This window comes from Loxodonta africana, chromosome 8 (genome assembly GCF_030014295.1).
Source record: "Loxodonta africana isolate mLoxAfr1 chromosome 8, mLoxAfr1.hap2, whole genome shotgun sequence".
Taxonomy (NCBI): Eukaryota; Metazoa; Chordata; class Mammalia; order Proboscidea; family Elephantidae; genus Loxodonta; species Loxodonta africana.
In genome coordinates this window covers 11,544,031-12,697,463 of record NC_087349.1, presented here as the reverse complement: position 1 = coordinate 12,697,463, position 1,153,433 = coordinate 11,544,031, and the positions used below count along the sequence as shown (strand labels likewise).

The following is a 1,153,433-nucleotide window of genomic DNA, read 5'->3' as shown; positions in this document are numbered from 1 at the left end:
ATAAGGCTGAATCGTATTCCATAAGGAAAATTTTCTCCAGCAGTGAAGAAGGGATTGTGCGGATTTACATTCTCCTCATCCCTTGGCATTGTCATATTTCTTTGTTGTTGCCAATCCAGACGAATAAAATGGGACTTTGCTGTGGTCTTCATTTGATTGCCCTGATAACTAATGAGACCGAGCGTCTCTTTATTGGTTTATTGGTCTTAAGTGTTTCCTCTTCTGTGAAATGTCTCTTCATATCTTTTGCTTATTTTTCTATTGGGGTATGGTATATATTCATTTCCTAGGACTGCTGTGAAAAATTACCACAAAATGGGTGGTTTAGAGCAAAAAAACTGTATTATCTCACAGTTCTGGAGGCCAGAAGTCTGAAATCAAGGTTTTGGCAGGGCCATGCTCCTTCTGAAGACTCCAGGGGAAGCTCTTTCTGTGCCTTTCTCTTAGCTTCTGTTGTTGCCAGCAATCCTTGGCATTTCTTGGCTTGTAGACGAATCACTCCAATCTTTGCCTCTATCATCACATGGCTGTCTGTGTCTCCTCTCTTCTCTTAAGGACAGCAGTCATACTGGACTAAGGCCCACCCTGATGACCTCATCTTAACTTGATTACATCTGTAAAGACCCTATTTCCGAATAAGGTTTTTTCACAGGGTGCCAGGAGTTAGGACTTCAACGTACGTTTTTTGGAGACACAATTCAACCCAGAACAACCACTTCCTCACAAAGGGGAAGTATTGTGTCATGAATTGAATTGTATCCCCCCAAAATATGTGTCACCTTGGTTAGGCCATGATTCCTGGTATTGTGGGTTTGTCCTCCATTTTGTGATTGTAATTTTATACTGAAGAGGATTAGAGTGGGATTGTAACACCCTTACTAAGGGCCAATGTAAAGGGAGTTTCCCTGGGGTGTGGCCTTCACCACCTTTTACCTTACAAGAGATAAAAGAAAAAGGAAGCAGGCAGGGAGGGAAGGGCCTCGTACCACCCAGAAAGCAGCACCAGGAGAAGAGCGCGTCCTTTGGACCCAGGGTCCCTATGCCTGAGAAGCTCCTCAACCAGGGGGAGATTGAAGACAACGACCTTCCTCCAGAGCTGACAGGGAGAGAAAGCCTTCTCCTGGAGCTGACACCCTGAATTTAGACTTCTAGTCTACTAGACTGTGAGAAAATAAACTTTTTTGTTAAAGCCATCCACTTGAGGTATTTCTGTTATAGTGGCACTAGATGACTAAGATATATTGAGAATCAGGACTTTACATATTTTTCTGGGGGACACAACTCAATCCACAATAGAGGGATTGCTCTTTTCTGTTGAGACCCTCTAGTTTTACAAATGTAGTATTTGACTAAAGAGGATGAAGTAAAGTGCCTTCACGGTATGTCATGTCAGTAGCTTCACAAGGAAGGTAGAAGGGGTGCAGACCCCACTAGGTGACAGTGTCAGAGAGGTTGACACCAAAATGATTATCTATAAAATTTTTGTGCAATGTCTCTGCAGAAATTTATTATTTTTTATAAAAATATAACCGTAGTTAGTTATAACAACAAAAACATTTTTTGTAAGCCCAGCTTACATGTATCAATATACCTACAAGGCTAAAACTCTATGAAAATTTACTTTTCTGACCTTTTAATGAGCTCGGGTCAGAGTTGTCATTATTACCCTTTTCCTAGTTGCGAGTGTTTTTGTGGTCACTGATTTTGTCAAATTTTACAGTGTTTTAGCTACAATATTGTGGTAATTAGTATTGGTGAACCTATATCCATAACTTTTTTGAGATTAAAGTAGTAATTAAAGGAAGAGAAGGAGTGGTCTATGGGAAGTATGATTTATGGGTAACATTGGGACAAAAAAACATCACTAAGGGCTCTGTACGGTCTGGTGCGGGAGGAGGTCTATGAGGGGTGACACCATGAGTTACCTCACTAGGTGACATCAACCCTAGTGACTCCGCTGTGTCATGTGTTCCTTTCCCCTGAGATTCCTTCTCCTCACACAGAGGGGGCTCATCGGTGAAGCCACTTGCACGGAACCACGGGGCATATCCAGCTAAGATGGTTCTTGTCACCTCAGCTTTATCCCTGCAACCAAAGTGAAGCAAAATGTGCCAGACATATCCATTATGAGGGAACCCTGTCAATTTTGATGATTCATGGAATTTGTTGTAAAGAAGCCACTAGCTGAGAACTCCTAGTCTGGGAGGAAGGTGGAGGGAACGCAGATTTGATTTGAAACCTTGTGTGAGATCTGTGACAGGCATTCGAGAAATGACGCTTGGAGCAGAAAGCCATAAAATGTGACTTGCTAGAGAGGCTGGCTGGCTGGCTGGCTAGCCTGATAAGGTTTATTACTGCCACTTATTTTGTTTGTTTTTGTTTCCTGGTATTTGTAACACACTTGACAGTTCATCATCCTTCTTCTAATTGCGTAGGAGAAAAGAGGGCTTGAGGACTGGCGTATCAGAGGACGATGGAGGGAGATAATCTGCCATCATTTCCTAATGGTGCCCCAGAGAATAACTTGGGATCAGGGATGGAAGAATATTGTACAAGTGCAATATTCAAGTGGACTCCGTTCATTCTTTCATTCAATCATTAATTCCCTCACTCATGCCCACCTCCCATTCATCATTTTAAGCACTAAATCATTTTCCTTGAACAGTATGCTGAGCTGAACTAGTGAGTGGATCATATTTTTCTACCAAATAAGCATCCTGTGGTCTACTTTGTGCACACTTTGCCCTTCTTCACCCTGCCGTCAGATCCCGGGTCGGTCTCGACGTTTTTCCTCGTGGCTCCTCCCTTTCTCTGCCCTCTTCAGTGGCTCTCATATTGAGGACAGAACAGTGCCCCTGGAGCTGCTTGGTGTGTATGCAGGCTCAGATAACTCCCCCATTAGGGGCATTGGATCCGGCTCCTCAGCCCCTTTAACCTCTCAACTGAAACCTTAGTTCCTCAGGGTGGGAGGGAGCAGAGCTCGAATCCTTGGTCTGACCACTAGTTCTGAGAGATGAACCCTGTGTCTCCTGGGCTGGTGGTCAGACAAGGGCAGACATAGATTTGGAGGGCTTAGGGGGATGTGGAAAGAGAAAAGGGCAGAAAATCTGGGAGTGAATCTTAACAGACCCTCAAAAATCCCTTTCCAATATTTGGTACAGGGCAAACCGTTCTTTGTTTCTAACATGACAATATAAAATATGGTATTTGATATGACGATATAAAATAGGATATTTGTAACGGTGTCATGTTCTATCACTACAGAGTGCTAAATATTCTGTTAAAGCAGTATTTTAATTTAATTTCCTTCTGCATCACCTCCCTCATTTTTTTTCTACCCTTTCCTTCTTCCTCCTCTTCTTACTTGATTGATTTAATTGAGACTTAATTGAGCCATTATTACAGATCTTATAATCCAACCCTGTCATTTTACAGATGGGGAATTGAAGCCCAGGGGCATTATGCAGCTTGCCCAAGTTCTTAGACCCTGCAATTGTGGTGTTCTGGTTTCTAGACTGGTATGCTCTAACCAGGAGCCCTGGTGGCACAGAGGTTAAAGCACTTGGCTGCTAAATGAAAGGTTGGTGGTTCAAAACCACCGGCCGCTCCACAGGAGAAAGACATGGCAGTCTGCTTCCATAAAGACTTACAGCCTTGGAACCCCCATAGGGCAGCTCCATTCTGTCCTGTGGGGTTACTGTGAATCAGAATCAACTCAATGTTAATGTGTTTGCTTTCTACTTTTTAATGCTCTACCTATGATGATCAGAGTATCTACTCTTGGGGACTACTCCTCTGTCACCTTCCAAAAAAAAAAATTTTTTTTAGAATAACAGCCTTACAAATTGCCATTTATATTTTTCCCTTTATTTCACTTCAGTGAAACTAAGTCGTTGTTGTTGTTAGGTGCTGTTGAGTCTGTTTCAACTCATAGTGACCCCACACGAGAGAGCAGAATTTTGTCATAGGGTCTCCAAGGCTGTAATCTTTACAGGAGCAGATCTCCAGGCTTTCTCCCATGAAATGACTGGGTGGGTTCGAGTGGCCAACCTTTGGGTTAGAGACCAAGCACTTAGCCATTGTGCCTTCAGGGCTCATTGAAGCTAAGATAAATTTGAATATTCAGATACTGAGCATCCCAGTGCCCCACGTCGCCCCAGGTGGGTTGTCAATATCAATACCTCCGACTTTGCAGTATTGACAAGCGGGCCTTGCAGAGACTTTCATAGAGTTAAATTATTCTTTCCTGACAGCTTAGCAAAATGCGATTACATATGGAGATGCTTCATTCTGGTGGACTTGTTTCCTGAATTCTCAAGCACCATACTATCTAAGTTATATGACAGGTTTAATTTATTTTTCCTATCTTTAAGGATCCATATTTAGTAAAATCTCACATCAAGTGGGACATCCAGTTATGCCACATGACAATCATTCATTCAATAAAGAGTCATTAAATGCCTGCCCTGAGCAAGGACCAGTGACAGGTGGTGAAAATACAGAGGAATGATCTGATTCTTGTCCTCAGGGAGGTCATTGACAGTGCCAGAAACAGACATGTCACCTGACAAATTAAATCCCATGGCAGTGCAGGAGCCCTATTTTTTAGGATTTTAAGAATCAGCTGAGATGTTTGGGGCAGACAAAGCAGGCCAGGAGAAGGCGTGGCGGCATGAGAGAAGTGTGCGCCTTGCCTCCTAATTGTACCACTGCTTGCCACAGTTACTGCAGGTCGACAGTGGAGTCACGAAGACTTACTCAAGCAGCAGAATACTGCCCCCCTCAGACAGACCCAAGCACTCTGCCATTTTTCCATCCAGTGTTCCTTCTGTCTCACCATCATGGAGAGAAAGGAGCTTGGCCCAGAGCTAGAGACACCATGGAATGCGTTCCCCAAAAAGGACCAACCACAATGTGGTTGACATATTTATAGCAGAGTTTGAAAGGGAGTCATGGAACCCCCAGTCAACTTTGTGGCAAGGAATGAGTCTTGGTGGAGAAATGGCCTTTTCAGCATGGAGGAAAGGGAGTTACAGAGCTCACCTGCTTATACAAGTCAGAACTTTGTGTTTTTTCTTTGAGATATCCAAGACCAGTGAGCTGGAACCTTGATAAGCTACCAAGAAAACCAGTTGCCATTGAGTCAGCTCCAACTCATGCCAACTCCATGTATGTCAGAATAAAACTGTACTCCATGGGATCTTCAATGGCTGATTTTTCAGAAGTAGATTACCAGGCCTTTCTTCCAAAGTGCCTCTGGGTAGATTCAAACCTCCAGCCTTTTGGTTAGCAGGCGAGCACATTAATTGTTTGCACCACCCAGGGATTCCCTGAGCTACCAGAGGAAAAAGGAAATAATCCTCCAAAGCCTGCTGGGCTTGACTCTCTTTGTACTTCACTTTATTTCATGTGTATTTTTTCCACAATTTCATTATTCAAAAGTTGGAGGCTATTGTCAGAGCAAATAAGAGAACTCTGCGTTAGCTTTATGTGAAATCTCAGACTTCCACCTTTCTCTCAGTTGTGTGTTGTCCACCTCACTTACAGAGTCAAAGGAATGTGAATCATTCCACTATCTGGTCAGCTTCATCCTCCATATTGCCTCTTTCCCTAAATTCCCTTGACTTGTACATGATCTTCTAAATTTACTAATCCAGTGTATTTTATTTCTTTACCCCTTATATATTTACCTTTCATATTCAGTATATTCCACCTCTGACCAGCCTTTCTGATAATTTCTTCCCAATGAACAGTGACTTCAGGGAACCACATTCAATATAGAAAGGGCAGAACACAGGGAAGGCATGAAGGACTTTGGAAAAGAAAGTGTACTGGGTATGTTTCATCCTCCAGCCTTGTCAAAATGCTTAGTGCCCCAGGAAGCTGACCCATATGGACTATATCATTGGGTTCTCTTACCCTTTGACTCCCAGTAGGTTCAACCAATGGGAGGTACCAGAAGATGATCCGAGAACAAAAGGAGAGTTAGATAGGGTTATTTATTCCCTCATCTCTCCACTGCCAGTTCACTACATATTGCTATATCCCTATACTGAAGACCCCTGATGCCGCCAAGTAGCCCTCTCCAGAGAGATACAATCCTGATACCAGTAATTGCTCCCTCCTTTGCCTCTTCAGACTTGAGGGTGTTAATGACCTCCCACTTGCAGTAGATCCTGGGTTCTTCACTTTCCTTTCCTGGTTCCTTTACGGAATTCTCACAGAGCTGAGTTATTGTTGTTCTGTGCCATCACAGCGGTCCTATAGGACAGAGTTTTTTGTTTTTTTTTTTTTAGGACAGAGTAGAGCTGCCCCAGGGGGGTTTCTAGGCTGTGTCTTTACAGAACAAATAGCCATGTATTTTCTTCCATGGAGCAGCTGGGTCTATTTGAATCCTCTACCTTTCGATTAGCAGCCCAGCACTTAACCACTGCGCCACCAGGGCTCCATAGAGCTGGGTTGCAGATGGTAGGCTGTATAAGCTTGGAACTATGATAGAAATTTTAGGATAAAAGTATAGATTGGTAGTTTTAGTTGGTGGTACTTTGCAGAACAAGAACAGGGAAATGGCTGAGGGGGAAAAAAAAAAGAGAGTACCTAAGGGAATTTTCTCTGAGCGTTTTTTGTTTGTTTTATTTTTCCAATGTAATTCCCCTCTTTTACCTTTATCCATGAGTACTTTCTTATCCTTAGTCCCTCATTTCATCATTTCCCCAAGTTCTTGCGCTGTTTTGCTACAGATGAGGGTATATTAGGGTTAAAAGATAGAAATGAAAAAGGAGGAAAGATTACTTAAGGGGTAAAGTCATAACAAACTTTTTTAAAAAAATTTTTGTATGTAATAAGTCATGGCATATTTGAGTGTGTATAAGGGCAAGATCTATTATAAATGGGACTTTCTTTAACGTAGTCTATACACTTGCTCTGTGGAAAGAAACTCTTCAGTTAGACTCCCTGTTCACAAATAGTGCCTTTCCCTGGCTGCTGCATTTGTTTTTGTCCTCTTTCCAGCACATTAATTTAAATGGAGCCGACCTTCATCTCTATGATAATTTCCATTTAGTTGGATGTTAATTATTTTCACAGGTAGAGAAACCCCAGGATAAACGACTTTTCACAGCTTCTCTTATTGCTCTGGTAGTCCCAGCTTCCACGTAGCCATAAAAGGGTTTTAAGCCCTTGTGTTTTCTCTAACACTGGAGGACTCCTTGAATGTAAGGAATGTAAGGAACCCTTGTTCCTAAAGAACAGCCACCTTTTCCTGTCCCTTTCTCATGACGGAATTCTAAAGTGTATCCTGGTTGCTTCCTTCACTAACACAGATATTTCATACCCCCATCATATCAGCGCATTCATTGATTCAGTCCAAATAATAATGGGGTGAAAATGGCACTCTTCACTGCTATTCCTTTGAGATCTCAACCTGATGTTTGTTTATGTCCTTAAAATATTCCTGCCTTCTGCTTCCCACTTGTTACCTGGCTCTTTATTATTTATCAAAGTCTTGATTTCAATGGCAGAATAAGAGAGGGTACATGATACCTGGTGTACTAGCAGCACGTGACTTATTAATTCCAGCCATGAGTTGTGTATCCACAGCCACGACTCGACTTGTCTGCTCATCACCGTGTTCATTTTCATCGCTCCACGTTCTTAAGGAGGTGCGTTTGGCTTTGTCAAGCCAGGAGTCTTAGGAAGCACGGTCCTGGGTCTCAGCAGTTGCTTTTGTACAAGCTTGCATAAACTACCCTCATATACTGAAATTTCAGGAATTTTCTATGCCATTTGCTGCTAGCTTTTTATTATTATCCTAAAACTAAGATAATGAAAGGAGTCCCTGGGTGGTATAAATGGTTAAAGCACTTACCTGCTAATTGAAAGGTTGGAGGTTTGAGTCCATCCAGATGTGCCTCGGAAGAAAGGCCTGCCTGTCTACATCTGAAAAATCGGCCACTGAAAACCCTATGGAGCACAGTTCTGCTCTGACACACATCGGGTTGGAGTCAACTTGACACAACTGGTTAAGATAATGAAAAGCCATTCTCTCCGTACCTGAATTTCAGCTTGGCAGGTTGAACGTACATTATCTATGCGAAGTCTTACAAATGACAATACGAATGCTTGTTTTTGCACATCTACTGAGTATTTATTTTCCTTTCTTTTTATTTTACTTGAAATCTATTAAAGGGTTTTCTTTAATTTATCAGCTGACCTTTATGGAGTGCCTTCTCTCATCCTCTTGGTATTGAAAGTTAACACAGAAGGAAAGGTGTTAGGTTCCCAGTCCACCTTAGTACTGGTTTCTAGTGGTGAAAATGTATGGAGTCTATTCCGGGGCTATGGGATAGCACAGAACATATCACGTGGCCTTTCTGACGGGAGAATGGAAGGAAGAGTTAGTCGACAGCCTTTTTTTTTTTTTTTTTTTTTACCATATACTATTTCTTTCTTTCTTTTTTAGCTATTGTCTAGATTTAATCTAAATTTACTGTTTAAGGGGATATGCAAGCTCTTAGTCATCTAGAACACATCCTTTCCTCTGGCCTAAGATGAACGGTTATAGAGACTAACAGGAAGCCACACTTGAAATAGATCTGGCTCCTGAGTCCTCCATTATGGGGGACTAATACATGAAATAGATACGGATGAGACTTTTCCATTGCAAAAGAGGACAGGAAGCCTCTCCCTGTATTCCTGCTCCCCACAGCCCAGAGGGTTTGAGAGAGCTACTGGTATACTTCTTTTCTAATATAATCCTCCATTATTAAATACACGAGGACTACTGATACCTTATGAAGCCCTAGCAATGCAAGGGTTAAGCACTCAGCTGCTAACTGAAAAGTTGATAACTCGAAACCACTCAGCAGCTCTGTAGGAGAAAGACTGGCAATCTACTCCCGTAAAGATTACAGCCTAGAAAACCCTACGGGGAAGCTCTACTCTGTTCTCTAGGGTTGTTATGAGTTGGAATCGACTCAACGGCACCCACCACTCCCACCAACAGCTGACACGCTAGCCACAACTCAAGTCCTTTTGCCTGTGCCTGTATAGCCAGTTGCCAGAGGGCTGTGTAATGTACATTAAAGTAGCAAATCAAAGAAGTAGCAGCCAGGGAACAGGGAGAGGGGCTGGGATAACATGAAGCTTTTTTTAAGTTTTCATTTTTTATGCCCATTTTGTAAAGGATAGAGTGCAAGCCATAGAGTGAGGACCTCTCTTTCCATTGGCCACTTCAGTAGACTCTTGGCATAGCTATCTGCAGCCAGCATTTGAGGTGGTGTGAGGTAAATCCTAGCATTCACTGTTCCAGGTAGCTGGAGAGATACTCCATCCTCCAAGTCTCCTCAGGAAAGCCTAATGGAGGAAGTAAGTGTTTGGCCCCGGTTAACAATCGTCTTGGCTGGCCGTAGAGACTAAGTGCCAAAATTCCACTTCAATTTGTGTTGGGTCAGCAGGCAGCACATTAAGTTGGCATTCACTCAGGGCAGAAGCCAGGGCTCTGAATGACCATTTCTGTCCTTGCCTGGCTCACCTTCTTGAGAAAGCCGTCTCCTTTCAACACAAATGCTCCTATAGTATTTCTCTAAAACAGCTCTATTGACTAAGTGTTGTGAATTGAATTGTGTCCCCCACAAAATATGTGCTGTAATCCTAATCCCTATACCTGTCTATCTTTGTTATGTTAGTGAGGCCATATCATTGTAGGGTGCATCTTAAACCTGATGACATTTGAGATATAAAAACAGCAGATTAAACACAGAGAGAAGCTAGCACAAATGGGGTAAAGATAAATGCCAAGTGGAGATCACCAAGGAACCGAGTAATGTGAGGCTACGGAAACTGAGACGAGCAAGGACTTTTCCCCCAGAGCCAACAGAGAGAGAGCCTTTCCCTAGAGCCAGTGCCCTGAATTCAGACTTCTAGTCTCCTGAACAGTGAGAAAATTAATTTCTGTTCTTGACAGCCACCCACTTGTAGACTTTCTTTTATAATGGGACTAGATAACTAAGACACTGAAGAGCCAGGTAGCTTCATTATTGGCAACACATTCATTGAGTTGTGATTTCCAAGTTGTTGACTTATCCACCCACTGATCTGCTGATTTGATGCTCTTGACAATGAGCCAGAAGTATTAGAGTTAAACAAACTGGCAAATACATAAGTCAGAGAAAGAAAATGAGTACATTTATTTGTTATGGAGTGACATCCTCAATATTTTGGAAATATTGTATTATTATTTTTGACTAATGCTTTATGACGCCTGAGCAATGAGTTAGGCTTGTTGACCAGGGGAGAGCCACCACAGGAAGACACATATCTATCTCTGAAAATGGCACCAACCAGGACTGAGTGCATCCAGATTGTATTAAGATATCTAGTGTCTTGTCACCCCCCTCCCCAGGCAGTAGCATTCTACAAATTCAAGGCATTTGTGGAATTCTGAAAACAATTTTAAAAGATTCCGTTGTCTCAGTGGTTTTGGTAAATCTTCACATCTAGATTAAAATATGTAATTTTTTAAATTGAATCCACATCATCCTTAATTCATCAAAACAATTTATCAATTCAGGAAAATTTGTATGCATTCACTGCTGTTGTTGTTGTTGGTAGGTGCCATTGAGTTGGTTCCAGCTCATAGGGACCCTATGTGTAACAGAATGAAACATTGCCTGGTCCTGCACTACCCTCACAATCGTTGCAGCGTTTGACCCATTGTTGCAGCTATTGTATCAGTCCATCTCATTGAGGGTCTCTCTCTTTTTCGCTGATCCACTGCTACTCACTAAGAAAATCAAATTGATTTCTGACACTGTATGAAGTAAAGTACACCCACTCCCCACTTAAGGACATGGTTAGGTTCCAAAGACCATGTCATTATGCAAAAATCAGCATTAGGCAGAATGAAGGATGACCATATCAGATCACAAAATAATATGGGGACACATATGTCCCTCTGGACCTGAGAGGCAGAAAATGTAGGTGGGTGGTATATGTCCCACTGGTCATGAAAAAGTTACTGCCAAGTGTACATTGTTAATGCCCAAAATAGTTGGATAGTAGATTTTTTACTGTTGTTGTAAATGCAAAATGTCTGACAAGACAGTCAATAAGTGAGGTGTAGGTGTATACATTTAATAACCAAAGAGTTTTATCATTTGATCACCTGGCTTGGAAAAAAGAAAAATCATTCATCGTGGTTGCTTGATATGAGGCAGTTCCTTGACTCTGGGAATAGATTTGGGAAACTGGTTACTAGGGAATCATCTTGAAAATTTCTTTTATTTTTCTAATGCACATTTGACCAATGATTGATTGATAGCACATTTGTATGCTGATAGGCCTGAGCTGGCTAGGAGGGCAGAGGAGAACTGCTGGAGAGACAGTTGTCTTTGCCAAGGTGAGAGGAGGCGCAGCCTCATGAACAAGGGGCAAGTTTGTCCATTGCTGGACACAGAGACTCTCCCACGTTAGCGGGAGGCAGGCAGCGATTTGGGCTCTGGCACCTGTAGCTCTGTAAATGGTATAGTGGGGGCCTGTGGACCTTCTCTTCTGTTTTCTCGGTGTCAGAGCTGCCAGGAGCAGGCCACGTGCTGAGATGGGGAAGGGCATGTTGGGCAGTGGAGGAGACAGAACGAGATATGGAGTGGTCCTTTCATGAGCCAGGGATGAATCGGCCACCAGCTCTGTCCTCTGGATTCCCCATTCACTTGATAGTAATCTCGTCATTCCAGACATTTAAGAATTTGACTTTATGCCCCTTAGCCTAGTCTATCTGAGGCCCAGTAATTCTCCTCTTAATAGATGTCTGGGAAATGTGCCTGGGAGGTTATTTTTATGTTTATGTCCAAAATCCTCTGAGCATTGTCTGTCATGCAAACAGTGGTGACCCAAGTTATCCTCCTGCCCTCCTCTCCTCACTTCCCTCTCCCCTTCTTTCTCCCCCACCTATAAATGGTTGCTCTTCTTCTCGCTCGAGGTCTTTCTCCTTCCTTCTTTTTATAGTCCCTTCCTCCCACCTTCTTCCCACCTTCCTTCTCCAGACTGCTTTCCTAACTCTTTCCTCTAATAAAGCATTCTCTAGACATACTCCAGTTAAACAAAAAAGTTTGAGAATTTGCCCATCAATAAATGTATATACTTTATAAATACAAAAGTATACATCCACTACTGTACAATTTTTGCATTAAAATACACCCCAAAGTCTAAATTTTAAAGGAGACTATGCCCTGCCCCTTAATACAAGTGAAGTGATTTGGGTTGTTTATTGACATAGGGGTGCCTGAGAGATGTGGGTTTGAATGTGAGGCTCAGGGATGGTAGACCTAGCAGACCATGGTGGGCACCTTCCACATGGAGATGTGGAGCTCGGTGAGAATAGTATTAGGAGAGCTTAGCTGTGCCCCCTGAATGTGGAGGGAGTGTTTAAACATGGAGACAGAAATTAGTGCCTGTACCTTTCCATTCTGGAAGTTTCTGAAGTGGACAATAAAGGATTGGGGGGAACAGTAAGGGTAGGTGGCTATCCTGCCCCAGTTTCTGGCAGCCTCACATGGTGAAGATATGACCCACATGGTTCCTGAGGCTCAGGGCTAAGGAGAGCTGGCAGCAGAGGAAAGATAGGAGCTGCCTGGCTGTCCGAGAACCCGGAGTAAGCTATCGCCCATGGCCAAAGCAAGCCAAATCTGCTTCTCTGTAACTGGGTCTCAGGAGATAGAAGGGCTGGAATGACACTGCCCGCTGTCCTGGAATATTGTTCACAGCATCCACAGAGAGATGACCACACCAAGAGAGCTTGCAGCACCAGTGTAATGACCCTGAACCTAAGCCTGTCTCCTCATAACGGACACAGAAAAGTATGCCATCCATCTTCTCTTCTCCCTACTCCTAACACCAGAGGGGAGTCCTTGGGTGGTGCAAGAGGTTAACACACTCTCTGCCAACAGAAAGGCTGGATCTGAGTCCACCCAGAGATGCCTCTGAAGAAATGGCTGGTGATTTGCTTCCAAGAAAATCAGCCATTGAAAACCTTGACGAGCACAGTTCTACTCTGACACATGGGATTGCCATGAGTCGACTCAACGGCAACTGGTTTGTTAACACGAGAAGCTAGACCCTGGGAAAGGGTAGAAAGGGGGCCAGAGCACCCCACTCACTCATTCCAAGTGCTGGAATAGGAGGAAGGGTGAAATAGTAGATCTAGGCCCCTCCCCACTTCAGGAACCGGAGACATAGTCCCTGCTTGTGATGGGGGAGGGGGAGGGTGTTGTCTTAAAGTAGAGTGGAATAAATTCTAGTGACTGAAAATGGTTGGAATCTCCCTAAAATCATGTTTAAGGGACATTTTTACAGAGCATGCCTGAAGGCCATGGTTAATAAAATATTTAATATCTCATGCTTAGAGCTCACTGTGTTGAGACTCAATAAGCCAATTACACAAGTATGGAAATAAAGTGAGCTTGAACGAAACCTTCATATTACTATATTCTAAAACTTTAAATCAGGGTATTTTTTAACTGATGTACGTTCAAGCAAATTGTTCCCACCAACAATATTTTTAATTGTACATTTTTAGTGAAAACGAAAAGGTTTCTGTTCAATAAATAAACATAATATTTTAAAACAGGATTTATTTGATTTTTTTCCTATCCTTTAAAATTTATGCTTTCTGGTATATTTTAATGTAAAAATTAGTACAGCATTAGATGTGTATTTATCTATTAAAAACAAAAACAAACCCAAACCCATCGCAGTCAAGTCCGTTCTGACTCATAGAGACTCTACAGGACAGAGTAGAATGCCCCATCGGGTTTCCAAGGCTGTAAAGCTTTGCAGAAGCGGACTGCCACATCTTTCACTGGCTGAGTGACTGGTGGATTTGAACCACTGACATTTTCGTTAGCAGCCCAGTGCTTTAACCACTGCACTATGAGGGTTCCTATTTATCTATAAGTTATATAAATTTACTTTTTTTTTAACTGAAGGACCTGATCTAAAACAACTTTTGTGGAGGAACAGGAAGGAGAAGGACCTCAAGGAAGAAGAAGAGCTGGTCGTTTATTGTGGGAAAGAAAGGAGGTGAGAGGACAGGTAAAGAGAGGAGAAGGAAGGGAAAGAGAGGCATGGAGAATGTGTTGGGTCACCTTTGTTCATAGGACATCAGTGCTTATCCCAGAAGAGCTTCAGAGACTCCAGGGCACAAATACAGAGACAGCCCCTCAGCCACCTTTTCCTGACATCTGTGAAAGGTGAAACAACAACTGCAAAGCTTCAACCGGACTAAACTAACTGACTCTTGGCAACCCCACGTATGTCAGAGTAGAACTGTGCTCCTAGGGTTTTCAAGACTATGGTTTTTTGGATGCAGATTGCCAGGCCTATCTTCCAAGGCACCTTTGGGTGAGTTTGAACCAACAACCTTTTGTTTGGCAGTTGAAAACTTAACCATTTGCACAACCTGGGCACTCTAGACAGACTCTGTTCTTGTTGTTAGGTGACATCAAGTCAATTTTAACTCATAGTGACCCCATGTGACACAATAAAATTGCCCCATTGGGTTTTCTTGACTGCTATATTTATGGAAGCAGATTTTCAGTTCTTTCTCCCTTGGAGCTACTGGGTGAGTTCAAACCCAGCAAATGTTATGTGTCAGCTTGGTTAGACCATTGGTTAGACCATAGCTCCCAGTATTGTGTAACTGTCCTCCATTTTGTGTTCTGATATAATTGTCCTCCAGTTTGTGGTGTTGTGTGATTATCCTCCATTTTGTGTGCTGTAAATCCAAAACATCTAATTGGCAGTGAGGCAGGATTAGTGTGGGGTGTGCGTTGAGTCACATCCTTACTAAAGGGCATGACTCGAGTCACACCTTACTCAAGTCACCATCTTACTCAAGTCACCAACTTCCTCAAGTATCTGATGTATGGGGAGTTTACTTGAAGGTGTGACCTGTATCCAATATATATGGATGCTCTGGCAAAGCTCTTTCTCTCTGAATCCTGCATCTGGCTCATCATCATCTGACCTCTAGTTCTTGAGCCAGCATCCTACCATCTAACCCAATTCACCAGCTTCTATAGCCCTGTGAATCAGCAGCATGTTGTCTGACCTACTTATCCTGGGATTCACCTGTTTTCACAGCCCCATGGGCCAGCAGCCTGTCATCTGACTTGCTGATTTGAAATTCATCAGTGCTTGCAACCACATGAAGGCTCCAGCCTACACCTGACCCACAGATTTGGGATTGCCAGCCTCCACAACTTTGTCAACCATTTCCTTGAGATAAATCTTTATATACATATACATTCTTCATTGGTTTTGCTTCTCTAGAGGACCCAGCCTAAGACATCAAGCCATGGTATTTTCAATCACCACATATGCATGCTGTCAAAAAGTATAAAAGTGTACTCTGTTAAAGTAAAAGCAAAGAGATTTATTGAATGTTCAGAACAGTTCATATCGGGAAACATTCTATCTCAAAAACTGAAACGAAATGCTTTGGAGTGGTGGAGTTACAGAGGCATATTTATGGGGTAAAAGCAGGAACTAAAGGTACAAGATTCTAACTGGTATTTAATGAGGTAAGGAGGCAGGAGGTGGGATGTTTCGAAGCAGAAATCATAATATGATTGGTTTGAAACATATATGTGTGCTTCTTAGGTCTGCGACATAGGATAACTGCAGAAGTGTGTGATTAAAGGGGGTTTACAAAGTGGTCACAGGACATTCTTGAGAGCATTCTGCAAAAATAACTACTTAAGCAAGATGCTCCCTGAGGGTTTCTTACATAGGAGATTTCAGATAAGGCCGTTTTGCATCAAGACTCCCTCTAGAATGTTAACTACAAGGAAAACATTTCCTGAGTATATATTTAAATCTATGCAAAGATTAATACTTAAAGAAAGAGCAGGAATTAAGATGGAGTCAGGACTCAGACCTAGACCAGCCAACTGACTATTGTCATACAACTCTATTTTGGAGCTGTCATTCAATGTGAAAGCTGGTCAATGAATAAGGAAGAAGACCAAAGAAGAATTTATGTCTTTGAATTATGGAGTTGCTGAAGAATATTGAATATACACCATGGACTTTCAGAAGAACGAACAAACCTGTCTTGGAAGAAGTACAGCCAGAATGTTTCTTCTTAGTAACAAGGATGATAAAACTTGGTTTCACTTACTTTGGACATGTTATCTGGAGGGACCTCAGCACCACAAAGAAAGATGAACTGGTTGCATAATGTGTCCTTTAGACCCTGGGTCCTTGCACTGAGAACCTTCTAGACCCCAGAGAAGATTGATGCCAAGACACAGAGATCTCTAAAGATTGCTGGGTCCACAGAACTTAAAAGGAGACAAGGGCCTTTCCTCAGAGCAGACACAGAGGAAGCCTTCAGGCACAGAGAGAAAGCCTTCCGCTAGAGCTGATGTCCTAATTTAGCCTCCTAAACTGTGAGAGAATAGATTTTCATTTGTTAAAGCCATCCACTTGTGGTATCTCTGTTATAGCAGCTCTAGGCAACTAAGATAGAAGTGTAGTTGTCTAGTTCACCACCCAGGGACCCAAACAGACTATACTGGGGGATATATAGCTAAATTCTTAAAACTGCAATGTCACTATCAACTGAATAGGTAATTAAGAGGAAAGAGCTGGAGGTCTGGGCTGGAGTGGGGGATTTGGAAAGGATGAAATTAGGTAAACTCTAAATAAGTATAGAAAGCCTTGCCCTGTCTTTGAGGTCATAGGCTTTTCGTATTTAGATAAGAAAGTATCTTTTCGGTTCAAAGTTAATGGAGAAATGAAAATTTTGGAAAGAGTAAAGATCTCATTTACATAGAAACACTTTGAGAAAAAAATCAGTAAAAACTTAAAAGATATGCCTCCCTGCTAGACAATGACATTGTGTGGGGAAAAATGGCAACACTACATTGCGAGAGCCAGGAAGGTTCTAATGAAAACATGCATGCATGCGAAGTACTACTCTCTGTACTACCGAAAAACTACCTCAAAGTTGTTCAGGGTTTGCTCACAGAAAAATAATTAAACCCCTAAAAGTCAACAAGTATTTCTTAAGGCCTTAAACTGTGCTCTGCACTATAAGCATTATGGTGAATATAAGACACACTCCTTGCTTTTAAAGAACTTATCCCCTTAGTAGGTACTTAAAAGGTAGAGTTTGCAATATAGGTTTAACACAGTCATGATTAAGTGCTTATGTCAGTCTTTGCAAAGAAAGACCACTGACTGAATATAGACAGAACTAGGATTGCAGTATTGCTTGGCAGAACGAAAGAACGGAGCCAAATGGAGAGGAAAAAAAGAGACGGGGAGAGAAAATTACTTTTGAAACAAAAGTGTCCCAGAGTTCAAGAGGAGGAAATAAAAAGAAAGAGAAGGTAAGAGATGATAGAAGGTATAGATCCGAAGAAAAGAAATGTGGACGGCAAGAAATCTAGACAACCATGCCAACATGCTTGCCTAGTCCTGTTTGATCTCCACTAATTAGTAATTTATTGAACAAGCACTTGTCTCATATGCACCAGGCACCGTGTTCATAGAGCCAATTCAAATCAGTAACTGTTGATTAAGCTGTAGTGGGTTACAGACGTTTACCAGAGAAGAAAGTATTCATGGAAGAGCAGGAGAAAGTTATCAGAGCCTATGATCTGAGATCTCTGGAGTTACAGATGTTTTGTTTACAAGGATGAAAACTGAAGGAAGAATATGCTGAAACTAATGGATGATGTCCATTTTTCTTTGTTTAAGACACACTTCCCCGCTGATATAGTTAGTTAGATCAGCCTGGGGTTCATCTGTTCCACGTGAAAGTATAGTTCGACAAACCAGGGGTCTCAGTCCTGACTTCACATTGAAATTATATGGGCAGCTTAAAAAAAATACTGATGGCTGGGTCCCACACTGGAACAAATTAAATCCACATCTCTTGGGTGGACCCTAGGCACAGGCATCATTGAAACACCTTTCCATCTAGATGATTCTAATGCACTTTCCAAGTTGAGAACCAGTGCTCCTCTGTAGACTTGGGCTGAATCCTGCCACAGCAGATGTTTATCGAAGACTTCTGGTTGGTTCCAAATGTTCCATCAGAAACAACCTCTTCTTCTGGCCAGGTGTATGTTCTCTCGTACCACCCATCTGAACCCTGCACTGTTTGGCTAAGTCCATACGCCATTCGGCCATTGATGAAACCTATTGTATTTGCAGAACATTCTTGGCTTGGTTGTTCGGCTATTACTGGCTGAGCAATAGATATTGATCAAAATATGGCCAGCAAATAATTCTTTTCCAGGTGTATCTAGTGGAAAATGGTAAATTCTGGCAGTATCACTTTTCATTGGAATGTAATTTTCAAAAAAATTTGTAAGTACAAGTTTATTGCACTCTCTAAGAAATGGGTAAAGATGTCTATAAAAACCAGTTGCCATTGAGTCAATTCCAGCTCATGGCAACTCCATGTGTGTCAGAGTAGTACTGTGCTCCACAAGGTTCCCAGTGGTTGATTTTTGGGAAGTAAATCATCACGCCTTTCTTCTACAATGCTTGTGGGTGAACTTGAACTGTTAGCCTTTTCAATCAGCAGCTGAGCACAATAACTGTACCACACACAGAATGCAAGTATATCTATATTTTTTAAAGAGAATTAGGAAAAAATGAAGCACTCCTATATGACATACATTTATGTATCAATACTATTTAACAGAAGACGTTGACTTAAGCTTGTTCTAACATAATTTTAACATTTACTCTGCTACAGATTTTGTAGGCATCAAAGAATAACCCAAATTTTAACATTCTATGCATTTTGAATGCTGCCTGGAACCTTTGCATTGTGTTCCTCAGTCTCCCTTGGCAATTTAAGGGCTGGGAAGCAATAGAGTTTTCAGTTGTCTGCCTGCATAATATCAAAAAATGTTATGAGACTAGTCAGCATTGCCAAAATACTTCCCTCTGTCTTTGCCCAGTCTACCAAAGGAGACAGTGGATCCCTGCCTCCTTTTCCTTTTGCAGTCACAAAAATAGGGCTGCAGAGTCCATTAAGAAAGAATTCCCCTGGCTTCATAAACTCTCAGAGCATGCTGTCGCTAGGGTCTGGAGCACAGGCAGCAATGCACTTACTATCTCTTCTCTCTGTAATAATCTATTCCATTTTCTTATCTTTCCTTTCTGGTCAATGCAACAATTACATTTAATAAAATAATCAATAACAACTTATGAGAAGTGATTAAAACTAATCACAACTCTCTACTCACTTTAAAAGGAATGAAGCTCTTTTCCTTTCTGAAACTTTTTAACATAATTTGAACATACCATCATCTAGGTACTACATGGTCTTGCTGATATTGGCGGAGTCCTTGGGTGGCACAGTTAAACATTCGACTATTAGCTGAAAGGTAGGCGGTTCGAACTCGCCTGCAGGCAACTCGGAGGACAGTCCATCGATCTGCTTCTGAAAGGTCACAGTCTTGAAAACCCTATGGAGCAGTTCTAGTCTGACACACATTGGGTCACTATGAGTCTGAATTGACTCTATGACAACTAAAAACAACTACCCCAGATATTGGAGAACTTGTTGAATGGGATTCATGACAGATAATGCCATGGAAGTTCTACTTTGTTTAAATAAAACAGATACAAAATAAACAGTGAAATATCTACTATACTAAAAACTATGTGGTTTAAAATCAGGAAAGGTATGCACCAGGGATGTATCCTTTCACCATATGAGTTGGGATAGACTCAACAATAACGGGTGTGTTCAGTCTGTATGCTGAGCAAATAATCCGAGGAGCTGAACAACATGAAGAAGAATATGGCATCGGAATTGGAGGAAGACTCATTAACAATCTGAGATATGCAGATGATACAACCTTGCTTGCTGAAAGCAAAAAGGACTTGAAGCACTTACTGGTGAAGATCAAAGACCACAGCCTTCAGTATGGGTTACACCTCAACATAAAGAAAATAAAAAATCCTCACGGTGGGACCAATAAGCAACATCCTGATAAACAGAGAAAAGATTGAAGTTGTCAAGGATTTCATTTTACTTGGATCAGGTTTTTTTTGGATCCATAACCAATGCCTATGGAGGCAGCAGTTGAGAAATCAGATGACACATTTCATTGGGCAAATCTGCTGCAAAAGACCTCTTTAAAGTATTGAAAAGCAAAGATATCACTTTGAGGACTAAGGTGTGCTGGACACAAATTATGGTGTTTTCAATCACCTCATATGCATATGAAAGCTGGAGAATGAATAAAGAAGACTGAAGAAGAATTGATGCCTTTGAGTTGTGGTGTTGGTGAAGAATATTGAATATACCATGAATTGCCAAAAGAACGAACAAATCTGTCTTGGAAGAAGTACAGCCAGAATGCTCCTTAGAAGCAAGGATAGTGAGACTACGTCTTACATACTTCGGACATGTTGTCAGGAGGGATCAGTGCCTGGAGAAAGTGTACTTTATCATAGTTGATAAAGTACAGGGTCAGTGAAAAAGAGGAGGGCCCTCAGTGAGATGACTGACACAGGGGCTACAACAGTGAGCTCAAACGTAGCAACAATTTTGAGGATAGCGCAGGACCTTGCAGTGTTTCGTTCTTTTGTACATGGGGTCCCTATGAGTCGGAACCATCTTGCCCACGCCTAACAACAACAGTGGAATATCTAAGTCAAGAATTATATTAAAGTGTAAAAAATCTATGAATTAATGAAAAGGGGCATTGTGATAAGCTTTTAAATTATAATAAGATAAAAGAGAAACAAAGGCAATGATGTTTAGGGTAATCTTACAGACTACACGGTCAAAATGCTTTCTTAATGTAGGTATCCAAGCTGACCCAGAAACAACACGTTTCAGGAGTGAGCGAATTTAGAAATCTCCATATCAGTTAGAAGACAATTTTTGCTAACTGGAGACTATCTAAAATCTGAAAGAAAATGTTTTGATTTGCCATCAGTTCCATATTTCAGAAAGCTGAGTATATAGTGAACGAAATTGCCACTGTGGATATATCCCTCATTGACAGAAACAAATTGATTGGTGGTGTAAAAACAAAAATTGTCAGAGAGAATGGCCAAGTTATCCTGTTGTGCATAACGATAATTACATTTTGCAAAGCATTTCAAAACAGAAGAGGCATAAGCAGAATTTCATGTCTGGATACTCTAAAAGGGAAAATAATTAACAATAAATGGAAGGGCCCCAGAGTAAATGATGGCAACACAAAACTTGAGAAATCCTATAAAATGAAAGAAATGTCATAACACAGCAAAAATTAAAACATTGTTGGCCCAGTTTTTCAAAAAGCACCTACAGAAACAAAAATGATTTCAAAAAGAGCCTGAGCTGATAGCCCATAAAACCCAAACTAAACCCATTGCTGTCAAGTCGATTCCTACTCATAGTGACCCTATAGGACAAAGTAGAACTCCCCCACAGAGTTTCCAAGTAGTGGCTAGTGGATTTCAATTGCCAATCTTTTGATTAGCATCTGAGTTCTTAACCACTGTGTCACCAGGGCTCTGATATCCCTCTAAATTCATTCTTCCAGTAATTAGGTATGGAAGCCGTTGTTATAAGAATACATATAAAATGTTTTAAGGGAATATATAAAAAATCAGGATGAGAAGCACATAGACAAAAATAAACACTAAAGAATGACATGCTGGAATGGTCAGAACAATATTTGGGGGGATAATACCTAAATGACCTAAGTTATGTTAAAAAAAAAAAAAAAAAGAAGAAGAAGAAGAGGGCTGGCAAAGTGAGTGGCAAAACAGCCTTCGACTTTCATTTGTAGACAGGGCACAAGAGAAATCTAGGCCTCCTGCCTTTGTAATACAGTATAACGTCTGGTTAAGATTATCTGAATAGAACTCAGAAAATATTGTTTGGCTTCCTTCTTTTTTTTTTTTCTGTGAAGGAGAATATACTGTAAACGAGAGAGGGCAGAATAATAATTGATGCCAAAATAAGGGAAAGTTAACGTGAAAGTGTCCTGTTGGTTTAAAATCACTCACTCCTAAATGCTGGTTTTCTGCAAAATAAGAAAAATATTTATTTTTATCTATTTTATTTCAAAATAAAGAAAAATTAAAAACGATTTTGTTAGTTCATTTTAGAAAACTCTATTTGATTTGAAAGTGTCCTTAATTCTGATATTATTTTCTTCACTTGTTTTTGGGCTTCTTGCATTATTGTATTTGTATCTTTTGCTTTTTTGTAGTGAAATGATGGTGATGGTGGATGTCGTTTAGTTGTAATGCCCTGACATAATGAAATAAAAAGTTGGCAATGCTATGCTAGTTCCCAATTTTAAGTGTTACTGGTTCACGGAATTCAAAATTCTGTTTTTTTTTTTTTTTTTAATTTTCAAAATTATTTTGAGTAAGGAATAGATGTACATGATACAAAACAGAAAATGTCCAAAATAGTCCCATAGTACTTCTCCCTCTCTTGTCCTCCAGCCACGCAGCTTCCCTCTACAAAGGCAACCATTGCAATTAGTTCTGTACATAGAGAAACTTGCATAAAAATTGCCGGCTATTTTACACAATGGTAGCATACACAACTGATGTATAACTTGCTTTTTGTTCACTTAGCTTTATATATCTTGAAGATGATTCTGTATCCTTAGGCATGGAAACCACTCTTTTAATTATCTTTTTAGTTAAAATTAAATCTAGATGCCAAAATAATTAATGATGTGCTCGCTGCATCAGTATTGACAAGCCTTGTGAAATCCTATAGGATAAAAGAGGTGTCATAACACAGGAAAGATGAAAACGTAGGCCCAGTTTTTCAATAAGCACCTATAGAAACAAAAATGATTTTAAAAGGAGCTTCCATCTAACCTGATATCCCCATACATGCCTCTGAAATCATCTTCCCAGCAATAAGCTACGGGAGCCATCAGAACTTACATTCTAGTGAACTCAGTATGGATCCCGAACAAACTCTATGCTTAGACTGATGGCTTAGGGATGTATTGAAAATGAGGGTGTGGTGATGTCTAGGAACAGTCATGAATTCATAAGAATGGATTCATAAGAAAACCCACTTAAGTTTTTTGAACTGGTAAACTGGGAGGATGAAGCAGACATCGTATATTTATGTTGTATTTAGCCATTTGACAACATGTTCTGGATTCTGTGTTCAGTCAAGACAATGAAAGGTAGAGGAGATGTTGTGAGGCTCAAAACTGATGGAGTAATTTTATCCAGAGAAGAGTCATGAATAACTTCTTGGATCAATCTTCAGTTTACCATGCCCAGCTAGAGTGCTGCAAGTTTCAACCTATTTAGCATTTTTATGAACAAAGTGAGTGGAATTCACAAATTTGTGAACAATGCAAATATGGAAGGAAAATGAAGGGAGCCCATATCTGAGTCAGAATTCAAACAGATCTTGACATTATGAAACATTCAACAAATTAAAGCAAACTTAAAATGTGATAGAGCTTCTAAATGTCAACTACCCAAGTGTATGTAACTTCTTGTTGCTGTTAATTGCTGTCAAGATGATTGTGACTCATGGCAATCCCGTGTGTACAGAGTAGAACTGTGCTTAATGGTTTTCAATGGCTGTAACCTTTAGGAAGCAGATCCCCAGGACTGTCTTCTCAAGTGCCTCTTTCTGCTAGTAAAGGGCTTAACCGTTTGCGCCACCTAGGGACTCCATACTACTTCAGTGAATTTAGGTGGATATAGCATAAAGATATTCTGAAGAAGTTTGGGAAAAATAAAACAGAAAAAGATCATTGTAAAAAGACCAAGAAAGAAAAGCATATTGAAGGGTGAAGGGAACAAAGGGATGGTTATTAAAAAAAAAAAAAAAAAGTACACTATGATTCCTATATTTCTTTAACGAAGTTGATAGAGATCTGCAATAGAACTAAAAGACAGAATAAAGGAACATCTTGTGTCCCTTCCTGGCTACAGGATCTTTTTTTCCCATCCACTACTTGAATCTGTATTGCCAGTACTAATCTCTAAAGGGAGGAGGAAGTGGTAAATCTCTGAACTGTGACTGTAGTTGAACCAAAACAACTATTTGAAAACTGCTGCTTTGTTGACATGATTCTAAAAAGGGCAAAATGGTTTGACTGTCTTGCCTCTGATTGATCTGATATTTGGACATTGTGCACATTGGGGAATGTCAGCATGACAATTTTTTCCCCTGGCTTCCCTCTTAAAGTTCAACAGAGGCCATCTTTCAGAATCTCAGAAATCCACTTAGAGATAAAACAAAACCAAAGGATTTATTTTCTTTAAGTGCAAATAAAATCCTTATTTATTTCTTTAAAGTCTTCCACTTTCCAGCTTGGAGGAAACTTCTAATCTCTGTGTTCATTTAAAGCCTGTCTTGTCATCCTCCTTTGAATCTCTGCCTTGTTTTGTTCAACCTGTAAGATAACAACGTCTATTACTTTATATATCTTGTTTCCAGAAACAATAGCCTGCAGTACTTCCATTATTTATTCTCTCTCTTTCTGTCACTGACACAATGGTTTGCCACTTGCCAAGAACCCTGCATTTGCAAGCCAGTGATTCCATTCCCTCTAGCACTTTCTCAGATTTAATTTCTTGTGAAAGAAAAAAAAAATGTGGATAGTTCTGCCAGATGGGAGCTCAGCTTTGAATGAATTAGGCTGGATTTTGACATATGCTTGTAACCAGTGTTTGAATTGCTGAAGGTGGTAATAGTAATCATGATGGTGATTGAGGTAATGGTGGTGTTGGTGGTGGTGATGGAGGTGGTGGTAACGGTGGTGATGGCAGTATGGTAATGGTGGTGATGATTAGGATGGTAATGATGGTGGTGATGGTGATAGTGATGATGGTGGTGATATTGGTGATGATAGTGATGATGCTGGTGGTAGCTATTTATTCATCAGAGTACCTTTCTTTCTAAACAGCTGAAGAGTCATTGGATATTTGATCACACTGTAGAATAACAGAGAAAAATATAACAATAACTAAATAGTTAACATGGCTGCACATGATTTACTATAAGTATGATGTCATCTGTCTGACTTTTAAGAATAGAAAACAGGTAAATTGCCTTTCTTGAGAATAAAACATTTCTTATATGTGAGAGCCCATAATAAATACAAAAACTAAGACTACAGGTTGTCTTATGATAATGTCTCTTTTACTAGAAAGTACTCAGCCTCTATCAAGCACTCAACACTGTTTTTAGTACTAACAGGGTTATCATGGTCTTTGTTTTCAGGTAGATGTATTTTAGGTGAAAACGAAAGCCTGTTGCCATCAAGTAAATTCTGACTCATACTGACCCTATTGGACAGAGTAGAACTGCTCTGTAGTGTTTCCAAGGAGCCGCTAGTGGATTCCAACTGCTAACCTTTTGGTTAGCAGCCCGAGCGCTTAACCACTTTGCCAGAAGGGCTTCATTTTAGGTGAGAAGATATGCTATTTACTTGTCCTGTAAATATTTATCGACTGTCTTCTATGTGTTAGACTACTAAGCAATAGAGACTCAGTACTTGAATCAAGTTCTAATGGAAAAGTTAGAATTACAAATACCATGGCACAGCAAGAAATTTGTTCTAATGGAGCCAGCACAACTGGTCCAAGGGCTCAATTGGCATAACATAGTTTATAAAGAAAATGTTCTACATTCTACTTTGGTGCGTAGTGTCTGGAGTCTTAAAAGCTTGTGAGCAGCCATCTAAGATACTCCATTGGTATCACTCTGTCTGGAGCAAGGGAGAATGAAGAAAATCAAAGACACGAGGGAAAGATTAGTCCAAATGACTAGTGGACCACAAGTACCACAGACTGAGTCCAGTACAACTAGATGGTGCCTGGCTACCACCACGGACTTCTCTGACAGAGATCACAATAGAGGGTCCCAGAAAGAGCTGGAGAAAAATGTAAAACAAAATTAAAATTCCCCAGAAAACAGACTTACTGGTCCTACAGAGACTGGAGAAACCTCAGGAGTATGGCACCCGGACACCCTCATAACTCAGTGATGAAGTCGCTTCTGAGGTTCACCCTTCAATCAAAGATTAGACAGGCCCATAAAACAAAAAGAGACTAAGGGGGCACATCAACCCAGGGGCAAGGACTAGAAGGCAGGAGGGGCAAGAAAGCTGGTAATGGGGATTCCAAAATCAAGAAGGGGAGAGTGTAGATATGTTGTGGGGTTGGTAACCAATGTTACAAAACAATATGTGTACTAATTGCTTAATGAGAAACTAATTTGTTTTGTATACCTTCATCTAAAGTACATTTGTTCCAGTGGGAATACATAACGTCTACTGGAATTGGACGAAAGCACAGTTCAGTTTCCTGGAGTAGTCAGGGAAGGGTTTACTTAAGGGGGAGCATTTTAGCCAAGGCTTGGAGGGAAAATTTAAGTAGCTAAGCATTCCAAACAGAAGGAAAGGAATGCATAAAAGCATACCAGCTTAGTGCCTATGCCTTATCATGGAGTCTGTAGTGAATTCTCTGTTGCAGTATAAATTACTCAGGTAACAGTGTAGTGTGTAGAATAAAGTACTGATCTGGGTCATGGCATGGCTTCAGGCAGGAGTCATTGCACGGAAGGTCTTGTAGGCCCTGTTGGGATTTTATCCTCCATTGAGGAGTTTTCAACGGCAGAATGACATTCACGTTTGTGGGTTACAAAGATCATTGAGATTTAGGGTAGACGGTAAATAAACTGAAGGCAGAGAAGCCAGTTGAGTGGCCTTTGAGGGTAAAACATGATGAGAGCTTGAACTACTATGGCGATGGTAGGAATGTAAAGGTGATGGCTGATACCAAAAAAGCAAACAAACAAACCCATTGCCTTTGAGTTGATTCTGATTCACAACGACCCTAGAGGACAGAGTAGAACCGCCCCATTAAGTTTTCCAAGGAACAGCTGTTGGATTTGAACTGCTGACCTTTTGGTTAGCAGCCAAACACTTAACCACTGCGACATTAAAACAAAACCGAGTGCCCTCAGGTGGATTCCGACTCACAGCGACCGTATAGGATGGCGTAGAACTGCCCCATAGAGTTCCCAAGGAGCACCTGGCGGATTCGAACTGCGACATTAGGGAGTTAAAAAAAAAAAAAAAAGTTAAAAAAATTGGGGGGATTGAGGATGATTTCCCAGCTTCTGGCTTACCACCTGAAAGAGAACAATGCAAGGCAGTGTATAATTAATTACTAACTACCTAGTTTCCAAAACAGAGGTAACAATTGAAAAGGCCTCCATGGGGAAGACGTCAGGGTATAGATGGGGTACCAGAGGAGTGGCATACGCATCCCCTGGAAGAACTGTGCTCTGTATGCTTTTCAGTGGCTAAAAAGTCATTTTCCTAAATGACTTAGAATTCTTTCTCCTGTTTTCTGTTCGCGTTCTAGGAGTTTACCTGAACTGCAAAAATGGAGCTATTCCTTTCCCCTTACTCTGAAAATGGAGGGCAAATGGGTTAAGACGTGGTCCAAATAAAGTGGATTTAGGTAGCCTTTCCCAAATAAATTATATTTTGAATTGGAGAATTACCTAATTCTCTATCACAGACCAAAGCCCTGGTGGCAGAGTGGTTAAGAATTCGGCTGCTAACCAAAAGGTCGGCAGTTTGAATCCACCAGCCTCTCCTTGGAAACCCTGTGGTTCTATTCTGTCCTGTAGGGCTGCTATGAGTTAGAATTGACTCAAAGGCAAGGTTGTTGTTTTTTTTAAATCACAGACCCAGAGGAATGGATAGAAGACTAGGAAGGAAGAAAAAGAGTGCTATACTATTATGACAGAAAATGGGATAGGGGTCAAGAGGGTGATTTTACTTTTTAGGTTGAGAAAAACTAACCCGCAACCCTCTCAATAAAATAAAACACAACAATAAAATAATCACATTGGCATTTTCAAATATTACAAATTCATTTTCCCTTGCCTTCAAATAAGATATATAATATCAAGGACTAGATCTTTCCTACTTTATTAGGAATGCTATGATGTTCCCATTTATTTTATCTCTTCCTGTTGACTTCATTTTCACGAATTGGTACAGTATTTGGAAAAGAGTCTATAAGATTAGGATCCATAATAAAAGAGTTAGCTGGCAAAAACAAAACAAGAAAATAGAGCACAGCAGTTCATCACCTTCTCTAACCACATCGCAGATGATGTTGTGTGCCATAAAGTTGATTCCAACTCATAGCCACCCTATAAGACAAGATAGAACTGCCGTATTGGGTTCCCTAGGCTGTAATTTTTGCTGGAGAAGATCACCATCGGTGGATTTGAACTGTCAACCTTTCAGTTAGCAACTGAACCCTTTAACCATTGTGTCACCTGCTATTCCTCCCCCTTTACTCTGAAAACGGAGGGTAAATGGGTTTAGACACGGTCCAAATAAAATGGGTTAGGCAGCCTTTTCCCAAATACATTGTGGATAAAAAACTATTAGATCAGGATAATTCCAATACTCCAAAGTATCCATTTCAAAGAAGAATGTGTTGAGATATGTCTGTATTAAATAAACTTCAGTGCCTGTTTTGACACAGAGCCAAGCTTTGTTTGGTTCAGAAAATAGAGACAGGAGACTGACCTTTGAATGGTCAGAAATTGTCTAGTTAGAAAGAACCTAGCACTACTTGCCATTGAGTCAATTCTGACTCATGGTTATGCCATATGTGTCACAGTAGAACTGTACACTATAGGGTTTCAGTGGCTGATTTTTTTTTTTTTTCTTAAATAGATCTCCAGGCAATGTCTCTGGGGAGACTTGAACCTACAACCTTTCAGTTGCAGCCAAGCACATTAACTATTTGTACCACTCATGGGAGAGAGTATGTTACAAAAGGAAACCATATGGACAAGACCTCAAGGGTTGGCTAAGCACATTCGTGTGATATTTAGGAGATCTCTGGCTAAACTATGGACTGAATATCAAGAAGCAGTGGGATATAAAGTCATTATATGACAAAGAGGACTTCCAGTACCAAGGTTAGGAGTTTAGACTTAGGAAGGCCTTGAAAGATTTTAAGTAGGAGAGGGAGTTACTAAAATTACTGCTTTACAAATGATAAAATTTTAACATTATTAGTAATAATGTTAATTAACAATAGCTGGCCCTCAGAGAGTGCTTATTATAAGTGCCAGACAGTTAAAAACTCCTTTAACCCTAATGTCAACCCTATCCTGTAGGTAATATGATTACCCTGACTGTTTTCCTGATTTGTTCACGGGGAAGTCAAGTGGCTAGGGAATTGGCCCAAGTGTTAAAGGTAGCAGGCAGTGGAGCAGGTTTGTGAACTGGGCACAGCCTGGGTACATAACCACTGCTCAGTGTTTGCTTTTTCTGGGACAAAATGGTAGAAAAGGAAGATCTGAGAAACTACGCAGGCATCTATGCTCATGTATCAGGTTGGACATTTTGAGGTCATAAGCACTAGTAACCACAGAGGAGGTCCATATAGGAGCCCTTGCTTTTATTCAGAGCAAGATGTCTATTCAGCTCAGGTGTAAGTTTATTTAAAGAGAGAAACTCTTATCCCCTGTTGTAGAGCTGATAGCTCTCAAAATTGGGCCCACATCAACTTGGTTCCTGGAACAAACCCTCTAATATTCAAGGGATATTTTCTGAAAGACAGTCATTTTCTTAATTCCCTTCACAGAGTTTTGTTTCTGGAAATGTTGCAGTCTGTTGACTATGTAAATGGTATGGTTGCTTTTCATGAAAACGTACAAAATTCCTATTGTACTATGTGTACTACTATTGACTCTTGGGTGCGGAATGTAAGTAGCTCACCACGAATGTGGGAGAAAGAACATCTGTTTGCTTTGGAATCCATAAAAGCTCTCCACATGGCTTCCTTCTAAAGCAGATTAGCAAACAACTCAGGAATACAATTATTCCAAGGGCTTTCTCGTCCACAGACTAAGAGATTAATGTCCTGTAGAACTGATTCCCTCATTTTCCTGGCTACATTCTTTCTGGGTTAGATTTCTGATTGTGGGGAAGAAGTGGTTTCCTACAAATCTCCAAACATCTCTCCTTAGGATCTTATGTCTCTTCCTGATCAGCCAAACCTCTCTGAGGATGTGCTTTTCCTAAATTTTTGTTTTTCCCCACTCATGCATTTACATTTATTTTAAACATTTGTTCATCATCTTCTGTATACCTGGTCTTATGAAAAAAAAAAAATCGCCATCGAGTCAATTCTGACTCATAGCAACCCTATAGGACAGAGTAGAACTGCCCCATAGTGTTTCCAAGGAGCAGCTGGTGAATTCGAACTGCTGACCTTTTTGGTTAGCAGCCGTAGCTCTTAACCACTATGCCAGATTTACAGTAGGAACAAGACACAACCAATTCCTTCAAGGAAGAGGGACGTGAAAAGATTTGTAAGTGGGAGCCCTAGCAGCACAGTAGTTAAGAGCTATGGCTGCTAACCAAAAGGTTGGCAGTTCAAATCCACCAGCAGCTCCTTGGAAACCCTATCGGGCAGTTCTACTCTGTCCTGTAGGGTCATTATGAGTTGAAATCAACTTCACGGAGGTGTCAGGGAATATAGCGCTGAGGCCCTGGGTGGTATAAATGGCTAAGCGCTCAACTAGTAGCCAAAAGGTTGGCAGTTTGAACCCACTCGGAGATGCCTTGGTAGACAAGCCTGGCAATCTCCTTTTGAAAGGTCACAGTCTTGAAAACCCTATGGGGCAGAGCTACACTACACATATGGGGTTGTCATGAGTCATAATTCACTCTGTGGCAACTAACAACAACAAATAAAGAGTAGTGCATGGTGTTATGAAGGATCAGGCATAGCCAATCCAGTCTTGAGGTATCAGGAAGATCTTCCCACAGAAAAGTACTCTTAAGCTGAGACTTGGAAGATGACCTCTGTCTCATCCAGAATAGGGGCAGGGCAGGGGAGTGGGTGAGTTGCTAATGACAGATGATCATTCCGGGAAGAAGTAACAGCATGTACAAATACAAGGAGGTAAAAGAAGTGGAATGTTCACAAAACTTGAGTTATCTCAAGGAACCCTAAATGTCTTCATTCAGTTAGCATGGTGTTCCCAAACTGTGTTCCATGGCATATTGTTTCTACAAGATGCTAACATGTATCCTGGGGAAATAAATGTTCTCTGCTCAAATCAGTTTGAGAAATACAGAAATAATCAAAGATAAAATGGTTTATTTACCTTATCATCTGTAATACACCTATGTAGTTGTGACTCACCAAAAGAGGAATCGAGGGTGTAATTTTTCCTGAACATACTTGACAATGGAATGGTCTATTCCACAGAACATCTTTTAACAGCTTGTGCAACTAGTGCTCCATAGAACAAAGTTTGCACCATCCGGGGCCTCAGCTCTATATTTGCACTTAGAAATCTGTTCACTTCTCTCTTCCTTGGAGGATTTGGCTGTGTCTTATACCTACTGTAAACCTAGTGCCTACCACAAGACCAAGTATACAGCAGATGATCCATTTGGTAAACTGACGGGTTGGAAAAAAATAAGACATGTTAGAAAGGCTGATGTAGCATCATGGTCAGGTGTTGGAAACACATATAGCATCGAGGTGAAATCTGCAGGTGTGAGAATATGTGTGTGTCAGCCATATTATGTGAGACAAGGTTACTGGGATTGGCCAGAATTAAATTTGAGAAGCACCCCGAATACCCACTGCATCTTGAGTCAGGACATTGAAGAAACCGATGGGATTTGTAGCAATCTAAGACAGGACTACATCCAGTCGTCCAAGAGTGTTTCCAAGATGGGGCATAGATCAGCCTCTTAGAGACAGTTCCAGTACAGTATAATTTTATTTATCCTTATGTTCAGGTCATTTTTTAGCTTGAACATTTCCTTAAATTGCCTATGTAATATTCCACTGGAGAAGGCAATTATTAAGGTAGGTTTGATGTGTTATATGGAACTCCACCAACTCTTTGGATGAGCAGATCTCTGGTGAAGGACATGTATGGTTATGTTGATATTCATCATATTTGCTTGGCAAAGATCAGCCATTGCATTAAGGTCGTTTTTAACCAGAGAGTGAGGCAGACAAAACCTCCCAATAGCTTTTCCATAGCACAAAGGTGGGGAGATGGGGAGGGTCTTGAGGATAAATGACAAACGACAACCCTTAGTTTTCCATTTGATGTAAAGGGATGGATTCTCAAAAACTGTATGAAGTTGTTCATTCCTCTGCAATTCCAGAAATGGATGAAGATGGAAGCACCTAATTTGTATGACTTGTGTGTATCCAGTGATTTAAATGGGGAAAATCTCTCTCCTCGGGAAACACTGAGCCCACCCCACAGCTATCTTTTAAGCTGAACCCATGACTGCAGAAGTACCAAAACAGCTTGAAAAATGAAAGTATTAAATCCTACTCTTTTTATTTCCATGGATACTCCATTTTTTTTCCCTCAAAGACTAAGTCATCTTTACTGATAATTTCCTCCTCCCTAATTCATTCTTGTCCATGGGAGCAGCAGTCAAGAAATCAAACGATGTATTGTATTGGGCAAATCTGCTTCAAAAGACCTTTTTATAAAATGTTAAAAAGCAAAGATGTCACTTTGAGGACTAATGTGCACCTGCTCAAGCTGTAGTCTTTTCAATTGCTTCAAATACATGTGAAAGCTGGACGATAACTAAGGAAGACTGAAGAAGAATCGATGTATTTGAATTATGGTGCTGGTGAAGAATATTGAATACCCCGTGGACTGCCAGAAGAAAGAACAAATCTGCCTTCGAAGAAGGAAGCCAGAATTCTCCTTAGAAGTGAAGATGACGAGACTTTGTCTCACATACCTTTGACAGGTTATCGGGGGGACTAGCCCCTGGAGAAGGACATGATGCTTGATAAAGTAGAGAGTCAGAGAAAAAGAGGAAGACTCTCAAGGAGATGGACTGACACAGTGGCTGCAACAATGTGCTTAAACACAATGATTGTGAGACTGGCAAAGGATCAGGTAGTGTTTCGTTCTGTTGTACATAGGGTTGCTGTGAGTTGAAAACGACTCTATGGCACCTAACAACAACAAGAAAACGTCAAATCATTCTTCCCTCAACCCCAAGGGACAGCCTACTCTTGAGCAGGTGCAATTAGGGGCACCTGCATAATAGGTACCTTCCCTGGGCCTCCCTTGTCTGTAGGGAACTTTCTCAGTTCTAGACCTAGGAGAGGTTTTATGGGTGTTCAAAAGCACTCTGCTTTTATATGATATACACCCATCCTATTGGTCTCGGGATCTCTGGGTGGTGTGAATATGCTTGACTGCTAACTGAAAGGCTGAAGGTTCAAGTCCACCCATAGCACCTCAGAAGAAAGGCATGGTGATTTACTTTAGAAAAATTAGTCATCGAAAACCCTATGGAGCACATTTCTACCCTGACCCACTCATGGGGCGGTCATGAGGGGTGGCCATGAGTCAGAGCCGACTCCACGTCACCTGGTTATTATATTGGACTCAATCTGTTTATGAGTACATCCACCCATCCATTCACAAGTTAATTTAATTTCTGCCTTTATTCCTGTCCAATATAGTTACACATGATCGTCTTAGGTAAAACCAAAACAATCAGGCAAAACCAGGGCAATCCAAACAAAAACTGTTTTGCTCTTCTACTTGAACAAAATGTGCCTTCATTGTCCTTGTCACAGTCTCTTACTGCCTGCAGGCATCAGTTCTCCCAAGCTGCCCAGGTGATTCTTAGGTCTGATACATTTTCAGAACCACTGATCTACCAGTGATTCTCAGAACTGGTCCCCAACCAGCAGCATTGGCGTTGTCAGGGAACATGTTAGAAGCGCAAATTCTCCAACTGGTTTGAAGGCTGTGGTAAACATACTGTTGTTGTGTTAGGTACTGTAGAGTCAATTCGGACTCAAGGCGACCTACAGGACAGAGTAGAACTGCCTCATGGGGTTTCCTAGGAGTAGCTGGTGGATTTGAACTCCTGACCTTTTGGTTAGCAGCCAAGCTCTTAACTATGCCACCAGGGCTCCGTGGTAAACATAGACCTTTGCAAAGCCAGATGCTTAACTGAGAAGCAGTTTGCTTCATGGGAATAAAAAGCCTAGCTTGTCCCGTATGCTCACTGCTAAAGCTTCCCAGCCGGGATGTGCACTGGTCACATTAGCCCTTTAAGGAGTTCAGCCCGCTTAGAGTTTACACTACAGGAGGGAGTGTGGACGGCACTTTGCCTCCTCCTCTCCCTCCCTCCCACATTCCAGGCCACATTTTGAAGCCTGCCCTGTCTCTCCACGCTATCATTTCTGCCCTAGGGTTGCAATTGTTCTTTGCAGTCTCTTGCTTAGATTATTGCAGTGACCTGTGTACTACCCCCCGCCCCCTTTCAGGTCTTGTCCTTTCAAGTTCATCACCTTCATAACTGTTTCAGAGCTCTGCTTCAGATCCAAAATTATTCATGCTACTTCTGTTTTTAGACCCTTGCAGCAGGCTGCCATCCACCATAGGGGAAAGCCTGAGTTTCTTCAGCAGGGATCCTGAGTGTCCTGCGAGCTGACTTCTCTCTGACTCTAGGCTGCCTTCTTTCACCTTCCTCAGACTCAATTCTGCAACCACTCCAGCCGTGCTGCGTACACATCCTGCAGTCTTGCCTTTCTACATTTGCTTGGACTGCTTGCTACTAGCCAAAAGGTTGGCAGTTCGAACACATCCCGAGGTGCCTTGGAAGACAAGCCTGGCATTTTGCTTTCAAAAGGTCACAGCCTTCAAAAGCCTATGGAGCGGTTCTGCCCTGCACACATGGGTTCGCCATGAGTTAAAATCGACTCAATGGCAACTAACAACAACTCTCTACCACAACAGGCATGATCAAACTGTTCGGAGTTTGGACATTCTTCCTGATATCCACAAACCTAACCTCTCTTCTGACTAGTTCATAACCCCTTTACCCTCATCTGTTGACTACTTAGAAGTTAAACTTTATTTTAGTCCTAACGAAGCAGGTATCGTGGGGTGAGGGAAGGCCAAGGAACATGTAGCAGAAACTTTCCCATTTATCAAGAAAAGGTAAAGAGAGGAAGGAATGAAGAAGAGGGTAAGACAGACACAGAAAAAGTACCGTTTTCCAAACTTTTCTTGTTGGCTGCCAATGTTGTACATCACAGCTATATAACCGTATTCATATGGTTATGTCCTCATTTACATAACGCATGTGCAACCGTGTAAAGCACAAAAATCTTTCAGTCTGTGAAAGATGAAGTACTCGTAGTGGATAACAGAACTGACGGGAAAGAAAGAAGCAACGCAAATCAGTTTATCAGTACCTAAAGTGTCCATTGGCGCAGTGGTTAAGTATTCAGCTGTTAACCAAAAGTTCAGCAGTTCGAATACACCAGCTGCAGCTTGGAAACTCCGTGAGGCAGTTCTGCTCTGTCTTGTAGGGTTGCTATGAGTCATAACTGGCTCGACAGGAACAGGTTTGAATTTGGTTTAGTGTCCATAGGCACAAACCAGTGTGAGTGGCATTAGTGTACTAAAAGACTAAAGGCAGCCCAGCCATCAGGATTTCAAACTTACATCTAACATCTTAAAGTATGTTCCCTGTCTGGTGGGTTGATGTAGGGTAAACACACTCAATCTTTCTCTATATTGCCTTCATTCAAGTGCACATTTGGCAACTATCAAATTAATTCTATTAAGCTCTACTCTTAAATTAGGCACACTATTGAGCCAAAATTTTTTTTTTTTTTTTTTATTGAGCCCACTGGCCTTTGATTCTATTTTCTGTCTTGACTCAATTATTCATGCTTAATAAAAATGCTACTTTATTTGGGGTGGCGTAGGCATGGTTGGAGTTCCTGAGTGGCACAAACTGAAAGGTTAGTGGTTTGGGTACACCTGGAGGTGTAGTGGTTAAGAGCTATGGCTCCTAACCAAAAGTTGGCAGTTCAAATCCACCAGGTGCTCCTTGAAAACCCTATGGGGCAATTCTACTCTGTCCTATAGGTTGCTATGAGTCGGAATCGACTTGACAGCAACTGGTGTGGTTTTTTTTTTTTTTTTTTTTTGGAAGAAAGGTCTAGACATCTACTTCTGAATTAAAATCGGCCATTGGAAACCCTATGGAGCACAGCTCTACTTTGACACACATGGGGTCACCATGAGTCAGAGTGGACTAGACAACAACTTGTTTGGTTGATATCATCATGAACAATATTGATAAGTTTATATTGATCTCAGCTCACTGAGTGATGTTTTTATTTATTTGTGTTGTTGTTAGGTGCCCTCAAGTTGGCTCTGACTTATAACTACAACAGAATCAAACACTGTCTGGTCCTGCACCATCCTCACCATCATTATGCTTGAGCCCATTGTTGCAGCCACTGTGTCAATCCATCTCGTTTAGGGTCTTCTTTTTCGTTGACCTTCTACTTTACTACTACTGTATTCTTCACACACACACCACATATATACACAGGATAGACACAACTGGCTTCCACAAGTGAGAGCTTTGCATAAGGAATAGTAACAAAAACCTTTTGCCATTAGGCCCAATTGGCTTCAAGTCAAAACTCTACCACTTACTAGCTGGCATTGGAAAATGTACTTAAACTCATGAGCTTTAGTTTTCTTATCTATAAAAATGTACCAGGAAACCTAAATGAAATAGTACACATAAATCCCTTGACTTGGGGCCTAGCCTTTGTAGATGTTCCAAAAATGTTAGCTCTTCCAAGTACTAGCTTGCTTGGGAATGTGGAGAGAGACATAAGACAGTACCTGTGACTTCACTCACAAGCTGAGGCTTGTTGCGGGTATAAGGGAAGTGCTGGGATGGCTTGTCACCAAAACAAGCCCAGGAAGAGCACAGAGGCTGTGAAGGTTCGGTGGAGGGAATTCTAGCCTTCCATAAGGGAGACCTGGGTTCAGTTTCCAGCCAATGTGTCTCACACACACCCGCCACTTGTCTGTCAGTGGAGGCTTGCATGTTGCTATGTTGGGCAGCCTTTGGTGGAGCTTGCAGACTAAGATAGACTAGGAGGAAAGGCTGGGCAGTCTCCTTCCCAAAACCAGCCAGTGAAAACCCTATGGATCACAACGGTCCAATGTACAACCAATCATGGGGATAGCACAGGAATGGGCAGCTGAGAATAACAACAGGAAGAGCACAGAAATGGAGCAGGAACAAGGTTTTGACCCTATTTTCATAATTAAGAAAAGCTTTCACGTATGTTAGCCAAGGAATCCCAAAGCACAGGGAAATGGTAAAATGGAGGAAATAAACAGATCCCAAGTGCCTTCCATTCTTAATTTTTTTTTTCCAAAAAAAGAAAGCACCTATGATATCAGCCCACAAAGAAGTCACAGCTGCTGACTGAAAAGTAAAAAAAAAAAAAAAAAATCCAGTCAATTAAAAACTGGAGTGATGGAGCACGCGCTGTTTTGTTTAAAGGCTGCTTATTTCCATGCGGCTGTTGTGACTCCACGTCAGTGCAGAGAACGCTATGAAGAAAGGTTGAAATCAGGACCTTGCTATTCCAAATGTGCTCTCTGTCTCTTCTGTACCTGCCCCTGCGCCCCCCACCTCCCCTGACCTCCCATCTCAGAGTGACAGACCTTGGACATGACGCAGGGACGTTGGAAAACAAAAATAAACCTGTCATTTTTATAGTCAAACGTGTCAAGCTCAGACATCAACAGTGTTTCAGAGGGGTCAGTGAGGTATTTTGCCTTCGCACTTATTGACAGTGATCATTCCACAGGAACGTTCTTTTCAACTTGTTCTTGAATTGTAATCTAAGCTCTAGTATTACATCTTTGGCTTAAAAAATATCGATTCCACCTTGCATTTTACTCGCTAGTTTATACTACGTGAGCCACATCAATTTCTTATTTACTATAACAAACTCATTACCATTGAGAGTTGATTCCGACTCATGGCAACCCTATAGGACAGAGTAGAACTGCCCCATAGGGTTTCCAGGGCTGTAATCTTTACCAAAGCACACGACCACATCTTTCTCCCAAGGAGTGGCTGGTGGTTTCGAATCATTGATTTTTTTGGTAAGCAGTTGAGCACTTAACCACTGTGACACAATGGCTCCTATTATTTAATTTTGAGGTGCAGTTCCACCATACTACTGTCAGATTATCATAACATGGTGGCTTGCTTGTTGCTGTGATGCTGGAAGCTATGCCGCTGATATTTCAAATACTATCAGGGTCACCCATGGTGGACAGGTTTGAGCAGAGCTTCCAGACTACAACAGACGAGGAAGAAAGACCTGGTGATCTATTTCCAAAGAGTAGTCAATGGAAGCCTTATGGATCACAAGGGAATATTGTCCAATATAGTGCTAGAAGATGAGCCCTGGAAGTTGGATGGCACTACCCAATGGTCACAGCAATAGACTCAAACATACTAATGATCATAAAGATGGCGCAGGGCCAGGAAAGATTTTGTTCTGTTATTCATAAGGTCACCATGAGTTGGAGCCAACTTGATGACAACTACATCAGTTTAATTATAAAACATTCACTTTCTAAAGTACTTCCTGCTCCTTTCAAGGAAGAAACACATTTAGCATTATTGGCCTTACTCAAGTAATTGCCACCGTTATTGGGTTATTTTTCAAATTATGTATGATTAGAGCAAATATATTAAATCTTTTTATCTGATTTGTTATTCAGAAACATCGTAAGTTATATGACAAAGACTGACATTTGAGTGAAATGCCTTTGTCTTTAGATTTGTCTAGTCAGGAAAAAAGAGCTTACTATATGTGTAAATGTTAACTGGAAGGAAAATTTATATGAACTGGTAAAAGTCTGGATGATTGATTTTTTTTTTAATAAAATCTTATTATATTAAAAATATATGTAATCATTGGAGCTAGAACATTACAGTGTTCAATAATAAGGATTCTTAAAAATAGATTTAGGTAATCAGGGAATAAACAAAGTAACATTTTTGGGACAACTTTTGTGTACCAAAGGAAGCCTTGCGGTGCAGTGGTTAAGCCCTCGGCTGCTAACGGAAAGGTTGGTGGTTCAAACCCACCAGCCACTCCTTGGAACCTCAATGGATCAGTTATACTCTGTCCTATGGGGTTGCCATGAGTCGGAATCCACCTGAGAGCAATGGGTTTTCTACAGGAAAGAGCATAATCGTTGACTGCTGGCAGGATTTTGTTATCAAAAACAGTAAGTAGGTAGAACTTTGGCCACTCGGGGGCATAGCAAGGGAAACCAGCACCCAGGGGCAATCTCTAAGTTGTGCCTCCCCCATATCAAGATGAATAGACGTTAATAGTGGTGGTGCGTCAGCAGAACGCCTTCCCCTCCTTGTCTGGCTGCCTCAGTCAGGCACCTTTCATATTCGTGGCCCTTCGGAATGTCATTTCATCCCTCATCTGGGGTCCCCTTGGACTTGTGCCTGGAGGCAAGTGCCCCTTCTGCCTCTCCCCCATGCCTCTGTGGCCACCCACCCCACTTTCAGAAACTTAGACTAAGAAAGCCATCAGAGATCCATAAAAGAGATTCATGGACAATGAAGTTCACTACAGTGTTACTCGTTAGAGTGAAAAATTTGAAATGACCTAAGAGTCAAAAAAAAAAATAGAGAATTGTTTAATTAAGTTATAATATATCCACAACACTAAATCTATGGAGCCATTAAAATGATGCACTAGAAGATTATCTAAGGCTGTAGAAAAATGTCCACGACAATCTTTATTTGAAAGCCTTGTAAACCTATATATGCCGAAGGTCATAAAGTAGGGCCCACAGGCCAGACCTGTCCACGGACATTTTTGCTGGCTTGTCAGTATTTATAACTTTGAGCCAAGGTTTCAAAACTGGGAGAGTACAGTTAACAATCCGGATTTCCAGTGTCTCTCAGTTCTGCCTATCTGCCTACCCTGTGTTTGCATTCCCATCTCAAGGCTGCTGGAGCTTGAGAGTGGGGAGGCTGCTGCAGCTTTCCACCACACCAAGGCGACCAGCCACCTGCACGTGTTCACAGTCCCCTGACTGGCCCCAGGGAGGCAAGGGGTTGAAGTATACTATGTAGTCTAAAATTTGTGAAGATGACGTGTTTGTGTGTGGCAGCAGGTGTACAGGGACATACACAATTTGAACAGTGGTAAAAAGTCGGTCACAAAAGGACCAATATTGTATGATCCAGCATATATAAAATATTGAGAATAGGCACATGTATAGAGACCAAAGTTTATTAGTGGGCAGGAGGGAGGGGGAAGGAAGACTCAATGCTTAGGAGACATCGAACTTCTGCTTAGGGAGATGGAAAAATTTGGGGATGGATAAGGGTGATGGTGGAACAACGCGAACATAATTAATGTCACCAAACATGTCCATGTACCATATTTTTATGCAAATAACACACACCATCTACATTTGTTTGCCAACAGCACCCTCCACCTCAAGGTATTTCCTTAAGCGTGCTATGCTCATTTTTTTTACAGCGACATGGAAATAAAATTGGCATAGCGGTACCCTTTTGGGGGAGGACTCAGTTGGCAAACAAATGTAGAAGGTGGGTGTTATTTGGGTAAAATACAGTAGCAACTGTTGAAATGTCAAATGTTTTGTTACATATATTTACCTCAATAAAAAATTAGCTAATTAATTAGAAGAAAAAGTTCACAGGTGCTTCCCCCCATAGCATTAAGGCCTTAACAATAAGAAACATGTCAGTCTTGTTCACTGTTGTATCCCCCGAGATTGTCCAGAAGAAATTCTCCTCAGAATGATCAAGTAAAGTGGATCCTCTTGTATGATCCCATTTGTATGAAATATCTAGAGACCAAAGTCTGTTAGTGGTTACCAGGGGCAGGTGGGAGGGAGGGGGAAAGGAGGACTATTGCTTAGGGTCGGGTATAAAACCAAAACCCGTGGCCATCAAGTTGATGCTAACTCATACTGACCCTGTAGGGCAGAGCAGAACTGCCCCATGGGATTTCCAAGGCTGTAATCTTCAAGGAAGTGGACTGTCACATCTTTCTCCCAAGGAGGGGCTGATGGGTTTGAACCTGCGATCTTTTGGATAGTAGTTGAGCACTTAACAGTTGTGCCATCAGGGCTCCTTAGGGTCAGGTATACATGATTGGAAATCTTTTTTTTCTTTTCCTTTTGGTTTATTTCTCTGATGTTCTAATTTGAAAATCGGAAAAGAAATGCACAGTAATTTTTACTTTTTAATATCCAAAGGCAGAAGGATGTTTGGAAGCACAGTAAAAATAGGTGTCATGAATGTGTTCAGCTGAAAAAAAAAAACCGTTCTCAATGGAAACCTAATGCAGAATTCCCTGTTGCTGAACTCAGTTGTACAGTCCAAAAATATAATACGTGGCAATTTAATTGTGTCTGATCTTTGTTATTTTGCTTAGGTTTTAGGCCTCCAGTAGAAAGCGGCCTTCCTTACCCCTTGTGAATCGCTGTGCATTTCCAAAGCATCCTCTCCAGGAGTCTTGGCTGCCTGCCTCTCCCTCCCTGCTGGGGTGTTTAGGCAGGGATGGTAGTTATGCTGTTAACCCAGCCTGTAAGTCACCAGAGGGCTATTTCTCGTCTGCCCACTAAGTAAGTCCAGGCTGAAATCACCAGCATGGAGGCGTCAGCTAATTGAGGAATCAGACAGTCTGAGAGACCCATATGAGTGAGCAAACAGCCTCATACCAAGGACAAACCTTTGCTATGACATCAGAGAGAATACCCAAATGAACTTGCCCAGTCAGTTGCTTTCCTTCTCTGATATGACCCTTAGTCCAGTGCTAAAGCCACTTTTTAATGAGTTGGTGGGTAAATACGGAGCCCGATGGAGAGAATTATCTCATGCTTGTAAGTTTTCAATATTGAGAGTGAAATGAAGATACAGATAGCAATTTGAATCTCATTTTCAAGCTTGCATGGATGAAGGGTCACAGAGGGACGCCGACAGAGACCAGGATATTGGGGGTGGGAGGGATAGAGTGAGTGACAAAGAAAAGCAGCCGATGCAAAGCAAAGGCTCCTTCAGAAGGGCAGAAGGCCCAGACAGCATAGGTTCAGGAGATGGGAGCAGTTTTCTCTGTGGGGCACACGGGGCACGGCACTCAGGGACACGCAGATCTAAGGCAGCAGTCAGCCAGCGACCGTTACCTGCTCTCTGACCTTCCAGTCAGCATCCTATGGATCCTAAGAAAATTAAAGCAAAATTAGAATCCTAGAACACTTTTAGAACTGAGGAGACTTCGGAGCCGAACGTCCTCACCACCACAGAGGGCATAGCCAAATTCAGAGAGGGTCAATGGCATCTCTAGGTTGAGAACGCAGATATTGTGAAGTCACAGACCCCTGTTCTTTCTGGGAGTTGAGGCTGGCAGTGCTGTTTAAAAACAAACACAACGTGTGGGGTACAGCGGTGGTGTGGGCAGACAACGGGTCTGCTGTCTGTCTGCCTGCATTTCCGAGGAAGACACCATCTCGAATCATTACAAGTATTATTTTTGAGAAGAAACAGGTCCAAAATAAAGGCTCCTCTCAGATAACTCATTGCCTTCTAGTCGATTGCAACTCATAGCGACCCTGCAGGACTGAGTAGAACTGCTCCACAGGGTTTCCAAAGCTGTAATCTTTATGGAAGCAGACTGCCACATCTTTTTCTTGTGAAGCAGCTGGTGGGTTCGAACCACTGATCTTTCAGTTAGCAGCCTAGCGCTTAACCACAGGTATAGAAGTTAGAATTTACAACACATATTTTGGGGGGACACAATTCAATCTGTAATGCCAGGGTTTCCTTCTCTTCAGGCTGTCTGTCATAATTCACCCTTATACTAATTTTTTTTTCCAGTGCTCCCTTCAATCTACCCTCCTCTTAAATCAATTTTTTTCCTACTTTGCTTCATCCTTAAGTTACAAAATAGGGGTTCATCTAGACACCTTACTGTTTGTTATCCATCCCATACCCTGAGCACTAAAATTCATGTCACGAAAACTACTTTTAGTGAGCTCTTAACGTCCGTTTTTATCTCCTTATGTATTTTATTGAAACTAATTCATAGTTTTCACATTCATTTAACCCTAATGTGTGAAAATATTGTCTGGTTCTGTAAATCCATTGAGTCTTTTAAAGCGACCATGTAAGGGTTTGCTTTCGTTTGAGAAGGAACAAGCATTGCATACGAAGAAGAAAGGAGCTAGCTGTAGGTTGGGTGTTATAAAACTTTCTAAAGCCCAGAATCATATTTAAACAGACATCAAACTTGTTTCAAGTGGCTCCCAATCTTTATTTTAAAACACAGTTTGGAAATTTGAGGATGTACTGGGTATGGTGCCAGGCATAATGAAATAATAGCCACCCACTGCACCATCCCCGCCCCCCACGATGCCTGCTTTTGGCGTTTCTGTAGCCGAGTTTCTTCCTTCTGCCCTCTTAGACAGAGCTGTGCCACTGTGACTTATTAGTTTAGCCTTCGTTTAAAGAGGTCAACTTTGTGCACACAGCCACTTATTATTTTAATAACAATACAAAAAAAAAAAAAAAAAACCCACCACGGAGCAAAGCAGGTCAAGCGGTCACCTTTCAGCTTTCCAGTGGGCTTTGAAAGCAACCAAACAAGGGAAGAACCAGAGGCAGGCTGCTTGCAAGTTACATTCCTAAATGCAGGCCACAGAGCTGAGGGTGTTCTCTCCTGAAGAGCAGGGCCTTAAAGCAGCCTTAAAGGAGTATGTGCTTGGGACACAGTGGCTGAGTCTTCCCATCCTGACACCACACGTGGACCATAATGAAAGGTGCATGAGGGAGTGCAGAGACCTCAGATCCAGGCTTAGGATGAGAACCAGCATGGCACCCTGGAGAGGCCCCTCTCAGCAGGTGGCCAGCTGCCATCTTATTCCCAAAGGATTCTCAGTGCAGCAGGTCTGTATCCCTTGTCTTGCTGTTGAAGGTCAGCTGTAACTTACTTAAGACCCGGATTCTAGGGTGATGAGGCATTGCCTACTGGCTATCGAATAATATTTCCATATAAGTGTTTAATAGTCACTCTCTCATAACGAAGCAGTGGTGGCACAGTGGTTAAAGTGCTTAGGTGCTGACCGAAAGGTCAGCTGTTCGAACCCACCAGTGCCTCCTCCAAAGAAAGATGTGGCAGTCTGCTTCTGTAAAGGTTAAAAAACCCACTGCAGCCAAGTCAATTCTTACTCATAGTAACCCCATAGGGTTTCCAAGGCAGTAAATCTCCAAGGAAACAGACTGCCACATCTTTCTCCCAAGGAGCCACTGGTGGTTTCATACCACTGACCTTTCGGGTAGCAGTCAATCACTTTAACCACTGTGCCACCAGGGCTCTATGCTGTAAAGATTACAGCCTTGGAAACCCTGTGAGGCACTCCTACTCTGCCATACAGGGTTGCTGTGGGTCGGACTTGACTCAACAGCAACAGGTAACAGGTACCACATAAATAAAGTGTCTTACTTCTAACCAGACCACCCTCCATTCTGCTATACATAAGGTCAGCAATTGCGAGGATGGCACAGGACCAGGCAGTGTTTCATTCTGTTGTACATAGGGTTGCTATGAGTCAGAACTGACTCGATGGCGCCTAACAACAACAACATACGTAAGGTTGCCTTGAGTCGGAGCCAACTCAAGGGCAACTAAGAACAACCCTTCTGGCCAGTCATGGCAGAAGAGTGACATGACATGAGAAACTGGGAAATGGGCCACCTATGGAGTTTCCTCAGACAACCTATGCCTTCTCCATGCTACGTGCTATACTCACCGAAGAGAGAATGGAGCAGGGAGAAAGTGAGTAAATATGTAGAAGATAAAGATTTGGATAGAGAGATTAGCGAAGTCAAGAGAAACAAGTAAGAAAGAAAAAACATCATGGAACAAGCCACTCAAGGAAACTAGCATTTGGTGGAAGGAACACTCTGTCTCTCAATCTCTGCCTTTTTTTTCCCCCCTTTACAAGATGTTTCCTTTCAATCAGCAGAACTGCTAAAATGAAATTTCAATAATAGTCATTTCTTTGAACAGAGCAGTTGGAGTGCTGTGGTAAATGGAAGTCCCAGTGTAATTTCATGCATATTCGTAGACCACTAGGACATGCTGCTCTAAGCATTCACGATCTGACACAGAGTGAAGTTTTCTGTTTTTTTCTAATTGTAAACAAGGAATCTTCCTCTTAGCTGCATGATTTGTTCTAAATTGCTATTGGGGCAGAAATTCGTCACTGTCTCTCAGAAAGATTAGACTCTTCTCCAAAGTAAACTGGTCCGCTTTCAGCTAAAATGTAAGCACAGAGCACTATGTAATCTTTCTTGAATCTACAGCAAGAATCTTGCATGAAGGTTTATGAATCTCTGACCTTCTGACCCTTTGGTTAGGAAAAGAATTAGTTCCTAAATGTTTGGATTGGCAGGGCTATCTCACTGTCAGCATCAGGGCCCCACAGGATCCTCATAGGGTTTCCAGAATCCTTAAGAAACATGAAAGCAAACAATAAAAGTGGCATAGAATAGACTTATATATAAAATAAAAATTCCTTCAAATTACTTCATTTGGTTGGAAAAAATACAGAATGCATGCTTTATCCCTTCTCATTTTTCTTTTTTTTTTTTAACTGTCTACTTGTTGATTAGAACCACTTGTTAAATTATAATGAGTTTAATAATAATGACTACTTAATGATCACCCACCAGGAGCCAGATGTACTGTGTACATTTTCAAAAAAACAAAAAACAGTTCTGCGTGGTAGATTCTATTATCCTAGGCTTTCTGATGTGGAAAGGGATTCAGCAGCGTTAAGTTCACACAACCAACAAATAGGCTTCAGTTTCAAGGTCAACTCCAATATTCTATGTACAAGACTGTTATGGATTGAATTTTGTCCCCTAAAATTATGTTTTATGAATCCTAACCTCTATGTCTGTGGTTATAACCCCATTTGGGAGTGGGTTGTCTTTGTTGTGTTAATGAGACAGGATTAGTGTAGGATGTATCTTGAGTATCTTGGATCAATCTCTTTTGAGATGCAAAAGAGGTTAAACAAGCAAGCAGAGCAGAGATGGAGTAAGATAGGCACCAAGCCACATGGAGATCTCCAAGGAACCACAAAGCAGAAGCTGGGGAGACAAGGACCTTCCACCAGAGCCGACAGAGAGAAAAAGCCTTCCCCTAGAGCTGGCCCTCTGGATTCAGACTTCTAGCCTCCTAAACTGTGAGAGAATAAATTTCTGTTTGTTAAAGCCATCCACTTGTCGTATTTCTGTTATAGCAGCACTAGATTACTAAGACAAGGACCATCCTTGCTATCTGTGCAAAGAAGTTAGAGGAGAGCTAGCTCACCCTTAAAGAGCAAGGAGGTCAGCCAGGCCTCTTAGAAGGCTATCCAGGCTGAATGGGCCTTTGCCACTCTCTCCCTCAAGAGAGAACAAAAAAACTCCACTGTCGACTCCATTCTGACTCATAGCGACCCTCAAGAGATAAAGAGGCTGCTTAATCTATAGGCTGGGTAGATTGCTTACAGCAGCCCTGTTTTGCAAATTGCAAGTTCTTTGTCTTAGTCTGAGCTCTCTAGAGGAGTAAAACCAGTGAGATGTATACATGTATATGCATATACATATATGTATTTAAACCACTCTCCTCCAGCCGATTCCAACTCATAGCTGCCCTATATTTGAAGATCTTCCTTTCTCATGCCTTGTTTAAGTATAGAAATTGTATTTAAATACCTCTATAATATTTTTTTTTATATAATGTGAAACAAGGACACTGGTGGTGCAATGGTTAAGTGCTTGACTTCTAACCGGAAGGTTGGCTGTTCGAATCCATCAGCCACTCTGTGGGATATAGGACTTGGTGACCTGCTCCTGTAAAGATTTACAGCCTAGGAAATCCTATGAGGGCAATTCTTCACTGTTGTGTGGGGTCACTATGAATCGGAATCAATTCAAAGGCATAGAAGAACAACAGAAGAGTAATGTGAATAGGCCCTTGGGTAGTGCAAGCAATGTGTGTTCAGCTACAATCCAAAAAGTTGGCAGTTTGAACCCACCCAGTGGCATCATGGAAGAAAGGCCTGGCGATCTGTTTCCATAAAGATTATTGCTAAGAAACCCCTATGGAGCAGTTCTACTCTGTAACAGATGGGATCACAGTGAGTCAGAATCAACTCAATAACAGTGAGTTTGGTCAGGTTTTATAACGTGAACTACTAGTAAAGAGTACTGAAATTTGATTTTGAGATGGAGCATACAAATTGTGCTGGGGGTATTTATTAGCCAACATGGTATACTGTAAGAACAGAATTTCTAACTTTGTGATAGCTTTCACATTTCGGCTCAGTCAACATGGGTCCTGGTCTTGGGGGAAGGAAAAGATTGGAGCTTTGTAAGTAGAGCTAACCCTGAATGAGAGATCTGACTTTCAAAGTCTTTGGAGACTCTGGAGGTGGGGAGGAGTTGAAGAATTTAAATAGGTTTGAACTAATAGCGTTGGGAGAAAAGAGGAGATGGGGCTGGAGGAAGAGGGGGTTGTGGCAGCCGATGGTGACACAAATTATATTGTGATGCCCCTGTGGTTATCACTAAGAAAGTGCTTTTATCTCCAGCAGGTAGGAGATTTGAGTCTCCTGATTTACCACCTAAAGCTTTTCATTCTGTTCAAACGACTGTCTTCACTTGAACTCTAAATTAGTGCTTTAGATACAAAAATCTTTGCTGATTTGATGCAGCTTTTTATGTTTCCTCCTCTTGGTTGCTATTGGATCATTTAGTAAAGGCTCTAATCTTCTCCTTGCGCTCATTTTCCCAGTTTCAGTGGGATCACACTCTGGTCATTCTGCTCAGTCCTAGAAATAGGCTGCAATCAGACGCCAAGGGACCAAGCATTTGTTCTTGCGACTGGAAACAATAAAAATAGTTGCTGCCCGTGACTCTCTACATTGCATTACTATTTTATTTTTATAGCTCGTTGAGTCTGGTATGCATCATAAGTATCTGAGGCCTGTGTCATTTCTGTCATTGAGAAGTTCAAGGACACAAGACTTAGTCCAATGGAGGTGAAGTGTTTTCTGGGGACTCCATACTTATTATAGGTAGTTGCCATCAGAAGAACAAAGGTGTCTGTTAAGCTTATGGGTGCATTTATTTTAAGGGGTGATAACTGAGAGAATTGTGTCTATAAAGCACAATCCACTCATCTTTGTTTTTCATATAAAAGTATATTCTTACATAGAGACCAGTACATGCATTAACTTTTCCTTTCTCTCCATAAGCAATGCAGCCTTAAGTAGGTAAATGCTTAAAAGAAACATGCTGTTGTCGTTGTTAGATGCCATGGAGTTGGTTCCAACTCATAGTGACCCTATACACAACAGAAGAAAGCCCTGCCCAGTCCTGTGTCACCCTCATGATCGTTGTTATGCTTGAACCCATTGCTGCAGCCACCAAGTCAATCCATCTCATTGAGGGTCTTCCTCTTTTTTGCTGAGGGTCAGCATTGTTGTTAGCTACCATTAAGGGGGCTTCTGACTCATACTGACCCCATGTACAATGAAACAAAATGCCGCCTGGTCCTCGGCCATCCCCGTGGTTGGTTGGGATCAGACCATTATGGTCCATAGGGTCTTCATTGACCGTTTATGGACTCGGATCTCCAGGACTTTCTTCCAGGTCTGTCTTACTCTGGAAGCTCCCTTGAAAGCTGACTGGTGGCTGTGCATGAAGCGCATTAGCCTGGAATCCAACCCGGGTCTCCTGCATGAAAGGCAAGAATTCCACCGCTGACCCGCCAACGCCCTCTACTTATAAGCTATGTTCATCTAAATTTGTATTTTCTTCATAGTCAGAAGAAAAAACTTCACTTATATGTTCACCTCCTAATCTTTTCACAGCTTCTGCTTCCATTTATTCCTGACTTTGCTGGTCTACTCTTCAGAGGAAAAATATTAACTGTCGCCTTTAGCTTATCTCTGAGCCTAAGCTGATTTTCATCCCTCTTCTCAAAGCGTCCTTGACCTACCATCCTAAATTCCACATCTCCATGTGCTCCATCTTGGCTTCCAGTGGAAGGGACATGCAGCGTTGAAGAGGATCCCTAAAAGGATGCATTTTTCAAAATGTCCAGCTTCTCTATCACAGCTTTCATTCCCGAACTTTCTATCAGAGTCATAACAAGCCTCCATTCCTGTGCAAATTTGATTCACATTCTTTATTCAAAGCAATGAATTAACTAATTTGGAGTTATTAAACCAGCAGCAGGCCGACTTTAGGAAAAAACAAAACAAAATGTAAAAAAGCCGACTCTACAAATCTCTCACTTCTAGAGACAGTGAGAAAGACAGAGCCACTGATTCAAATGCAGCTGCTTAATCAGATACAACTTTGCACAGCTGTCCAAGCTTGCCACCATTTTCCTTTCATTCTTCTTCTTGTGAAGATGCAGCCACCTTTAGTCAACGGACATTCTGCACTGTTGCTGCCTTTCCCTCTAGGGTCCCTAGTTATTTAGTCAGCGCCATTTCCTAGGTTATGTTCACCAACAATATTGGAGTTCTGTCAAATTCCTGTCACAGAAAAAGACAATGCCCCAGTTCTTAATCAGATGGAATTTCAATTTAAAAAATCAGAAGAATGGTTTATTCTAGAGTTTTTGTTGTTGTTGTTCTAATTGTCAAGGCCTGATTCCCTTTTTTGCAGAAGGTCCCTTGGTGGTGCAAACGGTTTGCACTATATTACTAACTGAAAGTTTGGTGGTTCAAATCCACCCAGTGGTACCTGACTATCTACTTCCGAAAGGCCACAGCCATTGAAAACCCTACAGAGCACAGTTCTACTCTGAAACACGTGGAGTCACCATGAGTCAGAGTTGACTCATTGGCAACAGGTGCTGTGTGAACACATAGCTAAAAGGTGCATGGAGGTAGTGAGATAGACGAGGGTACAAGGTAAACCAGTTCTAGGCCTCTTTCCCCCTTAGTCATATAATTCATCTAGAGTAGGCGGTGTTTGGGATGTCTTTTGAAGAAAAAAATTAAAGCTTGGCTGTCATGGAGTGGAAGTTTGTTCCAGTGTCACGAAGAATAGTATTATGGTTGACAGACAACCAAAACTGTGAGCATGTTTACAGCATAATAAAGGCTTGGAAAATCCTCACGCTTTTCACATTGGAAGACCTGAAGAATCTTTTTCTATTTGTGCTGATGTGGGGATGAGCTGGCTGTATTAGCTACTTTCACTCTTACCATATTTTTTATCTTTTACCTAGTGAAATACGCGTTTGTTTTTCCATTTTTGTTCTTTTTTATAAAAGTTTAACTTGTTCACAGTCAAGTGCACAAAACCGAAGTGTAAAACCTGTTGCTGTCCAGGCGATTCCAACTCAAAGCAACCCTATGTACCACAGAATGAAACGCTCCCCTGTCCTGCACCATCCTCACAGTCATTGCTGTGTTTGAGCCCATTGTTGCAGCCACTGTGTTAATCCATCTTGCTGAATGTCTTCCTCTTTTTTGCTGACCCTCTACTTTCCCAAGCATGACAGACGATTTTTTTGTGGACCATTAACAAAAATAGTTAATTTATATACGTTTAACACATATGAAAATTAATAATACTTGCATTTATCGAATGCCTCAAATTCATAGGTAATGGTTTGGAGAGATGATCTCACTTTGACCCTCACCGTAACTCTGAAAGAAAGAGGGGGGTCATTATTATTCCTGTTTGAGAAAAAAGAAAATTCAGGTTCATGGAAACTGAGTAGTGTATTCAGAGTCGCACCACTAATAATTAAGCAATTAGCACCCACACCTTGGCAAGGGTAATATGTAAGCTTGGTGCCCCCCTCACTGCCAAGTATAGAGATTCAAGTAGTGAGGGAACTAGGAGCAGGAAAGCCACTACTCCTAAGTTTCCATCGATCATCCAGAAGTTAGTCTTACACTAACATTGTAAAATACCAAACGGATTACTAAAATGTTGAATCCTTTGAAACAAGTCATCTTCCTTGTTTAGTCTGTTGCAGATATGTCATCTCACCAACGATGGAGCCATTAGTGCTTTAGTAACACTCTGTGATACCAGCCAGAAGTAGAATCATTTATAGATATGTAAACAGCAGAAGTTGCCAGAGTCTGAGGGAGGGGGGCTGTTTTCTTTAATGGAAGAGGCACAATCATAGCCTGTACATCATATAGGGAGAAAGAAGCGCAGCCTTCAAACATTGGTACTTGCTTCTAAGTGAAATTTTCCATTTTTACACACAAAACCAAAAACCCAAACATCGCTGTTGGGTTGATTCCATCTCGTAGTGACCCTATAGGACAGAGTAGAACTATTCCCTAGGGTTTCCAAACCAGTAAATCTTTAACAAAGCAGACTGCCACATCTTTCTCCTGTGGAGCAGCTGGTGGGTTCGAACTGCTGACCTTCTGGTTTGCAGCTGAGCGCTTGACCACTGTGCCACCAGGGCTTCTTTTGTTTCTTTTAGTTATTTTTTTTTTAATATTTTATTGTATTTTTGGTGAAAGAGTACACAGCAAAACAGGTTCCCATTCAACATTTTCTACACATATCGTTCAATAACAGAGGTTACGTTTTTCATGTTGTGACCGCATTCTCGTTATTTCCTTTCCAGTTGTTCTGTTCCCAATAACCTAGTCTCACTCCTGGCTCCCCAACCTTCTCGCTGTGCTTTAGAGTCATTGCTGGCCATTTGTTCGCATATATAGGTGATGATTTTTAGAGGAGCGTAGTACTCCAGGGTGATGTTCTTTAAGGCTAGCCTGATATTGAGCTGAAAGGTGACTTTAGGGGATAGTTTTGTCTTTTAGTTATTTTTCAGTTGAAAAAATAATGCATGTCCTTGTTAAATAAGAAGGAAGAGGAGGAGGGAGGAAATAAATAATTAAATAATATGGAAGAGGACCGAGTGGGAGTCATCAGCTCTGTGTCGATGTAAAATTTTATAGTAGTCATAGTTATTAGGGTATACTCCAGTTATGACAAGAGCCAGATGCTTACGGGCAAATCACTTATTTGCACTTTCAGTATCTTGATCTATAAAACAAGACACCATTCTAGTTTATTTCAAAGGACTATTTCTTGGCATACATGTTTATATTTGTACATCATTATCCAGAGGAAATTACCAAAAACCTCTTTGAAACTAGAATAAATATAGTCTTGTGTCTTATCAAAAAAAGAATGGTAATGAGTAAATTCAAGAAATAAATTATTGGTATCTTTCAATCAAAGTCAATTAGAATTGACATTTCATGAAATGGATGTAAATAACACCCAACTGCAAAAATGTCCATGAGTTTATCTAATGATCAGACAAAACTGCTGCCAGCAAGTAATCAGGATTCTGATCTTGCAGTTTCCTAAGCTGATAAGGAGTAACTGCAATAATGACTGAATTAAGGACTTTATTTTATTCAAATAAATTGCACGAGTACACAATTGCATGAATAATGACAAAGGAAGTGTGGTTAAAGAAAAAACGCTATTGAAAAGATTCCACTGATTAGGTAAATAGAATTGGAATTAATACTCTGAATTGTTGAATGTATATTGATTCAACAAACATTTTTTGAGCACCGGTCGTATTTGAGCAGTGAGCTTAGAGAGGCTAACAACTCAACGGGGAGGATAACGGGATGTGGGAATTAGAAATGAAGGTAAGAAAAAACATTAATAAAATAAAAATGAGAGACCTTGCAAGGACTGATAGAGAGGTTGGTTACAGCCTGAGGAGTATGATCAATTCTCCTTTCCACTTGAGATTCAAAAAAACCCCAAGCCAGCCAACAAGACACAGAACAAAATGCCATGAGGTGCGCTATGGTGGCAGGGATGGGAGAAAATCCAGCTTTGACAAAGGCTGTCAAAGGGCTTCACGGCCTTGATGACGCCTGAAGGCCCAGTGGGAGGCAGACAGACGACAACTGCGAGGATGTAGGACGGGCTTGGGGTGGGAAGAGAAGCTCTTAAGAATGCGAAATGGCATGAAGTCAAGAAACACGATGTTGTGTAAGGAGAACTGCACGCAATTGCCTCGAATGTGGGATATTTAGGGAAGGTTCTGGAAAGATGCAAGGGGGCGAGATAATATCAGGGACATGCACATTTTAAAGATACAAGTAGTTGGGATGTAAAATACGGAAATGAGAGTGGAAAAATCGAAACAAAGGTAAAAATTCAAAAGATATTTAAGAGACGGAGGTAGCAGCCTACTGGATGCAGGAAGTGTGAGAGGCAGCAGGCCAGGAGAAGGGTCCAGAATTTTAACTCGAGCACTTAGGTGATGGTAATGTGATTCATGGAGATGGGTGAAACATGTTGCGGAGGATTTTGGAAGACAAGATGCTGAGTTCCATTCCATCAAAATCACTGTCCTAATTAAAACTCTTCTACGGTTCCCAATCACCTACAGATTAGGAAAAAAAAAAATATATATATATATATATATATGCACACACACACACATATACATAAAATATAGACATTTGTATGTATCTATGAATATACATATACACACATATATGTATATATATTCACCTGTCTATCCATTTATCAATGATGCGTGTGTATTGCTTTGATGCTGGAAGCTATGCCACCGGTATTTCAAACACCAGCAGGGTCACTCATGGTGAACAGGCTTTTTTGGAGTTTCTAGACTAAGGCAGACGAGGAAGAAAGGCCTGACAATCTACTTCTGAAAATTACCCACTGCCGTTGTGTCGATTCCAACTCATAGAAACCCTGGTGGCGTAGTGGGTAAGTACTACAGCTGCTAACCAAGAGGTCGGCAGTTCGAATCTGCCAGGCACTCCTTGGAAACTCTATGGGGCAGTTCTACTGTGTCCCATAGGGTCGCTATGAGTCAGAATGAGTTCTGAAAGTTAGCCAATGAAAACCTTATAGATCACAACAGAACACTGTGTGACTTGCTTGCTTAGGAGAGATCATCAGGAGGGACCAATCACTGGAGGAGAACGTCGTGTTTGGTGAAGGAGAAGACTAGCGAGGGTGTTGCTATCTAATCAATACTGACTCATAGCAATCCTATAGGACAGAGTACAGCTGCCCCCTAGGGTTTCCAAGGAGCAGCTGGTGGATTTGAACTGTTGACCTTTTGGTTAGCAACTGAGCTCTTAACCACTACGCTACCAGAGCTCATATACATACATACACATATATATACGTGTATGTGTATACATATGTGTGTGTATATATATAATAATACTATTTATGTAAAGGTGTATACAAAACCCATTGCCGTCGAGTCCATTCAACTCATAGCAGCCCCATAGGGTTTCCAAGGAGCGGGTGGTGGATTCAAACTGCCGACCTTTTAGTTAGCAGCCAAGCTCTTAACCACTGTCCCACCAGGGGAGCATATGTGTACACACACATGCACACACACACACACACATATACAAATGTGTGTGTATACAACACATATATACACCTTTATATAAATAGTATTACTCTCTATAATATTCTGCTTCTTTCTTTGATTATATAATCTTATAACTATATAACTTTCCACAGCAATACCAGGACACATACATCTACCTTGTTTTTTTAACAGCTGCATATATTCCATTGTAAGAGTTTTCCACAATGGATTTAACGAACCCCGTCAGTGATATTTTTAATATTTCTAGTTTTTGCTATTACAACATTTCTGACTGAACACCCTTAAATATACTTCTTCACACATTTCTATGACCACAGCTGAAAGACAAATTCCTATATGTCATGTTCCTGAGACAAGTGTATCTTCATTTTACATTTGTATAAATATAAATTGTCCCCCAGAGAGGCGACCCCAATATGTATTCTTTCAACTGTTCCCAACAGCACTCCCTTTGACACTGGGGATGCTCAGTGTTTTCCATTTCCTGGACTTGCATTTTTAAATTGTATGAGGTTGAGTATCTTTTCATATGTTTATATCATTAATATTTACTTTTTCTTTGATCTAATGTTTTACATTGTTAGTCTTACTTTTTTTCAAAACTCTTTTATATTAAGGTAATTAGTTCATTGTCTATTACAGACTTTGCAAATATTGTCCCCCCCTTTTTTGACTTTTCAGTTTTTCTTGATGCAAACATTTTCTGTTTATGTAGTATTCGTGTACATTTTTCTTTGTGGCTTCTGAACTTTTAATTAAGGCCAAGCTCCTTGTATGTTATTAAATTTTTTTTTTAATGCTTGGAAATAATTGATTCTACAAAGCAGAATAAACCATTTTTTAACATTTTGCTTGTGCTATGAAGGTCTTAGAAACCCTGGTGGTGTACTGGCTAAGACCTATGACTGCTAACCAAAAGGTCACCTGTTCAAATCCACCAGGCGCTCCTTGGAAACTCTATGGTGCAGTTCTACTCTGTCCTATAGGGTCACTATGAGTCGGAATCGATTCAGTGGCAACAGGTTTTGGTTTATGAAAGTCTTAGCTATTGTTTTCTACCTGGAGTTCAAAGGCCAACGACTGTGTCACCTGTATCTGATATCATTGCTTTCTAATTAGTGGCATCTGAATTAATAGAGAACTAAGGTTCAAAATGCTAACAAATTATTTCTCAGCAATGCTTACTTTCTGCCATATAACTAATGCTGTTTAGTCAAGGGGAGGGGGTAATGTATCATAACCCATAGGATGAACTCTTACCTTTCCTTTCTAAATCCCCAACATGGTTTTTCCCTTACGGAAGGTCACCAGACCTCACTGTCATTATCTGAAAAATGATGATCATGTGTTTATTTGAACAGAATAGGGTAGGGTAGAAGAAAATGCACTGGGTTTGATAATCACTTCTTCACCAACGGGCCTCTACCACCAGAGCATATGTCTCTCACGGGCAAGGCCCTGGTCCCAGTCGTCACTGAATACCCAGCACATATCACAATGCCTAGCACAGAAAAGTTACTTGGTAGATATGTTAGGACAAAGTGAATGAATGAATGGAAGAACAAACTAAGGTTTATAGTCTCAACTCCAACACTGACTTGACTTGTGACCTGGTATAAAGTAATCTTTCAGGGCCTCAGTCCCCTCATTTGCAAAACAAATATCATAATTTCCATCCTAACAGGAAGGTCCCTGGGTGGTGTGAAAAGCTTGTGCTAACCTAAAGGTTGGCAGTTCAAACCCACCCAGTGGCACTGTAGAAGAAAGGCCTGGCAACCTGCTTCCATAAAGGTTACAGCCAAGAAAACCTTAAGGAGCACAGTTCTACTCTGTAGCACATGAGGTCACTATATGAGTCGGAATCAACCCTACAGCAATGGGTTTGATATCCTGACTGCACCACAGGTTTGTGCTGAAGAATAGTAAGATAATAGATGTCATAGTGATTTGAAAAATAAATCATAGGGGGAAAAGCAAACTCATACTGATATGCATTTAATGAGCAACTATCCTTTCGCAGGTTAAGGAATATTTGAAATGCAAACTGTGTGATACTGACAAGTGTAAAAAGGTCAGAGAAAAACAATATACTACTATCACTGTATTATCTTTATTGTTACCAGTTGTCTTAGTCATGTAGTGCTGCTATAACAGAAATACCACAAATGAATGGCTTTAACAAACAGAAATTTATTTTCTCACGGTTTAGGAGGCTAGAAGTCCTAATGCGGAGCACTAACTCACAGGGAAGGCTGTCTCTCTCTGTCAGCTACGGAGGCATGTCCCTGTGGATCAGGACAGCCTCTTCTAAGCTGTGTCCACAGGCAGGCTTCTCTCTGGCTCTCAGCCTCTGTCCTGCTTGGGCAGTTGTTACAGCACTCTTTAGCCCCGCCAGTAAGTGCTCAGAGGCACCCTACTCTGCCAGGAAGCCTCCTGCCCAAAGGCACTCAGCTCTCCTGCCCTGTGGGTTCGGCTCCCGCGCCTTCTCCCACTGGTTTTCTGGTTGTGCTGCTGCCATTTCTCTGCTGCCACTTCTCGCCATCCTGCTCTGTCTCCAGTGTTATAGCTCACTCTGGTCTCCTGGCTCTAGGACGTTTTCAGTATAGAGACCCCGGGTGCAAAGGACACGCTCCACTCTGTCTGTTCTTCTTGGTGGTATTGAGGTCCCTCTCTCTGCTGGCTTCTGTCTCCTTTTATCTCTTGTAAGATAAAAGGTACGACACGACTCAAGTAAGGGCATGACTTGAATAAGGGTGGTAAGGGTGGTGACTGGGATAAGGGTGGTGACTTGAGTCATACCCTCTAACAAGGTGATGACTCAAGATACATCCCACCCTAATCCTGCTTCATTAAAATAACAGACAACTCACTCTCAAATGAGACCATAACCACAGGCACAGAGGCTAGGATTTACAACACATCACAGAATGGAGGATAATTACAGTAGATCACAAAATGGAGGACAACCACGTAATACTGGAAATCATAGCCTAGCCAAGTTGACACACGTTTTGAGGGGCTACAATTCAATCTGTAACACCAATGTTATTCAGAAGAAGCCTTAGAATTATGAAGCAGAAAGGTGCTATGGACTGTAAGAGCCAAACAGTAAATATTCTAACTTTTATGCCTTCTCCTATTATTTTGTTCTCTTATTGGTTAATTAATTCTAACGTCCATTACAGACACCTCTTGACGCTTTGGAAAGTTTTACGTATACTTTTGGTGTATACCTATAGATAGATAGATAGATAGGTGGTGTTTTTAGGTGCTGTCAAGTCTATTCCAACTCATAGAATAGAATTGCCCCATAGGGTTTCCTAGGCTGTAATCTTTCTTTCTTTCTTCTTTTTTTAATTGTACTTTTTATGAAGGTTTACAGAACAAACTAGTTTCTCATTAAACAGTCAGTGCACACACTGTTCTATGACATTGGTTAATAAACCCATGACATGACAAACACTCTCCGCTTTCAACCTTGGGTTCCCTCTTACCAGCTCCTGGGCTGTAATTTTATGGAAGCAGATCACCAGCTGCTCTTTCTCTCTCAGAGCTGCTGGGTGGGTTTGAGTCTTTCAGTTAGCAGCTTAACCCCTAAGCCACCAGGGCTCTTAGGTAGAGAGAAAGAGAGAAAGTGATAGATATAATAGTATCTAGATATGGACACATTCAAAACGGTATCAGATTCAAAAATATTACCAGCCTGAAAGAACCTTTTGCATTCTCCATTTAAAGTCTTTGTTTTCCTTTTACGTAAGGAATTGGGGCAGGCAGTCACAGGAAACATGTAGGAGAAAAAAAAGAAGATTTTCAGAAAAAGAAATGTAGTTCAAAAGGAAGAAATCTGATGTGTTTTATAGCAATGCTTATGTTACACTTGTTAATTTTATTCTGTTTCCCTACAGGTTTAAATGTTTACTTGGCTACTTGGCTACTGGTTGGAGAACACAAAATGAATAACTCAACAAACTCCTCTAACGATGGACTGGCTCTGACCAGCCCTTATAAGACCTTTGAAGTAGTCTTTATTGTCCTTGTGGCTGGATCCCTTAGCTTGGTGACCATCATTGGGAACATCCTGGTCATGGTCTCCATTAAAGTCAACCGCCACCTCCAGACTGTCAACAATTACTTCTTGTTCAGCTTGGCCTGTGCTGACCTCATCATAGGTGTTTTCTCCATGAACTTGTATACTCTCTACACTGTGATTGGCTACTGGCCTTTGGGGCCTGTGGTGTGTGACCTCTGGCTAGCCCTGGACTATGTAGTCAGCAATGCCTCAGTTATGAATCTGCTCATCATCAGCTTTGACAGGTACTTCTGCGTCACCAAGCCTCTGACCTACCCCGTCAAGCGGACCACGAAAATGGCAGGGATGATGATCGCTGCTGCCTGGGTCCTCTCCTTCATCCTCTGGGCCCCAGCCATTCTCTTCTGGCAGTTTGTCGTAGGAGTGAGAACTGTGAAGGATGGTGAATGCTACATCCAGTTTTTTTCCAACGCTGCTGTCACCTTTGGCACAGCCATCGCAGCCTTCTATTTGCCAGTGATCATCATGACTGTGCTATACTGGCACATATCCCGAGCCAGCAAGAGCAGGATAAAGAAGGACAAGAAGGAGCCTGTGGCCAACCAAGATCCAGTTTCTCCAAGTCTGGTGCAAGGGAGGATAGTGAAGCCGAACAACAACAACATGCCCAGCAGTGACGATGGCCTGGAGCACAACAAAATCCAGAATGGTAAGGCCCCCAGAGATGCTGTGACTGAAAACTGTGTCCAAGGGGAGGAAAAAGAGAGCTCCAATGACTCCACCTCGGTCAGTGCCATCGCCTCTAACATGAGAGATGATGAAATAACCCAGGACGAAAACACAGTCTCGACTTCCCTGGGCCATTCCAAAGACGAGAACTCTAAGCAAACATGCATCAAAATTGGCACCAAGATCCAAAAAGGGGATGTATGTACCCCATCTAATGCCACTGTGGAGCTAATTGCTTCTGCAGGTCAGAATGGAGACGAAAAGCAGAACATCGTAGCCCGCAAGATTGTGAAGATGACTAAGCAGCCTGCCAAAAAGAAGCCTCCTCCTTCCCGGGAAAAGAAAGTGACGAGGACAATCTTGGCCATTCTGCTGGCTTTCATCATCACTTGGGCCCCATATAATGTCATGGTGCTCATCAACACCTTCTGTGCACCCTGCATCCCCAACACGGTGTGGACAATTGGTTACTGGCTCTGTTACATCAATAGCACTATCAACCCCGCCTGCTATGCACTTTGTAATGCCACCTTCAAGAAGACCTTTAAACACCTTCTCATGTGTCATTACAAAAACATAGGTGCCACAAGGTAAACCGTATTTGAGGTGGCCAAGGGGAGCTTGTGAAGAATAAAAGGGATGTAACACTTTATAGTGTTATGATGGAACGTGCAATTAAGGAGCCCAACAGTGACATATTATCATGCCTATGCTCCAGTTGGAGAAACGTGCTCCTTATGAACCTTATCATTTTAGGAGCAAGGAGACAGTGAAAGAGACACATTGCAATTGTAGATCTAAGGGACAATCTCTGCTTTCTCCTACTCTCTTGAAGAAGGGCTTCCGAATCTATAATTTTATCAGTCTCTGCACAGAGGAATAACTTTTTTTTTTCCATTTTGTTGTGTTCCCATGTGTCCACATGAGGATGAAATGCCACAATGACAAGCTACCATGGAGACTTAAACCATAAAGAAACAGGTTAACTACACAACGGGGAGGTGAAGAAGAGAAATCAAGAAAGCCCACATACTTGGCCTCCAGAGTGTTACGTCTACATTATTCTTTCATCATGGTCTTATTTGGAGGACTACTATGTAGTAAATGCCCTTTTTTTTTTTTTTTTTAATATTTTCCTTTTCCCACCTTCAAAAGGAAACAAACAAATACTAGGTCCCATCTTTTGTTTTTTTTTCTTGTTATGGCATTAGATTTTGTACTTTCTTGTTTTACATTATATATGGGTAAAACCTATGGGACTTTAGCTAAAGCCAGTCAGGCACAGCCATGAAATAGGCACTTCACACCTGCCACTGTGCCCTCTACATTCTTTGGGGGTACAAAGACCTCTAAGGATTTAGTTCACTTTTGATCCTTTATGTGAAATATTTTCACCAACCTGGTTTTCTCCTAAACTAGCCTTTCATTTTAACAGCATAGCCCACCTAAAACATAAAAATGCTTCAGAAGCCAAAGCCATTTGTAAAATTGAGTTTTAATCTAACTAAACAATGGTTAATCTAGTTGGAGAAAGTCTACAAAGGCCAGATATATTTTCCTATGAGGAAATAGAGGGTTGAGAGGGCATTCTGTTTCAAACCTGAAGCTGCGTGACCCTGACATGAAATGCTAACTTGTAAAACATGAACTCCTGGCCTTCAGCAGCAGGAAGAGGATGTGGCTTTATTTTTTGGGAATTCTAAATGGGATCAGCAAATCCACATGGCACCAATGACTTCTGGGTCAACCCCAAGAGAATAAGACTGTCTCTTCAATGCCTCACAAAGGATGCCATACAATTCATAAAGTTAAATGAGGCTGTCTACCACCACCCTATGACTCAGTGGAGGGGGAAAAAATAAGACTAATTTCAGAAAGGTTACTGAAACCACAGATTCCGTATTCCTCAAATTGTCAATTCTCTTTAAGATTATTTAGCTTCAAAATTCTTCTGTAAGTAGACTTATTGTCAGTTCTGTGATAGAAATGTAGTGGATAAGTAAACAGAGGCCACGTGAGCTGAGTAGAATCTAACAGAAAAATGTGAGGGGCTGCACTTATGTCATGTCTCACCCTCTCCCTGGATCGTAAAAAAATGTGTGTCAGAAACTCTTACCAAATGGCGGCTCTATACAGGACCTGGTCCATGTCAAGACCTTTGAATGCCAATCCAGATAAGTATAGGATTATGTTGATTCACATCAACTAGCTATTTTTAGCCCTCATCTTCCCCCCCCCTTATTGTATTAGCTACAGCCTTCTAACTAGATTTTCTAAAGATGGCCCAATCAATCAAAATCGAATTTATAAATGCCTTTTTAAATTGCATATTTTTGTTTTTTTGTATTTATGGACTTAGGATATCTTGCCAGTAACACTGAAGTGAGTTGCATGATGAATTGGTAACCATTAGACCTTAGCACTCATTAGAATTATTTTGTATGACTTGCCTCATTGATGGCATCTCAACAAATAAGTTTAAAAAAAAGAAAAAGCACAAGGGAAACAACAAAAAAGAACAGTAAGAACAAATTGTCGACAGTGTTTATACTTAATTCACTGTTTATAAAGATAACTTGTTTAAATAACTTCGGTCGTTTTTCCCCCTACTCCTACAGAATTGGTTCATACAAATTCCTTTATGCTATTATCACTTCAATGTAAATTTTTTACATTTTAACTCTACATTTATTTGTATTGGGTTTCTGCAAATCAACTAACCAATTGAGTGTAAAGAAGATTGTTAGGTTGTTTGGTTTCTGTAAACAAAACAATTGACTGGCCGGATATTTCACTGTGTAACTTGTTGTACTAGAATGGTGGAGATTCAGCTTTAGTTGGGACGAACCCTTTGGATTTAAGGATTCAGGGTTCAGGATCTGGGCCTTTCTTGGGTTTGCTCTAGCAACCCAACTCTATCATGGGCCCAACTGCCTTTTACTTGTCATTGCCACCACAACCTTCCCGTCCTTCCTTCTATTCTTGGTCTTCACCACAGTACCACCACCAAGGAAAATCATCAAGTATTAAAGAGAGCAACTGAACACAGACTAACACATCATGGGAACTTTGTCAACTGTAATCAGAAGAATGGAAACAGCATGGAAAATAGTAGATGATCAGAAAGGAACGGGCGCTGTATTCAACAATTTTGAATTAACGCTTCCTGGATCTGTTTCAGTGGTTCTGAACCAAGGACAATTTTGTCCCCCATGCCCTGGGGTACATTTAGCAACGCGTGGAGACATTTTTGGTTTTCACTACTGGGAAGCAGGGGTAGGGCTGTTGGCATCTAACGGGTAGAAGCAAAGGATGCTGCTAAACATCCTACAACGTATAGGACAGCCCTCCAATAACCAAGAATTATCAGGCTCAAACTGTCAATAGTACTGAGGTTCAAAAATCCTGGTCTATTTTAAGGGATTTCTAGAGCTTGCCTTCCATAAGTGGGAAAATAATCATTCATCACCATCGGATTATTAACGCAAATTGCTCAATCATTTGAAAAAGCTGATGTTCACCAATTGTGTCTCGGAAACACCGCCATCCATTGAGTCTGATGGATTTGTAGTTCATAGACTGGGGACACAGGCCACATCTATACATCCAAAATAACCCAATCATGCACATTAACACATTATTTCCAACATCTCAGTGACCAGTTACGGTTGCTGTGGAGTCCAGGCAATCAAGATTGTGGTAGTTGGCCGTTAAAATGGTTGCAGTTGATATGGCCAGTTTCTAGGGAGCTGCCATTTTTCCTTTCGAAAACATTAACAGTCTCTTTCGAAAAAAAAATAGAGAGATATGATTTGTTTCCTTTGTTTTCACTGAAAAGGTGAATTTCTTTCAAGTCTTTATTTCTTCTCTCCCCATTAAAAAATATATATATATTCCAGAGTGGTCTTACAAGAAGAGGAGATTAAGGATGTGAAAAGAGAAGGGATGGCCCTTTTACAAGTTCATCATTAAACACACGCCAATTCCCACATATCAGGACAAAGTTCTCAACATAATAAATCACCCAGGCCAAGCTTTCCCATTTGAAATGTGGAAACTGGGGGTCCCACATCCTCCTGCTCTTTGCCCATTCATTGCTGTTCCGATCACGAAGAGCTGACACTGGGGGAGATGGGAGTTCAACAGGATGGCGACATGTACTTAGGACGCAGTCTACTTTTGTTTTCTCCCACTTAGTTATTGCTAGTTGCCTCCCCCCGCCCTCCTGACCAGTTTAATAATATTACTTTCAGCAACCATAGCACTGATGTTGCAAATAGAGTAGGAAAGCACCCAAAGCTGAATGACTTTGTGCAAAGTGTATTTTCAGCATGTAGATACAATACCATGCCTCTTAAATATGCTTCCCTTAAAAGGGTGCACACCACAGCATGCCGTGTGCATATTTAACCTCTCCTCCAGGAATATGCTGTATGCTTAATATACATATTCTATAAGTAAAGTATTACAGTGTACAATAGAGATACATATTTCTGTATGCAAATAAATATATTATACACAAAATCTTAATACGTCATATGGTACGTGTTGCTTCTGAGGAACAAAACCCAACCCATTGCCTTCAAGTTGGCTCCTACTCATAGCGACCCTATAGGGCAGGGGAGAACTGTCCCGTAGGGTTTTGAAGGCTGTAATCTTTATGGAGGCAGACTGCCACATCTTTCTCCCACGGAGCAGCTAGTGGGTTTGATCCTCTGACCTTTCAGTTAGCAGCTGAGCACTTAACAACTGCCCCACCAGGGCTCCTTAGAGAACAAGAGTAGATTTTAAATGCCTGATTTAAAAAAAAAAAAAAGCAGTTGCTTATGAAGGAAGAAATTTAAGAAGGGCCAAAATCCTACCCATATTGAAATTAAAACTGTTTTATAATCATCGAGAGCATGGCACTGATTTTAAATATCTCTTGGAGGGGTAAATTAAGACTTTGCTAGCATTGCCCCATGTGACAACAACTCTCCACCCTCTTGCCCTAGCGTCTTACCCTTCCTCACTTGCTCCTTCCCGGCTGAGGCTGTTCCAGCAGCTGTGTTGGTCTCCTGGCTGATTGCAGGATGAGGCTGCCCCCCGCCCATTCTCGTCCAGCTTCACCCCCCTCCAAATTAACTGATTTTTGTCAAATGAAAAACAATCATACTGGTAGAAAAGGATGACCTTCAGAATGCTTTTCGGTCTGACAAACAAGACAAAAATTGTACAAGCTTTGCACTTTATAAATCATTCTTTTCAATTTAGGTCTGGTACAACAGCCTTATACATTAAATGTAAAATAAAAATAAAAAATAACGTATGATGGTGTGAGTTTCCCTAAGAACTTAGAAAATGGATGGTTTATTTTTTGGTGTTCTGTGTTTTCTCCCTGGCCATTCTCTTCCTTCCCCTGTTACCCACTCAACTACCCACATTCCACAGAACATTTTCTTTGGCCCCTTAGCCAAGTCCTTACTGTGAGCTAGTTGCCAACTTGTATGTTATATTCATTGGTATTGGGCTCGTAATCCCAAGTGATGCTTTCATTTTAATAGAAAGTGTTTACCTGCTGGATTTGTGAAAAGTTCCTGTTACAGTCTTTAGACCCAAGGAATGCAATGGGAAAGGCATTTTCGAGTGAATTCTCATCATCTTCAAATGTTATGACATACTTAAATGTCTACCCACTCCCTAAATTTTACCTATTATGAAACAATCTACCCATGTAATTGGTATCCCTTACCTGCATCCATCATTTCTGGAGAAAGAAAAAAAATGATGTTTATGTCAGTTCCCATTGGTTTCATACTATTTCACTGAAATGTTATCAATTCATTTTTGAGAATTTGAATTGGATTCTGTATCAGTCAATTGTCAAATGCTATTCAAAACAGTGTGGTTGCAAATACGGGGAAAAGACCAATACCTTGCCATCCCTGAGGAAGAATTTCCCACTGACAACCTGGGTTAGTCTTCTTCTACCAAGAATGGAAGGGAAGAAGCTGAGTGGTAAGTTCTGAAACCCAGGTATTTATTACATAGGTAACATTCCAGAAAATCTGTTCTTTGGCTTCCTGAACACACACTCACCTAAGGAACTGTGGGGAAGTGCAAAGAAATGAAAAAGACATCCATCTTCTGCACTTGCTACATCAGCTTAGCAGTTCGTCTAAATCCTTAATTGCTCTACCAGTCCTGGAAATGTGGATACTTTGGAGGTTTTTTTGAAGGGCTGAACAAATGCGTATCCTTTCCAAACTCAAACTCATTGTCATCGAGTCAATTTCAACTCACAGTGACCCTGAAGGACGGGGTAGAACTGCCCCATAGGGTTTCCAAGGCTGTAATCTTTATAGAAGCAGACTGTCACATCTTTCTCCCACAGAGTGGCTGGTGGTTTTGAACCATTATCCTTTCAGTTAGCAGCAGAGAGATTAATCACTGTATCCCACCAGGGCCCCTTATCCTTTTCAAGTTGTTATAAATTAAAGGAGTTGGAATTGCCTAGATGGCAATAAGTTTTGTGGGATTTTTGTTTTGTCTTGGTTTGGTTTAATGAATAGGAGTGTACCTGTGTCCAGAAAGATTTACAATGAATTGCAGAGATGCCTAATTGAAATCTGTACACCAGCTCAACTATTTGCGGTAAAAAAAAACAAACATAATTCACTTCACCCTTAAGGTAATTTTCTTCAACATTGTAAGTCTTGCTTCCCTACTGCTCTTGGATAAAAAGTATTGCTTCCAGTTTATGATGGTGTGTGTATCTTTATTACGGCCATATGATATTACGCCATACATCAGTAGTTCCTAATTTTTAGCCCGCAACAGTATCACCTGGAGAGGTTGTTCAAATGCAGGTTGTTGGGCCTCACTCCCAGTCATTCTGATTCAGTAGGTCTGGGCTAGAGTCTGATAATTTGTGTTTCTAACAAGTTCCCTGGTGATCCTGGTGCACACCTACTTTAAGAATCACTGACTTTCTTTTTTTCTTACTAAATAGTATTTTATTGTGTTTTCAGTGAAGGTTTCCCCAGAAGTTTAGGTAAAACAATTTTTACACAAGTTGTTTAGTGACATCAGTTACATTCTTCACAATGTGTGAACATTCTCATTATTTCCCTTCTGGTTGTTACCTTTCCATTGATCTAGTTTCCCTGTCCCTTTACATTCTTATCTTTGTTTTAAAGTAATTGTTGACCATTTGGTCTCATATAGGTGATTTTTTAAAGGAGCACAGTACTGACCGGTGATAATCATTATTTTTTAGCCAGTTTGTTATTTAGCAACAAGGTGACCTCTGGGGTTAGTTTTGGTTCAAGGTTTGAAGAGTATCTCTGGGCAGTAGTCTTGGGGAGGCCTCTAGTCTCAATCAGTCCAGTAGGTTTTTGTCTTTTCGGTTTTTTTTTTTTTTTTTTTAGGAATTTGAGGTTCTGTTTCACATTTCCCTCCCATTCTACAAGGGTCCATCTATTGTCACCCTGACTGAGAAAGACTGAGTTTTAAAGTCTAATGAAAATGTTCACCAAAATCTCACAATAATTAGCAAGACATCTATTACCAATGGCAAAATCTTTTCATTTAAAACATTATCCACAGAAAAGAAAGCTTTTCTTAGACTTAAAAGTTGAGTACTTACTTACAAATGGTCTTGTTGTATTTTCTATCTCTTGGGAAACGTTTAGTACCATGGTCTCAACACCAGAGATTAAAATAACCATTTTTATAAATTTACTTGAAGAACACTCAGCATGAAAAAGTTTAAAGAGAACAAATACAACAGCTGCTTGATTTCTCTCTGTGTTACTTCCACTAAGAAGGTATTTTAAACACACATTTTTACATGACCGTCCATGTCGTATATTTTTGTGTCGATCGCGATGCATACATATCTTCATGTGAGTAGTAACTATTTTGTTGTTTAGAAATATCGTCAAGTGAAAAGTATTTGCTTTCGAGAAGTAATTCATCAGTCCCTCCTTAACACACTCACACATAGACACAGACGCAACCACATGTACTCAGCTACACAACTACACCTATGGACACCCACATGCAAGCGCACATACAAACACAGACACACACAGGCACAAGTATGAGCATACACTAGTCTCATCTTGAATAGCTTACCTATGGCCACAGTTACAATCTTTCCACTGTTTCAAAAAGCATCAGGAGCTTTGCTGGAAAAGCCATTGAACTCTCGTATATGAGAAATATCTTCACCCACCTGGTTTTCTGAAACTAGCTGTTTATTTTAACAGAATTTTTTTTTTAAAACATAACTATGTTTCAGGAACCACAGCCATTTGTAAAACTGAGGTCTCATCCAATTAAACAAAGGCCAGCCTAGTGGGAGAAAGCTTACTGAAGCAGTGTGGAAAAGCTCTACTGTCTATTCCATGTGGTGTGGTCGCACCACTGCAGAATTTTCCTACAGCAGTTAGGGCCATAAGAGTTTTAGTCCTGTGTCTGTCACCAACAGCATTGCAGTCATCTGCAGACCATCTTGTCACTGCATACCAGTGGCTACACGAGGTTGGGAGTGAGAAAACATGCCTAGATCAGGGAATTTCATTATCCCTCCTAGAAGACACGTTTATAATAGCACACCCTCGTAACGGATGCCCTCAAACACAACATAACTATACAATTCAGTATGGCAGGACTCAAGAGCTGAGGAGAGGAGAAAGGGAATGATTTCTCAGGACCCCATTAAACCTGTTGCCATCCAGTCAGTTTTGACTCATAGTGATCCTATAAAACAGAATAGAAATGTGCCATAGGGTTTTCAAGGCTGTGATCTCTATGGAAGCTGATCACCAGATTTTCTCCTGTGGAGCAGCTGATGGGTTCGAAACACCAACCTTTCGGTTAGCAGCCAAGTGCTTAGCCACTGCGACACCAGGGCCCCAATTCCAAGAGTATACCTTTATACGTTTAGGTGCTATAGAAACGTGCTAGTTATATTTACTTTCGAATATACAAGAGATGACCAAATGGTCAAAACGTGTCCTGAATTAATAAAGAAGGAATTCAGTCTTGCGTCTTCCATCTTACCGATAAACTAAGATTATCAACTCAAGTCTTTCTGCTTTTCTTGGGATCTTACCATCTCAGACTCATAATAAAGATGTAAAAGGAATCATTTGAAGGTCAGATATTAGAAAGTTGAAGAAAATAATTTTATTTCTTTTCAACTCTATTGGGTAACTTAATCTTTGTAGAAAATATGAATCTGAAAAAGTTTCCATGTAAGCAGAAAAAAAAACGATGAAATTAAGAATGAAACAGGAGCAATAAAAACTTATTCCTAAACTTTCTCAAAAGTAAAACAATCAGGACTTTATCAAACTTCATTTCTTTCTTCCGGTTCTTTGCATTTATTTTATTTTTTTTCCTTGCATCTACTTCCTTCATCTCTTTCTAGTATTTTTGCTACAGGTCTTTACTAATGTTGTCTTAAAGGTAAATTTGATAAACGCTTTGAGATGCAAACACACAATTTGCTGGTTATATAGAGTTTGGTTTTGTTTTTTGTTGTAGTTGACACTGTAATCCAAATACTATTTCTTGACTATGTACAGATTAAATGTTTTCTATGGAACTTCCAGATTAAGAATATAAGGTTAAATTAGCTATAATTGTTCCTAAAAATCTCAGTCATGACAAAGGAATCTCCTATCTTTCTTTTTTGTTTCTAGCGTTTTGCTTTTATTTAAGAGTAAAAAATAGAAAATTGATTGGAGAGAAGCACACTCAGTGTAGAGTCTGAGACCAGTTAAAGTGTTATAATAAAAGATGGTTGCTACATGTTTGTGAATTCCAAATGACAAAGTGAGATTATTTAATAAAGGAAATGCTTATACTAGAATAATTAAGGATTGTATAATCTTTTTTTAATTTTTATTGTGCTTTAAGTGAAAGTTTACAAATCAAGTCAGCCTCTCATACAAAAATTTATATACACCTTGCTATATACTCCTAATTGCTCTCCCCTCAATGAGACAGTCCGCTCCTTCCCTCCACTCTTTCTTTTCATGTCCATTCTAGAGCTTCTAACCCCCTCTTTCCTCTCATCTGCCCTCCAGATAGGAGATGCCAACATAGTCTCAAGTGTCTACTTGATCCAAGAAGCTCATTCTTCACCAGCATCTTTTTCTATCCCATTGTCCAGTCCAATCCCTGTCTGAAGAGTTGACTTTGGGAATGGTTCCCGTCTTGAGCTAACAGAAGGTCTGGGGGCCATGACCACCGGGGTCCTTGTAGTCTCAGTCAGACCATTAAGTCTGGTCTTTTTACAAGAATTTGGGGTCTGCATCCCACTGCTCTCCTGCTCCCTCAGGGGTTCTATGTTGTGTGTCCTGTCAGGGCTGTCATCAGTTGTGGCTGGGCACCATCTAGTTCTTCTGGTCTCAGGCTGATGTAGTCTCTGGTTTATGTGGCCCTTTCTGTCTCTTGGGCTCATAATTACTTTGTGTCCTTGGTGTTCTTCATTCTCCTTTGGTCCAGGTGGGTTGAGACCAATTGATGCATCTTAAATGGCTGCTAGCTAGCATTTAAGACCCCACACGCTGCTCTCCGAAGTGGGACGCAGAATGTTTTCTTAATAGATTTTATTATGCCAATTGACTTAGATGTCCCCTGAAACCATGTCCCCAAACCCCCGCCCCTGCTACGCTGGCCTTTGAAGCATTCAGTTTATTCAGGAAACTTCTTTGCTTTTGGTTTAGTCCAGTTGTGCTGACCTCAACTGTATTGTATGTTGTCTTTCTCTTCACCTAAAGTAGTTCTTATCTACTATCTAATTAGTGAATACCCCTCTCCCTCCCTCCCTCCCTCCCTCCCTCCCTCCATCCATCCTCCCTCTCATAACCATCAAAGAATGTTTTCTTCTGTTTAAACTATTTCTCCAGTTCTATGTCCTTTTGCAATGACTGATTTCACTCAGCATAATGCCTTCCAGATTCCTCCATGTTATGAAATGTTTCACAGATTCATCACTGTTCTTTATCGATGGTGTAGTATTCCATTGTGTGGATATACCATAATTTATTGATCCATTCATCCCTTGATGGGCACCTTGGTTGCTTCCATCTTTTTGCTGTTGTAAACAGTTCTGCAATGAACATGGGTGTGTATATATCTCTTCGTATAAAAAAAAAAAAATCTTTTTTTTCTCTTCGTATAAAGGCTCTTATTTCTCTAGGATATATTCCAAGGAGTGGGATTACTGGATCGTATGGTAGTTCTATTTCTAGCTTTTTAAGGAAGTGCCAAGTCGATTTCCAAAGTGGTTGTACCATTTTACATTCCCACCAGCAGTGTATAAGTGTTCCAGTCTCTCCACAACCTCTCCAACATTTATGATTTTGTGTTTTTTTTTATTATTATTAATGCCAGCCTTGTTGGAGTGAGATGAAATCTCATTGTAGTTTTGATTTGCATTTCTCTAATGGCTAATGACATACCTGAAGCAGTTAACTGAAGCTTTAAAAGAAAAACCTGAGAGGATGGTAGACCCATTGGGTTTCTCTTAACTGGTGATCTCTAGAAGTGTTGAGGCACAAAGATCTGCAGTGTCATTATATAATCTATGTGACGAATAACCCATGCAGTCTCTGCAGACTACCCAAACCTCAAAAAACCAATAAAACCAAACCCACTGCCATCAAGTCTATTCCGACTCGTAGCAACCCTACATGGCAAAGTAGAGCTGCCCCATAGGGTTTCCAAGGAGTGGCTGACCTTTGGGTTAGCAGCCAAGCTCTTAATCACTGCGCCACACCAGAGCTCCATGTAAACGTCACTGGTATGCTCTTTGTGCTTGTCTGGCATTCGGACCCTTCTCACAAATCATCCTCAGAGCTTTAGTCAGAAGAAGGAGCCAGGTTTACACAACAATCCGTTATCTGTACTCTAGAATGTCACCTTTACCTTGCCATATTGCCACTGCCCACCTCTCATAATAGGCTTCGGGGCCACACCTGGTTAAAGCAACTGTGTGTGTCAAGGAACATATTTCTAGACTGTCCTGCCCTCTGTCTTGGGTAGGTCCTTAAACCTAATAAGTTAGACCTTGTACGGCTTATCAACATGACAAGCAGCTAGTTAAGGAGTTTCAGTTTACCTCATGGAGGTCCTGGGTGGTACAAATGCTTATCATGCTTGGCTGCTAACAGAAAGGTTGGAGATTCAGGTACACCCTTAGACAACTCAGAATAAAGACCTGGCGATCTACTTCTAAAAAATCAGCCACTGAAAATCCCATGGAGCACAGTTCTACTGTGACAACAGAGGGGCCTTCATGAGTTGGAGTCGACTCATGAGTAACTTTTTTTTTTTTTTTAACTTACCTCATGCAACATTCTCCTGATTATGGAGAAACTACAATCCATCTTATTTAAGCATTCCATTGAAATTGAAAATCCTAACAGTGGAATAGCTTGCAGCTATAGCTTTGCCTGCCTTGACGGGAGCCATCTTCAGTTTAAATTCTCGTTTGCTTCTAGGTACCCATTTTTCTTGAGCAACCTGGTGGTAAAAGACTCTATGAGGGTTTGGATCGTGAACATTTCGTCACGTATCTGTTAGCTATCTAAATGTCTTCTTTAGTGAAGTGTCTGTTCATATCTTTTGCCCATTTTTTAATTGGGTTCTTTGTCTTTTTGTAGTTGAGTTTTTGCAGTATCATGTAGATTTTAGAGATCAGGTGCTGATTGGAAATGTCATAGCTAAAAGCTTTTTCCCAGTTAATTTTTTGTTTGTTTTTTTGGGGGGGTAGGTAAGCTTTTTACTCTTTTGGTGAAGTCTTTGGATGAGCATAGGTGTTTGATTTTTAGAAGCTCCCAGTTACCTATTTTTTCTTCTGCATTGTTAGTAATGTTTTGTATACTGTTTATGCCATGTATTAGGGCTCCTAACGTTGTCCTTATTTTTTCTTCCATGACCTTTATTGTTTTAGATTTTATATTTAGGTCTTTGATCCATTTTGAGTTCATTTTTGTGCATGTTGTGAGGTATGGGTCTTGTCTCAAGGGATTGTATATTCTTAAAGAAGACATTTGATATATAAATTAAAGAAGTGTAACTTTTCATATGGTCTGTAAAGTCAAAAATCTATCATCTATCTATGTATCTATCTATCTATCATCTGTGCTGTGTGCTGTCAAGTCTATCCTGACTCATAGTGATCGTATAAGGCAAAGTAGAACTGCTCCATAGGGTTTCCAAGGCTGCAACCTTTACAGAAGCACTGTCACATCTTTATCTCACCAGGCAGCTGGTGGTTCCAACCTCTAACTTTTTGTTTAACAGCTGAGTGCTTAACCACTGAGCCACCACCAGGGCTCCTTGTATATACATAAGGAGCCTTGGGGTGGGTGTGTGTATATACATATGCATATATGTGTATATATGCATATGTGCACACACACACATGCTGGGTATATATATGTTGTTGCTGTTAGGTGCCACTGAGTCAGTTCTGACCCATAGCTACCCTACGTACAACAAAATGAAGCAGTGCCCGGTCCTGCAGCATGCTCACAATAATTGTTATGTTTGAGCTCTTTGTTGCAGCCACTGTGTCAATCCATTTTGTTGAGGGTCTTCCTCTTGTTCCTTGACCTCTGCTTTACCAAGCATGATGTCCTTCTCCAGGGACTGATCCCTCCTGATAACATGTCCAAAGAATGTGAGATGAAGGCTTACCATCCTTGCTTCTAATGAGCCTTCTGGCTATACTTATTCAAAGGCAAATTTGTTCTTCTGGCAGTCCACCGTATGTTCAGTATTCTTCACCAACATCAGAATTCAAAGGCATCAATTCTTCTTCAGTCATCCTTATTTATCATTCAGCTTTCATATTCATATGAGGCAATTGACTCAACATCATGGTGACAATTGTACCTGACTCAACATCATGGGTTGAGTCAGCTGCACCTTACTCCTTAAATTCACATCTTTGCTTTTTAACACTTCAGAGAGATCTTTTGCAGCAGATTTTTCCAATGCACTATGTCATTTGATATCTTGACTGGTGTTTCCATGGGTGTTGAGTGTGGATCCAAGTAAAATGAAATCCTTGACAGCTTCAATCTTTTCTCCATTTATCGTGATGTTACTTTTTGATCCAGTTGTGAAGATTTTTGTTTTATGCTGAGGTGTAATCCATACTGCAGGCTACAGTCTTAGATCTTATCAGTAAGTGATTCAAGTCCACTTTCTGCAAGCAAGGTATGTCATCTGCATAACACAGGTTGTTAATGAGTCTTCCTCCAATCCTGATCCCCCATTCTTCTTTATGTATAGTCCAGCTTCTCAGACTACTTGCTCAGCATACAGGTTTAATAAGTGTGGTGAAAGGATACAACCTTGACACTCACCTTTCTTGACTTTAAACCCATGCGGTACTCCCTTGTTCTGTTTGAATGACTATTTCTTAGTCTAAGTACAGGTTCCTCATGAAGGCAGTTAAGTGCTCTGGAATTCTCAGTCTTCACAAAGTTACCCATAATTTGTTATGATTCACAAAGTTGAATGCCTTTGCATAGTCAATAAAACACGGGTAAACATCTTCCTGGTATTCTCTGCTTTCAGTCATGACCCATTTAACACCAACAATGATATCCCTGGTTCCAAGTCCTCTTCTGAAATCAGCTGAATTTCTGACAGCTCCCTTTTGATATACTGCTGCAGCTGCTTTTGAAAGATCTTCAGAAAAATTTTACTTGTGTGTGATATTAATGGTATTGTTCCATAATTTCCACATTCTGTTGCATTAGTTTTCTTTGGAATCAGTACAAATATGGATCTCTTCCAGTCAGTTGGCCAGGTAGCTGTCTTCCAAATTTCTGGGCTTAGACGAGTGAGCACCTCCAGTGCTGCATCCTTTTGTTGAAATATCTCAATTGATATTCTGCCAATTCCTGGAGCCTTTTTTTTTTTTTTTTTTGCCATTGCCTCAGTGAAGCACGGACCTCTTCCTTCAGTACCGCTGGTTCTTGATCATATTCTACCTCCTGAAATGATCGAATGTTGACCAATTATTGTTGATACAGTGACTCTATTTATTTTTCCATCTTCTTTTGATGCTTCCTGTGTCGTTTAATATTTTCCCTATAGAATTCTTCAATATTGCAACTCAAGGCTTGAATTTTTCTTCAGTTCTTTCAGCTTGAGAAATGCCAAATATGTTCTTCCCTTTTGGTTTTGTATCTCCAGGTCTTTGCACTTTTCATTAGAATACTTTACTTTTGAAATACCTGTCGCAAAGCTTCCAGTATCGCAGCAACATGCAAGCCACCACAGTACAGCAAACTGACAGACATGTGGTAGAAAATATATACACTCTCTCTCTCTATATATATGCATTATATATGTATATACATATATATATACATACACACAGTATTACTATAAATTACATATATTTAAACAAAGCTGTATAATTATATGGAAACCCTAGTGGTGCAGTGGTTAAGTGCCACAGCTGCTAACCAAGAGGTCGGCAGTTTAAATCCACCAGGCGCTCCTTGGAAACTCTATGGGGCAGTTCTACTTTGTCCTACAGGGTCACTATGAGTTGGAATCAACTCAACAGCAGTGGGTTTGGTTTTTGGGTTTGGTATGATTATATACATGTACATTTTTATTTATAAAAGAAAAAGAACATGTTTAAAGAGAGGGCACTAGGAATTCAATGGAAAATGAATCATGAATACCAGGAACGAGGTATGTACCAGTGGAAAATATTCAACATACCAAAGGAGTGTTGACTTAAGTGTTGATGAATGTATGAAAATACATTCCAACTTCCAAATTCCTTGCTGAGGAAATAGCAGTGCCAAGCACCAGAAATAGCTGGAAGATGATCACAACTACAAGCCATCCCCTTAGATGTCTTTCTGCCCAGCTATAGCTCTAGCGAAGGATCACATCAGTCAGAATATACAACAATGAAAAGCTTCTTACATAATTTGTGGTGTTTAGAACATGTCTATAAACACCTTGGCATCAGACTCAGTGCTCCTGCGTACTCTTTAAGAAAGAATAGCAACTGGGGGGAGTTTCTTGCTTGATAAAGTGTACATTTCAATGAGAATTAGAGGAGCTCTGGCTCTACCTTTAAAAACTTTTGTTTCACTTTTTCTGTGTACCAGGTGAAAACTGCTCCAGAGTACTCTTTCTATCCTCCCTTCTCTGGATCTCCAAATCCCTAAGATGTGGAATGGTGGGGTCCTAATTTGGGATATTAACCAGGTTTCTAGAACAGTACCTGATGGGCTAGGAGTGTTAGAAAGCTTTCCTGTTTTTGTGTGCTTTTCCAAAAGAATTGAATTTGGGGCTTAGATCTGTAATTCCTTTCTTCTTTCTAAACAAGAGGAAGCAAGTCAAACCCACACAAATTACACAGGATAGTCTCAAATGTATGTAGGCCGTGGAGCACCACTGTGACTAGGCTTGGAGCTGTGTTCTGACCAATGAGTTGGTGCCAACTTCAGCCCTAAGATAGGATCCATTCAGTTCAGACCTATGAATGCAGTCACGTTTATGGTACACTTAGATTCTTAGACAGCTGAGATCGGTCAAAATGTTGTTGGCTACCTATTCTCACTTCCCTCTGAAGCAGGAGTTCTCTGTAGCATCCATGATGGCCATGAAGACTGCTTCAACCTTCCCAGTAATGGGCAGTTCGAGTTGCTCAAGCCTTAATAATTGGCCCTCTCCTCATCTCACAACTCTGCTGAGATAATCTCATCCATATCCTAAGAAACATTATCTCCATCCCAGTCTTCTCCTCTGAGCACCAGACCTATATATACAACTGCCTATCTACCTCAGCACCCCTCATGGATATCGTAAACATACCTCTGGCTTACCAGGTCCAACATTGTGTTCATGATCTCACCTGCAAAAATTGGACCTCTTCTGCTCTTCTTTGGTTCACCATCTACACAATTGCACAAAACAAGAACTAAGACCTCATCCTTGATTTTCATCCCTAATTACCTTCCAAATCCTCCTAATTGTACCACGTGAATATCTGTCAAATCCATCTGCTTCTCCTATTTTCACTAAGGCCACTCCCCAGAATAAGCTTCCTCACTGATCTTCTCTATCACCTCTGAATCCCATTGCATCCATAGTCCACACTGAAGCCAGAGAGATTTTTTTCAGAAGGCAAGTTTGAACATGTTCCCCCCACACACGTACTTAAAACCTTTTGCAGATTTCCTCTTTTGACCAAGTTCAGACTCCTTCAATTTGCCCACAAGCCCTTTATGAGTGAAGGGCATCCTCACTGCTTGATGGCCTTCCAAGTGAGTTCCTTGCTCTTGACACATTCACCTCTTTTAGCCACACTTGCTCAGGAAGGGAAACTGAGGGGCAAAAAGCACCCAGAACACAATCTCTTTTCTTTTTAGACATGGCTTAAATCCTTTAATTTAGCTTATGCTTGAATCACCTATAAAGAATTACTGTGTTCATATCATCCATACAAAAACAATAAATAATATTATTGGTACTTACATTGATCTAGCTTATTTTAAACGTGGGCATTATCTTACTTAATTCTGGCCATATTCACATGAGAGGTTGTTATACTCTTCTTTGTAGATGAGGAAGTTTAGGTTCAGTGACATCAAGTAATTGTCCATGGTCCAAGTGGTAAGAAAGGCAGCAAGACTCAAATACTAAAAGTGGATAATCAGAAGCAAGAAGCACACAGGAACAGTAGGACCTGGTTCCCCAGGGCCAGTCCTATTTGCACCAGCTGGCCTGATATAACTATTAATGAGCCTTTTTTGCCTACGGAAGTATACTTAGGAGGTGAGCAATTTTGGTCATCTTTAGTTTGGTGAAGTAAAAAGAGACCAAGGCTTGATAAACCAAACGAAACCAAATCCATTTCCCTCGAGTCAATTCCAACTCATATGACCCTATAGGAACTGAACCATAGGTTTTCCAAGCAGTGGCTGGTGGATTCGAAATGCTGACCTTTTGGTTAGCAGCTGAACGCCTAGAGAATAATTTTTGGTCTTGGTTCCACCATTTTCTACCTGTGTAAGACCTCAGGAAGTCTTGCTTATTTATTTTAACCAACATTTTAAATCACTCTAAACAGTTTAAGATTAAACAAATGACTTTCTGAAACATTTTAAAGGAAGATTAGAATTGACGCTGGGGGTGATGATATCCAAAATCCATGTGTCATCAAGAAGTTGCCGAGAGCTCAACTCATTTGAGAATTTGTGATTGGTGTGTGTGTCTGGGGGTCACACTACTACGCAGGGATTTTAGACAATGCATACTGTATAGAATTTTGAGAATGATGTTGAAAGATGCATATCTTAGTTATCTAGTGCTGCTATAATGGAAATACCACAAGTGATGGCTTTAACAAACAGAAATTTATTCTCTCACAGTCTAGGAGACAAGAAGTCCAAATTCAGCATGGGAGCTCCCGGGGAAGGCTTTCTCTCTCTGTCCTCTCTGTGGCAAGGTCCTTGTCATCAATCTTCCCCTGGGTCTAGGAGTTTCTCAGCACAAGGACCCAAAGTCCAAAGGACGAACTCTGCTCCCAGCTCTACTTTCTTGGTTGTAGGAATTTCCCCTCCTGTCTGCTTGGTTCCTTCTTTTATTTCTCAAAAGAGATTGACTGAGACACAACCTGATCCTGTAGATTGAATCATGCCTCATTAATATAACTGCCTCACTAGGTCAAGGATTTCATTTTACTTGGATCCACAAACAATGCCCATCGAAGCAGCAGTCAGGAAATCAGACGACATGTTACATTGAACAAATCTTCTGTAAAAGATTTTGTTAAAGTGTTAAAAAGCAAACACATCACTTTGAGGACTAAGGCGCACCTGACCCAAGCCATGGTGCTTTCAATCGCCTCATATGCATGAGAAAGTTGGACAATGAATAAGGAAGATTGAGGAAGAATTGATACCTTTGAATTATGGTGTTGTCAAAGAATATTGAGTATACCATGGGCTGCCAGAAGAATGAACAAACCTGTCCTGAGAGAAGTACAATCAGAATGCTCTTTAGAAACAAGAATGGTGAGACTTTGTCTCATATACTTTGGACATTATCTGGAGGAACCAGTACCTGGAAAAGAGCATAAAGCTTGGTAAATTAGAGAGGCAGCAAAAAAGAGGAAGACAATCAATGACATGGATTGACACAGTGGCTGCAACAATGTGCTCAAACATAGCAACAATTGTGAGAATGGCACAGGACCAGACAATATTTCCTCCTGTTGTACATAGGGTCACTGTGAGTTGGAATTGACTCAATAGTACCTGACAACAATAACGTCCCTGCCTCATCAGCATCATAGAGGTTAAGATTTAAAAAAAGTAGGATAACAACAACAGATCACAAAATGGTGGACAAACACACAATACTGAGAATCATGACCAAGCCAAGTAGATGCACACTTTGGGGGAAGACAATTCAATCCATAACAATGCAATAAACTAGGAAAATTAAATGGAATGCTTCCCAGAATAAACCTATTAATTCATTTTTTTCTGCCTAAAAATGTGGTGTAGGCAAAATCTACGTAATCTCAGAAAAGAATTAATGAAATTACAGTTGTTTAAACTAAATTTGCTTACTTTGGATGTCATTAAGAAACACCAACCAATAGAAAAGGACATCCTGTTTCGTAAAGGTCAAAAGAAATGAGAGAAACCTTCAATGAGATGGATGGGCACAATAGGCTCCAACATGTTGTTGTTGTTGTTAGGTGTGACTCAGTTGGTTCTGATTCATAGCAACAACAAAATGCTGCCCAATTCTGCACCATCCTTACAATCACTCTTATGCTTGAGCCTGCTCTTGTAGCAACTGTGTCAATCCATCTTGCTGAAGGTCTTCTGCCTTTTCCCTGACTCTATGCTTCACTAAGCATGATGTCCTTCTCCAGGGACATGTCTAATAACATGTCCAAAGTATAGGAGATGAAGTTTCGCCATTCTTGCTTCTAATGAGCATTCTGGCTGTACTTCTTCCAGGACAGGTTTTTTCTTCTAGCAGTTCATGGTTTATTCAATATTCTTGGCCAACACCATTACTTAAAGGTATCAGTTATCCTCCAGTCTTCCTTATTCATTGCCCAGCTTTCTCATGCATATAGGGAGATTGAAAATACCACAGTTTAGGTCAGGGCACCTTAGTCCTCAAAGTAACATCTTTGCTTTTCAGCACTTTAAAGAGGTCTTTCACAGCAGATTTGCCCAATGTGACATGTCTTTTGATTTCCTGACTGCTGCTCCCACGGACATTGATTATGGATACACCTTTCTTTCAATTTCCAAATGAAATCTTCGACAACTTCAACCTATTCTCCATTTAACAAGATATTGCTTATTGGTCCAGTTGTGAAGATTTTTGTTTTATTTATATTTAAGTGCAATCCATACAGAAGACTGTAGTCTTTGATCTTCGTCAGTGAGAACTTCAAGTCCTCTTTACTTTTGGCAAGCAATGTTTTGTCATCTGCATATCACAGGTTGTTAATGAGTCTCCCTCCAATCCTGATGCCATGTTCTTCTTCATATAATCCAGGTTCTCAGATTATTTGCTCAGTATACAGATTGAATAAGTACGGTAAAAGGATATAACCCTGACACACACCTTTCCTCAATTTAAACCATGCAGTATCCCCTTGTTCTGTTCGAATGACTGAGTCTTGGTCTATGTACAGGTTCTGCAAGAGTACAATTAAGTGTTCTGGAATTCCCATTCTTCTCAATGCTACCCACAATTTGTTATGATTCACACAGTAGAATGCTTTGCATAGTCAACAAAACACAGGGAATCACCTTCGTGGTATTCTCTGCTTTCAGCCAAGATGCATCTGACATCAGCAAAGCTATCCCTCATTCCACATCCTCTTCTGAATCCAGCTTGAGCCTCTGGCAGTTCCATGTTGATGTACTTCTGCAACTGCTTTTGAATGATCTTCAGCAAAATTTTACCTGTGTGTAATATTAATGATATCGTTCAATAATTTCCACATCCTTTATCGGATCACCTTTCTTTGGAAGGGCACAAATATGGATCTCTTCCAGTCAGTTGGCCAAGAAGCTGTCTTCCAAATTCCTTGACATAAACAACTGAGCACCTCCAGCACTGCATATGTTTGTTGAAACATCTCAATTGGTATTCTGCCAATTCCTGGAGCCTTGTTTTTCACCAATGCCATCAGTGCAGCTTGGAATTCTTGCTGCAGTACCATGGGTTCTTGATGATATGCTACCTCCTGAAATGGATAAATGTTGACCAATTCTTTTTGGTACCGTGACTCTGTGTATTCCTTCCGTCTTCTTTTGATGCTTCCAAGTCTTTTATTATTTTCCTGTAGAATCCTGCAATATTGCAACTCAAGGCCTGAATTTTTTCTTCAGTTCTTTCAGCTTGAGCAGTGCCAAGCGCGTTCTTCTCTTTTGGTTTTCTAACTGAAGCTCTTGGCACATTTCCTTATAATACATTACTTTGACTTCTCGAGCTGCTCTTTGAAAACTTCCGATCAGTTTTTTTACTTTATCATTTCTTCTATCCCCTTTAACTACTCGAAGTTCAAGAACAAGTATCAGAGTCTCTCTGATATTGGTTTTTTCTTTCTATGTCTTTTTAATGACCTTTTGTTTTCTTCATGTATGATGTCGTTGATGTCATTTCATAACTCCTCTGGTCTTTGGTGTTCAATGTGTCAAGTCTATTCTTGAAACGGTCTCTAAATTCAGGTAGGATATACTCAAGGTTGTATTTTGGCTGCTACGGATTTGTTCTAATTTTCTTCAGCTTCAACTTGAACTTGCATACAAGCAACTGATGGTCTTTCCCACAATCAGTCCCTGACCTTGTTCTAACTGATGATATTCAGCTTTTCCATCATCTCTTTCTACAGATGTAGTCAGTTTGATCCCTGTGTATACAGCCTGGAGAGGTCCACTTGTATAGTCACTGTTTATGTTTTGAAAAAAGGTATTTGTAATGAAGAAGTCATTTGTCTTGCAAAATTCTATCATGTGATATCTACAGTGGATTCTATCACCAAGACTATATTTTCCAACTATTGATCCTTTTTCTTTGTTTCCAACTTCCAAATTCCAATCACCAGTAATTATCAATCGACTTGACAGCACGGGCGGGGGAGGGGGGCTTGACTGCATGTTTGTTCAATTTCAGACTGCAGATGTTGGTAAAAATCTTCAATTTCCTCTTCTTTGGCATTAGTGGTTGGTGTGTAAATTTTAATAGTAGTCATATTAACTGATCTTCCTTATAGGCAACTGGATATTATTCTATCACTGACAGTGTTGTATTTTAGAATATATCTTGAAATGTTCTTTTTGACGAGGAATGAATCATTATTCCTCTTCAAGTTGTCATTCCCGGCATAGTAGACCATATGATTGTCTGATTCAAAATGGCTAATACCAGTCCATTTCAGCTGACTGATAACTAGGATATTGATGTTTATGCTTTCCACTTAATTTTTTACGATTTCTAGTTTTCCTAGATTCATACTTCCTTTGTTCTATGTTCCAATTATTAATGGATATTTGTAGCTGTTTCTTCTCAACTTGAGTCATGCCGCCTCAGTAAATGAAGTCCTGAAAGTTTTACTCCATGCAGTGCAATTCTACTTTGTGGAGGCAGCTCTTCCCCTGCCGTATTTTAATGCCTTCCAACCTGAGGGATTCATCTTCTGGCACTATATCAGACAATGCTATTCATAAGGCTTTCCCTGGCCAATTTTTTCAGATGTAGACCATCAGCTCCTTCTTCTTAGTCTGTCTTAGTGTGGGAGCTCTGCTGAAACCTGTCCACCAGTGGTATTTGAAATACCGGTGGCATGGCTTCTAACATCACAGCAACACACAAGCCCCCACAGTACAACAAACTTACAGATTCATGGGATTATCATACATAACTTAAAAACCAAACCCGTTGCCATCAAGTCGATTCTGACTCAGAGCGATTCTATGGGACAGAGTAGAACTGCACCATAGGGTTCCAAAGGAGCAGCTGGTAGATTCCAACTGCCAACCTTTTGGTTAGCAGCCAAACGCTTAACCCGCTGTGCCACCAGGGCTCCATATTTTGTTGTTGTTAGGTCAGTCACTTCTGACTCAGCAATTTTATAGGACAGAGTAGAACTGTCCCATAAGGTTCCAAAGGTCAGCTGGTGGATTCCAACTGCCAACCCTTTGGTTAGCAGCCAAACACTTAACCAATGGCACCACCAGGGCTCCATATGTTGTTGTTGTTGTTAGGTGCCCTCGAGTGAGTTCCAACTTACAGCGACCCTATGTACTACAAAATGAAACACTGCCTGGTCCTGTGCTATGCTCACAATCATTGTTATGCTTGAGCACATTGTTGTAGCCACTGTGTCAATCCATCTCATTGAGGGCCTTCCTCTCTTCCACTGACCCTGTACTTTACCAAGCATAGTGTCCTTCTCCAGGGACTGATCCCTCCTGACAACATGTCCAAAATATATAAGATGTAGTCTCGCCACCCTTGCTTCTAAGGACCATTATGGTTGTACTTCTTGCAAGACAGACTTGTTTGTTCTTTTGCCAGTCCATGGTATATTCAATATTCTTCACCAACACCACAATTCAAAGGCGTCAATTCTTCAGTCTTCCTTATTCATTGTCCAGGTTTCACATGCATATGATGCGATTGAAAAGACCACGTCTTGGGTTAGGTGCACCTTAGTCTTCAAGGTGACATCTTTGCTTTTCAACACTTTAAAGAGGTCCTTCGTAGCAGATTTGCCCAATCAATGTGTCTTTTGATTTCTTGACTGCGGCTTCCATGAGCGTTGATTGTGGATCCAAGTAAAATGAAATCCTTGACAGCTTCAATCTTTTCTCCATTTATCGTGATCTTGCTTATTGGTCCAGTTGTAGGATTTTTGTTTTCTTTATGTTGAGGTGTAATCTATACTGAAGGCTATGCTTCATATAGGGTTTGGGATAGTTTCCTGGGGAGCAATTGGACATACTACTGCAGGAAACATAATATAATTGGGGGAAACACTAATGTCAGTGGGGAAAAAGAGACAAAAAACAAACAACAACAAAAAAACCAAAACAATTAGCTAAGGCAAGAAACCCAAGCTGCTAAGAAATACAGGAACTCTACCTTCGTATTTGTTAGTCTGAAATATAGCAAATATCCAATCTCTACACATATATTTGAAGTCTCTGGGCAGTTCAAATGATTAATGTATTTGGCAGCCAACTGAAAGTTTCGAGATTGGGGTTGACCCAGAAGTGCCTCTGAGGAAGGGCGTGGCAATCTACTTCCAAAAAATCAGCCATTGAAAATCCTGTGGAACACAGTTCTCCTACTCTGACACACATGGAGTCACCATGAGTCTGAGTCAACTCCATGGCAACTGGTTCACGCACGTACTCAACATCTACCTTTATACGTAGTATTGATTCAGGCCCTGGGATAGAAAGAAAAAATATAGTATAAGGCTGTCATGGCTTAGGTAGAAGTTCCATAAATATTTCATGAACACGAATTTCTTATGAAGTAGTGAATGAGTAAGTTGGTCAATACTGTATCAGAAAAGCAGTGTACAGAAAGTGATAATTGTAACACTCATCCTAAAGAAATAAATTTAGACAATATCTCTGAAATTATTGATAAGCAGATGTGAGTTAAATGTTCCAGCTTTATTTTATATTGGTCATAAGTGTAGACATCTACTGATTTTCAGAATCAATGACATCCAACTCGTTGTCTGCTTAGCACCTTGCTGAACGCACTAATAATGGGGCCTGGCACATAGCAGGTGCTCAATAAGCATTAGTTGAATTGTTACAAAATGTATTTGATACATTAAGTCATAACTGTGTTTTAAATAAATACCCTGTCATCAAGTTCTAGGTAAATCCATCCCATCAATGATAGGAAGTAGGATAGCTTTTGAGCTATAATGTTCACCAAATCAATAAATTCTGAACTGTAAAATATGAGGAAAGTAAAAGTTGCTCTTCTACTAAAAAATCCGTTATGGCTGGTTTAGATGAGTTAGGACTAGGAAGTGTTGCAGATAAGATTTCTTCTCTGTACTCCCAGCCCCCATAGAAACCGTTTCTCCCTGTTATCTCTCTCTCTCTCTCACTCTCCCTTTTTCTCTCCCTCTCTCCTCCTTGACATTTAGAGGCACCATGAAGTCAGCTGAAAATGGCAGGAGCTCAAGTGGAAATTCTTTCTGACACTAATACTTTTCCGTCACTCTGAATTAGTATGTGTGGTAGCTAATATGCTATGAAAGTCACTTACCAATAACAATGCAATCTGTGAATACTAATCTGAAAGGACACCAGCCATAAAGCAAGGGCTGCTCCTCTGATTGGATAAGAATAATAAGAGAGCCTTGGGCAATATAAGTAGCTAATCCTTATTTTCATGCATTTCCCCCACCCTGCTTCAGCTGCCATCTCCCACATTCTTTACATTCCATTCAAAGTAGGAAAATCAACGTCCATTTATGAAAACAAATCAATATCCAGTCCTGGTATTCCTGTACTTCGCATAGGTACCTTGCAGTTGTGATATATAAATAATTGGTATATTGGTAGAAGAATCATAGTTGCCTTTTTTCCTCTTGAAACTGACCAATGAGTCTTTTAGAGACTTAAGATAACATTTATTATGTCATTATTTTATTCCTTCCTCTTCTGGAAGCCTCAGTCCTTACATAACTCAATAGATCAAATGCAGCAGGTCTTCAGCTTGGCTACATATAAGTATAAACAAGGGAGATCTTTAAACAGTTCAGCACTGATATTTTGTTATAGCCCAAACAACTGAAACAGAACCTCTGGGAATCCGGTCCTGGCCTCTGTAATATTTTAAGTACTCTGGATGTTTTTCACCCACAGTGAGGGTTGAGAACCATTGGCTATGGTCACAGGTACAGCCCTTGTTGTTGTTAGGTGCGGTCGAGTCGGTTCCGACTCATAGCGACCCCATACGACACAAGAAAATACTACCCGGTCCTTCTTCAGCTCATTGTTGCAGCCACTGTGTCCATCCATTTCATTGAGGATCTTCCTCTTATTCACTGACCATCTACTTTACCAAGCATGATATCCCTCTCCAGGGACTGATCCCTCCTGATAGCACGTCCAAAGCACTTGAGACAAAGTCTAGACATCCATGCTTCTAAGGAGCATTCTGGTGGTACTTCTTCCAAGATAGATTTGTTCTTTCTTTTGGCAGTCCATAGTATATTCAATATTCTTCAACAACACCACAATTCAAAGATGTCAATTCTTCTAAGGTTTTCCTTATTCATCGTCCAGCTTTCTCATACATATGAGGAGATTGAAAACACCATGGCTTGGGTCAGGTGCACCTTAATCTTCAAGGTGACATCTTTGCTTTTTAACACTTTAAAAAGGTCCTCTGCAGCAGATTTGCCCAATGCAATGCGTCTTTTATCTTGGCTGCCACTTCCATGGGTTTTGATTGTGGATCCAAGTAGAATAAAATCCTTCACAACTTCAATCTTTTCTACGTTTATCATGATGTTGCTTACTGGTCCAGTTGCGAGGATTTTTGTTTTCTTTATATTGAGGTGTAATCCATACTGAAGACTGTGGTCTTTGATCTTCATCAGTAAGTACTTCACGTTCTCTTCACTTTCAGGAAGCAAGGTTTTGTCATCTGCATAACGCAGGTTGTTCATGATTCTTCCTCTAATCCTGATGCCCCATTCTTCTTCATATAGTCCAGCTTCTCAGATCATTTGCTCAACATATAGATTGAATAAGTATGGTAAAAGGACACAACCCTGATGCACACCTTTCCTGACTTTAAACCACACGGTATTCCCTTGTTCTGTTCGAATGACTGTTTCTTGATCTATGTACAGGTTCCTTATGAGTACAATTTAACGTTCTGAGATTCCCGTTCTTCAAAATGTTATCCATAAATTTGTTATGATCCGCAGAGCTTAATGCATTTACATAGTTAATAAAACACAGGTAAACCTCTTCCTAGTATTCTCTGCTTTCAGCCAAGATCCATCTGACATCAGCAATGTCATACCTCTTTCCATGTCCTCGTCTGAATCCTGCTTGAATTTCTGGCAGTTCCCTGTAGATACACTGCTGCAGCCACTTTTGAAAGATCTTCAGCAAAATTTTACCTGCCTGTGATACGTCGGAATCGACTCGACGGCACTGAGTTTAGTTTTAGTGATATTAATGATATTGTTTGATAATTTCTACATTCTGTGTGATCATCTTTATTGGGAATACGCATAAATATGGATCTCTTCCAGTTGGTTGATCAGGTAGCTGTCTTCCAAATTTCTTGGCATAGACGAGTGATCACTTCCAGGGCTGCATCCATTTGTAGAAACATTTCAAATGGTATTCCGTCAATTCCTGGAGCCTTGCTTTTTGGCAATGCCTTCAGTGCAGCTTGGACCTCTTCCTTCAGTACTATCAGTACCTGATTGTAAACTACCTCCTGAAATGGTTGAACACTGATCAATTCTTTTTTTTATACTGACTCTGTGTATTCCTTCCATCGTCTCTTGCTGCATCGTTTAATATTTTCCCCGTAGAACCCTTCAATATTGCAACTCGAGGCTTGAATTTTTTTCTTCAGTTCTTTCAGCTTGAGAAATGCTGAGTGTGTTCTTCCCTTTTGGTTTTCTATCTCCAGCTCTTTGATCCGTCATTATTAATACTTTACCGTGTCTTCTTGAGTTGCGCTTTGAAATCTTCTGTTCAGCTCTTTTCTCCATTTCTTTCTTTGCTTTAGCCATTCCATGTTAAAGAGCAAGCTTCAGGGTCTCTCCTGACATCCATTTTGGTCTTTACTTTCTTTCCTGTCTTTTTAATGACCTCTCGCTTTCTTCATGTATGATGTCCTTGATGTCATTCCACAACTCGTCTGGTCTTTGGTCATCAGTGTTCAATGTGTCAAATCTATTCTTGAGATGGTCTCTAAATTCAGATGGGATATACTCGAGGTTATATTTTGGGTCTCGTGGACTCATTCTAATTTTCTTCAGTTTCAACTGGAACTTGCATAGGAGCAATTGACAATATGTTCTGCAGTCAGCCCCTGGCCTTGCTCCGATGGATGATACTGAGCTTTTCCACCATCTCTTCCCACAGGTACAGTCAATTTGATTCCTGTGTATTCCATCTGGAGAGGGCCAAGTGTATAGTCACATTCTATGTTGGTGAAAAAACGTATTTGCAGTGAAGAAGTCATTGGTCTTGCAAAATTCTATCATGCAATCTCTGGCATAGTTTCTATCCCAAGGCCATATTTCCCAACTACCTGTCCTTCTTCTTTGTTTCCAACTTTTGTATTCTCCTCACCAGAGATTATAGATGCATCCTGATTACATGCGCAATCAATTTCAAACTGCAGAAATTGGTAAAAAAAATCTCCAGTGTCTTCATCTTTGGCCTTGGTCATTGGTGCATAAATTGGAATAATAGTCATATTAACTGGTCTTCTTTGTAGGCTTATGGATATTATCTTATCACTGACAGTGTTGTACTTCAGGATAGATCTTGAAGTGTTCTTTTCGACAATGAACGCGATGTCATTCCTTTTCAAGTTGTCATTCCTGGCATAGTGGACCATACAATTATCTGATTCAAAATGGCCAATACCATTCCATTTCAGTTCACTAACGCCTAGGATATTGGAGCTTATGCATTCCATCTCATTTTTTTACTATTTCTAATTTTCCCAGATTCATACTTTGTACATTCCCCATTTTGATTATTAACGGATGTTTGTAGGCTTATCTTCCAGCAGTATACCAATGTTCTGCTGCTATTCATAAGGTTTTTTCTGGCTAATTATTTTCAGAAGTAGACCATCAGGTCCTTCCTTCTAGTCTGTCTTCGTTTGGAAGCTCAGCTGAAACCCGCCTGCCATAGGTGACCCTGCTGGTATTTGACTACCGGTGGCATAGCTGCCAGCATCACAGCGGCATGAAAGCCTGCACTGTAAGACAAACTGACAGACGCGTCAGCCCTTGTAGACCTAATTATATTTTGATCCTTTCTAAGACCACAGGTGTCCTTGGAATATATGAGCCCAGGTAGTGTAGTGGTTAAGAGCTCAGGCTGCTAAACAAAGGTTGGCAGTTCGAATCCACCACGTGTTCCTTGAAAACCCTGTGGGGCAGTTCTTCTCTGTCCTAGAGGGTTGCTATTCATGGGAACTGACACAATGGCACCCAACAACAACAATAAGCATATGGGGAGAGTAAGAATATAAATTATTGGATGGAGCAAATTTTTTTCCACTTTCTAGGTAAAGCATTTACTCTAACACAAAGACCAAAAGTATAATCGTTGTTTAAGGATAACAGTTTTTTGTTTCAACTTTTTATTTTGCTCTTAATAATTGTAGATTAACAGAAAGTTACAAAGACAATAGAGTGTTCTCATATAACCTTCACCCATCTCCTGCTAACATTAATCTTACACAGCCATGATACGGTTTTCCAAACTAAAATAGCAACATTGTTGCAATACTGTTAATTAAACTACAAACATAATTTCGGCTTTGCCTGGTTTCTTATGAATGAATCTTCTTTTTTTATTGTTGTTTTTCCAGGATCCAATTCAGGATATCACATTACATTGCATTGTCATGTCTCCTTAGTGTCCTCTGACCTGTGAGAGCTTTTCAGTGTTGCCTTGTTTTGTATGAATTTGACACTTTCAAGTGTTTTGTGGAATGTCCCTCAATTTGGATAAGTTTGATGTTTCCTCATGATAAAACTGCGATTATCATTAATCACTAGTGTCAACCTTGATCACTTGGTTAAGATGGTTTTTCTAGTGCAATGGTACTTTTTTTTTTTTTCCTTTCTATACTCCATTCTTTGAAAGTAAATGACTAAGTCCAGCCTATACTCAAGGGAAGAGAAATTAAACTCCATCTCCTGGAAGATGTGTTATCTATATCTATTATTTGGAAATCTGTAAAGATTATCTTTCCCTTATTTACCATTTATTTTTTTATTCAGTTATTTATCAGTATGGACTTACAGATATTTATTTTATTCTCTGGGTTTTTTCAGCTTTGGCTGTTAGAAACTCTTTGAAGTTGACCCCTGTGTCCTTTTGACATGCCCACATCCTTTGTTTTTGGCTTTTTGTTTGTTTGCTTTGTTTTGTTTGTAAGCACTTCCTTACTTTTGACCATTACAAGAAGGTGTAGGCTCATCTTGTATTTTTAATGCCCTAGTCCTAAAATCAGCTATTTCTTCAAGGAATCTGATTTTTTTAACTGGAAAATGGTATTTAGAAACCATGACCTGGGCACAGGGTGTGCTCATTACTACTGGGGTGTTACTGTGTTAAGTTTTTAAAAGTTACTTTCCATTTTACTCAGGATTAACATCTAAACCCTTCCTCTTGGAGAACTACAGAAACCCCGAGAGTTGATACAGTTTTTAAAAGTTACTTTCCATTTTACTCAGGACTAACATCTAAACCCTTCCTCTTGGAGAACTACAGAAACCCCGAGAGTTGATACATTAAGGTAAAAGTAAAATTCACTGTAATTGGGAGACATAACTTCTGGTTCTTAAGCTGATTCTATTCCCTGAACATTTTTATAATCCTAGGTTTCATTTGCTAGATATGTTTATAACTAGTATAATAAAGCTATTGTACACTCTTTGGCTTTGTTAGAGCCTAGATTTTTACCAGACACATAGAGTATGCAGCCTACTGTATTTCCTTGAAAACGATATTCAGACATATACCCAGAAATACATTTTGTATGTGAATGGTCTTCTTTGGACTTTTTAGGGGTTTCCAAAATTGAAGGACACCATAAAATTTCTGCAGCAGCTAACAGCTGAGTTATTCATTCCACCTCTTACATCCACCCTCAAGAATACCACATTTTAGTGATTAGGTTTCTTTTGAATAGTTTATCCTTCTTTTCTTGTTTCAAAAGCCTGAAGTTGTTCAACAACAGAAGCTGCTTCCAGTTAAGGATTTCATAAGAGCCTTGCTGGGTTTGAATTTGTGTTAGCTTTTTCAGTCTTAGCAATAATTTGAACTTTCACTCTAACAGTGCATAGGACTCAGTATAAGACATTTATATTCAGTACTGGTCATTAAATCTCAACATAGTAATGGAAAGTACTTCAGAGAAAAGGGAACAAAATAAAGGATGAGACTTTTGAATCCTCCAAGTCCCGTGTAATTGTGCTATCAGGGAATCTCATTAAATGTCTCTAGCAATTTAAGGGTACAATGACACAATGTAGAAACAATTGGCTCCTGCTCTCCAGTTTCTCTGCCCACTCTGCCTCTGGAAATGATACCACATGGTAAACACATTGAGTGGGAATATGAAGTAGAAAACTCTTAGGAGGGTAAAATGTCCATAGCTAAAATGACATTTTTCTTGGTGTGTGATAAATGACAACTTATAAGCTGTGATGAACAGCTTATAAGTCATTCACTCATCTTTGTTTCCATTGTTTCAGTTGACTTGGTAAAGCCAAATTGCTACAGTGAGACGTGGAATGCTCTATTAAAGCCACACACCATTCTTTGTAGCTTTGCTGTGGGGTGTGTAAGTATGTGTGGAATATTCCAGAAGGGCTTCAAACAAAGAGGCCAAATTGGACCTGAGTCTTAAGGAGTAAATTAAAATGCACAAAGTGCAACAAAATACATGAGATAGAGGTTAAATGCTTGATCGTCTCCCAAAGGAAGAGAACAGCAGTCTAGTACATAAAAACCTCTGAAAATGAAAGAGAGTTTAAAAAAAAAAAATCAGATTTTAATTCGACTTGGCCTGACATTTAGTCTCCAGAGGCTCTGGAAACGTTTGTTCCCTGAAGGGCAGACATGAGGACTTTCTAATTGTTTACTGGAATTGCTTCCAAAACTTTATCTAGAGTTTTGAAGTCTTTACTGTGGCATGATAAGCCAGGAACAGTTACACACACACACACACACACACACACACACTTACACATACACCCTTATGAATGTGATTCATCTTCTCATGCTGAGAAGACAATGTCATGAAAAATTTTTAGGCCAGAGTTAGAATGCCCTTATTAAAAACAAAACAACAACAACAACAAAAACACCTCTAATCTCATTACATTGTTACCAGAAGGAGCAATGCATTTCTAATCCTTCCTTTTCATGTTTATTTTTTTCTCATTGTGATGAAGAGGGGGCCTTCGCTTTAACAAAACCTGATAAATAAAAATACAACATCATCAAAATAAACAGAAGAGTGTGTTATGTTTCACAAGGATCTTCCAGGAGCCTCCCTGAGTTGACTTCCCTGTTGTTGTTGTTAATGACCCCATGTGACACAGTAGGACTGCCCCATAGGGTTTCCTAGGCTGTAATCTTTACTGGAGCAGGTCGACAGGTTTTTTTTCTCCAGTGGAGCCACCGGTGAGTTTGCATTGCTGATCTTTTAGGTACCATTGTACAATCAGGGCTCCTTTGACTTCCCTAAACCAAAAAACCCATTGGTATCGGAAAATCCTGACTCATGGCAACCCTATCACTTGGACAGAGTGGAACTATCCCATAGGGTTTCCAAGGAGCGTCTGGTGGATTCAAACTGCCGACCTTTTGATTAGCAACCATAGCTCTTAACCACTATGCCAACAGGGTTTTCATGACTTACCTCAAAAAAAAAAAAAAAAACCAAACCCACCACCATCGAGTCAATTCCAACTCATAGCGACCTTATAGGACAGAGTAGAACTGCCTCATAGAGTTTCCAAGGAGCGCCTGGTAGATTTGAACTGCCGACCTCTTGGTTAGCAGCTGTAGCACTTAACCACTATGCCACCAGGGTTTCCATGACTTACTTAGTGTACCTCAAATAGAATTTAATGCCCCAAGTTAACTGACAGGGACTGTTTCTGGGGCATTTTCACTTTTAAAAAGTTGGTTATCTAGGATCTTCAAATTTTATAGTCTTATTGATTTTCAAATTTAATTTTTAAGCAACAAAACCATTATTTTCAAAAAATCTTCAGAATTCTAATATCTAAATCTGATCAAAGCATGGTGTGATCCTCTTTCTATTAAAGAAACTACTCATGATACTGGGTTGACTACAGAGACTAGGTCAGTTAATCAGTATTGCTTTTGTCTTTCTGGCTGTGCTGTGCTGTGCAAAAATAGAAAAGATATGGAAAGCCTGGCTCTTATTCAGGAATGCTCCAGACCTAATGGGAATACTTACAAAACAACACACCAGCATGAAAAAAATAAAAAAAGGAACTCATAAGTTATAAAAGAAAAAAAAAAAAAAAGAGTAAAGTTTAAACTTCATTCTGGCAGAGAGATTCAAAGACTTCTTGTAGGTGAAGACTAAAATGGAAGACTCATCAGTACAGGCATGATCTATTGTTTTTCTTAGTAAATCACTGACGAAATCCATAATGACACCTCAAAACCACAGAGCCATCTATCTGGGCAGGCTGGGCATCAGACATTTAAAAGGAGGCTGCTCAATTACTACTGCAAGGAGAATGACATTGGAACACAAAACTATGGAATTTAGCAGAAAGTACTAAAATTCACATTTGAGAATCAATTTATTCAAAACAGTGGGTTTCCAAATACTGGATATATCTGAACAGAAGGGGGCTCCTGAAATAAGAGGGAAATTACATTAAATAGTGTTTTCTCTCAGAGTCCTCCCAGGAGGCACACAAATCTACACTGACAGAAACTTTCTGCAGACGAGTCTGCGAGCTTGAGAACCACTGCCTAGGGTGTAGTGGGTGCTCCTTGGGGCTAGGAAAACCTACTGAGTATTTGACTTTCATCAGACCAACACTGCTTTGATCAGATTTAGATATTAGAACTCTGAAGATTTCATTTGAAAATAATAGTTTTGCTGTTTAAAAATTAAATTTGAAGATCAACAGACATAACAATTTTAATTTTAATTACTTTCTGTCATGGATTGAATTGTGTCCCCCAAAAATAAGTGTATCAGTTTGGCTAGGCCACGCTTCCCAGTATCGTGTGATTGTCCACCATTTTGTCATCCGATATGGTTTTCCTATGTGGTGTAAATCCTATCTCTGCGATGTTGATGAGATGGGATTAGTGGCAGTTATGTTAATGAGGCAGGACTCAGTCTAAAAGATTGGATTGTGTCTTGAGCCAATCTCTTTAGAGATATGAAAGAGAGAAGTGAGCAGAGAGACAGGGGAGCCTCACGCCGCCAAGAAAGCAACACTGAGAGTGGAGCACATCCTTTGGACCCAAGGTTCCTGTGCATAGAAACTCCTAGACCACAGGAAGATTGATGACAAGGACTTTCCTCCAGAGTCAGCAGAGAAACCTTCCCCTGGAGCTGGAGCCCTGAATTTGGACTTCTAGTCTCCTGGGCTGCAAAAGAATAAACACGTCTATTTGTTAAAGCCATCTATTTGTGGTGTTTCTGTTGTAGCAGTACTAGATAACTAAGACAGTTACTGTAAAAAAAATTAAATAATAAATGAAAAATATGAGGAAGGCATACCTCCAAGACAACATTACTAAGAAAATTGTTCTACACAGTAGAATGCAGAACATTTTCTTCATAAACTATGTTATGCTACTTGAGCTAGATGTTTCCCAAGACCATGGTACCCACAGCCCTCAGCCCAGTAATTTGGTCCCTCATGGAGTTTAGAAGTGTTTACAGAGCTTCCATGACCTTGCCTTGGACAAGTTGTGCTGCTTGCCCAGTATTGTGTACTGTCTTACCCTTCACCAAAGTTACCACTTATCTATTGTCTATTTAATCTTTTTCCATCCCCACGCCTCCCCTCCCTTGTAAACATCAAAGATTGTTTCTTTTTGTGTGTAAACCTTTCCATGAGCTTTTACAATAGTAGCCTCACACAATATTTGTCCTTTTGTGATTGACTTATTTTGCCAGCTTAATATCCTCGAGATTCATCCATGTTATGAGATGCTTTGCAGATTCATCCTTGTTCTTTATGGCTGCATAATACTTCACTGTGTGTATGTACCATAGTTTGTTTATCTATTCATCTATTGATGGGCATCTAGGTTGTTTCCAACTTTTTGCTATTGTGAACAATGCAACAATGAACGTGGGTGTGCATATGCCTATTCGTGTGACGACTCATATTTCTCTAGGATATATTCCTAGGAGTGGGGTTGCTGAATCATACGGTATTTCTGTTTCCAGCTTTCTAAGGAAGTGCCCTATAGTTTTCCAAAATGGTTGTACCACTTTGCATTCCCATTAGCACTGCATAAGAGTTCCAACCTCCCAAGAGCCTCTCCAACATTTGTTATTTCCTGTTTTTTTGATTCGTGCCAGTAATGCTGGGGTGAGATGGTATACATTTACATTTCTCTGGGTCGCTATGAGTTTGGTTTTTTTTTTTTTGGTTTGGTGGCTAGTGATCATGAGCATTTCCTCATGTGTCTTTTGGTCACTTTAATATCTTCTTAGGTGAAGTGTCAGTTCATTTCCTTTCCCATTTTTTTAATTGGTCATTTGTCTTTTTGTTGTAGAGGTGTTGGATTTTCCTGTAGATTTTAGAGATTAGATTTTTGTCTGATTTGTAATAGCCAAATTTTTTTTTTCCCAGTCTGTAGGTTCTCTTTTACTCCTTTGGTGAAGTCTTTTGATGAGCATGAGTGTTTAATTTTTAGAAGATCCCAGTTATCTAGCTTATCCTCTGGAGATTGTGTGTTATTGGTTGTCGTTTGTGTCCTGTTAATGTGGTGTATTAGGGCCTCTAGCATTGATCCTATTTTTTCTTCTATGAACTTTATACTTTTTGACTTTATATTTAGGTCTTTGGTGTATTTTGAGTTAGTTTTTGTATATGGTGTGAGGTATGGGTCCTGTTTCATTTTTTTGCAGATGGACATCCATTTTGGGCAGAACCGTTTGTTTAAAAGACTGTCTTTTCCCCATCTGATGGACTTTGGGCCCTTGTCAAAGACCAGGTGGCTGTGGGTGGGTGGATTTACATCTGGGTTCTCAATTCTGTCCCATTGGTCAATGTATCTGCCATTGTACCAGTACCAGGTTGCTTTGACTATCATAGCTGTATAGTAGGTTCTGAGGTCAGGTAGTGCGAGTCCTCCTACTTTATTCTTCTTCTTCAGTAGTGCTTTACTTATCCAGGGCCTATTCCCTTTCCATATAAAGTTAATGATTAGTTTTTCCATCTCTTTAAAGAATGCTATTGGTATTTGGATGAAGAATTGGGATTGCATTGTATTTGTAGATTGCTTTGGATAGAATTGACATTTTCACAATGTTGAGACTACCTATCCATGAATGTGGTATGCTTTTCCATTTATGCATATCTCTTTTGGTTTCTTGCAGTAGTGTTTTGTAGTTTTCTCTGTATAGGTGTATAGGTCTTTTACATCCCTGGTTAGATTTATTCCTAAGTTTTTTTGGGGGGGGCTATTATGAATGATACTGTTTTCCTGATTTCCTTGTCGTTTTTCTCTTTATTGGTGTAGAGGAATCCAACTGATTTTTTTCTTTTATGTTTATCTTATGTGCTGCTACCCTGCTGAATCTTTCTATTAGTTCCATAGTTTTCTTTGGGAGTCTTTTAGATTTTCTATGTATAGTACCATATCATCCACAAATAGGGACAGTTTAACTTCTTCATTACCAATTTGGGTGCCCTTTATTTCTTTTTCTTGCCTTATTGCTCTAGCCAGGACTTCCAGCACAATGTTAAATAGGAGTGGTGATAAAGGGCATCCTTGTCTTGCTCCTGTTCTCAAGGGGAATGTTTTCAGCCTCTCTCCATTAAGATTGATGTTGGCCATTGGTTTTGTATAGATGTCCTTTATTATGCTGAGAAATTTCCCTTCTATACCTATTATATTGAGAGTTTTTTTCAGGAATGGGTGTTGGATTTTGCAAATGCCTTTTCTGCTTTGATTAAGGTGATCATATGATTGTTTTCTTTTATTTATGTTGTGGATTAAGTTGATTGATCTTCTAAAGCTGAACCATCCTTGCATACCTGGTATGAATCCCAGCTGGTATTATTTTGTTGATATGATGCTGAATTCTACTGGCTAAAACTTTGTTGAGAATTTTTGCATCTATATTCATGAGAGATATTTGTCTGTAATTTTCTTTCTTTCATGGTGTCTTTGCCTGGTTATGGTATCAGGGTTATGCTCGCTTCGTAGAATGAATTTGGAAGTATCACTTTCTTTTCTATGTTCTGAAATAGTTTGAGTAATACTGGTGTAAGCTCTTCTCTGAATCTTTGGCAGAATCCTCCAGTGAAGCCATCTGGGCCAGGGTTTTTTGTTGTTGTTGTTCTTGGAAATTTTTATTTCTTATTTTTTATTACTTTTTCAATCTCTTCTCTTGTTAGAGGTCTGTTCAGATTTTTAACATCAGTTTGTGTTAGCTTGGGCTGGTAGTGTGTTTCTAGAAATTTGTCTATTTCCTCTAGGTTTTTTAATTTGTTGGAGTATAGTTTTTCATAGTACTCTGTTATGATTCTTTTTATTTCAGTTGGGTCTATTGTTATGTCCCCCATTTCATTTTTTATTTGGGCTATTTGCATCCTCTCCTGCTTTTCTTTTGTCAGTTTGGCTAATGGTTTGTGGATTTTGCTGATCCTTTCAAAGAACAAACTTTTGGTTTTGTTGATACTTTCCATTGTTTTTCTATTCTTTATATCATTTATTTCTGCTCTAATCTTTATTATTTCCTTTCTCCTGGTGACTGTGGGCTCCTTTTGGTGTTCTTTTTCTATTTGTTCAAGTTGTGTAGCTATTTTTTTTTTTTTATTTTATCCCTTTCTTCTTTTTTGATGTATGGCTTTACTGCTATAAATTGACCATTGAGGACTGCTTTTCCTGTGTCACAAAGGTTTTGGTATGATGTGTTTTCATTCTTGTTTGATTCTAGGAATTTTTGTTCCATCTTTGATGTCTTCTATTACCCAGTGATTTTTAAGCAGGGTGTTATTCAGTTCCATGTAATTGATTTATTTTTCCTTGCTCTTCCCATTGTTAGTTTCTACTTTGGTGATATTGTAATCAGAGAAGATACTTTGTATTATCTCAATGCTTTGGATTTTATTGAGGGTTGTTTTGTGGCCTAAGACATGGCCTATTCTAGAGAATGTTCCATATGTGTTGGAAAAGAATATGTACTTTGTAGGTGTTGGGTGGAGTGTTCGATATATGTCTATGAGGTCAAGTTGCTGATTGTGGCCTTTAGATCTTCTGGAGCTTCTTTCTAGATGTTCTGTGTTGAAGTCCCCTTCTATTAGTGTGATGCTGTCAATTTCTCTTTTCAGTGCTGTTAGAGTTTGTTTTATGTATTTCAGAGCCCCATCATTGGGTGAGTAGATATTTATTATGGTTATGTCTTCATGACAGATAGTCCCTTTAATCATTATATAATGCCCTTCTTTGTCTTTTATGGTGGATTTTGTTTTAAAGTCTATTTTATCTGAGGTTAGTATTGCCAATCCTGCTTTTTTTTTTGATGGATGTTTGCTTGATATACTTTTTCCATCTTTTGATTTTTAATAAATTTATGTCTTTTTTTCTAAGATGTATCTCTTGTAGACAGTGTACTGATGGATCCTGGTTTTATTATCCATTCTGTCACTCTCTGTCTCTTTATGGGTGCATTTAGGCCATTTATGTTCAGTGTAATTATCGATAGGTATGAGTTTCTTGCTGTCTTTTGCAGTGCTTTTTTTTGTGGTGCTGACATTTTCTTTGTTCCTCTTACTCTCCTGTGCTGAATTCCTTTTGTTTGTGGATATTTTTCTCATTTCTTTTGTTTTTGTAGATTTTGTGTTTACTGATATTTTATTTTACTTTATTTGCTTGGTAGTTTTGTTAACTTTCTTTGTGGTTACCATGAAATTTACCCTTATCTTCCTAAGTTTGAACCAGTCTTTTGTTACTTGGTATCACCTTGCCTTCCTTTCCATTTGAAAGTTCTATACTTACACTGTTTATTTTTTGACTTTGCTGTCATTTACAGATTAACCTCTCTGGTTTCGTGTTTTTAATCCTTGAGAGTTCATTACCTAGGTTGGTATCTAGCAGATAAGGTCTTGCACCCTAAATTAAGTCTGTTGTCTGATGTTGTTTGTTCTCAAACCAAAGGACTCCCATTAATAATTCTTGTAAGCATGGTTATGTTTTTAAATATTCCCTTCCTTTCTGTTCATCTGAAAATGTCCTAATTTCACCATCATATCTGAACAAGAGTTTTGCCGGGTATATTATTCTTGGATGGCAATTTTTTTCTTTCAAGGTTTTATATATGTCATTCCATTGCCTTCTTGCCTGCATGGTTTCTACCAAGTAATCAGAGTTTAGTCTTATGTGACTCTTCATTTTTCTCTAGCTACTCTCAGGGATCTTTGTTTTTGGTTTTAGCAAGTGTGATTATGATATGCCTTGGTGATTTCCTTTTGGGGCCTGTCCTATATGGGGTTTGTCGAGCATCTTGGATGGTCAGCTTTTCATCTTTGATGACATTAAAGAAGTTTTCTGTCAGAAATTCTTCAATGATTCTGTGTTTTCCATTTTCTCCACCTGTTCTGAAACTCCATTTACTCTCAGATTTTTGCTTTTGATTGTATTCTACACCATTCTCAGGGTTTCTTCATTTTTCTTTATTCTTTTCTCTGATTTTTCCTCAAAGTGGTAGCCAAGGTTTTGTCTTCAATTTTGCTTATCCTGTCTTCCATTGCTTCAAACCTGCTCCTCCGACTTTCTATGACACTGTCCATTTCTAAAAGCTTGTTGTTTATCTTTTGGATTTCTAATTGCTGTTTGTGTATGATTTCTAGTTGTGAATTTATTTTAAATTTTGTTCCTGTATTATTTTCCTGAATTCTTCCATTGTTTTTTCTGTCATTGCCATAATTTTGTCTGTCTTTTCCATGATTTTGTCTATCTTTACCTCATTTTTGTCTGCTTTTTGCTTCAACCCTTGGATAACTCTGAATATTAGAGATTTGAATTCCCTGTCAGGTATTTCCAGTGCCTTTTCTTCTACTGGAAGGTCATCTGGTGTTTTATTTTGGATGCATACTGGAACCATCCTGTTCTTTTTTTTTTTTTTTTTTTGGTATGTTTGATATTTTCTGCTATCTTTGAGACATTCAATCTTTTTTTATTGATTGCAGATTTGTTGTTTCATCCTGCTTTTTTGTTTTATTTGGTCATGCCTGAGTAAGCGGGCTGGACATTTTTTGTCGTTTGCTCATTTGTGGGCACAATACTTCTTACCACCTTGTCTGATGTGTAGGCCAGTCGCTCAGCTATGGTGCAGCAGGGCAGGCCCAGCAGAAGGGGAGCAGCTGGAATAGGTTGTTCGTGGCACGTACTGGAGCTGACAAGTGGGGCTGGGGGCCAGTACAGGGCATGTTCTAGTAGACCATGCCTGTGCTACTCAGGGGTATGATGCACAGTGCAGATAGGCAGAAGGGAGAGGGAAGTTGTGATGTGTGGATCTAAGTGGGTGTGGGAAAGAAGGAAAGGAAGAGAGAGAAACAGAAGCCAAAAAAAATGTGCTAAAGGAGGCTGCCATTGGAGTAGTGCAGACCTGCAGAAACCATGTGCCGGTGGATTTCTAACCAACCAGTGAGGCACAGCACCCATCAAGAAGGGAAAGATACAGCACAAGCAACTAGGGGGGCAGGAGAAAGGAAAGGGAGGAAGGGAGAGAGAGATAAGAAACTATATTAAAAGAGAGAGAGAGAAAGAACAGCACATGTGGCTAGGCGGTAAGGAGAAAGGAATGGAAGGAATGTAGAGAAAGACAAAAACCAGGAAAAAAGAAGAAAGAAAAGATGCCAGGTGGTTTGGAGGAAGGAAAGGAAGGAAGGTAGAAAAAGAGAAGAAATTGAGGAAAAAAAGAAGAAAATAAAAATGCCCAAGGGAGCCTGCCAGAAGGGGATCCCCAGCTGGGCAGCACTGCATGGACCGTCCAGAAAGAGCAGAGATGGCACATAGCACCAGGTGTTCAGAAGAAGGGTAAAGAAGGAAGGTAGAGAGAGACAAGAAACCGAGAAAAGAAAAGAAGAAAAAGTACCCCAAGGGAGTCCACCAGAAGCGGGTCCTCAGCTGAGCAGCACTTCACAGCCTGTCAAGAAGGGGCAGAGATGGCACACAACATCAGGTGTTCAGGAGGAAAGAAGGGAAGGGTGATAGAGAGAGACAAGAAATTGAGAAAAGGAAAAAAAAATCCCCAAGGGAGCCCACTAGCTTGGCAGCACGGACAGGAGAAGTGGGTCCCAAGCCCAGTGGCACTACATAGCCCATCTAGAAGGGGCAGAGATAGTATGCAGCACCAAGTATTCAGGAGAAAGGAAAAGAAGAAAAGTAGGGAGAGAAGAGAAATCGAGAAATGAAGAAAAACAAGAAGGAATAAAGAAAAAGGAAAAAAAAAATGTGCTGAGGAGCTCAAGATGGTAAATCCATGCCTTGTTAGCTAATTGGGGAACCCCCACTCCTTTTCTGTCCTCACTGTCTGTTCTCTGTCAGTTTCTTATTCCATTCAGTGCTTAGTTGAGTTCTTTATCTCTTCATTTGATGCTTAGGGTTCCAGGGTTGATGTTTGTCTCTGTTTTACTTAGCTTTGCAAGTCTTTGCTATAGAGGGACTACCTGATGCTTCTGTCTATAGTGCCACTTTGGCTCCACCTTGACATTTCCTTCATTTTAAAAGTGTAAGTATACTAAACACACATGCATATACTGCAAGGAGTGTTGATGGAATACATTCAGAAAAATCCATTGGTTGATTTATTGAACAATGCAATTTATTTTTCAATATTGGTAAATTTTAAATTGTCTAAATACCTTACACTGTTTTAGTTTCCCATTTAAAAACATTACTTCTGCTGCAGGCAAAAATCTACTTGCCTCCACCAATTCTTAAATTCAATATCTTTCAAAAGAGAACTTATTTTCATCTCCCTAAGATGATACAAGGGCGGAAAGACCTAGAAGTTGCAGGATGAGAAAAGATCATCACTGACAATACATTTTAGGCTTGAGAGTCCATGGTTCTTAGCACTGCGATTTCTCTGTTATCCAAGAGTCTAGAAAAATGAACTCCCAGATCTACCCATCATTTTTGTAATGTTGTTGTTTGGTGCCATCAAGTCAATTCCAAATCATAGTGACCCACATGACTAAGTAGAACTGCTCCAGAGGGTTTCTTAGGATGATTATTTGACTGTTATCATCATGAGCCTCAAGCACAGCAAAACTCTTAATTACTTGTACCTCAAAAAATAAAGTGTGGAGCCTTGCTGGGAAAGAGTTGAAGGAGCAGTGAGCTCATTTGAAAGCCCATGGCCAGTGCCTTATTGCCTCATTTTGAACATGAGTAGATAAAGATTGTCAGGTATTGGAGGAAAGCCAGAATTGTGGAACAGAAAGATTGTGCTGAACAAACAGGAAAAAAATTAGAGCAATCAGGTGTAATTTCATGACAAAAAGAGAGGTTAAAAACACACAATTACTTCTCTCCAAGTAGTTTTAGAAGACACTATTTCACTATGTTATGAGGAATGTGCTGTCTCCAAACCTGACGTTTCCTTCAACGAGAAGCTATGGCACACTTAGCCTCATTCTCTTCTCATTCTGTGGGCGAAGATAAGCAGTGGTTTCCTCAGCTCACCTTAATCCTCCCTTATGAGAGCTAACTACCTGCCCCAGTTGTCTGTTTGTCCTCACAGGAAGGCCTTCTTACCACCTGTCAATTTGGAAATTTTATTCTGGTGCATCAAGGTCTTTAACTGGTGGGTAAGTGAGTTAAATTCTGGAGTCCAGTGTTAAGATGTGCACTTGCCCACATACTTGCGATGATCTAAAGATTAGACAACTTTGTCATTAACAATGATGATATGTTGGCTTCTAGATACTTTTTTTGTTGTTGTTTCTTCACAGTTTGCTCAGAACCCAGGTAGGAAGAAAATCGCTTTTTAATAGGCCATCCATCAGAGACTTCCAAAACCATAAAACAAGAACAAAGTGCCATTAAAAAAGGAGGAAAATTGGAGGCGAGAGAAGCCTGAAAATCAAAAATTCAATTATTCCCCAAAATAAGATAAACAGGTATATAGTTCAACAAAAAAAAAAAAAAAAAAAAATTTTTTTTTTTTTTTTTTTTTTTACACTTAGAAGCTAAAAATCTAGAAATCTATCAGGAATTAGAACAACCAAAAAAAATAAAAAAGAACTGAGGCCAAATATGAAGCATTGATGATGCTTCCAGGAAGCTTCTTAATTCCCAGGAAATGAAATAAACGCAACTGTTTTAGCAGAAAATTAGTTTATTATACTTATCAGATATCTTACAGAACTTTGATGAGGTTCAATTTATCTTTTTTTTTTTTTATGGACTATATTTTTGGTATCGTATCTATGAAATCTTTGCCTAACTCAAGGTCTTCAACTTTTTTTGTTTTCTTACAAAAGCTTTACTGTTTTGGCTCTTACATTTAACTCTAGATCCATTTTGAGTAAATGTTTATCTGTGGAATGAGTTCAGGATCTATAGCCACCTTTTTGTATGGGATAGCTAACTGGCTCAGAAACACTTCTTAAACAGACTATCATTTTCCCATCCAAATTGCCTTGGCACCTTTGTCAAAAAGCAATTGACTACAAGCACAAGCATTTATTTCTGGACTCTCAGTTTTGTTCCCTTGATCTGTATGACTACTCTTATGTGAGCACCACCCTATATTGATAAATGTATATTTATAATACATTTTAAAATCAAGAAATGAAAGTTCCCCACTTTGTTTCCCTTTTTTCAAAATTGTTTTGGCTATGTTAGGTATTTAGCATTTCTATATAAAATTAAGGATCTGCTTGTCAATTTCTGCAAAAAATAAAAACCACTGGAATTTTGGTAGGGTTTGCATTGAATCCATAAGTCAATTTGGGGAGCACTGCCATCTCAAAAATAGTGGATTAGTCTTCTAATCCACTAATTTATTATTAATCTGTGAACACCCACCCCACCGGTCTGTCAGTTTGTCATATTGTAGGGGCTTCTGTATTGCTGTGATGCTGGATGCTATGCCACCAGTATTCAAATAACAGCAGGTTCATTAATGGTGGACAGGTTTCAGGTGAGCTTCCACAACAAGACTGACTAGGACCTAGTGGTCTACTCCTGAAAAGGATTAGCCAGTAAAAACCTTATGAATAACAGAAGAACATTGTCTGATATAGTGTCGGAAGAAGAGGTTGGAAGACACTCAGAAGATGACTGGGGAAGAGCTGCCTCCTCAAAGTAGAGTTGACCTTAATAACATGGAAGGATTCAAGCTTTCAGAACATTCCTTTGCTGATGTGGCATGACTCAAAATGAGAAGAAACAGCTGCAAACATCCATTAGTAATCAGAACATGGTATATACCAAGAATGAATCTAGGAAAATTGGAAGTCATCAAAAATTAAATGGACCACATAAGGATCAGTATCTTAGGCATTAGTGAGTTGAAATAGACTGGAAGTGGCTCTTTTGAATCAGACAATCATATGATCTACTATGCAGAGAATGACAACCTGAAGAAGAATGGCATTGCATTCATCTTCAAAAACAACATTTAATACAACAGTTAATACGACTATTATTCAAAGTTATGCACCAACCACTAAGGCCAAAGATAAAGAAACTGAATATTTTTACCAAATTTGCAGTATGATATTGATCAAACATTCAATCAAGATGCATCAATAATTACTGGTGATTGGAATACCGAAGTTGGAAACAAAGAAGAAGGATGGGTAGTTGGAAAATATGGTGTTGGGATAGAAATTTTGCTGGAGATCACATGACAGCATTTTGCAAGACCAAAGACTTCTTCATTGCAAATGCCTTTTTTTCGACAACATAGACCGTGACTATACATGTAGGCTTCACCAGATGGAGTACACAGGAATCAAATCAACTACATCTGTAGAAAGAGACAATGGAAAAACTCAATATCATCAATCAAAACAAGGCCAGGAGCTGACTGCAAAACAGGCCATCAATTGCTCATATGCAAGTTCAAGTTGAAGATGAAGAAAATTAGAACAAGTCCAGGGGAGCCAAAGTACAAACTTGAGTATATCCCACCTGAATTTAGAAACCATCTCAAGAATAGATTTGATGCATTGAACACTAATGACTGAAGACCAGGCGAGTTGTGGAATGACATCAAGGACATCATACATGAAGAAAGCAAGAGGTCATTAAAAAGACAAGATAAAAAAAGAATTGACCATAATGAGTGTCAGAAGAGACTCTGAAACTTGCTCTTGAATGTCAAGTAGCTAAAGCAAATGGAAGAACTGATGAAGTAAAAGAGCTAAACAGAAGATTTTAAAGGGTGGCTCCAAAAAGTAAAGTATTACAGTGCCATAAGCAAAGACCTGGGGTTAGAAAACCAAAAGGGATGAATATGCTCAGCATTTCTCAAGCTGAAAGAACTGAAGAAAATATTCAAGCTCCCAGTTGCAATATTGAAGGATTCTACAAGGAAAATATTGAAAGACACGGGAAACATCAAAAGAAGATGGAAAAAATCCAGAGTCACTATACCAAAAGAATTGGTCGAAGTTCAGCCTTTGAGGAGGTAGCATATGATCAGGAACCAATGGTACTGAAGGATGAGGTCCAAGCTGCACTGAAGGCATTGGTGAAAAACAAGGCTCCAGGAATTGATGGAACACCAACTGAGATGTTTCAACAAATGGATGCAGCACTGGAAGTGTTTACTTCTCCATGCCACGAAATTTGGAAAACAGCTGCTTGGTTAACCAACTGGAAGAGATCCATACTTATGCCTATTCTCAAAAGAGGTGATCCAACATAATGCGGAAGTTATCAGACAATATTATTAACACCAAAGCCACGTAAATTTTGCTGAAGATCATTCAAAAGTAGCTATAGCAGTACATCAATAGATAACTGTCAGAAATTTAAGCCATATTCAGAAGAGGACATTTAATGAGGGATATAGTTGCTGAAATCAGATGGATCCTGGCTGAATGCAGAGAATACAAGAAAGATGTTTACCTGTGTTTTATTGACTATGAAAAGGCATTCAACTCTGTGGATCATAACAAATTATGGATAGCATTGGAAAGAATGGGAATTCCAGAACTCTTAATTGTTCTCATGAGAAACATAGATAAAGAGGCAGTTGTTCAAACAGAATACGGGAATACTGCATTGTTTAAATTCAGGAAGGGAGTGCATCAGGGTTGTAACCTTTCACCATATTTGTTAATCTGTATGCTGAGCAAATAATCCAAGAAGCTGGACTATGTGAAGAACAGGGCGTCAGGACTGGAGGAAGGCTCATTAACAACCTGCATTATGCAGATGACACAACCTTGCTTGCTGAAAGTAAAGAAGACTTGAAGCACTTACTGATGGAGATCAAAGACCACAGCCTTCAGTAAGGATTATAGCTCAATATAAAAAAAGGGAAAACAAAAATCCTCACAACTGAACCAATAAGCATCGTGATAAATGGAGAAAAGATTGAAGTCAAGTATTTCATTTTGCCTGGATCTACAATCAACCTTCATGGAAGCAGCAGTCAAGAAATCAAAATATGCATTGCACTGGGCAAATCTGCTGCAAAAGACCTCTTTAAAGTGTTAAAAAGCAAAGATGTCCCCTTAAAGACTAAGGTGTGCCTGACACAAGCCATGGTGTTTTCAATAGCCTCATATGCATGCAAAAACTGGACAATGAATATGGAAGACCAAAGAAGAATTGACACCTTTGAATTATGATGTTGCTGAAGAATATCGAATACACTATGGACTGCCAAAAGAATGAACAAATCTGTCTTAGGAGAAGTATAGCCAGTAAGCTCCATAGAAGTAAGTATGGCAAGACTCCGTCTCACATACTTTGCACATGTTATCAGGAGGGCTCAGTTCCTGGAGAAGGACATCATGCTTGGTAAAGCAGAGGTCAGCAAAAAAGAGCAAGACCTTCAACAAGAGGGATTAACACAGTGGCTGCCACAATGGGCTCAAGCATAACAGCGATTGTGAGGATGGTGCGGGACCGACCGGGCAGTGTTTCATTGTGTTGTACACAGGGTCAGTACAAGTCAGAACCTACTCGACAGCATCTAACAACAACAGCAGCAGTATTAATAATGGACAAGATGAAATTTAAAGTCAAATTATTAAACTGGATAGAAAGAGACAATATAGCCATCAAAAAAACTCTCCACCAAACGTAAAATAAATTGTTTAAAATAAAAAATGATAAAGGAAAAATAGAATTATTGTAGCATGTTTCAGTAAACCTCCCTCAGATATTTCTCATATGCAAAATATATTTAAAGACTTAGAGAAATGAAAAAAAAAATACCATCCTTAAACTTCATGTAATGTGTTCATAGCTTTATTCTTCCAACTGAGAATAAAACTCTTTTCTCCAACAAGGTGGATTTTTTTAAATTTATCAGAAACTTCATTACAAACAAAATTCAGTAAATTCCAAAAAGCAGAGATTTTGCAAGCCGTATTCTTTGAGTATAATCAGAAAATCAGAAAAAATGATTTAAAAATTACCAACTAATAAGCACTTGGATATTAAGAAACTACTCCTAGATAATCCTTAGATTTAAGAAAAAAATTAAGCAAAAAAATATTACCTATTTGGAGACTAGTGAAAAAAAATCTTCATACTATAATTTATGGAATATAATAAAAGCAGCATTTAGAGTAAATATATATACCTTTAAATAACTTCACATTTAAAGAAAAGTTATAAATATTTATCTTGAGAAATTAATGAAAGCACAATAAAATAAACCAATATAAATAAGAAAGGATTTAATAAAAAGTAAATTTGAAATTTATTAGAGAGCAATAAAAATAGAGTAAATAAACAACATTCTTGCCAGCCTATTCAAAGAAAATAGAGAAAAATAACAATATTTGGATTGAGAAAGATGTAACTATATAAACAGCAGAGAATAACATGAACATCAGATCTACATGCTATGGTGATTAAAATAAATGGTTTTCTGATACAAAGTAACAAAACTTATTCCTGAAAAACTGAAAAACTTGAATCATTGTAAAATATTTTGAAAACAGGATTAGTGGTCTAAATTATAATAGATACCAAGTTCAGATAACTTCACAACTGATTGTATCTGAGCTTTTAAAAAAAAGAATTATCCAATATTATATAAACTATTTCAGGCCATAGAAAGGATGGTAAGCTTCCCAATATATTTTATGAAATCAGCAGAGCTTAAATACATAAATGTGCCAACAATATAAAGTAATTTCTCTTATGGATACAGATGCAAGAGACTTAAATAAAACCTTAGTAAATAAAACTGAATTGTGCATTTAAGAATATTGCCTTAGGATCTAGTAAAGTTTATTCAAGCAACATAAAGACGGTTCATCAACAGGGAACCTCCGCAGTAATCCTTAATATGAATGCTCTTACAGAGAAAAATAAATATGATTACCTTAATAAATGCTTTCAAGGCATTTAATAAATCTCAATAGCCATCCTGAATAAACATTCTAAAGTATGAATAGGAAGAAATTTCTCGAATATAATAAAGCCAATTTGTCTGATACCCAAAGCAAATATTATCGTAAATGTTGAAATACAGTATTATTTAAAATAAGATTAGTGACTAGAAAGGGATGTTTAGTGTTATGATTATCATTCAGTATTATTTTGGCTGCTTTAACAAATAAAATACAACACAATAAGAAAATTAATAAAGTAGAATAAACACTAGAAAAGAAGAGATAAGTCTCCTTCTGGGTGATAAGATTGAAATTAGAAAATCTAAAAGCTCTGATAGAAAGTCTACTAGAATTAAATAACCTGGTAAGGACTCTAGTTGAAAAATAAATGTGCAAAAATCAGCAACCTTACTGTACACAAACAATAAACACTTAGGAATGGATGCGTTAACACTAATTTCATTTATCTTCACAAAAAATCTGCATTTTATTTAGGAATAAAGTGAATATGTATGATGCTGGACTTAGTGAAGGAGATGCTAAGTCAAAATATAAATGTGAAACATAAACTAAACGTTGAGTAAATAATTTGTTGGTGGATGGGGAATCTTACAATCTTAAAATGTTCCTTTCTGTTTTTCTCCACATCTATTTAATATAATCTCAGTCAGAATACTAATAAGTTAAAATGTGTCTAAAGTTTTTATTCATGGGAAAATGGCTGAGACTAATAAAACAAAGGATGGTAAGACAAGGGTTATGACTAGTGACAAAAAATCATATTTTGTAACGACAAAAAGCTCATTCTAACAACGATGATGATAGGGTGATATAACAATTATACATATTGTCAAGGATTTCATTTTACTTCGATCCACAATCAACACCCATGGAAGTTGCAGTCAAGAAATCAAAAGACGCATTGCATTGGGCAAATCTGCTGCAAAGGACTTCTTTAAAGTGTTGAAAAGCAAAGATGGCACCTTGAAGACTAAAATGCGCCTAACCCAAGCCATGGTCTTTTCAATCACATCATATGCATGTGAAAGCTGGACAATGAATAAGGAAGACCAAAGAAGAACTGACATCTTTGAATTGTGGCGTTGGTGAAGAATATAGAATATACCATGGACTGCCAAAAGAACGAACAAACCTGTCTTGGAAGAAGTACAACCAGAATGCTCCTTAGAAACAAGGATGGCAAGGCTGCATCTTATATACTTTGGACATGTTGTCAGGATGGATCAGTCCATGGAGAAGGACATTCTGCTTGGTGAAGTACAGCGTCAGCGGAAAAGAGGAAGACCCTTAATGAGGTGGATTGACACAGTGGCTGCAACAATGTGCTTAAACATAACAATGATTGTAAGGATGGTGCAGGGACCAGGTAGTGTTTCGTTCTCTTGTTCATGGGGTTGCTATGAGTTGGAACTGACTTGACAGCACCTAATGACAACAGCAAATACGAAATAAATGTTGAGAAATGCATGCAGCAAAAACAAACAGAATTGAAAAAAGAAAAACAGAAATCAGTATTTGTCACTGGAGGTTTCAATATCCTGTCCCTAGTAGTAGCAAATCAAATAGAAAACTAGTAAGGATATAGAAGACTTGAACAGCACAATCAATCAACTTGACCTAATTGTTACCCACCCGATAAGAAGTGAATACATGCCTTTTCAAGTGCACAAAAAACATTCACCAGAAAGACCATATGCTAAGCCAGAGAATAAGTCTCAATAAATTTAAAGGGATTAAATTCATACCCATTATCTTCTGGAACCCCAAAAGAATTAAATTAGAAATAAATTACAGAAATCTGGGAAATTTATAAATATGTGGAAATAAACAAAGCATAGCACTCATACGTATATTTTTAAGTACACACATATATTTCTAAAGAGCCCAGGGGTTAAAGGACATTAGAAAATATCTTGAACCGAATGTAAATGAAAACACACAGCATATCAAAATTTGTGAAATGCAGCTAAAGCAGTGCTAATAGGGACATTTAGAGCTATAAATCTGTGTACTAGAAGAAAGACGTAAACCAATGATCTAAGCAACCACCTTAAAAAGTTATTTAAAAAAAGAATAATTTAAAACTAAGTAAGTAGAAGAAAAAAATAATATACGTCATAAAGAAAATCAAGGAAATAGAAAAAAGGACACATAGTAGTGAAAACCAATAAAACTAAAAGCTAGATGTACAAGACTCTATGCTACAGATTCCATTTTTATGAAAAATCAATAAAAGGCAAGACTACAAGGACAGAAAGTAGATCAGTTCTCAACTAGCACCAGGGACTAATGAAACTCGAATGCGGGAACTGCATGTGGCTATGGAACTAGGGCAAGTTTCATGGGTGGGCAACCTTTGCAGTGAACAGACCCCCCACTAAGAAGAGCCCTGCCCTTAGTTTAATGTCCCACTGCTGCCATTTTGAAATCCTCAGCAGTATTTGAACAACAGGCCCTGCATTTTCATTCGGCATTGGGCTCAGCTGGTCATGACAGTGGTCCCACATGGAGCTTTATTTTGGTGGTGATTGCATGACTGTATTACTGTTAGCACAATCATCAAACTGTACCCTTAAATTGAAGTGATTTTATTGTTTTAAATTCTGCCTGAATAAAGCTTTAATGTATAAAAAGAAATATAAGGAACGGACAGACCTGACTTTATACTCATCAGACTAGCAAACTATGTACCAAAGTGCCTCTACCAGGAAGTATGTGTGAGAAAATCTAATTTCATTTGTTGCTGAAAGAAATGTGAAATGCTACCACCTTTTTTGGGAAGACTACCTGGAAAGATCTATTAAAATCAACAACTATTTTGACCCAACAATTCCATGCCTATGGATCTATTTCTGAAAGCTAAAAGTAATACATTTCAAATATTTTCATTGAAGAATGACTATTGTGGTATCAGAGTCCCTGGGTGACGTAAATAGTTAAGCACTTGGTTACTAACCAAAAGGTTGGTGGTTCAAATCAACACATAGACACAGAGGCACCTAAAAAGAAAGACTTGGTGAGCTACTTCTGAAATATCACAGGTATATCAGTTTTAAAAGTATAGCGCACTTCAGATTCAAGAAAATTGCTTTGAACATTAAAAGGACTTCAAAGATATGTTAAATGAGGCAATCCTTGAATAATACATGACCAACTATCTATTAATCAGAATTTCCATCCCAGATTATAAAGGTTATTCTTACCTTCTGATTTATTATATTATTAAACTTTTCCTATTCTTGAAGCACAGTAAGACTAGCAATACTTCAAATTTGCCAAATGATCAAAGAACAAGTCTTTGAATGTTTCCATGGAGAAATGAAAATAAGGTTCTATACCAAGAGTGATCCCATAACTTATCATTCTAACCAGGGTTGTTGCTGTTGTTAGGTACTGTCAAGTAAGTTAGTACAAGTTAGTATAACAAAATGAAACACAGCCCAGTCCTGCGCCATCCTCATAATCATTGTTATGCCTGAGCCCATTGTTGCTGCCTCTATGTCAACCCATTTTGTTGAGGGTATTCCTCTTTTTCACTGACCCCCTACTTTACCAAGCATGATGTCCTTCTCTAGGGACTTGTCCCTCCTGATAACATGTCCAAAGTATGTGAGACGAAGTCTTGCCATACTTACTTCTACGGAGCATTCTGGCTATAGTTATCCTAAGACAGATTTGTTTGTTCTTTTGGCAGTCAATGTTGTTAGGTGCCATTGAGTCAGTTTCAACTCATAGCGACCCCATGGACAACAGAATGAAACACTGCCTGGTCCTGCACCATCCTCAGAATTGTCATTGTGCTTCAGCCCATTGTTGCAGCCACTGTGTCAATCCATCTTGTTGAGGGTCTTCCTTTTTCACTGGCCATCTACTTTACCAAGCATGATGTCCTCCAGCAACTGATACCTCCTGATAACGTGTCCAAAGTATGTGAGACGTAGTCTCGCCATCCTTACTTCTAATCATCACTCTGGTTGTACTTCTTCTAAAACAGATTTGTTCGTAATTTTGGCAGTCCATGGTATATTCAATATTCTTCGCCAACACCACAATTCAAAGGTGTCAATTCTTCTTTGATCTTCCTTATTCATTGTCCAGCTTTCTCATGCATATAAGGTGATTGAAAGCACCATAGCTTGGGTCAGGCCCACCTTAGTCTTCAAGGTGACATCTTTGCTTTTCAACACTTTGAAGAGGTCTATTGTGGCAGATTTGTCCAATGCAATGTGTATTTTGATTTCTTGACTGCTACTTTCATGGATGTTGATCATGGATCTAAGAAAAATGAAATCCTTAACAACTTCAATCTTTTCTCCATTTATCATGATGTTGCCTATTGGTCCAGTTGTGAGATTTTTTGTTTTATTTATGTGGCGGTGTAAGCCATACTGAAGGCAGTGGTCTTTGATCTTCATCAGTAAGTGTCTTTTTAGTCTTTTTAACTTTCAGCAAGCTGAGTTGTGTCATCTGCATATTGCAGGTTGTTAATGAGTCTTTCCCCAATCTTGATGCCACCTTCTTCTTTAAATAGTCTGGCTTCTGAGATTATTTGCTCAGCATACAGATTAAATAAGTACTGTGAAAAGAGACAACCTTAACGCAGACCTTTCCTAACTTGAAACCACGCACTATCCCCTTGTTCTGTTCAAACAACTGCCTCTCAGTCTATGTACAGGTTCCTCATGAACACAATTAAGTGTGCTGGAATTCCCATTCTTCACAATGTTATCCATGATTTGTTATGATCCACACACTCGAATGACTTTACATAATGAATAAAAAACATGTATACGTCTTTCTCGTATTCTCTGTTTTCTGCCAGGATCCATCTGACATCAGAAACGATATCCTTCATTCCACATACTCTTCTGAATCCAGCTTGAATTTCTGGCAGTTCCCTGTCGATGTACTGCTGTAACCACTTTTGAATGATCTTCAGCAAAATTTACTTCTGGTATTAATGATATTGTTTCATAATTTCCACATTGTGTTGGATCACCTTTCTTTTGGAATAGGCATAAATATGGCTCTCTTCCAGTCAGTTGGCCAGGTACCTGTCTTCCAAATGTCTTGGCATAGATTAGCGAGCACTTCCAGCACTGCGTCTGTTTGTTGAAACATCTCAGTTGGTACTCCATTAATTCCTGGAGCCTTGTTTTTTGCCAATGCCTTCAGAGCAGCTTGGACTTCTTCCTTTAGTAGTATGAGTTCCTGATCATATGCTATCTCCTGAAATGGCTGATTGTCGGCCAATTCTTTCTGGTATAGTGACTCTATGTATTCCTTTCATCTTCTTTTGATGCTTCCTGCGTTGTTTAGTATTTGCCCATAGAATCCTTCAATATTGCAACTTGAGGCTTGAATTTTTTTCTTCAATTCTTTCAGCTTGAGAAAGGCTGAGTGTGTTCTTCCCTTTTGGTTTTCTAACTTCAGGTCTTTTCACATGTCATTATAACACTTTGTCTTCTCAAGCCCCTCTTTAAAATCTTCTGTACAGCTCTTTTACTTCATCATTTCTTCCATTTGCTTTAGCTACTCAATGTTGAAGAGCAAGTTTCAGAGACTCTTCTGATGTCTGTTCTGGTCTTTTCTTTCTTTCATGTGTTTTTGATGACTTCTTGCATTCTTCACGTATGTTGTTCTTGGTGTGTCATTCCACAACCCGTCTTGTCTTTGGTCATTAGTGTTCGATGCATCAGATTTATTCTTGAGATGGTCTCTAATTTCAGGTGGGATATACTCAAGGTTGTACTTTGGCTCTCTTGGACTTGTTCTAATTTTTTTCAGATTCAGTTTGAACTTGCATATGAGCAATTGATGGTCTGTTCCACAGTTGACTCCTGGCCTTGTTCTGACTGCTAATAGTGAGTTTTTCCATTGTCCCTTTCCACAAATGTAGTCAATTGAATTCCTGTGTATTAAATCTGGTGAAGTCCACATTTATAGTCACCATTTATGTTGTTGAAAGAAGGTATTTGCAATGAAGAAGTCATTGGTCTTGCAAAATTCTATCATGCAGTCTCTGGCATCACCAAGGTCATATTTTCCAACTACCAGTCCTTCTTCTTTCTTTCCAACTTTTGCATTCCAATCACCAGTAATTATCAGTGCATCTTGATTGCATCTTTGATCAATTATAGACTGTAGAAGCTAGTAAAAATCTTCAGTTTCTTCATCGTTGGCCTTAGTGGCTGTGTGTAAATTTGAATAATAGCCATATTAACTGGTTTTCCTTGTAGGTGTATGGATATTATTCTGTCACTGACAGCTTTGTACTTCAGGATAGATCTTGAAATGTTCTTTTTGATGACGTATGCAATGCCATTCCTCTTCAATTTTTCATCTCCGGCATAGTATACCATATGATAGTCTGATTCAAAATGGCCAATACCAGTCCATTTCAGCTCTCTAATGAAAATCAGTTCAGCCTAGGATAGCAATCTTAATTCATCCCATTTCATTTTTGAAAACTTCCAATTTTCCTAGATTCATACTTTACACATTCCACATAATGTTATTAATGGATTTTGTAGCTGTTTTTTTTTTTTCTCATTTTGAATCATGCCACATCAGCAAATGAAGGTTTCAAAAGCTTGATTCCATCCATGTCATTAAGGTTGACTCTACTTTGAAGAGGCAGTTCTTCATATTTTGAGTGCCTTCCAACCTGAGGTACTCGTCTTCTGAAACTATATAAGACAATGTCCTGCTGCTATTCATAAGGTTTTCACTGGCCAGTTTTATTAGAAGTAGATTGCCAGGCCCTTCTTCCTAGTCTATCTTAGTCTGGAAGCTCTGCTGAAACCTGTCCAATATGAGTGACCCTGCTAGTATTTGAAATAGCAGTGTCATAGCTTCCAGCATCACAGCAACATGCAAGCCACGGAAGTACAACAAACTAATAGACAAATGGTGGGTTCTATGGGCAAAATATTGAATGACACAAGGAGTGTCAAAAGAAAATGGAAGGAATTCACAGAGTCACTATACCAAAAAGAACTGGTTGATGTTCAACCATTTTAAGAAGTAGTGTACAATCAAAAACCAATGATATTGAAGGAAGAAGTCCAAGCTGCACTGAAGACATTGGCAAAAATGAGGCTCCAGGAATTAACGGAATATCAGAGAAGATATTTCAACAGATGTATGCAATGCTGAAAGCACTCGGATGTCTATGCCAAGAAATTTGTAAGAGAGCTACTTGGCCAGGTGACTCAAAGAGATCCGCATACGTGTCCATTTCAAAGAAAGGTGATCCAAGAGAATGTGGAAATTATCAAACAATATCGTTAATATCACATACAAGTAAAATTTTGCTGAAGATAGTTAAAAAACAGTTGAATCCATAGATCAACAGGGAACATCCAGAAATTCAAGCTGGATTCAGAAAAGGACGTAGAACGAGAGATATCATTGCAGATGTCAGATGGATCTTGGCTGAATGCAGAGAATACAAGAAAGATGTTTATCTGTGTTTTATTGACTAAGTTAAAAAGCAAAGATGTCACTTTGAGGACAAAGATGCTTCTCATTCAAGCCATGGTATTTTCAATCACTTCGCATGCGTGCAAAAGCTGGACAATGAATAAGGAGGACTAAAGAAGAATTGGTGCATTTGAATTGTGGTGTTGGTGAAGAATATCATGATATACCATGGACTACCAGAAGAACAAACAAATCCATCTTGGAAGGAATATAGCCAGAGTGCCCCCTTGGATTCAAGGATGTCAAGACTTCATCTCACATACTTTGGGCATGTTATTAAAAGGGACAAGTCCCTGGAGAAAGACATGCTTAGCAGACGGTCAGTGAAGAAGAGGAAGATCCTTAATGAAATGGACTGACTCAGCGGCCGCAAAAATGGGCTTAAACATAATAACAATTGTGAGAATGGTGCAGGAGGGGCACTGTTTCCTCGTGTTGTACATAGAGTCGCTATGAGTCAGAAACCAACTCAATGGCACATAAAAATAACAACATTGACTATGCTATGCAAAAGCATTTGAATGTGTGGATCATAACAAATTATGGATAATGTTGCAAAGGATGGGAATTCCAGAACATTTCATTGTGCTCATGTGGAACCGGTACATAGACCAAGAGGCAGTCTTTCAAACAGAACAAGGCTATACTGTGTGGTTTAAAATCGTGGATTGTTCTAATTTTTTAAGATTCAGTTTGAACTTTTATACGAGCAATTGATGGTCTGTTCCACAGTCGACTCCTGGCCTTGTTCTGACTGCTAATAGTGAGTTTTTCCACTGTCTGTTTCCACAAATGTAGTCAATTGAATTCCTGTGTGTTAAATCAGGAAATGTGTGGGTCAGGATTGTATCCTGTCACCACGTTTATTCGATCTGTATATTGAGCAAATAATCAGAGAAGTTGGACTATATGAAGAAGAACAGGGCATCAGGATTGGGGAAAGGCTCATTAACAACCTGCATTATGCAGATGGCACAACTTTGCTTGCTGAAAGTGAGGAGGACTTGAAGCATTTACTGAAGAAGAGCAAAGACTACAGCCTTCAGCATGGATTACACCTCAACATAAAGAAAACAAAAATCCTCACAACTGGGCCAATAAGCAACATCATGATAAACAGAGAAAAGATCGAAGTTGTCAAGGATTTCATTTTACTTGGATCCACAATCAATGCCCATGGAAGCAGCAGTCAAGAAATCAAAGAAGAATTGCATTGGGCAAATCTGCTGCAAAAGACCTCTCTTTAAAATGTTAAAAAGCAAAGATGTCACTTTGAGGACAAAGGTGTGCCTGACCCAAGCCAAGGTATTTTCAGTCATTTCATATGCATGTGAATACTGGACAATGAATAAAGAAGATCAAAGAAGAATTGATGCATCTGAATTATGGTGTTGGCAAAGAATACTGAATGTACCTAGACTGCCTGAAGAACGAACAAATTTGTTTTGAAAGAAGTACAACCAGAATGCTCCTTAGAAGCTAGGATGTCAAGGCTTAGTCTCATGTGCTTTGGACACATTAACAGGAAGGAGAAGTCCCTGGATAAGGACGTTATGCTAAGTAAAGTAGGGGGTCAGCGAAAAATGAAGAAGACCCTCAACAAGATGGATTGACACTGTGGCTGCAACATGGGCTCAAACATAGCAATGACTGTGAGGTTGGTGCAGGACCAGGCAGTGTTTTGTTCTGTTGTACATAAGGTTGCTATGAGGTGGAACCAGCTCAATGACACCTAACAACAACAACAACTCAATGAAGTCGGTTAACCTTCCCCAGCATGTACAGTTAACGGCCTGCATCCTACTCTGAAATTGAGAGAGATTAAATACAGTTTACAAAGGTCACCAGCGAGGAGCTGAATGATTCAAAAACTCTTCATAGCTGTAACTAAGGGAAACCTAAGTTCAAGAACAGAAAAACCGAAGAATTGACCCCTTTGAATTATGGTGTTGGCAAAGAATATTGAATATACCATGGACTGCCAGAAGAACGGACAAATCTGTCTTGTAGGAAGTACAGCCAGCATTTTCCTTAGAACTAAGGATGGTAAGACTTAGTCTGACGTAGTTTGAACATGTGATCAGGAGGGACCAGTTCCTGGAGAAGGACATCATGCTTGGTAAGGTAGAAAGTCACTGAAAAAGAGAAAGACCCTCAGTAAGGTGGATCGACATAGTGGCTGCAAGAATGGGCTCAAGCATAACAGTGATTGTGAGGATGGCACAAGGCCAGGTAGTGTTTCGTTGTGTTGTACATATGGTCAATATGAATTGGAACTGACTCAAAGGCACCTAACGACAAGTACAAGAATCCTTGCTCCAGGTTATTCACTCTAAGAGATACCTGCTTCCTTCCTTTCCAGTTACATGGAAGGTATCAAGAGAACTAGGACTCTGGGCTTCATTAGATAGTTTTAGCAGAGTGTCATTTTTAGCAGAATATCAATCATCAAAGATTTTGCTCAGAGAAGGCAGCTGATAACTGTCTGGTGAGAGCAACAGGAAAATGGAATTGGATCAAATCTTCAAGAATTCAAATGCATAGGAAATTGTTAGCCTGGACTGAGAACCAAGGTAGGAGAAAGGAAACTAAAGAATTATCAACATAGTAGAAAATCTGAGGCGAGATGTGCTCAGGTGCTGGTTAAGAGTCATTAGCAGTAAGTATAGGGCAACTATAGCAGTCCCTGATGACAAAAATGGAGACGTGATCGGTTGTTAATTGAAAGGTTGTCAGTTTGAATTCACCCAGAACTGTCTCAGAAGGCCCAGTGATCTACTTCTAAAAGGTCCCAGCCTCTGAAAACCCTATGGAGCGCAGCTCTACTCTGACACACATGGGTTCACCATGAGTCGAAATTGACTGGAAGGTCACTGGTCTGCTTCTGTAAAGATTACAGTCTTGGAAACCCTATGGGGCAGTAGGAAAAATATCAGTACTAAGCTGAAAATCCTGTGAGCCAGGGTTTTCATCTCATCAAAGTTCAGAGTATCTGAAAGTAGAGATACAGGAGAACCTAGTCCTCAACTTTGAAGGACAATAAGGAGGAAGCAAGGTAGTTCCTAACACATGTCTACACAAACTATGTTTCCCAGTTGTCAACTTCTCAGCACCCTCTCCTCTTGGAAATTTACAATTCATATTATAAGTGCCATACTATTATTTAATTTTGTAGTAGACTTGAAATAATGAAATGCAGCAACAAATTCTTGAAACTGTATGCGCTACCTGCCCTTCTCTGCTCAGCCACCCAGGGATCCCAAAAGGAAGAAGAAAGAGGGTAAATGAGCACAGCATAGTGACCCGTGGGATTGGCCTCTTCCTGGCAGACAGTCAGAGAGCAGACTGGGTGTTATCAAGACCTCGGAATGCTTTTAAATTAAGATTTCATGATTCCATTGTCCTTCCAAGTGTGTTGCTGAATTCATTATGGATGAAGATTTATTCAAACTCAGATTTAGCTATGCCTAATGGGCTTTTTTTTTTTTTTTTTTTTTTTAATGGGCTTAGGCTGAGCCTCCTTTGGTCTCATCTACCTAACACCATAGTTTGGGAGCTCTGCTTTGCATAAGATAAAAAGCTTATCACGCATTAAAGAAGGGACAATACGAAATGGTAGTTGAGTTGGACAGAGAATTCTAAGATGGAAATTATTTTCTTTGCTTTAGCTCTTCATGTTTTCTAACTTTTAGTGCTGCCTTTAAAAAGGCAGATGCCATTCTCTTTCTTGGTCATTAAAAATTCATATCACCCCTGCCCCACCTTTGAAGTCAACTTTTTATATCCCACCCTCTGAATGTGCCTTTTATGATGCTATTTTCATGATTTTATGCTGGGCACTTGCTTGTCAAATAGAAACTTATATTCTTTTATTCTTAGAAAATTTTCTTGATTTTTTTTATCAATTTTTTCCCCCAAATTGTTAGCCAGTTGTGTAGACATGGCCTGTTGACTCTTTCTTTATTACTTCATTGATTTGTAAGGTCGAGTATAATAACAGTATATTTATAATACATTCCATATTCTGTATTATTTTTATTCTTTATATTTGCTCCATTAACCTGTCTTCTCCTAAACCAGCAATGTGATTTTAATTATTGTAGTAATACAATGAATGTTAATATTTGGTAGGGTACTTCTCTACTCATTCTTCTTCTTCAAAATTTTCTTGATCATTTTTATTCATTTAAAGGATCCCTGGTGATGCAGTGGTTAGGCACTTGGCTGCTAACTGAGAGGTCGGCTGTTCGAACTCACCTGTCACTCCATGGCAGAAAGATGTGGCAGTCTGCTTCCATAAAGATTACAGCCTTGGAAGCCCTATGGGGCAGCTCTACTCTGTCCTATAGGGTCGCACTGAGTGGTAATCGACTCGATAGCAATGGGTTTATTTAGAAAGATTTGTAAAACTGCCCTGTCCTCAAATTCTGTGTATATTTAATTGGAATTGCATAATGTATATCCAAATCAGAGGCTAAAATTTATCTTTAAATTTTTTTTTTACTCATTCAGAGTCATTTATTTTATTACATGCAGTCGAGTCCCCTTTTATACACTCTGTTACTTTTGATTTGTTAATTTATACATAAATCACATAGATTTTTGACAAGCTACTCCTATGCATTTTGGTTTCTTCTATTACAAATGGTATCCTTTCACCATTCAATCTTCTGCATCGATACCTTTACTCCTATGCATTTTGGTTTCTTCTATTACAAATGGTATCCTTTCACCATTCAATCTTCTGCATCGATACCTTAGCCACAGGTTTATGGGAAAAGCAGAGGAGACCAGCATGGGTAAAACTGCAGACAACTCTGTTGGGTGATTGCTCCGTAAGAGAAGAACCATTAAATTCACACTACCCAAATTTTTTTTTATACCTTAGGGTCCCCTGGGTGGTGCAAACACTTAATGCACAGGGTTGCTAATTGAAAGGCTGGGGTTTGAGTCCACCCAAAGGCACTGCAGAAGAACAACCTGGCAACATACTTCCAGATAAGCAGCCATTGACAACCTTGTGGAACACAGTTCTATCCTGACATGCACGGTGTCACCAGAGTTGGAATCAATTTTACTGACAACTGGTAGTGATGGCAGGCTCAGACCCGAGCCCAGACTTGGCATTTTTACTGAGGTACCAGGTGACTCCAGACTGGAGGATGAAAAGCTCTGGACAAGAATTCCGTACCCTGTTAAGCTGCCACTAATAAGAGACAACCCAAAGAGATGTTCACAGATATGCCCCCCTCTCTGTGTAATGAGCAGTGAGAAGGAGGGGTACAGCCCATCAAATAGTGAATGAAAACAACCAGTGATGGAATAAGGAATTCACTGTGTGCAAAGGCTGGCTGTGACCCTTCAACAATGCAGTTGAAACTTAATTTGTTTTTCTTAAAGAAGATACTTTATGCTCGTACGTGTTCTTAAAAGTTAAGCAAAAATAAATAAATATGAATAATATTGGGTTGCTATTGTTGTGTGCTCTCAAGTTAATTCTGACCCATAATGACCCTGCATGATGGGGTAGAACTGCCCACAGGGTTTCTTGGCTGTACTCTTTATGGGAGCAGATCACTAGGTGTTTTCTCCCTTGATGCCACCAGTGGGTTCGAACCACCCACCTTTTGGCTAACAGCTGAGAGCTTTGCATTTCACCACCAGGGTTCCAGACATTGGGTTGTTGTTGTTGTTAGGTGCTGTCGAGTCGGTACCAACTCATAGCTACCCTATGCACAACAGAACGAAACACTGCCCGGTCCTGTGCCATCCTTACAATTTTTGTTATGCTTGAGCTCATTGTTGCAGCCACTGTGTCAATCCACCTCATTGAGGGTCTTCCTCTTTTCCGCTGACCCTGTACTCTGCCAAGCATGGTGTCCTTCTCCAGGGACTCATCCCTCCTGACAACATGTCCAAAGTATGTAAGAAGCAGTCTCGCCATCCTTGCCTCTAAGGAGCATTCTGGTTGTACTTCTTCCAAGACAGATTTGTTCATTCTTTTGGCAGGCCATGGTATATTCAATATTCTTCGCCAACACCATAATTCAAAGGCATCAATTCTTCCTCGGTCTTCCTTATTCATTGTCCAGGTTTCACATGCATATGACGCGATTGAAAATACCATGGCTTGGGTCAGGCGCACCTTAGTCTTCAAGGTGACATCTTTGCTCTTCAAAACTTTAAAGAGGTCCTTTGCAGCAGATTTACCCAGTGCATCTTTTCATTTCTTGACTGGTGCTTCCATGGGTGTTGATTGTGGATCCAAGTAAAATGAAATACTTGACAATTGCAATCTTTTCTCTGTTTATCATGATGTTGCTCATTGGTCCAGTTGTGAGGATTTTTGTTTTCTTTATGTTGAGGTGTAATGCATACTGCAGGCTGTGGTCTTTGAGCTTCGTTAGTAAGTGCTTCAAGTCCTCTTCATTTTCAGCAAACAAGGTTGTGTCATCTGCATAATGCAGGTTGTTAATGAGTCTTCCTCCAATCCTGATGCCCTGTTCTTCTTCATATAGTCCAGCATCTCATATTATTTGCTCAGCATACAGATTGAAGAAATATGGTGAAAGAATAAAACCCTGACGCACACCTTTACTGACTTTGAACCATGCAGTATCCCCTTGTTCTGTCTGAACAACTGCTTCTTGATCTATGTAAAGGTTCCTCCTGAGCACAATTAAGTGTTCTGGAATTCCCATTCTTCGCAATGTTATCCATAATTTGTTATAATCCACACAGTCGAATGCCTTTGCATAGTCAATAAAACACAGGTAAACAACCTTCTGGTAGTCTCTGTTTTCTGCCAGGATCCATCTGACATCAGCAACGATATCCCTGGTTCCACATCCTCTTCTGAAACCAGGCTGAATTTCTGGCAGTTGCCTGTTGATATACTGCTGACGCCATTTTTGAATGATCTTCAGCAAAATTTTGTTTGCGTGTGATATTAATGATTTCCACATTCAGTTGGATCACCTTTCTTGGGAATAGGCATAAATATGGATCTCTTCCAGTCAGTTGGCCAGGAAGCTGTCTTCCATATTTCTTGGCATAGACGAGTGAACACCTCCAGCACTGCATCTGTTTGTTGAAACATCTCAATTGATATTCCACCAATTCCTGGAGCCTTGTTTTTCGCCAATGCCTTCAGAGCAGCTTGGATTTCTTCCTTCAGTACCATCGGTTCCCGATCATATGCCACCTCTTGAAATGCCTGAATATTGACTAATTCTTTTTGGTATAATGACTTTGTGTGTTCCTTCCATCTCCTTTTGATGCTTCCTGTGTCGTTTAATGTTTTCCCCATGGAATCCTTCACTATTACAACTCAAGGCTTGAATTTTTTCTTCAGTTCTTTCAGCTTGAGAAACGCCGAGCGTGTTCTTTCTTCTCTTTTGGTTTTCCATCTCCAGCTCTTTGCACATGTCATTAGAATACTTTACTTTGTCTTCTTGAGACACCCTTTGAAATCTTCTGTTCAGTTCTTTTACTTCATCAATTCTTCCTTTTGCTTTAGCTGCTCGACATTTGAGAGCAAGTTTCGGAGTCTTCTCTGACATCCTTCGTGGTCTTTTCTTTCTTTTCTGTCTTTTCAGTGACCTCTTGCTTTCTTCATGGATGATGTCCTTGATGTCATTCCACAACTCGTGTGGTCTTAGGTCACTAGTGTTCCAGGCATCAAATCTATTCTTCAGATGGTCTCTAAATTCAGGTGGGATATACTCAAGGTCATATTTTGGCTCTCGTGGACTTGCTTTGATTTTCTTCAGTTTCAGCTTGAACTTGAATTTGAACAATTGATGGTCTGTTCCACAGTCGGCCCCTGGCCTTGTTCTGACTGATGATATTGAGCTTTTCCATCATCTCTTTCCACAGATGTAGTCAATTGGATTTCTGTGTGTTCCATTTGGCGAGGTCCGTTTGTGTAGTCGCCATTTATGTTGGTGAAAGAAGGTATTTGCAATGAATAAGTCATTGGTCTTGCAAAATTCTATCATTCCATCTCCGGCATTGTTTCTATCACCAAGGCCATATTTTTCAACTACTGATCCTTCTTCTTTGTTTCCAACTTTCACATTCCAATCACCAGTAATTATCAATGTATCTTGATTGCATGTTCAATCAATTTCAGACTGCAGCAGCTGATAAAAATCTTCTATTTCTTCATCTTTGGCCTTAGTGATTGGTGTGTAGATTTGAATAATAGTCGTATTAACTGGTCTTCCTTGTAGGGGTATGGATATTATCTTATCACTGACAGCATTGTACTTCAGGATAGATCTTGAAACATTCTTTTTGACGATGAATGCAACACCATTCCTCTTCAAGTTGTCATTCCCAGCATAGTAGGCCATACGATTGTCTGATTCAAAATGGCCAATACCAGTCCATTTCAGCTCACTAATGCCTAGGATATTGATGTTTATGCATTCCATTCCATTTTTGATGATTTCCAATTTTCCTAGATTCATACTTCGTACATTCCAGGTTCCGATTATTAATGGATGTTTGCAGCTGTTTCTTCTCATTTTTGAGTAGCACCACATCAACAAATGAAGGTCCCGAAAGCTTTATGCCATCCACGTCATTAAGGCTGACTCTGAGGAGGCAGCTCTTCCCCAGTCATCTTTTGAGTGCCTTTATACAATCCTTATATCTTTCTTTCATCAATCCCCCCCAAACATACACTCCATTAAGGAAGAAAAGTTGGCTTGCAGGTGATAGAAGGGAAAAACATCACGTTCCTGAGCTGTTTTCTAAGAATCCCCTAGGTTTCTGGCATTGCTGCAAGGCTGGTTTCTTTCTAATGTTGTTGTTGTTGTGTGCCATCAAGTCAATTCCAACTCATAGCAACAGAGTAGAGCTGCCCCCATAGACTTTCCTAAGTTGAAGTCTTTAAGGGAACAGATTGCCAGTTATTTTCTCCCATGGAGTGGATGGTGGGTTCAAACTGCTGACCTTTCAGTTAGCTGCTGAGCTCTTAACCATTGCATTTCCAGGGCTCCTCCTTTCGAGTATACTAATCCTGAAATATTGCCTGATTTTTTACTTATTTTATGTAACCTCAAGCTGCTATGTTTTTCCAGATATCTAAGTTATAATGGTATAAAAAAAACCAAACCCATGGCCATTAAGTCAATTCTGACTCATAGTGACCCGATAGCACAGAGTAGAACTGAACCATGGGGTTTCCAAGAGGCAGCTGGTAGATTCAAACTGCTCACCTTTTAGTGACCAGCTGAATACTTAACCACTGCACCACCAGGGCTTCTTATTATGGGATGCTGACTAGTGAAAAAGAGCTATATCTGTGCTTCTGTGGCAAGATAAGAGGTAGCATGTCACAGAGAACATCTTTTCCCTGGGCTAGGATCCAAACTTAAGGAGTGAACCAAGAAAGACTTGACTAGACATGACTCATGTAATGAACTAAAGTTACGAAGGCATCAGATGATGCTGGGTTTCCGAAAATTCAAAATTAAAAAAAAAAAAAATGCCACATACGAGTTCTGAGGGCTCAAGAGCTTGCCTCCATGTTGAGGCAAAATTTTCATCTTAGGTAAGTTGTTGTCTCATCTCCATGGTGTCCTAGAGTTCAGAAGGTGGGGCTCCCCAGTTCTGTCCCAGGACCTATAGATTTCAGTGAGCTTTGGGTCTCCCAGAAACCACAACATGATATATGCAGACCTTAGTCTTCCAAATGAAAAATAAAGCAAAAAAAAAAAAAAAAACTATTGCTGTTGAGTCGATTCCAACTCGTAGTGACTCTATTCACGGAGCGTAATGCTTACTTCATCAGGTACAAGAACCACTGGGTATATGAATGGGAAGAGGTGAAAAATAATTTTTCACAGAGGCTTTCTACCTAGCATAATGCCTGAACATAGTCATTTTGGACTACTTGTTAAATGGAAATGTTTGGTCTTCAAACCACTCATTGGACAGTCAGGCTGCATGCATACAGAATGTTCTATGAGTGACTGATTTTAGTATTTCCACTGAACACTGAAAGTTTGATCTATTTACAAAATATAAGTATTAGGTTAAAATTATCTTTACCTTTAGCAGATTCTTTTTTTTTTTTTTTTTGGTCAAAAAACCTTTCATTGTGCTGGGATTATTGAGCTTCTATCTCACAATTTTGCCTATCTACTGAAAACGGGCAGCTAAATGCAAACAGATAAGAAGCAAATACCCAAGATTTTTAAAGCACATTTTTCTTTTTTGTTGCTTTTTTCTTCTTTTTAATTCCCCCTGAGAATTAAATTAAGCAACAATCAGTGTGTTTTTTGTGATTATGTTATTTGCAAGAGATTTGAGCATGAATCTTTTAATAATGTTGTATTTGCTTCTAAGCCTAAGAAAAACATCACTTTACTGTGTAATTTGTACCCTACAAATAAAGACAAATCTCTTGAGAGATGAAGGGTTGAGGGTTGCTCATATCCTATAAATGTTACAGACTTTGATGTCTGACTCATGAAAGCTAAATTTACTTTACTGAGTTCTTTTTTTTTTTTAATCAGCATTTACTTTCACATTAGTGAGATTCTGTAGTTGAGAAATTGAGAATAGGATTCCAAATTACTCCTTATTTTGCTTTATAAGACACCACCAAATATACATGTCTATATATCCTTTGGCCACCTGTCTGCCATCTAAACACCATCTCTAAAGGATGAATAGTTTTCAAGAGAGAGTTACTTACTTTGGACATGTCATCAGGAAAGACCAATAGCTAGAAAAGAACATCATGTTTGGTAAAGTAGAGAACCAACAAAAATGAGGGAAATCTCAACGAGATGGATTGACACAATAGCCCCAAGAGTGGACTCAAACATACCAATGATTATGAAGATGGCGCAGGAACAGGCCATGTTTCCTTGTGCTAAGATCATCGTAAGTTGAAGCTGACTCAATTGCTACTTACAACATCAACAACACTGCTACCATGTGTGAATATACCACTTCCAGATTCCCCAGTTACATGGAAATATCTAGGACACAAAAAGATGATCCAAAATAAGACATGTCTGCAAATCTTGAATAATTTATCTGGAGCACAAATTCAAGCATTTTAGGGTTGGTTTACTCTCAATTTTGAAAAAACAAGTTTATTAGATTTAGCATGTGACCCTCCCAACAAGCATCTGGCAAAAAAATAACTGTGATGGGTTAAAAAAGCATGCTTAAATTGAAAAATTTAGACATTTTAGACAGTTTTGTATTCTAATTTTAACCTGAACAGATAATGTTGATGTGGCTGTTAAAGTGCAATGCACCCTTAGACCAGGCTCATAGAAATATTGTGTAACTTAATTGCAGGAAGTCATAGTTCCCACTGGCTGAATTGCAATTCAAAGAAAATGCAAAAAAGTTGATTCCATCCAGGGGAGAGTGACCAGACTGGTGAATATTCTGGAAATAAAGCCATATGTGGAACTAATGAGGAAAACACACTGGTTTAATTTAGAAGGCAATTGGGAAACCCTGGTGGCCTAGTGTTTAAGTGCTATGGCTGCTAACCAAGAGGTCGGCAGTTCAAATCTGCCAGATGCTCCTTGGAAACTCTATCGGGCAGTTCTACTCTGTCCAGTAGGGTCACTATGAGTCGGAATCGACTCAACGGCACTGGGTTTGGTTTTTTGGTTTAGGGCAGTCAGGGATGCTCTTTCACTTATTATGTTCATTTCATTTATTATGACAGAAGGACTGTTATACAGTACAAAGGTTATGCCTGTCCTTTGATACCCCAAAGGTCAAGAACATACCGAAGTGACAGGGATAAAAGCTTCAATGCACAATCAAAGCAGTTGCTGAGGCTCTGTGCAGGGCACCCCTGCAGAGCACAGCCTCCGTCCTCACAGTGGTGGCAGGGTGTGTGCTGAGTTTCTGGCGGCAGAGACTACATGACCATCTGCCAGAGCAGCAGCAGAGCGACTTTGTGCGTTGTGTGGGAAGATGGAGGAAGTGATTCCAAATTTTCCTTCCAGCTCAAAACTCTGTTTCTAATTGGGTCATACACACACACTTTCGCTTCCCCATCTCTTCCAGAAATATAAAAATACATCTTTTTTGAAAAAGAGAAATATACCATTGTTCCTAAGTTAAAACAAGAAGTAAAAGCAGAACAGAGAGTGATTCTTGAAGTGAGTCAGTTCACTACGGCATTGCTCACGTGGTTGTTTGGACTCCTTTACAGGCTTTTTTTTCTTCCCCACGGAGAAGGAGGAGAAAATTGACCTGGAAATGTTCAGACCTCATAATTACATCGGAGCCCTGGTGGCATGGTGGTTAAGAAGTCAGCTGTTAACCAGAAGGTCAGCAGTTTGAATACACCTGTCGCTCCTTCAAAACCCTGTGGGGCAGTTATACTCTGTCCTATAGGGTCACTATGAAACAGAATTGACTTGATGGCAACGAGTTTGGTTTTTTTGGTTTTATGCTTACATCAGAGTCTCTGGATGTTGCAAATGGTTAAGTGCTGACTACTAAAATAAAAGGTTCATGGTTTGAAATCACCCAGAGGCACCTTAAAAGAAAGGCCTGCCTGGGGGAGCCAAGATGGCTGCCTAGGTAGAAGCTACCTCAGATCCCTCTTGCAACAAAGACTCGGAAAAACAAGAGAATTGATCACACACATGACAATCTACGAACTCTGATGATCAAACACAGATCTGAAGAGTTGACCTGAGTGACAGGAGCAAAAACCTGCACCCTGAAGCAGCGACTGCGTCTGGAACCAGTGACCCACGCCACAGCCTTGAGCCCTCACGGTTCCCGGGTGCCGAGTGGCAGGGCTGATTGTGGCTTGCTGAGGTCGGGCAGGCAGGGGACACGGCTCTAGCCCCCGGGATAACCTCCGTAGAGACTCAGCCAGCACAAGCAGGCTGCACACTGATGGGACTAACGAGAGAACAAGCAACCACAGGGAAGCAGCAACTGTTTTCAGAGCCTGGAGCCAGCATCCCAGTCAGCAAACCTTGGTGCCAGGTTTTTGACAGGGTGTAGGGGAGCTGAGCACGGCATCCTCAGACAGCGCAAACATAAAGTGACCTCGGGGGAAGCCCAGCCAGTGCACACAGGCAGCGCAGCGACACGGCTGACAGGAGGAGAAGTTACCAGGAGGCAGCAACTGGTTTTGGAGCCTGGAGTGCGGCGTCCCAGCCAGGGAACCTTGGCTCTGGGCTTTGGACTGGGAGAGGAGGAACTGACCACAGCTTCTGAGACAGCACAAGGACAGGACGCAGGCCTGACCCTCGGGGGCAATCCCAACCCAGCCAGCACACACAGGCTACACACCCCTCGGACATCTCAGATAAAACTGTCATCACCAAGCAAGTTAAGTAATTTGTCTACATTCCTGGGTGCTACTCTCTCCTATCTATCTGATCCCTCCCCTCCCCTTCCCAGGCATCTTCATTAACATTGGAATTTCCTGGGCCAGAGAGTGAAGTGCTCTGTGGTTTTTTTGTTTCTTTTTTGGGGGGGTTTTGGGTTTTTTTTTTTTTGTTTTTTTTTTTTTTGGTCTTTTCCTAACCCATTCTCCTGCCTTGAGAGAAGCAGCTACAAAAAACCCAGGGACGAAAAATCCTTCCATGACTTCCAGAAATTGGACTAAAAATACAGAACCAGCTCCAGCCAAGCATATGAGATCCACAGTCTTGGGCTTTCATCCCTACAGGCAACAAGGTGGTTATTATACTGCAAAGGCGATTCTGATAGTGATCTGATTGCAATTGTTTTAGCGGATTACTGGAAAGACAAGTTTCCCAGGCCTGATATCTCCACCTATTAAACAGAGCCCTCACTGACCCACAATAGGGAACTGAGGGTTGAAGCTCCACCCAAACCATCTAGCCTCCTGCCATAGGGGTCTGAGGATAGTGACACCTACCAATCTGTACAGGTACATTCATTGGGTGCCTAAGATACAGCTGCAGAGCCCACCCACCAAAGTGCTTTATGAATAGAGACACACCTACCTCACTGGCACTTGGGGGAAGCCTGTCAGCATCCTGCCCCCCACCCCGGAGTGTGACCCCCTGCTGCTACTAGAATCTAGTGCACACAACTATCACCACTACTCCTCTAAGTGAATTGGTGACAGTCTACACCACACATCTGGTGACCAAAAATCAGATTCTACTCAAGAATAGTGAATAGACTCTTAGACTTATATATCTGGTAACAGCCCAAACCAGCTGGTAATAGGACATAAGTGATTCAAAGGCTACAACAATCAAGACAGCGCAATCTAGTAGCCCATCTGAGTATATTGAAAGAAAACAAAACAAGATAAGACTCAGTCAGCAAATATAAAATAAATCATTACAATATCTTATAGATGGCTTGGAGACAGCAGTCGATATCAAACCACATAAAGCAGCAGACCATGATTGCTTCTACAACTCCCCAAACTAAAGAATCAAAATCTTTCCCAAATGAAGATACAATCCTGGAATTGCCAGATGCAGAATATAAAAAACTAATTTACAGAATGCTTCAAAACATCAGGGATGACCTCAAAAATGAAATAGGGCAATCTACAGAAAAACCCAGGGAACACACTGATAAAGCAGTTGAAGAAATCAAAAAGATTATTCAAGAACATAGTGGAAAAATTGATAAGCTGCAAGAGTCCAAGAGAGACAGGATTCAGAAATCCAAAAGATTAACAGTAAAATTACAGGATTAGACAACTCAATAGGAAGTCAGAGGAGCAGAATAGAGCAATTGGAGTGCAGAGTGGGGGAGTTGGAGGATATAATATAGTTGAAGAAAAATCAGATAAAAGAATTTAAAAAAATGAAGAAACCCTAAGAATCATGTGAGACTCTATCAAGAAGAATAACTTGCGTGTGATTGGAATTCCAGAGCTGAGAGGGATAACAGAAAATACAGAGAGAATAGTTGAAGATCTGTTGGCAGAAAGCTTCCCTGACATCATGAATAACGAAAGGATATCTATCCAAGATGCTCATCGAACCCCATTTAAGATTGATCCAAAAAGAAAATCACCAAGACATATTATCATCAAACTTGCCAAAACCAAAGAGAAAGAGAAAAATTTAAAAGCAGCCAGGGATAAAAGAAAGGTCTTCTAAAAAGGACAATCAATAAGAATAAGTTCAGACTACTCAGCAGAAACCATGCAGTCAAGAAGGCAATGGGATGACATATATAGAGCACTGAAGGAGAAAAACTGCCAGCCAAGGATCATATATCCAGCAAAACTCTCTCTCAAATACAAAGGTGAAATTAAAACATTTACAGATAAACACAAGCTTAGAGAATTTGCAAAAACCAAACCAAAGCTACAAGAAATACTAAAGGAAATTGGTCAGAAAATCAATAATATCAGATACCAGCACAACACAAGGTCACAGAACAGAATATCCTGATATCAACTCAAATAGTGAAATCACGAAAAAGATTAAGATTAATTTTAAAAAGAAAAAACCTCAAACAGGGAATCACTGAAGTCTTTATGTAAAAGATCACAATAATCAAAAAGAGGGACTAAATACAGGTGGCATAGAACTGCCATATGGAGAGGAAAACAAGGCGATATAGGGCAATAGAAGTTAGGTTTTCACTTAGAAAAATAGAGGTAAATATTAAGGGAACCACAAAGAGGTCTAACAATTCCATAACTCAAAATAAAAACCAAGAAAAACATAATGACTCAGCAAACATAAATTCAACTACTATGAAAATGAGGAATACACAATTTACAAAGAAAAACGTCTCAGCAGAAAAAAGTAAGTGGAAAAATGAAATTGTCAACAACACACACAAAAAGGCATCAAAATGACAGCACTAAACACATACCTATCTATAATTATGCTGAATGTAAATGGACTAAATGCACCAATAAAGAGACAAAGAGTCTCAGACTGGATAAAGAAACACGATCCATCTATATGCTGCCTACAAGAGACATACCTTAGACTTAGAGACACAAACAAACAAAAACTCAAAGGATGGAAAAAAATATATCAAGCAAACAACAATCAAAAAAGAGCAGGAGTAGCAATATTAATTTCTGACAAAATAGACTTCAAAGTTAAATCCACCACAAAGGATAAAGAAGGACACTACATAATGATTAAAGGGACAATTGCCCAGGAAGATATGACCATATTAAATATTTATGCACCCAATGACAGGGCTGCAAGATACATAAAACAAACTTTAACAGAACTGAAAAGTGAGATAGACACCTCCACAATTATAGTAGAGACTTCAACACACCACTTTCAGAGAAGGATAGGACTTCCAGTAAGAAGCTCAATAGAGACATGGAAGACCTAATTGCTACAATCAACCAACTTGACCTAACAGACTTATACAGAATACTCCACCCAACAGATGCAAAGTATACTTTTTTTTCTAGCACACATGGAGCATTCTCTAGAATAGACCACATATTAGGCCATAAAACAAACCTTTGCAGAATCCAAAACATCAAAATATTGCAAAGCATCTTCTCAGACCACAAGGCCATAAAAGTGAAAATCAATAACAGAAAAATCAGGGAAAAGAAATCAAATACTTGGAAACTGAACAATACCCTGCTCAAAAGAGCCTGGGTTATAGAAGATACTAAGGAGGGAATAAAGAAATTAATAGAATGCAACAAGAATGAAAACACTTCCTATCAAATCCACTGGGACACAGCAAAAGCAGTGCTCAGAGGTCAATTTATATCGATAAATGCACACATACAAAAAGAAGAAAGAGCCAAAATCAGAGAACTGTCCCTACAACTTGAACAAATAGAAAGCGAGCAACAAAAGAATCCATCAGGCGCCAGAAGAAAACAAATAATAAAAATTAGAGCAGAACTAAATGAATTAGAGAACAGGAAAACAATTGAAAGAATTAACAAAGCCAAAAGCTGGTTCTTTGAAAAAATTAACAAAGTTGATAAACCATTGGCCAGACTGACTAAAGAAATACAAGAAAGGAAACAAACAACCCGAATAAGAAACGAGATGGGCCACAACACAGCAGACCCAACTGAAATTAAAAGCATCATATCAGATTATTATGAAAAATTGTACTCTAACAAATTTGAAAACCTAGAAGAAATGGACGAATTCCTAGAAAAACACAATCTACCTTAACTAGCACAATCAGAAGTAGAACAACTAAATAGACCCGTAACAAAAAAAGAGATTGAAAAGGTAATCAAAAAACTCCCAACAACAACAAAAAAAAGCCCTGGCCCGGACAGCTTCACTGCAGAGTTCTACCAAACTTTCAGAGAAGAGTTAACACCACTACTACTAAAAGCTTTTCACAGCATAGAAAATGACGGAATACTACCCAACTCATTCTATGAAGCCACCATCTCCCTGATACCAAAATCAGGTAAAGACACCACAAAAAAAGAAAATTACAGACCTATATCCCTCATGAACATAGATGCAAAAATCCTCAACAAAATTCTAGCCAATAGAATTCAACAACATATCAAAAAAATAATCCACCATGATCAAGTGGGATTTATACTAAGTATGCAAGGTTGGTTTAATATTAGAAAAACCATTAATGTAACCCACCATATAAATAAAACAAAAGACAAAAACCACATGATCTTATCAATTGATGCAGAAAAGGCATTTGACAAAGTCCAACACCCATTCATGATAAAAACTCTCAGCAAAAGAGGAATTGAAGGAAAATTCCTCAACATATTTTTTATACAAAGCCAACAGCCAACATCACCCTAACTGGAGAGAGCCTGAAAGCATTTCCCTTGAGAACGGGAACCAGACAAGGATGCCCTTTATCACCGCTCTTATTCAACATTGTGTTAGAGGTCCTAGCCAGAGCAATTAGGCTAGACAAAGAAATAAAGGACATTCGGATTGGCAAGGAAGATGTAAAATTATCTCTATTTGCAGATGACATGATCTTATACACAGAAAACCCTAAGGAATCCTCTAGAAAACAACTGAAAGTAATAGAAAAGTTCAGCAGAGTCTCAGGTTACAAGACAAACATACAAAAATCACTTGGATTCCTCTACATCAACAAAAAGAACATCAAAGAGGAAATCACCAAATCGATACCATTCACAGTAGCCCCCAAGAAGATAAAATACTTAAGAATAAATCTTACCAAGGATATAAAAGACCTATACAAAGAAAACTACAAAGTACTAGTGCAAGAAACTAAAAGGGACCTACATAAGTGGAAAAACATACCTTGCTCATGGATAGGAAGACTTAACATAGTAAAAATGTCTATTCTACCGAAAGCCATCTACACATACAATGCACTTCCAATCCAAATTCCAACGACATTTTTTAATGTGATGGGGAAACAAATCACAAACTTCATATGGAAGGGAAAAAAGCCCCAGATAAGTAAAGCATTACTGAAAAAGAAGAAGGAAGTGGGAGACCTCACTCTACTTGATTTTAGAACATATTATACAGCCACAGTTGTCAAAACAGCCAGGTACTGGTACAACAGGCACATAGACCAATGGAACAGAACTGAGAACCCAGATATAAATCCATCCACATATAAGCAGCTGATATTTGACAAAGGCCCAGTGTCAGTTAATTGGGGAAAAGATAGTCTTTTTAACAAATGGTGCTGGCATAACTGGATATCCATTTGCAAAAAAATGAAACAGGACCCATACCTCACACCATGCACAAAAACTAACTTCAAGTGGATCAAAGACCTAAACATAAAGACTAAAACGATAAAGATCATGGAAGAAAAAATAGGGACAACTTTAGGAGCCCTAATACAAGGCATAAACAGAATACAAAACATTACCAAAAACGACGAAGAGAAACCAGATAACTGGGAGCTCCTAAAAATCAAACACCTATGCTCATCTAAAAAAAAAAAAAAAAAATTTTTTTTTTTTTTTTTTTCATCTAAAGACTTCACCAAAAGGGTAAAAAGACCACCTACAGATTGGGAAAAAATTTTCAGCTATGACATCTCCGACCAGTGCCTGATCTCTAAAATCTATATGATTCTGTTAAAACTCAACCACGAAAAGACAAACAACCCAATCATAAAGTGGGCAAAGGATATGAACATGCACTTCTCTAAGGAAGATATTCAGGCAGCTAACAGATACCTGAGAAAATGCTCTCAATCACCATTAGAGGAATGCAAATTAAAACTACGATGAGATTCCATCTCACTACAACAAGGCTGGCATTAATCCAAAAAACACAAAATAATAAATGTTGGAGAGGCTGCGGAGAGATTGGAACTCTTATACACTGCTGGTGGGAATGTAAAATGGTACAACCACTTTGGAAATGTATCTGGCGTTTTCTTAAAAATTTAGAAATAGAACTATCATTAACCCAGAAATCCCACTCCTCGGAATATACCCTAGAGAAATCAGAACCTTTACACGAACAGATATATGCACACCCATGTTTATTGCGGCACTGCTCACAATAGCAAAAAGCTGGAAGCAACCAAAGTGTCCATCAACGGATGAATGGGTAAATAAATTATGGTATATTCACACAATGGAGTACTACGCATCGATAAAGAACAGTGACGAATCTGTGAAACATTTCGTAACATGGAGGAACCTGGAAGGCATTATGCTGAGTGAAATTAGTCAGAGGCAAAAGGATAAATATTGTATAAGACCACAATTATAAGATGTTGAGAAATAGTATAAACAGAGAAGAACACATTCTTTTGTGTTTACAAGACGGGGGAGGGAGGGAGGGTGGGAGAGGGTTATTTACTGATTAGTTAGTAGATAAGAACTGCTTTAGGTGAAGGGAAGGACAATACTCAATACAGAGAAGGTCAGCTCAAGTGGACTGGACCAAAAGCAAAGAAGTTTCCGGGATAAACTGAATGCTTCAAAGGTCAGCGGAGCAAGGGTGAGGGTTTGGGGACTATGGCTTAAGGGGGCTTCTAAGTCAATTGGCAAAATAAATTCTATTATGAAAACATTCTGCATCTCACTTTGAAGTGTGGTGTCTGGGATCTTAAATGCTAACAAGCGGCCATCTAATATGCATCAATTGGTCTCAACCCACCTGGATCAAAGGGGAATGAAGAACACCAAGGTCACACGATAACTATGAGCCCAAGAGATAGAAAGGGCCACATGAACCAGAGACTTACATCATCCTGAGACCAGAAGAACTAGATGGTGCCTGGCCACAACCAATGACTGCCCTGACAGGGAGCACAACAGAGAACCCCTGAGGGAGCAGGAGAACAGTGGGATGCAGACCCCAAATTCTCATATAAAGACCAGACTTAATGGTCTGACTGAGACTAGAAGAATCCCGGCGGTCATGGTCCCCAAACCTTCTGTTGGCCCAGGACAGGAACCATTCCCAAAGACAACTCATTAGACATGGAAGGGACTGGACAATGGGTTGGAGAGAGATGCTGAAGAAGAGTGCGCTACTTGTATCAGGTGGACACTTGAGACTGTGTTGGCATCTCCTGTCTGGAGGGGAGATGGGAGGGTAGAGAGGGTTAGAAACTGGCAAAACGGTCATGAAAGGAGAGACTGGAGGGAGGGAGTGGGCTGACTCATTAGAGGGAGAGTAAGTGGGAGTATGTAGTAAGGTGTATACAGGCTTATGTGTGACAGACTGACTTGATTTGTAAACTTTTACTTAAAGCACAATAAAAATTATTTTTTTTAAAAAAAAAGGCCTGGCGATCTGCTTCCAAAAGGTCACAGACTTAAAAACTCTATGGATCCATCCACATATGAGCAGTTGATATTTGACAAAGGCCCCAAAACAGTTAAATGGGGAAAAGACAGTCTTTTTAACAAATGGTGCTGCCATAACTGGATATCCAACTGCAAAAAAATGAAACAAGACCCATACCTCACTCCATGCACAAAAACTAACTCAAAATCAATCAAAGACCTAAATATAAAATCTAAAATGATAAAGATTATGGAAGAAAAAATAGGGACAACATTAGGAGCCCTAATACATGGCATAAACAGTATACAAAACATTATAAAGACTGTAGAAGAAAAACTAGATAACTGGGAGCTCCTAAAAATCTCCTAAAAGCAGAACAGAGAGTGATTCCTGGAGTCAGTTCACTATGGCATTGTTCACGTGGTTGTTTGGACTCTTTTTCAGACTTTTTTTCCTTCCCCATGGAGAAGGAGGAGAAAATTGACCTGGAAATGTTCAGTCCTCATACTTACATCGGAGCCCTGGTGGCATGGTGGCTAAGGAGTCAGCTCATCCGAAGACTTCACCAAAAGAGTAAAAAGATTACCTACAGACTGGGAAAAAGTTTTTAGCTATGACATTTCTGATCAGCGCCTGATCTCTAAAATCTATATGATACTGCAAAAACTCAACTGCAAAAAGACCAATAACCCAAATAAAAAATGAGCAAAAGATATGAATAGACACTTCACTAAAGAAGACATTCAGGTAGCTAACAGATACATGAGGAAATGTTCACGATCATTAGCCATTAGAGAAATGCAGATTAAAACTACAGTGAGATTTCATCTCACTCCAACAAGGCTGGCATTAATCAAAAAAAAAACACAAAATAATAAATGTTGGAGAGGCTGTGGAGGGATTAGAACACTCCTGGTGGGAATGTCAAATGGTACAACTACTTTGGAAATCGATTTGGCGCTTCCTTAAAAAGCTAGAAATAGAACTACCATAGGATCCAGCAATCCCATTCCTTGGAATATATCCTAGAGAAATAAGAGCCTTTACACGAACAGATATATGCACACCCATGTTTATTGCAGCACTATTTACAATAGCAAAAAGGTGGAAGCAACCAAGGTGCCCATCAACGGATGAATGGATAAATAAATTATGGTACATTCACACAATGGAATACTACGCATCGATAAAGAACAGTGACGAATCTGTGAAACATTTCATAACATGGAGGAACCTGGAAGACATTACGCTGAGTGAAATTAGTTGCAAAAGGACAAATATCGTATAAGACCACTATTATAAGAACTTAAGAAATAGTTTAAACTGAGAAGAAAACATTCTTTTGTGGTTGCGAGATGGGGGAGGGAGGGAGGGTGGGAGAGGGGCATTCACTAATTAGATAGTAGATAAGAGCTACTTTAGGTGAAGGGAAAGACAGCACACAATACAGGGGAGGTCAACACAATTGGACTAAACCAAAAGCAAAGAAGTTTCCTGAATAAACTGAGTGCTTCGAAGTCCAGAGTAGCAGGGGCAGGGGCCTGGGGACCATGGTTTCAGGGGACATCTAAGTCAATTGGCATAATAAAATCTGCTAACAAAACATTCTGCATCCCACTTTGAAGACTGGTGTCTGGGGTCTTAAACGCTAGCAAGCTAGGATGTATCAATTGCTCTCAACCCACCTGGATCAAAAGAGAATGAAGAACACCAAGGACACAAGGAGATTACTAGCCCAAGAGACAGAAAGGGTCACATGAACCAGCGACTACATCATCCTGAGACCAGAAGAACTAGATGGTGCCCAGCTACAACCGATGACTGCCCTGACAGGGAACACAACAGAGAACCCCTGAGGGAGCAGGAGAGCAGTGGGATGCAGACCCCAAATAAGACCAGACTTAATGGTCAGACCGAGACTAGAAGGACCCCGGTGGTCATGGCCCCCGGGCCTCCTGTTACCCCAGGACAGGAACCATTCCCAAAGCCAACTGTTCAGACAGGGATTGGACTGGACAACAGTTTGGAGAGGGATGCTGGTGAGGAGTGAGCTTCTTGGATCATGTGGACACTTGAGGCTATGTTGGCATCTCCTGCCTGGAGGGGAGATGAGAGGGTAGAGGGGGTTAGAAGCTGGCGAAATGGACAGGAAAAGAGAGAGTGGAGGGAGAGAGTGGGCTGTCTCATTAGGGGGGAGAGTAATTGGGAGTGTGTAGCAAGGTGTACATGGGTTTTTGTGTGAGAGACTGTCTTGATTTGTAAACTTTTACTTAAAGCATAATAAAAATTATAAAAAAAAAACTCTATGGATCATAGCTCTACTCTGTACACTCGGGGTCATCATGAGTCAGAATCAACTCAACGGCAACTGGTTTGATTGGCTTTATGCCTTAGGTCCACCACCCATCATCTTGTCGTACTGTGGTGGCTTGCGTGTTGCTGTGATGTTGGAAACTATGCCACCCACATTTAAAATACTAGCAGAGCCATTCATGGTGGACAGGTTTTATGTGGAGCTTCCTGAATAAGATAGACTAGGAAGAAAAGCCTGTTGATCTACTTCTGAAAATTAGCCTATGAAAGCCCTATGGATCACAGCAGAATATTGTCCCATGTAGTGCTGAAAGATGAGTCCCCTAGGTTGGAAGACTCCCAAAATGCACAGTGGCCATAACAGTGAACTTGAGCATACCAGTTGTGAAAATGGCACAGGACCAAGCAAAGTTTTGTTCTGTTGTACATGGGGTCGCCATAAACCCAGAGCCAACTCGATAGCAACAAACAACAACATACGTACATACTCACAAATTCCATTTCAATACACTGCAGAATAGGGCCATTGCAACAGGCTTATAGTTGTTTATGAGTAAAAATATTTTGAGCAGAAAATGGCATGTTTTCATTTTTAGTGACTTTTATTTACATGAACTTATGTGCATCCCTTGCCGAGGACGGGTCCAGAACACTTCCAAAGCCTAGGATCTGGGATTCCTCAGTGTGACGTGTTTGGCTGGATAAATCTCAAGTGAGCTTTATAAACGTATGCTTTCTCTTTTTAGCATGTAAAAGTCTACAGCTGCCTCAAAACATTTCATTCATGCCTAAATTGGCAGGAATTTTCCCCTTGTTTTGGCAAATATCCTTCTCACTGGGGTTTCAGCAGAACAAATGCCAAACACTCGGTGTGGTTAGCTTGTGTTTATGCAACAAACTTATCATCCACAATGAACACATGGCTTGGAGGCACAGGAATTAATCATCGCCGGAGATGCGCTGCTGGGATGCACTCTGAGCCGCAGGCTTGCATAAGCCTACATTTGGGATCCATTACACAAAGCAGGAGCCAAGGCCACAGAGCACAAAATGCCAATCATACTTGTCTGCCAGCCTCCAACTCTGCAGAAAATGTCTAAAAGTTTTGGGAAAAGCAGGGAAACATGAACGAAGAGTTAAACTTGCATGGGTAAAGTGCACCCTGCCTATTTCACAGGCCTGATGTGAGAATCAGATGGAATATTGTATGTGAAAATACTTTAATAAGCATGCCCGCCTTACTTTCAAAAAGAATTTAAAGTAGCTTAATGTGACAAAAATATGATAAGATAACCTAAGTCGGAAGTAGGTAAAAAAGAAACCAAAAGCACAGAAACAAGGGAGGTCACCAAGAACAAGGCTAATGTGAGCTTCACGTCCTTGATATTTGGTTTTCTACAAAATAAGATTAATCATTCGATCAATCAACACATAGAAGGGCATCTAATCACATTCATAGTACGCAGTGTCCATGAGATTAAATTGATCAAGAGAAGCACAGTTATTCCCCAGATTATGACAGTAGGAAGTTTCTTCTGTGAGTCTTCTTAAATAGAGCACTTTAAAAAAAAAAATTGCCACAGCGTCAACCCCAACTCATGGCGACACCATCTGCGTCAGAGTAGAACTGTGCTCCATAGGGTTTTCAGTAGCTAATTTTTCAGGAGCAGATCTCCAGGCTTTTCTTCTGAGGAGCCTCTGGGTGGACTCCAAATGCCAATCTTTTAATTAGCAGCAGAGCACAGTAACTGTTCGCATCGCACAGTGACTCCAGAACACAGTTCCACTGTTCCTTGTAGTGAGCAACTCTTCCTCCTCCAATTTAGAAACAATTTCAAGTCTGATTGGGCCACACGTTAGCCCACCCAAAGCGATTCTGAAAGGACCAACCACAAGCACAAGGTTTACAACCTTCTGCTGGCTTTACTTCCGGACTGGAGAATGCCAGGAAAAAAGAACTGCTTGCTGGCAGAACACTTTGTAAATTGCAAAGAAATGCGTACATGCAAGATAGACTAATTTTCATTATCGTTATGGCTTGGAAGGCCAAGTGGTGAACTTTAGACTTAATGCAATAGGAAATCTGAAATACTGAGAGTAAAGAAGGCCACAGGAAATCCTATTTTTCTTTTTGCTTCTCTTTCTCTGGGAAACAATTTTTCTTTGTAATATTTCCAAGTACAGGTGATTCTTCTCCAGTAGGGTTCAAAGTGACAGAGCACAGTCACCCCTAAGGTAACAACTCTCCAGACTTTTCAGTTTCTTTCATATCATGGACAGGCAGGTCATCATAGTAAAGGAAGAGCATTTATTTGTGCAAAAAGGATAAAAAAAGGATAGATGATGGAAAATCTAATATATACAATAGTTGAAATGATCTCTGCATATGTGAATGCGGGTGCGTGTGATATACAGGAAGTACCTGTAATTCAAACCAAATATAGAGATTGCACTGGGATGACTAAGAACAGAGCTCTGCCACCAGGGATCTTTGCTACAATTTTTTCTGAAAATGGCCTTTGTTATATTGAGGTTAATGCAAGAGATAGTAGAGTAGCTGAAATGTCTGTCCTCTCTAAAAGATTCTACTTCACTCTGACATTTACTAGGATCAAAAGGGGAAGATTTTTGTTGGTTTTGATGGTGTTTTTTTCTTTTTTAATTTAAAATGATATTCTTGGTTATATAGCATAGGAAGATAAAAATAAACGTTGCTTATTAATTTATGAAATATATATATATATTTAGGCCTCTACTATGAACCAGACACCACGTAGAAAACACAACTCCTTGTCATCATAGAAACTAATGATAATGGCAAAAATAGTAACACGTTTTGGGCCGTTTACTCAGCCAAGCACTGCAGGAAGCCCTGTGTGTTCATTACCTTGTTCTATCATCACGGCAGCCCTATGAAACAGGCCCTGTTATCACTTCCATTTCACAGATGAAAACTTAATTCATAGAGAGGTTAACTAACTTGTCCGTGATTACGGAGCTAGGTAGCTACAAAGCTGACAATACAGGTATGTTTTGACTCTGGAGTCCAAGCTTTTAGCTACTACAATATGTTGCTGTTGATGTTAAGTACCTTGAAGTTGAATTTGACTCATTGTGACCCCATGTGACAGAGTAGAACTGCCCCATAGGGTTTTCTTAGCTGTAATCTTCATGGGAGGAGATCACCAGGTCACCAGGTCCCGTGGAGCTGCTGGTTGGGTTCAAACTTGAAACGTTTTTTGTTAGCAGCCAAGCACTAACCATTTGCCCTCCAAAGATCCTATTATTAACCCATTGCTGTTGAGTGAATTCCAACTCGTAGCAACCCTATAGGACAGAGTAGAATGCCCCATAATATTTCCAAGGTTGTAATCTCTTTTCTTTTTTTTTTTTTTTTACAAAAGCAGATCACCAGGTCTTTCTCCCATGGAGTTGCTAGGTGGGTTCAAACCTCCAGCCTTTGCCTTAGCAGCCAGGCACCAACCATTTGCACCATCAGTGCTCCTATTATAAGAGGTTTACAATTCCCTGGTCGAAAATCCGAAATAAGCAGAGAGTTACAGCTCATCAAGTGGCAAGGCATGGGGAAGCACGAGGGGCTATGGCGTTTTCAGGGAGAACAGCAAATCCAGTGTCCCTGCATCCCACACTTTGTGGAGGAGATTTAAGCTGAGCCCTAAAGAAAGTGCAAGATTAGTCTAGTGAGGGAGGAGGAAGGGAATTCCAGAGAGAACAAATGGCATATTTCCACAGCGTCTATAGACTAGATGTTTTCGGTGTATGACACAACACAGAGGGTGATAATGTTAAAAGGGTGAAGCTAACTTGCTGTCTGTAAGTAAATGTGATGCACTGTCAACACAATCATGGAAAACAAAACACTTTATAAGTCCTCTGGTGAGAACAGATGAGATGACGTTTGCGTATATTGAGAACTGGATGTATAAGTTATATTTAATGGGTGTTCTCATCTACGACGTATACTAAGGAACAGTGGTGGCCCAGTGTTTAAACGTTTGGCCTCTAACTGAAAGGTCAGTGGTTCAAACTCAAGCAGCCACTCCATGGGAGAAAGACGTGGCAGCCTGCTTCCATAAAAGTTACAGCCTTGGAAACACCATGGGGTGGTTCTACTCTGCCCTATAGGGTCGCTATGAGTCCAAATCGACTCAACAGCAATGGGTTTGATGTTGTTGTTTTATGATGTATACTACACATTTCTTTATTCTCCCTACAGCTTAAGCATCTTTCAAGGACTTTCTCACCTCTGCCAGCTTGACCTTCAACTTTATTTAGTAGTCTTATCCATTGGCACTTGAAATATTGTGCTAATTAAAGTGTTGGCACTTAGGGGTGCTGCGAAATTTCTCTGGAAAAGTGCCCTCGTACCTTTCTCATCAAGAAACCAGGAGAAAGGTTTCAAGACACATTGAGTTCCTTATCTTTTTAAAGCCTGTAGCAATTCCTAGCATCCTCATGCCCACGCATGGTTGTGAGATTTGGGGTTAGAAATCACCAGGCTAGACCTAAAGGTTAGCTTTCCCAGCATTTTTCTGCTTTTTAAAATTTCCATAAGAAGATAAATGCTGGGGGATCAGTGAGTGGAGCAGCTTGCCTCCCACCGCTGCACACAGGCATGTGAAATGCCTCCATCTGACTCATGTTAGAGATGTAAAATTGTCATCCAGCTCAGGATTAGAGGTTGGCACTGGCGGTATTTATAGTGTGTGTGAACAGAAACTGTGGGTTTGGAAAATGATTGCTGGAAAAACTGGAATTCTTAAATCCCAACAAGCTAAAAGGGTTCTGGGCAGCATAAGTAAATATGGAGGAAATAGCCCATATGCTGGGATGGCCTGGAAAGTCTTCAGATTATGCAAATTTAGCAATAGGTACTTTAGTCAAGAGTGAATGATTCATTACCCATTGTCATGGAGTTGATTCCCATTCAAGGTGACCCCATGTGTTACAGAGTAGAACTGCTCCATAGGGTTTTCTTGGCTGTCATCTTTAAGGAAGCAGATTGCTAGGCTTTTCTTCTGGGGCACTGCTGGGTGGGTTGGAACTGCCAACATTTAGTAGTCAAATGCAAACTGTTAGTGCCACCCAGGGACCTAAAGGATACGTTACTATGATACATTTCCTTTCCTACAGGAGGAAATAAACCTATAGTTTCTCCTCTTTTCGTCCCATTGAAACTCCATCCTTACTTTCTTCATCATCAGCTGTCTAGCTTACATGTTGATGTCTATTACATATTCACTCATTGATTTACTCAAGAAACATTTATAATAATCTACTATGATATAGGCAAGCTTCCAGGGATTATATATACAATTTAAAAAAAAAAAAAGAGAGCCTCTTCTCTCACAAGCAAGCAGAACAGCCCTGTGAAGGCCCTGGAGCAGGACAGATCCTGGTGTGTCCAAGGACATGAAAGACCTCCAGTGTCACTGTTGCTACATAAGTGTGGAAAAAATTGGCACCAAAGGAGGTGACAAAGAGACAGAGCCAGATCCTAACAGCTGGATTTCTGTGTGGCTCTCCCCACCTATCACACATATAACTAAGGAGATAAAACACAACTTGTTCATTAAGATAGAAACTTTATTTATACAACTTTTGAAGCTCTACAATGAGAGCTCCAGTCAGCCAATTCCTAGTTGTTTCATGCATAATTTCTTAATCAAGTACATTTCAGACTTTGATGTATATTATGGATTAATTTGTGAGGTTTTGGAGAGATGCATTCATCTTTGCTGGGAGAGATGGCTTTTCTTGTCATGGCAAGCTGAGTAAACCGTCAACAGACTTTTGAACACAACGGACAAGTAAAATTCCAAAAACATATTTGAAAACCAATACATGTTGGCTTATTTATTTATTTTGGCAGTTGACGTTTGGAGGGTGTTGCAAATAAACCAACCAACTTGTACCATTTCATAAAACAGAAGGGAAATTTATACTAAAATTGGGAAATACATGATTTCAGAATCTTTAGAGAAATTAAATTTTTGGAAAAAGTAACTAAATGTGCCCATTTATCACATTTCCCTTCAAACTTATTTTATCTTCTTCACTGGCACAGGGACCAGCATTTAGTAGCCATTTAGGGACATCATACAGCATAAGAACTCAAGGTAAGGAATGTATGAATTAAAAGCAGTTGTGGCCGAGTTGATCCTGACTCATGGCAATCCCATGGATATCAGAGTAGAACTACTCCACAGTGTTTTCTGAAGTAGATTGCCAGACCTTTTTTCTGGGTAGGTTTGGACCTCCAAATTTTTGGTTAGCAGTCAGGCACGTTAATCATTTGCACCACCGAAGGACTCCACATATGAATTTCGTATCCTTAATTCTGACATAAACCTATCAGTATCAATAGTTCACATAAAAGTCCAGGAAGGCACCAAAGTAGGCCTATTATCACATTCTCTGGGAATTAGGAAAGGCCTGGTTCACTGGGCATGCATTAGTCTGGGTTAGAGTTGGCCAGTGGAGGCCACCAAATGCTACTGCGGCTCACACATATCCCTACTGATCTGCTCACTATCTGTGGTGGTCCAGGCAGAAGTCGGACCATGGCTCCCCCCGTTCCTTTGAGGCCCGCTCCTTCAAGTTCTGTAAGTCCTGTGCCAGGCACTCCTGCAGATTCATGGCAAAAGGTCCCAGCTTTTCTGCAGGTGACTTGGGATATTGGGGTTGGAGGTGATTAGAGTCAGATTAAGGTTTCAGCTTGTCCCCATGAGATCCACTTGGTCCTTGGAGGTTACAGTGTTTCCTCTTGGTTCTGTTTGTCCTTGCTCTCTTCTGCTTCGCGTTCAGCTTTTCTTCCCAAATGCCAGCTCTTCTGACCTACAGCCGTTCGGCACCCAGTGACATGCAAAGACCATAGCCTCCCATAGACACCTTCACCAACTCCCACAATTGTAAACCCAACCCCAGTAATAAATTTCTTATTCCCTGTCACTGATCACAGTCTGCTTCCCTGCATGAATTCTGGTTCCTTTTGTAAGGTAAAAAGGAAGAATAAAACAATCTAACACTGAGAACTAACACAGTAAACCAGTGAATGCTGAAAGCTATGTGCTATTTAAATATTGCTGTTAGGTGCCATCAAGTCGGTTCCAACTCATATTGACCCTATATACAACAGAATGAAACACTGCTCGGTCCTTCACCATCCTCACAATTATTGCCCTGTTTGACCTCATTGTTGCAACCACTGTGTCAGTCCATCTCATTGAGGGTCTTCCTCTTTTTCAATGACTCTCCTGGTAACATGTCCAAAGTAAGTGCCATCCTTGCTTCTAAGGTGAATCCTGGTTGTACTTCTTCCAAGATAGACTTGTTCATTCTTCTGGCAGTCCATGATATATTCAATATTCTTCACCAACACCATAATTCAAAGGCATCAATTCTTCTTTGGTCTTCCTTATTCATTATTTAGCTTTCCCACGCATGTGAGGCCACTGAAAATACCATGGTTTGAGTCCTAAACAGCAAATACTGATTTAACCCAAGGGTGAGATAACTATATTTAAAAGGAGGGAAGAAGCTTCTAAATTCTCATTTTTCATACTAGGTCATTAAGAGGTAATAGCTATACTTGAAAAATAGGAAATATTAGTATAAATATTGTGTAATAAAAGGATGAATTTGTAAAACTGACCATAAAACAAATGAGGAGGAAAAAAATTTATATTAAAAAAATGCAAAAACAATCAGAAAATATATAAGTCAGTTTAATACCAACTGGGCTCTACAGGATATCATAGAAGATAAATGTCAGGTTCTTTGTATAGTCTGGATTACAGAGCCTAGTATGGCTGGCACACACTTCAAAGTTAATCAGTTAGAGTGCGTGCACGTGCACACACACACAAACACACACCCAAACAACCCAATGATACAATGATATCGTAGTACAACAAAAGGAATTAATGAACCAAATTTAGTCATGAAAGTGGAGGGTGGAGACCATGAGACCACCCAGGGAATGGTGAAGACTAAAGAGCAGTTAAAAGAAGGAATAATGAGGGGGAAAAAAGGCTTTCTGCTCTTCTGCTGTTGTTTTCGATAAATATGGAAATCTAAAGCATGCAAATGTGAGTATTTCTAGGATATACCCGTCTGTTGTTTCTCTGACTCAATTTCTCATGTGTTTAAATGAGACAGAGTTGGCATATCTGTGTCGCTTTGCCTCTTCTATTTCTCTACCTATGAATGCCACCTAGGACTGGCTCTAACATGGAGGCATTGACGCTCACTCCTGGACAGTGCCTGACTGGATTGCCTCCAGGGATGGCTGCAGTGCTGCTCTGGCTGAACAGCTTCTCCTGGTCCTTGGGGATATGAAGGAAGCCTGAAACCTCCCAGTGTGGGTATTGTTTATGTAAAAACCAGGAGAAACAAGTAAAGGAATTGGGAGTAGTTGACTGTGGAATATAGGAATTGGATGAGTGGAGGAATGGAGTAGGAAATGATCTTCATTGTTTTCAATGTATAAATATGGAGGAACCCTGGTTGAGTGGTGATTAAGGGCTCTGCTGCTAACCGAAAGATTGGCAGTTCCAAACCACCAGCTGCTCCACAGGAGAAAGATGTGGCAGTCTGCTTCCATAAAGAATCAAGAATGCTTTTTTTTTTTTCATTTTCAATATATAAACATACTGATATATTTTATTTTCAATATATATTTCAATATACAAATACACTGATATATTTTGTTTTCGATATGTTACAATAAACAAATATATTTTAAACTATTACATAATACTTTGAAAAATTAAAGACAAAATTTAAAAGATAATGAGAAAAACATGAAAAAATAAAATAAACATCAATTGTCCCCATCTGACATCAAGTAGCAGAGGCATATCTCAAACATTCTGGGAAAACCAAACTACTCATCAAGTGTGAGGACAGAATAAGAATATTTTTGGACATGTGGATATTTATAAAACCCACCTCCCATTAATCAACCCCTGTGGAAACAGCAGTCAAGAAATCAAACGACGGATTTCACTGGGCAAAACTGCTGCAAAAGACCTCTTTAAAGTGTTGAAAAGCAAAGATGTCACTTTGAGGACTAATAGGCGCCTGGCCCAAGCCATAGTGTTTTCAATCACCTCATATGCATGTGAAAGTTGGACAATGAATAAGGAAGACCAAAGAAGAATTGACGCCTTTGAATTATAGTGTTGGCAAAGAATATTGAATATATCATGGACTGCCAGAAGAACAAACAAATCTATCTTGGAAGAAGTACAGCCAGAATGCTCCTTAGAAGCAAGGATGGAGAGACTGTCTCACATACTTTGGACATGTTATCTGGAGGGATCAGTCCTGGAGAGCGACATCGTGCTTGGTAAAGCAGAGGGTGAGAGATAAAGAGGAAAACCCTCAGTGAGATGGACTGACACAGTGGCTGCAACAATGGGGTCAAGCATAATGATTGTGAGAATGGTGCAGGACCGGGCAGTGTTTCGTTCTGTTGAACATAGGGTTACTATGAGTTGGAACGGACTCAACAGCACCTAAGAACAACAACATTAATCTTTCTTTAGGAAGACACTGGAGGATGCATTTACCAAACCAGGAGAGAGCATGAAATGGGGTACAGAAAGGAATGAATCCTGTTCAAGAGGGTGGTGAAAAGACATCTTAAAAATGGGTCTCTACAGCAGACCCACACAAACCCAGTCTAGATAGGAAAGGAGCAAGGAGACAGAGGAGATTAGTTGTGAATGTAGACAAAATGCCAACGATGAACGGCCTCAATTAAACACCAGAGAAACTCATCCATAAATCGCCAGCAACGGTCCACATGGCATATTAAAAGCCCAGACCTGCCCTACGGAAGTTGGCACCATTCAGAAGCATCTACATCATGGATCAGCCTCAGAAATGTTGCCTAGGAAGTGAAACAAATGTGTCTGGCTGACTGCCTGTACTGCAGCCATATAGTGGAGAACTACGTGACCTTTAGAAAGACTACCAGTTATAGTTGCCATTTAGTCGACTCCAATCCATGGTGACCCATATGTGTCAGAGTAGGACTGTGTCCCATAGGTATTCAATGGCAGATTTTTTGGAAGTAGATCACCAGGACTTAATTCCATTAAAAGAATGAGGTGTATCTGGTAAGAAATAATGACTGGTAGGAAATAATGACCATAATACACTAGGAATGGGAATAACAATAAGGAACCCTGAGAGACAATTTGGATATAACTTGCTTGGTGCATTGTTATTAGCTCCCATTCTAAAAACAAAAAACTGTTGCCACTGAGACAATTCCAACTCATAGTGACCCTATAAGACAGAGTAGAACAGCCCAATAGTGTTTCCAAGGCTATAATCTTTACAGAAGCAGACTGACACATCTTTTTTCCGCTGAGGGGTGGCTGGGTTCTAACTGTCAACCTTTCTGTTAGCAGCCTAGGGCTTAATCACTGTGCCACCAGAGCCCATCCTCCAGCCAACCCAAATGTGGTAGTCTAATATTCTCATCTTGGGAGGGAGTAAGACTGGTACAGAACTGGCAGGTGACACCAATCTTGCGAAGCAGGGGGAAGGTAGGTAGGTACCAATGGCCCCTGTGTTTTCTCAGCTAAGCCCCTCTGAACCAGGTTGACAAAACAAAAGCCAACTAGGAGAGTCCTGGAATTCATGATGCTCTCCTAAGCATTTTAGCCAGTCAAAGGGCCAGGGATTTTCCCTTAGGTATTTAAGTAGAAACAGGAAACCACCACCAAAGGAACAAACCACAACCAAGACCAGGAAAGATTTGGACCATGAATAGTATACATACTTGGATGAAATTGACATAATTAGCTGAAATTAATTAACCTACTGTAAATGAGGAAAATACAGATTTCACAGTCAAATTAAGGACAAAGTGAACACATTTTTACTTGGATTAAAAAACTACTCTTCTTCATTTGTAAATTTTCTGTAATTCTACCACAGTTCTGCAATGAGCTGGCTTATTGACTTTGTAAGATGTTGATTTCATACCTTCCCTTCTCTAATCAAATTTCCTCCTACTCCAAAGCCAGCACAACTTGTCCAAGGCAAGGTTGTGGAAGCTCCATAGACACATCCAAACTCCCTGAGGGACCCAATTACTGGGCTGAGAGCTGTAGGGATCATGACCTCTGGGAACATCTAGTTCAATTGGTATAACAAAGTTTACAAAGAAAATGTTCTACATTCTACTTTGGTGAGTAGCATCTGGGGTCTTAAATTCTTGTAGGCGGCCATCTAAATACGCCACTGGTCTCACCCCACCAGGAGCAAGGGAGAATAAAGAAAACCAAAGGCACAAGGGAAAAATTAGTCCAAAGGACTAATGGACCACAATTACCACAGCCTCCACCAGATTGAGTCCAGCACAACTACATGGTGCCCAGATACCACCACCAACTGCTCTGATAGGGATCACAATAGAGCATCCCAAACAGAGCTGGAGAAAAAAGTAGAACAAAATTCTAACTCATGAAAAAAGATCAGACTTACTGGCTTGACAAAACTGGAGAAACCCAGAGAATATGGCCCCAGGCACCCTTTTAGCTCAGTAATGAAGTTACCCTTCAGCCAAAGATTAGACAGGCCCATAAAACAAAACAATACTAAAGGGCCCACCAGCCCAGGGGCAAGGACTAGAAGGCAGGAGGGGATAGGAAAGCTGGTAACAGGAAACCCAAGGTCGAGAAGGGAGAGTGTTGACGTGTCGTGGGGTTGATAACCAATGTCACAAAACAGTATGTATACTGATTGTTTAACGAGAGGCTAGTTTGTTCTGGAAACCTACATCTAAATTATAATTTTTTAAAAATCTGAAAAAAAAAATTTCCCCTACTACACTCGTGGCATGTATTTCACACCCCAACTTTCAGCTGACAATTCTTCCCTATATCTCATTAAGGAAATAGACTCTAGTAGGAAAAAAATGCATCTTCCAGCCATTCGGCACATAAAGCCAACTGCATATGCGCCCACTTCTGTGATTGCTCCAGTTAAACTTTCAAGCCTTCCTGCAGAATCCATGAGGAAGTGAAAAATGGTTTTCTTGGACGACCCTACCCAACCTGTTGAAGAGCATCGTGCCCAAGCTGGCCTCTTCGTCAAATGCAAAACATGTAAAGACAATTCTCTATTCCCAGGCTTACTCTCCCCTCTTTCTCTAGCAAATCCTGTATTGCCTTTGTTTGTTGACAAGACCCTAATATTCTTCTTCATATAGGTACATAAATTATTAGAATGCAGATAACTCTCTAGATATCTGTGAGTTGCTCACTGACAGTTTATTTCTGGAGTTTCCATTGAGGCCTTACTGCTCCGAGTCCCTCTGCATTGCTTTTGTAAACTGCTGTAGAGTCAACCACTGAGTCATGGCAGCCGTGACGGAATGGGACCATTGTGATCCCGAGGGTTCTCGTTAGCTGATTTCCAGAAGTAGGTCACCAGGAGTTTCTTCTCAGCCTGTCTTAGTTTGGAAGCTCCACTGACACCTGTTCAGCCACAAAGCAACATGCCAGCCTCCACCGACAGATAGGTGGTGGTTATACATGAGATGCATTGGCTGGGAATTCAACCAGGGTCTCCCACATGGAAAGCAAGAATTCTACCACTGATCCACCACTACCCCTTCCTACTATGTTTGGCAATAGAATTGTGTAGACTGAAGCTTAAATTTGAGGGGGCAAATTTCTCTCGGCTTCTCTGGTAATCAATGCAGTTCTTGGGCTCTCACATGCTAAATGTAGTCCTTGCGTAAGTTTCATTTCTGATTATCATACTGATTTGTGCCCAGCTGGCTATTGTTTTTCCCATTGATGGTGAGAGCACAGGAATCAGCCTTGGATCCTGCAATCTGACCATCTGGGGACATCTGCCAGGTGTCAGATCACGGAGTTTGGCCTCTGTCAGGTGACAGATGTCAGGGAATTTAGCATGTCAAGATTTATTTTCCATGTTTGTTTATCCTGATGATTTTCGTATTTCTGACATTTGGAAATTCAGGGTTGAGAAGTCAGTAGTGCCTTGTCCTTCTCTTTGTAAACAGAACCAGTGTTTCTTTTTGTTGCATTTGTACCAATATGGATGCCTCTAATTTAGGAGATCAGAGCCCCTTTTCTTCCCCCTCAAACTCAAGCCTTTTTTTATATTTTCTCATTATGGCCCCAAAAGCTGTTGCTATCTATGAAAATAGAATTTCTACATCCAAGATAAACCTGGTTAACAGTGGCCTCCTATGGGAACGTTTGATTTGGTTCAAGTGTTGCACTTAAAGGGACACGTTAGAATAGAAATGAAAGAGAATCTCAAGAATGCAAAAAACAACTTTGTATGATTGATACACAGAAGCCTCTAAGCAATGGATTCATTCCAAACCAAGGTCCCTTCAGAGATCTTTTCATAAGTCTAAATAAAGGAGAAAAAAGAAGCTTATGTCATCAAAACTTAGTCCATTAAGTTAAAAAACTAGAGCTTTGTGTTGAAAGAGTTATTCTTCACTGTGGAAATGTTTCCATTTGTTGAAAAGACTAGCTATCCTCCATTGATTTGCTTTTACACCTTTGTCAAACATTAGTTGGCTGAGCCTGAATGGGACTCTTTCTGGATTCTCTATTCTATTCCATTGATCTATGTATCTATTTATCCTCCAGTATCACACAATATTGAATATTGTAACTACAAAATAAATCTTAAAATCAAGTAGACTGATTCTGCCCACTTTATTTTCCGTCAAAATTGTTCTACCTATTCTGGTTCCTTTGCCTTCCCATGGAAATTTAAGAATAATCTTTCATATATCTACAAAACTATCTTGCTAGGATTTTGATAGGAATTATGTTAAACCTGTATATCAATATGAGAAATTTTCCTATCCATTAATAATCAGAACACAGAATGTACAAGGGTTGAATCTAAGAAAATTGGAAGTCATCCAAAATGAAATGGAATGCATAAAGATTGATATACTAGGCATTGTTGGTGTTGTTGTTAGGTGCCATCTAGTCAGTTCTGACTCAGCTACCATATACATAACAGAACGAAACATCGCCCGGTCCTGCGCTATCCTCACAATTGTTGCTCTGCGTGAGCCAATTGTTGCAGCCACTGTGTCGATCCATCTCATTGAGGGTCTTCCTCTTTGTCGCTGACCCTCTACTTTACCAAGTATGATGTCCTTCTCCAGGGATTGATCCTTCCTAATGACATGTCCAAAGTATGTGAAATGTAGTCTCGCCATCCTTGCTTCTAAGGAGCATCCTGGTTGTACTTCTTCCAAGACAGATTTGTTCATTCTTTTGGCAATCCATGGTATATATCCTAGGCATTAGTGAGCTGAAACAGACTGGTATTGGCCATATGTATCAGACAATCATATGGTCTATGACGCCAGGAATGACAACTTGAAGAGGAATGGTGTTGCACTCATTGTCAAAAAGAACATTTCAAGTACACATCCGCAGGTATGTCCCAGAAATTCAAGCTGGATTCAGAAGAGGACATAGAATAAGGGATATCATTGCTGAAGTCAAATGATCTTGGCTGAAAGCAGAAAATATCAGAAAGAAGTTTACCTGTGTTTTATTGACTATGCAAAGGCATTTGAGTGTGTGAATCATAACACTTTATGGTTAACATTGCAAAGAATGGGAACTTCAGAACACTTAATTATGCTCATGAGGAGCCTATACATAGACTAAGATGCAGTCTTTCGAACAGAACAACGGGATACTGCATGGTTTAAAGTCTGAAAAGTTGTGTGTCAGGGTTGTATACTTTCACCATACTTATTTTATCTGTATTCTGAGCAAATACTCTGAGAATTTGGACTATATGAAGAAGAAGGTGGCATCAGTATTGGGGGAACACTCACTAACAATCTGCAATATGCAGATGACACAACTTTGCTTGCTGAAAGTGAAGAAGGCCTGAAGCACTTACTGATGAAGATCAAAGACCACAGCCTTCAGTATATATTGCACGTCAACATAAAGAAATCAAAAATCCTCACAACTGGACCAATAAGCAACATCATGATCAATGGAGAAAATACTAAGGTTGCCAAGAACTTCATTTTACTGAGATCCACAATCAACGCCCATGGAAACAACAGGCAAGTAATCAAACAACGTACTGTGTTGGGCAAATCTGCTGCAACAGACCCCTTCTAAGTGTTAAAAAGCAAAAATGTCACTTTGAGGACTAAAGTGTGCCTGACCCAAGCCATGGTATTTGCAATATGCATCATAAGCATGGGAAAGCTGGACAATAAATAGGGGAGACTGAAGAATTAACACCTTTGAATTATGATGTTGACAAAGAATATTGACTATACCATGGACTACCAGAATTATGAACAAGTCTGTCTTGGAAGAAGTACAGCCAGAATGCTCCTTGGAAGAGTGGATGACGAGACATAGTATCAAATATTTCAGACAGGTTTTCGGAAGGGACCAATCCCAGGATAAGGATATCATGCTTGGTAAAGTAGAGGATCAGCGAAAAAGAAGACCCTCAGTTAGATGGATTGACAGAGTGGCTGCAACAACGGGCTCAAATATAGCAACAATTGTGAGGATAGGCAGTGTTTTCTTCTGTTGTACATATGGTCACTATGAGTTACAGCCAACTCGAAGGCACCTGACAACAACAACGTCATTATGTTGTGTATTGTTCCAGTCGTGAGGATTTTTGTTGTCTTTATGTTGAAGTGTAATGCATACTGAAGACTACAGACTTTGATCTTCAACAGTAAGTGCTTTAAACAGATTTGTTGAGGTATAATTCAGATACCATGGAATTTACCCGTTTAAAGCATACACTTCAATGATTTTTGGTATATTCACAGATATGTGCAATCTCATCACAGTCAATGTTAGAACATTTTCAAACCTTAAAAAGAAACCCCGTATCCTTTAGCTCTCACCTTCCCCGTTCCCTTGTCTCACTTTGCCAAAAGAAAACACTCGTATTCTAATTCACTGATGCATTTAAAATGATGCTTTTTTTTTTTTTTTTTTTGATGTTATATCTCGTAAGATGATTTGTTAGGGTACCTAGGCATATTGTAAAAAACAAAAGTACTGAATAGATTTTCAAATACTGACAGAAATTACTTAAGAGTATTGATCAATTATTTAAGATGACTGAGTCAGCTTGGATGAAAAATATTCTTCATGAATTGTCCATTTCATCAAAGATTTCTTGTTTGTGAGAAAGGCGTTCATAATAGTTTCTTACAATTTTTTCAATATTTGCGACGTCACAAATTGAGTTCCCTTTTTCAACATCAATATAGCTATATTGTGTTTTCTCTCATTAATTCAATGACTTAGAATGTTTTAACACTGATCATCCTTTGCCAGGTCTATCCATATAATGTACATTTCTTTGATGATATTGTTTAACTTCCCATAGTAGTAATAATTACTCTTACATGTTGCAGTACCTAAAATTTAAGGTAATCTCTCGAAAGCATTCCAGCTTTCTCTGTGTAGTTTCAGTCATTAGTGAATTAAAAAAAAACAAAATTAGTATCTTTTCAGCCTGTTTCTTGTCTTCATACACCAAAGCTCTAAGTTTTATACTTATTACTTTTTCTCCATGTTCTTTAACCCTGATCATTTACAAATGAAGGCGCTCTGGGCCAGCGTGGATACTTAAGAAGATTGTAGGGTTAAGTAAATACATTACAAGCGAACTTTTGTGTGCTGTATCCTCTATGGATTAAATATCCAAGTCCTGGAGTAGGTAGGAAACAAGCCGTTTAAAAACTTAGACCTGCCACTGAAGGTGAGGGGGAATATTTTTGGCGGCTTGGTAGATGGTTAACAATAAATTGTGTATGTGTGTATGCACCTGTTTAATCCATCAACAATTCTGTAATGCAAAGCTTTAAAAGACTTTGTATAGAATGGAAATGAGAGAAACCACAGAGCTAGTGAAGGAACATGGTGCACCTTCATCTTTGAAACACGGACGTTTTGCACTGAACCTACTTACCCAAGTGAGAAGGAAGACCAATTCTTACTCCAGAGGTATTCACCTCTTTAATCTCGTCTTTCTTTCCAGAATAAGATTTAAAAACCATGGACCCCATGATTTAATGAAGTTTAGACAAGGCAGAGCATAATCAGTTCACAGTACATTCCATTTTTCCAAGAGTATGGGGAAAGTAAACTAATTCACAACACTTTATTTTCATGTAACTATCTTTTCATATTCTTTCCAAGCTCTGGGTTTTATATATGTTGTTCTCTCTGCCCAAAAGTCTTTTCCCCATAGTGTTTGCTTGGTTAAATCCTACACAACGTTAAAACCTCAGTTTAAAATTTCCAAACTAACTTACAGTCTCTCTTACCATCCTGTGTTTTCCCGTGATGGAAGCAATCATAATTTTATATTTATTTTAGTGAAGTATTGTTCAATGTCTATTGTCTCCATGAGATGTCTAAACTCTGTGACTACCAGAAGTAAGTTTGTTTTGTTCATTGTTAAATTCCCAGCACCAGGCACCATGCTGCCCTTTAGTACAGAACCCAGAAATAGTGGATAGGTAAATGAATTAAAGAAGGAATACCTGCTGTTTAAAACTCCGACTATTCTTACATAATCCCTTCACACTTTACTATACAATTTGTGCTACCCAGGGTGTCTATTTCTAGAATAACTCAAAACCATTACTATGAATGTCACACTTTATGATAATGGAATGACAAATTTCAACACTATTGAACTATTCAAGGTTCTTCCTTCCTAACAAAAAATTCCTAGGTTGGTATCCTTTTCTGAATCTTCAGTCAGCTTTTACCAGAACTCCTGATCTTTCTATTTCCAGTTGTCCGGGTATCTCCCCATCTTCAGTGCTCTCTGTGTATGCCATTGGCTTCCTCATCGGGTATGATAATCCAATCAATGATCCCAACTCTTCACTCCGGCAACAACACAGAAATATACAACCAATTTCCTCATATGGCTAATGGTTTTAGTTTTCTTTTCTATTGTTTTGATTTTGTTTTTGTGTTGCCTTTCTATTACTCTGCTTGGGACTTGTTTGGAGTGACTGCGAGGTCTGGGTGTCTGCCTGACAGTGACTACCCATTGCCATAACTGACAGGCATGACTTTCAGATTGAAGACCCCAATATGTAAATCCATAAAAATATACCTAAAGGAAAACAGGGGAGACCCTGGCATGTTGTGAGGAAGGATGCCTGGATTTAAATTAAAGCTCTTTCTTTACTAGCAGGTGAAAAGTCTTTCCAGTCTCTGACCCTGTGTTCATTATCCATCTGCTAGGGACGATAACACTTAATTCACAGGGAAATGAAAAGTAAAACATTTTATTATTTAATAGTTGCTCAGTAAACATTAATTCACTTCCCTTCATGTATAGGTTATAGACTTTAAACTTTTGTTTTAATGATCTGAGAGGGCCGATAATTCAAGTTGAGTTTGGAAACATCTAAATTGTTGGTTTGGACTCATTTTCAGTGAGTAGACTCTTTATCTTTCTAATCATTCTGAAGGGGAAACTCTTCATGAGTACGTCTTAGCTATTACCAATGCCAAACAGAGAGAGACCATACCTTAATCCAATGCAAGTCAACAGATATGCTTGGAGTGCCCAGTGAGTTGAAGGTGCTGGACTAAATTCTGAGGAGGCTACCTGTTTGAGTGGGGCCCAGCCTCTGCCCTCTAACACGGCAAGAATGAATCATTGACAAGGGCAAGAATGGAAAAAAGGCTATTACAGAGTTGTTGCAAACACTGTAATCACATGCAAGTGGACTAGAAGAATGGAGAGCTAGAGAGGCACAGAGAAAAGGGAAATGAGCACGCTGGGAAACTTACACACGGGTTTTATAGGTTGTCATGGAAACGGTTAGACTTGAATGCATGGGTGCATAACACGGTCTTACCAGGTCAGGTGCCTGTTATTGGTTTGGAGAAGGCAAAAAAAAAAAAAAAAAAATTACATTTCCATGACAGTTACAGATTAGCTGAGCAAGTAGCTTTCCAAAGTGATGGATTTGCTTAAAATAGATAAGCACCGTCCAGAATTAAAATGTTTGTATTCTCTAACGTCAGTTGGGTAATTAGATCTCCCCTTAGAAAGGACCAGAGTGCAGTTTGCAATGTCTGACTATTTTACCCAAGATAGAAGGATCTTCCATACAGAATCTTTTTTTAGAAAGGACCAGAGTGCAGTTTGTAAAGTCTGACTATTTTACCCAAGATAGAAGGATCTTCCATACAGAAGCAATTTTCTGGGGGGAAAAAAGCTCCTAATATGCAGGTAGACAGTAGGGAAGACAATTGAAAATGGGAGGAAATTTGCCCCAAAGAGCACCATAAGACAGGGAGTAGAAGGTTGTGTACACAAAAGAGGTTATGAAATATTTATGACGGCATTGAGGCGTTTGACAGTGTAGTGAAGCAATACTTTCTCTTGTGATTTGAGATTTAAGGAAGCAAAACCAACCAGCCATCACAGATCAAGAGGTGACAAAGAAAGAAAAGAATATTAGACAATGTTGCAGAAGAAACCTAACTATCTGATGATGGTCTGAGTTTTGGTAAAGCACACAGTTTAATTTCTTGCATTTTTAGGGACACAGAAGACAAAAATTATACTGCCTCCTTCAAAACAAGCAAACAAACAATTCCAACTCATAGTGACACTACAGGACAGACTAGAACTGCCTCATAAGGTTTCCGAGGCTGTATATTTATGGAAGCAGATTGTCACATCTTTCTTTTGAACTGCCAACTTTTTAATTTACAGTCAAGCACTTTAACCACTGTACCACCAGGGCTCCTCATGTATATATAGTCTGTTTCTGCAACAGTTGAGATATTTATTAAACCCTATTTTGGAACAATCTAATAGTGACAAAAGGCAATGCAAACCCTCAAGGAAACATTTAAAAAAATCAGTAAATATTAGCATAGCATGTGAAAAAATTGTAGTGTAACTTAAGGCCTATTTCTTAAATCCTAGGTCATGCTGAATAAAGGATTCAGAGTGTTGAGGTTAATTGAAGTCTTTTGGAAGGGAGTGAGTTTTGAGTTAGGGGTGGTACCTAACAACATGGGTAGGTATCAATCTGAAGGCAAAGGCCACACCAACATATGAGAATATTGTGTACAATAAAAAATATAGGCCATAAACTTTGATGATAGCTGCTGTCAACTCTGACTCCTAACCGCCTTATGTACAACAGAACGAGATAATGCCCGGTCCTGCATCATCCTCACGATCCCTGGCATGTTCAAGTCCACTGTCACAGCTACTGTGCCAATCCATCTTACCAATGGTCCCACCTTAGCCTCACTGGTCCTCTACCTCATCAAACATGAAGTTCTCCTCCAGGAACTGATTCCTTCTGATGACATGTCCACAGCAAGTGAATTAGACAATGTTCTGTTGTGATCCACAAAGTTTTCATTGGCAAATTTTGGAAGACCCTCAATGAGATGGATTAACACAGTGACTGCAACAATGGGCTCAAGCATAACAATTGTGAGGATGGCACAGGATCGGGCAGTGTTTTGTTCTGTTGTGCATAGGGTCCCTATGAGTCGGAACCAACTCAAGACACCTAACAACAGCAACAATTTTCAGAAGTAGGTCTTTCTTCATAGTATGTTTTAGTCTAGAGGCTTCAATGAAACCTGCCTACCATGGGTGACCCTGCTGGTATTTGAAGCATAGCTTCCAGCATCATAGCAACACACAAGCCACCACAGTACAAAAACTGACAGACGGGCGATGGCGGTGATAAGTAGTTAAATGGTATCTGTGAGTAGGGACAATCCAGTATCAGTAGCTTGCTTTGCTGACATGCATGTTTGTCCTCATGTCTATATAAAATGAGAAGTAGATGGCCTGTCTATCTGAAGGCAGGCCTGCACATCAGCAGTGGCAAGCTCGTGGTGCTGCGTTGCCCTACTCACGAACACGATTTAATTGCTAAGCTTCCTGTACGTGTTATGCCACCTCTCTGGGTAGATATCATCAATCACTCTCGTAGCGTGTGCTTTCCATGGCCAGCGTCAATTGTAGAACCCAGATGTGCAGGTCCTGAAATGGAGACAGGAGAATGATCCTGAGCAGAGGGGTACCAACCCTGAATGCTTAGGTTGCTTTGAAAGAACAAATCCACCTCAGGAGCGATGCACCAAGGTCTACAAATGTGAAAACTATAGAAACAAATGAAAATAACTTAAGTAGCCATCACCCTCCTCTTACTAGATTTTTTATGTTCTTTTTTCCCCTCCATTGTATGTTAAAACACTCCCAGTATCATTTATTGAATGGATGCAAAGGAGGAGAAAACAAATACACGAAATCATAACAGCAGCGTGTACTTCTTTAAGGGCTTTCTTTCCAAGGAAATACGAAGTAGAAGCTCAAAGCTGAGAATCAGAAGACCAAGGGTAGCAATTAAAATAGGTCTCTTTAAAGCCACATCTATGGATATGACTAGTGGCTATTATGTTTACTAGCTGTGTGACCTTGGCCAAGCTGTTTAATGCTAATGAAGCACAATTTCCTTGCGTGTAAAATGAAGACAATAGTACCAAACTCAAAAGGTCACTGGGAGGATAAAATAGCAGTTACACAAATCATTTGGCTCAATACTTGATAAACGCGAAATAATCAGTAATTGTTCATTGTTATTATCTGTTAATTAGATCCAGGGCCACAGCTTACTTGTAACTTCCAGGAAAAAATGCTGAACTATACCCTTCCTTAATAGTTTTAAAGTTAAATTATTTTAAAATCAATTTAACTGTTCCTTCTTGATCCTGTACCATCATCCCCTTCCCAGGCTATGGCACAAGGTAACCACTGGTCAGCCATCACCATAAATGAGTTTTGCCTTTTCAATAATTTCATATAAATGGAAACAGTTTGAAGTATTTTGTCAACCGAGCATAATGTTTTGAGACTCATCCAGGTAATTGCATTTATCAGTGATTTGCTCCATTTTATTGATTCCTACATCCATTAAGAAGCCCTGGTTTTGAACACAACAGAGAACCCCTGAGGGAGCAGGAGAGCAGTGCGATGCAGACCTCAAGTTCTCATAAAAACACCAGACTTAATGGTCTGACTGAGACTAGAAGGACCCCGGAGGCCACGATCCCCAGACCTTCTGTTAGGCCAAGGTAGGATCCATTCCCAAAGCCAACTCTTCAGACAGGGATTGGACTGGACTATAAGATAGAAAATGACACTGTGACAAATGAGCCTCTTGGATCAAGTAAACACATGAGACTACTTGGGCAGCTCCTGTCTGGAGGGGAGATGAGAAGGCAGAGAGGGATAGCAGCTGGCAGAAGGGACACGGAAATACAGGGTGGAGAGGCATGCGCTGTCCCATTAGGCGGAGAGCAACTAGGAGTATACAGCAAGGTGTGTATAAATTTTTGTATGAGAGGCTGACTTGATTTGTAAACTTTCACTTAAAGCACAATAAAAATATATATATAAAAAAAAAGAAGAAGCAGCAGCAGCCCTGGTTGTGCAGTGGTTAAGCGCTTGGCTGCTAACCTAATGGTCAGTGGTTCCAACCCACCAGCTGCTACAAGGGAGAAAAATGTAGCAGTCTGCTTCCATGAAGATTGCAGCCTTGGAAACCTGATGGGGCAGTTCTGTTGTTATGTGCCAATGAGTTCATTCCAACTCACAGTGACCCTATTTACAACAGAACAAAACACTGCCTGGTCCTACATCATCCTCACCATCATTGTTATGCTTGAGCCCATTGTTGCAGCCACTGTGTCAATCTATCTCGTTGAGGGTCTTCCTCTTTTTTCTGAACCTGTACTGTACCAAACAGAATGTCCTTCACCAGGGGCTGGTCTCTCCTGATAAAGTGTCCGAAGCATGTGTGATGAAGTCTCACCATCCTCGTGTCTAAGGAGTATTGTGGCTGTGCTTCTCCCAAGACAGACTTGTTGGTTCTTTTTGGCAAAAAAAAAAAAAATTTTTTTTTTTTTTTCCCATGGTATATTCAACATTCTTCGTCAACACTATAATTCAAAGACATCAATTCTTTTTGGTCTTTCTTATAGATTGTCCAGCTTTCACATGCATATGAGGCTATTGAAAATACCATGGTATCTTAGACTGGGTTCTCTAGAAAAGCAAAGCCAGCAAAGTGTATAAATATATACGGAGAGAGATTTATAGCAAGGAAATTGCTCACGAGGTTGTAGAGAATGGAATGTCCCAAGTCCGTGTGGCAGAATAGAGGCTTCTCCTGATTCACGTAGCTGCAGGGGCGGGGGAAACCAAAATCGGCAGGTCAGAGAGCAGGGCTCTTGCTTAGTCTGGGAAGGTTGATGAATCCTAAGACTGGCAGGCAAGACTGCAGGTAAGCTGCTAGGTCAAGTCCCAAGAACCACAGGCCCTACAGACAGGAGCCCGATGCAGGATCCAGCATGAGCAAAAAGCCCCCGAGCCTTGCCAGAATGCACGCTTATATTCGATGCAGGCCACCCACCCAAGGAAACTCTCTTTTAACTGATTGGCTACTCACAGCAGATCCCATCATGGGGATGATCGTATATCAAATCTCAACAGGGACGTGATCACATTATTTGACTGCCAAAACATTGAGAACCATGGCCCAGCCAAATTCACACACAATCTTAACCATCACACGTGGCTTGGATCAGGCACACCTTAGTACTCAAAATGACATCTTTGCTTTTTAACACTTTAAATAGCTCTTTTGCAGCAGATTTGCCCAATGCAATGCGTTCTTTGATTTCTCAACTGCTTCCATGGGTATCAGTTATGGATCCAAGTAAAATGAAATCCTTGACAACGTCAACCTTTTCTCCATTTATCATGATGTGGCTTATTGGTTCAGTTGTGAGGATTTTTTTTCTTTATGTTGAGGTGTAATCCATACTGAAGGCTGTGATCTTTGAACTCCATCAGTAAGTGCTTCAAGTCCTCTTTACTTTCAGCAAGCAAGGTTGTGTCATCTGCATATCAGGGGTTGTTAATGAATCGTCCTCCAAACCCTGATGCTGAGTTCTTCTTCATATAGTCCAGCTTCTTGGATTATTTGCTCAGCATACAGATTGAATAAGTATGGTGAAAGGATACAACAACCCTGACACACACCTTACCTGATTTTAAACAACGCAGTATCCCCTTATTCTGTTTGAATGACTGCCTCTTGGTCTATTTACAGGTTCTGCATGAGCACAGTTAAGTGTTCTGAAATTCCAATTCTCATACATGGGAAGCGTATGCTAAATTTCATAAGAACTTGCCAAATTGATTTCCATAAGGGCTGTAACATTTTACATCCCCACCAGCAATTTGTGAGTGCTCCAAGAGCAGCATATTTCCAATACTTGGCATTGTCAGTCTTTTTAATTATAGCCATTCTACTGAGGTCGTAGAAATATCGCTTTGAAGTTTTAACTTGCATTTATCTAACGACTAAAGGTATTAAGCATCTTTCCATTTGCTTGTTGGCTATGTGTATCTTCTTTAGTGATATATCTGTTCAAATTTTTACCCATTTGTTTTTGTTAGAGTGTTATACATTCTCTGGTTGCTCAGTGGTTAGGGAGATAGGCTGCCAACCAAAGGTTGGCCTTTCAGACCCACCAGCTGCTCTGAGGGAGAAGGATGTGGCAGTCTGCTGCAATAAAGATTACAGCCTTAGATACCTATGGGACAGTTCTACTCTGCCCTGTGGGATTGCTGAGTTGGGATCGACTTGTTGACAGAGGGTTTCTTTGTTTGTTTTTTGTTTTCTTTTATGCATGCTCTTTATTGAGTTAGAAAGAAAATTTGCATATTCTGGCTACAAGTAAAATACGTGTATTACAGATATTTTCTAGTCAACGGCCTGCCTTTTTACTTTCTTAATGATTATTGAAGTCTTCAGAATTTTATTTTGTTGAGGTCCAACTTATCAATTTTTCAACGGTTTCTGCTTTTTGGTTAATTCTAAGAAGTATTTGTTCATCTCAAGGTGAAAAAGATTTTCTTTTTATGTTTGCTTCTAGAAATTTGATAGTTTGAGCTTTTACATTTATGTCTATGGCCTGCTTGAATACTTTCTGTATATGGTACATAAAGTGTGTAATATCCCAGGTGTACTTTTACTATGTAGATATACAGTACTTCCAGCATGATTTATTGAAAAGACAATTCTTCCTCCATTGCAAATTTTATAGAAAATCAATTGAAAATATGCAAGTATACTTTTGAAACTTCTATGTTCTTCTTTTCCTATATATATATTCTGATTTTTCTAGCTTTATCCTATAGTAAATCTTAACGTCAGGCAGTATAAATTCTTCAACTTCCTTCTTTTTCAAAATTATTTTGCCTACTCTTTGTCCATCAAATTGCCACATAAATCTTGTATTAATCTTGTCAATTTCTGCAAAATCATTCTGCTTCTTGAGAGAGCTTACAGGACCTTCTAACATTTACTTACTTATTTTCACATAATCCATATTACTACATCTCATTGCCATTCACCCCTATAGTGGAAGATGAGAATGTAGCTCCCTTAAGTCAGCCACCAAACCACACTTACGCCAGACCTGCTTTAAAATTATCGTTATATCTATTTTGTTCATAAACATTCAATATCAATAACATTCTGACCATAATAATGGTCTTCATAGTTGATACACTTGAGCTAAGTAGTTTATTATTTGTTTCTCTCTTTTCTTACAGTTTTGCTTTCTCTTGCTTATTTACTTTGCTCATATATTTAATTCCATCCCCAAATCTAACAGAATTGTAAATCTCTTCTCAGTATGTTCAAAATGCATCAGGCAGCCATCACCTTCTATCTTTTTCTTATAGAATAAAATATGATTTATGATATCATTTTTCTATATGTATACGTAAAAAAAAAACCAAACCCGTTGCCATCGAGTTGACTCTGACTCATAGCAACCTATAGGATAGACTAGAACTGCAACATAGTGTTTCCAAGGAGCACCTGGTGGATTCGAACCACCATAGCTCTTAACCACTATGCCACCAGGGTTTCCATATGTATATATACACATACATATATATATACCCACCAATAGCCATAGAGTCCATGGCGACACAAGGTGATCCCATGAGTACAAAGTAGAATTATGCACCATAGAATTTTCAAGGCTGTGACCTTTCAGAAGCAGATGGCCAGGCCTGTCTTCTCAGGTGCAAATGGGTGGGTTTAAATCCCCAACCTTTTGGCTACTAGTCAAGTGTTTAATCATTTGCATCACCCAAAGACTACCATATATCAAAAGAAGATGGAAGGAATACACAGAGTCACTGCACAAAAAAGAATTGAGAAATGGTCAACCATTTCAGGGGTAGCATATGACCAAGAACCTATCTTATTAAAGGGAGAAGTCCAAGTTGCTCTGAAGGCATTGGTGAAAAGCAAGGCTCCAGGAATTGATGGAATACCAATAAAGATGTTTCAACAAATGGATGCAGTGCTGGAAGTGCTCACTCGTCTATGCCAAGAAATTTGGAAGACAGCTGCCTGGCCCTCTGGATGGAAAAAAATCCATATTTGTTACCAGTCTGAAGAAAGGTGATCCAACAAAGTGCATAAGTTATTGAACAATATCATTAATATCACACACAAGTAAAATTTTGCTGAAGATTATTCAAAAGCAGTTGCAGCAGTGTATGGACAGGGAACTGCCAGAAATTCAAGCCCGATTTAGTAGAGGTTGTGGAACCAGGGATATCATTGCTGATGTCAGGTAGATCCTGGCCGAAAGCAGAGAATACCAGAAAGATGTTTACCTGTGTTTTATTGACTATCCAAATGCATTCAACTGTGTGGATCATATGAAATTTTGGATAACATGGAGAAGAATGAGAATTCCAGAACACTTAATTGTGCTCATGCAGAATCTGTACATAGACCAAGGGGCAGTCGTTCAAACAGAACAAGGCGATACTTCAGAGTTTAAAATGAGGAAAAGTGTGTGTCAGGGTTGTATCATTTCACCATACTTATTTAATCTGTATGCTGAGCAAATAATTCGAGAAGCTGGACTATATGAAGAAGAACTCTGCATCAGTATTGGAGGAAGGCTCATTAACAACCTGGCTTATGCGGATTACACAACCTTGCTTGCTGAAAGTTGAGAAGACTTGAAGCACTTACCGATGAAGATCAAAGACTACAGCCTTCGGTATGGATTACATCTCAATATAAAAAAAAAAAAAAAAAAAAAATTTTTTTTTTTTTTTAAATCCTCACAAAGGGACCAATAAGCCACATCATGATAAATGGAGAAAAGGTTGGGGCTGTCAAGGACTTCATTTTATTTGGATCCACAATTAATGCCCATGGAAGCAGCAGTCAAGAAACCACACAACATACTGCATTGGGCAAATCTGCTGCAAAAGATCTCTTTAATGTGCTAAAAAGCAAAGATGTCACTTTGAGGGCTAAGGTGCTCCTGGCAAGCCACAGTATTTTCAATCACTTCATGCATGTGAAAGCTGGACAATGAATAAGGAAGACCACCGAAGAAGAATTGATACCTTTGAATTAGTGTATTGGCGAAGAATATTGAATATACCATTTATTGACAAATCATCGTGGAAGAAGCACAGCCAAAATCTCCTTGGAAGCAAGGATGGCAAGATTTTCTTTCTCTTACTTCAGGCATGTTATCAGGAGGGATCAGTCCCTGGAAAAGGACATCATGCTTGATAAAGTAGAAGGTCAACAAAAAAGAGGAAGACCTTCAATGAGATGGATTGACATAGTGCCTGCAATAATGGGCTCGAACATGGCAACAATTTTGAGGATGGCACAGGACTAGGCAGTGTTTCATTCTGTTACACATAGGGCCGCTATGCATCAGAACTGACTCAATGATACCTAATTACGAAAATAACATACAAAACCACAATCCGAATCCATTTCAGTGGAGTCAATTCTGACTCACATGGACCCTATAAAACAGCCTACTCATATGCATTTACATTTACGTGTGTATAGGCATATGTATTTGCATGTGTACATGTATGTACATATGTATATATACAAAGATACATAAACACACAAGCATGCACACACTGGATAGCATACACACCACCTTACCTTAAGGCACTTACTAGATTGGTCTTTCTGGACATATTTTAGGTTTATAGGATTAAAAATCACAGACTAGTGGTAGAGTTTTACTTTGCCTTCTTCTCAAAACCCCAGTGAAAGATAGCAGATGGGTTTTTTTTTTTTTAATGCATGAATTCACAAGGACAGAAATAATTGAAAGGGAGAGATAAACAATACAGTTTTACAGTAGGAAAGAAGAGGGACAAAAGGGTAAAAGACTTAGCAGTAAAGTCAACAATTGCTTCCAGGGCAATGGCAGCAGAGATAGGAATCAAATATTGCCATTAGTTTATGTCTGTCATTATTGGTGTGTGCATAGAACTTTTTTATTTTATTTATATTATTTTGATTTTTACATATTAATAATGAAAATCCATGAATAAGCTGTCCAAACTAAGAAGTAAAATATCATGAATAACTTGTATATAATTATGTACCCTTCCTGTAACCTATCTCCTTATATCGCCTTCATTCTCATTGTCAAGTTTATTACTTTTTAGTCTCTTTATATCACAGAGATTTTTTTATACCCTAATTTCCATATGCCTGCCTTAATCATGTATCACTTTATTGCTTTTTTTTGAACATTACTTAAAGGATGCCATTTTGTATGTGTGGGTTTGTGCAATATCTTGACGTTGGATCTGGCTGTGGCTTCTCTTGACCTGGACACCAATAAACACCTCATAACTCAATATACAAGGGTGGAACAGGGACAGATAGCTTCAATAAACATTCTGGAAGAGGAAGAATGGGAGTCACACAGCATACACTGGTCCCACACAATGGACACTTGTCTGTAGCAATTCCGAAGAGCTCCTAAAAAGACTTTTACGCATGTCCTCCCAAAAAGTAGGTAGTAAATGATTCTTGAACAGGCCCTGTTCTGCTTTCCTAAATGGCCAACTTGTCCATTTTTCCCCTAGATTCACACTCTGTGTGAGTCTTCTTTTCTTCGTTATCCTCCTTGGCTATAACTAAACTGGACACCAGGAAGATGTTCTTCTCGAGGCCTAAGCAATTCTCTCAGCTCACAGCTTGCCTGTGGTTGAGATCCCCAGATCTTTTTCAGTTTCAAATAGGATCTATTTTAGTCCAAGAAGGTGACTCTTTTGGCAGCACAACTCTCTAACACATTTGGCTTCTTCTCTGTGTTGTTACAGTCCACTCTATGAGCAATGGCTATACCCGATTCTTCTGAGTCACAATTCTCACTGTGAATATGTCTTTGCTTTTTCTTTCCCATGCCATTTTATCTTACTCTGTTTAATTGTGGCTGCCTGATGCCCTGGCGGTGTAGTGGATCAGAGCTTGGCTGTTAACCAAAGGTTGGCAGTTCAAATCCAACAGCTGCTCTTTGGAAACCCTATGGGGCAGTTCTACCCTGTCCTATAGGGACGCTATGAGTCAGAATTGGCTCGAAGGCAATGGTTAGAGTCCCTGAGAATGCCACCAACTGCCTGCTATCTTCCTGTCGGTCACACTTTTACCAAGTATCAAGCCGCTACATGAGAAGGATCCTTTCCTGTTTAGCATGTAGTACATTTTCCTTGCCAGCTACCGTGTAACCATTAAGCCAATATCACATATTTATGTTTGTTTTGTAGCGCGCTCTATATCAAGGTCCACCACCCATCTGTCAGTTTGTTGTGTTGCGGTGGCTGTTGTGTAGCTATGATGCTGGAAGCTGTGCCACCGGTGTTTCAAATACCAGCAGGGTGACCCATGGTAGACAGCTTTCAGCACAGCTTCCAGACTAAGACAGACTAGGAGGAAAGATCTGGCTATCTATATCTGAAAAGTAGCCAACGAAAACCTTATGGATCACAACAGAATACTGTCCCATATAGTGCTGGAAGATAAGCCCTCTAGGTTGGAAGGCACTACACAATAGTCTCAGCAATGGACTCAAATATACCAAGGATCATGAAGATGGTATGGGACTGGGCACCGTTTCTTTCTGTTGCATAGGGAGTCGCCGTGAGTCAGAGTTGACTTAACAGCAACTAACAACAACAACATTATTAAAGTACCAGTATCTGTATGTCACCCTGGTCCAGATTATGCCATAGCAGTGAACTATCCCCATATTCTAGTGGATTTCAGCAACAAAGTGTTATGTTTTGGTTATAATTTTGAGTTGGTAGCAGCTCTTCTGTAAGCTTTCTCTATTTAGAAATGTCAGCTGATGGAGTCCTCACCAACGCCACTGATCACTTTGGCAGGATAACAGGAACACGGTGAACCATTCACTAGCCTTAAAGGCTTCCACTCCCATCTAATTGGCCAAAGCAAATCACATGATCACTCCCGACTTCAACACGATGGGTAAGTGAAATCTTACTGCATTCTTGGAAGAAAAAGGGTATGAGAAATTGTCATGATGCCTATTATTTGTATCAAATAAAAGAAATTTTTTTAATCTAAAAAGGCATGCCAAAACCAAAAACCAAAGCCATTGCTGTCAAGTTGATTCTGACTCATAATGACCCTATAGGACAGAGTAGAACTGCCTATAGAGTTTCCAAGGAGCACCTGTTGGATTTGAACTGTTGACCTTTTGGTTCACAGCCGTAGCTCTTAACCACTACGCCACCGGCGTTTTCTAAAAAGCATGGTGGGGAGGGAATAGAAGCAAATGTTGGTTGAACTTGTTCTAGCTCTGTTGAAGCTAGAAGTCTTAGGCTGATATTTCAGTCTCCCGGATAGATGGGGCTCTGCTGAGGAGACAGACGCATCGAGCCATTAGATTCTGATGCCACTAAGCATTTTCACCATTTTACTAACTCATTTTATTTCATTTCATGCTCACCAAATTACTGTATAATAAAGTTGTCTTCCTACATAGCAGGCTCACAAGAAAAAAATGCTCTGGCTTGGGAGATGTGAACATTCTGTCCATTTAACAATTATCAGTGAAATTTAGAAAATCTGTGTTTATCTTTTGTGTGAGACTTGTTAGCAGGAGTCAACATCACCAAGTCTGATCAGTTCGGTGACATTGTCATGACCAGACTCTGCACAGTGCTAAATTTTATGGTAAATTACTGCAGAAAAATCTAGGGCAAAGCAGGAGTCAACCTGACATTTTTTTCTCCTTATCTGGGGGGCCACATGAAATAGTATTTCTAAAAGACAAAAAAATTTGCATTTCTTCATTTCTACAAAAGATATAGACACATCTGGATAAGTAAGCATGGGGGGAGGAACCTTCATATTATGTTTGGATCAGAATCAGCTAGAGGCACTTGTTTGCAAGGAAAAGCTGAGCCCTAGATCAGAGATTACAGATTTTAACTAATAAGAGAAGCCACATGTATATACAGTGATTTCTTTAAAGCGTAATTAGTCAAACTCAAGTTCCTATAGCCACAGTGAATAATTTCTTATGATAAATTCACTTTGTTATATTGTAAGAATCACAGTAACCATATAGCTTATATATTTATAAGTACTTTATTATACTTCCTATAAATAAATTTACTTATAACAAATTTGTGAGCTATATGGTTATTACGATTCTTACAATTGAAAGTTATGCTCCTGGAAGCCTAATAAAAATAAACAGTGGAATACCTTGGACAACTTCTTAACATTTCTCAATAATCAGTAAACACGTAATCTTGATAACAAGGAACAGATCACCTTTTTTTTTTTATATATATAAGTTTATAATTTCCCACGTTGTTCTTTGTTGTTCTTTGATCTTACAACCTCACCTTGCTAAGATGGGTAACAAAAACCACCAGACTAAATTCTCAAAGTATTTGTGGGGGAAAAAAAAATCTATGTCCCTTCCAGTCTTTTACTTAGATCTGATAGAAGTTGTAATTTCTTTTAATTTTAACTAAGGCTCAACCAAAGTATTTGAGGCTAATAAATTTATTCACAGAATAGAAGAAGAAAAAAGAAAGATAAATTCATTTGACCTTAGCGTAATTTTCATTCTTCTTCTTAATCCTTTATCTATTGGCTATTTGAAAAATATTCAAATCAATGATCAGTCACCTAAGTGGTACTTCAGCCAAAGGCAGGCGTCCATGGGTCTTCAGTTAATAAGAGTATAAATTAAAATAAATAGTTTACTAATAATGAAAAATGTCCAGGAAGAGTTCCCATAGAGTTAAATGATACATAATACCGTAAAATTGTTTCTGAATCCTTCTGTGTGTTCTTAGTTGGTGATGCTATTGTAGTATGTATTTATGTTTGTTTTCCTGTATGTTATAATAAACATACATAAAATTTTATTTGACTCTCTTTTAATGAGTTAGTGGGATTACAAATCTACTTCAAAGGAATACGTTAAACAGAAGAAAAAGTAAATAATCCTGCAATAATATTGATAAATTAAATTCAAAACTGGATCATCTTACAGGGGGAAGTTATAACCTTTAGATTTATCTTCTCTCTGGACAAAAATCATTTACATCTAAGCTGTACATTGAATAAGGAGGGCCGAGGAATTGAAGACTTTGAATTATGGTGTTGGCAAAGAACATGGAATATCCCATGGACAGCCAGAAGAACAAACAAATCTGTCTTGAAAGAATTACAGCCAGAATGCTCCTTAGAATCGAGGATGGCCAGACTTCTCCTCATCTACTTTAGACATGTTACAGGAGGAACCAATCCCTCGAGAAGGGCATCATGTTTGGTAAAATAGAGGGTCAGCAAAAAAAGAGAAAGATCCTTGATGAGATGGATTGATACAGTGGTTGCAACAATGGGCTAAGCACAGCAATAACTGTGAGGATGGCACGTGACCGGGCAGTGTCTCGTTCTGTTGTGCATAGGGTCACTATGAGTCAGAACTGACTCAAAGGCACCTAACAGCAATAGCAACGGTTTCCTGAAAATTAATATCTAAATGTAAAGAGTAGTAAAATGTCTTCCCCTAATACATGGTAGGAAGTCCTGATGGCATAGTGGTTAAGAGCTGAGGCTACTAACCAAAAGGTTGGCAGTTCAAATCCACCAGGTGCTTCTTGGAAACTCTATGGGGCAGTTCTACTCTGTCCTATAGGGTCACTGTGAGTTGGAATAGACTCAATGGCAACAGATTTGGTTTTGTTTTTCTTAAAATCAATGGTTAGTCAAACGAAGGCATTTCATTTCCTTAAGCAGGTTTATTACGCCAATGAAGGTGTCACCCTTTTGTTTCATTTCTAAATTTAGTATAATTTTTCTTAACATACCTTCTTTGTGATGAAAGGTAATCTCCAAACAGTATTTAACTTACATAAATGGTAATGGAATATAAATGTGTTAATGTGTTTATTTTTCTCATTCAACATTACAAATATATAAAACAACAAGAAAATAAATTAGATGTCACCAAAATGAAAATTTTCTGATTTTGAAACACTGATAAGAGAGTGAAAACACAAGCTCTGGATTTAGAGAAAATATTTTCAAAACAGAAATCTGAAAATGGGCTTATATCAAGAATATATATTCTTTGGTTCAATAAATAACAAGTAAACCAATAAAAAGTAGAAAAAAGATTTGAAGAGATATTTCAGAAAGGAAAACACATATGGCCAATAGGCACATTAATAGATGATCAGCATCACTAGTCATCAGGGAGATCTTCATTAGAACCACAATGAGATACCATTACACAACCACCAGAATGGGAAAAGTTTGAAAGACTGACAATACCAAGTGTTAGTAAGGATGTGGAGCAACTGGAACTCTCCTATATTGCTGGTGGGGATGCCGAAGGATACTACCACTTTGGGAGTAGGAATAATAATATCTTATAAAGTTAAAACTACACTTACTATAAAACCCAGCAATTCCACTCCTAAATTTTTAAGGAAAATGAAATGTATGTCCATACAAAGACTTATACTCTTACGTTTATAACAGGTTTTTTCGTTGTATCCTAGAGTTAACACAGCACAAATGTTCAACAAATGGAGAATAAGTAAATAGATTAGTCCATATCCATAGCATAGAGTGCTGAATGACAACAACAAAAGGTTTAGAAAAATAATCATGCAACAACATGAACAAATCTTGGAAACACGCTATTTGAAAGAAGCTTAAAAAAAAGACACTGCATGCTGTATGAGTATATTTGTATGAAATTTTAGAAAAATGCAAAACTACTGTGATAGAAAGCAGGTCAGTGTTTGCCTGGTTTCAGAGGTCAAGGGAGCAGGTTGAGTGCCAAAGAGCATAACAGGTCTTTTTATGTCCTGCATTTTGATTGCGGTTCTGATTACAGGAGGGTATTACGTTATCTAAATTCATCTAACTGCTCACTCAGAATGGGTACATTTTATTTTATATAAATCATGCCTCAATATAGCTGAGGAAAAGTCATTTCATAACATCTCTCAAGCAGAAAGTTCCTTTACATACATTGCATACTTCTAATCAGAATTTGCTCAATACCTATACATTTCCCATTGAAATGGACTCACGACCACACACAAAACACATTCTGCTTTGAAACAACACAGCCCATTGCAAATTATTCCCATCATGAAGAAAAATAGACATCCCTGTCACGTCTACGAAAGAATCTCCATCCTATTTTCTTCAGTGAGATTGTTCTGTCAACAATTCATCTTATTGTTTCAAGACCTTTCACCATGTTATGAATTTTTTTGCATCAACGGTATGATAAAAACCTATTTCTATATAAAACCAAAAAAAAATTATACTCTCAATTTTTCCTCCTAATTATCTTATGTCTTTCACTCAATAAAAAAAACGCCCCTGAGTTCTTCAAATTGCTTTTCTACTGCAGAGTTTGGTACACATTGCTTCTTTTCACAGCCTCACCAAAATGGTGGGCAAGATGTCTTACCAGTGTCACATTAGAGTGTCCCGAGGCAGAGCCTGAAGTCTTGCTGGAACCGGAGGGCTATGCCAGCACTGGCAGAACCTACTAATATTTTTATCCAGCAGTAGAAGAGACAAGAGAGTGATGTGAGCATAAAGAGCTGGCAGAAGAGCTAGCTGGACTTGTTAATGAGACACAGATGAAAAGGGGCAAGAATGTAGTCACGGGGCACCAAAAAATAAAAACAGGGAATGGAGAGCAAGTGAGGTAAAAGCCAGGAAGAAAACTACACTGAGAACAGAGCAATGCAAATCAACACAAAGCAAGAATCAGGGATCTGAGAATAGTGTCTACAACAGTACAGATCCTTGGAACTGATAAGTCAGTAAAACACTGGCATATTCAGAATCATAGACCAAAATGGAGAAGGATGCCCCTACAGAGACTGGGCTTGAGGTACTATGCCTGGATGGAGACCCTCAACTCCAAGTGTCTGCCTACAATCACTAGATTTATCAAATGCTTCTCGTATGTGCCTGAACACACATAGGTCTTACTGTCTATCCAGGAAGCCACTGGACTAGAGAATAGGTGATAGGTTCTGGAGACGAGAGGAGGAAAACCAGGAAAAGTAGCCTAGTTAAAATAATCCTTCCAGCTTAATTCTCAAGCTACCCCATTAACAAACCAGTTTTCTTTCCTATTTTCAATATTTGCTTCTACCCTATATCGTGACTTTTCTCACTACCTTAATGTGGTCTTTGTGCTACATTGTAAAGCCCTGTTATTGGCCCTTACTTTCTCATCCTCTGATTCAGTTCCATGAATGGTAGACTAAAGATGCACCCTACTCAAGGATGTGGCTATAACCTTGCATAACCTTGGCTTCTTGCTTAGCCCAGTGTCCACATCTTAGTAGCAGCAGCCATCACACATTGACACGATGTAGGACCTGGACGGCCTTTCTAAGACTTACGTATAGTCCTTGGTGGAGGTATGTCACTTATTGGGTTGTTAGTATTATTGTAAATGGAGATGTAAATTTTCAAAAATGTGCCAACAACCAAATGAGTGCATTTTAGGTAACAGGACTAAGACCCTTTGTCCAACTGGGCTGAGGAGGCCAGAGTTGAAATTAAACCTCTAATGATGGTGACCTCATTTGTTCTTAACAGACTCATCATTTGAATAAGACGAAATCCTGAGTGAAACTGAAGAATTCGAATCAGGGCAGGAAGAGCTCGGATTTGAGGAAGCAGAGAAAGTTCAGAGCGTCTTTGGGTTCTTTGTTCTCCCCTTTACTCCACAACCCCAGAACCAAACCTGTTGCCTTCAAATCTATTCCAACTCACAGCGACCCTATAGGGCAGAGTAGAACTGCCCCATAGGGTTTCCAAGGAGCGCTTGGTAGATTTGAAACTTGCCGACCTCTTGGGTAAACTTACCTTCAAATGCTGTCTCTCCCTGTCCTCTGATCGTCAATATTTTTCCTATATTGCCATTTCCATGAATTCTGTTTACACTTCATCCTCTCACAATATCCATTGGCTATTAGATTGTAATTTAGAGGCATTTTCTTAGAAGTGTTCTTCACTCAGGTCACTCTCAACAGCGGAGCTAAACTAATGGACGAGGAATAGTCCACTAGACTTGGCATAGGAATTTGCCCACCTGTTCGGTTTACTGAACCACAGATCACTCACAAATTGTCACCATTGTGTCTAAGGAATAAATTTTCCCCTTGAATTAAAAATAATACTCCTTGGCCTCTCCCACACTCCAAGCATACTCAATGTCCATAATGACCCTGTAAGACATGACTTGGGTAACACAGAAGCCTGACCGTGGTTTAACACTGAGGTCATCATAAATATCTAAAGTGATTCACAGAGAATTAGTCACAAGAGAGTCTGCCTCCTCTCTCTGAGGGGCTGTTTTTGTAGCTGTACTCATAAAAGTGAAAAATATATTTCCAGTGGAATAATGAACTAGGAAATACATTTAAGGGAATAATTTGTTTTCTATTCAGGGGCAAAACAAACAAACAAATAAATAAATAAAACAGCCAGGAGGCTATAACACTATTCCTGTTTTTTAATTCTCAAAGTGGAGCCAGACCACCCCACAGCAAATCTCTTTCAAAGTGATTCTTCTAAAAGAGGGAATTTGGGAGATAACCACATAGTGGAAAGTATTTTAACCTTATGAGAGCAAAGGAAACCCTCGGTGTGATATAAAATTGTTCTCCTATCTTTGTGGAAAATAAATGCATCACAGGCAGAGCCAGCCACGCTCTGTGTGGTCAGACAGCAAGGCTGGGATTCCTGCTGGAAAATGCTCTTGCATTCCTCCTCCATTTCTAGAAGTCTGTGGTGTTTTGATGCTACCGGATGGCACTCATGGGGAGTTATTTGAATACAAGTCCTACCTCACACACCCCTGAGAATAACTGTAGAATGGAGCCCATGATCAGAGGGTAGAATTCAATGACCGGTCTTCCTACTCATGTTATTAATTAGGAGCAGCCTAACTTACGTGAGATTTGCCTAGAAGTCTGTGATTAATATAACCAAGAAATCCTTTCAGTATCTGCAATTCACACACACGTCTGTTTCCACCCATGGATTGACATGGTGGCTGCAACATGGGCTCAAACGTAGCAATGATCGTGAGGATGGCACAGGACCAAGCAACGCTTCATTCTGTTGTACACAGGGTCGTTACAAGTCGGAACCGACTCGACAGCGCCTAGCAACAACAAAGCAAGCAGAAGTAACTTGCCAGGATCACATGCTGTCAAATAGTGCAGCTGGAGCTAGGATTTGTGGGGACTATCTACACCAAACTAAAAAACAACCAGCCAGCTCCAAATGAAAAACACCATCAATTATTGCGCACAGTCCACCTTAAACATTAACAAGCTCTCTCTGCTGAACGCTAGGTATCCACCCCAGCAGAGAAGCAGAGGACACGTTCAGCATTTGACGCCCCGGAGGACAGGCCTTCCCAGAGTGAGGCTCACAGGCCAGGGCTGGTATGCTAAGGCTTCCTCACTGGTTCTCAATGAGCGTAAGCATTTGGGAACTTGTAGGGCAATTTGAGGAAGTAGTGTTATGTCTGTTTAATAATAATAATAAGATGGGGTTTGTATTTTAAAGTCTTTTACATTTTTATTTCTCTACTAAATTTTTTAAATCATATCTTACAAAAGAGTCAGTCCATGGCAAACTGGGGAAAAACGGCCCTTTTCCAAATTTTGTTTGAGAAGGATTGCTTTAGAGGACGCGCACTTCGTCCCGCTAGAGAGCATGTCTGTGTTCATATCTGCCAGGGCACCCCCTGCAGGCTCTGATCCAGCACACTGAATTGACTTAGTGTGGATTCTCAGATTGCATTAGGGCCCACCCTATTCCGGTATGACCTTACCGTAATTGATAACGTCTTCAAAGACCCTGTTTCCAAACAAGGTTAGATTCACAGGTGCCAGGGGTTAGGAATTCAGCTATCTTTCTGGAAGACTTCATTCAGTCTGGAGCCCTGGTAGTGCAGTAGTTAAGAGCTTGGCTGCTAATCAAAAAGGTCAGCAGCTGGAATCCATCTGCCACTCTTTGGAAACCCTACAGGGAAGTTCTACTCTATCGTATAAGGTCACTGTTAGTCGAAACTGATTCGAGCACAGTAGAGCAATGGGTCATACGATCTGTAAGATGATCCGAGGATTACTTGAATTTGTATAGTTTGAATAGTAACAATACCTATCATATAGGATTATTGTAATAATTAAAGTAATAATAGATGCAAAGTCTTTCGCATAGCACCTAATAGCAAAGAATGCTATTTGTGTGCAATCCTGGGTACCAGAAGGAAAAAGGTGGAAAAATAAGACCATGAAGACATGTGCACACCCATAATGGATTGAATGCGTGTCAACTTGGCTAGGCCATGATTCCCAGTATTGTGTGATTGTCCATCATTTTGTGATCTTGATGTGATTTTCCTATGCGTTATAAATTCTACCTCCATAATGTTAATGAAGTAGGATTACAGGCAGTTTTATTAATGAAGTGGGACTCATCTACAAGATTAGGTTGTATCTTGAGCCAATCTTTTTTGAGATATAAAAGAGAGAAGCCAGCAGAGAGATGGGGACCTCATGCCACCAAGAATGAAAAACTAGGGAGGGAGCGTGGACCTTTGGACTGGGGTACCTGCACTGAGAAACTGCTAGATCAGGTGAAAATTGATGATGACGACCTTCCCCCAGAGCCAACAAAGGAAGAAAGCCTTCTCCTGGACCTGGCACCCCAAATTCAGACTTCTAGCCTCTTAGACTGTGAGAGAATAAATTTCTCTTTGTTAAAGCCATCCACTTGTGGTATTTCTGTTGTAGCAGCACTAGATGACTAAGACAGTGCCATAACAAAGAGGACCTTCAGCTGGGATGAATTCAGGAGAGAATGAGGAGCCATTGAAGGTTTGGGATAAGAGGAATTGAATGATGTTGTTAGTTCCTATTGAGCCAGCTCTGACTCACAGTGACCTCATGCATAACAAAAAAGAAAGGTTGCCCAGTCCTGGACCATCTTCATGATCATTGCTATGTTTGAGTCCATTGTTTCAGCTATTATGTCAATTCATCTCACTGAACGTTTCGCTTGTTTTCATTGGTCCTCAATTTACCCACCATGGTTTCCTTTTCTAGAGACTGGTCTTTCCTGATGATGTGTCCACAGTAACTCAGGCAAAGTCTAAACTTTCTCACATCTAAGGAACGTTCTGGTTGTATTTCTTCTACGACTGATTTGTTTGTTCTTTTGACTTCAACAGGATATTCACTATTTTTCACCAATACCACAGTTCAAACACATCATTTCTTCTCTCTTCCTTTTTTAATTATCGAAGTTTAGCATGCATATGAGGCCATCACTGTTTCCAGTTGTGAACCATGCAGTATCCTCTTGTTCTACCCTATGGCAGACAACAAATAGTATCATAAAAAAATACAACAAATAGTATCATAGACCCTATATTTTATGTAGACTTATGGAACAGTAGTAAAGCGCATTCATGTAGGAATATTAGAGCCTGGAAAGACCAGTTATTGTTTTCCTTCAGGAAGCTGTAATCAAATGAAAGATGTGCACCTAGATAATGAGGAAAGAAAAACTATAGTACTCAGCAAAAGACTGGTTGCGGTGGTTAAAAAAAAAAAAAAAAGACTAAAAAATGTCTGTAAATCTTCAAGTCTGGTGCCAGGGAGAATCATGGAGCCATTTGAAAATATGAAAGCATCCTTTTCTTCAAAATTTTTTTTTAAATCAGGAGACCCTGAGGGATAAGCTCAGTTTGGGGCATATTGAGTTTGAAGCTTTCATAGAGCATTTAGGTGAAAGTTGAGGCTTTATATTGAAATAAACTTAGAAGTCCTAGGAATGGAAGAGATTGCAGATATAATATGTGTATACAAGCAAGCAAATACGCCTATAGGACTAAGGGGAGGTTGTTAGTTACTGTAATCAAGCATTCGTTGGTGTCCATTTTGGGTAACTTCAGCCTGGGCTAGGGCAAACGCTGAGAGAGGAGGGGGTGGCGGTAAGGGATAAAGAGGAAATGAGGGACCAAAAGCAGTACGGAGAAGGAGTCAGATGGATGGAGACAGCATAGCATGATCATAGGAAGTTTCTTTATACATATATACATATACCTTTTTTTTTTTTTTTTTTTTTACAGAGAGGGTAGTATAGAATGAACCAGCTTTCCTGGCATGAAGGAAGAGATTGAAGATGAGAAGCTTGAAGAGGCAAGTGAAGATCAAAGTGAGATAAGGAAAGATTAGCTCCTAGAGGGGTCAGAACAATTTTAGATAAATCAGAAACTTGAAGGAGTTGATCTCAGCAAGGAAAGAGAATATTTTTATCTCAAAAAAAAAAGGCAGACAGGAAAAAAGGCATGGTGAGACTACAGAGAGATGCTGAAATTGAATGAGAGCCTGTTCAGTGAACTTATCCTGTTCATTCTGCAGCTTTCGGTAAAGTAGGGGGCAAAGTTATTTGCAGAGAGACTGAGGGGTAAAGACAGGGAAGAAAGTATGTAGTCTAGTAGAGGATAAAACTGGAGAAAGCCTTGGGGGCGAAGAGAAAGCCCAGAGAGAGACCTAAGATTTGGGGGAAACAGTAAGGGCTAACCTGAGATAAACAATATAAGTTTGTATGAGAGTCAGTCAGTTCAAAGGTATGAACTCCTCCAGTGTAGTGACTCTCAAGTGCAGAGCTAGAGTAAGCCCTTGGATAAGTCATGATGTTGGCTCCTTCCATCTGCCCTTTGAGGCAATAACTGAATTAACAGTTACGCTATATCTGATATATATCACTATGCTTACTACCATATAATTTTTGACCCCTCCCAAGAATGTTTATCTATATTAACAGAGATGACATTCCCAAAAAGTATAAATGTGAGAATTATCTACAGTGCGATGCCTCCTTCATCGTCTCAGAAAATCAATGCCAAGTACCAAAGATGAAGTTCTTAAGAGAGGTCATTTGAAAGGAAGGAATACCCTACTATCCTGACATACCCAGCCCTCCTACTTGGTCCTTCCCACAATCAGAAGAAGGCTGAGTTTAAATAAACACGTTGTTGGGGATCTGTAAAGCTTACTTCTGAAGAGTGGTTGTATTCGTTTTCTATTGCTGCAGAACAATTTACCATAAACTCAGTGGTTTAACACAACACCATATGTTACCTCAGGGTTTCTGAGGATTGAAAGTGGGCATGGCATAACTAGAGTCTCTGCTAACAGTCTCACAAGGCAGAAGTCAGGGTTTTGGCAAGACTTTGGTCCATCTGGATCTCAGCATGCTTTCAGCCCATTCAGGGTGTTGGCAGAATTCAGTTCCTTTGGTTTAGGATTGAGTTTTCATTTTCTAGCTGGTAGTCAGCCAGGGATCACTCTCAACTCCTAGAGGCTGCCCTCAGGTGCTAGGCACATGGCCCTCCTCCTTAGCCAGGTCACACAGGCTGTTTGCTTTCTTCCAGACCAGCAGGAGAGTATGCCTGATGCTTTACCTTCTTTTAAGGAGGCCTGGTGGCACGGTGGTTAAAGCAATAGACTGCAAACCAAAAGGTCGGCAGTTCGAAACCACCAGAGGCTCCTCGGAAGAAAGACGTGACAGTCTGCTTCTGTAGAAATTTACAGCCTTGGAAAGCCTATGGAGTTGCCATGAGTTGGAATCTACTCAACAGCAGTGGGTTACCTTCATCACAGGAGTGGTATCTCATTATGTTCACTGGTCCCAATTACGCCAAATGAGAGGGTGTTATATAGGGCATGTGTACCAGGGGTGAGAATTTGGGGGTCGTCTTAGATACTGACTACCACATGGCCAAGATACCTGATACAGAGACACAAGGAAAATCTATTGTTATATGGACTGGCCTTGTGCTCTTTAAATATTTTCCCCGGAGAATATTATTAATTGAAATTTGCAAAGTGCCTTTTGTGTTGGATTATACTGGCTATAGCCTCTGATTCCGTGGCTGCCTCTGCCCTCAACTTCACACAGAAAAATCATCTCTCCTAAAAAGGCATTTAGGTCTTCAAATGGCAAAATAACAGAGGCCCCTAATGCTTTTATGCATCAAGCCCAGCCTCCTCAAATTTTGCTCCCAGTTTGCTGGGTCTACACTCACGATAGCCAGCAGCTGTGAGCCGGTGGGCCATAAATGGAACAGAGCACGCAATCGTAGGATGAGGCCAGGAAAAGCCAGGCTCTGAAGCTAGCAAAATCCACACACGGTACAGCACCACATGACTGTGTCTGTAACCCACCCTGCTGTGGGACTGAGGCAGCAAAAACCAAACCCACAGAAAATGAACACAATATAAAATAAGCCGTAATCTCAGAAATCATATTAGTTCTGTCAGGAGGTCATGCTCTAATGGCAGGAGCTTTAAAGACTGCTAAGAAATGCTGAAGGAGAAGTCATTGCAAATTAGAATTTTTCATTCTGTCTGCAGTACTCGCCAAAGGCAATGAAGCTCCAAATCACTGGTGCACACACACACAAAATTAATACCTGTTCCAGGTACATTCCCAACAGAAAGATCTGTAGCAAGCCAGCAAAGCCGAATGACTTTTCTCTTAACATCTTTTAACTCTCTTCCTTGGCAATAGGTACTGCCATTCATACAAAACCAAAAAACCAAACCCACTGCCATCGAGTCGATTCTGACTCATAGCGACCCTACAGGACAAGGTAGAACTGCCCCACAGAGTTTCCAAGGAGCGCCTGGTGGATCCAAACTGCCAGCCTTTGGGTTAGCAGCTGTAGAACTTAACAACTGCACCACCAGGGTTTCCAACATTCATACGGTACTTTCAAAAAGAGCATGTCATTTTTCATAGATGGTTCTTACTTATTCTAGTCATAAAGTCTCAAAATAACCTTCTGATTACGGTTTGTTTTGTCAAGAGGACTGTCCTAACTGATAGACTACACACACACAAACACACACACACACACTGTGGTAATTAAAACACTTCAATGCAAGTAACAGAAATTACTCTAACTTAAGCAAAAAAAGGGGGGGATTTATTCAAAGGCATAGAAACTTGGCTTTCATGCAGATACAGAAGAACACATGTCCAAGGTTTTATTGAACTCATCTATTAATCAGGGAAACAGTAGATGCTATTACTGGTTCCAAAGAGAAGTCAAAGTCCCACACATTTATATTCCTCTAAGGAATCATGAAACAATTTTACATGTTTCATGATTCCTTAGTTTCATGATTCTTTAGAGGGATATAAAGGTCAGCAGTTTGAATCCACCATTTAACAAATGGGTGCAGAGCTAATAAACAGTTCAATATCCAATACCCACGGGTTGATAATCAATCACATTTTACAGACACAATTTGCATTTTTACGAACAAGAAGAATTTGCATTACTGTTAGTTTTCTACAAGTTCACTTCCCTGCAGAAGTATAAAATAGCCTGGTTAGAAACCAAACCAAAATAAAGGCACACACTCCTACATGATGAGTACTTGGAGGCATCAGCCTTTCATTGAAAGGCTATCCAGTAATCTCAACCCATTTAAAAATCGTCCACAAGGGTATAGAACATCTCCTAGACACCAAAACAGAGGATTCAGCACAACTTCAGGAACAAGTGTGGGCTGACGTGCTATAGTGAACTCAAAATATCTTTTGTCTCCATCCTGGCTTTTTACTTGCTTCCCCACTCTTGTTCCATACTTATTTTCTCTGCTTCCAAGTTCAGACAATAGATAATGGTGACCAATCAACTCCTCCCAAGTTTATATCTCATATGTTCAAAAGGCTGGCCAGACTAAAACTAGAATTTTTTAGTCCTGTGTCAGTAATGTAACCCACTCCACTTAGGGCAGATTTCCTCTTGGATGAACTGAATAAACTGAATTTTTGAGCTGAGCCACAAAATCTGGGCTTCTTTTTACTCTTCCAAAGTGTAAACAATTTGGGAGACCAATAGAGAAAGAAGCAGGTAAATTATTAAACATTACAATTAATGGAGACCATCACACGATCAAATCAACCTGGCAATGGGTCTGAGGTGAGGCGGGAATTACAAAAGCAAACCACCTTAACAGTCTAGATTTACCTAGTACCGGGATTCCGTATAGATCAATGGTTGGAATTATCTGTTTTTGGTATTGAAACTAGACTTATAATTCCTTTCTAACTTTCTCACTTCATCCAATGGTAGACCCAGATCAATGTATCTTTTGCCCAACCTTTCCTTCCATAAAGACAGCCTTCCTCTTCCAGATTTGCTAACAGAAGGGGACACTGTGGGAACATCTTGATAATTGAGACATCGTTAGTCTAATTACTTCTATCACACCCTTGCTTCACCTTCGCCCTCCCCCATTTCTTGGAGAAGCATCTGCTAAATGTCAGGAGTTGAGATGTGTCAGACAGAATCCAGAACTGCAGAGCTGAGTTTGTTGGGAGGCAGCCAGAGAGGAGAAGAGGAAGAAAAAATATTTCTTTCAAATTCTCTTTTCAGTGGCTGTGCTGATTGTTGTACAAACAGAGAGAAGAATCCAACAAAATCCAAAGACAGGATGTTTGTGTGAGCATATTTGTGTGCGTGTGTGTGTAAGAGAGAGAGAGAGACATATGTGCCAGTCAGGCAAGGGTACACATATAAGTGGGAAATACTGTGACATCATGGGTATGATTTTTAAGTTCTTCAGTGATTTAATGGCTCTTTAAATAGGGAGGGGAGTGAAACACACATAAAACTCCACATACCATTTATGCCCTGATGGATCAGACCTTAAAAATTAGTTACTGGATGGATGCCAAATATCTATATGTCTGACTATTTGGGGATGATATCTCTCACTAGCTGGAGATGACCAAAACGATGCTTACCGCCTATAAAATGCAAAGGTGATATAAAAACAATCACTTCTCTCATCTACAATTTAAGTGCTTCACCCAGCCTCTTTACATGTGGAAATGGCTGCCACCAACAGCAAAACAGGAGTTCTTTCTTCAGCCTTTCATAGGAATAGCTACTTTACTGAAGCAAACAACAATTTATTGTCATAGAGGTCGAAATCACTTGGGGAAGAAAGATCTGTTTGGCCAAGTGTTGTCACTGGGTAAGTGATAATGACATCTGCAGTCACTAGTTTGCATGTTCAGGCCCACAGAGAGGTGAATCTCAACTTGGGGTACCCCTAAAAACTCCTCACTCCATTCCAGAACTGCTATGTCAGAATGGAAACCATGGTGGTCTAGTGGTTAAGTGCTATGGCTGCTAACCAAAAGGTTCACAGTTCGAACCCACCAGGCGCTCCCTGGAAACTCTATGGGGCAGTTCTACTCTGTTCTATGGGGTTATGGCAACAGGTTTGTTTTTATTTTTGTTTTTGTCAGAATATCTGGAGGAAAGGCAGAAGCATCTACATATTTTTTAAAAACCCACAGCTGATTCTCATCTACAGCAGAGTTTAAGAAACATTTTAGCAAAGACTCTTGTTCCCTCTGGGCTGCCATACCTGTAAGAGCCATCACCAAATCAATGGACATGTAATGGACAGGTACATAATATTGAGAGAAAACAGTAATCACGTATTTTTTGAAAAACAAAAATTAAAATAAACCAAAAATACCAAACCCATTGCTGTTGAGTCAATTCTAACTCACAGTGACCCTACTGGACAGAGAAGAACTGCCCCCTAGGGTTTCCAAGGCTGTAATCTTTACAGAAGCAGACTGCCACATTTTTCTCCCACAGAGTGGCTGATGGGTGCAAACCACCAACCTTTCAGTTAGCAGCTGAGTCCTTAACCACTGTGCCACCAGGGCTCCTTCAATAATTAAAATGTAAGTTATTTAATAGCTTATTCATCATAAGATAGAAATAAAGACAGAGGAAAGGAATATAAACGACAAACACAAATTACTCTCTACCTAAGCTTTCAATTAACCTTGACCATCACTAATCCCTGATTCTCCTCAGCTGACTGAGCAATCTCAGTGGGGGCAGGGCCTTTGTTGTACTCTTTGCTGTGTCTTCAAACCATACAACAGTCTTAGGAATATAGTGTGGACTTGATAAGTCATTGTGGAAGGAAGAATTGTGTTCCCAGAGTCAGAAATTATTTGGGGATATAATTGCTCTGACTCAGGCACTACCCTACCCTTGGTTTTTCATATCTCAGAGATTTTCTTTGATGTCAAAGCTTCACTCTTCTAATAAGTGAGTGTAGTAGTGTAGTGCCAAAGACCTTGCAAGCCTAGCCTACCCCATTCCCTGTAGCCAGGGCCATATATGTGCTTGTTCTAGTTCACAACACCTATTCCTCTGGCTCTAAGGCCCAAAGCTCCTCTGTGTTCTCTACCGGGAAAAACTTTCCATCAAATCGAGCTTCTCTGCTCCAAGATCTAAATTATGTTTCCAGGCACCAATAACAAAATAAGTAAGCAAATGAATTAATGTATGAATGAATGAAATAAAATGCAATAGGTAAATGCGTCTTGTTCCCATCCTCCTCCCTGGGCATCTCTCTTTAAATTATTTTTTCCCGTTAGAACAAAGTTAGTTTTGGCCATGAAATCACCCACTTCTCTCTTCCAACTGAAGCAGACATTAACAAAAGAGGAACGTTTGCTCTCTTCTCTGGTTTCTATAATTTACTATTTGGCTCAGGCCTTTGGTTGACATTGCTTTGAATTATTAAAGGGAACAACTTGTTTTTTTCTTTCTCTAAACATTTTACAACATTTAATAAAGCAAATTATTCATTCACTTAAAGATATTTATCGAACACCTACTATGTGCCAGGCACTGGGGATATATTAAGGCAGATGGAATGGCAGTATTGAGTATGAAAGCGTGAACTATAGAATGACTTATTTGAAGAAGTAGAGTTTGGTGCAGCTGGAAAGTAAAATGAAAAAGAGGAAGGAGATGGGATGGGATGAGAGTCGTAAGAGTGAGATGGAGAACGCACGGGAATGAAGCAGAAATAAATGAGCTGACCAGTAGAGAGTCCAGAAACAGACTGAAATAGAATTTAGTATGTAACAACTTTTACTTCAAATAAGAAGGACATTGATTCTTCGACAGTGGCCTGGTAGTAACTGTTAGTCATCGGGGCAAAAAATAAAACTACTGCTCTATCTCAATCTGAACAATAAAGTCCAGGTGAATCAAAAATACCAAACTCAAACCAGAAGCATTTTAGAAGGAAATATGGGTGAAATGGTTTCCTTACCTAGGGATAAAAAATAATAATAATTATTGCCAGGACATATGTCATCTAAAGTCAGAAAATATCAACAAAAGTATTTATATTCTACCCACATTTAAAACAAGAATGACAAGAAATTCTGAATGGCATAAAATACCTTAAGTAAACTGATAAAATGGAAATATAAATCTTGATTTTAATATTACTAACTACCGTTATTTTTGTATTAATTGCCAAGCACCCTTTTAAGCATTGATATATATCATTTAATTTAATCGCTCCAACAACTCTGTATCTCATTTTAAAAATGAAGGCATTATAAAACTCAATGATCATGCTAAAAGTCCCATAGCTAGTAATTCTAGGAATTGAGGTTTTCACTAAGCTTGGTTTGATTTCCAAGTCTGAGTGCTTAATGATCATAATACTGACTCATCATGGGATAATTATCATTTATATAAAATGTCATGCAAATCAATGAGGACCAAAAAAAGAATAACTTACTCATCAAGTGGACTAAGGATAAGCACAAATGACTCCTTCTCTCTCCCTCTCCTTCTTCCCCACAGCTTCATTACATATACACTGCCATAGACATATAAATGGGCAATAAATAGTAGAAAGTAAGATAAAAACTTCATCTGTAATCAAAAACCAAAATTAAAAAAAAAAAAAGGTATTACTTTTCACATATAAGATTGACAAAGATTAAGACGACTATGTCTATTTTGAAGATAATGTGAGAGAACTACGCTCGCTGGTACTTTTAGTGGGAGTGTAAATACATGTAAACTTTTTGGAGAATGCTCTGGAAACAGCAAAATTTTAATTGTGCATATCCTTTGGCTCAGCAGTCACATCCAGAAATATCTCCTAAGCTGACAATCAGATAAGCATGTAAATATACAACATAATACAGACAGAGTTCATCCCAATATTATTTGTAATATCACAAAGACTAGAAGCAATTTGAATGTCCGACACTAAGGGATTGGTTGACTATAGCCTGGCCATGTGTCTGGTTTTCTTAGAACAGTTCTAGTTCATGGCTATTGTTCTCTTGTGATTTTAAATAGTGCAAATAGTGCCTCCTTTCACTCTCAAAATTGCCCCATTTTGGAAATGATAAAATCAGTCTAAGTATTTTTTCAAACCAATATAATAGATTTCTCTATAGTCATAGAAAATGATGATATCAACCTAGTCATTAAAGGCCATACATAACATTATTAAACGAAAAAGGCAGAGTACGATATAAGTTACAAAGTGTGACAACTATATTTACTTAAAATGCATACAGACCCACACACAAAAAAACATGCACAAGTATATACTTATAGGAATGATTTATTTGCCATCAAGTCGGCTCTGACTTATAGAGATTCCATGTGTCATAACAGAGCTGCTCCACAGGATTTCCAAGGCTGTAATATTCACAGGAGTAATCGCTAGCTGTTTTTTCTGAGGAGCCTCTGAGTGGGTTTGAACTACCAACGTTTCAGCTAGTAGTCGAGCACTTAACCACTATTGTTACCCAGGGACTCCATTTACAGGTACACTTATAGGCATATTTACCAACACAATAACATTAAGAATGCTAGTTGATGAATTTCAGGCAATTTATATTTTATTTTCTATAGTTTCATGGTTTGATTTTTTTAATAAATATGTATTATAGTAAAAATTATAAAGCTAATTTCATTTGGGAAGAAACACAGGTAATGAAAATACAGCTATCTGGTTTATAAGGTTATCTGCAAATGAAGTTAATCAAGTTACTTCGTGCCCCTTGTTGTTGTTAGGTGCCATCAAGTTGGTTCCAACTCAAAACAACCCTATGTACCAGAGAACGAAACACTGCCTGGTCCTGTGCCATGCTCACAATCGTTGTTATGCTTGAGTCCATTGTTGTAGCCACTGTGTCAACCCATCTCGTTGAGGGTCTTCCTCTTTTCCGCCGACCCTGTACTTTACCAAGCATGACATCCTTCTCCAGGGACCGATCGCTCCTGACAACATGCCCAAAGTATGTAAGACGCAGTCTTGCCATCCTTGCTTCTAAGGAGCATTCTGGTTGTACTTCTAAAACAGATTTGTTCATTCTTTTGACAGTCCACGGTATATTCAATATTCTTCACCAACACCACAATTTAGAGGCATCAACTCTTCTTCCATCTTCCTTATTCATTGTCCAGCTTTCACATGCATGTGATATGATTGAAAATACCATGGCTTGGGTCAGGAGCACCTTAGTCTTCAAGGTGATATCTTTGCTTTTCAACACTTAAAAGAGGTCCTTTGCAGCAGATTTGCCCAATGCAATGTGTCTTTTGATTTCTTGACTGCTGCTCCCATGGGCATTGACTGTGGATCCAAGTAAAATGAAATCCTTGACAGCTTCAATCTTTTCTCCATTTATCGTGATCTTGCTTATTGGTCCAGTGTGAGGATTTTTGTTTTCTTTATGTTGAGGTGTAATCCGTACTGAAGGCTGTGGTCTTTGATCTTCATTAGTAAGTGCTTTAAGTCCTCTTCACTTTCAGCAAGCAAGGTTGTGTCATCTGCAAAATGTGCCCCTTAGACATTTAAAAAAAAAAAATTTACAAGTTGAATTACGTTTAGTACTAATATCAAAACCTATACTCTACATATGATCAAGAACCAATAGTACTGAAAGAAGTCCAAGCTGCACTGCAGGCACTGGTGAAAAACAAGACTCCGGGAATTGAGGGAATACCAGTTGAAGTGCTTCAAAAAACGAATGCAATGCTGGAGGCACTCATTCTTCTATGCCCAAAAATATGGATGACAGCTACCTGGCCGACAGACTAGAAGAGATCCATGTACGTGCCCATTTCAAAGAAAGGTGATCCAACACGCCCATAAAATTTTGCTGAAGATAATTCAGAAATGATTGCAGCAGTACATCGACACGGAACTGCCTGAAATTCAAGCTAGATTCAGAAGAGGACAGGGAATGAGGGATATTATCGCTGATGTCAGATGAACCTTGGCTGAAAGCAGAGAATACCAGAAATATGTTTACATGTGTTTTATTGACTACACAAAAGCATTCAACTGTGTGGATCATGACAAATTATGGATAACGATGGGAAGAATGAGAATTCCAGGACACTTAATTGTGCTCATGAGGAACCTCTACATAGATCAAGAGGCAGTTCTTCAAACAGAACAAGGGGATACTGTGTAGTTTAAAATCAGGAAAGGTGTGCATCAGGGTTGTATCCTTTCACCATACTTATACAGTCTGTATGCTGAGCAAATAATCTGAGAACCTGGAGAATGCAGCATCAACACTGGAGGAAAACTCATTAACAACCCTCCATATTCAGATAACAACCTTGCTTGCTGCAAGGGAAAGAGACTTGAAGCACTTACTGATGAAGATCAAAGACTACACCTTAACATAAAGAAAATAAAAATCCTGACAACTGGACCCAAAAGCAACATCATGATAAACAGAAAATACTGAAGTTGTCAAGGATTTCATTTTACTTGGATCTACAATCAACTCCCGTGGAAGCAGCAGCCAAGAAATCAAACACGTATTTCATTGGGCAAGTCTGCTACAAAAGACCTCTTCAAGTGTTAAAAAAGCAAAGATGTCACTTTGAGGACTAAGGTATGCCTGACCCAAGCCATGGTATTTTCAATTGCCTCATATGCATGTGAAAGCTGGACAATGAATAAGGAAAACCAAAGAAGAATTAGTACCTTTGAATTATGGTGTTGGCAAAGAATATTGAATATACCATGAACTGCCAAAATAACAAACAAATCTGTTTTGGAAACAGGACTTCCGGAATGCTCCTTAGCAGCAAGGATGGAGAGACTTCATCTCACATACTTTGGACATGTTTTCATTATGGACCAATCCCTGGAGAAGGACAAAATGCTTGGTGAAGTAGAGGGTAGGAGAAAAAGAAGACCCTCAACAAGATAGATTGACACAGTGGCTGCAACACTGGGCTCAAACGTAGCAATGAGTGTGAGGATGGTACCACACCAAAAAAACCAAACCCAGTGCCGCCCAGTCGATTCTGACTCATAGTGACCCTATAGGACAGAGTAGAACTGCCCCATAGAGTTTCCAAGGAGCGCCTGGAGGATTTGAACTGCCGACCCTTTGGTTAGCAGCCGTAGCACTTAACTACTACACCATCGGGGTTTCCGAGGATGGTATGGGACCAGGCAATATTTCATTTTGTTATGCAAGCGGTCACTATGAGTCAGAACCAACTTGACAATACTTAACAAAACAACATGTTCTTCAAAAAGCCACAAAGTTTTACAAAATTCAACAAACATTAATCCTATTACTAATAACTGGCAAGGATGGATGGATAGATAGAGAAAAAGGCAGATAGGTAGCATTTACAGCTAACTCAAAGTTACCAAGAATTTTCTGAAGAAACAATATTCTCAATGTCTTGGAACTTTTATTTTTGGCATTCCATAGGCAGAGTTAGGCCAATTGCTCAATGCCAACTATGAGGTCAACTAATGCTGCTTTAAACTGCCCTAGATTCTGCCATTTAGCTACAGAATAATTGAGAATGGCAGTAGCCTTAATAGAAAGAGATGGAAAAATCTTCCGGATCTGTCTGGACTACACTCACCATCACTGCTTTGGAAGTGGTGACAAGATGGGTCTCTTGGCTGGTAAAAAGGAAGATGGGCCTGAGTTCCTTCAGCGCTGAATGTCTGATCACCACTGTTGCCTTTCTCTAAGTACTTGCTTTCTTTTTTCCATTAATTTTACAGAAAGTAGATGAGAGTAAGTGTTAATATGGAGTAATATACAGAAACAACATTGAAATTGGGGCTTTGTCTGTACCTAATTGCAATTTTTCCTTTATTTTAACCCTGCTAAGTTTTACTTTTTTTTTTTTTTTTTTACTTGGAAAAAGCAGCTATCCTCAAGGAGAGCTACAAAAGTGTCTACTCCTTCTACAGAATCAAACACATTTTGATGCACTAAAAACCGCTGTCTTTAATTCTTAATTTCAGTTTTACAAACTGATACTCTGTTCTATTAATTATAATTGAAGGAAATAACACCCTTAGGAACTTTGATGGTCTGTCGAACATACTATTGCCATGTGGTCTGCATTTATTTTTAACTTTAAATCAAGGCTATCATTTGAAATCCAAAGTTCTTACATTAATAAGTATATATTTAATTTACTTTCAAAACTAAATAAATAAGATGAGATGTTCATCTTAAAGCGCTAAATAAGTATCTAGATTATTTGATATGCTTCTAACTTAGCCTATAAGGAGCCTTGGTGATTCAATGGTCAAGTGCTCAGCTGTTAAACAAAAGGTTGGTGATTCAAATTCACCCAGCGGCTCTGCTGGAGAAAGAACTCGCAATCTGCTCCCTGAAAGATTACAGCTTAGGAGACCCTTCGGGGCAGTTCTACTCTGTAACACATGGGGTCTCTATGAGTCGAAATTGACTTGACAGTACCCAACAACAACTTAGTCTAGTTTATGGTTTCAAAACCAGCTCATTTTGGTTCAAATTCCTGCTGAGAATTTGCATTTCTAACAAGTTCCCAGGAAGTTATATATAAGAATCACTTGGGGATCTTGTTAAAATATAGAATCTGATTTAGTACATTTGGGGTGGAAATGCAAATTCTCAGCAGGAAACTTGTTAGAAGTGCAAATTCCCAGCAGGGGTTCAAACCAGAAGAAACCGATTTGAAGCTCTGGTCTAGTTGTGATGTTAGATGGTATTTGCAATCTATTTTCCATTTTGATGCCGAAGTTTACTTTACGATCTTTTCTTTACTTATGCTGAAAGGAAAACCCTGTGGGACAGTCGTGTACAATCTTTTATACCTATTCTTCCTCTAAAATTTTATGGTTCTATGATTCTATTGCAAAATGGTTCTATTGGTTCATAAAGTCTTTCATTCAGTGCAAAAAAAAAAAAATGTATTGTAATTTTTATCCCCAGTGAGTGTCTAGCCGGGACATGGTAGACATGCAAATGCTTGTCTAAGATATTTCTAGTTGCCACAGAAATGAATAGCTAACTCAGATGTTGTATGACTTGCTTGACCAGAAACATCAAAAGCTGATGAGCCACCATAATAAAAACCATGGTCATATAACCAGTATTTGTCAGCTTTTTTATTTTTAATTTGTTGTGATTTCCTGTTTATGCTAAATAAATATTCTCTTTTGTACCAAATTTGGTGCTCGTACCTTAGTATTAAAAAAATTTTTTTTTTTTAAATGACCTTCGAAGTTGTAAGAGGTTCAGGCCCCAAGCCCCATAAAACCTAGATCCTTCCCCGCTCACCAAAATCACCTTCATTTCTATTAACATGTACATTAATGAGCGCAAACATATCAAAGATCATGGCGATGGTGCAGGACTGGGCGATGTTTTGTCCTGTAATACATACGGCCTCCATGAGTCGGAGACGACACAACAACAACTAACAACTACAAAATCACAAGAAACAGCATGCAAATTCACAACATGATAAAACTGGAACCACATTGTTTTCTCACCCTTCAAGTAGTTAATGAAAAATATAAACTGTGGCAAACCTCCCCTTAATTACCGGAAGTAATTCAGGCCTTCCTGAGTAGTTCTGAGATGACCCTGACTCTCCACCCTCTTGTTTAGCCCTTTGAACCAACAGTCACCAGGAAGTTAGTCAGAAGTTGCCTTATCTCCTAGTGGCCAGCTTTGAGGCTGTCAGAATGCTGTTCCCCAGCGCATGCCACCAGGCCTCTCTTTCAGCTCGTGGGAACCAAAATTGCTGGAGAAGATTAAGCAAGATGTAAGGGGGAGATGAGATGACATACTATGAGGAATCGTCCAGAACCTTGGGAATAGCCTTGGCACCGGGGTGTCCCAGAGATGGTATATTTTGTTCTTGATCACTTTGGACCAGAGAATCTGCATCTAGAGGGTTCACAATAGGACCACAGGGGATCCAACAAATGCAAGATTGTATGAGATTGAATATAAAATATTGGTTGCATATTAGTGACTGTCTTTGTTTTTTGCCTTTTTTTTTTTTTTTCCTTGACATGACCAAGATCCAAAAAGGTTATGAGCCCCTGAATTGGAGAGAAAACCAACAAGAAGGCAAGACAGATACCATATCAGACAAGTACAGGAGGTAGACTCTGGATCCCAAACAACACCTGGTTTAGGGTCCTCGCTCTACAACTTGATAGCTGAGTGATCTCAACAGGTTACTTAATCTCCTCGTCCCTTAGTTTTCTTATCTGTAAAATAGGGATGAGAATAATGTCTACCCCATAAGGCTTTTGGGAAGATTGAGTGAATAAAAACATGTAAGGTTACGAAAGAATGCCTGGCATATGAGAAACGCTGTATATACATTAGCTATTACTTTTTTTATTATTATTACTATTGTGAAATCCTGCCAGGCACTTGGAATAGAGATTGAAACATCTTGTTGTTGTTGTTGTGTGCCATGGAGTGGATTCTGACTCGTAGTGACTCTATATGATGGAGTAGAACTGCTCTATAGGGTTTCCTAGGGTGTAATCGGTATAGGAGCAGATCACCACTAAAATAAACCAAAATAGAGATTTGCTTTTTGGAGATGGTGTAGAGTTAAGGCCCTTTGTTGTTGATAAGCATTGTGTCTGGAAAATATTATTTCTAGGTAAGGAAACTGAAAATTTTAAGAACAGTAACTATGTGGATTCTATTAAAAAAAAAAAGTTGAAGTACAAAAAAAGGAAAATTTTAAAGAAATTTAGAGAAAGAATATTCTCTTAAAATGTATGCACAAACAGAAAAAATATAGAAAACAATTTTTCAATCTCTTTAATACAAAAATCTTCTAAGAATCAGCAAAGAAAACCAAAAAGAGAACACAGGCTAATTTAAAAGAAAATAAACCAAACCAAACCCACTGCCATTGAGTCGATTCTGCCTCATAGGGACCCTATAAAGACAGAGTAGAACTCCCCCCATAGGATTTCCAAGGAGCAGCTGGTGGATTCGAACTGCTGACCTTTTGGTTAGCAGCCAAGCTATTGACCACTACCAATAGTATCTTAGTTTCCAAGAGTTGCCATAGCAAAACATCCTCAAGCAAGTGACTTTCAAGAACAGAAATGTAGTCTTACAGTTGTGGAGACTGGGAGTCTGAGTTCAGGGTGTCAGGGTCATGATTTCTGTCTGTTCTAGGGGGGTGATCCTTCCTGTCTCTTCCAGCGTCTGGTAGCCCCAGATGTTTTTTGGCTTTTAGGTGTATCTTCATGGACCTTTTGTATCTGTCTCCTTGTCTGTTACCTTTTTACCAGACACCATTCAGATGGGATTGAGACTCACCTTAGTCCAGCATAATTTCATTAATTTAACTGATTACATCTTCAAAGAAAGACCCTCTTTCCAAACAAGGTCATATTCACTGGTAGAGAGGTAAATACTTCAACATGTATTTTGAGGGGACACAATTCAACATATAACAGGTAGGATAAGAAAAAATTTAGCTGTTGTGTGCTGTTCAATCAGTTCAGACTTATAGCAACCATATAGGACAGAGTATAATCCATCCTTACGGTTTCTAAGGCTGTGATCGTTACAGAAGCAGACTGACACATCTTTCTTCCACAAAGTAGTTGGTGGGTTTGAACTGCCAACTTTCTGGTTAGCAGCCAAGCACTTAACCACTACACCACCAGGGCTCCTCCCATAAAATTTACAGCCTTGGAAACCCTATGGGGCAGTTCTACTCTGTCCTATAGGGTTGCTATGAATTGGAATCGACTCGACCTTAACAGGTTTGGTTTGGCTATTCAGGATGAAAATAAAAAACCTCGCTAAAAACATTTTAAAAATAAAAATTCTGCTAATGGTCAAAAGAATAAAATCCAGCTGTGCCTGACTACCCTCTTCAACAATAATTTCAGAAAACAACAAAGGAAAACTCAGTTCGTGTTTTATCCTATCAGTGACACTGTTGTACTTTATGATAGATCTTGAAATGTTCTTTTTGACCATGAATGCAACGCCATTCCTCTTCAAGTTGTTATTCCCAGCAAAGTAGACCATATAATTGTCTGATTCAAAATGGCCAATACTAGTCCTTTTCAGCTCACTAATGCCTAGGATATCCATGTTTATGTGTTCCACTTCGTTTTTGACAACTTCCAATATTCTTAGATTCATACTTCATACATTGCACATTCCAATTATGAACGGATGCTCGCAGCTGTTTCTCTCACTTTGAGTTGTGCCACATCAGCAAAGGAAGGTCCCAAAAACTTGACTCCATCCACATCATTAAGGTCAATTCTACTTTAAGGAGGCAGCTTTTCCCCCAGTTATCTTTTGAGTGCCTTCCAACCTGAGGGGCTCATCTTACAGCACTATATCAGACAATACTCTGCTGTTATTCATAAGGTTTTCATTGGCCAGTTTTTCAGAAGTAGACCACCAGGTCTTTCTTGCTAGGCTCTCTTAGTCTAGAAGCTTAGATGAAACCTGTCTACCAAGGGTGACCCTGCTGGTATTTGAAACACCAGTGGCAAAGCTTCCAGTATCACAGCACAACACAAGCTCCCACAGTAAGACAAACTGACAGACACGTGATGGCTGTGCCCAGAAATTTGGAAGGCAGCTACCTGGCCAGACGACTGGGAGAGATCCATGTTTGTAACCCATTCCAAGGAAAGGTGATCCAACCAAATTCAGAAATTATCAAAAAAATATCATTAATATCATACACAAATATAATTTTGCCAATAATCATTCAAAAGTAGTTGCAGTAGTACATCAACAAGGAACTGTCAGAAATTCAAGCTGGATTTAGAAGAGGACATGGACTGAGGGATATCATTGCTAATATCAGATGAAGCTGGCTGAAAGAAGAGAATACCAGAAAGATGTTTTCCTGTGTTTTATTGACTATGCAAAGGAATTCAACTGTGTGGATCATAACAAATTATGGATAACATTGCAAAGAATGGGAATTCCAGAACACTTAATTGTGCTCATGAGGAATCCTTACTTACACCAAGAGGCAGTCATTCAAACAGAACAAGGGGATACTGTGTGGTTTAAAGTCAGGAAAGGTGTGCATCAGGGTTGTATCCTTTCACCATACTTAGTCAATCTGTATGCTGAGCAAATAATCTGAGAAGCTGGAGTATATGGAGAAGAAAGGGGCATCAGGATTGGAGGAAGACTCATGAACAACCTGTGTTATGCAGATGACACAACCTTGTTTGCTGAAAGTGAAGAGGACTTGAAGCACTTACTGAAGAAGATCAAAGACTACGGCCTTCAGGGTGGATTACACCTCAACATAAAGAAAGCAAAAATCCTCACGACTGGACCAATAAGCACCATCATGATGAACAAAGAGAAGTTTGAATTCGTAGAAGATTTCATTTTACTTGGATCCACAGTTAACGAAGAAGCTGTAATCAAGAAATCAGACGTGGTATTGCATTGGGCAAATCTACTGCAAAAGACCTCTGTAAAGTGTTAAAAAGCAAAGATGTCACTTTAAGGACCAAGATGTTCCTGACCCAAGGCATGGTGTTTTCAGTCACCTCATATGGGTGTGAAAGCAGGACAATGAATAAGGAAGACGGAAAAAGAATTGATGCCTTTGAATTGTGGTGTCGATGAAGAATATTGAGTATACAGTGGGCTGCCAGAAGAACAAACAAATCTGTCTTTGAAGAAGTACAGCCAGAATGCTCCTTAAAATCAAGGATGGTGAGACTTTGTCTCACATACTTTGGACATGTTATCACGAGGAACCAGTCCCTGGAGAAGGACGTCACGCTTGGTAAAGTAGAGAGTCAGCGGAAAAGAAGAAGACCCTCAGGGAGATGGATTTACACCGTGGCTGCAACGACGGGCTCAAGCATAACAAGGACTGTGAAGATGGCGCAGGACCGGCTACCGTTTCCTTCTGTTGCTACGAGTTGGAACGGACTTGAGGGTACCTAACAACAATAGAACTGTGTATCAAGAAAACCCAGGTGAACTTACTGAAAATCTACTAGAAAAAAAATCAGGTCAGGAGGTAAAAGTGTCCCAGCATGGGCTCCTCAGGCTTATGCTATCTTAATCACAGTTCACCTGTATACTGGAGTCCCTTAGTGGTGCAAATAGTTAAGTAGCTCACCTGCTATTTGAAAAGTTGACAGTTTGAGTCCACTCAGGGGCACACTGGAAGAAAGGCCTGGCAATCTATAACAAAAACCATATGTCACACAGTTCTACTCTGACACACGTGGGGTGGGCAAGAGTCAGAGCCAACTCGATGGCAGTGGTTAGTCTGTACACCGCCAGGTATATCTACAGAGTCATTGAATATTGGCTGTAGGGTTTGTGAGTGGGTGCGTGTATGTGTGCGTTTTGTTGTTGTTGTTTATTTGTTTTGTTTTTGTTTTTTAAATCACGATTTGCAGTTATTTGATACCTTTGTCACCACCCATTCCTGTTCAATCGTATTATGTAAAGGAAATTAAAGTACACGATTTTTAAAGAGTTCCTGAGAAAGAACACCTTCTGAATGTTTGCAGAGACTTCGTCTGTTTGCACAGACTGATCATTCACTTATCCTCAAAGAAAGTGTCAATAAATTTCAAAATGCAGAAATTATCCTGCCGTAGACTTTGATAAGTATACAGTAAAATTGCAAATTAAAGATTAAACACGAAGACAACAAAAGCACCTAGGAATCCAATTAAGGCTAAGTAATTCTTATAACCGATGGTATGACCTACCAGAGCAATTTGGAGAAAAATGCTCCAGCCTGTCTCATGCTCAAGCAAACAGCGTCTCTCTGCCCAGTCACCAGCCTCCTTCCATCCTCTGTCCTCCAGGACCAGACGGTTCTGGCCGGGATGCCGTCCCTGTCTTTCTGCCAGGCTAGAGATTGATTATACATCTTCATTACCTAATCATGTTGTACACGGGATGTGATATGCAGTCAGCAGTTAGAGGAAGAAGTGGAAAAACAAAAGGATGGGATAGGACTTAGGTAAAAGCTTCATTTTAAGAATATTACCCTATGTCAATAGCAATACTACTTACGTTTCCAAAGAGGTGCCCTCTTCTTATAAGTGTAAGGCAAAATGCTTGAGCCCTAGAAACATCCTTGGCAGAGACAGGTCAACAATCACCTCCTCCTCCCCCAAATAAAATACAATGATTTCATGAACAGAAACAAACTTTGTCCTCCGTCCCCTTCAAAATGGGATATCGCTGTGCCGCCAAGTGACTGCAAGTCAGAAGGAGCTGCCGCCTAAGAGATAGGGTGTCGCTGGTTGTCCATACAGCTGGGAAATAAAGTTAGAAAAATATGTTTGGTTGCATTTTCCCAAAGAACCAGAGCAACTGTAGAAGCTTTGAGTCCCAACAGAAAAGAAGCTCAGCACCCGGTCCCGGAAAGGAAGCATGTTTTCACATCACATCATTGGGAGGACCTGTCTTCTGTAGAAGGGATTGGGCACCTCAATCATCGCTCCATATGGATATTCCTTGCTCCTTAGAAAGCAGGGAGATTTGGTCTGAACAAAACAAAGTGATGAAAAACAGGGGATGCAGAGAAGAAACAGGCTGTGTTGTTCCCTCTTCTTTCCTAGAAAGATTAGATGGAAAAACTTGAAGAGGAAGAGCTCAGGAAGGCTTTGAAGAGAAATGAGAAGAAAGCCAGAATAGGGTTTGGGGGACAGGTATTCATTGCAGGACTATAAATGCCTCTCATTATTCTGTAGTTCGAATGTCTAAAGTGGGGCGTTTCAAATACGAGCAAAGATGAGCAAGGGGCTAAAGAAATCTTACCAGACAGGTCAACTGCGGCCACCTTAGGTGGCCTCCTTTGTTCTACTTGGGTGTGCAAGTTTGTCGCTAAACCCAGGGTAATGCAATTGTTTGAGTATGTGTGTCTGTTTCCATTAGACTCAGAGACTCAGTCGGGCCACCTGCCTACCTCCCAGTAGAGTGCCTGGCAATAAGAACTGTTTGTTTAAAGAATAAATGACATAGGTATGTAAATGAGATTTGTCGTTGTCAGGTGCTGTCGACTTGGTTCCGACTCACAGAGACCCCGTGTATAACATAAAGATACATTGCTCAGTTCTGTGCCATTCTCACAAGAGTAGGTGTGCTTGAGCCGGTTGTTGCAGCCATCGTGTCAATCCATCCCCTTGAGGGCCTTCCCCTTTTCCAGTGACCCTCTAATTTAACAAGCATGATGTCTTTTTACAGGGTTTGGTCCCTCCTGATAACATGTCAAAACTCACTATCCTCCCTTCTAAGGAGCATTCTGGCTGTACTTCTTCCAAGTCAGATTTGTTTGCTCTTCTGGCAGTCCACGGTATACACAATATTCTTTGCCAACATCACAATTCAAATTAGTGATCCTATACATAGTCAAACCTTCCCCCTGACAGTAGGAATCCCCTGATAACTGGCGACCCCATGTGTTAGAGAGCAGAACTGCGCCTCAGGGTGTTTTGTTTTGTTTTGTTTTACTGTAATCTTAAAGGAAGAGGATGAGCAGGCCTTTCTTCCACACCTCTCTCACTTAAAATGTAGCACAAAAATAAGCACAATATTTAGGATGCTCCCTCCCTAGCACTGAGCGCAGTAGGAAAATTATCAAAATTGGTTTAGGCCCAACAGTTCCATTTGTGTGAACTAAGATTTTGTGGGTATTTGCTTTTGGACTTATATTCATTTCCAGTTTTTTTTTTTTTTTAATACAAATTGCTTCAAACAAATTGTTTGTTTTTTCCCCAATCCAGTTGCAAAATTTATTTTTTAAATAAAATGCATGATCATTTATCTTTATTAAGTTTCATCATTTTTGGTTTGGGTCACCCATAATCATTTAAAAACTTGATTCTGATATAGATCATATTAGCTGTCTTTCAGACTTTATATCTTCTGTAGATTTGATAGCCATATTCCTAAGCATTGAGTCATGTCATTGCTAAAATACTGAAAGGACAAATCGCAGAGCTTAGAAATATTCCATTGAAGATGGCACTGAATACGTTGCTGTTGTTGTTGTGGTTAGGTGTCATCTAGATGTTTCCTACTCATAGTGATCCTATGAGGACAACAGAACGAAACACTGCCAGGTCCTGCTCCATTCGACAATCTTTGCTATGCTTGAGCCCATTGTTGGCAGCCATTGTGTCAATCCATCCTGTTGAGAGTCTTCCTCTTTTTCAATGACCCTCCACTTCACCAAGCATGATGTCCTTTGCCAGGAACTGGTCCCTCCTGATAACATATCCAAGTACATGAGATGAAGTTTTACCACCCTTGCTTCTAAGGAGCATTCTGGCTGTACTTCTTCCAAGACAGATTTGTTCGTTCTTCAATATCCTTCGCCAACACCGTAGTTCGAAGGCATCAGTTCTTCTTCAGTGTTCTTCCTTATTCGTTGTCCAGCTTTCTCATGCCACTGAACATAGGAACAGCTAAACTTCTCAGGAGACAACTGCTCAGAAGTTGCAGAAACATCATCCAGACCATACTGCACCTTATTATTAATCTGGAAATAACTTCGTTCAATTATTCTGCAGAAATAATGGTACCCCATATTTCAAGCCTATGGAAACAGATCAATTTGCTCTGACATATGCTTTGTTAGTGAATCCATAGCGGCTCCCGGTAATCACATCGTCTTTTCTACAGGCTCAGAAAGAACATGATTCATAACATGCCGTTGAGTTTTCCAGGGAGCAAATATCAGTATGGCTGGGGGATGGGGGGAAGTGTCTTGCTCTAGAAAAGGAAAACAAGCTCTTACAGTGGAAGATACAGTGAAAACACATGATGACGTTCTTTGGTGTTTCCTGTTTTGGGATATCATCAGATTGTCTTCCATTCTTCTCAGTAGACTCACGCTGGTCATTTCACTGACTCCCTAACAATGTGAACCTACATCCTGTATGTCCGAATATTTTGAAACTCTCTTATGATATGACATGCAATTGCAGTGCTTTGGAACTAGAAGATAGACTATGTATTAGATATTCTTAGAAATAGGCCAAGTTCTTTAATATTGCCAAAGCAACTTGCCATTTAGAACATTTCTTGTCATGTCAAATCTTCCTGATAACTGGCCCTACTAGCTTAAATGTTCACCAAAAAGATGAACCCATCCTATCGTACTTAATTTAAAATCTGTATCTCCTCTTAAAATAAAGAGTTCCAAAAAGTTTTCTGCTTAAAATTATTAATTGGTCCCAATATTATACTTTCAAGCTTTACCATGTGTATCATGGTTTCAGCCTGCAGAGATCTGTATATATCCCCATCATATTTTATGATTTCATTGATTCTGATCACATATTCTCTAGTTATTTCTGTCCATCCTTTATTTCTTTCGAACGAGTGATTGGTCTTCTCTGAACATTCTCTGGATCTTCTCCAGGTGTATTGCATATTTCGTAGGTGTCCTGAGCAGGCATTTGTGCAGTGTCCTCCTAACAGGGATGAGTGATGACTGACATTTGTGCCTTTTCCACCCTGCAATGGGGACATGAATCTCACTGCAGTTCCGTCAGGTTCCACGTGATGGTGGCCTTGTCTCTGCAAACAGGACTTCAGGTCTCTGTGCTGGAAACCTTATTGGCCCCGGTTTCAAGCTCCGGTAATAAAACAGCCATCAACTTGTTAGGGCTCACGTCAAATGGCTGAGGTTCTCGGCTTGGGCTCCACCACCTTGGCTGAGTCCCAGGGATTGTGAGTAATATGACACTTGCCCAAAAGCAGAGGGACTATGTGAACACTCTCAACTGCTCCTTGCTTACACAACTGTGTTTTGGTTTTGCTTTGTTTTCCCGTTGAATATTTTTCTAGCACCATTCACTTTTTGGGAATAGAGGCTGGAGGTGCATGGTGAAAACATAATAATGCCATATTCTACTCTACATTTATTGGTCCTTTTAATAATTTACCTCTTTTTTTTTTTTAGAGCTGCCCTTTACGATACAGCAGCCAACAAGCCACACGTGGCTCCCAAGTATCTAAAGTTCTAGTCCAAATCGAAATGTGCTGTAAGTATAAAACACATACTGAATTTCAAAGACTTAATATTAAAAAGATAATAACTGCTTTTTCTATTGATTAAATGTTAAAATAATATTTTGTATAATTGGGTTAAATTTCACTTGTCTCTTGTTACTTTTTGTCACGTGGCTACTAGAGAATTTGAAATGACGGGTTACTTGTATTTGTTCTATGAGCAGACCCTTATCCTCCAGGCAAGGGAGAAACATCGAGGACAACGGAAACTTGGGATGCTGACTTAGGAGACCTTGTCAAGATACATCTTCACATTCCTTCATGGCTCTCTTACTGGGCTCAAGATTCTCCTAGTCACCCTTTTTTTTTTTTTTAATCTAATCTCCTTTGGTGGCCTTCCCAGTAATGCCAGCCACTGGAGAAGCCCAATTCAACCCATCAATTTTATTTTTTTAATTGTAGTGTGGTAATTAAGAATTATTATCTCTGTTGTAAGCGGGTAATTTTACCCTGAGTTCAGCGAGTAAGAAAGCCCGAACAGTCACTTAGCTTATGGAGGCTTCTGAGAGAGATTGTCTTAAGGCAAAACTGGATGCTCACCAGACGTTAGGGACAATCACATGTCAACGAGTGAAAAAAAAGGATAAATCATAGGTGGCATTGGAATTTTAAGCTGAGTGCCTGGGGGATGTTGGTGCAATGATCACATAAATGCAAAATGTTTGGAGAAAAATCACTGCTCCACTGTAGGTCTCTTCCTTATACGCACAAAATTATATAATGATGCGACTCAGTTGAGGATTGCTACCGAAGCAGAGAATTTTATGTAAGTACTATAAAATATAAGTTATTCATATTATTCAGCAAGTCTATATCGTACGGCATTTAAGATGGCACCGAAGAGGACATTAGGCAAAAATTGTTCTGAAGCTAAGGTGTAAGTTGGTGGCTTGAGGCTGTTTCCAGGAGAAATTGTGTGTGTGTGTGTGTGTGTGTGTGTGCTTTAAGTGAAAGTTTACAAATCAAGTCAGTTTCTCATACAAAAATTTATATACACCTTTGCTATATACTCCTAGTTGCTCTCCCCCTAATGAGGCAGCACACTCCTTCTCTCCACCCTGTATTTCCATGTCCATTCAGCCAGGTTCTGACCTCCTCTGCCCTCTTATCTCCCCTCCAGACTGGAGATGCCAACATAGTCTCATGTGTCTACTTGATCCAAGAAGCTCATTCTTCACCAGTGTCATTTTCTATCCCATTGACCTGTCCGATCCCTGTCTGAAGAGCTTGCTTTGAGAATGGTTCCTGTCTTGGGTTAACAGAAGGTCTGGGGGCCATGACCACTGGGGTCCTTCTAGTCTCAGTCAGACCATTAAGTCTGGTCTTTTTACAAGAATTTGGGGTCTGCATCCCACTGCTCTCCTGCTTTCTCAGGAGTTCTCTGCTGTGTTCCCTGTCAGGGAAGTCATTGGCTGTAGCTGGGCACCATCTAGTTCTTCTGGTCTCAGGCCAATATAGTCTTCCAGAAGAAATTTAACTTACTAATAAAGAAGTTCTTGTTGTTAGTTGCTGTTGAGTTGGCTCCCACTCATGGCGACCTGGTGTACAACAGAACAAAACGTTACCTGGTCCTGCGCCATCTTCACAATTGTTGGTATCTTTGAGTTTATTTTGGCGGCCACTGTGTATTTTGAATGCCTTCCAACCTAGGGGGCTCATCTTCCAGCATTATATCAATCTTTTGTTATAATCCATAGGGTTTTCATTAGCTAATTTTGGAAGTAGGTTACTAGGCCTTTCTTCCTAGCCTTAGTCTCAAAACTTTGCTGAAAACTTCCCATCATGGGGGACCCTGCTGGTATATGAAATGCCAGTGGCATAGATTCCAACAACATGCAAGTCACCACCACAGGATGAACTGACAGAGGGGTGGTAGAATTAAAAAGCACCATTTGCTAACAGGTGTGGGGAGGACACAAAACAGAAAAGATGAGTAGAACAGAGGCCTCCCACCCAGGGTTTAGAGACCAATAGTGGGAATAACTGCCTAAGCAAGCAGCTTCCCAAATCACACTAAACTGAAATGAGTAGATAAGATTTTCAGCAAATCACTTAAATATTGAGTATCTGCAGGAATAATTCCATCATGAAAATTCATGAGGAAAACCTTCCTCATCTATCAACCTTAGCTGAGAGCTTCTTGGTGCATACTGCAACCCCCAGTAAACTCTATCTGTTCTTATTACCAATCCGCCCTCTCTCTCTCTCTTTCTCACACACACACACACACACACACACAGTCTTTGATCTCAGAATGTGAGTACTTGTTAAAAATCAGGTCATGATTTCCTATATTGCTTTCATACACTCAAAACTACAAATTAAAAGCAATAGAAAAAGACTTTCTTAAAACACGCTGCCAAGAACTTTGCACAATAATCAGGTTTTATCTGAGCAAGGTACAACACAGTAGGATTTTATCACTCTGCTAAAAAACTGCATTTTTACTAGAACCTACAAATTACTAGATTTTTTAGAAGTTTTTTTGTTTGTTTTTAGTTATTGGTTCATATTCAACCCATCATCATTTACAATCCCTATAGTTTTAATTATTTAGTTTTTTACATCAAGAGCTGTTAGGGCTAGGTTTTCTCCTGTTTGGTACTCAAAGAAATTGATTTTTTTTTTTTAGACATAATGAAAGATTTTTCTACCCGTGATTACTCCATTCACTTACATAATTTCTCTAAACAGAAAAGCAGCTCAAATTCCTGCCACCATTATTCTCCTACCTGATATCTCTAAGCACATCACCGCTTGATCAACATTTTTAAAACCCCACTTTGATCCTGTTATTCCCCTGCTCAAAATTATTTAGTAATTTTCTACTGTTCTTAGTGCATAAAATTTAAAACTCCTTAATCCAGAAATCAAAACACCTCAGAGTCTGTCAAAATTTCCTTTTGAACTCTACTTTCCATCTCTCCCTGCATCATTTCTGTTCTCTTGACAAACTAGTTTCTATATGATCATCAAAGCATGACCTCTGCGTTTGACCTCTGCATGACCTCTGTATCACCTCTTTGCTCTTCTTTTTGTTTGCTTGTTTTGTTATTTAAAAACATTTCTTGAAAATAATTTCAATATTACAGAAAAGTGACAAGAACACTGCACAACCTTTACTCAGATTTACCTAGTGATGACATTTTGCCACATTTACTTATTATTTGACTCCATATATTTGGCCCGCCTTCTGTTTTTGTAAATAAAGTTTCTTTTTTCTTGAAGTTTTCATTTTGAGTTAATTCTAGGATCACATGCAGTTGTAAGAAATAATACAGTGAAGTCCCATGTTCCCTTTACAAAGTTTCCCTAAATGGTGGCTGTGATGGTTAATTTTATGTGTTCTATAAGAATAATGTAATCTAATGCGATATAATGCAATCATCTTCCTTAATGTAGTCTAATATAATCAACAAATTAGTTGAAATGCGAGTTCCTTAGGGTGTGGTCTACCTTCAGACTACAAATATATATTTTGACAGGACTTTCAACTCTGCACACTTCACATCACCTGAAGAAGTCTCCAGTCTGCCTCCTGACCTACAGATTTTGAACTTGTCACCTTTGACATCAGTAGTTTGTGCATAAATAATACAAAGCACCTTCTCTGATCATAATGCCATAAAAGTAGAAATCAATAATAGAAACAGCAAGGGAAAAAAATCAAATACATGGAAACTGAACAACACCTTGCTTCAAAACTGGTAGGTAATAGAAGACATCAAGGATGGAATAAAAAAATTCATAGAATCAAATAAGAATGAAAACACATCTTACCAAAACCTTTGGGACACAGCAAAAGCAGTGCTTAGAGGTCAATTTATAGCAATAAACACACACATCAAAAAAGAAGGGCCAAAATCAAAACATTAGCCCTACAACTCAGACAAATAGAAAGCAACAAAAGTAGCCACCAGGTACCAGAAAAAAGGAAATAATAAAGATTAGAGCAGAGATAAATGAAATAGAAACCAGAAAAAAAAATTGAATCAACAAGACCAAAAGTTGGTTATTTGAAAAGATCAACAAAATTGACTAACCATTGGTTAAACTGACAATAGGAAAACAAGAGAGGAAACAAATAACCAGAATAAAAAATGAGACAGGTGATATCACAATAGACCCAACTGAAATAAAAAAGAATCATAACAAAATATCATAAAAAATTGTACTCCAACAAATTTGAAAACCTAGACAAAATGGACAAATTTCTAGACTCACACTGCCTACCTAAACTAACATAAATGGAGGTAGAAAAACAAAACAAACCCATAACAAAAGAAGGGATTGAAGAGGTTAAAAAAAAAAAATTTTTCTCGACAGAAAAAACTCTGGCTTCATTGGAAAACTCTACCAAACGTTCAGAGAAGAGCTAACACCAATGCCACTAAAACTTTTTCAGAGCGTAGAAAAGGAAGGAACATTCCCAAACTCATTCTATGAAGTCAGCATAACCCTGATACCAAAGACAGGCAAAAAAAAAAAAAAAAAAAACAGGCAAAGACACCACAAAAAAAGAAAACTACAGACCAGTATCCCTCATGAACATAGATGTAAAAATTCTAAACAAAATTCTAGGCAAAAGAATTTAACGGCATATCAAAATTAACAATAATAACACATCATGGCCAAGCAGAGTTCACACCAGGTATGCAGGGGTGGTTCAACATTAGAAAATCTATCAATGTATTCTATCACATAAATAAAACAAAAGAGCCACATGATCTTATCAATCGACACAGAAAAGGCATTTGACGAAGTCCAACACCCATTCCTGAAAAAGACTCTCAGCAAAATTGGAATAGAGAGAGAGAGGCAGGAAAAGTTTCCCTTGAGAATGGGAACCACACATAGATGCCCTTTATCACTCTTATTCAACATTGTGCTGGAAGTCCTAGCTAGAGCAATAAGGCAAGGAAAAGAAATAAAGGGCATCCAAACTGGTAAAGAAGTAAAAATATCCCTATTTGCAGATGATATGATCTTATACACAGAAAATCTCAACAAATCCACAAGAAACTACTGCAAGTAATAGATGATTTCAGCAAAGTATCAGGATACAAGATAAACATACAAATTCAGTAGGATTCCTCTACACTAACAAAGAGAACTTTGAAAAGGAAATCACCAAATCAATACCATTTACAATAGCTCCCAAGGAGATAAAGTGCTTAGGAATAAATCTAACCAGGGACATAAAAGTCCTATACAAAGAAAACTACAAAACACTACTGCAAGAAACCAAAAGAGACCTACATAAGTGGAAAAACATATCTTGCTCACGAATAGGAAGACTCAACATTGTGAAAATGTCGATTCTACCCAACGCGATCTACAGATACAATGCTACCCCGATCCAAATTCCAACAGCATTCTTTAACAGGATGGAGAAACAAATCACCAATTTTATATAGAAGGGAAAGAGGCCCCAGATAAGTAAAGCATTACTGAAGAAGAACAAAGTGGGAGGCCTCACATTATCTGATTTTAGAACTTATTATACAGCCACAGTAGTCAAAACAGCCTGGTACTGATACAACAACAGACACATAGGCCAATTGAACAGAATCGAGAACCCAGAAGTAAATTCATCCTTCTATGAGTTGCTGATATTTGACAAAGGGCCAAGGTCCACTAAATGGGGAAAAGATAGTCTCTTTAACAAATGGTGCTGGCAAAACTGGATGTCCATCTGTAAAGAAATGAAACAGGACCCACACCACACACCATACACAAAAACTAACTCAAAATGGATCAAAGACCTAAATATAAAATTTAAATCAATAAAGATCATGGAAGAAAAAAAATAGGGACAGCGCAAAGGGCCCTAATAAAAAATAAATAGGATACCAACCATAATTAACAACGCACAGACACCAGAAGAGAAACTAGGTAACTAGGAGCTCCTAAAAATTAAACACTTAAGCTCATCAAAAGATCACCAAAAGAGTAAAAAACTGGGGAAAAAAATTTGGCTATGACATATCTGACAAGGACCTAATCTCTAAAATCTTCAAGATATTGCAATGCTTCAATAACAAAAAGACAAATAATCCAATTAAAAATGGGCAAAGGATATGAACAGACACTTCACCAAAGAAGACTTTCAGGCAACTAACAGACATCTGAGGAAATACTTACTATCCCTAGCCATTAGAGAAATGCAAATCAAACCACAGTGAGATACCATCTCACACCAATATTACTGGCCAAAACCAAACAGTTGCGGCTGAGTTGATTCCGACTCACAGCAACCCTACAGGACAGAGTAGAAGTGCCCCCATAGAGTTTCCAGGGAGCATGTGGTGGATCCAAAATACTGACCTTTTGGTTAGCAGCCGTAGCAGTCAACTACTACACCACCAGGGCTTCTCTTCAGGAATCAAAACAACAGAAAATAACAAATGTTGGTAAGGTTGTGGGCAGATTAGAACTCTTATGCACTGCTGATGGGAATGTAAAATGGTAAACCTCTTTGGAAAATGATATGGCTCTTCCTTAAAAAGCTAGAAATAGAAATACCATATGATCCAGCAATCCCACTCCTAGGAATATACCCTAGAGAAATAAGAGTCATCACACAAATAGACATATGTGCACCCATGTTCATTGCAACATTATTCACAATAGCAAAAAGATGGAAACAACGTAAGTGTCCATCAACAGAGGAGTGGATAAACAAATTATGGTGCATACACACAATAGAATACTATGCAAAAACAAAGAACAATGATGAATCCATAAAACATTTCACAACATGAATGAACCTGAAAGGCATTATGCTGAGTGAAATAAGTCAGTCACAAAAGGACAAATATTATGTGAGACCACTATTATAAGAACTCAAGAAAAGGTTTACACACAGAAAAGAGCATTCTTTGATGGCTAAGAGGGTGGTGAGAAAGCGAGAGGGAAAATCACTAACTAGATAGTAGACAAGTGTCAACTTTGGTGAAGGAAACAACATACAATATAAGGGAAGTCAGCACAACTGGACCAAAGGAGAAACATAGAGTCTCCTAGACACATCCAAACACTTTGAGGGACTAAGTAGCTGGGGCTGGGGCCTGGGGACCATAGTCTTGGGGGATAACTAGGTCAATTGGCATAACATAGTTCATAAAGTTTCTGTGAGTAGCGTCTGGGGTCTTAAAAGCTTGTGAGCAGCCATCTAATACATTTATTGGTCCAATCACACCCGAGCAAAGAAGAATGAAGAAAACCAAAGACACAAGGAAAGTATTAGTCCAAATTACTAAAGGACCACATGAACCAGAGACTCCATCAGCCTGAGACCAGAAAAACTAGATGGTGCCAGTCTACTACCAACAACAACCCTGATAGGAATCACAACAGATTGTCCCAGACAGAGCAGGAAAAAAATGCAGAACAGAATTTAAATTCATGAAAAAAAGACGAGACTTACTGGTCTGACAGAAACTGAAGGAACCCCCAAAACTAAGTGCCTGGACACCCTATTAACGCAGAACGAAAACCACTTTCCAAAGATTAGACAGGAATATAAAACGAAAAATAACACACATGAGGAATGTGCTTCTTAGTTCAATCAAATACAGGAGACCAAATGGGCAGCTCCTGTCCAAAAGCAGGACAAAAGGGAAGTAAGGGACAGGAACTGGGCGAATGGACATAGGGAAGCCAAGGTGGAAAGGGGGAGTGTGCTTTCACATTTTGGGAATTACAACCAATGTCATAAAACAACAAGTGTATAAATTTTTGAATGAGAAATTAACTTGAGCTGTAAACTTTGACCTTAAAGATACATACAAAAAATACTCCTTATATGTTTTCCACATTGCTCAGATATTTTATTCCTTAATAACCCTGTGCTTGGTATATATTGGAGCATCACTAAGAATGAGCCCACGATGCAATAGGGAAGCCCCAACTATGAATAAGGAATACCAAAGAATTGACACACCTTTGAATGGTAGTGTTGGCAAAAAACATCGAATATACCATGGACTGCCCAGAGAATGAACAAACCTGTCTTGGAAGAAGTATAACCAGGACGCTCCTTAGAAGCAAGGATAGGGAGATTACATCTCACATGTTTTGGACATGTTTTCAGGAGGGATCAGTCCCTGGAGAAGGACATCATGCTTGGTAAAGTACAGGGTCAGTGAAAAAGACGAGGGCTCTCGAGGAGATGGATTGACACAGAGGCTGCAACAATGGGCTCAAACGTAACAGCGATTGTGAGGATGGCACAGGACTGGCAGTGTTTCGTTCTGTTGTACATAGGGTCGCTTTGAGTCTGAACTAACTCTAAGGCACCTAACAACAACAACAACATGCAATAGGATGACAGAAGGAAAATAAATCTTTTGCTACCCGGTCTCTATGTCTCTCCTATTCAATTTTCCTTCTCAAATTGACTTTTCAGGTAGCCAGAACATGGCCAGCCCCTTGCATAATGACAGACTCTATGCATACTTTTCTATTAGCCTTTCTGGGCACGTGTAAGTAGTGTGAAAAGTGGCCTAAGGCTGTCATTCCAGTCCTGAAGCTTTTTCTTGATATATGAGAGTGCTCCTCTCCCTGCTTATCATCTTTAAGTCTCTCTTTTCTCTCGACTTTCATAACATGTGAAGAGTCTTCTTTCACAAGTTTATTAAAGCTTGTTTTGAAGTCCACTGGTTGGGAATGAGATTTCCTGGTGATTTAATTTTTTCTGTTTCCTAACTGGGGCTTAATTCTATTTATCTCAATAAAAATCAGAGGGAAGGAGTACATATTACTATGCATACGCGCTGTATTGCTATGAAGCTGATGATATTTTGAATAATCTAGTACTTTCACATATTTGCAGAGTACTCTCTACCCTGGTGATTTTAATGACCCATACCAGCTGTAGAGCCTTCAAAAACAGTTACATGAAACAGAAGTATCACTTAGAAAAGGCTGGCTGCAAACTAGATATTACCCCATGGGCCAGGCATCCTATTGGCTAATCTTTGCGGTTCAAGGGCTGACCCCAGCTAGCTGAAAGATTGAATTATCAGGACATCCGGCAGAGTAAACTCACATTAACCAGATTAAAGGTGTATTTTATTTTTCTTCCATATGAGCCATGGAGTCCATTCCGGCTCATAGTGACTGTATAGGACACGGTAGAACTGCCCCCATAGAGCTTTCAGGGAGAGGCTGGTGGATTCGAATTGCAACCGTTTGGTTAGCAGCCGAACTCTTACCCATTGCACCACCAAGGCTCCTAAAGGTGTATAACCAGAAAAAAAAAAAGAAAGAAATCAAACCCACTGCTGTGGAGTCGACTCCTACTCATGGCTACCCTATAGGACGGAGTAGAACTGCCCCATAGGGTTTCCACGGAGTTGCTGGGGGATTTGAACTGCGACCTTTTGGTTAGCAGCCAAGCTCTTAACCGCTGCGCCACCAGTATAAAACCATATATTAATTTATAGTAAGACAAAATGACTATATCTCAGGCTGCAATAATCACGTCGCCACGGAATTGATTTTCTCAGTGAGGAGGGTCCATTCAAATCCACGGATTTCGTGTGGCAGATGTTTTGCTAAAGTTTCCCCCTCCCCTGCAAATGCTCATAAGGACCGTGCAATATGGGCTCAGCTACTAACTCCCAAGCCTCCATGCCACCACCTTCTCCCAGCCTCCAGCCTCATGCTTCTTTGGTAGTTTACTTTGTTTCAGCAATCTTAGAGCACTCTACTTCTCTGTCTAAGAGCCAATCTACTTTTTACACCGCCTTTGCTCATGACCTATTGAAAGCTGATTTCATACACTCACTTTCAGCGAATGAACTACTTCTGTTTTAAATAGCTCATAAAATTTGTGAGGTGCCTCTCTGTAGCCTCCAACTACTGAAAATAGCTAATAATAATAATAATAAAGATCTCCCATAATGGATTAGAAATTGAAATGTGATAACTTAAACTAAGTCTGAAATGAGAGATATGATTGTGAATTATTAAGCTGAGTTCATGACTGTTGACCATTAGAAAGCCAAGTTCAAGTTAGAAAAAAAATCTCTTGTGACTCAGGAATAAAGTGACTCCATTTTCAGAACTACACACATACTGCCAACACTAAACAAAAGACAGTAGAATATAAAAAGTGTGGAACCCATATTATAAACAATTTTCCCAGCCTAGTTTTTTTTTTTTTTAGTATTAATTTTGGAAACCCTGGTGGTGTAGTGGTTAAGTGCTATGGCTGCTAACCAAAAGGTTGGCAGTTCAAATCCACCAGGTGCTCCTTGGAAACTCTATGGGGCAGTTCTACTCTGTCCTATAGGGTTGCTGTGAGTGAATCCACTGGACAGCAACGGGTTACAGGTTTAGTATTAATTTATAATTAGAAAAATAGTGACGTCTCAGGCTAGACTTAATTTTCTCTCCACGTGTAGAGATTAATATACAATTCTACAGACCAAGCTGACCTTAGCCATCCAAAAAAACAAAATAAAACAAACCCATTGCCGTCTAGTCAATTCTGACTCATAGCAACCCTACAGGACAGGGTAGAACTGCCCCACAGGGTTTCCAAGGAGAGCCTGGTGGATTTGAATTGCTGCCCTTTTAGTTAGCAGCCATAGCACTTAACCACTACGCCAACACAGACCCAAGAAAACCAAACCAGCATCTTTCTTCTACAGAGCCACGGGTAGGTAGTTTCAAACCACTGACCTTTTGGTTAGTAAAATGTAGTCAGTTGCTTTAACCGCTGCGCCACCACGGTTCCAACCATCACAGAGACAGTAGCTCTTTGACATCTGAGGCCTTCCAGGTCTTGTGCTTTCCTCTTTGTGGAAGCAGACGCAAGATGAAGCAATTTGTCTTTTGCTTTGAAGTGGTGGGTCCCCCAGAAAGCCTTTCTTCTTGGACCCCTGAAAACTTCACTGAAGTATCTGGTCTCTGAATTTTCATAGAGTTCTTCCACCCTCTGGAGAACAAGTTTCTTACCAATGCCTTACCTACCGCATGTTCATCCTACCCGATTTGCTGGTATCATTTACTGAATAGATTGGGTTGATGTTCTGTGAGCTGTCTAGGTGGTCTAGACCTCTTCAGGCTATATTATGTCAGAGGATGGGACAAAACTATAAATATTCATTATCTGTTCCACAAATGCAAACTTTCTCATGCTTTCTTTCTATCTGGAATCAAAATGAACGTATTCGCCACATCAGTGGCTGCACAGAACATACCTGAGGCGTTATTAATCTGCACCAACAGCGAAGCCAGGTCTCGCATGGCAGCTTCGTTTGGGGCTTCTCCTTGGTAAGCTTGCAGTCGTCTACAATAATTTTTCAAATTCCTTTCGGCTCTTGCAGGGGCCAGACCATCAAATTAAAGGGAGAAACCATTGGGATCACCACCCTGAATACTTCGGGTTTTCATCGTAGCAGTAATCTCTGCTATCTCTCCCAAGGATGTTGTATTATTTTAGGTTTATTATATCATCGGCTAGGGGAAGGATCGCTTCGGAAGTTTTCTTTCTACCTTCTCCACTACATCTTTTGCCTAAGGCCAATAATCCAATGTGGAAGTTATTCCCTCTGCTAAGTATATCTATTCCAATTTTACATCTGAGCCTGGAAAAGTGACCCCTGGGTGGGTTTGCAGGTGAAACAGGTCCACTGGGACCTGGAGTTTATCCAGGGCTCCATATTTCACTTGTTCCCGTAAGCCCTCATTCTAAAAAAGGCCTGTGGTGATGCTTTGGGCTTTTGGGTTCAGTGACAAGTCAGATACTTTGTCCAATATCCCTTAACATGTCTAGGCATCCTCCTTTTCCCAGTGTATAGTCGTCCATATAAGTCTCCATAGGTCTACTTGGGGAAGAATTAAAGGAATCATTATTGTATATACTTGCCACAGTGTTGCAGAGCCTTTCCTCCCAGAGACTCGGACTCCCTTCCAGTCACTGGGTCCTGAATACAAAAACTGCTGAGGTTTGAGACCTGAGCAAGGGATCATGACTTCTGTTGGGACAAACACCTTTGGCCTCCTGCTCTTCCATCCTTGCCCTTCGCTAGTTGTAGATGTTCAACATCACTCTTGTTGGCTGCCTTACTATTTTGCCTCAAGGGACACCAGACTCAATTAACTCCCTGCAGGTAAAGTCCTGAGCCACCACTGAGGCCTTGCTGGTCAGTAAGATCATTGCAACCTCCTGGATGCTGGTTAGTAAGCATTGATACCCAGCCTCTATTCCTGATTGCCTTCAAAAGGCATGTCCCCTGGGCTTAAAATGTAACAGAATCCTCTTGTGGGTTTTCTGTCCTCACATGATGTATCCATTCCAGCATGCCTGCTTCCCTGAGCCCTGCCATATTTTCTTTTACCATTGCCTTGAAAACATAGGCATTTTTTTTATTTCACTCTTTGTGGGCCCTTGCTTCCTACAAGCTTTTAATATGTTAAACCCTGTGTCCCAAGGAAGTCTCCCAAGTCAATAAACTGTTGCTTATCCAGGTGCCCCACGTCTTAAATTCTTGCTACCTTGATCAAGCACCCTTAAAATCCAAACCTGGGTGTATTCCCCATGGACCCTGCCAATACGTGAGAGCTAATTCTTCCAGCTATCTTAGCTTTTGTATAAAGCCTCCTTTCTGCCTTATCAGGCCCTGCCTTCACAGCTGGGTTATGCTGTCATCTATCCCCAGTTCTGGGCCAATGAGCCTGAGGAGGGGGGGGAGGTCCCTCCTAAGGGAAACACCTCACAAATGAGAATCAGCATAAAGCCGATTCCCAGAAGGCAGAGATCAGTTGTGTCCCTGCTTTCCTGTTCTCCATCCTTTCTGACAACAGCCGCCCACATCACTCTCTGTCTCTCTGTCCCTAGTCACCTGGGGGTAGGTCACACCTTACAGAGGGCACTGCTCTTGGGTTGGTTAATCAGCTGGAATGGCTTTCAGAACTCACAGAAGTTAGTATACTTAACAACTACTAGTTCTGTTGAAGTGGTAGTCGTTGTTAGGTGCTGTCAAGTCGATTTTCAACTCAGGGCAATCCCATGTGGCAGAGTAAATCAGGATGATCATAAAGAAAAGATGCATGGGCAAGGCCTGGGAAGGTTCCCAACACAGACCTGCCATGTCTCAGAGAAGGCACACCACCCTCCCTAGGTCGACCAGGAAACTCCCTGAGCCTGAGTGTCCTGGGCTTTTACTGGCCACTCTTGCATGATAGGCTAAATCATGCCTTCTGACACTAGTTGATATTGGCCTCTCAGCTGACTCTCTTCTGGTCTAGCCAGCCCCTACTTACCAGGCATGACCTGAAAGTCCCAGACCAAGGCATCGCAACTCCTCCAAGGGTTATTTCCTCAGAGCCAAGAACAAAGGCCACCATACTTAGGGTAAAACTAGGTCCTTGACCCTACACACCTCTGGTCTTGCCAGTTAAAGGCCTCTGCTGTGTCTTCCAGCACACGGGAGTGCTAGCTCTTACTAGGAAAGAGTGGGCCACCTGGGTTAGCTCAGAGGTTCAGGGTATCTGCAGCACTAACATCCTCAGAAGGATCCAACCAGGTATCCCATCCCATATTTCAGGGTCTGAGCTCTCCCAGCAGGGCCCTGACTGTAACGTACTAGATGTGCCTTGTCTGAGAATTGAGCAGACAAAGGAGAATTGGGTATAAAGTATTTCAGACTGTACTAATTTTTCAAGAAGATTTCAACCAGGCTGATGCGGAGTCCTCCAGCCAAAGTCACCTGTTGGAGGAGTCCCACATCTCGAGAAAATGGGCCAGCATGAGTGTCATCAACATGCTCCATCATTTACTTAGATGGATCCATGGGAAGATTGGCCTCAGCAAGAAGGCTTTGGTGTCCCCAGGGTGGTAGCAGCTGGGGCTGCCAGCCAATTATGTTCTCTGAGTAGTGCATTTTCTCAGCCACCACAGGGGCACAGCAGCATGGAATGGCAGTTGTTTCCATTTATTTACATACCATGCTCTTGGGGGTTGTCAGGTAATATACAGGACACCAGGTTAAATGTTAATTTCAAACTAAAAAAAAAAAAAAACTTTTTTTAGTGTAAGTATGTTCAATGTGAGGAACCCTGGTTGCACAGTGGTTAAGCACTCAGCTGCTAAGTGGAAGGTTGGCAGTTCAAAACCACCAGAGGAAAGATGTGGCAGTCTGCTTCAGTTAATATTACAGGCTTGGAAACTCTATGGGGCAGTTCTACTCTGTACTGTAGGGTCTCTATGAGTTGGGATGGACTTGATGGCAACGGGTTTGGTTTTTGGTTTATGTTCCATGCATTATCAGGGACACACACTAACAAATTATTCATGTTTATCTGAAACTCTAATTTAATTGGACATCTTATATTTTTTATTTGTTAAATCTGGTGACTCTGCACAACCTGGGATTCAGTGCTCAGACTCCACAGGTATTGTCCCAAGCTCACACCTTAGCTGAGCTCTTAAACAGCCATGCCAAAGTTTGATTGGACCAGTGAAACCTGTGGTCATGTACCTATTGCAATGTATTTTTTGCTGTACGATGAGTCCTTTGAGGCAATAGTGTAAGGGACCCACCAGTTAGTAAATCAGGCCTTCTGTGAGCCCTTGCATGATGAGGTTGGCAGACACTCTAGGCAAAGAAGGTAGACTAATATCTAGGGTGGGAATCAGTCCCAATATGGATGACATGGCTGTACCTTCCAGAACATCTTGTTCCAAAGTGATCTGGCTTCATGCTTCACAGCTGTTTTATGTATGTGTTCACCAAGAATGGTTTTATAAGTATGCATACAAAAATATTAGCATTAATTACCTCAAGGCCATGTTGGGCATTATAAGCTTTTTCCTAACATATTGTCATTTTTGTGACATGCATTTGAAAAAAAAAGAAATGACAGTTATCACAAAGATTTTTATAATTCTTAGGTAACGCAAGTAGGGGGCTTTCTTTCTCCTGTTTCCCTAGTCTACAATTTCTGACTTAACCTGATGAAACAAATAACGTCTGTTCTTTCATTGTCATAGCAATTTCATGGTCTAGCCTCAACAATGAAATGAATCCCTTATATTTAGAGAAAGAGAACAAAAATGTGTTTATAACAAAGTACAAACTCAACACAATGAGAAGAAACATAATAGGAAACATAACATACTGAAACTCAGAGCTGCTATCAGTGTGGAAGTGACTCCCCAGGTACAATCAAAAGTTAGCATTTACACACTGGTGGCACAGTGGTTAAGTGCTCAGCTGCTAAGCAAGAGGTTGGTGGTTCAAATCCATCAGCAGCTCCTCGGGAGAAGGATGTGGCAATCTGCTTCCGTAAAGATTACAGCCTTGGAAACCCTATGAGGCAGTTCTACTCTGTCCTATAGGGTCACTATGAGTCAGAATCCACTCAAGGACAACAGGTTTAGGTTTATTAGCACCCTCCACCTTCAGAAGAACATTGCGGTGATTCATCTTCTTATCTTTTGTTTTATGGCTGCTATTCAATCAATTTCCAGAGGTAATTTATATACAAATAACAGAACGGAGCTCACCGGTCCCTATTCAAATATGGCTAAATCCTATGATTGAATTTTTCAAGACCAATGGCTTCTTCTTTGCAAATACCTTTTTTCACCAGCATAAACGGTGACTATACATGTGGACCTTACCAGAGGGAATACACAGGAATCAAATAGTCTACATCTGTGGAAAAAGACAATGGAAAAGCTCATTTGGTATATCCCCCCTGAATTTAGAGACCACCTCAAGAATAGATTTGACACGTTGAACACTAACGACCGAAGACCAGATGAGTTGTGGAATGACATTAAGGACATCATATATGAAGAAAGCAAGAGGTCATTAAAAAGACAGGAGAGAAAGAAAAGACCTAACTGAATGTCAAAAGAGACTCTGAAACTTGCTCTTGACCATCAAGTAGCTAAAGCAAAAGGAAAAAATGATGACGTAAAAGAGCTGAACAGAAGATTTCAAAGGGTGCCTCAAGAAGACAAAGTAAGGTATACAATGACACATGCAAAGACCTGGAGATAGAAAACAGAAAGGGAAGAACACACTCAGCATTTCTCAAGATGAAAGAACTGAAGAAAAAATTGAAGCCTCAAGGTGCAATACTGAAGGATTCTACAGGAAAATATTGAATGATGCAGGAAGGATCAAAAGAAGATGGAAAGAATGCACAGTCACTATACCAAAATCAATTGGTCAATGTCCAACCATTTCAGGAGGTAACATATGGCCAGGAAACAATGGTGCTGAAGGAAGAAGTCCAAGCTGCACTGAAGGCATTGGTGAAAAACAAGGTTCCAGAAACTGATGGAATACCAATTGAGATGTTTCAGCAAATGGAAGTGCTGGAAGTGCTCACTGCTCTATGACAAGAAATTTGGAAGGCAGCTATCTGGCCAACCAACTGGAAGAGATCCATATTTATGCCTATTCCCAAGACAGGTAATCCCACTGAATGTGGAAATTATTGAACAATATCGTTAATATCACATGCAAGTAAAATTTTGCTGAAGATCATTCAATAGCAGCTGTAGCAGTATATCAACAGGGAACTGCCAGAAATTCAAGCCTGATTTAGAAGAGGATGTGGAACCAGGGATATCATTGCTGATGTCAGATAGACCCTGGCTGAAAGCAGAGAACACCAGAAAGATGTTTACCTGTGTTTTATTGACTATGCTAAGGCATTCAACTATGTGGATCCTAACAAATTATGGATAACATTGCGGAGAATGAGAATCCTGGAACACGTAATTATGCTCATGAAGAATCTGTACATGGATCAAGAGGCAGTCGTTAGAACACAACAAAGGGATACTGCACGGTTTAAAGGTCAGGAAAGGTGTGTGTCAGGATTGTATTCTTTCACTCTACCTATTCAATTTGTATGCTGAGCAAATAATCTGAGAAGCTGTACTATATGGAGAAGAACCAGGCATCAGGGTTGGAGGAAGGCTCATTAACAACCTGCATTATGCAGATGACACAATCTTGCTTGCTAAAAGTGAAGAGGATTTGATGCATTTACCGAGGAAGATCAAAGACCACAGCCTTCAGTATGGATTAGACCTCAACATAAAGAAAACAAAAATCCTCACAACTGGACCAATAAGCAACACCATGAGAAACGGAGAAAAGATTGAAGTTGTCAAGGATTTCATTTTACTTCGATCCACAATCAACAGCCATGAAAGCAGCAGTCAAGAAATCAAAGGACACATTGCATTGGGCAAATTTGCTGCAAAGGACCTCTTTGAAGTGTTGAAAAGCAAAGATGTCACCTTGAAGACTAAGGTGCGCCTGATCCAAGACAAGGCATTTTTTCCATCACTTCATATGCATGCAAAAGCTGGATGTTGAATAAGGAAGATCAAAGAAGAATTGACACCTTTCAATTATGGTGCTGGTGAAGAATATCGAATATACCATGGACTGCCAAAAGAATGAACAAATCTGTTTTCGAAGAAGTACAACCAGAATGCTTCTTAGAAGCAAGGATGGCTAGGGTCTGTCTCACGTAATTTGGACATGTTATCATGAGGGATCAATCCCCGGAGAAGGATATCGTGCCTGGTAAAGTACAGGGTCAACAAAAATGAGGAAGACCTTCAAGGAGATGGATTGACCCAGTGGCTGCAACAATGGGCTCAATCCTAACAACGATTGTGAGGATGGCACAGGACCAGACAGTGTTTTGTTGTGTTGTGCATAGGGTCAGAACTAATTGGACGGCATCTAACAACAACAATATCAAATCCTTTAAGATTCATTCATATAAATTTGAGTTTCTATAATTTTCATTTCACATAATAATGAGTAGAAAAGTGATTTAAGATGTAACTGTTGATACAATTTCTTCTGTTCTTCAGTACTGAGAGTCCTTGGATGAGTTATTTAACCTCTTTGTATATTAGTTTCCTCAATTATAAAATGAAGGTTATTGTAAGAATGAAAAAGATAACCCACAGGAGGTATTCACGACAGTGTTTGGCACATGGAAGACATTCAAAAAAGCTAACCTATTATTATTACTACTGTTTTCAATGTGGCTTACATTGTTTAAATCCGTTTTAACATTATAGAAAAATAAAATTGTTGGTATTAATACCCAGTAGGCAGAAATCGTCACATCTGCAAATATACAAAATATAGAATTATAACTATTAGCATTGTATCTTCAAGAAAAAAAAGTGGGACGTGAGAAATGCTGCCACTAGACTTGAGTGTTTAGCAGTGAGATGTTAGAATATAAGGATTGTTAGCTGAGGAATGGAGTTTGGAACTGAGCCTGGACAGCGATGTAACACACTTTTAAGTAGCACTTGAAAACTGGTCAATGTATTAGTTTCCTCGGGCTGCCAAAACAAAGCACCGCGAATTAGATGGCTTATATTGGAGCCCTGGTGGTGCAATAGTTAAGAGATGGGCTGCTAACCAAAAGGTTGGCAGTTTGAATCCACCAGCCACTCCTTGGAAGCCCTATGGGGCAGTTCTACTCTGTCACTACGAGTCAGAATCAAATTGACTCAATGGCATTTTTTTTTTCTTCCCCTGTAGGGATGGAAACAGGAATTTATTGTCTTAGAGTTCTGGAAGCTGGTAGTCCAAATTCCCGGGAGAAGCAAGATTGGCTTGATGCCGAATTTCTTATTGAAACACATCATCTTAAATAAGTAAGGAGAGGGTAGTTCCCAAGCACATATTGGGATGAAGTCTGCTGGCCAAGGTGACCTGATTTATGCTAATGGAATGCGGGGATGTGAAAGCAGGAAGGCAGGAAGGTTATGATAACTGGTCCTCTGTCTAAATCTCCTTCACTCCGAGCGATAGCCATTCCATATGACATTGGACTTCCATTGCATGAAGCAAAATGTATTGTCAGAGCTCCTTGGATCACAAAGAAAATAATAAAGTGACCGTGACAGAAGAAGACAAAAAGAAATAATCAAGAGAGAAAATGATTAGGGGGCCAGAGGCAAAATGTATGACAGATCCAAATGGCCTTCATTATTTCTCAGTTGGAAAATTCCAATAACTTTCTAAATTGTTCCCCCATGCTAAGTGCCTCCCTATTCTAATTTGTCCTATAAAATACTTCCAGGTGGCAGACTGAAATTCTTCAGGGACAACAGTGTCAGTCACTTCAGCCCCCTACTGAAAAACACTAGCTCTTCATGGCCTAACGAACTCCAGTCCTTGCATTCAAATGTTACACAGCATGGCCCCAGCCCATGTCAATGCTTATTTCCTGGTATTCCTTTTTTGTTGCTGTTATTTTTAATGGTGAAAATATAAATTAAGATATGAATATAAATAATTAAATTTTTGCATATTTTATTGGTTGCACAGTGGTTAAAAGCTTGGCTGCTAACCAAAAGGGTGGCAGTTCAAATCCACCAGTGTTCCTTGGAAACTCTATGGGGCAGTTCTTCTCTGTCGTATAGGGTCACTATGAGTTGGAATTGACTCGATGGCAACGGGTTTGGTTTTTGGTTTATATAGACCAGAATATAATAACTATAATATATAATTATGTTATAAATATAAATTAATATAAAATATCTTAATATTTTTAATATCTCTTTCTTTCAATATTTTCTGACCAATGTGCCCACTGAAAAATCGCTCCAGTTCAATTCCATGTGATTCCAGTGGGCTGCCAACCTGAAGACCATGGCCCTCAGGCCACCAGGGGTGGGGGGACATGTGGCCCAAGTTAGCTCAAACAGAATTCTTTTCCCAGGAATGTCCCAAGATTGAAAGGACACAGAGGGACCAAAAGTGACTGGAACTGAGTTATGTGAGGAACTCTTGGGACGCTCAGAGTATCTGTCTGTGCCTTTCAGCTTTCTTAAGGGTCTGCTGGTTCTCTGTCCTTCCTGTTATGGATTGAATGGTGTCCATCAAACAGATGTTGAAGTCCTTACTCCTGTACCTGTGAATGTGACCTTGTTTGGAAATAGTCTTTGAAGATGTTACCAGTTAACATGAGGTCGTACTGGAGTCAGATGGGTCCTAATCCCATCTGAGTGGTGTCCTCATAGAACAGGAGAGACACAGAGAGGCCATATGAAGATGGAGGCTGAGATGGGGTTACATTGCAGCTGTAAGCCAGGGAATGCCTGGAACTACCAGAAGCTGGGAGAGTGGAAAGGATCTTCTTTAGAGCCTCCAGAGCCAGCGTGGTCTAACCAACATTTTGATTTGGACTTCTAGCCTCCAAAACTGTAAGAGAATAAATTTCTGTTTTTTAAAGCCACCTACTTTGTTATGGCGGCCCTAGGCAACTAATATACATCTCAAGGCTCTTCTACCCATTTCTTCGAGCTACTTAGTGTTCTGTCAATCAATTCTTTTCCCCTTCTTCCAAACATACACTCGCACACGCACACACATTTTGGTTTTAAATAGTGGTTTCTATTGCTTGCAACCAAAGAGCATGAACTGGTGTGGCAATCAGTGTAAAAACATTACTGGAGTATGTGGGACGAATAAGTGAGCTAAAATGTCACACAAGATGATAGGAATGACACTCAAATTCTAGGCTGAGAAATCAGAGTCCATGATAGACAGTGGAGAACTAGTTAATAAGGTTAGTGTCTGGGTTGCCTGGGACACTGAGGGTAACATTCTCAGGAACCAGGGACTCCTGCACTAGACAGATCTACAGAGAATTGTGAGCTCCGATTTTAAAATGTTCACCTGAGGGCATGGGCTAAAACTCTGAGCTTCCTGCCACCAGGCTCCAAGCACCTCTTTTTTTTTTTTTTTTTTTTTTTAAGACCGACGCTGGAGAAAACGAAACTCAGAGATGGATCGTTCATTTGGAGGGGACACCCTTTAAAGGAAACTCAGATGGGATCTTTCATTTCGTAGCTGTTTGTTTCTCCTCAAATCAAGCTCCAGGTTGTATCCAGGTGTAGCATCCATTCAACCCTATGACCATGAGCAACACACCGGAAAATGTTTACAATCACATGAGAGCAAAAAAAAAAAAAAAATACCCAGATATTCATGACAAGAATGAGTTTTCAAGGAAAACTTAATTTACATTTATTCTGTTCTTTAAAAAATGGTGCAGTAAGTATTTGTTCAGAAAGATTTTCAGGCGAACAGTGACTGCCATGAAAACATCACTAGCACCTCAGTTTGTAGACTAGTCACAGAACCGAGTATTGATGTCATTCTCAGTGAATCTTACAAACTGAGAAACTGGAAGATTCTCTGTGTGTTGTGTTTGATGGACCTGACAATCAAAACACAGAGGCAAGATCGTTCTTTGTGATGAGTTTATTTTGTGCGATATTCACCTCTCCACTAAGAGCAAGTAGAATGCATTGGTATGATCAGTACATATGTACTTACGTTCTCTAAGGTGTCCTTCCATTCCCAGGGGTTATGGGATGTGATGTCGGGATGTTCCACGTAATCCTTTAATATGTGGCCACCATGCCCATCGCCAAAGAACAAAAGATAATATGTGGCAATGATCTAGATGTAGAACCCCACGTAATCTTTTAATTAAAAAAAAAAAACCCATGTAATCTTTTAATACAGTAGTTATAATGGACATCCCTGGGTGGTGCAGACAGTTGATGTGCTCAGCCTCTAACCAAAAATTTGGTGGTTTGAGTTCACCCAGAGGTGCCTTGGAAGAAAGGCCTGGTGATCTACCTCTGAAAAGTCAACTATGACAACTCTACGGACCATGAGTTGGAACTGAAGTGAGGGTAACTGGCTGTTCGGATTGTAACGGAGATGTACATAAGAGATCCACCTGCCTGTTACGGTTTCGTCTTAAAAAACTCCCTCTATAAAAATTAGATACTGAGAGATATGTGTTATTTTCCTGTTTAAAATTTTTAAAAAGCCAAGTAGTTCTACCTTCTTTTGCATTAAAGCATTCCTGAATTATTTGACACGTCAGCCCAGCAGGACCGTGCATTTTACTTTACCTTTGATGCTGATTTAGAGACTGGCAAGAATAGAAGCAATGGGGGTGGGACTGGTGGAGGTGGTGTGGATTTCTAAAATTGTATTTTTCTCTGATCGAAGTGTTACATATCGTATATTCCCTGATAAGTTTGAGGTAGGCATTACTCGCTGGATGTTCAGAATAACATTATTCCTCCTTCTCCTTATATAAATGTACTTCAAGACTCTATCATTTCTTTTTTAAAAGTAGATTGCATGGTTTGACATTCCACATACAAAGGCGTTGATCTGCCTTGTTATTTTGGGAGGGGATGAATGGGAAGACAGCTCTTTGCTTCACTCTAATAGAAAACCCAAGGATTAAAGCTCATAAAGTTCCGATTTTTATTTTTAGGAACTATTTGAAAATAATTCAGTTTGCGGAAAGTAGTATTTTTTTAGTGCTTCATTCAGTTCCTCCAAGGCATGTTTACTTCTGTTCTTCATTTAAAGAAGTTATGAAACAATTGATTTAGAACTTACAAAATGATGGAGTCAAGTTAGGCATTATGGATAAAAATGTGTTATCTCTTATCCAAGAAATCTCTGGCTTCTCAATGCGGAAAGGACTGCATGTAGCCTTTCTTTATTCAAGTAAGACTTCTACGGTCAGTGACTCATGAGTGAAAATATTTAATGTTTTTATACCCACACCTTGTCACCCACCCAATTTAGTAGAACTTTCCTTGATAAATATTCAGAGCATAGATGTGAAGAATGAACAAATCCATCCAAGGAGACATAAAACTGGAATGCTCCTTAGAAGTGAGGATGGAGAAACTTCATCTTGCCTCCTCTGGGCGTATCATCAGGAAAGACCAATCCCTAGAATGTCCCTAGAAAAAGACATTATGTTTGGTAAAGTAGAGGGTCAGCAAAAATGAGGGGAACCCTCAATGAGATGGATTAACACGATAGCCTCAACAATGGGCTCAAACATATCAAAAATCACCAAGATGGCACAGGATCAGGCAATGTTTCATGTTACTATACACAGGGTTGCCGTGAGCTGGAGTTGACTGAATGGCAACTAACCACAACAAAGATGCCATCACAGGAATACATGAAGTTAGAACATCTTTATCCAAGATGCTTTTCTTCACAATCTTCACAGCTGTGACAGCTTGCATACACTCAGGATAAATGAGAATATCTACTATAGTACAAGAAAGGGAGGGCACAGTCAGGGAGATGAACAAGGTACTTATTGATCAATGGACAACCTAGGGTTGTTCTTGACAGCGCCTCCTTGAGGCTGCTCAGCGCCCCTACCTCCCAGCTATTTGATGAGAAACCTGTCTTCACTCCAAGATGGCATAAGGAAACCGAGTGGAGTTCTTTCCATTTCCTTCCTTGAAGCTTAATAAACTTGAGGGCAAATTTCCTAAAACTCAGAATATTTGGGAAGAGAATTTGCTGGGACACTCTACGAAGCTGGTCTGTTTTATTCTATTTGTGAGAACCAGTGGTTTCTAGAGCATCTTAGACAAAGAAAGACGTATGACTCCATATATTCCTGTAATGGCATTTTTTTGTTGTTCTTAGTGGCCATCCAGTCAACTCCGACTCATGGTGGCCTTGTTTATGTTTTCAATGCTTCAGTGTGATTTAGCACAATGTTTAAAGCTGATGTTGGGGCAGAATAACTCTGGAGATTTAGGGAAAGTTTAATTTTACACCCTATGCCTCGGAGATTAGCATCCCAACCGTTTCTTTGGCATAGGATCAGGGGTTATTTTATGCTTTTGCTAAGAATCATTCTTAGCCCAGCTGAGCACCTCTGCCCTCCATCTTCCCGCCATGCCCCAGGAATAAAGAAGTCTGACAATTGTTTACAGGGTTGTTTTCCCTGGGGAGGTTTTGTTCTAGTTCCCCTTTACTCATTACTGATTCATGGGCTGCTTTTTTTGGCTAAATAATGCTGGAGGAGCAAAGTTAGGTGAGAGGCTAACAAAATTAGCTGTAGGTTCTTCTGTGGCCCACCTTTACAGGATTTTGCCATCAAATAATCCACTTAATACATTGCCTTTCTTTCACCCTCCTTTCTTCTTCCCCATCCATTCTAAGGAGCACTTTTCCCTATTAAGGTCAGCACGTAAAAGGACCGCATTTAAAATTCATTTTTGTCATTTGCGCTTTACAAGGTCCTCTGTATTTATGAAGCACCTGTCCATAAAAAAGTTTAGTGTGTGTGCTTGGAAGGTCACGCTTAAGTCTATTCCCCACTGGCAACTGGCTTTGACTTCTTGTTAGCTGCCGTAGAGTAGTCCTGGCTCGTGGTGACTCTACACACATTGGAATAGGATGGTTGTGGATCCATAGGGTTTTCGTTGGCTGTTTTCTGGAAGCGGATTGCCAGGCCTTTCTTCCCAGTCCATCCTAGTCCAGAAGCTCCACTGAAGCCTGTTCATCATCATAGCAACACACATGCCTCCAGTGACAGGCAGGTGGTGGCTGCATTCTGAGGTGCATTGGCCAGGAATCGAACTCCCATCTCCTGCATGGAAGGTGAGAATTTTACCACTGTACCATCGCTGTCCCCCGGTTTTGACTTACTGGTGAGAAATGGACTCCTTCAATGCTCCTAGCTCAAGTGGAGTCTCAGGCTAGATGCAAGAATAGTTTAGCTGGGAAGACCCATTGCCTACATCATCAGGCCAGTTTGTAATAATCCTTATTTTATAGATAACCAAGGGCATGCTGAAACCATCGTTTCTGAGAATGGACTTATAGCTATCTTGGTAGACAGGTGTTTGTTTATTGAGTTTCATCACTCTGAAATTAGAGGTGACTACATCAACAAAAATGCCTGGAGCCTAATCCCAGGCAATTTTCTAAGACTGCATTTCTCTGAATAATAGAAGTACAGTCGAGTTTACTTAAAGACTAAGTCTACAGCCCAGCAGATAAGGGAGTTATATAGGTGATCTTTGGCACTCATCTGATATATAACAGAGTGAAAATCCTTGGTCTGTGGAAACCAAACACAAACTGCCATTCGCATTTTGTTATCCCGATCCTGATTTGGGCAATGCTTGGGCGGTGCGAACGCTTAAGGTATTCTGCAGCTAACCAGAAGGTTAAAGGTTTGAGTCTACCCAGAGGCACCTTGGAAAAAAAGCCTGGAGATCTACTTATGAAAAACCGGCCATTGAAAACCCTATGGCGCTCACCGTTCTAATCTGACACCCACGGGGTCATCACAAGTTGGAATCACACTGGAGGACAACTGGGTAGCCCAACCTTATTCAATACAAGGAAAGAGGAGCATTTTCCTGTCCAGCAAACCCTAGCCCACTTTGAGACTGACTCTATAAACATTGATCGGAAGTAAAACAAAATAAATTAAACCCTCTGAAACATTTGAGCCCAAGAGTGACTTAACGAGTTTGACTGATAAATTCTCACTGACAACAGACTGACTTGTGTTGTGTGGGAGACAAAGGTGGGAAGTGGTTGTTATAATATCAAATTATTGCACACAAAAGCACCCTTCTACCCTCCAGCATCCCCTTGATTTATTTTCTTAGTAATTTTTTTCTCAGATGGAAAAATAATTTTATCAAGAAGACAACTGTTTCTGCCAAAATTTAAGAATTTCATATTTAATGTTTTTCTTTAAAAAAAAAAGTCAACAGTGAACTAGGGCATGCTCCCCCCCACCAACAGACACGTTTCATTGACTAAAATTAAAAAAAAAAAAAAAAATCCACTGTCAGAAAACAAGATATTTTCCTCAAATAGGATGGTTACCTTTTATTGCTGCTTTGTTTAGTATATACGTTTTGCAACTGGGAAAAAAGTTCTAAGTGAAAAAATTACCTAATAAGAGAAGTAGTTTACATGATCATAACATTTAAATTGTTGCCAAAGGAAAAAAAAGTAAAAAAGAAAAAACAGATTTTAAATGTAAAATATCACATAATTTCAAAAAACTTACCTCAACTTTCTACCATTTATCATGTACTCTAAGTCAACTTTCTAAATAGGATTACCGTCCTTTATTGTAAGACCCTAATGGTACTATGGTATACATTTTTTAAAATGCTACTACAAAAATGTTCTTTTCTTTTTGTTTCTGCCTATTATGTACTTAAGCTATAGATAATTCTGGAATAAAAAGCCTATAGTAGGTATAAATGCAATAGTTAAGTGTTCCTGTTTGCTGATGTCTTTTTCATGACCTGTCCACGGAAGGTGGTAGCTCTTAGTCCAGCATCTTCTCCTGTTTCTTGCCTTCCTTTTTCTTCTTCTTAGATTCTGCTGTGATTGAAAAAAAAAAAAAAAAAAAGGCATCACTTTACCAAGCTACAGATATGGAGAAAACCACTTTTCCTAGAACTGGTCAGGAATCAAATAATGAGGTGGATGGAGAAAGCAATTTCACTTGGTAGTTTTCTCAGTAAGTTGAGAAAAATGCATCTGTGTGTGTGTGTGTGTGTGTGTCCTTGTATGTGTGCTTTGCATGTGTGTGAGGGCCTGCTCTTTCCAAAAGAGTACCTATGATAGAAAAACAAAACCCACTTCTATATAAATGCTTATAAGAACAAGTTGCACAGAAATTTATCTTCTCACAGTTTCAGAGGCTAGATGTCAGGGCACCAGCCCTACGGGGAGGCTCTTTCCTGGAAAAATTCTTTTCTCAGCTTCTCTAGCCCTGGTGTTCCTTGGTTCCTTGGCAGTCTCCATGAGTCCTCTATTTTCCGCCATTTGTCTTGCTTGTCTCTGTTTCTATGCTGCTCTTGTCACGTACCTCAAAAATGATGAGGTTTAAGACACGCCCTACGCTGATAAGGCCTCATTGCTGTAACAAAGAGAACCCTATTGCCAAATGGGATTACACCCACAGGTATAGGGGTTAGAATTCTAACACATATTTTTGGGGGGCACAATTCAATCCATAACACCATGTAACCAGCACCCAGAACAAGAAACAGAAGTGTCCCTCATACCCCTTCCAATCCTTAGCTCCCCCCTCCAAGGATCACCACTACCTTGACTTCTAATGCCTTAGATTAGTTTGTGCCTATTTTTGTACTTCAGGTAAACATATCCATCCTGTTACATCAGGTTTCTTTAGTTCGTAATTACGTCTATGAGATTTATCCGTGTTGTTTTGTGTAGCAGCCATTTCTTCATTCTCATTGCTGGATAATATTCCATTGCGTGGTATGCCATGACTTATGTATCTCTTCTCCTGGTGATGGGCATTGGAATTGTTTTACGTTTTGGTCATTAAAGACAGTGCTGCTATGAACATCCCCCCCAAAAAAACCAGTTGCAGGCAAGTGGTTCCCCGATTCATGGCAACCCCATGTGTCACAGCAGAACTGTGCTCCGTAGGGTTTTCAATGGCTGGTTTTTCAGAAGGGGATTGCCAGGCCTTTCATCTTAGGCATCACTGGGTAGACTTGAACCTCCAATTTCTCAGTTAGTAGCCAAGCGTGTTAACCTCTGTACCATCCAGAGATGGTATGAATGCCTCTAAATACCTGTTATTTTATTGGTTGCCTCCGCTTGGTATACACAGTACTGTCTTGGGGTCCTACCAGGGAACAGAAGCATAGCAGATACCTCGGAGAGAATGACCAGGCCACAGTGCAATGGAGAGCTACGAGTGCTTTGTGTAGCACTCCTTTTCCAAGGAGCTGATTGTTAGCATTGCTTCTGCCAAAGTGTTTCCTTTCCTGGCCTGCCCTCTGCTTTTAAGATGGGCCTAAAATTCCCTGAAGGACCACCTATGTCTGCAGCTTCAGCTAGGGAGACTCCGGTCTTGGGTGAAGCAAATGGAATGTACTAAAACTTACTCATTCTTAAGATCTTAGCTTCAATTTCACTTCCTTAGGGAAGGCTCCCCAGAATGCCTACACAAAGCAGGCTCTACCCACCATGAGATACTTCCATTGTGCCTATGACTGCTCTTATCAAAATTAGAATTGAATTATTAATTGCATAGCTAAGTACTTAACACCCATTTCCCACTTCCTACAAGGGGAAGACCATGTCTGTGTTTTGCATCTGTATCTTCAGTGCTTGGTATGTGATAGGCACTCCTTAAATTTGAAACATCAAATGAAAAACATGCATAAATAAAATTTATCAATATTTTCTAACACTTTTTTAAATGGACATCTCCAGTCATTAAAGTACAGGCCTGAATTAAATCTGGAGAAAAACCAATGTCCCCTTTTAATAGCCTTTGAAGGTTACAGTGAGAGAAATGTTTACTATGAGCATGCTGTTGTTGTGTGCCACTGAGTCAATTTCAACTCAGAGTGACCCCGTGTAACAGAGGAGAACTGCCCCACGGGGTTTTCTAGACCATGGACTGCCAGAAGAACAAACAAATCTGCCTTGAAGAAGTACAGCCAGAATGTGCATTAGAGGCGAGGATGGCGAGACTTCGTTCCGCATACTTTGGACATGTTATCAGGAGGGACAAGTCCCTGGAGAAGAACATCATCCTCGGTAAAACAGAAGGTCCGTGAAAGAGAGAAAGACCCGCAATCAGACGGACTGACACAATGGCTGCAACGATGGGCTTCAGCACAGCAATGCTTGTAAGGATGGCTCAGGACCAGGCAGTGTTTTGTTCTGTTGTACATAGGGTCGATATGAGTTGGAACTAACTCTATGGCACCTAACAACAACAACAAATTTCATGGGAGCAGATCACCAGGTCTTTTCTCCAGCAGAGTGCCTGATGGCTTTGAACTACCAACCTTTTGGTTAGCAGCAGAGCACTCAACCCTTGCACTACCGGGGCTCCTTTCACTATGAACGTAAGTGCCATGAGTTGGCCTGAAGCAGGGCTCTGAGTGGGTAATGCAAAGTGCATTGTAAAGGAGTCAGACCGTAGTTACTTAAGGTTTTAAGAGCTAATATAATCCCACACTGATGTCAAACAGTTGTTGCTGTTGTTGTGTGCCAAGAGAAGGAATCACAGCAGAATCTGTGGCACATCAAACAACACCCCAGGCTCCGTGTCACTCTCCGCCTGACTGTGGCCAGTCATGAGCGGGAGGCACGCGAACAGAAAGCAGCCATTACCGAGGTGTGCACGGGAAGGCACCTGGCTGAGAGCAACCTGTCTGCTCCCCGGATGATCTCCATCAGGACATGGCCGCACAGGAAACTCACGAAGATGTCCTGGCATGTCTTGACTTCTGGGTTTACAATCTTCCATTCTTAGGCAGTTTTTGACTTGGTGGAGGAAAGTTATTTGTTATGGACTGAACTGTGTCCCCCTAAAATCTGTGTTGGAATCCTAAACCCTATAGCTGTGGATGTAATCCTGTTTGAGAATGAGTTTTCTTTGTTATATTAATGAGGCCATGTCAGTGTACCCACTGCCATTGCCATCGAGTTGATTCCAACTCATAGTGATCCTATGGGACAGAGTAGAACCTTCCCATAGGGTTTCCAAGTAGCGGCTGGTGAATTTGAATTGCCAAGCTTTTGGTTAGCAGCCTGAGTTCTTAACCACTGCTCCACCAGGGCTCTGTTAAAAACCTTCTGGTTCATAGCGACCCCATAGTGTAGAGTGCGTCTTAAACCTAACCACTTCTGAGCTACGGGAAGAATAGATTGGACAGAGGAGGAAGCATAAACTGGGGAAGACAGATGCCATGTGACAATCCCCAAGGAACGTAAGAAGGTCAGAGGTACAAAAGCCAAAAGAGACAAGGGTCTTCCCCGAGAGCTGACAGAGAAAGAGCCGTTCCCTGTAGCCAGTGCCCTGAATTCAGACGTCTAGCCTCCTGAACCATGAGAAAATAAATTTCTGTTCCTTAAAGCCACCCACTTGTATTTCTGATACCGCAGCGCGAGAAGACTAAGGCGGTATTCATAGCAAGCAGAACAGAGAAGAGATGGTAGGTGTGGAAAACTTCGTACAATTGAATAGAAACAGGAGGTTGTGTTTAAAACATATTTGAAAGCATTCAGAAAGTCCCAAAAGGAGAAAGAATTCAGGCTCCTCATATTGGTGGAATCATAGGCTCTGGAGTGCCATTTTTCCATAGTCTGTCTAGAAAATTCAAAATTTAGCCAAGGAAATTCTGTCAATGCACAGCAACTACTGCTAGAAAAGAAGGGGTGAGAAGAGGGGCCAGGAACTAGTCTGAGCCAGGCTTCTGCAAAATCCCAGCCCACATGGGTCTTACTCGGACTAGAAAGCCATGTCCTGGTGAGCAGTGAAGCCTACGCTGGCATCATGGCCACCTGGCTCATGAGGAAACAAGGGAATTCTGGCAGAATCATTCTGAGCACTGAGTCCTAACCTAGACAATTGGTTCTAATCCATGTCCACCTCTGACCAGCTCTGTGACCTTGAGCAAATCAATCATTCGGCTTCTGTCTCCTGTAGAGATAATAAACCAACTCTATCTTCCCAGGAAGGTCATCGTGAGTACCACGTGAGACAATGACCTCTAAGAGCCCATTTTACCTCTAGTGTTGTTGTAGTATGCCATCATTTTAGCTCTAGTGTTCAAAAAGCATTCATTCATTCATTCTATTCATTCAGCAAATACTCACCCCAGCTCTACTCTGTATCAGCACCGTGCAGATTCTGGGATATAATGGCAGACAAGACAAAATTCTGCCCTCACAGACCTTAACAAAACACACACACACACACACACACACACACACACACAAACAGCATCAAAAAAAAAAAACACTGCCATAGAGTCAACTCCGACTCCTGGAGACCCCATGCGTGTCAGAGTAAAACTGTACTACTTAGGGTTTTTAATGGCTGATTTTTCAGAAGTAGATCACCAGGCCTTTTCTTAAATTTTTTTTATTGTACTTTAAATGAAGGTCTACAGAACAAACTAGCTTCTCATTAAACAGTTAGTACACATATTGTTTTATGATATTGGTTAACAACCCCATTACATGTCAACACTTTCCCTTCCAAATTTGGCTTCCCTATTACCAGCTTTCCTGTCCCCTCCTGCCTTCTAGTCCTTGACCCTGGGCTGGTGCGCCCTTTTAGTTTTGTTTTGTTTTATGGGCTGGTCCAATCTTTGGCTGAAGGGTAAACCTCAGGAGTAACTTCATTACTGAGCTGAAACGGTGTCTGGGGCTATACTCTCTGGGTCTCTCCAGTCTCTGTCAAGCCAGCAAGTCTGGTCTTTTTTTTTTTTGAGTTGGAATTTTGTTCTACGTTTCTCTCCAGCTCTGTCCAGGACCCTCAATCGTGATCCCTGTCAGAGCAGTCAGTGGTGGTAGCCGGGCACCATCTAGTTGTACTGAACTCAGTCTGGTGGAGGCCATGGTAGATGTGATGTGATCCATTAGTTCTTTGGACTAATCTTTCCCTTGCATCTTTAGTTTTCTTTGTTATTCTTTGCTCCTGAAGGGGTGAGACCAGTGGAGTATCCTAGATGGCCACTCACAGGTTTTTAAGACCCCAGACACTACTCACCAAAGTAGAATGTAGATCATTTTCTTTATAAACCATGTTATGCCAATTGAGCTACGTGTTCCCTGAGACCGTGGTCCCTACAACCCTCAGCCCAGCAATTCGGTCCCTCAGGAAGTTTGGATGTGTCGATGGAGCTTCCATGACCTTGCCTTGTACAGGTTGCTGCCAGCCTTTCTTTTGAGGACCTCTGGTTGGGTTCACACCTTTCAGTTGGTAGTTGAGCACTTAAACATTTGCGCCACTCAGGGACTCCTTCGTAGAGCTTATGTCATAGTTTTAATGGTTGCTTTATGCGAGTCTTTTAAAACTGTAAAGTGTTCTCTAAGTATATTTATATTAAAGGTCATGGGTAAGTGGGAGCAATTTTTATAGCTTCAAAACCTATTTATCGTGCTGCTATTTTACTACTGCCTTCCAGGTGGATAAGGTAGGAAGAAATAATGGATTTATGTATGTGATTTCAAAGAGAGAGGTACCACAGGGAGAATGAATTATTACAGAGAAAAGGTATACCTAGAGTGGATGAGCCAGAAGGGAAAAGAGACTTTTTCCCCTCTGAGTTATTCTGTACTTCTTAAAAAATATTTATTACTGTTCTGGTTATAAAATAATACAAATTCACACAGAAAATAAAAAAGAAAAACATTTACATATACTAACAGAAACTGCCCATAATTCCATAATATAGAGATCACATTATTAACAGTGGGTTCTATTTAGGTTTTCATTCCATGAATATATGTAATATATACTTTAATTAGGAAAACATGGATGGATGGTATAGTATTATTGTTTGTTGTTATTGGGCTCTATCAAGTCCATTCAGACTCGTAGTGACCCCATGTGACAGAGTAGAACTGCTCCATAGAGTTTTCTCGCCTGTAATCTTTAGGGAAGCAGGTCACCAGGTCTTTCTTCCTTGGAGCCCAATGGGTGGGTTCTAACCACCAACTTTCTGGTTAGCAACCAAGCACCACTGTGCCACCAGGGCTGTAACACTTCTGTCATCTCTCTTTCCTATGCCACTGAATATACCTGGAAACATGACTTCATGTCATTTTATTCCATACTTTTGGTAACCTTTCTGCTTTTGTTATTTTGTAAAGGTCTGATGATGGTTCTCCCTTTTTGTTATTGTAAATAATGATATAATTTTTTTTTTATGCACACAAAGCATCACATATTTAAGTTCTGCCTTAGTATAGATCACTAGAAGATGGTGTACTGGATTAAAGGGTAGGTAGGGCATTTTTAAAAGCTCTAGACATGTACCAACAAATTTTCTTGAAGTGCTAATGTAAATTCTCATCAGCAGTTTGCACGAGAGTCCACCACCACAGCAAACACCCTCTAAAGGCAAATACTCACGCCACATGGGATGGCCATGGCCTTGGTACGAGTAACCACCCAGTTCTGGTCTCGCCATGAGGGAGGTCTGAGAGGAACAGGGTTGGCAGTGGGCCCTGGGGTACAATCGTCCATTAAAAGCCTGAGGTCATTTCAAGAAGTAGAAGACTTGAGAGTTGTGGATTAAGTTTATCTCACTTTCGTAGCAAAATATCTTGGTGTGATTATTTTTCTCATACGGGAAAATGGCTAGCCTGCTGTGTATACAGAAAAAAAAAAAAGAAACTGATAAAATGGTTTAGGGGAGTTGTGATTTTAACTGAAGTGCGTCGGTCTCTGGGGGCTGCTGACTTTGAGTTATTAAACCAGTAGGAGGGGTAACTGACTAGAACAGAAACTAGAGAGCTGTACCTCCTAAGGTCTGCTGCAAAGGACCTCCTCAAAGCTTTAAAAAGCAAATATGTCACTTTAAGGACTAAGGTCTCCCTGACCCAGGTCATGGTGTTTTCAATTGCGTGATATGCCCCCGAAGGCTGGGCAATAAATAAGGAAGACTGAAGAATTGATGCCTTTGAATTATGGTGTTGGTGAAGAATATTGAATATACAATGGACTTCCAGAAGAATGAACAAGTCTGTCTTGGAAGAAGTACAGCCAGAAGGCCCTTTGGAAGTGAGGATGGTGAGACTTTGTCTCATGTACTTGCGACATGCTAGTCCCTGCAAAAGGACATCATGCCTGGTAACATAGAACCAAAAATCTGTTGCCGTCGAGTTGATTCCGACTCATAGTGACCCTATAAATAGAGTGGAACTGCCCCATAGAGTTTTCAAGGAGCGCCTGGTGGATTCGAACTGCTATCCTTTTGATTGGCAGCTGTAGCACTTAACCACTACTATGCCACCAGGGTTTCCTTGGTAACATAGAGGGTCAGCGAAAAAGAGGAATATCCTCAATGAGATGGATTGACACAGTGGCTGCAACAATGGGCTCAAACATAGCAACGATGGTGCGGATGGTGCAGGACTGGGCAGTGTTTCGTTGTTGTACACTGGGTCACTGTGAGTCGAAACCAACTTCATAGCATCTAACAACAACAACAAAAACTCAGAAATGCACATTACAGAGCCAGAGATCAAGGATGCAAGCTGGACAGCTGGGGCGTCACAGAGAGGACTAAAAGTTAGCCTGTGGAGATTCGTTCAACGCATCATGAGAAATGAGTGCAGAAGCAGGGGCGTGTCACTGCCACACAGAACTTCTGGAATGTAAGTGTGCCCACAAGCCTGGATACCACCAAATCCTTGCCATGGTTCATGAACACGTACAAGTAACCCCCCCTACTTCACACTTAGCTGTCTAGTCACCTGGAAATGCCTAGGTTCCCTCCCTGCGGCCGCTGGGCCTCGGAACTGATGCTAAGGCTTGTTGACTTGTGAATGGTCAACTGGGTGATCCACTGGGATTCCGGAACTAGTGCGCTAGGCTACCCAGCATGACATCACTCATTGAATTTCCCAATATTTCCATTTAAATTGCAGTAGCGTATATTAAAAAAAGAGCCCTGGTGGTGCAGAGGTGGTGCATTTATGCTCAGCTGTTAACTGAAGGGTTAGTGGTTCAAACCCACCTAACTGCTCCATGGGGACAGACCTGTGGATCTGCTTCCATAAAGGTTACAGCCTAGGAAACCCTATGTGGCAGTTCTGCTCTGTCACACCGGGTTGCTAAGAGTCAAAAATCGACTCAATGGCACCTAACAAGATTACATTAAATGACACAATACAGAAAAAGACCCTTATTTAAAAGTCAAAAGTTTAATCTTTTCAAAATTTGCTTAATGTGCCATTCACACATTTGGTTCAGTCCAATGCCTATGAAAAACTGTGTTTTTCATTTTTTTGATTTCTTAATTTTGTAACATTACTCCCTCCATTTTAGAGACTAAATGCATTTCCTGTAGGATGGGGCCGGGGTAGCTCCTCAACGCTGCCCATATGCTGGTGCTATTTTACTCCCACACCCTTTCTGTCCCTCCTCGTCCCTCCACACATGAGCTCTATCCTATGACAATACCCACCATGCCCTGGCACCCCCCTGCCCTTCTACACGCACTTTCTTCCTGATAGGAAACGTAGGTGAATCAAAACCAGTGCGCAGCCCCATCTACACAGCGTGCGTCTGGACCCTCAGAGTGGCCTCTGCTTTGCCCCGCTCTCCTTGAGGGATGACTCAGTGCTTACCTGCGTATCCTCAAAACAGAAACTCCAACAATGAAAACACAAATGAGTAAGGAGACTCCACGGACGGTTCCATTCAGGAGATGAAGAAAGTATTTCATCCACCACGCACAGCAAGATTAATAAAAAAAAAAAAAACCAAACCCACTGCCGTCGAGTCGATTCTGACTCATAGCGACCCTGTAGGACAGAGCAGAACTGCCCCGTAGAGCTTCCAAGGAGCACCTGGCAGATTCGAACTGCCAACCTTGTGGTTAACAGCCATAGCACTTAACCACTATGCGGCCAGGGTTTCCAGATTAATAAAAGTCCCTAAAAATCCTGCATGGTGCAAACGATTAAGCGCTCGACTACTAGCTGAAAGGTTGGCAGTTAGAACCCACCCAGAGGGGCCTTGGAAGAAAGGCCTGGTGATCTGCTTCTGAAAAGGTCACAGCCTTAAAAACCCTATGGAGCAGTTCTGCTCTGCACAAATTCGGCTGCCATGAGTCAGAGACGACTTGGCAGCAGCTAACAACAACACTGCCAAGTTATTTTCCAGTAACTCACTGGTATCAGTGCCACTAATCCCTGCTCCCCTCACCCAAAGCCTCCTATGTCGAGACTTTTCCCCTCCGGTTCCTTTTCTGAGGTATCTATTGGCTTCTCCAAGTCACCAGGAAAGGGGCTTCTCTAGGGTATGCATTCTCCATGTGAGAGAAGGGTGGGGTGCCAGCCACCCAAGGGTGCACTGGGGCTGTTCCCTGCTCTGCCCTTCACACAGGTGTCCTGCATGCAGAAAACCGCCAGGTAAACCTGTGCGTGAGACCGGTTTTAGCTCATCACTATCCTCCTGTATCAGCTAGACCTATTCCATCACACGGAGATGGAAAAACAGCTGGAACGTTTTTCCTCTGAGAGTCATGAGAGAGAAGAGCAGAGGAGTAGGGAACCGGAAGTACTCCATCTTTCAGTCTTTTAGGCTAGAGCTTTCTCACTTGTATACAGCTGTTGTTGCCGTTTGATGTCAAGTCAATGTAGACTCATAGGGACCCCATGGGACAGAGGAGAATTGCCCCATAGGGTTTTCTTGCCTGTAATCTTTACTGGGAAGCCCTGGTGGTACAGTGATTAAGAGTTTTGCTGCTAAGCAAAAGGTCAGCAGTTCAAATCCACCAGCTGCTTCTTGGAAACCCTATGGGGTAGTTCTGCTCTGTCCTATAGGGTCGCTATGGGTTGGAATTGACTCAATGGCAATGGGTTTGGTTTTGGTTTTAGGGGTCTTATTTGGAGCCCTGCTGGAGCAGTGGTTAAAACTCAGCTGCTAACCAAAAGGTCGGCAGTTCAAATCTGCCAGCTGCTCCCTGGAAACCCTATGTGGTTCTATTCTCTCTTATATGGTCGTTATTGACTTGATGGCAATGGGTTTGATTTTTAGTTTGGTCACCAGGCCTTTCTCCCTTGGAGCCTCTGCATAGGTTTGAAGCTCCAACTTTTCAGTTGGCAGATGTCATGGATGAATTGTGTCCCCAAAAGATATGTGTCAACTTGGTTAGGCCATGATTTCTAGTATTGTGTGGTTGTCCTCTATTTTGTGATTGTAATTTTATGTTAAAGAGGATTAGGGTGGGATTGTAACACCCTTACCAGGTCACATCCCTGATCCAATGTAAAGGGAGTTTCCCTGGAGTGTGGCCTGCACCACCTTTTATCTTATAAGAGATAAAAAGCAAAGGGAAGCAAGCAGAGAGTGGGGGACCTCACACCACCAAGAAGCAGCATTCAGAGCAGAGTGTCCTTTGAAGCCGGGGTTCCTGTGTGGAGAAGGTCCCAGCCAAGCACTTAACCTTTTCACTACCAGGACTATTTTGTACATACTTACAGAGGCGGGGTGCGGGGGCGGGGGGGAACTGCAGATGTCTGAGTGTATGTGTGTGTGTGTGTACATTCAGCTGCTAGATTGTGTTTTCACCTATAGCACAGATGCTCCTAAGCATTTAATAAAACGGAAGACAGCAAATGTGGCAGGTGAAAATCTGCAAAGGAATGCATAATTACACTCAGGTATCTTTGTGAATGTGGGTGTAACTATGCCTGTGTTTGTGTGTGTGACAGCACGCATTTCTGATATCTACGTTGGAGACTCCGTGTGTGTGTGAAGTTGGTTTGAGGAGTCACTCTATGTTGTCACACTTGACAATAGTGGTGGCCTTAACTCCATTCCCATGTCTCCCAAAGTTACTCTGAAGAACTCTACGGAGTCAGCTAAAGCTGCGAGATATACTTAAACACACACGCATACGCAGGACCACAGACCAGGCGATACGTGGCTGGGTCTTTTCTCTTCAGCAAAAGCATCTGCCCCCTCCTCCATCTCTAGTCTGCTCTTTCCTGGCCATGGGCCGCACACACAGATACATCGGCTCGTTCCACCCCAGAATAGGAAAGAGGAACATTTATCCTTGATGTGATATTTAAATGTTCCAGGGCTCACTTCTGCAATAATGAGAACACAGGTAGGAAATCTGTCGCAGTATAAAGCATTATAAAATGATACTGGTAGCACATATCAGAAAGGAAATTTGCCATTTTAAAGCAATAATATGAAGTTCCCACTCAGCACACACCATTATTTTCTATTATCGTGTCTGATGTTTCTTCTAACATAACATGACTGGTGCTACAGGGAAATCAAATGATAGCTTATAAAAAGGGGAGAACGTCTGAACTGTAGAATATTTAAAATTCCAGTAGGTGCAACTCCATAAGTTGCTTTCTCACTGCTTGCAAATGGATTTTTCTTTAAAAAAAAAAAAATTATCGTGCTTTAAGGGAAAGTTTACTAACAGGTCAGTCTCTCATACAAAAATTTATATACACACTTTGCTATGTACTCCTACTTGCTCTCTTTCCAATGAGACAGCACACTCCTTCTCTCCACCCTGTATTTCCATGTCCCTTCAGCCAGCTTCTGTCCCCCTCTGCCTTCTTATCTCGCCTCCAGACAGAACCTGCCCACATATAGTCTCATGTGTCTACTTGATCCAAGAAGCTCACTCTTTACCAGTATCATTTTCTATCCCACAGTCCACTCCAATCCCTGTCTGAAGAGTTGGCTTTGGGAATGGTTCCTGTCTTAGGCTAACAGAAGGTCTGAGGACCATGACCTCTGGGGTCCTTCTAATCTCAGTCAGACCAAAATGAGTTTTTCTTTTAGGTTCCAGAAAAATGAACCATAAAAATACGGAATCAGTGAGTTGGACACTCCAGGCTATGTTTCCTTTTCTATATCCCTCAGAATTTCCTCCTCAGATGTACATGGGTAAAATATATTTTAGTAGCTGTCCTTACAATTTTAAATGGGTATCATTTGAGTATGTGACTTAGGTGCCCCGCGATTTGGAATTCTACACTCATGAATGGTTTCAGGAACGCTTACTGCGCTAATCCTTCCACCATCTCCACGGTGCTCCTCTGCATTACAAGCAGGAAAGCTCCTTTCCCACCACAATTCCTGCCCCCTGTACCCAGGGCTCTGCACTTGTCTTAGATCTGGACAGCGTTACTTGTCTTTCTTTACATTTTTTAGACAGCCAACCTCATTTCGGCTTACTTTATTATTCTTGTGTGTCTGGGTGAAGATCTGAAAATAGTGTTTTCCTATTTTTTGCAGAATGGAAATATTTTTCCAAAGCCTGGCAAGTGAGTGCACAGGGAACGTGTTTCCCAAGGTCACAGCTCTGGGCCGGGCTCCTAAGGGGCTGGGCAGTGGGAGACCAGGATCGCTCTTCTTGCTTCTTGCCCTTTAAGTTCTGATTAGCTCTTCAATGAATACTGTTTACTTCTGTAGAAAAGTCTTGATTATTGTTTTGTCTTTTCAGTGCCTCTGTGCTCTGAGCAACAGCCAGTCGGCTTTGATTTCCCTGGAGGTCCCAGACGTTTTGCACCCGGGCAGAGTGACTGGAGTCCCTGGAAGTGCGTGAGGTGTCTCCACCAGCAGCATCGTTACTAGGACAGCAACGGCCGTGTCCTCGGAAAGCACCAGAGTCGCTGCTACAGATCTCACCATGCATAGGAGATGACCTGAATTGGGCCCGGTGCTCAGCCTGGGAGGCTGCCTGGTGCCATGGGGTGCATCACACTATTTCTTGTGCTTCAGGTGGGCAGTCCCTTTAACGGACCCCGATTTTCAGAAAGGATGTGCCAAAAGTAATCATTTGGCTTCAATGCAATTATTACACAGAGACAAGCTTGGGCAAAATATCGTCTGACCGTACCCTTTCACACCATTATTGCTGTTGCTAGCTGCCATCAAGTCAGCCCCTAACTCAGGGCAGCCCCATTCACAACCAAACAAAATGCTGCCCCGTCCTGGGCCATCCCCAGGATCAGGTTGAAGGTTGGACCATTGTGATTCACGGGGTTTTCACTGACTGATTTTCAGGCGCAGATTGCCAGGCCTTTCTTCCTAGCCCATCTTAGTCTGGAAGCTCCACTGAAACCTACACAGCATCACAGCAACACGCAAGCCTCCACTGACAGAAGGTGGTGGCTGCACAGCAGACGCACTGGCCAGGAGCCAAGTCCAGATCTCCTGCGCGGAGGACAAGAATTCTACCACCGAACCACAACTCAGGGCAACCCTATAGGACAGAGGAGAACTGCCCTGTAGGGTTTCCAAGGAATGCCTGGTGGATTCGAACTGCCCAGCCTTTTGGTTACCAGCCATAGCTCTTAACCACTGTGCCCTCAGGGTTTCCCCATTGCCCCTACCCTATCATAAATGACCCCAAACATGCTTACACGAATGCTTTTAGGTTATCGTTGAAATCGAAAGACTAAATTTTTTATTTCTTTGTAAATACTCAAAGAAATCCCTCAAGGAGGACTGAGTTTGGGAAACCCACGTATAATAGAATATAACTCTCAAAACAGGTTGTTGGGCTCCAAGCCTAAGCTCAAGCACACAGTGGCTCGGTGACCTTGGGTAAGGTCAATCTCGATGCCCTCATGTGTGAAATATGGACAAAACTCCTTTCGGCGCTGTGCAGATGAAGGAAAACAATGCATGCTAAAGGCTTAGGGTAATGCCTGTCATTCCTTAGGCACTCAGTAATAGGAACTGTTTTTATGATGCTCAATAAATACTGACAATAGCTTCAACTTAAAACTTGAAGAAGAAATTCTCAATCCAGGAGGAGTTCGAAGGGAGAAATGCAAAGTTTTTTTTTTTTTTTTAATGGGGGGACAGATTCCTCAACCCAGTCACTAATCAGCATGAACACTGTTCTATTATGCAGCCTTCCTTAATACTAATTGCTATCTGGCTGTTTGGTGTGCACACAGCTAATGAGCCTCCCCAGTGGAATTTACTGAGGGAGATGAAAGCAGACACACAGGGTGAGGTAAACCCTAGGAATATTTACAGTTTCTCGTTCTCAGTCTGCCTTGGCAAGGAGGACCAGCAGTCTTTTGATGAGGAGAGGCATGAGATGCCCAGACCATGCCTACTCCTTGTGAGCACATTCTGCTTCAACAAGGAGTCCTCTGTACATTATGGAAGCCAGCGAGTAAGCACTGTGCCCTAGTGACCAGGCCAGGACAATCTACCTGGACACATCATTTATTCATTCATGTCAGGAACAGTCACTAACTAAACCAGTAAGAAGGACGTCATGCTGGGTAAAGTAGAGGGTCAGCCAAAAAGAGGAAGACCCTCAATGAGATGGACCGACACAGTGGATGGAACAATGGGCTCAAGCATAGAAACGAGTGTGAAGATGGCACAGAACCAGGCAGTGTTTTGTTCCGTTGTACATATGGTCGCTATGAGTTGGAACTGACTTGACAGCACCTAACAACAACAAATCAGTTACCTTTGAGTTGTGTCAGCTCCAACTCACAGAGACCCCACGTGTGTCACGACAGAACTGTGCACCAAAGGGTTTTCGATGACCAATCTTCCAGAAATAGATTACCATGCCTTTTTTCTGAGGTGCCTCTGGGTGCCAACTGCCAACCTTTCAGTGAGTAGCTGGCACTTCAAGGTTCGTATTGCCCAGAGACTCCTTATCATGAACGCATCAAAACCAGACCAAAGCAGCTGCCCTCGAGTAGATTCTGGCTCCCAGTAGTAACTTACAAAGGTGAATAAGAATTTACTCCTGCCCCCAAGAGGCTCAGTGTTGGGAGGGGCGAACATGTACTCACGTGGCAGGATAAATGCCTATTAGAAGAGGTGCCCTTCTCAGAAGGCAAACACTAGAGCCTGGAAGGGAAGTCTGGCAAGTGTTAGCACTGATCTCCTTTCTAGTCCTTGAACAAAGCTCTTTTTTGGCCTCAGTGACTTTGGACTTCCCCTTCTTTCTCTTCAGAACACTAGCACGGCTAGACCCAGCTCAAGTGTTACCTTGTCAAAGAGGCTTTTCCTGGGTAGCACACCTAACCTAGACACCCTAGTCACTCTATCACATGGCCCTGTTTTGTTTTTAAGGCCACTTATTCCAATCTGTAATTATCATTTTCATTTTTATTATTAATCCCTTTTATCTTCATGGTGTACCCACCGCCACCACTAGAACATAGCATAAGAGGTAAGAAAACTTGTTTGTCTATCTAATCCTATATCACTAGTGCCTAAATATCCACTGCAGGCTCTCACTACATTTTATAGCCACACCATCAAAGTTCCCTACATTTCTCTCTTTCGTGGTATTTGTCCCTTTGTGTGGCACCTTGGGATTTACCCCTCTGCTTCCTCCACTGCACTACCAGTCCATGAAGGTCACTCATTAGTCCATGGATTGAGGGTAGAGTATAGACTTTGCACTACACTAAATCCAAAACCCAAAACCAAACGCACTATGAATCAATTCTGATTCACAGTGACCCTATAGGACAGGGCAGAGCTTCCCCATAGGGTTTCCAAAGCTGTAATCTTTACAGAAGCAGATTGTCACATCTTTCTCCTGTGGAGTGACTGGTGGGTTTGAACTGCCAACTTTCTGGTTAGCAGCCAAGTGCTTAATCACTGCACCACCAGGGCTCCTTGATATCGGATACTACATTCCAATTTTGCATTTACTATTCCTGGTGCTAACTCTAGGTGTGCCTGACCTAAGACGTGGTATTTTCAAATGCCTCATGCATATGTCAAAGCTGGACAATAAATAAGGAAGACAGAAGAAGAAAAATTGCGTTTGAATTATGGTGTTGGAGAAGAATAATGAATATACCACGGACTGTCAGAAGACCGAACAAATATGTCATGGAAGAAGTACAGCCAGAATGCTTCGTAGAGGCGAGGATGGTGAGGCTGTGCCTCACTTACTTTGGACACGTTATCAGGTAGGGCCAGTCCCTGAGAAGGACATTATGCTTGGTAAGTAGAAAAAGATCATAGAAAAAGAGGAAGAAGACTCTCAACAAGATGGACTGACACAGTGGCTCCAACAATGGGCTTAAACATAGCAACAATCGTGAGGATGGCACAGGACCAGGCAACATTTTGTTCTGTTGTACGCAGGGTCACTATGAGCCAGAATCAACTCAAAAGAACCAAACAACAACTCCAAAACAGAGCCCCCACTCAACACATATTCACTAAATGAACGAGCTGGGTTTTACAGGATGGATGGAAGCATGTGAAATGTAGAAGGTGGAAAGCTGCTCCAGGCTGAGAGAACCCCAGGTGCAGGAAATGAACACTTAAGAACCATGGCCCACTCAGCTATGCCCTGGAGTTGGGTGAGTATGTGCAGCGGGGATAGACAGTCACTGGGACGATGTGTGACATGCTGCTGAGGAGTACGGATTGGCTTCTGCTGCTGCTGGAAGGCTGTGATGAAAAGGAGATTCTGGGAAGAGCCAGTGGGTCTGGAATTCATTACCCTTCTCAGCTAAGAGCCTTGGATGTCTGTGCTGAACAGATACAGGGGAAGGAGTTATGCATGATGCCTGAGTTCTGGAGTCCCACAGTCTGTGGGTAAGCCCTACCCTCCTTCATTAGCGGTATAACCTTATGCTTGGTATCTCACTTCTCTAAGCCTTGGTTTCTTCATATGGAACAATGGGGATAATAATAATAACTATTTCAAACAGTTTAGGGGAAGATGAAATGACATAATGTGTGAGCAGTGTACTCAAACCATACTAGATGCTCAGTAGTTATGAACCATGATTATTATTGCCGTCATGACCTTAATTCTCCTTTTGCCCGAAACGGTGCCAAGGGAAAACCCCACCTCAGCAAATTCATTTGGAAGGAAGGCATCAGTCTTAAAATACCATTCATTTACCCAGGCTTTTTACATGCGGTACTTCCTTTTATCTCCACAACAATGCTCCGTTCATTGTAGACTCTACACAAAACAGAATTCTAATGGGAGAGGGGAAGAATTAGATCTTCTTACTTTAAGTACAATATCACAGATGGGAAATCAATTATAGATGTTGAGAGATATTTGCACAAGGAGAATAAAAAAAGACATAAAAAACTGAGCCCAGGGGGTGGAGCCAAGATGGCGGACTAGGCAGACGCTACCTCGGATCCCTCTTACAACAAAGACACGGAAAAACAAGTGAATCATCATACACATAACACTCTACAAACCCTGAACAACAAACACAGATTTAGAGACGGAGAACGAACTAATACAGGGAAGCAACGATTGTTTCCAGAGCCTTGAGCCAGCATACCAGTCAGGTACGGCACAAGCACAGAGAGCTGCTCCACCCCCCTGAACTAACCCCGGGAGGGAGACCAGCCGGTTCTGCGGGCGGCGTGGGACGCAGCCGGTAGGAGAAGTCCCCGGGAGGCAGTGACTGGTCTTGGAGCAGGAAGAGTAGCGTCCCAGCCGGGGAACCGTCTCGCCGGTATTTGGACTGGACACAGGTATGGCATAAACACGGAGAGCTGCTCCACTCCCCTGAACTAACCCCTGGAAGGGGCCCAGTTGGGTCGCGCAGGCGGCGTGGGATGCAGCCGATAAGAGAAGTCCCCGAGAGGCAGCGACTGGTATTGGAGCAGGGAGAACAGCGTCCCAGCCGGGACACTCGGTCACGGCACAAGCACGGGGAGCTGCTCCACCCATCTGAACTAACCCCGGGAGGGGGCCCACCTGGTTCTCGAGGGCGGCACGGCCACGCGGCTGGAGGGACGAGAAGTCCCCAGGAGGCAGCGACTGATTTTGGAGTCGAGAGTGCACCGTCCCAGTAGGGGAGCCTTGACGCTGGGCATGGGGCTGGAAGCGGAGGATCTGACCGTGACTCCAGCGGGCCAGACCCCCCAGGCAATCTCCACACAGCCAGCACACATAGGCGACGCGCCTGTGGGAATCTCAGATATAATAGTCATTCCAAGCAAGACAAGCAACTCTGGCTATATTCTGAGGTGCTACTCTCCTATCTCTCTGTTCCCTCCCCCACCCTCCCCAGGCTGCTTCATTAACATCCGAATAGCCTGAGCCAGAGGGAGAACTCTGATAGGGGTCTGACTGCATTTTTTTTTTAGCTGATTTTCTGGAAAAACTAGTTTCCCAGTGATGGCTCGGAGACAACAATCCATATCAAACCACTTAAAGAAGCAGACCATGACAGCTTCTCCAACCCCCCAAACAAAAGAATCAAAATCTTTCCCAAATGAAGATACAATCCTGGAATTATCAGATACAGAATATAAAAAACTAATTTACAGAATGCTTCAAGACATCACAAATGAAATTAGGATAACTGCAGAAAAAGCCAAGGAACACACTGATAAAACTGTTGAAGAACTCAAAAAGATTATTCAAGAACATAGTGGAAAAATTAATAACTTGCAAGAATCCATAGAGAGACAACATGTAGAAATCCAAAAGATTAAAAATAAAATTACAGAATAAGACAACGCAATAGGAGGTCAGAGGAGCAGACTCGAGCAATTAGAATGCAGACTGGGACATCTGGAGGACCAGGGAATCAACACCAACATAGCTGAAAAAAAATCAGACAAAAGAATTTAAAAAAATGAAGAAACCCTAAGAATTTTGTGGGACTCTATCAAGAAGGATAACCTGCGGATGATTGGAGTCCCAGAACAGGGAGGGGGGACAGAAAACACAGAGAAAATAGTTGAAGAACTCCTGACACAAAACTTCCCTGACATCATGAAAGACGAAAGGATATCTATCCAAGATGCTCATCGAACCCCATTTAAGATTGATCCAAAAAGAAAAACACCAAGACATATTATCATCAAACTTACCAAAACCAAAGATAAACAGAAAATTTTAAAAGCAGCCAGGGAGAAAAGAAAGGTTTCCTTCAAGGGAGAATCAATAAGAATAAGTTCAGACTACTCAGCAGAAACCATGCAGGCAAGAAGGGAATGGGACGACATATACAGAACACTGAAGGAGAAAAACTGCCAGCCAAGGATCATATATCCAGCAAAACTCTCTCTGAAATATGAAGGCGAAATTAAGATATTTACAGACAAACACAAGTTTAGAGAATTTGCAAAAACCAAACCAAAGCTACAAGAAATACTAAAGGATATTGTTTGGTCAGAGAACCAATAATATCAGATATCAGCATAACAAAAGGTCACAAAACAGAACGTCCTGATATCAACTCAAATAGGGAAATCACAAAAACAAACAAATTAAGATTAATTAAAAAAAAAAATACACATAACAGGGAATCATGGAAGTCAAGAGGTAAAAGATCACAATAATCAAAAAGAGGGACTAAATACAGGAGGCATTGAACTGCCATATGGAGAGTGATACAAGGCGATATAGAACAATACAAGTTAGGTTTTTACTTAGAAAAATTGGGGTAAATAATAAGGTAACCACAAAAAGGTATAACAACTCTATAACTCAAGATAAAAGCCAAGAAAAACGTAACGACTCAACTAACATAAAGTCAAACACTATGAAAATGAGGATCTCACAATTTACTAAGAAAAACGCCTGAGCACAAAAAAGTATGTGGAAAAATGAAATTGTCAACAACACACATAAAAAGGCATCAAAATGACAGCACTAAAAACTTATTTATCTATAATTACCCTGAATGTAAATGGACTAAATGCACCAATAAAGAGACAGAGAGTCACAGACTGGATAAAGAAACACGATCCATCTATATGCTGCCTACAAGAGACACACCTTAGACTTAGAGACACAAACAAACTAAAACTCAAAGGATGGAAAAAAGTATATCAAGCAACAATAAGCAAAAAAGAAGAGGAGTAGCAGTATTAATTTCGGACAAAATAGACTTTAGACTTAAATCCACCACAAAGGATAAAGAAGGACACTATATAATGATAAAAGGGACAATTGATCAGGAAGACATAACCATATTAAATATTTATGCACCCAATGACAGGGCTGCAAGATACATAAATCAAATTTTAACACAATTGAAAAGTGAGATAGATACCTCCACAATTATAGTAGGAGACTTCAACACACCACTTTCGGAGAAGGACAGGACATCCAGTAAGAAGCTCAATAGAGACACGGAAGATCTAATTACAACAATCAACCAACTTGACCTCATTGACTTATACAGAACTCTCCACCCAACTGCTGCAAAATATACTTTTTTTTCTAGCGCACATGGAACATTCTCTAGAATAGACCACATATGAGGTCATAAAACAAACCTTTGCAGAGTCCAAAACATCGAAATATTACAAAGCATCTTCTCAGACCACAAGGCAATAAAACTAGTGATCAATAACAGAAAAACTAGGGAAAAGAAATCAAATACTTGGAAAATGAACAATACCCTCCTGAAAAAAGACTGGGTTATAGAAGACATCAAGGAGGGAATAAGGAAATTCATAGAAAGCAACGAGAATGAAAATACTTCCTATCAAAACCTCTGGGACACAGCAAAAGCAGTGCTCAGAGGCCAATTTATATCGATAAATGCACACATACAAAAAGAAGAAAGAGCCAAAAGCAGAGAACTGTCCCTACAACTTGAACAAATAGAAACTGAGCAACAAAAGAATCCATCAGGCACCAGAAGAAAACAAATAATAAAAATTAGAGCTGAACTAAATGAATTAGAGAACAGAAAAACAATTAAAAGAATTAACAAAGCCAAAAGCTGGTTCTTTGAAAAAATTAACAAAATTGATAAACCATTGGCTAGACTGACTAAAGAAATACAGGAAAGGAAACAAATAACCCGAATAAGAAACGAGAAGGACCACATCACAACAGAACCAAATGAAATTAAAAGAATCATTTCAGATTATTATGAAAAATTGTACTCTAACAAATTTGAAAACCTAGAAGAAATGGATGAATTCCGGGAAAAACACTACCTACCTAAACTAACACATTCAGAAGTAGAACAACTAAATAGACCCATAACAAAAAAAGAGATTGAAACGGTAATCAAAAAACTCCCAACAAAAAAAAGCCCTGGCCCGGACGGCTTCACTGCAGAGTTCTACCAAACTTTCAGAGAAGAGTTAACACCACTACTTCTGAAGGTATTCCAAAGCATAGAAAATGACGGAATACTACCCAACTCATTCTATGAAGCCACCATCTCCCTGATACCAAAACCAGGTAAAGACATTACAAAAAAAGAAAATTATAGACCTATATCCCTCATGAACATTGATGCAAAAATCCTCAACAAAATTCTAGCCAATAGAATCCAACAACACATCAAAAAAATAATTCACCATGATCAAGTGGGATTTATACCAAGTATTTTTTTTTATGCAAGGCTGGTTTAATATCATAAAAACCATTAATGTAATCCACCACATAAATAAAACAAAAGACAAAAACCACATGATCTTATCAATGGATGCAGAAAAGGCATTTGACAAAGTCCAACACCCATTCATGATAAAAACTCTTACCAAAATAGGAATGGAAGGAAAATTCCTCAACATAATAAAGGGCATCTATGCAAAGCCAACAGCCAATATCACTCTAAATGGAGAGAACCTGAAAGCATTTCCCTTGAGAACGGGAACCAGACAAGGATGCCCTTTATCACCGCTCTTATTCAACATCGTGCTAGAAGTCCTAGCCAGGGCAATTAGGCTAGACAAAGAAATAAAAGGTATCCGGATTGGCAAGGAGGAAGTAAAGTTATCACTATTTGCAGATGACATGATTATATACACAGAAAACCCTAAGGAATCCTCCAGAAAACTACTGAAACTAATAGAAGAGTTTGGCAGAGTCTCAGGTTATAAAATAAACATACAAAAATCACTTGGATTCCTCTACATCAACAAAAAGAACACGGAAGAGGAAATAACCAAATCAATACCATTCACAGTAGCCCCCAAGAAGATAAGATACTTAGGAATAAATCTTACCAAGGATGTAAAAGACCTATACAAAGAAAACTACAAAGCTCTACTACAAGAAATTAAAAAGGACATAGTTAAGTGGAAAAACATACCTTGCTCATGGATAGGAAGACTTAACATAGTAAAAATGTCTATTCTACCAAAAGCCATCTATACATTTAACGCACTTCTGATCCAAATTCCAATGTCACATTTTAAGGGGATAGAGAAACAAATCACCAATTTCATATGGAAGGGAAAGAAGCCCCGGATAAGCAAAGCACTACTGAAAAAGAAGAAGAAAGTGGGAGGCCTCACTTTACCTGACTTCAGAACCTATTACACAGCCACAGTAGTCAAAACAGCCTGGTACTGGTACAACAACAGGCACATAGACCAACGGAACAGAATTGAGAACCCAGACATAGATCCATCCACGTATGAGCAGCTGATATTTGACAAAGGACCAGTGTCAATTAATTGGGGAAAAGATAGCCTTTTTAACAAATGGTGCTGGCATAACTGGATATCCATTTGCAAAAAAATGAAACAGGACCCATACCTCACACCATGCACAAAAACTAACTCCAAGTGGATCAAAGACCTAAACATAAAGACTAAAACAATAAAGATCATGGAAGAAAAAATTGGGACAACCCTAGGAGCCCTAATACAAGGTATAAACAGAATACAAAATATTACCAAAAAGGATGAAGAGAAACCCGATAACTGGGAGCTCCTAAAAATCAAACACCTATGCTCATCTAGAGACTTCTCCAAAAGAGTAAAAAGACCACCTACAGATTGGGAAAGAATTTTCAGCTATGACATCTCCGACCAGCGCCTGGATCTCTAAAATCTACATGATTCTGTCAAAACTCAACCACAAGAAGACAAACAACCCAATCAAGAAGTGGGCAAAGGATATGAACACACATTTCACTAAAGAAGATATTCAGGCAGCCAACAGATACTTGAGAAAATGCTCTCGATCATTAGCCATTAGAGAAATGCAAATTAAAACTACGATGAGATTTCATCTCACACCAGCAAGGCTGGCATTAATCCAAAAAACACAAAATAATAAATGTTGGAGAGGCTGCGGAGAGATTGGAACTCTCATACACTGCTGGTGGGAATGTAAAATGGTACAACCACTTTGGAAATCTATCTGGCGTTATCTTAAACAGTTAGAACTACCATACAACCCAGAAATCCCACTCCTGGGAATATACCCTAGAGATACAAGAGCCTTCATACAAACAGATATATGCACACCCATGTTTATTGCAGCTCTGTTTACAATAGCAAAAAGTTGGAAGCAACCAAGGTGTCCACCAACGGATGAATGGGTAAATAAATTGTGGTATATTCACACAATGGAATACTACGCATCGATAAAGAACAGTGACGAATCTCTGAAACATTTCATAACATGGAGGAACCTGGAAGGCATTATGCTGAGTGAAATTAGTCAGAGGCAAAAGGACAAATATTGTATAAGACCACTATTATAAGATCTTGAGAAACAGTAAACCTGAGAAGAACACATACTTTTGTGGTTACGAGGGGGGGAGGGAGGGAGGGTGGGAGAGGGTTTTTTTATTGATTAATCAATAGATAAGAGCTGCTTTAGGTGAGGGAAAGACAACACTCAATACATGGAGGGTCAGCTCAATTGGACTGGACCAAAAGCAGAGAAGTTTCCAGGATAAAATGAATGCTTCAAAGGTCAGTGGAGCAAGCGCAGGGGTCTGGGCAACATGGTTTGAGGGGACTTCTAAGTCAATTGGCAAAATAATTCTATTATGAAATCATTCTGCATCCCACTTTGAAATGTGGCGTCTGGGGTCTTAAATGCTAACAAGCGGCCATCTAAGATGCAGCAATTGGTCTCAACCCACCTGGAGCAAAGGAAAATGAAGAACACCAAGGCCACATGACAACTAAGAGCCCAAGAGACAGAAAGGGCCACATGAACCAGAGACCTACATCATCCTGAGACCAGAAGAACTAGTTGGTGCCCGGCCACAATCGATGACTGCCCTGACAGGGAACACAGCAGAGGACCCCTGAGGGAGCAGGAGATCAGTGGGATACAGACCCCAAATTCTCATAAAAAGACCAAACTTAATGGTCTGACTGAGACTGGAGGAATCCCGGCGGCCATGCTCCCCAGACCTTCTGTTGGCACAGGACAGGAACCATCCCCGAAGACAACTCATCAGACATGAAAGGGACTGGTCAGCGGGTGGGAGAGAGACGCTGATGAAGAGGGAGCTAATTATATCAGGTGGACACTTGAGATTGTGTGGGCAACTCTTGTCTGGAGGGGGGATGGGAGGATAGAGAGAGAGGGAAGCAGGCAAAATTGTCAAGAAAGGAGAGACTGAAAGGGCTGACTCAAGAGGGGGAGAGCAAGTGGGAGTAGGGAGTGAGATGTATGTAAACTGATATGTGAGAGACTGATTGGATTTGTAAACGTTCACTTGAAGCTTAATAAATTAAAAAAAAAAAAAAAAAACTGAGCCCAGACTGAATGAGAGGGTTTCTGTCTCATCAAGAAAAGAAAAACTCCCAGAAGGTACCCCATGCTGCCTCTGTCTGGTCAGATGCAACAATAGCAAATACGGACCCATTAAAAGAGTCTCTGAGGAGAGGGACCAGTCCTGGGTAGGCTTGTGGTGGGATCTGCCCCTTCACCTCTCTTCACACAGTGAAAAGTCTCCCAGCTGAGCAAAGCCCAGCTCTACCTTTGTCGCGATCCTCCGTCAGGGATGTCAGAGCCCAGGAAATTGGAGGAAATGTTAGGGAGTGTCTTTTATCTTTCAAAGAACTAACAAAAGAATCCATTTAGCAGAGAGCGAATCGAGACTGCTGGGAACATGACTTTACTCAAGGCCTTTCCCCATTTACTTATCAGCTGTACGCGGCCAGCTGAGGGCCGGCATCGTCTTGCACTTAAATGGTTGATTTTTTTGATATTTAAAGATAAATTGTCAGGCCTCAGAGAGGACTAGGCAGCTGTCCAAAAAGAGAAGCAAGATGGCAAAATTTTTAGAAACAGATGGGAAGAAAAAAAAGAATCAGATTTACTATGAGTATCCGGTAAGGGCAGAATGGAGACTGGTGGACAGGGCTTGTTCTTGGTGTGTGGCGTTGAGTCGATTCTGACTCATAGCAACCTCTAGTGACAAGAGTCACATAGGATTTCCTAGGCCGTAAAAAAAAAAAAAAATTTTTTTTTTTTTTTAATCTTTATGGGAGCAGACTGTCAGGTCTTTTTCCCCTCGTGGAGTCTCTTGGTGAGTTTGAACCACACTTCTGGTTAGAAGCTGAGCACTAAACCATGCGCCACCAGGGCTCCTTGGTGTACAAGATACCAGGGAGGAACAGTATTCTTTTCCTGAACCACTTGCAACAGTGACAGGCACCCACGAGTCCCTCTCCCTGCACGCTCCCAAAAACCTGAGAATTCCCTGTGCCAACCAAACAGGAGGCTGAAATGAGCACCATCCTGGCCTGATGCAATCAAGAGGAGCTGCACTATACACCTTATCTATACATCATATTTAATAAGCAACAACTAATAATTCCCATGTGAACAATGACCCAAGATCCTAGAATGTTCCAAGGTCATCATAATGCAGGGCCATCTGAGGCCCCTAGGAACACCTCAGCTCAGTTCGGGGCCTGCCAACCATGCCTCAGCCTCAGCTCAGAAATCTGCTCTACAGGAGCCTTCTCTACAGGTGGCACCCACCACACACGCAGGACTGCCTCCAGGGCCACAGCTCGCCCACAGATGGGTCCGTCCTGGCATCCCCCTGGACTTGGCCATCCTCTGATTCCACAGTGAGATATCCTCCAAGGGGACCACTGAGAAACACGTGTGGCCTTCCGAAGAGTCATTTATTTGCACTCCGAAGAATTCTCTGCTCTAATATTTTATACACAGCTGTCAGCCCAGGCTGACTCCCATTTCCAACCTTTTCCACTTGGTCACAGCCCAATTATCCCTACAGGTTTCTCTAAAACTCAACACTTGCAACTGACCTGGAAAACTATTACTGAGAGACCGAACTCTCTCTATAGTGGGGTACTCAACTTCCCCAATATGAAATTACTATCAGAAACTTCTCCTCCAAGTAGTGGAATCAGTGCCTCACGTGACCCAATGGGCGAGAGGGCTAGGTCTGATTTGCTTGAACACACTCCAGCATTCCTGCACATTCCCTGGCAGATATCATAAATTAGCTCCCTAAATGCCCATTTAAGCCCCGTTCAACTTCTCTTCCTGTATTATAGAGTCTGACAAGTTAGGGAGACATTTTCCAGACTCCCTTGGAGTGAGGTTTAATAGGTGACCGAGGTTCCACCAAGTAAACCAAAACCAAACCAATTGCCTTTGAGTCAACTCTGACTCTTGGTGGCCCCACGTGTGTCACAGTAGTATTGTGTTCCATAGGGTTTTCTTGGCTGTAGTCTTTATGCAAGCAGATCACCAGGCCTTTCTTCCCAGGTGCCCCTGAGCAGGCTCGAGCAGCCAGCCAACCTTTTGGGGAGTAGCCGAGCACTTGCCATTTGCACCACCCAGGACTCCTCTCCATCAAGCCTTGTTGTTGTTGTTGTTAGTAACCACCACGTCAATTCCAAGTAGACATGTTTAAGTGCAACTCGGAGGTAGAAGTGAGCAACCCGAGCCAGAGGCTGCATTTGGGGAGATTGGGTATTCTGGTAAGAAAGGCGGCAGGAGTGTCGGGGACTTTTGGACAGCTATGGTGGAGTTTCTGGAGCCCTGGTGGCACAGCGGTTAAGAGCTCAGCTGCTAACCAAAAGGTCGGCAGTTCAAATTCACCAGCCACTCCTTGGAAATCCTCTGGGGCAACTGCACTATGTCCTATAGGGTCTCTATGAGTGGGAAACGACTCGATGGCACCTAACAACAGCATGGTGGAGTTTTCAGGGTCCGAATGTTAGCGTTCTATGTGTGAGCAGCTGGCAATTTCAGGAGCAGAATTTCTGCTAGATGGATCACGTGCGGTGCTATTAGACGTTTCTCCTGGATTTGGTGTCTCTGTCTGCATTATTCCTGCCTATGCAGCACCCAAGCCTGATTCTCCAGCCCTCCCGAAGAGCCTGTGAGCTGCATAAAACCATTGAATAAACCCTTTTCTGCTTCAATTAGCTACAGAGTATCTTGGTGTATCTAAAACTTCTGGCCGATTCAAGGTCTTAATCTTCTTTCCTAAGAAATGTAAATCTCAAGTATCCAACATGATTTTTCACTGATTTATCCCCCTAGACTCTGGCCGATTAAGCAAATTCCTAGTTACAGTCTTTCAATTATCCTTCCCCACAGTGTCACTGCCCACATTCCCAGGAAAGCTGCATGCCAATTGTGCGTTTTCTAATTCTGATGTCCACGTGGAGATATCAATGTTCTCTCTTGTTTTGGATACAGAACACAGACGTGGATGACTGAAAGTCCTTCTCAGAGTAAATGCGGTGACATAACACAACAGAGTAAGACCTTTGACCAGATATTTCAGGAGCCCTGGTGGTGCAATGGTTAAGTGCTCAGCTATTAACTGAAAGGTGGGCAGACAGCACCCACCCAGTGGCTCCGAGGGAGAACGACCTGGCAATCTGCTTCTGTAATGATTACAGCCAAGAAAACCCTATGGGATAGTTCTACTCTGTCACATGGGGTCGCCGTGAATCAGGATAGACTCGACGGCACCCAGCAACCACCACCCCGGGACATCAAGTATCATCCTAAGTGTAAATCAAGGCTAGAGTGTAGCGTTTGCGCCATACCGACATGGCAATAGGAAGGATCACTTTTGTAACTCAAGAGGTAACGGTGTTACACTGGAATGGGATGAATTTTCAGGCAATTTTTCACCAAAGCGAGTGGAATAGTTAGTGATTTTCCAGAGTTTAGATGCCAACTCTAGATATTAAGGCACCCCAAGGTACGTCTTCTTAGTAATCAAGCTACGAGGATATTTCTCAGTCTCTCTTGATTTAATCCCAGGTAAGCACAACCTTGCCAACATCTTTTTGTTCCATTCTAAAGTTTAAAAAGTATGCTTTTTCACACTGAAAATCATCTCCCAAGACAAAAGAGGTAGAAACCAACCAAAAAGAGTTCCTTAAAGGAACATAAACAAAGGAAAACCAGAGTCGGACCACGTGTTTGATGAGAAGGATGACAATAGCAAGAACAGTATTTTCTGGCTATGAGCTCCAGGCTGGGTTTTATGAAATACTCACACTGAAGTATTTCAGTAAGATAATTATTTTCCTCAAGACCACAATACCCTATACTGTCATTTACAAAAACCTCACCCCTATGGAAAGTCCCTTTCCTATTTTTCCCATGCTTGAAAAATGGCTCCAAAAAAAAAACAGTCAGAAAGAAATAAAACCTGGCACAGATTCTGCTAACCCAAAGAGCCTTGGCTCAGTCATAGATTTCCTCTGTCCTTGTTATATGAGGGTTACATCAGGTACAGAAGCTCTAGACACGGAGATGTGAGGTATTACCAGAGTCCTATGGGTTTGTAGCTTTTTTTTACAGATTCTGCTAACCCAAAGAGCCTTGGCTCAGTCATAGATTTCCTCTGTCCTTGTTATATGAGGGTTACATCAGGTACAGAAGCTCTAGACACGGAGATGTGAGATATGACCAGAGTCCTATGGGTTTGTAGCATCCACAGGCAGCATGCTGTGAGGCAGAAAAGCACGGGGGCTTTGGGTGGGTCAGAGCTTGAATCTGAATCCTGGCCCCCCCACTTACAAGCTGTGAGGCCTTGGGAAAGTGGTTTGACATCTCTGAGCCTATGCTTTCTCGTATATAAAGCAGGATAACTAAAACCTACCGCACAGGGTTACTCTGAAGCTTAAATTAAGTGAGGAAGTGCTTGTATCACAGTACCTAACTGAAAACTGGGCATATATTCCATGGGAGTTCCCTGACTCCTAACTTCTTCATGTACTGATGTAAAACAGGAGAAAACATTGCTGGCTCATTCTTTCCTGAATGAAGGGGAGAAAGAAAAAAAAAAAGGTAATTTATGATTGTATAACTTTGAAAAAAGTTGGGTTACATGATGTCTTTAAGGCCGTATCCACCAGTTTTTGATGTCTTGCTGGGCTTTGAGGAGGAGGGGTACTGTGTTTAATGCCTTTTCCCCTTTAACATTCATTTACTACACAATATTTATTCAGCACTTTATATGCCAGGCCTTGTTCTAGACACGAGAGAGTCACTTAAGAGCAAAAGAGGCCAAGTCCTTGTCTTCCTAGAACGTAGATTCTGGTGGATGTCTTCCAGAACCACTTCAGAATTAATGTGGTAGAAAATCTCTTCTTCCATTTAAGAGTCATCCTGCACACCAGTATTGGGCTTTACAAAGCTAACCTTCTCCCATTTCAAAGGAAAATCAAACCCACGGAGTTTAGCTTATACCCATATGGGATTTAGGTGACGAATCAGCAGGATACGAAAGAGAAGCCCTGTCCAGAGTCCGTCAAATGTTGGCTCCATCATTTATTAGTGATGCGTCGCTGTGAGTCGGAATTGACTTGATGGCAGTGGGTTTGGTTTTTTTGGTGTTTTTAGTTGCCATCAAGTTCGTTCTGAGTCATGGCAACCCCATGTGTGCAGAGTAGAACTGCTCCATGGGGTTTCCAAGGCTGTGACCTTTCAGAAGCAGATTGCCAGGGCTGTCTTCTGATGTGCCTCAGGGTGGATTCGAACCACCAAGCTTTCAGTTAGTAGTTGAGCACTTAACCATTTGCACCCTCCAGCTCCTGTCCTGTTGTATAAAGGAGTTAACTAGTGTTCTTCAGTTTCCCTTATAATAATATCTACCAGCAAGGGTACATGGGACTCCATGAGATAATGCATGTAAAACATCTACTGCCAGTCATGACAGTAGAAACAGTCATAGTCATGGTACCATAGATTCCATTTTATTATTACCTTTCCATTGCTCAGAAGAAAATGAGCCATCTTAAGGCTAAAAAAAAAAAAATAACTCATAAAGGGAAAGCTATGATTTCTATTCACGATTATTTGAGGAAAAAAGGTACAGAAATCTCTACAACCCACACATACCACCCGTTATACTTTATTTCAACCAAAAAATAAAATACGTGAAAGGAAAGCATGTATGACTCCCATGCAGAAAGTCTTCTTTCTGATTGATGCCCCGGCTCAACTCTTACTACAAGATGGTCCTTTGTAAAGAATATCTGGTGCCGTGAAGTCGTTCACAAAACTGTCCTTTGTTCAGAGGGGAAAGAAGGGTTAACTTAGCAAAGCTTTGAGATGCATAAAAGGAACGTTGCATTTTAATGACTTATAAAACACATAACTTGTGGCTTTATGACATACAGAGCTCACCCAGGGCAGTCTCATTTATATACCTTATTTAATTAATATGATAAAAACTACAGAATGTCTGTTGTTGTTGTTGTTAGGGGCCAAAGAGTTGGTTCTGACTCACAGCAACACTATGCACAACAAAACAAGACACTGCCCGGTCCTGCGCCATCCCCACAATCCTTGTTACATTTGAGCCCGCTGTTGCAGCCACTGTGTTAGTCTATCTCATCGAGGGTCTTCCTCTTTTTCACTGACCCTCTACTTTACCAAGCGTGATGTCCTTCTCCAGGGACTAATCTTTCTTGATAACATGTCCAAAGACTGGGAGACAGAATGCCAACTCACTCGAAATTTCACCACTGTTTTTCAAGACAACACCCTGAACCAAATTTTAACCTTTAAAACTGGAGGGGAAATTGTCAAAAGGTAAAATATCTACAAGTCCAATTAAAAGAGAGTGCTCAATTAATTTTTTTAACAAATATCCTGAGGGGTCTTGATAAATCACTTTCCCAGTTTTTCCCATTTACTCCAAACATTTCAACATTTTCCATATTTACCCAGGCTCACCACCATCTCTCACCAAATCACTCACAGGAGAGAACCAAGACGGGACAGAGACAGAACATGTGTGTGGTATCTGTCGGTGGGTTTCAAACGAGAGCAACAATTCTCCATACTCTGGGCTGCATCTAGAAAACTACTGATGCTGACTGAATTGGTCTGGGTTATACCCTGGCACTGGGATTTTTGTAAGTTCCCCAGAAAATTCTAATGTGTAGTCCAGGCTGAGAAGTACTTCGTTTGAGCATGGGGACACCTGGAATTCTTTTTACCCTGTATTTGTGTCGAACAATTTGGCGCTGTAGCTGAGTTAAACATAAACTAATCTGAAGACTGCATGTCTGAGTTCTTCCATTTGGGGATGTGTGTCACTTAGTTGACACGGCTATTCATTTTGATTAGGTCCGACAGGTTGTCTCTAGACAAGTGATATTTGTAAAGCTGGCATGAGCACTTACTGTACGAACACTACCCACATTCCAACACCCCTTCGTGGCTTCCAAACACCCACTATAATAGACAGGTCGCTGAAGTCTGGAAAGGCAGCTTAATCCTAAGATTCTCCATCTGCAGATTCCACCTGCACCTGGCCATTTCCAGGTCGGAGGGAACCATCTCCCTGAGAAAGGCATCTGAGGCTTAGGAGCCAGGCGTGTGAAGAGAGTCCTTTATGACCACTAGCAGCAAACCAGCTCATCTTCCTGTTTCTCAGGTGTTTTTCTTATTTTCATTTATTAAGGGCTTCATGGCCATTTTCTAAGTTTCTCCTTATATATATTTAACCTGATCAGTATGAATTCTCAGGTCAATTTTAGAGCTCAAATGTGAGCAGAGGCCAAGAGAATATTCTAATTTTGAGTCCACTGACGGTCAACAAAGGTCCCTGGGTGGCGCAAAAGGTTGGTGGTTCAAGCTCGCATAGCATTACCATGGAAGAAAGGCCTGGCAGTCTATTTCTGTAAAGATTACAGCCAAGAAAACCCTATAGGGCAGTTCTACTCTGCAACACATGGAGTCGCCATGAGTCAGAATCGACTAGACAGCAAAAGGTTTGTTTTCTTTTTTTTTGTTTGTTCTTGAGGGTCATGAAATAAAAGAATTTAATGCCTCCTTTTCTTCCCTTCATAGGATTCCATTTGTACAAAACCATGGCCATGACGTTTGCTGTGGGTTTACCTTCTCCAGCATGCGAACAGTCTGGCTCTCTGGAAATGAATTCGATAGCACTCTACAATTTAAAAATCCCCAGTGTATGTAGTTGGTAAAATAATCCAACTAAACCCAACATAAAGGCTCAGAAGAAAGTGGAAGAAATACAGACTCTACCAAGCTTTGCAGTGGAGGAGGGGATTATGTAAATAACTTACCCAATTTCATGAAAACTAAATACCTAGGATAATCTGGGAGAGCCTTGATTTAAACTGTTGTGCCTTGGGATCCTGTTAAGTTTGTTCGTATTTGTCAGCATGTGAGTCTCAATGTCAAGTTTGGAAATATGGACACCACACAACAACTGCCTTAACTGGCCTGTTTGCCGAGTGATGTATCTGTCCTAGGAGACTGCACCAGCCATCTATGCAGAAGACTTCATTTTTCTTTTAATGTCTCTTACTTCCTTGTTTATAATCTTGTTTTTTAATTGTGGTAAACATAAAGGTAACAAACATTTGCCAGGTCTACCATCTTCGCATGCACAGTTCAGTATATTAATTATGTTTCATATGAACTCATCGACTACCTGCAGGAAAGTACTTGTGTGATGTTCAATTATTGGACTTCTTCAATCCCTTTCTAAAGGGGATTTTCCTAAGATTTCCCTCTGGAAAATGGGTTTCCACACCTAAAGATCCCGCCTGAGTCAAGGAATCCATTTACGCTGAGATTGTGCTATAGCGCAGGCACCTACCTTGAGGTTTGGCCTTGGTCAGCTTCCCACAGGGCTTGGAGATGGTGACAGTCTTCTGGCAATCGGCGTTGTGCAGGGCTCGCTTCAGGCTGCCGGTTCTGGTCTTCAGGGCAGTATTCAGGTCGCACTCTCCCCAGGCTTGGAACTGGTATTTGCACTCCGCTAAGGGCAGGGAGAGGAAAACAGAAATCTCTGTGAGATCCTATTGGGATGCCATGATACTAAAGACACATTTTTGGCCGAGTCAGGAACAACGAGTCAGTCTTTGTTACATGAGGGTTAGATCAAGTGATAGGTAAGGTCCCCAGAAGTGCTGCCATTTAACAATTCTAGATACATTTAGCTAAAATGACCAGAGTCCCGTGAGTCTGCAGCACTGAGAGGCAGCCTGGTGTGACTGAGAAAGGCAGAGGAGCCTTAGCCTCACCCTAACCCTTGGCAACCCCTCATCTGTTCTCCACTTTTATAATTTTGTCCCTTCAAAAATGATGTATGAATGAAGTCATACAGTCTGTCACCTTTTGAGGTCCACTTTTCTCTCAGCAGGATTCCCTGGAGGTCCATCCAAGTCACTGCATGTTGTTCCTAGCTTTCACCTTTTTTTTGCTGAGTAGGATACCATGTACCACAGTTTATTTAAAGGGGATCTGGGATGTTTCCAGATTTGGGTTATTACAAAGAAAGCTGCTCTCCACATCTGTGGACAAGTTTCTGTGTGAACACACTTCACTCCTCTGGGATAAATGCCCAAGAGTACAACTGCTGGTTCATTTGGTCAGCACATATTTAGTTGTATGAGAAACTGTCACGCTCTTCCATTGTGACTCTACTACTTTACAAGGAGCCTTGCTGGCACAGTGGTTAAGCACTCAGCTGCTAGCCAAAAGGTCAGTGGTTGGAACCCACCAGCTGCTCCATGGGAGGAAGATGTGGCAGTCTGCCTCCCTAAAGATTACAGCCTAGGAAACCCTATGGGGCAGTTCTACTCTGTCTTACAGGGTTGCTATGAGTCAAAATCAACTCCACGGCAACGGGTTTGGTTCTTTTTTTTTTTTTGGTACTACTCTACCTTCTCCCCAGCAATATACGAGTAATCTAGTTTCTCTTCATCCTTGCTATTATTTGGTCTTAGTACAACTTTTTTTTTTTTTAGCCATTCTGAAAGGCCAAGTAGTGACATGTCATTGTGGTTTTAATTTGTATTTCCCTAATGACTAATGACGAACATTTTCCAGGTGTATTTGCCATCTGTACATCCTGTTTGGTGAAATGCCTCTTAATGTCTTTAGATCATTTTTAATTCAATTTTTAGGTTTTTTTTTTTTTGTTGTTCTTGAGTTGTAAGAGTTCTTCATATATTCTAGATACAAGTCCTTTAAGACATATTTTTTTACCTTTCTGCAGGTGAGTATTTAGGGTGCACCATCTAGTATCTAAGGCCAAATGTATCAGAATCCACCTTGCTGTTATACAACTTGTCTCCACTCAGTAAAAGCACCCCAAAGGTTATGGAAGGGGAAAGAAATACGTGTGTAAATCCATACTCTTCCTTCAATTGCCTATAGGCCACAGTGCATTTCCACTGAACAAAAGGAGGGTATCTGGGGTACTGTGTCTCACTGTGGCTAAAGAGGACATAAAGTTTAGGACGTGGAAGAAAGAGGTTATTTTGTTTTGAATAGGTGGATGAAGTCAGAGTGGGGCTGGTTATCATCAGTCAGAGAAAAGTCTGTGAAAAATGGCCACACAGCTCCTGTCTGGAGGTGAAATGAGAAGGCAGAGGGGGACAGGAGCTGGCTGAATGGACACAGGGAATACACGGTGGAGAGGAAGAGTGTGCTGCCTCATTAGGGGAAGAGCAACTAGAAGCACATAGCAAAGTGTATATAAATTTTTATACGAGAGACTGACCTGTAAACTTTCACTTAACACACAATAAAAAAAGAAGTGGCCACAAACAGCCCTGTTGCATTTGATAAGTAACTCTGTGGAGCCTGGTGGCTCAGTGGTTAAGAGCCTAGCTGCTAACCAAAAGGGTAGCAGTTCAAATCCACCAGCTGCTCCTTGGAAACCTTATGGGGCAGGTCTACTCTGTCCTATAGGGTCACTATGAGTTGGAATAGACTTGATGGCAATGGGTTTTTGTTTTCCCCCATAGAGAGAGAGGGGAGGAGGTCAAAAGAGAGAGAGGACCGAAAGGTGGCAGAGAGAGAGACACAGCAAAGGGGGGGAAGTAAATAAGAAAAGGGGAAAGGGCAATAAGAGGAACTCAGAATGGAAGAATAAGAGGGTGGAGGGATGAATAAATACTGCCAGAGGGACTAAGGGTATAGTTCATGTTCCTATTGGGTAAGGCAGTGGTTCTTAGCCAGTGACCATTTTCTGCCCAGAGGTATTTGGCAATGTCTGGACACACTGCTAGTTGTCTTACTGACTGGTGGTGGAGATGCTGCAGGAAACCAGTGGGTGGAAGCCAGGGATGCTGCTAAATGTCCCACAGTGTACAGGTTGGGTCCTCACGACAAAAAATTATCTGGCCCAAATGTCAGTAAGGCCCAGGTTCAGAAACCCTGGGGTCACTCTGTGTTAAATAAAATACACCTACTTTAAACAAATTGCAGTCAACCTCAAAAAGGCATTTCATGGAAGAAACAGAAGATTCTCTGTGTGGGAAATTGGATCAATAGGACAACAGGTTGGATGTACCTCCGAACTGCTTTTTCCAGTTGCAGGGGATCTTACATCGCTGGGTCTTCATTGTTTGCTTGCACTCGGCTCCGGTCCTGGTGCCCTCCCGGGTGCCCAGCCCACAGTCTCCACTGGTGGGCACACACACACTCCACTGCCACTCTCCACAGTCAGACTTCTTCATTTTTTTTTCTGGAAAGAATGGTGGAGAAGTAGTCAGCTTTCAGAAAATGCTGGAATGCCTATTTAAAACCAAGTTCATTTCTGAGCACCTTAATCATTGGGTCAATACTTTCTACCTTTCTCCTCACTCTCCAGTTAATAGTAGGAAGTCGATGGGTGTCAGCTGAATGGTTTGGTCAATAAATGACCAAGAGAAGGGAGAGAGAAAACTGAGGAAGGAGCTGGAACTAATACTAACGTAACTCTTATTATATGTCAGGGACTGTGCTAAGTGATTTGCCCACATTTCTTCTTAGAAACAGGTATTTCTACAGAAGAAGAGACAGTCAAAAGCAGTTAAGCCTTAAAAATGAGAATGCAATCTATTAGAAGTAAAAATTGTTTGATTAGCCTTTTCAGTGCAAGTCGATACCCCCTTCTCCGACTTGTAGATAGAATGGCCTGAGAGAAATATGGCGGATCGAGAACTTTGACTCCCAACTTCACTGCCCACTTACTGAGAGGCACTGGGGAAGCTGTCTGGGCTTCAGTTTTCACCCATGTAAATCTGAGATTTAGAAAAGTCTTTGCAGGGCTTTTTTGAAGGCAATATAAGTAAAGCATCTGATTTCTGGTTAACGTTCCACACAGTGTTGCGTATATGGCAGCTGCCAGTAGGACCATCATCTGAGTGACAATCAGCAGCCACACTCCAGGACTCACAGAGGGAGGAAATGAGAGCAGATGGTGCGCAGGATCCTCTAATTACTTAGAAGGGAAAAAGAAAGGAAGGGAGGAAAAAGGAAAGGAGGGAGGGATACAGGGAGGAAGAAAAAGGAAGGAAGGATGGTAGGGAGGGAAGAAGGATAAAAAGCAAGTCATTGAGATAGACGGACATTAGTCCATGAAGCACCTTGCCTTCACAACCCTTCTGCTTACCTGGTTTCTCTTTCTTCCCTGCTTCAGCATTGTCCACAGCTGCCAAAATGAAAATGAATGCCAAGAAGGCAGCTGCTAATTTTCGACGCTGCTGCTGGTACTGTTGGGACTGCATTCTAGGGATAAACAACAGAGGGACAGAAGAAAGTGGCATCAATTTAAGTCAGAGAGGAAGGTTCACTGAACTCCTTGATGAAGATCTCTGCTTTCCATTTCGGGAATATTAGATCTCAGGTTGGTTCACAGCAATTACCTTGGATGGAATTTTATTTTTTCTCTCCAACAGCCACAGAAATAAGGGCTCTTGTGCAGTCAATCATGTATTCACTTATAAAATCCAACAGGTCTGCACAGAGCCATTTGCTAAGTATGACTTAGGTGTTGTGCAAGAGAAAGAACTTGGGCGATGTGTTTGAGCTGACGGTGATGGAAAGTCTTGCTGATAGAGTAGGTTGGTAATGTCAATCACTATAGCCAGCTACCAAAAATCCTAATGGTACCCACAATTGACCCTAGGGTTGAAGTCCACATGGATAATTTAAATGGGCATAATAAATGGACTATCTATGCAAGTGTATGTTCACTGTTTATCTTAAATGCGTTGTTAATTACCCACATCTCTGAAATTTTAGGCTTTCTCTGACCGTTACTGTGTTATCTTATCATCATTATTCATAGATCAATTGAAGACTGAAGCAGAAAACAGTAGAGACAGCTTAGCGCCTGTGATAAATATCAAACACACTCATAAGCTCACATCTGCTAAAAATCCGCTAAACACTCCGATATCATGAATAGCTTTTACACTCCCTCCTAATTTGAAATTCTCCACGTTTGATATGAATCAAAATCTCAAGACAACGTGAGAAGGACTACCCTAAAACTTGAAAACATTTGTGCCAGCCAAGGGACACTGTGCCAAAACATACTTGAGGTAGCCTTGGTCCAAGCCCCAAGACACACTCACTTCCCAATGGCTACACCAAGTCAGTGGTTGTAGCCACTCACCTGGCAGGTATTAATTAATCTCCATCTGCTGTGTTCACAGCCTTTTATATTTCAAATAAAATGGCAGTAATGGCCAGTGGTCATTAACTTTGAGGGTTTTTCCTACATGTGGTAATAGACTGGTTTAGATGTTTCCATACTGTCTTGAATGTGAGCAATAAAACCCTTATGAGAGCCAATTATTCTCTCATATGTTGGGGATGGGATCATTCATTCCGCAACTTGGTTCTCTCATTAAAAACTGTCTATAAAATGGCATAGTTGCTACTGAATCTGTCCTGTTTCTGGGACATTGGAAATGCTGTCCTATGTCAGTGCTATTTTTTCACTGCTGATTTAGGATTCCAAGTGTATGGATAAAGCATACTTAATTTATAAATTTAAATCAATATCTGGCGATTTGATCCTCTCACTGAATCACAAGTTCTGGCTAACTATTCACCATCGCCATCAGTTTCTACAACCTCAGTACTGGAGCTTTGTTTTTCCTTCTAATGCTAAATTCCTACACCTCTACTCCGCTGATGCTCTCACAGAAAAGTCGCCATTGATTTTGAGGCACCTTTTTCTGATGCCTTCACTGGGCGTGAACAGTATGAGAAGCTAAGCTGAACTTAGAAGGACAAGGCTTCTCAGAGGTGAGTACCCCCTGCAGCTCTACTGCTATACACTTTCGTCATATACTCAAAAAGGATTTAAACATCAATAGGTTTTTTTTTTTTTTTTTTAGGTTTAATGCAAAATGGAAGTCTTCTGCTGTCTTCCCCAAAAGGTCTGAGAACAAAAGAGTGGCCAGCCACTCCGGAGGCAGTTACTTTTCATTTGAGTTTTCTTAAAGAATAAGTTAGCTTTTCAATTCCCAACTTTTAAATTGTAATGTCTTCTTCTCCAAGTTTGAATTTGACTTTATCTTTAACAATTACCTACAAATACCCTGAAATATTTTGATAGCTGTGAATTACAGAAGTATGAGAACTCAGCAACTGCTACTGTGACAACTTGAGAGAACATTCTGACTAAACAACAGGTGGCTAGTCTGGGTCTGGAAACCCCGGTGGGACAGCGGTTAGGACCTATGGCTGCTAACCAAAAGGCTGGCAGTTCAAATCTACCAGGTGCTCTTCGGGAACTCTACAGGGCGGTTCTACTCTGTCCTACACGGTCGCTAGGAGTCAGGATTGGCTTCACAGCAATGGGTTTGGTTTGGTTTGGTTTACTCTGGGTCTGGGCTGATTCTTCAGGGCCCTATAACACATTCAGCAGGAAGAGAGGTCAGCAGCCCCTCCGAGCCCACTGAAAACACTTGGTCACTTGGCAGAGATGGAAAGAACTGTACCCTCCATAAATAACACAATCAACACACACACACACCACATGACACACATTTTGACAGAAAAATGCTTTAAATCACTGGCCAGTTTTATCCTCAGCATGTCTAGGTTTACACTGCTAAGCTCTTGTATTATTATTTTTGAAAAGCTTTGTCTTCAATCAAATTAAGTTCACTTAATTTCAAGGAAAGAAAAAAAAACCATGCAGGCCAGAATTCCCTCACCATTTAAATTTTTGAGTCACAGAAAGACCTACAAGACAAATAAATGTCACTGAGGTATGAGCCGAGTGGAAAGCAGGGGAGACAGGATTTGGGATGAGAGTCGGGGAGTTAGCAGTGGCAACGCACTCTGTCTGTTTTTGGTATCAGTTCAGAACAATTCAGAGTCTTAAGAAGTGGGTAAATGGTGAATTTCAGCACTGAAACGTTCTAAGGAAAATGCACACGATTACAGTGAGTCGCCTGTGCACAACACGTGATCTGCAAAAGGCTGGAATTGAGAACACCTTTCTCACCTTCAAAATTTTCTCCCCTTCCTCCCATTTTGCCTACCATTTTGTTTAAGCGTATGTGTTGAAAATCTAGATTGCCTGGGTAAAGAAAATGAGTAAAGGTTATTTAAAAGAAAAGATTTAAGGGGCTTTGAAAAGGGATGATTAAAATTAACTAAAAACCTATATGTGCCCAAACAATACACCACTTAGCATGCTGGGGCCTCAAGGTTCTAGTAAACACTTGAGTCATTAGTACCTGTATAGCTTGCAGGTCTCTTGCTTGTGACATCTGCATAATGGATTGTTTATTTGTCCAAAGCTAAGGCAAAAGCTCTCCCCAGACTGAGTTTAACACTGCCTGTTCCCCAAAAATAGGGGGCTACACGAGCCAGAAGAAAGAACATCGACCTTCAGGAAGAATCATGACTTACTTTTCACTCTGAGAAAAATGAAACAGTGGGAGATGGAGGCTTGCTAAATTGCCTCAGTTCTTTTGAGTAAGTTTCTTACTTTTCACCCCTTTTCTTCGACTGTAGTCGTTCTTTAAACTTGTCCTGCTCTACTGTATTGAATTTCATTGGGTTTAACTATTGAGTTGAAGACTACCATCAATGACTGTAGTCTTCAACTCAATGGTTGAATTAGTTTGAGCTGTTTCAATCACTAAGTGTTGAAGCCTCAATGAATAAAGTAAAGTTAAGGAAATTAACTCTAGGGGGAAATTGTTAATATGTTACATCCCAATCTCTTCACTAGAGAAATAGCTGATTAGAAGAAGTCATCTCCCTTTACCTTCATCATTTTCATGTGGTCTAGAGTTCTTAAGATGATAATACCTGCTTTGTTATGTATTGAATTGTGTCCCCAAATAGATATACTAGAGTCCTAACCCTGTGGAATAGGAAACCTGGTGGTATAACGGTTAAGACTTACGGCTGCTAACCAAAAAGTCAGCAGTTCGAATCCACCAGGCTCTTCTTGGAAATCCTATGGGGCAGTTCTACTCTGTCCTATGGGGTTGCTATGAGTCGGAATCAACTTGATGGCGATGGGTGCGGTAACCCCATGAGGTCTCCATCAATCAGAATCAAAGAGGTGGCAACTAACAGCAATAGCACAACCCCCAGTACCCATGAATGTGACCTCACTTGTAAATAGAGTCTTTGAAGATGTTATCACTTAAGTTAACATGAGGTCATACTGGTGAAGGTTGGGTCTTAATCCAATCTAAGGAAGCACCTTTACAAAAGAGGAAAAGAAACACAGAGGAAAGATGGCTGAGTGGAGATGCATCCACAAGCCAAGGGACACCAGGATACACAGGGAGCTACCTACAAGGAGCTAGAAGAGACAGGGAAGGATCTTCCTTTAGAGCAGGCAGAGGGCACAGGTCTGCAGATAGCCCCTACCCTGAATTCAGACTCTTAGCCTCCGAAAATGTGAGACAATAAATTTCTGAGATGTCTTAGCTCTCCAGTGCTGCTATAACTGAAATACCACAAGCAGATGGCTTTAACAAACAGAAATTTACTCTCTCACAGATTAGGAGGCTCGAAGTCTGAATTCACGGTGCCAGCTCCAGGGGAAGGCTTTCTCTCTGTCGTTTCTGGGGGGAAAGTCTTTATCAACAATCTTCCCCTGGTCTAGGAGCTTCTCAGCACAAGGACTCTGGGTCCAAAGGACATGCTCCACTCCCAGCTCTTCTTTCTCGGTGGTATGAGGTCCCATATCTCTCTGCTCTCTCTGTTCCCTTCTCTCTCCTTTTTATCTGGTATGACATAAAAGGTGACACAGGGCACACCCCAGGGAAACTTTCCTTACATCTGATTAGGGCCGTGATCTGAGCATTGGTGTTAAATCCCAGCCTAATACTCTTTAACATAACCTAATCTTGCCTCATTAACCACAGGCAGAGATTAGGATACAACACACAGGAAAATTACATCAAATCACAAAATGGAGAACAGTCACACAATAATGGGAATCAGGGCCTAACCAAGTTGTCCCATATATTTGGGGGACACAATTCAATCCACGATATCTCATCCTTTGCCCCCAAAAGCTTATGTCCTTGCAACATGTAAAACACTTTCAGCCCATCATATCATCCTAAAAATCTTAAATCAACTCCAAGTCCAAATTTCATCCTGGGGTCAAATTCCTCTTCATCTGTGAAATCTAGAATACAAATTATCTGCTTCCAAAGTACAATAGTAGAACAGGCACAAGATAGACACTTCCACTACAAATGGGAGAAATCAGAGAGAAAGAAGGGATAATAGGCATCAAGTCAGCAGAACACATTATACTAGTCCTCAAGGCTTTGAAAATAATCCTCTGTTCTTTGAGATAATTTACACAATGGCCCCACCCTCCAGACTGTGGGTTGGCCACACTCTCCAGATTCTAGGAGGAAGTCTCTCGGCCCTGGGCTTCAGCTCTGCCTTCCAGGCCAACTGGGACAGCAATTCTGCTCCCTCAGATTTGGGCAACCCCATTCTAGTCCTCTTAATGGTGATCCTATCCCTTTAGCCCCAGCAGGCCCAGCTATTCTGCCCCTTGGGCGTGCCAGCCCTGCCCCCTCAACTTTAGGTAGTGGATCTGGCCCCATCCCGTTGGCACTTGTGAAAGGCTGCCCCACATTCCTGAACCACGTTGGTAAAGATCTGACTCTGTAAAACCTAGAAGGCCATGGCCCACCCTTTGAGACCCCAGAGGGGTCATGGCGCTACCCTTTGAGAGTAGGGCAGCTCTGCTTCCTGTGATTCTTGTCTCTTCAGCTTCTTATTCCTGGTTCCTTGGCCTCTTGACCCGTCAGCCCCTCAGGCTTCTTCAGCTGACTGGCCTCTGCCCTGCTTGGGTAAGGGTCATGAAGCTCTTTAGATCTACTGATAAGTACCCAGAGGCATCCCACTCTGCCAGTAAACCTCAGTCAGAAGGCACTCCGCTCTCTTGCTCCATGCATCAGCAAAGCCTAGCTCTACTGGTAAATGCCCAGGGGCACCTCAATCTGCCAGGAAGCCTCCTGCCCAAAGGCACTCAGCTCTCTTGCTCTGTGGGTTGGCTCCCACACTGTTTCACACCTGTATCCTGGTTCTGCTGCTGCTGTTTCTCTGCTGCTACTTCTCATCATCTGTGTCATCTCCAGTGTTACAGATCTCCTCACTTCCTTCTGAGTCCTCATAAGAATTGTCTTTGATGTCCATAATTCCATGAACAGACTCTTCTAAGCAATCCAGGCTTTTACTATTAGGTACTTTAAAACTCTTCCAGCCTCTACCCATTACTCAATTCCAAAACCACTTCCACATTGTAGGTATCTCTTAGAGCAGCACCCCATGCTTAGTACCAAATTCTATCTTAGCTCTCTAGTGCTGCTATCACAGAAGTACCACAAGTGGATGGCTTTAACAAATAGAAATTTATTCTCTTACAGTTTAGAGGGCTAGAAGTCTGAATTCAGGGAACCAACTCCAGAGGGAGGTTTTCTTTCTCTCTGTCAGCTCTGGGGGAAGGTCCTTGTCATCAATCTTCCCCTGGTCTAGGAGCTTCTCAGCACAGGGACCCTGGTCCAAAGCACACACTCCATCCTGGCTCTTCTTTCTTGATGGTATGAGGTCCCCTATCTTTCTGCTGCCTTCTCTCCCCTTTTATCTTGTGTAAGATAAAAGGAGATGGCAGGCCACAACCCAGGGAAATTCCTCTTACATCAGATCAGGGCTGTGACCTGAATAAGGGTGTTACATCCCACCCTAATCCTCTATAACATAATCCAATATTGCTTCATTAACCACAGGCAGAGATTAGGATTTACAACACACAGGAAAATTACATCAGATCACGAAATGGAGGCTAACCACACAATACTGGGAATCATGGCCTAGGTAAGTTGACACATATTTTGGGGGGACACAATTCAATCCATGACATGCAGTCTAAAGCCACTCACCTGCAGTATTTTGTTATGACTTCACTAGGAAATTAATATATGATGTAAACACAGGGACAGGATAATTGACTCTCCCTCAGTGAGAGTCAATTATCAGCTTAGAAAGACTATCACGGACTTTGGAGGAAGAAGCTTTGGCTGGTATTTGAGCTCCACCATTTATTTTAGGGTTGTCCTTGGGCAAATCACCAGTTACAACCATTAGCCCTGTTTTGACATCTGTAAAATGGGAATGATTATAACAGTTGCCAGAGAGGGCATTTATGGTGAAAATTACAAGATGTAGACATAGAGATAATCCAGAGTATTAAGAAACATATTAAACTTTGACCTACCTAATATTATCCAAAAGCAAAAAAGAGAGTGAGACAAAGACACAGAAAGAGACACAATTAAGGCCAACTAAAGACTTGGCCCAGTGGTTAACAGCTCAGCTGCTAACCAAAAGGTCAGCAGTTCAAATCCACTAGCCACTCCCTGGAAATCCTATGGGGCAGTTCTAATCTCTCCTATAGGGATGCTGTGCATCAGAATTAACTCAAGGGCAAAGGGTTTGGGTTTTTTTTTTTAAAGACTTGTTCAGCCTTAAAAGGGGGAAAAGTTTATTCTGCCTTTTGACTTTTTGGTAAATTAAAACAAACTCAAGGACATTTAGCCCCCTCACCACCTCCCTCCCCCCGTCTTTTTTTTTTTTTTTGAGTTTACTGAGGTCAGTGGATCCCGTGTTGAGTTCTATGGAACTCACTGTAGATGCAACTGAACTGTAGAAAATGAGAAAAACCATCTCACTTCGCAACTATATGTTATGCCCTTTGTGTGATGAAACTGGTCCACCTCCATTTTACTTCAGGTACCTAGGACACCCAAAACCCAGTACCGAACATATAGTTGGTGCTCGGTAAAATTGTTGCTAGGGAAAAATGTCACCAAAACGCATCATTAAATGCAGAAATCAGTATTCATGGTAAAATAATGGCTCATTCCTTGGTTGATGCCACAGAACATGGAATTTGCTCTGAAGAAGTTGGACTGGAAGATTTAAGTTGCATCCTGCTACCGCTTCACTCAACATTAGCACATTTTCTCATTAAGTGAACATTTTGGGGGGCATCTACTCTATCCAAGCTCCTGAGCTAGATTCTCAGGATAAAACAGTAATAACTGATGCAATGGATGTTTTTGCTTGTCCTCAAGAAGCTTGCACACTGATAAAGTTTATATCACAAATAGCCAATTACAATTCACAATGTTCTTTCTAATAAAACATTCGGAATGGTGTGAAATATAAGGCAACTGTGTTTCATTTCCCTTTCCTGACCACAAACTATCTTAAGACAGCAATCCGGTAAAGCTCAGATTTAATTTCCTTGAAATTCCCTATAAAGCAAACAAAGTCACTTATAGTCAGAAATCCCGTTACGGAGCATTAACTACTAATCGTTGTTTCTGATGATTTTAGTCACAGAACCAAATGTTTATCTTTTCTTCTGTATCAGGAATGATAATTAGTTTAGTCTAAGGAAGAAGGGTCACCTAGCATCAGTCAGAAAGGCATTCATTTATTTAACATTTATAGTACTTACTATATCCAACGGCCTGTCTTTTTTTTAATTGTGCTTTAAGTGAAAGTTTACAGTTCAAGTCAGTTTCTCACAGGAAAACTTATACACACATCATTATGGAGCCTAGTTGCTCTCCCCACAATGTTACAGCATACCTCTCCTCTCCACCCTGTATTTCCCGTGTCCATTCAAGCAGCTCCTGTCCCCTCTGCCTTCTCATCTTGCCTCTGGACAAGAGATGCCCACTTAGTCTCATGTGTCTACTTGAGCTAAGAAGCACACCAGCATCATTTTATGACTTATAGTCCAGTCTAATCTTTGTCTGAAGAGTTGGCTTCAGGAATGGTTTTAGTTTTGGGCTAACAGAGAGTTCAGGGGCCGTGTCCTCTGGGGTCCCTCTAGTCTCAGTCAGACCATTAAGCCTGGTCTTTTTACTAGAGTTCGAGTTCTGCACCCCACTTTTCTCCTGCTCCATCAGGGACTCTCTGTTGTGTTCCCTGCCACGGCAGTCATTGGTGACAGCTGGGCACCATCTAGCTCTTCTGGTCTCAGGCTGATGGAGTCTCTGGTTTTTGCGACCCTTTCTGTCTCTTGGGCTGATATTTTCCTTGTGTCTTTGGTGTTCTTCATTCTCCTTTGCTCCAGGTTGATTGGGACCAATTGATGCGTCTTAGATGGCTGCTTGCTAGCTTTTAAGACCGCAGACGCCACTCACCAAAGTGGGATGCAGAACATTTTCTTAATAAACTTAGTTATGCCAATTGACCTAGATGTCCCCTGAAACCATGATTCCTAGGCCCCCACCCCAGCAACTCTGCTCCTTGAAATGTTTGTTTGCTTGTATTTGGGAAACTTCTTAGTTTTTGGTTTAGTCCAGTTGTGCTGACTTCCCCTGTATTGTGTGTTGACCTTCGCTTCACCTAAAATAATTCTTGTCTACTATTTTATCTAGTAAGTGAATACCTCCTTCCTTTCTCCCCACCCTCATAACAATCAAAAGAATGTTTTCTTCTGTGTTTAAACCTCTTCTTGAGTTCTTATAATAGTGGTCTCATACAATATTTGTCCTTTTGCAACTGACTAATTTCACTCAGCATAATGCCAATGGCCGGTTTTAAGCCCTCTATAAATATTGACCGCAGCTAATATTAACTAATATTGTAATTACCACTAATAGTCTATCCATGTATTAATTATTCAAAAATATGTATATTAGGAGATGTATCCTTCCTGACATAAATTGTTCCCGGCAATGGGGATGGGGATGAGGGATTGAACCAGATGCGTAAGCTTGTTGACTCCATGATGGTTACATTTAGTGCAGAAGTTAGAAAATAACATGTAAGCAAATGGACAAGTCAACAAATTCACAAACAAAGTAAGTTCCTATTGTGGTATATTTTGTGAAAAAAAAAATTAATAATGTGATAAGGGCTGACTTAAGGAGGACTAGTTAGGTAGGATGGTTAGGGATGGTTTCTTCAAGGTGAGAAAGAGCCAGTGACCTATGGTATCTCTTACTGACACATATTTTCATCAAGGTCCACCCACTTATTACTTTTAATTCTTTATTAGTCTCTTCTGAGGCAGTCCTATTTTTGCCTGCAAGCTTTAATTCTTCTCGAATTCAGCAATTACCCATCCATTTATTCTCACTGACCTTGTTCTCTCCATTCTACCCCAATTTCTGGATCCATTTAATTTTCCTAGATTTGACAAACAACCAACAATCTCTCAGTTTCATTAGGTACCTGTAGGCAGCACAGTCAAACCAGAAATCTTACCAGTCTATAATCCATATTACTAGCTAATGTCATGGTAAGAAAAATAAAACCAACCAAACAAATCATAGGTTTTACAAATGTTTCCCTTTCCACTCCAAAAATAATGACTGTCATTTATCTAATTTAAACATGCTATCCCAGAATGTTCTGCTCTAATGTTTTCTGACTTGGTAGTAAAGTAAGATATCCATTTTTATTAAAAGCATGTCGCTTTTTCACCTCTGCCCCCTATTAATCTTTACAACAATGTCTAGGTTTCTCGAAAATTGCCTTCTACTTGAAACGCAACTCTGAATACACAGAAGCTTGTAGGGATGACAAAGAAAAAGTAAATCAACTAAAACAAGTATTCAATGGAAATGGATTTGGCTTTCCACTTACAATATTACTGTGACAAGAAAGTTTGCTTATACAATTATTTTGGGGAGCCAAATGAGTTCAAAAGGGACATGGGTCATTTGTACTATTCTTCTACTGCTTTCACGTATTATAATCAAAAGTGACCAGCAATTGACTTTTAGAATTTTCTAGTTTCTTCTTAGCCATTTTTATACATCTAACTTCTGCAACTTGGTATAGAAGAAAAAGTAAGGGTTTTGGAGTAAGTCAGAACTTAGTCTGAATCCCAATTCTGGCCACTGGGATGGAAGCAGCAGTTAAAAAATCAAAGGGCACGTTGCACTGGGCAAATCTACTGCAAAAGACCTCTTTAAAATGTTAGAAAGCAAACATGTCACTTTAAGGACTAAGGTGTGCCTGACTCAAGCCACAGTGTTTTCAATCTCATATATATATTAAAGCTGGACAATGAATAAGGAAGACTGAAGAGGAATTCATGCTTTGAATTATGGTCTTGGCGAAGAATACTGAATATACCATGAACTACCAGAAAAGCAAACAAATCTGTCTTGGAAGAAGTACAGCCAGAATGCTCCTTAGAAGCAAGGATGGTGAGACTGTGTCTCACATATTTTGGACATATTATCAGGAGAGATAAGTCCCTGCAGAAGGACATCATGCTTGGTAAACTAGAGGGTCAGCAAAGAAGAGGAAGATCCTCAAAGAGATGGATTAATACAATGGCTACAACAATGGGTTCAAGCATAACAGCAATTATGAGGATGGAGCAGGACTGGGCAGTGTTTTGTTCTGTGGTATATAGGGTCACTGTGAGTCAGATATGACTCAATGGCACCTAACAACAATAACATAACCTTTTGGATTAGAGATTTTGCAATGAAAAGTAAGGAATGCAGCACCTGGCACAAGGCAGACCCACAATCTCTTCCCTCAATATGACATCATAATTAATACTTAACTTAAACAGCCCCTAGCTCCTTCCATTTTGATTGTATTAAGACAATAAACTGACAATTTAGATGGAATTTTCCTATGAATGAAAAGCACTGAATGTTCACTGGGCAAGAATGCCAACCTAATTCTCTCCCTCACCAGGCTATTGTACTATTTTCTAACTCACCTCCCTCCTCCCTTCTTTGTTCCCTTCTAATCCACGCTCCTCCAAAACCACGACATCTAGACAATATCAAGACTTTTCTCATGGGGCCGCTTCTCTCACTCATCTATATATTTATATGTCACAAGGAGGTGTTTATAATTTCCTAAACTTGTAACAATCATTTCAAAACCAACTGGTCGTTTACTCATGCTGCCCTGTATGATTAGGTCTTTCCCATACCCTCTACCTGGGAAACCCTTATCATCTTCCGAGGCTTAGCTCAGGGATTTCACTTTCAATGAAGGCTTTGCTACAGTAAGATTGTCCTTTTTATCTCTGGACCTCACTGTACCATGGCCATTACTAGGCTCTGGTCATTCACAACCCCTGAATGTCCAGGGAACATATTATCAACCCCAGAAAATGTAGCATGTACAATCAAAAAAAATGACTTCAGCCTTCTAGACCATTATATTTAGTAACCATCACCTTTTAGTCCTCTTCAATCTCTTTTCTTTCATTACCGGCACTAGCAGTTGACTCTCTTTTAAAGATTTACTTCATAAATCAATAAATTAATTAATAAGTAAATGACACATTATAATAGTATACACAAAGCAAATGGAGAATAACAAAGCTGCCTGAGAGACAGGTACAGAAAAGTCAACTAAGGTTCCTCACCAGCTGACTGGCTCTCACACACTAGCCAAGAAGTAAGTTCTTGTCTGAGGTAAACTATCAGCAGTACAGGCCATGGACCTTTGTGGTCCTATTACAATAACTAACAACTAGAATATCCTCCAATGCTGAAATTCTATCAAAAGCCTTTGACGTAATAGTATGATTTTCCATGTATGCCTGAGTGCTTGGGATTGTGTATCTGTATATATATCTGTGTGTGCATGTATATATACCTACATAAACATCAACATAAAATACACACAGAAACACTTCCTTAAGTAATCTATAAGTTCTTTATGGGACAGAACCTTTCTGTTGTTGTTGTTCATTTATAAAGTTTAGAATATTTGTTGACATATTGTTGTCAGGTGCCCTCAAGTCGTTTCGCACTCATAGCGACCCTACCTACGTACAACAGAACAAAACACTGCCCAGTCCTGTGCCATCCTCACAATCATTGTTATGCTCGCGCCCATTGTCGCAGCCACTGTGTCAAGCCACCACATTGAAGGTCCTCTTTTTCACTGACCCTCTGCTTTACCGAGAATGATGTCCTTCTCTAGGGACTGGTCTCTCTTGGTCACATGTCCAAAGTATGTGAGACAGAGTCTCGCCACCCTTGTTTCTAAGGAGAATTCTCGCTGTACCTCTTCCAAGACAGATGTGTTTGTTCTTCTGGCAGTCCATGGTATATTCAATATTCTTTGCCAACATCGTAATTCAAAGGCGTCAATTCTTCTTCAGTCTTCCTTATTCATCGTCCAGCTTTCACATACATATGAGGTGAATGAAAACACCATGACATGTATATGTTACAAAATGTGTTAAATAAATGAGTCAAACAACAAAGAAGAGAAAAAATGGCCTGGGATCAAATACGGTAACTGACCACAGTATCTAAAATAGCACTCCCCGGCACATCTCTATGCCCACACCTGGCTTTATTTTTTTCTTAGCACAAATGAATGCTGGAGGCACCACATCTTTATTTTTATTTGCTAACTACTGATCTCTCCCCGCGTGGCTGGTCTCTGAAGACCAGTAGCAGGTGCAGGCCCCTGAGATTCACTGAAGATGAAGGTTGGGGAACATACAAAAATGTAAAGATTCCAGGTGATTGGCCAGGCACTGGGCATTATTTGTAACAGCAAGTAAAAACATTTTTTAATATATATATATTTTTTTTCCTAACAGCTAAAGAGCCTTGATTCTGGAGCCCCTGATTTTTTAAATGAAGCTAATTTTCTCCACCTGGCACATCAACCACAGAGAACTGTGAGAAGCAGTTTCCAGCTCCAGTTACAAAGCCAAAAGGTCCAGCTTTTATTTTACCTTTCCACTTTATAAACTTGCATGTTAATTATGATTCTTTTGTTTCCTGTCTCCAACATTACATTTGAGAGCAATTTTTTCCTATGAGGGCTGTTAGCAGTACTAATTTATTTGTCCTTATTTATTGTTCACTTTAATTTCACAAAGGAGCCCTGGTGGCCCAGTGGTTAAGCACTCAGCTGCAAACTGAAAGGCTGACAATTCAAACCCACCAGCCACTCCGAGGGAGAAATCTTCTGTAAAGATTAAACCCATTGCTGTCGAGGCCATTCTGACTCATAACAACCCTATAGAACAGAGTAGAACTGTCTCATAGGGTTTCCAAGGCTGTAAGTCTTTGTGAAGGCAGACTGGCACATCTTTCTTCCTTGGAGCTGCTGGTGGGTTCGAACCACTGACCTTTCAGCTAGCAGCTAAATGCTTAACTACTGTGCGACCAGAGCTCCTTCCATAAAGACTACAGTCTAGGAAACTCTATGCGGCAGTTCTACTCCGTCCTATGGGGTCTCTGTAAGCCACAATCGACTCGACAGCAATGGGTTTGAGTTTTTTTGGTTTTCAGTTTTATTTTTACTGACTCTTCAAATCAAAAAGGCTTCCTATTGGTTTATTCTCAACCGATTTGCCCATTTCTTTACATTCCTAACATCTCACATAAATACGCATTACATTGATGATGGGATCTGTTCCTGAATCAGTCTCTATCAGCCTTGTCGAACTGCCTGATTTACACACGACGTCTTGAAAAGAACGTGTCCCCAGCACAGGTGTGCACAACCTCAGGTACACCCTACTCTCAGCACAGAAAGGAATTCAGTAGTGTTCCAGCTTTGATATTTAACTAAGTGCATATCGATCAAGTTGGGAAGGAAAGTAGGTGTAACAACAGTGTGGGGGCGGTGTCTGACCTCCTCTCTCTTCACAAGGGGGAAGGAGAATCAAGATCTACAGCCCAAGTCTCTGGGGTCTTAAACGCTAGCAAGCAGCCATATGAGATGCGTCAATTGGTCTCAACCCACCTGGAGCAAAGGATAATGAAGAACGGCAAACACACAAGGTAATTATGAGCCCAAGAGACAGAAAGGGCCACATAAATCAGAGACTACATCAGCCTGAGACCAGAAGATGGTGCCCTGCTATCACCGATGACTGCCCTGACAGGGAACACAACAGAGAACCCCTGAAGGAGCAGGAGTGCAGTGGGATGCAGACCTCAAATTCTCATAAAAAGACCAGACTTTACGGTCTGACTGAGACTAGAAGGATCCCGGTGGTCATGGTCCCCAGACCTTCTGTTAGCCCAAGACAGGAACCATTCCCAAAGCCAACTCTTCAGACAGGGATTAGACTGGACTATGGGATAGAAAATGATGCTGGTGAGGAGTGGGCTTCGTGGATCAAGTAGACACATGAGACTATATGGGCAGCTCCTGTCTGGAGGGGAGATGAGAAGTCAGAGGGGGACAGAAGCTGGGTGAATGGACACGGAAATACAGGGTGGAGAGAAGGAGTGTGCTGCCTCATTAGTGGGAGAGCAACTAGGAATATATAGCAATGTGTACATAAATTTTTGTATGAGAGACTGACTTGATTTGTAAACTTTCACTTAAAGCACAATCAAAAAAAAAAAAAAAAGATCTACAGCCCATGGTTGATTCCTATGATGTAAATGTCAGACATGCCTCCTCTCTCTGCCATCTTTACCAACCCTGACACCAACTGTCCCTTCCACAGTACTCTCTACTGCATTTGATAATTCATTGCAATGGCCACACAGAACTTAACAGTCAATACTCATGATTATGGGGTTTATTAGGGAAGTAACAGGTTGCAATTCAGGTTCAGGAACACTCAGGACACAGTTCTTCCATCAGGACAGCCTCCTCCCAGCCATGCTCACAGGCATGCCTCTCCCTGACCTTCAGCCTCTGCCAAGGAAGCCCACCACGCCGTCTCTGCTGTCAGGTCTCTGCTGTCTCATCTGCCACCGTTTCTCACAGTCTTCAAAGTTACAGCTCACTTTGTTTCCTCGATTCAGGAGCGTCTCAGTGCAGGGTTCCCAGGTCCAAAGAATGTGCTGCCTCCTGGCTGTTCTTCTTTGGTGGTGGTGGGATTTTCTCTCTCCCACCTCTGGGGTAGTTCATTTCAAACCCAGTGGAATGGCAAAACTGACCAAACCCTTTGGTGCGCCACCATTAACCTATCACACAGTCCCACCCAACTGACTGAGTTAAATGACCGTGGCTAGGAAGGCCATACAAAAGTGATCCATCACCAAAGGAGAATGAAGAACACCAATGACACAAGGCGATTACAAGCCCAAGAGACAGAAAGGGTCAAATGAACAAGAGACTACATCATCCTGAGACCAGAAGAACTAGATGGTACCCGACTACAACCGATGACTGCCCTGACAGAGAACACAACAGAGAACCCCTGAGGGAGGAGGAGAACAGTGGGATACAGACCCCAAATTCTCATAAGACCAGACTTAATGGTCTGACTGAGACTAGAAGGACCCTGGTGGTCATGGCCCCCAGAACTTCTGTTGGCCCAGGACAGGAACCATTCCCAAAGCCAACTCTTCAGACATGGACTGGACTGGACAATGGGTTGGAGAGAGATGCTGGTGAGGAGTGAGCTTCTTGGGTTAGGTGGACACTTGAGACTATGTTGGCATCTCCTCCCTGGAGGGGAGATGAAAGGGGGGAGGGGGTTAGAAGCTGGCAAAATGGCCACGAAAAGAGAGAGTGAAGGGAGAAAGCAGACTGTCGCATTAGGGGTAGAGTAATTGGGAGTGTGTAGGAAGGTGTATATGGGTTTTTGTGTGAGAGACTGACTTGATTTGTAAACTTTCACTTAGATCGCAATAAAAATCATATATTAAAAAAAAAGCGATCCATCACACTGTAGTAGGACATTCACCTAATTTTATATGACACAATATCTAAAAAAACAGAGACCTTTCAGGCTGAAGTATTTCATATGGCACAATGGGTCCAGCTGGAGAAGGGTGGTGTTTTTAAAGGCCTGGTGTTCTACTTCTGAAAAGTTAGCCATTGACACACATGGGGTCTTTATGAGTCAAGCCTGACTCCACGTTGGCTGGTTTGGTTTTTGTTTTTTTTTCCTTAGGCATACACGCCCCAATTTTTAGACCACCTACTAAGTTTCAGGAATGAATGTGACACAGCCCTCCACTAAAAGGGCTCTGAGGTTGGTGTTGTGTGCCCTCAACTTGATTCCGACTCGAAGCAACCCTACAGGACAAAGTAGAACTGCCCCACCATAGAGTTTCCAAGGCTGTCATCTTTACAGGAGCAGACTGCCACATCTTTCTCCCATGGAGCTGCTGGTGGGTTTGAAACACTGACCATTCACTTAACAGCTAGGTACTTAACCACTGTGCCACCAGGGCTCCTTAAAAGAGTTCTAACTGGGAGGAAAGGTAGATAAATAAATGAGTATGATGATGTACTGTGGTAAAAATTATGAAAAAAAATTTATATACATACAGTGCTATCTGAGTAAACAGGTCCAAGTGACAATTTGGTTTAGCAGGATTGAACATGGTAGAGAGATTTGGGCATATTTTACCTACTTTTTGAAAAAATAGTTGAAGTTTTCTAAGTGAAGAACAAGGAACCTTGGTGGCACAATGGGTAAGTGCTTGGCTGAAACCCACCCAGCCATTCCACAGGAGAAAGACCTGGCAATCTATTGCCATAGGGATTACAGCCTAGAAAACCCTGTTGAGTAGTTCTACTCTGTCACGTGGGGTGGCTTTGAGTCAGAATCAACTCAACGGCACCTAATAGCAACAACAAGTGAAGAAGAGGGGGTAGCAAGAGAACATTGGGCAGAAGGGACACATACGCAAATGTGCAGAGGTGGTGTTTATGAACTATTCAGGGGCAAAATGTGGCTAGAGAATAGAGTATACCGTAGCAAGTGGCAAGATGGATCTCAAAAGAAGAAAGAGGACATGAGTTAATCCTGGGAGCTGTGAGGGAAAAGAAAATGGAGTCATTAAGTAGTCTGGAGAAAAGAAAACAGAATGTAGAAACAGGGAAAGGCTGCTGGTTACATAAACCTGTTGCCGTCAAGTCGATTCTGGCTCATAGTGACCCTATAGGACAGAGTAGAACTACCCTATAGGGCTTCAAAGAAGCAGCTGGTGAATTTGAACTGCCAACCTTCTGGTTAGCAGCTGAGCTCTTAACCACCACGCCACCAGGGTTCCAGGTGGCATAAACACGAGTAAAACCACTAGATACGATAAAGGGGTGAGCCACCATACTCAATGGTTTATCCAAACCTCCTTCGCAGGGTACTCTCGTTACTTTTTGGCTTTGGCCTTATTTTAGTTTATTAGTTTTATGGATGTTTTAGGTTCTTCAGTTCATTTTTGGTAAGATCCCTACCAAAACCAAATCAAACCCATTGCCATATGTGACCCTACAGGATAGAATAGAACTGCACCATAAGGTTTCCAAGGCTGTAAATATTTACAGAAGCAGACTGCTACATCTTCCTCCCTTGGAGTGGCTGGTGTATTTCAATTGGGTTAGCGGCTCAGTGCTTAACCACTGTGCCACCATCTATAGGTGGCATAAATGGTTTGTGCTTGACTGCTAACCTAATGGTGGGCAGTTTAAAAGCACCCAGTGGTACCATGGAAGAAAAGACCTGGCAATCTGCTTCAGTAAAGATTTACAGTCTCAGAAACCCTATGGGGCAGTTCTATTCTGTAACACACGGGTTGCCATGAGTCAGAATCAATTCAATGGCAACCAACAACAATTACAAAAGTACTATAATTCAGAATCAAGAACAGGCTCTAAGACCCAAAACTTTCGAGTGCACAAAAAAAAAAAAAAAAAATTCCCTCTGATTTTCATTAGAAAAACAAGGCTGGGTTAAAGCAGTGATTTTTCAAGCACAGGAGTTTCCACAGAGGGGTTTCAACTGCTGTTGCACAGGGTTAAGACCAAAAAAAAACCAAACCCACTGCCGTCGAGTCGATTCTGACTCATAGCGACCCTACAGAACAGAGTAGAACTGCCCCATAGAGTTCCCAAGGAGCGCCTGGCCAATTCAAACTGCTGACCTCTTGGTTAGCAGCCGTAGCACTTAACCACTATACCACTAGGGTTTCCACAGGGTTAAGAGGGCCCTAATAAGGAGCCCAGGTGGGGCAGTGGTAAAGTGCTCAGACGCTAACTGAAAGGTTCAAATCCACCTGCCACTCTGTGGGAGAAAGATGTGGCAGTCTACTTTCTTAAAGACTGTTGTTGTTGTTGTTGGTAGGCACCGTCAAGTCAACTCTGATGCATAGTGGCCCTATATACAACAGAATGAAACACTGCCCGGTCCTGTGCCATCCTCACAATTGCTTTGCTTGAGTCCGTTGTTGCAGCCACTGTGTCAATCCACCTCGTTGAGGGTTTTCCTCTTTTTCCCTGACCCTCTATGAACTGGTCCTTCCTGATAACATGTCCAAAGTATGTGAGATGCAGTCTCGCCATCTTTGCTTCTAAGGAGCACTCCAGCTGTACTTCTTCAAAGACAAACAGCCTAGGAAACCCTATGGGGCAGGTCTACTCTGTGTTATAGGGTCGCTGTTGAGTCGGAATCAACTCAACGGCAACAGGTAAGCAGGTGTGTCAAAAGCCTCTCCCACGCCCTCCCCTGAACCACCCTCCCTTATCTCAGCTTCAGTTAGAGCAGTTCTTTGTTCATCTGCTTTCCTTCTTGCGTTCCACGGAAGATTTTACTTGTCGAAAAAGAAAAATCAGTTTAAAAGTCACTGGTCTAGCCATAGTCCAGGTCTAACCTGTAGGGGATAAGTCATTGGCACGTTTTTTCTAAAGGAAAATTTGGCAAATGTCTCAGGTATGGTGATGTAGTTATGAAATTGGTATTTTGAGTATGTAGAATGCCTTGCTCATGGTAGGTACTCAATAAATGAATACTTGTGGAATTACATTGAAAAATATGAATTTTACAAATGTATCCTTTACTTATCCCATATTTTACAATAAAGGCTGAAATGGTTGTATTCCTTCATTAAATATCAAAACCCACAGCCTAACAAGTATGATTATATTACAAGGAAAGGACGACAGAAAATCCTAAGGCATTAAAAACAAATGTTAATAGTGCAAAAGAGAAGAGGCTTTGAAGAAGCTGAACTTCCTCCACCTGTGATCCTGGCCAAATAATCTATCTCTTTTACTCTCAGTATCCTCCTCCTGTATGTAAACTTTGAGTTTATTCTGCTAGCTCATAATTTGTTTGAAGATTACAATGAGATCACAGATAAAAAATGCTTAGCATGTTGTCAGTATATATTAGGTGTCCCATAAATGGTAGCTCTTGTGGTCCTCAAAGGAAGAGAGTGGAGATGCCAGAATGTACATCTTCTTGAAAGGATATCATAGGCAACTTTATAAAGAGATGGCAATGCAACCTTTTAAGATGGTTTGGCTTTCGTGATTAGATCTGGAATGGAAAGCCTTTCCAATGGAAGAAGTGGGATAATCCAAAGTTTCCGATGAGAAATCAAGAGACCAATCTGAAGTAACTAATTCAGTGTGGTGTAAATAAGCTGGAGCCATAGCAGGAAGAGCCTTGAAATGTTCATCACTATTACCAGTGAGTATTCATTGACCACCTACCGTATACACGATAATATGGTAGGCTCAGAGGGAGACACAGATGTGAGTTATATGTGGTCTCACGAGAATCACAGATTATGCACACAAGACTCAATATGACTGAGACAGTGAGAGTATACACCATACTTTTGTTTGAGGCATAAAAATTCTGTAACTAAAAGCCAGAGTGTTTATGATAAAAGAGGAATGTCTAATATCCTTGCCAAAACCTTTTGTGGGAAAAAAAAAAAAGAGAGATAACTTCCTTTTTGGCAGTAAAATTCAAAAGAAAGTGTTCCATATCAGCAAAATAAATCTGTTTCTGAAAGCAAGAATGTCTAGTGTTAACAAATCATGCACAAATGTTTCATGTCAACTGAAAACACAAATCGGTATTCATTCAACCCAGCTCTATAAGAAATAAGAAACCACATTTAAAAATAGTTAGATCTCAACTTCAAATAAAAAAGTGTTTCTGTCAAGATTACAACATCTTCATGCTTTTTTAGAACAGTCCAGTACAGTTCTATTAACTACTCTGTTCCAACGCCATTTCTAATAACTGGTGTCTTTAGTTGTTCAGATGAACTGACTCGAAAACGTAAGTAATGAAACAGAATCCTATTTTCATTTTCACTGACATACTACTAAGCAAATGAAGAGAGTCCCAAATTTTCAAGTACTTGGGAAGAGGTAAAGAATAAATATTCCTGATCTTGGTGATACGTGTGAGGCAGAACATTCTCAGGGCGACGTCAAACACTAGCTCAGAAAAGAAGCCCCTCTACGTTCACCACAAAAGCCTGTCCTGAAACACCTAATGAAGTGTCCCACCTGGGACTCAAGAATTTTGAAGTGGGATGTGGATTGTTCTGTTACAGACGATTAAACTTGCACTGGAAAAGAAACTGATTATTACCTTCGACAGCAATGCACTGCAGAAAATTCCTACCCAGGAAGGCTTGATGGTGTCTGAGAGGCTATACCACATTTTCCCATGCGATACCCATGCTTACCAAAGAGCCTACAAGGAACAGAGTTTTATTTAGAATTCCATGGAGTCACGCAAACCTCTTTTTCCACATACCAGTGAGCAATACTAGGGAAAAAAATAAATGGAGTGCTTATTGTGACCAATGCTATACTCAAAAATTCTTCAGAGTGCACAGTTGTACCTTTACACAATGCATTTAAATAGCTGCATATGCATATATTTAAAAATACAACACAATGAAGCCTAACCATGGAAAATATTTTTAGAAATCAGTTTGGGGAACATAAGGCTATTTCGTTGGCGTATGCTATGCTTAAAATCTACACCAGAATTATGGAGATCATATAAAACAAGTGATCATGTTTCATGTTATTCAAATATAGAGTTTGGGGAATGTCTGTTTGTCCAATTCCACAACAGCTAACCTGGTTTTAAACTTCTTCTCCCATTATGAATAACCATAAAAAGGGACAAAACATATGGGGCATAGGGCAACAGTCAGTACAGAGCTGTGATTATTGACAGAAAGGAAACACATTTTACCCAGGTTTCTCCCTTGGGGCACTTTCTTGACCTTGATGCTGGGAGGCGAAGCCAAAGCGGAAATCAGCAGTCTCAGAACATGGAGGGCAAAGAGATCAGATTAGGGTTTTGAGATGGCTGGAATTTATGGGCAAAGTAGCAAAAAGGCAGATGTTTCAAAAGCAAGGGTGCTCACAAGTGTTCCTAAGGTTTCCTCTTGGGTCCTAGACCTAAGGCTAGGCTGGCTGTATGCAGAGAAAGACTACAAAATGCTGAGAAGAGAATGGGTACTGGGGACAAGAGCTGAATGACGACACCAGAGGTTGAATATTAATGGGAAACACTGGAGTTTTGTAGCATCCAAAAACAGCACACCTCAGAGATTCAATTGAGACCCTAGAAAGACCTGTCCCAGATGAAAGGAGAAACACTAAGACTAACGGGGAAAAAAAAAGTGACCCTATTTTTTTTTTTTTTTTTTACCCAAATAAAGCCTAAAGTCCAGTCCAACAGAATCAGAAGATCACCAGTAATTTAACTGCCTGGTAGAACAAAACTCAACACCATTTAAAGAAAGAAAAGATAACCCATACGCATACAACATATTACCCAGAATGTCCAGTATGTGATAATAAAGTAAGCAAAAAAAAAAAAAATCAGCATGGATAGAAAAGATAAACACCACCATCAATCCACCTGAACTAACAGACGTTTAGAGAATATGTCACTCAAGAACAGTAGATCATGCGTTCTTCTCAAGTGAAAGCGAACACAACAATTAGCAAGTCATCATTTTCTAGAACAGAAATCAGATCTCAATGAACTAAAAAATACTTAGATTGTACAAAGAACGATCTCTTCCTACCAACTTGACCTGATACCTAACCCTGACAAGGACATGACAAGAAATTACAGGCCAACATTCCTACTTGACATAAACATAAAAATATTTCTAAGTATTAGTAAATCAAATCCAACAAATAAAAAACAAAGATAATAGATCACAACTAGCAGCATTTATACTAGAATGCAAAATTGGTTTAATAATTTAAAGTCAATTTATTTTATCACATTACCAGAATCACGGAGATAAATCACAGGATTGTCTCAAAAGATGTAGCAAAAGCATTTGCTAAAATCCCTCCCCATTCCCAGATAAAATTATGTTTAAATATCGAGGGTAAGAATTAGACTTATTAAAATGTTTTTTCCAAATTTATATTCTTCAGATGCTTATAATTTAAATTCACTTTTGCATATGTGAGTAGACACCCAGTCTAAACAAAAATAGACTGTCTTACCCACAGTGTAGCTGAAACAGCGCTAAAAATACCATAAGATTTTTAGCACTAATGGCCCTGCAGTATGGACTCAGTGGATTTGGGGCTCGAGCTGGGAAAGACTGAGTGGATGGGAAAAGCTATTTAACTACTTCTTTGCTTTTTTCTTTATTCAAATCAAAGGTAATACAACATCATTATGAGTATATCTTTCTTCTTCTTTTCATCCAAATTGCCATTTATGTAATTTCAGGAAGGATCAAACAGTGGCTTGTAAGGTAATTCCTGCTCTCAAAGAATGTGAGCATGTACTTTCGGATGGTCTAACCTTCTTATGTATAAGTCCTAATCAAGAACTCCCTCTCCATACCAGTCACCCTGGGGAGCGTCTAGTTGACTGAACATTTTGGCCATAACCATGTCCATTACCAAGAAGCAATGATCCAAACTGCTGAACAATGTCTAGGTAGGAAACAAATAGGCTCAGAAAGGTTTGCAAACTCAAATCCTTAAGTTGATTGGGTAACAAAATTGAGTATTTGATGATGAAGTCTATATTTCTTCTAAAAGTAAAAGGCATATTCCTTTGTGGACAAAAGTGCTTCTTTCTTTTTGCTTATTTCAAGAGAAAAAAGGGTGAAGTCCTTTTAAAATATCTTGTTTTACAATTAAAAATTGCTAGTTTAATTTTATCATTAAGAGTTTTATCATCAAGTATTTATGCTGTTAACTCTTGATTTCACCGTCTGAATCTTCATCACCTAAGGGGATAGAGAAAACAACTATTACCATAAAACACTTCATAGCGTCCAAGTGCTTTTGTTTTTGGTCAGTCCACATGTCCTTGTCCTCTTTAGGATTGATGTACCTGTAAAATGGTGGAATGGCAAGAGGGAGCAATCGCTGAAGGTCTATCTCTCTGTGGTTCGACTAAGATCATGCTACAAATTATACACAAGTTGCTGATTTCCTCACTACTAATGCACATTAAGGGGCACTGGTGGCACAGTGGTTAAGCACTCACTGCTCACCAAAAGATAGGTGGTTTGAACCCACTATCTGCTCCTGAGAAGAAAGATGTGGCAGTCTGCTTCTATAGAGACGACAGCCTTGGAAACCCTCTGGATCAGTTCTACTTTGTCACATGAGATCACTATGAGTCAGAATCAAATTGAGGGCACTTAACGACAATGAATACATATGTGGTCTCACTTTATATTTTAGACATTCAAAATACATTAAATGCCCATTTATCCTTATTTATGTTTTGTTTTCATTCATATATATCTTTTTCATTTTCTATCTCACAAACAATTCTTATCTCCTACTAGTCTTTACAAAGAACAGTTAATAAAATACAGTGTGAGTATACTATATAAAATATTAGGACAATAAAATCTAAAAACATGAATTCCCTGCAAGACTTTCCATTCCCATGTACATAAATCAGAAACGAAATTAGAATGAGAGATTTACCTTATGACTAATTTTCATTAATCAACTGATTTTCCACTGGGCCCCTGTTTTATATCACCTAATAGGTTGTAATTGATTATGTGCATAATTTATAGCAATTTTAAATAGATAAATGCGTATTTCTTTACCTACTAATTTATCCTTCTGTAACATAACAGAGAAACATTGGTTTCATGCTTGTTAGCTTGTCTGCCTGAAGAAATTTTCAAATTAAGTCTTTTTCTTTAAACCCTTTTAATTTTTTTTTTTTCTTTGTAAGGGTGTTTTTTTTTTTTTTTCCCATTAATCTATTCATCTCTCTTCTATGACATGCATACTCATATTCACAAAAGTTACAGATTTACTTGTAGTCTGGCCTGTGTTCACTTTTCTTGTATAATCCCCATTCATTCACTTAATCATTTATTCTTTCAACAAGTATCTCTTAAATTTCTGAAGGTATCAAGATGTGTAGTATTTACTCAGTTGAGAATGCAACACTGCCAAGACCTTGCCCCTGCTGCTGAAGAGCTCTCCTCTTATGGGAATACAGACATACAAATAATAAACTCAAAAATAAAAAAAAAAACTGCTCTTACAGAGTTTTCTTTTTTTAAGTGGAATAAAAATTTTACCTCATTATGTTCACAGACTTTAAGGAAAGCTTCCAGAGGAGACTAATTTTGAATCGAGTCTCAAATAACAGATTAATGAAAGGCCTGTAGATTTGAGTACATAATGTAATAATGTAATATATTCCAGAAGTCAACAATTAGTTAAATATTGCTACAGCATCAGTGAGAAACCATGAGAAACAGAAAAATAACTGGAGAGGCAGAAGAGACCAATCTTGACACTTTTTGCTTGCCATGTAAAAGGGTCATATGAGTCATTTAGCTATGGTTAGAATGGACTCAGTGGCAACTAACAACATACTTTAGGAGATATTGAGTTATGAAGAATTTTGAGCAAAGGATAACTACGGTCAGATGTGAATTTCTGTGAGAACACTCCACAGGCAGGAAAACAGAGTGGAGGGAGAAAGATGAGATTAGGCCCAAAGAGGATGAGATGCATCATTTGTGCCTAGAGGAGATACCATACAGGGTCCCTATGAGTCAGAATCAACTTGGTGGCAATGGGTGTTGGTTTTGAGTGAAGATATATCAAGGGCTCAAACAATGACATGGGAAAAGGGATAGAAAGGAGTGTATGGATAAGTAAGCTTTTTAGGAGGCAGAACTTATAGGACTTAAAAAATCAACTGATTATTCTACAGAAGGAGAATTCCAGGATAGCTCCCAAATTCTTGGTCTTGATGCTGAGACAGGTGCCAACACAGGGAAGGTGGGTTCAGAAACAGTTTGATAACTAATACCTCCTGTTATGGATTGAATTATGTCCCCCCAAAATATGTGTTGTAAATCCTAACCTCTATGCCTGTGGTTACAATCCCACTTGGGAATGAGTTGTCTTTGTTGTGGTAATGAAGCAGGATTAGTGTAAAATATATCTTGAGTCAAATTCTTTTGAGATATAGAAGAGATTAGATTAAATAAGCACAGGAGAGAAGAGAGATTCCAAGCCACACTGAAAACTCCCCAGGAGCAGAAGCACAGAAGAGACAAGGATCTTCCTCCAGAGTAGAGGAAAGATAAAGCCTTCCCCCTAAAGCTGGAACCCTGAATTTGAACTTGTAGCCTCCTAAATTGTGAGAAAATAAATTTCTGTTCATAAAAGCCGTCCATTTGTAGCTTTTCTGTTATAGCAGTTCTAGGTACCTGAGACACGTCTATGATCTGGGCACTACCTGACTATATTAAATTTGATTTAATTCTCAGAAAAAATCATCACATACGTTCTTTTACCATTGTTAGTTTTTAAATAAGTGAATAAGGCTTAAAAAGCTAAATAACTAAGGTGAAAGAAACGTAGGAAAATTCTGCTTGAACATGTTGAGTCTACGGTATTAGCAGGGTGTTTGGGTTGAACTAGATAGTAGTTATGGATCTGAGAGAGAGCTCTAGTCTGGAAATGCAAATTAAAGTAAGTGTAAACGCACTACCCTCGAGTCGATTCCAACTCATAACGACCCTATAGGACAGAGTAGAATTGCGCCCACAGCTTCCAAGGCTGTAATCTTTACAGAAGCAGACCGCCCTATCTTTCTCCCTCGGAGCAGCTGTTGGATTCAACCCACTGATCTTTCAGTGAGCAGATGAGCGATTTAACCACTTCGCCACTAGTACTATAGATGCCCAGAGGACTTAGCAATTATAAATTGCTACTAACCTTAACGAGATACCAAAACCAACCAAACCTGTTGCCATCGAGTCAATTCTGACTCATAGCGACCCTATAGGACAGAATAGAACTTCCCCATAGGGTTTCCAAGGAGCTCCTGGTAGATTCAAACTGCTGACTTTTTGGTTAGCAGCTGTAGCTCTTAACCACTACGCCACCAGGGTTTCCTCAATGAGAAGAGTTTTAGTAAAATTGTGAAGTTAAAAAAGCAATTGTTTGGAGACCACTTTTTGGCCACTGAATATCCTGTGTAACTTGGTCAACTTATTTTGTAAGAAAAGCTTAATCCGAATTCAATGTGATATAATGAACAGCTTTGGGAATTGATGCAGTTAGATGGGGAAGACTCTATCGAAGAGTCAAGGGACCAAGCGTCTGCCGAAAGACCTGATATTGCTCAAATGGACGTCAAAGACAATGAATCTTGTCAGAAACAGAATCCCGTGGGATTCTTTCAGGTTATTTTGGTTAGAAGGCAGAAGCTTCTACTCAATAACAGAGTAAGAGAAATAAGAGTTATTCAAGGAGTCCTAGGCACTGGATACCACTCATTTTGATAAAGCTCTAGAGAGGATGACATCACCTCTTTGCTGAGCCCCTTGCCACTTCAAGTTCTGCTGAGGACCAGAAGCACCAGTATCCCCTGGGACTTGGTCAAAAATGCAGACTCCAGACCTTCTGAACCTTAATCAACATTTGAACAAGACCCCCAGGTGACACTCAAACACAAGAAAGCTTGATAAAGGCTTCTTCTCAACCACACTTCATCAATGAAACAATACAAATGTTTGGTTATTACTTGATTACTTATTGAATTAATGTATTTATAGACTCACTTCTTCCAAGAAGTGTTTTAGGTAGCTTTTAAACATTTATACAATCAAAACAGACTTAAAAAGGGGGGAGGGGGGATTAGAATACGGCAAGGTAATAAGCATCATGTATTCAGGGCTTGGCTTTGTGCTAAGACCTTAGGTGCATTATCTCATTTTTATCCTCAAAACAGCTTTAGAAGGTAGTCATTATTTTCCCCAAATTTTCCAATTTGCAGGTAAGGAAAATATATGTTAGAGAATTTAGATCACTTGCCCAAGATCACAAAGTGTTAGAACTAGAATTTGAACCTAGACCTGTGCTCTTAATCACAAAGTTAAATAGTACATTTAAAATATGAAATTCCATCCAAAATGATACATCCGTTTTGGAAAATGATATTGTGCTTCCTTAGAAAGCTAGAAATAGAAATACCATATGATCCAGCAATACCACTCCTAGGAATATATCCTAGAGAAAAACAGTCATCACACGAATAGATATATGTGTACCCATGTTCATTGCAGCATTGTTCACAACAGCAAAAAGATGGAAACAATCTACATGCCCATCAACAGATGAACGGATAAACTGTGCTACATACACACAAAGCAGTATAATGCAATGCTAAAGGACAACGATGAACCTGTGCAGCCTCTCGTAACATGGATACAACTGGAGGACATTAAAAAAAAATAAGTCAGACACGAAAGGACAAATATTGTATGAGACCACTACTGTAAAAACTCATGAAAAGGTTTACATACAAAAAGAAACAATATCTGATGGTTATGAGGGAGCGGAAGGGTGGAGATGGAAAAACACTTAATAGCCAATAGATAAGAGGCAACTTCAGTGAAGGGTAAGACAGTACACAATACTGGGGAAGCCAGCACAACCTGTACAAGGCAAGGCCATGGTAGCTCCATAGACACATCCAAACTCCCTGAGGGACCAAATTGCTGGGCTGAGGGCTGTGGGGACCATGGGCTCAGGGAACATCTAGCTCAATTGGCATAACACAGTTTATAAAGAAAATGTTCTACATTCTACTTTGGTGAGTAGCATCTGGGGTCTTAAAAGCCTGTAGGTGGCCATCTAGGATACTCCACTGGTCTCACCTCTTCTGGAGCAAGGAAGAATGAAGAAAACTAAAGACCCAAGGGAAAGGTTAGCCTGAAGGACTAATGTACCACATCTAATACGGCCTTCACCAGGCTGAGTCCAGTACAACTAGATGGTGCCTGGCTACCACCACTGACTACTCTGATAGGGATCGCAATAGAGGGTCCCAGACAGAGCTGGAGAAAAATACAGACCAAAATTCTAACTCAAAAAGAAAGACCAGACTTGCTGGCCTGACAGAGACTGGAGAAACCCTGAGAGTACGGCACCCGGACACCCTTTCAGCTCAGTAACGAGGTCACTCCTGAGGTTTACCTTCAGCCAAGGATTGAACAGGCCCATGGAAAAAAAAACAAGACTAAAGGGGTATACCAGCCCTGGAGCAGAGACTGGAAGATAGGAGGGAATAGGGAACCCAGGGCTGAGAAGGAAGAGTGTTGACATGTCGTGGGGTTGTTAACCAATGTCATAGAACAATGAGTGTACTAGCTGTTTGATGAGAAGCTAGCTTGTTCTGTAAACCTTCATCTAAAGTTCAATAAAATAAAACATGAAATTCCTTCTTGTACATCTATCATACTAATGATTCACACCACATTTGGCTCTAAATTTTCTAGAAGCCAATGTGAAGTGGGAATGCAACTGATTATAACATTCTCAGAGACCAAAAAGCCCTGGGATATTTTGCATACTCGTGAAACCACTGTTATATCTCTCAGCAGTTTGGTTGTCTGTATTTAATTCTCTGCCAAGCATAATGTCATCTGTACGGCAGAAGAGAACGACAACTTTTATTTTTAGAGGACCTATACATTCCAGTGGTGCAACGGCTAAGCCCCCAGCTGCCAACCCAAAGGTCAGTGGTTCGAACCCACCAGCCACTCTGTGGTAGAAACATGCAGTCTGCTTCCATAATGATTTATAGCCTAGGGAACCCTGTGATGCACTTCTACTCTATCCTATAGGGTCCCTATGAGTTAGAATCAACTCGTCAGCACACCACCACCACCACAACAACGTACATCCAGGAAAAAGTATGAATTAAATATATAGCCCCAACAAACTGAAATGTATACCACGGTTTTGAGGTCCTGTTTCTTAGCTAAAATGTACACAAAGAGTATGCAGAGATTTTTTAAATATTATAGTAAAATCCTGTACACATCAGTCAAACGGATGACCAAAACTTATTATTCCGAACCCAAAAGCAGGGAAGAGGGAAGTTGTGGGGAGGGGGAGGTGGGGTGGGCAGTGATAGCACAGAAGCAGAATAGAAGATCAACAACTAATCCCTGTAATTCATGGCCATTTTATCCATTGGCCACTGCAGCAATATATCAACAGGGAACTTGCAGAAATTCAAGCTGGATTCAGAAGAGGATGTAGAACCAGGGATATCATTGCTGATGTCAGATGGATCCTGGCTGAAAGCACAGAATATCAGAAAGATGTTTACATGTGTTTTATTGACTATGCAAAGACATTTGACTGTGTGGATCATAACAAGTTATGGGTAACATTGCAGAGAACGGAATTCCAGAACACTTAAGTGTGCTTATGAGGAACCTGTACACAGATCAAGAGGCAGTCCTTCGAATAGAACAAGTGAATACTGCTTGGTTTAATGTCAGGAAAGGTATGCATCAGGGTTGTATCCTTTCACCATACCTATTCAATTCTACAATAGATTTGACACGTTGAACACTAATGACCGAAGACCAGATGAGTTGCAGAAGGACATCATACGTGAAGAGAGCAAGAAGTCATTAAAAAGACAGCAAAAAAAGAAAGGACCAAAATGGATGTCAGAAGAGACTCTTGAGCGTGTAATAGCTAAAGCAAAAGGCAGAAATGATAAAGTAAAATAGTCAAATAGAAGATTTCAAAAGGCGGCTCGAGAAGACAAAGTATTATAAGGACATGTGCAAAGACCTGGAGGTAGAAAACCGAAAGGGAAGAACACGCTCAGCATTTTTCAAGCTGAAAGAACTGAAGAAAAAACTCAAGCCTCGAGTTGCGATAGTGAAGGATTCTATGGGGAAAATATTAAATGATGCAGGAAGCATTAAAAGAAGATGGAAGGAATACACAGTCACTATACCAAAAAGAATTGCTGGACATTCGACCATTTCAGGAGGTAGCACATGATCAGGAACCGGTGGTACTGAAGGGAGAAGTCCGAGCTGCACTGAATGCATTGGCAAAAAACAAGCCCCCAGGAATTGATGGAATACAGATTGAGATGTTTCAACAAATGGATGCAGCACTGGAAGTGCTCACTAGTCTATGCCAAGAAATTTGTAAAAGAGCTACCTGGCCAACTGACTGGAAAAGATCCGTATTTATGCCAGTCCCTAAGAAAGGTAATCCAACCAAATGCAGAAATTATCAAACAATATCATTAATATCACATGAAAGTAAAATTTTGCTGAAGATCATTCAAAAGCGGCCGCAGCAGTATATTGACAGGGAACTGCCAGAAATTCAAGCTGGATTCAGAAGAGGATGTAGAACAAAGGATATCATTGCTGATGTCAGATGGGTCTTGGCTGAAGGCAGAGAATACCAGAAAGATGTTTACCTGTGTTTTGACTAGGCTAAGGCATTCAACTGTGTGGATCATAACAAATTATGGATAACATTTTGACGAACGGCAATTCCAGAATACTAATCACGCTCGTGAGGAACCTATACATAGATCAAGAGGGAGTTATTCAAACAGAACAAGGGGATATTGCTTGGTTTAAAGTCAGGAAAGGTGTGTATCAGTACTGTATCTATTTATTCAATCTGTATGCTGAACAAATAATCCGAGAAGCTGGACTATGTGAAGAAGAACTGGGCATCAGGATTGGAGGAAGACTCATTAATAACCTGTGATAAGCAGATGACACAACCTTGCTTGCTGAAACTGAAGAGGACTTGAAGCACTTACAGATGAAAATCAAAGACCACAGCCTTCAATATGGATTACACCTCAACATAAAGAAAACAAAAATCCTCACAACTGGACCAATAAGCAACATCATGATAAATGGAGAAAAAATGGAATTTGTTAAGGATTTCATTTTATTTGGATCCACAATCAACATCCATGGAAGCAGCAGTCAAGAAAACAAAAGATGCATTGCATTGGGTAAATCTGCTGCAAAAGACCTCTTTAAAGTGTTGAACAGCAAAGACGTCATCCTGAAGTCTAAGATGCGCCTGATCCAAGCCATGATGCTTTCAATCACCTCATACGCATGGGAAAGCTGGACTCAAGAAGAATTGATGCCTTTGAATTGTGGTATTGGCAAAGAATATTAGATATACTACAGACTGCCAAAAGAACAAACAAATCTGTCTTGGAGGAAGTTAGACCAGAATGCTCCTTAGAAGCAAGAATGGTGAGATTACATCTCATGTACTTTGAACATGTCATCAGGAGGGATCAGTCCCCAGAGAAGATCATGCTTGGTAAAGTACAGGGTCAGCGAAAAAGAGGAAGACTCTCGAAGAGATGGATTGCCGCAGTGGCTCCAACAATGAGCTTAAGCAGAACAATGATTGTGAGGATGGGGAAGGACTGGGCAGTGTTTCGTTCTGTTGCACACTGGGTCGCTAGGAATTGGAACTGGCTAGACAGCACCTAACAACAACAGTGCCACATGCGACTCACAGAACAGAGTGGAACTGCCCCATAGAGTTTCCAAGGAAACTCTGCTTTTTGGAGGCCTTCAAAAATGTTTGTGACATAGATATATATGTATATATATTTTTTGAGAAGGTGTCTCTAAAACAATAATTTTGCAGAAAATTGAAATTAGTTTTTAATAATTACATAACAAGGCATTATGTTAATTTCATAAAGTACAATAATTAGCAGTCAAAAAAATCACGGTATTTAGTGGAATAAAAATTTATTTATTAAAACAATATTTAGGTTGGGTCTTCTCAAGAGGTTCCTGAACATTTATCAATGGTTTAAAAATGAATTGTTTGAAGGTAAACAATTTCAAAAGTAAAATTAAAAACAATTGTGTACCACCCAAAATATATCTGTGTGTATGTGAATTTGTATTGTTTGTTTTATATATACGTATATATGTGTGTAAGAAGCCCTGGTGATGCAATGGTTAAGCACTTGGCTGTTAATTGAAAGGTCAGCAGGTCAAACCCACCAGTGGCTCCAAAGGAGAAAAGACCTGGTGATCTGGTTCTGTAAAGATTATAGCCTAGGAAACCCTATAGGGCAGTTCTACTCTGTTGGAATTGACTTGACAGCACCCAACAACAACATATATGTGTGTGTGTGTGCATATATACACATCTGTGTATGTCCTGCCCTCAGCTGTGATGCGAACATGGATGGGTTGACTGATGTCCACAACTCCTGGCTTCTCCTGTCTGTATTCTAGGTCCTGTGCTGTGCTAGGGTGGAAAAGGGAATACCAAAGAGACTGAAGGCTAATCCCCTTCCTGCCCCCCACAAAAAAATGCAAAATTCCTTCCCACACAGCTCCCACACTATCAGGGAAGTGTTCAAACGGGTACTCAGCCACCTCAAGGTAGAGATGAGATGTGTATTTTTTGGGTTTAGCTGGCAAAGACTGGGTCTTTAATGCCTGGTTCCATACTAGGAACAAAACCCTAGAATAAGCAAACAATTGCCCAGGAAGCCATTTGGATTTAAGTTAGCCTCTCCTTCAAGAACGGAAGGGCTGAAACTTGCCAGCTTTGATTTTCACGCCTTTCAGCTACTATTTCCAGCGGATTCAGTTCATACAACCAGCTTTCATTTAGGGCTGAGCTCATTGACTAAAAAATAAAGAAGAACGGAAAAAAAAAAGAAGAGAAAAGAAATCAAGGAAAGAGTTCATTGAATATGCAGAGCGTTGCTTTGGGAAAGGGGAAAATCTTATTAGAAGCCTGGCAAACTTACTTCATTAAGGGACCTAGTGACATCTTTAAAAATCAGAACATTACATCAGGTTAGCTGAAAACACCAAGAGGCCTTGCAGTTTGGTATTTTTGGACCCCAGCCCCATCCATTCTGCCCGCCCCATTCTTTTCATTCTTCACTGTACTTTTCAGCAGTGGTGAAACATTGTTACTAGAAAATATGCTGAAGGAAATGCAACTTATTGGAAATGAAAACTCATGACAAGGCCATGTGTTAGTAGAACTGTGCTCTGTAGGGTTTTCTTGATTGCAATCTTTATGGAAGCAGATCACCAGGCCTCTCCTCTGTAGTACCACTGGGTGGGTTCAAACTGCCAACCTTTGGGTTAGTAGCTGATCACAAACTGATTGTGCCACCAGGGACCAGAAACATTAAAATCAGGATGGTGGCTCTGATCGCTCACCCTGTTCTCTGAAATCCTACCTCCTTTCCCTTCTTACATACTGATCATGACACCATCCTTTTCTCTCTCAGGCATATAGTCCCCCTCGTTCTCCTTTGGCCTGATGACTCACTGTAAGCACTGCTGCTAAGTGCATGGGGACATGGATACCGATAGGTGTTGTAATGGGTGTGAGGTCGGTCCACAGAGAAGTCTGAAGTTCTGTACAGTTTCCTTGTCAAAGGAAGGTGTAGTTTATTTTCCTTCCCCTTTCTTTGGAAGCATCAAATGCCCCATTCATTGACCTCCCTCCCTCCTCAAAATAATCAGCCTAAAGGTTAAGTTACCATCTGAATTTATCAAAGAGTGACAGAGATCAAAACAACTCCATCATGCCAAATAAACCTTATTCCGTTCTCTGAGATAGTGACTAATAATAGTGACTTTACGGCCGTGGGTGTCTCGGTTTTAGGAAATTATTTGAGAACTCTTCTAAGAATATACTGATGAGCAAGATAAGAGTCACTGGGTGATACAAACGGTTGAGCACTTGGCTACTAGCCAAAAGGTTGGCAGTTCAAACCCACCCAGAGGTGCCTTGGAAGACAGGCCTGGAGATCAGCTTCTGAAGGGGTCACAGCCTTGAAAGCGCTATGGAGCAGTTCTACTCTGCATATGGGGTCCCCATGGGTCAAAGTCAACTCAACAGCAGCTAACAACAATAAACATGATGCAATAGGAAGTATACGGCATTACCTACGAGGAAGTCTTACCAAAATGTTTAATCTCATTTTTATAAATTTAACAGTGACAAATGTAAAGTCCTGCATTTAAATGAATTTAAATTAATTACCTAAGTCATGGAAGAGAAATGGCTTCACAAGAAACAGTGAAGGTGTTACTTGACAATAAGCTTAACACACACCAACAGGAAACGGGGGGAAAACAAAGCTAATGGGCACATTTGTACATTGCATTTTTGAGAAGTTTAAGTCATTAGAAAATTCTGTCTTAAATTGAACTGGAGCCGATTCCCTATAAATTTCATCAAATTCTTCTCAGAAAGGAATGAGGCTGAATTCCTGGCAATTCATACATAGACAATACCAAAAAAAAAACCAAACCCAGCGCCATCAGGTCGCTTGCGACTTCTAGCAACCCTACAGGACAGAGTAGAACTGCCCCATAGAGTTTCCAAGGAGCGCCTGGTGGATTCGAACTGCTGACCCTTTGGTTAGCGGCTGTAGCACTTAACCACTACACCACCAGGGTTTTCACATAGACAACAGGATACAAAATTAACTGCGATTATAGCATACCTAATAGTTTACTGTAATTTATGATACCAGGGGACAACACTCGAATACAGATTATTATCTTGCAGTGAAAAATTTTAACTAGATTTAAAGTAGTCACTAATCTAGGTCATCTTATTTCCATAAAACCATACAGTAACATCTTGGATTGGCTATCCGGTTTCAAGTCTGTGGTAAACTAGAAACAAAAAAAAATAAATACTAAGTATAAAAAGAAAAAAAAAAATTTTTTTTTTTTTAAGTATATTGAAATGAGTATAAAAATTAAGGGAGATTATTTTTAAAAAACTCATCCACACAGTTTAGGGTTGTTTAGGGTCAACTCACCCCCCAATAACTCAGGTTTCCCTGTTGGAGCATCCACTGACTTCACAACATTGATATCCATAAGGTAGCTAAGGCCACCAAGGAACATTTGTATTTATACGGCATCATGGGATCATCAAGGAGTCCTGGTGGTTCAGTGGTTAAGCATTTGGCTGTTAACCGAAAGCGTGGCAGTTCGAACCTACCAGCGGCTCTGAGGGAGAAAGATGTGGCAGTCTGCTTCCAGAAAGATTTACAGCCTCGGAAACCCTACGGGGCAGTTCTACTTTGTCTTACAAGGTTGCTATGAGTCAGAATCAACTCAATGGCATAGGACAAAGGAGCACCTAGGCGGTGAAACGGTTACAGGCTCGGCTGCTAATCGGAAGGATGGAGGTGCACGCCCATCCAGAGGTGTCTCAGAAGGGAGTCTCGGTGATCTGCTTCTGAAAAATCAGTCACCGAAAATCCTGCGGAGCACAGTTCTACTCTGACACACACGCGGTTGCCATGAGGTGGAACGGACTTGCAGGCAACTGGCGTGTGTTTACATGGTACCAAGCTTTCTTCTTTAAAACGTATTTCCATACTTAGTTAGACTCAATAATTATTAACTGCATTTCAATCCTGAAATGAGGTGATTCCATCTTGCTCAAATCCACAAAATCAATGTGAGATACACATGGCAGGCATTGCTAATCTGCATTTAATAGACCACAAAATTGAAGATTTAATAGACGATGTAATTCAGCCAAAACCAGCTAGTTAAGAGTGAAGCCAGATAAGACACCAACTTCCTTTGAATCCTTATTAATTATCTTACTTATTACCTAATGTCTTCCACTCAGGTTTCATGATAGGAAACCATCACTGATCCCATGAAAAAACAATTTATGAATAGCACCCAAACCTGACCACTATGAATATTTCAAGCTTGCCAGCTATTGTTGGGATGACATGGAGTTCCCTTCTGCTTAGAATCATTCAGGGTGTGTTCTAACTACACAAAATGTACACTTTTTGTTTTCAGAGTATCTTAGAAATGTGAATAGCCTTAAGCTGACCCTTACTCCTCTAATCCATCAACTAACATTTATTTAGGCCTGTTATCATGCAATGTCCTGTGGAAATTAAAAAAAATGCAACATATTGCCTTTTGCTCTTGTCAACTTGATCCCATATAAATAGATCTTGAAAGGGCACAATGCTCAAGGCAGACATTCTTGAAGAGCCAAGCTCAACTACTGTTTGGTTTTAAGAAGATTTCAGAGAACATTTTTAGTTTAAGGTTTAAAGATTATCTTAGGGCAATAGTTGTAGAAGTTCAACCAGCCTCCATGGCTCCAGAAAGTCTGAAGTCAGTAAGAATTTGAAATTCCATTCTGCATTTTCCCCTTTCATGATCAAGATTCTTCTATAGAATTTTTTATCAAAATGTTCTCTAATGGTAGCTGGGCACCATCCAGTTCTAGTCTCATGGCAAAGGAGGCAGTTGTTCTCGGAGGCAATTAGCCACACATTCCATCCTCCTCCTATTCCTGACTCTCCTTCTTCCTCTGTTGCTCCAGGAGAATAGAGACCAAATGCTGTGCCTTGGATAGCTGCTTGCGGGTTTTTAAGACTACTGTGGGTCCTTCTGACACACTTAGGAAGTACATGGGTGTGTAGGTTTCAAGCCACCTACCTTATTGGGACTGTGTTGTCTGTCATCCTCCTCAAATTATCCAGTACCATTCACACCCTGACCTCCTTTGCGTCTGAAGCATAAAACTAGGATTCCAATAATGCTTGAGCATCCTTGGGTGTTGGGCCCTGATGGCGCCGTGGTTTAGTGTTCAGCTGCTAACCAAAAGGTCAGCAGTTTGAATCCACCAGCAGCTCCTTGGAAACCCCATGAGGCAGTCCTACTCTGTCCTATAGGGTCACTATGAGTCAGAATCGACTCTATGGCAATGGGTTTTTTATGGGTTGTTGAATCAATGAAAGGGAGCCCTGGTGGCACAGTGGTTAACTGCTCAGCTGCTAACTGAAAGGTCAGTGGTTTGAACCCACCAGCTGCTCCATGGGAGAAAGATGCGGCCACCTACTCCCATAAAGATGACGGCCTAGGAAACCCTGTGAGGCAGTTCTACTGTGAACTGTAGGGTTGCTATGAGTCAGAATCGACTCGAGAGCAATGGGTTTGGTTTTTCTGAACCAATGAAAGTGCTCTTGAACTTTGTAATTTCATGCCCATTGTCACAGCTGGAAGATATTCCATTTAGGGTCAAGCCAGTGAGTTTTAGCATTCCGTAAGGTCATCTTCAAAGGAACAACAGTAACCAAAATGTGCAGTAAAACAATAATTTAAAAATTTGAACAAATAAAATAAAAATCCAAAACCTTAGTCCTAATACTCTAAAAAAAATTGTTTCAATTTTTATGAATTGACCTTCAAATCTCTGCTCACATGCACGTTTATTTTTATATAGTTGCAATCTCCTGACCATCAACATTTTGCATTCTTCTCAGAATGTAACTAGTCTTGTAGATGTTTTTCACGCTTCTACGCAGTGTCTTCATTTCTATTTTTAATGGCTCCACAATTCTCAGCAAGTAGATACACCATAGTTTGATATGTCAATTGTTTCTTCCCCCTTTCGCCAACTTCCAAAAATGAAGATTTTTGCTTAGACATTAGGCAAAGATCTGCCTCTACTTGGAATAACAGGAAAAGATAGGCAAAGATACGTAGGTAGCAAAGCCACCTTGCCTCAAAGAACCCCTTCCACATGTCACTCCCAGAATGGCTTTCCTTTGCCTGTGCTATTTTGATCTTATAAAAGGGTTAACATAAACCATGGACCTTGTGATAGAACTAAATGACAGAATTTGTTTAGGCTTAACACTGCTTAACAGCCAAGCTGAGAGTTAAGAGAGGAGAAGAATCCATAATTAGGTAGAGAGGCACTAGCTTCTACTTGTCTGCCTCATGGGACAAGAAATAGGTCCTTAAAACTGGTCTGTGCTGATGTGGGACAGACCTCACTCCACTTCCCAGTAGTACAGTTCCTTACTGAGGAAGAAGCAAAAACAGCAAGTATCCCTAAATACCTTTACAAGTCTTTCATTACACAATTGATAGAAGTCTTGCTCTGGTGTACTTGAAGAGCTAGTAATTGACGACGAGTTCGTTGTGTGAAGAGCTGGGGAAGGCAGAAATATGTTACCCTGCGAAGCAAAGCTCTGAATGATCCTATCACACATAGCCTTGTGCATGTGTGCAGGTCTTCCTTTTTTAACTAAAAGATTTACTCTAAAAACAGAAAGGAAGATCAGAATACTGAGTCTTGCATGTTAATTTTATTAGATGAAACAATGATCTCATGGTTGCAATTTTTTAAGTCTTTATTTTACCTTTTCCAGATGAAATAATAAAATGTTCAGTCTTTGCTTTAAAATCGTTGAGGAAAAGAAAAGTTTTGAGATACTATGCAAGCAAAAATGTTGAGACTATTAAAAGTACCTGTGGAGTCTTTTCTCAAGGGCTTCCATGGTTCAGACTTTAGTTACAAACTGGTTTCTTGTCACCGTTGTTATCTTACAGCTTAGCTCATGGGAGTTCTTCCTTCTAGCCATAGCTTGAGCGTCAAACAGAGCCTGGGTTCTTAAGAGGGCAGCTGATGACCCATTAGGTGTCCTTGAATGAAATGTATGGCGGAACCTCTTCCACCAGGTGAAAGCATGTCCCCAGCAGCCTACGCTGGACATGGGTTTTGTTCCCCACACTGCCCTTGGTGGGGCACCCTTGTGAGGCACGGTTTGCATCATGGTGTGCAGCAGGACTCAACACTCAGATTTCTTTTTTTCTTTTTAACTTTGTTTCTGGCTGCTTTGCTTGGCAGTCAAGTATCTAGTCAGAAGCCAAATTAGGATCGCTTGCTCCCCACCAGGCCATCTCATGTTCCACCAAGAGACTTTGGCCTGCTGGCAAGTTTCTCTGCCATCCACCCCAGGCACCAGAACACAGGCCAAATGGCAGTTATCGAAAAACACACCATCTGTTGCATCTACTCTCTGTGCTTCTCGATGTATGCCCTCGTGACATTATACGTTTGTACATCTTGGGAAAAGCGAGGAGGGCAAATCAAAGTGTATGCCATTGCCACTGGCCAAATTATTTGCGGTGTTAGGGAAGATAACAGTAACTGTTTTGGTTGGGTGGATGTCAGATACCTCTGCTGTTTCCTTTTCATTTAAGCTGACTGTCATGGACTGAATTGTGTCCTCCAAAAATACATGTCAACTTGGTTAGGCCATGATTTCCAGTATCGTGTGGTTGTCCTCCATTTGGTGACTGTAAATTTATGTTAAAGAGGATTAGGGTGGGATCATAACACCCTTACTAAGGTCACATCTCTGGTCCAATGTAAAGGGAGTTTCCCTGGAGTGTGGCCTGCACTATCTTTTATCTTACAAGAGATAAAAGGAAAGGGAAACAAGCAGAGAGTTGGGGACTTTATACCACCAAGAAAGCAACACTGGGAGCGGGGCACATCCTTCGGACTTGGGGTTCCTGCATGGAGAAGCTCCTAGATGGGGGAAAGACTAATGACAAGGACCTTCCTCCAGAGCCAAGAGAGAAAGAAAGTCTTCCCCTGGCGCTGGAGCTCAGAATCTGGTCTTCTAGCCTACTAGACTGTGAGAAAATAAACTTCTGTTTGTTGAAGCCGTTCACTTGTGGTATTTCTGTTACAGCAGCACTAGATTACTAAGACACTGACTTATAGAATTGCAAATAGACCCCAACTGGTGTTTTCAGAGAGCCTGGAAAACAACAAAAGAGATATAAAACAATTTCCCCTGGATGGTGATAGTCAGTCTTACACCCCAACCATCTAGACCTGAACTGTCTGATGCCGTTGAGCACACAAAGTGTAGGTAATTCAAATTGAGATTCTGTCTTAGTTACCTAGTGGTGCTATAACAAGTGGGTGGCTTTAACAAACAGAAATATCAGGCCATCAGCACTAGGGGAAGGCTTCTCTCTCTGTCTGCTCTGGGGGAAGATCCTTGTCTCTTCAGCTTCTACTTTTTGGTTCCTTGGTGATCTTCATGTGGCATGGCATCTATCTTCCACCATTGCTGCTCTCTTGATCTGCTCCTTTTATATCTCCAAAGAGACTGACTTAAAACATACCCTACACTAATACTTCTCATTAACATAACAAAGGAAATCCATTCCCAGATGAGATTATAACCACAGGTATAACCCGTAAACCAAACCTGTTGCTGTCAAGTTGATTCCAACTCATAGTGACCCTACAGGACAGAGTAGAACTGCCCCATAAGGTTTCCAAGAAGCAGCTAGTGGATTTGAACTGCCAACCTTTTGGTTAGCAGCTGTAATGCTTAACCACTACACCACCACGGTTAGGATTTACAACACAGACTTTGGGGGACACATTTCAATCCATAACACGTGTGTTCTAAGTGTGAAATACATACTAGATTTCAAAGACTTACAATGAATAAAACCACAATGTCAAAATATCTCAAATATAGTTATTTCATTCTTTCAACCAATCAGTCATACATTTATTCAAGAATAAGGCACTTTTTTTAAGGCACTGCACCAGTCATTGACAACAGCTCAATGAATAAGAAAGCTCAATCTTGCCATCACGGAGGGTTTAGTCCAGTAGATACTGTTCACAATTTTATTTCCTTATTGTTTGGCCTTTCACGTGAATAACCAGTTCAGTCGAGTCAATTCTGACTCATGGCAACCCCGTGTGTGTCAGAGTAGAAATGCGCTCGATAGGATTTCCAATGGCTGATTTTTTGGAGTAGATCACCAGGCCTTCTGAGATGCCTCTGGGTGGACTGGAACCTCCAACCTTTTGGTCAGCAGCCAAGCACATTAATTATTTGCACCACCCAGGGACTCCACTTTGCATGGGTACTTTGACTATATTTCTGATATCCTCAAAGCAGACACTATCGCCCTGTTGCAATGCCAAGGACAGGAGTGTGTGCTCGGAGTACATTACCAATTGTTGCCTGACAAAAATGCAATTTTTCATTGTTTTAGAAAAGCACGTTCAATAAAATTAGCCTCTAGCCACATAAGACTAGTGAGCACTTGAAACGTGGCTAGTTTGAGCTGAGATGTGCTGTCACTGTGAAACACTATGGATTTTGAAGACTTAGCATGAAAAGATGAATGTAAAGTATCTCATCCATATATTTTATATGGATTGCATGGTGAAATGATAGTATTTTATATTATATTAAATGATAATATTTTATACAGGAGGTTAAATAAAATATATTATTAAAATTAATGTCATCTGGCTCTTTTTACCTTTTTTAAAAAAATGTGGTTTCAAGAAAAAATAAAATTACATATACACCAGCATTATATTTCTATTGGGCAGCATTTCTCTGTACTAGTTTTTTTCCAGTCAACCAGTGCAAGTGATCACACTAGAGGGAAATGTGCCCTCCAAGAAGCTGAGAAGCAACTGATAGAAGAAAAAGAGCTTCATTAGGGCATGATAAGCTGCCCCAAACCCACTGCCGTCAAGTCAATTCCCACTCATAGTGATCTTACTAGACAGAGTAGAACTGCCCCATAAGGTTTCCAAGGAGCGGCTGGTGGATTCAAACTGCCAACCTTTTGGTTAGCAGCCATAGCTCTTAATCATTGCACCACCAAGCTGCCCCAGTCCCACACTCTTCTTTGGTCTTTGAAGGATCCCTTGTACTTTGGGTGATCGGTGAACTTGACTCAAAACCCTGGGCAGTCTGATGCAAGGGAGGCATGATGTCATTGTGAATCAGAAACGTGTGATTCCTTTCCATCTCAGCATTCTCACTTATTTATTGAAAGACCAGGAGCAAAGCATGAGATCTTGCTGGATCTCTACCTCTTTATTTGTAAAGTGGAGGGAGATAAAAACAATCTATCCTCTCCACCTCAGATAGTGTTTTTAGGAAGTGAGATAAATATATGCAATATCATCTGGTAGACTGTAGATCATATTGCCATTCTCATCATTTGTAATAACAATAAATAACCCTCAAAGCAAACAAGAAAACTTTTGAGATATAGAAGACTAAAATACCATAATTCTGGAGAAATTCCTAAAACCACAAAAACTCAAATAGAAATACAAAAATTTATCGTTGGATGCCATCAAATCAATTCTGACTCACAGTGGCCCCACGTGACAGAGGAGAAATGCCCCATAGGGTTCCCTAGCCAGTAATCTTTATGGGAAGGAGCTCTGGTTAAGCGCTTGGCTGCTAACTGCAAGGTTGGTGGTTCAAGACTACCAGCCACTCTGCAAGAGAAAGATGTGGCAGTCTGCTTCTGTAAAGATTTACAGCCTTGGAACCCTGATGGGGCAGTTCTACTCTGTCCTATAGGGTCGCTGTGAGTTGGAATCGACTCAATGGCAATGTGTTTTAATCTTTATGGAAGCAGATCTCCATGTCTTTCTCCTATAGGGCCACTAGGTGAGTTCGAACTGCCAACCTTTGAGTTAGCAGCCAAGCATTTAGCCATCGTGACACGAGGGCACTTAAAGGGAAAACACCAATGTTTAAATAGTAAGGTTGACAAAGGCAGAGGAGAGTTAAGAAAAGAATGGGGATTTAGAATCCCAGTGGCTCTCCTAGAAGCTCTGGTTTGGAGCTCACTACTTCACGGCATCTGACGCCAGGAGATCACGTGGTATGGCTCATCTTTTCTCATCAATTTTCTTTTATAGGAACCATTAAAATCATGCTGATTTTTCAAAAACCTCACCCTATTTATTTTGTGGTCAACTGCTGAGAATTTTTGCGATGGCAAGGGTGGGAGGGGGCGTCTGGCTTCACACTGCATACACTGGAGCTTGGTGAAACAGAGGGGTCTCTGTCCAATCTCTAGCTACAATACCAGGCACCACGCCACTTAGCCCGTAATTGTGCACTAGAGAAACACAGAGATGTGATTATTTTTCTGGGTATCTGAGCTGGTCCCAACATTTCTGGTCTCCATCAAACGCTCAAAATCTCAGCAGATCTGACATCCTCCACAGTCCTACTCTTGTTTTAAGTGTTGTAGTCTGGAAAGCTGATTGCAGTGTGGGAAGTTGTTTTGTGTTGAACAGACCACACAAAAGGTTCAAAAAGAAATATTCCAAATGGAAGCCAATTTAAATCAGTAAATACACCTCCCACTGTGCGTGACAAAGAGATTAACACTAAGGGGAAATGAACAGAATGGAAAGAAATGGACTTTTCTGGAAGAAGCTTCCATAAACTAATAAGCAAATAAAGTAACGTTGAATAATAAAGTAATAAAAGTATTTTTAAATAAAGGATGCTATAAAACAGTGCATGATCAGTTTTTTCAAGGATTTGTAAAGTCACTTCCTTCTGGAGTGGCCAGTCAGGGAGCGGGGTTAAGTTTGGTTTAGCTGTGGATTTGTGGTATGAAAGGACACAGGCATTACACATATGCAGGCGGGAAAGCCACAGCAGATATATAAGAATCAAGAGAGTACACTAGTCTGAGTGGGATGGAGGTTTCCCATGGTGGCAAAGAGGGGAGGTCTCACCAGGAAGCAGATGGCCTCTTCACATGGATTCGCTGAGGAGAGTTTAATGAATGCCAACTTCCTGGGTGGTACAAACGGTTAATGCGCTCAGCTATTACCCGAAAGGTTGAAGGTTCAATTCCAACTTGAAGCACCTCAAAAGACCCGGTGATCTACTTCTGAAAAATCAGCCACTGAAAACCCTATGGAGCTCAGCGCTACTCTGACACACATAGGGTTGCCATAAGTCAGAATCGACTCAATGACAACCAGTAGGAAAGGTTAAAGTAAACCATGGGAAAGATACTGAGGCAAACAACAGCTCATAGGCTTTACCTTCTTCAGGTCTGAGGCATAAAGGCGAGGGGACAACTGACAGAACCTAAAGAGAACTAGAACTCTAGAAGAGGGCAACCTGAGGAAGACCAGCAGAGAGGGAGGGAGAGAAATAGACAGCCTCATTCTTTCCCCATTTTTTGATCTCGTCACAGAGCCTCATATCAGCCAAGGACAATAGGAAGCCAGGTGGCAAAGGAGCCTACTGATTTTTTCATAAAGGTCAGTCTCCTGGTGCACACAGGAACGTAGAGAAGGCTGGAGAATGGGGCTTGACAGGCAAATGGAACATATCCTGAAGAGCTGCTAAGTTAGATATAAAGGACACCCATGGGGATAGAAGCTTTCCTATGGTGGGTGTTGCCATTGCTGTTAGCTTCTGTTGAGTTGGCCCCCAACTCATGGCGAACCCACACACAACTGAACAAAATGTTACCTGGTCCTGCGCCATCTCCATAATAGGTTTTGGATAGAAGCATTGTGCTCCGTAGGGTTTCCATTGGCTGATTTTCAGAAGTACATCCCCAGGCCTTTCTTCCTAATCTGTCTTAGTCTGGAAGGTCCTCTAAAACCTGTTCAGCATCATAGCAACACTCAAGCCCTCCACTGACAGAAGGGTGGTTGCTGCACTTGAGGTGCATTGGCCAGGAATCAAACCTGGGTTTCCTACAGAGAAGAGGAGAATTCCACCACTAAACCACCAAAGCTCACTGTGCTCTCTATGGTTGGCAGGAATTGGGGAAAGGTTTATAGAGGTCACTTCCTACCCTGGTGGTGCAGGGGTTAAGCTCTCGGCTGCTAACCAAAACACTGGCAGTTGGAACCTACCAGCCACTCCTCAGGAGAAAGATGTGGCAGTCTACATCTGTAAAGATTACAGCCTGGGAAACCCTATGGGGTGGCTTTACTCTGTCCTACAGGGTCACTACGAGTGGAAATCAACTCAAGGACAGCAAAGGGTTTGGTTTGGTTTGGATTTTCCTATCTGTACCCATGGGCACCGTCACCAGCTTGCTCTGAATCCTGCTGCTGTTGTCCATCTATCAGAGAGCTCACACGGCAGTTAGCGAAGAACTGTCATGAGCAGCTACCCTACTGAGTTCAAACACAAAATACAGAAACCAAGGACTAAGGGGCAGCAGTGACAGAGGAATAGGTCTGCAACTTGAAGAATACAACAAGAGTTCTTAGACATTAAAACAATATTTTCCTAATCTTACATCTTCTACAATCCTGAGATTTGTATTAATCCAAATTTTGATTAAATTTTGATCAAACTAATCCCACACCCTATATTCACTGGCTGAGTAAATATGCCTTAGAGTTCCTTTCCTTGACCTAGCCAGATTTCCAAAAGCTTACTGATTATATGGCTAAACAATGAAGAAAAAAAAAGTGCTCCAACTAAGTAATATGGTCGTTTCTTTAATGTGGGTGGAAAGAAAAAAAAAAACCTTCACATATGCTGATCCTTCCATAGGTTTTACATGAAAACGTGGCTAACTGAAGAGTGAGAAATATCTTGCTATGATCCAGGTTAGAAAATAGCGCGGGGCGGCTGCTCAGTGAGAACCCGTCAAAATTCCATACACAATCTTGGTGGCTCAGCAGACCGTATTGAGAACAGATTGCATTCATAGAGGCCCTGCTTTATCCCTAGGCCTGTTGCCCATAATTATTGTAAAGCAAGGCTGTTTCTTGCTTTCCTGCCCCAAATAGCAGGAAGCATCCAACTCTTTCAACTCTCTTTGCGCTTGGCACCACCTCACTGCAGGGGTTAGGGTTCACTGCCAGGAATTTCAAAACAGCTCACTCTGTTTTGGTTTCTTATCCAGAACTTAGCTTGTGAACAAAGAAATGAAGCAAGGCCTGCAATCTATCCAGGGATTCGGAGAAATGGTATGGCTTCAGGCCTGATGAATAGCATAGGGCCGGTGGGAAGCCAGCAGACCTTTCTCTCTCTCTCTCTCTCTAGTTCTTTCCTAGAGTCAGTGCAGGAATCGGTTCCAGGTGAGACCAATCAGGAGCAACTGGAAAACTCTAGAGAGGTGGCACAATGATTAAGTGCTTGGCTGCTAACCAAAAGATTGCGGGTTCAAATCCACCCAGTGGTTCTGCAGGAGAAAGATGACAGCACAGGAAACCCTCTGGTGTAGTTCTACTCCGTCCTGTAGGGTTACTATCAGTCAGAATTGACTCTGCATCCAACAACCGCAACCGTTCCACGTGGGGGTGGGATTGTATTAGCTCTTAAAACTGTGAAGAGCAGCCACGGTCCAACTGCTTTACAATGCACTTTGCGTTACCCACTTAGAGCCCTGCTCCAGGCCAGTTCATGACCCTTATGCTCACAGTAAAAGGAGCCCTGGTGGCACTAGGATTAAGTGCTGGACTGCTGACAGAAAGGTTAGAGGTTCTAACCCACCCACCAGCTCTGCAGGAGAAAAGACCTAGAGATCTATTCCTGTAAAGGTTATAGGCTAGAAAACCCTATGGGACAGTTCTACTCTGCCACACGGGGTCACTATGAGTAGGAAACAGCTCAACAGCATATAACAACAACAAAGAAAGTGTCTTAGTAAGTACTGAGAGCAAAAAGAATATTCCCTGCCCCTGGGATTGAACAGAAAGTTGCACTGAGCCTCCTAAATGCACAGAATGGGTCCCCAGACCTTCACAGCTAGAACACAATCTGTCCACAGTACCTCTAGCCCTACCTCCAGCCTTTGAAAGTACCTCAGGTCATGTTACCCAAGCCATCTCAACAGCCAGAATGGGTAACTTTAACTGTCATTGCTAACGTGAACTGAGTTTTTGGCTTTTGCTGTTGTTGTTGTTGCTGTGGTTTTCTTTTTGGTCCTAGGCACAACACTGAACAATTGGTGCTATAGGTTGATTTTTGCCCCCAAAAAAGATATGCTGAAGTCCTGCACCTGGTACCTGTGAATGTGTCTGTATTTGGAAATAGAGTCTTTGCAGATGCAATTAGTTAAGTTGCTGTGTGGTCATACCGGAGTAGAGTGGGCCCTAATCCACTATGACTGACATCTTTATAAGAAGAGACACAGACAGGAACACACAGGGAAGACAGCCACATGAAGACACAGGCAGAGACTGGAATGATATGTTCACAAGCCAAGGAACGCCAAGGGTTGCCAGAAGTTAGGAAGAGGTAAGCCAGGGTCCTCCTTAGAGCATGCAGAGAGAGCAGGGCCCTGCTGACATCTTGATTTCAAACATCTAGCCCAGGAGAACTGAGAGACAATGCATTTCTGTTGTTTTAAACTACCCAGTTTGTGCTACTTTTTTGTATGGCAGCTCTAAGAAACGAGACTCTTGGTATACGCTTCACCTCATTTAATCCTCACGACATCCCCATTGGGGAGTGGCTGTTTATGCTATCTCACACATGTGAAAACTGAGCTTTAAAAAGATCAAGTCACTTGACAAGGATCAGGAAGAACAGGGCCAGGATTCACACCCAAGACTGTCTGACTGAGAGCCCCAACTAGTGATGCCAATTATCGCCAAGAGTGCCATGCACTCCTGGGAGGCCACTGAGGGCACTTACGGACCATTCATGACAAAAAGAAGAGTCCCTGACGAGACCACCACATATGGTGCCCTGTTACCTGCGAAGAGAGGCAGAAACTGCTTGTGTTACCAGAAGTCAAGCTCTGGTATGAAAGACACACTCCCTTCAAATGTACAATCCTGACCACAGAGACTGTTCCCTGACTCCTCATCCGTGTTCCTTCCCCAGTGAGAATATAAATGCCCAAGAAACTTAGACCTCTCCCTTTCGCGTCTCTGCCGGAAAGTCAGCCCTAAGAGTCAGTCTCCTGCCTCTTCATCCAGAAAACCTGTTCTTGGCTTAGAACCACAGCAGTTCCCCAGTAAAAGGTGCCTCTTATTAAAACGGCCAGGGGAGTCACAAATCCTAGCATTGGACCCAAATCCTCAAAAACCCCCTTCATCAAGTCTAAGCTTAAAGTCTTATCACAGAGAGCCCAGCCCTCTTTCCCCAAACGTATGGATTAGCAGGTGGGGACCAAAGTCCCTCCTTTGTGGTAGTGATGTCACTGTCTCTCTTAAAAACAATAACAACCCTCTATTTATAGATAGATAGACAGACAGAAAGACAGATAGGCAGATATGATCAATGGGTGGGTGGGTAGATGGGTGAGTGGGTGGGTGGGCGGATGGGTGAGTGGGTGGAGGGAGGGAGGGAGGGATGGATGGATGGATGATGGATGGATGATGGATGGATGGATGGATGGATGGATGGATGGATGGATGGATGGATGGATGGATGGTAGATGGTTGGACGGTTGGATGGTAGATGGTAGATGGTTGGACGGTAGATGGTAAACAGATGAAAGATAAAGGGAGAGAGATAGAGAAACAGAGAGAGGATAGATAGAGGATGGAGAAAGAGGATGAAGGATAATGGATGGACGGATGGACGAAAAGACAGATGGACGGATGGATGGACAGACAGATATAGAGAAAGAGAGACAGAGAGATAGATGATAGCTAGATGTTGTTGTTGTTATGTGCCATTGAGTAGGTTCCAACTCATAGTGACCCTACAAGACAGAGTAGAACTGCCCCATAGGGCTTCCAAGGAGTGGCTGGTGGATTCAAACTGCCAACATTTTGTTTAGTAGCCAAGCTCTTAACCATTGAGCCACCAGGTGTCCAGCTAGATATTAGACAGATAGATAGAACAGACACTGATATTACATTAAAATTCACTTTTCAAAACTCTCATGTCTTTTTCCTGAGCAGAGTCAAGAATTTTATGGTCATCAGAGTGGTCTTATAGCCTAGTGCAGAGCAGTTGATGCCAACATTATAATTTGGGATCCTAAATTTGAGAGGCATAAAAATGCATCAGCTATTCTAAATGATCTCAACAATTCTTCCCTTATTTCTCCATTCATTCATTGATTGCACATTTATTAAGTATCTCGTAGGTGGCAGCACAGAACTAGAGACCAGAGACACAGAACATCCATCCCTACATGGTGCCTGCCCTCGGAAGGTCACACCTGGAAGAAGAAACTGACAAATCAGCCTACGACAATAGAGATGCTAGCAGGGCATCCTGGAAACAGAGACAAGCAAGGGTCAGCTCTGTCCTGGGGATTAGGGTTGGGCTGGGGAGGGTTTTGGGGACAATAAAGCTGGGGGGGATCTGGGAGGATGAGCAGGCATGAGCTGATCTAATGGCAGAAGACACAGAGGTGCAAGGGCTAGGCATGTCTACTTAGTACTACAGGTCTTTTGATAAATAAGAGGGGTGTTGGGCATTTGGAGGAGGTGGTTCAGAAAAGTGTCTGTAAGAAACATGATGGCAGATATATCCCAAATCTTCGTGGGGCTTTGAGTTTTCCCTGAATTCATCCCACTTCAACCACCAAGAACCAGTTGTGCCAAGTCAATTCTGACTCATGGCAACCACATGTGTATCAGAGCAGAGCTGCTCCACAGGGTTTTTAATAGATGATTTTTCAGAGTAGATTGCCAGGCCTTTCTTCCCAGGCACCTCTAGGTGGACTCAAACCTCCAGGCTTGCAGTTAGCAGCTGAGTGCATTAGCTATTTGTACCACCCAGGGAGTCCACTTCAACATCAAGGCATCATAACTTCAATGTCTGAGCACTACCTCACTTGGCTGATGTTCCATTTTCAAAATCCCCTTCGGAAAATGGTACAAATTTGTTTAGCCCAGTCTTGCCATCTCATTAGAGATCCACTCTCTTGTACTTTAATGCTTCCTCCTTACCTTCAGCTGAACTCTCCTATGTTCCTCATTTTTAATGTTGTGCAAACAGGCTCTTGTGAGATGTCTGTATAATTGCGAAGGAATAAGACCCAGGTTGTAGAGGAAAGAAGCATAAAGGGTTTTGACCAATATTTGTTTAAAAAAAAAACAAAAAACAACTCCTACAACCAGCATCCTTTTATGACTAGAGTCTCCAAAACAATTACAAATCTCTGGAAGATTTATAACACATGTCAGAGAAAGAAATGAATCAAGGCAACTTGGGAACAGGGTCAGCCTTTGAAACTAAAGAACTGCTCCAGGAAGAGACTGACATGGGAGAAACCAGGAAAGGGAGAGTCATAAGTCAGCATGAACAGCCAGGGGCTGGGAAAAGACACAGAAGATGGTGGACAGAAGACCGCTCATGGGTCCTTCACTACCCAAACCAAACCCTATTCATAGAGACCCTATTCATAGAGACCCCACAGGACAGGGCAGAACTGCCCCCAGAGGGTTTCCAAGGCTGTAAATCTTTATGGAAGCAGACTGCCACATCTTTCTCCCACAGAGATTCTGGTGGGTTCAAACCACTGACCTTTCAGTTAGCAGCCAAAAACTTAACCACTGTACCACCAGGGCTCCTCTTCTTCATTACAAACATCCACAGATTCATGAGGAGGGAGATAGCAGTAAAGGGTGTCTGAGTGCTGAAGGTGAACTAGCTCACATAAAGACTGGACTGAACGTCTGAGGAAACCCTGGTGGTGTAGCGCTTAAGAACTACGGCTACTAGCCAAAAGGTTGGCAGTTCAAATCTACCAGGCACTCCTTGGAAACCCTGTGGGGCAGTCCTACTCTGTCCCATAGGGTTGTTGTGAGTCGGAATCGACTCGACAGCAATGGGTTGGGTTCTTTTCGTTTTGGACGTCTGAAGTGAGAGAAGAATAATGAGCTTATTTGGCCAATTCAGGTAGACCATGAATTTGAGCATGATTCAGCAAAGTACCAGAAGGGTCCACACTTCCTCCTAGATGGCAAAAGAGGTTGAGAACGTTGTATATAAAGTTACTAAAAATGTATGGCAGGCCTACTCAGCGCAGAACGCCATGCATAAAGAAACCCAAACGCATAACAGCAACTTAAATTTTGGATTGCAGTGAAGAAGGCCAGAGAACTCCCTTAGACTCAGAATAAGCAGAGCTGTAGGAACTCAAAACAAACAAAAAACAAACAGGTAAACCATTTTCTTGTCATTTGAACTCAATAACCTATTGCCATCAAGTTGATTGAACTCATAGCGACGACCCTATAGGATGGAGTGGAACTGCCTCATAGCATTTCCAAGAAGCAGCTAGTGGATTCAAACTGTCAACCTTCCGGTTAGCAGCCATAGCCTGTAACCACTGCACCACCAGGGCTCCATTTGAACTCAAGAGAAATATGTTATTCCTTGTGTTTTTTTTTTTTTTTTAATTAAAAAAATACCTCCTAGCATTTCAAGATCAAGACCTAGCGTGGTAAAGATAACCTTGAAACTCTCTTTACCCTGGTTTTTCAAAAGTTCAGAATAATAATCATACGCACTTTAAATATGCCCATAATCATGAAGATGGTGCAGGACCAGATGACATTTGTTCCACTATACGTGGGGTCGCCATGAATCAGAGCCAGCTCAACGGTAACCAACAGCAACAACAACGGGATTTCTAGGAATTTCTTCTTGCTGTTATTGCTTGGTTTTTTCAATAAGTATTTTAAAATTTATTTCTGTATAAAATAAAAATTATCCAGAAATTTAAGAGAGGTCATATAACAAAGAAAGTAAAAGCCTAAAACATCCCTATATTTACAGAGTGATTTGCGGTTTGCAAAGAACGTTCTGTATGTTTTCTTATTTGACTCCAACTATTTCGTGAGGTAGGCATGGTGATTTTCTATCATTCCCATCCCATATTCCAGAGGTGAAATCTCATCCTCAGAGAAGTTCAATGTCATCGAGAAGTTGGCACAGCTAGTAAAGAACAAAACGGAGGCAATATACCAAGTCTGCTGAGCTTTAGTGACCAAATGGCTTGTAATGCTAAATCATAATAGTAACACAATATTTCACTAATGGGAAAATTGGAAAATCAGGTTGCTTTTAAGATGACAATAAACAGACCTAGCAATCACAGCTCAGAGTTAGTGGGGGGGGAAAAAAATCAGAAGGATAGCCTAGATAAAGTGAAGAAGAGAGGAAATAAGAAATAGAGGCAAAAGAGTTGGGTTTACCACCAAATACCACCAGGAGCTGTACTGTCCCATCAGCTTCATCTTCCTCAAAGCACTCCTGGGTATAGTACATTCTCCAGGAGTTCCAGGAAGCACCATGATTGTTTTTAATGTTGCTGCAATGAAATTTTGTCAGGAAGGAAGTAATAGTAGAATCCATCTTATACTTATTTGGTGCTTTTATACTTTTACAGTATTTCCCCTTGAATTATCTCATTTTATTGTCTAGGTTGTTGTTGTTAGGTGCCATCAAGTCAATTCCAACTCATAGAGATCCTTTGTGTTGCAGTAGAACTGCACCATAGGGTTTTCTAGGCTACAATCTTTATGGGAGCAGATCACCAGGACCCAGTGGCATAAATATTTCCAAATATCTCAGACACCTAACAGCTCAGCTCTGCTCTGCTCTCCCTGTTCTCAATGTAAACTGTGTACAATTTAGCCCCTTCATGAAACAATATCTATGACTTGTATGGCCTCCAGAGAAAGCACTAGATGTTCATGTTTATTCATTATATGGCATTGATTGTAATCATATCAATAAGGCACTGTTTCTATGCGCCAGCTGCAGGAGATGTGGAAATAGCTTGATTTTACAAAACTTCCTTTGTGTCTTTTTGTTTTGTTTTAATGAAATTTTTCCATAAATGGCCCTGAACTGTGCTAAGTCTTTCAGACTTGAGGAGTGCTTCTTTGCAATACTTATTCCCCTTTACCATCCTGTGTCCTCCAACAGTAGTTTGCAAACCTGGTTAACCTAGTTGCACATCAGAATCACCGGAGACAAGGCCCAGGACGAAGTATTTTTAAGTTTCCCAGGTGATTCTGATCAGCTGCCAACTTTAAGGAAACCCTGGTGGCGTAGTGGTTAAGAGCTATAACTGCTACCTGAAAGGTCGACAGTTTGAATCCACCAGGTGCTCCTTGGAAACCCTATGGGGCAGTTCTACTCTGAGTCAGAATCGACTCGAAGGCAATGAGTTTGTTTTTTTGGTTTTGGCCAACTTTAGTAAGTACTTTTCTGTGGAATGGAGTCCCTGGGTGGCACAAACAGTTAAGCATTAGAGTGCTAACCAAAAGATTAGTGGTTCAAATCTACCCAGAGGCACCTTGGAAGAAAGGCCTGGTGATCTACTTCCAAAAAATAAGCCACTGAAAACCCTGTGGAGCACAGTTCTACTCTGACACACACGATGTAGCCATGCGTTGGAATCAACTAGATGACAACTTGTTTTATTTTTTTGTTGTTCTTGCTTTTATTCTTTGAAGCACCCTTTTACTTTATTGTAGACTTTGGTTGAATCGTTGCATTTTGAGGAGTCCACCTAATTGTTAATGTATTATTACAATGGAAGCTCTTCCCTAGATAAAACTAGAAGTGATCACATATGAAAACATCTCTCAGTTTATACTGGAATCAGTTAATACAAACCAAGTAATATCCTAGCATATAAAAAATGCCTAAGATGTCTGAAAAGTTCTTAAATTTCATTTGTCCCTCATTCCTCCTTTCCACAAGCAATTATTGTAACATTTACAGATGTCTGTGCTACGAAGAGAAAGATGTGTAAAATGGAGACCAAATCCTTTAGAAATTCAGCAGGAAGATTATGGTTTGGTTTTGATGTTAGTCCACGCCTTATCAAAGGCACACCACATACTAAAACAGCTCCTATGAGTGGAAAAAAAAAAAAAAACCCACAAATCCCATTGACTGAATTACTTCTACAGAGTTTCTTCCAGTTTACCCATGAAACAATCACTAAGACACTAAATCAACTGTACTTGAATGTATACATAACACCCAAAAGGCTCCAAATAGCCTCTAACGTGTTGGTCTTGCCAAGACTAACAAGTGACAATAAATTTCACATATGGCAGAACCTCCTCCCGAATAAAAGCTTTGATACTGCACAATCGTTTGCAACTTAATTAAATTGCTTTAAATGAAGTTGTCTATAATACAGGAAAGCTGGAATCTTCTGTGCTTAGGCTGAGCAATGTATTCTTAGCTCAACCCTTGAGAAGACTCGCAGAGTGGTTCGAAGAATAATGGCTCTCCTATGGAGTCACCAAACACTACCTTAAAAGCCACTGCAAACAATGTTAACTGATGCCAGGGTGTGAGTCCCTCCCCTTTCCTCTGATCTCCCCCTCCTTTCCCTCCTTCCTCCTTTCGCTTTGAGCCTCTGACAGCCAAGTACTTGCGCAGTGCCTTTGGGTGACAATATGTTAACCCCAGTGGAAATCAGACGCTTTAATTCAAAAGGTGGCCACTCTTGATCTCTGACCCCGGGGCCTCCCACTCTGCTGCTTCCCTCCATTTTCGGTCTCCATGGAACTGAACAGCCAAGTGGAAAAATGGGAGCAGCAGAGTCTATAGCTATTCACAGGCCACCCCAACCCCCACCAAAAAAAAAAGAGAGAGAGAGAGAAAAAGATGAATGAAACTCATTCATCAATAAGCAGGAGAGGAAGAAAGCCCTACTGGCTGAAAAGCAAGCCGAGACACAGGGAGAGCAAAGCAGAGAGTGCCAGGGAGGGAAAGGGGGAGGCGGAGGAGAACAAGTGTGGAGTGAATGTTGCAAATTCTCAAAAATAAAGTCTCAGAACGTGAAGAGCAGCAAAGCCCATTTCCCAAAACTGAGTTCTCTATAAGGAGTCGACCACTTCAAAACCGAGCACCTGTTACTGAAAATAAGAGCGTGGGCCTGAAGGGGCATAAAAAGGAGAAGTGGGCTAGTCCTTTCTGTAAGCATCATGGCGGCACTGTTTGGGAGCTGGCAGATAAGGAAATGGGACGCTGGCTCAGACCGTCAGAAACTGAACCCCCATTAAAGCCTGCACTCATCCAGAGGAAGTGTTTTCACATGTCAGAGAGCAAGTTGTGGTAGCTGCATTCTTGGGTGGTAAGGAAACGGTGGTTCAGAGGTAGAATTCTCACCTTCCATCTGGAAAGGCGCATTTGATTCCTAGCCAACGCACTTCATGCACTGCCACCACCCATCGGTCAGTGGAGGTTTGCGTGTTGCTATGAAGCTGAACAGGTTTCAATGGAGCTTCCTGCTTCCAGGCTAAGATAGACTAGGAAGAAAGGCCTGGCCATCTACGTCTAAAAATCAGCCAATGAAAACCATATGGATCACAACAGTCCCATCCGCAATCCATCACCGGGATGGCACAGGATCAGGCAGCACTTCGTTCCACTGTGCCTGGAGTCGCCATGACTCAGGGGTCAACTTGAGGGCAGCTAACAACAGCAGCAACATTCTTTGGGCCGCTCACTTAGACCATCATCCTTTCAACAAGCACGTCTGAACAATTCAGCGTGCCTAGGACAAAATCACAACGTGAAAAACTGACCCAAGCCGAACTGGCAAAAGGCTTCATGGTCAACCAACTGGGTAACAGTGTAGAAGCCAACACACAAAGAGAATCTCCTCTCAGTGTATGTGAGAAGTGAAAAACAGCATTAAATTGAGATCACTCGTAAAGCTAGTGATCACTAAATTTCACATGTGGCAGAACCATCTCCCAAAAAAAGCTTGGATATTGCACGAGCTTCTGCCACCTAATTAAATCATTTTAATTACACTGTCTATAATGTAGGAAAGCTGTCATCTTCTGAATAGACTGTACGACGTATTCAAAGTTCAGCTCTTGAGAAGACATGCAGAGTGGCTCAAAGAATTATTTATGTACCTTTTAACATTGAAACAAGGAGGTACAGATTTTATTTACCTCCTTGCTAGTATCTAATCATCTTCAAAGACTCTCCTACAGAGTCACCAAACCCTATCTTAAAAGACACTGCAGATGATTACTGTTCAGTAATTCTGCACAGTTCACGTGCTTTCCTCCTCTTCCCATTCCCACAAAATGTCCTAATTATTAATCCTACACCTCGAAGCCTGCCTGTTTTTTTTTTTTCATATAAATGCTGTCTCTGAGGTTAGTACTCCAAAGAGTACTCAAAGTACTCACTCTATATGAATCAAAATAACTACCACATGCTTCACAACCAACACGTGGGATTTCTACGACCTCCATTCCATTCCTCTCCCATCTATAAGACATCATCTCCATCATCATAGATGCCTAAGGATTGTGTTTGCAGGAAATAATGTCACCCCACCTCCTCACAGAATAACTAAAAATTGAATCCTGACAGAATTTAGCCAGAAAATTTGGTGGTGGTCATGATATCTGCTTACACCTTCCCTTTTATTTTATCTCTACTGACACATTTTCTGGCCTCTGCATTTTATAGACATGTCAGATTTCCAGCCTAAGAATAGGTCGCAAAGGAAGTGACGTCACATACTGTGACTCGAGAGAATGAGGATGATGCCGGCAGTCAAACTGGCAAATTCACACGAGCTCGCATCATTGAATGAAAGCCACACGGGCTTCAGGTACACATACACACTTGCCACAGTCAAGGACAGGGCAACTAAAGATTCCCAAAGTCACAAAACGGGACAGAGACAGGAGCTGGGAGAATCTCTTACGGAAGAAATCATCGCAGGCTCAACTTCTTGTCACTGCACTCAGGACGCTGTACGACCTGGAGGAAAGTCTCCTGTGACTACAGCCTCCCTACATTCTTTTCTCACCTCCCCATGGACAGTCCTGTAGATTTCCATGAAAAGCACCAAAATAGGAATGAGGATGCAAAGGCAAAGTGGACTTGTGCCAGATTCTCATTAGGTCCTGGACATGCGAGCCCACACGATTTCCAGGGCTCATCTACCTCCATCTGCCCTTGCTCAAACACTAGCCTTTGTCTTTCCAGGCACAGTCTCTAAATGGGGATTTGGGTGAGAGCAATACCCAAGGGCCTGTCATTATTCCGCCATTATGATGAAATGGATGGGCTTTAAGTCTTCCTGGCTGAAAACTCCAAGAGCGTGAGATCACACTGGATTGAAGAATCATTGCTTTCCCTGGAAAATCGGGTTACAAATGAGAAGGAGAGCTGGGAGGGAGGGCGGGGAGGAGGATAAAGGGAGAATGTGTTTCCTCAACTTCACCTCACTTCATGCCGGAGCGAGAGGCCGGCCAGGCTCACGGAAGGCTAATTATATAAATCAGATCCCCTGGCTGAGTTTCCAACCCCCTGGGAGCCAGGAGAGCTAGAAATAAATGAGGTCCTCTGCAAATTGAAAGAAACTCTTTGAAAAAATGCCAAACTCAACGGTTATGCAGTTTAACTTGTCTTTTTTTTTTTTTAAATAGAAACAGAAAAATCTGGCCTGAGGATAACAAGAATAGCCGAGTTTTCATTTTCCAGCAGCTTGGGAAATGGATGCAGAATGTAGGCAGAATTGATGTACCTCCTTGCTCATCTTTACTTGGCACCACTAAGTCTAAAGGCTCCTGAGATGTTCAGATGCCTAAATGTGTCTTCAGAATGAAAACTGACTTATTGTTTTAGAAGAGCAATTTATACTGAGCTGTCATGATGACAGGCCATTGTTCAGGTAGCCAGGGCTAAATGGTTCCACAATGGTGTCAGTTTAAATTCAGAATAATTTTTCCTAGTCGTTGTTCTTTTGAGGTCCCACTGTCCACGGTAATTGGCAAAAACAGCTCATCTTGACTTCTCTGTTGTTGTTGTTGACTGCCCTCCAGTCGATTCTGACTCATAGCTACCCTATAAGACAGAGTAGAACTGCCCCATACTGTTTTCTGGGCTGTAATCTTTACAGGAGCAGATTGCCAGGTCTTTCTCCCATGGAGCTGCTCGGTGCATTCAAACTGACAACCTTTTGGTTAGCAGCCAATTGCTTAACCACTGCACCACCAAGTAATTTAAAAAAAAAAAAAAAGTTGGCACTACTGGATAAAAAATAGCTACGGCTACTCAGGTTATTTGCTGTGAATGCATGCAACGTGGTGGGGACAACCACAGCATTCAGAAACGGTGCTACAGACCTTTGCTTCTAGCTCTGCCACTCACCAGCCTGCAACCTTGGGCAGTCATTTCACCTTCAAGGGCCCCCAACTCCTTGTATGAAAACAAAAAGTTGGAAGTACACTAGCAACTAAGCAAAAGTAGCCCTGGAGCACAAGGGTTAAGCACTTGGCCGCTAAGCGAAAGGCTACAGGTTCAAACACACCCAGCAGCTTCGAGGGAGAAAGAGCTGGCCATCTGCTCCCATGAAGATTACAGATAGTCTAGGAAACCCTATGGGGCAGTTCTACTCTGTCACATGGGGTCACTATGAGTCAGAATCGACTGGACGGCACACAACAACAACCACAACTAGCCATCTTTTGGGCTATGATACTAATTTTCCCCATACATACCAGCAGCAGTCAGTGCTCAGTTGAAAAACTAAAATTCAACCCAATTATTTTATCAGTGGTTCACAGACCAGTTAAGTGAATAACAGATTTAAAGTGTGGACTTTGGTGAGTTTTGACATTTTACCTTTCTTATGCAGAAGCTCCATGAAAGCTTATTCCTATGCTTGACCCCACCCCCCCCCAACTTATAAACACTGCCTCCTGCTGGATGTACCACAGTACAGCACCCAAGAGCCCTTTACTTCCTAAGTTCCTTTCTAGGTCAGAAGAAACATACTTACTTGGAAAGGTACAATTTATTGGATTCCCAAACTTGGTCCCTGGAAGTCATCCAATATGTGTTGTTAGAATAAATCAAGACATAAACTTTTTTAATGCAAAGGCCAATTTAATTTTTTTTTTTTTAAGAATGGCTGTAGCTGGAAAGAGATCTGACTTATTCATATTGATTTCTCTTTTCAACAATCCATTTTTTCTGTTTTTTGTTTCTGCCCAGAACCAAGCAATTAAAATTCATTCTTGCCCGATTGAGAACTCAGACTAAACATATAGGCATAGGTTGTCAAGACACAGTGACACAGAGCTGGAACAGGTCACTGAGACCATCTGGTCTACCCCATTTTGCTTTCAGAGATGAGCGGCCCCAAGAGATAAAATGTCTTGTTCGAAATCATACATATGGCTTGTGGTGGGGTTCATATCAAGAGCTGGATTTCCTTATCACGTCCTGATTTTTTGTTAAAAGTTTTCCCTCATTTGGAGGACAGAGATAGCTACCTAGCTAGGTAGGTAGACAGACAGACAGATAGACTGATTGATCATCCACTTAGTATTTTCTGTGTGTAGTATGGATTACAGTTCTGAGACTGGAGTTCACAGTGTGCCTTAACATACACCGTCTCAGCTGATGATATCAATGACACCGCCCAAAAGAAAGGGACATTGAGCAGTTTGCCCAAAGCCAATGATGAAGGGTAGAGCCAGGGCCAGAACACACCCTTGAACCCCTCAACCTCAACACACTACTCAACTGCTTCTACGCCTCCCCTTGCTCCTTGCCAGGTGCCAGGGGTTAGGGTGAAAGGGCAATATAAGATCCGTTGTGTTCTCTGGAAGTGAGAAACAGCTTCGTCTGTTTATGGAATCTCTACATCATCTAGAATCGTGTTTTCTGTCCTCTTGCACCCAAAAGGAGGCATGCAGGCTCCTACGGAGGAAACACCTATGTTTTAGCAATCTTACTCCCTCTGACTCACTTTTCCTGTAGCCTGTCAAATATTTATCTAGTCCAGGGGGAGAAAGAACTACCTCGGACTGGGCCAATTCATTGTTTACTGTTACAAATTTTATATCTGAAGTTCCCACCGCTTTGGAGGCCCCCAAACTGATTGCTCCTCAAAGTCATGGGTTTCACTCTCTTTTCTTGTGTTCTGCTATGACTCCTCTCCCTTGAGGGTTGCATTCTGGTTTTGTACAACTGTTCAAAGGAAAAAGGTTTATAGAACAACTGGATTTACCAGGAAAAAAAAACTTCAGAACTAATCTTGCTATTGCATAGCACTACTTCATAAAAACACATTCATTCATACACACATGCATACATACATTACCAAATCAGGTGACCGAAGCCTACTTAAACCAGTAGAAGGATTAGCCATTTGCCATACTTCCATTTCGCAATGGCTTATGCCAGGTTGCTAATGGATGCTAGTGCTCAGAGCTTGATAAGGCAACTTTTTGTTAGATACAGAACGCGAGGACTACATTGGGGTGATGGTCAAGAGCACAGTCTATATCCTAAGATGTGGCGAGGAAGAAAACCTTTGTAGCAGACAGATGATGACCAAGGACAAGACGCTCCTGACCCAACCTCCACTTCTCCATCCCTTACAAGAATATTGGTTCTCCGTAAGCTCCCTGAAACTTAGACCATCTTCTAAAGGGTAGTTTAGGCAGAGGAGAAAGGCTTGAATTAATTGGATAACCCTAAAGCTACTGGATTGTCCTGAATTTTCTGAGAGAGATTCTTAGCCAACTGACAGGTTCAAATGATTTCATTCTACTTGGATCAACAATCAATGTCCACGGAAGCAGCAGTTAAGAAATCAAATGTCATAAAGCATTGGGCAAATCTGCTGCAAAAGGCTTCTTTAAAGTTTTAAAAAGCAAAGACGTCATGTTGGTAACTACGGTGTGTGTGTCTGACTCAAGCCATGGTCTTTTCTATCACCTCATATGCATGTGAAAGTTTGGTGGTGAAAAAGGAAGACAGAAGAAGAATTGATGCATTTGAATTGTGGTGCTGGTGAAGAAAAGTGCCCTGGCGGCACAAGGGGTTAAACGCTTGGCCGCTAACTGAAAGGTTGTGGTTCAAATCTACCAGCAGCTCCACAGGAGAAGATATGGCAATCTGCTTCCATAAAGATTAAAAAAAAAAAACCCAAAACCAAACCCGTTGCCGTCAAGTCGATTCCAACTCATAGCGACCCTACAGGACAGAATAGAACTGCCCCACAGAGTTTCCAAGGAGCGCATGGTGGATTCTTACTGCAGGCCTTTTGGTTAGCAGCCATAGCACTTAACACCAGGGTCTCGGAAACCCTATGGGGCAGTTCTACTCTGTCCTATAGGGTCGCTGTGGGTCAGCATCAACTTGACGGCAATGGGTTTGCTTTGGTTTTGGTTGGTGAAGAATATTGTACATTCCGTGACTTGCAGAAAGAACAGACAAATCAGGCTGAGAAGAAATACAAGAATGTTCCTTAGAAGTGAGAACATGACATCAGGAAAGACCAATCACTAGAAAAGGACATCCTGTTTGGCAATGTAAACTTTCAGCAAAAAAGAGGAAATTCCTCAATGGTATGGACTGACACATTAGCCGCAACAATGGACTCAAACAACCAACCATCACCAAGATGGCGCATTTCATTCTGCTATACATAAGGTCGCCATGAGTCAGAGCCAACTCGATGGCAACCAACAACAGCAGCAAGACCTGGGAAGTTGACTTATTCTATCAATTCAAACCATTCTATAAAGCTGAGACCAACAGAGAAAATAAGAAGGATGGGATGAAAACAGACACTGAAATGGAGCCCAGAACAGACCAAAGAGAGAATTTCTCTGTGAACTGGAGGATTAGAATGCCTGCAGACACAGGTTTATGTCATCAGTGGGTCATATCACACAGAGGCGGGTTTTAATATGCAGGCTTCAGCTCTGAAGGTATAAGGGATCAAGAAAACTTACTAGGCACTGCCAGCATGGGAGAAGCATGACATCTTCAGATTTAAAGGACAAGATATTAATTATTATCGGTTTTTGGTGTTAACAGTTTTCAAAGCTAATTTTTAAATTATACGGTTGTAATCACTCTCCAAGGAAAATGAATAAAAATTAGGGTGTACAGCACCCTATACCTGCGAGGCAATCAAATGAACCTACCCATTTCTCTTTGGGGAGTCTACAGTGTATATTTCTTAGGATGGTTTGGTTTGAGAATGCCTTACTTATTTGTTACCAGTGACAGAAAGCAGAGTGAAGGAGATGGGAAATAAGCAGAGGGAGGTCTCCTAAAATGGGAAACAGGAGGCTCTAGCAGACAACTTTGCGGGGTTTAACATTTGTCTGGATGTTCTTCATTTTCCCATTTACCTCCCTTACCTGAGGTCTGATGCAATCTCCAGTTTCTGAGCCATACTCTTTACCTCGACTTTTAAATTCAGTTTAAATACCCACCTTTTGGAAAATCTGTTTGTTTCTTACCTCTTCTCCAAACTACCTCATATTTAATAAAAAGGAAAGGCTATTAACACTGGAGAGATTTTCAACATTGGGTCCAAGGGGAGACAAAAAAATTTTGGTGAGGAGAGGTCTGAAACGCTCTATCCACTTTGTTGTAAAAATTAAAAATCTTGAATTTTGGATGGAGTTATAGTCTAGTTCAAAATAACTTACATAAAACAAATGCATCAAAGAGATCAGTTATAGAGTAAAGAATCAGTCACTATTAAAAGTAATTCAACTACTCTTTACCTCAGAGGATTGCTGTGAGAGTAAAAGAAAAAAAAGATAGAACATAACAAGAACTGTAAATAATTTTATACTGGGATATTTGTTATTGTCACAATGCTTCTAGGTGCTTCACGGCAGGTATTTTAGTAACAGTCTTCCTTTTTTTCCCTCATGGTTCCCCATCTCTCACTCACCCAGCCAAAGGCCAGGGTCCTCCTGGTAACCCACACTCCTCGCGTATGTATATCCTGTGACATACAATTTGAGAGCCACCTGACTTCCCATCCTCCGTCTATACCATTGATTGCTTTACCCAACACCCACCCCAGTCCTCTTCCGGTAAGCAGAAAATGAGAAACAAAAAAGCAGGAGGAAGACAAAATAAACAGCAACTGATCTGTCCTGCAGAACTTCCTAAACAGAAATGTAATGTTTCCTAGGTTCTTTATGACATGCAGTTGAAGGTTTAAATTATACTGGAACTACAATTCCTTTTGACTCTCAACCTTCTAATATTCCAAGGCCACTGACTTGCAAACTTAGTACACTGGACCTTACTTACTGTTCATTTGCTATACTTTCAAAAAAGAAACCCTTCTGTGGTAGGTTTAACACTGGTTCCTGCTGGTCTGTTGCTTAAATATGCTGAAATAGATTCCTGTAATGAGAGAGAGATTTAAATAAACTAGCATCTAAGGAGCCCGGTGGCTGCAACAATGGGCTCAAGCATAACGATTGTGAGGATAACACAGGACCAGGCAGTATTTCATTCTGTTGTATACAGGCTTGCTATGAGTCAGAACCGACTGGATAGCACTCCATAACAACAACAAGGTCCTTTAAATTGCAAAAACCCTATGTCTCTAATGATATACATCAGTGAATAACTGCCTTCAACCTTTAAGTTTTAACTTTACAGTTGCCCCTTGGCTTGGGCTTCTTGGGGGATTGGTTCCAGAATCCCCTTGAATACCAGAATTCATGGATGCTTAAGTCCCTTATATAAAATGGCGTAGTATTTGCACATAACCTAAGCACATCCCCCCGTATACTTTAAATCATCTCTAGATGACTTATAATACCTAATACAATGTAAATGCTCCTTAAATAGTTGTTATACTGGACTGTTTAGGGAATAATGACAAGACACGAGGAGATCAACGCCCAAACACTGAGTGCTGGAGAGAGACTGAGGATCTGTGAGATGGGGGAGGCTACAGCAGGGGGTGCTGCACACCGACCACTTCACTGGAGTGCGTTCAGCAGAGTGCATAGCACGTGGCAAGTTCAAGTTTTGCTTTTTGGAACTTTTTTTTTTTTTTAATATTTTCGACCCATAGTTAGTTGAATCCGTGGATGTGGAACCCGTGGATACAGAGTATATATGTAACACATATATGTAACACATATTTAAACTTAATCTTTGCATTGTTATGTATTATGTACCAAAAAATTGCCATTAAGGAAAAATGGTATAAATCAAATTTGTTCCTCCCCACAAAAATAATGTTACTCAGCCTTTGATTAAATATCTACCAGCTCTATGACAAGTCACCATCTGATCAAATAAGATATACCTGTATTTTGTATTGCATTAAACTCTTTCAATAAAACATTTATAAAATAAAAATGAGGGGGAAAAAACCCCACAAAAACAACTATGTTTCCCAGCCTATCTTATAGTTATTCTTGAATGTGATTTAGAGAATTGCCAGACAGATGTGGTCATAAGAGATTTGATTGGGAACTGAGTTATCCCTTGCCGTTGACTAAATTCCAACTCATAGCAACCCTATAGGACAGGGTTTCCAAGGCTGTGAATCTTTACGGAAGCAGATGGCCACATCTTTCTCCTGCGGAGTAGGCTGGTAGGTTCGAACCGCCAACCTTTCAATTAGCAACCAAACGCTTAGCCACAGCACCACCAGGGCTGAGGACAAAGCCGGCTGTGGCACATCAGATTTTCTGGTAGAGGTTACTGCAGCAGGACAACTTGGTACTAGAGCTGCTGTTGGTGGCCACGGACCCTGACTCTCCAGGTGCCATAATAGGGCCCATGGCCGAGTCAGCTGCTTCCTTGGTGACCCAACTCTGAAGTGTGCTTTTAGGAGTTGTTCCCAGAGCTTGGCCTAGTATCGATTTCTTCAGCTCTCCCAATAATTGTAGAAAATATCACTGTCCCTTAATCCATCATTCATTTCTTTTACTAGTCAGAGGGGATTTTGTTGTATGCAACTAAAAACTCTGACCTATGCCCCTTCTTTTCCTTATCAAATTCTGCTCTCAGCCAACCCTTCCATAACTGTCAAGGGAGGAAGTAAATTCACACTAAGGTTTTACTTCAACTCACACATGAGTGGTTCTTCTAAAAATTTATGAGACATGGTGCTCTATCTCCAAAGAGGTTGTGAAATCGAATGTACTTCAGCTATCCTATCTGGTAGATTGAGAAGCTTCATTTAATTCTCTTAGGAGCCCACCAGGAACCTATATCCTCAGCATTGCATAGTCCTTATGTACAGTCTGGCTGGACTGAGCTGGACATGGGTTTATTATTCAGGCTCTTTAAGTAGCTGCTGAGTGATGAGCAGAAGCTGGGCAATTGCATTAGGAAGGCAGAAGAATCTGTTTTGGAGTCATAAGGACAGTTTTAAGCTACACAACATAGCTGAAATTTTTCGGAAAGCTATATAATACTCTAAATGGTAGAATCCCAGGTCAGGCTGTCATGAATAGGGTCTACACTGAGTAATCCACCAACTAAAGCAAGTTCAACAGGGTCATGGCACATAGCCAAGATGACTAAGAGTCACTGTTGATGTATCTACTTTAATGGAAGACGAACACCTATAAAGAGGGAAGTGAAAACTGCTCTAAGAATACAGACCTGTCTCAGAAGATGGGTTAGGCTTCAAAATCAAGGGCAATTATATACACAGCTGTAGAGTATTCATTATGCCTACTTAAGTTATTGTGTCTCAGCTCCAAATCTATTCTTTTGTATGTTGCTTTGTGATGCTCCATGTTCCCTTAAACCTAGTGCCGTTGAGTCGATACCAACTCATAGCAACCCTTTAGGACAGAGTAGAACTGCCCCATAGGATTTACAAGGAGTACCTGGTGGATTCGAAATGCCGACCTTTTGGTTAGCAGCCGTATCTCTTAACCTCTATGCCATCAGGGTTCCCATGTTCCCTTAGTGCTCTCTTTTATTTCCAGTTACATAGTTAATAACTTTACACATTCAGTACCAGGTGTCATCAAGTCCACTCCCACTCATGGTGACCCCATGTATGCCAGAGTGGAATTGGCTGGTTTTCTGCAAGTAGAACACCAGGTCTTTCTTTCAAGGTGCCTCTGGGTGGACTCAAACCTCCAACCTTTCGGTTAGCAACTGAGTGTGCTAACCATTTATACCACCCATGGACCCGAAACTTTACACATAAAACCAAAAACCTGTTCCTACTGAGTTGATTCCAACTCATAGTGACTCTATAGGACAGAGCAGAACTGCCCCACAGGTTTTCCAAGGAGCGGCTGGTGGATTCAAGCTGCTGACCTTTTTGGTTAGCCACTGAGCCACAAGGGCTCCAATTTTACCCGTAGTTAACATTATTCATATTAACTCTCTCTTTGAAATAATCGGTGTGGTTTATCTCTTAGCTGGTCCTGACATAGAGATCAAGAATCAGATGGTCAGAGATGGGATTCAGGAATTAATTTGATTGTGCCCTTGGACTTGAACCCAGCAATGAGCTCTTTCCCAATGGAAAACAGGATGCTAGTACTCTATGGCATGCCATGGCATCCCAATTAATTAAATTAACCCCTGTGGCTGATGGTGTGGCTCCTGGCAAAGTGCCTTGAGGGGCTGAGGGGTTGCTGACCCTGACCACTGAGGCAATAAAGACAACTATGGAATGGATTCTTTGGCGTGCTCTGAAGCGGTCACAGAAAGTACGTGACAAGCTGAATTCTCGTGACAGATCACAGAAGAGAACCCCTGTGGCAGCCCTGAAGAATCTCTCCTCTCCTCTAACTTCAGAGCTGCCATGGGTGAAAATCCAGCACAGCATTTAACCGTGTGTGTTACAGAACTACTAAGTTGACGTCACAGCTTTACCAGTCATTCATAGGACACTGGTTGGAAACCTATTTGGACTCAAACAAAGCCCAGGGTCTTAAACCTCTAAGTTACTGCGAGCTCCCCTCTCGTGCCCTTTATTGACAGCCTAACCTGGGGCCAACCGACAACACAGACATGTGGTCTGCACTGTCCCACCCCCAGCATCCCAAGGCAGAGGGTGGAAGGGTGGCTTTGGAGCTGACGAACATCTGAACTGTGTAGAGAACCAGAGGTAGCATGGTGTATGAGAGACCTAGTAACACACTTCCATGATCTTAAGTCAGTCTCTTTGTCTCTGTTTCTGTATTTGCATATTGAAAGTATTGGACTAGGCTGGTAGCTTCACGGTAAAAAACAAAACAAAACCCATTGCTATCGAGTCGATTCTGACTCATAGCTACCCTGTAGCACAGAGTAGAACTGCCCCAGACGGTTTCCAAGGAGCAGCCAGTGGATTCGAACTGCCAACCTTTTGGTTAGCAGTCTGAGCTCTTAACCACTGCCCACCAGGGCTCCACTTAAAACCGCTGTCAAATAAAACCATGTTATCAAATGCCAGTGTACAAAACATAAAAATAAGCCGCTCTGATTCTATGTGTGCCAAACTGCAGGACCTCCCCATTGCCTATTGCAACTACCGTTAACCACCTCTTCAGAATCCTAAGGTAAACGTCTGATTAAAATAACCCCTTAAATCCCTTTTTGCACTAAAGGTGGTTAACGTTGAGATTCTCTCTATGTCTAAAGTACCGGTGCTCATTACCAGTTCTCAACAAACTGTGGTCCTCAGACCAGCAAGGTCGCCATCACAAGGGGACTCTTTAGAAACACAAAGTCTCAGGGCTCTGAACTCAAAGTGCCTCACCCCTCCCCCCAACCTCCTCCGCACTGTGTAAACTCGGAGCAAGGTAAGTTAACCCATTATTTTATTTCTGCCCCCGGAATTTTGACCTTGAGGGCATCCCCAATATTGTTGTTGTTGTTGTGTGCCATCCAGTTGCTTTCGACTCACGTCGACCCCCTGTGACAAAGAACTGCCCCATAGGGTTTCCTAGGCTGTAACCTTTACAGGAGGAGATCACCAGGCCTTTCTCCCGAGGAGCCAGCCGCCGGGTAAGTTGGAACCACGGCCTTTCAGTTAGCAGCCGAGTACTTAACCATTGCACCACCAGATTTCCACCATACTAAGGGAACACAAATCACATAAGAAAATCCCTTTAGAGCACAAACAAGGAGCGTTCCTGAGAAATTCAGCGAAGCGGTTTTTCATGATGATGTAAGTCATGCGACCCAATTCAACAGCAGCTAACTTCACAAAGACAGGCGCAGGCCACCTCACATGCCTAACAGAGATCTCCCGTGTTCCAAACAAATGGGGGATAGTTTTTGAAAATGACCAGTGTCAGACATCAGCGGAGGGCCTCATGGAGGGGATCACTTTCTCTGCTGTAGAAGATGGCCAGGCGACTGAGCAAGAACAATAAGGCAGGGGAAGCAAACCTCCAGGGAGCCATGGCCTGACCTTTGCTGCAAGCGAGCCAGCTGCAGCTCTGGGAAACATCGTAAATCTCGAAGCGCAAGGCTGCACTCGTGAGGTGGCCCAGGTGTTTGACCCTAGAGAATGTTGAAATATGCAAGTCCAGCTCTGCCTGTGCCAAATGGGTCACAGCGCTGCTCTGTGCTCGCGGTTCCCAGGCCCCAGAGTACAGCCATTCACAATTAACTGCTTTGTCTGTCCCCAGCCTGGCGGCTGGGTTGGATGTGAGCTCCCTCACAGGTTGGTTCTCTCTGGCTCACACACACTCACACTCACACACACACAGAAACGTTAATCAGAAGGCACATGCGCCACCTCCAGCATTTTGGAGACTGTGCTAGGGGATCAGGGAGCCCTCATGGCACAGTGATTAAAGAGCTTGGCTGCTAACAGAAAGGTCACCGGTCGGAACCTGCCAGTCACTCCATGCGAGAAAGATGGGGCAGTCTGCTTTCATAAAGATTACAGCCTTGGAAACCGTATGGGGCAGTTCTACTGTGTCCTATAGAGTCTACTCAAAGGCAAAGGGTTTTTTGTTTTTTGCTAGGGACCCTTCTCAGTAAGTCAGGCCTGACCAGAGTTGCTGGGAGGGTGGGGAGCATGCAAGGGCTGGGAACACACTTTCGGACTCTGGCTCCTCCCATCCTTGCCCTGTGCCCAGGTCTGGAGAGCTTTCTATAGTCTGGGCATCGGTCCCCCCAGCTCTGGAATCCGAATGGGATCTTTACATTTTTTCCCCATGTGGAAGTTGTTGTTGTTGTTGTTGTTGTTAGGTGCCATCGAGTCACTGCTGACTCATAGCGACCCTATGTGCAACCCTATGTGTGCCATCCTCACAATCCTTGTTATCTTTGAGGCCATTGTTGCAGTCACTGTGTCAATTCATCTCATTGACATCTTCCTCTTTTTCACTGTTCCTCTACTCTACCAAGCATGACGTCCTTCTCAAGGGATTGGTCCCTCCTGATAGCATGTCCAAAGTACGTGAATATCAAGGGTTTATTAAATGTCCAAGCACCTCTGGATTCATCATTCCTCTTTTAAACTTTCAACTCTGCTGGCTATCACTCCAAGCAGAGACCCTCCAGCCAGGCAGACAGTGTGAGGATGTGGGTGTAGAGCGGGGGCAGAATCTCAGACATCCCCAAAATGGTAGCCTTAAACCTCAAAACCCCTGCCAACACACAGGCAGCAGCATTGTTGAGAAGTCCTCAAACTTTGGAACTTGACAACTCCCTTTCCATCCCCAGAAACTTCAAACTGTTCTAGTCCTGCAATGTTACCCCTGGACCCCTCTTCAACCAATGCAGTGATGGTTGACCAGGTGTTTTATTTTCTTTCTGTTTCTGAATTTTTCAGGCTTTTTCTTGAGAGAACACCCTAAATACAGTGAAAGAACTGTGTGTTGAGCACTTAACGTGTAAATAATGCCGCTTTGCAGGGTACCATGCTGGACTAAAAAGCAAAAAATACAAGGCACAGCCCCTCCCACAAAAGGGAGGAGACGCAAGGAGACCCACCAACTGAGGAATCTATTACCCAGTGACACACGGCAAGGTCACAGGACCTCAAGGACTGGGAGGTCAGGTAGACCAGATGGACTTGATCCCAAGAAGTAATCAATCTAGTGGCAGGGGCTTTGACATGGGTTGAACTGTGTTGTGTCCCCCCAAAAATGTGTGTCAACTTGGCTAGGCCATGATTCCCAGTGTTGTGTGACTGTCCACCATTTTGTCATCTGATGTGATTTTCCTATGTGTTGTAAATCCTACCTCTATGATGTTAATGAGGCAGGATTAGAGGCAGTTATGTTAATGAGGCAGGACTCCATCTACAGGATTAGGTTGTCTCTTGAGTCAATCTCTTTTGAGATAGAAAGGAGAGAAGGGGGCAGAGAGAGAGGGGGACCTCATACTACCAAGAAAGTAGTGCCAGGAGCAGAGCATGTCTTTTGGACCTGGGGTCCCTGTGCTAGAAGCTCCAGACCAGGGAAAAGACTGATGACAAGAACCAGCCCCAAAATTACAGAGAGAGAAGCCTTCCCCTAGAGCTGGCACCCTGAATCCAGACTTCTAGCCTCCTAAACTGTGAAAGAATAAACTTCTAATTGTTAAAGCCATCGTCTTGTGATATTTCTGTTACAGCAGCACTAGATGACTAAGACAGTCCTGTTAGAGCAGAAGCTTCAAAATGCACAAGGTATCTTAGCACCTTGTCATTCCACGCTGGCTCTGATAGTAATTCCTGAGGCCTCAAAGAGCACAGCAATCAGGGAGACGTCCTACAGATTCTTTCATATAACACTTTATCATAGTGGCTCCAAATTAAATATCAACTTTCTGGTGTGCTTCAGACTCATCATATATATTTTTCAGTCAACAAATGGTCAGTGCTGAGTTTCATTTATTTGGGTTCCAGAGACACAACACATAACCGTGTGTGCTGTGAATAAATATGTGAATGAACGAATGGCCATGGTGTAATACTTCTTCTCATTCAGTGTTCGCTTTCATTCCACCTGTGGTTATAAACAGAGCGTGGGTTTGGGATTCAGACAACTTCGGTTCAAATCTAGATGATGACTTTGAGGAGTGTACTTAACCCTTCTGAGGCCACAGTTTCCTTATTTGTAAAATGGGATGATACCACGTTTAGTGAGATAAGGTACGTGAAAGTGCTGAGCATATCACACAACACAAAGAGCTAACTTCTCTACCTAAGCCCAAGTTCTGTCGTTTGTCCCCTGGCATTTTAGCTACTAATGCCATGTGTCTCTGTCATTTGACATTGCTAATGGGAGAATCCATCTACCTACTTACCAATTTCTCTATCTATCCATCTACCCCACTCATATGGAAGCTGTCTGTACCTACCAATATAGCATAACCGCTGACTGTTTGCGTTCTAAAGTAACACACACACTTGTTTTCAAACCTCATCTACCAACCCAAGGTCTTACTCGGTTTACTTAATGTCTTAGTCGCCTAGTGCTGCCATAAGAGAAATACCACAAGTCGGTGACTTTAAAGAAAAGACATTTATTTTCTCACAGTTCAGGAGGCTAGAACTCTGAATTCAGGGCATGGCCCCACAGGGTGGTTCTTCTTTCTTTCAGCTTCTAGGAGCCACCAGCAATCCTTTGTGTTCCTGAGCTTGTAGGTTCATCTGCCCTTTGTCTGTCTTCATGCGATGTCTTCCCCCTCCTTGCGTCTCTGTGTCTATTCTGGTCTTTTGATAACTCAGAAGTGATTAGGTTTAGGGTTCACCCTACTCTGGTATGATCTCATTAACAGCAAAAGAAAACCCGTTTTTCCAAACAGGGTCATATTTACAGGTACAGGGGTTAGGATTTCAACACATATTTGGGGGAGACACAATCAATCTACAACGCTGACCGTCTCTAAGCCTCAAGGTCCTCTCCCGTAAACTGGGATTAATGAGTGCCACGTCTTACAGAATTCTTGTGAGGATCAACTGAAGTCACACACCTAAAGCATTTATCAGAGTTCCTGGCTCAAACAACCTTAGCTATCAGAGAGGTTAGCTTATTCTTCCCCCATTTGTTCCCAGGAAGCTCAACTCCCCAAAGAAGGCGTTGCTTCAGTGTCCATTCCTGAGAGTTTTCTGGAGTACTTTCTTAAAACTGGACACTGAATCAAGGCGCTCCAAGCGGCTGGAAGCAAACATCCCTTTGTCATTTCACCCAGACATCTGTGCTCCACGCACAGCTCACATTTCTTTTTTTGGCGCTTCAGCTTCCCCTGTAGTCATTGAAATGGAAAATCCAGGATTTCTCCCCTGCCGGGTTTTGTTTTCCATTTTAGAAGAATCTGACTGCGATTTCAGGCTGCATCTTTGCCTCCACAAAGGGTTTTCAAGCCTGCCCAGAAGGGCAGAAGGACTGCCAAGACTTCAGGACCGAGGCTGGGGCAGCCCCCGCGCTATCTTGCTGAGATGGGGGGGCATGCTGCCTACTTCTCCCACCTCTCATTGTTTGCCGGGACTCGCTGGCATTACATTACCAAAAAACCCATTACCGTGGAGTCGATTCCAACTCATAGTGACCCTATGGCACAGAGTAGAGCTGCCCCATAGTGTTTCCAAGGAGCACCTGGTGGATTGGAATGGCCGACCTTTTGGTTTGCAGTCAAGCTCTTAACCACTGCGCCACCAGGGCTCTCCTTAACCCACCCCCTCCATATGCAGTCCACTAAGAGTCCTTCCTCATGTCTCCCTCATGTCTGCATTCCCACTTTATTCTAAAAGGCAGGAAAGCAAATCACGGCCAATTTCAAGCTCCAAAATTCCCTTGAACAACATAAACAGGTTAATGTGCTTGGCTGCTAACCCAGTGGTTGGAGGTTCAAGTCCACCCAGAACTGCCTGGGAAGAAAGGCCTGGTGACCTACTTTCAAAAAATCAGACACCGAAAGCCCCACGGAGCACAGTTCTACTCTGACATACTGGGACCGGTGACCGCCGTGAGCCCCAGTCGACTGGTGGTGGATCTGCTGACTAATTTGGAAAACACAAGTAAGTGTACACATTCATATTTCAATGACAACCATTAAGCAATTGTTATTATTTTATACCATAGAGTATAAAAAAGTCTTCTTATTTTTTCTTCTCTTCACCATAGTTTACCTCCACACACACTCACTCACAGTCGCTCCCTCCCTACTTACACTTAACCGATAAAAAAAATGACTCACACACACAAAAAACCAAGCCCATTGCCATTGAGTTGATACCAACTCATAGAGACCCTACGGAACAGAGTAGAGCCCATAAGGTTTCCAAAGAGCACCTGGTGGATTCCAACTGCCAACTTTTCAGTTATCAGCTGTAGCTCTTAACCACTGTGCCACCAGGATTTCCAAGAATCACACAGGGGCTATAAAATCTTTACCTAGAGCTGAGAACATTTTCATGTCAAATTAAAAACCTATCCACTGTACTGCAGTTACAAACTGGATCATTTCACACTTCTAGGGAATTCAGCCTTGCTGTTTTTTTCACAGTATTTAATGCCTGCCCTTGCATTAATGAATATGTTAAATAAATTTAAAAAAGATCTAACCAGTTGCCATCAAGTCAATTCAGATTCACGGAGACCCCACGCCCGTCAGAGTAGATTGAGTGCATAGGATTTTCAGTGGCTGATTTGGGGAAGTAGATCTCCAGGCCTTTCTTCCGGGCCTCCTGAGTGAACTCAAATCTCCAACCTTTTGGTGAGTAGCCAAGCGTGTTAACATTCGCACCACACAAGGACTCCCAATAAATACGTAGAACGTTGTATTTATCATAAGGATTATGAATACATTTGCCCATCTCTAAGCTATTGCTGAGAGAAATAGAGGGAAAAAAATTCTGGAAGGTGTTTAGGTAGGAGAAACAGACAAGGCAGGATTCAGGAGTACTAAGGAAAAAACTGACTATGCACACGACATGAGAAAAATAAAGTTTCTTAATATTGTGGGTTTTTTTTTTTTTTTTTTCAAACTTTCATTATACGCTTTCTCTTGATTTCCTCAGACAGGAGCTTGCGGACTGAATTCTGTTCCCAGCAGAAGTGGCATCCCACCAACAGCTCTCTGCCTTCTCACTGTCCACCTGCCCACAGGACGTCTTGTTACCCCTCCTCGGACCTCTCTGCACAGCAAGCTGGGATGGGGGACCCTCCGTGTTAGGAGTGCTGGCTTTATTTTCCACAGACTCAAAATGAGAAAGCAAGCTTTGGGGTGAAGGCTATGCACCGTGGCTGGATAATGAGTATTCAGCGATGCACTTGGTGTCCAGAGGTGCCCCGTCCACAGCAGGCAGGCTAATGGACAGTTAAGGAAAGGACCCACAGGTGTTAGCCCCCCTTGCCACCGCCAGCCTCGTTTTCCAGCTCCAGGTGATACTGAGTTATATAACACACTCACACTCCACAAGCAAGCAAGCTCCCCTCACCTCTCTCTCCTCCAAACTGTAGGGTTAATACCATTTATCAAACTGGCTTAAGGATAGGATTTATACCTGCTCAGCTTGACTAAGAACCAGAAATGTTTTCTTGTACGAGTAGAATCCTTCCGACCAAATGTTCGGGATTTCTCGATCACTTTAGAAGAGTTTTTCACCAAATACTTTTACCTTGACTTATAGATACAGATAAGCAGCCCTGGTGGTGCAGTGGTTAAGAGCTTGGCTGCTAACCAGAAGTCGGCAGTTTGAATCCACCAATTGCTCCTTGGAAACCCTGTGGGGCAGTTCTACTGTCCTATAGGGTCGCTATGGGTCAAAATCGACTTGACGGCACGGGTTTGGTTTTTTTGGTACAGGTAAAGGTATACATTCACAGTTTTATATTTTAGCACCTAAAAGGTCACCTAATGCCTTTACTCATGCCCACCTGGTGGCACAACAGTTAATTGCTCTGCTGCTAACCAAAAGGTTGGCAGTTGGAATTTACCCAGCAGCTCCATGGGAGAAAAACCTGGTGATCTGCTCCTGTAAAGATTACAGCTTAGAAAACCCTCCAGGGCAGTTCTACTCTTGTCACATGGGGTCACCGTGAACCAAAATCAACTCAATGGCACCCAACAACAACATACTCAGGGCTTAGAAAAATACCTGGCACAATTACTCAAAGCTAACACACTAAAATTTGTTGGGAGCCTGGTGTGAGTTAACTGAACTGTGGAAACTAAAATTAAGCCTGCTGGAACCATGCAAGGGGTCATGTGTCCAGAAGTAGAAAATTTCATTTCTCTGTCAAACTTTCCTATGTCCTCCAAACACTCTGAATATATGCGAAAGGCTATTTTAGAGATGTGGAAAATTGGGTTTTAGGCCTTGGAACTCATGTGCTGAAAAAAAAGAGAAGATATATGAAAAAATATAAATATTTTTTCCTGAGAAATAGACAGCAGAAGATCTTTAGTCATGGCATAGATTTTGGAAAACAAAATGTCGTAATTGCCTAGATGGTGCCTGGCTACCACTACTGACTATTCTAATCTGAGCCACAATAGATGGGCCCTGATGGAATGGGAGAAAAATGCGGAACAGAACATCAAATTCCTTGAAAAAACAAAACAAACAAAAAACCAGACCTGCAGGACTGGTTGAGACTAGAGAATTCCCCAAGACTATTGCCCTGAGATGCTCTTCAAACTTTGAAACAAAACTAACCTCAGGTCACCTTGTAGTTAAATGGCAAACTGGCTCAAAAGACAATGAATAGCACCTGTAAGCACCGAGCTCCTTTAAAAAATCACCTATATGACACCAAACGATCAACAATTACTTTAAAACAAAGATGAGAATGCAAGGGGGCAGGGAAACTAGATGAAGGGAAACCGGACAACCAGAATGGAAATAATGAGCACGTTCACATATGGTGAAGACTGAAACCAACGTCACCAAACAGCTTGTGTAGAAATTGCTGAGTGGGAACCAAAACTGCTGAGTAACCTTTACTGAAACAAAATATTATTTAAATAAATAAAAATAAAAAGAAGCATTATATTAAAAAAAAAAAATGCTGTAGTTGCAGAGTTATGTGGTTACATTTTACCATTTTACGAACCAGGATCAGAGCTGCTCAAACCAATGATTCTGAAACTTCACCATACATCGGACACCTGGAGGGTTTACAAAGCACAGATGACAGGTCGCTAGGCCCACCCCCGAGGTTCTGATGCAGTAGTTTCGGGTGAACCTGAGAAGATGCACCCCTAACAGGGTCCTGGGCAGCTCCACAAACCACATTTTGATAGCCGCCAGATTAAACACAATCAGAGAGATACGCAGGGGCGTTGCAAGGGGAACAGTGCCTAGGAAGAACCTCTAAATTGTGCCCCTCCCAATTTGAAGATGAATAGCGTCAACCGGTCAGCAGAAAGCCTTCCCCCTTCTTGTCCAGCTGCCTCAGTCAGGCGCCTTTCACAGTCAGGCCCTGTGCCATATCACTCCACGCCTCATTTAGCGCCCTCCTTGGCCTTGCGCTGGTGGGGAGAGGGAATGCCCCCTGTGCCCCCGCTCTCCCCTCTCTGCACCCCTGAAGATATTACACAGGAAGAGAAAGCATTAGGAGACCAAAATATGGCAAGAGCATGGGTGCTGAATCAAACAGCTTAAAGGGACCTTAGACATTGTTGTTATGTGCCATCAGTCGATTCCGACGCAGAGCGACCCTATAGGACAGAGTAGAACTGCCCTATACGGTTTCCAAGGAGGCTAGTGGATTCAAACTGCCGACTTTTTGGTTAGCAGCCCAGTGCTTAACCACTGTGCCACGAGAGCCCTTCTTGTAAGAAAGGGTGGTCTAGAATTTTGTAAACCAATGTTCTAAGCCATAGAACCTATACACAGGAAAGAGCGGAATGGCAACTTTTCTTTGGGTTAATTTGCATAACACTTTCAAAGACAGATAATACCCAAAAAGATCCTACAAGGTGGATGAGGCAACCCTCATTATTCCTTCTTGGCGTCACCTCTATTTGAAGCGGCTCCTTTTTTGTCGTCTGGACAACAGGTGATGGTTGTTGTCAGTTGCCCTCAAGTCAGTCCGGACTCACGGCGACCCCATGAGTTATGGAATAGAACTGTGCTCCATAGGGACCTTTTGGGCGGGGGGGGGGGGCTGTAATCTTTACAGAAGCAGTTTGCCAGACCGTTCTTCCATGTTGCTGCTGGGTGGGTTCAAACTGCCAACCTTTCAGCTAGCAGTCCAGCCTTAACCCTTTGTTCCACCCAGGGTCCCTGGATAAAGGAATATAATATTAAAACTGATGTCCTGGAATTGTTGTGAGGATAAAATAAGACACATGAAAGAAATTTGTGAACGCTAAAACGTTGCATGGATGTGTGCTGTAAACTTTATTATAGAAGACTTTATTTTATTATTATTATTTTTATCAACTAGGTCATTATCGACTGAGGATGATGCAGGACCAGGCAGTGTTTAGTTCTGTTGTACGTAGGGGCGCTTACGGCACCTGACAACAACAACAGGTCATCTGCAGATAACCAAAAAAAAAAAAACTGTTGCTGTCGATACAGACCCTATAGGACATAGCAGAACTGCCCCACAGGGTTTCCAAGGCTGAAATCTTTACGAAAGGAGACTGCCAGGTCTCTTCTCCCAAGGAGCAGCTGGTGGTTTGAGTAGTCGACCTTCTGGTTAGCAGCAGAGCACTTAACCACTGCACCACCAGGGCTCCCTTCTGCAGATAAAAAGAGTCTTATATTGTATTTTAATAGGCTCATCCTGGCAAAAGCTTACTGATCAGTCAAAGGAACTCTTTGAGGCAAAACTTGAGTGAAATCCCAAGATTTCAGCCTCCCAGGCCCCAAATTACTTGGACCAGGACTTGCTGACCAAACTCTGGCATGGAACATTATTAAATATAATCTATGTCCTGAGCTAAATGGTTTTCTTAGAAAATATCTTGTCCAGTCACTGTCCCCAGGACACTTCCTGCTTCTCCTGACTCACAGCTGAACTGGGGACTGGAAACCAGACAATTCTGACTTCCTGAGCCTACTTTTCTTTTCAGCAAAGCTGAAAAAATAATGCTGAAGGAAGAGAAATGAAAATGACCCATGTACCCTGACTCTGCCCTCCCTGTGAAGGAGGATCCCTGGAGCTGGATAAAGAACATACTGGAAAGGAAGACAGCGTCTTCAACCCCAGGAGGGTGTGTAGAGGGTGTGCTGCCGGCTGTGGACCGCGAAGAAGCAACCGAGTTACCACCTGACTCTGCCCTCCCTGTGAAGGAGGATCCCTGGAGCTGGATAAAGAATATACTGGAAAGGAAGACAGCGTCTTCAACCCCAGGAGGATGTGTAGAGGGCGTGCTGCTGGTCGTGGACCGCGAAGAAGCAACCGAGTTACCATATACCCTCTCAGGACCAGGAGCCCTTTCGACAAAGAACACAAGAGATGGTTTTTTTCCCTTTGAGGGCCCAGCACTTTGCTTTCTCCATACATTTTAATCAATATTTATTGAGCCATAACAATCTGGCTTTTACTGTGTCTTGGTGTTGACTTTCATGAGTAACTACAGTTACCACGGGCTGCAGAAGTAATGACTACAGATGTGACTGGCAGAGATCATTCATCTGAGCATTGGAAAATGAGCAGCTTCAAAGCAAGAGCAGGCGGCTCCGTGTAGAAGAATTAGAGCGCATAGAGTCTGCGGTTACTCAAATTACAGATGGCGCCGGTGGGCCAACTAGCCTATTTTGGAAGATGTGGCCTCAAACCATTCCATGGGCATGTAAATATCTTGGCCTAATCATCGCGTTTTCTTGAAAGCTGATGCACCTAAAGAACTCTTAAAATAAGGAGCCAAGTGCTAAAAATTATTGCCAAGGAAATCAAATTGTTGACCTGGCATTAACCTCATTCTAGCAAGAGTGTGAGGAGGAACGTACAATAATGAGCCTGGGAATACAGATCAAGCACTACCTGTTGAGGCTAATCCCCAGCAAATGGTTTCCCCTAGACCATGAAGGTGCCCACAAAATTCAGGGAGACCTATGCTCCGTTCTGAGGATAAGCCTATCTCTCCACAATTCCTTCAGGTCTGAGACACTCACCTCTCTCTCTGTATCAGCTCTTCCTCCAGACCTCCCCTTCCTATCCATGGCACTAGTATTTTCTCTAGTCAGTCAACTTCAATATCTCATTTTTTACTCAGCCTTCATACACCTCCCGTCCATTAGACTGCCTAGACTCCTGATAGTTTTTATTTCCCCTCCTGATGCCCCCAGAAAGGATCCCTCCTAATGACCTACTTACACCAAAGCATCAACAACTCATTCATTCATTCACTCATTCATTCATTCATTTGTTAGTGTGCAAAGTATAGAGCTCTGTAGTTAAGTAGGTAGAGACTGTCCTTTCAAAAGAACTGTTCTATGACGTAGAATTCTGTAAGCGCCTACTGGATTGCCTCTACCTAGAACTTAGACTTCATTTTTTATCTTCTTTGGTCTGTAAACACAGGTCAAGAGACACTTTCTCCCTTTCAGAAGCTGTCCCTGAATCTACCCTCAGCTGAATGAGGTACACCTCTGACAGGCTTTCAAAAATGCATATCTCCATGGCAGCATTGGCACTGCGCTGATTGGCTGTCTGTGTTCCTGTCCTCCAACGGTTGCTGTTGTTGTTGGTGCTGTGGAGTCAGTGCCGACTCACAGAGACACCATGTACAAAAGAATCAACCACTGCCTGGTCCTGCGCCACGCTCACAATCGTTGTTATGCTTAAGCCCGCTGTTGCAGCCACTGTGTCAGTCCATCTCGTTGAAGGTCTTCCTCTTTTTCACTGACCCTCTACTTTACCAAGCACGATGTCCTTCCCCAGGGACTTATCCCTCCTGATAACATGTCCAAAGTATGTGAGTTCATGTCCAAAGTCTCACCATCCTTGCCCTCCAGCTAGATGGTATGATTTGAGGACAAGGACCGTGTCATATTCGTATCTATATATTCCTGGTATTGAACACAGAGCGTAGCCTGTTGCGACCACTGCGTATTTTTAAATTAATGAGTAACAAGCTATAAAAGACAAACCATAGAAAGCTGTAAGGATTCATTTTAACTGGGGGAATAAAGGCAATTTCCATGGACGCGATGGTATTTATGCAAAGCCCTGAAGCGAGAACAGGATTTCCAGAAACTGAAAAGATCAAGGGCTTGGGGGGAGGGGCGGTACACAGAGGATTACCTTTTTAAACCTAACAGATTCTCTCCACCTCTAATGTGTTGCTTCTCTGAAAGTCATCTTCCTTATACCCTCCTTTTATTTTCTTCCCTGCTTTTAGAGCACTTTCAATGATCCCGTACTAGCTAACAAGTTCAAATTCAAGCAGTGTAGCCTGCACTTTTGAGGATCTTGCTATTATTCCCCAACATGCCTTTCTAACCCTAACTTCCACGCTCTTGCCACTTACTCTGCGTGGGTCAGGCCCGTCTGCTCTTGGCCCCTCAAACATGTCTTGCTTTTGGTCATCTCTTTGTCCTTCCCTTATCTCCATCCCTCACCTGGAATGTTTACCCCTGCCTTTCTGCCCAGCACACCGCTGCTCTGTCCTAGAAAAACTACTCCCGCCACACAGCCTGCCTTTGCCCACTCCGGTCCTGAAGTCCTCCTCCTCTGGACAACTTGACTGAATCATCACCTTTTTATCACTGAATCATGCGCCACATCATATGGTTTTCTAAGTGTAGGTCTGCTTTCTCCCCCTTGTGAGGACCCAAATACAGTGCTTCAAACAGTTAAGCGCTTGGCTACTAGGCAAAGGGTTGGTGGTTCGAACCCACCCAGAGGCACCTCAGAAGACAGGCGTGCCGATCTGCTTCCCAGGATCACAGCCTTGAAAACCGCCTGGAGCAGTTCCACTCTGCACACGTGGGGTTGCCATGAGTTGGAATCAACTCTGTGGCAACTAACAACAAAGAAATCTTCGATAACTTAGCCGTTCCTCTAAGCAAGTACGAGAGGTTCCTTCCTTGGAAGGAAACTCCAGGGGTGCGGTGGTTAGGAGCTACAGCTGCTAACCAGAAGGTCAACAGTTCGAATCCACCAGGCACTCCTTAGAAACCCTATGGGGCCGTCCTACTCCGTCCTGTAGAGTCACTAGTTGGAATACTCAACGGCAGTGGGTTTGGTTTTTGGTTTTTTTACTTGTCATTGTCATTCAGCAACCAGATGATGAGAAGGGTGCTAAAAATGGATATAAGACTTAATTTCATGAGAAGTAATGCAAATTCTATTATCAGTTTGGGCAAAACATCACTGACTGTCTATGACATGGAAGAAAAATCTCTACTTCCGTGTTTTATCAACAGAATTATAGTTATTTCTTGCCTCTCCTATTAGCAACCTTTTTCACCAGATGACTAGCCCTCTAAGATAGGCGTGTCGTTGTTCCCGCGTTTGCCCTGGTGCTTGGACACATGGGACTCCCTCATGTTCTCTGTCATGGACTGAATTGTGTCGCCCCAAAATATACATTAATTTGGCTAGACCAGGATTCCCAGTATTGTGTGACTGTCCACCATTTTGTCATCTGGTGTGATTTTCTTATGTGTTATAAATCCTAATGTCTGCCTATGGTTAATGAGGCAAGATTAGGTTATGTTAAAGAGGATTAGGGTGAGATGTAATACCCTTACTCAGGTCACATTCCTGATCCAACGTGAATGGGGTTTCCCTGGGGTGTGGCCTGCACCACCTTTTCTCTCTCAAGAGATAAAAGGAAAGGGAAGTGAACAGACAGGGGACCTCACACCACCAAGACAGCAGCGGGAGCAGGGCACATCCGTTGGACCCGGGGTCCCTGCGCCTGTAAAGCTCCTTGCCCAGGGGAAGGTTGATCAGGAGGACCTTCCTCCAGAGCTGACAGAGAAAGAAAGCATTCCCTTGGAGCTGATGCCCTGAGTTTGGACTTGTAGCCTACTTTGTTGTTGTTGTTGTTGTTAGGTGCCGTTGAGTCAGTTCCAACTCATAATGACCCTATGCACAACAGAAAGAAACACTGCCTGGTCCTGTGCTATGCTTGCAGTCATTGTTATACTTGAGCCCATTGTTGCAGCCACTGTGTCAACCTACCTTGTTGAGGGTCTTCCTCTTTTCTGCTGACCTACTGGACTGTGAGAAAATAAATTTCTCTTTGTTAAAGCCATCCAGTTGTGGCATTTCTGTTATAGCAGCACTAGATGACTAAGACACTCTCTATGCCCCACAGCAAACCACATCACCACCAGTCTCAAACCTGAGACACAGAAGACATCTAAAGAGAGGCCCAGCATATTATGGACAAGAGCAACCTCGTTACATACAGCAGGCCTTTCCCAGCCTCTGTCCCTCACTACCCCTCTGCTGGGTGTCCAAGCACCACAGTGGCCACTTTCTAATGGAAAAATGTAGGAGGATCTCTTTCTCACCCTTTGGCCCCTATTGTATGCTCAGCTGCACTGGAGCTAGCTGCTAATCAAAGCCAGAGACTCTCAACTACAAACAAACAGAGCACTGTGGCCTCCCCCGAAGCTGGAACACAGCAATCCCAACAATTCAGTCAGGTGGAAGGAAAGACAGAGCATCTCCTAGACACCCTCCTACCTACAACCCCCAGCCCCTCCCTCAGAAGAGGCAAGTTGAGACACTAGGCCAGGGAAACTGAGGCTTGAGAAAAAAATGAAGAAGAAAACAGTATACACTTATACCCAATCAAAAAGGTCTAGTCTAACACCAGGGCTCTTTGTCTCAAAGAGTGTATCCGAATGGTCGCCATAAGGTAGAAATAAATTACAGATAAGTACAAGAGCATATTCTTGGACACTGGCTAAGGCAAAGGGAGGAAACTGAACCAAACTATCTTCAAATATTCACCAAGCCCTCGTCACAGAACAAAGAAGTGGAAGAGATGGATGTTTAAAAGTTTTGTGGTTGGGTCTATTTGGGCTACAATCCCCATCTGAGTATTATTTACAGTGACCTTGGGCAAGTTACTTAAACATTCTGAGACTCAGTTCCCTCATATTTAAATGGGAAGAAAAATAGTGTATGCCCCATAGGGTTGTCGGGAGCATTTAACTCACTATCGAATGTAAAGCTGTTAGTACTGTGCCACCATATAGAAAGCGCTCAGTAAATATTTGCTATCATTATTAATTTTGGTGAACTGTGCCAGGCGTGTTCAGAAGGAATAGGAGAGAAGTTAATAAGAAAAGAATATAATAAGGTCTTCGGCTCCCAGGACTAGCTAGTGATGAGAGACAAAGGCTCCTTCCTGGCCTTGGAAATCTGCCTCAGAGGAGCTGGTAGGTTCTCAACGTTGACTTATTGACGTGGGTCCACAGAGTGCAGCTAGGAACGGTAGGGATGCCAGTGGCCAGCATGAAGCCTGGATACCAGAGGTCTCCACACAGTAGCAGGAGGCTGGGTTCTGTGGACCTGAATATCCGTAACAGAAATACCCTCTGAGTACAAAGGACGGAGCAGAGAGGAAAAGCTGGAGATGCCAAAGAAAACAATTACTCATGTCACAGTTTTGGGCTAAGAGCAGCTATGTAACATTAATCGCTGGGGTTGGCAGAAGGCCAGGTTGGCGGAGTGGCAGAAACCAGGTAAAGGTTATTCGATTCTATTCAACAACAAACATGGACTGAATGCCTATGCTGTGAACGTTGCTGTATTAGACAACGGTAAAGTCAGAGGAACTGGACACAGTCAGCTAGCACTATGGCAGAAACAATACGGTTTCAAGGGAAATTCACAATGCTTACAGCGATTTCCTTTAAATGTAAAAGACCCACAATCCAAGATGACTTAGCAATTGAGTATTTTCCCATGGACAACCCAAATGGAAGTAATGATAGTCAGATGCTATCTTGAGGGATACGTTATAAAATCTTCAGCTTTGCTGCAGAAAACACCAGTCAGTATTTCTATTTCTTAGGCTTTCTAGCGTATATCTTCAACTTCCCGTAATTGTCCTTATAGGGTATGCCTTCTTACCATCAGTAAAAGCCATACTTCTTTGGTCAGCCACAGTGCCATAGTCTCTCCATTTCCACCCTCTGGAAGAACTGGACTTACTAACTGGCCTCATCTCTTCCTGTTCAGAGGTTCCTGGCCTCCCTGTAGGTTTAGAGGATGCCAGATCCCATTGCAGCTTCATGAGGCGTAACACATACAGATATCTGCACGTTCTCAAGGGCCAATGTGTGATTTTGCTCAAATGCCACCAAGAGGTAAGCAATCCCATGTCATTTTGAATGAGTCAAGACATCCTAGAATACTGATCTTTCTCACTGAGGAAACATTAATATGGGCAAGGGGAGTCCCACCTTCTATTCTATACTGGTTTTCAATTGTCAGTGCCCAAGCTCTAAGGGATGATATAAACCTAGCTCTATCCTGGGACGGACCTGGAAATCAGATGAGGATGGGATGGATTTGTGATGGAAGGATGACAGGAAAAACCGGTTTGTTCTTCAAAATAAAATTGGACTTTTTAATAGGAAAAACCCAAGCCTCAGCTTCTTCTCGATTTAAGCAGGATATTTAACACTGCCCATCATGGCTGGTGAAGGACAGTTGAGACAGAATTCGTCCCCCTCAGGGAGTAGCTTCCAGGTGCACCGCTGAGCCCTGGGCTAAAGAGCCCTGCTGTACCCCAGCCCATGAGAGCAGCCTCTTGGTCTCCTCCCCTTCAGGATCCCCACTGAGAATGCAGAGCACATAGTGGAAACAGTGGGTATGGGGGTGGGCGGCCCATCAGAAGAGGTGGCTCCAGGGACCAGGTTATCCAACTTGGAGCCCTGTGTCCAAGATTGCTCAGGTCCCATTTGAAGTATGAACTCTTCACTGGAACAGCTGACTTTGCTTTGTCTTCACACACTCCTTCTGAGACGAACAAGGAAGGGACAGGACTGGCTGGGCTCACAAGATTATTACGCCAATAGGCATCTGGAGCCCGGGAGATTCGGAAAGCCCACAAGACAAATCCGCCCTGGAGAAACTCCTGACGGCACCCCCAGCCAGCCAGTCCCCAAGGACCCCATGGTATTTGCCCAGTAGTCAGTCACCCACGGGAGGGGAAAGCTCATCACTGCCTTAGAGAATGTTCTGTGGGGTCTGATGCCCCTCTCCAAGCATGGGACTTCTGTCTGTGGAATTCTTGGGTGTTTTTCCTCAGGCCTACATTCAAGTCCATTTCTTTCTTTTCTTGGTTCTGCTGTCTTTGAAGTTAATGGCTCCCATTTCAACCTCTCAGAGGGTCACAAAGAACAACCCTGGGTGAGACATTAGAAGCTCACAGAGTGAGCCTACTTTAGGAAATGTGGACCCATTTAGAGAGAAACTGGTAGAAATCTACATCTACCCACTTATTACTGCTGAAGTGCTTTTGATCTGCTTCTCCAAACCAGCCTCGAAGAGCATCTTTGAATCCCAGCTATCACATGACAGAAAGCAAGCCCAGTGATCCCCAACCATTAGACCAAAACCGCCACTTAAAAAGGCTAGTGATCATTTCAGGCTGGCTTTGTTGGGAAGCCCAATGTTGGCAGAGACAAGAAAAGAGTCTGACTCTCACCCTCCTCGACCATCAGGAATGCGGTTGTCAAACCCAAATTGACCTGGTTCACTTTAAACTGGAGCCAATTGTACTAGTCATTCCAAATAATAACAAAGAAAGAACTCCCCAAAGGGTGCCAACCCTGGAGGGACAAGCATCAAAGGAACCAGTTCACCCACCCACCGAGCAACAGACCCCCTTCCCTGGGCCCCAGAGCAGCTCTGAGGTTCCCAGGCTCCTGGGACCAGCAATAGGGGTGAGAAGGGACCTGGGCAGAACGAGGCAGCTGTGGCTCCATGGGGAGGCTTTTCTCCCTGGATATATGTATCTGGAAGGTCCTCAAGGGTAAGAATAAAAGATGGTGTTTACTCAGCTTGACTTTGAATCGACACACACTAAATTCCACAGGGTTATGTTTGATCCCATCTAAACAGCTACATCCTTTGTTGAGATAAAGATTTTGTTTGTTTGTTTTGCTTCATGGGATTGTTTTCTTGTTTGTTTGCATTTTTTTCTTTGCAGCTTTTTTAACACCACACCATACCATTAATTTACTGAGCATTTTCTATGACTAAAATTTACCCATTGTTGTTGTTGCCGTGTGCCGTTGAGTTGATTTCAACTCAGCAACCCCATGTGACAGAGTAGAACGACTCCAGAGGATTTTCTAGGCTATAATCTTCAGGAAGAAAAGATTGAAGTCGCCAAGGATTTCATTTTACTTGGATCCACAATCAACACCCATGGAAGCAGCAGTCAAGAATTCAAAAGACTCATTGCATTGGGCAAATCTGCTGCAAAAGACCTCTCTAATGTGTTAAAAAGCAAAGACGTCACCTTGAAGACTAAGGTGCGCCTGACCCAAGATGGTGTTTTAATTGCTTCATATGCATGTGAAAGCTGGACAATGAATAAGGAAGACTGAAGAAGAATTGACACCTTTGAATTGCGGTGTTGGTGAAGAACACTGAATATACCATGGACTGCCAAAAGAATGAACAAATCTGTCTTGGAAGAAGTACAACCAGAATGTTCCTTAGAAGCGAGAATGGCGAGACTACGTCTCACATACTTTGGACATGTTGTCAGGAGGGACCAGTCCCTGGAGAAGGACATCATGCTTGGTAAAGCAGAGGGTCAGGGAAAAAGAGGAAGACCTTCAATGAGATGGATTGGCACAGTGGCTGCAAAACAATGGGCTCAAGCATGACAATGATTGTGAGGATGGCGCAGGACTGGGCAGTGTTTCATTCTGTTGCACATGGGGTTGCTATGAGTCAGAACAAACTGGATGGCACCTAACAACAATAACAACCATCTTTACAAGAGCAGATTGCCAGGTCTTTCTGCCAAGGAGCCACTAAGTGGTTTTGAACTGCAAACCTTTTAGTTAGCAACCAAGCACTTAGCCAGTGTGCCACCTGGGCGCCTTCAATTCACCCCAGCCTGCTAAATAAATTCTTGTCTTAATTGGCCCATTTGGTAGAAACAAATGACTTGTTAATGTGTGTCTAGCTTCCATCGGTGTCAGTTATAACGTTGCTAAAAAACAGAATATGCAATTATGTCTACAAAATTTTTTTAATTATATTAAAAAACTCTACAAATACATCAGAATCATAACAGTGGTGTCTATTTTGAGGGGGATTCTAAGTGAATTTTTTTTCCTTCATTATAATTTTGTAAAATTTGAATACCTTGTACCATGAACGTGTATTTCTTCAAACAAGGACAAAAACTGCATGTCTTCCGACATGTATTAATGTTTTCCTAATGACAAAGGTAACAATGAGAACAAGTTTTCATTATTTTTCACAAGGCTAAAATTAATCAACCATTTCATAGGTCTGACACGTACTGAGCTATGTTTGACGTTCTGTATAACACAAATCACCAGACACATGAAATTCAATACTAAAAGGTAACTGGGCAAGAGAAAAGAGGGTAGGGAGAAAGGTGTTGATTTACTGCATCAAGATGTAGGTACCTACACCGGTTAACGATCATTTCCTAAGCTACCTGCTTTCCTTCCTCAGGCTTCCTCATCGGACCTCCTTGGACCACTTCTGAAGAAATGAGCTGTACACAGAAGGCAATGTTTTTTGTACTGTTTCTCTGAAGAACTAAATGGAGCCTTGAGTCAGGTCATCCAAAGCCACTGGGTGTTTTTTGTTTGTTTTTATTGTGCTTTCGGTCAAAGTTTACAGTTCATTTCTCATACAAAAATGTATATACATAGTGTTATGTGACATTAGTTGCAATCTCTATAATATGACAGCACACTCCCCCTTTCCACTCTGGTTTCTTGTGACCACTCAACCAGTTCCTGTCCCTTTCTGCCTTCTCATCCTACCTCTGGGCAGGAGCTGCCCAGTTAACTCAGAACTGAAACCATCCCTGAAGCCTACTCTTCAAAGATTAGACAGGACTATAAACAACTGGGTGTTTTTTTAAGGCAGAAATCCAACTCCTGGTTTATCTGCCCACCCCATCTGGTCAGTTATGGATGCTCAGTGGGACACCAAACCCTGATACCTTCTTACACTCACAAATGAAGGCACGAGATGGTAGAACTTCAGAGAAGAGCCTGCTACTGGAAGCAGTAATTCTGTGAAAAGGTCCAGAAAAGGCCACATTGTCGGTAAATAAGGAAGGCCATTATGAAAACACGGTTTGAAAGTTCTATGTGGTCTCCACTTGGTTTAGTCGGAGTGTAGATATTCTCTGCTGCCTGAGATTGTTCCCAAGGTATATGTTCTTTGTTGGTTAAATCTGGACGTTGAGACAGCCCTGGCTTCATGTCTAAGCAGCCCAATTGTCTTTGGTGAGTCTTGCTCTACTTCCATTAATTAGTATGAACCTGGACAATCAAATGGAGTCATACACATTAAAACTCTAAAGAAGAGAATAGGTACATACTAAATTATATTGTTACCATATTAAGAATAAAGTTGCATAAACACTTCTTCACTAGCTTTCAAGGCGATTAGATGGCAACATCTGGATCATCCACACCCTCATGGGAAAGACTCAAGCAGAAGGACTGCTCAAGAGGACACCCTGGCAGGAGCTCATTCATTACTCTTCCGGAGGCTTCCATCAAGTCTACAGGAAATCAGGTGGTGTGTGCAAATGTCTTCCTTAAATAACCAAACGGTATAAATATCACTTGGACATGAAGATATAAACATGAGCAGCTTTGGCCTGTAACAAAACGTGTTTTTGGCAATGACCCTCATAATCTTTGTTCAGCTGCAGAAATCATGATTGGAGGGTTCTGAGCCCTCTTCTGTCTCTCAGGTTTGTTGAATTGACTAGATCTGTTGCTACTCAAAGTCGTGCCCCAGACCAGCAGCACTGCTATCTCCTGGGAGCTTGTCTACCTAATTAGGTAGGAGGCCTAATCAGAATCTGCATTTCAACAAGACCCCCGGTGATCTGTGCGCACATCAGAATGTGAGAAGCTCTGCTGTGTTTGCCAAATCTACAGATCCGGGAAGACCTTCAACAAGATGAAGTGACACAGTGGCTGCAACAATGGGCTCAAGCATAACAAACATTGTGAGGATGGTACAGGACTGGGCAGCATTTCATTTTGTTGCACAGAGAGTCACTATGAGTCGGAACTGACTCTATGCCTCAGAACCAACCCGATGGCACCTAACAACAATACACTTAGTAAGAATAAAAAAAAAAAAAAACCTGTTGCTATCAAGTTGATTCTGACTCAGCAACCCTACAGGACAGAATACAACTGCCCCATACAGTTTCCAGGGAGGGCCTGGTGGATTTGAACTGCCAACCTTTTGGTTAGCAGCCATAGCTCTTATCCACTGTGCCGCCAGGGTTTCCTTAGTAAGAATAGTCCATTAGAAATGTGTTATGTATCCTTTAAGACCCCTGAGAAAGCTCTAAGGCATAATATTTAGCAAAAAAAATCAAAACCATTTTGGTTTAACCTTACTTAGGACTGTCATCTGATTTCTTTTTTTACTATATTCTTTTCTTCACACCTGTCACATGTCTTTCCTCCCACTCATCTTACCAGGTGGAACTTACCTCCTGGCATCTTAGGCAATCTCCGGGGGTCCTGAGAAAATGACAATGACAGCAGCAGAATTAGGGGACAAAACTTGCCCTGCTGTAGGACAGAAGAGAGCTGCCTCCATAAGGTTTCCAAGGAGCAGCTGGTGGATTTGAACTGCAGACCTTTTGGTTCACAAGCTGAACTCTTAACCACTGCACCAGCAGGGCCCCACTGCCTTTATTAGTAGTAGCTGATGTTCAACAGCTTGCAGGTTATAAACGTTGCATCATCACAATTTACTACCAACTCGTGAAGAAGGCAAAAGTCATCATCATCACCTTCTCCATTTTGCAGCTGAACCACCTGGATCCTGGATATCTGGGGACACAGTCAGCATCCCATAATGAACAACAGGCAGAACTGTGATGAAATGCTGGCTCCTGACTCCAATCCTTGACTCTCTCCTTTGATCTGAGCCTCCATGGTAACAGGAGGGGCCGAAGAGGACTTGGTTATAGGCATGACCAACCGCAGCAACAATGTGGCTACAGAAGCTGGTCCCCGCCCTGGGGTAAGAGTCCCCCATGTACAAAAGGCTATCCTAGACTCTCTAGGAAAGACCAACGCCTAGCAGTCTGATTTGGGGAACTTATGTGTCAAATGCCCAGGCCTTGAGCATAATCACATATTCTGTGTGTTTCTTTTCACAAGAAAGGCATCTTGAATCTATATTTAGAATGAAAAGTAAGGTTCTCTCTCCACTATTGAGGTAGCAGCAGTCAGAGACCATGCAAGGTATGAATAAGGTGGAGGATGACCAGGAAGGTGGATTAGGAAGACATTCTAGAAAATTAGCAGGGCTGTATGATCTTAGAAATATAGAAAATGAAGAGCAGAGAGATGAAGAGGCTTCTTCTAGAGGTTCGAGATTGAGAAGGGAGGTGCTTGGGTATAAACAAGAAGCTGGTACCCGGTAATGTTTACCGCTGAACTATGTGAAGAAGAATGTGGCATCAGAATTGTAGGAAGACTCATAAACAACCTGCATTATGCAGATGACACAACCTTGCTTGCTGAAAGTGAAGAGGATTTGAGGCACTTACTGATGAAGATCAAAGACCACAGCCTTCAGTATAGATTGCACCTCAACATAAAGAAAACAAAAATCCTCACAACTGGACCAATGAGCAACATCTTGATAAACGGAGGAAAGACTGAAGTTGTCAAGGATTTCATTTTACTTGGATTCACTATCAACGCCCATTGAAGCAGCAGTCAGGAAATCAGAGGATGTATTGCACCAGGCAAATATGCTGCAAAAGACTTCTTTAAAGTGTTAGAAAGCAAAGATGTCACTTTGAGGACTAAAGTTTGTCTGGCTATTTTCAATTACCATGGTATTTTCAGTTATCTCATATGCATGCGAAAGCTGGACAATGAATAAGGAAGACCAAACAAGAATTGATGCCTTTAAATTATGGGGTTGGCGAAGAATATTGAATATACCATGGACTGCCAGGAGTATGAACAAATCTGTCTTGGAACAAATATAGCCAGAATGCTCCTTATAAGTGAGGATGATGAGAGTTAGTCTCACATACCTTGGACATGTTATCAGGAGGGACCAGTCCCTGGAGAAGCACATCATGCTTGGTAAAGTAGAGGGTCAGCAAATAGAGGAAGACCCTCTACCAGATGGATTGACACAGAGGTTGCAACAATGGGCCCAAACATAGCAACAATTGTGAGGATGGCACTGGACTGGGCAGCGTTTCATTCTGCTGTGCACAGGGTCTCTGTGCATCAGTATCGACCTAACAGCAACAACAATGTTTAGTGGGGTAAGGGATTACCAAAAAAAAAACAAACCCATTGCGGCTGAGTAGATACTGACTCACAGTGACCTTACAGGACAGAGTAGAACTGCCCCATAGGGTTTCCAAGGAGCACTTGGTGGATTCGAACTGCTGACCTTTTTTGGTTAGCAGCTGTAGCTGTTAATCACTGTGCCACCAGGATTAGGCATAGAAAACAGATAGTCAAGATGATTGGGTCATGAGGGGGCAGAGAGAGTGGTGTTCAAGGTCATTTATTTGTTCACTCCCTCAGCAGCCACTGGGCATCTTCAAGGGTTCTATGCTAGATATTCCAGGTTCTTGAGAACAAGAGAGAGCCCCACCTTCAAGGTAGGTGTGATTTGGGTGGGGTGGAGCTGGTGTTGATGGTGAGGAAGACAGGAGCTAAGAGATGGGCTGTTCCCGTGTCACCACTGCTGAGAAATGAGGACATGGAGAAGTGGAAAGAGGTGCTATAGAGGCTTAGAAGAAAGGAGACATAGACAGAGGATGTACCTCTGAAAACCCTCCCTGGGCGCCTTCAATCTCTGAGCCATTTATCCTTTCACCCATATTCCACAGCAGGGGTTGGAGGATTGGCTTTCTCCACCCGTCCTACCAAGTCTATTTTTATTAGAGAGCAGTGGTCTCATGTCTAGTACACATTTTCCTGAGAAGAACATCTAGACTGGGGTGTCATGCCTTTACAATTACATGTGTGCTAAGTTAACCCAGGCTGAATTCCAGTGTAACTTCCAATATTTTTTTCTGCTCTATCATGTGGCAAACATGAAATGAAAACATGAAAGAAATGAGAATTCAGTCTCATTTCCAGAACAAACCACATTAGGGCAGCAAAGAACCATGATGCTTTTGAAATAAACTTTGAGCTTTTTGTGACTCCCCTCCCCTTTCTCTTAAAATATGTGATCTCTTTGTTGCTGGAACAGCTTAGGACAAAAATCTCATCTGTACCTATCTTACTCTAGCTTGAACTGAAGTATTGTCTGTTTTAATGGTATTACTCACATTTTTTTATTGGGTAGGTCACAAGATGCTTGAAGGCATGTTTATGTATCTCAGTACCCCCTCACACTACCTGACATATAGTTGTCAGGTGCCCTCAAGTCACTAACTGTGGACGGTTAGCAGCTGAACTCTTAACCAGTGTGCCACCAGGGTTTGCTTACATATAACAGGGGGGTGTCAACAGCAGTAGGAGTATGTTAGAGATAAGAATGAATAACAGTAAGTCCTTTACTTCAGTCTTCTTCCCAAATAGGATTGTGCTTGAATCATTCCCTTCAGAATTCATTCCCAAAGTAATTAAAAAATGTGAGACCAGAGCTCAGTAGAGATAATGGAGAGATTTGGGAGTTTTCCAAACGAAAATTGGAGTTAGACTTGGACCTCCTTTTCTTCTGAACCAGACCTGCTTTTTCCCATCCAGAATCAATTGGCCTGAAGGGAATTTGGGCCATGGCCTCCCTTTTGAAAGCTGTTCTCTATTCTTGACGTTCATGGCCAGTTCAAGCTTGCACCCACTGGGTCATTTTTCCGTCTACTTCAGGCCAGTCTTGTATGTGGCATGGTTTCCATGGTGTCATTATAGTCTTTCTAGATCATAAAACATAGCAAGCTAGTTTTTTGTTGTTTTTTCCTGTTTAGTGTAAAATAGAAGTTAAAGAATCTGTGGTTTAAAAGGGTAGCTGTAAAGATGCAGTATCAAAGGTGGTTATAGCTACGCTAATATTGTGGGTTTGATTATGCAGATCACATTCATCAGGGATGCAGTGAATAGGTCCTGCTTCAAATAATTTGAGACATACATTTTAATTTCTTCTACTGGGCTTTACTTTTTGAGCCATTTCTTCCCAGTGGGTTTAAAGTGGTATTTCAAACTAAAAAAGAAAGAAAACAATGAGTTTCCTAAAAACAGAATTCTTAGTCATTTTGACAAAGTGACCTGCGACTTTTTAGATTTGGATGAGGTAGAATGGGCTTTAATTGTTTGGAATCTGTTTTAAATGAATATTGGAATAAAGGATTCCCAAGTTAGTACCACCTACCAAATGCAAAGTGTTTGAAACTATAAAACTATCAGCCACTGCATCCCACTTTGAAGAGTGGCGTCTGGGGTCTTAAACGCTAGCAAGCAGCCATCTAAGATGCATCATTTGGTCTCAACCCACCTGGATCAAAGAGAACGAAGAACACCAAGGACACAAGGTGATTACGAGCCCAAGAGACAGAAAGGGCCACATGAACCAGCGACTACATCATCCTGAAACCAGAAGAGCTAGATGGTGCCCGGCTACAACCGATGACAGGGAACACAACAGAGAACTCCTGAGGGAGCACGAGAGCAGTGGGATGCAGATCCCAAATTCTCATAATACCAGACTTAATGGTCTGACTGAGACTGGAACGACCCCGGTGGTCATGGGCCCCAGACCTTCTGTTGCCCCAGAACAAGAACCATTCCCGAAGCCAACTCTTCAGACATGGATTGGACTGGACAATGGGTTGGACAGGGATGCTGGTGAGGAGTGAGCTTCTTGGATCAGGTGGACACTTAAGACTATGTTGGCATCACCTGCCTGGAGTAGAGATGAGAGGGTGGAGGGGGTTAGAAGCTGGCGAAAAGGACACAAAAAGAGAGAGTGGAGGGAGGGAGCGGGCCGTCTCAATAGGGGGAGAGTAATTGGGAGTGTGTAGCAAGGTGTATATGGGTTTTTGTGTGAGAGACTGACTTGATTTGTAAACTTTCACTTAAAGCACAATAAAAATTATTTAAAAAAAAAAACCATTCAGCCACTAGAGATATTCCTGAAATATGCTATGTAGTCCTGAAATATGCTATGGTGTCCAACCCAGCACTTGACATCTGGAGATATACAGTAATTGTTGTTCCACAGACTGGCCATAGCAGCTAGAAAAACTGTATTGTTGGGGTAGGACCTGGGGGGTGTGATGGACATGAACAACCCCGGTTGCACCCTACATTCAAATTGAGTCACTGAGAGAAGAATGACGTGAACATTTCCTGCGGTGATGAAAGCGTCAGTTGCCCTTAGACAGGGTCTGGGTCAAAAAAGGAAAAATCTAGTACACTCGATCAAGAGTGCCTTGGCCCTAAAAACAGGTTTGAGTAGACTATGTCAGACAAATGCCAAAATTTCAGCTAGCCAGATCCAACCACCCATGCATTCCAAGATACGGGCAAACATTTCTGATACGTGTGTACATAAACGGATACAGACAGACCATCCCATCTACAGGGAAAGAACTGCACAAAAGCCCATGGGGATTTGTTGGATGGGGAAAGAATTGTTGGATGGGAAATGCTGGCAAATGGATTAATAAAAGGATTAATTAAGAAATAAGAGCCAGAGGACAGGGAAATAGGTAAGTGCAAAAGTTGGAAGAAGGAGTAAAAGGTTGGAGGCGCAGCGTGCTATCAGCGTTTTGAAATGATGTTTTGGTGCTTATTAAGAGCAGTTCTTAGGATTAGGAGCCCAAGCGTCAATTACAACGACTCGCTTCTTTCAAGACTAATATAATTCCACAAAGAATTTTTCTTTTTCTTTTCTTTTTTTTTTTTTACTATATATGATTTTTTGTTTGTTGTTTGTTTTATGAAGTTTAGGAATCTTTAAGAATTCTGTTTTTAGGAAACTCATTTCAATTATCTTTTAATCTTGAAATGTCACTTTAAACCCAATGTGAAGAAATGGCTCAACAAGTGGCGCCCAGTAGAAGAAATTAAGAAGTATTTCTAAAATTATCTGAAGCACGACCTATTCACTGTATTCCTTGCCTAGTCCTTAAATAGGCATTTGTGATGAATGTGCTCTATATAATCGAACCCTCAATATTAAAAAATTAGCATAGTAATAATGCTCTTTGATACTGTTTTGTTACAGCTACCCTTTTAAACCACAGAATCTTTAACTTCTATTTATTATGTACTAAATAAATCAAAAACCGTTGCCTTCGAGTTGATTCCTACTCACAGCAACCCTACAGGACAGAGTAGAACTGCCCTATAGGGTTTCCAAGGAGCAGCTGATAGATTTGAACTGCGGACCTTTTGGTTTGCAGGAAAAAAAAAGCTTGCTACATTATACGACCTGGTTAAGACTGTAATGACACCGTGGAAACCATGCCACATACAAGACTGGCATTAAGTGGATGTAAAAATGACCCGGCGGGTGCGAGCTTGAATTGGTCATAAACATCAAGAATGGAGAGCAACTTTCAAAAGCGAGGCCATGGGCCGAATCCCCTTCAAGCCAATTGATTCTGGATGGGAAAAAGCAGGTCAGGCTCCAAAGAAAAGAAGGTCCATTTGTGAATATTATTTTACCCCAGGGCAACAATGTGGCCTTGGGCCAACAGGAAACCAAAGCTCGAAGTGCCTCTGATTACTCCCTAAAGCAGCAGCCTGGGGAGAAATTATCCTCACCCTTAAAGAGGAGCCCTCCCCCACCCCGACCCCAGGCATCACCGCCAAAGCTGTATGAGGCGGTTCTACTCTGTCCTACAGGGTTGCTGTAAGTCGGAATAGGCTTGAGGGCAATGGGTTTGTTCGGGTTTGGTTTTTTGTTTGGTTTTGTGTTTGCTCTCTGGCCATCCAGAAGTAGAGCCCATTTGTCTTCGTTCACCCAGGCTGGTCTCAGTGTGGACACTACCTTCAGGAGAGAAGTCAAAGGCGATTTAACACCATGCCACCATTTTAAGAAGCAAGGGGCATAAGTGTGTACAAAGAAGGCCTGGCCAGGCAATGTTTAACACAAGGGTTAAGCACTCCGCTGCTAACCGAAAGGTCAGTGGTTCAAACCCACGCAGCTGCTCCACAAGAGAAAAGACCTGGCCATCTGCTCCCTTAAAGAAGCCTAGAAAACCCTATAGGGCAGTTCTACTTTGTCATATGGGGTCACTAGGTCCACTAGATGGCACCTATCAACAAATGTATAGAGACCTGGAATTTATATTCTGAATTGCGACCCTCAAAGGACTGTTAACTTATTACACCATTTTGAACAAACCAGCTACGTTCAGTTTTCTAGGAAAAATTTGATGAGGAACAGAACATCAAAAATAGGAATACTTTGTGAATTCACGCGAGAATGTCAGTTAAATGAGAAGACAACAGCCCCATCAAAGAGGAAAAGCATTTTAACATATTTAATTTCTAAGATTTTTTTTTTTTTTTTTTTATGAAAGGGATCAAAATATTCGGAGACCTTATTTCTTACAGGTTATTTCCAATGATCAGGTTTTGTGAAAACTCAACCAAGCGATTGGTGTTATGGAGTAAAAATACCCCATTTAAAAAAAAAAAATTACATGAGTACTGCTGACATGTTGTTAAATGTGAGGACCACATAAAGAACATGTCAACTTTCAATAAGTTAGTAACCCAAGTCGCATGGAGAGATCTAAGAAGCCACAGAATTTGCACTAGCCTCATCTCTATAATACCTCATTTTAAAGTCAGTTAATAAACACTCACACAATAATAGTGGTTTCATTTCTTCTACAGATCTAGCTTCTAAACTAGACCACATTTGTAACCACAGGCAAACAGCAGGAACACAGCAAACCACGTGGTTATGTAAGGCTTCAGAAGGGTATTCCACATACAGGCCTTTCACTAAATGAGAAAGAACATTCTAGAGTGGTCTGTGAGCAGCAGCGGAGGGCAAGTGTAGCTTTCCAAAGGTTTAAACTACAACTAGAGAACTTAGAGACCAAACGTTCCCAGAAGAACAGCACTAGTTGGCTTTTGTCCTGATTTGGTTTGATTTTTCTTCTTCTTAATAAAGTTACAAACTATGTCGTCCTCTAATTTAAATGTGAAAGTATAGATGTTGCTACAGGGAGACAAAAAGTATGCCCAAGGCAGGGGAAAAAAAGATCATGTGGGCTCCATGTTCCTCTGAGTTTAACTACAAACGTGTGTAACAATGTGGGCTTTAAAATGTATACTTTTCTTAAATAGGCACAGACCGAAGACGGAAATAAAAGCTTTCAGCTCTAGGCCAGGAGGCTCTTTCCTTTTGTTTCCCTCCCATCACCGCTTCACATTTCTATCAAAATCAGTATCAACTCATAACTCAATATGAATTTTCATCCTTTTTTTTTTTTGATGACCAGGGGCAAAAGCGGGTTCTCCTGTTTCATCAATTCCATGTTTGGCTGGGATCACGGAATTGCTTTCCCCATGTTTATTAGCTTAAAAGCTCTCCTCGGCAGTTCCTGAATCTCTCCGGGACAGACGGACGGATGGGGACAGACACACACACACCCCACCCACCTTTTCTCAAGCTGTTAATGTGAATTGCCGAGAGAACCTTTCAGATGAGAGATGCTAGTAGCTGGAAGACTAAGCGAAAACAAACCCAAACCTGCTGCCGTGGAGTGCATTCCGACTCACAGCGACCTTATAGGGTTTCCAAGGAGCGGCTGGTGGATTGGAACTGCCGACCCTTTGGTTAGCAGCCGAACGCTTAACCACTGTGCCACCAGGGCTCTGCTATAAGACTAACCCATAAAAACCCAGTACCCTCGAGTCGATACCGACTCATAGCGACCCTATAGGGCAGAGTAGCTATAAGTTACAAGACTAGCACTCTGGTATTCCCTCACTTTGGTCATTTTCCCCTTTCGCTCCCTCCTCCACGCCTATTTTCTCAAGGTACCCCCCAACTTAGAAAGCAGCTGTTAAGAGGGAGGTGAACAATAGAATCTATGTACAGACTGTGTGTGTGTTAAGACAAGAGTGTGTGTGTGTGTATGTGTGCGTGTGAAGGAGAAAGGAAGTTTTATGTTCTGTGTATTAACTAGGGAAGGAACTGAATACCTTCCACTCCTATATATAGACAGAAACTGTAAGTATCTGGCAAATTAGTAATAAAGATCTCCTAGTTCCACGTGGGGAACCCTGGTGGCCTAGTGGTTAAGCGCTATGGCTGCTAACCCAAAGCTCAGTAGTTCGAATCCATAAGACCTCCTTGGAAACTCTATGGGGCAGTTCTACTCTGTCCTGTAGGGTCGCTATGAGTCCTACTCGACGGCAACCGGTTTTTTTTTTTTTTTTTTTGGATTTTAGCTCCACGTGGGTGGAATAAAAAGTTAAAGCGCTTGTACAAGGCAGTTATTAAGATCGGCTTTCAAATGAGAGATGGGATTCGGGGATCTCTTTGCAACTTTTAAGTTAACCAATTCTAGCACCTGCCTGGGAGGGCGAGCAGAGCAAGGAGCGTCAGCTGCCACGGGTGGAAGCAAGAAGCCCCCCCTCCCCCGTCCCACCTCACCTAGAAACCCGCCAAGAGCCATCAACTGGCAACCCCTGGGGCCATCAGAGAGGCCAAAAAAGGAATTAGAAAACGGAGCCCTGCTGGCTGAGCCCGGCTTCTCCTCTCCTCCGCCCAGCCTCAGACACACCTCCAACCGCCCCAGGTTTCACAAAGAGCCGGCCATCCCTCCAGCCCGCCCGGCGTGGCCTCCAGCGGCAGGCGGGGACGCCGCCTCCGTGTATTCCCCTACAACAAAAGCTGTCTTCTCTCCCCTCAGGTCTGTGCATCCGAACTCCCCGCACGGACTCCCCCAGTACGCTCCAGAAAGACCCCAGGCAGCCCCTCTCCCACGCCCGCGCCACGCTCGGGTGCACCTAGTCAGGTGGCGCCCGGCGCCGGGGACCCGATGGAGACACCTGGGCGCGGCGCGCCGGCCCTGCACTTACTCGGAGTTTCAAAGGTCACCGGAGCGCGGAGCTGCCTTGGTGACGACGGCGCGGAGTCCGCTCGGAGCCCAGGTGCTCTCTGCTGCCGCTCCGCCGCGCGCCCTCCTCGCGGTGGCCTCCCCGCGCGTCCCCTTCTCGCTCTCTCCGCACCTGGGCGCGCGCCTCTGCTCGGGGACCGCCGGGCAGGCTGCGGGCTGGAAAGCGGGGACCGAGGCTGCGGGCGCTCGGGGACGCGGGGCGGGAAGGAGCGGAGGCGCGGAGCCGGGGGCGGGCGCGGGGGCGGGGGCCGCGCGCTGATTGGGGCGCTCGTTCCCGCAGGAGCCTCCGGGGCAGGGCCCCCGCGGGAGCACGCGCGCGCACTCGGAGCGAGAGGCCCTGAGATGGAATCCGGCTTTGTCTTTTTTTTTTTTTTTTTTTTAGCAGAGACTGAACACGCGATGTCTTTCCCAAACTTCATGCATCTTGGGGGTTTTTTCTAATTTTTTTTTTTTAGCCAAGAGACTGCACACCAGATGTCTTCCCAAACTTAATTTGTCTTCCCTTCCTTACACGAGCGCATGTGCACGTCCCAATTTACCCGGGAGGAGATCTTAACTGGACAGGGGACGGCATCTCAAGCTACAGTTTTGACCCCAGATAATTTTTCCAAAGATGCCGTTGGAGGTGAAAACGAACAGTCCTCATCCCAGCCTCCCATCTCTCCCCACCCTCAGCTCCCTCCTCCACCAGCCCAGGTTACTAAGCTGTCGTCTCATCCCACACGAATGTCACACATGCGCAAAGTACGCTTCTGCACTTGTCACGGAGAGGGACAGACGTCTGAAAGTTCCCAATTAAGTGCCACTTCCCTTGGGGGTCTCTTTCCATTTGGGGCTTCTGTAGTGCTTTTAGTGACCTATTTAGCGACATGCGTTTGACACCCAAGACTTTAGAGGACTCCGCAATGTAGTTGCAACTGCGGGGTTTGTAAAACTCGGAGACTGGGCTTCGTGGCTTTCTGGAATTGCCTTTTCACTCACTCTAGGAAAGATGCTAGGGTGTGTTTCTGTCACACATAGATGAATATTTATGAGATGGAGGAGACAAAAGCAGTGTGCAAAATGATTAAGAAGTGTAAGACAAATTTACCTCAAAATATAAAAAAGGCAGTCTTTCTGCCCCTCATCAGTTACTGCTCCTTGTCATGGTCTTTTCACTTCCTCTCAGTTTATCATTTGATGGTGTCCACCCCAAGCGAGGCTGTAACATACACTTCCATTCTTCATACTTCTGACACTGCGTCCTCGCCATTCAACTTGACAAATACACATTAACCGCTTTCCATAGCTCTTAATGTTTACACTTAGAACCATTCCTAAATCCCAAAATTAGAAGGATCATTTTGTGGCAAGTAGTTTTTAGGGACTCCAGGCTTTCATGATGATGAATGCCTGGACAAATGTCTCATGAAGGAGCTGGCTGGGGACAAAGAGGTGGCTCTATAGGTAGAGCTTTGAATGAATGAATGCATGCATGAAGAAATGAATGATTTTATTTTTTTAAGGAGAGAGAAAAGAACAGCTCCCATGGAGGGGACTCCAACGCATGGCAGCCCCATATGTGTCAGAATAGAACGGTGCCCATAGGGTTTCCAGCAGCTGTGGTCTTTGGGAAATAGATCACCAGGCTTTTCTTCCAAGGTGCTTGAACCTCCAACCTTTCAGTTAGCAGCTGAGTGCATTAGCTCTTTGCACCACTCAGGGACACCTTTAAAGGAGAGGAGTCAAAAACTCACTCACATGCCTCCAGTCTGTCCCCATAACCAAATTCTTCATACACACACCCCACATCATCTTCAAATGAAAGACAGAGATAAGGAGCCCCCATCTTCCTCTACACACAATCTTCATGTTGCCTGTTCCCCTTTTTTGAGTCCATTTTCCCAGCGAGGCCAGTCATGTTTGTTTTAGTCTGATTTCCTGTGTGGAAATGACGGAAGGATTCCAGTTATTATTTTATTATGGTTATTTTTTCCAGGTCATTTACTGAAAGGGGTTTCTCAGCATTTACTCTCTCTCCACAGGGGTGGAGTTTCCTAGCCATTTAACAAAGGGTTGTCCATTTTCCTCTTAAACCTTATCTGAAGGTAACCTGTTGCTACCAGCAGAATGATGCTGGCTTTGTTGTGATCTCACCTATAAAAATAGGACTGGTAAAGTGAGCATGAGATTCCCTCGCTTCCTACTCAAACACACGTGTTACAGCAGAAATGTAACCTTTTATTCAAATACATATACATGAACATGACTTATGTCACTGGCTCTCAAACAGGAGTAATGAACACTTGGCACTCCGGGGACATTTCTGGTTTTCACAGCTTTGGGGAGGGTGTGCCACTGGCACCTGATGAGTAGCGGCCAGGGATACTGCCAACCCTCCTGTAACGCACAGGGCAAGGCCCGCGACAGAGCTGTTTGGTCCAAATGTTAATAGTACCAAGACTGACAAACCCTGACTAACACTACGAACCACTGTATTTTATAAATGCAAAAGAAGATTAAAGAAAGGGTTGTTTTTAATAGGAATCTATGAGATTGAAATTAGTCATAATTTAATTCAACCAGGGTTTACACCAAAGTAAGTAGAAGGTATTTTTTGATGCACTCTGAGATGTTCAGCCTCAGTTCCAAACTGCACCCGGCTCTGCTGCTTCAAGATTTCAAGCCGTTGTACGCATTTAACCCACATTCTTGGAGCACTTTTCAAGTCTTTGGGTGCTGGGAATAGAGCTATGGACAAAAACAGATAAGAATCCCTAACTTCATACAACTAATTAACTAATGAAAGAAACAAAGAGAGAGGAAACATATAATGAGTGCCTTGGAAAAAATAAGACAACGAAGGAGCATAAAGTGCTGATTTGGGAAAGGAAAGCTCAAGAGGGTGACATTTGAATGAAGACTTTAAAATTGAGGGAGTAAGCCCAGCAAGTATTCAGGAGGAGCAGCTCCATGCAGACGGGTCAGTATGTGCAAAGGCCCTGCGGTCATACCTTGCCCAGTGTGTGAGGGGAACAGCAAGAAGGCCACTGGGGCTGGAACAGAGTGGTGGTGGGGAGTGTGGTAGGAGGCTATGTCAGGAAGGTAATGCTAGAGCACGCACAGCCTTTGGCCACTGTCGGGAGTTGTACTTTTACTCTGAATGGGATGGGAAGGCTCTGGAGGGATTTGAGGGGAAGCATGACAAAAACAAGGTCATTCTGCTGTATTGAGAACAGACCTTATGAGGGCCAGGTGGAAACAGAGATGCCAGTTATGAGGCCACTGCAATAATCCACTTCTTCCCCTTTTTCTGGTTTCTCGTGAAGACTAATTATACACACACAACATACACACACACACACACACACACACAAACACTGTTGCTGTCAAGTTGATTCCGATTCATGATGAGCCCATGTGTTACAGAGTGTTAAAGAGTACAACTGCTCTGTAGGGTTTTCTTGCCTGTAATCGTTAGAGAAGCAGATTCCGAGGCCTTTCTTCCCTGGCACAGCTGAGTGTGTTCGAACCACCAACCTGGGGTTAGTAGTTGAGCTTAAACCATTTGTGCTGCCCAGGGACCTTCAACTAGCCACACACTGTGCCTTAACTTTCTCTGGCCCCAAAAGCTCCTGTCAGCAACGGCTTTGGCTTCTCCGCCAATGCCTTGCCTCTCCAGATGCGATTAATAAGGGCCCTGCCCAAATGAGGCTTCCTGGGCTCAAATATGACTGACGCCAGATGGCCTGAAATCACAGAAATTATAACATGTCCAAACAGTGTGCTGGAAATGAGGCTGCTGATTTTACCGTGACAAATACAATGAGAAGTGTGATCAGCATGAAGTTAAGAAACGGGAAGGGACCTGATGAAGAATTTGCCAGCATGTCTCCTGGATTGATGGCCTGGCAGGAGGATGAGACTCTTGGTTAGCGCTCCGAGTTCTTCTTCAGCATCCCTGGGATTCAGAAAGGCAGTTCATCAGGCTGTCTCATTTTGATAGAAGCCTGCCTTAGTCATCTAGTGCTGCTAAAACAGAAATACCACAGTGGATGGCTTTAACAGAAATTTATTCTCTTACAGTCTAGGAGGCTAGAAGTCCGAATTCAGGGTGTGGCTCTAGAAGGAGGCTTTCTCTCTCTCTCTCAACTCTGGAGGAAGGTCTTTGTCTCTTCAGCTTCTGCTTCTTGGTTCCTTGGAAATCAACATGTGTCCTGGCATCTATCTTATCCCATCTCTCTCTCTGCTTGTTTGTTTAATCTCTTTTACATCTCAAAAGAAATCGACTCAAGATACACCCTACACTAATCCCACCTCATTAACGAAACAAAGACAACCCATTCCCAAATGGGATTTTAATCACACACACAAAAAAAACCCATTGCCCTCCAGTCAATTCTGACTCGTAGAGACCCGCCCGGTAGGACAGAGTAGAGCTGCCCCATAGGATTTCCAAGGAGTAGCTGGTGGATTCGAACTGTCAACATTTTGGTTAGCAGCCAAATGCTTAACCACTGTACCACCAGGACCCCAGAGGTTAGGATTTACAACATATATTTTTGTGGGACACAATTCAATCCATAACAAAATCCCATTAATACATTCCTCTTTCTCGCTCTGAAATATTTCAAAGCTAATGAAAAATGTTTACTGTATTGTTTTAATTACTGTGACACGATTACAAAGCCCACTTCTACATTAGACACATTTTTGGAATGATTGTGCTTTTTCTTGATTAAAAATAAATAACCAAAACCAGAAAACTCTACTAAAAATGGCTTAAATAATAATTTAGGAATTAGTGTCACAAGCCACACGGCCTGATACAATCGGCGTTTTAAAGTCTTCAAGGGCCCGGGTCTTTCTGGTTTTGATTCCGCATTGTCAGTTGTGAGCTAGGGTTCTTCGGGATGGTTAGAAGGAACTTGGAGCATATTTGACTTAAAGTAGCTTGTTAGTTGCTGCTCAGTCAGCGAGTCACGTTGACCCATGCACGACAGGGCTGGACCTTGGCGATCTACAGGGCTTTCACATCGGCTGATTTTGGGAAGTAGATCATCAGGCCTTTCTTCCTAGTCCCTCTTAGTCTGGAAGCTCCACTGAAAGCTGTTAAGCACTCCTGCAACACGCAGGCCTCCACTGACTGACAGGTGCACAGGCCAAGAATCAAACCTGGGTCTCTCGCAGGGAAGGGGAGAGTTCTGCCACTGAACACCACTGCCCTCTGACTTAAAGTAAACCAAACCAGTTGCCACTGAGTTGATTCCAACTCAAGGCGTCCCCGTGTGTTTCAGAGCAGAACTGCACTCCTCAGGGTTTTCAATGGCTGTGATCTTTCAGAAATAGATCGCCAGGCCTTTCTTCCAAGGTGTCTCTGGGTGGCTTTGAACCACCATTTGCTTAGTAGCTGAGTGTTTAACTGTTTGCAGCAAAGTTAGACTCCAGCTTAAAGTAAACACAACCCAAAATGCAGCTGAGAAGAGACCAGCTTCCCAAGTCCCATAGCTACAGACTCCGCCGGCAAGAGGAAGGAGTGGGAAGGGTTTGGAAGTAATCAATAGTGCCTGCGACAATTCGTCCTTGAAATTTAATAAATCTACATGGGGTTGTCTCAGTCTGCACAGCCCCTTATGAATCTACGTAGCTTGACTTAAGCCCCTCAGTCTTGTTCTTCCTGCCAAGGGCTGCTAAATCAACATTATAGACTAGCAAAGCTGGGGAGCAGGCCTTAAACCATGGCCTCACCCAGACTCACCCATTCCAGAAAACCACAAATTACCCAAAGAGGTCTGATTGTACATTACAAGGAAACAAAAATTACAGACCAATAGGTCTCATGAAGGCTGCCTGGGTGGTACAAACCGTGGAGTGTTTGGCCACAAATCAAAATGTTGATGCTTCAAGTCCACCCAGAAGCCCCTCGGAAGAAAGGCCCAGGGATCTACTTCCAAAAGTTCACAGCCGTGGAAATCCTGTGGTGTGTAGTTCTACTCTGGTGCACGTGGGGTCACCATGAATCTGAATCAACAGCAACGTTTGTTTGTTTGTTTGTTTTTAATGCCTCATGAACATGGATACAAAAGTCCTTAACAAATGTTATCAAATCAAAGCCAGCAATGTATACTACACGTACATCATGATAAAGCCAAACCAAAGCTGTTGCTTTCTAGTCAATTCCGACCCACAGTGACCCTACAGGATGGTACAGAGCTGTCCCATAGGGTTTCCTAGGAGTGGCTGGTAGATTCGAACTACTGGCCTTTTGGTTAGCAGCCATAGCTCTTAACCACTGCTCCATACATGGTGTTTAGCCCAGGAACGCAAGTGTGGTTTCACATTTGAAAATCAGTAAGTATAGTTGATTATATTACATTTATTAACAGAATAAAGTATGGGAAACGAGGAGTAACACTTCAATAGTTAACACAGCTGACAAAATTCAACACCTGTTCTTGATAAAAGTCCTCAGCAATTTAAGAATATAAAGGAAAATCCCCATTCGGATGAGAGACACCCACAGAATGTCTCTAGTTAACATGATACTCCATAGTGACTGTGACTGCTTTTGGGCGGCAAAGTGTTAGTCTTGCCCTGGTGGCACAGTGGTTAAAGCACTAGGCTGCCAGCCCAAAGGTCCATGGTTCGAACCTGCCAGGAGAAAGACGTGACAGTCTGCTTCCATAAAGACTCCAGCCCCGGAAACCCTATGGGGCAGTTCTGCTCTGTCCTATAGGGTTGTTGAGTCAGAATCGACTTGACGGCCACGGGTTTTTGTTTGGATGGAGATGTGGGAGGGTTTGGAAAACAGACAGACATATGCAAGTAATGTTTAGGAATAACATGGAGACAGCCTGAAGGATAGAACATCTATTAGAACCTGTCATCCTATCAGTCTTGCATTCAAGAATCTAAAATTTTAGAGCCTCAGGTAAAATCGATTTAAAAGGCCGTCTCCTAACATTCGGTCTTTACTAACGCACTTTGTTTCTTAGAGGTCCCGTGTGTTATTTCTTTTGCAGCTGGGGAGCTCTCCCCAGTGCCCCGTACACAACCTGCTTCTCAGGCCTCGTACGTTCTTGCTGGTCTACCACCTTCACCTAATGCCCCCCTTCAGTCAGCTTCTACCACACTATGAAATCTTTCCAGGACGACCCCTCCACGCTGAGCTGTACCGCCTGCCACCTCTCCCAGAGCTCACTCAAAAATCCCACAGGCCTGTCATTCGGAAGGAATGCAGACCCGAGGCTGTGGGATTAAAAATGAGCAGAGTCAGACTCCCTAAACCTGCTGCTGGTGAGTTTTCTGACCTTGGATAAATCGCTAATGACACCTGACCTTTGTTTTCTTCTCTCTAAAATAGGATAGGACTAGCAATCTTCAAGATTCCTGCTTTTCTGAGTAGGAGAGTAGATATTCTCATAAAATTTGAGGAATTTAGAAGCCCTTGCCAAACCCAAACCAAACCTGTTGCTGTCGAGTGGATTCTAACTCAGAGGCCATGGGTATCCGTGGAAATATAATCCTGCTTTAATTCCCCTCCCCCTTAAATATTCCCTTCGCCAGAGGCTATGGCAGCTCTACTTTCTCGGAGTGATGTAAGCTCTGCAAAGTCACCCTGTGTATTTGCTCGTTTGAAGCCCACTGTGGATCCTGTAAGGATAGGTGGCATTGCTAATACTGCCCAGCTGAGGAAGCTGAAGTTTAATTCTCTCATAGGGAAGATGACAGCTTTTCACAGTGCTGTGTATGAGCTATCTTAGGGTGCCTCTCACCCGGTTTCACAAATGGGTATATTTTATACTTGAGATGAACTGATCTCTCACTAGTGGGAGCCCTGGAATGTAAGGAAAAGGAGCCAGGTTATACATGTGATCTCCCTCTCTTGTATCAGTTGGCTTTTTTTTTTTTAAGCGGCATCAGGCAAAGAGCTGTGAGCCTGGGTCATTTTGTTATGACATGATGGAGCCCTGCGGTTTATTTTCAGATCAGTTGCTATTTAGTAATTCATGGTCCTGGTTTTATTTTGGAAATGCCTTTCAGTTTCCACTGGCATGAGTAACTAAAGCAAGATTATGGTGATTTGAGACCAGACTTTATCCTTTGGAACTCAGCAAAAAATTTTCCAAGACTCAGCTATAATGGGACCTCAAGACATATTACTACAGATAGATTCTGCAAGCACACACCACACACACAACCACAAATGCACACTCACACATGCAAACGCACTCCAAAGGAAGGAGTCAAAGATCTATTGACAAATGATATATTACATGTGGCCTTTTGCAAAGAGTGTGCATGCACACACACCCACGCACACACAAACACCGAGAAATTGAAAGAAATTTGCCCACAAATTATGTGTACCAAAATTGCTCCTTGAAATTTCAGACTAGTCATTAGTTCATTAGAAAGAGAGAGAGAGAGAAGGGCAGGAGAAGGGAGAGGGAGAAGGCAAGAGAAGCCTTAAGATACTGAATACCTTGTTTGTCCAAAGCAAACTTGCAGTATCTTTTGTCTATAAAACAATTTTCCTTTCAAGGACAGGCCAGACTATCCATTTCCTGCTAAGTGTGCATAACGAACTAGATACAGATGTTGGGTAGCTGAGTTGGAAGTGGGGATTTTCTTCTTATTCCTGGGGTACAAGAGCTCCGAGTTTGCAGCCATTTCTTCTCCTGCCCACTTCCCCCCCAACCCCTTGGGCTTGGGCTGTGCATGAAAAAAGAGATTCTGTGACTAATATCAATGAGACAAAGAAATGAAAGCTCTCTAATCCCTGGGCCAGGCGCCAGCCATCGCACTGTACGGGCCATTGGCCAGATCCCACTGTATACCGGGCCCCAAGCCAACCAGGATTGGATACAATGAGTTTCACAGCCACCTTGTCAGAGCTGACACCAAATGGCGGGGCACCACCAGCCTTTGATAAGAGTTCCAACTTTCTCTCTAACATTTCTACCCCACAATAATAAAGCTTTTTGTTATTGCTATTATTTATAAAGGACTACTCTCTTGAAGATTGCTTTGTGCTTTGAGAGATCCAAGCCCATTCATCTCCATGCTTACCATGAACAGGGGTGGGGCTGGGGGCCAAGACTGAGAAATCAATATTCTCTTCCTGTTTTTGGGGGGGTGGGGGTGGGGAGAACATTACTTTATGCAACAGTTTATTCCGTTATTGAAATTTCTAGACAAAAGTCTCCCATGAATATTCTTCCTTAAATTAAGTGTGCTTGTCATGAGCTAACCCAACCTGCCTGTGTGATTCCTAATGACTGTTTACTCAGAATGCCTTCTCTCCCCTTAAGACTTGGGGCTTTTGAAAGGCCAAACACATACGCAAACCAGTTAGTACCAGCACTTCTCATTGAACTTTCTGGCTGTTTCAGATTTAAATATTGATTTCTTTCTCTCACTCTCCCTGCCCCTCCACAATGGCAGCAGCTGTCAGGAAGTGGGGAACATCAGGCCAAGAAAGTACCTAAGAGAATATGAACACCATTAATCTTTTTTTTTTTCTTTTTTTTACCTTTTATTTTATGGTTGTTCTCTGAAGCTCTTGAGTAACTAGCTAAACACTGGGGACCCAAGGATGGATGCTCTTCCACTGGGAAGCGTTTGCTCTGGTTTCCATTAGACATTCTGAATTATTTAGTGGGAATTGAGCACTCCCATCAGCCACTTTCTGAGTGGTTGTCTCTCAGCTATGAGTCGGAATCCACTTGACAACAGTAGGTTTCCGTTTTTTTTTTTTTTTTTGGAGTACGTAGATAAGCCATGATAATGGAGAGATGGCAGTTAGAGAGAAAAGAATTGACAAGGATGAGCAGAGACTACCTATGAGCAGTGAAAGGAAAAAGTGAAAGAGAATAACTTCTAAGATTCTGGCTTTGTGGATGGTGATGCCAACACTTAAGACAGACAATAGGAGTAGGCAATTAGAAAAAAAAAAAAAAAAACTTTCAGCCATGTTGGGTTCACAGATTCATTTGAGATCAAAGTGGAGAATGCACTATTTAAATACGATTACAAAGTACACATCATGGCAGAGATTGAAAATTTTTAATTCAATTTTTTTTGTATTTTTGAAGAATACTCCAAAGTTATGGGCTACTTGTTTCAATTAGTCCATTTAAAATACCTCCCAAAATCAAATCATGCAAGAAGCTCTCAACCTATGATAAAAATCTATCCAAACTAGAATTTATACCTTTAAAGGGGGAGTTTATCTTTTTAATGTCTCCAATCTATATCCCTGCCACTTGTCTTACAGCTTGTCAGGAGAGACTCTGGAAATTGTTCTTGAATATAGAGTAGCTAAAGCAAATTGAAGAAATGATGAAGTAAAAGAGCTGAACAGAAGTTTTCAGTTGTAGCTCGAGAAGACAAAGTAGTATAATGAAAAGTGCAAACACCTGGAGTTAGAAAACCAAAAGGGAAGAACACACTTGGTATTTCTCAAGCTGAAAGAGCTGAAGAAAAAATTCAAGCCTCAAGGTACAGTATTAAAGGATTCTATGGGCAAAATGGAAACCCTGGTGCTGTAGTGGTTAAGTGCTACGGCTGCTAACCCAAAGGGTTGGCAGTTCAAATCCGCCAGGCACTCCTTGGAAACTCTACGGGCCAGTTCTACTCTGTCCTATAGGGTCGCTGTGAGTCGGAATCGACTCGACCGCACTGGGTTTGGTTTTGGTTTGGGTATAGGCAAAATATGGAGCCATGCAGGGAGCATCAAAAGAAGGTGGAAGGAATACAGAGTCACTGTACCAAAAAGAATTGGTTGACGTTCAACCATTTCAGAAGGTGGCGTATAACCCAGAACTGGTGATAGCGAAGGAAGAAGTCGATCTGCACTGAAGGCGCTGGAGAAAAGCAAGGCTCCGGGAACTGACAGGACACCTACTGAGATGTTCCGATAAACGGACTCAGTGCTAGAAGGGCTCATGGTCTATGCCAAGAAATTCGGAAGACAGCTACCTGGCTAACTGACTGGAAGAGATCCATATTTGTACCCATTTCAAAGAAAGGTGATCCAACAGAAAGGACAAATTATCGAATAGTATCATTAATATACACAAAAGTAAAATTTTTCCGAAGATCATTCAAAAGCCGTTTCAGCAGTACATGAACAGGGAACTGCCAGAAATTCAAGCCAAATTCATAAAAGGACATGGAAGAAGAGATATTGCTGATGTGAGATGGATCTTGGCTGAAAACAGAGAACACCAGAAAGATGTTTACCTGCGTTTTATCCATATACAAAGGCATTCAACTGTGTGGATCATAACAGCTTATGGACAACACTGCAGAGAATGGGAATTTCAGAACACTTAAATGCGCTCATGTGGAACCTGTACATAGACCAAGAGGCAGTCATTTGAACAAAATGGGGATACACTGTGGTTTAAAATCAGGAAAGCTGGGCATCAGGGTTGTATCCTTTCACCATACTTATTCAATCTGAATGCTGAGCAAATAATCCGAGTAGCTAGACTATATGAAGAAGAGTGCAGCATCAGGATTGGTGGACGACTCATTAAAAACCTGTGATATGCAAATGACACAATCTTGCTTACTGAAAATAAAGAGGACTTGAAGCACTTACTGATGAAGATCAAAGACCACAGCCTTCAGTATGGATTACACCTTGATATAAAGAAAACAAAAATCCTCACAACTGGACCAATAAGCAACATCATGATAGATGAAGAAATGATTGAAGTTGTCAAAGATTTCCTTTTATTTGGTCCCATAATCAGTGCTCATGGAAGCAGCAGTCAAGATATCAAAAGACCCGTTGCATTGGGCAAATCTGCTGCAATAAAACCTTTTTAAATATCAAAAAGCAAAGATGTCACCATGGTATTTTCAGTCGACTCATATGCATGAGAAAACTGGACAACGAATAAGGAAGACCAAAGAAAAATTGATTGCCTTTGAATTATGGTGTTGGCAAAAAATATTGAATGTGCCATAGACTGCCAGAAGTCTGTCTGTCTTGGAAGAAATACAGCCAGATTGCTCCTTAGAAGCAAAGATGGCAAGCCTTCTTCTCAAGTACTTTGGACAGGTTAGCAGTAGGGACCAGTCCCTAGAGAAGGACATCATGCTTGGTAAAGTAGAGGGTGAGCGAAAAAGAGGAAAAGCCTCAAGGAGATGGACTGACAGTGGCTGCAACAATGGTCTCAAGGATAGCAACAATTGTGAGGATGGTGCAGGACCGGGCAGTATTTCATTCTATTGTTCATAGGGTCACTATGAGTCAGAACTGACTTAAGGTGCCTAACAACAACAGTAATAATCTATATCCAAAATGAAAAAGGAAAATTTTCTAATGGCTAATTCTTTAATTTCTCCCCCACTCTAGGAGGTAACCATATTTTTAGGGCTCCTAATATCATAGTGGGGGCCGTCGTGGTGAAGTGCTTAAGCATTTGGCTGCTAACCAAAAGGTCAGCAGTTCAAATCCACCAGCCACTCCTTGGAAGCCCTATGGGGCAGTTCTAATCTGCCCTATAGGGTCGCTATGAGTTGGAATATACTTGATGGCAACAGGTTTGGTTTGGTTTTAATATCATAGTAGAAAGAGCCCTGGTTGCTCAGTGGTTAAAGCTCTCAGTAGTTAATCAAAAAGTCAGCCGTTTCAACCCACCAGCCTCTTTGCAAGAGAAAGATATGGCAGTCTGCTTCTGTAAAGATCACAGTCTTAGAAGCCCTATGGGGCAGTTCTACTCTGTACTTTAGAGTTGTTCCACCACGCGTCTGTCAGTTTGTCTTACTGTGGTGGCCTGCATGTTGCTGTGATACTGGAAGCCTTGCCACCAGTATTTGAAAATACCAGCAGGGTCACCCTTGGTGGACAGATTTCAGCTGAGCTTCCTGACTAACACAGACTAGGAAGAAGGACTTGGCAATCTACGTCTCAAAAAATTGGCCAGTGAAAACCTTATGAATGGCAGCAGAACATTGTCTGATACAGTGCTAGATGGTGAGCCCCTCAGGTTGGAAGGCACTGAAAATACCACTGGGGAAGAGATGCCTCTTCAAAGTTCAGTCGACCTTAATGATGTGGATGGAGTCAAGCTTTTGGGACCTTCATTTGAGGATGTGGCACGACTCAAAATGAGAAGAAACAGCTGCAAACATCCATTAATAATCAGAACCTGGAATGTACGAAGTATGAATCTAGGAAAATTGGAAATTTTCAAAAATGAAATGGACCACATAAAGATCAATATCCTAGGCATTAGCGAGCTGAAATGGACTGGTACTGGCCATTTTGAATCAGATAATCATATGGTCTATTATGCTGGGAATGACAGATTAAAGAAGAATGGCATCACATTCATTGTCAAAAAGAACATTTCTAGATCTATCCTGAACTACAATGTTGTCAGTGATAGGACGATATCCACAGGCCTGTAAGGAAGACCAGTTAATACAACTACTATTCAAATTTACGCACCAACCACTAAGGACAAAGATGAAGAAATTGAAGATTTTTACCAATTTCTGCAGTCTGAAATTGATAAAACATGCAACCAAGGTCATTGATAACTATGAGTAATTGGAATGGAAAAGTTGGAAGCAAAGAAGAAGGGTTGGTAGTTGGAAAATGTGGCCTGATGATAGACTGACGACTTCTTCATTACAAATACCTTTTTTCAACAACATTAACTGCAACTATATACATGGACCTCACTGAATGGAAGACACAGGAAGCAAATAGACTACATCTGTGTAAAGAGCTGGTGGAAAAGCTCAATATCATCACTGAAAACAAGGCCAGGGGCCAACTACGTATATCCCACCTGTATTTAGAAACCATCTCAAAAATAGATTTGACACACTGAACACTAATGACTGAAGATCAGATGAGTTGTGGGAAGGAATCAAGGAAATTATACATGAACAAAGCAAAAGGTCATTAGACAAACAGGAAAAAAAGAAAAGGCCAAAATGGATGTCAGAAGAGACTCTGAAAATTGCTCTTGAACACAGAGTAGCTAAAGCAAGTGGAAAAAATGATAAAGTAAAAGAGCTGAAGAGAAGATTTCAAAGGGCAACTTGAGAAGGCAAGGTCAATCAAATATTATAGTGAAAAATGCAAAGACCTGGAGTTAGAAAACGAAAAGGGAAGAACACACTTGGTATTTTTCTAGCTGAAAGAACTGAAGAAAAAATTCAACCCTTGAGTTGCAACATTGAAAGATTCTATGGGCAAAATATTGAATGACACAGGAAGCATCAAAAGTAGATGGAAGGAATACACAGTCACTGTACCAAAAAGAATTGGTCAACATTCAACCATTTCAGGAGGTAGCATATGACCAAGAACAGATGGTATTGAAGGAAGAGGACCAAGCTGCATTGAAGGCATTGGCAAAAAACAAGTCTTCAGGAATTGACAGAATACCGATTGAGATGTTCCAACAAATGGATTTAGCACTGGAAGTGCTCACTTGTCTATGCCAAGAAATTTGGAAGACAGCTACTTAGTTAACTGACTGGAAATGATCCATATTTGTGCCCATTCCAAAGAGAGGTGATCCAACAGAATGCAGAAATTATCGAACAATATCATTAATATCACACGAAAGTAAAATTTTGCTGAAGATGGTTCAAAAGCAGTTGCAGCAGTACACTGACAGAGAACTGACAGAAATTCGAGCTGGATTCAGAAGAGGACGTGGAACCAGGGATATCATTGCTGATGTCAGATGGATCTTGGCTGAAAGCAGAGAATACCAGGAAGATGTTTACCTGTATTTTATTGACTATGCAAAGGCATTCAACTGTGTGGATTTTAAGAAATTATGGATACAACCATGAGGAATAGGAATTCCAAAACACTCAATTGTGCTCATGCAGAACCTGTACATAGATGAAGAACCAATTTTTTGAACAGACCAAGAGGATACTGCATGGTTTAAAATCAAGAAAGGTATGCTTCAGGGCTGTATCCTTTCACCACAGTTATTCAGTCTGTATGATGAGCAAATAATCCAAGAATCCGGACTATACGAAGAAGAATGTGGCATCAAGATTGGTGGAAGACTCATTAACAACCTGTGATATGCAGATGACACAACCTTGCTTGCTGAAAGCAAAGAGGACTTGATGCACTTACCGATAAAGATCAAAGGCTGCAGTCTCCAGTATGGATTACATTTCAACATAAGAAAACAAAAATCCTCACAACTGGACCAATAAGCAATATCACGATAAATGGAGAAGAGGGTTTCATTTTACTTGGATCCACAATCAAAGCCCACTGAAGCAGCAGTCAGGAAATCAAAGGATGCATCGCATTGGGCGAATGTGCTGCAAAAGACCTCTTTAAAGTGTCAAAAAGCAAAGACGTCACTTTGAGGACTAAGGTGTGCCTGATCCAAGCCATGGTATTTTCAATCACCTCATATGCAAGCAAAAGCTGGACAATAAGGAAGACCGAAGAAGAACTGATGCCTTTGACTTACGGTATTGGTGAGGAATATTGAATATTCCATGGATTGCCAGAAGAATGATCGAGTCTGTCTTGGAAGAAATACAGCCAGAGTGCTCCCTGGCAGAGAGGATGGTGATACTTCGTCTCGGGTACTTTGGACATGTTACCAGTAGGGACCAGTCTTTGGAGAAGGACATCATGATTGGTGAAGCAGAGGGTGAGGGAAAAAGAGGAAGACACTCTACGAGATGGATTGATACAGTGGCTGCAACAATGGGCTCAAGCATAACAACGATTGTGAGGATGAGGCAGGGCTGAGTAACGTTTCTGTCATACACAGGGTAGCTGTGAGTCGGAACCGGCTTGATGGCACCTAACAACAACACAGGTTGCTATGACTCAGCTTCAACTCAGTGGCAATAGGTTTAATATCACAGAACATGAGAGAAAAGGGAAGTCAACCTTTTTTTTTTAATAAAAATTTTGTTATCTTCTGCTGATGTGGCAAAGTTGATGAGTTAACTAAACCTTGTTTCCTCCTTCTCTGGGTCTTTCTCTTAACCATATTTATGATCCTAATGAATACTTAATTAACTTACAAGCAGTTTTCTTCTATGGTTCATGCCATACGATTTCAATGTCATAAATGGTATTTGTTTTGTTGTTGTTGTTGTATGTATCTTTGTGAGTTTTCTTTCCGGTTTTGTTTTGACTCTGTGTATATATGATGGAAAATGTGAGTGCTAGCTTACCTCCCATTCCATATCCAGAATATATGAAGAGCTCCTACAACTTAACAAGAAAAAGACAATGAAATCCAAAAGTTGTTATTTTCCTCTCCTCTTCATTTCCACGAAGTCACTTACTTCATTTCTTCTGTGGGTGCCAGCATTCCTAAAAAGTCCCGTTCTTTCCTTTAATCCTTTTGTTTTTTATCTGTTTCTCCCTTTAGAGTTTCTTTGGTGATCTCACCTTATAAACTCAGAATTCCTTGGCAAGGTCCACTGAGAGCTAATTCATATAAACTGAACTTGACTATGCGTTTTAGGTATTAACATTTTCTCTAGTTCAAAGAGGAGAAGACAAAATTAGGAAGTGAGAAATACACTTTTTCCAGGATTTTTTTTCCATAAAACAATTTTTAGCATAAGAAAATACTGAAAGGATAAGATATATTCCCAGCCAAGTTCTTATTGCCTCATTCAGACAAGTATTTCATCTCGGATAGTAACACAAAAGGTGTGTGTATGTGCACGTGTCCAGAGATTATTAAAGATGGAATGTGTGATGCTAAAAAGCTTCATTTTTCCTAACTAGCCAATCACGTATCTCTTACTGACGAATTTTTTAAAGCCCTATCACAGTAATTCCTATTTCTTTTCCACCTTAGTGTTGGGGGGATTTCAGGTAATGACATGTCATAAAGGTAATATTTTGGTCACCCATTTCCTTTGTTCTCTTTGTGTGTTCTTAATTTCTCAGCTAAGAACTTGAGCAGTAAGGTGGGATGTTGTTTCCTGGGTCCTTCTTGGCCCCCATCAATAGAAAACTTATGAATCAAAATCCTTCTCTTTCACATATTAGCTATTTGACTTTGTACAAGGCACCAAAATTCTAAGCCTTGGTTTTCTCATCCATAAAGTGGGATTATTGGTAACTCCTTACTGCAGAAGGTTGCTATGAGGATTAATAATCAGAAAATGAGTGTAATGTGTGCACAGCACAGATCATGGAATATAAAAGGTGCTCAATAAGTGTTCATCTCATCCTGTCTTTCACATCTCAGGCTGAGTCTTGCATATACCACAATTAACATCTAGAGGAGAGCCTTACTACCTGAGGATAATTAGAACCTAGAAAATATCACTTGAAGGTAATATTTATGCAAAAAAAAAAGCCAAACCCATTGCCATCGAGTCAATTCCGACTCATAGTGACACTTTAGTACAGAGTAGAACTGCCCTGTAGGGTTTCCAAAGAGCAGCTGGTAGATTCAAACTGCCGACCTTTTGGTTAGCAGCCGAGCTCTTAACCACTGTACCACCAGGTCTCCAGTATGGACCAAAATTTCATAATAACTTGGAATTTTAATATTGAAGACAAAAACAAAAATATTATATATTATTCAATAAATTTTAGGTTATAATTGTAAACAAGCACTGATTATTAACCCAAAGAATGAATAGAAGCAATTTATTTTTTACATTTTTGTTCCTGTTCTTCCAACAAAATTACATAAGATAATACAATATGCTTCAGTTCACATTTCAGTTCTGCAGCGTGATAATATTTGCCATGATTTTTTTTTTTATGAAGGCTTCATCGGTTTTCCAAGATTCCCTCTTATTCTTTGTTATTCAAACTATTCTCTTTTCCAGAGACTACCCAGCCATTGTCCACCAACTTTTTAAAAGAGCTGTGATTTAGCCTCACAATTTGTTTTCCTGGTACATACATTGTATTGTTAGGACAAGGCAGCACCCAGAAGTCAGTGATAGACTGACTACTAAGATCTTGCTTGAGTGACTGAGGAGAGATGCCAGTGCCAGGAGTAGAAGGTTCTTTGAGTGGAGATGAATTTTATTAGTGGTGTGTTCAAAATTATATTCCTATGCTATAGCAACTTTGGATTCATTATCCATCTTTGCAACTATAAGGACTTGGATAACGATGGCTTGAGTAACCAGAGTCAGCGAGAAGTCAACTACAGTGAAACCTGTGAGAGCTGGAACTTGAATGAACTGCCTTGTTTTTCCAGGTCTCACAAGTTTTCAGCTTTTGACAGGGTGCAGTCTTATCACTTTTTTATTGCTCCTTTTAATGGAAAATATTCCAGTTTTCTTTCTTTGACAAGTTTCTGCCACACACAGTTTCCAGCTTTGGAAGGTTTTAAAATATTTCATCAGCTTTTTAACCTTGAAGGTGTATCATAACAATGGACTCAGTATGAAACAACTTTTAGTGGCTCATCTAACCTCAGGTTTAGTGATTCCTTAACCCCCTAGCTATTCATACTGACATAAATGCGGTTTAGGAACTCACAAATGACCAGTGGGTTCTATCTCACCCAAGAGCTTATAGTAGCTTTCTATATATGAGCTTAATTTCTCCAAATCTCTGAGTAAATGGTTATTTGTTTGTTTTTAATCTTTTTTTTTTTTTTAGAATATTCACAGCAAAACATACACCAATTCAACCGTTTGTACATGTACAATTCAGTGACATTGATCACATTCTTCGAGTTGTACACCCATTCTCACCCTCCATTACCACAACTCACCGCCCCCTAAGCTTCCTATATAAGCTTTCTAGTTGCTGCTGCCATTTTGATCCCATATAGATAGTTCTTAGAAGAGCATGATGCACAAGGCAGGTATTTTTTACTAGTTAAGCTAGACTATTGTTTGGTTTTAAGGAAAAAGAGAAAGAGAAAGAAAGAAAGAATGCATAAACTAGTGCCCAAGTACCCCAAAAGCATGAGACTGTAGCGCCCTAAACGACTATCAAGCCTTGTGACTTGAAGCAGAGCTCTCGCGTCAGGGATTTGGGGACTGAAATACTGTGTTTCAGGAAGCAACCACTGACACAGCTCTATCTTGGATGAGGAAAGTAAGTGGCTGGAAGCCCTTTTCTCTTACTAGGGTATTCTCATCCCTTTGGCTCGCTTTTTTTCCTCTCGAAGACTTGATTATGGCATCTACTGTGTCCTTTCTGACATGGATATGACCACGGACCTGGAGGATTTAGATATGAGCACAAAAGAATACAATAGTGATAAATTACCTCACGCTAATTTAGCATTTACTATGTTCCAGACATTGTTAAAAATGGTTCATTTCCATGAGAGTGTTGGACACAACTAGAGTCAACATGGTGCAGATACTGGACAGAATCAGAAGGTGTGAATTCTCTTTCCAGCTTAACTTTTGTAGGATGATTATTATTTTGTTGGCAAAATAGAGGGTCTGAAAATCCAGAATAAATGCTCTGTGAGTGTACTCTGACTCCAGCGTTCTATGACTCTACCATGTAGTGTAATTTGGCCCACTCTAATGCCACAAATTCAATTATTTGTTGGACTAAAAAAATAATGTAACACACACCTCTCCAATAAAAGGAAGTGGACCACAAATGGTTAAGTCAACTGTGGCGTCTCTTTTCAGATAGTGACTCTGATTTGATTGTCTATTGCTGTGTTTCAAGCCATCCAAAACTTAGTGGCTCTAAAAATCATCAATCATTTATTTGCTCCTGACTCTGCAATTCGTACAGGGCTTGTCAGGCAGTTCTACTCTCTTGTACGTGGTATCTGCTAGGATTGGAATGTCTAATATGGCTTCTTCAATCATATGTCTGATGGATGCTTCAGCTGGGGTGGTTGAAACAGACAGGGGCTGGCCAATCATCTTTCTCTCTCTCCAACTCTCTCTTGGGCTTTCTCATAATGAGGCTGGCTTCCAAGAAGAAGCATACCAACAGAACAAACCCCCCGTGTACCAAATGTTTATCAAGCCATCACTTGGACCACAATAGCTAAAGTCCCATTAACGAAAGAGACAACCGAGAGTCACTGTGGGAGGTGACGACATATGACATTAGTACCAGGAGGCAGGGTTCATTGGAGCCACTAAGTAACAGTCAACCAGAGAACACCAACATGGGGCTGCTGGTTCAAACAATTTATACCAGCAACTGCATTCAATCAGCTTCTAACCCAGGCTCCTACAGTCTATATTTATTCCTTTGGAAAACAAAAAAAATTCAATAGAACTAATAACTCTCTGGGAGATTTGTTTTTCTTTAGTGGACCTACTAAATAAAGCAATTGTCACAGTATTCTACTATGGACCACATCAATATTCAGCATCTGTTGCTCATCCAACTGCTATTCCCTACTTCTTTTTAAAACCTGTTGCCATCGAGTCCATTCCAACTCATGGTGACCCTATAGGACACAGCAGAACTGCCCTATAGGGCTTCCAAAGAGTGGCTGGTGGATTTGAACTGCCCACCTTTTGGTTAGCAGCTGAGCTCTTAACCACCACACCACCAGGGCTCTGGGGTTACTTCTTTTGAGGCAAGATAAATAGAATAGAATTTACAAGTTGGGGTGGGTTAGGGTTAGGAAGTTTTATTCTTTCAGTGTCACTGTTCTCTTGACAACCTAAATGGCCATTCCACATTTGGTCAGTAAGTACGTACTTTTGACCCAAGGCTTCTGCTCGGGGAGTTGAGGAGCCCACTCCTGCTTGCCTGTGTTAGAGCAACGCGTGTCATCGGCAGACGGAGCAGCTGGAACCACTTCCTGCAATGAGCCAGCAGCCCATTGAACAAACACAAACAGCTGCCATTGATTTTTATGTACAGATAATTGAAAGCAGCTCACATGGCCATATTTCATACCCTTCATCAGTGACATAGAAAAGACCTTAATTCATGTGACTGTAGCGGGATCTTCACTGTAAACCTTGGCTTTGGGCTGAAGAAGCATTTTCCTTTCTGTGGCAGTACAAGAAAACTAAATTCAGAGAAGCAAGGTTAAATGTAATTTCAGGGCTGAGATGAAAAGTTAGGGACGGAGGAGACTGAAAGATAGACTTCAAGCCAGGGCTAGAGGCAGAAGCAGAACTGAGCCCTACAGGCTATCTGCAGGACCTGGAGAGTGTCCATGGAACTTCAGTATTATCAGAGGTTTTAACGCTATGGGAGAGTCTGCAAAAGTAGCTTTATACCCCCACCTGTGTTTGGGAACTTTGTGACCCTTAGAAGAATGAAGATCATTTGAAGGACAGCGAATTTAAGTTAAGAAAAAGATTCAAAGACTTTAAGCTGTTGTCATGATCTGTGTAGTGTAAGGGCACAGTACAGTGGTTTCTTCTTAAATCAGAAATGCCCATAGACTGACCCAACTTGAAATTGGATTTATGGCAAGCTGGTTTATTTTTCCATTTAGGTTTAAAACGTTTGAGTGCATTTATTTCACATTATCTTTCAGTATAAGTTTTCAGGGTTTTATTTGTCAGTGTCAAAGTTTGGATATCTTTAGTTTTGAACATATTTTTTGTCTGTGTAGTTTTTAAAACTGGAAGAAGAAAAAAAAAAAGGATCTGGACAAACTTTAGGACTTCAATGGCAACGTCAAAGCCCAGTGGATTAGGTAAGTGGATTAGGTAAAGTGGCTAAGCTATCCCCAGTGACAGCCTTCAGGCCCTTTTGTCTGTGTCCTGCCCTATAGCACAGAGAACAATACTAGACCTACGATAAACACTTTGCCAATGCAGTCAGCCCCATCATATTTTCAGAGCTACAGTGTATTGAAACTTACTAGTGCTAAGCACTGTTCTAAGTATTTTCTCAGCCAATACCTCATTTCATGTCCATGGCAACTCTATTTGGTTCGTACTGTTATTTCCTATTTTACAGATGAGGAAACTAAGGCTCAGCGAGTGATAAGTGACCAAGTTCAGTCAGTTTTAATCAGTGTAGATATCAAACCCAGGACTATCCATACTGAGTCAGAAAACACTAAGCAGAAAAGAAACTCCTTCATCTAACTAGATTGGTCTTTGAACCAGAAACATCTTTCCTTTTCATCCTTACCATATCATCAATGGAGCTGTACCACGTAATAAATACCTCAGCTAAATATGCTCCCAATATGAAGCAAACTAAACTGTGATATGATTTAAAACAACCAACATGTAAGGAAAATTATTGAATTAGGTGACAAGAACATTGTCTTTTTTTGGCATTGGGGTCATGACCTGAAATGTCCCAGTTGTAGCACACACCACTTGGCTGTGTAGTACATATTATCACTATATGCTCATGAAGCTCTAAGTTCTTAACTTTCAACTCTTGCGTAAAGTAAATGACAAACATGTAGAGCTTTTAATATTGACAGAGAATAAATGTAAAAGGTAATAACTGTGACAGTGGAATGCAGTTAGCAGAAGTTGAGAAGTGGAAGAAAGGGGAAGGGAGGGCGAGCATGTAAGATTCACATAAAACTATCAGAGTTATTGCCTCTGGGACCAAACGAGGGGGGGGGCGGGGAGGAAATGTGACCAAGGTGGGGAAATGTAAGTGTGCTGCTACGATGCTGAAAACTATGCCAACAGTATTTCAAATACCATCAGGGTCGCCCATGGTGGGGACAGGTTTCAGCAGAGCTTCCAGAATAAGGCAAACTAGGAAGAAAAGCCTGACGATCTACTTTTGAAAATTAGCCAATGAAAGCCTTACGGATCACACAATATTGTCCAATACTTAGGCTCGCTTACTGAGGGACTGAGTGCTAAAGAAGGACATCATGCTTGGTAAGGTGGAGCGCCAGCAAAGGCAAGGGAAGCCCTCAATGAGATGGAATGACACAATGACTGCAACAATGGTCTCAAACATACAGTCGTGAAGCTTGCGCAAGGCTGGGCGCTGTTTTGTTCTGTTATGTACAGGGTCGCGATGAGTCCAAGCCAGTTCGATAGCAACTTATTAGCATGTTAATAAGGACAGATATATGTTTAGATACACACTTTATAAATATAGGGATTTTTGCTGGATTTTTTTTTTGCAACTTTAAAGGACAAGATAAAAATAGCTCTAAATTTACTGGGAGAGGGGAGCAGGAAGTAGGTGAAGAGGATAACCACTCCACCAGACAAGTTACTTTTTACTTCTATTTCTTTTATAGCTTTATAAATTTTAGCAACAGAAACAACGTCCAGCCCCCCTGAAAACTTTCAACAATAAATGTAAAATAAAGACTTTTCCAGACATGCAAAAGTTGAAAGAATTTCGTTTTCTTAAACAGTGTGTTAGAGATGTTCCACTGTCTGCTCACCTGCGTTATTTCTGAGGACAGACCTCATCCTTACCTTTGTTCCTATGTAATTCTTCTCTGGCCATTTTTAAGATCTTCTGTTTACAATAGTTTTGAGCAAAATGACTGGAAGGTGCTTTAGTGATGTTTTCTTCATGTTTCTTCTTATGCTTGGAGTTTGTGGAGCTGCTTGGATTTGTGGGTTTACAGTTTTCATCGAATCTGTAAAAGTTCTGGCAATTGTTCTTCAAAAATTTTTCCTCCTTCTTCTCCTTCTGAGACTCCCATTACATGTTCAGGAGGACACTCTAAGTTGTCCCACAGCTCACTGGCACTTTTTTCAAATTCTTTTCTTCTCTGTGTGTTTCATATTGGATATTTTCTGCTACCGTGTCTTCAAGTTCACTAATCTTTTCTTCTGCAGTGTCTAATCAATTGTAAATCTTGTGCATTTCTCTTTTAAGATATTGTCAATATCATCTCCAAAAATTTATTTGAATCTTTTTTGTATCCACCATGTATTTTAAGTCTGAACATCTGGAGCGCCAGCGTAGTAACTGTTGTAGTATCATTTCCTGCTAATTCTAGCATCTGGTTGGTTCTGGGTCAGTTTCAATTGCTGATCTTTCTCCTCTTTATAGAAGAGCATACTTTCCCGTTTCTTTGCATGCCTGGTAATCTCTAGCTGGATATCAGACATTGTGAATTCTACCTTATTATATTCTGGGTAATTTTGTACTTCTATAAATATTCATGGATTTTGGTTGGGGATGAAATTAAATTTTTGATCCTTTCGGATCTTGCTTCTAGAATTTGTTAGGCAGGAGCAGAACAGCATTTAGGCTATGGCTAATTATTTCTCATAACCGAAGCAAGGTCCTCTGAGTACTCTCTATTGGCTACCCTGTGAATTGTAAGGGTTTTCAGTCTGCCTGATGGCAACAGGCACTATTCCCAGCCCTGTCTGAGCACTAGTCACCGTTTCCAGACAGCTTGCACACACACATGCTTTGATCTGTATATTACTGAATACCCGAGGGGGTTTCTCTGCAGACCTGTGGGGTATTTACCTGTGCAGCTTTTTCCTCCTGATTGTTTTAGTCATCTAGTGCTGCTATAACAGGAATACCACAAGTGGATGGCTGTAACAAAGTTTATTCTCTCACAGTCCAGTAGATTAGAAGTCTGAATTCAGGGTGCCAGCCCCAGGGGAAGGCTTTTTTTCTCTCTCTGTTGGCTCTGGGGGAAGGTCCTTGTCACCAGTCTTCCCCTCATCTGGGAGCATTTCAGCGCAGGAACCTCAGGTCCAAAGGATGCGCTCCGCTTCTGGCACTGCTGTCTTGGTGGTATGAGGTTCCCAACTTTCTGCTTCCTTCCCTTTCCTTTTATGTCTTGAGAGATAAAAGGTGGTACATGCTATACTGCAGGAAAACTCTTTTTATATTGGATCAGGGATGTGATCTGGTAAGGGTGTTACAATCCCACCCTAATCCTCTGTGACATAAAATTGCAACCAGAAAATGGAGAACCACCACAGAACACTGGGAATCTTGGCATGACCAAGTTAATACACACATTTTGAGGGGGACGTAATTCAGTCCACGACACTGATACTGTATACATAAACACCAGCTGTCCTAGTCTCCTCAGATTCTCAGCTCTGTCTCTGCAGCTCAGGAAGCTGACCAGGCTCTGCCTGTATGACACCTCCGCAGCCACTGCCCGGACATGCCCTGCAGGCTGTAGCTGGGGCAATCACAGGGCTTACCTCATTTGTTTCCCACCTCTCGGCAATCACTGTCTTTTGCTGCCTCATGTCCAGTGTCTTAAAAATCATTGTTTCATGTACAATTTTTTTATTTCAGGTATAAAGGAAAATCTGGCCACGGTTAGTTCGTCTTGGATAGAAGCAGAAATCTTACAATTTTTCATTTGTTTAAATTCTGCCTTATCAGGGACCCCTTTCCCTCTCTGCCTGCCCTAACAGCTAGCTTTTTTCTTCCTTGCAGATTTTTAAAGTCTAATTTAACCACAGTTAAGGGCAGCATTCACACCAATGGTATCTAGAAATAGAAGCAAAGAAACAGATTTAGGGTATTTCTTCATTTTTATTCTGTACATTTCCACACAATTCACAATACAGGAAAAGTGTCCAAAAAGTAACTGTAGTCAGTCATTTTCTTTTTCAGAGATCAGTTCAGTCTCCTAAATTAATTCAGCTTGAAAATCTCTGCAGAGCAACACAGTGATCGAGATACTTTATATAAATAGGAAATGCAAGAAAATTAGGGAAAAATATGACTTTGTTACAAAAAAAAAAAATTCCATCCTTCCCTCCCCATCCCACCCTTCCCACCTGCCCTCCCTCCACGTGGACCCCACTTTACCTGGAAATAAAACTTCGACCTCATACTGCCATAGCTGCTCTGCCTTTTGGATTCCACCTGCTAGCTGGCAGCTTTGCAAAAGCATGTCTCTGGGATGTGATACAGCAGAACCAGAGAGCATGAGAGAGCCCTTTATGATGTCGCTGCAGCTCCTTGCACAGATGCCGCTGATGAGAGTGGACAACCCACAGCCAAGGGGGCTCTGGATGCCTGGAAACATTTACTCACTCGGAAGTGGAATTAAATCAAACACATTCATTCGGATGGCACTGAAATAGATGGTCCTCAATCCTTAATTCTTTGCAGGAGTAGAATTCCTCACTTTCAATCAGCTATGAGCTACGTAATATTCAGGTTCACGACTGCCCACTTAACCATTGCTGCTTTTTCTAAAATGACGGCCAACCTCTACTGAGACTAATTTGGACCCTGACTTATCAAAGATGTCTTTCACAAAATATTCTATTGCACTAGAATATTTTGTCTGTAAAGATTTCAAGCTTCATTCCTCAGGATGGCAAGAACCCCAGCTTCCCCCACGCACAACCAGGATGTTAACAAGCAACAGATCTAAATTCTAGTTGCACTGGGAATTACGCATGTGTTCAAAGCTGCAGTCCAACCAGCGAGGGGTCGAATGAGACACTGTATTGTTAATAAATCCCAAAAGGCCAGGAATCATTTGGACTCATTGTACATGGTGAGGTAAATACCAGGCTAAAAGAAACCTCAGAAGTGACAAATCTCACCAATATGTTTCACAGAATTAATCACAAATTGAAACAAAAAATAGGGTAAACCAATTTAGTGTTACCATCTGTTTATTTTTACAAGACAATTTTAAGCCTCTCTTATCTCTATCGTTTTAAGGAGAAAGGTTATATTTAAATCTAAAACCAAGGAGGTCCTAGTATCTGAATTTTTAAAAGTGAGTATACTTAGATTTGTGAAAAACTCCCTAAATTATCCTTATTTTTCTCAAAACGTATCGTGGACCAGTACAAGTCTCTGGAAAGGTCTACTGTGAGCAACTGGGGAAATGTCTTCCCTTCAAAAAACAACCCATTCCTTTGGAAGACTCTACTAGAAAGTTCTTTATATTTAGCTGAGCTATTTTCCCCTAAGTCCTGCACATAGTCTAATTTTTCTACTCTGCCTAGTTTTAAAATTTCATTGCTAATACTCCTTGAAATCTTCTTGAAAAAAGCATAAACCTTGACTATTTTCTCTACTTCCTGAGTCTGATTTTCATGGGGATCACAGTTTAGTCGGGGTATATGACTTATGTGTGAGTCGTCGTAAGAATTGCTGTGAAGACTAGGGCTTTACTATCATAGTATTTTTGAGAATTTGTTTCCCTTTCCCCTTGTCTCTGCTTTGCCTTTTCCTTCCCAAGTCAAGTGCAAGGACTGGGAAAGAAGGTGGAGTGGGAGTTCTCTGAGCGAGACCCCAGATAAGGGTTAATTCCTTAAGACTGTCTCAAAAGTGACCCCCCTTCCCAGCCTAGACAACTTGAAATCTAGGAACTCAGGCCTTATTATAGAATTAAGGAAAGATGAACAAAATTTGTGTTGGCAAAGAATATTGAATATACCATGGACTGCCAGGAGAACAAATAAGTCTTAGAAGAAATACAACTAGAATGCTCCTTAGAAGTGAGGATGGAAAGATGTCATTCTGCTTACTTTGGACATGTCAACAGGAAAGACCAACTGCTAGAAAAGGACATTATGTTTGGTAAAGTGGAGGGTCAGCAAAAGTGAGGAAACCCTCAGTGAGATGGATTGACACTACAGCCTCAACAACAGGCTCAAACATATCAAAGATCATGGAAATGGCACAGGACAGGGCAAAGTTTTGTTCTGTTATACATAAGGTAGCCATGAGCTGAAGCCAACTTGACAGCAACTAACAACAACAACACCCACTCAAACAAAAATACTATAGAGACATTAGCCTAATGATGTGAGGTTAAGTGCCATTTACTGACAAAAATGTATAGAAAGTGCCTCTAGGCCTCTTATTACCAGAAAATATAGAGAATCTCCATCCCTCCTTCATGTCAGTCTCAGCTTCACACCACACACAACACACAACAAAAATAAAATAATAAAAAAAAAAAAAAAAGAAAAGAGAGTAGAGAAAAGAGCTGTAGATCTTTTGTTTTCACTGTAATTCTTGAAATTGTGACTGTTTTTCCTGGTAGAAATAAATCTTATTCAGATTTGGGAACTGGCTAAGAATTGGTCAAGAGTATGTCTTGGTAAAGTAGAGAGTCAGTGAAAAAGAGGAAAACCCTCAAGATGGATTGACCCAGTGGCTGCAACAAGGTGCTCAAGCATAACAACGATCATGAGGATGGCGCAGGACCTGGCAGTGTTTTGTTCTGTTGTACACATGGTCATTATGAGTCAAAACTGACTCAAAGGTACCTAACAACAATGTGTGTGTATGTGTGTGTGTGTGTGTGTGTAAGCAAAGCAAATGTTTACGGTCATAAAATACCTGTTTCTAAATGATTTGGGAGGTATATGGTGCCATGGATTGAACAGTGTCCCCTAACAATGTGTATCAACATGGCTAGTCCATGATTCCCAGTATTGTGGGATTGTCCAGCATTTTGTCATCTGATGTGATTTTCCTAGGTATTGTATATCCTACCTCTATGATGTTAATGAGGTGGAATTAGTGGTAATTATGTTAATCATGCAGGACTCAATATACAAGATTAGGTTTTGTCTAAAGCCAATCTCTTTTGAGATATAAAAGAGAGAAGCAAACAGAGACACGGGGGCCTCATACCACCAAGAAACAAGAGCCAGGAGAATAGCGTGACCTTTGGACCCAGGGTCCCTGCACTGAGAGGCTCCTCGATTAGAGAAGGTTGATGACAAGGACCCTCCTCTAGAGCCAACAGAGAAAGAAAGCCTTCCCCTGGAGCTGATGCCCTGAATTTGGACTTTCAGCCTACCAGACTGTGAGAGAATAAAATTCTGTTTGTTGAAGGCATCCACTTGTGTTATTTCTGTTTTAGCAGCACTAGATAACTAAGACATAAGGATGACTACTTTTGTTATAAAAATACTTCCATTAACATCTGTATGTCAAAAACCCCCAACCAAATCTGTTACCTTCCAGTCAATTCCAACTCATAAAGGCTCTATAGGACAAAGTAGAACTGTCACATATGATTTACAAGGAGCACTGGTAGGTTTGAACTGCTGACATTTTGGTTAGCTGTCTGAGCTTTTAAGCACTGTGCCACCAGGGAGCTGGAAAAGGAGCTCTGATTGAGTTTAGCCCCAGTCTAAAATCATAGAAATCTAAACCTAGAAAATACCACAGGAGTCTTTTAGTCCAAGCTCCCTCACAGATAAAGGAATTCTGCCTACATGATCCTGGGAGTTGGTTGCTCAAATTTCACTTCAATACTACAAGATACCCTAGAAGTGGGAAATTCTGTTTTTTAGAAATCCCAACTCATTTTTCTGGATGTCATGTTAAGGAAAAGTAAATATTTATGGAAGCACTAAAGCTTTCTTCTTTTAATGTCTGTCCCTGTCCTGTTTTGTCCTTGTTCTATTCTGCAGACTGGCTCCCCTACAGGACCAGACTCCAACAGGCCTATTTGACCAGTGTCCTCCAAACATTCATATTCCTAATCTAATTTTGGCTTCAGACATCCCCTTTCTACATAATTACCCATTCATCCATTGATGTACCCCTTAAAAATGAAACTCATAACTGAACGACACTTCAGGCCTGTGTGTTCTCCCCACTGTAAGTACAACACAGCTTCCTACATTTGTGTGGCATCTGTACTTATGTGGCTTAAGGCAGACTTAGCTTTGCATGAAACCAAAATCCAAACCCACTGCTGCCAAGTTGATCCCAACTCATAGTGACCCTATAGGACAGAGTAGGAGTGCCCCATAGGGTCTCCAAGGACGAGCTGGTGGATTCAAACTGCCAACCTTTTGGTTAGCAGCTGAGCTCTTAACCACTGCACCACCAGAGCTCCTAGCTTTGCATAATCACCCATAAACTTAGAGAAATAGAGTCTTTCATAATAGGGCAATTTTCCACACTTACAATGTAGGCGTTCTGAAATAACATAATTCCAATAGTAACTTCCGAGGAGGGAAACAGTACTAAGAATGTAGGGTGCTGAGAATCACAAATGAGACAGAGAAGGCAGGAAGTCGCCTTCAGTGTTCATTTCTTCTCATGAAATCTATCCTGGTACCCAAGACCTCCAAACCCATTTCTTTAAATATATCCAGGCTGAAAAGCCCCTGTGTGCTAGCAAAACCTGTGAGCTTTTCCTTCTTCTTCTCCCCTGGTTCTACCTTGCTTGGGATCTTAGGTAAGTTTTTTTTTTTTTTTCATGGAGGCATCTTCTACACTGTGGAAATTTAAGTGATTGATGTAAATCAACGTCGAAGGCGATGGCAGAAACCTATTTACTCGAGAGACATCCATTGTAGACATGTTGGTTTGGAACACCTGAAGACTTCATTTCTCTCTGCATTTCCACCACTAACTCCGCGAGGCCATGCAAGGAACTCATTGCCATGAGATTTCTTGATTCACCTGAAATGTCTTGCCTGCATCATCCACCTCACAGGGCCGTATTGAAACTCAAAAGTATCAAAAATGGTAAAGCACTAACATTTCAGAAATTATTGAAATTGGAGCTAACGAACAACACAGATTTGAACTGCTGGTTCACGTTATTTTCTACTGGAAGCTTTACGTGTGTTTGACTAAAGGGTTGAGCAGCAAGGTCATTTAAGTTGTTCCCACTGTGGAAGACTCCCATTTCAGATGCCATTTGGCTCAAAATATTGAAACTTAGGAAGGTGGGGGAAAAAACAGGACCATTTCTTTACTATTTTCATGGGCAGGCCTTTGTAATTATCTTGCTGGTAGCAGAAGCCAAGGCATTTTCCATGATTGCCTCCATTTACATTTACTTGGCTCCCAAATATCTTTCAGGCAGAATTTTCCTCTGCGGCTATATTAAACTTAATTCTAAGAATATTAAATTGCAGCACTTTTAATATTGGACGGATAGTAAGACAGATTTCTAATATGACTTGGCCTGAGAATGCCTAGAATATTCATCAAAATCCATAATGCTTCCACAACTATTGTGGACTGAGTTATACTTCTTAGTATGCTTTCTTTCCACTAGCTCCTACATTCGTACTTAGTTTTTAAAATTTTAAGTGGAAACTAAAAGCCATTCCCAGCAAGATTTTAAAGACTTTCACTTATAAAATGATTATTTTAAAGACTAAAAATCAAGATTTTTGTGAATGGTTAAAATGAAAACCTGCAAATCAACAAAAATGTCTTAAAGGAAACTTGTAAAAAATCATAGATTTAATCCCAGTCCCCTCAGATCACACATTCCTAACCATGACAACTCCCAAGGTGGTCCTGGGCCCTTTGTTCACAGGCTTCCGAAGGCTGAAAGCTGATAACTAGCGCCACAATATTGCCCACTCCGCTACTGGACAATAATTATACTAGATCTTCCTTATATTTACTTAGTCAAAACCAACCACATCCTTGAGAGCTGGGACAAGCAAGTCTCAGCCCCCATTTCAGCAGTGACTACGTTTTATCTTAAAGTCTTAGCTTGAAATACATTTTTGCCAACAGTACCAAGACTCCAAGGCAACAGAAATGTAAAATATCATCACTGCTTTCCTATTTAACTTGTTTTCATAGAAATAAAACTTTGTGGCAAAAGAGTAACTCCAACACATGGTTCCTGTCGCCTGTGCCCTGGTGTCCTGGTTTCTTGGGCACGGCGCTGAGCACCCTGGAAGGAGACTTTCTCCTAGGCTGCTGGCTTCACAACGTCCAGAGTTTTGTGTGCGGCAGTCACCGCTGTGTCCTCAGTATGGTGTGCATCACGGTAAGAGATCACTTTTTTAAACAAATGATTGATTGTGAGCATATGATTGCATACATAAATCAATGACTGAATAGATGTATAAATAGCCTCCAGCACCTGTCCATCATGAGAATAACCTCCAACATTCAAATTTCTATTTTAAAATGTATTGTTTCAACTGTCTAGAAAATTTTGTTTGTTTTTTTTTTTCCTGTCTTTTTAGAACCAGTTCAGTGAATCTGGTGTCCAGGGAGGGCAGGTGGTCCAGAGACACTTTTCCTTGCTTAGTTTCTATTTTTAGATCTCTTATAAAACTGTGGGCCATAGCCTAACAGAGCCCCAGTAGGGGTATAAAATTATATACTCCAGTCATCGAGGTGACCTCAAGGGGGCACGCTGATTACATTGTTAGATGTGAAAGAAGAAAGAAGCCAAGTATTGTACCCTCATGGTATGGAAAAAAAAAAAAATTTTTTTTTTTTTTTTTTTTTACTAAGATGGAAATTTGCCAGCTGTCGTGGTATTGGCAAAGAATATTGAAAACACCGTACGTGGACTGCCAGAAGAACAAACAAATCAGTCTTAGAAGAAATACAACCAGAATGCTCCTTAGCAGCAAGGATGGTGAGACTTCAGCTTGCTTACTTTGGACATGTCATTGGGAAAGACCAGTCGCTAGAAAAAGACATCACGTTTGGTAGAGGGTCAGTGAAAATGCGGGAAAACTCTCAATAAGATGGACTGACACAATAGCCTCAACCGTGGATTCAAACACACCAACAGTAGTGAAGATGAGCCAGCCCGGCAGCAACTACCACCCCCACCTAGGGGATTACTTCTCGGGATCAGGCTAGTCATAATTCTGTAAGACGCTCAAGGTCAGGGAACATCAAATTGTCCTTTGGGCAAAATGGGTACTTGTCCCAGAGGCTGATTTCATTTTGAGCATAATATCTAGGAAAGATATTTTCAGCTCTCTAACACACGGGGCCGCCATGAGTTGGAATCGACTCGACAGCAACCGACAACGACGTGATAGAATTATTGAAGATAGCAGCAGAAGTCCAGGAGCAGGGCTGCTGATACGGCCAGGAGCCCGGAGGAGCTGGGAAAAGAGAGAGGGATGGGGTCGGGAACAGGGGCAGCGGCGAGGCCAGTCGGAGAGGCGCGTCAGAGAAAGAGCTGCAGGGTTCCTCATCAGCTAGATCCGATTCCAGAGAATGGAAAAAGTGGACAGATTCAGAGCTGGTTCTTTTAAGGCCTGGACAGAGGCTACTTAATACTAAATAAATGTTAAAGATCCCTCAGAAAGCGCTTTAATTTAATATTCCTCTACTTTTTCCCCTAAAATGAAAACAATCTGTTTAAGTAGAGCAGTTCTTAGTTTTACTCGATGGTTATGACGAACCATTTCAACAAAGATCTATTTTTATTTTTAAACTGCATAACTGAATAAAACAGCGTGCTGTTCTCAGTGAATCATTAGCTACTGCTGCTGGAAGGAAGCCAGGCTACTCAGACCCCAGACCCATCCAAGAGACTACCACCTTCCTGGCAGTAGCCTGCCCGAATTAAATATAGTTAGGCAGCCTACTGAGTCTTAGCCTTGTAAACTCAGCCCTGTAAAGTGGTGTAAGCATCACAGCGAAAGGAAGGAACGTAGACAAGTCTCTGGGCTGATGTAGGTTTCAGGATACACAGAAGGCAACATAAAGAATTTCAAAACCCCTTGGCCTTGGATTTCATGACACAAGCAATAGCCAATGTCATGCACGTTTGTAGGTGCTGCAAAGAGGACAGAACTAAGCTCAGAAGTAGTGGCAACACAGAATAAATGAAAATTCTCTGCTACTTTATCTTTGCCTGTAAGTGTTAACTACACATACACGAAGGATAACATGCTTTTAGAATGTTTTCTCTTTTTTAAACTATGTAATCTATGCGGGCGTGGCGCAATATATGCATGTGTGGTACATATACATATATACACATATATGTATACAAATAAGTACAGCTGTCTGCAGATACGCTTGTATACGCATGGAGTGTTTCTGAAAGAACACACAAGCAACAGTGCATGTCAGTGTTAACAGTGTTTATCTCTGGGGCGTGGGGCAGAAGACACTCACACAAGGAACACCTTGATTTTGAGTCTGATGCTCATCGTGAGTCAAACCTTTTGTAAAAACCATGTGCTACTCTTACAATCAAAAGGGAAATCTAAGCATTTTAAATAAAATGGACGTGCTACAGAAGGAAACAGCCGCCCCACATTGTCTAAGACATGGATAGTGTGAGGATGCTAGCACATAAATTTCAACGATCCTTCAGGCAAAGGAACTGTTACTGGGTTCAAATGAAAGTTAACTACCTGTTGAGAATCTCACAACACAAACAGATCCACCTAAGCACTAGGCCACCTCTGAGGAAAGGGAAGGAGCAATGGGGTGGATGGAACCTTCCGGCAGTTGTCACTGATAATAAGGGGCAGCTGCCCGTGCCAGCTAAATTCTCTGTTTCAGAAATTGCACTCGTCTTAGGTTCTCACCTCCAGAGAGGCGATGTGAATTCTCAAAGCCAAATTCCCGGCCATGGTGTTTATTTCCTTCTCTACTCTCTTCGGGTCTTTATCAAGTTCTTGAATGTGATCAAGCCGCAGCTGAACTGGGTTCTATATCATTGAAGTCTAATGCTGGAATATAAAGCTGCAACAATGACTTGCTTTAAGGTTACAGGATGTTGCCTTTTAATAACTCGCCGTTTCTCATCCCTCCATTAGCCTAATCTAAAAATGGAATCCCAGGCAGACAGTGGCACCACAGGAAGGGTTGTCCTCAGGCAAACACAAAGGGACGCCAGCAGAGCCAGCCAAAGCTTGTAAAACTGTCTCAGCAGGTTTTGCAGAAAATGATCTTTCTATAGGTACATATCGTTATGCCTTTTAAATTAAAGTTGCCTGAGCGTTCAGACCAGGGCCAGAACACTTGCTTCAACACACTTTGATGGCCCATTAACAGGAGACAATATACTAAGCTGAGTCGAAACTCCTGGACCATATGGCCTTAGCTCTCTCTAAAGCCCGGGACAGTCACACACAGCGACCAATTAAAATAAAGGCTACAGGAGGTAGATTTAATATCTAAGACGTTAAATATGGGCCTGTTCTGTTCACTTTTGATACTCCTTTTCTGGAAAGCACAAGTCCCTGGAGGTGCTTGTTTTTTCACGGTGCTGTTTGCCTTGGCCACGTATCACCACTATCAATAACGTAGGCCCCTGATGACTTAGTATTTATCTGGAGGGGGGCTGGAATGATTTCCAAGTGCACCAGAGGGCCCTCCAGTAGTCAGAACCTCATCTGTTTTCATACCAGGGATTTGCTTTTGACTCCAGTTGGAACTGTTTGAGTTGGCGCATGGCCACCTGTACCCTTAGCTTTTTCTGGGCTGCTCTGAAGCATGCACAGAGAAATCTGAGATCCTAGTTGATGAAAACAGAGTCCTTCATTCCAGCAGTGGCGGCTGGGTAAACCACTCGCTTGGCCAAGTGTTTGGCTCGATCCAGGTGCTAGAAGGCACCATTCAAAGCCAGGTTCCAGTCTGTTCCAGGGATTATGTTATATTTCTGTCATCACAATATCTCCCCAACAGTCTCACCAACTGAAAAACTCCCAGTAGAAGCACAGTGATTACATTCCCCTGGAATATACATACATATATATATTTTTTTTTCCTCCAGCTTCTGGAAACAATCTACTACAGTCCCTCCTTCCTTCACCATAAAATCCAAAAGATACTTCCATTTCTGGGATCTATGGCTATATAATATACGGAAATAGATTACTCACAACCAGCCCATTCTCCCACGGCTGGAAATGACGCCAACGATCTGATTTTGAAATGACTACGGGGCATACCGTGGTAATCAAGTCCCATCCTCAGGGAGGCTGCTCCAACTTTATACAGCATATCACAGCCGTACTTTCAAAACGATGAGATGTGACCAAATGTGACTCAGATAAGCAATGTGTCCCCACTGGACCTTCAGATTAAATGTGGAGAAACGATCACTCACGTTCACATGCGGAAACGCCAGGGAAGCGCTTGGCTTGTATCCAAGAGCAAAATGGAAGGAAGCTCAGAGACAGCGGCGTCTGTCAGAAGTAAACCCCTGAAACACCCGCTTTTATTTCTGCCTTGTACCCATGTCAAGTAGGCATTCTGACAAAACGTTAAAGGATTTTTCTCCGGATATTTTCGTTTTCACGGAGAGTCCCGTAGAGGTACCGGGAAGTACCATCTGTTCTGTGTCAGGATCAAAAGTCACCATTGTACCACCAGTTCTGGCCAGGCCCCCTGGTGGTTTGCACTCAGACCTTTCTGACAGGGGAAGATAAAATAGAGAAAAGAAGAAAGGAGACTACCCCATGCATGAAAAAGAGGCTACGGTGGTGTCAGGTACCATGTTGGTGCCTGACCGGTAGTACGCTGAGGCATCCATTGGAAAGATCCAGGCATTCAGGAAATCTGGCAGTGGAGCTCATTAAACAAGGCTTTGTCCTTGGGACAAGACTTACTTAGAGTGATGAAAACCAAAACCCTGGCAGGAAAACCTAAAACGGGTCCCCTCTGACCACTGTCTCCTAGACTCTATGCTTCTCAGCCTCTGTTTAACATTCCAATGACTGCGTTCTTGCCTGTGTTATCTTGACACACGCTGCTACTTTTGCTTTTGCTGTTTGATTTCAAGCCCGTCGGCCTGTTTTCTATTCTCACTCAAAAGAGTTAGACGTTAATGCTGTTATAGTGGTCTGTTTGCTGTGACCACAGTTTCCACACATGCCTTTCTGCACTGCCATTTAAACAGCACTTAACATCGAGTGGTTCTGCCAGCTAGCTATGGGCCTTTGATGAATCCACTGCGCATCTCTATTGCAGCGCAAGGCAAAGATGGCTACTCAAGGCGGTCCTGAGCTGTATAAACAGCCCAAGTTGAACCAGTCTCTCATGACTCCCAGCAACAGCCCAGCTACCTGGGCCGACCCCTGGCTGACCTCTCTGAGGCACCTCAGAGCACAGACAACTCCCAGCCACCTCACCATACCTCAGAGATATAGCACACGACAAGTTGACATTATCCATGTGGCACTTCCCAACTCCTAGATAATGAATGAAAAAGGAAGGGGAGGGGGGCATGCAAAGAGTCTCTAAGGAGTCTTCTTGGTATATTTAGTCTTGGAAATTGAAATGGATTTATAGCTCTGTTTTTGCTGTTTCTGCAGAACATCCAGAGGGTTTCAAAAGACCTTCAGACAACTTCGTGGTCTTCAAAGATGGAATGGAAAGAGAACAGATAATATCGTATTCTTAAAACGGATAGGGAGTTACAGTAGAATTGTGTGGTTCGGGGAAAGATGGCTGCATAGTGGGAGGAGGGAGCAGTGCCATTAACACGGACATCCTTTGAATCTTTAAAATAAGTTATACAGGTGAACATAGAAGTTCATGCTACTTGCTGGAAGCAGTAAGGATCAAGTTTTGTGGACGTCGTAGTCCACACATCTCCAAGTAGCCTGCCTCATTTTCAACGGGCTATCATGTTCTGCTGTCTATCCTGGTAGCCCTTAAACTGGTGGCATGGTCTCAGACAGATTCTTGCAGGAGAGAGACAGATAGATGGATTCCATCAGCTTCTTCCAGGGGAGTTGCCCGATGGCTGGGAGGGCATAGGTGATATGCTCGCTCAGGTGCTCTTTGCCTGTCTACCAGGGTCAAACAGCAGTTTCCAGGTCCTCATGGCCAATGATCTTATAGTTCTGACAGGTTTCTAGGTAAGCAGCCAAATCCAGGTCCCCAGCCTGCTGTGCTTTGTCTTGAGGAGTCTTACCCTGGAGGTAACATAGCAAAGGAAAGACAAAAACACTTGGAGTGAGATCCCAAAAACAACAAAATCAAGAATTGCAGAAACACTGCTAGACAACAATTACTTGCTAATAAGGATTTTTCCTTGTTTAGTGTTTTGGGGCTTCCAAAGCACCTCCAAATCCGATGTCTTAGGTAATCATCACATCAAACCTGTAAGCGAGGTAAGTTAAAGAGGAAGAGACTACCATTTGGGCAGGTGGGGTTTATAACTAAGGAATCAGAGATTCACCAACTCTACCTGAGACCACAGGAGGTAACGGAGACACAGTGAGCTCTGGGACCCACAGCCTTTTTTGGACAAAGGTGGGATAAAAATCACTAAATAGAAAAACAGGGAAGCAGTTACTGGGATTTCTAGTTTAAGACTCTTTGTATTACACCAAACTTGGAAGCAATGAGCAGAGACTAAGAGGAAGGGACAGGCATAATACCTCATCCCTCTAATAAGTGTGTTTTTGACTACAAAACTGATGACTGCTAATTTAAAAATCTTGGCAAAGTTGAAAAGTACAAAGATTTACTAAAAAAAAAAATCACCAATAATTCCATTAAATTAAAATAACCACTGTTAACCTTCCATTGAGTAACTACTTTGTCTCTCTATATATTCTGCACATAATTAATTTATAGAAATAAAACCCTATTTTATTTACATACTATTCTAAAATCTGCTTTTTTCTCTTCATAATAGGTCATACAATTTTTTACATCATTAAATATTCTTCTACATCTTGATTTTAAAGGATCACATAATTTCTGGCAGTCTATTATTTTACACTGCTATTGAACATTAAAGCTCCAATTTCTCAGTATTATATATAAAGCTATGTATACATTTGTACATATGTATGTGTGTGTATATATACACATTTACATATATATACAAATATACATCTACACTTCTCTGTATAGACAAATAGATGACAGACAGACAGATAGGAAGATAGATGGGAATATATCCCCAAACAAAGAAATCGCTGGATGGTGCAAATGGTTAAACACTGGACTACTAACCAAAAGGTTGGAGGTTCGAACCCACCAAGAGGCTCCTCGAAAGTAAGGCCTGGTGATCTGCTTCCTCAAGGCCCCAGCCTTGAAAACCCTGTGGAGTGCAGTGCTACTTTTCACACGTGGGGTCGCTGGAGTTGACTCTATGGCAGCTGACAACAACACCCAAACCAAACCGAACTGGTGCCATCTAGTCAGTTTCAGCTCGTGGCAACCCTGTGTGTTACAGAGCAGAACGGAGCTTCATAGGGTCTTCTTGGCTATAGATTTTAAAGAAGCAAATCACCAGGTCTTTCTTCCGTGGTGCCTATTGGTGGGTTCAAACCACCAACCACTCGGTTAGTAGCCAAGAGCAAACCATTTGCACAATGCTGGGAGATATATATATATAGTAGATATGCATATACACACGTAGTAGTGTTGTCAGGTGTCGTCGAGTCGGATCCAACTCACAGCTACCCGATATACAATAGAACAGAACACTACCCGCTCCTGCACCATCCTCACAGTCGCTGTTATGGTTCAGCCCATTGTTGCAGACACCGTGTTAATCCATCTCATTGAGAACCTCCCTCTTTTTTCATCACCCTCTAATTTACCAACCACGATGCCCTTTTCCAGGGGTTGGCCCCTCTTGATAACATGTCTAAAGTACTTAAAATGAAGTCTCCCATCCACTTTCTAAGGAGCATTCAGGCTGTACTTCTTCCAAGACAGATTTGTTCCTTCTACTGGCAGTCCTTGGTATATTCAAAATTCTTCACCAACACTCTAATTCAAACTCATCGGTTCTTCTTCGGTCTTCCTTATTCATTGCACAGCTTTTGCATGCATAGGAGGTGATTGAAAATACCCTGGCTTGGGTCAGGTGCACCTTAGTCCTCAAAGTGACATCATTGCTTTTTAACACTTAAAAGAGATCTCTTGCAGCAGATTTGCCCAATGCAACACATTGTTTGATTTCTTGACTGCTGCTTCAGTGGGCATTGATTGTGGATCTAAGTAAAATGAAATTCTCGACAACTTCAAACTTTTCTCCATTTATCATGATGTGGCTTATTGATCCAGTTGTAAGGATTTTTGTTTTCTTTATGTTGAGGTGCAATCCATACTGAAAGCTGTATGTAGTCTTTGATCATCAGTAAGTACTTCAAATCGTCTTCATTTTCAGCAAGCAAGGTTGTGTCATCTGTATGTAGCAGACTGTTAATGAGTCTTCCTCCAATCCTGATGCCGAGCTTTTCTTCATGTCCAGCTTCTCAGATTATCTGCTCAGCATGTAGATTAAATAATTATGGTGAAAGCATACAACCCTGATGCATACCTTTCCTGATTTTAAACTACGCAGTATCCCTTTGTTCTATTCCAACGACTGCCACTTGGTCTATGTACAGGTTCTACAAGAGCACAATTAAGTGTTCTGGAATTCCCATTCTTCCCAATGTTATCCATAATTTGTTATAATCCAACAGTTGAATGCCTTTGCATAGTCAATAAAACACAGGTAAACATCTTTCTGGTATTCTCTGCTTTTAGCCAAGACCCATCTGATATCCTCAATGATATCCCTCATTCCCCCTCCTCTTCTGAATTTGACTTGACTTTCTGCCAGTTCTCCGTTGATGTACTGCTGCATCCATTTTTGAATGATTTTCAGCAAAGTTTTACTTGTATGTGATATTAATGATATTGTTGGATAATTTACGCAATCTGTTGGATCACTTTTCTTTGGAATGGGTACAAATATGAATCTCTTCCACTCGGTTGGCCAGGCAGCTGTCTTCCAAATTTCTTGGCATAGACATGTGAGCACCTCCAGCACTGCATCCGTTTGTTGAAACATCTCAATTGGTGTTCTGCCTGGTTTTCTGCCAATGCCTTCAGTGAAGCTTGGACTGCTTCCTTCAGTACCATCAGTTCTTGATCATATGCTACCTCCTAAAATGAATGAATGTCGACCAATTCCTTTTGGTACAATGACTCTGTGTATTCCTTCCATCTTCTTTGTCGACGATTTCTTTTTGGTGTAGTGACTCTGTGTATTCCTTTCATCTTCTCTTGATACTTCCTGCATCATGTAATATTTTCCCCATAAATCCCTCAATACTGTAACTTGAGGCTTGATTTTTCTCTTCAGTTCTTTTAGCTTGAGAAATGTCGAGAGTGTTCTTTCCTTTTGGTTTTCTAACTTCAGGTCTTTGCACACATTTCATTATAACACTTTATCTCCTTGAGCTGCCCTTTGAAATCTTCTGTTCAGCTCTTTTACTTCATCATTTCTTCCATTCGCTTTAGCTACTCTATGTTCAAGAGCAACTTTCAGAGTCTCTTCTGATATCCATTTTGGTCTTCTCTTTCTTTCTTCTCTTTTTAATGACCTTTTTCTTTCTTCATATATGATGCCTTCAGTGTCATTTCACAACTTGTCTGGTGTTCGCTCATCAGTGTTCAATGCGTCAAATCTATTCTTGAGAGGATCTACAAATTCAGGTGGGATATACTCAAGGTTGTACTCTGGCTCTCGTGGACATGCTCTAATTTTCTTCAACATCAACTTGAACTTACATATAAGCAAGTGATGGTCTGTTCCACAGTCGGCCCCTAACCTTGTTATGACTGATGATATTGTTTTTTCATCGTCTCCATAGGTGTAGTCAATTTAATTCCTATGTATTCCACTTGGTGAGGTCCATGTATATAGTCATTGTTCATGTTTTTGAAAAAAGTACTTACAATGAATAAGTCATCGGTCTTGGAAAATTCTGTCATGTGCTCTCTGGTGTCATTCATATCACCAAGACCATATTTTCCAACTACTGATCTTTCTTCTTTGCATTCCAATCACCAATAATCATCAATGCATCCTGACTGCATGTTCCATCAATTTCAGACTGGAGAAGCTGGTAAAAATCTTCAATTTCTTCATCTTTGGCCTTAGTGGTTGGTGGGTAAATTTGAATAGTAGTCATATTAACTGGTCTTCCTTGTAAGAGTATAAATATTATCCTATCACTGACAGCACTGTACTTAAAGATAGATCTTGACATGTTCTTTTTGACCTTGAATGTGACGCCATTTCTCTTTGTTATTCCCAGGATAGTAGACCATATGATTATCCAACTCAAGATGGTCAATACCAGTCCATTTCAGCTCACTAGTGTCTATGATATTTATCTTTATGCATTCCATTTCATTTTTGACAGCTACCAATTTCCCTAGATTATACTTCATATATTCCACATCCCAATTATTAATGGATGTTTGCTGTTGTTTCTCCTCATTTTCAGTCATGCCTCATCAGCAAATGAAGGTCCTGGAAACTTTGCTCCATCCACATCATTATGGTCAACTCTACTTTGAGGAGGCGGCTCTTCCCTAGTTGTAATTTTGAGTGCCTTCCAACCTAAGGGGCTCATCTTCCAGCACTTTATCAGACAATGCCCTGCTGCTATTCATAAGGTTTTTCTTGGCCAGTTTTTTCAGAAGTAGATTGCCAAGTCTTTCTTCCTAGTCTGTCTTAGTCTGGAAGCTCTGCTGAAACTTGTCCACCATGGGTGACCTTGCTGGTATTTGAAATACTGGTGGCATAGCTTCCAGAATCACAGCAACACGAAAGCCACCAGAGTATGACAAACTGAAAGATGAGTATCCAGTGAATTTCTTTTGACAGGGGTCAGTTCCTTAACAAAACAACAACTCAAAGGCCCACCCCAGTTCACCAGATGAGTGGTGGTATATATATACATATTTGGATACACAGTTGATATTTTTTATATGAAGCCATTGAAAAGAAGTCAGCATTAGCTGGAGGGATTGTCTCCATTCTTTTGAATACTTGCAGATACTAATTAACATTGTTTAACCCTTCATTTTGATTTTAATTCAGTGTTGTGTTACTGCTATTATTGTTAGGTGCTGTCGAGTCGGTTCTGACTCATAGCGACCGTATGCACAAGAGAACAAAGCACTACCTGATCTTGTGCCATTCTCACAATTGTTGCTATGTTTGAGCCCATTGTTGCAGCCACTGTGTCAATCCATCTCCTTGAGGGTCTTCTTCTTTTTCGCTGACCCTCTACTTTACCAAGCATGATGTCTTCTCCAGGGACTGATCCTTCCTGATAACATGTCTGAAGTATGTGAGACGTAGTCTCACCATCCTTGCCTCTAAGAAGCATTCTAGTTGTACTTCTTCCAAGACAGATTTGTTCTTTTGGCAGTCCAGGGTATATTCAATATTCATTTCTTCTTCACTCTTCCTTATTTATTGTCCAGCTTTCACATGCATACGAGGCACTTGAAAACATCATGGCTTGGGTCAGGCACACCTTAGTCCTCAAGGTGACACCTTTGCTTTTCGGCACTTTAAAGAGGTTCTCTGTAGCAGATTTGCCCAGTGCAATGCGTCTTTTGATTTCTTGACTGCTGCTTCTATGGGTGTTGATTGTGGATCCAAGTAAAACGAAATCCTTGACAACGTCAATCTTTTCTCTATTTATCATGATGGTTCTTATTGGTCCAGTTGTGAGGATTTTTGTTTTCTTTATGTTGAGGTATAACCCATACTGAGGCTGTAGTCTTTGATCTTCATCAATAAGTGCTTCAAGTTGTCTTCACTTTCAGCAAGCAAGGTTATGTCGTTTGCATAACCCAGGTTGTTAATGAGTCTTCCTCCAATCCTGATGCCCCATTCTTCATATAGTCCAGCTTCTCATATTATTTACTCAGCATACAGATGCAATAGGTATGATGAAAGGATACAACCCTGACACACACCTTTCCTGACTTTAAACCATGCAGTATCCCCTTGTTTTGTTTGAATGACTGACTTCCTCTTGATCCACATACAGATTTGTAGTGTTATCTATTTAAAAAGTGGTAAGAAAAGGGTAGAGGCATGATCGTTATACTAAGGAAATAGTTCCAAGTACGAATGCAAATGAATTTTATAAAAATTATCAAAGACTTCTCATCCCCCATCTGTGCTAACTCAGTGGATTCTGTTGACCTCAATGAAACGTGCCCCAGGTAACCTAAAGGACACATGGGGTAGAAGATAAAAGGGAAGAAACAAAGTCTCTGGGCTCTTTTACTAAAATTTTACTCATTTAGTTAGGATTTAACATTTAACCACTAGATTAACTCTTATAATAATTTTTGATTAACTTGTTTACAATCTTACAAGACTGTCTTGCTTTTACTTCAATAATAATGAAGTTTGAATTCCTAGCTCCCAAATACTCAAAGAAGTAGACTGGGGTAGCCCTTTGAGTTGTGTTTTTTTTTTTTTATTTTTAAGGAACTGGCCACTATTGAAAGAAATTCACAGGATACTTCTTCTCCTAAGTTATTCCAGGAAGATTCAGTCATAATTTTCATATTCAGATTTAACCTGTTACCAAATTACAAAGTGTTAAAATTAAAGGATCCCTAAAAAGAATGATGCACAGCTATATTAACTAATATGGAAAGATCTCTAGAACATAACATCAAGTGGGAAGTTAGGTTATACAACAGCATATATACTATGACTTCATCTACCTAAGGAAACACAGATAAAGAAAAACAGACACATCACAGGTGAAGAGAGGTCGTTAAAATTTTAAGAGTATTTATGTCTGGAGTGTGGGGTTTCCCATGATTTTTACTTCTTTTGCATTTTTCTGCATTGCTAAAGTTTTATATGTGAGAATGAGCTAGGTTGATAATCATAAAAAATAATAAAGTTATTTGTATCTTGAAAAAAAACAGCACACACAATACAAAATAGGGAGAAATCTCAAAGAACACTGAGTCCATTTATCTCGTGCAGAAAATGAGAAAAACACAAAGCACACCCTGGGGAACTGCTCAGGTGTACCATTGGCTTGGGAGCAGGAGTCCTGACTCCCAGGCTTCTCTTTGTCCCTCTATCATGCTGCTCCTTCCCTTTCTTTTCATCATCTGAGGTAAGTGTAAGGCAAGTCTTTTGTCTGAAAAACAGGAAGTTGTCCTACTAGGATCTGAGTGGCCCCAGCCGGGGCAATCCCACCCCACAACATGGCCTCCACTGATCGTGCCTAAGATGTTTGTGTTTCTCAAACAGGTTAAACATTGATGCATCTGAGTACAAACATTATCTGGGCAGATTATTACATCGAGCAACTATCTTTCAATTGAAATCCAGTTGTCTTCAAGCCAGTTCTGACTCATGGTGACCCCACGTGTGTCAGAGTAGAACTGTGCTACTTAGGGTTTTCAATGGCTGGTTTTTTGGAAGTAGATCCCTGGGCCTTTCTTCTGAGGTGCCTCTAGGTGGACTAAAACTTCCAACCTTTCGGTTAGAAGCTGAACCTGTTAGCCATTTGTACCGCCCAGGGAAGCCACTTGAAGTAGTATGCCAAATTAGCTAGCCAGTCACCTAAAAGACCTCTTAGAAACCAGGACCCAGGTTAAGTGTGTTTGGTAGACATAGGGAGAGACTGAGGCAGCCAAGGACCTCAGTCAGAGTGTTGGATGCTGGTGGCTTGCAAGGGAATGGAGAATCCACATGCAGCTGGCTCAGAAGGGAATGAGGGGTCCACAGGGACAATGTTGTTTCACAAAGCGCACTGCAGTCTGGGACAAACCCAGGAAAAAAGCTGCCCATAGGTAGGTCCTCATCACTTAAATCATCTAATGGAGCTTAAGTCACTGATTAGGCTTTTAAATCATTTGCCTAGGTTCCAAACTTAGATTAATCAGCACCTGCTTAATGAAGTCCTCATCTATATATTAAATTCCTCTCTGCAGCCCGCTGCAGTTAAGTGGTTTGTCTTCTCTTGGAGCCTACCCAGCATGCTTTATACTGCTCAGAGCTTACCCAAGACCCTCAGGGGGATTGATGTGCTGTTAAACCTCTCTCTCTCTGTCTCTCTCTGCTTCTTGGTATGTATGTTTCTGTCTGTCTCTGTCTCTCTTTCTCACTCTCTCTCATGAGCTGCACTCCAAGGTCAACTCCACTAAGCCACTCTCTTCCTTTGTTCCAGCTTGCAACCCTTGTTTCATGAGTGTCTCCTATAAATTGGAACAGCTCATCACCTAGCCTGTTCTTAGCTCTCCTAAATAGACTTCCTCCAGAAGCCTCACCTCTACCTGTTGGCTCTTTGATATACACCACCCTCACCCCATGCCATTTCTGGCCCCATTGCTATCTTATTACACCAATAACACACTTTGAATCCAGATTTACATCATTTTTGCTACAGAGAAACCAACCACGTTCCAAGCCATGTTGCAATAGGTATCATGGTGAGACGACACAACAGATTATACGAACCGTAAGTGAACCCCAACCTCATTCCTCCGTGATCATGGTTCCTCTGGCTGGAGCAGGGGGCTGGTTTGCCACCAAGTGAGAACTGACCTGCTCACACACTCCTGGACTGGAGTCACAAAGCTGAATTGAGATTGGGGCTCAGGTCTTGGAAAAAGGGCATATTTAACTTTCTGTAGGTTCCAGTTCCTGCATCTATAAGTAAGGATAGTAATTCCCACCTTGCCTAAATTCTGGGGTTAACTTAGCGGGGGAGAAAACAGAAAAACACATGGAAAGAAATACTTAAAAAAAAAAAAAAAAAACTAACAAACTCACTAATTTAAGATCATAACCGTCTCCACACCAGAGTTCAGGACCCTGTGAAACAATCAGCTGATCCTTTGGCACCCAAATATGGGACTCCATAAACAGCAGAATTTAAGCTATACCGGCTTAAGCAGCTCATGGGGAGTCCCAGAGGAGCTTCCTGGTAACCACGCCAGCGGCCCTGAACGTGGCCCTGACACCTCTCCTAGGGCCGGGCCTCGCCTCCCCCGACATGGCCGACGGCCTTCTGCACGGACCAAGCCAGCGTCCCTGAACGTGGCCCTGACACCTCTCCTAGGCCCGGACCTCGCCTCCCCCGAAATGGCCGACGGCCTTCTGCACGGACCAAGCCAGCGTCCCTGAACGTGGCCCTGACACCTCTCCTAGGGCCGGGCCTCGCCTCCCCCGACATGGCCGACGGCCTTCTGCATGGACCAAGCCAGCGTCCCTGAACGTGGCCCTGACACCTCTCCTAGGGCCGGGCCTCGCCTCCCCCGACATGGCCGACGGCCTTCTGCACGGACCAGTGAATTACTGGCATCAAGTCAGTCTCGACGCACGGCCACCCCATGTGTGTCACAACACAACCGTGCTGCTCTGGGTTTTCAGTCGTTGATTTTTTGGAAGTAGATCACCAGGTCTTTCCTCGGAGGCACCTCTGGGTGAACTTGAACCTCCAACCTTTGAGTTAACAGTCAAGCAAGTGTGTTAACCCTTTGCAACACCAAGGGACCCCTTTCAGCAGGAGGAGGGCTGCAAAGTCCTGAGGGCAGCACGTTCAGAATTTATAAGGCCCCAGAGGCAAGCACACCCTCCATTCGTACTTATACATTTAAACCACAGTCTCTCTAAATGAAGCACTTTATTTTTTCCTCCTTTTTCCAAAGCCCCAGGCACTTCCATAAGCACAGAAAGGACGCCTTTGCCACCAACACAAGTGAAGGCGACGGAGCCGGCGAGGGTGCCTGGGGAAGGATGCTTGCACCCACTCATCAGTTACCTTGGAGTCGGTCTTTCTCAGGGATGCTCCTGCGTCCACCAGGAGCTGGCACACAGCCCGGTTCCGGTGGCAGGCAGCCTTGTGCAGTGCAGTCTCACCCCTAAATCAAAGAGGGAATGGGAACCAGCTGTGCGGGAAGGGCAGAGGGGGCAGGGGGGGTGGGGGTCTGCATCCCACCCAAGCCAAGGAGCTGGCTCCTCCACCCCTTTCCCTGTATGCTCCAGACCTTGGCCGCCACTACATTTTGGGAAAGGAAAAGGGTTTCTAGAAGAATCTTGGGTTAGCCCTCACCTAACTATGACATCTGTTGTCAATTTTGTGTCATTAATTCATGGCTTAGGAGACTCCATGCATTACAGAATAGAATTGCTCCATAGGGTTTTCTTAGGTGTAATCTTTACAGAAACAGATTGCCAGGCCTTTCTTCCTTGGAGCCCCTGGGTGGGTTCGAAGCAGCAACCTTTTGGCTACCAGCCGAGTGCAAACTGTTTGTGCTGCCAAGGGAGCTTTAACTATGATATCTGATTCCAGCCTCTTCTCTAAGCAGTGCTGGTTACTGAGCCTAGTGATTTTTTAAAGGATTAATGTTTGGTTTAGGTAATGCTTGATTGCACTATTAAATAGGCCGACTGTGGAGCAACTCTGTGTGAGTGTCTGTCTGGGCAGAGCCTGAGGGGCCTTAGATGAAGCCCACGGTGAACAGAGATGGAGAACCAAAGGCCTCAGACACACAACCCTTAGACTGCCACGTGTTACAGATCTGTGCCCGGCCTTGGAGGGCGAGGCCTGGGAGCCCCACTTCACAGGCCCAGGCTGACACCCGTTCTGCCTGCCTGAAGTCCCGTGAGTGCAAGGTGGAAAAGGGCTGCCACAGATGATATGAAGGAGGCACAGAGTCTCGGGGAGAGTCCGGGATCAGAGACTCATCCTGGGGGCCGTGGGTCAGCTGCAGAGATCCCATTACCCAGGTGGGAAGGGGCCTGGGGAAAGGGAGCCCTGCCTGAGGACCCAGCTACCCCACCCAGTATGTACAGGGATGAGGGTGTATGCGTTCTGAGCTCCAGTGTGAAGTGGCTCTTAATGGCAAAGCGTCTAATGCAACATGAGATACAGCCCTCAGAAAGGGCAAGCTGAGGTCAGAGATGGTCCACTCCCCAAACATGCCAATAGGATAAGCTGGTAGAGGGACCAGATCCAAACAGCAAAGGACAGTTTTTTTCCACTTCTGGTTCCTGAAAGCTATACCCCGTCCTATTGTCCTCCATTCTATTCATTCTTGCTTTTCCTTCTTCCTACGTACTTAGCCACCGGCACCCCTCTTTGTCCCTCATCTGAACCACAGAACCCAGGAAATGACTGGAGTGGCTGTGCTCAGTTCTCCCATGGTGGCACAGAACACCTTCCATTCCAGATGCCTCAGGGCGTTAAGGATCATTCTCTCTCAGAACCTCAGTTGAGAAAGAGGAAATGTGATGGGTAAATAAAAAGGTATATGTGTTTATTTAGACTTTTCAGGCATCCAGGAGGTTCCAGGGCAGAAGTGCCTGGCTCGTGGGCAGCTCTAAGTGATCAGCAGTAATGGCTGTGTTAATCATTGTGACACCTATCGCCACCTTCCATCATGCAAATTTGGACTGATAAGGTTGGCCCTGCACAGGGATAAATACAGCAGAACATGGACTTGTAATCCCTGTGCTAAAATCTCCTAATACAGACCCCGTAGACTTCATTCTCCTAGATATGTACTGAAGAAAACAATCGAGACTACGTAACGAACGGCAACACTCACGTTTCGCTGTCTGCCATATCCAATAGCTCAGGAGGTCCTAAAGGAGAAGAAAACAAGTCGTCCATCAAAACATAAGTTCAAAAACGTAACCTGAACAGAAAAATCTATATTCATAGGATCAATGCCCTGCAAAGCTGAATTAAAAAGAGTCATTTGGTGATAGGGATAATTAGACAAAAAAAAAAAAGAAGATGAAAAAACTTGGCTTCGCTGCCTCCCCTTCACCAACTTCCCAATCTCCACAAGCCACGTGTACAGAAGGGGAGATGTGAAATGATGAGGCAACCTCTGCCCTCAGGAAGCTTTCAATAAAATCGAAGGAATAAAATTAACTGCAACAGAGTAATGGAAAAATAGTGAAGTGACTAACTGGGGAGAGAGAGGACATCTTTGTGGCCTGGAGTAACCAGGTGAGATTTGAAGATCTTGTCCTACCTTCCAGCTGCAGGTTGCTTGTAACGGGGTCTTAGGTCGAAGAGTGTTAAGGCTACAAGGGAACATAGATGTCATCTAGCCCAAACACCTCATTTTAGAAAGAGTAAAATTTTACTTTTTACAAAATATTTCTTCCAAGACCAGAAAGAAATGCAACGTATAAACATCGAGGAATTATAGGTGCTTCACAAGGAGTTGAAATGTCCTGTGTGTCTGACCTTTCATGACATTCTATTTGCTCATTGATTCATTCGTGCAATCAGCAAACACTGCTTGGAACGCCACCTTCTGCCCCACTGCTTTTCTTCCAGCCCTCCCTGCTGTCCCTATACTACTCATCCTGCAAGTATCAGCCGGACGCATATTCTGCATAAAGCCCTCCATGACCCCACCCCAAATACCACCTTCGACGCCCCACTATGTGCTCCTTCCCTTTGCGTATTAACCCTATTCCCCATAATCGGGTAAATCATGTCATTTATCATCCAAATTGGGACCTTCCCAGGCAAGGGGATAGACGGTCACCTTATTTATCATGACACTTGTCAAATCCTATTAAAACCAGCTACTCATTTCTCTCGCCCCATTGGACTCAGCAAATTCCTTGAAGTTTCTGCCCGTGCCTTCTCTAACACCATTTCCTTCCTTGGTACTTGGCACAGAGCCTGGTCCAAGGCAGATGCTTCATGTTTGGTTGAATGAATCAATAAATATTCTTGGAAGTGCCAAGCATGGCTCTAGCTATTGAATATTTCATCACAGAAAAATAAGAATGACTTTCTTATCTTCAGAAATATAGTCCCAGCCACCTGCTCTGTGTCTGGGTGGACAGCATTATCACAGAACGTGCACTTATTTAGCCGGGGACGAAGATGACTGAGATGTTATGGACCCTTGACAACCCTCCTGGTTATCCAAGAGCCAACTGCTCATCTCCTCTCTTTCAATCCACTGCTCAGTCGATTCTTCCCTTGCAAAGCCTCTCCTCTCTGTCCTATTTGAAAAGCAGACCCCCTCACAGGTCTGCGCCTGGAGCACGATGAACAGGCAGAAACTGCGACTCAGAAAAAGCCCTTAAATCACCTAGATTTCCAGGTTTTCAGTGAATGGTATTTATTGCTCACTCCCTAGTATTTAAACACTGAAGTTCACAGTCTTTAGCTGAGAACTGTCACTGTTGTCGCTGGGTGCTGTCGAGTCGCTTCTGACTCACGGAGACTGCGTGTCACAGGGGAGAGCTGCCCCACAGGGCTTCCTAGGCTGCAATCTCTACGGAAGCAGACCGCCAGCTCCTTCTCCAGAGGAGCCCCTAGGTAGGTTCGGATCCCCAGCCCCGTGGTTCGCGGCTGAACATTCAGCCACTGCATCACCCAGCCTGGAACGATCCTCCTTCAATCTGCTCCTGAGGTTCCATGTTTTCACACGAGCTAATCTGCAGAACCACCCGAACATCTCTCAGGCTTTCCCGGCTCTGAGAGCTTTTTCCTTCCACCCTATCCAGGGTAACCTTTCTGTTTCTAACCATATGTCTAGATCGTACCCATTTTTTTAGACCAGGTCATCTGGAAAGACCCCATTGGACTGAAGGAGTCTCCCCCTTCTCTGAACCTACAGAACACTGACTTGGTTCCACCCTTGCACTGTGAGTTTACTTTTCAAATGTATAGCTTATCTTCTTAGATACAATTTTCTAGGTCCCTTGAATTTAAGAATACTTTTTTTCTGTATCCCTCCAGCACCTACCTGACATTACTCATTTAACAAGGTTTTAACTCATTCATTTTCCCCCAGTCCTGTGAGTCTAAAGAAACACGAGTTATATCCTCACCAAAAAGTGCAAGGCTGTGCAGTGCTGTGATTAGGAATGAGGGGTCTCGAGCCACCGCCTGGGCTCAGAATTCTGGCTCCTGCACTTAGTAGATCGTGGACACATTCCTTTAACCTCTCAGTCCCTCGCTTGTCACATATTTCAAGTGGGATTAATAATAGTCATACCTTGAAGGACTGCTGTGAGCTTCATGAGTTAATACTTGTGATGCGCTTAAAACAGTGCCTGGCACACCATACACACTGCTTGAAGTTCAGATATTATGAAGGTACACCCAGTTAGACTAAGGCAAGATGGGAGGAGCTATCAATGGGCTGCTTCACACACCGCTACATTCAAAGCCTCTTGTTGACTCAAATCATGTGCCCTAGAACATAGCACTCCCGGCCTCCTCCATTGCTGACAGGACATCCTCAATGACATCAGAAGCAAGAAGGCCTACAGCGCCAATGTTCTCCTAAGGAGCTCCTGCCACCCTCGGCGAACCTTCCAAACCATTCATTTTGAAAGGAACCCCGTAAGCCTCAATAGCAGTTCTGTCCACATCATTACTGCTAACTGCATAAACGTCTGGGCAGCAGCGATGTCTCATCCCCTTCCTTATTTGGTATTTTTAATCACTCTTAGAGAGGCTCCACGGACCTCCAGAGCCAGAGCCTCCACGCAAGCCAGGGGTGCTGAAGCCCTTTAATCTCCACTAAAATAGTCACCACTTGGCAACCTGGAGGAGGGGCAAGCAAGAGGAAGAAGAGCTTCCTCCTCCTGATTTCAGACTAGAATTACTGCAGATACCGCCAGCCCAGACTCATTCCAGGGCTGGCCATTCATTTTGTGAATCAGGAATGTCTGCGGCCAAGTATCACTCCTCTTCTCTCCCTTTAATTCTCTGCAGATCTGACCCAGGTAAGAGATAGAAGCACTGACACATGAAGAGGTCACTTTTGCTATTAATTAGTATCAGCTGTTGCCATTGAGTTGGCTCCGACTCGTGACAACCCCACGCACAATAGAAGAAAACGTTGCCCAGTCCTGCACCACCTGTTCACGATCGTTGATACGCCTGAGTCTGTTATTGCGGTCACTGTGTATTTTGAGTGCCTTTCTAGGGGCTCATCTTCCACTGCTATATCACCAACATCCTGTTGTGAGCCATAGGATTTTCACTGGCTAATTTTCAAAGATTTTAAGGTTTTCCCTGGCTAATGCTTTTCAGAAGTAGACTGCTGGGTCTTTCTTCCTAGTCTGTCTTAGTCTGGAAGTTCAGCTGAAACCTGTCCTCCATGGGTGACCCTGCTGGGTATCTGAATACTGGTGCATAGTTTCCAGCATCCCAGTAACATGCAAGCCCCCACAGTAAGACAAACTAACAGACACATGGGAGAAAACCTTTGAAAATTAGCCAATGAAAATGAACAAATTTGTCTTTGAAGAAGAACAACCAGAATGCTCTTTAGAAACATGGATGGCGAGACTGCGTCTTACATACTTGGACATGTTGTCGGGAGGGATCAATCCCTGGAGGAGGACATCATGCTTGGTAAAGTACATGGTCTAGACCCTCAACGACATGGACTGACACAGTGGCTGCAAGAATGGACTCAAGCAAAACAACAATTTTAAGGATGGCGCAGGACCAGGCAGTGTTTCCTTCTGTGGTACACAGGGTTGCTGTGAGTTGGAACCCACTCAATGGCACCTAACAACAACAACAACAATTTTCAGAAGTAGGAAAAAGCCATTCTTCCCAGTCTGTCTTAGTCTGGAAGCTCTGCTGAAGCCTGTCCATCCTTGGGTGGGTGACCCTTCTGGCATTTGAAGTACTGGTGGCATAACTTCCAAGATCATAACATGCAAGCCACCACAGTATGATAAACAAGGAGACAGGTGGTGTAGTATCAGTAGAACTTCTAGTTAAAGGCCTTGGGGCGGGGCGGGGGGAGGTGGATAGCTCTGGATTTAAATGATGTAAGCTCTCCTGATCCTCAACACACAGAACCACAAAACAGCAAAATGACTGAACACTGATAGGCCAATAGCCAAGGAAGACGGGACAAGGGTGGCAGCAAGTTGATTAGAGATAGCAGTGGAGGACTTTTTTTTTTTTTTTTTGATTCCAGGCCACTGGGAATTTAAAGACTGGTGAGTTGTCTGCAGGAGGTGGGGTTCCAGACCCTGGGCTGGAGTTAGTGACAAGACTCTGTACCTTCAACTCTTCCCTCTTGGCCATGCCTGAGATGGCAGAGTCCCATAACTATACCTGTTTTCTAGGCCTTGCTTCTGCCTTCTCAACCTCCTTGCCCATCTCCTAAGGTCCCATCTTGAGGGCTTTGGTTCTCCTTTCTCAGCCTAGTTCCTTCCCTTTGACAAATCATTTGGACAACCTCCCCAATTTTCAAATCAAAACAAATTATTTTTATCAAAAAAGTAGTTTATGCTCAGCTTAGGCTATTTAAGGAAAAAATAGAAATGTTGTTGTTGTTGTTAGGTACCAGTGAGTGGGCTCTGACTCATGGCGACCCTATATATAACAGAAGAAAACACTATCCAGGTCTTCTCCATCCTCACTATCCAGGTCTTGGTTCGTCATCCTCACAATTTTTGCTACATTTGAGCCCATTGTTGCAGCCACTGTGTCAATCCATCTCATTGAGGGTCTTCCTCTTTTTCACTGACCCTCTTGCTTTACCAACATGATGTCCTTCTCCAGGGACAGTTCCCTTCTGATAACATCCAAAGTATGGTGAGATGAAGTGTCACCATCCTTGCTTCTAAGGTGCATTCTGGCTGTACTTCTTCCAAGGCAGATTTGCTCTTTCTTCTGGCAGTCCATGGTATATTTAATATTCTTCGCCAACACCATAATTCAGTCTTCCTTATTCATTGTCCAGCTTTCTCGTGCATATGAAGTGGCTGAAAATACCATGGCTTGGATCAGGCACACCTTAGTTCTCAAAGTGACTTCTTTGCTTTTTAATGCTTTAGAGAGGTCTTTTGCAACAGATTTGCTCAATGTAATAATACATCATTTGATTTCTTGACTGCTGGTTCTGTGGGCATTGATTGTGGAGCCAAGTAAAATGAAAGAGTTGACAATGTCAATATATCTCTGTTTATCGTGATGTTGCTTAATGGTCCAGTTGTGAGGACTTTTGTTTTCTTTATGTTGAGTTGTAATCCATAGTGAAGGCTGTGGTCTTTGATCTTCATCAGTAAGTGCTTCAAGTCCTCTTCCCTTTCAGCAAGCAAGGTTGTGTCATCTGCATATTGCAGATTGTTAATGAGTGTTCCTCCAATCCTGATGTCCTGCTCTTCTTCATATAGTAAAGTTTCTCAGGTTATTTGCTCAGCATACAGATTGAGTAAGTATGGCGAAAGCATACAACCCTGATGCACGCCTTACTTGATTTTAAACCACGACTGCCATACAGGTTCTGCACGAGCACAATTAAATGTTCTGGAATTCTCATTCTTCACAATGTTATCCATAATTTGTTATGATCCACACAGTTGAATGCCTTTGCATAGTCAATAAAACACAGGTAAACATCTTTCTGATATTCTCTACTTTCAGCCAAGATCCATCTGATATCATCAGTGATATCCCTGGTTCCGTGTCCTCTCTGAATCTGGCTTGAATTTCTGGAAGTTCCCTGTCAATGTACTGCTGCACCCATTTTTTAATTATTTTCAGCATAATTTTACTCACATGTGATATTAATGGTTTTTTTTTAATTCTACATTTTGTTGGATCAACTTCATTGGAATGGTACAAATATGGATCTCTTCCAGTCAGTTGGCCAGGTATCTGTCTTCCAAATTCCTTGGCATAGATGAGTGAGCACTTCCAGCATGGCATCCATCTGTTACAACGTCACAGTTGGTATTCTGTCAATTCCTGGAGCCTTGTTGTTCACCAATGACCTTCAGTGCAGCTTGGATTTCTTCCTTCAACACCATTGGTTCTTGATTACGCTGTGCTTCCTGAAATGGCTGAACACTTTTTGATATAGTGACTCTGTATATTTCTTTCATCTTCTTTTGATGTTTCCTGTGAAGTTCAATATTTTATACACAGAATCCTTCAATATTGAATTGTAGAATATAGAAATAAGCATAAAGAAAAAATGAAAATCACCTTAATTATCGTACCCAGAGATGATGATACTAGTTGCCCTTGAGTCAGCTCTGACTCATGGTGACCTTATGTATAACAGAACCACATGTTACCCAGTCCCGTACCATCTTCACCACCGCTGGTTTGTTTAGGTCCATTGTTGTGGTTATGTGTCAGTCCATTCCATTGAGGGTTTCCCTTGTTTTCGCTGAACCCCTACTTTACCAAGCATGGTGTTCTGTTCCAGTGATTGACTTTTCTGATGAAGTGTTCAGGGTAAGCAAACTGAAGTCTTGCCCTCTTCACTTCTAAGGACCATTCTGGTTGTATTTCTTCTAAGACAGACTTGCTTCTTCTTCTGGTAGTCCATAGTATATTCAATATTCTTCAACCACACCACAATTTGAATGCCTCAGTTCTTCTTCTGTCTTCCTTTCTCATTGTCCAGGTTCCGCATACATACGAGGTGACTGAAAAGACCACGACTCGGGTCAGGTGCACCTTCATCATCAAAGTGATACCGCTGCACTTTAGAACCTTAAAGAAGTCTTTTGCAGCAATTATGCCCAATGTCTTTTGATTTCTTGACTGCCACTTCCACGAGACTGGTTGTTGATCTAAGTAAAATGAAATCACTGACAACTTCATTTTTTCCCTCGTTTATCACAGAGAGAGCTGCCATTAAACCTGATGTCTTTTTTTCCTTTTTTTCTTTGACCATATATCATGTAAGCACATTTTTAACAAGATCATACTGTAAGTAGTTTTACGGCCTGTGTTTTGTTTTATCCACTTAGCTTCCCATCATAAACATTTTTCCACAACAATAAATATACTTCTATTATCTGAAATTGCTGAATAACATTCCATATTTTTGGAGATCTAGATTGTTTCCAGTTTCTTTGCTCTCATGTTCAAAGTTTAAGGCCATACTCTTGCAGTTAAATTGCTGAACTCATCCATGGTAACCTGACTAGAAGTGGATGTGCTGGGTCTAAAGGATGCATGTTTTCAAGGCTTTATTTTAAGTACTGAGAAATCTCCCTTAACAACATCGCACAAATCTTCACTCCCTCCAGTAGCATGTGACATTATCTTCCATTGGGTGGGGAGCTACTTTTAATAGTTGCTTAGTCGATTTCAACTCATGGCAACCCCATGTGACCAAGTGGAAGTGCCTCACAGGGTTTTCTGGGATATCAGAAGCCCTGGTGGCACAGTGGCTAAGCACTCAGCTGCTAATCAGCTGGTCAGTGGTTTGAACCCACCAGCTGCTCTGCAAGAGAAAGATGTGGCAGTCTGCTTCTATAAAGACTTACAGCCTTGGAATTCTATGGGGCAGTTCTACTCTGTCCTATAGGGTTGCTATGAGTTGGAATCAACTTGATGGCAGTGGGTTTGGTTTTGCTTTTAATCTTTATGGGAGCAGATCACCAGGCCTTTCTCCCATGGAGCCTCTGGGTGGATCTGAACCACTGACCTTTCAGTTAGCAACTGAGAGCTTAACCATTTGCTCCACCAGGGCTCTCTCTTTTAGAAGTACAAGTACATTTTCTAATCATTTTTCTTTAGCCTGCTATGATATAACTGTGCTTGCACAGTGCTGGCAAGAACAGGGCTGCAGAGAAGAAAAGAAAGGCCAGGCTGCAGCTGCCCTCCTGATCTGTACCTGCCCCCACCCCCACGGAGAGTAGTCCATGCACCTGCAAAGAGCCTCACAGGACACGACCCAGTAGGTGGCTGTGAGGATCCCTGCGTCTGAGGACATAGGAAGCATGGTGTTGAGTGGAGTGACCCTGTGCTGCTCAGTAGCACTGGTGTCACATGGGGAGGAGAGATGGACAGAGGGACACAAATAATCAGCAAAGGCCACACATTCCTCTTGAAAAAAAAAAAGTATAAAAAAATTCGTAATTTGGGGAAGGTTAATTTTAGTCTCACTGATAAAGAAAAAGGAGCCCTGGTGGCTCAATGGTTAAGCACTTGGCCACTAACTGAAAGGTCAGCAGTTCAACCCACCAGCCACCCCGAGGACCGGGTGATCTCCTCTCATAAAGATTACAGCGGAGAAAACCCCATGGGGCAGTTCTACTCTGCCACACAGGGTTGCAATGAGTCATAATAGGCTCAATGGCACCCAACAACGACAGGACTACAGAAGGGAGACAATTTATCTGACGTGGGTATCTGACACAATCCCACAAGTGACTCAGTTTTCACCATCTGTGAAATGGAGATAATAATAGAAGTTACTGTGGTGTTGCTGTAATGATGAATGTGTCCGGATGTACAAAACGTTCAGAACAAGTGTGAGCTCTGATTATTACCATGACATTTGTTTTCTCAAAAGTGCCTGGGCCTGAGTTAAAACGAATGAATGAACTAAATACATCTGAAATCAAATTGAGCCCCAGCCAGTATCACACTTTTTCCCAGAGAGTGATCCATAACTGAAACATGGGGTTAGAAAACTGGGTGCTCATGGGTAAAAAAAAAAAGAACGGCAACTATATGTAGGGAAGATAAAAATATCCAAGGGGCCAGGCGCTCCTTGGAAACTCTATGGGACAGTTCTATTCTGTCCTACAGGGTCACTAGGAGTCGGAATCGACTCGATGGCGCTGGGTTGTTGAAGTCCAGGAGACAGGAAAGGAAGCAGAGCTCCACAGGTCTCCCAACACAAGTAAGTGAGCAATGTGGTAAGCAGTCAAGTTTTCTATCTGTGTTGTGGGTTTGCTGCCTGGTGCGCCTTCCGTGAACTCTCCCGTGGAGTCCCCAGTGGAGTGTGGGAGTCCCCAGTCCTGGCTAATGCCACTCTGTGGTCTACCTTGTATCTGTGTGATACGCGGTCTGCGTTGTGTAGCAATTTTGCTTCCTTTCCTTTCCTTTTTGCTTCTCACACCCAGGCTTCCAAATCCCCTCTGCTGTTCCTTCCCCTCCCGGGCCCCTCTCTCTCGCCAGACTCATTCCCTTGCCATTAGTCTCCCTGACGCTGCCAGCAGACCATTCCAAATCCCCCTCTGCCCCAGGACAAAGGCTGCACAGATGTGGGTGAGCTGGCACTGAGAAGGGGAACAGCACCGTCATTCTGTCCCAGCAGGAAGGTGGTCGTTTCTCTTGGGGACAAGGGGCAGGAAAAGAAAGAGACCTAAGGCAGAAAAGGAGGGAAGACAAAATAACCTTATTGAAACCCCAAAGGAAATGCATGAGTGAGAGTCCCATCAGGGGAACAGTAGGTGGCAGGGGGTAGGCTGGGGGACAGGAACAAAGGAGTGGAATGTGCAGGGTGGGAAAAGAAGACAACACAAAAGTCTCTTGGAGGGTGAAACGGGGAGGAGGGCGTGGGTGAGACTATGGTTGAAAGGAGCTGAAAAGCAGGCACCGCTGGGGGCTCTCCCTGGGCTCGCTGGCATCCCTCATCCCCCGCCCGGCCCTGTGGGATTGTTAGCTCTCTTTCCCCTCGTTCTCTTTTCACCGCCTTCAAATGCCTGGATTCCAGGCTTTTATAAAGGAAAGCGGGATGTTGTATGCACGCAAGGTCCCAAAGACGACGTGGGACGAGGAAAATGGCAGCCTCCTGCGGTACGGTCACACATGCCCCGTGCCCCTTGGGATGCTGTGTTGGTGAGAATAACTAATCTCCCACGACTCCTTTTGGGGGGCTGCCCTCTGAGGTGGACCACACTGCTCTGGTAAATACCCAACGGCAGAGGGAAAGAGGATCCGAGGAGCGAGTAAGCAGGACGCAAAGTCCTCCCTCGGGGGCCACACCCAACGTCAGTTATGCACCTTGAAAAAGACCCAGTGGCTGCTCAGAACTGCTGTCACCAGGGCCACTTCAGAGCCAGGTCTTTGAACAGTGCTTATATCCTCGGATGGAAGCCCAGTGCCGTGGTGGTTAAGTGCTACAGCTGCTAGCCAAAAGGTCAGCAGTTTGAATCCACCAGGTGCTTCTTGGAAACTGTATGGGACAGTTCTACTCTGTCCTACAGGGTCACTATGAGTCAGAATTGACTCGACGGCAATGAGTTTAGTTTTTTGGTATATCCTAGGAAGCCACAGGACAGACTAGAGCCAAATTAAAAGTCAAAACAAAAACAACTTCAAGAGATCTGCAGCCTTCCAGGGTTTGGAGGTGTATCCTAATCTTTGGTACAGTGTAAAAATTTCATTTATTTATGCTTTTCATTTATATGGAATCAAGTTGATCAGACCCACTGCAAATTGATGCTAATTTATAAATGTAATGGCACAGTCTGGTATCAATGAGACCTGGTGGTGCCATGGTTAAGCTCTTAGCTGTGAATCGAAAGGTTGGTAGTTTGAACCCACCCAGTGGCTCCACGGGAGACAGACCTGAGGATGTGTTGCCATAAAGATCACAGCCTAGAAAACCCTATGGTACAGCTCTACTCTGTCACATGGGGTACCCAGCACAACAAGAAGTCTGGTATCTGGCCCCAAATTCCAGCCTCACTGAGGCCTCCTGAAAAAGGTCTTTTCCTGGTCAGGTCTGGGGAATTCCAGAGTTATCATCATTATTAGGAGCCCTGATGATGCAGTTGTTAAGAGCTCAGCTGCTAACCAAAAGGTCGGCAGTTCAAACCCACCAGCCATTTCTTGGAAACCCTATGGGGTAGTTCTGCTCTGTCCTACAGGGTTGCTATGCATTGGAACTGACTCAACGGCACCTAACAACGACAACATTATTAAGCTGGGAGACAGTGACCACTTCAGTCAGTGGAGATCACATTAACGAGGTGATTACAGGGCGGAGACAGGATGATGCTTTTGGTGTGCTCGTGTCTGACTTTAAGAACATTATCATTTAACAAGGTTTCTATAATTTAAGAGAGATGAATGGTTCTGCAGAGGTAGTTTTCAAATCCAAAAGGCACCAGTTAATGTAAAGTGTACGATCAAATAAGAGACTAAAAAGAAGAAGAAGAAGGGTTGAGCCGATGTGCTCTTCTTAGGCTGACTAGGTCAAAAGGTTTTACATCCATTTCCCTGAATTAATAGAAATGGTGAGAGCAATGTTAAGGATGACACCGATAATGCCCATCAGGTTGATAAGAGCCCTGGTGGCGCTGTGGTTAAGAGCTACGGCTGCTAACCAAAAGGCTGACAGTTCAAATCCATTAGCACTCCTTAGAAACCCTGTGCAGCAGTTCTATGCTGCCCTTTAGGGTGGCTATGAATTGGAATCGAGTCAATGACAATGGGTTTGGGGTTTTTTTTGTTGTTGTTGTTTATCAGGTTGATAAATACTAATTTTAATAAAAATCAACAGCATTTTAGTTTCTATTATTTGATCATAATACTTAAGTGTTAAAAATTGTCACCCATCAAAAATGCAGTGATCATAATAAAATTCTCTTTTCAAATAGCAGCGATGGGCTGGGTTTCACTACTCCCAAAGTCTCTCTCCCAGGTATGTACTGACCAACTAGATGTCCTGGTCACACAAGGAGGGCACAAGATGCCTCCTGCAGCCAGGGGGACTACTGGCCTGGGAGTGAAGTTAAGACAATTACTGGGAATCTCAAGGTTTTATTTTCTCATTAGCTTAGATATTAAACCAACTAATTTACAAAATCTAACCAAAGCCCTGGAAAAATTAGCACCTTCCTCACCCTCCCCCACAAAAAAGAAAATTTAAGAAATCCCTCTGTATCCTTCTGTTTGGGCAGAGAGAGGTGTATTGTGCGACTCACTCCTTACACAAGATGCTGTGGGTCGATGAGAAATTAGTTTAGTACCCGGATGCTGGGCTTGGATTAAAGCACGGGAGACCGATGTGCCTGATGGAGTCTATGCCAACTGGAGTATGCGTGCGCTGACCTACTTCTGGAGGTAGAAACGTCAAGCCCTGTAACGTTGGGTTGCAGGGGCTTTTACAGGCCCTGTTATTTGAGGCAGAGGAAAAAGAAAGAGTGAGGGAAAGTGAAAACTCAAGGTGTTGAAGGAGTATCACGCCCTGCCTCCTCATTCATCCCCCTGGGGAGACTCAGCTATGGAGAATGGAGAAAAAGGCTAAAGCTAGGGTTGCAAGTTAAAACACAGGACGCCCAGTGAAATGTGAATTTCAGATAAGTGGCCAACATCGCATGGGACAGACTTAACTGAAATATACATATTCCTTGTTTATCTGAAGCTCAGATTGAATGGGACATCTTGTGTTTTATTTACTAAATCTGGCAACCCTAGCTTAAGACTGAGAACCAAAGACAAATATAAAAACAGAACATCAAGGCACTCCAAGGGAGTCAGGAGGTCCAGGCTTTGAGAGGGTAGGCTCAGGGAGGGTGGTAGATTAACGAGGATTTGTAGATCCTTCCATCAAGGGATGGAGTCTATCCCCCACCCCTGAGTCTGGGCTGGCCCTGGGACCTTTTTTTGGCCAATGAAATGCATCAGAGGTGCTGTGTAACTTCTCGGCCTTGGCTACGGGATGCCTGGCAGCTTCCACTTTCCCCTCCTGGACTTCTGGACCACCATGCTCTGAAGAAGCCTAGGGTGAAGGACCAGGTGTAGAGAGAGCCCCAGGTGCCCTGCCATGCCTGCCACCCCAGCTGAAGACCCAAACGCGCGACAGAGTCCATCTCAGATCCAGCCATGCTCCCAACAGCAGAGGAGTGCAGACTTGGAGTGAGACCAAGGGAAGCCTCAACAGAGAGCTGATACAGAGAGGAACTCAGAACGAGGGGGAGAATGCCACTTCTCCAGGGGAGGGAAAGAGAGAGGGAAGTGGGGTGGGGGGAGAGAGAGCCTCTGATACCTGAGCCAGCATCTGCCTCATTGCATAAAAGGTTACCTAGAAGGAAGGGTTAGGAATGATCAAGAAAGCAGCTATTGGGAGGGCTTGAAACCTGAGGTAGAGAAAAATAAAGTGGCAGTGTATGCCTAAAGCTCACCTGAGCTCTGTGAGGGGGATATCCTGAGATCTTTCCTTCCCAGAGGAAAAATAACCATGGCATTGAGATTGTACTCAAGGCTAAGGGGTTGAATGCTGATACTCGGTCCTGCCTCTTACCAGCTTTCAGAGAAGTCACTATAGGGAAGAGAAATCACCAAGGATGCATTTTGTGGAGGAGGCAGACAGAAATCACGCCACCACTGCTTTTGCAAGCCTTGCCCACTCAGAGACTTCTAATTGCAGGGAGAATAATGGGGTCACTATGAGCCAGAATCGACTCAACGGCAGTAAGTTATAATGGTCACGGAAAAAGAAATGGAATAAGCATGCTCCAGACACAGCACCAAAAATAAGTCTTACCTACTTGGGCTTTCTAGTGCAGACAGTTTGGGATCACATAATCCAGCCTACAAACCAAAAACCAAACCTAGATGCCACTGAGCAGATTCTGACTCATGGTGACCCCACGTTACAGAGTAGACCTGTGACCTTTCAGAAGCAAATCACTCAACTTTTCTCCTGAGGTACCTTTGAGTGAGTTTAAACTGCCAACCTTTCAGCCAGTAGTCAAGTGCTTAACCGTTTGTACCACTCAGGGGGCCCAGCCTCCAAAGGGGAAAGAAATCCTCTGATGACCACCATCCTACTCTAACAGGCTTACTTCCCCTAAACCACTCCTCCCACCAAAGTTCAGGCCAAAGGGTCAGGCAAACTCTTCACAATGGGAAGGTTCTGTAAGATGAAGCAGGTCAGTCTACTGTGACTGACAGTCAATTACTTACCTACAAGGTCCTCATCAAGACTAAATGACAAAATGTGTGATTCGCTATCAGCATCTGGCATATAATATGTGCTTGATAAATGGAAGCTCTGTTACTTATTTGTGGGCTTACTATGTGACTTAAAACATCTATATACATTAGTTTTAAACGTAATTGTGCACGTGGTCATATTTTTTCTTTAGCCTGCAAAGGCTTAAAAAATGACTGTGTTTTATTTCTGTGTGTGTGTCATTTTATAACAAACGGTTGCTATTCAGTGCTCTACAAATACTTGTTGAGCAAATGGAAGAATAAATAAATGAACGGAGTAAGACATGTTTGCTGAATTGGATAAAAAAGAGGAGCAAAAAGGAATGTGAATTTCTATAAGTGTGCTTACTGTTGACAGCCCAAGCTTTGGTGCAGAGAGGGTGGGTCACAGCTTAACTGTTGGGGCTCAAAGAAAGTCCTCCTGGATCTCTGTGTATTTATATCCAGCAGAGTTAAAGACTTTTCCATGCCTTCTCCCTTAAAAACTGCCAGACCAGGCAGGTTATTTTTTTCTTTTACTCCTGTTCTTTATTCCTAATCAGTTACCACAGAGTTGAGTTCGACTCATTGTGACCCCATGTATGTCAGAGTAGAACTGTGCTCCACAGGGTTTTCAATGACTGTGATCTTTTGGAAGTAGGTTGCCAGGACTTTCTTCCAAGGTGCCCCTGGGTGGACTCGAACAACCAGCCTTTCAGTTAGCATAGCAGCCAAGCCACTCAGACAGAAACACTATGGATGGGAGGCCAAAATTAATAGTCAAGATTTGGTATTCATCGCACGCGTTTATGCTTCTAGAGGGCACTAAGGGCAAGATGCTACAGTGCCTGCTACTTCCAGCAAATGAAGAAACCCGGTTAGGAAGCAGCCTCAGTGGTGAGGATGCCATGTCACAGAAGACGCAGTAACACTGGGCATTTTCAAGGAGTATAAAGTGTGACGTAGGTTGGAAAGATGAATGAGATTCAAACAGCAGAAAAAACTAGAAAAATATACTCACTAATCCTCAGAACGATAAGCTATGAATATGGAGTAGGTACTTGGTACCCACCAGTTAACTTCCCCAAACATGAAGCTCTAGAAAAATAAAGCACATTAGACCAGGATGCTTTTTGTTTTTGTCTTTTATTTTAAAAAAAAAATTAACCCAAAAAATCCTGCAAAGCTCTCGATATGAAAATGATTTCTATTAATCCCTTGGTTAAAGGATCCCCATATGTGTCTGTGATCTGCCTCCTATGAGCAGGGAGGGAGTCAGCCAACCACCAGAGAGTATTTCTGCCATTCTGAAGAGAGGCTGGATAAAAGTTAACTTTCAAAATTCAATCAATTTCATGGTCCTTGGTAAGTGCTCTGTGCCTACTCACCGTGGTCAAGGATATATTTCACAATCTCCCCGTTGCCGGTTTTAGCTGCGTAGTGAAGGAGTGAACAGTGGTCTGGTCCCTGGATTAGCAGGCTGCCTCCATTTTTATAGCTTTCTATTAGCTGAAAAAGAGACACATGAGAAGACGCTCAGGCGGAGTCCGGAACAAGGATCACAGCCAACAGGTAATAAAATGAGAGCGATGCAGCAAACCACAAATGTTTCCAGCCACAGAGGACAGGGCAAAGTCAGAGAGATGAAGTAACACCCCTGGATTGTGTTATCGCTCCAGTAGACGGCCGGCGTCTCGCCTAACTCCGGAGAGGGTGTGCGGGTATTGAACAGCCAAAGGAAACCAAGGCATGCTGCGTTACTCAATGCTCTCCTTTGTCTGTCCAGGGCACTGATCTCTGTCCCAAGAGGGCGAGGGTTGGAGAAGTGAAAAAAGTGTACTCAGCATTCTCTTGAGTGCAAGAATAATTATGGCTACAGGCAGGAAAAGTGTGGTATCTGGTAGCTAAATTCCTTTCTGAAGTCTTTTAGTTTTTCTTCAATTGCTAATGAACCTAACTAGTGAATCTAAAAGCTGCCTCCAATTTCCCTGCGTAAAAGAGCGCTGCTCACCTGTCCACACACGGACACACAGAACGCACACACATGCGTGCACGTATTACTTCCTTGTTCACCTGCAACCCAATCTATGCGTCTTCTGTCAACCACTCAACACAGACCTAACAAAGCTAGAGGCGACTGCAGGTTGAGAGCCAAAATGATCTAGAAAATGGAGTTGTTTCTATATGAGAACAGACTGGAAACAAATAAAAAACCAAGGAGTTTGGCAGCCTGAGGGTAAGGTGGCCAAATGAGGAGACAGTCTAAATTCATGAAATGGTGAATGTTTTACAAACTGTAACTGGGTCCCTGTTTTACAAACTCCAGTCTATTAGAACAAGAGAAGCCTTTCTGAAGCTTCTAAAAGGTAGTTTTGGGACAAATAAGAATTAAATAACCTAGCAAATAATAAGCAAATAGGGACACGTTTGCTCCCAAGAAGTTGGATGGCTCAACATTTGGATAATTGGATGTCTCATCAGGTCACAGAGAAATACATCAACGGAGCTGCCATGGGCCAGATGCCAGGGGTCAAAAACAAGATTCAGGAGGCAGGATGGAGAGGGTCACCAAGGGCATCCAGGAAGCAGACAGCAAGGGGTGGAAAAGGGGCTGGGGAGACTTCCTGGGAAATTGCTAAAAAGGGGGCCCTGGATGGAAGCACAGAGATCTGAAGGCTCTCCTCCCTAACCTGGGGGCCAGCAGATCAGTGAGGGCTAGCTAAGAGTTTTCCATGGAAACCTCAAAGAGAACCCTGTTCTGTTGAACTGCAATGTCACAGGGTAGCACTCTTCTTGTGGGTACAAAGGATCCAGGCTCCACGAGCGTCCAAGTGCAGGGAACAGTCCTTGTGGTATCTTCATTCCCCACAGAGCCTAACGCAGACCTTGCACATGGTTGGTAGCCAGCAGGACAGGTTTCATTTTCTGGTGAGGAGCGGCTCTGAGCTACTGTGCTGTACTGCATGGAGAACGCTATGGTCTGGCCAGTGGCACAGGCCCCATTCGCAGGGTTATGCTCCCTGGGATGGCAGCTTAGCCAGGTGTTTGCAACTGCCTCACCTTTGGTTTTCCACTAGGAACCTGTTAGTAAGGTAGCACAAATGTTCCTCAGTTTCTGCAGCAGGTGCGATTCAAAAACGCTGCGCACCTGGGCAGTGCTTCTCAGCTTTCCCTCAAGGCTTTTCACCTCTGGAGGTGCAGGGGCCCACATTCGAGACATGCTGGTGGGCCAGGTATGCCTGTGCCCTTCAGCAGCTGGTACCAGGGATTATTGCCAGCGTGGGTTACACAAGGACATGGATAGCTAACACTTTCGAGCCACTTCTAAGTACAGGAAGTCTTAAGAGCTTTCCACATATTATTTCATTCAATCCTCATGACAAAACAGAGAGGTAATATTACTATCCCATTTTACAGATGAAGAAACTGAGGCATGGGGAGAATCAAGTAGCTGCACAAAGACTCACATCTCACAGAGGGCGGAGCTAGCACCTGAACACAGGCCGTGGACTGCAGAACTCAGGCCCACTCCTTCCCTCTGAACTAAACTCACCAGGACGTGCAAGCATAAGGTAGATCAGGAGGAGTGTCTTCGTTTGGTTAACTGGGATCTTCAAAAAAAACGAACTGTGATAATGTTGGAAGACTCTGTCTCTGGCTTGGAGAATGCATTTCTAGGTGTTATTTAGGGTTCATTTCAAGATTTTTCTGAGGAAACATTTAAATCTTTCAAATGCCAGCTTCTGGGGAACAGGAATTCTGGGTGCTGGGAGCAGTAGCACCCTGGAGCCCTTAGCTACTAGGCAACGTGGGGGTGGTGTAAAGGCTCCCCTCCCTCTCTGCTCAGCCTTGGGACTCACTTCCCCATACAGCATCCTCCCTCCTCCTACTTGGCCAGGCCGGGGGATGACACATGAGATATGGGATCACGGAAGATTCGATGAGGAATGACATTGATTTAAAGTCCCTAAGGAACCACAAGAGCTTTGGCAGGAGGATATCTTACCTTCATAAGGTCACCAGTTATTACTGCCCGCAAAATTGCTGTGGAAGACAAAAGAGACGTCTCATTAGTAGAAGACCCTCTCATTAAGTACTACAAAGGGCTGGGTCCATATTTTGAAGCAAGTCTTTCAGGGAAGGAGATGTGTGCCAAAGGCTGAAGCTCTGTAAAACAGATTAAGGGCTTCTCTCCAACCCCTCCCTACCCAGACACTCCTGCCATAGATCATTCTAGAACTTAGTTGCACTACCACCCCCCGCACCCCCTCTCCAGCCCTGGTAAGCACAGAGAACATGGAATTTGGAGTCAGTGATTGGGTTCAAGTCTTAGCTCTGACACTTACAAGCTGTGGGGCATTGGGAAAATTATTTAACCCCTCTGAGCCTCAGTTTCCACAGTGGCACAGTGCCAAGTCTAGATCTTGTAGGGTTGTTGGAAGGATTAGTGAAATCATCTAAATGTTCCCACCCCATCTTCTGATGCAGAGCAGGTGCCTAATTATGACCTTTCCTTCTTCCCAATTCTTTCCACTTGGTCCTTTTGGGGTCCAAGACATCACAAGCGTTTTTGTGTGTGTCTGTTTTAATAAACATCAGCCGCTGCAGGGATGAAGAGGAATAGAGACAGCTAAGAGGAAACAGTTTTTACTTTTCCTAGAGAAAAGAACCACGTCTTTAGCATCTAATTCCTTGGTAGCTCTTATGAGAAGAATGCTAACCGTCTCAAGATAACCTAAATTAATTGTAGGAATATGAAGTGCTGGGGTAAAAAAAGAAATGTCTACTGATAGGTGTGTATCAGATGGGATGGAGGAGAGAAATGAGAAAACATTACTGATAACGGGGAAAAGTAATATATGCTTGCCTATTGACAATTGTGGTTTCCAAAGGGAACTATTGGCGCTGGGATGGAAAAAGTCAGTGTAGAAAAACAGATACCTAGATTGTGAAGTGACTCAAATAGTAAATTATTTTGAGGCTTTAAATTTGCAAAATTTAGAAGAAAAGGAATTTAAGTTTATTTTACAAAGTGTCATTTATTCTTCTTGCTTTAGTAGACTGGCATAAAGAGTTAGCCAGAAATACAGTATCTTACATCAGTGCCAGTCCCCGCCTGTCAGTAAGCAAAGCCCTCACATCTGTCACACGGCGCATTTACACGTCCTGGTGGCCAGATGTGAAGGATCACAGGCAGGCTAGATGCATCCACTGGCCCTGGGCCGAGTCTTTCCCTCTGGCCAAAGCAGACGCCTTGGAAATCTACAGAAGTGATGAGGGCTACTGAGCACGGGAGGAAGGAGGAGGGAGGAAAAAGAAAAGATGGAGAAAAATGGAAACCAGAGCTGGGAGACAGGAATGTTCCGTCTCTGAAAAAGGCTGTAAGGAATGTACTTTTTGCATCTCCCTGTGGCTCCCGGGACAATGCTTGCACGTTGCAGATGCACAACAATTAGTGTTGAACTGATTTAAAGGAAAGTAAAGACAGAAAAGGAGCAAAAAGAAGAGAAAGACTTAAAAAAATAAATAAAATGTTACGGGTCAAAAGAAACTAAAAAAACATCCCATCTGTATCCTCATTTTATAGCGTTGACCCCGACTCACGGCGCCCCCGTGTGTCAGAGCAGAACTGTGCTCCGTAGGCTTTGCAATGGCAGATTATTCAGAAGTAGATCACCAGGCCTTTCTTCTGAGGCATCTCTGGGTGGACTTGAACAGCCAACCCTGCAGTTAGCAGCCAAACATGTTAAACATTTGTACCACCCAGGAACTCCAGGAAAGAAATGAGGCTAGAAAAATCGTGTGAACTCACACACATAAGTTCAAAACATCAGTACAGCCTATGTTTTCGAGATGGCTTGGAAACATTTCTCAGGAATTACAAGTTAGAAAGAAGAAAGAGAGAGAAATAGAGGGAGGAAGATGAAAGGAGAGAGAAAAGGAAAGAAAAAAATAATTCGTTAAGTTAAGGCACTTATGTAATAAACACGCAAGAAATCAAGATGACAAAAGAATTTCCCATGGCAAGGTCTATTTAAGAAGCTCTTTTTTTTTTTAAAGATGGATGTATGGATAGAAGTATGGAAGTATGGATGGAAGGATGGAAGGATGGATGGGTGGATGGGTGGGTGGGTGGGTGGGTGGGTGGACGGGTGGATGTGTGGATTGATAAATGATAGATACATAGATGATAGGTGATTGGTAGATGGATAGATGATTCATGATTGATAAGTAGATAGATAATAGATAAACAGGTGATGGATAGATAAATAGAACAGAGTAAGAAAAGAAACTGGAGAAGCTGAGTTAAAACTTATTGACGAGCCCTGGAATTCAAGGTAAGCTTCTTAGAGGAAATGAAGCTTAAGCTGACTCTTAAATGATAATACAATTAACAGCAAGAAGAGTTTGGAAAATCCTTGCAAAATTTGGGAAACCCTGGTGGCATAGTGGTTAAGTGCTACAGCTGCTAACCAAGAAGTCAGCAGTTCAAATCCGCCAGGCACTCCTTAGAAGCTCTATGGGGCAGTTCTACCCTGTCCTCTAGGATTGCTATGAGTCGGAATCGACTCGACGGCGGTGGGTTTTGGTTTTATAGATAAAGATGTGGAAGTTAGAGCTTAGATCTGTGGGCACCAGCAAGGATCTCCATATGATCACGCCTGCGAGGAAAGCAGTCCCGGGGATGAGTTCCTGAAGCCACTCCAGTGAGGGCGTCTGATGCTAAGGGACGTGAGTTTTATCTGCAGATGAGAAGTCATTGCAGAGTAAAAAGCAGACCAGGGAGCCCATCAATTTCCATAGGTATGTCAGTTTGACTCTGCTCTTCCCCTCCTAGGGTTATAACCTGCTCCCGGCTCCTGTTCTCTGCAAATTAGTATCTCCAGATGGCCCTAATTATAGCCAGAGCTGCTTTCAACTTCGACCCCTACTCATTCAATAAGCATTGTTCTTTATACTCACCGGTTTCAACACCCTCCCAGTGTGAACTCCCCACAAGCAGGAAGAAGGTTGTATAACAGAATCACAGCCACAAATAATTTTCGATTGTACTGGGTATGGAAAGCATGAATATTTATCTTTCAGTTGAGCAACACAACCAAGGGTAGCTATTACGCAAACATTATTAGGCACTGTTCTCACTGCCCTCCTTTGATGAATGTTCTGCCCTAGGAGCAATGTTGTTTAAGATTTCTTCTGCATAAAGAGAACCAGAATCCATTAGTATTCAACTCCAGATAATAACCTTCTGAAAGAACAAGCCTAAGAACAAATAACACGTTGTTACAATTACAATATTATTCTTTATTATCTCTTGAGCTCCGAGCTTGCCCTCTTGCCTTTTCCAAAACTTCTTCATACTGAGGAAACACACTTCCCAAATTCAAAGAAGCAAGGGAAGTCCAACTGTTAATGGGATGTAAAGGTTATTGAGTAGATGACAAATGAGCTTCCTGGAAAATGAAATCATATAACCTTAGGAAGCCAAACAGGAATGCAAGGGGTAGAAGTCTGTCATTTTGGAGACCAGAAGTTGAATCATTCGTTCACAAGAAATGGGTTATTTTTCCTTCAAAACTAGGCCTTCCAATAAATTGCTGTCCAGTAAAAATAACCCCAGACAGAAAACTGGAGCTGGCTAGTCAGGGCTGCAAGGAGGGAATCTCTGTCTTCCTTCTGGCAGACTCTCTTAGTTCTGGATTCCCCAGAGGCTGGAGGTGCTCACACATTCCTGCCTGGAGGGAAAGATGGCTCCTATCACAACTGATCAGGACACCACTAAACAACCCTTTGGGAGAAAGGCGTCACTCCAGGCCTGTTCTAGGTGGTGGTGATGCAGCGGGGTGTAGAACAAAGGCCGTTCCCTCACGGAGCTCCCATTCTGGTAGGAAGACCCAAACAAGATCTGGCTTTACAATTAGGGAGGGAAAGATTGTCAATGAACTTGACATCAGATTGTTGCTGCCGTTGTTAGGTACCGTGGAGTCAATTCCGACTCAAAGTGATCCCACATGACAGAGTAGAACTGTCACATGGGGTTTTCTAGATTGCAATCTTTTTTTTAATTTTATTGTGCTTTAGGTGAAAGTTTACAGCACAAATTCATTTCTCATTCAAAAATTTATACATAAATTGTTTTGTGACATTGGTTGCAATCCCTGCAATGTGTCAGCACTCTCCCCCTTTCCCTTTACACCCGAGTTCCTCGTGTCCATCTGTCCAGTTTTCTTTCCCTTCTTGCCTTCTCATCTATGCTTTTGGGCAGGTGTTGCCCCAAAGCACATTCCTCTTGTGTGTTATCGTTTGTTTTATAGGCCTGTCCAATCTTTGGCTGAAAGGTAGACTTCGGGAGAGGCTTCAGTTCTGAGCTAGCATGGTGTCCAGGGGCCGTAGTCTCGGGGATTCCTCAGGATCTGTCAGACTTTTGTGTGTGTGTGTGTGTGTGTGTGTGTGTGTGTGAATTTGAATTTTGTTCTACATTCTTCTCCCGCTCTGTCCAGGACCCTCTATTGTGATCCCCGCCAGAGCAGTTTGTGGTGGTAGCTGGGCACCATCTAGTTCTTCTGGGCTCAGGCTGGTGGAGGCTGTGGTTCATGTGGTCCATTAGTCCTTTGGACTCATATTTTCCTTGTGTCTTTCATTTTCTTCATTCTCCTTTGCTCCCAACATGCTGGCACTAATAGATGTATCTTAGATGGCCACTCGCAAGCTTTTAAGACCCCAGATGATATTCACCAAAGTAGGATGTAGAACATGTTCTTTAGGAACTGTGTTAGGCCAGTTGACCTGGATGTCCCCCCTGAGACCATGGTCCCCAGCCTTAAGCCCCAGTAGCTCAATCCCTCAAGGTGTCTGAGTGTATATAGGAAGCTATTATGACCTTGCCTTGGTCAAGCCGTGCTGATTTCCCCTATGTCGTGTATTGCCTTTCCCTTTACCAGAGTTAACACCTGCCTATTACCTAGTAGGCTGTAATTTTTATGGAAACAGATCACCAGGTCTTTCTCCTCCAGAGCCGCTGGTGGGTTTGAACCACTGACCTTCCAGTTAGCAGCAGACTGCTTAACCATTGCTCTACCAGAGTTCAGATCGTCTGGGTTTAAATTCTGCACGTACTATTAGCTAGTTGTGATCTTGGGCAAGTTAATTTAGCTTACCAAAATTCAGCTCCCTCATTAGAAAAAATGGAGATAAGAACAATTCTTTTTGAGGATCTGCCTTGCAGATGGAGTCCCTGAGTGGTGCAAGGAGCCCTGGTGGTAGAGTGGTTAAGAGCTACAGTTGCTAACCAAAAAGTCAGCAGTTCCAGTCCACCAGTCCCTCCTTGGAAACCCTATGGGTTCCACTCTGTCCTCTAGGGTCGCTATGAGTTGGAAGCGACTCGATTGTAACAGGTTTGGTTTGTTTTTTTGGGTGGTGCAAATGGTTAACACGTTTGGCTGCTAACAGAAGGTTGAAGGTTTGAGTCCACCCAGAGGCACTTCGGAAGATAGGCCTGGTGATCTATTTCTGAAAAATCAGTTATTGAAAATTCCGTGAAACACAGTTCTACTCTGACACATGCAGAGTTGCCATGAGTCTGAGTCAATTCAAGGGGAACGGGTTTGGCTTGGTTTTTGTCATTTGCCTTGCAAATATGCTCAAGGGACAGAGAATCTGTTCTACACCATGGTCCTCTGTGTAGAACACCAGAGAATACTGATGTTTGTCATTCAATCATACAGAAAAAGACCCACTTCTCATCCATGAAATGAAAGGTTAGATTAAGGCCAATTACAGCTCTAGAATATTGAATATGACTAACCCTGAAGGGACTGTTTCAGCTGTGATTCTTGCTTTGCGGATGAAAATATTTAGGAATAAAAAGTATACAGAACGTGGCAAAGCCAGATAGAGGTTTGTGATTCCCAGTAAATCGGCAGAAATGACTACATTCTTATATACAAAATACAGCCATAATTCTGAGCACTTATATCTATTAGTAATAGTTCAATCTTTTGTGTTCAGTTATTTTGAAGTTTTAAATTAATATTCAATTGCCACATGGTTTACTTGTCATTATTGATGATAGCAGTCATATAAATTTTTTAAACATTACAGAAGGAAAAAATTAAAAGCAAAAAAAAAAAAAATGCTAAACAAAGATTTGCTTGTGAACACCTTGGGAAGTCAATCAGTTGATTTATTGAGAATCACAAGCCTGTATCTGGCTTTGGCAAGTTCTGCATACTTTTATCTCTTATATTGTCATTTGCAAAGCAAGAACCACAACCTCAAACTATCTTTCCAGGATTACTCATATTTCACATTCTACAGCTCTTAGGCTAACCCTCTCATTTTTTTTTTTTAATTATTTTTATTGTGCCTTAAGTGAAAATTTACAAATCAAGTCAGTCTGTCACACATAAGCCTATATACACCTTACTACATACTCCCATTTACTCTCCCCCTAATGAGTTAGCCCGCTCCCTCCCTCCAGTCTCTCCTTTCGTGACCATTTGCCAGTTTCTAACCCTCTGTACCCTCCCATCTCCCCTCCAGACAGGAGATGCCAACACAGTCTCAAGTGTCCACCTGATACAAGTAGCTCACTCTTCATCAGCATCTCTCTCCAACCCATTGTCCAGTCCCTTCTGTGTATGATGAGTTGTCTTCGGGAATGGTTCTTGCCCTGGGCCAACAGAAGGTTTGGTGACGATGACCGCCGGGATTCTTCTAGTCTCAGTCAGACCATTAAGTCTGGTTTTTATATGAGAATTTGGGGTCTGCATCCCACTGTTCTCCTGCTGCCTCAGGGGTTCTCTGTTCTGCTCCCTGTCAGGGCAGTCATCAGTTGTGGCCGCGCACCATCTGGTTCTTCTGGTCTCAGGATGATTTAAGTCTCTAGTTCATGTGGCCCTTTCTATCTCTTGGGCTCATAGTTATCGTGTGACCTTGGTGTTCTTCATTCCCCTTTGATCCAGGTGGGTTGAGACCAGTTGATGCATCTTAGATGGCTGCTTGTTAGCATTTAAGACCTCAGACGCCACACTTCAAAGTGGGATGCAGAATGTTTTCATAATAGAATTTATTTTGCCAATTGACTTAGAAGTCCCCTTAAGCCATAGTACCCAAACACCCGCCCTTGCTCTGCTGACCTTCGAAGCATTGTTTATCCCAGAAACTTCTTTGCTTTTGGTCCAGTCCAGTTGAGCTGACCTTCCCTGTATTGAGTATTGTCCTTCCCTTCACCTAAAGTAGTTCTTATCTACTAACTAATCAGTAAATAACCCTCTCCCACTCTCCCTCCCTCCGCCGTCTCGTAATCACAAAATAATGTGTTCTCAGTTTATACTATTTCTCAAGATCTTATAATAGTGGTCTTATACAATATTTGCCCTTTTGCGACTAATTTCGCTCAGCATAATGCCTTCCAGGTTCCTCCATGTTATGAAATGTCTCACAGATTCGTCACTGTTCTTTATTGATGTGTAGTATTCCATTGTGTGAATATACCACAATTTATTTACCCATTCATCCGTTGATGGACACCTTGGTTGCTTCCAGCTTTTTGCTATTGTAAACAGAGCTGCAATAAACATGGGTATGCGTACATCTGTTCGTGTAAAGGCTCTTATTTCTCTAGGGTATATTCCAAGGAGTGGGATTTCTGGGTTGTATAGTAGTTCTATTTCTAACTGTTTAAGATAACGCCAGATAGATTTCCAAAGTGGTTGTACCATTTTACATTCCCACCAGCAGTGTATAACAGTTCCAATCTCTCTGCAGCCTCTCCAACATTTATTATTTTGTGTTTTTTGGATTAATGCCAGCCTTGTTGGAGTGAGATGGAATCTCATCGTAGTTTTAATTTGCATTTCTCTAATGGCTAATGATCGAGAGCATTTTCTTATGTATCTGTTAGCTGCCTGAATATCTTCTTTAGTGAAGTGCGTGTTCATATCCTTTGCCCACTTTTTGATTGTAACCCTCTCATTTTATAGATGAGAAAACCGGGGCTCCAGAAGTGAGCTGACCACTCCAAGTCACACAGCTGGCTAGCAGTCTGGCTTAGAAACACAGGGACACCTGCTTTTCAATTTTCCTAGGCCAGGCCTCCCACCACCATACTGTACAGCTTCCCCTTTGTGTAACTTTGAGCTGTTGTTGTTAGTTGCTATGGAGTCAGTTCTGACTCCCGGCGACCCCATGTACACCGGAAGAAAATGCTGCCCGGCCTCGCACCATCCTCATGATGGCTGGTCCACTGCTGTAGCTACTGTGTATCTTGACTGCTTCCAACACAGGGGGCTCATCATCCAGCACCGTACTGGACAATTTCTGTTAGGATCTATAGGGTTTTCACTGGCTAATTTTCAGAAGCATATTGTCAGGTCTTTCTTCCTACTCTGTTTTAGTTTGGGAAAACAAACAAACTCATTGCCATCAAGTCGACTTTAATTCATAGTGACCCTATAGGACAGAGTAGAACTGCTCCACAGGGTTTCCCAGGCTGTAATCTTTACAGAAGCAGACTGCCACATCTTCTACCCAAGGAGCAGCTCGTGGGTTCAAACTGCTGACCTCTCGGTTAGCAGCTGAGCGGTTAACCACTGTGACACCAGGGATTCTTCTTCTTCATGTGTGGAAGCTCCACCGAAATCTGTCCACCATGGGCAACCCTGCTGGTATTTGAAGTAACAGTGGCATAGCTTTCAGCATCATAGCAACGTGTAAGCCACTGCATTACAACAAACTGACAAACAGGTGGTAAACCTTTGAGCAGGATGGGTAAAAACTAAAAAAAATAACCCCCATTAAAAGTTTCACAAACACATCATTTACTAAATGGAGTAAAGCCAATTGAGGGCTTTAAGCCCCAAGTCTTGAGTGATGAGCACACCCTTGGCATATATTCTGCTCACCATGCCTTGATATGATCATGACTGGACTCTTCATACTATTCCCTTATTCAGTCAGAACTAGCTCCTGCATGGCCACCACACAGCTTGCACGCTCAGCTGCCCAAGAGCCTACTCCTCTGAGCTATGTGTTTCTGCATCGCTCTTCCTGTGTTTACCTTATCGGAAACAGCCTGCTCAGCTTCCACTCTGTAAGCAGCCAGCCGTGCTTCGTGCCCAATAAACTGTGAAGGCTTAGCTCACAAAATAGGAAATTAGTGCCATGGCCAAACAGAGCAAGGTAATCTAGCATGTGCTTAAGGGCATGGATAACCACCGTGGTCTACACTCATTAGGCACAAATGGGAAACGGCTCATGAAAATCATTGCAAGTAATGTTACTTTACATAGCCCTGCTGAACAAGTCTAACATGAGGCGAGAGAAAGGAGGAATTAGATATTTATAAAGCTCTGGATTTTAATCTGGCCCAGGGGAGTTTTTGACAATCAGTAATGAGATCTACGACAGGGAGCCCTGGAGAACCACTTCGTCACTGAGATTAATGCACCAGTGGCATCTAAAAGCCCTTAAAAAACCCATTGTCCTTGAGTTGATTGTGACTCATAGCGACCCTATAGGACAGAGTAAAACTGCCCCGTAGGGTTTTCAAAGAACAGCTGGTGGATTAGCACTGCCAACCCTTTGGTTAGCAGCTGAACTCTTAACCACTGTACCACCAGGGCTCCATTAGATACTAAAAAACCAGTTGCCGTTGAGTCGATTCCCGTTCATGGCAACTCTGTACGTGCCAGCGTAGAAATGTGCTCCGCAGGGTTTTCAATGGCTGATTTTTCAGAAGCAGATCACCTGACCTTTCTTCTAAGGCACCTTTGGGTGGGCTTGAACCTCCAACCTTTTGGTTACCAGCTGAGACTGTTAACTGTACCACCCAGGGACTTCCCATTAAATACTACAGTGGTCTTATATTCAACCACCACCTGTGCCCCAAATCCCTCCTAGAGCGGGTAATCACCAGTGGGAGACATAAATAGGTTTTGTTTCTCTCTAATGACAGAGTTAATCCCTAAATTTGATTAGTCCCTGCTAATTGAATGCATGAATGTATATGGGACCTTCCCATCTGCTGTAGCAATTCTTCTGAAGCTACCATTAGCATGGGAAATGTTTCCTGTTTGCAGGAAGAACAAACAGCCCTGTCCAGGGCTCCCTCCTGCCAGAAAGCCCTTCCCCACCTGTTGCCAGCAGGCCAGGATGTACTCCCCTCAGGAGCAGCTGGTCCCACTTCTCTTATTCACCCCTGGGACTGCTAAAGACAGTACGGCAACCAGACATCTCTCCACAACACCCCATCTGTTTTTCTGTTGTTGTGAAATTGTTCTCTTTTGTTTCACCGAGTCCCATCTCCGTGATTAAGCCACAAGCACAGCGACGTTGTCTTTTTTTGTTTGATTGTTTCACTTCTTTCTCTTTGTTTTATCCATACTACACACCTCTCCCTGGAAATTCTATAAGACAGAAAATATACATATATTAAAAAAAAAAAAAAGGTGCTGTCGAGTCAACTCCAACTCATGGTGATCCCATGCATTTCAGAGCAGAACTGTGCTCCACCAGGTTTTCGCTGACAGGTTTTTTTGGAAGGTGATCACCAGAGGCCTTTCTTCCTCAGTGTCTCTGGATGAATTTGAACCTCCAACTTTTCGGTTAGCAGCTCAGCAGGTTAGCCATTTGCGCCACCCATAGACTGTATATGAAATGCTTCATAAACATTTGGCTTGATATTTGTGGCCTGGTAATTGAGTTGGCTTGGATTTCAAATCTTCCTTTAAGGAACTCTAGATTGAAGAAGATTCTAGAGAACAGAAAAAGCCCACATGACTGTTCTTTGCTCTACCTGGAAGTCAATTTTTGAGTTGCAACTCGTTCCAAATCTCTTTGGGGAATCTAACACTGATTATTAGATATAGCAAAAGTACCTCACTAGACCAGAAATGTTTATATTATGGGTGAAATCAAAGCCCCAGGTTAAGTATGTTACCTCCCAGAGCATCAGTAGTAAGACTTAGATCAGTGTTACAACTAACGTCATGGGTTAATCCATTTGCTTTGAGCAGAGTTAGTGAAGGCAAGGCTATAGGTCAAGGGGTCAGTTGGTTTCATACTCTTCCACAGTCATAGAAAGCTACGTTTAACCAGCTGTGTAAAACAAGTGCCAGGGGTCACAAGGGAACCAGGACAGGTCCTCGAAAACAGCTCCTTGCCAATCTATGCAACTGGAAATTAGTGTTTTCCGTAGTGGTGATAAACTAATATCATCAACTTTGTCATCATCTTTGGATACACAGAGTCAACACATTTTTTAGATAGTAACACCATCTAAACTAAGGAGCTTTGGTGACGCAGTGATTAAAGTGCTTGGCTGCTAAACGAAAGGTAGGTGGTTCAAACTGGCCAGCTGCTCCTTGGGAAAAAGACGCGACAGTCTACTTGCACAAAGATTAACAGCCTTGGAAACCCCATGGGGCAGTTCTACTCTGTCCTATAGGGTCGCTATGAGTTGGAATCAACTCGACAGCAATCAGGTTAACACGAAGTCATAACCAACTATCTCCTTAAAGCAAGAAAAACAAATTTATTTCTACCACCAATATTACAGAATCCTATCAACTATTTTTGTTGGGTAAATATTAAGTTCCACCAACAGGGTGGATTTTTTGTATTTGTAAAGGGTTATAATCTGATTACACTTTACTGAGCTCATGAACCCGAAATAATTACAGGGTACAATGACGTTCTTTCTCCTTCTTAACATTCAAATGAAATAATACATATTAAAACCCTTAGTACATTGTGAACTGCTTCAGCGATTTAAGAGATAAAAAAAAAAAAAGAACAGATCTGATATTCTTGGAAGGTCTTCCATCCCCAGAATGGTGAGGGAATTTCATTTAGATTGGCTCACTTTGCTTATTTTTGCTTTCCTAGCATTGGGATGATAAAGCTTCAGCTATAATCTTGAGATGGTAAAAGACGTGGAAGAACTAATAAATCAGATTCTTGTTTGGCTCAAAGCTGGGAGGCAGGTACAGAACAGGAGAGGGGATGCTGGACACTAGCTCCTGGTGACTTTCACAGAGGACCATAGAGGGAGCGTTTTGGTGATGGCTTTGCCCTTCTCTCTGCTTTCAAGTGCGACTGGCCTCCTTGAATTCATTTGATGTATGTTCCCTGTGTCCTTCCGCACCTCTAAGCAAACTTGGGCTGAAAGAGTGTGCTCGTATTTCATTCTGCGATAGCTGCAGACAGACCTGACATGGCCCGGACGTGATGGATGGCTCTTGATTTTAACCCAACATCAAGACTGCATGGGAGATGGCATGAAGGCCGGGCCAAGTCCACATAAGTGTGTTCTAGAGTTCAAGAAGATTAAGGGCTGATGGGTCAGCAGGTCAGCAGGAGGCATATTAAGTACCTTATCAGTGCTGGCAGCCAAATGACCACTCTGTAAGCTGAAGGCCCTTCTTACCGAGAATAGAGTTAGCCAAAGCACATTTCATTGGAGTAAAAGTAAAGCCAAGGAGATGCTAATATAACAAAGGTCACTTTCATGGACATACACCAGCAAAATGCACATACAGCAAAATGCATGATAAAAAAATATTTCCAACATCTACCGTCATGTTTAAGTGTAAAGACAGACATGATAATTTGTATTTGCAATTAAGCTATAATAAAACATTAATTATAAATCTTCCCTGTAGCAACATGAGACAGATGTTTGCTGGAAACAGAAAAATTAAGCACTGAATTTCAGAAAAATTAAAGTTTTAACTTTCATTTCAACATCGTGGTACGCTGACTAGCAGACATCGTACCTTAGAACCCAGAATTTGTTATTTCTGAAGCTGGCTCAAAAGATGAAATACAAAATAGGATTGTTGTTGCGTGCTGTCAAGTTGGTTCTGACTCATAGCAATCCCATGTGACAGAGCAGAACTGCCCCAAAGGGTTTTCTAGGCTGTAATCTTTGCAGGAGAAGATCACCAGGTCTCGTCTCCTGTGGAGAGACTGGGTGGGTTTGAACCACCGACCTTTCAGTTAGTGGCTGAGTGCTTAACCTTTGTACCTCCAGAGTTCCTTCAAAATAGGTTAAGCTTCGGTATATCAGTAAGTGTTTAAAGATATTTATTAGAGGTCCAGGTTTTATTGTCCAGGTGCTGTGATGAGAAATAAAATAAAAACCCAACCTTCATTCCTCTTGAGAATCCATATACTCTTAAAAAAGAAAAGTAAGAGCATCTACAAAGTAACATGTGTGGCCCCTGGTTGCTAAAGAAATGGACGGTGAGGGAGAGAATAAGTTCCCAGGGAAGTTGTAAGCAATCATTCAAAAAGGGAATATCTGGTGGGAAGACAGGTGGAGCGTTTCCCACAGAGAAGAGGAAGAAGTGATAAGCAATTTCACTTGATAACCAAGTTTCACTTGATAATGGGGATAGGGAAAAATGAGCCAGAGACTGAGCGAAATGGAGACCCTTTAGAACACCCTCCAAGACCAAGAGAGTAATCTGAGGCTAACAGCTTTTTTTTTTCCTTCCAAAATGTCACTGAAAATCACTCAGCTACTCCATTTTCAGAATATATCCTCCGGCAGAGATTACTACCCTCTTCCTGAAAGACAAACGGGTGCTTTGATGTATAAACAAGGGGCCCTGGTAGCACAGTAGTTAAATGTTCAGCCTCTAACCTAAAGGTCAGCAGTTCGATCCCACTCATCTGCTCCACAGGAGAAAGACCTGGCAATCTGCTCCAGTAGATTACAGCCAAGAACACCCTACGGGGCAGTTCTATTCTGATACACAGGGTTGCTATGAGTCAGAATCGACTAGATGGGCACCTAAAAATAACAACAAGTGTATAACAGAAAAGAACAGTTGCTGGGAAATTGAATACCTGATGGAGAGTCTTCAGGAAGGTCAAGCTGTTGGAGAAGGGAAAGAGGCTCTCAGGGTTAGTTAAGAAGAGAGGCCGAGTAGAGAGGCGCAGGGGCATGGAAGGAGAGCCGGCAGGTACAGCAACAGCAGGGCTTCAACACCCTTCTGTTGCCAGTGAAGCAGCACTCTTTTTGCAAAGGCTGGAGGAATCACTTCACTTATTCGGGTGATAGTGCTCAGTGGTTAACCAAGGGTTTGAACTCACCCGGTGGCTCTATGGGAGAAAGACCTAGTGATCTGCTTCCTTAAAGATTACAGCCTAGGAAACCCCATGGGGCAGTTCTACTCTGTCTCATGGGTTTGCTGCTACTCAGAAATCGCGACTGTTGTTAGGTGCTGTTGAATTGGTTCCTACTCATAATGACAGTGTGTACAACAGAACAAAATACCGCCCAGTCCTGCGCCATCCTCACAATCATTGTCATGCTTGAGACCACTGTTGCAGCCACTGTGTCAATCCATCTTAATGACGGTCTTCTACTTTTTCGCTGACCCTCTACTTCACCAAGCCTTCTCCAGGGACTGGTCACTCCTAATAACACGTCCAAAGTATGTGAGACAAAGTCTTGCCATCCTCGCTTCTAAGGAGCATTCTGACTGTACTTCTTCCAAGACAAACTTGTTCATTCTTTTGGCAGTCCATGATACATTCAACATTCTTCGCCAACACCATAACTCAAAGGTGTCAATTCTTCAGTCTTCCTTATTCATTGTCCAGCTTTCACATGCATATAAAGCGATTAAAAACAACACGCTATGGGTCAGGCACACCTTAGTCCTTAAAGTGACATCTTTGCTTTTTAACACTTTAAAGAGGTCCTTTGCAGCAGATTTGCCCAATGCAATGCGTCTTTTGATTTCTTGACTGCTGCTTCCATGGGTGTTGATGTGGATCCAAGCAAAATGAAATACTTGACTTTAGTATTTTCTCCGTTTATCGTCATGTTGCTTGATGGTCCAGTTGTGAGGATTTTTGTTTTCTTTATGTTGCAGTATAGTCCATACTGAAGGCTGTGGTCTTTGATCTTCATCAATAAGTGCTTCAAGTCCTCTTCACTTTCAGCAAGCAAGGTTGTGTCACCTGCATAACGCAGGTTGTTATTGAGTCTTCCTCCAATTCTGATGCTGTGTTCTTCATACAGTCCAGCTTCTCGGATTAAGGGCTCAGCATACAGATTAAATAAGTATGGTAAAAGGATACGACCCTGACACACACCTTCCCTGACTTTAAACCATGCAGTACCCCCTTGTTCTGTTGGAATGACTGCCTCCTGATCTATGTACAGGTTCCTCACGAGCACAATTAAGTGTTCTGGAATTCCCATTCTTCGCAATGTTATCCATAATGTGTTATGATCCACACAGTCGAATGCCTTTGCATAGTCAATAAAACACAGGTAAACATCCTTCTGTCAGTTCATCATATTGTGGGGGCTTGCATGTTGCCGTGATGCTGGAAGCTGTGCCACCAGTATTCAAATACCAGCAGGGTCACCCATGGCAGACAGATTTCAGCTGAGATTCCAGACTAAGGCTAGGAAGAAGGACCTGGCAGTCTACTTCTGAAAAAAGTTACCCAGTGAAAACCTTATGAATAGGGTGACGGAAGGGATAGAAATGGAACCAAATCGAGGGAAGTTGAGTAGATTCTGGCTGACTACAAATCCCTTTTTCAATAAGTGATGGGGCTTTGCTTTGCCGGAAGAGAAATGGAAGATGCATGACTAAACAGTGGTGTGACTTATTGCCTTGTTGAAGAACGGTACCTGTGCAAGCTGCCTGCAGTGTGGAGACACCTGCAAAGTTGAATTTTTTTCTCTTTTCAGAAAGTGGGTGTGTGGTGGGGTGCAGCAGAAAGAACACGCTGATACTCGTCTGCAGAAATCTACACACATACCCCACAAAGAGCGGAACATAGGGGTCCCAAAAGTAGTTTTCCAAAATTGAAGGTGAAATCTGCATTTTCCTCATGTGTTTCATTGCCCAATATTCCACAGAGCAGAGGAGGTCTCAGAGGTCAACCAGCTCACCTTGCTCCATGAATTAACCACGCCCCAAGGGCAGTGACTTGCCCAAGGTCACCCTATGTTTGCAGAGCTGGGAGACCACTGGTGGAATCATACACATGATTCTCTGCCCATTGGGCTGTAACCCGAAGGGCATTTCATTCCAGTAAACCCCCAAAACTATAGGCTTTAATACTTTCCTGAATCCATGCAAATATGACATATGAAGTCTACCTACAGAAAAATGCATCCCGAGTCCCACTCCTTGACATGGATTTTTCTTGCTCTCTCTGACACTCTTACCCTGCTGCTCCTTTGCTTTCTCTTGTTAATATTTGCGAACAACGTGCGAGGCATCGAGCAAGATGCTTTGTCGACATTACTTAATGGAATCTTCACAGTGAGCCTACTAGATATGGACTATTATCATCATCATTCCCATTTCAAAGAGAAAGAAACTTAGGCATAGTGAGGTTTAATAATTTTCTCAAGGTCAAACGGTTAATATGTGATTAAGTAGAATCTAAACTCAGCAGCTCTGGTGGCGCAACAGTGAAGTCCTCAGCTGATAACTGGAAGTTGTGGTTCAAACCCACCCAGCAGCTCTGCGGGAGAAAGACCTGACCATCTGCTCCCGTAAAGATCACAGCCAAGCAAACCCTGGCGGCAGTTCTCCTGTCACATGGGGTCGCTAGGAGTCAGCACTGGCTGGACAGCACCCAACAACAACAAACCCAGGAAGTGAAGGACCGCCTACAGGGCTGTTATCTTTAGCAGAGCTCTATACCGCCTCCTTTCTTTGGCTGTGCAGACCACCAAACAGACTCACGGTGCCAAGCAGTGGAGATGCAGGGTGCTCCCTTCTCACCATTGCCCTGGGCAGCCGAGGGGGTGCGGTGTTAGCAGTCTCCACGTCCCACACTATCCCACATAATTCATCTAGCTCTGATGAGGGAAGGTTCTGAAAAGCACGTTGCAGTGCTGGGGAAAGGTAATGCAAGAATGATGAACTGCTTACAGCTATGATGTTGGGTTATGTTTGTGGCCAAAGTCACACCCAGAGATTTAGAGTACCCAAAACAGACCCAGAAGATGAGGATTGCCTTAAGGAGACAGTATTGGCAAAATAAAGAAGCATTTAGTTGACTTCATTATTTTGTGCAAGGGCTGGACTCCCGAGTATTTCCACAGTTCTGTCTGGGAGAGTGCAGGCCTCAGCAGCTACCATAAAGAGGCGGGGCAAACAAAAACACGAACAGAAAAAAATGTGTCCAAACTGCAATGCACAGGCTGAAGTACCATATGTAGGACTAAACTTTTAGGAACCAGCCGGAAATGTGACAACCCATTCTAATATTTTGCAACTGGTAATCTGGATAAGAGAGGCTTAGCCTAAAGTCACGAGGCAGGGACACCAATCACCAGCACCCACCCAGGCCTTTGCAAGAGAAAGCCATGAAAAAAATAATAATAGTAACAAAAACGAGCTTTAGGTAGGGCATTTAACTTGGGTTTTGAAGTTTTTAGCTAAGTAAAAAAGACAGTAGAATAACAACACTTCTCAAATGAGGATTGTACTACGACAGTATCAGTGTAGTACTCACAGCAACCCTACGTACAAGACAATGAAACACTGCCCAGTTCTGTGCCATCCTCACCGTTGTTGCTCTGTTTGAGACCACTGTTGTAGCCACTTTGCCCTTCCAGTTTGTTGAGGGTCTTCCTCTTTTTCGCTGACCCTGTACTTTACCAAGCATGATGTCCTTCTCTAGGGACTGGTCTTTCCTGATAACATGTCCAAAGTACAGGAGACGAAGTCTCACCATCCTCGCTTCTAAGGAACACTCTGGCTAAATTTCTTCCAAGACAGAGTTGTTCATTCTTCTGGCAGTCTGTGGTGTATTCAATATTCTTTGCCAACACCATAATTCAAAGGCATCAACTCTTTTTTGGTCTTCCTTATTCATTGTCTAGTTTTCCCATGCATATGAGGCAATGAAAATACCATGGCTTGGGTCAGGTGCACCTTAGTCCTCAAAGTGACATCTTTGCTCTTAAACACTTTAAAGAGGTCTTTTTGCAGCAGATTTGCCCAATGGAAAACACATTGTTACATGGTTACATGGGTATTAATATAACCCAGATCATATAATTTCATACAGTAAAAATCTGAAACAGAGCAAACTTCAAAAAGTGAGCGTGTTCCTCATTTTGCCCTTCTATTACAGATGATACACTGGGACCAAGAGGCGGGTACTCCTCATCCTCTTTTTAAATTTTTTTTCTTTAATTTTATTTTGTTGTTCTTGTTGAGAATATACACAGCAAAATATACACCAATTCAACAGTTTCTCCATGTACAATCCAGTGACACTGATTACCTTCTTCAAGTTGTGTAACCATTCTCACCCTCCTTTTCTGAGTTGTTCCTCCCCCATTAACATAAATTCACTGCCCCCTAACATTCCTCTCTAATCTTTCAAGCTGCTGTTGTCACTTTGGTACCATACAGATAGTTCTTAAAAGAGCATGACGGTCAAAAAACCAAAAAACCAAACCCACTGCCATTGAGTCGATTCCAACTCGTGAACTTTTACACTAGTTAAGTTAACCATTATTTGGTTTCAAGAAGACTTCAGGGGATATTTTTGGATTGAGCTCCAAAGATTATCTTGCTCCCTCTTTAAATACTGTGTGTATTTATCTACAGAATGAAATCTATGATAGGCTCATCTGCTGCCAGGTGATCTCATGACCCATACCCTTGCCTCCTTCCTACCTGTCCACTAAAAGCAAACATGGAGGTTAGCCTTCCTCCATTTTGCACTCACTCCTGCTTTCTGTTCTTTCTTTCTTTCCTTTATTTTCTTATTTTGCAATGTTTTAAATACTTTACATATTCTGAGACCAAAAGGCAAATTGAAAGCAAAGTTGCAGAGAAATCTTAGGAGTAAGGGGTATGATTCCTCCAACCCTCCCCCCCCATACACACAGGTATAATAAGGCTTCAAAAGATAATTATCACTAACAAAGCATTCTAAAGGAATCAAAGGGATCAAATGGATTTTATAGTTCTAATCAAACATGAGATTGAGTAATGGGGAATGAGAGAGAATAGTTAAGGTCTGGGTATACATTAAATAATAGCACTCTGATCTTGGAAAGCCCGAGGTTCTGTTTTGTTTTTGTTTTGTCTTGCCTACTTTCTTTTTTAATCAGCAATGGAGTTTTTGTTTTCTAAGGATTTGGGAAAGAAGACTAGTCAAGGGAAAATATGCCATATTTTAATTCCTTTCCTTTGAACAATATTATTGAGGCTACAATGGGATTCAAAGATGCGTATTGAAAGTTTCTGTTTGCCAACACTACATAGCACACCAAATTTAACAGTAAGACTTGTATATAAAGAACCAATTCTATGCCAGGGTGCAGCAAAGAATCAGGCAACGTCTCCATTCATTCAGTTTATAGTTAAATAAGAAGGGCAGCAGCACCCACAAGTTACAAAAAAAAAAAAAAATTGGAATACCTCCAATAAAACAGACAGTGAATAGGGAAGGAGGAATCATGGACATTTGAGTTGTCAGGAAAATTCATCACTGTTTGTCCTTAGAATCTATGGAGGTGGTTCTAAGACACAGGAATTAATGAGCACTGAGGAAGGACTTAAATGAAAGACAATGAAGGTGGTCTGCCAGAGAGATGGTAGGAGGTGATATAAACCATATGGGCGAGTGAATACAAAGGAGATGGGACCTGAAGAGGGGCCCACAAGTAGGGCAGTAGAAATAATTCACTATGAAAACATGAGCTAAACTAGGGTGAGGAAGAGCCTCAGAGAGAGGCTAAAAAAGTTTGAATCTAATTAATAAGCCAATGAGGAATTCCACAGTAAAGGAATTGGGTATGGGGTAAAAAAGCCCACTCTAACAACTTTTCAATAGATGGCCCAAATTAATTGCAAAGTGATCTACTGTGATGCCCAATATTGTAAGTTCTTACCAAGACAAGTGAAGATCTGCCATCTGTATCTTTCACCAAATTTACTTATCACATTTTACTAATAAATGGAGTACAGAAAAGGGGAAATATCTAACTTTTTTAGTCCACTCTTCCGGTCATAATAAATGTTTTCCTACTTGTGATATTTCCCTAAAAGAATAGCTACCTTTCAAGAATGAATGCTATTGACAGGCACTTGGATCTCTGAGTCCTTGGTTATGGAAGTCGAGGCGCAGGAGAAGCGGATCAAGAATACAGTAGCTTTGAATCGTTCTTCTGGGTCAATGGTATTGCAAACCATATTTTAAAACAAACAAAACAAATCCTCACCTTTAATTATCAATTCCTACCCAGTAAAAAGTGATGCAAAAATGAGATGTTTATAATAGTTGCTGCAGGCTTTTTGAATATTCCTAAATCACCACATTTGTACCCCCCAAAAGATATGCTCTATCCCCTGGTACCTGTGAATGTGACCTTGTTTAGAAATACACAGGCATATCTCATTTTATTGCACTTCACTTTATTGTGCTTTGCAGATACTGCATTTTTTACAAATTGAAGTTTTGTGGCAACCCTGCACAGAGTAAGTCTATCAGCACCATTTTTCCAACAGAATGTGCTCGCTTCATTTCTCTGTGAAATTTTGGTAATTCTTGCAGTATTTTGAACTTTTTCATTATTATTATATCTGTTATAGTGATCTGTGGAAAGTGATCTTTGATGTTACTATTGTAACCGTTTTGGGGGTGCCACAAACCACATCCATACAAGACAGCGAACTTAATCGAAAAATGCTATGTGCGTTCTGACTGCTGCACTGACCAGCCTTCTTCCTTCTCTCTCCCTCTCCCCTAGCCTCCCTATTCCCTGAGACATAAACATTTTGATATTAGGCCAATTAAAATCCCTACAATGGCCTCCAAGTGTTCAAGTGAAAGGAAGAGTCGCATGTCTCTCACTTTAAATCAAACGCTAGAAATGATTAAGCTTAGTGAGGAAGGCATGCTGAAAGCCAAGACAGGTCAAAAGCTAGACCTCTTGCACAAAACAATTAACAAAGCTGTGAATGCAAAGGAAAAGCTCTTGAAGAAAATTAAAAGTGCAACTCAGGGAACACATGAATGATAAGAAAGTAAATCAGTGTTAATGCTGATATGGACAAAGTTTCAGTGGTTTGGACGGAAGATCAAACCAGCCACAATATTCCCTTAAGCCAAATCCTAATCCAGAGCAAGGCCCTAACTCTCTTCAATGCTATGAAGGCCAAGAGAGGTAAGGAGGCTGCAGAAGGTAAGTTTGAAGTTAGCAAAGGTTGGCTTATCAGGTTTAAGGAAAGAAGCCGTCTCCATAACATAAAGGTGCAAGGTGATGCAGCCAGTGCTGATGTAGAAGCTGCAGCACGTTATCTAGAAGATCTAGTGAAGATAACTGATGAAGGTGGCTACAGGAAACAACAGATTTTCAGTGTAGATGAAACTTCCTTATATTGGAAGAAGATGTCACCTAGACTTTCATAGCTAGAGAGGTCAACACCTGACTTCAAAGCTTCGAAAAATAGGCTGACTCTTGTTAGAGGTTAAATCAGCTGGTGACTTGAAGTTGAAGCTAATGCTCATTTACCATTCAGAAAATCCTAGGGCCCAGAGGTGGCGCCAAGATGGCAGAATAGTCACATGCTTCCTGTGGTCCCTCTTACAACAAAGACCCAAAAAACAAGTGAATTGATTATAAATGACAATCTAGGAGCCCTGAACATCAAAGACAAAGTTGCAGAGTCTGACTGAGTGGCAGGGGGAGAGAGAGACAATTCAGAAGCAGTAAAGAAGAGCCAGACCTGACTTGGCTGGCACACTGCTGGCTGGATCATTTGGTGCACGTGGGCTGAGGCAAGCAGTAGTGCTCTGGATGCATTTTCCACGTCGGAGAAACCAAGTGGCAGAGAGTCTGCCCGTGCCTCCAGAGCCAGGGGAAAGTGTCACTGGATCCGCTAAAGTTAAGTGCAAGCATCTATCCTACCGCATGGGATCAAAATAACCCTTCCCCCTCTGGGAAATGCCTCTCTTCCCCTCACCTGCCCCTCTCTGCTCTGCTTCAAGTCCCGGTCTGGGTTACCACCTCCCCTAGACTGGAAGTGGGACTTGTCATGCACCCAAGCCAGTCTCCTGGCATTGGGGAGAGAACAAATAAACTAACGAACAAGAAAAAAGAAATCACTAGCTCCCTTAAGCCAAGAATTCAGGGCAGGCACTGCCCCTTTGTGTAGGCACAGGCATAAGGGGTCCACAGACTTTGAATGCCTAGACTTATGTGGGTACATTCAACAGTGTAGGGCCTCATTAGCATAGGACAACAGGTATATACCTGGAGCCTATTTTCAACTACAACAGCTAAGGGGTAGTGGCAGATTCATGAAACTTGACACCACCCTGCCCATTAAGCAGGGTCCTCATCTACACATATCAGGGGCCTGAGGACTAGTGGCTCCCCTCAGTCCACCTAGCCACTGACGACAGGAGTCTGAGTATAAGTGGTGCATCCCAGTCCTTAAAGCCAACAACACTGGGTGCTCAAAGACTGGCTGCAAAACCCACCCAGCTATGTGCTTTAGGGGACAGGGATACCCCTTTCACCCAGACACACTCAGGGGCAGCCGTCAGCCCCCTACCTTGCTCAGACATAACACCCTACTGCAGCCAGATACCTGTGCCTGCTCCAATCACCCCTACATAGCCCTGTAGGACTGTAGGTGAGAGCCTGTACCACATTTCTGGCGACTGACAACCTGGACACCTGAGCTGAATTCACACAAGAAAAGTAAACAAACTCCTGGGCTCACATACCTAGTAGCAGCTGGTGTCATTACCTGATGACAGAATGTGAGAACTTCAAAGACACCAATAATCAAAGTAGCTCACATGCCCAGCCTATTTGGGCATATCAAAACAAAACAAGAAGCTAGGACACAGTAAGCAAACATAAATAAATATAATAACTTATTGATAGCTTGGAGACAACAGTCAGTATCAAATCACATAAAGAGGCAGACCATGATGGCTACAGCAAGTGACCAAAACAAAGAACCAGCAAAACTCCCAAAGGAAGAGAAGGCCTTGGAATTACCAGAGGTAGAATTCAAAAGATTAATATACAGAGCTCTTCAAGAGATTGGGAGAGAGATCAGGCAAAATGCAGAACAAGCCAAGGAACACACAGCCAAAGCAACAGACGAATTTAGGAAAGTTACACAGAAGTAAAACAACAAATTTAACAGGCTGCTAGAATCCATAGAAAGACAGCAAATAGAAATCCAGAAGATTAACAATAAAATACCAGAATTAGACAACTTAATAAAGTCACAGAAACAAAATTAAGGCAATGGAAGTCCGAATTAGTGAGACTGAAGATAAAGCATTTGACATCAATTTATTTGAGGAAAAATCAGATAAAAGAATTTTTAAAAAATGAAGAACTCCTAAGAATTATGTGGGACTGTATTAAGAGAAATAACCTACCAGTGACTGGAGTACCAGAACAGAGGAGGATAACAGAATATACAGAGAGAACTGTTGAAGATTTGTTGGCAGAAAACATCCCTGATATCATGAAAGATGAGAAGATCTCTAACCAAGAAGCTCATCGAACCCGAAACAGGACAGATTCCAAAAGAAAGACACCAAGACATATTATAATCGAACTTGACAAAACCAAAGATGAAGAGAGAATTTTAAGAGTGGCTAGAGAAAGTGAAAAGTCACCTACAAAGGACAGTCAACAAGACCAAGCTCTGACTACTCAGGAGAAACCATGCAGGCAAGAAGGCAATAGGATGATGTATACAAAGCCTTGAAGCGGGGGGGGGGGGGGGGGGGGGAGGGGAGGGGAACTGCCAGCCAAGAATTATATATCCAGCAAAACTGTCTCTCAAATATGATGGCAAAATTAGGGCATTTTCAGATAAACAGAAGTTAAGAGAATTTGTAAAAACCATATCAAAATTAAAGAAATACCCTTAAAGGGAGTCCTTTGGCTAGAGAATCAATAATATCAGATAACAACCCAAGACTAGAACACAGAACAGAACAACCAAATATCAACCCAGATAATGAAGTCACAAAAATAAGTCAAAGCTAAAACACTGAAAATAGGGAGAGACATCAATGTATAAAACATGACAACATTAAAACAAAAAAGAGGGACTAAACAGTGCAGTCATAGAACTTTCATATAGAAAGGAAGCTAAGGAGGTATCAAGAAATAAAAGATTTGTTTAAACTTAGAAAAAGAGAAGTAAATTTTAAGGTAATCACAAAGGAAACTAACAATCCTACACATCAAAATAAAAAAGAAAAACATAGACTCAGCAAATACAAAATCAACAATGAAAAAGACAAAAAGAAAATACATACAGAAAAATGACTCAGAACAGAAATTTAAGTGGAAGAAACTGTCAAAAATACAAAAAAAGAAATCAAAATGACAGCACTAAACTCATACCTATCAATAATTACACTGAATGTAAATGTACTAAATACACCAAGAAAAAGACAGAGAGTAGCAGAACAGATAAAAAAGACATGATCCATTTATATGCTGTCTACAAGAGACACACTTTAGACTTAAAGACACAAACTAAAACTCAAAGGATGAAAAATAATTTACCATGCAAACAACAATCAAAAAAGAGTAGAAGTGGCAATACTAATCTCTGACAAAATAGACTTTAAAACAAAATCTACCACAAAGCATAAGGACAGACACTACATAATGATTAAGGAGTCAATATACCAGGAGGACATAACCATAATAAATATTTATGCACCCAACAACAGGACTCCAAAATACATAAAACAAACTTTAACAACATTGAAAAGAGAAATAACTCCATAATAATAGCAGGAGACTTCAACCTACCACTTTCAGTGAAAGACAGGACATCCAGAAAGAAGCTCAAAAAAGACATGGAAGATCTGAATGCCACAATCAACCAACTTGACCTCATAGACATATACAGAACACTCCACCCAACAGCAGCCAAGTATACTTTATTTTCCAATGCACATGGAACATTCTCCAGAATAGATAACATATTAGGCCACAAAGGAAGCCTTAACAGAACCCAAAATGTTGAAATATTACAAAGCATCCTTTCTGACCAAAAAGCCATAAAAGTAGAACTTAGTCACAGAAAAAGAAAGGAGAAAAAAATCAAATACATGGAAACTGCACAACACCTTGCTCAAAAACTACTGGGTTATAGAAGAAATCAAGGACAGAATAAAGAAATTCACAAACTCAAATAAGAATGAAAACACGTTCTACTAGAACCTTTGGGACACAGCTAAAGAAGTGCTCAGAGATCAATTTACAGCAATTAATGTACACATCTAAAAAGAAGGAAGGATTAAAGTCAAAACATTAGCCCTACAACTCAAACAAATAGAAAGAAAGCAGCAAAAGAAGCCCTCAGGCACCAGAAGTAAAGAAATAATAAAAAGTAAAGCAGAAACAAATGAAATAGGGAATAGAAAAACAATTGAAAGAGTCAACAAGACCAAAAGCTGGTTCTTTGAAAAAATCAACAAACTCAGTAAACCATTAGTGGAACTGACAAAAGAAAAACAGGAGAGAAAGCAAACAAACCAAATAAGAAATGAGATGTGCGATATCACAACTGATCCAACCAAAATGAAAAGAATCTTAACAGGGTACTATGAAAAACTGTACTCTAACAAATTTGAAAACCTAAAGGAAATGGACAAATTTCTAGAAACATATTACTTACTTATACTAACGCAAACAGAGGTAGAACAACTAAATAAACCTACAAAAAAAAGAAGAGATTAAAGAGGTAATAACTCTCAACTAAAAAAAAGTCCTGGCCCTGATGACTTCACTGGAGAATTCTACCAAACTTTCAGAGAAGAGTTAAGACCAGTACTACTAAAGGTAGTTTACAGCATAGAAAAGGGTGGAATACTCCCGAACTCATTCTATGAAGCCAGCATAACCCTGATATCAAAATCAGGTAAACATACCACAAAAACAGAAAATTATAGACCAATATCCCTCATGAACCTATAGATTCAAAAATCCTCAACAAAATTCTGTCCAATAGAATTCAACAACATATCTGCTCTGGACTAAATTATGTCCCCCAAAAATATGTATATCAATTTGGCTAGGCCATGATTCCCAGTATTGTGTGATTGTCTACTATTGTCATCTAATGTGATTTTCCTATGTGTTGTAAATCCTACCACTACGATGTTAATGAGCTGGGATAGGCGGAAGTTATGTTAATGAGGCAGAACTCAATCTACAAGATTGAATTGTGTCTTGAGCCAATCTCTTTTGAGATACAAAAGAGAGAACCAGGCAAAGAGATAGAGGGACATCATACCACCAACAAAGCAGTGCCAGGAACAGAGCTCAACCTTTGGACCCAGCATTCCTGTGTGGAAAAAAAGCTCCTTGACCTAGGGACAACTGATGACAAGGACCTTCCTCCAACAGAGAGAGAAAGCCTCTCCCTGGAGCTGATGCCCTGAATTTGGACTTCTAGCCTACTAGACTGTGAGAAAATAAATTTCTCTCTGTTAAAGCCATCCACCTGTGGCATTTCTGCTATATGAACACTAGGTGACTAAGACAATATCAAAAAAATAATTCACCTTGAGCTGGTGGGATTCATATCAGGTATATAGCGACAGTTCAACATCAGAAAAACAAGCTATGTAAACCATCATATAAATAAACAAAAGACAAGAACCACAGGATCTTATCAATCAATGCAGAAAGGATATCTGACAAAGTCCAAAACCCATTCATGATAAAAACTCTCAGCAAAATAGGAATAGAAGGGAAATTCCTCAACATAATAAAGGGCGATTATAGAAAGCCAATAGCCAACATCATCCTAAATGGAGAAGAGTCTGAAAGCATTCCCCTTGAGAATGGAAACCAGACAAGGATGCCCTTCATCACTATTCTTATTCAACATTTGCTGGAGGTCCTAGCTAGAGCAATAAAACCCACTGCCATCGAGTCGATTCCAACTCATAACGACCCAATATATAAGGCAAGAAAAAGAAATAAAGCACATCCAAATTGGTAAGGAAGAAGTAAAAGTATCCCTATTTGCAGTTGATATGACCATATACACATAAAACCCCAAAGAATCCCCAAGGAAACTAATAGATGATTTCAGCAAAGTATCAGGATACAAGATAAACATACAAAAAATAGGTTGGATTTCTTTACACTAACAAAGAGAACTTCGAAGAGGAAATCGTCAAAGTACCATTTACACCATGCACAAAAAATAACTCAAAATGGATCAAAGACCTAAATATTAAATCAAAAATGATAAAGATCATGGAAAAAAAAACAAGGAAAACACTAGGAGCCCTAATATATGGCATAAATAGTATACGAACTATAACAATGCACAAACACCAGAGGAGAAACTAGATAACTGGGAGCTTCTAAAAATCAAACACTTATGCTCATCAAAATACTTCACCAAAAGAGTAGAAAGGCAACCTATAGACTGGGAAAAAATTTTTGGCTACAACATATCCTACAAGGGTCTAAACTCTAAAATCTACAAGAAACTACAACACCTCAACAACAAAAAGATCAATATCCCAATTAAAAAATGGGCAAAGGGTATGAACAGACACTTCACCAAAGAAGACATTCAGGTGGCTAACTGATATATGAGGAAATGCACACGATTATTAGCCATTAGAGAAATGCAAATCAAACTACAGTGAGATACCATCTCATCCAACAAGGCTGGTACTAATCCAAAAAACACAAAATAATAAATGTTAGAGAGGTTGTGGAGAGACTGGGACACTTATATACTGCTGGCAGGAACGTAACATGGTATGACCACTTTGGAAATTGATTTGGTGCTTCCTTAAAAAGTTAGAAATAGAAGCACTATACGATCCAGCAATCCCACTCCTTGGAATATAATCCTAGAGAAATAAGAGCTGTCACAGAAATAGATATACACGCACCTATGTTCATTGCAGCACTGTTCACAATAGCAAAAAGACAGAAACACCCTAGGTGCCCATCAACAGATGAATGGATAAATTATGGTACATACAATGGAGTACTATGCAATGATAGAGAGCAATGGTAAATCCTCAAAACATCACAACATGGATGAATATGGAAGGCACCATGCTGAGTGAAATTAGTCAGCTGAAAAAGGACAAATATTGTATGAAACCATTATTAAAAGAACTCAAAAAAAGGTTTAAACACAGAAGAAAACATTCCTTGATGGTTCCAAGGGTGGGGAGGGAGGGAGAGGGGAATTCACTAACTACATAGTAGGCAAGAATTATTTTAGGTGAAGGGAAGGGCAACACACAATACAGGGGAAGTCAGCACAACTGGACTAACCAAAAGTTACGAAGTTTCCTGAACACAACCAAACACTTTGAGGGACAGAGTGGCAGGGACAGGGGTATGGGGACCATGGTTTCGGGGACATCTAGGTCAACTGGCATAACAAAGTTTATTCAGAAAATAGTCTCTATCCCCCTTTGGTGAGTGGCATCTGGGGTCTTAAAAGCTTGCGAGCAGCCTTCTAAGATACATCCGTTGGTCCTAATCCACCTGGAGCAAAGGAGAATGAAGAACACCAAAGACACAAGAAAAATATTAGCCCAAGGGACAGAAAGGGCCACATAAACCAGAGACCCCATCAGCCTGAGACCAGAAGAACTAGATGGTACTCGGCTACCACCAATGACCATCCTGACAGGGAACACAACAGGGAGTTCTTGACAGAGCAGGAGAAAAGTGTGGAGCAGAACTCAAATTCATGTAAAAAGACCCGTCTTAATGGTCGGAGACTGGAGCAACCCTCGAAGCCATGGCCCCCGGACTCTCTATTAACCCAGAAGTAAAATGATTCCCGAAGCCCAGTCTTCAGACAAAAATTAGACTGCACTATAAAACATAAAATAATACCTGTGAAGAGTGTGCTGCTTAGTTCAGTCAGATACAAGAGACCAAATGAGCGGCTCCTGTCTAGAGGAAGGATGAGAAGGCGGGAAGGTACAGGAGCCGGTTGGAGGGACATGAGAAACCCAGGGTGGAAAGGCGGAGTGTGCTCTCACATTACAGGTATTGCAACTAGTGTTACAAAACAATATGTGTATAAATTTTTGTATGAGAAATTAACTTGAACTGTAAACTTTCACCTAAAGCACAATAATAAGAAAAGAAAATCCTAGCGCCCTTTAGAATTATGCTAAAGCTACTTTGCCAATACTTTATAAATGGAACAACAAAGCCTAGATGCGAATACATCTGTTTAGAACATGGTTTACTGAATATTTTAAGCCCACTTGAGAACTACTGCTCAGAAAAAAAGATTACTTTCAAAATATTACTGCTCATTGGCAATACACCTGGTCATCCACGAGCTTTGTTGGAGATGTACAAGGAGATTAATGTTGTTTTCATGCCGGCTAACACAACATCCATTCTGCAGCCCATGGATCAAGCAGTAATTTGACTTTCAAATCTTAAAAAAAAAAACAACCCAGTGCCGTCGACTTAAGAAATATATTGTGTAAGGCTATAGCTGCCATAGATAGTGATTCCTTTGATGGATCTGGGCAAAGTAAATTGAAAACCTTTGGGAAAGGATTCATCATTTAGAGGCCATTAAGAACATTCACGATTCATGGGAGGAAGTCAAAGTAACAACATTAACAGGGGGTTGGAAGAAGTTGATTCCAGCCCTCATGGATGACTTGGAAGGGTTTAAGACTTCAGCGGAGGAAGTCACTGCAGATGTGGTAGAAATGCCAAGAGAATTGGAATTAGAAGCGGAGCCTAAAGATGTGATTGAATTGCTGCAATCTCGTGATACAACTTTAATGGATGCGAAGGTGGTTTCTTGAGATGGAATCTGCTCCTGCTGAAGATGCTGTGAACACTGACAACAAAGAATTTAGAATATTAGATAAACTTAACTTGATAAAAGCAGTTGCAGGGTTTGAGCAGATTGGCCCCAATTTTGAAAGAAGTTCTAATGTGGGTAAAATGGTATCAAATGGCATGGCATGCTACAGAGCAATCTTTTGTGAAAAGAAAAGTCAATCGATTCAGCAAGCTTCATTGTTGTCCTATTTTAAGCAATTGCCACATCCACCCCAACCCTCAGCAACCACCACCCTGACCAATCAGCAGCCGTCCACACTGAGGCAAGACCCTCCACCAGCAAAAAGATCACACTTGCTGAAGGCTCACACGATGGTTAGCATTTTTTAGCAATGAAGTATTTTTTAATTAAAGTACGTACATTATTTTTTTAAGACATAATGCGATTGCACACTTAGTACTACAGTATAGTATAAACATAACTTTTTTATGTACTGGAAAATGAAAAAATTTGTGTGGCTCGCTTCATTGTGATACTTGCTTTATTACAGCAGTCTGGAATTGAACCTGCAATGTCTCTGAGGCATGCCTGTAGAGTCTTCGCAGATGTGATTAAGTTAACATGAGGTCATGCTGGAGTAGGATGGGTCCTAATCCAATGTGACTAATGTCCTTATAAAAAGAGAAGATAAACAGAGACAGAGAGACACAGAGGCGAGACGGCCCTGTGAAGATGGCAGCAGAGATTAGAAAGATGCTGCACGCCTAAGCTGGAAAAGAAAAGGAAGGCTCTTCCTTTAGGGCCTTTGGAGACAGCATGACTCCGCTGACTCACTGAATTCAGACTTCTGGCCACTAGAACTGTGAGACAATTAATTTCTGTTGTTTTTAAGCCACCCATTTGACGGTACTTTGTTAGGGCCGCACTAGGAAACCAATAAAGTCTCCATTCAACATTAAAATCAAGATTTCATATTACATGACTTCAAATCTCAGCAACACTATTAAAAGATAGTATATAAAGAAGTAGTTAAAAAACAGGAATAGATTGAGATTACCTGGGCTTGCATTCAAATTCTAACCCTTACTAGCTATGCATGTGACTTTGAAGAGGTCACTTGATGAGGCCGTGCCTTAGTTTCCTCATTGTATATGGGAATAACAGTGGCACATAGTAATTTCATTGTTGTGAAGATTAAATACACGTAAAACATTCACAATGGTTATTTTGGTATATAACAGATGGGTGTGAACTTAAAGAACTTGCTTAGCTCCTCTGAGCCTCGATGGAACATCTCAGCACACTGCCTGGTAGTTAATGCTTAATAAATACTGGTCATTGTTATTTTTAAGTTCACAAAACAATATATTACACCCAGTAATTACAAAGGAGCCAGTAATTACAAAGGAGTAGTTGAGAAAATGTTTTGCTAAAAACCTGAGTCTCAAACCTTTGATCCCTCCAATTTTAGTTTCTCAAAGTTCTGTTTTTTTAATTTCAGGGCAGTTTCCTTTATAAATGATGACAGGAATTTAAAAAAAAATGTCTGTCATGATATTTAACTTTTATATGAATGCAAAAGAATATAGACCGCTTTTTTGAATGGTAAGTGAGATGAGATACACTGAATACTCCTAACAATTTAACCAATTAAAATGTTGGATTTAAAAAACAACAATAAAATTCAGGAAATATGAGAGGATGGTGGTAATAGTTACAGCAGACTTTTGGAATGTTTCTGAACCTCCACCAAAAAAGAGAGAAACTAGATGACAGAACCCAAAATCTACAGTCAAATTAAAATGAAACCAAGTGACAAGACACTCTTATAGACTTCAAATTACAGGTGGCTTCAGACAATCCACTAATAACCACAGACCTGTGTGACCTGTATTCCATCAGCATCTGTTCAGGCAAGCAGAGAAAGCAATGGGGCACCTGTTGGAACTAAGAACAGGAAATCTCAAAATAGCCACAGATATTCACCTAAAAGCACAGTGGGCCAATCTGAGAACAGCTACAGAAAATGTCACAAGCTTTTCCTATTCCAATGGCAAAAGAATACAAGGGCCCAAGTAAAGATTAAAGGGCCTAGAGCATTTTTAGCCCCTGTGAACTCTTGAATCTGGCCATCTAGGACTCCCTTTCCAGATAGGACCCAAACTGACAATACACTGCTGGAAGTGGAATACATTTTGAACAGAACAGAGAAAACAGGAGTAAAGGAAAGGGAAGGTCTAGATGAAAATGAGGAAAGGGACTGCTGTGGACTGAGATGTGTGTTGTAAATTCTAACCTCTATGGTGTGGTTATAATCCCATTTTGGCATGGGTTGTCTTTGTTATGTTAATGAGGCAGATTAGTGTAGGGGGTGTTTTGAATCAATCTCTTTTGAGATATAAAAGAGATTAATTAAACAAGTAAGGAAGAAGTAGAGATGGGGGAAGAGAGATGGCAAGCTACATAAAGATCACCAAGGAGCAGAGGCTCAAAAGAGACAAAGACCTTCCTCCAGAGCTGACAGAGACAGAAAGCCTTCCCCTAGAGCTGGCACCCTGAATTCAGACTTCCAGTCTCCTAAACTGTGAGAAAATAATGTTCTGTTTGTTAAAGCCATTTACTTGTGGTATTTCTGTTATATGATGGTTAAGGTTGTGTGTCAACTTCGCTGGGCCATGATTCTCAGTGGTTTGGTAGTTATCATGTAGTTTGGTAGCTATGTAATAATGTTAACATCTCCCTGATGAGATCTGTTATGAGCAGCCAATCAGTTGAAAGGGCATTTCCTTGGGGGTGTAGCCTGCATCCAATATAGGTAGACTTGCTGGCAAGGCTTCTAGGCTCTTGCTTGCTCTGGATCCTGCAGCTAGCTCCTGTTCATGTGATCTCCCGTTCTTGGGACTTGAGCTAGCAGCTTACCTGCCAGTCTCCAGAGTCATCAACCTCTGCAGCCTGTGAGCAAAAGGCCTGCTGTCTGACCTGCTGATCTTGGGTTCATCAGCCCCCACAGCTACATGAGTCAGGAGAAGCCTCCAGCCTGAACCACAGACTTGGGACTTTCCAGCCTCTACAACCACATGAGCCATTTCCTTGGTACAAATCTATCTATATATGTGCTGTTTATACACTTCTTTAAAGACCCTAGCCTAAGACATAGCAGCACTAGATAATTAAGACAAAATTCGGTATTGGGAGTGCGTACTGCTCAACAAATACCTACAATGTAGAAGTGGTTTTTGGAATTGGGTAATGGGTGGAGGCTGGAAGAGCTTTACGGCACCTAACAGTAAAGGCCTAGATTGTCTTGAAGAGACTGTTGGTAGAATTACAGACATCAAAGGCAATTCTGGCGAGAGCTCAGAAGGAAGCATGCAGAGCCATGGAGAAAGTCTCTGTCATCATAGAGAACACATACGGCACGAGCAACAGAAGGTTCCTAGAAATGCGGACGTTCAATGTGCTTCCAGTGAGGCTTTAAAGGAAAATGATGAACATGCGATTGGACAATGGAGGAAAGATGATGCTTTTTATGCAGTGGCAAAGAACGTGTCTGAATTATGTTCAAATATTTGGTGGAAGGTAGAACTTGTAAGTGATGAACTTGGATATCTGGCTAAGGAGATTTCTAAGCAAGATCTTAAAGGCTGTGTGGTTTCTCCTTGCTACTTACAGTAAAATGTGAAAGGAAAGAAATGGGCTTAAAGATGAACTGTGCAAGATGAAAACAAAACGTAAAGATTTGGAAAATTCTGTTGTACAAACTAAGGACATGTGCCCTAGAATGTTCACCAAGGACATGGCTACACAATCTTTTGTTAAAGAGATTAAGCCTGTGACTTATGGCTCTAACCAACTACCACAGCAGAAAATCCATCAGCTTAGATTAAACGGGACAGAGAAAGAACAAAAGAAAAAACACCGTCTGCCTCTTGGAATTCTATAGGCAGGAAATAGGCCAAAGGAGCTACATTCATTGTCATCCAAGAAAAGAAAAGGGCCATCCCTGGAGCAACTCAGAGATCAGCGGAACTGTTGGGAGAAGCATGGGATACAGGGCTGCCTTGATTTCAAAAGGTAGAACCACAGCCTGCTGGATTTCAAAGGGTGGGGCTACGGCCACCTAGGTTTAAGAGTCACATCTACACCAACTCGGTTCTCAAGTGTGGAACTGCCATTCACAAGTGCCAGGGAAATGGGGCCACTGTCCAAAGCTGAGGCAGCGAGGCTGCCATGCCCAAGGGGCAGAAGAATGGCACCTGTGGGGGCTGAGGGGGTGGTCACCACTCAGATGGACTAGGAAAATGGGGCCATCCAAAGCTGGGGGAGCAGAGTTGCCACCCCAGTGGGCCTGGAAGGTGAGGCTGAGACCCAGACCTGGGGAGCCTCCACCCAGAATCCAGAGGGAGTGGCCAAAACCCAGAGTCTGGAGAGCAGGGCCATTGCCCACGTGGTCCCAGAGAAAAGAGGATTATTTGCAAGACTTGAGAGCTAACATAGTTTGTTCTGTTGAGTTTTGGACTTGCTTGGGGCCCATTATCCCTTCTTTCTCTCCGATTTCTCTCATTGGCAGTTGAAACGTCTACCTCATGCCTGTTTCACCACTGTACAGATAACTTGTAGTCTAGATTTCACAGGTTCACATATAAAAAGGAATTTTGCTCCAGGATGGAATATGAGGAAGCAGAGATGGGAAGAGATGCCAAGCCACATGAAGATTACACAGGAACAGAAGCTCAAAAGAGACAAAGGCCTTCCTCCAGAGCCAACAGAGAGAAAAAGCCTTCCACTAGAACTGGCACTCTGAATCCAGACTTCCAGCCTCTTAAGCTGTGAAAAAATAATTTTCTGTTTGTTAAAGCCACCCACTTGTGGTATTTCTGTTATAACAGCACTAGATAACTAAGACAGGGTCCAAAGCCAGGAAATCTCAGAAAAACAAGCAACCATATTTTTAAAAGTATACAAAACCAACAAAAAGAACTCACTGAAGTAAAGTTAGTTCCTTCTAAAACTTAGGAAAAAACTAATTTCATATAAAAATAGCAACAGGAAATTACTGATATAAAACCACATATAAAGTTATTATAAGAAGGAAAGGGACTAAGGAGAATAACAACATTCCTACAACGAAAGTGCGCCACAGGGACTTGCTCAGTAGAAGGAAAGGCTCACAACCCTAGCGTCCTATTTCAAACCAGCCTGAGACCTCAGTAAAATGATACAAGACATAAGTGAACGGCAGGAAACAGAACTAGAAAAATTCAGAAACAAGGTGACACAACTCAACAAATAATTAGAAATAAAGGTAGAAAATTATAAATTGGAAACTAAACTAGTAGCACAGAACAACAATAAAACCAAGAAAGCTTTAAGAAACATAGAAGATACAAAGAAATAAACTTTTAAAAATAAAAAATATCAATAAGAAAAGAGATTAAAAAAAGATTTGAGAGAAAATGACAAATACCGAAGACAGGCAAAGAAGATCCAACAAATGGAATGAATTCTGAAGAAGAAAAAAAAAAAGCAAAAAAATAGAACAAATATAAACACTTAATTCAATAAAACTATTCTCAAATTTAGAAACATAAATTGAAACTACAAATTCAAACAGTGCACCATATGCCTGAAAACATTAACCTCTTGAAATAACCTACAACAACACTTAATTCAATAAAACTGTTCTGAAATTTAGAAACATAAATTGAAAATACAAATTCAAACGGTGCACCATATGCCTGAAAACATTAACCTCTTGGAATGACCTACAACAAGGCATATTTTCTAAAAAGTACTGGACATTATAGGAAAATAAAATATCCTTTAGGTATCTAGGCCAAAAAAAAGATTAATTTTATAACAAAAATAAAATCATATCATCATAAGATTTTGACAGCAATGTTTGATGCCAGGAGAAAGTGGAATATTTATAATATCAAACAAAGAACATGGGATCCAATGATTTTGTTTGCAGCACAGCTAACTTTCAAGTGTAAAAAGCCTAGACAAACTATTAGTTCATGAATTATGATGCTGGCCAAGAATATTCAATATACCATGGACTTTCAGAAGAAGGAACAAATCTGTTTTGGAAGAAGTACAGCCAGAATGCTCCTTAGAAGGGAGGATGGTGAGACTACCTCTCACGTACTTTGGACATGTTATCAGGAGGGACCAGTCCCTGAAGAAGGACATCACGCTTGGTTACTGAAGGGTGAGCCAAAAAAATGAAGACCCTCAACAAGATGGATTGACGCAGTGGCTGCAACAATGGGCTCAAGCCTAATAATGATTGTGAGGATGGCATATTACTGGGCAGTGTTTTGTTTTGTTGTACATGGGGTCGCTATGAGTCAGAACCAACCAGAGGTCACTGAACAACAATATATATACACACATACATACACACACATTCATATGTAGGATATGCATATACTTCGTAAAATGATACATAACCAAACCAAAAAAACAAACCCATTGCCATCGAGTCGATTCCGACTCATACCAACCCTACAGGACAGAGTAAAACTACCCCACAGAGTTTCCAAGAAGTGCCTGGTAGATTCAAACTGCCAACCTTTTGGTTAGCAGCTAAAGCACTTAACAACTATGCCATCAGGGTTTCCAAAAATGATATACGGAAACAAGGAAATGACTGACAGAAAGTCATTTATCTTTGGGGGGTGGACAGAAATATAATCAGGAAGTCACACAAGGTGGAACTCCCAGGTTACTGCCAATGTGGTATTTCTTATTTGGGGACTGGGTACATGGTAGCCCCTTATGACTATTAAACTAAGCAGATAAGGTTTATATGGTTTTATCAACATTGTTTCAGTAAAATTATTTATTGCATATAAGCAAACCCATTGCCATTGAGTCAATTCCCACTCATAGCAACCCTATAGGACAGAGTAGAACTGACCCATAGAGTTTTCAAGGGGCGCCTGGCGGATTTGAACTTCTGATCCTTTGGTTAGCAGCCGTAGCACTTAACCACTATGCTACCAGGGTTTCCATTACATACATTATATACAATATATTGTCGTATCACATACTATGTTATTGTTAGGTACCATTGAGTCGATTCCCCATGTGACTCCACATGACAGATTAGAACTGCCCTATAGGGCTTCCTAGGCTGTAATGTTTACAGAAGCAGATCGCCAGGTTTTTCTCCCGTCTTTCAGTTAGCAGCAGAGTGCTTAACTGTTGCACCATCTTACATTACATATCCGAATGATGAATCGATGTTAACTTAGCCAAGGGAATAACATGTCAAAACCCAAGTCATCAAGAAACAGCTTTGGGTCAGGACAAGTTTCCTTGAACAACTTCCGGCAAAGTTCAGCTGCCTCCGAGCCCGACAGTGGCCTCTCCCAGTCACTTTCACTTGTGATTGTGGTTGTCCACATCTTATTTCCAGATGCCAACACCCCCACACCCTTGCCCACAGTTACTGCTGGGACAAAAGTACCACCGTATAACATGACGGCCATTACCGCCACCAGGTCTAGGGACTAGAACTGGAGGGATGCTGCTTCAGACATTTGGGGAATCGAGCAGATTGCTGGCTCTTCCTTTCAAAAGAGCCACTTAAGGTCTTTTCTTCAGTAAGTGAACAGACACCAGGCGGAAGCAGATTCTCCCCAGTGTGAGGTGCAGGTAGCAATGCCAAGTGAGGCTGCTAAGTAAGGGGCTGAGATGGCGGGATCAAGGACAGGAGCTCAGCACAGGAGAGGAGGGCTGGGAGGGTGGGTCCAGGAGGAGCTCAGTGACGAAACGACAGGCCTAGATGCTGAGGAAGCGCCCGCAACAGGGCAATCCATCACTGACATGCTTATCTTCTGACCAGGAGAAGGACCCAGCTCCCAGATGCGACATTAAAATGTAATGCTTCTAGGGGATTTGCCATGGCAGGCTTCCCTGATGCTTGGATTTCACTCAGTCAACTAATTATGAGCGGATGTGACATTTTATTTGCCTGTTCTACAGGGAAAAATCGATTTCACCAGGAGGAAGAAGTTCTTTTTTGTTGTGTCATTAAAAAGAAATTACTTAAGAACCCATTGCCGTTGAGTCAGTTTACTTACACGGTAGTAAATAAACTCTTCTTCGAGAAAAAATATTTTCTCTGTATTTCTATCCATTGACCTTAGTGCCCACAGTTGTTTCTTTTGTTTCCCAGGGATAGGGTAGATAAAATAACAAGGATTTTGGAGTTGGACCTGGGTTTGGAAATTAACTTGACCATTTACTAGCTGTGTGACCTTAGAAGCACTCTCAGTCTGTTTCCCCAGCTGTAAAATCAGGGAAGAGCCACGGAAATGTACTGTCATGCATTAAAGATGAAATAATGTAGAGGAAACACTTTAGCACAGGGCTCACTGCATGATAGCACTCAGTCAATTATAGCCTTTATTTTTAATGACCCCGATCCTCTACTGTATAAACAGAAACACTTTGCGCTTTACTTGTGCCATGTACCACCGATTCTATACGGCCACACATGTGACCGTGAGCTCAGCCTGTCCTCCGGCATTGCACATTCACATGAGTATTAAACATTTTATCTTCCTCACCCTGATCTAAGAGGTGTGGAGTGAAAATTTAATATTTAATGATACTGTCTTCTACTTTTCAGACACAGAGAGTACGCAATGCTGAGCCAACATGACTGAAAAGCCCCCATTTCCTCTCCCACTGCCTGGATGCTGAGAACAATAGCACTGTGTTTGCGGTGCTTTAAAAAAACTAGAAAGTGACTTCACGGACACTTTGATGGTGAATTTTATGTGGCTAGACTATGGTTCCTGGTGGTTTTGTCAAACGCTAGAGTAGTTGCTGTTCTGTAACGTAATGCAATGTAATGTAATGTCATTGTCTCCCATAATGTAATCTGATGTAATGTAATCAATACATAGCTGGAACTGGAGTTCCTTAGGGTGAGGTCTGCCATCAGATTATAACATCTATCTTTTGGTAGAACTCTCTTCCTCACTCTCGCTCTTCCTCTCAACTGTGCACCCTTCTGTCACCTGACCTATGATCTGGGGACACAAGCCAGCAGATGTCTCCAAGCTGCTGCCTACCCTACAGATTTTGGACCTTTTAGCCCCCACCATCGTGTGAGCCAACCTCTTGAAGTAACTCAAATCTCTCTGTCTCTATACATACATATATATATATATATGGAGACCTAGTGGTGTAACCAAAAGGTCAGCAGTTTGAATTCACCAGCTACTCCTTGGAAACCTTACGGAGCAGTCCTACTCTGTCCTATAGGGTTGCTATGAGTTGGAATTGACTCGAAGACAACAAGGTGTATCTACGTATTTATATACCTACCTACCTACCTATCTATACATATATATATACACACACAACATGTCTCGCTGATTCTGTTTCTCTGGCGAGCCCTAAGGTACTTTCCCACTTGAACTCACAACAATCATGTGAGGTAGACAGGGTGGACGTGATAAGACCAATTTCACACATAAGGACACAGAGACTAAGGGAGGGCAAATTACAAAGCCACAGTATTTAAGCATATTTTCTATGAGGGATAACCTGTGGGTATGGAGAAGACCAGGGTCAACGAATTACGGAAAATTATAATTTCCCAACAATGGAAGTCTGTTGTGGAGAGATCCAGTGTAACCAGTTAGCAGATAAGGGAGCAGAATAATTGGTGGAAAGAAAACAAAATAGAAATCAAAAGGCATAGGGTTTTATATTCCAATCTCACAATCCATTTGCCCAACATGCCTCAACTTTTCTATCCATAACCTCGAGGGAAAATGTGCTATTTATTACCTTTCTTCCAGGTATATTACAGTGTCATTAGATATTTACAACTGCTGCATACGGCCGAGGATATGATATTCAAGAGGTTTATGTCAACCACAGTAAATATGAACTTCTAAAAATGCACAGATACAAGGAAACAATCTTGAGTACTATACAGAAAATCTTAGTAATAAAGAAAAAGAGAAAAATACTTTTCCAATGATATATGTGCTAGGAGATGATGAAAAATTAAATGAGATTAGATAAATCAGCACTAATAATTTTGCATTATATATTTAAGCCATTTTTCGAAGTTACAGAAGCAAACTAAGAGAGATGGACATGCAATAAATGCTTCAAAGTCATAAAAATATAAAAACCTTCTCATTTGGGTCAAGTTTCTTCACCTAATCACATGTAACAGTTCTTAAAATAATCAATTCTTCCGTGCTATTAATGCTGTGAAAGCCTTCCTGGTATTCATCAACTTTCAGGACTTCTAAGGCCCCTGACATATGCCCATGGATATCTTATTACCCTTAAGAATTCCTAGTGGAGTACAGAAATGAAATTCAAGAGCCTAGTCCCTTTTTTTGGAATGAAAAATAAGTACTTACAGATAGGAAGACAAGTGCAACCAAAGGTCTTTAAGGGAAACCCTATTTCAAGTAAGAACCAAGCACGGGTTTCTAGTTTACCATTTGAACATGGCAGCTCACGGACCTTGGCGTCTCGGAAAGTCACCAAATATGCAGTCAAGAACCTAGTCATATCAAAATAATCAGAAAAAAAAAAAAAAAGCCTGTAATAATGGGCCGCCTTTAGGTCATCCTTTGCTTACTTCTGATTTAATGGGCCTGAACGTAATTGGCCCGACGATTCTTCACAGGGCATCATGCAGTTTCGTTTCAATATTGGGACAGATTTTACGATGCAGCAGCAGAAGAAGCCTGACTAAAACTCACTCTCCACCTCCTTAATTCATTCATTTAATAAACATCATTGAATGCCTCCTATTTGATGGGATCTCTGTCAGAGAATCCACAGTCTAGAGGGGAGACAGGCAAATAAAGTGTTACATTTGTGTGTTAAGCTGTAGAATGGAGGAAAATATTGAGTACAATGATACGTGGATCAGAAAGCTCTTACAGAGGATGCAATGAATAAGCAATGTCTCGAAAGAACGTAAGTGGATACTGGGTCATTAAGAAAAAAGGCTATAATTTACTGAGTGCTTACTGTGCGATAGGCCTTATACATAAGGGAGGGGTCGCTTCTTCTCAGGGAGAACAATATGAGCAACGGCAGGGAGGCCGAGAAACATGGTGAGTTCTAGAACTTAGATGGAGTTCTGCATGACTGGAGGGTAGAGTACGGTTAGGAGAAGGGAAAAGGTGATAAAGGAGGCAACAAGCAGTACAGGAAGAGTCCATCGTTTAGGGCTTTCTACTCCATGGTGGAAACCCTGGTGGCGTAGTGGTTAAGAGCTACAGCTGCTAATGAAAAGCTCAGCACTTCAAATCCACCAGGCACTCCTAGAAAATTCTATGAGGCAGTTCTACCCTGTCTTATAGGGTCACTGTGAGTCAGAATGAACTCAACGGCAACGGGTTTAGTTTGCTTTTTTGGTACTCCCTGTTAAAATCGAGTATTGGAAAGCTGAAGACAACTGTTGGAATACTGCAAAGAATTAATCCATTAGGCAATGGGAGTAGATTTTTACTGAAGAACCATGAGCTGGTGGTTAGCAAGGTATACAGTGAACTCGAGGAACTGGATACCAGTTAGAAGACAGTTTCAAAAGTCCAACTAAGACATGAAGAGGGTCTGAACTAAGGCAAGGGGGATGGACAAGAGATAGAGATAATGAAGAGATTAAAAAGTAGAGCTGATAGGATTTAGTGGCCAGGTAGAAATGGGAGGTGATGAAGAGGGAAGGTTAGAGCAGCAGCCATGCCCTCTGCTTGGCTGACCGAATGGACAATGGTGTCATTAGCTAAATTAGGGACTGACTGCATGAAGAGGAATAACAAGAGCCTCTTAAGTCCTCATTCATCCTTCTGTTATGAAACTGGTCCCATTTCCTTTGGACTGCAGTGTGTGAGTCATTCTATCACCCCTTCCCCCACTAGTCCACAGAGGTCCTGAAGGGAAGAACTTCTGTGTTGCACTCCATTGCCTCTGTTACCTCCATTAAGCATAGTTGTGTAGTGTGTTTATATACCATAATCAGCCCACTGTAGATACCTGGGAAACATTTTTGAATGACTGACTGAATAAATGGATAAATCCAAGGGTTAGATGTAACAAAATTATACATATCATCTTTCGAGTGAAATCATTTTCTGTTAGAATACAAATCACTCCCTTCAGCTGGGTAACAGCGCATACCATGTACCTATTAGCTTCATTCCAGACTCACAAATCCACTGTCTAATCTGAAAGTGACCTGAGACTATCTACTACAAACCCCCATTCTAAAGATGAAAATCAGATTCAGAGAAGTTGCAGGACTAGACCAAAGTCACAAAAACTTTCTGGTGATGGGACAGAAAAGAGGCAAAAATATGTTAAGCTTCAAAATATCTGCCAACTAAAATGTCTCTGGCATATGTGAAGGTAATAGAAGATATCAAATTTAGCAAGGGTGAATTAAGTTTTTTAAAGTGGTTGGCATTTCGCACTAAAAAACACAAGGCCAGCATCTTGGCAATATTTTGTGAAATAATTATTCCCTCCGGTGTTAAGACACAGTGACCAGACCTCAGCTTTTAATCCTGCGTTATTATAAGTAAGACAGATTCTTACCGTGGTCTTCTGAAGACACTGGTGACCTAAAATGAAATAATAAACACGATCAATCTTTTTTTTTTTTTTGGTAAATTATACTGATATAAGTTTAACATTGATCAAGAATAATTTCTATAGAATTATACCCCAAAGAGTCAGCCACACAGAAACTTGATCTAGTAGACAGTATAATCAAAGCACTAGTTGCATGGTATATGCCAGTTAATAACCTCAAAATTTTACCTGGATTGGTTGGGTGGTAAAACCAAAAAACCAACCCAGTTGGTGTCAAGTCGACTCTGACTCATGACAACCCCATGTGTGTCAGAGTAGAGTTGTGTTTCATAGGGTTTGCAATGGCTGGGATCTTTTAGAAGTAGATTGCCAGGTCTTTCTTCCAAGGCACCTTTGGGTGGATTCAAACAGCCAACCTTTTGGCTGCTGGTGGAGCTCTTAACCATTAGTGTCACCCAGGGGCTCCCGATTAGGTGGAAGGGGTTACTAAAATGCCTACTGCATGATGTCACAGTTGCAACAAAGTCAGGTGAGCCTTCTAAGCAGTAAGTCCGGATTGATCACACAAAAGAGAGAACTCATAGAAGTCTGGTATTGGATGAAACCCTGTGATGACACCTGGTACTGAAGTCCAGGCCTCCAGAGAAAGTGTCAGGGAAGAAAACAAGCACAGGATTGCGCATCTATCAGCAAAAAGAAACCTACTTGGATAGTTCTTAAAAAGCGAGACAGAATTAAAAGAAATGTCTTGAAGCCTTATCATCACTGAGTTTTCATTTCCACTCCTTACAGAAATTAGTTTTGAGTGAGTATGACGTAGACCCTCTGTGTGCTGGCCTTGTGTCTCTAAACCTGTGAGAATCAGGGTGAGGTTCCAGGGCAACCAGAGGGCCCCGCAGATCAGTTACAAATCGATGACTTTTGCATACCATTTGTGGGTTCGGTTCAAATTATGGTAGTCAGATAGCAACGGGGCATTGTATCAAACCTTTGAGAAATAAAAACCTTCCTTCTTCCTCAGCTCACTACTAATTGAGTTACTTTCTGCAACACAGATTCAACTTTACCAATGAACCAAACTCAAGTCTCCAAAGACTACAGCTCTACCCACAAAAACGTTCTCTTCTGGGGAGAAAGAGAGACACTTAAATACTGCTTGGCTGCTAACCAAAAAGCTGGCAGGTCGAACTCACCAGCCACTCCTTGGGAACCTTATGGAGCAGTTCTACTCCATTCTATAGGGTCATTATGAGTCAAAACTGACTTGATGGCAACAAGTTATTTTTAATCATTATGGAGGCAGACTGCTGCATCTTTCTCCCTCCGAGTGGCTGATGGGAAGTAGAATTGGAAGGTGAATCCAAAGAGAAGCATTGATTTGAAATAGTTGTTAGTTGTGGCCAAGTCAGCAACAACTCAGGGACAGCCCATGTACAATGTTGCCCAGCCCTGCACCATCTCCATGCCTGAGTCCACTGCTGCAGTCATTGCGCATTTTTAATGCTTTCCAACCTAAGGGGCTCATTTTGCAGCACTGTATCAGACAATACTCTGTTGTGATTCACAGGGCTTTTTTTTTCACTGGCTATCTTTCGGAAGTAGATGGCCAGTTCTTCCTTCCTAGTCTGTCTTAGTCTAGAAGCTCCGCTGAAACCTCTTCATCACGGGTAACCCCGCTGGTATTTGGAATACTGGTGGCATAGCTTCCAGCCTCATTGCACCACACAAGCCACCACAGTAGGACAAACTGACAGACGGGTGGTAAGGATCTGAAATAAGATGAGTTAATTTCTTAAGCCACTTAAGGCATAAAAAAGTCAGCAAGAAGTAAACATCTTTACTTCTGATGTTTTCTGAGGGGAAGTAAGCAAAATCATGTCTTGGATTGTTTGCAATTACTTTCTCACAGAGCTATGGGGACAAAGAAAAACCCAGGCCAACAACCAACTCCCTGTCTCAGGTGGAGGGGCTTGTGAAGCAGGGTCCCTGCTGCCTTTTTGTTAAAGCAAAGAACTAATATTACATCTGAAAAATTCCAGATGGCTCCTTAAAGTCCCAGGGGGAGGCGTTCTGCAGTATGTCCAGGAGCAGGGAAGAGTGATGAATTTCAGTGTGTTTTCTAAGGATTAGTCATGTTGGCTTTGTGCTGAAAGTCTCCCACACCCCCAGACTGGTGGAATTTGAAGACATATGGAGTATTTCAGTCCTCACTCAGTATTTCACCTTCCACAGCAATGAGCCCCTAAATTACACCACAGAGGCACACACATCATCTGTTATTGCAGGAAATGGGCAGAAGAAGTTTTCCAGAACCTAGCTCGGAAAAGGAGAAATATCATGAAATCAGCAATATATGCGGTTACTTTAAACCCAGAGGTTGAATCCCAGAAACACTATTCCTCAACCTGATGGCTGAGGAATGCAGGGGGGTCTCTGCTGATCCTCCCACCGCACCTGGGAGACACGTGTCCTTGCCCCAGACTTCTTTCCCTCCATATATACTTTGTCTCAGAGATAGCGTCTGCCCCCATGATGTGCGCTCTTACTGGCATCCACATGACTCCAGGGTTTACATTTCTCTCCTCACGTGTGAAAAGGTTTGAGGGCATTCTCCACTGTGTCTTCACTGCCCTGGGGAAAGGAGGTTAAGAGGCACCGAATAACAATCCAAACTGTATTAGTGGTTCGTTTAGGCATCAGTTCTGTGGGTGTGTTTTTGCATTTTTCCCTCTTTGAATGGTTTTCCTATGAGTTTTGATTTGAATATTTCTGGTAAAAGGCCCTTTCCAATGTCAACCCTGCTTGATAGAATACCCATATTTTTCTCTGGTGATGGCAGTGGTTAAGAGTTTGGCTGCTAACCAAAAAGTCGGCAGTTCAAATCCACCAAGCCGCTCCTTGGAAACCCTACAGGGCAGTTCTACCCCGTCCTATACGGCCGCTATGAGTCAGAATTGACTTGACTGCAATAGATTTTTTTCACTTAAGGCCACGCTTCTCCAACTAGGGTACAAATGTGAAATGGGGAATTATGGTAAACTCCGGGAAAATGAGGCAATATTATTTTAGGTGGGGGATTATGCAATTTAACGGGTAGAAACTAAAAATATTATTTTAATATTGAAACTGCATATTAGAAATTCAAAGCAAAAGTCACTTGAATCCTTAAAATAAAGCAATACTTTTTTTTTTTAATTCTGTGTTGGAGGCAGTCAGCTTTAGGCAATGTCTGCAGGCCCCCGGGGGATGAGTTTCTGTTCCTCTGGAATGTGGGTATTTCCATGGAAAAGTCTGGAAATATGTAATTATTCCCCTAAATACAGCTGTGACATCTGGAAATGTGTCATTTTATCAGTTTAATTTATGCAGCTATCAGAAACCAAGGGAACGCAACATAAGGCACACACTGGCTGTGGTTGTTGGGTGCTGTCGAGTGGATTCCAACTCATAGCGACACCATGTGACAGAGTAGAACTGCCCTATAGGTTTTTCTTGGCTGTAATCTTTACGGAAGCAGATGACCAGGTCTTTCTCCAGCAAAGCCGCTGTGTGGGTTCAAACTGCCAACCCTCCAGTTAGCAGCCAAGCGCTTAACTGTTGCACCACCCAAAGCAGGCTCCTCACACATTGTCTAGTGGCTACTATGGTGGACTTGCTGCATCTAGACCCTGTCATCACCAAGACTCAAGGAATCTCTAAGAAACTCAAAGACAGTGACTGAGATTGCCTCCCATCATCCAGCTTCCTTCAAAGCCTCTAATCCTTCAACTAGATCAATTACAAGGTTTAGGGACACAGAGAAATGTGCCCAGTTTTCAACCAACAAAGTAACAATTGTTATTGTTGTTGTTAGGTGCCACTGAGTTGGTTCCGACTCATAGCAACCCTATGTACAACAAAACGAAACACTGCCCCGTGTGTGCCACCCTCACAGTTGCTGCCATGTTTGAGTCCACGGTTGCACCCTGTGTGTCTCATCTATCTCAGTGAGGGTCTTCCCCTTTTTCACTGACAATAATACATTTAAGCAAAGAGGGTTATATTCTTGAAGGCAAAAGTCTTTAAGAAGTACTGCACCTACTGTGATTGTCATAGATTGAATTGTGTCCCCCCAAAAATATGTGTCAACTTGGTTAGCCCATGATTCCCAGTATTGTGTGGTTGTCCTCCATTTTGTGATTACAATTTTATGTTGAGAGGATTAGGGTAGGACTGTAACACTACCCCTACTCGGGTCACCTCCCTGATCAAAGGTAGAGTTTCCCTGTAGTGTGGCCTGCACCACCTTTATCTCTCAAGAAATAAAAGGAAAGGGAAGCAAGCAGAGAGTTGGGGACCTCATACCACCAAGAAAGCAGCACCAGGAGCAGAGCACGTCCTTGGACACAGAGCGTCTGTGCCTGAGAAGCTCCTCGACCAGGGGAAGATTCAGGACAAGGACCTTCCTCCAGAGCCGACAGAGAGTGAAAGCCTTCCCCTGGAGCCAACACCCTGAATTTGGACTTGTAACCTACTAGACTGTGAGAAAATTAATTTGTTTGTAAAGCCATCCACTCGTGGTATCTCTGTTACTGCAGCACTAGATGACCAAGGCAGTGATGTTTTGTTGTTTTTAATCAATAAACTTGCAACCAGAACGATGGCATCATGATGATTTCAGCTTTTATAATCTGATAGGATGCTTCACAGTGGGTTTGGAATGCTGTACATAAATTTTCCCGGTAACTTCCATGAAATGTTCTAAGCCTACAAACTCAGCCTGAGAGAATCTCTTTTTTACTGGAATAATATTGTCCTAATTTTTTTTTTTTTTTTTTTAAGGATAGCATCTTTGCTTTTAAACGAGATGTTGCTTTTCTTTTTATCTCATGGCTTTACTACAGTAACACCCATGGCTTTCCTACCTGGCCCTTTCTCAGAATGCCCATGTCATATTCTTCCTTGGAGATAAGATAGGAGGTCAGTAGGTAATCATTTCAGGTAGAGTCTTTCCTAAAGATGGAGGTGCGTCAGATAATTACTGGAGATCCATCGACACGGGTCTATTAATCGTTTTTGGAGAAAATCTTACAAAAATTAATGTCCATCTTCCCTCCTGAGATCCCCAGCACATATACCCTGTACTGAGTACTTTTAACCCACCACCTTGGCCCAAGAATGGGGCCTCCACGTAGAGGTGAGCTGGGAGCAAACACGAAGGTCGGGGGTAAGAGCAGGGTCTGAACAGGGACAGAAGCAGGATTCATATTCCAAAAGTGACCTGACCTCGGCCGTGGAGCGCTCCTCTAACATGACAGAGCACGGACGGTGGGGCGGAGCTGTGACGTACACCTACTAACCCACAAGGACTGGCTGGAGGCCAAGGTCACCTTCATTTCTGGTTTAGCATCACGGAAATATGGTAGAAAACAAAGAGGAAAAAGCTGGTGCGAGCTGGAAGCTGTGCTACCTCCACAGAACCTTGGCTGTGAAGTCCCCTTCAAGGAACAAAGCAGTACTGGCACCGAAAGCAACTCTCGCTGTGCATGTTTTACTAAGCTCCCATTTTCTGCCTGCCTCTCCTCTTTACTGCCCAGCTTTACAGATGAGGACCACAACAAAAGCACCCCTTCCTGCAGCAAGGGGTGGTCATCCATCCTACTCAGGAGGAGGAGGAAGAAACACCTCTGGTTTCTAGCTGCCCAACCCTGAGTGTTCTTTCTCTCTCCCTTTTGTCACTCTTCTTTTATTCCTCTTTCTTTCTCCTAACCACAGCCCTTGGAGTTCCCGGGTGGTGCGAATGGTTACTGTGCTTGGCTGCTAACTGAAAGGTTAAAGGCTCAAGTTCACCCAGTGGTGGGTGCTTCATAAGAAAGGCCTGGTGATCTACGCCAGAGAAAGCAGCCACTGAAAACTCTACTGAGCACAGTTCTGCTCTGACACACGGGGGCGCCATGAGTTGGAGTCGTAACCACAGCCCTTAGGGTTCCATGGGTTCATCCCATGTGCCTTCCTCAGCGTCTGGGTGGGATCCATCTCCTCTTTAACAACCTCCCTTCCCTGTGCTAACACTCTTGTTTCTACTGATGACCACGCAGGGCCATTCATTCCATCCTGGTCAAAATCCCCCAGGTTTGGCTCTGCTCTCTGCCTGAACCGTCGAGAACCATTATGCTGGTTCTCTGCTACGCTCATGACAATGGCCCAAGTGAAAACCGATTTCCCAGCTGAGGACTCCTTACAGGCATGCTTCCATTACTGCGGAAACACCATCTCTATTTTTCTTTTGCTTTACCTTGAAATGGTGATGCTACGCTAATTCACTTCATTGCCTGAACCTGTTGATGGCCAAGAACTCTTCATTTAAATCAAGTAAGCCAAGGGGTGGTTTAAAGGGACCCAAAAGCACGGCTGTCGATTATTATCTCTGGGTAATAGTTATGAGCGCCTCAAGGGTGTGTTTGTCCCTGGGGGGCTGATACGCTAGGCCTATGATGTCATTTTGAGGGTGAGACAGTGGGATTTGGGATCTAGCTGGAATCTTCACCACCACTCCGCTATTCTAGTCTTCGAAGCAGCTCTAATTAAGTAAAATAGAGCCAGAAACCCCTTAGCACTGAGCGTCTCCACCGGCTCTACAATCCTCTCTTTGTTTCCTTTTCCCCTCTAATTATGACAGTTTCTATTAAGACAATGAACAAAGCACATACAGTCAAAGAGGGTGCAGGCGAGAACGAGAGCGAGAGAGATGAAAGTTCCAGCAGCCACACAGAGTGGCATTGAGACGAGAGAAAGACAAGTTCATCCTCTGTTCAAGTGGCCAGGGATCCCTTCGGGGAATGCCAGCCAGTCTCAAAGGTAACATTCACCACCAGCAAGGGGCCAGTGGGGTGGTGGGGCGGAAAGAGGAAAAGGATGGAAGGACAGAGAGACGGGCACTTGTGTGGAGGTGAGGAAAGAAGTCCCAGAACTCAGAAGAATAATTAAAAAAAAAAGGAAGAATAGAGGCTGTTTAATAAGCTTGTCACCTGCTGTAAAATTCCACTAATTCTCTTCATTCACAATCCTCCGGTTTTTACACTCTCCAACCCAAATATATATGCTAATGACACCCTCTTGAGCTGTGCTTGGAATATCTTGGGTTTTTAAAAAATAAGCCCCTGTTTTTAGTTATATCTGGCTTTTAGGAAACACCACTGTTTTGCCGTTGGTTTGTACAGTTTGATTTCTCCTGCACGGCTTCCTATATCAGTGTGCAGAGCCCGGAGGCCCCTCAGTGCCCTTGGAGTTTGAAATGTGACTGCCACCTACTGTTCATCCCTCAGAACTGCAGTGAGGCAAGGGAGAAAGAAAGCGTCTCTGTGATATGTGTGGGTAGAGAGATGAGGACCAATGGGCAAAAGTGGGCAGTGCACACAGGGGAGAACTAGATAAAAGAAAGATGGACTGAAGAACAAGTACTTAACAAGTTTATGCAATATGACAATTTGACCACTGCACCTTTTACTATCTAAAGCGTGAACAATCTTGGGGCACGTTTTAGCATGTTGAAGAAGAAACGAAAACAAAACCCAAAACTGTGTATTAGATACAGTACAGTCATGCAGGTATAAAGGACTTAGGGTGCACGTTAGAAATCAGTCTGTGTAATATAGGTGTCAGTCCCATTTCTAAAAGGGAAATAAAGGAATGGAAAAGACATGTTATTTTAAAATCCAACCAAGGTAGAGCCAGTAGGCAGTATCCTCTAGAAAAAGATGGGTCACTGGCTTCATTCTAGTGACTCTTGGAGTCCTGGCCAACAGCTCCTTCTGGGCCACAACCCATCTGGAGTTCTGTGAACATGGGTGCTTTTCTTTTTAACTAGAAGTTGAAACACGAAGCTGTGGATGGTGAAGGTAGATGATGTAAGAGCCATCCCACGTTAGTGTACACACATGAAGCTTATGAGAAAGACTGTGTAACAGGCATCACGACTGAGGATATGCAACCTCTACCCAGTGGTGCTGTGGTCCTTGAGTTAGGGCTCCTATACAGTAACTGGATGACTTCCAAATAGGAACTTCTGAGCCCAGCTTTAGAAAATGGTGGGAGAGAAATGGATGGAGTTGGAAGCTGCTTTGGTACTTCTGAAGATCACAGTTTCCCTCTTGGACATCTCCTCCCACCTCTCCTCAGGGAAGGGTGTTCATGTTCAAGACACCAGGGTGGGGAACCATATCTGAAATGTGTCTGCCTCCTCCAACTCTTTTGTGTTTAAGGATAAGACATTTTACAAGCAATAGAGCATAAGCAGTCAAAAGAAAATGTCAAAAGTAATAGAAATAACTCAAGGCGAGAAGTGCCCATCATTTTATAGAACCAACAGAACAATAAGGAGCCCTGGTGGCACAACAGTTAAGTACCTCGCTGCTAATTAAAAGGTTGGCAGTTCAAACCCACCCAGTGGCTCCATGAGAGAAATACCTAGTGATCTGCTTCTGTAAAGATTACAGCCTAGGAAACCCTACGGGGCAGTTCTACTCTATTGCATGGGGTTGCTATGAATCAAAATTGACTCAAGACCACCCAACAACATCAGCAACAACAGAAATACAGAACATCCATGCCTACATGTTTAAGCTTGTATGTCGTCCGTCCTAGCCTACATTGCCACTCCATTTACCAAGCTGATGCAATTTCAGGACAAGCTGCCGCCACCAGCCCTTAAAGACCCTGTGTGTGTTTGGCTGCCCAGTGCCCTGCCCCTAGCACTAGGTGCCCCTAGAGGCCACAAGCAGGCTGTGCACACAAGCCCCCACCTCCTGTACTGCCCCTGCCGCCAGAAATGCACCCGTTTTTACAGACTTAACAACAGAACACACACTCTGACGTCTGAGCGTAGCCTGAGATAGAGCCGTCGTTTCCCCAGGTTCAGAATGATGTTCCAGTGGTCCTGTCACAAAAGACTCTGTCACCTCCCTAACTGGCTCTCCTCAGTATCCTGGGGGAGAAATCTTCCTTGTTTTGTTTTTAAAGGAGACTCCACTAAGAGACCATCTACTGAGAGACCATCTACTACCTCCAGCCTGCTGGGTAACTCCAGCCTTTCTGCCCCTGTCCTTCCCGATTCCGTGACCTCACTGTGTCTCCTTGGCGTGGGGCCCCTAGGAAGTCCAGGGACTCCATCCATAAACTGTTGATGGCTTATGGTTTCCCCTGTGCTACACTATCTTCCTCTCCATTCAAAGATTACCCAAGACGTTTTCAAGGATTAAATTTCCCGGACATCGCCTAAATAATCCAGAGATGGAAGACAGGCTAGCATCTCCCTGCACAGGCTTCTAGGCTAGATATTCCCTCCCTGCTCTACCCTAGCACTTGACTTGTCAATGGCCCTAGAACTTTCTAAACCCACCATAGTTATCTTTACTTTTTCACTTGTGAAATATCAATATAACTCTGCGTCAGGGATTCCTTATCCCTTTACTACATTGGTATGAGAATTCAAGGATCAAATATATCCTGATAAAATCTGAAATATAAAAATGAATTCCACAGCTTAACAAAAATGTTTAATATTTTATACTTTACTTTATCACAATCCCTGTGTGATTAGCACTGGATTTACTACAGCAATACAAATAGAAATATTTGAGTTTGATAAAGCCCCGTTTTCTAATATCCAACATTTATCCACTCATCCAACAAGCCCTACAGAATGCCTGCTATACTAGGTATGGTGCTGTGGACACAAAGGAAGCATTACACAGTCTGCCTATTCAAGGAGCTCAGGCGCTTTGAAGAAGGATCCAATCAACTGCCTTTCACACCTACGCTCTTCTGGAAGTGTGAGCAGGTGGGGCCACCATCTTTAACTGAAAAAAGAGAGCCACTGAGGAGTAATGATATTTCTTCATGCTGAATCACCAGCAAAAATTTAGAGCTTGTGGCAATGGAAGACCAGAATTTCTTGGCATCATTTTATGTAAAATGGATCATTAATATTTAAGCACACTTAACCTAGCAAAAAAAAAAATTTTTTTTTCATTGTTGCTCAGAATATGATCTGGGGCACAGGGAATTCTATTCTGGCTCTCCAAATAACTGAATTTGGAAATGGAACGTGACTCCACTTCCCTCAAGGGGTTTAGGGCCTTGTCATGGATTGACTTACGTCCTCCCAAAAATGTGTGTATCAACTTGGTTAGGCCATGATTCCCAGTATTGTGTGGTTGTCCTCCATTTTGTGACTGTAATTTTATGTTGAAAGGATTAGGGTAGGATTTTAACATCAGCCTTACTCAGGTCACATCCCTGATCCAAGGTAAAGGGAGTTTCCCTGGGGTGTGACCTACACCGCCTTTTATCTCTCACGAGATAAAAGGAAAGGGAAGCTAGCAGAGAGTTGGAGACCTCATACCACCAAAAGAGCAGCACCAGGAGCAGAGCGCGTCCTTTGGACATGGGGTCCCTGTGCCTGAGAAGCTCCTGGACCAGGGGAAGCCTTCCTCCAGAGCCAACAGAGACAGAAAGCCTTCCTGTGGAGCCGACGCCCTGAATTTGGATTTGAAACCTACTAGGCTATGAGAAAATAAATTTCTCTTTGTTAAAGCCATCCCCTTGTGGTATCTCTGTTACGGCAGCACTAGATAACTAAGACAGGCCTCTGTGTTCATGACTGGGGAAAGATTATAAACAGAACAGAGCAAAATCTCTTACTAAATAGTTTACACACATCAAGGGGCAGAGTATCATTATGTGCTTGGCTAAATCGGGCAACAACAGCTTGAGGTAAGGCAGGGAGAAAAGGAAGAAGAAAAGAAGATCAATGTCAGCCATATTGCAGGTCCTCGAGCTTGAGTGATTAGCCAGGCAGAGCAAGATTGAGACCAGTCACAGGTAAGTAAGGATGGGACCCAACTATCTGAGTGAAACAGATACCAGGGACTATCACTGTCTTGGTAGCACTAATTACATCTCTAAGAAGTAGCCCCGCAAAACCTGCATCCACTAAGAAGATTAATATTCTCTCTCTCTCTCTCATCTGATTGTGATGCTCAGAGGCTATGTCCACATCCAGAATTGTGAGCACCTGAAGCTTTGGCAATAAGCACAATTATCCTTTCTCTTAGGGTCAGGTCATCACCCAGTGTTCCAAGAAGAAATCGGGAAAAGAAAATAGATGTGGACAAGACAGGAATAAAGGGACCGCTCCTACACTCAGCCCAGAACTCCTGAGTTTTGGGGAGGAGTAAAGGACCCAGGATTGTCTTCTTGATCTGATGGTTCAGAATTGTAGACTACACAAAAAAGATCAATTTACAGTTTAAAGTACAGTGAAACTGTGATAGCCCAAACTCAATGGGACTGCCTTGGTTTTCTGGGTCTCAAAAGTTTTCTGCTTTTGAAAAATGGTTACCACTTTTCTGTTGCTCTCTATTAAGAATCCTACCTCACACACACACAGTGAGTTTTCCTTCTCTGACAGGTTTTTGCCTTACACAGGTTCTGGCTGTCAAAGTTCTAAGGTATTATTAGGTGTTTTTAGGTGTCCCTCAACACTTTGTCAGCTGTACAAATTTCCTTAAACACCTATTGGACAGGGTGATGCTAAGCTATCATTAAGTGCTTTCAATTATTTGAGGTTGTTATAGATTGAATTGTGTCCCCCCAAAATGTGTGTTGGAATCCTAACCCCTATGCTTGTGGATGTAATTCCATTTGATTAGGGTTTTCCTTGTTACGTTAATGAGGCCATATCAGATGTAGGGTGGGTCCTAAACGTAATCACTTCTGAGTTATAAAAAGAGCAGAAGAGACACAGAGACAGGCACAAATGAGGGAAGACAAATGCCACACAAGGACCATCAAGGAACTGAGGAACGCCCAGCTCTACAGAAGTTGAGACATGATCTTCTCCCAAAGCCGACAGAGAGGGGAATTTCCCTAGAGCTGGTTGCCCTGAATTCAGACTCCCAGCCTCCTAAACTGTGAGAAAGGAGCCCTGGTAGTGCAGTGGTTAAGTGCTAACAAAAAGGTCAGCAGTTCAAACCCACCAGCTACTCCACTGTAGAAAGATGTGACAGTGTGCTTCCAGAAAGATTAAAAGCTTGGAAACCCTATAGAGCAGGTCTCCTCTGTCCTGTAGGGTCACTATGAGCTGGAATCGACTAGATGGAAACAGATTAAAGAGAGAAAATAAATTCCCCTTTTTTTAAACCACCCACTTGTGGTATTTCTGTTACAATAGCACTAAGAAACTAAGATGGAGATGCATTTCTGGATATATAGTGAGGGAAGCCTCTTGGTCTATGTACAGGCTCCTCACAAGCACAACTAAGTGTTCTGGAATTGCTATTCTTCTCTATGTTATCCATAATTGGTTATAATCCGTGTAGTCCAATGCCTTTGCATAGTCAATAAAACCCAGGTAAACATCTTTCTGGTAGTCTCTGCTTTCAGCCAAGATCCATCTGTGATATCCCTTATGCACACCCTCTTCTGAATCCAACATGGCAGTTCTTCGTTGATGTATTGCTGTAACCACTTTTGAACCATCTTCAGCAAAACTCTACTTGCACGTGACATTAATGATATTGTTCAGTAATTTCCACATTCTGTTGGATCACCTTTCTTTGGAATGGGCACAGATATGGATATCTTTCAGTCTGCTGGCCAAGTAGCTGTCTTCCAAATGTCTTGGCTTAAACGAGTGAGCACCTCCAGTGTTGGATCGATTTGTTCAAACATCTCAATTGGTATTCAGTTAATTCCTGCAGCCTTGTTTTTCGCCAAAGCCTTCAGTGCAGCTTGGACTTCTTCCTTCAATACCATGGATTCCTGATCATATACTACCTCCTGAAATGGCTGAACGTGGACCAATTCTTTTTGGTACAGTGACCGTGTATTCCTTCCATCTGCTTTTGATGCTTCCTGGGTTGTTTAATATTTTCCCTGTAGAATTCTTCAACATTGCAATTCAAGGCTTGAATTATTTGTCCATCTCTTTCAGCTTGAGAAATGCCAAGCATGCTCTTCCCTTTTGGTTTTCTAACTCCAGGTGTTTGCACATTTCATTATATTTCACTTCATCTTCTCGAGCTGCCCTTTGAAATCTTGTTTAGCTCTTTTACTTCATCATTTCTTCCATTCATTTTAGCCACTGTACATTCAAGAGCAACTTTCAGAGTCTCTTCTGACATCTATTTTGGTCTTTTCTTTCATTCCTGTTTTTCAATGTCCTTTTTTTTATTTCATGTATGAGATCAGGTCCCTAATGTTGTCTCAGAACTCATCTGATTTTCAGTCATTAGCAATCGAAGCGTCAAATCTATTCTTGAGATGACCTCTAAATTCAGGCGGGATATACTCAAGATCGTATTTTGGTTCTTATGGACTTATTTTAATTTCCTTCAGCTTCAACTTCAACTTGTGTATGAGCAATTGATGGTCTGTTCCACAGTCGGCCCCTGGCCTTGTTCTAATTGATGATATTGAGTTTCTCCATCATCTCTTTTCACTGATATAGTTGATGTGATTCCTGTGTATTTCATCTGGCAAGGTCCACACGTACAGTCACCATTCATGTTGTTGAAAAAAGATATTTGAAATGAAGAAGCCATTGGTCAATCACCTCATATGCATTCTAAAGCTGGACAATGAATAAGGAAGACAGAAGAAGAATTGATGCCTTTGAATTATGATGTTGGTGAAGGATATTAAATATGCCACGGACTGCCAGAAGAACGAACAAATCTGTCTTAGAATAAGTAGAGCCAGAATGCTCCTTAGAAGTGAGAATGGTGAGATTTCATCTCACAGACTTTGGACATGTTATCAGGAGGGACCAGTCCCTGGAGAAGGACATCATGCTTAGTAAAGTAGAGGGTCAGGGAAAAAGAGGAAGACCCTCAACAAGATGGGCTGATGCAGTGACTGCCACAATGGGCTTGAGCACAGCAATGATTGTGAGGATGGCGTAGCATGGAGTAGTGTTTCATTCTATTGTACACTGGGTCGCTACGAGCCTGAACAGACTTGACAGCACCTAACAACAACAACATAATTCCTAAAGAAGTACAAGCTATATCTGAATGAAATTTTAATATCAATAGAACTAGCTCCACCAAAGATAGCAAACTAACACAGCCTCTTTCTTCACTCCCTCTCACCCTCCCTGAGGTTGGAGGGAGATTGATGGTGCAAGAAGCTAAGGTGAATTAAAACCATGAGTAAATGCTGAGGACACCAGAAGGGACTGGACTAGTTGGAGACCACAGGGGCAAGGCAGCCCTGAGCAGAGCTGGTATGAAGCCCTGGAGGAAGGATGGGGTCGGGGAGGCCTACGGTTTGTTCCTTCCTGTTTCTATGTCTTCTTGTTCAATTACGCTTCTCCAAATTTTGTGTCACTTATTTAACTTTAGAGAATCAATTTTTTCATTTTATTTTTGCTGAATCATCTATTTTATTTGTTTTATTCCCCTTGTCATTCATTTTCTGTCCTTATCTTTATTTATTTTTTCCTTCCTTTTTGTTTCTTTTCTTTATTCTGGGATTCTTTTTCCAGTTTATCAAATTGAATGCTTTGCTGATTTGTATGCAATCATGTGTCCCTTGATAAATGAACGTAGAGCTATGAATTGTCCTCTGCATACCACCTTATCAGTGTTCTGCAAATCCCAGCAAAGAGTGTTTTTAGTACCAAGAATTTAAAACTTCTCTTTTGATTTCTTTTTCTACGGTGGGTTATTTAGTGCTGTTAGAGGGGTGTTAGCAGTACCCTTTCCCTATCTCCAAGTTGACTGGGGTTTTACACCTGATAGCAACAGGTGCCAATTGTACTTAAAATGCTACACTAATTTTTCAGACCCTTTTCACTAGTGAACTATCAAACACTCCTGCTGGGAAGGTAAATTTGGCATCATTGACTAAAACTGAAACTGTATATACACCCTCTAATACAGAAGGAGAATGTACCAGGAGATTGATTGCATTTTTAAAAAATAATAGCATATTAGAAATCAGTAGCAAAATGGAGAAGTAAATTATGGCATATTTATGATGGAATATTTTATTCTAAATAAAATGATTAAAAACCGGCATATATCAATATAGATGAATTTCAAAAATAGGATGAATAAAATGGAATGAAATGATAAAGGTAATGAAAAAATAAGATCAATAAATACCTGAAATGAAACCATGCTATATGTTTTCTACTTCTGTATACTATTTATAGATTAAAGGGAAAAGCTAATGCAAATACAGCAAGACAACATGGTATACCGGGGTGGTAACTTTTATATACTTTTTGTGCTTATTTGGATTTGAAACATATTTAATAAATATTTAACAATTTTTATATAGTATTCTACCATCATTATTTTTGGTTTCAATCTGTTTTTTTAAGAGCAAAAAACAAACCAAAAAAATTTTTAAAGTAGTTCTCAACCATATTTACTTTTGGGTACAATTGGTATCATATTTAACATGCAAATATAAAAGCAAACCAGTTGCCATGGAGTCAACTCTGACTCACAGTGACCCCACGTGTGTCAGAGTAGAACTGTGCTCCTGGGATTTTCAGTGGCTGATTTTTTAGAAGTGTATTGCCAGGTCTTTCTTCCATGGCACTGCTGGGTGGAATTAAACCAGCAAACTTTTGGTTAGCAGCCAGATATTTATGGATATGTATATATATTTCTTTTTTATATCTATATTATAGAATCTTTCAGACTACGAATTACTAAAAGAAATATAAACCCGAGTATATCTCTTGAGCTCTGGCATCTGTCCTGTCTGTTATCAAATGTTTTTGAGCTGTCCTGTCAGAAGGAAGTGCAGTGTGGTGGGAAAAACATGGAATCAGAAGTCCACCAGGCCTGTGTTCAAACCACGATGAAAACCCTTGCTGTCCAGGTGACCTAAGATAAGTACTCGACCTCTGTAAGCCTCGGTTTACTCATCTGTAATGTAACCACGGCTAAATTTAAACGATGTTGAAAGGACTAGAGGTAATGTTTAACTACGGTAAAAAGCAACTAGCAGTTACTCCACCAACAGCAGCGATTACTAACGTATTAGATACTTGCATAATCGCACCTGCACTGATTTGTATGAACAATGATGTCTGAAGGAAATAGAGATCTTCTTCCTAAAGAATTAATAGGCACAATGATAAAAATCTAAAAGAGAATTAATGAACAAAGTGGGGCAAAGTCACTGAATTTTTCCCCAAGTGATTAAAAATGACCATTTTCCTATGGTCCTGTATTCTGGGGGGCAGTGACTTCCCCAGAGCCCAGTGAAGGCAGCATGTCTCTGCTCCACAGTGTCTGGGGATACAGCTGGAAACCCTCAAAGGCTAGGGGTGTAGTCTGCTTTCCTTTGTTTGTTGTTTTCCAAGTGATTGTACAGAAAATTTTTAAAGAGTAAGCTCCTCCAGTGAATTTCCGAGCTAGGTAGTATAAATGACCAGATAAACTGGTAGCTGCCAATGGAAGATCAATCAAAAATGAAGATAAATTTCTGAAAGGATAATAGACCCCAAATAAAATATAAAAATTGATTTTGATGTAAGATTTTGAGAACTTAGCTATAATATAAAGTAGTAAATTTATGTGTGATTCTTGGGGAGAATACTTAATATTTAGCCTGACTATTTAATATCATTCCATACACCATGAAATGTACAATACTATACTCTGCATAGAAAAATCCGGCATCAGGACCAGGTTGTGGCCATACTTGACTTTTTGAAAATAGCCCATATATAAGAACAACTCAAACACTCATTTTGTTGGTCCAGGCTTAATTTCTATTTCAGTGGCTATTTCAAACACTAATTTTCAAATCCGTCTGCCAGCAGATAGATGGCTACTTTCCAGTCAGCAGCAGGTGGCTGACTCACCCACATCCAGCCTCAATTCTGTTTCAAGAGGAAATGGAAAAACACCCTGAAATGTAGATGATCAAAATGCCATCAGAAACTAACAACACAGTTTAATTAAAAAGGAGACTCCATAATAATGCATTTTCCCCTCTCCTCTTTATATTATACAACAAAATAAGAGACAGTACAGAGAAGCAATTAGAATGAAGTCTCCTCTTGCCCTCAGGGTGTCGGAGAAGAAGCTTTGCCAATGGAATCATTAGCTTCCCGTTTCTTATTTTCCTCCCCTCTGTCACCCTGAAATTACTTCCCAGCTTCATTGAGAAACATTGCATTGTCTTGTATCTTCAGTTAATCCCAGGCTCAAAGAATCCTTAGCAGTCTTGTTACTCTGTGAAACAGGTAAGATTGCTATTCCATTAGGAGCCCAGATAGACTGGGAACCAGCTTAATTTCAGGAACTGCGGTGACTCTGTATGACCTCTGGGATGGAGTGGTTGGCTTGAAACTAAGCAGTTTGTTTGAGTGGCACCATGATGGCAAACTGCTCCTAGAACCTGCTCCTGCAATGAGGGAAAGCAGGAGAGAGAAGTCACTCCACACAAATGTGCCAGCCTGGGTACAGAACACCTGCACCATTCCACTTTCTGATCATGATCAGACCTCAGAAGAAAGCACTCTGACTGTTCTCATCCGTGAACAAACAGCAAACTGTTTACTCAGAGAGGCCAGAACACAACACGAGCTACACTCCACATCAGCCAACAAAAGCAACTGGCGATACAGCGTAGAGCTGAAAGCAGGAACACGACAGAAACCTGCAGGCCAACGTTCACTGCAGCTCTGTTCACAATAGCCAAAAGGTGGAAACAACTGAAATGTCCATCAGCACAGGAGTAGATACACGGAATGTGGAATATGCACACAATGGAATACTCCTCAGTCACAGAGAGAAAGCAAGTCCTGATACATGCTACCCCACGGACACGGAATGTGGAATATGCACACAATGGAATACTCCTCAGTCACAGAGAGAAAGCAAGTCCTGATACATGCTACCCCACGGACACGGAATGTGGAATATGCACACAATGGAATACTCCTCAGTCACAGAGAGAAAGCAAGTCCTGATACATGCTACCCCACGGACACGGAATGTGGAATATGCACACAATGGAGTACTCCTCAGTCACAGAGAGAAAGCAAGTCCTGATACATGCTACCCCACGGATAAGCCTTGAAAACATGATGAGGGAAATATGTCAGTCACAAAAGGACAAATATCACAAAGAGAAAGCAAGTCCTGATACATGCTACCCCACGGATAAGCCTTGAAAACATGATGAGGGAAATATGTCAGTCACAAAAGGACAAATATCACAGAGAGAAAGCAAGTCCTGATACATGCTACCCCACGGATAAGCCTTGAAAACATGATGAGGGAAATATGTCAGTCACAAAAGGACAAATATCACAGAGAGAAAGCAAGTCCTGATACATGCTACCCCACGGATAAGCCTTGAAAACATGATGAGGGAAATATGTCAGTCACAAAAGGACAAATATCACAGAGAGAAAGCAAGTCCTGATACATGCTACCCCACGGATAAGCCTTGAAAACATGATGAGGGAAATATGTCAGTCACAAAAGGACAAATATCACAAAGAGAAAGCAAGTCCTGATACATGCTACCCCACGGATAAGCCTTGAAAACATGATGAGGGAAATATGTCAGTCACAAAAGGACAAATATCACAGAGAGAAAGCAAGTCCTGATACATGCTACCCCACGGATAAGCCTTGAAAACATGATGAGGGAAATATGTCAGTCACAAAAGGACAAATATCACAGAGAGAAAGCAAGTCCTGATACATGCTACCCCACGGATAAGCCTTGAAAACATGATGAGGGAAATATGTCAGTCACAAAAGGACAAATATCACAAAGAGAAAGCAAGTCCTGATACATGCTACCCCACGGATAAGCCTTGAAAACATGATGAGGGAAATATGTCAGTCACAAAAGGACAAATATCACAGAGAGAAAGCAAGTCCTGATACATGCTACCCCACGGATAAGCCTTGAAAACATGATGAGGGAAATATGTCAGTCACAAAAGGACAAATATCACAGAGAGAAAGCAAGTCCTGATACATGCTACCCCACGGATAAGCCTTGAAAACATGATGAGGGAAATATGTCAGTCACAAAAGGACAAATATCACAGAGAGAAAGCAAGTCCTGATACATGCTACCCCACGGATAAGCCTTGAAAACATGATGAGGGAAATATGTCAGTCACAAAAGGACAAATATCACAGAGAGAAAGCAAGTCCTGATACATGCTACCCCACGGATAAGCCTTGAAAACATGATGAGGGAAATATGTCAGTCACAAAAGGACAAATATCACAGAGAGAAAGCAAGTCCTGATACATGCTACCCCACGGATAAGCCTTGAAAACATGATGAGGGAAATATGTCAGTCACAAAAGGACAAATATCACAGAGAGAAAGCAAGTCCTGATACATGCTACCCCACGGATAAGCCTTGAAAACATGATGAGGGAAATATGTCAGTCACAAAAGGACAAATATCACAGAGAGAAAGCAAGTCCTGATACATGCTACCCCACGGATAAGCCTTGAAAACATGATGAGGGAAATATGTCAGTCACAAAAGGACAAATATCACACAGAGAAAGCAAGTCCTGATACATGCTACCCCACGGATAAGCCTTGAAAACATGATGAGGGAAATATGTCAGTCACAAAAGGACAAATATTGTGTGATTCCACTTACGTGACATATCTAGAATGGGCAAGTGTACAGAGACCTAAGTTGAACAGTGGTTTCTAGGGGTAGGAGGAAGGAGAAAAGGGGCTTCATTGCTTAAGAGACACAGCTTCCGTTAAGGGCGATGGAAAGGTCTGGACACGGATAGTGGTGACAGCTGTGCAGCATGACGATCACAACTAAGGTCACTAAATTGTACATGTGAAGAATGCTGAAATGGCACGTTTTGTCACATGTGTATTTACCACAATCAACAAAATTATTGCCTAGAGCCCAAATGCATGGGCTCAAGATTTAAGACAAAAGAAACAGAGCTAGAATGGCAAGGAAACATGCCCACATAAATGAAAAATTATATGCTGTTTCCAAGTGATTCATGATCACCATCATGCTTGTCTTCATTATATGACAACCACAGGGGCATCTGGTAAACACAGGACTCCGGAAGAGAAAACACTGGTGAGGTTTAAGTGTCTCTAGATCCATATGCAAGGCTCAGTCGGCTCAGGAGTAAGAGAAAAGGAAGGTGAAGCTCCTGATGGAGATAGGGATGGATAAAAGTGAAGAAAAACAAAAAAGTGTCAAGCCCCAGAGTGACACAGACATGAGACAGCTTGAGCAGCCCCGAAAAGAGAACCCTTCCTGGTGGTCAGCACCCCGTGCATCCCCTGTCAGTAGTCACAGCAGCACGTAGGAAGAGTAGAGAGCCCTTACTGTAGCACGCGGGAGTGGCTGAGATCCCTCACATCCGAGTCCTCATAATGCGGCGTTACCATTCCCAGCCCACTGTCGCTCTGCATGTGTTTCCGAAGGGCAGGATTCCACCAGTCTGACATCCTGAGAAGAAGGAATAAGGACACCCAACAGGTAAGCACCCACAGTCACCCATAGCAAGCACTCTACCCTTTCTCAAGATACTTCTTGCCTTTAAAGGTGAGACTGGAAATGACTCTTCTGTGTTTACTAAGTACTTTGTGTTCATTATCGCATTTAATATTCTCAACGGTCATGGACTATGTGTATGGTTCCGCCCACTTTATAGATGAGAAGCCTGAATTTCAAGATGCAGTGATTTTCTGTCTGACACAAGTAAAGAAGTCAGGGGGCCTGGTAGAGAAATGCAGATGAGAAAATAACAAAGCTCAGTCTCTTTTCCTGCTTTTCTGTTCCTATTTCCAGAGGGGGCAACAGATGAGAAATTAGAAAACAATTGATTCAAGTTCTAGTGGATTTTCAGGCTACTTTTTCTTTGGAGTTGGAGCTATTAGATGTCTAACCCAGGAGGAGGCCTTTTTTTTTTGGTCATTATTTGACATGAAGAGAATGACTGAAAGGGAAAGGCCAGGGCTAGCCTGGCAGGGTGGTGATGGTGGTGGTGGTAGGGGTGGTGGGGACGGTGGGGACGGTGGGGACGGTGGGGACGGTGGGGACGGTGGGGACAGTGGGGATGGTGGTGGTGGTGGTAGGGGTGGTGGGGATGGTGGGGATGGGGGGATGGGGGGGATGGTGGTGGCGGTGGTAGGGGTGGTGGGGATGGTGGGGATGGTGGGGATGGTGGGGATGGTGGGGATGGTGGGGATGGTGGGGATGGTGGGGATGATGGGGATGGTGGTGGTGGTGGTAGGGGTGGTGGGGGTGGTGGGGATGGTGGGGATGGTGGTGGTGGTGGTAGGGGTGGTGGGGGTGGTGGGGGTGGTGGGGATGGTGGGGATGGTGGTGGTGGTGGTAGGGGTGGTGGGGATGGTGGGGATGGTGGTGGTGGTGGTAGGGGTGGTGGGGATAGTGGGGATGGTGGGGATGGTGGGGATGGTGGTGGTGGTGGTAGGGGTGGTGGGGATGGTGGGGATGGTGGGGATGGTGGGGATGGTGGGGATGGTGGTGGTGGTGGTAGGGGTGGTGGGGATGGTGGGGATGGTGGGGATGGTGGGGATGGTGGGGATGGTGGGGATGGTGGTGGTGGTGGTGGGGATGGTGGGGATGGTGGGGATGGTGGTGGTGGTGGTAGGGGTGGTGGGGATGGTGGGGATGGGGGGATGGGGGGATGGTGGTGGCGGTGGTAGGGGTGGTGGGGATGGTGGGGATGGTGGGGATGGTGGGGATGGTGGGGATGGTGGGGATGATGGGGATGGTGGTGGTGGTGGTAGGGGTGGTGGGGGTGGTGGGGATGGTGGGGATGGTGGTGGTGGTGGTAGGGGTGGTGGGGGTGGTGGGGGTGGTGGGGGTGGTGGGGATGGTGGGGGTGGTGGTAGGGGTGGTAGGGGTGGTGGGGATAGTGGGGATGGTGGTGGTGGTGGTAGGGGTGGTGGGGATGGTGGGGATGGTGGGGATGGTGGTGGTGGTGGTGGTGGTGGGGATGGTGGGGATGGTGGTGGTGGTGGTAGGGGTGGTAGGGGTGGTGGGGATAGTGGGGATGGTGGGGATGGTGGGGATGGTGGTGGTGGTGGTAGGGGTGGTGGGGATGGTGGGGATGGTGGGGATGGTGGTGGTGGTGGTAGGAGTGGTGGGGATGGTGGGGATGGTGGGGATGGTGGTGGTGGTGGTAGGGGTGGTGGGGGTGGTGGGGATGGTGGGGATGGTGGGGATGGTGGGGATGGTGGGGATGGTGGTGGTGGTGGTAGGGGTGGTGGGGATGGTGGGGATGGTGGGGATGGTGGGGATGGTGGTGGTGGTGGTAGGGGTGGTGGGGATGGTGGGGATGGTGGGGATGGTGGTGGTGGTGGTAGGGGTGGTGGGGATGGTGGGGATGGTGGTGGTGGTGGTAGGGGTGGTGGGGATGGTGGGGGTGGTGGGGATGGTGGTGGTGGTGGTGGGGTGGTGGGGATGGTGGGGATGGTGGGGATGGTGGGGATGGTGGTGGTGGTGGTAGGGGTGGTGGGGATGGTGGGGATGGTGGGGGTGGTGGGGATGGTGGTGGTGGTGGTAGGGGTGGTGGGGATGGTGGGGATGGTGGTGGTGGTGGTAGGGGTGGTGGGGATGGTGGTGGGGATGGTGGTGGGGACGGTGGGGATGGTGGTGGTAGTGGTAGGGGTGGTGGGGATGGTGGTGGGGATGGTGGTGGTGGTGGTAGGGGTGGTAGGGGTGGTAGGGGTGGTAGGGGTGGTGGGGATGGTGGGGATGGTGGGGATGGTGGTGGTGGTGGTAGGGGTGGTAGGGGTGGTAGGGGTGGTAGGGGTGGTAGGGGTGGTGGGGATGGTGGGGATGGTGGGGATGGTGGTAGTAGTGGTGGTGGTATTAGTCGCTATAGAGTTGGCTCCAATAGGAGCTTATGTACAACGGAATAAAACACTGCCCGGTCCTGCACTACCCTCACAATTCTTGGTATGATTGAGTCCACTGTTGAGGCTATTGTGTCAATCCATCTCATGGAGGGTTTCCCTCATTTTCACTGACCCTCTATTTTGCCAAATATGATGCCCTTTTCTAGCAAGTGGTTTTCCCTGGTGATATATCCAAAGTAAAACCATGCAGTGGTTAAGAGCTTGGCTGCTAGCCAAAAGACTGGCAGTTCGAATCCACCTTGGAAATGCTATGGGGCAGCTCTACTCTGTCCTACAGGGTCACTGCGAGTTGGAATCTACTCAACAGCACAAATGGAAGTGATAGCGTCGTCTAGATTTGGTAGAAGTGTTGGCGAGCAGAAAGGAAGGCTCAGCCAAGATAAACACCTGCGCGGAAAGAGTGAGTCTACACAGCCATTCGTAAAAGAGACTTACAATGGAAACAGCTGTACCCGCCCTAAGGAAATGCAACAAGAAAATCTATATTCTAAAACGTCTGTTGTCATGAGAACATCAAGTCTGAGCCAGGCCCAGCTGTCACCATGGGGCTGCCTCACCCCACACCAGCAAGAACAGCCCACTCACCCTGAGGCCTGCTCCACTACCAGATCGGGCATCCCTGGAGGCGTCCCCGCCTGCTGGGACACCACCATATCTGGGTCCAGAATGAAAATCTCATCTTGGGAAATCTCCATCACAAAGTGCAAGTGTTCCTAAAGAAGGAAAAGAAGTCTATCAGATGATTGACGGAATACTCAAATTCATCACTGGAAGAATAATGGAGCAAAGCATTCTTGATCTTGAAGAATAATGAAATTCTGGGGCATGTCTACTGACTAAGGTGTATTGTCAGGGGTCTGATCAGCAGCCAGCACCCCCTGAAGCAGCCCTGTGTCAAGAGGATGGCTTGGAGGAGAGCTGGACTCCTGTTGGTTCAGGATTCCTATTGACCTGGACCTCATCAGGTATAACCAGAGATGGTCTTGGATCTTCTTCTCCCCGGATACTTGGGAGAAGCAACACCACACATGCAATGTGGTCCACACGAGTGTAAGAGAACCTGGGCTTCCATCTCAGGATCTGGTCATGGCTGCGTTACGGTGAGCAACTGGCTTTATAACTAAATTTGACACTGTACATTTTTTTTTTTCTGGGAGAATTTAGACATTGGAAACGTGTTAACATTGAATGTAACCATCTTCTTCTCATTACTGAACTCTGAGGACTGATTAACTGAAACTACTAGCCCGGATGTGCACTTACAGTCTCAAACCTGCTAAGCAGAAATGAGCTTAAAAGGCATTATACTTGGCTAGGAAACTGTGAAAGTACCAGCATGAATGGAAATTTGGATTGCAGGCTGGTGATAACATTTACAAGCCTAGTTATTTTTCTGGACTCATTTCCAAGGTCAAGTTATACCATCTTGAGACCACAGGTCAACAAACACCTGGAAAGAGATAAAACGTTCATAGTGTAGGCTAAGAATACCATTCTAAAATTTATATGTTTCAGCTTTTTTTTTTTTTTTTAGAAAAATGTATGGTGTGAGGTAACTAAGTAGATTTACATGGGAACTTCCCACTCTCACAAGCAAAACTTACCTGAGATCTGTCTATTCGATAAAAGCGATCAGCAGAAGTAGCTAGAAAAATAAAATGAATGAGTGAATGAACGTGGCATCAGAGTGTCCTGTGATCTGGCGCCAGCTTTACAGCCTTCTCCTCCACTCTGAAGCCTTACTGCCCAGTCACCCTGGACTGCTGGTCGGCCCCGAATCTGTTAACAACAACTCAGCCCTTCCAGGTGTTTCCGTCTTACTCCCACCGCTGAGAAAGCCCTTCCCTCCCTTCTGCGTATCTGAATCTCAGTCATCTTGTAAGGACCAACTCAGACGTCCCCTCCCCTGTGAAACCTTCTTCAGAACCTGCCTCCCTGCCCACACAGAATTCACTGTTCCTACCTCTATGCACATTTATATTGTAGAACTTCTTAGAGAAACGATCTTCACAGGTAACTCTGAGACTAACGTACCTGCCTCTCTGACAGTCTGTGTTTCTTTTTATGACTGCAGAAATTAGCATTGGACCTTACACAGAGTTGAGGCTCAACATATGTTTACTGAGTAAATAAAGCTAGAATGGACTTCCTGGGTGTGTGATCCCCATACTGGAAAAGGGCTTGAAGGCTCAGAGAGCCAAGAACCACATCTGGTCTCGAAGGACTCACTCCACTTTCAAACCAAGTCCCTAGAGCCATGGCTGAAGGAAGCCAAAATACCCTCCCCCCCACCAAAAAAAAAACAGGCATTTAGGCATTCCTAAAAGGCATAGTGGTTGTTAACTGCTACGGCTGCTAACCTAAAGGTCAGCAGTTCAAATCCGCCAGGCGCTTCTTGGAAACTCCATGGGGCAGTTCTACTCTGTCCTATGGGGCCGCTATGAGTCGGAATCGACTGGACGGCGGCGGGCTTGGTTTTGGTTTGGTTTAAAAGGGACTAGACTGCACCTGCAGTTTATGAAATAAATGAACTACAAACTTTTGAGTTTCTAAAAATTATTTTCATTAGTCTGCAATATTAAAAAGAATAATGTTCTTCCTCACTTAAATCTATCTAACAGAGCCTAAAAAATGATAAATGGGTTGTCTAAAAAGAGCATAGCACTAGGGAAAACCTCAAAGTGCAAGTAATCCTTTAAAAGTCATGAATATTTAATGAATGGCTTCTGTCTGAAGGGCACTGAGCGAAGACATGAGAAGACCTGGTCGCGCCCTCCGAAAGGTAAGTAAAATCTGGCTGGTGAAGACTTGCTGTATTTTGTTCTTTTTAGCCAGTCTATCATTACCTGTAAGTACAAAGGAGCCCTGGTGGTACAATGGTTAAGCACTCTGCTGCTAACCGAAAGGTTGGAGGTTCGAAGCCACCAGCAGCTCCACAGTGAAAGACCTGGCAATCTGCTCTATGAATTACAGCCTAGAAAACCCTACAGGGTAGCTCTACTCTGAGTTCTACACTATTGAGTCGAAATCAACTTGACTGCACATGACAACAACAATCATTACCTTTTAAATTAAAGGCTTTCCATAAAACAATTTACAGGGTAAAATTAATATCTGGGCTAAGACCATTACACACACTTGTATTTATTCAGAGACTGGATATAGGACAGAATAACTGATATAAATATTTTTGTAATTTTCTTCCAAATACTTTGTTCCTCTGTGGGTTCAGGAACAACCCGCGATTGTGGTCTTCACAGCTCGAGGAACCTACAAACTGCTGCTGTCAAGTCGATTCCCACTCACAGTGACCCCCATAGGGTTTCCAAGGCTAAATGTCTTTACGGAAGTAGACTGCCATGTCTTTCTCCTGGCTGGAGGAAAGTAGTGCAAACTAGCTTCAGGGGCAGTTGATGAACCGGGAGAGAAAACCCGTCTCATGATGGATGTGGGCTAGATCTCACAGAGATACACGTGCCCATCTTCATAAAGCTGCTTACACACTCACCCCTCTGTGGTATTCACCCATCCCCGATGTACACACAGATAAACCACAGAGAGGTGGGCAACTGTTAGCTCTCCAGTCTCCACAGAGACACTGAAGGGTAGATACAGTGCGCGGTCTATAAGGAGGGTGTGAATGAGCTGAATGGTAACATGAGGTGACTGGAGAAGTAGGATCAGATGGCATCCAGGAAAGTGAGAGATGCCTGAGATAGAACAGGGACTTATTAATCAATCAGAAAATAACTGACCAATTAGGTATTTAATGTGTCATGCTCAGGAGAGTAGATACGAATGCAATTGCAATTTTCACACTTAAAAAAAAATTAGAGCATTCTGAAATGATGGCCTCATGAAAATAATATGGAAAAGTCCAGAATATGCAAACAACTTCAAATTAGTACCAATCCTTTGTGATAGTATTCACCCACCGGCCTTAATTTGGGATAAGCACTCAGCAAGTTTTAGAACAAAGGGGGTGAGGAAAGGGAGGTGTCATCTGGATCAATCTGATGCTGAGAAGTTTAGCCAGAGTTAGCTAACTTGCTTTGAGGGAAGTGACTTCAGAAAAGTGAGCTGTGAGGTCAGCAAGTCTGCATTGTTTGAGATGCAAATACCAATCACATGAGCCACATGAAGGGTTTCTGAATAATATTCTGGAAAGCTGGAGTCGGCTCTATCAGTCCTCCTGCCCCCACCCCCATCCCCTCCATGAAATACAGACACTCACCGTCTAGGAAGCACCACCGTGGGGAGAGCCTCTGAGCTGAGAGGGCCCTGGGGAAGGAGGTTTCGTGGTCCTGGAAAGAGACACAGACATCCTCATGGCTCCATTGGGGTAAGCTGAAGCCCGGACATTCCACTAAACCACCTGTTTCCAAACAAAGCCTGGTGAGGTGATCCAACTACCACTTTTACCAGAAACAGTGGCTCTATTTGAAATTAAGCATTTCACATACCCACATACCGGTTGCCATCAAGTTCATTCCGACTCAAAGCGATCCTATAGGGCAGAGTAGTAACTGCCCCATGTGGTTTCCAAGGCTGTAACTCTTTATGGAAGCAGACTGACACACCTTTCTTCCTTGGAGGGCATGGTGGGTTAGAACTGCCAACCTTCTGGTTAGCAGCTGAGCTCTTAACCACTGTACCACCAGGGCTTCTTATGATAGATATACCAAAAGCCAAACCCAAACACATTGCTGTTGCATCAGTTCTAACTAATAGTGACTTAATAGGACAGAGCAGAACTGCCCCCATAGGGTTTCTAAGGCTGTAATCTTTACGGAAGCAGATTGCCACATCTTTCTCCTAAGGAGCGCCTGGTGGATGTGAACCACTGACCTTTCAGTCAGCAACTGAGTGCTTAACTACTGCACCACCAGGGCTCCTTGCATTTCACATAGCATCTTTGAAAACAATTCCCACCAAAACACCCCAGGAGGCTTTCAATTCTTCCAATAAGCATTCATAATTGACATCACTTGGGAAGCTTGCTTCCCTCTGGGGATTTCTTTTTGCCTTTGTAAGCTGGGTGTCATTTATATCTTTGTTCTCCACATAGGTACAAGGCCATTGGCACAGGAGGGGAAAGAACCAAGCTTCACCTAGTGCCAGCCTGGACTTGCAACAACTAAGAAAACCGAAAGGCCATCAACATGCAGGGTCATGTCTCCTTGGACTAGAGGTGCACCTGTTACACAGGGCCATTCACCTGCATGGAGACCAAGGTCAGCATCACATGTTGAGGACATCTCCACCCTCAGCCTCTCCATTGAACCTGGACCGTGGAGTAGTGGACGAGGAGGAAGGAGAGTTGTGCCAAACTGGCCCATGACGGAACCATCCTCTCCAGCACTGGGCCAGCCAGCTGTGCTCATCTATCTCAGCATTCTTTGGAAGATTCTCACTTCTAAGACCTCCGATTCCTCCTCTAATAGCTGACCTGAGAATTCTCTGATACAAGCACTCCCATTCTTCCCTCTAGGCTTAGATAAAAAGAGTTTTCTCTGTAGCTAACCATTTCATCCAGTCTCTGAATTACAGTCCTTCCCAACGTCAAGCATTACTTCTGTTGTTATTGTTGTTAGGTCCTGTCAGTAGGTTCCCACTCATAGTGACCCTGTGTACACCAGAAAGAAACACTGCCTGGTCCTGCACCATCCTCACAATTTTTGCTATGTTTCAGACCATTGTTGCAGTCACTGTGTCAATCCATCTCGTTGAGGGTCTTCCTCTATTTCACTGACCCTCTCCTTCTGTAACATGATTAAAACCCAACCCTCACCCTTAAACCCACCGAGTCATCCGCTTTCAAACACTTCTCTCTAAAAACCACATTTCACTAAACTGATGGCCCTGTGTGAACAGAGGGGACAGGAAGGGGATGGGACTAGCTTAGGGGAAGTGGTTAGAGAAGCATCAGAGGCAGCATGGACTTCCTGGGGGCTCGTTAATACACCTGCTGCCTCCCCAGGTCCTCAGGCAAAGACTATCTCAAATCAGTGGTTCTCCAAGCTTTGGCTGGGAACTTGTTAGAAATGCACGTTCCTAGGCTCCAGCCCAGGTCTGTAGAGCCCTCGGGATGGGGGCAGCAATCCGCTTTAACAAGCCCTTCAGGTGAATCTGATGGGTGATATAGTTTTAGAACTGCTGGCCCAAATTCAGCAGGATAAAAAGGATCAGGGACCTAGCTCATTAATCACAATCTCGGGGGTACTGAGTTACCAATACGGGTTGTTGTTGGCGTCAGGTGCCATTAATTTGATGTCGACTCATAGCAACCCTGTGTGACGGGGTAGAACTGCCCCACAGGGTTTCCTAGACTGTAATCCTTGCAAAAGCAGATCAGCAGGGCTTTCTCCCGTGGAGCCACTGGGTGGGTTCGAACTACCAATCTTTCAGTTAGCAGCCAAGTGCTTAACCGTTGCACCACCAAAAGATTCTGCCAACTAGATAGCTGATACAGGAAAAATTGATCTTACTCAGGATTGGTGCCAAAATTTATATAGAGAGATATTGACATAGCTACGGATAAAAATACAGATCTCTCTCTTTCTCTTTTAAATTGGCTTTGTCATCCTGCTGGTTGAATTCAATGAAATCTTGACATGTTATGGGTATCTATTTATATAAGAATTATGGTTATCATTTTGAGAATTCTACTTTGACATGTGTGATACTGAGTTTTAAAGGAAGGTAAAGTCTTAAGGCATCTTTATAAAACGTGTAAAGCTACCAACATCCTTTGATTTTGTGAGAAATATAATTATAAACCATGAAATTTGAAAATGACTTGAAATGTTCAGTGACAGCTATGAAAGCTAAGAAATAAAGATGTTAAACAGAAACATGGCTGTTGTCTGTAAGGGTAAAGGGGCTTCAACACCAAAGACAGTTTTCTGAATGTTGATGTTGAATGTAAAACATACATAAAATATTTTGTGATTTCCCCAGGTAAAAATGGACCCTCAAAGAATGGAGAAATACTCAATGTGTCATTTAGAAAACTTAAAGATTGACAGTATTGTTAGAACATTAGAATTAGAATAGAATAGTACTTAATTTAATCATGTGCAGGTTGATATACTGCCTCAGCCACCTGACTTGGTTGCCGCACGCTAGCAAAGTAATACTGATAGAATTGTATACTTTGTATGTGCAGGGAGCCCCTGGGTAGGGCAAACGTTTAATGCACTTGGCTGCTAAAGGAAAAGTTGCAGGTTTAAGTCCACCCAGGGGTACCTTGGAAGAAAGTCCCAGTCATCTACTTCTAAAAACTCAGCCAGTCTACTCGGACTCACAGTGACCCTACAGGACAGAGCAGAACTGCTCCATGCAGCTGCCAAGGAGCTCCTTAGCTACACCTGAAGACTCGGAAGAGCAGGACCACACTTCAGGTCGGATCGTTTACATGGTGCTGCACCAGCACACTGCCATTTTATCCATAAACACATCTGGGTTCACATTCTGGATTTCAGAGGAAAGAAAGATGACGGGTTTGTATGAGTGGACATGCAAAAAAAATGGTGCTACACAAAGGCCGAAATCATGTCATTTGTTGGTTCGGCGCTTGCAGGGCTGGCCTGAGTCAGATCCCAATGCCTCTCCTCACAATATTAGAACTACACAATTGTCTTCAGTGCAGGGTATGGTCTTGAAGACTGATGCCTTCTATCACCAACATCAATATTGTTCAAACCACTTCATTTGGCTGCCCTCTCCCTTCCCCATTAAATAGTAGTTAGTTTCAGAGCCCTGGTGGCGTAGTGGTTAAGAGCTCTGCTGTTAACCAAAAGGTCGGCAGTTCAAATTCACCAGCCGCTCCTTGGGAACCCTATGGGGTCTACTCTGTCCTATAGGGTTCCTATGAGTTGCAATCGACTCAATGGCAATGGGTTTGGTGCTTAGTTTCACCAAAATTATTATCTTTTCACTTGAGGGTTTGGGTTGTCAGTTGTCACAAAGCTATAAGTCCTTATTTCTGTGACATGTGAGATCACGATTGATCTTTTCAATGTGTATCTATTAAAGCCAATGAAGGCATGTGATATGAAGGTGACAAAGAAGATCAAAGCCAGGACTTTGTCTTCAATGAGTATATACTGCTCTATGAACCACTGTGGGTGCTCTCCAAGTCCCTTTCTGGCTCCAATTGTTGACGTTACCAAATGTCTGATTTACCAGAGGTCACTTTTCCTAAGAAATAGCTATTTTGATTATGATATCAATTTATTTCCTGGCTATTGTCAAAAGCCACCAATTTCAGGGAAAGAATTTTGAGTATGCTGCCAAAAGAACTGGAGTCTGGTAAAAAAAAAAAAAAAAAGATGGCAGAAGATATTAACTACTGGCAAAGCACCTGGAAGGCTCAGTTCACATTTAAGACAGCACTTTCCATCCCTGTCTGAAGTTTTGGGGCTAACAACTTTTGATCTGGGCAGCAACTGTCAAATAGGCCTGAAGCCGATGTAGAGCTCAGACATGTGAATAGGCACAGCCCTGGATTACACAGTTCAGCTACAAGAAATCAGTGGTCATGGCGTCAAGAAGAGGTTGCTTATACTTGCTTTCCTTCATTCCTTTCTTCTACTTTTTGTCCCTCACCTACAGCTTCTTCCTTGACTTATCTCCATTCTCTGCCATTGAAGGGCGTGAAACAATAATCTAGACAAGCTATCAAATAATCTCTAAATAACATTTGGGGACTTGTGAACTTTTCTTTCTACTACAGTATGCTTTTCTTTTACGTCTGAGAATTTTCCATAAATATGGCTCTCATGTTTTCCTTAACTCATTGCCATCAAGTCAATTCTGACTCATAGCAAACCTACAGGACAGAGCAGAACTGCCCCATAGAGTTTCCAAGGAGTGGCTGGTGGATTCGAACTGCCGACCTCTTGGTTAGCAGTCGCAGCTCTTACCACTGCGCCACCAGGGCTCCTCTGTGCTTCCCTCAGTGGTTATATGTAAAATACAATTTAGCTTATTGGTACTTTGTGTTACTTCGTCTCCTGAATACTCTCCATTTGAAAAAGATTTCCTCGGCAGTAAATGTATGGAAAGAGTGCTGGGTGGTACAAACGATTAATGTGCTCGGCTGCTAACTGAAAGGTTAGAGACTCAAGTTCACCCAGAGGTGCCTCGGAAGAAAGGCGTGGCAGTCTACTCCTGAAATCTGAGCCATGGAACATTCTGTGGAGAATAGTCCTACTCCGACACACGTGAGGTCGCCATAAGCTGGAACTGACTCTACTGGTTTGGCAAGAGAGTTGGTGTGGACCCCAAGGGCAGACCTGGGCTCTACGGGAGCTCAGGGTTGGGGACAGCAATCAATATCCTCATCACTGAACACAAACACAAATGGTCAGAAATACACTTGATGTGTGAATGCTACATATTAAAATAAATCTACAGTGACCTAATTTCTGGTAGCACCCAAATACAAGCTGCAACATACATGCCTTTCAAAAGTATCTGACCAGAGAAACTTAAGAAATGTGATTGTGTGGACTGAGCTACATTTTAGAAGATACCCGTTGTCGTCAGGTTGCTTCTGACTCATAGCGACCTTGTAGGACAGAGTAGAACTGCCCCACAGGGCTTCCAAGGAGCGGCTGGTGGGTTCAAACTGCTGACCTTCAGTTAGCAGCCGAGCTCTTAACCACTACACCACCAGGGCTCCTTTGAGAACCTAGTCACATAATGACCTGAGCTGTGCCTCTAACCACCAAATCTTTAACTCTTGGGGGTAATTGGGGGCTTCTGTGTCCTTTCCAACTGCATAATCAAATCAATGATTCATCAAAGATATAAGTTACTTGACTTGATCATTTGGGGATCTGTTATTTCTCTTCATATACAACGGTGTGGCAGAGATGAATTGAACTGCTCTATGAATTGCTCCGTAACGGAAGCAAGCAGAATGACCTAACCTTCCACATCCTGTGCTCCTGTCTATTTCAAATGCAGTCATCTTCTAAAATTGCATGCACTTTAAAACGAATAATGTTAACAAAAACTGCTAATTTCAAAAATCTACGATACGTGAATTTTCTTTTGATAGATGCTAATAGAAATCTGTTTCTCACGTTAAAAATACAGCCACGTGCACAAAAGCAAACCTGGTATTTCTCATGTGTATGTTCCGAAAGTCAGCTGGCCCGAATCACAGGTAATCGGCAAGGAAATCGCCTGCCCCCCCAAGAATAGGCCTGCACAGCTCGGGGTGATTTGGTGATGGCACGACAGCCCACTGCAGGCTCCAGCAGGTTATCCAATTAAGCAACGCTCACCTAGCGTTTAACTCCACCTTCACTGTGAACAAAATCCCTGTCCTGTCCTAGAATTTAGGGAAACCCTGGCGGCGTAGTGGTTAAGTGTTACGGCTGCTAACTAAAGGGTTGGCAGTTCAAATCCGCCAGGTGTTCCTTGGAAACTCTGCGGGGTAGTTCTACTCTGTCCTATAGGTTCGCTATGAGTCGGAATCGACTCTACGGCAGTGGGTTTGGTTTTTGGTTCATAGAATTTAGGTGTGAGCAGGGGTAAAACAGAAGTCCCTGTGGATTGGGAATCCCTGCTTCACTTAATAACGTCCAATCAACACTCACCTTACTGTGAACTAACTTCCCTCTAGCTGCTAGCCCCAACAGTTCCCCCACCCAGCCCGTCTGGTCATTCACTTCCTCTCTCTTTCCATCACCAAGCTGCACACCAGTTTCTCCTCATTTAGTGAGCAGGGATGGGTAGAAATCTGTGTTTCTGTGTCTCTGCCCAACTGGAGGTCCAACTAACAGACCTGATACTCTGGTTTTTATCTTTCAAAACCCTTTCACCTTAAACCTGCTTTTGCACTCCATAGCTCCTGCAGCAGAACACAGACATGGGATAGCCATTCTTAAAACCAGATTTGAGGACGAGAAATAATGATGGTGTGATAGGAGACAGAAATGGAAGTGGTTCGACATTTTCAAGAGCCCCTTTTTTGTTAGAAAGTCCTCCATTAACGACAACCGTAACTATGAGACTTTTATCTATCCATCTACCTACCTACCTACCTACACACACACACACACGTGTGTAGATAGACAGAGCCCATGCTGTTGAGTTGATTACAACTCATAACGACCCTATAAGACAGAACAGAACTGCCCCATAGGGTTTCCAAGGCTGTAACCTTTACGAAAGCAGGCTGCCACATCTTTCTCCCACGGAGTGGCTGGTGGATTTGAACCGTCGACCTTTCGGTTAGCAGCTGAGTGCTTAGCCACTGTACCACCAAAGCCCTAGGCAAGTTTTAATTTAATTCCTCCTTTGAGCCATTTCAGACAGCTTCAATACAGCTGGAAGAAACAACAGTCTTCAGAGTTCCTAGCTGGCCCCTGCCCTTCTCAAAGACAAGACAAATTAATTCCCAGGATGACTCCTCAAACTTGCTGTACCCCATCCATCAAAAGACTCTTCTGAAACCCAGAAAACAAATGAAGGAGGAGGAGGAGGTTTTAGAGGACAGAGAGCCAGGGTTAAGAGAAAGGCCGTCAATCAAATATCTGAGAGCAAATGCTGTTTCCAAGGACTTAGGACGAGGTGGCGCACTGATGGAACACGACTCAGAGGAATCCTTCCGCACAGGAGCAAGCGTGCTGACAAAAACAGGTCAGAGAATGAGCAAGCACGTGGATTAGACTTAGATCCGACCGAGAGCTTCTTCTTACGAAAGTGAAAGATATCTGTGCTACTCGAGGGGATAATGAGGACTTTCTAAAAATGTTACATCTGTTTTGAAAGATCTCAGCCATTCTAGTGTTTTTTTTAAAGTAAATTAATCCTTAGAGAGAATGGACGGATCCATTATTGTACCTGCTATTGAACCCTACTATATTTATTAAATCTCAGATTATTAACTCATCACGTCCTGGAAAGCACGCTTCCATGTGCCAACTACATCACTGTCCCCACAGAGCATTACCCTGGAAATGGGGACCCTCCCTGCTCCTGGTACAATAGGTCGCTACGAGTCAGAAGCGACTCGACGGCACACAGCAACAACCACCACCACCATGGCCATACCTGCCTCTCTCTCTCCTTCACTACTCTTTCTCCTCCCACTTCTTCCCCTCTCCTTCCCTTTTTTAATTGTCTTTCTTGTCCTCCTGGGCTTCTTCCGCACATAGTCCTGCGGGCCCAATCATATCCTGAGAACCATCAGAAGGGCCGGGGGAATAAAGCTACGTTGTGTGGAGACGTCTTGTGCGTTGTGAGGTGTTTAGCAGCATCCTGGTGTCTATTCAACAGATGCGATTAGCTCCGCCCCCTGCTGTAACACCCAAAAATGTCTCCAGACATTGCCAAATGTCCTTTATGGGGAATAAAGTCCCCCCAGTGGAGAAGGACTGGAATGGTTGGGCTCCCTTCATTCCTTAGTAAATTTATAACTTGGGGTTAAGAAGGGATACAATGAAGTTCAGGCAGGGAGGAGAGAAGGAATTTCCTCCATAGTAAAAAGTCTTTATCAAATAGGTAGATGGAGTCTGATTTTTCTCCGAATTCTAGCTGATCTGCCAAGCTTGGGAATACGGTGCTTTCGCAAGCACAGGGCAGTTTGCTTGTCTGGCATATCTGTTACAGGTTCCGTGAGATGTCACTCTGATGGGGGTCCCTTTGGTTTTCGCCTCAGAGATGGTGTAGGCAGGGATTTTCAGCAGGCTATAAATACCCTCCACATTCTTGTATAGCCCTTAATGCCTCGTTAGGTTAATTCAGGGTGTCATTTCTGAGCATGGTACCTTGCTGGCAATTCACCCTGACTTAGGGAAAGGAAGAAACCAAAGCAATGAAGTCCTTAAGTGGCTAGGAACTGCCATATGGCTCACTAATGAGGTGTCTTGGGCACTTGTACACCTTTCCAAATGCCGTTTTTCTCTCGAGTTGTTCTAGCTTTAGAAACTAGTCAGCTGAAATTCCAACTGCAAATTAGTGAGCTGACAGGAAGTGCTCACGTTTTTAAACTTGCTGGAGTTTATGCATTCTCTCACAGTCATTTCACCAAGCATATTTAATGCCAACTTATACACAGGTAAATTCACTAAAAGGCACTTAAGGCCTTTTGTTGTCCTTGATCCTTACAGTTCTCTCTGCCACATCCTTCCCCACAGCCCCACCAAGACAGGCTTGGGATTCTGATATTCGCAGCTTCTGCATTAGAATTAGAAAACTAAAGATTTAGTAGTACATTTCCTGCCAGCTGTTTGTCACTTTTGACATAAAATGAATAGCATCTCTCTGCAATGTATTTTAGATCCGCCCTCAGAAAATACCAGGAATCAGTCTACATCATATACTCGTCAGCATGCCATTCTGTGATTCCCACACACCCCTCACAACGGAGAAGGATACAGGAGACTCCCGTAGAAAGGGGCTTCAGTGGGACCACTTGAAAGCTTTGTATGTGCTCCTGGCAATGTTGGGAGACACTGTGCACGGTGCTGAATCATGCCTGAGAAGTCTATCAAGTAAGATGGTAGCCGGAGAGGACTGAGCAGCACAGGGCAGCCCGGTAGTTGGGAAGACAGTGAACCCCCAAAGTCTACTGGGGCAAAGGATACCCATGGACCTGATGTGAGTTATGTAAGAGAAAGCTGCAGACTGGGTTTATCAGAGCCTGGCCAGTGCACCAGGGTGGGCCAATCAGACTGCATTCTGGGACCTGTGCTTGATGGTGTGGGAGCAGGGAATTCTCTCCCCTCGATGTGGAGGAGAAAGGCACTGCCCTGGTTGCTAATGACGGCCATCTTGGACCACAGAACCATCCAGTCCAGAGGCAAAACTGGCGCAAGGAGATCGGAGCAGAAAGAGGAGCAGAAAAATGGCACGTGAACCACGACTAAATGGTTCATGAAATGCACCCTTGACCTGGGCTTTTTGGTTAGGTGAGACTCTTTCCCTATTCTGCTAGTTTGAGTTGTTTTCTAACACTGGTCACTGGAAGCACATCAGTTTATAATCGGTTCCAAATGACCTGGGAGAAAGTCACCAGCCCAAGTCTGTGCTAGTCTAGGACTGTCTGAAAGCAGGAAAATGCAAAGGAATCAAAGCAACAACTTCCTAGGCTGACAACTTAGTTCTTCCTAGGGTGAACTCTAGGTTCTCCGGGGAAGATGTGGACTCTCAGTCAAAATGAGACAGTAATTCAAAGATGGACTTCTCTTGGCCAGAGCATACGAAAAAGAGAGTCGATCATGTGTTACCTGGTAATGAGCTCTCTGGGACTCAGAAGAAACGGACTGCAGGTCCTAATTAGAAAACAGAGAGAGAGAAAAAAAAAAAAATCCATCCCTTAGAATGAGTTGGAACAAGCTTCCCCCACAACTCTATGAACTGAATTCCCAAGTCAATGTCACTAAGCCCATCTGCGAAGTTTCTGACATTGTTAGTTGCTGTTGAGTCCATTCCAATGCATGTAACCCCATGTGTGCAGAGTAGGACTGCTCCAAGGGGTTTTCAAGGCTTCGACCTTTTGGAAGCTGGTTGCCAGCCATTACTTCTGAGGCACCTGTGGGTGGGTTTGAACCGCCAACCTTTGGGTGAGTAGCCCAGCGCCCAACCACCTGCACTACCCAGGGAATCCAGAAAGTATCTACTCACCCAAATTCATCCAGTTAAACAAAGAAGAAAATGCCAAAAATAATAAAAGCAGACCAAGCTGGACTGAGAGAAGAAAAGTCACTTAGCTATTGAAACTTGTAAACCCTAAATATGGTTTGGAGATGGCAGGTGAAAGATAAATTTCAAGGATAGAGAAGATCGAAAGTAAAGCCAATTTTGTCGTAATAGGTAGTGATTACAGGTAATTTGCACCTGAACTCTTGGCTTGTGAAGAAAGCTTCGAAAGTCCCTTAAAGCACTTAGAAAGACTTTCTTTATTTAGGCCCAATAAACACTGCCATAGTAACTGTGTTGATACTGACAACTCGCTTGGCAAACACGCAGGTTTTCTCCGACGGCATAGAAAAAATCACTGGCCATCTTTGCATTATCACGGACTGCAAATTACCAGGCTTTCAAGTAACGAGGTTGTGCTGGCAGCTTCTGAAAGCCTGACTCTCTACAGAAAGTTTTATAACTGAGTTGTCACCACTGTCATGTCCCACTGCCGTCTTGTTAACGAGGGAAGTGGTTCTATTTGCAGATGTCGGCATCCTGGTACTTTTGCCCTTATACCTGCTCCCCACAGGGCTTCGTCAACTCACTCCCTGTAGCCAAGTTAGGCTTAACACTTTTCCTCTTTATTCGCTGAATTGTCTACTTTATTATTATCTGTTTTTACCATTCTTATTTTTAGCTGAATATTGGCACAATAAAAAACAAACCCATTGCCGTTGAGTTGATTCCGACTCATAACAACCCTGGAAGACAGAGTAAAACTGCCCCATAGGGTTTTCAAGGAGTGCCTGTTGGATTCAAACTGCCAACCTTTTGTTTAGCAGCCAAACTCTAAACCACTACACCACCAGGGTTTACTTTGGTGGGATACCCACCCACCCCAGTGCTGTCGAGAAGCACGCCAATAAGTTAGTTTTTAACAGTCAATTAAACAGTTGCGTATTTTGCTACTGTGATGCCTTGCCAACAAAGTTATCCAGGTGTTTAAAAGAGAACATCAATCAAGGTTTGGTACCAGTTCCCATTATCTTCTGTATTACAGGTCTGTTGTGTACGGTTCTACATAAAACACCAATGCCATTTTGGAAAACTAGATACTATATGTTCTGGGAGTATAGATTTAGACCTTGAGTCACGTGCTAAAAGTTGGCCAGTTTTAACCTGCTGAAGCAGTTATCTTTGGTAAGACAGCTAAATGAAACCACGACATGACGTTTATGCCCTCTTCTTTTCTCATCTGATCAGCACTCAGATTTTGGCATTTGTCTCTAAGTTTTTGGCATTCAAGATTTCATCCCTATCCTCAATGACACTGAAGAGACTGATATTAGTAACTTGCCACGTCAATTTCTGCCTCCCACCCCAATTGATTTCCACCATGAGAAATAGAGTTTAGTGTATTCAAAGCTAAGTGGCTACAACTTAAAAGGATTTTAAATACTACATATTGACTTTGTGATATTTACTTAGGTATACTGCGCTGTCTAGAAGAGAGGCTCTCACTTGGGGTACCTATCAGAACCGCCTCAGCAGCCGTGAAAATACAGATGTCTAGTCCTCACCCCAGAAAAGATTCTAATGTGCTTCTTTCATCAAGAAACAGTAAAGAAGTCGCTACATGCTTTTCGCCATTTGTGGAGCAGAGACAGCTAATACTCAAAGCTTTGCAATTAACAGTAGTGACAATTGTCCTGATGGGTTTGGGTCTCCTGGCTTTCCTGGTGCCGTTCAAATTCACAACAATGCCACGTATAAGATTCCTTCCCTTCTGTTGCCCGACGGTACAACCAATGGAGGGGGAAACAAGATAATAGGGAGAGCTTTCCACTGTGTTCTGACATAAAATCCTATGACACATAAAAGGTTTTTCTTTCCTGTAGAAGTTGCATTAAAAAAAAAAAAATTGCTGTATCTGCCAGAAGTCTGTGATAGATACAAAACACTACAAAAAAAAAAAAAATCAAATCTCTGTTTTCTTTCAGTGTTTATCAGTGCCCTTTGAAATTCTGTTAGCTCAAAAATTACAGCTATATAGTCTGACAAGACTGAGCCCTGGTGGTGCAATGGTTAAAGTGCTCAGCTGCTAACCGAAAGGTCGGTGGTTCAAACCCACTAGCCCCTCTGCAATCCGCTTCCATAAAGATGACAGCCACAAAAATCCTGTGGGGCAGGTCTGCTCTGTCTGACAGGGTTGCCATGAGTTAGGGTCGACTCGGTGGCAACAGGCAGTCTGGCACGGAGAAAAGAGGCTGCAAGGTCCAGTCACGGAACACACGAGAGGAACCTCACCCTGGAGCGAACCCTACGTAATCCTCTCCCAGGTCAACCACCTCTGGGGAAAAACACAGGGTTAGGGGGAGGAGGAGGAGCCCGGGTGGCACAACCGTTAAGCACTTGACTGCTAACCAAAAGGTTGGTGGTTCAAACCTACCCAGTGGCTCTAAGGGAGAAAGACCTGGCAATCTGCTTCCATCAAGATCACGGCTCAGCAAACCCTATGGGGCAGTTCTACTCTGCCACACGGACTTGCTGTGAGTTGGACTTGACTCCAGAGCACCCAGCAACGAGGGGAGAGAACGTGGTGTGTACTTAAAGGACAAAACCGAAACCCGCTGCCTTCGAATCCATTCGGACTCACAGCAAACCTAGAGGACAGAGCAGAGCTGCCCTATGGGCTTCCAAAGCTGTAAATCTGTATGGAAGCAGACTGCCACATCTTTCTCCCAAGGGAGCAGCTAGTGGGTTTGAACTGCCGATCTTTAGTCAGCAGGCGAGCACTTAACCACTCCGCCACCAGGGCTCCTTTGCTTAAAGGACAAGGCTACCACAATTCCTTTTCCTTGCACAATGTGTGACATTGGAAGCAGATACGAATGGCTGTGAATTGTTCACAGGAGGGCAGGCTGAGGAGAGGACGGGCGGAGTGAAGACACTCACCTCCTGCAGGCGGTCTATGTACATGCGGCAAGTCTCCAAATCACAGTCTCCGCGCACGACAAGAATACCCAGAGGGATGGCTGAGGGCGAAGGAGAAAGAAACATCTAAAACAGCATGCTTGGCATTTCTAGATGAGCATAAACCGACTTCTCCTGATTAAAACAATTGGCCATAAATATAGGGTGTTTTTGGTGTCTCACGCCTCCCTTATAATGTCAGTCTCGCCCCTGCCCTGCTGCACACACTGTCTGCACAGCCCACGCTGCCTACTCCTGGCCACCTGGCCTGCCTCAATTTTACCTCAGTGGTCCTAATAGGAAGTGCAAGGTCGTGGGCACAGGGGGCTGGCAGGACCGGAAAGCTGCTTATCGCCAGCTGATCATTTCTGCAGCATTTGCAATATCCAGTGTAGGGGTATGGTCCCTGTTTTGTCCCAGAGGGGAATTAAAAAGCCATGATCCTAGACCCTCACTCCTTTCCCTCCTGAGTGATGCAGGGGCTTCTTCACCTTGGGCCAATTTGCAACCATTCCCTATTTGTGAGACTCAAGCTACCCAACACACTGTTGCTACCTGGTGGTAGACATCAGAACTGCAGGCCATGAAATCTTAAAAAAAAAAAAAAAGTTTCTGGAAAGCTCACATCTTAAAATCCAACTGATTTTAAAGACGGTGACTGTCAAGCATTGAGGCAGACAGGCGTCAGGAAACGGTAAGCAGTAGCTGTTATGCACGGAGTCCCTGGGTGGTACAAACGATTAATGGGTGTGGCTGTTAGCCAAAAGAAACCTTGGAGGAAAGGACTGGCAATCTACTTCCAGAAAATCAGCCAATGAAAACCCTGGGGAGCACAGTTCTACTCTAACACACATGGGGTTGCCATTAGTTGGCATCACCTCCACGACAACTGGTTCCTGGTTAAGTTCTGTGACTTATAAAGAAATGTTCTATTGAAGTCACATGGTGGCTTTAGCGGATAGAAGCTCATACTTCAGATAGCCATGATACTCCGAAGATAACGCAAAGCCCTCTCCTTCCCAAATCTTCAGAAAATGTACGTACAATGTTTCTGACTTCAAAGGTAGTTATATTATCAAACCCATGATTTAATACAAAAAAATTCAAAATCTCGATGTAACCTACTAGACTAGCCAGCAGATGACGTGACAGCGTGTTCACTAAGAATCTTTTAGAGGCCTCTCCTCACTGAATTAATTTATTTTTAAAGCCTCATCATCAATAAATGGGTTTGAAAACACAAAGTGCTACGGCTTTAAAAAATTAATAAAATACCGAATAAAATGTATTTTAAATTCATGAAATAAAATTTCGAGGAGCTCAAAAGGCAGTAGGAATGGCCAACATGTAAGCAAAAATACTAATCAATGTGACATGGGCTATACTGGAGCCACGACTTAGTCACATAAAAACTGAAGGTCAGAGGGACTCATTCCTGCCTGGAGGGTGGCTTTTCGACTTTCTGAAGAATGGAGCCCCTTTGGATCCTTCAGCTAAAGGAGCAAAGATGAACTAGAGAAAAAGAAATAGAATTTGTTTCTCAATATTACCTCCTAGATTGGTTTCCCTTCCTATATTCCTCCAAACCAAAAAACCAAACCTGCTGTCATCCAGTCGATTCTGACTCATAGTGACTCTACAGCACAGAGTAGAACTACCCCACAGGGTTTCCAAGGAGCAGCTGGTGGATTTGAGCTACCGACCTTTTGGTTAGCAGCCGAGCTCTTAACCACTGTGCCACCAGGGCTCCCTACTCACCACCACCACCCCATTCCTTTAGGGCCCCATAGCCCTGCAGCCATAAAGCTTTAAAGCGGGCATCACCTGGTAGAACCAGCGATGAGCCTGAGAGTGAGGCTGGGCTCTCTGGCACCAGGGACAGGCTTATTTACCTGCTCTTTCATAGCCCCAATGCCTGGGACGACACCCAGCAGTGATGTTTGTATAAAGAGGAAGGAAGACAGGCTTAGGGCCTGTGGAAATTTCAGACAGAAAGTATATCTTTAAGGACTAAGTTCTCAGTCAACGTTCCATGGTAGGCAAAGAAGCAAGGGTTTGGAGCTGAAGTTTTGTCCACGAGAAGAGAATATGCATCAGGCTAGAATTTCCCTTTGTCCCACATTAAAGAAGCCCTGGCGGTACAATGGTTAAGCGCTCGGCTGCTAACCAAAAGGTTGGTAGTTTGAACCCACCTAGCAGCTCTATGGGAGAAAGACCTGGCTATCTGCTTCCATAAAGATTTTTTATCTGCTTCCATAAAGATTACAGCCAAGAAAAACCTATGGAGTAGTTCTACTCCGTCACATGGGGTTGCTATGAGTGGAAAGCAACTTGATGGCACCCAACAACACTCTGCAGGAACCTAAGCAAGAGAGCCAGCAAGCAGAAGAGCGAGGAGCCCTATAAAAGCACAGGATTGGGGGTAACAGCCTGGCAGAACACCCCGCCCTTGGTTTGCAATATAAACAGAAGCATCCAAGTCTTCATGGTAACCGTGTTTATCTCTGAAGGAAATGGGGAGAAATTCAATCAGGCAATGCCCTTAAAAGTACTTATTAAGGTGACCATTCTCAGCTAGATCCTAAGTAGATCCAAATAAGGCAGGTCACTGCGGCAGAATAGAGTGAGGGTTTCTAAAACTTGGTGAATGATGATGAAAAGCTAGAATGTTGGCCTAGAAAGTAGCTCAAAGGCTGCGGAAATGGATACAGTGTAATTAACATGGGAGCTCGCATTTGGATCTTGCTTATAAGTTCCTTTTCATTTCAACTGGGCAAATGCACAAAGGAGAATTTAATCGATATTTACCAATTTACTTAAATATACAGAATATATAAGAGATATAAGAGCCCTGGTGGTGCAGTGGAAACCCTGGTGGTGTAGTGGTTAAGTGCTACGGCTGCTAACCAAAGGGTCACCAGTTCGAATTTGCCAGGCGCTCCTTGGAAACTCTATGGGGCGGTTCTACTCTGTCTTATAGGGTCGCTATGAGTCAGAATTAACTCGACGGCACTGGGTTTGGTTTTGGCTTTTTTTGGTTTCGTGGTGCAATGGCTATGCAACTTGGCTGCTAACCAAAAGGTCGGTGGTTTGAACCCACCAGCCTCTCTGCTGGAGAAAGATACGAAACCTGCTTACCGCCTTGGAAACGCTACAGGGCAGTTCTACTCTGTCCTATAGAGTTGCTATGAGTTGACGGCAATGGGTTTGGGGTACAGGAGATACATTTTATAGAAATGCAAGACTCCTGCTGACGCTTCTGATTTCCTTCTATTATCCCTGCTTGTAGTGAGTCTGGTCATAAAGGCAATATACTGTGTAGCACACTGTACTTTGTGCAATGCTGTTTGCATTTTAAATTAAAATTAGTGGATACTTCAGACCCAGTATCAAGGAGAAATAAGCTAGAAAAAAAAAGTCAAAGATGTGTCATTCATTTAAGTGATGGGTATAGAATTAACAAGTTCTTTGAGAACCTGGGTGAGGGACACGGTGCCTTTGATTAATTCTTAGCTATTAATTAGACTTTTAAAAAAGAGAGTAAGGGTCATCTCTAGCCCGATTTCATAGCATGATCACTGACAACCACTGTCAAGTTTATTGCAATGAGCAGTAGAAAGCCTTTTCAGTTATTCACACCTGAGTTCAAATCCCAGCTCCGCGGCTAACTAGCTATTTGGTCTTGCAAGTTACTCAATACCTCTGAGCCTCAGTTTTGTAGACGATCGTGTTCGGAATAGGTATCTTACACGGTTTCATGAAGATTAAATACAACATTATATTTAAAACCAGTTGTCAAAACATCAGTGCTAGTTCTCTCTCATTTCCTCTACTACCATTTGAGTGTCTTTGACTAGAAAATGGATACATCCAATTGCCTGTCTTTTCGCTTATCCTAATACTCTAAGGGTTAGCTCGTAGCAGCTCCATAAGCTATGTTCCTGGTGACTTAAACTAACTTTGACTATTCCTACAATGGGAAAAATAACTGTAATTCAAAAATACTGTGCTCTGACACTTCCATTTGGGGCTTACATGGTGAAGAGGAGGCAGTAACTGGCAGAAAAGCACTGCTTTCCCCTCACTGTTGACAATCGACTGTCAATCTCTATGTGGTGCTTTTTCTGCACATGGTGCACAGAAATAAAGAATCCAGTTTTATCTTTTCTGAACCATGTTCTTCCCCCAAAAAAGAAAATTGACTTCTTCTCACTATCGAGACTGATAGTGAATAAATATTCAAAGATTTTTTTAAAACCCAAAACATGGTAATAAAAATCTTTACATTCCATTATAGCGATTCATATTCAATTCCATAACAATGATTGGAAGGTCACGAATTCCATCGATCTTTTGGCAGGGTAGGGGAAACGGGATCAATCAAAACAAATTCTATGTCTATATATGTATTTAAATAGAGCCATGGTAGCGCAGTGGTTCAGTGTTCGGCTGCTAACTGAAAGGTCAGCTGTTTGAACCCACCAGCAGCTCTATGGGAGAAAAGACTTGGCAATTTGTTCCTGCTAAAAATTACAGCCTTGGAAACCCTATGGGGCAGTTCTACTCTATTCTATAGGGTCTTTATGAGTCGGAATTGACTCAACAGCACGCAACAACAGCAACAAAATATGTATATAGACACACATTTATACACCAAACAGAATAAAACTCAGCCTTCATAGTTTACAGGAGTGAAGTAAAATTGCAAGTTAAATCTGTTCTGTTAGACACAACGGGCATAGTATAAATGCTGCCAAGCTTATGCCTTCAAAACTTGGCCCCAATCAAACAGTGATAACTTTAAATCAATCAAACAGATGAAAACCCATTGACCCTTCTTGGAGACCTGCATTCCATTCAATCGCAGTGAATTTTACCGTTTAATAGAATCTTGCCCATCAGTGGGTTACATAAGTGGTTTCCCTGAAGTCTCTTCCATTTCAACCGAGAGCAGTGATAGGATTTCTGACCTGGGTGTCGGCTTCACTGTCCCCAACCCTATCAATTCATCTGACTTTGGTCTCCAAGATATTGCTAGACTCCAGTAACCATCAGCCAATACTCAACTTACATAATACAACTCCCACTGCTGGGATCAAGTGGAATTTACAAGTTCCCACTAAGCAGTAAAGAACAGGCTAGTTTCTCGATTAAGATGGCGGATTTTACACACTTACTTCTTTCTCACCAGAAATGCTACTAAATACAGAAAGGGGATTTTAAGAAGATATAAACCCACAAAAACAAGGAGAAACGGTGAAGAGAAAATAGTAACAGAGGAGGCAGATGGAAAACTGACAACCGACCCAGAGGCCCTGAAGAGTGCCATCCCAAACAATGGTGGGGACAGATGAAAACCAACACAATCCACACAACAAAGCCTTAAGAAATCTTGCAAACTGGCAGCACCAGGGGCCTTAGGAACTGAGGATAAGGATAGGGGGCGCCTGAAATAGGGAACAGTGAATATGAGGTAGGAGTCCTTGACTGCTAATTAAGAGAGTAGAAGTTCAAGTTTACCCAGAGATGCCTCAGAGGAAATGCCTGGTGACTAACTTCTAAAACACAAACCACTGAAAACCCTGTGAAGCACAGTTCTATTATGACACACATGGAAACTGATCCTATGGCAACAGGTTTGGGGTATCAGACTAACTGAAAGGTCAGCAATTCACATCCACCAGCTGCTTCATAGGAGAAAGATGTGGCAGTCTGTTTCCATAAAGATTAAAAAAAAAAACCTGTTGCCATCAAGTCAATTCTGACTCATAGCAACCCTATAAGACAGAGTAGAACTGCCCCATAGAGTTTCCAAGGAGCAGCTGGTGGATTCAAATTGCCAACCTTTCAGTTAGCAGCCGAGCTGTTAATCACTCCACCGCCAGGGCTCCATAAAGATGACTGCTTTGGATGCCCTGTGGGGCAGTTCTACTCTGTCCTACAGGGTTGCAGTAATGGGTTGATGGTGTTAGATGTTAGATTACTAGATCACTAATGACAGGTGGGGACCATCCCTGGGAACCAAAGAATTATTCTCTGAAGAGAAAAAACCAGGTGGTCTCTGTACTGAAGGGCAGCCGAAACAGTTGACGGTGTGGTGACCTTGAGAAAATGGGAAGTCACTGACCATCCGCAGAATGCAGAGTCTCCCAGCCCTCTTCCCTCCCCAGGCTCCCCACGGGCTGGCAGCCAGAACCCTATCTTGCTGGCCAGAGATTGAGGACTCTTCTCTGGGGAATCTAACAAACCCAAAAGGGGGGATATATCAACATGGGGACATGCCCACCCCCAACACTTGTAAGACCCAAGGCAAGAATACATAGAAACTCCACCCAGTTGGATGGGTGCTTCCTAGTCTGCAGCAGGACCATTTCTTGGCTGGTTGAGGACAAATGTATCTCTGGGTCCTCCTTCACCCAGTACCTTACTGTGCTTTCTTATTCACGCCCCTGCCCCTCCTCCTAGCAAATCACTCTTGGGTCCTTCTTGGTCCTTGGGTACAAATGCCTAATTACTGATCGAAGTGTTAATCTGCCAAAGCACCTTTCTGTTTTAACACGTTTAAAGTTTGGCCTAACATGATGAAGCTTTGACAAATTCAGATACAAAAATAGCCAAGAAATTGTGGAGTTAGCTAGTGTTCCACAGGCCTAAGAGAATGATACCACCAATTACTTCCCAAAATGAAGCCCTGCTCTGGCTCCCCTCTCAGGCTCACCCTGGCCCCACTCACCTCTCTCCCCATTTCTGTTTGTTTAAATGTCCCATAATCCAGAATGTGATTAAATTAATTGGTTGAAAAGTCCATTATACTTTTCACATGAGCATGCTCTAGATTTTATGTTTGAAATAAAATGCCTACAGGTCATACTAATTAATTCTGTCTTCTATACTTGAAGTTAGGACTACTTGAACTCATTACTCAAATATATGCCAAAAGATGCTTAAATTAACACTGTTCAGCTTCAGCAAGTTCAAACGCTTTTAGCAACCAGTCCACAAATGTACTCTTCCATCTAGAAGAAACTTCTGAGGTATATACCCACTAAAAGAGAATACGGCAAACTATGATTTCTAAAATATGTATTTTACCTCGATGCCATGAGGAGTGTCTTAGTCATCTAGTGCTGCTATCGCAGAAATACCACAAGTGGATGGCTTTAACAAACAGAAATTTATTTTCTCACAGTCTAGCAGGCTAGAAGTCCAAATTCAGGGTGCCAGCTCCAGGGGAAGGCTTTCTCTCTCTGTTAGGTCTGGGGGGAGGTCCTTGTCATCAATCCTTTCCTGGTCTAGGACATTTTCAGCACCAGGGACCCCAGGTTCAAAGGACGTGCTCCACTCCCAGGGCTTCTTTCTTGGTGGTAGGAGGTCCTTCTTCTCTTTGTTCCCTTCTTTTGTATCTCAAAAGAGACTGACTCAAGATACAGCCTAATCCTGTAGATTGTGACCTGCCTCCTTAACATAACTGCCTCTAATCCTACCAATCTAACCTAATCTAATCTGCCTTACTAACATCATAAACAAACCCACTGCTGTCCAGTCGGTTCCGACTCATGGCGACCCTATAGGACAGAGTAGAACTGCCCCGTAGAGTTTCCAAGGAGCGCCTGGCAGATCTGAACTGCCAACCTCTTGGTTAGCAGCCATAGCTCTTAACCACTACGCCACCAGGGTTTCCAATGCTAGCCAGCCTTCTTCCATGCATGTCCTTTGCGGAACATGACTTGATCCATCGTATATTTTTAAATATACATGATCCAGAGTCACATTACGAGGGCTTATGCTGTATATATACGATGGAATTAATACGACAAATTTAGTCATAGTTAGAATATATCTTCTGCCTGAACATGAAAATCATAATACTGATGACAAGATGAGAAGGAGGAGGACAGGGAGGAGGAGGAGGAAGAGGAGGGCAAAAACAGCTTACATTGATGTAAATTACATCACTATTGTCTTCTTTAATCTTTAATCTTTGCATGCAAAAGCTGGACAGTGAATAAGGAAGACTGAAGAAGAACTGATGCCTCTGAATTATGGTGTTGGTGAAGAATATTGAATATACCGTGGACTGCCAGAAGAACGAACAAATCTGTCCTGGGAGAAGTACAATCGGAATGCTCCTTAGAAGCAAGCATGGCGAGACTTTGTCTCACATACTTTGAACACGTTATCAGGAGGGACCAGTCCCTGGAGAAGGACATCATGCTTGGTAAAGTAGAAGGCCAGCAAAAAAGAGAAAGAACCTCAACAAGATGCATTGACACAGTGGCTGCAACAATGGGCTCAAACACAGCAATGATTGCCATGATGGCTCAGGACCAGGCAACGTTTCCTATATTGTACATACAGTTGATACAAGTTGGCACTGACTTGGTGGCACTTAACAACAACAATCTTTGCCACAATCCTGAGAGGTGGATATCATTATTCCTATTGCAAAAACAAGAAAACCGAGTCCCAGCAAGATTAGGTAGCATACCCTAAATGTCACAGCTACTAAATGGAACAACTCCAAGTCCATCCCTGCTTTCTCTTAGCCCGGAGCGCCTATTCCAAGCTCTTCCTACTTCCCCTCACACTTGGGCCACAGAGAAGGATGGGGGTCTCTTCCAGCTTCCAACACCAAGCTCAGAAAACCGAAGTCAGAACAGGTGACAGACCAACCAAGCCCAGTGTGTGGCGCTACAGGCATCAGGGGATAGGCTGCGATCAGGAGGAGCAAAGCCAGGGAAACTACTCCCGGCCTGGACAGGAAGCAGGACCAGGCACTTGGAAACGCGGAGCAGAGTCAGACAAGCTTTCAGGAACATTCTTTTCAAGGGTGAGGCCACTTCTAAAGGTGCCCCACTCCCCTCTTTTTCCAGTAGCTCAGCTTCTGGGGGTCTTCTGGACTGTGAATCAGGTATTCTGGAACTGTTAGCAAGCTCACTATAACCTTGTCTGTGACTTAGGGGTCATAGAATTAAACCGGCTGTTGGTTACCTTACAAAGAAACGCAACTTCAATACTGTGAGCAGACAGTAATCGTTACTGCAAAAGTGGAGAGGACAAGAGGACATGAGACTTCAACCAGAATGTAAGAAAGATCCTGTGACTTGCCCTGCTATTTAGATCCTCGCATTAGAATTTCCAATATTGTACTGAAGGACTGATTGACAATTAACATAAAACCCATGCTCACGCTTCAGGTGTGAGAGTTCATTATATCAGATACACAAAGCTTTCTAAGACATTTCCCAGGGATTTGTGATGTAGCACTTATTAAACATTCATTTTCATCCTAGCTAGGATTCAACATGATTGATCGATTTGGTACTTCTGGTGATGATACTTGTCCTTGTGCCATTCTTTTTTTACGCCTGTTTGATTATCCTTGGTAAATAACTGTATTCAGGAAAACTACAATTACTTTTGATCATTTTGATTACTCAAGGAGTTTGCCTTGCCCTTGGTTCTTTTGCAATATAGTATGTGAAGACCCTAAATAAAGAAGGAGTTCACGGTATCTGCCTCTCTAGGTTATTGTGAAGATTAAATTAGGCAACATCTGTAGAGCACATATTTGCAAATCCGTCCTATATTTATCCCTCTAAGTTTCATTAAATTCATCATTTCTCCGAATTGTGTATCATGGAGGAGAAATGGTGGCTCAGTGGTAGAATTCTTTCCTCCCATGTGGAATTCTGGGTTCGTTTCTCAGCCAATCCACCTCATGGGCAGCCACCACTGGTCTGTCAGTGGAGGCTTGCATGTTGCTGTGGGACCGAATCAGGTTCAGTGGAGCCTCCAGACTGAGAGGGACTAGAAGAAATCCTGGTGGCGATCTACTTCCAGAACTCAACCAATGAAAACGCCATGGATCACAGGAGGCAGATCTGCCACCCATCATGGGGATGACGCAGGACCAGGCAGCATTTTATTCAGTTCTCTGGGCCCCTGTGAGTCGGGGGCCAACTCAATGGCAACCAACAACAGCAACAATTCTATATCAGTGTGTGCTAGCCATTGACGGAGCCGCAAAGCAGTTTCAGCAGAACCGAAGGTGAGAACTTTGACGGCAGAGAATGTATTGCTAAGGCCTCTAAAGCAGAGTCTGAAGCACAGCGTGCTACTAAGAGAATCAAGCACACCTGCAAGGAGATGAAAGGGTCACAGCTGGCTGCTTGAGGACATGGCACAGGCCCCCAGAGCCCAGGCCCGGAAGGAAGGGCTACCTTCAACTCGAAGTCCCACTGAAACTGCTAATGGGATTTGTAAAAAGGGAAGAAACTCACAGCAGCCCGTTCATTCCCTGTGAGGCACTGTGATGTGCTCAACAAGCGGTCACAGTGGAAAGGAAGGGCTGAGAGCTCAGCATTTTCAAAAAGAAAGGATTTAATTATCTGCCGCATTTGCTACCACAGTGCAATTCCTGTTCCAACGAAATTGCAGCTAAGCGGGGCATTAGCCTATTCAAATCACACACTCTCTTCAAGGAGATCATTCGAGGAAGGCGCCAACCTTAGGGAAAAGAGTCCCAAGAAACTATAGGGGTTTGCAAAGATTAGATTTTAAGTTCCACCCCCCCCCCATATATATACACATACACACACACACATATATAATTACAGAGGCTCTGTTGTGGCGAAATAAAAAGGTTGTCACTTTCTGAAGATAGCAATAAATATAACCACAGGGTTAAAATCATAAGATTAGAAAGAACAGGAAAGAACCCTGAACAACATGGTTCTTCGTTGTTGTTGCAGGGTGCCGTCGAGTCCGTTTTGGGCTCACAGCAGCCCCACGTGATAGAGAAGAACTAATTCATAGGCGATGATCTTTATGGGAGCAGATCGCCAGGTCTTTCTCCCGCGGAGTCACCGCGTAGGTTTGAACCACCAACCTTTCAGATAGCAGCTGAGCGCTTAACCGTTGATAATCTCATCATCAGTGCATTTTATTTAACACTATTCAGATATAAAATTTTAAAAACTAGAAACTTCCCTAAGCATCAGTTTCAGATTTATCAATGTAATCAATATAGTTTATTCAAGTATTCACTATCGACCTCTACATAGTAGTAAGAAACTAATTATTAAAAAATAAACTGCTCTGAGTTTTCTGTGGACAGAAACTTTGCTGATTTCAGAGAACGCTAATGTACGGAAAATAAATATTCCCTACTTCCTTAGCTATAGCATCCATACAATTTAGGAAGTCAAAGGGATGATGGGAAAAGGGGGATAGAAGTAAAATCAAGGACGGAGCGAGGAGACTACAGGAAGGAAGGAAGCCCCAGTTAAGTTCACATGAGGTCGTACTGGAGTAGGGTAGGTCCTGATCCAATCTGAGTGATGTCCTTATCTTCCAAGGGAATCTGGTAGGGGACATGTGACATCTTTCCATTTTGCCTCATTAGTTCCAAATAAGTCAAGGTTATCCGGGAAGCAAAATTCTTACTTGATGGCTGATAATAATTAAAGAGAATGAGTAGGCAATCTTTCAAGTCCCCCTGCTCCTCAAGGAGCCCATTCACAACAACCTGCCATCATTAGCTGCCCACTGCTCACCTGGAACCAACAAGCAGAGGCTAATAGGCATACTAGCATTCAAAAGGAAACAGCACACCAATGAAGCTTATCTCTCACCTTGTCAAGCCCAGGGCCTGTCAAAGTTTTCACAACCTCTGGTTCTTGTGATTAGAAATGATGCCAGAGTTTTGGAGTCTAGCTTGAGCTCAGCTGGGTCCTAACCATACTTAGCTCAAAATGTCACCCACAAGATAAAACTACCCTACGTGGTTTTCACTGCACTCCATGCATGGGTGAGATTTCTGAAGGGTGCTTTCTAGAAACTACTACAGTGTTTATAAATCTGGGTTTCAATCTAGAAATAAAAATCTGCTTTTCATCACGATAATATACAAATTAAGAAAGCAATCCAAGGGCTATGCAACGTACTTTTTTAAAATCCTCTTAAACACAGCATTTAGAATTCTGAATAGGTCCTCGTGGTATTCTTTTTCATCTAATTTGGCAAATGTGTGTTGTATGTACACATAACGAATTGTATGTACACACAAATGAATTTTCAGGTGTATAGTCTTCAGAAAACAATTTGTAAGGATTTTCGACAGCCAGGGAGGAGGCTAGGAACTGGGCATACAATACTGAGTACAACACAGCTCTTGCTCTCACAGAGTTCAAACCAAAAGGTCGCAGTTCGAATCCACCAGGCACTCCTTAGAAACTCTATGGGGTGGTTCCAAGCTGTCCTATAGGGTTGACTATGACTCAGAACTGACTCGACGGCAACAGTTTGGATTTTTGGTTTGGTGATCTACACATGATGGGAATTCTAGTAGAGATGACCGGAGTGTATTTAGGACCCAGAGGATCTCTATATTCCCCAGGACAGAAGGCACTTCCTGGAGGAGGTCTCTCTGTTAAGAAAATGAGGCAGTCTGACAAGAGACAAGAGTCTTCCAGACAAAGGGAATGATCCAAGCCTTAGATCATCCTTGGACTCTAAGAGCCAAAGGCATGAGAAAGTAAAAGCTTGGGAGCTAGGAAGGGAGTGGGTGCAGAGCAAAGGGGGAGGAGGCTGAGGCCAGAGGTTTGGTTTTTTATGCTTAAGGGGCTGAGAGACAATAAAGAAAATAAAGTCTCAACAACAACAAAAAACTGGCCTCAAAACGATGGACAGATGCGAAAGTGTTTTCAACAGAAGATTGTGGTTTCAGATCCACACTTTAGAAAAATTACCAGCAGTGATATGCAAGACAAATGGATGGAAGACAAGGTGAGTGACAGAAAGGGGGTGTTTGAAAGCTGTTAGGAGTTGAATTGTGTCCCCCAAAAAGATACACTGAAGTCCTAACCCGTCGACCTGTGAACATGACCCTTGTTTGGAAACAGAGTCTTTGAAGACGTTAACAATTAAGCTAACATGAGGTCACACTGGAGTAGGGTGGGTCCTGATGCCACCTGAGTGGTGTCCTGACATCAGAGGAGAAGAGACAGGCAAACAAACACACGGAGGAAGGATGCCATGTGAAGACAGAGGCCGAGACTGGAGGGATACATCTATAAGCCAAGGAACACCAGGGATTGCCAGGAACCACCAAAAGCTACAACAGGCAAGAAATGCTCTTCCCCTAGAGCCTTCAGACAGCATGGTCCTGCCGACCTCTTGACGTGGAGCCTCCAGGTCTGTGAAAGACTAAATTTCTGTTTGCGGTACTTCGTTACAGCGGCCCTAGAAAATGAATACAGATGCTGTTACAGTAAATGGGGTGAGCAATGGTGAAGGTCTGCCATAAAGCAGTGGCCATAAAGACCAGAATGGAGGCATCTGAGAGGGATAGTAAGGTCAAGGAATCAACTCAGCGATCAACTGGCTGGCGAGCAGGAAAAGGAGCAAGGGTGACCCACGGCAGTCACCACCTCTCACACACTTGCTCCCACCACGGTGGGCTCTGGTCTGCTCAGCTCCCAGGAGTGCAGAGGAATAAAGAAGGCAGCAGAAAGAGATAATGAGATTAATACAAAACTAAGGAGCCTTTGTGATGATGGAGGACAAGGACCTCATATAAAATGTCTCAACAGCAATTGATAACACCTGAGATACCTAAAAACAGTTTTTGAGTTAGGATGGTGTTACAGGAGGAACTGGGGAAAGAAGATTCTGAAGAAGCAGAAGAAAAGGAGACACTGTGACTCCTCAGACATCTAACAGCTCAGCCCACAACTCCGCAGGAACTAAGAGCTAGTAAGTAATGGATCCTTCCCCCTTTCTCTTCCCAAGTTATCAGCATATAGGCCGTGGCAAGTGGAAAAGCGGAAGTGAGAAAGAAAAATTCAGAAAAATGGAAGTATGAAGCCTAGCTTCTGAACAAAGACAAAACGAGGCACATGGAGAGGAGAACCCAATCATGCTGTTACGGATTGAATTGTGCACTCCCCCCCTCCCCCCCGCCAAATGTGTGTAACTTGGCTAGGCCATGATTCCCAGGATTGTATGATTTTTCACCATTTTGTCAGCTGATGTGATTTTCCCATGTGTTGTAAATCCTACCTCTATGATGTTAATGAGGCAGGATTAGAAGAAGTTATGTTAATGAGGCAGGACTCAATCTACAAGAGTAAGTTGTATTTTGTGTCAGTTTCTTTTGACATTAAAAGAGAGAGAAAAGCAGAGAGATGGGGGGACCTCAGGCCACCAAGAATGAGGAACCAGGAGGGGAGCATGTCCTCTGGACGTAGGACCCCTGCGGAGAGAAGCTCCTAGACCAGAGGAAGATTGACGAAAAGGACCCTTTCTCCAGAGCTGACAAAGAGGGAAAGCCTTCCCCTGGAACTGGTACCCTAAATTCAGGCCTCTAGCCTCCTAAACTGTGAGAGAATAAACTTCTCTTTGTTAAAGCAATACACTTATGGTGTTTCTGTTATACTAGCACTGGATAACAAAGACATGTTGTTGTTGTTGTCAGGTGCCACTGAGTCAGTTCCAACTCATAGCGACCCTATGCACAACGGAACGACACACTGCCCGGTCCTGTGCCATCCTTACAATCGTTGTTACACTTGAGCCCATTGTTGCAGCCACTGTGTCAATCCACCTCGTTGAGTGTCTTCCTCTTTTCCGCTGACCCTGTACTCTGCCAAGCATGATGTCCTTCTCCAGGCACTGATCCTTCCTGACAACACGTCCAAAGTATGTAAGACGCAGTCTCGTCATCCTTGCCTCTAAGGAGCATTCAGGTTGTACTTCTTCCAAGACAGATTCATTCGCTCTTCTGGCAGTCCATGGTATATTCAATATTCTTCGCCAACACAAGTCAAAGGCATCAATTCTTCTACGGCCTTCCTTATTCATTGTCCAGCTTTCACATGCATATGATATGATTGAAAATACCATGGCTTGGGTCAAGCACACCTTAGTCTTCAAGGTGACATCTTTGCTCTTCAACACTTTAAAGAGGGTCCTTCGCAGCAGATTTGCCCAATGCAATGTGTCTTTTGATTTCTTGACTGCTGCTTCCATGGCTGTTGATTGTGGGACCAAGTAAAATGAAATCCTTCACACCTTCAATCTTTTCTCCGTTTATCATGATGTTGCTCATTGGTCCAGCTGTGAGGATTTTTGTTTTACGTTGAGGTGCAGTCCATACTGAAGGGTGTGGTCTTTGATCTTCATTAGTAAATGCTTCAAGTCCTCTTCACTTTCAGCAAGCAAGGTTGTGTCATCTGCATAACGCAGGTTGTTTGAGTCTTCCTCCAATCCTGATGACCTGTTCTTCTTCATATAGTCCAGCTTCTTGGATTATTTGCTCAGCATACAGATTGAATAGGTATGGTGAAAGAATACAAGCCTGGCACACACCTTTCCTGACTTTAAACCAATCAGTATCCCTTTGTTCTGTCCAAACAACTGCCTCTTGATTTATGTAAAGATTCCTCATGAGCACAATTAGGTGCTCTGGAATTCCCATTCTTTGCAATGTTATCCATAATTTGTTATGATCCACACAGTTGAATGCCTTTGCATAGTCAATAAAACACAGGTAAACACCCTTCTGGTATTCTCTGGTTTCAGCCAGGATCCATCTGACATCAGCAATGATAGCCCTGGCTCCATGTCCTCTTCTGAAATCAGCCTGAATTTCTGGCAGTTTCCTGTTGATATACTGCTGAGGCCATTTTTGAACGATCTTCAGCAAAATTTTGCTTGAGTGTGATATTAATGATACTGTTCTATAATTTCCACATTCGGTTGAATCACCTTTCTTGGGAATAGGCATAAATATGGATCTCTTCCAGTCAGTTGGCCAGGAAGCTGTCTTCCATATTTCTTGGCATAGACGAGTGAGTGAGCACCTCCAGCATGGCACCTGTTTGTTGAAACATCTCAATTGATATTCCATCAATTCCTTGTTTTTCGCCAATGCCTTCAGAGCAGCTTGGACTTCTTCCTTCAGTACCATTGGTTCCTGATTATATGCTACCTCTTGAAATGGTTGAACATGGACTAATTCTTTTTGGTATAATGGCTCTGTGTATTCCTTCCATCTTCTTTTCATGCTTCCAGCATCATTTAATATTTTCCCCATAGAATCCTTCACTACTGCAACTCGAGGCTTAAATTTTTTCTTCAGCTCTTTCAGCTTGAGAAACACCAAGCGTGTTCTTCTCTTTTGATTTTCCATTTCCAGCTCTTTGCATATGTCATTATAATACTTTACTGTGTCTTCTCGAGCCGCCCTTTGAAATCTTCTGTTCAGTTCTTTTACTTCATCAGTTCTTCCTTTTGCTTTAGCTGCTTGACATTCGAGAGGAAGTTTCAGAGTCTCTTCTGACATCCATCTTGGTCTTTTCTTTCTTTCCTGTCTTTTCAATGACCTCTTGCTTTCTTCATCTATGATGTCCTTGATGTCATTCCACAACTCGTCTGGTCTTGGGTCACTAGCATTCAATGCATCAAATCTATTCTTCAGATGGTCTCTAAATTCAGGTGGGATATACTCAAGGTCATATTTTGGCTCTCGTGGACTTGCTCTGATTTTCTTCAGTCAGCTTGAACTTGCATATGAGCAATTGATGGTCTGTCTGTTCCATAGTTGGCCCCTGGCCTTGTTCTGACTGATGATATTGAGCTTTTCCATCGTCTCTTTCCACAGATGTAGTCAATTTGATTTCTGGGTGTTCCATCTGGCAAGGTCCATGTGTATAGTCGCCATTTATGTTGGTGAAAGAAGGTATTTGCAATGAAGAAGTCGTTGGTCTTGCAAAATTCTATCATTCAATCCCCAGCATTGTTTCTATCACCAACGCCATATTTTCCAACTACTGATCCTTATTCGTTTCCAACTTTCACATTCCAATCACCAGTAATCATCAATGCATCTTGATTGCATGTTCAATCAATTTCAGACTGCAGCAGCTGATAAAAATCTTCTGTTTCTTCATCTTTGGCCCTAGTGATTGGTGTGTATATTTGAATAATAGTCGTATTAACTGGTCTTCCTTGTAGGTGTATGGATAGTGTCCTATCACTGACAGCATTGTACTTCAGGATAGATCTTGAAACGTTCTTTTTGACAATGAATGCAACAGCATTCCTCTTTGAGTTGTCATTCCCAGCATAGTAGACTATATGATTGTCCGATTCAAAATGGCCAATACCAGTCCATTTCAGCTCACTAATGCCTAGGATATCAATGTTTATGCGTTCCATTTCATTTTTGATGATTTCTAATTTTCCTAGATTCATACTTCGTACATTCCAGCTTCCGATTATTAATGGATGTTTGCAGCTGTTTCTTCCCATTTTGAGTCGTGTCACATCAGCAAATGAAGGTCCCGAAAGCTTTACTCCATCCACATCATTAAGGTCAACTCTACTTTGAGGAGGCAGCTCTTCCCCAGTCATCTTTTGAGTGCCTTCCAACCTGGGGGGCTCATCTTCCAGCACTATATCAGACAGTGTTCAGCTGCTATTCATAAGGTTTTCACTGGTTAATACTTTTCAGAAGTAGACTGCCAGGTCCTTCTTCCTAGCCTGTCTTAGACTGGAAGCTCAGCTGAAACCTGTCCTCCATGGGTGACCCTGGTGGTATCTGAGTACCAGTGGCATAGCTTCCAGCATCACAGCAACACGCAAGGCCCCACAGCACAACAAACTGACAGATACATGGGGGAACAAAGGCATATGTCTGCTCTATTTATGGTAGTATGAGATTTCTTTTGTCCTAGTTCTGATGGACTTGGTTCATCTATTCTAAGTGGTAATCCAGCAGAAAGTATGGGCAGAAGTATGCCTCTCTCTTCTGATAAATAGTAAGAATCAAAGGTTCAGATCAAATAGCTCTATGGAATGTGACTCCCCTATAATGCGGCTCTACATGGCAGTTGACTATATATATCTGCTTACCCTTTTTGCTTCCAGAAAGAGACTTGGGGTACCTTTGGTAGATTTGGGGAAATAAATAGCTCATTTTCCACTTTATATGGAAGTTTACCAACAAGACTGTAAATGTCTACTTTTGATGGAAGGAATTCCATTTCAGTGATGACTCCTAATATCACATGGTGTCCCTGGCTGGCATAAATGTTTACACACTTGACTACTAGCCGAAACGTTGGCAGTTCTAACCTACCAAGAGGTCTCAGAGGACAGACCTGGTGATTTGCTTCCAAAAGGTCACGGCCTTGAAAACCCTATGGAGCAGTTCTACTCTACAACATATGGGGTCGCCATGAGTCAGAATCGACTCAACAGCAACTAACAACAACAACAAATGTCACATGCAATGCAATTCTAGTACAACCAAATGATTTCTGTAATTTTTTGGAGTTCATTCCCAGTGTCCAATGCGATAGAAGCTTTTAACCATGAGGTTTTAGAATGCACTTGACAATGGGCTTTGGAAAAGAATGTGATGTTTTTCAGGTATATACATCAGGAAGGAAATATTTGCAAAATTCTCAGACACAGGACAGAGCTACTATGACAATTTACCGTCAGTGCTCAAGTATTAGAGAGCAAGATAATAAACACGTGGCTGTGACTTTAGAATCATGGCTACATGGCCCTGACAACCAAATAAATGTGAAAATCAAGATGAAATATTCAGACTTTCCAGAACCACGGGGGCTGGATGAACCCCTGAAAATACTGCCCTAAGATAATCTTTAAAATGCAAACCAAAAATACTCCCTAAAGTTTTCTTAAAACCAAACAGTAGTTTAGCTAAACTAGTTAAAAAAAAGTCTGCCTTGAGCATTACGCTCTTTTAAGATCTATATGGGATCAAAGTGACAATAGCAACTCAAAAGACTAGATAAGAACCTTAGGGGAAAATGAGTTTATGTTAATGGGGGGGAACAACTCAAAGAAGGAGGGTGAGAATGGCTATACAACTCAAAGAATGTATGATCAGTGTCACTGATTTGTACATACAGAAATGGTTGAATTGCTGTATGTTTTGCTGTGTATATTCTCAACAACAAGACATTATTTTTTAAAAAGGTGAAATATTCAATGTCACAAAAGGAGATATTCATAACCATGCCCAACACTTTCATAAATACTTCAAATGACGATTAGAGGCACTGGTCCAAATCTCTTTCACAATTTCAACATTATACCAACTGTCTATTATACCTCATGTGTGACAGGACAAGGTCACCAACAGTTAGATCCTGGGGACACATTCAGTCACCCAGCCCTGGATTTCTGAGTTGAGTGAATACATGTTGAGAATTAATGACAAAGATTTCCCCAAATCTACCAAAGGTACCCCAAGTCTCTTTCTGGAAGCAAAAAGGGTAAGCAGATATATATAGTCACCTGCCATGTAGAGCCGCATTATAGGGGAGTCACAAACACATTTCCTGTTGTTGTGTTAGTTGCCATCAAGTGAATTCTCACTTGTGGTGACCCCATGTGTGCAGGGTAGAATTGTGCTCCACAGGGTTTTCAAGACTGCGACCTCTCAGAAGCAGATCGCCATACCTGTCTTCTGAGGCACCTCTGGGTGGGTTCAAACTGCCAGCCTTTCAGCTAGTAATAGCATATTAAACCATTTGTGCCACCCAGGGACTCCATTCCCACCATCTGACAACCTAGGGGAATCTCTATAATTCTATCGGTGACTCCAGAACACTGGCAATGGATCAGAGATTCAGGAAAACTACCAGTTATTGAGGAAGAGCATGGGTTTTGCCATTAAAAATGGCCCTTTGTCACTCTCCCTTCATTCCCTTTAAAATATTACTGCTATATCAAGTTATTCATTTGTCTGCCTCCTTCCCGGGAACATAAGCTCTATGGGGGCAGGCACTTTTCAGTACTCCCATCACTTAAAGTAGTATCTGAAATACAGTGAGCAGTCCGTAAGTGTGTGCTGAATTTATGTATGAATGATGTATTTGGGTTGCAGAGTAATCTAAAAGCAGAAACTTTTCCAACAAAGAGGCATATGGTAAATTAAAGTCAAGTCGACATACATAAAAAGGTATTTGAAATGGTATCGCAAACTAGTTTTTACCTATGCTGCTACAGTTATTTTATGTAAGAAAATATGAACTGCTACTTGAAAGATGGTGATTAAATAAGTATTCAGAATACCAGGCCCTCAACTGCCTAGCACTGTCGTCTTAGACCGTTTCCTTAACCTGTCTGTACCTCAGTTGCTTCATATATAAAATGGGGATAACAATATTATCTGTCCTGGAAGGATGTTGAGAGGATTAAATTCCACGATATGTAGAGAAAATGTAAGACCTAGCTCACAGTAAGAGTACAGTACATGTTAACTATTATTATTTTTGAGGAGCCCTGGTGGTGCTATAGTTAAGCACTTGGCTGTTAACCAAAAGGTTGGCAGTTCAAACCCACCAGCACTCCAAGGGAGAACGATGTCACAGTCTATCTTTGTAAAGATCACAGCCTTGGAAACCCTATGAGGCAACTCTACTCTGTCCTATAGTGTCGCTACGAGTTGGAATCAACTTGATGGCAATAGGGTTTTGTTTTGTTTTGTTTTTTTACTATTATCGTTTTTAATAAAAAGCGGGCAAATATACAGACAAAAGATAAGGAAGAAAGGTAAAAGGAGCTAAGCACAAAACTCTGGGTAAATGTCAATTCATGAAGAGAGGAATAAACCTAAGCACACATGCAGAAGGAGAGGCAATGCCCTTCAAAGGACAGACCGACAGCACTGAACTCCTGGGACAGATTTCAAAATGGAAGTGCCTGCCTGATCAAGGCCTAATCTCTACTCACAGCCCTGCTGCCCACTTGTTAAATGAGAGGTTAACACTCCATTTTAGATGAAACAAATAATGAAAAATGAAAGTCAGTGTTTTTAGCAAATGTGTGAAGCAGATACACTTGCACATTTTTTTTTAATGTTCTCAGTCATTATAACTGACGTGGGTCCTTTAAAAACTTGACTAAGGAAACATGTCAGGAGGAAAATTTTGAAATCCTATGGACTTTCTATAAGGCTAAGCACTTTTTATAACCTAGAATGTTCTTAGGAAGTACCTAGCTTAGCCACCGCACTTAGCAGACAAGGAAAGGATAAATACATGGTCCAAGGTCACAGCTCATTAGTGGTGGGACTGGCTTTTCATATACTGTTGTTTATATATGCAGTCCTCCATTTCATTATCGAAGTGTTTTTTAGGAAAACCAGTAGGCTGCATTCCCACCGTCTCTATCACAGGCCTCATCACACAAGAAAAAGCCAGGACACGAGTGAACATTTCTGATCATTTCGGTTTTTTCATCATTGCTGCACACAATAGACACTCAGTAAATGTATACAGGTAGTCCCCGGCTTACCACGTATTTGAGTTATGACAAACCGCACTTACGATCATCTTTTTTTTTGGTATACCTTATCGTTAGTAACACGCACTACATACAATGTTGCAGCATATATTTTGCTGATGTTCTCATTCCCAGAGGTTCACTCACAGATGTTCAATGTTATGATTTATAAAGAGATTGATAATAAAAGGGCAATAATAAAAACTTTTTTAAACAATGTGGTATTTGACTTACGTCAGAAGTTACTTGCAACAGGGCCATCGGACTGAAACCCCGTCTTAAGTCAGGACTACCTGTATTGAATGAATGATTACTGTAACGTCGGATGATCTAGCTTTGTCTTTTGATGTCTAGCATCTAGCATGGTATCTGGCAAATGACTGATGCAAATGTATAGCTGTTGAAATTATAAATTCATGAACGAGTGAATGGCTCTACCATTTAAGCATATTGAGGTCAAATTTGTAAACTGGAAACAAAAAAAAAAGTCCAATGATACATGTCCCCTCTCCATGGACTTAGTGACTCACTCCCAAAGAACAGAGTAGGGAAAGGGAAAAATTACATGGAGAACCATAGCAAACATCAATTAAGTGAGGGGGGTTAACCTCATCACAGATGCCACATGGATGTCAGGTACCCCCTGATAGGATGGGGTAAAAATGGTGCTTCATCTCTGTGGTATTCTTTTCCCCAAACCCCACCAGTCTAATCATGAGAAAAACAACAGACAAACCAAGACATTCAACAGGATACCTGGCCTGTCCTCATCAAGACAAGAGAAGTCAGAGAAACTGAGAGTGACTACAGGAGACTGAGAAACATGGCAACCCAATGCAATATGGTGTCCTGGGTCAGATCCCTGAAAGAAACCCCACAGAACAGTTAAGAGAATGTATTGACGTCATGGATTGAATTTCGTCCCCCAGAAACTTGTGTGGTAAATCCTACTATACCTGTGGTTATAAACCCACTTGGGAATAGGGTTTTCTTTGTTATGTTAATGAGTCAGTATTAGTGTAGGGTGTGTCTTAAGTCAATCTCTTTTGAGATATGAAAGAGCAGGATAAGCAAGCAGCAAAAAAAGCAGAGATGGGGGGAAGATAGATGCCACACCACATGAGATCGCCAAGGAACTAAGAAACAAGCTGAAAAGAGACAAGGAGCCTCCCCCAGAACCAACAGAGAGAAAGGCTTCTAGAGCCTGCACCCTGAATTAGGACTTCTAGCCTTCTAAACCACAAGAAAATAAATTTGTTTGTTAAAGCCACCCACTTGTGGTACTTCTGTTACAGCAGCACTAGGTAACTAAGACAATCAATATCAGTCTTTAGTTTTGACAAATGTGCCATGATGATATAAAATGTTTAACAATGGCGAAAACTGGGCAAGGGCTATATGAAAACTCTGTAGTATCTTTGCAACTTTTCTGGAAATCTGATTTTATCCCAAAATACAAAGTTCAGTGATGGATACAAGATGAAGGGTTTAGGATTTAAAGAAGGGACTCTGCAGCCATCTGACCAGGACACCCAATGTGAGCTTGCAGTGTTTGTATGTTTCATAAGTTCCAGAAACTCATCCTCACAATAGCCTCTTGTAGACAGCAGACCCAGTACAAGCGAACTGAATGATTAATTATGTGTCTTCCTCGTAATCCTTCTGTGATATGTATTAGTGTCTTCAATTCTATTTTTGAAGGTGAGGAAATGAGTTGGAGAGTGGCAGCAGGTGTGGTTTGAAGTGGGCTGCCTCATGCCAGGATGAGCAACACGTGCAAGAGGTCAGCCACTGAGCCTCACTCTATGAACCTGTGGACTGAGGACTGGTGAGACAGTAGCACCTCTTCAATGACACCGACTACAGCAATAGCAGCTACATATTTTTGGAGAGCATGTGCCAGGCATTTCATAGTCAACGTTATAGTTAACCATCGCTTCGCTGTGAGGTTGCTTCTATATTCTTCATTTTAAAGATCGGAGATTTGACCATCAGAAAAGTGAGTGCCTTGGTCAAGACCGCAACTGGGATTCAACCACAAACATATCTGACTTTTCCATTAAGTCACCAAACAAAACAAAAGACAAGGAAATTCCTTTAGGGCAATCACCCAAATACGTAGTTAGGGCGCAACCCTAATATCGTTAGTCTTAACCAGAGAATTCTTGGAAGGTTAGCAGGGGATTGAAAAGAACTCTAAAGTTCCCCTTCGTTAATGGATTATATTACTGAGGTTCATTGTCAGTCTGAGTATGCCTGCCTTCAACGCTTCCCATTTCAATACCCTTTCTGGGGATATGGAGTCCCTGGGTGATGCAAATGGTTAATGTGCTCTGTTTACCAAAAGGTAGGAGGTTCGTGTCCACCCAGAGGCACCTCAGGAGAAAGGCCTGGAGGTCTACTTCTGAAAAACCAGCCATTGAAAACCCTATGGAGCACAGTTCTACTCTGACACACATGCCATTGCCATCAGTTGGAGTCAACTTGACGGCAACTGGTTTGTTTGTTTTTTTCCTGGATATATACATATATGTGTGCACACACATACATATATACATAGAACTGCAGAAAATGGATTCCAATTACTTCCAGAAATATAAGATTTTTTTTTCTTTTACTGTTTTAAACTGGATGTCAGCAAGAAGAAAAATATCCTGAGATAATGTACATAAGAGGCTTCCAGAACACTATATTTGATACACAACATGTTAGTCCCCTCCCAGCTTTTACAGACCACATCTGTTCTCAGTTGGTTCCAGATGGCTTTTTCTTTTCTTTTTGCTGTTTGTGTTTTAGGCCTTAAAAAAAAAAAAAAAATTTTAGGCCTTAGACTCCTGTAAATTATCCTGGCAATTCGAAAGTGCGGAGTAAGCTAATGACAGAAGGAGTGTAGCCAGTTTCCATGGGATAGAGTCCAATTTTGGTCACCATTAAGTTATTTTAGATATAAAGCTGTATAGGTCAATAGAACTCTCCTGGAGTTAGGAATATAACAGATTTTCAAAATCTGCTAACCCTTTGCCTAGACTATCTGATTAAATGCTTGTTAATACACACATATATACTTCATTTGGGCGATGGGAGTGGTTTTCTGTCACCCTCATTACAGATTCGTTTAAGATTCTTTTTTTCTTTTAAATGTTGTCCCTTTCTGTTTATGCTCTACCTTTTAAGTTGAGTAGACTTCTTCCCTCTTGCAAGTCATAACCATTATCTTGAGGGTGAATAAATCACGAATCCAGTGAAGATGGCTTACATAAGTAATTGCTTTACATAAGTCTGAAATTCCCCAGCAAGAGCTGAGGGAGGGACCAACCACCCCCATGCTATTATTTTCGGGGGATGCCGCCAGGTGAGACGGGATCAGATGGAAGGGGGGTGGGCATATTTGAAACAGTGTGCTCGTCTCTTTCTGTGCTGAAATAAGCAGTGCAATTGAAAGGGCTGCCATCTTGTAATTACCAGGGAGTCCTGTCTTACAGATGGAAGCGGGGCTTTGTTAGACAACAAACATGGCGCTTGTAATTGAATATGAAATATGATCCAGACACACAAGCAAGAGTCTATTAAATGGGGATGGCAAATAGCCACACTGCCTGCATGAGTCACTGGGTGTCTCAGTCAGAAAAGGAACTAAGTTTCCAACCCAGTAAGGCAGCATTGCTCTTGTTCTGACTTTGTTGATATTAAATTAATGGCTTAAGAAGACAGCTCCCTTTGTTCTTCTGGAATGAAGGTCAGAGTACATCCCTAGAGGCCCTTTTATGTAGCTGTGCTGTATGTATTTCACTTAATTAATGCATCTGAAATAAGAATTATGGCACACACGCACGTACATGGCCTTGAACTAGTTTTTGCCTTTATACTCAATTTGAGCTCCATCAGCTGTACCATGGATCTGTAATCAGTTAAGTTCAGCCAAAATAGAGAGGGTAACAGCAAATCCATAACCCCAGGCAACAAGCTTTCCTAAGCAACTGCTGGTTAGAATGAGCTTTATCACAGATTGAAAGTACCATGGCTGTGTTTGGTGGGTCCTCAAAAACTTATACATAACTACCATATGACTCAGCAATTCCACTCCTAGCTATAAACCCAAGAGAACGGAAAGCAGGGACTCAAACAGATACTTGTACACAATGTTCATTGTAGCAGTATTCACAATTGCCAAAAGATGGAGGCAACCCAACTGTCCATCAACAGATGAATGGATAAGCAAAATGTGGTACAGCCATACAATGGAATATTAGCCATAAAGAGAAATGAAGTTCCAATATGTGCTACGACATGGATGAACCTTGACGACATTATGTTGAGTGAAATAAGTTAAACACACCAGAAGAAATACAGTATGATACCACTTACATGAAATATCTAAAAGAGGTGGATGCACAGAGACAGAAAGCAGATCAGTGGTTACCAGGAGCTGGGGGGAGGGGCACCTGGGGCCTCATTGCTTGATGGGTACAGGGTTTCTGTTTTGGGTGATGAAAAAGTTTTCAAAATGGATAGTGGTGATGATTGTGGAACTTGGTGAATGTAACTAATGCCACTAAATTCTACACTGAAAAATGGTTAAATAACAAATGTCATGTTATATATATTTTACCACAATACAAAAAAAAAAAAGGAGAATGACTGATTTGGCCACTTTTACTTCCAATTAATACCTTGTTTTCTTCAAACCCAAATCGTTGGCATAAGTTAACATCTTTATGCCCACTTTGCAAGTCTCTTTGTTCTTTTGGGTCTCAAAAACACTGCCATGTTTATTGGGCTTTTACTTGTATCAAGTTACCACCCCCAGTTTGATATAAGAAGTTTCCTCACATAAAAGTTTAAAGACATAAGATACAATGGGTAAGGCACGTGCAGGAGGTGTCATCTTCTTGTAAAAACTCAAATCGAAATTATCTCTGGCAATGGTGAGCCGATAACGCCACAGAAAAGATAGAACAGATCATTGAAATCCACATACAAGCTTCAAATCTCGTTTCAGTCAAAAATTTCAAATGCTTCCCCACTGCCAACTGACTTTCCTCCAAGTTGATATAAGCAGCAAGATAGCACTGACTTGAGGTTTATGATCTTGTTCATTTTTAAAAACTGTAAGCCATTTGTTTGGAATCTTGAAGAAAGGGTAACACACCATCCTTTAACACGTGCCCCGCCCCCCAGCTCCTGGTACCGACTCACTGACTTTGTGTCACTATGCATTCACCTATTCTAGATATTTCATGTAAGTGGGATCATACTGTGTTTGTCCTTTAGTGTCTGGCTTATTTCACTCAACATAATGTTGTCACAGGTCATAATTCTAATTAGTAGCCTCCAAAAAGCAATTTAATCTACATTGTAGCTAAAGAACCCCATCCTCCACTGAAAATACATGTCTATCACTTTATGGGAAACCCTGGTGGCGTAGTGGCTAAGAACCATGGCCACTAACCAAAAGGTCAGCTGTTCGAATCCACCAGGAGCTCCTTGGAAACCCTAGGGGGCAGTTCTACTCTGTCCTGTAGGGTTGCTATGAGTCGGATTCCACTGGACGGCAATGGGTATCACTTTATAGGTTGAATTAGATTGTGTGTTAGTCACTTATAATCTCATTTCCATCAGAAAAAGTAATCTGTCATTTCTGGAAGGAAGAAATGCAGACGTTTAGGGACTGCTCCTCCTCCAGCTCAAACTTTCCTACCAAAGAAAACAGAGTGAGGAAGCTGGGGAGAAACTAAAAGGAAAGAATCGGAAGGGTTAAAGAAGCAGAAGCAGCTGAGAGACTGAGAAAGCAGAAACTTCACATAGAACTCTCTAGAATGTGCAGTGATGGGGCTACCAGGAGAATGGATCCTTGTTCACTGACCCCTCCAGGTCCTAGCCGTACCTGCATCTACTCCTGAGGCTGTCCCTGGGACTCAGGATCACCATCCACTAAACTCCATTCCAGAAATAAGCACAGGAATCACAGCACAAAGGCCATCACCCCAGGGATGCCTCTCCTACCCCATCCCTCCCCATCGTCACTATTTGCCTCTTCTACACATCCAGGAAGGTTCCCATTTAGAGGTTATTCTGAGCTTTGGCTCACAGATCTTTGGTTCTACATAAAACTCCTCTTTCTACTGGCATCCTTGTCTGCTCTCTGGGACCTCCTTATCTTCTCTGACCACACTGCACTTGACTATTGGCCCCCACATTTATGAAAAAGCCTAGGATCCTAATATCGAGCACACCTATATGCTCTTAGCTTCTTCTGGACTACTTTACCCGACCAGTTCGTATCTCCTGATACAGGCAGGGATCTAAAATAGTGACTGGAAGGTAAAAAGTACGTAAAACCTACTGAATGAGTGAACGGCTAGGAGAACTAACAATTGGCTGTGTATTTCAAGAAGCATAAGGAAAATATGAACACTGGGAAGTAATTCGCATAGTGATTCAATAGAAGATTTCAGAAGTGATGGTGCCTCACCATGAATAAATCATCTTATCATCCCATTTAGTATCTGTGGGCCTTTCTTGCATCAAACAACGGCATAATAGCTAGCCTTTGACATCATATAATAGCATAGTAGCTAGAAGAGCTGGACATGTCTTCATGGGTAACTCTGTCACCCCTGAACGATGGGTAATTTGGCAATACAGGCTCCAGGAGAAGACTCGTTTTGTCTCAAGAGTTTTCTGGGTGTTACTACGCCGTATGGTATTACCTCCTGCTTTTCTCTTCTTAGGCAAGCCTGAGACTAAAGTGGTGAATAAAACAAGAGACTGCCACTTGGCATCCACAGCAGGATGATTTTTTCCTGCTGCTTCCCTTTTTGAGTTCCATTTTCTTGGGCCCATATATCATTGTTTGGAGTTGGCGTGTTAGCACTTGTCATTTCTCTAACATTGTGTTCAGACAAAGGGACTAATGAAGCTATGCATCAAACCGAGGAGGATGAAGAAGCCGGAGATAGGCTGACCACATGGAACCTACTAGGCTCTTCCAACTTACAAGCTTCCCGGAGCTTCTCTTTGTCGTAGTGGAATCCTTCATAGTCTTGTAAACTGATTTTGTTCACTCGGATCCGCAGGCGGTCTGGGACAGACTGGGGACTGCAAAAACAAGACCACGTCATTAGACATAAATGAGAGAGTGGAGATAGGTGTCACACGCCTGGAGGGACTAACAGCTATACAGTCTCTTCATGCTTAGGAGAGAAAAAGTTCTCATTCAAGCAGAACTGTGGGTCCTTTCCAGAACATTGCAATTACCTAGAGAACTCTTCTCCAGAAACCTCAAGTTTCTGGAGTTTGGATAAGAAAATGAAATAAGCAGAAAAAGCCTCTGGGACTATGCTCATATCCTATCTTCTAGGAATGGATTCACAGTTCTAATAAGATAACAAGTTTGGTTCCACGGCAAATTCGATGCAACTAGTCTGAGACAGGAGAAGTGAGGTGGAGCTGTAAGAGTTGCTCTAGGCAAAGGTGCCACCAAGAGCCAGGCATGGCCAATGGCAGCTGCAGAGGGACAGAAAATCTACAATCTAGAAAGGCCAGGACTGGAATTGAAATAGCCCTACACACCCCAGCATTCTCAGTTAAAGCATACTAAAAGCAATGCCTCCTGAGATGGTGCCTCTGGACACCCCAAAATGAAGAAAAAATTTAAATGATCAACAGTGTTGTTTCTTTAGGAAGGTAACGGGGCATGTAATGAATTTAATATGCAGTTCAGGACACATATTCAACATTTAAGGGGGAAGAACCAAGCCTTCTGAAGTCTCCTGTTCTCCCTCAGAATCCTTTTTTTAAGACTCTTTAGATTTTCTTAAGTAACACTTTCAAAACACTTCATTGTGGGCATTAGTTGAGTGAAATAATTTAGTGTTCATCACCACTAGTATGAATCAGTACATTTATTTAATATGTTAAGATAATATAACACAATTCCCACTTGTCCTTCCACAGTGCCTATTATACGAAGATTTCATTGGTACAAATAGAGGGTTGCTTCTCCTTTCTTATATTATGGAATAACCATCACCATTGACTAGAAAGGATAGCATTGCTCTTCAATTCTTTTCAGTGGATGGATGGCAGACAGAAAAATGGGTGGAAGGGAGGGAGGGAGGAAAAGAGAAAGAAAGGAAGCGGGTAGGGGAAGGAGGAGATACTTTAAAAATATTATCAGGGCACCTCTACCTCCACATCAAACACACACACGCATGTATACGCACTCATTTAACTTCAGCACAACTCCAGGGAGGGAGAGAAAAAATAATTTAATCTCATTCTCTTGTCTAAAACCTCATTTAGGGCAAAATACAGTACAGACTCACACTCTACTCACTGAAAAGTAACACGTTATCTATCCAAGTACAAAGATACATACGCACAGCCACACACAGTACTCCCCTCCATTCACACACACGCACACAAACTGAAGCTGTGACTATTTCAAAGTCTAGATAGAAATGTACGCATTCTAAGGAGAGATGGTAGACAGGCAAGCATGTCTGAAGCTCACTAGATTAAAAGCTAAACCAGTACAAAACCACAGAGATGGGCATTTCTGGGGGAAGGCTGAGAACACAGATGCAATGGCTCTGTCACCCATTCATTCAGAGTGTGTCTGTTGAGTGTCTACTCCATGCTGGACACTGAACAGGCATGCAAATAAAACTGACATGAGTGTTTCAGGAGTAACGGAAGAGATGGTTCGATAGCAACACAATGTATGTAAATTAGTGGAACAGACCTGAAATATCATGCATCTCCAAACCATAATTTACAGATCAGGATACTGAGGCTCAGAGTGGTGATCGGGGTGGATTAACCTATAAACCAGGTAGAAATGAGCTTACAGTAAGCAAGGTACACATAGGCCTAATTGTGTTTACTTACTAATCTATAGTGCTCAATTTCACATCCCCCACGTCGCTGTCAGTTTGTCGTACTGCGGGGGCTTGTGTGTTGCTGTGATGCTGGAAGCTATGCCACCGGTATTCAGATACCAGCAGGGTCACCCATGGAGGACAGGTTTCAGTTGAGCTTCCAGACTAAGACAGACTAGGAAGAAGGACCTGGCAGTCTACTTCTGAAAAGCATTAGCCAGTGAAAACCTTATGAATGGCAGCAGAACACTGTCTGATACAGTGCTGGAAGATGAGCCCCCCAGGTTGGAAGGCACTCAAAACATGACTGGGGAAGAGCTGCCTCCTCAAAGTAGAGTTGACCTTAATGATGTGGATGGAGTAAAGCTTTCGGGACCTTCATTTGCTGATGCGACACGACTCAAAATGAGAAGAAACAGCTGCAAACATCCGTTAATAATCAGAACCTGGAATGTACGAAGTACGAATCTAGGAAAATTGGAAATCATCAAAAATGAAATGGAACGCACAAACATCAATATCCTAGGCATTAGTGAGCTGAAATAGACTGGTATTGGCCATTTTGAATCAGACAATCATATAGTCTACTATGCTGGGAATGACAACTCAAAGAGGAATGCTGTTGCATTCATTGTCAAAAAGAACATTTCAAGATCTATGCTGAAGTACAACGCTGTCAGTGACAGGATAAAATCTATACACCTACAAGAAAGACCAGTTAATACGACTATTATTCAAATTTACACACCAACCACTAGGGCTAAAGTTGAAGAAACAGAAGATTTTTATCAGCTGCTGCAGTCTGAAATTGATTGAACATGCAGTCAAGATATACTGATAATTACTGACGATTGGAATGCGAAAGTTGGAAACAAAGAAGAAGGATAAGTAGTTGGAAAATATGGCCTTGGTGATAGAAACAATGCCAGAGATCGAATGATAGAATTTTGCAAGACCGACTTCTTCATTGCAAAAACCTTCTCTTACCACATAAACAGCGACTATACACATGGACCTCGCCAGATGGAACACACAGAAATCAAATGGACTACATCTGTGGAAAGAGACGATGGAAAAGCTCAATATCATCAGTCAGAACAAGGCCAGGGGCCGACTGTAGAACAGACCATCAATTGCTCATATGCAAGTTCAAGCTGAAACTGAAGAAAATCAAAGCAAGTCCACAAGAGCCAAAATATGACCTTGAGTATATCCCACCTGAATTTAGAGATCATCTGAAGAATAGATTTGATGCATTGAACACTACTAACCAAAGACCAGACGAATTGTGGAATGACATCAAGGACATCATCCATGAAGAAAGCAAGAGGTCACTGAAAAGACAGGAAAGAAAGAAAAAACCAAGATGGATGTCAGAGGAGACTCTGAACTTGCTCTTGAGCATCGAGCAGCTAAAGCAAAAGGAAGAATTGATGAAGTAAACAAACTGAACAGAAGATTTCAAAGGGCGTCTCGAGAAGACAAAGTAAAGTATTATAATGACACGTGCAAAGAGCTAGAGATGGAAAACCAAAAGGGAAGAACACGCTTGGCGTTTCTCAAGCTGAAAGAACTGAAGAAAAAATTCAAGCCTCGAGTTGCAATAGTGAAGGATTCCATGGGGAAAATATTAAACGACCCAGGAAGCATCAAAAGAAGATAGAAGGAATACACAGAGTCATTATACCAAAAAGAATTAGTCGATACTCAACCATTTCAAGAGGTGGCATATGATCAGGAACCGATGGTACTGAAGGAAGAAGTCCAAGCTGCTCTGAAGGCATTGGCGAAAAACAAGGCTCCAGGAATTGATGGAATATCAACTGAGATGTTTCAACAAACAGATGCAGCACTGGAGGTGCTTACTCAATCTGTATGCTGAGCAAATAATCTGAGAAGCTGGACTATATGAAGATGAACAGGGCATCAGGATTGGAGGAAGGCTCATTAACAACCTGTGTTATGCAGATGACACAACCTTGCTTGCTGAAAGTGAAGAGGACTTGAAGCACTTACTAATAAAGATAAAAGACCACAGCCTTCAGTATGGATTACACCTCAACAGAAAGAAAACAAAAATCCTCACAACTGGACCAACGAGCAACATCATGATAAACGGAGAAAAGATGGAAGTTGTCAAGGATTTCATTTTACTTGGATCCACAATCAACAGCCATGGAAGCAGCAGTCAAGAAATCAAGCGACGCACTGCATTGGGCAAATCTGCTGCAAAGGACCTCTTCAAAGTGTTGAAGAGCAAAGATGTCACCCTGAAGACTAAGGTGCACCTGACAGAAGCCATGGTATTTTCAATCTCATCATATGCATGTGAAAGCTGGACAATGAATAAGGAAGACCGAAGAAGAGTTGACGCCTTTGAATTGTGGTGTTGGCGAAGAATATTGAATATATCACAAGACTGCCAAAAGAAAGAATAAATCTGTCTTGGAAGAAGTGCAGCCAGAATGCTCCATAGAGGCAACGATGGCGAGACTGAGTCTTACATACTTTGACATGCTGTCAGGAGGGATCAGTCCCTGGAGAAGGACATCATGCTTGGCAGAGTACAGGGTCAGCAGAAAAGAGAAAGACCCTCCACAAAGTGGATTGACACGGTGGCTGGAACAATGAGCTGAAGCATAACGATTGTGAGGATGGCGCAGGACCGGGCAGTGTTTCGTTCTGTTGTGCACAGGGTCGCTATGAGTCGGAACCAACTCTACTACACCTAACAACAACAACAATTTCACATGGGAAAGGTGGTGGAAAACAGTTGAAATTGTGCACTACAGATTAGTAAGTAAGCACAAGTAAACATATGCGTACCTTGCTTTTTGGGTAATCTGTCCCTAAGTGAGGAGCCCTAGTGGCACTGTGCTTAAGAGCTCAGCTGCCGACCCAAAGGTCGGTAGTTTGAATCTACCAGCCGCTCCTTGGAAACTCTATGGGGCAGTTCTACTCTGTCCTGTAGGGTGGCTATGAGTTGGGATTGGCTCTACAGCAATGGATTTTCTGGTCTGGTCCCTACGTGAAGTGTTTTTAAAGTCACATAGCTACTAAGTGGCTGAGCTGGGCAAAGAGCCTTGGGCACTTCATCATCAGATTCACATTTCTTTATGCAACACCCTCTGAGGAGTTCACACTCTCCAGTCAAAGGATAAATACCAGGAGCCCCTTGGATTTGATGGCAAAACCATCAAGCCTGGATTCACGAGTCATATGGTCTCCAGGTGCTCAGACTCTCTGTCAATAAACAATCAACAGGGTGTGGTTAAGTAGACTGTGGGACATTCAAACAAGAGGACACTAGGCAGCTATTATAAATGAGTATGCAGAACTACAGTCATCCAGAGGGAAGTCTAGAGACCACAAAATACTGCTAAGTGAAAACAAGTCACAGAGAATTACAGACAGCATAATCTCCCTCATATAAATTGTGCATTTGGGGAGTTTGTATACACAAAGACGTTTTGGAGAAATGTTCAACAAGCTGTTCAGCGTGGTTATCTCTATCTGGGGAGATTTGGGGATTATTTTACACTGACTATCATTCTTTTCAGAAAAATAAGTTAGCTCAAAAGTATGTCAATACATAAATAAATGACAACTCAGGACAAGAGTGAAACTAAAAAAGGGATATTGTGAAGAGTGTTAGGTGCTAGATGTGAGTACAGGCAGTCTCTGGGTTACAAAGGGGATCCATTCCTAATATGTCTTTAAGTCGAATTTTTAGGTTAATTGAAACAGGTGCACACAGGTCTTATTTAGCCTGACTTTAGCACACGAAAAGGATCGAAGGCTTTTCAATGATTTAAACGCTGCACATGCAGCAAGTGAAAGTGATTGTGATGAAGAATTTGTTGCGAGTAAGGGTTGGTTCAATCAACTCAAAGTGAGGGCAAATTTATGATAACAGTAAAGGGCAAGTACGAGTTGTCCATAAGCTAGGGACTGTCTGTAGATAGCAAAGAGTTTCAGCAATTAGCAGAATGACCACAGAATGTCAGTACCAAATGCCTTCCCCAAAATTAAGGAGGTCTGATTGTTTTATTCTCAACTTCACCCAAGTTATCTGCGACGACTGTAATTATCAAGTATTTTCCTATAAGCACAGCAGATGCAGATAAGAGAAAGGCTTGAAGCAGAGAATGAGGTGCACCGTGTACTCCGTCACGGGAGTAGGGGAGGGCGGAGGGGAAAGAAGCCCTACCCAAACATTTTTCAAGAAACAGTCGCTCTAATGGCAGTGGGCTCTGGTCTTCTCCAAGTGGACTGGAGGTATCAGAACTAAGGTTACAGCAGCATCTAATCAGTTGCCATAGAGTTGACCCCAATTCACGGTGACCCCATATGTGTCAGAGTAGAACTGTGCTCCATAGGGTGTTCAGAAGTGGATCACCAGGCCCTTCTGAGGTGCCTTTGGGTGGACTCAAATCTCCAAGCTTTTCTTTAGCAGCCAAGCACGTTGACTCTTTGCACCACTCAGGGACTCCATACACATCAGCTGCCCGGTGGGAAACAGGAGTCAGATGACAACAGCAGACCAGTCACTGCACTCCCCCTCCATGGAGCTCCCCTGACTCTGAGCACCACCTTCCACAAGATTTGTTAGTGTCTGTTCCCAGTGCACACACTTCCGAACCCGTTTCCCACCTACGGCCTCTGACCCACATCCTGTTGTTCCTAAACCAGGGTTTCCCACTAATTTCCTGACTCACAGGTGGCACACCATGGACACGCAACAGGAACTATCATTTGAATAGAACTTTCCAGATCACAAATTGATTCACACACTGTCCGGCCGCACCTCCTAAATGACCAGCTAAGCAACATGGAGGAAAATGGAGACCCTCGCCCACCACTCCCACCTTCTCCCATCTGCCTCCTGCACGTTCACTCTCAAGCTCTCACCTCCCATCTTCTCCAACAACCCGTGGAGCACCCCACTTTCCCACCAGCAGAGGTGTGCTTATGCCCAGACTTCCAATTTGTGAATCTGGTGTCTGCCTGCACCCAGATGTTGCCCCAGATGAGGCCCATCAACAAATTGAAGGCTTTAGAGCACAGGGTCCATGGTGGGCACTCTGAATTATTCTCAACTCTGGTGTTTTTTGTTTTTTTTTTTTTTTTCTGGTGTAGATAGGAAGGAGCCCTGGTGTGCAGTGGTTAAGTACTTGGCTGCTAACCAAAAGGTAGGCGGTTCAAACCCACCAGCCGCTCCATGGAGAGAAAGATGTGGCAGTCTGCTTCCATAAAGATTCCAGCCTTGGAAACCCTATGCGGCAGTTCTACTCCGTCCTATAGGGTCGCTATAAGTCAGAATCAACTCGACAGCAATGGGTTTGGTTTTAGGAGTGGGTGTAGACAGTAAGTATGGAGGGCAGCACATTAGGTGAATAGGAGCCTCAGCTCCCAGTCAGAAGGCCTGGGTTTGAATTAAAAAAAAATAAGGTTCTGCTAGTGACAGCCAGTCAGGAATCTTTGTTCCTCAGTTTCCTTATAGGTAAAGTGGAAGAAAAAACACCATCTACCTCACGGGGTATTGTGAGAATGAAATGAGTCAATACACATAATGTGTTTAGAAAACTGCCTGGCACATCCTAAGTGCTCTATGACCAGCTGCTGTTGAGTCGATTCCAACTCCTGGAGACCTCATGTGTGTCCACAGCGTTTCAGTGGCTGAGTTTTCAAAAGCAGATCACTAGGCCTTTCTTCCAGGTGCCTGGGTGGACTTAAACCACCAACCTTTCAGGTAGCAGCCTAGCAGGTTGAATGTCTGCACCACACAGGGACAAGCGTTCAACAGATTTTAGCTAATATCACTATAATTATTCTGAAAACGGCTCTCCTAGTCAAGGTTCTTCCTAGCAAACAATACCATCTGCTGCTGCCAGATGTTGTATGAGGTTTACGGCATCTACAAGAACCTCCCTGGGCATCCCTGACAAGCTGTTGGGCTTCCTCTAGGGGAAAGCTGTCTGGCTTGGCTGGTGTCAGAACACCCTACGGGCCTAGGTCTTCTTCCTGGTGTTTTACAGGCCAACTAGCAACATGACAACAGACAGCTAGAACACGGGGGAGAAAAAGCACACAGATCAAATGAAGGCCAAGTAATTTAATTGTGTTCCTTTATGTCAAAATATATTAGTGTCCCACTAATGGCTGGCTGAAGGTGGAGGATGACAAAGCTGCTTCTTGGAGTCTGGGAAATAGCATTGCTGTTAGTTTTCTAAAACTAAATGTTGCCAAGAAAGTTAGTAGAGCATTGAAGAGAATAACCACCTGGATCAAAATGTGTTTGACTTAGGCCCAACAGCTATCACAAGCTACTCCCATACCCACTTGGGCTCTGTATTGGGCACTAATCCCAAATTCTCTGGAGCCTCTCACGGTTCCTACAACGGTTCTGGGGATCTGGGAGACCCCTCTGAAATTGGGGAAGCGACCTCAAACTGCTGCCGTCTCACTAATTTCTTCTGAATCCTTGAGACGAGGCCCCTTAGGCAGAGCAGAAGTTACATCTCTGGGCTTAACTCCCAACATTCCCCCACCAACGACCTCTCAAGGATCCCAACAGGAACACCTCTCTTTATGTCGTCCATAGGTGCCTTCAAAACCCTCTAGACCAGCTTGCCCCTTACCCACATTCCGCACACCTAACACCCAGCAATGCCTGCGGGGAGGTGGACTTCCATCCAGACAATGCCTGACTCTCACTATTACGCAGCTCATGTTGAGCCCTCGCTACTCTACTCTCCACATAGACAGCACCAATAACTGGTTTTTACTGGTCTTATGTGGAATTCTGGAGCCCCGGTAGCACAGTGGTTAAGAGCTCACTGCTAACCAAAAGGCTGGCAGTTTGAATCTACGAGCCACTCCTTGGAAACCCAGTGGGGCAGTTCTACTCTGTTCTTTGGGGTTTCTATGAGTCAGAATCAACTGGACGGCAAGGGGTTTTATATGCAATTCCAATGCATTGGGGTAACCTGTATGTTCCCAAACCTCTTCATCCTTCCAGTCCATTCCTTCACTACATTTTGTATCTCCCAGCTGATAAAAGACTCCCCTTATTCAAGTCTCTTTCTCATCATATTCTACAGATGAAGGGGTTGGGGTTGTTTCTAGGCCACTGATCCACATAATTCCTGCTTCTCATTGGAAGCCTGAATGCTATAAGAGTAATACCTTTCATGGTAAGACAAGACAGCACAGGGCACAGCAGGGTGAATACTCAGAGATGCCTGGGTTACAAACTGAGCTCCATACGTTAATATGTGTTTGAGAATTCTGAAGTTACTTTCTCTAAACACAATTTCTGAACTAAAAAATGGGAGTGATAGGAAGATTGTATTGAGTATTGAATGAGAATACACATGTAAGGAAAGCAGCATAAAATCAAAACTAGAACCACTGCCATTGAGTTAGAGTAGAATTGCCCCATAGGGTTTCCAAGGATAAATCTTTTCTCCCACAGAGCGGCTGGTGGGTTCAAACTGCCAACCTTTTGGTTAGCAGATAAGCACTTTAACCACTGCACCACCAGGGCTCCTCAACATGGTCCTGGTAAATAAAATAACACACACAAAAAACAAAACCAAACCCACTGCCATCAAGTCGATTCTGACTCATAGTGACACTACAGGACAGAGTAGAACTGTCCTACAGGGTTTCTGAGGCTGCATGTAATCTTGAAGAATTGGTCGATATTGAACCATTTCAGGAAGTAGCATATGAACAAGAACTTATGGTACTGAAGGAAGAAGTCCAAGCTGCACTGAAGGCATTGGCGAAAAGCAAAGCTCCAGGAACTGACGGAATACCAATTGAGATGTTTCAACAAACGGATGCAGCACTGGAGGTGCTCATTCATCTATGCCAAGAAATTTGGAAGACAGCTACCCGGGCAACCAACTGGAAAAGATCCATATTTGTGCCCATTCCAAACAAAAGCGATCCACTCGAATGCAGATATTATCAAACAATATCATTAATATCACATGCAAGTAAAATTTTGCTGGAGATAATTCAAAACTGGTTGTAGCAGTACATTGACAGGGAACCACCAGAAAATCCAGCCAGGTTCAGAAGAGGATGTGGAATGAGGAATTTCATTGCTGATGTCAGATGGGTCTTGGCTGAAAGCAGAGAATACCAGAAAGATGTTTACCTGTGTTTTATTGACTATGCAAAGGCATTCAACTGTGTGGATCATAACAAATTATGGATAACATTGCAAAGAATGAGAATTCAAGAATATTTAATCGTGCTCATGTGGAACCTGTACATAGACCAAGAGGCAATCATTTGAACAGAACAAGGAGATACTGCCTGATTTAAAATCAAGAAAGTTGTACGTCAGTGTTGTATCTCTTCACCACACTTACTGGATCTGTATACTGAGCAAATAATCTGACAAGCTGGACTACAAGAAGAAGAACAGGACTTCAGGACTGGAAGAAGACTCGTTAACAACATGCGATATACAGATGACACACCTTTGCTTGCTGAACACGAAGAGGACTTGAAGCACTTATTGATAAGATCAGAGACTACAGCCTTCAGTACGGATTATACTTCAACATGAAACAAAAATCCTCACAACTGGACCAATAAAGCAACATCATGATAAGCAGAGAAGAGACTGAAGTTGTCAAGGATTTCATCTTACTTGGATCCACAATAAACACCCATGGAAGCAGCAGTCAAGAAATTGAACGACCTATTGCATTGGGCAAATCTGCTGCAAAAAGCCTCTTTAAAACGTTGAAAAGCAAAAGTGTCACTTTGAGGACTAAGGTGCACCTGATCCAAATCATGGGATTTTCAATTGCCTTATATGCATGCGAAAGCTGGGCAATGAATAAGGGACCGAAGAAGAATTGATGCATTTGAATTATGATGTTGGCAAAGAATACTGAATATACCATAGACTGCCAGAACAATGAACAAATCTGTCTTGGAAGAAGTACAGCCAGAATGCTCCTTAGTAGCAAGGATGACAAGACTTCGTCTCACGTACTTTGAACTCATTATCAGGAGGGGCCAGTCCCTGGATAAGGACATCATGCTTGGTAAAGCAAAGGGTCAGAGAAAAAGAGGAAGACCATCGACAAGATGGATTGACATGGTGGCTGCAACAATGGACTCAAACGTAGCAATGATTGTGAGGATGGTGCAGGACCGGACAGTGTTTCATTCTGTTATACGCAGGGACGTCACTATGAGTCAGAACTGACTTGACGGCACTTAACAACAACATGTGATCTTTACGGAGCTGACTGCCACATCTTTCTCCCACAGAGCAGCTGGTGGGCTTGAACTGCTGATCTTTAGGTTAGTAGCCGAGTCTTTGAACCATTGCGCCACCAGGTACTTAATAAAATAAGAAGTGTTCAAAAATAATAATAATAATCCTGATTATCATGATTATCACCACCCTGCTTTCTTTTTTTTGCTACTTCTGGGGATGCACCCTGAATATGACCACATACTCCTCTATTCTTTGATTCAATCTTCAATTCCCATAAGCCCTATATTCCTGATGCAGCCCTGGATAATAGCATCCTAGCTGAAGCCAGAGTCAGCCACCTCTAATTAGTGGTTAGTCGATAAGAAATCTTAGTAGGTTTGAGAGTCTGTGGACACTGGCAGGGAGACCGATTCCGAGTTACATGGCTATCTATAGTCTGCTGGGTAAGAACTCAAGAGGGACCTGGGAATGCTTGAAGATCCTTTACTTAAAGGTCTGAAGGATATCAGTCCTCATCTGTGCTGCAGAGGAGCCCCAGCTTTGTGTAAAGTTAGTCCCATAGTTCTGCAACGTCTTGTACCTGGTGAAGAGCCCGGTTTCATATGCTGTTTCCTTGGCATGGCCTGGGTGGCGAGGTGTAAGTCAGGCCCCTGCAGACTCACTGGGTTTCACAGGGAACTCTACTTAACCACGCATCTGTTACTCAGACATACAGAGTTGGCTCTTCTTTGTGAGGCAGGAAACCATCACAGCTCTGTCCGCCCTTCTCCCTTCAGGCCTGACTTAATGATCATGAAAACAAATGGCCTTAATCTCTTTCAAGCAAGGCAAAGGTGCAATTTTTCCCCAATCCTAAGATAAATACAACAAAGTATGTTTCTTACCAATCTTTAAATTCATTTGAACTGGCCCTTAATTTATGGACAGACTTTGATTAAAATACTAATTTCTCAGGTGGATTTGCAACATGGAAGTCCATCTCTGACTCCTCTGTGCAAGTCCAGCACCCAGACCAGAGCTGGCCCACGACGGTTCCCTTTAATGCTCTGAACAAATAAATGAACGGCATGAACAAGGTTCAGCTCCTCTGGGACTGAGCACAGCCCTGAGGCTTCAGCACAGTTTGGGGTAAGAGGGTCTCCCAGCTACTCATTCCTGGCTTCTCTTTGTGGAGCCCGCCCTGCTTTGCTGTCCACCCCACCCTCTGCCCACCTGGCTCTCTGGACCAACAGGTATGTCCAGGCTGGCTTATGCTCTCTTATTCTCTTGTCTCTAGTGGCATCCACACAAATAAAATGACAGGGGAAAGCAAGTTCAGACAAATTGTAAGTGTCCCTGACAAACAGGCAAGTAGATTATTTCAGGACCATCTATGCTTTAATGACGTCCTTGGGTGGTACAAATGGTTCACGTACTCAGCGCTCAACCAAAAGGTCGGAGGTTCAAGTCCACCCAGGAGCGCCTCAGAAGGCAGCCATAGTACTTACTTCCAAAAATTCAGCCATCAAAAACCCTGTGGAGCACAGTTCTACTGAATTGACTCAATGGCAACCGGTTCGGCTTCTGAGTTTGCTCTTTAATTAAACAGAGTGAACCTGGAACATTTATCATCACCCCCTTACATCCGTTATCAAGCTGGGCCTGATCAAGGCATTCCCACTCAGTGACTCCCTTTAGCAACTTCCTAGAAATTGCTATTTACCCTGTGACATTTTCAAGTTGTCACGGACAATAACCTACCCAGAAACACATCCAAGAGAGCTTCTTTGTATTAAACAGTATAAGCCAAGTTGAATCAGGGCTTCTGAACAGAGCTTTAGATGAGTTCTTGACACTTGCCGAGTTCAGACAGAACCCTAATAATTCAGTTGCCTTCTGCCTGGGGTGGAAACTAACGCTTCATGAGTTGGAACTGAATTTGCAGGAGTTTTTGAATCTGGGGCCAAGGATAGACCAAAATCACATTGGCAGTCACTCGTGAGCTCGCACTGCCCAGGCTGTTTTGCTGGAGAAAGCACTTTTCGACAGTTGTTCATTCTTTTGGGGTTCAAGCTGAGACGTTCCCAGCCTCGAACGATACCCATTTGCGAGGTGGTTACTATGATGTGTCATGGCTTACAAATTATTTCAGACAGCCACCCCTGCAGGTCGCCCTACAAGATCGTGAATTAAAGCATTACTGGGTTGGGACAGATCTTAGACACCTCATTCTATCTTTGCTACCCCTCTGATCCTACAATCCCCTATCGATCAGCTTCAAAGGGTGGCTCATTTCTCTGCTTGGCTCTCCTTCCATGGTGAGGCCTCAGGTAGAAGTGGTCTCTTCACTGTTCAGGCTGCTCGAAACCAAACCGAAACCAAACCAGCTGTTATCTAGACAATCCCAACTCGTGGCAATGCCAGGAGTGTCAGAGTAGAACTGCTCCATAGGGTTTTCAAGGCTGTGACCTTTCAGGTTGCTTTCTTCCGTGGTGCGGCTGGGTGGGTTCAAAAGGCCAACTTGTGTTCTCTCAGACTCAGCTGTGCATACTCAAAGATAGATTTCAGAAACAGAAATACCTCAGCCTCCAGCAGATGCAAGAATTTTCCCAAGTCCTGAACCTTAGTGACAAAGAGGTTAAGATCTGGTTCCAGAATCAGAAAATGAAATGTAAGTGGTGGCAGAAAAACACCATCTGGTCAAAGAACAGCAGTGGTGTGACACAGGTCTCAGCACCTACAGAGTCCCTGGACGTCCACTCTTCCTATCACCAGGGATGCTTCCTTCTAGAAACCTTCCAGGGTGGAGCAACTAGACCCGGAACAGCCCGGCTTGGTACACCCAAGCCTGGAACGGTCAACCCTGGAAAACCAGGCCTGGAAAATCAGTTCCAGAACTGTGGAGAGAAATTCCTGCTGCCCCAGATCCAGCTCCAGCAAAATTCTGCCAGGGACCTGGAGATCTCAGAAACCACAGATTTATTCCTAAATCACTCCAGGAACATACAACCTGAAGATGGGTGAAGATGGGTGGGTAACTCAATGTCTATGTGGGCAGCAGCTGTATTACTTTTTTCTTGTAGGACTTCTTGTTTTAGAGCTATGTATCTCGGCCTTGATATCCTGGTTTTCATTGTGCCTGCTGTATAGATTTGAGGGGTATGAGGGCATTTAACCAAACAGGTTTCAATAATAGCCACATTGGTTGCTCTGGTCAACCATTTGCACTCTTGAAAGCAGTAGAATCTAAATGATTAATACCAAACCAAAAACCAAACCTGTTTCCATCGAAATCAATTCATAATGACCCTGAGGGACAGAGTACAACTGCCCCATAGGGTTTGCAAGGTTGCAATCTTTATGGAAGCAGGCTGTTGCATCTTTCTCCCAAGGAGCGGCTGGTGGGTTTGAAACTCTGACATTTTGGTTAGAAGCTGAGTGCTTAATCACTGTGCCACCAGGGCGCCTAAATGATTAATAAAATAAATAAATAGACCTGCAGGTCTCTGTAACATAAAGCTGAAAAGCTTTGCCCTGTCCGTCCCATTTGTACTGCTTCCAAGGCTGCTTTCATTTCGGTGGAATTTGCTAGCTACGATTTTGGAACCCGCTCGACTCATTTTAGATTTCCATCTTCCGATGCGGAATGTGATGACGAGTTCTGGGGATTAATTAAAACTAGCCCAAAAAAAAAAATTTTTTTTTTCAACAAGTGTTTTCTCTTATGCCTTTTAAAATGCACTCTCTTTTCATTTCACGTAAGTGTTATGACAGACCAGGAAAACTCAATGCCGCTGGTGTAATTAAATTCAAACTCTCCAACAAATGAGATTCCCACCCCGCTTCATCACTACCTTAGCAAAGCAGTTCTAAATAAACACACTCTTGGAACACTCAAAGCAAACGTCTAGAGAGTTCTTCCTACTCTCTGTCAGAAGATAGTACCAGCTATAAAAAAAAAAAAAAAAAAAAAATTTTTTTTTTTTATTATTGTAATACTGGAGTAAAAACGGAAATATTTCTTTTTTCTCCCTGAATGTGGTAAGTCCATCAATAATGTTGCCGTTACAATGGTCTCTCTAAAGACATGAGCGGCCGCTTTCTCTAGGTATTCTGTTTGTTTGTTTTCTGGGTGGAGAGTTGATTTTTAAATAAATCTTTTATTCACAAAGATGATCAGAATTACTCCTTTTCAATTTATATTCAGTTATGTATTTCTGTAGTTTTTTTTTTTTTTTAATGACAATGCCTTAGCACCTTAGATCTGAACGAAAACTTAAACTCCATCTTGTTCAACCATCTTATTTTAGGGAAAATAAATTTGGGTCCAGAGAGGTCAAAAACCTTATTGCATCTGTATGATTAATTCTGAGAATCTGCTGTAAATATGGGGTGATCTTCTCCAGCCCTTCTTATATCCTTTAATAAAAAAGATGTCAAATTGAAATATCAATACAAGTAATAGACACAAAAATCAAACTTCACATAGCTGGTGACAGAAAAAAAATAGATTTCAATCAAATTGGCACAAAGGGCTGGGTGCTCAGCTACTAACCAAAAGGTTGGTGGTTCAAACCTACCCAGAGGCATCCTGGAAGAACGGCCTGGCGATCTACCTCTGAAAGGTCACACCCTTGAAGACCCTATGGAGCTGTTCTACTCTGCACACATGGGGTCGCCAGGAATCAAAATCGACTCAATGGCAACTGGTTTGGTTTACGATGCCTACTGAAAAAGATGTGCTGATAGAAATATCATCCTTTGTTTTAATCTTCCAACTAGTTAAAAAAGAAAAAAAAAAAAGACACTATGACAGAAAAAGGGGAGGGATCTCATTTTTCAGTTTCTAAAATTCCATATTGGCTTGGAACTCTCAGCTAGCTTGATACCACAGTTCAGGCTATTTATACCCTAATTTCCAGATCTAAAAGTCAAGGTATCTAGAGTAATCTTAGAAGCGATTGTGTACTTATTAGACTAATGTTATTTCTAAGGTCAGGTGCTCTCATTTTGAAGAGAAACATCCGCGAGTTTTGCTCCCCACTTCTCCCTGCTCACTATACCTGGAGCCTGTACAGTGCTCCCCGCAAATCTGACTTTAGCCATGGCTGCATCCTGGCCCACACCCTCAAGGCAACGAGTCCTGACGCAAATGTTCACCTCACTTCTGAAGTGACCTCTTGCTACATGAGAAGTTCTGACTCATAAGACTTTCCACGCCTATGCATACATGAATAATTCATCTCTAGAAATAAATTTAAAAGCAAGGGGATACAGTTTTAAATTTTGAGGGAGTTCTGAGTGTGAGGCTCTTATATAACTGTCCTGAGTGCTGAGACCTGTGTTTACCTTTGCTAATAGAGGAACAGGGTCCACCCCTGCACTGTGACCACAAGCACAGCCCCAGCACCCCCATCAGCCTGCTTCACAGCCTGGGAGCCATTACTAGTGTTGTTGTTGGGTGCCATCAAGTCGACTCTGACTCATAGTGACCCCAAGTGACAGAGTAGAACTGCCCCATAGGGTTTTCTAGGCTGTAATCTTTACGGGAGCAGATCGCCAGGTCTTTTCTCCCATGGAGCCGCTGGTAGGTTCGAACTGCCGACATTTTGGTTAACAGAGCAGCACTTAACCATTGCGCCACCAGGCTCCTCAGCATGTTACTAATGATCCTAAAACACTCCTTGAATTCTGTAGCTGTGATGAGAACTTATTTTTAACCAGGGTTTGTCATGCTGCTATTTTCTTTCAATGACACTTGAACTGCAAAGCTATAATACCAAAGATGCACACGTTTGAAACACTCAAAATTGAAACCAAAATTCTAAGCTCTTGTTAGTCTCTAAATTTTCTTCAAAATGGGAGATTTCATCTAGTACGATTTGATTAAGACAAACAGATCGTATACAAACACACACACTCACAGGTGGGGAAATGACCAGTTACACAGGCAGTTGAGTTCAATGCCTTCAACACTACCTTCAAAACACAGAGCTGTGGGTTTTCGCCTTAACTTTACCACCTTATCCTTTTTGTGACCCATGGTACATATAGCTACCACTTACTTTTTCTGCCTCTGGGGTTTATTGAGGAGCTATTTACCACAGACACTGTGTGCTGCCGCAGGAAGGGCCCTACATAACACTGGAGATAGAAAAAATAAGTGTGCGCCATAAATGACTGTTTTACAGGGTATTGTATGAGGTGGGACTGAATCACTTAATTTTTGGTAGGAAAAACACAAATTTTGAAAATTTTTATGTTTTATACACATGTACCTCTGGATTCCAAGGGTACAATTTATGGGATAAGGCATAAAACAAAAACCGTATTACTGCCAAAAATTCACACACTCAATACTCGGCATGCCCTCCATTACTGAAAACAACAGTATCAACAAAAAATTAAAAGGGAAAAATAATTAGGTCTTGAAAGGGTTATAGCACATAATCATAGGCAAGTTTCGTAGCATTTATTATTCTCAGTCTTCTCACCTACGGGTTAATAATAAAAGGGTCGGCAGTTCAAATCTACCAGGCCCTCCTTGGAAACTCTGTGGGGGCAGTTCTACTCTGTCCTATAGGATCGCTATGAGTCGGAACCGATTCAACAGCACTGGGTTTGGTTTTGGATTTGGTTTACCACGTATAGTTATCAGGGTGTTAAGTCTCATCACATGAAGCATTGGTGGTTCTGTGGTAGAAATCCCAACTTACAGTGGAAGACCTGGGTTCAATTCCCGGCCAAAGCCCCTCACACATAGCCACCACCCACCTGTCAGTGAAGGTGTGTGTGTTGCTATGATGTTGAACAGGTTTCAGCAGAGCTTCCAGGCTAAGACAGAAAAGGAAGAAAGGCCTGGTGACCTACTTCAGGAAATCAGCCAGTGGAAACCCTACGGGTCACAACAGCCCAGTCCACCTCCAATCATGAGGACAGTGCAGGATCAGGCCGCATTTTGTTTAGATGTGCATGGGGTCGCCATGAGTTGCGGGCCAACTTGATGGCAGTTAACAACAACTACGAACTTTGATCACAATGTGAAGCACTTAGCATATTGTCAGGTACGTTTCTACTTTGCCGATGATGGTTTTGCTACTCCCTGATGGAGTACAGGGTATGGCGGAGAAGGGACTTTTAGAGAGAGAAGAAGAAAAGAGAAAGGGTCTGAATAAAGCAAATCAAATCTCACCACCTCCACCGGTTTCCATTGAGTCAGTTTCGACTCATGGCGCCCCCATGTGTGTCAGGGTAGAAGTACTCAATGGCTGATTTTTTGGAGGTAGATGGCCAGGCCACCCAAGGTACCTCTGGGTGGACTTGAACCACCAACTTTTCCAGTTAGCAGCCAAGCGAGTTAACCATTTGCACCACCAGGAACTCCATGTAAGGGCCAGTATTAGATAAATAAAGTCAACAGATCTTTTGTAGAAAATTACTCAAATTCAAGACAATTTTAGAACCAAAGCTTTGATGTGACCAGTTGGAGAGAAGAAGTACAGAATTCTAGACAGTACTTCTAGTGGTCCCCTGATCAGGGGCATGCAAAGGTTAGACTCCCTGGGGCAGATTTATGTTTTCTTCAGTCATGAAGACTCAAGATCCCCTGCTCTGTTGGGGCAGTTTCTCAACAACATAATTCTTAAGCTCAACCCAAAACAGAACCATTTTAAAAAACAGACATAATCAAAACTTGGCGTTTCTCTTAGTAAAGCTCCCTTTCTTCTTCCAAGGGAAACCAGTTTCCTTTTATCCTTTCCCAAGAAGCCCTCATTTTAGAATGTTGAATCACAGTCAGCTTGCGGTTACATAGGACTTCATACTCTTCAGAGATCCTGTGTCTAACTCTGCCTTCTCAAAGTAGCAACCAAACCCACACAATTTAGTGTTGGGAAACATAATATTCATGTTTAAATCATTAACTGCTGGGCAAGACGGCACAGCACAGTTAACATATGTTGGTTGTAGTTCAAAACGCCCTGGTCTTTTTGCAGAGTTGATTTTGCTGACTTTGGCGAAGTCAATCTCTGAGGAACTGCAGTGGGTAGAAGGGGACACTGTGGTGTGATAGCCCTCTGCTTCAAAAGACGGTAGGGAGCCCTGGTGGTGCAGTGGTTAAACCACTTGGCTGCTAACCGAAAGGTTGGCAGCTCAAACCCACAAGCTGCTCCGAGGGAGAAAGACGTGGCAGTTGGCTTCCATAAAGATTTAAAGCCTTGGAAACTCTATGGGACATTTCCACCCTGTCCTACAGGGTCACTATGAGTTGGAATCAATTCAACGGCACTGGGTTTTTTTAGAGATGTCATGGTCCTGAGTAAAATAGAGAAGCACTGGCCACTCTTTCTTTCCCACTGAACAGTAAATGACAGCTGCAAATCAGGGAAGCAGGACAGGATTTATAGTGCAGGGAACTGGTGGTGAGAGTCTCTTTTTTCCCCTCGCACAATCCCTGGTCTGGACTCCAGGCAGCACGCAGCTGGAACTGGACTTTGGACACAGACAGAGGGAGCCAAAAGAAACTCTGGCTGGAGGGACAAGAATAGGGACTCTGGATGCTCAGAGAAACTGGGGGAATTCCCCATCGCTCTTTTGTTTTTCTTCTACGTCCTCTCTTGTGCCACAGCCCTCGCAGGCAATTTCACTGCACTGGCAGTATTACAGCAGCAACGGGGGGCCTTCAGTTACCTAAAACTACGAGGGACGGGAACCTTCTTTTCTGCTCAGAGGAGCCATGGTCCCAAGAGAGTGGGATGAATCACAGCTGCTTTTTTTTTTCCTTCTCCATCGTATCATTGCTTGACCAGAGTCCATAAATGGATCCTCATATATATGGTCAATAGATTTTTGACAAGGTTGTAACGCTATCCAGTGAAGAAGGATAGTCTTTGCAACAAATGGTATTTGAACAATTGGTCATCTGTAGGCAAAAAACGACCCTTGACGTAAGCCTCACATCATACAAAAATTAACTAAAAACAGATCATAGACCAAAATATAAAAAGTAAAACCATAAAACTTTTAGGAGAGAACAAAGAAGAAATCAGACAAAAAGTTCTTGGATATGATACCAAAAACAGAGCTCCATAACAACAACAACAAAATTTTATAATTATGACTTTGTCAAAAGTTAAAATATTTGCACTACAAAAGACATTGTTAAGATAATGAAAAGACAAAAAGTACATACTCCAAAAACTCAGGGCTGGTGAGTCAATTCCAACTCATAGTGACACCAAAGGAGAGGAGAACTGCCCCATAGGGTTTCCAAGGCGGTACATCTTTATGGAAGCGGACTGCCACATCTGGTGGGTTCGAACCACGGACCTTTCAGTTAGAAGCTAAGCACTTTAACCAATGCACTACCAGGGCTCCTCAAAGTATATACTAGGAGAAATATTTGTAAATCACTTATCTGACACTGGTGGTGTGGTGGTCAAGTGCTACCACTGCTAACCAAAAGGTCGGCAGTTCAAATCCACCAGGCGATCCTTGGAAATTCTATGGGGCAGCTCTACTTTGTCCTATAGGGTTGCTATGAGTCAGAATCAACTAGACGGCAACAGGTTTTTGGTTTTATCTGAGAAAAGATTTAGATCCTGAATATATGAAGAACTTTCAAAACTCAACGGGAAGAAAACAAACAACTCAGTTTTAAAATGGGCAAGAGACTCAAACAGATACTTCACTGAAGAGTATATAATGGGTGGCAAATAAGCACATGGGAAGATGTTCAACATCATCGTCGTTAAGAAAAGGCAAAGTAAAGCTCTGACACGATACCGCTATACCCTTATTAGAATGATTAAAATTTAAAATGCCAACAATACCAGGTGCTGGCAGGGGCAGGGCACAGCTAGAATTTTCACACATTACTGGCAGGAATGTGAAATGGGGTAACCACTCTGACAAAGTCTGTCAGTTTCTTACGAAGTTCAATCTAGACTTACCATATTACCCAGCAACCCATTCCGAGGTGTTTAACCTGGAGAAACTTATTTAGATAAAACTTGTTCATCGATGTTTATGCAGCGCTACTCACAATCATCCCAAATCGGAAATAATCCTGATGCCCTTCACTGGACAACAGGTAACAATCCATGAAGCATCCATATGATGGAATACTACTCAGCAATAAAAAGGAACAACTACTGGCATATACACTACAACTTGGATGAATCTCGAAGACATCATGTCGAGTCAAAGAAGCCAGCTGTAAAAGATTGCATATTATATGGTTCCATTTATATGACATTCTTGAAAATATAAAATCATAGTGATCGGTATTGGCCATATGAAGCCCTGGTGGCTCAGTGATTAAGAGCTTTGCTGCTAACCAAAACATCAGCAATTCAAATCCACCAGCTGCTCGTTGGAAACCCTATGGGGCACTTCTACTCTGCCCTACAGAGTCGCCATGAGTTGGAATCAATCAACAGAAATGGGTTTGGTTTTTATTGGACGGGGGTGTGACTACAAAGGGGGTAGATTACAACGGAGTTTTTCAGAGTAATGGGACTTTTCTGTACTGTGATTATGATGGTGATCATATAAATCCATAAAATAAAACAGAACCAGTTGGCGTGGAGTTGACTCCGACTCATGGTGACCCCAGGTGTGTCGGAGTAAAACTGTGCTCCATAGGGTGTTCGATAGCTGATTTTTTGGAAGGAGATCGCCAAGGCTTTCTTCCAAGATATAAACCTATGCATGGGTTAAAACTCATAAAACCGTCCAATAAAAAGTCAATTTTACTGTATATTCATTTGAATATTTTTAAAACAGATACCAACAAATTACTTTAAAATATTTTAAGTAAAACAAAATATTTAAAAATGTTTTTGAAACAAAGAATGAACAAATCTGTCTTGGAAGTACAACCAGGATGGCCAGATTACATCTCACACACATTGGACATGTTGTCAGGAGGGATCAGTCCCTGGAGAAGGACATCATACTTTGGTAAAGTGAAGGGTTAGTGAAAAAGACGAACATCATCAGTGATATGGATTGAGACAGTGGCTAAAACGATGGACTCGGGCATAGCAACAACTGTGGGATGGTGCAGGACCGGGCAGCATTCCGTTCTGTTGTACATAGGGTCGCTATGAGTTAAAACCGACTCAATGGCACCTAACAACTTAAAAACAACAAAGCAAATATGACAATAAATATGCTATGAAAAGCCATTCAGATGGAAATGCAACGGGAACCAATACTTGGGTGCCGGCTGAACTGCACTGTGACTGTATTGTGGGCAACAGAACATGGCTGTTCCTGTTGTGTCCACTCCTCCAGGGTTAGAATCTGCCCTTCTGGTCTCTGCACACCAGGTCCCCACAGAGTGATCGGTATCTAGGGTAGGTTCTCCATATTTGTGGAAGACGAATGAATTTGGTGTGAATGGTTCACATCATTTCACTTTGGGGGTGTGGGGGGAAGAGCAGGAGGGAAATGGAACCTCACGAGAGGTAGCCATTGAATGCCAGAAGGGTTCAGAACGGGTTTAAGAAAAAATCCGCTTTTTACAATTTCATAATTTGTTTGGATAAAAGCTGGTAGATGGAGTGTTTTGCATGGATACTCCTAATATATGAAATGCAGAGTGTGTGTGTGTGTGTGTGTGCCTTTTAACAGGGACTTTACCACGAAGTCATTCACTTTTAAAGATTAATTCAGGCATTGCTCTAATAATTCATTAATGTACACTGCACAAGACTTATGGAAAAATATTCCTTTGCTTTGTTTTGTCCTATTGCATGAGGCCATGGATACCTTTGATTAAAATTCAGCAATTGATATGTGGCCATATATGATCAAAACAAAAAAAACCAAACCCGTTGCCGTCAAGTTAATTCTGACTCATAGCAACCCCACAGGACAGGGTAGAATTGCCGCATAGGGTTTCCAAAGAGCGCTTGGTGGATTTGAACTGCTGACCACTATGCCACCAGGGTTTCACAAACCAAAATTTCAGGAATCCTCTTTGCTTAAAGCAGAAACTTAGCATGTGCACAAACACGTATAGTGGGTTGCAGTTCCTCGCAGTTTGCGCATTACCAAAACATACCTCTGCGCGTACCTACACTCAAAGCTCCACTCCCAGCTTTAAGGGTCCGCCTGCGAGTCCTCGGGATCAGGCACTCCCTCAGTGTCATCCCTAAGCTCTAGGCAACGGGACAGCCTAATGGCATCATAGACTTTCCATAAAAACCAGTGTTTTCTACGGAATTGTATATAACCCCCTGCAACCACAGGCCTCGAACCATTCAATCCAAAAATTAAACTGCTAAATCTTCCAGGATTGAGTCCCGTAGAACACTGAGAACTTCACAGCTCCACCTCAGGTGAAAGAAGGGGAAAAGAACGCAATTCCATTAGGTGGCCTCCTTGCCCGTGTGGCCGACATGAGCAGAAGGACACAGGTCACCAGCCCTGGGAAGGAGACAGAGGCAGAGGAAAGGTAAGAACCCAGCGGGCAGTACTCACATGGCGAAGGAGCCGGGAGGAGCCGACACCCTATGAAGGTCCGCAGACTGCACCTGATGGATGCTAGAGGCAGCGGGGAATGGGCAGCGGAGACACAGCCAGCACATAGCGCAGACAGACAAGGGACACGGGGGAGAGAGAGAGAGAGACAGACACAGTTTAAACAGAAATCAAACGAGCACTTCACCCAACAGTGAGCGAGACGAAAAGAAAACAAAGCCAGCCACGGAGATCATCCAAAAAGCCGGTGGGAGCAATGAAGCCAAGAGGACACACAGCGGGGCTGGCCCTGGTGGCCACGGAGCACGGGGCAGGTGAGAGCCTATGCAGGCAGGTGGGCTCAGGGGCTCGGCCTGCAGGTCAAGGTGATATTGGTGCCGGTGTCTGGGGATGTGCATCAAGCCCCTTATGTTGGTCATTGAGGATGCCCAGTGGCAGGAGGCACACACTCACACGCACGCACACACGCACACAAGCACGCACACATTCCAGGTGGCGTGTTGGCACAGTAAGCACCCCTCAGAGGAGACTAAACATCAACGTAATCCTTAAGCACAGCCTTCAGGAGTCCCCACTTTGTAGCGCTTTTTGTGGCAAGGAGTGTACTAGATAGAGCACCTTTGACTACGGAAACTTCAACTTCCTTTCATTTACTAGCAAAGGCTTTTGAAGAGCTCGAAGGGACGCCTAAGTTCATCCTGGTGATGCCACAATTCCACCCACACTCTGGGGAGAAAATGTGAAACCACAGGCCTTTCCTTCTCTCCCTTCCTTTATAATCGAGAACGCCCTCAGTGGCTTTTGGAAAAGACCAAATCTAGAATTTAGGAAACTATGCCCAATTTTCCGGTCACTTTTGCATCCTTCTGCTCTCTGGGACCACTTGAAGGTTTTCACTACAGCTGCAACAGGCCTAGTCCCCTTGGCCCCTCTTTTCTCTTAGATGCGGAAATGCTTAGATAATGCTGCCCATGAGTCAGCTCCTGCTGGAGGCTCTCCCTGCCCCTGTGGTCCTCAAAGGACACCAGCTGCAGCCAACACTCCTTCTCAGCAGCCCAGGGTGACAGAATCCAGTCTTCCAATTCAAAGTTTGCCAACTAGAAAGCTTGCCTGTGGATGACCACTTTTTACAACACAGCCTTAATTCCTGATGAACTTAGGGTAACAGTTTTCCTAAGATACTTGAGGTATTTTGAGTTTCTGATCTCCTGCAAAGCTGCTTTTCAAATAGGGTAAATTTCTCTGGCTATGATGGTAATAGTACGTGAATACAAACCTAGATAAAATCAACCAGTTGCATCGAGTCTGCTCCAACTCATGGCTACCCAATGTGTGTCAGAGTAGAGCTGGGCTTCGTGGGGTTTTTTTAACAGCGGACTTTTCGGCAATAGATCACTAGTCCTTTCTACTGAGGTACCTCTGGGTGGACTGAAACCACCAACCTTTCAGTTAGCAACTGAGCACATTAACTGTTTGTACCACCCAGGGCCTCCTAAACCTAGATAAAAATCCTCTTATTATTATCTGGCAGGGAGGATATTTACTGGAGTTTATGTGGCGAGTAGATTCATGAGCCATGAAAAAACGAGCTATGCTCCTGTCCAGTGGAGCACCTCTGAGCACATGGGGCCACCTGTTCAGTCTGCATGTAGTGACAGCAGACAGACGAGAGTCTCGGGCAGGACATTTCTTATAAATGAAGGCCAAGCAGCTCCATGAAGGTCTAACACTTAGCTCTTTCTCATGGAAATTCCTTATAGCTATCCACGTGATCCATTCTTATGCAAGTACATATATATCTTCTACTTATTATCATGAAATGTGACCAAGACACTTCCCATCTTATTTAGTATTAATGAGTTTTTTTTAAGATTCTTTTTTGGTAGGCTTACGTGGCACAATAGTTAAGCACTCGGCTGCTGACCGAAAGGTCTGTGGTTCGAACCCACCAGCTGCTCCACGGGGCAGTCTGCTTCTGTAAAGATTACACCCTTGGAAACCCTATGGGGCAGTTCTACCCTGGTGCACGGGGTTGCTGTGAGTTGGAATCAACTAGATGGCATACGATAACAACAAAATACTTATTTTTGACATAATTTCTGGGAAATGTAACAGACATAGCATCTGATCTCTGAGTAAGCCACCTATTTACCAAATGACCGTAACTCTCAGGCACTGTGACAACCACTAAAGCCTAAGGGAAAACCAAGGGCTCCCACAGAACAGAGCAGAGAGACGTGAAAGCAGCGGTTAAGCCATTATCTGATGAAGGGTGCGACGGAGGGGCCCGAGATCACTACAGGAGCACAGCGTAGGGTGTCTCATGCTTGCATGTAGATTGGAAAGGATTCTTAGGGAAAGTGATTTCTCAGTGGATTCTTGACCTTTGAGTGAGAGCTAGCCAGATGATAAAGGGGTAAGGAGGGCCTTACAGGAAAAGCAACAGAAATGCAAAAACGTGAGGGCGTAAGCCATGGGCTACAGTCCCAGGAATGGCATGGATCTCCAGGCCACAGGGAGATGATGGTGAAGAAGGCAAAAGTCAAAAATGTCTGGTACCAGTGCCAGGGAATAAGGCTTTCCAGTTGTAGAAAGGTCATTGCTTCTAACCAGAACACAGGAAAGGACAGACAGCATGAAGGGCAGCAACACTGGAGGCAAGGACGTGAATGAGGAGTAAACTCAGCAATGCCTGTGGAGGGACAGTGAACTTGAACTGAGGCCATATTACTAGCAGAGGAGAGAGAAGCTGTCACTTCCGAAGGTTTGAGAAATAACTAGAACGTAAATTTCAAAGAACACGGTAGCTAGCCCACTGGGTACGTGAAAGTGGAGATGTCTGGCTTGGTGACACAAAATGTGAATGTAAATGACTCAGGGGGTGGCTACAGGGAAACAAGGGGAATGGAGCCCATGGGCCCGGCTTTCAGCATTCAGGTAAAGATGTCTGGTTTTGGTCTTCAATTTTTACGAAAAGGCCTGGGGTGTAGAGGTGATCTTCCAGAGAAAGGAGGATTCACAAGGAACACCCACATTCAAGCAGAAAAGGGAGCCAGTTGTCCAGGGAGCCACAGTGCTTAAATCTCAAAGATTCACATTTGCATGGTGTGTGAAAGGCAGGTAGTCATTAAGATGGAATGAAAAATCACTGTTTTCTGATTGGGACACACACACGTTTTAAAACTAGAATTCTAAAGACATTTAAAACCAATTCTCTTTTCTTCCTTAGTGAGGAAGAGAGAAGTGAGGCAAATAAAACAGAAGAAACAGTCTTAGAAAAAATTAGAAAGGATGGAAAGATGGAAGGAAAGGAAAGAAAAAAAAGAGGAGGGGAGGGAAGGGGAAGGGATGGGATGGGATGGGATGCGAGGGAGGAGAGAAGAGGAGAGGAAAACAAAAAGAAGGAAATAATAAATGTCTTTCAATGATCGCTTTCTGCCTTGGATGGAATAGTGAATTTCACACAACCGTGACTGCAAGAGAGAAAAGCTTGGAGGCCCCTGAAGGCTGAAGAAAACTTGTAGAAGGGTCTTAAAGGTGAGGCTGCCTTTTAACTTGGAATTCCACTAGGAAGTCTAGAGGATGACGTTCAATTTCAAAGCAAGGATTCTGGTGAAACAGAGAGCAACCTAGTCGCAGAGGTGAACAGGGACAGTGGGGAGAGGAATTAAGATTGTGTGTACAAGTATCCCATGCTGACTTGGTGCTGTTTTCCTTTGAAGATGTGTTATCTGTGTTAATTTTCCAAAAACATAGTGTTAAATGATAAATTTCATAATAGGCAGTGATTAAGAAAACTTCTGGTTTTGAAGTTTTATAAGTGTTCCTTTCAAAAATAAAAAGTATACTGTTACTGCCATTTCACGGCCTGAGGCTGCCTGGATGAAGGCACTACTGCCCCCTGGTGGAAAGGAACTGCATACTTGTGAACACCTGCACAGCTGTCCGTGAAGTTCCGTCATGTCACGTCTGCCGTGAGCGCGAAAATAAAACTATTGATATTTGTTTTTATTTGTGAAGAAAGCCCAAATCTCAAAGATTTGGTTTCTGAGCTAACACATTTCTTGCCTTTCTTAAAGGCAAGAGCTGTTTGAAATCAACACTTGAAAAGAATTTGATGTTTCCCAAACCGGTGGTTCAGGGCTGAGCTCCTGAGGTTCTAGGGAAGCTGGTGAACCATACACAATTGTTGACCTCCTCCTCCCACCCCACCCCCTTTTTTTCGACTTACAAACACAGCAATTGTATATTCAACCTAATAGAAGGTCAGGCAGAGAGAAAGGAAGGCATCAGGAATGAGCCAAGCATTTCACAAGCTGCAAAATGTAGACAAAAAAAAAAAAAGAAATATAACTGAGCAACACCTCTAAATAAAGTGTCGAGGAAGTCCAGAGGTGCCCTGGGAAAGAAGGAGAGAGAGGATCTCCCCAGAGCACCAGACTTAGACACCAAAAACTGGAAGACTTTGAGAGCACCAACCAGGGCTGGTCCTCAATATATGCCTCAAGGGAAAGGGAGGTGACACAAGTTTTGGCAGCGATCTTTGGCACCTGTGTCACCAGTTTATTCTAGGAGCTTCCGGTGATTGTCATATTGACTCCGTAACCGCGTGGCGAGCATGCCCGTGCTTCACAGGCGCTACAAGGAAGCCAGCCATTCGGCACAAATCGCTGACCATGCATCACAGGCACAAACGGGGGAGCGCTTTTCAGGGTCCCTCACTGTGACATAATGACCCAAGGCTGAGCCCTGAAATGACCTTACCTTGAGTCAGATTAGGCATATGGGCATAATATACAGAAGACACCCAAAAAGATGACAAAAATCCCCAACTTTCTGCATCTCCTTTCCAACCCAAAATAGACATTTTGATCACTAATTGGATCAAGGCATGGTACTCTATACACTGAATATGTATTATCTACAACTCTAACCATGATCACCTTATGTCAAATCATTTTACAGAATGCCTAAGAAAGGAGCCCTGGTGATGCAGTGCTTAAGATCTTGGCTGCTAAGCAAAAGGTCAGCAGTTTGAATTCACCAGCTGCTCCCTGGAAACCCTGTGGGGCAGTTTTACTCTGTCCTACAGGGTCATTCTGAGTCAGAATTGACGGCGAGGGGTTTGTTTGTTTTTTTTTAAGAAAGTAAAAGGTCCAGGAGGGACATATTTTGTTTAGGAGTACAAGCAGTAACTGGCCAGGTTAAGTCTAGACAATAGGATGCTACCTAGAAAGGCAAAACTGTGTTGAAGGACTAGAGCAAACAGGACCCCAAAGTGGGGGCATAAGGAAAAGGAGAATTCACTAACAGGAAGAAGGGGATGCAATCTCCTGCCACTGGGGGGATCACCACTCTCCACGTGAGCTGGATGGAGAGGAGGCTAACAACATGCCTTTTTAAAACAAAACCAAAAAAGCACATCTATCTAGACACATTTTAGGGACTCACTTCTAATGAGTCTCTGGTAGCCCTAGTAGATATATACTCAAGTGGCTGGTGGAGAAGAACCATCTCTCCAGCATACAGTCTTTCAAGAGAAGGGTGTGGTAACTGTATAATAAACATGAAGAAAAATATATATACATACATTCCCATGAGAGAGACCAAGAAACTGTTGAGCTTCCTGGACTCTCCACCTCTTCCCAAAACAGTGAGGTCCCCAGACCATGCACATGCTTCACGTTCTCTTCCCGGAGGCCGCCATGTTGACAAAGGTGGGCAAAAAGCTGACTCACTCATTGAGTAAAGGCATTGAGGTCCTTCTCTTGCTCTTCTGTACCATATTGGCCTGATTCCTCAAGGAGATCCGGATCATAGCTGGGGCCAACCTGCAGGGCTCCCCGTCTACTTGCATGGGGATGGATTTGTAAGTCAGAAGCATGACTTCTCGGCACTGGTGCAGCCGCTCCCCATGGCCCCCAACTTGCAGGGCAGCCTAGAAAAGCAAGAGTCCAAACGGACCAAGGTGTTAATGCTTGAGTTACTTAAGAAAGCTAGAAACCCCAAGTCCATTATGTGCAACCAAAGGGTCTTTGATAAACATACTGACATTTGGTAGAGGAAACCTGGAAAATCATTAATACAAATAAACTGAAAATTCAAAACTTTTCATAAGCTTGGCCGTAAATTCTCACTGGCAACCACTTTTCACTTTCGTGTATTTTTAGTCTGCATTTAATCAAGCTAGTTTAATACAAAAGTTTTAATTGGTATTATCCACCTCCATGAAATAACCACCGCAGGTAGAACAAAGAGAACATAAAAGAGATAAAGCACATAGTTTAAGATAACTTCTAAATTATATTTATCTAATTCTTAAATTAGAATTGGAAGAGGTACAACCAGGATGTTCCTTAGAAGCAAAAATGGTGAAATTACATCTCACATACTTTGAACATGTTATCAGGAGGGATCAGTCCCTGGAGAAGGGCAACATGCTTGGCAAAGTAGATGGTCAGTGAAAAAGAGGAGGACCCTCAAGGAGATGGATGGACACAGTGGCTGCAACAATGGGCTCACGCATAACAATGATCATGAAGATGGTGCAGGACTCGGCAGTGTTTCGTATGGAGTCACTATGAGTCGGAAACTGACTCAAGGGCACCTAACAACAACAATTCTTAAATATCGATACACACCCCAGCCTTGGATAATTTTCAAACACGGGCAAATGTCTTAAATCATGGCCTACCCAAGATGACACATACTTTCGGGGGACACTATTGAATCCAGGACAGGAGGCTTTTTCTCTTTACTTAAAACCCGCTCAAGCTATTTCTAACCTGCAGTGATTAATCGACTGCAAAATGGTATTAATTACTTCAATTAAAAAACATTATCGAAAGTAAAGCAGCTTTGAGCATCAAAGTCAAATGCAGTAGGAGCTCAGTGCACCTCAATAGCTAAAGACTGGAGAGTCAGGCCAATACCAAAAGTCTTCCATTCTTAAGGACTACAAACCAGTGTACCTTTCGTGCCTTAGTATTTACCCCTCCTTGGATTACTGTCCTCCATCCCCCTTCAAACCTTTCCCTTCTTTTGACTTCTCAATTCCTCACTCTACTTGCAGTCAGATGGAAAGGAAGGACAAGCCTAGCAGGTGTGAGAAGGAGAAAAGAGCAAGAGCAAAGCCTCCTCCCTCTCCTTCCTCACCCTGCTACCGGCCCTGACTCCCAGTCTCACTCCTATAACAACTCGCCCAAGGCAGAAATTAGTGACATAGGAATAGCAATGGAGATAATCAACAATACTAGATTCAGGTTGTCCTCTGTGTTTTTTAAGATTAACAAAATTGACAAACCTCTTGCTAGATTTAAAAAAAAAAAAAAATGCCCTCCAGTTGATTCTGACTCACAGCAACCATACAGGACAGAGTAGAACTGCTCCATGGGGTTTCCAAGGCTGTAAATCTTCACGGAAGGAGATTGGCACTTCGTTCTCCCACGGAGCAGCTGGTGGGTTGGAACCACTGACATTTTGATTAGCAGCTCGGTGCTTAACAACTGCGCCACCAGGGCTCCTTTCTTATTACATTAAACAACAGGAAATATAAAACAAACTATTTATATTAAGGGATAAGACAACCAAAACCTAAAGATATAATAGAGAGTTTTCAAAATCACACAAGAATTCTAGAACACTTAATTGTGCTCATGAGGAACCCATACTTGGACCAAGAGGCAGTCATTGGAACAGAACAAGGGGATACAGTGTGGTTTAAAGTCAGGAAAGGTATACATCAGGGTTGAATTCTTTCACCATGCTTATTCAATCTGTATACTGAGCAAATAATCTGAGAAGCTGGACTATATGAAGAACGTGGTATCAGGATTGAAGCAAGACTCATTAACAACCTTCGTTACGCAACGACACAACCCAAGTTGCTGAAAGTGAAAAGGACTTCAAGCACTTACTAATGAAGATTAAAGACTACAACCTGCAGTATGGATTACACTTCAACATAAAGAAAACAAAAATCCTCACAAATGGACCAATACATAACATCATGAGAAACAGAGAAAAGACCGAAACTGTCAAGGATTTCATTTTACTTGGATCCATAATAAAAACCCATGGAAGCAGAAGTCAAGAAATTTAACGACGCATTGCATTGGGCAAATCTGCTGCAAAAGACCTCTTTAAACTGTTAGAAAGCAAAGATGTCACTTCAAGGACTAAGGTGCACCCGATCCAAGTCAAGGTGTTTTCAATCGCCTCATATGCATGTGAAAGCTGGGCAATGAATAAGGACAACGGAACAAGAACTGACACCTTTGGGTTGTGGTATTGGTGAAGAATATTGAATATACCATGGACTGCCAAAAGAACAAATTAGTCTTGGAAGAAGTACAGCCAGAATGCTCCTTAGAAACAAGGATGACAGGACTTCATCTCACATCCTTTCACCATGTTATCAGGAGGGACCAGACCCTGAAGAAAGACATCATGCTTGGTAAAGTGGAGGGTCATAAAAAAGAGTAAGACCTCAAGGAGATGGATGGACACAGTGGCTGCAACAATGGGCTCAAACATAACAATGATTGTGAATATGGCACAGGGACTGGCAATGTTCCTTCCACTGCACATAGGGTCTCTATGAGTTGGAACTGACTTGACAGCATCTAACAACAGCAACATGATAAATACACTTCAAATATTAAAAAATCCATATATGTTGAAAGCAAAAGAATGGAAAAATATATAACATACAAACAGTAAGCATAAGAAAGCTGATGTGGCTGTATTAATACAAGATAACCAGATTTCAAGAAGTATTACCCAAGATAAAGATTTGTTGTTGTTGTTGTTGATAGTAGCTGCTGAGTTAGCTTTGACACATGGTGGCCCCATGCTCATTTCATAATGATAAAAAGGTCATTCAATCACAAAGACATAACAAACTCGAGTGTATGTGCTCCTAATAGCAGAGTTTCAAAATACATGAAACAAAAAACTGAAAAAAAAACAAAACTAAAACTAAATGAATACATAGACAAAGCTATAATCCTGGTTAGAGATTTTAACATCTCTTTCAGTAATTGATAGAACAGTTAAAAAAAATATCTATAAAGACATAGAATATTTAAGTGGCATTTTAATCATTCTGACTTAATCAATTTTTATGGGATAATACATCCAAAAAAACTGCAGAGTATACACTCTTTCCAAATGCACTAAAAAAAGACCATATTCTGAACCATAAAACAAGTTTCAGTAAATTTCAAAATACTGAGTCTTACATATGTTCTACGACTTCTTTAAAGCGTTAAAAAGCAAAGATGTCACCTTGAGGACTCAGGTGAACCTGACCCAAGCCATGATATTTTCAACTGTCTTATATGCATGCAAAAGCTGGACAATGAATAAGGAAGACTGAAGAATTATTGATGCATTTGAATTAAGGGTATTGGCAAAGAATACTGAATACATCATGGACTGCCAGAAGAACAAACAAATCTGTCTTGAAAGAAGTACAGCCAGAATGCTCCTCAGGAGTAAGGATGGTGAGACTTTGTCCCACATAGTTTGGACATGTTATCAGGAAGTATCTGTCCCTGGAGAATGACATCATGCTTGGTAGAGTTGAGGGTTAGTAAAAAAGAGAAAGACCCTCAACTGGATGGATTGACACAGTGGCTGCATTGATGGGCTCAAACATAGCAATGATTATGAGCATGGAGCAGGACTGTGCAGTGTTTCATTCCGTTGTACACAGGGTCACTACGTGATGGGACCGATTTGACAGCACCTAATAACAACAACAATGATCATAAGAGACATAAAATAGAAATCAATAATAGTAACACCTATAAAGTCTCCAAAAACTCAGAAATTCCAAACATTTTTCTAATAAGTCAAAGGAAGGAAGCTAGAAAATATTTAAAATATACAAAAAAATATGGAATGAAGGTAAAGCAGTGCTTAGAGGGAAATTTATAGCTTTAAAAGCTTATATTAGAAAAGAAGAAATACTCAAAACAGATGATCTAATAGTCCACCTTAAGAAGCTTGAAAAGAGCAAATGAAATCAAACATAAATAGGAGGAAGAAAATAATAAAGACTAGAAATCAATAAAATAGAAAACAGACAAATAGTTGAGAAAATAAAAACAGAAGTTGGTTCTTTAAAAAGAGTAATAAAATCGATTAATTCCTAGCAAGACTAACCAAAGAAAAGAATAACAGAAGTTATTTGTGTCAGGAATGAAAGACTGGACATTGCTGCAAAACCTACAGATGTTAAAAAGAAAATAAGGGAACATTGTGAACAACTTTATGCCAATAAATTAAACAATTTATATAAAACAGACACATTCTTTGAAAATTCTAATAAAAATAAAAATTGACACAAGAAGAACTATAAAATCCCAATAGTTCTAATATCTAGCCATGACTCAAAGAAATACCAAGACCAGATAGCTCACTGGGAATTCTATGAAACTTTTAAGGAAAAAAATAATAACCAATATTATACAAATTCTTCCAGAATAGATCAGAACATCATTTCCTAACTCACTTTACTGGGCCAGCATAACTTTGATATCAAAACCTGACAAAGATACTTTAAGAAAATTATATCCATCATAACCATAATCACAAAAATGCTTAACAAAATATTAGCAAATTGAATATAAGCTAATATAAGAAAAGATAATACATACATCAAGAGCAAAAGGGCCTAAATAAGTTAGTATGACATTAAAATAAAATGGATCATTGGAATTCATGATATTAACGAAATAATGGAGAAAAATCATATGTCACTTCCATAGACATAAAAAAAGCATTTGATAAAATGCATCACCCATTAGTGATAAAAAGTTTTCAGCAAACTAGGAACAGAGCAGAAGTTGTTCAAACACACAAAGGGTGTCTATAAATTAACAAAAAGAAAGCTGAATATGCTTTCTTTTGAAGTTTTCAAGATTGAAATCTTTGGATAGAAACCCTGCAGGCACAGTGGTTAAGCACTCAGCTGCTAACCAAAAGGTCAGTGGTTTGAACCCACCAGCTGCTCTGCGGGAGAGATTTGGCAGGCAGCTTCCTTTAATGATTAGAGCCTAGGAAACCCCATGGGGCAGTCCTACTCTGTCCTATAGCGTAGCTTTGAGTGGAAATCAACTAAACAGCACTGGGTTTGGTTTATGGCAAATTAGGCCCCCCATTCCTCAATCTGAGTAATGCTTTGAACTGTGTTCAAAAGTTTTAAATTACTTAGAAACAGGCTCAACACAAAAAAACCTCCTCAGTTGTAATGACAGAAAAAGATACAAATTAGAATGCCTTGATTATGGCCTGTGTAGAATCCACAAAGATAATCAGATTACCAAGCATCCAGTCAAAAATAATCTTAATTAGTAGGAATGTCTCTCAACCAGTAAAATGAACTGAAGGCCACTGTTGTTAGGTGCCACCGTGGAGTCAGTCAGATTCACAGCAAACCTATGTAGAAAAGAATGAAACACTGCCTGGTCCTGTGCCATCCTCACAATCGTTATGCTTGAGCCCATTGTTGCGGCCACTGTGTCCATTCATCCAATTGAGGGTCTTCTTCTTTTTCGCTGACCCTCTACCTTAAGCATGATGCCCTTCTCCAGGGACTGGTCCCTCCTGATAACATGTCTAAAGTACAACAGACAAAGTTTTGCCATCCTTGCTCCCAAGGAGCACTCAGGCTATACCTCTTCCAAGATGGATCTGTTCATTCTTCTGGCAGTCCATGGTACATTCAACATACTTCACCAACACCATAATTCAAATGTATCAATTATTCTTCGGTCTTCCGTATTCATTGTTCAGCTTTTGCTTGCACGTGAGGTGATTGAAAACACCATGGCTTGGGTCAGGTGCACCTGAACCCCCAAGGTGGCATCTTTGCTTTTTAACACTTTAAAGAGGTCTTTACAGCAGATTTGCCAGCGGAATACAGCCTTTGATTTTCTGGCTGCTGCTTCCATGGGCACTGATTGTGGATCCAAGTAGACAGAAATCCTTGACAACTTCAATCTTTTCTCTGTTTATCATGATGTTGCTTATTGGTCCAGTTGTGAGGGTTTTTTGTTTTTCCTCTGTTGAGGTGTAATCCCTACTGAAGGCTGTAGTCATCGATCTTTATCAGTAAGTGCTTCAAGTCCTCTTCACTTTCAACGAGCAAGGTTGTGCCACCTCATATTGCAGGTTGTTAATGAATTTTCCACCAATCCTGATGCCGCGTTTTTCTTCGTATAGTCCAGCTTCTCAGATTATTTGCTCAGCATACAAATTGAAAAAATATGGTGAAAGGATACAACCCTGACACACACCTTTCCTGATTTTGAACCGCGTAGTTTCCCAGTGCACTGCTTACATGACTGCCTGTTGGCCTATGCACAGTTCCACATGAGCACAATTAAGTGTTATGGAATTTCCATTCTTCACAATGTTACCCATATTTGTTATGATCCGCACAGTTGAATACCTTTGCATAGTCAAGAAAACACATGCAAACATCTTTCTGGTATTCTCTGTTTTCAGTCAAGATCCATCTGACATCAACAATGATATCTTTTGCACCACATGTTGTTTTGAATCCGGGTTGAATTTCTGGCAGTTCCCTGTTAATGTACTGCTGCAACCACTTTTGAATTATCGTCAGCAAAATTTTACTTACGTGTGATTTTTAACGAAGATTTTTATCAACTTCTGCAGTCTGAAATCGATTAAACTTGCAATCAAGAAGCATTGATAATTACTGGTGATTGGAACTCAAAAGTCGGAAACAAAGAAGGAGCTGTAGTTGGAAAATATGGCCTTGCTGACAGAAATGACACTGGAGACCGCATAGTAGAATTTTGCAAGACCAACGACTTATTCATTGCCAATACCTTTTTTTCAACAACATAAATGGCAACTATACATGCGGACCTCATTGGGTGGAAAACACAGAAATCAAATTGACTACATCTGTGGAAAGAGACGATGGAAAAGCTCAACATCATCAGTCAGAAAAAGGCCAGGAGCCAACTGGGGAACACACCATCTATTACTCATATGCAAGTTCAAGTTGAAGCTGAAGAAAATTGGAGCAAGTCCATGAGAACCAACATAAGACCTTGGGTATATTTCACCTGAATTTGGAGTCCATCTCAAGAATAGATTTGACTCAGTGAACATTAGTCACTGAAGAGAGGCGAGTCTTCAGTCATTAGAACATCATAGGACATCAAGGACATCATACGTGAGGAAAGCAAAAGGTCATCATACACGAAGACATCAAGGACATCTTACGTGAAGAAGGCAAAACGTCATTAAAAAGACAGGAAAGAAAGAAAAGACCAAAATAGGGGACAGAAGAGACTCTGAAACTTGCTCTTGAAGGTGGAGTAGCTGAAGTGAATGGAAGCTATGACCACTTAAAAGATTTCAACAAGATAAAGTATTATAATGAAACGTACAAAAACCTGGAGTTAGAAAACCAAAAGGGAAGAACACGCTCAGCTTTTCTCAAGCTGAAAGAAATGAAGAAAAAAATTCAAGTCTCGAGTTGCAGTTTTGAAGGATTCTATGGGCAAAATATTGAACAACCCAGGAAGCATCAAAAGGAGATAGAAAGAATACACAGAGTCACTATAACAACAACATAAACAGCAACTACACATGTGGATCTCACCAGATGGAATACACCGGTGTGCCTGATCCAAGCCATGGTGCTTTCAATCGCCTCACACGCATATGAAAGCTGGACAATAAATAAGGAAGACCGAAGAATTGATGCATTTGAATTATAGTGTTGGCGAACTATGTTTAATATACCATGGACTGCCAAAAGAATCAACAAATCTGTCCTGGAAGAAGTACAGCCAGAGTGCTCCTTAGAAGCAAGGATATCGAGACTTCATCTCACATACTTTGGACATGTTATCAGCAGGGACGATTCCCTGAAGAAGGACATCATGCTTGGTATAAAGTGGAGGGTCAGTGAAAAAAGAGGAAGACCCTCAATGAGATTAACTGATACAGTCCCTGAAACCACGCACTCATGCATAACAATGATTGTGAGGATGGGGCTGGACCAGGCAGTGTTTCAGTCTGTTGTACATAGGGTTGCTGTGAGTTGGAACTGATTAGAAGGCACCAAACAAGAACAACTGTACCAAAAAGAATAGGCTGACATCCAGCCATTTCAGGAGGTAGCACATGAATAAGGATCGACAGTACTAAAGGAAGACGTTCAAGCCGCACTGAAGGCTTTGGTGAAAAACAAGATTCCAGAAAGTGAAGGAATACCAATTGAGATGTTTCAACAAACAGATGTAGCACTGGCAGTGCTCACTCGTTTATGACAAGAAATTTGGAAGACAGCTACCTGGCCACCCAAGTGGAAGAGATCCATATTTGTGCTCATTCCTAAGAAAGGAGATCCAACAGAATGCAGAAATTATCTAACAATTACCAGACTGAGGACTACCGCTTTGTAACTTGCAAATACAAGATAAAAAGTCTACGATAAACAATCCCATTTTTTTCCATGCCAGTAATTCTGTTTCAAATACCTCTTAAAGTACCCTTCTGAATTTTCTGTTTTTTAGACTTTGCTTCAATCATTCGGAATGCACAAGTTTATTTATTGGTATTTGCCCGTGACCTTAAAAGTTTATCACCTTTAATTACTTCAAATATTTTCGGTTCTCATAAAATGTAATTTGTTTCTGACTTTATTTATTAATTATATAACAGCCACAAAAACACACACACATACACACAAATAATGAGTCTTTGGCTGATATAATCCTCTTCAATAGATGTCTGAGTTTTCAAATAATTTACCTTCTTAGAAACTTAAGAAGTTTTAAATCAATATATAATAGTCTTAAGAAATGTAAAATGATGGACTCAAAATGAGATTCTTTCATTCTGAACGAAAGAAATACGAGGAGTGAGGTAAGATATGTATGAAAATAGAGAAATAAGTAGCAGTATTATTTTTTTATTATTTAGAGATCATGGGCTATTCATAACTGTACTGTAGAAACCACATTTAACTCTACTTTTCTGAGGTAGAGTTTCTATCATGGAAGCAATCTAGAGTCACCAGAATTTTGGATTCAATCATACATTTGCTGTTAGCTAGTGTCTGTGTATTACATTACTCCTATCAAGTAAGGAGAAAAAAATAATTGACATAATTTTAGCAAACTGTTTCCTCCTCACCAACTCCCATCTATTATTATTTTTTTTTTCTCCCTCTCTTTTTTTTTTTCTGCCATGATAGGATGGCAGAAGGAAGGATTCGGTAGACCCTCAAAACCGTATCTTCAAACCCAGAGGGATCTCTTGAGCTTGAAACATATTTCAAATAGCCTATTTATACTTGGCACAGGTAGAGACTAAGAAGTGATGGGAGATGAAGGAAGAGTAAAGAACATTTAAGAGGGGGGCAGATAATAAATAAATAAATAAATAGCACATGCAAATGCTCGGTGGTTCAAGGAAGCAAAGAATGTTCAAAGCTAAGCTTGACTGGAGAGGCCACTTGGGCTAGAAAGCAAAGAGGGAAGTGGGAAGATCTAGATAACCAGGGGATGCCTGACCTTGCAGGCCAGTTAAGGATTTCAATTACGATCCTAAGAGCAACAGGCAAGTGTCTACTATTCTCCTTGCCCTCCCAGCCTAGGTAAGGAACCATCTTCTGTCCAGCATTCCCTGAGAGCCTCCTGCCACACAGGGTAGGAAACTCTGGTTGATATTGGGTATTCCTGGCAATGGCAAACATTCAATAAATGCTCACTCCATCTGTGAATAAATGAATGAGTAAAACACGTCAGCCAGTTTTTTTCCATTATATACTAGTATGTTTTTGTCACTTCCAAGAATTCGTCCCCACAGATATCCTTCCTGAACTGACTCCTATTTGCTCTGGATTATGTCTTCACCTGTAATCAGCATGAAGGACTTTGGAGAGAAAGTTCTATGTGAGCTACCGTCCATAAAGCAGGTCAATCCCAGCCCAATGTTTCACATCACGACAACCACTTCATTCTAAAGATAGTCGACTCAGCAAGCAACATCGCCATCTCAGGCGATGGGTATTCTGTTGAACTTCACTAATTCCACCTGATAGAGGAAAAGTCATTTGGAATCCATGAGATGAGTGAAAAAAACTTTTTTGGTTTGTTTACCGTGAAAAATGCCACTTTCTTCCTCAAAAGCATAAGATACAGCATGACCAAGTGCTAACCAAAGGTTGCAAGTAGAAGCTTCATTTTGTTTGCTTTATAAACCAATAGTGGGGCCTGATTTACAGAAGATAATAACCATACTTTTTAATTAGTCCGTCTTAGTCATCTAGAACTGCTATAACAGAAATGCCGCAAATGGATGGTTGTAACTAAAAGAAATTTATTCTCTCACAGTCTAGTAGAATACATACCCCCATAACTGCTGCCGTTGAGTCGATTCCGACTCATAGCGAACCTATAGGACAGAGTAGAACTGCCCCATAGAGTTTCCAAGGAGCGCCTGGTGGATTTGAACTGCCGACCTTTTGGTTAGCAGCCGTAGCACTTAACCACTACACCACCAGGGTTTCCTCTAGTAGACTAGAAGTCCAAATTCAGGGTGCCAGCTCCAGGGGGAGGCTTTCTCTCTCTGTCGGCTTTGTAGGAAAGTCCTTGTCATCAATCTTCCCTTGGTCTAGGAACTTCTCTGTGCAGGAACCCTGGGTCCAAAGTACGCGCTCTGCTCCCGGCACTGCTTTCTTGGAGGAATGAGGTCCCCCCACTCTCTGCTTGCTTCCCTTCCTGTTTATCTCTTTTAAGATAAAAGGTGGTACAGGCCACACTGCAGGGAAACTCCTTTTACATTGGATCAGGGATGTGACCTTAGTAAAGGTGTTACAACGCCACCCTAATTCTCTTTAACAGAAAATTACAATCACAAAATGGAGGAAAACCACAGAATATAGGAATCATAGCTTAACCAAGTTGACACGTATTTTGGGAGGATGCAATTCAATCCACGACAGCCCCCTCATCATTTAATAATAAGTGGGAATACATGGCTAAAACCTGCTTAAAGTTACACCTACATATGTTTACTTTTTTAATGTAAGCATACAAAATTATAATACACAGTAACTCCGATACTGCGGGAACTGGATATTCATTAATGCTGTATACAGGAAAATGTATGCTGTTTTCCTGTAGTCATGTTTTTGAGATAACGGAGATGCCTATCTCAGCTTCAGTCGGTGAGTTGAAGCTGAATACAAATGATCATTTTCCTTTTCACGTAAATACTCAAGTCTTTAAACCCCTTTGCCATTGAGTCAATTCTGACTCATGGTGACCCTAAGGGACAAGGCAGAGCTTCCCCACAGGGTTTTTAAGGTTGTAAATCTTTACGGAAGCAGACTGCCCATCTTCCTCCTGAGGGGCAGCTGGTGGGTTCAAACCATGGACCTTTTGGTGAGCAGCTGAGCACTTAACCACTGCATCACCACAGCCCCTTACTCAAGTCTTTAGTGAATCAAAAAGTAACAAATAGCCTGGTTTCTGTGTCAACGCTGAGATTTCTGCAGCAGAATGTCTTTTTAAATTAGCCTAACAATACAGCATTTCATTGTGGTGGAAAGTCATCAGGAAAATGAACGTATAATCCTCATTTACTGAATGCTCAAACGTGTCTGAATCAATTTTTTCAATGACATGAAAAATGACGTTTTATTCTGGTATTTCCTAAGCCACTCTATTTTGCATAAAGTTTATAAGTTGATAAAGCAGGACAGAAAAGTACACTGAAGTCCTGTGATGTGAACAAGTCCCAGCTATAACTAAAATGTATTCCATTTCATTGAAATAGCTGTACTGCTCACCAGAGAGGCCATGGTGAATCCAATAACTTCAATATAGCCATCATCATGACGCTGAGGTTCAAAATCATGGTGATCTCCTGGATTTCCCCAGGGCATTGTGCCAGCACAATATCTGCAAGATAAGAATAATATCAGAATTACACCCACTCCTCACTTATTGACATGCTTCAGTTCCAAAGACCAGGTCGTTATACAAAAATCGATGTTATGCAACAGAACCAAATGAAATTAAAAGAATCATTTCAGATTATTATGAAAAATTGTACTCTAACAAATTTGAAAACCTAGAAGAAATGGATGAATTCCTAGAAAAACACTACCTACCTAAACTAACACATTCAGAAGTAGAACAACTAAATAGACCCATAACAAAAAAAGAGATTGAAACGGTAATTAAAAAACTCCCAACAAAAAAAAGCCCTGGCCCGGACGGCTTCACTGCAGAGTTCTACCAAACTTTCAGAGAAGAGTTAACACCACTACTACTGAAGGTATTTCAAAGCATAGAAAATGATGGAATACTACCCAACTCATTCTATGAAGCCACCATCTCCCTGATACCAAAACCAGGTACAGACATTACAAAAAAAGAAAATTATAGACCTATATCCCTCATGAACATTGATGCAAAAATCCTCAACAAAATTCTAGCCAATAAAATCCAACAACACATCAAAAAAATAATTCACCATGATCAAGTGGGATTTATACCAGGTATTTTTTTTTATGCAAGGCTGGTTTAATATCAGAAAAACCATTAATGTAATCCATCACATAAATAAAACAAAAGACAAAAACCACATGATCTTATCAATTGATGCAGAAAAGGCATTTGACAAAGTCCAACACCCATTTATGATAAAAACTCTTACCAAAATTGAAATTGAAGGAAAATTCCTCAACATAATAAAGGGCATCTATGCAAAGCCAACAGCCAATATCACTCTAAATGGAGAAAACCTGAAAGCATTTCCCTTGAGAACGGGAACCAGACAAGGATGCCCTTTATCACCACTCTTATTCAACATTGTGCTGGAAGTCCTAGCCAGGGCAATTAGGCTAGACAAAGAAATAAAAGGTATCTGGATTGGCAAGGAGGAAGTAAAGTTGTCACTATTTGCAGATGACATGATTATATACTCAGAAAACCCTAAGGAATCCTCCAGAAAACTACTGAAACTAATAGAAGAGTTTGGCAGAGTCTCAGGCTATAAAATAAACATACAAAAACCACTTGGATTCCTCTACATCAACAAAAAGAACACCGAAGAGGAAATAACCAAATCAATACCATTCACAGTAGGCCCCAAGAAGATAAGATACTTAGGAATAAATCTTACCAAGGATGTAAAAGACCTATAAAAAGAAAACTACAAAGCTCTACTACAAGAAATTCAAAAGGACATACTTAAGTGGAAAAACATACCTTGCTCATGGATAGGAAGACTTAACATAGTAAAAATGTCTATTCTACCAAAAGCCATCTATACATACAATGCACTTCCGATCCAAATTCCAATGTCATATTTTAAGGGGATAGAGAAACAAATCACCAATTTCATATGGAAGGGAAAGAAGCCCCGGATAAGCAAAGCATTACTGAAAAAGAAGAAGAAAGTGGGAGGCCTCACTCTACCTGATTTCAGAAGCTATTATACAGCCACAGTAGTCAAAACAGCCTGGTACTGGTACAACAACAGGCACATAGACCAATGGAACAGAATTGAGAACCCAGATAGAAATCCATCCACGTATGAGCAGCTGATATTTGACAAAGGCCCTGTGTCAGTTAATTGGGGAAAAGAAAGCCTTTTTAACAAATGGTGCTGGCATAACTGGATATCCATTTGCAAAAAAATGAAACAGGACCCATACCCCACACCATGCACAAAAACTAACTCCAAGTGGATCAAAGACCTAAACATAAAGACTAAAACGATAAAGATCATGGAAGAAAAAATAGGGACAACCCTAGGAGCCCTAATACAAGGCATAAACAGAATACAAAACATTACCAAAAATGATGAAGAGAAACCCGATAACTGGGAGCTCCTAAAAATCAAACACCTATGCTCATCTAAAGACTTCACCAAAAGAGTAAAAAGACCACCTACAGACTGGTAAAGAATTTTCAGCTATGACATCTCCGACCAGTGCCTGATCTCTAAAATCTACATGATTCTGTCAAAACTCAACCACAAAAAGACAAACAACCCAATCAAGAAGTGGGCAAAGGATATGAACACACATTTCACTAAAGAAGATATTCAGGCAGCCAACAGATACATGAGAAAATGCTCTCGATCATTAGCCATCAGAGAAATGTAAATTAAAACTACGATGAGATTCCATCTCACACCAACAAGGCTGGCATTAATCCAAAAAACACAAAATAATAAATGTTGGAGAGGCTGCGGAGAGATTGGAACTCTTATACACTGCTGGTGGGAATGTAAAATGGTACAACCACTTTGGAAATCTATCTGGCGTTATCTTAAACAGTTAGAAATAGAACTACCATACAACCCAGAAATCCCACTCCTCGGAATATACCCTAGAGAAACAAGAGCCTTCACACAAACAGATATATGCACACCCATGTTTATTGCAGCTCTGTTTACAATAGCAAAAAGCTGGAAGCAACCAAGGTGTCCATCAACGGATGAATGGGTAAATAAATTGTGGTATATTCACACAATGGAATACTACGCATCGATAAAGAACAGTGACGAATCTGTGAAACATTTCATAACATGGAGGAACCTGGAAGGCATTATGCTGAGCGAAATTAGTCAGAGGCAAAAGGACAAATATTGTATAAGACCACTATTACAAGATCTTGAGAAACAGTAAAAACTGAGAAGAACACATACTTTTGTGGTTACGAGGGGGGGAGGGAGGGAGGGAGGGAGAGGGCTTTTTATTGATTAATTAGTAGATAAGAACTGCTTTAGGTGAAGGGAAGGACAACACTCAATACATGGAAGGTCAGCTCAATTGGACTGGACCAAAAGCAAAGAAGTTTCCGGGATAAACTGAATGCTTCAAAGGTCAGCGGAGCAAGGGCGGGGGTCTGGGGACCATGGTTTGAGGGGACTTCTAAGTCAATTGGCAATATAATTCTATTATGAAAACATTCTGCATCCCACTTTGAAATGTGGCGTCTACGGTCTTAAATGCTAACGAGCGGCCATCTAAGATGCATCAATTGGTCTCAACCCACCTGGAGCAAAGGAAAATGAAGAACACCAAGGTCACACGACAACTAAGAGCCCAAGAGACAGAAAGGGCCACATGAACCAGAGACCTACATCATCCTGAGACCAGAAGAACTAGTTGGTGCCCAGCCACAATCAATGACTGCCCTGACAGGGAGCACAACAGAGAACTCCTGAGGGAGCAGGAGATCAGTGGGATGCAGACCCCAAATTCTCATAAAAAGACCATACTTAATGGTCTGACTGAGACTAGAGGAATCCCAGCGGCCATGCTCCCCAGACCTTCTGTTGGCACAGGACAGGAACCATCCCCGAAGACAACTCATCAGACATGAAAGGGACTGGTCAGTGGGTGGGAGAGAGATGCTGATGAAGAGTGAGCTAATTATATCAGGTGGACACTTGAGATTGTGCTGGCATCTCTTGTCTGGAGGCGGGATGGGAGGATAGAGAGAGAGGGAAGCTGGCAAAATTGTCATGAAAGGAGAGACTGAAAGGGCTGACTCATTAGGGGGAGAGCAAGTGGGAGTACGGAGTAAGATGTATGTAAACTTATATGTGACAGACTGATTGGATTTGTAAACGTTCACTTGAAGCTTAATAAAAGTTAATAAAAAATTTAAAAAAACGATGTTAGGTGAAAATGGAAGATGATCACATCAGATCACAAAATGGAGGATGACTACACCATTACACATAACTGTTAAACTGCATCATTACATAAGTGTCAAACCATTGAGAATCATGGCCTAGCCAAGTTGACACATAACCGTAGTCATCACAGCCAGTGTTACTCTTGCCTTGCACCTCGGCATTCCTTACTGCCAGACATACATCGTTAATGTGCAAAAGAGTTGGATAGTAGAATTTTTACTATTGTCATAAATTCAAAATGTAGGATAATGAGACAGTTGATAAGTGAGGAGTAGGTGTATATTTATTTCATTTATTTCCTTCTCACAGGAATTGCATTCACAGTTGGACTCAATGTTTATACAGTAAAACCGGGGAAAGTCAAAACCTGTATAAGGCAGAAACCTGTCAGAGAAGGAAAACTCAAATATTTTCCACAAATAGAGAGTGATAGAAAAGTGGTCAGACTACACCCTGTCAAAGGTAGAACACTTTCAAGACCCAGAAAAACAAGGCAATCCTGACTGAGCTCTGGACCACTGCATATGAGATTAGAAAGGGAAGGGGAAATAAAGGAAATTGGAAAAGTAGAAGGGGGATGCAGAGGGGCAGAAGGGAAGGAATGGGAAGAAAAATGAGAGGGCGGAAAAGAGGAAAAAAATTAAAGAAGGTTAATAATCATTTCCTCAGAATCTAGGCCTTCCACCTAAACAACTAAACTGAAAATCCTTCTGAAATAGGACGGTCGGTAACTGCCAAAGGTAACCAGGGGACTGCAAGATGCTTTCCCAGCCACAGATTTACATATAACTCTCATTTCAATTCGGTTCAGCCTAAATGGCTCAGATTTGCAGGTTTTGTGTCTGCGTTGCCTGGTGTGCAGAAAACAAAAGGTCATACGTCTACCCCTCCAAAATTGTGGCGTGGGAACCGGCTATCTAATTTTATGCTGCTGAGATAATGTGCTTATTTTGAGACGATTTAATCTTAAATATTCCTTTCTACTGAGGTATACAATAGCACCAAAGGGAGCTGAAACCCTAGCTACAACGTGCTACTCTAACCGATGCTATTTTTTCAAAGACAATCATCTGGTAACTCCTTTGCATGAATTCCACACTCTAATCAGGCTGGATGGTTCCCTGACAAAGCAAAAAGGACTCTTTTGGGAAACAGAGAACAGGAATTTATTCAAGTCTGGCATTAACGTGGGGAACAGTAAATGAGAATTAAATGTAAGTGCTACAATCAAAAGGATGCCTGGGTTTCTTAAGGAACACAAAAACCACACACCATGGAGGCCACTAAACGAAACAAGGATGAGAACAGAATAATCAGACCTGGAAAGCTTTAAATAAATCATCAAGATAACTGATCTTCATTGTTTATAAAAACAGATCACCTCAAATCAAACCAGGGTTCACATCAAATGAAGGCAACCAGATAACAGAGCTTACCTGGGTATATTTAAAAATACTAGACACTGGAACTTCAGCTCCTGGATCTTTGGGGTGAGGTCTGTCCCATCACACTGCAACAGTGAGGACAGAAAGGTCAACGGTTCTGAAGGAGACTCCAATCTCAAAGGTTATCTCGAGATAACTAGGTGACGATGGCATGTACCATAGTCTTCCTCTTTTGCCCTATCTCTGCTTCAGTGAATGCCAGTTACTATGACTGAAAATGAATTTTGATGATAGCTTTACCAGGACCAGGGTTCAGAGTGAGGCTTTATTTCGTTTTTCATGTAAAAACGAAGCTGGCACTTCACCGCCAGGGTTTTTCTCTGTTTCTCACAATCAAAGTGAATACTGTCGTTCTTATCTTGGATAATCATTAGGCATTTACGTTCGTAGCATCAACATGCAAAGGTTTACAAACACTTCAAAGAATGAAGCTCCGGGTTACGGCAATAGCATTCTTCATCATAGTCATCTGAATCAAATAAAGGTAATGAATATAGCCTCGTTTTCTTTTCTTTTTGAGATAATTTTTTATTTTAAAAAGATGAAATATTTTTAACATGATTTAAGAGGTATCTACATTGTAAGCCTTTATTTTAAAAAAAGCATCTGATTATAAATTAAGGAGCCATGGCAGTACAATGGTTAAGCGCTCAGCTGCTGACTGAAAGGCTGGCAGTTGGAACCCACCAGCTCTGCGGGATAAAGACCTGGCGATCTGCTCCCGTAAAGATTACAGCCAAGAAAACCCTATGGGGACAGTTCTACTCTGTCACATGGGGTCTCTGATTCAAAATCGACTTGATGGCACATAACAATTATCAATTTACACTATTGCCATTCGTGCTTTGCTCTCATCAGTTTAATCTCTTACGAACCTTGACCAGACTTTGGAGCTAAATGACTAGAGTCTCAAGATGGCTCTGGGTCTCTAGGGCCCAGGCAGCTTGGCTTCAGCCTTTGTATACTGCTCCTTCACTGCTTAGTGTTTCCCTCAAGACTATCTTCTGAGTCCATTCACCCACCAAAGAAAACGCTTTAATTTCCTTTCCTCAAAAGAGGAAAACTCTAGTCATTACTATAGACTTCTCAAAGTCAATGGAATAAAGTCTCATTTTATATTTGACCCTCCCCGCCACCAGCCTCGCCAAGGAACTTTCCCGTTATCGCTTCTTGGGGACAGAGAAGTGAAACCTTCCCAAACTCCCTGGGAATTTTTTTAAAAGTCTTCTTCAGGAGGAGTTTCAGCCTAAGTACAATGATTTGGCGAGCAGTCAAGGCTGCCTCCAGCACCTGCATCCTTCTCCCAGCTGATTTCAGTGCAGCCTTGTTTTATGAACCTTCCCAAAAATCATTTCCAGGACATCTTAGAATTCTAAATGAGTTAAACATTTTCAAAATGTAGATATCAACTCAGGTGTTTTGACAACAGTCCCAACTACTAAGCAAGCATGAATTCTCCCCTAGATACCAATTGAGAAAATGGTGTCCCTCAATATAAATGTATAATTGTAATGAATACATGGTTCAAAACCCAAACTCACTGCCATCAAGTCTATTCTAACGCATAGTGACCCTGCAGGTCCAAGTAGAACTGCCCTGTAGGGTTTCCAGAGCTTTAAATCTTTATGGAAGCAGACTGCCACATCTTCCTCCCTTGGAGTGACTGATGGGTTCAAACTGCTAGCCAAGCGCTTTAACCACTGCACCACCAGGACTCGCTTACAATGCAATACCCACCCACTGCCATCGAGTCGATTATACCGACCCTATACAATGCACAATGCAACAGTTAACTTAAATATACAAGTTGGCATTTGAACGTTCATTTTTTAATTTTTTTTTTCTGCATACATACTTACATTCAATAGAAACAATCAATATACTCAGTACTTACAACAACTTTAACATGTTTGGATAGATCCCTAGAACTTCTCTGTAGGAAATCAGAAAAGGCTGCCTATATCACAGGAGATAAAGAAGAGAAAACAAGAAAAAACAAAACCTTAATTACACAGTTATACCCAATCTTTGCTTCCATATGATAGATAGTTCCCAGTGATTCCAAACTATTAAAAAACATAAAACAAGTTCTTTTTTGCTAATCCAAGTGAAGCAGTGCAGTGGTTATCAAGTTGGATACTTTCTCTTTGTTTTTATACTATAAGCAACAACAGGATTTAAGGTCACAGTAGGAGCAAAGGGGTGGATAATTCCAAGGATCTGTTTGAAAATGTACTTTGACAACCTTCCTGGCCTTCTCGCTTTCCCTACTTGCCATTGTGGGTGCCTCGCTCCACCACTCTTTAATTTCACCCCACAGTGATTAAGAGCTATGGCTGCTAACCACAAGGTCAGCAGTTCCAATCCATCAGCCGCTCCTTGGCAACCCTATGGGGTAGTTCTACTTTATCCTATAGGGTCGCTATGCGTTGGAATAGACTCGACGACAACGGGTTAGGTTTGGTTTTGGTTACACAGTATATGGAGTCCTGGCGACATAGTTTAAGGGCTCATCTGTTAATCAAAAGGTCAGCAGTTTGAATCCACCAGCTGCTTCTTGGGAACCCTAGGGAGCAGTTCTGTTCTGTCCTGTAGGGTAACTATGAGTCAGAATTGACTGGAAGGCAATGAGTCTGCTTTTAGTTTTATAGTGTATAAATTTACACCACACTTCCTTTCTTTTTTTTCCTTTATCAATATTTTAGAAGTCTTTTCTTTATTCTGGTCATTACCCCTAGGGATGTCTCCGAGGAGAAGGAGGCAAAAAGAAGGGCCTCCCTTTAATCTCATATATGTTTCCATGAAAAATGTCCCTTGCTCTTTCAAATTTCTCATCCAAATGTCCATGTGTACATGGGCCTGTGAAAACTACATTCTCACGCAGACCTCCATTCGTCTGTCAGTATAACTAATTTCCCGCACTCTGCCGGCTTCCCTGACTTAGCTGATGTTTATTTTCCATATCACTCCTTGAATATCCTCTCCTCTCTACAACATGGAACCTCAAGGGCTTTAAACTTCAAAGACGGTGAACATTAGCCCTCTTTCTGACAACTAGCTTAAGAAATACATCCTCACTTAAGCTAAGACATTGGCCATTAGTCATATGGAGGCTATCTGTATAAATATCCAAGATGGGTAATTTTTTTTTTTATTAACTTTTATTAAGCTTCAAGTGAACGTTTACAAATCCCATCAGTCTGTCACATATAAGTTTATATACACCTTACTCCGTACTCCCACCTGCTCTTCCCCTATTGAGTCAGCCCTTTCAGTCTCTCCTTTCGTGACAATTTTGCCAGCTTCCCTCTCTCTCTATCCTCCCATCCCCCCTCCAGACAAGAGCTGCCAACACAATCTCAAGTGTCCACCTGATATAATTAGCTCCCTCTTCATCAGCATCTCTCTCCTACCCACTGACCGGTCCCTTTCATGTCTGATGAGTTGTCTTCGGGGATGGTTCCTGTCCTGTGCCGACAGAAGGTCTGGGGAGCATGGCCGCCGGGATTCCTCTAGTCTCAGTCAGACCATTAAGTTTGGTCTTTTTATGAGAATTTGGGGTCTGCATCCCACTGATCTCCTGTTCCCTCAGGAGTTCTCTGTTGTGCTCCCTGTCAGGGCAGTCATCGATTGTGGGGTAATTATTTTTTAATATTGTTAGCATCTTTATTACTAAGAGTGAGTATTAAATGATACGTAGTAATAATAAAGTGAAATCTATACTTACCCCTGCATAAAACATTTTATTTCGAAAACGACTGTTGAATTTCTCTGGATTTGCTTCTGTGAAAGAGGAAAGGCAGGCTGTGTTACAAAGACCTCATTAAAGTAGCCATTTCGATTAATAACCCTCCTCCTCCCCTTCCCTGCTGGCCCCACAGATGCAACAGGTCCAACAGCTTCGCCATCACTTTCCTTAGGTTCGCATCAGTTGTCCAGTGCTACAAAAGCATTGTCCCAAAACGGAAGCACTGGACCAGCTGGGAGCTTGTTAACCCAACCGGAGCTTGTTAGAAATGCAGATTATGGGGCCTGCCACAGGCCTACTGAATTAGGGTTTCTGGGGTTGATGAGCTCCCTAGGTGATTCTAATCATTAAAGGTTGAAACACTCTGGATTCTATTCAGAATAGACAGTTGGTAGAAATAGGACAGGACAAGGACCCCTGGTGGCATAGAGTTAAAGCACTCAGCTGCTAACCAAAAGCTGGCAGTTCTACTCTGTCCTGTAGGGTCACTATGAGTTGGAGTCAACTCGAAGGTAGTGGGTTTGGGTTGGTTTGGAAGATGCAGGGCAGAGGTGGTTGGGGAGGAAAGGAGGAAGGAAGGGGTGGTCCTGTGCTTTGGCTTCCACAGGGCACGGCCTCTGTGAACTATGTATGCAGCTTCTAAATGTAATTAAATGTGGGGGATTGGGGCAAAAATTCACGGAGAATTTGCTGTCACATTTGGCAGAACTCTACACTGCCACCTGCCCTCTAGCTCGTGACAGTCCTTGAGGATCCATTTGGTTTAGTCTGTCTGAGATGCAGATGGCCGGCTGAATACCCAGGGATTTATGTTACTGCACAGGCAGTCACTGGAAAGTGGTTTAATCTTGAATTTGCTCCTGTATGTTATACAAGTTGAGGACCACCACAGAGATTTTCCACATGAATTCTGAAGATTATAAAACACCTTAAAAAATTATTTCCTCACATTTTTTTCCTAATAAAATTCCAAGACATTCCAAAAGAATCCACCATCAATTTTTCCGCCATCTCTAACTTGCCTAGATTCCCACTGGCTCATTCTGAGGGACAGGGCTTTCTCCGTCATTTCTCGTTAGACAGCTGCCTGCCTAGCTAAACCTCCGCACGTTCTAGCCCTGTTCGTGAATGCTGAATCTTATCTATTGCTGACTAGATGAAAAGTAGCAGAGTTCACTCACTAAGAGTGGGCAGAACAAAAGCTACAGGACCTCAGAAAATAATCTAAAATATTTTCATGATTATGAGAACATAATTTTAGCACAGGACATGGAAACTGGGTAAAGGATTACAAACTTAAAAAATTGGAATGGACCCTGAGAGCCCTCTTCATCTATTTCAAATTTCTGTATTTCAAATCTCTCTTAAGTACTTCTACCAAGTTAAGAATCTAAACCTAGAAACAAAATAAAACAGAAGGCAAAAGGTTAATCTATTGGATATACTAGACAAACAGAAGATAAAAATGGCGCTCATCACTCCGCCTGCCTCATCTCCCATTTTTGGCAGGAAAGTCTACTGTTTTCACAATTGGGGCCTTCTTCAGGGTAAATTTGGCTGATGAGTGGTGTGTTGTCTTTGACATTTTTTTTGACCCAAACTTGACTGGGTACCATTTTCAGTTGCATTAACTCTTTCTTGCTTTACGAGACTACAGGCAAAATCAGAATCTTTAGTACTAGATGATTTACCTTAGGTATAGAAGCCTTGATCAAAAAAAAAAGTCAGATCTAGCTAAAAAATAAGTTATGATGAGCAATGGAAAATGCTGGCCGCAGTCACAGAACTTTTTCAGGGCACTGATGTCCACAGCTATTAAGTGAATCATATACCAACTACAACATTTTATTTTTTTCTTTTTAATAATTTATGGTTTGGAAAATATTCACATCCTTATGAGGCTTTCTTATGAGCCACGAAGAAATGAAAAGTTTAAAAAAAAAAAGTTTCTTTTTTTTCCTTAGGAGCTGGAAAAATTTCTGTTAAGACCCAAGATCAGAATAAATCAAGAAATAAAGAGTTTTTGCTGATTCAACTCTTGTGTTGATGGAAAAAAGTCACCTCAGATGAAATTCAATGAAATAAGTAAATTTAAAAATTAGAGTCCCTGGGTAGCACAAACAGAGAAGTGCTTAGCTGCTAACCAGAAGGCTGGAAGTTCAGGTTCATTCAGAGATATCTCAAAAGAAAGGTCGGGTTATCTGCTTCTGAAAAATCAACCACTGAAAAGCCAATGGAGCACAGTTCTACTCTGACACACATGGGGTCACCATGAGTTGGAAAAGACTTGATGGCAACTGGTATTAGTACTGGCATATGGTTAATTTAATCTTGCCCTTAAATTACCATCTACTGCTATTTATCTTTTTATTTATGATGCCTATCCTCCACTTGGAAACCCTGGTGGCGAAGCACTTACGTGCTACAGCTGCTAACCAAAGGTGGGCAGTTCGAATCCACCAGGCGCTCCTTGAAAACTCCATGGGGCAGTTCTACTCTGTCCTATAGGGTCGCTATGAGTTGGAATCGACTCGATGGCAACAGGTTTTTTTAGGGGTCCCCCAATTAAGGTGGCGCAATGGTTAAGTTCTCAGCATTACCTGAAGGGTTGGTGGTTCAAACCCACCAGCCACCCCAAGGGAGAAAAGACCTGAAAATCTGTCTCCATAAAGATTATAGCCTAGAAAACCCTATAGGGCAGTTCTATTCTGTCATATAGGGTCACTATAAGTTGGAACAGACTCAACAGCACACAACAACATCCTCTAGTTAAACATTCCATTACTTCAAGAAACTCTTACTGAGGCAGCCATGGGCACTAGGAACATCCAAACAAACAGAACATGTCTTTTGTCCTCATGGAGTTTAGATTAGAGGGAGACAGACCTGAACATGAAAAATACAACATCATGTTATCTGTGCCATCATGAGTGATGTCTGCATAAGACAAAGCAGGGCACACAGAGAAGGAATGACCCAAAAAGCATCCTGGAGGGACGAACCCTTGAAACTTGAAAGAGGAGTAGGTGTCAACCAGGGGTTCAAGATGGAGAAGCCTTCAGATACAGAACCCAGACAGTGAGAGCTTCTCGAGGGCAGACTGTGCTTGAGCCTCATGGCCTAGAAAAAGCCAGCTTGTCCTCGGTGGTGATGGAACTCAGCAAGGCACAGCAAGTAAATCCTTTTAAAAGAATGGTGTTAGCTCCCTAAGTTCTCCACAAAAGGGATCACGAAATATTCATTATCCTTTGAAATGTGGTGATCATCATGTCTGTGTGTACTCACGGAAACTAGTAAATCCTAAACCAAATTTAAATACTGCCTCCTCTGGAGTCATAATTGTATTTCCTTGACCTTGTAGCATAAAGTTCAATTCCTCTGAATAATAAGTAATTTCAGTGAGGCAGTACAATTTAAGCATCCAATCTCAGACTACGAGTTTGATGTGGTTAATATCCTTCATCTTCCAAAAGTGACAATCTCATTAATACAGAGGGCAAACTGAGACGTAACTTTGCTGCCTGATGGCCGTAATCACTGTTAACAGGCCATACGTTAATACATTGGAATATGTTCAATGTACTTTCTCAAGTACTGCCATAACGCAATTCTGAGGAGAGTGCTAGGCAAGATTCCAACTGGCAATTAAACGACCAATCCTATCACACCTCCACGTCCTGTCTCAAACGATAGCACTTTCTGCTACACAGTGGCAAGAGTTCAAGTATGAATGATTTCGTCACTTTGAGAAGAGCAAGAAAGTACTGCTATTTTCCAATCAAATGAGGTGCCTCATCTTTCCGATTAAATACTGAAACTCGAACTAGCAAATGTTTGCCTTTTGTATATGTAAAGTCAATCCAAATATTAACGGCTTTACACCTTGCTTGATTTTCCACAAGTAATTCTAAGAACATTTCTTAGAACTATCTCAAAATAAATCTCACTTTAAATGTCCCTTCTAAAAGAAACACAATACAGGGAGTTATGTTAAAATCTTCATGTACCCCAGGTCATAGGATGGGCCATTTTTACAACTATGACAGAAATTGTTACTGCAATTAATTTCTTTTAAGATTTTGCTTTAATAAGATTTGTATCTATTAGCAATTTTACATAGACTTATTGATAACAGTTCCTAATTTAAGGTATGATAGTTCCTTGACGAATATGTCTTCACACTTTCACAATGGCTCTGCTGAGGCTTTGAGTCACCCCCAAGAGAAATGGCAAAGGACGGCCCTCTCTCTTCAGTCATTCGGCACACCTTTTGACCTCGACAGAGCCTGTCGCCTCAAAGTAACACAGCTTTGTCACAAAGTCTCAAACTGTGAGTGCTCGTGTTTAAGAAGAGTTTGAAGTCCTTGGCTTGATGACAGCCATTCAGTATCTGCCAAAAGAACAAGTAGGTCCACTCCTATTGAAAATGTAGACCAGGTTCTCTTTCTTTTTCTTCTCCAGCTTAGCTTGAGATTTTCTGACTAACTCAGTAAAAATATGGGGAAAATCCAAATGAAGAGAAAATGGTATAAAGAAAAAAAGGACCTATGTTTTTCATACATAAATATTTACTTCTGTTTAATATAAAAGGAAAAGATAGATTAACAGAAATAAAGTCCACACTGCTGGTCTTCAGCAATATCAATAAGACATGGTCCCAGTTATTCCATGGAGGTTCACCTTGTACCATCTCTGTACCATCTTCATGAATATGAATATTGAATCTATTTCTCCCACTCAAACTAAACTCTCCCTCATCAGCTCTTCAGTAGCTGGATTTCCTCAAGGGCTCTGGCTTCCCTTCAAGTCAAATGCACTCCATCTCCTACTGCACTAAAGCCCTACACTAAGCCCCAGCAATAAATCAATCAAAGATTAACTAAGGCTTGACACCTTTTAGCCAATTGTTTTCTAAACACACACACATAAAGCTATATACATACACACACACGACAAATTATATACTCCATTCTAAAATTAAATTCAAATGAAAAAGAAAGAAAAACCTCGGCTCCACCGGAGTTATCTGCTGAGCCCGGGCCCTCCACCTGGTGCCTCCCCCGACCCTGCCCCATGATGCCCAGAAACTGAGGCTAAGCAGAGAGAGCTGAGGTAAACCACCCCCCTTTGCAGCTACGAAAGAGTCAGAGAAGTCAGCACAGTGCAGGCAGCTGCATCACTTTTTACACTAACACAGCGTTCTGATTAATTTGACTGAACAGTAGGCTCCCTTGAGTAAGCTCAGTGTTGGCCTCTTGGTTAGACCTCTTTTCATGCCAGGGCACCTGTTTTGGGGGATCCGGGCATTAGTGCTTACTGAGTTATTTAACAAGTATTATTAAGAAACTTAGGAATTTTATTAAGAACTGAGATCTAGATTCTCCTGAGGAATATGAGAAAAAAAAAAATACCCATTACATTCCTAAACTAAAAAAACAAAACCCAAACCCACTGCCGACAAGTCGATCCTGACTCATAGCGACCCTGTAGGACAGAGTAGAACTGCCCCCATAGGGTTTCCAAGGAGCTTCTGGTGGATTTGAACTGCTGACCTTTTGGTAAACAGCCATAGCACTTAGCCACCACGCCACCAGGGTTTCCACGTCCCTGAACTACTGTCCTCAAATATAGGAAGGGCAACAAGTTATAAACGTTGGCCCTGATAGAGGCCTCTTGGAATAGATCATCTCCAAGAGCTGTCTGTTGCGGGGTAGTATTTCTGGTTTGGGAGGTTTCAGGTTCTGTCATCAATGGTCCACCCTGTGGTTTTCTGGCTAAGGAAAGAGAAACGGCAAAGGGCAGCCCTCTCTTCAGCCATTCGGCACACCTTTTGACCTCGACAGAGCCTGTCCCCTCAAAGCCTCATGAAATCAAGAAAACAGAGGTCTCTCCCAAAATGGCTGAATCTAGTAAGGGGCTTCATAGGCTTGTACTTCTCCATAACCTGCATCCTAAGAGCCTCAGTCCTATCGCGCAGCTCTTGACCTCCATCTCAGGAGGGTGTGATCATCATTTTCTCCACATAATTACTAGAATCTGAAGATCTGAATTCTAGCTTTAAGCACTCTGTATTTCACATCCTATTAGTTAAAACCATTTAAGCTTTTACAGAATCTGGAGGGAAAAAAGTAAAGTACTTCCTCATTTATCTCACAAATTGCTTAATAATCTATATTCTAGCATTATTTTGGGCATACATACATATATGAAACCCAGGCGGCACATTGGTTAAGAGTTTGTCTGCTAACCAAAAGGTCAGCAGTTCGAATCCACCAGGTGCTCCTTGGAAACCCTATCAGGCAGTTCTTCTCTGTCCTATAGGGTCGCTATGAGCCAGAATCGACTTGATGGCAACTGGTTTGGTTTCTATACACATATATATACGTATATAGATATGGTTATAGCCATTGCCATTGAGTCGATTTCAACTCATAGTGACTCTACAGAACAGAGTAGAACTGCTCCATAAAGTTTCCAAGGAGCAGCTGGTGGATTCAAACAGCTGACCTTTTGGTTAACAAGTGGATGCTTAACCACTGCACCACCAGGGCTCCAGATATGGTAACAGATACATACATATACACAGATACACTGTTGTTGTCATTAGCTGCCATTTAATCAGCTCCCATAATTTTTTTTTTACATTCATAGCAAACTTATGTATAAAACATTGAACACAGAACAAACATTGTCCAGTCCTGCACTATCTTTATGATCGTTGGTATATTTGAGCCCATTGTTGAGGCTATTAAGTTGATCCATCTCATTGAGGGTTTCCCTTGTTTCTGTTGGCCCTTTACTTTACCAGGAGCCCTGGTGGTGCAGTGGTTAAGCATTTGGCTGCTAACCAAAAGGCTGGCAGTTCGAATCTACCAGCCATTCCTTGGAAACCTTATGGGGCAGCTCTACTCTGCTGTATAGGGTCTACTTTACCAACCATGATGTTCTTTTCTAGCAATTAGTTATATACACACACACACACACATATATATGTATATATATAATATACATATCCCTTTCTAGTGACTGGTTATATATGTGTGTGTATATATGTACATATAGATATACACACACATGCATACATATACATGTATATACACATTTGTATACAAGTTACATAGATAATAAAGTTACATTAATAAAGATAAAGTTTCAGAGAGATGAGAGATGGAGATGATAGATAGACGGATAGATTGATTTGGGCTACAAAGTGTAAGTCAAAATCCCCAAATTTCTCAGCTTAAAGTGGCATAAGAAAGTTTTGATGAAATCCTTAACAGCATATTATTCTTTCATCTTATCTTTCTTTCAAAAATTGTTTTGCTTCCTAACCTTTAACCCCATCTCTTTTGGTTCTTGAGCTCTCCAGTCTCCCTCATTCACACCTCTACCCCACCCAGAGATGAATCCCAGTGCCTTGCATTCCTGACCCATCGCCACCACACCCTATCTTTCAACACACAGCCTAAGTTGTCTGTTGTCTCTTTTACGCCCTGCTAGCACAGTGGTTAAGAGCTCGGCTGTTCACCAAAAGGGCGACAGTTTGAATTCACCAGCCACTCCTTGGAGTTCTACTGTGTCCTATAGGGTCGCTATGAGTTGGAATCGCCTTGACGGCAACGAGTGTGTATGTATGTATATTTTTCCTACCAGATTCCAATGGCTCTGATTATGAAGCGTTAAATTTTAATAACTGGTGGTTTGAGAAGCTTTAAGTGTCCTGAAGTCCCTGGGTGGTATAAACAGTTAACGTACTCAGCCGCCGGTCAAAAGATCAAAGGTTCGAGTCGACCCAGGGGTGCCTCAGAAGAAAAGCCTGGGAATCTACTTCTGAGAAAGCAGCTATCGAAAACCCTATGAAGCACAGCTCAACTCTGACACACATAGGGTCATGATCAGTCGGAATCACTTTGACATCAACTGGTTAGTATCCTAATGACTTTAGTGTTACTTCTTAGTAGTTGGCTAACTTCACATCTTCCAGTCTATGCAGTCTAAAACTTACAGAAGAGGCGCCCTGAACCCTGGAGCGTGTGGTTCTATCCTTCACTATCTCTGAGACCCTAAACGGCTAGCCCCAGAGCCCCATTTATAGGAAGCCCTGTTGTTCCTAGCTCATGGGGTCATCACTAACTGAAATGAAAGGACACTGAGCAGACTGCACACACTTGAGTAATACACAAACAAAAGGGAACATGTGAACCATCTGCTGGAAACCTCCTCCCTGGGAGGTGGAAATGGGGCCCGGTCCTCACCTCGGGATTCGTGGAACTCCAGGGTGACATGGGCATCAAATCCGAGGCTGAAGTAGTTGTTGAACACATTCAGCGGGAGCTGCAATGATAAACAAAGGTGGAGGGAGCCGTGCGCTTCATCAGGCAGAGACAAAAATAAAGCTGGCAGTCGGAAACGAGCCTCGGGAGCAGCAGGCCCTGGAAGCGAGCTCAGTCCCAACTCCTCCTAGAGGGGGTTTGCATACAAGGAGCGGGGGTTCTTGAGCAAGTTCACAAGTGAAAACCCCAATCAAGGAACCCTCCCGAGAGCTTCAGACAGCATAGGAAAAAGGGACAAAAATACAGGTTATTCAACGGAACCGTGCCCCTGGATGCTGCAATGATAGAGCCTGGCTGAGCTGCAGGTCGCGCATTTGTAACAGCTACAAAGAAGGATTCACAGAGGAAGCTTAGAAAGTGAATCCACTGTAAGGATCACGTCTAACGTATTCACCTCATGGCTACACCTTTTTAGCGAATTTAAGTATATTCAGGATACAAATGTTGCAACTTATAACGAATAGTATTTAATTTGTTTGCCCTCTACCTATTTTCCAAACAGGAGTCCCTGGGTGGTAGGAGTGGTTAATGTGTTCAGCTGCTAACCAAAAGGGTGAAAGTTCGAGTCCACCCAGAGGCACCCTCAAAAGAAAGATCTGGTGATCTGCTTCTGAACACCCACCCACCGAAAACCCCGTGGAGCACAGTTCTGCTCTGACACACACGGGGTCGCCTGGCATTGGAGTCCACTTGACAGCAACTGGTTCTCTCTTTCTAGGTCAAGAACAGCTGAGGGGACGTGTGTGCATGCGTGTGTGTGTGTGTGTGCGTGTGTGTGTGCGTCTGTGTGAGTTCAGTATTGCCGAGATCTTCATCTAGTCCATAAAACCTTTCCTCTGTAATGTGACTATGAGATCTGCAAACACAGACACACAGATGCACAGGCCTTAACCTTCCTCCCCAGAGGCCTCAGGGGTTCCTGCCTCCTACTGCTCCAAGCTGAGGAAACTAGAGAAACGTGCAGTCTAAAACCCTACATATGAAACTGCAGAACCGATGTGATTTTAAGGTTTCTCTTCAATGTTGGAATTAGGAAGGTACGTGGAAAAAGCTAGAGGGGAAAAGGTGTTTCCCTTTTTTGTTGTTTTGTTTTTGTTTTTGTTTATAAGCGTTAAGAATAAATAAATAAAATGGAGAGAGCTAATCGTATCTCAGCTCGGATAAGGTTCCAAGATAATCACCAGGCTTACTCCCCAGGTAGAACTGCACCTCTGTTCTATCAGAACTAAGTGCTTTAACCCTCAGGATTTCAAAAGTAAATTTATTACAGGGTTTCATATGCCCTTTAATTAGGAAAGCTTTGTTTGGCTAGAGTGGCAGTGTTGCCCCATTAAGAGAAAATCGAAAGAAGAGGAGAGAGAAGGAGAGAGAGAAAGACAGAGAGACAAAGAGAGTACAGAAAGAAAGAGACGGAACCCCCACAGTGTCTAACGGCAGTCAGGAAGGAACCTAGCACGAAAGCCCCTGAAGAGACCCTGGGAGGACTCAGATGCCAACTCTGCCCCTAGAAATGATTACAACTGGGGACCAGGGAGAGAAACTGAACACAGAGGACAATGCCAAAGCCACGTCTAACTGCTGGCTCCGCGTTCGAGAATGTACAGTCCCTGCTCTTCAAGGGAATCTCGTCCTGAGTGAGGACAGCGTGGGCTGGGGATGCTGCCAAAAGCAGAGCTGTGTCTGTCTCCCTACCAGTTATGTTCTTCTGGCTACAACTCTAGTCCACGTCTCAGCTTCCAATGATAACTAAAGAGAACATCTGGTCACCATCCCCTAAATAATAACCCAATTTAGTCTCCTATTAAGTTATTATTCACGTTTCCAGGAAAAATTGCCCTGATTTCATACACATCTCCTCAAAAAACCATTTCCAAAGCCCTGAAATTATCTGGAGGGATGTTCCCTGGCCGCACCAAGAATTCTTTCCATTTCCTAAGCTGTAAGGAAGAGAATTAAATATGGATTTCTACTGAGGGCCTAACCATTGCAAGTACAGTGGGGAAAGAGCCCTAACATTTCCATGTGGTTCACTCCTTTCTGCTTAGGCTCTCTGTTTTAGATCTAGCTCCTGTAAGTCCAATACATTAGGGGAAAGAAGGCACGTCCCAAGGTGATACCTGTAGTTTAAACAATATTATGACATATGAATTCAAATCAAACTGAGCCAGTATAATATCTACTAGAAACTTTATTAATTTCTGGATCACGGTTTAGGTGGAAAAACCATGAAGATGAAGCAAAACATGCTCTAACTTATTTCAGTTTATTAATAGGGAACCAGAGCACCTATCCCAGTCGGTCAGGACTGGGTGCTAATGAAAAAGTGGGCAATGGTTTGGTTTAAGATGATAATTGGGTTCAATCTCTTCAAAGGCTAAAACATCCACTGCAGCATCCTTAAAAAAAAAAAATACTCCAAACTCACTGCCGTTTAGTCAGCTCTGACTCACAGCGACCCCACAGGGCCTCCAAGTCTCTACAGAAGCAGACTGCCCACATCTTTCTCCCCAGAAGCCACTGGTGGTTTCGAACCACCAACCTTTCGGTTAGCAGTTAAACACTTTAACCACTGCGCCACCAGGGCTTCGGGACACAATATGGTCGCTAACAAGGGACAGCTACATGGCCATGAAGCGTTTCAGAAGGCCCAGGAGAGGCAGAGCATTGAAACCACAAACTGGTCAGAAAAGCACAGAGTGCTCTGGTAACGGCAAAGGGACTTTCCAGAAGAGGTAACTTAAAATAGATTACCATGGTAACAGCAGAGGGGCCTTTCAGGAGCACAGCAGATGCGATGTCCATAGAGGATTACAATAATGCTTACCTCTGCAAGATCAGTTTAAAGTGGAATAACCAAGAAGAACCCCTGACATAACTCAGGTAATAAGAAAGGGGGCCAGTCAGAGCCCAAACTGAGACCCATCTTTGGATGGACAAGCTTCTGGTTGTGTGACTCCCTGGCTGCAGAGTACCCCACTATCAGCACCACTGCTGTCTTGTCTTGTTAGAGCGCTGTTTAATAGACTGCCCAGCACCCACTCCAGGCCTGAGTCTCTTCTGCTGAGGGTCAAACCAGGAAGGGACTGAGTCATCCCAGGGAAATCTCTGCGTCACCAGGAGGTGGAGAACGAGACAATCCATGAAATCCTAGCTCAATCAGTGGCAGGCCTAATGCAACAGGGATGCTGTTCCAACGCTATGCCTGGGCCTGCAGTCTGCGTTCACTTAATCAGAATCTCGGGGGACTGGGCCCTGCGATCTGCACTTTAGCAAGCACACCTGGAGATTCTTGCGCTTTCGGAAGTTTGAAAACACTATTGTAGAAGAAAGGTGGCAAATAATACGGAGGAAGTGGCTACTCGGCACCCTACCAAAGTTACCTCAAATTGAGGCTAGCACTTAGATCCAAGTGTTGAACTGTAACTCCACGTTAACTTGCTTACAACTATGTTCCTTGGTTCATTGTTGGGTGAAATAACAGCTCCATCACTGAAGGAAAATGGGATCTAAGTAAAAAAACTTATTTAGGCATCTCCAAGTTCTAACCCAGTGGTAGACCTGGCTTAGTAAGGAAGATACACCAAAAGCATTTCCTAACACAAAGGATATGTGATAATCAGACCAGAAGTCTCAAGAAGGTGTCTTTCTACTGAAAGACCATGTGCCTGACACTTCAGAACATACACCTTTTTCATCTTCTTATAGGTAAAGGCTTTGCTTACACTGGACAGACTAGGAAATGGACACATTCCTTTTAGTGAGGGAGTGCAGAAGAGCGAACTGCCCCCAAGCCCTGAGTTCTGGAGGCCAGGAGGGAACCTAGGTCTCAAAGGTCTATGGGGCATAAGCACAGGTGGTGCAAATGGTTAACACACTCAGCTGCTGACCAAAAGGTTGACAGTTCAAGTCCCGCCAGAGGCACCTCAAAAGAAAGCCCTGGTGACCTACTTCCAAAACACTAGCCACTGAAATCTCTATGGAGCCCAGTTCGTTGCTGACACAAATGGGATCTCCATGAATCGGAGTTTACTCCATGAATCAGAGTTTACTCCATGAATCGGAGTTTACTCCACGAATCAGAGTTTACTCCATGAATCGGAGTTTACTCCATGAATCGGAGTTGATTCCACAGTAAATTTTTTTTTGTTTTGGTTTATTATACTCAATGGCCCTGAGAGTGCTAAACTCAAACACTGTCCCATTATCTTGGAGGGACGACTGGTACATGAACCTCCTACCAGGGGTACATTCTGGAAGCCAACGCCCCAGGGTCCCTTTCCACTGAAGAAAGAGCTCTCTAACCTTACACACGCCATCTTCAAGTTCTTCTGGAGGCAGATCTGGGTTTCTTTCCACATGGAGGTTCCAGCGATCAAGCTGGACAATTGTCCCGTCTTCCACTTGGCATAAGATCTTAGAAACAGGCTCATCCGTGTAGCCCTGCGGGAGCAGAGAACACGTCCATTGGTGTCCAGAGCAGTGGCCAGTGTAGCCCACACCCACATAAGCCAGGAAGGGCCCTTCTACGATAGATCTCTGCTTACTTTACAATAGCAAGGCTGGGAAAGGAAACTCTATGTTTGCTTTGAGTTACTTAGAATGGACATACAAATACTAACTAACTCGTTTGAAGTGAGGAATAATTTTGGCCGGCGCCTAGTACCGATAGCCACTGGTAGGCACTGCAGGCTAGGCTAGATGGCTGCTCTTACCAGGGTAAGGCCTGGACTCCCTGGGCCTCCTACTAGAGGTACCTGAGGGAAACACAGAGCAAGTGTGTGTGGAAAGGGGGAAGGGGAATCAAGAATCAATCAATCAATCCGATTGACAAGTTGCTTCTGTTAACACCTTCTCACTCGCCTCTCCTTCACCTGTAGGATACCATTGCCTCCACGCCCAGGACAGGTCGGGTTGAGGTTGAGCCCTAATAAGCATGACTTACTCCTAGCAGACTCATTACCAACAGCATGATTAAAGATACCCGTTGTTGATTGGAAGGAGAGGCGTTAACACATAGTGAGTTGCTTCATGTACACATATTTTTATTTATACCCTCCCCACCTACTTAAAAAACATGCCTGTGGGAAGTTAACTCATGCAAAGGCCAGATTCATATTTGCTAACATATGGAGAATAGTTTTCACAGGCAATAGTCTCATATGCGCAGATAAAACGCTGGTGAGGCTGAAGTGTCAGTATATCGTGCCTTCTTACCATCTTAGTGCTTAAAAAAACAAAAGTAACTATGTCTGGCTGGTGACAGGTGGAGCTACTTCCCACTAAACCTACCTATAGTTGACTCCACAGTGGGAAGGAGAAGTTAGTGACCTGTATAACTAAATCTGTGACGGCACTGATCAGAAAAACCAAATGCCCCCCAAAAGCCAAAACTCTCCTAAAATAAGGGTTATAAATCTGAACCAGATTTGCTGCCTGGCCAGCGCCCAGTGTCCGGGAAAATTCAAGTTGGCCTGAAGGTTTTACATGAAGGCTTGAGGCCAATCCAATCTGCCTTCGTAGACAACTCAAAAAGTCCCAGGCCCATCCAGCTACCGCCATTTTCTCCTACTAAGCTTTCCCTCCCCACTAGCTGATTGTAAGCTTAAACCTGAGGAAGCTACCAGATGAAGTGGGGCCATGGACACTTGTTCCCCCTTCTGACTTGTTCCTCTGGTGGCAGCAGCAGAGCCCCCTTATGTCTGTGAACCTGTGGGTGTGGGCAGCCCCTGGGAAACGTTCTTACCCCACCCCAGTTGAGCGTGCGGGCCAGGTCATTCCCTGTCCCCAGAGGAAGGACCCCGACAGGGGGCTGGGGGCTCAGCTGCAGCTCATCCAGGATGGACAGGATCCAGCCCACCTACAGACGTATCGGAGGCCAGAAGACAGAAAAGAAAGAGAAATCAACAATAGGGAAGGCAACTTGTGGGGATGAGTCTTTATGGAGCTGAGTAGGACAGTTTTGTTTCTCCTTAAAACACTTATGTGTTAGCATAGGAAACCCTGGTGGTGCAGTGGTTAAGTGCTGCAGCTGCTAACCAAAGGGTTAGCAGTTCGAATCTACCGGGCGCTCCTTGGAAACTCTATGGGGCAGTTCTACTCTGGCGTAGAGGGTCGCTATGAATCGGAATCGACTTGACCGCGCTGGGGTGGGATGGTGGGTGTTAGCACAGTGGCTAGGGTGCAGGAAGCTCACATGTCTCAGGCAGTTCCAGAATGGCAGCCCTCTGAGAAGGAAAGGGGCCGTCTGCACATGGACCACCATGTAAATAAAACTGGACCCATTCATTGGTATGTTTAGCTGTTGTTGCTCGGTGCCAGCAAGTAGATTCCGACTCATAGCAATTCTGTAAGACAGAGTAGAATTGCCCCGTAGGGGTTTCTAGTGGTTAAGAGCTCAACTGCTAACCAAAAAGTAGGCAGTATGAATCCATTGGCTACCTCTTGGAAACCCTCCGGGCCAGTTCTACGCTGTCCTGTAGGGTCACTATGAGTCAGGATCAACTCAGCAGCGACAGTAATCTTTAGAGAAGCAGATCACCAGGTCTTTCTCCCATGGAGCCACTGGTGGATTCTAACCATCAACCTTTTGGTTAGCATCCAAGTGCTCAACGATTGTGCTACCAGGGCGTGTTATCTTTAACTAGAGGTCTACTTTGGAAGGTAGGAGAATTTAAGATTCAGGAGGGCAATGTACCTTTGTGCACCAGAGTGAAAACAAGAATCAGGCTGAATCTCAACTCTGACTCACCTAACGGTGTAACCTTGATGAAATGATTCTACCTCACTAATTTCCTGATTTGTAAATGGGGATAATAATACCTACCTCACAGGGTTGTTTATAGATCAAACTAAAATATACGAGACCCTCACTGAGCACAGTGCACGGCCACATAAGCACTCTAAATGATCATCCTCTATAGCGTGACCTTGGAAATGAGTGGTGTTTTCCTAAACATTCCCATATTCTCCTTAATGAAACGTTATGGAAACATAATTATGGATGAACCTAGTACTTAGCATAAGTTTTGAAGAAAATAGATACTTACATACTAGAATCATATTCCTACTTCATCTTCTTCTGCCTGAGATAAATAATATGTTTGGGCTTAGTCTTATTAGGACTGTTTAGAAAAATTACCTAAAACTTGGAAATGGGAAAGAGAAACTTGCATGTCCCTACGACGTCATCCTAGAACAACGTTGCAGAGGCCTGCCCAGGGACTTTGTGGCTGCAGATGAACGGGTCCATTGTTGCCACATAGAGGTGCAAATGTCAAGGAGGGAAGACAACCTGAAAGGTTAAGGTTTTATTCCCTGGCAGGACGGGCAGGACGTTAACCAATGTGTCTTGAATTTAGTGTGCCTTCTCCTTTAATTCTCAATAAACTCTTCAATAAATCAGCTTGACCATCTCGTTGTAAATACAGAGGTAACAAAACCTTTGCCATTTCCACAATCTTCACATGTACAGCTCAGTGTTATGTTCATCAAGTTGTTCAACCATCACCATCATTCATTTCCAAATTTTTCCATCACCCATAACAGAAGCTCAGTGCCCCCTAAACAATGGGCTCCCCTTTTCCTCTCCCTTCTGCCCATCCGTGGTAACCACTAATAAACTTTGGTCTCTATACACTTGCCTATTCTAGACCTCTCATATAAGTGAGATCATACAATATTTGTCCTTTCATGACTGACTTATTTCATTCAGCATAATGCTTTCAAGGTTCACCCATTTTTTGTAGCATGTTTCCAAAAAAAACAAAACCTGTTGCCGTCAATTCTAACTCATAGCAACCCTACAGGACGAGCAGAACTGCCCCATAGAGTTTCCAAGGCTGTAATCTTTACGGAAGCAGACTGCCACATCTCTCTCCCAGCAACATGTATCAGGATTTTATAAATAATTCCACTTACAATAGCATCTAAAAGAATATACCTAGGAGTTCCTGGGTGGTGTAGTTAAGTATCTGACTCTTAGCCAAAAGGTTGGCGGTTCAAACCTACCCAGAGGTGCCTCAGAAGACAGGTGTGGTGATCTGCTTCTGGAAGGTCACAGCCTTGAAAACCGTATGGAGCAGTGCTACTCTGCACACGTGGGGTTGCCATGAGTCAATATCAACTTGATGGCAACTAACAACAATGACAGCAGGAATAAATTTAACCAAGGAAGTGAAAGACTTGCATACTGAAAACTTTAAAATATTACTGAAAGAAATGAAAGAAAACTTAAACAGATAAAGGAATATTCTATGCTCATGGGTTGGAAGACTACGTTCATTTTTGACATGTATTCATTCTATATTTGTGTGAGAGTTGTGTTTTTTAAACTTTTTTGAAAATTAAGCCTTGACAGTATATTTACTGAACAGGACTATGTATAAAGCACAGAACTGAGCAACTGAGATAAAGAGATAAATGAGCTGAGAGACGATAGGATAGATAAGGTAGATTGCCCCTCTCAAGGAGTTCACAGTAACAAAATCGACATATTCTATGTGCTAGGCCCTGGGCACAGTTCTTTAACAAATGCTCTTACTAAACTTTAAACCAACTCTATAAGACAGATACAATTTCCGTATGCACTTTATAGATGACGAAACTGAGTTCAGTGACCTGCTCAACATCCCCTCACTTGTGTGGTACAGCTGACATTCAAAGTCTGCCTAGCTCCACTCCCTAGTGGTGCAAATGGTTAACTGCTATGGCTGCTAACCAAAAGGTCAGCAGTTCGAATCTACCAGCTGCTCCTTTGAAACCCTATGGAGCAGTTCTAGTCTGCCCTGTAAGGTCACTATGAGTCAGAATTGACTCAATGGCAATGGGTTTAACTCCAAAAGGCCAGCCTCTTGCCCATGATGGTACCGAGAATCTTTAAATAAAGAGCTAAACCCAATATTCTACATATGGCCTGACCATCCGGAGACAGCAGCATAGACTTGAAATTTCTAGAGCTGAAGAAACCTTGTTGTTGTTAACTGCTGTTCAGCTGGCCCCAACTCATGGCAACCCCATGAACGATGGAAGGAAACGCTGCCCAGTCCTGCACCAACCCTATGATGGGGAGAAACCTCACAAGTTGCTAAGTCTAATTCAGTTCATTTGCATGTTTATTAACTGATGTACAGAGAGATTCTGTAACTTGCCCGAGACTAAATAATTGGTAGAGGCAGAGTAGGGACAGAGTCAGGTCTCATGGCTCCAAATCTAAAGTCCTTTCCTCTCACAGGATGTAAAACCAGCCCGTCTAGCAGTGCCATCTACATTGTGTTTACCTTCCGGAGAGACATATTAAAACCTTCATTCATCGTGGTAAACAAAAATCAGACCTTGGAAAATGTCAACAAGTCCACCCGTTCCCCCAAACTGGGAAATCTACTCCAAGGCAAATCCTCAGATTCTGACCAGGGTTTATTATTATTTTTGTGGTAAATATGTAGGTAACAAAATGGTCACAATTTCTGCGATCTTCACATGCACAGTTCAGTGGCATTAATTACGTTCACCACGTTGTTCAACCATCACCATTCGCTGTTTCTATCGCCCTTAACAGAGGCTCAGCATCCCCTACCCAGAGCTTTTTTAACTCTTATTTTACTCACAATGCTAACGAAGCTTGCCAGCTGCTAAATTAGTTCTGAGGACTGTGCTAGACACTGTTTCCACAACGCTAAAAGCGCAAACTAAAGGCAGTAAAAGTAGATCGCTCTAACAGACTACAGGGAAGTGGCTTTAAAAGTCATTAAAAGAAAACCCAGACAGCCAAGCAACCAGGGAGCACCGACTGCAGACCCAAACACCCCTGAGCGAATCACAAACCTCCAGCTCTGCAGCGGATGTTAACAGAAACCGAATTCAACATCCCGTGCAGAAGGCAAAGAAGGCGTTCGCTTTACAACCTGTGGGAGGCACCATCATTCAGCCTCCCTCTGCTATCTGTACACCTGAATCTGCCCATTTTCTTTTATGTAGATTTAAATCAGAAAATTTTGTCTTCTGTTGAGTTGAACGATGTTTCGCTTTCCTTGGTAGAGATAATGAAAAGGCAATCAAGACAAAAACACCCTCCTCTGAAGATGAGCCTGCAAAGAAAAATTCTCAGTCACATGAGGGATGCGAATACTAAGAGAGACTGACACGTTAGGAGATTTCTTCACTGCCCATGAGATACAGATAATTTCGACATGACTTGGAAGTAAGTCACCATGGCTGTCTTCTAACCATCCTTTCATCAGTATAATTGCCCTCACTCAAGGCTTCTTCTGCTCTGTTCCTATGTATTTTCTCAGAAAATGTCAACAATCCACATGACACTTGGCTGTGTCCATGGAACGGCGTGAGCCCTGGGGACCTCATTCCTCACCACCTCCTTCCTCCTACACTTGGCCCACGCAGAGAAGGAACACGCAGCTGTTGACAGCAAAGGATCTGCCCCCTTTTTGATTTGCTTTTTTCTTTTTTTTTTTTTTTTACAAGTTGAATCGATACATTCTATCCATTATACCTGTGAATCCATACATTGACAAAAGGAGCCCTGGTGGCACAACGGTTAAGTAACCAACTACTAACCAAAACGTTGGCAGTTCGAACCCACACAGCAGTTCCGTGGGAGAAAAACCTGCCAACCTGCTCCTGTAAGGATTACAGTCCAGGAACCCTATGAGGCAGTTCTACTCTGTCATATGGGTCACTATGAGTTGAAAATCAATTTGATGGTACCTAAATTTTTAATGACAATGACAACAATCAATATATATCCATTCCAATAGACAATGGATCAAATTTTTAAGTTCCCCCTGAATACAAGAAGATGATCTTGGTATTTCATCATCACATAACGCTTGGGGTCAGAAAATGCCTCCTCCTCCTCAAATTTTTGCCTGAAATTCTCTCCTGGACAACCAGGCTGGCGGTCTTTGGCGGAGGTGGTAGGACGACCAGGCTCGTAGTCTTCGGTGGAGTTGGGTCTGTGTCTTTCCTGTGCACAGCTCCCAAATAGTTTTTCTTGTTCAACAGTTATGTCATCGCAACCCAATGGCCAACTTCCTCAGAAGGCAGCATAATTCAGGGGTGTAGGGCCCCAAGCAGGAAGGCTCAGCTGGTATGAAGCCAGCTCCACCACTGGCTGGCTGGGTGAGTTTAAGGAAGTCACTTAAAGTCCCTAAGTCCCCACTCCCTCATCTGTAAAAGGAGGATAATAATAATACCTGCCTCTTAGGGTTGTTGTGTCAATTAAATAACATGTAGAAATCACCTACCACGTACCTGACAAACCAGAAATGCTAAGTTAACATGAGCTACAATGATTCAAATATGTTTTTTCTCCGTCTTTCCTCATTACATCATTAAAAGTCCAGTTTTAAAGATGCAAAATACCCTCTTCCTATTTCTCTACTTATAGAAAAGCCAAGGGTCTCAGTTGTACCCCCAAGTTTGTGAATCATCCCACCAGTGGCTGCTGTCACATCGAGAAGTCCTTCTTCTTCACACTACCAGAAACAGAAAAAGCAAGAGTGCCCTGCTATTGAAAAGTACCATAAAAAAAGAGATGGAAGCAGAGGCATCTACAATAGCAGGGAAGAGAAAAGATCTTGGGTAATAAACCATGACTTTGTTCTTATAACAGCAAAATGATGTAAAACAGCTGAGGCCCCCAAGCTGTCATCAGAGGCTCTACCTTCAAACAACCAGGACCCATCCCTGCTGGAAGAGCAGACAGCAAGCCCTTCATGGGCAGGGGGTGCTGTTACTATGACTTGAACCCAAAAAAAACAAAAAAAATCCACTGCTGTGGAGTCAATTCCAACCCTATAGGATGGAGCAGAACTGCCCCCATAGGGTTTCCAAAGCTGTAAATCTTTATGGAAGCAGACTGCCATATCTTTCTTGCAGAGTGGCTTGTGGGTCCAATTACATCATTGAATTTCTGCACAACACAGACCTTCCACCAGAACTGAAGAAAGCTGTCTTGATGGGGCAAAATTGTTTTTCCTGTTTGCAGAATCTCCTTCCTTTGTGTTAGGAAGAGCAGGGCTGACGGCCCAGGGCTCCAGGTCCTCACTTTGCCCCAGTGGCCAGGCGGCAGCAGCAGCAGCTGGTCAATGCTGCCCGGCCTGTCTGTCTGCAGCCCTGGCTGCCCCTGTGTGTTTACCAAGTGCATCGTGAACAGCCTTTTCAGTCCCCAGTGTGACCACTACGGAGGAGGCGGAGGAGTGGAGGGGACAGTGAGTTGACATTTTCTTCCAACTGAGCATGGTTTTACTGCCTGGCATGGCACGCAGGCAGAAAAGTGGGGACACACAGCCTGAGAAATCAAAGGAAAACAGGAGCAGCATTTTCAACTCTGAAAGAAAACCCAGACATCATTTGACAACTGGGCGACCCTTTCTAATATGCACATATTACTCTTCCTTTTGATGTATTTATTTATATTTGCACTTAATAGTTTACAAAGCCACCACCTGTTAATGGTGTTTAAAATTAGCCCTAAAAAAGATAAAACTCAAGGTAAGAGCTTCGTTGACACACAACGTAGTTAGAGGATATTCATTCACTCATCCACCGTGAATGCTGCTGGGAGCATACCAGGTGCTTGGAGCCCTGAGTGACACAAAATGGTTAAGCGCTTGCCAATCAACTGAAAGGATGGCAGTTCAAACCCACCCAGAGGCATCTCGGGAAAAAGTCCTGGCGATCTGCTTCTGAAAGGTCACAGCCATTGAAAACCCTATGGAACAGTTCTACTCAGCACACACAGGGTCACCATGAGCTGGAACTGACTTGACAGCAGCGAGTTTGCGTTGTTTGGCTTACTCTTGAGAAAGATGAGATCCAGATAGGCTGAGATTGAGGAGCAAGGGGGCTTGGAATAATCTTCTTATCTCTGTCAGGGGACAATGATGCTTTCTTCCCTACCTAGGCTATCATAACTCAGCCTGTGGTGCCTCTGTTGTTGTTAGGTGTCCCCAAGTTGGTTCTGACTCATAGTGACCCCACGTACAACAGAATGGAATGCTGCCCAGTCATGTGCCCTCTTTCCTCATTACATCATTAAAAGTCCAGTTTTAAAGATGCAAAATACCCTCTTCCTATTCCTCTACTTATAGAAAAGCCGAGGGTCTCTGCTGAGACCCCAAGTTTGCGAATCATCCCACCGGTGGGATGCTATGTTTCAGCCCATTATTGCCGCCGCCATGTCAGTCCATCTCATTAAGCATCTTCCTCTTTTTCGCTGACCTATTCTACTTCACCAAGCATGATGTCCTTCTCTAGGAACTGATCCCTCCTGATAACATGTCCTAAGTATGTGAGATGAAGTCTTGCCATCCTTGCTTCTAAGGAGCATTCAACACAGCAACACTACAGAAGAAAGGCCTAGCAAACTGCTTCTGTAAAGATCACAACCAAGAAAACCCTGGGGAGCAGTTGTACTCCGTAACACATAGGGTTGCCATGAGTCAGAATTGGCTCAACAGCAATGGGTTTGGTTTTGGTTAGAGATCAGAGATGGGACCAGACTACCTGATGCCTGTAACTTTGCAAACCAGTTACAAAGAGGCTTCGCCCGCCCTGTCCAATGCAGTAGCCACTGGCCACATGCGGCTGTTGAGCACGTGAATGTGACTAGTTTCAGCTGGATGTGCTATAAGGGTAAAATTACATGCCTGATTTCAATGACGGTATACATACAGGACACAAAATATCTCATTAATAATTTTTGTATTGATTACATGTTGAAATGATAATATTTTGGATATCTGGTTAACTGAAATATATTATTAAAGCTAAATTTCATCTGCTCCTTTTTCCTTTTTTAAAAGTGTCTTCTAGAAAATTAAAAACCACAAGGGCGGTTCACCTTATACTTCTCTTGAACGGCAACGGTCTGCACTACTATAATGCCACAGCTGTGAAGAACCTTAGTGACCCAAATGTGTCCCTCTGCAGGGTTAGAAAACCTCAAAAGGCACTCAAGGGTCTGCCAAAGGCACACAATACTCACGGCAGAACCAGGGTCAGAGCCAAACTCCTCCAGCTGCAGCACTGGGAGATACATAACTCTGCTTCCTTGTACTCTTTAATAACAGGAGATTCAAGCCCTTCTTACTTGAACACCCCACCGTCCATCAACATGCCCACTGTGGTGGCTCACATGTCACTGTGACGCTGTGATGCTGGAAGCTAGGCCACCAGTAGTTCAAATACTAGCAGGGTCACCCATGGCAGACAGGTTTCAGCGGAGCTTCCAGACTAAGACAGACTAGGAAGAAAGACCTGACAGTCTACTTCTGAAAAAACTGGCCAGTAAAAATCTTATAAAAACTTTAACAGAGTACAAAATAAAGCAATACCGAACCCTAAGAAACTTTTTCAAAATTAATGCAAGATTTCTGTATATTGAATAATACTTCTTGTACTTAAATTCATATGATTTAAGGATTAATATTTATTCATCTTAGTGGTGCAGCAGTTAAGCATTTGGCTGCTAACCAAAAGGTTGGCAGTTCGAATCCACCAGCCAGCTCCTTGGAAACCCTATGGGGCAGTTCTACTGTCTTATAGGGTAGCTATGAGTTGGAATCAACTCAATGGCAATGGATTTGATTCAATCAGCAAAAATGCTGCCTTTCTGATTGGTCCTGGAGCGCTGGCCCTGCTCTGACGGGCTTCTGACGGCTCCTACAGTGATGGATGCGCTCGCTCACTAAAAGCTGAATAACCAAACCCGTCGCCCTCAAGTTGATTGCAACTCACAGCAACCCTAAAGGACAGAGTAGAACTGTCCCATGGAGTTTCCAAGGAGCGCCTGGTGGACTTGAACTGTCGACCTTTTAGTTAACAGCCGTATCTCTTAACCACTACGCGACCAGGGTTTCCCAAGGCTGAATACCTTGTGTCAAATATATACCTGACACCCTAGAAAAAGATACCCCGCCTGCCGAAATGCAGCAGCTCTCCTTCATGAATCAGCAGGCTGCCTTTTTCTTACAGAAACCTCATCCCCACTCCAAATTAAAAGTCTCATATTCTAAACAAACCAACCTAAAAACATCAATCATCTACCTTGATACACACTTCATAAACCCCATATATTTTTTCATAAAGCACCTTACTTTAACAAAGCAAGGTAAAAATCATACCTGGTTTCCCCTTAGAAGAGGCTGGTCTACAGATGTGACTCTTGACACAAACAATTAGTTCGAAAGCACGTTTCAACTCTTAGGTAAGTACAGTCCTTTTATTTCAGACATGGCTGCCCTAAGTTACTGTGGGACACCCCAGTATAAATGTCTAGGGCATCTCTGAGTTACGTGGAAGGGTAGAAAACTGAAGCTAGGAACAGAGATAAGGTCGCTAGAGGAAAAAGTCTCTAGAATACACACACACAAAAAAAAGATTTCACCTTCTGGAAGACCCATTCCTTATGGCATACGTAAGGAAGAGGTGCTAGAAAAGAACGGATGGGGAAGTCGAAGAAGAACCAGGTGGCATGTGTCGAGGAGATGGGTGATATTAATGGTGGCAGAGAGTCTTCGAATAAAGTCTGTAATCAGATCTGGCTATTAGGAGCTCATTAGGGACGTACCACACCTCACTTCCTCATCATTCAGGGTTTAGTCCAATCACTCTATTGAAACTGCCTTCTAAGAAACCACCAGTTATCTCCTAGTCTCCATGAAATTCATGGTAATTCTCCAGTCTCTCCCTGAGGATAGAACCACCAGCTCCTTCTCCAAACGCCTGCCTTGGTTTGTTTTTCTGACAGAGAAGACTACTGGTTGTCCTTCTTCTACCTTTTCATTCCCCTTTTGGTCTCTGGCGCCTCCTCCATAATTATAGGCATTTCATAACCGTCAGGATTAGGCTCTCTTCTCTCCTTAGCCTTTATGCTTTGAAAGTCTCATGTCTCCAAATGCTTATCTAAGAGCAGAGAATGCCTCAGTACCACGTAACCTAGCACAGTGCCCCCTACACATACCTGCTGTGAGAGGAAAGGAGAAAGAAATTGGTGGGCGGGGAGAAAAAGCTGTGACAGGGAGGTTAAGAGGAAGATGGAGAGGTCTGTGAGGTAGGTCACAACATGCAGTCATGAAGTCCAAGGTATGGAGTATGGAATGGGAACTCATGTGGGTTTGAGGTCATGCCCGTTTAAGTTAAGAAAGAACAAGAACTGTGACTTCAGGATGACATCTGGCAGATTCTCGGTGTGTCTGCTGCTGTCACTGGGATTTGGAGAAGGAAAAAAGACATGAGTGGGATCCTGGAGACATATAGGATGGTAAGCAGTGTCTGAAATAAGGAAGTGGCCTGCAATCAAGAGTCACAATGAGTTTATCCTTTCTTTAAAGATAACTAGTATGGGGGATGGTTGACCTAGGAAAACCACAATAGATCTACTCTCAGGGGATCAGTCTGGATGTAATTCTTAGTAAAGGAAGTTGGGAAAATTTCATACTAATATATCCCTAAATACACATTCCCTGGAACACAATACCTGATTGAAATTTAATGGGTATTGTGAGGAAAATCAAAATGCTATGGCCAAATAATTTTGGAGAACGTTGCGTGTGTTAGTCATCTACTGCTGCTATAACAGAAAAACCACAGGTGGATGGCTTTAACAAAAAGAATTTTATTCTCTCACAGTCCAGTAGGCTAGAAATCTGAATTCAGGGTACCAGCTCCAGGGGAAGGCTTTGTCTCTCTGTGGGCTCTGGAGGAAAGTCCTTGTCATCACAGTCTTTCCTTGGTCTGGGAGCATCTCAGCACAGGAACCTCAGGTCTGAAGGACACGCTCTGCTCCCAGCGCTGTTTTCCTGGTGGTATGAGGTTCCTACTCTCTGCTAGTTTCCCTTTCCTTTTATCTCTTGAGAGATAAAAGGTGGTGCAGGCCACACCCCAGGGAAACTCCCTTTATATTGGATCAGGGATGTGACCTGGGAAGGGTGTTACAATCCCACTCTAACCCTTTTTAACATAAAATTACAATTCTACCTTAATCTTCTCTGACATAAAATTATAATCACAAAATAGAGGACAACCACAAAATATGGGGAATCACTGCTCAGCCAAACTGATACATACATTTTGGGGGGGACATAATTCAGTCCACGACATTCCACCTTTTGGTCCCCAAAAAATCATATCCTTGCAACATGAAAAACATATTCATTCCATCATATCATAGCAAAAGTCTTAACTCCAAGTCCAATATCCAAAAATTCCTCTTCATCTGTGAAATCTAGAATACAAGTTATCTGCTTCCAAAGGTACAATGGCAGAACAGGCACGAGCTAGACGTTGCCATTACAGATGGGAGAAAATAGAGGAAAAGAAGGGATAACAAGCACCAAGCAAGTCAGCAGAACACATTGCATTAGCCCTCAAGGCTTTGAAAATAATCTGTTCTCTGAGACAACTTACACAATAGCCCTGCCCTCTAGACTCTTAAGAATTGGCCATACTCTCTGGGTTCTGAGTGGAGGTTCCTGGGCTTCAGCTCCACCTTCCAGGCTTTGTTTTTGTTGTTAGGTGCCATTGAGTCGGTTCTGATTCATAGCGACCCTATGCACAACAGAATGACACACTGCCCGGTCCTGTGCCATTCTTATAATCGTTATGTTTGAGCTCATTGTTGCAGCCACTGTGTCAATCTACCCCGTTGAGAGTCTTCCCCTTTTCTGCTGACCCTGTACTTTGCCAAGCATGATGTCCTTCTCCAGAGATTGATCCCTCCTGACAACATGTCCAAAGTATGGCAGTCTCGCCATCCTTGCTTCTAAGGAGCATTCTGGTTGTACTTCTTCTAAGACAGATTTGTTTGTTCTTTTGACAGTCCATGGTATATTCAATATTCTTCTCCAACACCACAATTCAAAGGCGTCAATTCTTGTTCAGTCTTCCTTATTCATTGTCCAGCTTTCACATGCATATGATGCAATTGAAAATACCATGGCTTGGGTCAAGCGCACCTTAGTCTTCAAGGTGACATCTTTGCTTTTTTAACTCTTTAAGGAGGTCCTTTGCAGCTGATTTGCCCAACGCAATAAGTCTTTTGATTTCTTGACTGCTGCTTCCATGAGCGTCAATTGTGGATCCAAGTAAAATGAAATTCTTAACAACTTCAATCTTTTCTCCGTTTATCATGATGTTACTTATTGGTCCAGTTGAGAGGATTTTTCTTTTCTTTATGTTGAGGTGCAATCCATACTGAAGGCTGTGGTCTTTGATCTTCATTAGTAAGTGCTTTAAGTCCTTTTCATTTGCAGCAAGCAAGGTTGTGTCATCTGCATAACGCAGATTGTTAACGAGTCTTCCTCCAATCCTGATGCCCTGTTCTTCTTTATATAGTCCAGCTTCTCAGATTATTTGCTCAGCATACAGACTGAATAGGTATGGTGAAAGAATACAACCCTGACGCACACCTTTACTGACTTTAAACCAATCAGTATCCCCTTGTTCTGTCCAAACAACTGCCTCTTGATCTATGTAAAGGTTCCTCATGAGCACAATTAAGTGTTCTGGAATTCCCATTCTTCACAATGTTATCCATAATTTGTTATGATCCACACAGTCTAATGCCTTTGCATAGTCAATAAAACACAGGTAAACATCCTTCTGGTATCCTCTGCTTTCAGCCAGTATCCATCTGACATCAGCAATGATATCCCTGGTTCCACATCCTCTTCTGAAACTGGCCTGAATTTCTGGCCATTCCCTGTTGATATGCTGCTGCAGCCGTTTTTGAATGATCTTCAGCAAAATTTTGCTTGCATGTGATATTAATGATATTGTTCTATAATTTCAACATTCAGTTGGTATCACCTTTCTTGTGAATAGGCATAAATATGGATCTCTTCCAGCTGGAAACAAAGAAGAAGGATCAGTAGTTGGAAAATATGGCCTTGGTGATAGAAACAATGCCGGAGATCGAATGATACAATTTTGCAAGACCAACGACTTCTTCATTGCAAAAACCTTCTTTCACCAACATAAATGGCAACTGTACACATGGACCTCACCAGATGGAACACACAGAAATCAAACTGACTACATCTGTGGAAAGAGACGATGAAAAGGCTCAGTATCATCAGTCAGAACAAGGCCAGGAGCTGACTGTGGAACAGACCATCAATTGCTCATATGTAATTTCAAGCTGAAACTGAAGAAAATCAGAGCAAGTGCACAAGAGCCAAAATATGACCTTGAATATATCCCACCTGAATTTGGAGACCATCTGAAGAACAGATTTGACCCACTGAACACTAGTGACCGAAGACCAGACGAGTTGTGGGATGACATCAAGGACATCATCCATGAAGAAAGCAAGAGGTCATTGAAAAGACAGGAAAGAAAGAAAAGACCAAGATGGATGTCAGAGGAGACTCCGAAACTTGCTCTTGAACATCGAGCAGCTAAAGCAAAAGGAAGAATTGATGAAGTAAAAGAACTGAACAGAAGATTTCAAGGGGTGGCTCGGGAAGACAAGGTAAAGTATTATAATGACATGTGCAAAGACCTGGAGATAGAAAACCAAAAGGGAAGAACGTGCTCGGCATTTCTCAAGCTGAAAGAACTGAAGAAAAAACTTAAGCCTCGAGTTGCAATAGTGAGGGATTCTACGTGGAAAATATTAAACAACTCAGGAAGCATCAAAAGAAGATGGAAGGAATACACAGAGTCATTATACCAAAAAGAATTAGTTGATTTTCAACCATTTCAAGAGGTAGGATATGATCAGGAACCGATGGTACTGAAGGAAGAAGTCCAAGCCGCTCTGAAGGCGTTGGCAAAAAACAAGTCTCCAGGAATTGACGGCACATCAATTGAGACGTTTCAACAAATGGATGCGGTGCTGGAGGTGCTCGCTCGTCTATGCCAAGAAATATGGAACACAGCTTCCTGGCCAACGACTGGGAGAGATCCATATATATTCCAGGCTTTAGGCGCACAATTTTCCCAGTCCATCTGAGTGGCAACTCCACCCTTAGAAACACCAGAGGCCATGGCTCCACCCTTTGAAACCCCTGAGGTCATGGCCATACCTTTTGAGACCGAGGCAGCTTGGCTTCTTGTGTTCTTTGTCTCTTCAGCTTCTGCTTCCTGGTTTCTTGGCCTCTCGTCTCCTCCGGCATCACGCCTGCATCTGCCCTTCTGGGCAAGTGTTCTAAAGCTCTGTAACTCACCATAAGTGCCTGGAGGTACCCCACTCCGCCAGGAAACCTCCTGCACAAAAGCATTCAGCTCGCTTGCTCTGTGAGTTGGCTCCAGTGCTGTCTGGCACTGGTCTCCTGGTTCTGTGCTGCCAGTTCTCTGTCGCTGCTGCTCCTCTATCCATTCACAGCTTCAAAACCACTTCTACATTTTAGGTATCTGTTAGAACAGCACCCCACTCTTGGCACCAAATTCTGTCTTAGTCATCTAGTGTTGCTATAACAGAAATACCACAAGTGGATGGCTTTAACAAAGAGAAATTTATTCTCTTATAGTCCAGTAGGCTAGAAATCCAAATTTAGGGCGCCAGCTCCAGGGGAAGGCTTTCTTTCTCTGTCCGCTCTGAAGGAAGGTTCTTGTCATCAGTCTTCCCTTGGTCTGGGAGCATCTCAGAGCAGGATCCTCAGGTCCAAAGGGCATGTTCTGCTCCTGGTACTGCTTTCTTAGCGGTATGAGGTTCCCTCTCTCTGCTAGCTTCCCTTCCCTTTTATCTCAGGCCACACCCTAGGGAAACTCCCTTTACTTTGGATCAGGGATGTGACCTGGTAAGGGTGTTACAATCCCACCTCAATCCTTTTTAACATAAAATTACAATTCCACCCTAGTCCTCTCTAACATCAAATTACAGTCACAAAAAAGAGGACAACCACACAATATGGGGAATCATTGCTCAGCCAAATTGATACACACATTGGGTGGGGGGCGGACATAACTCAGTCCATGACACTGGGTTACACAAAGTTAAATAGGTTCGGCTTCTTTGCTGTAAGACTTTTTAACAAATTTGGTAAGATGGTAATTTCCATTGTGAATCTCCAGGAATGGTAAATGCCATGCATCCAGTGTTGCCCAGCTGAGAAAATGTGTTTTCTCCACAGTGTCTTTTGGGACCAGTGGAATCATGTTCTATTTCATTCTAGTGGCATTTCTTAGAATACAATGTGTCTCATGCTGTACTGGGTGCTTAGGTGCAATGAGAGAGAAAACTAGAGAGAAGACTTCATCGCTACCTCTGAGAATAAAACATTCTAATTCGGGAGCTTACAGAACAACTAAAGATAGTTCATTTCATAATAAAATTCTAGATCCTGTGGGGATAGATCCTAAATTCAGAAGAGAAAAACAGTGGACAGCAGAGTTAAATGACACTATTCCCAATTCTTTACCTTTGCTAACTAGATCAACACAAACAAACAAAAAATCCCCTGCCATCAAGTCGATTCCGACTCATAGCGACCCTATAGGGCAGAGTAGAACTGCCCCACAGAGTTTCCAAGTAGTGGCTGGTGGATTCAAACTGCCAACCTTTTGGTTAGTAGCTGAGCTCTTAACCACTGGGCCACCAGGGCTCCAGATGTACATAAGGAGAGGCCCAATGGAGAAAAAGATGGGACATAATAAACTGGGGAAAATAGATCTGTGATATTAAACTTCGGTCCAATTCCATCTTTTCTTTTAAAAATGAATACAAATGAGACTAATCAATGATCTTTAAGGCAATCCAATGTTAGTCAATCTTTTGAGTTTTATTTCCACTAAAAAAAAGTTAAAATAATTCAACTGTGTTGATGTACTTCTACTTAATAATTTTCATACCAAACATAAGAACAAATGGAGCTAGCTCAGCTTACATTTTTAAGAGAATCTGGCTGTCTATAATCTTCATATCTAATGACTTAACCACATCCTTCCCTTGAGAACAGGAAAGGATATAGGACAGTTATGGGCAAGAAACATAATTTAGAAGGATCAAGTATGTGTCTGTGAGAAGATACAAAGACCTTTCTAACCCTTAAACCCACTGCCTTTGAGTCAGTTGTGACTCACAGTGACCCTACAGGGCAGAGTAGAACTGCCCCATGGGGTTCCAAGGCTGTAAATCTTTACAGAAGCAGACTGCCATATCTTTCTCCTGAAGAGCAACTGGTGAGTTCCAACTACTGACCTTCTAGTTAGCAGCTGAGAACTTAACCACTGTGCCACCAGGGCTCCTATTTCAAACCCTACTGATTCATGAGAGAGAGGGGGTGTGTCGTAGGGAGACACTGTGAGGTAGATGGAGAAAGAGCACCACAGTAATGAAAACATAAGAAAGGTGGCGGAGATGCAGGAGAGAGTTGGATTCAAATACAAAGACCTACCGTTCCGTCCCCACCACAGGCCAGAATCCGAAGATTCGGTACTTTTCTATACAACTCAAGCCTGCAGAGGAAATAGAAGAAAAAGACACCGATGAAAGAACACGTCACCAGCCATATCAATGAGCAAACACACGGTAAAAAGGAGTGGGGGAACGTTCCACTGGAGAAAATGTACAATCATGAGGACGACAACACCACCCAAACTAATTACCGAGTGGCCACAAGAGGAAGGACTGCAGTAATTACATCAGAGGTTGGCAACCAATATTATTTTTTAAATGGCCAACAGCGGAACGGGATTTTAGGATTCCCTAGATTTTATTTCCCATAATTCCTATTAATGTGTCATACACTTCATTCTCCTCATTAGTTTCCACTCCCTTCTCTTTCTTTTCCCATCCCTCTCTCTCCTCTCTCTCTCCTCCTTTCTCATCATTAATTGGTAATCACTAGTCCTTGTATATTTCCTCTATATATTTTATAAACTGCATCTGTTTATTTTTCAAGCCTATACTTCCCAACGGTGATCCTAGGAAACCTTTTTTTCAAAGAGTGACAAAGGGCAGCTACCCCACCGTTACTACCACCACGCCCACAATTCCCTCTCTCTCTCTCTCTCTCGCTCACTCATGCACACAGCCCCACTCACGGACCCCACCCACAGTGGCAAGATTGATTTATGCTTCTTTTTTTCTTTCTTTAGCGTCTGTCTGCTTGAAATTAGACCATTTTCTCTCTCTTGTTGACCACCTCAGGAAAATGATCCCGCCCTTGATAAAAAGTTTACTTAGGTGAAACCGCAAAAGGTTTTGTTCTAGAAAACATCACCTATTTAAATAAAATAACTGTCTTTCTGAAATTATTTCCTGTCCCACCATATTCTTCATGGTCACCTCGGAAGTGTCTATGTACCTTAAGTCTTACGAAAATGATAAAATCTTAAGAAAATTAAGTATCTGAAAGGGCAAAAGCCAGGGCAGCCAATTTGCTTTGGTATATTCAGATAGAGGAAAGAATACCGAAGTCTTACAGCAAACTCTAGTGGCAGAAGAGACTTCATAGATTAAAAGAATAATAGTAGAAATTAATTTTCATATTTCATGTTATTGTGCACTCTTAAAATATGTAATTTATCCATTGCGTACAAGAATACCATTTATCTGGAAATCACCTAAGTTGATATTCCTTTGTCTCTGATATTGTTACTTAACTAAAAAAATAATTGATAATCCCTAAGTTCCAATGTTTATAAGATGATATCTGAACTGTCTTAATAGATGGGGTTAAAAAGGGAATGAAAAGATAGTAGAAGGGTCCCTGCTTTTCCCACCATGCACCCCTCCATCAAGGAGAAGAGAAACGATACGCATCTAGATCAAGACTTTATCTAATTCTCAATACTTTAACAAAACAAGAGAACAAGATTTTGGAGAAACTGAAAAAAGGGACTGAGCAGCAATCAAAATGTCTCCCCAACACTGGTATGGATTCCATAGGTAGAATCAATTACCCAGTCTCTCTCAAACATGCGAACGTACACACACACACACACACACACACACACACAGCCTCTAATCCAAATAAATGAACATGTTCCCAAACAAATACGGTCACCATCCACACAGACACGCTAACGCCCGCCATCAGGGTGCACCTCCGTTTATGAACCTGCATAAATGGAAATAGGATGGATCCTACCTCAACCTGAGGACAAGCTGATGAGTCACAGCTACAGATACGTAAGCAGTAAACGACCCAATAGAGGACTCCTTCACTGAGAAGTAACTCAAAAAAGAGTAGGGGAGAACCAATAGATGAAGTTGTAAAGGGAGGAAGCTAGAGGTGAGAAAGTTGGTGAGAAATGGTCAGAAAACATTTCACAGAGCAATCACGTAACACAGCCTGACCTCAAAGCAGAAAGTCCTTCTCCCCTTCCTAACGCAGATAAGAGCCATGGAAGCTATCTCTGGACTTACGCGTCTTTGGGTCCTTCCTGAGAAAGATCGAAGACTTGCCGTGGGTTCAGGTACCACATGAATGTCTGCAGGACTTTGGTTCCCTGCAAGGAAAACGATGACAATAATGGGAAGAAAGGTCCAAACATTAACTCTCATTCAGCCAATATCAATAAATCCTGTTATCTAAAATAATATCTAATTACAAACAATACAGAGAAGTAGTTAAAGTCATGGGCTTTGGAGAGAGAGAGACATTGCTTCAAAAACCAGCTTAAATGTTGGTGACCCTGGACAAGTTTCTTAAATTCATTCAGCTCGACTGCCTTCTGTGAAATATGGAGACAAGAAAGCCTAGTTCACAGAGTCAAGGATTAAATGCGGTAACGCTTAAACAGCATAGAACACAGTGCCTGACAGGCAAAAACCCAGACGTCTCCCAGTCAGCTCCGGCTCATGGCGCCCCCGTGTGTGTCAGAGCAGAACTGTCCCAGACGTCTCCCAGTCAGCTCCGGCTCATGGCGCCCCCGTGTGTGTCCGAGCAGAACTGTCCCAGACGTCTCCCAGTCAGCTCCGGCTCATGGCGCCCCCGTGTGTGTCAGAGCAGAACTGTACTCCAGAGGGTTTTCAATGGCTGATTTTTCAGAAGTGGATAACCAGACCTTTCTCCCGAGGCACCTCTGAGTGGACTTGAACCACCCACCTTTTGGATAGCAGTCAAGCGCATTAACTGTTTGCACTATCCAGGGACTCCACCTGACAGGCCTTAGGTTAATGAACAGTATCTGTTAGTTTTACCATCATTACTTATCAATGTGAAAATCCAGGTCGGGAAGTTGTGAGTCAGCCTATATAATATAACATGAACTTTCATCTTACTGTTCAGGTGACTATTGGTTTTGCATAACAGGAAATACGGACAACATCGGCTAGGGATAATTTGATTGAACTATTTTTTTTTTAACTGAAACAAAAGCATCACAGGCTCCCAGTTAATTATAAGATATGTACGACCTCCGAGTTAGTAAGATCAAAGCTTGCATTGACAGTTCTCAACCTCCTTGTCTACATATCAGTTTCTCTTGTCCAAGCCAAGCATTCTTCTCTCACATGAACATTTTGGGGGTGTTTTAAGTAATGACATTTATACAGATGGTCATCTTGGCAGATACAAGGCAGTTTCATAGGTCATTTCATAAAGTGGATTGAGGGAACAAGAAATGAAAGAAGGAGGTTTTTCATTAGGCAGTACAGCAAAAGAGCTTTGAAATAGTCTAGGCTGCTTCATTTTCAATCATTATCAACCACAGTGATAATATTTGATCCACGGGGCAGAGTTAGTTCCTTGCAATTGTGGTTGGTTTAATAGACACTCCTTCCTAAAATATTCTTAAGTTTGTATATTAAATGTGCTGTATTTACGGACCCTGGTGGTACAAGATGTTTGCAGTTATCTGCTGAACTAAAGGTTGGTGGTTCGAACACACCCAATGGCTCCACGAAGACAGGCCTGGTGATCTGCTTCGGTAAAGATTACAGACAAGAAAACCCTGTGGAGCGCAGTTCTATTCTAGTACATGAGGTTGCCATGAGGCAAAATCAACTCAACAGCAACAGGTTAGGGGGTATTTTTTGGTTTTATTTAGGAGTCGTTCTACCCATTGCTGTCAAGTCAATCCCAACTCATAGCGACATTATAGGAAGAGTAGAACTGCTCCACGGGGTTTCCAAGGCTGTATGTAAATCTATACAGAAACAGACTGCTACGTCTTTCTCTCTCAGAAGGGCTGGTGGGTTCCAACCGCCGACCTTTTGGTTAGCAGCTGAGCGTAACCACCGCACCACCAGGACTCCTAGACGTCATCCTAGCATAGTACAAATACCACCAGGTTTGCGTCAGGACTAACTTGGGTGTTCTCACTGGGTGGTGAGCATTTTTAATCTTGCAGAAATTGAGCCTATAGAACAGGAGGGCAATGTCCCGCTTCCAAGAGGATTCTGAGAATTAAATGAGCCAGTAATAGTCACGCATTTGCACAGTGTGTGGCAAAAACAGGCCTGTGCGAATGGCAGCCCCTTTCTTTTTTGCTCCTTGTTAATCTATTCATTAAATTACACTTGAAGTTGTGTAGTTTATAATTATCACATTGTTACGCTATGTGTTACAGAGGCTAGTGTGGGCTATTGTTTCACATATCATCCTAACCTATCATTTAAAAGTTCAGCTTTATCGTGCAATGGCTACAATTTCAGGAATAACATTCTACCCTGTCTTATCACGACAAATCCTTCAGTTTGGCCAAATGACATATTTGGATCCCTATTAAATTCAGACATAGATTTTAGATACAATTACTAGCAAAATACTGGATCATTCTCTTTCTTTCCAGACCTGGCCTTGCAATCAAGTCAGTTGGGGATTATCTCAAATAATCTTTTATTTTTTAAGAGGTAACGCAAAGTCATTTTAATTACCAATCAATTTACGAAAAAGTTACAACCGTCTTGGTGGAAAGTTCGTTTCTGGGTTTTGCATTCCTAGAGCAACATGACTCGGGCATGCGAATCGCTCCTTTCCACTTTGGCAATGGTAGAGCCACGTCTCAATTTTAGCTTCTCTTGTCATGCATCCCATACTTGGTAATGAACACCACCCTTCCAAAAAACCTAAAAAGCATTGAGAGGTTGTTTTTCTTAACCTAAAAATTTTCTGAAAGATTTGCTTGGCTACACAGTTTTGTTTTTGCTAATTTTCAGTTTCTCTGAGTGGGGACACTGAATTATCTCAATGTATCTCTTTTTTATCCTTTTGAGAAGAGAGTCCCTGGGTGGTACAGATGGTTAATCAAAAGGCTGGTGGTTTGAACCCACCCTTCTGGGGTGGCCTGTTGAGCTGCTTCAGAAAGGTCACAGCCTTGAAAACCCCATGGAGCCGCTCTACTCCGCACACATGGGGTCATGATGAGTCGGAACGGACTTGACAGCAACTGGTTTAGTTTTGGTTTGGATCCTTTTGAAGAAGTGGTATTGATATCAGGTTGGCAGGTTTTGCACAACTCTGTTGTTGTTGTTAGTTGCCATCAAGTTGATTCTGATTCATAGCTACCCCACGTGACAGAGTAGAACTGCCCCATAGGGTTTTCTTGGCTATAATCTTTACTGGCGCAGATCAATAAGTCTTTCTCCTATGGAACCGCTAGGTGGGTTCAAATCGCCAGGTGGGTTCGAACCGCCAACCTTTCGGTTAGGAGCCAAGTGTTTAACAATTGTACCACGAGGGCTCTAGGAGGTGCCATTTACATTGCCGTCCACCGCACAGCACCCTCTGGATTTGTGCCGGATCCCTCGCCTGACCACACGTGGTTATCAAAGCTGAAATTCGGGCATGATATAATTACTTCTTTTAAAAAGCAATCTTTTTTTCCAAGAGAAGAAACATTCCAGACCACTTTGGGTCACTCTTCTTGCCTGTCTCCCATCCTTCTCCTCCCCTACTTGGACTTCCCCCATAGCACTGTTATAACTCATTAAAGAGGTTTAAAGAAAACGCTGACTTCGTGGACGACCATGGATGTCATCCAGAGGGCGGGAGAACTGTGTGGAGTCAGAGCTAAATTTTGCTGCCGTCAAATTCAGTCTATTAAATGCAGTTTCTGGATTAAAAATGTTTCAGTAAAATACGTAACCTTGTTAGAAAAAAAATTATCACTTTTCCAAAATATGACATCCATGAGCCAACATGGCGTCTGGAGGAAAGCGAAACATTGTTTGACATCAGTCTTGGTGGGCAGAGCATCAAAGCCCAACTCACACAGGTTAAGTTAGGTCAACAACTCCACCGTTACCTCTTGGACAGGCTGCTCTAGCGCCTTCACGGAGGCAATCTGTGAAATGGCAGATTCTGAGAAACACTAATTCACCGGCAGAGAGTAATTTCATTCTCTCTTACCGGCAGGATTAAATGGATTCAGTCACTTCTGTAGCAGGTCTCAAACACTCTCATTCTCCATGCCAAACTCAAAAGCTGCAAGTTTGAGGCAAGAGTCGAGTTTTCTCTAAGTGAGAAGATAGCTTAGAATTCAGTCCATACACGCTCTGGAGAGAATTCCCACACAGGTTTTTGTTGGTATAATACCTCGCTGACCCTGGAACATTTTCAGCTGTTGTGGGAAAGGGTATCCTAAGGGGAGAGAAAACTGTGTTCTTTCCAGTTCCGGGTGTTTTGGGAGGAGGATGGGGAAGGAGAATACCCCATCCTAGAAAATGGGTGGATTGTTCTAGAGAAAAATGAACAGGATGCAGTCATTCACTCCTGTGGGTCAGGTGCAGTTTTAGGTGGGGGAGGGGGAGATAGCGAGACAGACGAGACACAGATCTTGCCGTCAAGAGGAATTTCATAAAGAAAAACATGGTGAAGACGGTTCTGGGGCGTGAAGGAGCCATTCAGAACGGGTCGGCTCCAACAGCACATCTGTCTCCATCAAGGCACCGCAGCCCTAGCAGCAGCTGAGTGCTACATCCTGGTATGTTACTAAGCAGGTCCTGGATTATGCCAGCAGGGCATGACCTGGATGATGGAAAGAACCACCACCCAGGCGAGAAGAAACGCCTGGGGAAAAGGAAAGTTAGTAGGCGGAAGATCTTAAAAGATAATCTTTTCATACTGGCTCCAAACCACCCCCGGGCATACCTGATCTATGCCATAAACATTTGTTAACATTCCTACCACGTGCCAGGTATGCTCAGAGGTGCTCAGAATCAACTGGAAGGAGACCAGTGCAAAAGAGGATAATTCACGAAAGATGATGAGCGCTCTGATAGAGAAGCGTAAGCATCCTGAGGAGACACAACGCACCCAGGCAGGGTACCTGCCCCTTCAGTTTTGTGAACCAGGAGGTAGGGAACAGTGGGAGACGAAATTGCAGGGGTGAGTCGGGGACCACGTCATGGGAGACTCAGAAAAAGTACGGCAAGGACCATCAGCCTTGTTCTGTTAGAAATAAGGGGCTACTGAAAGGTTTCCATCAGGTGAGTCAGACTGACATTTTTTTTAACGTACAGCAAAACCTGTGAAAGCCACAATCTGTGTAAGGCTGTCAGAGAAAACCAAAACCTGTTGCCGCAGAATTGATTTCTGCTCATGGCGACCCTATAGGACAGAGCAGAACTGCCCCATAAGGTTTCAAAGGAGCAGCTGGTGGATTCCGAGCTCTTAACCACTGCGTCACCAGGGAAAGAAAGCTCAAATACTTTCCACTAAAAGGATAGAAAAGCGGTAAGATTGCACTCTGTTAAAGGTGGAAAACTTGCAAGACCCGGGAAAATAAGGGAGTCCTGTCAAGTTCCGGCTCTCACAGGTTTCACTGTACTCTATCTTTTAGAGTTACAGAAAAATTGTACAGAAAGTCCAGAGGGGTCCCATATACCCCACTCCCCGCACCCGGTTTCTCCTGTTATTCACATCCTGCATTCCTGTGGTGCACCGTTACAGCCGAAGGGCCAGCGTTGATACACCATTACTAACTCAAGTCCATAGTTTACATTAGGCTCCCCTTTGTCTCGTACAGCCCCATGGTTTTGACAAATGTACAATCTCATGTGCTCACCATGACAGCATCACACAGAAGAGTTTCACTGCCCTAAAAGGGCGAGGATGTGGGGGGTGGGGGTTGCAGAACTACTGTAGTCCTTGGGAGGAGACTGTCAGTGAATTTTATCTCCCAGGAGCAGCGACTCAAGGCTGACATTTTGTTCCCTGATCTGGGTGCCCATTTCCTCCAATGATCCAGATCCAACCATAACAGTAGGCCTGCCAGCCTCTGGAGCTTTGCAAAAACCCCCTACCCCTTCCACCTTAAGAGTGTTGGAACCCTGCTAACTCAGAACCAAAATCACTCCCAAAGTCCGCCTTTCAGCAAAGATTAGACAGGCTTATAAAAGAAACAATAACACACGCGAGGAGCACGCTTCTTAGTTCAATCAAGTATACAGACCAAGCAGGTAACACCTGCCCAAAAGGAAAGACAAGAAGGCAGGAAAGGATGGGAAACCGGACTGAACTCAGGGAAATGGGCAGAGTGTTGACACATTGCAGGAATTGCAACCAATGTCACAAAACAATTTGTGTATAAATTTTTGAATCAAAAACTAATTTCTACTGTAAACTTCTATCTACAGCAGAATAAATTAAAAAAAAAAGTGTTGGAAAAACAAAGATCGTGGAGTATCTTGAATTTTTTATAAGAAGGACATAGAAGAAGTCCTCGCCTGTGTCCATTCCAATATATCCCCGGAAACTGTTGGAATCCAGGTTCCGATTCCCCGCCACACATCAAACAGGGTACGAAGAAAAAGGCTGCAAGTATCTTTCTTGCCAGAAGATGGCAATATGGTCCAGCTCGTTAGTTAAAGACCCAAAGACTAAGCCATTTAAGCAAAGAAAAATAAAGTTTGAAGTTTAGATGTGGGGAAGAGGCTCGGAGTATTTTATATCTACAAGCAGATAGAGGAATAAATAAATTATTAAAAGGAGAAAAACAGAGTTCATCAAAATAAGTTTTTCTCTGTGGTGTATTAAATGTTCTTCACCAACACCGTAATTTGAAGGCATCAATTCTTCTTCAGTCTTCTTTATTTCAATCACAGTGAGCCCTTGTTAATCAGAGCATGGTCCTCAGAGCAACAACATCAGCACCACCCAGGGCCTTCTGGAGCCCTAGTGGCGCAGTGGTTAACAGTCCAGTGTGCTAACCAAAAGGTCAGCAGTTTGAATCCACCAGCTGCTCCTTGTTCTTGTTGTTAGGTGCCATCAAGCCAGTTCTGACTCATAGCAGCCCTATGTACAACAGAACGAAACACTGCCCAGTCCTGCGCCATCCTCACAATCGTCGTTATGCTTGAGCCCATTGTTGCAGCCACTGTGTCAATCCATCTCATTGAGGGTCTTCCTCTTTATCACTGACCCTCTACTTTACCAAGCATGATGTCCTTTTCCAGGGACTGGTCCCTTCTGCTAACACGTCTAAAGTAGTTGAGACACAATCTTGTCATCCTTGCTTCTAAGGAGCATTCGGGCAATTCTTCCAAGACAGATTTGTTCGTTCTTCCGGTAGCCTGTGGTGTATTCAATATTCTTCACCAACACCATAATTCAAAGGCATCAATTCTTCAGTCTTCCTTATTCAATATCCAGCTTTCGCATGCGTAAGAGGCTATTGAAAACACCATGCGTGGGTCAGCCACACTTTAGTCCTTAAAGTGACATCTTTGCTCTTGAACACATTAAAGAGATCTTTTGCAACAGATTTACCCGATGCAATGCATCATCTGATTTCTTGACTGCTGCTTCCATGGGTGTTGACTGTGGATCCAAGTAAAATGAAATATTTTACAACTTCGGTATTTTCTATGTTGCTTACTGGTCCAGTTGTGATGATTTATGTTTTCTTTATGTTGAGGTGCAATCCATAATGAAGGCTTTGAACTTCATCGGCAAGTACTTTTACAGAAAGCAAGGTTGTGTTATCTGCATATGGCAGGTTGTTCATGAGTCTTCCTCCAATCCTGATGCCCTGTTCTTCTTCATATAGTCCAGCTTCTCATATTATTTACTCAGTATACAGATTGAGTAAGTATGCCGAAAGGATAAACCCTGACACACCTTTCCTGGCTTTAAACCATGCAGTATCCCCTTGTTCTATGTGAACAACTGCCTCTTGATCTATGTACAGGTTCCTCATGGGCACAACTAAGTGTTCTGGAATTCCCGTTCTTCAAAATGTCATCCATAATTTGTCATGAGTCACACAGTCAAATGCCTTTGCATAGTCAATAAAACACAGGTAAACATCCTTCTGGTATTCTCTGCTTTCAGCCAGGATCCATCTGACATCAGCAATGATATCCCTGGCTCCACATCCTCTTCTGAATCCGGCCTGAATTTCTGCAGTTCCCTGTTGATGTACAACCACTTTGGAATGATCTTCAGCACTTTTACTTGTGGACAATATTAATGATAGTATTCGATAATTCCCACATTCGGCTGGATCACCTTTCTTTGGAATGGGTACAAATATGGATCTCTTCCAGTCAGTTGGCCAGATAGCTATCTTCCAAAATTCTTGGCATAGATGAGTGAGCACTGCTAGCACTGCGTCCATTTGTTGAAACATCTCAATTGGTATTCCATCAATTCCTGAAGCCTTGTTTTTTGCCAATGCCTTCAGTGCAGCTTGGACCTCCTTCTTCAATACCGTTGGTTCTTCATTCTATGCTACCTCCTTAAATGGTTGTCGTCGACCCATTCTTTTTGGTACAATGACTGTGTATTCCTTCCATCTTCCTTTGATGCTTCCTGAGCCGTTTAATATTTTCCCCATAAAAAAAAAAAATAGAATCCCTCAATATTGCAACTCAAGGCTTGAATTTTTTCTTCAGTTCTTTCAGCTTGAGAAATGCCAAGCATGTTCTTACCTTTTGGTTTTCCATCTCCAGGTCTTTGCACATGTCGTTATAATACTTTGTTTTCTCAAGCTGCCCTTGGAGATCTTCTGTTCAGCTCTTTGACTTCTTCATTTGTTCCTTCCACTTTAGCTACTCTACATTCAAAAGCAACTTTCATAATCTCTTCTGGCATCCATTTTGGTCTTTTCTTTCTTTTAATGACCTCTTGCTTTCTTCATGTATGATGTACTTGACATCATTTCACAACTCATCATTAGTGTTCAAATCTGTTCTTGCCCAGGTCTCTAAATTCCGGTGGGACATACTCAAGGTTGTACTTTGGCTCTTGTGAACTTACTCTAATTTTCTTCATCTTCAACTTAAGCTTGGCTATGAGCAATTGATGGTCTGTTCTACAGTCGGCTCCTAGTCTTGTTCTGATTTATGATATTGAGCTTTCCCATCGTCTCTTCGCACAGATGTAGTCGATTTGATTCCTGTATATTTCCTCTGGCAAGGTCCACATGTACAGTCGCTGTTTATGTTACTGGAAAACAGTATTTGCAATGAAGAAGTTGTTGGTCTTGCAAAATTCTATCATGCAATCTCTGGTGTCACTTCTATCACCAAGGCCATATTTTCCAACTACTGATCCTTCTTCTTTTTTTCCAACTTTCACATTCCAATCACCAGTAATTATCAATGCATCTTGATTGCACGTTTAATCAATTTCAGACTGCAGAGTTGGTAAAAATCTTCAATTTCTTCATCTTTGGCCTTAGTGATTGGTGTGTAAATTTGAATAATAGTCGTATTAACTGGTCTTCCTTATCGGCCTATGGATATCATCCTATCACTGACAGCGTTGTACTTCAGGATAAATCGTGAAATGTTCTTTTTGACGATGAATGCGATGCCATTCCTCTTCAGTCTGTCATTCCCGGCACAGTAGACCATAAGGTTGTCTGATTCAAAATGGCCAATACCATTTCAGCTCACTAATGCCTCGGATATCAGTGTTTATACATTCCATTTCATTTTTGACAACGTTCAGTTTTCCTAGATTTATACTTCATACATTCATGTTCTGATTACTAATGGATGTTTGCAGTCGTTTCGTTTCATTTTGAATTGTCCCACATCACCAAATGAAGGTCCCAAAAGCTTGACTCCATCCACGTCATTAAGGTCAACTCTACTTCTACTTTGAGGAGGCAGCTCTTCACCAGTTGGCTTTTGAGTGCTTTCCAACCTGAGGGGCTCACCTTCTGGCACTATATCAGACAATATCCCGCTGCTATTCATAAGGTTTTCCCTGGCCAATTTTTTCAGAAGTAGACTCCCAGGTCCTTCTTCCTCGTCTGTCTTATTCTGGAAGCTCAGCTGAAACACGTCCACCAAGGGTGGCCCTACTGGTTGTTGAAATACTGGTGGCAAAGCTTTCATTATTACAGCAACAAGCAAGCCACCACAGTACAACTGACAGACACGTGTCACTGTCATTAGTGGGAAATATTTCAGTTTTCCTCCTCTGATAAGTTCCTGCCTTAAAAAGTTCCAACTTTCAAAGGTTTTACTGTACTCTGTAAGCTTTGACAGAAACAGCTCCAGAAGGGGGAACTCCAGATGAGGAGGGGTGTGGTCCCCTCGGTTTCATCCTCCCGAGGTTCATGTGCCCTGTTTCCCTGCCACATTTCCTTTGTTGCAAACACGGCTCACCTGGGTCACAGAGAAAAAGATGTGGAGGTGGGCACAGTAAATGGAGGGGAAACAGTACTCCAAGGAGCTGAGGAAAGATACACTCCCTTTCCCTGGTTGTGTTTTTCCAGATGGGGACCCATGAATCCGCACTCTGACTCCCCACTCATGCACAGGGCTGAGGGTCACCACAGCTACCAGCCAGGACAGGGCTAGCCTTGAGAGGGCCAGTGAGATCAGCTCAGAGTCACTGGCCCTTGTCTACTCACACAATCAGGGGATCAAGCTGACCTTCTTCAAGACTGAAGAGAGAAGCCTAGGTGGGTGAGGCAGCCAGAAGTTTGGTTGCATGATTCTAACTGTACATGGAAGGAACCCAGGTAGCGCAGTGGTTAAGCACTCCACTGCTAACTGAAACGTTGGCAGTTCGAACCCACCAGATGCTCCGAGAGAGAAAGTTGTGGCAGTCTGTTTCGGTAAAGATTACCCATTGCCACTGAGTCAATGCCAATTCATAGCGACCCTACGGGACAGTGTAGAACTGCCCCATAGGGTTCTCAAGGCTGAAATCTTCACGGAACCAGGTAGCCACATCTTTCTCCCGCGGAGCACCTGGTGGGTTTGAACCGCCAAACTTTTGGCTAGTAGCCAAGCATTTAAGCCCTTCCATAAAGATTACAGCCTTGGAAACCCTACGGGGCAGTTCTATTGTATCCTATAGGGTTGCTTTGAGTTGGAATTGACTCAATGCCAGTGGGTTTTAATTGTACATGGGTTTTCGAATTTCTGTACAGCTTGCTCTGCACTTCATATCGTGCTTAGAAACGATGTTCTTCATATTTATTAGGCTTAGGCAAAAATTCAATTTTATAGAGAAAGCATACAGAAATTTAAAGTTACGTTTTATGATTTTTTTACTCAGTTAGCCATGCTTTCAATAATCCTAGATATGTTAGAAATAACATCATTAGGGCAATACATTCACATGCCAAAATGTATAAAATAAAAAAAGTCATTTATGTCTCTTGTTCTAAAAACTGGGCATTTTTGAAATGTGGATGTCATTATTCATTTGTACAGAGACTGATGGGGGAATGGTCTGCTTGTCTGCCTCCCACCCAGGCTGCCTAAGTAAAGGCCTTGGGCCCAGGACGTTCTCTGATCAGGAGGCTGGGTGAGTCTCCTTCTCTGTCCCAGCCTTTCTCCTTATCAGAGAAGCTTCCCCCCGTTCTGGGCACACTAGCTTTCTCTGTCTCTTGTAGATACATGGGCACCGTACGGCACCTGGTCAACCCACTTCTATATGTGCTCCCCGCGGGGAGGAGGGAACAGGGTCTCTCTCAACGACAGCACAGGAGGGGTGGACACAGAACATTTGCCCTGCACTAGCCATGAGCAGGATGAGCCTGCTGGCCATGGACCGGGGCCCACGAGTGAGGCTGAGCTTACTGTGTCTCTGCTCTGAGTAAGTAAAGCATTTCCCGTGCACTGACAGAGCGTGCACGTGGTCTTTGCTGGCAATTGCAAACCTCGGTGGTCGACAGAGGCTGAAACAGACTGTATCTTAGCTGGAGTCTCAGCTCCTTAAAGGGGACTACCTACTGGCTTCTGTTTGCCTTGCACATCATGGGCACTAGAAAAAAGCTTGTAACGCTTAAATAAACGCATTTCCTACAATGATTGTGATGACAAAATAAACGTGGCATTAATTAACCTGCGGTGCTTAAAGCAGCCAAAATCATGGGATCAATTACATTATTATGCCCTGCTCCACGGGTCCCAGCCACACCCCCAAGGCGGTGAGTGATGAGGGAGGCCAAAGCAAGGTAGGGGGGTCATGGTTCAGAGCAAATGGAAGCTCACTCCTGATTAACCCCTCCCCAGGCCCCCCCGTTGTGGCTGCACCTTAGGTCGCCATCTGTACAATATCATCACTCAACAACTCAGCAAAATGCACGATGCTTCAGTCCACCCTTCTATGCTCGCATGTATCTTTTCCCTGTTCTCTACAATGTTAATACAGAATTTTAAATACACCAAGTTATTAAGAATTTTGAAGAAAGGGAGGAGACAAGGAATACTATCTTCTTCAAGTTACATAATCTCCCATACTAAAAGCTTTATTGTAATTAACGCCTTCTGGAAAATGCCTGCTATTTTCAGCAATAAGAGCCTCTTGGAATATTGGGTCAGTCCCAATTATATCATCCCCCTCCTTATACCTGTTGACTACAGCGTTTCAATCATTAACTGTGCAGTGCGAAACCTCAAGGAAACTGGTCTCAAGACCGAAAGTGGGCACTCAACTTGACGGCCAAAGAAAATATCGTCCAAACTCACATGAAAACAACAAAGAGAAAACCAAAGCCCACAGAAGGGTATTGACAAGAAGCCTCGGAGAGTGGGAAGAGAATCAGATGAAGGGAAGGAGGTGCCACTTCAGCTAAGTCACTAAGCGAAACTTTACTGGGGCTGTTGATTTATCCTCAAATGGGGCTAATATTACTCAACTATAGGATCTGGGCAAGAACCAAATGAAAGCTTTGAAAATGATATTTTCAATAGTGTGGGTGGTATTTGTTGTTAACAATTACCGTTAAGGATGAGTTATTCTCTCTTTCCTCAGAGAGGAGGGATAAAAGCAGTTGGGCCTAATTACAATAGGAAGAAGCAATGATAAGTTGGTAAGGGCTCCCTAACTCTAAGAGCTGAGAGACCCTGGAATCATATTTAAAAGATTCTGGAACAGCCTTTCTTGAAAGTCTGTAAGAAAACTGTCAGCAGTTAGGTGTGTGGAGTGTCTCCATTAGTCTTATCTGGAGGCAGAGGGATGAATCGGAGAAACTCGGGGTTCCCTTAGCCCTGTGATGTGTAAGGAGCCCTGCTGGCACAGTGGTTAAGAGCTTGGCTGCTGATCAAAATGTCAGCAATTCAAATCCACCAACTGCTCCTTGGAAACCCTATGGGGAAATTCTCCTCTGTCCTATAGGCTCGCTATGAGTCTGAATCGACTCGACAGCAACGTGTTAACCGGTGATGTAGAAGGCCGTCCCCTAATGGAGCAACAATCACCCCGTCCTAGAGAAGCTGCTTGTCTTCCAACACTTGGGGAGCTAGTGGAGCTGTTTTAACTGGATTTGGGATTTGTTTCCAAGAACTCATTGAACCTTCTAAGTTGAACTCATGAAAAATGACTCACCTGGTTGCCGCCACTCTTGGGGTTTACAAACACAAGCAAGGGTTTCATGAGAGGAGAAGAGATAGGTTTTATCACAAAAGGGCGACCTTTGTTTTCCTGCTAAAGGAAGAAAGCAGCACAGTTCAGATATACTCATAAGGTTTAAAAGGTAGCCCCCACAGCCAGGGAGTTGGGAACCACCAACACCACTCCCCCAAAAAATTCCCACATCTTGTCCAATAATGTTTTCTCTTAATAGAACCATCCAGATTAAGCCTGGGGAAAAAAAGTATCTCAAACTACAGAGATACTGAGAATAAAGCCATGCCTTTGACTTTGATTTTACTCTCAGTCAGGAAATGTTAGCTAGTATCATCTTCAGCATCATTGTCCTTGGGACAATAGTTCCAGGGAAGTGCAGATACTGTGAGGTAGACTAAAGCTAGATTTTTTTTTTTTTCTAAGAATACTAGTGTGCTAAAAGTAGTGAAGGAGAAAAGTCGTAGGAGCTCCATCAGAAAAATAACTTGGGAAACATAATCTATCATGTAGGGCAGAGTAGGCGAGGAAAGGAGGTTGGGTTCCCTTGGGACATAGCCCGGAAACACTTACTTCAGTTCCTCTTTTACTGGCTTTTCTTTTGAAGCTTGTTCTCTTCTTCTTCCGGTTGGAAGCCTTCAGGGAGTTCTGTAGGGAAAGAAGAAGCCCCTGAGCTTGGGGGCAGGCTGACCCGAGGGTCCTCATGCAGAACCATGTAGAAGATGAAGGCAGCGCATGCTGTCCCACCGCATGCTTCTCATGCTGTTACATGTCCAAGCCACTGCTCATGGGTAAGCCACACACAGAGATCAGTTGAGTGCTTCGGAGTGAGCGACTGACTGCCCACCACATGGAGGGGCTGGGAGCTACAAGCCCGGAGGCTCTCATGGACTCACATCACAACACATGGTATACCTGCCAACCCTCCCAGTAAAAATGGAAGAATCCCAAATTCTCTGAGGGGCTCCAGTCTCCCGCCCAACCAGGTCCGTCTCCCGCCCAACCAAGTTCAAGTTCATCTCCTGGTATGGAGATCACCTATGTGGAAATGTAAAAAAGGAGGCCATTTTTCATGTTTTCCTTTTCTCTGCTGGTTCACTCTTTTATAATGACCTGTTGTACTATGAGGCCTAAAAGGACTCTAGATCCCAACGGAACTTTATGTTCAGTCACCACTGATGTCTGGCTTTTAAAATGCAGAGACAAGACTCACCTTAAGCTACTTATCCCAGTGGGGTGTCAGTCACAGTACTTTCTTTCTCTGTCTATAGACCCACGGGTTTAAAAAGGTCTTCCCTCCCCTGGTAGCCTTGGTCTTTCTTCTCATAGAAATGCCTCAAAATTGTTGAAATAAAGTCACCCCCAGCTTACTTTTTTAAGGATAAGGATTTTATGGACAAAATTTTGTGATTACTTCAACCAGCCATTTACTGTTACTTCTTGATGCCAATGCTTTGAGAAGAACCTCTCTCTGAGAACAATCCCAACTTACTGATTGAAGACAAGGCAAAACCAAACTTACTTAGTGAAGCGTAAATTAGTTAGACTGCCATCTTCATGGAGGCAAGATATTACTAACCACATGAGAGATGTTTAACAAAGTGCTGAAAGTCTGAAATATAGAATTCTTTAAAAGTTCACATAAGTATACACACATGCAATGTTTAGCCACTGCTCTTAGCACCTCTTGTTCTATGCTTTATGGTATTCTTTTTTCCCTTAGGGCATCCAAATTAGCAAGATCTAAACCAGTTGGCTTTTATTTTACTTCGATTTTGACCAGACAAAAAAAAATAAATAAAGTTGATTTTTGGGCTGTGCTCACAAAGGGCAAGAGAAGCTTTCTTGAACCACATGTTCCAAGGTTTTCTTCCCTCATCAGCTTAGAAGACAGTGCCTTCAGGTTCTCTGAGTTTCACCAGAAAAGAGGAACCAGGAGCTCATGGGTGGTCTAGACCCCAGATTATTCTGCACCCCTCACTCTTGATTATGCTTCCCCTGAAAAATGCATCGCCAAGGACCTAAATCCTCGGTTGAGATGGGTCTGTTAGCGTGTCCCTCTTTGGGGAAAATTTTATGTTTTTTAACTATTTGCTATGTTTTACTATATTCAGCTTGTTGAAAAGGGAAGAGAAATTATTTAGAACCTTCAAAAGTTTAATCAGCCAAATGATTTGAGCCAGGAGAATGCTGGAAACAGTCAGGCTAGCAGACACAGTATCTACTTGATGTTGATTAATGATGCTTGACCCTGGCTGCAAGTTAGCCTCACCCACAGAGCTTAAAAAATACTAATATTCAGGCCCCGCCAGGTTATGCTATTCAGTTTGGAGTGAAGCTCGGGCAAGGATATTTTCTAAAAGCACCCCAAGCAATTCTACCCAGCAACCGGGGTTGAGAACCTCTGTTTGAAACAGAAAGGGCAGAGTGAAGAAACACGTATCACGGTCAAGCAGAACAATAGTGGGATAAGGAACGTAGGCTGTGGAGTCAGGCAGGCTTGGTAGGAATTCTGGATCTTTCTCTTACTAGATCATCCAAACTTTTGAAATATCAGTCTCTTGAATGTAAAATGAAGGTAAAAATACCTACCTCACAGGAGAGTTGTGAAGTTTAAAGGAGAGAAGGTGTGTAAAGCAGTGAGCATGGCGTCCATCCTATGACAAGCACTTCAATAAATGTTAGCTGCCTGGCTCCCAGCTGTCTGTCTCCAGCACAGGGCACGAATGCCGGGCATATAGTGTGCACGCGACAGTTGTTGAAAGAGTGAATCAATATTATTATTATTCACCACACTGACTAGACCTTTCCTGGTTTCAGGAAATGCTCAGGAAGAGAATGCTGGCCTCCTGGCTTCTTTGTTGCTTTGGTTCGTTCACACCACGCACTTTCAGGAACACACTGTGGTCCCTGGTTTTTGACAAGACTGAACAAGAGCTAGATCTAATGGCCTAGCTAAGATTGTCTCCTAAGCTGGCCTGATCACAGAAATCACAGGGCTTCAGAGGCTTCTGGTGAGCAAGCTAGTTTGGGAAATACAAAATAAGGCTTGATTCCTGCAAACAGATGGAGCTGGCAAGGAGCTCAACTGTGAGGAGGAGGAGACACACAAAATAGCCATTTGTTACAGACAAGCAGTGGCGACAAGTGCTCCTGGGCCTCACTGAGCCCAATGCACCTGAGACCTGCTTTATCTCAGCTGAGAAGGGGGCAAAGACAAAGCACGCAGGTTGACATACAGTACCTGGACCTTCTATGTGAACTCTGTGTAAGCTCACAGCCCTAAGGATGGTCAAATGGCAATGGCTAAGTAGACAGGAATTTCACAGCACACCTCAAAGTTCCTGAGGCTCCCTTTTATTTGTGTGTAAACACGCATCTCTGTCTGAATATACGGCTTCTTTTAGAAGGCAGCACAGGTGGACCTGAAGGCAGACGTGGGCTGTGTTTGGGCGTATCCTTGCTAAGCCACAGTATCGCTCACCCTGCCTGGGTCAGTATTGTGAGAGTTAAACAAAACAGTGGTCTTGGCAAGAATGCAACAACTGTACCACGGAGTTATTGTGAAGAATGGTTGGAGAACGTGCAGGAAACATTTCCTATTTGCCTAACGTTCCAAAATGAGGCATGCCAGTTAGCAGTGGCAGCCAACCCCGGAAGGCCAACACAGGAAAACAGGGAGATGTTCTACCCTCGTCTGGATTTTCGCCTTCTTCTGAGCCCAACCAACCACGTTCAACCCTGGACATTCTGTGCCCATGCTTTTGTTAAAGACCCAAGAAAAGATAAAAAGAACTTGTGTGTTCTTGTACCAGGTTATCAGGGTAGCATTACCTCACCACAGAAATATTCCTTGTCTTTATGACTCCTTCCTGGGCTGCTAAGAAGTATTTATGGGTGAATCGCTCAACTGTAAATGAGCCCTAGCTACCTCTTATTACTCTTTGGTGATGTTCTCATATCAGGGAATCACAAATCACTGGTCCTAAAAACAGACCAAGGAGCCCTGGTGGCACAGTGGTTAAGCACTGAGGTGCTAACTGAAAGGTCAGTGGCTTGAACCCACCCAGCAGCTCCACGGGAGAAAGACCTAGCAATCTGCTTCTGTAGAGATCACAGCCAAGAAAACCCTAGGGGTCAGTTCTCCTCTGTCACATGGGGTCACTATGAGTCAGAATCGACTCAGCAGCACCCAATAACAACAACAGACCTAAGAGAAGACTCTCACTTCATCATCCCAAACAAAGCCTTCCGCCATCATATACTTGACAAAACTCTGAAGGTTAACGGGGGAAGAGTTGTGGACCTCGTCTATGAAAGAGTGTTGTCACTCCGCCCTGCTCCAGCCACACCAGTAGGACAAAAGTAGCTCTGAAGACAGGCGAGCAGAATAAAGAAAACTTACTTCAAACATAAGGGCAGCTCTTAACAGTTCCAACGCAGGCATATTCGGCTAACCGTTAGAACGCTGCTGTTGCGAGCTGCCACAAAGTCAGCCCCAGCTCGCGGTGACCCCATGCACAATGGAATGAAACACTGCCGCGTCTGGTGCCATCCCCGTGATCGGTTACAGAGCAGACTGCGGCGACCCATGGCATTTTCACTGGCGATTTTTTCAGAAGGAGATCACCAGGCCTTTCTTCCTGGTCCATCTTAGCACCTTAGCCTGGAAGCTCCATTGGAACCTGTTCAGCATGACAGCAAGCCTCCGCTGACGGACAGGCGGTGGCTGTGCATGTGGTGCACTGCTGAGAATCGAACCTGCGTCTCCTGCGTGGAAGGTGAGGATCCTACCGCCGAGCCCCCACTGGCCCTACCTTTAGGATAGACCAAGGAAAAAGCTGGTATTTTAAGGGATATCATTGATGTCAGGAATATCAATGATGCTTTAAGAGATATCACTGGTCATTGCATGATATTCCTAAAGTTTAGTGAATTAAATTTAGTGGGTCCCCAGCATTTTAAAGGAGGATTATTAAGTTGTGAGAGGTAAGAATGGACCAGCATAAGGCAAGTCCATGCAAGGTTATGAAGGAGTTGACTGGAGTATTATCTGTAAGTAAACAACATTGGAAACAGCACAAATATCCATCAGTAGGTAGGTGGCTAATAACCTACAATACACACACAGTAGAAGACGTATCATAGTTGTTTAAAACTGAGTTAAATCTCTGTGTACTGATAGGAGTTTCCCCCTAAGATTCATTTTTTACTAGGGAAGACAAGGTTTAAAGCATTAAGTGTATAATGATGTCATTTATCAAAAACACACACCCTTCCACCCAAAAGAGTCCGACATCTCTTCCGCAGAGCGTCTCCAAGTGTGCACGTACAGAGAAGCTCTGCCTGGACGCACGACAGACCGTAGAGACGGGGAGAGGCTCGGGATTGTAAATATTGGGGAAAGGGGACCTCCTCATCTGCGAAATTTAGTTTTTTTATTGAAAGAACATGTGTGTACTACTCACATTTTTACCAATTAAACAATAAATTTAAAAAATTATGCATTTCCACTCTCTCAAAGAAACTGGATTATTCCAGCTCTGTACTGTCAAGTCCTAACAGACTCCACTCAAAAGGAGGGATGGAATATCTATTTTTTAGTCTTTCTAGAAGGCTGTAGAATCCCTCTGAAATTAGTAAGACAGTTATAAGGCATTGGCAGTTTGGAAAAGTCAGTGGATTAAGTGCAAATTTTTTTTTTCCCAAAAGATGTCTTATGTCATATAACTTCAGAGAAAGGTTTCTCACTCCAGTTTTCTATAACTTGACCCCAACCTACACCCCCCCACAAAAAAATCATGTAACCCAGGTGTTGCTCTGTCAGTGCTCGTGGCGGTATTTGAACACCTGTAGCTTGTTTATCCAATCAAAATATTACCCTCTGACATGCTCAGTCCAGAGGAGAACACTGACATCTGTAACTTCAAAGAGACCCAAAGGTTCAGGCTTGAGGCTTAATGATTGGTTTGGCTTTCCTTTTAATCCCTTACCATCATCTACCTTCCGTCATCTTCTAGCTCGAAGTCTCTGCAAATAATTTGGTGATGAAACGGCCAATAACCCAGGCAGCCCTCCTTCCTCACCATCGAGCCATCACACAACTCCCAGTTCCACAGCTGGGCATGCAGTCACTGGCCACTCAGAGCCAGCCATCTTTAAACAGAGAAGGAACTACGTGGGTTAATTCCATCTCTTCATACCCCTTTCCTGACCATTTTACACTCAAGCAGACTTCTTACTCCTCCCCTCTGTAGCTGACTATATATGGTCCATCTCAATCATTCGCAGCAGGTTTTATGAGCTTGCCTTGCTCCTTCCTCATCTCCCTTCCCAGTAACACCACCTGCATCCTTCAACACCAAGCACAAACGGCACCTTTCCCATCTGTCCTACCCTGACTTCCACGACGGGAAGTGCTCAAGTCCTGCTCTGTATTCCCACTGTGTTTCTGCATCTTCTCTGGCCCTTGCCACTGTCTGCCTTTTGGATGTGACCATGGCTGGTTTGGCCAACCTGCGGTCCCCTTCTTCCTACCAGCCTACATGTGTTTCTCCCAAAGATGCTCACTCACCAAAACGGCACACCTTCGCAGGTAGCAGAAGGCCCTTCTTTTACCAAGGTTTCACATGTGGCTGACCCCCTCTTCCAGAATCCACAAAAAGCCTGCCCGGTGATTCAGACAGTTATGTCTGTGCTCCCCACTAGGGGTAGACGCTTGTGGACATGGATCACATCTGACTGACCTCTGGGTCCCCTACTGCATCTTCAAATGTCCAAAGGAAAAGATGTTCAACACCATTAGATCAATCAAATTTAAATAAATGCAATCCGATAAATGAAAATTTAAAACCAGAAGACAGCACTGCACATCTAATCAGAATGGCCTAAAGAAGAAATAGCGGTAACACCAAATTCTGGGGAGGATGGGGAGAAAGTCCATCGCTTACGCATTGCTGGCGTGGATGCCCTCTGGAAAGTAGTTTGGCAGTTTCTTAAGGATCTAAACACGAAATTATCATATGACTCAGCAATTGTATTCCCGTGTATTTATCCCAGAGAAATGTAAACTTACATTCACACAAAAAGCTGTACACAAAGTTTATAACAGCTATATTCATAATACCCAAAAACTTAAAACAAGCCAGGTGTCCTTCTACTGAACGAAGCTGAACAGTTAAAAAACCCTGATACGTCTGTATCAAGGAATACTACTCACCAATAAAAAGATACAAACTGTTAGTACACACAACCAACTGGATAAATCCTCAAGAGGATTACGTTGGGTGAAAAAAGCCAATCCCAAAACGATATGATTTCTTTCATATGATGTTGTTGTTACGTGCCATGGAGTCAAGTCCCACTCACAGCAACCTTGTGATGGTTAAGGTTCTGTGTCAACTTGGCTAGGCCGTGATTCTCACTGGTTTGGCAGATATGATGTAATCACCATCCATGACGTGATCTGACATGAGCCGTCAATCAGTTGAACAGGGCATTTCCTTGGGGGTATGGTCTGCATCCAATATATATGGATGTTCTGACAAAGCTTGCCCTCTCTCCATCCTGCATCCAACTCAGCATTCTCTGACCTCTGGTTCATGGGCGTGAGCCAGCAGCCTGCCATTCGACCTGCCAATTTTGGGTTCATCAGCCCCTGCAACCATGTTAGTGTCAGGGGAAGCCTCCAGACTGACGTCTGACCCACGGATCTGGGACCTACCAGCCTCCACAACTGAGCGAGCTACTTCCTTGAAATAAATCTCTCTGTGTGCATATTTTTATATATACGCTTCACTGGTTTTGCTCCTCTAGAGAATCCAGCCTAAGACAGGCCCTACAGGATACAGTAGAGCTGCCCCACTGGGAGCAGATCACCAGGTCTTTATCCCCTGGAGCTTCTGGGTGGGCTTGAACCATCAACCTTTCGGCCTGCAGCCTCCAGGGCTCCTCTCATATAACATTCTTGAAATGACATAATAATAAAAATGTAGACTTGATTGATGGTTGTCAGGGGTTAAGGAGCTGTTGAGGCCAGGAGGGAAATGGGTGTGGCAACGAAAGGTCAACAACCTAAGGGATCTCTGTGGTGACAGAAGGTTCTGGATTTTGGATGTGTCAAAGTCAACATCCTGGCTAAGCTCTACTTTTGCAAGATGTTACCACTGGAGAGCCTTCTGTATTATTGCAACTGCATGCAAAATTAAACATTTAATTAATAAAAAGAAAAAAGGGAGGGGGAGGGAGAGATGAAGAGCGGCAGAAAAGTTGACGGCTGTGGAAGAATTCATTATGTTCCTTTCTGCTTCTCTGTGTGCTGGGAATTCTTTGTGATAATTTTTTTTTTTTTTTTTTTTAGGGCTAGGAAAGTAAACTTACGCTTCTTCCTCAGCGCGGTCTCATCTTCTGATTTTCCTAACTGGTTGGTCTCCAGTTACAAAATCCCATACCATCAGGCCACCCTTCACATTCCTGCCAGCTGTTTTTTTCTCAGATACTGTTTTTATTCTAGCACTCCTTTGTCTAAAGGAAGCCTGCTACTTGAAGATACAGTTCACATATACAGAAAATCCCCCCACAGTCAGGCCTGCTGCACCTTACGCTTATCCGTATACCCCCTCTAACTAAAATGTCCACTTCAGTCAAACTGGTCTTGCAGGGCCACGAATGACGGGACTCAGCGCCCTTGCTCATGCCATTCTTATGCCTGGCACCCCCTCTCCTCTCCACTGATTCAAATCCTATGCGTCTTGATAACACAGAATAAAGCCCACCTCCTCCATGCAGCTCTCCCCACTCGTTCCCTGAGACGACAACAGGTGTTTCAGAGCAGGGCCATGATTGTATGATAGTGCCTGTAGGCTTCCTGATACAATCTAGGTTTCCACAGAGATTGCCGAATTTTAAGACAGAAAAAAGCAAAGTAGAAATGTTGAACAGATTTAAAAATAAGACTGAACTGGGAATTAGTAAAGCTGAATTGCAGACCACAGTACTACACCTAACTTGCCATGTCACCTTGGGCAACCCATTTAACACCTCTTGGCGCTCACTTGTAAAAGGTACAATAACAGGACTAGACGCTCCCATTTTGAATGTGCTGTTACTATACTTGCCTGTGGAAAGGTGCTCCCAAGGGCCTCCCTGGATTATTCCTTGGAAAGGCTATTCCTAAACATTGCTCACCACCAGTCTAAGCTTTACATCAAACACAGGAAGCAGGACACTATCCTGATACATCAATTGTTAAACAAAACTGAGGCAATGAGAATAAGTTGCACAGTGTCTTTGGAACCATATGACGTAGGACTTCCATATCTTTCAAAGATATTACAGTCAGTAAGACTTCCTGAGGTGCCCGCATCCCAGGGGAGGAACAATCCCCTTCCCTGTAGCATTGAAAATCTGCCCTCCTGTAATTTGGAGCTCGCGGTCTGGGATGTACAGTGCAGAGTAGAAACATTTTCTAACAAAAACTATGACCTTGTTGAGAAACAACCAAGATTTCCCAGAATTCTGCCATAGAGACTCCTAGGGCGGAAAGTACAATGAGGAGGAAACACAGAAAGGACTGAGGCAGTTAAGAGGATCGATTCTACTTTGCTATAAGAACACAGTGTTGCTCTCTGAGCAGCCTCTGTGTATTCAGGAAGGTCGTGACCCACAGTCTACCTTCCAAGTTGGAAATGGCAGTGATCTTAGTCCGACAGGGGAGGCTGCAGAGTTTGCCCTGACTCCCTGGGGTGTCCAGGCTGAGAGAGAGGAGGTCTCAGAAGAGTCTGGGCACCCCCCACCAGCACCTAACGAAGCTCTGGATGGTTCTTACCAAAGAGACCATGACAGGCACAGGAATGGGGGGGCGGCATTCCTGTGCTGGACTCTGGTTCCATCAGGGTGAGAAGGCTGGTTCCACGAGAGATCCCACCATGGGGAGGGGATGGGCTAGTGGGAGGGGGTCTGGAAGCTGAGAGCAGGATTGTGGGGCTGAGGGAGCAGTGGGCGTGGGGACCCAGAGACTAGTCAGGGGAAGCAAGCAACAGCACTTGCCTAGCGGCGCCAGGGTCCCGGCAGTTACCTGAGGTTTCTTCACCTTAATGATCCAGGTGGGCGGGACAATAACAGCTGCATGAGCCCCCAGGGAGCAGGGTTCCTCGATGTGGTGCAGCATGAAGCAGGTCACCTTATTGTGAAACTGAAGAGAAAAGAGGCCAGTAAACAATTCCAGGCAAAGGGCAATGCTGCAGTGAGAAGAGACAAGCACACACACAGACATGCATGTGCACACATACACATGTGCACATACACACATAAACACATACACATGAAAACTTACACACACATGAACATACCCACACGTGCACACACACACACCACATTCATGCACACAAACATACCCACACAAGCACACACACATGCACACATAGCTACACATGTACACACCCACACACGCACACACACACCTACACTCATGCACACAAACATACCTACACATGTACACACACACACGCATACGAACATACCCACCCACGCACATACACGTACTTATACGCACATGAACACATACATGTGTGCACATGTGCACACACATACACATGTGCACACATACACATGCACATATACACACACAAACACATACGTACACACATGAACACATGCAGCCCGAGAACACACAGACACACTGAGGACCCGTGCCTCTCATCACTGCCTATCCAGCCCTGGAAGCTTAAAGATCCGATTTCAAATGTATTCTACTTTACAGACTTACAATAATTAATAACAAGAGGTCAATCTAGAAGGTGAAGCCTGCTGAGACTTTCTAACCTCTTAATGGAAAATGCACATAGATATGTCGAAGTCTTGGTGGGTTCTATTAACTCTCACCTTTACCTGAAACTTCCATTTCACTGGACTGGCCTGGTCACAGACAGGAATGATTTCAGATAGCATTGGGAAGGAAATGAAGATAAACAGAGAGGCCACATCCCCTCTGCCTCTTCTTTTTCTATCCATAATTATTTCCCAGGCAGTCCTTCCAGCTCAGGGACCCAGGAAAGAAGCAAGCTATTTCTCCTGGAGAGGGGTTTATCCAAGGAGAACGAAGAACAAGGGGATTGGTTCTGCTTGGTTTGCCGTTGACTATGAATTCAAACTTCCCCTGCTAAAAAAAATACAGTGCCACTCTAGCCCTTGGCTAGTCTAAAATGTTTTTTGTTTTTAAAAGTAAGTAAAGACATCAGACATGGAAGGGACTGGACAATGGGTTGGAGAGAGATGCTGATGAAGAGTGAGCTACTTGTATCAGGTGGACACTTGAGACTGTTGGCATCTCCTGTCTGGAGAGGAGATAGGAGGGTAGAGAGGGTTAGAAACTGGCAAATTGTCAAGAAAGGAGAGACTGGAAGGGCTGACTCATTAGGGGGAGAGTAAGTGGGAGTATGGAGTAAGGTGTATATAAGCTTATACGTGACAGACTGACTTGATTTGTAAACGTTCACTTAAAGCTCAATAAAAATTATTAAAAAAAAAAGTAAGTAAAGATAGGCTAATGATCATAACAACACCTCAGTATTAGGGGCTTAAGCTGATCCCAAGTGAGCTGCCAAGTGGCCTTGGGCCAATCCTGATTTTGATCACCTTTTGTGTGGCTGTAAAATGATGATGACGCATGTATCATTTATTTTCTAATGAACATAAAATCCACTTTATGTGATAATGACATACCTTAAATTTTCAATCACAGTGATTTTTTAAAACTTAGTAGCAACTTCTACTTGCATTATACTTAAGGTGGCCGTATAATTTCTCACCTTTACAGGGACAACTTTAAGAGTGAAAGGTAGTACCGATAATAATTATACTGGAACAACAGGCATAAATTAGGCCTGTCTCAGAAGAACTGGCTAGTAGAGTCACCCTACCTATCCTGTCAGATCAGAGCAATTTTGTCTTCATCCTGCATGTCTGAAAGTTCTGTTGCAACCCACTGGCTAATAACTTCATTATTTAATTAAATAAGTATAAAATGCTAGTTAATTAAATAATTATTTGTGATCTGTGAACAATTAAATATACTAGAGAAATGTTACTTGAATACCTTCTTTAAAAATTTAATTTTTTTTTTAGCAACTCAAATAAACCTGCAAATGCACAGCCACTGCATTTCTAAAACAGTGAGGATCTTAGAGGCTGTCTTTTTTCAGCTCTTTCCACGTATACCACAGTCATCTGCAATCTACAGGCTGAGTACTATGTCCAAGATTGCACAGCCCTTATGTGGTAGAATGAGGATCTAAACCCAGGAAACTCAGCTTCCAGCTAGTGTTTTTTCTGCTGAGCTATAGAGGGCCACTTGTGTGTTTGTTGTACACCAGATAGCCTGGAAAGGATTACCTGCACTACTAAAATATATCCCCACTTTGTCTTAATTGTTTTGCATTTACAGTTCTTGTAAAATCACCTTCTACAAGGTGGGAAAATCTAAGATATGTAGAACTAACCAAAGCCAGGCTATGCGGTTCAGCGAAAATTCAGTCTTTGCTGTGTTTCAAGTAGACTATAGGTTAATGAAAAGACAGCCAACATATACATTTTCTGTAAAGTGAGAGTGAGCTCCCAAATTGACCCTAGAAAGCCATCTCATGAAAGGGTGGTAGCTCCATGGGGCAGAAGCTGCTGCAGCCATCTGAGCACACAGCTGCCAATGATGCTGCCCCCCAAGTTAGGGTGTCCCCAGATCAAAGAAGAAACTAACAGCATGAGTATTGTTAGGGACACCTGGCCACAGAATCTGCTTTTTCCTCCCCAGAAGAAGATATCACCCTGGTGTTACAGAGTTTCATTCAAGGACTAAAAAAAAAAAAAAAATTTTTTTTTTTTTTTTTTTAGGATGGCTATATTTGTAAAAGTTTCTTGAACCTATGTACCAAGATCATTCATGTCACAACTAACTGAAAGGAGATGTAAATGCCAAGAACAAGGGCTACGGCAGCAGGACAGAGACACAGCACGAACTGAGCTTTCCTGACAATAAGGCCCCAGTTCGTGCCAACAGGTGCCTGTTCTGGGAGGCCTCAAGAAGTTACGTCAGGGAAATGATTAGCCTGAACCTTATGGGATTGCCAAGTGCAACATCTCTGCCTTCCAGAAACGGCAGTTTCATGTGTTCCAACCAAATGTGTCAGCCCCTGCCCAGCGGCCCCGTGAGGCTGGTTAAATCTGACGAATTTCTGGGAGGGGGGTTCAGGTATCTGCCTACAAACCCATAACCTAGCTCAAACACCACAGCCCCTTGCCTTCTCGGTCTGCTGCACAACGCGGGGACAGTAGACCCCGATTCATACATTCATTCAAAAGAGTAGGTAGACTGCTGCAGGACAGCAGGGATAGCAAACTGTAGTGTAAAGGCCAGATAAGAAGATTTTAGGCTTTGTGGGCCGGACAGTCTCTACTGCAATGACTCAGTTCTGCTGTTATAGAGTGACAACAGCCATAAAAACCGAAAACCCAAACCGCTGATGTCAAGTCGATTCCAACTCATAGCAACCCTATAGGGCACAGTAGAACTGTCCCACCGGGCTTCCAAGGAGTGGCTTTTGGTTAGCAGTCTAATGCTTAACCACTGCACCACCAGGGCTCCAGAAAGCAGCCATAGATAATACATAAATGGAAAAACGGTCACAGATAACACGTAAAATGAATGGGCATGGCTATGTTCTGATAAAACTTTATTTACAAAAACAGGTGGCAGGCCAGATCTGGCCCACAGGTCATAGTTTACCAAACCCTGGATTAGCGTGCACATCATCTGGTAAGAGAAGACCAGGTTCATGGGTAAACAAAGAAGGAAATCTGGCTGGGTCAGAGGAGATGGATAAATGGTAAAAAGTGGGAAAAGAGTAGATAAAAGAAAGGATAAGTAAGTGGGGGAAATTGCCACTGGATCCTAAGGAATACATATGATCAAATGCAAAGAAAAGCTACATCTGAATAAGCACACATAACCAAAAACCCGCTGCCGTAGAGTTGATTCCGACTCATACTGACCCCACAGGACAGAGTAGAACTGCACCACAGGGTTTCCAAGGAGCAGCTGGTAGATTCAAACTGCCAGCCTTTTGGTTAGCAGCTGAGTTCATAACCAGTGCACCATCAGGGCTCCTAAAAAGACACACCCACATCAAAAACAGAAGAACCAAGATGCCTCAATTCCTGTAACAAAGAGCTCTCGAAGGACATGTGTTGCTTCATAGACGCTCCCTGTCATAAGGGGAGTTCTCAAGGATCTAGTGAGGGCAGCGGGCAGACGTTGTCTAGGAGTGGGAAGCCCTAGACTTTAGTCCCAGGCTTAGGAGCAGGGGAGGAGTCCTAATCTCAGACCCCAGGCCTCAATGTCTGCAAACTGAAGGGGTTAATTTATCTCCTAGTTTCTTCTAGCTCTCACATGCTATGATTCTACAGTTAGTTTGTCTTTCTTCCTCCAAGGATCCTAAATGAAAGAAGTAATATGTTAAATCAGGATAGCCTTCTGCTTACAGACAACAACTCAAGCAATGACATAAGCCTGTTTTCATAAAATGTGAGCCCACCACCTTGCTTTATGGCATCCCAAAACTTACCGCCTGCTTGCACCAGGAACAGCTGATAGCCACGATCTCTTTACTGTGGAAGGAGAACTTTTGCTGGAAGCCCTGGGGTGTTAGGACGAGAGAGAGAATTTAAGCCACCTCAAGTACAGCACGCGTTCGCCCTCCTGGAGTTCGACACAGTGAATGTGGGGTCAGAATTGTCAGCCGTCACTCTAGCAACTGCAATGGCAAACGCCACACCCAGCAGTATACATTCTCCGCCTCTGCCAGGCAAGGGTTTCCTACGCCTGACTCACCTAGAGGGCGAGAGAGGAGGCACTGGTGATACCTGTACCAGGTAACAGGTACCCAAGGCCAGACACAAAAAGGTGTAGTTCTGATCTATATTTAGTATAAGGAAAGCCACAATTGGTTCCCCTGGCTCCATATAACAGGGGTCATTCATCTCAGAGTCTCTGTATGACTTTAGCGTCTGAGAACCCAGAAGGAAAGAAATTAAATGTTGAGAAAACAGTACCTAGAGGCCGGTGCAGGGAGATGTACAAGGGGGCAGCAGTGTATTCAGACACACCCATCACCCCTTTGGGTGTCTACACTCAGAACAAGCGGCTTTCCATTTGCATTCTTCACCAGTGAGCAGCAATGAGATCAAACGGAATGACAAACACAAACCTCATAAATGAACACACAGAATTACTTTTTCAGCAAGAACCAAAGACGGTCTGAAGAATCACCAGAGAGAAGCACAGAGCCTTGCTCAGGGAGTTGTTTCCGCCTTCCCAAAGTGCAGCCATCTCTACCAGGCTGTGAAATCTAAACCCAACCCAACCCAGGCAGAGCAGCAACAAAATGTGTTCGAACGCGGCTTTTGTGAGGTGACCAAAAAAAATAGAAAGAGCCAACGCGCAGGAAAGCTAGTCAAGGCCCTGGCTGAAAACAATAATGTGTAAATTCACTTTATTTATACATTATTAAAAGAGGTCCCAATGGCCTCTCTGCAATCTCCTTTATTTCTGGATATCTGTACTGTTTTACGTATCTTGAGAGTTTGCTCCTTTTTGGACCTCCCTCCTGGCTGTGTTTCCTCCTGCACTATTTCCCCTTCCCCTCCACATCCCCTGCCTGTGGGCACAAGGCCAGCTTCGGCCTAGGGCTCTGAGATTCCCCACTGGTCCTTCTCTCCTGCCCCAGCCCTAACTCTAACTTCCAGAAACATGACCTCTTCTTGACATTGGATTCCTGGATTTTGAAAATGCCTCTGTCAACACCCATTCCTCAGCAAGTGAGATGATAATTCGATCACTCCCTGTGCAGAAAAAGGTTAACAGCCAGCCTCGTTCAGTCCTCAAAAAGGCCTGCTTGCAAGCTTGGCCCTTGGCCACTGTCTGGGAACGTGGATTTCAGGAGGGTTTCCTCATTCCCTGAACAGAACAGAGTGTCTGACTGTGCCTCAACTGTTTGCACAGACAACGTGGTTCATGCTGAACACCTGCTTTCCTTCCGGGAGTCTGGAAATTTCTATGTGCCAGGCAGAAGGTGCCTAGATGACCAGCCCCCAGTGAAAACCCTGTGCACGGAGTCTCTAATGAGCTTCCCTGGCAGGCCACAGTTCACGCATGTTGTCAGAAGTAGTTTCTGGAGGAATTAAGCATGTCCCTTGTGACTCCACTGGCAGGGGACTTCGGGGAGTTTGCCCCTGGTCGTCCTTTGTCCCAGCCACCTTTTCCCTTTGCTGATTTTGCTTTATGCCCTTTCACTGAAATACATCATAGCTGTGAGCACTATACGCTGGGTCCTAAAAGTCCTCCTAGAGAGGCATGGAACCTAGGATGCCCTTGGGGACCCCTGGCACACTCCCTTCCTGCCAGATAATGAGTCTTGCTCTGCCCACTCTGTCAACAACACTTTCATCTTCCCAGTAGAGGAAACGCTGCTGCGTGGCGCACTTGGGCTGCAGTGTGGACCAGGCTTGATGTCCACGAGCCACCGCCCCCATCACCCCAGCTGCACCTGCCTGGCAGCAATAGCTTGTGGACAGGACACCCAGTCCAGCAGGCAAAGGGTTATGCATGCAGGTCTTTTCAAAGATGATATACAAACTACTCAATGTGAAATAAGATGGCACCAAATACGCAGGATTGACTTCACGCTGGAGCCTCTTGAAAAGTTGCCTGTCATCCCTCAAGCCACTTGTGATGGACTGAACCAAAACAAATACTAATAGAATTCTCTGGAGCTATAGCAACCATGTGTGAGTGCTGTGTGGGGAAAGAACATCCAGTGCACCGAGGCTGGCCTGGCGTCTGGCCAGGGACCCCCTGAACAAGCCTGGGCTGCTGCGCTCCACTCTCCCTCCTGAGCCCATGTCCAGCCAGGCCTGCACCCTGCTCGTGGTCTACCACACCTGGATCTCTGCTCCATTTCCCCAGCTGGTCTCTCCGTTAATACCTGCTCCTCCCCTCTGTCCTTCATTCTATCCTGGGCGCTGCCACCAGGTAAAATGCTGCTTTTCAGATGTCAGTCTCCAGTTCAGAATGCTGATACGACTGCTCCTTTCTCAAAGACAACGGGACAAGTTCTTCATACTGCACTCAGGGCCACCCATAACCTTCCAGCCAATCCCTGCACATCCATCTCCCATACCCAGGGGCAGGTTAGCCAGTCAGCAAGGTAGACACCAGCTTACTCGTGCTTACTTACTAATCTGTAGTGCACAATTTCACATGGGTTGTATGGTGAAACCCACGTGAAATTGTGCACTACAGATTAGTAAATAAGCAAAATAAACTCAAGCATAACAACGATCGCAAGGATGGCCCAGGATTGGGCAGGGTTTCGTTCTGTTGTGCATAGGGTCGCTATGAGTAGGAACCGACTTGACGGCACCTAACAACAACAAAAATAAACTCGTGCATACCTCCTTAGTGGGTAATCCACCCCGCCCACTGCTCTCTTATTACAAATCCCTGTCTACGTGTTGTTGTTAGGTGCCATCGAGTCGGTTCCAACTCATAGCAACCCTGTGCACAACAGAACGAAACACTGCCTGGTCCTGTGCCATCCTCACGATCACAGCCCATTATTGCCACCACTGTGTCAATCCATCTCATTGAGGGTCTTCCTCTCTTTTGCTGACCCTCTACTTTACCAGGCATGATGTCCTTCTCCGAGGACTGATCCCTCCTAATAACGTGTCGAAAAAACATGGCTATGTGAGAAGGGTCTAATTATATTCCACAACCGGCTGTATTCTTTGTATTTCCATTTCTTTGTCCAGGCTGTTTACTCATTCCTACCCTGCCGCCTGGAATGCCTACCCCATTTCATATATCTGAACCCTTCTGGTGTAGTGGTTAAGAGCTATGGCTGCCAACTAAAAGGTCAGCAGTTCGAATCCACCAGGCGCTTCTTGGAAACCCTGTAGGGCAGTTCTACGCTGTCCTATAGGGTTGCTATGAGTCAGAATCAATTCAACGGCAACAGGTTTGGTTTGGTTGCTTTAGGCTTCCAACGGAGCCCTGGTAGCACAGTGGTTAAGAGCTTGGCTGCTAACCAAAAGGTCAGCAGTTCAAATCCACCAGCTGCTCCCTGGAAACCCTGTGGGGCAGTTCTACTCTGTTCTGTAAGGCCCCTATTAGTCAGAATCAAGTCGATGGCAACAGATTTGGTTTTCTGGTAGTCTTCCAACATCACCTCAATTCACTGTGATCTCTTCTCCAAAACTATAGGTCTTGTTACCTGCACCACCCCCTAGGCATGAATGCATAAACACCAGTTGCCGTCGAGTCAGTTCTAGTTCCTGGCGACCCCACGTGTGTCAGAGTAGAACAGTGCTCCACAGGGTTGTCAGTGGCTGGTTTTTTCAGTGTAGATATCCAGGCCTTTCTTCTGAGCTGCGTCTGGGCAGACTCAAACCTCCAACCTTTCTGTTAGTAGCAGAGCAAGTTAACCATTTGCACCACCCAGGGACCCCAAATAGGTGACTTGGCAATACTGTACTCAGTGCTATAGGGTGGGTAGATGAGTGTTTGCCTTCCAGCTTCAGAAAGAAAAGAGATGCCGACACCAGAAGCGAGCATCAGCCAGAATGGGGATTTTGGGCACCATGCTATGGGAATCATGGGTGGTCCCTTGGAAGTGAGCTTGGTGGTCATCGGCTCTGTGCTTTGTTTTGTTTTCTAGTCTGCAGAGTCACTGTGAACATGGCTTCAGGGCCATTGCCTAATGCAGGGACACAAACAGAACCACCTTGGAACCTTCCTGGGTCAAGTTCCCATCAACCACCTGGCATGGGGAGAAGCCTCTGGCTGGGCTCTCAGCTCAGTCACAAGAGCCAGACTCCTAATTGCCCACTTTCAATGCTGGCCCAGACCTGCTATTATGGGACCAGCAGATGCCCTGACCAAATTTCAAAGGCTGTTAAGGGCTATTTTATTCAGCGCAATCAAAGAGGAAAACAGGATGTGAGGTCAGGGTGCTTTGGACCCAGCTGACTTAAATATAGCAAGAACCTTGAGGGACAGGGAAGTTTTTTTGTTTGTTTTGTTTTTCCCTTTTTTTTTTTTTTTTTTTGGCTCTTTGAGTTTTTTTCAATGAAATTGAGCCTCTGGAATAAAGTTAAACAAGTTACTCTGAACAGCTAAAGCGACGTTGCCTCTATTTCTTCCGTAATGGGGGGGGTGGGGGGTGGGGGCGGGGCACCAAATGGCACTGAGTCTTAGAGGGGTGACTGAAACTGGGGGAAAACGGCTTTTCTGATGGCTGAAACCATTTCATTGTTGATTTCTTTAACTCAGGTTTTGGGCTGAGGGAATCTCCTGCCCATAAGCTAATTCCTCATTTCATTCAATTTGATCCAACACAAGAGTTGATACTGCTCTTGCCTCCAAAACCTTAAACAGCAAAACAAGCCTCCCCACACTCACTAACCTCCTCGGGGCTCATAAAATATTATAAAGGGCAAATCACAGGGAATTATAAAATAAGACCGAACCCATTTACCTCCACTAACTTTTTTTTTTAGTATTTACTTAAGAAGCCCTGGCGGCGCAGTGGTTAAGCACCTGGTTGCTAACCGAAGGTCGGTGGTTCTAACCCACCAGCCCTCCATGGAAGAAAGGTGTGGCGCTCTGCTTCCGTAAAGATTACAGCCTTGGAAACCCTCTGGGGCACTTCTACTCTGTCTTATGAACTGAAGTTGACTCCATGGCAACCGTTCTAGTTTCAGTTTTAACATTTACCTTAAAACAGTAAACTTCAAGCATTTTTGCTCAAATACTCCCTGTTATTTCTGAAAAATATTTGTACCCCTTTATATTTCATATTCCCTGTGGAGAATGTTTACCGTAAGTCTAATCAGATGCAACGTTTATAATTTCTAGCAAAATAGAATTCAAAATTTAAAATAAAACTGTTACGCCACTCTTGCAAATGTATCTAATTGTGTATAAATACCACAGCAACTTGATACTGATGGAAAAGGAAACTTTTCCACTTAAAGGAGGACTTTACCAGGTTTGAAACTGCTTGCAGTGTTTCAAAGCAACCGCTTCCAGCCAGCTGCAGCTGATAAACAAGATTTATTCTGAGCAGCTAAAGTTGTGTTGCCTCTTTTTCTTCTCCATGACATTTGAGCACTCCCCTAGCTAAAGCTGATAAATAACTAAGAGCTCTAAGTGGTCCAGGTGCACGCCGAAGCTAATCAAAAGCTCTGTTCCAATAATGAAAAATGGTACTTGTTCTAAGCAATTACCTCCCGACGTAGGGACTAACTCTGCCCTGTCCAGGGTGCAACCTTCCAGCTTTACTTAACAAAGCCACCATGACCAGCCCTTTCCTAATGCATTAAAAAAAAAAAAAAAAATGCATACATCTTGCCTTTTTCCCTCAACAGACTATTCCGTCAATTTTCTACTGATGTGTATGTCTCTCTGTCTGATACGTAAACGAACTCAGCAAACTCTCTGTTGACTGCCTCAAACTGTCCTTGTCTCCTTGAATAAATGGAGGTTGCATCAATGTCTTTTTGTATAGTCTCCTCTTATCTGGATCCGGGAAAAGATGCACCTGAGAAGAGGTGTTTAAAAGCCCCCTAAAGGGTGGGGTCCTGGTGTCTGCTGCTGCTCCTTGTGGCGACGTGGTGGTGACAGAGCTCCTCTCTCTCTGGGTCTGTCTGTGCCTGTGCCGTGGCCTTCTGTGGCTGGCTCGTGGTGACACTGGACCAGAATTTGTCAACTGACCTTTCAGTCTTGGCTTGCTGTTGTCCCCACATCAGTGGTTAGGCTGACCTCCAGCTGCAGATAAGCTCTTTCCCATGTCCGTTCTGTGTTCGACATGGAAACAAACACCTTTAAACAGTGTCCACACACACCTTAGGGGAAGCTGGATGTCTTCTGTGTATAAGAATTATTACCCATAATGCTGTGCCAAGCTGGAGAAATGACAGTGTTTCCTGAAAGATCATTTGGAATTATCGTGGCCACTTTGGGGAACATTAGATTTTTAAAAAGGTTTTATATCTCAGTTGATTTTAGACCAAAATGAAATTGAAGAATGTCAATTCTCCAACAGTCTTCCTTTTCATGTATGCTTGTAAAACCTGTCATTATGGGCACACCTTAGGAATATCCAACTTACACAGATCCAACGCAGAAAGGACAAAAGTGAGGACTCAGATAATAACGTCTCTTAAAACGTGTTGACTGGGTCAAGAGAATAAACAAACAAACAAACAAACAAACAAAAAGAACCAAACCCATTACCACCAAGTCGATTCTGACTCATAGTGACCCTAAAGGACAGAGGAGAACTACCCCATGGTTTCCAAGGAGTGCCTGGTGGATTCAACTGCTGACCTTTTGCACTTGAGCTCTTAACCACTGTGCCACCAGGGCTCCATCAAGAGGATAATAGGCACTTGTTTAATTTAAGGAGTCCCTGGTGGCAACACCAGTCAAGGGCCAGACTATTAACTGAAAGGTTGGCAGTGGGAACCCACCCAGAGGCACCTGAGAAGAAAGGTCCGGCAATCTGCTTCTGAAAAATCAGCCACTGAAAGCACTCTATAAGTACTTTGGACATGTTACCAGGAGCCACCAGTCTCTGGAGAAGGACATCATGCTGGGTAAAGTAGAGGGTCAGCAAAAAAGGGGAAGACCCTCAGTGAGATGGACCGTCACAGAGGCTGCAACAATGGGCTCAAGCACAGCGATGATTGTGAGGATGGTGCAGGGCCAGGTGGTGTTTCATTCTGCTGTACATAGGGTCACTGTGAGTCTGAGCTGAATAACAACAACAACGTCATAAATGAAAGGTTTTGAAAATCTGTCAATGCCTATTTTGTCCATAATATGCTCTTACTCCGGGGTAATAATTGACTTAAACCTTACACTAGATACTTCTTTACTCCTCAGTAGAGTGCCCCATGTTCCCCCTCCAGCGTTGTTGGTAATTAGCCAGTTACAAACCACTCCCAACTCATGGTGACCCCATGTGTGAAGAGTAGACCTGTGCTCCGCAGGCTGGTTTTTGGGAAGTAGATCACGAGGTTTTTCTTCCAAAGTTCCTCTGGGTAGTGTCCAACCTCCAAACTTTGGTTAGCAGCTGAGCACATTAGCCATTTGTACCACCCAAAAAGAGTCTAATAATGGAGCCATTAAGTCTTATCATCCAAAGGTTACCTCTGCCGTTTCCGTTTACTTATCTGAAAGTCCCTTCTACAGATTATAAATTGAGACTTCTGGAGAAAAGCAAGAAACAAAAGTTACATTAAAAACCCTCAATAAAGGACCATACTAGGTACAGTTGATTGCTGAAGCTAAAGGGAGTAAAATTAGGGCACAGCGTTCTAAGCTAACATTGTTACTGAAATCTCGTCAGACTGTATCAAGAGATGAACACAGGATTTCTGGAACGCGTCCTTCCAGAAGCAGATAACTTCATGGGAGTAGACTGCTTAACCCCAGACCTTTAGTCAAGACAGACATCGATAACAAGGGCTACTGATTTACATTTCATTCACAAGTTAACTATTTTTAACCATGATATTTATATTTCACATTTTTCTGACCATTCTCATTCTAGGAAAAAAAAGGTTTTATATTGATTTATTGGTGTTATATTCAATAAGGTTAAAACTACATCCACACTGTTGGGTTTTCACGTTTGTTCCAGAATACCAGGGAAAGTCCTTATCTAAGAACGTGTTTTAATAATGCTGCCAGCTACAAATATGATAATGCTTATCCATGGAAATTAATTTCCATCTCTGACTGACCCACAATTAATAACCTTACCAATTCAAATTATAATTTCAACGTTGACAATATTTATCAACCAAGGTTTCTTTCCTATTGTTTCTTAGATAATTTTTGGAAAAAATTATGACTAGTTATAATGGTTTGATGTTACTAACCATAAATCTTGACAGATTTTCAGTGAAGTCATACTCAGTGATAGTACTTTTTACCTTTAAGTCATTGTCTGAGGAAAATGTCCTTCTGTTGGATGAACCAACTACACTTTGTTTTTGTGTCAACTTAGCCACGTTGTGGAGATGCCATCAAGGTGACCCCGTGAACAACAGAACGAAACACTGCCCGGTCCTGCGCCATCCTCATAATCGCTGCTATGCTTGAGCCCACTGTTGCAGGTGCTGTGTCAATCCATCTCGTTGAGGGTTTTCCTCTTTTTTACTGACCCTCCACTTTATCAAGCATGATGTCCTTCTCCAGAGACTGATCCCTCCTGACATCATGTCCAAAGTATGTGAGACATAGTCTCACCATCCATGCTTCTAAGGAGCATTCTGGTTGTATTTCTTCCAAGACAGATTTTTTTGTTCTTTTGGCAGTCCATGGTATATTCACTACCCTTCACCAACACCACAATTCAAAGGCGTCAATTCTTCTTCAGTCTTCCTTGTTCATCGTTCAGCTTTCACACTCATATGAGGCGACTGAAAACACCATTTGCTTGGGTCAGGCGTACCTTCGTCTTCAAGGTGACATCTTTGCTATTCGACAATGTAAAGATATCTTTTGCAGCAGCTTTGCCCAGTGCAATGCGTCTTTTGATTTCTTGACTTCTGCTTCCATGAGTGTTGATTGTGGGTCCAAGTAAAATGAAATCCTTGACAACTTCAGTCTTTTCTCCGTTTATCATGATGTTGCTCATTGGTCCAGTTGTGAGGATTTTTGTTTTCTTTATGTTGAGGTGTAATCCATACTAAAGGCTGTGGTCTTTGATCTTTATCAGTAAGTGCTTCAAGTCCTCTTCACTTTCAGCAAGCAAGGTTGTATCATATTTTGTAGCAAAATATGTCTAAGTTTGTGTCATTTGTACTAACTCAGACAAATTTTTAAATTTTGCTATAAAACTAAAAGTCAGGGTCAACTCAACAGCAACTGGCTTCAGTTTTTCCCCCCCCCCAATCTGGCAAGGGAAAAAAAAAAAAAGGACTATACATCATGTTAAAAAAACAAAACCAAACCCACTGCTATCAAGTCAATTCTGACTCATAAAAAAAAAAAAAAAATAGCTACCCCATAAAAAAAAAAAATTTTTTTTAGGACACGGTAAAACTACCCCATAGCATTTCCAAGGAGCAGCCGGTGAATTTGAGCTCTTAACCACTGCACCATCAGGGTTCCCATAAAACTGCAGATTCATCACAAGGCATATTTGTGGGGGCAGATTCCGTGAAAAGGAGAGCCAGCTTCCCCGGGGACGTGAGGGAGGGACCACCACTCTCGGGTGCAGAGGGGTGCTGCGCTGGGGCACCTGAAGCTTCTGGCACCTGAGCAGTGGCAGGAAGTGCCCCACACCCACCCTGGCCTAGCCCTGGCTTTAGCCCCCTGCCTGAGTGACCTGCAATCCTAAGTGCCAGCAGCGTTCTGAAGAACGGCAAATGGCACCAGGGGGCCAGGACATCACATTAGCTGCAACCAGAAGGACATGGTCAAGTCAAAGAGGGGGAGCACTGGCAGTGAGAAACAGCTCTCCAGGTCACAACAGAGTGACTAGCTGGGCCTGCAGCAGGGGGCTCTGCGCCCCGACTCCCAACTCAACCAAGAATGGAAAAGTCAAGAAAGGCAGGTTTCCAGCAATTCTGTTGGGAAGGCTCCACGGACAGTGTCAGTCTCCTTGCCATTGCTACATTACAACATCCTCAACGCCCAAGGATCTGTGATAGCCTGACAGACAGACAGACAGGCCAACAACAGACCTGCCAACCAACACACGAAGCCCACCCTTGAACTTCCACTCCTGGTCCCTAACCAGCAGGATCTCTTGAAAGCTGACCCCCAGGGCATACACATTTTAAGGTCAGCAGAGAACTATAAGTGGGTAAGGGACCATCCCCCAAAGCCCAAGGTTAGTATTTTCCTTTATTTTTTACTTTTATTTTTCTATTTCAAACTCTATTTCACAAATCAGAACCTGAGTCCCCAAAGGTTGCCTCAGTGCTTCAGTCCAACAAACCATTTGTGGTTGTTAGTTGCAGTCAAGTCGACTCCGACTCATGGCAGCCCGTGTGTGCGGAGTAGAGCTGTGCTCCACAGGGTTGGCAAGGCTGTGGCCCTTCAGACGCTGACCACCAGCCCAGCCCAGCGTGTGAGGAGAAGGCTTGCTGTGCTCACCACTAGGCGGCAGAAGGTGTTTGCTACATGCGAACAATGCTAATTTCCCTAACAAAGATTTACTGAGTAGTCACAGGGTATCAGACTCTGCCCAGGTGTTACAGGTTTAGAGAGCTTTTACGGAAGGGTGTGAAGAACATCCATCTAGGAGTCTGGAGATCTCTTTTTCTGCCCTGGCTCTGACACCTCTTCACCAGATGGCTCCTTTTATTTATTTTATCTCTTACAGCTTCAATTTTCACAGCTATAAAATAATGTAATGCATAACATTCTTCAGGTGAGACCACATAGACAATCAAATTTTACCAAGTATAAAGCACATATAAGACACCATCATCATCAAACATAAAACACACCAATGTAGACTAGGCTCAGCAGAATTTTGGAAGTATTAGAACCATTGAGGGGAAAAGTGAAAGAGCTTAGTTCTGTTTAAGCTGGAGAACAGGTATAGAGAATAAGCCATAGATCACTGGAAGTTACTTTTTAACGGTATTCATTATAAGGAGTTTTTTACCTTTTCTCATTTAATAAATGCTACGCACTGTTTAATTTACTTAAAATAATTATGTAAGAAAGTGCATATGATTTGTGGACAAATATTCATAAGGATGTGACCTGTTTGGTTGGGATATTGAAGAAGTATTAAAAATATAGGCCAACGTCCAAAAAAAAAGTAGGCCAAAATTTAACTATGTTTTCTTGCCTCAAAAACTACTTTCAAGGCTTGCTGTTTTAAATTTTTGAAAATCTCAAGTTTTTAAAAGTTAACTGGTTAATTTTTATAATTTTTACATATGAGTTAGAATGAAGAAATAAAAGATAAACTTCCAGATCATGGCTTAAAAGCATATATCCCCACACTGCTGGGTTCGCTGCTTTGTTCCTCAAAAATGAAAAAGTCAAATTAGTTATTTTTTTTCTTTGTGTATTGATTTTTTTTGGGGGGGGGAGGGGAGAGCTCTGGTGGCACAGTGGTTAAGAGCTGGGCTGCTAAGCAAAAAGTCAGCAGTTTGAATCCACCAACCGCTCCTTGGAAACCCTACGGGGCAGTTCTAGTCTGTCTTATAGGGTCACTGTGAGTCAGAATCGACTCCATGGCAATGGATTGTTGAATTTTTAAGCACTAGAGACCACTCACCATGCTATAAAAGAATTTTGGTTGAATGGATGCAATGATAGATCTGGGGAAGACAGCCAAAGGTGCAATAATAGGGTAAAGGCGAATTCTGGCTTCAATCCTTGATGGGATACAGGTTTAAGTTCAACGACAAGTGCTAGATCAATACTGTTTGCCCCTCAGGTTCACTCTCCATCCTTTTCTACCTGACTTCATGGTGAAAAAGGTTGACTTTTATGGATTGATCAACAGGGTCCCTTGTGCTTTGGCTTCTATTGAGTTTGGCCACTGAAGATCAAGGAGAAGGAGGCTGGGATGTCTGTCCTCCAGCTGGTAGGTAACCTTGGACTAGCTGAGTCTCATGAGTAAGGGCTGCAGCTCCTGTCAAGGGTTCTGTCTTAGTTATCTAGTGCTGCTATAGCAGAAATACTACAAGTGGATGGCCTCAACAAACAGTAATTTATTTTCTCACAGTATAGGAGGCCAGAAGTCCAAACTCAGGGCAACGGCTCTAGGGCAAGGCTTATCTCTCTCTGTCAGCTCTGGTGGAAGCTCCTTGTCTCTTCAGCTTCCGTTTCCTGGTTCCTTGGAGACTCCATGTGGCTGAGCATCAATCTTCCCCCACCTCTTCTTCTCTCACTTGCTTGTTTAATCTCTTCCATTTCTCAAAAGAGATTAACTCAAGACACACGGTGCACTAATCCTGCCTCATTAACATAACAAAGACAACCTATTCCCAAATGGGATTATAACCACAGGCATAGAGGTTAGGATTTACAACATGTTTTTGGGAGACACAATTCAATCCATAACATTCCACCCTTTGGTGCCCCCAAATCATGCCATAGCTGTGTGTAAAACAGATTCACCCCATCACATCATCCCACAAGTCTTAAATCAACTCCAAGTACAAAATGTCATTTTCTGAATTATCTAAATCAAATATGAGTGAGTCTTTAGGTGTATTCCATGCTGGGGCAAAAGTACGCTTCATCTGTGAACCTGTGAAATCTAGATTACAAGTTATCTGTTTCCAAAGTACAATAGTGGGACAGGTACAAGGAAAACATTTCCATAAAAAATGGGAGAAATCACAGGGAAAGATGGGATAACAGGCACCAAGTAAGTCCAAAACCCAGCAGAGTACATTACATTAACTCTCAACACTTGAAAATGATCCTCTGTTCTCTGAGACCATCTACCCAATCGCCCTGCCCTCCAGACTCTGGATGTTGGCCATACACTCTGTATTCTGGGTAGAGTCTCCTTGGCCCTGGGCTTCAGCTCCACCTTCCAGGCTCACTGGAGGGTAACTCTGCTCCCTCAGTTTTGGGCAGCTCCATTCTCCTAGTCCATCTGAGTGGTGACCCCTGAGTATAGTAGCCCTGCCCCCTCAATTTTGGGCAGCAGCCCCAAGCCTGGCACTCATGAATAACAGCCCCACACTCAGGAACCAAGCTGTTGTAGGTGTGTCTCTTTGAAACCTAGGTAGCCATGGCCCCACCCTTTGGAACCCAGTAAGCTGTGGTTCTACCTTTTGAAACTTAGGCAGTCCTGCTTCCCATGCTCCTTACAACAGTTCTGCTGATCTCTGAGCTCCTCCAGGGATAGTCCTTTTCTTTTCTTGGACGGCAACAAATGTAACTTCCTTGGCCTGTTTCCTGTCTGTGCTATTCCAAGAGGCAGACAATGTTCTCTCCTTTTGTTCTTTCTCTGTCCCCTTCAGTGTAAGCTGATGGCTTTTCTGCTGTGGTGGTTGGTTAGATCCATTAGTCACAGGCTTAATCACTTTGACAAAATATTGTGTAGCCACATCCTTGGTGAACATTCTAGGACATGTGTCCTTAGTTTGTACAAGAGAATTTTTCCAATTGTTAAGTTCTGTTTTCATTTTGCACAGTCCATTTTTAAGTCCATCTCTTTCCTCTCACATTTTACAATAAGCAGCAAGGAGAAACCACACAACCCCTTTAAGGTCTTTCTTAGAAATCTCCTCAGGCAGATACCCAAGTGCATCACTTATAAATTCTACCTCCCACCAAACATTTGAACATAATTCAGACAAGTTCTTTGCTACTGTATAAAAAGCATCACCCTTCCTCCACTGTCCAATCACATGCTCATTGTTTTCTTTTAAAGCCTCACCAGAAGCACATTTAACATCCACGTTTCTAGCAACATTCTGTTGCTCTTGCCATATGTATTCTCTAAGACAATAGGGACTTCCTCTATAGCTCTCCTCACTTCCTTCTGAGCCCTCACCAGAATTGCCTTTGACATCCATAATTTTACCAACAGTCTCCTCAAGGCAATCTAAGCTTTACCATTAGGCACTTTAAAACTTTTCCAGCCTCTACCCATTACCCAATTCCAAAACCACTTCCACGCTGTAGGGATTTGTTACAGCAGCGCACTACTCCCAGTACCAAATTCTGTTTCAGTTATCTAGTGCTGCTATAGCAGAGATATCACGAGTGGATGACTTTAACACACAAATTTATTTTCTCACAATATATAGCAGGCTAGAAGTTCGAATTCAGGGTGCCAGCTCTAGTAGAAGCCTTTCTCTCTCTGTCAGCTCTGGGGAAAGGTCCTTGTCTCTAGCTTCTGTTTCCTGGTTTCTTAGAGATCTCCATGTGGCTTGGCATCAATCTTCCCCCATCTCTGGTTCTCCTGCTTGCTTGTTTAATCTCTTTTATATTTCAAGAGATTGACACAAGACACAGCCGACACTAATCCTATCTCATTAACATAACAAAGACAATTTATTTCCAAATGGGATTATAACCACAGGCATAGAGGTTAGGATTTACAACACATATTTTAGGAGAGCACAATTCAGTCCATAACAAGTTCCTCTCCATCTCTGCCTCTTCACATGTAGCTTAGCTGTGGCTCCCTGCTGGTACTGACCCAAGGGTTCTTCACTGTCCCTTACGGCTCCCTCACACATGCTCACATATGTGTAAATAGTCCCTTTATTAAACTCTCCTCAAATTACCTAATTTGAGTGTGAATGTGATTGCTTCCTGCCCAGACCCTACTCTTACATGCCACAGAACTCTGAATGGAAACAATGCGCAACTATGTCACAGCCAGTAACATGACAGCCTGCGGTGCTCCACTAAGCCATAAAGGAACTGAGCTGCTGATCTTGAGCGCTTTCATCTGATATCCATTAAATACCACACGCACTCAGCCAAATGCACACTCAAAGCTCAAGGGAAAATCCATTCAAATACTTACTTTATTGTTGATTTAAAAAGTAGAAATTGAAACCACAAACACTCTTCAACCATGAATATACCCTAACAATCCCAAAGGTCTACAAGCCACTGGTTGAGGAAAAAATAAAAAAGTTTTACTAAGTGAGATGATTATTTTTCACTCTTATTCCAATGGGTATATGATGGAACAATGTGTACGTGTACGTGTGTGTACGTGTGTGTGTGTGTGTGTGTGTGTGTGTGGAGGCGTGTGGAGGTATGGTTTAGAAGTCTCTGGATATACCAGAATGTACAATCCTACTGATGAAAATTACGTACAGCACCAAAGTTTGTAATGAATTTTCAAATCTGAATTTACTAAATGTGTAAATGGATACAGGGATACTGGTTTTCTTATAGCCCTCAGTAGAAGTCAGAATACCAAGGATGATTATTTATTATCTGGCAAGTGTGTGTTATTATCTAACATCACCCCATCCCATAATTGCTTGATTTTCCAAGAATTCAGTGGTCACTAGATTATAAACCCATGAGATTATAGGAACGTTCCTGGAAAGCTGGAACCACTGACTTCCCTGCCTATACTGTGGTGTGCTGAGGGCCATGGGCATCCAAGATGGCAGCCTGAGAACACTGGGTAAGAAAGAAGACAACAGCCAGAGCAACTCAGGGTGCATGGGGCCCAGCTCTCCCTATTCAGTTAACCCTGCCAAGAGAAGACCAGTCCACAAAAGAGTGCAATATGATACTAGGGAATACTTGCCACAAAATACGTGTCTATTGATTTTCTTTTAATAAAATTCCACCAACTCCATTATGGCTTGAAAGTTGTTGAGGTGATGCCAGCTAGCTTGCTGTCTGGTAAAGATATTCTTTCAACGTGTAGAACCGGTTCATCTGGATCCTTCCTGCTTTGCACATCTCTGACCCCAAGATTGGCTGTGTCTGAAATTGCCTCTCCCTTGTCTCTCTTACACACATGCACACACATACAAGTATCCTTATGGGAAAGTTGTTGGTCATCTACATTTCACTAAGAGAAAATCCACAATCCCAAAGCAGCACTATAAATGGATGAAAGAAGTAGATAAAAATAGTAGAAGAAGGGTCATGAGAGAGCAGAGGCCTGACCTCCTTCCAACCATGGAAAATGGCTAGTAAGACTCTCTCCCCACATGCCTCTTTCTCTTTTTCTTCTTTCCTCCTCCTCCTTTCAACCCATTCCATTCATTGTTTTGAAGGACCAGGAAGGTACTGACTGAGAGGCACTGGTTGAACAAAAAAAGACCACTGCTGTTGATTCCGACTCATAGTGACCCTACAGGACAGAGTAGAACTGCCCCATACGGTTTCCAAGGAGCACCTGGTGGAACTGAACTGCCGGCCTTTTGGTTAGCAGCCGTAGCTCTTTACCACTATGTCACCAGGGTTTCCCCAGTTGAACTGGAGAAGATAATACTTGTTATACTGGAAGACCTGCCCTTGAGGCTACGGTGCATGACCTTCCAGAAGAGAATGTGGTAACCAATGGCTGTAGCATGATATTTGCTTCCCAGGCACTAGGCAAAACAGTAAAATTAAAGAAACTTCTTCCAGCTGTGACTCACTGTCAACACCCCTGCCTCAGGCATCCAGTTCTTCCTGGCATCCCTCTATTGTCAAAAATGTCACAGTGGCCTGCCACTTTATGTCTGACGAGGGGTCAAGTGACTAAATCAACAAATTAACAAGTAACAGAGAAGGAATATACTCTCTGCTATTACCTTCCTCGTCACCAAATTAAAATGTCTTCTCACTGATGTCTTAATAAAGACTTAATAAAGTAATAACTGACATCATTTCAAAAATCTTTATGTAGATCTTTGCAGGTTGATAAAACCCAAACCTGCTGGGGTCAATCACACAAGGAGTCTCCGAAGTTTAACAGCATGCAGCCATAACCCCACCTCCCTTCTGCAAGTGGCCCTGGGTCCTGGGGGCTGTATAACAGCCATACTAAGGGAGATGGCTGAAATAGGTAACACGTTGAACCAGAAACCACAAACGCGGAGAGCATCTTTTTCCGAGAACTGGAAACAACCTCCCATTCTGTTAGCTCTGCCTCGTGAGGGAAGTGTTATTTTTAAAGACCAAACCCAGAACCCAAAGACCAGTGATGATTTTCCCTAGAAGGGTAAATCCATTTCTCTTAACATGTGGGAACTCGTCCCATCAAAACGACTGCCTCTTGTAGAGAGTTCTAGAACATCGGAAATACCTCTTCAGGAAAGGGGATCACGAGAAACAAGATTTTCCAGAAGGGAAGTGGTGTGCTGACCGCCAGGTGAGGTGACAGGACACGGCCACCCTAGGGCTCACCAGGCCTGAGGGAGCTGCCCGCCCATGGTGTCTGTGATGCCCGGGCCCCTTACCTTACCACACTGCTTACACTTCCCCTCCTGCCGCCGCCGGTGCACCCAGTGGTGACGCACAAAGTTCTGAGGAGAACAAAATGGCAATGAATACGAAGGTCAATATTGGCTTTTTAATATTTCAACAACATAAATTTCCCTAACTTATCACCTGAGCCCGCAAAACAGATGTATGTTTGTAGATCAACAGGCCTGAATCTCCCTGGGAAAACGAAGTTAATTATCGATTTCCATCTCTGTCAGATGTGTAGCTACCATTCAGCAAGTCCTCCCTCCGTGTTCATTCTCCCCAGGGCAAACGGCCATACGAGATGGCTGTCACTCGACTTTCTTACAAGCAAAACGCTGTGCGGGTCGGGGAATGTATTAGAGGACCCTGGGCTGGGAGGGAACGGAAGCAGGTAAGAGAAACCTCCACAGAGAAGTGAGGAGGAGGAGGAGGAGAGAAGCTGCAACAACCGTCTCCAGTTCAACTTGACAAAGAGGGGTTTAATGCTTTCTATATGGCAAGCAGGCACCGCGCTAAACATGCCAGTTAGAAAGATTTAGAAGAATTACATTCTCGGAAAGAAATAGGTCCCCTAAGTCTGGGCCGAGAAAGTGAGGATTTTTCACTTAATAAAGTGAAGGAAGAGGAAAGCTAAAGAAAAGATGAGTCAGACAAGAGGCATGGGTGTACCACTGGGTCCTGTGATGATACCGTGTAAACAACTGTCCTTTGACACCCTGGACTAGATCAGCTTCGAGGACTACCCTTGTCATGGGGCTGAGTGAAACACAGAGGTTTCTTTTCCTTCTAAACAGACAATTATTCCAGGGCAGAACCAAGCAGCTCCCATCACCACTAGCTCCTAGGACACCTTATAAGAAAGTTGTTGTTATGGGCTGATGTGTGTTCCCTCAAAAGACAGGTTAAAGTCCTAACTCCTGCTGACCCCCCATACCTGTGAATATGACCTTATTTGGCAATAGGGTCTTTGAAGATGTTACCAGTTCACATGAGGTCATAATGGAGCAGGGTGAGTCCTGATCCAATATGAATGCCATCCTTATACGAAGAGACACAGGGACAGACAGACACAGAGGGAAGACTGTCATGTGAAGACAGAGGCAGAGATTGGAGTGACGCTGCCACGAGCCAAGGGAATAGCTGAGGCCACCAGGAGCTGGAAGATGCAAGGAAGGAACTTCCCCTATAGCCTTCAGAGATCACGGCCCTGCAGACATCCTAAATCCAGACTACTAGTCTCCAGAACTGTGAGGCAATACATTTCTGTTGTTTTAAGCCCCACAGTTTTGGTACTTTGTTACAGCAGCCCTAGAGACAGTTGTCATGGATTGAATTGTGTCCCCTCAAAATGTGTGTCAACTTGGCTAGGCCATGATTCCCAGTATTGTGTAATTGTCCACCATGTTGTCATCTGATGTGAATTTCCTACATGCTGTAAAGCCTACCTCTATGATGTTAATGGGTGGAAGTAGGAGCGGTTATATTAATGAGGCAGGACTCAACCTACAAGATTAGGTTGTGTCTTAAGCCAATCTCTTTGAAGATACAAAAGAGAGAAGCGAGCAGAGAGACATGGGGACCTCATACCACCAAGAAAATACAGCCAGGAGTGCACATCCTTTGGACCCAGGGTCCCTGTGCTGAAAAAATAAAAGTGCTGAGAAGCTCCTATATCAGGGAAAAATTGATGACAAGGACCTTCCTCCAGAGCTGACAGAGAAACCCTTCCCCTAGAGCTGGCACCCCGAATTCAGACTTCAAGCCTCCTAGACTGAGAGAATAAACTTGTATTTGTTAAAGCCATCCATTTGTGGTATTTCTGTTATAGCAGCACTAGATAACTAAGACAACAATGTCATCGGGCAAACATCTATAACTTACATATACACCATTCCTCTTTGACCAACAGACCTAAAGTACTTCCTGCTTTTCTTCTATGCCTTTTTCTGAGAAAACACATTTTACCTGAAACTAACGTGTCTATTGTAGACTCTCCCCTGGTCCATATTTTCTCTCTAAAAGGCCTTTTAGTATATATTCAGCTCTTCGACAAATACTGATTAGATGCCTACTGCATGCCAGGCACTGTTCTAAGTTAGAGAGACAGAATAGATCAGTGTTGAGGGGAAAAAATATCACAGCAAGACATAACAAGTACAAGCATCATCATTGTGGCTGTGTGCCACTGAGTCAGTCCTGACTTACAGCAGCCCTACAGGACACAGAAGAACTGCCCATAGAGTGGCCTAGGCTGTGATATTTACTGGGGCAGAGTGCTAGGTCTTTTCTCCCACAGATTCCCTGGTGGGTTCCAACTGCTGACCTTTTGGTTAGTGGCTAAGCATTTAACCATGTGTCACCAAATGCCATCTCTATATCTCTTAATACCATCAGTTCAATTCAAATTAAAACTAAACAGAGATTCTGGTGGCATAGCGGTTAAGTGCTATGACTGCTAACCAAAAGGTCTGCAGTTTGAATCCACCAGGCACTCCTTGGAAACTCTCTGGGGGCAGTTCTACTCTGTCCTATAGGGTCGCTATGAGTCAGAATTGACTCAACGGCAATGGGTTTTAACTATGTAGGATATAATGAAGCAAAATGGTGCCTCTCCAATATGATTAATGTCATTGATGTCACTAAACTGAATACCAAAAAATGCTGACTTGGCAAATGTTGTGTTATACTTATTTTAACAATAAAAAAATGAAAAAAAAAGGGTACTTTCAATTAGTGTCATTTTTGTCTCTCTTTTCCCACTGCCAAAGTTTAATAAAATATAACTCCCAGCCCCAGTGCCATCAAGTCGATTCTGACTCATAGCGACCCTACAGGACAGAGTAGAACTGCCCCATAGAGTTTCCAAGGAGCGCCTGGCGGATTCAAACCGCCAATCCCTTGGTTAGCAGCCGTAGCACTTCACCACCACGCCACCACGGTTTCCAAAAATGGAACTGGTGTCATTAAATCGCACGTGTGAAGATTGCTGAAATGGCAAATGTGTTGTTACCTGTATTCTTACCACAATAAATAACAGAGGAATTAATTTTTTTAAGGGAAAATGTAAAAAAAAAAAAGTTTAATCAAACAAAGACAAAATTCCTATATTATTCAAAGCTAATTTTTTTAATAATAATACAGGACATCTATTGAATACTAGCTGTGTGCCAAGCACTTTTTAAGATGCTTTGTGTATAATAGGAAGCCTGGTGGCACAACGGTTAAGTGCTTGGCTGCTAACTGAAAGGCTGACGGTTCGAACCCCCAAGCTACTCTCTGGGAGAAATGCCTAGCTATCTGCTTCCACAGAGGTTACGGCCTACGGGGCGGTTACACCTCACCACATGAGGTCGCTATGAGTCAGAATTGACCAGATGGCACCTAACGATAACAACACTTCAATACGGCATGCCAATAAACGATTTCAGCGACTGTCAGCTGTGGAAATATTAACTATTTAAAAAAGTCAGACATCATTATAAGGGATACAAAAATGTTTTATATAATTGCTGTTAGCTTAGTACAAGCTGAAGGAAAATATACATTATCATTCATGTTAGGGGACATTCTCTACTTATTGAGATTATGAATCATTTGTTGTTATTCTTGTTATTAGATGCTGTTGACTCAATTAGGACTCATAGTGTCCCTATGGACAACAGAATGAAACACTGACGAGTCCTGCACCATACAGAGAATCATTGCTATGTTTGAGCTCATTGTTGCAGCCACTGTGTCAATCCATCTCATCGAGGGTCTTCCTCTTTTTCGCTGACCCCTCTACCTTACCAAGCATGATGTCCTTCTCCAGGGACTGGTCCTCCTGATAACATGTACAAAGTATGTGAGACAAAGTATCACCATCCTCATTTCCAAGGGGCACTCTGGCTGTACTTCTTCCAAGACAGATTTGTTCCTTCTTCTGGCAGTCCGTGGTATATTCGATATTCTTCGCCAACACCATAATTCAAAGGCATCAATTCCTCTCTGGTCTTCCTTACTCATTGTCCAGCTTTCACATGCATATGAAGTGACTGAAAATATTATGGCTTGTGTCAAGTGCACTTTAGTCCTCAAAGTGACATCTTTGCTTTTCAACACCTTAAAGAGGTCTTTTGTAGGTTTCCCAATGCAACACGTCCATTGATTTCTTGACTGCTGCTTCAATGGGCACTGATTGTGGATTCAGGTAAAATGAAATCCTTGACAACTTAATCTTTTCTCCATTTATCATGATGTTGCTTATTGGTCCAGTTGTGAAGGTTTTTGTTTTCTTTATGTTGAGATGTAATCCATACTGAAGGCTGTGGTCTTTGATCTTCATCAGTAAGTGCTTCAAGTCCTCTTCACTTTCAGCAAGCAAGGTGTGTCATCTGCATATCCCAGGTTGTTAATGAGTCTTCCTCCAATCCTGTTACCACATTCTTCTTCATATAGTCCAGTTTCTCTGATTATTTGCTCAGCATACAGACAGAATAAATATGGTGAAAGGACACAACCCAGACATACGGCATTCCTTATTTTAAACCAAGCAGTATCCCCTTGTTCTGTTCAATTGACTGCTTCTTGGTCTATGTACAGGTTTCTCATGGGCACGATTTAGTGTTCTGGAATTCCCACTCTTTGCAATGTTATCCATAATGTGTTATGATCCACATAATCAAATGCCTTTGCATAGTCAATAAAATACAGGTAAACACCTTTCTGGTATTTTCTGCTTTCAGCTGCGATCCATAGGACATCAGCAATGATATCCCTCATTCCATGTTCTCTTCTGAATCCACTCTGAATTTCTGACAGTTCCCTGTCAATGTACTGCTACAATTGCTTTTGAATGATCTTCAGCAAAATTCTACTTGCATGTGATATTAATGATATTGTTTGCTAATTTTCACATTCTTTTGGATCACCTTTCTTTGGAAAGGGTACAAACATGGATCTCTTTCAGTCTGTTGGCAAGGTAGCTGTCTTTCAAATTTCTTGGCAGAAAGGAATGAACACCTCCAGCACTGCATCTGTTTGTTGAAACATCTCAGTTGGTATTCTGTCAATTCCTGAATCATCTAATGACTGTCATTTACAGAGGGAGATATTGGAAGAATTCAATGCTATTACCTAGGTTAAATCAGGGATCATTTAGCTAGTGACAATTCTAATCATTAAAAGACTAAACCAACAATTTCCACAAATCAATACTTATTTAGAAATTAGAAGGCCAATTTAATGAATCATTAGTGCTGCAACTTATAGAATTTGGTAATCACATTGATAATACCATGTAGTTTAGTTTATTTAGGGAACAAAAGGGAATATCTTTTTAAATTGTTTGCTTAAAGATTAGTACATCTGAACCTGCTGGTTGTTAGGTGCCATGGAGTCTATTTCAACTTATAGCAAACCCATGTGACAGAGCAGAACTGCCCCAGAGTGTTTCCAGGCTGTAATCTTTATGGGAGCAGATTGTCAGGTCTTTCTCCCGAAGAGCTGTTGTGTGGGTTTGAACCGCCAACCTTCAGGTTAGCAGCCAAGTCCTGGTGATAACTCTACCAGTTGTTAAATATTTTTAAAATGACTTTTTCTTAGGAAATAGACAGGAAACTAAGGCACAGGGTGACAAAGTAACTTAAACGAAAGCACTACTATAGAAGAAACTCATCAACCATCCCCACCTAGGACTCTCTGATTTATGATGTCAAATAGCCTTCTTCTCAAAGTTCTTCTTAGGTCTAATATAAACTTCTCCTGCTCTACAAACATAGTTTGAACAAAGTAAACACCCAATAAATGTGTGCTGAATTGAATAGAATTCTCAACCTAATTTCCTTGAAAACTAAATCAAAGTTACCATTTTTTGTATCATCAACTGCCTTCAATAAAAAGAAAAAATACATATATAACTATAGAATCCTACTGTTTTCTAATCCTTGTTTTACAAGTACTTTAATTTTTCACGCTATTTTCTTTTGACCATTATTCATACCTGCTAAGTTGTTGAACTAAAATTAGACTCGAGATCCTTATACTGCAAATCTGAGTGTTGGTACGCGGCTGCAAAGATAGCAAAGCAAGATTTCTGGCACCATGGTGTCATTTTAGAGTTCATCAACAATCTCTGAGTTATTCATACACTATCAAGCACTGGAGAAGAGAAGGGCTGTCACTTCTGGGTGTTAAGATATTAGTGACAGATCACTTCAGGGTTTATATGCAGTACTGGTAGCTGAAGTGTACAACACAATTGTTCAATTATTTTCAAACAACCAATCCAATTCATATTATTCATAGAGAGTTTGAACAGATCTTAGAAATTATTACCCAATCCATATGACTTATTACCAAGAAAGCTGAAGTCCAGAAAGATTCAACTTATAGGAGCTCATCAAATATTCATTTAAAAACTTCCACAGGTCAGGCAGGTGGTTACAGTGATGAACAATCCTCGTTCTAGGTCCCTGTTATAGAAAGGCCCTTACCACCCAGTAGAAAAGAAGCAGAAATGCAATTTGAACCCAGGTCAAACTAATTCTAAAGCACTTGGTCTTTCATATACATTAAGTAAACTACCTAACATCTCTTAATTAAGACTCTCAAATGAGTTCTAATCTGTCTTAAGTTTCATCTTCAAAATGTCCTCTCAGATCATGAGTTCTTCAACATTTTGGGAAAATGGATCCCTTTAAAAATTCATTCAATCAACAGATGTTCATTGATTACATACTGTGTGACTTGGCACAATGAGTTTGGGACAAATTGACTGAATGACCTCCCAAAGCTTACACTAAAGGAGACAGAAAACAAATAAGCAATCAAGTCATATGCACCAACAATTATGAAATACAAAGTCCACTGGAAGGGCAGAACAAAGTGCTTTGATAAAGAACAACATGCCACCTACCTGTTTAGAGGTGATCATCTAGATTGACCTCTGAGGGTGGGATATTTAAGCCAAGGTCTAACTATAAGGAACAGCCAGCCATGCAAAGAGAGTTCCACCCCAGCAACCACACACACGGCTGTCCAAAGGTGGGGACTATCTTAGTGAGCCTTCGAGAACTGAAAGGAATACCAGGTGGTAGCTGGAGGGAGTTGGAGAGGTAACCAGGGGCCAGATAAGCAGGACTTTTGATGTCAAGGCAAGAGGTTTGCATTTTGACCAACTGCTATGGAAACCATTAAAGAGTTTTAAGTTGGATATTGACATAGTCCGATTTTCATTTAAAAAATTCACTCCCTTGAATCACAGGTGGATTGAAATGGGGAAACTTGAGGAAGCACAGAGAAGCTATTTCAGTAGTCAAGGGTGCCTTAGACTGAGGCGTTGACAGCAGACATGGAGAAAAACGGATGGATTTGAAACATTTTATAAGTAAAATTGATAGAACTTGCTAATGAATTAGATGTGAGGAATGAGAGGAAGAATCTATATGACCCCTCAGTTTTCTCAATTGAGGAGCTGGATCAATAACCATCTCATTTTCTGAGATGCAAAAGTCTTGAGAAAATAGTTAATATAGGGATAGAAATAAGAGTTTAGTGTTGGGCACATTATATTTCAGATGACTATGATAGTTCTGATGGGCAGGTCAAATGGAACTGTAAGAAGCAGTCTGAACCAGGAATGTAAAGTTAGGAGCTGTCAGCCCAGATGCGGGATTGAAATCCAGGAGATTGGATGAGATCTTCCCACAAAGGGTGTGCAGAGAGAAGAGAACCTGGAGAGGACAAGCCCCAGGACTGTGCAAAGTTGGGGGGTGAGCACTGGGAGAGAATGGGAAGAGTCTCCGGTGAGGGAGGAGGGGAGTTAGGGCGAATAACGTCAGAAGCCCAGAGAGGTGAGCGTTAAAAGAGGGCAGAATACTCAATATCTTGAATGCAGAGAGAACAAATCAGAAGAGATTAGGAAACTATCTAATGGATTTGGCATCAAAGAGATAATTGGTATTATTAAAAAGAGCGATTTCAGCGAAAGGATAGAGCAGACACCAGATCAGAATAGGTTAATATGGTGAGGAGGTGACATTGTAAAAACAACTTAGATGGGCAGTTTGGCAGCAAATACAAAGCTAGAGTCATTATCAGCAGTTAAAGGCACAGTTTGAAAGTCAAGGATTGTTTTGTTTGTTTTTGAGATGGAGGTATTGGATTGTCTACGCTGATGCAAATATGGAAATAATCAAGAAAAAGGGAGAGACTGAAAAATGAAGGAAAGAAATGGAATACCTGGTCTTTGATAAGATATTATTGACACGTTAACAAGAAGCTGATGTGGAATGGCGGGAAAGAAGACAAGTGAGAGTGTCCGAAACATGTACAGAGGGACTGGTTTCTAGACAAGTGACACAATACTTGAAAACCAGAGAAACCTCAACCAGAAAACACAACTGTACAAAACAAACAAGTACACACACGCACAGACACAGCTGATCTTCGTTATTTGTGGATCCCATATTTGCGAATTCACCTACTCGCCAAAATGTATTTGTAACCCCAAAATCAAAACTCTGCAGTCGTTTGCAGATATGCACGCAGAGAGGTGAGAAAGTTGAGTAGCGTGTTTGCACGTTCCCTGCTGAGAATGAACCAGGCGGCGCTCCGCCTTCTTGCTTCAGCTTCCATACTGTAAGCAAGGGTCCTTTCCACGGTCTATATAATGCCATGTTTCTCTCACTTTTGTGATTTTTGTTGGTGATTTTGTAATTTAAAATGTCTCCCAAGCGTAGTGCTAAAGTGCTGTCTAGTGTTTTTAAGTACAAGAAGACTGTGTGGTGCTTTACTGAAAAAATATGTATATTAGATAAGCCTTGTTCGGGAGTGAGTTACAGTATTGGCCACGAGTTCAATGTTAGTGAATCAACAATACATATTAAATAAGGTGTCTTTAAACAGAAACACATATAAAACTAGGTTGTGTATTGATTGATTGATGAAAATGTTGTGACCAGAGGCTTGAGGAATCTAACCCCATATTTCCCTAAGAGTAATGATTCTATATCTTTATCTATATCTACATCTACAACTATAACCATATCCATATCTACATCTATATCCACATCTACATCTATATCCATATCTCTATCTGTATTCATATACATCTATATCTATAGCCATATCCCACACACAGTGCTCAGCCCCTGACCTTACAGCCTCATAGTGAGACAAACAGATAAATAGGAAATTGTAATGCAGGACAGTTGCTGTGATGTTAGTGGAAGTGGAGGTGATGATGGAAACAGAGTTGCAGGTAGATGGTACGTGTTAACTTTTATTTGGAGGAGACACAGCACATAGAGGCCCCCAGCCTTCCTGTTACCCTGGCGGGGGCGGGGGGCGTCTAGCTCCAGGCCCCAAACTGCGCTCCCAATCAGTGAAACAAGAGCCTGCATTCACAGAGCCCTCCCTGCTCTGAATGTTGTGACATCCCAACTAAAAAATGTCACCATCTTATATGAACTCTCCCTAAGAGAACATGTAGCAAATACAATTTTTGCTAGGTATACTTTCTCCATTTCCTTTACATTCCCAGTAAGATGATAGCTCAGCTCTGCTTAAATCTATAAGCAGCAATCTTCCCAGCTGGCCCACTCCTCAAACCAGCTCTGGGTAAGACAAGTAAAAGAGAGAGAGGAAGGACTCAGAGCAGGCTTCCAAGAAGAGGTGGAAACTAAAATGAGACCTACAGGAATTACCTAGGTGGAGGGGGATGGGGGCCTGGCTATCACATGATTTATGATTTAGCAGATGAAAACGCTGAGACAGGGAGCCATGGAGTGAGACGCCCAAGCTCATCTACTAGTCAAGTGTCACACCAGGATTTGAGACCAGACGGTCTGGACCCAGGGCTCACACTAACAACCAGAACCAGTGCTGACCCTGAAGAGCTTATATCTGCTCCAAATTTAGAATGGAATTCACACTGACCAAAAGAAAATAAAATAGTATTCTTCCTTACCCTCTCAGTTCAACCCCCACTCCCATCATCACCTCCACCTCCACTAACATCACAGCCACTGCCCTGCATTACACTTTCCTATTTACCTGTTTGTCTCTCTGCTGGACCATAAGGTCCGGGGCTGAGCACTCTGTGTGTACGTGTGTGTGTGTGTGTGTGTGTCATTTAACCCCCCCCCCCACTCTCTGGGTCATTCAACAATACTTGGGTCCCCAATCCATTCCATGAGAAGAACAAAGTGCGGGTGTCTCTCTGCTGTATGCAACACACCAGGAGTCTTGGAGATCTTCCTGATGCATTAACAAGAAACTGATGTGGAATGGTGGGAGGCAGAATTTATATTTTAATCTCTGGTGACCCACAAAACCCACTGCCATTGAGTTGATTCCGACTCATCGCGACCCTCTAGGACAGAGTAGAACTGCCCCATTGGGTTCCCAAGGCCGTAATCTTTATGGAAACAGACTACCACATCTTCCTCCCGCAGAGCACTGGTAGATTTGGACGGCCAACCTTTTGGTTAGCAGCTGAGGGCTTAACTACTGTGCCACCAGGCTCCTTAATCTCTGGTGAATATAGCTATGAATCCAATGAGTCCATGGGAAATAAGAAGTAGCATTTGAAATAGAGCTCTGAATTACTCACTTCTCTTGGGGATCTTGAGGCGCCTTCTCGAAATGTTGGTTTACATCTGAAGTTAATCTGTCATTTCAAAAGAAAAGCATATTACGTGAGAGATAAGCAAAGAACTAGATTTAATTACCTGAGAAACCAACAGCGACAGATACTGTAAAGGCAAAGCAAAACCTACAAGTGTGAGTAGCAAAGTTTAACCCTGTTCTTTGTCTTTGGAAATTGTTGTATTAGATCATCTACAGAGATCCCAGTATGTCCAGTCCAGGTCCCTTCATTCTCACCTATGAAATCGAAGTATCTTTAAACAATAACGCTCCTACACTGCTACTGAGAAACTACGATAAGAAAGAGGCAAAGTATATGGCAGCTGAAGCCATCTGGAGGGCTCTTTCTGACATTAAAAGAAAAATAGAAACTTGAGAAATTTTTTAACATCACGATAATTATTTGCCTCCCCCCTCCACCCACCAAAACATTCTTTGTAAAGCGTTCCTCACGGGGACGTTTCCGGCTACATTTAAATCTTTTTTACCTACTTGGTAATATAGGAGCCCTGGAGGCACAGAGATTACCAACACAGCTGCTAACCAAAAGCTTGGCAGTTCAAATCCATCAGCAGCTGCTTGGAAACTCTATGGGGCAGTTCTAGTTCTACTCTGTCCTACAGGGTTGATAGGAGTTGGAATTGACTTGATGGCAATGGGTTTGGTTTGGTTTGGTTTGGTTTTGATAATATAATGAAACGGATGTAGGAATGAAAGTAGAAATGAGCAGGGTTGAGACAGCAGAGAAATGTTAGTAGTCGTGGCTACGAAATGTCAGTTGGCACTGACGGGAATGTGGTGTGAAACAAACTGAATTACACGAGGCAGTTCAAGCTCGTGGTTAGGGCATAAAGGAGGAGGAGGTGTGAAGTGTGGAAGAGCACGAGGTGGGTGGGGAGTTAAAGCAGAAAACCGACTGTTGGAGCCTTTCGCCACCCCCAAAGGACAGAGAAATGGGCTGTACAGAATCTACCTCCTCTGGAGGAAAGACGTCACCATAGTCACCTCCAGCCCTACCCCCACATGAAAGCCACACAAAAGACACTGCCCATGAGGGGCCTGAGAGCTGGCTCTGGCTCGTCTCTCCCCATGCATCTACTTCCAGGAAAGGGCAACTCACAAAGGTTTTAAAAACAATGATTCTACAGAGGTTTAAAAAAAAAAAAGGTTGCCATTGAGCCAACTCTGAGTTTTCAACGACTGGTTTTTCAGAAGGAGATCGCCAGGCCTGTCTTCTGTGGAACCTCTGGGTGGACTTGAACTGCTAACCTTTCAGGTAGCAACCAAGCACGTTAATCACTTGCGCCAACCAGAGATCTTTTTAAAGAGGTTAGGAATTTTCTTTTTCTTCAAGGGCGCACCTTGTGGGAAATCCCATAGGTGAACAACAATGCACGTGCAGAGGACACAGAAAGAAAATTAGTGCATAACGCGATTTTCCTCTAATCTTATGATTCCCTATCCCAAAAGTCAACATCAGATGATACCAAATTTCACCTCAGCAAACAATGGAGAGAATGAACCTCAAACACTATCTTTCTGTTATTAATCTCAGAAGAACGTTGGGCTCTCAGTTTGTCAAAAGGACGTTTGTTTTTGGAAAGCTGGAAATGAGCACTGACGTGCCTCCCGGGTCCTGGTCTGAGGGAGTCCAAACACGTAGGATGTCGCGATCACAGCAGCAGGTGGCGCTCTCTCACCTTTTCCAGCTGTTCAATGCAGGCGGTGTGGACGACGATCTTACAGACCGCACACTTCCTCCTGAGAGCCGATTTCTACAACATCCAATTCAAAACACAAGAGAGGAGCGTTAACAGTCTGTGCTGAAGGGCCCCTGGTATTAAAGAGAGACTACGCAAATCAGACAGCATATTGCAATCATTTATACTGATCAGCAAATTTCAAACTTCATTTTCAACATTCAGTAAAGTGACAAACACCATCAGCTGTCCTTTGACCCACAAGAAACTCCATAACCCCATTACTGGGGCCAACTAGATCATCTCTTCAAAGTAGAATGATAATACTGACGTCGTGTGACCTCGAGTAGATTCTAACTCATAGGGACCCCATGTGGGGTAGAACTGCCCCACAGGCTTCTCTAGACTCTAATCTTTCTCCCACGGAGCCAGGGTGTGCGTTTGAACCGCCAGCCCTGAGGTTAGCAGCCAAGGGCTTAACTCTTGTGCCACCAAGGTTCCTTAATAATAATAATAAACGCCCACCGCAGTCAAGTCGATTCCGACTCATAGAGACCCTATAGGACCGAGTAGAACTATCTGCCCCATAGGGTTCCCAAGAAGTGACTGGTGGATTTGAACTGCTGACTTTTGGTTAGCAGCCAAGCTCTTAATCACTGCACTACCAGGGCTCCAATAATAATAATAGCTGCTATTTATTAAGTATAAAATATGAACACTTCTGTTCATATAATAAGCTTTATTATCAAGTTTCATAGCCTAACAATCATAGGTATTACAAGCCACCATTTTACAGGTAAGAAAACTGAGGCTCAGAGAGGTTTACTAAATCACCCCAGATTACCCAGACAGTTAAGGGGCGGCAGGGCCAATACCCAAACTAAATTCAGAGAGAGCATTCTTTCCCAGGGGCCAGTCAGATTTGCGCTTCTATCCCAGGCACGAACGTACACTACAGTGCTCGGGTTTCTGCCCAAATCTTCTGGAAAGCAGGGAGACCAGGCTAGATTTTACATGCAAGAAATAATCCCTCTCAGCGAAAAGAAAAGGAAACTCCTACTTGCTGATGTGAGAGGGAGATTAGGCAGCAGATGAACACATGATCAGTACTGAAACTATTCATGAACGCATTACCGTGGCACGGCTCTACAAGTAAAATTGCAGAAATTTTGAGAAAAGTCAGAAGATCCTTCTGGTTGCAAATATTAAATAGTAGGCATTCCTACGAGGCTGAAAAACAGTAAATAGTAACAGCAGCAGAAGCTAAATGAATACGGTACTTACTATGTACCTGAGACTCTTATAAACATTTTACAGAGTAATTTATTTAATCCTCACGGCCCTATGAGATAGGTAGTATTCTTTCTCTCATTTTAGAGATGAGGGAATTGAGGCACAGCAAGTGACACGCTCCAAGCCATATAATTAGTGCACAACAGAGCCAGGTCGTGTGGCTCCAGAGCTCAGGCTCGTCAGCACTATATAATTTGGTTTTCAAATATACAGCCAAATGACAGTCAGTACCAGTTTAAATTCACAGCAAAAATACTCCTTAAGGTTTCTCTTTTGTCCAGGAATGAAAAGGGAGCTGCGAGGAGAGCGACAGATGAATGGGTGGAATGTGGCTGCGTTACTTCCAGTATCAGGTGGAATCTAAGCAGGGGGTGCTCAGAACGTCTGTGTACAGGGCAGACTGGATGGAAGGTGTGCATGAGTGATTTCCATTACTCACTGAAACGAACTTAGGATGGCAAAGCCAATCTGTCAAACAGTCTAGCAAAGCAACCAAGCGTGAAAGGTCATGAATCCTGTTTTTAAGAAAGACACTAGCTTAGAGTGCTGGTAACCTTTCCATTCTAATGAATGGCTTTCCTCTGCTGGCGAAAAACTTTTGAGCCCATTGTGGCAGATGGGCGAGAAGAAATAAAGCATTGCCGCTCCCAAAGGAGACTTGAAGGGCAACAGCCCACCACCCAACTTGGAAGGACAGGACCAGAAAGCCACCTGCTTCCATGATGGTGCTGCTCCCACAGCACGTGTCATCACCACCCACCAGGCACCTAACAGCGCCACAGAACCGGAGCAAGGAAGCTTGTAGAAGACACCCCTGCCTGGCACTCTGTTAGCCCACCTGTGGAGGCATTATTACTCTTGGCTTTCCTCTCCCCGAGGAAAGTGCGTGGTCTGGAACATTAAATAACATTAACAATCAATTGATTTTGCAACTAGCAAAGGTTAAGAGATACCCAAGCACCTAGATACACCAGTGAAAAGTGTCTCTATGACTGAAAGGTAAACAGGAGGAGAAAGAGGAGGAGAAGGAAAGGCAGCAGTAGTAGCAGCAGAGCAATCCAAGCCACAGTAATGAAACCCTGGTTCACAACTGGACCGATATATAACATCATCATAAAGGAGAAAAGACTGGAGCTGTCAAGGGTTCTGTTTTACTTGTACCCACAATCATGGCCCATGAAAGTAGCAGTCAAGAAATCAAATGACATTTTGCATTGGGCAAATCTGCTGCAAAAGACCTTTTTAAAATGTTAAAAAAAAAAAAAAAGATGTCTCTTTGAAGACTAAGGTGCGCCTGACCCAAGCCATGGTATTTTCAATCACCACACATGCATGCAAAAACTGGACAATGAATAAGGAAAACCAAAGAGGAACCGATGCATTTGAATTACTGTGTTGGAGAAGAATATTGAATATACCATGGACTGCCAGAAGAATGAACAAGTCTGTCTTGAAAGAAGTACAACCAGGGTGCTCAAGGATGCTGAGACTTTGTCTTGAGTACTTTGGACATGTTATCAAGAGGGACAAGTCCCTGGAGAAGGACATCATGCTTGGTAAAGTAGAGAGTCAGCAAAAAAGAGGAAGAACCTTGACGAGATGGACTGACAGTGGCTCCAACGATGGGTTCAAACATAGCAAGGATTGTGAGGATGGCACAGGACTGGGCCGTGTTTCGTTCCATTGTACATAGGGCTGCTATGGGTCACAACTGACTTGACAGCACCCAACAACAACAGTTTAAAAATGTTCATGAACGGAGTACCCATAAACAAATTATCATTGTTCTCCAGGTTCCCCTGGAAGTCCTGGTTTGGATCACTGCTTTAGCGCCATCTGCAGGGAACGCATGGAGCTACATTGTTCTTCAGGGTTATCATGATCCTAAGGAAACTGGAGGTGATTCTGGTCTATTTTTCCTTATTCAAATATCCCCTAGAACTGCAGACAAGTAACCTACATTTTAGGTGACCCCTTCAGGGCTATGATTTAAGGATGTGTGAAAGGCCTACTTCCTCTACAGTACCCCCTGCCCTGGCCTCCCTTCTTGCCTGGCCCTGTTTTCTGCATTATGCTCTGCAGAGCTCCAAAGACTCTGTGACACTCCCAGAAGTCTCCAAGGACACCGTCATGGACTGAATTATGTCCCCCAAAAATGTGTGTATCGATTTGGCTGGGCCATGATTCCCAGTATTGTAATGTTGTCCTCTATTTTGTGATTGTAATTTTATGTTAAAAAGGATTAGGGTGGGACTGTAATACCCTTAGTAAGGTCACATCCCTGATCCAATGTAAAGGGAATTTCCCTGGGGTGTGGCCTGCACCACCTTCTATCTCTCAAGAGATAAAAGGAAAAGGATGCAAGCAGAGAGTGGGAGACCTCATACCACCAAGAAAGCAGTGCTGGGAGCACAGCGCGTGCTTTAAACCTGGGATTCCTGCACAGAGAAGCTCCTAGTCCAGAGGAAGACTGACAAGGAAGGCCTTCCTCCAGAGCCAACAGAGAGGGAAAGCCTTCCCCTGGAGCTGACGCCCTGAATTTGGACTTCTAGCCTACTGGACTGTGAGAAAATAAATTTCTCTTTGTTAAAGCCATCTACTTGTTGTACGTCTGTTATAGCAGCACTAGATGACTAGGATGGATGTCAGAGGAGACTCTGAAACTTGCTCCCAAATGTTGAGCAGCTAAAGCAAAAGGAAGAATTGATGAAGTAAAAGAACTGAACAGAAGATTTCAAAGAGCAGCTCGAGAAGACAAAATAAAGTATTATAATGACATATGCAAAGACCTGGAGATAGAAAACCAAAAGGGAAGAAAATGCTCAGCATTTCTTAAGCTGGAAGACCTGAAGAAAAAATTCAAGTCTGGAGGTGCGATAGTGAAGGATTCTATGGGGAAAATATTAAATGACGCAGGAAGCATCAAAAGAAGGTGGAAGGAATACAAGAGTCATTATACCAAAAAGAATTAGTCAATGTTCAACCATTTCAAGAGGTAGCATATGAGCAGGAACCGATGGTGCTCTGAAGGCATTGGCAAAAAACAAAGCTCCAGGAATTGATGGAATATCAATTGAGATGTCTCAACAAACAGATGCAGTGCTGGAGGTGCTCACTCGTCTATGCCAAGAAATATGGAAGACAGCTTCCTGGCCAACTGACTGGAAGAGATCCATATTTATGCCTATTCCCAAGAAAGGTGATCCAACTGAATGTGGAAATTATAGAACAATATCATTAACATCACACGTAAGCAAAATTTTGCTGAAGATCACTCAAAAGTGGCTGCAGCAGTATATCGACAGGGAACTGCCAGAAATTCAGGCTGGTTTCAGAAGAGGACATGGAACCAGGGATATCATTGCTGATATTGTCAGATGGATCCTGGCTGAAAGCAGAGAATACCAGAAGGATGTTTACCTGTGTTTCACTGACCATGCAAAGGCATTTGACTGTGTGGATCATAACAAACTATGGATAACACTGTGAAGAATGGGAATTCCAGAACACTTAATTGTGCTCATGAGGAACCTGTACATAGATCACAAGGCAGTTGTTCAGACAGAACGAGGGGATACTGAGTGGTTTAAAGTCAGGAAAGGTGTGCGTCAGGGTTGTATTCTTTCACCATACCTATTCAATCTGTATGCCGAGCAAATAATCCAAGAAGCTAGACTATATGAAGAAGAATGGGGCATCAGGATTGGAGGAAGACTCATTAACAACCTGCGTTATGCAGATGACACAACCTTGCTTCCTGAAAGTGAAGAGGACTTGAAGCACTTACTGATGAAGATCAAAGACCACAGCCTTCAGTACGGATTACACCTCAACATAAAGAAAACAAAAATCCTCACAACTGGACCAATAAGCAACCTCATGATAAACGGAGGAAAGATTGAAGTTGTCAAGGATTTCATTTTACTTGGATCCATAATTGACACCCATGGAAGCAGCAGTCAAGAAATCAAAAGACGTATTGCATTGGACAAATCAGCTGCAAAGGACCTCCATAAAGAGTTAAAAAAAAAGCAAAGATGTCACCTTGAAGACTAAGGTGTGCCTGACCCCAAGCCATGGTATTTTCAATCACATCATATGCATGTGGAAGCTGGACAATGAATAAGGAAGACTGAAGAAGAATTGACGCCTTCGAATTGTGGTATTGGCAACGAATATTGAATATACCAGGGACTGCCCAAAAAATGAACATAGCTGACTTGGAAGAAGTACAATCAGAATGCTCCTTAGAAGCAAGGATGGCAAGACTGCATCTTACATACTTCGAACATGTTATCAGGAGGGATCAGTCCCTGGAGAAAGATATCATGCTTGTAAAGTAGAGGGTCAGCAGAAAAGAGGCAGTCCCTCAACAAGGTAGATTGACACAGTGGCTGCAACAATGGGCTCAAGAATAACAACGATTGTGGGGATGGTTCAGGACCAGGCAATGTTTCATTCTGTTGTGCACAGGGTTGCTATGAGTCGGAACTGACTTGACAGTACCTAATACCTAGTACTAACAACGAATATGACTAAGGCAGATACCAGGAAGGAGCACAGCCAGTGGGCCCAGGAACCCATGTGCACTTGCCAAACCAGAGCAGTTCCTCCCTTCTTCCGTTTATGTTTCAGGATCCAGAGTCAAAATTTCTTTTGAACAAGGCTTCTGGGCTACATGAGTTTGAGAACCCCTGAGTTAAGCTACGCCATCTCTTGGCTTCCCAGGACAACACATAATGAACAAGCCGCATCATCCATGTGCAGTGTTCTACAGATGATAATACACAAAGTTATGTGCCTTAAATGATAACAGCAGTTTTATTTAAGCAATATGCATTATAAGGTAGATAGAGATCCAAGGCTGCCATCGAGCTGACTGACTCACGGTGACTTACGTACAGCAGAATGAAATGTCGTCTTGTTCTGCATCACCCTAGCACGCTCACCGAGGGTCTCCCTTGCCCTCCCTGGAGCTCTACTTCACCAAACATGATGTTCCTCCGCAGCAACTGACCCCTCCTGATAATGCGCACGAAGCTGAAGAGTCACACATCGCTCTGCTGTGATCCAAAGGTTTTCATTGGCTAACTTTTGGAATTTGATCACCAGACCTTTATTCCTAGTCTCTCTGAGTCAGGAAGCTCCGCTGAAACCTGTTCACCATGGGCAACCCTGCTGATACGTGAAATACCAGGGGCTTAGCTTCCAGAATCATAGCAACACATAAGCTGGTCTAGTTTGACAATGTGACAGATGGGTAGATTATGAAAGACCCTCAAAAAATATACTACACAGTTCTGTGCCTTTGGAGGCAGAATAGGTAGACCACAGTCTTAGTTTTCCATCATAGACATTGCCACACAATGCATTGCACTAGAAAGACCTCAGACATTTCTCCATTTCCATCTTTCAGTCAGACTGAATGTCCTCCGGCACCATTGTGCCTTCTTCGGTTGCCCTTGGTCTCCTAAATGACAGCTTCTGGACTGCTGATAATCTGAGGAATTAGATATTCAAGGCTTATAATCAGATGCAAAGCTAAGTCAATAAATTCTGAGCGAAAGCCTAAAGCCTTTTTCTTTAGTAGTAAAATATAAGGGTATTAGTTCCTCAATTAATGAAAACAGTTTCTGTGAATCACAAGACTTCACCATTGAAATCTGGGTCATAACTATGTTTCCATGGGTTAAAGTTACTTGGAGGGCCCAGTCCCTGGAGAAGGACACCATACTTGGTAAAGTAGACGGACAGCGAAAAAGAGGAAGACTCTTAACAAGATGTATTATTGGCACAATGGCTGCAACAATGGGCTCAAGTATACCACACTGATTGTAAGCTGGCGTAGGACCTGGCAGTGTTTCACTCTGTTGTACACGGGTCTCTTTGAGTTGGAACCAACTCAACTGCACCTAACAACAACAACGTTTGGAGTAGCAGGATAATAAACTTCTGGGCAGAAATGGCTCAAAACATAGAATTTTGTGCTTGGTTACTTCACAATTGTTATTTTAAAGATTTACGCTAGACACAAAGGCCAAAGGCAGGGATCAGGAAATTCTGAGTACTCTATTCACTTTTCTCCACACGAGTCTTATTCAAAGCCAATGCTTCCTTCACTATGAAAAGTGCTAATAAATTAAAACAAGAAAAGCCACTAAAAACCATCAGGAGGTTAGTGTTTATAGGTCACAGCAGAACCCAGCTGTTATAGTAACTGGCATGCAAACTAAGTTTTAAAAAGTAGTATTGCCTGGACTCCAAACAAGCTAAAAACTAAGATTATCAAAACTGTAGTCATTAGCTCTAATGCATGAATTTAGATCCCAATTAGGTTTGCTGCTTTAAATACCGAGTAGCCTCAGTGCCCCGGCTAAGGGTTTCCTGGTCTTGTTGGTGTTAGTGTTCAAAGAAGACCCATCATCTGTGGTCATACTTGTGTGTGCAGCTCATCTGTGGAAAGGAAGGTGACACAGAATATGATATAGAACGGACCCTATTCATATCTCACTTTGATGTCATGAAAACACGACCAACATTTACATAAGAAATAGTAGCAAAACGGTGCACTATGCTTTAGGACGGTGGGTCTCATCTACCTCCGGGGGCGGCGTAACTAAGGTACGGCAGGTAGGGCGTGTGCTCTGGGCACTGCCTGAGGAGGGGTGCTAATGAGCAGTTGCTGCTGGCCATCACAGTTGACACCGCCAGCTGTGAGAGACAACTCCGCAATTTAAAACAAATTGCCGCAGGCGCTATTTTCCACAGATCAGCCGCTGTCTACCTCCCAGACTCATAAGAGAAACATGTGCCAGGTTCCCATTTGGTCCCACACCCGTCCCACGCTGCATGCACAGATAGCACCGGGGCAGGGATGCCCCCTCACTAAACATGAGGAGAGTCTGCTGGGGCTGAGGCTGTGGCCTGGGAGGGGTGGGAGGAGAGCAGTGGTAGGAAGTATACAATCATCCTGATAAAGAGTTTAACAATCTAGTCTTGTCCCACCCAACCACCTCCCTTTTTGTAATTCCTGGTCCAAATACACCACCAAGAAAACTATTCTTTTTCTTCTTTTTTTAGCAGGGGATATGATTTTTTGTGAAGCAACAATGCATATCAGGTGGTAGTTAACAAGGTTTGGTAGAAAGAAAGAGGAGGGTAGAAGGGGAAGGGAAAGGAAGAAAAGAAAAACAGGGAAGGAGGGGAGGGGAGAAGAGGAGAGGGGAGGAGGAAGTAAAACAAATGAACAGGAGAGGGGAGGGAGAGAGGAAAGGGAAGGGAGGTGGGGAGGGGGAGGAGAGGAGGAGGGAGAAGGAGGGATGGGAAAGGGAAGGTGGAGACAGGAAGAGGGGAAAGGAAAGAGGGAAGGGGAAGGAGGAGGGAAGGGGAGAGGAGGAAAGGTGACTACTTCAGTCTCAGGTAACCTAGTCTCACAGGCCTATGATTTATAAAAGGGTTGGGCCTCCTTGCTGCCCAAGGTAACTGGAATTAGATGTTTGTCATCCCTAATAGTTAAAGTGTGACCCCAAGAAGTAGGTCCAGCAAGGCTGGCTGCACCCTTCCCAATCCAGGACCGATGGCCACATGCATACCAAGCCACCTCCCCCTGAAGGCAGGCGAATCCACACTGCCTGCTGGCCATGTCCCTCCTGCTGTGTTCCTGGGATCCACCCCTCCTTCCTCGGGAGGGGGAAGTTCACAGAGTCCCTAACCCTCTCTCGGCCCCCCTGAGGCCTGGGGCCTGTGGCCCACCCCACGACCACCAAAGCAACATTGGGGTTCCAGCGTCTCTCCTAGTCAGGGCTACTAGACCATGGCTATTCCTCCTGCCGGGAATCAGGCTTCCGCTGAGTCCCCCCGCCCCCACAAAGGGGTCACCATGAGCAGAGGGATGGCCAGGCAGGGAAGAGGCTCCCGGAAGGTGCCAACAACGTTGGGGCAGGGACAGGGGGTGGAGAGGAACTGTGAGAGCTGCCTGAGGGGACGATGTGTGGGAAAACTGTCAAGAAGAGGGAGGTGAGGGGAGGGTGGTGAATTTACCCCTTCTGGCCACCTGAGGAGGCAGGACACAAGGAGGGCTGACAATCAGACAAAGGAAAACAGCAAGTGACGCAGGAAGAATTTCATCTTCTCCTTGTTAGACCACAGTGGTGGTTCGGTGGTAGAACTCTTGCCTTCCATGCAGGGAGACCCAGGTTGATTCCCAGGCAACATACCTCGTGGCACGGCCACCACCCATACATCAGTGGAGGCTTGTGTGTTACTGTGATGTTTCAGGGGAGCTTCTAGAATAACACAGACTAGGAAGAAAGGCCTGGTGATCTGAAAATCAGTCAGTGAAATCCCAGGATGGTGCAGGACTGGGCAGCATTTTATTCTGTTGTACTTGAGGTCACCATAAGTCAGGGGCCGACCTGACAGCAGTTAACAACAACAAAACACAGCAGCAGCACTATAGTGGGGTCGGGGACAATCTTTTCCTCCCTCTCCAGGGGTGGGTAGAAAGGAATGCTTCATGGTGGGCAAAGAAGGAAGCTTCCTAAGCCTTCTCTGTCAGGAATGCAGGGCCTTTTCAGTGGGGATTGCCTCTATGGGCAACATAAACAAGAACACTGTGGTTCTATAATCCAAGGTAAATGAAAACAAGAGTTCTTTGATTTATTCAAAGCTTAATTAGCAGAAATGGCAAGCCTGCCTGGCAAGTCCTACCTCTCCCGGGAGCTTGGGCTGCAATATGCAAATTGGTATGAAAACCAAACCCACTGCCATCGAGTGGATTCCAACTCATAGCAACCCTGTCAGACAGAGTAGAACTGCCCCCCAGGGTTTCCAAGGCTGTCATCTTTATGGAAGCAGACTGCCACATCTGTCTCCCGCAGAGCTGGGTAGTGGGTTTGAACCACCGACCTTCCAGTAGCAGCCAAGTGCTTAACCACTATGCTACCAGGGCTCTTTAAACTGTATCCAGGATAATAAAGAATGGTGTTATCTAGGGATTCCATTAACACAATTTGAGGCCAAGCACAGCCTCTGTCATGACTCGTGGCAGCCACTCTTCCTCAGACAGAATAGGGAACATTCGGGACAAGCCAGGAGGGTGGCTGACTGAAGTTCCAGCACCCTTCTATGCATCATCTCAGTCTCGCATTGAGTCTGCGACATCAGGAATTCATGATCCTGGATCTTGGAGCAAAGATGCTCCACATCAGGAGGGTCTGTGATCCAAGGGGGGTCTTGGAGCTCACCTCTTGGTCCACTCTGCAGGTCGTGGCCTTCAGCGCCTGGTGGAGATGAGGTCTTCATTGGTCAAGACCCCATGCATCCATGCTCTGTGTCTTCTGGACAGACAAGGGCCCGGTGAGGGCTGAATCCCTGAGATAGACCCCCACCATGGACACCATAGGAGTCCCTGGGTGGTGCAAATGGTTAACTAACTGAACGGTTAGAGGTTTGAGTCCACCCACAGGTACCCGGAAAGAAATGGCTAGCAATCTACTTCTGAAAAATCAGCCACTGAAAACCCTGTGGAGCACAGTTCCACTCGGACACGCATGGGGGCGCCATGAGTCAGAGTGGACGGCAACTGGTTTTGGTTATGGATACCTTAGCTGTTAAACACTGCCAGAAATAACTCAGTATATTGCAAGACAAAGCAGCAAGAATAACTGGAGGCTGGGTGGGATGGGAGAGCGGGTTGTGCCAAAGAGCACACAAAAATCACCCTGCTGTGCTCAAACAGAGCCCTGGTGGCGCAGTAGTTAAGAGCTCTGGCTGCTAACCAAAAGGGTGGCAGTTCAAATCCACCAGGGGCTCCTTGGAAGCCCTATGGGGCAGTTCTACTCTGTCCTATAGGGTAGCTATGAGTCGGAATCGACTCAACAACAGTGTTTTTTTTTTTTTTTTTAGTTTTTGTACTCAAACACCCACCAGCCCCCTAAAGCTGTGTATCTCAGGTATGTGGAATCACGACCACTGGAGGTGTCACTCAGAAGTGAATTTTCCATGTGACTGGAACAACCTGGTAATCTCTGACTTTTTCAAAACCTATTTGTTATGGAATGAATTGTGTGCTCCCCAAAATATGTATTGTAAATCCTAATCCCTACACCTGTGGTTATAATCCCATTTGAGAATGGATCTTCTTTGTTATGTTGATGAGGCAGCATTAGTGTAGGGTATGTTTTAAATTAATCTTTTCTGAGATATAAGAGAGCGGATTAAGTGGGCGAGCGAGCACTAGGTAACTGACAATACTTATGGCAATTCAGCCAGTAAATAATTTTAGCCATCACTTAACGTGTATAAGGTAATGTTGGATGCTGTGCAGAATATAAAGAAGAAAAGCTACAAGTTCACCCCCTTGCACACCACCTGAGGAGACAAGATGAGCCCTAAAGGAGCCCCACCAGGAGAGGCTCACACGGCTAGATGCCAAACAAACAGTCAGACAATGAAAGCTCCAATTAAAGCAAGGTAAGATCTCGGAGGCTGGGTCAGTAACAAGGGCTTAACACAGAAAGCAAATTCTTGAGTTGGCCCTTAAAAGGCATGTATATTTGAAAACTAGAGAACACTCCAGCGGGGAGAAATCCAAAGTCTTATTATGTAGTGGGGACAGACGTGTCCTAAAAGGAGTGGGGGCCCATCTCCAATATCTGATGGAGGGCAGTCCCTTCACATGATGGCCAGTGCTGGGTTTGGTGGCTGAGCGCGGGAGTTTGTGCCTGTGCGCCTGGGCTGGGGCTCAGGTGGCTGGGGAGCCTGTAGGCATGAGGAATGGTCACACTGGTTGCTTTATGGGGCTGCAAGAGCAATGGCAAGAGCACAGATACGCCCAAAGAGCCCTGGAGATTACAATGATGGAGTCACAAGAAGACAGAAGTTTCCCTGTGCGATTACTTACAATACACACCCCAAGAACATACCTTGATACGTACGTGGTTGTTGTTGTTAGCTACTGTCGAGTCGGCCCCCGACTCACGGCAGCCCCCCACAGCAGAAGGAATCTCTGCTCAGTCCTGCACCATCATCACAAGCATTGGTCTGCTCAAGTCCACTGCTGCAGCGACTGCGTATTCTGAGTGCCTTCCAACCCAGGGGGTTCACCTTCTAGCGCTGTATCGGACAGTGTTCTGATGTGATCTGTAGGGTTTTTATTGTTTGATTTTCAGAAGTAGATCACCAGGCCTTTCTTCCTAGCCTGTCTTAGTTTGAAAGCTCTGCTGAAACCTGTCTAACAAGAGTGGCCCTGCTGATATTTGAAATACTGGCGGCATAGCTTCCAGCTTCGCGGCAACACTCAAGCCATTGCAGTATGACAAACTGACAGACAGGTGGTGGACCTATACCTATAGGTTTGCTAAACCTTGGAATATCTACTTGGGTGAAAAACAACAACAACAAACAAGCTAGATAAAATTGGGGCCAGCAACTAGGCCAGCCTTTCCAAACTGATGTTACTGGTCTGTGATTTAGCAGAGGTTAGATATATTTTTTTTATTATTTTTATATATAGATAGGGATGAGGTTATTAATATAGACTGAGAAACAGAAACTTTGACCCAGTAGACAATGGAGTACCAACAGAGTTACTGAGACCAGTGCAAACAGACATAATAACTTAAGCCGGTGGTGGTATGCAGCGCCATCTGAAAACGGGAGAACATAAGGGAAAGTGTGATGAGTACCTTATTGATTCAGTCAATTCATAAATTCTGAGCACCTCATCTAGGATACTCCACTGGTCTCACCCCTTTGGGAGCAAGAAAGAATGAAGGAAACTGAAGACACAAAGAAAAGATCAGTCCGAAGGACTAATGGACCACATCTACCGTGGCCTTCACCAGATTGAACGCAGTACAGTGAGATGGTGCCCGGCTACCACCACTGACTGCTGACAGGGATCACAATAGAGGGTCCTGGACAGAGCTGCAGAAAAATGTAAACAAAATTCTAACTCAAAAAGAAAGACCAAACTTGCTGGCCTGACAGGGACTGGAGAAACCCTGAAAGTATGGCCCCCCGATACCCTTTCAGCTCAGAAATGAGGTCCCTCCTGAGGTTCACCCTTCAGCCAAAGATTGAACAGGCCCATGGAACAAAACAAGACTAAAGGGGCATACCAGCCCTGGGGCAGGGACTAGAAGGCAGGCGGGAATAGGAAAGCTGGTAATAGGGAACCCAGGGTTGAGAAGGGAGAAAGTTGACATGTCGTGGTGTTGTTAACTGATGTCATAGAACATTGTGTGTACTGTTTGATGTGAAACTAGATTGTTCTGTAAACCTTCAACTAAAGTACAATGAAAAAAAATTTTGAGCACCTACTAAGGGCCAGGCACTGCCCTAGGCATCAGAGGATACAGCAGTGAACGAAACAGGAAAATATTTCTCTCGGGGAGCTTCTATTCTCCTGGGGAGACAGATGATACATCTAATAGATAAATAAAATATATGTTGATAGAAACAAGTTTTAAGGAAGAAATTAAGGAAAGAAGGAGGTGTAGGAGACATTAGGAGTGGGGGAAATTGGAGTTGTAAAGAGGTTGGCTAGGAAAAATCTCGCTGAGAAGATAACTGTTGAGAAACCCCCAAAGAAAGTAAGGGAGTTAGCCATGTAGATAGCTGGAGGAAAAGTATTCTAGGCAGAGGGAACAGCAATTGCAAAACCTGGAGACAAGACTCACCTACCTTAAGATCAGAAGAGCTAGATGGTTCCAGCTACCACTACCAACAGTTCTGATCAGGGCCACAAGAGATGGACCCTATCAGAACAAGAGAAAAAGGTGGAACAGAACTCAAATTCTTAAACAGTCCAGACTTACTGGACCAGTTGAGACTAGAGGACTCCCTGAGATTATCACCCTGTTGTTGTTATTGTTGTTGGGTGCCACCAAGTCAGTTCCGACTCTGCAACTGTGGGTACCACAGCACGAAACGCTGCCCAGTCCTGCACCACGCTCACAGGCGTTGTGATGCTTGAGCCCACTGTCTGAAGCCTATCACCCCGAGATAGTCTTTAAACTTTGAGCTGAAACTATCCCCTGAGGTCACCTTTTAGCCAAATAACAGACTGGCACACAAAATAAAAGATACTATCCATGAATACAGTGCTCCATTGAACAATCATTTATGAGAGACCAAAAGATCAACAATCACTCTAAAGAAAGATAAGAAGATAAGGGGGCAGGGAAACTAGAGTACTGGAAATGGAACCACCAGAATGAAATTAAAGAAAATGTTGACACATCGTGAAAAATGTAACTAACTAATACTGGCAAACAATTTATTTAGAAATTGTCAAATGGTCTCTTAGTTATCTAGTACTGCTATAACAGAAATACTGCAAGTGGATGACTTTACCAAACAGAAGTTTACTTTCTCACGGTTTAGGGGGCTAGAAGTCCAAATTCAGGGTGCCGGCCTAGGGGAAGGTTTTCTCTCTCTATCAGCTCTGGGGGAAGGTTCTTGTCTCTTCATCTTCTGCTTCCTGGTTCCTTGGAGATCTCCATGTGTCTTGGCATCTTATCTTACCCATCTCTTCTCACTCTCTTCTTCCTTGTTTAATCTCTTTTATATCCAAAAGAGACTGACTCAAGACACACCCTACACTAATTCACACCCCATTCTCCTAGCCCTTTGGAGTGGTGACCCACCCTCCCCCTAGGAGCCCCTGTTCTTCTGCCCCTCAAGCATGGCAGCTCCACCTACTCAGTTCTGGGCAACAGCCCGATCCCCCTGGCACTTGTGAATGGCAGCCCCGCACTCTGGATCCAAGTTGGTGAAGATCTGACTCTTTTAAATGAAGGCTGCCATGGCCCCATCCTTTGAAACCAAGCAGGCCATGGTTCCACCCTTTGAAATCAAAATAACCCTGCTTCCTGTGCTCCTTCCAACAGTTTACTGATCTCCGAGCTGCTCCAGAAATGGTCCTTTTCTTGGAGGACAACAGATGTAGCTCCTTTGGCCTGTTTCCTGCCTGTAGTATTCCAAGAGGCAGACAGTGTTCGTTCCTTTTGTTCTTTCTCTGTCCCCTTCAGTCTAAACTGATGGGTTTTCAGCTGTGGTAATTGGTTAGATCCACCAGTCACAGGCCTAATGTCTTTAACAAAAGATTGTGTAGTCATGTCCTTGGTGAGAATTCTAGCACATGTGTCCTTAGTTTGTACAACAGAATTTTCCAACTCTTTATGTTCTGTTTTCATTTTTTAATCTATCTCTTTTGTCTCACACCTTATCATAAGTGGCAAGGGGAAACCACGTGGCTCCTTTAAGGTTTTGCTTAGAAATCTCCTCAGCCAGATATCCAAGTTCATCACTTACAAGTTCTACCTCCCACCAAACATTTGAACATAATTCAGATAAGTTCTTTGTCACTGCGTAAAAAGCATCACCCTTCTTCCACTGCCCAATCACATGCTCATCGTTTTCTGTTAAAGCCTCACCAGAAGCACAGTAATGTCCACATGTCCAGTAACATTCTGTCACTGGCACCATATGTATATTCCAAGATGACAGAGTCTTTCTCAACAGCTCTCCTCACTTCCTTCTGAATCCTCCCCAGAATTGCCTTCAACGTCCATAATTCTACCAACAGTCTCTTTAAGGCAATCTAGGCTTTTACCATTCAAAATTAGGTACCTCCAAAGTCTTCCAGCCTCCATCTATTGCCCAATTCTGAAACCACTTCTACATTTTTAGGTATTTGTTAGAGCATCACCCCACTCCCAGTTCCAAATTCTGTCTTAGTTATCTAGCGCTGCAATAACAGAAATATCCCAAGTGGAAGGCTTTAACAAACAGAGGCTTATTTTCTCACATTTCAGGAGGTTAGAAGCCCTAATTCAAGGTGACAGCTCTAGGGCAAGGCTTTCTGTCTGTGTCAGCTCTGGAGGAAGGTCCCTGTCTCTTGGAGCTTCTTCTCCTAAGCAATCTTCATGTGGCTTGGCATCTGTCTTCCCCCATCCCTGCTCCTCACCTGCTTGTTTAATCTCTTTTATATCTCAAAAGAGACTGACTCAAGACACATCCTAAACTACTACTGTCTCATGAATATAACAGATAACCCATCCCCAAATGGGATTATAACCACAGGCATAGAGATTAGGATTTACAACACATATTCTGGGGGGACACAATTCAATCCATAACAAATGGAAATCTAATTTATAAACTTTCACTGAAAACACAATAAAATTTTATTAAAAAAAAAAAAAAAAAAAACCCAGAGACACAAGCATGTGTTTGAGGAATGGCAAGGGGCCGGTGTGCTGGGTGGATGGACTGGGATGAAAGGAGGTTGGACAAGGCTAGACTGTGACCACAGCAAATCCTGGCTAAGACACTAGCTCTTTTTTCTGAAAGAGAACACAGAGATAATTCCCATACTAGGTGATTAGGGGTTGAATTAGAGTGACAAGAATGGAAGAGAAAAGAATCAGGGAGATGCAAGAATGGCTGGCTGAGAGAGCAGACCCCTTTGTAGTCATATACAGGCCTCCACTCTGGTTAACACACATTTCTCTTCCTTTGGTCTCTACCTTTCATGAGAATAATTGATAGCCAATGGTTAATTCTGAACTACCAGCCTTTCAGCAGCTTTAAAAAAAACATAAATTTATTTTCTCACATTTGAGGAGGTCAGAAGTCTGAATTTGGGGCACTGGCTCTAGGAGAAGGCTCTCTGTCAGCTCAAGGGGAAGGTCCTAGTTTCTTTCAGAGTCTGTAGATCCAGTGTCCCTCGGTTCCTTGACGATCTATCATCATGTGGCATCTGTCTACCAACCCACCCCACCCACTTTGTGCTTCCTTATCTCTCTGTCTATGCTGCTCCTTCTAACTCAGAAGTGATTAGTTTTAGGATACATTCTACACTGATATGGCTTCATCAACATCAGAAAGAAACTGTATTTCCAAACAGAATCACATCCAGGCTTCCTAATGGAATCCATTAGGATTCCCACATATATTTGAGGAGAATGTAATTCAATCCATTACAAGGTCGATCACACACCTTGTTCAGCTTTGCGGTTGCATACGCCCAACTGCCTGCACACATTACAAACCCACACCTTGTGATGGTTTGGCTTGCCTCTAAAGTACTGCAATAAAACCCATCCAATATGCTCTTCAACCAGCATATGTTGTTTCTGTTCTCTGGGACACTGCCTTAGGCTGGATTCTCTAAAGAAGGAAAAACAGCAAAGCATATATAGACTCCCAAAAGCCAAAAGTCAGATGATGATAAGCTGGATGCAGCATCCAGAGCAAGCAAATGAGCTTTGCCAGAATGTCCATAAATACATTGGATTCAGGCTACACCCCCAACGAAACTCCCCTTACAACTGATTGATTGGCTGATCACATCAGGTCACATCATGGAGGATAACTACATCATGACATATGTGCCAAACTACAACATCACATAACTGCCAAACCACTGAGAATCATGGCCCAGCCAAGGTGATACACAAGTAACCATCACGAATGCATTATCTGAAGAAATTTACACATGGAGTGTTTATGTTTCTGGAGACACCCTCCACTGAGGAACCTCAGAGATGTATGTAACTCCCGAGGGAGGGCAGGGTCCCCCTGAGCACTCGCAGAAGGAGCTACTCCACAGCTTCCCTGGAGACACATGGAGAGGACACGTTTTCTATTTTCCCAGTGGCAGTGTATTTTATATTTTTCATTTGAAGAGAAAGAAAACCAAAATCTTAGTGCAGGAAGCCAAGGGGAGGAAAAGGGTTTTGTAAGCTTAATGTGAGAAATAGAAAACTCAAGCAAAACATTTTTCCTCCTGGGAGACCGACAGGCAGGGCTCAGCCAGGAAGCAAACAAACTTGGAATGCCTTTAAAATTATCAGGTGAGAACCAAAATGCTAGAAATAGTGTTCATTCAAAGCTAAGGCGTATGGCTAGTTATAAAGAATGGCATCCCATTATGTTAAGCATTAGATGAAACCAAACCCGTTGCCGTTGAGTTGATTCTGACTGATAGCGACCCTATAGGGCAGAGTAGAACTGCCGCACAGGGTTTCCAAGGAGAGCCTGGTGGATTCTAACTGCCAGCGTTTTGGTTAGCAACTGAACTCTTAACCACTCCGCCACCAGGGTTTCCAGCATTAGATGAGGATTGGAAAAAGCCACGGTCAGAACAATACACTCTCTCTATGTCTCACCATCTGTCTGGCAGATTGTCATACTGTGCTGGCTTATGTGTTGTTGTGATGCTGGAAGCTATGCCACCAGTATTTCAAATACCAGCAGGGTCCTCGATGGTAGACAGGTTCCAGCAGAGCTTCCATATTAGGACAGACTAGGAAGAAAGGCCTGGTGATTGCCTTCTGAAAATTAGCCAATGAAAACCTTATGGATCACAGAATATTGTCCAACTCATTTGCTTTGGACACGTCATCAGAAGAGATCAATCACTGGAGGAGGACATTATGTTTGGTGAAGTAGAGGGCCAGTGAGGGTGAGGGAGACCCATGGTAAGATGGATTGGCACAATTATAGCCAGGATGGACTCGAACGTGCTGACAATTTGTGAGGATGACACAGGACTGGGAAATATTTCATTCTGTTGGACACATAAGGTTGCCATGAGTTGGAGTTAACTCAGTGGTAGCTATTTATCTATCTATAGATCAGTTGTTAACTCATATTAAAATTTGTACCAAATCACTCTCTTTGAGGGTAGCTTAAAAGTGGCTTATGCCAGTGGGCTCAATACATTTTTCTCCTTAATGAAACAAAGTAGTAGGCACAGACTTCTCTGATGACTTCAGCTGAAAGCCACCACATGAAGTCTTAGAAGTCTACATCTTGGAACTCAACAGGGTGACTACTGTGCCATCTTTTGGAAATCTGTGTAAAATTCAGGCATAGTTATTGAGATATGAAAACCATATACTGCAACTGTTACTTATGAAATGCATGGTGAATGCCTGGCCACTTTGGTCGGCGAGCACAAGTTTAATGGATAGTGCCAACGCGTGGATCCTCACTGACGACTGAGCTGGGTGGTGCTGAGTGCGCCCATTGCTGAATGGTCCCTGAGTGCGGTACCACTCCAGGACTTTTCCCACCTCCTCCTTCACAGCCACAATGCATTATGAACCTGAACTTGAAGAAATCATGAAGAATCCCTCATTCTGTGTTCCACTTCTGGCTCTCTCTTTGACCGGGGGTACTTCCTATTTCCATAACCGTTATTATTGACTGTCTCTCTATTTAATTGCACTCAATCTCATGTTCCTGCTTGTTTTTATTTATTTTTTTGTTTGTTTCCTTCTGCCTGCTTTTCTTTTATTTCTTTTTCTCCCCATTTGTTTCCTTCTCCTCTATGCTTCTCAGCTTTGGGGCCAGCAGATTCCAGTTTATACAACCCTAGCCACGCAGTGAGCTTGAACTTTATCGGGCACCATCTTCCTCTCTTTGTTCACCCCATCTTCTTTTGTGTCTGCTCCCTGTTAGAGTTTTACAGTCTTTTCAAAGTTTTATCTGTACCAGCGGCTCAAAGTTGCCATACATCTTACAGCAGGTTAATTGAAATATTAATATATGTGCAAAAAAAAGTACATAAATTTGGTTAAACGTACACAGGCACACAGACACTAATAGAAATTCACACAACTGGAGCCCCACGCACAAACACATGTATATGCACGCATTTCAAGCTGGTAAGTGTGAGTGAGGATGGGCTGGACGTATGACAGAAGCCTGACCGAAGGGAGCTAACAGGGAACAGTATGCCAGTGTTGTCTCATCGGCTCTCTCCAGATCTTGACGTAGTATGTTATGGGCATAGCAGAGATTTGAAGCTTAATCTAAACTGTCGTTAGTTGCCACTGAGTTGATTCTGACTCATGGTGACCTCGTGTGTGCAGAGTAGAACTGCTCCATAGGGTTTTCCGTGACCTTTTGGAAGCAGATTGCCAGCCCTTCCTTCTCAGGCACCTTTGGATGGGTTTGAACTGCCAGCCTTTCGGTCAGCAGCCCAGTGCTTAACCGTCTGTGCCACCAGGGACTCCTTTAACGCAAAGTTTGTCTTTTAAGGTGGGACAGCACCATCTCTGCCACCTTACTTTCACCATGAATCCTGACACGTTGTCATTATGAGTCTACTTTGTAGACATGGATGAGATCATTTTTTAAAGCTCAGAGCTTAAGATTTCTACACAATAATTTAGAGACATTTGCTTGAATGTGGAATATTATGCCTACTTAGGAAGCCATAACAAACTGTGTTAATTCAGTTTTTCCTTTTATTTCTATTTCCCACATTCTAAGCTGTTGATGACATAACTGCGAGACAGACTCTCAGCCAGCCCAGCCCATGAAGACCAGCGTTTCCATCACGGTTCACGCGACCCTGCATTTCCAGTCGGCGAGGCTGCTTCCACTTGCCTCCTCACGCCTACCCATACCATTGGTCACGGCCACAGACAGTGCTTCCCAGGAGTCCAGCTGCGGGATTCACAGAGTATGCGCACCGTAAACATAGCTCGTGCAGCCATGCAAGGTAAATACTATTCACCCCCTTCACAGCTAAGGGAACAGGGACTCTGTGAGACTGGGCAACTTGACCAAGATAGATTGGATAGGTCTTTCCAACCCAAAGCCCATCTCTGCCTATTACAACCCATTGCCCCCCTCTTATTTTTTTTGGATAGTGAAGGATTAGGGAAATAAGGCTGATGAAGACAGACAAGAAATACAGTATTTGACATGAGTGCTTTGCATGGCCTGTCCTCAGTGGAGCCCTGTGGGGATGGGCTAGCCATACCACATCATGCTGTCTATGCTAAGAACGGCAAAAAGCACAGCTCTGTCTTCCTTGAGAATCAGATAAAATGGGCTGCAGAAGGCAAGACACAAGCTAATCAGGGTCTGAAAACCTAGACTGGCCTGTTAGTCCTGAGTGCTCAATCTCTCTGAAGAGCCTTAAAAACAGGGCAGGAATTCAAATGCCCTGGATGGTGAGTATAATGGTGACACTTAAGTACGATGGAAGACGGGTGTGTGTGTGTGTGTGTGCATGTATACAATCACATCACTGAGCTCATCTAGTCACTGCAAGTTTACAGAGCAGACACTTTCCCAGGGCTGGGGACCTAGAAAAATACATGACACAAAAAGTCCCTGAGCTGTGGGGGACTTAAGTTCTGGGGTGGAGACAGACAGACAAATAAGGGATTGGATAGTTTTTTAATGATGACAGGAAGTGCTATGTGTTATAAAGGCTGAGAGAATGGGGAAGGAGTCAGTGTCGAGGGAAAGTCTGACTCTCACATGGACTAGTGGTTTCCCCTCACGAGGTCTGTTCTCTTTCCTTCAGTGGGGGCATGGTGGTGGGTAAGTACAAACCAGCTGCTGCGGAGTCGACTCTGACTCATGTTGAACTCAGGTGGGTCAGAGAAGAACTGTGTTCCATAGGGTTTTCAATGGCCAACTCCCCAAATCTCTACTCTGGGTGGCCTTTCTCGGCTTGGTTTCTGAAAATCCACTGGAACAGCCTTCATTCAGGAAGAACGATTACAGTGGCCAACATTCACTGAGTGCTTGATGATTACAGTGGCCAACATTCACTGAGTGCTTGATGATTACAGTGCCCAACATTCATTGAGTGCTTGATGATTACAGTGGCCAACATTCATTGAGTGCTTGATGATTACAGTGGCCAACACTCACTGAGTGTTTGATGATTACAGTGGCCAACACTCATTGGGTGCTTGATGATTACAGTGCCCAACATTCATTGAGTGCTTGATGATTACAGCGGCCAACATTCATTGAGTGCTTGATGATTACAGTGCCCAACATTCATTGAGTGCTTGATGATTACAGTGGCCAACATTCATTGGGTGCTTGATGATTACAGTGGCCAACATTCATTGAGTGCTTGATGATTACAGTGCCCAACATTCATTGAGTGCTTGATGATTACAGTGCCCAACATTCACTGGGTGCTTGATGATTACAGTGGCCAACATTCACTGAGTGCTTGATGATTACAGTGGCCAACATTCATTGAGTGCTTGATGATTACAGTGCCCAACATTCACTGGGTGCTTGAGGATTACAGTGGCCAACATTCATTGGGTGCTTGATGATTACAGTGGCCAACATTCATTGGGTGCTTGCTATTGGCCACACTGCTAACTTCTTTATATGCATTATTTCATTTAATTTTCACAGCCATGAGAAGCAGATAGTCTCTGCATCTTACATGTGGAAAACTGGGGCTTAAAGAGGTTAAAAAATGAATAATGTTAAACAGCCAGGAAATTGCAGAGCCTGAATTCAAACACAGGTCACTGGAGTCCAAAGCCCATACATTCATCATCACCCAAACCTTAAAACGAAGACGGCAGAGAAGGTTTCTACTTCCTTGGGGTTTTAAGTCATTACCTTCTAGAATCTTCATCTGCCTGGTCTACGTAGCAGGGAACAACACCAACACAAAGCTCCTGAAAATCAGGGGCAATGTCAGCTTTGGGGTTAGCACTTTCGGGTAACTACTGATGCAAACCATGCTGTAGCCAGAGCTTAGGTGTCCCTGAGCAACAGGGGTTCCAGGTAAAGTACACCAGCTGGGTCACCGGCACTAGGGAACGCTGGAATGAGAGGAAGAGTTTCTATACACCTGGGCATTACCTTGGTAATATGTTGGTTAAGTACTTGGCTACTAACCAAAAGGCTTGCTGTTCAAAACCACCCGAAGGCCCCTGGCAATCTGCTTCTGAAAGGCCACGGCCATGAAAACCCTATAGAGCATGGTCCTATTCTGCAGCATCATGAGTCAGAATCGACTTGAGGGCAGCTGGTTATGCTGAATTGAATGCAAATTCTTTGTATTGTTTAGTAACAGGATCGTTACTATATATTCAAGGACAACAGAACTGTTATACACAAACACACACCCACATACAAACATACAAATGGAGCCTGTATCTAAAACTATCATCAGAGAAGAGATGACAATTATTCACAAAGGACCAACCTCTAAGAAAAAAATAAGACACACACACACACACATTTGGCTTAAGAAAGTTTAGTATAAAGAACAAGAACTGGACAAAGATACAGAAGAGTAGTTAAGTCTCTGGGTGGTGATTCGGCCTTTCCGTGGGAGTAAAACTGCCTTCTCTGACCACCCTGAACAGCTGTTACTACTGATCAGAGACAAGACAGAATGTCAGGGAATTTGCAAAGCCTTTCGTGAGCATTTTTCAAATAGCTTTCCACCAGATACGGAGGTCCTGCAAGACGTTAATGAGTGTTCTGTGAGAAAAATACTGCACACCTTGAGCCTCTTCCCCACCAGAAGGAAGTAGGAAATTCTTCAGGCCTTCTGCCTCCTTAGAGGTTATCATGCATGTTTGCATGTTAAAGGGTGTTATGGATTGAATTGCGTCCCCTGAAAATTATCTGTTGTAAATCCTGACCTCTATACCTGTGGTTATAATCCCATTTGAGAATGGGATGTCTTTGTTATGCTAATGAGGCAGGATTAGTGTAGGATATACCTTCAGATATAAAAGAGATCAAACAAGGAGATAAAAAGCAGAGATGGGGGAAGACAGATGCCATGCCACATGGAGACCACCAAGGAGCCAAGACACAAGGACCTTCCCCCATAGCCGGCAGAGAGAGAAAGCCTTCCCCTAGAAGTGGCATCCTGAATTTAGACTTCTAGCCTCCTAAACTGTGAGGAAATAAATTTCTGTTTGTCAAAGCCATCCACTTGTGGTATTTCTGTTATACCAGCACTAGATACCTAAGACAAAAGGGTTCAGTGCTTTCTACATGTATTTAATCACAAGCCCTTTTAGTGCATAATAAGGCTGGGAGGCCCAAATGGTTTGCTCTCAGCTACTAACCGAAGGATCGGAGGTTTGGATCTACCCAGCAGCATCATCAAAGAAAGGTCTGGTGATCTGCTTCGAAAGGTCACAGCCTTGAAAACCCTCTGGAGCACAGATCTACTCTGGCACACATGGGGTCACCAAGAGTCAGGACTGACTAAACAGCAATGAGTTTGGTTTTATTTAATGCATAATACCCAATATTGTTTCTATATGGCTTTAGTGTTCTTCAAAACACTACTTGCTTTAAAAAAAAAAAAAGGGGGGGGGCGGGAGGGGGGACTGTGAAAATACACAGGGTGGCCTAAGAGTGGCAGCATCCTAAAGGTTCCTCCCTGATCCCTTCACACTCGATCACCATTCCTATGGCCATTCCTATGGCATTAAAAAAAAAAAAAATGGCATTAAGTAGGCAGAAATGGCATTATACTCTCCTCATACATTTTTTTTTCATACATGTTGCTAGCACACCACGTCAAATAATGACAATGATGGCAACAACAATAATTACAGTTGTAATAACAATGGCTAACATTTACTGAGACCCTGCCGTGTGCAGAGACGTGGTTCTAGGCATGCACACCAATGATCTCATGTCGCTGCCCAGCCATCTGACCAGACACTTAGGGAATCCATGGCTTCCCTGCAGGAACCGCCCTCCCTCCCTCCACTCGGGTCCTCTGGCTAGGAAGTCAGTAGCAGAGTCTGTCCATGCAAATTCCTTTTTTAGGCTGTTCATGGTGATGATGCCCCTGAGTCACTGTGACTCATTACAGCCTCAGTATCACAATGGTGGGAGGGGCCTTGGCAGTGCCCTGAGATGGCGTCTTCAGACTGACATCCAACAGAGAGCTGGCTGTGCCTCCTGGCTTCATAGTGACCCATACAGATCCCCCAGCAGCCTGTCCAGCTCTGCCAAGCTGCCATCTGGGGTGTCCACCACCAATCTCTCAGCTGGACGGCTGGCGTCTAGGGCTGGCAGAACCGGAGCAGCATGTGGGTGGTCTTGGTGCCTTTTGAGTTTGAATCCAGTGTTGTCAGATCCAACATGTGTGCCCGGGGGCTTACCCCTGCTGGCCCCAGCACACAGATGGGCAGGAAGCCCCCAGCCATACGTGCGGAAATTGAGTCTCAACTTCCAGACACCTGCAGACCAGCACGTGCACACACTGCTCCTGGCATTAGATCACCAAAAGATGAAACAGATAGCACATGGCCAGGTTCGGGGTCATTTTCCTTTTTGAAACAGCAGGAAGCTTGGCGTGTCCTTCAAATATGGCAGAGAGCTGCTGCCCTCCTGGCTCTTCCTTAAAGTTCTTCCCAGACCCAAGGCCACACCAGCATCCTTGTGAGCAGATGTGTGGTACCCGATACAGCAGAGATGAGGTTCTGGTCCACCAATAGGAAGACGTGGCCTGTGAGATGCTTCCAGGGTGGGTTCCCACCATTGTCACATTCGGTTGTCCCAACCAAAACCTGGTGAGAATAAGACCTTACGCACAGCAGCAAAATGGCAGGGGAAGGTATGGGAATTGTAGTGTGTGGTCAGAATAATCCCAACCAGAAGCCTTGTTAAACTCAAAGTCCCAAACTACTAATCAGCTCATGAAACTCAATTATAGCTAAATATAAACAGAAACAAGAGAGGAGGAGGGAGGCTATTAAAATGTATTCACTAATTTAATTCTTCAGGAGCCCTGGTGGCACAATGGTTAAGTTCTCGGCTGCTACCTGAAAGTCGATGGTTGTACCTACCAGCCACTCCGTGGTAGAAAGAAGTGGCAGTCTGCTTCCATAAAGATTTACAGTCTAGAAAACCCTAAGGGTCAGTTCTAGTCTGTCCTATAGGGTCATTATAAATCAGAAGTGACTGATGGCACCCAACAATAGCAATACCACCAACTGTGAGCAATAGATACCATCATCGCCGCTTCACAGAGAAGCCTGAGACTCAGAGGGGCAGAGCAGGGCTAGGATTTGATCCACAGCTGCATCGACTTGTCTCCAGGTCTTCGTGACTCCTGGCTCCCCTCTCCCCCACCCCACCCCCATATCACATGGTCTCCCTCATGCAATAAAGCGATGTTCATTTGGTGGAGGAGCTGATGATGGCAGGCAACACCGAGAAGCACTTCAGACAGCACAGGTGAGGTGGGCCATTTTTGCCCAAGTCTTACCCACAAGAAAAAGATGTAAGCAAAACACATGAACGAAACAATAACAAGAGGGAAACAGTACCCATGAGCCTGCCCACGAAAAGAAGGTGACATAAGCCTTTAAAAATAGAGAGGCTGTATCTGGGAAGAGCATTCGCAAGTCTGACAGCTCCTTCTCTCTCCTGCAAACCTACGCTCTCGTGCGACCTGTCTACCTCCTCTTCTCCCTGCACGTCTCAGCTTCTTACACCTGCCTGCCTGCCTACTCCCTTACCTGCAGGCCACCTACCTCTCAACCAAAAGACTCAACACTGCTTTCAAGGCACCTCTGCTTCCCTACCCCAAGTATTTTTTTTAACTCCTTTTTTTATTGTGGTAAAATATATATAACATAAGATTGGTCGTTTTAGCCATTTTTAAGTGTACGATTCACCGGAATTAATTATATTCACTAGGCTGTACAACTATCACCACTATCTACTTTCAAAACTTCTCCATCACCCTAAGCAGAAGCTCTGTGCCCACTGAGCCATAAGTCCCCATTGCCTTCTTCCCCTGTCCCTGATAACCTTGAATCTACTTATTGTCTCTACGAATTTATCTACTTCAGATATTTCACATAAGTAGGATCATACGATACTCGTCTTTTTGTGTCTGGCTTATTTCACTCAGTATAATGTCCTCAAAGGTTCACCCACGTCATAGCATGTATCAGGATTTCATCTCTCTTTATGGCAGAATAATATTCTATTGTATGCATGGACTGCAGGTGGTTAATCCATTCTTCTGTTGATGGACACTTGGGGTGTTTCCATGTACCATACCTCAGTTTTTGTGTGTATCTGACAGCCCGTGTGACAAGGAAATAAGGCCAGATAAGCTAAGTCACGCTAGAGAATGGCTCCATTGTGCCGGGTGTGGCGACCAGGCCCTGATGTGGTCCTGACACCCCTTTAGGAAGGAGATCAGTGGTTCTTCTTCTACCCTGACAGCACACAGACTCATCTGTAGAGTTTTCCCCAACATATCCACACCCAGCCGTCCCTCCCACCCACCAGAGATTCTAATTTCATAGATCCAGGTTGGGAACCAATCACTTTAAAAAATAAAATTAAAAAAAATTAAGCTTTATAAGTGACTATAATAAACCAAAAACCAAACCCGCTGCTGAGTCAATTCCAACCCATAACGACCTATAGGACAGAGTAGGACTGCCCCATAGGGTTTCTAAGGCTGTAATCTTCAAGCTGTCCCCTTGAAGACTAGAGTGCAGCTGACCCAAGCCATGGAGTTTTCAAGGGCGTCAAATGCATGTGAAAGCTGGACAATGAATAAGAAAGACCAAAGAAGAATTGACGCCTTTGAATTGTGGTGTTGGCTAAGAATACTGAATATACCATAGACTGCCAAAAGAACGAACCAATCTGTCTTGGAGGAAGGACAACCAGAATGCTTCTTAGAAGCAAATATGGCAAGATTATGTCTCACATACTTTGGACGTGTTATCAGGAGGGATCAGTCCCTGGAGAAAGACATCATTCTTGGTAAAATAGAGGGTCAGCGGAAAAGAGGAAGACCCTCAATAAGGTGGATTGACACAGTGACTACTACAATGGGCTCAAGCATAACAACGATTGTGAGGATGGGCTGGGACCAGGCGGTGTTTCATTCTGTTGTGCACAGGGTCACTATGAGCCAGAACTGACTCCACAGCCCCTAATAACAACAACAATCTTTACGGAAACAGATGGGCACATCTTTCTCCCTCAAAGCAGCTGGTGGGTTAGCAACCGAGTGCTTAACCACTGTGCCGCCCGGGCTCCTTCAGTCACTATAATACTCATCCAAAAATAAGAATCACTGAGGTAGGTATAATAACGTTATAATTGGCAAACCACGCACGAACAGGTGAAACAGTATGTCCAAAGCTCACTCAGTGAGTAAATGGAGTAGCAGGTATTCAAACCCAGGGCTGCATCACCCAGTTACCGTGGAGTCAGTTCTGGCTCATGGCCACCTCATGTGTGTCAGAGCAGGACTGTGCACCATGAGGTTTTCAACGGCTGGTTTTTCAGAAGTAGGTTGCCAGGCCTTTCTTTTGAGGTGCCTCTGGGTGGACACAAACCTCTAACCTTCTGGTTAGCAGCCAAGTGTTGAACTATTTGCACCACAAACCCAGGGCATCTGACACGAAGTCCATTCCCTTCTTTGCTGTTTTTCCTGTCCCCAGGTAGTAGGGATCAAGTTATAACCAGATAGCGGAGAGCAACACTACTTACTGCTATAAGATTTAATGAGGATGTATGTATCCGTTCACATATTTGTCAAGAGAGGTAATATGTGGCTGTCGCAAAAAGGGCAGCAGAAAAGGATCAAAGGGAGCAGCTGGGAAATGAGGCAAAAGCCCCTAGCAAATCACCGTCCATCAGTCGAGAGTGGTACCGGTAGAAGCAGTTCAAAAGTATATATGCAAATAAGCTTGGCTTTCATTTTTCTTTTTTTTTTTTCCTTCCATTTCATATTATTTGATATCCCAAGACCAGTGTTTATGCAATTAACTAAGACCCTAATGTTAAGTTATTATCTGAGTCCGAACAGCTGAGTTTCTCATAGTTAATTTAATCAAATTTCATGCAATTACACTTTAATTAAAATACATACACATAAAACTGAACTCCTGATACTTAAATCAATTGAATTCACAACAAAATTAAAAGAAATGCAAACAAGTAAGTAGAGTCTGAGTTTGAAACAGAATTAAAAATAATTTAATCCTAAACTTTTCTTCTGCCTCGACGGTAGCCAAGGCCCAAAGGTCATGAGTTCTTCTATCAATGCCGCATGGTGGGTGGTGACAGTGACCTTCAACCCACGTCTCCTGGCTTCAAACCTGGAGCCTGCTCAGCTGGGCCTTTCTCTGACATTTAACTATTCTCAACTTCACTCAAACAAACCCTCGCTTCCCCACAGCTCTCATGAAATTTCCCCCAACAAAACCTATAAACTTAGCGTCAACTAGTCCACGGAGACGAAAAAGGTCTTGGTTCGGGGGCTCTGTGCTGTCAGGCAGTCTGGGAAAAGGCTTTGGAGGCTCTCTGCTTCCGTAAGCTTTGGGGGAAACACAATTTCTTCCTTGTTAGTTATTAAGAGAAACATATTCATTTGCCATTTCTAGGGCTTAAATTTTGCCCCAAATCTTTCTTTCACATAATGAATAAACATAGGAAAAGAAAAGTGCATATTCTGTAAATTAGGCTGCCCATTTCCCCAAGCAAAAAGGAATGCTTGTTCTCTTTTGTCATTATTCCAGGTTTTCCACTTCTCTCTTGTTAGATCGATAATTTTACACTACACAAAAAGTGTAAGCTCACAGAGCCAGCATAAAAGGTTTAGCTGCCCCACAGCTTACTCCTGAGCAGCCGTGTTCTTTCCACAGAACATAGAGTTATAACATTTAAACAGAGGCGTCTAAATGAGAACAGACGGCAAATTTTACAATGCAAAGAGCACTTCGATTTACCTAACTGTTGATTGTTTATACAGTTTCTAGAGCTTCATCCTCTAAAACGTGGCCAGAATCATTTCCTAGCCTATACCCACCACCACCATCAGCTCTTCCGACCAGCCCCCGTTCACCCACCAGTAATAACCCCACCACAGCCCCTCCCTGCCCACACAGCCATTGCCCTGGTAAACAGACCCCCATACACACTTACTCTCTCTCTCCCACCCCCAACACACAAACAAAAAGCTACCATAGGTACTTGTCAGTGTAAAGAGACACAGTGACCTGCTTACTGCTACTATTTGAATTAAGATTACTTCAAACGATTATTTAAATTATTCCCATCAATTAATCAGTTAATTCAAGTATCTCAACTAGTATTAATAGAATTAAAATGCTACTGTTAAATAACACCGAGGCATGACCTGCACAGTTGATCCCTAAATCATCAAAATGGGTCCTCTGGAAGTCCTATTAACCCAATAAACTCTGTGTTTGAACCTTGAAAACATCTGACACCTCATAGGGACAGGTTCTTTTTAAACTTCTTCTTGGGAATTCGGGCAGGCCCCTCTGCCTGTAGACCCTGAGCTCCCCCTACCCAGGCCCCCCTGAGGAGATGGTGCCCAGGCACTCACTGCAAACCGGACTTGGCAGTTCTCCTCGCCCAGGTAGCACAGGTCTCCCGAGACGTTGGTCTCCAGCCACAGGTGCTCTCCGTTCACGGCGTTCTCCTGGAAGGGAAAGACCCATGTACTTCAGCTTTCTCTTCAGAGGCCAAGGGGAGAGATTCCAAAGTCAGCCTCTAGAGTCAAGAAAGTTAGTGAGTCCAAAGCGTTTCCACACATACCATTCATTACAATACTGCTAGAGCTGGTCCTACCAAAATTCTGTTATTGTTGTGTACCACAGAGTCAATCCCAACTCATGTCATCCCATGTGTTAGGAGTAGAACTGCCCCACAGGGTTTCCTGAGGTTGTAATTTTTATGGGAGCAGATCGTCAGATCTTTTCGCCCACGGAGCTGCTGGTGGGATCGAACCACTAGCCTTTCAGTTAACAGCCCAATGCTTAACCACTCTGCCACCAGGACTCCTTCACCAAAATTCTAGAAACCAAAGAAGGTGTCTGGAAAACAGTGAGCTACAGCTAGCACTTACAGATGTTTCATCCACGCAGGCAGTAAAATTTTGGGAACATATACTAAATAAATGAGGAAAAAAACTCTAATTGGTTCAATGTAAAACTTTATTCACTGAGGTCCTAGAGTGTAGATCCCATGGCAGTTGAAACAGAAATTCTTTTAAAATTTACCTTTACTTAACAGATCATCCAAACAAAGGGATAGTAGCATTAAAGTACTTTAAGCAAAGACTATTTGAAAACATATTTATGTCAGTAATGGGTAAATTAGGCTTCTAAGGGCAGAGGATCGTAAAACTGTTTAAGTTGTCATGTACTCAAAAAGTAATATAGTTTTACTAATTCAGGCATTTTCCTAATTCAATAGGGCCTTTGCTTAACTAATTGAGTTGTTCGAATTGTATAATTTTACTGCTTCTAAAAATATCACACCCTTCTATGGCAAATAGGGTTGCTGCCACTTATGGTATGAGAAGCAACAACCCTACTGTCCATAAACGTTCAGTGTTGCATGGGGTGGGGCGGGGGGAGGGGGTAACACTTTTTTTGAATAGCAGGATGACTAAGGATTCTAGATTCTTTCTGATGGGATATAATACCTTACAAATATGACAAATCCAGTGCCATCAAGTCGATTCCGACTCACAGCGACCCTATAGGACAGGGTAGAACTGCCCTATCGAGTTTCCAAGGAGTGGTTGCTGGATTCGAACTGCCGTCCTTTTGGTTAGTAGCCACAGCTCTTAACCACTGTGCCATCAGGGAGGCTTGTATATTAATTGTACATTTTGTTCACTTGCTTAGGAAGGGCTCTGGCCTAGTAGGAAAAGAACTACATCTGGTTAACCATAAGGAAACAAAACTAAGTCTACAAGTTTTACAGGAAAATCGCTCTTCTTTTTATCTTGTACATCATAAATACATGGACATGTGATTATATTTCCATGGGGTATGACTTCAGTAAGGAGTTTTATAGAATAAGTAAGTTAGAAGCCATCTTATAAATGAGCCACCTTTAATATAACCCATTCCAGAACCGTCTATACAATGGTGTTGTTGCAAATTACAGGTGAGTCCATTCCAACTCATGATGACCGAGGGTGCAGAGTAGAACTGCTCCATAAGGTTTTCAAGGCTATGACCTTTCAGAAGCAGATTGCCAGGCCTTTCTTCCAAGGCACCTCTAGGTAGGTTTGACCTGACGACCTTTTGGTTAGTAGTCCAGCACTTAACCATTCACCTCACCCAGGGACTTCTGTCCATACAACAGGCCTCTGGATTATAAAACTTAGTACAGAGAAGCAAACACAGGCTCCAAACGATGCTGGAAGAAATTCCAAGTGCCATCCACCTTTTAAAATAAACACGTTTCTTCAGATTTAAGTAGAACACGTTTTCCTTTCACGGCTTAAGAGTCTCAAGTATTTTCAGGCAAGAAAAACCAAATGTTGTATAGCGGCATGTGAGCTGGGTGCTTCCGGAGCCATTCCTACCTCATTAAGCGTATTAACTAATTCTAGACCTGTCTGTGGCTGAAGATCTACTAGACTTGCTACTTCTCTCTCTTTGTACAAACCCCAGAGAAGGAGAAGGTGAGAGAGGAAGAGAGACCTTAGGTGAGGTAGCCCAAAAGAATTCTAAGGGAAGGAACTTGGAAACAGACAGTGAGCAGCCTCAAAGTTAACAAGACAGATCTGGGAATAATGGAAAAAGAAACAAATTCACGCAAAGCTTTGAAGCATCAGGAGGGTAAAATAAAAACACACACTTTACCTACTAATCTCACTTCTGGGAATGTAGCCTCAGGCAACAATATCAATGGAAGAAAAACCATATACCTTAAGAAATTTGTTTCTACAGTCTAAGAATCAAAAATTGTAAGCATCACAAATGCCCAATGGAGAGACATGGTTACAAAAATAATGATAAATACATGAAATGAAACATTAAAAAGTCATCAAGAGTTATAAATATGGAGATTAGCTATATGGAAAGCTGAGTGATGTCAAGACAAGTGAGTAAAAATAAAATTCAAAATTGGCTGTACATTATTACCGCCATTTGGCATAAAAACTAAGGGCTGAGAAAAATAACAATGTATCAGTAGTCTGATTTTCCCTTCCAGCTCCTTTTCACTTGTTGCTCTCTTTGACTGGAAAAATGCAACAGTTTTATCTGCTGCCTTTCTTCCTCTCTGCTCCATTATTTCTTGAACCCAATTCCATCGGACTTTCTTCCTCCCCAGTTCACTACAAGGAGTCTTGTCAAGATGATCAGTGACTCACATTGCTAATGCCAATAGTCAATTCTCAGTTTTCGTCTTCATCAACAGTTTTTGTCACCGTTGATCATTCCCTTCTTCGGGGACACTTTCGTCCCTGGCCCCAGAAACACTGTACTCTGTTTTTCTTGTACCTCAATGGCTACTCCTTCTCACTCTCCTTTGCTGGATCTTTCCTATGATACCAAACTGTAACTACTGGAGTGTGCCACAGTTCAATACTCACATTTTCACCCTTACTCATCTATATTCAGTCCTTAGTTACTACATTTCATTCTGATGGTTTTAAATCCTACCTATTCATTGTAGGATTCTATGGGTAAAATACTAAATGACAGAGGAAGCATCAAAAGAAGATGGAAGGAACACACAATCACTGTACCAAAAAGACTTGGTTGACGTTCAGCCATTTCAGGAGGTAGCATATGATCAAGAACCAATGGCACTGAAGGAAGAAGTCCAAGCTGCACTGAAAGCATTGGCGAAAAGCAAGGCCCCAGGAGTTGACGGAATACCAACTGAGATGTTTCAACAAATGGATGCAGCACTAGGAGTGCTCACTTGTCTATGGCAAGAAATTTCGAAGAGAGCTACCTGGACAACCGACTGGTAGAGATCCATATTTGTACCCATTCCAAAGAAAGGTGATCCAACACAATGCGGAAATTATCGAACAATATCATTAATATCACAAGCCAGTAAAATTTTGCTGAAGATCATTCAAAGGCCGTTGTAGTACATCGACAGAGAACTGCCAGAAGTTCAAGCCCAATTCAGAAGAGGACATGGAACAAGGGATATCACTGCTGATGTCAGATGGATCATGGAAGAAAGCACAGAATACCAGAAAGATGTTTATTTGTGTTTTATTGCCTATGCAAAGGCATTCGACTGTGTGGATCATAGCAAATTATAGATAACATTGTAAAGAATGGAATTCCAGAACACTTAATTGTGCTCATGAGGAGCTTGTACTTAGAAAAAGAGGCAGTTGTTCTAATAGAACAAGGGGATACTGAGTGGTTTAAAGTCAGGAAATGTGTGTGTCAGGGTTGCATCTCTTCACCATACTTATTCCATCTGTATGCTGACAAATAATATGAGAAGCTGGACTATATGAAGAAGAACGGGGCATCAGGATTGGAGGAAGACTCATTAACAACCTGAGTTATGCAGATGACACAACCTTGCTTGCTGAAAGTGAAGAGGACTTGAAGCACTTACTGATGAAGATCGAAGACCACTGCCTTCAGTATGGATTACACTTCAACATAAAGAAAACAAAAATCCTCACAACTGGACCAATGAGCATCATCATGATAAACGGAGAAAAGATGGAAGTTGTCAAGGATTTCATTTTACCTGGATCCACAATCAACACCCACGGAAGCAGCAGTCAAGAAATCAAAAGATGTATTGCATTGGAAAAATCTGTTGCAAAAGACCTCTGTAAAGTGTTCAAAAGCAAGGATGTCACTTTGAGGACTAAGGTGACCCAAGCCACGGTATTTTCAATCACCTCATATGCATGCAAAAGCTGGACAGTGAGCATGGAAGACCAAAGAAGAACTGACACCTTTGAACTGTGGTGTTGGTGAAGAATACTGAATATACCGTGGACTGCCAGAAGAACAAACAAATCTGTCTTGGAAGTCCTACAGCCAGAATGCTTACTGGAAGCAAGGATGGTGAGACTTCATCTCACATACTTTGGACATGTTATCAAGAGGAACCAGTCCCTGGGGAAGGACATTAGGCTTGGTAGAGTAGAGAGTCAGTGAAAAAGAAGAAGACCCTCGATGAGATGGATTGACACAGTGGCTACAACAATGGGCTCAAGCATAACAGTGATTGTGAGGGTGGCGCATGAGGTCACTATGAGTCAGAACCAACTCGATGGCATCTAACAACACAACAACATTCATTGTAGGGAGCCCTGGTGGCACAACAGTTAAGCACTCTTCTCCTAACCCAAAGGCTGGAGGTTTGAACCGAGCTAGTAGCGCCATGGAGAAAGACCTGGTGATCTGCTTTGTAAAGACTGCAGCCTAGAAAACCCTATGGGGCAGTTCTACTCTGTCACATGGGGTCTCTGTCAGTTGAAACAGAGTTTACCCACAGCACCCAACAACAACAACATTCATCGCAGACTCCCAAATTATTCATATAGTCCAAATCTCTTCCCGGAACTTCAGACTCAAAAAACTGCCCTCTCAGGATCTCCACTTAAAAATCTAATAAGCATCTCACAATTTAACATAAAGCTTAACTCTTAATTTCCTCCCGAAATCTGCTCTTTTCTTATTCCTTTCCCCGAAGTTTCAGTAAACTGACATTTCCATGCTTACAGCTAGCTGCAAAGGACAAATCTTTGGAGTCATTCTTGATCCCTGTTTCACACCTACCCACTAGTTAATCTTATGGCTCTAGTTTCAAGATGTATACCAAACCCAGTCATCTGCCACCACCTCCACTGTTACCAGCTGACCCTCTATCATCTCTGGCTTGAAATATCACAGCAGTCCCCTAACTGGTGTCCCTACTCCACTCCTGCCTCTCTGGGATCTGTCCTCCACAGAACCAAAGCGAAGACACACAATGAAGACATTTGCTTACAAAAGTGGAAAAAAAGAAAGAGATGCCTCTTGCATGACCAGACCAGAGAGAGAGACTCATTGCCAGCTGGTCAATTTTGAGTCATAGCAACCATATAGGACAGAGAACTGCTCCATAGGGTTTCCAAGGAGCAGCTGATGGATTCGAACTGCTGACCTTTTGGTTAGCAGCCATGTGCTTAACCACTGCGCCACCAGGGCCCCTTGCACAACCAAGATTATTATATTTGATTATCTAGCTATACTCATAATACTCCAAGTCAAACCAAACTCTCACTGATGAATATTTTAAGGCATGGGGTGATGAAAGGAAAGAAAAAATGATGGCAGGTAACAGAAAGAAAAAACAGAGGAAAGGAGAAAGATTCATGAAAAGTTTTAAATAAATGGCATTTCTAGGAACTGCATTTTTTTGCTCCACCTAACCTGTATTAGAATTTTGGAGCGGCCCTATTTTGACTTCTAACTGATCATCTTCCTTTAATATTTTAAGATTCTCTAACCTCCTAGCTTTTCCCCAGCATCAGTGTCTTTATTAAAGAAAAAAAAAAAAAAGAGCAACCAAGAAAATTCAAAAGAACTAGGAGGCTTATTACTAAGTAGGATACTCAGACAAAGATCGTGGTGATACTACAAATTTTCTCCCCATAATTTTTATGTTTGTATATGTACGGTCTCTAGAGTGGCTATTTCTCACCCAGCCATTTAAATTAAATCCTTCCATTCATTTCTTTCACAGGCCTTATTGCAATTTGTAATCTTTTATTTATTTGTGCATTAACCTAATAAATGTCTCTTACGTTCACCCTGCTAAATATCTAGTGCCTAGCCTGGCAGACGGTGGTAATCAAGACACAGCTGTTGAACATACTATTGAACACATTCATACACATTCACGGAAAATCCTCTCCTCTCCATCTTTTTCACTACTCTCAAAATCCTAGTCCATCTCCTGGGCAGCTCTTTGAGAAAAAAAAATAACGAAACTTTTAAATAATTACATGGTTTCAAAAGCGAAAGAAAAAAGTAGTAAGAAACAGAAATTGCATAGGCGAATACACTCCATGGGTATAATTCTAGGCTGAGCCAGTTTGCCAATTTCAGGATTCCTGGTTTAAAAATATCTTTTACTGCATCCACAACAGTGTTCCTTGAATGTTGTTATACGAACACTGGCCAGGGTACATCGTGATGCAGCCTAAAACACTACTTAACAGATAACCTCTCTTCTGGAATATAAATATTTCTGCACCATTTACGGAGGTATCAGTGATTCATGAACCCTTCCAAAAGCCAAAAAAAAAAAAAACCGAACCTATTGTCACTGAGTCGATTCTGACTCACAGTGACCCTACAGGACAGAGTAGAACTGCCCCATAGGGTTTCCAAGGCTGTAATCTTTACGGAAGTAGACTGCCACATCTTTCTCCAGTGGAGCAGCTGGTGGGTTCAAACTGCTGACCTATTGGTTAGCAGCCGAGTGCTTAACCACTGCACCACCAGGGAAGTTAATATATTAGGATTAGATTAGTTCCATCATATTGCTGTCTTCTCACTAGCAAGGAATCAGGAATAGATGTTGTAAGTGATCACGGAGGGGGGTGAGTGATTTGAGGATACCAGCGCCATGGAAACAGACAATCACAGGAGAATATAGAACTGATGAGGAAAAGGCTTTTAGGTTGTTTTTAAACTGTGTTCATGGCAAGCAAATATGATCAATTTGTTTTGAAACAATAAGAACTGAACTATAAATATGTATCCTATAAAAATGTCCTTAAAATTTCAAATGGAAGTAAAAAAAAAAAAAAAGTCTGTGGATTGCCTCCCCTGAAAATCTTCAAGATAATAACGGCTAAGGATCTGCTGTGGTGGGTTCACCTGTGTTGCCCAATATGCGTAAGTATGGCTACGGAGCACCTGAAACGGGGTTAGCTCTAGCTGAGATGGGCTGTAAGTGTGAAATTCACAGCGGATTTTGAAGACTTAGTGTGAAAAAAAGGATGGTGTGTATCTCATTAATAATTTTTTATATATGAAGAAAATGTGGGTAAATAAAATGTTATTAAAATCAAGTTACCTACTTCTTTTCATGTTTTTAACGTGACTACTAGAAAAGGTATAACCAGAATGCTCCTTAGAAGCAAGGATGTTGAGACTATGTCTCACATACTTTGGACATGTTATCAGGAGGGATCAGTCCCTGGAGAAGGACATTGTGCTTGGTAAAGTAGAAGGTCAGCAAAAAAGAGGAAGACCCTCAATGAGGTGGACTGACACAGCGGCTGCAACAATGGGCTCAAGCATAGCAACAATTGTGAGGATGGCGCAGGACTGGGCAGTGTTTTGTTCTGTTGTGCACAGGGTCACTATGAGTCAGAACCAACTCGACAGCACCTAACAACAACAACAACTAGAACATTTACAATTATTTTGTGCCTCGTGTGTGTGGCTCACGTTATATTTCCACTGGACAGTGTGAGTTTAGAGAATCACATGCCTAGAGACAGAAAGGAGCCCTGGTGGCGCAATGGTTACACGCTAGGTCCCTAACCAAAAGTTCAGTGGTTTGAACCCACCAGTGGCTCCCAGGCAGAAAGCCTTGGCGATATGCTCGCATAGAAATTACAACCTAGAAAACCCTATGGGGCAGTTCTACTCTGTCACAGGGGGTGGCTATAAGTTGGAATCAACTTGATGGCACACAACGACAACAGAGGCAGATCAGACCTAGACATTTCTTGCAGGCCTCTGAAATCGTAGAATTCTATGATTTCCCCACAACTAGTACAATTTAATTTAAAATTCTTACCATCCCATAAAGAAAAGGAATGTGTGTGTGTTTGGAGGGAGGGGATATAAAGTCACAGCAGATCTGCCCAACCATGAATATGGTAGATCAGTTACCTGACCAGGGTGTCCACCCATTTACAGTTGCCAGTTCCCAGGCTATGCTGAGCAGACAGCTATCTTGACCAGCCTGACTGCCTTTTTTTGAAATGGAGATGGAGGGAAGGAGGGAGTGGGGAGAGATGTTGGAGTGGGAGGGGTCCTTGGCAGAAGCACTCAAACCTGAAGGGAAAAGGGCCAGGGCCTGAAACTTGGAAAGAAAGCTCAGGTCTCCTAGGACTAAAACCCAGAAAAAACCCAGTGCCATCGAGTCGATTCTGACTCATAGCGACCCTATAGGACAGAGTAGAACTGCCCCATAGAGCTTCCAAGGAGCAAAAAACCAAACCCGTTGCCTTCGAGTCAATTCCGACTCATAGCCACCCTGGAGAACAGAGCAGAACTGCCCCGTTGGGTTTCCAAGGCTGTCATCTTTACAGAAGCAGACTGTCACATCTCTCTCCTACGGAGCCGCTGGTGGGTCCCAACGACCGACCTTTTTGGTTAACAGCTGAGCGCTTAACCACTGCGCCACCAGAGCTCCTTTGCCATCTGAACAGGGACTGAAATGAGAATACGTGCACACATGCGCACGCACACGCCTGCCTCCTCCTGGCTTTTCATTCAAGGTTTCTAAAGATAAGATGACCTAGTTTCATAACCCAGTTTAAACCAATTCCACACGAAGATTGTTTCCTTAATCCTGTCCCTGAACCGAAAACCAGGAGACCATGTTCCCAGTGTGTGTGCTTCCACCTGCCGAAGAGGAAGCACCCTCCTTTCAGCATCCCCAACCATGAGATAGGGAAGGTGGTCCGGGTTTAGGAGCTGGCTTGGTTTGGGCCGAGGCTCTGCTCTCACAGCTCTCGGGGCCGGAGGGACTTTTCTGATGCAGGAGGAATAAAGATTGGAAATCAAGGATGCTGGAGTTAAAACCAACTCACCCTTTGAAAAAGACCTTGGTAACTCCTCCACCCCTCTGTTTTAGGCAGTGCGATGTGCAAAAGCAAATGACAAAGCAGTAGGGATGGAACTAAAGCCCCTGCCCTGCACACTGCTACAACACTAAAATCAAGGAGGAGGTTTCTAAGTCCAAATTCAGCCTCCACTGCAAAGGACGTTAAGAGAAGACACCCAGTGTCTGTAGAGCAGACAGACTGCTAAATGGGCGAACTCCCTCTAAACTGGGAGCCTGGGATCCAGCCCAGGAGATGAGAATAGTTTTCCTTTTTGAGCATTACTTCCTTCCTTCCTAGTAAATTAGCTTGCTTCCCCCCAAGTTGGCACGGCTGACATATGTCACGTGGTGTCCAGGGTCACAGTGAGTAGCCACGGCAGGCTGTCATCATGAAGGTGAAGAGAACATCAGTGAGAGGAATGGGAATGTTAAGACCTAGCGCAGTGCATCGTATTAGGGATCTGAGAAGACTTCCTTGGGATTCAAACAGCACGAAACCATTTATTTTTCCAGCTAGCTTTGGAGTTGTGTCTCCAAGCCTGTCCAGAACTGCAGACTGTCTGAGGGCTTGTTGGCTGCCAGCCCAATGTCCCCTCTCACTGGCTGAGCAGACACCACTCACCAAGCAGCTCCAGGCCCCTAGCACCACACTTTCCACAGTGAAGAGGAAGCAAGCAGGGGACACTTCCTTCCCTTCAGGTGGTCTGAAATCTAATTGAAGGCCTTGAAAAAGAAAATCAAACAAAACAAAACAAACCAAACTAATTTGGTCCTAAGATTTGTCAAATATTGCACTATGGATCCAGGTATTGTGAGGAATCAAAGCAAAGAGTGAATAAAATAATCAGAGTTGGCTCAACTGAAAAGATGAAGGTGCTATGGTCGTGAACCAGACAGGAAATACTAATGTCCACACTGGGTCAAGGCCACGCCCACTACTGTCACTAGAAGGCTCGGACACCCTGCTGAAGGTGGATTCAGCTGCCCTCCCCCAGGTAGGTTAAGGGTCATGTCCTGATCTACACTGAGGAACAGGCCTGTGCACAGGCAGCGAAAGCAGCGTGGACAAAGAGTCAGCAAAGAAATGAAAGAGTTCGGAGCAGGGAATCCTAACAGTCTAAGAAACCATCTGAGTTAACCACCCAAGGAGAGAAGGCTCGGGCCTCCGAGGAACAGGCTAAAGTAAGGACAGAATACTTTGCTAAGCAGAGAAATGAAAAGCTGGAAATGGAATATATGAAGGAAATGACTAACTTGTGAATCAAATGCATAAAAACTGACTTCTACAATAGTACAGTCCCGGCCCAAATTTGCAGGTACTCAGCCTAGGCTCTCCATTCAGTGGGCACCTGCAAGCACCAAAAACCAAAAGCGAACCCAGTGCCGTCGAGTCGATTCCGACTCATAGCGACCCTAGAGGACAGGGTCGAACTGCCCCATAGAGTTTCCAAGGAGCACCTGGCAGATTGGAACTGCCAACCCTTTGGTTAGCAGCCATAGCACTTAACCACTATGCCACCAGGGTTTCCACCCGCAAGCACAGCGCTCCTCAAAGCCCTGCTCAAATACCAAAAGGACATGTAGGAAACAGCTGTGGCCCATGCAATAACCTTAGCCCATCTACTAGAGTCAGAACAAGGACTTTCGGGATTCCACCATACATGGAATTTGGGGGCTAAGATCCCAACTCCAGGTTCACCCTGCCTTGTCTTGAAACCTCGGGTGCAGTGTGAACAGCTTTTGCATCCGTTTTCTCACCATCGATATGAGGAGGGTAGAGGTGACACAGGCCAGAGAGCCACAGGGCTAGACATTTCTGAAATGACCCTCACCCCCAAGCCAAAGGGGATCTCCACCAAGAGTCAAAAGTGTAGGGTGGGAAACAGGGGTGGCCCTTTGGCCACTGTGGTCCCACCCTCAGAAGCATCTAAAGGGCCCTTCACAGCATACAAGGCCAGGGATTGGGCTTCTCCTCCTCCTCTTTCTCTTCCTCCTTCTCCTTCATTTTGTTCTTCTTGCCACCCTCCTCCTCATTTCGGAGACCTTTTAGAGGCTCCAGGCAAAATGAGTACTCAATGGATAACAATGGCAAAGAAGTAAAGACTGGTCCCGTTGATGCATTTAGTCTGGAAGTGCGCTACCGGTTAGGATAAGATGGCGTGCTGCTTCTCCAAGGGAACCACGCAAACCAGGAGGGAGAAGGGTAGAGGGAAGGGCAGAGAGTGGTCAGGCCAGGGAACTATCCCACTTTAAGCAGAACCGAGACCCTGTTGCGCTCCTTCAGCAGAAGGGCACATGTATGCGCTGTCCATGAAAGTGGGGAAATACATATTCGTTAGGAAAAGCCAAACATTTTAAAGCAAAAGCCAAGTAGTCTAAAGTCTTAGCCAAAAAGGAGTCGCTGAAATGTTTCTAACGATCTGCTTCTTCCTTTCTTCTGGCACAAATGTTTGATGTGGTTGTAATGACGCATTGCTGCGTTGGTCACTGTTTTGCCTCTGTTGGCAAATTCCAGTTGTTGTTGTTATCGTTGTTAGGTGCCCTCGATTCGCTTCCAACTCATAGTGACCCTGTGTACAAAAGAACGAAAACACTGCCTGGTCCTGCGTCATCCTCACAATCGTTGCTATGCTTGAGCCCATTGTTGCAGCCACTGTGTCAATCCATGTCATTGAGGGTCTTCCTCTTTTTTCTGACCCTCTACCAAGCATGATGTCCTTCTGCAGGGACTGATCCCTATTGATAATATGTCCAAAGTACGTGAGATGATGTCTCGCCATTCTTGCTTCTAAGGAGCATTCTGGCTGTACTCCTTCCAGGAGAGTATTAGCCCACAGATATGTTTTTTTCAGAGTCACATCTAGTAGGTCCTTCCACAGCAATCTCTAGGTAAGCCCTCAGATGAAGTGTCTTCAGATAAGGGCTTCAGGTTTTCTTCTTTTGTTAAACACTTCCAGAGCATTTCCTGCTGGACAAACCCAGCCTTAGATGTCCTTTCCTGTCTGCTCTCCCCTTACTCTGTACATAAAATGAAATATTCGAGTACATAACTCTCTAGAAGAACCCGAAAACAGTACCTTCTAGCCAAGTTTCAGCTCAGCCAGGATACCTCTTTTTAAAAGCATTTTCACGTGTTGCTATGATGCCTGGCAATCTACTTCCAGAAATCAGCCAGTGAAAACACTATGGATCACAATGGTCCTATCTGCAACCCATCGTGGGGATGGTGCAGAGCCAAGTAGTGTTCTGTTCTGTTTTGCATGGGGTCGCCATGAGTCAGGGGCTGACTCAATTGTAGCCAGCAACCACCTCCACCATCAAATAGGGATGGCGTGTCCTTCCTCATGTTCCAATGGCACCCTGTGGGCTGCTCCACCAGGGGTGTCGCCACCTGAATTCTGAGTGTCGAGTTCTTTTCTGGTGCCCACTGGCCTGCTATGGTACTGCTGGGTGGGTTCAAACCACCAACTTTCTATTTAATAGCTGAGCGATATTCGTACTCTGTTACGGTTTAAGAGTGTATTAAATAACTGTCCCGGAGCAAAGGGAAACTCCAAGAGAAGAACATTCTTCCTGAACCGCTTCAGCATGCTTAGTGGCACCTGAGGAGTCTCAGTACAACAGTATCTCCATCAAGGAAGAAGATGCATTTCAGTTAAATGCAGTCTTTTGCCAGGTATGTGTCCAGGACACATTGGAATGCATCCAGGACGCAAAGTAAGAATGTTAGTGTGTGCTGGGAGAGGGAGAAATTATCTCACACAAAGGGCATTAAATCATGGCACTCTTGCTAAAAATAAAATCTCTTTCCCCCCCCCCACCATTCTCTACAGGGGTTCATCTAGGAAGCAAAGAACACAGATTATCCCCTCTATTCAAACTCAACTAACGATCCTAAACCAGGTTCGCCCTAAGAGCAGACTGGCAGCTTTTCAGGACAGCTCTCCTACACTTTTACCCTTCAGGAAAGATAAGATCTTTCATGCACAGTTAGCGACAGCTTCTGCCAAAGACCTGACTCACTGGGTATTCTCTATGAATGGTTTCTGACCGGCTTAAGGATTGCAAACTTCGGACTACAAATTAAGTGAGCAGCTTTTGTGAATGGGTTTTGGTCAAAAGTAATCAGTGCCCGGCTACCGCTACCGACCATCCTAACCAGGGCCACAATAGATGGACCCTGACAGAAAGGAAGAAGAATGTGGAACAGAACCTCAAATTCCTAAAACAAAATGAAAAAAAAAAAAAAAACAGACCTACTAGGTTGCTTGAGACTGGAGGACTCCCTGCAACTATTGCCCTGAGATACTCTTCAAACCTGGAACAGAAACTAACCCCTGAGGTCACCTTGTAGCTAATTAAGAAATTGGCTCAAAAAATAATGACTATCACCCATTAGTACTGTGCTCCTTTTAAAGCTCATCTATATGAAGCCAAACAGTCAACAAAGATGCGATCGTAAGGGGGCCGGGGAACTAGATTAATGGAAACAGAATGACCAGCACGGAAATAATGAGAATGTCCACACATTGTGAAGAACGTAACCAATGTCACTGAACAACTTGCGAATGGGAACCTAAACTGCTGTGTAAACCGTCACTGAAAACACAATATTGTTATTAAAAAATAGTAATAATAAATTTAAAAATGACATAAGAAGTAATCAATCAGCTAACATACTCAACCCACTGACGCAAGAGTCACCCACCTTTGGGCGGGGGTAGGGCATGTAAAGGACAGGAATACAGAGTGCCTGGGTTATAAGTGACATCATTGTCTCTCAGAAAAAAAGGCACAAAACAGAGGCAGCTGAAGCTGAGGGAACCGCACTTGGTTTCCACGAGGCCGCTGTGGGGAAGCTCTATCTATCGTCAACTTGGCAGGAACCAGTAAAGCTTGGGCATGGAAGTGCTTCTGCTCTCACGGCTGCGCATGCAGGCAGGCTCGCTTCAAATGACTCATGACGTTTTCATTTTTGTCCTTAACACTCTGACTTCATATAAAGGAGCTACATTCCTACCAGTTGCCCTGCAGTAGACACCGACTCTCGGTGACCCCACAGGTTACAGGGGAGAACTGTGCTCCGTGGGGTTTCCTTGGCTATATCTTTATGTCTACCGTGGATGACCCCGCTGGTATGTGAGACACTAGTGGCATAGCTTCCACTGGTATTTTTATAGAAGTATCTTTACGCAGGAGCCCTGGTGGTGCAGTGGTTAAGTATTTGGCTGCTAACCAAAAGGTCAGCAGTTCAAATCCACCAGCCTCTCCTTGGAAACCCTATGGGGCAGTTCTACCCTGTCCTGTAGGGTCACTATGAGTCAGAATCATCTCGACAGCGACAGGTTTGGGTTTTTTTGGTATCTTTATGGAAGCAACTCACCAGGCCTTTTATTTGTGGCATCACTGGGTGGGTCTGAACCACCACCCTTTAGGTTAGTAGTTGAGTGCAAACCATTTGCACTATCCAAGGACTTGCTATGTTCCTAGGAGTTTGTACATGGAACTTGGATAGCTAAAGACTGGTCAGTGAGTAACACTGGAAGTTATTATGGAAGTCTTGCTTGTTGTTATAGGAATTCAGAGAAAGAGAAACACAACATGCAACTAAAATTATATCAGGAAGAAAGAGCCAACACCTACGCTCCAGTCCAGAGTCGCTCTGGGCTCCTTCGCGGGGCCGTTGGCCACAGGGAGGCTGAGCGGGTGCACAGGAGCCAGGTGCTGCAGGCCTGCCCGGGAGATTGCCTTCCTGCAGCAAGAAGAGAAAATACAAAGAAAACCAATGTCAGGAGGAAATACAGAGCTCAAAGTGCCACGGGGTGGAAATGATGCCTGAGTTCGTCTTCCACAAGCGAAGACCTCTACAGATGTGATGGAAGATGCTTCTCAAAAGTGAAGATCCGCCACCCATCTGCATATTATACTGGGGTAGATTGCACAGTGCTGTGATGCCAGAAGCTATGCCACTGGGATTTCAAATACCAGCAGGGTCACCCATGGTGGACAGGGTTCAGCAGAGCTTCCAGGCTAAGATGGACCGGGAAGAAAGGCCTGGCAATCTAGTTCCCAAAATAAGCTAATGAAAACCCTATGGATCACGAAAGAATACTGCCTGACTCAATGGCTTTGGACACATCATTAGGAGGGATCAGTAGCTGGAGGCAGATATCATGTTTGGTGAAGCAGAGGGCCAACGAGGGTAGGGGAGACCCTTGGCGAGCGAGATGGTTTGGCACAACAGCCACAACGAAGGACAGGAACATGCTGGTGATCATGAGGACAGCACAGACTGGCAATCTTTTGTTCTGTTGCACATAAGGTCACCATGAGTTAGAGTCAACTGGATGGCAGCTAACAACGACAGAGGGTGTGGTGGTTCCCAAACACAGGGAGGGCCGGGGGGAATAATTGCTTCGGGGCCTGAAATTACAATGTCAACCCCTACTGGGCGGTGGGTAAGAATGCAGGTCTCTTCATTGATAAAGAAAGTCCTCAGGCTTGGGCAGCCACAGTACCTGGACCATGTTAACATTGCCATGGGCTAGAAGCAAGGTAAGCTGCCTTCCACTGAAGTGCCTTCATTTCCCACAAAATCCAATCCTCTCCACGCCTGGAGACAGCTCAGTGGTCACTCTTCTCAGCTCAAGAACATTCGCCTACCTTGCAGAGGCCCTACTACAGGGAACTTGAGGCCCTAAATGGGCAAAGACTGGTTTGTATCTGCCGAGAGATGGCAAACGCTTTTACACCACTACCTTAGCAAGATGCACAAAGAAGACCAGGGTGCACTGGTTAGGTCTGAGGTTTGCTGGGTGGAGCACGACCCAATCAGCTAAGGAAGGAGGGGAGGAAGCAGAAGAGCAGGAGGAAGCCAGCCCTGGCCTTGGTCAGCAAAGGTGAGAAAGCAGAGGAGCGGCCTTAGCAAACACCCACACTACTGCTGAGAAAGGGAAGGGGCAAGAGGAGAGCCAGTGAGGAGAACAAGAACAGCAAGAAGAAGGAGGAAAGCAGGGACCACTCTGGGAGATCTGGTGGCATCATTAGGAATGAGGGAAGTTCAGTTTCTGAACAGCACCCTGAAAAACATCAGACAAGGGTCTCGAGCTTACATGCTGATGTTGTTAGTTACCACTGAGTCAATGATGACTCCTGGTGACCTCAAGTAAGCAGAGTAGAGCTGCTCCATGGTGTTCTCAAGGCTGTGACTTCTTGGGAGGAGATTACCAGGCCTTACTTCCAAGGTGCCTCTGGGTGGGTTTGAACTGCTAACCTCTAGGTTGTCTTAACCATTTGCTCCACTCAGGGACTCCTGAGCTTAAACATTAATGCTGATTTGTGCATGATGTTAACTAAGTGGCTCCCTGCAGGGGAGAAGGGCTCTGTCTCCGTGGCCGTGTGATCCGAGGATTACTGGAATCAGGAGCAGACGGAGTCTGCGATAGGCAGCTCTGCGCGTGGAATCAGTGGGAGGGCAGGTGCAGGAATCCTCCCGCACACACCCTCCCCGCGGCTGCCTCTGTGCCCTAAAGGTTTCAAACTCCGCTAGATGGGAGCAAGTGCATTGGGGCCGGTGGGAGAGCAGTGACTTACCCAGACCCCTAGGGGGCGCCCTGGGGAGAAAACACCAACAACTTCACTATCTCCTTCCCCTCAGCCCACTGGGCTCTCTGTAGCTCACAGTAGGGATCCGTCCCCCGACCGCGGATCCCTAGGGAGGCTCAGCTCCTCGGACCCCTTCACTCAGCTGAGGAATAAGGAAAGGGAGGAGAGGTCATCTCCAACAGCGGCTGCCATCTAGTCGCCCCGACTCAGGGCAACCCCACACACAATGGAAGGAAGTGCTGCCCAGTCCTGCACCATCCCCGCGATCCACTGTGGATCAGACCGTCACGATTCATAGGATTTTTACTGGTTTTCAGAAGTAGATCACCAGGCCTTTCTTCCTAGTCTGCCTTGGTCTGGTAGCTCCACTGAAAGCTGTTCAGCATCCTAGCAACACAAGCCTGCACTTACAGACAGGTGGTGGCTGCAGTGGAGGTGCACTGGCCGGGAATCAAACACAGGTCTCCCTCATGGAAGGTGAGAATTCTACCACTGAACTCCGAATGTTCCCTCCAAAGGGGCTACAGGCAGTGAAATGGGGGAAAGGAAGACAGTGATGAGCCGAGGGATGGAGCGTCCCATCGTGACTGCGCCACTGAAGGCGAGCCACTGAAGGAAAAGGCCTGTGCCAGGACAGCAGCAGGAATAAGGGACGCTAAGGAGTCCTGCTGGTGCAACAGTTAAGCTCCTGGCTGCTAATCAAAAGGTTGGTAGTTCGAATCTACTCAGCAGCTCCACGTAAGACCTGACGATCTGCTCCCATAAAGATTACAGCCTAGGAAACCCTAAGGGGCAGTTCGACTCTGTCACATGGGGTTGCCATGAGTGTAATAACCACAACAAGGGGTGATGCTACCTCTTTTTAAACTACAGCAGCATCTGAAAGCTTTGTTGAGCCTTTAAAGGCAGGCAACCTCTCTGTCCTGGTCTTGGGTCTCTGCAAACTCCACCCAGAAGTGGAATTTGTAAAGCTGAGCAACACGGTCAGCTGCCCCAAAAGGAGAGGAGAAGCTGGCTGGAAAACAGAAGAAAGCTCAGGATGGTACAGTCATCAGCCAGCGGCCAGGTGCAGCTGAGAGCTCAGCCAGCATCCAGCCCTGTTCTTCCCTCTTTCACATTCCTACCCAGAAAGTCCCAGAAACAGATGCGAGGTCTTCATTAGTCAGCAGGGATAATATCGAGCTTGCTGGCAGCGTACTTTCACTAGCTCCCACTGGGCAGCTAGCAATGTACTTGCTTTCTATAATCCCCCAAAGAGTCACTGCAAGGATGCAGGGCTTTATGGAGACAGTCTGATGACATGTTTGTTCTCTTTCCTCACTATCATCAAGGCAAATAATTAGCAACATCATTTTGGCCCTTCACCCCAAAGTAGATTCTGTATCACTGAGCAATAAGGAAAGAACAGGGAAGAGTCTTGTATGCAGACTCTTCTTCCCTCAACCTTTTTCCTCCACCTAAGTTCAAGGAGTGTCTTTAGCCTTCCCAGCTGGGCTCCGCCCCCACCCTACCCCACCCCACCCCACCCCGAAGGGCTCTGTACGGAGGCTCTGAGTCAGTTTTCACCGCCAGAAAGCCAAACCTCTGTGAGTTCAGAATCTACAGGTTCCAAGTTTGATTCCATCACCAAAACCTAAATCTAAATGTTTTAACAAAAATGACTAAACAGTGCCTAAGCACTAGCCTTAGAATGGCTGAAGGCTTCCTAAATCTCAGGTGGATTTAAACACATGAATTCTTCATCTTTTCATGAATTGCCCCAGACAGTTAAGATCAAAAAAAGAAGGAGGAAGAGTAGGAACAACTCAGAAAAGGAGGGTGAGAATGGTTGCACAACTTGAAGAAAGTAATCAGTGTCACTGGATTGTACAGGTAGAAACTGTTGAACCGGTGTATGTCTGCTGTGAATATTCTCAACAACAACAACAAATAAAATTTAAAAAAGAAGAGGAGGGGGAAGAAGAAATAAAATTCTATTAGGCACCAGTAAAAACCACAGGGCAAATGTATTTAATTCATCAAAAGTTGCAAACTCTGACTACCAAAACCTGAGTACTCTTCCTAGTTAAGACTTCAAAAGATCAAAAAAAGAAACAAAACAAAAAACTGTTGCCATTGAATCCATTCCTACTCATAGCAACCCTAGGACAGAGCAGCACTGCGGGCAGCCGAGCTCTTAGCCGCTGCACCACCAGGGCTCCCGTTAAGACTTCAGAAGGGGCTAATTACTGGAGTAACCAGATTAGGGCGTAAGGGATGCCCGGATCACTGGAAAACCACTGCAGCTATAGGACAAACCCAGCTGCTGTGGGGTCAGCTCCAACTCATGGTGACCCCATGTGCGTCACCGCTGAACTGTGCTCCACGAGGTCGTCAGTGGCTGATTTTTCAGAAGCAAATCACCAGGTCTTTCTTCCCAGGCACCTCTGGGTAGACTGGAACCTCCAATCCTTCTGTTAGCAGCCCAGTGCAGTAACCATTTGCACCCCCCAGAGACTCTGTGGTTGTAAGAGACATACAAATCCAGCTAAGCCCTGAAGACACACACAGTCAAAGAATGTGCTCTTCCTAGCCTGTGAATAGAAACATTTAAATCAGGGATTCTGTTGATTATTTATTCCTCATTGTGGATGCAAATTTAAGGCTGGTTTTATACAACATTAATAAAAGAAAATTGTATATCTACCACCCATGTAAACATTAATTAGGAGGGAAAAGAAGTAAGAAACATCAAAGTGGCTGCCAGTTTGTATCGGTAAAAGGGTCTTACAAAGGACATTACATAAGAAAGAGAATAGAAAAAATAATTATAGGCACGATGAGAAAGGGAGCTTAAGGTCTGATTACAGCTTTCCATTCTCCTAATCACCACGGAAGGAAATCTTTTCTTCTGCGTTCATACACGCATACACATGTTTTTTCCCCAAAGCAAGAAAGCAATGTCATTATTTCTCCGACCTCAAAATTAGAGTAAGTTATTTTTTCTGTTTGAATTTGTCTTGGTTGTGGAAGATGGCATTTAAGAGTCTGATGGAACTGTGTATGTGTTGGGGAGGCAGGGGTTGTATACTAGAATCGGTTCCAATAAAAAAATCAACGGGATTTCTGTTTCTCCTTCTTTCCTCCTGCTCAGAATCCTCCCAAGCCTACAGTCAGCAAAACCGTGAAATAAACGCCAATGACTCTTTCCATTAACTTCACGGCAACACTTGGTGGGGGATAACTGTAATCACAAAAGAATCTTTGCAAAGGAGAACTGCAACATTAAGTGAGAAACGGATATGAAAAGAAAACGTGCTCTAATGTGCAGTTTCAAGAGCACAAAGTCACGCTTCATGTCAATTACCTGCCATGAAAGACCTCTAACATATTTTAAGCATAAAAGCCACCATACATTTCAAATAGATTCTATTATTTCCTTCACTTCATTCAATAAGACTATAAACTCCTAAAGGACAGGGCTCAGTTCGTCTGCTAATCTTATTACATTCTAGCCCAGGGATAGACGCAGCATATTGTCAATAAACGTTTTCTGGGTTAATGAATGAACTTGACCAAGAAGCCAAGGAAACCAGCTTGCTGATTAGATCAAGCGTTGAGAAATCTGATTAGGGTCATTTGAATTATATCTCCAGCCTTACATTTCAGTGATATTCTTCCTGGAAAGGGCCAGAAACCCTTCAAAGCAGCTCTTTAAAGATAAAGGCAAACTGAGGTAGACTTCAACGTGGAGAAGCCTGAGAGACAGCAGAAAGGCTTTGTGATCAACATTAAGATGGAGTCATGTTGTGTTGCTACAACCTTCCTAAAGGGTATGAGACAGTGTTAGTATTTTCATAGTTTACTTATTAAAAGAAATGTGTAACATATACTCTCATAAACAATTTTTTTATAATTATGAGAAAATAAGTTTTTAAAAAAGTGATTGCTTAGCCAGAATATCCTGTTATGGATTGAATTGTGCTCCCCCAAAAGATCTGTTGAAGTCCTAACCCCTGCATCTGTGAATGTGACCTTGATTAGAAATAGGGTCTTTGAAGATTTTATCAGTTAACATGAGATCATACTACCGTAGGGTGCTAATCTAATATGATAAATATCTTTATAAAAGAGGAGGAGACACACAGACACAGCAGGAAACACAGAGGGAAGATGGCCGTGGAAGACAAAGGCAGCCTGGAGTGAAGTATCTACAAATCAAGGAACACCAAGGATCTCCAGCAGCAACCAGAAGCTAGGAATAGGGAAGGAAGGATCCTCACCTACAGCCTTCAGAGAGAGCACAGCCCTGCAGACACCTCAATTTCAGACATTCAAGTCTACAGAACTGTGAGACAATAAATTTCTGTTTACAGGCACCCAGTTCGTGGCACCTTGTTGTGGCGGCCCCAGGAAACCAACAGATCCTCTAATTATCCATTCTGTAAATTTCTTTCAATCCTCTCTGGCTCCATCTGACTCCAGGTTTACAGGGCCCTGCAGTGCAGTGAATTACTTAATATGGCCCTTCTAGCCATAGTCTTTGTGACTCCCACACAATGATTGGGTGGGACTATGGAAATGATCAAGCTTTAGTCATTGCAAATACCTTTTTTCAACAACATAAATGGCTACTGTACACATGGACCTTGCTGGTTGGAATACAAAGGGGGATGAACTCAACTACATGTGTGGAAAGAGTCAATGGAGAAGCTCAATATCATCAGTCAGAACAAGGCCAGGGGCCCACTGTGGAACAGACCCTCAATTGCTCATACACAAGTTCGAGCTGAAGCTGAAGAAAATTAGAACAAGTCCACAAGAGCCAAAGTACAACCTCTAGTATATCCCACCTGAATTTAGAGACCATCTCCAGAATAGATTTGACACATTGATCACTAATGGCCTAAGACTAGACAAGTTGTGGGATGACATTAAGAACATGATACACGAAGAAAGCAAAAGACCATTAAAAAGAAAGAAGAGACAAAAAATGGATTCAGAAGAGATTCTGAAACTTGCTCTTGAAAGTAGAGCATCTAAAGAGAATGGAAGAAATGATGAAGTAAAAGAACAGAAGATTTCAAAGAGCAGCTCAAGAAGACAAAGTACAGTATTGCAATGAAAAGTGCAAAGACCTGAAGTTAGAAAAGCAAAAGGGAAGAACATGCTTGGTATTTCTCAAGCTAAAAAACCAAAGAAAAAATTCAAGCCTCAAGTTGCAATACTTAAGGATTCTAGGGGAAAATATTGAACAATGCAGAAAGCATCAAAAGAAGATGGAAGGAATATAAAGAGTCACTGTACCAAAAAGAATTGGTTGACATTTGACTATTTCAGATGGTAGCGTATGATCAAGAGCCGATGGTACTGAAGGAAGAAGTCCAAGCTGCACTGAAGGCACTGGCGAAAAACAAGGCTCCAGGAATAGACGGAATACCAACTGAGATGTTTGAATAAACAGATGCAGCGCTGAAGGTGCTCACGAGTCTATGCCAAGAAATTTGGAAGACAGCTACCTGGCCAACCAGCTGAAAGAGATCCATACTTGTGTCCATTCCAAAGAAAGATTATCCAACAGAATGGGAAAATTATCAAACAATGTCTTTAATATCACACGCGAGTAAAATTTTGATGATCATTCAAAAGCAGTTGCAGCAGTACATAGACAGGGAACTGCCAGAAATTCAAGCCCAATCCAGAAGAGGACGTGGAATGAGCGATGTTGCAGATGTCAGCTGGATCTTGGCTGAAAGCAGAGAATACCAAAAAGATGTTTACCTGTGTTTTACTGACTATGGAAAGGCATCCGATTGTGTGGATCATAAAAAATTATGGATAAGGTTGCAAAGAATGGGAATTCCAGAACATTCAATTGTGCTCATGAGGAACCTGTACATAGATGAAGACACAGTCGTTTAAAATCAGGCGTGGTTTAAAATCAGGAAACATGTGCATCAAGGTTGTAACCTTTCACAGTACTTACTCAATCTGTATGTTGAGCAAATAATCTGAGAAGCTGGGTTATATAGAGAAGAATGGGGCATCAGGATTGGAGGAAGACTCATAAACAACCTGTGTTTTGCAGATGACACAATCTTGCTTGCTGAAAGTGAAGAGGACTTGAAGTACTTACTAATGAAGATCAAAGACCACAGACTTCAGTATGGATTAGACCTCAACATAAAGAAAACAAAAATTCTCACAACTGGACCAATAAGCAGCATCATGATAAACGGAGAAAAAGATGGAAGTTGTCAAGGATTTCATTTTTTCTTAGATTCACAATCAATGCCCATGGAAACAGCAGTCAAGAAATCAAAGAGCCCATTGCACTGGGCAAATCTGCTACAAAAGACCCCTTTAAAGTGTTAAGAGCAGAGATGTCACCTTGAGGACCAAGGTGTGCCTGACTCACGCCATGATATTTTCAATTTGCCTCCTGTGCATGGAAAAGCTGGACAATGAATAAGGAAAACCAAAGAAGCATTGATGCCTTTGGATTATGGTGGTGGTGAAGAATATTGAATATACCATGGACTGGCAAAAGAAGGAACAAATCTGTCTTGGAAGAAGTATAGCCAGAACGCTCCTTAGAAGGGAGGATGGTGAGACTACGTCTCACGTACTTTGGACATGTTATCAGGAGAGACCATTCCCTGGGTAAAGACATCATGCTTGGTAAAGTTAGGATAAGCAAAAAAGAGGAAGACCCTCAACGAGATGGATTGACACAGTGACTGCAACAATGGGCTCAAACACAGCAACGATTGTGACGATGATAGAGGACCAAGCAGTGTTTGTTCTGTAGTACATGGGGTTGATATGAGTCGGAACCGACTCGACAGCACCTATCAACATGTGAGCATAGAGAGATCCAGCATGCTATGTGGAGAGACATCAGAGACTCAGGAGGTCCACTTAGCCAGGACACCTCCTAAAGACAAGCAATTGACATATTCGAGACTAGTGGACTCATCTTCTTGTCCCAGAAATGGGGCCAATGATCTAAAAAGTTACTCTGCACCTGAGTTTAATTGCCCAAGGGCCTTAAAAAAAATCTAATTTTGTGTCTGTCTGTCTGTTTTCCAGGCACTGGAGTTCTTGGGTGGTACAAATGGTTAAAGCATTCAGCTGTTAACAGAAAGGTTGTTGGTTCAAATCCACCCAGAGATGCCTGAAAAGAAAGCCCTGGCAATCTACTTCCAAAAAATCAGCCACTAAAAACCCAATGGAGCAGAGTTTTCCACTGACACACACGGGCTCACCGTGAGTAGGAATCGACTTAATAGGGGCACTAACATAGCTCACATTCAAAGTGGCCCACATGGGCACCTGCAAAGCTAGGATATTTCACACAGTAAAAAACTATCACAAGTCCCACACGAATGTCAGGTATGCAGAGATTGACATATGGAAACAAACCGTGTGTGATTATTTGAGCCTACGTATGGGCTCAGTACTTTTTGAAAATTTTATTGTAGACTGAGATTTTCAAGAATGTAATTACTGTGGAACCAAAGGGAAAGTTGTGTTTATTTTTGTTCACAACTTTCCTGAGAGTTGTAAGCCATTCAGAATATCACTTCAACACAATACACCTGTACTACTCTGCACCTACAGCTGTGACCTTCACAGTGGTTCTCCAGAGGTGGTGTGCAGCCTTTGCCTGTAGTGGGGACTTCGAGTCAGCATAGTCAAAAGCCTCCAGGGGTTTCTAATGGCATCCTGTACTGAGAGTCACTGTCCTACATCTGTGTGGCAGCTACTTCATTATGTCTGTTAATGCAACTAGCTGCAGGCACTCACGTATTAAAGCACACTCATCCATTCAACAATGTATTTACTGAAGGTCTAGGTTGAGTGCTGCAATCATGCTGAACAGGTTTCAGCAGAGCTTCCAGACTAAAACAGACTAGGAAGAGAGGCCTGGCTATCTACTCCCAAAAATCAGCCAGTGAAAACCCAGTGGGTCACAACAGTCAAATTTGCAACCAATCAGGGGTATGGCAGAGAACTGGATAATGTTTTGTTCCTTTTGTATGGGGTCTCTGGACTATTAACAGCTAACAATCCACCCAAAACTCCCACTGCCACTGAGTCAATTCTGACCCATAGTGACCCTATAGGACAGAGTAGAACTGCTCCACAGGGTTTCCAAGGCTGTAAATCTTTACAGAACCAGATTACCACATCTTTCTTGTGCAGAGCAGCTGGTAAGTTCAAATCGCCGACCTTTTGGTTAGCAGCCGAGCACTTTAACCACTGTGCCACCCAGGCTTCTACAGCAAACAACAATAGTTTATGCCAAGCACTCTTCTAGGTGTGTAGGGTGTGTGAATGAATAACAGACATAAATCACTGACTTTGTGAAGCTTACATACTAGCAGGAAACATATTTTGCCGTGTACTGAATCATTTTACATACTTTATGTATTCCTCGCAACAACAAGGAAGGTACATTACCCTTGTTTTATAGTAAAGAAATTATAGCACAGAACTAGTTGAGCTACATGGCCAAGGACACACAAATAGGACGTGGTCCAAGTGAGATTTGAAACCAGGCATCTAATTCCAGATTGCGTGGATTTACCCAGTACATGGCCCAGACCTACATGACGTGCTGAGAGCACACGCATGCATAGAGAGAGGAGACACGCTATACCATCAGCCTCTTCCTATACTGCCTAATCTTCTAAGTGCCTCCACTACAAATGTCCTGTCTCCATAACAAGAATGTAAGCTTCTGCTAGAGGCAGGCCGTGTTTGGGAGACCTTAAAAAGCGGAGGTAAAGAGCATTCCTTAGCTTACCACTTAATAGCCTTGGGGTCAAGTTGCCTAACCTCTCTCAGCCTCAGTTTTCTAATATGCAAAATAAGTGCAATCTTCTCTGTCTGAGTGAGAGTTCTCAAGAGAAACTGAGCCAGTAATAAGTACACAGACAGACAGGTAGGTAGGTAGGTATATATATATATACACACATATAAAGAGAGAAAGAGAGATAGCAACTTACTTCAAGGAATTGGCTCACACAATTGTGGGGGGCTGGCAAGTCCCAAATCCACAGGTCAGAGGACAGGATGGAAGCCCCTGTAGGTTTGTGTCCCCAGATTTGTAGGTCAGGTGACAAGAAGAGTAAAGAGTAAGGAAGTTCCAGCAAAGCGTCTATTTATTGTCTGGAAGCAGAACATACCCTAGGGGAACTCCCTTTATGCTGTTAAGGCCTCCAACTGATTGGGTGAGGCCCACTCACCTTAGGGAGGGTCATCTACTTTACTTGAGGCCAACTGATTTAATCACATGTAACTACTCCATAACAACAACCAGACTAGTGTGTGACCACATAACTGGGCACCACAGGCCAGGCAAGCCGACATGTAAAATTAACCGTCACAGTACCCAACTCAGAGGGTAGTTGAAAGGATCAAAAGCAATGTGTGGGGAATGCCTGGCACGCAGTAAACACAGCGAGCAATCACAGCTATCACCGTTCACATATAGCAGCAATGCCCACAGCATCATGCCAGAGCTAGGCACACGGTAAACCGCTAAGTAAATACGTGCTCTTGATTTGATTGCTCCCAAATATTCCAAGTTCCCTGGACGCTTCTCTTCATTCAATAAACATTTATTGAGCTTCTGCTACATGGCAGACAGTTCAAAGGGGCTATTCAAACAAAGGATTCTTCTTCTAATCCTGGTAAATAATTGCATGATTGCCAAAGGAGTCCTTCTCCCCCCACCTCCACCCCTGGCCTTGCCTACCTTCCTAATACATTTTTTTTTGTAATTACACTTTAGGTGAAGGTTTACAGAACAAACTAGCTTCTCATTAATCTGTTAGTACACGTATTGTTTTATGACATTGGTTAACAACATCACATGTCAGCACTCTCCGTTCTTGACCTTGGGTTCCCTATTACCAGCTTTCCTGTCCCCTCCTGCCTTCTAGTTCTTGTCCCTGGGTTTCTGTGCCCCTTTAGTCTCATTTTGTTTTGGGGGCCTGTATAATCTTTGGATGAAGGGTGAACTTCAGGAGTGACTTCATTACTAACGTAAAAGGGTGTCCAGGGCCTACTCTCAGGGTTTCTCCAGTCTGTCAGGCCAGTAAGTCTGGTCTTTTTTTGTGACTTAGAATTTTCTTCTACAGTTTTCTCCAGCTCTGTCTAGGATGCTTTACTGTGATCCCTGTCCAGGGCAGTCAGTGATGGGCACCATCTAGTTGTATTAGACTCAGTCTGGTGGGGGCCATGGTAGCTGTGGTCCATTAGTCCTTTGGACTAATCTTCCCCTTGTACCTTCAGTTTTCTTCATTCTCTCTTGCTCCTGAAGGGGTGAGTCTAGTGGAGTATCTTATGTCGCCACTCACAGGCTTTTAAGGCCCCAGACACTACTCACCAAAGTAGAATGTAGAACATTTCCTTTATAAACCATGTTATGCCAATTGAGCAAGATGTTCCCCAAGACCATGGTCTCCAAAGCCCTCAGCCCAGTAATTTGGTCCCTCAGGGAGTTTGGATGTGTCTATGGAGCTACCATGACCTTGCCTTGTAGAAGTTGTGCTGGCTTCCCCAGTATTTTGTACTGTCTTACCCTTCGCCAAAGTTACCACTTATCTATGGTCTATTTAGTGTTTTTCCATTCCTACCCCTCCCCTTCCTTGTAAACATCAAAGATTGTTTCTTTTTGTGTGTAAACCTTTTCTTCATTGTTCTTTATCGTTGTGTAATACTCCATTGCGTGTATGTACCACAGTTCGTTTATCCATTCATCTGTTGATGGGTATCCAGGTTGTTTCCATCTTTTTGCTACTGTGCATAATGATCTAATGATCTTGGGTGTGTGTTTGTCGGCTCATGTGATGACTCTTATTTCTGTAGGATATATTCCTAGGAGTGGGATTGCTGGATCATATGGTATTTCTGTTTCTAGCTTTCTGTGGAAGTGTCATATCGTTCTCCAAAATGGTAGTATCATTTTGTACCTAATATTATTTTTAAATGCACCACATTCCCCTCTCAGGCAAATTTGCAAACATTATTTTAAAATATGCAATCCAAATGCCATATATATATACACACACACACTATGTAATTATATATATAATTATATAATCGCCATAGATATACATACATACACACACACACATATATATACGTACACTTATGTTGTTGTTGTTGCTGTTGGGTGCCTTCAAGTCAGCTCTGACTGATAGCAACCCTACAGCACAGAGTAGAACTACCGCATAGGGCTTCCAAGGCTATAATCTTTATGGAAGCATCTTTCTCCTGCTGAGCAGCTGGTGGGTTCAAATCATTGACCTTTTGGTTAGCAACTGAGCACTTAACCGCTGTGCCACCAGGATTCTTGTTCTGCAAAGATTACAGCCAAGAAAACCCTATGGAGCATTTCTACTCTGTAACACATGGGGTCGCCATGAGTCAGCATGGACTCCAGGACAATGTTTTTTGTTTTGTTTTTATCTAAGCCATACTACTCGTAAGTAATAAGGCCAAGATTGGAATTCAGTCATCTGCTCCAAAGATTCCTACCCTCTGAAAATGAGAGAGAGAAGAGAAAAGAAGGACACAAAAAGGGAATGAAAGGAAGAGAAAGCTCCACACCAGGGCCCAGGCCACGGCGGGCATAGACTGAAGTGACCAGTGAAATGTCCTGGTGGAGGGTTACTGAAGGGCATTTTAAGAACACAGTCCAGCGTTCACTGACGTCAGTGTCCTGCTCTGATGCAAACGTCTCTTTTGTCTCCTCCCTGCGTATTTCCCTCTGTATTTAAATCAGCAGGAAAATCCACTCCTTGCTTTATAGGAATGGGCTTTTAGGCATGTGGGAACTGAAAAAGGGCCTGGATTTCACATCTAGGTCAATGACTACAGAATAGGCTTTGGGTACTGGAATAAAAAGATAATCCAAAATTGAACAAATTTAGAAAAAGCATGAGCCTGGGAACAGAAATAACCTTAAGAACATAAGCCCTCAGAGAAGTAACAGGCATTTTAGGAGGAAACATTTAAATTTCCACATGCTTATTCCCAGGAAAACTACCAACGGGGAGTTAATCTTTGGGGTTCCCTTCCCCATCTTCCATGCAAGCACATTGTCCTCGGCCCCGACAACTTCCCATCACCTTGGCACCTACGTTGTCTCAGCCCCATCCAGCTCAACTGATGGTATCACTGGATAGACACCCCAACCCTCCTGTGTCAACTGAAAGCATGTCAGGGTGTGTCCTTCCCAGGGGTATCTACATTATCAAAAGGGACTCAAAAAAAAATGGAAAAACCTGCATGACCCAAAGGAATGGAGTCAAATGGCATTCAAAGCAGTTAAAACAATTTGCCTAAACCACAATCCAGAAGGTAAAGATAGATGTTGGGGGAAGGGTGGTGGTTAGAGGCAAAGACCTGCCTGCCTATTTTGACGTTGGCTGTAGGCTTAATAGCTTGGTTTGCAGTGACCCAAGAGCACACCTGTATGCTGAGGAAACACTACCACCCTTCTTGTAATAGTGAGGGGAGGGCCTGGCAGAAAACAGAATTCACCCCAGACGGTTCAGAGGAAGAGGCTTTAGTAAAGGGACTACTGACGAGAAGGGTTAGAGAACAAACCCCTACCTGATTTCAAGGCTTACTAAAAAGCTAAAGAAATCAAGAGTATGTAGTACTTGAGGAAAGGAACGTCAAGGCACCCAGGGAACAGCTGAGGGGCCATCTCAGTGCAGCACCCATAATTAGTATAAAACCAATCTAAATCTCAGCTTTCTCTTCACCAGATGGAGAAAGGCCGGGTTCATTGATACCTTCTCACGTTTCTTTTTCTTCAAACCCTTTAGTCACATCTGAAGCTCTTCTAAATTCTAAGATCAACTTGCCTCTCAGAAATCTAATTATAATCAATGTCCTCAAAGCCAGTGATTGGTCACTGCCAGGACTGTTATATCTCCAGGTGTTACTAGTCTGTGTTGTGCTTGAAAAAAGAGAAAGAAAGAAAGAGGGAGAAGAGAGCAATCTACTGCCAGTATGAATAGTAGAAATCACGGCAAAAGCCTAATTCCACATTTTGGCGATGAGGAAACAGAGTCCTTGGTAGACAGTAAAGTACCTTATTTAAGGTCAAATGGCCAGTTGGGGACAGAGCCCAGGAAATTAATCAGGGCTCTTCACTCCATCCAGGTGTGTCCCCATTGCCACTATATGGCTGTGGTCCATTCCATCCAGCTTGGCCTGCAGGTGTATATGTTCTTTCCTCATCCCTGCCTCCCTAGCAACTAACTCATCACTATTGTTGTTAGCTGCCATCAACTCAACTCATGGCAACCCCAGGCACCAGTGAATTTAATGCTGCCTGGTTCTGCAACATCCCCATGACTGATTGTAGATCAGACCCTTGTGATTCATAGGGTTTTCCTCCACAAATTTTAAGAAGTTTATAGTCAGGCCTTTCTCCCTAATTCATCTTAATCTGGAAGCTCCACTGAAACATGCAAGCCTCCACTGACGAATGGGTGGTGGCTGCACATGACGTGCATTGGCCAGGAATCGAACCTGAGTCTCCTGCATGGGAGGTGAGAATTCTACCACCGAACCATCACTGCTTCATAACTCATCACTCCCCAGATCCTCATGCTTCACACATGTCCTGCAGCCCCGACCTCAAACAAAGAATCCGTGATAAAAACTCTCACAGAGCTAGAAAGAGAAAAAGATGTCTTCAATATGATAAAGAGCACATAGGGAAAATATACAGCTAACATCATACATTATCAAATCTTCCCAAAGTGATCTACAGATTCAACACAATCCCTATCAAAACCCAGCCGATTCTAAAATTTATATGGAAATAAACATAAAATAGCCAAAACAATCTTGAAAAAGAAAAAAGTGGAGGGCTTTTACAACCTGATTTCAAGACTTACTTTTAAGCTAAAGAAACCAAGAGCATATGGTACTGAAGAAAGATTTGACAACTAGATCAATGGGAATGAAGAGAGATTCCAGAAGTTGACCAACATGCATATGGCTTCTGACAGAGACACCAAAATAATTCAATGGAGAAACAAACATCTTCTCAAGAAATGATGCACGAATAATTGGATATTCACATGGGGGAAAAAAAAAACTTTGACCCCTACCTCACACCATACGCAAACATTTCAAGAAGGACCACAGATCTAAACCTAAAATCTAAAACTATGAAGCTTCTAGAAGAAAACATAAGTGAATATCTTCCTGACTTTGGAGCATGTAGTATTATTTTCAGATAAGGCACAGAAAGTTGTAAGCATAATAGAAGAAATTGATGAATTGGACTCCATCAAATTTTTAGAATTAAAAAGTAAATGCAAAAATTAAAAACATCAAAACTGTCAAAGGATACTGCTGAGTGCAGGCAGTGGGAATGGAGGGGCAAGGACCTTCAAAAAGCTGCTCCACCATAAAAGCAACGAGAATACTGGCAAATATTATCAAAATCATTTTTTTTAAGACCTCTGGAAATGAACCAAAGGCTTGCAACAACTCAAGAAGCATTTAGTCAAGAAAGATGACTGAATCTCAGTAAGAACAATGAGCATCTTGGTGTTTTAACTTGTTCTAACCCCACCCATTTCTGCCTTGTACACGGAAGCACTGAAAGCCAGCAGTTCCACAATCACTGTTAAAACCAGTCTCCTAACAGCCAAGTTTGGGGCTCCCCCCACTCCAATTGCTATTCTCAAAGAATTTTATCATATAGTTTTATTCAGGGATACTGATTGGTTTAAAGTCAGGAAAGGTGTGCATCAGGGTTGTATTCTTTCACCATACCTATTTAATCTGTATGCTGAACAAATAATCTGAGAAGCTGGACTATATGAAGAAGAACAGGGCATCAGGATTGGAGGAAGACTCATTAACAACTTGCGTTATACAGATGACACAACCTTGCTTGCTGAAAGTGCAGAGGACTTGAAGCACTTACTAATGAAGATCAAAGACCACAGCCTTCAGTATGGATTGCACCTCAACATAAAGAAAACAAAAATTCTCACAACTGGACCAATGAGCAACATCATGATAAACGGAGAAAAGATTGAAGTTGTCAAGGATTTCATTTTGTTTGGATCCACAATCAACAGCCATGGAAGCAGCAGTCAAGAAATCAAAAGATGTGTTGCATTGGGTAAATCTGCTGCAAAAGACCTCTTCAAAGTGTTGAAGAGCAAAGATGTCACCCTGAAGACTAAGGTGCGCCTGATCCAAGCCATGGTATTTTCAATCGCGTCATATGCATGTGAAAGCTGGACAATGAATAAGAAAGACCGAAGAAGAGTTGACGCCTTTGAATTGTGGTGTTGGCGAAGAATATTGAATATACCATGGACTGCCAAAAGAACGAACCAATCTGTTTTGGACGAAGTGCAGCCAGAATGCTCCTTAGAGGCAAGGGTGGAGAGACTGAGTCTTACATACTTTGGACATGTTGTTAGGAGGGATCAGTCCTTGGAGAAGGACATCATGCTTGGCAGAGTACAGGGTCAGCGGAAAAGAGGAAGACCCTTGACAAGGTGGATTGACACAGTGGCTGCAACAATGAGCTCAAGCATAACAACGATTGTAAGGATGGCGCAGGACGGGGCAGTGTTTCATTCTGTTGTGCATGGGGTCGCTATGAGTCGGAACCGACTCGACGGCACCTAACAACAACAACATACTCTAGGGTCACTATGAGTTGGAATTGACTCAACAGCAACAGGTTTACTAAACTCTAGGCTCTAAATTAATTGGTGGTTATTGTTATTGTTATGCACCGTCAAGTCAATTCTGACTCATAGTGACTCCATGTGACAGAGCAGAACTGCCCCATGGGGGTTTTCTTAGCTGTAATTTTTATGGGAGCAGATTGCTAGGTCTTTCTCCTGTGGAGCTACTGGGAGGGTTCGAACCACCAACCTTTCAGTTAGCAGCCAAGCACTTAACTGTTGTGCCACCAGGGCTCTTTAGTTGCTGGTTATGGTGTGGTAAACAAAACACACAGTCACTCTCCTTGTGAAGCTTATACAGGCAGAGAAGACAGACAACAAACAAGTAAACGAATGAAGGACTGAAACAGACACAAGTGTTAGGATGGGAGTAAGGGGTAGAAAACAGGAATTAGGTTGGTTAGGGAAGGCTGCTATGAGGTGGTGACAGACAGGAGATTTAAACTGACCTGGACTGGATGCCTAGCTCTCTCACTTGTTAAAAAGATCATCTATTATTTAATGACTCTTAAATTTCTTCATCTGTAAAACAGGAAGAAGGATTTGTGCCACAAGGGGCTCTTCGTGAGGATTCAGTCAAATAACAATACTAACCCAAACCCCAGTGCCATCGAGTCAATTCCAACTCATAATGACCCTATAGGACAGAGAAGAACTGCCTATTAGAGTTTCCAAGGAGCGCCTGGCGGATTTGAACTGCCAACCCTTTGGTTAGCAGCCATAGCGCTTAACCACTACGCCACCAGGGTTTCCAACAATACCAAAGGCACCCTTTTCCTACTGGAATCTCTGGGTGGTACAGTTAATGTGCTTGCTCCTAACTGGAAGGTTGGAGGTTTGAATCCCCCTAGAAGTGCCTAGAACGAAAGGCCTGGTGATCTACTTCAGAAAACTCAGCCATTGAACACTCTACGGAACACAGTTCTACTCTGACACAAGTGGGGACGCCATGAGTCAGAGCTAACTGAATAGCAACTGTTTTTGTTTTGTTTTGTTTTTCCTATTAGCTTCCCAAAACAGCGTTACTGTAGGCTGCGGTCGAGTTGGCTCCAATTAATGACAACCTTACGTACAACAGAAAGAAATGCTGCCCAGTCGTGTGCCATCTTCACAATCACTGGCATGTTTGCGTCCCATTGTTGCAGCGATAGTGTCGATCCATTTCACCGACTCTCTCCACCAGACAAGATGTAGCTTTCTAGTGACTGGTCTTTCCTGATGACCTGCGTCCAAGATAAACTTGTGAAAAAGGCATCTATTATCATTGAATGGAGGATTCGCCTTGTAAAGTGGAGCATGAACTGGACAAAGAACCAGCCCCAACACTGAGTAACTTTATGACTCCAGGCAAGGCATCTGGCTGCGCTGAGCACCTTCTTTCCTCAAGTGTAAAAGAGGGAAGATAGTATCTTAGAGGAAATACGAGAGCATAAACTACCTTACAAAATAAAAACATGCATTTGTAAAGCTCCAAGTGTACCTGATGTGATGAAATAATAAGCATGCACTCTTAAGTACGAGGCAATGAAGCTTAAATTTCAAGGTCTTTCACTTTTATGGGCCGCTGTAAGAACTGGGAGCTACAGAATGTTATATGTGAGTGGGAGAGAGAAAATGCAATGAAGGTGTGTTTATGTATAAACGTTTCTGGCAAATTATCCAAGGAGATCTCAGAAAAAAAGGAAGGCTAAATCTTGTCCAAGGAAATCTCAGACAAAAGGAAGCCCTGGTAGCACAGTGGTTAAGCACTTAGCTGCTAAGCAAAAAAGTTGGCCGTTCGAATCCACCAGCTGCTCCTTGGAAACCCTATGGGGCAGTTCTACTCTGTCTTACAGGGTTGCTATGAATTGGAATTGACTAGTGGCAATGGGTTTGGATTTTTTCTTGGAAGAAGTACAACCAGAATGCTCCTTAGAAGCAAGGATGGCCAGACTACATCTCACATACTTTGGACATGTTGTCAGGAGGGATCAGTCCCTGGAGAAGGACATCATGCTTGGTAAAGTAGAGGGTCAGCGAAAAAGAGGAAAACCCTCAATGAGATAGACTGACACAGTGGCTGCAATGATGAGGTTAAGCAAAACAGCAATTGTGAGGGTGGCACGGGACCTGACAGTGGTAGTGTTTCATTCTGTTGTACATAGAGTCACTATTAGTCAGAATCGACTCAACGGCACCTAACCACAATAACAACAAATCTTGAAAGCTCCACTTACCTTAAAGGGCTACAAGAAAAATGTCCGTTTTGAACATAGGCACTAAGTGAAGGCAGAAAAAATAAAATCTTCCTTAAATATTTGACTACAAGCTAGACTTTGCATGGATTTGATCCTTGGGTTGTCCAAAAGACTTCAGGCCAGGAATTAGCGTAAAATAGGAGCCCTGGTGGTGCAGTGCTTAAAAGCTCAGCTGCTAACCAAAAGGTCAGCAGTTCAAATCCACCAGCCACTCCTTGGAAACCCTATAGGGCAGTTCTACGCCATCTTATAGGGTCACTATGAGTTGGAATCGGCTCAATGGCAACAGGTTTGGTTTGTGGTTTTAGTAGAATGAAGGTCTTTCCCCCATGGAGTTACTGGGTGGGCTCAAACTGCCAACTTTTCAGTCAACAACAAGTACTATAAAGTAGAATCAAAAAGAATTTTTAAAAAATGAAAATTCTAATTAAAAGTAAATAGGTATAATAGGAGACAGAAGCAGCAGAAAAGAAAATTCATAAACTAATAACACTAACCTAAAGGAATTACCACCAGAATGCATAATAAATAGACACAGAATGAGAAAACATGAAAGGGATATTAAGAGGCAGAGTGAGCAAGGAAATCTAACACACATCTCTTCGAGTTTCAAAAAGAGGAGGGAGAGACTTGGGCAGAGACGATATTTAAGGATATCAGAAAGCCAGTACAAGTACCCAAACAAAAGGAGAGCTATGTTCATATGCTGGAAGACTCAATACTGTAAAGATGTCAATTCTCCTCAGAATGATCTGTGGATTCATAAAATTCCAATAAAAATTCTAATAGGCTTTTGGGTGAATTTGATAGGCTTATTCTAAAATTTACATAGAAGAGCAAAGAACAAGAGTAGCCAAGCCTCCTGAAGAAATAAGTTGGAAGGAAAGTTTGTATTAGCAGATATCAAGGCTTGTTATGAAGCTTTTGCAATACAGTGTCGTACTGCAATAGGAATAGACAAATTAAACCAAAAAGAGACTCAGAAACAGACCCAAAAAAATGTATGGAAATTTGACTTATGATAGAACTGGCTTTGCAGAATAGTGAGGAAACTTTTCAATAAATATTTTTGGAATAATTACCTATTTTACAGAAAAATGAAATTGGATCCCTACCTCAAACCATATATGAAAACTGATTCCAGCTGTATTAAAGATAGAAAAGTGAACTACAAAGCTATGTAATACTTAGAAGGGAATACACGGAAAAAAAGAAATATATATATACATTTTACTACAGTGGACAAAAGTATTTCATGAATAAGCACCAAAAAAAAAAGAAATTCTGAAAGGAATTATAAATTCAATTGAATTAAGTGATTCTGCACAACAAAAACACTATGAAGAGAGAGAAAATACAACCCACAAAATAAAATATGTGCCATAAATGTATTTGAAAAATAACAGAAACCAATAAGAAAATGAAAAAGAACTCACGCCACTCCCACCCACTCCCCCTAAAAAATGGACAAAAGATTTGAACAAGCACTTCACAGAAGCGGAAACCCAAGTCATCTATTAAAAAAAGAAAAGAAACCATGCTCAAATTCATTAGTAATGAAGGAAATGGAAATTCATTCATCTTCTCTTTCTTTCTCTCTCTCCCTCCCTCTCTCTATCAGGAGATACGAAAAAGTGTGACAATATTGACTCTCGGGAAGACGTAGAGTTATATGCTGTTAGAAGGTGTACACTATGGTTTGATCACTTTGGAAAACAATTTGGCATTATATAGCAATGTCAAAGGTGTACATAGCACAGCAATTAGCAATTACACTCCAAAATCTAGACCCTGGATAATCTCTGGCACATACACACGAGGCGGTATAAAAAACGGCATTCATGTCAGCACTGTTCACGACTGAAAAACATGAAACAGCCCGGATGTCAAACTAAAGCCAGATGGATAATTACTTTGCAGTACATTCACCCAAGCTAGTAACGTTCCATAGCAGTGACAACAAGTGAACTGCAGCTCCAGAGAACAACAGAGATGAGGCTCAGGAGCATAGTGTTGGCTAAAAAATGTCAGCTGCTGAAGAACGCATACAGTTGGATTTCATTTACATAAAACAAAAGAACACGCAAAGTGAGACGAGGCTATGTGTTCCTGAGAGGCAGCATGGCAGAGAGGTTGAAAGCACCCAGCTGGCGGCCGGTCTGCCTGAGCTGGAAAGCCGGTTACCGCCTTACTCGCTGTGACACTGGACAGGTTAGGTAACCGCTGTATACCTCAATCTTCTCACGTGCAAGATACTAGCCTACCTGCCTCTGAAGATTGTTTCAGGGTTAAATGAGTACATGGCCCTAGGAAGTGTGCCTGGCACATAGAAATCACTATGTAACTATCAGCATTAAAAGATATAGACATTTGACTTAAAAAATAAGTAAAATAAGTAAAAATTTCTGGCCAATAAGAGCTGGCAAACAGATGAAAATTCGGTGGATACTTAGGTGGATTTCAAAGGCTATGGTAGTGTCCTTTGTTTTTAAACTGGGTAGTGCAAATGATTAACATGCCCAGGTGCTAAATGAGAGGTTGGAGGTTCAAGTCCAAACAGAGGTGCCTCGAAAGAAAGGCCTGGTGACCTGCTTCCGAAAAATCAGCCACTGAAAATGCTACGGGGCACGGGTCTACTCTGACGCACACGGTGTCGGGGTCGACCCAACTGCAACGGTTTTTTAATGGTAGTAGATGCTCAGGTACTTGTTAGTATTCTTCATAAGTTACACATATGTTGTAAAGGTTTTGTTGTATTCTATTCACGTAGTCTCTCATCAATAAAAATATTCTTGAGGTTTGTAAAGTTGGAAACAGAAAAGAGATTTGGGAGTCTTGACACTGTCAATGGCTGGAAAACACATGCCGATTCCCTCTCAGTGACAAATGGTGTCTTACTGAGGTTCTGGCATCTTCACTGAGTCAGAGCTGACTCAACAGTACCTAACAACAACGGCATCTTCTTCACAACATTTGAGTTTCCTTTGTGGGAAATGCCTTCTAAACCTGCAGACATTCTTTTGAACAATCTGAATGTTGACTGTTCTCATCCCTTGAGGATAATATGATTTTATTCAAGTAGCAAAAATTTATTTGAAACCAAGAGTCATGGATGAGATGGGTGATTTAACTCTATGACAGATATATAAGATGGCAGAGTGTTTCATACAACAGTTTCTCAAATCAATTCCAAAGAATAATAGACTTCCAGGGTTACAAAGTAATCATCTGCAACCTTCCTCACTACTTAGGAATTATTTCTGCCAAGAACTCTGACAAATGTCAAGCAACTTCACATTGAAATTTCCAAGTAACACATAACTAGACAAAACACTCCAAGGCACAGGAGGTGATAAGCATTAGTACCAGTTACCAGTTGCCAGACGCAGCAGTCAAGAAATCAAACAAGGCATTGCATTGGGCTAATCAGCTGCAAAAGACCTCTTTAAAGTGCTGAAAAGCAAAGATGTTGCTTTAAGGACTAAGGTGCACCTGACCCAAGCCATGGTGTTTCCAATCATTTTATCCACATGTGAAAGCTGAATGATGAATAAGGAAGACGAAAGAAGAACTGATGCCTTTGAACTATGGTGTTAGTCAAGAATATTAAGTATACCATGGACTGCCAGAAGAATGAACAAACATGTCTTGGAAGAAGTACAGCCAGAAAGCAAGGATGGCAAGACTTTGTCTCACATATTTTGGACATGTTCTCAGGAGGGACCATTCCCTGGAGAAGGACATCGTGCTTGCTCAATAGAGGGTCAGCAAAAAAGAGGATGAGGCTCAACGAGATGGACTGACACAGTGGCTGCAACCATGAGTTCAAGCATAACAACAATGGTGAGGATGGCGTGGGACTGGGCAGTGTTCCCTTGTACACAGGGTCGCAATGAGTCGGAACCGACTGAACAGCACCTGACAACAACAACCAGTAGCCAGTGAGTCAACTCTGACCCACGGTGATCCCAAGTGTGTCAGAGCAGGACTGTATTCCATGGCGTTTTCAATGGCTGATTTTTTAGAAGTAGAAGCATCAGGCCTGTCTTCTGAGGCACCTCTGAGTGGATTCGAACTTCCAAACTTCTGGTTAGTGGCTGAGCTCCTTAACTGTCTGCACCACCCAGGGACTCCTAAGCATTAATCATTACCCATTAATCTAATTGCTACATTTTTAAAATTTATACTATTTTGTTATGTTTTATTGGTTAATACTGGTCCCTTGTTCCAGTTTGTAGGTACAGAAATCCTAGCTCTATCATCCTGTATATTAGCTCTTTTCCAGAGGAGAATAAACACAAATTGATACTGCAAATGGATACATTCATGTATGATTCATCTAAGTCATTGATGAAACTAGCAAACAGGCATGGCCAAGTGCAGAATCCTTGCTCCAGTACATACCTTCCTCCAGTTTGGAACTAATTACATTTTTGTGGAGGGGGTAATTTAGCCAGCTCTGGCTTGGCCTAATTTTATCCTCTCTGCATGCTTCTACCTTGACTATAGAGAAACCATGAAGAATTATCAGATGAACTACTGAACTCTAGACACAAATCATCTATGGAATCCCCCAAATCTATCAATATAGTAGCCTTATTCAAAAAATGAAATGAGGCTAACTACACTCATCAATTACATAATTTACTGTAGGGGATTCCTGTTAGCTCGCTGTGATCCACTGCTTTCCTTTTTAAATCCACATATAACATCTAGTTAAGAAATCTTAAGGGAATTTGGTAGAGGCTCCCTTTCAACCGCCACATTTTGAAAATGGGCAAATCTTCCTATCACCAATCTTCCAATAACTCTCTCACTTTCGAGAGTTATCAGACACTATTATCCATAATCCAATGATCAAATTTGCACAATCTCTCACTGCCTTTCAACGTTCTTTTATCATTCGTCATTGATTTGAGCATGGAAACCTTCACCCTCAGTGGGGTTCTTTTTAAATATGTTCTTTCTGATCTTGGATTCTTTCCTATTATTAGTATTTATTCCTCTATTCTTGTTTTCAGATAACTCTCCTTCATGGAATTGCCTAAAGCAATATTGGAGTGAAAGTAGAAAATGGGACTATTTCAGAAAACTGTCTGACAGCTTCTTGTAAAGTTAAATACAGTAGCCCCCCTTATCTGCGGGGGATGCGTTCCAAGGAAACAGTTTCCTCTGTGATTGGAAAGTACAGGTGTCCCCGGTTTTCAAAAGTTTGCAGACGCAGCCTCCCCAGTAATTTTATATTTTTCAGTCAAACCCCTATTCTTGAACCTGCATAACCATCTCGTACTTGCAGTAAATGGTTTGGTGTCACTCGTTTCAGGGGACCCCTTGCTGAAGTCTTCGTATAGGCTCGATGCCTTCTGGTGCAACACGTTGCCGTGAACTGGACCGCGTCTTCTGTTGATGTCTTCCACCCACAGATTTAACGCCTTTTCCATTTAACTAAGCACTTATCACGCACCGTGGCCCTAACTTTTGCTTTGAGCTGTGACCGCAAAACTAGCATAAATTCTTTTCTCCTTCTTCACAATTTCCGGGCTGGAAGGTTCGTTCTCACCATCGAGCGTCGCAACCTCAGCATAAGATTTTTTTTTCTTTCTTTCTTTCTTTCCTCATTAAATTCAGAACTTTCACCTTTTCACTTAAAGGAAGCACCTTCCGGCTTCTCTTTGGTGGCGTAATGGAATCGCCAGCATCACTGCTCTTGTGCTTTGGGGCCACTATGAAGTAAAATAAGGGTTACTTGAATTCAGGCACTGTGATACCGCAGGAGTCGCTCTGATAACGGAGACAGCTAAGAAGTGACTACCAGGCGGTAAGGTATGCGGCAAGGATACGCTGGACAAAGGGATGGTTCACGTCCTGGGTGTGATGCAGCCAAGCAGCGTGAGATTTCATCACGCTACTCAGACGGCGCACAATTTAAAACTTATGAATTGTTTACTTCTGGAGTTTTCCATTTAATATTTTTGGACTGCAATTGACCTTGGGTAACAAACCGCAGAAAGCAAAATCTCGGATAAGGGGGGACTACTGTATACCTGTATACCGTGACTCACCAATTCCCCTACTAGGTATTTACCTGCAAGGACCGTAAGACTTTGTCCATAAAAGGACTTATACAAGAATGTCCACAGCAGCACTATTCATGATAGCCAAAAGCTGGAAACAACCTAAACTCCCAAAAAGAGGTGGTTGGTTAGATGAACAAACTATGGTATCTTCGAACAACAAAATAGTATTCAGCCATAAAAAGGGGGCAAAAACAGCAGGCAGTCAGCATCCCCAGCTCAACACAATTCCTCATTACCATCTATTTCAATCCTCCCTAAACATAACAATAAGACATCTTCTGGAAATTAAATGGTGTCTCTTTTTTTTTTTTTATAAAAGTATCCTGTTTAGAAGCAAAGCACCTCCCTGCTCCTTCCAGCATTAAATCCATACTCATCAACCTTGGCTTGGAGTTTCCTCACCCACCACCTCCCTCCATCCGTTCATACAGGGTCTTTCTCATGAATGCACAGGAGCTCTGGTAGCTCAATGGTTAAGCGCTCGGCTGCTAACCAAAAGGTCGACGGTTTGAACCCACCAGTGGCTTCTTGCGAGAAAAAAAGGCCTGGCAATCTGCTCCCATAAAGATTAGACCAGACCCATTGCCGCCAAGTCCATTCTGACTCATAGTGACCCTATAGGACAGAGCAGAACTGCCCCATAGAGTTTCCAAGGAGCACCTGGTGGATTTGAACTGCCAACCTTTTGGTTAGCAGCCGCAGCACTTAATCACTGCGCCAGCAGGGTTTCCCCATAAACATTACAGTATAGGAAACCCTATGGAGCAGTTCTATTCCGTCACACAGGAGGTTGCTATGAGGCAGAGTGGACTTGGTGGCACTCAACGACAGACTTTCCATTCCATTAAAGTAAATGGTTCAGTCCTATGATGTCACAAATACAAATCCCTCCTCCCGAAATGGTCTTGCCCTGACTTCAATCATTCTCCATATTCCTCCTTGCTCAACGGAAAATAAAAACCACCGCCACAAGAACTACTAACAACGAGCCTTCTCTGTGAAGCCCCGCTATCATCCCTTTCTGCTCCCTGCCCAGCTCTCTTGTTCCGCTTGCTTCTGGATGGAACCAGGAAAAGAAGAGCCCAGCTCGGTGGTTTGGTTTTAAAGGTTCTGGTTTCAATGCTGTGGGTAGGGCCCCGGCCTCGATATTTTGCAAAGCTCCCTGGGGAACTTCTGCCACTGGAGATCAAACACAGTGGTTCTCCATCCTGCTGTGCCCAGACTCACTGGTAAGGCTTGGGGAACATTCTCTTAATTGGGAGGCAGCCACAGACTCATTACATTGGAAGCTCTGATGCCCGAGGCATTTGTGCTGTTAAATAAAAAGAAGACACAAACCAAGCCCAAACCTGTCAAGTCACAGCAACCCTATAAGGCAGAGTAGAACTGTCCCATAGCGTTTCCAAGGCTGAAATCTTTGGGGAAGGAGACTGCCACATCTTCCTCCTATGCAGCAGCAGGTGGCTTCGAACCCTGATCTTTTGGTTAGCAGCCTGCTCCACCAGGGCTCCTTGTGCTTGCTTTAAATAGTCCCTGCCAAACCTGCACGAGGAAACACTGACCAAAAGGCTGTGCCATCTCACAACAGAGCAGAGCAGTGGGTCAGGAGGCCCACCACACTCCATTCCTCCCATTCTGAAAGGCCGTTTAAGTCCCCAGCTTTGTTTAGGGTGGCACTGTGACATACACCCAAGAAAGTAAATATAACCACAGGCAACAGTGCCCTGTTTGGTGCAAAACAACAGGGAATGTGCCAACCAGCAAGGAATAACACACGTTGTTGTTAGGTGCTGTCGGGTCAGTTTCAACTTATGTACAACAGAACAAAACACTGCCCGGTCCTGCGCCACGCTCACAATGCTTGAGCCCATTTTTGCAGCCAATGGGTCAATCCATCTCATCGAGGATCTTTCTCTTTTTCACTGACCCTCTAATTTACCAAGGATGATGTCCTTCTCCAGGGACTGATCCCTCCTAATAACATGTCCAAAGTATATGAGAAGAAGTCTCGCCTTTCCCACTTCTAGTGAGCATTCTAACTGTTACTTCTTCCAAGAAAGATTTGTTCATTCTTCAGGCAGTCCATGGTATATTCAATATTCTTTGCCAACACCATAATTCAAAGGCATCCAATCTTCTTCTGTCTTCCTTATTCATTGCCCAGCTTTCCCATGCATATGAGGCAATTGAAAACACCATGGCTTGGGTCAGGTGCACCTTGGTCCTAAAAGCGACATCGTTGCTTTTTAACATTTTAAAGAGGTCTTTTGCAGCAGATTTCTCCACTGCTGTTTCCCTGAGTGTTGATTGTGGATCCAGGTAAAATGAAATCCTTGACAACTTCAGTCTTTTCTCCGTTTATCATGATGTTGCTCATTGGTCTAGTTGTGAGGATTTTTGTTTTATGTTGAGGTGTAATCCACACTGAAGGCTGTGGTCTTTGATCTTTATCAAGTACTTCATAAGTACTTCACGTCCTCTTCATTTCAGCAAACAAGGTTGTGTCTTCTGAATATCGCAGGTTGTTAATGAGTCTTCCTTCAATCCTGGTGCCCTGTTCTTCATATAGTCCAGCTTCTTGGATTACCGGCTCAGCATACAGATTGAATAAATATGGTGAAAAGGTTACAACCCTGACGCACAACTTTCCTGACTTGAAACAATGCATTATTCCCTTGTCCTGTTTGAATGACTCCCTCTTGGTCTAAGTACAGGTTCCTCATGAGCACAATTAAGTGTTCCGGAATTCCCATTCTTTGCAATGTTATCCATAATTTGTGATGATCCACACATTCCAATGTCTTTGCATAGTCAATAAAACGTCTTTCTGGTATTCTGTGTTTTCAGTAATGATCCATCTGACATCAGCAATGATATCCTTTGTTCCAAGTCCTCTTCTGAATCCAGCTTGAATTTCCGGCAGTTCCCTGCCTATGTACTGCTGCAACCGCTTTTGAATGATCTTTAACAAAGTTTTACTTGCTTGTGATATTAATGATATTGTTCAATAATTTCCGCATCCTGCTGGATCACCTTTCTTTGTAATGGGTACAAATATGGATCTCTTCCAGTCAGTTGGCCAGGCAGCTCTCTTGCAAATGTCTTGGCACTGACGAGTGAGTAACTCCAGTGCTGCATCTCCTTATTGAAACATCTCAACTGGTAGTCCGTCAATTCCTGGAGCCTTGTTTTTCTCCAATGCTTTCAGCGCAGCTTGGACCTCTTCCTTCAGTATCACCAGTTCTTGATCATACACTACCTCTTGAAATGGCTGAACGTCAACCAGTTCTTTTTGGTACAGTGACTCTGTGTATTCCTTTCTTTTGATGTGTCCTGTATCTTTTAATATTTTTCCCATAGAATCCTTCACTATTGCAACTTGAAGTTTGAATTTTTTCTTCAGATCTTTCAGCTGGAGAAATGCTGAGTGTATTCTTCTCTTCTGGTTTTTTATGTCCAGGTCTTTGTACATACTATTATAATACTTTGCTTTGTCTTCTTGAGTCACCCTTTGAAATCCTCCCTTCAGCTCTTTTACTTCCTCATTTCTTTCATTCACTTTAGCTACTTTATGTTTAAGAGCAAGTTTCAGAGTCTCTTCTGACATCCATTTTGGTCTTTTCTTTCTTTCCTGTCTTTTTAATGACATCTTGCTTTCTTCATGTATGATGTCTTCCCACAACTCGTCTGGTCTTCAGTCATTGGTGTTCAACGCATCAAATCTATTCTTGAGATGGTGTCTAAATTCAGGCGGGATATACTCAAGGTCATACTTTAGCTCTCGTGGACTTTTTCTAATTTTCTTCAACTTCAGCTTCAACTTGGATATGAACAATTGATGGTTTGTTCTAGTCAGCCCCTAGCCTTGTTCTGACTGATGATATTGAGCTTTTCCATTGTCTCTTTCCATAGATGTAGTCAATTTGATTCCCGTGTATCCCATCTGGCGAGGTCCACGTGTATAGTCACCGTTTATGTTGTAGAAAGAAAAGGTATTTGCAATGAAGAAGTCATTGGTCTTGCAAAATTCTATCATGAAATCTCCAGCATCACTTCTATCACCAAGGCCATATTTTCCAACTAGCAACCCTTCTTTTTTTCCAACTTTCGCATTCCGATCACCAGTAATTATCAATGCATCTTGATTGCATGTTTGATCAGTTTCAGGCTGCAGAAGTTGGTAAAAATCTTCAATTTCTTCATCTTTGGCCTTAGTGGTTGGTACATAAATTTGAATAGTAGCCATATTAACTGGTATTCCTTGTAGGCATATGGATATTATCCTATGACTGCCAGCCTTGTACTTCAGGATAGATCTTGAAATATTCCTTTTAGCGATGAACGCGATACCATTCTCTTCAACTTGTCATTCCCGTTATAGCGGATCATATGATTGATTCAGAATGGCCAGTCCCAGCCCATTTCCACTCACAAATGTCTAGAATGTTGATGTTTACGCATTCCACTTCATTTTTTACAACTTCCAATTTTCCTAGATTCATACTTTGTAAATTCCACATTCCTATTTTAATGGATGTTTGCAGCTGTTTCTTCTCATTTTGAGTTGTGCCACCTCAGCAAATGAAGGTCCTGAAAGCTTGACTCCATCCACGTCATTAAGGCTGACTCTACTTTGAGGAAGCAGCTCCTCCCCAGTTGCATTTTGAGTGCGTTCCAACCTGAAGGGCTCATCTTCCGGCACTACATCAGACAATTGTTCTGCTGCTATTCATAAGGTTTCACAGGCCAATTTTTTCAGAAGTAGACTGCCAGGCCCTTCCTTCTAGTCTGTCTTAGTCTGGAAACTCAGCTGAAACCTGCTGACAACTGAAAAACCATGGCATAGCTTCCAGTATCACAGCAACACACAAGCCACCACAGTATGACAAACTGACAGACAGGTGGTGAATAACACATGTTACTCAGAGATACTTCTGCACTCCCTGAAGTCTAACCACAAAGCTAGGATACAACCCTAGGCTTGTTACCTTAGTGGTATGGCTGCTCTTCCAGAGGGCAGTGGTGGCTCAGTGGTAGAATTCGCACCTTCATTGCGGGAGACCTGGGTTCGGTTCCTGGCCAAGGTACCTCATGCAGAGCCACACCTATCTGTCAGCAAAAGCTTTGGTGTTGCTATGATGCTGGACAGGTTTCAGCAGAGCTTCCAGGCTGAGACGGACTAGGAAGAAAGGCCTGGCAATCTACTCCCCAAAATCAGCCAATGAAACCCCTATGGATCACAATGGCCCAATCTGAAAATGATCAAGGGGATGGCGCAGGACCATTGGGCATGGGGTCACCATGAGTTGGACCAACTTGATGGCAGCTAACAACAACCACAACGTGACTTATCTTCAGGGAACACAGACAAAGGGCAGGGGTAAGGAGGGCTTCAGAGAGGAGGGGGCAGTTGAGCGGATCCTAGGAAGGATGTTCACTGATGAACAGTTAAGATCAGAGCCTGCTGTGAAGAGGGGAAAGCATGAGCAGAGGCCTGGAGCTGCGGCCGTGAACGTCCTGTGCTGGCTAGAATGAAGGGGGTGCCAAGGAGAGAAACAGCGTGAAGCTGGGCAGCCAAGAGGAGAGTGTGAAGCCTTGGGTGACCTTGAACAGCTTCTATGGAGGTCACAGACGATGGGATCCCTCAGCTCCGATATAAGAGGTCCCATTAACACTAAGGTTGCTGGGAAAGCTTTCTTATTCACAACTTTAATAGAACCACAGCCGAACATTCAATATTATAGTTCTCTGGGAATCATGAAACATTCTTACAACCATCTTATTTTAATTTTGTAATATCTTCAAACAATCTGAACTTTCATGAAAAGTTTTCATTGTCAGAATAAAGCCTGCAAGAAAAGTTTTTAAATGACGGCAAGATTTCCTAAGAAAAGCTTGCAGACTATCCAAGCTCCTGCTCAATCCCCGCAGGTGTCCCCAACTGCTGTCAGATTCAGTTGCTATAACAACCTACCACTCACTTGTACTTGACGCCAGTAACCCGGAGACAGCGGGATACAGGGTAGGTTACCTCAGACATAAAGCCAAAGACGCTCCTGGAGGAGAACTCAGCAGGGGGGTAATTAAAAACAAAATCACTATTTTCTTAATGATCTTTAAAAGCAAATAATAATGTCAACTCTTGAACACACGCAGCACATGTTGAAAGACTGAAAGACACACCAAGTGAACGGTGCATCTCGGACCGAGAGGCTCTCTCCTCAATTCCCAATTCGCAGAAGACCCTGCATCCAGATTCCCAAAGGCTGAAGCCGTGCCTCCTTAAACTCTCTTCTCCCTAATTCAAACATTTCTTGGCACTGTTCTTGACCTATTCCTTTGCTCCTCCCTCTGAGGGGAAAGACAAAGCTATCTCCCAGCCTAAGCAAATGTTCCCACCAATGTTGTTTTCACTCCGTTCCTGCTTGCTTCTTTCAGAAATTCATGTCAACACCCTTTTGCTCACTACAGCTGTACTTCTCTGCTCCTGGGCTAGTTCTTACCCTTCCTTACGCACTAGTCCTGCCTACTGATGCCATAAACTCGGTGCCCTTTTCTGTCCCTTCTTAGTGGATTACAGAACGATTGGGGGCAGTACTGTGTCTCATCTGGGCCCCAAAGTGACCAGCACATAGTACGTGGCCAGTCCCACTTGTTCGTGTGAATGGGATCTCATGATGAAATTCTGCACCGTACGGAGGAAAACCCCAGAAGGGCTGCTTTCTTCAAGTGGGCGGTTTGGAGCCCTGGGGTGTGGGGAGACCCTACTGTCCAATCATGGCAGAAATGGCTCAGGGGCGCTTTTCTTGGCTATCAAGAAGGAAAAGGAAATGCTGCATTTTCTCCTTCTGTGTCACAGAAGGAACTAGAACACTATTTAAAATGAGTACTTGGCAATTTAGCTGCAGGGAATGGTTCTCAGGAAAATAAAAATGAAATGCAATCAAAGCATAGATGAGCACGTTTTTAGTGGCATCAGTATTTTATAAGACGCTAAAGTCTCTGCAAGGCTTCAATCAAAGATCTGTCTGCTCAGTCACTACATACACACAACACATGCATGTAGATAGCTGTCGTGTGTGTGTATAGAGCAGACTCTCAGTCACAGCTACGCTACACACACACACACACGGGTATATACACATACGCACATACACACAGGTATATACACACACACATAGGTATATACACATACACACACACGGGTATATACACATATGCACATACACACAGGTATACACACACACAGGTATATACACATACACACACACACGGGTATATACACATATGCACATACACACAGGTATACACACACACAGGTATATACACATACGCACATATACACACAGGTTTATACACACACACATAGGTATATACACATACACACACACGGGTGTATACACAAATGCACATACACACAGGTATATACACACACGTAGGTATATACACATACATACACACAGGTATATACACATATGCACATACACACAGGTATACACACACACACAGGTATATACACATACGCACATATACACACAGGTATACACACAAACACAGGTATACACACACACACAGGTATATACACATACACATGCAAACAGGTACATTCACACACACACTCAAACAGGTATATATACACATACACACATTATATGCACATACACACAAACAAGTATGTTCGCATGCACACACACACGTATACACACACAGATTTTTTTTAGCTGCTGTCAAGCTGGCCCTCAACTCATGGTGATAACTCATGCTCACGGAACAAAACACTGCCTGATTCTGCGCCATCCCTAACTGGTTGAGGATCAGATCGTTGCGGGTTTTCATTGATTGATTTTTGGCAGTAGATTGCCAGGCCTTTCTTCCTAGTCTGTCCTATTTTAGAAGCTTCACTGATGCCTGTTAAGCATCACAGTATCATGCACGCTTCCTCTGACAGACAGGTGGTAGCTGCACATGAGGAGAACTGGCCAGGAATCACACCCAGGTCTCCTGCCTGGAAGGTGAGAATTCTACCTCTGAGCCACCACTGCTCCCGAGCATACAGATACACACACTCATGTATATATTATTTTTAAATTTTAATATTTTATTTAACTATTTGGAAGTGTTATGTTAACTTAATGGAAAGAGGGATATTATGTGGGGGGGAGGGGAAAGCATCAGGAGGAAATGGTGTAATACACCCCATGTTAGGGATTGAACTGTGCCTCCACCCCCCAAAAAATGTGTTCAAGTCCTAACTCCCAATCCCTGTGAACATGGCCTTATTTGGAAATATTCTCTTTGCAAATGTAGTTAGTTAAACTAACACGAGGTCGGACTGGAGTAGGATGGGTCTTAATCCAATCTGAGTAGTGGCCTTACCAAAGCAAAGAAGAGACGCAGGGAGACAGACACACAGGGGAGGCGGCCATGTGAAGGCGGAGGCAGAGGGTGGAGCGAGGCTGCAGCTATAAGCCAAGGGCCGTCTGGGGTCCCCAGAAGCTGGGAGAGACAAGGAAAGATCTTCCCCTAGAGCCTTCCGAAAGAGCACGGCGCTGCTGACCCCCCAAGTTCAGACCTGTGGCCTCCAGAAGTGTGAGAGAATAAATTGCTGTTGTTTAAGCCACCCGAAGCGGTGCATTATTACAGCAGCCCTAGGAGCCCAGTGAATACGACAGAGTAGGGTTTCAAGCCTCATCTTCTCGAAGCCCACTTCACAACAACCATTCCTGATTGACAATATCTCAGCATGTACCTGTCACACTGCTGCCACCTACCCTACCTCTGATGGCTTTCAGTGTCCCCTGAGGATCCCTGCTTGAATGACACAATCCGCTCAGGGGAAAGAGAAATGGGAGCCTGCTCTTCTTACCCAGGAGAAGAGGCACGTTCCTTCAGGCTGCTTTCTCAGAATGTGGTGGGGGCAGACCCCACATGGAAGGAGGACGACGAGGACTCATGCACAGGGTTCTGTCCACTCACCGAGCCTCAGGTGGATGAAACAGGAAACCACTGGATGGGCCTGACGGTTCCTCAGCTTGTGAGGATGACAGCCATGAGCAACTGAGCACCTACTTGGTGTCAGCCAGTGTTGGGGAGTGTACAAAAAGCCAAACGCTAGGCAGAACCATGAGTACACCACCTTCACAGGTGAGGAGGGCATGCAACTGCCCGAGATGGCAAGTTCATAAAGGATGGGGCTGGGCTTGAACCCCAAGGGTGGTCCCTTAGAGGAAAGACACCTGCCCTTTCATGGTGTGTGACGAGTGTATTGGGGGGCTGGACAGAAAGGGGAGGCTGAGAAAGGAACCAAGACCAGGAAAGATAACTAAAAAAGGGCGCAGGCAATGCTGACACTCCTCTCTGACTTGGGACCTCTCTGTGGGGTTCACCAGCCTCCAGCAAACACAGCTCCAGGCACAGTGTCACCTCCTCAGGGGAACATGAGACCTTGTTGAGACGGCAAACCCCTGGGGGAGCCCTGGAAACCCAGCATGTCCAGGGAGGACTGGGGAAGACATAGGGAAAGTCCCAGTCCTGGGGGACTCATGATTCCACCAAATGAGAACAGTGGTCTTAAGAGCTCCACAAGAAGTTGTCCCAGCCCTGAACAACCAAGGAGAAGAGGACCTTCTATGAAAAGACAGAAGTGACTCTTACCATGCACAGAACTGGACTGTGTTATATAAGGAGCCCTGCTGGTGCAGTAGTTAAAGCGCTTGGCTGCTAACCAAAAGGTCAGCAGTTCTAACCCCCGCAGGAGAAAGACATGGCAGTCTCCTTCCATAAATATTACAGTACTTGAAAACTCTTTGGAGTAGCTCTATCCTGTTCTACAGGGTCACTACAAGTTAGAATCTACTGAACGGCAACAGGTTTGGCTTTTTTATGTAGGATTAAGAAGGTCTATTTTTTCTTTTTTATAGGTAGCGCAAGTGGTTTGCAATTGGCTACTAATCTAACAGTTGGCTAAACCGCCCACCTCCCCTCAGCAGCTCCATGGAAGAAGGGCCTGGTGATTTGCTTCCGTAAAGATTACAGCCAAGAAAACCCTATGTAACGATACATGGGGTCACCATGAGGTGGGGTCAACTCGATGGCAACGGGTACGAAATATTAAAGCTCGTCTGGTATTAACACACATTTTCCCGCTGGGGGGACTCGTGGCAAATGTGATCAGGAGGAGTGACCATATTTTTCAACAGGGTCCATTTCTGTATAAAATATACAAAGTACATGGTCTTTGACTGTCAGTATCTTGGTCCACAGAAGGTTCTAGGTCTTGGCATGTAATATTTTAAGGTCTTGGACAACTAGAAAGTGTACCCATTTATTGTCCAATATCCACCTTTAACAGATGGCTCTTAAGTTTCAACAGGTCATAGAACCTCAATCTACACAGAATACGTTCTGAAATGCACCCAGCTCTTATTCCCAGTCTGCCTATGAGTCTCAGCCACATAACATTCTCTGTGCCTGAAGGTTACGCTCCAGAATCCCTGCTGGAATCACGGCCGCTCTGGCGACTGCAGCTGTCCCCACCTGCCACCTCCTCCACAGAGGGCAACTCTGCAGCAGCCTCCTCAGCCAAGAAGTAGTTATAACTTTCGAAACTTTTTTTTAGGAATAGCTCTTAAAACCTGATGATTTTGCCGGTGAGCCCTGCGGTATTTAATCAGTAGGTCAGAGGGTTTAGGAGTAATATGTCTCCAGCTTCCTCTTACACACAAATCTATCACTTTCTAAGCAGAATTCTCCAGGCTTTTCTAGTGCAGCCACACTCCTCCACTGGCCCCCATGGCGGAACAACAGGGCAGAAAGGGTGGCCCTGAAGCACTCAACAGGATTCATTGGAGGCTTGCTGGAAAGGCATCATCCCCAGTGCTCTGATTCCCAAACTTCATTTCCGTCAGAATCACCCAGGAGCTTGTAAGACAAAAAGATTCCCAGCTCCTAGAGGAAATTCTGGGGCAAAGGCAATACTGACCATGAGTTTATACTTCCAATAAACTCCTGAGGAAGTTCTGACATAGGCAGCTGCAAACCACATTTCAAAAACCACACTGACCTAGGTGGAAACGAAGTGGCCAAAAGGAAGAAGAAACATTTACGGAATGCACACTCTCTGTCAAGTCCTCTATATACATCAGCTCAATTAATCCTCACGACAACCCTCACAGATGGGTACTGTTATTCCCCTGATACACATACAGAAACTGAGCTTCACGAAAGCTTGGTAACAAACCCAACTTCACACATCTAATAAGACGCAAATAAGGATTTGAACCAGGGTCTGCTTATGTGGTCCCCCAAACCACTTCCCACCATACCCTGTGGAATGCCAGGAATAGTAAACTCCGTCGACAGGCGGATCAAGATCTGAAACAGAAAAGCAAAATGTTTTCTCCTGAAGAGGGGATTTTGAGCTCCCGAAGTTACTCCTAATGCCATTTCCATGGAAACAGGACTTATCCACTTAACAGAGACGACATTAATAATCAGGTGTCTAAAGTCCTCTGAAAGGGAGAAAGGGGGAAGGAAATTAGCTGCCAGTTTTCCCTACGTCACTGGGGAGATGAGGAATGCAACCCCATCAGGAAGAAAAGCAGATGTTCAATACATTGATATTTCATCATATTTTTATTTCTAAATACATCATAAGACAACCCACAAAAAGTTGCCATCAAAAGAAGACTTGGAGCAAAAACCACTCAGCTAGACACCAATCACAGCACCCCAGCTTAATCCACTGCTCTTCTGCAAAGCCAGTCCATACCGATCACCTTACCACCAAATCCAACCCATAGCCACCATGTTACTGCCACAGCCTGTCCACACCCACCACCTTACCACCTGTGGTCAAGCATGGAGAATGTTCTGATCAAATGCAAAAGAGAGGAGAATCGGGGCAAAGAAGTGACTTTCTCTTCCCCTTATCTAGGGATCTATTTATCTAATGACAAATAAGCAGGTGAAAAAAGTGAGAGAAGAATCTAAATGACTAAAATCAGAACGCTTACAAATATGTGAACTTCTCAGACTATACGTTAAACCCTCAAGTGACTGATTTTGTATTTTTCTCCCTGATGCTCACTGTCCTGTCAACAGCCTTGAGCCTCAGGAGCGAAATAATTTATAAACCACGAGGGACACTGCACGGAGCTCTTCATAGCAAAAGCTGAAAGAACAATTTTGTTTGTGGTCAGAATTAGAGGTCTGGAAAACTATCTTGATACAGTGAAGTTCTTCTCTACTTGCCTCTTTCATGATCTACAGAACAAACAGTCCATCGGAGAATAATTAGGGACAAAGAGGGGACTGTGAACATCATCACACTTGTCTTAGTTTCCTAGTGCTGCTGTAACAAAAATACCACAAATGGGGAACTTTAAAGAACAGAAGCCTAAGATGCATCAATTGGTCTCAACCCACCTGGATCAAAGGAGAATGAAGAACACCAAGGTCACACGATAACTAAGAGCCCAAGAGACAGAAAGGGCCACATGAACCAGAGACCTACATCATCCTGAGACCAGAAGAACTAGTTGGGGCCCGGCCACAACCGATGACTGCCCTGACAGGGAGCACAACAGAGAACTCCTGAGGGAGCAGGAGATCAGTGGGATGCAGACCCCAAATTCTCACAAAAAGACCATACTTAATGGTCTGACTGAGACTAGAGGAATCCCGGCGGTCATGGTCCCCAAACCTTCTGTTGGCCCAGGACAGGCACCATTCCCAAAGACAACTCATCAGACATGAAAGGGACTAGACAGTGAGTAGGACAGGGATGCTGATGAAGACTGAGCTACTTGTATCAGGTGGACACTTGAGACTGTGTTGGCATCTCCTGTCTGGAGGGGGGATGAGAGGATATAGAGAGTTGGAAGCTGGCAAAAATGTCACGAAAGGAGAGACTGGAAGGGCTGACTCATTAGGGGGAGAGCAAGTGGAAGTACAGAGTAAGGTGCATATAAACTTATATGTGACAGTTTGACTTGATTTGTAAACGTTCACTTGAAGCTCAATAAAAGTTAATTAAAAAAAAAAAAGAACAGAAGCTTATCATCTCACAATTGTGGAGGCTAGAAGTCTAAGTCAGGACACTGGCTGTAGGGGACTGTCCTTTCTTATCAGTAGCCCCAGGCATTCCTTGGCATTCCTTGGCCTGTAGAGAAAGGGCTCCTCACATGGTCTCTCCCTCTGTGTTTGTGTCTCCCTCTCTCTCTCTCTTCCCTTTTTATAAGACATTGCTATGATGCTGGAAGCTATGCCACTGGTATTTCAAATACCAATAGGGTCACCCAGGATGGACATGTTTCAACAGAGCTTCCAGACAAAGACAAACCAGAAAGAAAGGCCTGGCAATTGATTTCTGAAAATTACCCAATGAAAACCCTAAGAACCACAACAGAATGTTGTCCCATATAATGCTAGAAGATGAGCCCCTTAGGTTGGTAGACCCTCAAAACACACAGTGGCTGTAACAATGAACTCAAGCATACCAACGTTCATGAAGATGACACAGAGCCAGCGACATTTCATTCTGTTGTACATGGGGTCATCATGATTGGGGTCCAACTCAATGGCAACTAGCAAAACAACTCAGAAGGGATTAGGTTTAGGACCCACCCTACTCTTGTATGATCTCATTAGCATAACAAAAGAAAAGCCCTATTTCAAAACAGGATCACTAATACTGCTTCATTAACATGATAAAGAAAACTCTATTCCTAAATGGGATTATAACCACTGGTACAGGAGTTAGGATTTACAACACGTATTTTGGGGGAGGACACAATTCAGTCCATAACAACAAGGAATTAGAATCACTGAGAAAAAAAATAAGGAGTCCCTATAGTTTGAATCCACCAGCTGCTTCCTGGAAACCATATGGGGCAGTTCTACTCTATCCTACAGGGTCACTATGAGTAAGAACTGACTAGAAAGCTACAGGTTTTTCAGGTTTTATGTGGTGCAAATGGCTAAGTGCTTGACTACTAGCCAAAAGGCTGGCAGTTCAAACCCACCCAGAGGGGCCTCAGATGACAGGCCTGGGGATCTGCTTCCAAAAAGTCACAGCCTTGAAAACCCAATGGAGCAGTTCTACTCAGCACACATGGGGTCGACGTGCGTGAAACTAACAACAGCCGCAAAATTAGTTCACATCGTTTAATTCTGGACCTGAAAAGTTAAAACAAGATAACTGTTTATAAGGAATTATAATCATTGAGAAAAAATTGGCATGACTGATAAGAGAGTTGCCAATTTTTTTATTTTGCTAAGTAACAACAACAACAACAAAAAAAAAAAAACATTGCCATTGAGTCAATTTTGACTCATAGCGACCCCATAGGGCAGAGTAGAACTATCCCATAAAGTTTCCAAGGAATGCCTGGTGGATTTGAACTGCCGGCGTTTTGGTGAGCAGTTGTAGCACTTAACCACTACGTCACCAGGATTCCCTTTGCTAACTAAGAACATTTAAAAGAAAAAAAAAAAACCCATCTACTAGTAGCACCATCTCATATAAGTAAAGATATTTTAACCCAAATACAGGAGAAAAGACAACCTCGGAGAGAGTAGTGGCTTCCACAGCGCCCTTAGTTTTCTGATCCTACTTAGTTTTCTCACTTTTCTGCACACCACAAGAGCAGGAGGGATTATTCAATAGGCAAAGTAAACACAGTGCTTACCTTGCTCACCAGATCACCTGTAGTGAACAATTTCGCATTTTTTCACCACATCAAAGATTCTGCTTCTAGGTATGGCTGACATTTGTCTCTCTCCCGACCCCACAGCACCTTCTTACAGAATCAAAGCCTCTTTTCAAATTTATAATCCCTGACAGGGGCGGATAACCTAGTAAGCAAGGTAGGCACAGGTTCCCTGTGCTTACTAACCTGTAGTGAGCAATTTCAAGTGGGTTTCGCCACAGCAGTATTTCTTCACATCAACACTTTTGTCTTTCTTTCACTTTTAGTAAAGGTTGTCCCCTTCCAATACTATAAAACCCACTTGCCGTTCTTGAAAAAAACTGCAGTTTTGCCAGTTGTAACATTGATTTATTTCCCTATGTGGCAACTGCTATTCAGAGACTTGCTAATAGGCCAAATAGTGATCCAATCTCACGATAGTTGGTATAATCACTTTTCTATATATATTTGTAAATACCAAAGATGTGGTGAAAACCCATGTGAAACCTCTCACTACACGTCTGGTTAAGCAAGGTAAGCATCATGCTTACCTTGCCTATTGGATTATCTGTCCCTTTGGTCCCAGATGGTCTGGGCCCCATGTAGGCTGGAAGACCAGCACTTGGGAGACCTCCTTGACAGCACCAGTACTGAGACTGTGTCCTCCCAGACCCCAGGGCAGGATGTGACCCAGAAGAGGGTAACTGCCTTGCAGGTCAGAGCCTCCTAGCAGAGACACTCCAGAGATCTTCCTATACTGAAGAAACAAATGTGACAGTCCGCAAAAACCATTATCACTCTTGATTTGGGACGAAATGCACAAAAACACTGCAGACCATTTCAGTGGCATGCCTACTTCTTCCCTTCTGAGCTGAGCATCTCAGTAACTGCTCACGTTCACACCTCCACCCTCCATGACCTGGCCTCTGCCTTCTCACGCCACCTGAATGGCTCACAGTGAACTCATTACTAACTTCCTAATGGCTAAATCCAATGGCTACGTCTCAGTTCTTCTCAGATTAAGGTCTGTGTGGACTATTTCCTTTTTCTTGAAAACATCCTGGCTTCCCAGCCATGGTTATCTCCTGGTCCTCTGCTAACCGTTTAAAGGCTCCTTTGTCTCCTTAATGGGTTCCTGCTCACTGCTTAAATCAGGGGTGGACAAGACAACTCATCTTGCTTACGATGCTGATCAAATAAAGTGGTTCCTGAGGACCCGTGTGGAGAGGCTTCTAAGGGAGAGGGTATTGTGTCTGATTAGCAGTGTTTGCCTTGGGCATGAGCACGGGACAGAGCAAAACGCAGGACAAATAGTCCTTTACCTAGTTTAAATATTGCTGTTGCCAATGTTTTATTCTCCGCTCCTTCTCACACCACACAGATCACTGGGTCACGTCGCCCAAGCCTATGGCTTTAGCAACCTCTTACACAGATTCCCGCCTTTCTACTTCTAGACCAGAGGTCTTCCTATGTTAAGTCACCTAGTGGCCCATCTTGACAGAAGTTTCTCCTCACAGTTCTTGCCCTTGCCTAACCTTGACTTCTGGCACTAGTTGCTGATAATGTTTGGTTTCTCAGCTTCCTAAGTCTGGCCTTGTTGCTAAATAAACAAAACCACAGACCTTCTGTTTGGAGATTGTCCCACCTGAACCTCAACAACCTTCTGAAATTAACCCCAGAGTGCTGGTCCCTAAGATGGAAACCCACACCATGCCCCAGTCCTAAACCTGCTGATCACACCTGGCCTACAACTACAGCTGCTAGCACAGGTGACCACTAACTGTAAATGAGCTCTCCATGGTTATGTAGCTATCTTTCCTTCACATCAACACTTCTGTCTTTTTTTCACTATCAGTAAAGGTGGTCCCCCTCCAATAATACTTTCAACCCCACTCGCAGTTCTTGAACAAAGCTGCAATTCTGTCACTTGTAACATCAATTTATTTGCCTACATGGCAATTTCTATGCTAATGATAGCTATGCAGACACTAGCTAGTAGACCATATAGTGATCCAACCTCACAATAGTATGTATAATCACCTTTCAGTATATATTTATAAATACACACTGTGTGGGCCTGTCTTAGTTATCTAATGCTGCTATAACAGAAATACCACCAGTGGATGGCTTCAACAAACAGAAGTTCTTTCTCTCACAGTCTAGGAGGCTAGAAGTCCAAATTCAGGGCATCAGCTCAGGGGAAGGCTTTCTTTCTCTGTCAGCCCTGGAGGAAGGTCCTTGTCATCAATCTTCCCTGGCCTAGGAGCTTCTCAGCCCCGGGAGCCCCGGTCCAAAGGCCGTACTTTTCTCCTGGCACTATTTTCTTTATGATATGAGGTCCCTCTGTCTCTCTGCTCACTTCTCTCTTTTATATCTCAAAAAAGATTGGCTTAAGATGCACCCTAATCTTGTAGATTGAGTCCTGCCTCATTAACATAACTGCCACTAATCCCACTCATTAACATCATAGAGATAGGATTCACAACACATAGGAAAATCACATCAGATGACAAAGTGGTGGACAATCACCCAATACCAGGAATTATGGCCTAGCCAAGTTGGCAGATATTTCGGGAGGACACAATTCAATCCATGACAATGCCTTTCATAGCATGGAGCCTTACATGTATTCAGTGAAGATGGGCTGGATCCACTTGGCCCATGTTCCAGGATCTGCATGATGGAGACTATTTACTGGGTTGTTTTAAACTTTGCCTGATTGCCAATGCCTGACTGAGTGCTTTGCATATGACGTATTAGTTATAGTGAAATAGTCTAATTCAGAGGCTCTTACAGATAGCATATGCTAGAAGGATGTTCAGCGGTTGGCTTCCCTCTACTGATGGCTTTTCCCACAAGAATCGCCTAGAACCTGTGGGGCTGACCGCCCCACACCACTGACCTCTTGCCACAGGTCAGCCTAGCTTGTCTTAAAAGCTGCTACCGGGATCTGACAGACACCAGTGTGAGTGATGCAGCCACGTGCGTCGGCCCTAGCCACCACAGTATTTTCCCCAGCCTCCCGGTCAGCCACACTGCTGGCCGTTTGGAAAGTCTGTGCACGTTGCACTTATATAAAGGTAGAAAGGAAAGGTTGCTTCGATATCCTTCCTCACTTCCCCTAACACATCTCTTGTATTATGTTTATTTATAATGTAGCAGCTATATCTCCAGGTCCCTGGGTGGCACAAACAGTTTGCACTCAACGACTAACCCAAAGGTTGGCGGTTCAAACTCACTCAGTGGCACCGCAAAAGAAATGTCTGGTGATCGGCTTCCGTAAAGATTTAAAAAAGAAAAAAAAAAAATGCCATCGAGTCGACTCTGACTCATAGCGGCACTACAGGACAGAGTAGAACAGTCTCATAGGGTTTCCAAGCAGGGCCTGGAGGATTCAAACTGCTGACCTTTTAGTTAGCGCCCGAGCTCTTAACTACTATACCACCAAACCAAAAAAACCCAAACCCAGTGCCGTCGAGTCGATTCCGACTCATAGCGACCCCACAGGACAGAGTAGAACTGTCCCATAGAGTTTCCAAGGAGCGCCTGGCGGATTCAAACCGCTGACCCCTTGGTTAGCAGCCATAGCACTTAACCACTACACCACCAGGGCTTCCACCAGGGTTTTGAAAACCCTATGGTGCATTTCTACACTGCACATGTGGGGTCGCCATCAGTCGGAATCGACTCAATGGCAGTAGGTTTAGCTGTATCTCCAAGTGGCCTCCCACCCCTGCACGGAGCCTCTCCACAAGGCGCACGTGCACACACACACACACACACACACCGCTACTCACACACCGCTACTCCTCCCAGCCTGAAAACACTCCCAGATCTCACTCATCCTTTATGAAGAAGGCCCCTGTGGCTTGCACCACCTTCCCCCCAGCTTCTCCGTCACTCCTCGACCCACCGCAACCTGGCCCCTCCCTGCATTCCACCGGAGCTGCCCTCACTGAGCCGCCACGGCCTCTGCATCACCAAGTCCAACACGCTCTTCAGTCTTTATCTCATCTCGGCAACCCTGGAAATTCTGATCAGTCCCTCCTTCCTTCTACCCTTGTTTCCTCCTTTCTTCCTTTCTCTTCCATCTTCCTCCCTCTCTCCCTCCTGTCTTTCAGTAACTGCCTACTGAGTGCCTACTATATGCCAGGTGCTCTTCTAAGCGCTGAGGGTGTATCTGTGTACAAACCTCTGCTTTCAGGGAGTTCACATTCCGGTCCGGGGGACAGACAGACAGCAGTCATTAAGGAAAGCACTGACATGCTAGGAGGTATGGGTGCTCTGGGTGTTGAGAGTGAGGAAGGAGGGTACGGTTTCCAACGGAGTAGTCTCCACAGGTACCTACTCCTCTCACTGAACAGGTGGTCTTTGAGCGGGAAAGCAGTCATCGGGTGATGGTTTCCAATGCTGCCTGTAAAGTGATGACCCGCCCCATCTATAAGATGATGAACCCCCCACCCAGTCTACATCTCCAGCCCAAGTACAGCTGCACACAGCGCCTCGGATAGGCCTTAGTTTCTGCCTAAAACAAAACTCTTAATCAACCTCCCAAAATTGATTCTTTCAAGAATATCATCTTAGTTAATGTGCTGCCATCTGTGCAGCTGAGATGCCTGAGGACTCTGCCCCTGGTCACACAGGCACTGCAGGCAGCCCCCAGATGCCCAAGGACCCTGCCCCTAGTCACACAGGCACTGCAGGCAGCCCCAAGATGCCCAAGGACCCTGCCCCTGGTCACACAGGCACTGCAGGCAGCCCCAACATGCCTGAGGACCCTGCCCCTGGTCACACAGGCTCTGCAGGCAGCCCCAACATGCCTGAGGACCCTGCCCCTGGTCACACAGGCTCTGCAGGCAGCCCCAACATGCCTGAGGACCCTGCCCCTGGTCACACAGGCTCTGCAGGCAGCCCCAACATGCCTGAGGACCCTGCCCCTGGTCACACAGGCTCTGCAGGCAGCCCCGAGATGCCCAAGGACCCTGCCCCTGGTCACACAGGCACTGCAGGCAGCCCCGAGATGCCCAAGGACCCTGCCTCTGGTCACACAGGCACTGCAGACAACCCCAAGATGCCTGAGGACCCTGCCCCTGGTCACACAGGCACTGCAGACAACCCCAAGATGCCTGAGGACCCTGCCCCTGGTCACACAGGCTTTGCAGGCAGCCCCAACATGCCTGAGGACCCTGCCCCTGGTCACACAGGCTCTGCAGGCAGCCCCAACATGCCTGAGGACCCTGCCCCTGGTCACACAGGCTCTGCAGGCAGCCCCAACATGCCTGAGGACCCTGCCCCTGGTCACACAGGCTCTGCAGGCAGCCCCAACATGCCTGAGGACCCTGCCCCTGGTCACACAGGCTCTGCAGGCAGCCCCAACATGCCTGAGGACCCTGCCCCTGGTCACACAGGCTCTGCAGGCAGCCCCAACATGCCTGAGGACCCTGCCCCTGGTCACACAGGCTCTGCAGGCAGCCCCAACATGCCTGAGGACCCTGCCCCTGGTCACACAGGCTCTGCAGGCAGCCCCAACATGCCCGAGGACCCTGCCCCTGGTCACACAGGCTCTGCAGGCAGCCCCGAGATGCCCAAGGACCCTGCCCCTGGTCACACAGGCACTGCAGGCAGCCCCGAGATGCCCAAGGACCCTGCCTCTGGTCACACAGGCACTGCAGACAACCCCAAGATGCCCGAGGACCCTGCCCCTGGTCACACAGGCTCTGCAGGCAGCCCCAACATGCCTGAGGACTCTGCCCCTGGTCACACAGGCTCTGCAGGCAGCCCCAACATGCCTGAGGACCCTGCCCCTGGTCACACAGGCTCTGCAGGCAGCCCCAACATGCCTGAGGACCCTGCCCCTGGTCACACAGGCTCTGCAGGCAGCCCCAACATGCCTGAGGACCCTGCCCCTGGTCACACAGGCTCTGCAGGCAGCCCCGAGATGCCCAAGGACCCTGCCTCTGGTCACACAGGCACTGCAGACAACCCCAAGATGCCTGAGGACCCTGCCCCTGGTCACACAGGCTTTGCAGGCAGCCCCAACATGCCTGAGGACCCTGCCCCTGGTCACACAGGCTCTGCAGGCAGCCCCAAGATGCCTGAGGACCCTGCCCCTGGTCACACAGGCACTGCAGACAACCCCAAGATGCCTGAGGACCCTGCCCCTGGTCACACAGGCACTGCAGGCAGCCCCAAGATGCCTGAGGACCCTGCCCCTGGTCACACAGGCTCTGCAGGCAGCCCCAACATGCCTGAGGACCCTGCCCCTGGTCACACAGGCTCTGCAGGCAGCCCCAAGATGCCTGAGGACCCTGCCTCTGGTCACACAGGCACTGCAGACAACCCCAAGATGCCTGAGGACCCTGCCCCTGGTCACACAGGCACTGCGGGCAGCCCCAAGATGCCTGAGGACCCTGCCCCTGATCACACAGGCATGGCAGGCAGTCCCAAGACACCCCAGGACCCTGCCCCTGGTCACATGGGCACAGCAGGCAGCCCCAAGATACACAAGGACCCTATCCCCTGGTCACACAGGCACAGCAGGCAGCCCCCAAGATGCCCCAGGACCCTGTCCCTGATCACACGGGCATGGCAGGCAGTCCCAAGACACCCCAGGACCCTGCCCCTGGTCACACACGCACTGCAGACAACCCCAAGATGCCTGAGGACCCTGCCCCTGATCACACGGGCATGGCAGGCAGTCCCAAGACACCCCAGGACCCTGCCCCTGGTCACATGGGCACAGCAGGCAGCCCCAAGATACACAAGGGCCCTATCCCCTGGTCACACACGCACTGCAGGCAGCCCCCAAGAAACCCCAGCACCCTGCCCCTGGTCACACAAGCATGGCAGGTAGCTCCTGAGACACCCGAGGACCCTGCCCCTAGCCTTCAAGCCTCTGGTAATCCCCCGTCCTTGAGTGTGGGCTGGACTGACAAACCCCTCTAACAAACAGAATAGGACAGAACTGAGGGGATGTCATTTCCAAGGTTAGGTTATAAAAAGGCTGTGGTTTCTGACTTGGGCATTTTCTCCCACGTCTCTTGGATCACTTCCCCTGGGGGAAGGAAACAGCAGCCGTGGCATGAAGCATGCCTTTGGAGAGGCCCCTGTGGAAGGCCTGGAGATGACGACAGCCCTGGCCAGCACACGACCGCAACCTCAGGGCGGGTCCTGGAGCCAGAGACTCCAGCTGAGCCGCCCCTAGATTCCCATCCCCAGAAACTGTGAGGTCATTTTCAGCCACTAAGTTTGAGGGTAATTTCTTACCCAAGATGAGCCAAAGGAAAAGTCATAGATGGCTCCATTAAATCATCTTCAATCTCTTAATAAATGTGCACCCAGGTTTTATGGCCTCATCAGTATCAACACTTGGGTTAGCAGTAAACCACTTCCAGCATTAAATTAGAACATATTAAGCAGGAAATCTCAGTCAAGCTAGGTTTTTGCAGGACAAGAGTCTGGAGTCAGAAAATCTGACATTCAGGCTTGGCTCACCTGGCTGCTTGACAGTGGGCAAATTATTTAACCCCTCTGTGCCTTATTTCAGGTCACTGTGAAGATTAAATAAGAGAAGGCGTTAAAGTGCTTGGCCATCAATAAATGTTAACTTTGAAAATGGTCAGGTGAAAGCCTTTTCACATGAGACGGCCAAATAAGAAACCCACAAAGAGTATCCTGTTTGTCTTAAGCAAAACAAACATCTAGAAAAAATACAGGGAGCAAAGGGAACTTGAAATTGGCCATATGGGCTCTCCTGCACATGATAAAAATAGCTTAATTTAATCAGAAACCTCTAGCCTCCAAGAGGCCCAAATAAGCACCAGGAGGAAATAGATTTTGTCAGTCAAGAGCTTGTTACAGGGCCTCAACATTAGATATTGAGCTGTGGTTAAATTCATCAGAGGTCACACGGGTTCCAGGCAGTGCTAAGTGCTCTTCTTCTAATATCTGACCTTATATCCATCCCTGGGTGGCACAAATGGTTAACAAGCTTGGCTGCTAACCAGACGGCTGGAGTTCTGACTGCACCCAGAGAAGCCTTGGAAGAAAGGCCTGGCAACCTACTTCCAAAAACTCAGCCATCGAAAGCCCTAGGAAGCACGGTTCCACTCTGCCACACATGGGGCCACCATGAGTTGGAGTCAACATAATCACAGCTGGTGGTAGTGTGGCCCTTATGTCATTAGGAATAGTGGTTTTAAATCAAGATTTTTACTTTTTGTTTCTTGTAGATCTGGGTGAATCTCAAGTTTAAGCAATCATTGAACGAACTCCTAATAACCAAGGCTAATTGATTTTTAAAAATCAGACTGAAAACTACTGAACTAATCACTGTTGAACAGCAGGAACCAGGATAGTGTTTTAAGAAGATAGATTCCAAAATACTTAGCTCTCTACTTTGGGCCTGTGAATACTCACCAAATGGTGCTCCCTTTACTTGAAAATATTCGGACGTGCTTCATTTTAAGTAAAAACAACACATGCAAATTTTCAAAGCACAGACATTAGAAGATAACTGCACCATAAGAGATTCTTGACTTGTAGGAAATATTTATGGAAGGAGTCCTTTCAACAGCAAGTTTCCCAGGAGTATAAAGAAACAATATTTGCAGAAACTGAACTGGCGTTCCATCTATTATATAAAGTTGTATCTCTAACAGTACATTTAAGGAATTAACAAAAATCAACCAAAGTCTTGGAATTGCAAAATATGAAAGCAAAAAAAGACTTTGAAGATCATGGAGGCCAATCCTTTCATTTTATTAAAAATAATAATAACAAGTTTAGGCAAGTATAGTATTATCTTTCTTTTATAGTGTTAAAAAGCAAAGATGTCATTTTGAAGACCAAGGTGCACCCATCCCAAGCCATGGTCTCTTCAGTCTTCTCATAGGCATGCAAAAGCTGAACAATCAAACAGGAAGAGAGAAGAACTGATGCATTCGAACCGTGGTGTTGGTGAAGAGTACTGAATACACCATGGGCTTCCAGAAGAATGAACAAGTCAGTCTTAGAAGAAATATAACCAGAATGCTCCTTAGAAGTCAGGACGGCAAGACTTTGGTCGTGTCACCAGGAAAGACCAATCACTAGAAAAGGACATCACGTTTGGTAGAGGGTCAGGGAAAACTTCCATGAGATGACTTGGCACAGTGGCTGCAACAATGAAGTCAAAGACACCAGAGATTGTGAGGATGGAGCAGGAAGGGCAATGTTTCATTCTGTTATACATAAGGTCACCATGAGCCACAGGCAACTTGATGGCGACTGATAACAAGGGGTATCTCACCCGTGAGGGACTTGGGACTTGAACCCAGACCCTCTGTCTTAGTCATCTAGTGCTGCTATAATACAAGTAGATGGCTTTAACAAAGAGAAATTTATTCTCTCACAGTCTAGTAGGCTACAAGTTCAAATTCAGCGCATCAGCTCAGGGGAAGGCTTCTCCGCACAGGAACCCCAAGTCCAAAGGACGCGCTCTGCTCTCAGCGCTGCTTTCTTGGTGGTATGAGGTTCCCCTTCACTGCTCGTTTCCCTTTCCTTTTATCTCTTGTAAGATGAAAGGTGGTGCAGGCTACATCCCAGAGAAACTCCCTTTACATTGGATCAGAGATGTGACCTACGTAAGGGCGTTACAATTCCATCCTAATCCTCTTTAACATAAACTTACGATCAAAATGGAGGACAACCACACATACTGGGAATCATGGCCTGGCCAAGCTGACACATATTTTTGGGGGACACAATTTAATCCATGACACCCTCTGACTTGCTGTCGATTTTTAAGAAGCTAAGAACCAGAGCTCAAGCCCTCTATAGATCACCATCTTTGAGTAAGGGCAGGTCAATCCCAAGCTAAATGAAGCGTGGCAGAACTAGGCAGACCGTGTTGAAGAGTGTCCAGTCACACAGGACCAAGTTTCACACATAACACCCTTGGCAATCTGAGGTTGCACTGCATTGGAGCCATGACGAAATGCGATCTTTCATTTATTCAACAAATATTTGTTGTTTGTCTACTTGCCCCAAGCTCCATGCAAAGCACCGGGGTTAACACAAGGAATAAGACAGAAATGGCCCCTTACAGTCTATTAACCGTAGTAGCCAACATTTACAGAGGGCTGCTGTGTCCAAGGGCCGTGCCAAGCAATTGACAAGGATTATCTCATTTAATACACCCAATACAAAATCCTAGGAAATACGGCCTATTATTATTACTTTCATGGGCTGATTTGGGTGCTCCAAAAAGATATGTTGAAGTCTTAATCCCTGGTACCCATGAAAGTAATCTTATTTGGAAATGGTGTCTTTGCAGATGTAATTAGTCAACAGGAGGTTAGTCATACTGGAATAGGGTGGGTCCTAAGCCAGTCTGAGTGGTGTCTCTATAAGGAGGGAGAAGAAACACAGAGAGCCACGTAGGAAAGAATGACATGTGACAACAGAGGCAGGCATTGGAGTGATGCACCTGCAAGCCAAGGAATGCCAAGGATTGCTGGCTGTCACCAGAAGCTAGGAGAAAGGCATGGAACAGATTCTCCCCTAGAGCCTCCAGAAGGAACCAACATTGCCAACACCCTGGTTTCGGACTCCTAGTCTCCAGAACTGTGAGAGAGTAAACTCCCGTTGTTTTAAGCCACCCATTCTGTTATGGTGGCTCTAGGAAACTAACATAACTACCATTTTACAGATGCTGAATGAAGCACACAGAGATTAAGTAACTTAACCAGGGTCACTTAGCTACTAGGTGACAGAGTGGAATTTGAAAGCAGACCTCGAATCTGGACCCTCGGCCACAGTGCCATACTCACTCCAAGCGACTAGAAGAGACACACATTAAACACATTCCTACCAATACTTATTTACATTACAACTACACACAGGGAACTTCGGGCTATGCAGAGAGAATTTACCAGAAGGTTCCAGTCACCTGAGATAGGGCTGTTTCCACTGACCAGAGAATAATTCACTACGTGCTGAGGTTATACTGGCATTTGCCTTCCAATACAGCAGACCATATAAGTACAATGCATTTGAAGTAATGTGGGAAAGTAAAAGGTCCATGTACTTTAAGCATTAACCACTGACCCAAGCTGCCTCTGTCCATTCAAATTCTGGCTGCCAGCAGAAGTTAACTCTTGTGCTGGAGTGAACTTGCAAAAACAATTCTTCAAACTACCCAGCCTGTCCTCAGGCAACACGCTTCTAGAACAGAGAAGGTGCCATTTCTTTCCTTCCCATTTCATACCCAATGCACAAGATGCCCACCACCTGTCTGTCATTCTGTCATACTGTGGTGGCTTGTATGTTGTGGTGCTCCTGAAAGCCTTGTCACCAGTATTTCAAGTACCAGCAGGGTCACCCTTGGTGAACAGGTTTCAGCAGAGCTTCCAAACTAAGACAGACTAGGAAGAAGGACTTGGCAGTTTACTTCTGAAAAAATTGGCCAGTGAAAACCTTATGAATAGCAGCAGAATACTGTCTGAAATAGTGCCAGAAGATGAGCCCTTCAGGGTGGAAGGTGCTCAAAATACAACTAGGGAAGAGCTGCCTCCTCAAAGTAGAGTTGGCCTTAATGATGTGGATAGAGTCAAGCTTTTGGGAGCTTCATTTGCTGATGTGGCAGGACTCAAAATGAGAAGAAATGGTTGCAAACGTTCATTAATAATCAGATTGTGGAATGTACAAAGTATGAATCTAGGAAAACTAGAGGCCGTCAAAAATGAAATGGAACACATAAGGATCAGTATCCTAGGCATTTGTGAGCTGAAATAGACTAGTATTGGCCATTCTGAATCAGACAATCATATGGTCTACTATGCCGGGAACAACAAATTGCATTTTGTTCATCATCATAAAGAACATCTCAAGATCTGTCCTGAAGTGCAATGCTGTCAGTGATAGGATAATATTCATACACCTACAAGGAAGACCAGTTAATACGACTACTCTTCAAATTTACGCACTGCCATGGATTGAATTGTGTCTCCCAAAAATATGTGTATCGATCTGGCTAGGTCATGGTTCCCAGTATTGCGTGATTGTCCACCATTTTGTCATTTGATGTGATTTTCCTACATGTTGTAAATCCTGCCTCTACAATGTTAACGAGAGGGGATAGGTGGCAGTTATGTTAATGAGACAGGACTTAAATCTACAAGATTAGATTGTGTCTTGAGCTAATCTCTTTTGGGATATAAAAGAGAGAAGCAAATAGAGAGACAGGGGGACCTCATACCATCAAGAAAGCAGTGCCAGAAGCAGAGCCAGTCCTTTGGTCTCGGGATTCCTAAGCAGAGAAGCTCCTAGTCCAGGGAAAGATTGATGAAAAGGACCCTTCTCCAGAGCCAACAAAGAGAGAAAGCCTTCCCCTGAAGGTGGTGTCCTGAATTTGGACTTCTAGCCTACTAGACTGTGAGAGAATAAAATTCTCTCTGTTAAAGCCATCCACTTCTGGTATCTCTGTTATAGCAGCACTAGACAACTAAGACACACACCAACCACTAATGCCAAAGATGACAAAATTGAAGATTTTTACCAACTTCTATGACCTGAAACTGATCAAACATGCAATCAGGCTGCATTGATAATTTCTGGTGACTGGAATTCTAAAGTTGAAAACAAAGAAGAAGGATCAGTAGTTGGAAAATACGGCCTCGGTGATAGAAATGAGGCCAGAGATCACATGACAGAATTTTGCAACACCAATGACTTCTTCATTGCACATACCTTTTTTCAACAACATAGATGGCAGCTATACATGTAGACTTCACTGGATAGAAAACACAGGAATCAAATAGACTATATCTGTGGAAAGAAATGATGGAAAAGCTCGATATCATTCAGAACCAGGCCAGAGGCTAACTACAAAACAGACCACATCAATTGCTCATATGCAAGTTCAAGTTGAAGCTGAAGAAAATTAAAACAAGTTCACGAGAGCCAAAATACAACCTTGAGTATATCCTACCTTGTATTAAGGGACCATCTCAAGAATAGATTTGATGTGTTGAACACTAATGATCGAAACCAGAAGAATCGTGGGATGACATCAAGAACATCATACATGAAGAAAGCAAAAGGTAATTAAAAACACAGGAAAGAAAGAAAAGGCCAAAATAGATGTCAGAAGAGACCCTGAAACTTGCTCTTGAACTAGAGTAGCTAAAGCAAAAGGAAGAATTGATGAAGTAAAAGAACTGAACAGAAGATTCCAAAGGGCAGCACAAGAAGAGAGTAAAATATTATAACGAAATGTGCGAAGACCTGGAGTTAGAAAACCAAAAGGGAAGAACATGCTAGGCATTTCCCAAGCTGAAGGAACTGGAGAAAAAATTCAAGCCTCGCATTGCAATTTTGAAGGACTCTATGGGCAAAGTATTGAATGACACAGGAAGCATCAAAAGCAGATGGAAGGATTACACAACCACTGTACCAAAAAAAATAGGTTGAAGTTCAACCATTTCAGAAGGTAGCATATGATCAAGAACCAATGGTACTGAAGGAAGAAATCCAAGCTGCACTGTATGCACTGGCAAAAAACAAGGTTCCAGAAATTGACAGAATGTCAAGTGACATGTTTCAATAAACAGATGCAGCACTGGAGACGCTCGCTCATCTGTACCAAGGAATTTGGAAGACGGCTACCTGGGCAACCAAATAGAAGAGTTGTGCCCCTTCCAAAGAAAGGGCATCCAACAGAATGTGGAAAATATCAAACAATATCATTATTATCGTAAGCAAGTAAAATTCTGCTGAAGATCATTCAAAATCAGTTGCAGCAGTACACCCACAGGGAACTGCCAGAAATTCAAGCTGGATTCAGAAGGGGATGTGGAATGAAAGAAAAAGGGACATCATAAATGATGTCAGATGGATCCTGGCTGAAAGCAGAGAATACCAGAGAGATGTTTACCTGTGTTTTATTGACTAGGCATTCAACTGTGTGGATCATAAAAAACTATGGGTAACATTTCGAAGAATGGGAATTCCAGAACACTTAATTGTGCTCATAAGGAACCTGTACTTAGACCAAAAGGCAGTCATTCGAATACAGCAAGGGGGTACTGCATGGTTTTAAGTCAGGAAAGGTGTGCATCGGGGTTGCATTCTTTCACCATACTTATTCAGTTTGTATGCTGAGCAAATAATCTGAGAAGCTGGGCTATATGAAGAAGAATGTGGCATGAGGATTGGAGGAAGACTCATTAACAACCTGTGTTATACAGATGACACAACCTTGCTTGCTGAGAGTGAAGAGGACTTGAAGCACTTATTGATGAAGATCAAAGACCACAGCCTTTGATATGGATTACACCTCAACATAAAGCAAACAAAAATCCCCACAAATGGACCAACAAACAGCATCGTGATAAATGGAGAAAAAACTGAAGTTATCAAAGATTTCATTTTATTCGGATCCACAATCAATGCCCATGGAAGCAGCAGTTGGGAAATCAAATGACGTATGCAAATCTGCTGCAAAAGACTTCTTCATAAAGTGTTAAAAAGCAAAGATGTCACTTTGAGGACAAAGGTGTACCCGACTCAAACCATATTTTCAATTGCCTCATATGCACGTGAAAGCTGGACAACGAATCAGGAAGACTGAAGAAGAATTGATGTCTTCGTATTACAGTGTTAGTGAAGAATGTTGACTATACCATGGACTGCCAGAAGAACGAACAAGCCTGTCTTAGAAGAAATACAGCCAGAGTGCTCCTTGGAAGCAAAGATGGTAATATATAATACTCAGTCTCCCGAACTTTGGACATGTTATCAGTAGGAACCAGTCCCTGGAGAAGGGCATCATGCTTGGTAAACTAGGGGGTCAACGTAAAAGAGGAAGACCCTCAACGAGATGGACTGACACAGTGGCTGCAACAATGGGCTCAAACATAGCAACGATTGTGAGGATGGCGCAGGACCCGGCAGTGTTGTGTTCTGTTATAGATGGGTTCGCTATGGGTTGAAACTGACTTAATGGCACCTAACAACAACAACAAACACTAGATGCTCACCATAAAATTTGCCAGGCCTTCATTAAGTCTTTTCTTTGCTACAGTTTTGAAAATGTCTATCATCAGTGTAACCAGCCCGCACAGGGCTGGTTTCATGCTAATTTCTGCATGCCCGTAACACAGGAGAAAACCAAGATGTCGCCATGGGGACATGCTCATCTCCCTAATGGAAAACTGCTCCTCACTCACTACTGGTTTCCATGTTTCGTTGCTTGGGGAGAACCAAGGGAAGCCTCAGGGCTGGGGACTTTAATCCAGCCCTGCTCTGTTCATGAAGCTGGTGCCCCAGCAGCCTGTGCCCACCTGAAGGAAAGATACTGCTCCCTTTGCACAAAGCCACCCCGGCCTGCTGAGCCAAGTGCCGGAGCCTGCGTTCTCCCAGGGCAGCGTCGGAACCTGCACCACATCCCATAGGCTCGCCAGGCAGGAGCCGTGCGACCCTGTGGAAACCCCACCTCTGGGTCTCAATGTCCTCACTTCTAAAGTGAGAGGATGGACAGGGTGAGTTCTAAGCCTCCTCCCATGGTTAAAACTCTAAATAAGAAAAGATCTGCCAAAGAACAAAAAAAAAAAGGCTGGAACTGGGGGTCAGAGAGAGGCCCGGGGCCCTAGGCCTGGCCTTGCTGTGAACTGTAGTCCCGGCTCTCTCGGTGATTTCCAAGGCGCTGCCTTAGATGTCTCATCCCTCTGTCCTACGGGGACAAACAGAACCTCTCAAAGACGCTACTAAATCATCACCAGAAGGGGTATTTTGAGAATCAGAAAAATACATTTACATAGGTGACCAAGTGCCTGGCCCAGCATGGAGGTCGGGCCACTGTCTTGCTGGGAGTCACTCAGCCCACCATTCTTGCCCCATCCCATCAGAAACAGCACCAAACCAAAAAACCAAACGTGCTGCCGTCAGGTTGACTCTGACTCATAGCGACCCTATAGGACAGAGCAGAACTGCCCCACAGGGTTTCCGAGGCTGTAAATCTTTAGGAAAGCAGACCGCCACATCTTTCTCCTGCGGCGGTTGGTGGGGTCCAACCACTGACCTTTCGGTTAGCAGCCGAGTACTTTAACCACCATGCCACCCGTGCTCCTTCGGAAACAGCAAAAGGAGGGAAAATCCGGTAGGTGCTATGTGCCTGTGTGCTCTCGCTTTGCCACCTTCTTGATTTTGATTAGTCAGAGGGAGCGCGTGTGGGTGAGGCAGCCTGCCCCTACATGTTTACTGTAAATATACATCAGAGGTATTTTTCAGCCCAACACAGTTTCACGGATGCCTCTTCACACAATCAACACAGGTGGACAAGGGAAAACCTGAGGTTTAGAAGAGGGTTTGTAAAAAACACTGAAAAACCAAACCCACTGCTATAGAGTCAACTCCGACTCCCAGGGGCCCTAGAGGACAGAGGAGAACTGCCCCATGGGGTTTCCAAGGCTTAACAGAAGCAGACTGCCCCATCTTCCTCCCAAGGAGCGCCTGGTGGGCTCAAATAACCAGCCTTTCAGTTAGTAGCTGAGTGCTTAACCGCTGTGACACCAGAGTGCCTTGTAAAACACATCACCCCCATTTTAAAAAGAAAGCTAATCCAACAAGGCTCCTTGCTAGCCTATCCTGGCTTCTGATTTGGAATGGCACGTCCTCCTAGCACGGACTCCTCCTGGGGGTTATGGGAGGTCGCAGTTTACGTGGAGGGGTTTCTTCAGGAAGCTGGATGCAATGCTCCAGGGGGCATCTGTGTCTGAATGAGGCTACACAAGCCACAGGTGCTGAAACTGCACAGGAGCCAGCTGGCCAAACGTGACCACCTGTACCCAAATATCCATTTGCATCTCTGGGACTGACAGTCTCTGGTGGGGTCAGGGTTGACTCTAGTTAAGATAGCTCTCTGGACAAATTTGGATGCTCACTCCATTTCATGAATTTGCAACATTGAATAATTTGGAAAAGCACTCAGCAATTTCTAAAAAAAACTGGTTGCTGTCAAGTCGAGTCCAACTCATGGCGACCCCATGTGTGTCAGAGTAGAACTTTGCCTCATAGGGTTTTCAATGGCGGATTTTTCAGAAGTAGATCACTAAGCCTTTCTTCTGAGATGTCTCTGGGTGGATTTGAACCTCCAACCTTTTGGCTAGCAGTGGAATGCATTAACCATTTATACCACCCAGTGACTCCTAGTCAATAGTTAACATCTATGTTGTTGTCAGGTGCCATTGAGTCAGTTTCGACTCATAGTGACTCTGTGCATAACAGAAGGAAATGTTGTCCGGTCCTATGCCATCCTCACAAGAGTATGTGTGCGTGAGCCCACTGTTGCAGCCACTGTGTCAATCCAAACATCTGTAAATCTCTTAATTTTAGCAATGCTGAAAACTGTAGAAGCTGCTACCTAGTAATAAAAGCCTTATACTTACTAGTGCTTTCACATTTACAAATACATTTTATAGAGATAATTTTGATTCTTTTAAAAAGATTTCTGCCAAGAACTCCTATTTGCCTTACGGTTGCCTGGAGAAGATTTGTCGGTCCACAAAAGGTTCTTAGTGGCCCAATTCACAGTCTCCCCAAGCCTGCATTAACTGAAAAATGCAGTCTCTGTTCTTTAATCCTGACCCCCCATAAATAGTTCCTGGCTTGAGTCAGATCTCTAACACATCTCCTTCCAAGGAAGCAAAGAGACAAGCGCTCTCATATTTTCCACATACGCCAATGGCATTTCTTTGGCTCAGAGATTGCTCCCAAACTAATGATTGCCATTCGTCTTACCACCTCCAGACCCCCTCACCCACCTACTGCCATCCCCATTCTGTCAGTTCTGGCAGCAGTGGGAGAGCTGTTACCTCCAAGGGGGGATGGAGGAGAAGTTAGGGAAAGTTAACCCCCTACACAGGAGCATCACCAGAGAGCCTCAGAGCTGCAGAAGCTGAGCCTCCATCCGAGACGTGCCACACCCCGGGCAGGTGTGCCCACAAAAAGCCACAGCTCCCCAGATGCAGGAGACCTCTGACACAGACCCCAGTGCGCACATAAGTCATTTCAAAGGCAGAGAACGACTCGGACCCCATAGGTCACTTCAAAGGCAGAGAAAGACTCAGGCCCCATGAGTCACTTCAAAGGCAGAGAAAGACTTGGACCCCATAAGTCACTTCAAAGGAAGAGAGAAAGACTTGGATCCACACTGACAGACATGATTAGATTAGTACACAAACCACAAACACACACTCTTTTGAGAACGAAGGCCCAGGTAGATGATTAGCCTATGTTTTACTCAATGTCATGGCAAGGAAGAAACTAAGTTACTGGGAAAGAGTGAAGGTGGGATGGATGAATTACGTGTATAAATGAGTAATAGGGACTTGGTGCCAGAAGTAACTACTAGCAAGAACAGTATTTTTTTTTACGGGGGAGTTTATTAAATAAGACCATGTGCATGGAAAAGATAAAAGAATGGGAAATGTAAGGCCATTTCATTGTAATCACAGTACCTAACGTAAGGAGTTCTCGTGGGAACTGGACATCAAGGTTGTTTCGAGGCTGTACAAACATCCACATGGGTTCCTCCCTTATGGAGTGGAGGATGTACTGTGGTTTGGGGGTGGCTATGTGCCGAGTTCTACACAATGAAATGTGAGCAGAATGCCATATAATGTGCAAGTTGTATACGTTGCTGTTGTTGGTTGCCATTGAGTTGATTCCAGCTCAGAGAGACTCCGTGTTGACAGAGAAGAACTGCCCCATAGGGTTTTTCCTAGGCTGTAATCTTTACAGAAGCAAATGGCCAGGTCTTTTTCCCTTGGAGTGACTGGTGGATTTGAACCACCAACCTTTTGTTTAGCAGCTGAGTGCTTAACCATTGCACTACCAGGGCTTCCATGTAGGGTAAAATCCAATATGCCAACACCAAGTGTTCCTTCTTTTGCTGCAGAAACTCTACTGGTCACATGCCGAGGAGGCAGCATCACAAGGTGAAGGTCACCTGGATCCCTGAGTCATCAGAGGGAGGAGAACACCCCCCACTCCCAATCCAAACTTTGTGTGAATGAGAAATACTCCTTTGTTTTGCTAAGCCAATTAGACTCCAGGGTTTATTACTGCAGCATCTTCTAGCTAAGGATAGTATACAACTTAGCTAACCCATCCTAACAAATGCAAACCCATTTCACACACAAGGAAATGAGGTTTATAAAATGTAAGACACATGCCCAAGGCTGCATAAGCTAGGACTTGGGAGAGGGGTCTGAGCTCTGCTCTCACTGTCTTATCAGCACCCTCATCATCCTCATCACCATGGAACACTGACTGTCTGCACCATAGTGCCGTTCCTACAAATGCCATTCCAGATGATAAACTAAGACACAAAAGGGGAAGGATGACTTCAGATGCTTAGCCACTAAGACTGGGGATATAAATAAAACATTCTCGTTGAGTCATCCACATATGTTGCTCTTTTCATTATATTTCCTTCTGATTCCTCCAAGAACTTCTGGATATTAATATATCTATAGTTGAGGTTGGAGAAGGACATCATGATTGGTAAAGTACAGAGTCAGCAAAAAAGAGGAAGACCTTCAAGGAGATGGATTGACACAGTGGCTGCAATGATGGGCTCAAGCATAACACTGATTGTGAGGAAGGAGCAGGACGGGGCAGGGTTTTGTTCTGTTGTCCATAGGGTCACTATGAGTCGGAACTGACTCGACAGCACCTAACAACAACGTGGTTGAGGTGAAAAAATGGAAGATCCAAAACTGAACTACAGAATACGATTTAAAGATGGACTGTTTGGTACAGGGACACAGCAGAGAACAAAACAGACAAAATCCCTACCCTAATGGGTCTCGAATCCTAGGATTTTCTCTTAGGAAAGGTGAAATCATGGGTAACTTTTATTTTCTTCTGGGTTTTTTTTAAGTGTTTTCAATTTTTTCAAAGGTATATGCACTTTTTATACGATCAGAAACTCATTTTTGATCCACCATCCCCAATTTTTATCCCATCCTATAAATCAGGATCCAGTTTTGTTTTTTTTTAAACCTTCTGAAAAATACTAGTAGTAAGAATTTAGAAAGGGAGTCTTAAAGACACCTAGTAATGGAACAATACTATGAACTGAATTATTCACCTTTATGATTTACATGTTACTGGTGTCTTTTAGAAGCCCTGGTGGCGCAGTGGTTAAGAACTCAGCTGCTAACCAAAACGTTGGCAGTTGGAATCCACTAGCCTCTCCTTGGAAATTCCATGGGGCAGTTCTACTCTGTCCTATAGGGTCACTGTGAGTTAGAATCGACTCAATGGCAATGTGTTTGGTTTTGTTTTTTAGTGATTGTTGAAGGAGCCCTAGTGGTACAGTGGCGAAGCGCTCAGCTGCTAACTTGAAAGGCTGGTGATTCGAACAGCAAAGGGTTGGGTTTGGTTTGGTTTGGGTTTCTATCAATAACATTGCCTGAGAGGTAAGACAAAATTTAAATCAGATGACAAGATAGTTTAGTATTATGCCTCGCAGACAATAACAGCAGCTTGTGATTATAATTTCTGAGACAAACATTGGCATGCAGGTGATGACTGCAGGAATCTATGTCAACACAACAGAACAGACTATTTGAAACTGGATGTATGGTTGCCACATCCACAGAGAGGATCACTGACTGATCACATTTTCCCTCAAGTTCTAGCCATTCTGTTATCATTAAACTAGTAAGTAAGAATCTTAACTACTTAAGATGAACTCAGATAGCCCTTCTGTCTTTTGCCTTTCCATGCTCAAAACACAAAATATCTGCTGTTCGTGTTTCTTCCATTTGAAAAATTCACAAGAGCAGAATACTAATTTAAGGCGATAACTGGAGGGAGCTCTCAGCCCTCCCTCAGCACCTCCTTACCTGTTACATTTTCTATCAGTCCTATAGACACTGTTTGTTTTCCCCGAGTTATTCATGCAAATCACTGGGGTGCCTCCAGCTCACAGGCCAAGACCTTTACTTTCCACTTCACTGCCCAACTAGCCCATCCTTAAGCCAGATCTATCCAATTTGTTCTTCTTGTTAGGTGCTGTCCAGTTGATTCCAACTCATAGCAACCCTATCAGACAGACGAGAACTGCCTTATAGGGTTTGCTAGGGTGTCATCTTTACAGGAGCCAATCATCAGGTCTCTTCTCCCCTGTAGCCACTGGTGGGTTTGAACCACCAAACTTTTGGTTAGCAATCAACTAATGCGCTTAGCCATTGTGTCACCTGGTCCGTCCATACTCTGGATCTACCGAACTAGCCTGTCCTTATCCCAGATCTAGAGAATATTCACTCTCTCTCTGTTCTTTTTGGCTACCTTTAATAATAATAAATAATATTATTTAAGAAATCCTGGTTGTTTTTATACCCTTAGCTGAATACAGGTCCCTGGGTGGCACAAACAGTTAAGCATTCAACTACTAGCCTGGTGGTTCAAATTCACCCAAAGGCACCTCAGAAGATGTGCTTCTAAAGGTCACAACCTTGAAAACCCTATGGAGCAGTTCTACTCTGCACACATGGGGTCACTGTGAGTCAGAAGCTACTCGACAGCAACCACCGCCACCAACAGCTGAATGCAATGGTCTATCAGTTGTAGGCAGAGGGTCTGAGAAGGAAGGGGAAAGTAACTGAAAAGGAGAAAGGATATAGACTGAAGGTTGAGCTAAAAGACGTCTTTATCCACTCCAAGAGCATCATTGTGCATATGAGGGATTGGGGTCCCTGAGGTTAGCCCAAAGCCAGCCCTGAGTCCTCATCTGCAAAGACGCCACCCAGTCCTGAAACACGTCTGCCCCTGAGGCATCCAACAGGGCAGCTGCAAAGTCCTACAAGAGGAGGGGCCTGATCTTCTTCACCCATATTCCCCTGCCTGGAACAGGCCCAACAGACATTTGCATAATATGTAATGAGTGACCAACGCCACCACAAGGAGTCCGGGTGACGCAACAGTTGAGCACTTGGCTGCTATCCATGAGGCTGGTGGTTCTGCTGGAGAAAAGACCTGGCAAATTGCTCCTGCAAAGATTATAGCCAAGAAGACCCAAGGGGGGGTTCGACTCTGTCACATGGGGTCGCTGTGAGTCAGAACTGACTCGATGGCTCCCAGCAACAACAATGCCATCATTGAAGGGGGAATAACAGGAAGCTAGTCCTGACTCCAGGGATCACTGTGAGTTGGAGTCAACTCAATGGCAACTGGTTTAATATTCATCAACTACGTTTTTCTGCTCTAATTTATAACAAAAAGCAGGACACTCTTCTGTACTCACCAGCCACCTGGGGACTCTGACCGTGCCACCTTACATTTGTTTGGGTTCTTGCAGCTTCGACAGAAGAAATCCAGCCACGCTGTGCTCATTCTTCCAGCACTGTGGTAGCACCCGCAAACACACGTGCAGGTGTGTACGCATATGCACACACGTACAGCACACACCTAGAAGCCTGGCGTTCTCTACTCAGAATAACTGTCTAGGCTCCTCTCACGAGGTCCCTAAATAATACCACATTAAACCTGAGTGCTGTGACGACTGAGACAGGAGACAGGAAGAGATAGGGCGGATCTGCCAGGAGATGCCCAAGGCTGTAAGCTGATCCCAGAGCTGGGAGTCCATTGAAACGGCAGCGGGTCCTCACAGACAGACCTACCAGGGCACAGGGCGCTGCTGGAGGGAGGTGACCCGGCAGACAGTGTTGGATGTGGGGCAGCGATCCCTGAAAGTTTGCCAGCCATCTGGGAGCCACCACACACCATTTAGGATGCTCACAAGGACTCCTCCACCCTCAGGACACAGCCTTTCTGTTCCCAAGGAGTCGGCCCACCCACATCGGGGAGACCACTGAGTCCCTCACGGTCACAGGGAGAGAAGGGGGAGAAGGGATGGATTGTGAATCCTGAGCCAGTTTATAGCTGGAGGCCAAGGCTGAGAGAATGTTTAATTTGCTTTTCGCTCTCTTTGAATCAAATTCACTTTCTCTCCCCTTCAGATTTAAAGCCTGAGGTGGAAAGAGGGCAGGGGGATAGAAAGAGGTTCTAGAAAAGGCAGCCGCCCCTCTCCCACCGCCTCCAGGAGCTACAGCAACGACGTCAGGATTGTTACAGCCAGCTCCTACAGGGGTAAAAAAAAAACCCAAACAGTTGCTGTTAAGTCGATTCTGACTCATGGTGACCCCACATGTTACAAAGTAGAACTGTGCTCCATAGGGTTTTCAAGGCTGTGACCTTCCAGAAGCAGGTTGCCAGGCCTTTCTTCTGAGGTGCCTCTGGGTAGGCTCGAGCAGCCAACCTTTCAGTTAGTAGTCGAGGGCTTAGCTCCTACAGAACAGCCCCAAACTAACCGAGAAAAACAAGAAAATGACATCAGGACAGTGCACATCACACTGAAAAGGGACAATCAAGTTTTCTATTGCAATATTTAAGGGGAATCCAAATTTGCAGTGAGGAGGATGGGGGCGGAGGGAGAGAAAAAGAGAAATCTAGACTCCAAGAAAACAACAGGGGGATATGAAAGGGAGGTGGGAAGCCAGGAGACCCTGCCGGCCAGCAGCAGGGGAGCTCCTTCTGCCAGCAACAGCCTCGTGGCTGGTCCGGGGAGAGCAAGGAGGGACATGCGGGTCATCTACGGGACATGCTTCCCTATTCTGCCCACGCCTGCTGTCACAGGCACTGCTCCAGGTGAAAGAACTGTCTGGCAGCCCTTGCCCTGTCCTCGCTCTGGCCCCTGGAAGTTTGCTCAGTAGCGTAGGCCTCATCTCCACCTCTCCCGTCACTCCGGAGTGTGACAAAAATGAGTCCTCTGGAAGGGAGGCCACCTGCCCTTGTGCTCTCTAAGTGGGCTTTCCAAGCCTGAGCAGACACAGGTGAGGAGGGCCCGTCTGCGTGCTGGGCAGCCAGGGCAGGAGCCCACCCACCCGCCTGACGCAGCCGGGGCTGCCTGCTTCACCCTTTCCATTGGCAGCTGTCCCCGGGTGACCTGCGCCCCCACGGTCTCTCACCTCAGGCACCTGCCTCAATAACTTCCCTGTGTTGTCATCCCCTCATGGATAATTGATAGCATGTCAAGTGGAAGCTAAGAAAAGAACAAGGTGGTTAGACACGTGCCTACTATAAATAGAACCACGACATGACCAGCACTTGCCAACTTTTGAGCAAAGAAAGGCAGAGGAAGAAACAGCGGTGGTGGCGGAGGCAGCGTCCCCGGGTCCTTGGGCGAGCTGCCTTTGCACAGCCCTGCTGGGTGGCCAGTTCACAGCGGAGGGCTGACAGCAGCCTCTCCCCATTTGGGAGCAAAATTAAAAATATCACCGTGCGGGAACGTTCAGGCTTGTCTGACAGAAGCATCCTAAAAGCTGAAACAACACATGCTTTAGGAGGCTGGCCTTCTAGCTCCACACTATCTTTTTCTCTGTGTGTTTTGGGGACTCGGTGCCTTTATTTTGCTCTTGAGGTTGTTGGTTCTGAGTTTTGATGGGCTTACACTCACACAACTAAACAAATAAGCAATTGGCACCTACAGCTATAAGCTAGGCCACGGTTAGGCTCTGCAGATACAAGAAGGAAGGATAAAATAAGGCCTCCAGCCTCCTGCAGTATTTATCGGGGCTCCTCCCATCATGAGCAGTGAGAGCCAATTCAAAATAGGAAGGGAAAGATTATAAGGGTGCAAGGTTATTCTTAACACCTCCCACTAAGATTCTAAACCCAACAAGGAGCCTGTCCCAGGCAAAGATTGGATTAAGGGCGTTGCCTTCTATTCCAGGCTTATTGTTCTGTTCAATGTTTCACGTGGCCTTTAATTTGAGAGAGAAGAGGGAGTGGGAGGGTGAGCAAAGAAGAGAGGCAGGTGAACCAAGCTTTTCAGGCTTAAAAATTACACTTCTGGCTTGGTTAGTCACATATATAAGCTGCAAGCAAATCAATCTGAATTCTCTAAGCTCTAAAGGGAATTGACTTGCCAAATAAACCCTGAGGCTAGTCCGAAAGTCTTGTAGTTGTCCATTCCCCAAGTGCCCAGCCAAAAGCCAGTTGCTGTAGATTGACCCCCACTCACAGCGACCGCATGTGTATCAGGGTGGAACTGTGCCCGTGGGGTTCTCAATGGCTGATTTTTCACAAGGAGATTGCCAGGCTTTTCTTTCTAGGTGCCCCTGGGTAGACTCAAACCTCCCACCTTTTGGTCAGCAGTGGGCATGTTAGTCTGTTCGTACCACCCAGGGACAAAGTAGCCCCAGCTTCCCAGAAAACTCCACACCAGAAGTGGGCCTGGGGAAAGACATGCTCTCCTATGCCCCCTCCAGACTTAGCCTGGAGAGTGATGGATGAGGAAGAATGAGGAAGAGGATGGGCAAAAAGTGTAGAAAGAGATATAACTAACAGCAATCTTGGTAAAGAATCTCCACATCCCAGGGTCACAGAGCTTGGCTCTAGAAACTCTAAGTGTTGGGTCTCCAAGCCAAGCAGCAAACTGGAAGCCACAGGAAACCTGAAGGAAAAGGTTTGGCCCACGGTCCATGTCCTAAATGGGTGACCAAGCAAGCGCCTCAGCCTTGCACAAAAAGGTCAGTCAAGAAAGGTCCTTAAACCAAACCAAACCTGTTGCCGTTGGGTTGATTGAAACTCATGGCGATCTTATAGGGCAGAGTAGAACTGCCCCATAGGGTTTCCAAGGAGCAGCTGGTGGATTCGAACTGCCAACCTTTTGGTTAGCAGCAGAGCTCTTCCTCAGGAAGGGAGTATTGTAAGCTAGATGTTTACCAGGCAATTCAGTTACATGACATAAGAAGTTCATCCTTACCAGCCGTCAACAATAATGGGCATAGGAGAATCTGAGCTGAGAATGCAACAGAAACCACCATGTGCGTTATCACCTGAAAACCTGCTTCCTGCAGCCACCTTAGTCACCTAGCAGATAGGAGATCTCTGCCCTGTGCCCAAGGGTGAATCCCATCAATCACCCAGACAGGAGATGATATGCCCAGCCCGCTGTGCCCTCCCAGCCAAGCGTGACCTGGGGCTCCAGGTTAGCGAGCCGCCTTCGCAGCGCGGAAGTGATGGGAGTACACCCCTGGCTGCATAGCCCAGTCCCCATTCATTTGTCAGCGACACTAATAATCCATGATTCAAACTCGAATCATTCAGGAACAGTCAGAGAGGTTCTTTTTGTAAGACATCAGGGAATGATTATAATGATTTATTAAAGTCATACAATGTGAGAAAGTAAGATCAGCAAACAAAATCCAATTAAGGAATTCGCTGAATAAAAAGGAATTGAACTCCTCCAGCCTGGGGTTGACAAAGAAGCCATTCACGAAAGAGCTCTGTATGCTAAAGTGATCTGAGCAGACCTAGTTATTTCCCATGCAGCGCTGAGCTTAAAAGCTGTTTAATCTCATCCATCTCCAGAATCTAAAAGACTAAGTATTTAGACTGCTGGCTTTTTTTTTTTTTTCCAATTCCAATTTTAAAATGAAATTGAACGTTTACCCTCAAAGGCAATGCTGCATAGATTTCAGGGTCGATTAGCATATTGTGTTAGGAGCCCCGGTGGTAAAAATGGCTAAGCACTCCGCTGCTAAGTGAAAGGCTGGCAGTGTGAACCCACTCAGTGCCTCTGCGGAAGGAGGACCTGGCAATCTGCTCCCATGAAGACTGCAGCCTAGGGAACCCTACGCGGCAGTTTACTGTGTCCCATGAGTCACCAGGAGTCAGAGTTGACTCGATGGCACCCAATAACAGCAGCACACAGTGTTAAATGGCTGGCCCTGGACACCCCCTTCCTTCCAGAAGCCTTCTGCTAACAAGACACCTGCCGCTAATACCTCCCCGTCCCCTTCACTGCTGCCCGCTCTCACTCAGACATACCTACTTCCCTTCTTCTCTCTCAACATTGTGGGTCTCATACATTTTGGGTGTATTCCTGTGTGAGTTGTTGTTAGCTGCCACCAAGTTGGCCCCGACTCAAGATGACCCACAAACAACAGAACGAAACGCTGCTCAGCCCTGCGCCATCCCCACGATCAGCTATGGATCCGACCACTGGGATCCACAGGGTTTTCACTGGCTGATTTTCATGAGGGGTCTTACAGCGGGGGGGTCTTACAATGCCGGGGCCTTATAGCGGGGGGTCTTACAGTGTGCTGGGTCTTACAGCGTGGGAGTTTTACAGCAAGGGGTCTTACAGCGGGGGGGTCTTACAACACCGGGGCCTTACGGCAGGGGGTCTTACGGTGTGCTGGGTCTTACAGCTTGGGAGTTTTACAGCAGGGGGTCTTACAGTGGGGGTCTTACAGCGCTGGGGTCTTACAGTGCAGGGGTCTTACAGCATGCTGGGTCTTACAGCATGAGGCCAGATTTGAGTCACGGGCTTAGGAACTCTCTCTCGACCCATGAAATGTCAACGCAGAGCCTGTTCCCTAGCCGCTGGGTTCTCTTTGCCTCGCTGCTGGAGAATTCTACATTTAAGAATTATAATGTAGCTGAGAAGAACGAGATGACTACATCCACCTGGCAGAAGTGACTTTTTTTTTTTTTAATTAGGTTTAGGCATACAGCCAAACTGGGGACCCTGCCTACCGTCTCCAGCTTTGCGATGGGTCTCTGCTGCACCCTGGGCAACCAGACCATTGCATGTTTTCTCTCTGCAGCTACTCATGACCACGCAGGATGAAGACCACTGGTCTTTTGTGCAAAGGCACCTTCCAGTCCCAGTGGCTGGGGTTATGCATGCTGACTTGGAGGGAAAGAGTGGGAAATGGACACGTCCACTTTACCACCTTCCCCACAATCAAAACTGCAAAACCTCAAGAATGACATTGGAGATACCTAACCCAGCAGCAGCAGCAGCATGGTGCTAGGAGCCCCTGGGTGAGGCATGGGGTCCCATTTCCCTGACGCCCAAGCCGGGGGTGCCTGCAGCATTGACTTCTGTACAGGAGAAGCTTAAAGGGTGGCAGTCTGAGTGGAAAAGGAGAAAGGGAGTGGACTTGTCACAAAGCCAGGTTTGCAAAGCACTATATATTAGACAGAAACCCTGGTGGCGTAGTGGTTAAGTGCTACGGCTGCTAACTAAAAGGTTGGCAGTTTGAATCCACCAGGCGCTCTTTGGAACTCTATGGGGCAGCTCTGCTCTGTTCTATAGGGTCACTATGAGTTGGAATCAGCTTGACAGCAACGGGTTTTCACTTCTTTATACATTAGAAACTGGAGCCCTGGCCGCTCAGTGGTTAAGTGTTTAGTTGCTAACCAAAAGGTCAGCAGTTCAAATCCACCAGCCGCTCTGTGGAAACTTTATGGGGCAGTTCTACTCTCTGTCCTATAGGGTCATTTTGAGTGAGAATCAACTTGGTGACAACAGTTTTTTGTGTGTGTGTTTTTTTCTTTTAGTTTATACATTAGACTGAGGAGTCCCTGGGTGGTGCAAATGGTTAACATGTTTGGCTGCTAACAGATAGATTGGAGGTTCAAGCCCACCCAGAGGTGCCTTGAAAGAAAGGCCTGGCAATCTACCTCTGAAAAATCAGCCATGACAGAACCTGTGGAGCCCAGTACTACTCAGACACACATGGGGTCACCAGGACTTGGAGTCGACCCAGCAGAAACTGGTCCTGGTTTCAGAGGACGGAGAAAGAGCCTGGCGCGCCGGCCCCAACACTGCGGGGGTGCTCTCTGGGGCATGAGGGAGGGTCCTCGGGGGGGCATCATTCGTTTACAAGCATGCCTATCACCTGCCCTTCCCATTCAGGCACTCTGAGCGCACTCAGAAAACAACGACCTACATATGTCTTAGGTTTCTGCAGTCTTTCCTGATGGAGTTGCAAGCAGCCACAGGAAGGGACAGCAATACAGCAAGGGCAAAGACTTCTCGGAACATCTTAGCTCATCCTGGGCAAGGCTGGGTGAAGAGGTGGGCGCTAACGTGGACCCCCACAAACATCCGCAGAAAGGGGAGTCTTGTCAGCCTTGTGCTTGCCTTGTGGTCCAGGAGTGAACAAAAAGGCATGGTAGTGGGGACACCTTTGCTGAGGGATAAGATGGCAGCCGACGGGAAAGCACATGCCCGGGGACTCAGAGGCAGACAGCGGAGGGGTAAGATGGCAGCCGACGGGAAAGCACGTGCCCGGGGACTCAGAGGCAGACAGCGGAGGGGTAAGATGGCAGCCGACGGGAAAGCACATGCCCGGGGACTCAGAGGTAGACAACGGCCCTGAGCAATGCTCCCCGTCCTCCTCCTCAGCGCCTCAGCCAGGAGCCCATCACTGTCCTCAGGAGCTGCTCACTCTTGAGTGGGTTTGGGGCTTTCTTGCAATCAGCTGGTCCATCTCACTTACATCCTTCCCCTTCTCCCTCACGCCCTTTTCTCCCCTTCACTTTCTGCTGGTGACTAAGGTGATTTCTCTAATGGCCAAGAGCCTCAGGAAAGAAGTGGCATTTTCCAAAACTCTGGGCCCAGACCCAGACAGCCCACTCCACCCTCTCCCTCCACCCCAATCCCAAGTGCCTTTGCCAGTAGCCCGTTGCCATGGTTACTCTCATCTTTATCTGCTTTGCTAGTTAAACAAGCTGGCTCCACTCCATCTCCTCTCCTGGTTACCCCCACCTCCGTGTCCTGGGCTCTTTCTGCCTCCTTTTCCTCATCCCCTTCTCCCCCTGAGCGATAAAAGACTGCACAGACATCAGTGTTCCCGTCCCACCCTCCGATCCACCAGCTTATTCCTAAATGGAAAAGTACCACTCATGACAGAAACAACCAGCAGCTGGGGATAGGGGGTTCTGCACAGGCTCTAGGAATGGAGGGGGACAGAGAAAGGAACAAGAAGGGCGAATTTCAACGAGAACTATCTTGGTTGACAAAAAGGGGCCTATGCCTAGAAAAGTTACTTGGCAGGGCCACTGGGTTCTGTTCACACCACTCCACCCAAGGAGCTACCCTCAGAGTGACCTTGTGTCCTACCGTAAGGAGACAGTCCCTGCACATCCTCTGCCATCCTCACGTGCTTCCCTCCTTTTCTCTGGTTCAGATGGATGGCATTCCCTCTTCTTGTGCAGGACACATTCCCTCGGGCTGCCCTGCATCCCTGGGCCTCCTTCCTCCTTAAGGGTCTTGATTCAGCCAAAATTTCCTTGGCCTCCTGAATCTAAAACTAATTTTCTCTACTCAACATTTCCCCTCTGCGTAGACACAATCTCCTATCTTAAAACAAAACCTCCTTTTGACTGTATGTTCCCCTCTAGTTAATCCTCCTTTGTGGAAAGTTGGCTCCCCTTCCTGTCTGTATTCCCTTGGTTTTCAAGCCATCCCACAAAGGTTTCCTCCAGTTCCATGGCGGAGCCGACGTTAGGAAGGACTTGCCAGCTGTGTAATCCAGCGGACACTCTTTAGCCTTTATCGTACTCCCTAACAAATGGTTGTGACAGTTAAAAGAAACTGTCAAGTCCCCTAGCCTGCGTTCAAATCTTGACCCTAAGTCCATTAGTTTTGTGACTTTAGGCAAGTTATTTAACCTCTGCTACCTTGTTCCTCATATTTTCTTGAAGTAATAATGGTACCTACCCCACCAAGTTATTCTGATGAATAAATGAGGCCAACCATGTAAAACAACCAAAACAGTGCCCATCCTTGAAAGTACAATCACTAAAAACCAAAACCAAACCCTTTGCCTTCGAGTCAATGCCGACTCATAGTGATCCTATAGGACAAAGCAGAACTGCCCCATAGGGTTTCCACGGCTATAAATCTTTACAGAAGCAGACTGCCACATATTTCTCCCATGGAGCACTTGGTGGGTTCACCCCACTGACCTTTTGGTCAGCAGCCAAGCACTTAACCACTGAGCCATGAGGGCTCCTTCAACAGTCACTAAAAAACAAAACCAAACCCTTTACCATCAAGTCTGTTTTAACTCACCGTGACCCTGTAAGACAGAGTAGGACTGCTCCATAGGGTTTCCAAGGAGCAGCTCGTAGATTCGAACTGCTGACATTTTGGCTGGCAGCTGAGTTCTTAACCACTGCGCCACCAGGGCTCCCAACAATGACTAGCCATTACTGCCTGACTCCCCTCAGCAGCGTTCAGTGTTGCTGCCCACTCTGTCCTTCATGAAACTTTCTACCACTTTCTCCTCCTTCTCCCACTCCCCCTGTCTTTACCCCCCCCATCTCCCCACCCTCCCCCACCCCCGCCCCAGGCTCCTTTGTGGACACCTCAGCAGCTTTCTCTGAGTACTCCACAGAGTTAGTTCTGTTTCGGGCTTTCTGCTCTTCTTATTCTAAACACTCTCCCTAAGCAACGTCAGTCACACCCAAGGCTTTACCATCATAAACCTTAGTACAAGGTAGACTATGGAATCCCCAAGAACAGCCAAACCTCTCTCCTAGACTCCAGGGCCATATTTCTAACTCCCTGTTGGGTGGCTCCACCTGGGTGTCTCACAAGCAGTTTAAACTCAACCCGACAAAAGCAGAACTCTTCACCAGTGCACTCTCCCTCAGTGTACGGCACTGCCCAGTTGCCCAAGCCTGAGATCTGGTGCCACCAGTAGCCTCCCTCAGCCCCAACCTCTACACCCAGGAAGTCACCTAATGTGACTGGCTCTACGTCAGGCTCCCTCAGGTCATCCCAACCTGTCTACTACTGTTGACCTTTTCTGGGTACTCGTGACTTCTGGCATCAATTACCAAAGTACCCGCCCCTCTCTGATCATTCCTTACATTGCTGCCAGAACAACCCAACTTAAGGTCAACATGGTCATGTTACTCCCCCGTATTAAATATTCAACAGCTCACATGGTCTATAGCCAGATTTCCCAAGCTGAACTAGGGTTCTTTTAAAAAATTCAGATTCCTGAGTCCCTCCCTCGATGTACTAAAATCAGAGTCACCCATGGACTGGCCTGAGAAATGGTATTTCTACAAATGCCAGGTGATTCTTATGACCAGGTAAGCTTGGAGAAGGCTGGATCTGATGGAAGAGAGCACATCTTTCATGTCACAGTTGGTCTTCTTCAGAATCTCCCTCTGTTCTCTCTCTCACTCTGTAATCCAGCAGCATGGTGCAATAAAGTGAGGAAATTATGCAACACGCCTTCCATTTCCAGTTCTCTGCCACTGAGGACCATTGTGAATGGGCTTTCCAAGTTCTTTCACTCCCAGTCCTGACTGCTCCTGGGCACCGTTATAAACGTTGCTTCCTGTATAGGGAGCACCCTCACCCCAACCTTGGTCACCCAATGACGCCTCCTCAATTGTGAGAACTGTTCAAATACCACTTCTCCCAGGAGGCCTTGCTTGATTCAGCACCCCTATCCCACTCCACCCGCCCCAGCCTTCCTGAGGTCCGTTTCAGCTGAACCCCACAGCATCCAGCGCTCACCTCCCTCAAAACCCTGTTAGAAGGCATTGCCTGCTGTGTTCTCCCTGCTATGGAGTGTGCACCCAAAAAGCAGGTCTTGCATCTTCCCTACAGCGCCTAGCCCAGCTCCTGCCAAGGAGGGGATTTACCACAGCTGAGGGAGCGACAGAGAAGGATCTCGGTAGGATTTAGCTCCACCGTCCCAGCCACTCCTATCTGGGTGAAACCTTAACGTCCCATCCAAAGTATTCATTATCCTCCCAACTTCCTATCACCTAAAACCTTCATTTCCCCGTTCTCTTCACCCTCATCTAAGTTACTGGTGAAAGCATTGAACAGGGGCTCCATGGACAGAGTCCGCCTGAGAACTCTCTCTGGTCGGGCAGGAACTCACTTTTGCGGTAAGGTAAGGATAAGACACTGTCATCAGGGCTGTGTGTGTGTGCATGTGTGTGTGTGTGCACGTGTGCACACGTGTGTCAGCTATGAAGGCTTGTGGAACTATAAATGAGACTATGCCGTATGCACTTTTCTAAGCACCAAAATTTATAAAACTTATTAACAATTTGGAAACCCTGGTGGCATAGTGGTTAAGAGCTATGGCCGCTAACCAAAAGGCAGACAGTTCAAATCCACCAGGCGTGCCTTCGAAACCCTATAGGGCAGTTCTACTCTGTCCTATTGGGTCGTTATGAGTTGGAATTGACTCAGCGGCAATGGGTTTGGGGTTTTTATGTTTACTTTTTGGTATTAGCAATTTATAAAATGATAAATGGGACTACACTGTATAGCCCTGGTGGCACAGTGGTTAAAGCGCTCAGCTGCATTCCGAAAAGTTGGTGGTTCAAACCCACCAGCCCCTCTGGAGAAAGACGTGGTAGTCAGCTTCCATAAAGATCACGGCCTTGGAAAGCCTACGGGGCAGTTCTACTCTGTCCTATAGGATCGCTATGAGTCAGAATTGACTAGACAGCAATGGGTTTGGTTTAGATTTTTTTGTACAATGTATGTACTTTTATAAGCACCAAAATGGATAAAACTTAGAAGTAATTTATAGAACTATAAATGGGACTATTCCGCTCCTGTAGAAGGACAGCCTTGGAAACTCTATGGGGCAGTTCTACTCTGTCCCACAGGCCTGCAATACGTCAGAACTGACATGACGGCAACGGGCTTGGTTTTTTTATGCTGTAGGTACTTTTACAAGCCCAATGCCTGCGGAACATCAGGTGTAAGGACGTTGGGGATGTCGGTAAACAGGGAGGTGGCTCTCTGATTGTCCTTTCATCTGCTCCTATTTATCCATCTTGTCCAGGGAGTTTCAGGTGTGAAGTGATCTGGCACAGACTCTGTGAAATGTCTTGCTGAGCCCCAGATACACCATAAAAAAAAAAAAACACTGCCACCAAGTAGATTCCAACTCATAGAGACCCTGTAGGACAGAGCAGAACTGCCCCACAGGGTTTCCAAGGCTATAAATCTTTATGGAACCAGGCTGCCATATCTTTCTCTTGCAGAGCAGCTGGTGGTTTTGAACTGCCAACCTTTTGGTTAGCAGCCGAGCTCTTAACCACTGCGCCAACAGGGCTGGTTCTGCAACTGTAAGTGTCCTGAGCAGCAGCCCCGCTGCTTTGGCCGGACATTGTCTGCGGGCCAGTGCTGGCACTCAGGACCACTCCTTCCCTGCCCAAGCACTCAGGCACCGTCCGCTCCACAGCCTGCTCAGCAATGTTTCCTGCCGACAATGCCAGGCTCTCGCTAGAGAGTATGCCATCCACAGTCTCCCCAGTGTTGAAAACCACAAACGTTTCCCTATCCCAGCCTTCCAGCTCCTCACCTGTCCCATCTATTATCCATGACTCTCCAAAAATTCCAAATAGTAATCCAATAGCTTCTCTCTGTTACTGAGCATGTAATTCATCCGGGTCAAAAGGCTTGTATCATGTAGTTCAGGCAGATGTTTGCTTACAACCTCCTCATCCAGAGAAAACTTAAGAGGGCTAGAGTTAGCCTTCCTCTGTGCCTTCTGAAAGTTAGGGGTGTATCCTAAACTTCCACAGTTTCCTTTAAAGACAAGTGAATCAAGCACCCTTTTTTTTTTTTTCCAGTCGGAGTGGTGTAACAACACACACACATAATACAACACACACACTCTACACACACACACACACACACAGGCTTTGAAAAGACCAAAATAAGAATCCACGTTCTATCACCTCGTGGCAGTGTCCTCTAGGGCCAGACTATTAACCTCTATAAGCTTCAGTTTCTTCGTTTTCAAAATAGGGAGAATATTCACAGGGATGGAAAATATGGCAAAGGATACTGGTGCTGGCTGCCCAACATGATAGATGTAACTGGTTTCATTGAGTTGTACAAGAAACAAATGTTGAGTTGGCAAATGTGTTGTCCATAATTTCTTTTTACAACCGTAAAGAGAGAAAAAGAAAAATTAGGGAGAATAATAACGCTAGCTTTCAGGAAGGCTTTAACACGCACATGGAAATGGTGCCTGCGACTTCTCTTCCAGCTAGGTGAATAATCTGTAGCTTGTAGTTCCTGATGTCAAAAGGTCCAGAAACACCCGAGAAACCAGCTGGCAGGCAGGATTGAACCAATCAAGCACAGAGAAGCAGGACTCCGCCGACAACTGCTAAAAGCCACCGCTCCATAGGTCTTATTTACCTTGTGCCTTTGCGCTTGGGGGAACCTCATGCCGCACAGCTAGGAGAGTGAAGGGAAACCACTGGAAAGCAAGTAGGCACTGCAGAAGGTAAAGCACAAACCAATCGACACAGACACCCACGGGCAGAGGAAAGCCTGGGCAGAAATGGGCCTGTGAGGGTCCGACTGCTAAGGGCTCGCAGGCGGCCTAGACACCCACGGGCAGAGGAAAGCCTGGGCAGAAATGGGCCTGTGAGGGTCCGACTGCTAAGGGCTCGCAGGCGGCCTAGACACCCACGGACAGAGGAAAGCCTGGGCAGAAATGGGCCTGTGAGGGTCCGACTGCTAAGGGCTCGCAGGCGGCCTAGACACCCACGGACAGAGGAAAGCCTGGGCAGAAATGGGCCTGTGAGGGTCCGACTGCTAAGGGCTCGCAGGCGGCCTAGACACCCACGGACAGAGGAAAGCCTGGGCAGAAATGGGCCTGTGAGGGTCCGACTGCTAAGGGCTCGCAGGCGGCCTAGACACCCACGGACAGAGGGAAGCCTGGGCAGAAATGGGCCTGTGAGGGTCCGACTGCTAAGGGCTCGCAGGCGGCCTAGACACCCACGGACAGAGGGAAGCCTGGGCAGAAATGGGCCTGTGAGGGTCCGACTGCTAAGGGCTCGCAGGCGGCCTAGACACCCACGGACAGAGGAAAGCCTGGGCAGAAATGGGCCTGTGAGGGTCCGACTGCTAAGGGCTCGCAGGCGGCCTAGACACCCACGGACAGAGGAAAGCCTGGGCAGAAATGGGCCTGTGAGGGTCCGACTGCTAAGGGCTCGCAGGCGGCCTAGACACCCACGGACAGAGGAAAGCCTGGGCAGAAATGGGCCTGTGAGGATCCGACTGCTAAGGGCTCGCAGGCGGCCAAGAGCCAAGAGTTGGAAGAGCAGGTGAGCTGTGCACAGGCCCTGAGCTCGGCAGGCCGATGTGCAGCACTGAGGTTCACGGCCCCTCAGGTAAGGCTCACCTGCCCACCTGTACCTGAAGGCATTCTGAGGAGCATCTGGGATGGAAGCACTCTCCTTTGGTTTCCCATTCCTTTCCTGATGTTTGCTTCCCATCTCAATGTTTAAACACAGCAATAGCTGAAATGTGTATCAGCTCTTATTCAGATACCCGGGACTTCAGTGACCTCATGTCTTAGTGACACAGAGTTTGGCTGAACCAGTTAGGGTATGGGATATAGGAAGGCATGCCAGTTCTCACCGAGTCCCTGGGAGATGTAAACGGTTAAATGCTTGACTACTAACAAAAAGTTGACAGCTTGAGCCCACCCAGAGGCACCGCAGGAGAAAGGCCTGGCAATATACTTCTGAAACATCACAGAGATTGAAAATCCTATGGAGCACAGTTCTACTCTGACACACATGGGGTCGACACTAGTCGGAATCCCCTCGAGGGCAACGGGTGGTGATGGGGGACCGAAAGGTACGCTCACAAGCACCGCGCTCCAGATGTGGTCTGACATTAGAGGTCCTGTTATTTCCTGGGATCAGTATATTAAAACCCAACCAGTTGCCAGGTGTTGAATTCACGTGTGTTAGAGTAGAACTGTCCTCCACAGGGTTCTCTAGGGCTGATTTTTCAGAAGTAGATTGCCAGGCCTTTCTTCCTAGGCACCTCTGGGTAGGTTTGAACTGCTAACCTTTCAGTTAGTAGCTCAGTGCTTAACTGCATGCCTGACCCAGTGTCTCCTGGATCCATCAATGCAGCTTTTTAATGGCCTCCTCAGATTTAGCCACTTATACAGAGCCCTTAAGCAAACAAAACCTCAATGTCTTTGTCTCTCAGAACCACTGCCCACAGTTTCCTTTCTCTCTTTCTCCCATCATCGCCGTTGATTTTTTTTTAACTCCAAAATAGGATTTCTCGTTCAACTCTTTGGAAAGTCATCCTGTGGTTTCAGTCCAGCATTCGTCCATACCCACATCATGTTGAGTCGTATCTTTGTCATTGATTATGTTGGCCATTCCTTTCGACTTTGTGTCTGCTACAAACCTGATAAGCAAGCCTCTTGTGTCTTCTTCCACCGCACTGGCCGAGTTATTGCTTAGGGCAAGCCCAAAGACTAGGAACCTCAGGATGCTGTCACTGTGACACCCCCAGACTTGCCTGTGCACCACAGATATTCTAGGACATTCCTGCAGAAAGCGTCCCCTCCACCAACCTTGGAACCACTCCCACCATCAGCCCTCTGCCCAAGATGCGATCATGGGACTGCTCCTGGTACTGATGGGCTGAATCACATCACCGGCTAAAGAGCTAAGCTCAGCAGCTACTAACCTGAAGGCTGACGGTGTGAACTCACCCAGCAGCACCACAGAAGAAAAGCCTGGCGATCTGCTGCCATAAAAATTACAGCCAAGAAAATCCTAGGAGGCACAGTCCTACTCTGTAACACACAGCAGTCACCATGAGTTGGAATCCGAGGGCAACGGGTTAATGGCTAGCCCTCAGGCCTACAGTGACCCTAAGGGCAGGTAGAGTGTGATATTGGGGCTTCCAGGAAGACTCCGAAGCCCCAAGGTAGTCCAGCTTCCCAAGTGGCTAAGGAATGGGAAGCCAGTAGTGGAGCTTCATTCCCGAAACCTTATCCGTGTTCCTAATAGCAATCACACCCACGGTGTACACCAGACGTCTGTACCTCCGTGCAAAGAGTCAGAGGACCGATCGGTTTTCAGAGAGGCCAAATGACGTCAACTAGAAGAGGGAAAAACCTTGCTGTCAGTCAACTCCGACTCATGGGGACCCCATGCGTGTCAGAGTCCTCCACAGGGTTTTCAAGGGCTGATTTTTTGGAAGCAGAACACCAGGCCTTTCTTCCAAAGTGCCTGTGGGTGGACTGAAACCTCTAAACTTCCATCAGGAGCTGCGGGCGACACCACTGCATCACCCAGGGGGCCCCGTATGATCACTGATTTAACCAAAGCCATGCTGTGGGTACCTGAGGTTGGAGGGGAACAGCGGGTGTGTTAGGTGGGACACAAGGATGTTATCGTTCGCAGAAAACCAAAAACCAAACCTGCCGCCGTTGAGTCGATTCTGACCCATAGCAACCCTAGGAGACAGAGTAGAACTGCCCCATAGAGTTTCTAAGGAGCGCCTGGTGGACTCGAACTGCTGACCTTTTGGTTAGCAGCCGTAGCTCTTAACCACTACGTCACCAGGGTTTCCCATTCGCAGAAAGGGTGCGAGAAATAAGGGTGGCAAGGCAAGCCGCCTTAGTGTGAGTCCATTGTTAGAAAGGTGGAGGCCAGAAGGCACAGCTAGAAGAATGGAGCACGGCTGCTGGGGGCAGGGCTCAGGGGTGGGAGGGGCGTGCATGTATGTGAATAGTTTATTTTTATAACCGCTGAAAAGCCCTCCCTATTTAAGTCACCCTCTCACACAGAGATGAGGCCCACTGGGATAACAAGAGAAGGCTCTCACAAGGAAGCTTCTTCCAAAGCTGAGCCTGACTCAGAGCAAAAATACCCTCTCCCGCTGCTTCAAGACAAACTCAAAGTAGGCAAAGGGTGCGCGCACAGCGACAAGCCATGGCTGGGCCCAGCGAGCAGGCCCAGGCACAACCGCCCTGTGGCAGCTGCACTGAGGTGCCGGGTTTCTACCCTCCCCAGGTCCCCGGCACCCCGGGTTCTTGCCTTCTATCCCCCAGGACAAAGCTCCTGTAGACGCCGTCTTCACACTCAGGGGCAAAAGAAATTGCTGTAATTTGACTGGATGCTAACGTGCGTTCTGAAGCCTTTTGAGTTCTCGATTAAATGCTCCATATGGTGGTTTCATCAGAGAAAAGTCTCTGTCTTCCAGGATGGAACGCCAGCCTGCGTATGTCTTCCGTCTGAGGCGCGCTGTGACTGCCAGTGTCGGAGGTACCAGTAAAAGAAAAGGCCAGTTAATACATGAGAAAGAAAGTCAATTTTCTCTTCTCCAAAAAAAAAAAAAATGGAAAATGGGTCAGGAAATTCTGAGAAAAGATAGCATTTATTCATAGGGATTTATAATTCTGATTGTGGAGCTCACTACATGGTAATAATTGTTCTTCCGGCTTCTGCCACTTTTGAGAGAAGAATCAAGAGCAAATGCAAGAGAAGCCAGAGCTTAAAGACGAAGCAGAGCAGATAAACGACAGCTGAGGTACCATCAAGCTACGGCCATTGAGGGTAACCAAATCAAACCCAACCTGGTGCCGTCCAGTTGATTCCGACTCACAGCAACCCTACAGGACAAGGCAGAACTGCCCCACAGAGTTTCCAAGGAGCGCCTGGTAGATTCAAACTTTTGGTTAGCAGCTGTAGCACTTAATGACTGCGCCACCAAGATTTCGACCCCAAATTTGCCTGAAAATTTGGAACGCAGCTGAAAGCTACCCAAGCCAAAGAAATGGATCGTACGTGAGCCAGCCAAGCATGATAAAACCATTGCCCTTCACTCACTGATGACAATTAAATATTAGTTTTGTAAAAAGTTATTCACAGGTGGATTTTAACAAAATGGATTTCTTTGTTTATTAATTTAAAAACAGAATGTCAGCGTATTTTCTTGGAGTAAACTGACAAAACATGGGTAGCTGCCTGCTTCACCTCTGATGGTACGGCGACCCTCGGGTGAAATAAGGGAATGCTGAATCTCTAGGGCCTTCCACTTCTGTTCGGGTGTAATTCCGAGAGCTCCTGTGTTGTCTCTGAAATCAGGTTAGTATATTTCTGCACAAATGAAATGCTTTCTTAACTTGTAACAAAACATGTACCTACTAGTCAGTAGATACCAGATGCACATTGCAGCATACACCTTCCAGATACTTTTATCAGTTTTACCACCTCGTGGTAACTCCATGTGTGTCCGAGTAGAACTGTGCTCCATGGGTTTTCAGCGGCTGATTTTTGGGAAGTAGATGGCCAAGCCTTTCTTCTGAGGCTCCTCTGGGTGCCTCCAACCTTCTGGTTAGCAGCTGAACGTGTTACTCTTCCACACTACCCAAGGACTCTCAGATAATTTGAGTAAGCAAAAAAGCATCTTTGTACACATTTCAGTAAATTCTCACTGGAACAAGACAGAGGAGTAGATAAATGCCACAAAACACACAGCTCTATGTCAATGACATTCAATGACATGTGTCAACGGTATGTTAAGTCAGCAAGACTTGGTGCACTCTGATGATGATGTAGGGGACACTGCTTTGCTCTGGAGTACAGTGTAGCCTCATAAACCATGGATTGACGCAACTATGTCTAAGGGACCCTAGGCGAACCTGGAAGCCTTGTTAGTAGAACCAGAAGGTTTCAGGGCCTGAGACAGGTGTTTGACTCAAGGAAGTCACTTAAACTTACTTTTTTAATTGGGTCCATTATAATATTTCCTAGGTGATTAATTGTGGCCAGTGTTTTAAAATACTACTTGATGCTGGTTAGAGGGTCCTTGAAACTCTAATGAGAGTTCGTGCGTGCCCAGAATCACGGAAAGGCAGCAGGAAGCTCTAGGTGGATGCAGGAGCTGGTGACTTTAGACTCTGGATACACAGAATGTTCCAGCACTAACGAGGCCTCGCTCTGATTTGTAACCTGGCCTGCTGCAGGCTGTCAGGGGCTCGCACCCCAGGAGAAAGCAGCAAAACAAAATTTGTGACTAGTTTTATGCCTCTCTCTTTGCAGTACCTCATTCTAGAATCTTCTACGGTAAGAAAATTAAGATAACGATAAAATCCCATCTATTCTCTTTCCAAGGAGCCCCAGTGACTCAGTGGTTAAGCATTTGGCTGCTAACCAAAAAGTTAGTGGTTCAAACCCACCAGCCACTCCATGGGAGAAAGATGTGGCAGTCTGCTGCTATAAAGATTATAGCCTTGGAAACCCTGTGGGACACTACTACTCTGTCCTGTAGGGTTGCTATGAGTCAGAACTGACTCGAGGGCAGCAGGTTTATTTTTATTCTTTCTCCACTAAATCTAAAACTGTGGTAATTAGAACTCTGTTGAGATATACTCACCATAAAGATAGAATTTAAAAGACAAAAGTGTGAATAAAACCCCTAGAGAGGAAGATTGTTAGCCTGCCTCTTAACCCAGGTCACAAAATCAACCAAAACCAAACCTGATTCCAACTCACAGAGACCCTATAGAGTAGAATTGCTCTATAGGGTTTCCAAGGACCAGCTGGTGGATTTGAACCACTGACCTTTTGGTTAGCAGCCAAGCTCTTAAGCACTGTGCCAACAGGGCACACATCATACTGTTTAAAAATGACCTGCCTTTGGTCTGTTCCGTGAGCCCGTAAACAAGCACTGTATCCCTTCATTGTTGAGTCCAAATGACCAGTGCAATGCATGTTATTAAACTGGACTAGACCTACCTAAGGGAGACATTTTTTTACAAAGTAATGCATGCATCGGTTAGACAAAACGAGGTGTGCAGAGTGGCTCCTGATGAAAAGCCTGTGTTTCTACCCTGCTCCCCAGAGTCGGCCACTCTTAACTGTGAGAATCTGTTTTTAAAGGTTTCATCACATTTATTGCTAGTGCAAAAAAGAGAGAAAGAAGAGGATGCCAGCTTCAAATTATTTTTGTCTCTTTTACTTAAACAGGCCCCAAATATTTGGAGACACCACGGGAGGTTCTTCCAAGTGGCTGTACGCAGACATCTAACAAACACATATTGTTGAGTTGAAAGTAACAAATGGCTTTTCCACTTTCGAACTTTGATGAATAAAATCAAGCTTTCTCCCCTCTGCCCTCAGGATGAAGCAGGCCGACCTGGCGCGACCCTAGAATTAGTGGGGATGGAGCACATGGGAGCTAGACAGCGAGGGTGGGGAGGGGAGGGATGAGTCAGTGTCATCCCAGGAAGAGCTGCTCAAGAGCTAATGTCACAGGAGGGGGAGGGGGCCACCAGATGCAGGGCCTGCCTTCCTCTTTGCTTTCCTCCCAGCAAACACCAGTCCGGACAAGGGGAGATCCCAGGTCAATCCCATTAAACTGCATTTACCTCTACAAACTCTACCCTGCGGAGCAGCACCACATTCCAGGGGACAGCCCTCTTATCTGAAATCCATAAAACAATCTGCAAAGTCCCTTAGGATTATTTATATGGGATTTACCTACTGGCCAGAACAAGTAGGGGCGTACAGTGATGACCCATTTGCAGCACACAATGGAAGGAAAAACACTGCAGAGACATGACAATTTGGGGCAACCCTCAGTCCGGTCAGAGAGGACGAATACCATTACTTGCAGAGAAGATGGCGGTAGGCTCTTTGCCAGGGAAACGCACGGATGCCTAGAGAGCTGGCTCACTGACGGGGTGTCCTGACCCCCAGGGCAAAGTGGAGCCCAGAAATGGAGACCCTGAGGGATGCCCTGTCCCTGGGGTGGCGCCTCAAAGGATTCAGGGGAGTGCACAGGAATCAAGAACCAAATGTTAGTCAGGGAGCTGGCTGAATGGAAGATGTTTGTCAAGAAGAGACCAAAGACCAGCTCAGAAAAACCTGGTTGGCAGAATCCAAGAAGATCACATTCCTCCCAAGACAGAAGAGAAAGTCAAGGTTCCAAGAGAAAAACAAACAAATAACAACAACCAAGGAACAAAGAAAATGGAAACGGAAACTGTTTCAAACCAAACTAAACTCACTGCTGTTGAGTCAAGTCTAACTCACAGAGACCGTACTGTAGTGTCCTACACTAGAACTGCCCATAGGGTTCCCAAGGCTGTAAACTTTATGGAAGCAGGCTGCCACGTCTTTCTTCTGAGGAGCGGCTGGTGGGTTTGAACTGCTGACCTTTCGGGTTAGCAGCCAAGGACTTAACCGCTGCACCACCAGGGCTCCATTCAAGATCTACCTTCATGGCCATTGAGTTGAATCCAACCCATAGTGACCATGTAAGGCGGCAGAGTAGAACTGCCCCTTAGGGTTCCAAGGCTGTAATCTTGAAAGAAGCAGACTGCCACATCTTTCTCCTGCAGAGCAGTTAGTGGGTTCAAACCACCAACCTTTTAGTTAGTAGCTGAGAGCTTAACTGCTGTGCCACAAGGGCTCCTTGCATTAGGCTTTATCGAACTCTTTTTCAGTCACTTAAACTGACTTTCTTAACTGGATCCTTTGTAAAATTTCCTGAGTGACTAACTAAGGCCACTGTTTTAAAACACTACTTGGTACTGGTTAAAGGGTCCTCAAAATTCAACTGAAACTTTAGTTCCAAAAAGAGGAGTCTATTTAGCAGTGATTTAGAAATAAGATGACCTAGTATGTCGCCAGTGGATCTGGTCCTAGACTGGGGTCTCCGACTGAACTGAAACCTGAGGTTCCACCCACACTCATGTACCCCTTCAGAGACACTGAACACCCGTGGCACAGGGCCAGCCAAGCTCATGGACTGTGTACCTCTCCCAGCACTGGAGGAAAGAGTAATCTCTATTTAAAAAAACATAAATTCCGTTAAAAAAAAAAAAAAAAAAGTGCAGTGCACACAGCATTTTATAGGGGACTGTCTGTGGGCTGTGTTTAAACTCCCTAACAGATTCAACGTTGAATCAAAAAGTAGAAATTAGAGTCATTATTTGAGCAACATGGAAAGTACATTTAAAACATGCTCTCTGTTTAAAAGGAGTGAAATTAATTTCGGCTCTAATTTTGCAAATCACTTCTTTAAAAATTAAACTGGAAATGGTCAGTCAAATGGAGAACTTCTCAGGAGGTTACTTGTTATATAAACAGAAGGAACCAGAAGCATCGATGCAATTTCCACTTCATCTGTCTTCCAACTCTGGAGCTGTAAATAAGTAAGTACGGGGTCAGCGAAACAGAGGAAGACCCTCAATGAGACGTACTGACACAGTGGTTGCAACAGTGGGTTCAAGCCTAACAAAGATTGAGAGGATGGTTCAGGACCAGGCGGTGTTTCATTCTGTTATAAATGGGGCCACTGTGAGTTGGAGCCAACTCCATGGCGCCTAACAACAACCCAAAAGATAAACAAACAAACCCATTGCCATTGAGTGGATTCTGCCTCATGGAGACCCTATAAGACAGAGTAGAACTGCCCTGTAGAGTTTCCAAAGCTGTAATTTTTACGGGAGCAGACTGCCACATCTTTCTCTCGTGTAACGAGTGGTGGAATTGGACCCCCGACCTTTCGGTTAGCAGCCAAGCACTTAATATCCACCTTTTTGTGCATGAATATAAGAAAACCGCAGCCATGATTCTGCTGCAAGTTCATGGGTCCACACACGAGTGTTAACCACCACCCTTCACACACACACCCACACAAATAAAAAATAAAATTAGACTGCACCTGCGCCCTGTCCAGGGCCGTTTTTCTTTCCAGCGGTCCCACATTTCGGAGTTAACAGTGGTAGCCGAGTGCTCAGACGCCCTGCACCAGGTGCTTTGTGACTGGACAGGGCCCACCAGGTAGGACAGCAACGAGGCCTCGCCTTTATTCCCTCCTTCGGGCAACCCTCCTCGGCTCTGCCAACCCCTGGTGACAGGGCCCAGATGAAATGAGGTGGAAGGGGCTTGAAGAGACTGAGAAGGACAAGAGAGTCAGGATTTCTGTGATGTCACAGGGACATTGTTAGTGGCTGCGAAGAACCATTTCTGAAAAGACACAGACTATCTTCGTCTGCCGTCAAAGTCTATAGACGATTCTCAAAGATTTCCATTCAGCAGTTTTTCCAGGCCGTCTCCTCACACTGCTGTTTTTAACGCCCTAAGCTGACTCAGCCTCAGAGGCAGAAGTCCTCTGACTCACTTTTCTTCCTTTTTTTTTTTTTTTTTAACTTTTTGACTCCTGAAAATGTACGCTCCCTTGAGAATTAGTTCTTCTAACATAAAAAAAAAAAAAAAAAAATTCTAACATGGAGGAAATCAGTTAAAGGTGAAGCAGACAGCTTCGTGATCTTTAATTCTCAGAAAAATGCTAAGTTCCCTTGGGTGGACAATGAGGAGGTTCTCACCAGTCTGGCAGAAAGACATTTGTCTCAGGCAGGGGAACACTGCACTTTGGGGGCCCCTTCTTCTCCCTCACATTCCACCTGGGCACGTCTGCCAGCCCCCTTATCGCCTACTTGGCTGTGCCTTTGACCGGAGCTACGTGGGAATATGGAGTTTCTGGGTGATGCAAACAGTTGACACACCCAGCTGCTAACTGAAAGGTTAGTGATTCGAGTCCACCCAGAGGAACCTCAGAAGAAAGGCCTGGCTATCTAATTTCAAAAAACAAGCCATTAAAAAACCTATGGGGTCGCCGTGAGTCAGAGTCGACTCAATAGTACCTGGCTGTGGCGTATGTGGGAATTAGAAATCTTGTGTGTATCCACATGCTTCCATACGGGTTTATGTTTCCAGATGACAATGAATACTGATGGCAGAGTAGGTGCACACATGAGGTATACAGCATTCTCTGTCAGTGGACACTGCCCTGACAGGCGTATACCTTCGCACTGACAATCACTCAGCTGTAAACCTGTCCTATCACTCAGGTACACAGAGATGTAAGGGGGTGTTTTGGCACCATTATTCCTAATAGGCAAACACTGGAAAATTGTAAACAGTAAGGGGCTCATTAGATAAAGTTCTATTATATCCATATTATGGTATTAAAAAAAAAAACCTACTGCCATCGAGTCGATTCTGACTCATAGTGACCCTGGAGGACAGAGTAGAACTGTCCCATAGGGTTTCCAAGGAGCGGCTGGTGGGCTCGAACTGCCAACCTGTTGGTTAGCAGCCAAGCTCCTAACTACTGTGCCACCAGGGTTCCATTCTCTGTAAAGGAGTCTTTAAATATATACATTTAAAATCCTGGGCTGGTGCTTTTTCTGAGGTTCCTGGAAGGCTTTCCTCTGGGTAACTGATGCATTTCTGGAGTTCTAACTATATTTTAAGGAGCCCTGGTAGCACAGTGGTTAAGTGCTTGGCTACTAGCCAAAAGGTCTTTGGTTCAAACCCAGAGGCTCAAGGGGGGAAGAGACACAATGACAAAAACTTCATCTTCCCAGTTTCATACTGGCATTTAAATATCCAGTGACGTGAAGGAGGATGCTCAGGCAGAAACCTAACGTTTGCAGGGCAACCATAATCTGGCTAGAAAGTCCATCCACCCTCTTTCCTTCAACAAGCAGATGGGGAAGGGCTGGGTGAGTAAGTCCTAGTGGTCCCTACCCTCAGGGAGCTCACAGTCTTGGTAGCGGGGGTAACAGAGAAGGAATTGAATGATTCAATAAAAATTGATAACCTCTGTGTGACTAAAATACACCAGGAACAATAAGAAAATAAGGAAGCACGAATAACCGGGTTTAGGGAGGCTTTCACCAGGGAGCTGATGCTGAAAGCTGAATCCCGAGGACAGCAGGAGCTAACGAGCCTACAAAAAAGTAGAGGCCTTTCAGCCAGGGGCCAAGATATGCACAAAGAAGGTGAGACCTGTGAGGGAAGGACGTGTCTGGGGGATTCCACGTAGTTCAGTAAAGCCAGAGAGCACAGGGTATAAGTGTGGAAGGATCTAGAAAAGGAAGACAGGCAAGCAATGAGGGGCTTTAAGTCAGGGGGAGGTCTGCTCAGGTGTGCGTTTTTGAAAGATCACAATAAGGAGGTGGATTAGAGGGTAGTGAGAGAAAGACAGCTAGCTACACTGGGAGGTACGTGCACCAGGTGTTATAGCTTCCGGTAATGGTAGAGGAGCTTGGTCAGAATTGTCCTACAGATAATGATAAACTCTGGACAAAATTAAAAATAAAAACTACTTACTCAAAGCTACTGGAAAGTGACCAAGGTCAGGCAACAACTGTGGCAGACAAGACTCTTAAAAGGCCAAAACGGATGAGATTTGAGGGCACTCCTGATCCACTCAAGGCTAAGCCTGGCGCCATGGAAAGCCTCAGCCTCAGGACTCGATAGAGGTCTCAGGTGAGTTCGGAGAAGGTAGGGCAACCAGAAAGTTAGAGGGTAAATGCTGGAAGGTAAGAAGCACAAAGCTTTGAAAGAGCCCTAAAATCTGCAAATAGCAATCCTCCCACCAAGTCCCTGCCTAACCAATAAACTATGCACACAAATTTATCTATTGAGTCTCAGTCAAAAGACTGACAAGCTGATTCTCAAATCTAATTGTAAATGTAAAGATCTAAAACAATTGAACAATCTTGGGGAAAAAAAACAAAGATGAGGAACTTACACTGTGTGACTTCAAGGTTTATCTTAAAGCTGCAATGTGGTATTGGCATAAAGATAGACAAGTAGATCAACAGAACAGAATCCAGAAATAGACCAACAATTATATCCTGCTACTCACTGCTGGCAAGTTGGTTCCGACTATGTAATCTTTACAGCCTTACCAGACTGCTACTTCTTTCTCCTGAGGAGCGGCTGGTGGGTTCAAACCGCCAACCTTTCGGTTAGCAGCCAAGTGTTTAACCACTGCACCACCAGGGCTCCAATTCACCAAAGCAATTAAATAGAGTAAGGGGCATCTTTTCAGCAAGGTGTCCTTAACGAAAAATAAATACACAAAATGAACCTCAACCCCTGCCTCACTCCATGAACAAAAATTAATTCAAGATGGATCACAGACCTAAATGTGAGAGTGAAATATAAAACTGTGAGAAGAAAACATAGGAGAATAGGTAAAGATTTCTCAGACAGGGTATAGAAAATACCATAAAAGAAAAATGTTAACTGTTTGTTTATTAAAAATAACATTAAGAAAATTAATAATTATGCCTCAGATTGGGACAAAACATTCACCAAACATGTTTCTGATAAAAGATTCAGGTGAGGACAGAAAATGACTAGAACTCTTATGAGTTCTTAGCGGGAAGGAAAATGGTATTTTGGGGAAAAATGTAGCAAAAGTAAACATATACCTATACTTTGACCCTGAAATTCCACTGCTAGGTATTTAACCTACAGGAATTAAAACATATGTCCACAAAAAAGACTTCAAGAGTGTTCAGACAGCTTTATTCACAATAGCAAAAATCTAAAACAATCCCAAAGCCCATCAACAGGAGATTTACAAACAAATTGTGGTTTATTTATATAACAGAATACTACTCAGCAAGGATAAGAAACGAACTCTACTGCAGGCAACCCACCCACGGCCATTAAGTCAATTCTGGCTCGTAGGGACTCTGTAGGGTTTCCAAGCCTATAAATCTCTATGGAAGCAGACTGCCACATCTTTCTCCCATGGAGCCGCTGGTAGTTCCAAACTGCTGACCTTTTTGGTTAGCAGTAGATCACTTTAACCGCTGCGCCACCAGGGCTCCACTGGGACAACAGGGAGTGAAGGAAGCCAGGCACAACAGTACCTACTGTATGATTCCATGTATATGTAGTTCTAGAACAGGTGCAACTAAACCAGGGTGAAACATAGGCCTGGTTCTACCCTTGTCATCCACCAAGTCCACCTCTGCAAGCGAGCAATCTTCCCTCCGTGTAACAAAATTCTTTCTGCAACTGGATGGAAAAGTTTAAAACCAATGAGAGTGGAGAAATTATACATAGGTAACAAGATACTTGAGGAGTCTTGGTGGCTCAATGGTTCAAAGCTTGGCTGCTAACCTTAAGGGTGGCAGTTCAAACCCACCCAACAGCTCCAAGGGAGAAAGATCCGGCAATGTGCTCCTGTAAAGATGAAACAAAAAAACCAAACCCATTGCCGTTGAGACAAGTCCATCTCACAGTCATCATATAGGACAGAGTACAACTGCCCCATATGGTTTCCAAGTCTGTAATCAATTTTTTTGGAAGCAGACTGCCACATCTTTCTCCTGCAGAATGGCTGGTGGGTTCAAACCTCCAACCTTTCACTTAGCAGCCAAGAGCTTAACCACTGCCTATGGAACAGTTCTACTCTGTCTCATGGTGTCGCTATGAGTTGAAAATCGACTTAACTGCACCTAACAAGAAGAAGATGTTTTCACAAATGTTCGTTCTGAGTCACCAAGAAACAGTGTGAGGCTGTCAGCCACTGCAGGAGTAGGGGGTTAAGGTGGGAGTAGCAGAGGGTCTTCAAAGAATCCACAACGGTGCTCCAAGGAAAGGAGTCAACTTAAATTCCTGCTGGGTTCACTGTCTTAGTCATCTAGTGCTGCCATAACAGAGATACCACACATGGATGGCTTTAACAAACAGAAATTTATTCTCTCACAATCTAGTATGCTACAAGTCTAAATTCAAGGTGCCAGCTCCAGGGGAAGGCTTTCTCTCTCTGTTGGCTCTTGGGGGAAGGTCCTTGTCATCACTCTTCCCTGGTTGAGGAGCTTCTCAGTGCAGGGACCCTGAGTCTAAAGGATGCACTATTCTCCTGGCTCTTGTTTCTTGGTGGTATGAGGTCCCCGTGTCTCTCTGCTCACTTCTCTCTTTTATATCTCAAAAGAGATTGGCTCAAGACAAAATTCAGTCTTGCAGATTGAGTCCTGCCTCACTGACATAACTGCTGCTAATCCCATCTCAACATCATAGAGATAGGATTTATAACACATAGGGAAATCACATCAGATGACAAAATGGTAGACAATCACACAATACTGGGAACCATGACCTAGCCAGATTGACAGATATTTTTGAGGGGACACAATTCAATCCATGATAGTTCAGACAGCATCACCGGTAGTAGATCAACAGCTCACTCCTAGTCAAGTAGAGCTTTCCTGTTCCCTTTCTGTTTCTTTCCTGCTCCCCGCTCCCAACCCAATTTCAGTTGCAGAGGGGTCTGAGCCTGAGACTAGCAAACAGAGAAGCATGAAAGAGCACAGTGGAGATGGGAGAAGAAGCTGCCCAGGTTCTTGTCCATGATTACAGGGCTGGGCGGGCCCAGGCTGGGGGCAGGAAGAAACCACAATTCTCAATCAGGCCCTGAGTCTGGACATTTTAGCTACTGAATTAAGATAGTCTTGGAAACCCTGGTGGTGTAGTGGTTAAGTGCTACGGCTGCTAACCAAAGGGTCGGCAGTTTGAATCTGCCAGGTGCTCCTTGGAAACTCTATGGGGCAGTTCTACTCTGTCCTATAGGGTCACTATGAGTTGGAATCGACTCGACGGCACTGGGTTTGGTTTGGTTATTTGGTTGCAACTGAAAGCTTTTTTTATCACCTAAGAGGGATGAGAGGAACCAAGGGAGGACAGGTCTCCACCGTGAAGATTTTAAAAATGAATGGAGTGTGCAAAGATGTCTTCTGATTGCCTCCCATGCACGGAGCTTGGAAATCCCAAATTTTAATTGCAGAAGTGAATCTTCAGTCTGTCAAATTGGCTCTAATTCTCTTGGTCACATCAATACTTCAGAATTTACTTTTGAAAACTATTAATCTGTTCTAAAAATGAGGCACTTAGGCGCTGTGGAAATTTGACTATGGCTAGCTTCTCTTTTGGCTGCTCCCCTCCCCACAAGCCTTCTCAGCAGCCACCTGTTCTCTGAGCATGCCCAGAATTCTGGTTCCAATCCACATTTCTCATCAGTTCTAGACTCACATTTCCAACTGCCTACCAGAAGATCTGAGAATTCTCCTTAGAAGCAAGGATGGTGAGTCTTTGACTGGCTCACTTGGGACATATCATCAGGAAAGACCAACTGCTAGAAAAGGACATCATGTTTGGTAAAGGAGAGGGTCAGCAAAAATGAGGTAAACCTTCAATGAGAAGGATAGATACAGTGGCCTCAACAATGGGCTCAAACATATCAAAGGCTGTGAAGATGGCGCAGCACCAAGCAGCACTTTGTTCTGCCTCACTAAGGTCACCATGAGTCAGAGCCGACTCAACGGTAACTACCACCAAGGTCTAACTTGGCCGGCTTATCTTAAACCCAGCACGCCTCAGCGGAACCTCGTCACCTTTCACAAATCTCCATGTCTTTCCCCAACCCAACCTGTCCACTTTCCTTCATTATCGATCCATTCCACACACTGGCAACAGAAAGACCAACCTAGACCGAAACACTCAAGTCATTCCCCTGCCCGAATTTTTCAGCGACTCCCAAACCCAAACTCCCTGGCATGACCTGTGTCATGGGCCAGGCCTCAGTCTCCTCCCAATACCTGTCCGTTTATTCTTCGCATAGAGCCAAGGTCTCCTTCACCTCCAGATCTCCATTCCCACTGGCCCATAGTTGTCTGGAGTGCCCCAGCCATCCTGAGGCCCCAACTAGGAAATGCCTATCACTCTTCAAATAAGCCCAAATGTCCCTTCCACAGCAAAGCCTTTCCTATGCTCTCCAGACTGCGTCAATTCTGCCTCTGTTTCAGCATCCATCGACTTTGAGTCCATTGTCTCTATGCTTGACCATCTGCTGTCCTTGCCCCACCCAAAGAAATTAATGTCCTTTGGCAGAAGCCCTTCCTTCCCGCACCCTTCATTTTTTTACTCCTGCATGATGGCTGCCATAAAGCAAGTGCTCAGTATTCATTTAGCTAAACCAAAACCAAACCACCAAACCCGCTGCCGTCAAGTCGGTTCCGACTCATAGGGACCCTAGAGAACACAGTAGAACTACCCCAGGTTTCCAAGGCTGTAATCTTGATGGAAGCAGATTGCCACATCTTTCTCCCATGGAGCGCCTGGGGGGATTGAACAGCCAACCTTGTGGTTAGCCGCTGAGCACTTTACCACTGTGTCACCAAGGCTCCTACTGAACTAAAGTAAAGTGAATTAATGACTTCAAGGTACTTGTCCTTGAATGAGAAAGGAAAGAAAGGAATGAGAACAAAGATCCTATTTTATTGTTCTCTAACACTGGACGGACCTTAATATAAGTTGGGTGAATAAATGAATGAATGAAATGTCAGTTAGGAAAGAGGGTGTCCCTACAAAAGGAACAGATTAAAGGACTACAAAAATTTAATAGCAAGTGACATGACACTTTTTTTTCTTTCCATTTCTCATTCCAGTACCCTAAGCTGCAAAGCCCAAAATAAATGAATGCAAATGGGTTGGAAGCGGGAGAGGTTTTCTTTAAAAATAAATAAATAAAAAGTCTGCCGCCCACTCCCTGTGCGGCTGTCCCACGGACTGACTGTAGTTTTGGCATCCATAATAGCCCTGTTGCAATTTTGAGAGTGTTGCCTTGGTAACACACCTCAGTCCTTCCCCTAATATAAGATAAAATTTAGCAAAAGAAATAAATAACAGACTCCCATAGAAACATTATCAGACCTTTCCATATAAATAACCCAGATAATTAAATGTTTTAAAACAGAATGTTTAAGGAGAGCTGTGGAAAAAAAAAAAAATTCTACAAAGTTTATTTTTAAAAAGAAGGAAAAAAAATCAGAAAACATCAGCTGGAATAGTTGGCTCCCTGCACGGTTTCAAGGAGTCACAATTTCCAAACTTGTCTGTACAAGAACCACAGGCAGAGCGCGGAAGCACAGCTCACTGTTCTGACGCCCGAACAACATTCCCGTCACCAGTTCCCAATCCCTATTCTGAGGAGTTCTTTCAACATCCTCTCCTTTTTGGAATCCCCCAAATCTGGCAAGAGGCACTTGGAAACTATCTGTAGCAGACCCCTCATGGTACTATTGCCTAGATAATACCATAAAAAAACAGTTGTTTTTGAGTCGACCCCAATTCATGGCAACCCCATATGTGTCAGAGTAAAACTGTGCTTCACAGGCTTTTCAATGGCTGATTTTTCTGAAGTAGACTGCCAGGACTTCCCTCTGAGGCAATTCTGGGTAGACTCAAACCTCCAACCTTTCGGTTAGCAGCCGAGTGCACCACCCAGGGACTCTGCGTAACATCATAGTTTTGCTATATCCCTGCTCCCTTCTCCCTTCAAAAATTCTCCAGTTGAACTTGTATAAGACAAGGTCATGGAAACTCCATACACATCCAAACTCCCTGGGGGACCAAATTGGTGGGCTGAGAGCTGTGGGGACCATGGTCTCAGGCAACATCTAGCTCAATTGGCATAACACAGTTTATAAAGAAAAAATGTTCTACATTCTACTTTGGTGACTAGCGTCTGGCGTCTTAAAAGCCTGTTAGCGGCCATCTAGGATACTCCACTGGTCTCACCTCTTCCAGAGCAAGGGCGAATGAAGAAAACCAAACACACAAGGGAAAGATTAGTCCAAAGGACTAATGGACCACAACTACCACGGCCTGCACCAGACTGGGTCCAGTACAACCAGATGGTGCCCAGCTGCCACCACTGACTGTTCTGACAGGGATCACAAAAGAGGGTCCCAGACAGAACCAGAGAAAAGTACAGAACAAAACTCTAACTTACTGACCTGACAGAGACTGGAGAAACCCTGAGAGTACGGCCCCTGGAAACCCTTTTAGCTCAGTAATGAAGTCACTCCTGAGGTTCACTCTTCAACCAAAGATTGGACAGGCCCATAAAACAAAATGAGACTAAAGGGGCACAACAGCCCAGGGGCAAGAACTAGAACGCAGTAGGAAACAGGAAAGCTGTTAATAGGGAACCCAAGGTTGAGAAGAGAGAGTGTTGACATGTCACGGGGTTGTTAACAAATGTCATACGACAATATGTATACTAACTGTTTAATGAGAAACCAGTTTGTTCTGCAAACCCTCATTAAAGCACAATGAAAAAAAAAAGACGTTAACATATAAAAAAAAATTCTGCAGTTGACTTGTTAATCTAGGTCACAAACTTTTCCTATAACGAGACAGATAATGAATACTTCAGGCTTTGTGGGCCATACAGTCTCTGTCACAGTTGCTAAACTCGGCCACAGTAGCACAAAAGCAGCCATAGACAATACATGAATGAATGCAGCTGTGTTTCAATAAAACTTGTTTTACAAAAACAGGTAACCAGCTGGATTTGGCCTGCAGACTGTGGCTTACCCATTCCTTGTCCATAATATTCCTTGTCACGTCATGGTTTCGGTGTAACACAGAAAGCACTGGTCCTACCATCTTTAAACCACCAGCTGCTCAGTAGACTCCCACTCATGACGACCCCACGTGTGTCCGAGCAGAACTGGGCTGCACAGGGTTTTCAGTGGCTGATTTTTTGGAAGTAGACCACCAGGTCTTCCTTCCATGGTGCCTCTGGGTGAACTCGAACCTCCAACTTTCCCGTTAGCAGTCGAGCACACTGACCATTTGCACCACCCACAGACTCCCAAAGAAAAGATATATACAGCTATCAGTCTCTTTCTGCTCGGAGCAAAGCAGAGTGAAGAAAACTAAAGACTCCAGGAAACAATTAGTCCAAAGGACTGACGGACCACAGGAACCACAGCCTCCACTAGCATGAGACCAGAAGAACTAGATGGTGCCCAGCTGCCACTACTGACTGCTCTAACCAGGATCACAATAGGAAGTCCCGCTTAGAGAGGGTGGAAAATGTAGAACAAAATTCAAACTCATAAAAAAGACCAGATTTACTGGTCTGATAGAGACTGGAGGAACCCTGGAGACCATGGCCCTTGGGCACCCTTCTAACCTGAAACTGAAGCCGGTCTCAGAGGTCACCTTTCAGCCAAATAATAGACAGGCCTGTAAATGAACAATAACACACACGAAGAAAGTGCTCCTTAGAACAATCATCTACATGAGACCAAAAGGGCAACAACAGCCCAAAGGCAAAGATAAGATGGCAGGAAGGGGCAGGAAAACTGGATGAATGGAAACGGGGAAGTCAGGGTGGTAATGGGGAGAGTGCTGACACTTTTGCAAGGATTGCAACCAATGTCATGGAACAATTCATGTATAAACTGTTGAATGGAAAACTAAGTTTTTCTATCAACCTTCACCTACGGTACAATAATTATACAAAAGATACTCAGTTTTCCAAAAGTAGATCACCAGGCCTTTCTTCCAAGGTACTTCTGGGTAAACTTGAACCTCCAACCTTTCAGTTAGCAGCCAAGTGCTTAATGGTTTGCACCACTCAGGAACTCCCCACCATCTTCAGCCCAGCAGGAAAGTCAGACCCACAAGGGTCTCCAGCTGTCAAAGCAAGGAAAGAAAAGGCATCACTGCTCTGATGATCCCAAACCTGACTCTGAAAAGGACTACAATAGTGAGAAACTGAGAACCTCTCTCCTATCAGAATTTCAGAGCCAAACAGGAAACCACCTGGCAGGGAAGGGTAGGTACAATACTTCCTGCACCCAACGGGATGCTCTCCCACTTTAAATGGGTAAGAGGCACAGCTGCCCGGCACAGCGCCCAGTGACACATTTATATTCAATAAAACAAATTATTATCAGTCTGGAGGCTGAAGCAATTTCAACCAATTTGCAAACCTGGACAATTTTCTGAAGTTCTTTTAAGTTCTAGAAAGAGGCTTGGATCCAGCTGGTGCAGCAGAAAGAGGGGGACCCAGGAGATGGCTGTGTGTGAGCCTTAGCACCCCACTTACTAGGGCGCCACTAGGCAAGTCGTTTATCAGCTGTTTCACCGTTTGTAAAATGGGACAAAGTACCTGGTGTTGGATTTGCTGGGGATGAAATTAGATAACCTGTATGAAGCACTTGCAACAAAGTAAGGGGAGTCCTTCGGTGGTGCAAATAGTTAATGAGCTTGGCTGCTAACCCTAAGGTTGAAGGTTCGAGTTCACCTAAAGGCACCACAGAAGAAAGGCCTGGCAATCTACTTATGAACAATCAGCCATTGGAATAAAGCCCTCTGGATCACAACAGAACATGGTCCAATATAGTGCTGGGTGATGAGGCCTCTAGGTTGAAAGGCACTCAAAATACACAGTGGCTGCACACCAACAACTGTGAAGGCTGGACCAGAACAGGACGTTTTGTTCTGTTGTACATGGAGCTGCAGTGAGTTGGAGCTGACACGAAGGCTCCAACAACAGAGCAAGCATTCAGTTAACGTTAGCTGCCTTCCCTTCAGGAGGTGGGGAACCCCCAGCCCTCGACTTCATTTGATCTGTTCTCTCAGAGAGGGGTCACTTGGGTCAACGTTGCGGTAGTCCAAATAATACACTCGTCCTTCTGTAGAAGAGGCTGTAAATGTTCAAAAATAAGGCAAACTCAAAGGGCTGTGAGCAGTGCTTAAGCAACTCATTAGCACAGAAAGCAGTCCAAGTGAGCAGCCATGTGTGACAAGCTTCACTTCAGTAACTCGTACCTCCAAACTCTGCCTCCTCCTGTCTCCACGTGCCTCCTATCTCAGCCGTGTGCTTTGCTCTCCCTCCTTCATCTATCGGATTCTGTTTCTTCCCCTGCGTCTTCTCCCTTATCTTCCTCCTTAGCTATGAGCTGAAAGTTATTGATTTAATGATTTCGCATTCTCTCTCATTAATTAAAAAAAAGAGAGAGAAAAAAAATTGGCAAGCCTAGGTGGCACAAACAGTTAAGCACTCAGCTGCTAACGGAAAGGTTGGAGGTTTGAGTCCACCCAGAGATGCTTCAGAAGAAAGGCCCGGCAAACTACCTTTGAAAAATCAGTCGTTGACAACCCCACGAAGTACAGCTCTACTCTGACACACATGGGGTCACCCTGAGTCTGAATCAACTCGATGGCAAGTGATAACGATTTTAAAAATTAGGTGATTTGGACATTTTCCATTTCTTTTAAAACTGAAGAACTTTTCAAATAACCTAATGAGGCTGCTCACTCTTAAACGTGCCTCAGCCTCCGTGGTGGGTCAGTGGCCCTGACATAGAAAGATTCTCCATCACCAATCAAATATCTCTAGCGAATCGCCACTTAAAGGCTCACTGTTACTGAGCACTAAAGAAAAGCCTTGTTTAGTGGCGGAAGGCAAGTCGACTTCAATAAAAAGACTCAAAGAAATCAAAAGAGTTGGATTTCTGATTTCTACAGGCTTTTCTAAGGTCCCTTAAAATTATAAGACAAGAAGAGATTCCTTAAGTATGAAAAACAGTGGCAAATATACATGTGGAAAATTTTCTGTCACAGAGATGTTCTGATAATGAATGTAAAAAACATTTAGCTTCTTGGAAAGAGATGCTACACAACTCTGTTTTATTCCACTTTCCAACTTGCTGTCGCGTTGTGATGGGCTGGGGAAAGTTCTTGGCTTTTACTCCGGGGAGTATTTTATTTTGGTGGTGGGCGAGGAAACATTAAGTGAAGCATGAGCCACGCAATCCTTTTCCCCTCACTTCAATTATGCTGTCAAAATAGCCGTGAAACTTCTAGAGCTTTAGGTTCACGCACAAATGTGATTTCAGTATACTGAAGGCAGCCCATCAAACTAGCTGTACCAAATACCTTACTGATCATTCAGAGGGGCTGGCTGTATAAAAGGGTGAATAAAATATGACAGGAAAAAGAGGGTTGCTTTCTCACTGAGAGCATTGCTTTGAGGAGAGAACCATAGGTCTAAAAGTGCTGATTTGGTAATTAACACACAAAAAACCAAACCCACTGCTGTCCAGTGGATTCCAACTCATAGCGACCCTATGGGACAGAGTAGAATTGCCCCAAAGGGTTTCCAAGAAGTCCCTGACGGATTTGAACTGCTGATCTTTTGGTTAGCAGCCATAGCTCTTAACCGCTATGCCACCAGGGTTCTCAATTAACACATGTCTACTGCAAAAAGCAAGGAGAGCCAGGTTCTAGGAATCCTGAGATTGGACACAGGGGTCCCTTGGGATGGAAGAGGAGAAAGGTCAAGATGGAGCAAGAGATGGTTATAGAGGTAAATGTAGTCTGGAGAAAGGAAGGTAAGACAGCAATTACCACTTTCCCCCAAGCCCCCATTTAAAAAAAAAACAAAAACCCCTTGCTATTGAGTCAATTCCAACTCACAGTAACCTTACAGGACAGAGCAGAACTGCCCCATAGGATTTCCAAGGCTGTAATCTTTAAGGGCAGTTCTACTCTATCCTATAGGGTCGCTATGAGTCGAAATCAACTCGACGGCACTGGGCTGGTGGGTGGGTAATCTTTAAGTAAGGAGACTGCCGCATCTTTTTCCCACAGACCCACTGGTGGGTTTGAACCACTGACTTTTCAGTTGGCAGCCAAGTGCTTAACCACTACACCACCAGGGCTGCTCAATGCCCCCATTAAAAGAAAAAAAAAAAAAAAAACACTGCCATGGAGTTGATTCCTACTCATAGCAATCCTATAGGACCGAGTAGAACCGCCACATAGGGTTTCCAAGGAGCAGCTGGGGGATTTGAACTGCTGACCTTTTGATTAGCAGCCAAACTCTTAACCACTACACCACCAAGTATTAAGGGATTATATTTTTCCCTATGAAAACACCCAGTTGTAATAGAAGTCAACTGTAAAATGTAATTCTCTTTAGAATCAACTTATTCATTCCCTATACCAGGAGCTGTTTTACTATCCACCCGTCCATTTAGCAAGCATTATATTAAGCATCTATCACAAATACACACTGAGCTAGGTGTTAATTGTGAGGAACAGAAGTACTCTTTGACAGACCCAGGTGTTCATTCCTTCCAGGAAACAAAAGCTAATAGCTAACATCTGCAGTTAAATACTTGGCTGCTAACTGAAAAGTCGGCAGTTTGAACCCACCAGCTGCTCCATGAGAGAAAAGACCTGGCGATCTGCTCCCATAAAGATTACAGCCTTGGAAACCCTATGGCACAGCTCTGCTCTGTCACATGGAGTCACTGAGCATCAGAATTGACTTGACAGCACACAACACCTGTTAAGTGCTGTAAAAATGGCATGGTGGCAGCACTGTCTAACTTTAAGAGGGGGAGAGAATCAAGACTAGCATCAGCCCAAGGCTGATTCCTATGATGTGAAGGTCAGACATACCTCCTCTCTCCAACCTTTTTACCAATTCTGACACCAGCTGCCCCTCCCACGGCACTCTCTACTCCTCTGCTGGGTTAGATAATTCATTGCAATGGCCATGCAGAACTCACAGACAATACTCACAATTGTGGGGTTTATTAGGGGAATAATAGGTACAATTCAGGATCATAAACAACTCCAGATACAATTCTTTGATCAGGACAGCCTCTTCTCAGCTGTCCCCTCTGGCAGGTCTCTCCTTGGCCCTCGGCCTCTCAGCCCCCAGCCTCTCAGACCTCTTGGGTCAGCCCAGCCTTTGCCCTGCTTGAGCAGTCTTACAAAGCTCTTCAGCTCTACGAACAAGTGCCCAGAGGCACCCCATTCCACCAGTAAGCCTCAGCCCAAAGGCGTTCAGCTCTCTACCTCTATGGGTTGGCAAGCCTAGCTTCACCGATAAGTGCCCGGAGGCACCCCCACTCCACCAGCAAGCCTCCCATCTGAAGGCACTCAGCTTTCTTGCTTCGTGGGCCAGGAAGCCTACCACATCATTTCCTGCCGGTCTCCTGGTTCTGCTTCCATTTCTCTGCTGCTGCTTCTCACTGTCTCTTGCCATCTCCAGGGTTACAGCTCTCTCTGTGTCCTGGATCTAGGAGATACTCAGCACAGGGATCCCAAGTCCAAAGGATGAGTTCCACTCCTAGCTCTTCTTTCTGGTGGTAGTGAGGTCCCCCCTCTGTTCTGGGATTGGCTTTCTTTTAAGCCTAGTGGATGGCAAAACTAACCAATCCTCTTGTTAGGGGTCCATACACCTTATTTGCATGGTCCCACCCCTACGAGGGTACGATGTACTTTATTTGCATGGTCCCACCCAATCACTTGGTGGGAATTACAAAACCATAGCTAGCAAGGCCACACAAAAGCAATCCCTGCACCGCAAGTGCTCACCACATGCCAGGCATTCTACTCTGCATCTTACAAGAATCAGCTCATTGAACCCTCCCTGTAGCCTTATGACAATGGCGATGAATGGAGATTGTGCTTATTACTATTTTGCATTAGAAATTTTCTCTTTTTTCTGCTTTGTTCTTTCTCTTTAATGTAAGACTCAAACTGCTTGATAAGATCTCTCTCTATTAAAATACCAGGAATTTTCATTATCACCTGCCATTACCTGGGTCTAAGTCCACCTGCCTTCATCCTTAGATTATGAAAACAACCCCCTAACTGGTCTTCCTGACTGCATCTCTTCCCTTTCCAACCCATCCAGCATTTTGATGCATTTTAATCACCTTCACGTATTCTCTTCCACATGTCACTGACCTGCTTAAGAACCTACTACATAATGAAAATTTGAAATGTGTTACTACTGCCTCCCATATTTCTCAGATTTTTTTTTCTTTTTATTACATGATTCCTACATTATTTTCCCACTTAAACATCTGCATATCTGTAAGAGCAAAGATTTTGGAGGGCTTTATTTCCTGGAGTTTAAATATGGTTATTTAACGTGTTAATCATTTTTCTGAATAACAGTCTCAAATGAGTTTACTGTCATTCTACCATGCTTTATTTAAAATCACCCAACAAATTTAAATGCAAATTCCCACCAAGCTTTCAAGGTCCCCATTATCTAGCCATATTCTAACCAATCTGTGTCACTTCCCATAATTCTTATATAAACCTTCACCTACAGTTAAGCCCATCTTCCCAATACTCAAGTCACAAAGAATGTATAGAGTGTCTACTAGTGCTCAACTGCTAACTTAAAGGTTGACAGTTCAAAAGGACCCAGTAGTACCACAGAAGAAAGGCCTGGCAATCAGCTTCCATTAAGATTACAGCCAAGAAAACCCTATGGAGCAGTTCTACTCCATCACATGGGGTAGCATGAGTCGGAATTAATTCAATAGCAACTAACAAAACAACAACTATATCCCAGTCACTAAGGGCACATACATGAATAAGACGTAATCCACACCCTTAAAATTTTACAGTTTGGCGATCTACTGCATATGACCGACAATTACCACCTCTGTAGGATGGCTCATTTTCTTCTATATCCTTATATGCATTCACTTTCTCCCGTTCCTTTCCACAAAACCCAACTCAAATAATGCCTTTCTTGACCACCCCAGACCACACAGACTTTCTCCTTTTCTGACATTCTTGAATCTCAACTCTTTATCTTCACCATAAAGAATTACAAGAAAGACAAGACTACAAAGATTGGTGAACCCCAAAATATCAGGGACCAGAATATATACTTGTGAAATTTAAGTTCATGAAAATTAACAGTAAATAGATTGTTGTTGTTGTTACGTGCCGTCAAGTCGGTTCTGACTCATAGCAACCCTATGCACAACAGAAGGAAACACTGCCCGGTCCTGAGCCATCCTTACAATCGTTATGCTTGAGCTCATTGTTGCAGCCACTGTGTCAATCCACCTCGTTGAGGGTCTTCCTCTTTTCCACTGGCCCTGTATTCTGCCAAGCATGATGTCCTTCTCCAGGGACTGATCCCTCCTGACAACATGTTCAAAGCATGTAAGACACAGTCTCCCCATCCTTGCTTCTAAGAAGCATTCTGGTTGTACTTCTTCCAGGACAGATTTGTTCATTCTTTTGGCAGTCCGTGGTATATTCAATATTCTTCGCCCGTGCCACAATTCAAAGGCATCAACTCTTCTTCAGTCTTCCTTATTCACTGTCCAGCTTTCACATGCATATGATGCGATTGAAAATACCATGGCTTGGGACAGGCGCACCTTAGTCTTCAGGGTGACATCTTTGCTCTTCAACACTTTGAAGAAGTCCTTTGCAGCAGATTTGCCCAATGCGATGCATCTTTTGATTTCCTGACTGCTGCTTCCATGGCTGTTGATTGTGGACCCAAGGAAAATGAAATCCTTGACAACTTCAGTCTTTCCTCCGCTTATCATGATGCTGCCCACTGGTCCAGTTGTGAGGATTTTTGTTTTCTTTCTGTTGAGGTGTAATCCATACTGAAGGCTGTGGTCTTTGATCTTCATCAGTAAGTGCTTCAAGTTCTCTTCAATTTCAGCAAGTAAGGTTGTGTCATCTGCATAATGCAGGTTGTTAATGAGTCTTCCTCCAATCTTGATGCCCTGTTCTTCTTCATATAGTCCAGCTTCTCGTATTATTTGTTCAGCATACAGATTAAATAGGTATGGTGAAAGAATACAGCCCTGACGCACACCTTTCCTGACTTTGAACCAATCAGTATCCCCTTGTTCTGTCTGAACAACTGCCTCTTGATCTATGTAAAGGTTCCTCATGAGCACAATTAAGTGTTCTGGAATTCCCATTCTTCGCAATGTTACCCATAGCTTGTTATGATCCACACAGTCGAATGCCTTTGCATAATCAATAAAACACAGGTAAACATACTTCTGGTATTCTCTGCTTTCAGCCAGGATCCATCTGACATCAGCAATGATATCCCTGGTTCCACGTCCTCTTCTGAAACCAGCCTGAATTTCTGGCAGCTCCCTGTCGATATACTGCTGCAGCCGTTTTTGAATAATCTTCAGCAGAATTTTGCTTGCGTGTGATATTAATGATATTGTTCTATAATTTCCACTTTCGGTTGGATCACCTTTCTTGGGAACAGGCATAAATATGGATCTCTTCCAGTCAGTTGGCCAGGAAGCTGTCTTCCATATTTCTTGGCATAGACGAGTGAGCACCTCCAGCGCTGCATCTGTTTGTTGAAATATCTCAATTGATATGTCATCAATTCCTGGAGCCTTGTTTTTCGCCAACGCCTTCAGAGCAGTTTGGACTTCTTCCTTCAGTACCATTGGTTCCTGATCATATGTCATCTCTTGAAATGGTTGAACATTGACTAATTCTTTTTGGTATGACTCTGTGTATTCCTTCCATCTTCTTTTGATGCTTCCTGCATCATTTAATATTTTCCCCATGGAATCCTTCACTATTGCAACTCGAGGCTTGAATTTTTTCTTCAGTTCTTTCAGCTTGAGAAACGCCGAGCATGTTCTTCCCTTTTGGTTTTCCATCTCCAGCTCTTTGCACATGTCATTATAATACTTTATTTTGTCTTCTTGATAGGCCCTTTGAAATCTTCTGTTCAGTTCTTTTACTTCAACAATTTTTCCTTTTGCTTTAGCTGCTCGATGCTCAAGAGCAAGTTTCAGAGTCTCCTCTGACACCTACCTTGGTCTTTTCTTTCTTTCCTGTCTTTTCAGTGACCTCTTGCTTTCTTCATGGATGATGTCCTTGATGTCATTCCACAAATCGTCTGGTCTGCAGTCACTTGTGTTCAATGCGTCAAATCTATTCTTCAGATGGTCTCTGAATTCAGGTGGGATATACTCAAGGTCATATTTTGGCTCTCGTGGACTTGCTCTGATTTTCTTCAGTTTCAGCTTCAACTTGCGTAAGAGCAATTGATGGTCTGTTCCACAGTCAGCCCCTGGCCTTGTTTTGACTGATGATATTGAGCTTTTCCATTGTCTCTTTCCACAGATGTAGTCAATTTGATTTCTGTGTTCCATCTGGTGAGATCCGTGTGTACAGCGCCGTTTATGTTGGTGAAAGAAGGTATTTGCAATGAAGAAGTCGTTGGTCTTGCAAAATTCTATCATTCGATCTCCAGCATTGTTTCTATCACCAAGGCCATATTTTCCAACTACTGATCCTTCTTCTTTGTTTCCAACTTTCACATTCCAATCGCCAGTAATTATCAATGCATCTTGATTGCATGTTTGATCAATTTCAGACTGCAGCAGCTGATAAAAATCTTCTATTTCTTCATCTTTGGCCCTAGTGGTTGGTACATAAATTTTTGAATAATAGTTGTATTAAATGGTCTTCCTTGTAGGCATATGGATATTATCCTATCACTGACAGCATTGTACTTCAGGATAGATCTTGAAACGTTCTTTTTGACGATGAATGCTACACTATTCCTTTTCAACTTGTCATTCCCAGCATAGTAGACTATACGATTGTCCGATTCAAAATGGCCAATACCAGTCCATTTCAGTTCACTAATGCCTAGGATATTGATGTTTATGCGTTCCATTTCATTTTTGACAATTTCCAATTTTCCTAGATTCATACTTCGTACATTCCAGGTTCCAATTATTAATAGATGTTTGCAGCTGTTTCTTCTCATTTTGAGTCGTGCCACATCAGCAAATGAAGGTCCCAAAAGCTTTACTCCATCCACGTCATTAAGGTCGACTCTACTTTGAGGAGGCAGCTCTTCCCCAGTCATCTTTTGAGTGCCTTCCAACCTGGGGGGCTCATCTTCCAGCACTATATCAGACAATGTTCTGCTGCTATTCATAAGGTTTTCACTGGCTAATGCTTTTCAGAAGTAGACTGCCAGGTCTTTCTTCCTAGTCTGTCTTAGTCCGGAAGCTCAGTGAAACCTGTCCTCCATGGGTGACCCTGCTCGTATCTGAATACCGGTGGCATAGCTTCCAGCATCACAGCAACACACAAGCCCCCACAGTATGACAAACTGACAGACACGTGGGGGAGTAAATAGATTAGGCTAGCAAATTGCAGGAATCTTGCTTGAGGATGGATTATAACACGCTTTCCTTCATAGCCCCCTGGGCTGCAGGATTCTGGAGTATCTGAGGGGGACAACCCAGCACAACTACATAAAAATGTAAATACACTATGGGTGTGTGCTTCTCAAACTTTAACATGCACACAGATTACCTTGTTAAAATGCACATTCTGATCTAGCAGGTCTGGAGTGGAACCTGAGAGTCTACATTCCTCACACGCTCCCAGGTGGTACTGATGCTGCGACTCTTGAACCACACTTCAAGTAGTAAGGTGACAGGAAACACATCTGGAAGGTTCCCAGGCAACAGCTCAGTATCTACCAGTCCATCCCAAAGCCTCACACTCACAATTTTGTCCTGCTAGTTCACCAGAGTTCCAAGCTAAGACATCCACTCAGACCTTCTTATCAGCAGAAAATACCCCTCTCCTTCTCTCATGATCTCAAGGCTTAGGAAATCTCTAGTAGTGGCTCTTGTTCACAAGAGATGAGATATAACAACCCCCTGTTTTTTTTTTGGAGACCTAGATCTCAATCTTCACAGCATGGAGACAAGTGTCAGCCTTAATCATCCAGCTATATCCTTTTAGCACTTTTATTTCATTTTTCTGATCATGTGCTCATCAAACAACTTTCTGGTCTGAAATTTTTATCTCAAAAGAAGTCCTGATATTAAAATCATCCATCCCTCCCTCCATAAAAGCAATAAGAAGAGTGACAAAAATTCTCAAAATCACTATTTTTACAATTCTGAAAATTATGGATTTTCAAGAAAAAATAATGGACTCTCTATAAGAACAGCAAGCTCTGTGGCATTTAAATTCTCTTCCCAGCTCTTCAGTAGCCATGAAAATTAGCATCCTTGCAACCATGTTAGCTTGAAAACCAGCAGCCTAGAAGCTGCTGAAGAGAGAAGAATGGATTTGGAGCTCCCAGAAGTGTCATCCTCAGAAACGTGTCACTATCTGACTTGTCTGGCAGCACCCTTGAAAAGTCCCATTCATAGAACTTATCTTTATTTGACCTGACTCAGAGCTTACTCAGTAAGAAAGCCCTATCCCCAGGGTGTTTGTCCAAAATAATCAGAAATTGTTTAACATTACAGCTGCCTGAGGCAGTAATACCAGTTACAGCAAACAAGAAGCTGACCAAAAAAAATGAAATTCTGGAGAATGAGATGTCTATAGGGAGTTTTGGAAAGCTCTGATATATTATTAAAGAATCTAAAAGCCATGCACATTTGCAGGGTTGTGCATACTCCCAGAAAAGATCTGAGAATGCCCAATTCTTTCACCTATGGCTGATAAAGCAGGAGGTGAAGGCTAAGACAGAGTTGTAAACTACCAAAGCATTGAAGGCGCCCCAACACACATACACACAGACCCACAGCAGACTCACACAGACTTTTTGGCTGAAGGAATTTAAGGAATAGCTGCCCAATTATTAGTTGACCCTCAAGCTAAGTAAGCAGAGATTTCAGATGTTGAACACAACAAAGAATATAGACGTTATAGAAGTAATAAAGGTACTAAGCAAACAAATGGCATCAACAGTAACAAACCCTGGGGTGGAGGAAGAGAAATCTAATTTCCAGAGTTGCCCCATTATATTATTTTAAAAGTTCAGTTTTCAATAACAACAAAAATATGAGATGCATTAAAAAAAAAAAAAAAAAACAGGAAGTATGGCCCATATACATAAAAGAAAAGTAGTCAATAGAAACTGTCCCTGAGGAAGTCTAGATGTTGGACATACTACTACACTAAGATTTAAAAGATCTATTACAAATAAAAGGAGTCCTGGTAGCCCATTGGTTAAGCACTCGACTACTAACTGAAAAGGTCAGTGGTTCGAACCTACCAGCTACTTCACGGGAGAAAGATGTGCCAGTCTCCTTCTGTAAAGATTTACTGCCTTGGAAACCATATGGGTCAGTTCTACTGTGTCCCATAGGGTCACTATGAGTCGGAATCAACTCAATGGCAGTGGGTTTGGTTTTGGTTTTATTACAAATATGTTCAAAGAACTAAAGGAAACCATACCTAAAGAATTAAAGGAAAATACAAGAAAAAAGTCTCACCAAACTGACAATATCAACAAACACAAATTATAAAGAACAAATAGAAATTCTAGAATTCACAAAGACAAAAATGAAAAATTAATTGGGAGAGCTCACCAGCAGAACTGAACAGGCAGAAGAAAAAAAAAATCAACAAACTTAAAGACAGGTCAATTAATATCATCTGGCTTGTGTAACAGAGAGAAAAAAAGAACAAAGAAAAATGAATAAAACCTTAGAGACCTGTGAGACATGAGCAAGCATACTAACAACATACAGATAATGGGAGTCCCAGAAAGAGAGGGAAGAGAGAAATAGAATATTTAAAGAAATAATGGCTGAAATCTTCCATAACTTGATTAAAGACATTAACCTACACATCCAAGAAGATCTATGATATCCTAGTAGGATAAATTCAAAGAGAGTCACGCCTAGACAATTCATCATCAAACTGTTAAATTCAAAGGGAAACAGAATCTTGAGAGCAGAAAGAGAAAAATGACTCATCACACACAAGTGAATGCTGTAAGGTCAAATACACACCTAACTGCCCAGTCAACATCTGACTTCCTTCCTCATGTACTGGTGCCTCTAGACTGTCTTGCTTACATGGATGGAGGAGTCTTTTATGACATCCCTGAAACTTCAAAGACATTCTTGGTGTTGTTTTGAGCATACAAGAAAGAAGGTAAAATAAGTGAAGGAAACAAAAGGGAAGGAAGGAAGGAAATAGGTAGGTAGGCAGGCAGGAAGATGAGTGGATGGATGGGTGAATGGATAGGTGTGGATGGATGGGTGGGTGGATAGGTGAATGGATGGGTGGATGATGGATGGGTAGCAAAATGGTAAATGAAACCACTCCTCCTCTCTAAGAACACTTGGACTTGCCTACTTTCCTGTTCCCTGAAATAGGAAATGGGATCAGCCTCCCTGAATTTCATCAGTCTTGTGGGAAAAAAAAAAAAATCAATCAAGGTTTTGAAAGGAGCAAGGGGGAATGGATACTGGGAAAGAAAACAGCAATATCCTTTACATCATCATAGCTATAAAATATAGTGCAAAAACAAATAACAATAAAAACATCCAGCCCTTTAGACCTAGAATCAGAAACTTGGGACCCTCCCGTTACTAACCAGGTGATTTTGGAAAAGTCATGCTTTAGACCTCAGCCCTGTTTCATTATCACAAAATGGATAGTATTAATCCATACGGACTTTCTAGTGAGTGGCGTCATCACCCTTTGCATGACCCACTGCACGCCATAATCCGCACTTCTGTAAATAAGAATGGAGCTCATTCTCTTTCACGATGTACATCATTCCCAGCCCTCAGTGGAAGGAAAGGCGTGTGTCTCCAGGCACAGCCATGCACACACAGGGTTGAGGACAGGAGTGACAGGATCGGTGAGTGAGGATCTTGGAAGAAGTATACGGGGCCTTATGGCGCTACCAGGAAGACTTGCAGGCCTCAGTTCTCTCTCATATGGGAAAAACTTAAACTTCAGGAGATGCTCCCTGTCACTTCATAGGGAAATTGATGCAAAAACACCTTCCTGGAAAGAATTATGTTCTGGCTAAATTTCTTACATTGTTCCTATTTGTTGCTAACTGTCCCAGCTGTTTTCACACTGAAATCAGGATAATCCTGTTTATGACACCTTAATTGTGGCTAAGTAACAAATGTGATGTCATGAATAGGTTGTGGCTTTAGGAGGGTGGTGAGATTTGTCAATTAATGCAGGTAAGCTGCTACCTGATGAGGAGATACTCACTCTCATGAGAAGGGTAAAGGTGGTTTGTGGAGACATGAGAATATTCCAGAGCAAATTCTACATTAATGCCCAATTAAAGAGGCTACTGGTTGGTTGACTGGTTGCTTGCTTGCTTGCTTGGTTGTTTGGTTAGCTTCTTCTCCTACCCGCCATCTCCTCCAACCCCTTTCCTTGCTCGAAAATAGTTTATCCCTGAGTCAGAAAGAGCCTGATGCCCAGCTTTTCTGCCTGCACATTTTACTCTGGCCTTTATTTGAGTTTCACTTAACTAATATCTACTGACATTCATGAATATACCTTGTGACGCACAGTGCCCAATGCTTCAAAGAACTAAAACAAATGAGAAAAACCCTCCAGGAACTTACAGTTTAGAAGGTAAAATTGACAAGTATTAAAAAATCACTAATACAAAGCAAAGAAAAATCAGATCACAAGGCACATGTCAACACTACACACTGAGGTCCAAGGAAGGACAGGTCAGGTCACTTATATTAAGAAAGGAACAGATAAGGTGCCCGGGAGAAAGAGGTAGACATTTAAAATGCTTCCGCATTTGGAGAGAAAGCGTGGAGGGGTCCTAGCTGCGCGAGTGGCCTCTTGTTATTGTGAGGCACGTCAAATCAATTTCGACTTATAGCGACCCTATAGGACAGAGTAGAACTGCCCCATAGGGTCTCCTAAGCTGTAATCTTTATGGGTCAGCGAAAAAGGGGAAGATCCTCAATGAGACGGATTGACACAGAGGCTGCAGCAATGGGCTCAAGCACAACAATGATTGTGAGGATGGTGCAGGACCGGGCAGGTTTCATTTTGTTGTACGTAGGGTCGCTGTGAGTTGGAACCCACTTGACAGCACCTAAAAACAACAATAATCCTTACAGGAACAGATCACCAGGTCTTTCTCCCTTGGAGCCGCTGGTGGGTTCGAACTGCCAATCTTTTGGTTAGCAGCTAAGCACTTAACCATTGTACTACCAGGGCTCCCTAGAGAGAGGCCTAGTTGAGACAAAACAAGGAAATTCAGGACACAGTGAGGATTTCAGTTTTGTTGGTTGCAGCAGAGGAGATGGAGGTAAGGTTGAAATGGGAGGCTTTACATTCCAAGACAAAGGGCTTAGACAGTATTCCATTTGTAACAGGGAGTCAAATACAGTTTTCATACAAGGAAGTAACAAGACTGAAACTGTATTTTATCACTGTGATATCAGTTAAGTGTATAAAACAGATCCTTATATGATCCTACTCAAGGATTTCAATTTCCAAAGAAGTTATATATGTTATTTATATCACCAGAGGAAACCCTGGTGGCATAGAGGTTAAGTGCTATGGCTGCTAACCAAGAGGTCGGCAGTTCGAATCTGCCAGGTGCTCCTTGGAAACTCTATGGAGCAGTTCTACTCTGTCCTATAGGGTTGCTATGAGTCGGAATCAACTCGATGGCAGTGGGTTTGGTTTTGGGGTTTTATATCACCAGAAGTTTATTTGGACAATATTTCATTACTTCTTGGTAAGTTATTTTTCTCTCTGTTGCCTGACAACTAAGATACCCCACTTTTCACATGTCTAGACAGGTATCTCAACTGCAGATCGAACACACAGCATCATTCTGAAGTCTCTTGAAAATTTTCCCTGAGCTGAATGATGCTCCCCCACTTACCTATGCATTTCTTATGAAAATATTGTCTCACCTGAGGATCTTCTATTAAAATACAAATACTTTTGCATATCACTATTTGCAGATAATATGATCTTATACACAGAAAACCCCAAAGAATCCACAAGAAAGCTACTGGAAATAATAGATTTCAGCAAAGTATCAGGATACAAGATAAACAAACAAAAATCAGTTGGATTCCTCTACACCAACAAAGACAATGTCGAAGAGGAAGTCACCAAATCAATACCATTTACAGCAGCCCCCAACAAGATAAACACTTAGGAATAAATCTGACCGGAGACAGAAAAGGCCTATACAAAGAAAACTACAAGACACTAATGCAAGAAACCAAAAGAGACCTACATAAGTGGAAAAACATACCTTGCTCATGGATAGGAAGACTCATCATTGTGAAAATGTCAATTCTACCCAAAGCGATCTACAGATACAATGCAATCCTGATCCAAATTCCAATGACATTTTTTAGTCAGATGGAGAAACAAATCACCAACTTCATATGGAAAGGGAAAAGGCCCCAGACAAGTAAAGCATTACTGAAGAACAACAAAGCAGGAGGCTCACACTACCTGACTTTATAACCTATTACACTGCCACAGCAGTCAAAACAGCCTAATACTGGTACAATAACAGACACACAGACCGATGGAACAGAACTGAGAATCCAGACGTAAATTCATCCACCTGTGAGCAGCTGACACTTGACAAAGGCTCAAGGTCTGTTAAATGGGGAAAAGACAGTCTCTTTAACAAACAGTGCTGGCATAACTGGATATCCATCTGCGAAAAAAAAGAAACAAGATGCATACCTCACACCATGCACAAAAACTAACTCAGAATAGATCAAAGACCTAAATATAAGATCTAAAACAATAAAGATAATGGAAGAAAAAATAGGGACAATGCTAGGAACCCTAAAACATGATATAGACAGAATACAAATCATAACTAACAACGCACAAGCTCCAGAAAAGAAACAAGGTAACTGGGATCTCCTAAAAATCAAACACTTAAGCTCATCAAAAAACTTCACCAAAAGAGTAAAAAGACAACCTACAGACTGTGAAAAAAAATTTCGGCTACAACATATTCGATCAGGGTCTAATCTCTAAAATCTACAAGATACTGCAAAACTTCAACAAAAAGACATACAGCCCAATTAAAAAATGGGTAAAGGATATGAACAAGCACTTCACCAACGAAGACATTCAGGCTGCTCACAGATACATGAGGAAATGCTCACTATCATTAGCCATTAGAGAAATGCAAATCAAAGCTACAATGAGATACCATCTCACCCCAACAAGGCTAGCAGTAATCCAAAAAACACAAAATAATAAATGTTGGAGAGGTTGTAGTGAGACTGGAACAGTTATACACTGCTGGTGAGAACGTAAAATGGTACAACCACTTTGTAAATCAATTTGGCGCTTCCTTAAAAAGCTAGAAATAGAACTACCCAGCAGTCCCACTCCTTGGAATATATCCTAGAGAAATAAGAGCCCTCACGGGTATAGATTTAGGCATAACCATATTCACTGACGCAGTGTTCACAATGGCAAAAAGATGGAAACAACCTAGGCGCCCATCAATGGACAAATGGATAAACAAATTACGGTATATTCACACAGTGGGATACTATGCAACGATAAAGAACAATGATGAATCCTTGAAACATCTTATAACATGGATGAATCTGGAAGGAATTATGCTGAGTGAAATTAGTCAGTTGCAAAAGGACAAATATTTTATAAGACCACTATTATAAAAACTCAAGAAAAGGTTTAAACACAGAAGAAAACACTCTTTGATGGTTACGAGGGTGGGGAGGGAGGGAGAGGGGTATTCACTAATTAGATAGTAGACAAGAACTATTTTAGGTGAGGGGAAGAAAAACACACAAAACAGGGAAGGTCAGCTCAACTGGACTAAACCAAAAGCTAAGAAGTTTCCTGAACACAACCAAACACTTCAAGGGACAGGGTAGCAGGGGTAGGGGTTTGGAGACCATGGTTTCGGGGGACATCTAGGTCAATTGTCATAACAAAGAATATTAAGAAAACATTCTGCATCCCACTTGAGTGAGTGGCATCTGGGGTCTTAAAAGCTAGGGAGTGGCCATCTACAATGCATCGATTGGTCCCAACCTACCTGGGGCAAAGGAGAATGAAGCCCACCAAGGACACAAGGAAAATATTAGCCCAAGAGACAAAAAGGGCCACATAAACCAGAGACTCCACCAGCCTCAGACCAGAAAAACTAGATGGTACCCAACTACCACCAATGACTGCCCTGACAGGGAACACAACTGACAGTCCCTGATGAAGCAGGAGAAAAGTAGGGTACAGAACTCAAATTCCAGTAAAAAGACCAGACTTAATGGTCTGACTGAGACTGGATGAACCCCAGAAGACATGAACCCTGGACTCTCTGTTGACCCAGAACTTAAACCACTCCCGAAGTCAACTCTTCAAAGATTAGGCTGGACTATAAATCATAAAATAATACTCATGAAGGATGTGCTTCTTAGTTCAAGTAGATAAAAAAAAAAAATTTTTTTTTTTTTTTACACGAGACTAAATGGGCAGTTCCTGTCCGGAGGTGAGATAAGAAGGTAGAAAGGAATAGGAGCTGGTTGAATGGAAACAGAAAATCCGGGGTGGAAAGGAGTAATGTGTTGTCACATCATAGGGATTGCAACTAGGGTCAGAAAACAATGTGTGTATAAATTTTTGTATAAGAAACTAACCTAAGCTGTAAAGTTTCACCTAAGGCACAATTAAAAAAAAATACAAATACTTTTGCAGATGCAACATATCAAATCTGTATCAACTACCTTAGGGAACTGACCCCATTGCTATCAAGCCAATTCCAACTCATAGGGACCCTACAGGATATAGTAGAACTGCCCCATAAGGTTTCCAAGGCTATAATCTTTATGGAAAAGGAGCTCCGGTGGTGCAGTGGTCAATGCACTCAACAGTTAACCAAAAGGTCAATGGTTCGAAACCACAACTGGCTCCGTGGGAGAAAGATGTAGCAATCTGCTTCATAAAGATTTACAACCTTGGAAACCCTCTGGGGTCTCTATGAGTCAGAAGTGACTTTATAGCAGTGGGTTTGGTTTTGGTTTTAATCTTTCCAGAAGCAGACTGCCACATCTTTCTCCCACAGAGCCACTGGTGGGTTCAAAGAGCTGACCTTTTGGTTAGTAGCTGAGCACTTAACCAATGCACCACCAGGACTCCTTCTTAGGGAACTTACCAAGGATTCGGTTTAACAATGTGATTAATTTCCAACTTGGTTAGATTGGAAAAGAGCAAGGGTCCGAGGGCCAGATGTAACCGGGTTCAAATTCCAGGACTGACACTAACTCTCGTTTGAGCTTAGCCACGTGAGGCAAATGGTCTGAGCATGTGTCTTCCTCGTTCACAAAACTAAGCTAATAACAATGCCTGCTTTGCACAATTATCTACTCTGAGGCTTGATGGAGATGTCTCCTTTGCACGAGTACCTGACAAACAGCAAGCACTCAATAAATGCTCTGTGAGGCATTCATCAGTAACCATTCATTCATGTTCTCTTCACATCTCCAGTGATCAGCATAGTGTCTGGCACACAGCAGGTGCCTAGTACCTAATTCTGATATTGTGGTCAAAAAGGAAGAGTGGGGCTTGACTTTGGACTCTCACCTGTACCCCACTCTACTAGGTATACGAGCTTGGCCAGCTACTCAGCCTCTCTGAACATTCATCTCTTCTTCAGGAAAATTAAGAAAATGACCACTTTACTGTTCTTGTAAATATTAAATGAGAACCTCTAGGAAAAGTCCACCATCCATCTGTCAATGTGTCATACTGTAGCTTGCATGCTGCCGTGATACTGGAAGCTGTGCCACTGGTATTTCAAATACCAGCAAGTTCACCCACAGGGGACAGGTTTCGGCAGAGCTTCTAGACTAAGACAGACTAGAAAGAAAGGCCTGGCGATCTACTTGCAAAAATTAGCCAGTGAAAACCTTTTGGATCACAACACAACACTGTCTGGCTCTCTTGCTTTGAACACGTCATCAGAAGGCTCAGTCACTGAAGGATGACATCATGTTTGATGAACTAGAGAGCCTCAGTGCGACAGATTGGCACAATAGCTGCAACGGTGGCCTCAAGCACGTGGGTGACGGTGAGGATGAAGCAGGACCGGGAAACATTTCATGTTGTACACAAGGTCGCCACGAGTCAGGGTCAACTCGATGGGAGCTAACAACAGTGAAAGTATCTGGAATGTTGTAGGCAAATAAATAAAGGCTAGTTTCCTGTGCTCTCGTGAGATTCAACGATTGATGCTAAACCCAGTCTCCTCTCTGGAAGTGAAGAGAAGCCCTCACTGACTCTGTCCTGTTAACAAGTCTCTCTGGCCCCCTGCACGTCCATTTAATGTACAAGAAACCTCATCTGTTGTCATGAAGTCTCTGTAGAACAGGACTGTTTTGGGATTCTTTGAAGAAAACATTAAAGGGATTTAGACTTTCCTGGAGTTTGCGAGCTGTGTGTTCATCATTGACACTGGCTGAGGAGGACAGGGAGCCACTCTTCCCCACTGAAGGCCAGAAGACGTTGGGTGGACACGGAAAGGAGAGGAAATGGGATCTGGTTTCCTTTGCATAAAGAAGCCTGCAGTAAACGTATTATTCACAGCACAGCTTTGCCGAGCCACAAAAGGAAATGGGAGATGATGTTTATCCTTCGGGAATGCAGGGACAATTTCTACCTGGCTGTCTAGTCTCATCTTCCCTTGTAGGCTTGTGGCCTTGAATGGCAATTCCTTTTCAATCTTCATCCACGTTTCCTCTATCTTCCACCTAAATGACTCATACTCTAAATCTGTGTGTTCAGCTGTGTTTCCACCGACTCATTCTCTAAGAGCAGGCAAGAACAATCCTGGAGCAGCAGGCTGAGTGTTACCTCCTTGTTTATACATCTCTGTCAGTAACAACCACAGGTTGGTACACACGAATGACTCCACTATTGTACTGACGTGTATCGAGTGCTATTTTCCTGAGATGCTTTAAAAAGATAATTTTACTCTTGATGCTGGTTCCCTCCTTTTATTTATGTGTTTTTAACATAATAGGCACTGGTTTGTGTACATCTGCAGCAAATCCATCTCTTTGTCTTTCAGCTGTGCTTGGGGAACGCTACGCTGACTCACCTCGGGGGTGACATCTCAATGGGGTGTGACAGCATTCTCCTTAACCTGCCTGACAATCACAGGGTGCTGCTGGAGAGGGAGCAAATGAGGAGAAAAAACGGAGACTCTGGCTGGTGTCAGAGCCGGGGGGAACACGCCCCTGGCCAGAGACTCACCATGAACGGTTGGGGCAGACTACTGGCCTGAGGGATTCCTGGACAGGGATCCAAAGAGAAGCAGCCTGTGATGGCTTTCTAAGCTGACATGACACAATATTTGGATTCTTTGTCTCCACTGGAAACAGTGGAAAAACTACGCTCTTCAAGGCCAACCAAGGGCAATGCATCGGCATGCAACCCGTCAGAGGGATATGGACACCCGCCTAAGCCTTTCCGAGCTCAGACACTGAAATTATTTCCATCTATTTTTGCTCCCATCACAAGCGTTTCTCCCTCGAGGGCTCCCCTTCGTAGCGTTAATTCCACTCACTCTCTCAGATGGACGCACACTCTCAGAACTTCATAATTAGAAATGCCTTAGAGGTCATAGAGGTGCATGCTCTCATTTTAAAGCTGAGGAAACTGAGGCCAAGCAAGGGGATGTGATGTAACATAAGGGGTCGGCCAAGGCTGAGCCGGGGTCAGAGCGGTGGCCCTGAGGTGGAGAGATTTCAACGGCCCACGAGAAGCAAGTACCTGTTATGCGAAATGATACCACAGGCCGCACTGGAGCTGAGTGGGAGCCAGAGGGATTCTTGTTTCCTCTCCTCAGCCTCATCTATCGTGAACCACCCGTGAGCAAAACTACCCGGCAGCCTCCTTCTCCTCCCGGCCCTGACCATCTCCATTGGCCAGATGAAGGTCCCCACGTGATGGACAGGTGCAGGGCGTGGCTCTAGAGGACAGGAGGTGATAACGAGGGGGGAACTAACAGTGGCCTCACTGCTTGTGTTGTTAGTTGTCGTTGAGCCAGCTCCAACTCATGGCGACCCCACGCGTGCAGAGTAGAACTGCTCCACGGGGTTTTCAAGGCTGTGGTCTTTGGAAGCAGATCGCCAGGCCTGCCTTCCCAGGCACCTCTGGGTGAGTTTGAACGGCCAACCTTCCAGCTAGCAGTCAAGTGCTTAACTGTTTGTGCCTCCCAGGGAGTAGATGCCAAATGACTGACATGCTTCCTTGGGTTTCATTCTTGAAGCAGCTGTCCGAGTTAGTTGTTGTTATCCCTCATTTCACAAATAGAGAAACTGAGGCTGAGGGAGGTTAGACACCCAGCCCACAGTTACACAAGAGCTTAAGTGATGGAGTGGGAATTTGACCCTGGGAGAAGGCTCCAAAACCCACACTCAACCTCCACACGTGACTGCTGCAGGAACTGCCTCTCACCTAAGTGCCTGGGAGTCCCTGGGTGGTACGAATGGTTAACACGTTCACTGCTAACCAAAAGGTTGGAGGTTCGGGTCTACCCAGAGGCACCACAGAAGAAAGGCCTGGTGATTTGCTTCTGAGAAATCAGCCACTGAAGACCCTATGGAGCACAGTTCTACTCTGACACACATGGGGTCGCCACGAGTCGAAGTTAACTCAAGAGCAACTTGCTTTAGATGCCAAAACGGGGTTAAAAGCTGAAAAGAAATCACGGAGCAAGGCACCTGCTCTCCGGACAGTTGCCAGAATAAGCTGGCAAAATGGCCAGCACAATAATACAGGTAAATGCAAAGTTCCACGGCAGTCCTGAGGAAAGAAACAGCCATCCGGGAAGGCTGGGAAAGGCCTAAGAACGACCATTTAAACTAAATCTTAAAAAACAAAAAACCCTGGAGGCTCCACTCCTGAAGTATGGGCTATGCATGGTGACTTCCTTCCAAAGAGTACAGAGAGAAGGGTGCAGGGGGGAGTAACCTTATAGTGGAGAAATGTGACAAGCACTACCTCATCCAGGAGATCAAGGTCAACACCAACAGCGACAAGTCATGCTGATGGCATGTACCCTTGACGTGATGTATGAAAACGGCACTTGACCTCTGTAGTCTTCCTCCTGAAATCCATAACCCAAGTCTAATTATGGAAAATCATCATTTAAAGCCAAATTAAGGGGCAAGCTATAAACTACCTGACCAACCCTCCTCAAAACTGCCAAGGTCATCAAAACCAAGGAAAGTTTGAGAAATTGTCACAACTTAGAGGAGTCTAAGGAAACCCTGGTGGCGTAGTGGTTAAGTGCTACAACTGCTAACCAAAGGGTCAGCAGTTCAAATCCACCAGGCGCTCCTTGGAAACTCTATGGGGCAGTTCTACTCTGTCCTATAGGGTCACTATGAGTCGGAATCGACTCGACGGCACTGGGTTTGGTGGTTTGGTTTTAGAGGAGTCTAAGGGGATATGACAACTAAATGTAATGTGGGATCCTAAGGCAGAAAAAGGACATTAGGTAAAAAATAAGGAAATCTGAATAAAGATAGACTTGTGTTAATAATGATGTATCAATACTGTTTTGTCAATTGTCACAAAACTATCATGCTACCAATGAATGATTTGATGCATTCTAACTGTGGTGTAGGCAGAGAATATTGAAAATACCATGGACTACCAAAAGAATGAATGAATGAGTCTTAGGAGAAATACAACCAGAATATCCCTTAGAAGCAAGGATGGTAAGACTTCAACTTGGTGACTTAGGACACATCATCAGGAAAGACCAGCTGCTAGAAAAGGACATCATGTTTGGTAGAGGGCCAAGGAAAACGAGGGAAATCCTCCACAATGGATTGACATAACAGCCTCCACGAAGGACTCCTACACACCGATGGTTGTGATGATGGTGCAAGATCGGGCACCTCATGGTGCGTAAGGTCACCATGAGTCAGAACCCACTCAGTGGCAGCTAACGACAACAATGTATGATGTCAATAATAGGGACACTATGTGGATTATAAGGGACCTCTCTGTACTATCTTCGTGGCTTTTCTGTAAATCTAAATCTATTCTAAAATACTACATATACATATTTTTTAAAAAAACAAGGGAGGGACCCAAGCAGAGAAAGGGAAAAAGACATAAAAGGTGATGAGAACACGTGGAAAGCAAAGGGATGTGAAGCACACAGGAAGGCTGAGAACTCTCCGGAAGCTTGGCGTGGCTGGAACCATGCTGCCCCGATGCATGGTGGAAAACAAGTGTGTGGAGTAGCAGTTCTCCACGGGGATGGTAGATGGCTAAGTGTGGGAAAAGGGGTCTCAGAATCTCCTGGGGAGCTTCTCAAACTGCATGTACCACCCAGGAATGCATCATGTCCCCCCTCCCCATCGCCCAGAAGTTTCCCAGTGTCTCCTGGCATGGACAGGGTAGGTGTGTGGAGCTTGACGACCTACTCATTGATTGAGATCTACCAGAGTAGATGAGATCCACCCCTGAAGGGGTGCGAGGAGCTAAGGACATGGGGCTTTATCCCCTAGGCAGTGTAGGCAGTAGAGTTTCATAAACACAGAAGTGACAGAATCGGATTCTATTTGTAAAAGATGAGGATGGTAGAGGGGAGGGCAGAAGGATTGGAGACAGAGAGAACAGCTATGAGCCTGCAGAAATAGCCATCCTAAAGATGGGTTTATCCTCACTGGGTGCATACTGTGTTCCAGGCACTGTTCGGCTTCCATGGTGTAATTAACAGCTTTGAGAGCCTGATCTCAGCAAGGTGAGGTGGAATGGAAGGGGACTGATTCAGGGGCAATCTCTGCCTTAGTTATGAAGACTGGGGGTTTTCCAGTACCGAAGTCTAGAGCTGCCCAAACCCCCATCTCTTCCACTCTCAGCACTTCATGATCGCAGAATAGACACCTTAGGTGTGTCCTGCTGGGAAGAAGTTCAGAGACAGGGAGTTGCCAGAGTCAGACAAGCCTTTGTTTAGTTGAAGAGTGTAAGTTAGTAAAATCTGGGGCCAGCAGCAGTGGGGTTGCTGCGGTTTTGGCCACAAAACGAGGCAGGTGTTCAGGGTTCTCCTGAATTCAGGGATATGACTGCATACACTACTCGGTTTGCTGAGCTCAGCGGAGGGCTAGGTGCTCTAGGCTGAGCTCCGAGAAGCTCCTGCAGCTATACAGGGCAGGGGCTATTTCTCAACGGGGGGAGGGGGTCTCTGAAAATGAGAGATTACAATTTAGAGTGGAAGTAAGTTAACGACTAATTGGCAACAGTCAATTCCTGCTGCCATCCAGTCAATTCTGACTCACAGCGACCCAACGTGACAGAACGGAACTACCATGTATGGCAGAGTAGAATTGCCCCATAGGGTTTCCTAGGCTGTAATCTTTAGAAGAGCAGATCGCCAGGTCTTTTCTCCCTCGGAGCTGCTGGTCGGTTCAAACTGCCAATCTTTTGGTTAGCAGCTGAGCGCTTAACCACTGCACCACCAGGAGCTCCTTACAGAAAATTCAGGGTGAGTCAAATACCCCTACGATGCTCATGGCAATCTCCCTCCAAATTAAGGGATTTATGTACAAGTTCATGCATCACTCATTTATTGAGGGGCTGCTATGTGCTAAGGGCTGGGGTGGGGATTTGACTATGAAGGTTACTAAGCAAGCTTGGTTGCCCCCAAAGACATTTATTATTCGGGTCTTACATTTTCTCAGCCTGCTGGACAGACTTTACGGTGAAGAGTAAACAGAGAAAATAAGCTCCATGTAGGTTATCCTACCTGCCCACCAAAAGCACTCGTCACTGGCTGTGGACAACTGCCTAGCAGGGATGGGGCAGGCTGTACTGCAGCAACTTAAGAAATATCTCTTTTGTTGAAATAACAACAGCTTATTTCCAGCTCATGCTGCCTGTCTATAAAAGGCTGGCTGGGTTCTCCCAGACCCAGGCTGACAACCAAAGACATTGCCAACAACTGTGGCAGAAGGCAAAGGAATCTCTACAAGGGCTCAAAGAAGCCCTGGTGGCGCAATGGTTAAGCACTCGGCTGCTAATCTAAAGGTCAGTGGTTCAAACCCACCAGCTGCACAGTGGGAGAAAAGACCTGGCAATCTGCTCTCATAAAGATTTCAGCCTAGGAAACCCAATGGGGCAGTTCATGAGTCAGAATCAACTTGACGGTACACCACCACAACAACAGGGGGGACTGAGCGTCCCTGGATGGTTCAGATGGTTTGAGCTGGGCTACTAACAGAAAAGTTGGTGGTTCGAACCTACTCAGTAGCACAGCCAAAGAAAGCCCTGGCAATCTGCTTCTGTAAAGATTAGAGCCAAGGAAACCTTATGAAGCTCAGTTCTAATTTGTAACACGTGGTGTCACCATGAGTCGGAATCGACTCGACAGCAGTGAATTTTTGAGGGGACCTGCATCAGCAAATAAATAACCCTCCCAGAAACAGTGCACCTCACTTCTATTCACACCATATTGTCCAGAACCAGTTCTGTGGCCTCATCTGGGTGAGCCAGGCTCATCAGGGAGCCAGGAAATGTGCCTCACCTTGTTCCCAGAGTGGGGACGACCAGAATGTTTGGAGAATAGTACCAATGACCACAGACACCTGTTGTAACAGACCAGAGTCCCAAAGATCGAGCTCATGCATCAGCCATGACCAGGCAGGCCAGCGTGCCTACGTTACCAGCTAACCTGAAACTGCTGCGGAATTCTGCCCCCGGAGCAATGGCGTGGCCACGAAACCCCAGATGATGGTAAATTACAGATGACAACTTGAACTTCAGAGAGGTGGAGTGACTTGATCAAGGTCCTACATATCGTAAGTGGTAGATCCCAGGAAGACCCCTTCACCTCCCATCTTCCTGGGCCCCCTCTTTTGAGGAGAACCAGGCTCTGGTAGCAATGGAGGCCGTTTATAACAATGCTTGGCAGTGAAGGCTCCGGACAGGTAGTCCTGGACTTGAACCTAGCTCCAATGTGTTGAACTGCAGTTTCATCAACTGTGAAAAAGACATAAGACTTCCATCATATGGTTTTTATTAGGCATAAATAAGATCATATATAATGAATGCTTAGGACAAGGCCTGGTATATAGTAAGTGCTCAATAAATGTTGGCCATCTTTATCATCACATAGGTTCGCTATCCTGAAAAGCTAGGAGGCATTTAACTGTTGCAAGGGTTACACCCGACCTCTTAAGCAGTTGCACATATATTTCCCTGGAGACGTAATGGACAGTAGAGTGTGCGGACAGAGCAACTGATGAAGAAATCCTGCTCTTTCAGAAGCAATTCAGATGTTGTTCTGTTAAGGCCCCTAGCATCACCATCATCATAACTAAGATTTGAGATCTTAACGTGTGAAAGATCTGTCCCAAGTCCTTTTCATGTATTCATTCATTTAATCCTCACATATAACAACCTATGTGCTAGGTTCTATTAATATCCTCATTTTACAGATAAGGAAATTGATGGCAAGAGAGTTTAAATGACTTGCTATCTTAGTTATGTAGTGCCGTTATAACAGAAATACCACGAGTAGGAGGCTTTAACAAAGAGAAATTTATTCTCTCACAGTCTAGGAGGCTAGAGGTCCAAATTCAGGGTGCCGGCTCCAGGCAAAGGCTTTCTCTCTCTGTTCGCTCTGGAGAAAGGTCCCTGTCATCAATCTTCCCCTGATCTAGGAGCTTCTCAGCACAGCGACACCAGGTCCAAAGGGCACATTCACTCCTGGCTCGTTTCATTGTGGTATGAGGTCCCTGTGTCTCTCTGCTCACTTCTCTCTTTTATATCTCAAAAGAGATTGACTTAAAACACAACCTAATCTTGTAGATTGAGTCCTGCCTCATTAACACAACTGCTGCTAATCCCACCTCATTAACATCATAGAGGTAGGATTTACAATGCACAGGAAAATTAGATCAGATGACAAAATGGTGAACAATCACACAATACTGGGAATCAGGAACTAGCCAAGTTGACACACATTTTGGAGGTCACAATTCAGTCTGTGACCCTTGCCCAACTTCACACACCCAGAGGTGGTAGCGTCAAGATTTGAACCCTTGAAGGCTGACCTTAGCACCTGCTCTACCCACTAAACAATGCTGCTGCTGTGAAATATTAATTAGGTAGAGAAAGGTAGACAGCTGCTGTTGAGTTGACTCTGACTCACAGTGACCTTACATATAACAGAATGAAATGTTGCCTCCTCCTGTGTCATCCTCACAATTGTCAGCCCATTCGAGACCATCCTTGGGATGTTGTGCCAGTCCATCTCACTGAGGTTCTCCCTTCCCGTCACTGGTTCTCTGCTTCACCAAACATGGTGTCCTCCTCCAGCGACTGGCCCCTCCTGATGATGTGTCCAAAGCAAGTAAGCCAGATAATGTTCTGTTATGATCCACAGGGTTTTCATTGGCTAATTTTTGGAAGTCAATTGCCAGGCCCTTCTTCCTAGTCTGTCTTAGTCTAGAAGCTCCACTAAAACCTGTCCACCATGGGTAACTCTGCTGGTATTTGGAATACTGGTGGCATAGCTTCCAGAATCAGAGCAAAACACATGCCACCATAGTACGACAAACTGACAGATGGGTAGTGGGTATCGTTAATGAGGTGTGCAGTGATATTTGAGACAATAACAACACAGGGTGCACTGTTTGTGTAAAATGGAAGACTGCAGCCACTCAAGCCATTGTTGCATGATGACTTGAAGCAGGGTGAGCAAGAGTTGGGAGAACAGTAGAAATGACCAAGAATTCAACTGAGCAGAGCCTTGAGGAATGGCACAGTGAAAGCATGGACACCGGGGACACAAATTAACATGCAGACAGTGGGAAGGAAGCTCCTCTTTTTAAACAAAGTGAACAGACCAAGGATGACCCTGTGAGGCAGAGCCCAGGCCACATAAGCACAGGCTTAGAGGGCCAACTACATGCTCATCTGTGCTGGTCTCTTCAGCATCCCTAAGACAGAGAGTGAACACATGTGTCTTGGAAGAAATACAGCCAGAATGCTCCTTAGAAGCAGGGATGGCGAGACTTCATCTGATGTACTCGGACAAGTTATCAGGAGGCACCAGTCCCTGGAGAAGGACGTCATGCTTGGTAAAGTAGAGGGTCAGCAGAAAAGCAGAAGACCCTCAATGAGATGGATTGACACAGTGGCTGCAACAGTGGGTTCAAACAAAGCAACAATTGTGAGGATGGCGAAGGACCGGGCAGTGTTTCATTCTGTTGTCACCATGAGTTGGAACTGACTCGACAGCACCTAATAACAACAACAACAACAACAAAGACAGGAGGAGGAGGATCGCTCTCAGGAGCATCATCTTGGGAAATAAAGAACAATTGCATATGGGCCCACATTAGTGAAGAGGCTGAAGGTCAGTTCCTGGTTTGGCCTTGGGTGTCTTATTTGGCTTTGGCAAACTTAGCCAGAGGTTCCCTTCTGTGTGTGAGAGTAGGTGAGCATGGGTGTAGTCAAGGCTCATCTTCCCAGGGTGATGCCAGTCTGAAAGCAAGAATGAGAATGACCGTAACCAACACCCCCGGTCACGTCAGAGTGGGCCTCACAGAGCTGTGGCTGTAAATCCTCGTGACCCGCTCACCTGGGTGCTGGGTGTTTGGTGCTGACCTTAGTTCTTCAGGTCAACAATGTTTACCCTTCAGGGAGGCTGACCTCCACCCAGCTCTCCACATCTGTATACTGTCCCCAAGGACCTTGATCTCCTGGCTCTATCCCATGCCCCAGGTCTAGACCACTTTGCAAAAATGGCTGGAAGTCTTCAGGTATAAATTTCAAAAGCTCAAAGAGCTCTTACCACAAGACAGATGGGAAAATGCATTTTTGGCAAGATTCTAACCCACTCAAATGTAGTGATTTTTCTCCAAACTGAATCTTAGAATTTCAAACTCCATTTAGTGCTGGCAAAATGCAACTTCCTGGTTCAAAAGATCTAATAACTCTAATAGTTATTGAGTGAAATATGGGCAAATGAGACTAATATGTGGATATAATTTCCCTTGAAATAATCTTGGCAGTGAAAGCCCAAAGGAAAAACACACTCATAATGAGGCAAAATAGATTTTTGCTAAACACAAAAATAGTGCAGAACATATTGTTAAACCCCAAAGGGCAGCTCTGCTGCCTCTATTTGATCAATGGTTTGTCCTTTCTCTTTTCCAAAGGCGCTTCCGATTGGAGGACGGGCTGAGTGTGGAGGGGCAAGGAAGGACAGAGGGGAGGAGTGAGGAGAGAAAGCCACCAAGGGGACAGGGTGGCCCCCACACACAGAGGCCAACCTTTCATGAAGCCTTTTCTCATGGCAGAGTTTAAGTGTTTAAGGAGAAGCCAGGGTGGTGCAAGTGGTTTGTGATTAGTTGCTAACACAAAGGTTGGTGGTTCAAACCCACTCTGGCTCCACGGAAAAAGGCCCTGGCAAACTGCTTCTATATAGATTACGAGCAAGAAAACCCTATAGAGCAATTCTACTCTCTGACACATCGGGTTGCCATGAGTTGGGGATCAACTCAACAGCTGCTAACAATGACAACAAGAGGTTAAGAGTCAAAAAAAAAAAAAAAAACTCAGCACTGGAATCCAGCACTGTCAAGGGCAAAACCTGCTCTTCCTCTTAAAAAGTGGGGACATGCCAAAAAGGGTTCAAATCCCATCACCACCAATTCCCTTCCCCTTAGAAGGGGTGAGCCCCCTGCACTCTTGAACACTGGACAGCTTCTAACTCTTCGGACTACAGGGACTCAGGCTTCTCCAAGCAGCCTGACACTCAAGTCAAGGCTTAGAACTAGACTAAGAAATGCCCAGACCCTGGACATCGTAGCAAATAATACCAGCCTCCCTGGAGAATGAGCACAGAGCAGAATCTGAGCCTACAAATATTCCAGAGTCAGAATGAACCATGTAGGTGCATCATGTACATTTAAAAAACAAAAACAGTACACTGGTTTTAGGCCAAATAAATACATAAAGGGAAAGATACTCCCTGGACAGCAACTTTCTGGCCCTGGACTACACAAGACATCTCTGAGTTCGGTCAGTGGAAAATCGAGCTTCTCCCCAGCTCCCTTGAATCCTGCTGCCAACTTGGGAATATCAACAATTACCCACAAGATTTGCTCTCTTTTTGTCTCCCGGTAAAAAATAGTACTGAATAACACTGCCTTCCGTTCATGAAAGTAGAAGTCTTTGTTTCATTATTACCTTCTTCGTATTTATAGAGTCTAGATTCCTTTACTTGAATATTTTGGAAAAGTCACCCTCCCTCTCTTCCCCAGGCAGCTACAGAAAAGAGTATCACACTGTATGGCCACCCCTCCAAGCTCCCAAGCACAGGGAGAATCAGAGGGCCTTTTCCTCCATGCAGGAAGCCAGCACATCTGACCCTCTAAGGAATTCATATTATTTGAGTTGCTGGTCCAGCTTCCACAGATGGCTTCGGTCTTGATCTGACTGTTCCTTTCTAGAAGTTAGCTAAGTGGCTTGCTGAAGCAGCTGGCTGTGAGGTAGAAAAAAAACCTAGGTGGTCTACAAATTTCTTCCTCTGATGTGGGCTTAAAACAAACTCTCTAGAGAAATGGTACACTCATTCTCTCAATAAACATTTTCTAATTCACGTACTCAGTAGTGAATTCACGTACTGTTTCTCGAATGCCATGTCCACCACTGAAGTTCATACTAAGGACATGGATATGAAAAAGATGAGGATCCAGACCTAAAGAAGCTTACAAGCTTGCAGAACACTCAGGTTGTTGCTGGGAGTTGGCATCAAGTTGGCTCTGACTCGTGGAGACCTTATGTGTAACAGAAACATTGCCTGATCCTGCACCATCTTCATGATCATTGGTATGCTCGAGTCCATTGTTGTGGCTATTGTAAGACACTCATAATGCCACCTATTGTCTAATGCCTCTACAATGGCACCTGTCCCATTGAAAACACAAAACATGAGGGCAGAACAGAGAGAGAAAGAATTAATTCCACAAGGGAGAGGAGAGGCTTCTGGGAGAAGTTGGCATCTACTGCAGATCTTGGAATGTGATTTTACTACGCTCTGTTACCTTTATGGGCTGTATACGTTGATGTAACTTTGTAGCTTTTTCTAGATTCTCTTTCCTTCTCATCCAACAGACTATCCCTATATAATCATGTCCACTTTCATGATTTCTATTCTACTCCGAATCCACACTTCCAGCCCCGACCATTCTCTTGAACCTGGGACACCCTTCCATTTTGGCCTTCTTCACCTTGATGGCACACACGTCTCAAATGCAATATGACTGGCATTTAGTTCCTCTTGTGAGGTGTTAGCCCACTCACCAACCAAACCTGAAACACGTCATCCTTGATTGTTTCTTCCTTCCCATAAACCATATTCACTTAATCACTAAGTCCCCTTAGCTCTAATTCTAACTAGTTCTACATCTCCTCCATCTCCTGGTACTGCCTCTTGTTTACTGTCTCTTCCCTAGAATAACAGCATCCTCTGTGCAGCTATTTGAACACCTAATTAAAACGCAAACTTGAAAAGGTCACTCCCTATCTAATGCCTCTCAGTGGTTTCTCATGCCTGTTCCATAAAATGGCCACAAGCCCTCCACATTCATTACCAGCTCCTTGCCCTTAGCAGTAACCATCAGGGCCCAAGGCTTCCCTATAAAGGGCCTCTAACTCTGCATAAGAATTAGTCAGTGAAAACCTTATGAATAGCAGCGGGAACACTGTCTAATATAGTGTCAGAACAAAAGCCCCTCAGGTCGGAAGGCACTCAAAATACGACTGTGGAAGAGCTGCCTCCTTAGGGTAGAGTAAACCTTAATGACGTGGATGGAGTAAAGCTTTTGGGAACCCTCATCTGCTGATGTGGCATGACTCAAAATGAGAAGAAACAGCTGCAAACATCCATTAATAATCGGAACGTGAAATGTATGAGATATGAATCTAGGAAAATTGGAAATTGTCAAAAACAAAATGGAATGCATAAACATCGACATCCTAGGCATTAAACCCACAACGCAGTACCGTCGAGTCAATTCCGGCTCATAGCGACCCTATAGGACAGGGTAGAACTGCCCTATAGAGTTTCGAAGGAGCGCCTGGCGGATTCAAACTGCTGGCCCTTTGGTTAGCAGCTGTAGCACTTAACCACTACGCCACCAGGGTTTCCTCCTAGGCATTAGTGAGCTGAAATGGACTGGTAGTGGCCATTTTGAATCAAACAATCATATGGTCTACTATGCCAGGAATGACACCTTGAAGAGGAACGGCACTGCACTCATCATCAAAAAGAACATTTCAAGATCTGTCCTGAAGTACAACGCTGTCAGTGATAGGATAATATCCATATGCCTACAAGTAAGAACGGTTAATACGACTATTATTCAAACTTACACACCAACCACTAAGGCCAAAGATGAAGAAATCAAAGATTTTTCCCAACTTCTGCAGCCTTAAATTGATCAAACATCCAATCAGGATGCATTGATAATTACTGGTGATCGGAATGCGAAAGCTGGAAACAAAGACAAAGGCTCAGTAGTTGGAAAATATGACCTTGGTGAGGGAAACAATGCCGGATATCCCATGATAGAATTTTGCAAGGCCAACAACTTCTTCATTGCAAATACCTTTTCTCACCAACATAAATGGCAACTATACACGTGGACCTTGCCAGATGGAATTCACAGGAATCAAACTGACTACATCTGTGGAAAGAGACGATGGAAAAGCTCAATATCATCAGTCAGAACAAGGCCAGGAGCCGACTTTGGAACAGACCATCAATTGCTCATATGCAAGTTCAAGTTGAAACTAAAGAAAACTAGAACAAGTTGATGAGAGCCAAAGTACAACCTTGAATACATCCCACCTGAATTTAGAAACCACTTCAAGAATAGATTTGATGCACTGAACAGTAATAACCGAAGATTGAACGAGTTGTGGAATGACATCAAGGACATCATACATGAAGAAAGCAAAAGGTCATTAAAGACAGAAAAGAAAGAAAAAAAACAAAAATGGATGTCAGAGAGTAGAACTTGCTCTTGAATGTCCAATAGTTAAAGTGAAAGGAAGAAATGATGAAGTAAAAGAGCTGGACAGAAGATTTCAAAGAGTGGCTCGAGAAGACAAAGTAAAGTATTATAATGACATGTGCAAAGAGCTGGAGGTAGAAAACCAAAAGGGAAGAACATACTTGGCACTGCTCAAGCTCAAAAAGCTGAAGAAAAACTTCAAGTCTCAAGTTGCAATACTGAAGGATTCTACGGGGAAAATATTAAACAGTGCAAGAAGCATCAAAAGAAGACAGAAGGAAAACACAGAGTCACTATACCAAAAAGAATTGGTCTATGTTCAACCATTTCAGGAGGTAGCATATGATCAAGAACCAACAGTGCTGAAGGAAGAAGTTCAAGCTGCACTGAAGGCACTGGTGAAAAACAAGGTTCCAGGAATTGACAGAATACCAACTGACAAGTTTCAACAAACAGATACAGCACTAGAAGTGCTCCCTCATCTATGCCAAGAAATTTGGCAGAAAACTACCTGGCCCACCAACTGGAACAGATCCATTTTTATGCCAGTTCCCAAAAAAGGTGATACAGCCGAATGTGGAAATTATCGAAGAATATCATTAATATCACATGCAAGCAAAATTTTGCTAAAGATCACTCAAAAGCAGCTGCCAGCAGTATATCGGCAAGGAACTGCCAGAAATTCAGGCTGGATTCAGAAGAGCGCGTGGAACCAGGACCTGGGATATCAGGGCTGAAAGCAGAGAATTCAGAAAGATGTTTACCTGTGTTTTATTGACTCTACAAAGGCATTCAACTGTGTGGATCATAACAAATTATGGATAACATTGCGAAGAATGAAAATTCCGGAACAATTAATAGTGCTCACGAGGAACCTGTACATAGATCAAGAGGCACTCGTTCGAACAGAACAAGGGGATATTTTGTGGTTTAAAGTCTGCAAAGGTGTGCCTCAAGGTTGTATTCCTTCACCATACTTATTCAATCAGTGTGCTGAGCAGATAATCTCAGAAGCCGTTCTATGTGAAGAAGAACGGGGCATCAGGATTGGAGGAAGACTCATTACCAATCTGTGTTATGCAGATGACACAACCTTGCTTGCTGAAAGTGAAGGGGATTTGAAGCACTTACTGATGAAGATCAAATATCACAGCCTTCAGTATGGGTTACACCTCAACATAAAACAAAAATCCTCACAATTGGACCAATAAACCACATCATGATAAACAGAGAAAAGACTGAAGTCAAGGATTTCATTTTACTAGGACCCACAATCAACACTCACAGGAAAAGACGTGTTGCATTGGGTAAATCTGCTGCAAAAGACTTCTTTAAAGTGTTGAAAAGCAAAGATGTCACCTTGAAGACTAAGGTGCACCAAGCCATGGTGTTTTCAATCGGCTCATTTGCATTTGAAAGCTGGACAATGAATAAGGAAGGTCAAAGAAGAGTTGATGCCTTTGAACTGGGGTATTGGAGAAGAATATTGAACATACCATGGACTGCCAAAAGAACGAACAAATCTGTCTTGGAAGAAGTACAAAGAGAATGCTCCTTAGAAGCAAGGATGGCAAGACTATGTCTCACATATTTTGGACATGTTATCAGGAGGGATTAGTCCCTGGAGAAGGACATCATGCTTGGTAAAGTACAAGGTTGGCTGAAAAGAGGAAGACCCTCAACAAGATGGACTGACACAGTGGCTGCAATAATGGGCTTAAGCATAACAAGGATGTGAGGATGGTGAAGGACCAGGCAGTGTTTCATTCTGTTGTGCATAGGGTCGTTATGAGTCAGAACTGACTCAATGGCACCTAACCACAACAACTCCGCATATCATTTCCTTGCAAGAACTTTTCAAACTCCACCTACCATCTCTACTCTTTTAGCCTGCCTGTTCTACAAATTCATTTTGGCTCAAGTTCGTACTTCCCAACACAGCCTGGGACTCAGAATGGAGGGCTCCTTTGCTCTATCCTCCACTGTCAGTCATCAGGTCTAGTCAGTCCCATGCCAGCTTCAGCTTCTGCAAACCTAACTTCAACAAGGATGCCAACTCCCCTTCTCCTCTCCCCCCCGCCACCCCATTATGTAGGAAACAACACCAAGACCCTGAGGCTCTATGCTGAGAGAAATTTCTTTCTGGGTTCAGGCCTAACATGGTGGTCCTTGGTTGCTGCCACCATGCATGTCTACCAGTTGCCCCAGTTGGAACTCTTCTGGATGTAGAGGGGTCTGGAGCTTTCCACAACAGGTCTCCAAGTTCTTTCTATTCCAGTAGCCCCCACTGATAGCTGCATGCCACCTCCCTATCTACCTCCCCTCATATACCCAAATAGCAGCCTCTGGGCTCAAGCAAGCTAACTGCATGTGAAGAAGTCGTGCACTGAGAACCCAGTATGCTCTGCCCCCATAGCCCTAACGCCCCTCCCACAGGTGGAGAAACAGAGGACTGGAGACTCGGGGGCCCTCCTCTCTTTTCTCCAGAAGGTAAGTTTATGTCAGGACTCACCGAGCATTGACTTAGGGTTCCACTATTGGGAAAGGGAAGAACAAGGAGAAGGAACAGGGAAGTCACCTTCCTAGTTGCCAGGCACAGTGACCACCTGGCTCCCCAGCAGTACTACATGAGGCCAGCACCGTTATCTCTGGACCTCAGGCCCATGGCCCACTGCCAAGCACAGGCTGGGTTTCTCAGACAGGAACTAGGATGAAACAACCCAGCCGCGTGGCCATAGTTCTGAGAACTGCAGAGCTACCAGGCCAGCAGCCTTGGAGAGGTGGCGTGGTAGGAAGGCCTACAGTAATGAGAAGTAGCAACTACATCTCCAGCCACAGAGACTCTGCCCAGGGGCTGCCTTGGGCCAGCCTGTCGCCCTAGTCTCTCCCTGAGGCTCATTCCTGACGTTGCAAATGGCCTGCAGAAACTTCTGGGGGGCTCCACGTCAGGAGTACTGCTCAGCATTATGCCACCATTTAAGACCCAATTCCCCAAGCCTGGGACTTACTGGGAGGCTGGGGTTGTTGTCTCTTCCTTCTTAACCAAAGGGTTTTGAACAGGACTCTGGTGTAGTCATGTCCTGGAGCTGCAGTAACGAGGTACCACAAACAGGGTGGCTTCTAAGAGCAGACACTGTCTCATAGTTCTGGAGGCTAGAAGTCCAAATTCAGGGTATATGTAGGGCCATGTCCTCTCCAAAGCTTCTGGGAGAAGACCCTTTCTGATCTCTCCAGCTTCTGGAAGCCCCAAGTGCTCCTTGGCTTACAGCTGCAGCATGGCTTTGCCAGCACATGGCCATCTTTCCTCTGTCTGTCTCTCTGTGTTTTTTCTCCTTTTTCATAGGACCCACCCTGCATATGATCGCATGTTAACTTAATTAATAACACCTGCAAAGACCCTATTTCCAAACACGGTCATGTTCACAGGTGCCACGGGTTAGGACTTGAACATATCTTTTTATGTTTGTTGAATGAATGAACTGCTATGCCCTCAAGGATTTGACAATTGCTTATAGGCCACTAGATACATACGCTGTTAGTTGCTCTGAGTTGACTGCGACTCAGGTACAACAGATACAAGATACATACATGCATATCAAACAATGCTAAATGTGCAAGAAAGCATTATTAGAGCCCCAAGTTGGGAAAGAGTACTTTCTGATGAATAATTTACTTGTTTGCACAGAACAAGTAAATACTATGTGTTGCTAAACTGTGACTCCCAGCCCTCCTCCGTCCCCAGATACAGTCCTAAATTTTCAGACCATGCTCATAATTTCCTTAGCGACCAGTGAAAGCATCACAGACCACAGATGAGGACGAGGACACCTAGGTGGCTCCTGTTGACCATCACTCTGCCAGAAAACCAACCTGTAGACACCAGTGCGTTATTTGAAAGCCGAGATTCATTCCTGGAAGGCAGGTGATCCCAGCCAGGTGTCCGAGTAAGGCAAATGCTGAAAGGCACCTTCTGACGCCTTTCCCACCCAGTCTCTTCAAGTCGTCACACCTACTAAGCTTTACACTTGCGCCTGTGTGTCCCAGGCCGCTCAGGACTCACAGGGCTAACGTTGTGCCCATGCCTTACCAGCTGTCCCATATTGTGACTATCCTTCCTGACTTCACCAATATTTGGTTGTCAGGCCAGCCATGCCATTGTCTTGGGACATGAGAGGCAATATAGAAACCGTTTATCCCCTTGGCTACAAAGACAACTTACCTGAAAAGCATTCTGAGAAGACGGCAGGCCACCTAGCTAAAGACCCTCTAGGACAAAGTTGAACAAAGTGCACGCACCTCGAAAGCAAACAGTAACTGAGGGAGGGGGCCTGCTCTGGACCTGGGCCACAATGTTCAACACGTGGTTCCGGAAAATACTAGCCCCTCAACAGGTTTGACTGGCGGGGGGGGGGAGAGAGAGTTTAAAGGTCAGCAAGCATAAACTAACACTCAGGTGTCCAGGAACGTGCCATCCACTACACACATGCACTCTGAAAAGAGCCCAATGGAGCTAAAAAAAAAAAAAAAAAGTTCTGCAGCTGTTTGGTCACCGTTTCCTGCACATATGCCCATCTGCCTGCCCCTATGTCCACCAGATTCCCACTCCAAGTATGAATCAAAACTCAGGAACAACTCTGCGCAAGTACATTAGACAAAAACTGGTGCCCAGATCGCGTTGATTCCCATGCTTGCTAATAGCTAATAATACAATTGGAAAGAATGCCGAAGTTAAAAATAACTTTTTTCCCCCTCAAAGTACAGCGAAGTCATCAAGTAAAGCTTCTTAACAAACTCAGCTGCATCAAAGTGGAATTTCCATTTTGCAAATGGAGATCTTGGGGCACAGACAAGTCATGTGCTTTAGTGAGGGCCAAAGGGTGAGCCAGACTGAGACCTGAAGTGGAGCATTAAACTCCAAGGAAACTCAGAACCCAGGGCTCCACTCTCTGCTCCGTGTTACCTCTTAATATAGCTCCTGAGCGCAGCCCACATCAAACGCCTACTCACAGACGTTACACCAGATACCATTCCTCCACGACACTGTGTTCCCAGAGCCACAGCTCCATACCCACACAGAGAATGCAAGAATTTCAGACTACAGGAGAACTGAAAGATCAGCGGGTCCAGCCTCCTCATTTAGCAAATTATCACCGTTCTCCACAGCCCATACCAACAACCCATTGGCAGCAGGATGAGGGCCAAACTCATCTGCATGGCCACAGCACCCTCCCTCATCTGACTCCTTCATGTCTGCCCCTATATTCCACCAGTCCACCCTGTAACCTGCACCCTAGCATGAGCCAACAACTCACCCTTTCTAGAACACTCCGTGTGTTCTCAAACCTCCATGCTACGTACAAGCTATTCCCTCTCAAACACACTTCCATTCCTTGTCTACAGACTCAATTTCAACAACCAGCTAAAACGTCACCAGCACTGTAAAGCATTCTCTGACACTCCTGAAAAACATTGTCACCCTTGCTCTGTGGTCGTGTGACACTTTTTACAAACCTCTCACAGGGTGCATTTCTTGAGAGTCCATCTATGTGGCCTGCATGCCTGTCTGCCTTCTTCCACGAGGTGAGCGCCTTTCAGACAGGAACTGTGCTTCACTCATTTCTGGCATCCTTGCCTCTAGGTTGGCAGCCAGGAAGCCCTTTAACACCATTTACAAAGGAGGAGTCAGAGGAAACGAGACAGAGAAGTATCACAAAGGACGGAGGATGCTAAAGCCAGGGGCATTGAGAGATTGGCTCAAGATCACCCAAACAGCCACCCAGCTTGGTGGCCCCAATTGGTCACACTGTGTCACACAGACCACAAGCCGTAGAGCCATTTCACCATCTACCCAACGCCCCACCTCCAATTCCTCCCCTCCTTTGTTCTCTTCACTTGAACCTGATTTCTGGTTCCTCCCACCCATGGCTCTGCCACAACTCTGCTGGAACTCCCTCAGGCGGAGGAGGTTGTGAGGAGGTGGACCCTTCCACCGGCCTAGAAGAGCCTCTGACGAGGGACCTCAGGTGACCGGTTTAGTGAACAGGAGCTTCCTCCATGCAAGAAAAAAACCCAATATTGCTGCTGAGTCGATTGTGACTCATAGTGATCCTATAGGACAGAGTAGAACTGTCCCATAGGGTTTCCAAGGAGCGGCTAGTGGATTGAAACTGCCAATTTTGATTAGCAGCTGAGCTCTTAACAGCGTGCCACCAAGACTTTTTCTCCATGCAAGACAGGTACACAAACGCCCAGGAGGTAAAGATGTGCCCTTTCCCCTGCAGTTGCCATGGTAACCATGACTCCACCCCAACCTCTAGCTCTCAACTTTCTTGGGTACCAGCCCCTAGGGCAGTGTCTCTGGGGGCTGCAGGTCTTCCAGCTGCCAGGGGTAGTCCCAGGTCTGATCATCGCCTCTCCCTCCCGCAAGAAGAGCCAGCTAGGAAAGCCAGCCAGGAGCTGAGCCAGCTGGCGCGCCTCCGGGCAGGCTGTGTGTTCAGACCAGCCGCCCGATGGGGTGTGAGTCCTCCCCAGCCAGGGAGTCAGCCTAGCCACAGGGTGGGGAGCCACCAGCTCCAGCCCACAGCCAGCCTCCTCTGAAAGTGTCATAGCGATCCACCCCTCCCTGGGGCCCAGCCAAGAGAGAGCAGCCCCTCCCCAGCGGCTGCCAATTTGCACTTCATTAGAAACAGCCTCTCCCTGGTGGCCTTTCCTCTGAAGTCCCAGCTGAGCACCTCGTTGGTGCTAAATGAACTCAGGGTGTTTGGGGAGAATGCATCTGCGCTGCGAGGAGGAGGATGACAAGTCTCAGGCCTCCTAGAAGCCAGGAGAGAAAGGCAGAGAAGAGGTTGTTTCCAGCAGAAACCAACGGCTCAAAGTCAGGAGGTGCAGAATGAGGGATATTCTGAGAGCAGAGCTGATGGCTGCAAGGTAAATCAGTGAGCTGAAGGAGGACAATTCCATCTATTCCAGGATGCATCTTCTGCATCAGCCTACCTGGATGCTTGAAAAATTATGTAAATTACCTCCCCCCTCCTTGTCACAGAGGGGGAGCTGGGACAGATGAAATGTTTAGAAGCTCTTTAGAAGTAAGACGCACTACAAACACTATCATCTGTTCAAAAGTTGTAAAGAAATGCGTGGATCTGCCAAAGCTTTGACCGTCCTCACTGAGGAAAACCCAAGTGAGCAACTTCCATTTTAACGTGGTGAGCTAGACACATACTTTTAGCTCAACTCCCTCCAAGCCCCCACAAAAATGAAAATAAAAGACAATGTAACAGGAAAAAAAAGAAAACAGAAGAGAAGACGACAGCAAAGGAGATATCAACATGATTCTGGAAGCTAGAGAGTGATTTGAGGAGAGGTAGCTGGATTGAGGGAGGAAAGAAAAAGCTGGAGAGTCCCTGGGTGGTGCAACCAGTTAACCCACTCGGCTGCTAACCCAAAGGTTGGAGGTTTGAGTCTACCCAGAGGTGCCTTGGAAGAAAGACCTGGTGATCTACTTCCAAAATACCAGCCATTGAAAACCCTAAGGAGCACAGTTCTGCTCTGACACACATGGGGATGGCATGAGTTGGAGTCAACTCGACGGCAACTGTTTTGGTTTGGAGGTAAAGCTGGAAATTAGGTGAAATCAAAGAAAAAGATACAAATAAGAAGGAGGTGGACTCAGTGCAGAGCTCCAGAAAAGGTCTGGAATCGGAGGCACCAGGTATCACTGAAGCGAGGGTGTGAGAAGAGCTGAAAACAGGAAGAAGTCTTTATAAAGAGTAGTGAGACCCCCATCCTGAGCAGCCTGCGGGCTCCTTCTACCCACACACAAAGAACTAGAAAATACCAGCCACAGCTGGGACTGAGAGTGAGACCCTCCATAAAACAGACAGCAAGTGAAAGTCGACACTCTGAATAATGATCCCAGCGTCAGAGAAATGAAAGCTAGATCTATACCTCTCAAGAAAGAAGTGGATTCTTCTCTGAGGAAGATGAACAGAAAATATTAAATTTGGGAATTTTTCCTATAAAATAATCCATGTCCCTAACAGTCTTGGGTTGAATTGTGCCCCCCAAAAAGATACGAAGACATCATAACCTCTGGTATCTGTGAATGTGACCTTGTTTGGAAATGAGGTCTGTGAAGATGTTCTCAGTTAACATGGGGTCATACTGGAGTGGTATAGGTCTTAATCCAATAGGACTAGTGTCCTTATAAAAGAGGAAAAACGGCACAGATAGACACACAGAGGGAAGACGGCCATGTGAAGAATGAGACAGAGTTGGAGGTATGCTGCAGCTGCAAGCCAGGGAATGCCTGGGAGACAAGAAGTGCTCTTCCCCTAAAGCTCAGCTGACATGTAGATTTGGATTTTAGCCTCCAGAACTATGACACAGCATATTTCTGTAAAAAAAAAAAAAAAAAAAAAAAAATTTTTTTTTTTTAAAAGCCACCCAGTTAGTGGTATTTTGTTACAGCTGCCCTAGGAAACAAACACACCAGCTAATCACCCCATCTACCACCACTACCACCAGTTGCCATTGACTCAGTTCTGACTCATGGTGACCCCACATGTGTCAGAGTAGAACTGTGCTCCATAGGGTTTTCAGTGGTTGGTTTTTCAAACCAATCCTTTCTTCCAAGGCACCTCTGGGTGAGCTCAAACCTCCAACCTTTTGGTTAGCAGCCAAGCATGTTAACCGTTTGTACCACCTAGGGACTCTAATCATCCCACAGTGAAGCTGTGTACACAGAGCATCCATCCAGCCTTTTGGGGTCTCTCTGTACTTGGACTGGATCATCAGATTGTTTTATTAGAGTCTCCAACATGGAAAGAGGATACCAACATAAAGAGAACAAAAAAATTAAAGAGTTACTGAAGGATGAAAAAAACTCTGAAAATTATTGTTAATATCCTCAGGGAAATAAGAGATGATATTGAAGCAATGAAACAATGAAGTGCTATAGAAAGGCAATTCAGAAAGCAAGAAAGAACTCTTAGGAAATAAAAATGTGATCACAAAAATTTTTAAATGTAATAAAAAGTTAAAAATACAAGAGGAAATCTCCCAGAAAGTAAAATAAAGTGAAAGAAAAGAAAATTAGAGGAATAATTCAAAAGATACAATACCCATACGATAGAAATTCCAGGGGAAAAAAAATGAAATTAAAATGGAAGAGGAAAAGCTATTCTCCTACCCCCAAAAATAATAATACCAGAAAATGTCTCAGAACTAAAAGTTTTCAGATTAAAAAGATCTGAAAATTGCCCAACATTATGAATATATATACCCACCATTAAAAAAAAAAAAAATTTTTTTTTTAGGCACATCAATTTTAAATTTCTAAACACTAAATATAAAGAGTACAAAAAGAAAATAATAATAATAAAGTACTGAGAATCAAAATGACCCTGGATTTCAACTGTAACTTTGGAAGCTGAGCATGATCAGAGAAATCCCTTCAAAACTCTGAGGTAAACTTATTTCTAACCTAGAATTCTATATCCTGCAAAACTTTCAATCAAGTGTAAAGGCAGAAAAAAAAAATATATTCTCAGACATGAAAGAACTCAAAATATCTACCTCCCACACACTCTTTCTGAGAAAGCTACCGCAGGATGTGTTCCAGATCCTAGGAAAATTTCTCAGCTCGGTCATCTGAAAACATCATGAAAGTTCCTGGAAAAAATCTTTCAGGAGAGTGTTGTTGTAAACGCCACCAAAACTGGCACATAAACCAAAAAAAAAAAAAAGACGACATGAAATCTAGGAAATGGGAGACTCAAATGAGGAAAAAGGGAAATCACGATAATGGGAAGGACTGAGAGCTAAGACAAACAACCCAATCAAAAAAGGAGTGAAGGACTGGAATAGACATTTTGCCAAAGAAGATATACAAATGGCCAATAAGCACATGAAAAATGCTCAGGATCATCAGTTATTAAATCAGTTACCATCAGGTCAATTCCAACTCACAGCGACCCCATGTGTGTCAGTTTAGAACTGTGCTACATAGTGTTTTCAATGGCTGATTTCTCGGAAGTAGATTGCCAGGCCTTCCTTCTGAGACACTTCTGGGTGGACCTGAACCTCAGCAGCCAAGCCCAGTGAGTCCTGGAGGCAGTACCAGGCTGTAAACTCTGCGATTATTTCCTAGCCCCAAGAAACTGGTTTTATGCCCCTATCTCATGTAATGGAAAATTCATACAGTTTTAGCAATAACCACAAGGAAAGCTCAGTCTTTGCATCCCTACAACCGACAGGAACATAGCTCTCCACAGAGTTTGGGCAGGAAAGGAATGCTGGGACCACTAAAATGAAACATGCAAGCCTTATTTTCTAACAACAAGCTTGTTTTCTAATTTTGTTTATGCCCTTGTCAATCTAGGGCAGTGATGAGTAAACATTTCTGAATGTGGGCCATTAGGAAAAAAAACAGTGAGTCACAATTCATTCACTAAAAATGAAGCTGGCTTCACTGAATAATGCAAAGAAATATGACATTTGCATCTTGGAATAGATTTATGTCAATAAGGAAACTAATATTCCTTGGTAGTCTCTAAATTATTAACAACTGGATTTGGCTGAAAAATTGGTAAGGAGAGTTTTCTGATCCTAAACCTGAAATCATCTTGCAGACTGGAGCCCCCATCAGGCCAGCCGCACGGGCCTGGGACCAAGACTGCCTACCCTCTGGGCACCTTGAACCATAACCCAACTCCTTGCTATATGGTAATACACCCGCTCCGCACTTATCAACATGGTTAGGGTCCAAAGACCAGGTGATTATGTGAAAATTGGCATTACGCAAAAATGGGGGATGACCACATCATTACATAACTGCCAAATTTCATCATTACATAAATGCCAAACCACTGAGAATCATGGCCCAGGCAAACTGACACACAAACTTAACCATCACAGTCAGTGTTACTGTCACCTCAGACCTTGGTGTTCATTACTGCCAGACCTATGTCAATAACGCGAAAAATAGTCGGATAGTAGATTTTTTACTATTGTCCTAAATGTGTAGTGTCAGATAATGAGGTAGTCATAAATAAGGAGTAGGTGCATTACTTTGATCTCAAAGTGGCTTTCTCTTCTACCCTATTTTTCTCTAATTTCCTTTTATTTGAGAAAAATGATGATTTTCCAACACACGGGCCTCACAAAGCAATGGACACAAAGCAAAGAATCAGCTGGGTGCCATCCCCATCTGTCTTATTCATCAAGTGCTGCTATAACAGAAATACCACAGGTGGGTGGCTTTACCAAAGAGAAATTTATTTCTTCACAGTAAAGTAGGTTAAAAGTCCAAATTCAGGGTGTCAGCTCCAGGGCAAGGCTTTCTCTCTGTCAGCCACCTCATCAATCTTCCCCCAGACTAGAAGCTTCTCCATGCAGGGACCCTGGGTCCAAAGGAAGTGCTCTGCTCCTGGCACTACTTTCTTGGTGGTATGAGGTCTCCACTCTCTGCTTGCTTCCCTTTCCTTTTATCTCTTGTGAGACAAAGGTGGTGCAGGCCACACCCCAGGGAAACTCCCTTTACATTGGATCCGGGATGTGACCGTAGTAAGGCTGTTACAATCCCATCCTAATTCTCTTTAACATAAAATTACAGTCACAAAATAGAGGACAACCACACAATACTGGGAATCATGACCTAACCAAGTTGACACATATTTTTAGGGGACACAGTTCAATCCACAATACCATCCCTTGGGGACAGATGTAAAAGCCAGAGGACAAAACCAGTCACACTGAATGTCCGCCACAATGCTGCCCTCCGTTTACCGAAGATTAGTTCTGAAAAAGAGAGTGTAGTTTCCCGTTGAAAGCAAATCTTTCTTAGCCGCAACATTACCTGTATTCCATTAACCAGTCTGGCCAATCTCTGTTGTGTAGCAGTGTTGGGTGGCGACATGGCCCTCTGACAGCAAACAGTGTGTAAGCTGCTCCGTTACTACCTTCCTAGCAAATGCCAAACACACATCGCTCCCATTCATTTGTTCAGCGATTTCTAGGTATTCAAATTGGAAGGAAAAAAAAAAAAAACATCCGCTTCATTAAAAAGTGTCCAATGATGTCATTTTGCAGGTTTCTCCAGGCAGGCTAGACAGGATGCTCCCAACTCGTTGCCAAATTTTCTATGTAGTTACCTGTTTAGAGCAGTCCCTAGGTTGTGCAAACAGTTAAGCGCTCAGCTACTACCCAAAAGGCTGACGGTTTGAATCCACCCAGAGGCACCTAGAAACACAGGCTTGGTGATCTGCTTCTGAAAGGCTCCAGCCTTCAAAACCCTATGGAGCAGTTCTACTCTGCACACATGGGGTCGCCATGAGTCAGAACTGACCCAACGGCAACTAACACCACCACCCTGTTCAGGACTTAGGCTGAGGACAACGTTGCTGAGCTAAAGTATGAATCAATGACCATCAATGACATCAACACCACTTATTGCACCACCTGATGTAAAAATGAGTTCTGAGGTCAGACCGGGGGCAGAAGAGGAGCAGGGCTCTTGGCCACTGCAAGGAGAGCCAGGGGTCCTTCCCTCTTCATGCCCACCCATGTCCACACTGGCGTGTTGGGAGGCAGGGCAGGAGGGGGTGTCACCCGTGGCAGCCAGGGCCTCTGCAGCAGTGACAGTGGCAGTCGTTCAGAAGGAAGGGGCTGGCAATGGCTTCAGGAAGAATGGGGACCCCTACATTTGGGTGCAGAGCATCCCCCATTTTAATCATGTCACCTCTCTGCCTCAAAACCTGCCCTGGGTCCCTGCTAAGAACAAAACCCAAATCCTTCCAAGGATGGCATTCAAGTCCCCTGTAGTGAGGGTTTAACACCCCTCCCCTGCCCACTCTCCTCTGCACATCCCTGCTCTCACAGCAAAATGACTCCACAATTCTCCTGGTTGCCCAAATTGTCACGTACTTCTCCCTCCCCAGGCCCTTTCTCATGCAGTCCCTGCTGCCTGGAATGTTCCCCCACCACCACCCCCGCCTCTATCTCCTCTGGCTGAAATCCCACCAATTCTTCAAAGGCAACGGGACAAGACGCTTCTCCCAACCAGAACTGACCTCTCCGTCCTCTGCGTTCCTGCAGCTCAGCAAGGATCGGGGGTGCCACGCCGTCTGACCTCTGTTCAGGCTGTGGTGTCTAACCGGTGCAGGCAGATATGACTCCCGGTAAAGGTCAGTGTTTCCCATAAGATTACAGCCTGGGAAACCCTGTGAGGTAGTTCTCCTCATTCGGAATCAACACAACGGCACCCAGCGACAGGCACTCGATAAATGTTTGATTTATTTTCCCCAATAAGTTATAAGCAACTTAAAGGTACCGTTCACAGATTATTCAACTTCGGATTACCACCAAGGGCTTTGCACATGTAACAAATGAGCATCCCATAACCATTCTTATAAAATAGGTAGTTTTTATCTTGGGGACCACCTACCCATCTGTCAGTCTGTCATGCTGGGGTGGCTTGCATGTTGCTGTGATACTGGAAGCTATGCTACTAGTATTTCTAACACTAGCAAGGTCACCCATGGCTGATAAGTTTCAGCAAAATTTCCAGACTAAGTCAAACCAGGAAGAAAGACCTGACAATCTGTTTCCAAAAATTAGCCAACGAAAACCTTATGGATCACAACAGAATATTATCCAATAAAGTGCTGAAAGCTGAGCCTTCTAGGTTGAGAGGCGCTCAGGATACACAGTGACTGTATAACAGACTCAAACATCAACGATGGTGAAGGTGGTGCAGGACAGGGCAATGTTTTGTACTGCTGTACATGGGGTCGCCATGACATGGAGCCGACTCTACATCAACTGACAACATCTTGGGGACTGCTCATTGTTATAAAAAACGTAAGAAAAGCCCAACGGTTCTCCCAGTGATGCTTTTATCAAAAGTACTTTTGCCCAGTTTTCAACATCCAGGCTTCAAAGAGCATTCAGTGTGTGGAAGAGCCTCGGAGACCATCCGGATTCATGCCTCCGTTTCCCAGCTGCCCAGCTGCTCTGCTTTTCCGCTGCTCATCCTCCTCCGAATTACCTCACTCCCTTCAGCAGAGAACGCACATCAGTGGGTTATTTTTAGAAAACCCTTGCGTGCGGTATTGGCAATGCAAAGCACCAGGGAGGACCCACACAAACACATGGGGGTCTCCTGGGGCTGCAGCATCGTCCTTGAAGTTCCTCTCACGGCATCGCAGCCTTCCCCCCAGGTACCAGACAGGCAAGGGTAGAGGCTCAAGTCCACTCGTTGGCTTCCTTACCTCCCTGGCGAGTTTACAATAAATGTTTATTGAATGTGATAAGAACTGCTGTTAAAACTGGGAGCATTGGCTGCAGACCTCTGTAACACAGACACACTCAGAAGCCCAGACAGCCACATAACAAGTTTATACACTGCACCTCAAACCATCCATGCCCAAATTTCAGGAACCTGCTCCTCGGGAAGCAGCAGTGTCCCTCCCCCACGCTTCACCCCATCTCCAAATGCAATGACCACAGCCAGCCAAACCAAAAGCTACAGCACCTGTTCCCTGAGGCACAAAGCTTTATATCTCTCGTTGGCAGTGCAGAGGGAGACGCAGATGACAAAGAAAAGAGAAGACAAACTCCCTGTCCTCACCCTTAGGGAACTCGGTCACCACGGCGCTGAGGAGGAGAGGCACACAGGAGAAGCAGGAGGATGAGGGAACCCAAGACACCCCCTTTCCTCATCTACAGTGTCTCTCCTTCCTAGTCACACCCCTAAAATAGGGGACTAGACTTCTTAAAAGGAGCCCTCGTGGTGCAACAGTTAAGCATTCAGTTGCTAGCTAAAAGGCTGCCAGTCGAAACCCACCGACCAGCTCTGCAGGAGAAAGACCTGGCAATCTGCTCCTGTAAAGATGATAGCCTAGAAGACCCTATGGGGGCAGTTCTACTCCGTCACATAGGGTCACTATAAGTTGGAATTGACTCAACGGCACCCAATAATAACAACAGACTTCTTAATTCAAGAACCATATCATTCAAGGTTGTCATTCAAAGATGGTTGGCTGGAGTTTTCTGTACTTTTGACAAATTAGCACTGTGATGCCAATCTCTCAAAGCACCACTACCCAACAGAACTTTCTGCAATGATGAAAATATTCTACATCCTTGCTGTCCAACATGGAAGCTGCTAGCCACCCAGAGCTACGGAGGACCTACTATGTGGCCAGCGTGACTGAGGAACTAAAGGTTTAATTTAATGTTGGTAAGAGGCCCAGGTGGTCAGTGTCTACCCTATTGCACAGTACAGCCTTGTACTGACATAGTAAAATGGACAAAAAGAAATGTATACAACATTCTTGGCCAACAAATAGAGGTTGAGCCAATGTAAAGACGGATTTCTTTATCAGCTGTGTTAACTCACTACGAGAAAGCTCTCCTAGACCTCTCAGACAAATCCCTCAACCCAGTTCTAGGAGAGCTGGCCACAGGCATTTCTCCACCAGTAACAGGGTCAGCTGGAGGCGGAGCGGGCGTAAGTCTGAGCGACTGAGATAACGGTAAACAATATTTAAGAGAGAGCTTGTCCTTTCTTGTTTAGGAAAGAAGGGATGATAGAGGGGGAAATCTTGAGCATTCTGGAAGTGTTTGGTGTCTGAAATAAATGTGAAACACGCCAAACATTTAGCCAGACTGAAATGACAACTCCTAAGTGAAACGGCTGCAAGGAAAGCAAAGCTGAAAACGTCATCAATCATTTGTTGAATTAGCAGTCTGGCAATTTGGCTTCTGGAATGAGTTTTAGAGCTACTGGCCACCACCCCCTGGTAATCCATATACTCATGGCAACAACCGCCACCCAAGGGACCTGAGTCCCAGAGCCACTGCTACAGTTTGCGAGTTCCACCTGCACGGGGACATCCAGAGGAGGGAGAGAGGGGGATGACAGCCCAGCCTAAGCTCCACCTGCCACACACTAGGGCCTGGCTTAGAAGCCGCCAGAGCGCGGGGCTAACGGAGGATTTTTGGAATCTGTCCACCCAGCCTGGGGACCTGCTTTCAGTTTGAACAAAGGCACCATGTGTGCTGGTGGTGGCCCTGGTCAGACCATGTTTTTTAGTTTAGTCCTTCATTTTTTATGAAGAAGGCCATGGATCAACCAAATGCTGTCAGAATCGGGACAGCCAGAAAAGTGGAGGTGACTGGAAATCACCTTTAGATAAGAGCCAAGTGGAGAATTAAGTGTGTGTGTGTGTGATGTGTGTGTGTGTGATCATGATGTGTTTGAAGTGTGGAGATGGGTCAGTCTAAAGAAAAGAGGGCTGAAGAGATATGTGATAGTTTGCTTCAAATATCTGAAGACCTGTCATCTAGAAAGGGGGTCATCCCAAACGCCCTCCAGAAGTGAAATATAATACCAAACTAAACTCATTGCCATAGAGGCCATTCCAACTCATAGCGACCCTATGGGACAGAGTAGAGCTGCCCCATAGAATTTCCAAGGCTGTAATTCTTATGGAAACAGACCGCCACATCCTTCTGCCAGGAGTGGCTGGTGGGTTCGAACTACTGATCTTTTGGTTAGCAGCAGAGTGCTTAGCCCCTGTGCCACCAGGGCTCCTGTAAATGTAATACCAGTAGATAAAAAATACAGAAATCAGTACAAGGCTCAACATGGAGACAACAGAGATAGGAAAAAATGTAGGCATCAGAGGCTAATAGCTGGCTTTGAAGCCTGACTTCACCACTTCATAGCTCCTGGACTTAAAGCAAACTGCCTCCCCTCTGCATGGTTCCCTTTCCTTGTCTGCAAAATAGAAATAACTAACTCAGACCGTTGTTGTGATGATTAAATAAGAGAACAACAAAAAAGGAGGTAAGAAAGTACCTAATTTTTGTTAAATATCCCCTAAATAGGAATACTTCTGTTTTTCCTGTAACAGAAACTTTCTAACAAGAACTGGCCCACTGTGTGATGCTCTCCCTAGTACAGTCGAGAAGCCTCTGGAACAGAGAAGATTCACCAGTAGGGGCTGGTGGAGCATTTGCCAATGTGCTCTAGCAATTAGATTTTTTTTTTTTTTAATTGCAAGCAATGGAAACCAACCCCAGTTAAGTTAAAAGGAAGTTTACTGGGAAGATGTCAGACAGCCCACAGGTCCAACAGAAAGGTGAGCGACCCATGCTTGGGATAAAGCCAGGTCACAGGGGCACTGCTACTGGAGATGAAAGATCTGGCTGTGCCTTTGCCAGTCCTTTAAGAGTCAAGGTTCAAAAGAGTCTGCTTGTCTAAGCTCAAGTCACATGCTGGCCCCGAGCTGGAATCAGGGTGGTGAGAAGAAGTCACCTTCGACAGCTTCCAAAGACCTCCGTGGCGTCCAGGGTGGAAAGCCAGACCCACAAGACTGCACACAACACAGTGGAGGTCATTCCCAAAAGGAGTCCCTGCTAACCGGAAGGTTAGAGGTTTGAGTCCACCCAGAGACGCCTTGGAAGAAAGATCTGGCAATCTACCTCCAAAAAATCAGCCACTGAAGATCCTATGGAGCACAGCTCTACCGACACAGGTACGAACCCATGAGTCGAGGTGGACTCAATGGCAGCTGTTACCTGGTAATTCCCAGAAGGAAAGCAGGGTATATTGAGACATTTATTCTGAGATACAGCACAGAACAACATTCAAGGGCACTGACAAGGGAATTCGGCATGAATTCAAACCCTGGCTCCACTGCTGGCGAGCTACGAGTGCCTGAAATGTTACTCAAACATCCTATGCCTCAATGTCCTCTTGTGTAAAAAACGTGGCTACTAATAGCATCTATCTGGTAAAGTTGCTGTAACAATTAACTGAGATAATGTATGCAAAGCACTTAGCACATTCCCAGCACACAGTAAGGGCCCAATAAATGTCACTGTTATTATTATTATTAATAATGTTGAGGGTACATCATCGGGTACCTCCCAGATACACTCTCTCTGCAAGACACTTAGCATCTCGCTTTTCGTGGTTTCCTGCCAGGCCAGGGAGTCAGTGATTTTGGTCGTCTTCTCCTCAGCTTCCTGACTTGATTTCCCCAGGCAGATAACAGGTTCTCATCATATCAGAGCTGCTTCACCAAAGCCGTCTGGAGTAACCGTCAAGAATGCACAATGGAAAACAGGAGAAGCACTAATCGCTGGAGCGATGCTAGAAACGACCACACTAATGAGCTTGACACCACAGTGGGAATAACCGTCTGCCATCTGTGGATTCCTCCCTGTGTTACCTCTTCCGAACATGACTTCAGGTTCCTGGAAGTGGTACTTTGCCTTACACGGGAGGGCCATTTACCGGAATTTAAAGACCAGCTTCTGAGCAGCCCATCTGCCCCTGGGAAGAGGCGTTTCCCTCCAGTGTCTTGGGGAGGCAGCTGGGGAGCAGACGTGCAGCACACTCTTAAGGAACAACAAAGCAGCACCCTCAGCAACTCCCATGAAGCCATTCTCTGAAGAAAACGTACGTTTCTGCATACACAGACATTTCATGACGGCATATATGAGTGAGAGCAGAGGTGGCAGAAATACCTCGGGAGGCAGAGCTGTGGGCCTCCGCACACGGATCACGCAGGCTTCCAAAGTAATGATCGTGCAATCAGAAAAAGACCACCTTATGGCCTTCTGTTGTGACATCTTCCCTTTTATACACACCTACAGGGACATGAAGTACATGTCTTCCTTTCCATTCATTCCCTTTTTCCTGTTATAGCTGGACTCCATGACAGTCTAGCCTTGCACAGTCTTTCTTTTTAATCTTCATTTTTAAGAGCTTTTTTTCAGTTGCCAGGGAAATCTCAATACAATGAAATCTTGGCTGTGACCCAACTCTTTGGCTGCAACAAAATTTTGTTCTATACCATATAACTTCGAAAAGTGTAGAATTCTCAGTTATCCAGAGTACCCCATGGAGATGACACTGGCTGTTGTAAAATACGGCCTTAAAAACTTACCTGTTTGGCAGCCGTGTTTTCCGAAGGCACTTCCAGAGCCTTAAAACTGCAGGTAGCCACACAGCATGGGAGGGTGGTTAATAGGTGATCAGCTGTATCGAATTTTCTCCATAGATTCAACAAATGTGCCGAGGCAGCTGTCTCTTCCCCTGAAATCACTGAGCCACGGGAGCATGTGCTATATGGAGACCTAAATGCGTTTGCTGTAGAAATGAGATGCTATTCTTGGAGTACCTGTGTCATTACTTTAACCCAATCTCCTTTACAATGAAAGGGCTGCTGCTTAGCAACAAATGCAAAGCAAGAATCAGGGTCTCTCTCTGTCTCTCTGTCTCTCTCTCTCTCAGTGGGCAGAGTATTAAATATATGCCATGGCGCTCTGGCTTCTTTGATGGTTTCATGTATACAGGAAGAGTAATAAGGCTAACAATAAGGTTGTCCTCCTTGTCAATGGAATATAGATTTGACGTACATTGTAGTCACTGTTGGGTGTCCTCGGGTCGATTCTGACTCGTAACAACCCCATGTGACAGAGTAGAACTGCCTCATAGGGTTTTCTAGGCTGTAATCTTGACGGTAGTGGATCGACAGATCTTCCTCCCACAAAATGGCTGGTGGGTTCAAACCTCCAACCTTTTGTCATATAGCGACCCTACACAACAGAGTAGAACTGCCCTATAGGTTTTCCAAAGAGCAGCTGGTAGATTCGAACTGCTGACCTTGTGGTTAACAGCTGTAGCATTTAACCACTGTGCCACCAACTTTCACAACTGTGATTAACAATTGAAATAAAGTCATGTAAATAAAATTAATGAAAAGAGAAGGTTGCTAACTATCATTCCATACCCAGGTAAGTGGAAGCAGTGCCTGAAATAAAAAGAACATGAGACTTTGGATCCAAAATTAGCCTGAGCCCGACTGTGTGCCTTGCGGGCAGGTTGTGGTTGTTGTTAGCTGGCATCGAGTCAGCCCCCGACTCATGGCAACCCCATCCACAACGGGATGAAAGGCTGCCCAGTCCGCGTGGCCCATGGCGTTTCCACTGGCTGATTTTCAGAAGTAGATCACCAGGCCATTCTTCCTCCTCCATCTTAGTCTGGAATTTCTGCTGAAATATGTTCATCTTTACAACAGTAAGCAAGTCTCCACTGACAGGCGGGCGGTGGCTGTGCGGGAAATGCATCAGGTGAGAACCACACCCAGGTCTCCTGCACGCAAGACCAGAAGCCTTGCACTGAACCAACAATGTCCCCACTTGCTGGTGGGTCGTTTCGGGAGCCACATAGGTGCTGAGCCTGTCTCCTTAACTGTACAAGGGCTATGGAAACAATACCTGCTCAACCTGTCACCCAAGCTTGTTCTGAGGGTAAAATTAGATCAATTATGTGCAAACAATTTATAAATGGCAAAGCCCCCAAAGCACTATCACGTTTTTCATTACCATTAAGTACCTAAATTTAGTCAATATTAACAATTGAAGAAATCTCCAGAAATGTATCTTTTTAAAAAAAAATCCCTTAGACTTCTTTATAAAGTAATCCGGCACGGGCTCATAGAAAGCTTCTGTTTTTGTCTTTAAATAGCTTCAAAGTTTATTTTTGAACTAGCGATTTATTTTCCTAAGAAATCCTGAAGGTTTTCTTTAAATGTGAAAGGATGACTCAGGTTTTTGAAATGTTTCTTTGGAACTTTCTAGGTGTCTATAACGGCATGTATGAATACACATATAAATTCTGAAGGATGTTTTTATGGAAAAACTTATATTTCAAAGGCTTGCCGCCTGAGTAGATCCTCTAGGTAAAGGTGAGAAACCCAACTCTTCCAAGAATATTAAAAAAAAAAAAAATTAAATGGTACTTCTGATGCCATTTCAGCTACAGCAAGGGTACATCAATTGGCCTTAATTTCTTCACTGGATCCCAGTCCCTTGTGCCATGACCCCCTCCCTTCAAGTTCCTCCCTAATTATGACAAATCCCAAGACCTTGCACAGCTGGTGGAGTTTAGGGAGTAGTGCCAAGCTATAGGGAACCTGGTGGTGTAGTGGTTAAGAGCTACATCTGCAAACCAAAAGGCTGGCAGTTTGAATCCATCAGGTGCTCCTTGGAAACTCTATGGGGCAGTTCTACTTTGTCCTGTAGGGTTGCTCTGAGTTGGAATCGACTCAACGGCAGTGGGTTTGGTTTGTTTTTTTTTTAACCAGGCTGTAAAGGAGGCCTGGTGGCACAGTGGTTAAGCACTCAGCTGCTAACCTATAGCTCAGTGGTTCAAATCCACCAACCACTCTACAGGAGAAAGATGTGGCAGTCTGCTTCCATAAAGATTACAGCCTTGGAAACCCTATGAGGCAGTTCTACTCTGTCCTATACGGTCACTACAAGTCAGAATTGACTCGACGGCAACGGGTTTGGTTTTGATTTTGACCAGGCTGTGACCCAGGCAGCAGACCCAGTGGGTCACAGCAGAACACTGTCCTGTACAGAGCCGCAAGATGAACCCCCTATGCTGGAAGGAAACGATGGACTAAAATGAGGTAGGATCATGAGGATGGTGCAGCATCGGGCAGTGTAGTTGCACACGAGTCAACCTGAGTTGGAGTCAACTTGGTGGCAGCTAACAGGCAGGCTCTAATCCCTGCAGTCACGTCCTGGTCCCAGGAGACTGGTTTTATCACCCCATCTGATGCAATGGAAAATTCATATAATATAAAAAATAACCACCGTGGAAAGCTCAGTCTTGGCATCCTTATGACTGAAAGGATCAAAGCTCTCCAAAGAGCTTGGGCAGGCTTTGAGCTCTGTCTTCTCAAGCCGCCCTTTGAAATCTTCTGTTCAGCTCTTTTATTTAATCATTTCTTCCATTCGCTTTAGCTACTCTATGTTCAAGAGCAAGTTTCAGAGTCTCTTCTGCCCTCCATTTTGGTCTTTTCTTTCTTTCCTGCCTTTTGATGACCTTTTGCTTTCTTCATGTTGTTGTTAGCTGCTTTCAAGCTGGGTCCTGACTCATGATGACCCCAGGCCCAAAGGAACAAAATGCTGCCAATCAATGTTTGTTACGGCCTGCTGGATGTCCTATGTGACAGCGGACTGGACCCACTAAGGTGAAACACATAGCCCTCTTTCCTCCAGGGAACTTTGGCTAATAAGCCACTAGACTGTGGAAAACATGGCTATTTACCCACAGGAAATGGGAAAGGGTGAAAGAAGACCCAGACAGAGCAGCTGCAGCTAGGAAAGCAATATGCAAAGATAGTCACGGGCAGATCTCATCTCTGCCACTTAACCAGCTGTATGGCCTCACACAGGGGGCAGTGATGGTTCAGTGGTAGGATTCTCACCTTCCATGAAGGAGTTCTATTCCTGGCCAATGTACCCCATGCCCAGCCACCACCCATCTGTCAGTGGAGGCTTGCGTGTTGCTATGATGCTGAACAGGTTTCAGCGGAGCTTCCAGACTAAGACTGACTAGGAAGAAAGGCCTGGCGAACTGCTTCTGAAAATCGGCCAATGAAAGCCCCGTGGATCACACAGTCTGACCTGCAACGATGATGGGGATGGCGTAGGACTGGGCAGCATTTTGTTCCATTGGGCCTGGGGTTGCTGTGAGTCAGAGGCCAGCCTGAAGGCAGCTGACAACAACATGAAGAAAGCAAAAGGTCATTAAAAGGCAGGAAAGAAAGAAAAGACCAAAATGGAGATCAGATGAGACACTGAAACTTGCTCTTGAACATAGAGTAGCTAAACCGAATGGAAGAAATGATTAAACAAAAGAGCTGAATAGAAGATTTCAAAGGGCAGCTGAAAAGACAAAGTAAAACATCATAACGACATGTGCAAAGACCTGGAGTTAGAAAACCAAAAGGGAAGAACACACTCAGCATTTCTCAGCCTGAAAGAACTGAAGAAAACCACTCAAGCCTCAAGTTGCGATACTGAAGGATTCTATGAGCAAAATATCGAATGACACAGGAAGCATCAAAAAAGAAAAAAAAAAAAGGAAGGATACACAGAGTTACTGTACCAAAAAAAAACTGGTTGACTTTTAACCATTTCAGGAGGTAAGAACTGCTGGTACTGAAGGAAGAAGTCCAAGCAAGCTGCACTGAAGGTATCAGCGAAAAACAAGGCTTCAGGAATTCATGGGTTACCAATTGCAAAGTTTCAACAAACAAATACAACCGTGGAAGCACTCATTCACCTATGCCAAGACAGTTGCCTGGCCAACCGACTGGAGGAGATCCATACTGGTGCCCATTCCAAAGAAAGTGATTCAACAGAATATGGAAATTCACAGACAATATCATTAATACGGCATGGGCACGCAGTAAAATTCTGCTGAAGATAATTCAAAAATGGTTGCAGCAGTACACCAACAGGGAACTGCCAGAAATTCAAGCCGGACTCAGAAGAGGACATGGAACAAGAGATATCATTGCTGATGTCAGATGGATCCTGGCTGAAAGCAGAGAATACCACAAAGATGTTCACCTGTGTTTTATTGACTATGCAAAGGCATTCAGCTGTGTAGATCATAACAAATTATAGATATCATTGAGAAGCATGAGGAACCCGTACATAGACCAAGAGGCAGTTGTTTGAACAGAACAAGAAGATACTGAGTGGTTTAAAATCGGATAAGGTATGTGTCAGGACTGCATTCTTTCACCACACTTAATCAGTCTGTATGCTGAGTAAATAATCTGAGAAGCCAGACTACAGGAAGAAGAATACAGCATAAGAACTGGAGGAAGACTCATTAACAACCTGCGTTTTGCAGATGACACAACCTTCCTTGCTGAAAGTAAAGAGGGCTTGAAGCACTTACCGATGAAGATCAAAGACTACAGCCTTCAGTATGGATTACACCCCAACATAAAGAAAACAAAAATCCTCACAGCTGGACCGATAAGCAACATCATGATAAACAGGGAATGAAGTTGTCAAGGGTTTCATCTTACTTGGATACAGAAGCAATGCCCAAGGAAGCAGCAGTCAAGAAATCAAACAACGTATCACATTAGGCAAATCTGCTGCAAAAGACCCCCTTCGAGTATTAAAAAGCAAAGATGTCACTTTGAATACTAAGGTGTGCCTGACCCACGCCATGATATTTTCAGTCACCTCATAGACATGTGAAAGCTGGACGATGAATAAGGAAGACCGCTTTAGGCTGTTGACGAAGGATAGCAGCTCTTGGAACAGAATAAAATCCCTAGGTGATGCAAACAGTTTGCACTTGACTGCTAACCTAAAGGCTGGTGGTTTGGGGCTACCCAGTGATGCCACAAAAGAAAGGCCTTGAGATCTGCTTCTGTAAAGACTTCAGCCAAGAAAACCCTATGGAGCAGTTCTACTCTGTAATACATGGGGTCACCATGAGTTTGAATAGACTTGACAGCAACCCAGTTGTTTTTTGTTTTTTTTCTCATCGTAAGCATTTAATAAAATTAGTAACTTATAATAATTAACACTCACAAGTAGGTAGGTAAGCATTTGAGTACTTGCAATGAGCACTGAAGCCAAGGAAAGCTTTCTTCTTCTCTTTTACCTGCCCTTTACAGAAGTTTTTTTTTTTTTTTTTTGTACAGAAGTTTGGACATGGATGGGCTGCCTTGGCAGTCTCAGGAAACAGGGAGAGCTCCAGGCCCTACGGCTGTTCTGAAACAGATTGGGAGGGTCACTGTCAGGAAAGGCCATGCTCTGCAGCTTCCAGGGCCCAAGGCATTTCCACTTCCTATCAGAATTAGGGGCTAAAGACAGTACTTCCGTTGGAGAGAAACAATACACCGCTATTTAGTCTATCATTGAGAGAAGGCCAACTTAAAAGGCAGAAACTGTTTTAATCCAGGCTCCTTTCTCATAAACTTCTTCAGGGAGACAGCCTCAAATCCTGTCACACACACAGGGTGAGGAGGAGATCACAGCCCTTCCAGTCTAAGGAATGTTCTAGAAGTTTGTCTCAAAATGATACATGGAGCTGCTTCCAACTGCTTCCACATCAGCTTGTATAAAGCTTTTTTTATCTTTAAACAAGCAGCTTTCAAGTTTAAAAAAAAAAAAAATGTATTTTTCCACAGAATTCTGATATCTTTCTTGTTTACAAAGGAATGACATATTTTTTTAAATGTACTTTGGAACGTTCAAGGAGTCTGTTTTCTGGCTATTTCCTGAAAATCCACATGATACCCAAAAGCAACCAAACTGCCCTATCTTTACCTTTTGCGGAGAAAAAAAAAAGATTTATTTTTAGATCTACTTTGGGGAAGACTTACTTACTCAACATTCACATCACAGTCCTGCACCAGTTTTATTTGTTCAACAAACAGTTAATAGTCATCTACACCTTTAACAACTAACACTCTGTTGTTTGGCCTGGTTGAGATAACTGATGAAACATCCCAGAAGGCTGAACCTTCCATTTGTGAAATAATCCAGGGCAGGTGGCACCTGGGAAGCTTTTTTCTCTGATTGCCAGGACATGAAGTCAGCCGCTGTCTGGACACTCGATGAAGCAGAAATCAGCCAGTCAGGCCAGAAGGGAAATAACCTAGGCCCTCGAGCCCTGGAGACCACTCTATCTCTAGGGCCTCAGTCTTTATCTACGTATCCGTCCGTTCCTGACACCAGGAAGCTCTGAGACCCCTGCTACCCACCCCTCCATGCCTGACTTCCTGCCCCCAGATATCACCTGGGGTCTTGGCGGCTGCTGTGCGACTCCTCCACACACGACCTGTGCCTGTCTCCTCAGCCCTCAGCTTCCCACCTCTGATTTCTAGGGCTCTCTTTTCAGGAGCAGCTTTCTCCTCTTCACATGCCCTCATCAGAGTGAGCTCTTTTTAATAAGTTGTGAATGGAAAAGTACCCGCTCTGTACCTTAATGAAAGCCAAAATTTGCCAATTAGATCTCTTAAATATATGTTATCTACCTCATGTTCAGGCTATCTGAAGAATTTTATCACCAGCTAGGGCGTCCCTGGGTGGCACAAACGGTTAAGTGCTGGACCACTAACTGGAAGACTGGTGGTTCAAACCCACCCAGAAGCGCCTCTGAAGAAAGGCCTGGAGATCTGCTTCTGCAGGGTGACAGCCCGGATCAATCTGATGGCAACTAACAACAACAACATATCGATTCAGTCCCAACCCGTGGTGACCCCGCCTGTGCAGAGCAGAACCGCCCCATCGGGTTTTCAAGGCTGCGACCTTTCAGAAGCAGGTCGCCAGGCCTGTCTTCCAAGGTGCCTCTGGGTGGGTTCAAACTGCCAGCTTTTTGTCTAGCAGTTGAGCATTTAACTGTTGGTACCACCCACGGACTTTAGGCATTTGACTAGTGTTCAATATTCTGAAGAATAATAAACAAATCTGCCACTATCTGGGCTTAAATATGGGTAACACCACTTTAACAAGCACATATTTAGTGCTTACTTTTTTTTTTGGTGACAGGAAGCATTGTAAGTATCAATTCGTTTAACCTTCAAACAACCCTATGAGATGGTGATATCATTACCATTTTATACCCAAGGCACCAAGGGGCTGGGTTGCCTGTCGGTGGCCACACAGGAGGTGGAGGTGAAGACGTAAGCCCAGAGGGGAGGGCTCCGAAGCCGCTCCTCCACATCGGCTCTCGTCTAACTGAAAGTAAGAATAACGAGATGGCATTGCGGTTTAATTATTACCGCTTTACACGTTGACTGTTTTCCTCTACATCCAAACAAAGCCAGGCCACTACCACCATAGCTTAAATCAGAATTGCTTCCTTATCATAACATTATTTATGAATCTGAAAATCAAAAGGCCAATCTCCATTTGAGCAAAACTCAGGGAGGTTAAATGGAAGAACTTCAGAAGTCCCTGTGAGAATTCCTTTGCCTTTACAAAACAATGTGTTCCACTTCAAAGGCTCCTAAAACCTCAGAGCTGGAAGAAAAGAACGTTAAAATACATCTGCAAAGATCCTTCGTCCCACCTCTACCCAACCGCAGCTCCCACGTCCCACCTCCATACACATACCTGATGATTTCATTTTCTCTAAAATCTCCCCGACCAGTGCTCATTCAACCTCTCTTTGAATACTACGGATATCAGGAAACTCACTAGCCTTCTTTCAAATGCTTTATATGTTTCATGAATGAAAAAAATAGTTGGCACTTTTGTGGGGGGGGGAGTCCCTGGGTGGCACAGTTAAGTGCTCACCTACTAGCTAAAAGGTTGGCGGTTTGAGTCCACCCAGAGGCACCTCAGAAGAAATGCCTGGTGGTTTGCTTCTGAAAGGTCAACAGTCTTGGAAACCCTATGAAGCAGTTCTACTTTGGACACACGGAGTCGCCATGACTTGGAGTTGAAATGACTACAACAGTTTTTTTAAGACTTTGTTACTAAGTGAGTTAAAAACAAAACAAAAGCTTAGAGCCATTGAGTCGACTAAAAAAGTCTTCCTAAAATAACTTTCACACCAAAGTCAATCAGATTAGTTCAAGGAGGGAGTTGGTGAAGTAACACAGAACAGTGGTTGCCTGGGTAACCTCTGGTGGCTGGACAACGGTCAGGTCGGACTCCAGGAATGCTGGGTAGCCATCTTTCTGCATTTTTAGGTTTTTTTTAATCACAGGAGGGAAAGTCAACAGCAAGTCCCCTGAGGAGGAAATCAATACTGCCCCTTGGAAAGGACTGGGACAGATAGAAAGACAGCCTGGGAGCTAATTAGTGCTACTCAGAAGGCAAATTAAGGCCTTTTCTTTGACAAGCTGCAAATAGCTGGTTAAGTACAAGCTTCTGACACCCTTCTCCAGCCTCCAACAGCTGGCTAAACGGCTGAGGCAGGTAGTCAAACAGGAAGTTGTAAACAGAAACACAATCCCAGGCTGCTGGACAAAGTGTAAATGAAAAAACGCAGAGTTTCTTTAGAATATAATTTTTTTTTTTTAATAAGAAGAAAAAAACCAATGGAAAGGGTCGGGGAATGAAGAACAGCAGTAGTTTATTTAGGGGGAATTAGATAAGTCCGTTCAATGAGTATTCATTCAACACCTACAGAGAAAGAGGAATGAGAGTTGAAGATTCACATGAGAGGTACGGTTTCTGTCCTCAAGGAGCTAACGACCCAGTGGGAACAGTAATCCTAAAAGTAACTCTGTGCAAGGTGCGGGCTCAGTCCTTTACAGAGCGACTCATATGACAAGCTTCTAAGGTAGGTACACTATTGCGCCATTTTACGGATGAATATGCTGGTGGTGCAGTGGTGAAGTGCCTGGCTGCTAACCAAAAGGCTGGCAGTTCGAACCCACCAGCCACTCCACAGGAGAAAGATGTGGCAGTCTGCTTCTCTAAAGATTATAACCTAGAAAACCCTAAGGGGCGATTCTACTCTGTCCCACAGGGTCGCTATGAGTCGGAACTGACTCGACGGTGATGGGTTTCTGCCCAATAGAAGGAGCCCTCGTGGTGCACTGGTTAAGCACTCAGCTGCTTAACTAAAGGGCTGACAGTTGGGAACCACCCAGCAGCTCCATGGGAGAACGCCCTGGTGATCTGCTTCCATAAAGACTACAGCCTTGGAAAACTTCTGGGACAGTGTCACTTGGCCACATGGGGTCACTACGAGTCAGAATCGACTCCACAGCAATGGGTTTGTGTGCAGACAGAGATAACTTGGTGTTTTATGTCTTTAATCTTCTTCTACATTGCGTTGGTTTGTTATGCTTTGCAATAGGTTCCAACCAGTTCAAACAATCAGAAATGTGTCCATTTTTATGGTTATTTGGAGCAAATTACATTTCTAAGGAAAGAAAACCTCTAATGGCTTAGTGTTTGTTTAGCCCCTGACCTTCCTTCCTCAGCTGTCCACCAGGAGAAAAGCTCACACACCTCCACTCATTTGCAGTAATCACCGTCCTAAACCTACAATCACGGGGTCTCGGAAGAAACAGTCTCCATAGCCTCACTGTTACCCGTTAAAGATGGCAGATGTCTCAGCCCAAGGTCTTCATAGGTGTGTGCCTCTGAGCCCACTTCAAGAATGCCTTGAACGTGTACCCCAGACCCCAGCCTGGAAGGACAGAGGGGATACAGCCAGCTGGACCCTCACTGGGAGTCATCGTTTTTTCAAATTGGAAAGTGAAGTGTTAGAAAGAGTTATCTCTAGTCTAACTTAATGTGGCCCCACTGGGCAACGCTGCTATTGCCACAGAAGAAGTGAACACCAGCAAAGCCCTCATCGATTCTCTATCTGGAGCCCCCAGACCCAACACTGACACTCTCCCAGGTAGAAATCAAGCCTCTGAAAGATTAGCCAGGGAAGGTTAAAGTCCTGGGGACAGAGAATAACCTAAAACCTTGTTGGGTATGTGTCCTCACTGGGGACACTGACAGTCAGACAGTGCCAAGTAATTACTGAGGAAGGGCTTTCATCTGATCCAGAAGTCTCTGAATATCCAACCAACTTGCAAAGCACAGATAAAACACAAATAAGTTTCACTTACAAAGAAGGGCGCTACGTTCTCACACTCAGGAGAACAGCGTCCATCCACCACTACTGACTGCCACACAGGTGAGAATGATGTCCATGTGTCCTGTTTGATTCCCAATCCCCAGTCATGGTCTCGTAATTGTGTTTTGCAGGGCAGGATAAAGAATCAGAGGTCCTTTTTCACCTGGTTTCTAACATGAGAACGTTAATGTTCCCAGCTGCTACTTCCTTCTCCCACGAAGCCCTCCGGGTACCCCCACCTTGGTTAGTAAGGATAGAAAGAGAAACAGACGTCAGCATCTCAGGAGGCTCCTTCATGGTTCATTCTTCACAGCCCTGGGGCTCCAGACAAGCCAGCTAGTCCTTGGAAGGCAGGTCCATTGACACAGCCCCAGGACAATCATTACAAGGGGCACAGGAAGCTCTAAGGTGGCTGTTTTCACAGAGATAGCAGGTGGCAGATGGGTGGGTTTGTTCTGAGAAGCAGAATTAATATAATTTCTGGTCATCATGAGTTTACATCTATGTTATTATTCCTGAAATAGAAGTGGAGCTCCTGAAAATTACGTAGCCAGAGGGACAGGGTCCAAAGAGGAGAGTGTGCAAGAGGTAACAGACAGTCAACTGTGGTGTGTCATGGATGGGATGGAAGCACAGCTCCCGCTGCACACATGCACACACACACACACGTGCATGCACACGTGTACGTGCACACACACGTGTGCACCCACTCACACACACATGCATCCACACATACACATGTGTATGTGCATATACACATGTACCCACATACACGCACATACACACATGTAGGCACACATACACATGAAAAGCGGCCAGACCTAAAACGCATGTTTACAGAAGCAGCATGACGTGGTCTAAGAGCAGGTCCTTCGGAGTCAGGTCTGTGTTTAAATTCTGTCTCCTGCCAACCTCCATGCCCAGGTTAGGCCCCGGCTCAGGGCGACCCGGTGCCCGAAGGAGCGAAATGCTGCCGCGTCCTGCTCCATCCCCACGATCGGCTGTAGACTGGACCACTGTGATCCAGAGACTTTTCGTTGGCTGGTTTTTGGAAGCAGATCGCCAGGCCTTTCTTCCTAGTCCATCTTAGTCTGGAAGCTCTGCTGAAACCTGTTCAGCGTCATGGCAACATGCCAGCCCCCACCGACACGCAGGTGGTGACTGCCATGAGGTGTACTGACTGGGAATTGAACCTGGGTCTCCGGCACGGAAGGCAAGGATTCTACCACTGAACCACCAGTGCTTCCCCTGTTGTGAACCCGAGACCCTCATAATCATGTCATAGGACCATCCTGAAGGATAAATAAGACACAACGCACAGTGACATGTAGCACAGTGCTGACACACAGCAGACACCCAGCAAGCACCAATTACCCTCTCCTCGCTCTCCCTGGCTTGTCTGGAAAGCTTTTTTTTTTTTTTTTTTTTTTGCTGACTTAAATGGGAATTCTTACCACAGTTAAAAAAAAATAAATACAAGAGTTCCTATACGTTCCATAGTCATTTGCACATAGGTATCTGTTGCAGCGCCATAATTTGCAGAGAAAAGGGAAGTACTATTTTCACAGAAAAGTATGAGATCGCTGGTGCTGCCTTCTAAACCCCTCAGCTCTCCTGTCACTAGAGGCTTTGCTCGGGGAGGGGGCAGAGTCTGGGATAAAGAAAAATTCTCCTGGGAAATGGGTTCCCAAAAAGAGCCAAGAAAGGAAAGATAATGAGGGGGAATCTAGGGGCACATAAAGGAGTTTATTTTACTTAACAAAGTTAAAAGTCAAGCGAAATGAAGAATCTGCCTCCAGAAATGGTTATTTAAAGGCTTTTTGTAAAGGGCTCTGGTTCCTAAAAAGACAGGAGTCGCTGCATACGCCCGCCCACTCTCATGTATTTTTAAACCCTCACTTATATGTTCCTTAGCAACAGAGGGAGCAGATATGACCCCTCTACACACACACACGTACACGCATGCACACGCACACGCCCTCTCTCCCAGTCCCCCTGCTTCTCTCCTGTCAAGTGTCAATTCACTAATATCCGTGTTCTTCACATTTCTTACCTACCTGCAAATCTCCACTTCCCCACTTCAAAGGACCCTCTGACCCAAAGAGCCATACTTCACACCCTAACTGAACCCCTGTGCTTGGACTCCACTCAAGAGGTCTTCCTGGCTGCCCTCCGCTAGCCCCTTCACCAGCCACTGCCCCAGCTGCCCTCAGAAACAAGGTGATGTGGTCCTCACTGAAGAGACAACAGCCACCTCCAGCCAAAAGCTGTCCTCTCCTTCCAGACCACTCATCAGCCCACCAGCATATCGTCAGGCCCACCGCAGCTGGCTCCAGCATAGAGAGCTGCCATGGAGAGGGCCAGACCATGTGCTGTGACACTAAAAAAATAATAACCACCATGGAGATGGTCTCCAGGCCCCCAGGACAATCACCTACTGCCTCATGGTCCTTCCTCTGACATTGGGACTGCCAGTGGCATGACCTAAGAAGAGCTCAAAGATTAGCTACTTTGCCTTTGAAACAAACAGGGCCACAATGCTCGCATATTAGTGTGCCTAAGCATCACCTGGGGTGGTGGTGGTGGCTGTGTGATGTCGAGTTGATTCTGACTCATAGTGACCCTATAGCACAGAACTGAACTGCTCCATTGGGTTTCCTGGGTTGTAATCTTTATGGAAGCAGACCACCAGGTCTTTTCTCCCGTGGAGCAGATGGTGGGTTTGAACCACTGAGCGCTTTAGCAGCCAAGCACTTTATCAATTCTCCACCAGGGCTCCTATTGCCTGGGGAGCCTGTTGAAAATTACCGTCCACAGAGAGTTTGATTCTGCTTGTCTGGGCTGGTGGGCATTTTGAACCCGCCACCTGAGGGGGCGCCAGTGCAGGTGGTTCACTGGATTGAAACCTGTAAGGCTCTATTTACAAGGAAATGATGTTCACAAAGTGGAGCCCACTTCTATGGACTGTAGGGCAGGTGCAGTATTAGCATCCACCTACAGAGAAACGCAGCGCCCGTGTCCACCTATGCGTGTGTGCACACCTGTCTGTGTGTCTGTGTCCACGTCTGTGTGTGCACACTTGTCTGTGTGTCTGTGTCCACATCTGCGTGTGTGTGCACTTGTCTGTATGTCTGTGCCCACGTCTGCGTGTGTACACACTTGTCTGTGTCCATGTCTGCATGTTTGCACACTTGTCTGTGTGTCTGTCCACGTCTGCGTGTGTGCACACTTGCCTATGTGTCTGTGTCCACATCTGTGTGTGCACACTTGTCTGTGTCCACGTCTGCATGTGCGCACACTTGTGTGTCCACGTCTGCGTGTGCGCACACTTGTCTGTGTCCACGTCTGCCTGTGCGCACACTTGTCTGTGTCCATGTCTGCCTGTGTGCACACTTGTCTGTGTGTATGTGTCCATGCCTGGTGTGTGTGTACATATGCCTGTATCTGTGTCCATGTCTGTGAGTATACACACTTGTCTGTGTGTATGTGTCCACATCTGTGTGTCTGTGAGCACTTGTCTGCATGTGCCAGCATCCACATCTGTGTGTGGGCACACACTTGTCTGTGTATGTGTGTGTACCCACTTACTAGTGTATTTGGAGTGTGCAGCCCAGAAAGCCTCAGCCTCACTGAGTGCACATTCCCAGGACTGAGGCTGAGAGGAGGCCCTGCCAAGAAGCAAGCTGAGCTGATTTCCCTTGCAAACCTGGCTTTGCAGCCCTCCCCAACGAGGAGTGTGCTGAATGCCAGCGCCACCGGAGCGTCCCTCAGCCCAGGATCCAGCCCTGCATGCAGTTCACGTAATCACCTGGTCCCAGCCCACAGCTCCTGAATCAGGGTGAGCTCAGTGTCTGCTCCCCTGAGGGCCACACAAAACCAGGAAGTGGAACTGCCTGTGTCCTACCCTGGCTCCCAGAGCTGCCCCTCCCCAGCACCTGCCTATTTTTAGAAACCAAACATCTACAGAGAAAGCTCCACTTGGCCCTGCTCTGTGAGTAACTAAAAGAGCCACTCGGGTAAGACACTCAGTGGACGTAATGCGCGCACAGGATCAGGGGCAGCAACCTTGCCAGAGGAGCCGACAACACTTGGACACAGAGTACAAGTCCTGACGGCAGTCTGGGCGCAGGTCGTGTCTGCCGAGACCAAGTGATTCACACAGAAGCCCCCGCAGAGCAAGCCCACCCCCTCACAAACCCACATGCCCCTGTCATCTGCCTTTGCTTACATAACAGCACGTGCTGTGTCAGGCTTCATACCTGATATGGCTTTCTGGAAGGGACGGTGTAACTCAGCCGGAGTGGAGACACCAGGATGCTGTCACTGACCCCTTTTCAAGAAACACTCACAGCCCTAGCAAACATTTGCGGTCCTACGCTGACATATCACCTCGACTTTTAAAGTCCACAAGCAGGAGGGGTAGTGACATCAACTGTCCCTCTGGAATTCCCCAGGCCTGTCCTCGTCTTAATTCTTGCCTGGGATGAGCAGGGAAACCTTCTCAACCCTCATTTCTCATTTTGGTATCCTGACACAAAGCTGGATGATCTTTCATCATAATTTGGTGGTAATTTATCCCTCACTATCCTCGTCTCCCCAGTACATCCATCCTGAGGTGCAAGTATGGCCCCATTCTCACCCTGGTCCCTAGCTGGCCATGGGCGCCCCCACAGCATCCTTCTGGGCACACCCGAGGAGGGAGCGAGCACGTGGACAGGCGGATAACCAGTTGCGTATCTACAGGCACCGGTCCTCCTCTGACTCGATCCACGGGGAGTTCCCATGCAGGTCTGACTTCCACAAGGATTTCTCTTGGTACAGCGCTGTTCTGTCCTGCCTGCCTGCCAGAGGGGGTGATCTCAGCTCTCGAATTAGTGCCAAGGGTTCGTCCAGAGAAATCCAGAAGGGTGGGGAATGGGTGAAGACAGGCACCAGCTTAGGGGCAACTTTGAGGACGACTCTCCGGAAAACTGGCATCTCCGTCTCTGCTCACACGACCCCCCCCCCAACACACACACATACACGCACGTTTTGCTGTTGCTGTTCCCATCTCATAAAGGAAAACCGGGCAAAACCCTGCGCTCGCAGCCTCCCTGCACCCCGGAATGGTGAGATGGAAAGAGAAGAACGGAATCCCCGAGAAGGAGGCGAGAGGAGCCAGGAGAGAGGAGGGAGCCGCACACACGCGCGCACACACACACGCACACACACACACACGCACAGCGAGAGGCGGCGCCGCAGGTGCCCAACTCCGTGCAGGGCGCCTGCAGAGGAACGGCGGGAGTCGCGTGCTCCGTGGCACCTGCCTGGCGGCCGCCCGCCCACACCTACCTGTAAGAGACCTGCTTCCGGAAAGTTAAGTTCCGCAGCTTCTCCTCCAGCGCCTCGTCCTTGTCCCCGGCGCCCGCTGGCCCCTCAGCCGCCGCGGCCCCCGCCGCCGCCCCTGCGCCCCGCGGCTCCGCGCCGCCCTCGGCGCCCAGGCAGCCGCCCCCCGCGCCGCCGCCCGTCGCGCCCCTGTCGTCGGCCGCCGCGGGCCCAGGGTTCATGGCCGCGCCGCTGCCGAAGCCGGGCCGGGCGGCGGGCGGGCGGCGGGCAGGTCCGCGCCGCGCGCAGGGCAGCAAATGGCAGCCCCCGCCCGCAGCATCCATCCGCGGCGGCCCGCACCGGGGCATTGTGGGAAACTCCGTGCCTCCACTCCCCCGCCGGCCAATCAGTGGCCGCCGCGCCCGCCGGCCCCGCCCACTCCCCCCACCCCGCCGCCCTTTCCCCGTGGGGGCGAAAGCCGGGGCGAGCCTGCACCCGGGGCGCGGGCTGCGGGAGGGGCAGGGGAGGGGGCTGCGGGCGGGGGCGGGGGCGGGGGGAACCCCGGAATCCTGAACTGAGAGCCGGGAGGAAACTGCACAAAGCTGGTCTCCCCGGGGTGACACATGAGGACACGAGACCAGCACCCAGGGTCTGGCTGGTCCATCACCCCGTGGGTGGCAGCGCCCACCTGTGCCCCAGGTGCCTGGATGGCGGGGCAGCGTCCTCTCCACCGCGCACCAGGCTCGCCGAGCCAGGGGGAGCCGCCCTGTGCCAGGACAGCTTTGGGGCTGAAGGACCGGGGAGAGGTTTCGTGCGCAATGTAAATTAGGGGGGTCGAGTTGAGGAGCCCGGCGAAGCGTCTTCCTCCCCTCCTCTGGGGAGCTGGCCGGACGGTCACCCCCGGGGCCCTCCAGCAGCTAGTTGCGCGGTGCTTCCCTGCACGCGGCGGGCACCCGCTACAGAACTGCGGTTGACTGGGCTCCAGGACCCTCGGTGGCGCCGAGACTAGGATGCAGGGGAGCACTGGCCGCGGAGCCCACGGAGGAGGGTGGGTGCTGCTGCGCGCGCTCCCGCAAGGAGGCGAGGAGAGCTCTCTCTCAGGGAGCTGCTTCCAGCCGCTCCGGATTCCACGGCTGAAGGAAACGCGAGCTTGCAGCCCCTGCAGACTGACAGGGCCCACCTCGCCCAGTTTCTGTTCCTAAGGTGACCGAAAACTCAGGGGGTTTGAATGGTGTGCTATAGAATGTGTAAAACCGATCGTTTTTCAAGTTAGGGGTTGCCACCCAAGAAATCGCTGCTGTTAGCAAATGCCAGGAAGGTCTGTACTTACGGTAGGGTTAGTACCCAAAATACACAGGTACGTGTCCGTGGTGGTGAAAGAACTAGTCCAGTGAGTTTCCTCTCGGCGTTCTGTGACCCCAGACAAGTTGCTTAAATTTTTCCATTTTCACGTGGCTAAAATTAGGGGATTGAACCAGATACCTCAAACCTCTCCCAACGCCCACATTCTGTCATTCTCTTTATATGTGCATTATAATAAGCCAAAAAGAGAACTTTTCCAAAGTGGAAAAAGGTCACCGTCATACAAACAGCTTATGGTGGTTAAGACCTCATTTTTATATGATGAGTGTCGTGCCCACCTTCACGAGGCAGGGGTTTACCAGGTGGCGTGTTGATGACAACGTTCCATGAGGTCCCCAAGGACAAGGAAAGATCCTCTAACTGAATTGTTGCACCAGCTTCCTGCCTGCTCTCACTCCCACGCCATACCTTCTCCAAACAATTCTCCAGCCCGATCTCCAAAGTACTTCTATGTCAGTCCTCTACTTGAAATCTTCCCAAGGTGTCATATCACCCTTAGGATAAAGTTCAAACCCTTGGCCTGGTTTCCAAGGACACAGTGGTGGGAGGTACACCAGCCTCTCTCCCTGCCTTTCACAGCGTCTGATAGCGCCCCTCTGAACTGGGCCACGTGCGTGTGAGCCCCTAGGTGCTCTCTGTGCTGTCTCCGCTCCCCTGTCTGAAGCAAGCACATGGACAGGCGCTTTTCTAATAACCAAAGCAGTAGAAATTTAAATAAGATGTCATTTAGCCTATTAGATCTGCAAAGATTAAACCGAATGATCATAGCCGATGCAAAGCATTCCTCTTAAAAAAAAAAGGAAACTGCCTAGACATCTCCCAGTTGGGAAATGGCATAATAAATTATGGCATATTCTCAAAGATTCCAGAATTCCTGGACACATCAGTCTGGAGGAATCCCTAAGAACTTTCCCCTGAAATAGTCTTCAGACCCTGAACAGAAACTATCCCCTGAAATCACCTTTTAACTAAATAGCAGAATAACTCAAAAAGCAAAGAATCTCATCCCTGAGAACTGTGCTCTTTGAAAAAATTGTCTGTAAGAGGCCAAATGGACAACAGTTACTCTTAAGTCTAGATGAGAAGTTTGAGGGGCAGTGAGACTAAATGAATGGATGTGGAACAACTAGAATGGAAATAAGGAGAATACTGAAGAAGAATGTGAAAAATGTAACCAAGGTCACTGAACATTACACATAGAAAGTGTTGAGTGGGAACTTCTTGTGCTGTGTCTACTTTCACCAAACGCACAACAAAATATTAATTAAAAAACTCAATTTAGCAATATTACTATTTAGCCAAATAACCCCACTTCTGGAAATATATCCTATGGTAAAAATCCCAAATAAAGAAGATTCTAAATAACGGAAGGTATTTGTTGTAGAATTGTTTCTAATGATGAGTAAAAGGAAGCAATCTAACAGGTAAAAAAAGGGAAAATACTTAAAGTGTTCAATGTCCATTGAAGAAATATTACGCAGACCTGAAAAATAATAGTTACAGAGGCTATGTATAAGCAATAGAAATTGCTTGGTGATGTGCCAAACAAAAACACTAGGGTATGAAACTGACACCTTCATTAAAACTATATAAAAATATGTTCATATAAGGATAGAAAAAGAATACACAAATGAGAAAATAATTGGTTTTAGAGGTGAGGTTTTTTTTAATAATTTATAGTCTTATATTGTATTTACAATTTTGAGACATTTGAAATGATAAATGTTATTCTATTAAACACCATGTTCTTTCATAAATATCTTTTTGTGCCTGTACCAGGGACAGGCATACCATAAACCTATGGTTTGAAATCACTGGAAATATGAACAGAGCCATCTATTTAACCGACATAAATTAATGGAATAAAACATTTTAACTCAGCGAAGGGATGAAGTTTTGTAATATCAGGAAGCTTATAAAGACTGGATTGGTTCCTCTCAGGAATGGACATGAAATGTGGGGTCAAAATGAGTTCATAAAGAAATCTGGTTTTGTTTTTGTTGTCTCTGCATGTCATGGACAAGGGGTTGTTTTAATGATCGAAGTTGTCTTCTGGACAAATAAAAATGGCAATAGTAAGATGCCAGAGCTTGGAGAGATCTTGGAGACTATATGTCCCCACGTTTCATTTCATAGGTGTGGGAACTGAGACCTGGAGAAGTGAAATGACTCACCCAAGGTTACATGGGTAGTCAGTGGAGTACAGAAATAGAGTTCAGGTCTTCTTGAAGGTTATCCATCCCCCAGAGTAAACATGCACATATTAACTAGCTACTCTGTGCTGCTATGTGCTTGACGCTGTGTTAGACACACTATATAAAGATAAGTTGGGAACACATTCTACCCTTCAAGGATCACAGTCTTCTGGGGAATGGACATGTACTAATCATAAGACACATTGATGTCGGTGCTAGAGTTCTGCTGGGTCCCAAGTGCCTTGCGTCTGAGGAGACCCAGGGAAGAAGTGACTTCTGCCTTACTTGTGAAGGCTTGAATGGAATCTCACCACTCACAAACAACACATTGAAAAAGCACAGAAAAATGAAAGATCCAGGTTGTCTGGAGGATGCCACGTACTTTGACGTGGGACAGACTTAGGATGCAGCCGTAATGGATTGAATTGTGTCCCTCAAAAAGATATGTTGACATTCTAGTTGCTGCTTCCTGCAAATGTGACCTTGTTTGGAAATAGGATCTCTGATGATGTTGTTAGTCAAGTTAACATGACAGCATACTGGATATGGTGAGTCCTGATGCAATATGATTGATGTCCTCATAAGAGGAGAAAAGACACAGAGATGGGGAGACAGAGGAAAGACAGCCATGTGAAGATGGAGGCAGAGACTGGAGGGGTGCTGCCATGAGCCAAGAACTCCCAGGATTGCCAGAAACAACTAGAAACAAGGAAGAGGCAGGGGAGGATCTTCCCCTCGAGTCTTCAGAGAGAACACGGACCTGAATTCAGACTTCTAGCCTCCAGAACTGTGAGAGAATAATGTTCTGTTGTTTGAAGCCACCCTGTTTGTGGTACTTGGATACGGCAGTGCTGGGACAGTAAGACAGGAGAAGTGGGGGCAGGTGAGACCAGAAGGGCCAGTGACAGTCACATCAAGAAGTCCTTCTAGTCTAGTCCAAGGATTTTGAGCTCTGGGGAATAGGCAAGTAAAAAACATGGATTCTTTCTAGGCAGAGCAAGTGGTGTAATGGGGTACAAGTTGCAGAAAGCTATTGAGGTGTGGGGGACAAATCAGGGCAGAAAGAGGCTAGAAGACAAGCTAAGAGGTTATCTCAATGTCCATGCAAGAAACACCAAGGGCCTGCACTAAGGCAGTGATAGCAACATAGGAAGGGGAATAAACAATTGAGAGACATTTCTGGGAAGAACCCAAAGAAATTAATGAATCAGTGCTAAACAATGAGGGAAAGGGTACAATCAAAATAGAATCCAACCAATCCATTGTAGTTCTTCCAACAAGTAGCTCTAGGCATCTTAGGGTTTCTACTAACACAAAGAAACAATGGTCTTATTGACATGTCAGAAATAGTTTAATACTGTTGAATTTTATCTGAACCCTGTGATACTGGAAAACAGCAATGGTTAGAGAAATTTTCCTATGCTTTGTGTTCAGGTAAATGACTTATTGCAAAGCACTGCCTTTCCCAAATGACTTAGGTAAGACTCACGGATGCTGCCTTGTTTACCTGTGACAAGGCCAGACACAAAAAAGTAAAACAAACTAAACCCATTGCAGTCAAGTCTATTCTGACTCATAGCGACATAGTACAGAGTAGAACCGGGCCATAGGTTTTCCAAGGCTGTAATCTTTACAGAAGCAGACTGCCACATTTTTCTCCAGCGGAGCAGCTGGTGGGTTCGAACCATCGACCCTTTGGTTAACAGGTGAGCACTTAACCACTATGCTCTGTGGACCCTCCGTATTCCCATTCTCTGCCCCATAAATCAGTAACTGAATTGCTTGTCCCCATTTTTTATGATCAATCAGAAACAAAACGCTTGTTGACACATTGGTTAACCTTCTCTGCCTCCCCCAAGTCCCTGAAACCTCAGCCTGAGCCAACATACTACCTCTCTTTAAGGGCCCCTTCAAGAGAGCAGGCTGATCTCAGTGTGGAATATTCTGATCTTCTATTTGATGACGTCATCCTCTCATCCCACTTCCCCACATCTGGGTGTTTTCTAGACTTGTTCACTTGCAGTCTCTGCTAAAGAAAACACTGTTTCTGACTCTTGGCGACCAAGAGTCCCTCATAGTCAGAGTGTTCTATTGTAGTAGCCCCCTCTCCACTGTTACGTTAGTCCCTCCTCCCCCCGTCTTTCTAAAGAAAGCTTCTCCCTTTCTAAGTCTTGATGTGCTTTTCATTTGACCACTTGCTCAGAGCTCCCATATCTAGAATATCAAACCAAAGTAACCCCCTAACCCTGTGCCATCGAGCTGATTCCGACTCATAAGTTAGCCAGCTGCAATTGAGTCAGCTCCAACTCACGGCAACCGTGTGTGTGTCAGAGTAGAGCTGCGCTCCGTGGGGTTTTCAAGGCGTCTCTTGGTGGGTTTGAACCACCAACCTTTCAGTTAGTAGTTGTGTGCTTTCGAGTTGATTGCAATTCACAGCGACCCCATATGACAGGGTAGTACTGCCTCATAGGGTTTTCTAGGCTGTAATCTTTGTGGGAGTAGATCGCAATGTCTTTTCTCCCGTAGAGAAGCTGGTGGGTTTGAACTGCAGACCTTTGGTTAGCAGCCAAGAGCTTAACTGTTTGTACCACCCAGGGACTCCATCTAGCATTCAAATCCCTCCTAATCAAATGCATGTTATGTAAGGGAGAGGTCAAATCAATATTGTCCTGGAAGCCTTGGAAACAAGTAGAAGACTATGTCGGGGGGAATGATGGAAATGGATTTATGCTGAGACCGTGCCCTTCCACAAATTACTGAAACCCATCTCAAACTCTAGGCCTCAGCTCAGGAGCAAGAAAAACAAATTCCCCCAAGAAGATGGCCCCAAACGACTAGGAGCCAGGCCGAGGTGGATCGCAGGCAAGGGAAGAAGTAATTTCGTGATGGAGCCACTAAGTGGGCTGCCAAGCCCTGCACCAGATCGTAGGACACTGGGCCTGGCTCTTCCCTCTTCATTAGTCAAAGAGAATGCAGAGCTACAGGGAGGAATTATTTGCCAGAGAGTTTTCCATTTTCTGCCTCTCTAAGATGCCGCTGATTGGAGTGGGAAGAGTTCCCTGAGGACAATGCTTCTGCTCTTAGGACCCAAGTTAGCTTGCAGCAAAAGCAGATTGTTTTTGTTATTATCACTCACGGTCCTTGGGAGAGCTAAATGCAATCAGCAGTTCTCATCCTGCCGATCCACCATTAGGGAGCCACACACGAGAACATTTGCGTTTCCCCTTTCATTTCAAGTGAATGGGATCTTTAATTGAATTGCAGTCATTTAACCTCCTAGTCCAAGGGACTTGAAAGCAGCTCCTGTTAGTACATTATCTGAACTCCTGTCCCACTCATAGTTTATTCTACTGCCTCTCAATCTTCAGTCACGTACTGAATGAAGTCTCTTTAAGGAAGAAAGAATTCTTACAGACTTCCAAAGAACGAACGCATTTAAATTCTAATTAAATATGTTTTACAAAAACAAGGTACAACGTCCTCACGTTACTTGCTGGTGGTCGACTCCAACTCGTGGCAACCTTCTGTATAACAGGAGATGTTGTCTGGTCCTGCGCCATCTTTGTGAGCGTTGGTATGTTTGAGCCCGGTGTTGAAGCTATTATGTCAGTGCACCCCACTGAGGGTTTCCTCGTTTGCCTTGACCCTCTACTTTACCAACCATAAAGTCCTTTTTCTAGCAGTTAGTCTTCCCTGATGATGGGTCCAAAGTAAGCAAGCTGATGTCTTGTCATCCTTGCTTCTAAGGAGAATCTTGGTTGTATTTCTTCTAAGACTGATTTTTCGCACTTTTGGTAGCCCACGGTCTATTCAATATTCTTCACCAGTGCCACAGTTTGAACACATCAATTCTTCTGTCTTTCTTTTTCATTGTCCAACTTTCACTTGCATATGAGGCTTGGGTCAGGTGCCCCTTCCTCATCCATATGCCATCTTTGCTTTTTAAAACTTTAAAGAGCACTTTTACAGCAGATTTACCCAGCGCAATATGTCGTTTGATTTCCTGACCAGTGCTTTCAGTGGACTTAGTTATGCAATAATAAAACCCCAATAGTTTCCAAATACACTACAAAATGACACAAGCAAAATATTCAAAGTCACAGTATTAATTTAGTACAATGGACACGTGGCTTTCTTGAAACTGGATCACCACCTTCAACAAGAACATGGTCCTATTTGCTTGAGCCGGTTCTTTTGAGATTTGCTGCCTGTATTACTGGATGCTATGGGAAAGCCCGTTGCTGGTCATATTTCTGCACACCAGTTACTGTGAAGCCTTTGCTCAGGCAGCCCACCCTGATGCCATTCGGCCTCACATAGCACAAAGGAACATCATTTGCACAGTAATTCCATCTCTACTCGTCCTCTTTAGCCCATAGTCACTGCAGAGTGCTACCTGGCGATGAGTGCAAATGCTGAGGGGCTATCCAGGTGACGCAGAACACACATCTACTGTATTCACTTTTAGGTGACCATCTAAACAAAAACAACCACCAAAGCTCCAGGCTTTTGGACTCAGTTTGAGAAACGCTGCTCTACACCATGCCTCTCTCGTCGTCATTGTTAGGTGCCCTTGAGTCAGCTCCGACTCAGAGGACTTATGTATAACAGAATGAAGCATTGCCCGTCCCGCGCCGTCCTCACAGTTACAGGTATGTTTGGCCCGTTGTTGCAGCCATTGCGTCAGTCTATCTCGTTGAGGGTCTTCCTCTTTTTTGCTGACCTTCTACTTTACCTCTCTTAGCACTTATTTAAATAAAGTATTTTACTGTTTCCTAATTGATTAAGGGAAACCCTGGTGGCATAGCGGTCAAGAGCTTCGGCTGCTAACCAAAAAGTCAGCAGTTCAAATCCACCAGGCGCTCCTTGGAAACCCTACGGGGAAGTTCTACTCTGTCCTATAGGGCCACTATGAGTCAGAATCGACTTGAAGGCAATGGGTTTGAGTTTTGCTTTGCTTTGTCTTTTAATTGGTTAAGATGGCTGCTAAACACAAGGTTGACAGATCAAATCTACCCAGAGGCAGCTTGGAACAAAGTCCTGGTGATCTACTTTGCAAAAACCAGCCATTGAAAACCCTGTGGAGCACAGCACTCCTCTCACGTACAGGGGATCGCTGTGAGTCAGAGGTGATTCTGTGGCAAATGGACTGGCCTGGAATTTTCTCTTCCCAGTGAGAGAGTCAGCTCTTAGGTGGACAAGTCCTGTGGTTCAGCAACCTCCCCTTCAGCACACAATTATAAATTATAATTGAACAATTGCTTGCTTGCTTGAGAGGTTGCTGAACTGATGGGTTGGTGTTTCCTGAGTGTTTATTGCTTTGATGTCTGTGCCAGTCTCCTCACTGGGTTCCAGAAGATATTATTACTGGGATTAAGTGATAGGGTTAGTACCCGTATTCGGTTTTTTAGAGCTGCCATAACAAAGTACCACTAAGTGGGTGGCTTAAAGCAACAGAAATCTATTATCTGACAGTCTTGGAGGTTAGAAGTTCAAATTCAGAATGTCAGCGGGGCCTTGCTGTCTCTGAAGGCTCTAAGAGAAGATCTTCCTAGCCTCTTCCTAGCTTCTGGTGGCTCCTGGAAATCCGTGGAGTTCCTTGGCTTGTAGATGTACCACTCCAGTCTTGGCCTCCATCTAGGCTTGGAGCAATGGTATTATGAACACTTTCAACAGCTGGAACCCCAGAACTTCTTAAAGACACCAATCTGTTCCCTTTCCCACAGGAATAAGTATGAATCCTTTTGACATTGCTTTTGTCTCAGAAAGAAATTCCATGAGTGTCTTTGCCAATCTGAGCATTGAACTATTTCCAAAAGATCGCCTCAGCAAAGCTAATGGATAACTGTAGTCTGTGAGTCAGACGCTCACTGATGTACTTCCTGCTGCATTACTCAATAAACATTGAATACCAATAACAGAGACGACACTATTAAAACCACTCTGGATGAAATCTTTGAAGATGGAAGGAAGTAGAAAGGAAGAGGTGAGAAGACATTATGCAGAAAGGTATAACTCATGGGGAAAGAGATATATTTGTTCCCCATGGCCCTGGAGTTGCCAGACGGACTTCAGGCTTTGCTTTCAATCTGTGAATGCTGACTGTTTTCAGAGTGTCGCTCTGACAGAAGATGAAGTGGAATCTTTTACCCTCCTGTAGGAACTTGTAATTGCGTTGGACACTGTAGCTGTACAGTGCTGGTTGAATGTATTACTCTTTAAAAGAAGGTATGGAGAGAGTTAGGAGAATTCAGAGGCAAGCAATGGAAGTGATTAAAGGAGTAAAAATGGGGAAAAGGGAAGAAATTAGAGATGCTTGTTTAGTTTAATAAGGAAAAAGCTAATGGCTGATATAATTATAGAAATGTCAGTGGATTTATCAGGGAACAACCCCCTGCCCCAGGGGGGTGGAAAAAAAAACTTTCCATATTCCTCAAATAATTGTTTAAATTCAGAAGTTTTTTTGGTTCCAGAAACTCTAATTTTTTAAAGAGCAAATATCCTTAAGAACACTCATTACATTTTTATTAGTATTGTTTTCAGTTCTTCCATTAGCTCTGCTTCCAGGCCCTTAATCTGATTATTCAGCTTGAGCTCCCGGTTTCAAAGTCTCTGTCTCCTTAAATGGCTAAGAATATTTTTTGTCTACTTGTGCCAGCCAGGGTGTGGGAGCCCTCCTCACCAGTGCGGTCGGGGTGTTGGGCCTCTCAGACAGAAGTGGATAGTCAATTACTGGTCCAACAGAGAATGGAGAAATGCTGGGAGTATGGCCCTCAGACGCCCTCTTAACTCAGTACTGAAATCACTCCTGAGGTTGACCCTTCAGCCAAAGATTAGACAGGCCCATAAAACAAACAATAATACATGTAGCTCAACCATATATACGAGACTAAATGGGCACACCAGACAAGGGGCAAGGATGAGAAGGCAGGAGCGGACAGGAAAGCTGGACAAACGGAGATGGGGAACCCAAGGTTGAGAAGCGGGGAGTGTTGACATGTCGAGGGGTTAGCAAACAATGTCACAAAACAATATGTGTATTATTTGTTCAGTGAGAAACTAATTTGCTCTGTAAACTTTCACCTAAAGCACAATTTTTTAAAAAAGGAGTGGGTAGTCAAGAAGTGAAAAATAAGGAAGGTGTCCTTTCTCCCACCAATGGGCCCGCAGCTGGCTGGTCAGGAGAGAGAACACTAAGTCTCCCTCTGGGCCAAGTTCCTGCCATTGTAAGCAGAACAGGCAGCCATTCTCAAAGTTGCTCCCAGCCAGTGAACTTTTCAGACCCTGTGCCAAAAAGGTCCGCTGGCTCAGCCATCAGGTTGCCCAAGGCACCCAAGCAGTTAGTGGTATTTGCCATATAGCACTGACAGAGAAGCAGGCTTCTTTGCAGCTGCCTGGTCTGGGAGTGTCATTACTGCTATGGCTATCTGGGCTGTCCACCAAGTTCCTGATTTTGGGATCATCTTATCTGGGCTGTCCACCAAGTTCCTGATTTTGGGATCATCTTATCTGGACTATCCACCAAATTCCAACATTTGCCCATAGTTACTTCAGTGGCTGTGGTGTAAAACCTACAATTAAGGTCCATTATTACGTGTTGCCTTGACATCTGGTTGAAATCAGGAGAGCCTTGAATAGACTGACTGCAAGTTCCCTCTCCACTCTTCTCCTGAAAATAAGGACCCTCACAAACAACTCTTCTTACCAAACAGACCAGGTGCAGTTCCTGCTTATCCCTGAGTAGCAGGTTTCAGTTCCCTGCACGCCTGCTGAATTATCCAAACGAGCCACTCCCATCCTCCCCACAGAAATCAAAGGGCAACCATCCTCTTGTTATTACAACGCCTGCCTCGCACAACCCAGTTGTTCACTCTGTTGCTGAGTGTAACCTCGTGTGGCCCTGAGTGGCATGTGGTGTCCTCTTCCCCTGGGCTGTGAGTGTATGTGACTCATAAACAGCAGTCCATCTCATCTGTTCAGTGTTGGGTGCTGTATGTTCCGTCATCCCCATAACCCTAGGGCAGGAATCCCTCCCTCACCAACACGGTGAATATTGTTGTTGTTGTTGGGTGCTATTGAGTCAATTTTAACTCATATGAAACCCATGTGGCAGAGTAGAACTCCCCCATAGGGTTTTCCCAGCTGTAATCCTCATGGAAGCAGATCATCAGGGCTTTCCCCTGTGGAGACACTGGGTAGGTTTGAACTGCCAACCTTTTGGTTAACACCCAAACCCTTAACTGTTGATTTATCGGGGCTCCTTACGTGGGGGTGAATAGAAGTTGCCCATACAAAAAGTAGAAAAATCAGGAAAAATGAAATCTATGCTAAAGCCGTCAGATCCTCAAAATTCCTCAGCACATTAATTTAACCTAAAGCTTTTGGGGAACTCTGGTTAATTTGGAAAACCTGGTGGCATAGTGGTTAAGAGCTACAGCTGCTAACCAAAAGATCAGCAGTTGGAATCCACCAGGCGCTCCTTGGAAACTCTATGGGGCAGTTCTACTCTGTCCCAAAGGGTCACTATAAATCAGAATCGACTCGATGGCGGTGGGTCTAGTTAATTTACCCAGTTACTCTCTCATTCTCTGGTCCACCAACAATTCTGCGCACTTATTATTATTTCCTAGTGCTTCATTTGTGCCACTTAACTTGCCTATTCAACTAATCGTTTTCCAATACAAAAAAAACATATATGTGTGTGTGTGTGTATGTGTATATATATACGTACACAAACCAGCCATTATTTCCCTCTACCTACCTGCCTACTCTTTTGCACATGTGGCGCCATTAAGCTGCGTAGGGATTTCTACGTATTTCTAAATGTGAGGGAGGATCTCAGTGGAAGCTTGTAATAAATACTCATACCTGACTCAACCCCAGATGAAATCATTCAGACTTTCCTGGAGTGGGGCCCAGGCATCGGTATTTTGAAAAAACTCCCCAGGTAATCCTAATGCATAGGCATGTTTGTGGACCACTGATCTAGAAGCTTGTTGGTTTCCCCTAGGCTCAACAATTTGGGTATTTGCCACGAAGTCCATGTTGGTAGCTTATAAAGCAGCATGGTTCCCCAAGAGCCTCACAGTATAGACAATGGATGTTATAGTTGCTTCTAGAGGGGAGAGATTTCTGTGGGTTGGGTGGGATCATTAAGAAAAATTTTGTGGCATTAACTGGGAATTCACAGAAAGCTAAAATTATAGGTATAGTTGTGCTTCCTACTTAGAGAGAAATCTCTATCCAGAACTCTGACATACACAATAATAACAATTATAGTTACACTTCTGTAGTGAATACTATGTGCTAACTATTAACGTATCACTTATATTAACTCACAGGACCCTGGGTGGTACAAACGAGTAAGCCTCAACTATTAAATGAAAGGTTGGTGGTTCGAACCCACCAAAGGCACCTCAGAAGAAGAAGTCCTTGGCAATTTGCTTCCAAAAGTTCACACCCAGTTCTAGGCTGCACATATCGGGGTGCCATGCGTGGGAATCGATTTGGCAACTGGGTTTGCTTTTGGTCTTATATTAACTCACTCTTATCTACATTCAGAATAACTCCACAAGGTACGTACCATGTTTATCCCCATTTTACACTTCATGTGTAAAAGCAATAAGGTTAAGAGACAGGCTAAGAGACTTGCCCGGGATAATGAAGGTAGTATGTTGCAGAGTCAGAATTTTGAGTCCTGGCTGTTTGGCCCCAAGGTAAACAATAAATAAACAAACAAACAAAGACCCTCAATCTGGCAGATCATCCTTTCAGAAAATAATCTAGGATAATACTATATCTCTAGGGCAGAGTTCCATTTAGAACCCTTTAACTCATCTGTGATTCCTTATGCTGAACACTTCCACTTTGAAATCTCTATTTAGGGTTTTCATCAGGCCCTGTGAAGACAAATCCATTTCTTTTATTGAAGGACCCACATATAGCTAGAATTGCAGGATGAGTGGTTAAAGGCTTGGCTGCTAACCAAAAGTTCAGCAGTTTGAATCCACCAGGCACTCCTTGGAAACCCTATGGCGCAGTTCTACTCTGTCCAGTAGCGTCGCTATGAGTCAGAATCAATTCAACAGCAAGGAGTTTAGAACTAGAAAAGGCCTTCTAAATCAACCAGTGTCACTTCTGCATCTTACCCCACTCCACTGTTACAGGTGATGAAAATTCAGTGAGGACACCAAAGCATTCTTATCTTGAGAAATCAAATGGTCCCAGATCTTCATGGACTAAATTTTGGGAACACCAACACAAAAGCTAACTTGCCATCTTATCACCTCGCATGGAGCCCCTTGAAAGATCTGCCCGTGCAAAGACAGCTTCCAATCAGTTCACTGATGCTTTGTGATGCATGCAAACAGCCAGAGATGTCCATCAGATGTTTTGAGGAAAACATAGGAGAGGCCCAAACAAATAAACAACAAACAAACAGGAAAGTAAACATTTATAAAAATGTTGTAATGAATACACTTAGATAAACGCAGACATTGCATTAAAAACACACACACACACACACACACACACAGAACAGGAGGCTACGAACAAGCAAAACTTTGCAGAACAAAATTTGAGTTTTGGGGGAAAAAAAATCTGAGAAACAAAATTAAAATTGTTAATAAAAGAGCTGGAAGTTAGAGTAGATTTTAGTTGTTAAAAAAAAAAAAAGATGAAAAACAGGAAATGGAGAAAACGTATAAGGAAATTAAGGATTCAATCTACCCAGTGCTATCGACTCATACAATCTAGTAATTCCAAATACAAAGGGGGGGAAATAATCAAAGAAACTATTCAAGAAAATCTCTCAAAAATGAAGGACACGAGTCTTCAGAATAAAAGACCCAGTACAGTAAACAAACAAAAAAATCCTCAGTAAGGCGATCATCATTTCAGAAAAACAAAAACTGGGGGGAAAAAGTCACATCTGAATCACAATAGCATTGGACCTAACAACAACATGAGAAGCTAGAGGGTCATAGGAGAATGTCTTCAAAATTCCGAGGAAAGATTTTTTCCAGCCAAATATTCTAGACCCAGGCAAACTATCAATGTGAAAGGTGGATGAGATATTTTAAGACTTGAAAGAATGAAATAATGCATGCCAGTGATGAATCTTTTCTTAGGAAGCTACTAGAGAATGTACTCCAGCTAAAGGAGGAAAGAAACCAAGGAAAGAGAAGACATGTGGTCCAGAGCACAGGGACTCCAAACCCAAACCTGCTGCTGTGGAGTCGATTCTGACTCATAGTGACCCTACAGGACAGAGGAGAACTGCTCCATAGGGTTTCCAAAGCTGCAATCTTTATGGAAACAGACTGCCACATCTTTCTCCTTGGAGCCATTGGTGAGTTTTGTTACCGCAAATCGTGGATTTGAGCCACCTGCCACAAAGCCAATACTGAGACAGGAGGAGGTAAGCAGCAAGAGGGCTTTATTGAACACCGGTGTCCAACAGACAGAGGGGTTAAATTGCTCCCAAATTCTGTCTAAATCTAAAGAGCTAATGGGAGGGTTTTATAGGGGGAAGGTCAGGGTTACCCAATGTTTTTAAACACGTAGCCCACAGACGGTCTCATATATCATGAAACAACTACAAGAAACTCTATATTAAAACTAAAGATATGCATGTCAGACATCTGGACTCTAATCTGTATGTTTGCACCAGGCTGAAAAAAACTTACATAAGACTCTCTCAGCTAGTGGAACTGCTCTGCCAAGTCCACTCTGACTGATTTAAGGAGCAAGAAAGAAAGTTGCAGATCAAAAATGTCAGGCAGCCTTCCTAGCTGCCGTCCTGCAGGCTGAAGGCCATTTGCAAAACAAAGCTCAGTCATGTTTGTTATGTTAAGAGTGGAACAGGCTGCTCAGCCATATCTTGAACAGAACCTGCGCCATTTTTCAAAGACTAGGGATTAATCACAGTTTATACAGCTATACTAAAACAAACTAGAAAATATATTCCCTCTATTTTAACATTAAAACACTAGAGAAAATGTATTTTCTCTACTTCAATTTGATCCACCAACCTTTCAGTTGGCAGCCAAGTGCTTTCATGACTGTGCCTCCAGGGCTTGGTATTTCTTAGTCTAGTGGAGGGAGTCCCAGGATGACAGCTGTACAATAAGACTAGAGAGGGACTGGATTGAAGCAGGTGACTGGAAGTCTCCTGGAGGAGTGTTCCTATAAAAAAAAAAAATTTTTTTTAAGAATTTTGATATATTATTTAGTTCATTTGAATAATGAGAACCACAGTGCTCAAAGTGCTCACTCGTCTATGCCAAGAACTCTGGAAGACAGCTACCTGGCCAACCAACTGGAAGAGATCCATATTTATGCCTATTCCCAAGAAAGGTGATCCAACCAAACGCAGAAATAATCAAACAAAATCATTAATATCACGTGCAAACAAAATTTTGCTGAAGATCACTCAAAAGCGGCTGCAGCAGTGTATCAACAGGGAGCTGCCAGAAATTCAGGCCGGATTTAGAAGAGGATGTGGAACCAGGGCTATCATTGCTGATGTCAGATGGATCCTGGCTGAAAGCAGAGAATGCCAGAAGGATGTTTGCCTGTGTTTTATTGAGTATGCAAAGGCATTCGACTGTGTGGATCATAATAAATTATGGATAACATTGTGGAGAATGGGAATTCTGGCACTTAACTGTGCTCATGAGGAATCTGTACATGGATCAAGAGGCAGCTGTTCCAAAAGAACGAGGAGATACCGAAAGGTTTCAAGTCAGGAAAGATGTGCCTCAGGGCTGTAGCCTTTCACCGTACCTATTCAATCTGTATGCTGAGCAAATAATCTGAGAAGCTGGACTATATGAAGAAGAACGGGGCATCAGGATTGGAGGAAGACTCATTAACAACCTGCGTTATGCAGATGATACAACAACACTTGCTTAAAGTGAAGAGGATTTGAAGCACTTACTGATAAAGACCAAAGACCACAGCCTTCAGTATGGATTACACCTCAACATAAAGAAAACAAAAATCCTCACAACTGGACCTATAAACCACATCATGATAAATGGAGAAAAGAATGAGGTTGCCAAGGATTTCATTTTACTTGGATCCACAATCAACATCGATGGAAGCAGCAGTCAAGAAATCAAAAGACGCGTTGCATTGGTCAATCTGCTGAAAAAGACCTCTTTAAAGTGTTGCAAAGCAAAGTTGTCACCTTGAGGACTAAGGTGTGCCTAACCCAAGCCATGGTGTTTTCAGTCGGCTCATAAACATGGCAAAGCTGGACAATGAATAAGAAAGATCGAAGAAGAATTGATGCCTTAGAATTGTGATACTGGTGAAGAATATTGAAAATACCATGGACTGCCAAAAGAACGAACAAGCCTGTCTTAGAAGTGCAGCCACACTGCTCCTTAGAAGCAAGGATGGTGAAACCCATCTCACATACTCTGGACATATTATCAGGAGGGATCAGTCCCTGGAGAAGGACATAATGCTTGGTAAAATAGAGGGTCAGCAAAAAAGAGGAAGACCCTCAATGAGATGGACTGACACAGTGGCTGCAACAATGAGCTCAAGCATAGCAACAATTGTGAGGATGGCACAGAACCAGGTAGTGTTTCATTCTGTTGTGCATAGGGTCGCTACGAGTCGGAACCGACTCGATGGCACCTAACAACAACAAATATTGATAAGTGCTAAAACTGATGGAACAGCTGTACACATAAAAACTAACCAAATGGAAAAATGAGGTAAGGATTAATCCCAGGAAAGATGAAAAGTTATACAAGGAAGGAAACATAATCCTAACATAATACATGACTCAGCAAAAAACATTTACATATATATCAATGTAAACAGGAGTCCTGGGAACGCAGTGATTAAGCAGCTTGGCTGCCAATGGAAAGGTCAGTGGTTTGAACCAACCCAGCAGCTCTGAGGGGAAAAAGACCAGGCAATCTGCTTCGCTAAAGATTACAGCCTAGGAAACCCAATGAAGCAGTTCTGCTCTGTCATACGGTCACTATAGGTGGAATCAACTCAACAGCATACAACATTAACGTTAACAGGGAGCCTGGGTGACGCAAGCAGTTTACAATTGGCTGGTAACCTAAAGGTTAGCAGTTCAAAGCCGCTCAGTATCTCAGTGGAAGAAAGACCAGGCAATCTGCTTCCGTAAAGATTACAGCCAAGAAAACCCTATTGAGCAGCTCTATTCTGTAACACGTGGGAATACCAGGAGTGGGAATCGACTTGATGGCAACGGGTTTGTTTTTGTTCTTAATTAATGTAAACTCTCATGGAAAACAGGTAGAGAGAAGTGTATATGACTATGTGTGTATGTGTGTGTGTACGTGTGATAAAATCCTTACACACTATAACAAGAATGGTAAATGTCTAAAGTTGGTACATCAAGTATCAGCAGCTTAAGTGCTGTACATATTTAGAAATAGACGGAAATGAGAGAAGAAACCAGAGCTGGTTACCTCCAAAGAGGAAGGCTGGTGGGTAGAAAAAGGGATAACGAGTAGCTACTGTTTTTTAACAAAAGCTTTTGGGTACCTTTATTTTTTTAGCTATGTACAATGTCACTCTAATAAATTTTATTTGACCTGCGGGAACATTTTGTCACTGTTTCTGACCACACTCTTCCTACCTCTTTCTCTCCCGGCTATGCCGTACGCTTGCCCCCAACCCTAAGCCATTTTCCCCGCAACACCCCTCCTGGTTCCACCTAAGTCCCTGGTCACAGACAAGCGCTACCCCGGGGTAGGATCCCATGAAGTAATTGGTGAGATTGTAAATACCTTTTCTACTGTACTTTTTTTTTCTGCATTCATTTGCTATTCAAAATATCTCCAATCATGATAAAAAGCTGCATTGACCATCAAAGACATTTAAATGAGATTATCAGAGAGTCCCTGGGTGGCGCAAATGTTTAAGCGCTTGGCTGCTAACCAAAAGGTTGGCAGTTCAAAACCACCCAGCAGGGCTGTGGAACAAAGGACTGGTGATCTACTTCCGAAAAAAGCAGCCATTGAAAGCCCTAGGGAGTGCCGTTCTACTCTGAGACGTATGAGGTCGCCATGAGTCAGAGTCAACTTGATGTCAACTGATCAGCTGGCATACAGTGAATTCATAAAATATATTAACAATGCAGATTACTATAAACAAAATTAGCATGGAAAAGGAACATTTTGGGGATCGAGGGTAGCCAGTAGTCTCTAAGTATGTAGGTGGTTCATGTCTACCTGTGCTTAAACATTTTTTCTTTTCAGAAGGAGGCCCGGTGGTCCAGTGGTTAAGCACTCAGCTGCTAACCAAAAGGTCAGAGGTTCGAACCCACCAGTTGTTCCTCAGGAGAAAGTTGTGGCAGTCTGCTCCCGTAAAGATCACAGCCTTGGAAACCCTATGGGGCAGTTCTACTTTGTCCTATAGGGTCGCTATGAGTCGGAATTGATTCAATGCCTTACAGGTTTCTTCCTCTGAAACAGCCCAAGCACCGGGCACCCTGCGCACACCCACCAGGAAACAGAACTTGCTGTCTGTTCTGTAGCGTGACTGTGAGGACATTAGCTATGAACATTTCTGGCAGCCCCAACTCCCAAATACTTTACAGTTGAGAAACATTAAACATTTTGAAACAGACATCTTGGAGCACAGCACTCCAGGCGCTCTGGCAGCTCCGGTGGTATTCCTCAACGACTATTCCTGTCCTCCATCTAAAAACAACGGCAGAGAGGAAGGAGGCGCACACGGGCTCCTCGTGGGGCTAGCACTCGTCTTTAAAGCTGCCAAGAGATTCAGCAACAGTTGTGCCCACGGAAAACCACTCTGACGTGTGCACTGTGCCCAAGCCCAACAGACAACAAGGGACCAAGAGCAATCGGCTCCCAAATGTGACCTGGATGACTTGGCAGAAAATGACTGAGATGAGCCCTGAGGACATTTTCCCTCTGTGGGCACATTCTGTGTGTCCTAAACCCAGGGTTGAACTCAACCCAGAAAACATGAAGACATCCAGCACCGCAATGGCACCTTGCAAAACAGGTTCACATTCATGGGCAGATACAACCTCAAGTGTCGGAGGGGTCCCCGTCTCGTGTGACTCTGACATCCATCCCCAGAAAAGCAGGGCTCGTCATGGGGGTGCTGGGATGGGAACACAACAGCTGCTTCCTGACCCTGCAGCACCCACTGCATAAGGAGCCACCCATGCCTCCCTGACTCCCATTTCCTTGGCCAAGCTCCATCTTCCCACAGACGGCCCGCAGGTATGTTAGGCAACACGTGAAGTAGCTTTATGGAAGGCACAGGTCTTATACAAGTAAATCGTGCAGGGTTTTTTAAATATATTTTTTTTTTATTAACAAGGATGGATTTCAGGGGCTGGAGTCCGTGGGTGGTACAGTGAAGCGAATGACTGCTAACTGAAAGGTTGGTGGTTTGAGACCACCCAGAAGTGCCTCAAAGAAAGGCCTGGTGATCTACTTCTGAAAAAGGAGCCATGAAAACCCTGTGGAGCACACACATGGGGCCGCCACGAGTTGGAATCGATTCCCCAGTAACTGGGTATGTTACCCTAAACCATAGTGGGCCAGTTTGTAAACCCTGGGATGCTCGAGTCTGGAAACAGCCTCTGATTTGCCATTTCAATGTCCAGAGAGTTTTCTCAAATCAGAATCTGCCCCCTCCCCACATCACTGGAGGGATGACAGCAGTGTCCTCCGTAATGGCTCCCAATATAGGAAAGGGGGAAGAAGTGTTACTAGTCTCCCCAGGGAAAGGCCCTTGTGTAGGAACAGGAAGGGAGAAGGCCAAGATGCTCAGGGGGACAGAGACAAAGGGTTGATGCTCCACGGGTCCAGTCCAGGCAGGCATGCTACTCAAAAAAAAAATCTTTTTTCAAGGTGAGCATGGCTTCTCCCTTTAACGGGACACCCCAGTGGGCCCTGCTTCTGAGGCTCAGCGTGGATCTGCTTTCCCCTCCTGGAGAAAAGAACATTTGAATCCAGAGATGGCAATGGGTACAGCGACCTTTATCAAGAACATTTGAATCCAGAGATGGCAGTGGGTACAGTGACCTTTATGGAGCATCTCATGGGAATTTCCGGGACACAGTCTGCACCAGGCACCCTCTGAGACTGCTCCCTGAAGATGGAGCCTTCCTTCTGGCTCACGCCCCAAGCATCTGTGGCAAGCCCTGGAGATGGGGAAGCAAAATCAAATCCCGAGCTGGGCAATGGAGTTAGCAGAGAGCTGGGGAGGCAAGGAAGGCAGCAGCCAGGCTGCAAGGTCTCAGGGAGCCCTGACATGCTTCCCCCCCGTGACTGCCTGGGAAACAGTCACATTGCTCAGTCCTGCTCGGACGGAGGCTCGGATTCCATCACAAGGCTGGCGGAGGCGCTTCTTGGAGGCTCGGATTCCATCACAAGGCTGGCGAAGGCGCTTCTTTCAGCTGCTGGAGCCTAGATCAGCACAGCGGCAGGTACACAGACACAGGCCCATGAGCACAACCAGAGCGAAAATGCTTAGATTAGCAGGATTGTAAAGACTGCGCAGAGTTTTACTATTTCGCGGAAAAGAAAAAAAAAAATTTTTTTTTTTTTGAGAGAAATGAAAGTACAAAAGCATAGCAATTTCGATTTATTTTTTTCCAAACTAAGTACAAGTATTCTACGAAGCATTTATTTACTTATTTTTGGTATTCACCTAGCTGTGATACAGAAATAAAGAGGCATAAAAACCACGGTGCACGAGAGATGACAGATTGAACCACTGCGGGTCTGTATAACCCATTACAAAAGAAGGGAAACCCCAAGCTGCGGCATAGACGTGAACACTCACAGTGGAGTACAGTCCAGAGGCTGCTCAGGTTTGTTTAAAAAGGGGGCATTCAGTTTGTCAAAGGGTGCTCGTGGTTCCTATGGACTCCCAAAGGCATTTTATCTGAAAGATTTTCCAATTACTGCCTGTTTTCCCCTGGCCTCTGAGTGGAGGGTGGGACAGGAAATCGGCAGGGCACTCACACCCCTGGCTTCCCTCTTCCAGGATGGGAAGCCCACCACCAGCTGGGACTCACAGAGGACTGGATGAAAAGGACAGGGGCGAACAGCAACAGGAGGCGAAGAGCCCAACTCTCTCCCAGTGGGCCACTGCAGGGCAGACATTATGTTTCCTTAAAGGGAAGAACCACCCAATCTAGCCCAACTTCTGACCTTCCCAGGTCACAGAGCTGTTCCTCCGTCTCCTGGTAACTAACAGGCCACAGAAGCAGAGTCACCCTGCGTTCTATAAAATTAAGACTTAAAACTTACTGAGCCCAGCGCTGCTGACACCTAATATCATTTCCCTTCCTTCTAGAAACCAAGACAAAATCGAGCACTCCTAAATCTGAGGCTGCCCCAGATGACAACAGAGCACCCTGCTTTCTCCTGTGCGTGCACTCTCAAATGGGCCAGGTGCGCTGGAAACGCCGGGAGGTTGTAATGCCTTTACTCCTCCCTGGCCATTCTTCATGTGGCCATAGCTACAATACAGGACTTTCCTGATGGAAATAACTCTCCCCTGAGGTGCAAACCCAACTGTGGCTCTGTTTTAGGAAACCATTTTTCAGCCTTGGGGAAAATGGATCTACTTCGGTCTAATACTATAAGGCTATGTGTATACAATGTTGCACAGACACAGGCTTCCTCAGTCACCCTGGACTCAGATAAGGCACATTTAAGGCACAAACAGGTATCTTTAAGGAAGGAGGAATGTGTGTGCATGTGTGTGTGTGTGACAGAGACAGAAACACAAAAAGAGACACAGAGAAATCTAGCCTGTTATAGATTGAATTATATCCCCCCCCATGTGTTGTAAATCTATACCTGTGATTATAATCGTATTTGCAAATTTGTTCTGTTATGTTAATGAGGCAGGATTAGTGTGGGTATATCTTGAGTCAATCAATCTCTTGTGAGATATAAGAGATTAAACAAGTGAGCAGAACAGAGATGGGGGAAGAGAGATGTCAAGCCATATGAAGATCGCCCAGGAGCAGAAGCTCAGAAAAAGACAAGGACCTTCCTCCAGAATCGACAGAGAAAGAAAAGAGGGCCTTCCCATAGAACCGTCATGCTGAATTAGGACTTCTAGCCCCCTAAACGGTGAGGAAATAGATTTGTTGAAGTCACCCACTTCTGGCATTTCTGTTATAGCAACACTAGATAACTAAGACATGTGTTTTGAATCACTCTTGATTCTACAAGTGTCCCCAGCCCCATCTTATTCCCCAATATTCCTTGGGACCTTGTCCTCAGTAAAACTGAACCATCCTAGGAGTGTCTTTATGTCTGAAGACTTTCTGTCTATCTGACTGACTGAATGGAAAAATGGAATCAAGGATACGTGTCTCTGGCTCCTTGAAGCCCCTCTGCTCTCTCCTGTACTCCCCTCCCAGGGGGGCTTATCTGACCACTTGTCTACTCACTGTCTCGGCTGAGAAGCGGTCTCATTAAGTAACCTCCCCAGGGTGAGACCCCATCATGGTTCTGGTCCAGCCAGCCCTCAGTTCCTCAATGAATGGACTCAACATAACCAGCCCAGCAGACAAGCGGGTTGGGGGCTAACAGCCTCTTTTTTTTTTTTGGACAGCCAGTTTTTATTTGAGCAAGTATTGCTTGCTATTTTCACCTACATTAGTGAAACATAAATAACACAGCAAACCAGCAAGTGTATTTAAACAAAAATATAAACTACTCAAATGAATGAAGATCGGGGCCCAACAGAAGATTCCTGGGGTTCTGTCCAGATGGCAATGTTTTGTTTTGTTTTTTTAAATAGGAACGGAAATTTATCAGCTCACAGTTCTAGAAGCTTGTGGTTGCTATCAGCTTCTTCCATCTCAGCCGCCCAGGGGAGCGTGGCCTGCTGGGCTCCTCTGATTGCTCTCCTGGGGGCGGGTGTCTCCATTTCTGAGTTGTGCTCGAACACACATCTCAGGGGATGTTTGGAGGCGGCGGCCCTGCAAGGCCCTGACTCTGGCTTTATGGCTTTGCTTCGTCTGAGGACATGGGAGGGAGAAGCCAAGGAATGCTGAGAAACCACCTTACCAAGGCACTTAGGGGCAAAGCTGCCAGGCACTGATGCGGGACCGAAACCTGAGTCCACTTGGCCTCCCCACTGTGTGAGCACATAAGAGCGGAGGCCCTCCCTGGGCATTCGAGAGCGAAACAGAAAAACTCAGGGGACAAAACAAACAAACACAGTACTTAGAGTTGGTCTGTAAATACGCTGAACTAAAACCTCCTTTCATAATTAGGTCTCCAAATCAAAACCCTTTATATTAACTTAAAAAGGTTACCTAGCTTTTCCTGTACTGGTGTCAAACCTCATTCCTGTCGCCTGCCAAAAAGGTGCACCGGGCTCAGCTGTCAGACATTTATGTGACACTCTGTTTGTGAGTGAGGCTCCAGAGCCCAGAGCTGGCCGGGCCGCCTTTCATTCACGGTCTCCAAGTCCAACTGCAAAGTCGAGAGCTACGGAAAGAACCACACCAGAAGCTCGGGACTCACTAAGTAAAAAGTCTTGGTTCTCTGGGTTTTTCTAAGACATCTCCCTAACTAGTAGAATCAAAGAAAGGGGCAGGAAACCTTTTTACATGATGAAAAATACAATCAACATGTTTATTCCCTGGAGTCCTGGGTGGTACAAATGATTAACACACTCCACTGCTGACCAAAAGGTTGGTAGTTCAAGTCCGTCCAGAGGTGCCTCAAAAGAAAGGCCTGGCAATCTCCTTCTGAGAAACCAGCCATTGAAGACCCTACGGAGCACAGCTCTGCTCTGACACACATGGGAGCGCCCATTGAAGACCCTACGGAGCACAGCTCTGCTCTGACACACATGGGAGCGCCATGAGTTGGAATCAACAATAACTGGTTTTGTTGGACCTTTCCTAAGCCCCCGCTTACTGACCTACACCTGGTATTTACATAAAAACGTCAAGAGAGGGACGGGTAAGCAGTGGCCTGTGGTTACCAGACACCATCCAGGCCCTGGAGGATCTCATGTAGGAGAGGGCCCAGCAGAGGAAGGGGCCTGCTATCAAGCCCCTCTTCCCCCAGCTCGGCTGGCCTTAGCTCGCCCCTGCCGAGGCAAGGATCAATGAGAACCATCCAGACAGCAGGGCTCCCAGGACTAGGACAACCCCAGTGTGGCTCCCACACACTGCTGAGGAGATGGGCTCAGCCACAGACCGGCCTGAGCCGCCAATCATGGCAGGGGGAGGGGAGCCGCTCCGGGAGACCCAGGTGCACCTGGGCAGATGAAGCAGGAATCCGCTTACGAGGTACGTGTGCACCAAATCCAGCTACTGATGTGGAAACGAAGGCTGTGTGTGGGTTTAATCCCTCCTAGGTACAGACACCAATGATAATGTCAGCAGCTGAGACAGAGAGAGAACAGAGAGAAGAAAACGAGACCGAAAGTAGACACCAAAGGCTCTTCAATCGCTGCTAGTAATAAAGTACAAAATCTCAGTAAATTCCCTACACAAAATCTTTTACAAGCTGGGAAAAAACACTTGGGCGGGGCGGGGGGGGGGGTCTTCTGCATTATACGATAAAAAGGCAATTTCCATTTCTTATTTGTATGAAAGAGGAAAGGTTTGTCTTCTTTAACTACAAAACTTACTTTTAATCATTAAAAAAGAAAACTCGAAGAAGGTAGGTGGGTTAGGTTGTCTGTCTTTGGGTGAGCTGCAAAGTAGCAAACCTGATTATATAAGGTAAATATGCGGGTACACAAAGGTCACCTCCGCCAGCCCAGGAAGGGGCCTCAGGCTCACCCCTCTGGTTAAGGCCGGGGAAGAGGAAGGCCAAGCTGACGGGGTGCTGGGGGTAGGAGCAGGTGTGGAGATATGCCGTCAAGGCTGTCCACAATCCCTGTTGTCAGGACTCCCCTCCCTGTCACAGGACACAGGACAGGAAAAGCTTCTGGCCAGACAGCCACAGAGCTGAGCATGGCACTAATCCACTATACCTCAAGCTCCTTCTACAGGGGACCCCTTGTAAGGGGGTCTCAGCTGGCATGACTTTAGAGACCTCCAGTCAAAAAGAAAGGACACAAAGCAGGGTCTGGAGAGAGGGGGAACCCCAGGGCCGACTGTGCCCCCTTGGCTCCAAAGGTCAACAGAAGCTTTGCTGGCTTGGAAAGAGGCATTGAAGCTTCAGGGTGGGGACTGGTGGGCAGCCTCAGAATGCTAATAAATACTATTTACAAACAGGGAGGAGAAGCTGGGGGGTGGAAGTAAGCGTGTGTGGGAACAGGTATGGGTAATCCTACAAGCAGTAGGGGACAGGTTCCCCTGGAGGAGAAAAGTCCTTTAGGCATTGCACATGTGGCCTGAGATGCCAGCCCGCCTGCCAGCGAGGACACAAGGGCAGAGTGGGGGGTGCTGACGTGACACTCCGGCTCCCAGCGCTGCCGCTGGAGCCCCAGGCAGGAGGGCAGGAGGACATAGGTCGGTGCGCCACCAGTCCCAACAGGCATGTGGTTTGTGGCTGGAGTCTGGGTTCTCAAATGAACAAGCCATCTCTTCCTTCAGGAGGGGAGGATCAGGCAGTATCTTTTTGGCACTATTGGTGGAAACAAGCCCACTCATCCCATGCCCACCCCAATGCAATTTCCTAAGGCAGTGAGAGACGGGGGCAGGGGAGCAAGAGACGCCAGCTCCCCGCTGCGAGGGGTCACAGGCCTGGGGATGGGATGCTCTCCCTGCCTGAAGGTACCCGGCCTCCTCCCATCCACAGCCCCCGATGCCCACCCGTCCACGTCTTCGTCAAGATTGGGCGGCAAAAAGGAAAAAGCTATAACAGAGGTGATTTGGTGATGTAGCAACGGAGTTACGAGTAGGGCGGGGGGTGCAGGTTGCCTCTTTAAAAGGTGGCGTTCACTCTTCTGTCGAGCTGGACAACTTTTAGTGTTTCGTTCCCCTCCAGTTTAGAGCTGACCCTGTGAAGGCAAAGAGAGGAAAAGAAGTATTAGCTGCTCATGTTTTGCATGCAACGTGACACAATCCTTCTAATACTGCCACTTTGTAGGTTGGCCCAAGTGTCCCTCCTAACAGCAGTTCTCTGTTCCCAGAGTCTCCCACCACCAGCCTGTCTACCCATACACATTCTGACCCCCACCCAAGGGAGACAGCCCAGCCCACAGGATTAAACATGGCGCCTGGGCACAAGTTTGTTACAAGCTGCTTTAAAGAACTGTAGTAACTAGGGACGTTTAGCCCTTTGTTAGGCTCTGAGAAGAGGGTAAACAAAAGGGTACAGTCTGATGCCTGTTCTAGAACAGCTAGCAATCCAGATAAATATAAAAAAAAAGAACTAACCTGAAATCAAGAAATATATTAACAGAAAATCACCAACCAGGCCACACATAACCAGGAGTGTGCGTGCCACACCTCCTTCCCATGGTGACTTGGCATAGCCAGGCACCTCACCTTCCACAATAGCGACACTCGTAGTCTTTTAAGCCTTATGTTAACAAAAGGAATTTCCTCCATAACTGTCTAGAGAAAACTATTCACAACAGGAGCCAAAGATACTTTAGTTTTAATATGGAAACACGTGCTTCCCATAATGCCTCTCAAGGGCTGTCCCTCAATATAAATGTATAATTGTAACAAACACAGGGTTCAAAACCCAAACCCACTGCTATAGAGTTAATTCTAATTCATAGCAACCCTATACAGAACAGAACTGCCCGATAGGGTTTCCAAAGCTTAGTCTTTATGGAAGCAGACTGTCACATTTTTCTCCCATATAGCAGCTGGTGGGTTTGAACCGCCAACCTTTGGTTAGCAGCCAAGCACTTAAATTACTGCACCACCAGGACTCCTCAATACATGGTTGCTTGTATATAAATTATAAAACTATAACATGCTGTTGTGTCAGTTGCTGTCAAGTTGATTCCGACTCAGGGAAACCCCATGTGTGCAGAATAGAACTGCTCCACTGGTTTCTTAAGACTTCTTTTCAGAAGCAGATGGCCAGGCCTGTCTTCCTCATTGCCTCTGAGTGGGTTTGAACTGCCAACTTTTAGGCTAGTAGACGAGCACTTAACCATTTGTGCCACTCCGATACATAACATAACATACATGTACCCTCCAGCTTGGAGAAGTCAGGGCATGTCTTGAGGCTGAACACACATAGCAAGCACATGGCTGTTAGCTGGGTTGTATGTTCAGTTGTGTGGCTTTGAGGGGAGGATGCAGACCGTGGGAAGGGATTAAAACGCCCCACTCTGTCGTGCCACCACTGCCAGCTCCTCACTGATGCAACAGAACAGGGGAGCTCATGTGGGATCTTTTCCCTGTCTCGGCTCAGGGCTACTGCTGGCAAGCATCAGACTCCACAACCCTGGCTCCTGGAAACAGGGCCTAACACAGCAGGGGCTGGGGCTGGGGCCAGGCCCGTGGGCAAGCCATACCTCCTGTTACTCAACAATGACCCATAGCCCCAGCAGGGCCCCCGAGGGGTGTTGTGCCTCTCTCACTCACAGGTGCTGCTGCAGCTCCAGAAGCACAGCCTTCTCCAGGCTCGTCTCATTCGACAGGAGGAACTGGGGAAGATCCACATCCGGCCTGGCCTCCAGCCCCGACGCCCGGAGCAGGGAGGAACCCCTGTCCCAGGCCCCCAGCTCCCCCGGCGATGCTGCGCTGGACGGTTCCTCCAGGGGAGAGTGTTCCTCGTAGATAAGCAGGTTTCTGGATCTCACTGAGAGCGGGGCAGAGCGACAGTGAGCCAGGGACCCCAAGGGTATGCTGCTCCCCTCACACAATGCCTGGTCCTGGGCAGGGCAATAGTGAGCCAGGGACCCCAAGAGTGCACCACTCCCCTTATGCAATGCCGAGCACTAGGCAGAGAGGACAACCGGTAAGCCAGGGACCCCAAGGGTGCGCTGCTCCCCTCACCCACTGCCCGACACTGGGCAGAGAGGGCACCCAGGGTGTCCTTGCAACCCAGGATGAGGGTGCCAATTGAAGGTGGCTTTTCATAAAGATGCCAGGATTTCTGGGCTTTGTGCATTCAAAATTTATACCAATTACACAGTGCCGGAAGAACAGTAAGGAAGCAAATAAACACAACGCTAGCTGCCACCCCAACTGCTCTGAAAATACAACTCCCCTCCTGCCCCACCCACACCTGCCTGGAGGGAACAACTCATGTACAATTGGAGCCCAGTATGGGGAAGTGTCCAGACCCAGCTACAATAAAAGCACCCCAAAGAGTAAGCCTTGCAGGGAAACAAGGAACGGGGGCAGAACACTACATTTTTATTTCAGAACCTGAAGCGAAGACACAAAGGCAAAGCCATAAATCAAAGGGCAGAGACAAACTCTTTCATTTCATTGAATAGTTGGCATAGCTAGATGGCTCTGCCGCAATTTCCCACAACACAGAAGCAGCCGTTCCCATTGGCTCCCATCTAAATTTGGAGATATATTCCCTTGTGGTGGGGGAAAGGATTTCCTAACAGGCCACGAAATTATTTTGTTGAAAGGCTAGCACTTCTGTCATATACCTGGCAGGGATACACCTGCCAGGGAGGATCACAGACCTCCCAGAGCTACAACGATGTCCTGACTCCAGATCCGCTATCTCAGAATTCCACACTGGGTCCGACCAGTGCTAGATCCTTACTCACCACCTTTACTTATACGTATTTAAAAGAGGTAACGGACCCAGGTGAGAATACCAGACACTTCCTATCTAACACCTGAATCTCCAAACGCCATCCATCTTGGGTATAATATTTTTAAGAAGGACTGATTCTTTAATTTCATTTTAGAAACCCTTGCGACGGTAACATGCAATTCTACTACGAGGAGGCAGAAACACAAGAGTTCTCGTAAAACATCACGGAAAGCTTAACAGCCCCTTGCCCCACCCCCCAAAATTCACATCCCTCCCCCTTATCAGAGCTTATAAAGGAGAGGTCAGAACTTATCAGGGAATGCAGTCTAGAGCAATTATTTGCAAACTGCTCCAAGGAGCTCTAGAATATTCCTAGGGTGCCTCCGGCTAGTGGGTGAGGGGCACCAGGTGGCCCAGCAGCCTGACACCAGAACCCGGCTTCCCTCACCCCTCCCTCCCACTGTTTCCCAGAGATCCCTTTCAGCAAGCTGAAAACCCCGGCCCTAGAGACTGAGACAGCCACTCCCAAGTGGCCGAATGCCCACTTACCGACAGAAGCTGTATATGGCTCTGGCACGGAATGCTGGCTGGGCAGGGCCATCTTTGTGGCAGAGGGATAGGGCCCAGAGCCCTGGAAAATGCTGCCAAACGCCACAGCAAAGCAGAGCACAACGACCTAGACGAGAGGGGAACAAGGGCATGTAAGTTACACCCAGTGGTCTGCTCAGGCCAGGAAAGGCGCCCACATGCCAAGGCCTGCCAAAATGGCAGCAGAGCCACGGTGTCAGAGTGAGCCACAGGGTCTCCCCAGCCCCAGGGCACTGAGACCAGGCAAGCTGGGAGAGGTGGGGTGGGTGACTGGGCCGGTGGCAGCTCTGGTGCAAGCCCCTTGGAGACTCACCATGAGGCAGGTGCTGGTCTGCGTGCCGGCTAACTTGCAGGTCCGAGAAACCTTGCCCATGACCAAGGCCTGAAGCTTCTGCAGCTGCTGGAGGAGAGTTCTGCAAATGCAACAAAAGAACAAGCATGAGGAAGGCCCCCGAGTGGCACAAATGGTGTACACTCACCTGGTAACCAAAAGGTTGGTGGTTCAAACCTACCCAGCAACACTGTGGAAGAAACAGTCCTGGCAATCTGCTTCTGTAAAGGTCACAGCCAAGGAAACCCTATGGGGCAGTTCTGCTCTGGAATATACGGGGTCTCTCCAACTCACAACGAAAATCAACAACCAGGGCTGGGTTACCCAATAAGCAAGGTACGCACGGACCCAACTGTGCCTTCCCACCAATCTGTGGTGCACAATTTCACCTGCCCCCTGCCACGTCAAAGATGTGCTCAGACCCATGTGAAATTGCTCACCACAGATTAGCAAGTAAAGACAATTAAGCCCATGCATATCTGGCTCAATGCAAGCCGGGGACTATTGTGCTTACTGATCAATCCACCCTGTCAACAACAATAAATCAAGAACAAAAGCCATGGAAAGCGTCAGGGGGATAAGAGGATGCTTTCTGCCCATCTCCCTCCTGTGCTTCAAGAAGCGCGGCTGCCACTTGTGGCTTTGTGCCTGGCTTTGGACAGAGAGGACCAAGTGGAATGGGCCCCTAGAAGGTAGCAGAAGGCCCGCTGAGCCTGGCTGGCAGAAGGAAGGCTCCGCATCTACACTGGGAGGTGCTGCACTTGGCAGCACATCCTTCCCAAACTCAAGGATGATTCTACCCTGAATCCATGACAGACGAAAATGGTTTCTAGCAGTTGACAATCCCACTCGGTGAGATGAGCAAACATGGAGCTTAAATTAGATTTCTTAGTTGGAAATTTTGGTGGGAAGTGACAGGGACTCCTAGCGCCACTTGCTGCTACTTCTCCTCCTTGGGCTGGTGAGGGTGAACGGCACTAACGGTGGACCAGACCCTTTGAAGGCCTCGTAGACCCTCCATGCTGAGCCATTTCACCAGAGTATGCTCCACGAAGTCCCCCAGAAGTGAACTGCTTCATCCATTCCCACAGTCTTAACAGACTTATATGATCCAATAGAGTTTGTGGCATTCACATACATACATTTCACGGAAACACACAGTTTCATCACAAGGTAAGGAAAAGAAACAGTGACTCGGTGCCCACTGATGGCGTTCAGGTGCTTCATAGACTGAGACGCTAAATAATTGTCTTCAAGTCGTGTGGCTAGAAAGCAGAAGACCAAAGATGTCAACCAAAGCCTGCCAGACTCCATAGCTCACAGACCGGCCAATGTAGCCCGCACTGTACCCTCACTGATAACTAATACATCTACCAACCAAAATACTTCTTGGGTCAGAAGATTCATCTTAAGCCCAGAGACATTCACACCACATTGACAACAGCCCAATCAAGACATCTGACCACTGCTACACATGAAAACGTAACTACAGAAGGGGCCCGAGCTGCGGATGGAGGAGCCACAGCGAAAGCTCAGGCACCAACATCACAGGCCAATGGCAATGAGACGCAGCTAACAAAGCGGCAGCAGTAGTGATGCAAATCACATCCTCAGGGTTGCCGTCAGGTGCCACCAAGTCACCTCTGACTCAGAGCGACCTCGTGTCTAACAGAAGGAGACACTGCTGGGTCCTGTGCCATCCTCACCACCCGCACAGTCCAGAGATGAACACAGGTGATCGACAAAGGAATCGGGGGCCTGCCGCTCAATCACAGGTGTGCAGAAGGCAAACCTGGGCTTTACCTGGAAAAACGGAAGAGCTGCCCCAGGTCCGACACGAAAGGAGCTGACGATCAGGCGTTTGGCTGCTGAGCGCGTGAGCTGGTGAACATCCCTGGGATGGAAGATGGGCCCCAGACGCGAGGAACCTGGTCTAGACCTCAGCACCACTGCTGTGTGTCTGTAAGCAAGTGTTTAAGTTCTAAGCTTTAACTACCTCACCTATAAAACAGAATTCATGAAATGTATTTCATAGAGCTCTTCTGGAAGTTAACTAAGATAATGCGTTTATCTAATGCCTAGCTTAGAGCTTTGACAACTAGTAGATATTGGCGGTTCCATGGTAGAATTCTCACCTTCCATGCAGGCGACCCAGGTTTGAGTCCTGGCCAATGCACCTCACGCACACCCACCACCTATTTGTCAGCGGAGGCTTGCACGTCTCTATGGTACGGAAGAGATTTCAGCAGAGTTTCCAGGGTAAGACAGACTAGGAAGAAAAGCCTGGAGATCTATTTATAAAAATCAGTTGGTGAAAACCTGATGGATTACAACTGTCTGATCCACAACTGATCACGGGGATGGTGCAGGACAGAGCAGCGTTTTGTTCTGTCGTGCACAGGGTCATCATAAGTCAGGGGCCAACCTGAGGGCAGCCAACAGCATCAGACAGCTAGTAAGTTAACTCCCTTGGCCTCGTAAGCTTACAGAATAGCCATAAGAGAACCTCCTCTCCTGGGGTACTCTGGGTTTGCTGGTGTAAGCATCTCTCTTAATGATGCCTACTGTCTCTCCTCTTGAGTGGGACGACTGGTGAAGCCAGCCCTCTTTATGGAAACTCTGTGACGTCGTAACTTAGATGTTGGCACGAGGTAGTGTGGGGTTTTCTCTGGTGCTTCTGGGACAGAAGCTGACGCACCTGTATTGTTGGGAGCCAGGATGACAGCTTCCCTGGCTGGAGAAAAGGCAGCCACAGGTGACACGAAGAATTATTTTTAAAGTAAGGCTATCAAAAGTCAACTGCAGGACGGACCCAATGGTGTCCTCAACGCTCAGTATAAACTTCTCCTTTGTTACTGTACCTGAAATCATCAGTGATTACAGCTAATTATGGCTTAATGAGTTCCTGGCTTCCAGGAGCAAGGTCTCAGGCAGAGAAAGGAGGACCTCTTCACATACATCTATCCGGGCCAACAGATTTCTCACGACTTGTTAAATAGGGGTGTCCAACACTCCACTGAAAATGTGGGTTTTGTCCCATAGTGAGATGTAACGATAAATTGAGGGCCATCTTCACGGTTCCTCACAAAAGAGCAGTCAGAGAAGCTGCCAGGCCCGCTCAGAACGAAGGCCTACCCTGGCTCTTCGGAGATGCATCCAAGAACTGGGTAAGACATTCAAGAGTAGCCAGGAGGGTGAGACACAGTCTTACAATAACTGAGAAATGCATCAAGAGCCTCGTGTATTTCGTTTTTGGTTTCCTTTATTTACAAAAGAGAGTGCAAGGGAGGAAAAAAAAGTCTTACGGTTATCACGTGTTATACTTTGGACATTCAGGCTCCTAATTTCCTAATGGAGTCAGAAACCAGGACCCAGGAAAAAATCAGGAAGTTGTGGTTTTGCTGGGCTGGGCTGGGCACGTCCAACCCGGTTCTTTTGGCAGGAATCCAAAAAAAACCAAACCCATTGCCCTTGAGTTGATTCTGACTCCCAGCAACCCTACAGGACAGAGTAGAAGTGCCCACAGGGTTTCCAAGGTTACCATCTTTACAGAAGCAGACTGCCACATCTTTCTCCCGTGGAGCGACTGGTGGGTTCAAACCGCTGACTTTTCAGTTAGCAGCCAAGCGCTTTAACGACTGCGCCACCAGAGCTTGGTAGGAATACTTTCCATTAAATCTTCTAACGAAAGTTATTCAGAAATGCAGAGATGGGCTAAGGTGTGCGTGTGTGTGTGAACCACCCTCTGGGTAAGTCAGGCTCCCTCAGAGATGCAGGAAACTTTCCTTGTCCCTATGGAACTATCTGGAAACCCTGGTGGCGTATCGGTTAAGAGCTACAGCTGCTAGCCAAAAGGTTAGCAGTTTAAATCCACCAGGTGCTCTGTGGCAACCCTATGGGGCAGTTCTACTTTGTCCTACAGAGACTGAAAGGTTAGCTGTTCAAACCCACCAGCAGCTCCAGTGGAGAAAGGCCTGGAGATCTGCTCCTGTAAAGATCACAGCCTAGAAAACCCTATGCGGCAGTTCTACTCTGTCTCATGGGGTCACTATGAGTCAAAAATCAACTTGACGGCACCCAACAACAGTGTGTAGGTAGGGTATGTTCTGGGTCACTACATAAATTGTAAAATGATTACAATCAAAGAAAGTCTGAGTGTCACTTATCTATTGCATACATGAGAAAAACATGTACACACACACATATACACATGCACATACATATATACACACGTATATGTATACACACACACACATACGTATATTCACACATGTTGTTGTGGTTAGGTGCCGTCGAGTTGGTTCCAACTCACAGCAACCCCTCTGTACAACAGAATGAAACACGTCCCGGTTTCTGCATCACCCTCAAAATTATCGCCTTGTTTGAGCCCATTGTTTCGGTCACTGTGTCAGTCCATCTCGCTGAGGTCTTCCTCTTTTTCGCTCAGCCTCTACTTTACCAAGCATGATGTCCTCCAGGGACTGGCCCTTCCTGATAACATGTCCAAGGTACGTGAGATAAAGTCTCACCATCCTCACTTCTAAAGAGCATTCTGGCTGCACATCTTCCAAGACAGACACATACACGTATACATATATATACACATATGTATACACATTCATACATGTATACACATACATATGTACACATATACATACACGTGTGTGTGCGTATGTATAAATCAGTGACTAACAGAGGGCCTCGTGATGGATGAGGTCAGCACCCAAGCCCTTCTGAGGTGGACCACCACCTGAATCCCCCCGACCACAGGCCCACCCCAGTCAACTGGAGCCGGTGTCTGAGAAGCCTTGCAGGTTCAGGAAGGGGGCACATCACGCTGAAAGAGCATGAAAATCCCCACCTCAAAGTCTGGGCAGAGGGCAGGAGGTAAGGAGATACAATGTCAATAAGGAGAAGCTGCACAACAACTCCTTTTGTAAGGATACTTAAGGAGACTCGTGAACAACCCCAAAGACTTTTACATGCTTGCAAAAGACAACCTCGTGAGCTAAGACCCTGCACTTGGGGTAAATACTCATTTGCCTACGAATCTTCACTGAAGTTATGAAGACTTGTACGCAGGACTCTAGCCTAAATGGCGGGGGAGGGGGGCATACTATCTCCTTTTTGCCTTCTGCACAACTGCTACCTTACAAGAGGTTTGTTCATTTTGCAGGGGTCAGAAGGCATTTCTGAAATACCATAGAACCATTTGCCTCAGGAACACAAAAAAAAGATTTCTAGAATGTTTCCCAAGGCTGTGGAATTTCTAACTTTATCCCTAAATGACAGGAAAATGCCTTCCAAATTCCGTTGGGGAGCTTAGTCTGGGACCCAATACTCAAAGTTGGAAAGATTTTCACCTGAAAAGCCTGCATCCTCACACTATGGGGAGGTAGAGATCGCGGGGAGATGAGAAGTGAATTACACCCACTAAGGGCCCATGAGGGGGAACTCAGGTCATTGGTCAGCACTCACACGGCTTCCCTGTACATGACGGGGTGGGCTGGGCCAGTTCTGGTCTGTCTAAAGGAGAGCAGGCACTCAGAAGACCAGGGTAATGTGTAGGGAACACGCAGACGAAACCAGTGTCTACAGACACAGCTGTGTGGGCTAAACAAACGAAACAAGAGAACCAGGAACAGTTGAAGCCCTGGGACCTGGCTGCAGAGAGCTTTGCCAGGAGTCACATGTGGACTTTAATGGACAAGAAGAGTGGAATTAGACAGGAAGAAGACTACAGCTTAAGTGGAAGATCAAAGAGGAAAATTAAGGAATTCTTACCTGTGATAACAACAGGAAAATATATTATGACAGGCATGTCCCCACTTCTGGGGTGCCTGGGGAAAGGTCCACGTACCATACACCTTAAGGCTCCCCCCTCCCCCACTCCTAGCCAGCTAAACTCTGCCCCACACCTGCCCCCTGGCTCCTTCTAAGGCCAGGTGTGAATTTAGAATCCTGGGACTCTCTCAGAATTCCTTGCCAAAATGTGGTGGTGTGTACATGAACCTCCCCCAGCCCCAGCCTCTCCGCACACAGGGTGGGAGAGCCGTCCTCCTGGGGTCTCGTGTGCTCCCACACGTGGTGCTGGGTACGCCAAGGCTGCAGGGCCTGGGTCATTTCTCGGGTGGTTTGTGAAGCTGGTTACCTGGAGAGATGAGAAATGTCTCCCCCTGGACAAAAAGCAGAATGTTCACTGCGTGTTGTAAAAGCAGTAGGCCCCCCAAGCTCAGGGTTCCCTGGCTGCAACACAAGACCCCGGTGTGCACAGCGGCCACCTGGGCCACTGTGGGACTGGAGGAAGGAGACCCGCTACAAAGATGCTAACGTACAAGCTGACCTGTAAGTAATAAGGTCCTTGCTTCTGACCCAGGAAGCTTGTGTCTTCTGGAAACAGGGAATCACTGAATCCCAGACAGACACACCATGCAGGGTGTTACACACACACCTGTCTACAGGTTCAAACCTGAAGCACAGCCTCACGAAAAGCCATCTCTGGCCGTCCCCCTGCTTAAGGTGTGCACACAGGTGGCCTAGTCTAGCCTTCGGAGAACAGACCTGGGATGGGGGTCCTCTACACAGTCCCTTGGAAGAAGGCTAAGGTCCTGTGGGCAGGGAATTCCAGAATCCCAGGTACCAGGTGTGTTCTAGAGGGAGGAAGGGAAAACTGCGGGTAGACACGCCCCCTTGGCCCTCCTGGCACCATGAGAGGGTGTGGCCAGAGTCATGTGACTAGAGCCAGAACAGAGTCCTCCAAATCACTGGGTCCAAGCAGGGGCCCTCCTGCCCAGGTCGATGGTCAGAACTGTGCTCAGGAAGGTCGTGGTCCTGGAGGCACAGATGGGCCCATCAGCAGGAGCACTGCTCACAGGTAAGCAGCTGGGTTCTCGTCCCCATTCCCCCTAAATACTTGGATGATCTTCCCCGCTGAGGGTTTCCTCTGCTGTAAGCGAAGTGCTTAGGGGCTAAATAAGACAGCCTCTGGAGTGCATTTCAGAGTCCCTCGGTGGTGCGAACGGTTAAGCGCTCGACCGCTAGCTGAAAGGTTGGCAAGTCAAACCCACCCAGAAGCACCTCAGAAGAAAGGCCTGGCAATCTGCTTCCAAAAGGTCCCAGCCTTGAAAACCCTATGGAGCAGTTCCACTCTGCACACACGGGATTGCTGGGAGCCGGAATGGACTTGATAGCAACCAGCAACAGCAACAAAACGCATTTCAAGACTAAGCTCCTACAATTCTGCCAACAAGGAATGAACGGAACAAGGGGAGACACCAGCTCCTAGAGCTGGCGGCAGCATGTAAGGGCATCACTCGTGCATAAAGAGGGTGGGGGGATCAAAGAAGAAGGGCAGTGACTTCTCAGGAAGGGGGGTGGCCCCCGAGAGCTCCCAGCTCTGAGAGGTGGATGGCGGGCAGAGGAGAGCCAGAGAACTCCGCAGCAGCACCCACCGCATCGGAGCGCCCCAGCACGTGAAAACGCAGCTCCTGACAGAGCAGGGCGGAACGCAGGGAAAAACATCTCACAGCTCTCACACGGTTCTTGATGGCCTGCAATTAGCGGATCACCTTGGCCTCGGAGTGCGAAGGTGCTGCCATGGTCTCCCCTCCTCACTGAGCAGGCTCAGGGGGCCCCTCCCCTCCTCTCCTCTCCTGCGCCCAGCCCCTTCCAGATAGAAGGGTCTTTCACCTAGAAACCAGGAAAATCTGCTAAGTGGCTGCTGCTGCTGCTGCCCCGTCCAAACGTGTGTTCGCCTGGAGAGTCAGCAAAGTCCCTGGCAGGTGGAGCCGAGGACTGTCGAATGAACAGCAGTGCAATTGTGCTGAAATGTGGTCACGGAAGAGATACCACCCCAATTCTTCTTTCCTACCTGTGTCACCGTAGGGAACAACTGCATTCACGGTCCCATCCCCACCTCTGGTGACAGGGTACTATTCACCCAGGGCAGCTATCTCTACTTTGACACAAATGGTTAAGTGCTCAACTACTAGCCTGAACCCACCCAAAGGCTCCTGGGAAGACAGACTTGGCGACCTGCTTCTGAAAGGTGACAGCCTTGAAAACCCTACAGAACAGGGGGTCACCGTGAGTCGGAATGGTCTCGACGGCCACTAACAGCAGCCACCAGCAGCTCCATCTGAAGGATGGTAACAGGGACCACATGCAGGAACAGACAGACACGGGTGGAAGTTCTATCAGGCCCAGCCCAGCACTTAGTTCAGGCCCAGGGCTGCTTCCCTGGTGAGATGTACATAAAGTTCCGGACGCTTCGCACCAGAAAGGGTGGGAAAGTACCAGTCCACCTCATCAGTGTTTGGGCCAGCATGGCGATTGGTTCACTGCCCTCTGAGCGAGTGGTCAAAGGACAAAGAGCAAGCTCAAGGGGGTGCAGGACCACCTTCCATCACAACAACAGCAGCTAGGCTTTTATTTACCTCTTAAGCCAAAAGACATTCAAAACTACTGGATGTAGATATTATGTCCCTAAGTGTTCCCTAGAGTCCCTGGGTGGGAAACGGTTAAGCCCTTGGCAGCTAACTGAAAAGTTGAAACTTCGAGTCCACCCAGAGGCATCTTGGAAGAAAGGTTTGGCAATCTACTTCCGAAAATCAGCCCTTGAAATGATATGGAGTACTGTTCTACTTTGACACACATGGGGCTGGCATGAGTTGGAATCTACCAGATGGCAACTGGTTAGGAGTTCCCTGATAAAACTATCCTTGGAAAGATTGCCAGTTATTGAATTATAATTAATCAGTTGTAAAAGGGCTATCAGGCTAGGTAAGTGTTGAAGAGGAAGAAGAAATGGGAGGGAACACACAGAACCTCAGGTGGGAACCACAGCAGAGACTCCGACGGGGAGGGGAGAGCAGAGCACTTGGAGAGGGTAGTAAACGGTGGGGCACTGACAAACTAGCCCTATATAACAAGTGGCCAGCTCCACAGTCAGTAACAGCAGCCAATGCCGTTATGGAAGGCTCAGATACCAGTGTCACCAGGTTGTTCTTGCAACATGCCGTCGAGTCACTTCCAACTCACAGGGACCCTACAGGACAGAGAAGAACTGCCCCATAGAGTTTCCTAGGCTGTCATCTTTACGGGAGCAGATAACCAGGTCTTTTTTCCGGCGGAGCCGCTGGTGGATTTGAACTGCCAACCTCCTGGAGGTAGGTTTTTTCAAATGGAATTCAAGTAGGTTAAATGCCTTGGAAAAGGTTCCCCCAGTCAGTAAAAAAAACAGAACGAAAGACAACGCCAACACTCAGGGAAGGACATGGGATGCTCTGACCATCTTCCCAAGCTCAGATATGCTGTAAAAAAAAAAACAAACCCAGTGCCACCGAGTCGAACCCAACTCATAGCAACCCTATACGACAGAGCAGAACTGCCCCCATAGAGTTTCCAAGGAGCACCTGGCGGATTCGAACTGCCGACCCTTTGGTTAGCAGCCATAGCATTTAACCACCACACCACCAGGGTTTCCCAGATATGCTGTATGTTCCCTCTGATCCTGTATTATAATAGCTAACATCACATTAAAACACCTATGGCAGTTATTTAAAAAGATAAAAACAGTTGGCAAAACATGGACTACCATTACGCACAATCATGTATGTCAACGTCTCTCAAATGACAGCTCACCCTGGAAGTCTGACAGGGACGGATTTACTGCTGTGAAAATCCATCCAGTATGTTTGTTAAATAAAAAAATCCGTTAACAAAAGAGTATGTACAGCATAAATAATAAAACTTTAGAAAAACAAACCAGTTGCCATCGAGTCGACTCCAACTCATGGGGACCCCATGTATGTCAAGAGTAGAACTGTGCTCCACAGGGTTTCAATGGCTGGTTTTTCAGATCACCCGGCCTTTCTTCCGACACACCTGTGGGTGGATTTGAACCTCCACCCTTTCGGCTAGCAGTCGAACACATTAACTGTTTGTACCACCTAGGAACTCCACACAAAATATTCCAAACTGGAAAGATACTTCGAGGTGAAAGGACTATGATTTCTTTACTTTTTTAAATTATATTTTCTAATTTCTGTTCATAATGGGCATACGTTACTTGGGGATTTTTTAAGTTTAAAATTGTGTTGCAGCAAAGCCAGCCTGGTGCAGACCTGGCTGTGCCTCTGCTGCCCCCGTGTGGCAGAGGGGAGGCCTGACACCTGGAGCTCAAGATAAGACCCACCCTGGAGACGAACGACTCAGTAGTCATCTTTGACAGATTCTTGGTCCCCTATTCACCTACTCATGACAGGGGTTTGCCCCACTCCTGCCGGTGAGTCCCCTCCGTGGCAGCCAGTGCTGGTCGGTGCCGGGCTCCAATCTGCTCAGAACATTAAGCAGACGGCTGCACACTCTGGTTGGGGCCTCAGTCAGGAGGATCAGAGAAGCCTCTGGAAATTCCCTTGGAGACCAGGGAAGGTAGGGACCAGAAGGGAGGAAGCCTCAGAAGATGAAGGGCCAGGGGTGGGCAGTGAAACCAGAAGTCTGGAACGTATCTGAACATCTCCTTGACCTCACCCCCACCCATCAGTCAGTCTCACTGTCGTGCCTCACACCTTGCTAGCATTCCAAATGTTAGCAAGTCACCCATGACGGACAGGCTTCAGTGGAGCTTCCAGATTAAGGCAAATTAGGAACAAAGGCCTGGTGACCTACTTCTGAAAAGAGTTAATGAAAACTACTTGGAGCACGACATTATACTGTCTGACACAGTGCTGGAAGTATGACACAGCGTTAGCTCAGAAGGCGCTCAAATTTACACTGCCACAAAGATGAACTCACACCAACGACCATGAGGATGGCGCAGGACCGGGGAACGTTTTGTTCTGCTGACTCAGTGGCAACTAACAACTGCCACCTTGACCTCAAAGGAGCTGGTGCTGACCTCACCTTCCAGCAGTCAGCACCCCCTCCCAGAACGGCAGGGGGACAGTCAGTGCGCATGCAGTGTCCCACGTCCCCACGGATGGCCGTTCTCAATGAGGAGAATGAGGATGCGATCAGCCTACTGTTAGAGCCACAAACACGAAGATTCGGCACATGGCAGTGAAATGGAATGTTTTCAGCAGGCAGCATGCAGAGGTTTAACCCGATCCCTTATTGTTCGCAAAACTGTGATTAGGCATTGATGTTCAACCTAAAAATGATTCATTAATATTTTTCTATGCTCAGTTAGACCTACACTTCCAGGGTCTACAGAGGATTCCCTTTAATCTTCCAAGCACAGGTATGCACGTGTACACACACACACACACACACACACATAGGTTCTGGTTGAAACTCACCAAGGGCCAGTTTCTTAACCCTATACCTCAAACCCTTTCTCTTGTATATGTCCCAGGGAGAAATCACAATATGCTCCGGTACTGAGGCTCTGGGGCCAGACTGCTTGGTTCAAATCACAATGCTGGCACTTCCTGTGTGCCCTTGGGTAAACCACCTGCCCTCTCTGAGTGCAGTTCCCTCTTCTCTGTAACGGGCACAGTAACAGTACCACCTCATAGGCTGTTGGAAGGCTAAATGAGTCAGTATCTGTAACTGCTTGAAACTATGGCTGGCACAGAATGTACCAGAGGGACTCATTCACTCACTGTGCCCCACAGTTCTTCTTCAAAATGGGTTGAGAAATTACAAAAACAAACATGGTTTTCTTATTTTTCATTAATAAACATTTATTGCTAAAAGTGAGGGCAGTGCCTCCTTGTCCACTTCTAAAGTCTGACATCATTTTCGGGAGAATCAGGCTGACTGTTGGCCTGTTCTCCTCCAGGCCTTTCCTTTCACCCGTGTAACCCTCCCTGTGAGGATCAGACTGTCCACCCATCCTACAGCTTACAGAGGACTTAAAGAGCATGCGTGTGTGTGCATGTGCACGTGTACATGTGTGTGCATCTGCATGCATGCATGTGCTATGTGCATCCACATGGATATGCTCATGTATGAGCATGTGTACATGCTATGTGCCTGAATGTGTGTACACGTGCAGCCTGTGTGCATGGACATGTATGCACGTGTGCACACACATGCACGTGTGTGCAGCCTGTGTGCATGTGTAGCAGGACAGCTGGGCGGAGTAGAGGCACCCTGAGCACCGGGCACAGCTGCACTCCCCATGTTCCTCCATCTTTAGTCCCTGTTTCCCCACCTTCCAGAGTCACCTCTCACTCCAGCTACACTTACTTACCTGTTGGTGTTCTCCAGAACCTCCACCTTCTTCCGAAGCTCCAGGTTCTCAGTTGAACAAGACTCCACTCTACAGGGGAGAGAGAAAGGAGAGAAGCAGCTACTGTCAGTAGCGCACAGGCCAGGCCAGGAGCTGGGCTGCAGGTTGTGGGGACCAGGGAAAAGAGAGGGGATCAGAGACTCCGGGTAGCAGAGAAAGACCCTGGTCCACCTGAGGTGGGAAAAAGGGTGAGGAGACCAGAAAAGAGAGCAGGGGAATTGAGTATAAAGTACCTGAAATGGACAACAAACAGGGATGGTATAAAATACAAACCTCTCTCTGAGAGTGTCACAACCTTGTTTTCTTCCACCTAACGCCCACCACATAGCTCCTCTCTACTGTGGGGGTCCACTGATAAGGAGCCATGGGGTGTGGGGGAAGAAAAGAGCAGGATCTAGGATAAGAACCCGGGATCTCAAGACAAGGAACCCAGGTACTGAGCCTGCATACTCCATGGAGCCACGGAAGAGCTGTCATAGAAACTTCTGGGCCCTGGATGTCTGCAGAGAAGGATGGAGCACTGTGGGGCCAACTAGTGCTACATGAGTACCACCCAACCTGGGTGAGACAGAGAGCCAGCCAGGACCCACTGCACCCACCCTTCCCAAGATACACCTGAAGTTTCATCTCTGGGCCTAATTCCATCTTCAAATAATATTAGCTTGTCCGCTGGAAAATTATTTCCTAGCACTAGCATAAAATTGAATTGAATTTATATTTTGCGAACACCCTATTGAGGTCCCAGGTTTTTCAGGAGACCAGAGTCACTTCAAGGGGTATTGCAGAGCTAAAAACCAAACCAGTTACGGTTAACTCAATCCAGACTCATGGCGACCCCACATGTGCACAGTAGAATGGCGCTCCATAGAGTTTCCAGTGGCTGATTTTTTGGAAGCAGTCTGCCAGGCCTTTCTTCCAAGGAGCATCCAGGTGGACTCGAACCCCCAACCTTTCAGATAGCAGCTTAGTGCATTAACTGTTTACGCCGCCCAGGGACTCCAGGATGACTTACACCCATTGCTGTCAAGTTGATTCTGACTCATAGAGACCCTATAAGACAGGGTAGAACTGCCCCAAAGGGTTTCCAAGGAATGGGTGGAAGATTCAAACTGCCGACTTTTTGGTTAGCAGCCGAGCTCTTAACCACTGCACCACCAGGGCTTCTCACACAGCTTATACCAAAATACCAAACCTGTTGCCCTAGAGTCGATTCCAACTCATAGTGACCCTACAGGACAGAATGGAACTGCCCCATAGGGTTTCCAAGGAGCAGGCTGGCAGATTCGAACTGCTGACCTTTTGGTTAGCAGCCAAGCTTTTAACTACTACCACCCAGGCTCCAGTATGACATACAGTGGACAGAAAATAAAGAACGCTAACCCCACTCATTTCGTTCCCTGTCGGCTTTCTCGAGGGTGTGGGAAGAGTGGGGCTAATAGAAACCAATTTATAGTGTTGCTCCTTTCGGCTGAAACAGCCTCTCCTGCAGGGAGCCCCAGGAATGTGTGTGGATTTTAGTATTTGTCCTGGTTTGAAAGGCAGCCTCAGTGATGTTGGCTGGGCAAGTGTGCTGCAAACATCTAGCTCGCCTGTTTTCACTCCTTGCCACACTTAAACGCTTTCTCTCCAAACAACCACTAGGGGGCAGGCAAGCACAGCCAATAAACCAACAGGCATGACGGTGGCCAGCAAGGTGCCAAATTGCTGGGGGAAGCAGATCCTCCCCACTCTCATCTCTCTACATGCTGCCCAAAAAACCCAACCAGTCTGGCAGGAGGCTTACTTTTTCTCCAAACTGTCCATGTATTCTTTCTTCTTTCTCCTGCTCTCCTGGGCAGAAATCTGAGGTAAAAGGGAATAAATAGAAGGATTAGTTTGCAACCATGTAAGCAAACCAGTTACGTGTAAAGGGCACCGAGGTCGTTGGTTCGGAAATCACTGACACCCGCTCACTTCTGCGACACGCGCCGTTTCTTTAACCTGCGGCTCATCCACTAACCCCCAGTTCTGTGCCCATGGCTTCAACCTGTGTACACCCTCACCAACTCTCTGATACAGGAAGTCCCCGACTTACAGCGTATCTGAGTTACCACGAACCCCGTTTTTTTTTGGTACATCTTATCCTTAGTAACAGGTACTATATACTATGTTGTACCGTGTAATCTGCTGAGGTTATCATTCCCAGAGGTTCAGTCACATGTTCAAAGATCGGATCTATAAAGATACTGATAATAAAAGGCAATAATAATGAAAACTAAAAAAAAAAAAAAAAAGAGGTATTCAGCTTTTGTCAGAACTGACTTATGATGGGAACTACCTGTAAGTGAGGCCCCCTGTGGACACAGCAGGTCTGTATTATTTCACCTCTCCCACTTCAGCTAGCTTGGCTGTATCCGACCCATTCTCATGATTCAGGGATTCCTCTTCCACACAGTCACCTGTCACTAAACACTGGTCCGGTCACGGGCATGTGCATAACGGCAAACAGGTCCAGCTGAGGTCAGCCAAGGCCAGTTCACTAGTGGCTAATTTGGTGTTCACGGATCAGAAATACCGGGCTTAATGAGAACCAACGGTTTACAGGATGAGTGGGCTTGGTTATACGTTAAAACCCTGCCTTTCTGCGCCCAGTGACGAGTTATTGTGTAACTAAGCCCTCTGCTTCTTCCCCTCTCTGCAGCCTCCGCCCTCCGTGGCCTGGGCCTCCACCACACCAGCGGCCCCACTGGCCTGCTAAGCACTCCGGGAGCTCAGGTAGCAGACCGTGGAGCCCACGGACAGAACAGCGGTCTACAGAATTTTGTTTTTCACCACAAACCCCTATCAAGAAAAAGAAAAAAAAAGAAGCAAGCACTCCCAATGTCCTTTTATTTATTTATAAATCATACGCATGGTTACTACAGGAAAATACTGTGCACAATCAGAAAACAATTTAAAAGGCCGAGACTGTAAAAAAATAAACAGAAACAGAAGCTCTAAATATTTTCCTCTCAGACCCTGGTGGATCACCTGGGGCTCCACAGGGTACTGTTGTTGTGTGCCGTCAAGTCGATTACAGCTCACCGCGACCCCAGCTGACAGAGTAGAACTGCCCCTCTGGGGTTTCCTTGGCTGTAATCCTTAGGAGAGCAGGTCGCCAGGTCGTTCTCCCAAAGTGTGGCTGGATGGGTTCGAACCCCCAACCTTTGGGTTAGCAGCCAGGTGCTGAACCAATGTGCCACCAGAACTCCTTCCATGGAATGGAAGTCCACTGGCCTAGAGACTGGACAGACAGATGGACAGGGCGGGAGAGAGATGGTGGCCTTCCTCCCTGACTGTAACTGTGCCCTCCTCCCTGACAAGGGCCAGGAAGCGCTCTGCATGGGCCCCCACCATGGCCAGTGTGGGTCAGTGAGTACTATGCCGAGATGTGAACTCCATTCTGCTCGCTGCCTCTGCTCACAGCTGAGCCTAGCGCTGAAGGACTCACCTTATTCTTGATTTTCCTCCGGATTTTCTTCAGGGCCTTCTCCTCTGACTTGGTTAGGGGCAATTTGGTGGGGATGGGGTAGCCCTCGGCGATCAGAGTCCTCTTCTCCTCCTCCGTCAGGACCAGTGGGCCCGACCCCTGCAGTTTCTGTGCAGACCATGGAGAAGAGGGTCAGCGGGGCCAGCAGGGCATACGAAGAACCATCCCCCATAGGTGACTGGAATATATCACAGTTCAGCAAATGGCTCAGGGACAAAGATGTCCCATCTGCTTTTGGGGAGCAATGGGGGCTCTGAAGTGGAAGCAAAGATGGAGAAGACACTCTCGTGTGAGCGTTAGCAGTCAAGGAAGAGGGTGATGGAGTCTCCATTCGCTGCTTCCCAGAAAGGGCCCCACCAGCTAAAATGTCAAAAGTAGAAACTGAGAAGTCATTTCTCACCACCCAGAAGTTTCCTGACCTTGGAGTGAGGGAGAATTCTCTCGGCACTCTGCTTTACAGACAGTTCTGCTGTCCCCTTCTGCAAACGCAGCTTTGTGAGGTGCTCTCCACACACTGGGCATCGCCTCCACTTACGGCCAAAGATCAGGGCTCCCAGGCCCCACCTCAGGCACTTTCTATGCAGGTCTCTGGCCTCCCTGCAGCCCCAGATTGTCCATCCAGGTGAAAACCAGAACTCAGGCTCATCTCTCGGTAACCCATCACAGAATGAAGGGTTTATTGTGAGTCAAATAACCTGAGTACCTACTGTATATGAGCAAAAAAAAAAAACTAAACCCGTTGTTATTGAGTCAATTCCAACTCATAGTGACCCTAAAGAACAGAGTAGAACTGTCCCATGGGATTTCCAAGGCTGTAATCTTTATGGATTATGAATCTACCATGAATTGCCAGAAGAACAAACAAATCTGTCTTGGAAGAAGTACAGCCAGAATGCTCATTAGAAGCAAGGATGGTGAGACTTTGTCTCACGTACTCTGGACATGTGATCAGGAGGGACAGTCCCTGGAGAAGGACGTCATGCTTGGTAAAGTGGAGGGTCAGCAAAAAAAAGGAAGACCTCAACAAGGTGGATCGACACAGTGGCTGCAACAATGGCCTCAAACATAGCAACGACTGTGAGGACGGCGCAGCACTGGGCAGTGTTTCGTTGTGTTGTACACAGGGTTGCTAGGAGTCAGAACTTTCCCGATGGCACCTAAAAACAACAAATTTTACGGAAGCAGACTACCACATCTTTTTCCTGAAGGGCAACTGGTGGGTTTGAACTGGCAACCTTTCAGGTAGCAACCAAGCTCTTTAACCACGGTGCCACCAGGCTCCTTTACTACGTATTAGCTCCATGCTAACTGTCCTGGAGGAAGCAAAACCATCCCGACTCTCAAGTTGCTTATGACTGAGACTCTGAGACTGAACTGATGCTCATGGAAGGATGAGAGCAATTAAAGGCTAACCTGCGTAACTGCAACTCAAGTCACACTGAAAACCTCGAGGAGGAGAACACTTACATGAGTCTGTGTGGTATGGGAAGGCTTGGGGTAGCAGTAACACTTGAATTGCGCCTTTTGAAAGAAAGGGGATAATTCACATTCAGAGACCAGAGAGCAATGGAAGCTGAGGGCCATACTGTGAGAAGTAACTGGAGTCAGTCCTCTGCCTAGAATGGGAAGGGCGTTCTCGAAGCAGCAGAGGCTTGGGCCACACGGGGGACTGGATGTATTAGGGGTTGACACCAACAAGTGACAGGGCTGCAGAGCAAGGGTATGAGCCTGGAAGATTCACTCCGTAAGTGATGTGGGAGTGGACTGACTGTGGGAGCGCACACAGAGATACAGGATGAGAGCTGTCACAGCATCCAAAAGGTGAGGAGTCAGGTTAGAGATGAGACGGTCAGAGAGGTGAAAAACTGAATTTCCTCATCCTTGGCGATGGTGGTTTATGAAACTGTGACCGCTGATCTAGAACTTTCTGGGACAGCCTGAATCCAAGTTTTCAAAATTATTTCACTGATATGAAGCTTTTATAGAATTTTTTAAGCATTTCATTTAATTTTGCTCTTTATAAATAAAGTTTCGATTCTAATGTTATCATTTTTAAGACTTCAAAGAGATCAACTCACTCTTCAGAACAATAAAAAGTTAATTATCTATTCCTGCTTTTTGTTTGGGAAGTGGTGCCCTTACATAAGTTGGGATGAATGACGACTGGTGACGTCTCACCTGAGCCCATGGGTTAAGACTGGTACCACAGGCGCAAAGGAGTGGAAACTAAATTTGTTGGGCTTTCAGGCATCAAAGGGTTTTATATCAGACATTCGAATTCATCAGATTGCTTATTTGAAAAATAACTGTTATCTTCTATTATAGGTCATAAAGACTGCCTAAAGTAATGGCAAATATTTATAATTTAGAGGAGAAAGATAAACAAAATGGGAAAGCTGTATCCCTCAGGCTGACAGCCATGTAAAATGAAGCTATGACTCAGAACTGGAGGCGTGCAGACGAAAAGGGAGTGAGCTGCGTTAGCAGACAAGACAACTGCCAGTTTTTACAGAGCAGAAAAACTCTCAAAGAAGTAAAAATCAAAGCACCTGGGATGCTCCCCAAGACAGAACGGAGAAGGCGGACGTCCAGAAGTGCCAGCCAAATACTCACATGTGGGGCGGTGAGGAGGGGAGAGCTGGAGAGGGAGGAGGGTGCCCGCACCCCGGCCCGGGCAGGGCTGGGAGTCTGCGGCAGGCTGAAGGGGTGCAGGCGTGGGTTGGGGCTCAGGCTGCCCTCCGAGTCGCTGCTGTGGCTGCTGGGAGGGGTTGGCGGTAGGTGCAGGTGGTCCACGGAGGCTGGAGAAAAGAAAATGCAAGTGTCCATGAATCAGCAACAAAGAGGCACCTCGTTGTTGTTAGCTGCCATCGAGTTGCCTCTGATTCACAGCGACCCGACACACAACTGCACAAGACGCTGCCCAGCCCTGCACCAACCCCATGATCAGTTTCTGGCTGGACTGCTGTCATCCGTAGGGCTTTCACTGGCTGATTTTCAGAAGTAGGTCCCCAGGCCTTTCCTCCTCGTCCGTCTGAGTCTGGGAGCTCCACTGATACCTGTTCAGCACCATAGCAACATGCAAGCCTCCAGTGACAGCAGGTGGTGGCTGCCCATGAGGTGCGCTGGCCAGGAATCTAACCCCCATCTCCTTCGTGGAAGGTGAGAATTCTACTCTAAACCGCTAACACAGGGATGGTGGAACTCAGGAGAGCTCACCAAAGAATGAGGAACCTATGTGAGCTGAATCAGATAGGAGTATTCCTCAACATGGACTCTAGCCAATTGGACTAATTTTTCAATTTAATCCTTTCTTTAGGGATAACAATAAAAGTAAATGCCAAGATCCAGCAATACAGGTAGCTCTCCACAATGTAAGGTGAAGTGGGGGGCCAGGGAGGATCAAGGCACAGAGCAGTGAACAAAGCCGTCCTCCTCTTCTACAAAAAGGCAGACAAAGAGCAGACTCATACTTGCTGGTATCTGCGTAAAGAAACCCTGGAAGAATGTACAAGAAACTAATGAAATGTGCTCTGCAGGGCAGGAGGAAGCGTAGGGAGATGGCGAGATGCTGGCAAGCTTCTTCTCTGCATTCCTTCTGCATAGCTCATGCACTTTGATTTGTAAACCCCGCTAATGGATTCTTTACAAATAGCGGCCCTGGAGCTCCGGTAACTGCTTCTCCAGGTCTGCAGGCATGTTGGAGGCGGCCAGGTGGGGTGCCCGGCGTCTTCACTCAGAAATGCCCAGTCCTCTTCAGATGGGGGAGTGGGCACTGGGAAGATAAACACAGGCGTGGAGGAGGTCCCCTCCGCTGTCCCTAGGTAGGCACAGCCTACCCTGCCGGGCCCCCATCAGGCACCCCAAGGCAGCAGGGATGCCCTCAGCATGGAAGAGGTCCCCTCCGCTGTCCCTAGGCAGGCACTGCATACCCTGCCGGCCTCCATCAGGCACCCCAGGGCAGCAGGGATGCCCTCCAAGGTAGAGCCCAAATCCACTCAGCCTGGAACAAGAGCTCTGGGGCCCCACCCTGCCTTCTTGGAAAAGCAGGCTTTCTGTTCAGCTGCAACTCCTTGTGAGAGCCGGCCGTGATTCCCAGTCCTCACCCCAGCCCCTCTGGGTCCCCAGCCCACAGAGCTTTCAAGGCTACCCTGCACCAGGCTGGGGCCTTGATGGTTTATAACAGCTCCTGCGAAGCTGGCTCATGCTGGAGACCGTGTCCAGCCTCAGTACTTCACTTCCACGTCTCTTCCTCCTGCAGAGACTGCCAGAGGCATCGGTGACCAAAAAAGAACCCACTACAGTGGAGTCGATTCTGACTCACAGCGACCCTATAGGACAGAGTAGAACTGCCCCACAGGGTTTCCAAGGAGCACCTGCTGGATTTGAACTGTCAAGCTTTTGGTTAGCAGCTGTAGCTCTTAACCACTATGCCATCAGGGTTTCCCACTGGTGACAGGAGGGGCTTTCTGACAACAGGACCCAACTGCTGACCTAAGGGAGTCCCTGGGTGAAGCAAACATTTGGCACTCAAGTAACCAAAAGGTTGAATGTTTGAGTCCACTCAGGGGTGCCTCCGAAGAAAGGCCTGGTGATCTACGTCCAAGAAATCAGCCACTGAAAGCTCTACAGAGCGAGAGCGGCAGGGACAGGGTCTGGAGGCCACGATTCCAGGGGACATCCAGGCCAACTGGTGTAGCAGAATGCACTCAGGAAACGTTCTGCATCCCACTCTGGTGAGTGGCGTCTGGGGCCTTAAACACTAGCAAGTGGCCATCTAAGATGCATCAATTGGCCTCAACCCACCTGAAGATGAAGAACACCAAGACACAAGGTAAATATGATCCCAAGACACAGGAAGGGCCACATAAACCAGAGACGACATCAGCCTGAGACCCGAAGAAACAGACGCTGCCTGGCCACTACCAATGACTGCCCTGACAGGAACACACAGAGAATCCCCTTTGGAGCAGGAAAACACTGCGAGGCAGACCTCAAATTCTCCTAAAAAGACCAGACTTAGGCAAGGTCATGGAAGCTCCATAGACACATCCAAACTCCCTGATGGACCGAATGGCCAGGATGAGGTCTGTGGGGAACATGATCTCGGGGAACATCTAGCTCAGCTGGCATAACATAGTTTATAAAGAATATGTTCTATATTCTACTTTGGTGAGTAGCGTCTGGGGTCTCAAAAGCCTGTGTGCGGCCATCTAAGATACTTCACTGGTCTCACCCCTTCAGGAGCAAATGAAAATTAAGAAAACTAAAGATACAATGGAAAGATTGCTCCAAAGGACTGGTGGACCACATATACCACGGCCTCCGCCAGGCTGAGTCCAGCACAACTAGATGGTGCCCGGCTACCACCACTGACTGCTCTGACAGGGATCACAATAGAGGGTTCTGGACAGAGCTGGAGAAAAACGTAGAACAAAATTCTAACTCAAAAAGAAAGACGAGACTTCCTGGCCTGACGGAGACTGGAGAAACCCTGAGAGTGTGGCCCCCAGATACCCTTTCAGCTCAGTAATGAAGTCACTCCTGAGGTTTCACCCTTCAGCCAAAGAATGAACAGCCCCATGGAACAAAACAAGACTAAAGGGGCACACCAGCCTTGGGACAGGGACTGGAAGGAAGGAGGGAACAGGAAAGCTGGTAATATAATAGGGAACCCCGGGTTGAGAAGGGAGAGTGTTGATATATCGTCGGGTTGTTAAACAATGTCATGGAATAACTGTTTGATGAGAAACTAGTTTGTTCCGTAAACTTTCATCTAAAGTACAATTTAAAAAAAGGAGGGGGGAAAAAAAAAGACCAGACTTAATGGTCTGACTGAGACTAGAGGGACACCAAAGGTCATGGTCCCCAGACCTTCTGTTAGCCCAAGACTGGAACCATTCCCGAAGCCAACTCTTCAGACAGGGATTGGACTGGATTTTTTTTTTTAAAAGACAGAAAATGATGCTGGTGAGGAATGAGCTTCTTGGCTCAAGTAGACACATGAGACTATATGGGGAGCTCTTGTCGGGAGGCGAGATGAAGAGGCAGGGGGGACAGGAACTGGTTGAGTGGACATGGGGAATACAGGGTGGAGAGAAGGAGTGTGCTGTCTGTCACAATGCAGGGAGAGCAATTAGGGTTACATAGCAAGGTGTGTGTAGGTTTTTGCATGGGAGACTGACTTGATTTGTAAACTCTCACTTATAGCACAATAAAAAAAAAAAACCTCACAGAGCACAGTTCTACTCTGCCACGCACGAGGTGACCGTGAGTTAGAACTGACTCAACAGCAACTGGTCTTTAGTTTTAGTGACCTAAGAAAAATGACCCCACCATATCTGCCCCTGCGGGTGACCACAGGGTACAACCAGACGGCTGTCGCATCACAGGTGGTGGCCCTCCCTAGCAGCCCTCCCCTGTCCACAGCACTGTTTTCCTTCCTTCTTCTCTTAGTATCTCTCTCTCTCGCGCGCTCCCTTGCTCTCATTTTAACCCTCTCTTTCTCTTTTTCCATAAGGAGTAGATCTGCCCTGGTGTAGGGTTTTCCAGGCTGTCATCTTAATGGGAGCAGATAACCAGGTCTTTCTCTCACCAAGTGGTTGGGTGAGTTCCAACTACCCACCTTTGGGTTAGCAGCTGAGCCCTTAACCATTGTGCCACCAGGGCTCCTTATGAGCACTTCTAGAGCTAGGGGATATTCCAAAATAACCCTGTGTACCTCTATTCCCAACACTCCTGCCAACAGTTTCAGGTAGCGACAGAAGGTAAGTATGTGCCTTAAATTCGTACCTGTATGGCTGGAAGAGGGAGTCACTAAGATCTTCCCAATTGCCATGGGCGCCTGTGGTACATTGTGTGATAAAAGAAACAGGAAGCCAACTAGCCAGTTAGGGACTCAGAGTCTGCCATGCTGTGCTGGGACATTGTAGCCAACAGCATCTGGAGCTCAAATCATTCTGACCCTTTTCTCCTTCCCAAGCACAGGGTGCCCCACAGCAGAGTGAAATGGCGTGGCAGGAAAAGTGAAGCAAATACTAATCTCTTCTTTCCTGCAGATGAAGGCCCCTAACCTGCCCACAGGGACCTCAGTCTCAGATTTCTAAATATCCTTTGAAATGCCACTCTCAGGTTGCTGAAAGGGCTGGGGACAATGAGCGGCTGTGCCTAGAAGCTCTGATGCATTCAAGAGATTGAATTTCCTTATCTCTGTGGTTTATCCAGGATAACTGGAAGGCCCGCCATCTGCTTGACCCTTGAAGCATTTCTCCTCCAGTGACCCTGGATGCTGAAGTCACCATGAAGACCCTGCCACGGTTAGGAGACTTTTTGCAGCAGATTGTAACATAAACAGGCAAGATGCATTTGGCATCAACAACAGGTATCATCCCGGGTACAAGGAGCGACTTTCATGCCATGTACAAAGCTGAAAGGCACGAACATCAATCACCCAGAGCAAAGGGTACTGTCTCAATATGGACTCCAGGCAATATTGGAAATATTTTCAGTTAACCCTTCTTTACTGATAACGAAGTCCCTGGGTAGTGCAAATGGTTAATGCACTCAGCTGCTAACCAAAAGATTGGTGGTTCGAGTCCACTCAGAGGTGCCTTGGATGACAGGCCTGGTGATCTGCCATTGAAAATCAGCCACTGAAAACCTTGTGAATCAATACTGGGGAAGCCAGCACAACTCATACCAGGAAAGGTCACGGAAGCTCCACAGACACATCCAAACTCCCTGAGGGACCGAATTACTGGGCTGAGGGGACATCTAGTTCAATTGGCATAACATAGTTTATAAAGAAAATGCTCTATATTCTACTTTGGTGAGTAGCGTCTGGGGTCCTAAAAGCCTGTGAGCAGCCATCCAGGATACTCTACTGGTCTCACCCCTTTGGAAGCAAGAAAGAATGAAGAAAACTAAAGATACAAGAGGAAGATTAGTTCAAAGAACTAATGGACCATATCTACCACAGGCTCCACCAAACTGAGTCCAGTATAATGAGATGATGCCCGGCTACCACCACTGACTGCTCTGACAGGGATCACCATAGAGGGTCCCGAACAGAGCTGCAGAAAAATATAGAACAAAATTCTAACTGAAAAAGAAAGAGCAGACTTGCTGTCCTGACAGAGACTGGACAAACCCTGAGAGTATGGCCCCCAGACACCCTTTCAGCTCAGTAAAGAAATCACTCCTGAGGTTTACCCTTCAACCAAAGATAGGACAGGTCCATAAAATAAAACAACACTAAAGGGGCACACCAGTCCAGGGGCATGGGCCGGAAGGCAGGAGGGGACAGGAAAGCTGGTAACAGGGAACCCAAGGTCAAGAAGGGAGAGAGTGTTGACATGCTGTGGGGCTGTTAACCAATGTCATAAAGCAATATGTGTACTAATTGTTTAATAAGAAACTAGCTCGTTCTGTAAACCTTTATCTAAAGTACAATTAAAAAAAAAATTAAAACCCTGTGGATCTCAACCGTCTCATCCACAACCGACACAGGGATGGTGCAAGACCAGGCAGCGTTTTGTTCCACTATGCACAGGGTCACATGAGTCGGGGGCCAACCATGATGGCAACAAAAACAACAACAAGAACAGGAGTAAAACTAAGACTCAGCTGGCAAATTTAACACGTGCAGACACAGGGACACAAGACTTGCCTTTCGGAAGTTTTATTTAACGTCGAGGTTTTTAAGAACAGAGCTGCTTCCTGAAGAAAGCCACACCTGTGGTGTAAACTAAACCCCTCGCTCTTCAGATTGAGCAGGTGCACCCGACGACCAAAGAGGAAGCGAGAGAACAGACCGACCTTCTTTAGAGGAGAAGTTGAGGAACTGATCCACTTCGTGAGGCTCCAGCTTAATCGTGGGGATAACGGTCTGGCACGAGGAGTCGACCTAAAGAAAGAATTTCAGACACGACTTTCAGCTCTTTCGTGCCCGGCGGCACACAGAGCAACGTGAACCCTTTCAGCCTCTGGGGCTTATTGGGAAGCTGCTGTACCACGGACAGAGCGTGCTGCCTCGAGGCAGGGGGCTTTTATGACTGTTTGAAACCGAAGAAACAGGTGTGTGCCGCAAAGTACTGTTTTTACAGGGTATTGTCTGGGGTGTCTGAATTTTTGGTAGGAAAAATAGAAACTTTGAAAAGGTTATTTGTTACACATGTGTACCAACAGACCCCGGTCGGGACGCTGGGATATAATTATTGGTTCTTCACGCGTACCACTGAACACTTAGGGTAGGCTTGTGGGAGGGGGCAAGAAAAAAAAATCTGTACTACCTGCCAAAAATTCAGACACACTCAGTGATTCTGCATGTTTCCATCAATGAGAACACATGGTGTCAACAAAAAAGTCAAAGCAGAAAATAACTGGGTCACCGAAGGGTTAACACAAAGAACAACGGGGAAGAAACAGGCTGAAGAGCTCCTGGGTCATCTGCGTCTTCCTCTCAGAAAGCCTGGCTTCTCTGGGGCTGCTTCCTGGAAGGGAAGTCACCTCAGTCTGTCACCCTCCCCTCGTCTCCGAAGCCTGCAACGCCCCTGATGGAACCCTAACCAGATGCACCGAGTCAGCTACGACTCATGGTGGCCCCAGGGCGTGTCGGAGTAGAACTGTGCTCCATAAGGTTTTCAATGGCTGATTTTTTTTTTTAAGTAAACCACCAAGCCTTTCTTCTGAGTGTTTGTGAGGGGACTCGAACAGCAAACCTTTCAGTGATGGGACCTTATAAACCCTAAAATGAAAAACCCAAGGCTCACTTGTCAGTGCCTCTAACTATTGTTTTTATGGTGACATAAAGGTATTTTATCCTGAAATCTTCTGGTAAATTTTGTAAAGGGTTTTTCCTGCACCAGGGATTGGGTGCACCAAGCCATGTCATCTCTAGCTTTCTAATGACTGATGACATCTAACCCTGACGTACCCCGTAGGGGAAGGAGAAAAGCATCTGGCCCATAGATAGGTACCAAGTCCATGCCCCTGACCTGTGTTAGTCACATACTGTAGGGTAATACTATTCAGCTATACGCATCCCCTCCCTAATGGAATCAGCTTTGCTCTTCCCCGAAGCATGCTGGGGATGAATTCGGGATGGACTTGGGCTAAGGTACAAGGCCGGAAGTGGACTGACTGGGCCAAGGCCAAAGAATGCCTCAGCAATGGGAAGGAAAACATCTGGGCCTGGACATGAAGTCCCCAGGAACACTGACTGCTCGAGGACATGAGAGAAAAACAATAAGCCTTGGTCCCAACTGGAATGGTATATAGGCTTGTGTCCCTTGCTAGGTGGTTGCGGAAAATACTCCAGCCAGCCGCCACTGGAGAGCAGCTACTTGCCCATTTCAGTAAGTTGCCCTGAATAAACTCATTAATCTGGAAAGGGCTAGGGGTCAGTTCTGCAGATTATCTGCCAGCACGCACAGTGAGGTTCTTTCCTTGCTGGGGCTGTCCTCTGACACATAGTTAAAAATAAACTGAGCTAAAGTCCTGTGGGTGAGGTAAACTGTGAACACAGTTGCTAACGAAGGTTGGTGGTTCAAGATCACCCAGAGGCACCTCAGAAGAAAGGCCTGGAGATCTACTTCCAAAAAACCAGCCATTGAAAGCTCTGTGGAGCAGGGTTCTATTCTGACACACATGGATGCCATGAGTCAGAGCTGACTTGATGGAAACTGGCTTAAAGTCCTGTGGAACAAGAAGACTGACAAATACCCCAGGAGCCCAGCCCAACAGAGAGGCTCAGGTAGCTATTGGGAAAGGAACTCTAGTGGGCAACTGTAGAGATCTTTTGTCTACCACCCTTCATCTTCTACGTGAGTAGAATGTGGAGAGCACCAGAAGATCTGTGAACCCTTCCCAGACAGGCAGACTACCATTCCTGTCAGAGAAAATCTGACTTCAAGAACTTTAATGGAGTCGCTGTTTATAACTCCAGGCTCCGGACAAAAGGAACCTCAGACGGCTTTCCAACCCCTGTAAGAAAATGGACAACTATGATTCTGCTGGTCCCCTCCAAATGCTGCAGGAAGCAGAACTACAGCCTTGGAATCAAGCAACGGAGAACTTTCTGGTTTCTTACGGTAAGCTTTCTGAGATAAACATGCACAGATATAGAATAGTAAGGTTTACCTTTCAGATTTTTTTATATAACATTAAAGTGTTTGAGAACAGAGCTACTTCCTAAAGCAAGCCGTGCCTGTGGTGTAAACGAAATAAAAATTTCTGAGATCCTTATGAAAAGCTTTCTTTGGTTTCCAAGGGTAACACAATAACAACTAGTCGGGTGGGTGGCCCCTGAATTACGTAAGGGCGACCCAGCTCTACAGAGGAACATAAACTACTCTGAAGGAACTAGCATTCCCAACAGCCAAGCAGTACTTCTCTGTACAATGCCCAGAAGCCACGATTGTGTATTCTTCAGAACAATTCCCTTCCCACTGGCTTAAAAATCAATCCCATGGGGAATATCTTTCACCAAGGATATTCATCATCTGTGCTTTTAATTTCATAACAGTGATCAAAGAAATAATGAAATCTGCTTTGCTACCAACTTATCTGGGCTGTGCTTGTAAAGGCAGTGATGGAATCGATGCAGAAAGAAGTCCACATTCTCTTGAGTAGACAGACAGATAGCTGCAACAGTTGACTCTGACTCACGGTGACCCCATGTGTGTGTCAGAGTAGAACTGTGCTCCATAGGTTTTTCAGTGGTTGGTTTCTCGGAAGTAGATCGCCAGGCCTTTCTTCCGAGGCACCTCTATGGATGGACTTCAAACTCCAAATTTTTGGTTAGTAGCCGAGCACTTTAATCATTTGCACCACCCAGGGACTCCATATATTGATATATATAAATAGAGATACATCTAGACAGCCGCTGGCTCCAGAAAGATTAAATGCCTTACTGGAGAACAAGAATCTCTATCTTTAGACCCAACCTCTTTATACGGAAGAAAATTGAGCATACCCCAGCGTTCATTTCCAGAGGGGGCTCCTCCTTTTCCAAAGGAGTGGAGATGGCTGTGATGGTCAGCGTGACAGAGGGGACAAGTCCTGGAGGCGGCTCATCCGTGATCGGCTCTGTCTTGATGGTCGTTGAAGAAAAGTCTGTAGACAGGAACCATTTTTCACTTTCCACTTCATCTACGGGAAAAAGACAGGCAGACATGTGAGCTTGCTCAGAGCACCAGGCAGAAGTCCAACCAATGTCCACTGGCTCTTCTCCTCAAAACAAGCTCCCACAAAGGGGAAAGAAATAAGAAGCATATGAGAGAGGGGAAGATGAGTAAAGACATGACGGACGAAGCAAGAATCGACATTTGCATCTGCTTGAGTGAGTATGCCTGGAAAACTCTGGAAAGAAACAGAAAAGAAGGAAACATGGCTCTCTGGGCAGGCCAGAAGGAGGATGGGCGGGTGGGGAATGGGATGGAAGGGAGAATGTATACCTTTTGGTTTTTAAGCCAAGTGAATGTAACTACTCAAAAATAAGTTAACAATACATTTTAAATCAATTTAAAAATAAGAAAGGAGCAAATGGTTGGTACCCAGGGCCCCAGCACCAAAGATCTAAGGCAATGGTCAGTAGGTTTCCATCTTCCTCCCCGTGCAGAGTTTTTTATTTCCCCATTTTCCCTTCTCACTCCATCTTCTGTCCTCCCTATGCCCCCGCCTAAGCCTTAAACCTGACCCAGGCTTCCTGATCAATGCACCTCGTGCGCACCCCCACCCGTCTGTCTGTGGAGGCTTGAGTGTTGCTGGGATGTTCAACAGGTTTCATCGGAGCTTCCAGACTCAGACAAACCAGGAAGAAAGGCCTGGTGATGTACTTCCAAAAATCAGCCAGTGAAGAACCTCTGATCACGACAGTCTGATCCGAAATCGCTCAGGACCAGGCAGGGTTCCCGTCCGTTATGCACGAGGTTACCATGAGTTGGGGCCGAGCTGATGGCAGCTAACAACATCAACAGACTTCCAGAGACTTCACCCAGCACTCTGGGAAACCTAACAGGCAGGCAAAGCTGCCCCACTGCTGAAGTGGACTGAGAGCTCGTCCAGGAAAAGGGCCACCGCCTGGGCCTCACAGGCTGTTATTGATTACCACCGGCCTGGGGGTAGCAACAAAGCAACAGATGAATAGACTGAAGCACCGCTGTTACTGAATGCAGGCTCTTCTGGGAGTCTAACCTATATCATGTTATTTCTTACCAAATTCCTTTACAACAAAGAGCTCAGCATGAAGAGCCCTGGTGGCGCAGTGGGTAAGCGCTCGGCTGCTAACTGAAAGGCTGGTGGTTTAAACCCACCTGCTGCTCCACGGGAAAAAAGACCTGACAATTGGCTCCCATAAAAATTACAGCCTAGAATGCCATACGGGGCAGTTCTGCTCTGTCACATGGGGTCCCCACAACAGCTGAGAACAGCCCTGGCAAGCAGGCAGGAGAACAGGAAAGGAGAAGACAAGCAACAATTACCCCAAGGAGGCTGCAAATAGGCACCCGGCAAGAAAAAACAAGCCTGCGGCCCCCCAAGTCAGCATTTCTTACCTGACAGCAGTTTTGCTAACACACAGCTAGAGTTTAGCAAAGACATGCCCCCGGCTTTATGAACACATTCAAGCGCGCAAACCACACGCTTATGGAAGCACTACTGGCCTAGGGAGCCAAAAGCATCCACACGATAAAATTATTTGACACACGAATTTGACTCTCATTTTCCTAGACAAAGTACTTAAAGATCTTCAGGAGCCCTGGTGGCACAGTGGGTAAGCACTCGGCTGCTAACTGAAAAGTGTGCGGCTCAAACCCACCAGCTCCACAGGCGAAAGCTGTGGCAGTCTGCTTCTGGGAATATTTACAGCTTTTTAGGAGCCCTATGGGGCAATTCCACCCTTTCCTGTTGGGTCCCAGGGATTGGAATCGACACACGGCAACAGGTTAAACATCATTCAGAGCTGCTGGGAGTGAGAGAAGGGTAGGTCCAGAAGCTAAAAACTGAAGTTCACAATTATTAACACTTTATTTTATAAGCAACTTCCTTCAAGCACAGAAAAAGTCAGATTTGCATTCACAAAAAAAAAGACCCTTAAGTCCAATTTATATGCAACTTAATGAATTATCCCAGCCCCAGCCGGGCTTGTTGGTGGAGAATGTTTTGCTTCTAGAAGCAGTTCTCTGTTGAGAGGGTGGTGTGAGGGACGAGGGTCTACCGACAAGCTCTCGGCTCCACTGTAGGGCTCCACTGCAGGACGCCCTGTTGTGGGGAGGGCAGGGAACAAAGAGCTTTCTGATGGAGATGGAGGAGCAGACCACGCTGAGCTGGCTGAGCGGGCTGAGCCGGGAGGGATTCCGCCAGCCACAGGGGCTCTGTCTTACTTAGCGGACAGGCAAACCACAGGTAGATGGCTTTAACCAACAGAAACTTACTCTCACAGTCCAGGAGGCTAGAAGTACTAATTCAGGGCACCTCAGGGGAAGGCTTTCTCTCTCTGTCGGCTCTGGGGGAAGGTCCTTATTATCAATCTTCCTGGGTCTAGGAGCTTCTCAGCACAGGGATCCCATGTCCAAAGGACATGCTCCACTCCTGGCTCTTCTTTCTTGGTGGTAGGAGGTCTGTCTCCTCTCTGCTCACGTCTGTCTTTTGTATCTCAAGAGAAATTGACTCAAGATACAACCTAATCCTATAGATTGTGTCCTGCCTCGTTACCGTAACTACCTCTAATCCTGCCTCATTAACATCATAGAGACTAGGATTTACAACACACAGGAAAATTACACCAGATCACAAAATGGAGGACAACCACACAATACTGGAAATCATGGCCTACCCAAGTTAACACACATTTTAGGGGGACACAGTTCAACCCACAACAGGCACCCAGCACAGCTTATAGTGACACAACTGGACCAAGAGTCAAAAGAAGATTCTGGCACCTCTCCCAAAAGGAGCTGAGGAACTAGAAGACTCTGTCACCTAAAAGGAAGACACATTTGAGGGAGGGCTGGGGACAAGAGAGCACAGATCATGCTTTCTCCACTCAGCCACCATCTGCTGATGCCTCTGTGGATCCTGAGAAACACTCAGTTCTCCAAGTCAACCACACGTACACACACCCTGTCCCAGCTGAGCAAGAGCTGTCCCTGGCTGAGGCTGGAAGTGGGGAGGGGGGAAAGGAACGGAGCCTCAGCACATATTAACATGAAAAGGAGGCAGCATCCCAGAGAACAAGAGCACAGGATCACCAGGGAATCGAACAGCACGCGAGAACCCCTGGCCTTTTTCTTAAGATTGTTGTAATAAAACATAAGTCACAAGGCAAGCAAAGGAAAATGCAATGGCATAAATACAAAATTAAAGGTTGTAAAAGGAATACCACAGGTAGATATGGCTTTAACCAACAGAAACTTATTCTCTCACAGTCCAGGAGGCTAGAAGTACTAATTCAGGGAACCTCGGGGGAAGGCTTTCTCTCTCTGACGGCTCTGGGGGAAGGTCACATATTCATGATATAGATCAACACGATTTATATTCTTAACACTCAGTGACCATTGCTACAGAGGTACAGCCTACAGTTATTGCTGTATTAGGGAGTGGGGGTGGGAAGGACCAGCTCCAACACCTCACCTACGACATATGTGAACTCTTCCCAGAGTAAACAGCAGGCGGCAGCAAAACGAGAAGAATGGTGCGAGACAGTGTGGGAGCCGGCCCACGAAGGGAGAGAGCTGAGCGCCTTCAAGCAAGAGGCTTCCTGGAAGAGTGAGGTGCCTCCAGCCACTTGTTGGCAGAGCTAGGCTTACTGACCCACAGAGCAAGAGAGCTGGGCACCTCTGAGCTGAGGCCTACTGGCAGAGGAAGTACCTCCGGGCACTTATCAGTAGAGTTAAATACCTTTGTAACACTTGCCTGAGCAGGGCAGAAGCCGGGCTGCGCCAAAAGGCCTGAAGGGCTGACAGACCAAGGAACTAGGAAGCAGAAGCTGAAGAGACAAGGAGCATGGGAAACAGAGCTGCCTCAGTCTCAAAAGGTAGGGCCATGACCTCTGGGGTCTCAAAGGGTGGGGCCATGGCCTCTGGGGTTTCAAAGGGAGGGGCTGTGGCTTCCTAGGTTTCAAAGAGTCAGATCTTCACCAACTCATTTCTGGAGTGTGGGGCTGTCATCTACAAGGACCAGGGGCATGGGGCCAGATCTGCTGCCCAAACCTAAAAGGGTAGGGCTGCCATGCCCAAGGAGCAGAAGAACAGGGCCTGTGAGGGCCAAGGGGCTAGGGTCGTGTTGCCACTCAGTTGGACTAAGACTGAATTGCATCAGTGGCTCCAGTTCTTTACTTTTCCCCCCTGCATGTCCTTTCCACATGGCTTTGCGGAGCTCTCCTCCCACCGTGGGCCAATCCCTACCCTGGGCTGCGCCATGTGATTTGTTTTGTGCAATGGATGTTAGCTTCTTAACACAAGTACAGTCTTGAAATGCTCTTGCCCTACTGGACTTATGCTCTCGTACTTCTGCCACCACCATGAGAAGGATGTGCCAGGATAACCCACTGGTCCCCGGGGAAGGATGACAGACGCAGAGAACACAGCCACCCTCAGATGTGCCTCACCAAGATCAGCCAACCCTCAACCAGCCTTATTTAGACATGTGAATGAGTCTAGCTGAACCTGGCAGGATCACTCAGCCAAACCCCACCTAGATCAGCTAGCCCCCAGCCAAGAGGAAGACATGTAAGCTGCAATAATAAATGGTTGTTGTTTGAAGCTACCTAGTTCTGGGGCTGTTTGTTATGCAGGAACAAAACTAACTGATACAATACAGTTGAATGCATGAAGAGGAAATTAAATCCACCTATCAGAACCTACTGCAACAAAATTTGCACCTATTTGCCAACGTAACTCTTCTAAACTGCCAGCTGTAAAACATGGCAATAAATTTTTGTGGATTGACAGGCTAGTTCTACCAGTTACAATATAAAATAAATGGCTTCAGGTAAAGAAAGTCAAGCCAGTAACAATAACTAGCTTGGTGAGAACAACATTTCAGTAGCAGCTGAAGTGAGAAAAGTGCTCTCATTCTAAACTACTGGCTGTTGCTTGTACTCTGTCCCCCAGTGGAAATAAATACCAATCAGAAAGCAAAATAACAAATGTAACCTATGAGATCATGGGCTAACAGGGTGGAGCGAACAGAAACGAGGAAAACATGTATTATCATTTTTCCACATGACCTTATTTTTACAGTTCAATTTACTGACAAGAAGACCAGTAGGGCCACCATGGCTCAGAACTGGAATGATCCCTGTGATGTTTGAGTTATTGCCCAACTACAAAAGCCGAGAGTCAGGGGGCACTCTACAATCCACACCCTCTAATTTCTAAAACTTGAAGCTCATATCTGAAGAGAGAAAAAAAAATATTTCTAAAAAAAAAAAAAAAACAACCAAACCTGTTGCCGTGGAATGGGTTCCATTTACACGCATTTTAAGTTTCATTTCAGAAACAAAAAAAAAGCATCACCCAGTAAGGGTGCTAGCGTAGACTGTGGGGAGTAAGAACCACCACCATGTCATGTGATTTCATTTAAACAGCTTCTGATCGAAGGTCAGACCCAACTGCCTCATTTCCTCAGCATCACACTTAGCTGTCAGCCAGAAAATAAAAACCAGGCCACTGTCTCGTGGTGATGAGCAAGCTTTCACACCCAAGGACAAAATGTACCAGCTGCGAGCAGTGGGGTTAGACATCAAGGTGGACAGAGAGACAAAGAAAGAGAGTCAAAGCCAAAGCAGGGGCAACACCAGAACGTGGATCCTGAACCATTTCCGCGTGCCAAGCACAGAGAGCTGCATTAAAGGGATGGGATTCTCGGGAAGGAACAACAACCACCAAACACTTGAACTTTCAATTGTAGGTTGGCAGTCTTAATAAATAAGAAATATATATATGTATATTTTATGTATATATAAGAAAGGAGCCCTGGTGGTACAGTGGTTAAGCACTCAGCTGCTAACCAAAAGCTAGTAGGGTACAGCAGTTAATCTCCAGAGTTAAACTGCCAGTGGTGTGATCTTGTGCCTGTTGTTTAGGATACACCTCAAAAGGTTACTTTTAGGGTGAAATGTATTCATGCATGGAAAGCTTTTAGGACAATGTCTAGCACACAGTAAGCACTCTTAAATACATGTGTGTGTGTGTGTGTGTGTGTGTGTACACACACACACACACACACACAAACCCGTAGCTCTGAGCTGATTCCAACTCCTAGCGACCCTATAGTACAGAGTAGGACTGCCTCATAGGGTTTCCAAGGCTGCCATCTTTCCAGAAGCAGACTGCATGTCTTTCTCCTGCAGAATAGCTGATGGGTTCCAACCGCTGACCTTTTGATTAGCAGCCGAGTGCTTAACCGCTGCACCACCAGGAAAGCATAACGTAATTGCAAAAAAGGGTAATGAATACTGAAATAGCATAAAGCCCAGCCCCAAGCTTCAGACAGGACAATGCTCCTCTGCTCAGCCTACCCAGCCACGGCCAGGGTCGTTCTTCTGCCAGGGGACCCAGCTACTCTGTAGGCAGATGTGAACGTGTCTTCCTTGCCTAGCTGAACCACCTCCTCTAAGGTGGTTCAAGGAATGCTCTCATCAACAACTCACACTAAACCTGCTGAACCTACAGCATGCATCCCTCTGGCCTCCCTTTCACATCCCACTTCCTCGGAACATTTCAACATGAAGACCTAAGAACTCCACACTGCAAAGCAGAAGCCCGAGTCACCTCCGACTCGTCTCTACCCTTTGCTCAGCACACCCGATCATGCGCCAATCCCACTGCGGGTTCCAGCTGAACATCCTCAACTCCGCTCTTTCATCCGTATCATATGCCCTCCTTATACACCTCCCCGCTCTGGCATCATCAGCCCTGAGACCTTAGGGTCTTCTGCTACCACGTAGCTATCAAACTGGGGTCCTGCCCTCCATCCGGCTGTCCCATTCACCCCAGGTCCCGTTACACCTGCAGCATCTGCTCCTCGCCAGCTCACAGACTATGTTTCCACTTCCAACTCTGAACATAGCTCCATTGACCCAGAGTGTCAGTGCTGACCCAGCCATCCCTCATCCCCCTAGATACCCGGCTAGAGCAATCAGAAGGCAGATGAGCAGCAAAAACAGACCAGGCTTACTGGTCTGAGGCTGGAGAAACTCCCAAGAGTATCCCCCTCACCCAATACCCTTTTAACTCAGTACTGAAGTCACTCCCGAGGTTCACCCTTCAGCCAAAGATCAGACAGGCCCATAAAACAAAACGAGACTAAAGGGGCACAGCAGCTCAGGAGCAAGGACTAGAAGGCAGGAGGGAACAGGAAAGCTGGTAATAGGGAACCTAAGGTCAAGAGGAGGAGAGTGTTGACATGTCATGGGACTGGCAGCCAATGTCACAGAACAATATGTGTATCACTTGTTTAATGAGAAACTAGTTTGCTCTGTAAATATTCATCTAAAGCACAATTTAAAAAAAAAAAAAAAAGGAAGATGAGTAGAATTTATGCTCCGGCTCTACCCTCTCCAGGCTTGGAACCTCCATGGTTATAGTACCTAATTCTATCCTAAATAAAGGTACCCATGCATAGTGCCGGAGCCCTGATGGTGCAGTGGTTAAGCGCTCAGCCACTTACCAAAAGATCAGCAGTTCAAACCCACCAGTGGCTCTTCAGGAGAAAGACACGGCAGTCTGCTTCTGTAAAAATTCAGAAAAACAAAAAAGCAAACCCACTACTCCCCAGTGATTCTGACTTATAGCGACCCTATGGGACAGAGTAAAACTGCCCCAGAGGGTTTCCAAGGCTGTAATCTTTCTCTCAGATCAGCTGATGGGCTGGAACTGCCAACCCTTCAGCTAGCAGCTAAGTGCTTAACCACTGCACCTCTGAGGCTTCTTCTGTATAGATTACAGCCTTGGAAACCCTATGAGGCAGTTCTACTCTGTCCCATAGGGTCGCTACGAGTCGGAAGTGACCCAACAGCAATGGGTTTGGTTTTGTTTTTGGCGTGGGTGCTGCCAATGCTGTAACAGACAACTTCTTTATTAGCATATTTTGTGCCTATGTCTGCTGATATCGCTTATTATTTTTTAACTTTGTCACCATCTTGGAAAATGGGGGCCATGTCTAGCTCTCCATGGGCAGTCCTAGTCCAGAACCACTGAGCTCCCCTAGAGGAGGAAGACTGAAGTTACAGAACGAAGCATACACATGTCTAGCATCTCAATTTAATCACAAAGGATCAGAACTGAAATACAGTAACTCACAAAGACACCCTTCATGTGGCCAGGAGTAAGACTTGGTCTTTCAAAGTGAGGTCTTTTTTTCCTCAATCACAGCAAAACAATTCCCACAGTTTCCACATTTTACTTGGCTGTTTCTGCAGCTTATCTCTTTTTAACATTTTTGTTTTATTATTATAGGACAGGACGCCCTGCTTAGCATCTGGTTAGCAGCCTCCATTTCGGGGAGAAGGATGAGCTGGGTTGTCTTTCGAGTGGTATTAAAGGGCGAGCCCACGCCCCTCGGGCTGGCTCTGGGGACTGCTCAGCTGCATGGAGTCGGTTAGCTCTAGTGTTTCAGGGAAGGCTACGGTCAAGTTCAGCTCCAAAGACAGATGATGCTATGCAACCTTAGACGAGTGTTTCCTATCGTTTGTTTGGCTGACTCTTGGGAACCTAAAGGAAGTTATAAATGCTCTCACCAGAAAAATTAACAAATGCAGACGGCCCGAAATTTTGTGTACAATTAATTGTAGGGGCCCACAGTCCATGTGAGGTCTGTGATAGGATGACAGGCTAAGAATACCTACATTTTCCTTATATGATTGGCCTGGGGTTGAAGGAGGGGAGGGGAGAGAAGGGAGAGTGCATGGTAGGATGGAGGGGAAAGGAGAGAAAAGGGGAAAAAAGGAGAGAGACAAATTCTGAAAAATGAGGAGAAAACCTACACTTGTATGACTTTCTTTCAGGCTGAGAAGCAATTACAGTAGAATTGCATTTAATCTAAGAAACAGTGGACAGGGAGATCTGAATCGCTGGCCTGCCCAGGTATAATGAAATACTCACCATCTGTTACTGGAAACAAGGGCTCCTAGTTTTGCTCATCATAATACAGGAGATAAAGAATATTAAGTGCAAAGCACACCACTCCTTTTAATGCCAACGACTTACAACTGCCTAAAGAACAAACTTGCTCCTCCATCAGGGAGGTCGGCTGCTTTGATGGACACTTGCCTTTGGGAGAGATCCTTCTAGATTGGTCCCCCGCCCAAGGGGATAAATTTATTCTGTTTCCAAACAGCTGCCCATCCACAAAACTCAAAAGAAATCATTGCCGAGCTAAGACCTAGAAAAAGCTCTACTGGGCAAGTTCCTCATCCATTAATCCATTCATTCATGCCACCCGGCTTGGACTTCACCATCCCAAACTGTCGTTATCTCAGGCATATTACCCACCTCTTATGAAAATGCTCTAGCCGGCAGAGAAAGGCAGTTTTTACTCAGAGAAAACATTGGCACTTCAACAAGATAAACTATGAATCAGAAACCCTCTGCAAAATATATCCCGCTGGACCTGTTCTCAGCAAATGCCCTGCAGGACTGTTGCAGAGCTGGGTCTATAAACAGAACAAGGCATCCACTGGGGAAACAGAACGGCGTACCCTTTGGCCTCATGACAAGAAAGGCTTCAATGATTAGTTCTCCCCAGACTATATTGCTGGCATATGTGATGCCCATGAGTTTTTTCTGTCACATTTATATTGATTAGACTTAAAAAAAAAAACTAGGGTCATCATGGAAGAAGAAGAGACACTGGACTTCTGGAAATCAGTTTACATGCAATCATTTCATGAAGTATCTGGTTTTAGAAGACTCAGTGTCCTGGCCCTATGATCTCCATCTGCTTCCTTCCAACCTCCCCCCTGTTTAAACGCTACTCAATGCTTCAAGGCTATTAAGGATTGAATTTTGTCCCCCCAAAATATGTGTCACCTTGACTAGGCCACTGTTCCCAGTATTGTGTGGCTGTCCACCGTTTTGTGATCTGATGTGATTTTCCTACGTGTTGTAAATCCTACCTCTATGATGTTAATGAGGCAGGATTAGAGGCAGTTATGTTAACAAAGCAGGACTCCATCTACACGATTAGGTTGCATCTTGAGTCAATCTCTTTTGAGATATAAAAAAGAGAATAAAGCACAGAGTGGGATCTCATGCCACCAAGAAAGTAGTGCCAGGAGCAAAGCATGTCCTTTGGACCAAGGGTCCCTGCACTGAGAAGCTCCTAAACCAGGGAAGATTAATGACAAGGACCTTTCCCCCAGAGCCGACAGAGAGAGAAAGCCTTCCCCTGGAGCTGGTGCCCTGAATCTGGACTTCTGGCCTCCTAAACTGTGAGAGAATGAACTTCTGTTTGTTAAAGCCATTGGTTGTGGTATTTGTTATAGCAGCACTACATAACTAAGACAAAGAACCAATTAAAACTCTGCCTCTTTCTTTCAACTGTTCCTGAGATCACCAACAGGAATGCCCTGTCCTCAACTTCCACAGCTTCCTTTTCTCTTGTCCATTGCTCACATTCTGGTGAAGGATTATTTGGGTACATGGCGTTTACACTGGACTACGAGCTACTGATAGGCAGGATATAAGTTTTACTGTTGTGTCCCACAAGTACCTATGACAGCACCTGACACACCGTAAGTATCAACAAACACATGCGGAGGTAAAGGGAAAGTTAGTCCGCCTAGGTTGTTTAGACTATCTCCAACCTGCATAGTCTACAATGGCAAGGCTGTTGAGTAGCTGACTATTCTACAGATGTTGTCTTAATGCAATGTGTTGTTGTTGTTAGCTGCTGTCCAGTTGGCTCTAACTCCAGGCAAGCCCGTGTATAACATAACAAAACGTGGCCCAGTCCTGCAGCATCTTCACAATTGCTGGAATGTTCGAGTCCATTGCTGTAGCCACTGTGTATGCGACACAACCTAGGGGAATCATCTTCCAGCACTATACTCGACAATATTCTATTGTGACCCTTGGGGTTTTCATAGACAAATTTTCTGAAGTAGATTGCCAGACCCCTCTTCCTAGTCTGCCTTAGTCTGGAAGCTCCACCAAAACCTGTCTACAGGGGCGGCAGAAGTGAGAGGCAGATGCTACCATGAGGATCATCTACAAGTCAAGGAACCAAGAAATGCCTGGGCCTACCTACAGCGAGACCCTGATTTGGACTTTAAGCCTCCAAAGTGTGGGAAAATAAATCTTCAAAGTCACCCACTTGAGGTATTTATGTTACAACAGTATAAGGTAACCAAGACAGTCAGAAAAGGTACTGCAGCTCTGCCTTGGTCTCCTGGAGCTAGCACCAACTCTCCGACTACGTGAGTCTCCTGTGGAAGTAGGCCTCCTATCCTGGCAAAGATTCCAAAAGACTACAGGCCCAGCCTACATCTGACTTCAAACTCAAGAGAGATCCAGACCTGGAACCACCCAGCTGAGCTACTCCTGAATTCCTTATCCACAGACATCACAAGAGGCAACAAGTGATTACTGTTGCTGTGAGCCATTAGTTCTGGGGGAGATTTGTTACCCAGCCATAGATGACTAATACAAGAGGTATTAGAAAAGCCTTCCACCCAGAAAACCCGTTGCTGTCAAGTTGATTCTGACTCATGGTGGCCCTATAGGACAGAGGAGAACTGCCCTGTAGTGTATCCAAGGCTGTAAATCTTTTACGGAAGCAGAAGGCCACATCTTTCTCCTGTGGAGTAGCTGGTGGGATTGAACTGCCAACCTTGTGGTTAGCAGCTAAGTGCTTAACCACTGCACCACCAGGGCTCCTTCCCTTCCCATGAAGGAAAGGAGGGCTTGAAACGGAGGCATCAAAGGAATGGTGGGAAGAGTATAAGCAAAGCTGTGAAGGGAGCGTGGGGAAAGGCCACGAGCATGGCAGGTACAAAATGTCCCAAAACTGAATGTTATAAACAAAGACAAACAGAATCTCAGGATTAGAAGAAATCTTCAAGGTCATTTAGTCCAACTACTTGTCTAAAGCTAAAGTCCACTCTTCAAACAATACAACGAAGGCCGGGATTGCAATGAATTTATGCAAGCTGAAGTCCAGAAGGCAGGGCTCCCTCAGCTTCCCTCCGTGCAGGGATATGGACAGGAGTATTTCATCACAGCAGAGACTGGGCTCCTGCATCTGAACTGAGGTCCTTCCTGAAGGTGATTTAGATAAGAAATTGAGGGGGAAGCAGGAGGATGAGCAGGAAGAGGGGAGAAGAAAGAGGACAAGGAAGAGAAGGAGACAAAGAAGGAAGAGGAGGCAAAGGGAGAGGAAAAGAAGAACGAAAAGACAAAGAAAGTGATTTACTGAGATGCTATGTACCAGGCACTGCCCTAAGTTCTTCACGTCTATCATCTCATTTAACCCTTAAAACAATTCCACATCCTCAAATTATTTTAGTTCTATTTCCTCCCCGGACCCCACTCTCCCGAACTGAGAGAGAGTGGATAAGCCACAGGGCAGGAATGTTCTATCGTCAGCACCTAAGCCCTTGTCGGGGGAAATCTGAGCATATGGTTGAGACCCCCCAGGGTCTAGCCAAGAAAGAACCCACTCGTGGATCTGGGCATCCCCTGCAGAAAGGATACAGGGAGGGCCACATCTCCTGGGCCACTCATCAGCACAACTCTACTGAAAGGAAGAAGGCATGTTAGATGAAAAAAGAAAAAACCCACAGCATTCTCTCTCCCAAGGTATGATGGGTTACAGTCCCCGTTCCTTTGAAGCTACTCGCGGCTCTAAGGAGGGGCCCCCACAATGCTAATGCCCTCTTTGAAGAAGCAGGTACAGGCATCTGCTTTAAGCAAAAGGAAGTCAAGGGGAGCTTGTTGTAGGTTGCCATCTCCAAAAGATGCTGCCACACGGGCAGTGGTACAAGGATGCCCAGGTCAAAACCAGAAGAGGCCAAGTCCATGGCCATCCCCAACCATGCCATCCTCCTGGAAGGAGAGGGCATATGCTGGGCTGGAAAATAATACAGTTTTTAAGACTTCCTCCAGATGCTAAAATACCTCTAGGGAAACAAAATATAAAAAATTAAGTCAAAAACAGGTGAATGCCATGGAAGATAAAGCATATACCAATTAAAGGTCTTCAAACCTCCAACCTTTAGGCTAGCAGTTGGGCACAGACCATTGTACCACCCAGGGACCTAAGAGTAAGGACTAGAACAAAGCCCTAGAACCCTGGTGGCACAGTGGTTAAGAGCTCGGCTGCTAACCAAAAGGTCCGCAGTTCAAATCTACCAGTCACTCCTTGGAAACCCTATGAGACAGTTCCCCTCTGTCCTATAGGGTTGCTATGAGCAAAGGTTTGTTTTTCATACCTATGGATGTGATCCCATTTGGGAATGGGTTTTCTTTGTTACTACTGAGGCCACATTAGGGTTCATCTTACACCTAATGACTTTTGAGATTTAAAAAGAGCCAATTTGGCACAGAGAGAAGCCAGGTCCAAATGGAGGAATGAAAGCTGCCATGTGGAGATGTCCAAAGAATGCCCGGAATGTGGGAGAAGCTGAGACAAGGATTTTCCCCAAGAGCAGGGCCATCCCCTAGAGCCATCGCCCTGCTTTCAGACCCCTGGCCTCCTAATCTGTGAGGAAATAAATTTCTGTTTGTTAAAGCTACCCATTCGCCTTATTTCTGTTATAAAAACAAAAATAAGACCATTGCCATCGAGCCCATTCCAACTTATAGCGACCCTATGGAACAGAGTAGAACTGCCCCACAGGGTTTCTAAGGAGTACCTGGTGGAGTCGAATTGCCAACATTTTGGTTAATAACAGCACTAAAAACTAAAGCCCAATGCCATCGAGTTGATTTGGACTCATAGCGAACCTATAAGACACTTTAGAAACAAGGGCCATACTGGACTGGCAGGAATTATCAATCAGACAGATCAGCCTGGTTCGCGAAGGAGGCTCTGCTGCCCCAGCTCAGGCCACGCAGTTCCCGCAGGTTCCCAGTGGACACAGCCTCAGGTGCCGAACTGTGTGCTGGGTCCCCTTGCATTCCCCTTGCAAGGCCTCACACCCAATAGGTGTCTGGTTGAAGCAGGTGCTGATAATAATTTAACATTCTTCACACCCACAAGAGACTCAAAACCAGAGGGGTCAGGGTCAGGGCCCCCGATGTCCCTGGCTCCCAGTTACCATCATTGAAGCCATCTCCGGGGGCAGTGTGGCTGAAGGGCGACTGGGCGCGCGGCTCCTCACACAGGGAGTAGCTGTGCTCAGCCTGGATGAGGGGCGCAGGCGACGTCGGGGACGGCCCCACCTCCATCGACTCGCTCTTCTCCGAGAGGAAAGGGTCGTTCAGGAGCTGGCCCAAGACGTTCTGGGAGAACTCATCCAGAAGTTCTGAGAAGTGCTGCCAGAAACAGAGGGCAAGGATTCAGTTTCTCAAAACCTGGTCTGACTTTCAGGGCACGCACATTTCCTGAGGCAAATACACTTCTGCTTTACTCGCAGTCACAGATTTGCCAAGTTCTCTTCTCTATCCTCACACCTACATTTGTTTAAAAAAAAAAAAAAAATGCAGTTTAGCTCAACTAGTAAAGACTGTCTGCCCTGACTGTTGTGCTCTTTCCAGATCTATCTACATGGGATCAAACTGACAAGAGCAACGGGAAAGATGAAGACAGGAAACTTAGGGGCCGTAGGTTTATGTTAGCAGGGGAGGAAGAACTCAGAAGAGGAGGGTGAGAATGAGTGCAAAACTCAAAGGGTGTCATCAATGTCACTGAATCGTATGTGTGAACTGTGGAAGTGGTCTATGTTTTGCTGTGTATATCCTCGACAACAACAAAATAAAATTTAAAAACACACATAACAACAATATTTATACGTGGTTCCTTTATGAATTCGAATCGGGGACTGTGAAAATGGCGAGGGGGGCGGTACCTGACCTCCTCTATCTAAGTCACAACGAGGAAGAAGAATCAAGATCAACAGCCCGAGGCTGATTCCTACGAGGCAGAGGTCAGATACGCCCCCATCGCTACCAATGCTGACACCAACTGTCCCTCCCACAGCACCCTCTACTTGTCTGCTGGGTTTGATAATTCATTGCAACGGCCACACACAACTCACAGACCATGCTCATGATTATGGGGTTTTTTAGGGAAGTAACAGGTTACAATTCAGTCTCAGGAACACTCAGGATACAGTTCTCCCATCAGGACAGCCCTTTTCCAACCATGCTCGAAGGCACGCCTCTCCCTGACCCTGGGTCTCTCCCCAGAGGCACTCAGCTCTCTCTCTCAATGGGCCAGGAAGCCCACTATGCTGTCTCCTGCTGCTGAGTCTCTCCTGCCACCACTTCTCACCGACTTCAGGGTTACAGCTGCTCTTGGTCTCCTGCTTCCAGGAGATTGTCAGGGCAGGGATCCAGGGTCCAAAGGATATATGCTCTCTGCTCCTGGCTGTTCTTTCTTGGTGGTGATAGGATCTTCCTCTCTGCTCTGGAATTGGCTCTCTTTTAAGGCAAAACTGGCTAATTCCCTTGGTAGGCCACAATTACCCTATCACACAGTCCAGCCCCATCACCTGCGTGGGAGTTACAAGACCATGGCTAGAAAGGCCACACACGGAAGTAATTAGTTGCACCACAGAGACATTATATTCAGAATTACAAAACCCACAGTTGTAATACTTTGCAGTCCTTGAGTGGTAGAAACGGGGTTAACGCACTTGGCTGGTAACTGAGAAAGGTTGGTGGGTGGAGTCTAACCTGAGGTATCTCGGAACAAAGGCCTGGAGGTCTACTTCTGAAAAACCAGCCCTTGAAAGCCTGGCAGCGCACAGGTGCCACTCTGACACACATGGAGTCACCATGAGCTGGAATCAACTGGATGACAACTGGGTTTTAGTAATAATTTTCAGAAGACTAAAACAACTTCTTCGCCTCTTAAGGAGCACACAGGGTGCAGCTGGTTAGTGGCTTAAAATACAAACCATTTATTATTTCTCACTATCCTGTAGGTTGGCAGCGCGGGTCCACTGACTTTATCTGGCTTCCCTGATGCTGCCACACTCTGCCGGGAGGTCAGCGGGGAGCCGTGCTAAGCTGGGACAGGTGGAGGGCTGGTCTCCTTCTCAAAGAGGATGGATCGGGCTGGGCTTCCTCACACGATGACGGAAGTGTCCCACAGGGGAGAAAACCAAAGACGTCACACAACTTCACTTCCTCCAGTCTTGCGGTCAAAGCCAGTGTCAAGGGTAGTGTCAAGGCTGGCGGACACAGGGGTGGGAAGCGACTCCGCCTCTTGATGAGAGAGAGGAACGGCAACATCACGGTGAGGAAGAATGTGGGCTGCGGGCACGTGATTCACTGGAGCCACGGCTGCAACCAGACTACAACTTTTTGTACGAACAACATTTTAAAATAGGCTATCTTGTGTTTCTATAGTGGAGTCCCTGGGCGGTGTGAACAGTTAATACGCTTGGCTGCTAACCAAAGGGATGGTGGCTCGAGTCAACCCAAGGTGCTTTGGAAGAAAAACCTGGAGATCTACTTCCCAAAAATCAGGCATTGAAAACCTATGGAGCACAGTCCTACTCTGACATCCATGGGGTCGCCGTTACTAGGAGTCAACTCAAAGGTGACTATTTTTAATTACTGTATTGTTGCCAAACAATTTATCCCCAAAGATAGGCTGCTCTGAAGAATACATGGTTGCTCTCAAGGGCTTTGGAGCACCTGGTGGATCTGAACCACAGACCTTTTGGTTAGCAGCCATAGCTCGCTGCACCTCTTAACCACTGTGCCACCAGGGATCCACGGAAACCTTATGTGACAATTCTGCTTTGTTCCATAGGGTCACTGTGAGTCGGAATCAGCTCAACGGCAACAGGTTACCAAGTGCTTTAGCACAATGTCCCTTCTGGAAAAATAACCTCCGAGAAGCAGGTGCCAGCTGCGCCTAGTGGCCCACCCACACCAAAAGCTGGGCACAGGGGGAGCGCTGGGCAGGTCCCGGAGAGAAACAAACTGAAAAGAGGCCCAACCAGTCCCAACCAGATGTAGTGACTCAGCATCTGTGCTCACAATAATCAGCTCCCGCTGGGTCTCCTTGGCAGCTGTGGGCTCCAGGGCTGAGCGGACAGGTCATCAGGCCCCGGCTTGGCTGGAGCTGGGCCAGAATCGGCCGTCACTGATCCAGCCAGTGAGAGGGGCACTGCCGTCCTAGCGGCCAAACACCAGGGAGAAAGGCAAGGTAGCCTCAGAGAGAAAAGAACACGGGCAGCCTCCTCCTTCGATCCCAACACCATTTCCAGGAAGCACCGCTCATGTGAACCCAGGGGCTACAGCAGTTTAGTCTAATTGCTCAAAGACAGTAGCGTAAGAGCATTTTACTGCACTGCCCAACACTTCAGTCAGGCTCCAGGGGTTTACAAAGCACCTTCACAGGCCCTCCCTTCTCCAGCACTCACAAGCCTTGTGAAGGTGGCTTCAAGCCCATCGTCCCAGGTCCCAGCCACCTACTGTTGGCGCTAGGCCTCAAACTCAGATCCTTGTACCTCAGACGGCACTTCTCTCATTGCTTCTCCTGGCAGAGGTATTTGAGCCTCACGCCCCAACCGCACGCAGAGGTGTTGACAGGTACAAGGAGCATGATGACGTTGAGAAGAAAGATGATGTTGCTAGAAGTGGGTGTTTAACAAAAACGAGCAAGGTGCTTCCTGCAAGGTGGGCATGTCCCCTTCCTAGATGAGGCAATGAGGGCTCAGGGACACTCAGCCCCTTGCCCAGGGTCTCACACCTGATAAACGGTGCAACTGAGACACCATCCCACGTCCAGCCAGTCCCAGGCCCCATGCACTGTCCACCAAGCCTGCTTCCTGACGAGGCCAGCCTCTGAAGCTGATACACGTGGAGACGGGAGTTAAGAGAAAAAAGGAAAGACTCAGGACAGCCCAACACTATGCACCTGTAGTCCGCTGCACTGAAAAGTAGAACATGGAGGGATGGGTTAGATGGAGGGGCTCCAGGATCACTTTCTGGGGTTCACTGGCTATGAAGATGGAGATGTTTCCTTGCCCTTAACATGTTTCTGCCAAAGAGTTCACAGTAACATCACAGAATCTCTGGGTGGGAAGAAGAGGGTTAAACCAACCCCTGCCTCGTGACAAGAGCTTTCCTCACACGTCACCCTACGTCAGTAGCTGAAGGAAGACGCAACAATGTTCTTCGGAAATTTGTGTCAGAGTCTTGTCTCCCGTCATCTAGAGACGGAGCATTTAATGCCCTCCAAATCAGGGTCTCAGCCATGGTGTTTCCTTCTGTGAGCCTCTCTCCTAGTGTCTGCAAAGTCTCATCCTGCTTCATTCTCACACGTGATACCTCATTTCAATAACCGCCTTGGCATGCATGACACGGTGGGTTGCACAACACTGTGATTGTAAATTAACGGCACTGAGCTGTATGCTTAAAATGGTTAAGACAGCAGAATTTTATTTAAAATTTTAAAATTAATTTTTAAAACTAGCCTAACACAATTAAAACAATAAAATGTTGTCATTTCCTATTTGCGCACTGGCTTCACACATTGTTCTTCCTAGAATGTCCTTTCATTTCCTACCATATGGAAACTACTTAAGATAACAAACTTATTCTTTTATAAAGTCATGCCAGAAAGGCACAGTGTTAATTGTTCTTTCACTTCCTTGAACATCTAAAGCCCTTAGAACAAGTATCTCTTAATTTGGCATGTTTTAATTTTTCTTTGCTGTTCCTTTCATCGTCCAGTTTCTCAAATCTTTCATCATCAGGCCTTATAAACTCTATGACACACCTGTAACCATTTCCGCTCGCCCCCGAGGCTAGCACACACAACAGATCATATGCCCTCAATAACCATCTCTTATTTCCATCTGTTATCACTCTACCATATCCCAGCCAAGCAGAAAATAAATTTGAATTAGAGCCTAGGACCCCCCCCAAAATTGTAAGTAAGTGCCATTACATTTTTAAAAAGCATATCCAAGTTTATGAATCAGATACATGTAGGGAAATCATTCACCTACAAAGATTACTGGTTTCATAAAAAACTACCATGGCTCTGAGATACTCACACTTGTTTTTGTGGGTGGTTAACTAATTGCCAAATAAACTTGCAAGGAAGAAGGAGCTTAGGGTCTGGGAGGCCTCCTGCTGCTGCTAACTGCCCCAAGATCTGGGATGACAGCGTGTCTTAGTTACTTAGCGCTGTTTTAACAGAAATACTGCAACTGGATGGTTTTAACAAACAGAAGTTTATTCTCTCACAGTTTAGGAGGCTAGAAATCCAAATTCAGTGCACCAGGTCCAGGGGACTGCTTTCTCTCTGTATCAGTTCTGGTTGAACGTCTTTGTCATCTATCTTTCCCTGGTCTACTAGGAGCTTCTCAGCACAGGGACCTCGGGGCCAAATGACACGTTCCACTCCCAGTGTTACTTTCTTGGTGGTATAAGGTCCCTATTCTCTCTCAAAAGAGATTGATTCAACATACAACCTAATCCTGTAGACTGAGTCCTGCCTCTTCAACACCATTAAAACAAAAAACCCATTGCCATCTAGTCAATTCCCTATAGGATACAGTAGAACCACCCCATAGAGTTTCCAAGGAATGCCTGGTGGATTCGAACTGCCAACCTTTTGGTTAGCAGCCATAGCACTTAACCACTATACCACCAGGGTTTCCAATCAACACCAGAGGTTAGGATTTACAACATATAGGATAATCACATCAGATCACAAAATGGAGGACAACCATACAATACCGGGAATCGTGGCCTAGCCAAGTTAACTCATATTTTGGGGGACACAATTCAATCCATGACAGTGTGTCCTAGTTACCTAGTGCTGCCGTAAAAGAAGTATCATAAGTGGATGGCTTTAAAGAAAAGCAATTTATTTTCCCCCAGTTCGGAGGCTAAAAGTCCAAATCAGGGTCTCAGCCATGGTGTTTCCTTCTGTGGGCCTCTCTCCTAGTGTCTGGTGTCTGTCAGCTTGTAGAAAAGTCCTCACATGGTGTCTGTGTTCCGTGTGTGTGTGTGTTTATCACACTCTTTTTATAAGATACCATTCATAAGTGATTAGGTTTAGGACCACCCTACTCTGGTATGGCCTCATTAACATAACAAAAGAACCCTCTTTCCTAAAAGGGTCACATTCACAGGTGCAGGCGTTAGGACTCCCACACATATTTTGGGGGGACACAATTCAGTCCATAACACGTGGTGAGGAAGCAGGAGAAGGAGGGAAGGAAAATGAAGGATTCGTAATCTTTTAGTTCAAAAAAACTGGAGGCTCTCTCAGCAAATACAGTGGGCAGAGACTCCAGCGAGGAACTGCACTGGACACTGTGGGAAAGAAAGATCAGTAAACGTTACGGAACAGAAGACTGTCCTGAGGTATGAAATGACCTTGTAAATAAACCATCTAGAAAGTCTACACTGCGTCCACTCCTCCAGGGCGCTCAGGGAGCAGGTTTCAAACCAGCACCACCCTCCAGAGTCAGCCCTCCAGGCCTCCTGGGCACAAGCTGATGGCATGGTCCAAGAATGTTGTGGTTAACCACCTCAATCACGGACTGAAATTAAGAAGACTGTAACAACACAGAAAAGACTTCGGATATTTTAACTGAAAAGAGCAGAAGACAGAACACAGAAAAGGCTTTAGATATTTTAACTCCAAAGAGGAGAGCACAAAATTCTATCTAGGACGTGGCTGTAAGTAGATGAGATTCATACATGCAAACAGACAAGCTTAAAAAAAGAGAGGAATCAGAACAGTCGCTGTGGAAGGATGGTGGAAAACCAGCTGCCTTTAAGGCGATTCCGTGTGTGTCACAGTGGAATTGGGCTCCACAGGGTTCTCACTGGCTGATCTTTTGAAAGTGGATCACCAGGCCTTTCTTCCAAGATACCTCTGGGTAGACTTGAACCTCCAACCTTTCAGTTACCAGATGAATGCTTTAACAGTCTGCACCGGCCAGGGACTCCAGGATAGTGGTACCATGGATTAATTTTTCTTTTTAAGTTTTTTGTATTGTGCTATAATTGTTGCTTATGCTGTCATGCCATGTATTTTGGGGCTCAGTTTCCTTATCTATACAACTGTGGGGGTTGGGGGCAACGTAGGAGATGGACTGGGCATTGGACTTGATAAGTGGCTTGTCGCCTTTACTGATTCATGAATTCTTTTGAGAATCTGATGAACACACAAATGCACAGTACGATTTTGGGGTCTGCCTGCCTCTAAAAGCCTACCCACGCTGGAACAGGGGTTCCATGGGTCCCTGGTTAAACACTCCCAGCAGAAATAATAGCACCCACGAATGTTTCTAGTCATTGCTAACAAACTACCCAGCTGCAACACTGCATAATTTTCTAGAATGTTGCAGGCACTATAAGATGGAGCCACAAAAGCTTTTAAGCTTAGGAAAAGGAGGAGGAAAAACGCCCCCTCTCTGCTTCAAGGGTGTGTTTAGTTTGCTTTGACAACCCTGCCATGGCTGTGGAGTGGGCAGGGTAGGAGGTAAGAGGTTTAGAAAGCAGAACTTGGCTGGATCTCAGGGAGGGTCCGTCCACTGGCTCCACAAGGACTGTTTTCACCAGCCGAAGCCTCAGGAAACCTTGCTGCCCTGGCTGCTGGCGGAATGACTCACTCTCGGCCAGGGCAAGAAGGCTTTTTACTTAAAATCACAGCTGGGAGCCTCGCCTAGAGCACCCGGATGCTTCAAAGACCACAGCCAGAGACATAGGGGCACGCACCCCCTACCCCAAGCCTCTAAGAAATGATGGCGGACACGCCTCAATTCACTTTAAATAGCAAGGTCTCATTACTGTTTTGACCAAAGTTTCTACAATCAAAGGGGGGGAAATGCAGAACAGAATTTCAAATTTTCATGCAATTCAGACTTCCTGTAGCTGGAGCCACTGAGGCTGGATGAACCCCTGCAACTATTGCCCTGAGAAAATCTTTATACCTTAAACCTGAAAACAAAAATATCCCTGAAGTGTTCTTTAAGCTAAGCAACACTTAGCTTAGTTAGCAAAGAATATTTGACTTGAGCATTGTGCTCTTTTAAAGAACTATATGCTCTCTTAAACAACGGCAACTTGAAAGGTCAGATAGGAAGCTTAGGGGGCAGTGAGTTTATGTGAGTGGGGGAGAACAACTCAGAAAAGGAGAATGAGGATGGTTGCACAACTTGATGAATGTAAGCAAGTCACTAAATTTTACATGTAGAAATTATTGAATTGGTGTGTATGTTCTCCTGTGTATATTTTCAACAACAAAATAAAATACGAAGAAAAAGCAAGGTCTCCCTCCAGCAAAACACACAGCTCACCAGTAATGGTTTTGGAGAGCAGGGTCCACCAGGCCAGGGTGAGGGGGAGAAAAGCAGGGTCCACCAGGCCAGGGTGAGGGGGAGAAGAGCAGGGTCCACCAGGCCAGGGTGAGGGGGAGAAGAGCAGGGTCCACCAGGCCAGGGTGAGGGGGAGAAGAGCAGGGTCCACCAGGCCAGGGTGAGGGGGAGAAGAGCAGGGTCCACCAGGCCAGGGTGAGGGGGAGAAGAGCAGGGTCCACCAGGCCAGGGTGAGGGGGAGAAGAGCAGGGTCCACCAGGCCAGGGTGAGGGGGAGAAGAGCAGGGTCCACCAGGCCAGGGTGAGGGGGAGAAGAGCAGGGTCCACCAGGCCAGGGTGGGGGGGAGAAGAGCAGGGTCCACCAGGCCAGGGTGGGGAGGGCACCTGGGTCCCTCCCTCCTGGAAGAGACAAGGGGCCCACATCTCCCAGACAGCCCACCTTAGGCCCAAACTGCTCTCCCCCAAGCAGCCATCCACGCACATGCTTGAGAAAGAGGCAGATGCCAAACGGAAGATCTTATCAAGGTCACAAGAAAAAAATGGCTCCCAAGTCAAACCCCTTCACAGCCGACTTCCAAGAACCTGTCCCAATTTTTGGGGGGGTACCAAGATACAGGTATACTATGCATTTCTCCAAGTAAAATTTGGGGCTGAGCCTCGGGACTTTTCACTACTCAGGAGGTTTTGTTTGTTTGCCTATTAATGTGCTGCAGGGGTATTTGCTTCACTGCAGTTTCACAAGCAATAGTGAAAGTTGGTTTTTAAAGAGCTCCATTCCAACGTGCGTGCTTTTGTTTGCAGTATCTGGATACGCCTTTCTTTGTAAAAGAAGTACGTGAAACAGGTTTATCAAATTATAAAGGCATCACCCTATCTAACCAGGTGTCACAGAGACGCCGACTCAGGCTAACCTTGTGTGTGTCGGAGTAAACTGGGCTCTACAGGGCTCTCAGTGCCTAAAATTTCATAAGCAGATCACCAGGCCATTCTTCTGAGGTGCCTGTGGGTGGACTCGAAACCAAACTTTTGTCCAGCAGTCATGCGCTTAACCATATTCATCACGCAGGGACTCCGTAAAGGCACTGGGGAGGGGATGCTATCTTAAGGAACCCTATTATAAACCCATGGAGCCCTGGTGGCACAGTTGTTAAGAGTTTGGCTGCCAGCCAAAAGATTGGCAGTTCGAATCCACCAGCCGCTCCCTGGAAACCCTACAGAGCAGTTCTACTCTGTCCCATAGGGACTGACTGAGGTGCAATCAACTCGATCAATGGCAACAGGTTTGGTTTTTTTATTATAAATCCATTGACACAGTAAATTCTATTTTTTAGTAAAAGGAGTCACCCCTAATTTACTTAATATGTAAATATGGAATTTTACATATGACATTTGCTTCAAGGGAGATGCCCCACTACCAAAGTCTTTTAAAGTAGGTAATTTTCAGTTTTCCATCATAAAACAAGTACACATAGTGAAGCACTCTCTACATGCAATCCAGTTCTGAATGGCCTACAGTAGTTCTTCTCAGCTTAATGTGTGCTGTGAAAACTCCATTGTTCCATTTCTAGAATATCTACCCATAAAACAAACAATCAGCTGGCAAGATTAAGACAGAAACATCCGGGGTGGTTCCTGTTGGCAACAGAGGGTCAGCGGGAGGGTATACAGAAGTTCATGGCCTAGTCCTTAGCTCATCTGCAGTTACAGCTGCAAAGGCCCCCCCCCCGCCCCCACACATCCATGAACTCCATTTTTTCTGAACCCAAAGTGCCCTCCTTAGCCTGGTAGAGGGTCTCCCTCCCATGGCCCCAGGGCATCCAACCAGCCCCCTAAGGAATAAAAGCAAGGATAATAAAACTCAGTAACAATAATGATGCCTTCCATCTTCAATGCAGAGTGATTTGCATGTGACAAACCATGTCCACGTCATTATTGCACCCGATCTTGACCTTCGTAAGATCAAGAATCACCCAGAGGCTGGTACTGTGGAGTAGATGAGGCGGCCTGGTTGTCGCCCCCTTCAGACTGCACTCCCTGCATAGCCTCCCAATCACCAGCACTGAGCACCCGGAGCTCAGGCTCCTGGTTGTTAAATATGTTTTTCATTTCAGCTTGGGCCTGAGGGTAGTCAACCTCCCTGTGTCATGGGAGGGGGCCCACAGGCTCCTCTCAGAGCAGGCAGAGCCGTCCCAGAAATAAGATATAGTCCATATCAGAGGGAAGAGTCTTCCGGTTTGTTTTCAGAAACTCAAACCATTCCCCAGTCCTTCTCTCTTTGATCTGCCACTAAGGATGCTGTATCTCACCCACAAATGGAAGCCCTTCGAAATCATGACTGAGGCAGCAATCCAAGGCTGAGGCAGGACAGGATCGGCCGTTTTCTTTCTGTCCACAGTGGGGGAGCCACAGAGACAAGGAGTCAGAGAGGCCACCATTCTGACAACCAGTCTTCCCTCGCCCTTTTTCCACAGAGGTCACCATGCTGATGACCAGTCTTCCCTCACCCTTTCTCCACAGAGGAAGGCCACCACCCTGACGACCGGTCCTTCCCTCACCCTTTCTCCACTTCCATCCACCTCCATACCCTCAGATGGGGCCACAGGCACCCAGCAGGGCTCCCTGCCTAAATGCCTTATATGCTACGGTCAAAAAAAAATTTGCTTTTAATTTTAACCCTTCCACACTTGGAGCCCTGATGGCGCAGTGGCTTAACAATTCAGCTGCTAACCAAAAGTTCGACAGTTCTAATCCACTCCTTAGAAACTCTATGTGGCAGTTCTACTCTATCCTATAGGGTCGCTATGAGTCAGAATCAACTCAATGGGAACGAGTGTGGGTTTTGGTTTTCCTTCCACACTTAAGGGTCTCCAACAAAACTCGGTCCAAGCCCAAACTCCCACAGAGTTAAAATAAATAAAAATTTCTTATTCACCATCTCCCAGTTCAAGTCCCTAGAATGTCTCTTCCTGATTTATGATTAACCCCTTGTTGGTACACCTCCTTCTGTCCTTGATCCTCCAATTTGCCATTTTCAAAACTTTTTGTTGTTGTTAGGTGCCATCAAGTTGATTACGACTCCCAGCAACCCTGTGTGTTAGGCAGAATTGCCCCACAAGGTTTTCTTGGCGTAACCTTTATGGCTGCAAATCGCCAGGTCTTTCTCCGGCGGAGCTGCTGGGTGGGTTTTGAACCACCAACCTTTCAGTTAGCAGCCAAGTGCTTAACCATCATGCCACCACCAGGGCTCCTTTCAACCCTTTTATGTGCTCAGTATAAGTGAACCTGGAGGCTGGTTTTGCCACGTACGATCTTCTTCTCTCTGATTCCCTTCACTCTCTAAAAAACAAAATAACCCCTTCCCTCCCCCGTCACACACCTCCATTATTAGCACTCCCATCTTCACCTCACCAGTGAACATCTAGGGCATTCTCCCAGGTCCTTCAGAAGGTACACCCCAAGATACACATTGTTCATACCCTCTGGGTCTTACCCTAAAATAACTAAAATCTGGTATTTTGGGCATTCCAGAAACACTTTGGATTAGACAGTGAAGCTTGGAGAAACCTTAGAAATCATCTGGCCTACCCATTCATTCTAATTTGAGAAAACTGGGGTCCAAAGCCGTAGCAAGGTCACCAAGTTGAGGGTCGGCCTCTTCCCACTGCAGATTCTATACCTAGAGTCACCGAACATGGGGGATGGAAGAAGGTCCCACAGACTTCTCCCATGGGATTCTCTGAGCAGGACGTATGCTTTGCAATGGGACGATTCTGTCCCCAAGTCAAGATCAAATGCCAGTGATGTGAGGTATGAAAAACTAAAGGAGTCATGGAGTTTGCAGGAAAAAAGAAGATGGCAGGTTCCCTAGAAAAACTACCCTTTATTTACGAGCCAAATATGTCCTAAGAGTCGATGCGATGATCTTATTCTTAGAATGCCACATTGGGGGAAAAGGAAAGTGCTTCAGAATTCAAGGTACTATCGGTATTGTTGCTTAAAAGCAAAGGAGTGACTCACCACCTGGAGGTGCCCCATACCAAAGAAAACCCACTGCCATCGAGTCGATTCTGACTCATAGCGACCCTATAGGACAGAGTAGAACTGCCCCATAGAGTTTCCAAGGAGCACCTGGCGGATCTGAACTGCTGACCTCTCAGTTAGCAAACATAGCACTTAACCACTACGCCACCAGGGTTTCCATGGAGGTGCCCCATACCTCCAGGTAACGGTTAACAGGAATCCCACAGTTGCCAAACTGGGACACCCAGAAAGGACCTGTCTTAGAGCCACTGAGGCATTCGCCCTGTCCAGTCACACATGCCCCACCACCCCGGAATGGCCTGCTGGAGCATACCAGGGCATCGGGATCATTCCAGGCAGTGTTCTACACACTGGACCTTGAGTCGGAAGACACATCAGCTCTGCAGAATGAACGGTGTAATTAACGGAAGTAACTGGGGAAATCACTCGTGCTCTCTACCCTATCTGAAAAAAACAGGAAAAATACAACCTGCCTCTCAAAATTGTGGTGAAGATAAAATAATCATTTAAAAAAAAAAAAAACCAAACCTATTGCCGTCGAGTCAATTCCAACTCAAATCATCTAATAATCCAGATATAATAGGGTGCTGTGGTAAACGAGTCCCTGGGTACAAACGGCTAATGTGCTCAGCTCCTAGCAGAAAGGCTGGGGAACAAATCCGCGCAGAGACGCCTCAGAAGAAAGGCCTGGTGATCTACGACTGGAAAATCAGCCACTGAAAACCCCGTGGAGCCCAGTTCTCCTCTGACACACGCTGGGCCGCCATGACTCGGAGTCAACCTGACAACAACCGATCAATAGCCGGAGAATGTCCATGAAAGGTGAAAAATGGTTAAGACCATAACATTCCCTCCTTAAAACAGCTCAGACGTGGAACCTAGTGATCTCGGGGCCCTCAGGGGGATGAGCAAACCAAAGATATTCTTCAGAGTCCCTCTGGAAAGCACAACCACATGTTTCAACATTTACCCAACAGCATATGTGAGTATTCTTCTCCCAGAAGACAAGGTAGATCAATGCTTCTAAACGGTTTTCACAATCGGACAAAGGCAGGTAACGCCTACTGCTGCGTCATCATGAGTAGGGAATATCTGCCTTCTGGTTATAACGCTCTTTTCTGTTACCCTTGCAGCCAAAGGTCTCAGAAATTCCAAAATGTCTGAGGGAATAATGACACAATGCCTTGGTGGGGGCGAGGCAGTGCTGTGTAAAGAAAGCCAGCAAACCTTCATGAATAAGTTAAGAACTCAAAGGGAGGGCTGCCGGAGGAGCAGACAGTGTGTTCTACTTGGAAACAAAAAGGCCTGGCTCTGTGACCTCCGGCAAGTCACTTAACCTCTCTGGGCCTCTTAGGCTTGGAAAATAAAAGGGTGTGAGCAGAGGGTCTCCCAGGCCCCCGGCAACTCTGCCATTCTGAGTCCAGTTAGGAGGCAGGATGGGGCCTCTGTTTCCCTCACCCCCAAGGGAAAAAAGTTAGCCCAAAAACAAGTCTCAAGTCTGAGCCAGTGTTCCCGCCAACTCCCCCTCTTTGGCCTTCTCTGAGCTTCTTTTGGCAAAGAATTATTTCCCCTGAGGACGGCTGAGCTAACAGCTGGGCAGTTTTGGATGATTTCCGCCCTTTGAACAGCTAACGTATGAGACAAACAACCAGACGGGCTTTTATCAGGAAAAAAATGACTTAACTTTTACAAACCAAGTCAGAGACTTAAAATGTTGTACAGCTCCCCTCCCCCCACCCCTACACACACACTTCCTTATTTTGACCAATATCCTTCCAGCCTTCTTGTTGTTGGTTATCCTGGAGTCAGCTCTGACTCACCACAACTTTATGCATAAGACAATGAAACGCTGCCTAGTCCTGAGCCATCATGGTATGTTTGAGCCCACTGTCATGGCTACTTTGTCAGTCCATCTCATGGAGGGTTTCCTTTGTTTTCACTGACCCTCAACTTAACCACACAGAAAGACCTTTTCCAACAATTGGTTTTTCCTGATGACTTTGTCCAAAGTAAGTGAGCCTAAGTCTTGGTATCCTTGCTTCTAAGAACAGTCTGGCTGTACAGAATCTCTATGGGAAATGAAGGAGATAGGCCTAGACAGTGTCCAGGAAGACCCCCAAAAAACTCATGGCTATAATGTCATGTTTTCTATTCCACTCCCCAGAGGAAACCATGAGGCTCTGACATGGTCAGAGGTTCTCAACCAAATCATGTTGGTATTTTAGGTAAGATGACTCTTCATTTATTGGGTTGTCCTACACATTGTAGGGCATTTAGGTCCCTCACTTGTGAGCAGTAAATGTCACCTTTCCCATCACAGTGACAGTCACAAATACTTCCCCCTTCATACATGTCTAAAACCCCAGAAGGGGCCCTTCAATGCAAGACTCAGCTGCTTCATGAAGGACTGACATGTTACTTCAAATTCTCTTTGAGTCTGTTTCCATTGCCTGTGGAATGCGTCACTACGCCCAAAAGTTCCCTGGGGGACGGTTTCCACCACTGACCCAGATTCCGTCTTCTGCCCGACAACCCGCCAATACCTGTGTGTCCTTTCCCCATTCACCCTAACACTCTCAACATTTGCAAAGCTCAGGTTCCTAACAGGTTAAACGTGTAACTTTTAAAGTCTGAGCTTGTAAAAAACACAGGTCCTTTCCTCACCTTTGTTCAAACAGATGTCTGCCACCAGGAGCCCATTTAGAAGGGGAAGGGTAAGACAAACAGGCTTCACAAAGCTGTACACAGTCTGTGTGCGGACAAGGCTGCAGCTGGACCACCTCGCTGCCCGTGAGGTCTGCAACGCCCATAAAACTGGTAACCTGCGCCAGGGCAAACGCTCCCAGTCTCAACAAAGTAGTGCGTTTATTATGGCTTCTAGCTCTCTCTCAAAAGAAGTATTTAAAAACTCTACAAGTAGCCTTGGGAACCAACCAGGTTAAAAATAAACATAAAGCACAAGTTTTGTGTTTGGAAGCAGCAAGCACTGTATCAATGAATATTAGCCCCATGAGCTCAGATGGATGAACTAAGAACTGGGTGGAAACAGCAGGATCACCCGTCTGATCAGTCCTGAACTGATGCAACCAAAAAAACACACCCCTTGCCATCGAGTCAATTCCGACTCATGGCGGCCTGGTAGGAGAGCACAACTCCCCCACAGGGCTTCCAAGGCTGTCATCTGTGTGGAAGCTGACTGCCACGTCTTTCTCTCACAGAGCAGCTGGTGGATTTGAACCACTGACCTCTGGGTTAGCAGCTGAGTGCTTAACCACTAGGGCTCCTCCTGAATTGATAAGTATCAGTAAGTGCACATATATGTGTGTGTATGTGTATAATTTTTAATTTAAAATAGCCCATATAAGATTATCTAAATAAAGATCTATCCAGGTAGCCATTAAAAACACTATTGTAGAAAGCTATTTACTAATACATAAAAATGCTCACTATGTCTTTCTAAGTTTATCGTTCTAAGGTTTCTAACAGGTTAAACCTTTCAAAGTCTAAAGGGGCCCTGGTGGCACACTGGCCAAGAGCTCAGCTGCTAACCAAAAGGATGGCAGTGTGAATCCACTAGCCACTCCCTGAAAACCCTATGGGGCAGTTCTACTCTGTCCTATAGGGTCGCTATGAGTCGGAATCAACGGCAACAGGTTTTTATTTGTTGGTTGGTATATACACTTGTAAACAACTGATCCTTTCTTCACCTTTGTTCCAAAAGATTTTTGCCACCAGCAGCCCATTTTGAAGGGAAAGGGGAAGAAAAAGAAAAAGTTATAGAAAAATAAGTTCACTGTATTTCCAAATATAAAGTAGAAAATTGTCTCTAAGTGCATACAGTATAGTGTATAGACAGATATATGTTGACAGTACTTCCCCACAGTGTAGTGGGTGTGATTTTTTTATCCTTATCTGTAGTTTCCACAACAAAAATCTACAAATTTATAATGAGGGTAGGGTGGGGTGGGGAGAGAGAAACATTTGTTTTTAAAAACAGACTTCATTTTTTTTTATTTAATGAAATCAAGTGAGGCCTGGTTTAAACAGTCTCCAGGGAATAAACAACAATGAGAGCAACTGATAAGACAACATTTTCTGTCCAGAAGACAGCCTATATTCCATTCCTAATAAAACAAATAACCAACTTGCAGGCGCAGGCTTTAAAGACAGGCCACTCTGCAGGACAGTAATACCCCAAGCCACAGATGTTTTTCCTCTGACACTTTAAATATACATGGTCCAAAATCTCCTAACTCTGTCCTCCGACTTGACAGCAGTTAGGACCTAAGATGACTGGGTCTTTCTCCCCAAAGTACAGCTGTCCATAGGTGAAAGTGTACGGTTTGTTGTAAAAAAAAAAAAAAAAAAAAAAACCTGGTTCAATTGAGAACTTTGTGTACAACAGAGTATCAGACCCTGGAAATGTGCTCATTTGCCCTCTCCTCGCCAGCGTAGTCCTTAAAACAACTCTCACCTACAGCCCCATCGATAACGCTTTTTCTTTTATATATCAAAAATTGCTCCCTGAGCCACTACAACTATGTTTTCATCGGTAGATTGCACTGAGTGGTAGTTTCTGTACTCTAAAGACTTAAGACAACAGATTAGCTAATATCTTTGGTCCTACCCTCCAACTCTCACCAAACTGTTGTTGTTGGGTACCCTTGAATCTATTCCATCTCACAGTGACCCCGTGTGACAGAGTAGAACTGCCCCATAGGTTTTTCCAGCTGTAATCTTCCCAGAATTAGATTGCCAGGTCTTTCTCCCTCGGAGTCGCTGGGTGGGTGCAAACTGCCAGCCTTTCAGTTAGCAGCTGAGCACTTAACCGCTGCACCACCAGGGCTTCCTCCCACTAAATTACTGTCTGCTAAATCCATCAGTTTTTCTCGAGAGACGAGACAAGCACTGCGACTCACTCTCTCCTAGCCCTCTGTTATGGATTGACTTGTGTCCCCTGAAAATGTTTGTCAGCTTGGCTAGGCCATGGTTTCCACTACTGTGTGGTTGTCCTCCATTTTGTCATCTGAAGTGATCATCCTATGTGTCATAAATCCCAACCTATGTGACGTTAAGGAAACCCTGGTGGCGCAGCGGTTGTTATGGATGCTAACCAAAAGGTCAGCAGTTCGAATACACCAGGCACTCCTTTAAAACTCTATGGGGCAGTTCTACTCTGTCCGGTGGGGTTGCTATGAGTCTGAATGGACTCCACTCAATGGCAATGGGTTTGGGGTTTTGGTTTTATGATGTTAATGAGACAGGATTAGAGGCAGTTTGTTAATGAACTAGAATTAGAATACAGGATTAGGCTGTATGTTGAGTCAATCTCCTTTTTGAGATATACAAGAGAGAACCCAGAGAGGAGAGGGACCTCATACCACCAAGAAAGAAAAGCTGGGAGCAAGCATGTCCTTTGAATCAGGGGTCCCTGCACTGAGAAGCTCCTAGACCAGGGGAAGATTGATGACAAGGACCTTCTCCCAGAACCCACAGAGATAAGCCTTCCCCTAGAGCTGGTGCCCTGAATTTGGACTTCTAGCCTTTCAAACTGTGAGAGAATAAACTTTTATTTGTTAAAGCCATCCATTTGTGTTTCTGTTACAGCAGCACTAGATAACTAAGACACCCTCTAGAAGGAAGAAATCTAAGGTAGCCCCCAAGATTCCTGGCCCCTCGTGTCCAAACCCTCTAATGCCCATCCCTGAGTGGGGTCTGTGCAGCCTGTGAATATGATGGGAGGCACCCCACGCCTGGGTTACATTCTGGTGAAGGATTTTTTTGCAGATGTAATTAACTGCCCAATTCAGGAGACTCTGAGTCAATCAAAAGGGAGATGATCTGAGTGGACCTGACCTAAATCAGGTGAGCCCTTTAAAAGAGGGTCTAGAAGTCAGAGACTCTCCTGCTGGCCTGGGTGAGGCCAGACACCTTGAGCCCTACAGCTGCATAAAATTTAAGTTCCGCCATCGCGTGTGCCTGGAAAAGGACCCCATGCCACAGACAAGACTGCAGCCCTCGCTGACACCTGACCGCAGCCTGGTGAAACACTGAGCAGAGGACCTACTAAGCCATGCCTGCGCTCCTAACCACAGAAACTAGGGGATGATAGACGTGTGTTGTTTAAAGCCGTTAAGTTTATGGTAATTTGTTACGTAGCAAGAGAAAACTAATAAGCCCACCAATGGGCCATCCATTGGCCCACTCCTCCACCTTTCATTTCTACCCTCTGAGGAACCCCTGGTGGTGCAGTGGTTAAGAGCTCGGCTGTGAACCAAAAGGTCGGCAGTTCAAATCCACCAGCCACTCCTGAAAACCCTATGGAGCAGTACTACTCTGTTCTATAGGGTCGGAATTGACTCAATGGCAATGGGATTTTTTTTTTTTTTTAAGTTGAAGGAAGAGTGTGTGGGTTGGAGAGTCTGTGAGCCTTCTAATCACCCTCAGAATGGGGAAGAGCCTGGCCCTCCCTCCTAAACTTGTCTGAGGCCTCCCCACTCCACCCATTTTTCTTGAGTCTGGTGTTCTGCCTCACCTCCCCCCTCCACTCAATCCTCCTGAGAAGTCGGAGTGGGACAGCTGCTGCAACTTCGTATCTGGCCTCCCGAACCGGAGACCCCTTGTTCTGCCTGGCCTAGGTTTCATAAACTTCTTTTTCCTGATAGTTTGGCCAAGCCCAGATGGATTTTTTTTTTTTAAAGAAACTTTTACAAGAAAACTGAAGGGAGGAAGGAGGGGGGTTTTGAAATGAAAGAAGTAGACACATGTACCCAGGACACACTGGAGCTGTACCTAAACACAGGGCGAGCGCAGCCTGGCTTGGCTGGCCTTGATTCTGAACACCCCCTCCATACCCGCTTCCGTCTTCTGCCCTGTCTATGCTGGAGGCTTCTAAGGGCACCAGCCTCCCCCTGGCCTGACTTGCATTGCATTTGAGTTGGCCCCCTGACTAGCCCTGGAGCCTCATGGTCCGTCCATCTGCAGCCACCCCAGCAGGTTCCCCCACTCTGGTTCCTGGCTCCATGGACAAGCAAGGTCCTCCCCATATGGCCTCGGCAAATCTTCTCCTGGACCTAACACCAAAAACCAAAACCAAACCCAGTGCCATCAAGTTGATTCCAACGCATAGCTACCCTATAGGACAGAGTAGAACCGCCCCATAGACTTTCCAAGGTGCACCTGGCAGATTCGAACTGGTGACCCTTTAGTTACCTGCCGTAGCACTTAACCACTATACCACCTGGGTTTCCGGACCTGACACAGGGGGCCTTAAACGAGTCCACTTTGTTTCATCCACTGTTTTTATGCCTCTGTGCCGTGTGTCCTACCCTCGTCCTGACCTGCCTGGTTCCAATTCGGCTAAAATATTTCAAGCATTCACCCTGTGTCAGCAACTGTGCTAAATTCTAGAAATGCAAAGACGCTGACAACCTAAGCCATGTCTCATTAGTAGCCACAGGACCACTAGGGTGGGGCCAAAACTTACCTGTAGCTTCTTTACCTCCTAGAACCACGCTGTGTAAAGTTGGAAGCAAACAAATTTATTAGAATTTCAGTGTCTGAGTTCCATCTTCCTCTAGGCTTCCCACTATTAGAATGTGTACTTATTTACAGACACCCACTGCAAATAACTAACAGAAGACAATGGAGTCCTGGTTCACTTTAGCCTAAGTCAATCAGTAGAGGTAAATATTAACCTCTAAAGAAGTCTTCTTGGCTCCTCGAATGCGTGCTGGGCCCAACACAAGAATTTCCTAGTTTGAATGTTTCTGCTGAATCCACCCACCACCTGATGACCGTCAGTCTGTCTCACTGTGGTGGCTCACATGTTGCTGTGATGCTGGAAGCTATGCCACTGGTATTTCAAACATCAGGGTCACTCACGGTAGACAGGTTTCAGCAGAACTTCCAGGCTCAGGCAGACTAGAAGAAAAGACTGGTGATCTACATCTAAAAATTAGCCAATGAAAACCCTATGGATCACAACAGAACACTGTGTGACTCACTGCTTTGGGCATGTCACCAGGAGGGATCAATTGCTAGAGGAGGACATCATGTTTGGTGAAGCACATGGCCGACGAGGGTGGGGTGGAACCCTCGGTGAGATGGATTGGCATAACAGCCACAACAATGGAGCCAAGCATGCCTGGGATTTGTGAGGATGACACACGACTGGGCAGCATTTCATTCTGTGTACACAGGGTCACCATTAGCGGGAGTCCACTCAACAGCAGCTACCTATCAATCTACTCAGTCCAGAAACATGAATATTAGTGTATTACTGAAAAACAGCCTCAAGTAAGCAAAATCACTGTATGTCCACACCATGGAATACTAAAAAGACAAAGAAAAAAACGTTGCCCTCGAGCTGATTCTGACTCATAGCAACCCTATAGGACAGAGTAGAACTGCCCCAATAGGTTTTCCAATAAGCAACTGGTGGATTCAAACTGCTGATCTTTTGGTTAGCAGCCAAATGCTTAACCACTGTGCAACCAGGGCCCCTTACTAATTAAGCTAAACCATTTAGTAAGACTTCAGGGGATCTTTCTAGTTTAAGGTTTAAAGATGATCTCAAGGCTAGTTTCAGAGGGTTCGTCTAGCCTCCATGGCTCCAGAAAGTCTGGAGTCAATGAGAATTTGAAATTCTATTCCACATTTTCCCCCTCTTAGGATTTCTTCTATACAATCTTTGATCAAAACGTTCTGTAATGGTAGCCGGACACCATCCAGTTCTTCTGGTCTCATGGTAAAGGAGGCAGTTGTTCATGGAGACAATTAGCCACACACCTCCATCTCCTCCTCCTATTCCTCTTTCTCCCTCTGTTGCTCCAGGCGAATAGAGACCAATCGTTATACCTTTGATGTTTGCTTGCAAGCTTTTAAGACCCCAGGCACTACACAACAAACTAGGAAGTAGAACAGAAGCACTAGAAATGATTTGGCCAATTAACTAGGATGTCCCAAGAAACCATGACCCTATTAAAAATGAGTGCATTTTTTGTCTCTAAAAGAAATCTCAAATGAGTTAAATTTTTTTAAAGCTTAAAAAAAAAAAAGCCTCATGAACATACACCGACCTTCCTCATCCATGTATCTGCCTGAGCCCACAAACTCCTAGAAGGCCTATCAGGAGCCCTGTGTTGTCTTTGTCTGCGATGGCACAACACAATGAGCAGCTTGTCCTTCTCGTGAGTTTTGGCGATGACAATGAAAACCAGCATTATCACTGGGCATTGTCCGCTTGAGACTTGTTGACTCTGCCCTATTCTTAACGGAGGCTGTGTATTACCAACTCTGACGAGATTCGTCAAAAACATAACAGGACACTGAGACCAAGGCGGGGAAAACATGTCAAGAATGGACAAAGTCCTCAACAAGTTGCATATGGAGGCACCCCTCCACCTACCTGAGAAATGAGTCAATAACCCACATCAGGGCCCAGAGATCACAGGTCTCAGGGTAATCTCAAAGGCCAAGGCAGCAAAAACAAATGTCGTTTTCTCTCGAGCAGATACCAGTTATCAAAGTCCAGAAAGAAATACCTACTTGGACCCAGACTACCAAGCCACTGTGGTCTACCTTGCTTTACAGGAGCAGATTCACCCGCTAACTCCAGACCATGGGTATAAAAAGAACATGCTGGCAACTGAGATGTATAAGGGTAAAGTGGATGTCAAAACATCTTCTAAGGACCCACATGTCCTCATCTAACAGCAAAACTATCAGGAGAAAGGGGATCTCTTATGCTCCCGCCCACCCTCACCCCAGTAATTCAAAGGCTGACGCCTAGGAAGCTCTATCCAGTCTGGGGATCCTACTATGCAAGTCTTCCTTAAATTTCAACTTTGCCCTTGATAGAACTGGCACAGATGTTGCCCTGGCCTCCTCTGGCACCTCTTATCTGACCGGAGTCTGTGATACTTAGTGGGCTCTTCCACCACTTTGTTCCACAGCCGACATATACATAAAGCTTGTCAACACCCCAATCAAGATTAGGAAGAAATCCGAGGGAGACTTATCAGTGTTTATTTTGGAACATTTGTGTTCCTCACACCAGAAACATAATGTGTTCTGGAAGAGTAAAAATAAGCAGTGACGTTAGCTTAGACACACACTGATGCAGAATTAAAAAAAAAAAAAAAAGTTGCCACCATCGAGTTGACTCTGACTCACAGTGAGCCCATGTGTGTCAGAGAAGTATTGAGCTCCATACAGTTTTCAATGGCTGATTTTCCAGAAGTAGATGGCCAGGGCTTTCTTCCAAGGAGCCTCTGTGTGGACTCGAACTTCCAACATTTTGGCTAGGAGCCAAGCGCTTCAGCCATTTACACCACCCAAGGACTCAGCAGAAACCAATACACATGGGTTACTGGGGAGGCGCAAGGGTTGTTTCTAACCCATCCCGTCCTTCTGAGTAGTGACATTTTCTGAATTCAGGTTGTTTAGGGTGGGGAGTGAGGAGGAATGATGGCAAGCACCAGAGAGAAGCGACTGTTTGTCCACTGCCAATGTGAGCCATTTAGGGCTCCGTTCATCATGGTGGAGCCACTCAGTAGGGCCACACAATCATTACAAATTGCAGGCACAGAATACAAGGTGGAGGCCACGTGGAAAATGCCCGTGATGCATCTACAGGGCTACACATGAATTATCTAAAATCACAGACATGAAAAAGACTGGAAAAAATACAGGGCATTGTTAGGGTAGTGGGAGTATAGATTTTTTTTTTTTCCTTATTCCTCCAACTTTGCTAGTATGTTATTTTTCTGGCTTAAAACTAAAATTTTATTTGCAAAATAACTCCCAACCATTAATATCTGCGAGAAAAATCTGTAAGGCCTTACTACTTACTCTGTGGCTAACCCTGAGTTCTCAACCAAACCCAACCCACTGTCGTCAAGGCAATTCGGACCCAGGGACCCTGTAAGGACAGAGCAGAACTGCCTCATGTGGTTCCCAAGGAGCGGCTGGGGGATTCAAACTGTCGACCTTTTGGGGTCATTAAGACAGCCTGGAGGGCTGTCAAGGTTGAATTCTCTTTTCTGAGACACTTGAAAATGATGTCCCGAATAAGGACTAGGTTACCACGGAACGACACTGAAGTCGTCTTTGTGTTTTGGTTTCTATGAACTCTCTACCACATACTTGGTCTCCTTCCCAAGGTCCCACTGCTAAATTGGTGACAAGACATGGCTCTTAGGCCCTCAGGGTCTCAGTCCCTCCCTCAAGTATCACCTTAGTAAGGCCACACCCATGCCTCCCAACTGTTGTCCCTGAGCCTGTTTTATCGTTGTCATTACCAGGATCTGCATTTATCTTACTTACTCACCTGCCTGCCTCTTTGTCTGACTCCTGCCCTCACTGGCACACACAGGGCCTATCTTGCTCATGGTCAACACCCACCTTCCCTAGCCCCACCCCCGCCACCCCTCCAAGGGTGGCCTGGCACAAGGGCGGTGCTCAGTCAATATTTGACCACCCTAAGGTCTTCCTGATTCCTTTCACTCCTTTGACCCCAAACCCCGCCAAAATCATCCATTTACCTATCTACTGTATCCCAGGAGGGCTTTACGAACACATTGGGCATTTAGTAAGTCCTTTCAATGTCTACTTCCTAATGCCCCCTGGACTCCATTCTGCTTGGAAGGCAATGGGGTTGAGAGTTAGAGGCTCATTCCTCGCGTCCCTGCAGCTGGCATAAGGTGGGATGAGCCCCCAGTGCTGCTTCCATTGAAAACCTCCTTATCGCCCAGCTGATACTCCACGAAACACATTCCTTCTTCATGACCCAATGGCGGCACCAGCCTTCCAACTTCTCCTCACACTCCAGTCTGGTCAGGTGTGGGGCGGCCGGATGAATAGTAAGCATGTCTGAGATCTGCTGTTGGTTTATGTTAATGTTCTCAAGAAAGGGCCAGCGATCCCCAACACATCCCTCCTTCGAGGGAGGCAGGGAGGAGGGGAGAGTTGGATGGGTGAGGAGAACCTTGGAATGTGACAATGGAGACATCACGTCATCGCTGCTGAGAAAGCCTTGTTTCACTTACGTGTGTTTAAGCCCAGGATGGGGGACCCACAGAGCTATTTAATACCCAGCCTTAAACAGACAGCAGCCATAAAACCGAAAAAATGCTGGACCTGATCCTGTTTCAGGACCATTTCTAGGCAACTGCCTGATACAAATGAGTTTGTCAACATTTTAACTAAAGGAAAGAGGGAATCTTAAAACAGGGAGTCAAAGAGAGGTACCACAGCCCACGAAGCAGATGCATGAGCCACAAACACAGAAGAATACATGGAACTTTCCTGATGAAGCAAAAGGAAGGAAAATACGGTCACTCAATAGAACCCACTGCCATCAGGTTGATTCTTACTCATAGTGACTATATAGAACAGAGCAGAACCGCTCCATACGGCTTCCGAGACTATCGTCTTTCCTTTTCCCTTTTTTTTTTTATTGTGCTTTAAGTGAAAGTTTACAGTTCAAGTCAGTTTCTCATAAAAAACTTACACACACATTGTTATATGACCCTAGTTGCTCTCCCTATAATGTGACAGCACACTCCTTCTCTCCACCCTGTATTTTCAGTGTCCATTCAACCAGCTTCTGTCCCCTTCTGTCCAAGGCTATCATCTTTACGGAAGCAGATGGCCACATCTTTCTCCCAAGGAGCAGCCAGTAGGTTCCAACCACTTACCTAGCGGAGCACTTACCCACTGTGCCACCAGAGCTCCTATCCTTAATAGAAACCCAAAAAAAGCAAACCCATTGCCATCAAGTCAATCCCGACTCATAGCAATGCTGCAAGACAGAGCAAAACTGCCCCCCAGAGTTTCCAAGGAGCACCTGGTGGATTCAAACTGCCGACCTTTTAGTTAGCAGCCGTAGCTCTTAACCACTACGCCACCAGGGTTTCCATTCTTAATAGAGACAGGATCAAAACCCTAATCAGCTCCCTGCAGAGGCTTCTGTCAGGTATTTTGAAGTCAGGTATTTTTACCTAATACACAGAGTGCATTTGTTCCACTCATGCATGAGGAAAACAGCCCTGGTGACACAATAGTTAAGTGCTTGGCTGCTAACGGACAGGTTGGCAGTTCAAACCCACCCAGCAGCTCTGTGGGACAAAGACCTGGCAGTCAGCCTAGGAAACCCTACGGGGCAGTTGTGCTCTGTCATGTGGGGTCGCTACAAGTCAGAACTGGCTCAAAGACAACTAACAACGACATGCAGGAGGGAGAACTAAATTGACAGCTAAAGCTGTGAAGCGACCTGGAGCGTTTAGTGATAACTGCGGATAAAGGGTAGGATTTTAGTATTCACTTAAGTTTTGTTCCAGTTGTATGTGATTTTTCCCAAAAAGAGGAAAAGACTAGGACTCCTGAAGACATAGTCCAGGGCTTATAAACACTCCTTCTCTTGGGGGGGGCGGGGAGGGGGCGGGGGGGCGCCAGGAGAATGAGAAGTGGGAAAGTGGCAACAGGACAGGTGGAGGCTTGGGTCATTTCAGGGTGCCTGTTTGCTCCCTGGAGCCCTGGTGGCATAGTGGTTAAGAGCTCAGCTGCTAATCAAAAGGTCAGCAGTTAGAATCTACCAGTCGCTCCTTGGAAACCCCATGGGGCAGTTCTACTCTGTACTATAGAGTCGCTATGAGTCGGAATTGACTCAATGGCAACAGATTTTGTGTTGTTTTGTTTTTTGTTTGCTCCCTGATCTCTTCCTCAGACCTCTACTGTTATACAACTCTCAGGGAACGGAAAAACGCCTCGAGAAATCCTCGGGAACGTCGTGGGAGGCGTAACCCTCTACGAAGACAAGACATGCTGGAGTTTGAACCACCTCAGGAACACACTTGTTTTTAACAATTGATGCTTTGTTTTCCCAAACCCCCCGTTCCACCATGTGTAAGGGCTGATCTGTGACAGGAGACAAAAAGAGTCTGCCATGCTCACCGCAATGTGCATGGTGAGAGGAGACAAGGGAGGGAAGGGAAAGGCAGCAAGGCTCAGAAGCAGGGTGACCAGCTGCGCCCTTCTGCCCTGACTTGGCTGCCATTAGTACTGGAAATCATGCATCCCATCCTGGGAACGCCCTCAGTCCCAGGCAAATGGGACAACAGTCAGCCTACAAAGGAAGAAAAGGAAGATGGCTGACGCCGCCCAAGCCATGTTAGTCATTCAGCACGCCCAGTCACTGAGAGCCCAGACACAGGAAACCTGCTCTGGGGGTCCTTGCTCTAAGATGGATGGCAAGGAGCCAACATCTCGCATTAAATAAAACACAAGAGGACTGCTTCCCCCGAGAGCATCCCAGGTAGAGGCCATTCTTCTTCCACCACTTCACCTACCTCAGGGTGAACCATCGGTGGCTGTGACTGACCAACGACACTCACTTTGTATGTTGGTTTTTTATGTGTGAGGGCCCTTGGTGTACTTTGTATGTTGGTTTTTTATGTGTGAGGGCCCTTGGTGTGTCTATTTATAATTTGTGATGGATTTTTTTTTTCTAATGAGGAAATCATCTGGAATAAAGAATTTTCCAGAAAATAATTTAACAGACGCCCTTCAATTTACCACCCAGATTTTTTAAATGTAAATCTGCTTTGTTGGCCTCAGAATTTTTTAAAAAGAATTGAGATGTGACAGGTAAAACTAGAACCTCTCTCAGAGAGGCAGGTATCATGATCGTCTCCTCTTTTCAAAGGTCGAAAGTGATGCTCAGGAAGATTTAACAACATCCTCACGGCTACACAGGGGTGTCACCAGCAGCATTCAAGCCTAGGCCTTCCTTGCTGGTAAAATCACTCTCCTCTGGCTGGTGCCTTCCAACCCACTTGAAATCACTCCTAGTTAGATGCCTAAACGCTAACCAATGCACTTGATTCGCTGCCACCAAGCGCTAGTAAGTGCCAGGTTTTTGGTGGCGAGACTAAACAGTTCACTCCAAGGAACGTAAAATTTAAAAAAGACCCAAAAGGCCTTAGGATTATTATAAACAGTTGTTTCCTGCTTATAAACGGAAAGGAAATTAAAAAGCAAAGGTTGTGTGATCTGAATAAGATACAGTGCAACCTGTGAGAGCCAGAACTCTAACGGGACTGCCTCGTTTTTCCAAGTCCCGCAAGTTTTCTGCCTCTGACAGGGCAAAGTCTTACCACTTTTCTATTACTCATTTTAATGGAAAATACTTGCATTTTCCTTCTCTGATGGGTTTCCGCTCTCAGCAGGTTCTGGCTTTCACAGGTTTACTGTACAACCATTAGAGTACATTTTCAATACAACTGAATGTTTATAATTATAAAATATTTACACTGGAGAGCACCTTAAGTCAGGATCTGGCTGAAATGCCAACGATCACCCTTGCCAGCAGAAAGCGCTCTCTTGGTGCCGGCTGTGTCCAGTCATGCTGAAATTTGCTCCCAGGTTTCCTGTAAAAGAACTACTTTTGGAATAGATTTCCTCTGAATCCAAACTGGGCTCTCTCTGACTCACAAAAGCTCTCAAGCCTACCTCGGTGCCTTGCAGACTGTCTTTCTGTTCTATTACTGTCCATCCATCGGGTCCTGTCAATCCATGAAGCAGAGCATCACCATGAAGACTTTCTGCAAAACCAAAGCCCAGGTATGCCCCCCGCAAAGGGCACACAATCGCCAACGTCAGCTCTTGTTTTGATTTGTATTTCACAATTCCACTTCTGAGTCCTCTGAGTGGGGTAACGACTCACAGTAACACAGGTATGTTTCACCCGAACAGTCAGACCATTCACACAGGCAAAACAACATTCCCCTGAGCGAGATGGATCATCTCACCTTTTTCTCAGAAAAAGGACCTGCTCAGGCAGGAAGGAGGCAAAATCCAATTAGCCCAGCTGTTGAATAGCGGCTTTTAGAGATGAACAGCATTTCACTCTGTAAAACAGACGTCTTTCTAAAAGACAAGCCTGTGTGAATTTAATCCAATTCCCCCGTTGAGGTGCAGTAAAATTCTCAAACTGTTCTGTCTCCGTTTCTTCCTGCCTCTCTGCTCCACACAGCCTGGCCAGATGTGAGGACGTGAGTACACGTCGCCCACTCCTCTCCCTGCTTCTGTATACAAGTCCCTCCCTTCTTCACTTGGCCAGCTCCTACCTGCACGGCCCTGCCTCCTTCCACTCTGCCACCAAGAAGTTATGTAACTACACCCACAGTGCACCAGAGACCCTACACAGGCTTCCTGTAGTGCACCTATCAACTACTTTAGGGGACATGGTGTTCCAGTGGCAGAGTCCTCACCGGCCATGCGGGAGGCCTCGGTTCGATTCCCACCCGGTGAATCTCAAGCACAGCCACCACTGGTCTGTCAGGCAAGGCTTGCATGTTGCTATGATGCCGAACAGGTTTCAGCGGAGCTTCTAGGCTAAGATGAACTAGGAAGAAAGGCCTGGTGAGCTACTTCCAAAAATCAGCCAGTGAAAACACTATGAATCATAACTGTCCGATCTCCAGTTGATCACAGGGATGGCGCAGAACTGGGCAGAGTTTCACTCTGTTGTGGGTGGGATCACCGTGAGTCGGGGCGACTTGATGGCAGCTAAAAATAATCACATATTTTCTGCACTTTTACCCTTTCCCCCCTTCAGAGATGCGGCTACAGGGCCAACACGGTAGAAGCCAAGTAAATGCTTATCAAATCGACGAACTTCATAAGCCTGTTTCCTCCTTGTCCTTCTGTGCCACGTCCTTCCCATCCAGGGGGCTGCTGGTTACACGACTCTGGGGCAGCCTCCGCCCTGAGGCCTAGGTCCAGCCCTGACCATCGTCCACCAGCACAGCAACCACATCCCAAACCACCCGTCAGTAAAGAGCACACAAGCTCAAGAGAAGACGAGTACTTTGCTTTTACTCTTGTAAAGTGAAGAATACTTCAACAAACCACATCATCCCTCCTTCCTCCATTCGATTCACCTATGTCATAAGTTTTCTTCGAAGAACACACCTGTACAAAGATGACTTGGTGTGTGATGTGAAATACGGTTTGAGAGGCAATCACCCCTCTCTCTTTTCTCTGCCGTGGTATTCGCTGATTAACAGGCAAAAACACTTCAGATGAGCTCTGAATTCATTTCCTAGGGCAGCCGTAAGAAAGCATACAAACCGGGTGCCTTAAAACAACAGAGATGTGTCCTCTCCTAGTTCTGGAGGCGAGTCTGAAATCTGGGTGTCCGCAGGGTGGTTTCCTTCTGGAGGCCCTGAGGGAGGAGTCATCCCATGCTTCAATCCCAGCTTCTGGTGACGACCGGCAAACCCTAGCATCCCTTGGCTTGCAGCTGCATCGCTCCAATCTGTGTCTCCGTCACCACATGGCGGTCTCCCCCTGTGTCTCTATGTCCAAATTTCCCTCGTCTTATAAGGACACCAGGCATTAGATTTTAGGGCCCACTTCTATCCAGCATGACCTCATATTAATGTGGTTACGTCAACGACTATTGATGATTAACTGCTTGAAGACAGGGACCTAGACCCGTGACTTCTCAAGTATTCATGGTGGAAATCAAAGTCATACAGACCAAAGCAAATTACCCTAGGAAAACTGGACCCTTTGCCACTCAGCGAGGGAAGCTGGTACAGCTGTTAACCAAACCCGCTGCCATCCAGTCGATTCTGACTCACAGCAACCCTACAGGTACAGCTGTTAGAAGACGTGATTTTATTACTGAGTTTACCAATGCACGCGGAAACCCAATGGTGAACTATTCATCTACCTCCACAGCCTTTCACCTTCACTCTCTTCCCCTTATTTCTCAGAAGTCCACTCCTCCCTAGTTTTTCTAATTCCCGTTGCTTCACACTTCTGTCGTCGTCCTCTGACAAAAACAATGGTGACAGCGCAGCCTCCAATGACTGAGGTGCTTTCACTACGTGCTTTGTGCACACTGCGTTGGGAATTCTCACAAAGGCCTCCTTAGGTAGTACGACTGGGCTCACTTTACAGAGCAGTAAACTGAGGCTCGGGGAGGTTAAATGACTTGCAAAGGTCACCTGGTTTGAGTGTGGCACAGCTGGAATTTAAACCACCACGTGTCTGATGACGCAGCTCACCAATTTTCCATTACGTAGCACTGCCTCTAAAAAACCCACTGCCATCAAGTCAATTCCAACTCATAACGGCCCGACAGAACAGAGCAGAGCTGCCCCATAGGGTTTCCGAGGAGCGGCTGGTAGATTCGAACTACTGACCTTTTGGTTAACACCTGAGCTCTTAACCACTGCGCCATCAGGGCTCCAGCATTACCTCTAAGGAATAATAAGTGCTGAGCTCATAACATAGGCTTTTCAAGGGAATGTGAGCTTAGAATTCAGTGACTATAAATAAAACAAAAATAAATAAATGTACAGTAAAATCTGCCAGAGCCAGAACTCGATGGGACTGCCTTGTTTTTCTGGGTCTTGCAAGTTTTCCACCTTTGACAAGGTACACTCTTACTGCTTTTCAAGCTCTCCTTTTACTGCAAATTTCAGTTTTCCTTCTCTGACAGGTTTCTGCCTTACACATGTTCCAGGTTTCATAGGTTTTACTACATGTGTATACGTATGAAGAAAAAGACAAAGAAAAAAGTAACTGAGCAAACTGCAGTCCTGCAGAAGAGTCAGAATTTTATTGCTTTTGACCAATGTCTTTACAGAAAGAGAGAGAACCAGGAATATATGATGGTTAAGGTTAGTGGTATATCAGTCTAGATCTATTTGATAAAAGAAGGAGCCCTGGTGACACAACGGTTAAGTGCTTGGCTGCTAACCAAAAGGTTGGTGGTTCAAACTCACCAGCAGCTGCGCAGAAGGAAGACCTGTTGATCTGCTCCCATAAAGATTAGAGCTTAAGAAACCCTATGGGGCAGTTTTACTCTGTCACATGGGATCGCCATGAGTCAGAATCAACTGGATGGCACTCAACAAGATTTAATAGAAGACATCACTGAACCAGTTATCTCTGGACTAAAGCATACATGTGTGAAGACACCAGAAGGTGAACTATCTGAAATTCGGCCCACTAAGTGTGCCGATTTACAAAGAGTTTTGCCATAATGTTTAAGAAAATAACAACTGCTACTAAAGTAAAACATGTTGTATTTAATTTAAATTAACAAATAAATATAATCTTATTTACCAATTACTTTAAGCTTAAACGCAATTTGTTTCTCTTAGGCAAAAACAAATGTATGGTTTTATTTCTCAGACACGTGAATTCAATGTTCACGTTCTATACCAAATTCACCTCCTTCTCCCAAATGACTTATAAACTGGGAAAGTAGATGGGACTTTTAAAAATTTCCAGTTGTTCCAAATTTTCTCAATTACTGGAGAGTCTGTGGGACCAGGTCAGCGCACAGTTAAGGAACAGCTTTGGGGAAAGTACCCATACATGAGGAATTGAAATGACAGAGGGATGTGATGAGGAACTGCCCTGTCTGCAGACAAAGCACAAGCTGAGTCAGATTCCTTCTGCTTAAGTCAACTGTCCTCCCCCGGCAGGGACCACAAACTGGGGGGGTCTCGGCGTCTCCCCACATGGTCCTCTCTGAAGAGCCCCCAAGGCACACGCGGCAAACGGTAACTACCCTTGGCTGCTTATAATTTTGCTCAGTGCTTCGGCCAGTATTTGGTATATTAGAAGGAGAAAAAAAGTGAACAAATGATGACATCACCAAAGTGAGAATTTACCAGAATCTGTTTTCAGCAGAAATAAATACCTAGAAGTCTAAAGAATTCCCCTTATCGCCTTTAAAAGGACCGTGTTAAATAAACCCTCACCTACTCCAGGGCACTGGGTAATCCACCAGCAAGTCTACACCCTGGCTCCAGAAGCACTCCTCACTTCCGCAGTATTTGGACAGGGGAAGGTTCTGTTTTCGCCACACTCAGCACAGACAAGGAGGCACTAGAGACAGGAACCCATCAAATGCAAGAATTTTAAGCCAACCGGTAAAACGAGCTCATCCAGGTGAAGACCTCTGTCTCTCCCCCAGGAGGCGGATAGGAAGGAGGAGGACAGGAGTGGTGTGCAAAGTAAAAACCCGTTGCAGTGGAGTCAATTCTGACTCACAGCGACCCTGTACGGCAGAGTAGAACTGCCCCATAGGGCTTCCAAGGCTGTCACCTTTACGGAAGCAGACGGCCACATCTTCTGTGGAGCAGGGGCTGGTGCATTCGTACCACCTACCTTTCAGTTAGCAGCCAAGCACTTACCCGCTGCGTCGCCAGGGCTCCCAGTCCTTGCCTAAACCAAAGCCCACTGCCACTGAGTGAATCCCAACTCATAGCAACCCCATAGGACTGAGCAGAACTGCCCCCACAGGGTTTCCAAGGCTGTGATCTTTACAGAAACAGGCTGCCTCATCTTTCTGCCCTGGAGCGGCTGATGGGTTCGAACCGCCGACCTTTCGGTTAACAGCCAAGCACTTAACTGCTGTGCCACCAGGGCTCCTTACCTGAAATATCAGAACATTATTAATGTTAAAATGTTAAGAGAATCCACAGGTGTTTGGGCCAATGCCACTGGTTCTTCTGGAATATTTTCTTACAAGAAGCCCCGGCCTCAGAAAGCACTGACTTAAGGGAAGTAACAGGCCAGGTCGTGAGCAAGGAGCTGGGAAAATGAAGCCCTGGGTTCCCACTGGCACCCTGCATCAGCTGAGGCACAGCTTTGGAGCAAGTCAAAAACTCTCTTCTGTGGCAAAGTGAATTGACCAGGGTGATCTCTAATGTCCCATTCCACTTAAAACTGGCTGATTCCACGTCACAGGAAGAGCAAAATAAAGTGATGTCGTTTACAGCAAAATGGGCAACTGCAAAACGTTGCTGTAGTTAGGTGCCATCCTGTCGGTTCTGACGCATAGCAATCCCACGTACGACAGAACAAAACGCTGCCTGTTCCCGCACCATCCTCACGATCGTTGCTGTGTTTGAGCCCATTGTTGTAGCCCCTGTGTCAACCCATCTCGTTGAGGGTCTCCTTTTTCACTGACCCTCTACTTTACCAAGCATGAGGTCCTTCTCCAGGGATTAGTCCCTCTTGATGACATGTCCAAAGAAAGTGAGATGAAGACTCGCCATCTTTGCTTCCTAATAAGCATTCCAGCTGTGAAATAACACTACTGACCCTAGGCCCCCAGCCTAGGGCGGGAGCTCTTAAACTTGAGAGTACCAGAGTCACCTGGAGGGCACATTGAAACAGACGGCTGGGCCTCACCCTGCTCTCCGTAGTTGCCGTGGAGTCAATTCCACTCCGGGGACCCCGGCGTGCTTTGAGCTGCTCCGTGGCATTTTCGAGGCTGTGGTTTTTCAGATGTAGATTGCCAGGCCTTTCAAGATGCCTGTGGGTGAGTTCGAACTGCCAACCTTTCAGTTAGTAGTCTGGGGCTTAACCATCTGCACTGCCCAGGGTCTCCCAGGCCTCAGCTCTAGGGTTTCTAGTTTCCAATCCAGTAGGTCTGGGGTAGGGCCTGAGAGTAGGCTTTCCTAATGAGTTCTCAGGTGATGCTGCTAGTCTCCAGGCAGGGGCTTGGGATCACGGGTGGGATCAGGGACCTAAGGAAGCTTTCTGGTGTTTGGGAGGGACATAAACCAGCCACAGGGGACCCATAGGCCAGAAAAATGAGGTCCAAATGTGAACAGCCCTGGAACTCTTCCAGAGAGTGAAAACATAAGGGCTGGTTGTGTCTTCTTAAATGATATCTTACTGTGAATTACTTTGTAATTCACAAAATAGATTATACAGTATTTTTATTGCATTATCTTGCTTAAATACTTTAAAAACTATGTTCCAATAACTTGAAATTACAATGTGATATTCTTTCAGAAAGCAGGTAAAAGCCAAAACAAATTCAGTCAACGAAGGAAAACAGGAAATCTGCTGGCACCAGGAGACAGGAGCGGCTCGGCTGTGGCGCTGAGTGTGAATATTTAAGGAGTGTATGTCAGTTTTCACAGGAGAAAGATGTGGCAGTCTGCTTCTGTAAGGATGATAGCCTTGGAAACCCTATGGGGCAGTTCTACTCTATCCTACACAGCTGCTAGGCATCAGAATCGACTCAACGGCAACGGGCTTGGTTCTTTGGGTTTCTGACGTTGATTTTAGCTTTCGAGGCTACACTTGGAAGAGGGAACACTTGGAATAAGCTAAATCATTTGGAAAGAAGAAGGAATGTCTCACTTGTGGATACACAAAGTTCAATTTGTAGATTTTACAGAAAACAAGCAATAACAAAGTTTGCCTTAGTTTCATGCCTCTAGAGTGAAAACTAGGAGTCCCTGGGTGGTGCAGACAGTTAAGCCCTCAGCTACAAGCCGAAAAGTTGGTGGTTCAAATCCACCCAGAGGCACTTTGGAAGACAGGCCTGGCAATCTGCGTGCAAAAGGTCACAGCTTTGAAAACCCTATGGAGCAGGTCTACTGTGTATCCATGCAGTCACCATAAGTCAGAATTGACTTGCCTGCAACTAAGAGAGTGAAAAATAAGAAGAGTAAGGACATTATAAAAAGAAGAAGTAGAGATAAAAAAGAAGCACCCATGGGGTTATGGTAATATGGGCGTTAACTGGAACTTCCTTGCAAAGGCTTTTGTTGGAGCCAAGCTGCTAGAAGCCCTTTTAAACTGTGGTTCCGAGTCATTTTTCCACTTCCATAAACAACACAGACAGGGCAGCACCGTCCTCAAGGTGTCCTCAAGGTAACATCTCCAACTGCAAGCAGATTCTCAGGTGTCCGGAAATGGGGACGCGGGGGAGGGGGCATGAATCTAGATCAGCCCAGTAGCTTGGGCTCTGGGTTTATAATTCAAGTACCACCAGCTACCTACTGACAATTTACCCAAACTTCACACCAGGTTACCTAGGCAGAAAACAGCCTCTCTCGTGGCCCAATGGGCATCACACCAACAACACATCTAAAAAGAAAACAAATACCAGCCCTCCTCCCCACAGTAACTCCACTCCTACCCGTTGTTGTTGTTGCTGTTAGTTGCCAAGAAGTCAGCTCCAATACATAGTTACCCCATGTACAACAAAACCAAACGTTGCCTGGACCTGCACCATCTTCACAATCGTTGGTATCCTCAAGCCCATTGTTGCGGTCACTGTGTATTTCAGGTTCCTTCCAACCTAGGGGTCTCACCTTCCAGAACTATACTGGACAATATTCTGTTTTAATCCATGGGGTTTTCACTAGCTAATTTTCAGTAGATTGCCAGACCTTTCTTCCTTGTCTTAGTCTGAAACTACTGTGGAAATGTGTCCGGTGGCCTAGCTTCCATAGTTTTCAGCATCGTAACACAAGCCACCAGAGTAAGACAAACTGACAGACGGCTAGTGGCCCTTACCCCTAGGTTCTCCCTAACTGAACCCAAAACGAGACGGTTCAGAGGCTCCAGAGCAAGTCACACTTGCTGTTCATTTGACCCTGATGGGACGGTCTGGTTCTGACACCTGGATTCTCTTCTGGGCCCCAAGCCCCAGGCCTTCTAACAGGATTTTTGCATTCCTGCTCCTAATGACTGTGGAAACCCTGGTGGTGTAGTAGTTAAGAGTGACGGCTGCTGAACAGAAGGTGGGCAGTTTAAATCCACCAGGCACTCCTTGGAAACCCTATGGGGCACTTCTAATCTATCCTCTAAGGTCGCTATGAGTCGGAATTGACTCGACGGCAACGGGATTGGTTTCTGATTTTCCTAATGACTGGAACCTGTCTTACAACTTTCCATCCCAACAGCTGGAGTCTGCCCTGAACCCTATCCTGAAGAATCTTCTTCCACCTGCTGACAGATATGTCTCCTGCTGGCTGCCTGCATGGACTTCCAACCCTTACCTACCTGGGATTCCCTCACCGTGGGCCTCCACCTACTCACTGGGACATTGCATGCGCACCAAGCAGCCACTGTTCGTTGAGCCCACGACTTAGAGGGTTGAGTAACTCTCCCAGGGTCATACAGCTTATTAGGGGAACGGTGGGCATTTTAACCTGACTTTAAAGGAGCCCTGGTGGTACAGTGGTTAAGCACTTGGCTGCTAACTGAGCGGTTGACAGTTTGAACCCACCTGGCAGCACTGCAGAAGAAAGGCCTGGCAACCTGTTTCCATATAGATTACAGCCAAGAAAGCTCTATGGAGCTCAGTTCTAGTCTGTAATACACGGGGTCACCAGGAGTCAGAATCGACTTGACAAGTTTGGTTTTATGTGGTTTTTGTTTGTTTGTTTGTTTTTTCTGTATGACTTTCAAGTTCAGGCTCTTTCCAATGTATGACAGGGCCATTTTCTACCCCAACCTGTCAACCTACCTTCTGTATTCTCCACTGTTGGTGTTTACCTGGTCTGAAGCTGCCTACTCTTATCCTCATAGCCTAATGCCAGGCTGAACCATCTAAGCCTCCTCTAACAAGGTCTACGGTTAGGTCAGCCCCCAGTGAATCCCATCAATTCCCATCAATGAATCCAGTTTGGGGGCTCCCACCTGCCACCTGGTCAATTTCCAAATTATGGCATCAAACAATGACAGCACATGAGAACAAACCTTGGGTATGTTATAAGGGTTGGGGGAAAGGAGGGAGAAAGGAGAGGAAGGAACAAAAAATAAAATGAGGATGAAAAAGCAGAAAGGAAGGAAAACAATGATGGTCAAGAAAAAGGAAAGAAGAAGAGAGAGAAGGAAGAAAGAAGCCTTGGAGCCAGTGGACGACATGTCAAGTGAGGACACGGTGGGGCCCCGGGTCAGGAGAGGGAGGCAGGAAGTGAAAATCTGGAGCCACACATAGCAGGACGCCTGGCCTTCCTCGTTAAGCCAAAGCAAACTGGCCCAGTCCAAGAGGAGAACGTGAGTGAGAGCCAGGTCACAGATGCCATATTTGATCTTTGATTGGACACTGGAGCCAATGGAAGGCAGATGTAAAAAGCATTTTTTTTCCAGACAACTGGGGCAACATAAGCATGGATTTATTAGATAACAGCAGTGTATCAACATTAAATTTTTCTAGCAAAATTTTTATTGAGGTTGTTCAGGGTGGCTATGAGTCAGAATTGACTCGACAGCAAGGGGTTTGATTTGCCGGAGGGTTAGGAGAATCCCTTGTTCTTCAAAGATGCATGCTGAAGTATTTAGGGACAAAATGTCAATGTGTCAACTATCAAAGGACAGCAAAAAGAACACACAAACACACGTATACAGAAAAAGACAAGAGCTAACCTGGTAAACCACTGACAACTGGTGGATCTACCTGAAGGGCATGTGGGTCTTCCTGGAACTGTTCTGACAACTTTTCTGAGGTTTGAAATTTTCCGAGACAAATAAGTTGGGGAGGAAATCACGAATGTGCCCCAACCTCTGAAGCAAACACTTCTGTAACCGGCAGGACATGTTTTGCATTTGCCCTATGAGCGGCACCCAGGGACCTCAAAGGTGCCTTTCCACAGCAATGAAGAGCTCAGCCACCTCTGCCATCCAGCTCCTGCGCTGGGACACCACCAATCACCGACGCCGACGAGGTCCTTAAGCTCTCTACGCCTTGGTTTCCTCCTCTGCACAATGAGGGCAGAACTGGCTGGTTGTGAGAGTCCGGTGAGATTACTCACAGGAGCTCTGAGCTGTTACCACAACCATCCTCATCCTGAACACTGTTGTTTTTAGGGACATGAGAAAGGATGGAATATGTAACATTATCTCTACTTACACTGGGTAAACAGAATCCCAACGGAAGAGCTATTTTTGTTTTAGGATTTTCTGTTTCTCTTTTCCTCTTCTGTAAAACACAGAGAACTGACTTCACAGCGATGGCAAGGGCGAGGAGCCATAGGGCTTGGAATACATCGTGTCTTTCACGGAGGACAGGGTGACGCCTCTCTGCCACACAGGCTCCTTGTAACGCTGTTTCTGAACTTTGCATTCAGGGCGCGGCCCAGCACATCCAAGGAAGCAGAACAAGCCTTCTTTGGTAAACAGGACAGTCTGTGGGAGGGGGCTGGGGCTAGGTGGAAAGCCCAGAGCCTGCACAGCTGGCTCTTTCCCTGGCAGGAGCAGCTCAGGCCCAGGACCTGGGGTGCTGCTCCCTCCCAGCCACAGTGATGCCTGGAAGCCGGAGCGCGACGCAGACAGGGTGCATTCCACAGGGTGGGCGCAGAGCCAGGAGCCCTTAAACCCTGCTCAGAGCCTCCTGTCAGAAAGAATGTCTGGGACCAACAGGCTGCACCTTGTTCTAAGATCAGGCCTCTCCTCCAGCTCCTTGCCCAGCTCATAGGAGAACCGTTGACTGAGCACACAGCCACCTAAGCTGCACATACTGTATACCTGAGTGCCACAGTGGGGGGATACTGGAGAATATCCGTGCTTTTTTTTTTCTTAAAAGGCCAGAGTGCAGCATGCTTCCCTCGTCATTGCGCACACAGTCCCTGAATTAAGTGAGCTTGAACACTGGGAGGTGCAAACGGATTTAAAAGGGATAATTGAGTCTACAGGGAGCCCTGGTGGCACGGTGTTAAAAGCCCAGCTGCTAACCAAAAGGTCAGTAGTTCAAATGCACCAGCCACTCCTTGGAAACCCTATTGTGCAGTTCTACTCTGCCCTAGAGGGTCGCTATCAGTTGCAATCAGCTTGAAGAGAATGGGTTTTACACACATACACGCCAGAATCCACGCTGAAAAACTGAACAAGTAGGTTAGTATGAAGGGCTAAAATGGTTCAAAATCCCTCAACTAACGATGGGCTTAGTCATGTTCTTGTTAGGTGCCCCTGAGTCAATTTTGACTCATAGTGGCCCCACGTGACAGAGAACTGTCCCGTGGGATTTTTTTCTTGGCTGTAATCTTTACGTGAACAGATCACAAAGTCTTTCTCCATGGAGTGGCTTGGTGGGCTGGAACCAGCAACCTTTCAGTTAGCAGCGAGTGCTTAACCACTGCGTCGCCAGGGTTCCTTTCCAACTTGAGCAAGACTGGGTCCTGAGGACAACGCTCCTGGGTGTTTACTAAATCTATCACTCACAGTGGGTTGTACTCGAAGGCGATGAATTTTGTTGTTAGGTGCTGTCGAGTCGGTTCCGACTCATAGCTACCCTGTGTACAACAGAATCAAACTGCCCAGTCCTCTGTCATCCTTAAAATCGTTATGCTTGAGGCCATTGTTGCAGCCACTCTGTCAATCCACCTCGCTGAAGGTCTTCCTCTTTTCCGCTGACCCTGTACTCTGCCAAGCATGATGTCCTTCTCCAGGGACTGATCCCTCCTGACAACATGTCCAAAGTATGTAAGATGCAGTCTCGCCATCCTTGCCTCTAAGGAGCATTCTGGCCGTACTTCTTCCATGACAGATTTGTTCATTCTTTTGGCAGTCCGTGGTATATTCAATATTCTTCGCCAACACCACAATTCAAAGGCATCAACTCTTCTTCGGTCTTCCTTATTCATCGTCCAGTTTTCATATGCGTATGATGTGATTGAAAATACCATGGCTTGGGTCAGGCGCACCTTAGTCTTCAAGGTGACATCTTTGCCTTTCAACACTTTAAAGAGGTCCTTTGCAGCAGATTTACCCAATGCAAAGCGACCTTTGATTTCTTGACTGCTGCTTCCATGGCTGTTGATTCTGGATCCACGTAAAATGAAATCCTTGACAACTTCAATCTCTTCTCCATTTATCATGATGTGGTTTACTAGTCCCGTTGTGAGGACTTTTTTCTCTTTGTGTTGAGGTGCAATCCATACTGAAGGCTGTGTTCTTTGATCTTCATCAGTAACTGCTTCAAGTCCTCTTCACTTTCAGCAAGCCACTTATTTCTGCGGCAAGGAGCACACGGCAGGGTTTCCCAGACAGTGACCCCCAAGTGCCTACTCTCTTGGAGCCGAGGGGAGACCCAGGAAATGAACAGCACACCTAAAGCTATTCAGAGCTCTGGTGTTCTCAGAGGACAAGAGCAGCAAAAAGTAACAGGAGATATGCCGAAGGCAAGAAAGGCCTCACTTACGGCACTTCTGACGCCACGGTCGGTCGTTATGCCCTGAGATTAACATGATGGCCTGAAACACTAGGAGAGAACGAGGTAGTTTCCTGATGCCATGCAGGCAAAAAGTGAGAGTAGACAAGGGGTCTTCGTCAGCTGTAGCTTTATGGCATAATCCCAAACCCTCCTCTCAAAAACCCACCTGCACTGTTTGATCAGTAATCCCTGTAATTAATGGCTTCACCGATATGCATAGTTAAATTCTCCCAGAGTGAACCATGTAAATTGTCACAGATTCCGAACAATCTAAACACAGTTTCAGAGTTGACATTTTATTGCTCTGAGGACCACTTCCAAAGCAACAGTCAGTTGTTGCTGACTCGGAACTAGCTGGGAATGAGAGAGAAGAAGGAACTGATCAGAGGCAGAAATATCAGTATTATAAAGTTAACATAAGAAATCATCCCAAGCCAAGAAATACTGCCTTTTTTTTTTTTAATTGATCTTCTTGTGTTGAAATGTAAATAAAAATACTTGTCCTACCTAATCCATTGGGCTCTGTTATGGATTGTGTCCCCACCAGAATTATGTGTGTCAACTTGGTTAGGCCAGGATTCCCAGTATTGTGTGATGATCTACCGTTTAGTCATCTGATATGGTTTTCCTGAGTGTTGTAAATCCTGCCTCTATGATGTTAACGAAGGAGAATTATTGGCAGTTACGTTAATGAGGCAGGACTCAAACTACAAGATTAGGTTGTGTCCCTAAATCAATCTCTTTTGACATATTAAAAAGAGAAGTGACCTCTTACCACCAAGCAACAAGAGCCAGGAGAATAGCGGGTCCTTTGAACCCGGGGTCCCTGCGCTGAGAAGTTCCTTGGCTAGGGAAGATTGATGATAAGGACCTTCCCCCAGAGCTGACAGAGAGAGAAAGCTTTCCCCTGGAGCTGGTATCCTGAATTCCGACTTCTAGACTCCTAGACCGTGAGAGAATAAATTTCCCTTTGTTAAAACCATCCACTTGCGGTATTCCTGTTAAAGCAACAAATGTTTCTGAGTACTGGTACTGGGGTACAACGGTGACAGAAGGCAAATGGATCCCTGACCTCACGAAACTTACATGGATGGGAGAGAAGGTGGCAATCAAATAATCAAAATGATGAACATATAACTATAAAATGTGCGTTGTTGTGGTTGGCTGTGGTTGTTGGTGGTTGCTGTTAGGTGCCGTTGTGTGGATTCTGACTATGTAGCCCCCCATGTGACAGAGTAGAACTGCCCCACTGGGTTTCTTATGCTATAATCTTTATGCGAGCAGATCACCAGGTCTTTCTCCTGAGGGGCTGCTAAGTGGTTTCAAACCACCAACCTTTCGATTAGCAGCCTAGCGCTTAACAGTTGCACCACCAGAAGCCAAACCAAAACCAAACCCGTTGCTGTCGAGTCCATTCTGACTCATAGGGACCCTACAGGGCAGAGAACTAACCCATAGGGTTTCCAAGGATCGGGTGGTGGATCTGAACTGCCGACCTTTTGGTTGGCAGCCAAACTCTTAACCACTGCACCACCGGAGCTCCATAAAATATCTAACTCCTCTGAAATAAAGACCCCCAGATCTCCAAGAGCAGGGGCAAGGAACCTGACCTAGCGGGAGGGGCACAGAGCTTCCTAAGGCAGCGATGCCTGTGCTCACTCTATGGATGACCAGCAGTTACTGGGCTAAGGGAGGTGGTAGGGCAGCGTGTTCCAGACAGAGGCAACAGCACGTGCGAAGGCCCTGTGGCAGGAAGGCATATATTTGAAGAACTTAAAATTAAGGGGGGAGGGGCCTTAGGGCTGGAGCAGATTGTCAGGGAAGAGCTGTATGGAGGTCTGACTACAGAGGGTGCCATAAAACCAAAACCAAACCACACCCAGTGCCGTCAAGTTGCTTCCGACTCATAGAGACCCTAAGGACAGAGCAGAACTGCCCCACAGAGCTTCTAAGGAGCGCCTGGCAGATTTGAACTGCCAAACGTTTGGTTAGCAGCCGTAGTACTTAACCACTACACCACCAGGGTTTTTGTTAAAGATTTTATTTTTAACATAAAAGCAATAAAAACCCGTTGAGGAGTTTAAGGAGTGGCAGTGGCATAATCAGAAGTCCCTGGGTGGTGCAAACGGTTAACATGCTCGGGTACTAACTGAAAGGTTGGAGGTTGGAGTCCACCTGAGGTGCCTCAGAAGAAAGGCCTGGCAATATAGTTCCCAAAACTCAGCCACTGAAACCCCAGTGGAGCACAGTTCTACTCTGACACCCCCGGGGCTGCCATGAGTCGGAATCAACTCAGCAGCAACCGGTTTTCAGGGACATAATCGGATTTGCATTTTGGAAAGATCCTCCTAAATTTGGAGGTGACGGGGAGGAGAGAGGGCAGAGCAGACGTGGGGAGAGTTGCTACCAGGCCACCGCGGCAGTCCTGGTGACAGACAGTGGCAGCCTGATCTTCATGAGGGGGCCAAGGAGATGGACAGCCGCGGGTGGAATCGAGACGCTGGGGAGGAAAGGTGTACGGGACTGAGTGGCTGGTTGGGTGCGTTATGAGGGGCTGGGGAGAGGACGAGGCCCAGGGAGAGGACGAGGCCCGGGGTGGCTCCCAAGGACCTGGCCTCCCCCAGTGGAACGAGTTTGGGGCAGGGCTGGGGAAAGGGACCATCACATGCTCAGTCTCGGACACAGCTGAGGAGCCTATGAAATCACCCAGTGGAGAGACAAGTTGGGAACTGGACATCAGGACTTAGGGAGAGATCCGGGCTAAAGATATAAATTATGGGCCCATCACAATCTAGAAGTAAATGAAGGTTGCCCTTTTTAAAGACATTTCAGCATCAAGCCCTGAGATACTGAAACCTTTTTAGAAGGTTGTGGTAGGAATCAAACCAGACAATGTATAGGGGTGCATTCTATCAACTGTAAACCACTACACAAATATTAGTAATTCTCAGAGCTGAAAGGGTTTACAGACCACGGAATATTTCTCCATACTTTATGAGAACAGAAACTGATAAGGCCACCTGGGTGGTGTATACTGGTAAGCACTTGCCTGGCGATCTGCTTCTAAAAGACACAGCCTTGGAAACCCTACGGAGCAGCTCTACTCTGCACACTCCGGTTACCTGTAGTCAGAATTGGCTGGATGGCAACCAGCAACAACAACAGCGACTGATAAAGTCCCAGGTCAGGCTCAACAAGGCCTTATTTGACGGAGATAACCAGGCAGGAGTAAAATCCCTAAAAGTTCAGGAGGACAGACTGAACTCCCTGTTGGCCCTGGAGGCTCCGGGAAGGGGCTAGCGTTACTCATAACTAGCAGGGTATTTCTCTTCCAGAACCCACAAATGAGTCCCATACTTGGGCCGCCTCTGCAATAAGCTGGCTGAGGCCCCAAGGGCTAGGCTGACATGCTGTAACTTCACAGCTGCAGGCTCTGCCCTTCTCCTTCCTTAAAGGGCCTTTGTCAACCATTCCCCAGCCCAGCGGGCAACACAGAAGGGCCTTTGCTTCTGGGCTCCTTAAAAGCTGAACGAAGCCTGGGGAGCAGGGATGTTAGAAAAAGACTTCTTTCTGCCCAGCACAGGCCCCACGACTCAGTGGGGAATAAAACACAGGTCCCACACAACACACTTCTCCCTGAAGTTCCCCTCAACTTCCTCAGCCTCACACCCCAACTTCAAAACAGCAGGGACGAGAGGCAATTGCACAAACCAGCTTTTTTCCTCTCAGGAAACCTGTTGTAAGCTGTATTCATTCGCTGGACTTATAAGTGGTTTCAACGTCAAAGCACTGACCCTTGGAATCATTCCATCCAGCTGCCTGAATCTAATGCAATTCAGGTCAGAGCCCTGGGAAGTCCCTGCGTGGAAGGCGAACCAAAGGCCCTCCATAGCTCTCCAGCTCCCATACATGAGAGCCAGATGGTCGGCAGCCATCCTCTCCAATTACAGAGTCAGCATTTTCCAAAAACACCCACTTTCTCCACCCTAGTATGTGAATCAGCGGCACACAGAGTTCCAGTTAGTGGGGTTACTAGAGTTAACAGAGTTCCACAGGGGTACTCTACCAGCCAGGAGGTTTGATCTCATCCACATTCTCCCTGGGCCCAGTGGGGGTTCCTCTCCTGAATATACCATGGCCACCAAGCCATGGTGTTTTCAATCACCTCATATGCATACAAAAGCTGAACAATGAATAAGGAAGACCAAAGAAGAACTGACACCTTTGAATTATGGTGTTGGCGAAGAATACTGAATATACCATGGACTGCCAGAAGAACAAACAAATCTGTCCTGGAAGAAGTACAGCCAGAGCGTTCCTTGGAAGGAAGGATGGCGAGACTTTGTCTCATGTACTTTGGACATGTTATCAGGAGGGATCAGTCCCTGGAGAAGGACATCATGCTGGGTAAAGTAGACGGTCACTGAAAAAGAGGAAGACCCTCAAAGAGATGGACTGACACAGTGGCTCCAAAAACAGGCTCAAACACAGCTATGACTGTAAGGGTCGCACAGGACCAGGCAGTGTCTCGTTCTGTTGTACACAGTGTCACTATGTGCTTGATGGTACCTAACAAACACCAACCATGTGCTGACATGCTGACTATCTACCCTCTTCCTGTAGAACAGAGGCAGTCTCTCTCCACTCATCACAACCATCAAGACTTAGGTGACCTCAGACCCCAATTCCCTGCCCTAAGCATATCAACGAAGTGGTAGCTCACTACCTTATCGTCGGTACCAGTGAACCTCACACCTGCACATTACAATCACCTGCAAAGGTGCGCATGTGTCCTGTACGTGTTTGTGTGTGGGGTGTGTGTGTGTGTGGTATGTGTGGAGGGAGTGTGTGGTGTCTGTGTGGAGTGTATGAGCTTGTGTTGTGTGGAGTGGTGTATGTGGTATGTGTGGAGGCAGTGTGTGGTATGTGTGGTGTACAGTATATGTATGTGGTGTGGGGGTGTATGTGTATGTGGTGTGTATCTGGTGTGGTGTGGTTATGTGTGGTATACGGTGTGTGTACGTGCTGTATGGTATATGCTGTGTGTGTGGTGTGGTGTTCGTGTATAGTGTGTGTGGCATGTAGTGTGATATATGGTATATATAGTATGGTGTGTGTATCTGGTATGGGGTGTGTGTGTGTGGTGTGTAACGTGGTGTATGGTGTGCGTACCTAGTATGGTGTGTGTGTGGCGTGTAGTGTGGTGTATGGTGTGTCTATCTGGTGTGGTATGTGTATGTGGTATGTGGCATGTGCATGGTGTGTGTGTGGTTTGTGTGTGTGTGGTGTGTATTTCCAACATCGTGATCTGAAAAATTTAAACCATCACAAACTTTAAATAACTTTACAGCAAACACCCACAAGCCTACCTAGATCCTACCATTGACATTTTATTAGTCTATCCATCTAACCATCTTTCTATATATCCATCACTCCATTTTATTTTCTTAAGCACTGCCTAGCAAACCACAAACAATAGTTTCCATACAGTTCCAATTTGGAAAGTTTCGGAAAAAAATTTTTGCCCTGTCCCTAGGGTTTTTGATTTAATTAGTCTTGAGTGGGGCTCAAGCATCTGTGCTTTCTAAATATCCCAGGTAATTCCCATGTGCAGCCAACAGGGTAGTCACGAGGCCGACCGTGGGAGTGGAGAGGCCAGTGGGTGGGAGCTGAAGAATGCCATGAGCTGGACAGCTGCAGTGCTAAGCTCTTGTGTGTACCCACCGACACCCGCAACCACCCAGCAACACACACAATAGGACAAAGGATACGGGGGCTGGAGAGAGAGACAGCCGTTTATTCCTTTGGCGCTGAGGCTGCAGCACAGGAGTTCACGCCTTCGCCCCCTCCCTTGCCCCGCTGCCCCCTCCCACCCTTGCAGGTTCCTTCTCGCCTGATCCTTCCTCCCATCTACACTGGGGGGCAGGAGGGACCTGGAGCTGTCTGCTCTTCTCAAAATCCAACAGAAGGGAGAGAGGAGAGTTAGCAGTAAAGCCTGCCTAGATCTTCTAGTCCTGACCATGGAGATGCACTTAGCAGGCGGCAGCTGTCGAAGCGACAGCAACCTTTGCGCCTGCTCTCTCCAAGTCCCAGGACACTATGAGATGGTTACACAACAGGCATCAGCTACAAAATGAAACTGTGGAGACAGATAATACACATGTTGTCGTTGTGAGGGGCTTTCCATTCGGCTCCAACTCACAGCGACCTGAGGTACAACAGAACGAAACACTGCCTGGTCCTGTGCCATCCTCACAATCGTCGCTGTGTCTGAGACCACAGTTGCAGCCACTTTGCCAATCCATCTTGTTGAGGTTCTTCCCCTTTTTCGATGACCCTTCACTTAACCGAGCATGATGTCCTTGTCCAGGGACTGGTCCCACCTGATGACATGTCCAAAGTACAGGAGACGAAGTCTCACCATCCTCGCTTCCAAGGACCATTCTGGCTGTACTTCTTTCAGGACAGATTTATCTGTTTGTTCTTCTGGCAACACCATAATTCAAAAGCATCCATTCTCCTTTGATTTTCTTCACTGGTTGTCCACCTTTCGAATGCATATGAGGCAACTGAAAATACCATGGCTTGGATCAGGTGCACCTCAGTCCTCAAAGAAACATCTTTGCTTTTTAACACTTTAAAAGAGGTCTTTTGAAGCAGATTTGCCTAATGCAATACAGTATCTGACTTCTTAACTTAATACCTTACACCTGGAGAGCACTTTTAACCTTCTTGAAAGTATCTCCACATAAATAATTCCATTTAATCTTCATACCAACTGTCATGGATTGAATTGTGCCACTCCCCCCAAAATGTGCGTCATTTTGGCTAGGCCATGATTCCCAGTATTGTGTAGTTGCCCTCCATTCTGTGATCTGACGTAATTATCCTATGTGTTGCATATCCTAATCTCTATGATGTTAACAAAGCAGTATTAGAAGCAGTTATGTTAATGATGCAGGACACAATCTACAGGGTTAGATTGTATCTTGAGTCAATCTCTTGCGATACGAAAAAGAAGTGAGCAGTGAGGAGAGGGACCTTCTACCATCAAGAAAGAAGAGCCAGGAGAAGATCGCGTCCTTTGGACCCAGGGTCCCTACATGGACAAGTTCCTAGTCCAGGGGACAACTGATGACAAGGATTTTCCCCCAGAGCCGACGGAGAGAGAAAGCCTTCCCCTGGAGCTGGCACCCTGAATTCAGACTTCTGGCCTCCTAGACTGTGAGAATAAACCTGTTTGTTAAAGCTATCTACTTGTGGTATTTCTGTTCTAGCAGCACCCGATAACTAGAACATCAACTCTGTGAGGTAAACTGGTATATTATTTCACTTTACGAATAAAGCAACTGAGGCCAAGATAAATAAAAGTGAGCCAGAGATTATTGAGTTCAACGAATCCAAAATGTGGATGACTTCACTTCTGGCCTGGAGCAGTGCTTGGGGTGGGCTTAGCCCACAAGTGGTCAGAGGCCCCAGTAAACAGGTCCCAGGCTGGTGGGCTCACCTCAGGCCCGGACAAACACAACTGGACAAAGGCAGAGGGAAGAGTATCTAGTGCCCAGGGCTCGTCCCAAGCATCACAAACCCCAGAACCAAACCCACCGCTGTCAAGTCAATCCCGACTCAGCAAGACCCTGTAGGACAGAGCAGAACTGCCCCGTAGGGTTTTCGAGGCTGTAATCTTTACAGAAGCAGACTGCCATATCCTTCTCTGGTGAAGCTGTTGGTGAGTTCGAATCACTGACCTTTTGGTTAGCAGCAGAGTGCTTAACCACTGCGCCATCAGGGCTCACCCCAAGCATTACAGACACTTGCAAATAGCAAACCCAGTTCCAGGACTCCTCAGCCAGTGGACCAGGTACCCAAAACCCATGGCTGCCCCAACTCAGGTGGGTTCCACAACTGGGTCGAGCTGTAGGCTGGAGGCCTTCGGCATTTTAGCTAAGAAAAAGAGAGGAAAGGCACAATAGGAAACAATTTCCCACTGGCTACCAGCAACACTCCTCACTGGCCTCTGAAGAGTAACTAAGACAAGGTCATTGGCCATCGAGTCAACTAAAATTCATGACAACCCCAGGTGTGTCAGAACAAAACGTGCTGCATACGGTTTTCTGTGGCTGAATCTTCAGAAGTAGATAGCCAGGCCTTTCTTCTGAGGTGCCTCTGGGTAGACTCTAACCTCCAAGCTTTCAGATAGCAGCTAAGCGCCTTAACCACTTGCCGTTTAGGGGCACCCAAGAGTGCCTAGCTCCTCTCTTCACCACTCGAGCTGGCCCTGGTACTGCTCATGTGGCCTTTTTCTATATCCCCAGCTACTCCACACACAGAGTCAATTCTGCAGCTTCCAAGTGCCAGACAGAAATCCCCCAAAAGACTCTAAGCTACGCACCCCTAAAGTGACAACTTCCAAAAGGCCATCACCTCCTAGGGTCACGGTCCTTGCAATGAGATGGGGGATCCTAAGCACAGACTTCAAACCCAGGGCCTGGGTCCTAACAACTCCTGGGCTGAGCGACACTCTACGAACAAAGGCACAGGAGAAATAGGGGGACGGTGAAGGACACACAGAGGGAAGGAGGGCAGAGAGCAGCCAGGGAGGGGGAAACAGAACCCCAGCAACAGCCTCGCATGTCCCCTGTGGACCAGCTGGGTCAGGACTCACTCAGCCCCACGCTCAGCTCACAGTCTGAGGGGTTCTGTGCCTTTAAAATCTATGGTGCGACCATGTTTCCAAAAGCATTTAAGTGGCTTAAAGGTAACATATAAGTGAGGGTCAAATGAAATTCAAGATGGGTGTAGAGAAAGATGAGCCATGTGGGCAGACCAGAAGTAGAGAAAGAGAACAATGAAGCTGGAAAATGCTGCAGTCCCCGCAGTAATGAACAAGGGAGAGAAGTCATGGACCAAAAACGTGTACCCATGCGGCCCGCCCTGCTCCTCACATCAGTTAGCCCAGAAAGGACACCCCACCAGGAGGCCTGGCCAAGTGAGTCACGGTTGGCACTCAGCAGTCTACACCAACATGTGGGCCTGGGACCTCTGTTTTATGGTCAGGAGAGACCGCTCCAACTTCTGTCTAATCTGAGTTAGAATCGTGGGAATATTATGAATGTCTTTAATAAGCAAGATGGTTTTTCTGGTGTATGATGCAAGACAGCCACCCCCTTCGTGTATTCTCCAGGAGAGGGTCTGCTCCAAAAAGTGAAGACAGAGGGTTAGGCGTAGGGTGCAAATGGTGCAGCTTCCTGTTGAAGGGCTCTCTCCCGCTGGGTGGGAAGCTCACCTGTCAGCAGTTGCAGAAGAAGCAATGCTTCTGGAATGTTCCGGGGCACAGAGAGCAGTGCAGTGGCTTGGGGTGAACACTGCCTTGCACAGACCTGGTCCTTCCCTCCACTGTAGAGGTACACACTCTGGGACAGGCGCTCTCAACATTTTGCTGGGTCATGAATCCCTTTTGTAAGCGTGATGGAGACAGACTACTTCCCTGGAAAAATGTAGGTGTGTCCTCACCGTATTCTGGGAGAATTTCAGGAGGCCCCTAGACCCGCCAGGGCCCGTGGACCCCAGTTAAGAACCTCCACCCCCGACACACACACACAGGTTTCTTCCAGCAGGATGCACCTTGCCTGGAACTTGGGAGTTCCATGTGGCACTTGGGAGCTTCACGAAACTCTGATAGCCCCCAGAAACCCTAGACACCAAACAAAATCCCCACCACTGTGTATGTGGGGAACCCTGGTGGCGTAGTGGTTAAGAGCTACGGCTGCTAACCAAAAGGTCAGCAGTTTGAATCCCCCAGGTGCTCCTTAGAAACCCTATGGAGCAGTTCCACTCTGTCCTATAGGGTCGCTAAGAGTTGGAATCGACTCAGTGGCAGTAGCTTTGGTTTTTTAGTTTGGGAGTGTGTGTGTGGTGGGGGGTGCACAAGCCTCTGAGAAGCAGTACTGCCAGATGCCTTCAAGCTGAGACCTACTACGTGTCAGAGTAGAACTGTGCTGCCTGGGGTTTTCGATGGCTGATTTTTCAGAGTACCTCACCGGGTTTTTCTTCCAAGGCACCTCTGGGTGGACTCAAACCTCCAACCTTTTGTTAGCCGTGAGTACACTGTGTTTGCATCACCCAGGGACTCCACCTAATGTTGTTGTCGTCGTTGGGTGCCGCTGAGTCAATTTCAACTCACGTGACAGAGCAGAATGGCCCTATAGGGTCTCCGGGGCTGTAATCTTTACAGAAGCAGAGTGCCAGATCTTTCTCCCATGGCCAAACCACCAACCTTTTGGTTAAGAGCACTTCCAGGGCTCCTTCCACCTAATAACACAAACACAAACCCTTTGCCGTCAAGAAGATTCCAACTTACAGCGGCCCTTACAGGACAGAGTAGAACTGCCCCATAGGGTTTGCAACGCAGTAGTCTTTACAGAAGCAGACTGCCAAGTCTTTCTACCGCACAGCCACGGGGTGTGTTTGAACCTCCAGCCTTTTGGTTAGCAGCTGAGTACATAACCATTGCACCACCAGGGCTCTTCTACCCAATGCCCAACCCAACCTTTGCAAATCCCTACTCAGAGCCAACTCCTCTAAGCCTGGTGACTCAATTTGCCTCGAACTTGCTTCACTCACAGCGTCTCTGTCTCAGGCTTCTCCTGCACGATTGTTCTGGGGCCCTGCTAGGCTCCTCAAGGGCAGGACCGAGTCTCCCCTTGCTTTCAGGATGGCTCCAGGAGGTTGTATTCCAGGTTCTGCACTCGGCAGTAGCCCCATAATTATTGTTGGTAGGCTGCTCTTCCTGAGAAAGCATAATCAGGCCTTTGACTCCCTGGCACTCACTGCCCGGCCCTGCCTCCCTCCCGTCCGGTGAAGGGGCTCCTTCATGCCCCACTCACGTTCCAGGTAGAGCCCACAGATTTGCGATGAGCAGCCCAGCCCAGAGGGCTGAGAAATGCCATTCAGACTCGTGTCAAAAGTAGAAAGTTTCCTTATCTGTACCATGAAGGGGTACCTACCAGTCCTAGGATTGTGTACATTTGTGAAGCTGCCCATTTTGTGAGTGACACACACTGCTGGCTGACCACTTAGTACTCACCCTGCCCTTCCTCCACACCATCAGACACACCGACTTTGTTCAGGGTAGCAAGGAGCCCTGGTGGTGTAACGGTTAAGCACTCGGCTGTTAACCAAAAGGCTGGCAGTTCAAACTCATCCACTGGCTCTGCAATAGAGAAACACCTGGCAACCTGCTCCCGTAACGATGACAGCCTGACTATGGGGCAGTCCTACTGTCACATGGGGCCGCCAGGAGTCGGAATCGATTTGACGGTTTTTTTTTTAATGACGAGAGCAAGGTGTAGAAAACACTCATCTTCCTGGGCTTTCTTGCAGCTAGCAGTGGTCACGAAGCCAGGGAATCCACGAGGAATCTGCTGGAACTCAGAGAAAGGCTGGCTTTTCTAATGTAGGTGCTACCCACTCCTGCGTTTCCTTTCTACTTTCTTCCTGCAGGAAGGCTGACGCTGGGCTGGTGTTGAAGCAGCCATCTTGTAGTCACGAGGCCAAAGGCCTACCTACTAAGATGGTAGCACGGAAGATGAGAAATTCTGGGCCCAGGGGCCTTGTCCAGCCAGTCACGGGAGGCCTAGCTAAGGGTCTCTTGTTTCAGGACATACATAGGCCCTCACACATTTTAAGCATGTAAAACATACATACATGCTCAGTTTTTGATATTTTTGTTCTTATTTTTTTTTTTTTCCTACAAGCAAATTTGCTTCAGGTGATAAGTTTCTCAAAGAGGCAACGAGGGAAAAAAAAAATCGGCATACCAGGATATTTTTCTTTCAGTTGGCAAACACTAAAGAACAAACTTCTCCAAGAAAGGTGTCTGTATTTGATTCCAGACCAAAGATGAAGGTCTGACCGGTCTGCACAACTGCCGGCTGTTTTGGAGTTAAGGGACTCAACAGAGAAAACCCATCGGGTAACTGACATCTCTGTCTAAGGATGTTCTCTCTTTGACATTCAACCCCATCACCAGCAATGGAGTGCTTGTTAAAAATAAAAATGTATACCTTCTGGGGGAAATGGAGATTTGGGTATGGGTTTCTAACAGCTCCCTCCCAAAGACCTACTGAAGCTGCCAAAGGAGTAAGAAGGGGGTCCCCAACACGTGACAGAACCCTCACTGGACTTGTCTGGGATAGAATGCTGGTTCCAGACCAAAGGGGACACCAGGAGACTAACTTCCAACCCTGTTTCCAGAGAAAGGAGGACTCAGGGGACAATCTCCCAGAGCTCAACTTCATCAACTACTCTGGACAGTTGGGCCTGAGCACAGATCAGGCTGTGCACCAGAGAAAAGCATGTGGCTCACAGACGTCCTGCCGCAGCTTCTCAACAGCACTCAAAGCTGCTCTGTGGGAAGCCCAGAGGACTGGCCATGCCCAGTGGACCGCAAGTCCTCAAGCTTCTCCTTACACTACAGGCAACCATCCCACAGGAGCTGCCCCGTGCCCTTCCTGCTCTTTCGCCAACCCCATGCCAACAGATTCCTAAACGTAGCACAACCAGCCCCAGAGAAGGTATGCATATTAGAAAAAACAGACAGGATCTCCATGACCAGTAACAGATGGCTGTCTCAGGGGAGGGCAAGGGCACACAATGGGGAAGGCGAGACAGAAATGGGTCCCCTTCTAGCCTTTCCTCTTATAACTCGAAGAATGTTAACACCTGCCACCAACACACCTTCCCCCAAAACCAACAAAGAATTTCAGTTCCACAGAAGCAGGTGCCTGAAAACTCCACGTGTGAATTTGGTCATGCAAATCAACACCTGCCCTCGAGCCCAAAAGGATTCAAGTGGGAACCAAAGAAACTTCGGGGGTTTTTCCCTAAATGTCTTGCTATCCTAAGCTACATTAGAGAAGCTTATTGACTAATTTTTTTCCAAAGTTCAGAATTCAGGAATTCTTCCTATGTTATTGTTGTTAGGTGCCATCAAGTCGGTTCTGACTCATAGTGACCCTATATACAACAGAATGAAACACTGCCAGGTCCTGTCCCACCTTCACAATCATTGCTGTGTCTTAACCCATTGTTGCAGCCACTGTGTAAATCCATCTTGTTGAGGGTCGTCTTCTTTTTCGACAACCTTCTGCTTTATGAAGCATGATGCCCTTCACCAGGGACTGGTCCCTACTGATAACGTCCAAGGTACATGAGACAAAGTCTCCCTATCCTCACTGTTTTTCTCCCAAGACATACTAGTTTTATCTTCTGGCAGTCAACGGTATATTCAATATTCTTCGCCAATATCCTAATTCAAAGCCAAGAATTCTTCTTCGGTCTTCCTTATTCATCATCTAACTTTCGCATACATATGAGGCAACTGAAAATATCATGGCTTGCGTCAGGCACACCTTAGTCCTCAAAGTGACATTTTGTCCTATACCACTCTGAAATTGTTCTTGGTTGCGGTCAAGTTGGCTCTGACTCAAGGTCACCTTACATATAACAGAATGAGATACTGCTCAGTTCTGCGCCATCTCCATAATATTTTGATATGTTTGAGCCCGTTGGTGTTGTTATTGTGTCAGTCTATCTCTTTGAGGGCTTCCTTCATTTTCACTGACCCTGTACTTTGCCAAACATGGCATCCTTTTCTAGCGATCTGTCTCTCCTGATGATGTGTCCAAAGTAAGCAAGACAAAGTCTCGTCACCCTCACTTCTGAGAAACATTCCGGTTGTATTTCTTATAAGACAGATTTGTTTGTTCTCCTGGCAGTCCATGGTACATTCAATACTCTTTGCCAACACCACAATTCAAATGCATCAATTCTTCTTCAGTCTTCCTCATTCATTGTCCAGCTTTTGCACACATATGAGGCGACTGAAAACACCACACCTTGGGTCAGGCACACCTTAGTCCTCAAAGTGACATCTTTGTTCTTTGGCACATTAAAGAGGTCTTTTGCCTTAGCTTTGCCCAATGTGATATGTTGTTAGATTTTCTGACTGCTACTTCCATGGATGTTGATTACTGATTTAAGTAGAATAAAATCCTCGATAACTCCAATGTCTTTGCCATTTCTCATGATGCCATTTACTGGTCCAGTTGTGAGATTTTAGGAAAGGGACTACTAAACACCTACGAAGTGGCTACCATGTACCAGGCACTTTATATACAGCATGTTTTTTGTTTTGTTTTTTATTGTTGTGGAAAGTGCACACAGCAAAACAGATACCAATTCAACAATTTCTACATGTAGAATTCAGAGACCATGATTACATTCTTCAAGTTGGGCAACCATTCTCACCCTCCTTTTCCCAACTGTTCCTCCTCCATTAACATAACCTCACTGCCCTCTAAGCTTCCTATCTAGACTCTCAAGTTGCTGCTGTCAGTGTGATCCCATATAAACAGCTCTTTAAAACAGCACAGTGCTCAGGGCAGATACTGCATGCTGCTGATCCTCAGCATAGCCTTGTAACAGCCTCAGAACGGTACTCAGAGCAGGGAGCACCAGGCCCAGAGTTTAACCCCAGATGCACTCATTCATTCAGCAAATATTTTTTGGACACCTCGGACGTGCTCAGGAGCAGTCTGTTTCCATAAAGATTACAACCCTGGGAACCCTATGGAGTAGCTCCACTCTGTCCTATAGGGTCTCTATGAGTCAGAATTGACTTGCTGGCGGTGGGTTTGGTTTCAGTTTGGCTGGGGTGTACTGGGTACCACTCTGGGAGCCAGGATGCAGCAGTGAATAACACGGATGAGGTCTCTACTTTCATGATGCCTCTATCTTGCTGGGGGAGACAAACAACAGACAGACTTATCTCAAAGCTTCCCAAGGAGCATGCGGTGGGGCGCCAGCTCTGTACGGCGGGGAAGGGGGCAGGGTGGCAGCTGAGGCTGGAGCAGACAGAGCCCTGGGCGGGCTTCCACCGGCTGCAAGATGCCTCAGCCCTGTTCCAGGCACCGTGTGAATATGGTCATTTCCTGTGGGTGCCGTGTCAACAAGGCTGGCAAGCACTGGATAATGTGACAGTGGTGACAAGGGCTATGAGGTTGTCCCGGCTCTAATGTCACTGAAAATAACATAACAATCAGAACCACACACACAGAGCTAGGAAGGCAGGTTTGAGAGAGCTAAAGGTCCGTCATGTTCTATCCACTGGGCCACCCCACCTCCCACGGGCTAGCCTTGGCCTTGGCTTTAGTTTCCTCTTCCACAGCTGTATGTAAATGAAGGGTAACACTGGGTTCCTCGATTTCACCGTAAATACAGCTGAGGCACTGTCTTAGTCGTCTAGTGCTGCTATAACAGAAATACCCCAAGTGGATGGCTTTAACAAACAGAAGTTTATTCTCTCACAGTCTAGTACACTAGAAGACCAGATTCAGGGTGCCAGCTCCAGGGGAAGGTCCTTGTTGTCAATATTCCCTCGGTCTAGGAGCCCAAAGGACACGCTCACTCCCAGTGCTGCCTTCTTGGTGGTATGAGGTCCTCCTGTCTCTCTTGCTTTTCTCTTCCAGATCTCAAAAGAGACTGACTTAAGACATAACCTAATCTTGTGGATAGCCTAATCTTGCTTGGTAAAGTTGACAGTCAGTGAAAAAAAGAAAGACCTTCAATAAGATGAACTGACACAGTGGCTGCAACAATGTGCTTAAGCATAACAATGATTTTGAGGATGGCACAGGACCAGGGAATGCTCCATTTTGTGTACACAGGGTCCCTACAAGTCCAAATCGACTGGATGATGGCACCTAAAACAACAATCTAGTAGGTTGGGTCCTGCCTCATTAACATAACTGCCTCTAATTTTGCCTCATTAACATCATAGAGGTAGGATTTACAACACAGAGGAAAATCACATCAGATGGCAAAACAGTGTACAAGCACACAATACTGGGAAGCATGGCCTAGCCAAGTTGACACACATTTTGGGGGTCACAATTCAATCCACAGCAGGCACCCAGTGGGTTTCTGTTGTTGCTCGCTGTCCTGGAGTCAGCACCAACTCATGGTAACCCCATACACAATGAAACGGAACACCGTCCGGTCCCGTGACAACCCCATGATTGGTTGAGGATCTGACCATTGTGATCCACAGGGCTTTCGCTGGCTAATTTTCAGAAGTAGATTGCTAGACTTTTTTCCCAGTCCATCGTAGTCTGGGAGCTCTGCTGAAACCTGTTCAGCACAGTAGCAACACACAAGCCTCCACTGACAGGCAGGCGATACAATGACTGGGAATGAAATCCAGGTCTTCTGCGTAGGAGGTGTGAATTTTACTTTTCCACCTTGTTTTCCCATCATACGGGAACTGTGAAGATTGCCTGGGTCACTGGGAGCCTTCTGCTAGTACGTGACGCCCTGGAGACCAGGGGGCAGGTTGTCCATCTGGAAGTAGGCTTGCCCTCCTGGGCTCCATCAGCCCACAGCCCCAGGCTTCCCAGCTGCAGGGAGCACCTTAGAGAAAAAGTGCACACCCAGAGCAGAACCAGAAAAACCACCGTTGTGAGGCCTAAGGAAAGAATAACATCTTGGGTAGAAAGCTGAAAGTCACAGCTACCAAGATCAGCTCCAGGGCCTCTGGTTAAAAAAACACAGCATTTCCCAATAGATCCCAAGCCCCCTCCCCTGGGTCGGTGCCTTACAAGTCATTTGTAAACGGAAAGGGGGCGAAATCCACATCGTACTTTAACTTTTGAACCGCATTCTATGTGGAGTCTGTAAGTCTGCTCCTGGTTGTTGGAAATTTTTGTTAAAAACAAAGTAGAAGATACGGGGCATTGAGCTTGGTGGTAGAATAATTTGAAAAAGGACAGAACAGCCGCATAATACGAAAAACGTAATCAACGTTACTGAATTATACATGTAGACATTGTTGACTTGGCGAATGTTTTGGTGCATATATCTTAACCACGATAAAAATAAATCAAATTAAATTAAGCTAAGCTAAAAAAAGCACACACACACATACATACACATGTGTTTAAGGCTCTTTCGGTCAATCTAGTTTCTTGCCGGACTACAAAGGAAGCTTGTCTGTGCCTAAGTTTTAAAAATAATGTTAAAATAAAAAGCTGCCTCAAGCAACCCGAGCTTATGAACCCATATTCCAGAAGTTTGTAAAACAGGTGCTTCAAACTCACAAGCCATCTTCTTATTGGAATAATGTGACAAAAGTGATCTGTTTCCCAGTCTGCCCTCAGAAAGGGGCCCTGGTGGCACAACAGTTAAGCGATTAAGTGCTAACTGAAAGGTCAGCAGCTGGAACCCAGCAGCGGCTCCATAGGAGAAAGGACCTGGCCATCTGCTCCTATAAAGATTAAACCAAAAAAAAAAAAAAAAAAAAACCTAGTGCCATCAAGTAGATTCTGACTCATAGTGACCCTATAGGACAGAGTAGAACTGCCCCATAGAGTTTCCAAGGAGTGCCTGGCGGATTTGAACTGCTGACCCTTTGGTTAGCAGCCGTAGCACTTAGCCACTATGCCACCAGGGTTTCCCCTATAAAGATTACAGCCTAGGAAACCCTGTGGGGCAGTTCTACTCTGTCCTACAAAGTCACTGTAAGTTGGAGTTGACCCAACAGCGCCCAACAACAGCCCTCAGAGCCCGCTTACCCACAACGCAGCTGGGCTGTGGCGGTGACCCTGCGTTCCCTCCTCACAGGCGCCTGTGGGGTCCTGGGCTGAGGACAGCTCCTTCCTCCCCCTTCAGTCAGGAGGCTCCCAACCCTCCCCTCTACAGATTTCAAGTCCTGGCCTCAAAGCCTCCCTCTGCCTTCCCGCCACCTCACCACCTGGAGGCCGCCTCAAAGTCCTGCTCACCACTAGAAGGACATCCAGGGACAGGTGGCCTCAGGCTGGAGAGAAAAATGAAGAAAGGACCCTCGTCAGATGACCTCCCACCAGCAACAGTCTCCAAGACCAGCTTTGAGGACTGATTTTGATCTCATTACAAAAAAAGAAGAAAAAGAGGCAGTGCCGTGTAATAAAACCACTAACCAGTTGCCATCGAGTTGATTCTGACTGGTGGCGACCCTATGCGTGCCAGAGTAGACTTGTGGGCCATATGGTTTCCAACGCCTTATTTTTCAGAAGTAGATCACCAGGCCTTTTTTCCAAGCCACCTCTGGGTGGACTTGAACCTCCAACCTTAACCGTTTGTGCCATCCAGGCACTGCGCTGTGAACTATTCCTCCATCTCTGCCCACCTGGGAACAAGGCCTCTGCTTCCTGGGCGCAAGGCTATAGACCATGCCCACGGGTCCTGACCTGCTTCACGCCTGCAGAGGCAGGGGCAGGCATGCCCATGAGCTAACTCCAGGGAGTCCCGCTAAAGTGCACCCTAGCACATTCTCATTCTGGCCCCTCTGCATACCGCTCCCCTCTTCTGGATCTTGTGGCAGAATTTTCCTGGCTCTTCTCCATTTCTTCTGCAGATTCCCACCCTCAGCCACCACTCAGGTGCCCCAGAGCTCCGTCCTCAGCCTGTCTCTCACCCTGCTCACTCCACCCTGGCCTTCCCAGACCATCTCACATGGGATGTCGGCTTCACATGGCCCTCACTAGACACTAACACCCAAATCTCCATTGCCAGCCCTTTCTCTGAATTCCAGACCCAGGTGTCCAATGCCTTTGACACATCCGTCTCTCCTGGATGTTCCATGAATACATCAGATTCACCATGTCCAAAATCAAACTCTATCTTGCCCACCAAACTGATTCGTCCTCCTAAGATGCCCCTTCTAGGTCCAGGGCAGCACCATTAACCCGCCTTGCCCAGTCAGAACACAGGGCCCCCACGTCCCTGTCAGCACCACAGCCACCAAGCCTCACGCCTGGCTCCTTACCCTCTCCCGTGTTCACCTGCTCCTCCCCGTTGGGTTCAGGCCCTCACGGGATCTTCTCCACTCCGTGGACATGACAGCCAGCTAGCAGAGAGTCCTGCCACCAACAATTCTGCCCTCCAATCCGTCCTTCATAACCACTAGGGGCTCCTTTCCCTAACACACTTCTGCTCCTGTCCCTCTCTCATTATAAGGCTTCAAGACCTCCCACCCCTGCCTACATAGGAATGTCCACAGTTAGCAAAGCAGGCAAACCTCTTACAACCTGTCTCACCTCCCAACACTCCCCACCAAACACCCTACTCTCAACCTACTTGAGGCTCCCAGAATCAGCCATGACTTTCCACATAGTCCTACTCTGTACCTGCAGTCCCTGGGTGGTGCCAGTGTGTTAACACACTCGGCTGTTAACCAAAATGTTGGAGGTTTGAGTCCACCCACCCCAAGGTGCCTCTGAAAAAAGGCCTGGAGATCTACTTCAGAAAAATCAGCAACTGGAAAGCCTATGGGGAATAGTTCTACTCTGACACACGTGGGATGTCATGAACCGGAATTAACCCGAAGGTAACTGGTTCATTCTGCTGTTCTGACTGCCTAGGAAACTCCTATTTATACTTCAGGACCCATTGCAAATAGCCCTGCTCTGTGAAGTGTTCTCTAACAACTCTCCATCCCCTTCAGATCTGTCATTCCATTTTCTGTGCTCCAGTAACACAAATGCAAAACATATGCAAGGTATGTAATGATTGTTATTATCAGGTCCACCTCCACCCTACTGGGAGAACCACAAGGTCAAGAACACACAGCCTGCTGCCTGGAAGTGCACAGGTTTAGAAAAGCAGTTCATGGAGTTCCTCAAGCTGGAGGAAAGACTAGTTTCCCCAGGATACAGTCAGGAAGTAAAGGGCAGGAAGGAGTTACTGGGTACGCCTTCCCGCCTCTGCCATTGGTAACCTCAGGTTTAAATTACTGTTTCATGGCTGGCTAGTGAGAAAGCATTTTCATCACAAATCCTCATTTCCTCCAAGTTTTCTAAAGACATCACCCTATCAGTTTGAATGCTAAAGGCTCTTTGTCAGCCAAAAGGAATTTCCCTTCATACAAAAGCTATTCAGACATATCCAAGATATGGAAAAAAAAAAAAACAGGATTTTCCACTCAACTAGGAAACTGTAGATTTTTTTCCCCCAGACTTCTCTCACTTGCCAAGATGTCTGAAGAGGTCTTTTTTTTTTTCCCCCGATTAAAAAAAAAAAAAGTCTCCTACCTCTGTGCCTGGCTTTCCAATTTCATATTTTGTCTGGATTTCTTCAGCAAGGTTTTAAGTCAGAAATCAGAGGCTACAACATACAAAACTACACCGACCAACCGGGCTGCTCATATCAAATATACAACCCACTGGCTGCTGCTGTCGTTTCCAACAGTCTGTTTTTTAAAAAGGGAGAGACTTCCCGCACTGTCAAACTGTAGCGTTAAAGGAAGCTCTGGGACCGTGTAATACAAACGCCGCATTTTACAATTGAATAAACTGAGACCTACCCTGATGGCAAAATGGTTAAGTGCTAGGGCTGCTAACCAAAAGGTCAGCAGTTCGAATCCACCAGGCGCTCCTTGGAAATTCTATGGGGCAGTTCTACTCTGTCCTGTGGGGTCGCTATAAGTCGGAATCGACTCGACAGCAACAAGTTTGGGTTTTTTTTGTTTAAGAGGTGACGTAACATGTAATGTAATGAGTTCACATGTCAAAATGCCTTATGGTCCAAAGAACAACTGTCTTCCGAGAGCCACCACTGATAACTTCCAGCAAGGTATCAGGTAAATAAATCTGAGTGGCTCAGAGCACCCCATCTCAACTCTTAAAAAAAAAAAAGCTAAAGGTCTTTAGTAATGTCAGCAAAGTTTAGATAAAGTCATTTATACCAGAACACTGCAACTGAAAGACAGGCAATGGAACAGGAGACAACTGTAACTGAAGTTGACAACAGCTAGACACACCATGGGTATATGCCGAATGCGATCCAAGAAGTTAGATCTGACTTTTGCATTGACCTTCCACATAGCCCTAAAAATATTAAGACATACCACCGCAGAGCCACGCAAAGGGCTGCCCAAGCCAAGGAAAAGCAAAATCCCAGTCAAAACACAGCCTGCATGCGATGGGGGACTCTAACCCAGAAGCAGCTGTGTCTCAGCAAGGACAGCTGAGTCACTAAACATTCCTTGAGATAACTGGGGTGCAGTGATAAGGGGAAGCAAAGTCCCAGCTCTTCCTAGTCAGTGTAATGCATCACAAATCTTCCAGGGTTATCCAGCTAGCACTGCTTTGCAGCTAAGGCAGGTCCAGCAGAATGCCGGATCACTCTAAAGCAGGGCTTCGAACAGGTTCCAACTGGTTCAGTCAGAGCCGACGAAGCAAAACCGGAACAGACCCGAATTTTTAAAATCTGGGTTATGTGGAATCATAATCAGAAAGGAAGAAAATTACGGGTCAAAGCTCAGGAATGGGAGACTTGGATGAGGCATAGTGAGCCCCTTCAGGAGCCTGATGTGTGACTGGATTACTGGCAGGACTGAGGAGAGCAACACACATTCAAAGCAGCAAGGTCGGCCGCCATCTTTGAGCTGGGCACCACAGTTTGACTCTGCTCAAAATCTGATTGGCAAGAGGTTTGTTGCTATGCAACGAGTATGCTGCCCTTGTTTTCTCAGAGGGAGATTAAGTTTCTAGCAGGGCTTCGATCCATTAATTTTTCCTGTTTTGGTTATGGTTTCAATTCCTCCAAATCCAGAAACTTGAGCCTGTTCCAGTGTTGCTTCTGTGACCACAACTGAACTGGGAAGAACTGGTTCAAGGCCCTGCTCTAAAGAGCTTCTGCTTCCCATCAGTGAACAAAAAGGAGAAATACAGATGTGAGAAGCCACTGCACTAGGATTGAAATCGAAGCCCACGGGAGCGTACTGAGAGAGGGCCAGGTATCAAAGGGCCACACGTAGCAGGTGGTGAGGAAGCCAGCGGAGGAGGAAAACAAAGCCTGAGGAGGATCATGGAAGTCAAAGCAAGGACAAGTTATAAGATGCCCTCACAGTCAATACGGACAAATACTTCCAGGAGGCCTAGCAGGGAAGGACAGAGAAAAGCCTACTGGATTTAGCAGTGGAGGAGGTTGGGGACCTTCTATGAGCAGCGGGACCCACAGAGCAGAGGGTGCAGGTGTAAGTAGAAGGGGAAAAGCTGGAGGAGCTGAGATTCACCACTTGTTTGAGAAAGCCTGACGGCAAACAAGAGAGAGAAAAAATGAACCAGAAGGGGCAATGGCATCAGGCAAACATATTTAAGGCCACGATTCATGTTTATAGTAGATGCTGGGAAGGCGAGGACATGAGGATGTTAAAGAGAGTAATGACAGGCACTCTGAGCTTCTTGAATGCCATCAGGCTCCTTGGGCTGCGACACCCCTTCCTCCGTGAAGACTCCTGACTTAGGGGAGAGAAGGCCAGGCCAGTGCTAGCACCCGACTTTCACACTAGCCTTGAACCCTCAAATCCCATGGGGCAGAGGCGGAGGCAACGAGTCCCGAAGCAGTAAAGTCATGTGCCTGAGGTCACCAGAGAACCAGTGGCACTCAATGCCAAATATGCCTGACCATTCCCACGAGGCTGCCTTCAACACGGCTGCCTGGACATTCAGGTTGTCATCTTCACATGTGGTGGAAGCCAGTTGGAACAGGGGCTGTGATACAATCCTCCACCCCGTCTTGTTCTCTAAACAAGAAAAGCTGTTGGCCCTGAATTACCCAAGTCATTTTCATTCCAAATTTTCAGATTTGTAGATGACATTATGAGAATCCAGATTTTAAAAAAGAATGCTAATAACTATCTATACGGGATCAAATTGACAACACCAACTCAAAAGGTTAGATAGGAAGCTTGGAGGGCAATGAGTTTACAGTAACCGGGGAGGAATAATTCAGAAAAGGAGGGTAAGAATGGTAGCAAAACTGGAAGAATGTCATCAATACCACTGAATTTTACATGTATAAATTATTGGTGTACGTTCTGTATATATTCTCAACTAAAAGATTAAACTGTTTTTTAAAAATTGCTAATAAAAGAGGCGAGACCACCCAGCTCATCTGTTCTCCAGCACAGCCTCACTCCATTTAGTTACACATCAAGAAATCATGTCTCCTATATTTTCACACACACAAAAAAATTAAATATTAATTGAACAAAATCATTTCTCGCTGAGTAGCCTTACAAAGCACAGGGGAGTGGGATGTGGGGTAGAAAAGACCACAAATCAGGGCTCCGCCCTCAAGGAGCTTGCATCCCCACTGAGCAAAGCTTTCCACGGATCCGATTGAGGCCGTAGATTCTCCTCAGATAAAACGGGCCATAACCTCTTGGGTGCCTCCTGCGTAATCTACACAATTCCAGTCAGGGAAAAGTTAGGGTCACTTAGAACTTGATGCCAAGACCCAGAGAGCACCGAGAGGCAGGGCAGGGAAGAAGAGGCTCAAGGCTGACCCATAGACGGCGGGTCATTGCCTCTGAATCCTGACTCTGCAGAAGCAGGGAACGTGGACCTACTACAGTGGCGTTCACCATGGGGGTGTAAGGAGTGCAGATCGTACCCCACAACACTGTCAGAGGGGGTGACACCAAAATGACCCCAGGGTCTGCAGTGGTGGCAGGATGCCGCCAAGGCAGTGGCATCACCAGGGCTGGTGTCACCCGTGGCCCAGCGCAGTAACTCGTTATCCTGGTCACGAGCCAGTCAGGGTGCGGGCAAGCTACAACACCCGCCAATGGGCGGAGGAGGGTCTCACCTTGGCCCATGGGAGAGGGGAGAAGCTGTGGGGTGTCATGAGGGCGGGGTGGGGCAGCCCTCCGTGAGTGTGGGGTGGGGCCAAGTCACTCTGCCCACAGGGGGAGGGTTTGCCCACCAACCCCGCCCACCTCAGGGCAGGCGAGAAGGGGGAACAAGGACACCAGGAGCACTACTCCCCCATTCGTAACATTGCGCACCTGGCACAGTCAATGCCCCTCAACCCTACCTAGTGTCCCTAGGCACACCTGCCCCAAGAGAGCCCATAGCAGGTCTGGGCCATGCCCTGAGGCGGGCAGATTAGGCTGTGCACAGGCAACACAGTCTTATCAATATTTAAATAGCCATTTGCAAAATGGCTATTTAACTGGAAAAACACCGTCTTTAAAAATGACATTCAGCTTTCGAACAAGTCCTTCTTGTCTTGCTCGAGGAACGTGATGACAGGTCAGTTCAGGTATTTGACACAGATGCACAGAGTGGAGCTAACAAGAATGAATTCCACGTTTCTTACTTAGTGAGTCAGGACAGAAGGGGCTCCCCCACGACAGTGTCTGCGTGCATTCCCAAGACGCTATCCCTGGTGGTGCAGTGGTTAAGCTCGGCTGCTAACCCAATGGTCGGCAGTTCAAATTCACCAGCCACTCCTTGGAAACCCTACCAGGCAGTTCTACTCGACCCTATAGGGTTGCTCTGAGTCGGAAACGACTTGACAGCAATGGGTATCCCTGGTGGTGCAGTGGTTAAGCACTTGGCTGCTAACCCAAAGGTCCAGAGTTCAAATCCACCAGCCACTCCACAGAAGAAAGATGCGGCAGTCTGCTTCTGTTAAGATTACAGCCTTGGAAACCCTATGGAGCAGTTCTACTCCTTCCTATAGGGGTCGTTTTGAGTGGAATCAACACATCGGCAGCCAGTTTTTTTGGAGTCCCTGGGTAGCACGAAAGGTTAAGTGGTCAACTACCAATCGAAAAGTTGGTGGTTCAAATCCACCCAGAGGTGCCTCAGGAGACAAGCCTGGCGACCTGCTTCTGAAAGATCACAGCCTTGAAAACCGCATGGAGCATTTCCACTCTGCAGACGCAGGGTCGCCATGAGTCAGAATCGAATCAGTGGCAGTTAACAACGACATTCCTGCCTAGGTGGTCTTCCTTCATTGGGGCACTAAACCCCGCTACCTGTTGAGTTGATTCCAACTCATAGCAACCCTATAGGACAGGGTAGAACTGCCACACAGGGTTTCTAAAGAGCAGCAGGTAGATTCAAACTGCTGACCTTTTGATTAGCAGCCACAGCCCTTAACCATTGCGCCACCAGGGCGCTGACACAGCTAAATGATATTCTTAGAGCTCTGTCAGTGCCAAAGCACTTGGGTTTGCTCTTCTGCCCCCAAGGCTAATCGCTGTGGATTGAAGAACTTCTTCTATTTGTTCGCCCACCTGTGTGAGAACGGCCATTGGCTAAACACACACCTTTTGGCTAAGGAAAGAAATATTCAGCTCAAACAATTTTACTAAAAATCATTTTAATGTCCACATCAGTTGAGTTTCCAGTGGAACGTCTACTCCAAATGCTCACCTATGTCAGTAATGTCCATCCCGTTCCCCTTTGCAGTCATTGGTTTGGGAACAGTCATGTGACTCAATCCTTGCCAATAAAGCTCAAACAGAAGTCAGGTGGTAGACTTCTGAGAAACGTTCCTTCCATCCTAAAAAGGAACACAAGGAAAAGACACCCTCTTCTTTCCCTGCATATCATCATTTTGAACGTGACACCTGAAACACGTGTACCCATCATGCCTCCAGCCTGAGTGGGAGCTGCCCAAATGAATACACCTTCGATCTGTGATAATGTTGAGGGGTCAGTAAACTAGCCAGCCCAGGGCCCAACCCATAGGCTTCTTGCTATGAGAGATAATCCATTACTTATTTTATAAGCCAATCACAGTTAAGCGCTTAGCTGCTAACCAAAAGGTTTGCAGTTTGAACCCACCCCACAGTTCTGTGGGAGAAAGACCTGGTGATCTGCTCCCATAAAGATTTCCAAACTCGTTGGTACTGAGTTGATTCCAGCTCATAGCGATCCTATGGGGCAGAGTAGAATTGCCCCATAGGGTTTCCAAGGCTGCAATCTTTACGGAAGCAGACTGCCATGTCTTTCTCCCTCAGAGTAGCTGGTGGATTCAAACCACCAGGCTTTCAGTTAGCAGACAAAGCCCTTAACCACTGTGTCACCAGGGCTCCTCCCCATAAAATTACAGCCTAGAAAACCCTATGGAGCAGTTCTACTCTGTCACATGGGGTGGCTACGAGCCGCAATGGACTCGACAGCACCTAACAACGGCATAAGCCAACATGTATCAGTTTTCAGCTACTTTCAGCTGAAAGCACTGCTATTAATTTAATTCCTCTATTAATCTAGTGCAATGCCCCGTTTCTCCTGAAGAGCAAGCTCACATCAGCGCCCCCATTTCCAGAGCACACTGTCACTCAAGGGGCTGTCGTGCAGGAGGCCAAGTGCAAAATTCGTACTCAGCCTCCCTTCCAGGGCTGCACCCAGGCCTACTTTCCTCTCAACCCATGAGAACAATTTCAGAGACAAAGAAAGAAAGCCAAAGGAAATTCTTTAGATCATAGATAATCAGCACATGTGCAAGGCTGACCTACGAATTTAAGTGCCTAAAATATGTAATACTAGAGCGGTGTGAAGGTTCCCTCCCATCCCTCAAATATTCTTCCCTTGCTGTTGTGAGCTGCTGCCGAGGAGGCCCTCGACTCATGGCAACCCCAGGCACAACATATTCATGAGGTACACCGGCCAGAAATCGAACCTGGGTCTCCAGCATGCAAGGCGAGAATTCTACCGCTGACCCACCACTACCTCCCTTACTCCTCCTTTACCATCTAGCTAATGCCTTCAGTTCTGTGTTTATAGGCTCACCCTTTGGGCCAGAAGTAACTATTACATATAAACGCCCATTTAGGAGTATCATATTAAGCCTTCTTGTTGCTGGGTGACATCGAGTTGCTTCTGACCCCACGTGACAGAGCAGAACTGCCCACGGGATTTCCTAGGCTGTCATCTTTCTGTGGGAGCAGATCACCAGGTCTTCCTCCCACAGAGTCACTGGATGGGTTCACACCACCAACCTTTCGGTTAGTGGCCAAGTGCTCAACCTTTGTGACACCAGGCTACTTATATTAAGCCTTACTAGTAGTTAAAATTTTTAGAGTCAGTTTATCAAATCTTTTCTGCCAGCAGAATTTGAAGAGCGGGAGTTGGAAACTGATGCTCACCACAGGGAGCGCATGGGGCCCAGAAGTAGGGGTCAAACACCAAAGAGATGAAGGTGCAGAAGGGGAAGCAGAGGCCTTGCAGATGAATTTCACCTCACGATTCCCTCTCCTGATGGAACAGGTAACGTTTACTCAGCGTGTGGAGGTGGGATGACCAGAAGTAGTGACATTCTCAGCCAATGAGGGCCTAGGTACCCCTGAGAACATAGGTGGAGTCAACCATCACAGTTAAGACCAAAGTGGGACATCAACCTCAAATTTCCGACATCCCCTGAGCCAGCTTGGAAAAAGGAAAGCCCATCCAGCCTGGATGGGGATCCCACTGCAACCAGGCAGTGAGCAGAGCAACCAGTGTGATGTCAGATGGTCTGCCGGCCTGGGCACCAGGCGGGGGAGCACCCCTTTGACTCCCTGCCTCCCACTGTCTGGGGATTGGTCATCGCCCTGTAAGAAGCAATCACAAAAAAAAAAAAAAAACCAAACCCAGTGCCATCAAGTCGATTCTGACTCACAGCGACCCTATTTGACAGGGTAGAACTGCCCCATAGAGTTTCCAAGGAGCGCCTGGCACATTTGAACTGCTGGCCTTTAGGTTAGCAGCTATAGCAGTTAACCACTACGCCACCAGGGTTTCCATAAGAAGCAATTAAGAGAGGGAATTTTAGTAGTGCAACCATCAAATAGGGAGTCCTGATGGCGCAGTGGTTAAGTGCTGGGCTGCTAACTGAAAGGCTGGCAGTTCGAATCCACCAGCCACTCCATGGGAGAAAGATGCAGCAACCTGCTTCCATCAAGGTGCCAGCCTTGGAAACCCTATGGGGCAGTTATACTCTGTCCTACAATTTTGCTATGAGTCGAAATTGAACTGAAGGCAGTGGGTTTGGGGAACCATCAAATATGGAGCCCTGGTGGCGCAGTGGTTAAGTGCTACAGCTGCTAACCAAAGGGTCAGCAGTTCAAATCCACCAGGCGCTCCCTGGAAACTCCATGGGGCAGTTCTACTGTCCTATGGTGTCGCTATGAGTCGGAATCGACTCAACAGCACTGGGTTTTTTTTTTTTTTGGTATGATAAGGAGTGAATTTCTTGGCTCAAGTAGACACATAGGACTATGTGGGCGACTCCTGTCTGGTGGTGAGATGAGACGGAAGAGGGGGACAGGAGCTGGTTGAATGGACACAGGGAATACAGGGTGGAGAGGAGGAAATGTGCTGTCTCATTAAGGGGAGTGCACAGTGGGGTGTGTATGGCTTTTTGGATGAGGGACTGACTTGATGTGTAAACTTTCACCTGAATCACAAAAAAAAAAAAGATTACAGCCTAGGAAACCCTATGGAGCAGTTCAACTCTGTCCCATGGGGTCAGTATAAGCCCGAAATGACTCCACGGCAACAGGTTGTAACCATCAGATACTTTTACAGATAACTGTTTTTCCATGAATTTAGCATTTACAACAAGCAGAATTTCTGCGATATCTTTGCAAAGGCTTAGCAGTTCCTACTGCATACTTTTTTAAAAAGAGACAGTCTTTGCAAAAATTGATAAAATCCCTACTTTACGGATCATTTAACGGAGAGAGAAGACAGTGCAGTGTATAAAGGTGGGATAAGTTATCACATACAAACTCCACCCGTAGGCCCCGTCCACCCAGCACCTGCTTCCCCTAGGCCTCTGGCTACTGTCAAGTTGACTCCCACTCATGGTGACCCCAAATGTGTCAGAGCAGAACTGTGCTCCACAGGGTTTTCAATGGCTGATGTTTTGGAAGTAGACTGCCAGGCCTTTCTTCCGAGGCACCTCTGAGTGGACTCGGACCTCCAACCTTTCAGTTAGCGTTAACTCTTTGCACCGCCCAGGGACTCCTAGCCTTCAGTCCCCAATTATCCAAGTCTTCAGTATCCTTCCTGAGATAATCTGCGCATATATAATATGAATAGATAAAACTTACATGCTGTTCTGCTCTTAAAACTGCAAAATTGCACAATAAGTTCCCAGAAATGTAATTTTCACAGAATCTTAAAGGAACGCAGCAATGTTAGAAATGCCTAACATCTAGGCAGGTTTGGGAAAAGGCGCAAGGTTTCTCATAACGGAAGCAAACCGTAAGAGACACACTCCGCATCTTTTCTGTACCTTTTTTCAGCCTGTATCTACTCTCGAAGCCACGGCTTTTATAAATGTACGACTCAGTGAATTAAAATATTTCATTCGCTGTATGGAAACTAAGAGTCCCTGGTCAGTGCAAATGGTTAATGGCCTTCACTGCTAACCAAAAGGTTGGAGGTTCAAGTCCACCGAGAGGCGCCTCAGAAGAAAGGCTTGGCAATCTACTTCTGGAAAACCAGCCATTGAAAACCCTGTAGAGCACAGTTCTACTCTGACACACACAGGGTCGCCATGAGTCAGGGTCAACTTGACAGCAACCAGTTTGGGTTTCTGGTTTGATGTAGACATTACTTCTAAGCTTCAAGAGAAAGTTCATGGTCTAGTAATCCAGGTACAAAGAGAAAGCTCACATTCGCCCTATCTATACACTTCATTAAGGAGCCCTGGTGGTATAATGGCTAAAGCACTCAGCTGCTAACCGAAAGTCTTGTGGTTCAAACCCACCCAGCAACTCCATGGGAGAAAAGACTTGGCAATCTCTGCTCATAAAGATTACATCTTTGGGAACCCTATTGGGCAGTTCTATTCTGTCATATAAGGTCACTATGAATCAGAATCAGCTTGATGGCAACTGTTTGGTATACCTAGAAACCCAATTTTAAGCGTCAAGAGAAAACCCATGCTTCTAGCAATCCAGGTTCTAACCAGCAAGCCTATACTTGCCCCATCTATGCACTTCATTATTTTGCAGGCCTTGAATCTGTCTGCTCTAGGCACCGTCTCTCTGGACAAGAAGTCTCCACAACTCACCAAGTGAGAAACATGATGGCTCAGGGAAGGCAGCTGAAAGGGTTATAATCCTGGCTTCGGGCAAGGGGAACTTTCTGTTTTTAAGAGCAGGTACGAGACAGGTTTGCTCACTGCACACTTGCAGTCACCAAAACCAAAAAAAAAATCAAACCCATTGCCGTCAAGTTCATTCCAACTCACAGCGACCCCATAAGACCGAGTAGAACTGGCCCATAGGGTTTCTCACTTGTGGTAACTAAATCCCTATTTAGAGCAAGGAAAGACTTCACCTAGGATGTCGCGGTGGCTGGCCTGTGGCCTGAGTTAAACATGAGCTGCTCCGGGCTCACCAGTTTCTGACCCAATCACTCTCTCCCTTCTCCCGCCCAGCTCCTCACTCCAAATCAGGGTTCTCCATTCATACAGCATCCTGGGCAAGGCCTTGGGCTTTAGAGCAGACCGGCCTGGGCTTGAATCCTGGTTGTCACTAATTAGCTCATTAAGGCTCAGCTTTCTTATCTGTCAAATGAGAATGATAAAATGTCCCCTCATCAGGTCATTAGGAGGGCCAAATGGTATCATTTTTGTAAAGCACCAAACACAATGCCTTTCAGCAGAACCAAACGCCATCTAATCTACGGGGCCCGGTGCAAAATGAAAACAGTTCAAAAGTTGTTAACAATTTCAAGATGGTGACCACATAGCATTAAACCAAGAGTGGGGCCCTTCTGAGCACAGGGCCCATGGGACTGAGGCTGGCCCTCCTTTCAGACAATAAACACCCAGTAGATGGGAGCTACTATCATCCCTATTACTTTCCCAATTTATAACCCCGCCTCGCCCTCGATCCAGCTCTCCACTCCCCAGACAGTGCCCAATCGACTCAGGCTGCGAAGTTTCACTTCCATTCCAAAAACAGCATCTCAGAAGCAAGCTGCTTTTATAAGGGAAAGAACTGACCAGATTAGACCAGTTGGTTCCAACCCATGGCGATCCCACATATGTCAGAGAAGGACTCTGCTCCACAGGGTGTTCAATGGCTGGTTTTTCAGGAGTAGAACACGAGGCCTTTCTTCAGAGGGACCTCTGGGTAAACTCAAACCTCCAAACTTTTGGTTAGCAGCCAAGGGCGTTAACCATTTGCACCACAAGTGATGTTACCACAGACTCATGCCAGACACACTCCCACTTAGGGCCTCTGCTCTGGCTTTTCACCTGAGTTGACATCTTCACCTCTTTCAACCCTCCATTAAGATCCACTTTCTACCGGAGACTGATCCTGACCCGCTCAGTTCACCTCTGTGTTTGGCCCTCCCTCTGCCCTGCACTCTCCACCCCTCTTACCCTTCCCACTTTTTCTTTTTTTTGATAGCACTTTCACTGTTGAATGTACTACGTAATTCTTTAATGTGTTGTCTTAGTCATCTAGTGCTGCTCTAAGGGAGATACCACCAGTAGGCGGCTTTAATGAACAGAATTTTACTTCTCACAGCTTAGGAGGCTAAAATCGTAACCTGTGGCCGTCGAGTAGATTCCAACTCATAGCAACCTAGAAGTCCAAATTCAGGACGCCGGCTCTGGAGAAATGCTTTCTCTCTGCCGTCTCTGGGGAAATGCTTTCTCTCTGCCACCTCTGGGGGAAGGTTCTTATTTCTTGAAAATCTTCATGTGGCCTGGCATCTATCCTCCCTCATCTCTGCTTTTTTTTGCAGCTCACTTAATCTGCTGTTTTATATCTTAGAGGCGATTGACTTAAAACACATCCTACACTGGTCCTGCCTCATTAACATAACAAAGAAAACCCATTCTCAAATAGGATTATAACCACAGGTCTAGGCATTTGGATTTACAACACATATGTTTTCGGGGACACAATTCAATCTATACCATAGGTCTATCACTTATTGTTTATCTTTCTTTACATACACACGCACACACTGGAACGTAAGCTTCTCAAGATCAGGAATCTGTCCGCGTTTGTTCTCCGATGTATATAGTACTTGGCACAGAGGAGTTACCCAATAAACATTTACTGAAAGAACAAATAAATGCTCGAATGTACACATTACCAGATCATCCTTTTCGGCAGGGGGGATTCGGCCGAAAGTCAGGCCTCCGCATCACAGAGAAATAATAATCATCAGCTCCTCAATAGAAGCCCAACAGAGTCCACAGAACAGATGAGAAAGTTTTACTGATTTTCAAATCTCTGCCAAACTCTCTTTAGTTTGGAAGAAAGGTAATGCAAATGTCTGTGCTACCAAATCCCATGCCTTTTTCAACACCGATGGTGTACACGGTCTGTTGCAATGGCCTGGCGCAAAATGACAGCTGGCATCTTATGGGGGTGCGCTGTTTGGAGCAGAGACATGTCCCCAAGTGGAAGACATTAAGTCTTTTTTCTTTTTTTCTTAATAGAAGAAAACTCATCTCATGTCACTGCTTCGTCAGAATGACACACAAAAGCTGAGCCCTTAATACCAAAACGGACATAAGGTCTGCAGCCTTGAACCTGGTCGTGCCAGTCCAAGCTGTTCTGTCCTGGAGCCTCAGTCCCAGGTAGCCACTCCAGGGCCTGCCTGTGATGGCACAAATGGGAGCCACAGCGCCAGGCAAGGGATGGGGCTTGGGGGCAGGATTCGTCTGCCACCCTGAAAGCTGGACGCCGCCAGCAGCTGCTGCATGGGGCATTTCTGCAGCCCAAGAACAACGTTTGAGAACAAAAGAAAAGAGCTGCTCCTTCACAAATGGTTACCATGCAGCCCGTGTCAGGAGAAACATCTGGAGCACCGACTCCTCAGACGATATCTGAGGTCCAGGGTCCTCCGAGTCCTCCACTGACGACAGGATGCACATCTGGGCCCCCTCCCCCATCCAAGGGCAGCCACATGGGCTCCTCCCTGGGACCCTGCCGCACACCTGGCTCCTGCCCCTTCAAGAACTAAGACACCCTCTCAGCCCGGCACTCAGCACTCATCATTTTTCAAACAAGTCTGTTTGCAGTCACCACAAACGGCCGGGTGGGAATCAGCAGGGAGGCCCTCCCTCCCTCATCCCTTTTCCCAAAATAACGTCAGCCAGAGGCAAAGGCAGAAGAGGTGGCGCCTGCCAGGCATTCTGCAAAAGTTTCAAATATCCTGGCACTGACCCCACCAACAGAGCTGCGAAGGGGAGGCAGACAAGCTCACTTTTGCTAGTTAATGCTCTCCTTCTTACTACAAACTTCACACAGGAAGTCATACCACCAGTGCTGGCTGCTGGAAACAAAGCTTCGTGTTGCCTTTTTTTTTTTGGTAGTAGAGAAGAGACAAAGACTGAGAGCCATTTTAGTTAATTAAATGTACTTATTCATCTGTTCCTTTAATGTTGGCACGTTGTTCATTTAACAGCAAATAAGTTATGCGTGCTCTGTGACAGCATAACCAACAAAAGATCTCTGCGGCAGACGTTTGAACAAGGCAGACGTTTGAACAAGGACCGGGTGAGCTGTCCCGGTCTCCCATGCATTTCTGAAATACACAACTGCCTCACATTTTCCAGACTTCTCTCCTGGTCTCGCCTGTGCAGAGGGAGGAAGCTGATTTCTGGACTGAACAGTCTATAAAGCCAAAGAAAGCAGCCTTCCTCCTAATTCTGAGGCCTTTACAAAACACGCGCGCACACACACACACACACACACAGAGGTGTATTTTTTAAAGCATAAATAAAAGAGAACAGAGGTAATGAATATGAATAGGAGAGAGATGGAAAGAGCTACTTTCTTTTGTCCAGACTTTAAAACCTTTTCCTAGAAACAGAAAACTACAGGGAGGTACACTATTCTCAAAACACCAGCCTTTCTCTCTGAGTTGTTTATACATGTTTTTGCACGGGAACTACAGGCAAATACACAGTCTGCTGAAGGTGAAAAGGCTGATCTGTAAACCTGGACTCTTTAAGGGTACGGCAGTGTGTACGAACAAGCAGTGCTTTCCAATCTCGGGGCCTTAAATTCCCTCAGGCAAGAACTCTTTGTTCTTTAAATCCATATGCACTTCTGTCTTTATCAGCACATCTGTATTTTCATTGGCCTGCAGTAAAACATAAGGAACCCTGGTGACGCACTGATTAAAGTAGCGGTTATAGTTCTCAGCTGCTAACGGAAAGGTCAGCAGTTCAAATCCGTGGGAGAAAAGATGTGGCAGTTTACTTCCAAAAAGATTACGGCCTTGGAAACCCTATGGGGCAGATCTACTCTGTCTTACGGGATCGCTAGGAGTCGTAATCGACTAGACAGGCAAGGCGTAGTAAAATATAACTTTGTTATTGTTTAAACCCCCCACCCCCGCTTTCCGGAACTGTCAGCAATGAAATGATACTACAGATGTGGAAAAGTCCCGAAAAGAAAGTATAAATTTTTCGAGGCACGCATGGGGTCGTTGCTACTATGAAACGTTCCAAAGGGCCAGCAGCGCACCTGTACCTAGCCAGTCCCCGCACCTGGGCATGCCCCCAGGCCCCTCCATCCAGGTGCCCGTCCCCAGCTGTCCCGTGGACAAGCCCCCGGTGCTCACCGTGGGGTACAGGAGCGCGTCGCCGTCGCCGGGCTCCGACAGCTCACTCAGCTTGCGGTCCCACTGCAGGGTGCCCTGCTCCCCGCTCTCCAGCACCTCCATGCTGGCTGGGTGCGGGTGGGTGGGAGCGCGTGGGGGTGTCCGCGCGCGTGGACGTGCGCGGGAGGCTCGTGCACGCGGAGGACCGTCTGCTCCTCGGCCCGTGGGACCCCAGGCCCGGCCGGGTCCTCGGAGACCAGAGGGTCCCGGAGAGTCGGGCTGCGGGGTCAAAGCAGGGCGTGCACCCAAACCCGGCGCAGCAGACCCGCTCTCATCCCGGGACACCCGCCCGCGACCCACCCGCTCCCAACGCAAACTTTCAGACGCCCCGCACCTCGTCCCCTCCGCTCCGGGACCCAGCCGCCCACCCCGTCTCCCTCCAGGCCAGCGACCATTCGGAGGTCCGCCTCACCTGCCTGGCCCAATCAGAAGTCTCGTTCTCCGTGCTGTCCCGCCCACAGGCGCAGGGGCCGCGGGAATTCTCCGCCCCGGCTGTGGAATGTGGGCGGGGCGCGCCTTTGACGTCACCAGCGAACTCCTCCTTCCGGAGCGCGGCCCCGGCGGGCCGTCTGGGGCAGCGACCAATGGTATGCTTGGGTCTCGGAGTGATGGACTGGCGGCACTGCCACTAACGGAAGGGGAGCCTGGAACGGGCAGCCAGTCATATAGCGACAAGACTACATTTAATAAAAGAGGGCGGGCGCGCTCGGTCGGGCTGAGGCGCCTCAAAAGTCGGGCTCTGAGGTGTAGGCGTTGCTGTAGGTAAGAGCTACACCGTCCAGAATATTTTCAAGGAGCTCGACGTTTGAGTCTTTCGGGACTTTTTAATCCGTATATACACACATACAATACAGAAGGTAATGTATGACATTCCCCGTTGCTCATGAGTTTCAATCTTTTGGAATTTTTTTTTGAGGAGTATACCACACCCACTGCCTTTGAGTGCATCCGGACTCATAGCGACCCTGCAGGACCGAGTGGAACTGTAATCTTTACGAAGCCTGTAATCTTTACGAAAGTAGACAGCCTCCTATTTCTTCCACAGAGTGGCTGGTGAGTTCCAATCACTGACCCTTCGGTTAGTAGCCGAGTGCTCTGACCACTGCACCACCAGAGCTGATTAATATAATGATGTAAGACGTCATATTCCCTGTTGCTCATGAATTTAAATCTTTCTAGATTTTTTTTTTTTTTTATGTTGCCAGACGAAGCCCCCAGGTTTTGCTCTGGCTTGGACTTCTTACACCCAATAAACAAGAGGCGGAGGTGGGAGATCAGAAAGATGCCAATGTTTTGTTGTACAAGGAAAGGAGTATTCAGGGCTGTTGCCTCCAACACTCCTCGCAGGCGGCTTGTGGAGGTTGGCTTTTACAGAGAGCAGACAAGGAAATGTAAATTTCTTCCTGAATATTCAGGATTGAGCTTCATGCAGGCACACAGAACTTGGGACTGACTATGCGTTTTTCTTTAGACAAGAGTTAATCCCCCAGGATGGAGGAAGAGGTTGATTTTCTTTCCTATCGATATGAAGTCTCCACCCAGAGGTGGGTTGAGGCAATCAATAGCCCATTTTGTGGGTATCTTGTCAAGGACAATTTCAGAAGAATGAGCAGCTTATTCTGCTTCCTGTAGGAGGATGAGCTAGAGCAGGTGTCTCTTAGATGGGTTGGGCTCTGAGGCTGCTTGCTTTTTTCCCTTCTTTTGTTTGGGCATTGGTCACTTACAACCAATGCCCATTCTAAACTATTGGGAAACTGCAAACCAAGTCTGGTGCGTCTTATAAGGGGATAGGGCTTTTCCAGGGAATTTTAAATTAGCAGAGGAGGTGGGGGAACAGATGGCAGATCCAACAATTGTTCAGATTATCTCCCCAGGAAACGGAGTTGGAACGTAGGGTGAATCAGTTGTTTTACTTGGCTTGGGCTAGGAGAATCTCTTGCAGAAGGATAGCAACAATCATTACTATTTTTTATGGTGACTAGAGGGCTCTTTTTTTTTTTTTTTAGAGGGCTCTTAGTCTCTTATCAGTCTGACTTGTTTAAACACAGCTCAGAGAAACAAAAAGACAAACACTGTATATGACACAATGAACAAGATAAAAAGTTAGTTTGGGATTGGATCTATGCAGGAGGGTGTTTTGCAAACAAATACTTAGGTCTTTAATAGGTGTATAAATCCAGTTCTAACAGGTCTGACCAGTTTGTCCCTCAGAGTCTGGTGGAACAGTTTTCTTTACTCGAGTGTGGTGGATCTAAGCTTTGAGACTGCTGAGCTTTACAGAGGTAGGAGTTGTTAATAACACCTCAAAAGGACCAGTCCACTTTTGCTGGAGAGGCTCTCAGTTCCAGACTTTTAGGAAGACCTAATCACCAGACTCCCGCACGTGTCTGTCAGTTTGTCGTACTGTGGGGCTTGTGTGTTGCTGTGACGCTGGAAGCTATGCCACCGGTATTCAGATACGAGCAGGGTCACCCATGGAGGACAGGTTTCAGCTGAGCTTCCAGACCAAGACAGACTAGGAAGAAGGACCCGGCAGTCTACTTCTGAAAAGCATTACCCAGTGAAAGCTTTATGAATAGCAGTGGAACATTGTCTGATATAGTGCTGGAAGATGAGCCCCCCAGGTTGGAAGGCACTCAAAAGATGACTGGGGAAGACCTGCCTCCTCAAAGTAGAGTCGACCTTAATGGATGGAGTAAAGCTTTCGGGACCTTCATGTGCTGATGTGGCACGACTCAAAATGAGAAGAAACAGCTGCAAACATCCATTAATAATCGGAACCTGGAATGTACAAAGTATGAATCTAGGAAAATTGGAAATCGTCAAAAGTGAACTGGAACACATAAACATCGATATCCTACGCATTAGTGAGCTAAAATGGACTGGTATTGGCCATTTTGAATCGGACAATCATATGGTCTACTATGCCGGGAATGACAAGTTGAAAAGAAATGGTGTTGCATTCATCGTCAAAAAGAACGTTTCAAGATCTATCCTGAAGTACAGTGCTGTCAGTGATAGGATAATATCCATATGCCTACAAGGAAGACCAGTTAATACAACTATTATCCAAATTTACGCCCCAACCACTAGGGCCAAAGATGAAGAAATAGAAGATTTTTATCAGCTGCTGCAGTCTGAAATTGATCGAACATGCACTGAAGATGCATTGATAATTACCGGCGATTGGAATGCCAAAGTTGGAAACGAAGAATCAGTGGTTGGAAAATATGGCCTTGGTGATAGAAACAGTGCCGGAGATCGAATGATAGAATTTTGCAAGACCAACGACTTCTCCATTGCAAATACCTTCTTTCACCAACATAAACGGCGACTATACACATGGACCTCGCCTGATAGAACACACAGAAATCAAATGGACTACATCTGTGGAAAGAGACGATGGAAAAGCTCAATATCATCAGTCAGAACAAGGCCAGGGGCCGACTGTGGAACAGACCATCAATTGCTCATATGCAAGTTCAAGCTGAAACTGAAGAAAATCAGAGCAAGTCCACGAGAGCCAAAATATGACCTTGAGTATATCCCACTTGAATTTAGAGACCATCTGAAGAATAGATTTGACGCATTGAACACTAGTGACCACAGACCAAACGAGTTGTGGAATGACATCAAGGACATCATCCATGAAGAAATCAAGAGGTCACTGAAAAGACAGGAAAGAAAAAAAAAAAGACCAAGGTGGGTGTCAGAGGAGACTCTGAAACTTGCTCTTTAGCATCGAACAGCTAAAGCAAAAGGAAGAATTGATGAAGTAAAAGAACTGAACAGAAGATTTCAAAGGGCCTCTCCAGAACACAAAGTAAAGTAGTATTATGACATGTGCAAAGAGCTGGAGATGGAAAACCAAAAGGGAAGAACACGCTTGGCGTTTCTCAAGCTGAGAAAACTGAAGAAAAAATTCAAGCCTTGAGTTGTAATAGTGAGGGATTCCATGGGGAAAATATTAAATGATGCAGGGAGAATCAAAAGAAGATGGAGGGAATATACAGAGTCATTATACCAAAAAGAATTAGTCAACATTCAACCATTTCAAGAGGTGGCATATGATCAGGAACCAATGGTACTGAAGGAAGAAGTCCAAACTGCTCTGAAGGCATTGGCGAAAAACAAGGCTCCAGGAATTGATGGAATATCAATTCAGATGTTTCAACAAACAGATCCAGCACTGGAGGTGCTCACTCGTCTATGCCAAGAAATACGGAAGACAGCTTCTTGGCCAACTGATTGGCAGAGATCCATATTTATGCCTATTTCCAAGAAAGGTGATCCAACCGAATGTGGAAATTATAGAACAATATGATTAATATCACACGCAAGCAAAATTCTGCTGAAGATCATTCAAAAACGGCTACAGCAGTATATCGACAGGGAACTGCCAGAAATTCAGGCTGGTTTCAGAAGAGGACGTGGAACCAGGGATATCATTGCTGATGTCAGATGGATCCTGGCTGAAACCAGAGAACACCAGAAGGATGTTTACCTGTGTTTTATTGACTATGCAAAGGCATTTGACTGTGTGGATCATAACAAACTATGGATAACATTGTGAAGAATGGGAATTCCAGAACACTTTATTGTGCTCATGAGGAACCTGTACGTAGATCAAGAGGCAGTTGTTCAGACAGAACAAGGGGATACTGATTGGTTTAAAGTCAGGAAAGGTGTGCTTCAGGGTTGTATTCTTTCACCATATCTATTTTATCTGTATGCTGAACAAATAATACAATAAGCTGGACTATATGAAGAAGAACGGGGCATCAAGATTGGAGGAAGACTCATTAACAACCTGCGTTACGCAGATGACAGAACCTTGCTTGCTGAAAGTGAAGAAGACTTGAAGCACTTACTGATGAAGATCAAAGACCACAGCCTTCAGTATGGATTACACCTCAACAGAAAGAAAACAAAAATGCTCACAACTGGACCAATGAGCAACATCATGATAAACAGAGAAAAGATTGAAGTTGTCAAGGATTTCATTTTACTTCGATCCACAATCAACAGCCATGGAAGCAGCAGTCAAGAAATCAAAAGATGCATTGCATTGGGCAAATCTGCTACAAAGAACCTCTTCGAAGTGTTGCAGAGCAAAGATGTCATCCTGAAGACTAAGGTGCGCCTGACCCAAGCCATGGTATTTTCAATCACATCATATGCTTGTGAAAGCTGGACAATGAATAAGGAAGACCGAAGAAGAGTTGACGCCTTTGAATTGTGGTGTTGGCGAAGAACATTGAATATACCATGGACTACCAAAAGAACGAACAAATCTGTCTTAGAAGAAGTACAACCAGAATGCTCCTTAGAAACAAGGATGGTGAGACTGCGTCTTACATACTTTGGGCATGTTGTCAGGAGGGACCAGTCCCTGGAGAAGGACATCATGCTTGGCAGAGTACAGGGCCAGCGGAAAAGAGGAAGACCCTCAACAAGGTGGATTGACACAGTGGCTGCAACAATGAGCTCAAGCCTAACAACAATTCTAAGGATGGCTCAGGACCGGGCGGTGTTATCGTTCTGTTGTGCATAGAGTCGCTATGAGTCGGAACTGACTCGACGGCACCTAACAGCAACAATCACCAGACTGGAAGGGGTACAGGGGTACTTCTGATTCAGGTGGGATCTTCAGGTACACATACCTGTGGAGAGAAGATAGAGTCACCAAAGAGACTGCAAGTATTTAGCAACATGAACATTTTCAACTTTGTGGGGGGAGGGAGGTGGGTCATTATTGAGGCAAGCTATGTTGCTCATATTGCGGTTCTGTAATAAAGGGCACCCATATAATAGCTCAAATGGGTTAAGTTTCAGTTTGCCTCTGGGGCAGACCGAACTCGCATGAAGTCCATCTATAGCAGTGCTTTTGTCCTCATACCAGCTTGGTCTCTTGGCACAGCTTTGCTAGGTGTCTCTTTAGAGTCTGGTTAGCCTGTTGTACTTCACCGCTGAACTGGAGTCTCCAGGCTGTGTGCAAGTTCTAATTAATGTCCTGGGTGGTTGCAACTGATCACACTAAGAAGACTACAAAATGGGGTCTGTCGTCGCTGCCACTGGAGACAGGAAGCCCAAATCAAGGGGTGATTTCTTTCAGGAGGTGCTTCACAACCTCGGTGGCCTTTTCAGTCCGGCAAGGAAAAGCTTCAACCTAGTCAGTGAACGTGTCGATAAAAACCAGCAGATACTGGTAATTCTCAGGAGCTTGAGGTGTCTTGGTGAAATCCACCTTCCAGTCATCTCCAGGCATTGTCCCAGTTCGCTGGACCCCTGGAGGTGCTTCAGCAGTGTTCTTTGGTTTATTTATTTATTGCACAGGTGGGACAGCTCTTTACCACTGCCAAAATACTGGTGTGGACCTTTGGTCCAATTAAATGTCTCTTAACCCAATCATGTAGTCCATCACATCCATAATGGGTGTGCTCTCTGTAGGATAGGGCACGTGAGTTTTGATGTAATGAAAATCTTTCCATGGCGGGTGTACAGCCGTCCATCTTTATGTAGAGTGGCCTTACAGGTCTTGGCAACATTTTTATCTTGCTGGGAATAGTCAAGTGGCAGTAACTCTAAATGGGGAATTAGTGGGGCTACCACAATAGGTTTCTGTTGGATTGAAGCTTTTTTCTTGCTGCCGCATCTGCTTTGTAATTACTCTTTGCCACTATGGTGTTGCTTTTCTGAAGCTCTTTGCAGTGTACTACTGCTACTTGGGTGGGCAGGAGAACAGCTTGTAAAAGTTGTAAGATCTTTTGAGAATTTTTAATGTCCTTATCTCCTGCTGTTAGGAGCCCTCTTTCCTTTCATATTGCCCCATGTGCATGCAATACCTCAAATATGTACTTGGAATTAGTATAAATAGTTGCTCGCTTACCTTTGGTAATTTTAAGGGTCTGCAACATGGCAATGAGCTTGGCCTTCCGGGTGGAGGTACCTGGGGGAAGCACATTAGCCTCTAGAACCTCTTCTAAAGCAACCACTGCATATGCAGCTTTCTTCTTCTTCATTCCATGTAACTCCTTCCATTGGTCAACAGTTCAAGGCCGCGACTGGCCGTGAGTAGCTCATCCATGCATTAGAGGAGGACACCATTGGTTAGGGTCAGTTGTTTGGTTCTTGGGCCAAAGCTGATCCAAAAAGAATTTTTAAAGTTCTGTGGGAGTACTTGCCAACACAACTGCTGTGTTTGTCCTGTTCCTGGGTCCTCCCACTTGAAGGCAAAGATTTTTTGACTTTTTCCACTGCTCAGATGCAAAAGAAGGCATCCTTCAGGTCTAGCACAGTGAACCTGGAAAAGGTGAGCCACAAGGTTGACAGCAAGATATACGGGTTGGAGGCTACAGGGTGGACTGTGATGGTTAGCTGGTTGACAGCTCAAAAATCTTGAATGAACCTGTATTTTCTATTTTTCTTCTTTACTGGCGGGATGGGGGTATTGAACTGTGACCGACACAGTTTAAGCAGTCCATGCTTCAGGTATCTGGTGATGATTTTGCCCATTGCCTGTCAGGCTTCGCTCTGATGGGATACTGCTTAAGCCTTAGGGGAACTATAAAAAAAAAAAAAAAAAAAATTTTTTTTTTACTAGGTAACAATTCAGTGACAACAGGAGGAACATTTTTTGCTCTTCTCGGTATTTTGTTGACCCGCACCTATGACACTACTACATCTCTGATATTTGGATCAACTAACCCTTGGTAATGTTCTTCTTTCCCATAGTTAGTTGGCGGCCCATTAGTGAGGGCCATTTGTAACTGCCGCTTGTTTTTAGTAAAGGGAGGAGTATGTTAAAGATTTTTCTTGTATAGAACAAGTTAGAGGTTGTAAGAAGGGAGGGTGCTCTTTTTTTTTCTGATACTCCCACAACACACACAGTCAGCCTCATTGGGGTAACTTTTGAGGGGGGGTGCAGAGGTGAGTGGGTCACTCCACTATCTACCAGAAACTTTATAAGTTCTCTCTCCACCTTCATTATCACCAGAGGCTAGGGTGGAGGACTGGCCTCCAGTTCTCTCTCAGTCTGACTTATCTTTCAGTGGCATGACCAGGCACTGGGTTGCCTTTTCCTCCTTTAGTTCTTTTGCTTGGTATTTTGCACACCTTCACTTTCAATGCCCCTTTTTTTTTATATTACACGAGCTACACTGATCTCTTTCCAAAGGGGTGTGGGGGCTTCTGGGCTCCTGTGGTCTTGGTCTTCCTCCTTTTCTTTGTTCTCTCTGGAGATGGCCTTCAGCCTGCAAGGTGGTAGCTAGAAAGGCTGCCTGCCGCTTTCCATCTGCAACTTTCTTTTTTTCTTTCATGTTCCTTTTCTCAGTTGGAATAAACTTGGCAGGCCTGTTCCACTAGCTGAGAGATTTTTAACCCTATACCTCCTTCTTTCTGAAGCTTTCTTTTAATATCCGGGGTACTTTGCCGTATAAAAATTGTATTGACTATTTGGGCATTTTTAGGGCTCTTGGGACCACATCAGTGAACTCGTGAACCTGGCCTTAAGATACTATGTTACTCTCAAGAACCATTCTTGCCCAGGGTATTTTCGCTTTCTCTAACGGCTTAATCAGGAAGCGTAAAAGTCGTTCCATTCCATGTGGGGGAGTGGAGGGGCAGTGAGCCCACTGGTGGGACAGAAGGACCCAGGAGGGGTGGATACAAAGATTGAGGTGGCTTACTATCAGTGGGGGCTGTCACTGGCACAGCAGCTCCATTGGGTGGAGGCAGGGCGTAAGGAGGGGTTCACGCAGGTGCTGAAGTGGCTGGAGTTGGAAGACCCTCCTCAGGGTCAGGAAGGAGGACTGGCAGTTGTGATTTATCAGTCCCTTTCTGAACTAAGATTTTACTTCTTTTGTAAGTTTTTTTTCTGATACAGAGTCATGAAAGCTTGCACATAACGCTTTTCATCTCTTTTACCCCCGAGAACACAGAAAAGATCAAATTGGAGGATAGTATAATTTAAAGGTCAATTTGCTGGCTACTTTTTCTCCTCTGCCAATTCATATGGAGGCCATGTAGTGCTCAAAAGAAAATCACCTTTTTCTTTCTCATAGGATCTGACCTGAAATATTCCCAGTTTTTAAAGATGCATCTTACTGGGCTGCATTCTAGGATCTCTTGAATGTTCTTCATTTTCTGAACACACACTTACACATACACACAAACTAATTTGGTGCACCAACAGGAACCTAGAGCCTTTTACGCCCTCAACGGTCAATACTCTTACTTCTTGGAACTCTCCTAAGGCCTTACCTAGGTGCTTACCAAATAACCTCAGATACCTAGAGCCTTTATGCCCTCAAAGGTCAATACTCCTGCTTCTTCGGACTCTTCTAAGGCCTTACCTAATAACCCCAGCTGCATTTCGTGTCTCCATGAAGATACCATTGGGTCTGAATGTCAGCCTTTAGGGCCACCCTGAGGTCTCATGGAGAACTCTCCAGGTGGTGCCAGATGTCACGCGGGTTCCTTGGCACACATTGTCTCAGGCACTGAGTGATGACTCCTGGCTGGCTCACCAGAAATATTGCCAGGTTAAAACCCCAGGTTTTGCTCAGTGTGACTGTTCTAGCCAGTAAACAAGAGGCCGAGGTGGGAGATCAGAAGGATGCCTTTATTTCGTTGTACAAGGAACGGAGCAATCAGTGCTGCTGCGTCCAAGACTGCTCATAGGCAGCTTGGGGAGGTGGGCTTTTACAGAGAGCAGACAAGGAAATGCAAATTCTTCACAAATATCAGGATTGACCTTCACAAAGGCACTCACAGCTTGGGGATGATTATGCATTTTCCTTACACGAGGGTTGGATTCCCCAGGATAGAGGAAGGGATGAATTTTTCTTCATTAGGATGTTAAGTCTCCACCCAGAGGTAGGTTGAGGCAATCTATGGCCTGTTCTGTGGTTATCTTGTAAAGGACAATTTTGGAAGGATGTGTAGCTTATTCTGCTCAGTGTAGGAGGATAAGCCAGGGCAGGTGTCTCTTAGAAGGGTTGGGCTCTGAGGCTGCCTGCCTCAAATACATTTTATGTTATCGTTGTTAGGTGCCATCGAGTCAGTTCTGACTTATAGCCACTCTGTGCACAACAGAACAAAACACTGCCTGGTCCTGAGCCATCCCTACAATCGTTGTTATGCTTGAGCTCATTGTTGCAGCCACTGTGTCAATCCACCTCGTTGAGGGTCTTCCTCTTTTCCGCTGACTCTGTAGTTTGCCAAGCATGATGTCCTTCTCCAGGGACTGATCCCTCCTAACAACATGTCCAAAGTATGTAAGACGCAGTCTCGCCATCCTTGCTTCTAAGGAGTATTCTGATTGTACCTCTTCCCAGACAGATTTGTTCGTTCTTTTGGCAGCCCATGGTATATTCGATATTCTTCGCCAACACCACAATTCAAAGGCATCAATTCTTCTTCAGTCTTCCTTATTCATTGTCCAGCTTTCACATGCATCATATGCGATTGAAAATACCATGGCTTGGGTCAGGTGCACCTTTAGTCTTCAAGGTGACGTCTTTGCTTTTCAACACTTTAAAAAGGTCCTTTGCAGCTGATTTGCCTAAAGCAATGTGTCGTTTGATTTCTTGACTGCTGCTCCCATAGCTGTTGATTTCGTATCCAAGTAAAATGAAACCCTCAACAACTTCAGTCTTTTCTCCGTCTATCATGATGTTGCTCATTGGTCCAGTTGTGAGGATTTTTGTTTTCTTTCTGTTGAGGTGTAATCCATACTGAAGGTTGTGGTCATTGATCTTCATCAGTAAGTGCTTCAAGTCTTCCTCACTTTCAGCAAACAAGGTTGTGTCATCTGCATAATGCAGGTTGTTAATGAGTCTTCCTCCAATCCTGATGCTCCATTCTTCTTCATATAGTCCAGCTTCTTGGATTATTTGCTCAGCATACAGATTGAATAGGTATGGTGAAAGCATACAACCCTGACGCACACCCTTCCTGATTTTAAACCACTCAGTATCCCCTTGTTCTGTCCGAGCAACTGTCTCTTGATCTATGTACAGGTTCCTCATGAGAACGATTAAGTGTTCTGAAATTCCCGTTCTTCGCAGTGTTATCCATAGTTTGTTATGATCCACACAGTCGAATGCCTTTGCATAGTCAATAAAACACAGGTAAACATCGTTCTGGCATACTCTGCTTTCAGCCATGATCCACGTGACATCAGCAATGATATCCCCAGTTCCATGCCTTCTTCTGAATCCAGCCTGAATTTCTGGCAGTTCCCTGTTGATACACAGCTGCTTTTGAATGATCTTTAGCAAATTTTGCTTGCATGTGATATTAATGATATTGTTCAGTAATTTCCACATTCGGTTGGATCACCTTTCTTGGGAACAGGCATAAATATGGGTCTTTTCCAGTCAGTTGGCCAGGAAGCTGTCTTCCATATTTCTTGGCATAGACAAGTGAGCACTTCCAGTGCTGCATCCATTCATTGAAATATCTCAGTTGATATTCTGTCAATTCCTGGAGCCTTGTTTTTCACCAATGCCTTCAATGCAGCTTGGACTTCTTCCTGCAGTACCATCGATTCCTGTGAAATATATAATGTAATATAAACCAAACCCATTGCCATCAGTGGATTTCATCTCCTAGCGACCCTGTAAGACAGAGTAGAACTGCCCATAGGGTTTCCAAGGCTGTACTCTTACAGGAGCCAACTGCCACACCTTTTTCTCAAGGAGCAGCTTGTGGGTTTGAACTGCAGACCTTTTGATTAGCAGTTGAGCACTCAACCACTGTGCCACCAAGGCAAACTAATATAATGTAATATATCATATTCCCCATTACTCATGAATTTGAGTTTTTCGGGGTTTTTTGATGATGGAGCTAATAAAAATTCAGGGGCAATGGGGAATGTGCTATCATATATTGTTTTTGTTAGGTGCCATTGAGTTGGTTACAACTCATAGCTACCCTGGGTACAACAGAATGAAACACTGCCCAGTCCTGAGCCATCCTCGCAATCATTCTTATGCTTGAGCCCATTATTGCAGCCACTGTGTCAGTTCATCTTATTGAAGGTCTTCCTCTTTTTTGCTGACCCTCTACTTTACCAGGAAACCCTGGTGGTGTAGTGGTTAAGTTCTATGGCTGCTAATCAAAAGGTCAGCAGTTTGAATCCACCAGGTGCTCCCTGGAAACTCCTCAGGGGCAGTTCTACTTTACCAAGCATGATGTCCTTCCCCACGGACTGGTCTCTTCTGATGACATGTCCAAATTATGTGAGACAAAGTCTCGCCATCTTTGCTTCTAATGAGCATTCTGGTTGTCCTTCTTCCAAGACAGATTTGTTCGTTATTTTGGCAGTCTGTGGTATATTCAGTATTCTTCACCAACAGCATAATTCAAAGGCATCAGTTCTTCAGTGTTCCTTATTCATTTCCAGCTTTCACATGCGTATGTGGCAGTCGAAAACACCATGGCTTGGGTTAGCTGCACCTTAGTCCTCAAAGTGACATCTTTGCTTTTAAACACTTTAAAGAGGTCTTTTGTATGTAGCAGGTTTGCCCAACGCAATGTGTTCTTGGGTGTCTTGACTGCTGCTTCCATGGGCATTGTCTTAGTCATCTAGTGCTGCTATAACAGAAATACCACAAGTGGGTGGCTTTAACAAAGAGAAGTTTATTCTCTCACAGTCCAGTGGGCTAGAAGTCTGAATTCAGGGCACTAGCTCCAGGGGAAGGCTTTCCCTCTCTGTCGAATCTGGAGAAAGGTCCTTGTTACCAGCCTTCCCTTGGTCTGGGAGCATCTCAGAGCAGGAACCTCAGGTCCAAAGGATGTGCTCTCCTTCTGGCACTGCTCCCTTGGTAGTATGGTGTTCCCAACTCTCTGCTTCCTTCCCTTTCCCTTTGTGTCTTGAGAGATAAAAGGTGGTGCAGGCCATACCCCAGGGAAACTCTCTTTACATTGGATCAGAGATATAACCTGGTAAGGGTGTCACAATCCCACCCTAATCCTTTTAACATAAAATTACAATGACAAAATGGAGGACTACCACAGAATACTGGGAATCATGGCCTAACCAAGGTGATAGATATATTTTGGGGCGGGTGGGGGGGGGAGACGACAAAATTCAACCCATGACAGGCATTGACTGTGGGTCCAGGTTAAATGAAATTCTTTACAACTTCAATATTTTCTCCTTGAAAATATGATTTGCCCATTTTAAATATGAAGAAGGAGCTTTTCCTAATTTTTTAAAGCATAATATTCAACATGAGCTGAGCACATGAGTTGAGAAACATACTCCCTCCCTAATATTGGAATACGAACATTATCTGTCAAGCGTTTCCTTTTCGGACAAGTCTGACCCTGGTTGGCTCCATGTGACAGATGGCCCCTAAGGTAGCCCAAGAATATTCACGCCCCTGTGCGATCCCCTCCCCTTGAGTATAGGCTAGATCTGGGGCTTCCTGCTGACAAATAAACCAAACCAAACCCTTTGCTATCAAATCGATTCTGACCCATAGTGACCCTATAGGACAGAACAGAACTGCCCTTTAGTGTTTCCAAGACTGTAATCTGACAGATAGAATCTGGCAAAAGCTAAGGGATATCACCTCCAAGATTGAAAAACCCAAACCCATTCCGGTTGAGTGGATTCCAACTCATAGTGACGCCATGTGACAGGGTAGAACTGCCCCATAGGGTTTCCTAGGCTATAATCTTTACAGGAGCAGATTGCCAGGTCTTTCTCCCAAGAAGCAGCAGACGGGTTCGAACTGCCTTTAAAAATAGGAAGGATGATCTGTGAAAAGGATGTGGCGAAGGAGCTATCCCTTTGGAAAATCAAAACCAAGTGTAACCAAAGGCCACTCAGGTTCTTGTCTTATTAGCCGATTGAAGTAAGACAGACGCTGACTGCAACGGAAACAGAAAGTGGCAAGTTTATTGTCTGCACATACAAGGAATGCGTGGGGTCTAGTGACCTTAAGGCCACGTGCTTGCTGACTAAGGGGGCTGGGGAGCTTTTTGTTTCCAATGGCGTCAGGGGGTTGGGTTTGGTACCCAGAATTTTCTACCTTTAGTCCTCCCATGCCTGTATTTGGGGGTGGGCAGGGGGTCAGTTGAAGAATGTGATTCCAATCTGTGCACGCTTCAAGGTGTAACTAGGGCTAGTCAGTGGACGGAGCCACTATCTGCTGCGACTTCCTGCTCAAAACAAGTTTGTGGTTAGCAAGACAAAGAGGGGGGGAAGGGGTGTTGATTGGGGTTTTCAATATGGCTGAGCAGCCTGTTTCACAAGGACCTAAGAGGAAAATGAGGAAATTATTGTACAAGGAGAATCTGTGCTGTAAGCTAGAATTTTTATTTAAGGATACTAAAATAAACCTCAGAAGATCCCAGGAGGTAGGACAAGACAGATGGAATGGCTTACATGATAAGCTGCAGCTTAAAGAGATTATAGAGTTCTATGACATTTGACTGTCTCTACCCACCAAAAATACACACAAAGGGGCCAAGCAATACCTACTTTCTAAATGTGCCCTTGTAAGAAACTTCTACAGCCAGTTGGCAAAGGTGCAATGACCTTTTGATTAGCAGCCAAATGTGTAACCCCTGTGCCACCAGGGCTCCAAGATTAGTTTACAAAAAGATTCTGGCTTCCAATTTGCTCACTTTCTCTTCTACTCTTGCCCTCTTTCTTGCTCTCTCTGAGGGAAGCCGGGTGCCACGTCGGGAACTGGCCTATGGAGCGGCCTACGCAGCAAAGACCCAAAGGCAGCAGCCTGAGAGAGACTGAGGCCCACTGTCCAATTCCAGGGAGACTGAAACTCATCAGCTTTCTGCCATTGGGTTCCCCCTCTTTACACCTGCATTTAACATGACTTTTTTTCCCCCTAAGCACTGGTGAATCGACTTGACAGCACTGAGTTTTTTTTTTTTTTTTTAAGCACTGGCGTAGGAAAGGGATGGGTGGCAGGTCCCTGTTTCTTTAAGAGAATATTTATTTTGTTTTTCCTTTAAGAGAGTTTTATACCTGGGTAGATAGGATAATTCAAACCAAGTGTGTCTGGAATTCATCAGATGAGTAATAGATCCTTACGGATAAACGGAGCCCTGGTGGTGTGGTGGTTAAGTGCTCGGCTGCTAACCGAAAGGTCGGCAGTTCAAACCTTCCAGCCGCTCCATGGTAGAAAGATGTGGCAGTCAGCTTCCCTAAAGATTACAGCTTTGGAAACCCTATGGGGCAGTTCTACTCTGTCCTATAGCATCACTATGAGTCGGAATCGACTCGACAGCCATGTGTTTGTTTTGGTTTCTGGATGGATAAACTGGTCGCGCAGTGGCTAAGCGCTCAGCTGCTAATCCAGAGGTCTGCAGTTTGAACCCAACAGCAGCTCTGCAGGAGAAAGATGTGGCAGCTTTTCTAAAGATTACAGCTTTGAAAACCCTGTGGGCAGTTCTGCTGTGTCCTGTAGGGTTGGTCTGAGTCGGAACTGATTTGACAGCACACAACAACAACAACATGGGTAAACCGAAGAAATCATGGGACACAGAGAAAACTCGACAGACAAACATTCATTGAAGAATCAAGTCAAAAGCATGTTGATGGATGAGGCCGTGTAAACTTGGAAGGTGGTTTCTAGTGTCAATGATGTGGGGATCGTCAACACCCAATTCTGTACACAGTTTGTCTTAATAATTACGATGAAGCATGTGGAGCAGATTTGTAAATAGATTGGCATCTGGGTGATTGGAAAGACAGCAAATACTATCAGGACAAAAAAATCAGAAAAAAATGCTTTATTGGATCGTTTATGCCATTTATGTATCGATAACAGACAAGGGGACAGGTGTTGCCACTTCTTAAGGGATGCCAGAGAAGCCGCAAAAAAGGAAAAGTCCATTTTCCCAAAACCAAATTCGGATACATGATCCAATAAAAAAATTTTTTTCTTCTGATTTTTTTTTCTGATGCTTGCCATGCCACAATTTTTAGGCTACTGTCCCCACTGTGTCACGACAGAGCCTTGGTGGCGGCCAGAGATCATTTAAAGGAAGACGGAAACTGAACAAGAAAGGAAACTTCTAGGGACAGCCAGAATTTTGGTCATTATACAACACTGCCCCCATGTGGCTGTAGAAGAACAGTGCGGCCAGCAAACCTGAAGTGATAGATGGGAAGAACCGAAAAAAAAAAATAAACCTAGTTCTCACCTTAATTTTTGCCCCCCTACATCATTTTTTGCATCACGACCTAGAGCATTTCCAGCAACCCAAAGAGTGCCCTTCTGCTGCTTTCCAATCAATGCTCCCAGAAGTAGCCGCTTTTCCCACGTCCATAGGTTAGCTTTGCCAGTTCTTGAGCGCGATATAACTGGGATGCTCTGAGATTTGTTACCACAGTGCTCCTCAGCATATTTTTTCCCTTTTCAAAGTGGGCAACTGAGAGCTTGACATAACTAACGCCATGATGAACCTGTAAGATTTTCTCCTTCCTCTGCCTGCCTCCTCCTTCACAGACCTCTGCTGATGACTTTGTTTTGCCGTCATGTTAATGACTTTGTTCTTTGTTTTAATCTGATGCAAACCACCTGTGACTATAACCCCCCCTGCAGGAAAATCAGAGCCCAGGTGTCTGATATGTATCTTTTGAGTCTGATAAAGTCTTTTGTCAGTATCTTGTAATGAATAACTCTTCCGGCCAGGCCATCTGCAGACTACAAAGCCACTTCTTAACCTTGTAAAATCCTATATAAGCTGTAATGTGGAATTGCTCTTTGGGACTCAGTAGAGACAGCTTGTGTTGCTGCTGGGTCCCCACGGGTGCATACACCTCCTCACTGGGCTCTCTCGCGCCTTCTGACTTAGAGTATGTTTCATTGGCTCGACTGCTCCAGGGCACAGACCCTAATCGGGGAACAATTCATCCACACTGCTGCAGCTATCTGTACTTCATACTTTCCTTTCTTAACAAAGGAAACCCTGGTGGAGCAGTGTTTAAGTGCTAAGGGCTACTAACCAAAGGATCCGCAGTTCAAATCCACCAGGCACTCCTCAGAAACTCTATGGGGCAGTTCTACCCTGTCCTATAGGGTCACTAGGATTCCAAATCGACTCCACGGCAACGGGTTTGGGTTCTCAACAAAGTTGAAAATGCTAATAACGCTAGCCCTCATTATTTTTGTCATAATTTTGAATAAACTTTACAAAATCATCCTATTGTTTAAAAAGGTTAAAGATTTCTACCAATTGTTGTTTCTTGTTGTCGCGTACTTTTAAAATATTGCCAGGACAAAAATAAAGGGCATTCGAACTCACCCCACCCAGCAGCTCCAAAGCAGAAAAGCCCTGGCAACCTGCTTCCATAAAGATTACAGCTGTGGAATCAAATGTGTATTTAAAAATAGATATTTTGCGTTTATTTAAGGAGGGCTTTTCTTGTCCTGGAAATCCTGGTGGTGTAGCGCTTAAGAGCTACGGCTGCTAACCACAAGGTTGGCCGTCGGAATCCACCAAGTCCTCCTTGGAAACCCTAGGGGGCAGTTCTACTCTGTCCTATACGGTCACTATAAGCCAGAATCGACTCCACACCAACAGGTTTTTTGGTTTTCTTGTCCTTCTACTAGTACTAGTACTAGTACTACTATTACTACTAGTATTCATTGCCGACGAGTCCACAGACTCATAGCGACCCTACAGGGCAGAGGAGAGGTGCCCCAAGACTCATAGCGACCCTACAGGGCAGAGGAGAGGTGCCCCATAGAGTTTCCAAGGAGCGCCTGGTAGATTGGAACTGCCGACCTTTTGGTTATTGGCCGTAGCACTTAACCACGACACCCACCAGTGTTTCCTTTCTTGTCCTGGAACGTGAAAATTCCTGACCCAAAATTAATCTGCCAGCGTTTTTTTTTTTTTTTTTGCAGACCAATAACAAACCCATTAACCTGTGATTAAATGAGAAAGAGTTCTGCTTCTTTCATTTCAATTTGTGTAGGTCTTTTCCTGCAGGTGGGTGGAGGGGAGACTCTTCCGTGAAGTTACCATTTTAATGTTAACTCAGTAGCAATTAGATATTTCCTCACCATGGAAACCCGTATTCTTTAAGCAAGCGTGCCTTAAGTCTCTGCGAATCCCCCTTTCTCTAGCTGTGGCTTCTTGTGTGAGGAAATGCTTCTCTAATTTGCAAATCGTTTATTAAATCATGGAACAATCAAATATTGTGTTATTCTTTTGAATGAATACATTATTATATTTTTTAACATGTCCAAGAAGACCCTATGGAGCAGGTCTACTCTGTCCCATGGAATCAATCATATGAGTCGCAGTCGACTCAGTGGCACCCAACACCAACATTGCTTGCTTGCAAATAATTATGCCTTATGTTTATATATTTTCACCTCTGCAAACGCTCCATTTTGCCTTTCCCAAATTTAGGCCTCAAATTCATAAAAATAAAACAATATGGAGGATAGCGTTGACTTACAGCCGGACTGGAAAAGCCCTATCTGTATCACTGGGTCACCTGAAGAACTGTATAAAGGACTTTTCTGTCAAAAGTGTGGTTTAAAGGGCAAAACTGTCCTGACCATCCCCACCCCTACCCATCTCACTCCCCGGGGTTAGTTTCTATATGGCTGGTGTACAACTGACCCAACCAGTTAAGTCAGACAGGCTTATTAACGTGGCCAGAGAATCAGTAAAAACTCCCTTTGGGGTATCTCTTAGTGCTGGCCAAAGCCGAGATTCCTCACATGATCTTGGGGCTCCAACAGGAGAAATGGGTTGGTCTGCGGTGGTGGGTGTGGTAATATGGACCCTAGGGAGCTTGAGCGTGCACAGATTGGAATCACATCCTTCAACTGACCCCCTGCCCACCCCCAAATACAGGCATGGGAGGGCTAAAGGCAGAAAATTCCGGGTACCAAACCCAACCCCCTGACGCCATTGGAAACAAAAAGCTCCCCAGCCCCCTTAGTCAGCAAGCACGTGGCCTTAAGGTCACTAGACCCCACGCGCTCCTTGTATGTGCAGACAATAAACTTGCCACTTTGTGTTTCCGTTGCAATCAGTGTCCATTTTATTTCAATCGGCTAATAAGACAGGACAAGAACCTGAGTGGTGTTCGGTTACAGTGGTAACCAACTAGTTGTTCTGGGCTCAGTCTGGTGGAGGTTGTAGTCGTCTTTTTTTTTTATTTTTTGGTGAAAACACGCCCATTCAACAGTTTCTCCACGTGCAGTTCAATGATAATGGCATGTACTTCACAGGGTGTCACCATTCTGTCATTGTCCATATTGTTTTACCATCATTAACTTAGACTCTCTACTCTTTAAAGTTTTCGTCTGTGTTTTAGAGTTACTGTTTCCCATTTAATCTCCTATAAACCAAACCAAACCAAACCCACTTCTGTTGATTTGATTCCGGCTCATAGCCACTCTATAGGACAGTAGAACTGCCCCATAGGATTTCCCAGGAGCAGCTGCTGGATTCGAACTGCCGACCTTTTGGTAAGGAGCCAAGGCCTTAACTGCTATGCCAAAAGGACTCCAATCTCCTATAGATAGTTCTTTAAAAGAGTGCAATGCTCAAGACATTCTTTATTAAATGAGATATATTTCTTAGTTTAAAGATGACTTCGTGGAATAGTTTCAGATCAAGGCTTGAAAGTTGTTTCCAGGCAATAGATCAGGGGTTCCTCCAGTCTCAGTGTATCCAGTAAGCCTGGTTTTGAACTAGAATTTGAAGTTATGTTCCACATTTTCATCCATTTCTTCTGATCTCATAACAAAGGAAGTAGTAGTTCATGGACTCAATTAGACCTGCAGTCCATTTCCTTCTCCTGAGAATCCTTCTTCTCTTGCTCCAGGCAAATGTTGTTGTTAGGTGCCGTCGAGTCAGTTCTGACTCATAGCGACCCTGCGTACACAGAATGAAACACTGCCAGTCATGCACCATCTTCACAATCGTTGTTATGCTGGAGGCCATTGTTGCAGCCACTGTGTCATTCTATCTTGTTGAAGGTCTTCCTCTTTTTCACTGGCCTTCTATAGACAGCAATTATTGTATCTTGGGTGGCTAGTTGGAAGCTTTTAAGACCCCCAGACATGGGGTCTTAAATCCTAGCAAGTAGCCATCTAAGATGCATCAATTAGTCTCAGCCCACCTGGATCAAAGGAGAATGAAGAACACCAAGGACACAAGGTAATTACGAGCCCAAGAGACAGGTCACATGAGCCAGCGACTGCATCATCCTGAAGAACTAGATGGTGCCCAGCTACATACAACCGATGACTGCCCTGACAGGGAACACAACAGAGAACCCCTGAGGGAGCAGGAGAGCAGTGGCATGCAGACCCCAAATTCTCATAAAAAGACCAGACTTAATGGTCTGACTGAGACTGGAAGGACCCCAGTGGTCATGGCCCCCAGACCTTCTGCTGGCCCAGGACAGGAACCATTCCCAAAGCCAACTCTTTAGAAATGGATTGGACTGGACAATGGGTTGGAGAGGGATGCTGGTGAGGAGTGAGCTTCTTGGATCAGGTGGACACTTGAGACTATGTTGGCATCTCCTGCCTGGAGGGTAGATGAGAGGGCAGAGGGGGTTAGAAGCTAGTGAAATGGACACGAAAACAGAGAGTGGAGGGAGAGAGTGGGCTGTCTTATTAGGGGGAGAGTAATTGGGAGTATGTAGCAAGGTGTATATCAGTTTTTATGTGAGAGACTGACTTGATTTGTAAACTTTCACTTAAAGCACAGTTTAAAAAAAGACCCCCAGACGCTACTCACTGAATTAAGAGGTAAAGTAGAAACTCTAAAAACAATATTACGCTGACTGGAGAAGTTGGGACATCTTCTTAGTAAACATGTCTTTTTATGATGCAACTATCATTGCGTCTCCTGGGAAGACCTCTAGGTATCACAAAGATTTTTGTAAAAATAGATTTGTTTGTCATTCTCCTAATTTTAATTAATTCAGGAACTATTGTTTACCAACCTTAAGATGAAAGGAGAAATACCCAATAAATCAAAATGAGAATTCATCTTCTCAGGTTAATTATGTATAAGTAAGATACATTAATATAAATGTTGTTATGGTGTTCTTAGGTGTCGTTGAGTCGGTTCTAACTCGTAGCAACCCTATATACAACAGAACGAAACATTGCCCAGTCCTGCACCATCCTTTCAATCTTTGTTATGCTTGAGCCCATTGTTGCAGCCACTGTGTCAATCCATCTTGTTGAGGGTCTTCCTCTTTTTTGCTGGCCCTCTAATTTACCAAGCATGATGTCTTTCTCCAGGGACACATCCCTCTTGATAACATGTTCAAAGTATGTGAGACATAGTCTTGCCATCTTTGCTTCCAAGGAGCATTATGGTTGTACTTTTTCCAAGACAGACTTCTTTTGGAAGTCCATGGTATACTCAGTATTCTTCACTAACCATAATTCAAAGGAGTGAATTCTTCTTAGGTCTTCTTTATTCATTGTCCAGCTTCTGCATGCATATGAAGCAATTGAAAACACCATGGCTTGGGTCAGGCACACTTTAGTTTTCAAGGTGACGTCTTTGCTTTTAAACACTTTAAAGAGATCTTTTGCAGCATATTTGCCCAATACAATGCGGTGTTTGATTTCTTGACTGCTGCTTCCGTGGGTGTCGATTGTGGATCCAAGTAAAATGAAATCCTTGACAACTTCAATCTTTTCTCTGTTTATCATGATGTTGCTTATCAGTCCAGTTGTGCGGATTTTTGTTTTCTTTATGTTGAGGTATAATCTGTACTGAAGGCTCTGGTCTTTGATCTTCATCAGTAAGTGCTTCAAGTTCTCTTCACTTTCAGCAGGCAAAGTTGTGTCATCTGCATAACACAGATTGTTGAAGAGTCTTTCTCCAGTCCTGATGCCCCGTTCTTCTTCATATAGTCTGCTTCTGAGATTATTTGTTCAGCAAACAGATTGAATAGGTATGGTGAAAAGATACAATCCTGATGCACACCTTTCCTGACTTTAAAACGCACACTATACCCTTGTTCTGTTTGAACAACTGCCTCTTAATCTATGCAAAGGTTCCTCATGAGCACAACTAAGTGTTCTGGAATTCTGATTCTTTTCAACCTTATCCATAATCTGTCATGATCCACACAGTCGAATACCTTAGCATAATCAATAAAACACAGGTAAACATCTTTCTGGTATTCTCTGCTTTCAGCCAGGATCCAACTGACATCAGCAGTGATATCCCTTGTTCCACATCCTCTTCTGAATCTGGCTTGAATTTCTGGCAGTTCCCTGTCTATATACTGCTGCAGCCGCTTTTGAATGATCTTCAGCAAAATTTTACTTGCATGTGATATTAATGATATTGTTGAATAATTTCTGCATTCAGTTGGATCACCTTTCTTAGAAATAGGCATAAATATGGATCTCTTCCAGTCAGTTCGCTAGGAAGCTGTCTTCCAAATTCTTGGCATAGATGAGTGAGCGCTTTCAGCGCTGCATCCATTTGTTGAAACATATCAATTGATATTCCGTCAATTCCTGGAGCCTTGTTTTTCACCAATGCCTTCAGTGCAGCTTGAACTTCTTCCTTCAGTACCATCAGTTCCCAATCAGATGCTACCTCCTGAAATGATTAAAAGTTGATCAGTTCTTTTTGGTATAGTGACTCTATGTATCCTTTCCATCTTCTTTTGATGCTTCCTGTGTCTTTTAATATTTTCCCTGTAGAATCCTTTACTATTGCAACTCAAGGTTTGAATTTTTTCTTAAGTGCTTTTAGCTTGAGAAATGCTGAATGTGTTCTTCCCCATTGTTTTTCTGTCTTCAGGTCTTTGCACATATCATCATAATACTTTGTCTTCTCGAGCTGCCCTTTTAAAATTTCTGTTCAGCTCTTTTACTTCATTTCTTCCTTTAGGTTTAGCTACTCGATGTTCAAGAGCAAGTTTCAGAGTCTCTTCTAACATCCATTTTAGTCTTTTCTCTCTTTCCTGTCTTTTTAATGACCTCTTCCTTTTTTTCACATATGATGTCTTTGATGTCATTCCACAGCTCATCTGGTCTTTGGTCATTAGTGTTCAAGGTGTCAAATCTATTCTCGAGGTGGTCTCTAAATTCAGGTAGGATATACTCAAGGTTGTACTTTGCCTCTCATGAATTTGTTCTGATTTTCAACTCGAGCTTGTATATGAACAACTGATGGTCTGTTCCGCAGCTGGCCCCTGGCCTTGTTCTGACTGGTGATATTTAGCTTTTCCATCATGTCTTTCCGCAGATGTAGTCAGTTTGATTCCTGTATATTCCATCTGGCAAGGTCTATGTGTATAGTTGCCATTTATGTTGCTGAAAAAAGTATTTGCAATGAAGAAGTCATTGGTTTTACAAAATTCTATCACGTGATCTCCGGCATTGTTTCTATCACCAAGGCCATATTTTCCAACTACAGATCTTTCTTCTGTTTCCAACTTTCACATTCCAATCACCAGTAATTATCAATGCATCCTGATTGCATGTTCGATCAATTTCAGACTGCAGAAGTTGGTAAAAATCATTAATTTCTTCATCTTTGGCCTTAGTGGTTGGTGTGCAGATTTGAATAATAGTCATATTAACTGATCTTCCTTGTGGGCATATGGATATTAGCCTATCACTGACAGCATTGTACTTCAGGATAGATCTTGAAACGTTCTCTTTGATGATGAACGCAATGCCATTCCTCTTCAAGTTGTCAATCACGGCATAGCAGACCATATGATTGTCTGATTCAAAATGGCCAATACCAGTCCATTTCAGCTCACTGATGCCTAGGATATTGATGTTTATGCCTTCTATTTCATTTTTGACGATTTCCAATTTTCCTAGATTCATGCTTCTTATGTTCCATGTTCCGATTATTATTAATGGATGTTTACAGCTGTCTCTTCTCATTTTGGGTCGTGCCACATCAGCAAATGAAGGCCCCAAAAGCTTGACTCCATCCACGTCATTAAGGTTTACTCTACTTTGAGTAGGCAGCTCTTTCCCAGTTGTCTTTTGAGTGCCTTCCAATCTGAGGGGCTTATCTGGCACTATAACAGACAATGTTCTGCTGCTATTCATAAGGTTTTCACTGGCTAATGCTTTTCAGAAGTAGATTGCCAGGTCCTTCTTCCTAGTCTGTCTTAGTCTGGAAGGTCAGCTGAAACCTGTCCTCCATGGGTGACCCTGCTGGTATCTGAATACTGGTGGCATAGCCTCCAGCATCACAGCAACATGCAAGTCCCTACAGTTCGACAGGCAAATGTGCAGGGGATTTATTAATATAAAAACATAATAATATTGCGTGCTTTTCAAGTTAAAAGTATTGTTGTTAGCTGTCATCAAGTCAACCCCCAACTCAAGGTGATCTTATGAACAAGGGAATCAGATTAATGTGATCCATAGGGTTTTCATTGGCTGTATATTAGTCATCTAGTGCTTCTGTAACAGCAATACCACAAATGGATGGCTTTAACAAGAGAAATTTATCCTCTTACAATCTAGTAGGTTACAAGTCCAAATTCAGTGTGTCAGTTCCAGGGGATGGCTTTCTCTCTGTGTCATCTCTGGAGGAAAATTCCTTGTCATCAACCTTTCCCCGGTCAAGGAGCTTCTCAGGTGCAGGGGCCCCAGGTCCAAAGGATGTGCTCTGCTCCAGGTGCTGCTTTCTTGGTGGTATGAGGCGCCCCTGTCCCTCTGCTTGCTTCTTTCTTTTATATCTCAAGAGATTGCCTCAAGACACAATCCGATCTTGTAGACTGAGTCCTTCCTCACTAACATGGCTGCTGCCCATCTTCCCTCATTAAGATCATCGAGGCAGAATTTACAACATATAGAAAAATCACACAATACTGGGAATCATGTCCCAGCCAAACTGATGCCCACATTTTTGGGGGTTCATAATTCAGTCCATGACAGGCTGAGTTCCAGATGTAGATAGACAGGCCTTTCTTCCTAGTCTGTCTTAGCCTGGAAGCGCCACTGAAACCTGTTCAGCACCATAGCAACACAGAAGCCTCCCCTGACAGATGGGCGGTAGCTGCACTTGAGATACACTGGCCAGGAATCCAACCAGGGTCTTCCCACGGGAGGTGAGAATCCCACCACTGGACCACCCTGTCCCCCCAAAAAAGTGTCTGTTGTTGCCAAGGGTCTGTTTCTACTCATGGCTACCCCACGTGTTACAGAGTAGAACCAAAATTCCATGGGGCTTTCTTGGCTGTAATCTTACTGAAATCAGATTTCCAGGCCGTTCTTCCATGTTGCTACCGGGTGGGTTTGAACCTTTCAATTAGTAGTGGAGCACAAACCACTTGTACCTAAAAAAGCATGCTGTTATTGTCATGTGCTGGCAAGTCAATTTTAACTCATAGCCACCCTATAGGACAGAGTAGAGCTGCCGCATACCCCTGTCTAAATAAAAAGACTGGTAAAAAAAAAACTGTCTATAAAAAGATTTTTTTCTAAGATTTTAGAAGTCCATATTATTGTCAAATGGGAACAATCATGATATACTTTATGGGATACATTTAAGGCCCTGGAGACGTGTTATTCCATCATCGTTTCTTTTTCTTCAGGTATCACCATCCATAGCTGTAATACCTTAAACTCATAACTCTCCTTCCCTCCCTGAGAAAGAGAAATTTCTCGGTTATTTAATCTGCATTAGGAAATTATCTGTGCCTCGTACAGACCTTTTGGGTATTTCCTGTGTGTAGCATGGGTTAACCTCAACTGGTCGGAAGTGACCAAATGTTTATCTCCACAACTCCCTGAAACATGGTACTGGCCTTTGGCAACGCTACACGGATCATATGAACTAAAGGCAAATGATGTTCTGCCAACAGTGGGTCTGCGAGTTATTTCAGGGCCAAATGTACCAGCCTGTCAGCAGCGCTTAGTAGAAAAATTGGATTTGTAATTTGCTCCTGGCGTTGGTGGAACTTGGGTGGGAGAAATGGGGCTGAGGGCTGATGCTACGCGTTGGTTATGTAGCTGGAACACGTCTATGTGACAAGCTCATTCTCAGAGATCCTCACCATGAGTGGACTTTGGGCTTTCTGGCACCAAAGTGCTCTGTCCACATGTCAGTGGTGGTTTGGAAACTGAAGACAGAGCACTGAGCATATCCTGAGCAGCCCAATAGCATGAGGACAAGGAAGCCTGAATCTGAGATTCCTGGGCCCTTTTCCATATATACCCTTTTCCTGCTATTTCTGTCTTGTATTGCAGCCTGTGATAAAGCTGTTCCATAAGTATAAATTGAGTCCTGTGAATCCTTTCAGTTATCAAACACTTAAACATAACTAATACATGTTTGGATAGCCCTAATTTAATTTTGTTCACTAATGGTTTATAAACCTGTTACTGTTGAATTGATTCCAACTCATAGCGACACTGTAGGACAGAGTAGAACTGCCCCATAGGGTTTCCCTAGGCTGTAAGCTTTATGGAAGCAGGTCGCCAGGTCTTTCTCCCTCAGAGTGGCTGGTATGTTTGAACTGCCAACCTTTCAGTCAGCAGCCAAGTGCTTAACCACTGCGCTACCAGGGCTCCATTAGTGGTTTATATTCAAACACAAAAACTGGAAATGGTAAAAAACAAAAAACCCATCCTCTCACAGATTTAAATGCACCCTTGGCATATAAGCCTATCCCAGAAATTAATCCACTTCAGGTGTTGCTGTTATCAGCTGCTGTCGAGTCAGTCTCTGACTCCTGGTGACCCCGTGCACAACAGAATGAAACGCCGCCTGGTTCTTTGTCATCCCCGTGGCTGGTTAGAGATTGACAGTTGTGATCCACAGAGCCTTCATTGGCTGATTTCTGGAAATAGATTGGCAGGCTTTGCTTCCTAATCTGTATCGGCCTGGAAGCTTCACTGAAGCCTGTTCAGCATCATAGCAACACACAAGCTTCCAATGACAGATGGGTAGCGGCTACACATGAGGTGCACTGACTGGGACTCGAATCTGGGCCTCCCGCACGGAAGGTGAGAATTCCACCACTGAACCACCACCAATAGCTAAGTTAACTGCCTTCAGCTGGGCCTGCTAGTGAGCATAAAATAAAAGAACAAATGTTGATAAAAGCAGTATTTTCTAGTAAGCTTTGGTCATTGTTTACACAATTTTAGAATGGACTGAGTCTCTTCCTTGCTTGATTGTTATTAAAGAACTTTGAAAGACTTTGCTTCTTACTCAAAAACTTCACTGTCTTCCTTTTCAATCTCCAGAACACTGTAGAGAAAATAAAGGAATTCTAAAATTAATATTGTCTAAGTCCTCAGAGACTCTAGAATTTCAGTGTCCTAAGGTATTTCTATTAGCCTTAATGACATAGGCTCTTCCATTATGAACAAAAACAGGTTGTGCAATTAGGGGTGTGTTGGGGAATGGTCTGCCTCTATGCCTCCCATCCAGGCTGTCTAAGCAAAGTCCTTGGGCACAGAACAGTCTCTGATAAGGAGGTTGGGAATTGGACTCCCTTCTCTCTCCCAGTTCCTTCTCCTTATCAGAGAAGGCTTCCCTCTGTTTTGGGCACGCGGTAACTTTCTCTCTTGCACATGTGTGGGCACCATATGGCGCCTGGCCAACCCCACTTCTATATCTGTTCGGGGCCGGGGGGGGAATGGGGTCTCTTGTACTGTAGCACAAGGGGGGGAATGTGCCAGACTATAAGAGCCAGCCTTGAGGGGCAGACTGAAGGGGCAACAAGTTTTGTGAGGCCAAATGTGGGTGCCATCATGTGTTCTGCTAGTTCACTACAGTTTGCTATCCTTATGTAAGTCCCTGGCATGTAGCCACTATTGTCCCAACCATTACGAAACCCCTGCCCTCCCAGTACAGAGTTCAGAAATCTGCTTGGTCCTGCAGCCACCCAGGACTCATCTCCTATGTAAGTCTTCCTTATAAACTCCTTTGCTGCCACACTGGAATTGCCTGCCTCTTTCTTCAGTCTCTTGGAACCCTCCATTTTCGGAAGCAAATTTCACATTACAGGTCCATGCCAGGATAACTGGTGAGCCAGTCAGGAGATTAAGGAAATGGGGAGCAGGATTAAGGCCTCCGTGGGGGAAATCCTGGGCTGGCCAGTGACCTCCATGTGGAGAGTCTGGCCCATATGCCTTTCTGCAGGGGATATCTCAGGTTGGCCAGTGACCTCCATGTGGGGAGTCTGGACCGTAGGCCTTTCTCCAGGCGATATCTTAGGTTGGCCAGCAACCTTCATGTGGGGAGTCTGGACCGTATGGCTTTCTGCAGGGGATATCTCAGGTTGGCCAGCAACCCTTATGTGGGGGGTCTGGCCCATGTGCCTTTCTCCAGAGGATAGCTCAGGTTGGCCAGCAACCTCCATGTGGGGGTCTGGACCATAGGCCTTTCTCCAGGGGATATCTTAGATTGGCAAATGACCTCCACGTGGAGAGGTCTGGCCCGTATGGCTTTCTGCGGGGGAAATCCTGGGTTGTCTAGAGACCTCCATGTGGGAAGCTCTGGCCCGTATGGCTTTCTGTGGGGGAAATCCTGGGTTGTCTAGCAACCTCTATGTGGAGAGGTCTGGCCCGTATGGCTTTCTGCCATGTCTAGCCACCTCCATGTGGGAACCTCTGGCCTGTATGCTTGATGCATGTGGGCTGCTGTGTGAATATGAAAATGCCACGCTGCATAGCATGGCTGTGGGAAGATGTGCACCTTCCTAAGTGTGGGAAGGAAGCTAGGAGAGCAGTAGCAGCCATAGGATACTGCTGCTGTGGGCTGTTCAGCTGGCCACAAATGCCCAGCTAGCTGCTGAAGCATGCATAAGAACTTTGCAGAAAGAGTTACAGTTGGAAAGGGATGTGAGGCAGTGGTACGTGGCCACAACTGAGCAGCCACACCTGCGAACGGTATGAGCAACTTCAAATGCTCGCCTGCAGGTTTGTAAAGATGGGGGAATTCAAGGGCTAGGGGAACAATTCCCTAACCATTGCTCAAAGCTCTCCAACAATGCAACTGGAGATAGTTGGAGGAGCTAAGCAGGTCCCTGGCACTGAGAACACCCTGTAATATTCAGAGCAAAGCAAGAGTTAGAACAGAAAAAAAAAAAAAAAGAGGAGTAAAAAGCCCTTCAAGGTGGCTAGTGTTAAGCGGCCTTGAAGAGACCTTACAGGCCCTCTCTGGAATTCTGTGATAACTGCCCCCACTAAGGTAACCAAGCAGCAACACAGTCGAAGCTACAATAATGGGGAAAACTAAAATAGGAGGGATTGCCTCCACGTTCCCAGGCAACTGGGCTTTACCTATGCTTGCACTCGTTGTGGTGGAGGCGTGGCTCCTCAAATGGGTTGGCTCTGCCAACTTTGCCCAAATCAGAAATAATTAAGATTGAGCATTAAGCCTAGATCCCTCTGTCACCAGGTGGGACCAAAGGCCTTATGTTACAATTAAAGTTCAATGAGGAAATTAAAAGAACCATGTCTTGGGTTTTAGATACCATTGCACAGGTGACTGTGATCTCCGTAACACCTGGCACCAAAATGAGGAAAACTTTTGTGTCTGAAGTCACCATCACTGAGACCCTTGCTCAAGTCTGACTATGCATAAGTCCCTTATTGATGATATGGATGTATTAATGTATACCTTTGTAAACTTTTGCCTCCAAGCCCTGAGTGGATTGCTCCAGTTAGGGCCATTTTAGTGGGGCACATGGAAACCATGACGTGGGCTAGAGTCATTCAGTCTGGCCACTGATAACTCTCAGGCTGACATATAAAGCAAGCCCTTATGGGGATGAGACGTCTGAACAACATCACCAAAAATCAGTTCTGCTCCTGATAAGCTTTTGTTACTTATGTGGTTGGTCACCAGAAAACCCCTCTGCTGAGAGGGGAAAACACCAAGGAGCAGACCACTCTTGCCAACTGACTGCAGAGGCTGAAGCATTCTCTGCTCCAGAGCAAAGAGATGTACAACTGACCACCTCCTGGATTTAAGAGAGGATGGCCCATGGAGCTTTACATAACATTCTAGATTGACCTACACATATGGACTGTCACTGTCATCAGAAAACACTGGTCAGCACAGAAAAGCTAACCAGTCTATAAGACCTTGGGCAAGGCTAAAACCTTCCCAAGGACAGATTCCCCAGCCAACAGGCCAGGACATTCTCAGCAGGTAAATCATATTGGGGCCTCTTATCCTATACAGAGGTTTCCACTGGATCTTGAACTCTTCATCCTCTATATTACCCCCAGATCATAGGGGCAGTTGAGCACTTCAAAGCACAGGCTTAAACGGCTGATGGGAGGGGACAGACAACCCTAGCCTGACCTTTACATCTCAGACAAGCAGTCTGGGGTCTCAATGCAGCAGTTCCCTGCAAGGGCATTTCTCATTTGCACCGTATATTTGATCAAACTGTCTATTCTATAAAATGTATTTCTTTTGTATACAACTGTTCCTGACAGAAAAGTCTGGGTGCCTACAGAGGTCACTGACTCAAGACTAGGAGGACAGACAGCCTAGGTGGCTATACCCAGGCAATCCTCACCTCAAGTCCCACAGGAGATAGGGGAGGGAAGGGAGGAATTGTTAATGTTGTCTCTTTTTCTTCCCAAATTATCTCACAATGATGGATGGGCCCCTCACCCAAGGGCCCCAGTGATACTGGCTTTTGTTTGAGCTACCAATCAGACCAGCTGTTGGCTCTGTCAATATTTGTACTGAGATGACAAGTCTTCCTCTTACATGGTTCCAACAAAGAGGACACCTCGTGGACCAACTGAATGTGTAAACTGGTGTACTGAGATCATGTGGCAAATGAATACAGTTGACTCTGCTATTCATGGAAAACATCTTTTGAAGTAGGAAAGCTGCCGGTGGGAAGTGGAAGGAAATTTCCTTAGAAGGAAATTTCTCTGTGTGTTAAAAATGTAAACAGCACGGGACTGGGTGGTTTGATTCTGAGAGTGGTACTTTGAAGACTGAGTGTGAGGTTACTCTGGACATGGAGAACTTACAGAATATGACCAGGTGGTCCAATGTACATTGAGTGCCTATACCAAGTCTGAATTAGCCTGGGCTGGCAATGGTAATACCTTGGTCAATTGCATTGAGAAAGGGAGCTTTTGTATTACTCATACTGAAATGTGTACTGCTCCTTCAATGGACCACGTTGGGAGAAGTATGCTGGTTTTACATAAATGAATCAGGACATGCTATACGCACATAAGGCTGAACAAGTGCAGCCTCTTGATCTATTCAGTTGGCTTGAATTAAGCCACAACGGGGGTGGCTGATTGGAATCGCTCCCCCAAGCAGGCCTGGTAAATCTGCTGGGGACAGTCCTACTAGCAGCCCTCATTAAATGCTGCTTCAAGTGATACACAAATATCCACCAGAGTTATTGGAAGAATGGTATGGGGGCAGTGTCTGACCTCCTTTCTCTTCACGAGGGGGAAGGAGAATCAAGATCAACAGCCCAAGGCTGATTCCTATGAGGAGGGTGTCAGACATGCCTCCTCTGTCTCCTGTCTACCAATTCTGAGACCAACTGCTCCTCCCACAGCACTCAATACGTCTCTGCTTGGTTCCATAATTCATTGCAATGGCCACATAGAACTCACACACAATACTTACAATTGTGGGGTTTATAACTTATAATTCAGGGTCAGGAATTCTCAGGATACAGATGTTCCATCAGGACAGCCTCTTGCCAGTCATGCTCAAAGGCATGCCTCTCCCTGGCTCTCAGCCTCTGCCCAAAGGCACTCAGCTTTCTCTCTCCGTGGGCTGGGAAGCCAACCATGCTATCTCCTGCTGCTGGGTCTCTGATGCCACGTCTCTGCTGCCACTCCTCACTGTCTTCAGTGTTACAGCTCACTCTCTCACTCAGTCTCCTGGTTCCAGAAGCTTCTCAGCACAGAGATTTCAGGGCCAATGTGAAATCTGTGCTGGCTCTTCTCCCTTAGTGGTGGTGGGAACCTCTCTTTCCCGCTTCTGGGGTGGCTCATTTCAAGCTCAGAGGGATAGCAAAACTGACCAGTCCCTTTGGTGGGCCACAATTACCCTATCACACAGCTCTGCCCAATCATTTGAATGAGAGTTACAAGACCATGGCTAGAAAAGCCACACAAAAGTGATCCATTTCACCACAGGCCACCCCCTGGCTTTTCTAGCCATGGTTCTTTCATATTTAGAGGATAACTTGCCCCTCCCAATAATTGTACCAGTCCAAACAGTCATTAACAATTTGTCCTTCAGTACAGAAAGAGTCCTAAGGGTGAAGTTACTCAGGCACCAAACACTCAGGTCTGCCGTGGGTTTCCATCTGACCTGGTCAGTTTCTCCAGTTGTCTGTCTCAGCTTCCTCCTTCCTGGTATCTGATAAAAACTTAACGGAGTGAAGATTATTCCCTTGCTCAGAGCCTCACTCAAGGTGTCAGCATAGCAAAACCTTTAAGGAACTATGGATTTGGCCACTGTACTCGTGTCTAGCAGTTGCCTCCCCCTTAGTCCACTCTTCCACAGTTACAGCTTCTACAATTACAGTTTTTACAATCGAAGTTAACCCTGTTAACAGTCAATACACAGGACAGAATCATATAATCCTATCAGCATCTTTCCCCACCCTCTCTTCCCTAGACCTATCAAGAAAAGGGAAAACTGTTTGGTGGGGATCCTCCCTTGTCCTCCTCATTTTGAGTGTAAGCACACTCACGAAAGCGTGTAAGCCTGCCACTTCATGCCTTTATCCCTCTCCCCATTTTAGATAGCCATGTTTAAACTGTCCATCCCTATCAAACGGTAAGGGGCAGGGGGAGAGCTTGCACTCGAGAAGAGGAAGAGACAAGGAGTGGTGACATTCCTCAGTAAGATACTTGCTACAGAAGAAGAGACGGGGGTGGTGACATTCCTCGGTAAGATGGTCCCTACGTAGTTAAACTTTAAGCCAAGGAAATGATCCCTAGAAGGGTCCCTAACTTGATAAGTCCCTAACTTGATAAGGTTCCTAACTTGGCAATTAAACCTTAAGCCAAGGAAATAGTCTCTATAGGGGTCCCCGTCTTGGCTGATTAAACGTTAACAGGGAGAGATAAGAGACAAGAAGGGTATAAAACCCTAAGAAAACGACTGTCGGGGCTCTCAGACTCTCTCTATATCTGAGTAGCCTGCTTGACACTCCCTAGTCAAGTGTGCTTTTGCTACTAGCCCTCTGTCAGCTAATAAACTTCTGCTTGCTTGACACTGTCTCGATATTTGAATTCTTTCCTACACCGAAGACAAGAACTGAGGCTATTCTCCGGTAACAAAACCAGTACTGAGGAGACAAGCATGTTCTTGGCCTTGAAGAATCTTCTGTTCTGGTTGGAACTCTGAGCATCTGCATTCATAAGCAAGGTCCAGTCCAGAGCAAGTCATCAAATTGCAACAATCTACACCAGCTCACGGTGTCAAACATCTTTCTCTTCTTTCAGCTGGGTTCTGGTCAGCTCACTCCTAGCCATCCATGCTAGGTCACAGCGGGTAGCAGCCTCAGGCTCCAGGGCTCACACATACTTCCTGGTACTTCAGACAGCCCTTTCACACTTTCTCATCCCTCGGCCCCTTGGGCTTAGTCAACAGGTTCCACCTGTAAATTCAAGAATCCATACAATTCCCTTTACTTCTGAGCAGCCAGTCCTTCCTCTCTCTCATCTTTAGCCCCTATGGGCTAGGTCGATGAGTGCCAAAGGAACAAGTCCAAACTCAGCCTGTCTCTTCAGAGCCGCACTTCCCCCACTTCCACATGAGTGGACCTAAGTGGTCACCACAAGAGAGCAAACCAAGCTATCTACTCGCTGGCTGCCATTAACTTCCAACCCCGGAAAGGGTTCCTCCTGATGAACACTAACTTTTCCTGCTTCCATACATCTAACAGCAAACCGCTTGCTTGAAATTCAAAAATCACGACAGTCTCACTTTTCTCCTCTGCAAGCCTTTCCTTCAAATGCGAATCACCTGTTCTCTCAGCAGTTCTGGGTGGTTCTGCATGTCTTTTCAAATGCAAAATCTGGGCAGGGCTCGGGTTTTTGACCTAAGCCCCTACTCTATACAGGGCTACTGGCTTGAAACAAAAAAGCCAGTTTCTTTGGGCAAATTCTAGTTCCTCTTTTAGCATACCCAATCAGGTATTGGCTGAAGGCAGGGTTAACACACTCTCTGTAATCTATAATACCCAATATTCATCTCCATCATACATTGAGGTCTGCTTTACAACACTAGCCAGGAGAAACGTTCAATATCCATAAAAAGTACGTTCAATTAAACACATAATCCTAAACATACAGCCCTTTTTTAAAAACATTTCAGTTTCATCTTCTTTTCTCCATACCTTAACTATCTTCACATTCATATGCATATGGCCTTGGGCTTCTGGCTGGGTAAAACCAGTCGACCCTGCCCCTATCAATCATCCTGCTCGTCTGGTCTGGCCCCTGCCCCAGGCCATTGCAGATGTGGCTTTTCTCCCCTCAACCGCCAAAGTAACCCTTGAAGAATCAAAAGTTTCATTCCCAAGCCTCTTCGCTCTTTCTCCTACAAAGTTTCTCGCTTCCACGAACCTGGAGCCATTGCAAAGAACCCAGCTTCTGATGCCAACTGTAAAAACGGGGTGGGGGCAGTGTCTGATCTCCTTTCTCTTCACGAGGGGGAAGGAGAATCCAGATCAACAGCCCAAGGCTGACTCTTGTGAGGAGGAGGTCAGACGTGCCTCCTCTCTCTGCCATCTTTACCAGTTCCAGCACCAACCGTCCCTCCCACGGCACTCACTACTTCTCTGCTGGGTTTGATAACTCACTGCAATGGCCACACAGAACTCACAGACAATACTCACGATTATGGGGTTTATTAGGGATGTAACAGTTACAGTTCAAGCTCAGGAACCCTCGGGGTACAGTTTTTCCATCAGGACAGCCTCTTCGCAGCGGTGGTAGCAGGCAGGCCTCTCCCTGGCTGTTGGCTTCTGTCCAAAGGCACTCAGCTTTCTCGCTCTGTGGGCTGGAAAACTGTCTCCTGCCACCAGGTTTCTACTGCCGGTTCTCTGCCATTGCTCCTGTCTGCCTTCGGTGTTACAGCTCCCTCTCTCTGTCTCCTGGTTCCAGGAGCTTCTCAGTGCAGGGATCCTGGGGCCAAAGGATGGACTCTCTGCTTCTGGCTGTTCTTCCTTGGCGGTAGTGGAATCTTCTCTTTCCCGCCTCTGGGGTGGCTCATTTCGGCAGACCACAATTACCCTATCACACAGCTCTGCCCAATCACTTGGGTGAGAGTTACAAGACCATGGCTAGAAAGGCCACAAAAGTGATTCATTGCACTACAGTTATGCATTAAGCCATGGACATGCAGCTCAATGTCCGAAATGAGTAATGGGCATACCAGGACTTGGTGTTGCTTTGCTTCTTTTTCTGGCATCCTGATGGGAGTCAGGGTGTGGATTGTTGGGGTAATGGTCTGCCTCTGTGCCTCCGAACCAGAATGCCTAAGTAAAGGCCTCGGGCCCAGAACATTCTCTGATAAGGAGGCTGGGAATTGGGCTACCTTCTCTCTCCCAGTTCCTTCTCCTTGTCAGAGAAGCCTTCCCCATGTTTTGGGCACACAGTAACTTCCCTTGTCTCTTGCACATGTACAGACACAGTATGACCCCTGGCCAACCCCACTTCTATATTTGTTCCCAGCAGGGAGGGAACAGGGTCTTTCGTATTACAGCCAAGAGGGGGGACGTGCTAGAATTTAAGATGGCCATGAGAGGTAGACTGAAACGGAAACAGGTTTTGAGAGGCTGAATATCAGCACCCTCCTGCGTTCTGCTAGTTCACTGCTGTTTGCTAAGTCATCCTTATGAAAGTCCCCGGCATGTAGCTCCTATTGTCCCCACTACTGTAAAACCTCTGCCTCCCACTGTGGTGCAGGGAGATCTGCTTGGTCCTGTGGCAACCCAGGACTCATTTTGTATGCAAATCTCCCTGATCAACTCCTTTGCTGCCACCCTGGAGTTGTCTGCGTCCTTCTTTAGTCTCTTGGCACCCTCCATTTTTGGAGGCAAGTTCCACGTTACAAATCCATGCCAGAACAGGGTGGAATTTCATCCTAATCCTAGTCTCTGCCCTGCTACAAACTGATGTGGCTAAATACCACTAATCTTATCATTAAAAAAAAAAACCTTTCCAAACTAACCACCTACACAACCCCCAAGTGACTGGAAACCTGAAGGGCTAGCCTTCTGGAAGGAACACCAGAGGAAAATCTGCCTTCATCTTCAATGAATAGAACTTTATCAGGTACTGTTAATAACTAACACAGTAGTAAAACTCTAAGATGGCTGGCCATTTCTGTATCTTCTTTGGTGAAATATCCTTTCAAGTCCTTTGCCCATTTTTTGATTGGGTTGTTAGTCTTTTTGTTGCAGAAGTTCTTTTTATTTCTGGATATTAAACCCTTATCCTATGAAAGGCTCCCAAAAATTTCCTCCAAATTTGTGGGTTGTCTCCTCACTTTGTTGATAAAGTCCTTTGACGCACAAGAAATTTTAATTTTGATGAACTTCAACTTACATATTTCGTATTTTGTTGCTTGTACTTTGGTGTCGTATCTAAGAATTCATTGTCAAAAACTAGATCCTGAAGTATTACCTCTAGGCTTAGTACTAGCCCTAATACATGCTATAGTATGGATGAACCTTGAAAATATCATGATAGGTAAAATAAGTCAACTGCCTGTCTGGCAGCTCCCTCATACAAGATTTTGCCTTTGTTTTGCCTGGCTCAGATTGTTCTCAGAACTGAGGTGGTTTCCTGGCAGGCTTTAGTTGAAAGCATACAAAGAATGAAGCATTGCCCATCGCAACCTGGGGCTTCAGACAACAGTTGAGACAAGCAATACACACGTTGAAAAGTCTGAGAGGAAGAGATTGAGAAAGGGGTTACATAGGGAGAAACCTAGATTTTCAAAAAGCTTAGAAAACTCCAAACAGGATAAACCCAGAGAGACAGAGAAATTCACACCAAGACAAATCACAACCAAACTGTTAAATCTAAATACAAAGTTTTGAAAGCAGCCACAGAAAAGCAACACATTACTTATAGGAGAGCAACGGAATCAAATGAATGAATGTACAGGTATCTTAGTCATCTAGTGCTGCTGTAACAGAAATACCACACGTGGATGGCTTTGACAAAGAGAAATTTATTCTCTTACAGTTTAGCAGGTTACAAGTCCAAATTCAGTGTGTCAGCTCCAGGGGATGAATGGCTTTCTCTCTCTGTTGGCTCTGGAGGATGATTCCTTGCCATCAATCTTCTCCTGGTCGAGGAGCTTCTCAACGCAGGAACCCCGGGTCCAAAGGACATCTGATCCCAGCACTGCTTTCTTGGTAGTATGAGGTCCCCCCACTCCGCCCCGATTGCCTCCCTTTCTTTTTATCTCTTGTATCAAAGTCATCCACGAGGGCTGAAATCAACTTCTTCCAAACTCCCGTTAATGTTGATATTTTGACCTCCTCCCATGAATCACGAATGTTCTTAATGCCATCTACAATGGTAAATCCATTCCAGGAGGTTTTCAATTTACTTAGCCCAGATCTGTCAGAGAAATCTCTTATCTATGGCAGCTATAGCCTCACAAAATGTATTTCTTAACTTATAAGACTTGAAAGTCAAAATTACTCCTTGATCCATGGGCTACAGAATGGATGTGTTAGCAGGCATGAAAACAACATTAATCTCCTTGTATATCTCCATCAGAGCTCTTGGGTGACCATGTATATTGTCAATGAGCAGTAATATTTTGAAAGGAATTTGTTTTTCTGAGCAGTAGGTCTCAACAGTGGGCTTAAAATATTCAGTAAACCATGTCGTAAACAGATGTGCTGATATTCCATTTATGGAGCACAGGCAGAGTAGATTTAGCATAATTCTTAATTGTACTAGGATTTTCAGAATGGTAAATAAGTCATTGGCTTCTAAAATCACCAGCTGCATTAGCCTCTAGCAAGAGAGTCGGCCTGTCCTTTGAATCTTTGAAGCCAGGCATTGACTTCTCCTCTCTGGCCATGCAAGTCCTAGATGAGACCTTCTTCCAAACTAAGGCTGTCTTGTCTCCTTTGAAAATATGTTGCTTAGTGTAGCCATCTTCATCAATTATCTTACCTAGATCTTCTGGATAACTTTCTGCTGCTTCTACATCAGCACCTGCTGCTCCACTTTGTACTTTTGTGTTATGGAGACAGCTTTTTTCCTTAAACCTCAGGAATTAGCCTCTGCTGGCAACTTTTCTTCTGCAGCCTCCTCACCTCTCTCAGCCTTCATCGGGCTGAAGAGAGTTAGGGCTTTGCTCTGGATTAGGCTTTGCTTAAGGAAATTTTGTGGCTGATTTGATCTTCTATCCAAACCACTAAAACGTTCTCCATATCTGCAAATAATGCTGTCTCAGTTTCTTATCACTCGTGTCACCAGAATAGCACTTTTAATTTTCTTCAAGAACTTTTCCTTTGCATTCAAAACTTGGTTAACCATTCGGCATAAAAGGCCTGGGTTTTGTCCTATCTCGGCTTTCAACGTGCCTTCCTCACTAAGCTTAATCATTTCTAGCTTTTGATTTAAAGTGAGATACCTGCAACTCTTCCTTTACCTGGAACACTTAGGGACCATTGCAGGGTTATTAACTGGCCTAATTTCAATATTGTCGTGTCTCAAAGAATAGGGAGGCCTGAGGAGAGGGAGTTAGGCAGGGGAATGGCCAGTCAGTGGAGCAGTCAGAACACACACAACCTTTATTTATTAAGTTTGTCATCTTATATGGATAAGGTTTGTGTTGCCCGAAAACAAGAGTAACATCAAAGATCAGTGATCACAGATCACCATAACAGATACAATAATAATGAAAAAGTTTGAAATATTGCGAGAATTACCAAAATGTGACAGAGACACGAAGTGAATACGTGGTGTTGAAAAATGGTGCTGATAGACTTGCTCAACCCAGGGTTGCCACAAACCCTGAATTTGTAAAAAATGCAATACCTGTTAAGGCCAATAAAGGGAAGCACAATAAAATAATCTCAGGCCGGTTTCTCTAGAGAAGCAAAACCAGGGAAGCATATATATATAGAGAGAGTGACAGAGAGAAAGAGAGAGAGAGAGATTTATATCAAAGAAATGGCTCACGCGGTTGTAGAGGCTAGAAAGTCCCAAGACTGTGAGTCATGCTGGAAGCTTTTCCTGACTCATGTAGCTGCAGGGGCTAGTGAACCCATGATCGACAGGTGAGCCGGCAGGCTGCTGTCTCACAGACTACAGAGACTGACAAATCCCTATTAGAAACCATGGAGGCCAAGAGTAAGTGGCACAACATTTTTTTGTACTTTAGATGAAGGTTTACAGAACAAACTAGCTTCTTATTAAACAGTACACATATTGTTTTATGACATTGGCTAACAACCCCACAACATGTCAACACTCTCCCTTCTCAGCATTACTAGCCTTCCTGTCTCTTCTTGCCTTCTAGTCCGTACCCCTGGGTTGGTGTGCTCCTTTACTCTTGTTTTGTTTTATTGGCCTGTCTCATCTTTGGGTGAAGAGTGAACTTCAGGAGTGACTTCATTACTGAGCTAAAAGGATGTCTGGGGGCCATACTCTCAGTGTTTCTCCAGTCTCTGTCAGGCCAGCCACTCTGGTCTTTCTTTTTGAGTTACAGTTTTGTTTTACATTTTTCTCCAGCTCTGTACAGGACCCTCTATTGTGATCCCTGTCAGAACAGTCAGTGGTGGTAGCTGGGCACCATCTAGTTGTGCTGGACTCAGTCTAGTGGAGGCTGTGGTAGTTGTGGTCCGTTAGTCCTTTGGACTAATCTTTCCCTTGTATCTTTAGCTTTCTTCATTCTTCCTTGCTCCCAAAGGGTAAGACCAGTGGAGTATCTTAGATGGCCAGTCACAGGCTTTTAAGACCCCAGACGCTACTCACCAAAGTAGAATGTAGAACATTTTCTTTATAAACTATGTTATGCCAGTTGAGCTAGATGTTCCCTGAGACCACGGTCCCCACAGCCCTCAGCCCAGCTATTCAGTCCCTCAGGGAGTTTGGATGTGTCTATGGAGCTTCCATGACCTTGCCTTGTACAGGTTGTGCTGGCTTCCTCAGTATTGTGTACTGTCTTACCCTTCACCAAAGTTACCAGTTATCTATTGTCTATTTAATGTTTTTCCATCCCCACCCCTCCCCTTCCTCGTAACCATTAAAGATTGTTTCTTTTTGTGTGTAATCCTTTTCATGAGTTTTTACAGTCGTGATCTCATACAATATTTGTTCTTTTGTGGTTGACTTATTTCACGCACCATGATGGTCTCCAGATTCATCCATGTTGTGAGATGCTTCACAGAGTCATCATTATTCTTTATCGTTCTGTAGTACTCCATTGTGTGTATGTACTGTAGCTTGTTTATCCATTCATCTGTTAATGGTCATCTAGGTTGTTTCCATCTTTTTGCTATTGTGAACAATGCTGCAGTGAACATGGGTGTGCATATGTCTATTTGTGTGAAAACTCTTATTTCTCTAGGATATATTCCTAGCAGTGGGATTGCTGGATCATATAGTATTTCTATTTCCAGCTTTCTAAGGAAGCACCATATCATTTTCCAAAATGGTTGTATCATTTTGCATTCCCACCAGCAGTACATAAGAGTTCCAGTCACCCCACAGCCTTTCCAACATTTGTTATTTTCTGTTTTTTTTGATTCTTGCCAGTAATGCTGGGGTGAGATGGTATCTCATTGTAGTTTTGATTTATATTTCTCTAATGGCTAGTCCAGCATTTCCTCATGTGTCTGTTAGCCACTTCAATGTCCTTTGGTGAAGTGTCTGTTTGTTTCCTTTGCCTATTGTTTAGTTGGATTGTCTTTTCCAGAGAAAATATCCTTTAAGGTACAGGTAAAGTAAAGACACTCTCAGGTGAAAGAAAGTTAACAGAAGTTGTTGTTAGCAAACCTGCTGTAAAAGAGTTGCCAGAAGGGGTTCTGCAAACTGATGGGAAATGATACCAGAAGGAAAAGTGGGACATCATGAATGAAGGAAGAACAACAGAAATGCTAACTATCCAGGTAAATATTATATTTTTTTCCTATTGAGCTCTTGAAAATATGTCTGATGGTTGAAAGCAAAAAAAAAAAAAAAAAAAAAGTAGCATTGCCTGATGGGATTTTTAATTTATTTGTAAGTAATATATAAGACAACTATAAGGAAGGAGCCCCGGTGTCTCAGTGGTTAAGCACTCAGCTGCTAAGAAAGGTTGGTGGTTGGAACCCACCAGCCACTCCATAGGAGAAAGACGTGACGGTTGGCTTATGTAAAGATTTCAGCCTAAGAAACCCTATGGGGTTGTTCTATTCTGTCCTATAAGGGAGTTGTAAGTTGGAATCAACTTGACAGCAATGAGTTTGGGTACAATATAAGGAGGGGAGGGTAAATGAACCTAGATGGCAGTAAAGTGCCTACATCCCATTTAAAGTGGTAAACTTGGTTCTAACTAAACTATGAAATTGAATATGTACATGCTAATCCCTGGAGCCCTGGTGGCACAGTGGTTAAGAGCTCAGCTGCTAACCAAAAGGTTGGCAGTTTAGACTACCAACCGATCCTTGGAATCCCTATGGGGCAGTTCTATCCTGTCCTATAGGGTTGCTATGAGTTGGAATTTACCCGACAGCAATGGGTTTTATGCTAATCCCTAGAGCAACAAACAAAATAAAACTATACAAGGAGATATGCTCAAATACTCAAAAACTTAATAGCAAAATTATAATACAATGCTAAAAAATGTTCACATTATCTAAAATAAGGCAGAAAACAAGAAATAGAAAACAAATCACAAAATGTTAGACCTAAACTTAAAAGTCAACTAACAACAACAATAAACCCTGAAATATCAATAATTACATTAAAAACAAATATCTAAACATCAATGAAAATGTTGTTGTTAGTTGCCATCGAGATGATTCCAACTCATGGTGATCCCATGTGTCCAGAGTAGAATTGCTCCATAGGATTTTCTTGGCTGTAATTTTTTTTTTTTTTTTTTAATCTTAATGGAAGCAGATCCCCAGGCCTTTTCTTCCGTGGCACTGCTGGGTGGGTTCAAACTGCCAACCTTTAGGTTAGCAATTGAACACAAACTGCTTGCACCACCTGTTTTTGTTAGGTGCTGTCGAGTCGGTTCCGAATCATAGCGACCCTATGGAAACACCACCCAGTCCTGTGCTATCCTCACAATCGTTGCTATGTATGAGCTCATCATTGCAGCCACTGTGTCAATTCATCTTGTTGAGGGTCTTCCTCTTTTTTGCTAACCCTCTACTTTACCAATTGTGATGTCCTTCTCCAGGGACTGGTCTCTCCTGATAACATGTCCAAAGTATGTGAGACAAAGTCTCACCATCCTCACTTCTAAGGAACATTCTGGGTGTACTTCTTCCAAGACAGATTTGCTCATTTTTCTCACAGTCCATGGTATATTTAGCATTCTTCACCAACACCGTAAATTCAAAGGCACCAACTCTTCTTTGGCCTTCCTTATTCACTGTCCAGCTTTCACATGCATATGAGGCGATTGAAAATACCCTGGCTTGGGTCAGATGCACCTTAGTCCTCAAAGTGACATCTTTGCTTTTGAACACATTAAAGAGGTTTTTTGTAGCAGATTTGCTCAATGCAATATATCATTTAATTTCTTGACTGCTGCTTCCATGGGCACTGATAGTAGATCCAAGTAAAATGAAATCCTTGACAGCTTCACCTATGGACCTTAATTAAAACATAGAATATGGATTTTAAAAAAATGAACCAACTTCCATCAGTGGATGAATGGTTAAATAAATTATGGTACATTCACACAATGGAATACTACACATCGATAAAGAACAGTGACGAATCTGTGAAACATTTCATAACATGGAAGAATCTGTGAAGGCGTTATGCTGAGTGAAATTAGTGAGATGCAAAAGGACAAATGTTGTATAAGACCACTATTATAAGATCTTGAGAATTAGTATAAACTGAAAAGAACACATTCTTTTGTGGTTATGAGAGGGGGGAGGGAGGGAGCGTGGGAGAGGGTGATTTACTGATTAGTTAGTAGATAAGAACTGCTTTAGGTGAAGGGAAGGACAATACTCAATACAGGGAAGGTCAGCTCAACTGGACTGGACCAAAAGCAAAGAAGTTTCTGGGATAAACTGAATGCTTCGAAGGTCAGCGGAGTAAGGGCGGTGGTTTGGGGACTATGGCTTAAGGGGACTTCTAAGTCAATTGGGAAAATAAATTCTATTATGAAAACATTCTGCATCCCACTCTGAAGTGTGGCATCTGGGATCTTAAATGCTAACAAGCAGCCATCTAAGATGCATCAATTGGTCTCAACCCACCTGGATCAAAGGAGAATGAAGAACACCAAGGTCACACGATAACTATGAGCCCAAGAGACAGAAAGGGCCACATGAACTAGAGACTTACATCATCCTGAGACCAGAAGAACTAGTTGGTGCCTGGCCACAACCAATGACTGCCCTGACAGGGAGCACAACAGAGAACCCCTGAGGGAGCAGGAGAACAGTGGATGCAGACCCCAAATTCTCATAAAAAGACCAGACTTAATGGTCTGACTGAGACTAGAAGAATCCCGGCAGTCATGGTCCCCAAACCTTCTGTTGGCCCAGGACAGGAACCATCCCTGAAGACAACTCATCAGACATGGAAGGGACTGGACAATGGATTGGAGAGAGATGCTGATGAAGAGTGAGCTACTTGTATCAGGAGGACACTTGAGACTGTGTTGGCATCTCCTGTCTGGAGGGGAGGTGGGAGGGTAGAGAGGGTTAGAAACTAGCAAAATGGTCACGAAAGGAGAGACTGGAAGGAGGGAGTGGACTGACTCATTAGGGGGAGAGTAAATGTGAGTATGGAGTAAGGTGTATATAAGCTTATATGTGACAGACTGACTTGATTTGTAAACTTTCACTTAAAGCAAAATAAAAATTATTAAAAAAAAATGAACCAACTATATGCTGTCTATAAGAAATCTACTTCAAATATAATGATATGGGTTGGTTAAAAGAAAAGGAGTGGAAAAGGATATATCATGCAAACACCAACCAAAGGAAAGATAAGTGGCTGTGTTAAGACCAGACAAAGCAGATTTCAGAACAACAAAAAATTACTAGAGATAAAGAGGAACATTACATAATGATAAAAGGGTCAAGTCACCAAGAAGACATATCAAACCTGCATGTATAAGCACCCAACAGCAGAGTTTGAAGATATGTGAAGCAAAACCTAGTAGTACTGGAAAGAGAAATAGACAAATCCACAATTATAGATGGAGACTTCAACACACCTCTCTCAGTATTGAATAGAACGAGTAAGTAGAAAACCAGCAAGGATATAGAAGAAACGGACAACACCATCAACCAACTGGATCTAATTGACATTTTTACCCCTTCATCCAACAACAGCGCAGTACGGAGTGCTCATGGAATCTTCACTAGGATAGATCACACCCTTTGTCCTGAAAGGAACTTTAGCAAATATTGAAATAATTTTTTCTGACTGTCATGGAATTAGGCTAGAAATTAGTAACATAGAGATAACTGAAAAACCTCTAAATTCTTAGAAATTAAACAACCTCTACTTTTAAATAATCCGTGGAATAAAGAGGAAGTCTCAAGGGAATTATACAATATTTTTTAACTGAATGAAAATGCAACGTATCCAAATTTGTGAGATGTAACTAAAGCAGTGCACATACAGAAAGTTAAAGCTTTAAATGCTCATATATTTTTTAAAGCATTGCAAATCAATAATCTAAAAAGACTAGAAGGTGAAGATCAATATAAACCCAAAGCAAGTAGAAGGAAGGAAATAATAAAGAGCAAAAATCAATGAAGTTAAAAATAGAAAACTAATGGAAAAATCAAGGAAACCAAAAGCTGGCTCTTTAAAAAGGTCAATAAAGTTGGTAACACTCTAGCAATGAAAAAAAAAAAAAAAAAGGAGAGAGAGAGAGAGGAGACCCAAATTACCAATACCAGGAATGAAGCAGGGATATCACCATAGACCGCAGAGATTAATAGAATAATAAAGGGATACTAAAGAACCCCGGGGGCACAGTGGTTAAGAGCTATGGCTGCAAACCAAAAGGTTGGCAGTTTGAATCCACCAGCCACTCCTTGGAAACCCTATGGAATCGTTCTACTCTGACCTGTAGGGTCACTATGAGTCAGAACCAGCTCGATGGCAGTGAGTTTTGGTTTTTGGATGAAGAATACTATGCACAGAAATTTAACAATTTAGATGAAATGGATACCACAAACTAACAATGGTCACCCAAGATGAAGTCAGTAAGTCAAATAGTTCCATAAATTTTGAAGAAAGACATTTTGAATAAGAAATATCCAGGCCTAGATTGCTTCACCTGGAATTCAATCAAACATTTAAAGAAGAAATCACACCAATTCTATACAATGTCTTCCAGAAAATAGAATAGAAGGGAACACATCCCAAAAGAGGTTGGCATCACCCTTGTACCAAAACCAGACAAAGATAGTACAAAAAAAAGAAAGAAAATTACAGACCAATAAATATCCTTCATAAACACAAACATAAAAATCTCCAACAAAATATTAGCAAATTGAATCCAGCAATATGTAAAAATAATAGTACACCATGACCAAGTGGGGTTTATCTGGGAATACGTATAAGGCTGATTCAGTATGTGAGGTTAACCAATGTGATCCGTTATATTAGCAGTCTAACAAAGAAAAACCACATGATGATATCAATTAGTATAACAAAAGCATTTGAAATATTAAAACCCATTAATGATAAATAACTGTGGACAAACTGAAAATAGAAGAGAACTTTTTCAACCTGATATAGATCATCTATAAAAACAAAAGAAACAGAACAAAAACTACAGTTAACATCATGCTTAACAGTGCAAGACTGAAGGCCTGCCCACCTAAGACCAGGAACATGGCAAGAATGTTCACTCTCCTTGCTCCTATTCAATACCATATTGGAAGTCCTGGCCGGTGCAATAAATCAAGAACAAGAAATAAAAGGTATACACCCTGGAAATGAAGAAATGAAGTGGTCTCTATTCACAAACAGGAAACCCGGGTGGCATAGTGGTTAAGTGCTACGGCTGCTAATCAAAGGGTTGGCAGTTCAAATCTGCCAGGTGCTTCGTGGAAACTCCATGGGGCAGTTCTACTCTGTTCTGTAGGGTCGCTATGAGTCGGAATCGACTCAACAGCACTGGGTTTGGTTTGGTTTTGGATTCACAAACAACATGATTGACTACATAGAAAATTCCAAAGGATTACCAAATAACTGTAGTACCAAGGTTACAGGATACAAAGTTAACAGACAAAAATCTATCATATTTCTATATACAGACAATGTACAATTGGAAAGATAATTTTTAAAAAGTAAAACACCATTTACAACAGCTCTTTAAAAAAAACAAAAAAAAACTTAGTTATAAATCTAACCAAACACAGGATCTGTACGCTGAAAACCGCAAAATGCTAATGAGAAAAACCGAGGAAGACCTAAATAAACATAGAGAAATACTGTGTTTATGGATCAGAAGTCTCAGTACAGCAGAGATGCCACACTGACCTATAGACTTCACTCAATTCCAATAAAAATTCCAGCAGGATTTTTTTTTAAGATTTTTTTTAAGATATAGACAAACTGATTCTAAAATTTACATAGAAATTAAAGAATGAAAATAGCTAAAATGCTTGGAAAAGAAGAATAAAGTTGGAGAAATTACACTGTAAAATTTTTTTTTAATTATTATTGTGCTTTAGGTGAAAGCTTACAGACCAATTTCTACACAAGTTGCTTTGTGACGTTGGTTGCAATCCCCATGATGCGTCAACACTCTTCCCTTCTTCACCCTAAGTTCCCCTATACTACATGATTTTAAAACCCGTTGCCACTGAGTAGATTCTGACTCACAGCAACCCTATAAGCTTATTATGAAGCAGGAAAACACCTGGCAATCTGTTCCTATAAAGATGACAGCCTTGGACCTATAACCAAAACAAAACTCATTGCCATCAAATCGATTCCCACTCATAGCGACCCTATAGGTCAGAGTAGAACCGCCCCACAGAGTTTAAAAGAAGCACCTGGTGGATTCAAACTGCCGACCTTTTGGTTAACAGCAGTAGCACTTAACCACTAATGCCACCAGGTTTTCCTGGAAACCCTATAGGGCAATTTTACTCTGTCCTATAGGATTGTTACACAGCAGACTCAACTGGACAGTACACCACCACCACAACATAATGCTAATGTAATCAAGGCAATGGGGTACCCATGAAGGATGAGACACACAGGTCCATGGAAAAGAACATAAAGCCCAGCAACAGACCCACCAAATGAGGCCGTCTGACTTTTAACAGTGATGCAAAGCAAGTCAGCGGAGAAACGCTAGTCTTTCTCAACAAATGGCACCACAATAGAACTTACACAAAACAAAACCAAAAAACCTCTACCTAGATTTGCTACAGTATACGAAGATTTACTTAAAAAGGGTCATAGGTCTAAATGTATAACATAAGACTATAAAACTTACAGGAAAAAAAGAGAATAAAATTTTGTGACCTGGAGTTAGGCAAAGGGAGCCCTGGTGGGGCAGTGGTTAAGTGTTCAGCTGCTAAACAAAAGGTTGGTGGTTTGAACCCAGCAGCTGCTCCACTGGAGAAAGATGTGGTAGTCTGCTTCCATAAAGATTACAGCCTGGAAGACTCTATTCAAAAACCAAAACCAAAAAAACCAAACCCGTTGCCATCAAGTTGGTACTGACTCATAGTGACTCTATAGGACAGGATAGAACTGCCCCATATGGTTTCCAAGGAGTGGCTGTTGGATTAGAACTGCTGACCTTTATGGTTAGTAGCTGTACTCTCAACCCCTGTGCCACCAGGGATCCTGTCCTATAAGGTTGCTAAGAGTTGAAATCAACTCTATGGCAATTGGTTGAGTTAGACAAAAAGTTCTTTGACATGACACACAGCACAATATGTAAAAGAAAAAAAATGATAAATTTAACATCATCCAAACTCAAAATATTTTATTCTAGGAAAGGCACAATTAAGAGAATGAAAAGACAAGCTACAGACTGGGAGAAAAAAAAAATTTTTTTTGGCAGTCACATATCCCAACCTGTATCAAGAAATTCAACTCTCAACACTCAACAGTAAAAAAGCAAACAACTCAACTTAAAAAAATGGACACAAGTCTTCCACAGGCACTTCTTTACCGAGGGGATATACAGATGGCAAATAAGCACTTGAAAGGTGCCCAGCATCATTAGCCCCCAGGGAAATGAAAATTAAAACAAGAATGAAATATCATGACACACCTATTAGAATGGCTAAAATAAAAAGTACTGATAATACCAAGTGCTGACAAGGATGAGGAGCAACAACAATTCTCATGCATTGCTGGTGGGTGGTGCTATCACTCTGGAAAGCAATTTAGAAGTTTCTCATAAAGTTAAAAATCTTACCACATGACCCAGCAGTTCTGCTCCTGTGTATTTACCCTAGAGAAATGAAAATCGAATGTTCACCCAAAAACCTGTACACAAGTGTTTACAGAAGCTCTATTCACAATTACCAAAAAACTGGAAACAAATTAAATGTCCTTCAGTGGGTAAATAAACAAACTGTGGTACATACATAAAATGAAATACTACTCAGCATAAAAAAAGAATATACTCACACAAGCAACAATCAGGATGAATCTCAAAGGTGTTATGCTGGGTGAAAGAAGCTAATCTCAAATGTTTACATACTACATGATGTAATTCATATGACATTCTTGAAAGATAATGTGGCGGATAGTCATTTCTTTAACAGAAACATACAGAACAACCCACCCCCTGATCTCAAGTCACATTTTAGATCTCAAATCTTAGCACATAATCTTTTTAAGGCAAGTTTTGACAGAAATGTTCCCAATACAATTGGTACAATAAACACAAAAGCTTTTTTTCCATGGCCTAAAGCCCAGTTCCCAGAATTCCAAAAGCTTTCCTTGATAATTCTTTGTCCAGGGAAACATCTTTGTATTACACTTATGGGGTACAAGCATTAGTAGCACGTTCTGAGGTAAGTACAGATGCCATAAATGCTGTATTTAAAGCAGTCATTACTCTTGGAAAATTTTTTTTTTCTGTTTTTGAGCTGGATTTTTTTTTTTTTTAATTGTGCTTTCAGTGAAAGTTTACAATTCAAGTCAGTTTCTCACACAAAAACTTATACACACATTGTTATGTGACCCTAGTTGCTCTCCCTACAATCCGACAGCACACTCCTTCTCTCCAGCCGGTATTTCCCGTGTCCATTCAACCAGCTCCTGACCCCCTCTACTTTCTCGTCTCGCCTCCGGACAGGAGCTACCCATTTAGTGTCATGTGTCTACTTGACCTAAGAAGCAGACCCCTCACCAGTATCATTTTATGTCTTCTAGTCCAGTTTAGTCTTTGTCTGAAGAGTTGGCTTCAGGAATGGTTTTAGCTTCTGGCTAACAGAGAGTCTGGGGCCATGTCCTCTGGGGTCCTTCCAGTCTCAGTCAGACCATTAAGTCTGGTCTTTTTACTAGAATTTGAGGTCTGCGTCCTACTTTTCTCCCGCTCCATCAGGGATTCTCTGTTGTGTTCCCTGTGAGGGCAGTCATTGGTGGTAGGCGGGTACCATGTAGCTCTTCCAGTCTGAGGCTGATGGAGTCTCTGGTTTATGTGGCCCTTTCTGTCTCTTGGACCCATATTTTCCTTGTGTCTTTGGTGTTCTTCATTCTTCTTTGCTCCAGTTGGGTTGAGACCAATTGATGCATCTTAGATGGCCACTTGCTAGCTTCTAAGACCGCAGACACCACTCACCAAAGCGCGATGCAGAACATTTTCTTAATAAACTTTGTTATGCCAGTTGACCTAGATGTCCCCTGAAACCTTGGTCCCTAGACCCCCGCCCCTGCTACTCTGTCCCTTGAAGTGTTTGGTTGTATTCAGGAAACAGCTTTCGGATTAGTCCAGTTGTTCTGACTCCCCCTGTATTGTATGTTGTCCTTCCCGTCACCTAAAATAATTCTTGTCTACTAATTAGTGAATACCCCTCTCCCTCCCTCTCTCTCCACCCTCTCAACCATCAAAGAATGTTTTCTTCTGTGTTTAAACCCTTTCTTGAGTTCTTATAATAGTGGTCTCATACAATATTTGTCCTGTTGCAACTGACTAATTTCACTCAGCATAATGACTTCCAGATTCCTCCATGTTATGTTTCATGGATTCATCATTGTTCTTCATCGTTGGGTAGTATTTCATTGCGTGAGTATACCATAATTTGTTTATCCATTAATCCGTTGACTGGCACCTTGGTTATTTCCATCTTTTTGCTAAACAGTTGGCAATGAACACGGGTATGCATGTATCTATTCATGTGAAGGCTCTTATTTCTCTAGGATATATTCCCAGGAGTGGAGCTGCTGGATTGTATGGTAGTTCTATTTCTGGCTTTTTAAGGAAGCGCCAAATTGATTTCCAAAGTGGCTGTACCATTTTACTTTCCCACCAGCAGTGTACTAGTGTTCCAGTCTCTATAGAACCTCTCCAACATTGATTAGTTTGTGTTTTTTGAATTAACGACAGCCTTGTTGGGGAGAGATGGTATCTCATTGTAGTTTTGATTTGCATTTCTCTAATAGCTAGTGATCGTGAGCATTTCCTCATGTATCTGTTAGCCACCTGAATGTCTTCTTTGGTGAAGTGTCTGTTCATATCCTTTGCCCACTTTTTAATTGGTTTATTTGTCTTTTTGTTGTTGAGGTTTTGCAGTATCTTGTAGATTTTAAATATTAGGTGCTGATGGGATTTGTCATAGCCAATTTTTTTTCCCAGACTGTAGGTTGTCTTTTTACTCTTTTGGTAAAGTCTTTGGATGAGCATAAGTGTTTGATTTTTAGGAGCTCCCAGTTATCTAGTTTCTTTTCTGGTGTTTGCACACTGCTAGTAATGTTTTGTGTACTGTTTATGCCATGTATTAGGGCTCCTAGCATTGTCTCTATTTTTTCTTCCATGATTTTTATTGTTCTAGATTTTATATTTAGGTCTTTGATCCATTTTGAGTTAGTTTTTCTACATGGTGTAAGGTATGTTTCATATCTTTGCGAGATGGATATCCAGTGATGCCAGCATCATCTGTTAAAGAGACTGTCTCTTCCCCATTCCATGGACTTTGGGCCTTTGTCAAATATCAGTTACTCATAGGTGAATGAATTTATGTCTGGATTCTCAATTCTGCTCCATTGTTCTGCTGTTGTACTAGTACCAGGTTGTTTTGACTACTGTGGCAGTATAACACATTCTAAAATCAGGTAGTGTGAGGCCTCCCACTTTGTTCTTGTTTTTCAGTAATGCTTTCCTTATCCGGGGCCACTTCTCTTTCTCCATCATATTAAAATAGTGCCATTGGAATTTGTATCAGAATTGCATTGTATCTGTAGATTGCTTTGGGTAGAATAGCATTTTCACAATGTTGAGTCTTCCTATCCATGAGCAAAGTATGTTTTTCCACTTATGTAGGTCTCTTTTGGTTTCTTGCGGTAGTGTCTTATAGTTTTCTTCGTATAGGTGTTTTACATCTCTGGTTAGATTTATTCCTAAGTATTTTATCTTCTTGGGGGCTATTCTAAATAGTATTGATTTGGTGATTTCCTCTTTGATGTTGTCTTTGTTGGTGTAGAGGAATCCAACTGATTTTTGTATGTTTATCTTGTGTCCTGATAATCTGCTGAACTATTAGTTTCAGTAGTTTTCTTGAGGATTCTTTAAGGTTTTCTGTGTATAAGAACATATTATCTGCAAATAGAGATACTTTTACTTCTTCCTTACTAATTTGGATGTCCTTTATTTCTTTATCTAGCCTAATCTCTCTGGTTGGGACTTCCAATACAATGTTGAATAAGAGTGGTGATAAAGGGCATCCTTGTCTGCTTCCCATTCTTAGGGGGAATGCTTTCAGACTCTTTTCATTTAGGATGATGTTAGCTGTTGGCTTTGTATAAATGCCCTTTATTATGTTGAGGAATTTTCCTTCTATTCCTATTTTGCTGAGAGTTTTTATCATGAATGGGTGCTGGACTTTGTCAAATGCCTTTTCTGCATCAATTGATAGGATCATGTGATTCTTGTCTTTTGTTTTATTTATGTGATGGGTTACATTAATTGTTTTTCTAATGTTAAACCATCCCTGTATACCTGGTATGAATCCCACTTCTTGGTCATGGTGAATTATTTTTTTGATATGTTGTTGAATTCTATTGGCTAGAATTTTGTTGAGGATTTTTGAGTCTAAGTCCATGAGGGATATTGGTCTGTAATTTTCTTTTTTTGTCGTGTCTTTACTGGTTTTGGTATCAGGGCTATGCTGGCTTCATAGAATGAATTTGGGAGTGTCCCATCCTCTTCTACACTCTGAAATACCTTTAGTAGTAGCGGTGTTAACTTTTCTCTGAAAATTTGGTAGAATTCTCCAGTGAACCCAGCGTGGCCAGAGCTTTTTTTGTTGTTGTTGAAAGTTTTTTAATTACCTTTTCAATCTCTTCTTCTGTTATAGGTTTATTTTGTTTCTGTTAGTTTAGGTAGGTAATGTGTTTCTAGAAATTTGTCCATTTCCTCTAGGATTTCAAATTTGTTAGAGTACAATTTTTCATAGTATTCTGTTATGCTTCTTTTAATTTCAGTTGGTTTTGTTGTGATATCATCCATCTCATTTATTATTTGGGTTATTTGTTTCCTATCCTGTTTTTCTTTTGTCAGTTAGGCCAGTGGTTTACTGATTTTACCGATCTTTTTAAAGAACAAGCTCTTGGTCTTGTTAACTTGTGTTTCGATTTCATTTAATTCTGCTCTCATTTTTATTATTTGCTTTCTTCTGGTGCCCAAGGCTTTCTTTTGCTGTTCTCTTTCTATTTGTTCGAGGTGTAGGGTTTAGGCTTTGATTTTGGCCCTTTCTTCTCTTTGGATTTGTGCATTTACTGCTATTAATTGACTTCCTAGCACTGCTTTTGCTGTGTCCCAAAAGTTCTGGTAGGGTTTGTTTTCATTCTCATTTGATTCTACGAATTTCTTTATTCCATCCTTAATTTCTTCTATAACTCAATAGTTTTTGAGCAAGATGTTGTTCAGTTTCTGTATATTTGATTTTTTTTCTTGCTGTTTCTGTTATTGATTTCTACTTTTATGGCTTTATGGTCAGAAAAGATGCTTGTAATATTTTGATGTTTTGCATTCTGTTGAGGCTCGCTTTATGGCCTAATATGTGGTCTCTTGTGGAGAATGTTCCATGTGCATTGGAAAAGAAAGTATACTTGGCTGCTGTTGGGTGGAGTGTTCTGTGTATGTCTATGAGGTCAAGTTGGTTGATTGTGGCATTTAGATCTTCTGTGTCTTTATTTAGCTTCTATCTGGATGTTTTGTCCTTCACTGAAAGTGGTGTGTTGAAGTCTCCTACTATTATTGTGGAGCTGTCTATCTCTCTTTTCCAGGCTGTTCGAGTTTGTTTTGTGTATTTTGGAGCCCTGTCATTAGTGCATAAATATTGATTATGGTAATGTCCTCCTGGTGAATTGACCCTTTAATCATTACATAGTGTCCTTCCTGATCCTTTGTGGTGGATTTTACTTTAAAGCCTATTTTGTCAGAAATTAATATTGCCACTCCTGCTCTTTTTTGATTGTTGTTTGGTTGATATATTTTTATCTATCCTTTGAGTTTTAGTTTGTTTGTGTCTCTAAGTCTAAGGTGTGTCTCTTGTAGGCAGCATATAGATGGATCATGTTTTTTCATCCATTCTGCCACCTCTGTTTCTTCATGGGTGCATTTAGTCCATTTACGTTCAGTGTAATTATGGATAGGTATGAGTTTAGTGCTGTCATTTTGATGTCTTTTTTTGTGTGTTGTTGACAGCTTCTTAGTCCCACTTGATTTTCTGTGCTGAGTCATTTTTCTTTATATATTTTGTTTTCTTCTTTTTCATTGTTGTTGATTTTGTATTTGCTGAGTCTTATGTTTTTCTTGTTTTTTATTTTGATGTATAGGAAGGATTGTTAGTTTCCTTTGTGGTTGCCTTAATATTTACCCTATTTTCCTAAGTTTAAACCAATCTTTTATTTCTTTCTATCACCTTGACTCCCTCTCCATATGAAAGATCTATGACTACATTTTTTAGGTCCTCTTTTTTGTTTTAATGTTGTCATCTTTTACATAATGACATCTCTGTTTCCCTGTTTTGAATGTGTTAGCTTTGATTTATTTTTGTGATTTTCCTACCTGGGTTGATATCTGGTTGTTTTGCCTTGTTTTATAGTTTTGGGTTGTTATCTGATGTTGTTGACTTTCTAACCAGAGGACTCCCTTTAGTATTTCTTGTAATTTTGGTTTGGTTTTAGCAAATTCCCTAAACTTTTACTTATCTGGAAATGTCCTGTTTCACCATCACATATGAGAGAGAGTTTTGCTGGACATATAATTGTAGGTTGGCAGTTTTTTTCCTTCAGGGCTTTATATATGTCATGCCATCGTCTTCTTGCCTGCATGGTTTCTGCTGAGTAGTCCAAGCTTAGTGTTATTGACTCTCCTTTGTAGGTGACTTTTCATTTATCCCTAGCCACTCTTAAAATTCTCTGTTTATATTTGGTTTTGGCAAGTTTGATTGTAATATGTCTTGGTGACTTTTGGCGGGGGGGGATCTACTGTGTGTGGTTTTTGATGAGCATCTTGGATAGATATCTTCTCATGTTTCATGATATAAGAGAAGTTTTCTGTCAACAAATCTTTAACAATTCTCTCTGTATTTTCTGTTAAACCCTTCCCCTCCCCCTACCCCCCTTCTGGTACTCCTGTGTCTCATAGGTTATTCCTCTTGATAGAGTCCCACATAATTCTTACAGTTTCTTCCTTTTTTAAAATTCTTTTACCTGATTTTTCCTCAAACATGTTGGTGTCGAGAGCTTTATCTTCAATCTCACTACTTCTGACTTTCATTGCCTCAATTTTCCTCCTATGACTTTCTATTGAGCTGTCTAATTCTGAAACTTTATTGTCAATCTTCTGGATTTCTGTTTGCTGTCTCTCTATGGATTCTTGCAGCCTACTAAATTTGTCACTATGCTCTTCTCTAATCTTCAGTTTCTCCAATGCTTTGTGTGCTGCTTGGCTTGCTCTGCATTTTGCCTGATCTCTTGAAGAATTCTGTGTATTAATCTTTTGTATTCCACCTCTTGTAATTCCAGGAAATTCTCTTCATTTGGAAGATTTCTTGATTCCTTGTTTTGGGAGTTTGCTGAAGCCATTATGGTCTGCCTCTTTATGTGATTTGATATTGACTGTTGTCCCTGACCCATCAAGTAGTTACAGTACTTATTTATTTTATATTTGCTTACTGTGTCCTAGTTTCTTGTTTCGTTTCATTTTGATATGCCCAGATAGGCTGCTTGAGTGAACTAGTTTAATTATTGGTGCCTTTGAAGCTCTAACATCCTGTTACCAGGTGGTTAGAGCTGTTACTAGGCATGGGGGTCCAGGAGTCCATTCGCTTTTCTTATATAGATTCAGCTCAGGTGGGCCGGTAGTCAGTCACCACGTGTGTGGTGCAGTCTCTCACCTACAGTCCTAGACACTCAGGGGTGATTGGTATAGGTGCAGGTATCTGGCTGCAGTAGGGGGTCATGTGCTGAGCAAGGCAGGGGGCTGCAACTGCCCTGACTGTCTGTAAGGAAAGCGTCTCCCTGTTCCCTAGAGTGCATAGGTGGGTGGGTTTTGCAGGCGGACTATGGGCACCCATAGTCGTTGGCTGTAAGGACTGGGAGGCACCACTTACTCTTGGACCCCTGTGGCGGTTGGCTAGGTGTTGTGGGTGTAACCACCAGTCCTCAGGCCCCTGGCATGAGTAGGTGAGGACCCTGCTTAATAGGCAGAGCAGTGTCAAATATCATGAACCTACCTCTCTGCCAATTAGCTGAAATATATACCTTATTGTCCTGTGCTAATGAGGACCTACGCTGTTGAAATGGGCCCACACAGGTCTACGCAGGGGTGAAAGGCATTCAAAGTCAGTGAGGCCCTTATGCCTGTGCCTAGGGAAAGCAGCTGTTTCTGCCCTGAGTTCCTGGCTTATGTGAGCTGGCAGATTATTTCTTCCCTGTTTGTTAATTTGTTCCCTCTCCAAGGCCAGGAGAATGGCTCAGGGCAAGTGCGGGGTCCTTCTTCCAGCCGAGGGGATGCAGCTGGCTGGAACACAGTGAAGCGTGGTTAAACGATAAATTTCACACACACACACACAAAAACCTGTTGCCATCAAGTCGATTCCAACTCATAGCGACCCTATAAGACAGAGTAAAACTGCCCTATAGGGTTTCCAAGGAGCGCCTGGTGGGTTCAAACTGCCAACCTTTTGGTTAACAGCTCTTAAACACTACACTATCAGGGTTTCCAAAAATTTCAGTAGTAATTTTTATTATTCCTTTGTTCTACATGGAGCCCTGGTGTCACAGTGGTTAGGAGCTACAGCTGCTGACCAGGAAGTTGGCAGTTCGAGTACACCAGCTGCTCCTTGGAAACACTATGGGACAGTTCTACTCTGTCCTATAGGGGTGCTATTATTTGGTATTGACCCGATGGCAACAGGTTTGATTTTTTTGGTTTGTCGTATACAGACCAAGAATACTATGTTTTGTCTCCATTAGTAATATTCAGAGTATTAATTAAATTCATGCACCCTGAAGGAGAAATTCTGCATCATTACCATCTGTTCAATAAGTTAGATTTATCAAAATTTTGGCACATGCTCTAAAGGTCCAATTTCTCAAATTATAGACAACTGATTGTTGAAGCATTACGGCCATAGTTGTAAGGACTTGAAAATCTGGATCGTTAATGTTGTCAGACGTTATCCGTGTATCATGGTTCCATTCTAATGATTGACCAAGTGGGGCGTGTATGCCTTCTATATACAGAGTTGTTTATTCAACTCTAAGCATGCATTCTCCCTTGAGAAATTGGGGTGTCACCACAACATGATGATCTGATCTCACAACAGTGTCTTTCAGAGCTAAGATTTTATTTGTCACGCCCCTGTCAATGTTACATCAATTTACACTTTTTAGGATTGTGGATTATACCAGGGTTCTAATATCTACTTGTAATTACCGATACATACTATATACATTGCTTCATTGGTGACATTGAGAGTGGTACCATCTAATGGCCCAGCCCACCATAAGATTTGATATGCCTAAGGTTTGTCGAGGAGCCTAATGGTGCAGTAGTTAAGCACTCATATGCTAACCAAAAGGTCTTCAGTTCAAACCCACCAGTTGCTCTGTGGGAGAAAGATGTGCAGTCTGCTTCCATAAAGACTATAGCTTTGAAAATCCTGTGGGTCTGTTCTACTCTGTCCTATGGGGTCCCTATGAGTTGGAATCAACTCAACAGCAATGGTTTTGGGTAAGATTTTTATTACAAGGTGATAAAAACCACCCCCCCCCAAAAAAAACCCCAAACTCATTGCCATCAAGTCGATTCCAACTCATAGCGACCCTATAGGACAGGGTTGAACTGCCCCTTGGGTTTCCTAGGCTGTAAATCTTTACAGAAACAGACTGTCACATCTTCCTTCCTCAAAGCAGCTAGTAGGTTTGAACTGCTGATCTTTTGGTTAGCAGCCAAGTGCTTAACCAACAGGGCTCCTTGCAACATAATAGAGAAGTGTGGAAAAGTCCGTGTAAAGAAACAGAGATAGAGGGACAGAAGTATCAAGGTGTCTTAATCTGGGTTCTCTAGAGGAGCAAAACCAGTTATTTGTATACATTTATATATAGAGAGAGAGATTTACTTCAAGGAAATGGTTCACACAGTTGTGGGAGTAGACAAGTTCCAAATACGTAGATTAAGGTCTCTTCTGCCACCTCACAGGATTGCAGGGACTGGCGGATCCAAAATCTGCAGGTCAGGCCACAGGCCAGAGATTTTGCAGGCTTATGTCCCAGCAACTGGAGGTCAGATGAGAAGAATGCAGGGGCAAGAGAGAGTGAGTTTTGCCAGAATATTCACTTATATACTGGTGGCAGGCCATATCCCCAAGGAAATTACTCTTTCAACTGACTGGCTGATCACATCAGGCTTCATCAAGGATGGTGATTACATTATACTATGTTATGGAAGAGCAACCACTCCAGTATCTGCCAAATCACTGAGAATCATAGCCCAGCTAAGTCGACACATAACATTAACCATCATACAGAGTAGGTATTATAGTACAACTATACAAACATTTTGTAACCTGTCAGCGATGGAACAAAGGGTTTCATTGCATCACGTCTACCAGAAAGGTTACGTTGTTGTGCCATAATGGGGATGCTGGAGGAGGAGTTGTTGGTGCATCAGAAGTGGAAAGTTCAATTGAGGCAGAGGTATTGGCAATTCAGTGCCAGGCAGCACAAACAGCAGATTAGTACTATTTGAAGAATGTGTAGAAATCCATGCGTTGGTTTGGGATCTGCTGCAATGAGTTAGTCTACTAAGACAAAAAGGCTTAGAGCAGTAAATGCAAGCAAAAGGGCATTGTAGCTTTTTGGTGACAAATCAAAAAACAATTAAATAGGAATTCGAGAAGTTCCTTTACTCTGTAGAAGCTTAGATTTTCTGTAGTTACCCAGAATGTTGTTTAGTGGCTGGGGCAATAATTTCTCCTTTACTACATGAGTTATTGTCAGATTTTATAAGGACTTTTCCAGTCAATTTGTTGTCATATGCTTAATCATATAGCAAAGCCATTAGCAACTACCCATGAATTAATATACAGATATATAATTTTCTGTCCTTCCATTAGAGTTTGATTGCTAAGCTCACAGCCACCAGTTTTGCAAATTATGCCAATTTACCTACGCCTTCCTTGGTTAGGGTCATGCCCTCTGAAGTTCTCAAGGCCACAGCCTTACAGTGTATTCCAGACGTGGGATACACGACGTGGGGGTCGTGGTAGCTCAACCATCCATAAACCACATATTGATGTGTGCCAAAAGACCTTGGTGACCCCCATTGCCCAACTGCTCATGTAACCAAATGAGGGTTCTTGCCCTGTCTTATTAGCAATCAAAATAAGATGGACACCACACCAACAGTCACAAGGGAAACAGAAAGTGGAAATTTATTGTTTGCACAAACAAGGAGCAACGTGGGGCCTAGCAGCCAAACGATCACCAGCTACCAGCCCCCGGGGAGCTTGGAGATTTTATGCCCTCTGGTCCCCAGAGGGCAGGATTGGAGCCCAAAATATGACACCCAGACACCTCTCATGTTCATATTTGGAGATCCAGGCACTGAGTCATTTGCAAAGGAAGGGAACTTTTCACTTTGCAAACTGGTTCGGGTGCAGCTGTGTGCTGGAGAACATCTTCCTCTCCGGCGAAGGTCAAGTCCTGGGTCAAGTTCAGGGCCACGGCTCTTCAGGTCCTGCACATGTGCAGAGATTTCAGTCTGCACATGCGGAGGATTTTGGTGCCAAATTCAAACCGCGGTTAGGGCCTGCCATGTGGTCAGGCCAAGCAGCAGTTAGAAACCGCAGTTGGTGGGCTATGAAGGAGGGAGCTTCACTTGGACTTAAATTGGCTCGTTCCTCAGAAATTCCGGCAAGCCCATTATTGGTAATGTTGAGATTTGCTCAGCTAACAAAGAGGGTAGACCATCCACCCATATGTCCTGCTCAGAAATATACCATTTCCAGTTGAGGACTCTCCAGTCAGATGTTACACCTTTTTATTTGTCAGGTGTCTGTCTAACCCATGCCAGGACTAGTTGAGGTATGTGGAAGCTGAATACTCCTTTTTTCAGTAAGTGGCTCTGTGTGTTGTAGGCTTTATACAAAGTCCACGTAAGTTTTTCCATGGGAGAACGTTTGTGTTCCACCCCAGGAAATTTTTTATATCAAAAGCCAATCATGTTAAATTCAAAGCCTGTAAGGTTTTTTTTTTTTTTTTTTTTAAGCCTTAATGACCATGTGGCAAATCCTGGTGAATATAGACATTCTACTTTGCGTTTTCATTTAGAGTACAAGAGTCTGATATGTTTGCACTGCTTCTTTTAAAAATGTTAGTGAGTGTTCCTGTTTACGTCCCCAAGTAAATGTCTTGTTCTTCCTAGTTGTTTCATAAAAGTAAAACATTTTTTTTTAGAGCTAAATATCTTTATTTCAAGAAGACATTTATTAATACACTATATTCAGGGAAGAAAAGTAATTGTTTTTCAATTTTCCCCTCCCTTTGCTATGATCTAGCAATTTAATTTTGTTGTTGAGAATATACACAGCAAAACATACATCAGTTGAACTGTTTCTACGTGTACAATTCAGTGACATTGGCTACATTCTTTGAGTTGTGCAACCATTCTCACCCTCCTTACCTGATTTGTTCCTCCTCCACTAACATAAACTCACTGCCCCCTAAGGCACCTATCTAATATTTCCAGTTTCTGTTGTCACTTTGATCCCATATAGATAGTTCTTAAAAGAGCATAATGCTCCAGGCAGACATTTTTTACTAGTTAAGCTAGACTGCTGTTTGGTTTTAAGAAGACTTAAGGAAATATTTTTGGTCTAAGTTTTAAAGATTATCTCAGGGCAATAGTTTCTAGGGTCATCCAGCCCTCTTGGCTCCAGGAAGCCTGGAGTCCATGAGAATTTTAAATTCTGTTCTGCATTTTTCACCTTTGATCAAGATTCTTCTATAGAATCTTTGATCAAATGAACAGTAATGGTAGCCAGGCACCATCCAGTTCTTCTGGTCTTGCGGCAAAGGAGGCAGTTGTTCATGGAGGCATAAATGTAATCTTAAGTGTGGTATATGTTGTCTCCAATATCCAAATAAAACTATTAGTTTTTTGCGCTTCTTCTTTGGTAATGTGGGTAATATCCCTAACAATTTGTTGATTACAGGATTAAGAATAGAAAGCCAAGAGAAAAGGTCCCAAGGCACCTTAGACTCAGTATGACTTGCTTCGACTGCCTCCCCAGTGTGAACCTCGGCAGTGGTTACTCTTTGAGCAACTTCATGTTGACTGTCTTGATAGACACACAACATTGATTACCAACTAAGGCACAGACACCACCTTAAGAGACTAACACATAATCTAAAGCTAACCTGTTTTGTAAATTTTGCAATTCTCAGGAGATGGTCTTTGTGATGTGAATGTTACGTGTCAACTTGGCTGGGCTATGATTCTTAGTGGGTTGGCAAACACGATGTAATCATCTTCCATTTTGTGAGCTTAGTAGAAAGGGAAGTTTCCTTGGGGATGTGGCCTGTCTTCAGTATCTTCTGGCAGATCTTGCTCTCTTTTTTGATCCCACACTCTTCTCGTTGCCTGACCTCGGGTTCTTGGGACATAAGCCTACAGAAGTCCCTGGCACGTGGCCTGACCTGCAGATTTTAGATTCACCAGCTTCCACAACCCTGTGAGCCAGCGAAGGCCTCCAGCTTGTCAGATTGTCAAGATGGACAGATTCTGGGTTCTTTAGCCCCTGCAACCAAGTGAGCCAGCAGAAGTCCTCAGTCTGTTGTCTAACCCATGGATTTGGGACTTTTCAGGCCCCACAATTGTGTGAGCCATTTCCTCACAATTGCTTGAGCCATTTCCTTGAAATAAAGTTCTCTCTCTATATATTTATATACGCTTCACTGGTTTTGCTCCTTTACAGAACCCAAAGACAGTCATTAAAGCAGATCCTAACTGTTGTACTGAGTTCTATAATTCCAAACCAATTCTTTTAAAACTCATTTGGAGCCTGATAATAATTCTTTACATGCATGACAAACCAATACCAGATAAAAAGAAAATGAATCCTACAAATGAGGCTCCAAATAGGGTGCATTTGGCCCTTCAGCACTAAGGGCCAATGTTATAGACAAGATAATGTTCTTTAAAGCAAAGAAGGGCTTAATGCTAGAGTCTGTAGAAGAAACATTAGCTTAATACCACAATTCAGAATATATTTTAAGAGGGGCTGAGTAACTATCTAGGTTTTAATTTTTCATTTGTTTTCTACAGAAAGTCTCTTAAAGAGGTTATTTTAAATTTATTAGATTTATTGGGATCTGAGAATACCAATTAAAACAAGCCTCTCATTTTGGGTGTTTAAAATTAGCATAGTAGTTTTCTCCCCAGTTTGCCCTGTAAACAATCTTATCTAAAGAGAATGAATCCCACAAAGACCACTGAAGTTCTAAATTATCCAGAGACTTAAAAATGACAAATCTGAGGACCAAAAGGAATGTTTAGCCATCCGATTATTTTTTTTTTAATGAGCCAAACTGGGGTGTTTAAGGAGATGGTTGGAGTAATTACTCCTTAGAGAAGAGGTTTTATAATTTTATCCGTGATGATTTTAAATACACCTTTCAGGTTATGTTGTAGAGTAATAACAATCTTTTTTGTTGGACTTGAACCTGGAGCCATGTTGCTCCAAAGACTGCCAGCACCCATTTTTCAATAAGGAGAGTCGGCTGAGGTGGCATGAAAACTGGGAGGTGGAGAGACGCACCGCAGAGTGAGAAGCTGGGTTCTGGCCATGTATTTTGAGCCTGGAGTCCACAGTTTCCCAGATTGAACTGGGTGATTAAAAACTTCAGACCCCTTCCCAGCCTCACTACATCAGGATCTGCAGGGAACCCTAGGAAGGTGTCCTACTCTCAACCAAAGCTAGGAGCATTTAGGAATATGAACCAATTGATTTCCTTTATGGTTTAAGTGAATTTTGCCAACACAAACATCCTAAATGATACAGGTAAGTTAAATTTGATTCCCTTAGTTTTTTCCATCTTTATTTTGCAGACAAGTAAGTGTAAGCTCTCAATGGAATATTTTATTACTTCCTTTGATGAAATTCAAAGGACAACCTCTGTTAGGATTTCTCTGGAAAAAAAAAAAAAAAGAGCAGGTTGAGAAATAGATCTTTTTAATCTCTCTTCCCTCCCATTACTCCTCCCTCTGGCCCTGGACACCTAGTTAAACACGCTCCGTGAGATGTTCAGAATCACTTCCAGACATCCCAACCTGTCTGTCTGCAGAATGGACCTCAGCGCTGCAAACCACCGCATACCTCTGAGCGATGGAAACAGCATTCCCATCATCGGGCTTGGTACCTACTCTGATCCTAAGTTGGTAAGCTTATCCCTCTCACTTTTCTTAACTCTCTTGTCCAAAGCATCAGCTGGACTTCATTTGGAATGCCTGTCATTGATTTACTTTTTTGTCATAATCAAAGCAACCTCCAAGGGCTGCTGTTTGTCTGAGTGGATGTTGAGCTAAAGGTTAAACTAAATCAGTAAATGTTTCTCTTCTGCTTAGAAATTATTTGGGATTAGCAAATGAGAGGTTTCTGCTTTCTCTTCCGAAATTCAGCTGAATGCTAATCATTAGACCGAACAAAGGCATGTGAATTTGTGAGCTCATGGCTTGTGAGGATTTTGAAGTTTATATTTGAGAATTTTTTGTTTAGTCTAACAAACACTGCCCCATTCCTGTCATGTCAATTCCCATTCATAGCGATCCTATAGGACAGAGTACAGGGTTCCCAAGGCAGACTGCCAGTTCTTTCTCCCGTGGAGCAGCTGTTGAGTTTGAACTGCCGACCTTTGGGTTAGCAGCTGAGCACTTAACCACTCTGCCAGCAGGGCTCCTTAACAAACAGTGAGTAACTACCATGTGCTAAGCACTAAAAATGTGCTAAGCACTAGGCTATGGAAAAGTCAAAGATGAAGAGAGCCTAGGCTAGAGGTTAAAAACCTGGTAGGGAAGGCTGACTCCTAATTGCAGAACACCTAACTGTGGAACACCAAAGAGAAAAAAACAAATAAATGCTGCCTGAGAACTGTAAACATTGTCTCTCTGAAAACACAGGAAAGGGAAGAGTTAAATTTGACCGTGAAGACTGAAGTGGGTTTCATTCCAAACATGATAAAGTTTCTGCTTAGAAGAAGAATATTTTCTGTATTCCTCACTGCAGTTCAACAGTTAATGCTGATGACCGATAAGAGGTAGTGTGTGTAGAAACGCAAACATGTGTGAGAACATGTTTGGCTGAACTCTGTAAAGCTAAAGATGAATTGGCCAGGCTGACAAGAGGAGTTGGGCAGGACATTTTAGGCACGAGGATCCATACGATCCGTCCAGGGAAGGCCAAGCCCGTGGTGGCTGGCTCCTGGAGTTAATGGTGGAGACTGACGGGGCTGAATCTGGAAATGCCAATGAAGAACCAGGTCAAGGGTTATCTCTTCTTAGAAACCCATTCCCCAGACAGGCACTGCTTGTCTCCCAGTGTGCTCACATAGCCCTGAGCTCAATTTTTTCCTAGCAATCATCACACTATATTATCATCATTGTTTCTCCACCGGCTTGGGGAAACCCATCAGGAAAAGACACCAGGACATGGTCAGCTCTGTAGTCCCAGGACAGTGTCTCCTATATAATCATTGTTCAGCTAATGTTTGTCTCATTATTGGAACAGTTTACAAAAGGGGATGCATATGTATGTGTGCATCAGAGAACATGGAGGTGTCCTTGGAGAAAATAATAGCTAAAATTTACTGAACACTTAACCATGTGCCAGGAACTCTCCTGAGGGTTTTACATTATTTGCATTTTCCAGTTTAGTCCTCTCAGCCTTCTGAAGTAGACACCATTTAACCCCTGGAAAAACAGAGGCACGAGGAGATTAAATCAACTTCCCCAAGGTTGTAAAGCTAAGGCATGAAGCTTGGATTTGAACTTACGCAGTTCGGCTCCAGATACTATACTGTGAACCCTTAGACTACATTGCCTTTCATGAATGTATCTTATGAGTATCAATGAAGCAGCATATTTCTAACTATGACTTTCTATATGTATTTCTGTATATGAAAACGCCTGTTGTTGTCTTATGCCATCGGAGTCAATTCTGACTCATGGAGGTTACATGTGTTAACAGAGTAGAACTGTTTTATAGGGTTTTCTTGGCTGTAATTGTTACAGAAGCAGATCACCAGGCCTTTCCTTAGGTGGCACCCCTGGGTGGGTTTGAACCGCCAACCATTTGTGCCACCCATGAAAGTGTGAAAGTGCCTAGGAGTGAGTATATACATATTCTGAAACTCATTAGGGTGCAAGGTGTTGCGTCTGCTAATAAGTGTTATTAAGTGCTGTCTTAGTCATCTTGTGCTGCTACAATAGAAATACTACAAGAGGATGGCTTTGACAAACAGAAATTTATTCTCTCACAGTTTATGAAGCTAAAAATCCAAATTCAGGGCATCAGCTCTATTGCAAGGCTTTCTCTCTCTGTTGGGTCTGGGAGAAGATCCTTGTCATCAATCTTCCCATGGTCTAGGGGCTTCTCTGCACAGGAACCTTGGGTCCAAAGGATGCGCTCTGCTCCCAGTATTGCTTTCTTGGTGGTATAATATCCCCAACTCTCTGCTTGCTTCCTTTTCCTTTTATCTCTTGTAAGATAAAAGGTGGTGCAGGCTACAACCCAGAGAAACTCTCTTTACATTGGATCAAGGATGTGATGTTAGTCAGGGTGTTACAATTCACCCTAGTCCTCTTTAACATAATCTAATCTTGCCTAATTAACTACAGGCAGAGATCAGGCTGTAGAACACATAGGGAAATTACAATCACACAGTGGAGAACAGCCACACAATATTGGGAATCATGGCTTAATGAAATTAACACATATTTTGGGGGGACACAATTCAATCCATGACAAATACCTACTATGTGCTTAAAGGAGCCCTGGTTGTGCAGTGTTTAAGTGCTCGGCTGCTAACCAAAAAGTCAGTGGTTCAAAAAAAGATGTGGAAGTCTGCTACCATAAACAATATAGTCTTGGGAATCCTATGGGGCAGTTCTACTCTGTGCTATAGGGTTGCTGTGAGTTGGAATCAACTCACAGCAATGGGTTATATGCTTAGTGGGTGCATTGGTGGTTCACTGGTAGGATTCTCACTTCCTATGCCCAGCTTGACCCCCGACCCATGCACCTCATGTGCAGCCCCCACCCATCCGTCAGTGGAGGTTTGCGTGTTGCTGTGATGCTGAACAGATTTCAATGGGGCTTCCAGGCTAAGACGAACTAGGAAGAAAGGCCTGGAGATCTACTTCTAAAAATCAGTCAGTGAAAACAGTATCGATCACAACAGTCAGATCTGAAACCAATCATGGGGATTTCACAGGGCCGGGCAGTGCTCCTTCCTTTGTGCATGAGCTCACCTTCAGTCAGCGACCTACCTGACAGCAGCTAGCAACAACAGCAGCAGTTGTAAGCAGCGTACATGAAAAATGTGCCCTTAATAGACGTTAGAGCTTCAAAGGGACCAATAAACTAGCTCACTTGAGCAGCCTATTTGGGCTTATCAAAACAAAACAAGAAGCTAAGACACAGTAAGCAAACATAAAGTAAATAAATACAGTAACCAATTGATGGCTCGGGGACAACAATCAATATCAAATCATATAAAGAGGCAGACCATAATGGCTTCAGCAAGATCCTACAACAAGGAATCAAGAAATCTTCCAAATGAAGAGAATTTCCTGAAATTACAAGAGATGGAATACGGAAGATTAATACTCAGGAAGGAGATCAGGCAAAATGCAGAGCAAGCCAAGCAGCACACAGACAAAGCATTAGAGAAACTGAAGAAGATTAGAGAAGAGCATAAGGACAAATTTAGTAGGCTGCAAGAATCCATAGAGAGACAGCAAACAGAAATCCAGAAGATTAACAATAAAGTTTCAGAATTAGACAACTCAATAGAAAGTCATAGGAGGAAAATTGAGGCAATGGAAGTCAGAAGCAGTGAGATTGAAGATAAAGCACTTGACACCAACATATTTGAGGAAAAATCAGATAAAAGAATTAAAAAAAATTAAGAAACCCTAAGAAATTATGTGGGACTCTATCAAGAGGAATAATCTAAGAGTGATTGAAGTACCAGAATGAGGGGAATAATAGAAAATACAGAGAGAATTGTTGAAGATTTGTTGGCAGAAAACTTCCCTGATATTGTGAAAGATGAGAAGATACCTATCTGAGATGCTCATCAAGCACCACACAAGGTAGATCCCCCCAAAAGTCACCAAGACATATTATAATCAAACTTGCCAAAACCGAATATAAACAGAGAATTTTAAGAGTGGCTAGGGATAAGTGAAAAGTCACCTACAAAGGAGGGTTAATAACACAAAGCTCGGACTACTCAGCAGAAACCATGCAGGCAAGAAGGCAACAGGATGACATATACAAAGCCTTGAAGGAAAAAATTGCCAGCTGACAATTATATATCCAGCAAAACTCTCTCTGAAATATGAAGGTGAAATTAGGACATTTCCAGATAAACAGAAGTTTAGGGAATTTGCTAAAACCAAACCAAAACTACAAGAAATACTAAAGGGAGTCCTCTGGTTAAAAATCAATAACATCAGATAACAATACAAGGCTAGAACACAGGACAGACATCAACCCAGTTAGGGAAATCACAAAAATAAATCAAAGCTAAAACACTCAAAACAAGGAAACAGTGATGTCATTATGTAAAAGATGACAACATTAAAACAAAAAAGAGGGCCTAAAAAATGTAGTCATAGATTTTTCATATGGAGAGGAAGTCAAGGTGATAGAAAGAAATAAAAGATTGGTTTAAACTTAGGAAAATAGGGTAAATATTAAGGCAACCACAAAGGAAACTAACAATCCTACACATCAAAATAAAAAACAAGAAAAATATAAAGACTCAGCACATACAAAAGCAGCAACAACAAAAAAGAAGAAAATATATAAAGAAAAATGACTCAGCACAGAAAATTAAGTGGAACTAAGAAACTGTCAACAAGACACACAAAAAAGACATCAAAATGACAGCACTAAACTCATACCTATCCATAATTATGCTGAATGTAAGTGGACTAAATGCACCAATAAAGAGACAGAGAGTGGCAGAATGGGTAAGAAAACACGATCAGTCTATATACTGCCTACAAGAGGAACACCTTAGACTTAAAGACACAAACTAAAACTCAGAGGATGGAAAAAAATAAAGCAAGCAAACAACAATTAAAAAAGAGCAGGAGTGGCAATATTAATTTCTGACAAAATAGACTTTAAAATCCACCACAAAGGATAAGGAAGGATATTATGCAATGATTGAAGAGTTAACATACCAGGAGCACATAACCATAATAAATATTTATGCGCTCAACCACAGGGCTGCAAGATACATAAAACAAACTCTAATCCGATGGCATAGAGTAGATTCCAAATCACAGTGGCCCTATAGGACAGAATAGAACTGCCCCATAAAGTTTCCAAAGAGCACCTGGCAGGTATGAACTGCTGACCCTTTGGTTAGCAGCTGAAGCACTTAACCACTGTGCCGCCAGGGTTTCCAAACAAACTCTAACAGCCTGGACAAGAGAGATAGACAACTCCACAATAATAGTAGGAGACTTCAATACACCACTTTCAGTGAAGGACAAAACATCCAGATAGAAGCTAAATAAAGACACAGAAGATCTAAATGCCACAATCAACCAACTTGACCTCATAGACATACACAGAACACTCCACCCAACAGCAGCCAAGTATACTTTCTTTTCCAATGCACATGGAACATTCTCCACAAGAGACCACATATTAGGCCATAAAGCAAGCCTCAACAGAATGCAAAACATCAAAATATTACAAGCATCTTTTCTGACCATAAAGCCGTAAAAGTAGAAATCAATAACAGAAACAGCAAGAAAAAAAATCAAATGTACAGAAACTGAACAACACCTTGCTCAAAAACTATTGAGTTATAGAAGAAATTAAGGATGGAATAAAGAAATTCGTAGAATCAAATGAGAATGAAAACAAACCCTACCAGAACTTTTGGGACACAGCAAAAGCAGTGCTAGGAAGTCAATTAATAGCAGTAAATGCACAAATCCAAAGAGAAGAAAGGGCCAAAATCAAAGCCTAAACCCTACACCTCGAACAAATAGAAACAGAACAGGAAAAGAAAGCCTCGGGCACCAGAAGAAAGTAAATAATAAAAATGAGAGCAGAATTAAGTGAAATAAAGAACACAAAAACAGTTGAAAGAGTTAACAAGACCAAAAGCTGGTTCTTTGAAAAGATCAATAAAATTGATAAATCATTGGCCAAACTGACAAAAGTAAAACAGGAGAGGAGGCAAATAACCCAAATAAGAAGTGAGATGGGTGATATTACAACAGAACCAACTGAAACTAAAAGAATCATAACAGAATACTATGAAAAATTTGTAAAACCTAGAGGAAATGGACAATTTCTAGAAACTCACTACCTACCTCAAGTAACACAAACAACGGTAGAACAACTAAATAAACCTATAACAAGAGACTGAAAAGATAATTTAAAAACTCCCAACAACAATAACAACAACAAAAAGCCCTGGCCCTGACAGCTTCACTGGAGAATTCTACCAAACTTTCAGAGAAGAGTTAATACCACTACTACTAAAGGTATTTCAGAGCATAGAAATGGATGGAATACTTCCAAACTCATTCTATGAAGCCAGCATAACCCTGTTACCAAAACCAGGTAAAGGCACCAACCAAAAAGAAAATTATAGACCTATGTCCCTCATAAACTTAGATGCAAATATCCTCAACAAAATTCTAGCCAATAGAATTCAACAACATATCAAAAAAATAATTCACCATGACCAAGAAGTGGGATTCATACCAGGTATGCAGGGATGGTTTAACATTAGAAAAACAATCAATGTAATCCATCACATAAATAAAACAAAAGGCAAGAACCCCTTGATCTTATCAATTGATGCAGAAAAGGCATTTGACAAAGTCCAACACCCATTCATGATAAAAACTCTCAGCAAAATACGAACAGAAGGGAAATTTCTCAACATAATAAAGGGCATTTATACAAAGCCAACAGCTAACATCATCCTAAATGAAGAGAGTCTGAAAGCATTCCCCCTGAGAATGGGAACCAGACAAGGATGCCCTTTATCACTGCTCTTATTCAACATTGTGCTGGAGGTCCTAGCCAGAGCAATTAGGCTAGAAAAAGAAATAAAGGACATCCAAATTAGTAAGGCAGAAGTAAAAGTATCTCTGTTTGCAGATGACATGATCTTATACACAGAAAATCTTAAAGAATCCTCAAGAAAACTACTGAAACTAATAGTTCGGCAGATTATCAGGATACAAGATAAACATACAAAAATCAGTTGGATGCCTCTACACCAACAGAGAGAACATCAAAGAGGAAATCACCAAATCAATACTATTTAGAATAGCCCCCAAGAAGATAAAATACTTAGGAATAAATCTAACCAGAGATGTAAAAGACCTTTACAAAGAAAACTACAAGACACTACTGTAAGAAATCAAGAGAGACCTACATAAGTGGAAAGACATACCTTGCTTACAGATAGGAAGACTCAACATAGTGAAAAATGTCTCTTCTACCCAAAGCAATCTACAGATATAATGCAATCCCGATACAAATTCCAATTGCATTTTTTAATGAAACGGAGAAACAAATCACCAACTCCATACGGAAAGGAAAGAGGCCCTGGATAAGTAAAAAAAAAAAAGTGAAAATGAACAAAGTGGGAGGCCTCACACTACCTGATTTTAGAACTATTATACCGCCACCATAGTCAAAACAGCCTAGTACTGGTACAACACAGACCAATGGAACAGAATTGAGAATCCAGACATTAGTTCATCTACTTATGAGTGCAGATATTCAACAAAGGCTCAATGTCCCTTAAATGAGGAAAAGACAGTCTCTTTAACAAATGGTGCTGCCATAACTTGATATCTATCTGCAAAAAAAAAAAAAACAAGACCCATACCTCACACCATGCACAAAAACTAACTCAAAATTTATCAAAGACCTAAATATGAAATCTAAAATGATAAATATCATGGAAGAAAAAATAGGGACAATGCTAGAAGCCCAAATACAGGGCATAAACAGTATATAAAACATTACTAACAATGCACAAACACCAGAAGAGAAACTAGATAACTGGGAGCTCCTAAAAATCAAACAAAACCTCAACAGCAGAAGACAAATAACCCAACTGAAAAAATGGGCAAAGGATATGAACAGGCACCTCACCAAAGAAGACATTCAGGTGGCTAACATACATGAGAAAATGCTCACGATCATAAGCTATTAGAGAAATGCAAATCAAAACTACAATGAGATATCATCTCTCCCCAATGAGGCTAGTATTAACCCAAAAAACACAAAACAGTAAATGTTGGCGAGGTTGTGGAGAGACTGGAACACTGCTGGTGGGAATGTAAAATGGTACAATCACTTTGGAAATCAATCTGATGCTTCATCAAAAAGCTAGAAATAGAACTACTATATGATCCAGCAATCCCACTCCTTGGAATATACCCTGGAGAAATAAGAATCCTCACAGGAATAGATACATGCACACCTGTGTTCATTCAGTACTGTTTACAATAGCAAAAAGATGGAAGCAACCAAAGTGCCCATCTTAGGTTGAATGGACAATCAAGTTATCATATATTCGCACAACAAAATACTACCCAATGATAAAGAACAAAGAGGAATCCACGAAACATAACATGGAGGAATCTGGAAGCCATTATGCTGAGTGAAATTAGTCAGTTGCAACAGGACAAATATTGTGTGAGACCACTATTATAAGAACTCAAGAAAAGGTTTAAACACAGATGAAAACGTTCTTTGATGGTTAGAAGGGTGAGGAGGGAGGGAGGGAGAGGGGTATACACTAATTAGGTAATAGACAAGAATTATTTTAGGTGAAGGGAAAGTCAACACACGATACAAGGGGAAGTCAACACAACTGGACTAAACCAAATCTAATTCGTTTCCTGAATAGAACCAAAACACTTCGAGGGACAGAGTAGCAGGGGTGGGGGTCTGGGGACCAAGGTTTCAGGGGGCATCTAGGTCAATTGGCATAACAAAGCCTATTAAGAAAATGTTCTGCATTCCACTTTGGTGAGTGGCCACTGGGGTCTTAGAAGCTAGCAAGCGGCCATCTAAGATGCATCAGTTGGTCTCAACCCACCTGGAGCAAAGGAGAATGAAGAACATCAAGGACAGAAGGAAAATATGTGCCCAAGAGACAGAAAGGGCCACATAAACCAGAGACTCCATCAGCCTGAGACGAGAAGAACTAGATGGTGCCCTGCTACCACCAATGACTGCCCTGACAGGGAGCACAACAGAGAATCCCTGATGGAGCAGGAGAACAGTGGGATGCAGATCTCAAATTCTAGTAAAAAGACCAGACTTAATGGTCTGACTGAGACTGGAAGGACCCCAGAGGACATGGCCCCCAGACTCTCTGTTAGCCAGAAGATAAAACCATTCCTGAAGCCAACTCTTCAGACAAAGATTAGACTGGTCTATAAGACATAAGCTGATATGGGTGAGGACTGAGCTTCTTAGCTCAAGTAGACACAGCAGCTGGTTGAAAGGACATGGGAAATACAGGGTGGAGAGGAGGAGTGTGCTGTCACATTGTAGGGAGAGCAACTGGGGTCACATAACAACGTGTGTATAAGGTTTTGTGTTAGAAACTGACTTGAATTGTAAACTTGAATTAAAGTACAATTACAAAAAAAAAAAAAAAGTCCTTATCAGCAATAATTAAACTAAAGGAAAGATCTATTTCTCTTCTCCTTTCAGACCATGAAGGGGGCCTGTGCGGCATCGGTGAAAGCCGCTATCGACGTGGGCTACCGGCACATCGATGGGGCTTACCTCTACCAAAATGAGCACGAGGTGGGGGAGGCCATCAGGCAGAAGATAGCAGAAGGAAAGGTGCGGAGGGAGGACATTTTCTACTGCGGAAAGGTGAGTCCTGTTCTCCACCCTCCGTCCTCTTGTGCTAACATGGATCTAGTGTCACTTTTCTCTGCAAAAAGTGAGGGCTCCCCAGGACCAGCAATTCTCCCTCTGGTCCTCCTTCTCCTGCCGAGAACTTACCCATAAAACCCTTACCCTAGGGTTCATTCCGACTCATAGGCATCCTATAGGACAGAGTAGAACTGCCCCATAGGGTTTCCAAGTCTCTAATCTTTACAGGAGCAGATTGCCAGCTCTTTGTCCCGAGGACCTGCTGGTGAGTTCAAACTTGTGATCTTTCAGTTAGCAGCCTTTGCCAAGAACTTAGGGACTTATTCACCCCCTGAAGGTCAGGGAGAAGCTTCTTCTTCAAGCACAGGCATTTATTTATATGACAACTTAATGTATGAAAAGCCAAATTGGCAATCAGATCAATCGGAGAGTGGAGGGAAGGGAACGCTCACATTGCATAAGCGTTTGTCAAAGCTTCTTTACAAGAGCAGCTTCTTTGTCTTTTGTGTGTGCCTCTTTGTCCATAGATCATTTTTCTTTTCATTGAGACAAATCAGGTACCATGAAACTCATCATGTTGAAGTGTACTATCCAGTAGTTTTTAAAATATTCATAAAGGGCAACCATTGCTTAATTCTAGAACATTTTTATCACTCCAAAAAGAAACCCTGTACATTATCAATCACTTTCCATTCTCCCCTTCCCCCAGCCCCTGGCAGCTACTGGTCTACTCTCTGTCTCTATGGATTTCCTGTTTTGGACATTTCATGAAAGTGGAATCATACAATATGTGACCTTTTGTGACTGGCTCCTTTCATTTGGTATAATGTTTTCAAGCTTTATCCATGTTGTAGATTTATAGACAGCTTTGCAGGAATAAGGAGCCTTGGCAGCGCAGTGGTTCAGAGCTCATCTGCTCACCAAAAGGTCAGCAGTTCGAATCCACCAGCTGCTCCTTGGAAATCCTATGGGGCAGTTCTACTCTGTCCTGTAGGGTCACTAAGAGTCAGAATCGACTCTACAGCAGTGAATTTTGGTCGCAGGTATGAAGCTGTACAACTTTATAGAATTTGTAATATAGTTTTCCTGAATGTTCTGGAGAGAACAAGATGTTGCTCTGACTCTCCCACTTCCCCAGCCTCTCTTTTCCCCTCCTCCCCGCCTTCTCCACAGCTCTCCATTCAGGCTCTGCTTGAACACTGTGTAACTCCAGGATTGGGGTTGTTTCTTCTCCTTGTCTCAGTCAGGGTTCTCTAGAGAAACATAACCAGTGAGGGAGATGTATACATAAAAAAACTAGTTTTTTTTTTTTTTTATGTATACATATATATATATTTTAAGGGACCAGTGTTCCTTCGAAGCAATCTTTCTCACTACACACACACATACACACACATTCATATCTCCTATTGCTTCTGTTTCTCTGGAAAAACCTGACTAATACAATTGCAAAAAACTTCTAGTCATCTTTCTTCAAACCTTATCTGATCTTTCCCCCAAAGTCTGGGAAAATCAGATTTCATTAGTAAGTCAAGGAACAATTGTAGAAATCTAGCATAACTCAGCACAATAAAACACAGCATAACTCCTGGCACAATTTAGCCTAGAGGGTGGGACGCACAGTAGACACAGCCACTAGGTTTGGCCCATCCCACTCACCACGTCCACTGCCTCCGAGGCAGCTTTCAGGCCTCATGACCACCCGGCTCTGCCACCACAGGGCAGGAAGTGCCAGGTCACCAAAAGAAAACCTGCTGGAGCTCACATACATGTCAGGTGGGTCGTCTGCTGCAATCCTGCTGATGTGCCAATGGCAGGTTATCTCCTTGGTCAGGTCAGTGAAAGTTCATGACTTTGTGTCCTCGAGGCCTGCTCCAACACAGCAGTGGACGTGGGTCCAACCTGGCAGCCAGACTCACAAGATGTACCACCACCTTTCCGCAGCTTTCTAGAAGAATTCTGGGTAGGAAATGCAGCATTCATGGGGTTTTCATCCCATTGGGAAGCTCAGCAGCTGCCCTGTGCCCAGGCTTCCTTGTCCCCTCACTCGCACGGGCACAAACCATGGCTCTCACGGAAGACCCCAAGGTCTGTGTGTGTCCTTTGATAGAGAGACACCACAGTCTTGCTTTCTGTGGTGAAATGAGTTCCTTTATGTGGCCTTTTGCCTTGATTCCATGGAAAAACATTTTGAGAGATATTCCCCCTAAGCCTTGAGGAGTTACACTTGCCCTAGCTTTCTACCCCAGAGGATTTGTTACTTTTGTCCAGGTTGATTGACATTTCCTGGGCAAGCCATAAATAATTCGTGGTTTGATATTTTTTGTCTAGCCCTGGGCTGCAGCCTGCCCTGTGATTGCCCTACTTTACGCACTTTGCAGGGATTGGTCAATATACAAAGGAAGTGACTATAGCCTACTATGCAAATGAGGTGCCTATGGCCTACCCCAAGGGGATTGGTCAGTGCATGGGCCTGGTGGGAGGGCCATGCCTTGAAATTGATGAGGAGTTTGGTTATATATGCAAGCCAATCCCACAGCGGTTGGCACACAGAAGGAAGAAAGAAACAGAAAGGAGAAAAGGCAAGAAGAGAGCAGAAATGAGGTGAGGAACCTGTCAAGGGCTGTAACACTGAAGACAGCAGGGGGCCCTGTGGTACAGCCAGTGGCAACAGCAGAAACCTACTGCCAGGAATGCAGCTAAGAGAGCTGAACAAAACTGCTACACTGGCTCTGAGGTGGGTCCGTTTAGCAGTAGAGAGGCTGACGACAAAGAGGCTGAAGGCAGAGAGGCCTGTCCTGAGGAGGCTGAGATGAAGCCTGTCCTCAGGTGGCCGATAGGAGGCCTGTCTTCAGGGGGCTGGGAATAAGCCTGTCCTCAGGCGGCTAAAAAGAGCCTGTCCTGAGATGGCCGAGAGGCTGTGTGCACAGCTGAGAGGGGGTGGGCACAGCAGAAAGAAGGGCCTGCTTGCTTGCACGCTGAGAGGAGCTGAGAGCTTTCCTGCCCTGAAGAAAGGAGAGAGGGATATGCCCTCCACTAGCCTTCCAGACTTCCTACATATTTCCTGATCCTGGTCCCAAGTTGTAGCCTGTTGATCCTGATCCTAAGTTATACCCTGTTACTTCCTTAATAAACTACTTAACTAGAACTGCCAGAAATTCAAGCCAGATTTAGAAGAGGACGTGGAACCAGGGATATCATTGCTGAGAATACAAGAAAGCAGAGAATACAAGAAGGATGCTTACCTGTGTTTAATTGACTATGCTAAGGCATTTGACTGTGTGGGTCATAACAAGTTATGGCTAACATTGTGGAGAATGGGAATTCCGGAACACTTAATTGTGCTCATGAGGAAACTTTACATAGATCAAGAGGCAGTTGTTCATACAGAACAAGAAGGTACTGCGTGATTTAAAGTCATAAAGGTGTGCATCAGAGTTGTATCCTTTCACCGTACCTATTCAATCTGTATGCTGAGCAAATAATCTGAGAAACTGGACTATATGAAGAAGAACGAGGCATCAGGATTGGAGGAAGACTCATTAACAACCTGCATTATGCAGATGATACAACCTTGCTTGCTGAAAGTGAAGATGACTTGAAGCACTTACTGATGAAGAAGATCAAGGACCACAGCCTTCAGTATGGATTACACCTCAACATAAAGAAAACAAAAATCCTCACAACTGGACCAATGAGCAACATCATGATAAACAGAGAAAAGATTGAAGTTGTCAAGGATTTCATTTTACTTGGATCCACCAACAACACCCATGGAAGCAGCAATCAAGAAATCAAAAGACAATTTGCATTGGGCAAATCAGCTGCAAAAGACCTCTTTTAAGTGCTGAGGTACAAAGAAGTCACCCTGAGGACTAAGGTGCGCCTGACCCAAGCCATGGTATTTTCAACAGCCTTGTATACATGAGAAAGCTGGACAATGAATAAGGAAGACCAAAGAAGAATTCACACCTTTGAACTGTGGTGTTGGCAAAGAATATTGAATATACTATGGACTTCCAGAAAAATAAACAAATCTGTCTTGGAAGAAGTACAGCCAGAATGCTCCTTAAAAGCCAGGATGGCAAGACTTCATCTCATGTACTTTGGACCGAAGGGACCAGTTCCCGGAGAAAGACACTATGCTTGGTGAAGTAGATGGTCATCAAAAAAGAGAAAGACCCTCAACAAGATGGATTGACATAGTGGCTGCAACAACGGGCTCAAGCATAACAATGATCGTGAAAATGGGGAAGGACCAGGCAGCGTTTAGCTGTGTTTTACTTGAATTCTCTATGAGTTGGAACTGACTTGAGGGCATGTAACAACAACAACAATTTTGACCCTGCATTATCTTCCAGGAACTTTATAGTTTTAGCTGTAACATTTAGGCCTTTGATCCATTTTGAGCTAGTTTCTGTACATGGTGTGAGGTATGGATCCAGCTTCATTTTTCTGCATATAGATATGCAGTTTTGCCAGCACCGTTTGTCAAAGAGATTGTTTCTTCCCTATTGACTCTTTGTTGAAGATCAGCTGCCTATAGATGGATGTATTTACTTTTGGGTTCTCAATTCTATTCCATTGGTCTATGTGTCTGTCGTTGAATAAGTACCAGGCTGTTTTGATTACCGTGGCTGTATAGAAAGTTTTGAGATCAGGAAGTGTGAGACCTCCTACTTTGTTCTTCTTCAGTATTGCTTTAGCTGTCAGGGCTTCTTTCCTTTCCACATAAAGTTGGAGATTAGTTTTTCCATTTCATTAAAGAATGTTGTTGGGATTTGGATCAGAATTGTGTTATATCTATAGATTGCTTTTGGTAGTACTGACATTTTCACAATATTGAGTCTTCTAATACATGAGCATGGAATGTTTTCCAATTTATGTAGATCTTTTAGTTTTTTTGTGTGTTAGTGTTTTATACTTTTCCTTGTATAAGTCTTTTATGTCCCTGGTTAGATTTGTTCCTAGGTATTTTATCCTTTCGGGGGGTATTGTAAATGGCACTGATTTCTTGATTTCTTTTTCAGAGTCCTCCTTGTTAGTGTAGAGGAACCCAAATGATTTTTGTGTGTTGATCTCGTACCCTGCCACTTTGCTTAATCCTTCTATTAGTTCCAGTAACTTTGTTGTGGAGTCTCTAGGATTTTCCATGTATGTTGTTAGGTGTCGTCAAGTTGGTTCTGACTCATAGTGACCCTATGCACAACAGAACAAAACACTGCCCAGTCCTGCACCATCCTTAAAGTCGTTGTTATGCTTGAGCTCGTTGTTGGAGCCACTGTGTCAATCCACCTCGTTGAGGGTCTTCCTCTTTTCCACTGGCCCTGTACTTTGCCAAGCATGATGTCCTTCTCCAGGGACTGATCCCTCCTGATAACATGTCCAACGTATGTAAGATGCAGTCTCGCCATCCTTGCTTCTAAGGAGCATTCTGGTTGTACTTCTTCTAAGACAGATTTATTTGTTCTTTTGACAGTCCGTGGTATATTCAATATTCTTCGCCAACACCACAGTTCGAAGGCATCAATTCTTCTTTGGTCTTCCTTATTTATTGTCCAGATTTCATATGCCTATGATGATATTGAAAATACCATGGCTTGGGTCAGGCGCACCTTAGTCTTCAAGGTGACATCTTTGCTCTTCAACACTTTAAAGAGGTCCTTTGCAGCAGAGTTGCCCAATGCAATGCGTCTTTTGATTTCTTGACTGCTGCTTCCATGGCTGTTGATTGTGGATCCAAGTAAAATGAAATCCTTGACAACTTCAGTCTTTTCCCTGTTTATTATGATGTTGCTTATTGGTCCAGTTGTGAGGATTTTTGTTTTCTTTATGTTGAGGTGCAATCCAAACTGAAGGCTGTGGTCTTTTATCTTTGTTAATAAATGCTTCAAGTCCTCTTCACTTTCAGCAAGCCAGGTTGTGTCATCTGCATAACGCAGGTTGTTAATGAGTCTTCCTCCAATCTTGATGCCCCGTTCTTCTTCATATAGTTCAGCTTCTCTTATTATTTGCTCAGCATACAGATTGAATAGGTATGGTGAAAGAATACAACCCTGACGCATACCTGTCCTGACTTTAAACCACTCAGTATCCCCTTGATCTGTATGAACAACTGCCTCTTAATCTATGTAAAGTTTCCTCATGAGCACAATTAAGTGTTCTGGAATTCCCATTCTTCACAGTGTTATCCATAGTTTGTTATGATCCACACAGTTGAATGTCTTTGCATAGTCAACAAAACACAGGTAAACATCCTTCTGGTATTCTCTGCTTTCAGCCAGGATTCATCTGATATCAGCAATGATATCCCTGGTTCCACATCCTCTTCTGAAACCGGCCTGAGTTTCTGGCAGTTACCTGTCGATATACTGCTGCAGCTGTTTTTGAATGATCTTCAGCAGAATTTTGCTTGCATGTGATATTAACGATATTGTTCTATAATTTCCACATTCGGTTGGATCACCTTTCTTGGGAATAGGCATAAATATGGATCTCTTCCAGTCAGTTGGCCAGCAAGCTTTCTTCCATACTTCTTGGCATAGACGAGTGAGCACCTCCAGCGCTGCATCTGTTTGTTGAAACATCTCAATTGATATTCCATCAATTCCTGGACCCTTGTTTTTCGCCAATGCCTTCAGAGCAGCTTGGACTTCTTCCTTCAGTACCATCGGTTCCTGATCATATGCCACCTCTTGAAATGCCTGAATATTGGCTAATTCTTTTTGGTATAACGACTTTGTGTATTCCTTCCATCTTCTTTTGATGCTTCCCGTGTCGTTTAATGTTTTCCCCATGGAATCCTTCACTATTACAACTCGAGGCTTGAATATTTTCTTCAGTTCTTTCAGCTTGAGAAACGCCGAGCATGTTCTTCCCTTTTGGTTTTCCATCTCCAGCTCTTTGCACATGTCATTATTAATACTTCACTTTGTCTTCTCGAGAGGCCCTTTGAAATCTTCTGTTCAGTTCTTTTACTTCATCAATTCTTCCTTTTGCTTTAGCTGCTTGACTTTCGAGAGCAAGTTTGAGATTCTCCTGTGACATCCATCTTGGTCTTTTCTTTCTTTCCTGTCTTTTCAATGACCTCTTGCTTTCTTCATGGATGATGTCCTTGATGTCATTCCACAACTCGTCTGGTCTTGGGTCACTAGTGTTCAATGCGTCAAATCTATTCTTCAGATGGTCTCTAAATTCAAGTGGGATATACTCAAGGTCAGATTTTGGCTCTCGTGGACTTGCTTTGATTTTCTTCAGTTTCAGCTTCAACTTGGATATGAACAATTGATGGTCTGTTCCACAGTCGGCTCCTGGCCTTGTTCTGACTGATGATATTGAGCTTTTCCATCGTCTCTTTCCACAGATGCAGTCAATTTGATTTCTGTGTGTTCCGTCTGGTGAGGTCCCTGTGTATAGTCACCATTTACGTTGGAGAAAGAAGGTATTTGCAATGGAGAAGTCGTTGGTCTTGCAAAATTCTATCATTCGATCTCCGGCATTGTTTCTATCACCAAGGCCATATTTTCCAACTACTGATCCTTCTTCTTTGTTTCCCACTTTGGCATTCCAATCCCCAGTAATTATTAATGCATCTTGATTGCATGTTTGATCAATTTCAGACTGCAGCAGCTGATAAAAATCTTCTATTTCTTCATCTTTGGACCTAGTGGTTGGTGCGTAAATTTGAATAATAGTCGTATTAACTGGTCTTCTTTGTAGGCGTATGGATATTATCCTATCACTGACAGCATTGTACTTCAGGATACGTCTTGAAATGTTCTTTTTGACGATGAATGCAACACCATTCCTCTTCGAGTTGTCATTCCCAGCATAGTAGACTATGATTGTCTGATTCAAAATCACCAGTACCAGTCCATTTCAGCTCACTACTGCCTAGGATATCGATGTTTATGTGTTCCATTTCATTTTTGACGATTTCCAATTTTCCTAGATTCATACTTCGTACATTCCAGGTTCCGATTATTAATGGATGTTTGCAGCTGTTTCTTCTCATTTTGAGTCATGCCACATCAGCGAATGAAGGTCACAAAAGCTTTACTCCACCCACGTCATTAAGGTCGACTCTACTTTGAGGAGGCAGCTCTTCCCCAGTCATCTTTTGAGTGCCTTCCAACCTGGGGGGCTCATCTTCCCGCACTATATCAGACAATGTTCTGCTGCTATTCATAAGGTTTTCACTGCGGAATGCTTTTCAGAAGTAGACTGCCAGGTCCTCCTTCCTAGTCTATCTTAGTCTGGAAGCTCAGCTGAAACCTGTCCTCCATGGGTGACCCTGCTGGTATCTGGATTCCGGTGGCATAGCTTCCAGCATCACAGCAACATGCAAGCTCCCACAGTACAACAAACTGACAGACACGTGTGGGTTTCTATGTATAGGGTCATGTGAATAAGGATAGTTTTACTTCTTCCTTTCCACTTGGGTTACTCTTTATTTCCTTTTCTTACCTTATTGCTTGAGGTAGAACTCCCAGTACAATATTGAACAAGAGTGGTGATAAAAGGAACTTCTATTTATTATAATGAGGTTCTATTTCTTAACCTGGGTAGGATATCCAAGAGTGTTGATATTATTTTAAATAAACCCACGAAAGCTGGAACCTGTGTAAGGTGAAAACCTATCAGAGAAGGAAAACTCACTGGTTTTTTATGAGGTAGGGTTCTCAATAGAAAGTGATGGAAAAGTGGTAAGACTGCACCCTGTTAAAGGGAAAATTTGTGAGACATGGAAAAAGAAGGCAGTCCTATCGAGTTCCAGCTCTCACAAGTTTCATGTATATTAAAAAAAAATCCGTTGCAGTCAAATCAATTCCAACTCATAGAAACACTATAGGACAGAAGAGAACTGCCTCATAGGGTTTCCAAGGAGCACCTGGTGGATTCAAACTGCTGACCTTTTGGTCACACATACATATATATACACATATTCTGTGTTCACAGCACATTTCTCAGTAATACATGAATAGAAAAGAAATCAAAGAAGAAATTAGTCCCTACAAAAATTAAAATACAATATAAGAAATTTATAAAATGCAGCTAAGTTCTTAGTAGGAAATGCAGAACTCTGTTTGGAATAGAAAGAAAAAGAATCAGTGAAGTGTTTTTTATAAGAAGTTAGGAAAGAAACCACAGAATGAACCCAAATAAAGTAGAAAAAAAGAAATATTAAAAAAAAAAAAAATGGAGCCGAGCTTAAAGGGAATAAAACATAGACAAACACTAGATAACATCAAAAAAACCCAAAAGCTGGTTCTTTGAAAAGAATGACGGAACTGACCGCCTTTGGGGAGCCTCCTGAAAACAGAGAGAGAGAGAGATTACAGAGAATAATGTTCAGAATAAAATAAGGGTCACAACTATAGATGCTAAAGACGTTTTTAAACATCAGAGAATATTTTGAATAATATTATATCAATAAATTTAAAAGCATCGATGAAGTGGAGAAATTTCTAGGAAAATAAGCTTAGCAAAATAAATTCCCTTACTTAAGAAGAAATTTTAAAACCTGAGAGGTTTATAATTACAAAAGAATTGTGTTAACAGGACATATTTTCCCGTAAAGAAAATGCCAGATCCAGATGTTTTACTGGCCAGTTATACTAAACATTCAATGAACAAACAATTTCATTGATGTAGCGCTATCAGAAAGAGAAAGGAGCTCTGGCGGAGCAGTGGTTAAGCACTCGGCTACTAACCAAAAGGTTGGTGGTTCGAACCCACCCAGAGGCTCCACAGGAGAAGGACCTGGCGATCTGCTCCCTGTAAGAATATATCCAGGAAAACCCTGTGGGGCAGTTCTACTCTGTCACATGAGCCTGCCATGAGCCGAAAATCAACTTGGCAGCACCCAGCGACAACATCAGGCATAGAAAAAGAAGAAACTTTCTAAATCCGTTCATGAGGCTGGCATAACCTTGATACCCAGCAAGGATGGCACGAGAAAGATGAGTTACAGGCCAGTCTCACCATGAACATAAATCCAAAAATCATAAACAAAAATATCAGACTTAATCTATCAATGACATAAAAACGATAACACATTATCATCAAGTTGCATTTATGTCAGAAAATTCATCGATGTGATTTCCCAAAAATTAAAATTTAAAAATTATATCATTATTTTTAGGAAAAGCTTTTGATAAAATACAACAGCTATTTATGAATTAAAAACTAAAAATCTCCTAGAAAATTATATAGTAAGTATAGAAAACAGCTTCCTTACCAAACAAGAGGTATGTACAGAGAAAAAAAAAAAAATCAAATGAAAAAATTACAACAAGCATCATATTTAATCATAAAAGTTATAAAAAATTTCATTTAAGGCTGGGGAAAAGACCAAGTGCCCCTTTCACCACATCTCTGAGGTCATTAGTGGTTCAGGGGAAGAGTTTTCACCTTTCATGCAAGAGGCTGGGGGTTCAATTCCCAGACAATTTACCTCACGCACAACTACCACCCGTCTGTCAGTGAGGCTTGCATGTTTCTATGATGTCGAACAGGCTTTAGTGACACTTTTATTCTAAGACAGAGTAGGAAAAAAGGTCTGGCGATCTCAAAATCAGCCAGTGAAAATGCCATGGGTCCACAACTGATCATGGGGCACGGGGATGGTACAGGACCAGGCGGCGTTCATTCTCTTGTGCGTGGGGTCGCCATGGGTAGCTAACAACAACATTCAACATTATCCTAGAGATCCTAGCCAGGGCGGGTGAGGGGGGGAGGGCAAGAAAAAGAATTAAAAGACACAGGTATCAGAAAGAAAGAAATTGTGCTTTACAGATGACATGATTATCTACATGGAAAAATCCAAAAGAATGTACAGATAAGAATTACTAAAAAAAATCTAGCTAGGTTGCTAGACAGAAAATCTATACCTCAAAATCAGTTTATTCCTATGTATTAGCAACAATCAGTTAGAAAATGAATAGCATTTAAATAGCATTAGAAGTAGCAACAGTATTTAAAAATATATAAAGTTCATTAGCAATACATCTAACATAAGATGTAACAACCTTTAAAATATATTTAAAAAACAAAACAATACAAAACCTGGTGCCATTGAGTAGATTCTGACTCATGGCAACCCCATGTAGTTCCATAGAGTTTTCTTCATTGTAGTCTTTACAGAAGCAAATCACCAGGCCTTTCTTCCTCAGCGCCGCTGGTGGGTTTGAACTGCCAAGCTTTAGGTTAGTAGTAGAGTACAAACCATTTGTGCCACATATTTTACACTGGAGAGACATTATGTTCTTAGATTGGATGTCTCAACGTCATGCAGTAGTCAGTTCTTCCCAAATGGCTTTATAAATTCAAAGCAATTCCAATAAAAATCCCAAAAGGTTAGTTTGTGAAACTTGAGAAAGTAGGTACTAAAATGTATATGGAAGAGTAAAGAGCAAAGAACCAGGAATGACCAAGGTTCTCTTAAAGAAGAACAAGGTAGAGACATTTTCTTCACTAAAACCGAGGCTCATTGTCAATCTCGAGTTACTAAGACGGTGTAGTGTTAATGTGTGCGCAGGAGTCCCTGGGTGGTACAAATGGTTCGTGTGATTGGCTGCTAACCGAAAGGTTGGAGGTTTGAGTCCATCCAGAGGCACTTGAAAGAAAGGCCTGACGACCTACTTCCAAAAACTCAGCAACTGAAAAACCTACAGAGCACGGTTCCGCTCTGAAACGCATGGGGCCGCCATGAGTTGGAATTAACTCAATGGCAACTGTTTTTTTTTTTTTTTTTACTGGTCTTTAGCGTTCGTGCCAGGCTAGAAAAACAAACTAATAGAACTGCAGAGGGAGCTCAGAAAGTGCCCCAGGCATATGCGTGAAACCTGAAGGCGCTCACATTGCAAGTCCGGGGAGAAAGAAGTAAACATTTAGCCAATGGTTCTGGAACAGCTGGCTCTCCATAAAAAAAATAAATAAATAAGGAAAAATAATTGTACTCTTATATGTATACTGTATTTTAGAATAATAGTTTGTGTTTTTTTTTAAAGGTAAATGTAAGATGACACCAAAGTCACAAGAATTACGGTTTTCACTATTCTTGTATTATCAGGCTATTCATTATTTTGGGAAAAGTGGTAGTAAGCCCAGTAGCATTTGGAGGCGTGAAAGGAGGGCTAAGAAAAAACATTCGAGTAAGTGTAATTACCTCCAGGGGAAAAAAATCGATTTTTGGAATCAATGGGTTTTGTTTAATAATTGCAAAAACCAACAGACCTAAGCCAAAACACAAGTCCATAAGGTCACAAGCCAAGCAATGGGCTGTATGGGCCTGGCTTAGCCAGGTCCACCATGCCACTCTTTAGCTTAATATACTGTAGAGTCATTTCTTACAGTGGTAGGTGCTAAAGTCAGCTTAAAGGAAGAAGGTGCCCAAGTTATCCTCAAAAAATCCTTTAAATGGCCCAAAAAAGTTCAGGTTACTGGTTGTGTATACAACCTCGTATGTATAAATACGCAACGTCAGTAATGTGCTGTATGTAATAAAACATGCATACGCACAATCTGGAGCCCTGGGTGGTACAAACAGTTGAGTCTAAGGGGTACGTGATTGTAAAATGGTGTGGATATTCGTTTACTCCCCCTCTTTTGTTCTTTCAGCTGTGGGCTACAAAGCAGGAGCCAGAGATGGTCCGCCCAACCTTAGAGAAGACGCTCCAGGTCCTCCAGCTTGATTACGTGGATCTTTACATCATCGAAACACCCATGGCTTTAAAGGTAAGTTCAGATGTCTGGAGGTTAGGCCTCTGCTCCAGGTGGCCTAAGTCAGCAGCTACATGCCTGAGGCTAATTCATGATTTAGCAACATAACGTCAGAATCTATGCTGATGTCTATATTCCCATAAATCAGAGAGAACTGACCCAGCCCCACAAATGCCCGGAAAGACTACGCATAGGGGGCTTAAACCTGTATCCCACATTTCTTGATTCTCTCTCTCTCTTTTTTTTAATATTTCATTGAGTTTTTGGTGAAAGTTTACACAGCAAATTAGGTTCCCATTTAACAATCTCTATACTCTGTCCTCTGTCCTCTAGGGTCGCTATGAGTCGGAATAGACTCAATGGCAGTGGTGGTTTTGGTATGCGTGTTATTCAGTGACATTGGTTACGTTTTCCACCTTGCATCAACATTCTCGTTATTTCTGTTCTGGTTGTTGTGTTTCTAACATTTTTACTTCACTTCCCCCCTCCCCACCTCCTCTCCTTTGCTTTAGGGTAGATGTTGATCATTTGGTCTCATATAGATGATTTTTCTTTCTTTCTTTCTTTTTTAGAAGCCAATGTGTTATTTAGTTGAAAGGTGACCTCTGGAAGTAGTTTCAGTTCAAAGTTTAAAGGGTATCTCAGGGCAATAGTCTCAGGGATTCTCCAGGTTTCTGCTGGTCCAGTAAGTAAGGCCTTTTCTTTAAAATTTTTAGTTTCGTTCTACAGTTTTCTCCCATTCTATCCAGGACCATCTATTGTGGCCCCAGTCAGATCAGTTGGTAGTGGGAGCCAGGCACCATCTAGTTCTTCTGGTCTCTGGATAGGTGAGGCCCATTTCTTGATTATTCGTCCAATGTACTTTTTATCGTATCATGTTTTCACGGCTATAGCTTAAACCCTTCCCATCAAGCCAACATGCTGTCCCCTGACTGTAGTCCATATTTTAGTTGCCTGACCTGCAGATGTAACCCCTTCCCACTCACACAGTTATAAAAATGTTCCTGCACAACATAATGCAACAATAACATATACAACTGACAATGTACTCAACCCTCCACCTCTCCAAAGGGAGACAACCCAGAGAAGAGTCGAGTTTTTGGATGCAGCTCCAAGGTCAGAGGATCTAGATCATACCTATTCCTCTAATTCAAATACAATCCTGCATGGAAATTTCTCGACATACGGATTCCAGGTTAATTTAACCACCGCCAACACACCCAAGATACATGGCTGAAGAGCAATAACTGCTTTACAATTTCATTGAGCAAAGGAAGATTGAGAAACAAGGTTAGCCACTTGTCCGCAAGATAAATCATATTCTGCAAGGCAGGAGTCCTTTAGGCAATCTATCTGGCTGTCCCCTGTTCTGTTCTCTGGAGTATTTAACTAGTTGAATCTCCTTTGTGTTCACGGTCAAGTGGGACTTTGAAGATGATTCCTTTTTTGCCTCCTAGTTCATGTAGGTGTAGGTTCAGGGGCTTCGTGGTTGCCTTGGTAATCACAGGTCTTTTTTTTTGTCTGATTGGGATTTCACTGACGAGAAAATATTCCTTAAAATCTTGCTAGGCTTTCAGTAAATTCGTTCTGTCAGCTCCACGAGTGAGTAGTCAAAGCTACAAATCTTACAAGATCACGTTTCTTACATCTAAATCCTTGGCCTGGACTAATGGACCACGACCACCATAACTTCCACCAGGCTTGAGCCCAGAACAACTAGATGGTGCCCACTTACAACCACAGGCTGCTCTGGCAGGGATTACAGTACAGGGTCCCAGACAGAGTGGGAGAAAAATGTAGAATAAAATTCAAATTAAAAAAACACCAGGCTTGCTGGTCTCTCAGACTGGAGAAACCCTGCATATGGCCCCCGGATACACTTTTAACTCAGTACTGAAGTCACTCCTGAGGTTCACCCTTCGGCCAAAGATTAGGCTGGTCTATGTTGTTGTTGTTAGGTGCTGTCAAGTCGCGTCTGACTCATAGCGACCCTATGCACAACAGAATGAAACACTGCCCGGTCCTGAGCCATCCTTACAGTCGTTGTTATGCTTGAGCTCATTGTTGCAGCCACTGTGTCAATCCACCTCGTTGAGGGTCTTCCTCTTTTCCGCTGATCCTGTAACCTGCCAAGCATGATGTCCTTCTCCAGGGACTGATCCCTCCTGACAATATGTCCAAAGTATGTAAGACGCAGTCTCGCCATCCATGCTTCTAAGGAGCATTCTGGTTGTACTTCTTCCAAGACAGATCTGTTGGTTCTTTTGGCAGTCCATGGTATAATCAGTGTTCTTCTCCAACACCACAGTTCAAAGGCGTCAATTCTTCTTCTGTCTTCCTTATTCATTGTCCAGCTTTCACATGCATATGATGAGATTGAAAATACCATGGCTTGGGTCAGGCGCACCTTAGTCTTCAAGGTGACATCTTTGCTCTTCAACACTTTAAAGAGGCTCTTTGCAGCACAATTACCCAATGCAATGCATCTTTTGGTTTCTTGACTGCTGCTTCCATGGCTGTTGCTTGTGGATCCAAGTAAAATGAAATCCTTGACAACTTCAATCTTTTCTCTGTTTATCATGATGTTGCTTATTGGTCCAGTTGTGAGGATTTTTGTTTTCTTTATGTTGAGGTGCAATCCATACTGAAGGCTGGTCTATAAGGCCAACAATAACACACATGACGGACATGCTTCATAGTTCAATCATTTATACGAGACTAATGGGCACACCTGCCCAAAACCAAAGATGAGAAGGCAGGAAGGGACAGGAAAACTGGACGAATGGAAACACAGGCGCTGGAGTGGAGAAGGGGAGAGCATTGATACATTGCAGGTTTGGCAACCAATGTCACAAAACAATTTATGTATTAATTGCTTAATGAGAAACTAATTTGCTCTGTAAAGTTTCACCTAAATCACAATAAAAAATAAATCCTTGGCCTGAAACCCACAGAGTATGGCCCCTGGACACCCTTTGAACTCAATACTGAAGTCACTCCTGGAGTTCACCCTTCAGCCAAAGATTAGACAGGTCTATAAAACAAACAATAGCATGTGAAGAACATGCTTTGGAGTTCAATCATGCATATGAGACTAAATAGGCACGCCAGCCCAAAAGCAAAAAGGAGAAGGCAGGAATGGACAGGAAAACTGGACAGATGGAAACAAGGAACCCAGGGTGGAGAAAGGGACAGTGTTGACACATTGCGGGGTTGGCAACCAATGTTACAAAACAATTTGTGTGTCAATTGTTTAATGAGAAACTTAATTTGCTTTGTAAACGTTTACCTAAAGCACAGTAAAATAAATAAATAAATCCTTGGCCTGTGGGTAAAGAGCCTCCTTGCTCTACCCATCTGCCCAGTCCTCCACCCTATGGCCTCCAACCTGGTCTCTGATTTGTATAATATTAAGCAAGAGAATGGGATTGGGAGGCAGATGACATGCCTTTTGCTTCCAGTCTACATCCCATTAGATAATGTACCTTTGTCAGGTAGGGCATCAGTGGCCTGAGATCTCAGCTTCAGAGGGACATTGAGAACCAGACTTCTCCCAAGGCTCAATTTCATATTCCCTGCTATGTTTCTTACTTTCTTGTCATTGCTGGCACTGACTTTTCCAACTCTGCAAGGCTTGCATCTGACCTTCTACCATCTTGGATTTCTATCCAGAAGCAGAAAATACCAGTTCTAGCAAAGCATCATCTTACTTCTCTGCTTTCAAAGAGCCCACCATCAAAAAATGCATTTTTTTTTTTTTTTATGAGACTTGACTTTAGGCTGCAAAAAGGCCAACAAACTCTAACACCCCATGTTTTTCTGTTTGGTGCCCTAAAGCTCCAGCCATAGTTATCTCATTGTCTGAGTCCCAACACACAACAAGTCAACAATTTTTAAATTTATTTATTTTTATTGTGATTTAAGTGAAAGTTTACAGTTCAAGTTAGTTTCTCATACAAAAATTTATACACACATTGTTATGTGACCCTAGTTGCTTTCTCTATAACGTGACAACACACTTCTTCTTTCCACTCTGGTCTTCCCCCGTCCATTCAACCAGTTCCCGTTCCTTTCTGCCTTCTCATCTCACCTCTGGACAGGAGCTGCCCATTTAGTCTCATATATCTACTTGAACTAAGGAGCACACTCTTTGTGAGTATCATTTTATGCCTTATAGTCCAGTCTAATCTTTGTCTGGAGAGCCGCTTCTGTCCTGAGCTCCCCAGGTTAGTGGATCTGGCAGATTATCTTTTCCCTCGGTTGTGAATTTATTCCTTCTCCAAGGCCAGGAGAATGACTCAGAGTGCTCAGCAGGCCCTATCTCAGGCCCAGGGAAATCGACAACCACTGAAGCCAGCTTACGGGCTGAGGGCACAGTAAAATATATGCAAGCACTTAGCTTTTGCTGAGAGCGCCATTCTTCTCTGGTTCCAGAGGTGTGAGTAGGCTGTGAGGCCGGCTGATTCTCCCTGAGGAAACTGCAGCTGAATGCTTCCACCAGCCTGCTGCAGTCCCTCCCAGGAATGGTGCCTGAGGGTTCCCAGCAATTCAGGTCCAGCAACTCTTCTCTGCTTCTGAACTGTCTCTCCCTCCCCCTGCCGCTCAGTCTGTTTTCTAACTTTGCCTTTGATGTTCAGGGCTCCTAGCTTGTCATAAATATAATCATTTCACTTGTTTTTTCGGGTCTTTGTTGTAAGAAGGATCACCAGAAGTGTCTGACTGCTTCTCCATCTTGGCGCCACCTGCTTGCTAGCTTTTAAGACTCCAGATGCCACTCACCAAAGTGGGATGCAGAACATTTTCTTAATGAACTTTGTTATGTCAAAGTTCCCTAGATGTCCCCTGAAACCATGGTTCCCAAGCCCCCGCCACTGCTACTGTGTCCCTTGAAGCAAGGCAGCAATTTAACGAGATGTCACACTACTGCAGGGCAGGAATTGCTCATCTCATCTGGAGGTGGGAAGGCCCCACTGCTTATAATCCCATATTGACCTAGTCAATTCCACATTTTTAGGTCTACCGTTTGCAGCACCCCAACACCTTTGTTCATCGGGAGCCTTTCATTACAAATGGTAGAAATCCAACTCAAACTGGGTTCAGCAAGGAAGGGATCAGAGAATCCCAAAGGGTGTCTAATTTGGGCACAAGATCCAGAAGTTTGAACTGTGTATCTGGCCCTTTCTGTCTCTTGTGTTCTGCTTGGTTTCATCCTCAAAAATCCCTCTCCATGTGATGGCAATATATCTGTTGACATTGAAGCCAACATTGTCAATACAACTTGAGAATTCAGAGAAAGAGGCTATACCTTAAACCTCATGGAGAAATATTGATTAGCCCTGCTTGGATCATGTTCTAATTGTTGGTCCAAGGGCATGGATGGCCAGCCAACCTCTATGGCCAAGAGTGGGAGCTGAGTAGCCCACCTAAACAACATAGGACGAGTTCCTCCAGAGGAGAAGGGGTAGAGATGGTAGGAAGCAAAAATAAGAGATTTCCAGTGTGCTCATCACTTCTGATCTGTTGGAGACCACGTAGTACAGGGGCTCCAAAGCCAGGATCTTTTATCCCAACTCTGCCCTGTATAAGCCAGATGACTGTGGTCAAGCTATTATCTAATCTCCTTCCACGTCACCTAAATATGGCACAATGGAAAAAGCTTGGGTCTTGGAGTCACACAGAAAATGGATTCCTTTTCCTCTTCATCATTTACCAGAATAGTCACTTTACCTTTCTGAGCTTCAATTCCATTATCAGTAAAATGGAGACAATAATTATCAATGGGGTGTTGTGAGGATTCGTTAAAATTTTATATGTGAAGTTACTAACACAGCGCCTGGCATTTTATAGGTAATAAATGATAGGTAATATTATGAAATTTTGTTGTTGGAAGGAACCTTAGCAATTACACATTCCAGTAACCTCATTTCACAGGAATGAAAGTTGAGACTCCAAGAGATAAAGTAGCTCACTTAGGTTTAAAGTCCATGAGAACTGGGACTAGACCCTGGGTCCCTCAATGCCAATCAAGCCTAACAATCCCAGTGTTGTGTGGACTACAGTAATGTCTTGATTGCAGGACCTTCACCTGGCATCCACATTCAGCTAGCTTAGATGCTATGCTGTTCAAAATAGCAGATTTCTAAGTTGATTCTTAAAAATTTGGAGTGAGCCAAATTATATACAGACAGCCTGTACATAAAAGTGAGAAAAATGAAATTCACTTCTCTGTGGCTGGCAAGTGACTAGGAAAAGTTTTAGAGAAGGTAAACAGAGTGTTTCCATTCCTAGTCTTAAAGATCCCTGGTGGTGCAATGGTTCGGTGGGCAGCTTGAACCCACTCAGTGGCTCCATGGGAGAAAGACCTGGCGATCTGCTTCTGTAAAGATTACAGCCAAGAAACCCCCACGGGGCAGTTCTACTCGTCATACGGGGTGGATATGAGTCAATGTAGACTTGATGGCACCTAACCAAGGCTCAAGGCCGCAGACGGCAAAACCTCTTTCAGTAGAAAATGATACAATATTATCACATTACCTCCCAACTGAAACCGTAATTGATAAATCAGTATCCGAAGCCAAACTCTGGCATGCATTTTGAATCTCGTGATTTCCTAAATAAGAAACATTCTGGCTAAAATATTTTAGCACTTAATTATTTTCAAAATGTGAAGTTAACAAGCAGATGCAATTTCAGAATGATGAAACATAAATTTCCCAGTTGTTGTTGCGTTGAGTCCGACTTATGGTGACCACATGTGTGTCACAGTAGAACTGTGCTCCATAGGGTTTTCAAGGGCTGAGTTTTTGGAAGGAGATCACCAGGCCTTTCTTTGGGGTGCCTCTAGGTGAACTCGAACCTCTGAACTTCCAGTTAATGGCTGAGTGCATTAACCACTGGCACCATCCAGGTACTCCGAATATAAATAACTACCACGAAACCACTCCTAATACTCGTTTAACAGAAGTGCCCGCTCGCACGTGGTCTCTTGGTCTTTTTATACTTTCTTCCCATCTTTACGTCGGAGGTCTCTGTCTGTCCTTTCTTCTTTCCCTTCTCTTGAGCTCTTATCCTGCTGGGAACCCCTCATGCCATCAAACTGCTCTGTTCCCAATAACTACCTTGAAAATCTCTTCAACTTTTTTTCTCCGGGTACAAAAACAAAGTTTACACTCTTTTTCTTTTTACTCGGCCTTTCTCTTTGGCTTGCCAGAAAAACACAGCTTGAATACTCATTGAGTTACAACTTAGAAATTCCCAAAGCTGAGAGTTTACTGGAGAAAAGAAAAATAGAATTTTCACTTACGTCACCTCTGGGGGAGTGGGATAAATATTGAACTTTTATTGTATTTATTTTTAATCTCACCCAATTGTACTTATTTTTGGTCTATGGTCACCATGAGTCATAATCAGCTCAACAGCAACCTTTTTTTAAATAATATATAATCCAATGCACTAATATACGGTATTAGTGCAGTACTCCATATAATTAATAAATAATACGCACAAAACGAGGGTATGAGCTTAACTTTTGCCTTGATGGTATGCATGATCAAAAATATTTGGAGTCCAGCACAATTAGATGGTGCCTGACTACCACCACTGACTGACGGGGATCACAATAGAGGGTCCCAGACAGAGCTCAAGAAAAATGTAGAACAAAATTCTAACTCAGAAAAACAAAACAGAACAAAACCTGACTTACTGGTCTGACAGAGACTGAAGAAACTCTGAGAGCATGGCCCCCGGATACCCTTATAGCTCAGTAATGAAGTCACTCCTGAGGTTCACTCTTTGGCCAAAGATTAGACAGGCCCATAAAACAAAACAAGACTAAGTGGACACACCAGCCCAGAGGCAAGGATAAGAAGGCAGGAAGGGACAGGAAAGCTAGTAACGGGGAACCCAAGGTCGAGAAGGGGAGAGTGTTGACGTGTTGTAGGGCCGGCAACCAAAGTCACAAAACAATATGGGCATTAATTGTTTAATGAGAAACTTGTTTGCTATGTAAACCTTCATCTAAAGTAAAATTTTTTAAAAATGCCTTGAAAAAAAAATAAAACAAAACAAAAATTATTTGGAGGCTGTTGATGCCGATAAGCAATGTCAGGGCAGCTAGCCAAGAAGAGCCACAAAGCCCCAAGTGGAGGTCCTAAGAACGGCAGTAGCAGTGTTGATACCCCAGAAACACCCTCAGAAGAAGGAAATCATTCTGCATTCCCACTTCAACCTTAGACTGGTGGCCTAGGGTAACATCTCTTTTGAAATAGGGAGGTGCTTTCAGAATGATAAAATAGTAATTGTAGTGCCATGTACAACATTTTCCAACTTATCATTAAAATGTCCAGGAAGAGGGGAAGAATGCAGAACAGAATTTCAAATTCTCATGGACTCTAGACTTTCTGGATCCAAGAAGGGTAGATGAAGCCCTGAAACTATTGCCCTGAGATTATCTTTAAGACTTAAACCAAAAATAATCCCTGAAGTCTTCTTAAAACCAAGCAATAATTTAGTTTAACTAGTAAAAATGGCCTGCCTCGAGCATTATGCTCTTTTAAGAACTATCTATATGGGATCATATTGACAACAGCAACTGGAAAGATTAGATAGGTACCTCAGGGGGCAGTGAGTTTATGTTAATGAGGGAAGAACAACTCAGAAAATGGGGGTGAGAATGGCTGCACAACTTGAAGAATGTAATCAATGTCACTAAATTGTACATGTAGAAGCTGTTTAATTGGTGTATGTTTTGCTATGTATAGTTCCCAACAACAACAGCAAAATAAAATTTAGGAAAAAAAAATGTCCAAGAGACGTATTTAATAACATAAAACAAGCAAAAGTACAGGCAACTGAGCATAAGGTTAAGGGAATTCCCTAGATTCTGAGCCAAGTGTCCGTGCTTGTCTTCATTGATAAGGTGGTGTTGAGAAATTGGACTGGACCGCAATTCATATTTATATTGCTGTCCTCTAAGCCAGATCCATGTCCTTAGCCAGGGAGAAACTGGGGACTTTTTCTATTGACTCCCACTCTCTGCCTCTGTTCCCAGTCACAGGGGAATGGACCTGCAAACCAGGCAGTGACCTCCACTAGGATCTACACTGTCCCGCGAGCTCACCTGTTCCCTTCTCAACCGCTGTGGAGGCTGCAAATTCCCTAAAGTTCTCACCTTTCTGTCCTAATGACTCAGAGAATTTCTCCAGGGCTGACCTTCACCCTCTAACTCAACCACCTCACTTGGTTTGTTTCCCTAGTTCCCATTCTGTGACTTCATCCCTGCATCCTCCCAGAGAGAGGCTGCAGAGATGGCCTGTGATTTTATCCGTGGAATCTGGCTCTTGGCATGCCATCAATTCCATGCTCTTTTTCCCTAGACAAGTCTTTCTTTATCCCTCTGCTGGGCCCTAACCCATTACAGTTGAGTTGATTGCAACTCATGGAGGCCCCATGTGTTACAGAGTAGAACTGAGCTTCATAGGGTTTTCTTGGCTGTAATCTTTTCAGAAGCATATCTATAGGGCTTTCTTCCTCTGGGTAAGCCTCAAACCTCCAACCTGGCAGTAGGTAGTCAAGGGCAAACCATTTGTGCCATCCAGGGACCTCTGCTGGGCCCTAGGACACTTCATTCCCGCCCAGGGGCAGTGCCTTCAACGAAGCTTACCTGGAATGATTAACAACACTGGTAACATCTCTTATCTACTGACTTTTTATAATTTTAAAATGGATTCCATGTCAATCACTTCATCTGAAAGAAAACAGGGAAGATATTATTGGTCATCACCACCACTTCCCTTCTCCTAACCAGCCCATTTTTTAGATAAGAACACAAACTCAAAGACTAACAACACATCTAAAGTTTCACACTAGTAAGAGACACAAATAGCCAATACCTATTAAATGTGTAAGGAGCCCTGGTGGTGTAGTGGTTACGTGCTTGGCTGCCAGCTGAAAGATTGGCAGTTTGAACCCACCTGCTGCTCCACAGGAGAAAGATGTGGCAGTCTACTTTTGTAAAAATTACAGCCTTAGAAACCCTATAGGACAGTTCTACTATGTCCTACAGGGTCACTATGAGTTGGAATCAACTCAACAGCAATGGGATTAAATATGTACTAGGTATAAGAGTCTGTTGTAGAAACTTCAGGCAATTAAAGATGTCAGTGATATGGCCACTGCCTTCCAGGAGTTTCTACTATATCACTGGGATGAGACCAAAACACCAATACGATGCAGGGCAGGATGTGATGTGCATGCTAAAAGGGGTTAAGATGCTTTTAGAGAGTTTAGAAAAGGAACCATCATTTCCATCCTTTACATTCCTGGGAGGCAATGGAGTTTGATCTAAGCCTTGAAGAGTAGATTTAGATATCCACAAGTTTATTCTTGGGAAAAGAATTGGACTGAACAAAGACACAGGAATGGGGAAAGTACGGTGTGAGTTCAGGGATCAGCAAGTAGCCCATGGCAGCTGTAGTGTAAGAAACATGTATTAGGAGATAAGACTTACCAAGACTTATAGGGTATTACTGTAAAAGACTGTAGACAGAAGGATAAGACATTTGAATCAGATTCTTTGAGCTCCTGAGAATAAATGAAGATGCTGGAGCATGGGAATAATAAGATCCAAATGGTGATTTTGGAAGATTATTCTGGCCTAGCTGTGGGAACAGAATCAAGAAGGCATGGAGACCAGGAGGAGGTCATTGCAGTAACCCAGATGAGATTCTAAGCTCTGTAGTGGTCAGGGCCACCATGTCGTACACCTCCAGGAAGTGGAGTTCGAAACCACCAGCTGCTCTTTGGAAACCCTATGGGGCAGTTCCACTCTGTCCTATACGGCTACTATAAGTCGGAATCAACTTGATGGCAATGGGTATGTGAATGGTGCCTCCTGTAGTTGTGCAATACATAGCTTGTGCTTAGCTGGCAAAGGCAATGGGGAACATTTAAGATAAAATCAAGGAAAACTTGAGAGCATTTTACAGCAGCTAAGTTCAATGTTAAAGATACTGAGTTTGAAGTGGTAAAAACAAAGGTAGAGATCATTAGGAATCACTTGGACATATTATATTGGAGTTTGAATTAGAGTTTAAGATATATTGCATTTATCTCAATATGCATTGAGATGATTCCCCCTTCCTCTTCTCTGTCATGTGAAAAGGAATGGCTTCCTACTAGCAAGACTTCTACTACATGATACTTTTTCGTCTGGCCATTGCTGACCTGTCCAGTGATGGACACCTGATGCAATCAAGCCCAATCAGATTCTCTCACCCAGAAATTTGAAGTTGAGATTGACTGAACATAAAGTTAGTTTCTGTGTAACTAATTTGGAATCTGTGGGCAACCAGGTTTTTGGATTGAAAACCAGCAGAGGAAGAGAATGCACAGAATAAGAAAGTGAGGAGGAGAATACCAACTGCATTACAGATGGGTTTCCATTTCTTGCTTCTAGTCCTTTCTGAGCCTTCCCTCATCCTTTGTTAGACACTCTAATATCTTACACTAAATTTGCCTCTTTTCCTTGCACTAGCTCAGGTTAGTTTCTCATACTTGCAAGGTAATTTCTAACTAATTTAGCAACTAAAGAAAACCCTAGAATCTTTAAAGGAAAATATGATGGAGTATATTTCATAATTCTTAAGTATTATGAAAAATCTTAGGGCTAATTTCTATGGGAGTCTTGATGAGACTTTTTTTTAATTGTACTTTAGATGAAGTTGTTTCTCATCAAACAGTACACACAATGTTCTATGACATTGGTTAACAACCCCATGACATGTCGACACGCTCCCTTCTCAACCTTGGGTTCCCTATTACGAGCTTTCCTGTTCCCTCTTGCCTTCCAGTCCCTGCCCCATGGCTGGTGTGCCCCTTTAGCCTTGTTTTGTTCCATGGGCCCATTCAATCTTTGGCTAAAGGGTGAATCTCAGGAGTGACCTCGTTACTGAGCTGAAAGGGTGTCTGGGGGCCATACTCTCTGGGTTTCTCCAGTCTCTGTCAGGCCAGCAAGTCTGGTCTTGCTTTTTGAGTTAGAATTTTGTTCTACATTTTTGTCTAGCTCTGTCCAGGACCTTCTATTGTGATCCCTGTCAGAGCAGTCAGTGGTGGTAGCCAGGCACCATCTCATTGTTCTGGACTCAGCCTAGTGGAGGCCATGGTAGATGTGGTCCATTAGGCCTGATGAGACTTTTCTTTTGTCATCAAGAACTTTATTCAACTCAAAATGAATACTGGGGTGAAATAATGAGACTACTATATCACCTATGTAGGACAAATTAAAGAATTTCTGGACAGTCCCACAAAGGCGGGATTTTGTATATAATAAATATGTGTGTATTTATTGTATAATTATATCAACATTTGAATAAGTATCTTGAATTGCTTTCCCAGGACCAGGGCTATATTGGCAACTCAAATTCCACAATTTTAATTCCCAGATATAAAATGAAAGCACTTGTTGTTTTTTGCAGCCTGGAGATGAACCCTATCCTAAAGATGAGAATGGTAAATGGTTGTATCACAAGTCTAATCTGTGTGCCACTTGGGAGGTAAGTTGAAGCAGGCCTCTTGTTTTAAAAGACTACATTTTAAAACTGTGATCTGCTTACTCCTGTCAGATTTGTGGACAGATGCAACTTTTATTCTCAGTGGAAAGTAACAATCAGAACAGGCATTTCTAACAATAAGTACATATGTGTAAAAGCTCCAGTTCTAGGTGTTAAATAATTTTGAGGAGGGGAGGTGGACTGGAAGGGAGAAAAATATAAAGGAAATAAGTTCTAATATAATACTAATTACAAAAATATAAATGAGATAAATTCACATTTTAAGTTTCTCAAATTGAATTTTTAAAAATTAACAATACGATGTCTAAAAAGAAACAAATTTTTAAAAAAGATACATGAAAAGCTGGAACATAATTCTGGTTCCATTTATTACAAGCTTCTGAACTATCACGATTGCTGACTCCTTTCCTAGGATCACAAGAGTAGGAAAATAAGAGAGAAAAAAAAAAACTCCTAGGTATTCAAGGGAGAGGCAAAGTTTGAACTGGTTTGTTTGTGAGTGGTGCGGCAGCTTTGACCTAGAGTAGAAGGTAGCCCGACAATCAGTGAGAGGATAATACGGGAGGGGAGTTGCAGAGTTCATTTTTGTTCTTTCTTCTCTCCTGCCATAGCATTAGGACAAACATTGCCTGCTCCACACATGTAAGACAAAGTTAGAAAAATTTTGAACTGAATGAAAATGACCTATCAAAATGTGTGAGATATAGCTAAAGCTGGGTTTTACGGGAAGATTTATAGCATTAAAATCTTATATTAGAAAAGAAGAAAGTTCTCAAATCAATGTTATTAGCTTACAGCCTGGCATGAGTTTTTATACCACAGAAACCGACAAACATTACAAATTGGAACTTTTTGGTTTTTTCCTGGAGAGCTAATTATTAAACATTTATCCGCACGGCACTGAATATGTTACTGATTTTGATTGTGGTGATGATTTCACAGGTGTGTATGTATGACAAAAGTCATCAAAATGCACACTTTTAAAATGTGGTTTATTATACATCAATTATAACTCAATAAAGCTGCAAAAGAATAAACTTTAAAACTTTCAGAGAGAAATAGCTAACCACATGAAATGAGGCTTATCAGTTTTGTTTTGTCTTATTATCAGCAACATTGAATGCAAAAAGATAACAGACCAATATTTTCAAAGTATTGAGGAAAAAAGAACATTACTTTGAATTTTATATCCAGCCCAATTGTAAGCAAAAATGAGTTATAATAAAATATTTTCAGGTCGATACACTGCCTAGAAGTTTTGCCACATCAAGACCCACTTTGGTAACCATTGCAGATGATGTACTTAAATAACCAAAACCAAAACAAAAACCCAAGCCCATTGCCGTTGAATCGATTCCGACTTATAGGGACCTTATAGGACAGAGTAGAACTGCCCGATAGCGTTTCCAAAGAGCAGCTGGTGAATTTGAACTGCCGACCTTTTGGTTAGCAGCTAAATGCGTAGCCGCTGCACCACCAAGGCTCTGTACTTAAATAAGAGGAGTGAAAAATTTAAGCAGTGCTCCAAGAAATGTATGAGGTAAAAGTGATCAAATCAAACTGGATAAGCCTTATTGTTATCTATAAAAATATCTAATATATATATCCATAATACTCTATAATTAAAGTCTATAAGCTTTTAACATCAGAGGCATTGCACCCAAAATTTGGAGAATATACATTTTTCTTACACATACAAGACATTTACAAAAATTGATCAAGTATGTATGCCATAAAAAAAACCTCAAGAAATAGGATAATTTTTAATTTGCTGGTGTACGTTGTGAAAACAGGAGGGAAGAGAGTATACAATGGTTCCAAAACTCATCTAATCACAGAATTCCTGCCCCACTCCTCTATTTTTTCTTCCCAGAGTGTCTATTAACGTACTCAGGGACTTCCCTTCTCAAATAATTCACACTTACCCTTACAAATAGTCTTCAATTTTGCATCTTTTGAGGCTTTTTTCTTGACTTGTTGATATTTATGCACAGGCTTTGGAAGCTTGCAAAGATGCTGGCTTGGTGAAATCCCTTGGTGTGTCCAACTTTAATCGCAGGCAGCTGGAGCTCATCCTGAACAAACCAGGACTCAAATACAAGCCTGTTAGCAACCAGGTACAGCTTCACAGCTTCCGTTTGGTGGGGGTGGGGGGGAGGGGTGTGGAATCTAACAATTACTTAACAGAAAGAACCCTGGGGTAGGAGTCAGTAAGTCTTGTGGCAGTTCCACATATATCTCGTCATGAGACACTGGGCAAGTCACTTGACCTCTCTCAATATGTCTCTTTGGAAAAAATATTTGAAAGTTCAAATCCAGGCAGAAGTAACCAAAAATATTTTTGAAGAACATTAAGGAGGGGTGTCTTGTAGGCTGTTAATCTTAGAAACTAATAAAGAAATACTCAGGCTTGACATGCATAAACTCATGTAGTTTATTAGAAGGTAGTCAGGGCAAGGCACACAGGTAAAACCTTACAACAGTCATTTAGGACCAGAGAATCAGAATTAATTATAATTACAATGTTAGTTCAACAGAGTCCAAATCTTTAGACTTCAGGTGTTTACCTTTTATGAGTGGTCTTGGGAAGGCTTGACCACAGCTGAAGCTGGGTCCCTTGTAGCTAAGGTCGGAGGTTGGCAGCGGCAGACAGAATCTCAGCTCAGAGTCTCAGTCTTTGGAGAGAATCAGACTCTAGGGGGAGGTTCCATTTCTTCTTTCTCTCAGTGAGTGAGCAGAAATTCAGGGTTTATACATGAATTTTTCAACTTGACCTCATACGATAAGGGCCAGTGTGACAGCAAAGACTATTTTGGTATGTCTTCCCTTCCAGGGTTAGAGATTAACCAGATGCTGCCTCTTTTCTTTAAGGTTAGAGATAGGGAGGTTGTTTAGACTTATGTCTCAAGGCTACTTTACAGAGATTGTTATGTTTTCTTTTATCCCTTTATGATAGAGAGCCTCACCAAGGTAGACATACTTCTATTTCTAAATTATGCATAAGTATTTTGAAAGCATAATAGCAACTTATACCTTATATGATTCGAGAGCATTATGGAAACTTGCAGAACAAGGGGGAACTTGACTTGCCAGATATTAAGACGTATTTAAAATAATCTAAGGTTGGTGCAAAAGCCAACATACAAATAATGGAAAATAACAAATACCTAAGAAACAGGTCCAAGTGTAGTTAAAAACTTAATGTAAAATAAAGTGGTACAACTAATGGCAAAAGGATCAATTTTTCAGTAAGCAGGATGGGAAAAATAGCCAGTTATTTAGAAAGAAATATAGATCTTTGCCTCATGTCATACTCCGAAACAAATGCACCTTTTGTTTGATTAGGAATTTAAAATAAGGTACTACACGAGAATTTTAGTTATCTGGAGCTACAGATAGAAAAGGAAGCCATGGAAAAATTGTAAATGAAAGCTTGATAAATTTAACAGTATAAAAATTTTTAACTCTAAAAATATTAAAAACAAAAAGCAAGCAAAAATAGGTAATTATATATTTTTAAAAATAACAGAAAAGGGGCTCATAGCTTTATGAGTTAAAGGCTAGTAAAATCAATGAGAAAAAAAATAATTAAGGCTCAATAGAAAAATGGGCAAAAGAAATGAGCAGAAATTCACAGAAGACAACTCATAACACTAATAAACATATGAAAAAAATGTTCAGCGTCACTAGGTTTTAGAGACAGTTGAGCGTAATATTGTGTATCAAGTTAGCAAAGCTTTTGTTTTATTTTTTAAGATGATTCTCCATGTGAGCAAGTAGTGAAATGCTGGGTATGCAAACTGCCTCAACCTTACTGGAAATCCATCTGGCAATATGTATCAAGTGCCTTAAAAATGTACACAATCTTCTATTTCTACAATTTATTCTAAAGAAATAAAATCAGAATGCCCAGAAAGACTTATATATGTGTTTGTCACGGCATTGTTTATAAAGGTAAAATAAAAAAAAGTAATAAATGGGAAAAAGTAGAGAAATGGTTAAATAAATTCTGGGACATTCATATAATGTGAAACTTTAACAAAAGATGTTCTTGAATAATGTTTGTGGAAAAGGGAAATGATTATGACATTAAGGGGAAAAACCAGGATACCAAATGTGATAAACAGTATGAATGTGATTATATTTTCTTAAATATGCGTAGAAAAAAGCCTGGAAAGAAATATATCAAAATGTTAAATTCTATCTCTGGGGTGTGCATTGACAAGTGAATTTTGTCTTCTTCTTCGTGCTTTTCTGCATTTGTCAAGTTGTCTGCAGAGAGCATATATTTTTAATCACAACAAAGTATCATTATCCATCTTGTTAAATGCAGATAATAATAGCCTCTTTGCCCTGCTTCCTAGAACATTATGAAGCTACACTAAGATATGGTCTTGGATTGGGTAAATATTGGGATTATGGTTGTTTGTTTGATTGCTCGCTTCTCGTAACTCAGGAGAGTCTGGTATGATCTCATAGCAGAAAGACTAAATTATTGCCGACGTCATGGCAATAGCCTAAATATTAGCCTAAAATGGCAATGTTGCTGTATTTAGGAGGAACACTTCTGAACTGACACCTATTCTAACACTGCACCACCTGTTCTCAGGAACAGAAAACAGCCCCCTTTGACTTCCTGACCCATCTCAATCCATCACTTTATTCCTGGCCCGTCCTCACCAGCATGTCCTTCCCACATCCCAGGAACATCTCATTATGAAAATGTGAAAACGACAAACCAGCTTCTCCTTACAAATATGCAGAGAACAATGGTGATTTTTGACCTCGGAATGAAAGCCAGTAAAAATTCGACAACGTGTGAGGAGATACTGTGATCCGCTGGCACCACCATATTGATCAGCTTCACAAACAAGCTCAGATGAAGCAAGCCACGTCGGAGGGTCCCCAGCCGTTACCTTCCCACTAGCTCTGTCCTCTACACATTTATCGTTTTCACTCCTTCAACACATACTCACCAAGCACTTGCCTTACCCCAGGTGCCCTGCTAAGCTCTAGGGAGAATGCAAAGGTGACCACAGGCTGGGATGGGCCTGCCCCGGTGGAGCTAGCTGTGCAGTGGGAGCAGACATTTTACCCAACAATCGCAAAAGGCATTAGTCATCAGAGACAGATGACTGCTACAAAAAGGAGGAGCGTGGTTCTCTCTGCTTGTGCGCGCTCGGATCAAATTAGCCTGACCCCATCCCCCACCTCACGTCTTCCCCCCTTCCTCCCCACCACATCGAATTTCCAGTGGATTCAAACATGCCAACGATCACAGGAATGGCACAGGACCAGGCAATGTGGTAGGCCCTAGAACTTTTATCTGGTAACTATCTGCACAGACACTGTTTTACATTAATTCAAAAGCTTTTGTTGAGGACCTTCTTCTAGCATGTTCCCCAACCCAACTCTCTCTATGTCCCAAATTTATCCAGTCACAGAATCAATATTCACATACTTGTTTGCTCAACTTTTAATTTTATTAGCCTTATTGTTATGCATAACTTTTGATACAAACCATATAAAAGTTTTTTTCAAAGGATAAGTTATAAAGATGTCATCTATATATAAATATAAATGAATATGAATATACATATATGTTTGCTTACATACATATGCGTACATATTTTATAGACCAGAGACAGGTAACAGCCCTCCAACCTGACTAGAAAGGAGTCCATGTGGGGACAGTCAGCTGCTAGGTGTTAAATTAAGGAATTTATACTTACTCTCTAAACAGTGGACTGACTTGGTAAAACCTGTGATTTGAGAAGATCATCTGCCAATAATGTGAACCAAAAAAAAAAAAAAAATCCGGTGCCATCAAATTGATTCTAACTCATGGTGACCCCACATATGTCAGAGTAGAACTGTGCTTCACAGGGTCTTAAATGGCTGATTTTTCAGGGGGTAGATTGCCAGGCCTTTCTTCCGAGGTGCCTCTGAGTGTACTTGAACCTCCAACCTTTTGATTAGCAACTGAGCGCATTAACCCAGGGACTCCACCAACAATAACACAAGATGAAAAATAAAAAAGAGACTAAAGGTGAGGGGTGATGTTGGGGGTGAGAGAGGATAAAGGAAAGAAATAGTAATAATTCTTAACTTAAGTCTCTATTTCACCTTCTAGAATTATTTCAGAAAATTTCAAGGGAGAAAAAAAAAAAAAGTTTTTATTAGGGTAAGGGAGGGACCAAGATGAGAGAGAAGAAATGACAGAAACTAATGAGGGAGAAAAAGAACAAGGACATGGGATTAGAAGGGGGAAGGATGATCCCCCATCCCTACCAAGGACCCCAGATTACCTTCCCACTTTTTTTTAGTCCATAGCACTTCCTTGTGCCTTCTAGAAATGAAACATATCAAATATTCAGTGTTCTGGATTGTGAAACTAATAATTATATATTTAAAAGATTTTAATTATATTTTAAAACCAAACCCATGACTGTTGAGTGGATCCTGACTCATAGTGACCCTATAGGACAGAGTAGAACTGCCCCCATAGGGTTTCCGAGGAGCGGCTTGTGGATTCAAACTGCCAACCTTTTGGTTAGCGGCCGAGCTCTTAACTACTGTGCCACAAGGGCTCCAATTATACCCTGATTGATTTGAATTAGAGTCGCTATAAGTCGGATTTGACTCGATGGCAGTGGGTTTTTTTTTTGGTTTTGATTTGAATTCAGAAGAAAGGCATCAGTCAGAAGCCACCACAGTGAGAAGGGAGCTAAGGTTTTCCAGAAGCTGTGCAAGACGGCCAATGCCAGGAGCAGAGATGTGGCTGATGCCCAGAGAACTGGAGGCCAGAGAAGGGCAGAAAGAACCCTCTCAGCATTCTGAGCCCTGCCCTTGTTCCCTGAGCAGCCCCACCCTTTCTGAGCTTTGGCTAGACCATGCAGTAAATTACCATTTTTGCTAAACAGCAGAAACAAAAACGAAAACCAACATAGTGTTTAAGAAGGAACTCTGAGAAGGGCTTTGTTGGCACAAGTATTTTTAGCGCAAGAATCAGCTCTATTCCTTGTCAATGAGACACTGAAAATGAACATAGACTTACATTTGGTGGGGTCAACCACTCTCAGCCCAGGAGACAAAATTCACCTTCAAATTTCATTTTATACATGCTTGATCTCTTGTAACAATACCCTTAAATGTTTGACAGCTACTAGGGACAGAGAACTCTGCAGTATGTCACTTCTACTTCTTGTTGTTGTTAGTTGATATTTCACCGGCTCAGAATCATGGTGACCTTGTGTATAACAGAATGAAACGTTGCCCTGTCTTGCGCCATCTTTGTGACTGTTGGCATGTTTGAATCCATTGGACAATATTCAGCTGCGATCCATAAGGTTTTCATTGGAAGTAGATTGCCAGGCCTTTCTTCCTAGTCTGTCTTAATCTAGAAGCTCTGCTGAAACCTATCCACCGTGGGTGACCCTGCTAGTATTTGAAACACTGATGGCATAGTTTCCAGCATCACAGCAAAACACAAGCCACCACAATACAACCGACTGACAGATGGGTGATGGGCAATGATTACAACAGACTGAAACATGGTTGGTGACTCTTCTGCTTACAAAGGCTATAATCGGTGATATATATTTGTTTCAGAAGACTGTATTTGCTGGAATGTTTTCTATAGATAATAGGGTTTATTCACTTAAAGTTTTAAACTATGCTTGTTCTACAAAATTGAATTTATTCCCCAACTATTTTGGAATTAACCCACAGATGATGTCCTCACTAACCTCGTTTTAGTTAATCTTACCAGTATATACACACTGTAAGCTTTATTCTTTAGAAAAAATATTTGGGATTTTCCTTGATATCTATAAAATTTTTTAATAGACTTTATTGAAGATTTTTTTTTAAAGCTACTTAAAATTACATTCATCCACAAGGCCTTAATTTTGTGCTCTGCTCTCCGATGCAACCACACAGGTTGAGTGCCACCCATATTTCACCCAGCCAAAACTCCTGAAATTTTGCCAAGAGCATGACATCACCATTATCGCATACAGCCCTCTGGGGACGTCCAGGAACCCATCCTGGTAGGTAACGCGGTATGTCTCTTCCGGAAGTACTTCTTTTGGCCTGGAGAATAAGGCTAATGTGTTTTCCTGATTGGAAGGACTATTTGGCTGTGTGATCTTAAGAAAGTAACTTAACCTCTCTGAGTCATTCTCCAGCTATACAAATTAGAGCTGATAATACCTCCTTACTGAGGTGTTGTGAGAATCTTACACTCTCTGTATGAAATTGCCTAGCAGCGCCAGAAACATAGGAAATGCTAGTCAAAGAAGAAAATCTAGAACTCTGTTAGGAGTGATAGAAAAGAGTGTTTTTGAGGAATGATACAGCTTGAGCTGGGCAGCTAAGTAAAAATACAAACCACTCCACTGTTTAAGCAGGGAGAGGGGTCTATATACCTAGAAAACAAAGGAAAGTTAGGGAGTTAATGATTGTAGATAAGATCAGCTTCAGCTTGAAGTCTTTTGAAATGTAAAGGTCAGCCACTTGGCTAGGGGGCAGTGAGTTACCACTTAAGTGAGTAGTGCCAGCCGGTTGAGTTATATACTCTTATATACTCGCATCTGGCTTATCAACATGGGTAGGTTCCAAAAACCAGGCTGTTATGCAAAAATCGGCATTATGCAAAAATGGAGGATGACCACATCAGATCACAAAAATGGAGGATGACTATATCATTACATAACTGCCAGATTACATAGCTGCCAAGTTACGTAACCGCCAAACCACTGAGAATCACGGCCCAGCCAAGCTGACACATAACCTTAACCATCGCAGCCAGTGTTACTCTGACCTTGCACCTCGGTGTTTGTTATTGCCAGAAGTGTGTCGTTAATGCACAAAATAGTCAGATAGTAGATTTTTTGTTATTGTTGTAAATGGGAAGTGTTGGATAACGATATAGTAAGTGAGAAGTAGGTACATGATTGCAGTCATGAACACATTTTTCCCAGAAACAAATTGTTAACATCTTGACACATTTTTCCCGCAGACAAATGGTTTATAGTCTGGCCTTTTTCTTCCTGGGAATGCATATCATTCTTACATCTGACATGAGTACCTCCAGTTTGAAACTTTTCCATTTATATACTCAATGAATGTCTGTATAAATATTGTTTGAGAAATGTTTCTATGGCCTCCTTTCCAAAGTTTTTGAATTTTTTTTAAACTCTGATATCAATGGCGACACTTCCACTGTGGTGTGTTCCAGAGGCTTAAGTAGAAATTTTTCTACTCGGAGTTGATTCTGAGAGTAGTGATCTGTTTCTTCCACTTCCTCTTTCCTGCCTTCCCCTATACGGCCACTTCCGGCCCAGCTCTCTAAGACTCCTCTAAATGTTGTTCAGTGTCTGAAAGAGGCCGCTCTATGGACTTGCCTGTCTTGACCTGCCCAATACTAAGAGCACCTCTTTATTCGAGGATTACTCTACACACAGGGAAGCTGGTAAGGACGGGTGACTGAAGTTGTCTTGGTAGGTGATGAGGTGAAAGCGGAAACAGAAGGAGGGGGACTGATTAACCATTGGTTCTCCTGCCCCACGCTAATATGATACATGTTTTGATTTTTTGAAAGGGTAAACTTGTCTTCTCCACCTTTGCTAAAAGACGCGTATTTGAACTCACTGAGGAAAAAGTACACTAAGACAGCAGCTCAAATTGCCTTGCGTTTCAACATCCAGCGAGGGGTGGCCGTCATTCCTAAAAGCTTTAACCCCGAAAGGATCAAAGAAAACTTCCAGGTAAGAGAATGGCTTTTGGAAAGGTGAAAAGAGGGACATGGTTTTTCTTTTATTTAGAGAATTTTTATACCAGCTCCTTCATCCAAGCTCCCATATCTGGGTTTGATTTGGGCTGAATTTGAGACAGTTTCCAGCACTCCAGGGCTTGCTTTGCTGCTTGTACGTGATCCAGCTCCCTTACTGTTCCTGTTCCTCATCTGTTAACTTTTTTTTTTAATTTAATTTGATTTTTTTATTTTGCTTTAAGTGAAAGTTTACAAATCAAGTCAGTCTGTCATACAAAAACTTATACACACCTTGCTATGTTCTCCTAGCTGCTCTCCCCCTAATAAAACAGCACACTCCTCCTCTCCACCCTGTATTCCCTGTGTCCATTCAGCCGGCTTCTGTCACCCTCTGCCTTCTCATTTCCCCTCCACACAGGAGCTGCCCACATAGTCTCATGTGGCTACTTGAGCCAAGAAGCTCACTCCTCACCAGTATCATTTTCTGTCTTATAGTCCAGTTCAATCCCTGTCTGAAGAGTTGGCTTTGGGAATGGTTCCAGTCTTGAGCTAACAGAGGGTCTGGGGACCATGACCTCCAGGGTCCTTCTAGTCTCATGCAGACCATTAAGTCTGGTCTTTTTATGAGAATTTGAGGTCTGCGTGCCACTGTTCTGCTCCATCAAGGATTCACTGTTATGTTCCCTTTCAGGGCAGTCATTGTGGTAGCCGGGCACCATCTAGTTCTTCTGGTCCCAGTCTCTTATCTGTTAACTCTTGACACTACCTACTGTCTTCCCCCACCAGCTCAGCAGAAGCAGAAAATATAAAATTCAATATTTGTAGCAGTCAACTTTCCAATTTAATGGCTCTCATAAATGTTGGAAATGAATTTGGGAAAAATTGAAGAGGACCATCTAGACTTCATGAACGGCAATTGCCAGGACTTCCTCTGTAGGGAATCTGTGACCAGCAGAAATGAATGAGCACTAACCTTGAGTAGGCTCTTAATACTGCCCAACACCCTTGCTACATTCCCATTCCATTTTCTTTCCGACCCTCTTAAAAAAAAAAAATTTTTTTTTCCTGTTTTCTCTTACATTTAGTATCTCCCCAGTATCAGAACTGCCCTGTAGGGTTTCCACGGAGCAGCTGGTGGACTGGAACTGCTGACCTTTTGATTAGCAGCCTGAGCTCTTAACCACTGCACCACCAGGGCTCCATATACTTATATGCTACTTACGTAATTAAAATTTATAAATGATTCGATATATATTAAAATAACAGTGAAAGAACAGAAAGACAAAACAATAAAGAGAAGATAAATTATAAGCAGATAAGCTAAATGCTAAAAATATAAATAAGCTAAAATAAATTATAGAAACATTTATAAAGGACAATTATAAAACCAGAGTGTAAAGTATAAAAGTAAATAAAAGCCAAAACAATGAAAATGTAATTGGAATAAAAAGGTAGAAGATGAGAGATTAAAAATGATGAAAGAAAGGATTGAGGACAAAACAAAGCAAACTAAAAAAAAAAAAAAAAAATGCAAATTTAGAGCCTGTCGTTGTCAGGTGCCATCGAGTGGACTCCAGCTCACAGTGGCCCGTGTGATAGAGCAGAACTGCTTCATAGGGTTTCCTACGCCGTGATCTTTACAGGAGCAGACCACCAGGCCTTTCCCTGTGGGGCCACTGGGTGGGTTCCAAGTGCTGACCTTTCTGTTAGCAGCTGAGCACTTAGCACCAGAATCAAAAGCTTAGATAGAAATAATAATTAGGAGACTTCCTGGGCATATGTTGATTCAGTTTTTGGAATTTCTTGAACGAAGTCCCCAGCAGGATTCTGTCCAAGCCCGAGCCCTGCTCCGTATCAGGAGGGTGGTCCGGCCCTAGCCTAGCTCTTCTTAGTCATTGGCAGATGCTTCTAAGTGTGAAGGGCAGTCCTCACCTGGTATTCATTCGCAAGCAGCGGGTAGCTCCACTCCCTGACCCCAAGCTTGTCCCACCTGCCTACCTTCAAAGATGTTCTGACTCTCTTCTTTCCTTTTTATTAGGTCTTTGACTTTTCTCTCACTGAAGAAGAAATGAAAAACATTGAAGGCTTGAACAGAAATGTGCGCTTTGTGGAGATGCTCATGTGAGTTCTGGGGGATCGGTAACCAGGTATTGCACAGTCGTGTGGGGTTGTCCAACATCAGCCACAGCTGTGTCCACAGAAAGCACAGGGTAAAGGCCGTGAGGAGCATGTCCCGGATATTAAACATTCCTAGGTGAGATACAGCCATTATAGGAACTGCCCACAAACCCATGGCTTTCCAGTGGATTCTGACTCAGAGCAACCCTGTAGGAGCAGAACTGCCCCATAGGGTTTCCCAGGCTGTCATCTTTACGGAAGCTGACGGCCACATCTTTCTCCCTCAGAGTGGTTGGTGGGTTGGAACCCCTAATCACTCTGTTAGCAGGTGAGTAACCACTGTACCACCAGGAACTGCCTACAAACCCAAATTTGTGTTTGAAAGATGATTCCTGGCATTTATGACATTCCACAACTTAGGTTATAGGACATGGCAGCTTAAGGAACTGGAGGAGAATGCCCTTAGAGTACCGTTGGATGTCATCAAGCCCATTCTGACTGATAGCAATCCCATGTGACAGAGTAGAACTGCCTCAGAGGGTTTTCCTGTCTGTAATCTTTAGGGACGCAGATCACTAAACCTTTTCTCCCTTGGAGCCACTGGGGGGTTGGAACTGCTGAGCTTTCAGTTAGCAGCCGAGACTTAACCACTGCACCACCAGGGCTCCTTCAATATAGCAGCAACACAAATATTGACAAAGCATATTTATTTCTTCCTAAAAGTTGGAGTGATGCACGGATTAGAGCAAAATGATCAACAACAACAACAACAAACCAACCCTGGGAGAGAGGCATAATGGTGTCCTAGGAAGAGCACTGGGTTGGAGCCAAGAACTTAGAGTTTTAGACAAATACTTGCTTGCCTATAAAATTTAGAGCTTCTAGCTCCTCCTATGGAGCCCTGGTGGTGCAGTGGTTAAGAGCTCTGCTGCTAACCAAAAGGCTGGCAGTTCGAATCTACCAGCTGCTCCTTGGAAACTCTATGGGGGCAGTTCTACTCTATCCTGTAGGGTTGCTATGATCGAAATGGATTCAGTGGCAGTGGATTTCGGGGTTTTTAGCTCCACCTACTAGCTGACTTCCCACAAGCAGCATTCCTTGTTCTCCTGCGAAATTTTTCCAAATTCAGCTAACCAGTGGAAATAGTCCTTTATTCTCTAAACATTACAGGTCCTTTAAAATAAAAAAGAACACAGTTCATACATATTCTATTCTGATTCATAGTTACCCATGTAACAGAGTAGAGCTGCCCCGTAGGGCTTTCTTGGCTGTAATCTTTACGGAAACAGATCTCCAAGTCTTTCTCCGTGGAGCTGCTGGGTGGGTTCCAACTGCCGACCTTTCAGTTAGCAGCCAAGCACTTAGCCATTGTGCCACCAGAAATGTGTCTCTCTCACCTTCACTATCTTTCTCTACATATATATATACACACACACACGTACATTTGTACACACACACGCGTTTTTTTCTTTTTAATCATTCCCTGTTAATCTTTCCTGCATTTTTATACCCTTTTACAATCTTTAATGAGTATTTAGAAAATGCTCATTAAAATGCTTCCTATAGCTTGACTTTGTCTTGCTGGTTCCAGTATTTTCCAAGAGTCAGAAAGTGCTCTGGTTGGGTGAATGCAGAATTTCTGAATTAATAAAACAATTTGCTTGTGTAAATTTTCCAGAAGAAAACAAAAAAATTATTTGACATCAAAAGGCAACACCTAGAGTCAGGAACAAAGGAGTAAACACAAAGACATGACCCTTTGCCTGAATTAACGAACACTTATAGGTTAATAACTCATGAAGTTAAAAGATTTCTATTGAAGAAATATCATTAAATTAAGAAGACACAGTAAGATACAGTCAATCCACTGATGTACTGATTTTTTACAGAAAGTTATCTGGTGACATTATTTGCTTGACATTTGACATATTTAATACCCAATCCTAGCACCATTGGGAAAATAACTGGACATGCCAGGGAATAACTAGAAAAATAGAAAAGGAGAAACAATTAGACCCCACTAAAAAAAAAGGTATTATTTAAAAGTATTGAGCCATGGTTCTTTTGCTTTTATCCAGCTGATCTTTGACGTTGGAGTCTTTTTTTGCTTTATATTTTAATTAAAAGTTTGTGGTACTTTCAGAGAAGGAAATCTTGGTTTTGCCCGTGACTGGTACACACACGCCTCAGACCTTCTGTAGACTGTGTCAGCACTGTTGTTTGATAGGCTCATAAAGTGATGACATTAATAATAATAATACAGTAAAACCTGTGAGAGCTGGAACCTATGTAATGTGGAAACCCGTCAGGGAAGGAAATTTCAAATATTTTCCTCTAATAGAGAGTGATAGAAAAGTGGTAAGAGTTCACCCTGTCAAAGGTGGAAAACTTGCCAGATGCAGAAAAACAAGGCAGTCCCAGCTTTCACAGGTTTCACTAGAAACTTGGTTTGCTGGTCATCACCTTTCTAGATCTCAAACTTTCAACCATGGGGGGCACCTAGTGAGCAGAGTCGGGGAAAGTACAAATGATGAGAAGGAAAGAGTGACACTGTAGAATGGAGACAGCCAGTATCAAGAAAGCAACGGAGGAAGGAGCTGGGAAAAGGCATGCAGAGATAGGCAGGCACGGCCCACCTCCTGGGCCATTCTGAGCAGAACTTCAGTGTGGTGGCAACCAATCTTCCCTTCGTGCACGCACCCCGCCCCGGGTGCTGTTCAGGACTCCTGTAAAAGGTGTTGGCTTGAGGGGAGACAGGGAAGGGCTTGGGTGAGAGACAGAAATGGAATTGGTAGGAAGGAGGGGGAGTGGTTAATGAAAATCTCAGGGCTGTTAGTAATACACACAGCTGTGCAACTTTCTGAATGAATATCTGTCTTTGGGGGGGATTTGTTTTGGCAGGTGGAGTGATCATCCCGAATACCCGTTTCATGATGAATATTGATTTCAGAGAGCTCCTGAACTGATTTGTGTGCCAGGACCTTGGGCAGACATGGAAATAAAAGAGATTTTACTATTATCTAAAGAACTGATGACTGAAACACATTTATTGTTCATTTAGTGTAAATGACTTTCACTTAGCAATGTTGAAGAAAACAAATTTCAATCTGCTGAAATAATTGTGAGGAAATTATAGTTAATATTTTATTAGACAGTTGTTTTGGAGTTCCAGAAGCAAGAAAACGTTAGGCTTTAGAAAAGACTTCAAAAATCAATACATGAAGGCGAATAAGTCTTGAATCTGGACTCCAGTCTGAGTTGGTAGTCTAGGTTCTTTAATTGTTAAGAAGGAAACAAAGATGGCGGGACAGCCAGCACAGGCCAGTGCACTGGCTGTGGCCTTAGCAATTTGGGCCACTGATTTTGTACTAGACACAGCCAAGATGAGATCCCCTTGCTCATTATGAACAAAGCAGTGCTTTGCTGCACCTTGAGGAGGGGACGAGGGTTACGTGTAGAAAAATCTTAAAATAGAACTTATTAAACCCACATTGGTCAGCTTAGACATAATGATTTTTTTTTTTTTTTTTTTTTTGCTTCCATCCAATGCATATTTGTTTAGCTTTTACCCAACCTGACCAATGGATAATTAACTAATTCCCTCTTGTATCTTTAGAGTTTTGAGCTTCAATATACCTCTTGGTCCCTATTTGCATATCTATCAGTGTTGCACGCATTCGTCATACAACACTGCTAAGTGGCCTGAAAAAACCAACTTACACAAAGAAAACCCAGTGTCATAAAATTGTTTGAAGATGACTATGGTCATGCGCCACATAACACCTGTTCAGGCAATGTCTGACCACATACACGTCCGTGGTCTCATGAGGCTATAATAGGGTTCAGAAATCCTGATTGGGGAATGGGATGTATTGGACATAACTGGATGTAGTGAAAGAAACAGCTTCCTGCATGCAACACGTGTATCTCATATTTCTTATACACAAAGCAGTTGTGCTGCCAGACATATAATGGTACAGTAAATTGTAGAGGGACATTATTTGCCCCAACAACAAAGACAAACAACCCAACTAAAAAATGAGCAAAGGAATTGAATAGCCATTTCTCCAAAGAAGATATATAAATGGTGAACGAGCA

General features: G+C 43.3%; 5 protein-coding genes across 7 annotated transcripts; 2 read left to right on the top strand and 3 right to left on the bottom strand.

Annotated features, from left to right (window-relative positions):
• The first annotated feature begins 58,262 nt into the window (after nt 1-58,262).
• Nucleotides 58,263-60,062, top strand: CHRM2 (cholinergic receptor muscarinic 2). The gene has a single exon (XM_003420223.3). The coding sequence runs from the start codon at nt 58,268-58,270 to the stop codon at nt 59,756-59,758; it is 1,491 nt and encodes a 496-aa protein (XP_003420271.3). The 5' UTR covers nt 58,263-58,267; the 3' UTR covers nt 59,759-60,062.
• A 167,503-nt stretch (nt 60,063-227,565) lies between these two features.
• On the bottom strand, nt 227,566-364,474 carry PTN (pleiotrophin). 2 transcript variants are annotated; one of them, XM_064290371.1, is made up of 5 exons: nt 364,371-364,474; nt 265,034-265,149; nt 263,951-264,124; nt 261,245-261,406; nt 227,566-228,313 (listed from the first exon to the last, which is right to left on the bottom strand). In XM_064290371.1, the coding sequence occupies exons 2-5, from the start codon at nt 265,146-265,148 to the stop codon at nt 228,261-228,263; spliced, it is 504 nt and encodes a 167-aa protein (XP_064146441.1). In that variant the 5' UTR covers nt 265,149; nt 364,371-364,474; the 3' UTR covers nt 227,566-228,260. The 2 variants fall into 2 exon arrangements, with proteins under 2 accessions (XP_064146441.1, XP_064146440.1); XM_064290370.1 differs by having other exon boundaries at nt 227,570-228,316.
• A 36,771-nt stretch (nt 364,475-401,245) lies between these two features.
• DGKI (diacylglycerol kinase iota) lies at nt 401,246-892,637 on the bottom strand. 2 transcript variants are annotated; one of them, XM_064289678.1, is made up of 34 exons: nt 892,321-892,637; nt 728,861-728,969; nt 713,970-714,065; nt 683,507-683,581; nt 681,772-681,828; nt 671,168-671,233; nt 653,800-653,871; nt 649,260-649,376; nt 639,758-639,832; nt 639,167-639,265; nt 625,849-625,931; nt 623,873-623,933; nt 607,261-607,374; nt 605,820-605,957; nt 601,440-601,518; nt 593,164-593,219; nt 591,331-591,393; nt 589,428-589,501; nt 584,120-584,231; nt 572,004-572,203; nt 566,266-566,328; nt 542,660-542,760; nt 514,315-514,394; nt 510,963-511,007; nt 500,948-501,017; nt 498,318-498,358; nt 497,299-497,426; nt 494,150-494,272; nt 473,788-473,813; nt 431,373-431,410; nt 428,755-428,875; nt 413,280-413,316; nt 411,491-411,590; nt 401,246-401,842 (listed from the first exon to the last, which is right to left on the bottom strand). In XM_064289678.1, exons 1-34 carry the CDS (start codon nt 892,635-892,637, stop codon nt 401,726-401,728), a joined length of 3,153 nt encoding a protein of 1,050 aa, XP_064145748.1. In that variant the 3' UTR covers nt 401,246-401,725. The 2 variants fall into 2 exon arrangements, with proteins under 2 accessions (XP_064145748.1, XP_064145749.1); XM_064289679.1 differs by lacking the exon at nt 566,266-566,328.
• A 20,825-nt stretch (nt 892,638-913,462) lies between these two features.
• CREB3L2 (cAMP responsive element binding protein 3 like 2) lies at nt 913,463-1,039,264 on the bottom strand. Its single transcript, XM_003420222.4, has 12 exons — nt 1,039,103-1,039,264; nt 964,434-964,650; nt 950,148-950,323; nt 946,991-947,078; nt 940,790-940,974; nt 938,138-938,284; nt 936,452-936,510; nt 934,630-934,698; nt 922,416-922,515; nt 922,064-922,190; nt 920,377-920,593; nt 913,463-918,827 (listed from the first exon to the last, which is right to left on the bottom strand). Exons 1-12 carry the CDS (start codon nt 1,039,202-1,039,204, stop codon nt 918,752-918,754), a joined length of 1,563 nt encoding a protein of 520 aa, XP_003420270.1. The 5' UTR covers nt 1,039,205-1,039,264; the 3' UTR covers nt 913,463-918,751.
• Nucleotides 1,039,265-1,040,085: 821 nt separating this feature from the next.
• AKR1D1 (aldo-keto reductase family 1 member D1) lies at nt 1,040,086-1,152,559 on the top strand. Its single transcript, XM_003420220.4, has 10 exons — nt 1,040,086-1,040,194; nt 1,102,259-1,102,414; nt 1,111,980-1,112,147; nt 1,124,772-1,124,888; nt 1,137,347-1,137,424; nt 1,139,437-1,139,559; nt 1,145,384-1,145,493; nt 1,147,047-1,147,212; nt 1,149,256-1,149,338; nt 1,152,237-1,152,559. The coding sequence occupies exons 2-10, from the start codon at nt 1,102,277-1,102,279 to the stop codon at nt 1,152,277-1,152,279; spliced, it is 1,026 nt and encodes a 341-aa protein (XP_003420268.2). The 5' UTR covers nt 1,040,086-1,040,194; nt 1,102,259-1,102,276; the 3' UTR covers nt 1,152,280-1,152,559.
• The last annotated feature ends 874 nt before the right edge of the window (nt 1,152,560-1,153,433 follow it).

Excerpts from the sequence above, each read along its gene's own strand:
- PTN (XM_064290370.1), bottom strand. The coding sequence starts at position 265,148 with ATGCAGTCCCAACAGTACCAGCAGCAGCGTCGAAAATTAGCAGCTGCC. Across the intron at positions 261,407-263,950 it reads CTGGAAAAAGCAGTTCGGAG|CGGAGTGCAAATACCAGTTC; the intron begins GTACATCCAACC and ends CCCTGCCCTTAG. Across the intron at positions 228,317-261,244 it reads GACCAAGGCCAAACCTCAAG|CAGAATCTAAGAAGAAGAAA; the intron begins GTAGGTGCCTGC and ends TTTCAATCACAG.
- CREB3L2 (XM_003420222.4), bottom strand. The coding sequence starts at position 1,039,204 with ATGGAGGTGCTGGAGAGCGGGGAGCAGGGCACCCTGCAGTGGGACCGC. Across the intron at positions 947,079-950,147 it reads CTCTGGAAATGAACGCTGGG|GTCGACTCCTCGTGCCAGAC; the intron begins GTATGCTCAATT and ends TTCTTTCTTTAG. Across the intron at positions 938,285-940,789 it reads CCCTCCTCACCGCCCCACAT|AAACTGCAGGGGTCGGGCCC; the intron begins GTGAGTATTTGG and ends TGGTCTGCACAG.
- AKR1D1 (XM_003420220.4), top strand. The coding sequence starts at position 1,102,277 with ATGTTCAGAATCACTTCCAGACATCCCAACCTGTCTGTCTGCAGAATG. Across the intron at positions 1,124,889-1,137,346 it reads AAACACCCATGGCTTTAAAG|CCTGGAGATGAACCCTATCC; the intron begins GTAAGTTCAGAT and ends TGTTTTTTGCAG. Across the intron at positions 1,149,339-1,152,236 it reads CGCTTTGTGGAGATGCTCAT|GTGGAGTGATCATCCCGAAT; the intron begins GTGAGTTCTGGG and ends TTGTTTTGGCAG.
- CHRM2 (XM_003420223.3), top strand. The coding sequence starts at position 58,268 with ATGCTTATGTTACACTTGTTAATTTTATTCTGTTTCCCTACAGGTTTA.
- DGKI (XM_064289678.1), bottom strand. The coding sequence starts at position 892,637 with ATGGATGCTGCGGGCGGGGGCTGCCATTTGCTGCCCTGCGCGCGGCGC. Across the intron at positions 639,833-649,259 it reads TTAAGGTGAAGAAACCTCAG|AACTCCCTGAAGGCTTCCAA; the intron begins GTAACTGCCGGG and ends CTTTCCCTACAG. Across the intron at positions 625,932-639,166 it reads CCAAGAGTGGCGGCAACCAG|GGAACCAAAGTCCTGCAGAC; the intron begins GTGAGTCATTTT and ends TTTTCCTTGCAG.